At 39.8% G+C, this 1,145,195-nt stretch overlaps 3 protein-coding genes and 1 long non-coding RNA gene across 16 annotated transcripts; 2 read left to right on the forward strand and 2 right to left on the reverse strand.

Moving 5' to 3' along the window:
- Positions 1-293,651: 293,651 nt before the first annotated feature.
- On the reverse strand, positions 293,652-853,558 carry foxp1b (forkhead box P1b). 13 transcript variants are annotated; one of them, XM_072280570.1, is made up of 20 exons: positions 853,298-853,557; positions 794,720-794,837; positions 722,711-722,903; positions 648,108-648,181; positions 608,622-608,803; positions 486,672-486,761; positions 419,536-419,673; positions 410,331-410,420; positions 381,047-381,203; positions 378,861-379,056; positions 358,709-358,813; positions 352,644-352,731; positions 346,740-346,823; positions 335,270-335,471; positions 334,156-334,232; positions 333,698-333,799; positions 324,888-325,009; positions 321,050-321,119; positions 305,979-306,145; positions 293,652-297,479 (listed from the first exon to the last, which is right to left on the reverse strand). In XM_072280570.1, the coding sequence occupies exons 5-20, from the start codon at positions 608,790-608,792 to the stop codon at positions 297,335-297,337; spliced, it is 2,004 nt and encodes a 667-aa protein (XP_072136671.1). In that variant the 5' UTR covers positions 608,793-608,803; positions 648,108-648,181; positions 722,711-722,903; positions 794,720-794,837; positions 853,298-853,557; the 3' UTR covers positions 293,652-297,334. The 13 variants fall into 13 exon arrangements, with proteins under 13 accessions (XP_072136671.1, XP_072136668.1, XP_072136669.1 ...); XM_072280567.1 differs by lacking the exon at positions 722,711-722,903 and adding an exon at positions 831,416-831,549; XM_072280568.1 differs by lacking the exon at positions 722,711-722,903 and adding an exon at positions 847,675-847,773.
- LOC140211105 (uncharacterized) lies at positions 851,716-855,782 on the forward strand. Its single transcript, XR_011889390.1, has 3 exons — positions 851,716-851,815; positions 853,890-854,241; positions 854,762-855,782. It is a non-coding gene; the product is annotated as an uncharacterized lncRNA (long non-coding RNA).
- Positions 855,783-978,350: 122,568 nt separating this feature from the next.
- Positions 978,351-1,043,455, reverse strand: eif4e3 (eukaryotic translation initiation factor 4E family member 3). Its single transcript, XM_072280580.1, has 7 exons — positions 1,043,202-1,043,455; positions 1,001,723-1,001,795; positions 988,689-988,783; positions 988,520-988,580; positions 985,542-985,608; positions 983,604-983,759; positions 978,351-981,096 (listed from the first exon to the last, which is right to left on the reverse strand). Exons 1-7 carry the CDS (start codon positions 1,043,372-1,043,374, stop codon positions 981,050-981,052), a joined length of 672 nt encoding a protein of 223 aa, XP_072136681.1. The 5' UTR covers positions 1,043,375-1,043,455; the 3' UTR covers positions 978,351-981,049.
- Positions 1,043,456-1,095,346: 51,891 nt separating this feature from the next.
- gpr27 (G protein-coupled receptor 27) lies at positions 1,095,347-1,098,749 on the forward strand. The gene is made up of 2 exons (XM_072280126.1): positions 1,095,347-1,095,576; positions 1,095,775-1,098,749. The coding sequence occupies exon 2, from the start codon at positions 1,096,011-1,096,013 to the stop codon at positions 1,097,136-1,097,138; it is 1,128 nt and encodes a 375-aa protein (XP_072136227.1). The 5' UTR covers positions 1,095,347-1,095,576; positions 1,095,775-1,096,010; the 3' UTR covers positions 1,097,139-1,098,749.
- Positions 1,098,750-1,145,195: the final 46,446 nt, after the last annotated feature.

The following is a 1,145,195-nucleotide window of genomic DNA, read 5'->3' on the forward strand; positions in this document are numbered from 1 at the left end:
AAAAGGGGACAGGGGGTCAGCAGACACATCAGATCTGCTACATTCACCGATGCCTCACTGGATGTTGTGCTGAGGGCTGTAAATGCCCTTTAAGGTCTAATCTCAAACCTCAAACCTTACATTGTGTTTTTGAAGATCGAGACATCCTCCTCTATTGATACATCTCTTAGATGCCACTGATAGCCAGAGTCAGCTCGATACCATGACTCTCCCTTATTCATCTATGCCTCACGTAGTGCGGCCTTCTATTCCTTACAATAGAAAAGAACACAGAAGACCAGAGAGAAGAAAAGACATAGTAGGTCTGCACCCTCAAGCAGCTACCATTTGTAGAAGAGACAGTCTTAGACAAAACCAAGATATTGTACTTTCTATTCCACAGCAACTGACTTTGTTCTTAAGTACTATAGGAGATCAGACACTGACATTAAGCAACAGGGAATGGGTGTGTGCAGTTGTGTTTGAGGAACTGGTTTTTGATTAGAGAAGTGAGAAAGGACTCACAAAATGGGGATCTGTCAAAGTTTTGTCTGCTGTCTTTGCCGGAAACTAACACCTTGCAGCTGTCAATCTATTTGATGTACCAGCTACAGCAAGTCGAATAGTTTTCCCAACACCACCAGTATATTTATCCAAGTGTTCCCCGGAAGATGACGTAGTGGCAGAACAGAGGGTTGAGAATAAAATACGAACGTCATTGCACCCAGGACTAAAGTATCATGACTATCACACAAGTGTTGTCAATGACCCCCTGCTCCTGAAACAAGACAGCCTGAGCAGCAAATCCAACAGCTCCGACTGATGCTATCCACTATAAATTACATTCCAGCTCTCATGAAAAAAGGTATTCTTTATCTTCAGTCATAGCTAGCCCATTGTGGAATTCTACAGCTATCTCTGCAACAGCTATGGAATACGTAAAAGATGAGAGCTATGGACAGATTCACAACCACCAACATTAGCACATTGATCAAGATGCAGGTGTTAGTCAAAGGAGATGCAGGTGCTATCATGGTCAGGGCCTTAAGGGACACTGGTGTACCAGTGGGTAAGGGTTCCCTTGAGCCTCCATATTCACAAAATATATACAAAAAATTGTGAACATACTCAGCAAGATAACTGGGTCTGTAAGGAGATTGAGAGAGTGTTGATGTTTCAGGTTGATGACTCTTTATTGCATTGCCTCCCATGAACTACTGGCAAGTCAGCAGTGGCCTGCTGCCCATTAGATATCTCCTTTGCTTCTTATCCACAGCTTCTCTTGGAACCCTTGCTATTGCCTTAGAACCATCAGCTAAGGTCTCTCATTAAATAATACTAAGTGACCTCACTGTGCATCTGTGGCTGGTCCAAAATATTGTAACTGTACAGGAAACTTGCAAAATTAGCACTAGTCCTTTCAAAATGTTTTCTAAAAAAAATCACTCGCAAAAAAACACAATGCAACTGTTACAAAGAAAATCTTTCACAGAGACGGATGGCTTATGAGGCATTTCATTCTAGGACGAGGGAGCTGTCCTCCTTTTTTAAAGAAAGGGGCTTCCCTTCCTCCACTATCAACTCTGCTCTTAAACGCATCTCCCCCATTTCAAGTACATCTGCTCTCACTCCATCCTCCCGCCACCCCACTAGGAATAGGGTTCCCCTGGTCCTCACCTACCACCCCACCAGCCTCCAGGTCCAACATATTATTCTCCGTAACTTCCGCCACCTCCAACAGGATCCCACCACTAAGCACATCTTTCCCTCCCCCCCCTCTGCTTTCCGCAGGGATCACTCCCTATGCGACTCCCTTGTCCATTCGTCCCCCTATCCCTCCCCACTGATCTCCCTCCTGGCACTTATCCGTGTAAGCGGAACAAGTGCTACACATGCCCTTACACTTCCTCCCTTACCACCATTCAGGGCCCCAGACAGTCCTTCCAGGTGAGGTGACACTTCACCTGTGAGTTGGCTGGGGTGATATACTGCGTCCGGTGCTCCCAATGTGACCTTTTATATATTGGCGAGACCCGACGCAGACTGGGAGACTGCTTTGCTGAACACCTACACTCTGTCCGCCAGAGAAAGCAGGATCTCCCAGTGGCCACACATTTTAATCCCACATCCCATTCCCATTCTGACATGTCTATCCACAGCCTCCTCTACTGTAAGTATGAAGCCACACTCAGGTTGGAGGAACAACACCTTATATTCCGTCTGCGTAGCCTCCAACCTGATGGCATGAACATCGACTTTTGTAACTTCGGCTAATTCCCCACCTCCCCCTCGTACCCCATCTGTTACTTATTTTTATACACACATTCTTTCTCTCACTCTCCCTTTTCTCCCTCTGTCCCTCTGAATATATCCCTTGCCCATCTCCTGGGTCCCCCCCCCCCGTCTTTCTTCCCGGACCTCCTGTCCCATGACCCTCTCGTATTCCTTTTGCCTATCACCTGTCCAGCTCTTGGCTCTATCCCTCCCCCTCCTGGCTTCTCCTATCATTTTGGATCTCCCTCTCCCCCTCCAATTTTCAAATCTCTTACTCATTCTTCCTTCAGTTAGTCCTGACGAAGGGTCTCGGCCTGAAACATCGACTGCACCTCTTCCTAGAGATGCTGCCTGGCCTGCTGCGTTCACCAGCAACTTTGATGTGTGTTGCTTGAATTTCCAGCATCTGCAGAATTCCTGTTGTTGGCTCATGTGCTGCAGGTTTTATTATCGGAATGTCAGTCCTCCTTCTCTACTTAATGCCACTCCGTTTCTGCCATGATTTGGCTGGCACATTTCGTGGAGTTTGAAAAGCTCGTGCACCTGGAGTTAAATTCATAAACTGCTATTAAAGTTGCTCTTAATGGACAATTAACTCAGTTAAGTTGGCAACCTGATTCTCCTGAGGAGCAGCCTACTCACTGCCAGATGTACAAGGTTCAATCCAGGATCGTGGTAGATCCACTAACTATGCACACTTAGCTCTCAGTATCAATTACAGTGAAATCGGGCTCTCTCTGAACCTAATATGCGTCATAACTGAATTCAATTTAGCTTGTTTATCCAACAGGAAACACATTCACAACATTACCATATTTAATCCTAATTGTAGGGAATGGGGTTCAACTTGAACAGAAACAAAAATAAGATGATGAGCCCAATCATCGCGAATGTTGGTGTAAGATTGCCACAGCCCACCCAACCTCATTCCCCACCCCTAGTGTTTAGAGGCTTTCAGAGAGTGTGATGAATGGACATACACCTTTGGACACGTGTGATGTTGCGTCGAGTAGAAAATGATCAAAAGTGTTCTGTAGTTAACATTTTTCAAAATAATCTTTTCATGCACACAAATTTTAGGTTCATTAAGTTAGAAAAAATAGAATCCTCATGATTGGGCCATCTTCCATTTCAAGCACCCAAGTCAGATACAGAATGTTTAGATAGATAGCAAGTCTCCCTCTTAAACTCAACAATGTATCTTGCAATCACAGAGATACATTTGGCAGCCAAAACAGCCCTTCAGCCCAGCTTGTCTATGCTGACCAGCGTGTCAACCTAGAACAAACTTCAAAAAAAGTTATTGCTATGCTACCCGCAGAGACTGGGTGAAATTGTCAAATTCAGTTGAGCACTATACTAGCAAATAATGTTCAATAGGAAAACTGAAAGCCAGGAAATGTTTCTCATATATAATCCATACAATGACATTTAGCCTCATTAAAATAATACATGGTTTAAGGAGAAGATCTAGTATTAAAAATATATACCACACAGTAATGTAAAAGGAAACAAATCTGAAGTAACAAACTGGATTTAAGTTATTTATAGAGTTATAGAATTAAGTTACAGAGAATATTACTCATAATTCAAAATGGTGGAAATAACTCCCATCTAGTTTCTTTAGATCAAATGTTACATATTAGACTTTAATTAAATGTCTTTTTTCCGATATAACTGTTTAATTTAGTCATGCATGTACAGTTATAAACTTCCAACTAATTTCCTGTTCCTATTGTACTCAGACTAACTACAAAGTCTGCTCCGGTCCCAACATTTTTCTCCATTCTTTATAATAATGACACTTATTTTGTCCTTATTACAGGTACCATTCATGGCAAAATAGCATGTTAATCTTAAATGTAATTGTATTAAATTTTACTAATTGCTTTGTCTTAATATTAGAAAGTTTTATGGCATTATCTTTGAAAAAATTCAGTAAAGTGACAGTTAAGCTCTGATCCTTCAGGTTTCTAATACAATACTGAAAATTAATTTTATGATCAATGTCTTCTTTCAAATTTAAAATGGGCTCTTCACTGCTTTGAGCAGCTGTCCACTCAGAACCCATCCTGAGATGCAGAGAATGCAAGCACTGGAAAGCATACTTCAAAACCAGTTCTTTTTCAGGTAAATAATTAACAATTTTTCTATTTTCCCTATCCACAAAGAACAGTGGGTTATAAAATTCATGAAAAATTTACTTTAATGATAATGAAAGGAGCACTTTCTATTAAAAAGTAACCTAACCCTATTAAGATTTCTGACAAAGAGACCACCAATAAAGGAAGTGAAAGCATGTTGAAATATTTCAGTTGTTAGTCCACAAGTAGATGCCTTTCAGTGATTAGTTGCTGCCACCAATAATGTCCTCTGACAGTGTAGTTGTATTTTCAGAGCATTTTGTATTTATATCTCAATTCACATCTAAGTCCTAATGGTGATCAAACATCAAACGTGTCATTTAGCCATGTTAAATATAGTAAGCCCTCAGATGGAATATATTCCCCAAGGGGACATTGGCAATGATTCTACTCATTCATTCCTCATCTTTTGTGTACCTCTTGATAAACAATCCACAGTACAGCATTAAGTGTCAGAATGAGTGCAGTAATCTGTCCATCTAAATGATTAGCATTGCATACAAGTAGACCACTTGCAGAGGTGAAATAAAAGATTGAATCCTGAGAAAAATTTTACTGATGTTTTAATACCTGAATGCTTGTGTATGCTGAGTAATATTAAGCATCTATTCTTCTCTCATAATAGCTTATGCTGTGTGGTATAAATTTTCAGAATGCACTTCACAATTCTTTAGGATTAGCAATTTATTATTGGCTATTGAATTTATTGTCTTCAAGTGGAATGAAAAATGTATTTTTTAAAGTGCTATCTGATTAGTGTTGCAATCATCTGGCTTGAAATCAACCATTAGTTAATATATTGCCTGGTTTGGCTCTTTTTTGCCAATCTGAACAATAGTATGTGATAGAGTACCATATAACATTAGCATTCAGATAAAGAAATTAAAAAGCTAGTTATATCTCAAATCTGAAGGCTGAAAGCCAGCTGTCTCATATTTTCTCCTATCTTTCTAGACCCTGTCAATGAAAATCAGGACATAGTTTCCCATGCATTCATTGATTTCATTCCTTGATCTTCTGTCTATGACCTCTGACAGCACAGTCACATAGCTATAGAATCCACTTCCATTTCAAGTCCAAGATCCACAACAGGACTATGCTAGTGGATCGTCCTCTCAGCTCATTCTTGCCCCACAGGATATTCCGATGCTCCTATCTACATCTCCTCTAGACCTGTTTTATTTTTTCGCATATCACATTTCTTCCTCATTTTGTCTTGCACCATCATCCTCTCTGTAATTTTAATCTCTCCTGCTTTCCACCTGATCATTCACCTCAACATTTGTGCTCTCCTTTCTTCCTCCTTTTTCCTTCATCTTGCAACTTGACTCACTTTTTCTATACTACAGAAGGCATGATAAAGCTGCACTACATGAGGGGCCCACGTCATTTTCTTCACAAAGTCATTGTGGAGCTAACAAACGAAGTTGGCTTCTTGACAACATTGCATGTGTCCCGCAGGTTCTATCCACATACACATCAAGTGCATATTGTTTCTGTGAGTGGTCTGTACACATACAAAAGTGCCAAAGGCATTTAATGATCAGATTTTAGATTCACATTTACAAAAATTCCATATGCAAAATAATTTCTACACCCTCATTTACCTAACTTCTTCCAGTTCTAATTAAAAGTCATTGACCTGAAATACTAACTCTCTTGCTCACTCCACAGATATTGGCTGAACTGCTGAGTATTTACAGCATTTTCTGTTTTTAATTTTCTAAATCTGGACTGGTTTGCAATAAAATTCCAACATTGTAGAAATTTATTTATTTATTGAGATACAGCACGGAATAGGTCCTTCCGGCTATTCGAGCCACACTGCCCAGCATCCCCCCGATTTAATCACAGCACAATTTACAATGACCAATTAACCTACCACCCAATACGTCTTTGGACTGCGGGAGGAAACCGAAGCACCTGGTGGAAACCCACGCAGTCACGGGGAGAACATAAAAATTCTTTACAGGCAAGGGCAGGAATTGAACCCTGGTTGCCTGTACTGTAAAGCATTGTGCTAACCACTGCACCACCATGCCATCGCATAGATGATCCTAGTCCAGGGCAGCTCCCTCAAATTGTGTTTCATGTCATCTCGATGTCCTATTCTGAGGGAGAGCATTCAGTTATGAACATGCCAGTTTGCATTTAAATAGCATACATTTTCTGAGCCTTATCTGAAACCCTCACAAGTAAAGGTGGCTATGTAACTCTACGAACCCTACCATTACTCCGGCAGTTTCTTTTCTAAAGTAAGTAAACTCTAGCAATAAGGAAACATTCATTGTACAGGAAAATTGAAATACTGTAGATCTTATCCTAAGGAGTGGTACGCACTGTGGAGTGAGGTCTGATGCAATCAGACCAGTACCAGGACACAGAGACTCAGACAAGAATATCACGCATCTGTGCAACATGAGAAATCATTTTCAAAAGTTGCACACATAATTTCTCTATTTCCCCAATTCTACTCTTAGCTTTACGCACTCTTCTCCTTCACCTCGCTGCTTCCTGATACCCCTTTATAATTTAACAAGCAACATGCTTTGCCTGTATTTTGTTATTTTAACATAATGTATATTACCCAAACAAAACCATCAGGATTGAAAGTCTATTGCAAAAAAAAAACCAAAATGCTAAGAATCCAGGAACAATTCCACAGGAGAAAGAAACAGAGCTAAAGTTTTTGACCTTGATCTTTCACTGGGGCCTCTGACTGACCAACTGAGAATTTCCAGCAATTTTCTGCTTTGTTGTGAGAACACTTCTAATAGGATACTCATGACCACAACACCAACTGGAGTATTCTGCATATAAAACTTAATATTTTCATATTTCAGTATTGTTAGTTCTAGTGTTGTGGCATTAGACCACATTTCAGATTTCTGTTTAGCCTGTTTAATGTATGACTGTGTTTTCATATTGACTACATTCCACTTTGTGTGATGAATGTTTATAATGAGATTGCATGGTCCACTGGCCCAGTCCTCATTATATAGATTATCCACATTCTCTTTATAGTTCGTGTCACACTAGTATGGAGGGTGGTGCATGCATATGAATGAATGGCAGCTTTCTTTTCTAAATATGATTTTATTTGTTTGAGAAAATTCCTTTACTCTTGTGAATGCAAACAGCTTTGAAAATGTAGTTGTTGTAGCTACTATAAAAACATCTCTGTCTACCACAGTGTTTGCAGTCTTTATTGAGTGCAAAGATTTGCAATTAAAAGTACAATAAAGGAGTAGTTTGTATGCAATTGTGTAAATTAATATTTCTAATTTTAAGTATACATACAAACAATTTTTAAGTATTGAATATTATGAAAGCATTTTGCTGAAATAAATTATTGGAAGCTTTGTTCCTGGATATATAAGACCAATTTGCAGTGCATCATCAGTTAGGTTACCGATCAAATAATGCATATAATATGTTAAGCTAGAAGTTGAAATGTGTTGTCATTAACAAGAGAGTCTGTAAAATATTTGATTGATTCTAATTCTTTTCTCCCATTACAATTTAATCATAGTGCTTTTATTTTTCAAAACACAGAGATTTTTTCTTCATTCTTATTCAATAACTTTATGATTTATAATTCCAGATAACATTCAGCATTTTAGTATTCATCTCAATCTGATTTAGACATTTTCTTTTGTCATTTTAATAACTCGAATCCATATCCACAATTGTTTGGTGTGATCCTAAATTCATCATATTTTGCTGTTTTATGTTTATCTGTTGCCATAGAATTCTCTTTCATGACAGAACACAAGCAGCATCCATTAATAATGGCAGCAGGGTCAGTGCTTATGTCTCATTAGTCATTTAATAGTGACACGCCTTTTAATGAGGGCTGGCCTCAGGCCTTTGTACTGTAAACACGCAATGATAATGCCTTTTAGCATATTTCAACATAAGTTTCTTCTGTGCAAAAATGATAAACCACTCTTTGATATTCTAAACATCTTTAAAAGTCATTTTGAAAAAATATGTTCTTTACATCCATGCCAAATATATTTGTCAATTTGCTAGTTCTCAAATGAAAATAGAACTTTTAAGTTAGGAACTGTCAGGATTGAACATTCTGGAAAATACCATAAATGTAATATGCATTTATATATGATAATACATATTATATACAGTAATATGTTTTCTAGATAATTTTGGTATAACATATTCATTGTAGTACTACATCTAGTCTAATCCATCTATGTTTAAATGTCCATCACAAAATTATTGCCATTAAATAGAACTATTTAGAGAAGCAATGTGGTGTAACAAAACAGGATTAGGGAGAAGCAGCTACATGTAAGAGCATGGAAAGGGTTCAAAGATTTGACTGCTGGTATTTTCTGCTGATTTTTAATGAGTACTTCTCCCATCCTTATTTCTTCAACTTTCGTCAGATGTGTCTTTCCAGCCGCATATTTTTTCAATTCTTCTTAATATATTGGCTGCTTACTTCTTTCTCGTGTTTTCATTTTTTTGTCCTTTATGTTATTCCTTGTCCAAGATGGTTTACAGGTCATCTGCTTTCAGACCACTATTTTGCCAAGCCACAATCATAACTTCAGCTGGTTATTTCCCACATGTGGTTCCCTTAATCTGGAACTTGTAGCATATGTCAACCACCCTCCCTTATTCTCATTGTCCACCAGTTAAACTGATTTAGTCATATGAGTTTAAGAGGAAAAGGAATCAAAGAACACCTTCCCTTCAGAATAAAGTTACAACAAGAAATGACCATTAATGACTAGAATGCATAATTGCAGTGACAATTTGACTGCAGATATCCTTTCGACAACCAGGATGATGGGTTTTTACCATCTTGGGATGATTTTTATTCTCAGTCTTCTTGAGAACGGTTACTTGATTGACATAAATTACCATTTATAAAATTTTCAACACAGACCAGATGAAGTTTGCTTAGCACAATGGATGTAAGTTTACTTCAATATATATGTAGCACCTCTTGGGTTGTGAAGTTCCATTTTACAGGCTGAAACATGAATCGGGACACTGATTCAATAGTTCCTGTAATTTATTTTATTATAGATAGTGGAGTTATTTTCCCCTTTTATTAATATTTTTCCTAATACCTTTTTGTCAACAATAGCTGCTGAGATAATGAATTGTGTGCATGTTTGAATGCAGGATTGTACTTGTCTAATTGTGGCATTGGTTGCTATAGAAACTATCAGCCAATCTGTGAATAAACACCCTTACTTGGCAGTGTTTAGGTGGAAAAGCTTTGTGCAGATGTCAACTTGAGATTTATGATGGCAAAAACTATATTTGGCACAAAAATCAATGTAATGACCAGTTTTTTTTTGTTTTGTCTTGTTTGGTTAAAGCTGTCTGGCTGCAAAATCCACCTATGTACAGACGATACATGTTCTTTGTTCAAAAATGTTTCTACTTCTTTTAAGAAAAAACTGACGTCTAAAAAAAAGTTTATGCGGAGCAACTATCTTCTTGTAAGCATTCTTTTATCAGAGAACCCTCCCATGTTTAAGAGTGCTTTTAACATAAATACCATGAAGTGGGCTTAATATTGAAGTATATTGAGTGATGGGCAAATTATTTTCTCAGCTAAATGTTGCATTCCTGATTACTAACTCATCAATGGTAATCACTAGAAACCTTTCTTTATATCCTTGTACATTATTATGTCATTAGATTAGGTACTGTTGTTTAGTTTTTTGTTCACTAGAAATAATACTCTGAAGGTTCTTTAGCAATAATCTTAGTATTTTTTACCATTAACATCTCAAATGCAATTAAATCTATCCAATATATATTAAAAGAATTGCATATAATTAACATTTCCTGTATTACTTTTACTTCCTGTAATAGTTCTATTATCACTTTTTGTTTTAGCCATAAATGAATGCACTCTCAGACTTACCATCCACAAAATCAGAGCAGATAAAAGTGGCATGTACAGCCTGCAGATCCAGTAACTGACAGCTTATGTTCATGTTTTCTTCATCATATGAGTTCCTCATTTTATGAGCTCACCATAAATAAGGCGTAGGAGCAGAATTAGGCCATTTGATCTTGGCTGATACAATTTCCCTTTGAACCTCATTGTCCTGCCTTCTGCCCGTAACCTTCAATTAGCAAAGAATAATCGAGAACCTATAAACCTCCACTTTAAATATACCCTATGAATTGTCCACCACAGCAGTCTGTGGCAATGGATTCGACAGATTCACTACCCACTGACCAAAGATATTCTGCCTCATCTCCGTTCTAAAGGGGCATCCTTTTATTCTGAAGCAGTGTCCTCTAGCTCGAGAGTCTCCCATTATTGGAATCATTCTCTCCACATCTACTCTGTTGAGGCCTTTTAATATCTGATATGTTTCAATGAGATCCCACACCCACCTGTTGTGTATTTATTAAATACTTCAATAATATTTGAGTGATCGTGTATATATATTGTTTGATTAATCATTCTTGTTTGTTTAAATAATTCATTACTGGATATATTTTTAAAAACATGCTAATTGCATACATCATCATGCTGCCACATGATACGTGCATGCCTCACCTATCTCCATATCATTCACAAAGTTGGCCACAAAGCCAATAATTTTATCATCCAGACGACTACCGAAGATGAAGTCAAACCCATGTTTTGGAATCCTGTGTGGTCCTTTGGATTAGGTTAATGTTATGAAGTTACAAAACATCACCCAACACCCTCTTCCCCCGCCTCCTCCAAACACTCACTCTTCTAAACTCCAGCAAGTACAAGCCCAGAGCCTGAACTTTTTCCTCATGTGTTAACCATTTCATTCTAGCGATCATTGTCGTAAACCTCCCCGGATCCTTCCTTAGATATGGGGCCCACAATACTCCAAATTGCTCTGACCAATGCCTTATAAAACACTAGCATTACATCTTTGCTTTTATATGTTAGTCCTCTCATAATGAACGGTAATATTGTGTTTGCCTTCCTAACTACCAATACAATCTTTAAGTAACTTATAGGACACCTGCATGACATCTCCTAAGTGCTTTTACATCTTTGATTTTTGAGTTTTCTCCCCATTTAGAAAACAGTCTGTGTCTTTATTTCTTCTACCAAAGTGCATGACCCTACACTTGTAAAATGTATTCCACCTACCACTTCTTTGCCCATTCTCCTAATCTGTCTAAGTCATTCTGCAGACTCCCTGCTTCCTCAACACTACCTGTCCCTCCACCTATCTTCGTATCATTCACAAATTTGGCCACAAAGCCAACAATTTTCTCATCCAGACTATTGAAGTATAACGTGGAGGGTAGTGGACCCAACACGACCCCTACTAGACACCACTAGTCATTGGTAGCCAAACAGAAAACAGTTAAAGTGATGTTTGGGTTTAGCACACTTACATTTAGCAAATGATTTCAGCCACCAACCTTCAAATCTGAATATAAATTGTAGATCTAATTTGAAATTTAATTTAAAATAAACTCACTTAAGATGGAATTCCAAAAGATGTGTGGCAGCTAACTGTTAGTTCGAAAGCAAAAGAATTTGATTAAAGGCATTATTAACACTTTTTAAAAAGTAAATTGTGGTAAACTATCACCGCAAGCAATGAAAAACTGAGCAAAGGCAAAGCAAATTTGAGGGATGTTCCCTGCTGGTGCACTGTAAAATTGGTATACTTGGAGTGGAGACCATGCTGGTTGGAGTGAACGATTCAGAGGGGAGAAGACAGGACAGTGGAATTCCAATGCAATCCAGTTGGCCTGAGAGTGAGGGTGGATAGCTGTAAACGCGGTACCGAATTGGAGAGGTCAAGAACAGCTTCTTCAGCAGCAAATTCAGGTCCGAAGTGAATCGATGATCCGCTGGGCAGTTTTCACCACCTGCTGGAGTGCTTTGCGGTCCGATAGGGGACAATTGCCATACCACACTGAGATGCAGTTGGTGAGTATGCTCTCAATGGTACAGCGGTAAACGTCTGTCAATATCCTGGGACAGAGGTGAACTTTCTTGATGCTCCGCAGGAAATAAAGGTGTTGTTGCGCCTTTTTGATCAGGACGGAGGAGTTCAGGGACAGGTGAGATCCTTGGAAATGTGGACACCAATGAATTTGAAGCTTGATACACGCTCCACTACAGCTCTGTTGATGTAGATGGGGACGTGCGTGTGGCTCCTAGCATGCCTGAAGTCCACAATGATCTCCTTGGTCTTCTGGGTGTCAAGGGCCAGGTTGTGGTTGGCACACCACGTGGCCAGGCCGTCTCGTCATCCCCTCTGGTCAGGCCAACCACCGTGGTGTCATCTGCGAACTTGATTAATGAGTCAGAACCACATACAGGAACGCAGTCATAGGTGAAAAGGGAGTACAGAAGAGGGCTCAGCACACAGCCTTGAGGCACGCCGGTGTTCAGGGTGAGAGTGAAGGAGGAGAGATTGTCTAACTTAACTGATTGGGATCTGTTAGTCAGAAAGTCTAAGGTCCAATTGAAGAGGGATGAGTTGATACCAAGCTGGCGAAGTTTGGCGATCAGCTTGGAGGGGATCATAGTATTAATGCCGAACTAAAGTCAAAGAACAGCATTCTGGCATAAGAGTTAGGGCTGTCCTGGTGGGTCAAGGCAGAGTGAAGTGCCATGGAGATGGCGTCCTCTGTTGACCTGGAAAGTAGGAGAGGCAATTCACCAGGTGGGAGATCCGCTTTGAGGGTGACATCCTCATTCTCTCAGTCAAAGCGAGCGTAGAAGTAATTGAGCTCATCAGGGAGGGAAGCAGAGCTGGAAGGGGGCACAGTACTAGGTGGTTTGAAGTCTGTAATGACCTGTATGCCGTGCTACATGCGCCAGAGATTCCCCTCCTCAGGTTGGCCCTGGCTGAGCTGTAGGCCTCCTGGTCTCCAGACCTGAAGGCTGAATCTCTGGCTTTGAGCAGGAGGCGAACTTCTCTGTTCATCCATGGTTTCTGATTGGGGAAAACTTCTATTTTTTTTCGTGATGTCACTCTATCTACACACTTGTTGATGTGCTCAAGGACAGAGTTGGTACATAAACCAATGTTAATCTGAGAGTCTGTGGTGGCATGGGCAGCAAACGCGCTCCATTCTGTGTGCTGGAATTGGTGCTGAAGAGCAGAGTCAGCACCCTCCAGCCAGATCTTAATAGTCTTCATTGTGGGTTTCACACGTTTGACGACCGGGCTATACTTGGGAAGCAGAAACAATGAAAGATGGTCGAACTGTCCCAGGTGGGGGAGGGTAGTGGCACTTATTGTGTAGACATGATCTAAGGTTTTATTACCCCTTGTAGTGCATGATACATTTTGGTAAAATCTTGGAAGCACGGTACGTAGGTTACAATGATTAAAGTCCCCAACGACAATAAAGGCTCCGTCTGGATGCAATGTCTTCAGCTTGCTAATAGCGGCACTGAGGTCTTTCATGATTAATTTAGCATTAGCATCCGGTGGTACATAAACTGCGACAGCAATGATACATGTAAACTCTCGAGGTTGATAAAAAGGTCTTCACTTAATAATCAGGTATTCCAGATCAGCAGAGCAATAAGTGTCAGCGATGGTAGAGTTAGTACACCATGATCGATTCACGTAGATGCATAAACCACCTCCCCTACTTTTACTTGTCGCTGTTGCAGCTCTGTCAGCCCTGAAGACCGTGCGCCCTTCCAGTTCCACCACGTTGTTTGGGACATCACTGTTTAGCCACGTCTCCGTAAAAAACATTTAACATTCTTCGATAATAAATGCACTTTGAGATTGGAAACTTCAACGTGCAGCTCTGAATGTTACGCTCCTAAATGTCATGAATCACAGACCAGACAATGCTGATTAAAACTCAATTGGATGTCTGTGGTGTGGGTGAGAACTGGGAGGTGTGAGGCTTGTGCGTTTGAAAAAAAGCATTGTTAATGTGTTGTAAATATGGAATTGTCCTTTGATGTTTAGCACATAAAGATCAAGCCCCATGTTCGGCCAGCTAGGCTTTTCCATTCAAAGCATCTCAGTATGATGCCTGCTGTACCTTGCTTTGTCAAACAAAGAGGCTGCTTCATAACTACCAGTGCTTTTCTCCAGTGACTTCATTCACGCAGCAACAAAAACACCCGCTTTGCATTCTTTTCTTCCCGCCAGTCAGCGAATTTTCTGTTATGTTAGTTTCCTGTAATACCATAGGCTCTAACTTTTCCAGATCCTCTCTCATTCACCTGTAGGGTCTTTAGTCATCTGTAATACCAATACATCATTCAGCTGTGCCTTCTGATCCTAGGCTTCCCCATTATAGGAAGCATTCTCTCCCCATCTATTCCATCTAGGCCTCCCAATGAGACCTACCTTATTCTTCTAAACTCTAGTGAGTACAGACCCAGAGGATTCAAACACTCTTCATATTTTAATCTGTTCTTTCTTGGGATAATTCTCGTGAACCTCCTCTGAACCCTCTCCAATGCCAGGCACATCTTTTCTTAGATAAGGGGCCCAAAACTGCTCACAACACTCCAAGTGCAGACTGACCAATGCTTTATAAAGTCTCAGCATAAAATCCTTGCTTTTGTATTCTAGTCCTCTCAAAATGAATGCTAACATTGTATATGCCTTCTTTACCCCAATTCAACTTGCAAGTTAACCTTTAGGGAGTCTTGCATGAGGACTCCCAAGTCCTTTTGCACCTCTGCTTTTTGAATTTTCTCTGTGTTTGAAAAATAGTCTATGCCTTTATTCTTTCTACCAAAGTACATGACCATGCACTTCCCTATACCATATTCCATCTGCCACTTCGTTGCCTATTCCCCTAATCTGTCAAAGTCCTCCTGTAGACACCCTATTTCCTCAATACTACCTGCCCCTCCATTTATCTTCATGTCTTCTGCAAACTTGGCCACAAAGTCATCAATTCCTTCATCCAAACCATTGACATATAATGTGAACAGAAGTGGTCCCAACACCAACATCTGTGGAACATGGCTAATCATCAGCAGCCAACCAGGAAAGGCCCCTGTTATCTTGACACTTTGCCTCCTGCCTGCCAAACAATCATTCATCCATGCTAGTGTCTTTCCGGTATTACCATGGACTCTTGTTTTGTTAAGTAGTCTTATGTGTCACACCTTGTCAGATTCCGTCTTGGGAACCAGCACCAACCTGATTTTACCAATCTACCTGCATATTGAAATCCCCCAGGACTATTACAACATTGCCCTTTTTACATGCCTTTTCGATCTCTTGTTGTAGCGCATGTCAGGGCTACTATTCGGATGCCGACATATAACTCCCAGCGGGAACTTTTTACCCCTACAGTTTCTTAACTCTGTCCACAGAGATTTTATATCTTCTGCTGTTGTATCAACTCTTTCTCAGGATTTGTTCCCATTTTTTAACAACAGAGCCACCCCACCCTCTCTGCCTACCTGCCTATCCTTTTGATATAATGTGTAACCTTGGATGTTAAGCTCCCAACTATGATCTTCTTTCAACATGACTCAACAATACCCTCAACATCATACCTGCCAATCTCTAGCGGTGCTACAAGATCATCTACCTTAATTCCATATACTGTGTGCATTCAATTCAGTCCTGTATTAATCAATCTTTCCAATTTTAGCCCCCTGATATCCTTTATCTCATCCCACTGATCTGCAATTTTGCCCTACCATCTGCCTGTCCTTTCTTGCGGTCTCCCTGCACACTGCATCTAGTTGTACACCATCTGCCCCATCCTCAGCCTTGTCACTCTGGTTGCCACCCCCTTGCCAAATTAGTTTAAACTTTCCCCACAAGGATATTGGTCCCCTTCAGGTTCAGGTGTAACCCATATTTCTTGTGGTGGTCATACCTTTTCCAAAAGAGATCCCAATGATCAAGAAATCTGAAAACGCGCCCTCTGCGTTAATTCTTCAGCCAAGCATTCATCTGCCAGGTCATCCTATTCTTACGCTCACTGACATATGACACAGGCAACAATCCAGAGATTACTTCCCTGAAGGGCCTGGTTTTCAGCTTTCTACCTAAATCCCTATATTCTATCTTCAGGACCTCTCCATTTTCCTACCTATGTCATTGGTACCAATATGTACAACAACTTCCAGCTATTGAATATCCAGGCTATTCTCACTGCTTCTATAGCCCTAACCTCTGCTATCTGTATCTTCATTGATGCACATACAAATTTTAGCAGGCTTGACAAGTTAGATGTAGGACTGATGTTTTTCTTAGCTGAGACGTTTACAACCAGATCAGAGCCTCAAAATAAGGGATTGCTTATTTAGGAGAGAAATGGGAAGAAGTTTCTTCAGCCATTGTGTAACAAATCTTTGGAATGATTTTCCAAGAGGATTGTTGTGGCTCAGTCGCTGAGAATAATTAAAGAGATTCATAGATATTTTTAGACATTAAGGGAATCCAGAGATATAGCATTAACGCAGGAGTATGCTGTTTGTTGATGGAGGAGCAGGCACGAGGGTCAAATGATCTAATTTGACATCTGCTTTAGATGTTCCTATCTTAATTCATACCAGTTTCTGCAACGCATTACATCCATGTTCACTGGCCTAAGCTATCTCTCAAGTGATAGCATCTTGAAAATAAAGATCTTATCTTTGTACTTTAACATTTCCTTCATCTTGTTCTCCCTTATTTCTCTCTTACATAGAAGTGTGTAACATACTACAGAGAAACAGATTATATGACTCAACTGTGCTGATACTTATCCATCTCTGTGCTCATTCAATCTATTTCATCTCAATCTTTCAATATAACTATTTCCTTTTCTGTCATACACTTATCCAATTTCTTTCTGAAATCACTGAAGCTATTTGCCTTAACAACTATTGGCGGTAATGAATTCTACTTTCTGGCCACCATACGTACAGAAGTTTCTTCTTACTACTCAACCTGATTTGTTGGTTAACATTGTGGCATTTGTGAAAGAAGATAGAAATATTTGTGTCTTCTTATCTATACACTCCCAAATATCTGTCACTCTATAGAACTGGAAAGCATATTAAACTCTACCATCCTCAAATATCATTGTTTTTCTCCAACCCAGGATGCACGTGTATCTATGAAATTCTTTAGTTTATCACTGACAAGTATAGATCAGTTTCTCTGAAATTACAATCTAGCTATCCCTCTGTAATTCTACCTGCTCGTCCCCAACTCTTTTTTAAGGCATTCCTCCAAGCATAAATTGCTTACCCAGTGTTTTGTGACATGTACTAATGTCACCTAACTTTTTCAGTATCAAGTTATTTCTGATAATGTATTTTTGAAACTCCTTGGGACATTTATGTTGTCAAAAGCGTTTTACAGGTCCAAGTGTTCTTTTGCCGCAATCCTTCAATGTTACACTGAAGTGTCAACCAAGATGGTGTGTTTGAGTCTGCAGAGCAGCATTTTAATCCAGATGAGATTTCTACTACAGAGTCAAAGCTGACACCAAAGTGAAGTAAAATATACTGAATGTCTCACTAGAAGTTACCCATTTAGTAATCGCCACATCTTTTTTATCCAGGATGTGAAGAGTTTGAGACCCCACAGTCTGACAAAACAACACATTTGCCTATGGTCTCCTCTGTGGCCAAATTAGGGTTAACAAAGATTAGAGAAACAACACTTTATATCCCACTTTGGTAGTCTTCAATCTGGTGGCACGAATGTTGTTTTCTCTAATTTCCAGTAACTACTCTCCGGTGATCATTTTCATTTTTCTGATCTCACTGACTCCCTTCACACTGTCTCTTTCCCCACGTTATCCTCTCCATCTGCCCATCACGCACACTTACCACTTACTTGCTCCTCTCACCATCTCCTTTCACTCCATTGTCTACTGCCCTCGCCTATCAGATTCCCTCTTCATTATCCCTTGGTCACTTTCACCTATCATTTCACAGCTTCTTACATCATTCCCTCCCTCTCCTGCCTGTCAACTCCCACAGTTGGTTCCTTCTATCATTTTGCCAGCTTTTGCTCCACCCGTTTCCCTCCACCTTTTTAGACTGGCCTTCTCTCCTCTTTCTTTCCAATCCTGATGAAGGGTCTTGACCCAAAACATTGCTTGTCCATTTCCCTCCATAGTCGCTGTCTGACCTGCTGAGTTCCTCCAGCTGTTTTGTGCGTTGCTCCTGTCAACATTCAAATTTGTGAGGATATTTGTTTCTCAAGGAAGAATGCAAAAACAACTCCTTTTGACATTGCTTTAACTGATGAGATCAGTAATTTTGGTGCGCTATCAAGTAGTCATTCACCACATAGCAGAAATACCACTGACTGCTCAGCCACCTCCATCTCCTGCTTCAGATCAACTGCTTCAAAAAAAGTAATTTTAATGAGATGAATTCTCTTAAAGCTGCACTTAGGCATCAGCTGCCAAACAGCTACATGCCCTTTAGGTTATTTCTCTGATATTCTCAGATGGAAAAAAAATGTTCATTTTGTACAAAATTAAGTGTAACCTTACAAGTCTCTGGTCCCAGAGAAGTATGATATTTTCCAAGTTCAGAATGGCAAGCTGTCAACATCAGATTTATCCTTTCACTAAAACTCATGCACATTATGTAAATTGCACTCATCCTTAACGTGACAATGAGATCAGCATTACTTCACACGCACACACACATATGCTTGTGCATATGCAAACATATAAATGAATATATCTGTATAAATACTCGTAAATTCTATTTTACATATGACATAAGTTCATGAAAGTGCATAATGTTTATTTACAGAAAGTGTATGGCCTATGCAAATTTTTAAAATTTTTCAGCAGTGAGTTAATTTATTTATATTTGGCCCATGCTACTTGTGATGTGGGACTGTGGAATGATGGTAGAAATGTTAAATGTTCCATTCACCTAAAATAAATACATAATCCCTCAAAGAAAGGTTGTATCCTCTCTACATTCCTGTTCTATCTTGTCACTAGGCAAATTAAACTAATGCAATGATTTCTTTTTGAGCAACGTAAAGGGTTTGGTACTTCCCAGCGTATACGATGAATAAACTCTTCTTGGGCTTCCAGCCAGGTACAAGTATCGATTATGACCGACGTTTCAATGAGAAACTCCAATATCTTCATCAGGGCTGATGCCTGGGCATGTCTAATCTGGTGGTATGACAAAGCCCAGGCATCATCCCTGATGAAGATGGCGTAGTTTGTCATCGAAACGTCGGTTATAATCAATACCCATACCCGGCTGGAAGCCTGAGAAATATTTATTCAATATAAAGGGAAAATTAAGTCTTACATCATTCAACTTCTTCAGAGAGAAATAATAGTGGAGATTGTGAGGTAACTACAACCCTACATATTTAACTGTTGGAAAAGTCAGTAATTAAATAATCTATTTAGATGATTGCAAGCCCTCACTCATGGAAGTGTAACACAGGAACCACCCATTTAACTGTTTTAATTAGCCATTTCTTAAAAGAGCTTTTCTGACCTTGCAGTTCACTGGATTCATATATTGTTGTCAGATGTTTGGATTTCCATTTCCTTATTTCAGCTCTTGATCTAATGTACATAAACCTTTACTACATTACAGCATATTCCTTCCAGTATAAACAGTTGAGTATTTTTATAGTGGCAACTCTCAACACATCAAAATGTGTTTGCTCAGCAGAAAAATATTTGTGGCACCCAAAGTATTGACACAAGTGTTTGGTTCAGTTTACTCCTGGATTTTCAACATGAAATAGCCATCTGTTAAGGCATTTCCACACTTTCAAAGAGATCTGTTTTTTATCCTTCGTCTGACAAAAGAAGTGTTCTTTTTTCACTCTGGGTAATTTTAAGCATATGAATGCACAAGCGGTCTGTTAAGATCTAAACATTTTCCACTTCTCACACAACTTCAGGATTTCAGCCCTCAGACTCTAGATATAGTAGAGATCAGGCACATGATAGAGATTAAGATACTCTTAACCTCGGTTTTGGAAGAGGGATACAACATTTCCACTTCCTACACTAGTCATTCATGTGGCTTTTCATGGTGAGAGGATAATTTACTGCCAAGTAGTACTGAATTAGAAGTAGCTTGCTGTGGACGCCTGGCCTTTCACAATTGTGACAAGACCCACATCCAGTTTTTCTGGAGCAGCAGGACTCCCACTTGGAGCAGGTCTTCTACCTGCCAGCAAGACTCTGCTGTGACCTTTATGCATTTTCCAGGTCAGTCTCATTTGTTTATTCTGGGCATGCTCCCAGTTTTCCTACCTACAGTTGGGAGATCACCACTGGAAAAGACAGACTCATAACCCACAGCACCACTTTGACGGCAGTACCAATTTAAAGGGACAGAACATGCTGAACAACATCAGTAATGGAAAGTTCACTGGGTTAATTCCAGGGATGGCAGGAGTGTCATATGTTGAAAGAATGGAGCGACTGGGCTTGTATACACTGGAATTTAGAAGGATGAGAGGGGATCTGATTGAAACATGTAAGATTATTAAGGGATTGGACATGCTAGAGGCAGGAAACATGTTCCTGATGTTGGGGGAGTCCAGAACCAGAGGCCACAGTTTAAGAATAAAGGGTAGACCATTTAGAATGGAGCTGAGAAAAAGTTTTTCACCCAGAGGGTTGTGGATCTGTGGAATGCTCTGCCTCAGAAGGCAGTGGAGGCCAATTCTCTGGATTCTTTCAAAAAAGAGTTAGATAGAGCTCTTAAAGATAGCGGAGAGAAGGGATATGGGGAGAAGGCAGGAACAGGATACTGATTGTGGATGATCAGCTAAGATCACAGTGAAAGGCGGTGCTGGCTCGAAGGGCCGAATGGCCTACTCCTGCGCCTATTGTCTATTGTTGATTGTCTATTCCTACTGAGTATTTTTTCTGCTACTTCAGAAGGTGGAGCATCAAGACTCTGTGATTCATTGTTGGAGAATATATCTTCTCCGGGGATTTTCAGGGTTATTATCTTCTCTGGAACACTTTTGCTCTGCAACTTTATCCCTGACTATTCAATAGCAAACTTTGCCCTTCCTGCACCATCTGCTCTCCACCACTCTTTTCCAGGCTGGAATACTGGTTCCATGGCCAGTGATTTCCACCTCCCTCTAGCAATGGGCTGAGGGTGAACCAGAGTGAATTTTGTGTCCTATTAGTTACTGTGACACAGTTTGCAGCATTTATCTTCACAAGGACGTGCGGTAGCTTGCTACGAACACCCAATGTTAATAATGTGCGTGAAGATGGTATATTGGGACTTAATGCAGGAAGAATCAGAAATCATTCATTCATTCTCTGTATAACATAAATGAAGCTATTTGGCCCAGCAAGTCTATGCTAACTCTCACAGCAATCCCACCAATCACATTCCCTCATTTATCAGAAGTCAGAACAAAGGGACTTCAACCTGAAACATTGGCCCCGTTTCACTTCCTACAGTTGCTACCCAACCTTCTCAGTGTTTCTAGAAATTCAGAGCCATCAATCATTGCTACATTGCAATGTCTTTTGGAATTGCTGTTTAAGCAAGATAGTGTGAGGGAGGAGAAATGACTGGAGTACATTTATAAGTATAACATCCCTCAAGCCTATTCTTCCTCCACCAATAACAATATTGCCTTCCTCTTTCTATGTATGACTAAATAGAGTGTTAATGATGGTACATTAATTTATCAGTCGAGAATGCATGATCGTGCTGGTTGGTACCTTGCAATCTGTTCCATTACAGCATGTGCGTTGGAAACTCAAAGGCTGGAAGGAGCATTCAGGATCGCGTGGAGATGCACTGGAAACACAAAGAGTCCTAAAAAAATCAGGAAAAGGAAAAGTTTGCCTCATACATCACGTACTCGCTCTCCCTATCATTGGGAATATCGAATGGGCTGAAACTTTCAAGACAAATGTGTCGTTTTGTCAGTGTTAACTGAATGAGTGTCAATCAGCAAGAGCTATAAAGTTGCTTACTTCACTACAGGGCAGTAACTTAAACAAAGACCGCTGTACAATGGCAATGACAAATTTGGGCAGAGGTAATCCATGGTGAAAACTTCTGCAAAGGCAACACACAATAAAGCAAAACATGAGAAGCTTGGCACAATGTTGGTGAATGGCTATATTGACATGGTTGGGGTTACAATTGACACTTAGAAAATTGTATCATTATTATGCATATTCGACATGCAGGATGCGAAATTAGATATATATGAAGTTTACTGGAGAAACGATCCATTGGGATTTATCAGTGTCGTTAGAAGATAACTCTAAACATGTTGACTTTAATTTGTAGAGCTGAGCTTTGAGTTGAGAGGACCACCATCTGAGTTGCTTCATGTTTAATTAAATTTAAGAAATTTATATATCTGTCTTTGTAAATAATTAGTTAAATTTTATAAATTCATTTGAAAGATATAACATGCCAATAGTTGTTGTTCTGAGTTTTTGAGGGAAAATAGTGTGATATGTATACATTTGTAAATGATGTGTTATCAGATGGTATGTTTCTTGATGCATGTAGAGGGCAGCCACAGCTGGCAGTTAACAATTGTTTCCCTTCAATGCAGAATGCTTAGTGACTTAGTTCCATCCATACTACTTACCCTACTAATTAGATGTATGAAAGCGTCTATAATTACTATACCAACTGGGATGTACATATCTACCATAGTGGTACTGACTGCCTTAATGGAAAAGAACCTCAATACCAGCATAAAAAAACTTCAAAAAAATTATACCTAGATTTACCAAAGTGGACAGGGGGCAATTATGCACCTTCTAGAAAAATTGGATAGGGGCTTGAAGCAGAGGAATATACCAAGCTCTGAGCAAGTCCAAGGTAGAGGGATTAGTTTCAAATTCCATTAGTAAAATCCAAGGCAGGTGCAGAAGAATTGTCAAGAATTATATTGCTATGAATATCCATAGGTTATCTTGGTGCTCGCCGGGTGATAGTTGTGTGTGAGTCAATTGGCTACTTTAAGCCAATACGAGCCTTTTTAGACAAACCGAGCCCTGAGAGCAAAGTCCTTAGACAAGCGGATTGTCCTCTACTTCTTCTGAATATCAGGTTCTAGTGAATTCTCCAAAACCAGCTTTAATAAAATGAAAATGCTATGCTGTACTTCTTTCCTGAAGAGCTGAGCATCAAAATAGCACTAAGAAAAATCTATGGAAAAGCTCTGGATGTTAAGGGCTTTGCAGCAGCTTTGCCATGAGCTATCAATGCCCTTGGAAATGACTTTCACCTTGATATGACCACTTGGAAATTCTGGATAGTTATTTTACAAAGGACTTGACAGCTCTGGGCAGAAGTGCATCTGGAGTAGTGGAAAATGGATGGTACTTTGCAGAATATCATTAACATGCCATATATTGTAAACAAAATGTATGTTTATATTATAAATACTCATCTATAGTCGTGTGTAATTTTCCATCACCTTAGCTTTCAGCAAAAATCCTGCCAGTATTTCCGCATGTAGGGATTCAGTAAAATGCCTCCCTGCATCTGCTGTCTGGTATGGTGCCAGAAACCAGTACGAATAGTGCAGGAAACCCCATCCCTTAGGATATGTATCTTTCAGAGAGAACAATACTGTTAACCTGTCAGTCTGGACTGATTCTATTCTAAGTCGACACCAAAGGGAATGTCTTCCAACATAATGTGCTATCTAATAAGTTAATAGAACTGGTCTGGATTATCATTTATTTTTGTAGATGGAGGGAAATTGTTGCTGAAATTTAAGAGAGCCGAAAATCGTATCTATTTGTGTTTTCTAGCAAACATTAGATACACAGTTGCCAGCTCCAATTTACTGCGTTTAATTGGTAAAGAAACAAAGCACTGAAGTTTGCATAAACTCCAGAGATTTATGAAGAGAAATTAAAGATGATGCATTAAAGCAAATGTACATATTTATGAGTCCTTTATTGTCAATGTATGTAAATCTATGATGAGGTCTTTCAAAAGAATGCAAGTTTTATCCAGTGCAATTATTTAAAAGCAATAATGTCTGGAAAAGCTATTTAATATTGTATCATACTTTTGATGCTTTACTTATGAAAAATTAGAATGTGAACTTTGCTGTTTGAAAAGAAACATTTTATTGCTATACTTTTCATAGCCTATCTTGCAGGTTATGACATGATTACTCTGCAAATCAGAAGCAGAGCTAATATCTATTTTGCTTTCCATCCATATCATGGGGAGAAAAAAGCATACCACATTCCAAATGCAACTTGCAATGGTAGAATATTTTACTTTCAAGCATTGTCTACAATGCTACTTGGAGTAACTGGAACTATGTTTATCAATATGTGCATCCACAGAACAAAAATATGTTCCTCATAATTCAGAAACCTGGTTTTCTTTCAAGACACTATTGTTATATTTGTGCATTGCTACACTGTTAGTTAGCACACTGTTCAATGCTTATTTACACTAAATTTGGCATAAAAATAAACAGAGGTATAATTATGCATGGATTATAGTCAAAGCTGTTAAAATATATTATAAAAAATTACCACAGAGATAATTTACCTACTATTTCATGCAAAGAACGTATTCTAAACCTATGCACTCCTTATTTATAAAAATCCCATTTTGAACATAATTATGAATTCAAGTGTAACCAATAATTGTTAAACTTTGTTATCACCAAGTCATTTCTATTTCCTAAAAACTTAATATCACCTTGTTCCCATAATTCCAAATTTGCATGTTTTTGGTCAGATATCATTAGTGGGCAAACCAAAATGACGCAGAACTGATGGGCAAAGGTGATACAAGTTCTGTGTTAGTTTTCAGCAATACTTTACTTTGGAAGAAAAGTTTCCATGAGTGTTGCTGGTGAATCGAATGCATGGAAGTAGTATTTCTATTTATACACCCCGATGTGACAAAATAATGACCAGAATCATAAAGCTCTGGTAAAGCTTCAACATAAAGAAGGTAGGCTGCTACATGGATTTCTGAACCCTACAATAGAGAGTCAATTGTATAACACCCATTTTTTATGAGCAATAACAGCCTCCTAAGTTACAGATCTGTCTGGCATGAAGTGCAATCTCAGCACTAGCTTGGTAAAGGTCAAAAGATTAAAATGAACTAGCTGCACCTTTCAACGAACAAATAAGGAACCCACTGCTAATTGAGGGCATATGTTGTAAGACTGGTTTTCCCTGAGCCAAGTTGAGTAGATCAAATCTATTGTCAGGGCACACCATGAATCAGGTCTTAAACAACTGAAGGTTGCAACCACAAAGTAGAATTTTCTCCTGGTCCCCAGTCAAAGAAAGTAGGTCATTATTGTTCAAATTTGAATTTGAACTTAATTGCTGTCAGCAATCACTTCCAATTATTCTGCCATCACTTCCGCCAGACCTACAGTCTCTATCATCTTTCCTGCCTAGCCACCATTTACTATCACTTCTTGGAATGCCCCCCCTTCCAGATCTTTTAGTGAAAAGAAGAACAAATAGACCTGATGGTTGTGTATAATTTCATTAGCACTGGACAACACATACACACACAGACCAACGAGCTCATCCAAAAGAAAGTCCAAGTACAACTGAGTCCCAATGGATTTACGCTGGCTTCCTCTGTATTTTTAGTGAGGGCACAGCAGAATACACAAGGACATTTTGCATATGGAGGAGGGAAATTTTGACATTATGTTTTCCCGAATTGTGTTTAATTTGTATCCAGATTAAGCTTTTAAAGTTTTACATTATCTCTGACTGGAAAACAAAAACTAATTATGTACCTCAGCAAAATAAGAATTTTAGCCATAGATGCTATTGAGCAGGCCTCTGCAAAACAGCTTTCAACAAATGATTCTCCTCAGGTGCCTACTATTTTCAGTGTTCATGCTGTTATCATTGAGACAGACCTTGGTAACCTCCACAAGTCAAAAGCAAGATAAAATTCATCACTCTCACTACACTGATCTTATGAGTCTTCATCCCCCACTGGACTCGTACAAACTGGTTGTACTAAAAGTCAGCAAGTGGCAGCTGGCACTGCAACATGATAAATTAGGATTTATTCTGAGAGCACATCAGGAAAGAGGTTGGTCCTCAAACGTACAACATAATGCAGCTGTACAGCGTGTTCTTCATCCAGTTCTTACTCAGTGGAACTTTTTTTAACATATTTTACTTACTTTCAAAATCTGGATGTTGCTAGCAAGGCCAGCTCTTATTACCCGTCATTAATTGCCCTTGCAAAGCTAGTGGTGAGCTGCCTTCTTGAACCTTTGCTGCCCTCATTAAGAAGATTCTCTCTTAGAGCCGTTGGAGATAGACCTGCCGTTTGGACCCAAAAACAATGAAAGCCCTGCCATAGTCTTGATGATAAATGAGTTCAAGGGAAACCTGCATGTTTTCTGCAAGTTTCCCTACATATTCTGCCCTTATCCTTATTGATGGAATAGGTCACATGCTTAGAAGGTGCTGTCAGAGAAGCCTGGGTGAGTAACTGCTGTGTATTTTGCAATTGACATCCACTGTAAACTCCATCCAAAAGTGGTGGAAGGAAATGGTGTTTACGATGGTGATTTATTTACCATTCAAGTGCATTGCCTTGGTCCTGTTGATGTTGAGCTTTTTGGGAGTTCTTGGCACTGCACTGATCTAGGCCAGTGAAGACCATTTCTTCATTTGATCCCTGTAGCTGTTGTAAAGGCCTTGTGGAGAGTCACTCATTAATCTTGCAGTCACAATGTTTAAGTGTCTTGTCCAATTGAGTTTCTGATAAACAGTGACCCCAGGATACTGTTGCTGGAGATCTTGGCAATTGAGATGCCATTAAATGTCAAGAATAGGCAATCAGACTCTCTCTTGGAGAGGTCAATTTTGTGACACAGGGGTTATTTTTCACTTATCAGCCAGTGTGTAAATGTTGCACAGGTTTGGTGCATACAAGCCTGGGCTGCTTCATTTGCAGAAGAGTTGCAAATGAAGAAAACACTATGCAATGATTACCCATTTCTGAGTTTATGATGGAAGGAATGTATTAATGAAGCAGCTGAAGATGGCAGCCATAGGAAACTGCCCTGTTCTTTGACGATATCTTGAAAATGAGATGATTGACCTCCAGTGACCACAACCAGTGGAGTGTGTTCTCTTTGATGCCCATTGACTTCAGCTTTGCCAGGGCACTTTGATACCACACTTTGTCAAATGATGTCCTGACCCACTACCATGCATATCAACCACAGATCATTTTCTGCCATCCATCCTCCATCTGAAAAATAACTTTCCAGAAGCAAAGAATTTCATGTGTCAACTGAAATCTTTAGGCACAAAATCATTCCAGGTGATTAACAACTAGAAGGGCCGATTATTAATAATTCACAATACTTTTCCTCACAGGGACTGTCCATGCAGGACAGAGTTGTGAAAACATCCCTTCAGCAAAAGGGCAATGAATCTGGAATTATCTTCCTAAGAGAGTTAGAAAGGCTCAGTAACTGAGTACTTTCAAGACAGAAACAAATTGCTTTTTTGTGTACACTAAGAGTATCATTAGATATGGGATTAGTGCAGGAAAATGACACAGAGATAAATGATCAGCCATGATTTTACCACGTAGTGGAATAGACAGGAGGCCCCTGCTGCTTCTGTTTCTTGTGTTCTAATTATTAGTTTCTTTCTGAACATAATGGTGATAATGCAAATCAATTTCACTTCAGCAAAGGCATATTGCAGGCTATGGAGGCCTGGTTGCACATTATACAACTATCCAAACAGAAAGGACAATCACATCGAGGACAAAGCAGGCAGCTGATCTGGCTTTACATCATCTTCGTTACAACTTGCAAGAGCTGAAAGTTTTACACATCATGTGCCAACTTCATAAACCTCCTCGAAATTATGGATTGAGCTAATGAGGGTCAATTAATGGCTCAGTTCAGGTTCTCCACACTTAGTGCTTTCTGTGTCTTCAATTTTATTTACTGTAATTCCTGCTGTTTTGTTCATTGATAGGATTGATATGTTAATGATTCTACACAGACCAAAGAAACCAGGCTCATATATATTAACAAATGGTGATTTTATTAGCTAATTTTTTGCTTGATTCCTTTTGTTCACTGCCTCACACAACTAGGTATTGCTTGCTTCCCTGTTTTGTTTTATTATTTCTGTTATTGATTATTGCTTTTTCTTTGCCAAAATCATGAAAGAAATTCATTTTTAGTTTTTATTTATTATTAATGTGACTAATCATTACAGTCCTATTTCTTTCCCTAGTCATATGGCTCTTTAATCAATTCCTTAATTCCATCATGAAATATAAGCATATTGCTTGCATGTTTGGAGCTGATGTGGTGAGGCTTACTTTCACGCAACTTAAGAAGAAAATATACTATATAGTCATGAATTATTTTTCACCATTTTTAAATTAACAGAAGTAAATTTTATTAGAAATAATAAATGAATTAAAATAGCTACACACTGATACATTTCAATTCATATTCTAATATTTACCAGAGAGATTGATCCCCACTGTGACCTGTGGATTGATAGTAATATATTCATAAAAATTCCAATAAGAATGAGCTAGAAATATGTATCTAATCCACACTATGATTTTAGTTAATGTTTTCATGAATAGAATGTATCTTGTTGTTTATACATTATTTAGAAACTCATAGAAAAATCTATAAGTTAATTTATAAAGAAATTTGAAGCCATTTATTCTTGTGCTGTGCTCCATTTATGGTATCTTTCATATATTATATTCATAATCCTTGTCCCTCCCCCATCGCTGCAGCTTGCTGACATTTAGCTTTTTAAACAAAGAAATGCAGGCACTTTTGAGTCTGTGTCTATACAAGCCATACTTAGACATAAGTAAACAAGGCTTATATTACAGAGTCACATCTGCAAATGCAGACCATATTCCTGGAGTCTTGTTTATCCAACACAATTTACCTATGACAAATGCAGTTGGATTATGGAGTAATGATTATATTTGGAACAGTTCCTAGAACAACAGTACCTTCTGGTAAATTGAAAAAGAACTAAACCTAGTTAAAGGTTATTACCAGAAACTTTTCACACTGCAGCTGAATGATACCTTTGTTCTTTGAAAGAGGAATGAAAGCTATTTATACACCTGCTGTTTGTTTGTTAAAACAGAGGACAAATCAGTTCCAGAGAATTTTGTTAAATCATAGCAAAGCTGTGACATGGGAATTGTATCCCAAGTACTGCCCCAGGATCCAAATAGTTGCTGTTTATTTCAATAGTGTTCAGAGCTGAATCCTGTTTTGATTGTAGCAAAGATCTGAAGGAAAATAAGAAAATCCCACAGAAAGAGTAATCATTTGGAGAATACCTAGCGTATCTAAACAGGGCTTTTCTCTACAACGAATAATCATCTTAAGCCATTGGAAAAAGGTTTTACTCTCAGACTTGCCTTTGCATTTCGAAGATGGGTTGCTGCTGAATGGAATGAAATTGTTTGCCTCCTACATTCAGAGAGAAAATACCTAATTTAATCTTGCATGATGCAGAGCACAAATAGTGTAGTTCCAGTTAAATATAAGCCTTAAATAAATCCAATAATAGAAGAAAACAAATTAAGTATTTGAAATGCATTAACTATTTTGTCAGTTAAACTGTCAAAATATTCCTGATAGGGTCACAAAGGTTCCAACACTGAAAATGAAGATTATTTTAATGTTCCCAAGCTTCAAAAATACTACTCCCTGTTTTTGTACTCTAATCTACAAAATTATTTCAAAGTGAGTATTATGCTGCTTTGCACCGCTGAAGACAGCAAGTCTAGAAATAAACTGAAGAAAGTCTAATCACGTCCAAATGCCTAAAATGTAATTTAGCAAGGATGGAATTGTTTCAAGCGGTTATTTGAAGTAACCGAATTTGTTATAAACAGGTTGAAATAAAGTAGCTTTGCAGAATAGTGATCAAGATATCAGGCTCTCTCCCATGTGGTTACAGGCCGGAGGCCCAGTGCTGGCTGACACCCAAATCTGCCAACCACATGTGTAATGATTGTATCGGATCTGAGCCAGAACACTGGATAGGATGCTTCACAGAAGTAATGTGCTAAACCTTGAGGAAGAAAAAACAAACATTTGAGATACCATCCTACTGTAATTAAGGAGAGAGACAACGATTCATTATAAGCAAAAAAAAATCATAGTTTCCATTGCTAGCATAATATTCATAACGAATCAGACAGGGAAATGTTCAAGGAACCCCTTTCAAGTACATATTTGTACAAACCAATCCCATGGTGTTGGGTGGGTTAGCATTAATAGAACAGATGGTCACACATTTTTATTTGATTTCTGGAGCTTTCCCTTTTCTATTCACCTCACATATTTTACCTTGACATTTTAACTAGTTCCAGACTTGCTAAAAGAAGCCACCAATTTTTTGCTCACCCACTACAATAATTTTCCACACACAAGTATGGGGAATGGTCCTCGGGGTCCGTCAGGTAATGAATATTAGTGCAGATCCCTTGTTCCTTAAAAATCACAACCCTGAGTGAACATCACTTTTCCTTCAATTGAGTACTTCCTGAACTTAAACAAGAATCTTTGTCCCTTTTGAAACAATTGATAGATTTCACATTCAAGAAAACAAGCAATAATCTGTTGCACAAGTGAACAACCAAATTTGAAATCAATTCAAAGCTAGTCATCATATGTTAAATTCTGATCCATTACACAGTCAGTTTTAAAAAAAATCTTCAATCATGAATCAACTCAAATCATTTTCTTTAGAGGTATTATTGTCATCCAAATGTGAATATTTCTAGTTGAATCATTGGATGGTATTTAATAGCACAGTACTGTTTAGTTTGTCTCTTCCTTTAACCTACAGTCACTCTAACAGATGGTAGCAGCCAATCATCACACTACTTGAGATCAGTCATCTCTGCCATACCCTTTGTTGCCTTAAGGATTACACACTCAGCCCAATAATTTCGAGTAATCAGCTTGCCAACATTGCTTTTTCAGACTTCCATCCTTCAGCGTTTTCCTTGGTCATTTCATATTTCTCCTGTTACCAGTTTCAATACCATATTTAAGTTTGCTGATGACACCACTGCCATTGGCCAAATCAAAGGCGGGTACAAATCTGCATTTAGGAGGGGGAATTGAAAATCTGGCTGAGTGGTGCCACAACAACCACCTCTCTCTCAATGTTCACAAAACCAGTGAGCTGATTATTGACTACAGGAGGAGGATACTGGAGGTGCATAAGCCAGTCCTCATTAGTGGATCAGAGGCGCAGAGGATCAATAACTTTCAATTCCACGGTGATATTATTTCAAAGGATATCCTGGGTCCAACACATGAGTGCCATTCCAAAGAAGGCATGGTAGAGCTTCCACTTTCTTAGAAGTTTGTGAAGATTTGGTATGTCATCTAAAACTCTGACTAACCTTTATAGGTGCATGGTGCAGAGTACACTGTCTGATTGCATCACAGCCTGGTATGGAAATGCCAATGCCCTTGAACAGAAACACCTTCAAAAAGTAGTGCACACAGCTCTGTCCATCACAGGTAAAGACCTCCCCACCATTGAACTCATCTACAAGGAGTGCTATCACGGAAAAGCACTATTAAGGGTCTTCACTGCCCAGGCAATGCTCTCTTCTTGCTGCTGCCTTCAGGAAGGAGGTCCAGGAACCTTAGGTCACACACTACCGGATTCAGGAACAGTTATTACCCCTCAACTATCAAGCTCCTGAACTAGAGTTGGCAACTTCACAAGATCACAAGACAAAGGAGCAGAAGTAGGCCATTCAGCCCATCGAGTCTGCTCCGCCACTCCACCATGAGCTAAACTACTCTCCCATCTCGTTCCAATTTCCGGCTTTTTCCCCATATCCCTTGATACCCTGACTAATTAGATACCTATCAATCTCCTCCTTAAACACCCTTAATGATCGCGCCTCCACAGCTGTATGTGGCAACAAATTTCATAAATCCACTACCCTCCGGCTAAAAAAAATTCTCCTCATCTCTGTTTTAAATGGATACCCTCTAATTCTAAAACTGCGGCCTCTTGTCCTGGACTCACCCACCAAGGGAAACAGCCTTTCCACATCTACTCTGTCCAACCCTTTCAACATTCAAAATGTTACTATGAGATCCCCTCTCATTCTTCTATACTCTAATGAATACAGTCCAAGAGCCGACAAACGCTCCTCATATGTTAGCCCCTCCATTCCAGGAATCATCCTCGTAAATTTTCTCTGAACTTCCTTTTAGTACATCCTTTCTAAGATAGGGGGCCCAAAACTGCACACAGTATTCCAAATGAGGTCTCACCAGTGCCCCATAGAGCCTCATCAACACCTCCTTACTCTTACACACTATTCCTCTTGAAATGAATGCCAACATAGCATTCGCTTTCCTTACTGCCGATCCAACTTTGTGGTTAACCTTTAGGGTATCCTGCACGAGGACCCCCAAGTCCCTTTGCACTTCCGATTTTTGAATTTTCTCCCCATCTAAATAATAATCTGCCCGATTATTTCTTCTTCCAAAATGTACAACCGTACATTTCTCAACATTGTATTTCATCTGCCATTTCTTTGCCCACTCTCCTAAACTGACCAAGTCTCTCCGCAACCTTTCTGTTTCTTCAACACTTCCTGCTCCTCCACCCATCTTGGTGTCCTCCACAAATTTAGCCACAAAACCATTTAATCCATAATCTAAATCATCGATATACATTGTAAAAAGAAGCAGCCCCAACACCGACCCCTGCGGAACACCACTAGTAACCGGCAACCAATCAGAATAGGATCCCTTTATTCCCACCCTTTGCTTTCTGCCTATCAGCCAATGCTCCACCCATTCCAATATCTTTCCTGTAATCCCATGGGCTCTCATCTTATTAAGCAGCCTCTTATGCGGCACCTTATCGAAGGCCTTTTGAAAATCCAAATATGCAACAGCCACAGCCTCTCCCTTGTCAATCTTATTTGAGATTACCTCAAAAAATTCCAATAGATTGGTGAAGCAGGATCTTCCCTTCATGAAACCATGCTGGCTTGGGCCTATCTTGTCATGTACCTCGAGGTATATCATAACCTCATCCTGAGGATCGACTCCAATAACTTTCCAACTACCGATGACAGACTAACAGGTCTGTAATTTCCTTTTTGCTGCCTCCCTCCTTTCTTAAACAGCAGAACTACATTTGCAACCTTCCAGTCCTCCGGAACTATGCCAGAGTCTATTGATATAGAGTCAACTTCACTCAACCCCAGTACTGAACTGTTCCAAAACAAATGGACTCACTTCCAAGGACTCTACAACTCATGATTTCAATATTATTTATTGCTTATTTATAATAGATAATATTTTCTTCTTGTATTTACACAATTTGTTGTCTTTTGCACATTGATTGTCCATCCTTTCCTGTAGTTTTTCATTGATTCTATTGTGTTTCATTGCATTTACTGTGAATGACCGCAAGAATATGAATCTCAGGGTAGTCTACTTTGATAATAAATTTATTTTGAACTTTGAACTTTGAGCATCTACTGACGTACAGACAGACATTTTATTCATTATTTGTTTTCCTATCTTCCCCAAGCACCTATCATCTCTTTTTTTGCTACGGTATTTCATTTCACCCTGCTCATTTCAGATGCTTCTTTCTTTCTTCACTCTTTAAACTTACTTTATCCACGACATTTTCAGTTCTGATGAAATTCTTTTCTCTCTCCACAGTTCCTGCCTGATCTGTTGAGTAATTCCTGTTTTAATTTCAAACTGTCAATATTTGTAATTTTTGCTGCTGTGCCCACAAATCAGGACTCACGACTAGCAGGCACTTGCAGGTACTGTTTTTGGGGAAGCACTTTAAATGGGCACATGTTATGCATATATGCTCATTATGATTATTAAAGGAGTACATCCCCCTGCATCCTCCCCACTCCTGGCTGCTCACTGATTTTACCAGCTTAGGCACAGGGAAGCCTGTAGGCTATTCAACAGTAAACCTCATTTGCAGCTTTTCCCATGAATATTCAGCAAGAATCTGTTTCTAATAATTGATTTGAAGCTGCTACACAGAAATTTCAGGGAGAAAATATCAAACTGAGTCTAATGAAGTGAATAGCCACTCTCCTCATCCCATTGAGACAGAACAGCATTGGCTTTTGATCCACTGGACCTGTAAAAAGATCTTTTTGTGTTAATAGGAGAAGGCTTCTTCATTTCGTAGGAGCAGAGGAATTTATAACCCAGTAGGAAGAAATTTGGCCGATTTTGTCCATGTTATCCAGACACAGAATATAAGCTAATCCTATTTCTTAATTCATAGTCCATACTCCTATAGTTAATGTTTCTTCAAGTAGTTTCAAAATAAGTGTGGTTATATGTTCTGCTTTCACTGCCTTTTTAGACAGTATGTTCCGAATCTCTATTACCCATTCAGCAAAACAACACCTTCCTCAATTACTGTCTGGTCTTTCCGCTGATTAGCTACCCTATCTAGTTATTAGCCTTCTCACAACAGCTAATTCACCAATCCAAACTTCTCATGATTTTGCATTCAAATTTTATCACAGTCTTCTTTGATCTAAGGAAATCAACATCAGTTAACTACGATTATAACTATAGTTCTCAGTCTAGGTGACATATTAAATTTACTCTTCATCTCTCCAATGTTATTAAGTCAAAGTTCAAAGTAAATTTATTATCAATGAACATACTGTATATGTCACCATATGCAACTCTCAGATTCCTTTTCTTGTGAGCATACTCAATTAAACCAATAACCACAACAGAATCAATGAAAGATCACACCAAGAGGACAGATAACCAGTGTGGAAAAGACAACAAACTGTGCAAATACAATAATTATAAAGAAAAAAAATTAACAGTAATAATAATAATAAATAAGTAAGAAATAACTATCCAGGAAATGAAATAAGAAGTCCTTGAAAGTGAGTCCCTAGATTGTGGGAACAGTTCAGTGATGGGGCAAGTGAAGTTGAGTGAAGTTATCCCCTCTGGTGGTTGAGGGGTGATGACTGTTGAACCTGATGGTTCCTGAGGCTCCTCTACTTTCTTCCTAATGGTAGCAGTGAGAAGAGTGCAGAACCTGGATGGTAGGGGTCCCTGATGATGGATGCTGTTTTCGTGTGACAACACGATGCGTAGATGTGCTCAGTGATAGGGAGAGCTTTATCAATGATTAACTGGGCTAGATACACTACATTTTGTAGGATTTTCCATTGTGTTGGGCACGTGGCCAAGTGGTTAAGGCGTTCATCTAGTTATCTCAAGGTCGCTAGTTCAAGCCTCAGATGTGGCAGCATGTTTGTGCCCTTGAGCAAGGCACTTAATCACACTCTAGTCTGTGCAAGGAGTGGCGCCCCACACATTTTTCCAATCTGCACCTTGTAAGGCATGAAAATGCCCGACACAAGCCTCTCATGGTCTGAGTCAACGTTTCCTCTCCCCTACCCCCCCTTCCATTCAAGGCCATTTGTGTTTCCATACCAGGGAATAATGCAGCCAGTCAATATGCTCTCCACCACATATGTACAGAAGTTTGTCGAAGTTTTAGATATCATACTAAGTCTTTGCAAACTTCCAAAGAGGTAGAAGCGATGCCGTGTTTTCTCCGTCATTGCACTTACACGCTGGGCCCAGCACAGCTCCTCTGAAATGATAACACAGGGGAATTTAAAGCTGCTGATCCTCTCCACCTCTGATCCTCAAATGAGGACTGGCTCATGGACCTCTGATTTCCACCTCCTGAAGTCAATAATCATAGATTTTTAAGGGGTTGTTGTTGTGTAACACTCAGCCAGATTTTCAATCTCCCTCCTATATGCTGATTCATCACCGCCTTTGATTTGGCCTACGACAGTGGTGGTCGTAGCATCATAGAGTCACAGAGCATTACAGCACAGAAACAGGGCTTTTGGCCTATATTGTCCATGCCAAACTATTATTCTCCCTAGTCCCATCGATCTAAGCGTGGCCTGCTACCGTCCACACCCCTCCCATCCATTTACTTATCCATACTTATCTTAAATGGTGAAGTGGAACCCACGTCTACCACTTGCACTGGTAGCTCTTTCCAAACTCAGGAGAATGAACCCATGGAAAGCATGGGGCACCTGGTCAAGTACTAAAGACCTGTGCTGATAAACTGGCTGGAGCGTCCAGCGAGATCTTTAACCTCTTGCTTCAGCTGTCTGAGGAACCCGCCTGTTTAAAAAAGCGCATTCACTTGTGCCAGTGCCTAAGAAGAACATGATAACCTGCCTCAATGACTATCATCCAGAAGGACTTGCATCCACAGTGATGAAGTGTTTTGAGATGAAACATAAAATGAAATATATTTGGAGGGGCGGAGTGAAGTTATGATAGCGCTAAATGGCGACTCCTTTGCCTGCATCTTTGGAAACAGCTCTAATTCTACCTTTGATATCTCTTTATTTCCTTTTCAAGGTTCTTTTGAAGACCCTGACCTGGAGTTACACTCTGAATTTGGTTCTTTGCGGAAATGGGACCCACTCTCAGGGCCTCACAACTGCCATGCATTCAGGGTGCTGGATTTTCATGGCTCTGGAGACGAGATAATTTTAGGCCAGTGCCCCTGACTGAGGCATCACGGGAGAACACGAAACATGGGGACCAGCAGGTTAGCTACTGTGGGCTGTGGGTCCAGAGAGCTGAGCCTTGGGGCCGACTCCCTGGGCACAGAGCTCAGATAAGGCGACGCAACAGACTTTTAACATCATAAATCAGCGAGTTGTGTGTTATGTCTCCCCTCTCGCTGTGAAATGTGGACACCTCTTTTTCCTTTATTAGGGAGAGCGAGAGCCTGTGGTATGTCAAATTACTGGGTGACTGAGTAGTCTTCGGGATACTGCAAGTCTGTGTCTTTATTGATGCTTTGCTGCATGTTTGAGTGCTTTTTGGGGGGGCGCCGATGCTTTTTCTTGGTGGGAAAGGGGGGAGGGTGTCGCTGTCTTGCTGCTGCTTGTGTGTGGGAGGGGGGACATGGGATGGGGGCTTTGAGGTTCTAATGTTTAACTGTCATTCATTCTTTGGGGCACTCCTCTGTTTTTGTGGATGTTAGCGAAGAAAAAATAATTCCAGGATGTATATTGTATACATTTCTCTCCTTTTCTCTGATATTAAATGTACCTATTGAACTCCTGCCTGAGAAACACTTGGATCTGCTCCAATTTGCCTACCGGCACAACAGGGTCCACAGCAAATGCCATTTCTTTGGCTCTTGACTCAACCCTGGAACTTCTTGACAGCAAAAAATGTACGTATCAGGATGCTCTTTATTGACTTCAGCCTGGCATTCAATACTATCATCCCCTCCAAACAAATCAATAAGCTTCAAAACCTTGATCTCAATACCTCCTTAAGCAATTGGATCCTTAACTTCTGCCACTTGCAGACCCCAGTCCGATTGGCAGCAACATCTCCTCCATGGTCCCCAGCAGCACAGATACACCAAAAGGCTGTGTGCTTAGCCCCTTCTCTACTTGGTTCAAACTATTGACTCTGAGGCTAAGCACAGCTTCAATGCCATGTTTAAGTTTGCTAACAACACCACTGTTGTTAGCCAAATCAAAAGCAATGATGAATCAGCACATAGGAGGGAGATTGAAAATCTAGCTGAGTGGTGCCACAACAACAACCTCTCACTCAATGTCAGCAACACCAAGCAGCTGATTATCGACTTCAGGAAGAGGAAATCGGAGGTCCATAAGCTGTCCCTCATTGGGAAAACAGAGGCAAAGTAGGTCAGCAACTTTAAATTCCTCGGTGTTACCATTTCCGAGGAACTACCCTGGGCCCAACATGCAAGTACAATTACAAAGAAAGCACAGTATCGCCTCTACTTCATTACAAATTTTATAAGATTCACCATGACATCTAAAACTTTGACAAACTTCTATAGATGTATGGTGGAGAGTATATCAGGATCAGAATCAGGTTATTTATCACTGGCATGTGATGTGAAATTTGTTAACTTTGCAGCAGCAGTTCAATGCACTACACAGTTTAGCAGAGAGAGAAAAAATAATAATAATAGTGAATAAAATAAAACATAATAATAAATAAACAAGTAAATCAATTACATATATTGAATAGATTATTAAAAATGTGCAAAATCAGAAATACTGTATATTAAAGAAGTGAGTTAGTGTCCAAAGCTTCAGAGTCTATTCAGAAATCGGATGGCAGAGGGAAGCAGCTGTTCCTGAATCGCTGAGTGTGTGCCTTCAGGCTTCTGTATCTCCTGCCTGACAGCAACAGTGAGAAAAGGGCATGCCCTGGGTGTGTCATGGTTCGGTCCGTGAAATTCACATTCCGGTTCATGATCCAGTCCACGTTCCTTATTCCAGGTTTTTCGGTTTTCCCCAGTTTCTGTTGAGGCAGCTGATTCTCGTTTGGGCTGGCTTCATAAATACCTTCAGGATTCAGCCTCTGGCTGCTGGATTGTTCCTATCCATACCCCCTGTCTGAATCTCTTCCCCTTCTTTCTGTCGCCTCGCCTCATCTCGCCTGCATGGCTGTCAACTTCAAATGCCGGAGCTAGATACGGAACTGTCTGTCATTGTTTTGAACTGTCTCTGTGTCCACGCCTTCACTAGGTAGGTCCGGCCGTTTGCCGCTACCGAGTGTTGGGAACTGTCTGTCTCTGTCCACGCCTCTGCTAGGTAGGTCCGGCTGCTTGCCACTACCTAGTGTTGGGAACTGTCTGTCTCTGTCCACGCCTTCGCTAGGTAGGTCCGGCCGTCTGCCGCTACCTTGTGTTCGGAACCATCTCATCGTATTCTGTGTAATGAGTCATGGCCCTACGTCCTGTACCCAAGGAGGGGTTCCATGTTCCTGTCTCTACCTCGACCAAGACTCTGCGTTCCTGTCTCTCCCTCGACCAAGGCTCTGCGTTCCAGTCTCTCCCTCGACCAAGACTCTGCGTTCCTGTCTCTCCCTCGACCAAGGCTCTGTGTTGCTGTCTCTCCCTCGACCAAGTTAAGGCTTCGGAGTCTCATCCAGTCCTAGCCACGATCCAAGAACCTTGTCCTGTCCAAGCTATGGCTTCGTGTTCTCGTCTCATCCATGTGTCTCGCCCAGCCCAGGAGTGTCTTGTCCAGCCCAGTGCTGGGGTTCCCTCGTCCTGTGCTGGGGTGCCCTTGTCCTATCCAGGAGTCTCACGTCCAGTCCTGTTGCCTCTCTTCATCCTGTAGCCACGTCTTGTCCTTGCCTAGTTCTGGAGTCCGAGCCTGAGTCAAGTCCCAGGTTCTGCGGTCCTTGCCCAGTCTCTGGCTCGGAGTCCAAGCCCAGGCTCCTAGTTCCAAGTTCCATGTCCTGGTTCCGCTATCCTAGTCATGTCTTAGCCCAGGCCCTGTATCCTGGACCCAAGGCCTGTGTCATGTCCAGCGTCCTTTCTTCCCCACTTCCCTTACTTTCTTGACTAACCGAGTCCTGTTCCTTGTTCTTCAGTGTCTGTGTCCTGTATTTGCGCGCCCCATTATGAGATGGTGCTGGAGGCCTTTAATAATGGACGCTGCCTTTCTGAGACACCGCCTCCTGAAGATGTGCTGGGTACTTTGTGGGCTAGTGCCCAAGATGGAGCTGACTAGATCTACAACCTTCTGCAGCTTCTTTCGGTCCTGTGCAGTAGCCCCACCCCCATATCAGATAGTGATGAAGCCTGTCAGAATGCTCTCCATGGTACAACTATAGAAGTTTTTGAGTGTATTTGTTGACATGCCAAATCGCTTCAAACTCCTAATAAAGTATAGCCGCTGTCTTGCCTTCTTTATGACTACATCGATGTGTTGGGACCAGGTTAGATCCTCAGAGATCTTGACACCCAGGAACTTGAAGCTGCTCACTCTCTCCACTTCTGATCCCTCTATGAGGATTGGTATGTGTTCCTTCGTCTTACCCTTCCTGAAGACCACAATCAGCTCTTTCATCTTACTGATGTTGAGTGCCAGGTTGTTGCTGTGGCACCATTCCACTAGTTGGCATATCTCACTCCTATATGCCCTCTCATCACCACCTGATACAATGGTTGTATCGTCAGCAAATTTGTAGGTGGTATTTGAGCTATGCCTAGCCACCCAGTCATGTGTATACAGAGAGTAGAGCTGTAGGCTAAGCACACACCCCTGAGGTGCACCAATGTTGATCGTCTGCGAAGAGGATATGTTATCACCAATCTGCACAGACTGTGGTCTTCCGGTTAGGAAGTCAAGGATCCAGTTACAGAGGGAGGTACAGAGGCCCCGGTTCTGCAACTTTTCAATCAGGATTGTGGGAATGATGGTATTAAATGCTGACCTATAGTCAACGAACAGCATCCTGACGTAGGTGTTTGTGTTGTCCAGGTAGTCTAAAGCCGTGTGAAGAGCCATGGAGATTGCACCTGCTGTTGACCTATTGTGACGATAGGCACATTGCGATGGGTCCATCAATGGCTGCATCAAGTCCTAAAGTGAAAACACCAATGCTCATGAACAGAAAGTCCTACAAAACTAAGTGAATACAGCCTAGCCATTCCCACCATTGAGCACATCAACACGGAGAGCTGTTGTAATGAAGCAGCATCTATCTCCAAGGACCTCCACCACCCTGGCCAAGTTCTCTTCTCATGACTGCCAACAGGAAGAAGATACAGGAATCTCAAGATCCAAAGCACCATGTTCATTTAGGACCCATCAACCATCCGGCTCTGGAACCAGTCGGGATGATTTCACTTAAATTCACTCACCCTATCACTGAACTGTTTCCACAAATTAGGGGCTCACTTTCAAGGACTTTTCATTTCATGTATTTGGTGTTTATTGCTTATTTATTTATTTATCTATCTATCTATTCATTTATTTGTATATGTACATATGTATGTATTTATTATTATTATTATCATTATTTCTTTTTTTCCTTTTATATTTGCACAGTTTGTTGTCTTTGGCACATTGGTTGTTTGACTGCCCTGTTAGGTGCAGTGTCTTAATGATTCTATTATGTTTCTTGGATTTTCTGAGTACGTCCAAAAGAAAATGAATTTCAGGGTTGTATATGGCGACATATATATACTTTTATAATAAATATACTTTGAACTTTGGACTTTAATATTTTTTTTTTGCAGTTAAAACCACATCTTTGACTTTTAGCCATTGTGTCAATTACAAGTGGAAGCTGCCAAATTTAGTATCAAGTACATGTGATCCAAATATAAGGTCTCTCCAAAAGCCAGACTATGGTAAAATTCATGCTACAGAATTTAGGAGAAAGCTGTAATCATGAAGAAAGAACCAATTGACAATACTATCTTGATAGAATAAGCTTTTGTTCAATCTCCCAAACACACTGCTGCTAAGCTTTAAATAATCAATATACAGTATAATCATTTGTCAAACTGTGGTCACATCCCTTGGAACTGAAGTTCATTTTTGCAAACCATACAGATTATTCTAAAATTTTCCTCACTTAATGTTAATTTTCATTGTTTATACCAGAACTCTCCATAGTTGCTTTTGTGTAATATTGTACATTTTAAAATCCCACAAAAATCTGCGTAATCAGCAAATTTAGAATTTCTGCTTTGAATTCCCTTATCTCAGTAATTTATGTAAATTGAGCATGTAGTGATCCAAGGTCTGATCTCTAGAGCATCCCTTTGTCACCTCTCCCCAGCACAACTCATTTCCATTTATAATTAACCTCTGTTTCTTATTTTCAAGTCAATATCTGATTCACTTTGCTACTTCTTCCCTAATTACATCCTTACCATCACTTCCAATTTCTTAAAGGATACTTTATTAAACATGTTTAAAAGTCAAGATCTATAAGGTGCCACATTTGTTAATTTGGTCACATCATCAAAGTGCACTCGACTTGAAGGGCATAATTTCACTTTTACAAATCTGTGCCAGCTTTCGTTAATCACATTTGTTTTTGATAGGTGATACTAAATTGTGTCCCTTTCAATGCCCTCCCAGGTATTTTTTAATTAGTAATGTTTCAAACTCCTAACCACTATGATTCCCAAGATCATTCCTCTACCGTTCCACATTATGCAGTTTCTATTCTTCAGATAGCTCCCCTGTTTGCAATGAGCTATTAGATATTTCATCCAAAATCTCTTCCACTTCTTTTTTTATTCCCTTAACACCCCCAGGTGCATGTCATCACGTTGTGTCTACTCCAGATAACTTCAGTTTTGTTTTAATAATACTTCCTTTAATATTTATCTTCCCTACACATTTTCCTAATGATCTAATCATCTTGATTTAAGAATAGGGAATGTATTCTTGCCTTTCTCAATTTTCTGGAAACATATAAAAAACATTGTTTGATCATCTGAGAGATGTAACTGTATCATCTACCAATGGATGTACATCTTCATGGTCCACTTACATTTCTGAATAAGAAAGTATTTCTTTATACTTTGGTGGATTTTAGAATGTGACTTGATTTAAAGGTATGATGTTCAGATGTGAGATGGTTAAACATTGCTTGAAGGGATTTCATGCATGACTGAAGTGGCAGGATGGGGAAAAACAAATAGAGTCTGGTTGTGTTTTGAATTTGAAATGTGTCTATCTTTCAAAAGAGGAATTAGTTTCTTTTTCTTCTGCTAAAGAACAAACTGCTGGGGGAAATTAGTTGGTCAGGCAGCATCTGTGGAGGCAGTGGGACAGTAAATGTCCCCAGTGCCCTTCTTCTTTTCAACTGTGTTTTTACTAAGACTCATTACTACCTCCTTCCTCAGTACTTGTCTTTACATTACCTTGTCCTTGTTTTCAAGCTACCTGGTTTGGTCACAGCTAGGATAGCAGGTACAAAGGATGGAGCTAAGATGGCGCCAGATGGCTGCTTCTTCAAGCTCATTTTAACTATACTCTTTAATATCTCGTTTTTTCTTTTCAGGGTGGCTGGGGTTCTGTCGAAGTCCATGATCTGCAGTTGCACTCAAACTCTGGTGCTTCGCGGTGGATAAGCTCCCGCTCTCAGAGGTCACCGACCCCCTGTTTTTCGACATATGCAGGAGCGGCCTGGAAGACACATACCTCTAGGTGTGGCCCTGTGGATGACCAATTCCATTGCCAGCGTCGTGAGAGAAGGAACACTTGAATTTCACGGTGGATGCAGATGACGGATGCAGCTGTTTACATCAACTGTACTGAGGTCAAGAGTATTGAGAGCTTCACGATCCTAGGAGTGAGCATCACCAATAGACTGTTCTGGTCCAAACACATATATGCCACAGCTAAGAGAGCTCACCAGTGCCTCTACTTCCTCGGGAAGCTAATGAAATGTGGCTTATTCTCTTTGACCCTCACCAATTTTTATTGATGCACCATAGAAACCATTGTGTCTGTATGCATTGCAGCTTGGTATGGGCAATTGCTTTGCCCATAACTGCAAGAAACTAGAGTTGTGGACACATTTTAGCCTCCCCTCCTTCACTCTGTCTACACTTTTGCTGCTTCAGTAAAGAACTAGCATATTCAAATACCTCACTCACCCTAGACATTCTCCCTTCTCCCTTCTCCCCTCTCTTGTATTGAGCATAAGTACAAAGGCCTGAAAGCATGTGCCACCAGGCTCATTGACAGCTTCCATCCTGCTGTTATATGACTATTGAATGGTTCCCTCGTACGATAAGATGGATTCTTGACCTCAGACTCAAGCTCATTACGGCCTTGTACTCTATGGTCTACATGCACTATAACTTCCCTGTAAATGTAACACTTCATTCTGTTCTGTTATTGTTTTACCTTGTACTACCTCAGGGTAGTGTTGCATTGAACCGATTTGTTCGATACATGTGACAATAATAAACCAATTTACCAGTTTATTGACATCAAAAACCTGGTGGTTACTTTCTAAGATTTTTGCTCTGTTGCTCAGGGTGTAAATCCATAACTAAGTTTCCAGAAGCGGGTTATTTATCACCTTATTAGAAGATTCAGGTTCAGATTTATTTATCAGTTGTACATTGAAACATACAGTGGAACGCATTGTTTACATTAATAACCAGCAACACCCAAGGATGTGCTGGAGGCAACCAGCAAATGTTGCCAAACATTCCGGCGCCAGTATAGCATGCACACAATGCCCGGCAGAACAACACAGAACACAACAGGCAACAAAACAATAACAAACGCCCCTTTCCTCTCTCCCACCATCCCTCCCATGCACACACACAGACAGCTTTCCATCTCCACGGCAGGCTTTTGGCTTTGAATTTCGGAAACGACCCTTGGACCAGACAATATTGAGATGTTGCTGCTTGAAATCCAAGCGCACTGACTGGCTCATATACCTCCTTATGCTTTCCATATTTTAGATTTCTTTTTGCATTTAATAGTGGCTTTGATTCTCTGCTGAGCTGTGGTATTCAATTATTTCCACCTGTTATTTACCAGCAGTATTTACTGTTGATGAAGAGGAAATCAAACGTAGGAGTTTTTTTTTTATTAAGGTATCAAATACAGGGTTAATAATTCCACCACTCTAAGTAAAACATAAGGTACAAAGGTCAAAAGGAATTGAACCAGATACTGAATTATCTTGTATCATCCAGCATAGCATTCAGGGAAAAATAATTGGCATCAGCACTCTTGGCCTTTAAAGTAACCAGAGCAGCAAAAGTTACCACGTGCACTCAGAAAAGATATGAGAGAGCTGGAGCAGATGTGCTTACCATATCACCCTGATCTTGAATGACGTGCATACAGTTACTCTCTCAGTCCTTGTAAGGTATGAATGATGACCATAATCAGCATTTGCAGAGTATTGGGAATAAGACTGAGGAAGAAGTTATTTTACAGTTATATCACAAAAATCTTTATCTTAATAATTATTCGGAGCAGTTGAGTGGCGCAATAAGTAAGAGAAATACTAGATTACTTGGAACGGAATTAGGTATGTGTATTAATGAGCTAAACTTCGAAACACAAAGCACATGGAAAGTGAGCAATGGAAAAAATATTCGACTATTCTCTAAGTGAATAGTTTCCACCTTGGAGGAATTTAAAGACCTCATATTTCAAAAACAGCAAGGCAAATACACACCCACTCCCACACCCAGAGACAGACACACACACACACACACACACACACACACACACACACACACACACACACACACACACATTCATTGCATCCTATTCCAGTTGAAGCTGTCAAAAGCACCTGGTAAAATTGCCTGCAGAGTTTTTTTTCATATAATGAGTCTTATGAATCAGTTTAACAACGGTGATATTGTTTTCTGTTGCTGATGCAGACACACAGCTTAATGAAGTCAAGCCCATGCAAGACTCAATAAACAAATGACAATGTTTAGAATAGAGAGAAACTCATTTCCTTTGATACAGTGCAGAGAAGCCAGGCAACGTGTGTTTATAATTACTGTCTCATCAAGTTAATGCAAAAGAATCTACTAGCTATTCATTTACACATAAACAGAGTAACAAATTCTACTTTACACTTTCTGCACCAGTTCCATTGAGCAATTAATTTATTTTTCAGCAATTATTTGATTCAGGGCAGTAAACAGATTGAAGAAAGTGCCACCTCTAACAAGATAATAAAAAATACGTTTGATAAATCACTTACATTAATTCTCAAGGACAACCTTGTTTTAAAATCTAAAGCTACATTTCAGAAATCAGTTGATCAAACTTAGGAACACTTGGTGCAATCCCAAAAAAAATCATTTTACTTGGCAGCATATCTAAAGGACAAGTTGCTACTGGCTCTAAAGTGGTAAGCCAAAAGCAAATTCACACTCCTGGGCACCAGCTGATCAGAAATAATATAATGTGAAGTGAAATTCACCCCTTCCATTCTGTGGGTTAGAAAGAAATATGCCAGTGTTGTCTGGACCAAAAGTTCTCAGGGGACATACTTGAGTCTTGCGGTTCCTTCGTGTGTCACTAACTAATCTCTTCATATTTTTTATGGATTCCTTGGTGTTCAGTGGGATTTTACAAGCAGACCGTTTTTATTGGACTGTGAATATAGCTTTTATTCAGATTTCTTTTCAAAGTGCATAAAACTATCAGGAAATTTTTAATATCTATAAATCATTTTACTACTGGACATTTCTGAAAGGGTGAGCATTTTCCAGATGTGCTCCCAGCTATCTATTATTAAAAAGAGAATGCTGCTTTATTTCAAAAGTTGAAGAACAGCAGTTGACATTACTTTTGAAGTTAAGTGTTGTTGGTTCAAGTAACATCCAATTATTTTTCTTATACTCATTTTAACTGAAGTAATGCACACAGTTGGCCAATCTCTATATGTGTTCACATTACATTCTGGCCTGTTGTTCATGTGTTTTCCATCAAGGAAGTCTGTGGTTACCTTCATGATTCCATTGGACTGGAAAAACATAGCTAATATGGTGAGATCTGGAAAAGCTTTGATGCTGAGTTTTACAAATAAACCCGTGGAGCCCATATGTTTTACATTCGATGCCTTAATTTATTTCCTATAAATGTCCATTAAATATTCCATTGAACCAACATATGTGCTAGTGCAGTTAAGAAACAGAAAAATAAAATAATTACTAGATGACTGGATTATTTTCATTCTTTTACCTTTAGTGCTACTGCTGTCCCTAAAGAATACAGTAAGTAAATCACTGTCTGTCAGATTCCCAGCTCAAAGATAAATGCTTTGATTTATACAACTTTAAAGACTGTCAGAATGTTAAAATAAATATAGCCCCATTATTTGTTGTTTAGAAGATTTCAGTTGATGCCAAGTATGAGCAATTCACTGTAGCTGATATTATAAATGTAAATGTGATATACCCCTGTCAGTTGCCAGTTCGTGCCTTCATGAAGTTTAAATCTTCTTTTCATGCTCGCTCTCCTTTTAAAATTCATTAGAGAAACTTTCTTTTATGGATGCTGACAACAATTAACAATCACTCAAACATTGGTGTAAGTAGTATCTATCATTATACAGGAAGGCAGTGGATATTACATACCAGATCCTATGACTGTGATAGGTTAGCTGTAAAACAATAGGAAACCAATAAGCAGCTTCAGATAGCACGCTAAGTCACAGCTAATCACTGATGGAAAGCACAAAACTGAAGCCAATCAATTTTGGATGCATAAAGTCTGCTTTGAAATTTGCTATTACACCGCGATAAAACTTTCACATCTGAAAATGATATTACTGTCAACATTAAGAATTGATAAAGTTTTGTGTGTTTGCATTAGTGCTTAAGAATATAACCAAAGCAAAGCGAAGGTCCTTTACTTGTATTGTCGACTCCTTTTAAATTCACTAACTCTTGTTTTCAATCTAATTTCTGTTAGAATCATTGGCCTCACCAGGCAACGAAAGTGGCCTTAAGCTAAAAGTATTTTGGCATCAATTGGCAAGTTTGTTTCCTCTTCTCTTCAGAGTCCTTTATTGATACATTATGTTGCTAGGCAACAACTTAAGAACCTTCACCACTGTCAGAAAGGCGCAAATAATGTAATTATGAACTATTAAAAGAGTAAAAAGAATGTTTTATTGGCTTTCATAAATAATACAGCAATCAGATTCTAATACAGAAATATTTTGAGACTGCTGATGATATGAATGTGGTTGCATTTTGCAGATCTTGTGCTTGGTCTGCTGAATTTATTAACATAATAAATTAATAAGACCAATGAGCTGATTGTGGACTACAGAAAGGGTAAGACGAGGAAACACAAACTACGATGGAGGACCTTGATGAGGATGGCAGGAGCTGAGACGCCATATAAAGCTGAAATGAGAACAGAGCAAAAACAAAATGCTAGACAATATCTCTAGTTAGGCTTGTGATTGAGCACTGAACCTCAGTTCAGGAGCTCTTTAAAGACTCAATTCTTGGTGCCCAAAACATGATTGCCAATTAGTAGGACAGTCCTGAACCACTAAATGGGCCACACCAGCTATCCATATTCTAGAGAGTTAGAGTGTCGAAACACCGGAAACTGACACGGTTGAATCCTTGCCATAACAGGACCCCTTCCCCTACGGCCAACTCTTGATGGCCCTGGCTGCTCAGAGAGACAGTGGTGGTAGTCATGGATGAGATCCAGATCCAAGATGTCCCTTTCAGGAACCCAGCACTGTTCTTCGTGTCCGAATCCCTCCCATTCCACGAGGAAAGGCTGAACACCCCAAACAGTTTGTGAATCCAGAGCTCTTTTGCAGTTAAAACCTGTTCCCCATCAACAAATCTCATTGGCAGTGGGACTGATGGTGATGGGGCTAAAGGGTTGGTGTTCATAGGTTTCAATTTGGAAATATGGAAATTGGGATTGATCTTAAGGATCTTGGGAGGCTACAAGGTGTAAGCCACTATATTTACTTTTTTGAGAACCTTGAAGGGTCCAATGAACTTTGGTGCCAATTTCCTAGGCTGCACCTAGAGCAGGAAATTCTGAGTCAACAGCCAGAGCTGTTGCCCAGGCTACAAAACTGGTCCCTGTCTTCTCTTGTGGTTAGTCTTTATTTCAGCCCTTTGGGTAGAGGCTAACAAAATCTCCTTTGCTCTAGTCCATTTCTCCTTGTAGGGTCAGACAAGATCTTCAGCCGCAGGAATCCCAACCTCTGCTTCCTGTTCAGGAAAGAATGGCAGAGAATGCCCAAACTGGCATTCAAAAGGGGACATCCCATGCACCAAATGCAATAAAGTGTTGTGCGTGACCGCTGCCCAGCTCAAGTGGTCGCACCACTCATCTGGTCTTTCTGAGGCTAGGCATCTTAAGGTTCCTTTCATATCCTAGTTCACCCACTCCATCTGGACTTTGGACCATGGGTGAAACCCAGAGGAAAGACTCGCTGTTGCCCCAGTCAGCTTCAAAATGCCCTCTAGAAACATGATGCGAATTGTGGGCTACGATCTGTGACTATGTCCACCAGAAAACCACAGGTTCTGAAGACAATTTGGACTTCTCTGCCACAGATAGCAAATCGTCCAAGGCAATGAACCTGCAGGTCTTTGAAAATTGATCAGCAGTTACCACGATGACGGTCTTCCCTAGGAAAGCAGAAGACCCATGACAAATTTCATGGAGATAAGCACCCACAGTCCATCCAGAACAGGTAGAGGATGGAGGAGCAGTTGAGGTTGGGTATGGCGCTCCTTGTTCCGGGTGCACACCTCGCATATCTGCACATATCGTCAAACTCTTTTCGCCATTCAGGCCACCAATATCTTCTCTTGATGAACTCGAGGGTCTTGGCAATCGCTGGGTGAGTGGTCTTTCTCCATGAATGACCTGACAGAGCTTGGGACAAACAGCTGGCCCAGGGGACTGTCCTTAGGTGTCTCCCCTTGCACCTGGGCCTTGCAAACAAGCTTGTCAATTCCCCATAGATTGGCGCTATCACCTTCACGAGGGGCAAAACGGTGGTATGTTGCTCCTCTCCTTTGGGTTGATTGAACTGATGAGACAAAGCAACTGGTTTTTAATTCTTTAATTCCAGTCGATAGGTCAGGACAAAGTTAAAATGGCGGAAGTAAGGAGACCACCTGGCCTGCTTGGAATTCAGTTTCTTGGCCTCATGAACATATACCAGGTTCTTGTGGCCTGTCCAGACAATAAGAGGGTTCTTGGTCCCCTCAGGCCAGTGACACCTTTCCTCCAATGCCAACTGAACTGATAACAGCCCCCGATTCTCAATGTCATTGTTTCTCTCTGCCGGGGATAGGGGCATGTAGGAGAATGCACGTGGGTGCCGTTTACTGGCCAAAGGTGACTATTGAGACAGCATTGCACCTACTCCGATGTCTGAGGCATCCACCTCCACGATGAAAGGACGGTCTGGGTTAAGAGAAGCCAAGATGGGAAAGAGGTAAACCGCTGTTTAAAACCTGCAAAAGCAGCCTCCACTTCGGTAGTCCATACAAAAGGGCCCGTGGATTTCTTAGTTAGAGCCTTCAGCAGAGCTGCCACTGAGCCGAAGTTCTTGATGAACTTCTGGTCAAAGTTAGCAAACCCCAGGAATCATTGGACTTGTTTGACACTGGATGGTTGTGGCCAATCTCTGACTGCCTGAGTCCTTGTAGGGTCCACCTTGAGGTTGCTGTTGGAGATGATGGTACCCAAAAGTGAAACAGTCGTCACATGAAATTCAGAGCTTTCCAACTTGACATAAAGTCCATGGTCTAGAAGCCTCTTTAAAATGCCCCTAACATGAGCAGCATGCTCCTGCAAGGTCTGCAAGAAGATTAGGATATCATCCAAGTAGATGAAGATATACTTACAGAGAGTACCCTGGAGCACATTATTTATAAAGGCCAGAAATACTGCTGGAGCGATTGCAATGCTGGAGGACATAATCAGGCACTCATAGTGCCCCATCGGTGTATTGAATGCAGTCTTCTATTCATCGTCCTTCTTTATACACACCAGATTGTATGCACTCCATAAGTCGAGGTGAGTGAATACTCCTGCCTTATGGAGAATCTCAAAGGCAGTATTAATGATTGGAAGGGGGGTAACGATTCTTAACTGTTATGAGGTTTAATCCTCTATAATCAATACATGGCTGTAGGCTCCCATCCTTCTTTTGTGTGAAGGAGAAGCCTGCGCCAGTTGGTGAGGTAGAGGGTTGAGTGAATCCACTAGCAAGAGCTTCCTGTATATATTTTTCCATTATGCTTCTCCCTGGGCCTGAGAGTGTATATAATCGACCATACAGAGGACAAGTACCAGACAGAAGACCACGGCACAGTCATAGGGTTGGTGTAGTGGAAGAGCTGAAGCCTTTCCCTTGCTGAAGACCTCTTCCAAGTCCTTGTATACTGAAGGAACTTCAGCCGGCCTCAGTGTTGCAAGTTCTTCTGAAAGCTCCTTCGAGGACAACTACTGAGTCTTCTTAGGTGGCAGGGGTGGTTTGGCCGACCTCTGAGTCTCCTCCATAGGTTCACTGGACTCCATCATATCCTCAGGTGCTGGCAATGAGGTGTTACAGAGGTTCCCTCCTCCCTTTTGTCAGGACTTGGTGGCTGGATCCCTTAGGCTTTGGGTTTGCTTGCACTGATGTCTGACCCTTGCTGGTCATTGGACTTGGGAAAGTCTGAGGATTGGAACACCACATAATAAACATACCCTCTTACAATATCTAGACCAAGCAATGGTTCTCCCCTTCCTCCGGTCCACGAATGGGTTATGCTGGGACAGCCATGGGTACCCAAGGATCAGGGGTATGAGCAGTGAGTCAATGATGTGGAAGCTAATGTCTTCCACATGATCCCCTATCCTCACCTGCAAAACAACAGACTGCTTCTGGATCTGCCTGGAACCTAGCAGATGCTCATCCAAGACAGTTGAGGGCGTGAACTGGCTGAACTCTCGCGGCGGTATGTCCAGCCGATGGGCGGTTTCACCCACTGCCCCAGCATCCACAAAAGCCTTCACCTGTCTCAGGTTCTCTCCAGGTGAACTCCACCTTCACCTTGAAACCAAAATTCGTGGGATTTGAGGTCGGGTCTGCTATCGTCACAGTCCTCCCAATACTGGATAGTCTTAGCAGTTCTCCAGACGCCTGCAGCTTCATACATTCAGCCCGCGTGTCTCCTGCTTCCCCGCAATAATAGCAGCAGCCTTGATTCCCCCACTGGGACCTCTTACTGGTGGAGAGCCTCATGTAGCCAGTCTTCAAGGGTTCAACAGAGTCCCGAGCAGGAGGTGTGCTGGTCCTAGTCCACGATTGGGTGGTGGGATGAGGGACGGGTGGAACCATAGTGGATTGAGTGCAGGCTTGGGCTTGTCCTCTTTGGTTCTGCCAGGAGATTGTCTGGATGGATGGACTGGTTGATGAGGACCTCTAAGTCCCCTGTTGGCTCTCCCAAGGCAAGGGCATCCTTTAGTTCATCTTGGAGTCCGTAGTAGTACAGAGTGGCTAAGGCTTCCCCATTCCAACTACTCCCTTGCACCATAGTTTGAAACTCAATAGTGTAGTCGGCCGCTGACTGACTTCCTTGATGCAGTTTCTTCTGAAGGTCCAAGGCTCTGTTTGTGCCAGAGGGATGATAAAATACCTTTCTCATGGCGACCATGAATTCCTCCGAATCCACGCAAATCTCAGATCTTCGTTCCCAATGCACGGTGGTCCAGGTGAGGGCTCTCCCAGTCAGGGGAGAGATCATGAAGTTCACTTTTCCGCAATCTGAAGAGAACCGGGATTGCTCGAGTTCGAACGCACATGAGCATTGAGTGCGGAAGCCACAGCTAGAACCCAGGTCTCTATCGAATCTCTCCAAGGTTGGGAGATGTACTGGCTCCACAGAGTGACCAACAACCTCACCCAAGCGACTCTGGCATCCTCCTTGCAGTAGCAGGTACACAGCAGCTCAGAGGTCCTGTATCTCCAGGTTCTGATGGGAAATTCTGTCGCTGTGGCTGGATATAGCAGCCAGGAGACTCTGATACCCCAGTGAATCCATGTTGACTCAATGGTACTGTGACAAGAGACCTTGACAAGGATGGTTTGGACCTAGGTGCTGGAGTATCCAAGGTTAAAATCAAGACACAGTATAAAGCTGGAACGAGAACCGAGCAAAAACAAAATGCTAATCTCTAGTTAGGCTTATGATTGAGCTTCGAACTTCAGTCCAGATGCTCTTTATATACTCAATTCTTGGTGCCCAAAACATGATTGCCAATTAGCAGGACGGTCCTGAACCCTTAAAGGGATCACACCAACTGTCCATATTCCGCAGAGTTAGAACGTTTAATTTTCTGAAGCTGGCACGTTTGGATACGTGTCTTAACATGAACCAATCCTCATAGAGGGGTCAGAAGAGGAGAGAGTGCACGGATTCAAGTTCCTGTGTGTCAATATCTCTGAGGATCTAACCTGGTCCCAACATATCGATGCAGTTTTTAAGAAGGCAAGATAGTGGCTATATTTCCATCAGGAGTTCAAGGAGATTTGGTTTGTCACCTAAGACACTCAAAAACTTCTACAGATGTACCATGGAGAGCATTCTGACAGGCAGCATCACTGTCTGGTATGGGGGAGTGGGGGGTTGCTACTGCACAGGGTCATAAGACGCTGCGGTAAGCTGTAAAATTAGTCATCTCCATCATGGGTACTTGCTTCCATAGTATCCAAGACATCTTCAAAGAGAGGTGTCTCAGAAAGGCCGCGACCTTTATTAAGGACCCTCATCACCCAGGGCATGCCCTCTACTGATTGAAACCTGAAGGCACACACTCAGCAATTCAAGAACAGCTTCTTCCCCTCTGCCATCCAATTTCTAAATAAACATTGAACCCATGAACACCACCTGACCATTTTTTTCTGTTTTTGTACTATTTTTAACTTATTTAATATACATATATATATATATATATATACACTTAGTGTTGGCGCGTGGCCAAGTGGTTAAGGCATTCGTCTAGTGATTTGAATGCCGCTAGTTCGAGCCTTGGCTGAGGCAGCGTGTGTATCCTTGAGCAAGGCACTTAACCGCACATTACTCTGCGAAGACACCTGTGCCAAACTGTATGGGTCCTAATGACCTTCCCTTGGACAACATCGGTGGTGTGGAAAGAGGAGACTTGCAACATGGGCAACTGCTGGTCTTCCATACAACCTTGCCCAGGCCTGCACCCTGGAAACCTTCCAAGGTGCAAATCCATGGTCTTATGAGACTAACGGATGCCTATTATATACATAGTGTAATTGATGGATTTATTTTTTTTTCTATATTTCATTCTATATTTTTTCTGTATTTCACGCCGGCGATGTTAAACCTGATTCTGATTAGATTACCAATAAACCAGAAAAATAAAACAGGAATTTTATTTTGTTTTCCTTTCTTTCCAGTCTATTTTAGAATATTTCAAAATTTAGTGCTGATGATGCTAACTGTTTTGCTTCTTGAGAAACAGCTCATTTCCTTTGAAACAGTTAGGATTTCCTTTGAAAATCATATTTAAAATGGCTTTTTTTTTCCTTTGCGACTATTTTAGGTGTCTGAACTGTTCCCCATCTATTACTCATGTTTTCTTATGCAGAATCAAAAATTGCCAGAAACACTTAACAACTCAGTTACCATCTGTGAAGAGACAAAGAGAATAAAATTTCAGGTCAATAATTTTTTACAAAATGAGAAAAAGATGGAAATGTTAGACCAAAGATCAGAGGCTATTGGTGTGTCAAATGGATGTTGCATATGCAGTAATACTATAGTAAAATCCAAAAATGAATTGCAGAATTGGGTCATCTATACTTTAATGAATCATTATCATGGTATACTCCCACTTAACACCTTTAAAACCTGACCTCTTCATTTCGCAGATGGCAGCTTCTTGCTAGACAAGCAACTTTGATATTTGCAAAGTGACTCACAGGAAGTACTTTTAAAGAGACCCTCCCATGGTAGCCTGATGAAATGAAGGAAAAAGAGTAGTAAGGATCATGGAAAATGGAGATGAGAAGTGGGTGGAAACAGGTTGGGTTCTCCTGTGATTGGGGCTAATAGACTACGAAATACACTTTGCCAGTCGGCAGAAACCTTCATCTCCTCCAACTTTAAGAAGCCCATCAGTTGCTATTTTAACATAAATTTTATTGGAGCATGGTTTCAAATTGAATGCCTAATAGGATGGGGTGGGGTGGGGGAGTTGGGGGAGGAGGTGAAAGAACCGGAGGAAGCACTTTTAGTCATGAATGGTTCAGTATTTTCAAAGTGATTCTTTCCTGTAAGTTAATAATTCAGGTTGTACAGAAGAAACATATTGTAGAAGTTGATAGGTTGGAGGACCAGAGATGTTAAGTACCTAAAAATGAAAATAATACAAATTGAAACAGCATGGTAATGAAACAAGTTTAAAAAAGACACTAGCACAGAGGAGATGTAAATCAAAGTTCAACGTTCAAAGTAAAATCAGAGTACATACATGTCACCTCCTACAACCCTGAGATTCTTTTTCCTGTGGGCATACTTAGCGAATCTATAGAACAGTAACTGTAAACAGGATCAATGGACAACATATTGTGCAAATGCAGATGTTGTGTGAATGAAGTCACTGGAGAAAATTACTGGTAGATACAATGCAGCTTCTTTATTCAACAAAACAAGGTACAGCAGGCATCATATAGAGATGCTTTTGGTCGAAAGGTCTACTGGCGCAACATGGGGCTCAATATTTTATGTGCTAAATATTTACAATGTGTGGACAATGCTTTCTTTGAAACTACATACAACCTTCACACCTCCTGATTCACATCCACACCACAGGCATCGAAATGAATTTTAATCATCATTGCCTGGTCTGGAATTCACTGCTTTTAGGAATCCATTGTTCAGACCTGCACTCCAAATTACATCCACAATACATATTCAGGTGTGAAGGTTGATAGCCAGTCAATTGTTATATGTATATGTCCTAAACCCAAAAATTGCTCTTATAGCAGATATAAATGTAACTCTCACTTCAGCTAGCAGCTTAACATAGGGGGTGATAGCCCCCGGCCCAGCCAAACTTAAAAAATCTCGTTTGGGAGGATGCTGCGCGATGTGTCCCCTGTTACAAATCAGTACCCTGAAATACCAAACAGTACACAATATGCAATTAAACAATTGAGCTTTATATTTTGTACTTTGACTATACGGTTAGTAAAGAAAACAAAAAAAAGAAAAAGGGCCCATTCCCATGAACAGTCTATTGCGCAATGTTGGAGCTTACTGATAAGCTGGTCGTCCACCATCGACCTCCTCCGATCATCGTTGCCCTTCGGACCCTCGCTCCAAGTCCACTCCGTCTGGCGGTCTACCAACTCTCTCCATTGCAGCATGTTTTTTTTAGTGTGTCGTACAGACATTCAGCACGTGGTGTCAGGATTAACCAGGTCATGTTATGAACGTTCCTGACTCAACCCTTGTATTTTTTACGAGGCCGAGTGGCTAGCTCGACACTCAACCCGGCATGGATGGAAAGCGTGCTCGAGGGTGGCCAGACCTGGATTTGAACTCGGGAACCTCCGCTCCGTAGTCCGGCGCTGATCTCACTGCACCACCAGCCGGCCTGCATTGCAGCATGTTACAGCATGTTACACAACCTTACAGCATGTTACATAAATAAATGTCAATAAATAATAAGCATGAAATAAGTCACAAGATAAAAGAGTCTTTAAATGAATGTAGTTATCCTGTTTTGTTCAAGATACTGATGGTTGAGGGGTAGTAACTGTTTTTGAACCTGGTGGTGTGAGTTCTGAGGGACCTGTACTTTTTACTCGATGTCAGTGCAGCAATGTTTCATGTAGATGTGCTCAATGGTTGAGAGAATTTTACCTGTGATGTACTGGGCCGAATTCATTACGTTTTGTAGGATTTTCTGCTCCAAGGCATTGGTGCTCCCATACCATGCCATAATGCAGCTAGTCAGCACACTTTCACCACACGCCTCCAGGACAGGTCCTCTGAGATACAGGCACACAGGAATTTAAAGTTACTGACCCTCTGCGCCTCTGATCCTCTGATGATCACTTGCCCTTGGTCCTCTCATCACTTCCTCGGCCTTATTGACATTGAGTGAGAGGTTGTTGTTATTACACCACTCAACCAAATTTTTAATCTCCCTCCTGTATGCTGATTCATCACCCCCTTTGATACGGTGGTGTCATCAGCAAACTTGTATATGGTGTTGGAGCTGTACTTAGTCACACAGACATAGATGTAAGGTGAGTGGAGCAAGCAGGTAACTATACATTCCTGTGGTGCTCCTGGGCTGATTGAGATTGTGGAGGAGATATTTTTGCCAATCCAAACTGATTGGGTTCGACAAGTGAGAAAATCAAGTATCCAATTGCACAAACAGGTATTGTGGCCCAGGTCTTAGAAATTACTGATTAGTTTTGAGGGGTTGATGGTGTTAAAAACTGAGCTGTAATTAATAAAGAGCATCCTGATGTATGCATCTTTGTTGTCCAGATATTCCAGGGTTATGTGAAGAGCCAGTGAGATAGCATCTGTTATAGACCTGTTGCTTCAGTCGACGAATCCTTATGTGAATATGCCTTAGAAAATCCCTGTGGCTGCCAAAAATCTGAAATAAAGGTTCAGACAAAAACACAAGAGGCAGCACATGCTGGAATTTGGAGCAACACACAAAACACTGGAGGCCCTTAGTAGGTCAGGCAGCACCTGAGGAGGGAAATGGACAGTTGCTTTTTGAGGTTCAGATCCTCCATCTGGACAATCCAGATGAAGGTCTCAGTCTGAAAGATTCTGACAAGCTGAATATCTGAAGTTGTTGGAAGTGATATTGAGTCTGCAAGATGTGCCTTGCATTTACTTTGAGCTTTAAAGGAGGAGAGGAGGAGGGTGAAGCTGGAGGGACAATGTAATAGAAATAAAATGAAGAGTGAGTGGTAGTTGCAGACACTCCCACAGACAAATCATGAAGGGTTCCCCAAGGTGGTGACCCAATCCACATTTGCCCCTTCATTGCAGAGGAGGCAAACATTGAGAGTAACAAATACAATGTTATATTTCACAAGGAAAGAGTCTTCAAGACACTACAAATGGAGGAGGTAAGGGTAGTATTAAAAATCCGAACTTGCTGTCAGTAATTCCCTGCCTCTTCACAAGGTATATTGTTTGTCATCTTTGCCAGTACATTACACGGAAGCCTGGGAACCAAAGAAAACTTAATATGGTAATAATTTTTTTTAAATTCAGTAATTTTTATGCTTTCAGGTGTAGTCTGGATTTTAATGGTGTAATTCTTGCATAATAACCTCTCCACTTCTAAAACTCTAAACTTATATACTATGTGGATTGCCATTCCCCCAAATATTTCAAAATTCCATGCATGTTCAAAACAATAAAACATAATTTTATAATGTATTCATAATATTGAAGAGTGCAGTATCACTTTGGTTAAGTTACTGATCTACCTGATTAAAAACATAAATAATGGAAGTTTGAAACCTAAAAGGACAGTGAAAGAATTTAAATTCAAGTGGCAAATAGATATGGAATTTAAAAGTGAAAGCTGGTTTCAAAGACATTCACAAGGAAGTCACTGGACTGATATAAAACCCAAGTTGTTTATTCTAAGAATCAGAGTCAGAATCAGGTTTAATATGCTGTGAAAGTTGTTGTTTTGCAGCTGCAGTACATTGCAACACATAATAATAAAGCAAGCTATAAATTACAATATGAAATGTATATTTAAAATTCAGATAAATAAATAGGGAAAAAAGAGCAAAAAAAAAGAAAAAAAGTAGTGAGATATGGTTTCATTGCCTATTCAGAAATTCAATGGCAGAGGGAAAGAAGCTGTTCCTAACATACTGAATGTGTGTTTTTAGGCTCCGATACCTCCTCCTTGATGGGAGCTGTGAGAAGAGAGCATGCCTGGGTGACAGATGTCATTTTTTGGAGGCATTGCCTTTTGAAGATGTCCTCGATGCTGGGGAGGCTAGTGCCCATGATGGAGTTGGCTAAGATTGCATCTCACTGCAGCTTTTTCCGATTCCGTGCAGTGTCCCCTCCATACCAGACGGTGATGCAACCAGTTAGAATGCTCGCCATGGTACATTTCAAGAAATTTGCAAGAGTCTTGGTGACATACCTAGATTCTTCAAACTCCAGATGAAGTATAGTCGTTGTCATGTCTTCTTTGCAATTGTAACAATATTTTGAGCAGAGGATAAATCTTCAGAGGTGTTGACGCTCAAGAACGTGAATCTGCCAATCCCTCAATGAGGACAGGTGTGTTTTCCCACAACTTCCCTTTCCTGAAGTCCACAATCAATTCTCTGGTCTTACTGGCGTTGAGTGCAATGTTGCTGTTGCAACATCAGTCAACCAGCTGATCTCACTCCTGTACGCCTCCCGACTCCATTCGAATTCAACCAACAATAGCTGTATCATCGGCAAATTTATAGATGCCATTTGAATTGTGTCTAGCCGCACAGTCATGGGTGTAGAGAGAGTAGAGCAACATGGTCTGGCTAGTAGACACCAGCTAGACCAGGTGTTCTTCAGACTTTCTTCCCTGAAGGGCTAATGTGGTTGACTCTTAGCTGTCTGCTCAATGCAAGCTGCCAAGGACAGGCAATAAACGCTGATATTGTCAGTGACATTCACATATTGTGAACAAAAAATTATCTTCCTTTTTCCTAAAAGTATTGCATATGTTTAATCTTTATTTTGTGCTCAAAAAATGTACCAAAGTTTATTCTTTTTTTTAATATAATTTTTATTGAGTTTTCAAAGTAAATACAAGAGAAAATAATATCTACCCTCCCCCCTCTCCTTAACCATCCCCCCTCCGATATATACTCTTACCTAAAGAAAAAAGAAAAAAAAGACAAAAGATTATTCTTGAGCAAAAGTTGGCTTCATGCTGCAAAACTTAATTTTTAATTTTAATTTTAATTTTAATTTTTAATTTAATAAAAAGATAACTCTTCAATTTGTTTCACTCTGCTTGCTAACACCACTGATGATGGAAGGACGAATTTCTTGTGTGTGAAACTAAGTCAACATTTAAGGCATTATCATGCTCTGATCTGTTAAAATTTCATTACAGCTTCTTGAAATTTGTATCACAGCTGTGCTGGGATTACCGAGCAGGAGTGAGGAGTTGTACTGGTGAAGCAGAAAGGAGGGATCAATCCCAATATCGGTGGGTGGCTACTGAGAGGGGTGGTGACCACAGTGCTGAACAGACTCCTCCATTTTCTTCTTCCTTGCTTCATCATTTCAAAAACGTCAAATAGATCACTTTAAATAGATGCAAATGAACACAAAATATAATTTGAATATAGCCAATTTAGTAAACAATTCTCTGATTCCACATCTTATTAAAACAAACTATGTAGTATTCATTGATGCCTAATGGCTGTTCCATCACCACCCATCTCCGGAACCAACCTGACCTGTGTGACTTACCTGTGTGCATGTTAGTGCACATTGGAAATTTTGCGTGAATCATTTTGTTTTGCTTTCCATAATGTTTAACAATTTTCAAAATGGTATTTGTTTTTTAACATGAATTTGAGGTTGTTTATAGTCTTAAAATAAGTAGTAGTTTTAGCTTCACTGTGAGCGATTCACAAATGTACCATTGAGGTGTCGTATTAGTTCGATTAGACAATTCAGAGTTTTGATAAGATGACAAAGTTTTAAAAATATTTGTATATAAACTTGATTAAAATTGCATGGAAGAGACATGAAGGGAAGTTTGCTTTCTATGAGAGTTTTAGGCAAGAGAATGAAAGTGTAAGTTCAGATGGTAGTGGATTTTTCTAGTCTGCTGTACCTGCTGTACCTATGCCTTGGGATCATTCCAGGGTACAGCTGGAGATATTTATAGAATTTCACAGAAGGAGATACATTAACATAAAACCTTTGGCTGGTTTGCCAAGACTGACACAATAAATATGACCTTGATAAGGAAAGTGGGACTTTAGGGAAAGTCAGCTTTTGGCTCCAACTCGCTATCCACACAGATACGCATGTATCTAAGTCACCATGAACTAAGTCACCTCAAGTCACCCAGGATAGTCTATTACCCACTCAATCAATGTTTACCTGTGTGCAACCACAAAATCTCTTTATAGCTTTGTGGAAAATTCCAAACAACTTCTATGATGCCTTCAAATTGTGTGATCTACTCTTCTTGATGACTTCACATCTCCTAGCAGACATATCGGCAGTTTGCTTAGACAGAAGGGATACTCCTTTAAAGGTGGTGGGTGAAATACAGGAAGATCCCAAACAATAAGTTCCTTGTGCACAACAGCTAAAGCCATCTGACAACCAAATGTGTGAATAAATGTGTATTCAGCAAGCCAAAGGTGTGCTTTAGGCATCTCAGCAAATCTAGAGAGGCTAATCAGTACACACGGGCCAGGGAATGAAGCATGGGTGGTTGAACCTATGTGGATGAATAGAGCAGAGCATAAAAATTGCAGCAAATAATTTAAAAATTAATGTACTTTACTGGCTGGTATGTCCATGAAATCTTCAATATTGTGAAGTTCATTTAGACTCCATCCAGTCTGTAGTGGAATATCTGGATGGCAAATGCACATATTTCCTCAATCTAGACTTTCTTTTAATAGAAGTCACTGGGAAACAGCCTACATTGCCCAGCTTCCTATTGCTCAAGTTGTCATTTCTCAAGTTAAAGGCAGTTTGACAGCCATAGAGTAGTCAAAAGTGATGGTAAATTTTCTCTCTTGCTTTTGTTGCCAGGAAGTTGATGCAACATTCTCTACATGCCAAGACAGACACAGCTCCAACATCTCACAAAAACAAGATCCTCTCCAGGACTAAACAAACTGCCTGATCAGTAATCCTATGTGCATTCATTTCCTCCACCACTAGAACACTTTAATGCATTGTGTATGATGTCTAAGATGTGCAGTAACAACCCTTGATGCCTGCATCACAACCTCTTGGGAACACCATCTTCGACAAGTTCCCCACCAAGTCACACTCTATCCTAATCCTAAAAGCTTGGAAATTCCTACCCTAGCACTGTAGGATGACTCTAAATTTACAGATTAATAGGAAAGAATAATAAATGTGGGTTCTCACATCCCACAGAAGAATGGAAAAATTCCAGAATCCATTAAAGTGTCTTGGTCGCAAATTGACACTGGGGCGCATCATCACTTCACTCATCTAAATTGGTGAGTAAATAATATTTTAACTTCATGACTTAGTTAAAACTCTGCCGAAAAATGTTGTGCCGAAACTTATGGTACAACATTTCATCCCCAACTCCCCATGACCCATAACCAGCACCTTTGCTTTTGCTAGCCAGGTTAAATTCATCCCTTTATCTTTCTTGGAAGTAAAATTGTGATTGGTCAGTAGTATAAACTCTGACAGGATGATGAGAGACTGTTGCCAAAAACATGCACCAGTGTAAAATGTAGCAGCAAATGGAGTTTTTCTCTCCAACACCACTTTAAATGGATCCATTCTGCATGGTAGTGTGTTCAAAACTGTTACTAAACCAAATCATGATTTTTATTTAAAAACAAAAATAGAATAAAGCAGTGCACTTTAGCAACAGACACTTCCTTGAGTAGAACATGCAAGGACAGATGCAGGTTGTATTTAAGAAAGCACAAAATGCAAGGGCATTTCAGAGTTAACAATTTAATCTAAAAAATAAATGCTTTATTTCCAGAAGATAGAGAAAGCAATGTAATTTGACCCAGTTGGCATCTACTTTTCAACTTTTACAATACCAGAAGTTTTTTTTCCCTTGCTCTGCATGTAAAAGACTTCAGTATTTCACCAAGGGGTTTCTGTAAAATCGAATCCTTATTAAAGTAGGGATATCCCACTTCACCACTTTATGTCATTACTTTAATATGTCAATACCAGGCATGAGTAACGGTGACGGCTTTCTTAAGATTTTTCAAAGCAGAGTGGTAAATCCTATTACAATGTCACAAGATCAAACGTACATTTGCTTCTCATGAGAGCATCATATGTGATTGGATTAGATTCAACTTTGTTGTCATTATGCCGAGTACAGATACAAGGCCAATGAAATGCAGTTAACATCTAACCAGAAATGCAAAGAATAGTGTTATTTACAAAATAACTGCAAATAAAAAGTAAGTGCTACTGCACACAAATATAAAAGTACTGAGACAGTACAATATAGGTGCAATACTGCTTAGCGCTGTGATGTGAGGTTCAGCAGGGTCACAGCCTCAGGGAAGAAGCTCTTCCTGTGCCTGCTGGTGCAGGAGCGGAGGCTCCTGTAGTGCCTACTGGATGGGAGGAGAGTAAAAAGTCCATGGTTAGGGTGAGATGCCTCCTTGATAATGCTTTTTGCCCTGCCCAGGCAGCATTTATGATAGATGTTCTCAATGGTCTCAACTCAAGCAAGGCTGCAGGACCAGATGGTGTCAGTACCAGGGTGCTCAAAGCCTGTGTCCCTCAGCTATGTAGAGTACTTCGCCATGTCTTCAACCTGAGCCTGTGGCTCTGGAGGGTTCCAGTGCTGTGGAAGACATCCTGCCTCGTCCCTGTGCTGAAGACGCCGTGCCTCAGTGGCCTCAATGACTACAGACCGGTGGCATTGACCTCCCACATCATGAAGACCGTGGAGAGACTTGTTCTGGAGCTGCTCTAGCCTATGGTCAGGCCACACTTAGATACCCTCCAGTTCGCCTACCAGCCCCGACTAGGAGTTGAGGATGCCATCGTCTACCTGTTGAACCGTGTCTACGCCCACCTGGACAAGCCAGCGAGCACTGTGAGGGTCATGTTTTTTGACTTCTCCAGTGCGTTCAACACCATCCGCCCTGCTCTGCTGGGGGAGAAGCTGACAGTGATGCAGGTGGATGCTTCCCTGGAATCATGGATTCTTGATTACCTGACTGGCAGACCACTGTACGTGTGCTTGCAACACTGTGTGTCCGACAGAGTGATCAGCAGCACTGGGGCTCCACAAGGGACTGTCTTGTCTCCCTTTCTCTTCACCATTTACACCTTGGACTTCAACTACTGCACAGAGTCTTGTCATCTTCAGAAGTTTTCTGATGACTCTGCCATAGTGGATGCATCAGCAAAGGAGACGAGGCTGAGTACAGGGCTACGATAGGAAACTTTGTCACATGGTGTGAGCAGAATTATATGCAGCTTAATGTGAAAAAGTCTAAGGAGCTGGTGGTAGACCTGAGGAGAGCTAAGGTACCGGTGGCCCCTGTTTCCATCCAGGGGGTCAGTGTGGACATGGTGGAGGAGTACAAATACCTGGGGATACGAATTGACAATAAACTGGACTGGTCAAAGAACACTGAGGCTGTCTACAAGAAGGGTCAGAGCCGTCTCTATTTCCTGAGGAGACTGAGGTCCTTTAACATCTGCTGGACGATGCTGAGGATGTTCTACGAGTCTGTGGTGGCCAGTGCTATCATGTTTTCTGTTGTGTGCTGGGGCAGCAGGCTGAGGGTAGCAGACACCAACAGAAGCAACAAACTCATTCGTAAGGCCAGTGATGTTGTGGGGATGGAACTGGACTCTCTGACGGTGGTGTCTGAAAAGAGGATGCTGTCCAAGTTGCATGCCATCTTGGACAATTCCTCCCATCCACTACACAATGTACTGGGTGGGCACAGGAGTACATTCAGCCAGAGACTCATTCCACCGAGATGCAACACAGAGCGTCATAGGAGGTCATTCCTGCCTGTGGCCATCAAACTTTACAACTCCTCCCTTGGAGGGTCAGACACCCTGAGCCAATAGGCTGGTCCTGGACTTATTTCCTGGCATAATTTACATATTACTATTTAACTATTTATGGTTTTATTACTATTTATTATTTATGGTGCAACTGTAACCAAAACCAATTTCCCCCGGGATCAATAAAGTATGACTATGACTATGGTGGGCAATTGGGTGAAGGTAATCCGTTGGGTAGTTTTCACCACACGCTGGAATGTTTTGCGGTCAGGTACGGGACAATTGCCATACCACACTGAGATGCAGTTGGTGAGTATGCTCTCAATGGTACAGTGGTAAAAGTCCGTCAGTATCCTGGGACAGAGGTAAGTTTTCTTGATACTCCGCAGGAAATAAAGGCGCTGTTGCGCCTTTTTGATCAGGATGGAGGGGTTTAACACTACGGCGTTTAACGTTAAAGTGGTGAATATATCATCAGGATATTTAGAAAGCACAGATATTTTTGGTGTTAGATCATGTTCCCTTCTTTTGTTATATGCTGTGCAAGTTTCTTAAAGAAGGGCCTCATGTAGTCTTAAATTGGCTATAATAATATCAGAAAAAAATGGAGAAAACACATTCAGATTTTTTGGCAGACAAAAGGAAGAGGAAAATTGGTTTCATGGTGTTGTTATTCCTGTGCCCTATAGAGTTAACTTCTCATATGTGTTCTGGCAGTGTCTTGGTGAGAAGTTTTAGCAGACCACCCATTGCATTGAAAAAAAAATAAAATGATGGATTGCTACCACTTCTAACAGAAGTTCTTTCCTTCCAGATTTCTACTTAGCAGAGCTTCAGTAATTTTGTATGTGACTGCAAATGTGCTTTAAGGCAGCAAAACATGATCAGAGCTGCCCTTCCCTAACATGTGGAAGGTGAAAAGATCAAAATGCTGAAACAAATAACACTGCATTTTCTGAAATGTTGATCATCCAATTAAAGTAAGATATTCTAAAGATCTTGAAGAAACAAAATGGATCTCAAAGATAATGGTGCACCGTATCTGAACTTTTTGAAAAAGTCTTCATCAGCCATTCTGTATTTCAGTGCAAATGCTGAGAGGATATATTGAGTGAATTGAGCGGGATTTGGCCCAACTTCTGACCTTGCAACTTGAGCAGAAGCGAAACACCTTGACCAGTAGTCAGCCACAAGGTGTACAAATGACTCAGATTTTCCTTTTCTTTTTATCTGTTTATAACAGTAAACCAAACAAGTCAGTCAGGGACATGTCATCTGAGCCCCACAGGTAAGAAGAGCTTTATAAAATCTTCTGCTGCAATTTGTAAAATAAGTTGCAGCACAAATTATCACAACTTTGAGAAGCTTAGAAGCTAGAAATCACATCCCCACAGTTGGAATCAGTATTCAAGTGCCGTTTGTTCCCAAGTCAGCTTGAAATTTAGAATCAATGAATCATTGGGACATTACAGCACGGAAGGAGGCCATCCAGCCATTGGGTTCGCATTAACTCCTTTAAACCCACTTTCTTTCTCTTTTGCCTTATCTCCAGAAACTATTTCTCTCAAGTTTCTATCTTGTTCCTATTTGCAGCATCCCTCAGCTCCCCCTGTCCCACCTCCAACCTTATTGACCCTGGGTTATATGCCATTATTATGCACAAAGCTTTTTTTTTCTCTCAAATTCCCGCTGAACTATTTGTTTGGCATGGTAGTGTAGTGGTTAGCACAGCACTTTGTATAGGTGACCCGGGTTCAATTCCTTCCACTGCCTGTGAGGAATTTGTATTTTCTCTCTGTGACCACATGGACTTTGTCCAGGTGCTCCACTGACGTACCAGCTGGTAGGTTAATTGGTCATTGTAAACTGTCCTACGATTCGGCTCGGATTTAATTAGGGGATTGCTGGGCAGCGTGGCTCGTAGTGCCAGAAGGGCCTATTCCCCTCTGTATCTCAATAAGTAAAAATAAGTAAATCAGTGAAACATCAAACATCCTCTACAGCAAACAGCTTTTCACTGTTTACCCTATCTAAATACTTTGTTCTCTCATATACCTCCTTTTAGTCTCCCTTCAATCATTCTCATTCCAGGGAGAGCAACGCCAACTATTGTATTCTAAGCAACACACATCACAGTTGCTGGTGAACGCAGCAGGCCAGGCAGCATCTCCAGGGAGAGGTACAGTCGACGTTTCGGGCCGAGACCCTTCATCAGGACTAACTGAAAGAAGAGCTAGTAAGAGATTTGAAAGTGGGAGGGGGAGGGGGAGATCCAAAATGATAAGAGAAGACAGGAGGGGGAGGGATGGAGCCAAGAGCTGGACAGTTGATTGGCAAAAGGGATATGAGAGGATCATGGGACAGGAGGCCTAGGGAGAAAGAAAAGTGGGGGGGGGAAACAGAGGATGGGCAAGGGGTATAGTGAGGGGGACAGAGGGAGAAAAAGGAGAGAGAGAAAAAGAATGTGTGTATATAAATAAATAACAGATGGGGTACAAGGGGGAGGTGAGGCATTAGCGGAAGCTTGAGAAGTCAATGTTCATGCCATCAGGTTGGAGGCTACGCAGACGGAATGTAAGGTGTTGCTCCTCCAACCTGAGTGTGGCTTCATCTTTACAGTAGAGGAGGCCGTGGATAGACATATCAGAATGGGAATGGGACGTGGAATTACAATGTGTGGCTACTGGGAGATCCTGCTTTCTCTGGCGGACACAGCGTAGGTGTTCAGCAAAACGATCTCCCAGTTTGCGTCGGGTCTCGCCAATATATAGAAGGCCACATCGGGAGTACCGGACGCAGTATATCAGCCCAGCCGACTCACAGGTGAAGTGTCGTCTCACCTGGAAGGACTGTCTGGGGCCTTGAATGGTGGTGAGGGAGGAAGTGTAAGGGCATGTGTAGCACTTGTTCTGCTTACAAGGATAAGTGCCAGGAGGGAGATCGGTGGGGAGAGATGAGGGGGGACGAATGGACAAGGGAGTCGCGTAGGGAGCGATCCCTGTGGAAAGCGGGGGGGGGGAGGGAAAGAGGTATTCTAACCATGCTGTTGAAATTCCTCATCCCTGGGAGCTCTTACCTAGAACCTCTGCACCTTTCCATAAGTGAGGTTACTGGAGGTGACTCGGCATTACAGCTGCCATAACCAGTCTATAACCTCCCTGGCTTTTGCCTTTGGGTCACAGAGAAAAACATCATAGAAATAATTCCACAGAAACGGATGCCAATTATTAAACACCCATTTTTATACAAATGTCTCTCTACCTAACTTCTCCCCTTCACGTTACCATCAACACCTCAATCCCACACCACTGCCTCAGTTTCTTCCCCTCATCCACGCATTAGAGGCGTGGCAAAGACAGGAGCACAAAGAGAGAACTGATGTTGTCACGGGGAGAACATCAAATTTCACACAGTCAGCACCAAAGATCAGGACCAAACCAGGGTCACTAGAGCAGTTCTACCTGCTGTTCCACTCAGTATTCTGTAAGTTTATTTACAGAACCTAGAAACTCACATGGTTTACTAATTACCACCCAAAATAGTTGACCTTTTATTTATGGGTGTACACATCCAGTTGCTTTTGTTTCTGCATGGCTTCTAGAATAACACTAATGACTTATTTTGACTCTTGCTGTCCTTGCCATCAAAGTGAATTTATTCACATTTTCACAACCATATTACACAGAGCATTTATCATCCTCAATCCTTGCATTTTACCACAACTCCAAGTTTTACATCATCAACAGGTTTCCAAATGTTTTCATCTTTTCCCATGTCCCAAACACTAGTATTTATCTGCAAAAGAAATTATGTCAGCATTCTCCCCTAAGGTGACCACTGGCTCCCATTATCTCATCTGAAGGATAGCCCTTTATTGCAACACATTACCTTCAACTTTCAATCAATTTGTAACCAATGCTGTTCGTGACCTTCAAGTTCCAGGAACCTGAATTGTGCATTCCTGTCGAAAGCTTTCCAAAACCCACGTAAACCACATTATCTCCATTCCCTTCATCAGCCTTCTCAAGCCATTCCATCAGGATATTCAACATATAATTCATCATATTCTCTCTCCAGGTGCCTACATATTTACAAGTATTGTTTTTTTTAAAAACTGTCATGTTAAGCTGACAAGCCTACACTGTTCCAGCATTGTCCTTGCTGCTCCATTTGCAATTTTCTTTTGCTGTCTCTGTGGAGGATTTGTGACAACTCTTCTGGTTTCACCCCTTACAACCAGGAGCACCCCAGCTAAATGATCTATTTACCTTACCCTTGGCCAGTCCTTCTGTCCTCTTTTTTTTATCAATTTGTACACCATCCATTATATTCATGGCAATGAAAGGAGTTATCAGCAGTGTTATCAAGACAGGCGTCTACAGACTGAATCATATTTCACACTATTGAAAGTGGCTGGGTTTATTGGAAATCAGTCTTTTCTGTCCTAGCACATTGCTGCAAGAGTTCATCAGGCAAGTGTCCCTGGCCCAACAATCTTCAGTTACATTATTGTTAGCATACCTTTCCTTGGATCAGAATTAGGGATGTTCCCTGATGATCATACACTTTTATTTCTTCTACCAAAGTGCATGACCATACACTTCCCAACAGTGTATTCCATATGGCTCTTCTTTCTCCGTTCCCTTTATCTGCCTAAGTCTTTCTGTGACCTCCCTGCTTCCTCAAAACTAATTGTCCCTGCACCTACCTGCATATCAACTGCAAACTTTGCAACAAAGCCATCAATTCCATCATCCAAATCATTGACATATAACGTAAAAAGAATCAGTCCCAACACAGACTCCTGTGAAACAACTCTAGCCATGGGCAGCCAACCAGAAAAGGCTCCCTTTATTCCTACTCTTTGCCTCCTGCCAGTCATCCAATGCGCTATCTTTGCTAATATCTTTCCTGTAATACCATGGGCTCTTAACTTGTAAACAGCCTCATGTGTTGCAGCTTGTCAAAGGCCTACAGAAAATCAAAGTACACAACATCCACTGATCTTCCTTTGTCTATCCTGCTTGTTATTTCTTCAAAGAATTCCAACAGATTTGTCAGGCAGCTCCACTCAGGCTCAAGAATTTCATGTGATATTTGGGCAAGACTGATTAAATATAGCTGAGAAAAATGTGAAGTGCTACATTTTGGTGGGATGAATAGGGAGAGGCAATATACAGTGCCTATAAAATGTATTCACCCTGCCCTTGGAAATTTTCATGTTTTATTGTTTCACAATATTGAATCACAGTGGATTTAATTTGGCTTTTTTGACACTGATCAACAGAAAAAGATTCTTTTGTGTCAAAGTGAAAATAGATGTCTACAAAGTGATCTACATTAATTACAAATATAAAACTCAAAATAATGGATTGCATAAGTATTCACTCCCCCTCCCCTGGTCCTGGACTTACTTCTAGCATACTTTACATATTACTATTTAATTATTTAAGGTTTTATCGCTATTTAATTACTTAAGGTGCAACTGTAACAAAAAACAATTTCCCTTGGGATCAATAAAGTATGACTATGACTATATAGCACACCAAATCATCATTGGTGCAGCCAGTTGGTTTTGCAAGTCACATTATCAGTTAAATGGAAACACGAGGAAATCTGCAGATGCTGGAATTTCAAGCGACACACATAAAAATTGTTTCTGAATGCAGCAGGCCAGGCAGCATCTCTAGGAAGAGGTACAGTCGATGTTTTGGGCCGAGACCCTCATCAGGACTAACTGAAAGAAGAGATAGTAAGAGATTTGAAAGTGGGAGGGCAAGGGGGGGATCCGAAATGATAGGAGAAGACAGGAGGCGGAGGGATAGAACTAAGAGCTGGAAAGTTGATTGGCAAAAGGGATATGAGAGGATCATGGGACAGGAGGCCTAGAGAGAAAGAAAGGGGGAGGGGGGGAGCCCAGAGGATGGGCAAGCAGTATAGTGAGAGGGACAGAGGGATGAAGGGTCTTGGCCCGAAACGTCAATTGTAGCTTTTCCTACAGATGCTGCGTGGCCTGCTGCATTCACTAGCAATTTTTATCAGTTAAATAGAGATCTGTTTTTGGAGACCTGCGTATAGTCAAGGTGCTTCAATTGATTGTAATAAAAATACACCTGCAGCTGGAAGGTGAAACTGCTGGTAAGTCAGTATCCTGGCAAAAACTACACCATGAAGACAAAAGAACACTCCAAGCTATTCCGCAAAATTGTTATTGAAGAACACAGGTCAAGAGATGGATACAAGAAAGTTTCCAGGTCATTGAATATCCCTTGGAGTACAGTTAAGTCAATCATCAAGAAATGGAAAGAATATGGCACAGCTGTAAATCTGCCTAGAGCAAGTTGTCCTCACAAGCTGAGTGACCATGCAAGATGGGGACTAATGAGGTAGACTACCGTGAGTCCTATGACAACTCTGAAGGAGTTATAAGCTTCAGTGTCTGAGATGAGAAAAACTGCACATACAACAACTGTTGCCCAGGTGCTTCTCCTATCATAGCTTTAGGGGAGAGCGACAAAGAGGAAAACGCTGTTGAAAAAAACTCACATGAAATCTCAGTGAGAGTTTTCCAGAAGGCATATGGGAGACTCTGAAGTCAGCTGGAACAAGGTTATATGACCTGATGAAACCAAATTGAACTTTTTGGCCATCAGACTAAAGGCTATGATTGGCATAAGCCAAACACAGCACATCATCAAAAACACATCATCCCTACCGTGAAGCATGGTGGTGGCTGCATCATACTGTGGGGATGCTTCACTACAGCAAGCCCTTGAAAACTTGGAAAGGTAGAGGGTTAAATGAATGCAGCAAAATGCAGGGAAGTCCTGGAGGAAAACCTGATACGATCCGCAAGAGAACTGCGACTTGGGAGAAGATTTATTATGGTCTTATAAAGCATATGGTGAGGAGGCAGGTGTATGGGGTTGAGTGGGAGCCGTGATCAGACATGATGGAATGGCTGAGCAGACTTGTTGGTCCGAATGGCCGAATTCTGCTCCTACGGTCTAACATTTTGTTTTCCAGCAGGACAATGACCTCAAGCATAATTGCACAGGAATGGCAGAAAAGCAACAAAGTTAATGTCCTAGATTGGCCAAGGTAGAGTCCAGACCTCAATTCAATTGAGAATTTGTGGCTAGGCTTGAAAAGTACGGTTCACTCATGATCCCCATGCAATCCGACGGAGCTCGAGCAGCTTTGTAATGAAGAAGGGGGAAGATTGCAGTGTCCAGATGTGCAAAGCTGATAGGGACCTATCCACACAGACTCAAGGCTGTAATTGCTGCCGAAGGTGCATCTACTAAATATTAACTAGAAGGGGGTGAATACTTATGCAATCAATTAGTTTGTGTTTTATATTTGTAATAAATTTAGATAACTTTGTAAAGATCTGTTTTCACCTTGACAAGAAAGAGTCTTTCTGCTGATCAGTGTCAAAAAAGCCAAATTAAACTCACTGTTAATTAATATTGTAAAACAATAAAACATGAAAGCTTCCCCGGGGGGGGGAGCGATGGTGGGGTGAATACTTTTTATAGACACTGTAAATAAAGTACAGAATTGAAAAGTGCATACAGGAACTGAGAAGTCTGCAGGTATGTGTGTGAAAAGTGACAAAGTAGAGTAAAAAGGAGTCAGGGTCCTGGGGTTCTGAGGTGCAGAGTGCAAGAACAAAGACATTGTGATGAGCCCCCTCCTTTGACAGCCACAAATTGTGAAATATATGAAGGAATGATTTACTCATCATGGATTGATTGGAGTAGCTGGAGTTATTTTCCTTGGAGCAGAGATTGCAAGGATATCTGACAGAGGTATTTAAAATCACAAAGGGTATAGGCAGAAAAGATTAAGACAAACTGTTCCCATTGGCGAAGCGCCAAGAGCCAGGGCTCATTGAGGCATGAGGATTTTTTTCTTTTTTGCGCAGCAGGGACCAGGATCTGGAATCCACTTTTAGAGGGTGTGGAAGGTTGGTGGAGCCAGGTTCAAGAGGAAACTGGATAAATATTTGAAAGGAAAACAAAATTACCTCTTCCTGTGCTGTAACCATTCTGTCACTCTGTGCAGTTGGGTCTCACTGCTACATGTCATAACAAGTCATGTCAGATTGCAGCCAGCAAAGGCCCAGCAAGTAAATGTCAGTACGTGCAGCGCTTCTGAATCCACACAAGAGACCCAAACATCCATACCCAAAGGATTTACAGAAACACTGAATTTCTCCATTGAGGGTGCTTGCCTTGATGAATATTTGAAGCACCTTCTGACTTTCTATCAAATTTCCAGCATCCACAGTATCCCATCTTTCTATTTTACATATTATTGTCTCAAGAATTGGGTTTGCCCCCACTTTACCTCTGTCCCTCCCTCTGCAATTGGATCCTCGACTTCCTAACCAGAAGACCACAGTCTGTGCAGATTGGTGATAATATATGCAAACAAGAGGAAATCTGCAGATGCTGGAATTTCAAACACACATAAAAGTTGCCGGTGAACGCAGCAGGCCAGGCAGCATCTCTAGGAAGAGGTACAGTCGACATTTCAGGCCGAGACCCTTCGTCAGGGCTAACTGAAAGAAGATTTAGTAATAGATTTGAAAGTGGGAGGGGGAGGGGGAGATCCAAAATGATAGGAGAAGACAGGATGGGGAGGGATGGAGCCAAGAGCTGGACAGTTGATTGGCAAAGGGGATATGAGAGGATCATGGGACAGGAGGCCTAGGGAGAAAGAAAAGGGGGAGGGGGGAAAAACAGAGGATGGGCAAGGGGTATAGTGAGGGGGACAGAGGGAGAAAAAGGAGAGCGAGAAAAAGAATGTGTGTATATAAATAAATAACGGATGGGGTACGAGGGAGAGGTGGGGCATTAGCGGAATTTTGAGAAGTCAACGTTCATGCCATCAGGTTGGAGGCTACCCAGACAGAATATAAGGTGTTGCTCCTCTAACCTGAACGTGGCTTCATCTTTACAGTACTATATCCTCCTATATTCTATATACAATAATATATCCTCCTTGCTGACGATCAACACTGGCGCACCTCAGGGGTGTGTGCTTAGCCCACTGCTCTACTCTCTGTATACACATGACTGTGTGGCTAGGCATAGCTCAAATACCATTTACAAGTTTGCTGACGATACAACTATTGTTGGTAGAATCTCAGGTGGTGATAAGAGGGTGTACAGGAGTGAGATATGCCAACTAGTGGAATGGTGCCACAGCAACAACCTGGCACTGAATGTCAGTAAGATGAAAGCACTGATTGTAGACTTCAGGAAGGGTAAGACATAGGAGCACATACCAATCCTCACAGGGGGATCAGAAGTAGAGAGAGTGAGCACCTTCAAGTTCCTGGGTGTCAAGATCTCTGAGGATCTAACCTGGTCCCAACATATTGATGTAGTTATAAAGAAGGCAAGACGGCAGCTATACTTTATTAGGAGTTTGAAGAGACTTGACGTGTCAACAAATACACTCAAAAACTTCTATAGTTGCACCGTGGAGAGCATTCTGACAGGTTGCATCACTGTCTGGTTGGAGGGGCTACTGCACAGGACCGAAAGAAGCTGCAGAAGGTTGTAAATCTAGTCAGCTCCATCTTGGGCACTAGCCTACAAAGTATCCAGGACACTTTTAGGAAGCAGTGTCTCAGAAAGGCAGCGTCCATTATTAAGGACCTCCAGCACCCAGGGCATGGCCTTTTCTCACTGTTACCATCAGGTAACAGTGAGAAAAGACCAATTAAACCAATTTCCCCCAGGATCAATAAAGTATGACTATGACTATGACTATGTGGGAGATAAAGAAGCCTGAAGGCACACACTCAGTGATTCAGGAACAGCTTCTACCCCTCTGCCATCTGATTCCTAAATGGACATTGAAGCTTTGGACACTACCTCACTTTTTATAATATATAGTATTTCTGTTTTTGCACATCTTTCAAAATCTATTCAATATATGTAATTGATTTACTTGTTTATTTATTATTATGTTTTATTTTATTTTTTTTCTCTCACTGCTAGGTTATGTATTGCATTGAACTGCTGCTGCTAAGTTAACAAATTTCACATCACATGCTGGTGATAATAAACCTGATTCTGACTGAGTATGAAATAAGCAATGCATTCAAGTGGGGCTGCTAATATAGGAAAGGCACAAGAAATCATTTCATTTACACAGCAGTGGGCTTGCAGGGAAATATCTTCTCCCTGTCCAGACCTTAGAAACTGCCGTACTTTTGTCTTTATTTTAGGTTAGGGTCAGGATGAGTATTTTCATTAATGCTAGGCTTAGCAATTGATCCTACTCTGTCATGTTAATGAATGTAGAACATAGAACTACACAACACAGAAACAGGTCTTCCAGCCCATAATGTCTGTGCCGACTATCATTAAACTAAATACTATTGCTTTCAAATAATCCATAGCCCTCCACTCCCTGCTTGTTTATGTATCTGTCTCAAAGCCTCTTAAAGGCCACTATCAAGTGCGCTTCCGGCACCTTCCCTGGAAGCACATTAGAGGTACTTTCCACTGTCTGTGTCAAAAAACTTACCCGCACATCTCGTTTAAACTTTCCCCCTCATACCGTAAAACTATGTTCTCTAGTTCTTGACATTTCTACCCTGGGACCAATGTTATAAATATAATTTGTAACATGGCTTCTGTTGAATCCCTATTGCTATATTCTTACCTTAACAAAACATTCTTTTTTGTTGTAACCTCAAAGGAAACATACATTAAAATCGTAAATTCTGGGATCAGATCTTGTGCCATGTCAACAACTTTATTGTTTTGAATTTTTACAGACACAGGCTTTAGATAAAACAACTTCCCTCACACAATATACAGTGAATCACATGGCATGATTGATGACCAGTCTAAGTAGAGTTTGTTTATTCAGCTTTACTGTGTAGGGTTGCTGCAGCTTTGAGGGTTTTTTTTTCCCCTGACTATGCAATCATTGTGCTTAAATGGAAAACAGAAATATTTCAAGATCATTCATTTCTTCACTGAAAATAACTACAACTAAACAAGGCATGTGTTTGATACTTCGAGTACAGCGGCTCAAATTGCAATATAGCCTTATAGTTTTATCATTTTAAAAATAGCACAGATCCCAAAGAAATATCCTACAGTAAACACTAATATGCCTGTGCAAAGTAATGGGTTGGGTCACTGTGACTCAAACTGGTGTTCAGAAATCGTATCTGAATGAAATCCCAAATTGGGTTATAGCAATGTAGGAAATAAGAGTAGGAGCAGGCTTTTTGGCCCTTCAGTTATTTCCCACCATGCAATAAAATCAAAGCTATTCAGTGCAGCACCCCGTTCCTGGCTTCTCCTCATATTCCTTTTGCATTTAAAGCAATAAATATATTTTATAACTTAGTCTCAACCCCCTTCTATGGCAGAGGCATCCACAGATTCATCATTCATGGGATGAAGAAATTTCTCCTCATCTCAGTCCTAAATAGCTTCTCCATGTCCATAGGCTATTACCGTAGTTCTCGACTACGCCGTCATTGGTAAGCTGCATCTTGTATTTAGTCTTTCCATTCCTATCAGGATTTTAAACATTTCAGTGAAGTCCTCTATCATTCGTCTAAACCCACAACCACCCCAATCCAATCTTGCCTCATACATTATTCCTGCTGTCTGGGTGATCAGTCTGGTGAATCTTTGCTTTCTCCTTCCATAGAAAGAACGTCTTTCCACAGGTAAGGAGATTAAAACTGCACACAGTACTTGAGGTGCATTCTCATCGAGGTCCTGAACAAAAACCAAGACCAGGTAGACTCTGGTGCAGAACTCAAGATCACATTGATTTCAATGAGAATATGCAGAAATGGGTAGGAGGCATAAGATAAATGTTTTTGTTTTACCTCATCTTCACAACCTTTACCTTTTATTGATTTTTTAAGTTCTAGTCTAACACTATATGCGTGGATCCTCTGAAAGACAAAGACACTTAAAACTCCTAATAGCAATTTTCACAGCTGTCAAAGCACCATTCTCAGCTTTGCCAAATGTCAAAGGCTGTCACTATTACTTCAGCTTCAGGGATTTATAAAGCACTGATCAGACTGCGCTTGGAGTATTGTGAGCAGTTTTGGGGCCCTTATCTAAGAACATATGTGCTGGCATTGGAGAGGGACCAGAGGAGGTTCTTGAAAATAATCCCATTTAATGAAAAAGTTACCAAATGAGGAGCGCTTGATGGCTCTGAGCCTGGATTTTAGAAGAATGAGGGAGGATCTCATTGTTAACGATTGACTATTGTAAAACCTAGACAGAGTGGATGTGGAGAGAATGTGTCCTGAAGTGGGAGAGTGTAGAACCAGACTGCATATCTTCAGAATTTCTTTAGCAAGACAGGAGTTTCTTTAGCAAGACAGTGGTGAATCCGTGGAATTCATTGTCATGGGTGGCTGTGGAGGCCGAGTCATTGGATATATTTAAAGTGGAAGTTAATAGGTTCTTAATTAGTAAGGACATCAAAGATTGTGGACAGAAGGTAGGTGAAAAGCATTGAGAGAGATAATAAATCGGCCATGATAGAATGGTGGAGCAGGCTCGATGGCCCAAATAGCTGAATTTTGCTCCTATGTCTTATTGTCTTAAGGTCTCATTTCTTTCTGTGCTAGGTCCAGTCCAGTATTGCCAGATTTGGAGGACTAAGTCTACCTGGGAATGTTGGGTGTAGATGGTACCTGTGTGGATATTTAGTGAAGGAGAACTGCGTTACCATGGTTCAGTCCATTGTACCATTTACCAAGAAGTTTTTGATTAGTATTATGTAAGTGTTTATCCTTCCTGCTACAGTTAAATTCCAACTTAAGCAAAGCAAACTATAAATGATTCCTAACACCACATGTTTATGATGCATTTGTGAGAACAGAAAACTGTTGAGCAGTTGTCACTGACAGGAGAGTGTGTCATGATTTGTGAAGGAGATGCATTCCTAGAAAATATTTTCATTCAGTAAAATGTTCTAAATCAAAAGGCTGGCAATTATGAGAATTTGGGTATATCCTATTGCAATGCATAGAGAGGACAGAAATGAGTTATAGTGGAAAATAGCTTTGTAACACAAAAACGTGTATGTCAAGGAGTCAATGACATTGTACTGCAAATCTGCACATCAAGTGTTTGTGTGAATTGATGAATACCTTTTCTGTATATAATTGTATAGGAATATTACTAGAACTATCAAAGTGCACTTGACAAATTCAGGACACCAAGTAGTTTCTCCAGAGGAAAAAAATATGGAAACATTTAACAAAGCATTCTACTGTCGAAGTATTTTCTATGGGTCAATGTATGTATGCACAGTGCATCTACATTGCCTATAATTTTTTACTCCATTTGACACATTTGAATATATGTGTTTTTCTGGCTTCATAGTCAAATTTCAAACTAAAACGATTAGAAAATTTAAAGAAGGTATTGTCAGTAAAAACAAAGATAGTTCTCTGGGAGAACAGTCAGAGTATCTGTACCCTTGACTGACCTTACTGGTTACATGACATAAGGAAGAAAGACACAGTCACATAATGTTAGGTGCTTCCTTCAGCCTGAAACATACATAACAACTTGCAAGATTCCCATACGAAAACATAATTAAGATGTATTTGAACTGACCATGTGTTTACTTAATGGCAATTCCATTTTGCAAATGTAAATAATATTTTTCTACCTTAGTAGCAGGATAATTGCTTCTAAGAACTTATTGCCTCAGACGGCTGTGGCGGCCAATTCGTTGAGTATATTTAAAGTGGATGTTAATAGGTTCTTGATCAGTTAGGGAGTCCAAAGTTATGGGGTGAAAGCAGGAGAATGGGATTGAGAGGGAAAATATATCAGCCACAATGGAATGATGGAGCAGACTCAATGGGCCAAGTGGCCTAATTCTGCTCTTAGGTTTTATGGTCTAATAATACTTCCTGCTTTGAAAAATATGGCCCTCCTTTCTTTGTATATCAGTACATCATTTGACTTTCCATTAAGAATGTCTAAATGATCCTTTTCATCTTCTCTCTCTCTTCTTGTCTCTCTCTTGCAATATCTTGATCTGAAATAAAATGTTGCTTCTACTGTATGTCAATCATATTTCTCATTATGTTTGAACATTGCAAGCATCTAAACAAATATGTACCAATTTCTTATAGCTGTAACTCGGATGTTGTATTCATCAAAAGCAAACAAGCATAAAACATTAAAGTCAAATGCAAGGAAAATACAAATATAGTCTTACAAAAGCACTTAAGACAGAGGCTGCAAAAAACTCAGATTGATGACTCATATTTTAAAGATGAGTGTCCTATATCCAAAACAGACCATGCATGAGTTTGTGGATTATATCAGAGAATGTCACCCTGTCCATTCTTGCCATCTAATGGAAGACTCTTCTTAGGTAGTTCTTCATGACAGAGGATGACATGTGCTTTCCACTTTTGTGGTTCTGAGGTGATTAATGAAGACAATATGGGAAATTTATATTCTTCCTTAGATGGGGCAGACAGTAGTTGACAGGGAAAATGAATGAGTCATTTGTGAACTGGACCGTTCTTTTATCCACTTACACTTACATTAGCCTTCTGTGTGCTCCTAAAGCATAGCCACAAGTTTCTCAATGCTGTTTTGAGCAGTCATGGGCTAGAAATTCTCAGAAGTCAGAGGAAATGTGTTTTTTCTTCAAGGAAGCATTGCACATATCCTTGAATCTTTTCTCTTGTCTGTTATCTAACAGAAGTATCCAGTGTAAACAGTACACATTTTGCTAGACAATATGCAGTGATTTGGCACAAGTACTGCTGCTTTGGAGTTCAATGTTCCAGCTAGTCTTTCTTTTAATCTGAAACGACTAACTGAACACGGTAGGGAATTCATCCCCAGCACTACTTCAAATTGTCATCAACTATTTGAGTGCAGCAATCCTAGTAATCTGTTAGAGGGTAACTATGAAGTGAGTGCTTTAATGTCTAGATTTACTTGTTACTGTATAATATCCTGTTACTTTAAGCAACAGGTTCATATATATGTATATATCCATAACTCAGGATGATGAGAATTATCAGCAAAAGTAATGCAGCATGATCAAAATCAGGTTTATTAGCACCGATGTATGCTGTGAAATCTGATGTTTTGTGGCAGTAGTACAACGTAGTACATAAAATACACCATAAATTTTAATAAGAAATAAATATTTTTTAAAAATGTAGTGCAGAAGAGTGCAAAATAGTAAGTTGTGTCCATTCGTTCATTCTCCATTCAGAAATCTGATGGCAGAGAGGAAGAAGCTGTTCCTAAAACATTAAGTGTGTCCATCCAAAGCATGCAGTTTTCTCTTCCGGCCCACTGCTCCTGGATGATGTGGTTTTTCTGATGCATCTCACATATTCTTTACAAGCAAGACATCTCTTCTCCCTCTGCAGCATGTCTTTCCATGGTCCTCAGTCCCTTGCTCTCCAAACAGACTCCTATACGTTTCTTTCTCATTACTTTTTTCTCTGTTTTGCCTTTACTTACCATTTTGTTTTCTAGTTCAATCTGCAATATCTCTTTGTCAAATTGATTCTAATCACTTTTCTTGTCTATTTATTAATCTTTTTATCATCAATCAATTAATTTATCTCTTCCATTTCCTTATCATTGGGTTTTCATTTGCAGCGTTTAGTTAAGCCCTACTGATCTGGACATTTTAGTTCTATCCCAGTACTACATGCATTTGTGTAGTTCACAAGCGTTACAGTGCTGTGGTCCGAGTTGAGCTGACAGCTGGACACTGGCACTCCTGCTCCAGCTTTTAACTCATTACTAGCGTCAGAGGTTGGGCATTAATGTCCAGACTGTGCAGTCAAATGTATTTCATACCTGCCCACTGATGATTTTGCCTGTTTACGTGAAATGAGTCACTGACCTTGACTGAAAAGGAAACTGCAAGCCAGTGTACTGACACTGTAATTATTCCTAAAGATTTTATTAACTGATAGCAGTTAAATGAGTGTTATGTAAATACATTATGTTTATTGCATAATTTCTTTAAATTATTTAGATATTATTGAATTGTTTAGAAAAAATCTCTGATCATCAGAGACCTCTAAATCATTCCTAAGAGTTTTGATAGCAATGAGTTTATATAACCAGAGCATTGTTGTCAGCCACCTGGAAGCCAGTCGTTGCTCATGAAGTCTTCTGCCTTCAAGACAGTCACAGCTATGGGAACTGCAGGCTGTGAAAGTTCTGACCACAGGAGTGTGAGGTGGGGGAATAGGCTGAATCCAGCACCGTCCAGCTAATTAGTATTCAGAACAGAAGGTCACATATGTAGCACATACAGTATTCTCAGTAATTAATAATCAAAAGGAAACTTCCTTAAGTAATTGAAGTTCTGATCAGTTGTACCATAAAGTGTGATACATAGGTGAATTTTCAAAGTCAAGTCAAGTTTATGTTATGCATATAACATATATAATAGATTAGAAACAAGCCAACGTTTTTGCGAACCAGGGTGTAAAGCACAATAGTGCACGTATCACACAATAATTATGAAGGTAAGGATAAAATCTACAGGTAAATTACACATAAATAACAAACTAAAGTGCATAAATTAAATATACTGTACAGTACGGAACAGATTAACCTGTGACACTTTGAATACAATATGCATTGGAGTCTGTTGGTAGAAAGTCAAGGAGGATGTTGGATGGATGGGTGGGATCATTAATAATACTAAGGGTCCTGCGTACACAGCATTCCTGATAAATGCTCCTGATGATCCTTGCAGCTGTTCTCACAGTCCTAGGTAGGGACATCGGGTCCAATGCTCAGCTGCTCCCATACCAGATGGAGATGCAACTTGTCAGGATGCTCTCAATGGTACTCCTGTAAAACACAGCTAAGATGGGGTTGGAGGGGGACCCTTGCTTTCCTCAGTCTTCTTAGGAAGTGAAGGTGCTGCTGTGCCTTCTAGTTCAGGGAGGTGATATTAAGGGTCCAGATGAGGTCATCTGTGATGTGAACTCCCAGGAACTTGGTGCAATTAACTCCCTCTATGGAGGAGCCATAAATTTTCAGAAGGGGATGGTCCATCTGCACCTTCCGGAAGTCCACAACAATTTCCTTGGTGGTCTTCTCCACGTTCAGGTTTAAAATGCTCCTCACACCAGTCCAACAGCTACGCCACTTCCTCTCCGTACTCTGCCTCGTCGTCATTGTTGACGAGGCCTGCTACCGTTGTGTCATCTGCAAACGTGTTGAGCTGAATCCTGCAACACAGTCATGCATCAGCAGTGTGAACTACAGCAGACTGACCATACAGCCTAGTAGAGCGCCTGTGCTTAGCATAATGGGACTAGAGACATTGCTGACCACATGGACTGACTGTAGTTTTATAAAGTGTCAAAGAGAGGTGGAGGGGACATAGACTGGTGTACTAATACACCATTGTGACCATCACAGAGCCTTCACTACCTGTGGGTCAGCGGTATATATTGTTTTGGGCATTCCACCCCTCCTCTTACTGATCTATTGCCACACCAGCATTTCCATTTCAGCTGAAGACATGTCACTTCCACAAAAGACCATGAAACCAGAAGATATAGGAGCAGTATTAGGTCATTTGGTGCATCAAGCCTGCTCTGTCATTTCACCATGACTAATCCAGTTTTCCTCTCAACCTCAATCTCCTGCCTTCTCCCTGTATCCCTTCATGCCCTGACCAATCAAGACTCTATTAACTTCTGCCTTAAATATACATAAAGACTTGCCCTCCACAACTGTCTGTGGCAAAGAATCCCACCGATTCACCACTCCCTGGTGAAAGAAATTCCTCTTCATTTCCCATCTAAAAGGGCACCCTTCTATTCAGAGTCTGCATTCTCTGCTCTTACATTCTTCCACCATAAGAAACATCCTCTCCACATTCACTCTATCAAGGCCTTTCACCATTCAATAGGATTCAATGAGATCACCTTTCATTCTTCTGAATTCTGGTGAATACAGGTCCAGAGCTATCGAACGCTCTTCATGTGAAAAGCCATTCAATCCTGGAATCATTTTCATGAATATCCTTTGAACCCTCTCCAGTTTCAGCACATCCTTTGTAAGATAAGGGGCCCAACATTGCTAGATGCCATCAATTCCATCATTCAAATCACTGACCTATAATGTAAAATAATCGTGTCCCCGTGGAACGCGACTAGTCACCAGCAGCCAGTCAGAAAAGGTTCCCTTTATTCTCACACTTTACCAACTGTTTTATCCATGCTAGAATCTTTCCTGTAATACCATGGGCTCGTAGCTTGTTAAACAGGCCTATGTGTGACACCTTGTCCGAGGAATTCTGAAAATCTACATATACAACATCAACTGATTCTCCTTTGTCTACACTGATTGTTATTTCTTCAAAGAATTCCAACAGATTTGTTAGGCAAGATTTTCCCTTGAGAAAACTATGCTGACTATGGCCTATTTTATTATGTGCCTCCAAGTACCCCGAGGCATCATCCTTAATAGTCAACTCCAACATCTTCCCAACCACTGAGGTCAGACTAACTGACCTATAGTCTCTTTTCTTCTGATTCTCTTTTTTAGACCATAAGACCATAGGACATAGGAACGGAGTTAGACCATCTAGCCCATCGAGTCTGCTCTGCCATTCAATCACGACTGATCCTTTTTTATCTCCTCCTCAACCTCAGTTCCCAGCATTCTCCTCCTAACCTTTGATGCCATGTCCAATCAAGAACCTATCAATCTCTGTCTTAAATACACTCAACGACCTGGCCTCCACAGCTGCATATGGCAACAAATTCCACCAATTCACCACCCTTTGGCTAAAGAAATTTCTCCACATCTCTGTTTTGAAAGAACGCCCCTCTATCCTGATGCTGTGCTCCCTTGTCTAGACTCTCCCACCATGGGAAACTTCCTTTCCACATCTACTCTGTCTAGGCCTTTCAACATTCAAAACGTTTCAATGAGATCCCCCCTCACCCTTCTGAATTCCAGCGAGTACAGACCCAGAGCCATCAAACATTCCTCATATGATAATTCCTGGAATCATCCTCGTGAACCTCCTCTGGAACTTCTCCAATGCCAGTACATATTTTCTAAGATGATGAATCCAAAACTGTTCACAATATTCAAGGTTAGGCCTCACCAGTGCCTTATAAAGCCTCAGCACCACATCCTTGCTCGTGTATTTTAGACCTCTTGAAATGAACGCTAATATGACATTTGCCTTCCTCACCACTGACTCAGCCTGCAACTGAACCTTTAGTGTGTTCTGCACAAAGACTCCCAAGTCCCTTTGCATCTCAGATTTTTGGATTTTCTCCCCGTTTAGAAAATAATCCACACATTTATTTCTACTACCAATGTGCATGACCATTCATTTTCCAACATTGTATTTCATTTGCCACTTTCTTGGTCATTCTCCTGATCTGTCTAAGTCCTTTTGCATCCTACCTGTTTCCTCAACACTACCTGCCCTTCCACCAATCTTCATATCATCTGCAAATTTGGCAACAAAGCCATCTATTCCATCATCTAAATCATTTATATACAACATAAAAAGAAGCGGTCCCAACACCGACCCCTGCGGAACACCACTAGTCACTGACAGCCAACCAGACAAGAATCCTTTTATTCCCACTCGCTGCCTCCTACCAATCAGCCAATGCTCTAACCATGTTGATAACTTTCTTGTAATACCATGGGCTCTCAACTTGGTAAGCAGCCTTATGTGTGGCACCTTGTCAAAGGTCTTCTGGAAGTCCAAATATACAACATTCACTGTCTTCCCTTCATCAATCCTACGTGTAATCTCCTCAAAGAATTCCAGCAGGTTCATCAGGCAGGTTTTTCCCTAAAGAAAACCATGCTGACTTTATACTATCTTGTCCTGTTTCACCATGTGCTCCATCACCTCATCCTTAACAATTGACTCTAACGTCCTCCCAACCACTGAGGTCAAGCTAACTGGTCTATAATTTCCTTTCTGCTGCCTTCCGCCTTTCTTAAAGAGTGGAATGACATTTGCAGCTTTCCAGTCCTCTGGCACCATGCCAGAGTCCAATGATTTTTGAAACATCATTTCTAATGCTACCACAATCTCTAACGCTACCTCCTTCAGATCCCTGAGGTGCAGTTCATCTGGACCGGGTGACTTATGTACCTTTTCTTAATGAGTGGAGTGATATTTGCAATTTTCCAGTCTTTCGGAGCCATTTCGGGATCTAGTGATTTTTGAAATATCATTGCTAATGCCCCCATGATCTCTTCAGAACCCTGGGGTGTACACCATCTGGTCTAGGTGCTTTATCTACCTTCAGACCTTTCAGTTTCCTAAGAACCTTCTATCTAGTTATGGTAACTTCACACACTTCATGATCCCTGACACCTGGAACTTCCACTATACTGCTCGTATCTTCCACAGTGAAGACTGATGCAAAGTACTTATTCAGTTCGTCCACTATTTTGTTCCTCATTGCTACCTCTCCAGCACCATTTTCCAGTGGTCCAGTATCCATTCTCGCCTCTCTTCTACACTTCATGTATTTTTGGTATCCTTTTTAATGTTATTGGCTAGCTTACTTTAATATTCCATTTTTACCTTCTTTATTACTTTTTAGTTGCCTTCTGTTGGTTTTTAAAAGTGCCCCAATCCTCTAACTTCCCATTAATTTTTGCTTTATTATTTGACCTCTCCTTGCCTTTTATGCTGGCTTTGACTTCTCTTGTTAGCCTCAGTTGCACCACCTTTCTTTTAGACTACTTCTTTCTCTTTGAGATGTATATATTCTGAATTGCTTCCAGAAATTCCAGCCATTGCTGCTCTGCTTTCATCCCTGCCAGTGTACTTTTCCAATCAATTCTGGCCAACTCATTTCGCATGCCCCTGTAATTCCTGTTACTCCACTGTTATATTGATACATCTGCCTTTAGCTTCTCCTTCTCAAATTTCAGGGTGAGTTTAATCACTCTTTCCTAAGGGTTCTTTTACCTTAAGCTCTCTAATCAATTCTGGTTCATTGCACAACACCCACTCCAGAATAGTTGATCCCTTATTGGGATCAAACATGAGCTGCTCTAAAAAGCTATCTCATAGGCACTGTAGAAATTCCCTCTCCTGGAATCCAGCACCAACCTGATTTTCCCAATCTATCTGCATATTGATGTCCTCCATGACTTTTGTAATATTACCCTTCTGGCATGCATTTTCTATCATCGTAATTTGCAGACCATATCCTTACGACTGTTTGGGGGTCTGTATACAACTCCCATCAGGGTCCTTTTACCCTTGCAGTTCCTTAGTTCCATCCACAATGATTCAACAGCACCTGATCCTATGTCACCTCTTTCTAATGATTTGATTTCATTTTTTACCAACAGAGCATTGCCACCCCTCTGCCTTCCTGCCTGTCCTTTCAATACGATGTGTAACCTTGGACATTAAGCTCCCAGCTATAATCTTCTCTCATGATTCAGTGATGCCTACAACATCATACTTGCCAATCTGCAACTGTGTTACAAGTTCATCGACCTTATTCCGTACACTACGTGCATTCAAATATAACACCTTCAGTCCTGTATTCACCCTTTTCAATTTTCTCTGCCTTTTATGTTGCAACTCTTACTGTTGACTGCAATTTTACCCTATCAACAGCCTCTCCTCATGACACATTGCCTCTGTTTGTAAACCAGCTACCTCATTTTCAGCACTATTATCGGCCTTTTCTATGATAATTCTTGCACAGAAATCTATGCAGCTGAAGATTCTAGTCACACTATGCTCAACCTTTTGATTCCTAACTTTGTCTGAGGTCTTACCAACATTGGCCTCCATAATCTACCTAGTTCTTGCCTCCCTAGTACGTGGTAGGGTAGCAATCCTGAGATCACAACCCTGGAAGTTCTGCCCTTTAACTTAGCACCTAACTCCCTGAACTCCCTATGCAGAACCTCGTCACTTGTCCTACCCCTATCATTTGTACCTACATGGACCACGACTTCTGGCTCTTCACTTGCCCACTGAAAAATGCTGAGGACTTGATCCAAGATATCCCGGACCCTGGCACCTGGGAGTAAACATGCCACCCGGGAAACTTGTTCTCACCCACAGACCTCCTGTCCATTCCCCTCACTGACAAATCCCCTATCACCAAAGTGTGCCTTTTCTTTCCCCCCCACCCTTCCAAGACACAGAGGCAGACTCAGTGCCAGAGACCCGACCACTGTGACTTTCCTCTGCTAGGCATCCCCCCAACCCCCGCTCTCCCGAACAGCATCCAAAGTGTTGTTGAGGGGGGTGGCCACAGGGGTACTCTACACTGGCGCCTTAACTCTTCTCCCCTCTCTGATGGTCACCCAGTCTCCTGTGCCCTGCACCTTGGGTGTAACCACCTCTCTATATGTCCTATCTATCACCCCTTCAGCCTCCCGAATGATCCGGAATTCATCCAGTTCCAGCTCCAACTCCTTAACGCAGATTGTCCGAAGCTGCAGCTGGCTGCACCGCTCGCAGTCGTGGTTGTCGGGACACTGCCTTCCCACGTCCTGCAAGAGGAGCATTCCACTAATCTACCTGGCATCCCTACTAATCTAGCTGAGCAGATATAAAGACAGAAAGGGAAAAAAACACTTATCCTGGAGCTTTTCTTTTCTTTCGCCTTCTCTGACTGAAGCCATGAAGAGCTAAAACCTGAAGATCACCACTCTTATTCCGTCCACTCAGACGATGTTTGCTGCACTTGCCCCTGCCTTCCTTTATTTTGCTAATCAATCGCAAACACTGGTCAAAGCTCTTTTTCACCGTGCCAACCCACTGCTGCCTTTTGTACTGGGGCAGTGGCCCTGATTGAAGTGCCCTTCTATCATAATTTCTGATGTCTGGATTGGCCGCTGGTCAAAGCTCTTTTTCATATGATGGGCAGTATCTCTGATTGTACTGTAGACTCCACTTCTAACCCCACATCCCAATAGTGAAGGCCTATTGTACTTACATACTCTGCCAACATCCACGGACTTCAGGAAAAAACAGAAGTGTGTAGCTTTGGTTTGCAATCTGTTCAAATCTTGGATCTGGGCAGAACACACTGTATAATGCTGCATTGTGAGCAACTCCCAGTGTGTGGATAGGGAACTGTTGGTCAAAGAATGCTGAATACTTTGCAAAAATGTAATCCCCAGAAGTAGGGAAAAACTTATTACATAATTGCCATCTAAGCACTGGAATTTGAAATGTTTCACCAAATAACATTATTTCTGAAGCACACAAACAAAATAATTGTATGCATTCAATGCCGAAATTATCTAAGCACTTCCAGGAACAAAGTGACGAAAAAAGAAGACTCAAATTCACAGACTGAATGTGCTCTTGTATTGTTATCATTCTCTGATTCTGTTTTGTGACACATAGTTATTAGTGAATCAGTCCAGAGATATAAACTTGTGAAATGAATATTGATGTTGAAATGCCTGTCTCTGACAAACCTCAAAGTAATTATATTCTTATTATGATTGCAGCAGTAGTAATTTAAGTAAGAGAGAAAGGCAGACAGGCTTGCAATTATATAATGCTTGTCGAAATTCAGGATGTCCCAAAATCCCTTACCCTCAACAAAGTACTGTAGTGACTGCTCGAAAGCCAAAAATAGGAAACCCGTATAGAGCGAACTCCAAGAAATAGGTAATCCGAGAAGGGTAATTGCCTTTCTTGTCATACAATAAGCGTATGAATGTGGCTAATACTCATGGATGTAATTTTGACAGATACGTTCAAAGTTCAAAGTAAATTTATTATCAAAGTGCATACATGTCACCAGATACAACCCTGAGATTCATTTTCTTGCAGGCATCCACAGTAAATAGAAAGAGATAAAATAATAATAAATAAACAATAAATATTGAGAACATGGGATGAAGAGTCCTTAAAATGAGTCCTTAGGTTAAGGTAACAGTTCAGTGTAGGGGTGAGTAAAGTCATTTCCTCTGGTTCAAAAGCCTGATGGTTGAAGGGTAATAATTGTTCCTGAGCCTGGTGTGTAGGTCCTGAGGCTCCTATGCCTCCTTCGTGGTAGCAGTGAGAAAATGGCTGGGATGATGGGGTTCCTTAATGATAGATGCTGTTTTCCCTGTGGCAGTGCTCCATGTAGATGTTATCAATGGTGGGGAGGGCTTTTCCCATGATGGACTGGGCCGTATCCACTAATTCTGTAGGTTCTAAATGGACATTCGTCTATTCTGGAGCTTATTGATTCGTTTTGTGAGGATGATATTATTGAATATGGAGCTGTAGTCAATGAAGAGCATCCTGATGTATGGATCTTCACTGTTGAGATGTTCCAGGGTTGAGTGAAGAGCCAAAGACTGGCATCTGCTGTTGATCTGTTGTGACAGTAGGCAAATTGGAAGAGATCCAAATCGCTCCTCTGGCAAGCATTGATATGTTTCTTCACCAACCTTTCAAAGCACTTCATCACAGTGGATATAAGTGCTACTGGAAGACAGTCATTGATGCAGGTTACCACATACTTGGGCATCAGTATAACTGAATCCTGTTTGAAGCAGGTATGTACCTCAGACTGCCAAAGTGAGAGGTTAAAGATGTCAGTGAACACTCCAGCCAGTTGATCAGCGCACATCTTTAGTGTAATAGGTCAGCACCCTGAAGCATACACTCACTTTGGCCTCGGAGACTGAAATCACATGGTTGTTGAGGGTTGTGGGGGTTCATGAAGCTGCCTCCATGTTGTGACAGTTAAATTTTGCATAAATGTTGTTGAGCTCATCTGGGAGCGAAACCTTGTTGTCGCCTATGTCACTTGGTTTCACATTGTAGGAGGTGATAGCACTCAAGCCCTGACACAGCTGTCGAGCATCCTTCAGTGATTCAGGTTTGGCCCAGAACTGCCACTTTGCATGTGAGATGGCTTTCCGGAGGTGGTACCTGGACCTCTTGTATTTTACTTGGTTGCCAGACATGAACACAACTGATTTGACGATCCGCAGATGTCGGATCTCTTGGTTCATCCAGTGCTTCTAGCTGGGGAAGACTTTGAGGGATTTTGTGGATAACGTTCATCCATGACTGTTTTTGGAAAGTCTGTAACAACTGTGACATATTCGTTCAGATCCTCTGATGAGTCCTTGAACACGTCCAGTCCACCGACTCGAAGCAACGTGTAAGGTAACTTTAAAATCTGAAAACAATGGGTAAATCTTTTACTGTGGTAATGGATATACTTCAATAAGAATAACTGAATTAACAATATCCTTGTTCATATTACTTGGAATTATATATTGCTTAGCATTGTATAATTATCTATGTAGGGGTCGTGGTAGTCCTTCGGATTCAAAGAAGATATGAAACCTGTGTGTGATGGAGTTTGAAGTGGAACAGCCGTTGCACTGGGGCAATCTCACTCTCTCGGCAGAAGAGACCTTGATCCAGTGGCACGGACAACCATTACAGCTGGTGACCTCTCCCGCTGCAGTGGATGACCAGGACGTCTAAGTGCCTTGTTGTACTCGTAGCGCTCCACAAACGCCTGCTGGCCTGCCTTCTTGACCGTTGGACCATTAATCGGTCTTCCCCGCTCAATCTGCCAGGGTCAGACTTCACACGCTGGGACAGACAGATCCCCCACCTCACCGAGGGTCAAAGACCCGTCGGCTACCCTCACCTGGTTTGGCCTGTCTGCCGAGACGGTTTACCGGGGTGTGGCCACTGCGCGTATTACAGCTACTTGGAGCCACAGGTGAGAGCTGAGCAAAGGGTGGGGACTAAAGATGGATGAGCTGCCCTGAAAAAGGGCACTGCAGGCCCCCCCCACCAGAGGTGCTACCCTCCCTAGGCACCCCAAACACCCCATTATCCATGTACAATGACTCTAACTGCTAAAATATCGTGGATATATTTTTAGAAGTAAAATAAAGAGGATTAATGAAAGAGTTCCACCAATGAAAAAAATTAAATAAACCAAGGACGTAGACAATGGGTGAGAAATGGATAGGCAGCCAAAATGAGTAGTTAATATACTTCAGACAGCGTACAGTATAATAACAGTGCTTTGTGCTCCAGATCATGAATTAGACATAGAATCACACTTTATCCATTCTGTTACTGTTTGAGCTTCTGTTAGTCAAGCCATATCTGGCATCATGTGGAGGAGGCTTACACCCAAAAAGAATGAGTGGTGATGGTAAGAAGATGAAATTCTGAAGACCAAAGCAACTCAGAACAAACCGTGAAGGATCCCTCACCCTCTGCTGTGCTAAGTACTTTCAAAAACTAACACAGGGATTGAACATGTGGGCAGATATCCAATTACCTAAAGAGCAAAAATTCCCTCCAAGTAATACTCTCTCACTAGTGTCAAGATGTCATAGAAAGATGCCAGTACCACATTTAGGGTCACAGCAAGTCTGCAATGACACAAATAAGCTAAGCAGAGTTGTCAAGGTAACAGTGCTCTTGCCGAATGTTTACATCATCACTGCTAGCCTTTCAATGACTTACAATGCTCCCAGTACCTCTACCATAATCAGTGGCCTAACCATATCACCTCATACACATATACTTGACACAAACTATTACATCTTCACACCCCACTCTGAAATGTTGCATATCAGCTTTTCTTTCATGGCAGACATGGAAGATTGAATTTAACATTTTGCTAAAGAGGACAAGGAGATTTATATGTACAGTTAAACGGTGCCCATTCATTTCGGTGAAGAAGGCATACATTTAATGCTTTCAGCATCCAGCCCTTCAGACTGATGGATGCTAATCGCCTTATGTGTTACCTGAACTCCTTGATGCAACCATAATATCTCAACTATGAAGTTCTAGTACAAGTCGAATTCTTGGAATTCCACACCCAATGGTAATGTGGAAATGTTATAGTGTGAGTGACTGTGATGGTTTAATGAAGTAACTCATTGCTATCTTCTCAAGAACCATAAAGATGAACTATAGATGCTGGTCTTCCCAACAATGAGCACACCAAGTAAATGCATTAAAAAACTGGGCAGTGTTACATAAGGTTCTCTATTCTTTTATCCATTTATTATTGGAGAAAAGCTGTGAAGCAGATAAAACTTCTAAGGCAGGGATTCCCAACCTAGGGTCCATGGATCCCTTGCTTAATGGTATCGGTCCATAAGAAAGGTCGGAAATTTCTATTCTAAGATGATACTTCACTTGCATGCTGCCAACTTAAGTTCAAAGTTCAAAGTAAAATTTATTATCAGAATGCATACATGTCACCAAATATAACCCAGAGATGTGTTTCCTGCAGACATACTTAGCAAATCTGTAGAACAGTAACTGTAAACAGGGTCAATGGACAACAAACTGTGGAAATGCAAATTTAAATAAATAGCGATAAATAATGACCATGAAATAACAAGATAAAAGTCCTTAAAGTGAAACCATCAGTTGTAGGAACACCAGAAGTACAATGAATTATTCCCTTTTCTTGGCTGAGGGTATACACATAATCTCTATTACTCAGTGTTTTATCTCCTAATCATTTCCCTGTACAATAGGCTCCCTCAAATTTCTTTCATTCCTAATTGGGTAAAAATCTCCAATGTGAAATTTTGCAGTGTATCTTCCAAAAGTCCATTTAATTACAATTCACAGACTTTCCTTTATCTACCAAGTTAGTGAACTCCACCAGAAATTCAATCATGTTTTTGTACATGACGTATCTTTTCCAAATCAATTTTGATTTCTTTTTATCAGCTTATATTTTACCATGTGTCATACTGCACCCATTAACAGACTCTATGAACTTCCCCACAACTGATGATCCTAGAATGTATCTCAGCATCAATTTCTTGATTCATTTTTCCTACCTTCTTATCTTGTTAATGAAATGAGATAGGCACATTTCAGTTCCTGAAACATCACAAAATGTCTTAAGCTAGTTCTCTTAATACCCTACAATATAAACTAGCCGGTCCTGGAGATTTGACTATCTTTAATAACATTTGTTCTTTGAAGAGTATCCTTTATTTGTTATTCAATTGTTAGCTCCTCCTTTGGTTTATTTTTCCTTCCCTGTATCTCTGAGATTTTATCGTCCTGTTGCTGTGCAGAATCAGACAATGTAGCTATCTAGCATCCCTACTTTCCTGTCCATGTTATTTTTATCCACCATCCTTTATTTACAGTACAATCATAAAGTTTCTGTGGAAAGACTGGATGGCAACCGAGGAAGGTCGGTGACGCTGGAGAGACAACTGACCTCCAGGAAAGACTGGCACAGGCTCACAAGGCTAGCAACCTTGTGGGCAGCACTCACAAGAGGGCACTACTCAAGCTACGACTGAACACGAAGAGCAATACCCCCAGAGTCTCCCGAGAGGGGGGTAGGATGAGATACTCAACAGGACAGTCATACCGGCAGCGGCCAGGACAGAATACACGACTACGAGGAAGCTAAAGCAAACAACACTGACCAGAGAGGAATTCACGGTAAGGTGTCATCGCGGGAAAGTCTGCAAAAACATCAGAGGGCTCAAGGTACACCAGAGCAAGTCTAGATGTGAATCAGTGGTGACCCAAGTGCAGCGCATGGACTTAGTGTCTGGTGAAATGAAGGAGAATTCCAGCCAGGAAGCACTCCACAGAGCTGAAGATCTCTCCGCATTTGAGTCTCCTCAGCACCAAACAACAGACCTAGTGAGTTCCTCTTCGGCTACCCCAATCCATTCGTCAAGGAAAGACAGGATCAAATGGCCTAGATCGTCAGACAACGTCGCCTGGATGCAGTTCGATGATGATCTAGACGGCATCCTGGAAGTTACCTTAGCAGGTCCAGTACACAGAAAGATTGACTTACTCACATCCATAGTGTACAATCTAGTTAAGGAACGATTTGGCCCAGTGGAGCGGAAAAGCCAGCCGGAGTTACCGCGGCAACCAAATAGGAGGGAAACGGAGATTCATCACTTGAGAGGCGAATTAAAGACGCTCAACAAGAGGTTTAAAACCAGCTCACCGGCCGAAAAACAAGGTATCAAGGGCTTAACCAGTATGCTGCAGGGAAAGCTGTGCAAACTCCAGAGGGCGGAACATCTGCGACAGCAAAGAAGGAAGAAAGAGAAAAGGCGAGCGCAGTTTGTGAGAGATCCATTCAGCTTCACCAGGACTCTTCTTGGTAAAGCAAGCAGGCGTTACAACCTGATCTGGGCACAAGTGGGCAGCCAACACAGCTGTGGAGGAGGCAGTGTGTTCTCTGAAGCTGCCAGATATCATCGGCAACCCCTACGTCGGGCGGCAAGGCCCCGGCTCAGTTCACTTCTAGAAGTGGGGGAAACACAAGCATAAGGACCAGGCGAGACATGATACAGGCAGAAGTACGGATCCGTGAAGAAGAGAAGTGGATGTCAAAGGCAGTGGAACAAGCGTCCCAGGGTGCCTGGACAAAATGGGATCTGTCTAAGCGCAAGATCTCATGGGCAGAGTTATGGAGACTGAAGCCCTTGCGTATTTCCTTCCTCTTGCGATCCGTGTATGACACCCTTCCTTCACCATTACATCTGTACACATGGGGGATGAGAGAGGACCTGAACTGTAAACTCTGTGGTCAAAAGGGGACACTGGCTCATATACTACCTGGGTGTAAAACAACTCTAACTCAAGGACGGTATAGGTGGCGCCATGATAAGGTGCTTCTGGCTCTTGCTGACACACTAGAGCGGGAGAGATGCAAGAAGAGGACGGCTGGCACAGATTTGAGGAAGGCCATCACCTTCATCAAAGAGGGAGCTAGGACTTTCGTAACCAAACAACCAAAGCCCAATCTGCTGCTAACGGCCAGGTCCTGGGAGATGAGGGTCAATGTGGGAAGGAGGTTGCAGTTCCCGGATGTGGTGCACACAACCCTACGCTCGGACATTGTACTATGGTCAACTGAAGACAAGAAAATAATTCTGGTTGAGTTGACTGTGCCGTGGGAGGAGGGATGGGAAGAGGCCCATGAGAGAAAGGCCTTGAAGTATCAGCCCTTACTGCAGGAGTGTAAAGACAAGGGATGGCAGGCATGGTTGTTCCCTGTGGAGATCGGCTGCAGAGGTTTCCCAGCCAAATCAGCATGGCGGTTGTTGTCAGGTCTGGGTCTGGACGAAAGGAGCAAAAAACAAGCAGCTCGTAGGTTGGGGGAAGAGGCAGAACGAGCCTCTTGTTGGATTTGGAGTAGGCAAGAGGAGAGGAGCTGGAAGCCAGGAGCAGATGGGCAGTGATTTGGCCACCACTGCCGGCCCACCAACTGGAGAGTGTCGTAGTTGAGGGTCGAAACACTCCGTGAAGGTTGGGAACCACCTGATGACATCTGCTGCTGGCTGAAGGCTACGGTTACCTTATAAGGTATCTGGAGAATGCACCCTAACAGGTGTATGTAACAAGTTCCTTGAAGAGTATTCTTTATTTGTTATTCAATTGTTAGCTCCTCCTTTGGTTTATTTTTCCTTCCCTGTATCTCTGAGATTTTATCGTCCTGTTGCTGTGCAGACTCAGACTATCTAGCATCCCTACTTTCCTGTCCGTGTTATTTTTATCTACCATCCTTTATTTACAGTACAATCATAAAGTTTCTGTCTTGACCTATATGTCTCTCAGAGGCTTGACCTCATGTTCCCTTATGAGGTTGTTCCTATTTGCTTTGTAGCCTTTTATATTGTCATTCCTTCTTTCTTTCCGACGCCTTCAGATTTTACTGTTCTTCAGCTTTGATCCGACTTTTCCTATATTACCTCTCACTTCTTTTGTTAATCAAGGTTTTTAAATAGCACCAGTAAGTTCATGTCTTTTAGGATCATCTGCTCATCTTACATTCTATCAAATATCCTTTTGAACATCACCCATATAAACCAAATATTGAATTCTATGATATAATTGTCACTGGTAACAAGATGTTCCTCCAAGAAATACCTTCAAGGTATTCTGTCTCTACCAGCCTGCAAGAAAATCTATGAGTTTCCCTTTTCAACACCTGTTTTTGTACACGCCTCCACTTACTTATCCTGCTATTTTACCATTTCCTTGCGATGGTCTAGTTGTGATGGTCCAGCAGCTTTCAAACTTTTCTGTTGCTTAATTCTATTGTGTACTCTCCCTTGCTGGTATTTTTTTTCTTTCTAGTGCTGTGGCAGTGATCTTTAACAATGTTATTGCTCTTTTAGCAACTTCCTAATCCATTTTAAGGATGTTGAAACTTATGACAACCAGCTCAATACAAGTCTCATTCATCACCATATACAGCTATGTTATGCTGCAACTGTATAGAATACTGGTGAGGCCGCATCTGGAGTACTGCACGCACTTCTGGTCTCCTTACATGAGGAAGGATATACTGGTTTTGGAGGCAATGCAAAGGAGGTTCAACAGGTTGATTCCAGAGATGAGAGTGTTAGACTACAAGAAGAGGTTGAGTCGTCTGTAACTGTATTCTCTAGAATTCAGAAGGATGAGAGGAGGTCTTATAGAAACATATAGAATTATTAAAGGGATGGATAAGATAGAGGCAGGAAAGTTGTTTCCACTGGTAGGTAAGACTAGGGACAATAGCCCCAAGATTCGGGGGAGTAGGTTTAGGACGGAGATGTGGAGGAACTGCCTTTCCCAAAGAGTGGAATTCTCTGCCCAATGAAGCAGTGGAGGTTCCTTCAGTCAATATATTTAAGACATGTTTGGATAGATTTTCGCAAAACAGGGGAATTAAGGGTTATGGGGATAAGGCAGGTAGGGGGAGATGAGTCCACGGTCAGATCATCCATGATCTTATTGAATGGCGTAGCAGACTCGGTGGGTCAGATGGCCTTCTCCTGCTCCTATTTCTTATGTTCTTATGTTCACCTCGGTTACCTCCATTCATTTGTCCCACAATTATCTGTTCTCCTTTCTGCACTTGTACCTTTTTCTGAGGTGTTACTAAGCACTGGAATAATTTCTCTCTCTCTCCAATGTCTTGGAGTGGTTGGAATTTTTATCGTCTGTCAAAACACGCAGCAAAATGGCAGCACAAGGGAAATTGCAGCAGTTTGTGCCTGTGCCGCACTTTCTGTGTGCATATCTCATGCAACTGGGTGCACACTTTACATGGGTTAGTCCTGTAAACCTCCAGTCAGCAAGCATTAAGTGATTTCACGAGCCTTGAAACTAACCAGCGCTAACTGATCACTAATCCACCCTTTAAAAGAAAGGCCAGTGCTGAACCGATTGCTGTAAGAAGTGATCTGCTGCTGAGAAACCAGTGAGTGGTAGAAGAGGGAGACACTCATTGTGAGCCCTAGGTAACTGCAGATTTCAACCTGAAAGTGAAAAAGAAAATCGACCTCTAACTACTGCACCATCCCTTTATAAGGAACTAATGAAAAACTCAATCAAGCCTGATATTCTTGACTGAGTTATCATTATGTATGTCAGATACTTGAGCAAGCCAAATCAAGCAAGCACAGAACCCTTTCTAAATTTGTACTCCTTAATCTTCAGTCAGCTCTAGTGTGCTCCATGTCAACCTGTGGGATAGGTCAATTTAATAAAGTGCATTTGCAATGCACATACTTGCAGCCAGCAGGTTTTAACACTTGTTCACCTCTTTAACCGCTGAAAGTTTGATACCTACATGTTGATTATGCAAAACTGCACAGAGTAGAGTGTTTATAATGGATGGGCATATTCTTAAATAAAAGATTGATAATAAATGTGAGGATTTTTAATAACTGAGCAGAATGAAATAGTTGAATTTTTACCAGCCAGGAGTCAAGCACGTTTATCTGCAGCAAGAAGTCAACATTTGACAAATGAAACCACAATTTCTGTTGTTAAATTATTTATTAATAAGCAGGCTAAACCTGCTCATTCATGTGAAACAAGGGGAGTTACAATGATAAGCCGTCAGTTCCATTTCAATGTTCATTCCTGGATATATTTTTACTAGTAAATCATCACCAATGTAGTTTTTAATTTACTTTAAGTTGACTGGTTTCCCATTAGTTCTGAAGAGGGTCTTCACTTCACACAATAGGTGAGAAAAAGACTGTCCTCCAGCACAGAAGGTATAGTAAATTTCATCAATGTAGATTTGTGAATATTGAATGAAAGGCCTCATATGAGGTATCTCATATATTGACTTGGACTCATCAACAAACCTGTGCATACTGCAAACATGTTTTTCATATTGTAGCCACTGAGATTGGAGTGATGAAGTGGAGGTGACAAAGACTGAACAGCTTCCGTTCCCATTAGCTATGTGGATTAATTCCACACAAGCAAAGAGAGTTTGGGGACGAAGTGTATTATTTTAGTAGAAAAGATTGAGAAGATTGGCACAGCCTTGTACGATACCAATTTGCACCTAGTCAAAGTCAAATCTATTATCAAAGAACATATATATTACCATGTACAGTTCTGTGCAAAAGCCTTAGGCACATATACATAGCTAGAGTGTCTTAAAGAGTTTTGCACAGTACTGCATTTGCCAATGTGGAGTGGAAAACAAGTTAGTAACTCTGGCAGGAACAAAGGATGTTGGGAATGGCAAGGATAGAACACCACGGGGGGCTGGGGGGCTGATGTAAGACAGGTTCAGGGGAGTGCCAGGGGCAGAGGATGGTGCGAGTGCAAACACATCCAGCCCTCATACACCAGGCAAGGTAATTTTATTCAGAACAATTGGTTTATTGATCATTACAGAATGTCTGTCTGGTGTTTCCTGCCCCCTTCCCTCTCCCTTCCACTTTTTTCAACCATGGTTCCCCTCTCCCTGACCCCCTCCCATTCTCAGTCCACAACAGAGAACCATATCAGAATCAGGTCATTCATCACAACATCAACATTCATGTCAGGATGGCTCTAGCTCAGTATTTAACACCATGGCTCCTACAGTCCTGATTGATAAGCTATAGAAGCTGGTCCTCTGTACCTCCCTCTGCAACTGGATCCTCGACTTCCTAACTGGAAGATCACAATCTGTGTGGATTGGTGATAATATCTCCTCCTCGCTGACTATCGACACTGGCACACCTCAGGGATGTGTGCTTAACCCACTGTTCTACTCTTTCTATACCCATAACTAGGCATAGCTCAAATGCCATCTATAAATTTTCTGATGATGCAGCCACTGTTGGCAGAATCTCAGATGGAGATGAGATACAGGAGTGAGATACACCAGCTAGTTGAGTGGTGTCACAGCTACAACATTGCACTTAATGTCAGTAAGGTGAAAGAGCTGATTGTGGACTTCAGGAAGTGTAGGATGAAGGAACATGAAACAATCCTCGCAGAGAGATCAGAAGTGAAGAGAGTGAGCGTCTTCGAGTTCCTGGGTGTCAAGATGTCTGAGGATCTAACCAGGTCCCAACATATCGATGCAGCTATAAAGAAGGCAAGGCAGCACTTATATTTCATTCGGAGTTTGAAGAGATTTGGTTTGTCACCCAAAACACTTGAAAACTCCTGCAGATCGAATGTGGAGAGCATTCTGACAAGCTACATCACCATCAGGTGGGAGGATGGGGGCTACTGCACAGGATTAAAAGAAGCTACAGAAAGTTGTAAAACTAGTCAGCTCCATCTTGAGTACTAGTCTTATCGTATCCAAGATATCTTCAAGGAGCAGTGCCTCAGAAAGGCAACGTCCATTATTAAGGACCCCCATCACCCAGGACATGCCCTCTTCTCATCATTACCATCAGGAAGGAGGTACAGAAGCCTGAAGGCACACACTCCGTGGGTCAGGAACAGCTTCTTCCCCTCTGCCAGCCGATTCCTAGATGGACACAAAACCCATGAATGCCAACTCTCTTTTTTTATTATTTCTGTTTTTGCTCTATTTTTAATTTAACTATTTAATATACATACACACACAAAATGCAGGAGGAACTCAGCAGGCCAGGCAACGTCTATGGGATAGAAGACAGTCAATGTTTCGTGCCTAGACCCTTCATCAGAACTGGAGAAAGAAAGGTGAGGAGTCAGGATAAGAAGGTGGGGGGAGGGGTGGAAGAAACACAAGGTGATAGGTGAAACCGTAGGGGGAGGGGTGAAGTAAAGAGCTGAGAAGTTTTTTGGTGAAAGAGATACAGGGCTAGAAAAGGGGAAATCTGACAGGAGAGGGCAGAAGTCCATGGAATAAAGAAAAGGGGGAGGAGCACCAGAGGGAGGCAATGGGCAGACAAGGAGATAATGTGAGAGAGCGAAATAGGAATAGAAAATGATGAGGAGAGAGGGTGCGGGGGGGGGGGCATTACCAGAAGTTCAAGAAAACGATGTTCATGCCATCAGGTTGGAGGCTACCCAGACAGAATATAAGGTGTTGCTCTCCCAACCTGAGTGTGACCTCATCCCGACAGTAGAGGAGGCCATGGACTGACATGCCAGAATGGGAATAGGAAATGGAATTAAAATGGGTGGTCACCATGAGATCACGCTTTTCTGGTGGATGGACCATAGGTGCTCAGTGAAGCAGTCTCCCAATCTACACTGGGTCTTTCCGATATACAGGAGGCCACACTGGGAACACCAGATACAGTAGATAACCCCAACAGACTCAGATGTGAGGTGTTGCCTTACCTGGAAGGACTGTCTGGGGCCCTGAATGGTAGTGAGGGAGGAGGTGTAGGGCCAGGTGCAGCACTTGTTCCACTTGCAAGGATAAGTGCTGGCAGGAAGATTGGTGGGGAGGGACGAATGGACAAGGCGGCTGCATAGGGAGCGATCCCTGCAGAAAGCAGAAATTGGAGGGGGAGGGAAAGATGTGCTTGGTGAAGGGATTCCATTGGAGGTGACTTCTTTTTAAACGTATTATCACATACTGCATCAATGGACTGCTGCCACAAAGTGAACAAATTTCACAACATGTGCCGGTGATACCAAACCAGATTCTGGTTCTGATCACTCACATATGTCATGCAATTTGTTTAACTTTTGCAGTGGCAGTACGATGCAATACATAAAATTGCTACAATATTGACAAAAGTTTTAGGCATCTTAGCTGAATATATATTCCTAAGACATTTGCACTGTACTGTACTACCTTGAGATTCAGTTCTTGCAAGCATTATAGGGAAAAAAAGAAAATAGAATAGAATTTCCAGGATCAAGATACAACTTTATTCACCAGATATATTTACAATTAATAGGAATTTGCTGTGGTACAACATGCAAAAAAAAACACCAACATTCAGCAATTGTAAAGAATTATATAAAAATGAAATTAGCGGTTAAATTTCAGATACGGAATAAAATGTGCATAAGTACATGCGTACCAGCATCTTCTTCTTCATGTGCCTTACGCATTACACACTTGGGCAATCATGGCTTTCCACATCGAATGATCCCACGCAGCATCAATGATATCTCGCACACTTAGATCTGTTAGTTCTTTCACAGTGTCTATATAGTTTCTTCTTTGCCTTCCTCTTCCACGTTTCCCAGGCATACGGCCTTGTAATGTTAGGCATTCTATTTCTCCCGCTCTGATGACATGGCCCAGGAACTTAAGCTTCCTCTCATTCAATGTTCTCATTAACAATCTTTTTGTATGGGCACGTTGGAGTACCGTCTATAAGTTACCCTATCTCTATATGATATTTTCAGCATTCATCTAAGAAACCACATTTCTGTTGCTTCTAAGTTTCTTTGGAGTTCTGGTGTTAGAGTCCATGTTTCGGAAGCATACAGCAAGATTGACCTGATGTAACATTTTAGCGGCTTCAGCCTTGTTGTCATAGAAATGTGTCTGTTGGTAAAAATGGGTTTCATTTTTTGGAAATTGGTTCTGGCAATGGCAGTTCTTCTTTTTATTTCTACTTTACCTCTAGCATGACGTGATACAAGTACCAAGGTAATTAAAGCTGATCTTTTGTTCAATCTCTTGGTTACCGATGTACAATTGGCAGTTGGGAGTATCCTGCTGTTTTGATATTATGATACATCTGTTTTTTTTACAGTTGATGGTTAGACCAAAATCTGCACTTGTTTGTACTACCCTGTGTAGGAGGATTTGTAGATCTTCTGCAGCACTTGCTATTAGAGTGGTATCGTCTGCATATCTCATATTGTTGATGTTAACACCTCTAATTTTTATCCCATCCAGGTCTTCTATTTCCCTGGAACCTTTTCACTATAGATATTAAATAATTCCGGTGAGGCAATACATCCCTATCTAACACCTCTTTGAACTTTAGTTCAACTGCTTATATTCTCATCAATTTTTACCACTGCTGTTTGGTTCCAATATAAATTTTGAAGCAGTTGTTGGTCCCTTCCGTCAATGTTTAGTTTAGTGAGAATTTGAAATAGTTTTTCATGTTGCACTTTGTCGAATGCTTTAGTGAAATCAATAAAATATAAAGAGACATCATTTTGATATTCAATTGCCCTTTCTGAAAGCATTCATAGTATGAAAATTGTGTTCTAGTTGCTCTATCCTCAATAAACCCATATTGCAGTTTAGAAGTTTCTGGTCTTGTTTTTAATTCGACTCAGAACAATTCTGAACAAAATCTTTATTATGTGACTCATAAGACTGATTGTTCTATAATTTTCGCAGTCAATATTTCCAGGAATTTTTGGCAGAGTGATAAATACTGATTTCAAGAGATCATCAGGCAATACACCAGACTCATTTCTGCCATTAAACAGTTCAAAAAGAATATCTATGCCAGATCTTCTAGAGCTTGTATTATTTCCACTGAAATTTCATCAGGTCCAGTGGCTTTACCATGTTTCATGCTTTTCATTGCCTTAGTTATTTCTTCTTTGGTAATAGGTGGGTCAGAATTGGGGTGTTTAATATCTGGGGGTTCCCCTCTATTATCCACAAACAGCTGTTGTATATACTGAATCCGCCTCTCACAAACTTTATCTGGATCTGTTAGTATGGATCCGTCTGCTGAACTTAAGCATCCTGTAGAGGAGGTTTTCTTAATTCCAGTAATTTCCTTAATTTTCTTGTGCATTTCTTTGCTGTTGTTAATATGGCCTTCCACTTCATTGCATTTTTGATTCAGCCATTCTTCCTTTGCAATACTGCACAGTTGTCTGCTCTGTCTGTCTAGCTCTCTGTATTGGACTTCATTATTCTTCATTAACCTTCTTTGTTCCATCAGATCTAGAATTTCTTGGGTTATCCACCCCTTGTTGGTGTGTTGGATTTCTTGTTCTGGGATTATCTCCTCTGCTGATTGCTGTATAGCATATTTAAATCTGTCCCAAATAGGTGTTTTTACGTTTTCATTGAGGTATTCTTCTACAGCTGTCTAGAATTGTTGCTTAAGTATGCTATCTTTTTTAAGTTCTCCCAACATATTTCTCTTTTTTCCACGTTTCAGTTTCTTTAATTTTGTTTTAATGGTAGCTATTATTAGATGGTGATCTGAACCGCATACACTCCTGGTTAGGCTTTAGAATTTGTGATATTATTTTTAAAGTGTTCATTGATGGTAATGTAATCTATTTGATTCCTTCTTCTATCTCCAGGGCTAATCCAAGTACACAATCTACGTGGATGGTTTTTATACCAAGTACTGGTGATCACTTAGTTGTTTCTGACACACCAATCAGTAAACCTTTCTCCATTTTCATGTTTTTCCCTTAATCCAAAGGGTCCTATGATGTTATCAACCCTTTCCTGTCCAACTTTGGTGTTAAAATCTCCCATGACTAGTTTTATATCCTGAGATTTACATTGCTCATAAGCACTATTGAGATCTTCATAAAACTTGTTGATATTCTCTTTATCCGCATCATTTGTTGGCAAGTAGGCTTGGATTATGCTAATGTTAAAAGGGTTACCCCTTAATTTAACTAAAAGCAGCCAATCGGATCTCGCCAAATATCCCATAAGACATTTTGGTACTTGTTTGTTTAAAATAATTCCAACTCCATACATATGCTGTTGACCTCCAGAATACATTAACAGAGAACTATTCTTAGTGAATTTGCTATTGTCGGTCCATCTAATTTCTGACAGGCCTAGGATATCAACTTCCAACCTTTTCATTTCATTTAATGTGTTGTCCAACCTTCCTTTCTGGTAAAGTGTACGGATGTTCCATGTTGCTACGCTTAGCCTTTCCCTATTGCTTACAGTCTCTGGATGACAGTCTGGAGTCACCTGCAACACATGACTACCCCTACCAAGCGAGGTGTTGTTCTGTTGATTAGAATCAACCCCATTCACACTGTTGTCTGGTTTCCTTCTTTTGTTTCTTTCCATAATTGACTAGGCAGAAATTACAACAGTGGTTTGCCATTGCCTTCTGTTGCCGCAGTGCTCATCTAACTAGAGCATTTGACCTCTACCGGTGTTCCCATTTGGGAATCATACAACAGACTTTGCCCAACCTTTGCTGTTGTTGTTCAAAGACAATCCTCCACCAAAGCTTGGAATCCATCTCCCTGCTGCTGGAGACTTCAGTGATTTTAGATGACACCACCACCATTGGTCCGGTTATTTTTCTGGTGCCAAACATTCGCCGTAGACAGAGCTCCTTCAGCAAGACAGGGTGCACCCAGACCTAAGTCCTACATGAAGGCGGAGTTGTCGTGGGTGGTAGAAGCTATTTAATTGCTATTGGCATTTCCTGATATTTAGTCAGGCCCCAACCACCCCATACACCCCATACCAGCATCACTATAGTGATATATCAAAAGTAGTTTAAAGTACGTTTGTATTTACAATGCAGTGAGGTGATAGATGGAGGGGTATCGGGGTGGGGGGGGAGTTAATAAAATGGTTGATCAGATTAACTTCTTGCAAGACAAAACTTTTAAGATAGGGTTTGTTTTGATCACCCTATTATGCTTTACAGAAGGGAGTTTTTGGAAAGGGCAGCTTTCAGGGTAGGTGGTGCCCACAATGATTTCTCCTGCCTACTTCCTTGTTCTGGACACATAGAAGTCCTGCAGTGACAATAGTCTGCAGCCAATTACTTTTTCTGCTGAGTTGACAGTTTGTTGTAATTTTTTATCTTGTGAAAGGATGCTGCGCCAAACCAATGAGGAATGTGAGGATGCCTCTATGATAGCTGTGTGGAATTGCACCAGTAAGTTTTGGGCAAGATGGAATTTTACCACCTGTCACAATTTATGAAAAGCTATACATAAACAAAACTGACAAACAAGTCAGTGTTGCACCTCTTCTCCAGTAAAGTTTCCATGCTCGCAAATACCTAACGATGGGGAAATATGCTCTAATCATAAAGAGCAGGACAAATTCAATCAACTAATTATTGGCCAATCATTTTATTGTCAATCATCAGCTTATATAATGGAAAATATTGTTGATAGTGCTATCAAATAAGAGCTACTCTCCAATAACCTGTTTGAAATGCCCAGTTTGAATTACAGATAACCATTTACTTGTGACGTCATTAAATCTTCAATCAAGTGACCAAAAAACTGAATTTCAGAGGTGAAGTGAGAGTGACTTCCTTTTACATCAGGGAGGAATTAGACGAAGTATGGCATCAAGAACCCAGGTCATACTGAAAATGAATTCGTCCATGCCTGTGTGTTGCAAAACACAGATGGTATGGGTTGATAAGGGGTAAGTAATATTTGTACCATACATGTAGTGAAAATAACAATCTCTATCTACCCTTCATTTTCAATAGCATTGTCCACTCCTCCACCAAAAACCTAGAGGCTGTTGTTCATCCATCACCGTCAATGAAGACCTCAAAACCATTATGATGATAGTGTCGAGACTAGCGCTTGATTTGGATTTAAGTGAGGGAGAGTTGTGCAGCGTCAGCCTCACTCTCTCTTCCCCATTCCCATCTGGATCCAGTGGCAAGAGAAGAGTCGAGACAGCTGGGGATGGGACTAGACGCAGTGGATGACCAGGACATCTTCTGTGTCTTGTCGTGCTGTACACATTCTTCGACGCTTGCAGAGACCGCCTTCTTGACCGTTGGACCTTCCATTGGTCTCGTCCGCTCAATCCGCCGGAGTCTGTCTTCACATGCTGGGATAGACAACTCCCTATCTCACCGAGGGTTTGAGACCCATCGGCTACCCTCACCTGGTTTAGCTGGTTTGTCAAGGCCGTTGCCCAGGGTGTGGCCGCTGTCGTGTGCAAACAGTTACGGGGAGCCAAAGGCGGACAAGCTGCCTGTAAAGGACATGAGATATTCCCCCACCAGAGGTGCTACCCCTCCCTGACACCCCAAACACCCCATTCACCAGAAACCCAACTGGATCAGCCACATATACTGTATACTGTAATCAAGGCAGGATATCATATAATGAGTGGCTTACCTTCTGATATCCCAACATTTTTGCACTATCTTTAAAATATAAACCAAAACTGTCATAAAAAAAAATTCATTCATTACCTGGACGGCAGCTGGAACAACATTCAAGAACATATAGAACATAAGACGTTGGTCACCATTCAGAACAAGGCAGTCTGTTTGGTTGCCATTGATCCACACTTATAAATTTTCATTGCATCCACAGTCAGTGTACTGAGCCCACAGTCTCTATCAATTACACGATGCAGTCCAGCTGCTTCTAACATCACCTCCAAGACCCATGGTCTCTATCAGCAAGGACAAGGGCTGCATTCGCGTGGAAATACCACCATCTGCAAAGTCATAACCCTCCGCACTTGAAATTGTTCCATGCTCCCTTCAATGTTGCTGGGCCTAAATCACATTACTTCATAAATTTACAGTGGCCATTTCATCAGAAGATAACAACAGTTCAAGAAGGCGCTTTACCATCACCTTCTGAATGTAGTCAAGGGGCAGGCAATAAATGGCAGCCTTGCCAATAATGTCTATACCCTGAAAAAGGTATAAAGAACAGGAAATAAGAGGTTGGTTTGTGGGGGGAAGACTGGAAATTTGATGATAACGGATATATAATGAGGCCCCTAGATTCCTTCATTATAAAGCACTGCCCAGGTGCCATTTGCAACTGCTACAGATGTCAGACCACTCATGGTTTATGCAGACATGACAATTCTCCATCAGTAAGGGAAAAGAACTTGAGTAATATTTGCCATTAACTAAACAGATCATTGACCATTTTTGCATCAGACTCTATACAAACAAAGTACTGAATCAGTAATTAGTTTTGACATAAATAGTAACTGATTGTGCCAATACTTTTTAGTTTACAGATAAACTTAGATTTGAGCTGCAAAAATTTGGCAACAAGGATGTATCTCATATAACAGAGATCATCAAATTTCTCTGTCCATTTACAGTTCTGAGAAATCAGACACAGATATTCAGTCATAAACATGAGTGCACAGCTTGACTGAGTGAGTGTGATAGTTTGATAATGCAGGTGAGTAGAGGAAGTTACCTGAACAATGTGTTAACAACACAAAGTGTGCTGACACTACAAGTAAGTAAAATGCAAGATTTTGAAATATCAAGCACAATACCTTCTACAGCTGCCAAGTAGCCATAAGCTCCACCCACATCACACAACCTTCATGTTATGTTGTTAATAACCTTTCTGTGCTCACGCTTAGAAAATTGGCATTGAGCTCAGGAGATCGGTCACAAGTGATCATTATCGTGCAGTCTTTCTCTGGGGGAAAGATGGGGGCCGGGTAGAGGTGGAGAGAAAGAAAGGGGAGGAAGGGATAAAGGGAAGAGTAGAGGGAGAGAGAGGAGTGTGGAGAGATAGGAGGGAAAGAGAGAGAGAGGCACAGATGAAGGGGGAACATTGGCAAGGATACAGTTTTCCCAGGTACAGCCAGACTCATGGGCAAGGATCTTTTGGTTGAAAGTTGATTTGATAATGTATCGAAGAACTGGCTTAGGGTAATATTGCCAGAACAGGTGAAAATACCTCTGCCTTTCTTTCTTTTTCTCTCTCAGCAATGGTTTCATGTCCTAATCAACATGCTTGTCTGCAGTATCTTTTGCTGAAGGGTCCTACAAGTTTTTTTTTCCCCAGTTGAAAGAGGCAGTAGTCATTGTGTTTAGAGTTCCAGCTGAAAGTAAAATGTTTCTCTCTCAGAATTTATACAGTACATGAAGGGCTCTGAAAGTATAAGGAGAGAATTCACAATATGTTCCTAATACTACAGGGTTGAGTTGAATTCTATTTATTAACCATGATCATTAATCTTTTACATCATTTAGAATTTGGAGCAATAAGTACATTTATCCTCAACGTTCTAAGTTAGACCAGAAATTAATGATATTGTGGTATATAATTGGCACAGACATCAGAGGTATCAGAGAACAGAAGAAAGTTTGGTCATTATAGTCTATTTATAGCCTCTGCCATCACCCAGGATGTCAAGGAAAGGATTAATGGTCATGAATCACAGTTTGTTTCTAATTCTGCAAGTTAAGAAATACAGGATTACCTCAAAAATATTGACTGACTAATGCCTTTGGCTATTCAGCTGGGAGCTGAAAAAGTGCCGTTAAATAGGTGAGTAGCCGTCAACTTCACTAACAACAACTGTCAAAAATTCATGGGAGCATAGCATTTCAGATCCTGTTTTAACTCCTCACACAGGATAAAGCATTTTGATTATTAAGTGTAAATCTCTGTAAATAGCACATGTCAGACAATCTGTAAAACTAATGTGACATTTGTGAATCCTGGGGGGATATCTCTCTTTGTGCAACTCAGTCTTGGCAGTACCATTGATACCCATCTGCCATTGCAGTCTTGAGTCATTCACTGAAACACAGCCATTTATATGTAGTACCACTTTTAAGCTGCTTCAGAGCAGTATAAATAATGGTGGAGGAAGTTGGTGATTTAAATCACATTTTTTAATAGATTTACAACCTTGTTCTGAAGTGCCTCATTTACATACATGCTCAGAGCATTGCGCACAAAATAGATGAGTACAAGGTGTCGATACTGAGGCCTGGAGCTAGAAATTCAACCGTCTGGGGCATGCTTTTAATGTAATATTCAATTGATTAGACCTTAAAGTTGATCACAAAATACAATGGATTATTACATAATGTAGCTTTTGATCACAATATTCTCTGCATTTCCTTGTATGTGCACAAGAGTCCAGGAGTGATATCAGATTCCACTCAATGCCCAGTTGATGTTTCTTTTGCAAAATTGATTCACTTATGGTCAGTACAGGTCAAACACAGGAAAGCAGGTCTCAATGATGGGGATAGATCAGCACTTGCTTGAGTTAAAGCTTTATCAATTACTTGCAGGTCTGCTAGAGAGTCATTTCTATTCATGCTGTCCAAGTTACATGCCATCTTGGACAATGTCTCCCATCCACTACGTAATGTACTGGGTGGGCACAGGAGTACATTCAGCCAGAGACTCATTCCTCCGAGATGCAACACAGAGCGTCATAGGAAGTCATTCCTGCCTGTGGCCATCAAACTTTACAACTCCTCCCTTGGAGGGTCAGACACCCTGAGCCAATAGGCTGGTCCTGGACTTATTTCCTGGCATAATTTACATATAATTATTTAATTTTTTATGGTTTTATATTGCTATATTTATACTCTATTCTTGGTTGGTGCAACTGTAACGAAACCCAATTTCCCTCGGGATCAATAAAGTATGACTCTGACTATGATTTGGAGCCACCGACAGTGAAGGCACCTTCAGACTGCTGTGGTATTGCGTTTGATGAACCCCCAGGGTTGCTTTTTAGTAATAGCAATATGAGAAATTCCTTTGTAGTGGCACAAATTAGCAACAGGAGAAGAGGGTTCCAAGTCAAAGCACCCACTCCCTGAAGGGGAGGAGGGTATCTGGCAAAGAAACCTGGCCCTCCATGTCAAACCTTCATCTGATTGAAGAACAATGTATTCAGAGGCAAGAATTTTCTGTCAGGAGTGTGATTTTCTGCAGCTGTAGCTCCAGTCACTTGCCCATGCTTGGACTGTGTAAGTTACGAAAGTGAAGATTATGATTGTGTTGAATCGCTCAGCCTCTGTATCACTTCAGCACCAGCGGGTAACATGTGGCACATATTGCATTATGGCAGCTCTCTGCTGGAGGAGAGGGGAAATCATCCCTCCCTCGGCTTCAAATACCATAGACACATGGAGTTACACTGACTGCACTCTACCTGAAAGCTCATGGAGTGGAAGATTGTATTCAGGTAAGCTCCAGCCATGACATGAACCGCAAAGATTACAGCTCTCTGAAAGTACAGGCTCTGTATGAGCAACAGATGGGAATATTTGCGGACAATGCCATGACTTGCCCATTCTGAAGCATTCCACTTTGATGGTGGATCTTTGTGCCATGTCAGTTGAGCAAGTGAGTCTTGGATGACGAAAGTTTTCACCTCTGTCCTTGGCTCCTCACTCATCTGGGTTCATGTATGTGCAGAAAAGGGCAATTATAATCACTACACACATCAAAGTTGCTCCACCATCATCTCTGCTCTCGAACGCATCTCCCCCATTTCACGCACATCTGCTCTCCCTCCATCCTCCCGCCACCCCACTAGGAATAGGGTTCCCCTTGTCCTTACCTACCACCCCACCAGCCTCCGGGCATTCACCAGCAACTTTGATGTGTGTTGTTTGGATTTCCAGCATCTGCAGAATTCCTCATGTTTGCGGAATTATAATCGCTACACTGGCCCACACAGAGGTTATTGGAGATAGCTAAGGACATAGAAAAGTACAGCACAGTAAAAGACCCTACAGCACAGAGGTCTTCACTGAGCATCATAGCAATTTAAGCCCACCTGTGTCACAACCATGACACTGCCACAGATTCAGGGTGCTCTCGCGGGCGGGCAGATGGAAGAAGTTAGCAATCACTCACGTAAGATGGCACATTCCTGCCATTTTGGGTTTCTTGGTAATTGTATTTAACTCCCTTCCTTTTGTTTTAGTCTTGTCAATTCTTGACCAAAGCACAGCAACAGCAACACTCCCTGCTTACACTAGTCTGTGCTCTGGGAAAGAAGTTTAACAATTAAGATTGATGTTGTAAAGGAGTGATACTAACTTAGTAATAAATTACTGCTTCCGAGCCACAGTGATGGTGCTAGTTTTTAGTTTGAGAGTTTTAGTTTATGCCCGAGTGTTTATCATTTTCCTCTTGTTCTATACAGTTTTAAATTAAAACGCAGTGAACTGTTCATTCCATTTCTGCGTCTCTCCCACTGCACATGCAGCACCACTGAACTCGTGTCAGCAGGATCTGACCCATCAAAATGAACCTAGCAGAGAGTGAATAGCTAAATTCAGACCTGAACTTCATTGGTCAGGTAGGGGAGAAGTTAAGATCAGTGGAGGCTGGGTTGGCAGGAGTGGCTCACGCAGTGCAACAACTACCTGCAGAGTGGCAAGCCCAATCCAAGACGAATTTCATTGGTCAGGTGAAGAAGAAGTTAAGGTCAGTGGAGGATGTGTTGGCAGAAATGGCTCACACAGTATGGCATCAACTCTTAGAGAGGCAAGCCCAGTCCAAGTTGGAAGAACAGGTGTCAGCGCTCAAAACAAATGTTCAGCAACTCACAACACACTGCCACAATCAGTTGGCAGCTATTAATGTTCTTGCAACAGACAGCCAGGTTTTCTGGTGGCAGCCAGTATTGCTCTCACTGCCGCCACTCAGCAGCTCTCTGCCAGGACAGCCCCACTTCCAACACTGGCACCTACCCCACCCTCCTCTATTGCAGCCTCAGCTACAGCCCCGATTCCCTGCTTCCAAGCCTGAACCGGGCATTCCTCCACCTAGCAGATACCCTGGTGACCCCGATGACCGCAGAAACTTTATTACACAAAGTGGGCTGAATTTCCAAGCCTAGCCAGGTCAGTTCAGTGATCATGTATGTAAACAGGCCTACACACCTGTAGGACCCCCACTTAGCCTGTTCAATGCCCTACGAGAACAAGATTCTTCTACAATCCAGCCTTTCCAGCAATTTGTAGTCGATTCAAGGGAATGTTTGAACTTCTAGTATGGGTCAGGAGGCTGCCCACTGACCCTTGGGCCTGCAACAAGGGAGAAGGTCAGTGAAAGACTACATAATAAAGTTCTGCACTTACGTGGTTGAAATGGGGTGGAACAAGGGATCTATTATCGCTTTTTTCTGATGTGGGCTGAGCACAGATTTCCAACATGAGATTGCAGTATGTGATGGACAAGACAACCTGGATGACCTGATAAATCTGGCTGTTCAAATTGACACCAGGCAACTGAGAGGTGCAGAGGGAGGATGCCCCAAGTACCCTACCCATCAGTTCGCCATCTGTCTATGTCCTCTCTCTCATCTCCCATTACAGTCCACCAAGGAGCCCATGCAGGTAGGGGGCCTGCACCTACAGCATCTCATGAGGAATGTGGTTGGCACAGGAGAACAGGTTGCGGCCTCCACTGCGGCTCTCCAAGACACTTCCAGGCATCATGTCCCAAGTGCCCAGTAAAAGAGGAGACAAGACCACAAGAACACAAGAAGCAGGAGCAGGAGTAGGCCATCTGGCCTGTCGAGCCTGCTCTGCCATTCAATAAGATCATGGCTGATCTGGCCATGGACTCATCTCCACCTACCTGCCTTTCCCCATAACCCTTAATTCCCCTACTATGCAAAAATCTATCCAACCTTGTCTTAAATATATTTACTGAAGTTTACTGCTTCATTGGGCAGAGAATTCTACAGATTCTGACGAGTCAGCAGTTCTGATGGATCAATTCTCTCTGCAAGCATCTTCGCCTAAACGAGTAATTCTCCCAGCTTCCCTGTTGTGAGGGTCCCAGACTCATGTGCTTCTGGTATTTATTGACTCTGGGGCACCCAGGAACCTCGTGGATATCTCTTAGACTCACATGTAGGGAGTTCTCACTCAACAACTGAGAGAGAATATAAATATCAAGGTTCTGGATGGTCTGCCTCTGGGCACCAGCAAGATTATCTTTCCATGATACCCTTCCAATGTGCTAGAGAGCAGCTATTGGGAACATCTCTCTTTCTATCTTACCTGAACTACTGCTAGTACTTAGCCCTCTCTGGTTCTCTTGACACAACCCACTGATCAATTAGTCCCTAAAGGCATTCCAAGAGTGAGGACCAGAGTGCCCTTCTTCCTGTCTCAGATCTAGCTCAACTCTTTATTTGTGTATCCCCTCCTGAGCCAGCTGCTGGTTTTTTCTTGTCTAGTGTTCCAGTTGAATATGCTCATCTTCTATGAGGTCTTCACTAAGAAGAAGGCCACGTTCTTGCCTCCATACCGGCCATATGAATACACCTCCTACCAGGTTTTGGTGCTCCTCAAGGCCAGCTCTTTTCCCTCTCTCATCCTGAAACTGTGGCCATAGTAAAATACACCAAGGAGACATTGGCCTTAGGAATTATCCATCCATGTACTTCACCCTGCAGGGGCGGGCTTTTCTTGTGATCAAGAAGAATAACAAGCTCCTTTGCTGCATTGATTATCAACCCCTGAACGGTGAAGAACCACTACACTCTTCCCCTGCTTGCCTCTGCATTTGCTTTCTCTAAGATAGATCTGCACAATGCGTGCAACCTGATTCACACCCAAAAAGGCCACCATGAGTGCCTTGTGATGCTATTAGATCTGGCCAATGGCCCTGCTGCTCTTCAAGCTTTGGCCAATGATGTGCTCTGAGACATGTTGAATCACTTAGCTTTTGTGTATCTGGACAACATTCCTTGCCCATTCCCATTCTCAAAAAGAATATGTCCAGTATGTCCGGAGGGTTCTCCGACAGCTCCTCAAGGACAACTTTTATGCCAAGACAGAGGAGTGTGAGCTCCACAAAGAGCAGGTGTCATTACTGGGCTCCATCCTCAACCCAGTGTTCAAATCGATCCATGTAAAGTTCAGGCAGTCACAGAGTGGCCCAAACATCTACAATGTGCTTTATGGGGTTTGCAAACTTCTATCACTGCATCATCAAAAACTTCAGTTCCATCTCGGCTCCCAATACACTCACCTCCGCAGAATTCCTACGGACAAGACTTAGTGCTGCAACATCCAAACCCATCCCATCAAGGTTGACGCAGCAGATGTTGGCATTGGAACTGTACTCTTCCAGCGCTCTTCTGTAGATAATTGGCTGCCCTTCTGTGTTTTTCTTTCCCATTGCTTGACTCCTGCACAGTTTAACTATGATGTCAGGAACTGAGAACTTCTGGCTGCCACAGGCTTGGCAACACAGGCTGGAAGAAGAAGAGCACCCATTTCTAGTCTGGACAGATCACAAGAACCTCTCCTACGTTCATGAAGACAAAAGACTCAACTTCCATCAAGCCCGTTGGGGTCTCTTCCTCACATAGTTTAATTTCACCTTCACCTACAGTACTGGCAGCAAAAATACCAAGGTCGATGCTTGTCCTACCAGTCTGACATCCCTGAGGCCAACACCAATCCAGAGCTCATCCTTCCCTGATGCTGCTCTGGTGATTCAAGATTCAGGATACAAAATTCATTTATTATCAAAGAACGTATAAATTATACAACCTTGAGATTTGCTTGCACACAGATAGCCACAAAGCCAGAAACCAAAAGAATCCCATTAAAAGAAAAAATAAATAAATAAAAGACCAAGATTTGATGTGCAAGAGAAAGAAAAAAATACAAATTGTGCAAACAATTGAAGTGAACAACACCATTCCAAACCAAAATTTGGGGAACAGAAACAGAGCTGAGGGCTGCCCAATGGTCGGATCAAAGCCCAGGTGGGGAACCTCCCAACCAGCTTTTGTCCGTGCCACAGTGCACCTCCGAGTGTTGAAATGGAGCAACTCTTCCCATCTGGTTGGCAATCTGGGGTTTCAACGGACCCTGGAATTTATAAAGGGAAGAGTTTGGTGGCTGTCTATGTCTCAAGATCTCCACGACTTCATCTCTTCCTGTCCCACTTGTTCCCAGAACAAGATGTCATGTCAGTGTCCTGCTGATCTTCTCTGCCACTGCCTGGGACTCACCTCCCCTGGTCCCATCTCTCAGCAGATTTTGTCACTGGTCTGCCTCCATCAGATGTGAACACTACCACTTTGGTAGTTCAGGACTGGTTCTCCAAAGCAGCCACTTCATTGCTCTCCCTAGGTTCCCAAAAGCTTGTGAAACTGCCACCCTCATGGCACAGGATGTGTCCTGGCTGCATGGCTTCCTCCAGGGTATAGGGTCTAATCAAGGACCACAATTCATGTCCCGTTTTTGGAAGGCTTCTCCTCTCTTTTGGGAGCTACAACGCGCCTCTCATCAGGTTTCCTCCCCCGATCTAACGGCCAGACTCAGAGAGTGAATCAGGAGCTGGAGACATCCCTGTGTAGCCTCATCTCTTCTGTCCCCGCCACCTGGAGCTCTCAACCGAATTCATGGCAATCCGCCTGTACCTGCTCAATATCCGTCCATTCTCTGCCTGTTCATGGGTATGTTTAAATGCCTCTCAGATGTTGCTGCTATACTGTATCTGTCTGCCACTGCTCCGCCACCAGGAGATGCACCAGGGCGAAGGGAGCGAAACATCAATGAATGGTGATCCCTGGTTGATGACCCTGCAACTGACCTAATGGCACTGGTGGAGGTGTGGCAGGCAGCAATGCCATGCTGGAAACATCTTCCTGTAACTCTCATTGAAACTTCCACCACTCCTCTGGTAACACATTGTAACACCTACCATTCTTTATGTAATAACTTGCCTTGAAAATCACCTTTAAACTTTCCACCCTCTCCTCGAAGCTCTCCCCTCACCTCTGGCATTTGACACTTCTACCCTGGCAGAAAGGCTCCAAATGTGTACCCTTCCTATGCTCCCTCTTAATTTTATATACTTCATATCAAAACTTACAGTGAAATGCATATTTACGTGAACAAGAAACACATTTAGGGATATGCTGGGGTAGCACGCAGGCATCGCCACACTCTACTGCTCAGGCATAGCATGCCCACAATGCTTGGCAGAACAACCACAGAACACAACAAGCAACAAAACAACAACAACAACAAAACAAGCCCATTTCCGATCAACCTTCGTGCTTCAGTCTTTGATATCAATCCCAGACGAGCTGATGACAGGATTGATACTGCAGGCTTGAAATCCAGGTGCACAGAGTGACGAACCCTCATGCCTCCTGCTCACATAGACCCATCCGAAGCTGGGACAGCCCGACATCCACAGATTGCCTTTGTCATCCATCCACATCGCTGGCCTTCGAGCAGGGAGTGGAATCCTTCACTACAGATGTCCTCCCTCATCCATCCCTGTCACTAGACCTTAAGTGCAGAATGCAGGACAGGGGCCTGACCTCCAAGTCCTCCCTGTCGCTATCCTTAAACCCTTACAGCTCACCCTCCCACTTGCTACCCTTGCACAATTAGTAATGGGCTTTGGGGTTCTAACATTTAACTGTCATTCATTCTTTTGGGCACTTCTCTGTTTTCATGGGTGTTTGCAAAGAAAAAGAATTTCAGGATGTATATTGTATACATTTCTCTGACATTAAATGTACCTATCGATAAATGATCCAAATTGTGAAATTAAAGCAAGCAAATCCAGCAGGCAGAACATACAGGAGCAAGACCATGAGTGAAAAAGGTCTGATAGATCAACCTGCATTTATTTTACTGCAAGAAGGCTGACAGGTAGTGCAGAGAAACTCAGGGCATGGGACTAGGATATTACTCCAATGACAGGACATGGCTGGGGTATAGGCAGGACTGAGAGCTAAATACCTCCATGTACAGATGCTAAAGGCATGATAGAATGGGAGGTAAGAGAAAAGGGGAAGTTGCATCGTTGATTAACGAAAATATCATTGTACTACTGGAGTGCATATTCCTGGGGGATCCCCCAGGAAAGCGTTATGGATGGACCTTGGAAATGAAAAAAAGAGGAGTAACTGGATTGTACTATAAGCCCCTCAATAGTCAGCAGGAATTAAGGGAGAAAATATGCAGGGGCATTGCAGATATTTACTGTAGAAAGGGTCATGGGAGATAGGAAACTTGGAAAAGAGAACAATGATGTCCTGAAACATATTGATATTACAAAAAATAAGGTACTGGTGGTGTAGAGGTTCATAAATGCTGATAAGTTCCTGGGGCCGAGGAAGCAAGACAAGAAATTGCAGGGGGCCTTATAGATTCCTGTGTATCTTAGCCATCAGTGAGGAGAATTGATGATGGACTGGAGAATGGCTGATGTTTTACTTTTACTTAAGATGGTCTTACAAATTTGATGGGAGTTTCCTGAAGGGATAATCAAGTGCATTACTGAGAGCTGGGCAGTAGACATTGTCCATATGGATTACAGCAATGCTTTTGACAAGATCCCATATGGTCTGAAAGGTTAGATCACAATAGATCCATTGTGCACTGGCCAATTGGATACCAAGTTGGCTTAGTGGGAGGAGACAGAGGATAATGGCGCAGCAATAGTTTCCAGTTTGGAGACCTAATATGTATACTACTGGGATTTGTGCTGGAATCGCTATTGTTTGTCATATACTGTATATTAATTATTTGGATGAAAATGATTAATCTACATGACAAACAATAGTAAACCCAACTGTTATTTATCATACAAATTAATAACTTCGTGTAGTATAGAGTAAAACAGGTTACCTACAGCTACAATAGAGTCAACTGGAAATGTGGGCCAAGGAATGGCAGTTGGAATTTAACTCAGACAAGTGCAAAGTGATACATCTTGGAATTGGAATTGGTATTAGAATGGTTTTTTTTTATTGTTGCATGAGCTGAGGTAAAGTGAAGCTTGTTTTGCATTCTGTTCATACAGATCAACTCATTACAACAAAGCAAGTAAACAATAAGGTGCAAGGTCATAATGAGGTAGATCCTGAGATCAAACATCCATTTTATTGTATTAGGGAACCATTGAATAGTTATTATAAACTGATAACAGTGGAATAGAAGCTGCCTTTGTGCCTGGTGTATGAGCTTTCAGACTATGGCATGTTCTGCCCGATGGAGGAGAGAAAAGTGAACGTCCAGGGCTGGAGGGATCTTTTGATTGTGTTGGCTGCTTCACTGCGACAGCAGGAAGAATAGACAAGATCCGTAGATGGAAGACTCATTTATGTTATATGCTATTGGCACAGCCCTCCGCAGTTTCTTGCAGTCATGGGCAGAGCAGATGTCATATCAAGTCTGATAGTTTATCAATAAAAAATGGTGAGGGTTAAAGGATCATTCCAAATTTCTTTATCCTCCTGAGGGAGTAGAGATGTTGGTGAGCATGTTTGGATCAAGACAAGCTACTGATGATGTTCGGTCAGAAGAACTCGAAGTTCTCAACCCTCTCAAACTCAATGCCATTGATGTAGACTGGAACATATGCACCACTCCCTTCCTGAAGTCAATGACCAGCATGTTTGTTTTCCTGACATTGAGGGAAAGGTTGCTGTCATGAAACTGGACTCTTGGATCTCCTCCTGTACGCTGACTTATCGTTATTTGAGATATAGCCCATTACAGAGGTATCATCTGCCAACATGTAAATTTTGGGACCAGTAAGTGACAAGGTCCTGGAGAACAGAGACATGCTGGGGTACAAGTACATAGTTCCTTGACAGTGACAATGCAGTTAGACAAGATGTTGAAGAGGGCACGAGTTAGGACATCATGTTGCAGCTATACAAGAGCATATCTGGAATACTGTGTGTAGCTCTCATCAGCAACCTATAGGATAGGTATGATAAGGTAGAGGGGTGCAGACAAGGTTTCCAGTCGGGACTGGAGACTTGAGTTATAAGGAGAAACCAAACAGGTGGGGATTGCTTTCGCTGGAGCATAGAAGGCTGGGGAGGTGACCTTGCAGAGGTTTAGAAATCATGAGATGATAGATAAGGATGGATTGTCACAGTCCTTTCCCCAGGGTACGAGAGTCTGAAAGTAGTGGGCATCAGTTTAAGGTGACTTAATGAGGACCTCAGAGGCATTCTTTTCACACACAAGATGGTATGTATATGGAATGAGCAACCAGAAAAAGTGGTAGGAGGTAGGTGCAATTACAATGCTTAAAAAACATTTGGACAGGCACATGGACAGGAAAGGTATAGGAGGATATGGGCCAAATGCAGGCAAATAGGACCAGCTCAGGAAGACACCATGGTTGGCATGGACAACTTGGATCAAAGGGCCTGTTTCTATGCTGAATATCTCCGTGGCCCTGCGATTCTATGGCTCACTGGCCTATAATTTCCTGCTTCGTTGATTTTTCACTTAAACAAAGGGACAATGTTGGCTATTCTCCATTTCCCTAGGACGTCACCTGTGGCTAAAGAATATGTTGAGATCCATGTCAATTCCCTGTCAATCTCCTCTCTTGCTTTTCTTTAAAATTTGTGATAAATCCCATCAGGCCCTAGGGATTCAACCACTTAATGTTCTTCAAAAGATCCAACACCTCTTCCTTCTTCATTACAGCAAGCCTTAGAATTTCATCATTCCTCTCCCTGATCCCACATCCCCCCAGTGAATAGCAATGTGAAGTACTCATTTAACTTCTCACCCACTTCCTCTGGATTCTGGTATAAACTCCCTCCTTTGTTCCTGAGTGGTCCTACCCTCCCTTTGCTACCCTCTTGTTTTTAATGCATGTATAAAATGCTTTTGGAATCTCCTTAATCTTGCTCACCAAAGACATTTCATGGCACCATTCAGAACTGCCAGTTTAAATTTTGTTTCTTTTATTTTATATACCTCCAGCAAAGGTGTCAAACATCACTGATTTCAGCATTTTATGATTGATGCTATGGCAAAATGCAAGAAATGGAAGTTCCACCAATTCCTCTTGAACTTAAATGGTAATACTTACATCCATTTCCACAGTGGCAACATACAATGGTAAATTACTTGAAACAGCCACTTAGGTATGAACACAAGAGATTCTGCAGATGCTGAAAATTCAGAACAACTAACACAAAATGCTGGAGGAACTCTGCAGGTCAGGCAGCATCTATGGAAATGAATAAGCAGTTGATGTTTCAGGCATCGACCCTTCTTCAGGAATGGAAAGAAAGAGGGAAGATGCCAGAATAAAAAGGTGGGGGAGAGGGGAAGGAAGACTAGCGAGAAGGTAATAGGTGAAGCCGGGTGGGTGGGAAAGGTAAAGGGCTAGAGAGGGAGGAATCTGATACGGAGAGGAGACTGGACCATGGGAGAAAGGGAAGAAGGAGAGGCACCGGGGAGGGGGGAGGGGGGAGGGAGGCAGGGGGGGGAATAAATTACTGGAAGGAAAAATCAATGTCCTTTCCATCAGGTTGGAGGCAACCTCGATGGAATATGAGGTGTTGCTCCTCCACCCTGAGTGTAGCTTCATTGTGGCAAAAGAGAAGGCCATGGGCCAACCGGTCAGAATGGGAATGTGCATGGGAATTAAACTGGTTGGCCACCAGGAAATTCCACTTTTGGCATATGGAGCAGAGGCACTTGACAAAGCAGTCTCCCTATTTTTGTTGGGTCTCAGCAATGTAGAGGAGGACACATCGGGAGCATTAGATACTATAGATGACCCCAGCAGATTCGTAGGTGAAGTGTTGCCTCACCTGGAAGGACTATTTGTGGCCTTGATTGAAGGTAAGTGAGGAGGTGATTGAACAGGAGTAGTATTTCTGCTCCTTGCAGGGATATGTGCCAAGTGGGAGATTAGTGGGGAGGGACAAATGGACAAGGGGATCATGGAGGGAGTGATCCCTGTGCAAAGCAGAGGAGATAAAGGTATTTTTGTTGGTAGGATAGCTTTGGAGATGGTACAAGGTGCAGAGAATGATCTGGTGTATGTAGGAGCTCATGGGGTGATAGGTGAGGACAAGCGGAACTTAGCTATGCACATGTGTGGAGCTGGATTGCCACAATGATGAAAGCACTTCGAGAAGGTATTGTTTGATCTGCACAGTTCCATTTAGAGCTGTGGCAAATGTTTTCTGCAACTCTAAAGGCACTGAACAACATTCTATCTTTGCAGAAAGCAACCTACTGCACTGCCACCCCCAGGCACCGGCCTGACCTTTTACTGCAATTATATATTGATGCAATGCCTGCAGTTTGTGTCATTTTCCAACTGGACCACAGCTTGTAAATAATTCCTCCCATTACCAAGAGAAATTTCAGCCAGAGGACACTGTGAGCTAGTTTACTCACAACTGCAGAGTGGACTCCATCCATTTCTTCTGTGCTCGCTTATTCATGGCATTGGATTGTCCTTCATAAAATCAGTCTCAGAGTTCCTATACCTCTAGCTCTGCATAAGATCATGAAAAATAGTCGTTTATTACCTTCAACGACAAAGAGGTGAACAGCAGGTTACTGTGCAGAGAAACCCACCACTCACATGCGATAATAACTAACTGAAGTCTCAAATCCCTCTGTTGCTAACTCTTTTCCAATGATGATCTTTTTGTGCACCTGCAAAAACATTAAAGCATAATGTCACTCTGGGATACATGGCAAACTTTTCATTACATCCAATCAAGACTAAAATCAAACCAAGCACTACCTACCTTTGTACAACCACCTTGCTTTGATGGAATAAGTTGCTGGGTGGATAATCCATTGGAATGGAGCCAGGTGCAGGTGGCTATGAATGGTGCACAGAAGAAATTCTGGTCATGAGTGTTCCTCCTTTTGACACCTGCGACGTTTCATGTGAGGAAGTAGTTTGGGCAAGCTGGATGAGAGGCTGCTGTGAGAACACTACTGGGTTAGCAGTGACGGGAGAGTGAATAATGACAGCACCCCAAGAGGTGGCAGGATTTTCTTGTTCTACAGACCACTGTCATGCCTCAGATCAGGGTATCAGCTGATGGATCAGTCTGCTGGAGGAGAGAAGTGACAAGCAACGGAGGGATCCAGTGCAGACTGGCACCGTCTGCCTAAGCTGCAAAACAGACCATGACATCAGCCCTCATACTCTACTGCATATTTCATTCTGGAGATGGTAAATGGCCTTGGCCTTCCGTCTTAGAAAAGCAACACTCACAACACGCTGAAGGAACTCAGCAGGTCGGGCAGCATCCGTGGAAACGACCAGTCAACGTTTCGGGAAAGAACCCTTCATCAGAACCCTGGGTCCTGACGAAGGGTTCCGACCCAAAATGTCGACTGATCGTTTCCATGGATGCTGCCCAACCTGCTGAGTTCCTCCAGCGTGTTGTGAGTGTTGCTTTGACCCCAGCATCTGCAGAGTATTATGTGTTTATCTTAGAAAAGCTGCCTGAAATCTCTTTTTATCCCATGTGGAATATTGGAGTTTGGCCCCTTTCTTCTCCAAAGTATTTCACACAGGCTTTCAGCCGGCTGGAGAACATTCGAGCATTCAGTGTATATGCTTAATACCTTTCTTTTCTATCCGGCTCCAACATACATCTTTGGAGCAGAACTAGCATGTGAGTTCACTTAGTAGGAAGGTGGCAACATGAGTTCCCTTTCTCCCTGACCTGTAATTTATCTGAGTCTCCAAATTCTACAATATTGACACATTTTCAGAGTGTGTTTTCTCCACTACAGTGGCCAGGATTGATCAGATTCTGTATCCCAACTATGTGAAATCCGTTAAGAATGATCAAGATGATAGAAGGCAGCAACTGGTATCTGAACCATGAAGATGAAAAGATTATAAGACAAAAGGGAAAGAGATGAGAGAAGAACAGATGCATTGAATGATTTCTCAGCCTTTCCTGGTGTATGGTCCCATGGCAGCTCAGCTGATGGTCATCAGAGCTGTAACTAGTTGATTAATCCTTTGAACATGGTAGAGGCCCCTCCACTCTGCTGCTACGTTCTATGGCCATGAGCAATCCACTGCAGAAAGAGGCAGGGACGTGTTAGTGCATGTGCTACCATGAGCATGTATGATGCATCTGTCATTGATTCTATAAATGTGATAGGATGAGGGGGCATGGTTTCTAGGCATGTGAACATTGTAGTAGCAGTTGGCGTATGAACATTTGCTTATGAGATGTTTCACTGTCTCCATTAACCGTATGAGTGAAGGTATTGAACAAGCCCTCAGAACCTCACAATGGTCATTGATCTCCCTGGCCACTCCTCCCACTTCTGCTCAGCCTTTGGTGGTGTGCAGGATCTTTCTTCTGGTCCATCTGTATTGTCCCAGGATCTCCAAACCAGCAACAATGAAATAGAGTACCTGTTCCCAATGTTTATACCTCTATTCCCAAAGCTGTGCAGTGACTTCTAAAATGGTGTGTATAGCAGTGGTCTCTCTAGCGAAGGAAACTGTGCTACAGAAACTGCAGCAAAGGTTTACCAGAATGATTCCTGCAGTGGTAGGCTTGTCTCATGAAGAAACTTTAAGCAAACTGGACCAATATTTAGATTGAGAAAATGAGAGGGGATTTCATTAATACAAAGCTCTTAAGGTGCTTGACAGGGTTGTTACTTCTTCAGTGTGGGGAGACTGGAATCAGGGATTCCTACCAACATAAAGGATTGGGCATTCAAAAGAGAGACAAGATGAAGAGACTAGTGAATCTTCAGAATTCACTGCATAAAAGGATGGTGGAGGCTCTGCTGATACAGAGCACAACAGATGTTTAGATATTAAGGAAATCAGAGTCAATACAGGAAAGTGATGACAAGTAAAAGATCAGCCATGATCTTATCAAAAAATGGGACAGGCACAAGTAACTGAATTGCCTACTACTATTTCTATTTCTTAAATTCTTCTGTCACGTCAATTACCACTGCTTAGTTTCAGCAGGTGTGTGGGATTACTGAAATTACTTGCATTTAACAAGTGCTAATGGAGCAAAAATCACGATTAGCTTCCAATGCACAGTGTTCACATCAACAGCACTGGGGCAATCTAGATTAGGTCACCCACACAGCTGCAATATTTGCACATTTCAAACTCCAGTGAATTACTATGCCCAAGAATTTCCTTGAAAATAATTATTGTGAAATTTTCACTCATTGATCTCCTGTCAAAGATACTCAACATCAAGTTGTCATCTTATTGAAAAAAATAACAGAAAGGTTCTGAATGCATTTCTGAGCTGCAGATGTTGCTATGTTCATCTTGCAGACTCTTCATTGTATTTCACATATCCCAAAGTCCAAAAACAGCGCAAACCCAGGAGCCACATATGTATAACGTATCACTCCGAGAGATTCAAGTGAGTCCATCGGTGAGTCAGCAGACAGATTGCAGGAAGGTTTAAAAAAATATATGGAAATTCTGTGGCAGTGCTTCAATGTGGAAATGGCTTAGAACTAAACTTCTTCAGCAGCAAAACTTCCAGCAATTTTGCTACCCTGAGTCTAAACAGAAAATCTTGAAGAAATCAGCCTTTGAATGTGTACCTAATGATATAAAGTATGTCAAAATACAATAATTGGCTTTATTATACAATAATCACCCAGAGAGATTCAGTTTTGAGAAAAAGATTGTTTGTTTCAAAGATTGTTGTCTCTTTCAATGTTACAGAGTCCAGCAATTTTGTTTTATTTATCACCATGGTCATTTCCCTTTCTCCCTTTCCATTCATATAACAAGAGCTCCTAAGCCATCCCTAAAATAAATACTCCTCTCCAACATTATTACCACCATGCAACAGAATGCAAGGATAACAAAAAAAAATAGTGATCAGATATAAATGTTTAGAATTGTATGCTGTTCATAATGCTATTAGTTGGGTATATCTCAATGTTCTAATTCATCCCATTTGAGTATTTATATTTAAAACAACTTAATTTTGTTTTGAAATGGCATAATTTGCTCTGTTATGTCATCTACAGTGCATACACTGGATATTTTGCATGTTTAGTTTTTAAACCATTGACATTCAAAGTGATATAATTTATATTTATAACATCATAAAGACAGTCCAGAGAGTCCGTGCCATCTTTCAAAGGGACAGTCCCATTCCCACTCTACTTATTGCCCTGTGGCTCTAGAACTTACTATCTTTCTTTTTACTATTAACCTATATTAAGGAATAACAGAATATGAACATGTCGTTGATACGTGGGAGAAAACCAGAGTATTTGAAGGAATCTCATGTAGTCATAGAGAGAACTCCACACAGTCAACAGCTGAAGTCAGGATCAAACTCAGGTCTTTGGATCTATGAGGAAGTCAGCAACCCACACAAGTTGTTTCTTTGATTTTCATAATAATAAATTCTAATACTACTGGATGAGAGAAATGTAGTCTTTAGCATTACGCAAAGCCATGCGCAAAATCTCATACATGTATACATGTGTCGAATGCCGATATCAGGCTGTCTTTTAGGAGGGTGAACCCTTGCAAGATGGCAGGCCATGATGGAGTACCTGCCAAGGCTTTGAAAACTTGTGCCAGCCAACTGGCAGGGGTATTCAAGGATATTTTCAGCCTCTCACTGCTATGGTCAGAAGTTCCCACCTCTTTCAAAAAGGCAACAATTATACCAGTGCCTAAGAAGAATAGTGTGACTTAATGACTTTCACCCAGTAGCACTATTATCTACGGTGATGAAATATTTTGCCCTTTTCTCACTGTTACCATCAGGAAGGAGGTACCGAAGCCTGAAGGCACACACTCAGTGATTCAGAAACAGCTTCTTCCCCTCTACCATACGATTCCTAAATGGACATTGAACCCATGAACACTACCTCACTTTTTAAAAATATATATTATTTCTGTTTTTGCACTATTTAAATCTGTTCAATATACATATATATTCTTACTGTAATTGATTTACTTTGTTTTTCTTTCTATATTCTCGTGTATTGCATTGTACTGCTGCTGCTCAGTTAACAAATTTCATGACACCGTCAGTGATAATAAACCTGATTCTGACATACACACCAGACTTTGAAGTCCTTAATCATGAAGTGGCTGTGGATTTGTCCTGCTGTCCTCACTCACATTTCACAGAAAAGAATTGCTATCGTTTGAGTTGTAGAAGATAACTTCTCACCTTGAAGGACAGCTAGAGTTAGAAAGGAAATGGGACAAAGTTGAGGCTGAAGTCATATATCAGAATCAGCTTCATCTCACCTTGCCCATACTGCACAGCCTATTATGAAAGTCACTGCTGAGCCATGGGGAGGAGGTATACTCCATTATGTCTCTAAGGTGAGAGAAAGATTTCACATTCACTGTTACTTACAAAGTCAAGAGAACCATTGGTGAAATGGAGACATAAGCTCTCGACCCTGCAGAATAATTGACTTTTTCTTTGAGAGCCAAGTTGATCAATTCTGTTCCCCCAGATGCCTCAGTTAAACTCCCCAAGTTTCTCTCTCTAAAAAAGTGGAAACTAGTCTGTAAATCAAACTAACGACAAGGCTCTTTGCCAGAACAAAATTCCTGATGCTATCAACACAAATGATTGCTCACAACAAATGATACATAGGATAAATATGTTGCAGAAACCTTTGTTCTCCCACTTACCAAGAATGGATGGCCTTTTCTGTCTACTGAAGCTTCCTATAGCTCTACCCTGAGCTATACCTCCTGCTACAATAGCTTCTACTTACTTCTAATGCTCATATCCTGTCTCCACCGGTAAAATTTGGCCTCATCACATGGATCAATTTCTCCCCAACGCTCTACCACGCACACTTCCCGTTCCTTACCACCATTGTCAGAAAGTTTCTGTAAGTGCCTATCAGCTACACAGGAAAAAGAGCTTATAGAATGACAACGCATCCCCACAATGTTTGTGGAGGTATTTGTGTTCCAGGCTTGTTGATTCTTCACATGGTATAAGCCCACCACACCCACCCACACTCATGTAAATACCAGCACTGTTGTCTGCAAGGTTGACCAATAACAGAAGCAAACCATTTCCCACAATGTTCCCACATTCATCAACCAACTATGAGCACTTTGACTCAACTTTGAATCTGAAAGTACTTCAGCAGTCAACTCTATCCCACAAATAGCGAGTAGTTTGCACAGTGCAGTTAAACTACTTCATCGGTAATGTCCTCACTTGCCCCCAGCGTATAATGTTTTTGTATGCTTTCTCAGCATTGCCACCTATTTTTCAATAGAAATGATATGTGGTGAAGTGTTCAAGTTTTTTTTATATAACCCTCGTTTCTGAAATCAGGTTCTGATAGCGCCCTATCAATCAAAGGGCTTCTCTGTTTCTTCTCTTAGGGTTCTGCAGACATCCTCTTTGCCTTCACCACCAAACATCCACATTGATTATTCAACAGCTAAAATACAAAAAAGTTCTGAATGCGAGAAATTCAAAATAAAAACAGAATATGTTGGAAATAACTAAGCACTCAGGCAGTATCTCTGGAGAAACTTTGTTAACATTCCAGGCCAATGGAATTTAATCAGAATGAAGAAAAACTAGAGATCAAACTGTTCTAGATTATGATTCAATAGCACAACATTTGCGATATGGCATGCTTGATGTTGCTGCTGGTTCATGTTTTTGATGTTTTGGTGCCAATGTCATGATAAAAATCACAAGAACCTGCTCATGATGAGTATTTATAAACTATTTCAGAACAAAATAGGCCAAATTGAGGTGGTTGTCATTGATATTCTGATGGGAACCACTGGCAAATAGCAACCAGCTGTCCAGAACAAGCTGAGAGGCAGATGCAGACACAGCTTTCACTTCAGTCAGTGATCCCCTGCCACCCTGAACTGGGGTCTTTGTTCATAGGAATGGGACTATTGACCAGATCAGGAACAGGAAATGAGGTTAGCTGACCGGCTGTCTTCAGCTCCTCCACTCCCAATTGGATGGCTGTTTAAAAATCTGAAGATCTGAGCCTTTTTCCTTTTACACCCATTCAGCTCTCTACATTTTTGGACAGAAGTTGTGATGGAGTTTGGGGCCAAGTGGTCTGAGTAAAACAACAGTTAGGTGCTCAAGAGTTGTTGGTGCTGCTTGATAGAGTTGTTTATGATGGCTTCCATTATTTTATTGACATTGAGAATAAACAGATTGAATAATCATGAGCTAGATTAGATAGGTTCTGTTTTTTGCTAAAAAAAATACATATGAGCAATTTTCCACATTACCTAGTAAATGCTGATGTTGTATTTGTACTAGATCAGCTTGTCTATTTTCTATATTTCTATGTCTAGGGGCACAGCTTGTTCTGGAATACAGTCTTCAATGATGTTACTTCAGGAAACACTGCAATTTCTTCATACCATATGAAGTGAATCAAATTAAATGACAACCAGCTTCTGTAATGGTACTATCTCTCAGGTGGAATTTAAGATTTTTTTTTTATTTTTCACTTTTGACTGAACATTGTTATGAATGCTAGCTTTTTCTTATCCTTCAGATGCTGGGTCCCACAACCCACCAAGATAGGGATATTCTTAGAATTGTCTCCCCCTCTTAGCTGTTTGACTGTTCACTGCCAGTGTTATTAGATATGATAGCAGTGACAAAATTTTGATCTAATCCTTTGGTTGTGGTATCACTTAGCTCTGTTAATAGCATGAATATTGAATATCAGAATTATTTTAAAAATCTTTCAATGTCTTACAATCCTTGACAGCCTTCAGGTCTCTGTTTTCAGCTTTATCTCAGGACAAAAGCCATCAGTATGATCCAGGGACTGAGCCCTCATCGAGTGATCACCTGAATACTAACCTTCACTGAGACCTAGCAGTGACTTGCAATCTAACGGTGCTCCACCCAATTGCCCAACATCCCTTATTGTTATTTCAGTGGACTATATTGCAAATGATCAATATCACATTCTACAGTAGGCTGCTACTTTACTGACTTTTTTACTGAGACACCTGCACAAGTACAAAGTCAAAAAGTTGCCCACATCTCGACATACACAATTCCATTCAGCCATCACCCTACCCCATGTGTGTTTTGATCTGCATTGTCTTTTGGTTAGTTGATCAATAATTTAAAAATTCTCAAAGTTGTTTTCAGATCCCTCCCTGGTCTCAAACATCTCTAAAATGTCCTCCAGTTCAATGCTTCTCTGCAACATCCTTTTAGCACACAATTTTACCTTCTTTGGTCTTCCAAAATTTTTATTATCCACGGACCTATTCAACACAAGGTTAACACTGTCTGATCATTATCTCTTAAAACATTTCAGTTTCTGCTATTTATCTTCTTTCATATTAGCTCTTCAGTCAGGTTTTGTAATTTCACAAAAACAACTCACTAAGGGCATTAACATTTATTACTTTATGGGAACTGAATGTAAAGCAACTTGAAAATAACAATTACATCATAATTACACATATCATCGAAATTTGTAAGATTATTGCTACCTTAACAGACATAAACAAAATGTCTTTTAAAACTCCAATTTTTTAAAGTCCTTGCTTTATATATTCACAAAAAAAATCTTAATCTCTTGCTTCAGCAGTCTGACATTCCCACCTGCTTCAATTATTCCGGTGCCTAAGGTGAGTGTGGTGACCTGCCTCAGTGACTATCATCCAGTAGCATTTACATGTAAAATGATGAAGCGTTTTGAGAGGTTGGTGATAAAATATACCAAGTCCTGCCTGAGAAGTGACTTGGATGCACTCCGATTTGCCCACCAGAGCAACAGATCCACAGCAGATGCCATATCATTGGCTCTTTACTCATCCCTGGAACATCTGGACAGTAAGGGTGCCTATATCAGGATGCTCTTTATCAACTACAACCCTTTATTCAATACCACCGTCCCCTCAAAACTAAACAATAAGCTCCAAGACCTTGGCCTCAATACCTCCTTGCACAATTGGATCCTTGATTTCCTCACTTGCAGACCCCAGTCCTAGGGATTGGCAACAATTCTTCCTCCACAATCTCCATCAGAACAGGCCCCTGCTCTACTCGCTTTACACTTATGATTCTCTGACTAAGTACAGCCCCAATCCCACATTTAAGAACTGTTTCTAAACTCCAACTTTTGGAAATTGGAGGCAAAAGAGACTGCAGATGCTGTGAAATTGAGCAAAATTCAAACTGCTGGACTAATTCCGTGTATCAAACAGCATTTTTGGATGTAAAGACATGGTTGATATTTGGATCAAGGCCCTGCAGTAATGTCCTTTTTACAGTGTATATTTTTAAAGAAATTTTCCAATTCCTGTAGTGGGTAACAGCTTAATTTCTCCCACATTCCTTGTAGCTGTTGTTTTATATGAGGTATGTAGGATATTGCCTGATGTGAACCAAATCTGATCTACCATTGGGTGGTCTGGTCACAGTGCCTGGATCAATGTTTGCTGAAAACCTTCCTTATTTGCAGCAACAACTTCCAAAGAATTTCACTAAACACGAGACAAAATGATTTCTGTAACTCTTGTCTGTGATGCTTTTCTGTTTTCTTTCTTTTCTTCTTTTTCCTTAGTAATTGTCACTGGCTCCAACACAACTCATGCGGATTGCAATTGGAATTCCAGCCTTCACAATTTGGACCCATCCAGGATCATAGGTACGTTCAAACAATCCATTTTCTGTTTTTATTTCAGGATAGTTCACTTGATGAGTATAGCCAATCCATATCAGTCTTGATGCAGGGTTTCAATCCAAAACATACACAATTAATCCCCCACCCCCAACTGCTGCCTGACTGGCTGAGTTCCTTCAGCAGATTGTTTTTTTTTCGCTCCAGATTCCAACATCTTCAGACTCCTGTGTCTCCACTGCATTTCCACTTATTTCACAGTGGAATTCTGTGGCTGCTGTGTGTGTAATTTATAGCGTGCCAGATTATTTGTGCAGCCATTTCCAGCCTTGTGATCTCTACCTTTACAAAGGAAAAACAGAAAAGTCATGAAAACAGCATGACTGAAATTGCTTGACTTCCTGTATTTTTTTCTTGATCTTGCCTATTGACGTGAAATGATTGGAATAATATTATGTAAAATTATACATTTGGGATAAAATATTGAGAAGCAGTGGGAAAAAGGCCCCCACATATGAGAAAATATTGATTTTTGAGAACTGATACTAAAAATCAGAAAGTATGTAAAGGAAAGCCAAGCAATTAAATAAATCCACCAGAAGGTAAAAACAACTTTAATACTTTCTGTAATTTATTTTACTCCACTTTTGATAACCAGTTGTAGTTTGCAGTATTTATTTCCACTAATGGAAAATAAAAGAGCAAAGACGGCCGGAAGTTATTGTTGGTGTTAGTAGTGGAATGAGTTTGCATAATCTATTACTTAAATAACTTTGTTATAAAGTTTGCTTTAAGGTTATAAAACTACATTGAATTTTGCACAGCTACTTTTCTAATATATCACTCTTCAAAGTATTTCTGACTTGCAGAAAAGTACAGTCTGGTCAAGAGGAGGGGGATGCCTTACTATAGTCAATTATGGTCTTCATATGCCATATGTGTCTTCAATAAGGAACACCTCATGACTTTGTGAATTGAAATGTGTTTGGAAGGTTACAAACATGAAGTTCCAGGAATGATAAACATACAGTAGATCTACATTCAGCTTCTTCAGTACATTGCAGGGGAAGGAGAATTTGGAGTTTAGAGCTGTGAAGGTCTCAGTAACCAAGGATTCAGGAATTTTGTTTTTCTTGAATAAAGGATTTTCACCTTATTCCACCTCCGGGTTAACCACTACCATCTCATCTTTATATGCTCATGACTGCCATTTTCTGACAAGTGGAATTTTTCTCTTCAATATCAATCTTGCTCAAACATTTATTTTTCAAAGACCTTTGTTAAGTCTCCTTTTTCAAAAGGAAAGAAACCCAACCTTTAGTCTTTCCTGACAGCAATAATGTCACAGCTCAGATGCCATCTTTGGATATCTGTCTACACTTATGCAGATCTGTAGGCACAAACTACACAAGTTTAACATTATATATCTACACTATCTTTGAATTCTATAACCCTATAAATATGTTTACTTACTTTATTTACTTGAAGTGATGGATCTAGTTATTTTGTTTCAGTGGCCTACTAAGAACTTTTTCATTCCATTAATTTTGAAGATGTATGTATTGTATCTATTTTTCCTATTCAAAGAATTTGGCATATTTGAATAAGCTAATTTACCAGCAACACAGATCGTGGCCCAGTATAAAACTTTCTTATGCCTTATAATCTCAAAATATATACTATGAATAGAAGAATATTGTTTAAACAGTGTACGTGTTGAAATTTGACACAGTTTAGCCCTTGTAGGAATTATTAACATGGTAATCAGTTTGTAGAAAACAGAAACTCTTAGAATTGATGTTTAACAGATCCAAAATAATACACCCAAATTCAAGATAATTGGCACCTACTGAACAATTTACTTCATATAAATCTTCCATGTATGGAGTTGCAGTTCACTACATTTGATGGTTAAGATATGGAAATACCCATCACACCCACATGAGCACACATAATTACATAATACAGTTCAAATAAGATTTCTAATAATTAAATCTTGTTGTTTTTGCTTGTTGTGCAAACACCAAACATATGTTAATGTTGATTAATTATTGGTAAAACACAGCAACAGTAGCCAAGCAGAAAAGTTAACTTCAAATATGATTTTAAAATACCCAGATTATCTGCAATGACTGCTGTTTTGATACTATAGTCAATTCTTCTTCCATCATACACAGAGATTTTCATCATTTCCTGCGCTAGGAGGATTGTATAGGATGTGACACAATTTTTTGATCAGATTTTCATTGACATGCAGATTGGTATGGCTGCTTAATGTACTTAAGGCATCAAACTGAGTCTTATGTCATTCTGCATAATCAACAGACAGGCCTCAAGGAAAGCCTCCTCATTCTACCATTTAGATCTGAGGTAGTGAGTTGTGTAAGCATTTCACATCTCGTAGTTGCTACGTCCAGTACAAATCTCTAAGTTAATAAATAAACTTAAGCATGTGGTATTACCAGGATATTTGAAACAAAGTCTGTTAAACAGCATCTTACAGTAGTATTACTACAGTAGTAGTAGTAGTAGTAGTAATAGCAATAGTAATTGTAGTTGCAGTATTAGTACTGGTGGTAGTATTAGTACTAGATGTAGTAGTATTAGTACTAGTTGTTGCAGTAGTACTAGTGGTAGTATTAGTACTAGTTGTATTAGTGGGAGTAGTGGGATCACTCAAGTTGAGTATGATGTTCTCCAAAGTGGTTGCCCACTGGCTGGTCCTCAGGTGGCTGTTGAGGCTGATCCAGGATCCACCTTACTGGGATGTTACGGTGGCTTCTCTTAATGGAGAATGCCTGTACATGACTTTGTTAAACATAGGGAGGCTGTTGCATGGGTAGCCACCACACAGTCCTTGACAGATCAGGGTCAGGGTCCAGTGGCCTGGAATGCAAGATGACTGGGGTTCCTTCACTTTAGAGCCTTCCTGCACCTTCACGGCCACTGTGATGCATCAACGTCCTCCACCAACTCCAACACTGAGGTCTTGATTGGATTGCTCTGTATCTGGAACTTCCCCTTTGACCCTACGATGGATGGCCCTACCAGGAGCTAAGCGGCAGATGGTTAACCTTCAGACTGCATCACTCTCGAGATCTCAGGAACTCACAAGCCTCTCCACTACAACAAGGTGACAACCTCCCAAATTCCAGAGAGATAACAGTTAGCAGGATAATTGGTTATTGTCAATTGTCCTGTGATTAGGCAAAGGTTAAATAGGTGAGTTGCTGAGTGGTGCAGCTCGTTGGGACAGAAAGACGTGTTCTGTGCTGTTTCTTATTAAAATAAAAGCGAAATACTCAACTAGGGTCACACATCAACTGTACAATGATAAAGTATATCTATTGTAAATGTTGTTCAATTGACAATTCCAGACAATTTGCAATTTCTACATGCTGCATATTTAATGGAGTTTTAAGGGCACATAAAGGTTGATGAAAACTCTGCTACAGCTTGATTGCTAGTACTATGATGTGCTATGGTGATATGCTGATGGGAATAGCTATTATTGTTCTCTAACCAAATCACATCTACTTATCCAAAACAATAGTACCTCTGGAAGCCTAGGAATTGCCTGTACTTTGACTTTCAATCTTGATGAATGGCCTCACTTAGTAACTGCCTCTTCAGGATATGACACAAACAGTTACTTCTTGGCTTCTGCACAAAGCCCCATGTGAAACCGTTGTGGGAAAACCTGAAAAATTTATGAAACCATTGCTGCCTCAATCTCTTCCAAAGATGCAGGAGACAACATTTTTCAACCCAAATACAACTCAGTAGTCCTGCCAAGGGGTCTCGGCCCGAAACATCGACTGTACCCTTTTCCATAGATGCTGAGTTCCTCCAGCATTTTGAGTGTTTTGCTTGGATTTCCACCGTCTGCAGATATTCTCTTGTCAGTATTGCAATATATTCAAGACTGGAAAAATTAGCATTAACAGCTTTTAATGACACTTGACTAATCAATTAGCATTAAAATGATAGGAGTAATTGAACAAATAGATACTTTTATCACAAAGCAGAAAATTCTAAAAAGCACTTAAAAATCCCTTCTGGTGCTACCTTGTCCTATTTCTCTCTTCTTTTAACACCAACCTTATGCCCTGATAGCTGGATAGTGAAATAGTCAGCATAAAAATTATAGTGAGGCATATGGGTGTATAAAATCATTCTGGTTACACTCCCACTCTGGATCAGTGAACTGGTAAGTGTCTTTTCATTCTCCAGGAACAGCTAGTCAGGGTTCCTTTTTTAACATAGATATGCCATATCACACTAGTGCCACAGAAATCCAGATGCTATTTTTCATGAGGAGGTAAAGGATGAAACGGGCAGTGAATATCCTGCTGGAGCTACCCAGGATCTATATGTATCAATGACACTGGAGGACCACTCTTTAAAATTTGTTTATGGGATGTTGACATCACTGACAATGTCAGAACTTATTCCTCATACCAGATTACCGCTGAACAGAGAAAACAGTGAAGAGATAACCATAAAGGTTGGATTGGAATCATATTTGGATCTGACCATGTAAAAAACAACTAATCTCTTTCCCTAAAGGATATCACTGAACCAGACGGGTGTTTACAACTATTTTTTGGTTGCCATTGCTGATGCCAGATTTCCTTATTCCAGATTCCCCAGCCACCGCACCGCGATTCAAACTCTCATCTTTGGATCAATAGTCCCAGTGCTGGATGCTGGGCCAGATTCAGCCAACATTACGGCAACTGCCACAACAGTTCAGTCCACCCATCTGCCATGTGGGCAGCTTCGTGGCCATTCAGTTTTTGTGCTGATTCATGGAACCTAGAGTGAAGTATCAATGTTAAAATGCCGGTAGTGTCTCTCATTTCATCCAGAAGCTTCCTTCTTTTATTGACTCAAAATTCACCTACTGAACATCGGCCCTAGTATCAAAAGGACAACTTGATATACTGCAGTTTTGTGCTAATCATGGAAATAACTTCACTTAACCCCAATGCCATATTAATTTCTTGCACCAATTTCTTCTCTACTATCCTCATCGGAAGATCAGAGATGAAGCAGGTCAGCAACTTTAAATTCCTCAGAGTTATCATTTCAGAGGCAAAACACACAGAATGCCAGAGGAACCCAGCAGGTCTACAGAGATGAATAAACAGTCAACAATTTGGGCTGAGACCCTTCATCGGGACCTGAAAAAAGTTGTTGAGAAGTCAGAGCAAGAAGGTTGGGGGAGGAGAGGAAGAAGTACAAGTTGGCAGGTGATAGGTGAATCTGGGAGAAGGGGGAGAGGTAAAGTAGTGAGCTGAAAAATTGATTGATGAAAACAATAAAGGGCTGGAGGAGAGGGCATCTGATAGGAGAGGGTAGAAGACCATGGGAGAAAGGGAAGGAGGAGGAGCACCAGAGGGAGGTGATTTGCAGGTAAGGAGATAGGAGAAAGAGGGAAACTGGAATGGGGAATGGTGAAGGAGGGCGGGGGGAACTACTGGAAGTTAGAGAATTGGATGTTCATGCTATCAGGTTGCAGACATAATGTAAGGTATTGCTTCTCCAACCTGAGTGTGACCTCATCGCGGCAATAGAGGAGGCCATGGACTGACGTGTCAAAATGGGAATGGGAAGTAGAATTGAAATGGGTAGCTACCAGGAGATCCTGCTTTTTCTGGCATATGGGCATATAAAATCCTACAAGGTGCTCGGCGAAGTAGTCTCCAAATCAACGCCAGATCTCACCTATATTCAGGAGGCCACCGCAGGAGCACTGAATACAGTAGATGGCCCCAGCAGATTCACAGCTGAAATGACACCTCACCTGGAAGGACTGTTTGGGGCCATGAATGGTAGTGAGGGAGGACATGTAGGGGAAGGGTTGGCACTTGACCCTTTTGCAAGGATAAGTACCAGGAGAGAGATCTGTAGGGAGAGACAAGTGAACAAGGGAATCATGTAGGGTGCAATCCTTGTGGAAAGCAGATAGACGGGTGCTTGGTGGTGCAATCCCATAGAGATGGCAGAAGTTGTGGAGTATTATGTGCTGGATGCGGAGGCTAGTGGGGTGGTAGGTTAGGATAAGAGGAACCTTATCCCTAGTATGGCAGCGGGAAGATGGGGTAAGGGCAGATATGAGAGAAATAGGAGAGATGGGGATAAGGGGAGTGTTAATGGTGGAGGAAGGAAAGCCCCATTCTTTGAAGAAGGAGGACACCCTCATTAGTTCTGGAATGAAAAGCCTTATCCCGAGCAGATGTGGCAGAGACGGAGGAACTGAGAGAAGGGATGTCATTTTTACAAGTGACAGGGTAGAAGAGGTATAGTCTAGTTGGCTTTGAGAATCAGTGCGTTTATAGAAAATATCAGTGGATAGACTACCTCCAGAGATTGAGACAGAGTGACTGAGAAAGGGCAGGGATGTGTTGGAAATAGACCAAGTAAATTTGAGGGCAGGGTGGAAGTTGGAGGCAAAGTTGATGAAGTCAATGAACTCAGCACAGGTGGTGGAAGACCTGTCCTGGGCCCAGCAGGAAAGTGCAATTATGAAGAAAGCATCTACTTACTTAACAGTTTGTGAAGATTCGGCATGACTTCTAAAACTTTGACAAACTTCTAGAGATATGTGGTGGGGAGCATTTCGACTGGTTGCATCACAGACTGTTATGGAAACCCCAATGCCCTTGAAAGGAAAATCCTACAAAAAGTATTGGATATCTCTCAGTCCATCTCAGATAAAGGCTTCCCCACCATTGAATACACCTATATGAAGCGTTGTCGCAGGAAAGCAACATCCATCATCAGGGATCCCCACCTCCCAGGTCATAATCTCTTCTCACTTCCACCGTCAGGAACAGGTTAGAGGAGCCTTCGGACTCCAACCACCAGGTTCAGGAACAGTTATTACCCCTCAACCATCAGGCTCTTGAACCAGAGGGGGTAATTTCACTCAACTTCACTTGCACTATCATAAAATGTTCCTGCAACCTATGGACTCATTTTCAAGGACTCTTCATCTCATGTTTTCAATAGTTACTAACTATTTATTTTTTATTATTATTCCTTTCTTTTTGTATTTGCACAGTTTGTTGTCTTTTGCACAGTGGTTGACGCCCAAGTTGACACGGTCTTTCATTGATTCTATTATGGATTTATTGCGTATGCCTACAAGAAAATGAATCTCAGGGTTGTATTTGGTGACATAAGTGCTTTGATAATAAATTTAGTTTGTACTTTGAACTTTGTATCAATAATTTCTGTTTATCTATTACATCCCTGCAGTACACCGTTCCCACACTTGCATTAATCAATACAAGACATGACAGCAAATAAAAGTGGTCTCTTAAATGGAATCATAATAAAACTGCTGCTGTGAAATTGAATTGAAAAATTATTTGCCTATTCAAAAGTTAAAATGTGCTAAATTTTGCAATAGATTCCAAAGGACAACACATATATATGCAGAAATTCGCAATAGATTCCAAAGGATAATTCATATACATACAGAGAAATATGCAAACACACACAAATTTGTTTCAAAGGATTTTTTTGTGAATTTTAGTGTTAAGTTGTTTTGAGTTGATTTTTTTCCCCTTAACTTTACTAAAATGAGATTATTTATTCACACCTTATTACATGTGGGTGCAAAGCAGTCTCCACAATTCCTGCATTTCTAACGGTGACCACACTTCAAACTGTAAAGCACTTTGACACATCTTAAATGAGACAAGAACAGTTTTATGTCAATGCAAGCTTTCATTTTTGAACACGACAATGAACAGCTATGCTAAAAGAAGAAAGGTACACCTTCCTTAAATTTCATTGCCAGTCACTAACACCAAAAGAACTTAGATGAGATCAATAATAAGTTGATGTTTCTCATAGAATTCAATTTGCAAGCTACCACTACCACTTAGATTTAAATACCACAAACCATGGGCAGATTTCTTGGCAACTTTATGTAACCTCAATGTCAATACTATCCTTTTTTTCCAGGCATTTTTTAAAAATGTTTGATTATGAAGCATACAGCAGAAAGAACAGAAAAATACAAGAGAGGTTGAATGTCAGGACAGGGGTATTAACAGTTGAACACGAACAGATATGAAAACAAACAATTATATTGAAACATTGACTGTGTTAGGAATTGACAAAAGATGTTTCAGTAGAAGGGTAACCTGTCATTTATCAACTAAATACATCATAGATGCAGTTTCAACTGCTATTTGAAGTTATGGATATTACTCAGCAAAAAAAGAAAAATGATGCACCACCAAAAAAAATGACACATCAAAGTTGCTTTTGAATTTACTGGGCAGATAACATTATTGAGTATTTTGCTTCATGGGATTTTGAAATGTTTCAAACAGCAGTCTTCAGTCTTCAAACAATTTGCATGATGTGTGAAATTTGAGTTGGTGATTAATTTTGATTATGGCAATGTCTTAGTCAAATCAAGTAAGTGCCAGCCTTTACTCAATCAATGACAAGCAGGAGTTTTAAACCATTGATTTACTGACTTGCTGATAGAACAATAAACAGAAACCCCCAATGGTCCTCTTGGGTAGATACACAAGATTACAAGTACTATTAGATCTCCTTAGTATGGTAGCCAACATTCATCTTTCAAGTAACAATTAAAGAAGAATTGATTAACTAGTTATTAACATATTCCTGTTTTTGTGATCTTACATTTAACCTGATTGATAGCTTGTATATTGTTACATTTTGATAGAATTTTCATTTCAGAAGTATTTCATTTTCAGCAAAGTACTTTGGAATACATTGGGATTATGGTGGAGGCTCTACTCATTTTGAGTCAAAAAAGAGGAACAGGGCTCGAAGTTCTATCACATACTGCATGTTAGGTGATAGAATGTCTTTGAAAAATCTTTCCTAAATTGGATACTTACTGCATGGGCCATGAATTCCATGATTTCCTTCCAAGTTCTACCTATACTCAATGCATTAAAGCATGTAGGTGCTCGTATATGGAATGTAGCAAACTTCAGATCTAGATTCTCATTCATGTATGTTTGACCATGATGACAGAGGCATTGAGGCTGATCAGCATTCCATCACAGGATGAACATCTCTACCTAGAATATGATCTCCAGCAACAGGTACTGACTTCAGCTATATCTATGTCAATTTAAAACTCTTTCCTTGGAGCCCCTAGTCACTCCCCCATTCAAATGTAATCCTATCTTCCAATCAAGCATCTGATTATAGTACCACCCATTCTTACTAATGCCCTGAACTGACACTCTAGATTCTAATACCCAGTGATTAACCCAGTAATATTTCTTCACCACAACCAGCAGAATTAGCAGTTTATGTGCCTCTAAATATGTTAAACGTGCAAAACTGCTACATCACCTGCAGCACCTTGGACTTTGTTTGCAAAGCAACTCTGCAGTGGTGATCCACAAACAAGTCATTTGTTGCCTTTCTACAGGCCATGTAATTAACACACATTTGCAGGTGCCAAAAAAAATTCCATACTATATTATATTGATTGAACTTAATATTAAAATAAGGTACTGCTGTATGAAAACACATACTTGTGTAAAACATCTTTATCTGTCATCTTGTCAAAGACATCTAAAAGAGAAACATTTATTGTTTCAGTATGATTTGCATCCACAGTCTTTTCACCAAGAGGCTAAAGTTCTATTGAACTCCAGCTGGCAATATTGAAAACAAATATAAAATTAAAATCCAAAATAAAACTAAAATGTGATGGGACAAAAACAACTTGGGTTGAAGAAACATCAATTGTACCAGATGATGAAAAGTGAAATGGAAAAATAAAGTCTTAGTCGTTATTTAATTATCAGTTTAGTAATTTTCAAATTTCCAACTGTCTAGTGAATAGCTGTGGAAATAGCAATTGCGATCCTGAAACCACAGAGGAAAATACTGAAAAGGAATTCAATAAATTAGCTTAAACATTTTTCAATATGCAAAGTTAACTATGACTAAAATTTTGGAGAAAAATTATTTTAAAGTTAGAGTCAGCTCATCAGGCAATAAAGACAAAGCATAAAGATTAGCTTACAACTAAATTTGCCTCTAAAATTATGACTGTGTGTGTGTGTGTGTGTGTGTGTGTGTGTGTGTGTGGGTGTTTGCGTGTGTATTTGTATGATTGTTTCTGCACATGAAACTATAATGCATAATTTATTGTCAGAAAAGTGTTCTGTAAAGGGAACTGCACACCCTTCCCAGACAGTTCCCTGCTTTCAAGTCAGCCTTCAAATTTATTGTATTACTAAATTACAGAACCAGATCTGTATGATTCATTTTCGGCAGAGACTTATCTCTGTACTTCAATTCACTAATGAAGCCTGAACACTGATTTTGCTTTTTTTTTTAAAAGGTTAGTTGATATCGTCTGGTCTTTATGAGTCAAAAAATTATGATGAAGTTTAATCTCCATGACTCAAAATAACCAGAAAAATATTTTTACTTCAGTTTGTACTGTGAGTGAACTCTAATTTTGTATAGAAGCATTTTGTATTTTTTTGTACATGTATGACTCAAAACGTTCTAACCTCATCCTGGCTGTGTGACTTGGTAATGCAAGGCAGTCTATTTCAGATTATTTGTCTTCTGTAATTTTAACTCAATGTCTTTCCTATTAAGTTTACAATTCTGTCTTGATGAAAGGTGACTATATCCTTTCATCTGAAAAGTAAAACAAAACAGACTCTATTTTTGGATAATTTTTTTATAGCATCCATTAGAACTAATTATATATAGTGTATATCGTATGATTATTTCCAAACATATGAAGCTTCATGTGATAACCTAATTTATACTATCTTCTCTATCGCCAGCTACCAAGTTTACATGATCTTCTATTAAAACAAACTAAAATGCTTAATGTAAACACAAAACTCTTTCTGAACCAGAAACAAAAGCAGGAATTCAACCAGGATATTGAAAATACTCCTCCAGTGTTAAAAGCTTAAGCAAATGATTAGATAGCTTATCAACTGCAATGCATCAACAGAGAGTAAAATATTAAAACTTAGGAAATGTCAAAACCTATACTGCAAATTATTTATTAATATCATCTTAATTTTGAAATATGTTACTTTCTGAAAACACACCCCAGAGATTATTACTTAAGTAATACATCATTAATGGTTTCACTCTACTCTAAATTTTTTTATGTGGCATAGTTATGATTCCCAGGCAAGACACTCCCTCTATATGTTGGCAAAGTCTTAGGAACTTCTTTTCCTAATTTCCAAAAAAGAGTACTGGTCTCTAAGTTTACCTTTATTAACTTACACCACTTCACCTCCTATTGCCTGTTGCCGGGGCCGGGGTTGAACCGTTTGGCAGAGATGGTGCTCGGTGCATTGGTATCAGAGAGCTGGTCGGAGGCTTGGAGTTTTCCGACTGACTCGGAGTCGGACTGTGTTCGGATGCTTCCAGGATGCTGCATCGGCAAGTTTGCGGCACTGGAGGTTTACCGTCTGCGTGAGATGATGGGACTTTCGAGAGACTTTGAGACTTTACCGTGCCCATGGTCTGTTCTTATCAAATTACAGTATTGCTTTGCACTGTTGTAACTATATGTTATAATTATGCAGTTTTTGTCAGTTTTTCAGTCTTGGTTTGTCATGTGCTTCTGTGATATCATTCTGGAAAAATGTTGTATTATTTCTTAATGCATGTATTACTAAATGACAATAAAAGAGGACTGCATGTCCTCATAATCTAATCTAATCTAAAGCTGAAGTAAAATGTCAATGTATGGGGAACGCTTGTGAGTTTCATACACAACTGCTGGGGAATAATTGTCTAAAATGCGTTATATGTAATATGCTGGAGATGAAAGAATCACAGGTTCCAGAAGTCCCACATAATTACTCATAAAAAATGTACATTACTTCAAAAGTCATATATGACATACAGAAATTAAAGCACAATGCCCTATCAAAACACTTAACCCAGTTTTGTAACCCAACTTCAAACAGTGGAAAATTAATGGAGATGGCGTGTTGTTTCTCCAATGGATGTTGTCTTCAAAGGTGTGCTTCTGGGGCAAAATTGCAATAGTTAACCCATACTCTCAACTTACCCCCAGGAAAGAGGAAGCAAATTCTTCTTAAAAGTTCCAAGATTGAGGATAAATTGCTTCCAATTTTGAAAGCTTTTGAAATATCTCAAAGCCTAGCTTCTTTGCCAATCTCCCTTAAATTAGAATAAAAATATGCTGAAAAGGAATTCTGATGAAGGGTCTTCAATCTGTAATATTAATTGTGTTTCACTTTCCATTGCCTGACCTGCTGAATATTTACAGTAATTTTTGTTCATTTAATTTCTGCTAGTTTGTTTTGATTTTCACGTCCTAGAAGTAACTCAGGTAGGCACAAGTCCTATAACTTTCCCAGAAGCACATCTTCACTCACAATCCAAGCCCAACTCTGGAATCTGTGACATTTTCCATTTTCAAAGCAGGTTGTAAAATATTGCAATAGCAGGTGTTACATACCATCTGACATCACAGCTGTGCATTCCACTGCTTCTATGGATGAGCACATCAAATACATGGAGAACTGCTATACAATTTCTAATTGTGAACTTTGTGCACATGGAGAAAGCAAATGTCTTTCAGATAAAAAGCTGTCAGGTAGCATAAGAAACATCGAGCTTTGCTGTAGAACTTCTAGCATTCAGTATCAGCTTTCAACAGGAAAATAATTCCATTATTGCAGTAAGCATTTTCAATTGAATTTCAGCAATGTAAATTTAGACAATACTAAATTAACAAAAGCACACACAATCTGACGCCAGTCTGATTGAAGACTGAGGACATATTTTATGGTTCCTCTTATAGATATTCAACCTTGATTTCTGAATGTGCTTATTGTACATTTTTAACTCTCATTTTGAAATTAGTTACCAAATGATGGCAATAATTTATTAATTATGCAAAATATGACTCATATATTACTGATAACATTTTACAGAGCTAATAAACAAAAAAGATTTGCAGAACAGTCAAGTGAAAATCCAGCATCTAATATTCAGAGATTAATGTTTGTTAAATGAAATCTTTAAACTTGCAGCAAATTTGTTTAGTTCTTTTTTTTCAAATGCTTCTGTACAGTAATTTGAATTTTACCAGTGTGTAATTCTATTTACATTAGGATATTTAATTTCTCCGTAGGCCAATGCATAAATAAAAATTTGAAACCCATATTATGAAAAATGTACATGTGATTTTTTTGCTATTTTCCTCCTTTATTCCCACCCAATTAATATGATTATCAAACCAAACACTAACCAGAACCAGATCCGGGTTTGTGTCCAGTATTACACTTTCCAGTAATGGTCATCCGATGTAAATCATGTATGAATGATATCATCTAATAAATCTCTGTCAAGTTCTTCTGGTCTCTACGCCTCTGGATTTGGTTAGGCAGATTTACATCATACTTACTGTCTTGCTTGGTACCCTCAATGGATTTGTCATGAAAGCATCACGGTTAAGGTCACCACGGACTACGGGGATAATACAGATGATTAGACCGCCCTTTCCCTTCTCCATCTCTCTGGTGATATCTGCACCAGATTTCTCTTTCCTGTTGTCAGACTGCAACCCGACGATGTCTGGTGACTCTCGCTGTGACACTCAGCCTTCCAACCTGAAACACTGATCTCTCACACAACCCTCTGAAATAATGTTGCAGGATGTCAAGCTCTATGCTATTAACATCAACCCATCCCCTCCTCTCCCTTCAGTCTTCTGGCAAGGGGGAAGATAATTTTGCTTCCAGGTTGCAAACAAAACAACTTTTATTATGATGCAAAGCACAAGGTGGCAATGAGGGTATCTACTGTAGTGTATTTAATATTTCAGTAATATTTGAGTAATGTTGTAAATATGTTGTTTGATTACATAATTCATTACAGGTTGCATGGAAGAAGTATGTGAATGGCATACATTATGATGCCAGTACATTATATGTGAGTGTCTCACTAAACTGAAACAAGGAAGACAAGTTATTCCAGGCTCTTGTGTTTCTCTTTCAATTAATTTCTGGAGTTACAAAACGTGACAGTAGTGACAAGGAAGTTTTACAACAAACCTAAGATGACTCCCTTCCTGTCGAAGCACATGTTATGAGTGATAAAAAGTTAACACCCCATAGCCTTCATGTCCCCTTACTACTTCAGAGAAAAATTACGCACAGAATGACAGAGAGGCCTTGAGTATGGTTTGGGGTGTAAAGCATTTTAACCCGAATTTGTATGGGAGAGAGTTTACCCTCATTACTGATCATTAACCATTAGTGTCCATTTCCAATCCACAGAGGGGGGTTCCACTAATGGCAGCAGCAGCACAAATGCAGAGATGGGACTGTTTCTCAATTACAAGATCGAATTCAAGAGGACAACTAATCATGGAAATGTTGATGGATTGTTTCTTTTGCCCTTGGAAAAGGAAATAGCTGGAAAATTTATAAAAATGAACACTCTTCTTGACATATTCTCCCGAATGCAAATTGCAAGTCTCCCTATACAACATGATTCATGAGGAAACCAGAAAAGACCCCACACTGTCTGAGGTCCACATGGCCACGAAACATGGCTAGATTGTGCTGCAGAGATTCTAATTCCCCTAATTTTACCAGTGCCAGGATGAACTTGACCTTGGCGTAAGTTGACTTATATGGGGATTAAGAATTGTTGTACCATCCAAGCTGAGAGCTAAAGTGTTGGAGGAGCTACATACCAGTCATCTAAGGATCACGGAAGTATTGTCCTGAAGCTTTGTCTGGTGGCCTGATATAGATCAGCAGGTTCAGCAGCTTTTGGTCGGGCCTCCAATATGTCCAGAAGATGCCAAAAGCAGTGCCTCTCGTTCCCTGGGAATGACCAGCATTGTCACGGCAGAGTGACCCCCCCCCCCAACCTCCACCTCGTCAGGAAAGACATTATCCCAGAATAGCAAGAAGTCCTCCATACTGATTATATCTTTAGGCCTGAATGGAACAATTTCAAATTTACTATGATGTGGATGTCCATATACTAGTTGTATTGTACAGTATATACTGTATATTCAGTTGACTAGAGTGCACTATATTATACAAATGAGCTGAGGTGCATTCTATGCCTTACCTTTTGCCCAACGTCAGCCCCCTAGGCCTGAGTCGATGTAGTAGTAGTGCATTCTATACCGAGTTAGAGTCTATAGCTAAGCAGAGAGGAGTGTAGAGTATGAATTATTTCAGTAATATTGTAAATACATTGTTTGATTAAACATTCTTTGCTTGTTTACATAATTCGTTATGGGTTATATATAAGTACATGGTAAATGTCATTACGCTATCTTGTCATATGTGAGCACATCACTAAAGTAAAATGAAGTTGACAAGCTGATAAGTTATTCCATGCTCTCTGAACTGACCCCCTAACAGTAGTAAAGATGTGGACCACAAGTTACAACAGGAGATAGAAAATGCATGCCAAAAGGGCAATGTTACAATAGTCATGGGGGATTTCAATAGGCAGGTAGATTGGGAAAATCAGTTTGGTGCTGGATCCCAAGAGGTTGAATTTGTAGAATGCCTATGAGATGATTTTTTTAGAGCAGTTCATGGCTGAGCCCACTCGGGGATTAGCTATTCTGGATTGGGCATTATGCTATGAACCAGAAGTGATCATAATAAGATAGAATTAACCCTGCAATTTGCAGAGGAGATTCTAAAGTCAGTTGTATCAGTATTACAATGGAATAAAGGGAATTGCAGAGAGGTTGAAGAGGAGCTGGCTAAAATTGACTGGAAAAGAATGCTATCAGAGATGACATCAGCGCAGCAATGGCTGGAATTTCTGGAAGCAATTCAGAAGGGGCAGGATATACGCATCCTAAAGAGTAAGAAGTATTCTAATGGAAAGATGACACAACCGTGGCTAACAAAAGAAATCAAAGCCAATATAAAAGTCAAAGAGAGGGCATATAATTAGTGGGAAATTAGAGGATTGGGAAGCTTTTACAAACCAACAGAAAGCAACTAAAAACATCATTAAGAAAGAAAAGATGGAATACAAAAGTAAGTTAGCCAATAACATTAAAGAGGATAGTAAAAGTTTCTTCAAATACATGGTGTAAAGAAGAGGCAAGAGTGGATATCAGACAGCTGGATGATGTTGGAGAGGTAGTAATGGGGGACAAGGAAATGACGGATGAACTGAACAAGTATTTTTCATTAGTCTTCACGTGGAAGACACTAGCAATATACCAGAAGTTTGAGAGAGTCATGGGGCAGAAGTATGTGAAGTTGGCATTACTAGGGAGAAGATTCTTGGGAAACTGAAAGGTTTGAATGTTCAGCAGATCAGCCACCTGGACCAGATGGTATACACTCCAGAGTTCTGAAAGAGGTGGCTGAAGAGATCGTGGAGACATTAGAAATGATCTTTCAAGGATCCTAGATTCTGGAATACAGTAGTTTTGGAAGACTGGAAAATTGCAAATGTCATTCCATTCTTCAAGAAGAGAGAGAGGCAAAAGAAAGGGAATTATAGGCCAGTTAGTTTGACCTTGGTGGTTGGGAGGATGTTGGAGTTGACTGCTAAGGGTATGGATTCAAAGTACTTGGAGGCACATGATAAAATAAATCATAGTCAGCATGGTTTCCTCAAGGGAAAATCTTGCCTGACAAATTTGTTGGAATTTGAAGAAATAACAAGCAGGATATACAAAGGAGAATTGGTTGATGTTGTGTACTTGGATTTTCAGAAGGCCTTTGGCAAGGTGCCACACATAAAGCTGCTTAACAAGTTAAGAGCCCATGGTATTACAGGAAAGATGCTAGCTTGGATAAAGCAGAGGCTGATTGGCAGGAGGCAAAGAGTGGGACTACTGATGTACCACAGTGGTCTGTGTTGGGAGGACTTCTTTTTACGTTACATGTCAATGATTTGGATGATAGAATTGATGGCTTAGTGGCCAAATTTGCAGATGATACAAAAATCGGTGGAAGGGCAGTTAGTTTTGAGGAAGTAGAGAGGCTACAGACATGTAGACAGATGAGGAAATGAGCAAAGACATGGCAGATGGAATACAGTGTTAGGAAGTGTATGGTCATGAACTTTGGTAGAAGAAATAAAAAGATTGACTATTTTCTAAATAGAGAGAAAATTCAAAAATCTGAGGTGCAAAGGGACTTGAGAGTCCTTGTGCAGAATTCCCTAAAGGTTAATTTGCTGATTGAGTCAGTGATGAGGAAGGCAAATGAGATGTTAGCATTCATTTCAAGAGGAATAGAATATAAAAGCAAGAATGTAATGTTGAGGCATTATAAGGCACTGGTGAGGACTCACCTGGAGTATTTTGAGTCCCTTATCTAAGGATGTGCTAACACTAGAGAGGGTTCAAAGGAGATTCACAAAAATGATTCCAGGATTGAAAGGCTTGCCATATGAAGAGCATTTGATGCTGCTTGGCCTGTACTCATTGGAATTCAGAAGACTGAGGAAACACCTCATTGAAACCTATCAAATGTTGAAAGGCCTCAATAGAGTGGATGTGGGGAGGATGCTTCCTATGGTGGGGAAGTCTAAGACCAGAGGACACCGCCTCAGAATAGAGGAGTGTCCTCTTAGAATGGAGATGAGGAGATATTTCTTTAGCCAGACAGCAGTGAATTCTGTGGAATTCTTTAACATAGGCGGCTGTGGAGGCCAAGTCATTGGTATATTTAAGGCAGGAATTGAAAGATTCTTGATTAGTCTGAGCATGAAGGGATATGAGGAGAAGGCAAGAGATTGGGACTGAGAGGGGCCATGGTGAAGTGAGGGAATAGGCTCAATAGGCTAAATGGCCTAATTCTGATCCTTCATCTAATCATCTAGTGTTCTTATGGTCTTATGGAATGCATTGGCCTGAAAGGCTGGAATGCCCCACTCAAAGGTTCAAAGTACATTTATTATCATTTAAGCTACATACAACCTTGAGATTTGTCTCCTTACAGGCAGCCACAAAACAAAGAAACCCAATAAAGCACTTTTTTTAAAAAAAAGGCCATCAAACACCCAACGTGCAGGAAAAAAAACAACAAAAGCAGGCAAATAACTGAAGTTCAGAAGTGTGTGTCCATGGCCACGAGGCCAGTCATCACTGCAGCTGACCTAGTAACCCGTTAGTCCACGGCCACGAGGCCAGTCATCACTGCAGCTGACCTAGTAACCTGTTAGTCCACGGCCACGAGGCCAGTCATCACTGCAGCTGACCTAGTAACCCGTTAGTCCACGGCCACTAGGCCAGTCATCGCTGCAGCTGACCTAGTAACCCGTTAGTCCACGGCCACGAGGCCAGTCATCACTACAGCTGACCTAGTAACCCGTTAGTCCGCGGCCACGAGGCCAGTCATCACTGCAGCTGACCTAGTAACCCGTTAGTCCGCGGCCACGAGGCCAGTCATCACTGCAGCTGACTCAGTAACCCGTTAGTCCACGGCCACGAGGCCAGTCATCACTGCAGCTGACCCAGTAACCCGTTAGTCCAGGGCCACGAGGCCAGTCATCACTACAGCTGACCTAGTAACCCGTTAGTCCACGGCCACGAGGACAGTCATCACTGCAGCTGACCCAGTAGCCTGTTAGTCGCAGGCCACAACCCCAGTCCAGCACAGAGACTGGTAACCCGCGTGGAGCAGTGAGCGGACGTGGCCTGTCCCTCACCTCCGGCCCCAAAACCATGGCCCTTTCAACTTGGCCCGGCGCTTAAATCACCTAAACCTCAGGTCATTCCTCTTTCTCAGACTGCTCTCTGTGTTGTATGGCTAAATAAACAAATACCTGTGATGCCACATTATTTATAACCTGCTCATACCATGTCTTTTTGTTGATTCACTGATCCTCTATCTATCGTCCTACTGTATTCTCAATGCCATGAGCTCTTAGCTTGTGTATGCTATTTCATGCAGCATTTTTGAATGCTTGCTAGATTTCTTTTTATCCACCCTGCTCATTACCTCCATAAATCCATAAATAACATTAAAAATTTCTAGCACATTTTCTTACTCATAAAACCATGTTGTCTCGACTTGATTGCATTATGATGTTCTAAATGTTCTGCTGCTTCTTCTTTAATAGTCTATTCCAGCATTTCTCCAAGGACAGTTATTCGGCTAACCACTTTCTGCTCCCCACCTTTCTTGATTAAGTGTATTGCATTTGCAATTTTCCAATTTTCTGGCATCTTTCCACAATCAGTGGAACTTTGGAAGATCATGGAAAATACATCAGTAATCTCTGCAACCACTTGTTTTAGGAAGCCATCCGTCAGGTCCACAGTCTTACCTACCTATACTCCTATTAAGTTGCTTGCTGCCTTTTCTCCGTTGATGGAGATTTTATAAGTTTCTCCTTTTTATTCCCAGATTCACTCCTATTACTATGACGCTATTATTTTTTATGCTGAGAAGTACAAAGTGTTTGTTCTAACACTCTTCTACTTCATTATTTATCATCGCTAATTCCCCAGGATCATCCTCCAAGGAAATAATATGAATCGTGATTATTCTCTTCCTTTTTATTTATGTTGTCACTCTTCACATAGTTTAGTCAGCTTCTTCTGGTTTCAAGGTTATCCTAATCCTCTATGCTACCACTAGTATTTACAACATTTCATACACTTTCTTATACTTTGATACTAAATTCGCTGGTTAGCCACAGATATATTATTGTTTTGAAGGATTTTATTTCTCAGCAGAATAGATCCTTCGTGGGAATTATGAATTATCATCTTATCTGTCAGCTGCTATTTATCTACTGTCTGATCGTTTAACCTATTTTCCCAGTCCATTTTAACCACCTCTCTTTTCATGTCTTTGAATTTTCTTTATATGAGCTTAAGATACCAGTTGCAGACAATTTTCTCATTCTCAAAGCACTAAAAGTTATCATATTATGATTGCTACTCCCAGGGGGCAGGGGGGTCCTTTGCTATAAGATCATTAATTAATCCTATCTCATTATATAAAACTAAATCTTAAATGATCTGCTCCCTAGTTGGTTTCACAACAAATTGCTCTAAGAAGCGACCCCAAATATACTTTGTGAACAACTTTTCAAGGTTACCTTTGACAATTTGATTTGTCTGATCTCTTTGAAGAATAAAGTCATTCAGGATTACAAGTCCCTGTTATTTCTTCATTTATACTCTGCTATAGAAGCTGCAGACTACTCCTATCAGTGATTTATTTCCCTTATTATTTTTTATTCTCATACAAACTGAGTACACATCTGGGTCCAGCCTCTATTAATGAAGTACTGTTGGAACCCACTGCTTTTCAATATTTTTATAAGATATTAGATGAATTAATGTAAGACTAAAGTTGTAGTTTAATCATAATTTGTACTTTTTTGACAAACTCATGTATTTTTCACAATATGTCATGGTCCATTCCCACTTACTGGCAGAAAACAGTATAGCAGTTACAAAATGATTTATTGCTTTTCTCATTTTTCATTGGCTGAGTGTCAGCACATTACCCACGTGAGGTAATTGTGCAATCATTGATTGGTTTATTCTTATCTAAGGAATTTCTGTTATATGGATTATAAAAAGTGATGGATTTTTCAGAGGTACAATCTTTTTTCTTTTCTTTTCTTTTTGCCTTCTCCATCGTTGCTTTTCATCGAATCACTGTTTTGCATCTCAGCTCTTCACTTAGTTTCAAATGTCTGATTCTTTATTTAAACTTTAACATAAACAATTGTTAAGGATTAAAACTCTTCACCATACTTAACCCCCAGAAAAACCCCAAGGATCAGAGAAATAACAGAGATCCAACAGTACTGGCTTGCTGCAGTACTTTATTAACAGATGTACCTACCTCCTCTTTCTTTCCGCTTGCTTACTAAAATCCCAGCTAACTTTAAATGTTTTTTCCCAGTCCTGGCCACCTTGCTATCACTTCATATTTGTTTCATCAGTTATCCATCTTGTTTTGTATGGCCTGTAATTTGGGGGAGGTTGCTATAATTGCAGTCTCCGTAACCCCATCACCTCAGCCAGATGTCAGCAGGTCACGAAGGCAGGCAAGGACAGAGATTTGCTAGCCTGCAGTGTTACGCATGATGATATATCACACACTATCAACTGAGTGTGATGCTGGGAGCTTTCTCGCCCAAGGGGGAATCGGAATTCAAGATTCAGAATTATTTAATGACATTTGCAGTACACAAGTGTAAGGGAGAGGGAAATAATTGTTACTCTGGATCCAATGCGGCACCAAACAAAAAAACACAGTAAGATAAAGAACACAATAATAAAAAAACACAATAAATATAAATACATAAGATAGCTTATATGCATAGCTTAATTGTATGTACATAAAGTGATGTTAGGTACTGGAGTGTTTGTACATTGACTCTGACAGGAAATGATAAAGTAGTGGTGGTGGGTTAGTGGGTGGAGGTGTTAATTAGCCTCACTGCTTGGTAAAGTACCTGTTTTTGAGTCTGATGATCCTGGTGTGGATGCTACGAAGCCTCCTCCCTGATGGAAGTGTGGAAGTGGGACAAACAGTCCATGAATAGGGTGGGTGGGATCGTTCATCATATTAAAGTCCCTCTTTGGCAGCTTTCCGTATATATGTCCTTGATGGCGGACATATACAGAAGAGAAGGAAAGGATAGAAAAAAAAGACTACCAACAGTGAAACGTCCTTGAAGCAGCAACACCGTGGATCTCCAAATTCCCCTTTTGTTTCTGCAGTACCATCGTCAGTTAATGAGAGTCACCGGCTGACCTCACCATACTTTGCAAATACTTCAGACTAAAATCTCAATTCAAATCAAGTTGTAGAAAACTGCAATAACTATTGAAAATATATCATAGTTGTGAGTGCTGAGTGGGTTATTGACCTCCATTACAGAATATAGGAACTAACCCACCAGATACAGTATATCAAGGGATCAGACTAGATGTGGTTAATTTATCCAAAGGCTCTTCCTATGTATTCTGCTGAAGCTCATGAAATAGTTAGTCACAAGATATAATCCTTCACAAACTAAAGACATAAAGCAACAACTATCAGCTATAAATTTATCAAAACTCAAGATGTCATGATCTTCGCAGCAATGCTGGTGTTACCTTTATTGAGATCACATTTTCACCAGAGTTTATTGCACTCAGTGATATAGCCTTATTTGACCCTCATTACATTTGTCCTTAAGCAATTATGAGATTCACTGCATTGTCATCTTCGATCTCCCAATCTCATTCACTATTCTACTAGGGGCCATGTGCTATGATAAAGCTGTATTCATGGCTCCTTCTAAACTCTTTACCGATATTTATAAGTTATACAAACATTTTGTACTATGCAAAATTTCATCTCAAATTTAAGTTTAAAGTTCCATGGATCTAGCTACCATGCACATTAGTTTTCAATATTTCGTCCAGTGTGTTTGACAAATTGGCTGAAAGTAGCCATCAATTAGTCCATACACAAAAATATCTTGCAGCAATGGACCCAAGAACACACTAATAATGCCATAACAAATCTTTTTTCAATCATTATGTCACTGTTAGTTTCTTTCCTGACCTCTGATTACATGTTCTGATCTTCCAGCTGTTCACAATACCTCTCATTATTAACATTGTTCATTGGAATGTATTAAGTTTGCCGGTGTTCCATAAGTATCTGTTCCTGCTCCTATGAATGAACTGGATCACCTTTTTGTATTTGAGCATTGTCTGAGAAACTTTTTTTTTCTCTCAGTCTCTACTTTTATCATGCTATTTACCCTATAAAAGATCTTTGTTTCTTCAATGTATGAATTGCTTGCATGCTTTGAAATCTACTGAGACTTCCAATGTAACAAATTTAAGCTAGGGCGACCATTTGTTCAACTTTAATTGTCATTCAACCATACACATGAATACAGCCAAACCAAACATCTTTCCTCTGGGGCCAAGGTGAAAAATACAGTACCAATAGTTACACACAGCAAACAGCACATATATCACATATAATTATGATAGGAGAAAAACATACAGTTACAAAAAATATATAAAAATAATAATAATATAGCCCAAGTCCCTGAGTGTCATTGTTTATAGATTGACGGTGCATGGATGTTGCCCTGGAGCCACATTTCAAGAAGAACAGGCCCTCAGCAGTTCCTCAACTCACACAAGTGCAGCTGCCAACGAATACAATCCAACTTTTTTCCACCAAACAAACAGTGGATGGCAGCACTGATGGGAGTGGTCAACCCCCAACCCAGCAGCACACAGCCAGCTCTGGCATCTCCCTCCCCGGTGGCTGGAACAGGCAACTTTAAGGCATGAGGGCATGGTCCTTGCCAACACCAAGGCCATGCATGTTCCCCGTCGTCAGTTTCACCAATGAACCAGTGAATCGGGCTTGCAGTATTTTGCATTACCAACATGCAACAGGGTCTTGCGATCACAATAGAAATGTCCAAGCCAATCATTTCCACTGTTTTTTGGACCGCACACTGCCTCTGATGCCTTCTCCCCTGAGTGGCTGAAGCAAGCTGTGATACAGTGTGCAGCAAGTTCCATTCCACTGCTATTCGTTAGTGGGGTAGACCTGCCTGACTGGATGTTCTTAATATTCAGTGTATCTTGCAATGATAAGAAAGACATAAACACTAAACAATTTTACCTTTGATTAGACTCAGGGAGGCCACTGCATCGAAGTATGCTGTCATCTTACCAGAAATCCATCTTTCTGCCAAATCTGCAAATTCTACCTTTTTCCCTTGTGCTCCAGTCTACACTTTCAATTTGTTGTAATCAGAGCTTTCCAATCATCCCACGCAGTCATTCAATGTTAGCGACTATTCAGGTACCTTTGGTGGCTGGGAGACTTTGTTATTCCATTCTCATTGCCACTGTGGAAGATGTGCCCAGTGGGTTCTTAATCACAAGCAAATTCCATAACAGAGGGTACCTGTGAGACACAAGAAGTTCAAACCAAATCTGTGTGTTCATTCAGGTGCTCCTCACTCAGTGTTTCTAGGATATTGCAAACAGACCACTGGGAAAAACAAGTATGCCGCTTTGGATACTGTTGAGGATGAAATGACCGAGCAGAAGAAAGTCATAGCAGCCAGGTCACCGGCAAGAAGTCTGACCCTGTGACTCAGAAAGGAAGTGGGGATAAGAGGTGAGCAGTAGCGACAGGGGCCAGCCAGCGGTGTAGTGGCATCCACACCAGACTTTTGAGGTGAGTGGTCCTGGGTTCGAATCCAGCTACCTCCTTGCACACATATCATCCGTGCTGGGTTGGCCATCGAGCTAGCAACTCAGCCTCGTAAAAAAACAGACAAAAGTGCTGAAGAAACTGCAAGGTTGCCACCCGATACACCACAATGCACAGAAAGGAACAACAAGCGGTGATGGGGTTCATTAGTTAAGGGAGCAAACAGGAGGTTCTGTGGACAAGAATGAGATTTATGGATGGAATATTGCCTCCCAGGTGTGAGGGTCAGGGACATCTCAGATTGAGTCCATACCATCCTTAAGGGTGAGGGCAAGTAGCCTAATGTTGTGGTCCATATCGGTACAAGTGACCTTGGTAGAATGTGTGACAAGGTCCTGCAGAGCGAGTTCTGGGCATCACGTGCTAAGTTAAAGGACAGGGTGGTGATCTCAGGATTACTCCTGTAGCACATGCTAGTAAGGATAGAAATAGGATGATAACATATCACTGGGGAGACTGTGCAGGAGGAAGGGCTTCAGAATTTTGGATGATAGGACTCTTCATGAGGGAAAATGTCACGACAGTGCTCAGACTCTATGGACTGAAGGGCTTGTCTACTGAGGCTATATGGCTGGAACTGAGGAGTAAGAAAGGCCATGTTAATGACCTAATAGTCAGCAGGATTTAGAGCAGGTGTTCCCAAATTTTTTTATGCCATGGACCAATACCATTAAGCAAGGTGTCCATGGACCCCAGGACAGGAAACACTGATTTAGAGGAACATGTTTGTAGAAAGGTAGCAGACAGTTACAAGAAAACTGCAGCTGCGATAGTAGGTGATTTTAACTTTCCACATATTCACTGGGACTCCCATACTGGATGAGATAGAGTTTACCAAATGTGTTCAGGAAAGTTTCCTTAAGCAATATATAGAAGTCCTAACTAGAGAGAGCATGAAACTGAATCTTCTATTTAAGGAACAAGGCAGGGCAGGTGGCAGAAATGTGTGTGGGGAAACACTTTAGATCTAGTGATCACAATTACGTTAATTTCAAGGTAACTATGGAGAAGAAATGAACTGGTCATTGGGCTGAGATTCTAAATTGGAGGAAGGCTAATTTTGATGGCATCTGAAAGGATCTAGAAGGTGTAGATTGGGACAGATGGTTTTCTGGGAAAGGGATGCTTGGTTAATGGAAGGCCTTCAAAAGTAAAATATTCAGAGTACAGAGTTGGTATGTTCCTGTTAGAATAAAAGGCAAGTTTAGGGATATTGAGGCCCATTTAAGAAGGAGGGGGTGCATAGCAGAAAGGAACAAATGAAGCACTTAAGTAATATATGAATAGCAAGAGAATATTTAAGAGGGAAATCAAGAGGGCCTAAAGAAGGCATGTGGTTGCTCGGGAAGACAAGGTGAAGGAGAATCCCAAAGGCTTCTACAGATATGTTAAGAGGAAAAGGATAGCAAATAACAAAAATGGTCCACTTGAAGATTAATGTGGTTATCTTTGCATGCAGCTGAAAGAGAAAGGGGAGATCTTAAGTGTATTTTTTGCAATTGGATTTACTTGGGAGACGGATGCAAATTCTATAGGACGAACACAAAACAGTAGCGAGGTCAAGTGGATCACAGAAGAGGAGGTGCTTGCGGTTTTGAGGCAAATTAGGGTGAATGAGTCACTAGGTCTGACAGAATGTCCCCTCAGACATTATGGGAGGCCACTTCAGAAATTGCTGATGCCTTGAAAGAGGTATTTAAAACATCCTTCGCCACAGGTGAGGTGCTGGAGGACTTGAGAACAGCTAATATTCCTCCATTATTCAAGAAGGGCTCTAAGAGTAAGCCAGGAAATTATATTCTGTTGCACTTGGCATCAGTAGTGGGTAAATTATTGGAAGGTATTCGAATGGACAGGATATGTAAGTATTTGGATAGACAGGACCTGATTAGAATAGTCAACATGGCTATGGGTGTGGTAAGTTATGTCTAACCAATCTTATAAGGTTTTTTGAGGAGATTACCAGAAAGGTTGATAAAGCAAAGTTAGTGGATATTTTCTATAAGACCATAAGACCGTAAGATATAGGAGCAAAATTAGACCATTTGGTCTATCAAGTCTGCTCCACCATGTCATCATGGCTGATCCAATCTTCTCTCAGCCAAATCTTCTCCTGCCTTTTCCCAGTATCTCTTCATGCCCCGATCAATCAAGAAACTATCAACCTCTGCCTTCAATATGCATAAAGACTTGGCTTCCACAACTGCTGGTTGTGAAGAATTCCACAGATTCACCACTCTCTAGCTAAAGAAATTCCTCCTCATCTCCATTTTAAAACGGCACCCCTGTATCCTGAGGTTGTGTCCTCTGGTCTTAGACTCTCTCACCACAGGAAACATCCTGTCCACATCCCCTCTATCAAGGCCTTTCACCATTCAATAGGTTTCAATAAGGTCACCCCCCTTTCTTCCAGCGAATACAGGCCCAGAGCCATCAAATGATCTTCATATGACAAGCTATTCAATTCTGGAATCATTTTCATGAACCTCCTTTGAACTCTTTCCAGTTTCAGCACATCCTTTCTAAGATAACAGGCCCAAAACTCCAAGTGATGCCTCACCAGTGCTTTATAAAGTCTCAACATTACATCCTTGCTTTTATATTCTAGTCCTCTTGAAATGAATGCTAACATCTCATTTTCTTTCCTCGCCACAGACTCAACCTGCAAGTTAACCTTTGGGGAATCCTGCGCAAGGACTCCCAAGTCCCTTTGCGCCTCAGTTTTGTGTATTTTCTCTCCATTTAGAAAATAGTCAACCATTTCATTCCTTCTACCAAAGAGCATGACTATACATTTCCTATCATTGGGCTTTGGCAAAAGCTTGACAAAGTCTTACATGATAGGCTGGTCCAGAAGGTTCAATAGCTTGACATTCGGGACGAGGTAGTAAAATAGATTCAATATTGGGTTTGTGGGAGAAGTCAGAGAGTGATAGTAGATGCTTACCCCTCTGACTGGAGGTTTATGCTTAATAACGTGCTACAAGGATTGGTCCTGGGTCTGTTGCTGTTTGTCACCTATGTCAATGACCTGGATGATAATGTGGTAAACTGTATCATCAGATTTGCAGATGTCCCCAAGATAGGATGCATAGTGGACAGCGAGGAAGGCTATCAAAGCTTGCAGCAGGATATGGACAAGTTTGAAAAATGGGCTGAAAAGTGGCAGATAGAATTTAATGCAGGCAAGTGTGAGGTGTTGTGCTTTGGAGGGATAAGCCAAGGTAGGACTTCCACAGTGAATAGCTGGGGACTGAGGGTTGCAGTAGAACAAAGGAATCTGGAAATGCATGTCCATAATTCCTTGAAAGTGGTGTTACAGGTAGACAGGTTTCAGCACATTGGCTTTCATACTGTAAATCAGAGTATTGAGTACAGGAGTTGGGACTGAGGCCAAATTTGGAGCATTATGCGCAGTTCTGGTCACCAACTTACAGGAAAGATATCAATAAAAATAAAAGACTACAGGGAACATTTACAAGGACTTGAGGACCTGTGCTATTGGGAAAAGTGAATTAGGTTAGGATGTTTTTCCTTGGAGCATAGAAGAATGACAGGACATTTGAAAGAATTATACACAATTGTGAGAGGTATAGATAGAGAATATGCAAGCAGGCTTTTTCAGCTGAGGTTGGGTGACACTGGAACAAGAGGTCATAGGTTAGGTGTGAAAGATGAAATATTTAAGGGGAACCTGAGGTGTTATGTCTCCCCTCTCGCTGTGAAACAGAGACACCTCTTTCTCCCTTATTAGGGAGAGAGAAAACCTGTGGTATGTCGAATACCAGGTAGATGCGTAGTCTTTGGAGTACTGCAAGTCTGTGCCTTTGCTGTTGCTTTTGCTGCCCGCTTGAGTGCTCAGTGATGAGTGCCAAAGCTTTTTTTTGCCGGTGGGGGGAGGGAGGATCATTGTTTACGCACAGGGGAAGGGTGCTGGGGGAGACTTTGGCGTTCCAACATTTAATTATCATTCATTCTTTGGGGCACTCCTCGGTTTTCATGGATGGTTGCAAAGTAAAAGCATTTCAGGATGTATATTGTATATATTTCTCTGACATTAAATGTACATTTAAAACCTTTGAAACCTCTTCACTCTGAGGTCGAGTATGGAATTTTTGTCAGTGGAAATGCTGGATGTGAGTTTAATTGCAGAATTTCAGAGAAGTTGAGATAGGTGCATGGATGGGAAGGTATGTGGTGCAGATGTGGGTGGATGGGACTAGGCAGAATAACAGTTCCAACATGAACTAGAGGGGTTGATGGGTCTGTTTCTGTGTTGTACTGCTCTATGACTCTATATTCATTCTAAGGATCAGTTAGTCATTTGCAACAATAATTAAAAGGGAGAGAAACAAAAAAAGATATTGTTCATAGCAAATGTTCCAAATCCCATTGGTGGATTGATTGTTCTAAAATGAGAATGAAGTAATGAATGTGTATCAAGCAAAGGTAACTTTGCCCTAGATGTTATATAGAACATTAGACCATTTGAAAAGTTACACTGGAAACAACAGGTCTTTGTTTCCCTGAAGTATTTTGCCTGTGTTGAGATAGTTGCAGTTGAGGGTGTTGAAGCCGATCATAACCAATGCTTCCATGGGGAGCTTCTTCCAATTTTTGGCTGCAAGTCGTACCTGAAGCTATTGAGAAAGGAACTGAGGTAATCACTCCTTTTCCAGCACAATCTCTTCCCACCACTGGGCACTCCTTGTGTATTTATGGGATACACCTCGTGCTTTCAAGTTCCTTTTTATTGACTATCAAAACATATGGAGGAGCAAGGCCAAATCCCATGGATGAACCAAGAAATAGAGTGAACTCCATATGGTAAGTGGTTACGTCGTGATCTTGAGAGGTTTTGCCACTGGTATTTCTGCCTCTTTTTCCACAGCACAGCCTCATATCATTGATAGGCCTACCTTGTTGCATCTCCTAACAACTAGATAGGTGCATCTTGGCTTTCTAACTTCCTCTAGCACAAGTTGTTTTTATGTTTCTGGCTAAGGTAATTGAGAGTGAAATCAGATTCCAGCTTGATCAAAAACACAAGGCGTGCTGTTCAAAAGTTAAGACAGTTGGTGGCATAATAGTTGGTCCATTTGCAGCTGCAAGGAGGGCCAATATGGTGGCTCTGTGACCAAGTCTTTACTTACATTTTAATAGCCAATTTAGGGATAGGATATGTCAGAAATGAAAGGCAATTTCCTCAGATTGAAGAGGTTTATTTAAGCAATTTATAACAATGAAAAGGGACATGGAGAAAGTCACACAAGATTAAGATGGATTCAATATCAAAAGGCGTCACAGTTTTATGAAGCAAGCATCAGAAATCCTGTATTGAATATAGCAAGAGAAGCAAAGGTGAATAAAGCTATTGTAGCTGTATTAGGAAAGTCAGACGTTGAGTAGAATACTGAAATTGGAGTCAGTTGAGAAACTGGTAGTTGACACTGCACATTCAGCAAAAACGTTAAATAATTTTACTGCCTCTCTTTTTATCAAAGAGGGATATAATTTGTTTTATCAGGAAAGGGGAATCAGGGTGCTGCAGAGGTAAGATGTGACACCATTCAGATTACTACTTGCATGGTCGCTAAACAGCTGTGCAAATTTAAATAAATCCCGTGAGTCGGATAAGATGTATTTGAGGATCATTAAGGAAGTAAGAAAGGAAATTACAGGAACTCTGGCACAAATCTTTCAGAAATCACTGAGTACTGGAGATATGCCTGGGGAATGGAGAAAGGCAGATGTTACTCCTGCTTTTTTTTTTAAACGAAAGGTAGAAAATACGACCAAGGAGTCTGCACATTGTTGGTTGCCTTATTGTAGGCAAAGTAGTGGAATCATTTGTCAAAGAAAACAGGAAGGAGTTGGTGGATGTAAATAATATTTTAAACCAGAAAGAACACATATTCATCAAAAATGATCATCTTGACTTAATTTTCTGTTTTTGGTTTAAGGTTGTGAAGAAGGTAGTCATGGCAGACGATAGACTAGCCTTAGATTTAAGGTTAGTACTAAAAGTAAAATGAAAATATGTTGCATAGATAACCAACAGAACCCTGAGGACAACTGGACATGGATTGCAATCTGCCTGGGAGATTGTCACCATCAGGATGTCTCAGGGATCTGGTGTGGGGTGGCATGTTAGTATAGCTTTTAGCACAACACTTTACAGCACAAACTGTAAGATTGGGGTTCAATTCCCACCATTGTCTGTAAGGAGTTTGTACATTCTCCCTGTGACTGTATGGTTTTCCTCTGGGTACTCCGATTCCCTTTCATGTTCTAAAGACATATGATCAGGGCTAGTGAACGGTGGGCATGCTATGTTGGCATCAGAAGCATTGCAACACTTGCAGGCTGCCCAGCACAATCCTCACTGACTTGAGTTGGCGCATTTCATTGTATGTTTCAATGTATATGTGGCAAATAAAGCTAATCGCTAAGATCTTTATCTTTATTTGGTCATTAAGATTTCAAGTCCAACAGATACCAAAGGTGCAGAAGATGAGGGTGGTATGCCAAGCTGAAGAGAATAAACCAGAGGAGAGTTTTTGAGAATTTATGCTAGAAAATGAAAATAGGAAAGTGTCAAATGAATGGAAATTATTTGAGATATTAGTTATGAGGTTGATCAGCTCCACTTTGGTTATGCAGTTTATCACTCTGTGTTAAGAGTGAGAATAAAGGTGGCGCTTAGGGAAGGGGGGATAGCAGTAGGGAGACAGAGGAATGGAGGAATGAATGAGAAAAGGAATTGAGGTTGGGGACAGGGTACAAGGAAGTGGGTTGCAGAAAATATTAAAAGGAAAATCATGATAACATGTTGATTCCCATTTGTCTACGTGGTTAGAGTGTATATGTGTGCATACAGTACGAGTGTGTGTGTGTGCGTGTGTGTGTGTGTGTGTATGTCTGTGTGTGTGTGTGTAAAAGAGTGGATGCATGCATGTATATATGTGTGTGTGAGATTAAAATGATACAAAGCAGAGAATCTAAAACAGTCATTGGGTTGGAGGATTTGCACAATGCTGGCTGATTATATGAAAAAGATCATGTTCCCATTTGGAGAAATGAGATTGAGAAATGATTATTGTTATAAGATTGCTAAGGATACCAGTTAATGTATACCACAGCAAACTATTTTGCTTTGTCCAACACAGTAAACCACAAGATATGTTCTGTAATTGAATGGGGTAAATTCTAAACTAATCTGCTGAAGTACCATTTCAGTGAGTGAGTAGTAAATCTGTTCAACAGATTCCATAGGGAGATGGTGGAAGAAAATTGCGTTAATTCATTTAAATGCAAATTAGATTGATTTCTTTTAGAAAAATAATATTTTGGGATAGAATATGACTAATTTGAGACATGACATATGTTACACGTGGAAGGAAGAGGTGACTTTGGACTTGTTCCCAAAGTTTTCCACCACTACAGATTTTATTTGCCTGGTATCTGCATCTATTGTAAACTAAAGGATAGTGAATTATTTGCAATGATTAGTCAGCCACACCTTTTTTTTATGTTAGCAATTACCAGTATGGTTAAAGACCCTTGCTCTTTCCACGTTAGCAACTGCATTGTCCTATAATATTAACCCTGTACTTGCTTCGCTCTCGTGTCTTCTGAACAAGACAGAAGTGCATGGGCCTGCAGTTTCTATTCTCTTTGATCATGTCAGGTATTGTGTTAGATGAGCTGTCTTGAAGTGCAATAATCTCAGAGAGCAGAACAGTGGCATTACTTAACACTTTTCTGTATGAGAGTTAAGGATTAGGCATTGGAATTTGATGGAAAATGAATTTATTTATTTGTTTGTTTGTTTATTTATTGAGACATAGCATGGATAAGCTCTCCTCGCCCTTCAGGCTGCATCAACCAGCAAACCCAAATGTAACCTTAGCCTAATCACAGGATAATTTACAATAACCAATTAATCTACTAACTGGTATATCTCTGGACTGTGAGAGGATACCAGAGCATCTGGAGGAAATCCACGCGGTCACGGGGCGAACATACAAGCTTCTTACAAACAGCAGCAGAATTGTAACTACCATTTTGAAGGTGCAAACGGGATGCCAGGTATGATTCTAGGAATAGATAGGATTGAAATTCTATGTTGGGGATCTTTTAGATCAACTGGAAATCTAAGGTTCCAGGCTATTTTCTTCACATAACAGATGCCAATACAAAAGTCTTTACTGGAAACTTAACCGCATCTTTAACTTCATTAAATGGAATTGCTAGCAAAGCAACAATCAAAAGAATGTTAAATCCAATAGATTTAGATCAAAATTACTTCTATTTGCAACATGCTTTTCCAAGACCATAGAATGTGTGCATTGAATGCCTTATTTGTCTCCATACAGGATGGAACAGAATTGGTTCCTACAAATGCATGAAGTGGAGCAGTGATATAGAAGAGTAAAATATTATGAGGGAGTAACATCCAGCTGGCATACTTTGTACTTAAAGAGAACAAAGTGTCACCATGCCATTTGGATAAAGTACTGACTGTTGTCTGATACCTGTGAATCTTTAACCCACATGGATAACTAGGAGAGAAAGGGAAGTTGCTGAGTAACACCACTGAGGGTTCTCCTCAGTTAAAGCCACTATACAAGTGCATTATGTAAGTTAAATGGTGGACAAGACTACAGGAAATATAATGCTGAACATGCGCTGAAATGAAGCCATTTAAATGTGGTATATTTTATTTAGCCACTGATAGACCTCACTTCTGTACATTTATACATGGACCTTAGTCTCTGACACCATTCTAAGTGAACTACTTTAACAAAACATGCAGCGAAATCACATAAATTACAGCATGTGGTCAGAACAGATTCCAACACCAACAAATAATTATTTTTTAAACTGGTTTAATTTCGCAAATTATTATGAAATGTTTTAATAAGAAAACCTGAAAGATCCATATTTTGCTGGATGTTATTCCAGTATAAAATATAGAAAAGGTAATTTTTTTTTTCAAAACTGCCACGTCCCAATTCTAACGCGTTGCCTGTCAATCACAGATCAGTTACGACAGTTCAAAGTCATCCAAGCAAGGATCGCTGGGTATTCAGGCTGATCTAAAAGCAGGACTGTCAGAAATAACATTACTGCATTAACATTTAATTGCCTTTTAAAGGAAAAGTGATCAGTATGAAATCATTTTAAAAAAGTAAGTAGAGATTTTCAAGGAGTTCAATATGGAGCTATAAAAAGATTGGAGAAAAGGGATATTGTAACTTTAACATTAAATGTTCCCTCTACTAACTTGCTCAGACATGTTGGTTTAATTTACAAGCAAAAGTTTCTACAACAGATTTTCTTCCAATCCTTAAACTGAATATTTAAACATTATGAATGAATTCATAAGACTATGACAATGTGTGACCAGATAGGAAATGAGAATGCAATTATTCAAAACAATGTGCTTTTCATGTTGTTAATGCATCTGAATAATTGTGGCTTTTCTCTTTCTGATGAAATTACATTATTTTTGTAGCTAATGGTGCTAAAGCAATAAAAAAATGAAGCATCATATTAGAACGCTAATATTTCAACAGTTTTCAAGTTATATTATCAATATGTGCGAATAATTGTCTTTTTCTTTGAGATTAAATTACATTATTGTGTATTTTTTCATGGCTAATAAATAATGATGGATGGTTCTTATTTTCATCACCACCTGCAACCATTTAGTCATCTTCTGATTGTTAAAGAAATAAGAAGAGTCTTGTCCTATTGTGAAGCCAGTGGAATCCAGTCAAAACCATTATAATATGCTTATTTTAATCCTAAACATTTGAACATTTATCATGCTCTTTCATAGAAACCATGTAGAATGACAATGGCAAGATAGTTATCATATCTGTCCTGGATGTATTGTTTTCCATCTACCACCAGCAGTGTGCCCCAATATCAGTTTTCTATATTTATCTTTTAGGATTTATTACCAAATTAGGCGCAAAATTGCACAATTGGAACAAAAAATTCAAAAGCTCAAACAAACCTGAGAACCAGCTGCCATTGCACATCAAAATGGTGCAGTACCATATGGCGATTAAAAATGACATAGGTGGAGTCACATTTAAGCATTCAGTGTGTGGGCAAAGATACCCAAACATGGACTTTCTTTCCTATTGAGAGCTTCTTTCCTATTGTAAATCTTAATTTTGCAATATATCACAGCATGAATATTGCTCTGAAACTGTAATCATGCATTTGAAGGTTATTTGAAACTTGTGAATCCTTCCCAGATTGATCCTTAGATTAAAGAAAGTCATTTTTTTTACATATATGCCCTGAGGAACCACAGCCTATTCATCAGAAAGCAATAGGTGTTTCAGCCCTAAGGTTGTGTCAAAATAACATACATATTATACCTGACATGTTTTTATCCCAAGAAGAATTTATTGGACATCTGATGTGTGAATGTTTTATTGAAGAGCTTACTGCTGCAAAAATAAAATTATATATGTAAATTAATAACTACACAAATTGCAGAATTTTATGATGGATGTGAATAATGTTCCGTGTACTATATATCCTTGTTGATTTTTTAAGGATTTGCAGAGACTTGTATTTGTAAGCATCATGAAATCTGGAATTCCAACAAATAGCCTGCTAAAGAATGATGAAAATTTTGATGCATTTTATGCTTAATCATTATTACCAACTAAGTAAATTGTTCTGTGATCTGTAGTTACTAATTGCAAAAAAGAATACAGCAAAAGAATTGTATTTTTTAAGCTTCAGAAACAGATATGACAACTTTTAAACTGTTTCTTTTAATGGCAAGAACTGCATTTAAAGCTACAGTGTGAAGCTTCACTAAAGTACCAATTAATCTGTTTAATGTTAGCATTTTCAAAAAGAAATGTTGGCTCATTAATATAAAGCAAAGCAACTGGAAACACAGGAGGTGGTGGCGGGGAGAAGGAGCAAAGCCTTTGCTTTCCATAGCAGGTGGTAATTGAAACAAAACAAGAACTCATTAGTGCAGCGTCTGGTTGCCTATGATACAAATACACCACAGAACAAAACCAAAACAGAAGAGCCTGAAATAAAGTGGTCATCATCTAATTAACAGAACATGTTTTAATTACAGAGTAAACCATGCAGTGCAGTGTCAATTTAACTGATGTGCTAAGTGCCAGTTTACAATATCAGAAACAGACAAATAATTGCAACCTAATTACATCCAGGTCTATTGCACACCAGTGCCTCAAGCCCATCTTAATAAACAAGTTTTTACATCAAACCATGAATAGCAAATACAGCAGGGCTGCTAATTGCTACATTGTGATATTGGGAATTTGCCAGCTTTGACTATTAAAGTAAGCTCTTATGTGAATTGGAGTTGCTCTGCTACGCTTTAATGGGAAAGAAATGAGAGGCAGAAATCGGGTGCTGTACAGCAACTCAGAATGTAAATAAGATAACTGAATAATCTTTACTTTATTTCTCGTCCTCCTTCCAAATGATAGTTCGGTTACAGCAGTGAATAAGCCTTGTATACTTGATGTACAAATGTACAGATAATAGAAGGAGCTCTATGGACATTTGAAGGACTTTTTTTTAAATCCCAGCTCAGGGATAGATGAAGAAAATGGTTCTTTCCTCATGATTGTTGAACAGACTGACTGAAATGTGATCTGGCAGTCTCGCTATGGTCCCCTGAGTGCCAAACACAAAACTGCCTTCAATTCAGCTTTTTCAGCTCTAAGAGGCATGGATCGAACAAGAGAAATATGAAAAATAGCTTGACAATGCGGTAAACCTGGAGACTTACAGCCATGCATAAGTTGCAGGAGGGTTGAGCACAAACAAGATGCAAATTGCAGAGTTGGTTTATGTCTGTTTATCCATTTGTAGAGGAGTGTCACGTTAATCCAAGAGCCCTCACTGTTTATTTTTCAATCACTCAGCTGTTTTGCCTTTTTTTTATCAGCTTGCCTCAATTAGTAAATCCCTCACCTATAAATCAAAGGGTTCTGAGATTAAAGCCCCATGCTAGGATTCGAGTAATATTCTAGTTTAGATGGGTACATTGAATTTATATCAGAGACCATTCAGCCCAACAGTCCATGAGCATTTTTCAGAGAGAAATGTGAATTATAAGAGGCACCATCCCTGAAGTAAATTGTTAAACCTAGACTGGCTCTGCTTTCATGTGGGTTAAGGGAGTACATCATACCATCGAGGAAAACAAGGCAGTAGCATTCTGTCAAATATTCCCAACACTGCAAAAATGGCAAAATAATCTAGAGCTTAATAAGCCTTTCATTGCTGCCTGCCAGAATTTAGAATACTCGTCGATATAATATCATAAAATTCTCTTTTTTTTAAGAGCAAAGCTAACATTTATTCTGGTATTGAAACCAAGTTCTCTTAATTACTGTGTCACCTGGTGTCACTATTCATATGAGTTTGCTTTTTGGACAATGGGGGGTATTAGGTAAGTTGCCCTTGGTAGATACTTCTTAGATAATAATTTCAAAATCAAAATGATGGGACCGTGATGAATGAACCAATGAAATATAAGACTTAGAAAATCTGCTACAGGAGAGAAAGCAGTCATTAGAGGTGAGGGACAAGTGAGAATGATGTCTTGACTCCATTTACTATGGTTGCCCTACATCTAATACTGATGAAAATCCTTCATTTGACCTACATATTACCACTCTAGCACACACGTATTGAGTGTTGAGTGAAGGTTAAATTGCACAATTATTTAATAGTCAGATTTTGATAACATTTGAGTTCAAACCAATTCTATCAATATCTGGTGTCTTGGTTTAGCTGTAGCGATTCCCTGCGCTATGGCCTCCATCAGTTCTTAAATCTCATATTCAATTTGTTACAGTTCTAATGCTTTAAGTTTTAGTTTGATGAGCATTTTATTTTCCTGTGCATTTTTACAAAATAATAACAAAATATTAAAATTCTTTAAAAAAATATTACCTTACTAGCCTTAAGAAAGCAATATGACTTTCTGCTCATTTCAAGTATTTCCCTAAACTCTGCACCAAAGAGAAGGAATGACATTTCCATGAGTAGACGTTGGCTTTTCATTCCTTATCATCACAAGTGCACAGTGAGTGGTTACCTGCTCCTCCAGAATCCTGCTGTCCATCACTCCTACTAGTATGGAGATTTTTCTGGGCTTCAATAGAGCCAAAAGGTCAAGCTCTGTTTCATAAAGGAAAGTGACGTCCATCTCTTATTCAAATTGATCAAAACTTTACATAACATGGACTGATAGGCCCATAGTCAACAGTTCTCTGAATGCCATTTTAACAGTAGGCTATGAAAAATTAAAGTGGTTATGCATCCAATTCTTCAACAATATGTTTTTTTTAAAAAAACAACAGATGCAACTCAAGTAGTTCTTATTGGCGCTTACAAAAATTGTCTTGTAATTCTGTCTTTGTATAGTACATTTTTAGTATTCCAAGGTAAAAATTGGCATAACATTGTTCATCCAAACTAGTAACAAAACACCAAAGAACACATTTCTAATACTCTCTTGTTCCATTTCTCCTTGGTAGTCATATAATATTCTTATCATATCCATTTTAAAGCATTGTTTGTAAAAATTCAACTGGGACATCAATTTGTAAAGAGCTGACTGTCTTCCCAAGATCACAAGATCGCAAGACAAAGGAGCAGAAGTAGACCATTTGGCCCATCAAGTCTGCTCCGCAGCTCCCCCATGAGCTAAACTATTCACCCATCTAGTTCCAATTTCCAGCTTTTTCCCCATATCCCTTGATACCCTGACTAATTAGATACCTGTCAATCTCCTCCTTAAACACCCTCAATGATCAGGCCTCCACAGACATATGTGGCAACGAATTCCACAAATCCACGACCCTCTGGCTAAAAAAATTTCTCCTCATCTCTGTTTTAACTGGGTACCCTCTAATTCTAAGACTATGGCCTCTTGTCCTGGACTCACCCACCAAGGGAAACAACCTTTCCACATCTACTCTGTCCAACCCTTTCAACATTCGAAACGTTTCTATGAGATCCCCTCTCATTCTTCTATACTCTAATGAATACAATCCAAGAGCCGACAGACGCTCCTCATATGTTAGCCCCTGCATTCCAGGAATCATCCTCGTAAATCTTCTCTGAACTCTCTCCAACATCAGTATATCCTTTCTAAGATAGGGGGCCCAAAACTGCACAAAGTATTCCAAATGAGGTCTCACTAATGCCCCATAGAGCCTCATCAACACCTCCTTACTCTTATACACTATTCCTCTTGAAATGAATGCCAACATAGCATTCGCTTTCCTTACTGCCAATCCAACTTGGTGGTTAACCTTTAGGGTATCCTGCACAAGGACCCCCAAGTCCCTTTGCACTTCCGATTTTTGAATTTTCTCCCCATCTAAATAATAATCTGCCCGATTATTTCTTCTTCCCAAATGTACAACCGTACATTTGTCAACGTTGTATCTCATCTGCCATTTCTTTGCCCACTCTCCTAAACTGACTAAGTCTCTCTGCAACCTTTCCGTTTCTTCAACATTTCCTGCTCCTCCACCTGTCTTGGTGTCATCCGCAAACTTGGCCACAAAACCATTTAATCCATAATCCAAATCATCGATATACATCGTAAAAAGAAGCGGCCCCAACACCGACCCCTGCGGAACACCACTAGTAACCGACAACCAATCAGAATAGGATCCCTTTATTCCCACCCTTTGCTTTCTGCCTATCAGCCAATGCTCCACCCATTCCAATATCTTTCCTATAATTCCATGGGCTCTCATCTTATTAAGTAGCCTCATATGCGGCACCTTATTGAAGGCCTTTTGAAAATCCAAATACACAACATCCACAGCCTCTCCCTTGTCAATCTTATTCGAGATTACCTCAAAAAATTCCAATAAGTTGGTAAGGTAGGATCTTCCCTTCATGAAACCATGCTGGCTTCGGCCTATCTTGTCATGCACCACAAGGTATTTCATAACCTCGTCCTTGAGGATTGACTCCAATATCTTTCCGACTACCAATGTCAGACTAATAGGTCTGTAATTTTCTTTTTGCTGCCTCCTTCCCTTCTTAAATAGCGGAACTACATTTGCAACCTTCCAGTCCTCCAGAACCATGCCAGAGTCTATTGATTCCTGGAAGATCATTTCCAATGCTTCAACAATCTCCAAAGCCACCTCCTTCAGAACTCTTGGGTGCACCTCGTCCGGGCCGGGAGACTTATCTATTCTTAGTCCACTTAGCTTCCCAAGCACTTTCTCTCTAGTTATCTTGACTGTACCTAATTCTATTCCCTGATACCTCTGGCTATCAGGTATATTGCTCATGTCTTCCACTGTGAAGAGTGATGCAAAATACTCATTCAGTTCCTCCGCCATCTCTTTGTTATCCATTATAATTACTCCAGCATCATTTTCAATCGGTCCCATATCTACCCTTGTCACTGTTTTACTCTTCATATATTTAAAAAAACTCTTAGTATCCTTTTTTATGTTAATCGCCAACTTCCTTTCATAATTCATCTTTTCTTTCCTAATGACTTTCTTAGTTTCTTTCTGTAAGTTTTTAAAGGTCTTCCAGTCATCATTTTTCCCACTAATTTTTGCTTCCTTGTATGCCATTTCTTTTGCTTTTATTTTTGCCTTAACCTCTCTCGTTAGCCACATTTGTGCCATTTTTCCATTCATGATTTTCTTTTTTCTTGGAATATATTTTTCCTGCATTTTCCTTGTTTCTTGTAGGAATTTCATCCAATTCTGCTCTGCCGTCCCTCCATTTAGTTTACTTTTCCAATTGACTTGGGCCAGTTCCTCTCTCTTACCACTGTAATTTCCCCTGTTCCACTGAAATATCGATACACCTGATACCGGCTTCTCCTTTTCAAATTTGAAACTGAACTCAATCATATTATGATCACTACTTCCAAGAGGTTCCTTTACTTCCAGCTCCCTAATCGCCTCAGGTTCGTTACACAGCACCCAATCCAAAACAGCCGGTCCCCTGGTGGGCTTCTGGACAAGTTGCTCCAAAAAGCCATCCTGTAGGCATTCTGCAAACTCTTCTCAGCTTATGCCTCAGGGTCATTACTCTTGCCTTTCTTCTGCCACATAAAGCAGACTGGTAGCATCATTGACTAATCACTCTTAATATATGTACAGTGTAACTTGTAACATGATATATATTCTAAACTGTACCATGAGAGAGTATATGTAAGCTTTATGGTAAATATATATTGTTTTAAATGACTACTTCTACTTTAAGTGCTATATGGAAAGTGTCTGCTGAGTATTTTTGAAAGCATCAGAGACACATTGTTAACCGCTGCCGACATATTCAAATCTAACCCACTGCACACACTCATATTGTCACATAATTTCACCTACTCTTTTCAGAAAACTGAAACCACTTAGATCCCACACAGTCTCCCCTACTTCCTCATACGGTTAGCTGACCAGATGAGTTTGTAAAATCATGGCGTGTCATTTTGAAAACCAGAGGGAGGGAGTCAAGGTACAGTAGGAGGATGTGTTGCTTTAAAAAAAAGTCAGAGAAAGTATCTGTTTCTTTTTCTCATTTGCTGTCTTTGTAATTCTCCCTGTAAAATTATTTTTGTCATTTTTGCATTCCATTTTATTTCAACTTTGATTTTCCCTATCAATATTTTCACGTTGCGGGAGTTGGCTATCCATTATAGTGTAATAGAATCTTTATACTTTATACTTTACATTTGGTAACTACTTTAATACTATTATAGTCAGTGAGAAAAGAACCACATAATTTTCCCAGTACTGCCTAGCATTAGAGTAAACAGAGGTCAGCTTATCTGGAGTTTCCATCAAACTTTTGCTTTTGTTATTTTTAAAATGCAGTAATTATTGCTTTTATTATTTCTTAATGCTGAACATTCTCAGAGGTTTCTTAAGAGTCATTCCAGATATACAGAACAAATAATTTTGAAATAGAATATTCAGTCAATATACAAAATGACTCCAATTCCAAAACACCTAAAAATAACTGTTTAATACATTTACAGAAAATGCAGAACTCACAAGTGATATTTTTACCTGCTTAACACCTTCAAAGTCTGACATAGCTTTCATACGGTTACTGTAGCTCAAGAACATCACCTACAAATTGCTGGACTCCTGTGCTTTTGTGATTATGTTTAAGTCAGTTCCATGATTCCAGTTGCTGCTGTCCAACTAAAACCACTACATACATAAATTGAGTGCACTGCAAGATACTATTTTGTTTTGCAAGTTGTCATAAAAACTTCAGTGTTTATTGTTAAGTGGTGTTTATTTGTATGTGTATCATTCGACCTTGTCTCCTTTTCTGACATATTAAGCTCTGAGTATAATAATTCAAGATACTTCCCTCAGGTTTGTATTGATTTTTTTTATTATATACCAAGACGTTTTATCCACTGTCCTTACAGCAGAGTTCGATGTTCCATTATGTAAAATACATTAGAACTGGGCCTGCAAGACTCACTTCTAACTTCATTTAGTTTCTGCATGCATGATTTTCACAAATGGAATGGGTGATGCATCCCAGTCTTAATTAAACACCAGGCAACATCCACATTTGGAAGCTTCAGTACTTCAATAGCACTTAGATACATCTTATATATTAATAACTGCTCTTGATTTTGCTATTGAGTTTTTTTAAATGGGATAATCATCCTTGTGTTCTGACAGAACTGAAAAGAGAAAATTATTGGGAGGTACTGTATAACCGTATATGAACAATTTCTCCCACGTTTACCCATGAAGAAACTGAAGAAACCAATGATTCAAAATAATAAAATTATTACATGAATCATTAATTTCAAACATAGAGACAATCATCCAAACTATACTGTGTGTGTATATATAGGTTTACATAGGTTACGACAGGTTGGATCGCTTAGTTGTCAGTTTATTAGGTGCACTTGAACACCTGCTCATTAATGCAAATGTCTATCAGCCAGTCATGTGGCAACAACTCAATGCATGCAGACATGGTTAAGAGGTTCAGCTGTTGTTCAGACCAAACTCAGAATGGGGAAGAAATGTGGTCTAAATGACTTCGACCATTTTAGTGCCAGAAGAGGTGGTTAGAGTATCTCAAGAACTGCTGATTTTCACACATATTGGTCTTACACATTGATTTTACAGAGAATGGTGCAATAATCAAAAACCATGCAGTAAGCTGTAATTCTGTGGGCAAAAACACCTTGTCAATGAGAAACGTTAGAGGAGAATGGCCAGATTGGTTCGAGCTGACAGGAAAGCAACTATAATTAAAAGAAGCACATGTTATAACAGTGATGTGCAGAAGAATATCTCTGAACTCACAACAAGTTGAACTTTAAAGTTGATGGGCTACAGCAGCGGAAGACCACACATACACTCAGTTGCCTCTTTTATAGGTACAGGAAGTACCTAATAAAATGGCCGCTGAGTGTATATGGTTATTTTATTATTTGCTTAAATCCTCCAGCTTCCCATCCTTTCCCTTAAAACAAAATTTAGCTCTCACTTTTGTGTTTCAGCAATGTTATGTCCAACCCTTATGATAATTTCCAAGCCTAAAACTCTTATTTATATGCACATTATTATAAATATCATTAAAAGTGTTCCGATTACAGAAACGGAGTTTTATGTTCAAAAATTTACTGTCCTGTTTATGGACTTCTATTGGATTGATATTTTAATATGCAGGCATATTAATCTGAGAAAGGAGGGAGACAGAAAGCAGGAAACTAGTTAGCATAACATCTGTCATTGGGAAATGTTCGAAGCTGTTATTAAAACCATTATAGCAGGCTACTTAGAAAAAAATTAAGGTAATCAGGCAGAGTCAACATGGTTTTCTGAAAGAGAAATCTTGATTGTCCAATTGATTGGAGATCTTTGATGAGGTGTAGAAGAAAGAGACCTTAGATTTCCATTTGAAAAAGTGCTGCATCCAAGTTATTACAGTAAATAAAAGCTCACAGTGTAGGAGCTAATATATTAGTAAGGACTGAAGAATAGCAAGGTAACAGGACACAGAAGAAAAGCATAAATGTTTTATTTTCTTCTGGTTGACAAAATGTAATGAGTGCTGTACTGTTACAATTTCTAAACAGTAAATGACATGGCAGAAGGCAGCGATGGTATGTTTTCTGAATTTGATCATGAAACAAAGATAGGTAGGAAAGTATGTTGTGAAGGAGACACGAGGAGACCTCAGAAGGAGGTAAATAGGTTTAATAAGTGGATAAGAATATGGCAAATAAAATTAAAGCGGTAAGATATAAAAAATATTAAGATCAAGAATATTACCTAAGTGATGAGAGACAGCAGAGAGTGAAGGTGAACTTGATTGAAGTATGTCAGATCCTGAAGATTATTAACAGCCTGGACTTGGAAAGGATTTTCTGGGAGAACCTATAGCTAGTAGATACTGTTTAAAATTAAGCATCCATCACCCATTCAAGGTAGTAATAAAGCAAAGTCTCCCTGGAAATCCTCCTCAAAGTATGGCAGAAGAAAAGATCTAAGTCATAGAGCTGTCTATTTAAATATCTTTGTATCGAGTACCATTGCAATATTCTTGCATAGATTCCTTGTTTATAAATGTATATCTAGGGTCCTTTTAAACATTGCGATTGTATTTGACTCCACCATCTTCTCTGATAGTACACGCCAAATATCAACCACTCTGTGTAAAAATCTTACCCCACAAATCCCTTTTAAACTCCTACCTACCTCTCACATTAAATCTATGACCTCTTATTATTGTATTTTACTGTAGAAATAGATAGATATTCAACAGTCAAAGGAGTAATAGGCTACGACCAGTAGACAGGAACATAGAGTTGAGGTTACAATCAGGTCAGTTATGATTTCATTAAATGACAGAAAACATATGAAAGAACATATGGTGCACTATTTCACTAATGTGTGTGTTCATGTGTAAATTGGTACTATAATTCTGAGTAAAAAGGCAAATGTCAGATAAAGTAGTTGTTTGAGAAGTACAGAAGACAAATGGAAAAACTCAGTCCATTTTGTACAGGGACATGTCCATGACATCACTAGCAAGCAACTCACTCCCTTAAACAAGCGCCTTTTCAGCACTGGGTTATCTTTCAGCATGCAAATCAATTTCACATCCAACCAGGTATTTAAATAGTCACTTAAGGCTGTGAAATGAATGATATCCATGTATAAACATGATTTCAAAACTATACAATAAATGTGGGAGTTTTACAGAAGTTGCCTGTTGATTCTTTTTGCAGAAGATGACATCCAAATAATGCTCCCAGATTATGATTGGGAAGTATCATTAATCTTCACAATCAGGTCAGGCTGTTTTCCGTAACACAACAGATATGATCAGAAACAACTTTCAACATGGTGGAAAGGTATAAATATTGCAATTGAACCTACTTTTCACATAGTTCAGTGTTTAGTTGATCAGATCAAAAATATAATATATAAAATAGAAAATGAAATGTGTCTTTTGTAATTCTTTGTATGAGATCTATAGCTGTGCACTTGGAAAATGTTTACCAGTTATTCAATGGTGTATCTGGTAAAGTTATCAGTCCTCAGAAGTAAGGTGTAATAAAATAAATTACTTCATTTCGAAGATGATACAGGTATCATCAAGTACTTGCCAACTTGCTATGGTTTATGTTTCACAGATGATAATCACCAGCCCAAAATTAGGAGAGACCTATATAAGTAGACAACAGTATCTAACATATGGGGCACTAAAGTGAGATCATGCGAAGAAGTAGTGAAAGAGCAGAAATAGAACTAGAAACATACCTCCAAGTGACCATCTTCTTTGACACGAAATAATTATGAATCAGAATCAAGTTTATTCATTTCACTGTGTTATATGGCATGCCCTGAATAGTGAGGGTCCTTAAAGATTGATGCCACCTTTTTGAAACACCACTTCCTGAAGAGGTCCTCGATGGTGAAAGGGTTGTGCACATGATGGAGCTGGTTGAATCTGCAACCCTCTGCAGCCTTTTGGGTTCCTCTGCATTGGATCTTCCATATTACACCAGTCAGAATGCTCTCCACTGTACATCTGACTCCTAATGCCATTGATTGCATCTACGTACAGGACCCAGAACAGGTCCGCGGAGACGTTAACTCCCAGGAACTTGAAGCTGCTCACCCTTTCCACCATTGATCCCTCAGTGAGGACTGGTAGATGTTCTCCTTATTTCCCTTTCTTGAAATCCACAATCAATTCCTTGGTCTTGCTGATGTTGAGTGTGAGGATGTTGTTACAGCGCCAATCAACCAGCCAATCTATTTGAATCCTGTACCACTCTTCATTGCCATCTGAGCTTTTACTAACAGTGGTATCATCTGCTAACTTATAAATGGTGTTTAAGCTGCGCTTAACCGCATGATATTGAGTATCGAGAGAGTAAAGCAGTGAGTTTAACACACACCTGCGATGTGCGCCTGTGTTGACTGTCAGCAAGGAGGAGATGTTATCATTGATTGTACTGACTCTGATCTCCTGATGAGGAAATTGAGAATGCTATTGCAGAGTGCAGTACAGAGGCCCAGTTTAAGAAGCTTGGTAATTAATACTCAGAAGATGATGATGATGAACACTGTGCTATAATCGATAAACAGCAGCCTGACATATGTTTTGCTGTCATCAAGGTGCTCCAAAGCAGAGTGGAGAGCCAGTGAGAATACAGAATGCAAAGTCTGAGGGAGCTGTGCCAGGGGCAGAAGGAAGCTCCAATTTCTAATGTGTCAAGCCCATTAAAGCTATATTCATGTAGAAACTAAATACTGTTCAAAGAGGAACTTTACTGCACAACCTTTCAGAATCCCAGGGCATTTAATGACTGTTCTTATTGCTTCAGCTGGTTGGAGTACCTTAGAATAAGTTTGTCTTGGGGTGGCAGATGAGTAATGGATTCCATGTACCTGTAATATCTGATGGGCCTCTGTGCCTATGCAGGGAACGTTTCCACCAATAGAACTTTTCCAAAATAAGGCTCTTGAAACCATTTATATGGAATAAAGTTGTACATTCACACAGGATTTAATACTCCAGACAAGTTCTATGCAATTTGCAAATTGTTTAATCTTAATAAACATTCACTAAGGCAAACTCAGCCATGAATTATAAGCCAACTGATGCCAATTTGAGCCAACCACCCTACACAAACAATCATGTCATATGCTTGGAGGATTGCCCTACAATTCCTGAAGAGTGCCAAACATGCAGAGAGTTGGCAGCTAGGCTTAGCACTCATATTTCAGATTATGCTCCATGGCACTTCCCATGAAAGCCTTGCAATAGAAGTTCTGGTCCTTTGATATTACTGCTTGTACTCTTTTGATTTGATTTATTTACTCATCAAATTCACACAAGGGCAACATATCAACCATTGGCTCCGTGGTAACATAGTGGTTAGAGAGGTGCTATTACAGCTCAGGACATTGTGGAGTTCAGAGTTCAATTCTGATGCCATTCCATACGGAGTCTCTGTACATCTTCCCTATAAAGTGTGTAGGTTTTCCCCAGGAGCTCCAGTTCCCTCCCATAGTCCGCAAAGACGTACCAGGTAGGTTAATTGGTCATTGTAAAATTGTTCCATGATTAGGTTAGGGTTAATTGAGTTTGTCAGGGGTTACTGAGGCAGCGCGGCTCAAAGGGTCGATAGGGCCCACTTTGTGCTGTATTGCTAAATTATTTTTTTTTAATTATCAGATTGATTAGCTTGAACATGTGCAACACAGAAATAGGAAGTCTATTTCTAAATCAAATATAAGCAATTAGCAAAGCCTATTGATAAAATGGCATAGGCCCTAAAACAATTAAAGGATTTCAAAGCTAATTTTGGTCTCCCCCACAAACGTTTGTTTGCTCAGCACTTGAAATGTACTTTGCAGTAGGGTTTTATAGGTGAGAAAGTCTGAATAAAGAAGGAGCTGGCTTGGTCCAAAGTAGGATCAAGCCATGACAGCAATAGCAGATCTATTGAAACCAAATGAAAAGGGGTGCTCTGAAATCTCACAGTGGAATCAGAGAGGACGCTTGGAAAATGGTAATAAGAAGGATTGATGGCTGTAGGACTTTAGGGAATAAAAGAATCATAAAGCAAAAGCCTAGGGCGGTGATCCTGGAAAAGTTTTTTTATTTATTTCCTGTGTTCCATTCAGTTCTAGGAATTACAATGCTATTATTGACATGCTTACTCATGTACTCGTGACCAGTTCTCTGAGCATCACACTTAAATGCCCTAGTTAAGATTTCTACTGCTATGCTGTGGGGTATTACATTTAGTTGCTTTCTGTAAAGGCAGTGTGTCCTGCTTGTAGAATGTTTTGGTTTTGACAAAGATAAGGGGCTATGATGTTCAACTTAAGAGTGTTGTGTCAGCCAATCAAGATGGTGGAAATGGGAGAAGGTTTTGGAGAGAGATGGGTGGAGAAAGATTTGTGATGGACAGTGGTGCAATTTACGGTCTGTTGGCATGAGATGCGGAGAGGAAAAGATTGGGAGAGACAGCCATAGGATTTGATCCAATGGGAAAGCACAATTGCAAGGAATGCTTTACAGGACAAAGGAGTCCAAGATGGAAAACTCAGAGCCGTGCGTAATGGTTATACCCTGCTTTTGGAAGATATGATCTCCAACAGTCTTGAGCACACTTAGACTGGTTTAGCCGTAATGGGCCCTTTTTTATTTTTTTTTCTCTTAATAACTATTTGATAAAGCTGAAAATATACTTACTTTATAATTTTTTGAGGTGTACAATCAGTTACTTCTTGCCGACCAATAAGTGTGTATGGGCACTGTTTACACAGCCTCTGTTCAATCAAGGTTCTGTTAATCCAAACATTTCAACTTTCCTGTTTGCTTGAACCCCAAATCATAGCGACCCTAGATGTATATTGTTTGTGAAAGGCGGCCCCCTCACCACTGAGTCACATGATTCTTAATTCAGGTAGCTCTCGAGCCAAGTTTGCATACAAGCCTGCTGAGGGGGTTACAATTGTGGGGGCCATTGTCCAGGGATTTTGGTTTAACTGATGTTCTAGAGTGGTTAAGTGGTTTGTGTGTTTAAGCTAGTGTCGGGGAATGTGATTAATGTACTTTATTATGGACACTACAAGGATTAAAGTTTGGTGTGATTCAAAGCAACTATCCACAAATAATGCTTGTGTTCTGAGCAGGGTTGAAATCCTAAGCCCTGATGAACTGCTAATAAGAGTTCTGAGTTCTGTAAAAGTACTGGGGAAAGTTACGCTGGTTGAATGGTGACATGATCAATCAGCGAGTAAGGTTGTCGTATTAGCCCAGACTAGCCATGACATAACAGAAACTGTGGTACCTGGTGCGACTGGGGCACCTGGAGAGGCAAGGCCATGGGCAAAGACCATATCTTTAGGGAAGTGGGGCATGTAGCTGAGGGTGATGATGTTAAAGATGAATTGAATGTAGCTGAAAACTTGAAAGACAAGTTGTTCATACTTCTGCGAAGTGAGGGGAAGGAGTTGTCTGACATGAACGGTCTAAAGGGTCTTTCAGCAGGTGATGGAAATTCTGAGATGGTTTCAGCAATTACATCACTGGTTGATAAATGGGAAAATGTACAGTGGAGTGCCTAAGTTATCGTAGGCTGAAACTGTTCACTGGAGTCAAGCCTACCCCGACAGGGAGGAAGAATATGAGACTTCGGCAGAGCCGATTTCTCAGTTACTGGATGAGTGGCAATGCTCAGATAATATGAAAAAACAGCAACTGGTAGAGAGTCTAAAAGGTCAGGCTGTTGAGGTGGTGAGGTCTCTAAAAGCAGAAAACCCATTGGTCAAGTCCGTGGGCTACATGCAAGCATTAGAAAATATTTTTGCAGAACAGACAGCCCAGTGGATCGTATAATGAGGTTCAGACACACATTACAGAAGAAAGGGGAAAAACTTTCTGCCTACATTTGCAGGTTAGAGACACAGCTGCATTGTTTGTGTCATAAAGAGGCGTGCGCGGCCTCTCCACTGATGATATCTTTTATCTGTCAAGTAGGATACCGTGCACAATTCTGATTTGATGGGGGCAGACGTGAGAGCACAGAGGAACATCCTGCTGAAACTCCTGAAATGCCTGTTTCGCTACTGCTGCTATTATGTAATCCGAAATCTCCGGAGGGGAAGGCCCCGAATCCTCGACTTTGCTTGCTGCTCGGCGGCCGGGGCAGGGTCGAAGCACTCGGCAGAGATGGTGCTCAGTGCTCAATGTCAGAGAGCTGGTCGGAGGCTCAAAGTTTTCGGACGGACTCAGAGTCGGACTGTGGTCGGGTGCTTCCTGGGTGCTGCATCAGCAAGTTTGCGGCGCTGGAAGCTCATGGCAGGGAGAGTTTTTCTTCCTTCTACCGTCTGCGTGAGATGTTGGGGCTCTCGGGACTTTGAGACTTTTTTTTTGCCGTGCCCATGGTCTGCTCTTATCAAATTACGGTATTGCTCTGCACTGTTGTAACTATATGCAATAATTATGTGGTTTTTGTCAGTTTTAGTCTTGGTCTGTCTTGTGTTTCTGTGATACCATACTGGAGGAACATTGTATCATTTTTAATGCATGCATTTCTAAATGACTATAAACGAGGACTGTGTGTCCTCATAATCTAATCTAATCTAAAGCAGCTATTCAATTGGCTGAGGTAAATCAATTAAGGATGGATCAAGTTGTGAAGAGTGTGTTGTCACACGACGTGATTGATTTAAGCATTCAAATGACTCACAAGACACGTCCCGTACCTTGAGCTCATCGGAGAAGTAAGAGATGAGGAAAATATGGAGGAGTGGTAGGCCTCCATCAGCAGGACAAAATCCTCAATCATAGCCTCTGTTGCTGAAGCGACCCCTGATGCCACACAAGTGAGGTTTTTCAGCAGGATGTAGTGAAAAACTTGCAAGCTGAGCTATTCGGTTGATATCGGCTAGTGCTACCACTGCTTGTGACAAGTCCGACAGGAAACCGGATCCACTAAGCAGAGTACTGCTGCTGACAGTGTTCTCTTAACGACGGAAGCAACCAGTATTTTCTCTTACGACAGTGGTGAGGATGGACGTCCCAAGCGGGTGTGTGAAGGACAGGAAAGCCGTCGGAAAGTAACCCAATAGTTGCTTAAACAGAAAAGGAAGTCAAGAAACTTCAGAGAGAACCAGTAAGGGAACGATTCGGCAACTCAGAGCAAACAAATTTCAATCAATGTATCAAGGTGAACAGTAAAGTGCAACCCCCTATTCCTTAAACAGTTTAACACAGCTTCTCAGGTTACTCCATTCCACAGATCCTGTCACAACCAGTATTTGATGCATTTACCATTGACACCAGTCAGTGCACTAGAAATCTGGGGCATTAGTACTGATGATTATCCATATGATGGTCATTTGTTGTTGAAGCTGGAGTTTTTGGAAGCAGATGTTGGAATAGCTGAGATCCCTGATACATTAGTGTTGGTCTGTCCAGATCTGGTTGAAAAAGGCGAAGCTTCCATTATTGTAGAAATGTATACTCCTATTATGAGAAGGCTCGTGGGAGCGCATAGAGAGAATTTTTTTGTAAACCTTGTCCATTCATCTGGTATTCAGAGCTGTTTTTGAGAAGGTGCAAGTTCATCTGAAGCAGGTTGATTAGTGTAAACGAGGAACTGTGTGGTACACCCAGTCCAAACCCATCATGTTATATCCTGGGGAAGTAGCTAGAGTGACAGGAAACCCCACATTCCCCAGAATGCCTGATGCTGAGGCCCTCCTGGTGGATGTTCCAGAGGATCACGAAGAAGATTCACACTTACTTGCGGGGGTGTTGATGAGACCTGAACTGCAGAAACCTTCGACTGTACACATAAGTAGAATGACAGTGATTGTGAGGAACACTTGGAGAGAGAGGTCACCCTCAGACATGGGATGCCGATGACATAACTTTTCCTGGTGACTGTAATTTCTGGTGAGAAAACTAGGAGAGAGACAGTCTCCAGGAGAGTTAACAGCAAAGTCATTCAACTTTGGTGACTCCCCAGTACCCGAGGGATGGAAAAGGAGATTATCAGAGAAGACGCTGAAGTTCAAAGATGTCTTTTCAATTGAGGAGTATGATGTGCATTGCTCCAAGATGACAGAGGACATTCCTTACAGAGAAAGTTCTTGACAGTTAGCACCAGCAGAGGTGGAAGGTGTTTGCAGCATCTGCTGAAACTGAAGAAAGCTGGAATTATCACTGAGTCAAGGAGTCCTTATGCATCACCCATAGTGGTGGTGAGAAAGAATGGGAAGGTACGAATGTGTGTTGACTATTGGACACTGACGTACAGTCCACAACCAATATACTGTTCCAGAGATCAAGGATGCTCTGGCCTGCCTGAGTGGAGCAAAATGGTTTAGTGTGTTGGACCTAAGGAATGGGTATTATCAAATACCTATGAGTGAAACTGATAAAGAGAAGTGGACATTTATATGTTCACTTGGATTCTTTCAGTTTGAAAGAATGCCCAGGGCATATCAGGAGCCCCAGCTACTTTCCAATGTGTCATGGAGAAGACTGTTAGGGACATGAACTTGCTTGAGGTATTGGTGTAGTTGGATGATCTCATAGTGTTTGGGTTCACCCTGGAGGAACATGAGATGAGGCTACTGAAGGTGCTGGACTGCCCGAAAGCTGAAGGCTTAATACTGTCACTGGTCATGTGCCAGTTCTGTAAGACCCCAGACAACTACGTTGGGCACATAGTCTCACAGGATGGAGTAGCTATGGATCTGTCCAAGTTAGAGGTGGTGACCACATGGCCAAGCCTCAGGAATGTGAGCACCCTACACTCATTCCTTGGATTCTGAGAGTACTACCAGAGATTTGCGAAAGACTACTCCAAAATAAGCCACCTTCTGAATCAGCTTCTGCGTGGTAATCCTCCCTTAGGGAAGAAAGGGAGAAGAATGAAAAGAGAAGAGGGCAAAGTTTATTTCAGGCCTTCAAGGCCTTTCAGGGAAAGATGGGATGCAAAATGTGAAGAGGGCTTTCAGCTGCTTAATGAGCTGCTGACTAAAACACCTGTGTTGGTCTTTGAAACCCCCCCAGTTGTGCACACCGATGCTGGCTGGGTGGTGTCCAGGTGGTGAAATAGAAAGGGATCAATCACTGTGCTGGGAGTAGTCTATAGGCCCCCAAATGGCCCTCGGGACACCGAGGAGCAGATAAGCAGGTGGATTTTAGAATTGTGTAGGAAATACACGGTTTTAGCTATGGGTGATTTCAACTTCCCTCATATTGACTGGCACCTCTTGACTGCAAGGGGGATAGATGGGACTGAATTTGTCAGGTGTGTTCAAGAAGGATTCCTGACACAGTATGTGGACTGGCTGATGAGACAAGAGCCCATACTGGATCTGGTTCTGGGTAATGAACCTGGTCAGGTGGCAGACCTCTTGGCGGGGGAGCATTTTGCTGAGAGTGACCACAACTCCCTTAGCTTCAGCATAACTGTGGAAAAGGATAAAAACAGACAAAATGAGAAAGTGCTTAACTGCGGAAGGGCTAACTACGAAGGGATGAGGCAGGAACTAGTGAGAGTAAATTGGAAACAGATGTTCAAGGGTGAAAGCACAGAAGTAATATGGAGGAAGTTTAGGGACCACTTGTGCTGGGTTCGGGATAGGTTTGTCCCACTGAGACAAGGAAAAAATGGTAGGAAAAGGAAACCGTGGCTGACGAAACACGTGAGGCAACTTGTCAAGAGGAAGAAAGAAGCATGTTAGATATAAGAAGCAGGAAGCAAGAGGGGCTCATGAGAAATATAGGGTAGCCAGGAAGGAGCTTAAGAAAGGACTTAGGAGAGCTCGAAGGGGACATGAGAAGGCCTTGGCATGTAGGATTAAGGAGAACCCCAAGGCATTCTATGCATTTGTGAAGAACAGAAGGATGACAAGAATGAAGGTGGGGCCGCTAAAGGATAAAGAAGGCAACATGTGCCTGGAGGCAGAGGAGGTTGGGGAGATCCTAAATGAATACTTTGTTACAGTATTCACAAGTGAAAAGGACCTTGATCAGAGTGAGGTCGAAATAGAACAGGCCTGTGTGCTGCACAATGTGGAGATTAAGGAAGAAGAAGTGTTGGATCTTCTTAAAAACATCAAGATTGATAAGCCCCCAGGGCCGGACACTGCACAGGTTGATAGGATAGTTAAGAAGGCCTATGGGATGCTAGGCTTCATTAATAGAGGGATTGAGTGCAAGAGTAGAGAGCATCGATAGGGTGGATAGTCCGTACCTGTTACCCAGGGCACGAATAGCAAACACCAGAGGGCATATGTACAAAGTTAAGGGAGGGAAGTTTAGGGGAGACATCACAGGTAGATTTTTTACACAGAGGGTTGTGGGTGCCTGGAATGACTTGCCAGGGATGGTGGTGGAAGCTAAAACATCAGGGGTATTTAAGAGCCTCTTGGACAGGCACATGGATGGAAGAAAAATAGAGGGTTACAGGGTAATGTGGGTTTAGTATTTTTTTAAGGAATATATGGGTCGGCACAACATCGAGGGCCGAAGGGCCTATACTCTGCTGTAGTATTCTAGTGTCTAGTGTCCATATCAGGATCAGAGCACAGGGTTGGGACCTGTCGTTTTTGTCAGCTGGAGTCTGTCACCGTCCGAGTGAAACTACCCTATGCACAGGTTGGAGTTTCTGTCATTGAAATTGGCCTTGGTGGTTAAGTTAAATGACTATCTATAACTTGTCAAGTTCGTAGTGAGGACTGACAACAACCCACTGATTTATATCCTGACCACAGTGGAGTTGGATGCCACAGGTCATCGCAGGTTGACGGCGTTGTCTGCTTATGAATTCAGCCTGAAATATTGGCCGGGGAGCCAGAACATTGCTGTGAATGCACTGTCCTGACATTCACATGAGTTGTTGGAAATGGACAGTGAGTAAGACGGTGTTCCTGCCCCTGGTATTAAAGCAAACTCCCAGTTTTCCACAGTGGGAAGATCAGAATCAAGTCCATGGCATAAAAGAGCTGTGGATCATTTGGGAGCTTCTGGTTATGTGATTCCACATGTATATAGCAACTTGGCTACTCTGGATACGAAGCCTTATCCTGCCTTGAGTCCTGCAGAAATGGCAGTTGCCCTGCGAGACGACTCATGTATAGGGGCCATTTGGTCATCTGTTGGCAAAGGGGATATGGCCCAAACTGAAAAGATGAAACACCCTACTGATGAGGGAATGGGACAAACCTGAGTTGACAAACCAAGTTTTCTATAGGGTCACAACCCCTCTAGACAGGCCTCAGTGTTCCCAGTTGGTTCTGCCTGAGAAGCATCAGAGAATTGTGCTAAAGTCACTTCATGATGATTCAGATCATTTGAGGTTTGACAAGTCCTTCGGATTGGTCCAAGATTTGTTCTATTAACCTCGAATGAAGCCTGAGGCTGAGGAGTACTGTAAGTTGTGCATCTGATGTACTTGGAGGAAGAGGCTGCCAATGGGAGTTGCTCCATTATCTCACTTACAGAATGTAGAGCCATTTGATTTAGTCTGTATGGATTTCCTCTCATAGGGCCTGATTCCAGCAACACTCCAAATGTCTTGGTCATCACTGATCACTACACCAGATATTCTCAAGCCTGCCCCACCAAGGATCAGAGAGCATCAACAGTTGTCAAAGGGTTATGGGAGAAGTATTTTATTCATTATGGCCTCCCAAGAAGAATACACGGTGGTGAGGGAAGGGGTTTTGATAGTCGGTTCATACACGATTTACTGAGCATACTTGGAGTTGAGAAGTCTAGGACCATGCCCTATCACACTCATGGTGAGCTCTTGCCTGAAGGGTTCAACTGGACATTGTTAGGCATGCTTGGAACCCTGGATATCAGCAAAGAGAACAAATGGAGTCAGCCTATTTGGGTATTCGGTCCACTGCTACAACTGTACATTGAATGAATCTACCAGATACTTGCCATACTAGTTGATGTTCAGGAGTGAAGTGAGATTGCCTGTAGATCTCTGGTTTGGAGCTGGCAGTGAAGACTTGCCACAGAAGACATTTCTCAAGTAGGTGTCTGACATGAGGAAAGAATTGTTAAAGCTTATGAGCTAGCAGCTGTTTCAGCTACTAAGCAAAATCAAGGAAACAAGAGGAAATATGATCAAAAGATTAGGTTCTCTCAACTGATGCCTGAAGACAGAGTTTCAATAAGAAATTCAGGGTTACCAGGGAAGCATACGTTGGCTGGCCGCTGGGTGTCTACACCTTACATAGTGGAGAGCTGGATGCCAAATGTGCCAGTTTTCTGGGTGAAGCCAGAAGATGGGAATGGCCCTGTCAAAATTCTCCACCAGAATCACCTTTTACAGCTAAGGCAGGAGGTAAGCATTGACCTAGAGCCTGACATGGAACCTACACCTGGTAGGAGAATTCTGCACAGAAGGAGGAGAACAGAAAAACAATCAGCAGATAGACCTGGAACAACCCAGCCACTGAATGCTCTACAGGCTCAGAGGATGAGGAAATGGGGATATACATTACCTTATGCAAACTCCCCAAGAATTGATGACAAGATTCCTGGATCTCCCAACACTGACTCAGATGTAGCAGGGAGGACTAGCATTGGAGAGGCAGACGTGATGCTAGACAGTGAGGGAAAGCTGGCTTCAATGTCATTGGGGTTGAAGCTGAGCTCAGTCAGGCAACAGGGAAACCTGAGTTGCCAGAAGGCATGAGTAATGGACAGGGGGAGGCATCCCCAAGTAAACAAGAACAGTCCAAAGGAGTGCCTGGGGCTGAAGAAGCTGAAGGTGAGATAAGAGGGTCTCAGAGGGTCAGGAAACTCCAGATAGCCTGGCATATAACACACTGGAGAACAGATTGTTGTGTCTGTCCCAATAGTGTGATATGTTGCTGCCATTAATAAATGGATTGGGGGTCCTAAAATCATGAAGTTCAGTTGAATACTGTTATTAATAAAAATTTGATAAGTTTCAAAGTCATGAGGACATGACTATTTTTGGAGGGGGTAGAATGTAATGCTTTGGTTAAGATAGTGCTTCATTTAGTAGCTTTCTGGAAAAGCAGTACATCCTGCTGGTAGAATGTTTTGGCTTCGGCTAAAGACAAGGGGCTATGATGTTCAACTTAGGAATGTTGTGTCAGCCAACCAGGATAGTGGAATTGGGAGAAGGTTCTAGAAAGAGCTGGGCGGAGAGAGATTTGTGACAGACAGCGGTGGGGTTCATAGTCTTTTGGCAGGAGATGTGGAGAAGAGAAGATCGGGAGAGATGGCTGAAGGATTCGATCCAATGGAAAGACACAATTTCAAAGAGTGCTTTACGAGATGAAGGAGTCCAAGATGGGAAGCTCTACTGGTGATTGGTGATGAGAATTCAGAGCCGTGAGTAATGGTTCTACCCAGATTTTGGAAGATATGCGCTCCAATGGTCATGGGTACATATAGACTTGTTTAACTGTAATGGGCCCTTTTTTTTCTTTCTTTTCTTTCTCTTAATAACTGTTTGATAAACCTAAAATTAGTGAATATACTTTCTTTATAATTTTATGCAGCGTATGATCTGTTATTTCTTGCTGACTGATAATTGTGTATGGGCAGTATTTACACAGCCATGGTTCAATCGAGGTTCCGTTAGTCAGAACTTCCCAACTTTCCTGTTTGTTTGAACCCTGATTCGTACCGACCCTAGATGTATATTGTTTGTGAAAGCTGGTCTCCTCACCACTAAGTCACATGGCTGTTAGCAGAGGTAGCTATCGAGTCAAGTCTGCATACGAGCCCAGTAAGGGAGTAACAACACATTCAACAGAGGGATAAAATATCTTCATTCCCTTCTCAACTTACTTCACAAAAGTTTCTTTGCATATCATTAAAATATCTGGTGTGTTGAATAATCTGCACCAGTAATGTCTTTACTTGGACCATCCATGAAGGATGCACTGCTCTTTAAATGACTTGGGGATTTAAACAGCAAGAGATCTGTTGTTTTTTTTTCTCTCTTGCTTTCTGATTCTCTAAACTAATCAGTAAACTCCAACACCTGGGCATCAATAACCGCTTGTGCAATTGGATCCTAGATTTCCTCACTTGCAGGCCCCAGTCAGTTTGGATTGGTAAATACTACTCCTCTGCAATCTCCATCAGCAGAAGAGCATCGCAGTGGTGTGTCCTTAGCCCCCTGCTCTTCTCATTTTACACCTCAGACTGTGTGGCTAAGTACAGCTCCAAAACCATACACAAGTTTGCTGTAGACTCCACTGTTGTGGGCTGTATCAAAGGTGGTGATGAATCAGCATACAGGAGGGAGATTGAAAATTTGGCTGAGTGGTGTAATAATAACAACCTCTCACTCAATGTCAATAAGACCAAGGAACTGATAGTAGACTTCAGGAGAGGGAAACCAAAGGTCCATGAGCCAGTAATCATCAGAGGATCAGAGGTGGAGAGGGTCATAACTTTCAATTCTTGTGTGTCAATATCTCAGAGAACTTGTCCTGCTCCCATTATATAAATATAATTGTGAAGAAAGCACAACAGCGCCCCTACTTCCTCAGAAGCCCACGGAGATTCAGCATGTCATCAAAAACCTTGGCAAACCTCTATAGATGTGTGGTGGGAAGTGTGCTTTCTGGCTGCAATACAACAAGAGACCTGTTGTTTCTTTTTCTCTCTTTTGTATGGAAAATCCTACAAAAGATAATGAGTTCGGCCCAGTACATCACGGGTAAAGCCCTCCCAACCATTGAGCACATGTACAGGAAATGTTGCTATAGGAAAGCAGCATCCATCATCAAAGACCCTCACCACCCAGGCCATGATCTTTTCTCACTGCTGCCATCAGGTAGAAGGCAGAAGAGCCTCAGGGCTCTCACCACCAGGTTCAAGAACTGTTACTACACCCCAACCATCAGGCGTTTGAACAAAAGGGGATAACTGCACTCATTTAAGGACTTCTTTATCTTGTGATTTCATTCTCATTATTTATTGCTATTTATTTATTATCTGCATTTGCACAGTTTGTTTACAACTTACAGTTCCTCATGCTTACAGTTTACAGATCATGTTTACAGTTGCTGTTCTATAGACTTGCTAAGTATGCCCGCAGAAAAAGAATCTCAAGGTTGTGTGTGGTGACATATAATACTTTGATAATAAATCTTACTTTGAACTTTGAACATTGATTAGAAATCTGTCTAAAAGATGCATTGAGATAATACTGGCCTTGCTCTTCATCTGAAGTCCAGGTATGACAACTGATCTAAACTCAGACTTGTATCATTGACTGAATGGATTTGTCACCCTATTAAATGCCCCTCCCCCCCAACAACCCAATGCATGTGACAAGATGAAAATTGCCTCCCAGAATTTTGCATCTCATAACCTTAAAGTTATTGATAATAATTAAAAGATGTTGAAAATCCCAATGCATTTTTTATTGTTTCTGACCAACAGTTTTGAGTTGTACAAGTAATATAAAATTCTGAATTCCATCTCAAAGTTAAAGAAATCATTCTAACTTTGTGCTTTTGAAAGTAACAATCAATGCCTGAGTGACCTGACAAGTGTTATCAACATTGAGAATACTTAGCTTTTCAGGAATGCAGATGTGTCTTTATAGATATATCACCATGTTAAACTGTAACTGACCTTGTAAAGCGATAGCAGAATAAAAACTCCCTCCACGTGGTAGAAGAAAGAAAAACATACTGCAATATATTGCCTTGATCCTGTTTTAACTCCACTGCTTTCTTAAGCCTGTGAATCATACAAGAGCATCATGAACATATGTAAATCAGTTTTCTATGAACTGATTTTAATGGCGTAATGTGGAAAGGATCCAGCGCGTTGTCTGATACATCACTGAAGATAAGGTAGCAACACTTTACAACTAATGTCATGGCTCTCGACACCATAAAGGAGATACCAATCTTAAAATGCTGGGTGTTTCTGAAACTGATTTCAATCTGCAAAGTTTATGCAGAAACTTTGAATAGCCCAAGACGTGTTTACATAAAGTAATTGGACTCTTTAGTTTCAAGCAGACTAAAAAGTCTTGAAGACACATCCTGAAAAATACACTGTGCTTTAGTGGTATTATTAGCAGACTGACTACAAGCTATTAAATCTAATAATAGTGGCAAGGATTTTCCAGTTGTCTGTGTGACTGAACACATTTACTGTGGAGAAAGCAGAACACAGATTAGAGAACATATTTTCCAGATTACTAGATGAGCCTTTAGGGAATGAGAGATTAGAAAAAGGACATTCCTGTCAAAAATAGTGTGAAATGTTTAAGTAATAAATTATTGTTTTAATGATGTTGGTTCATCTGAGGATCAAGGTTGCAATGTTCTCTCTCTACAGTCATGAAGATCTTTGGTTTAGAATCGCTGGCCTTTAAAATAGTACTTTTATGCCAGATGGTGAACATTTTTGTCCACTTCATTTTCTGGGTGTTGGAACACCTTTGACAGCATCAATTGTTTTGGGCAGCAATTAGCATGGTTGTGGAGTAATATTGGTGGGAATGCCAGGAAGATGAGTTTACCTGCATTTTTGTCTGAATCAAAATGAATGCAATTAACCTGCACAGACCTGTCTTGAACATTGAGGGCTGAAAGAGCTCAGGAATGTGAAATTTAGGCTGGAAGGATAACTATATAAATAATAGGAGATCTTCCAGGAAGGAGTTAGGAGAGCAGCTTGGCTGACGTTGCATACCAAACATACCAGGAATGGGTTATGAGATATAGAATCAAGGATGGTGATGAAACCATGATGGTGATGATTGAAAAAGTAATGCCTGCAGAAGTGCCTTTGCAACAAGACAGGACGAGATTAACAAAGAAAGTAAATTCTGAGGTGTAAGAGACATCTGCAGAATTATTTGACTCTATTGAATAGAATTTTGAGGACATACTTTGAAAGTCATAGTGCTAACTGGCCTTGTCAGGATTGAGTATGAACTTATCTGACTGCTGGTCAACAAATGAAGCAGGTGTGAGGACAGGAACTGCACAAAAAGAAATGCAATGTTAAGAAAGAGGCCTGCTTAGTAAAGCAACAAACTGGTCAGAGAATTAGATTAGGATGAAGTGAGCCAGAGACAAGGACTTTCTGAAAATGGATTCAGTGAAGTCAGTCCGTTAAGAGTAGATTAAGTCAAAGGAACAATATGGACTGTGGTTTGGCCAACTTAGAATAATGGCACTATTCACAAAATTGGTAAATTGGGTTATTATTGACATGTGTACCAAGGTAGAGTCAAAATTTGTTGTAAATACCATTAATACATATCAGTTCATCACACCTGTGCATTAAGGTAGTGCAAAGTAAAACAATAAAAGAGTGCAGAATAAAATGCTATAGTTAGAGAGAAATTGCAGTGCAAGTCGACAATAAGTTGCAAGGTCATAACGAGATAGATTGTGTGGTCAAGAGTCCATCTTATTGTACTAGGGAACAGTTCAATTGCCTTATAACAGTATGATAAAAGCTGACCTTCAGCCTGGTGGTACGTGCTTTCGGACTTTCGTTATCTTCTGCCCAATAGGAGGGGAGAGAAGAAAGACTGCTTTGAATGTGCGGTGTCTTTGATCAAGTTGGCTATTTTATTAAGATAGTGAGAAGTGTAGAGTCAATGGAGGGGATGCTGTTTTCCATTATGTGCTGAGTTGTGACCACAACTCTCTAAAGTTTGTTGTGATCCCTGGCAGAGCAGTTGCCATACCAATCCTGGCAAACCATTATGCACACAGATAGGATGCTTTCTTTGGTGCATCAATAAAACTGGTGAGGGTCAAAGGGGACGTGTCAAATTTCTTTACCCTTCTAAAGAAGTAGAAGTGCTGGTGAGCTTTCTTGTCTATGGTATCTCAATGTTTGGACCAGGACTGGGTATTGGTAATGATAACTCCTACCTCTCAACCCTCTCAACCTTAAGCACCATTAATGTAAACAAAAGAAAGTGCACTGTCCCTGCCCCACCTTCCTGAAGAGAATCACCAGTGCTTTCGTTTTGCTGACATTTAGGGTCAGTTTGTGGTCATGGCACCACATCATTTGGCTCTCTATCTCCTTCCTGTACTTTGACTCATCGTTATTTGAGATACAGCCCACTACAATGGAATCACCTGCAAACTAGTAGATGGAGTTAGAGAAGAACTTGGTCACACAGTCATGAGTGTATAGGGAATAGAATAGCTGAAGCCTCGTGGGTCAACAGTGTTGAGAATAATAATGCTGGAGATGTTACTGCCTATCTTTACTGATTCTAACCTGTTGGTCAGGAAGTCAAGGATCCAATTACACAGGGAGGCATTGAGTCCCAGGTCCAGGAGTTGGGAGATGAGATTGTTTGGAATTAACATACTGAAGATGTTTTTACTGTCCAGAGACAGGTAGATGGCATTTGCCTTAGAACTATTTCAGTGATAGGTAAATGCAGTGAGCCGAGGCTGTTTGGAAGGCTGGAGTTAATGGGTGGCATTACCAGCCTCTCGAAACACTTCATGGTGGTGGATGGCAGCACCACAGGGCAATAATCATTAATGTACTTTATCTTGTTTATCCTAGATACCAGTATGATAGCCACCTTCTTAAAGCAGGTGCAAGCTTCAGACTGAAGCAGAGAGAGGTTAAACATTTTTGTAAGTACCCCACCAGCTAAACTGCACAGGAAGTAAGGAAACAGGCCAGGGCTTGGGCCAGATACTTTCTACAGATTCACTCTCTGGAATACTGATCTTATGCCTACAACGGAGATTGTGGCCACAGAGGTATTGGAGGCTGCTGGGATGGGTGGTGACATTCCTATACCCATCTGCTCAAAATGTGCATAAAATGCATTAAGCTCATCAGGAAAGGATATGCTATAGTCAGCAATGCTGCCCAACTTTGTTTTGTAGTCAATTATGGTATGTAAGCCCTACCACAACTGACAGTGCATCCGGGACTAAATTTTAGACTTGTATAGTCTCTGATGACCCGACTGGTGGTGTAGTGGCATCAGTGTCGGACTTCAGGACAAAAGGTTCCGAGTTCGAATCCATCCGTGCTGGGTTACGAGCTGGTGATCTCTTTGCAAACCACTGCTGTAACTTTCCTCGTACGCGGTTCCCCACTACGTCAAAGATGCGTGGAGGGAAATCATCCACTAACCGGAGAAACTCCGGATGCGACATACCTTTCCTTTCCTTATAGTCTCTGATAACTTTACAGAGGTTGTATCTCAATTTCTTATGTCAGTGTCACTCAATGTCAGCTGATCTGAATGCCGCTGTCCTAGGCTTTAGTAGGTAGTGGGTTTCTCAGTTTATCCATAGTTTCTGGTTAGGAACACAGAGATTGTCCTCTTTAGTGCATAGTTCTCAACACACTGGCTGAAAATGTCTATGACGGCTGTGATGTTGTGACTGACTAAAACTGAGCCACATCAAAGCTGTAAATGGGAAATATAAAAGCCTATGCTCACAAAGCAATCCTCCACCAGAGAGTCCAGGAAAATGTGAGAGAATTTCACTCCAGTCACATCTTCAACACAAGGATAACAATAAACAATTATCTAAAATTTCAATGGCTATCACGTTCTTAACTTTAAAATTTGGAATATAGTCAGGTAAATTTACAGAATTACATGACTAGCATATCCTAAATAGCAGAATTGCTTTGAATATTCAATACTGGTTGTGTTTCAAAAGACTTTGAGTACAAACGCAAGACACCCAAAATATACCCCTTCTTTTAGAGTGCTGAAGGATGACTCCATGAATACACAACTAACCAGAAGGTTAAGTGACAAAACAGACCTGTCCGGAACAGTGCATTAAGTGGCTGGGATACCTCTTTAACAAAGTGCCTATAGTAGGAATGGCTCCTTAAGGTTGTCATTCCCCAGGGGTGATAGTGAGGATTAGCTCTCACAATCTATTAAATGCTCTCAATGGTGTGCATCACACTAGTCTCCAACAAGCAAGTCCAGCTCCTTGCCTTCACGTGCGCTTTAGCTACTAACCCTGCCAGAACTATTTCTACGGACAGGAGAAGAGGCAAAGGCGTGTTACTGGTGCCTTAAAACCAGTTACTTCAGGCAGATGGGGCTCATCAGCCATGGCTAGCACCTCATCCAGGAGAAGGAAATCTCTAATCTCTAAATTCTGCTGCCTTGCTGCTATACCCTATGGGGAAGGCTTCGCGAGTAAACCCTGAGGAAAATCCAGAAATGGTGTCCCTAAGGCAGTCCTACGTTGAGTTCAATGCTGACTGGCAGCTCCTGCGACACTACTGGTGCCAAGACGCATTGGTCTCTGTCATTCCTCTGGATTCATCAGCTGCATTGAGAGGGAGAGTCTGCTGCATCAGCAACAGCTTGCTCTCCATATCACATATCGCACTGCCATGGCTTGCATATTACAAAGGCAGCTAGGATGCAACATCTATGGTCGATCTCGACCAACAGAGAGCCTCAAATGGTAGTATGGTTTATCGATTATCTTTTCCAATGCAGTTTCAGTTGGACAGTATCAGAATGAACCACGCCCAGGGACTAGTTTCAGTAGCTGCAAAATATCAGTTGGAAGTTAAACTGTGCACACATTTTATTTTGTGAAGACTGGTTCTCACTTCAGATAATCCATCATTATGCTATCTATAATGTCATAACCCCAGAAGGATCCCTGACAGTGACACACTCTAGGAGTCTAGGAGTCTAGACCACCTGGTACCTCAAAGTAGTGGCATAGGAGCTCATTTGTTTCCTCGGACCAGCACTGAACAATTTTCTGAACTGGATTCTCAGGTTTTGGCTTCTGTTCATACACAGGGTAAGGGAGCACAGCCTGGTCTGATTTACCAAAGTGTGGGTGGTTCAGTGGGCATCCTGGACAATGGTGTTGCAATGGTTGAGGGGGTTTAGGCCCCTGGTGGAACAGGAGACAAACTGGCAGTATTTTTGCTATACAATCTTGAAGTAGACCTAGTTGAAGTCACTGGCTACGATGAAGAGGACTACTGGATACCCCTTATCAAGACTGTTGATCATGAAGTTTAGTTCATTGAGTAAAGACTTCACAGGATGAGATGCAGATTGCCATCAGAATAGCTGAAGAGAATGTCTGTTCAACTGCTATCCAACAGATCATGAAAAGTAGGTAAATTGTTTGAATGCTATGAAAGAGCTATTTCACAAGAATGTCAGAACAACAATTAGATCATTTCAAGAATCCACCAACAAGGTGTGTAGGGATTAACGTGAAAATCAAAAGGTGGTAATATTGATTGAATCTCGCACAGACAGTTCTGATTGAAATGATGAGACTGCATGAATTCTGGGAAAACCTGAGTGTCTATGAGACTCTAGTTGCTGCTGAGATGCTGAACACAGACCACAAACAGAGGGCTCCATTGAATGTAGAAGCCATTCTAAAGCTCTGAAGCTCTAAACCAGAATATCAGAGAGGTATGAATCTCCTATTATTTGTCCAACCCAGTGAGAGTACAGCAAGACAGGTTGGAAACACAGTGGGGTGAACGCCTTGGACATAATCTGCAAAGAGAGAATCAGTGAGTGGCTTTTATGACTTCTAAATGGTCAGCACAAAAGACCAAATGCTTGATGCCTACTGCGGTTTAAAGTGAGAGTCAGTGTGAGTCACAAGACAGAGAATTTATAAAGCAATGAAAGTAGTTGTGACCTGGTTCAAAATAAAATTCATAATGATAACTATAATTATTTTTAAGTTATTAAGCATCTGAAAAAGTTTTAAATTTCACAGGTGAAGCTAGGGAAAAAGTGATCTCAAGTTTTTCGTAAAATATATTCACAGTTAACAAGACAATTATGTTGAAGCAACAAGTGCATAACAAAATGTGAGCCCAATTGTGTATAATGTCAATCTAGAGAAGTGGGCCATTGCAATTACCAGTGCTTGGAATGAATACTTCAGTGATGTCAAAGACAGCTTGATAGATAGCAGCTCAAAGAACAAGAGGATGATGAATTGGTTGGATTAATAACTGGCTGAATCAACAATGTATATTTATATAAATAGTTAACTGATTGTATGGTGTATGTACTATAAATAGTTTGTATGGTTTGTATTGCTGTACTTAAGGTATAATATAGTGTTGATAGAAAACCATTTCCATAATACTTTTTCTTTGTATGAGGTAGCTGTGGAGTAATCATACAAGCAAAAGACATACTGTATCTGAGTCCTGTTGGAAAGATATAGCAAGTCCGGAGATACATCCACTATTGGAACCTTCATCCATCATTGCAGACATTAGGTCAACTACCTGCTTTGTTTCTAAGGCCCTAGAGTCACAATGCTATTTTTCTGGTATCTCCCCTTTGACATCAACATGGCTAACCTTGCCAGCATTGCTGAACTCTGGGTAGCATTGCACTCAGACTAATTGGAACATTATAAGCTTCTACCACATCAAAGTGGTGACCTGCAATGTAGTGTCCATAAAGGGTACATGTTCCTTTAAGGGATGAATGTACCATATGACTTTTGATACATCAGACACCGAATTTCACTGCCTTCCTAAAAAACATTCTGTGACAGCTTTACATTGGTTATTTTTCTTCACAAGCAGCAACAAGCAGACCCTGCAATCCTTGTGACAGCACACCTGAAAGAAAGAAATATGTGAAGTTATATGGAATCGTTCATGGCTATTTCAGAATGTCCCAATGCATTTTACAGGTAATGAAGTGCTTATGCATGAGAAAATCAATGAGACTCTCTGTAAACCAAGCTAACCGTGTTCATGATATGCTCCCCAGACAGGTGGAAATCAGAAGAGAGCTTCCTTCATAATTGAACTTACTACTCCTGTAACAGCAATGTGATCATTTATAAGAGATGCTTTAGCTAGCTTCAGAACCTCTGCTGCAGATGTTTGTGGACTATTACACACTTGATAATGATGGAATACAGTATTGCAAGTCTCTCTAAACACAACATAGGTGCAGTACTTGATTTCACTGTATCATTTCAACAGATTGTTTGACACAGTCTACAGTAGCTCTATAAAGATTACCTACAAAGAAGGTAACTCTTTAAGTGATGAAGTGCAAGTTTGGGCCAGAGCCATTGACACTGGTATACTTGTAGATGCCAGCAAACTCTAGGATTGGGACATGGTTGGTGTTGCCAGGAACGCAGCCTTTAGATTTCAGCACAGCATCACTCTTCTTCAACCATATGTCAATTGAGCTTTTTTTTAAATTTCATCTTCAATCATTTTATGATGAATAAAAATAACATTGAAAAAATATAAGATTATTTTATGCAGGCTAGAATCAGTTCCCTAGAGTTTCCATATTCTGTGCCTAGTTATCATTGTATTATGGTGGTGTATTAAATGCGTGTATTCTTTCTGCTGAGTTTATTAACATCTGAAGTAAATTGTATCTCAGCATTATGAACCCTTAACATTTCTCTGCTCTCAAAAACAAACTTCCCTTCATCCACATAAAATGAAGTCACTGTGCACCAAAGAGTAACTCTACTGGCATAAATGATGTCTAAGGTTGAACTAAAGAGAACAAGTTTGACAGAGTAAGCTAATAAACCAAAAAAAACGAGAGTAAGAGGTATTTCATTTGAACATTAGGAGGGAGAAAATTCAATGCTCATGATAAGCAGGTGACAATAAGTCAGATGCATCCTGCACCCTCTCATTGACTCTCAGCCCCTGCAGTGCAGCAGGTGGGGACAATTATCTATGGTTCACACGGTCAGTGATATCTGTCAGGTGCTGGTTCTGACCTACTCACGAGCAGCAGTCAGTTCTGGATTTGCTCAGGAAAAATTGACTCTTCAGAGAGGTAAGTGAAATGGGATGGGGCCAATGTGTAATTTGCTGATATTCTGAAGAGAAAGTAATCAGATGTTTGAAAGTTACATTTTAAGAGTCTTCTATTTTTTGAGCAATATTTACTATGGTTATTTGATTAGCTTAAATCTTTCTTGAACCTGTTTTTTTAAGAGAATGACATTATCTGTTTTATTTTTAATTAAGTAACTCATAGACCTCATGAGAACAGGATAACTGTATCTGATGGGTGTACAATGAGCCTTTGATGACTGGAATTATCACAGATTGTCAGAGTTCCTGGGGTAAAATATGTCATGGTATCCCTGTCCTGAATCACTTCCTCCTTTTAATGATGGGAAGTTCTTTTACTTGAGCAGAAGATTATAGTTTAAAACCCATATGGTACAATAATTAGATTGTGAGATTGAATTCTTGCCAATGTCAATGTTAATCCTTATTTTATTTTGTCCAAATTAGCTGGTGGGTTGTCATATACTTGGAAATAGGAATTGGCAGATTATTTGTAAACTAGACACACACTTCTGTTTAGTTGCTACTTGCAGAACTTAAAGCTTTCACAGATGAAGAATTCATTGCTCCACATTACTGCTATTAAGTGGATAATTTAGGATTTGTGCAATTAATTATTTTCAGTGACTTTATCCACAATAATTCTACAATAATGAAAACCTTTTGAACTCTATTTAAATGATCAGTCACTTAAAAATATATCTGGATAATTAGTGATTTGAAAAGGTTAATACTTTGGACAAGGTGCCTCATCGTTTTCCTCGAAACAAAAGCTTGCTCTTTTTAGATTTTAGATTGGTCTTCCGTAATTGCAACATTTTGCAATTAACTAGATACATTATGGAAAAAAAAGCAAAGTTTAACAATAGTACCAGGGCAATGTAAAAATGTTTGAATTGTATTTGGTATGCCCAACTGTTGTCATGCTATGTATAATAAGATAGTTTGGTCCACTAGAATATTCCATGAAGCTAAAATAAACCACCAAAGCACACATCCTCTCTTCAAGAAGATAATTACTTGGCAGATGGCTTTTGATTGAAAGCCCACTATTGTGTTTGCAAATGTGTAATTTTGTCTATTTACAGTTTTGTCTCCCAATTTCTCTCACTTTTTTCATCCAATTTTTTCCCTCACTCTTCATTTGTAACTGCACAAGTAGGGAAGCAATACAGAACAATGAATTTAACTGTGCAATAACCAAGCCTGAATGATAGAGGTGAGGGTTACACGTAATATGATTGATTTTAATTATATAATGAACAAACACTGCCATTGTATGTGGAGTCATTGAACCCTAGGCTTTTTGACTGGATATTCAGATCAGCACCTTTTGCCGGAGTGTCGGAAAATGTTTTGATTTTTGGTCTGTATGAGGGGGAAGAGCAAAGGCAGAGTTATTTGACATGCTGAGAGAGATGCATTTAAAGTTCGGATCACAGGCAGCCTAACAACCATTAGTCATTTGGAAATAGGATGTTCTGCAAGAAGGAATCATCAGGCTGCAAAAGAAAGGGAATTATAAAGATCACGGTTGTCTCTGGTCTTAGTGTAATATGATATACAAAAGAAGTTTTTTTCAGTAAAGTACAATGTTCTCAGAAGAACCAGCTTTTCCTTGCTTTACTGTGCAAGATAGTTTTACTTAACCTAAGTATTTTCTGTCTTAACTATTGCCCTATACACTATGGTTTGGAGAGGATTAAGTAAGTTTATGAATGAAACCAAGTTTTGTCTCAGGAGTAAATAAAGCAAAAAAATGTATGGGTAACTTAAGTTTCTAGCACAACAGTCCAATTGTTACAACCTTGGGTTATGTTACTGTAGCAGATGTAGTGTTGGATGAGCTCACGCCTGTATAGTAAGGTGGCCATTGCTCTTTAGGGAGCACTTAAGTGATTCCATTAAACCTGAGAATATATCTTCAGCAGCCCTGAATTCATAACAAGTACATTTGGTTTAATGCATTAATTGCCAGTCATTATCAGTGCCAGCACTCTGTTGCGTTGGCTGCAGTAGTCCTTGCTACAGATGGCAAGGTTTGGCACTCAACTACCTGATGGCCTGGAAAAAGTTCAAGCAGTGATTCCTTAACCCTGGCAGCTTGGTGAGCCACTGTATGCATTTATGATATGATGCTTCTGAGTTGCTTCTTTCCCTACCGCACCTTCCTTTATCTTGAACTGCATATGCTTTTTCTTTAAAAACAATCTTAACTTGAGCAGCTTTTTTTTTTAAATCTTGCTAATATTTTTTCTCAAGTAGCAAAAGTAAATAAAAAAGACAACAGGTGTGGAAATGGTCTAATAAAAAATATGCTCTGATAAAGAAGTTCGATAATATAAAAAATGTGGTAATTAAAATATTCCCTTGTCCACAGAGCTCTTCCAGTTCGCAATTTGCATATGTGCACAATTCACAAATTATGGAAAATGACGGCAGGTGATCATTTGACTATTTGAAGCTTCAAGCAGGCTTCAGCACAAATGCTGAGGAATTCTATTACACCCTGAAGCATTTCAAACATTAGTGGAAGACACAATATCATTCCAAATGAAAGAAATGAACCAGAAATGGTCTTCATCATATTTCGTTCCTCAAAAATATTATTGCCTTTTCATTAAGCCATGGGAAGTAAGAGCAGGAGTAGGCTGGTCAACCCCTCAAACCTGCTCCTCCAATTGCAGTGGGTTTGCTGACTACAATGTTTCAAACTCGAACAAAGAACTTAAGCCCTATCAGATATAAATAACCGTTAGTCTTGCGAGACCATGGGTCTGTGCCTGGAAAGTCTTCGCTCTCTGGGCAAGGTTGTATGGAAGACCAGCAGTTGCCCATGCTGCAAGTCTCCCCTCTCCACACCGATGTTGTCCAAGGGAAGGGCATTAGGACCCATACAGCTTGGCACCAGTGTCGTCGCAGAGCAATGTGTGATTAAGTGCCTTGCTCAAGGAAACAACACGTTCCCTCAGCTGGGGCTCGAACTCAAGACCTTCAGGTCGCTAGTCCAATGCCTTAACCACCTGCCATGTTCCCACACTATAAATAACCATAAGTACTCTTTCTAAAGGGAGGTTATACTGCAACTAACTAATCTTCAAAACCTGGTCACTTCTCTGCTTATTCTCCATGGAAAGCTTAGCTGCCAATACCCACTAGTTGAGCAGTGGGTTCTCCCTCCCTACCAAGGAGAAGATAGTTCCAACTAACAAAGTAGTTTAAAACACAGTTCATTTATTTTCAGTGATACATGTTTATATTTAAACAGCACTCTTAAAACACATTTAAAACTCATAGGATTTCTATCATAAACATTTCCAAATTACAAACCATTTCTAAAACACAAAGCATTTCTAAAAGAGAAAGGACAAAAAATTTCCAAAACACAGGTACAATTTTTATAAACAAAAGAAGACATACCCATGATGTAGATGTACAAATCATCTGTCGCAGAAATCGAAGCTGGAGGAATGGATTCTAGTTCACTGGTTCTTTCATAGCTTCCTTATGTCCCTTACTCAATTCCTAATAAGCATGAACTGCTTTCTACTTTATACTGTTTCTCTACCGCTTGGGTGACTTAGGCCATAAGACCATAATACTTGAAAGGAGAATATAGGGAGCTAGGAAGGGAGTTGAGAAAAAGGACTGCAAAGGTAGTAATCTTGGGATTACTGCCTGTGCCATGCGACAGTGAGTAGGAATGCGATGAGGTGGAGGATAAATGCGTGGCTGAGGGATTGGAGCAGGAGGCAGGGATTCAAGTTTTTGGATCATTGGGACCTCTTTTGGCGCAGGCGTGACCTGTACAAAAAGGACAGGTTACACTTGAATCCTAGGGGGACCAATATCCTGGCAGGGAGATTAGCGAGGGCTACTGAGGTGACTTTAAACTAGAATGGTTGGGGGGTGGGAATCAAATTAAAGAGGCTAGGCGAGAGGAGGTTAATTCACAACAGGGGGATGGGAACCAATGCACAGAGACAGAGGGGTGTAAAGTGAGGGTAGAAACAAAAAGTAGTAAGGAGAAAAGTAAAAGTTGCAGGCCGACAAATCCAGGGCAAGCATCAAAAAGGGCCACTTTTCAACATAATTGTATAAGGGCTAAGAGAGTTGTAAAAGAGCGCCTGATGGCTTAGAAACATAGAAACATAGAAACATAGAAAATAGATGCAGGAGTAGGCCATTCGGCCCTTCGAGCCTGCACCGCCATTTATTATGATCATGGCTGATCATCCAACTCAGAACCCCGCCCCAGCCTTCCCTCCATACCCCCTGATCCCCGTAGTCACAAGGGCCATATCTAACTCCCTCTTAAATATAGCCAATGAACTGGCCTCAACTGTTTCCTGTGGCAGAGAATTCCACAGATTCACCACTCTCTGTGTGAAGAAGTTTTTCCTAATCTCGGTCCTAAAAGGCTTCCCCTCTATCCTCAAACTGTGGCCCCTCGTTCTGGACTTCCCCAACATTGGGAACAATCTTCCTGCATCTAGCCTGTCTAATCCCTTTAAGATTTTATACGTTTCAATCAGATCCCGCCTCAATCTTCTAAATTCCAACGAGTACAAGCAAAAATAGGAAAACAGATTATTATCTGAATGGTGGCCGATTAGGAAAAGGGGAGGTGCAACGAGACCTGGGTGTCATTATACACCAGTCATTGAAAGTGGGCATGCAGGTACAGCAGGCGGTGAAAAAGGCGAATGGTATGCTGGCATTTATAGCGAGAGGATTCGAATACAGGAGCAGGGAGGTACTACTGCAGTTGTACAAGGCCTTGGTGAGACCACACCTGGAGTATTGTGTGCAGTTTTGGTCCCCTAATCTGAGGAAAGACATCCTTGCCATAGAGGGAGTACAAAGAAGGTTCACCAGATTGATTCCTGGGATGGCAGGACTTTCATATGAAGAAAGACTGGATGAACTAGGCTTATACTCGTTGGAATTTAGAAGATTGAGGGGGGATCTGATTGAAACGTATAAAATCCTAAAGGGATTAGACAGGCTAGATGCAGGAAGATTGTTCCCAATGTTGGGGAAGTCCAGAACGAGGGATCACAGTTTGAGGATAAGGGGGAAGCCTTTTAGGACAAAGATTAGGAAAAACTTCTTCACACAGAGAGTGGTGAATCTGTGGAATTCTCTGCCACAGGAAACAGTTGAGGCCAGTTCATTGGCTATATTTAAGAGGAGTTAGATATGGCCCTTGTGGCTACGGGGATCAGGGGGTATGGAGGGAAGGCTGGTGCAGGGTTCTGAGTTGGATGATCAGCCATGATCATAATAAATGGCGGTGCAGACTCGAAGGGCCGAATGGCCTACTCCTGCACCTATTTTCTATGTTTCTATGTTTCTGGTTTTTTGACCCAGGTCAATAGGTCAAGATGAAATTAAAGTGGTTAAAGAGACCACCTGATCTGCCTGGAATTCAGTCTCTTAGCCTCCTGAATATAAGCCAGATTCTTGTGGTCTGTCCAAATAATAAAGGGGTTCTTGGCCGCCTCTAGCCAGTGATGTCATTCTTCCAAAGCCACCTTGGCCGAGAGCTGCTCTCTATTCCCAATGTAACAGTTCATCTCTACCAGGGATAGCTGCATGCAGAAGGATGCACACGGGTGCAGTTTACCTACTCCGACATCTGAGGCATCCACCTCTATGATAAAGGGAAGAGCCAGGTTAGGTGAAGCCAAAATGCATGCTCTCATGAACCATCGTTTAAACTCTGCAAAAGCAGCCTCCACTTGGGCCCTATGGATTCTTAGAGCTGTTAGCAGAGCCGCCACTGAGCTGAAGTTCCAGTAAAAGTTAGCAGATCGCAGGAATCATTAGACTTGTTTCTCATCAGATAGTTGTGACTAATCTCTGACTGCCTGGGTCTTAGTAGGGTCCATCTTGAGAATGCCATTAAAGATGATAAAACCCAAAACTGAAACAGTGGTCACACGAAACTCGGACTTCTCCAGCTTGACATGAAGTTCATTGTCTTGGAGCCTCTTTAAAACATCCCTGACTGTGCAACATGCTCCTCCATGGACTTCAAGAAGATTAGGATATCATCCGAGTAGATGAAGGCATACTTATGTGCCCCGGAGTGCTGAATGCAGTTTTCCACTTGTCACCTTTTGTTGCGTGGATCAGATTGTGCGCACCCCACAAGTCTAGCTTCGAGAATACTCTTGCCCCTTGGAGAATCTCAAAGGCAGTGTTCTCGAGCAGAAGGAGGTTGAGTGTGTATCATAACACCCTCCTTCTCTCACTGATTAGAAATCTATGTGCCTCAATTTTAAATATATGCAAAGAATCCACAGTGCAGTATTCACTGACAAGGAGTTCCAAACACCTACATTTCAGCAATCTACAGCAGGACAAATTCCGTGGAATTAAACTTTCAGACAAAAATCAAAAAAGGTCTCAACATGTCTGTGAAGTTTCTCAGTCATCCAGTTCATTGTATGTCAAGCAGTAGTAAATCAAGGCTTGTTGTGTTGTCTAGAAGATTTTTCGCAACTCATTCAGGAAGTTTCTTGAGTTCCGATCTATGGTGGGTAGTTTTCTGGCTTATAAACTTTGAGAGTTGTTATAGCAATCACATGAGAGTCATTAAGAGTCATAGTGGTAATGAGAGGGTCATTAGACTTATCTTTGTATGAATGGAGGTGTGAACTGTTGTGGAGACACCAGGGTAGAGATGTTAGGACTGCATTGTGATTAGCTGATAGGTAGTGTGGTGTAATACCCCTCTGTTCAGGGATGGGTTTTCCAGTTTGACAAAGGTGACTTCTTTAACCCCCTCTTTCAAACCAGCTGTCCTCTCTGTCCAAAATGTGCACATTGTCATTATCAAAGGAGTGTTCCTTGTCCTTTAGGTGTAGGTATACAGCCGAATCTTGACCTCAGATGTTAGCCCACCTATGTCGGGCCATCTGTTGTGAAGTGGTTGTTTTGTCTTGCCAATATACAGATTTGTGCAGTTTTAATAGCATTGGATAGCATATTGTTCTGTTTATGCTTGGGTGTAGATCCCTGGGGTGGAGGAGTTTCCGTCTGAGTGTGTTTGTAGGCTTGAAAGACACGGGGATTTGATGTTTGTTGAAAATCCTTCTGAGTTTCTCTGAAATTCCAGCTACATATGCTTTGATATTCTACTGGTTGATATAAAAAGATCTCAAGTAGATTTTTAATGCCAGGAACTACGGAATTATAGTAGTTGTGGGGAGGGGGTGGGGTTGATAGAAACACGGGTGAAAGTGCAGCACACCAGTTTCTATAATCTCCTGAAGGAATACTGTGTGCCTGCTCCAATATTGTACAAATATACAGTATAAAGATACAAATCAGTAGCAGGAGTCAAGCACTTAGTTTCTCTGAACTTCTCCACAATTGATGGTGTTAACCTCTAGTAGTCTGCTTTTCTGTCAGCACAACTAGACTGTAAACCCTTATCAAGTGATGCCTTAAAAATACTCCAGCACCCTTTTGTAAAAAAGAGTTTTAAAGAGTCACAACACTCTGAATGAAAAAAATGCATTTTATCTCTGTCCTAAATGTCCTTTGTTTGTAGAGAGTTATCTGATTTTTCCATGTGAGTATTCATTACTATCTGGCCAAGACTTCTCAAGATCTAATATATTTCAATTAGAAAACAGAAAAACTTCGAAAAAATATCTATAGCACATTACAGGCCTTTCAGCCCACAATGTTGTGCTGACCATGTAATCTACTCTAGAAGCTGTCTGGAATTTCCCTACCGCATACCCCTCTATTTTTCTAAGCTCCATGTACCTACCTAAGAGTCTCTTAAAAGATCCTATTGTATCTGCCTCTACCACCTTTGTTGGTAGTGCATTCCATACACCCACCACTTTCTGTGTGGAAAAACTTACCTCTGACATCCCCCTTGTACCTACTTCCACGCACCTTAAAACTATGCCCCTCGTGTTAGTCATTTCAGCCCTGGGAACAAGCCTCCAGCTATCCACTCAATCAATGCCTCTCATCATCTTATACACTTCTATCAGGCCAACTCTCTTTTTTTTGTCACTCCAAGGAGAATAGGCCTAGTTCATTCAGCCTGTTCTCATCAGGCATGCTCTCCAATCCGGACAACATCCTTGTAAATCTCCTCTGCACTCTCTCTATAGCATGCACATCCTTCCTGTAGTGACGTGACCGGAACTGAACACGGTATTCCAAGTGGGGTCTAACCAAGGTCTTATATAGCTGTAACATTACCTCACAACTCTTGAGCTCAATCCCACGGTTGATGAAGGCCAACACACCATAACCTTCTTAACAACACTGTCAACCTGCGCAGCAACTTTGAGTGTCCTATGGACATGGACCCCAAGATCTCTCTGATCCTCCACACTGCCAAGAGTCTTACCATTAATATCATATTCTGTCTTCAAATTTGACCGACCAAAATGAACCACTTCACACTTACCTGGGTTGAACTAAATCTGCCACTTCTCAGCACAGTTCTGCATCCTATCAATGTCTCGCAGTAACCACTGAGAACCCTTCAGACTATCCACAACACCCCCAACTTCTGTATCATCAATTAAGTTCCCTCTCACTCTGATGGATATAAGTCTTTCCTGACCAGTCCTTCCTCCTGAGACAACCAGTCCAGGTATTAATCTAAAGAAGCTTTTCTGTACTGCTTCCAACAAATTAACATCCTTCCTTCAATAAGAAGAACAATACAAAATATTCCAGGTTTGGTCCCCCTAATGTCTGTATAACTGAAACATAGCTTCCCTATTTTGTTTACGTTTCCCTGGCAATATATGATAACATTCTGCCAGGTTTCAAAATTGCACTTCTGTACCTGTAAACTAGGTTTTTGTAAACCATACTCATAGGCACTCAGATCTCTCTATATCTGAGTTCAATAATTTGTTATAGTTTAGTTTGTATGTTTTCTTATTTTTCTGACCAAAATGAGCAAATTCACATTTTCATACTTTATTCACCACTCACCAGATCTTTTTCCATTTGTCAAGTCTAACAGTTTCCCTTTGTAATCTCCATATGTCCTTTCATAATTTGCTTTCCCACCTAATATAGATAAATAGATAGATACTTTATTGATCCCAAAGAAAATTACAGTGTCGCAGTTACATTATAAGTGCACAGATATGCAAATATATAAATATTAGAAGAGAAGGAAGAAAGAATAAAAAAAAATAAGTTACCTCAAACAGTCTAACAGGAGGAATCATCACTTCCCTGGCTATAGGTTGACTCATTATAGAGCCTAATGGCCGAGGGCAAGAATGATCTCATATAGCACTCCTTGGAGCAGTGCAGTTGCCTTAGTCTATTACTAGGAGTGTTCCTCTGTTCAGCCAAAGTAGCATGTAGAGGATGAGAAACATTGTCCAGAATTGCCAGGATTTTCCATAGAATCTTTTGTTCTGCCACAGCCTCCAGTGTGTCCAGTTTGACACGTCTAACAGAACCCGCCTTTCTAATCAGTTTATTGAGCCTGTGGGCACCACCTGTGTTGATGCCATTGCCCCAGCACACCACTGTATAGAAGATTGTACTGACGACAACAGACTTGTAGAACATGTGAAGGAGAGGCCTGCATACTCCAAAGGACCTCAGTCTCCTCAAGAAGTAGAGGCAACTCTGGCCTTTCTGTGTTGGTGCTCCACTCAAGTCTGTCACCCAGGTGCACGCGCGGGTACTTATAGGTCCTCACCGCATCCACGTCCTCACCATCAATAGTAACAGGGAGCAATGCAGGCTTAGTCTTCCTAAAGTCCATCACTATCTCCTTTGTCTTACTGATGTTGAGCTGCAGATGATTCAGCTTGCGCCATTTAACAAAGTCCTCTTCCAGAGCCCTGTATTCATCCTCCCATCATCCCTTTATACACTCAACTATTGCTGAGTCATCAAAGAATTTCTGCAGATGACATGACTCAGTGTTACATCTGAACTCCAAGGTATACAGGGTAAACAGGAAGGGAGCCAATACAGTCCACTGTGGGGTCCCAGTGCTGCTTATAGCCATGTCTGACACACAAACTGCTGTGCCATCACTAAATTTAGTAAATATGCCTTCAGTACTTTCACCCGTCATTTAAATAAATTATAAAATCTGAGGGCTCAGCACCAGACCTTGTGAGCCTCCACTCATCCTGTCTTGCCAATTAGAAAATGATCCATTTATATCTGCTCTCTGCTTCTTGTTATCCAACCAATCTGTTATCCATGCCAATATATTACCACCTACACCTTATTTTCCACAACAGCATTTGGTATCTTCCTTAGTTAGTTCCCTTGTAATCAAGGATGATTTGTTCTATTTTGACTTTTTGAGCTTACAGGCAGACAATAAGGCCAATGTGGGAACTGCAGACTAATCCACAATGGGACAGGAAGGAAGGTGGGTAGTTTATGGCGAAGTGCTCACCTCCTACTGTTTACACAGGGCTGTTGTGGGTTCCTGATACATAGCCTCTGTTTTCAATACTTTTTCCAATCTCTGCCTTCTGCCTTGTAGTCATCAGCAAGAAGTCCCAAAGAGTTGGAGAAGGCATTTCACTTCAAGGAAGGTTTGAGAAAATCCTTGAATCTTTTTCTCTGTCTGATTAGTAATCTCCTTCAACAGAACTCAGAATATTGTCTATTTCAGGACTCTGATACTCCTTTAACCCCTTCCATTATAGTTTTAAACATCTCCCTTGTAATAGATGTTGAGCTAAATGCACAGTAGGCTTCTGCTTTCTGCCATTACTCTTTGGATAAGGGTGTTATGTTTGCTGTTTACCAATCCAATGGAACCTTCCCCAAATCTGAGAATTTTAAAAATTTCAAATCAGTTGACCAATTACCTTGCCAGGCCATTTCTTCTAAGACCCAAAATTTTGTGAATCTGAAGCTCCAACAGTTTGCCTCATGTCATTTCCCCAGTGATTGCAATATCCTGAGTTCATCCTTCCCAACATGCAACTGTTTCTTTGGATATTATTTAACAGTGAAAACAGATGCAAAATTCTGGTCTAATTCATCTCACAGTTCTTTGTTTTTCAATATTAATTTCCCATACTTTTCTAAACATTTGCTATCAGTTTTTATATTTCTGCCTAACTTTGTTTCATTTTCTAAGCTTCCTTATCTATCATTTAGTCATTCATTCCAGTTTTTTAGATTCTGTCCAGGCTTCTGACCTGCACCATATAATTATGCAAATATATTTTTTCTATAAGTTTGATACAATCTTTATTTCTTTTAGTTAAGTTTGGATGGCAGGCACTCTCATTGGAATTTTTCTTTCTGTTTGGAATGTATTTATTTGGAATATTCTGAAAGATCTCCTTTAATGTCTGTCACTGCATGTCAACTGACATATCGCTTAATGTAATTCTTGCAGTTTGCCCAAGCTACTACTGCTTTCACGCTCTCACTACTGCCTTTATTTAAGCTTAAACTTCTAGTCTTAGCCCTATTCTTCTCTCCCTCAAACTGTATGTAATATTCAATGATACAGTAATTGCTCCAATCTAGGGTGATATTCATTGTGAGGTCATTAATTGCACAATAGACAATCTAGCCATTATTATAATGCTGTTTGCTGAGCTTATTAACTGTGCATTGGTTTCTGACATAACAACATTGACAAAGCTTCTGAAGCACATTGTTGTCTGCCATGTGGTGGGATTTCCAGCGGTCAAGAAAGATACTGTGAATGCAAATTCTTTATTTTAATTTTAAAATCTGTATGTTGTAAATTTTGATCCTTGTATGTTATGTGGGCATAACATATCCAGAAAATTGTCTTCCTGAAGAATGTTGTGCCACTTAAGAGTTATAGACCTTTTTAGTACTCCACTAATAATTAATTTAAGATGAGTAGAATTGTAGGAATCAAAAGAAACCTTTAGTAATTTAAAAATGCACATTGCCTCACCACTTCTGCTGAAGAGTCAGGGCATAAGATTTTCCCTTTTCCTAAAGGCAATTTCATTTTTCCAAGCTGCTGAATTCTCTAACTTTGTAGTGAAGTTGTTTAAATATTGATGGTTTGAAACAGCTTCTAGAACTTGGTTGTCACCTTCCAGTGTAGTGAGCAAATTCGGTTGTTTCGCAGATAGTATTTCTATTGGCAGCTTAGTGTCCTGTTGATATTTGTATCCCACTTTAGGAAACTTTGTTTGGACTTTAGATACTATCACATAGATACTTAAACCATGTGTCTGAAATTCTTTTCTCCACTCTTGTTGTCCATACTTGATTTAAATAAAATGGTTTAATGATAAAACACTAGACACAGGAGTTCTGGGCTAAGATTTACTGGACATTCCTAAACTTTAATCCCACATTTCAATTTCAAAACCTAAATCTTCATTTCTAATTAAACTCTAGGTTTAATCTTACCTTGTTCCTACTATGTTTGCTTATATCTCACATCTCTGGATTTCTTGATCATCCTACAACATCAAGGAAAATCTTCCATATCTTCAGATTTATACTATGGACATTTTTGCATTTTATTTCTGAAGTCAGAGCTATCTGTTTAGTAGGATACAAGTAATTTCTTGCTTGACAATTCTGTAATGTATTTGTTCTTTCCAAGGCTACTAAGTTGTTTTCCCAAGTCATTCACTTAAGATATTATAGTAAGTGGCAATGCAGAGTTCAAAGGTGTATGATAGGATGATGAGAGGTGTTGATCATGTGGATAGTCAGAGGCTTTTCCCCAGGGCTGAAATGGCTATCATAAGAGGGCACAGTTTTAAGGTGTTTGGAAGTAGGTACAGAGGAGATGTTAAGAATAAGTTTTTTATGCAGAGAGCAGTGAGTGCATGGAATGGGCTGGTGGAAGCAGATACGATAGGGTCTTTTAAGAGACTCCTGGATAGGTGCATGGAGCTTAGAAAAAGAGAGGGCTCTGGGTAACCCTAGGTAATTTCTAAGGTAAGGACATTTTTGGCATAGCTTAGTGGGCCAAAGGGCCTGTATTGTGCTGTAGGTTTTCTATGTTTCTAATATGTGAAGAGAAGGCAAAGTAGCTTCTCTGATAAATACATACCTAATATGACAGAGCACATTGGTAACATTTCTTCCCCAGCTTCTTGTTTCAATTCTGTTTTCTCCTTCCAGTTAATGTTATCTCCTGATATGGTTAAACCTCCCCCTAGATACTAATTGACTGGGGACACTCAATTTTAAATAATTTATCTGAATAATTCTGCCACAGCATACCTATATGATTACCACCACTCTCCACGTTAAGTAAATAATTTTCAGATGGTATTTATAGATATTAATTTCAGTTGAACCGCTAATAGAACTAGTGCCTCACAGCATCAGAGACCGAAGTTCAATCCTAAATTTGGGTGCTATCTTTGTGGGGTTTGCACATCTTCACAATGACCATGTGCGTTTCCTTTAAGTGCTCTGGGGCCTTTCCTCAGCTCAATTAAGTGAAAGTTAGACCATAAGACAATAAATTAGGAGCAGAATTAGGCCATTTGCCGCAACAAGTCTTCACTGCCATTTGAACATGACTGATTTATTTTCTCTCTCAACCCCATTCTTCTGTCTCTTTCTCATAATCTTTCACACTCTTTCTAATCAAGAACCTATCAGTCTCCCCTATAAATATACCCAATGACTTGGCCTCCACAACTCTCTGTGACAATGACTTCCATAGATTCACCATTGGAAAAATCCTCTCTGCTGCCACTCTGTCTGGGCCTTACAATGTTTGCTAGGTTTCAACGAGATCCCCCCTTCATTCTTCTTAAGTTGGAAGGTTAACTAGCTATTGTAAATGGTTTCTAATGTGTAGTTGAGTAGTAGAATCTGGAGAGAGCTTTTGAGATTGTGGGGAGAATAAAAGTTGGGATTGCTGTAGGATTAGTGTAAATGAGTAGTTTTTGGTCAGCATGGATTTAGTGGGCCAAAGGGCCTGTTTCTATGCTGTATCACCCTAATAAAAATTAAACAAAAGATTAATACCTAAAAGTAATTGGAATATTGTTGCTGGTTTATTAATTCTCCATATCTAACTGACAGAAAGGAAAAGAATATGGGAAGAGTACAGAGAAAATGCTAAAATTCATTATTCAACAAGTGGTGGCAGCATTTAGATAATGGTAAAATTAGAGTCAACATGGATTTCAGGAATTAAAATTATTGAAATGTCTGTTCGAGATTTTTGACCATCAGGATAGATAAGAAGCCAGTGGTGCTGGTGTATCTAGACTTAAATAAGGTTCAATGCTCTCATCCCTTCACTACTAACCAACAAGCTTCAAACTCTGGGCCTCTGTACATCCCCCTGCAATTGGATCCTCACTCTTTTATCAGGAGACCACTGCCAAAGCAGATCAAAAAAAAAATCTCCTCTTCAATGACAATCAACAGAGATGCATGTCAAGGATGTGTGCTTATCCCACTGCTGTACCCTTTCTACACTCATAATTATATGGCTAGGCACAATTCAAACTCCATCTTTAAATTTGCTGATGACACCTCCATAATTGGCAGAATTTCGGAAGGCAGCAATGAGAGATACAGGAGTGAGATAGATCAGCTGGCTGAGTGGTGTCGCAACAACAGCCTTGCACTCAACATCAGTAAGGCCAATAAATTGATTGTGGACCCCCTGGAAGGGGAAAATGGGTAACCACACACCAGTCCTCACTGAGGGCTCAGCAGTGGGAACAGTCAACATGCTCACATTCTGTGACATGAACGTCGCAGAGGATCTAGCCATGGCCCATTGATACAATCACAAAGAAGGCATAACAGCAGCTCTACTTCATTAGACATTTGAGGTGATTTTGTACATCACCAACATCTCTTGCCAATTTCTACATATGTACTGTAGAGAGCATTCTGACTGGTTGTATCATAGCCTGGTATGGAGCCTCCAATGCACAGGACCACAAGAGGTTGTAGACTCAGCCATTTACACCAAGGACACCTTCAAGAAGCAGTGACTCAAGAAGGTGGCATCATTATTAAAGGCCTTCACCATCTGCAGCATGCCCTCTTCACATTACAAGAGCCTGAAGACCCACACTCAGTGTTTGAAGAACAACTTCTTCCCATCCAGCATCAGGTTATGAGCAATCCATGAACCAGTGTACACTACCTTGCTATTTGTCTTTTGCACTTTCTTTTTCTTTTAGTAATTTACAGTAACTTCTATGTCTTGAACAGCAAGGTAGCTGTATTGAAAGGAAATGAGAAATTGTTGTGTCCTGTGTTCTAAGGAGACACGGCTTACTCCCAGCATGTCAGATTCAGCAATCAGTACCTAAAGGATTCTCAATGATGGAACAAATTGCTGATTTGGAAAAAGTGGGGTGTGCATTTCATGATAAACTCTCCGTGGTACTCCAGTGTGGCAGTTTTGTTGTACTCGTGTTCCCTCAACCTGGAACACCAAACAATTAAGTGCAGACCATTCTATTTACCAAGAGAGTTCTGTTCCCTGATCCTGAATGCAGTTTACATACCAGTTGTAGATGACTGTAATCAGGAACTTGAGATATTGTATGCTACCATCATCAAAAAAGAAGCGGTCTACCCTGTTGCATTTCAAATCATAGTTAAGGACTTCACCAGACTTGTTTGCAGAAATCCCTGCCCAACTGTCATCAGCATATAACCTGCGGCACCAGACGTCCCAAAGCACTAGACTTTGATATACTATGATATGAACGCCTGCTGTTCCATGCCCAGACTGCATTTCAGGAAACCTAATCACTTGGCTGTTCTTCTCCTACCTGCATACAGGTAGAAGCTAAGGAGCAGGCTCCAAGGATAAGGACAATGTAAAGGTGATCATGAGAGGCAGAGGAGCTCAATGAGATTGCTTCAAATCGGTGAAATTGGCCGTATTCAAGGACCATCATGGTCTTTATAAGAACAAGGGCTTTTATAAAGACAGTAATAGATGAGCATATCCCCACAAAATCATTCAGAGTCGTTGCAAATCAGAAGCCCTATATGAACCAAAAGATCTGCAATCTGTTAAAGGTCAGATCAGAAGCATTCACATCTGGAGACCAAGTAACATACAAGAGGTCCACGTACTGAGGTTGGCCATTTGGTCCTGGACATCTCCACTCTAGGAAACACCTTCTCCAGATCCATTCTATCTAGGCCATTCAACATTCAATAGATTTCAATTAGATACCCCTTCGTTCTTCTAAATTACAGTGTGTGCAGGACCAGAGCCATCAAAAGCTCCTCGTATGACAATAGACAATAGGTGCAGGAGTAGGCTATTCAGCCCTTCGAGCCAGCATCGCCATTCACTGTGATCATGGCTGATCATCCACAATCAGTATCCAGTTCCTGCCTTATCCCCATAACGTTTGATTCTGCTATCTTTAAGAGCTCTATCCATCTCTTTCTTGAAAGCATCCAGAGACTTGGCCTCCACAGCCTTCTGGGGCAGAGCATTCCATATATCCACCACTCTCTGGGTGAAAAAGTTTTTCCTCAACTCCGTTCTAAGTGGCCTACCCCTTATTCTTAAACTGTGACATCTGGTTCTGGACTCACCCATCAGCGGGAACATGCTTCCTGCCTCCAGCATGTCCAATCCCTTAATAACCTTATATGTTTCAATAAGATCCCCTCTCAGCCTTCTAAATTCCAGAGTATACAAGCCCAGTCGCTCCAATCTTTCAACATATCACAGTCCTGCCATCCCAGGAATTAACCTCGTGAACCTACACTGCACTCCCTCAATAGCAAGAATGTCCCTCCTCAAATTTGGAGACCAAAACTGCACACAGCACTCCAGGTGTGGTCTCACCAGGGCCCTGTACAGCTGCAGAAGGACCTCTCTGCTCTTATACTTAATTCCCCTTGTTATGAAGGCCAGCATGCCATTAGCTTTCTTCACTGCCTGCTGTACCTGCATACTTGCTTTCTTGATGTACAAGAACACCTAGATCTCGTTGTACTTCCTCTTTTCCTAACTTGACCCCATTTATATAATAATCTGCCTTCCTGTTCTTACCACCAAAGTGGATAACCTCACAGTTATCCACATTAAACTGCATTTGCCATGCATCTGCCCACTCACACAGCCTGTCCAAGTCACCCTGCATTCTCATAACATCCTCCTCACGTTTCACTCTGCCACCCAGCTTTGTGTCATCGTCAAATTTGCTAATGTTACTTTTAATTCCCTCATCTAAATCATTAATATATATTGTAAACAGCTGTGTTCCCAGCACTGAACCCTACGGTACCCCACTGGTCACCGCCTGCCATTCCGAAAGGGACCTGTTATGATACGCTATTTAATTCCGGAACCATTTTTCTGAACTTTCTTTGAACACTCTGCAATGTCAGAATGGTGTTTCTTAGATAAGGGGCCCAAAATTGCTCACAATACTCCAACTGAGGCCTCTCCAGTGCCTTATAAAGCCTTAGCATTACATCCTTGCTTTTATATTCTAGACCTCTTGAAATAAAATGCTAATATTGTGTAATGACCTGAGAAAAGTTTCCCTGTTAATGTAATGGTTTCTCTGTAGCTCAGTATCTGGGTTATGACTAGAGATAATGGGGGCTTTGGAATGTGCACTGGTCAATGAGGGGAGGTGTTTTTCCTTCTTGTGTGGCCAAGTGAAGTTTTCACGGCCTTTTGTTTGGCGGAAAATAGAGAGAGAAGATGCCAGAACGGGGAAGTTATAGACTGCAGGATGGAGAGGACTTGGAATGGGGTTGGGAGTTAATGCACCAGGGGAAATCGGTGGAGAACAAACAGATGGGAAAACCGTGAGCTCCAATGTTGCATATTAGACTGTTGCATGAGAATGGGCCCTTTTTCTTTTTTGTTTTCTTTACGAACCATAGAGTTAAAGTACAAATTATAAAGCTCAGTCATTTAATTGCATATTGTGTACTTGTCATGGTCCGGATCGGGGTCGCTTTAAATTTACTTTGTTTATGTTACGATCCGGACCGTTGACTCCCTGTTTCCCTTTGGTTCCCTGTTTTCCCATGTCCCTTGGCCTTGGTGATTAGAGGCAATTTACTCTTGGCTGAACCAGTAGCTTATAGTCTCCGGCTTTCAGCTGTTCGGGGCGACAGCGTCTGCAAAGTCACCAAAGGTATGGCATGCCAATGTCATCTCGCCGGAGCAAGCCTAGTCTCCACCCGAAGCGAGTGCCGGTAATTCGCCTTTCCTCACTGGAGCAACCCAGTCCAGTTACCTCGCCAAGGAGAGCCTGCAAAGTTTCCTTACCGAGGTGGGTCCATCAGTTAACCTGCTGGAGGGAATCAAGATCCGCTGTCTACTGTTCCCGGGCCGAGTCGAGAGCTTGCCACTACGCGGAGGCTCCAAGTCAAGTCCTGGCTCCGGGGGCATTCAAGTACCAAGTCAAGTCCTGGCCCTGGCGGCTTCCAAGTTCCGAGTCAAGTCCCGGCCCTGGCGGCATCCAAGTTCCGAGTTGAGTCCTGGCCCTCGCGGACTGTGATTCCTGTCCTACCCCCCGTCTGAATCCCTTCTCTGCCCCTCTCGCTCTAGCCCTTGTCTGCAGCCCCCGCCTGCCCCTCAGTCTAGTTCTATCACCGGAGCTAGATAGGTACTGTCCGGTGTTCTTTCGTGTTGATCTTGTCTTGTCCTCGCCTCCGTGGGGTAAGTCAGGCCATCTTGCCATTGCCCCACAGGGAGTCGTGTCTTGTCTTGTCTTGTCTTGTCCTCGCCTCCGTGGGGTAAGTCTGGCCATCTTGCTGTTGCCCCGCGAAGGGGGTAATGTCTTGTCTTTTCTTGTCCTCGCCTCCGTGGGGTAAGTCTGGCCGTCTTGCCGTTGCCCCGCAGGGAGTCGTGTCTTGTCTTGTCCCGACTCTGTGGGGTAAGTCAGGCCGTCTTGCCGTTGCCCCGCAGGGGGTCATGGGTCCCGGCCCTATGTCCTGTACCCAAGGAGGCGTCCCGGCTCCCTGTTCTGTGTATATGTCCATGGTTCCATGTACCTGTTCTCCCGAGACCGAGGCTCTGTTTTTCCAGGTTCCTCTTCTCCCTAGCCCATGTCATGTCCTTGCCCAGTCCCTGGCTCTTAGTCCATACCATAGCCTCTTCACGTCGCCTCTAGTTCTGGGATGCGATTCCGAGTCCTAGCCCAGACCCTTGTCCCAGCCTAGTCGTAGTCCTGAGTCCTTGTCCAATTCGCTATTCCTGCTCCTGCCTTGCTCTCCTGGTATCAAACAATAAACTAAATTTAACTAACCTCACAAGATGTGTCTTGCATTTGGGTCCACCCTTGTTCCCTATGCCCCGCCATTGTGACAGTACTGTTTGTTATTTCGTGGTTCTGATTTGTAACAGGGGACACATCACGCAGTATCCACCCAAACAAGATTTTCTCAAGTTTGGCTGGGCTGGGGGCTGTCTTCCCCTAGATTAAGTCGCTGGCTGAACTTCGGGTTACAATTGTGGGGCTATCGTTCAGGATTGATTTCGTTGGATGCTGTGTGATTACCCTGAGCATTGAACCACTGGGGTAGATATTAGTACTCCGGGTGAATTGTTAATCCACCTGTTAAGTACTGTTAAAGTTGCGATTGTGGGCGGAAGTTTGATGAAGTAGCTGGCACAGGTCTCATTTTAATGCAGACCAGCGCTAACATTGCGGTAGCTGGGGGCAGAAATTTCAAAGACAGGGTTCTATCATTTCTGAGGGGTGAGGGGAAGGAGTGGTTGGATTTGGAATGTCTAATTAGTCTCCGTCCCCCAGGGAAGAGTGAGAATTCTGAGGTAGTATCCCCCCTTACCTCTCTGGCGAATAAATGGAAAAATGCCCAGGTCCAATGTCTCAGCTATGGTAGGCTCTGTCTATTCTCTGGAATTACATTCACCCCTAAAGGGGAGGAGGAGTATGAGACTTGGGCAGAGCAGACCTCTCAGTTTTAGATGAGTGGCAGTGCTCTGATGACGTAAAGCGACAGAGATTGGTTGAGAGTTTGAGTGGGCAGGCTGCTGACGCTGTGAGAGCCGTCAGGTCTCAGTATCCTCTAGCAACCACAGCCAATTACATGCGAGCACAGAGCATTGGAAAATGCCTTTGGCATGACAAGAAGCCCAATGGAGCTCATAGCGGGGTGCAGAACTTGTGTCAGGAGAAGCGGGAGAGGCCTTCTGCCTACATCTTTCGGCTAGAGAGGCAGCTAAATTGCTTGTGGCACAGAGGAGCCATTCAAGCGACTGAGGTGGATCAGTTAAGAATTGACCAGATAGCAAAGGGCACCCAGACCCAGTACCTGATCACTTGGGGTCTCCGACTCTCTCTACAGATGCATCCCCCTCCCTCATTTGTTGAACTGATCAGAGAAGTATGGGAGGAGGAGAATGCGTCAGAGGCACGTAAGGCCTCAGTCAGCAGGGTACAGTCCTCAGTAGTGGTCCCCTGCGGTTAAGTGAGAATGGATAGCCTGCCCCGGGGAGTGGTAGAGCAGATTGTGGCAGAGTTGAGAACTAAGATGTCTCGGCTGTTGTTAGCAGGTGTGACCCCCCCCCCATATTTGGAGCTGATGGGGCGTGGTTTGAACCTCTAAAGGGACAAATAATGAGGAGGGTTGCTAGCAGCCAGTGTCACACGAGAAAGAGATTGAGGATCCGGGGACCTATGCAGAGAGAGTCGTTGGGAAAACTTTGAGGAGACTCAGTGAGGGAATGGCCTGTTGTCTCTGGAGGAACCCATTCCCAACAATATACCAAGAAACCCCTGAAAGCAAAAGACCCTATTCCTGAAGGCTTAATGGGGCCATGCTCCAGTGTATCGCTACGGACAGAAGGTATTTATGCTAAAGCCATACTCAACACCGGGTCGCAGGTCAAGTTGCTATACCGTTCATTTTACAACAGGTATCTGACGCATTTGCCATTGACCCCATTCAGTACACTGGAGATCTGGGGTCTTAGTGCTGGTGATTATCCACACGATGGTTATTTGTCAGTGGAGCTGGAGCTGTTGGAGGCCGATGTGGGAGTGGGTGTGGTCCTTGATACATTAGTGCTGGTTTGTCCGGACCCGGCTGAGAAAGCCGGCATGTCAATCCTGGTGGGGACCAACATTCCTCTGGTGAGGAGGCTCATGGGGGCCTGCAAGGAGAAGGCTGGGGAGAGCTTTCTGGGGACATTGTCCGTGCACCTGGTGTTTCAAGCTGCTTTTGAGGAAGTGCATGGCTGCATTGGGCCGGATACCAACTTTAGACGAGGGACTGTGTGGTTCACCCAATAGAAGTCAATAATGTTACGGCCCGGGGAAGTAGCGAGAGTGATGGGGACCCCCAAATTTCCTGGAATGCCTGAGGGCGAGGCCCTTTTAGTGGAAGCTCCGGAAGACCACAAGGGGGAGTCGGGATTTCCTGCCAGGGTACAGGTGAGACCCGAACTGCAGAAGCCCTCGGTTGTACAGGCGAGCAGAATGGCAGTGATCATCAGGAACACTACAAAAAGGGAGGTCACTTTCAAACAGGAGATGTCCCTGTTTCACCTGTTCCCGGTGACGGTAACGTCTATTGTCCCTGTGAGACAAGCCGGGGAGAAACTATTGGAAAAGGAGGGAAAGTTGACCGCTGAGTCATTCAACTTTGGGGACTCCTCAGTTCTTGCGGGTTGGAAGAGAAGGTTGGTAGAGAAGGTGTTGAAGCTGGAAGGTATCTTTTCGACTGATGAATTTGAAGTGGGTTGTTCCAACAACAGTCATCACACTATCTGGGTGACTGAGGACACCCCGTTCAGAGAGAGGTCAGGTGGAAGATGTTTGGCAGCATTTGTGTACGTTGAAGGAAGCTGGGATCATCACCAAGTCCCAAAGCCCCCATGTCCCTCCAATAGTAGCAGCCAGAAAGTAGAATGGGAAGGTATGGATATGTACAGACTACAGGACTCTGAACAGGTGCACTGTGCCTGACCTGTATACAGTCCCAAGGATCGAAGATGCGCTGGCCTGTCTGAGTGCTGCGAAGTGGTTCAGGGTGCTGGATTTGAGGAGAAGGTATTACCAGATCCCCGTGAGTGAGGTTGACAAAGAGAAGGTGGCATTTATATGTCCCCAGGACTCTTCTAGATCAAAAGGGTGCTTCAGGGCATATCAGGAGCCCCTGCAACCTTCCAGTGGGTCACGGATAAGATGGTGGGGCATATGAACTTGCTTGAGGTATTGGTTTATCTGGATGACCTCACAGTGTTTGCGTCCACCTTAAAAGAACATGAAGCGAGGCTACTGAAGGTGCCAGGCCACCTGAAAGCTGAAAGGTTAAAACTTTCCCTGGACAAGTGCCAGTTCTGCAAGATGTCTGTAGCTATGTTGGGCACGTAGTCTCACGGGATGGAGTAGCTCCAGGTCCGGCTCAGATAGAGGCAGTGACCACCTGGCCAAGGCCCCAGACTGTGAGCGCTTTGCGCTCATTTCTCAGGTTCTGTGGTTACTATCGGAGGTTCGTGAAGGGCTACACAAAATTGAGTCACCCGTTGAATCAGTTTCTGCATGGTTACCCTCCCTTGGGGAAGAAAGGGAGAGGGAAAGAAGGAGAGGAGGATAAATAGTATCTTAGCTCATTGGAGACCCTTGTACCGAGGTGGGATGCAAATTGTGAAAAGGCCTTTCAGTCACTGAAGGAGCTGCTGACCCAGGCGCCGGTGCTAGCTTTTGCAAACCCCATTTGTCGTATGTACTACGTACGGATGCCAGCCGAGAGGCTTAGGGGGCATCCTGTATCAGGATCGGGGCACCGAGTTGAGACCCGTTACGTTTGCCAGCCGGAGTCTGTCGCTCTCCGAGAAAAACTATCCCATGCACAGTTTGGAGTTTCTGACGTTGAAATGGGCTGTGGTGGAAAAGCTGAGTGACTACCTCTACGGGGCCAAGCTTGAGGTCAGGACAGACACAATCTCCTAACGTATATCCTGACCTTGGCGAAATTGGATGCCACAGGCCATCAGTAGTTGGTGGTGTTGTCCGCCTATGACTTCAGCCAGAAGTACAGGCCAGGAAGCAGGAATATTGATGCTAATGCTTTGTCCCAACATGCACTTGAGGGGCTGGACAGGGACAAAGAATGGGAGAACATTCCTGCCCCGAGAGTGAAGGCCATGAGTCAGTTTGCCAGCACAGTGAAGGCAGAAGGAAAGCAGGGGCAGGATTGAACGGTAGATCAACTGGGAGCTTCTGATGACGCCATTCCACAAGTTTTCTGTAACCTGACTGCTCTGAAGACAAAGTGGTTGCAGGATTGAGTTCTGGGGAAATGGCAGCTGCTCAGAGAGATGACCCAGGCATCGGCACCATTTGGTCAGTGGTTGAAAAGGGAGACATGGCTCAGGTGGAGAAGACAAAGCACATCACAGTGCCCCCATTACTGAGAGAATGGCCCTGCTTGGAGTTGCGCAACCAGATCCTATACTATGTCACGTCACCTCTAGACCGACCTCGGTGTTCTCAGCTGGTTCTGCTGGAGAAGTAGTGGAGGATTGTGTTGAAGTCACTTCATGATGATTCTGGACATTTGTTGGTTGAAAAGACCTATGGATTGTTCAGAGACCGGTTTTACTGGCCCCGAATGAAGTCGTGCAGTCAATGCATACAGCAGAAGACGCTGCCTACGCGGGCAGCTCCCTTGTCCCACTTGCAGAGTGTGGGGTTCCTGGACCCGGTGTGTATGGGTTTCCTGTCCATAGAACTTGATGCCAGCAACATAGCGAATATCTTAGTCATCACGGATCACTACACCAGATATGTGCAGGCTTTCCCTACCAAGGACCAGAGGGCATCCACGTTGGCCAAAGTGTTATGGGAGAAGTATTTCATTTATTATGGCCTTCCCAGGTGGATACATAGTGACCAGGGACAGGATTTCGAGAGCAGACTCATCCATGATTTACTGTGCATGCTTGGAGTCACGAAGTCAAGGACCACTCCCTATCATTCAAAGGGTGATCCCCAGCACGAGAGGTTTAATCGGACCTTGCTAGACATGTTCGGGACCTTGGAGATCAGCAAGAAGAGCCGGTGATTTCAACATATTGGACATCTGGTCAACAGTTACAACTCTACTCGAAATGAAGCCACTGAGTACTCACCAAACTACCTGATGTTTGGGTGGGAGGCGAGGTTGCCCATTGACTTTTGTCTTGGGACTGACGAGGGTGACTTACCACAGAAGACCTATCTGAAGTAGGTGGCTGATATGAGAAGGGAGCTGAAAAGAGCTTATGAATTAGCAGGGTCGCGGCTGCCAAGCAGAATCAAGGAAATAAGAAGAGGTATGATCAAAAAGTGAGGTTCTCCCAACTCCTGCTGGGAGACCGAGTCCTCATGAGGAATTTAAGGCTACCTGGGATGCATAAGTTGGTTGACCGCTGGGCGGCTACGCCCTACGTGGTGGAGAGTCAGATGCCAAACCTACCAGTTTTCTGGGTGAAACCAGAGGATGGGAATGGGCCTGTCAAGATTCTCCGTTGGAACCACCTGCTGCCCCTGGGACAAGAGGTGCAGGTTGACCCAGAGCCCAACCCGGAGCCTACACCTAGTAAGTGGACTCTGTGGAGACATGGGTGACTGCAGGGCCCACAGCAGGCAAGGTTAGGCCGGCCCCCATCCCTGAGAGGGATACTGGTTTGCAGGATGGGGACCTGGATGTAGGGTATATGCTGCCTTTCACTAACTCCCCATTGATTGAGGAAGAGACTCCCAGCCCTTCTGCTGAGTCAGGTGAAATTGGGGTGAGGGGGGGGAGGGCTCTCTGTGGGCAGTCTGGGTTCAGCGGGACCCTGCAAGGGATGAAGCAAGGCTTAGGCAAGGGATAGAGGGGTCCGAGTTGCAGGTGGGCATGAGTGATAGCCCGGTGGAGGCCACACCAGGTAGACCAGAAGTATCCCTAGTAGAGTCGGAACCTCAAGCATCAGGTGAGGGGCAACGGAGGTCTCAGAGAATTAGGAGACCACTGGATAGGCTGGCCTACGTAGCACCAGGGGAACAGATTGTGACCCCTACCATTTTGAGGAGCTATGTCACTGCCTGTTATACCTGAGTTGGACTTTGTGTTTTGCAGGAAGGGTTGGCAAATTATCTCAAAGTCATAAGGACATGATTAGATTTGCTGGGGGAGAGTGTAACAACCTGGGAAAGGGTTCCCTGTTAATGTAATGGTTTCTCTGTAGCGCAGTGTTTGGGTTATGACGAGATAACGGGGGCTTTGGAATGTACACTGGCCAATGAGGGGAGTGTGTCCAAGTGAAGGCTTTGCGGTCTTTTGTTCAGCGGAAGATGGAGAGAGAAGATGCCAGAATGGAGAAGTCATAGACTGCAGGATGGAGCGGACTTGGAAAGGAGTCAAGAGTTGACACTTGGGGGGAAATTGATGGAGGACAAACAGATGGGAAAACCGTGAGCTCCAACGTTGCACATTAGACTGTTTCATGAGAATGGGCCCTTTTTCTTTTTTGTTTTCTTTACTAACCCCGTAGTCAAATTAAGTATTACAAAGCTCAATCACTTAATTGCATATTGTGTACGGTTTGTTATTTCATGGTACTGATTTGTAACAGGGGACACATCACGCAGCATCCACACAAACAAGATTTCTTAAGTTTGGCCGGGCTGGGGGCTGTCTTCCCCTAGATTACAATTGCATTTGTCTTCCTCAGCACCGACTCAACCTGCAAATTAATCCTTAAGGAATCCTGCAGGAGGACTCCCAAGTGTCTTTGCACTCTGATTTTTGAATCTTCTCCCCGTTTAGAAAACAGTCCATGCTTTTATTCCTTCTACCAAAGTGCATGACCTTACACTTCCTACACTGAATTCCATCTGCCACTTCTTTGCCAATTCTGCTAATCTGTCCAAATCCTTCTGCAGCCTCCTTACCTCATCAACAGTACCTCATCCTAACCTGGATTATCTAACCCTGAATACTCCTCATACACCCAATACTTACCTTCTGCATAATCCATGGTAAGCTCATCAGCTCTCTTAACCACTGACATTATCATTTCCCAGTTACTCTCACCTCTCCCTAGTCACTGCCTCACTTCCCCCTTAAAGAAGTGATATCTCTCCTTATTGCCAGTGTTCCCAGTAGTTACCCATGTGTCATCCTGCACCCTCTGGCCATAATGTCCCACATTCTCCTCAGGAACTTTGCTTTTACCAATATGTGTATATCTTTAGGTGTCTCTGGTGAATTTCAACCATTTCCTCAAGCTTGCGCCAGAATTCTGCATTCCCACAGGTGACCTTAAGTGAGGGCAACTCTGACAAAATGCTTTGCTTCACTCTGGGGGTGATGGTCATAATCAAGATCAAGGGCTGTCTCAGATCATCAAGGTTCTTGACCAGATGTTGCCTAACCTCACTCAGTGCCATCCCCGTGGATATATCTGGTATAAACTCTTCCTTAAATATCTCCACACTAATTCCTACATTACACAAAATATAAATGATAGATAAAAATGAAACAGTACATACTTAAAACTACAGAGTATGTACTCTGCGATTTGGTACTTATGTGCATCTGATCTCATAATGCCTGTTGTATTCCTTTGCATTTAAAACTGTTGCACCAAAGTTACAGGCTTATTCTTAAAACACACAAACAGACATGCAAATACATCTGCCACTATACAGTTCCCCAAATGAGTATAAACGCCCTCCACTGGCATCCCAAATGGTCGATAACCACCCTTCGCAACTGGTGGCCCTGTCTCACCAAATTAACACACAAATGTTTAGTCTCTTACGTAAACACACGTGCACACACATACCTACCACACTACTTTTAAATCTACTAGTTCAGCTCTCCGCCCTGTTTGTGATACCTTATGATCCCGTAGTCACTGACCCAAACAGAGTGATTGCTAATTTTAAAAATACTCACCCACTTAGACTGGTGGGGCCACGTGATAGGTTATCAAAGTGTCCTGGATGAGCCCTCAAATGTTGTAATGTGAACAAAGTCACCAGAAATGTACAAAGCTAATAGATATACAAGTGTTTTTATTCAACAAGAACGAGTAGCATGCATCAAATTGAGACACTCTTGGGGGAACAGGCCTTCTAACCCAATATTACATGACATTTTTATACGATAAATATCAAAGGTAACAGCAGGATAATTCCTTAGTTAAATGTATTACAATGCTTCCTTTGAGTTACATATAGTTTTCACACACCTCCTTCTTCGCACCCACACTCCAGACACCCAAAATGAATGTTAATCAGCGTTGGTTGGTTTGCAGTCAACTCCAGGAAAACTACTGTTCAGGGCTGCATTTTAAATTCAATCTAAATTCCACATTCATGTCAGAAGATTGTTTGCTGGTGAAGTTGATATTTGCTATATACCCTAACTCCAGAATATGCCCAAACACAGGGTCATGCCTCATGAGCCTGATTGACTTCTTCAAGGAAGTAACAAAGCAAATTCATAAAGGTAGACCTATGGATGGGGTACGTATATGGACTTTAGTAAGGCATTTGACAAGGTTTCCATGGTAGGCCCATTCAGAAATTCAGGAGCATGGAATCCAGTGAAACTTGGCTGCATAGATTCAGAATTGGCTTGCCCATAGAAGGTAGAGGGGGGTAGTATATGGAGCATATTTTGTCTGGAGGTCAGTAACCAGTGGTGTTCGGCAGGGTTCTGATCTTTGGGCCCTTGTTATTTATAATGTTTATGATTAACTTGGATGAGGATGTGGGTTAGTAAGTATGCAGATGACACAAGGTTTGCAGTGTCCTGGATAGCGTGGAAGGTCATAATTGATTAATTTGGGACATTGATGCGATGCAGAGCCGGGCTGAGAAGTAACAAAGGTGTGAAGTGTTTCACTTTGGAAGGTCAAACTTGAAGATAAGTACATAGTTAATGGCAAGATTATTAGCAGTGTGGAGGAACAGAGGGATCTTGTGATCCCTCAAAGTTGCCTTTTCAAGTTTATTTGGTGATTAAGATGGTGAATGGTGTTTTGGCCTTCATTAGTCATAGGACTGAGTTTAAGAGCCGCTAAGTATCATTGCAGTTCTATATTACTGAGTATTGTGTCGCCTCATTATAGGAAGATGTGAAGATGTCCGAGAGGATGCAGAGGAGATTTACCTTTACAAGGATGCTGCCTGGATAAGAGAGCGTATCTTACGAGGATGGATTGAGTGAGCTAGGGCTTTTCTTTTTGGGAGCAAAGAAGGGTGAGACATTGTTTGATAGAAGTGGATAAGATGATAAGAAGCCGGGGGAAAATTGAGGCAGGCTGCTCTTTTTTTCTGAGGGAGGCAATGGCTAATATGAGATGGCATAATTTTAAGATGATTGGAAGAAAATATAGGGAAGATGTTTAAGTGCATTGAAAGCATTGTAGGGGTGGTTAGTAATAGAGGCAAGTACATTAGGGACGTTTAAAAGGCACACAGATAAAACAAAAATGGAGGGTTATGTGGAAAGGAAGGGTTAGATTGATATTGGAGTAGGATGTAAGGTCAGCAGAATATTGTGGGCTGAAGAAAATGCATTGTGATGTACTGTTCTATGTTCATATGTTCTAAGTGGCTCTTGTGCCACAGAAACAAGTTGAGGTAATGAGACCATAAGACCATAAGGCATAGGAATAGAGTTAGGCAACTTGGCCTATCAGGCCTGCTGTACCATTTAATCACAGCTGATCCATTTCCCTCCCAGCCCAAATCTCCTGCCTTCTCCCCATAACTCTTCATGCCCCGAATAATCAATAATCTATCAAGCTCTGCCTTAAATTTAGCCAATAATTTGGCTTCCACAGCTGCCTGTGACAACAAAATCCAAAGACTCCTACAAATTTCTACAGACATATCACGAAGAGCATTTTGACTGGTAGGGATGCTCCAGAGAGTTGTGGTCTGAGCCAGCTCCATCATGGGCAAATCCATCCACACCACTGAGGACATCTTCAAGAGGTGATGATAGTCACAGTAATGGATCATTAGCAGAATAAGAAATTCCTTGATTCCAACTCAACTTCATGTTATAGTCATAGAGCAGTACAGCAGACACGGGCCTTTTGGCCCTTCTAGTCACTGCCATTTACTCCAGCTATTCTGACTGCATCATGGGATGATGAAAGTTCGAAAGTTCCCGCTCTTTGTCTTCTTCTTTGTTGGCACGTTCAAACATAAAACTTTTAGCTCAGTCAGTAGCTGGATTGATGGTCTTTTAAGGGCAAGTACCACAGGGCAATTTTGGACCTCAGGACTGTAGACTTGGGGGCTTCTAGAAGTTTGCTCCTCATCAGATGATTGGTGATGTCTTCAAATATCATACTTCCTTGTCATGAAGCTTAGAGGAGGTTTGACCCAAAAGCAGAGAAGCAGAATCATAAGATCATAAGACCATAAGTTATAGGAATAGAATTAGGCTATTTGGCCCATACAGTCTGCTCCACCATTTCATCATGGCTGATCCATTTTCCCTCTCAGCCCCAGTCTTTCGCCTTCCCCCAGTATCACTTCATGCCCAGACCAATCAAGAATCTATCAACCTCTGCCTTAAATATACATAAGGACTTGGCTTCCACAAATACCTGTGGCAACAAATTCCACAGGTTTACCACTCTCTGGCTAAAGAAATTACTCCTCATCTCCATTCTAAAATGATGGCCCTCTGTTCTGAGGCAGCTTCCTCTGCTCTTAGTCTCTCCTACCATAGAGAACATCCTGTCCACATCCACTCTATCAAGACGTTTCACTGTTCGATAGGTTTCAATGAGGTCACCCCTCATTCTTCTGAATTCCAGCAAATATAGGACCAGAACTATCAAATGATCTTCATATGACAAGCCATTCAATCCTGGATTCATTTTGTGAAGCTCCTTTGAACTCTCTCCGGTTTCAGCACATCTTTTCTAGGAAAAGGGACCCAAAACCACTCACGATATTCCAAGAGAGGCCTCACCAGTGCTCTATAAAGTCCCAGCATTACATCCTTGCTTTACTATTCTAATCCTCTGAAATGAATGCTAATGTTGGATTTGCCTTCCTGACCATAGACTCAAAATGCAAATTAAACTTTAGGGAATCTTGCACAAGGACTACCAAGTCCCCCCTGTGTCTCAGCATTTTTTTTGTATTTTCTCTCCATTTAGAAAATAACCCTTTCATTTCTTCTACCAAATTGCACGATCATGCACTTCCTGACACTGTATTCCACTTGCCTATTCTTTGCTCATTCTCCTAATCTGTCTAAGTCCTTTTGTAGTCTCTCTATTTCCTCAAAATTACCTGCCCCTCTACATATCTTCATACAATGTCCAAACTTTGCAACAATGCCATCAATTCCATTATCCAAATCATCGACATAGAACATAAAAAGTCGTCCCAACACAGACCACTGTGGAACACCACTAGTCACCAGCAGCCAACCAGAAAAGGCTCCCTTTATTCCCACTCTTTACCTCCTGCCAATCAGCCACTGCTTTATCTATGCTAGAGTCTTTCCAGTAATATCATGGGCTCGTAGCTTGTTAAGCAGCCTCATGCATGGAACTTTGTCAAAGGCCTTCTGAAAATCCAAGTACAGAAAATCAACCAATTCTCCTTTGTTGATCCTGCTTGTTATTTCTTCAAAGAATCTCAATAGATTTGTCAGGCAAGATTTTCCCTTGAGCGACTATGACTTATTTTTATCAAGTGCTTCCAAGTACCCTAAAGCCATACCCTTAATAATCGACTCCAACATCTTCCCAACCACCAAGGTCAGACCAACTGGCTTATAATTCCCTTCCTTTTGCCTCTCTCCCTTCTTGAAGAATGGAATGACATTTGCAATTTTCCAGTCTTCCAGAACTATTCCAGGATCTAGGGATCATTGAAAGATCATTATTAATGCCTTCACAATCTCTTCAGCTACTTCTTTCAGAAGCCTGGAGTGCACACCATCAGGTCCAGGTGACTTATTTACCTTCAGACCTTTCAGTTTCCCAAGGACCTTCTCCCTAGTAATGATAACTTCACACACTTCATGATCCCTGACACCTGGAACTTACACTATGCTGCGAGTGTCTTCCACAGTAAAGGCTGATGCAAAATACTTATTTCACCATTTCCTCGTCCCCCATTACTACCTCTCCAGCTTTGTTTCCTAGCGGTCCAATATCCACTCTCGCCTCTTTTTTTCATTAATTTCCAATGAATTTTAAACATTGAAGCCACTTTAATTGACTCTTACGTTGCTAGAAAACGGAAAGCAAATTTGAGTTATCGTGTATAGTAGCTTTAGAGTAGAGATACCCTCTACACAGGGTTACTGCAAATACTGGCTGAAAAGGGCATAGCAGCAGGACAATTACCCACAATGAAGCCGTATCTTGAGCTTCTGCTGTTTGCTTCACTGTTCTACACATGCACACTATTATGTCAGGCGGGTCACCAGTGTAAATTCTGCTCTACTGAAGCAATCATCCTGTTGTACAGCATCTAATGCCCTGGGTCAGATTCTCTTGACATGCAGCTAATGGCACAATTCTTTCAGTGCTAGCAGTTTCACCCCAAATCCAATGTCAAAGGCCCTTTCATTGAGACAATAAAACTGCCAAAAAGATACTAAAAGTCAGTATTTACGGCCAGTGGGCTTGAAATGAGCAGTATCAAAAATGTGTGTTTCACAATGGACACTTCCATAATTCTAAAATGCTTACAAAAACAGGCAGATGCAAATATTTGTTGAATCCTGGGAAGTGACAGACAGCACACAATGTGACTTGGATACAATATAGAATCTCCATGTTAACTGAGGAAGTAATCGGAATGGGCTTGGATTATCCATCTTCAACTGAAACAACTCTGAAACACTTTTTTATTTGGTGCATGATACTTAGAAGTGGGTACTAATTTATTTTACACAGCACGGAGTAAGCCCTTCCTGCCCTTTGAGCCACACCACCCCAGCTCCCCACAACCCTGATTAACCCTAATCTAACCTAGACTGTGCGAGGAAACCAGAGCGCCCAGGGGAAATTCCCTCATTGTACAGGGAGGGCATATAGAGGCTCCTTACAGAACAGCGCTGAAATTGCATGACAGGAAGGATCTCGGGGAACTAGTGATCCAAGCATGAGATTAAATGTAATCTTATGATTTTACTCTGTTTGCCGTTTTGATAAATAGCAAACTGTTTATATGGATTAATACCTTCATTAGAACAGTGGGGAAAAATGTATGCAAATTCATTGAATGTTTACTCTTTGGTGAAAATAAGCTATTATTCAACCTGACTACTCCTGCCCCTCCAAACTTGTCCCTCTCTTCAGCAAGCTATGATTCAACCTTCTTTTCCAAACATTAAGAAGGTAATGAGCTTAGGGTAGAAAAGTAAACTGATAGCTGATAGGTGCAACTTCCATTTCATCCTAACTTTCTTTTTAGCCAAAAGCAAAGATTTTTCATTACCTAGTGATTCAGAGTAACTGCAGCTAATGTGACAAAACTTACAAAAGTAAGTTAAGTCAGTTGATGAGGTCAAAATGGGCAGGGAGGGTTGAGTTGGAGCAGGAAACGAGCAGAAGAATTTAGTCGTTATGTATGCAAAACCTTGGCTTCCACTTCCTGCCATCTATTCCCTTGACAGGGGTGGTGTATAATTGTTATTGGCAGCATTTGCAGTGCCAGAACACAAACAAAAGGACAGGTGCCTCTGCACAGGATGCAAGAAACTAAGATAATCACTCCCTTTGAAAACGTTAATTTTTGAGCTAACAACTTCTTTCAACGAAAATAATGTCATATATTTAGACAGCACCTTTCAAAAGGTAAAATATCCCAAAGTACTTCACAGGAGCACGTGTCCTGAAATTAGCACTAATAGATAACTCAGTTAGTTAAGGATTGGCTTGTACAGAATGTCTTGAAGGAGGAAGAGATGGTGCAGGGATTTCAAAAGAAAAGTGTAGAACTGAAGCTTGGATTCCAGTAATGAAGTAATTAAAACTGGAGATGTAGACCCAGTGGCCACTTTATTAGGTACACCTGTACACCTTCTTAATGCAAGTATCTAATTAGCCAGTCGTACGGCAGCAACTCAATGAATAAAAGCATGCAATCGTGGTCAAGAGGTTCAATTTCAATTGTTGTTCAGACCAAACGTCAGAATAGGGAATAAATGTAATCCAAGTGGCTTTGACTATGGAATGATCACTGGTGCCAGATGGGGTGATTTGAGTATCTCACAAACTGGTGATCTCCAGGGATTTTCATGCACAACATTCTCTAATGTTTACAGAGAATGATGCGAAAAAAAACACCCAGTGAGCATCAGTTCTTTTTACAAAAAATCCTTGTTAATGAGAGAGGTCAAAGGAGGATGGCCAGACTGGATAAAGCTGACAAGAAAGCAACAGTAAATCAACTAACCATGCGTTACCGCAGTGGTGTACATTCAGAGCACACCAAACCTTGAAATGAATAGGATACGGCAGCAGAGGACCATGAAAATAGCTCAGTGGACACTTTATTGCATCCAGAGGGCACCTAATAAAGTGGCCACTGAGTGTATATGAGGAAAAAGCTGGAGGAACACAGATACCTTGAAGAGTGTATGATAACAGAGCAATGAAAAGATAAAGCCATGAGTGAACGTGTGAGCTAAATCATTCCCGGTTTTAATTTCTCTTTATTTCAGGGAAGTGAATATGATTGACAGAGCGCAGAGCATGGATGAAAAGCGGAATAAGGTATCAATCCAGCTTTTAGTTATTTTCTTCACCATCAAATTTACCACGCATGGTATAAGGCAATCAATAAATTGGGGAACAGGGAGGAGGAACTATTGCAAGTTACCGTTGAGAAGGATCCTGCGTAGAAGGTAAGATGCAGATAGCAGACTTGAGCTACAAATGTGCCAGATGTTTTCCTTCGGGCATCATCGAGTGTTCATGATGCACTGCCTGAGCATAGTCATGAAAAGACGGCCTCCATATTAACATTCTGGCCTTTGGTTCATTAGAATAATATTTTCTGTTATTTCTTCTTAAGGGACTTTCTGTTCAGTTTTGGGTAGCAGGAGCCATAAATTGGTGTGAGAAGCGGGGGAAACAGAGCCTGTTGGGACTTCCTGTTCAGTTTTAAATTAATCAGGTAATTGGGCAATTGGCATAAAAAGAATTTTAAAAGGCCATTGTGGGTGCAGCCATAGTGTGAGTGGATAGGGTTAGAGTGCGGAACTGAGGCTATGGATTGAGAGGCTTTGGAGAGATGAAGCAGAGTATCAGGTGAGGTTTCTGTCAATCTTCTCTTTCTTTCTTTAGTATTACATAGGTGGAGCAATAAGAAGGGAACCCAGGGCAGACGTGTGCTCCTCTTACATGACGTGTGAAGTCAGAGAGAACTGAGTAGCCCTGTTGCCTACACCTGCAAAAAGTGCTTTTGGCTATAGCTTCTTAGAGGCTGTGTTAGGGAAATGGAGCTCAATGACCTTTTGATCATTTAGGAGGTTCGGGGTTGATAGACAGGAGCACAGTGAGGCAGTCACATTTAAGTTGAAAGAGGCATGCGGCTGGCTGACTGTCAGGAGAGGAAAAAAGAATAGGCAGAGAGTGCAGCCATTCCGCTCAATAAAGTGTATACTACTCTGTGGAAGTAGAGCTACTACGACTTGATGTTTCAATCCCTATGGTAAGTTGGCACTCTCGATGTTGGCAGTGGGTTTGGAGTGGTGACAAGGAGGGAGGGTAGGTACGTCATCAGTGTCATCAGGTGGGCACCCTCCTTCTTTGACATTTCATTGATAAGCCCACGGTGTCTCCAGAGGGCTGAACGGTTCTACCTGGCGTCCCAGATACACCCCTCTCAGTTCCATTCCCTCCTGTCTTCATCTTGCAGCCCAGTTGTTGCCTTCCTTTTAATCCAAATCCAATTACTGCTTTCTTCTGCTGCGTTTGACAAGGACTTGATTGCTTATTGGAGGAAGTGACCCCTCACCCCTATCTTCTTCAATGGACTGGTCGTAGATGTAGCAACAAATCCCTTGCATCCCACTTCTACAGGGAAAATCTTGGTCTTCCAGCCATTCTGGGCAGCTTCAGTTGCCAGTTCAGAGGACTTGGTCTGAATATTGTTCAAATTTCAAAGTACATTTATTATCAATGTACATATACATTATTGAGATTCAGGCAGCCACGAAACAAGGAAACCCAAAAGAACCCAAATTTTAAAAAGTAGACCGTTGAACAGCCAATGTGCAGAGAGAAAACACATCATGCCCATTTAAAAAAAACCCATAAGAAATAAAATAACTCATATAAAAAAGACCATCGAACACCCAGTGTGGAGAGAGAAAAAAACATCATGCAAACTGTAACTGCAAGCAAATAGCGTTCTGAAGTGAAGTCTGCAAAAAGAGTCCCATAGTCCACCGTAGCTCAGTGCAGAGCTGAGTTATGGAGCAGTGAGCGGAACTGGCCCGTCCCTCGCCTCAGACCCTGACACCCTGACCTTTTAAATCTGGCCCGATACCCAAATCGACGTCCAAACACTGGGTCCCATTGCCTCAATACACCCTGGGGCCAGGAACCCCTGCCTCAATTCGGCCAGTGCACAATCTTTCTGGTTCAGCCCTACGCTGAAGTCTCTGTCCTAGTGTCGAGTTCAGCCACTTCGATCCGTTCTGCAACCTCGACCCCACCACCTCGATTTGGCCCTGCCTTAAGTCTCCTTCCAAACCTCAAGTTCATTCGCTTCAGTATGCTCTGGTGCCTGGACCTCGCTGCTTTGATTCAGCCTTCAGCAAGGCCCTTAAGACGATCGAACCTCGGTCTTCCTCGATCTCTGTGACGGGCCTACCTCCTCACCTTGCCTCAATTCTGCCACTTCGAATTGCCTCCGTCCGAAGGGAAGTTACAGACTATTGCTTCCGATGATCATTTGCCTGAAAAAGTGTGATTAACAAAGCACTTAGTTGTTTCTCTTGTCTCATTAGCCACTAGCAGAAGTCACTGAGGTTCATCAGCACGATCTTAAATCGTAAGTTACCGGTTTGGGGAGAGGGGGACCTGCCAGGCGAAAGTCATAGCGAACAGGTCTCCAACACAGAGTCTAGCTCTGTGGCTCAGGAGGGAAGGTATAGAGGAAGAGTACAGTGGTGATAGGGGATTCAGTATTTAGGGGAGCAGACGGGGATATTGTGGAGGTGAAAGAAACATCCAGATGGTATGATGCCTTTCAGGTGCCAGAGTAAGGAACGGCTCAGATTGGGCCCCACAGCTTTCATATGGGGGAGGGAGAGCAACTATAATTTGTGATACATATTGATATCAACGATAGTGCTAGGAAAAACGATGAAGTCCTGAAGAGTGAATATAGGGAGCTAGGATGAAAGCTAAAAAGCAGGACCTCAAGGGTAGCAATCTTATGGCATGCATCAGTGAGAGCAAGGAAAGGATGATATGGCAACTGAGTTTGTCGCTGAAGAATTGGTGCAGGGTTTCAGATTTGTAGATCATTGAGTGCTCTTCTGAGAAAGGTATGATCCCTTCAGAAGAGGTGGGCTACAACTGAACTCGAAAGATACCAATGTCATTTTGGGCAGGTTTGCTGGAGCTGCTGGGGAGGGTTAAAACAGATTGGCAGGGGAATAGAAGCCAAACTGATAGGTCAGATATTGGTGCTGTTGGTGCTAAGGTAAACGTAACGTGCAGAGAGAATGTGAGAAACATAGACAGTGAATAGGATAAAAAAATCCAGTCAGATGGGTGGGATAAAATCTGCTTAATGCAAAAAGAATTAGGAATAAGGATGATGAAATTAGAGCATGGAACTGCGACATTGAGGCTTACCTGTCACAAAGGCAGGACTAGTCACTTTAGTTGTTTTCAAAGGGACAGGGGAGGAGGTAAAAGAGATGTTAGAGCGACATTGCTAATCAGGGATAGTATCACAATGGTAGAAAGGGAGGACGTCATGGATAGATCATCTATGAGTGTCAGTGGGGGTGAAGTTCAGAAACTAGAAGGGAGCAATCGCACTACAGGGAGTATTCTACAGACCCCCACCCCACAATAGCAACAGAGACACTGATCAGCAGACAGGTTTTGGAAAGTTGCAAAAATAACAGGGTTATTGTCAGGGTGAAATCAACTTCCCTAACATTGATTGGCGCCTTCTTAGTCCACGAGGTGTAGAAGGGAACAGAATTTGTTAGATTTATTCAAGAAGGATTCCTGACACAATATGTGGACAAGAGGACTACAGGAGAGGCCAGAATAGATCTAGTATTTGGCAATGAAACAAGTCAGGTGACAGAACTCTCAGTGGGAGAGCATTTCAGATCTTTACCTTCGTCTTGTACAGGGGTAGGAGCCTACAGCATGAGAGAGTATTTAATTAGGAGAGGGCTAATTATGATGCTATTTGGCAGGAACTTGGAAATATATATTGGAAACAGATGTTCACTCAGAAAAATGCACAATGGAAATATAGAAGTTGTCTAGGGGTATTTGCATGAGTTTCAGGATAGATTTGTTTCATGGAGACAGGGAAAGGATGGCAGAGAGAAGCAACCATAGTTGACAAGAGAGGTGGGAAATTTAGTGAAGAAGATTTACTAAGTGAGGATTAGACAGTACTCTTGAGAGTTATAAGGTTCCCAGCAAGGAACTTAAGAAGGAACTTAATAGAGTTAGAAGGTGACATGAGAAGACTTTAGCAAGTAGGATCAAGGAAAACCCAAGGCATTCTACATGTACTTGAAGAATAGGAGGATGACTAAAATGTAGATAGGGTGATCAGAGATAAAAGAAGAAACATACTTGGAGATGGACTAGGTAGGGGAGTTCTTTAATACATACTTTCCTTCAGTATTCACCGGTGAGAGGGTCATTGGCATATGTGAGGTCAGCAGAGAACGGGATAATATTCTGAAATATGTCAAGATTTTGAAAGAGGATGTGCTGGAACTCCTGAAAAACATTAGGATGGGTAAGTCCCCAGGTCAGGTGTGATATATCCCAACTTATTACAGAAAGTGAGGGAAGAGATTGCTGTGCCTTTGACGATGATCTTTGTATCTTTGCTGGCCACAGAAGTAGCATCAGGAAAAAAGAGAGTGGCGAAGGTTATTCTTTTGTTTAAAAAAAAACAATAGGGATAATCCTGGGAATTATAGATCAGTGAGTCTTACAATAGTGGTGGAAAAACTACTGAAAAGTATTTCTAGAGAAAGAATTTACGAGTGTTTGGAGAAGAATAGTCTGATTAGGGGTAGTCAGAAAGGCTTTGTGGGGGGTAGGTTTTTCCTCATGAGTCTGATGGAATTCTTCAAGGAAGTGGCAAAATGAAGTGATGAAGGTAGAGTCATGGATGTGGTGTATATGGATTTTAGTAAGGTGTTCAACAAGGTTCTCCAGGGTAGGCTCATTCAGAAAGTCTGGAGACATGGGATCCAGGGTAACTTGGCTGTGTAGATAAAGCATATTCTGCCTCAAGGTCTGTGACCAGTGTGTTCTGCAGGGATCTGGGTGTTCCGGGACAACTGCTCTTTGTAATTTTTATACATGACTTAGATGAGCAAATGGAAAGTTGGATTGGTAAGTCTGTAAATGAACTCAGTTTGGTGGTGTTGTGGTGCAAAAGAGTGTCTTTGGTTACAATAGGACATTGATAAAAAAGATAAAGATTGTTTAAATATTTGTTTTATTTGTCACATGTACATCGCAACATACAGTCAAGTGCATTGTTTTGTGTCAATGGTCAACATGGTCTGAGGATATGCTAATAGAAACCCATAGAGTTGCCATGTTTCCAACACCAATGTCTCATGCCTGCAATGTACTAACCCTAACCCATATGTCTTTGGAATTTGGGAGGAAATCAGAAAACCCGGAGAAAGCCCACACGGTAAAGGGGAAAATGTAAAAACTCCTTACAGACAATGGTGAAAATGAACCTGGGTCACTGGTGCTGTAATAACATTACACTAACTGATGATAGGTTTCCCAGCTGGATAGAGAAGTGCCAGGTGTAGTACGATCGGGAAAAATTTAAAGTCATATAGATTGGAAAGTCAAACTCAAAGGCAGAGTACAAGGTTAATGTCAGGATTCCTAGCAGTGTGGAGAAACAGGGATATTGGAATCAATGTCCATAGATCCCTCAAAGTTGCTGTGTATGCTGATAGGATGGTTAAAAAGGTATATGGAGTGTTGGCCTTCATTAGTCAGGGAATTGAGTTCAAAACCCACAAGGTAGTGTTGCAGCTCTATAAAAGTTTGGTTGATCACACTTGCAGTATTGTGTTCAGTTCTGGTCACCTCATGATTGGAAGAATGGGAAGCTTTAGAGTGTGCAGTGGGGATTTATCAGGACGCTGCCTGGATTAAGTAGCATGTCTTATGAGCCAGCTAGGGATTATCTCTTTGGAACAAAGGAGGATGAGAGGTGACATGATAAAGGTGTATAACATGATAAGAGGCATAAAGTAGACAGCCTGTATCTTTTTCCCAGGGCAAAATGACTAATATGAGAGGGTGCGCTTTTAAAGTGATTGGACAAAACTACAGGGGGATATTAGAAGTAGGGAGTAGTAGGTGCTGTTAGTAGAGGCAAGTACATTAGGGATATTTAAATGACAGTTAGAAAGAAAAATGGAGGGCATTGTGGGAGGGGATAGATTGATCGTTTGATCTTGGTAGGTCCTCCAAAGGGATCCTACCATCAAACATACTTTTACCTCCTGCTCCTTTCCATTTTCCACAGGGAATCACTCACTCCATGATTCCATTGGGATTGGTGAAAGAAATAAAGGGCTGGAGAAAGGTGAATCAGATAGGAAAGGACAGAAGACCATGGAAGAAAGAGAAGGGGGAGGAGCACCTGAGGGAGGTGATGGGCAAGTAAGGACATAAGGTCAGAGAGGGTATCAGGAATGGGGAATGGTGAAGGAGATGAGGGGGGTAATTACTGGAAGTTCGAGAAATCAATTTTCCATCTAAGCCAGCTCCAATCCGAGCACTTGCCTCCCCGCCATTGAGAACATTTCATAAGGAGATGCCTCAAGAAGGCAGCATCCATCATTAAATTCCCCCCACAACACCAGACAGACTATCATCAGAGAGGAGGTACACACATTCGGAATCAGGATCAGGTTTAATATGATTAGCATATGCCGTGAAATCTGTTGTTTTGCAGCAGCAGTACATAATAATAAAAATAAACATTACAATAAATATATAAAAAGAATAATTAAGTAGTGGAAAAGAGAGGGAAAAAATAGTGAGGTACTGTTCATGGGTTCATTGTCCATTCAGAAATCTGACAGCGGAGGGGAAGAAGTAATTCCTGAATTGTTGAGTGTGCGTCTTCAGACTCCTGTACCTCCTCTTTGATGGTAGCAATGAGAAGAGGATATGTCCTGGGTGATGGGGGTACTTAATGATGGATGCTACCTTTTTGAGGCATTGTCTTTTAAAGATATCCTCAATGCCAGGAAGGCTAGTGGCCATGGTGGAACTGGCTGAGTTTACAACTTTCTGCAAATGTTTCCAATCCTGAGCAGAGACCCCCCCCCCACCCCCACCCCATACCAGACGGTGACTTGTCCAGTTAGAATGCTCTCCACAGTACATCTGTAAAAATTTGTGACTCAACATTTTAGGAACAGCTTCTGCTTCTTCCCCCCCCCCCCCACCACCACCAAATGTCTGAACATCCATGAACTCATGGACACCGTCACTATTTTGCTCCCTTTGCCCTACTTTTTTTTAATATTTCTTATTATAACTCATGACAGTTATTTTTTATGTTGCACTGTACTGGTGCAGCAACACAACAACATTCATGACACGTCAGTGATAATGAATCTGTTTCTGGCTCCTTAAAACTGTGCTCTCCAGTCATCCTCCACCCGAGCCCATGACAAAAGAAGCAGTGAACTTAGATCGTTGTCATCATCTCCTTCTCCAACATCAAAATTCCTTGGTATTAACATATGAAAGGATCTGTCCTGGAGGCAGCATGTACGTGTCATCACAAAGAAGGCACGACAGCACCTCTACTTTCTTAAAAGTTTGCATCAATTCGGCAAGTCAAGAAAAACTTCGGCAAACTTCTGTAGATGCACAGTATCCCAAACTAATTGCATCATGGCCTGGTACAGACTCACTTTCAATGAAAGTTCAAAGTAAATTTATTATCAATGCACATATACATCACCATATACAAACCTGAGATTCATTTTCTTGTGGGCATACACAGTAAGCCCAAGAAACACAATAGAATCTTTGAAAGACCGCACCCAACAGGATGGATAAACAATCAATGCACAAAGGACAACAAGCTGTGCAGATACAAAAACAAAAATAAAAATAAATAATTCATCAATACATGTCGACAACATGAGATGTAGAGTTCTTGAAAGAGAGTCCATAGCTTGTGGGAATAGTTCAGTGATAGGGTGAGTGAAGTTATTCTCTCTGGTTCAAGAGTCTGATGGGTGAGGGCTATTAACAGTGTGAGTCCTGAGGCTCCTGTGCCTTCTTTCTGATGGCAGCAGTGAGAAGACAACATGTCCTGGGTGGTGGGGGTCCCTGATGATGGATTCCTGCAACAACACCTCGTGTAGATGTGCTCAATGGTGGAGAGGTTTTAGCCCTGATGAGCTGGGCCATATCCACTGCTTTTTGTAGGATTTTTCATTCAAGGGCATTAGTGTTTCCATACCAGGCTGTGATGCAGCCAGTTAATATACTCTCCACCACACATCTACAGAAGTCTGTCAAAGTTTTAGATAGCATGCCAAATCTCCACGAACTCCTAAGGAAGTAGAGGTGTCTTGCTTTCTTCGTAATTGCACTTATGTGCCGGGCTCAGGGCAGGTCCTCCCTCTGAAATGATAACACTGAGGAATTCAAAGTTGCTGACCTACTTCATATCTGATCCTCCAATGAGGATAATAGAAAAGAAATTGGTGCAAAAATAAATAAAACATGGGGTCAAGTGGAGTTACTTCCATTGTTAGCACAATATTGTAGTATATCAAGTTGTCCTTTTGAAACCAGGGCTGATGTTCAGCAGGTGAGTTTGGAGTCACTACCTTTGGTAGGATTTTCTACTCAAGGCTATTGGCGTTTCCATACCAAGATGTAATGCAATCAGTCAGTATAATCTCCATCACACATCTATAGAAGTCTGTCAAAGTTTTAGAAGTCATGCCAAATCTTCGCAAACTTCTAAGAAGGTAGAGGCAACCCATATTCTCAATTTTTTTTTATTTGCACAGTTTGTCTTCTTTTGCACATTGGTTATTTGTCAGTCATTGCTTATAGTTTTTCATAGGTTCTATTGTATTTTCCCCTATAATTGCTTGCCAGAAAATGAATCTCAATGTAGTATGTGGTAGCTTTGATAATAAATTCACTTTGAATTTCAAAAATTGTATGGATTACAATTGAAAATGTCTGTTGCATTTCTCAGCATTGTGCGTCTCATTTCTAGTACAAAATAAAAATCCTGGGATTTGAAGCACTAAGTCTAGCTCATTCCTCTTTTCTTGGTCTGATTAGCTGTGAAACATCCACCAAAATAACTGGTCAGTGCAGTGGCTGCTCTTTTTGTTACAAGTGCCAGTTTATATGCTCTTAATTCCACTTTGGTCCTGTTCTTTAGATATTCCTGCATCATCATTCTATCAGGTTATCTTTTAGCAGTCCATTGAGGTTACACCACTTCTGTAGTTCTGATGTAGCTGAAAAATCCCTATGTGGGATCTGCAGACTGCCACAGGAGAAGCAGGATATGCATAATAGGTTTTACTATTTGCAACATTGCATACTTTGTCCACTACTTGCACGTGGTTACCACATGCTTCTGTCACAGACTTGGAAATGATTAGATGCCTTCTCGATGCTGCTCCTCCTTTTAAGGAAATCAGCAGTGTCCTCCAACTAAACAGGATTCCTGTTTCCATGTTACTCAGGGCTAATGGAAGGGCATGGGTGCAAAGGTATCCAGCACCTCAATTCAGTAGATTAGATTATTAGATTTAGCAGTCCTCGTTTATTGTCATTTAAAAATGCATGTGTTAAAAAATGATACAACGTTCCTCCAGAATGATATCACAAGAAAACACAAGACAAACAAAGACTAAAACTGACAAAACCACAGAATTATAACATATAGTTACAACAGTGCAAAGCAACACCATAATTTGATAAAGAGCAGACCATGGGCACGGTAAAAAAATAGTCTCAAAGTCCCAATAGCCTCATCATCTCACGCAGACGGTAGAAGGGAGAAACTCTCCCTGCCATGAACCTCCAAGCGCCGCCAACTTGCCAATGCAGCACCATTGGAAGCACCCGACTGCAGCGGACTCTGAGTCCGTCTAAAAACTTTGAGCCTCCGACCAGCCCCTCCGACACAGCTCTCTGAGCACCATCCTCTGCTGAGCACTTCGACCCTGCCCTGGCCGCTGAGCAACAAGCAAAGCCGAGGATTCAGGGCCTTCCCCTCCGGAGATTCTGGACCACACAGTAGCAGCAGCAGCGAAGCAGGCATTTCAGAAGTTTCACTAGATGTTCCTCCGTGCTCTCACGTCCGTCTCCATCAAATCAGGATTGTGCACGGCCCCCTACTTGACAAATAACAGACATCACCACCGGAGTGGCTGCTGCGAGCTGCATCGTGCCACCATCTTCTCCTCCCAGTACAAACTAGAACCACTGCTGGAGTTCATAGCGAGCCTAGCAATGGTGCAAAAGATCAAATGTGACACATTTGATCTCCACACGTTCACAGGTTCTGTATTGCAGTGCTCAGATTCATTAAATAAAGACAAACTAAACATCAGAGGATAGCTGAAGAGCAATCATGCAGGTTGCAGTTCAGAACAGTCCATTAAGTATATTTTCATCAGAGGTAGATCTTGGACTAAATTGCAGTCCCAGGTTATGAGGATCAGGTGGGAAATGGGACTTAAGTCAAAACATCAGATCATTGGTAGATCACCTCCTGCAGCTCCTACCTATGGCTAGTACTTCAGTGCAGTACTGAGATGTTGCTTTTCTACTAAAACTTCAGTCGAGGTACTTTTTTCAATGCATAGGAAAGGCCTTCTCATGTTTATCAATCCCGCTTTCAATATTTTCTTTCTCTTGTTATCCTTTTACAAACATCCTAAACCTTGGTGAGGTCTGAAAATGCTACTTCCTACTGTCTAAAGGAAGCTGGGTGGAGTGGAAGTTGAAATGAAGTAGACCAATTATCTTCTCTTTCCCTAATCTGCAACAGTCCAGAATGATTTACTGAAAAAAACTGCATATTTACTGAAATTTATATATTTATTCGGAGGATAACATTTATTTGGAGGAGTAACAAATTTGTTAGTAATGGTTAGAAATGATAGAAAGGAATGAAATTCAGTTGAAGTTGTCAGGTCAGTTTGTGGGAGAGGAGACATGTCTAGTAATATCAAAAGATTGTTCATGCCAGGGTTATGATTTGGTAATGCCTACTCAGGAAGGATGAATGAATCAAAGGACTTTGCAGAAGGGTCAGTAAAGTACCTGCCTTAAAGGGCTCTTTCGTCAGTTGAAATGGAAGTGTTGACTTCTGAGTTCCTTAGGCAAGTTTCCTTGCATTCACACAGAAGCAGGTATGCTGTTCTATAAACACTGGCTTCAGCTTGGACAATGCAAACACTGCATTCATTATTATAAGTTATAGAAGCAGTATCCAGGAACATGTTGCCTGCTGCTGAAAGCAAATGTGCACGTCTGGAATCTCCAAACATTCACATGTCAGCCGGATGAGGGAATGCATGAAAATATTCAGCTTGCGCTAAGTTCCTAATATTTCAATTACATTAATTCTTTTTTTGTTCAAACTCAATCGGGTTGTAGTTTTGTTCAGATTCAATCAAGTCTGTTGGTATATCATCCATTTACAGTACTGTACAGATTTTTTACAAACTCAAGGCAGTAGAAGGTTTTCCTTATTAGCATTATCTCTGACAGAGAAAGAAAAAATCCCACCATACCAGAAATAGGAGGTTTAGTAAAGGAGCAGAAGAACTCCTGTCCACAAACCAAAAGTAATAATTAGAATTAATAATTGAGTCCAGTGTCCCAAAGTGCGAGTTCCACTTTTGGGTTTCCTATTGTATAATTTCAATAGAAGTGGTGGAAAGAAGTATTATGTGTGCAATAAATACCAATTCGAAGATCCATAGGTCTGCTCATGCTAATGAATTTTCTGCTGTCCCCTTCCTTTACAGAAGGATATTAGCTTCTGGCATTTCCTTATAGTCTCAGTGTTAAAGTGAAGAATACATTGTGGTGAGCCATTGTTCTGAATTGCAAAAATGGTTCTATGCATTAAAATACTGAAAATGCTGTATTTCATGGTCTAAAATCAAGTTTGTTTTTATTGAATCGGCTGAATTTTTGAGATGCAGGTGCTCTGCAGACATTAAAGGCTTAATTCACCAGCTCTGTCGGGAACCACACTGGATTGCATAGTAGGTGTAGCATCATTGTAGCACAATCGTAAACATGTGCACAATTTGAGCATGGTTTACTGCTGGATTGATAGATTTGTTACTTGAGTTCCTCTCATAATGAGGTTCACTGTACTGTATACGTAGTTGTATTCCTAAGCAAAACTGCAAGTAAATATTTAGTATAAATGCATTATCCATGTCCTAGCATACTAATGCTAATATTCTTCACTGCTATTCTGTTTCTAAAAAAAAGACACTCCATTTTTACATCTCATCTCTGTGTGTTGCTAAAATATACTTTACAAACTTCTTCCTGCTATTCATAATTGATTTCTTCCTACTCCTTGTAATACACAATAATTCTCAACTGACTACCAGTACTAACTACTCTTTGATGCCTCAAATAAAATAATTTACTTAGCCGTCAGATTACTCAAGACCCTTTCATTGAGTCACTGTTATTTCTCTCAATTTTCTCTTGAAGATAAACTTCCTTTTGACATCCTTTATTTATTAAAATTCTTAATTTTTCATTTTATTTTCTTGCACTGCCTCCTACTTGTTCCTTTCTGAAAGCTGCTTCTTAAATGAAAGGTTTGCTCTCTTAAAGGCCTATACTTCACCTTTGCAGTTTCATCAAAAATCCTAGCTGCAGTATTAAATTGAAATGTCTAATCATCACTTTCTCCCCTCCCCTAGACCGTAGGTCAATCTTGGGTAACGTGTAGCACCTGCTTAGCCCTCCCCCACCATTCAGAAGAAGTCAATGGCAAACCAATTCTGTAGGAAAATTTGAAAGAATCATGGCCAGGGAAAGAACATGATCGCCTACGTCATATGACGTGGTACATAACGGACGAGCAGAATGTTAAATGCAAAAACAATTTGAAATCTCCATGTTGTGCATTCACAACATCAGCCTCCATGTTGTGCATTCATCCCTACTGTGGAATTGCGCTTCCAACATTCCCCCTTAGGTGTCCAGTTGACTTCAAGGACATTAAAATATCTCACAATTACCACATTTCCTGCAGCCTTTTATTGCTTGAGTGGCCTACCACTACTTCACCTTGAGCAAGTCATTGGCAGTTTCCACCCGCTACACTTCACTGTGCGGTGAACATTCAGCATTCCCTGTACCTCAAGCTGAGTGACCAACGAATACAATTCGAGATACCGGTACATGGAAACTGAAGCAAAGCTGACAAATAGGTAATAGGTCTTGCAGTGAAAAAGGATTGCAATGCTGATATTAGTACCTGATAGTTAAAATAAAACCAATTAGTCAAAGCAGGAGTTGGTAACCTTTTTCTTTCCAATTTACTGTTTACCAACTGAAATCCTGCATCATTGCCACCCCTTCCCCCACCCCCGCACACCATGTCAACCCCAGCCTTACAGGATTAGAGACCTGCTTTTTCCCTTCTCTTGCTAAAAAATTGCTAGCCTGACTGCTATTTTTTGGTACCTAAAACTAGGCCTGTTGAGAGACAGTGGCAATAGTTTATCATAGATAGATCTCACTCAAATCGTACAGGGACCACCACAAGAATAATAGCTTTTAAAAGCCCTTTGTTTACTTTAACCCTTCTAGAACCTGCCATATGCTCATGCTACTACCCAAATCTATTCCATCCACGTGAAGCAAAGGAAAAAGAACTCTTGAGACTAAATTATTGTTATATTGCAGATGATAATTCAGTAATGGCTTTGGCAGAACTCTGGGAAATGTCTGCTCACCAGTCCAACGGAAAAAAAGGATATTCTGTTCTACATAGGTGCGTATGGAGAAATGGACAGGGCTTGTATAAACTTTCTATTAGAATATAGTCAAGTACCACTTACGTTGCAAACTTCAGTAACCTGGACCTGTTATCAAAGAGAGATTTGGGGTTTAATGAAGGACATTAACCTCACGTATAGTATTATATTTTAAATATTTAATTGATTGTATTTTGGTGCTTCCCTTGATTAGGCATATATTAAGATGCATGCTCAATAAATATTACAAATTAGAAAACTCTGATCTTGAACAGTATGGGCCTTTTAGACAATGGATGGAAATATTTATATATTTATGTATATAAAGGAAAGTTGCTGTGATATAGAAAGGCAGAATTTACTGAGTATCATGACACCTTCAAAACATTACATAGAACTACAAAAACAATTGGTTGTGTTTTAAAACCTCAGTCATCAACTATAGTCATCAACTTCAATGTAGCAGACATCAAGGAGTGACACACAAAAAATCCAAGATAAATCAGACCGTCTGTCTCTGGTACGCTGGTTATCCAATAAGGACTTGCTATTCTTCAGGCTCACCTATCGCATCTTTGACATCTATTGAAGTTGAGGAGAGTAAGATGTGGTGGAGCACGAAGGCGTTGTTGGGAGTCAATTCACAAGCATATTGAAACTTAGAAATGAAGATGATGAGGAAATTGATGGTGATGGATGAATAATGAGGGTTGAATGTGGTGTTAAAGAAAAAGTGCAATAAAAGTATAGTCAAAATGAGAAATTGATTTGCAAACATCAAGAGTAGAATTGCCAAGGCCAACTTTTATATGCAGTCTGCTGAAAGCATAGGAATCCCCTGCAATTAATTGTATTGAAAGAAGTTATTGAGGATAACATTGTTCTGGTTTTCACCAAAAGAAAATACTAAAGTCAAGCATTCCAACATGAAGTTCATGGTTTGTTTACTTTCTTACAAAATGTTGCCATATTCCGCAGAGCAGCAATCATGGAAAAGAAGAATATTGTTTAATTTTAGCCAAAGACAAACGTGTGAGTTTAGTCAAAGGTAGTAGATAGTAGACATGGTCTTTGTCTAAGTCTTCAGACCATTCATGTTTGTAAAATGAGTCCGTTTTTTCATATCTGTTGATTTTATGATGCAGCGTCTGCTTTGACTAACAGTTCAGATCAAGAGTGAGATGAATCCAATTTACCAGCAGTGTTTATCAATTTAGCTTTCTGTCTACAGCCTACTCATCTGCATGTGGCTTAGCACACACCCTAAGGCAGTTGCTCCCCTAAGATTCCTTCATCTACATAGTTTGCTTCTTTATTAATTGTACTCATCCATCAGATCTTATGATCCCCGTTCCCTGTATTAATTTAAAGATACACGTGTGTGAGACTGTGTGTGTGCGCGTGCGTACGTGTGTGTGTGTGCATTTGCGACTAATGGGTATATCTGCAAAATGAGCTGATCAAGTATACCGATGCTGATGGTTAACACTGAAATTGGGCATCTAGCTCCTCCATTCAATTAATACCTAATCAACCTGACACATGGAATCTGCAATAGCAACTCTCGCAGTAATGTAATGGGCAAACTCCCATTACAAAATATAAATTAAAGGTACAAATCTAAATCATTCATTCTAATGTTCCAATAATAAATTAGAAAATCTAATTACAGTTAGTACACCGAGATGGGAATTTAAAATAAGTACAGTAAACTTTGCTCTGCTTTAATGATGCATCAAAGTATAGCACAGCATCAGTCTTTTCAACAAAGGTGCATAGTGCAAGTTTAAATTATGTGTCCTGTATTTTAATACTACAGCACTGCCCTCAAAGTATCCTCTGTTCTGAGCCTAGCATATTTTAATCAGCAATCCTGATTTCTTAAATAAATTAGATTTATTGCATTATATTGGAGAATGTAACCCTGCTCATCAAGTGAAATCTTGCTGATACTTCAAGGAAATATAAATTGAAGATTGAGCTGACTACATCACCCGCCATTATTTGCTTGTGGTCCAGCATCTTTGTGACTGAGCGCCAATTGCTCCAGTCATTTCTGTGTAGTATCCAGAAATTTTTCACCTTTCCATGGGCACATAATTTGAAACATGAGGGACAACTAAAGAGGAAAACAAAGCAGAAATAAAATAAGGAGAAAGAAAAGCAAAATATTCACACTATAGAAAAACTCCAGCAAAGAACTGCTAACTATGTATTGAAATGAGTACATTATAGTCATTGAACATTGAAGATATGTGTCAAAGCACATCATTGTGGTCTCCATTGACATCTAAAGTGACAACTTCTGACCTAATGTCAAATGCACTGCTCTGTAAATCTCACAATATATCAGAAAAAAATTAGTGAAATTACCACAAGAATGGGAATCTCAGATTGACACTTGGAGGAAAGATGTGTAATTCAATTAATTGGATGGATATCTTTTCAAAACATTAAATATTGCAATTTGAAATTTAAATTGCATTTATTTTGTCATCTAACATTATCAGAAAAATCACAAGCAATATATCAGACATCTTTTAATAAGATTTTATGCCATATAATATTCAGCAAATAAAGGTATTCAAATACTTATCAATAAAATTAATAAAATGGTAAGATGGAGAGTATTAGAATTTAAGATTTTTTTTGTTATAAGCATCACAATACAGGTTTCAGCAGTAGCAGTTCTATCCACTAAGGAAAGAGATTTTTCTTACAACTTTAAAATCCCCACTCTAACCATATCATCAACATTCATTTTTGGGATGACAGGATGTCAGTGCTCATTATCATTTAACTGTCTGCGCTAGATGTAGAATTCTTAAATCCCAGGTGAAAATATATACTGTTGGAATGCTGTATTTAGAGTACAATGAACAAAGCATTCAAAACCTGGATTTAATCTAATATATTGCATCTGCATTCTCTTTTGGTTGGTACTTTAGTTCATATTTATTTCAACACAATTCACAAAGCAATATTCAATGGTGATTTATAAAATAAGGGAAACCAATAGCGGAGATTATGAGAAAGATTTAAAGATAATAGCTTCCTTCCATGTGTAGGTGTTTACAGTATAATGGCTATTAAGGTGGTCTCTATTATTGCAGTATATATTGTGCAGGTTTGATTGGGGGGATAAAGAATTTGCAGCGAATCCAAATAAAATTATTCATATTTCAAGTGCTGCTTTATTATTTTTAATTAAACTTATTAAAGTCAGATGAACAAGTTGAATTAAAGGTATTTCAGACCTTAGAAACATGTATTATGATAAATAGATTAATAGCTCGTGCTTTTCCATCCATCCAATTAATTGAATTTCACAGTTTTTAAGTAATGTGTTACTATTTATAAATGCTATAGAGTAAATGGTGAGAAAATTTAGCTGTTAATTTTCCTGATGTTAGTACTATATTAAATTAATATATATGTACATATATAAATATATGTATATATAGATATATATAAAATATTTGTGCATGTTATATATTATATATATATATACACACAAAATATTTTTCTGTCTATAAATACAATGTATGGATATATAACTCTACCATAAAGTGCCTTGGGACATGGTACAATGCTAAGTAGGGTATACAATATTTTCACTTTTTTGTTTTAATTGTTGATGAAGAGATATTTTCCAAATGATGTGTGGGACGAAGCATTGGGCTGGGTTGCTTGCGCAGATGTAGTATGTACTCTGTTTCTGTAATTAATTCTCATTAGGTATTCGCTATAACATATTAGTCCCATGTGACCAAGAAATGAGTGATATTCCTATAGAACACTGAACATTGAAGAGTAAGCACAGGAACAGGACATTCAGCCGAACCAGCTGAAAAGTAAATCAAGAACACCCAAACACTAATCCCTCCTACCTACAAAACATATATATCCCTCCAGATTCCCTATATCCATGTGCCTACCCAAATGTCTCTTGAAAACCTCTAATGTATTTGAGACACGTACGCTCGAATGCTGTTCATAGACTTCAGTTCAACATTCAACACAATCATTCCTCAGAAACTGATTGTAAAGCTGAGCCTACTGGGCCTGAACACCTCCCTTTGCATCTGGGTCCTAGACTTCTTGACTGGGAGACCTCAGTCAGTCCGGATTGGAAGCAGCATCTCCAACACCATCACACTGAGCACCGGGGCCCCCCAGGGCTGTGTACTCAGTCCACTGCTTTTCACTCTGCTGACCCATGACTGCGCTGCAACACACAGCTCAAATGACATCATCAAGTTCACCGATAACACGACCGTGGTGGATCTCATCAGCAAGAACGATGGGTCAACATACAGAGAGGAGGTGCAGCGGCTAACGGACTAGTGCAGAGCCAACAACCTGGCTCTGAATGTGAACAAAACAAAAGAGATGGTTGTTGACTTCAGGAGGGTACGGAGCAACCACTCTCCACTGAATATCGACAACTCCTCCATAGAGATCGTTAAGAGCACCAAATTTCTTGATGTTCACTTGGTGGGGAATCTCACCTGGTCCCTCAACACCAGCTCCATAGCAAAGAAAGCCCAGCAGTGTCTCTACTTTCTGCAAAGGCTGAGAAAATTTCATCTCCCACACCACCCCCGCCCCATCCTCACCACATTCTACAGAGGTTGTATTGAGAGCATCCTGAGCAGCTGCATCACTGCCTGGTTCGGAAATTGTACCATCTCGGATCGCAAGACCCTGCAGCGGATAGCGAGGTCAGCTGAGAAGATCATCGGGGTCTCTCTTCCCGCCATTACACACATTTACACCACATGCTGCATCCGCAAAGCAAACAGCATTATGAAGGACCCCACGCACCCCTCATACAAACTCTTCTCCCTCCAGCCATCTGGCAAAAGGCACCGAAGCATTAAGGCTCTCACAACCAGACTACGTAACAGTTTCTTCCCCCAAGCCATCAGACTCCTTAATACCCAGAGCCTGGACTGACACCAACCTACTGCCCTCTACTGTGCTTATTGTCTTGTTTATTATTTATTATTTATTGTAATGCCTGCACTGTTTTGTGCACTTTATGCAGTCCTGGGTAGGTCAGTAGTCTAGTGTAGATTTTGTATTGTTTCATGTAGCACCATGGTCCTGAAAAACGTTGTCTCGTGTTTACTGTGTACTGTACCAGCAGTTATGGTCGAAATGACAATAAAAAGTGACTTGACTTGATTATACCACCAATTTACCAATTTAGTCTTCAGTTGTATCTTGCATATGTATTATCACCAAAAATAGTTAACTTAATATGTTACATTATTTATATCATCTTTATGAAAAAGGTTTGGTACTCTTGATGAATTTTACAGTTTTTTGAAGAAACGTAGAGGCATTATCTTGGAGGTATCTGATTTAAGATCTATTACATATCGGATTTTACAAAGAATGGAATCTTAAGTAGGCAGCATACTTCATAAGCTTACTAATCATGGAAATATACAATTAATTATAATTGTGTTTTATAAGGATATAAAACACAAGAGTAGACCAGTTGGCCCCTCAAGTATGTTCTGCCATTCAACAAGATTGTGGCTAATCTTTTACCTCAATATTTTCCTTACCTATCACTTTATATCCCCTGATTTTTCTAATATCCAGAAATCTGATGATTTCTGTTTTGAAGTCATGGCACTCCCAGGTAGAGAATTCCAAAGACTTATCTGTTTCTTCTCCTTTAAACCCTAAACATCTATCCCTAATTTTGAGACTGTGAACCAGAATCTAACTGCCTAAGCTCTTACATCCAACCCTTGAGCCGTCTATATATTTTATATGTCTCAATGAGGTCACATTGTATTCTCTTAAACTATACAGAATATAGTCCTAGCCTATTCAATTTCTCCCTGTATGATAGAACTGATATTCTAGGAAGCACCCCATCGTATTTTTTTCTGAATTCCTTTCTTAGCTAGCACATTTTTCTTCAGGTAAGGAGACACAAATGGTACACAATATTGCAAGGGTAATCTTACCAAGATTATAAATAGTTCCAGTAAGATATAATCGCTTTTGTACTCAATCACTCTTGCAAAACAGGATTGTGTATATGTTCCTTTCTCACTGCCTTCAGCACTTCCATACTTGCTGCCACTGACTGCATAGATATCAATATCATTTTTGTGTGACATTTCCCAGCCTCCGACCATTTTTGAATTCTGTCCTCACACTTTCTCCACAATGTATTTCACCATGTTGTTGCCGCTCACTCAACTAACATTTCTAGAAGCTTCCATGCATCCTCCTCACTATCCATAATTCCAACTTACTTACATGTTGTTTAAAATTTGAAAAGTTATATTAAAATAGTTGGGGCCTAAGCAACTACCCCTGTAATTCCACATTAGTAACCTATCCTAACAATCTGAGAAGGGTCCATTTAATAAAAATATAGAACAGCATAGCACTGGACAAACTATTTGGCCCATAATGTTGCACTGATCTTGATGTCAAATTGTACTAAGTGTCCTTCTGTGCAACATCCCTATCACTCCATTCACTTCATATTGATGTTTCTATCTAAAAGCTTCTTAAATCCCACCAATCTTCCTGATTCCACTACTAACCCTGGCAGCCTACTTCAAGCATGTACCACTCTCTGCATAAAAATCTTGCTCCTCACATGACCCTTATAAAGTTCAAAGTAAATTTATTACTAAAGTACTGTGCATATATGTCACCATATACAATCCTGAGACTCATTTTCTTACAGACATCCTCAATAAATCCATGATAGAATAACAACCGTAATAGAACCAGTGAAAGACCTCACCAACTTGAGTGTTCAACCAGCATGTAAACTGCAAATAAAAAAAGATACAAAGAATTGAATTCAAAATACATGTGGACTGAGATGTTAACTGTCCTGTGCTATCACCAGTGGGATCATCAGTTGATCTGCCACCTGTCTTCAGGAGTTTCAACCCGCTTATGATCAAGACTCCCTTGAGGTGGTGGGCCAGCAGTGCTAAAGCACCACCTCCCACTGGTGAGCTTAAAAACTTGGCATCTGCCTCTATCAGAGTTGTTGGTCACTTCCATCCAACAGATAGTCTGCTCTTCAGGTGTCTATGCAACTACTGAAGGGTTTGCAAGATATGTATACACTGTCTGACTATCTGCCCTTCTGGACATACTTGGTCCACACCCATGCTGATCCTTTCTCTGCTGCCTCAGCTGCAGCCCAGCTGGTTGACTTGATCTCTCTTCTAGCGAAGCCAAGGTCACGCAGCCACTTCTGGAAAGTGAACACAATAAACCCACGGCAGCCTACTTCGAATGGATAGCATGAGCCTTCTGGCACCTGTTTGGTTGCTGTGTAGGCTTTGCTTTCTTCAACTCAACCAAGCCAAACTTGGACTTTCCAACATCGTAAATCATATCGCCCATCACTTCCAACTTTCTCTTTGATGTTCCCCTGAGAGTGTTCTCCAACATCATACTGATATCCTCATCAAACACACACCAAGCCTTCTCATCTGCCATTGCTGGCCACTTGACCTTCCTCTTCTCCTCTACCTCCTCACCACCGCCATCATGGGAAGAAATAATAATAGTAAATAAATAAATAATAAATTTTGTGAACATGAAATAAGGAGCCCTTGAAAGTGAGTCCATAGGTTGTGGGAACATTTCAACGATGGGGTAAGTGAAGTTATCCCATTTGGTTCAGGAGTCTGATGTTCGAGAGGTAATAACTGTTCCTGAACAGTGATGTGAGTCCTGAGGCTCCTGTACCTTCTTCCTGACAGCAGGAGTGAGAAGACAGCATGATCTGAGTGGTGGGGGTCACTGATGATGGATGTTGCTTTCCTGCGGCAATACTTCGTGTAGATGTCATTAATGGTGGGAAGAACTTTACCCAAGATGGACTGTGCTGTACCAATTACTTTTTGTAGGGTTTTCCAGTCAAGGGCATTGGTGATTCCATACCAGGCTGTGATGCAGCCAGTCAATATACACTCCACCACACATCTAGAGAAGTTTGTCAAAGTTTTAGATGTCATGCCAAAGAAGTAGAGGTGCCTTGCTTTCTTTGCGATTGCACTTATGTGCTGGCCCCAGGACAGATCCTCCCTCTGAAGGAATGCCAGGTGATCAGATTTACCAAGATGCCGTCTGGGCATGGTACAGTAGCCATTCCTTATCTTTTTATTACAGTGGTCTAGTGTGTTGAGACCTCTGGTGCTACAGGTTATATGCTGGTGGTAATTGTGCCAGGTTTTCTTCAAACAAGCCTGATTAAAGTCCCTAACTATGATTTGAAATGCATCAGGATGGACTGTTTGGAGATAACATTATGCAGTATCTCAAGAGTTTGATCATAGTTGGCTGCTGGTGGTATGTAAACTGCAGTCAGGATTATGGAGAACATCCTAGGTTGAGTGGACAGTTACATGCTCAAGGTCAGGAGACACAAGTTTGACAAAACCACTGCATCAGAGCACCACCAAGGGTTTATCACGAAATACTTATCTCCTCCTTTGGACATTTCCAAACCAGCAGTTCAGTCCACCTTATGAATTTAGAAGCATTCGGCACTGAATGCCATATCTGGGAGAAAGCAATGTCTCAGTCAAACATAGAACATACTTTCCCCTTCTAACCCTAAAAGCATGTCCTCCGGCATTTGATAAGCTGTCTGGGGAAAAGATTCTGACTCTCTGGAATATCTAAGACTCTTATGTCTTCCCTCAGCCTTTGACGCTCGAAGGAGAAAACTCCAAGTCTGTCCAACATTAAAGCTCATATCCTTTAATTGAAGCTCATACCCTTTAATTAAACCTCTTCTGTATCTTCACCACAGTTTCCACATCCTTCCTATAATGGAGTGCACAGAACACAGTGTACTGAGGTAGTACATGCAATACCCCCAAGTGCAGTCTGACTAAAGTTTTCTATATGTGCAGCATGACTTCCTTCCTCTTCTACTCAACATCCCTACCAATGAAATCAAGCATGCCATTTGCCTTCTTTATCACCGTGTCCACTTGCATAATCACTTTCAGAAATCCCTCTGCATTTCAATGCTCTTACAGGGCCCACCATTAACTGTGTACTTTCTCCTTTCATTTGACCTCCCAAAGTGGACACCTCACACTTGCCTGGATTAAGATCCATCTGCCACTTCTCTGCCCATATTTGTAACTGATCTCTATCCTGCTGCTTTCCTTCATTGTCCTTTACACTGTCCACAACCCTATCAATCCACAAATTTACTAATCCACCCATCCATATTTTCATCCAAATGTTGATATATATAACAAACTACAGAGGTCCCAGCACCAATCCTTGCAGAGTACCAGTGGTCACAGATCTCCAAACAACACACACAAAATGCTGGAGGAACTCAGCAGGCCAGGCAGCATCTATGGAAAAAAAGCACAGTCGACGTTTCAGGCCGATTCCCTTTGAGAGAACTGGTCCCTGGCCTGCTGAGTTCCTCCAGCACTTTGTGTGTGTTGCTTGGATTTCGGGTATCTGCAGATTTTCTCTTGTTTGTGACTGGACTACTACTATTTGTTTCCAAGTATATTCTCCCTTCCCACGTGCTCCGCCCACGTTCACCAATGTCTTGAAAGTCAGTGAGGAACTTCATTGAAAGCCTTCTGAAAACCCAAATCCATCACATGTACCACAAATAATATTTCTTTTGTTCCCTCTTTGGGCTTTTTCTTCATGTTTTACATCCTCTACATGTGTGAAATAATAATACTGTAGCTACATGCAGAATTAAAGGTTATAATTAATGACTTGGATGAGGGAATTAAATGCAGCATCTCCAAGTTTGCGAATGACACGAAGCTGGGTGGCAGTGTTAGCTGTGAGGAGGATGCTAAGAGGATGCAGGGTGACTTGGATAGGTTGGGTGAGTGGGCAAATTCATGGCAGATGCAATTTAATGTGGATAAATGTGAAGTTATCCACTTTGGTGGCAAAAATAGGAAAACAGATTATTATCTGAATGGTGGCCGATTAGGAAAAGGGGAGGTGCAACGAGACCTGGGTGCCATTATACACCAGTCATTGAAAGTGGGCATGCAGGTACAGCAGGCGGTGAAAAAGGCGAATGGTATGCTAGCGTTTATAGCGAGAGGATTCGAGTACAAGAGCAGGGAGGTACTACTGCAGTTGTACAAGGCCTTGGTGAGACCACACCTGGAGTATTGTGTGCAGTTTTGGTCCCCTAATCTGAGGAAAGACATCCTTGCCATAGAGGGAGTACAAAGAGGTTCACCAGATTGATTCCTGGGATGGCAGGACTTTCATATGAAGAAAGACTGGATGAACTGGGCTTGTACTCGTTGGAATTTAGAAGATTGAGGGGGGATCTGATTGAAACGTATAAGATCCTAAAGGGATTGGACAGGCTAGATGCAGGAAGATTGTTCCCGATGTTGGGGAAGTCCAGAACGAGAGGCCACAGTTTGAGGATAGAGGGGAAGCCTTTTAGGACCGAGATTAGGAAAAACTTCTTCACACAGAGAGTGGTGAATCTGTGGAATTCTCTGCCACAGGAAACAGTTGAGGCCAGTTCATTGGCTATATTTAAGAGGGAATTAGATATGGCCCTTGTGGCTACGGGGGTCAGGGGGTATGGAGGGAAGGCTGGGGCGGGGTTCTGAGTTGGATGATCAGCCATGATCATAATAAATGGCGGTGCAGGCTCGAAGGGCCGAATGGCCTACTCCTGCACCTATTTTCTATGTATGTTTCTATGTAATTCACTGAAGAGTTATAGTATCACAAACTGCAGTTATTTATAAACATCAGTAGGACATTATACGAAATTACAGTCTTTATTGGAACAATAAATTTTTAACTTTACATTGTTATTGACAGGATCGCCAGCAGCAGCAGGATCCCCGATACTGTAACTCTACCTCTCTCAATCTGCTCAAAAATATATCTTAAAATGAAAACTACTTTTAAATGCAGGTGGCTGATCAAGAGCTCACATTCTCACCCTCTTACAACTGACCCTGTCACACATGGCACCTGATTAAGCTCCTTGTTGTATCTGTCACTCCAGCTAATTTGGAGATGTCATACAATTAGGTAAAGCTGACTGAACTGGAAGGACAGCTTTCCAATCCTACCATATTTAAATTTTTAAAAAAACAACCCACAAACAGAATATGGTTTAATGAAATTTCTCTTGAACAACCAAATGAAAGAATATATTGTTTTAATTAGAATTGGAATTGGTTGGTTACTGTCATATGTGCCGACGTATAGTGAAGAGCTTGGTTCAGTTCATTCGCTACACAGTTTATTTAGGTAGTACCAGTTGAAACAATAACAGAATTCAGAATAAAGTGTACCAGCTGCCGGGAAAGTGTAGGGCAGGTAAACAATAAGGTTTAAAGTCATAACGAGTTAGATTCTGAGCTCAAAGGTCCATCTTATCATAGAAGGAGGTGATTCAATACTCTTGTAACAGTGATATAGGAACTGTCCTTGAGCCTGGTTGCAGGCTCTTGTATCTTCTGCTCAATGGGGAGGAAGGTAAGAGTGTGTCCATGCTGGGTAATATCTATGATTATTGCTGGCTGCCATACTGAGGCAGGGAAGAGTGTAGACAGAGTTTGTGGAGGGGAGAATGGTTTCTGTAATGTGCCGAGCTGTGTCCACGGCTCCCTGCAGTTTCTGTGGGAAGAGGAATGGTCATACCAGGCCCTGCTGTATCCAGAAAGGATTCTTTCTATGTGTATTGATCGTGAGTGCCAAAGGGGACATGCAAAATTCCCTTAGCCTCTCGAAGTAGTGGTGGTGCCGGTGAGCTTTCTTGGCCGTGGCATCGATGTGGTTGGACCAGGACAGTCTCATAGTGACGTTAGCACTTAGGAGCTTGTTGCACTCAACTCTCCTGAGCTCAGCACCATTGATGTCGGCACGAGCATATGCACCGGCCCCTTCCTGAAGCTATTGACCAGTTTTTTTCTGTTTTGCTGACATTGAGGGAAAGGTTGTTGTCATGATATCATGTTACTAAACTCTCTATCTCCTTCTTGTATTCTGACTCATCTTTATTTGAGATACGGCCCACTACAGTGGTATTATCTGCAAACTTATAAATGGAATGAGAGCAAATTCTGGCCACACAATCACGTGTGCTTAGTGAGTAGAGCAGGAGGCTGAGGATTCACCCTTGTGGAATATCAGAAAGGTGCTGCTGCCAATCCTTACCGACTGAACTCTGTTGGTCCAGTTGCAGAGAGAGGCATTGACTGCCAGTTTTTAGAGTTTGGTGATGAGTTTGCATGGAATTACAGTACTAACTTTGATAGAGTGAATTATTTGCTACTATATTCAGCAGGACTTGATTTCAACTTATTGTCACTATGTTAAATGGCTGTGGATTAAACTATACGTTATCAAAGGTAGAAAATATACCTTGAAGAGCCATAAAATTGCATTTAGGAATCTTGAAAAAAAATTTTGAATCTAATACTCAGCTAGTGATATAAAGAAGTTTTCTTATCCTTTTAAATGCACTTTAATCATATTATTACACAATATTATGGAACATAAAGGATTTATTGTCAAACGGCAACAATGAAGCTAATGTCAGGCTTTGTTATTTATGTGCACAAGTGAATAGCAACTGAGCATTAAATACAGAATTCTTGAATCAGGTGACCCAGATGTGCTGCCATCCGTGCAAATAGCATCTTGCCATCTCGTTCACAATTCAAAGGTATTGCCTGGTCTGGAATTCCTGTACTTACAACTTAGCTACAGACTAAACATGCTTCAGGAGTTTAGGGTTTATCCATTCTTTATGGTGTACTGTAATAACTCCTCATTACTGTAAAACACTCTCACTGGTACTAAAGTTTACAAGCTTTACATAGGTTAATATCTCATTCCTTCAGTTTTTGATTGCTATTGGTGAATTGCTCTCAAGTCTTTTTACTCCATGTCTAGCTCTTCTCTCCCTAATTTATTATGCTTTCTGTACCAGTTTTGAAATTGAATTCAATATTCTAGCTGACTTTCTTGATTCGGATGCTGCATGCAAACAAAAGAATACTTCGTATTCTGGAAAGTTTACTGTTAAAATTAAACTACAATTGGCCACTGGCCTTCGTGGCACCAATACTAGATGACAAACCTCTTTCTCCTTCTCATTAACTGTAACATTATATTTTGCAATCTGTTATTGCTTTCCTTGTAATACCTCAATGTACTTATGTTCTGAAATTATCTGTCTTGAAGCCTTGAAAAACTAAGTTTTTTTGCTATATCTTTGTACATGTAACAATACAATGTCAATACCAACTCTCAACATGAAATCACAAGTTTGAAACCCACAGCACCTCAATGATTTTGCATCTGGCCAATGGAGGGAATATTCTATCAGCATCCTAATTTGTAAATACTATGGCTATGTGGCTGCCATTTAGATCACTAAATACAGAAAATTGCAGTGCAATAGTTCTGTGGAAATTAAATAAGGAAATGTCTATGTAACTGAGAGTGCCATTCGTTTGCCAGCTACAGTGAATTAAAATCCAATGTTTTCTATAGCATCTTGAAATCTTATTTTCTATTTGTTCATGACATAAATTGTTCCTTAAGTCAATTACAATGCACAAGATCATATAAGTTATTCGGAATTATTTTCTGCTTCTCTACTTCCCCGGCTGCCCTGTTATTCAAGAATCTTTCACACCAAGCACCTAAAGGCAACTCCATCCACTGCTACTCCATGATTTGCAAGGGGATGCCCGTGCCAGTGCAGTACGGGCCGAGAAAGGCAGATATATGCCCTGAGTCTCCAGACCCTACAGGGAACTGTCTATTAGGGTGAACTAAATTCCAATGCCAAAAAGCCATGAGGCTCAAACTGTAATTTTATATTGTGGAATTTTCATTAGGTGCTGGTTTTGCTAAGGCCAGTGCCCAGTACGATTTAATTTTAATAGTAAACTTCCCAGAATGCAAGGGAATCTTTTTCAAATGACAAATTAACATTTGTCCATTTAATTAAAGAAATCAAAAGCTGTTAATAATGAGCAGAGATTGCTTCATATTATTAATATTTCACATTGTCAGCTCTGCACATTGGATTTCTCTGTTGAATTGTAGAAAAATTTATATAGAAGGCACAAAAATCTGCTGTTCTTGCAAACAAAGTGTTTTAAAAATGTAAAAGTACATAATAAATATTATATACTTTGAATTAAGCAGCTTGTCAAGCTTCATTAAGAGGGAATACTTGATGATGCATAAATATGAATGCCACTCGGCTGATAAGACCGTGTCAGTTGCTTAACAATGGTACGGTATAAAGTATAATTAAAAAGCTGCAGTATAAATGTAATGAACTGTGTGTAAACTATGGAGGAGGGGACATTGTAGCATTACATTGTTATACCATTTCATTTCATACCATAAAACTGTAAGTGAAAATTAAATGTTAGCTCAAGAGCATTCCTTGGAGGTTAGAACATTAGCTTAGACAATCTCCGGAATAAAGAATCTACTGTATCAGATACCATCTTTGTGTAACTTCAGACCATATTTTTGTCAAAGGCAGGGGCTAAATTAATCATACTCAAAGTTCATTTCAATTTACCAACAAATAACTTTGGGTTTGAGTCATTTGTTTTTTTTGTTGAAAATTTAAAAGGAATGTGAGTTTCTTTATTGTAATTTTTCAGTTGCTGCGACAGAAACAACCTCTTGTGTGAGTAAACTGTGGAAAAAAAAATTCTTATGGGACATAAGAGCCTTGACATAAATGCCTGAGAGTTTTGAAGGCTATTCATACAAGTCCTGAAAGGTTGGGCATTTTAGAGCCTACTATAGTATTACTATGAATTGTGTACATTACCACTGAGCACTGAGCATTCCAATGTGTGTCTGTTTAACATCTTCTACAAAAGTTCAATCATAGCCCAATCTGTGTGGATAGGCATTTAAATTATACTTAACAGGCATTTACTTAGCTAATCAATAAAAATGGTCCCCTATAATTTGTGCTGCCATTTTTCATTGGGATTGTGGTACTATATAATTTTCCTAATGGTTATGCTTTGCCCATGAGACAAATATGTATGATTTGTTTGGCAATAGTTTGCCACTGAGCAAAGATCCTATACATATCAGTAATTCAGTAATGCAGCATTTGCAATTACATTGCATTTCTTGGCACTTATTTATGAATCCAGGTTTTGTTTATGGAGTTTCTGTAATGATTTTATATATTGATGTACCAGTGAAAATTAACTTAAAAAATGATTTCATCCAAATTAATGATAAAATTATTTCATTACGAAAGTAAAGGTAAAGGTTGTAAACCCTATTAATACCATGTTATTTATAGCTCATTAAAGTGAAAAAATAAATCCCACCAATATTTTTATTCTTAAAACTGTTGGCAGATATGCTGAGGAGCATATTTATAAAATCACTTACCACAGAGTCTAGTAAAAGCTTTTAACAGCATTAATTTAACACTACCCTGAGTGTCGGAATCATGTTTTGAATTCTTCTTTATTGAGTTGTATTTTCTCGAAGCTAGATGGAAATCTACAAGAGGGAAGTAAGATTCCAGAAAACATCCAGTTTATATTTTTGAGCAGGAATGAAGCTTTTGTATGGTTTCACCAAGAAGAGTTGACTTATAGCAAAAGAAAATAGGGTGCACTGCAACTGATCTGTATTTGCATTTTCTGTTGATTTCCTTAAAAAATGTAGGCAGCAAATTGCCTTTGCATTTTAAGAAGACCTAGTGAACCAGTTCAATCACAATCCCCAGAACACACTACTGAAAGGTGCAAGAGCAAAGCAACCCAGTTAAACTGTTGCATGAGCCAAGGTGAATATTTTCAAAAAGTGTATAAGATTGGATATTTCAAAATTAAATTTTTGACTTTTGTAAATGGTAGTTTTGTCCTTCGAACCTGATTAATTAGAAAATATGAAACAGGAACACTAAAATTCATCTAAAGACACTAGTATTAAACCCAACATTATTTTCTAATCTTGGCTGTGTTTGGTGGATGTTTGGCATAGAGCCAAGTTCCATTTTGGAAGCGCTGGCCATCACTGCAAATTAGCTGTCATTAATCTATTCCTTTGTCAAGTTTTTTTTGGGAGGTTATGGAAGGAAGTCACTGCATGTTTCTCAGAGCAATTGCGGAATCTCCTTGAGTGTGATAAATATGCTTAGAGTGTGCTGATTGACAGTGGTAGTAATGTAACTTTTTCAAAGCTGCTGCAGATTTAGAGTTTTCACCTTGTTATTACCTCAGTTGAAATGGATTACTAAAATAGTTGATTAAACCAAGTACTGAAAGTTTATAAAACAAGCGAGGCTGTTAGCTTATTAAGACAATATTGTTACCGCACCCTCTGATACGTGATCATGAATGGGCTCATCAGAGTGAGCCAGTAACTCTAGAAGGAATTAAATATGTGAGGACAGCTACATTCCATGTGAACGTGGTCACTGTGGTATTGCAACAGCAGATAAAGTGGAACTGGAGAAAGAGAAACCTTCAGAGTTAGGTACTGACAAGAACTCTCCCCTGAGTCTGGTTCATTCTCAGAAGAAACATCACTTTTGGCACCTGTCATATTCTGAATGCTGGTATGTAATTATCCACACTCGTTTCAACTTTATTACTTGCACATGTGTGAAGGTAACTGCAGCTATCAATTTCTACACTGCAGCTTGCTTCCAACCGCGAGAGAGTGCCAATTTGCTCAAGTGGGTCCGGTGGTTTATTTTGCAGGTTGGCTTAAAACTTAGCCAAGATCTGGGGACAATGTCCTACTTCATGAGAATGTTAAAGACAGAAGAATGCAAACCAGCTCATTGCAACATATTTCAGTGGAACAGAATTAAAATTCATTTTAAAATACATCAGGTTCAATTCGCTCTAAAAGTGAATTGGTTAATACATTCATGACAAAAATTTTTCAGTCTAAATATTTGTGTTTTCTTGGTCTCCATTACTTTTGTAGCTAATTAGCTCTAATAGAATCATAGAGTGGTAATTGACTTGCAGGTCCTAGGCAATATAAAGATCCCCATGTGCCTCGTCAGATTGGCACATTCATCTGAGACTGCAAGAATTCCATGGCTTGATTATGGCAGTAGATTCAAATATATTAAATATTCCTTTATAACTCACTAATACCTGCAGATTTATTTTGACACAAAACCTTGAGAGTAAGTATTTGGACAAAGCAATGCGCCTTGCATTTAGCATCATAAATGTCCACAAGGTAAAAACCAGACCAGTACATGGGTTTTGACCCGTTAAGTTTTAGAAAAAGTAATTGCCTACAATCTCTTGACTGGTAGCACGAAGCATGATAATTTAGTCTCTTATCACCTTGTACCCTACCTATAAACTTCATTTCTTTGATGGCATGTTGTAGATTCATTGAACTAGCCTTTTGGGATAAGTACCAAACTATTTCAGCATATGTCATGTATTGAATTCAGACTTGTAGCTCATTCATTTCTTACATATAGATGAGGAAATTGTATCTATGTAGTGAATTATTAAGATACAGAATGATAGTGGAAGTGAATTTTGACATGACCATGAAAGAATTTATGTGAATAGTTGTAAAGGAGAGAATTACAGGGCTGTGAGGAAGGAGCAGAAGGGGGTGGTTAACGGAACAGGAGTCAGAGAGCTGGCACATGGAAATATGATTTTATAAACACTTCTGGTGAGTTGCAAGTTAGTTAACCCATATAGAAGATCATGACTGAGAAGTTTGTCTTTCTCCTTTGTCTGAGTACCAGCTATTACAGATGGAAGACAATTCCTGTAATCCTGCACTAGAATGGGTGCGATGTTGTTGACTAGTATAATGCACACTAGCATAGTCCATGGATGTTTCATTTAAAATAACTCCAAAAACACAAAGAGAGCCCATTCGAAGGCTTAATTACGTGCTTGCCTCAGAACTCAAACACCTTTCTCAATGTGAATTAGTTTTGAAGTTAACATTCATATGAGCATTGAAAATAAAAGTCAATAAACATTTAATCTAGTGAAAATAAACAGAATTGTGCTATTGTCATATTAGCAACAACTGTAAAATAAGTAACTGTTCAATTGCTGTATTAGCCATAGAACCAACTGGGTCTCCAAAAATCCAGCAATTGAAGTTATTCAAAGATTTTAATAAACCATTGGATTACATAATTTAAGGGCAGTAATACTTCTATTAGCCATTTAAATGACCTCTTGTGACTTCCGACAGATTTTCTGATGTCCTGTGAACAGACTGAAGACCTAAGCTGTACACTTTGAATGAAGAACAATGGCTCTGAGTTTAGTGAAAATGGAGTGGATGTGCTTGGGTTGGTTGTGTTAGGCCAGCCATTGCCAGCTTACTATAAAAGACTTCATTTGCCAAACTTTCTATGCTTGGAACAGATGCACAAATTATCACAATGCAGAGTAATTTAATGGTTGGTGTTTGCACTTAAAGCAACAAGTATGAAAGTTCATGTACTCCAGAAGAACGATTGACTTCCCACACTACAGAACCATTTGATTTCTGATCTTATTGAAATCAAATGTATGCAGTGCTTAGAAAAAATCAATCCTTTCTTATAGATTCTTCCCTGACATCTCAAAGTGCATTAGGACCAATGAGGTACTTTAAAGAATAATTGCTGTTGCAGGGAAGGAAATTGAACATAGTATAGTCATACTTTATTGATCCCGGGGAAATTGGTTTTCGTTTCAGTTGCACCATAAATAATTAAATAGTAATAAAACCATAAATAATTAAATAGTAATATGTAAATTATGCCAGGAAATAAGTCCAGGACCAGCCTATTGGCTCAGGGTATCTGACCCTCCAAGGGAGGAGTTGTAAAGTTTGATGGCCACAGACAGGAATGACTTCCTATGACACTCTGTGTTGCATCTCGGTGGAATGAGTCTCTGGCTGAATGTACTCCTGTGCCCAACCAGTACATTATGTAGCGGATGGGAGAGATTGTCCAAGATGGCATGCAACTTGGACAGGATCCTCTTTTCAGACACCACCGTCAGAGAGTCCAGTTCCATCCCCACAATATCACTGGCCTTACGAATGAGTTTGTTGATTCTGTTGGTATCTGCTACCCTCAGCCTGCTGCCCCAGCACACAACAGCAAACATGATCGCACTGGCCACCACAGACTCATAGAACATCCTCAGCATCGTCCGACAGATGTTAAAGGACCTCAGTCTCCTCAGGAAATAGAGACAGCTCTGACCCTTCTTGTAGCCAGCCTCAGCGTTCTTTAACCTGTCCAGTTTATTGTCAATTCGTATCCCCAGGTATTTGTAATCCTCCACCATGTCCACACTGACCCCCTGGTTGGAAACAGGGGTCACCGGTGCCTTAGCTCTCCTCAGGTCTACCACCAGCTCCTTAGTCTTTTTCTCATTAAGGTAAGTAAGCAACTTTGACAAACATAGTATGTTCCCACAAACTATAATGAGATAGCATTAGCTGTTCAGTTTTAATCATTAGTCAGGACAATGGTAATACTCTTCCATATTTGTTGTTTATTGTCACATCTTCCGTATAGTACTGAGCCACTACAAGCTCAAGTCACTAGAACGGGCTTTGGAAGCAGAACTTTTTACAGCAGAGGCACAATTCCTCCCATTAGGCCAAGAATGGTCTGGGCTGGCTGTGATATTCTGAATATCATAAAGCTTTTCATAGGTGAACAATCTAGGAAGTAAACTCTGCTCTTAGTAACGTTTTCACTTTATTCGTTTCAGCATGAGAAATAGCAGAAGTTAGCAATGCTGCTCTGTAGACCTGCATCATCATTCAGCATCATGGCTGATTAGATTATTGTCTTGCCCTTCTACATCCCACCTTAACTCCATGACCTTTATATATAACAACAAGGTGCAGGGGAAGGCCACATGGGCCTTTAAGCTTGCACAACTATTCATCAAAATCAGGATTGATCTTCTCTCTTAATGCCATTTTCCTGTATTGTCCACAAGTCCCTCAATTGATTTCAGGATAGTAGGGGAATCAATCTCTGTTTTAAATGAATTCAGTGACTGTGTCTCCATAATTCTCCCAATTAGAGAATCCCAAAGATTCACCACACTCTATAAGCAGAGATGTCTCTTCATCACAGTGTACATGACCTGCTCCTTATTCTGAAAGTGTGATGCCTGGTTCTAGATTCTTTAGTCAGGGAAAATGTCTTCCCTACATTCTACCCATCAGACCCTATATGAATTTTGTATGTTTCACAAATATTTCCTCTCATTCTTCTAAACTCTGGAGAATGCAGGCCTGGTCAACACAATCTCATCTTGTACAGTAAACCCTCCATCCCAGGAACTTGTCTTCCCGGAACTCCCTCTGTAGCAAGTATCTTCACTTTTAGGTAAGGTGTACAGGACTGCACACATTGTTCTATGTGCAGTCTCAGAAAGGCCTTGTAAAATTGGAGTAAGACATCTCTGCTCCTTTAGGCCAAACCTCTTGTAATAAAAAACAACATATCATTTGCTTACTAATTATTTGCCACATCTACATGTTAGCTTTCAGTAACTTGTATACAAGGGAATCTGAAGTCCTTTAAACATCAATGTTGCCCAGTATCTTGCCATGTAAGACACCTCTGTATTCCCATTCTGTGCCCCAAAGTGGATAACTTTGTATCATTCCACGTTACACCTCAGCTTTAGTTTTGAATTTAAAATATTTAAGTTTTTAAAAAGTCATAGAAAAAGAGAACAGGTCCACATTTTAAAGTCCTGAACTGAATTCGGACTAAATTTGAAGGCAACACACACAAAATGCTGGAGGAACTCAGCAGGCCAGACAGCATCTATGGAAAAGAGTAAACAGTTGATAGTTCAGGCCGAGAACCTTTGTCAGGACTGGGCATTGGGCAGGGTCGACAGGGCGACTCTATTTAAAGGCAAAGGAACAGTTGGCAAGTGAAAGGTTTTTTAATGAATCATATCCTGTTAGGATGAAGGGTAACTTACCAAGTTCAGTGAACCCTGCCTGGCAAGAGATATCAAGGCTCTGGTCAAGGCAAAGAAAGAAGTGTATACTGCATTTAGGTAGCTGGGTAAAATTAATATAAACAGGATTCATGAATATTTGGAGAGGCATAATATGATTAGGAATAGTCAGCATGGCTTTGTCAAAGGCAGGTCATGCCTTATGAACCTCATTGAGTTTTCTGAGGATTCGACTAAACATATTGATGAAGGTAGGGCAGTAGATGTAATGTATATGGATTCAGCAAGGCATTTGATAAAGTACCCACACTAGGCTTATTGAGAAAGTAAGAAGGCATGGGATCTAAGGGGACCTTGCTTTGTAGATCCAGAATTGGCTTGCCCACAGAAGGCAAAGAGTGGTTGTAGACGGGTCATATTCTGCGTGGAGGTCGGTGACCAGTGGTGTGCCTCAGGGATCTGTTCTGGGACCAGCCATCTCTTCATGATTTTTATAAATGACCTGGATGAGGAAGTGGAGGGATGGTGTAGTAAATTTGCTGATGACACAGAGGTTGGGGGTGCTGTGGATAGTGTGGAGGGCTGTCGGAGGTTAGAGCGGGACATCGATAGGATGCAAAACTGGGCTGAGAAGTGGCAGATGGAGTTCAACCCAGATAAGTGTGAGGTGGTTCATTTTGGTCAGTCAAATATGATGGCAGAATATAATATTAATGGTAAGACTCTTGGCAGTTTGGAGGATCAGGGGTATCTTGGGGTCTGAGTCCATCAGACACTCAAAGATGCTGTGCAGGTTGATTCTGTGATTAAGAAGGCATATGGCGCTTCGGCCTTTATCAACCGTGGGATTGAGTTTAAGAGCCAAGAGGTAATATTGCGGCTATATAGGACCCTGGTCAGACCCCACTTGGAGTACTGTGCTCAGTTCTGGTCACCTCACTACAGGAAGGATGTGAAAACTACACAAAGGGTGCAGAGGAGATTTACAAGGATGTTGCCTGGATTGGGGAGCATGCCTTATGAGAATAGGTTGAGTGAACTCGGCCCTTTCTCCTTGAAGCGACAGAGGATGAGAGGTGACCTGATAGAGATGTATAAGATGATGAGAGGCATTGATCGTGTGGATAGTCAGAGGCCTTTTCCCAGGAGTGAAATGGCTAACACGAGAGGGCACAGTTTTAAGGTGCTTGGAAATAGGTACAGAGGAGATGTCAGGGGTAAGATTTTTACGCAGAGAGTGGTGAGTGCATGGAATGGGCTGCCGTTGATGGTGGTGGAGGCGGATACAATAGGGTCTTTTAAGAGACTCCTGGACAGGTACATGGAGCCCAGAAAAATAGAGGGCTATGGGTAACCCTAGGTAATTTCTAAAGCAATTACATGTTCAGCACAGCATTGTGGGCCAAAGGGCCTGTATTGTGCTGTAGGTTTTCTATGTTCTATGTTCCATAAACATACCGGTACATAAAAAGTTTAAGAGCAGACTTAAGAAGGAAATCAAGTGGGTATGGCAACTTAAAGATAGTCCCAGGAGGTTTTTCAGTTACATTAACAGTAAAAGGATGACTAGTGAGAAACCAGATCCTCTTAAAGACCTATATGTGGAGCAGCAGGAGGTGACCATAATTTTTAATCTCTCTTTCTCCTCAGTGTTTACACATCCTCAGAAGAATATCGTGGATGTCGAAGAAATGAAGGATATCAGCAGTGAGGTTTGTGTCACGTGCATATTATGAGGAAGGCAGTATTTGCAAGGGCAAATCCCCGGGGCCTAAACAAATACACCCCCAGAACTTATGGGAAGCCAGGGAAGACATCGCAGATCCCTTGAGGAGATATTTTCTTTATCATTAGCCTTTGGTGAAGCATTGTTGTTCTATTGATCAAGGAGTGTAGCATAGATAGACAAGAGAACTGCAGGCTGGAGTACCTAACACTTTATACAGAAATTACTGGAGGGACTTCTGAGTGACAAGATCTACCATCACTTGGATAAACATGGCCTGATCAGGAATAGTCAACATGGTCTTGTTCGTGGGAGGTCATGTCTGATTAATCTTTTGGCATTTTTCGAAGTGGTAACTAAGAGGATAGATAAAAATAGGGCAGTGGATGTAAGGCCTTTGACAGGGTCCTGCATGCAAGCTCATCTTGATGTTTAGGTGGTGTGGGATTCGGGGGGAGCGGTTAAGGTGGTTTCAGGATAGGCTCAATGATAGGAAGCAAAGAGTGATAGCTGAAGGTCAATTCGCCAGCTGGAGGCTTGTGACCAAAGGGGTGCCCTGGGGGGTCAGAGTTGAGACCTTTGTTTTCATGATTTATGGAAAGGATCCTGATGTGGAAATACATGGCATGATTCACAAGTTTGCAGATGATACTAAATTAATGGATCTTATCGAATAGTGAAGCAGGTTACAATAAATTATGAAGAGATATTGATCAGATAGGGACTCTGAGAAACAGTTTTCAACTTGGATATGTATGAAGTTGTGCATTTTTGCCTTTCAAACCAGGGTAGGGCCTGTACAGTGAATAGCAGGGTACTGACGAGTGTTATGGAACGGAAGGGTCTGGGAGTACAGTCCACTAAACGCAGGCACACATATAGACTGAACAGAGAAGAAGGCGTTTAGCATGCTGGCCTTCATAAGTGAAGCATCAAGTTTAAGAGTAGGGACATCATGTTGCAGTTTTATAAGTTGTTGGTAGCAACACACACAAATTGCTGGAGGAACTCAGCAGGCCAGGCAGCATCTGTGGAGAAGTGTATAGTCGACGTTTTGGGCGAGAACCTTGGCGTATTATGCATGTTTTGGTTACCCTGTTGTTGGAAAGGTATTGTTAAGTTGGAGATGGTGAAGAAGAGATTTATGGTGATGCTGCCTGAGCCAAAGGGACTCAATTGGCCATGCTGGATCGCTCTTCCTTAGTGCATAGGACAAAGAGAGGTGATCTCATAGAGGTCTATCCCATGAGGGGTATTGATAAGGTGGATGGTCTTTGTCATTACCCCAGGGTTAAGGAGTCCCGAACTAGAGGATACAGATGCAAGATAAGAAAGAAGAGATTTAAAAGAGACTCAAGGGGTAACTTCTCTACACAGATTATAGTGAGTACCAGGAATAAGCTGCCAGAGGAAGTGGTTGAGGTGGGTATATGTATAGGTATACAGAGAGGAAGGGCTTGGAGAATTATGGGCAACTAGGGCTAGCTAGGACGATATTGTGGTTAGTATGGACAAGTTGGGCTGAAGGGCCTATATCCATGCTGTATTAGTCTATGACTATATGGCTCTATCTGCCATGTTATTGTCCACTCATTCAGTTTAGCTTGAAGCTTCTTTACATCATCCAATCTACTCAAAATCTCAGCTAGTTTTGCATTAGCTGCAAATTGGAAAGAATGTATTTTGTACCTTCAGATTACTCATTGATATAGAGCTTGAGTAACTGGGGATCAAACATTGATCCCTGTGCTTGCCCCATTTTCACAGCCTGTCAAGCTGAAGAAGATCCGTTCCCATTCTTTTCTTTCTGTCAGAGAACCAATCCTCAATCCACGTTAATATGTTATTCCTAACCCCTGTACTCTAAGCTTACTAAACAACATCATGTGTGCAACTTACCTGTATCCTCACTCCAAATACACAACATTCACTCGTTCCTTTACCCCATCTGATGCAATGTTGAGTTACATATTGAGTCAAGAATGCTACTAGTTACTTTTATGATCTTGTCTACTTGCTCTGTAACAAATCTATAATAATCTTGTTTGCGCACATTGCATCATTCCTGTGGTGTGTTGCACTTGTTTATACTCAACAGAATATGGATCCCAAGTCCATCTTTAGTAGTGATATATGGATATTTGATGCATATATGATGCCAAGGATGTGGAAGCTTTTTGGCTTTGGGGATGCATATACCATTTGATTTTTCCATAAATAATGTTATATTTTGAATACAGTGGCCTGATCAACATTTGAGATGAATGAAAATAATATGCAGTTTAACATTAGAGATTCTTCACTTCTTTCAGCAATCAATTATAAATAATTCTGAGATTTTTTGACCATCTTTTTTCAGGGTGATTGCCCAGTTTCACATCGATAAGAGTTTGGTGACTGTAATCTTGCTCTTTGCAATTTTCACTCTTAAATTTTTCTGTGCAGTGATGCTGAGGACTTGGGGAAACCATTTTACTTCTGTTAGGATGTCAAGTAACAACAGGAACCAAATAGGGTAGGCTAACTATTTCGAATTTCCTCCTAATCTACCTAATCTCCCACCAAAGTAAACTGTTTTTATTCCTTTGAACTTAGTTATTAAGGAAAAGCACCCAGAATCCGTTATCTTTTCCCCAACCAATTTATTCTACAAGTTACAGGAAAACATTTGATTTAATTGAGTAATTTATAATCAATATTAGAATTAGTGTCAAAATGACAATACAGTCTCAACTCTGTCTAAGTAAATGTGGTTCATGCAGTTTTGCTACTGGAATTGCTTTAACACTTATTCACAGAATGATTCACCCCACCAATAAAAGTTATACAAGGCAAAACCTATATAAGGAAGCATGGCAAATAATTAGCAGCACTGACAAAGATACAGTAGAGCTACTACTGTTCAGTTTTGTCATCAAGATGACATTTAAAACTTTACAATCATCTTTTGTTAAAATATAATCTTAAGTCATTCTTTGCCAAAGCCAATATCCATGAATTGCGACTGACCCAGTTTCCCAGATGATACTTTAGTCACCCTTGAGAAATTCTTTGGCTTACAGAGATTCAACTAATGGATTTTTGCAATGGTGAACCTGTCCTCTCTCAGCAGAGGAATGCAATGTACTAAAATCCACATAATGCAAATCACCATAATGCATTTTGCCCTGTTGTTCTGAGTAACAACTATTCATTGAATAAAATGAATGTGTTTATGGAAAGCACTTCGTAAACTGAGGAATGGGTTTCCATCAGCCACTCCAGCTGATATGGAAGAAGCCAGGAATTACTGAGTTGACATTGGAGTGCTTTTTCTTGAAATGCCACCTGGAGATTTAAGAGTGAATTTCACAGATTAAATAACACATCTCAAGTAAGAACCAAGCCACTCTTTTAATGGAGAAAAAAGTCAGCAGATCACCAGTATAAAGCTGTATGTGATCATAAGTTTCCAATTGTGAAACTCCTATCCAGTGTCACAGATGGCTTTGGATAAGCTCAAATGAATTCTCACTAGAAAGATTTTTCAGAAGAAATCTCAAAGAAATTCCATATAAATGATTGTGAAGGTTACTGTACTGAAAGGCTCCAGTATGGTTGATTAATCACTAAAGGTAGAATGGTCCAATTTTTCCAGTGATGTTTCCCAAATACTGTGGGAATGATCCAATGTCAGCAAATTCCATGGCAGGAGATTTTCCAGGATGCTTGTCTTTAAGAATGCATAGTTCTGGCCAGTCACAGGATATTCCATTTTCATGCCCCAGTGAGCGTCCCCACATCATTTAATGCGAATATAGTTTAAAGAACTGAATGATCAATCTTTAGCATACATTTTTTATCCTTTCTCCAACTGCTAATGTATTGCAAGATGCATTATTTGACGATTTATATTTTAGTTCTATTTTCCCAAGCACTTCTTTCTTCAATAAAAATGAATATCAGATCTTATACATTGATCAAGAGAGGTCAGACTACTTGATAGACTGAGGCCACAGCCAGAAGTTATGGCCATGGTGGCTGGCAATGATAAGCATTCTGTGTTGAAGCTGAGTAATTCAATGGGACGGTGAGCTGATTGTGAACCTTACAGTTTATTTTCTCAGTTACCAGTACAGCTAGCCTGTCTTGGAGCCAAGGGAGATGGCAGTCCCTGACTCGGTATGGGAGGAATGGAATCCTCTCCCCTTTTGAGCACACCTATGATTTCAGTTTATAACACACAACCCAATTCCTCTCCCCTCTCAGGAAGGTCTGAGGGCCCTCCACTTCTTTCTGGAACATTGATTCTTACCCAGTAAGAATTGTTCCTACTTGTCCTGAAGAGCTCCTCTTTTGATTCCTCTCATTTTCAACTGATGAAAGGTGTCGGCATTTGCAGTTGCTCTAGAAACATCTGGCTTTTTGTTAACTACATGGACTAGGTCTTGTCCCAAACTTGCTCTGGTATCCTTCTCCAACCCTGTCTCTGCTACATTAATAAATTCCTCCTGCAATTGTGTGGAAATCAGCAATTTTATCATCTTGGCTACAAACTTCCACATTGCCCTCAAATTCACTCGGACCATTTCAGAAACTTCTCTCCCTTTTCTGGATTTCTTTGTCTCCATCTCAGGAGACAAATTATGTGCTGGCATGTACTATAAACCCACTAACTCTCACAACTACTTCAACCACACCATCTCCACTTGGTCTCTTGTAATGTTGCCATCCTTTTCTCCCCTTTCATCACCTCTGCTTTCAAGACGATGCCTTCAGTTCCCGAGGTTTGAAAATGTCCTCCTTTTTCTTTCTTTCTACTAGGCTTGATGAAGCCTTTCCTCACAATTCCTCACTTCCTCTACTTCTACTCTACCCTCTCCCCCAAGATAGAACACAGATAGAGTTCCCAGTCCTCACCTTTTGCTCTGCCAGACTCCATATCCAGCACATCTATCTAATCGTCCTTATTCATTTCAGCCAGCTTATAGGATCTCACCACCAATTCATTTCAGCCAGCTTATAGGATCTCACCACCAATTGTGTCTTCTCCTTCCTATGCCTCTTCGCTTTCTGCAGGACAACTCTCTGGTTTGCTCATCCCTCACCAACACACAAAGACCTAAACAGCCCTCCCAAGTGAGGCAGAGATTCAAGAGCACCTCCTTCAACTTCACCTAGTGCTGTTGACTAGGCCTCGTCTACATTGGCAACACTGAACTAGGTGACCATCTTGAGCTCCCTGTTGTATGCCATTTCAACTTCCCATTGCCACGCTCACTTGTCTGTCTTTGCCTTCTCCAGTGCTGGGGTGAGACCAAACACCATCTAGAAGAACAACAGAGCATGTTCCCCTGTTTATTCCACAACCCATCCCGATGGAAATTAATTTTCCAACTTCATGTCACCAGCCCACCCTGCGTACCTCTTTGTCTCTTTTTGATTCACCCAGGTTCTCTCCCTCCCCAGCCCCCACACCCACCCTGCTTTTATCCTCTTCCTCACCTAGTTCCATTTGTCTATCACCCAAGCACCTAATCTAAGAAGTGACTAACGCCCTCTCCCAACTAGTTCCATTTTCCACCATCCATCTCCTCTCTTCGTTACACCTACCATTTACCAGTCACTGCCTTAGTGAAAATAGTGAAATGAAAAATGCCAACATTTACAAAACACAATAATAGTTCAGTACATATCCTTGTCCAGTGTAAATTCCTGGCAGCCCCTAACGCTCCCTCGTACTGAGGGCGGTGAGCTCCTTTGTATACAGATCTAGCACATACCATCTTCAATTACCAACAAAGTTAACTTAAGATTACGCATGAATTAGAATATGATGCACTCATAATGTACTTACAATCATATTACAAAATAAACATAAGTATCTACCTTATACACAAACAATATATAAACATTTCCACATCCTCATTACTAAGGAAATGGAGTATTCTGCTGTGTAAGACGGGAAAGGCACCATAGAGCCAACACGAGTGCATCGGCTTGGTTTAGGAGCCGTGAGAATATACTGGGGAAGACATTGAAGTGTGTACAGTCAGCACAACGGCAGTTGAATAACAAGGCAGAGTGTGTGTGTGTGTGCGTGTGTTTGCGTGTGAATGCTCATGTGTAGATAGTGTGTATACCAAGTACTCTCCATCACACCCCTCTCTATGCTGACTGTCTCCCCTCTACACTCTCAGTGTTGGCATAAGATCTCGAGCTAAAACGTCACCATTCCTCTGCTTCCACAGGTGCTGCCTAACCCACTGAGTTCTTCCAGCAGTCTCGGTTTTTTTTGGCACACTGTTCCTCTTAGCAGTCAGAATTTAAAAATTAATTTTCCTAGATTTTGCTTTATCTTCTTTTTAGTTTCTTCCTCAGCCTGTTTCTGTCAGCGGTTGAAAAGCTTTATTTCTGGACACGAGGTAATAGTGGCTGTGTAACACACAAAAAGTCAAGCAGCATCCATGGAAAGGGAATAAACAGTTGGCATTTTGAGTTGAGGTCCTTCATTGGGTCCCTGGCCAAAATAAATCTGCCCTGATGAACGGTTTTGGCCTGAAATGACAACTGTTTATTTGTTCCATCCATAGATGCTGCCTGACCCATCATAGGTACAACCCTCCCACCATTGAAGAGATCTGCAAGAGGTCATGTCTCAAGAAGGCAGCATCCATCATTTAAGAATATCATTATCTAAGGCATGCCCTCTTTGCATTACTACCAATGGGGCAGAGATAGAGGAGCCTGGAGACCCACACCCAAGGTTTTAAAAGCAGCTTCTTCCCCTCTGCCATCTCTAGATGGTCTATGAACCCGTGAACACTATTATTCATCTTTTGCCCTATTTATTTATTTTGTATCTTATAGTATTTATTATTTTGCACTATATTCTACTGCAGAAGGACATTTCAGGACATATGTTAATGATAATAAACCTGGTTCTGATTCTGATTCTAACTCCAAACCCCCGATATGCCTTCTTTAGCTTGTTTAAGTATAATTTAGTGACAGAAGTTTATGTTAGCGGTGCACGTGAAAGCTGGTGACATATTTTTTGGTGCACTCCCAAGATAAGCTGACTGCCGGAGTCCATCAGAAACTAGGCTATTCCAGGAAGTGGGCAAAGGAGCTTTCACTGTGACTGCGAGGACTGACAAAGCAGCTGGTGACTGGCAGGACAGGCTGTTCAGCCCAATGAAGAAGTTAGTGTGAAGCAAACACTGAACAAAGATTGAGGAATATGGATCTGTTGTGTTTATCTATACTCAGTCATGGGATAAATAATTGCCGTCGCTACCTGCTGTCTGTCAATCTAAGTCCAGGCACACTGTGTTGGTAACGGAACCATTCTTACTGCTTGGAACAATTGACGATGGTTTGTAATTGCAAATTTTGGCTGAAAGATCCTATGAAAAGATTAGTGTACCTACTTACAAAACTGGCTGTAGTCATCACTTCTAGAGGCCTGGGATGGGTTTTTGCTCTGATCGTATTTCCAGGAATGAAAGCTGACAGTTTCTGAATTTCCAGTAAACATTCTCTGGTAAGAACACTATCTCCTCAACTGTCCAAACCTGGCTCCCTTGAAACAAATGCCTGGGGATCGTTCCATTTGAGGCTTCTCCAGCTTTGCCAAGAGCATTACTTGTACATAAGATCACGGTTGCATAGCACTCCTTGGCACTTGACAAGTCCCAGAGAAGACATCTCCAAAGGTAAATCTACTGGCAGTAGGTCTGAGACGTGCTTCTTACAAGATGAGGAATTTCCTGTGGCTTTCCCTCACTCTGTGAAAGTTTACTCTTTTCAGATGTTTAAGTCACAACTGCTCCCTGAGGCACACTGTGTGCAAAATGGTGAATAGAGTCAACATTTTGCAATTTTTTCCCGTTAAGAGTTTGTTTAAGCTGGACTGAAGTTACAGATGACATCAAACCAGGAGAAAAGAGCAAAACTGAAATCCTCATCTTGCCAAACTCTGTAAATATTTTGCACAGCGTGACAGCACAAAATGCCAATCACTTCAGTTTATAATTCATTGGATGGTATTATGCAAAATACATTTTTTTAATTAGATGAACTTCCTCTTCATCCATCGCACTGCCCCCCCTCCCCAAAAATTATAGTTTATATGAATGAGCACGCATAACGTTGGAATCATTTTCACAGACCTGAACTTTGATTTCATTGCATTAATTGCTGTACATCCTGAGGCAGCAGATCATGGATCAATTACTACCATTGATATTATTCTTGTAAGCAAGTCGCCAGGTCTCTGAATAATTAAGAATAGTCAGTTGCTAGAACTAAGAAATCCAATCTTGTGCAAATGTTATATTAGAATATTTATTTCCCATATACTGTAGATAGTCTGAAGTAGTCAATAAGATATGGAGGAATTGTCTCTCCAATGCACTAACATACTTTGGCAATGTTCATTTACAACCAATGACCTTAATCCTGATGTTTGCAATAAATCATTACGAGGCAACGTGGATGCTGCCAGTATTTACCTTCTTTTTTTCAGATTCCTCAGAATAGCTGTCTGTTCTTTCAAAATAATTCATCTGGAGAATGCAATAGGTTGTTGAATATTTTAAGAACTGTGCTAGCAGGACCCAGTGGACATAAGATTTCTGGCCCATTCCCCTCTATGGGTGTCATGTACATTTCTTCCACACTAGTGCTTAACTTTGTTGGGATCTCATTACCTGCCACATTGTGAAAACTGCTGAAGTTGAAATATGTAAAAGTTAAGGTTAATTAAAATGTCTAAAAACAGTTGAAGTAAAGCAAGATCAATTGATGAATTAGCTTTCGTTCTCCTAAGCCTCTTCATTCCTTGTCCTTTGCTTCCCAATTAAATCAACAGCTTCTTAGACAGAAGAAACTACCCCAGAAATCTCAGCAATACCAGACGATGCCCTTTTACCTCTGTGCCAGAGGAATCTGCCATTTTTCAAACTCCAAACCTGTTAGTAAGTCCTGGATTTTTGCATTTGTATTGTGTGAGTTCCATTACAGGACTTAATGAGCACCAACCATTCCTGTTGGAACCGTAAAACAAAGGAGTAGATATTAGGCCATTTGGCCCATTGAGTCTACTCTGCCATTTCATCATGGCTGATTTATTATCCCTTTCAACCCATTCTCCTGCCTTCTCCCTGTAACCTTAGACATCTTTACTAGTCAGGAACCTATCATCCTCTGCTTTAAATATACTCATTGACTTGGCCTCCACACCCACCTGTGGCAGTGAATTCCACAGAATCGCCGCCCTCTAGCTGAAGAAATTCCTCCTTATTTCTGTTCTAAAAAGATGCCCTTCTATTCTGAGGCTGTGTCCTCTAGTCCTAGCCTCCCCCACTGTGGGAAACATCCTCTGCACATCCCACAGCAAGATCTGGCTCAATTAATGTTTTAGTTATCTGTAAATAAGCCATTTGCTTTTTTTTAGACATTAGTGTTCTTTTGCATCCCATAATAACAAGTAAATGCACAACTTGAGAACTATCCCTCTATACATCAGAAGACCTGCAGCCATGAGAAATAGTTAGAATTAACTATTAGATGACACTCACTATGTAAACTTAGAAATGAAGAACAAAGATTAGTCCTTGATGGTTAAAAGCACATGAAAAATCAAAGCCTAGCAAGAATTAACACATAAGAGTGAGAGAGTGGAAAATGATTGCAAGTAACCACAACTTGCAGAGTACACGCTCATTCATGATTGTAAACCATCAGAACTACCATTTGGTGACGAGTAATTTATGTGCCTGTAACAGGTCATTTTGCCCCACTGTTTAAACTAAACATCTTGTGCAAGATCTAAAGTTCAAATCTTGCTTCGCCTGAGGTATTAAGGGTGTAATTTTTGGCTTAGTTCAAATTCAGTAGTTATTCCATGAACCCAGCGAGCAGAGGCTCAACAGTGTTGGATTAAGGCACAAGTGAACTGTATTCTGCTGTTGCCTGAATCAAAAACCAGACTGTTATAACTCGAGAGGAGGAATGGAAGCACAGAGAAAGTTTTAGCCTGGCAGGAGTCAATGCAACCTCATTGTGGTAAAAATAGAATTGCTGTAATAATGCTGACTAGGAACAGTTGTGAAATTACTGAAATTCACACCCACTAAATAAAGAGATAACGCCATTCAAAGAATTGTCCTTACTTACATACATGTGCAAAATGACTAATGCAGGTGGCTGGGAAAAATGAGAGATTACGTGGGAGTGCTGCTATAATAGGTCACATGATGAAACAATGCAACACAAAGTAGCTGGTGTTACAAAAACCATTGCCAATCACTTTGACGACTTTTATATGTAATGGCACCTCAACATACAGTATATGGATGGTTCCAAGCTCCCGCACACTTTCTGCTAACCCATGCTTTTCTTGGATGGCGACTTACTCATAAAATTTCACAACCTGTGATGCACAGGACTGTGCATGAAATCACCATGGTAAATGTTGGAAATGGTAGTTCTGGCCAGGAAAATACCTGGAGCAGTGATAGAAGAGCCTGCTTCAACTGGAGACCATTGCACAATGAAATGAATCTAGTGAAAGTTATGGAGTTTTCAAATGCTTCACAATTTGCACTGCTCAAAGTTAAGTGATATTTCACTAGTAAGGGAAAGAAGGAGATATTTGGACTTAACAGTTAAAGATTCGCTGTAGATGAATATGGATTTTAGTAAGGTATCTGACAAAGTTCTCCATGGTTGGTTCATTCAGAAAGTCAGGTGGCATGCAATCCAAGCAATCTTGGCTGCATAACTTCAGAATTGGCTTCAAATACAAAATGCTGGAGGACCATGCTTAGTGGGCCATGAAGCACCTATGGAAAAGAATACTGCGGAGATTTCAGGCCAAGACCCCTCATCTGGACTGGAAAAAAAGATGAGGAGTCAGATTAAGAAGGTAGGGAGGGGAGGAAGAACCACAAGGTGATAGGTGAAACTGGGAGGGGTGAAGTAAAGAGCCGGGAAGTTGACCGGTGAAAGAGGTACAGTGCTGGAGAAGGGGGGAATCTGATAGGAGAGGACAGAAAGCCATGGAAGAAAGAAAAGGGGGAGGAGCAACAGAGGGAGGTGATGAGTAGATAAGAAGATAAAGTGAGAGGGAAATGGGATTGGGGAATGGTGGGGGCGGGGGCATTACCAGAAGTTCAAGAAATCGATGTTCATGCCATCAGGTTGGAGGCTACCCAGACGAAATATAAAGTGTTGCTCCTCCAACCTGAGTGTGGCCTCATCGTGACAGTAGAGGACGCCATCGACTGACATGAATGGAATGGGAAGTGGAATTAAAATGAGTGGCTACTGGGAGATCCTACTTTTTCTGGTGGATGGAGCCTAGGTGTTTGGTGAAGTAGTCTCCCAATCTGCGTCAGGTCTCACCTACTGAAGGCTCTAGTAAGTGGAATGTGTGCTCCTGGAGGTTGGTGATTACTGATTTTCTGCAGGGATCTGTTCTGGGACCACTGGTCTTTGTGATTTTTATAAATGACTTGAATGGGAAGGTGGAAGGGTGGGTTAGTCCGTTTGCAGAGGACATAAAGGTTGGTGGTGCTGTGAACAACGTATAAGATTATCGTACAGTATATTACCTAGAGACATTTATAGGATGCATAGAAATGGCAGCTGGAGTTCAATCTGGAAAAATCTGAAGTGATATAGGATTAAAATTGCAGGATTCTTAACATTATGGAGGAACCAAGGGATCTTGGGCTTCATGTCTATAAATCCATCAGAATTGCAGTGCAAGTTGATAGAGTGGTTAAGAAGGCGTATGGTGTGTTGGCCTTCATTAGTCAGGTGATCGAGCTAAAAAACCAAGAGGTAATACTGCAGCTCTATAAAACTCTGGTTAGACCACACTCGGAGTGTTGTATTTAGTTCTGGTGGCCTCATTATAGAAAGGAAGTAGAAGCTTTAGAGAGGTTGCAGAGGAAAGTTACCAGGATGCTGCCTTGATTAGAGAGCATGTCTTATGAAGATCGACTGAGTGAGCTGGGGCTTTCCTCTTTGGAGAGCAGGAGGATGAGAGGTGATTTGATAGACATGTACATCACGATAAAAGGCAAAGGTAGAGTGGAGAGCCAGAGACTTTTTCCTAGAGTGGAAACAGCGAGTTGGCTAGAGGTACGTATTTATGTATTTATTGAGAAAAAGTGTGGAATAGGCCCTTCTGGCCCTTTGAACTGTGCGGCCCAGCAACCCTTGATTTAACCCTAGTCTAATTTACAACGACCATTAATCTATCAACTGGTATGTTTTTGACTGTGGGAGGCAAACCACACGGTCACAGGAAGAACACACAGGCAGTGGCAGGAATTGGACCCAGGTCACTGGTACGGTAATGTTTTGTGCGACCACTATGCCAGGGTTCTCTTTTTACACAGAGAGTGGTAGGTGCATGGAACATGCTGCCAGGGGTAGTGGTAGAGACGGATACATTAGGGATATTTAAGAAAAACAATGTTGTGCTGAACAAGTTAAATTAATAATCAGTTAACTAATCCCATCTGCCTACATCCATATCCTTCGATTTTCCTTATATTAATGTGCCTATATAAACATCTCTTAAAAACCACCCCTGGCAGTACATTCCAGACACCCACCACTCTCTGTGTAAAAAAAACACGCCCCTTGCATCTCTTTTGAACTTACATCCTCTCACTTTAAATGGAATTAGACATTTCAACCCCGGGAAAAAAGATACTGCCTGTCTACTTTATCTATGCCTGTCATAATCTTATAAACCTCTTAACAGATCTCCCCTTAGCTTCTGCTGCTCTAGAGAAAACAACAGCACATGCCCTCTAATCCAGGCAGCATCCTGGTAAATCTCTTTTGCACCCTCTCCAAAACCTCGACATTCTTCCTGTAATGGAGTGACCAACGCAGTGTGCAATATTCCAGATGTGAACTAAACAGAATTTTATAAAGCTGCAACATAACGTCATAGTTTTTGAACTCAGTGCCTTGACTAACAAGGGCAAGCATGCCACATGCCTTCTGAACTAACCTATCAACCTGTGTAGCCACTTTTTGGGAACTGTGAATTTGGACCCCAAGATCCTTCTGCCCAACAACACTGTAAAGCCTCTTGCCCTTAACAGTATATCATCTCTTTACGTTTGTCTTACCAAATTGCACCACTTCATATTTTTGACTGGGTTAAACTCCATCTGCCATTTCTCTGCCCATATTTGCAACTGTTCTACGGGTCGACCTTCACTAATCCGGCACCACTGGGACCTGAGGAGTGCCAGATTAGTGAAAATGCCGAATTACAGAAGGATCACATTAAGCATAATCAGTGCCGGATGATCGAAGGAACCGGATTACAGGTAGTCGGATTAGCGAAGGTCGACTGTATATCCTACTGTATTAGTTGTCATTCATCTACTCTATCCACAACCCCACCAATCTTCGTAACATTTGCCAACTTACTAACCCACCCACCTGCATTTTCATCCAGGTCACTTATATACAATACAAACTGCGGAGGTCCCAGTACAGACCCATGCAGAACACCACTAATCACAGCCCTCCAGGTAGACTAAGTCCCTTAACCACTACCCCCTGTCTTCTATGAGCAAGTTAGTTCTGAATCCAAATGACAAATTCACCATGGATCCCATGCACTTTAAGCTTCTGGATGAGCCTCTTATCAAACAACTTACTAAAATGCATGTAGACAACATCCACAGGTCTACCTTCATCAATCATCCTCATCATCTCGGAAAAAAATTTAATCTAGTTAATACGACACTACTTGCCCTGCACAAAGCCACTCTAGCTCTCTTTAGTTAGGGCATGGTTTTCCAAATGCTCATAAATACTGTCCCATAGAATTCTCTCCAGTAACGTCCCTACCACTGACAAGAGACTCACCAATCTATAATTTCCAGGATTATCCCCGGTTCCCTTCTTAAGTAATGTAATCTTGAATAATAACTGAAAAATGGAGGGCTAGGCATGTAGATTGACCTTGGAGTAAGTTAAAGGGTTGGCATAGCATTATGGGCCAAAGGGCCTGTACTTTGCTGTACTGTTCTATGTATGAATTTTTAAGTGGTGGATAAAAAGTAGAGAAACGGGAAGGAAAATTAAACATAAAATTATGAGATTTGCATTTGTATTTTCTTTTGCTAGTTATCACTGTAGTAACAACTCAGGTTACTTTGTTACTATAATGGCCCCCACCTCTTTTCCTGTGACATTAGACAAGGCGTTTTTTGTGGGACTCAGTCAATAGTAGGAAAGTAGCTTGTGTAGCACATGCATCCAAAAGTATTATTGCTTTGATTTGTAGTTCTAACAGTTTATAATCTTAACACTTTGCTCTCTCTCTGCTTTTCATTCTAAATATACCGAGCAGGGGATTTTTTTTTTGGCCACTCATCACATTGTTGTTCTAAGGATGTGGTTTGCACGAGCAGCAGTAACCCCACCACGCACAGTTGTTGTTTCAAAATCCCACTCTGCTACAGTTCGGCTGAGTGGCAGAGGGTGAAATTTTACTCAGGGCGCCCGATTTTCTTTTGTGTGTGCTGGCATTCAGTCAGTTACAGGTATCCACCAAACCTCAGTCTTGAGAGTCAGGACTTCCACAAACAGTCTTAACCCTTTACCCTTTCCTTCGCTTAGTCCCACTGATTGGTTAAATACAAGTCCATAGGTTTCTATCAATATAAAAGCAAATGCAAGCTTGTTTTGACAACAATGTTTTTTGCAGCGTACTAATATAAGTTTTGTACAATAAAGCTAAACGCAATGGAAATGCAGATTAATAATGTTGAATTTCATATTTCCTTCATTATGTAATACTCTATGGGAAATGGGAAGATGAAGAAAGGAAATTACAGGCCAATTAGCCTGACTTCAGTGGTTGGAAAGGTGTTAGAGTCCATTACTAAGGGTGAAGTTTCAAGGTACTTGGAAGCACATGATAAGATAGGCCAAAGTCAGTATGGTTTCCTTAATTGGAAGTCTTGCCTGACAAACCTTTTGGAATTCTTTGAGGAAATAATAGGTAAAATAGAAAAAAGAGAATCAGTGGACACTGTTTACTCAGATTTTCAGAAGGCCTTTGCCAAGGTGCTGCACATGAGGCTGCAAGATAGCAGCCCATGGTATTACAGGAAAGATACTAGTAAGGTGACACGTTTCCTCCAGCATTTTGTATGTGTTGCTTTGGATTCCCAGCATCTGCAGACTTTCTCGTGTTTAGGATGGAAGATTGGCTGATTGACTGAAGGAAACAAGGGGAATAAAGAGGGCCTTTTCTGGTTGGCTTCCACTGATTAGTGGTGTTCCACAAGGGTCAATGTTGGGACAGTTTCTTTTCATATTATAGGTCAATGATTTGCATGATGGAATTGATGGCTTTGTGGCCAGGTTTGCAGATGATATGAAGATTGGTGGAGGGGCGGGTAGAGTTGAGGAAGCAGGGAGTCTGCAGAAGGAATTAGATTGAGAAAAGAAGTGACAGATGAAATATAGTGTAGGGAAGTGTATGGTCATGCACTATTCTCTAATAGAGAAGAAACTTCAAAATTCTGATGTGCAAAGGGACTTGGGAGTCCTTGTGCAGGTTTCTCTAAAGGTTAACTTGCAGGTTGAGTGGGTGGTAAAGAAGGCTAGTGCAATGTTAGCATTCATTTCAAGAGAACTAGAATATAAGAGCAATGATGTGATGCTGAGGCTTTATAAGGCATTGGTCAGACCACACTAGGAGTATTGTGAGCAGTTTTGGGCCCTTTAGAAAAGATGTGCTGGCATTGGAGAGGGTCCAATGAAAGATACGAGAATGATTCCAGAAATGAAATGGTTAATGCACAAGAAAGGTTTGATGCCTCTGTGCCTGTTCTCGCAGGAATTTAGAAGAATGTGGATGGATCTCATTGAAACCTATTGAATATTGAAAGGCAGAGATAGTGTGGATATGGAGAGGATGTTTCTTATTGTGGGTAAGTCTAGGTCTAGAGGGCACATCCTCAGAACAGAGGGACATCCACTTAGAACAGAAATGAGGAGGAATTTCTTTAGCCAGAGGGTTGTGAATCTGTGGAATTCATTGACATGGATGGCGTGGAGGCCAAGTCATTGAGTATATTTAAAGCCGAATTTGAAAGGTTCTTGCTGGGCATGAAAAGTTACAGAGAGGAGGCAGGAGAATGGGATTGAGGGGGATAATAAATCAGCAATGATGGAATGGCAGAGACTAATACTGCTCCTATGTCTTATGGTCTTATGGAAAATTTTAGTACAACTCACAAAACAAAATAAACAGCAAACTAGCACAGAACATGGAAATATATATTTCAGACATGTAAATAGGGGAAACTTTCTGAGCAATTTATCAAATCTGTACTATTATTCAATAAAGCTGTTGAAATGGTCCCAAGAAACTACATTGCATTGCTATATAATTCCAAAAATTTAATATGATATCTATTCTAGTATTGAATGAAACTCTACTTGTGGGTGCAAAAAGTTGTAGATTCTGAAGTGTGTTCAAAAAGATGTTCATGATCAATATGTTTACTGGCCAAGAAAGAGTTACTGTATGCAATCCCAGGGGAAAGAAGTGGAACATGTGCTACATTCACCTAACTCAGGTGTGAGGTTGGATCACTCCAAGTGCCAAGCCAATTTGGTAAGATCGAGAACGGCGCTGGGCTGCGCTGCCTGGGCGTGTCGCTGCATCAGGATCTGGTGGCGCTACCTGGTGCTTGGACAACTTAAGCACTGGCCCTGATAGACTGGAAAGCCTGAGGACTGGGCTGATTTCGCTTGCTCTCCTGCAATGTTCATTCCTCTCTGCAGTGATGAGACTGTGAACCGATCTAGCAGCTGTCACCTTTGCGAGTTTCACAGCATTTTTGCCCCACTAATTTGATGAACTGATATGAAGGCTTGGGCCTGGGCCTTCTCTGGCTGCTCCAGGGAATGGACCTAAGGACTCAGTCTGGTTCGGAATGCTTTTGTTTCCATGACATGTGTGTATATTTCACAGCGCAGTGGTTATGGTCTTTCTTTTTTTTAAATTGGGTTAATTAGGTTTCTTGCTTTGAGGCTGCCTGTGGGCAAACAAGTCTCAAAGAGTATAATTTCTACATTCTTTGATAATAAATATACTTTGACTCTTTGAATATGGAGAATGTTGCTGTCAAGGAGCATTTTGAGAATAGTGATCATAATGTTGTAACATTGAGTAGTAATTGAAATAAGCAAGAAGCAACTTAGAATAAAACTTAAACTTAAGAAGACTAATGGGTAAATTGAAGAAGGATCTTAACCTATGCAAATCATGTAGAAAACTGGCAGACAAAAACAGTAAAACAAAGATCACCCTGTATAAATAAATGGCTTGGATGAAGTATGGTTGCATGCTCACAAGAGAAATAAGTAGGGCAACCTGGATGATTGAGTGGGATGAAGGACAGATGTCAGCTTAATAATGCTAATGAGAATCTGTCTAAATATGAAACGTACGGAGGTTGTTAAAGAGGAAATGATAGAGGCAAAGAGACAGTGAGATAATAAATTTGCAACTAACATGAACTGGAATTTATATTTTTAAGGCCCATTAACAGTCATCAGAAGATCAAAGAGAGCTGAGGTGAAGATATATTAGGCCACAACATGAGTGAAGTACCAACTCTGAATTTGCATAATGTTTACTAAGAACTGGAATAAGAGCTGTGGTTTATATTTACTATTACCGTGCATTCAGTTACTCATCAATGGTGTGACTTTTTTTAGAAAAAATCTTTTAGAAGCAAAAAATGCTTCCAGGGCAAAAAAAAAAAAATTGCTAACAGCTAACAGGATGAATCTGGGGCAGAGAAGGAAGCCCTACATTGAAATGTTTAGGGGAAATTATTTTTGTCTGACTTGATCAAGTTTTTTTAAGGTATATATTAAAGTGAGTGTTCACCAACCTTTGTAGATGACAGGCAAGCTATTAAAATAGTTACACAAAGCATAGAAAATCCTAGGCTTCACTGAGTACAGATGCCTTGCAGTTATCCAAGACCTACATTGGGCATTACATTTAAAATCTCATTTGTATTTTGTCCAAATTCTTCACAACTTTGATTATTGTAATGTTTCTAGATATCTTGATTTAAATTTAGATGGATTGACTGGAGAGTAGGTCAAAGGCTTATTATTTTTTGACAGAGAGTCTCAAGAGTAGATCTGATACATACGAATGAAAGACTTTGAACTAAGGACTGAAGGAGAAACAGTTTCTAGGGCAGAGTAGATAACCATACAGAACAGAATTGAGGTGTTTGGCTAAAGAACCAAAGATGACATGAGACAAAAGTTAATGGCTTTTGGACTTGGACAGTGTTGCCTGATATGGAAGTTAATTCAGCAGTAGATTTTAAGATAGAATAGGATTAACCCTTAGAGGAAAACTTACAGAGAGTGGAACTAACTGGATTGCTCTTCAAAAGATATGGTGTAGACTAGGAGAAATGGCCACTAGTTATACTGGACTATTATGATTGTGTCACAGTTGTTATTCACTTGGCATATATTAATACAAACACGGGAAGTTCCTCTATGTTAAATGCTTTTTTCTATTTGAGATTTGCAACTGTAGTTTTATGTAATTCCGATCCACATTATGTGATGCTCCACTTGGGTGAGTTGTATGAAAATACCTGCTGCATAGTTCCTTTGATCAATAAGTTGTTTCAATCATTTTATGTTGATTACAAAAGACAAATATTTTCAGGTGTGTTTCAAGGTGTAATACCTTTGCATTCAAAAAAGACAGCAGAGCTATTTAATCTGATGATATTATACTGCACAAATCCTATGCCAATGGCCTCTTTTTTTTTTAACCTAATTCCCCTGTTAAAACTCAGTATAAGGGCAGTTACTTATTCTACATTGTCATACCAATCGCTGACTATTTGCAATTTTTAAGTGGTTCAGCTAATGAGAGGCCATTCACTCAAAGTCAGAAAAGAAACTCTATATTCTGACCCTGGGCTTGAGTTAAAGACCACTCAACCCAAGGAACCACGGGAAACGTTCAGCCTAGATGGGGTACCTGGCCGAGTACTAAAGACCTTTGATCAATTGGCTGGAGTGTTCACTGATATCTTTAACCTCTCACTTTGGCAGCCTGAGGTATCCACCTACTAATGTCCAGTAGCATTACATCCACTATGATGAAGCATTTTGAAAGGTTGGTGATGAAGCACATCAACTCCTGCTTGATAAGTGACTTGGATCTGCTCCAATTTGCGTACCAGAGCAATAGATCCACAAAACATGCTATTTCACTTGCTCTTCACTCAACCCTGGAATATCTGGACTGCAAAGATTAACACATCAGAATGCTTTTCATTGACTAATATCATCCCCTCAAAACTATTCAATGAGTTTCAAGACCTTAGCCTCAATATCTCCTTGTGCAATTGGAAAATGGATTTCCTCACTTGCAGACCCCAGTCAGTTTCAATTGGTTTCAACATCTCTTCCACAATCTCCATCAGCACAGGTGCACCAAAAGGCTGTGTGCTTAGTCCCCTGTTCTACTTGCTTTACACATATGACTGCGTGGCTAATCACAGCTCCAATTCTTTATTTAAGTTTGCTGACGACACCACTGCCGTCAGCCGAATCAAAGGTGGTGATGAATCACCATTTAGAAAGGAGACTGAAAATCTGGTTGAGTGGTGTGACAACAATAAACTCTTGCTCAATGTCAGCAAGACCAAGGAGCTGATTGCTGACTTCAAGCAGAGGTCCATGAGCTAGTCCTCATCAAGGGACTGAAGGTGGAGAGGGTCAGCATGCATGTGCAATTATGAAGAAAGCATGGCAAAGTGTCTACTTCCTTAGAAGTTTACAAAGATTTGGCATGACATCTAAAACTTTAACAAACTTATATAGATGTGTGGTGGATAGTATATTGGCTAGTTGCATCATGGCCTGTATGGAAACACCAATGCAACGGAATGGAAGACCCTACAAATAGTAGTGGATAAGACCCGACAAATAGTAGTGGATACTGTACAGTCCATCAGGTGTAAAGCCCTCTCCACCATTGAGCACATCTACATGGAGTGTTGTACAGGAAAGTAGTATCCATCATCAGGAAGCCCCACCACCCAGGTGTTCCTCTAATGTCTACATGAGGAAGAAGGTACAGGAGCTTCAGAGCTTATACCGCCAGGTTCAGGAACAGTTATTACACCTCAACCATCATCTCTTGAACCTGAGGGGTTAATGAGAAAGGATCTAGTGCTTTCGCGGTGCATATGATGAATAAACTCTTCTCGGGCTTCAAGCCAGGTACAAGTATTAATTATAACTAATGTAACCAATGATCTGCCATCTTCATCAGGGATGATGTCTGGGCATGTCTAATCCAGTGGTATTTTTACTCCTGTATTCTGTCCATCCTGATTGGTTAGTCCTCATCCAATCAGGTATCTGCTCTCCCACCTTGCTTACAATCAAACTCCTGTTCTTACTTCAAAAGGAGCGAAACCTTCATCTTAGTTAAAGTTCTTTTCCTCTAGTTTTATTTCGATGGCCTCCTTTACCAGCTGTCCCAAAAGCCATTGGCACAGCACAGTAGTTGAAGTCCATCCTACGACCATTGCGAATGCAATGTTGTGCTACTACCAATTTCTCCAAGTAATCCAAACAGATACACCTCCAAAGATCCTTGATGTGTTAACTCCCGAGGGGTTAACTTCATAACTTCACTGCCCCATTATTGAACTGTTCCCACAATCTATGGAATCACTTTCAAGGAATCTTCATCTCATGTTCTCCATATTTATTGCTTATTTATTATTCTTATTTCTTATTTTTTCTTTCGTATTTGCATAGCTTGCTGTCTTTTGCACACTAGTTGTCTGCCATGTTGGGCATGGATAATTCATTGATTCTATTATGGTTATTGGATTGAGTATGCCCACAAGAACACTAACACCAAGGTTGTACATGGTGACATACACTACATGGACTTTGATAATAAATTTACTTTTAACTTTGAACTGAGTTTTCTGCAGCTGATAATAGAAAAGAATTGCATTCAACAAGATTGCGTACAAGATGGCAATTTTTTTCCAATAGTTGACATAGATTTAGGTTGAATTGGGGATCTGCTCTAGGCCTCACAAACCCTTTTTCATGCACTGGCTCTCATTCCTAATTATGAAGCCAGGCTATCCCCAGCAGCTAGTCATGCTATATTATTATTTTATATTGACATGTTGCTCCTCTGGGTCTGTTCTATAAAATGGGAAGTGAATTTGCTTTCTCTTAAAATCCTCGAGTCTCCCTTCTGAGCAATCAGCTACATGCTTGCCACAATTTTTTCTTATATTTGTTAATCAATTGCTCTTACTGTCTATCTCTTTGGGCCTAATTGTGTTTCAGTTTGGGTGAAAACAAATGTTAGCAACTTACTGAAATTGAACTGAATCGTTTCAATATTCTGTTAAAATATTCCTGTGGAGCCTGCAATGAAGTGGTAATAAGCTCAGTGTTTTGAATTAAACTAAAAAAGTTGGATAGTATATCTTTTTGAAAGAATAAACTTTAAAACTCTGTCCAATTATTTTTAGTTCAATGAAGGTTTAAGTTGAGGTTTATTTTAATAATTTTGTTTATTGTGTTTACATGAGCACAGCCCCTCCAAAACAAAGTCCTCAGTTGTTGACTGTCTTGAATTACTGTTGCGAATTTTGTAACTTAGTTGATAGAGCTTAAACTTAGAACTGACCAGAGAGAATAAAAAAGAGTCAGTGTGAGAATAAATCATTCTGAACTTTGACATAAAGCGCAGTTGAAAAATAACAAAGAAATTTACATCATGCTGCCAGTTTATAAGGAGAAATGCTAATCACTGTGTTGAACAGGCAGTAATCAACTGGTTACTTTACATTGGTAGGTCACAGAGGCACTCGTTTTAGATAGATATTTACAAAGAAATTAAAAATATTAATTTTTGAGCCTAATAATTCCTAAAAATTGTTTAAAATTTCTGAATGTCCCATTTTTAAAAGAATAATTTGAGGTTGGACTTGTGATGATCTAATAAAAATGTGAGTCCTTTAATGTGAGTACAGTAATTATATCACAAATTAAATTTTGGATCTACTGGTAATAAGTCCATTAGTTTAAAGATACTTATGAAAAAGGATAGGACTTGCCCTTGTATTGAGGTTATAACTTGGAAAGGCCAGTTACGATGGTATCAGAGAGGATCTGGCAAGTGTGGTTACGACAGGTTGTTTTCTGACAAAGGCGCTCTTCGAAAGAGGGATGCCTTCAAAAGTGAAATTTTGAGAGTACAGAGTTTGTATGTTCCTGTCAGAATAAAAGGCAAGGATGATAGATTTAGGGAACCTTAGCTTTTGAGAGATATTGAGGTACTGTTTAAGACGAAGAATGAAATGCAGAGGTGGTACAGGCAGCAAGAAAAAACTGAGGTATTTGAGGGGAATAGGAACTGCCAAAGAGTACTAAAGAGGGGAAACAAGAGGGCTGAAAGAAGGCATGAGGTTGCTCATGCAGACAAGGTGAATGTGGCTCCCAAAGGCTTCTACAGATATATTAAGAGCAAAAGCATAGCAAGGGGCAAAATTGGTCTTCTTGAAGATCAGCATGGTCATCAATGCATGGAGCTGAAAGAGATGGGGGAGATTTTAAATGGATTTTTTGCACCTGTATTTACTCAGGAGGTGACCACAGTGTCTATTGAACTGAGGTGAGATTGTAGTGAACTTATAGACCTTACATGTATTACAGAGGAGAAGGTACTTGCTATCTTGAGGTAAATTAAAGTGGATAAATCCTCAGGGACTGACAAGGTGTCCCCTTGGAACTTGTGGGAGAATAGTGCAGAAATTGCAAGGGTATTCAAGTGTCCTGAGCAACAGGTGAGGTGCCAAAGGACTGGAGGCTAGCTAATGTTCTGTTGTTTAAGAAAGGCTCTAAGAATAAACCAGGAAATTACAGGCTGGTGAGCTTTGCGTCATAGTGGGTAAGTTATTGAAACATATTCTAAGTAACTGGATATTTAAGCATTTGAACAGACAAGAACTGATTAGGGATAGTCAACATGGTTTTGCGCGTGTTAGGTCATGTCTAACGAATCTTATAGTGTTTTTCAAGGAGTTACCAGGAAAGTTGATAAAGGAAAGGAAGAGGATGTTGACAAGGAACCTCATGGGAGATTGGTCAAGAAGGTTCAGTTGCTTGGCATTCAGCACAAGTAGTAAATTGGATTAGACATTGGCTTCCAGGGAGAAGCCGCCAGAAAGTGGTAGTAGATGGCTGCCTCTCTGACTGGAGGCATGTGACTAGTAGAATGCCACAGGGATCGGTGCTGGGTCTGTTGGTTGTTTATTATCTATGTTAATGTTTTAAATGAAAATGTGGTAAACTGGATCACCAAATTTGAGGATGACTCTAAGATTGGGGTCATACTGGACAGTGAGGAAGGCCATCAAAACTTGCAGTGTTATGTGAACCAGCTGGGCAAATGAGCTGAGAAACAGCAGATGCAATTTAATGCAGACAAGTGTGTGGTGTGGCACTTTGGGAGAACAAACCATGGTAGGGCTTACATGGTGAATGACTGAGCACTGAGGTGTGTGGCAGCACACAGGAATCTGAGAATACATATCCACGAATTTGTTAAAAGTGGTGTCACACATGGATAAAGTCATAACAACAGCTTTTAGCACATCGACCTTCATAAATCAAAGTACTGAGTATAGCAGCTGGGATGTTATGGTGAAGTTGTATAAGACATCGGTGAGACTTATTTTGGAGTATTATGTGCAGTTCTGGTTGGTCCTCTACCGACAAGAAAGATATCAATAAGATTGAAAGAGTACAGAGAAAATTTACAAGGATGCTGTTAGATCTTGGGGACCTGAATTATAGGAAGAAATTGAATAGGCTAGGATTTTATCCCTGGAGTAAAGGAGAATGGGAGGAGATTTGATAGTGGTATACGAAATTGTAAGGGGTATAGATAGGGTAAATACAGCAGGCTTTTCCCACTGAGGTCAAGTGAGACTAGAGCTAGAAGTTATAGGTTAAGGGTGGAGGATGGAATATTTAAGGGGAACATGAGGGGAAACTTCTTCACTCAGATGATAGTGACTCTGTGGAATGGGCTGTCAGCAGAAGTGGTTCAATTTCAACATTTAAGCAAAGTTTGGATAGGTATATGTATGGAAGGGGTATGGACGGCTATGGTCCAGGTGCAGGTCATGGGACTAGGCATAATAATGGTTCAGCACAGACTAGGTTGGCCAGATCTCCTGTTTCTGTGCTGTAGTTCTCTACAACTCCGTGAATTTGTGAGCCCAGTTAACTTTTTGATAAGTTTAATTAACTTGTTAATTAAGTTTAAGAGTAAGCTTTACCACATTGAATTTACTGAAAGAACAACTATAAAATGTAATGCAGTCATAATGTTTTCATAGTACTTTTCCACTTTGACATTAAGAATCCTCTTTTAAAAGAGCAACCATTCACGAGGGGTGATTGATAAGTTCGTGGCCTAAGGTAGAAGGAGTCAATTTTAGAAAACCTGGCACATTTATTTTTCAACATAGTCCCCTCCTACACTTAGTTGGTAGGAGTGTGTAACACTTACACATAGTCCAGTGGTCATGGAGCATACAGATCCTGGACCTCCAGAAAGTGTACACAGCAGGGGTGATCGATACGTTCGTGGCCTAAGGTAGACGATGAGTTATACGGCTCTCATTACATGCACATGCAGTTCAACACTTTGAGTGACTATACAAAAAGCTTTAAGTTAATAACTTAGCAATCACCCTTGCCGCAGACACTTTCTGGAGGTCCACAATCCGTATGCTCCACGACCGCTGAACTAAGTGTGTAAATGTAGGAGGGGTCTATGCTGAAAAATAAATGTGCTAGGTTTTCTAAAATTGACTCTTTCTACCTTAGGCCACAAACTTATCAGTCACCCCTCCTAATAACATCTGTTGTATGTGATCTTGAGTTGTATTGATATACATTCCAAAAAGTTGCTATTGGTCATACAGGTTGTAGAATAAACGTACTGCATGCCTGTAATTTTAATAGAGATGCTGGCTGTTTCACATCAGCTACTCCTTTTAAAAAACCATCCAAAGGAATTTCAAATGAAGGCATGAATGGTCATTCACAAATACTGCTGAATAATTTATAGGTATTTTATATTGTGGTATTATTGTAAATTAAAATTTTCACCATTGGCTAAATAATCAAAAATAAATTCAAAAATTTAATCAAGTTAGCAATGGTTTCTTAACTTTTGATAATTCAACAAACTGGGAAGTGCTATTTAAATATACATCACACGACTTTTAGTATTAGGCAAAACTATATATTTTTAGTGCTGTTTGTTTCATTCTTTACAAAATTTAATCTTTGTACCCTGTTTAAGATAGGGAATGTTAATTAAATTGTTTTGATTGATATAGTTCAGTGAAGTTACTGTATTTCAGGCAGTATAATTAGCAATCACTGAGTACATGTAAGCAAAGTTTATAAGTAAAAATGTCACAGGTACTTTGAAACGATTATTATTGCACAATTATAGTGCAACAGATGTTTGTAAAGACTTTTATTTCAAAACACAATTTAATAACCTTTCATTACAACAACAAAGCATTATTAATTTCAACATTCATTTAAATCCAATTTAAATGGATTTTCAATAAGACACTGAGCAGCTGTTAAATCTTGAGTTGTTTGTTCTCTTTTGGCTTATGCATTTTGAATTATTCAGCTGTGCATGTGCCAGAGACATTTTGAGCTGGATGGAAATTCTTGAAATATGGATTTTCTACTTGGGCGTAGAATAATAAAAAGCATGTGTGCTTTAAAGAGGGGTCACTTAATGAGGAATGCAAGAAGTATAGAGTTACTTCTGTATCCCATTACAACATGCGCTAATATTTGCTAAACAAACTTTTGGAACATTTGTGCATTACATGCAGAAGTATTTTTTCAAGCAACTTGCCAATCCAGCAAAATGGTGATTCCATAGGGGCTTTTTAAAGATAGCAAGCTAATCATATATTTGATTGCATATCTCATATAGTGACCCTGATCATTCTGTGACCCAAATTAAAATGATACCTCCTGACATTTATAAGACTGAGCAATAAGATAAACTAGAAACAATTCATGTCACTTAAAGCTTTTTAACGAATCGATGCAACTATTTGTAATTGCTTGTTTCACAAGATTAAAAGTGTACAGACCTGACCTGTGTACTCAGTTTTGTGGCTAACATGACCTGTGCATCGGTCGTTAAAACAAACCACTTTGTGATCAGCAATAATTTCCATCAAGAAATCCATATTACTAATATTTCTAGAATTTTAATGCAGTTTGAATTTATAGCTGATCAAATGCAGTAACCTAAATTGCTGTTACAAGGAGACAGTTTAACTGACATTATTAATTATGGGAGAATTTAATGTTTAAGTACCGGCACTTGTACTGGTCAGCTTTGTGACTGGGTCACGAAAGAGTCAGAATAGTGCTTGATAACTAGCCATTTCATCTGTTATGAGGAAATTTTCATGATATGTGATTAAAAATGAGAGTAACACCGGAAAATGATGACTTTGGGTTTTGCAGGGATCAACATAATCCTGAAAATGACAACACTGCAAACAGTGTGAACAACCAGCATTTTTATTGCATTTGAGAATGCTAATGTCAGTAATTAGTACTGACTACACACATGAATTTTTTTATTGTCTGCATCAACAGACATGGAATGATGGATTACACTGATGTAAGGAATGAGTTCCTGTATGCCTCTACAATAATCTCTTAACTGGCAGCAACAACATTCAAAGCACCATGATAACACAATGTCCTCAGTCTGTACCATTTTCCAAACAACCCTTTACGAAACAGATTTTAATTTACTGGTTTTTGACAGTGTAAAGGCTGTGACTCTCATTCCTGACATTGAAGTTACCTGAATCATGGTACTTCGATCATGATAATGTATGCTTTTCTTAGAGAAAAAGCATGTAACAAATTATCTTTACATCTTGGCACCTTGTAAAGTTCTTTTTTTTAAAAAAATTATTCAACAGGTTGACACTCCCCAGTTTTAATAATCATTACTTCACTGCAACTGGCCCTGGAATTCATCATGCTAAGTATTCACGACAGCAGGAAGAGAAATGACTTTTTAAACTGTCTTCTCCAAATCCTTCAAACTTTTAAGACAGCTGCAGAGGGCAGTGGCTGGACCTTTGTAAGCGAGAAGTATCAAAACAGCCTAACACAAACAAAACTGTACAAAATGCTTCGTTCAACGGTAACTTAAAATTCTGTCAACTGTACTACAGTTAAAGCAAAAAAAAGAAAGGGATTTTCTCCCAACTGTCAGCAACTGTCTTCCGTTATTCTCAAAGCAAGGGTTAATAAGTAAAATACATGTGCAGAACATTTTGCAGTTTCAATACATACAGTCGTTTTCAAAGCTTTCTTTTAATATAGTCAATACAAAGCAGTTGCACAAAAGCAAATGTGATTTAAACAGATTTTTTTTTGTTTTGGGGCTTAAAAGAACAGTGTTTAAAAAGAAACAGAAAAGACAAAGGCTTGCACTGACACATTGGGATATTTATGTACAATGTAACAAACCCCCACCCTTTAGAAGCAACTGTATATCCAAACGGATATGGTGACAACGTTCAGTCATTGAAATCCTGTACATAAAGAGCCTGAGGTTCAGAGTTGATTCTGCTGAAAGGCTGTGGCACCTGCTAGATAAGCAAGCTCTAAGTTTGCTAGTCTTTAGACTAAACATGCAAGACATACAACTAAGTGCAACTGAGTGAAATGTTTTATTTTTCATTCCCTAAAAGTCTGAACTGAGGTATGCGTACTAACAGTTTCTCATGCTGTTAACTTTAGTCATGTCTAGCTACACATGCTGAGAATGTACTAATCTAACCATCTTATTCCCTCAAATACAGAGTTAACCAACAGGCCACTCAGTTTGAAAGCATGGAATCTCTTCTCATGATCCCATTCAGCAACTGCCTGTACATCCTCATGAAGCTGCCTGGAATGCCATTACAAATATATATTTTAAAAGACCACAGACTGCCCATTTAACAGAAAGTTGGATTATGCTGAAAAATAACTGCTGTAATGTCTCTTGTACCAAGCGAACGAGTGCACAGGAGTGTTTCTGTATGATGAACGTGGAAACGAAACAATTCTGAAAAAGTGTGCCAAGGTAAACTAAATGCGAGTTACCTCGGCATCCAGTAGATTGGTCTCCAAACAAAAGTGGCACACCATCTTTCAAACACAGCCTCCATAATGAGCATTTTCCTAAAGAAAAACTTATTATATGGTCCAGTTCTATCTCGAAAGCTATTCCTTTGCTCTCTGTATTACAGTTGGAATCTTGCATCTTCAGCTTTTTTTCTGCATTACTCTCATCTGCACAGAAAAGTTCTACATTCACCTTCCCTTGATGGAATGCTCCCTTTCTTTGTGGCCTCAGTGCCATAATTTCCTGGTTTGGTCACCAATTTCTACAATTAAATTTCCCTACACTGAGCAAATTTGGTCATTATAGGAAAAAGATCTGGGTTTTCGGAGATAATACCTTTGGTTCAAACATCCACCTGGCCTGTTACAGACATTGTTAAAAGGAGACTTTAACATCATAGGTTATTGTCTGTGCATCAGTCCATTTTTAGCCATTTCCCTCTAGATTCTGGTACCTCCTTTGATCAACAATAAGAGGATATTTGGCTTCATCAGATAAAGCATCAAACAGAGAACATAATTTACCTTTAAGATCATCTTTGGTAATCTCAGAAAAAATTATCTGATTTAAAAAACAGCAAAAATAAATAAAGCTCTGAAAGCTTTTTTTCAACTGACAACCTATATAGTCCTAAATAAATACATGAGAGTGGGGTTTTGGGGAGGTGATAGAAAATGACCAGTCGCAGTCTTGAGACAGGAAAGATGTTGAGTGTTATAGAAAACAATTCAATGACCTATATTAACAGAATTACCTTCTGTACGTAAATTTGCTTCAGGATCACATAGGCTTGCAAGATAAGCTCTAGTGACATAGCTTTCTATTTTGAAATCTACTGCGAACTTTTCTAAGTTTGCTGAAATAACAAATCTCTATTGAGCTACTTAACACAGCACTGGACATAAAATTCTTAACTGAAAAGCTTAAACTGCAGTGTAAATTATTATTTATACAGACAACATATTTTATGTTCTACTTGCTTTCAACTCCTGTATCTCCTTACTAGTTGCTGAACCTGAACAGGAATTGATCTATGGTGCATATGCAGGAGACAAGGGATAATTACTAAATATCTTCTTTTTTTCTGTCATTCTGCCCCCTTGTTCACTGGCTCCACCATTCCTAGAAGTGAACCTTTCTCCGGAGTTTGGAATGTTGGCTCTGCCACTTGATACTAAAAGTTGGGCCTGCTGATTTCTGACCCAAAGCAGACAAAATGATCAGTATTGTTAAACTGTACATACAATGAAAACAGGCCTGAGGTTTACTTGTGTTTTTTTAAAAATAATTTCAATGAAGTTAAGGGGAGTGGATGACAGAAAAACTACTGTATGTGTAACAAATCGATGTGAGGCATTCTGTCCCATTGGTTAAAAAACTTAACATTCAACCACTGAACATAGATCTTAATGAGGTCCTCCAAAGGCCTGTGGCCGGCATTTATAAAACTGCTTGGATGCAGCAGAAGCAAACATAGACACAGTAAAATTTCAGCAAATTATTTTTCACAAATTATTTCCCTTCTCCCCTGCTCCATGAAAACAAGTGTGGATTAAAGGCAGTGATAGTAAAACAATCCACTTCCAGTACTGTGCAATTCAGTTTTAGCCTCAGTCTTCCATTTGAATATGCAAGTTCTGGGAAGAGCTCTATCTGCAGTTTGAACTATTAACAGGTTTGATCAGACCCATGAGTCCAACTTGGCAGAACTGCAGTCCAGAGTCAGCTGCAAAGTCTGTGAGGGTGACAGTACAGCTCAGTAACTTTCAACACTGATGTTGACTTCAGGAGAGGAAAATCCCAAGTACCAAACAAGTCCATCCAATGTATGTAGAATACAAATTCCTTTTTTCCAACAAAAAGTAGAAAAAAATCAGAAACATTCCCCAATGGGATTCTTAATGGCACTAAAAGTTATTTAAAACATTTCATTACTTTGTCAAAAAGGGGCTGAAAATTCCTCCAAACTGCCACATTAGGGAGAGATTTCACAGGTAAGTCTGACAAGCTTTCTTTCATTTTAATCTTCATCTCAGGAAATGATGGGAAGCATGCTCATTCCATGTCTTCATTCCCTGGGTCCTCTTCAAATTCTCTGTCATTGTCCAGCTCTGGACTATGATTTGCTGTTGTCACTAAAGACAGGGGCCCTTCCATGTCCTCTGGGTCCATTGGTTCCTCTTTAACATGAACGGGATACCTAGAACAAAACCAGACCATTTTATTTCAGACAGCAATAAAGGGAAATACTGGTTTGGCTGCAACATTACTGAAAAGTAAAGTAAATGAGGTAGCACAATTTTTTAAATGCATTAACAATGTTTGAATCCAAGTAAGAGCTCCAGAAACTAGAACCAAACTATCAAAACACTTCTATAACAAATGATTTAAAAAACTAATCAAACAAAAGATTTGCCACATTCAGAGAACACAAATTAAATGAAAATAAGTGCAACAAAGCAGCTGTTTGTCAAGCACCTTGTGGAGGCTGATCACTGTGTGAAATGCTGTTCTAGTTAACATGCAGAACCTGTGAGCTTTTTCTCCAGAGGATGACCCTGAGTGAGGTTCTATCATTAATCAACTTCAACCAAACACAGCAACCAGACATCATGATACATGCTTTAAACTCCAAATTAATGCATATTTTTACAAACTGTCAATAATGGAAGAAAAGCACTGCCAGGAAACATAGGCTGAGGGGAAAAAGCCTGCTAAACACAACAGTGTGATAAGAAACTGCATTCCTAACGAGAATAATAATGCTGTCAGTTGTAAACAAGGCAGAACATGATCCCAGCCCTTGGACTGGGCAAGGGATGCACTAAGGAGATGAGATCTGCCAAATTCTCATTACTGAATAGCACATGAATAACTCATGGGGGGAAACGTGGGTTGATTTTACGAAACCACAGTGATAACAATTGAAAAATGCCTTGTGTAAATCACATTTACAACAATCTAGTCAGAAACACAAATAGATTTTAGGGTAGCTCTGTCAGCATGCTCATGTAAACACGCCAATAAGCAAACAGTGTTTTCCTGAGTGACCAGAATTAAAATAAGACACTGTATTCAAAATGAGTTTGTTTCTTTTGCTTAACTATTATGCACTAAAACAGGAAATAAAGTGAAAAAAATAGAGAACGCCCTTGCTGCTTTCAAAACAATCAACTTTTTAAAGACATTTATTTCTTTATCTTTTTGAAAAAGTAGCAATAAATTTGGCTTTGTTTTTCAACTTCCTCCACCCAAACCTGCTGTTTGACCTCATCAGTAATAAACCTTGCTGTACTTAAATTGTCTGTAATAACAGCTGCTCCAACTTAAATTTTTCCATGTTTATCTGCTGCATTTGCATGAAAATCTATTTGTTTATTTGATTTATAAGGAGAATGACTTTCAACAAATCTCCATGTTTGGAAGTATAATGTGCTTTGCCAATGTACACAACATGCTAACTTGCTTTGAGCTAACTTTGGAGCACGCCAGGATGAAAGTGCCATCTTGACGCAGTAATTAATCTACTGGATGTGTACTTCCCAGTATTTCAAAGATTAACAAATATTTCAGTGGTTTGTAGCCACAATGAGAACATGTCTCGATTAAGAATACATACTTTGTTACTGATCTGTTTTGTTATAAAAAAGTATATAAATCTTTCAGCAGCACGTGAGAAGGTTTCACGGTGTGCTACTACACCAGCAATTGGACTAACGTAACTACTCAACTTCTTATGCAACACTTCGTTGGGGTATTTTATTTTTAATCTGGTAAAAAAGCAGTGTTGATTTTATCTAAGCCGCTGTTCATGCACCACCTACCAGATGTGACACAGCAACAAGAAACAATTCAAAGATCATGTGCTTCTGATAAATGCTATTCACAGTATACAGAACAGTGAAATCTAAAAACTTCTGTAGTTTACACCAATGTTCTTTTCTGAATCAAACATATCATTAAACTCTTAATTTTAAATTTGCATTCAGCATCTATAATAATTTCTGCATAGGATTCAAATCTTATGATGCAAAGCAGATGTACAAGATGTAACAAACCACACAAATTAATCATAAAATCTAATCTCACATATGTAGATGTTTCCCTTTAACCTACCACGCTAAATATTGCAATAAGATGCATTTTTACCAGCATCATCTGGGGGGGGGGGGGGGCGGCAGTGGGGGGATTTGCTCAATAATTCCTATAAATACTGATCACCCAGAAGGACTGCACACCCACCCATCCTGCCTTACCCTTCCTGTTTCAAAATTCTACCCTCAACACCATTCATATATAGCACGGACAGCAATCTCCCATTACTTCATACTGTTATATATGCGCTCATTATATTGCCGTCTGGTACTATAATGCTCCTATTAATTTTGCTTTTGATATTTTAAGAGTGATCTATAAATCAAGAATCCTTTCATATGAGCCTCCATTAATGCTTGGCAAGGATGCTGTTTGCAGCATATTATTTTAATCTTATAATGCAAGGAAGTGAATGAGCAGTTTTATTCCACAGAATTTATTACAACTTTAAGGTTTACAGTGGCTGCAGGCGAAATTATTCAACACCTTTGTTTGAGTGGCTGCATTGTTATCAGAGTCAATTGCTTTGCAAAATGATGCAGGGGGTTGTATCTAAGCAGGTTATATTGAAAAAGAAACAGCTTTGCTGTAGGCCACCTTGGATCTAATCGTGCACTTTTTGAATTTGTATGCTTGTTTGAATAGTTATCTTCCTGACTGATAATAGAATCTCACTGTGGAACTACACACCCAGGTCCTACTGCCACCTCCATTACTCATTACAGAGTAGAACATGATAGTTGTCCATCCTCAATCAAGTTTCTTGATTGCATATTCAGCTACAACTAGAAGCAAAATTTCTTCAAAGAATACACACAAAGGGCAAAGCTGAAAATAATCTGAGCCTTTTCAATTCACTTTGATCCTAATATCACATACATACAGTAACGTGAGGGAGATTTAATAAAAGAAAAAAGTTTGCTTAGATACACTGACAGATTATTCACTGTTCTGCTATGGCTGTACTGGCACCAGAGAACAATGAATGTGATCACAGGAACAATGGCAAAAGCTTATGATCTGACCTGATCTTTAAACCATGATATGTAGTGCTTGCTGTATTCACTATTTCTAGAATGACTGGAAAAGCTATCTTTTTATCACTTAAACTTTACAAATCTAATAAGGGGTCCTGTATGGTTCTAGCTCCAACTTAAATCTGGCATGAACATCAAATCAGATTTGTGGGATCTAATTTTTCAGATTTTGAAGATTGCTTTCACAATTTTACCTTATTATTGTTTTTACAGTTGCAATAGAAAAACCACAAAGCAAAATAAAAATGGTTTAACATTCATACAACTGTACCTCCCAGACAGCATTTACAAATAACTAATCTCAGCAATAACAAAGGTGTGTCTTTTTTTTCAGAACATTTTGTAATGGGTGGTGCAGTATGTTAGAACACCAAACAGACAGTGACAGGGGTGTGGTAGGATATGGTTTTGTACTTGGAAGCTCCCCTACATTAGCTTCCTGAGCACAGCTGCATTGGCAGGAGAATTACTGAATGGAGGTCAAGGCCTTGCTAAGAAAGTCCTGGGTACAGTCAACATCAAAGCCACACAAATATGTTTTCTAATGGTCACATTGACTGAGATCAGTGGAGGGTGGGGATTGCCACTGATTCTAATGACTGATTATAGAAGCAGCGTGCAAGATTTAAAAATGTAACAAAATAAATGGGTACACAAAATACCAAGTTATAAGTCACAGAGAACTACAGCACAAAAACATGCCTTGTGCCCGATTTAGTTCATGCCAAACTTATTTATTTTCTTAGATTTTTTACTGGTGTCTTTACTTAAGTTCTTAGATTTTTTTACTGGAGCACTTAATGAAGTGTTTTTTCTTTTTTTTTACTTGTTAGCAAACAAACAGATTGACAATTTAATGTGCAGATGTTTCCCTGATAAAGTTCCATGAAGCAACTGGCAACTGTGAAGTTCTACCTTCTGCTGGGTTGGTATCTTCGAAACATGATTCATCATCTCCAGCAGTGGTCAGTTCTGGGTCTTCCCAAATCCCAAACCTATCAGATTATGCATTTGACCCAACCTGAAACCATTACATAGAGTCAAGTTGAATAACAGTCCAAAAAGCAAAAACTTTGCAGAATGGAGCTCCAAGTAAAATGTATTCTGTGTAAAGTCAGCACTTTCAATGATGTTGCATTTATCAACAGGTAAAAAGCTACTGTGAGAAATACCCTGAAGTAATAAGAGCAGGGATTCAATACTGTTCAGGAGAACTGGCAAAGCAGTATATGTGGGCATATTCTCTGTCATCTGGCTCTCTCAGCTGGTTACTGCTGTACCATAACTGGAGTATGGAGAGGGTCATCTGTTTCCATGGCAATTCAATGATGAGGAAAGCATTCAAGAGAATAGTCTTTCTCTAATGGAATCCCCTATTGTCTTTCAATGAGTTCAATAATGAAGTTCATGGCATTATGCAGTATCATCCTCCCCCAGAGCCTTCACTGTCATCATCTGGTCTCTGGTGGATCTACATGGCCTTAGGCTCCTGGTTTATAAGGCCAGAAGACATGGGAGCAGAATTCAGCCATTTGGCCCATCAAGTCTGCTCCACCATTCAATCATGGCAGATCCTTTTCTTTTCCCCTCAGCCCCACTTCCTGGCCTTCTCCCTGTAACCTTTGATACCGTGGCCAATCAAGAACCTATCAATCTCCACCATAAATATACTCAACAATCTGTCCTCCACAGCTGCCTGTGGTTAACAAATTCATCATCTTCCGGCTAAAGAAGTTTCTCCACATCTCTGTTTTGAAAGGGTGCTCCTCTAAACTGAGAATGTGCCCTTTTGTCCTAGACTCCCCCACCATGGGAAAGATCTTTCCATATCTACTCTGTTTAGGCCTTTCAACATTTGAAAGGTTTCAATCAGATCACCCCTCATCCTTCTAAATTCCAGCAACTACAGGTGAGAGCCATTAAACATCCCTCATATGATAGATAACTTTTTCATTCCTGGAATCATCCTTGTGAAACTCCTCTAAACACTTTCCAATGCCAGCAAATCTTTCCTTACATAAGGAGGCCAAAACTGTTCACAATACTCAGGGTGAGGCCTCATCATTGCCTTACAAAGCTCTTACATTGCATTGCATCATATCCCTGCTCTTGTAGTCTAGATCTCTTGAAATGAGTGCTAACATTGTATTTGCCTTCCTCACCACCAACTCAACCTGCAAGTTAACATTTAGGGTGTCCTGCACAAGACTCGCATGTCCCTTTGGATTTTCTTCCTGTTTAGAAAATAGTCTATACATTCATTTCTTCTACCAAAGTGCATGACCATGCATTTTCCAACACTGTATTTCATTTACCACTTCCTTGCCCATTCTCCTAATCTGTCTAAGTCCTTCTGCAGCCTTCCTGTTTACTCAACACTACCTGCCCCTCCACGAATCTTCCTACCATCTGCAAACTTGGCAACAAAGCCATCTATTCCATCACCTAAATCATTGATATACAGCATAAAAAGAAGTGGTCGCAACACCAACCCTTGCGGAACACCGCTAGTCACCGGCAGCCAAATAGAAAACCCACTCGCTGCCTCTTATCGGTCAGCCATGCGAGTAACTTTCCTTTAATACCAAGGGCTTTTAATGTGGTAAGCAGTCTCTTGTGTGTCACCCTGTCAAAGGCCTTCTGAAAATCCAACTATACAACATCCGCTGCATCCCCTTTATCTATACAGTGGCATGCAAAAGTTTGGGCAGCCCTGGTCAAAATTTCTGTCACCATGAATAGCTAAGCGAGTAAAAGATGACCTGATTTCCAAAAGGCATAAAGTTAAAGATAACACATTTCTTTAATATTTTAAGCACGATTACTTTTTTAATTCCATCTTTTACAGTTTCAAAATAACAAAAAAGGAAAAGGGCCTGAAGCAAAAGTTTGGGCACCCTGAATGGCCAGTACTTAGTATCACCCCTTTGGCAAGTATCACAGCTTGTAAACACATTCTGTAGCCAGCTAGGAGTCTTTCAATTCTTGTTTGGGGGATTTTCGCCTGTTCTTCCTTGCAAAAGGCTTCTAATTCTGTGAGATTCTTGGGCTGTCTTGCATACATTGCTCTTTTGAGGTCTATCCACAGATTTTCGATGATATTTAGGTTGGGGGACTGTGAGGGCCATGGCAAAACCTTCAGATTACGCCCCTTGAAGTAGTCCATTGTGGATTATGTGGTGTGTTTAGGATCATTATCCTGTTGTAGAAGCCATCCTCTTTTCATCTTCAGCTTTTTTACAGACGGTGTGATGTTTGCTTCCAAAATTTCCCGGTATTTAATTGAATTCATTCTTCCCTCTACCAGTGAAATATTCCCTGTGCCACTAGCTGCAACACAAGCCCAAAGCATGATCGATCCACCCCCATGCTTAACAGTTGGAGAGCTGTTCTTTTCGTGAGAATCTGCACCCTTTTTCTCCAAACATACCTTTGCTCGTTGCGGCCAAAAAGTTCTATTTTAACTTCATCAGTCCACAGGACTTGTTTCCAAAATGCATCAGGCTTGTTTAGGTGTTCCTTTGCAAACTTCTGACACTGAATTTTGTGATGAGGACACAGGAAAGGTTTTCTTCTGTTGACTCTTCCATGAAGGTCATATTTGTGCAGGTGTCGCTGCACAGTAGAACAGTGCACCACCACTCCAGAGTCTGCTAAATCTTTCTGAAGGTCTTTTGCAGTCAAACGGGGGTTCTGATTTGCCTTCTAGCAATCCTATAAGCAGTTCTCTTGGAAAGTTTTCTTGGTCTTTCAGACCTCAACTTGACCTCCACTGTTCCTGTTAACTACCATTTCTTAATTACGTTATGAACTGAGGAAACATCTTCTTATAGCTTTCTCCTGCTTTGTGGGCATCATTTATTTTAACTTTCAGAGTGCTAGGCAGCTGCTTAGAGGAGCCTGTGGCTGCTGATTGTTGGGACATGGTTTGAGGAGTCAGGGTATTTTTGAAGCTTTGAAATTTGCATCTTCTGGCATTTCCTAATGATGATTGTGAACAAGCCATAGCCCTAACAAGCTAATTAAGGTCTGAGACCTTGGTAGAAGTTATCTGAGAGCTCAAATCTCTTAGGGTGCCCAAACTTTTGCATGGTGCTCCTTTCCTTTTTTCCACTCTAAAATTGTACAAAACAAAAATAATATACTAATCTTGCTTAAAATATTGAAAAGAATGTTTCATCTTTAACTTTATGACTTTTGGAGATCAGTTCATCTTCTACTCACTTAACTATTCACAGTAACAGAAATTTTGACCAGGAGTGCCCAAACTTTTGCATGCCACTGTACTACTTGTAACCTCCTCAAAGAATTCCAACAGGTTCATCTGGCAAGATTTTCCCTTAAGGAAACCATGTTGTCCTACCTTGTGCCTATGTCACCAAGTACTCCAGAACCTCATCCTTAACAATTGACTCCAACACCGCCCCAAGCACTGAGGTCGGGCTATCTGGTCTACAGTTTCTCTTCTGCTGCCTCCCTCCTTCCTTGAAGAGTGGAGTGACATTCGCAATTTTCAAGACTTCCGGAACAAAGCCAAAGTCCAATGAGTTTTGAAAGATCATTATTAATACCTCCACAATCTTTACTGCTACCTCTTTCAGAACTCTAGGGTGCAATTCATCTGGTCCAGGTGACTTAAATACCTTTATGTCTTTCACCATTTTGAGCACCTTCTCCTTTGTAATTGTAACTGCACTCACTTCTCTTCCCTCATACCCTTCAACATCTGGTACACTGCGTGTGTCTTCCACAGAGAAGACTGATGCAAAACACTCATTTAATTCATCTGCTCTCTCCTTGTCCATTGTTATTATTTCTCTGGCCTCATTTTCTAGCGGTTGTACGTCCATTCTCATCTCTTTTTTTTTTATATACTTGAAAAAGCTTTTTCTATCCCCCTTGATATTGTTTACAGCAGAGGTTCCCAACCTTATTTATGCCATGGGCCCCTATCATTAACCGGGGTCTCAGTGAACCCCAGGTTGGGAACCCCTGGATAAAACTGAACCAGGCTTTCTAGTCACAATTATTATTACGTGGTGTCTGCTGTACTGAGCCTGTATACATGAATGTCAGATCACAAAATTATTAGCTTAGAAGACCCTGATCCTCTCTGGATTTGCGCATGAAAATGGCTACCTGGACAATGGACTTGAGGGCAGTTGCAATATATAGAAATACCAGTGCTTAAGTCATAATAGAAGAAACTCAGAATAAATGTCCAATTTTGTCTTAACTGCAGTCCCAGTCAGTTGCTTCCTCATCTGTTATCACCTCATTGCTCATACTGTACATCTCAGCAAGGATAACATCTGAATCATAAAACACAGCGATTTACAAATTTCAAGAACACTGTAAAGCAGAGATGAAAATATGAATATTTACCAGCTTGAAACCTTGCTGTACATAACAAAGTATAGGGTAATAAACCAATAAAGAGATAAAAACAGATTACACATAGACTAAGTATCTGTCCCCTGTAGCACAGCCAGGCATACAATTCAGGCCACTCCCAAGAGAATTTTTGAACACAAGACGAAAAAGAGATCAAAAGTGTAAATACTCACATTGTTTGCAGTGGGGAACGTCCTGGACTGCTGTCACTCTCGTTGCTATTTGAATGTTCCACTGCACCATTTAGTTCCTCATGGATAGCACTCACCATTGTGGCTACAGTGGCATTTCCCATGGAAGCAGTAGTGTATAGAGGTATGTTATTCTCAGCCATCGAAACCTACAAAGTGTGCAATGAAATTGATATTAAACATTAATTTATTGAATCTAACAGTGCAATACTTGCTATCCATTTTCAGTGCTATCAGAACTCTTTGAGCTTATTTGCTAAATGCATTGTACACACTAACATCACACAGAATAGAAGACACTTAAATAATTACCATCTCCATGGTGGCAGCAAGAAAATGTGTCTTACAAATGCCTGCAACTTGGTACAGTACTGTGCGAAAGTCTTAGGCATATACAAGGAAACGCTGCAAGACAAAGTTTGTGAAAGCTTTGCAATTACCTGGTTTTCTGCATTAATTATTCATAAAATATGGTCTGATCTTCATCTAAGTCACAATAATAGACAAACACAATCTACCTAAACTAATAATACACAAACAATTGTGTCTTTATTGAACACATTGTTTACTCATTCACAGGGCATTCTGGAAGAACTTTGAGAACCCTTGTATTTAATATCTGGTACAACCTCCTTTAGCAGTAATAACCTCCACCAAAAGTTTTTTGTAGCTGCTGATCAAGTTGCACAATGGTGAGGAGGAATTTTAGACTATTACTCCATACAAAACTGTTTCAGATCATCAATACTTCCGAGATACCTTGCATGGACAGCTCTCTTCAGAACGTGCCACAGCATCTCAATTGGTTTAAGGTCTGGACTCTGACTTGACCATTCCAAAACATAAATTTTCTTCTTTTTAAACTTTTCTGTTGTTGATTTACTTGTGTTTCGGATCATTGTCTTGCTGCATCATCCAACTTCTATTAAGCTTCCAGTGACGGACCACTACCCTGACATTCTGCTGTAAAATATCTTGATACAATTTTGAATTCATTGTTTCCTCAATGATTGCAAGTTGTCCAGGCCCTGAGGCAACAAAGGAGCCCCCAGCCATAACGTTCCTTCCACCATGCTTCAGAGTTGGGATGAGGTTTTGGTGTTAGTGTGCAGTGTCCTTTTCTTCCAAAAAAAACTGTGTGCATTTCTGACAAAAAGTTCCACTTTTGCCTCATTTGTCCACAGAACATTGTCCGAGAAATGTTGTGGAACATCCAAGTGGTCTTTTGCAAATTGATATGTTTATTTTGGAGAGCAGTGGTTTCCTCCGTGGTCTCCTTCCATGAATACCATTCTTGTTCAGTGTTTTTCTTATAGTGGACAATGAACAGAGACTTCAAGAAGTCCTAGAGACTTTTGCTGTTACGCTTGGGTTCTTCTTCACCACCTTCAGCATTGCAAAGTGTGATCTTTGCAGGACGCCAACTCCTAGGGAGAGTAGCAACAGTACTGAATTTTCTCCATTTGTAGACAATTTCTCTTACTGTGGAATGATGAACACTCAAGTCTTTAAAAATGCTTTTGTAGCCTTTTCCAGCTTCATGCATCTCTACAATTCTTCCTCTAAGGTCCTCTGTTTTGATTGAGGCATGGTGTACATAAACAGATCTTTATTGAGAAGAGAAGGCTCTCTCAGTAACCTGACTTGGCGTGTCTTTTTTTTAATAGGGCAGGGCACCTCTACAACCCACACCTCCAACCTCATCTCATTGATTGTCACACCTGACTCCAAATAGCTTTTGTCGAAGGCATAACCACAGAAGTTCACATACTTTTTTGAACCTAAACTGTGATTGTTTAAATGGTGTACTCAGTATTGATGAGAAGAAGTACAATTGTGTGTTATTAGTTTAGGCAGATTGTGTTTGTCTATTGTTGTGACTTAAATGAAGATCAGACCACACATTTTATGAGAAATTAATGCAGAAAACCAGGTAATTGCAAAGGGTTCACAAACTATTTCCTGCAACTATGTGTATATAGGGTGGAACACTGCAGGACAGGTGGCAGAGAAGGAGTGCCAGGAGCCGGCGGGGGAGGGGGGGGAGGGGGGGGGCACAGATCACCAAGGTCTTTTGATTCCAAACAATTGGTTTATTGACCATTACAGAATGTCTCTCTGGTGCTTCCTACTCCCTTTCCTTTCCCCCTTTTCCCAACCATGATTCCGCTCTCCTTGTCCCCTTCCCACTCTCAACAGAGGCCCATATCAGAATCAGGTTTATCATCACTCACATATGTCATGATTTTTTTTGTGGCAGCAGTACAGTGCGGTACATAATATTACTATTAATACTATGCAACGTTATTAGGCACACTAGATATATATATGTACCTAAGACTTCTGCACAGTATTGTACATCAGTGCTTGTTTCCTTTATTATTTATGGGTGTTAAAGTTTTCTCCTAAGGTTACTTCTGGTAAGTGCACACTCCAAAAATTATAACACTTTGGTCACACTTAAGACTTAGAAGAGAACGAAATAGACACCAGCTGAGAGTACTGAGTTTCTTTCCAAAATAAAGTTCTTTGCCTATGCCTATGGCTACTCCTGTAATTACAACAAAATTGAAAACAAATATAAATGACTATGGCACCCTGCATACTACCTTGCGTATCATGTTTTCTTCTAAAGCATGTTACCAATCACTACTTGTAGTAATAGAAGTATTATGACTATGTGTATACAAAATCAGGGCATCTTTTTTAAACATTTCACAACTCCAAATATCCATATCTTTTGTAAGTGAGAACTCATAATTAAAAGATTCCTTGTTGACATAACTGGAGATCTGATTAGTCAAGTTTTAAATATTAAAGTCTGATTTCTTGCCTTCATAAAATGTGGATGTGGTACTTTTTGTAATATGAGACCGGCAAGTTAACAATTCAAAATTCCCTGCGCAATCAATAAAGTGCCAATAGAAGTAGGTTTGCGGTGCCACCTCTTGTGTTAAGCTAGACTATAGAAGACTGATTAATATTCACACAGGAGTTCCATTTTGGGCCATTTGTTTTTTTGTCTGATTGGTTTTCTGAAAGAAGCGGCTTCATACAGGTACCATTATAGAATTGTTATAACAGTTTCCTGAGGACTAGTCATCTGCATTTTGCATTACTTAGAATGTCTCTTCTCCAAAAATTTTGCAGTTGGTTAGGCATCCGTTTACTTTTAGACTTTAAAAAAAAGGTTAATCGTAAGGCACACAAAGAACTGGCGAGAAGGTATCTAGGCAAAAACAGTAAACTGCAAATTCAAATGCTCTATCATATCAGTTTCAGCTCAAAGAATTGAAAGCATTTTAATGTATTGCCACAGCACTCAATCAATCGATAACACTGGAGTTTTCTGAGTGTTTGTAATTTACTCATTTGGCAGCAGCTAGTACTCTGAATACCAGTTTTGTAGGTAAAGCAAAGAAGTGATGTGCGGCAAGTACACACAAAGCAAACTAGTTAGGTCAGTAACTGCCAAAGCACCTGATTAACTAGGCATGCTGGGCCTCAGCTTGACAGCACGCTGCAGTTCAAGTATGTCAACTGTCAACCTGAAGGGATCATCTGAAGGTTACTACTTCATTCAAGCTTAATGCATTGGGAATGTTTCTAGACAGGAGCCAGCTACTTTTCTGTACAGGGTCTACTAGAGAAATAACTAAGTCCTTGTATTTTGAACTATTCCAAAGCATGCACCTCAGGAGTGGCCAGCAACAGCAGCAACATATTGTACTTCCCAAATGATAACTTCGAGAGTGTAGGGTATGACAAATGCTGCAATTCACACACTTGCCAATAACTCTCAAGTTATCCAAATAGAAATAGCTATTGATCCGGCAATGCCTGTATGATATGTAATTTGGAACAGGGCATGTTACTGTGCAATAGCTGGAGATAAAAACAAGGCACACACATCATTCAAGGCAATCAAATCAGCACTACTCTTTCTGAAAAAGAATAGAGAGATGTTCCTTTTTATGTTTTATGCATTTTGATTCATTTATTTTGAATATTTCAAACGATTGCCATTTTCAAGGATTGCCAAAACTGTGGGTCATTTTTTTTTAGTGATTTCCACTTCATTTTTGCTATCTATTCTTCTTACTCTTTTATGGCTGCACTTCTTGGTGAACTACTTAATCAGCTTGGGATCAGCTCCCAAATCAATAAGCCTTGAGCTTTATGACCCATCCCCATTCCACCTGTGTCTTTTTTGATCCACCACCTATATTTGCACACGGAACAGCTGTTTGATGAAAACTTGCCAAGACATGCCTGAGTCAATCAGTTAATCGTTCAGGTAAATTAGGGTTCACAGCAACAATGTACTTAAGACACAGAAACATCAGATGCTTAAAATAATCAGTGGAACCCTTGCAATAGATCTGCAGGAGGATTACAAAATTGTAACTGCATACTCTGTAAAGTATAATACTGCTATGGTTAGATATCATATTGGATGAGATATTGCATTAAGCAATTGTACACACAGCAGTCACCTGCAATAGACTTCAAATAATGTATCATGTGTCAGGGACTCATTACCAAGCATTCCAGTGGGCCCTGCTATGGGCCTTGATATATTCAATGACATTTTTTTTAAAGTTTACCTTTGAACAACTTCCTTTGATGCATTATTGAGGAATGCAAGTCTACAAGATACATTAAAAGTAAATACATTTTATTCAATACTTTAAAGCAGGTGAAGTATATATACACAAACCAACAACAGGAATTCTGCAGATGCTGGAAATTCAAGCAACACACATAAAAGTTGCTGGTGAATGCAGCAGGCCAGGCAGCATCTCTAGGAAGAGGTGCAGTCGACGTTTCAGGCCGAGACCCTTTGTCAGGACTGTATATATATAGTTAATATAAAGAGACATATAGTCCAAATTCCAGTCTCTTTAGTGAAATTTCCCGAGGTAATAGATTGTAGGGAGACAGAACTGTTACCACTGATTTTCTGTCTAAAGCTAATGTTTTCCTTATTGAAGAAACTAGTGGAAAAGGAGAAAGAGCCTGCAGTACAATCCTAAGGCTCTGACATCTTTTTAAAGGTAAAGATAATGCTTGGTTCAGTCCTGAAATGACAATTCCAGTGCTATTTTCAAGATACTTGACTGAAATTATACAGGACATGGAAATCCTTATGGATTTCAATACCCTGTTATTGCTGAATGGGGGAAAAATGTCATTTTGTTTTAAAGTACAGTAGCTAGTTTAGTGAAGTACTGGTACCTGTAGATGATGGAAATTAACATTATCGCTTACTTGCAGCTGCAGGGAAAAAACAGCAACAGCAAAAAGGTACACACCCTGTGGAGCTGTATTTGAAACTTCTAAAACTTAATGCAACAAAACTTTCTACCACCCTTGAGGTCTATAAAATAGACCACCTACAATTACACTTTTTCTAAGAAAGGATGTATCAAGGTGAACTTCTCCATTAATCAGTTTGCCACCTCTGAATGAAATCCTTGACTAACAGTATATGTGCAAAAGCTAACAAATTTGCAACTTTTCCAAGGACAACCAGAGAAAAGTGGGAATAGCTCTGCATGCTGCATATATTGGAAGGTTCCCATGAGTGTGGGGTGTTATTGACTGCATCCAAACAACATCAAGGCCAATGAACCAGCAACCTTCATGATACAAAGAGGTTTTCACTCCATTAATGTTCAGCAGGTGCATGCAAGATTGGCATTAGGGAATCATATAGATCTATTGTCAGTTTCTTTGCAGTTTATAATTATGCCTTGAAACCATGCCAGACCTATATTCTACCCAGACCCAGCACAGATGTCAAAGGCTGGCTGCTAGGCAACAACTGCTGTCCCCTTCACACCTGGCTAAAGATACCCTTCCAACAACCACACTCTACCATCACTGAGCAGAGCACTGCGATGCTCAAACGATATTTCTACTGACAAGAGACCCGAGAATTTCCTATAACATAGCCTGGACAGAAAAGCATACTGCCTTTAAGCTTGGCCAATGGGTGTTATCTGGGGGATGTCCACTGAAAATGAAAATCACATTCATCTTATGTTACTACATTAGAAGGTGCATTTTACTTTACATATTCCCCACCTTAACCTAGACAATATGCAGAGTTTCAATGGCTTCATTCAATTACTACTGGCAGATGAATCAAGAATCCTATCATTCTTTAAGACTTTAATGCATCACTAAGAGAATATATGTGTGTATTTATGTTCTATATATATATATACACACACACACATATATATACACATACACACACACACAAATGTAAATACACATACATAAACTTATACAGTACATATACCGTATAAATCATACTTCACAGATTACTATTTTTAAATTGGCAATTTTCAACTGTAGATCATTATCCTCTTGGAAATCAAGGATTACTGAAGTGACAAGACTTGTATTCATATCTACGTCTTTTGCTAATAACTACATTGAAAATATAATTTATGGGTTTATAATTTTCTTGAAGAAAAATTTATGTCCTTTTCATTTATATATCTATGTCCCATTACCAACAGGACAAGGATTTAGAAGGCAATTCTATTTAATGTTCATGGAATCAAAAATAGTCAAATATTGCATTTTTAACAATGAATATTCAGTAGTTTGAGTTAATGCTGGTGTAATTAACAAAAGCAGTGTAGTTTGTAAAATATCTTGTAACAAGTCTGACATATCTGCATTTTCCAGCTCTGTATCAACAGTAATGGCATTTAAGGTACTGAGCACCTCAATTATGTTATAGGTTATTATAAAACAGAGCACACTGGCACTATTCACAATACTGAAACAACCTTACAGAAAATCTGCATAGCTTAAAAAGGAACATAATGCACAAACATTCAGCACATATATACAGACAAGAAAGGAGTAGCTTCTGAAATGTCATATGCAAAAGAAATCCTGCATTAACATTGTTTAAACAGATGAGGCAAAAGAGGCTGTGCAAATGCAAGTAGCAGGGTATGGTACAGCAAATAAATATCCTTAAGGAAATAACCTTCCCGGAGAAAGAAATGTGTCCCAGGTCAGTGGCACCATGGTAGGTCTGAGGCTCAGCAAGGAAGGGTAAAGTCAGGCAGAGCCATAACAACAGGAAACTTGATTATTAGGGGGATAGACAGGAGATTCTTTGGCTGTGAAAGAGACGCCAGGATGACGTGTTGCTTCCCAGGTGCCAAGGTCACAAATGTCTCAGAGTGGCTGCAGAGCATTCTCAATGGGAAGGATGAGCAGCCAAATGTAGTGCACTTTGGCACCAGAGACATAGGTAGAAAGAAGGACAAGGTCCTGTAGATTTGAGAATTGGAAGTTTGGAAAGAGGCTGAAAAGCAGGACCTTGAAGGTAGGTTTCTGCGGATTACTTCTGGTGCCACATGCTATTCAGGGCAGGAATAGAAAGAACAGGTGAAGGTGTGGCTGAGAAATGAGAGCAGTGTTTTCAGGCGCTTGGATCATTGGAATATCTTCTAGGACAGAGGCTGCTTGTACCTTAACTGGAGGGGATGAAATACCCCAGCTGAGAGTTTCATAGTGCTATTCGGAAGAGTTTAAACTAGTTTGGCAGGGGAATGGGGACAAGAGCACTAGGTCAGAAAGTGGAGGATTCAGAGGAAGGTAAAGGACATGACCAGTAAGAACAAGCACAAGCAAGGGGCAGATGGGTTAAAGTGTGTGTACTTTAATGCTGGGAGTATTATGAGTATTATATGTAAGGGTAGTGGTGCAGAAAAAAATTGTAAGAGGCACTCAAGAGGCTCTTGGTTAGGCACATGAATACAGGAAATGGAAGGCCATTGTACAGACAGAAGGCATTTGTTTAGATGGGCATATGATTACTAATTTAGTTTAGCACGACATTGTATGCCAAAGGGTCTGTTCCTGTTTGTACAGCTCCATGTTCTATGATTTCATAAGCAATACTACACATGACTGTTTGAGTCAGAGTACAAAAGTAGTGGCTGCTATCAAATGAAATACTCGAATAATTCTAAGAAACAAACTGGATATATTGAGGGTGATTCTGAAGGACACCTGCGTCAACAAATATGTGGAAGTTACCCAGACCACCTTATGAGTGTTCTTTTAATCATGTCTGTTTAAGATTTGCATGGTTTATATTTATGTATTTATTTATTTACCAGGCATATACTCTATATATACAGTATATAGATTCTGTTAAACCAAATGTGACATGTTGGATGATAATTATATTAGTGTAATATGCTTTTATAGATATATTACCTTTACTCTGCTAATGAGTGAATAAATTGACATTTTCGGCTAACTTTTCATGGAGATTTTCCCACTAATTTTGGTAAATGGAACAATTAACCCATAAATATCCTATTTGCGCTCTTAAACAAGATGAGATAAAGAGATTATTACACATAAATTATTGAAGAGGGGATGGAGAGAGAATTTTAAGAGATTTCACAGTAAAATTTAAAATCTTGAAAGCTTAAAATAAGCAGTAAAATGTAGCAGGTTTAAAGCAAGTAATAAAAGCAAAAGAACAAGTCATATATTCGGTAATGATAAACTAGAATGTATGACCTGATGTTCTTCATTTTGGTAAAGTCACGAACTACTAAGTCTCTAACCACCATCTTGGATGATTCTTAAGATTGTGAGATTCTTAACAACTGAAGGCACTACCTTAATGAAATCGACATGTCCTCTGTTGGTTCCAAATGGCTTCTGGAAACAATTTGATAATAACAATGAAAAGGAAACTGGATTTAAAAAAAAAATGAAAATTGCAAGGCTGGGGGAAGCACAGGAGTCAGTTGTACAATATGTACAACACAGAAACAAGCCCTTCAGCACAACTTGTCCATGCCATCCATGTTGTCAATCTGAGCAAGTCCCATCTTCCTAGGTTCAACTCATATTCCTCTATGCATTTTCCATCTATGTACTTGTCCAAATATCTTTTAAACATTGTAATTGTTCCCAACTCTCTTAACTTCCTCTGGCAGCTCGCTCCATATATGTCCCTCTTTGTGTGGAACAAGTTACTCCTCAGATCCTTTTTAAACATTTTCCCTCTCACCTTAACTCAGTGCCATCTAGTTTTAAGACTTCCCTATCCTGAGGAAAAAGGATGTGACCATCTATCTTCTCTACATGCCCCATGATTTTTAGATACCTCTTGTAAGGACAATTCCTATATCCAAAGAACATCTTATGCTCAGGATAAATGTCGCAGCCAGTAAGCCTTGGAAATCTCTTCAAGTCACTAATTTACGATGCAATCACGTGCTAACACTGTTCCTTTAACCAGAAATGCAAATAGCAGTAGGGCACATCAAAACCAACAAGCAAAATTGCCCAAAGTACAGCAAGGGATGTATTAAATATAACGCAATCTTATTAGTTATGTTTTGCTGTTAACAGGTGTGGAGGGCATCATCAATTCTTCAAAGGAGACCTAGTGCAAATGTAAAAATAATGTAACTATGCCCTGATTGGACTGTATAATCCACTGTAGTGCATCATAATCTGTCTTATGCTATCATGGTTCACACTATTCATCCTGCTGTCCTCATTGAGTTATTGTAAATGACAGTGTTATCTCATATTATGCCCATCACTGGTAATTTACACAATTTATTATTGTATATTGTAAGATGTGATATTCCCTTCTATCCCTTTGCAAAAGGATAATTACTTTGTTCAAGATGTTCTGGTAAATGTTTTAGTGTTTTCCATTGTTTACATTTGTTGAATTAAAAAAATGTTTTATGATAGATACCACTTCTAATATTTTAAAAGTTTCTAAACAAGGAAGACAAAAAGTGTTTTTTTTAATTGTTCCATAGCTTTTGACAGGAGGTGAGGCCCCAGCCTCAGCTCTTCTCGTAGCTGTCAGGGAATTCCAAGAGGAGGCACTTGATGACTTGCCACTTTGGTACAGGGTGCAGAAGGTCAGTGAGATAGGGCTTTCCTGCCTGGCTCAGGTTATGTGTGGACAGGCAGGAACCAAGGGCTGTGATTCCAGACAGCACAGAATGCTTAGCATGACTGTGCTTAAGGGTGGAAAATTGAAGGATAAATATTTACTGCTATTCATAAAGAAAAAAAACTGGCTATTAAGAGATTTGCTCATCTGCAAAATCTTTTATTTTATTTAGAGATACAGCATGAACAGGCCCTTCTAGCCCAACAAGCCGCATCACCCAGCAATCCACCTACTAACACAAGCCTAATCACAGGACAATATACAATGACCAGTTAACCTACCAACCAGTGCATCTTTGGGCTGTGGGAGGAAGCTGGAGCACCTGGAGGAAACTCATGCAGTCATGGGAAGAACGTACAAACTCCTTAAGGATGGCACCAGAATTGAACTCGGATGCTCTGAGCAGTAATAACATCATGCTAACTGATAGACTCATGGCGCCCTAACAGAAATTCCAGTGCACAACAATTTTTGAGTAAATCTGCCAGATATTTTTCAAATTTCTGCAGACTCATTGAGCTTTCTACTATATAGCCATAAGCACAAGCCAGCATTGTGGAAATAGCAAGGTAAAATAACACTGGTGAAACACAGCTTTCATTTGGCACAATTTCCTATCTTAATTTTACTAATGTGTTTTTGTCATAAATACCACAGGATATTTTAATTATAGCCTGTGGGTTGACAATGTAACAAAATTAGGCCCAAGAGAAGGTTAAGTGGTGTAACCACATACACAAAAATAAAACTAATGTATTTTATTTCCATGCATGTTACATAATATACGTTAGGACATTATCCACTCCAGTGAGATCCTCTGAGTAATTCCTTGACAAGATCTTTAAACTAGTAATTCAATTTTTCATTTTTCTTACAGTTTTTAGCCTGTCAAAAACCAAGCCTGGTGGAACAAATCATACATTCTAAATTCAACTCCGCCTAAGCTTAGGAAATAATTTTGCCCCCAAATTCTTCCTGCTTCTATTGAATGGCAACAGATATTCCATGCAGAAGTTCATCTAACTTTCCATTGCTTTAATTATCACTCCTTGACTCTAGATTGCAACACTAACTGCTAGCACCTGTATGGAACTCTTACTAATTTGTCATTATTTCCTATTGCTATTTATAGTAATTACAGAATGCAGTGCTAACTATTAAAGCCACAATGCTAGTTATACTAGCATATACATTTAGGGGATTATGTTAATCTTCCGTACATTCTCCATAAGATGATATTAATATAAAATAATGAAGGAGTAATTATGACATTCTATTTTCATATTAGTTATCATCTTCCTTTTATTTGGCTCCATTCTTCTAACACCATCTATCCTCAACTAATATTGAAATAAGCGTCTCTGGAATAAAGGATGGAAATTTATTTACTTTTTTTTTGTACAGGGGGTGAACCTGCAAACGAGGAGTTCAAGACTTCACAGGTAAAGACTTCTCATGAACTCGGCCCTAAACACCAAAAGTTCTCAAAGTCAAAGTTATGCATATCTGCTACACAATGTTGGATAACACTTGGAAGCAAACATTATTAATATTCTTAACTCTCAAATTTCACTGAAACACTCAATAATGATTACATCTAATGGTCTTACAGATCTTAGAGGTGAATGCCAATTGGTCCTCTAGATAACATTTTGTGGCCTTAATTGTTAAGTTGGGGACTTTGCAATATTGCTCAAAAGCCCTCATGCTTCACCCTTGACTAAAATAATCTCCATGAGCAATTATGAGGGCACAACCTGTCTGTTGCAGAACAGAGGAAAAAGAGGAAAAGGAGAAAGGGGGAGAGGGCAATAAGTAGAGGCCTTTTCAAATGCTTAGCCAGGCCACAGTATAATATCCCGAATTTTCCTAGCAGGCTACTTCGTTACCTAAGGGAACATACAGAGCAGCAGTTCATGACCAAATGCCACATGATCTTGCCTCTATTTGATTTTGAAATCTGTTGCAAATGGTCAGTGCACTATAGCATGTGACCATTGTTCCAGGTGGATGTCTGATCATCTTTCCTTGGCAACAGTGCTACTATAACCCAATCTTACCACAGGTTTACTTCCTGAGTAACAAAATACATCAATCAAGTGTTTAATCAAAGCAGCTGTAAAAGTATGAAGGAAGCTAAGTGTGGTGCAGCAAGGGACTTCATGAAGCATTCCACCACGGAGGAGGTTCAAGTCAGGGTGGTGGAAGACATTCTCTTTGCTGCACAGACACATAAAAATACTCTCTCATTCAGCATAAACTACCAACTCCACTGTCATTGCATGAGTCACCCTGGTCTTTTTTTGCAGGTCAAAACCACTGCAATTTCTATGAACATTGCTCACGGTCCCGTTGAGCTAGGTATCATCAACTACTAAAGCTTCCCATCTGAAAGACTGAATGAGAGTTTCCATCTAGATACAATGCATCTACAAGGTATGGTAAGTCATCTGACTAGCTGGAGTTATGTCTATTTCCTGACCGCAGCTCCAAATTTCATTGCATTGGAGCTGCCTTCACAACAGTAATGTCAATATTGCCACAATGCAAATGATGAGATAGATGACGGAACACCTCACCATCCAGAATAACATGTAGGTTGACCTCTCAGTAATGCACAACTCCCATTGAGATTTTTTCCAATTTGGTTTTTGGGATTCTGATGTCACCGACAAGGTGATAAATACCCTCTAAAATGAGATGAAAACTGTCAACTTAAACCACTACAGTCGTTCTGGCAAAGGTACTCCCCTAGAGTTGTTAGAGAGGGAGATTAGGTTAAGTGGTGATGACAGAATGACAGGACACTTCCAAATCAGGATGGTATACAACTTCCTATTTGACTCCTGCTCTTGTCTAACTATTTGTGGAAGAGGCAGAGGTGGTCTGGGTTAGGAATTACAGTGGATTTTCTAAATAGTACACAATGTGGTAGAGTAAATTAATGTTTAGGGTGGTGAACCGAATATTAGTCTTCTCTGCCTAGTTAGTGTAGTGCAGCCTAAATTGTTGTTAGAGCTGCACTAATCCAGCCAAGTGGACCATACTCCATGACCTCCTAAGTTGTATCACATTGGTGATGGAAAAACTCAGGCATTGCAGGTGACTCACTTGCCTCAATACACTCATATTGTAGCTTAGGCTGTTGATGGCAATGCCAGTGGATGCCATGGACAGGTAATTACTTGCCATCTGTCAGCCATGTTTGAATGCTGTTAAGGTCTTTTTGCATGCATGCGTGGTCTGCCTCGTTTGCTGAGGACCTGCCGATGGAACTACACTTTGAACGAAGATCAACACAAATAAAAGACTTAGGTTGCAATAGTGAAGTCACTATCCCTTATCTCTCATTTCTTGTCCATCAGTGTTCCCTTCATTGCAAACTGTAAAAGCCAGATCAAGCGAATCAGCAGACGCAATGTCTCTACGCCGCACCAAAACCACACAGTCATTGAAAAGTCACTCCAGAGCTTCCTTTCCCTCGTTTCCTTAACCTGGTGCAGATTTCTCCCTGAGAAAGAAGTAAATTACAGACCACCATGGAAGGTAAGTGCAAGAATCTTTGGATCTAGAGGGTCAAATCTTGGACTGGACTGCTTTGCCGGGAGTAGAGGCAGTCTGCACTATCTGGCAGATAAGCACATGTGAAGGCATTGTCAGGGTCTCTGGTGGAAATACAGATACTGTCTTGCTGTAAGGAGTAAGCAAATTCCTACTCAACTGAGCCACAGACAGCTTGCTTGTTAAGTGATGGAGGCATAGCATTGCTAAATGATGATTAGCTAATTCATGGATATTCACTGTTAATATGTGCTGACGTGGACAGAACATTATGACTGGCACTTCATAAGCATGCTGTATTCATGAATATCACACCTTAACAGCAATGATTGAAACTGGCATGCAGATTTGTACAATGACATTTCAGCACATTTCTACGTGTAAGTGAATTTCCAGGTGACTATAGCCAGTGTCACCAGCCTTTGTGAATGTATTTTACTGATGAAGGCATTTATTCATGGGCTAGCAAGCTCGATGTTCAGATGACTGCACAAACACAAGCAGTTTGGTGGCAATAGTATGAAGGCTGCATTTACACAACTATCAGTGGATACCCGTGTTGCTGCACGGCAGATTGTAGCAAGAAACACATTTATGCACCACCCTCCGAGAGACATCCTGCAGGCCAGATCCAGCGGGGGTATGACTGGCATCCCACACCAACCTACTCATTCCATCGAAACCATTAGATGAGTTCCACAGTCTTAGCATTGCCTTTAACTAAAAAAATGGTACAGTTTCACTTCAAAGCCTATCAACTTGCTGAATCTAAAAAAAAATGCAACAAACAGAAATTGATGCTTACTTGTATTGTCAGCCTGAGTAGAACAAGTTTTATCAGTTTTTAAGTAGTGTAAACAGCTTATGTAAGGGGAAATGTAGCAAGGCTTGACCTGCGATCTCTCATGGCATGGGGTCTATTCATATCCAAGACACAAGTAATCACAGCATATTTGGTGCAGAATAAGCCTCTACTTGGTCTGAAAGTGCTTGAATAAAACCAGACAGGTGAAAAGGAACTTATACATCTATATACAAAAAAAAATCCCCACTGAATGAAACTGATTTCAGAAAACAGGAAATATGATAATGAAAACAGAGGCTGAGCAGAATGCACACTGTCTTCATGTTTCCTCCACAGCCAGTAACAATAGGGGGTCATGTGACACACCATCCCATCATTCAGTCATTAATAGTTGTGCTGGAGTAATTACACTTACGGTTCTTTTGCCTCGGGCAAACTTTTGAAATAAGATAGTTGAAATTATGATACCACTGATAAATATTAATAAGTGAACTTTTAATTTTTGCCACAGTATTCCAAATGCGAAACAACCAGCTAATGCTCCAGTGACTTACAATGCGTTTGCCTTGGGGCTTTAATGCTTTCTGCACTTAAAAAGTTTTAAAGAAATTAAATTTTAATATCTAATTAGTGAACGAGTCATTGTGCAGTGAGCAAGAGGTCTGGGTATTGTGGACTTCGCAGACTGAAAGCATTTGTTGATCTTACCTGTAAAGCAGCATTAAGTGGTGATCCATACGCAAGGCTGGTCTGTATATTTTTTATAATAGATGGATTGCTGTATAAGAAAAAAAGATAATATTCACAATTCACCATGAGGAAATAGATGACATAAAGCAGATGTTAGCCTGTTTGGCTCCATGCTACTAACAGCAAAAAAATCACTTTTAAATTGGTCTCAATTGAGGAACACCTGTAACTGACTCTGGCTTCTTTTTACACTGATTTATTTGAAGACTGTTACATGTAAGCTTTTTGGGGTTCTTTAATTGCATGATTTAAAACCAATTTTAAAGTTTTTTTTAAAAAGGGAACTACAAAGTGTATTAATTTATATTATTTGGACAATATTCTGCAAATCAAGTTATCTCTATATATCTTTGCTATAGACACAGAACAAAATCCTATTTAATCACCATATAATCTGATTGAAAGTAAGCTGTCAATGTGAAGCAGCATTATATTCAAATGCATACAAGACAAAGTAAAAGGAGCTGAGGTATGCAATTTTATTAGGATGTCCTACTGATAATATTCAATACATTGTACAGATCTTGCAACTATCCAAAAAGTTTGGAGATGATGGATTATAAATTATTATGTCTTAAGTTTTAAGATGCTGGATGCTTTTTTTTATTACGTTTAAAGGATACAAGATGGAGCCCCCTTATTATCTCAGCCTCTTTGGCAACCAAATTAATAAGATTAAGGAGGGTATTATATTAACCAGACATAAAAGTGAAATGAGAATAGTTATATTGAAAATGAGAAAGGATATGCTAAAAATGAGAAAGAATACTGCAAGAAACAGTTATTAAACAGGTGAGCCATTGCAAGAGAAGATGACTGGCAGGAAATAAATTCAATTTAAATGATATTTTGATGTACGCAGGAAAGGGATAATAAAGATTAGCATGACAAATTGAGGAGGGCAGTGGCAGTTGAGGCTCAGAATTTATATTTAGACTATTATCATTGCATAAAAGTAAAACTTTGCAATTTTAGCTGGAAGGTACAGTAAGGGTACATACATAAGTATATTTCCTATGATTCTGATCCGTTGCTGATTTTTTACCACATTTCAAGGATATTATTCCTTGTAACATACCACATGTCAATATAAAATTTACTACTTCTAAAATGAAAATGTAAATATGTAATTGTTCTACAGTTGTTTACAGAATTAATTTTATGAATGTGCCGATTTTTCTATAAAAGATAAAAAGTCCCCTTAATTATTTTAATGATAAACTGCATTTGCACCCTTTGCATCCAGATGTTGCTCTTTTTATAGAAACCAATAGAAATTTGGCAAGACCTACATAACTAATCATAAATCTAAATCAGACATTTAGCTGCACAGGAAAAGGGAGACAGGTAGAAAAAAATATAGGAAATGCTCAGCAGGTCAGTGCACACCTGTAGGAAAAGGAACAGATAACACTTTGGGTCAATTTGAAAGAAGAGTTCTTTTGCTTAGAAAACAGTAGATGTGGAATTAGGGTTATTCCTTCCTATAAATGCTGTTTGACCTGCTGAGTTCTTCAAGTATTTTTTGTGTGTTCATCTGAAATTAGGCATATTATAAATGGGTGAAGAATATTTCTTATCAGCATCTTTGTTGGAGGTGGTAAGGTTTTCAAGTAATTGTCATAATGGAATTTGATAGCTTTGAAGTCTCAAGAGTAAAGTGCTCCAAAACTTAGCAGAATGGGTAAGCTGCTTCATATTTCAAAGATCTAGGATGAGTGAATTACATGTGGCCTGGTAGCAAAGATCTTCGTGAACATAATCTGTTTACCTGGACCCTAAAGATTTGTTTTGCATCTGTATTAATATCTAACATCAGCCACAATAAACAAATCAGGGATTCATTTAGGACCTTGCCTGACTGGTACATCGTATCATTTATCTATTACCAAAAGACCAGCATATTAGTTTGTTTAATATGATGAATAAGGATAAAAAATTATGGTAATAAGGTGGCTCCATTCAAGTCTGAAATAATTGGTTTAGCAGGCCAAATAGTGGTATTTGGAAATTAAAAATAACCTTTCTTGTTGAAATACGTAACGGAGCAGAGTATTTTTTCCACTGTTGAAATGGAGTCATTGTGTATCAAAGATTTTCGAGTATTAAAGAAGAGGTTCAGGTTGCCATCTTATTCAAATATTATTGTCAAGTTTTTATCATCAGCCCTGTACTTATTTATAATAGTCTTGTTTTTTAGATTTTTTTTTTATTTTGCTCTCTGTTTGCATTACTTGATTTTTATATATTTCTTATGTCATTTATAGTTTTTTTTTAAAAAAACCTTATGCATTGCAATGTACTGCTACCGCAAAACAACAAATTTTATGACATACGTCGGTGATATTAAACTTGATTCTGATACTACTACTAAATGCTGACCTATTTGGGACCAAGACAGGATGCCTGCATAATCAAACAATGGCATTTAGTTCTGAGTTAGCCAATGATACTTTTTTCTCTCCCACAACCTTTCAGCTATAATGTATTTGCATTGGCCTCAGAGCCATTTTGTTTTTAATGTGATCATAATCAACTGCTAAATTATACTTGAATTATTTTAACTTCTTCAAAATGTGGGCTGAGGACCGAGAGTGGTAAATGGATAAATTGATTAAACTGCTTTTTCTCTGAGCTCAAGTGGAATTAGTGTTGAAAATTAGCACAATATATTAACTTTCACATTTGATGTGTAATTTTTCATATATTGGAAACACTTTGATTCATTTTTTTGTGACTGATGTTTGTAACCAATTGAAGTATTCGTGAAGTATATTGCTCATGATACTGCATTTTTGACTTGCTTCATCTGATGATTTCATGAGTAATCATTTAGTACGACTTTTCTATATGACTGTAAAATCAATGGCTGGGTAGCTTCTATGTCGATGTTCAGACATAAAGATTGCACAGTTCTAATTTTTTCATGTGTAATCACAATGTAAATAATAATGAGGAATATTTCACCTGAACCTTTTCTGTAATTATTTTAGAGATGATTTAAAATAAAGGTCTGTTGTAGCAACATTGTATTTTGAATAAAATGGATTTTTGTCAGTACAAGGATTCACACTTTTAATTCAACAAATGTTATAACACAGAGTCATTGTAACATAAAATACTAATTCTCAGGGCAATCTGACAGATGGTAACCATGCAATGCAAAGCAGAAGCAAAAAAGTAGCAAGCAAAAGCTCTTACTGTGCAAATTGTTCATCAAAGCTTTCATCAGGGTAGTATTTTCGAGGACGGCCTCGTTGAATATGGCGACCACGTTTAAATTCTTCATCATCAACAGTCCAAAAGGACCCAAACTCATCCTCTACTCTGATAAAGCACTTATGCAGTGACAAATTGGTGCGTATGGCACCCTGGGATTATAGCAGCAGTCAAGCAGATGCGATGGAAAGACAAACAAGGGCAATGGGATTTGGGAGAGAACAAAAATCACACAAAAGGGTTGGGTAAGGAAAAGGAGAAAAAAAATGAAATAAGCAAATGATTTGTGGGGTTAATATGTGTAGCCTGCAAGCAGAAGCATATGATGCAGAACACTAGGCAAGCAGATGGAAAGGACATGGGGTGGGCACCATGGCAAACACAGACTGGAAAACAAGGGGAAAGGACCCTATGACAAAGCACTTGCTTTCAATGCCCCACATTTTCCTAGACAGCAAGAATATAACCAAGCAATACCCTTCCCTCCATTACCTGCAAGCAGCCATTAGCTGTAAGTTACACTACAGGGGAGCTAGCTATGCTAGGAGGTTTAAGCAATTAAATATGGTGGACATACCCACTGATCTTTTGTGGCCTTCGCTTTTGGAATTCTATTTCGTCCACTGTCCATACTGCCCCTTTAACATTTTCTACTCGAACAAAACACTTGTGAAGACTAAGATTATGGCGCACTGCATTCTATAGTAAGTACAAAGAAGAAAACATTTAATATTGTATCTAAAAGAAAGGAAGTATATATTATAAGTGTTGCCACGGCCATAATGAAGAATCATAAAATTCAAGCTTGCTGACAGTGTTTGCATTGACAGGTTCTTCTGAAGCTACTGAATGCCATCCATTAGATTGTGGTCAGTTCGTTAAAGCAGTTTGTAGAAAAGAACATAGATGTGGCACTTTTGATCAGGTTTAGTTAAGATTGCTGATGCCACTGTAATGCTGTCCTTAATGCTATAGCACACAACAAGCACTCCAACTGGAATTCACATTAAATTCGTAAGAATGACAGTGCACAAGACAGTAGCATTTTCCGTGTTGTCTTCAATGACTGGCATTATGAACCAGCATACAAGGGGAATCAGAATAAATGTTCAAACATATTCTAATTATTTACAGGTCACAATATGCATCATTGTTCTTATATGGGACAATAAAAAGGATGAATGTACTGAAAACATCTGTAAGGGGTAATAAAAGGTGCATAGATTTCAGTTAGCAAGAATCAGACAGTTTGAAGCATTGTTCCAACAATGCATCTTAAATCCAATTTTAAACAAGTCCCTTTTATTATTATATTACCCCTACCAAATATGACATGTTTGCAAATGTTTCACTACTGATTACCATTTAGAGCTGAATTGAAGATTCCTGCTTGTTCTCGCAGTGGAAAGCACATCTGGTCAAACTTTACCTCAGCAACCTTCATTTAAGGGCACTTTTCTACCATTTAACTAGACTAGATTTAAGACATGCTCATAAAGATCAAAAAACAATTGGCACCTATTATTTCAAATGCTGATTGTAAAGATAAAACACTGCCAAATATTCACAAATCTAATACTAATTCAACTAGTGTGTGCATTATAAGAATAAAAGATTGAAAAATATATTTGCCAAAAAGGAAGTACTTTGCACTTTTCATTTTGGCAATCTGATTGTCATTTAGACTTAAATCCGAATTAAAAGAGCTAAAGGCAATTAGTTTTAATTTATTGGTTGAGAACAACAACAGCATTACCCATTTTGAATAGCACCAGAAGTGAAGACTCTTACGGAGTCAGAATCCTTTAGTAAGGCCAAATCCAGCCTTAACAAAATAGTATGAATATAGTAAACAGACATTGCCTCTGACTTGTCAGTACCATTTGAAGCTTCTGCCCTACAGCATCATGTTTAAAGAAAAGTCAAGGATCACAAGTTATTACTAAAGGCATATATATATTTGCTTTTCATATGCTATTTATATGCACACTGGTTATTCATAAATAGATGGAAGATACTTTCATACATACCAATTCTGTGTTTCTACAATGCTGCATGCTGCCATGCAGGACTGAGTCACAGTAGGGAAGATGAATGCTCATCACTAAAATGTGCCCCATGGAAGGACTGTCAGCAGTTGGTGGAGCATTCTGTTAAAGAGTTGAATGAATCTACTGAGCTGGTACTTGTCAAAGTCACAGCTGTAGATCTGACACATTGACGATGGACTAAATCTGCCATGCCGTTTAAATAACGTGTATGAATTTTTGAGAATCTTTAGATGAGAAAAGACTCACTTTTACACAAGCAAAAAATAGCACTTCAAAATGGGAAAGGAATAAGAAACAAGCAACAAATTGGTAATGCTGAATACATTAATATAGATAATACTGAGGAATAGCTCCACGCCAATTTTAATTATTAAGGTCAGGGGTGTATTTATATCCATCCTTTCTTCAGTGACAAGTTGTTGTACAATGAATTTGAAAATTTGTGAGGATCAAGTAAACATCTAATAGATTGATTACAAAAGAAGGACTTTAATGACAGTCAGCAATATCTGAAGAATAGATCTGTGGTGAAGGAGAGGGAGTGGGTGCTAGATATTGGCAAGAATAAATATGCTACACAAAAAAAAACAGAGCTTTTGCTCTCAGTGAAATTTGGGTAAATATTTTTTCAAATAGGTATAATTTTCTCAGCTTTTAAAAAAAAATCTAGCTTTTTATTCTATCATGTTCCTAGGCACAACTTTGATATTACATTGAAGAATTAAAATATCTTAAGCACGTGAGGTGGTGTTTCTGAATTGATTTGCTTTGTAAAGTAGAACACAGCAAAAACTTTTCAGCCCTTGAAAACAAAATAGAAATTCACTCTTCTCCTATATTAAGAAAAATCAATTTGAGCTTATCTATTTTAACAAAACCTATTTGATTCTTCCATTATTTGAACCAACAAATCTAACTACAATTTTGATTACTGTAAAACATGTACAATTGGCTTTTCATAAAATAGGAAGAAATATTTTGATATTGTATACTTGAGTTTTTTAAAATGTTAATGTTAAAATTCATTATCCACTGTACAAGACAATCATCTTCCTGGCATCTGTAAGTAAAATACACATTTTGGGCCTAACATATATCAGAATTTCCAGTAGAATAGGAACTATTTAGAATGTATTACAGTTTTGTATTCTTACATGTCTAATTTTGTATGTTATTTAAATAACTGAACTTTGCTTTGATAACATTGTATCAGCAAATGCAAATTGGGCTGCAAATGTTTACCTAGACTATAAGTTCTTCAAAGATCTAAAGTATTATGTGAATATTTATACAGTAGATAGTCAAAAAGACTTGGATATATGTGAGGACCGTGTTTTAAATTATTATTTTGTAGTTGATTTGGTTACCAACGTTCATTGCCTGGAGTCGTACATAAGAATGACAATCTGAAGATGAATTGAATACAAGTATATTGAAGTGTGATTAACCTGAGTTTTGTTTGCTATATCGGCAAATGAGCAACTTAGTCATTATGGTAAAACCAACAAACCGGGCTGTTCACCAACCAGAACATTGGTGAAAAACACCAGATAACAATGGCCTGTAGCTACTAAAGGGGAGTCTCATTGTTGGTACTGGCTGATATAGTACAAGTACATCTGAAAGCTGAGAAAAGCTAAGAAAAGCAGTTCGCTGTTCATAGATATTTCATTCAGGGCCTTAGAAAGAGGGAGAAAAAAAAGATTATAGTTTGCAAAGAACTAAAAGGCCTAGCAAAGAGATATATGCTACCAAGAAGTGTAATTGAAGAGCTGAGAGTCTGCAGAAAATGGAAGCAGTTTAAAAAAAACATATTCAAAAGGATGTAAACATCAATGGCAACAAAAGCATCTATTTCCCATCACTAGTCAGTCCTGAGAGGATGAAGTTGATCTGCTTTACTATAGTCTCTGCATTGAGAAGTCTCCCGCAGTGCTGTTTGTAGGAAACTCCACATATCTCTTTTTTAAAACAAGAGAGCTATGAAGGAACATCATGTTGTGTCAGAGTTGGAGGGATATTCCAGGATCCTGTTGTCCTTGTCCATTTACCAGAAGCCAGTTGAAGGCGGCTTGGCAGGTTGCACAGTACATCTTTTAGATACTGCATACTACAGCCGTGAAGTGCTGGTAGCAGAGGAAGTGAGTGTTTAAAATGGTGGTAGAGATGCCAGTCAAGAAGGTTGTCATGGATGCCATCAAGCTTCTTGAGTTCTGGATGGTGTCAAACTTCTCGAGTTCAGATGATGCACAGAAGAGGTGATGGGATGGTCATGTCAGTGCTTTCAGGGTGTACAAATCTTCAGTCCCATTAGGAAGAGAAAATTTCTTCTCCTACCTCTCCACAGCTGTCTGCCAGCCACAAGCCAGTCCGCACTACTGCGATCTAAACTGAAATGCTATAATAATTACTGAAATACCAAAACTGGACAAGACCACTGCAACCTCCACTGGTTCAGGTGGCACAATTTCTCCCAGAATACCATGGACAGATATGGACTTCTTCTAGGAATGATACTTGTGCCTTCTGTTTCCTTCTCCCAAGCAGCATGTTCTGCACTCACTCAGTCATATTGTATTGTAAAGGGGATAGATCCTAATCCATTCATGACTAGTAGTAAGTAGTTTGTGAAGAAGTCTTGAATTGAGAATTGAAGTCTTTTATCATTGCTCACCATTAACTTTTGAAGCTTGAAGTTTAGAAAGCACCAAACATATAAAAGTATATCATGATGATCTCTTTGAAATACTTGCTAAGAGGGAGAAGGGTGGGAGGTGACACATTGTGTTTTCCAATGCCCAAAGTATTCAACCATGAAATGTTAAAAGAAAAATGACAGTTGAATCACTTAGCTGCAAAATGACAGTAGTGCCATCAAATCAGCAACCTCTGTGCTGCCTTTATCCACTTCGTTTCTCTACATCTGGTGCATGTTCAGAACACGGCTTGCAGTGCAATTCAGCAGCAACTGTGTGCTTACTGGAGGTGACATTTTGGAGCTTTAAAGGCACCCTGAGTGCTCACAAAATCACACCAATTTCTCAATAAAATTCTTTTATGAGAGCAAGATGAGAAGGATTTTATCTACAGGTACAGTAAAACCAATGTGTGCTGTCGGGATCTTGAGCACAGACAGACCAGGTGCCAAAAAAGATATTTTCATGATTTTCCAAGAGTTGTTAGTATAACACTTCCACAGCTACTCACAATTATGCATTCAAAGTTGTAGCATGTGAGACCAGATGGGATCTGTGGTCTTTGATCCAGGGCAGCAAAAGATGTCTGTGCCAAGCAAGGCAAAATTTATTTGAGAAGCTCAGGCACGAGTATATGGCGCAGAGCACTACGCTTAATCTGCAGAGGGCAGGAGTTGGAGCACTGACTTTGCCATACGTTGTGTGCTTAATACATGACTGGGACTGACTTAGAGATTAATGGCACACTGTAAACCTTAATTGGTTTCAGGTGTTCAAAACTAATTTTGATTAGGGATAAAAGACCTTTGTAAACTATCTTCAGCTCTTTCAAGGGATATGAAGAAGAAAAGCAAGTCAAGAAAGAAACTGTCTCGGAGGCCGAGGTCAGAGCATCTTTCAAGAGGGTGAACCCCCGCAAAGCATCAGGACCCTGATGGTGTGCCTAGCAGGGCACTGAAAACCTGTGCCAACCAACTGGCTGGAGTGTTCAAGGTTATCTTCGATCTCTTACTGTTGCAGTTGGAGGCTCCCACCTGCTTCAAAAGGTGCAAAATCATGCAGGTACCCAAGAAGAGTAGGGTAAGCCGCCACAATGATCATCTCCCAGTAGCACTTACATGTACTGTGATGAAGTGCTTTGAGAGGTTGGTCAAAGCTAGAATTAACTCCTGCCTGAACAAGGACCTGGACCTGCTGCAATCCCTGAAAGTTGCCTCACAGGTGGATAGGGTAGTTAAGAATGCTTATGGGGTGTTAGCTTTCATAAGTCGAGGGATAGAGTTTAAGAGTCGCGATGTAATGATGCAGCTCTATAAAACTCTGGTTAGGCCACACTTGGAGTACTGTGTCCAGTTCTAGACATCTCACTATAGGAAGGATGTGGAAGCATTGGAAAGGGTACAGAGGAGATTTACCAGGATGCTGCCTGGTTTCGAGAGTATGCATTATGATCAGAGATTAAGGGAGCTAGGGCTTTACTCTTTGGAGAGAAGGAGGATGAGAGGAGACATGATAGAGGTGTACAAGATAATAAGAGGAACAGATAGAGTGGATAGCCAGCGCCTCTTCCCCAGGGCACAACTGCTCAATACAAGAGGACATGGCTTTAAGGTAAGGGGTGGGAAGTTCAAGGGGGATATTAGAGGAAGGTTGTTTTACTCAGAGAGTGGTTGGTGCATGGAATACATTGCCTGAGTCAGTGGTGGAGGCAGATACACTAGTGAAGTTTAAGAGACTACTAGACAGGTATATGGAGGAATTTAAGGTGGGGGCTTATATGGGAGGCAGGGTTTGAGGGTCGGCACAACACTGTGGGCCGAAGGGCCTGTACTGTGCTGTACTATTCTATGTTCTATAATTTACCTAGCGGCACAATGGGTCTACAGAGGACACAGGCTTGCTGACTCTCCACTCAGCCTTGCGCCACCTGGGGAACAGCAATGCCTACATCAGGCTGCTGTTTATCGATTACAGTTTAGTGTTTAACACCATCATCCTCTCAGCATTAATCAACAAAGCTTCTAAACCTGGGCCTTTGTATCTATCCCTTTGCAACAGGATCCTTGACTTCCTCATCAGCACACCACAGTCTGTGCAGATACATCTCCTTGCGAAGAATCAACACAGGCATACCCACAAGGATGCATATACTTATGTCACTACTCTACTCTCTCTACACTAATGAACGCGTGGCTATACACAAGCTTGTACGCTATGTATGAATTTGCCAATGACACGATTGCTGGTGTTGATGAGGTGGTGTATAGGAGTGGAATTGATCAATTGATTGAGTGGTACTGCAATAACAGCCTTTCATTCAATGTCAGTAAGACCAAAGAATTGATTGTGGACTTCATGAAGAGGAAAGTCGGGAGAACACAGAGCAGTTCTCATCAAGGGGTCAGCAGTGGAAGGGTGAACAGTTTCAGGTTCCTGAGTAAACATCTCTGAAGATCTATCCTAAGTCTAGCATATTGATGCATTTATGAAGAAGGCATGCCAGTGGGATATATTTCATTCAGAGTTTGAGGAACTTTTGTATTTCAAAGACTTGCAAATTTCTACAGATGTACCATGGGGAGCATTCTGACTGGTTTAATCACTGTCTGGTATGGAGGAATCAATGCACAGGATAGGAAAACTCTACAGAGGTTTGCAAACTCAGCCAGCTCCATCATGGGCACTAGCCTCCTCACCATTGAGGACATCTTCAAAAGGTGATGACTCAAGAAAGCAGCATCCATTATGAAGGACACTCACTGTCCAGGCCATGCCCTCTTCACAGTACTACCATCATGGAGGTGGTACAGGAGCCTGAAGATGCATACTTTAATGTTTTAAGAAATGCTTCTTCCCCTCCTCCATCAAATTTCTGAAAAGTCTATGAATCCATTAACACTACCTCACTCTTTTTCTCTTTTATTATTTTAAATAAATCATTGTAATTTATATTTTAATGTATGGTACTGCACTGCTGCTGCAAAACAAATTTCATGACGCTGTATGTCAGTAATATTAAAACTGATTCTAATTCAAGATGGAACAATGGAGTGATTGCAACTTAAGACTAGAGTGAACCTCTGTTTAAAATACATAGAAGGGACCAATAGAGAAAGAGGAAATAAAGTAAAAAAATACATGCTATACAAATATGCCAGAGGCATACAATGAAGGAGAGTATCAAAAAAGAGTAAACAGAGAGCAAAAGAATCAAAGATTGATGGACAGATGGAAGACAAAATTATGAAGTATGGGGCAATATGTGACAGTCTCTTCTAAAAACTCCAGGAACATGTCACTCATGCACACTTAAAAGACACTGTTGTAATTTCAAAAATTTGAAATATATAGAATCTATGAATTGTGGGCTGATTCAAGATTTGCAAAACCACAAAGTACACATAAAACTACTGGCCTTGATGGTTCAGGCTTAACTGTTAAGGATAGTCAACCTTCCAATAACCAACACTAGTGAGTCAATATCAATCATTCGTCGTCACCAGAGGTGCACCGTGGAGCCAGTGTAATCACCAGCACTGCCACAGGAAGACACAGCAGTTGTGCGTATTGTATTATTTTATATTTGGATCTTTCATCAAACAATAGACATACTGGAGGCTTTTATTCCATTTCCATTAAGTTCTGTGTGGCCAAACAATACTCAACAACATTGATAATAAGTTCTGTAATGTGTAGCTTCAGTATGGATTAGAATTTAAATTAAGGTTGTGCAATTACGCTGATTTGTGCATTGTAACAAATAGCAAGATTGCTTAATGTAGTACTTCTGATAGATTTCATAGAATAACTTTGCTCTGTCTTGAATTTGCAATGCTGGTGTGGAAATATTTCATTTATAGTGCTAATTTTATCAACCTTAGCCACTAATCAGTGTTGTGCTCAGTGAGAGAAGTAAGTGAAAGCTTCATCTACGTAAACAAAGAGTATGTTCTGTACTGATGTATAAAGCTCTCTTTATTCTACATATTCCAGATGAGCAAAGCTCAAAGTAACTTATCAAATTACATATACATCATGATATACAACCCTGAGATTCATTTCCTTGTGGGCATTCACAATAGAATTGATGAAAGACCGCCCCCAATAGGATGGACATCAACCAATGTGCAAAAACCAAACAGTACAAATACAAAATGAGAAATAAATAAATATACAATAAAAATTGAGAAAATCAGTTGTAGAGTCAGCTCCAGCACTTGTAGCATGTAGAAATTATAAAATGAGGGGACATGAAGAATACAGGGACAGAGGCTGTAGCTTCTGTTTGCATTGCAAGGCAAACAGTCATTCTTTCACCTAATTAGTGGATTGTGTCTGCACATTTACAGCACACTTACTTCAAATGACAGCATGATTATTTAGTGTTATGTCCTAGCAGTGTTGTGTGTTTATATAGTACAATAAAGACACAGAAAACACCCATTGCAATTATTTTCTTGATGTTATATAGTGCAAAGGAGTTGAATTACGAGCTTTCACCTAAGTGCTCAATACCTGAGAGTTTCTCACAAACACCCTAAAGTCAGATGCAATGTCTTGTTTACTTTTAACTAGAGAATCACTGCAAATCTACAAGAAACTGATCAAGAAATGTTTCATTTCTAATTATAATTATTTACCTTCCACGTTGCTGCATTGCGTCTGAAGTAGGCAAACATTCGTGTAAACCAGTTATATATTTCATTTAGTGTTAGCTGCTTTTCTGGAGATTCAAGAATTGCCTGAGATAAAACACAATGTGTGTTATGGTAACTGCAGATGCTTCTTTTAAGAAGATTTTATTAACTTAAATATATACAAGATTCACTAATCTACACTTACCTTATTTCAACATAAAGTGTATTTTAAAGAAAAAAAAATGCAAATTATAATATTCAACAACCTTGAATTTTAAATTCTGTTAAAAGCATAACGTAGCTACAGCAAGATGCACAATACTTGGAAGCCCTTTAATATTTTGGGCTTATCCTACTTCACATTGTTCACCAAGTTACAGATTAAGTTTTGAAAAGTTTATGTTCAGAACTAGAAAGCATTTGAATATGAGAGGATGCTTTAAAAAGCGAATTGTACTCACCTGCCTTATTAATGATGCATATGTAAAAGGAGGTCTAACATCTGCATTTTTATAGAATTCTTGATTTTGAGCAATGTCTGTAAATAGACATAATATGTTAATGTACAGAAGTATATGGTTTTAAAAGTACACTTTAATGATTATTATACAGGAGAAATTGATATTAAAAGAAATATTTCAACAGGTTCTCCCAGCATTTTGATCAAGTAATAAAGGGGGTCAATGAGGGAAACGCAGTGGATGTAGTACATATGGATTTTCTGGAATTGCTTGATAAGGCGTCACGTAATAAGCTTTTCACCACAATTCATGGTAATGAATAATATGTTTTATTAAATCAATTATTGTATGGATTTTTAAAAGTTGACAAAGAGGCAGGACTATAATAGTAGTAATGACAGGTTGTTTTTTGGACTGGAGGGAGGTGAACACTGGAGTTTTTTCAGGAACCAGGACCACCCACTGCTTTTGTTAATATATTAGTGATATAGAGTTCAGCGTACAATGCACAATATTCAAATGAGCAAATGACACAAAACTTGAAAACTTTAATAATAGACTTTAAGGAAATATAAACTGAATGTATAATTTGTGGACAGGGTGTAGAAGAGAATTGCCAAAAATGAATCCAGAGATGTGGGACTTCATATGTATATAGGCTGGAGAAGATATCCTTGGAGGAGAGGAGGCTTGCAAGGAAGTCTGTCAGAAGTACTTAAAATCTTGAAGGATATAGATGGGGAAGATAGAGTGAGATTGTTACCAATGAGAAATTAAGAATGAAATGCCAAAGAATGAAGAAAACTGGCAAAAGAATCAAAAGTTTCACAATAAAAATATTTCTAACAGAATGGCTGGAGTCTCGAATGCAGTGCCTGAGCTAAGAATAGAGGCAGATTCAATGGTAGTATTCAAAGGGAGTTAGCTAAGCATCAACTGGAAAGAATATGGAAGGCTTTGTGAGACAGGATAGAACTAGTTGGATTGGTTTTCTATAGGGCAAGTATAAACTCAATGGGCTGCATGACTTCCCTGTGATTCTGCGAAAATGAAAATATATATAATGAATATGCAGTATTTATATTTTGATAGCTGCAGGAACAAAAGAACTTACCTGAGGAGATTGGCACATTGTACTTGTCTGGGTACCGCCTGCGAATGGGTCCCATGCTATGCATGCTGGTCGGGGTAATTACAGAGGGTCCCTGTGTAACAGGGGTAATAGGGGCCGTTGGCGTTGTAGGAGTGTGAGGTAAGCTCTGCGGAGAAGCTTCAGATGCAGTCTTTGACAACGTGACATTCGATACCAGGTTCAGCTACAAAGAAAGTTTTTGGAAAAGATTTGGGTAATGGTGGGGGGAGAAAAAAACAGGAGAAAGGGGAAAGCTTTAACAGACTTGACAAATAACAGTGTGGTTCACACCTACCACTGCGCTGCCACTAATAAGCTACAGAGGAAGCAGACAATCTCAGCTAATTAAAAGATGAAATTGTATTGAAAGGATTCTAATTAGGTGGTGCTTATGGAGGTGATCTAATGATTAAACACTGCATCAAACTGACCCCATCATCAGCCTATAGTGACACAAGATGTCGGAAGAATTTTAAAAATCAAAACAGTAATTTTTTTTGAGGGGGAGGCAGTGATATTAGCAATAATAGCTATGAGGTAAACTAATTAAACGGAGCTCTGAAGCCAGAGTGGCTGAAAGCAGCTGTTCTGTTCTTGCTTGCAGCTGCAACTGTTCCAAATAAGCTACAAATCTCAACAGAGGCACTCCAGTCAACTGAAAAATTTCTCACTGACCTCTGCTCTCCCCATTAATTTGGAGAAAAAAATCTAATGACACATATACATATTCCAACAAAATTGTTCTAATTGCTAATTTAACAATGGAGCAGAGTTTCCAAATTAAATATGACTGCAATCAGTAGGAAAGAAGCCCCAATATAGGCATCGTAGGGAAAGGTGTTTCATCTGTAACAATCACTTGCGAATTGTGTTAACAAATTAATGGAATGTCAACTCTCTCAATTGCTTTAGGAGTGTCACTTCTCAATTTTTTTTGATAACGGCATCAAATACTGCTGATGAGATTCAGCCTCAGTAAGCATGGGAGGCAGAAGGGTTTAGGTGAAAAGTGTATCACCCATGTTTAACACCTCACCCTTCTGTGCATCCTTGTTCACAAGTTCTGCAATTACCAAAGTCCTGCTAATAGTCATTATCTGGAGGTCTTGCACTTGCTTACTTTAAAACACCACACAATTACAGAATTCCATCACAGATCAGGCCTATTAAACAAGCTTTGCAAACATAAGGGAAGAACTCTGCAGGCAAACAGACATGGTTTAGTTTAGGAATTCTCAAGCTATTTGGTTTCCTTTTCCATCCCTTGTTTGCTGAACAGTAAATAGAGTCTTAATCATAAACCGTGTCTGCTATTAAATATGAAGAATAAGGAGGCATGGTGTAATTATACAAAAACTTGATCTGCAAAAACAAACAAAAATAACCTTCGTAACATGCCATAAAAAAATTGAATGCATATTTAACCAACAAAGGCTGCTATGCTTTTACAATAGTTGCATTCCCCAGCAAAAATAAACAATATATTGTGAATAAAATATAATACTGTGTTCAATGAATGGATATTAGAATATTTTAAAATATGTGTAATGTTAAAATAGTGCTGGAACATGCGAATGCACCAAAACATTCTCACACCCCCAACAAGAACTTCAGATATTTAACATGTTGTAAACAGAATATATAAAAACATCATCCAGTCTTTCAACTACACTTTCTGATTAAATATCAAGACTGTGAGAGTCATTTATATGCTTCTAAAAGTTGTCTATCCTCTTGTGTTTTCAAGACTGACAGAAGAAACACATATTTTCTAATTAATGTTTGGAAATTCACCCATGAATAGATGTTAATGGTACTGAAGGAGATTGTGCTCTGCCTTTGAAATTCAGTTTTAATGTTCAGTGCGACATTTGTCACTACAATGTAGAACGTTTAGTGCCATTAGACAGTGTTAGATTTCTAGCAAATTTATTTGAGCACCTTGACATCCATCTTTTTATATTTTATAATTTTCTTCCTAATCTCTACATATGAGAAATATAGTTTAAAACCAAAACTAGTCATTATCAAAATTAACAGAATCTAAGTTGCATGACTACTGTTAAAACAAGGCATTTCAGGTATTGTCTTGATATTTTTCATCAAGGCTCATACACCACATTATTGAACTTATTTCCATTAATATAGCAAACTTATTTGGCAATGAATTAGCCCTGAAGACAAAATACTGCACGTTACTCCCTCCAGCATTATACAGCTCCATATGCCTAAATTTTACATTGATCACCATTTAGGTGATGTTGAACAGATTTAGAAGTTTAGGATTTATGAACAGGATTACACTGTTCATAAATTCCAAACAAGCACGTTTGTTAGATTATTTTCTTATTAACCATGTGAAATGATAGATTTTTAAAAGCACCACATCTAATGGAAACACTTTACAAAGTGCAATGTTAATTTTGGTCTGTCTGTACACTGCCAGATTGAATAAAGCAGTAATTTGTAAACTGAAATCTCTTAACAACAAAAATTGGTATTCTCAGCTTGCTTTAAAGATAGCACTTAATGATGCATAATTCTACTAATAAACAGTACACTCACATTCTGACATCTGTTACCCAGCACAATGATTAATTATCAGAGCCCTCTTCTCCTCGGTAATAAGACAATATTAATATTTATCAATTGCATGGGTTATTATGTTTGTCATCAGAAAATAATTACTAGGTTACCAAGCAAGCAAGCTCACATTCACCGATTATGAAATGCAGGTTAACTACTGGCACTCTTTTGTACAATGCCAGTTGAAAGTGGCACATCAATTTCAAATTTTACAAAACAATAAAATGTTCCACTTACATGGGAAAGTATTCTGGACTATTAGTGACAGAGACAATTCAGCTTTTCAATGTAAAATAGTTCTAAAGTCCAGGTGTATTTTCTGTGTGATAGCTAGTATCTTTCACATACTGTATAGGAGAGGTTTTCAAAATGTCTAACATAATGGTACAAATAAACTCTACTTCTGACAAGAGAAAACCTAGGTTGAATGGCTGTTGTTGGTCTATATTAACAATTCCAGCCTTTGACTACAGTCTAAACTATGCAACATTATGCTATAGTTTTATTTCCAGTGGTGTATGACTTGCCCTCCATTATTTCTGCTGAAGCTACTTTTTTTCCAATACTCATGTCAGATGCCATTGAAAAGCTGTCATTCAAAGAGCTGCTCAATTCCAAGGCAGAGCTCACAGTTCTGAGTCTTGAAACTGCCTGTTACTCAAATTTGTTTGGCTTGGTTGGATGAGCTCACAACATCTCTCAGCTAAACCAGTGGAAAACGCACCACAATATAACTAAGGTAGTTTTTCATGAACAAAGGTGGGGAAATAGAGAGAATATGACCCTCTCATATCTTTTACTCTATACCCAATTATTTTAAGCTGCTAAAGGTGAAGCACTAACAATCCATGTGAGGAAAATTACTGTCCAAAGTCAATTTTCTGGCTGGAATTGATAGAAGCTGGTTCAAGTGAAATGTAACACAAAATAAATTTTCAAAATCTATAACCAAAATCATTTATGCAAAGTTCATTTTAAGGAAAAAAATTCTATCAGCCTGTTAATTCCAAAATGTGTGCAATTTAAATATAATTACACACTGAGATGCAGTAAATGTAGATGTAAAAAAAAATTAACTCAATAGTGAAATTATCTTCATTTTTCTCATTAAAACTTCTGTACATGTTCTGAATTGGCATTTTAAAATATCACATGAGAGTTCCTGATCCTTTACCCTGGTATTTAGATCTCAGAGCCACACTAAACCAGCCCTTTTTCAACAGGGCACTTTATTAAACTAGAAATGTTTCAGCAAAACACTCAATGTGCAAAAGTGATTGTGATAGGACTACCAATCCTGAGCTGAGCTGTCACAAGCTCAGCTTGCAGAGCAGCTCCTCTGGATTCTTAACATTCTCCATGAATTTTATTGGTCTTCTTCTAGACAATATCATTTATTTTTTGGGTGCATCAGGGAGGGGTAGCACCTCTGGTGGGGGAACATTTCACACCCTTTTTTAGAGTAGTTTGTCCACCTTTGGTCCCCAGCTGGAACTTAGCTCTCACCTGTGGCTCCCCGTAGCTGTTTGCATGCGACAGCGGGCACACCCCAGGCAACGGCTTCAACAAGCCGGCTAAACCAGGTGAGGGTAGCCGACGGGTCTCAAACCCTCGGTGAGATAGAGAGTTGTCTATCCCGGCATGTGAAGACAGACTTCAGCTGATTGAGCGGATGAGACCAATGGAAGGTCCAACGGTCAAGAAGGCGGTCTCTGCAAGCGTTGTGGAACGCGTAGAGCACGACAAGACACAGAAGATGTCCTGGTCATCCACTGCACCTAGACCCATCTCCAGCCTTCTCGACTCTTGTCGTGCCACTGGATCCAGATGGGAATTGGGAAGAGAGGCTGACGCTGCACAACTCTCCCTCACTTGTCCAAATCAAGCGCTAGTCTCGCCACCATGAAAACCAACTGGTGGCACAGTGACATCAGAGCCAGACTCTGGAGCGAAGGTTCCCGAGTTCAAATCCAGTCGGGCCGCTCCCAGGCACGCTTTCCATTCATGCCGGGTTGAGTGTCGAGCTATCAACTCAACCTTGTAAAAAGTACTAATAGTGTCGAGGTCTTCATTGATGATGACGGACGAACCTTATTTATCACTTATTTATTCTATTTATAACTTTTTATTTAGAGAAAGAACATTATACTCTGTTCTCTGAAACATGCCTTCTTAGAAAACTAGTTGACGTTGGCCAAACCACTACTCCTGCACAATAAATTGCTAACTTAAAATGTTTCTAACTTATGATTTGGGAAAAGCAAGTCATTGCAAAGAAATGACCGTGGTGTAAGGGCTTACAGTGTAAAGTTAAGCAAAATCCAACATTACTAATGTTTAAGAATGACATGAGTGCATTAAGAGAAAACATATTATAATGTAATTCTGAAAATAATACAGAAAAATAATGTTCATACTCTGATATATTTTTGATCCACACTGAACATGATCACTGCTATTTAAAATGTAGAACAAAAAGTACTTGGCATATTTTTGTGAAAATTATCTGTATTTGCCTCTTGGGTATTAATGTTTATACAAATGTAAAGTAGTCTTTTCTGGAGAAAACGACAATTTTCATGTTCTTTAAAACAATTTAACATGCGAAATTCTAATCCAGATGATCTACTAATCATTCCAGACACCAAACTTACTGATTGGCTCCACACTGCCTTTACAACATCCTTCCACCAGCCATGTCCCTGTTGACCATCTCTCGATTATCTGCCAGCCCCCAATCATCACATTTCCAATTCCAGATCATTTCCCCTAATTACCCAACATCTGTCCAACATTCCCCAGGATGTTCTTTCTGACAAATCCCATCTCAAGCTTTCAGATCTTCCCAACCTATCAACTCTTTTTCCCAAACTGCTCACAATCTCCATTGTCAAGAGATTGTGGAGCAAAAGCCTATTCTGCCATATGCAACACTTTGCACCTTATACCTAGTTGCATATCTAAGTCTCCTTTTCAGATTTGCAGCTCTTAAATGGTCATCTAAGAATTGCCATAGTTAAAGTTTGTCTGCCGGCCAGAGTTTTGCATTCCTGATTTAAGCCATAATCTAGGATTAGGAATCTATAAATTTTAAACTCAATGTGCTATTTCATGAGTTATTCAGAACTATTTACCAAAAAGAAGCAACTCTAATGATGATAGAGAAAAGCACCTTTTAAGAACCACTTACAATTTTCTTATGCCCATAAGTCATGTGACTTCCTAAATATAATGCAAGGATTATATTATAACAAGAGTAGAAATTGTTGCTTCCTGAAATTTAGGAGAATTACTTTGAAGTTATTCTTTACTAATCCTTCATCAGTGCTGAGTCTAAATTCTAGTATTTCTTTTCAATACACTGTGCAAGTATTCCCCAGAAAAACTGGAGCAATTCAAGGTGGCCCACCACCATCTTCTCAAAGGCAATTGTGGATGGGCTATAAATGCCGCTGTTGCCAAGAATGTCCCGATCCCATCAAAAAGAATACATTAAAATAATTTAAAGAAGAATTCTTCAATCTCATGCTCACATCCTAGACTTTGGAATCTTGTAAATCTCCTCAGTTGTAAGGGTATCTGGTTGGACATTGTTGGGAAAAGTGCTGAGAGTCCTACACCAAAGTCGAAGCATTTTCCACATCCTTGAAAATCTCACTTGAACAGAGATATTTTAACATGCTAGTTGCTCCATGTCAACTACATAACTGAATGCAAACTTGCAATTCTCCAGCACTATATCGCAGAGTATGCTGAATGAAGCTACACTAGCTAACCTCCTACAGGAAAAGCAAGTCTTTATTGAAGAGGTGTTACTGTGGCAAGTTAAGGCAATAAACATTTCTGAATGAATTATACTGTCAATTATCCAAAATTGTTTTAGGCTTTCAACTTTTCAGAGACTGGGCTAGGGACCTTGATACAGGCAGTGGGGAAGAGGATGGATATTCTCTTTGTGTAGGGGAGCACAATAGCCTTCGGACTCAAATTCAGAAAGCAGTGTTAAGTCAGTGCTGTGAGACAAGGTTGGATGACTGGATGCAGGTTTACAAGTAGTTCATATTTGGATAAGGAATGCGCCTTTGAATGCCACATCCCACCACCTGCACTATCAGCCCCAGAAATGGCCCATTGCTCACCTACCAACAAAGTTGATCAATCAGGTCTCAAACCAAGCTTAATATGCTCTGTTCTGCCACACACCCAACAACTTGCAAATCTCACACATGCAAATCATACAATCTGCAAGCTACTCAACCATGATGCTGCCCCTTTGACTAAACAAATGTGCAATACCTAGTGAGCCAAGAGGGTACATATGAAACCATACAGTACACAACCTGAACAGTTTGATAGAGGCAATACTATGTGTCTTAACCACCACTACTGGCCATGCCACAACAAGGACACAGTACTCCTTATAACTGAGGGGGCCTTCAATTAGTTCTTAGCCCATGGCGAGTTAGAGACAACTATATCGCATGATCTATTGCTGCTTTCATATCTATTACCCATTCACACCACAATCTCTTTGGATTTACAAGGAACAGCTGTATAAACATACATCCCTTACTCCCCAACCCAATGCCCCACCCCCTTCCACAAGATGATTTGGGTCTTGGAGCTCACTGAAGAACTGGAGACGAAATTTTCACCATGATTAAAAAGAAGTTGGTCAAGTAACTGGCATGCAATAAATTAATGGGACAAGAACTGATAGGTGGCAAAATAGATGGGACTAAATAAAGTTTTTTTTGGAGTGAAGAAACATAGTTTGTGTAAATTTATGATATTTTTTCTGCTTCATTTGGAAATTATATTCATTAGGTGCTAATTAATCAGAACATATGAAACAGTTAATGGTTAAATTTGAAAATTTACTCAAAATTGTATGAAATGAACCTTTATCATATAACTAAATTTAACAAAATTTGATGAAATATTCTAGATTTCAAAATCTATTTCATTGTAACAACGCAAAGAATGAATTTATATGAAACAGCAAACGGGTGAAAATGATAGGGAAAAATTGCCCATTGTAGGAAAAAAAAACAAGTCAAATTTAATGAAAAGCTAAATCAAAAGTTCATGATCACATAAAATAGGGGAAAATCATTTAGAGTGGAAAAAGCTAATGTCCAACTAACAATTAATTATTGTCATGTGATAGAAGGCACTAAACTTCTGTCATTTGTCAGAAAAATGTATTTAATAACTTTTTTCAGTTAACTAAAAAGTTAACCCAACAATATTTAATGCAACATTAAGGGACAAGCCTAAAATGGATTTGGTTCTGAAATTACCTTTTCTATCCATTCCCTGTCATGTTATAGGTTGATTCTATCATTTCTGCACAAGGCGCATACTACTTTGTATGCATCGCAATTGTAAATTAACCATTTGAATGTTTTATTTTGAAATAATTTTGTGTCTGCCCTTAATGTTTAAATATATCACTTTAATGATCCACAAAGAATACAAAAGAAGGAAAATAAATTTAAACTCTTGTACACCATTCTTGACTTTTTTTCTGATGCTTTGTTCTTATGACAGGTTTTCTTTCAACACTTGTAAGATTAATAATGAAATATTCCCTTGAAGGCATCATATTTACACTCTAAATCAAATTTAAGGGATTACATCTTATACTAGAATATTTATACTATTATTAAATCTATGATTGTTGGCATAGATTATACAAAAACATTTCCCTGATTATGACTGTTACCAAGATACTGTATGCATTTTCACTCTGTCCTCTATTAGACAACTATAATGTGCAGATGAGCCACTACCTTGTCATTATCCAGCATCAACACATATTGACTGAAGTTGCAAGTGGCAACTAAAGGCCCAGTCATGCTCAATTAATTCTCATATATTGATGTTGAATGATACTGCTGCTGGCTGGATACCTTCAGAGACTGCATAATACGTGTTTCAAGCAAGAAATAAGGTAATCTTTCCACTGTAATTGATTCGTTCATTTACAGAATTACAGGAGTGTAGCAGAATAATGATCATGATGTAATCTGCCACCTGTTAACATTAAGTGGAATGACCTTTCATATGAACGCTATTAGAAGTTTATAGAACTCCATGGTAAATCCCCATTATATCTTACTGGCTTTTGTTTTATCTTCTGCTCTGGGCAAGAAAGGTGGTTCATTTCTTTTCAATGGCTCAGTTCATGTATCTCTTCAGTTGGTAGTTTCGGACAGAAGTGTCCCTAATAGCACTGTTCCCATTGATGCACTCCTAACGTCTGCACTGACAAAGCAGAGTAGAGGTACAGATTCTGTTAGAGGGCAGCATGGAGAAACAAAATCTGTTAGAGGTCAGCACAGAAGAACAGAATCTATTAGAGGGCAGATCTCATCTGACTCCAGTGGGAGGGATGAAGGGTTGGATACAATTCGTGTCTAGCTAGTCAGTTTTACTACAACCTTATTTACCCAGTCAATGCAATAAAAGCAAAAAAGCATGTAAATGGAAGCTATCTGGCCCTTCATGTTTGTTTCAATTTTTAAAATATGATGGCTGATCTTTTCCTGAGTGACAGTTTTTTTTCCCGTCCTAACCCTAAATTTGTTTATTTCTTTAATATCTAGGAACACTGTTTCATTTGGCTGTATTCATGTATGGTTGATGATAATTAAACTGCACAGAATGACTCAGCTTCTGCAGCCCTCTGGAGAAACGAGTTCCACAGATTCACTATCTCTATGAAGAAACTTCTTCTGTCTCCTGAATGGACTCCTTTTACATTGAGACAGTAATCCCTGATTATCGATGCCCCAAACAGGCAGAACACCATCTCCATAACTAATCTGTCAAACCCCTCAAGAATGCTGCACATTTCAATAAGAATAGAATTTTAATGGGGTTGCTGAAGTTGGTGGAAAAGTTAAGTAAAGGTAGATGGTTCTGTTTTCTTTAATTTTTTCATTAATATGTTAATTAGGTATTTAAGTACATTCATTATTTCTCGTAGTTTTCTATTTTTTTAATTCTTTACATCTACTTCTTTTAGAAGTAACTTAATTAGAAGTTTTTTTTAATATGTCAGAAGGTTACCGTCTCAGCATCCACTGCTTGAAGTTGTCACTGTATCGAGGACCCCAGTCCTCACTGTATCGAGGACCCCATCCTCGCTGTATCGAGGACCCCAGTCCAAGTGACACATGAATTCACAAAAACAAAGTGGCCACGGAAACTGTGCACACGAGGCAGAGGGTGTGGTTAAAGATAAGGCATAATCTAGCCCACTGTATTTTTGGGATCATTAGATATGCATGCATATACACAAAGCTATACATGCATGGCATAATATTTTGCTGTAAGGTTACAAATAATTTTATTTACTACATATTTTGGAACGGCTAAGCACAGCTCCTTGATTTTAGGCATCAGAAAAACTTTGCAGAAAAGAATTAAAAATTGTATTGACTTTTTTTCTAATTTCTAAAATACCAGTTTTTCCCTTTCTACCACAGGGATAATTTGAATATATGTTTTTTTCTTTTGACAAGAAGGGTCAAATGTTCTCTTCCATGAACGCTATTTGCATCTATGATCAAATAATAGGAAACCCTCTTTCTGTAGGCTAAGTAGTGCCTAGAAATTGGACCCATTTGCGAAATTTTTATGCAAGACTTGCACTTAAGAGCCATTTCCCGCATGTTAAATGGTGTTAGTGATCTTTTCCAGGTTGATTAGCTACAGTTGGGAAACTGGTATAGACAATTCCAGGACAGATTCACCTTAGTGTATCTAATGCATTTCTAATCATGCTTTCTGATGCAGTGGCCACCTCTAAATTACTATTACAGTTGTGATCCAAGACCCCCATTTTTCACTCACAGTAAAAGAGGGAACAAATTCTAAAGCATCCCATTGTATCCTCAATATTCTTCCTCCTTTTTAATTTTTCTGTGACCTTTTTTTGCTAGTATTGCCGACAAGGTTTACAGCACCTCTGCTTTATTCACCTCACTCAGTGAAAGATCTTGTGATTACTGTTTTCTTGACTAGTTTATGTCTCAGTGGCTTGGAGCCACATGGAGGGGTGTAGACTTTGACCATTAAGTAGTGAGAAAAATAACCACACACACAGAAGTATTCTATGTTAACTCCTCGCCACCAATTTCTCTTTATCTTTTATCCTGCCAAAAATGACTAGTATGAGAATGTTCTTTTGGAGAGCTGATTTGCTTCCGAATCAATAGCATATCAGCTGATAAGCTCTGCAGGCAGCTGCCATCCAGAAACATGCAGGTGAAGTTTTTGCATGCATTTCTGGATGAAAATAATTTTAACAGCATTTATTAACTAGGGTTTTCACCGGATTTATTTTTTTTTGTGAGAGTTCCATGATTAGGCAGTCATTTTACAACTGCACAGTTACAAGAGGATAGACATAAACCCTCTGCCAAGCAGAAATAAAAGCAAGAGCTGGAATAACTTACCCAATGAAGGTAAATAAAATAAATACTGATGAGGGGAATTTAATTGGAATTTATAGTTATAGTACAACTCAAGGTATAAGATCACTTTGTTCTAATGTTTCTTAATTTTTGTTGATAATAAACTGGCCCACAATTCAAACACCAGACATTATCAGTAGACTAAAAGTTTTCAAGATGTGCAAGCTTGTGGATTTTCCTACAGCTAGGGGCCATATCTTCACAATTAGACACATCAACTGATGATATTAAAAGCATTGTAATACTTTACATCAGAAAAGGTTAATCTGGAAACCCCTCAAAAGCAAGAAATAACAAAGTTGGATGATGTGTACAGAATCAAAACGACATGATAGTCATTTTACACAATTGTCACCTTGCCCCGTAACATCATAACTTACAGGCTGTGGAGTTGACTTTGGTTCAGTTGATTTCACATGCAGGTGGGTCATCATAGCTTGCAAGCGTTCTTTGTCTTTTGCAAGCTGCAGAAATAAAACATTTTAGATTCCTAAGTAAAACCACAACAATCAAAACAACTGCATACACACTTATTAATCATCCTTAGTGAAACTTTCAGTCTCTGCATCAAACCAATTTATTTTGTTTTAATCAAATGCATTTTAATACACCAAAATTTGACTGATTGAACCATAAGGTTTGAAGGCTTTCCGCGTTATACTTTTTTTATATACAGTGAATTTGTGTGCATGGCAAAAGTTGGAAACCTATTAGATAACTACCAATTTATTCTGTTAAGCATTGTTCAAAGTGCCTCTGTAATGTCATATTGAATTCAACTTTGGCAAATTAATTAAACAGGTGGTAGTATTATACACACTACCTGAAATTTTCTGGAAGTCAATAAGGATAGCTGATCTCTTCTGTTCAGTTTGCACACAACTTCAGTTGCATTTGGCAACCCATAATTGTAAATAGGAGATTTGATAATCAATGAGATATACTCAGTCTAAAGCTTATTGATTAAAACTGCATAAATGTTCAGTGCAGTATCAGATTTCAATAACAGCTCCTAGTAGAAATGAATCTTTTGTTACTTTTACCTTTGCCTAACTATGAAGTATTGCAGAGAGTACAAAATGTTATCCCAGTCAATAGGAAGAATGGGAGTAATATCAACCAGTATTAAAGCTATCAGATTAAATATATGTATGCAGCAAAACACTTCACGGGAATTACTTTAATCTGTTTTTTTAAGAAGCAATTTTGTTTCCGTAACTAATCAGAAGAGAAACATTTTTACATCAATTGATCTGGGGTTGAGAGGGTAAACAGCTTCGAGTTCCTCGGCATCCACACCACTGAGGACCTCACGCGGTCTGTACACACCAGCTGTGTCGTGAAAAAGGCACAACAGCACCTCTTTCACCTCAGGCAGTTGAGGAAGTTTGGTATGAGCCCCCAGATCCCAAGAACTTTCTTCAGGGGTACAATTGAGAGCATCCTGATTGGCTCCATAACTGCCTGGTATGGGAATGGTACCTCCCTTAATCGCAGAGTGGTGCGGACAGCCCAGCACATCTGTAGTTGTACACTTCCCATGATTCAGGACATTTACAAGGACTGGTGTGTAAAAAGGGCCCGTAGGATCACTGGGGACCCAAGCCATCCCAAATACAATCTATTCCAGCTGCTACCATCGGGAAGCGGTACCACAGCATAAAAGCCGGGACCAACAGGCTCCAGGACAGCTTCTTCCACCAAGCCATCAGACTGATGAACTCACGCTGATTTAAGTGTACTCTATATTACAGTGACTGTTCTATTTATTATAAATTAGTATGATTGCACATTGCACATTTAGATGGAGACATAACGTAGATTTTTACTCCTCATGTATGTGAAGGATGTAAGAAATAAAGTCAATTCAAATTCAATTATTACTATTTGAATTAATGCACACTCTAGCACATATCTGGCCTTCATTTCACTGACATAGATAAAAAAGCAACTGTTTTATTACTGCTGATGAAAAAAAAACTTCCTGAATTTGTTTAGCCCTTTTTACCTCGCAACTTCCTGTTCATTTAACTCTGAAAGCATAACTATAGGCACTGTTCAAAAACTCATGCACATGTCTTTCCAGTTATGTATGAGGACAATAAATTTGCTGCTCTCTAGTACTTCAGCTGTACAGCAATTAGTTTTATGCAATGTGTATTGTGGGATGTTTATAGCTGTAAATAACATGTATGTCGTATAACAGCATAGCATCTGTAGCGACGAGAATGTAGTAGGAAGTTTCTGGGTAAATTACAATTATATAAAGAGTAGGCTGTGGATATTGACAAGCAAAATGTTTAAGTAATTGAGTCTGAAGGGATATGATTAAAAGTTTTAGCAGCAATACGGTGAAGGAGGAGCTTCAATCCCACAATGATGTTCTAAGCTTTCCCTCAGTAGATATCAACCACTGCTGCTTCATCTAGAGATTCCAATTATTTGGTGTGTTTTTTTAAGTCATTAATCCACAACAGGAATTTAAAATTAACTAATTAATAAAAAGAAAACACAGAAACACCATGAAGTCAATTACTTTAATGTCCTGGGCTTCTCCGTTTGTTGCATGTCATGCCCTCTTATTTAAGCCAGTATTTCAATTAAAAATTACATCAATGAAGACTAAGTTAGTGAAGTTCTGGCCAACAGAAATTCCTTCCTAGAGTAAAATTTATGACCATATATTATTCACATAATATAGAATAGTATTCTTCTTCCAGATAATAGTTATTTTTCACTATGTTAAATATTCTCATTTATTTATCAATTCAATGACCATAATGGCAGCATTACAGTAATGGTTTTCCATTCCATTCTTAAGTCACTTATTTTCTCTTGTACCTCCTGTGACAACCTACTAGTGACAGAAATGGTGCATTTTCCAAGATGTATTGCCTTTGTTCTTGTCTCTTTTTCATGCTACTCAGCTGTTCCTCATCAAAAACATCCGTGGTATTCCAGTTATGTGCTTACTAGCAGTTGATGGGCCTCATCACAAAATTTGCTTTCTCTCACTGATCCACATACCATCCAAAAGCCATTCTCTTCATACTCAAAAATGATCATTTGCAGAGCTGGAGTTTTTTTAAACTAGGTAAAAAAGCGACCAAACCTGTGCAAACAATTGTCAATTTCAAGCACGAATTAAGCTTTGTACAAATAAAGATCCCGTACCCTATTGTGCTAGTTTAATAAACATCATGCTAAAAGTTGGCCCTGACCCCAGATGGAATTAATTAACACTGAGGGTTTCCGCTAATTGATCCATTTACAGGCCTTCAAGGAGACTCTTAAAATTAAGCGGTTTCTTATGGGTTCAAGGACACTAATAGCCATTTAAAAGCTTTAGAATATATATTTTTAATTTGCCTGGTGGATGACCATTATACAACAAAATAAAATGGAATGAATCTGTAGAGTCCTTTTACAATGGGATATTAAAATATTTAAATTGGATTATTCACGTGTGGCATACTAGACTGATTAAAAATGCCTATTTTTGTAGTATATTTATGGTTGTTTTAATTGATGTACTACATTTGAACACATATACAGCAAGGAATATTATTAAACTAAACTACTAAATTTGATCACTCTGCATCTAAAGTGAAAACATCCCCCATAATACTACCCAAGAAGGTTTAATTAATTATTACAAGAGGATTCTGAATTGCTATAAACATTACTGACAAAATTATATTCTCACAAATCAAAAAAAATCACACGGAATGTGTTTCTCCAGTAATGCTCCTAGGAAGTTTTTAAAATATTCATCCAGTTCACAGAAAGGATCAAGATTTTTAAACCTCTTGTACATTTCTGAGTTTAAAGCTAATCTTGCAAAACAAATTCTTAATGAGCCTGAGAGCATCAAGTGACAATTGAATATCATGGGACTGGTAGTAATTGCAGGCCTAGAAGGAGTGACAGGTTGTGACATTCTGCTCTGACATTTCTAGACCATTTGGCTTTCACCATCATTTCTTTCTAATGACTGCTCACAAGTTCCCACATTCATAGAATTAATTTTCAGTAATATGGTTGAATCTAAAGGTACAGAGGATCCCACTTAATTAGGACACATCGGGGCCAGTACATTTTGGCTCAATTAAGCGGCTGCTCCAATTAGCTGGTTTCATGGAAATAGTTAAAAAGGTATTTAAAAAAAAGACAAACTACTATTTAACGGAGTAACAAATTATATATTTAAATGAAATACAGAACAAATTAGAATGCTACGAATACTACTCACAGTTGCCCATCACATCCAACAATGACAGGAAACCTGTGTGGGAGAGCTTTTAAAGTAGAAAAGCCATTGTACGGGGGCAGTTACACTCCTCGACTTCAGAAGTCTGGATCCAGTGGTATGAGTAGACATCACCTCTGGGGTCTTCCATGATTGCAATGGATGACCATGACTTCTTCGGTGCTTCGTCATGCCCTTCATTGTCAGTGTAGTGTCGCAGAACCACTACCTTCCTGGCTGTTGGATCTCACTGTAGATCTCATCCACCTAATGCTGGAGCTGACTTTGGACAGGCATGTCCCTATCTCACCGAGGTATGAGACCTGCTGGCTACCCTCTTATGGTTTAGTCCACCTGTCAAAGCGGTATACCAGGGTGTGGCCACTGTCGTGTGCATACAGCTATTTAGATTCACAAGTGAGAGCTGAGTATCCGTTAAGGACCAAAAGTAACATTAAAGATGATTGTTGATACCTTCAAATTCTTTGTAGTTCCTAACTTGTTGAAAGTGAGATCATTTTGTTTTTCACTCCCGGCCATTTTTGGCATATCCAAATCTGAAAGCTTGAAACTGGAGTGAGGAAAACAGTTCTGAATTGTCTTACTGCTTATTTCTCAGCAACTATCAGTGACAAAAATCACTGATTTTGAATACAAACAGATGCAATTGACACTATTTTGAAATAGTTTGCTTTAGGCACGGTGTAGTGTCTAACAGCCACATTACATGCATGAGACCGATGCTAGTAAGGAAATGTTTGACAACAGCCTCCTGCCCCAATTGTGGCACATTGTCCCAAATAAACAAAGAGAATCTCGGCTATTTTCTTGATTTGTTTTTTAAGCGTTGTCCTAAATAAGCAGCTGCCATAATTAACCAATGGCCCAATTAACAAGAATCCACTGTGTTTAGATTAAAGGATGACTTGAGTTAATTTTTCAAAATAAAAATGGAATTCATTGAGTAGGTACCAAGAAAGAAAAATTTTGGTTGGGGAAAACAGCTCAAAGACAGATCATTGCAGAATTATGTATGAAGGCAAGAAGAAGAAAGTAGAAAGTAGAAATTTTGCAAATTGCAATCGCTGCTAGATCTGTTGTTAAATTTAAATCTGAGAATCTTAAATTTATAGAGAAAGCAAAAGCAAGGTAAAACAGCTAAGACCTTACTAGCTGGTGGATCATACTATCTTAAGGGAATAAACAGTCCATCCCTTTAATGTTCCCAAGAACCACATCATCACCTTCAAAGACATCTATGCAATAATTGTAGTTCTTGCCTGTTATATCCACATTCTTGTGAGAGAATTTTTAAAAACTGTACCGTAGTGATGGCAACTGAATTCAGAAACTCCAGTTTGCAGTCTACTGCTTTGCTCAAGCTAAACTCTTTAACCCTTATCTTACTTTCATTTTGTTCTGCTACATTTCTAGTTTGGTGATGCACAATTAGGACGGAGGACCACTTCAATCTACATAGTACAAATGTAAAGTCTATTATAGAATAGGAGGACAGTGTACATAGAATCTATACATTGACACTACAAAAGCTGAAAAAAATCTATATTACTGATACTCAAAAGAAGTCACAAAAGAAGCCAAAAAGGTTAAAACCATCTTCTGTGGGAATCCATTGGGATGGGTAATGACTAAGAGAAAGCAGCAAAATATATTGACACAGAAATTTGTGTTTAGTCAGCTCTGCTAATTCACAGTACTCCATGTATACTGTACATGCTGTAGCTTGCTTCTCTAATTTTGTTCCATAGATGACAATGGAACTACAGTTTGGAAGCAGCAATCAATTGAAGTTATTTAGAAATGCAAAAAAAAGACACAGAAATTATTTGGAAGTGGCTAAAGCCTTGCAATCCTAAAAAATGGAAGTATTAAGGACACATTATTGGGAAGAGAATAAATTACAGTTATGAACATAAATTAAGACATGCTGAATACCTGTTATCTTCAGACATCTAATCATGATAAACCAAAGATTTTTTGGGTCAATGCATTTCTTTCAGGAAAAAAATGTTACCTGCAGTTCCAGCTGTTGTACAACCTGCATCTGCACTCGACACTGTGCTGTACTTCTATCATCCAGTGCATGTTCATTGTTGAGATGTCTTTGAAGAAATAAAAAATTGAATTCTTTAGATTATGCTTTTTAAAAAATGGAAAAGAGCAACTGCCGCTTTTGAACACTTCTTCCCTAAAACCCGTGCCTAGTTCTATTATATTTAACACATATTTCAATTGACATTCTAAATTTCAAAAGTGGTGACAATGTCCATATGATCTACAAAAAAAAACAAAAACTGTCAAAATTAGATGAAATCAACATTTTAAAAGGGAAGAGGTGGTAAAATCTCTTCTTCCTATGAAAGTACTGTTTTGTAATTCACAAAAATGACAAGAAATGATTTTCTCTCAGAAATGTATGACTGAATATGCATGGCACATAAAGCTTTTGGTGCCATTAAAAAGCAACCAACCTTTTTCTTCACGAAGGTCTCCTTATTTTCTGAGCTTTAACAGTTAATTATGTCATCAAGATAACAGAAATCAAATGAAGCCAGAATGAAGGCAAAGGACAACAAGAATAAGAAAGATGGAATCTGTCACAAGCTTGAATTATGAATATAATTATGCATGATTATTTTATACTGCAAAGATGTTCCCTTTTTCTGCACGTTTATAACTAATCTAAATAAGTACCTTGCAGCAGACAGCATATTTCATGATTTATATAAAATGGTCTAGATAAGGTTCGCATGTGAAGGAAATATGATTGGAGGATTTTATCAGCCTCTGCATGAATTACTGTTTGAAAATGCTTATGCAGTAGCATTTCATTAATCATTTAATCATAATCCTAGCAGGATGTTTGAACTGATTTCACAAATACCCTTTCATTTCACTACTTCATTATGCTCACTAATGGATCCAATATATTATATATATCATAAATTATATCAGATCTTCAATGACCATGTAGGTCACTGTCACTAAGCATGCCTTCATGCTCAGCTCGGCAGTTTAGCAAAATGTCGTTCGTGCTTGTTTTCTGAAATTCATTTCTGTCATTTACTACATATCACAGCAGTGGATAGACCACACCTGGCCACAGTTTTAGTACCATTCAGTTCCGTTCAGGGTTTTTCTCCCATAACCAAGAATGCTCAATAATCCTTTGTGGACTTTGTTACATTAGATGGGTCACTCTCTTCTCATAATGACAGTGTGGGTCACAGTGCATAATTAATAGGAAATGAAATATTCAAATATGCTCTAATGCAAGTCAGTGAAATGTAGTTTAAATAAAAAGGCTATAAAAGTGTGGAATTGACATAAAGTGAGACTATGAATGTTGGCAAGTGTCACTTTTTAAACCTTGGATGAAGTGTATGCAAAAGCTTTCTAGTGAAATGGCAGTTGCTAATGCAAACTGCTGCAAAAAAACAGACACCTTTCCTGGGACAAAGGGGCTTTCTTACATACAGTCTGTTTATCATCACCTCCAAGAGTTTCCTCACATCTCAACCAAAAAAAAGTTAAACATTAACAAATACTGATACTTCATCTTTCTTTGATCCAGTGGCAGAAGGAACACATTACAAGTCACATTGGTTAGCCTGTATTCCTTAATCAGCTGATAACCGCTAATGAGTAATAAAATTTACAGTAATATTATTTACAAAGAAAGCAGCAATCCAAGGTTATTCTTAACTTGAATTTGGGATGAAACCGATATAAAGTCAGGCAAGTGAAATGTTCATTATTGTACTGACTGACTTTGTCTTTATTTGTGGAGGGCAGAACTTTTAGGATGCAGGTTGGAGGTATTAGACTGCGTGGGGTAAAATTAGTCACATCAATATTCACGATCTAACTATTTTCATCTGTAAAATTGAAACCAATTTACATTATCTGAAACCATTTTTGTAGTGTTGTAATTTTAGAGATCCGTGCCTTTGCCAATTAACATTCCGGCTTCTATCTTAACAGGACAAGCAATTTTAGAGAACTTAAAATCTGCTGTTCTTCAGAAAACCAGTTAAAAATTTCCAGCTATGCATCTGATATATATGCAAAATTGTGGTTATGTAGAACTAGGTGGCAGGTTCATTGTGTAATTTAAAGCACTTTATGTATGAGTCAAATGTGGTAAAGAAAGAAGGCATCCTATCAGTTTTTACATACAGTCTGTTTGACTGTCAAATTTCAGAATCTACAGTCACCAATAACACGTTTCATGTCAAAATTGCAAAATATACATCACTAGTGCATTTCTGTTTGAAAGGACTCTGTTGTTAAAATCCCATCAGAATCTAGTGTCTATTGTAGCTGTGATCTCCTTCCTTAAAATATTTCTTTGACAGAAATTTCCTTATTCTAGACCCATTGCCATGAATAATATGTCCATTTTATTTTTCTCCATACAATTATTATAAACTGTTTAATAAGGGACAATTGCAATGGCACAATAACATTTCAAATATCAACAAAATTTCACAAAATATGAGCAGTGAATTTTAAAAAAATAAATCTATTATTGATAATTCAACAAGTGCAATAAATTATTTATTAAACTCAATTCATCTACATGTTTTTTTTTACTTGTGTGAACACGGGTTCATACCCAAAATTAGTTTTGTAAATCAAATTTAAACCACGTACATTCAGAGTTTAATTCAGGTCATTTTTTTTAACTGGGTCCACTGGAATTTCAACTTCTTAAGACTCCTTTGAATCTCAGGAAATCTGATTCTATGGATCTCATCAGAGTGAGTAGATTCATTACTTGTAATGATTTGTCATTTTTTTTCTTATTTCCTCTTAACACCATGAAAGGGTACATCCCTCCAATGAAAATGATGTTATTATTTACACCCCTTACTGCTAATGAAATAATGGATGAATGACAAGTAACCTGTTGAGTTTACAGTATTCTAAGCATTTTTGCCTATGCAAAGGTTTGTAGGCTGGGAAGATCAGCATTTATCCTTCAATAAATACTTAATGATCATTATATCATTGTTGTTGGTAGGAACTTGATGTGCACAAATTGATACAATAGTAACTATACTTCAGAGGCACTTTGTTGGCAGTATAGCATTTTGAGAAATGGTGAAATAGATATGAGAAATAAATAACTTTTAATCTGGTCAAGGGAGAACTCATCTTTTTACTTTTTATATTCCTTTCTGTCTGGATTTCATCAACTCAAGTATCTATGCGCTCTCTTCAATTTTCTCCATTTAACTGGATATTAATCAGTAAAATGAAATATAAAAGATTGAATTGCCCCAAATTAATGGAAGTCTGTTTGAACTTTATCGCATTCTATTCAAAAAAGGAATTTTAAAATAGCATGAACGACAACATATGCAAATAAGCATGAAACTACTTTGCTCAATTTTTTTTCATAATTTTCCATTTCCCCCAAAAGAGGCAACATAAGCTTTTCCTTTTGACTTTTGAGAATTACATTTAGTTTTAAGAAAGGGAGTTATCAAACAATAGTAAGATCTTCAATTGTTAAGTAGGTTAATGATTATTCCAGTTTAGGTATCACTAGAGGGCACTGTGGTATTTAGGTCACTTTGACCCTTTCAGACCACCTTATCAAAAATTTTAATACTATCAACAACCAGTTAAATATAACCAGCCAAAGCACTCAAAAATAATAAATGCTAAAATTGGACCGACATACCAAACTATTAACTATTATCCATGGACATGAAGAAACTTAACTGTTTCTGAACTGAACTTAATATTTGAGGTGAGGGCAAATAGTTCAATGTAAATAAGATTTATGTAACTATCCCTTCAAAAACTTCTAAAGAACATAAAATCACAGTGAACAAGTTCATAATTTACAACAGATTTATCTCACCATATGCATAGTTGTTTAATGTACTATTCGTAAAATTACAAATCACCAAATGTGCAGATTTTATACACAAGTTTTGAATCCACATGCAGAACATTCTCGAATCCAATGGAACACATTAAAGTTTCTTTGCAATTCAAGGTTTATTTAAATACTAAGTTTGAATAGTCTAGATAAACAACTGAACTACACCACAGTGAGCTAATAAAAACAAGTTAAAATTCACTCATAATATGTCTTTCTTTCATTTTCCACAGTTTAATCATAGTCTATTTTAATGTGAAATTTTATTAAAGGAAGTTGATGTAAAAATACAACAGTCAAGTGTTAGTAATTTGTTTTTAAGTGCTACATTCCATTCTCTAGAACTGTTTGTATACTGAAGTATTAAAAACAGATGGAATTGTATCACTGTCTGAAAAATTACCTAATCTCTTAGTCACTTGAGTACTGAAACTTTCAGTTACAAACTGTGACAGTGGTCTGATTGCTTAAGTAGATTTTATTTGTGTAATCAGGTAACAAATATTAAATCAGGTATAGAGTTTCTTAAGTCAAGGTAGCCTTATTAATTAACAACATTGAACGTACTTTGTTACTAACAAAGCCTTTTATCAGGAATGTTATGGTCATTCAATACTTAAGTTATATATAACATACTCTCACAATTATGCCATTAAATAAACAGATTTAACATACGAACTGGTATTAACCTAAACACAACAAATTCTGCAGATGCTAAAAGTACAAAGCAACACACATGAATTGCAAGAGGAAGTCAGCATTTCAGGTGCCATCTATGAAAACGAATAAACAATCAACATTTCGGGCTGAGACCTTTTGTCAGGACTGGAAAGAAAGGGGGAAAATGACAGAATAAAAAGGTGGAGGGAGGGGAAGGAGGATAGCTAGAAGGAGAACGGTACAGATAAAGGGGTGGACAGGAAGGAATCTGTTAGGAAAGGAGAGTGGGCCATAGGAGAAAGGGAAAGAGGTGACCCAGGAGGAGGTGACAAGCAGGTGAGAAGAGGTAAGGGGCCAGAGTGGGGATTAGAAGAAGAGGGGAGGGGGATTGAGATTTTCTTTTAACTGGAAGAAATCAATATTCATGCCATCAGATTGGAGGGTATCCAGATGGTGGCCTGGTAGCTTCTCCACCAGAGGTAATGGACCTACATTTCTGATTCTCATTCACGTTGGGACACGTAGGTCCACACCCTCCTCTTGTGCCACGATGAGGCTACTCTCAGGATAGAGGAGCAACACCTTATGTTCTGTCTGTGTAGTCTCCACCCTAACTGCATGAATATCGATTTCTCCTCCCCTCGCTTCTTCTATTCCTCACTCTGGCCCATTACCACTCCTCACCTGCCTGTCACCTGCTCCAGGTCCCTTCCTCCTTCGCTTTCTCCTATGGTCCACTCTCTTCTCCTATTAGATTCCTTTCTCTCCAGCCCTTTACCTTTCCTACCCCCTGGCTTCCCCTATAATCTTATAGCTATTCCTTCCCTAACCCCTCCTTTTACTCTGGCATCTCTTTCTTTTCCAGTCCTGAAGAAGGGTCTTGGCCCAAAACGTCGACTGTTTATTCACTTCTATATATGCTGCCTGACCTGCTGAGTTCTTCCAGCATTGTGTGTGTGTTGCTTCGTATTGAGCTTTATTTGAATTGACATATTGAAGCTCATATCTGCATTCCTATGAAGAAATGGTTTTCAAACAATGCTGATTATCATACAGGATACGAGTACCTACTGGCACTATATCGATTAACATTAACTAGAATAAAAGTTGGCCAATTATCTTTGACAGTTAATTAATAACCAGGGGTTTATGAACCAGCATCGAAACTAGCTTTGAAAGTATGTATACAGTTCAGAGAGATTTATTTTATTCTTCTCTTTTCATTGCATTTTTGCCAACTGTACACTTCTTGGTACGCTCATAAGGTAACGAAGATAGGTATATATCAATGCAGATGCATAAAGTGATGGCATAACCTACTTTACTTTCTCTCTCTTAGTCCTCATCGCATTTTATCAACTCTGCCAAAATATTATCCTAACTTTGACCACCAATATTACTTAGCAATTCTGCACCTTAACAAGGTAGTCTGTAACAACTGTAAACACTCGAGATGCAATTTGGTTTGGAGAACTGCATTAATCTACTAGATAGGTATAAAAGAAAAGCAAAACTGGGCTTACTTTAGAAACTGTCCAAAGTCCTCACAGACTGCCTCACATCCTGGCCACTTACACACACCATGACCATATAATGGATGGTTGCACCCGTGCTCTTCATGGGATAGACTGAAAAGAAAAATCTACAATTATACATACTATTAAAATGAAGTCTCCGCAGAAAGTTATAATAAGGGGTATGGCATTAAAAACTGGTCTACACAAGATCCTGACATATACGTATGATAAATTAGTTAGACATTTATATGGATTCTAAGTTGGTGATGTGTAAGCAACATGGTTTATTGAAAAGCTTTTTGAAAAGGATCCTTGCATCACAACAATTACATGATTGAACATGTAGTGGTGCAGTATTAAGAGACGAAAAAGGAGTGTGTGGTCTGGTCTCTTTTGAACAATTAAAATTACGGTGAAGGTAAAACAATAAATTTACTTTGGAAAGATCTGAAATGGAAATTGATTTTTTTTAATGCAAGGGGAAATTACTTGCATTCCTTACATAGACGTAATAGAGAGGAAACAAACCTTTAATGTTGGGTAAGTACTTAATAAAGCAAACATATACATATCAATAAAATTCAAGCTTCACTGAAACCTCTTACTCATGGTTAAAGTGCAATCTTTATTTAGTTTGTGACAATATTTACTGTAAAGACAATAAAACCACGAAAAAAATTTTCACTGTTAAAAATTAAATGTATACAAAGGTAACAATCTGCACAGCATTTCGAATTACTCTAAGTTCAGCAAACAATTAAGCAGAATTGTCCAGAGTTTCATTAATAAATATGGCATGTTGCATTGTCAGTGTACTTTCAAGGTTCATTGCAATGACTGCAACAGAATTAACTTTGGAAGCAGAGTGCAATGAACTCAATGATCAGTACATTGCCAAGTGCAGGTATATTTCTAGTGAAATACCTGTTACATTTTAAGTGTTCATGTTTTAAATGGTTACGTTATTCATTTTTTCCAGCGATAAAAGACAATAAACAATAACACTGAACAACTGATGGCTTGGTAGCATGCCACAGTTAGTTCATGTATTAGTAAACATTAATAACTTAACCAGTCTACTAAAATTTTAATAATTCTATCTCTGATGGTTGTAGGTTGAGGGATATGGAAAACATGAGAGCAAGTCCAGTAGAAACCTCTCACTCAGTGTCAACAAGGCCATGGAGTTGACTTCAGGAGGAGGAAACTGGAGGTCTGAGGGCCAGTCCTCATCAGAAGGTCAAAAGTGGACAGGATCTACAACTTTAAATTCCTTGGTATTGTCATTTCAGAGGATCTATCCTGGACCAGCGTTTAAGTGCCATTACGAAGAAAGCATGGCATTGCCTGTACTTTCTTAGATGCTGCTAAGATTTGGCATGTCATCTAAAACTTTGACAAACTTCTATAGATGTGTGGTGGAGAGTATTTCAACTGGTTGCATCAGGCCTGGTATGGAAACACTAATGTCCCTGTATTGAAAAAGCCTACAAAAAGTAGTGGATATGGCCCAGTACATCATGGGTAAAGCCTTCTCTAACATTGAGCACATTTACACAGAGCACTATTGCAGGAAAGCAGCAACCATCTTCAAGCATCCCCACCATCCAGGTCATGATCTCTTCTCGCTGCTGCCATCAGGAAGAAGGTACAGGAGCCACAGGATCAACACTACCAGGTTCAGGAACAGTTATTACCAGACATCCCACCTCTCCCGGAAGTTCTGGGAGTCTCCCGCATATTAATAGTAGCTCCCTGATGCCCGCAAATTATATACAATATCACGGAAATCAATTTTTTTTTGAGAGAGCGCGCGCGAGACAGAGTGTGAGCGAGAAAGCAAGCCCGAGAGAGAGCGAGAAAGCAAGCGCGAGAGAGCGAGAGCAAGAGCGAGAAAACAAGAGTGAGAAAGCAAGCGCGAGAGAGAGTGAGCGAGAAAGCAAGCGCGAGTGAGAGTGGCCATGAGAGAGAGGGAGAGAGCGACCATGAGCGAGAAAGCGCGTGCGAGGGAGAGAGAGAGCGAGAGCAAGACCAAGAGCGAGAGAATTCCAAAAAAAGTCAGAGTGGCAGAGTGCTCCAAAAAAAGAAAATATAAAACGTACGCCACCGCAGACTACACTAAAGTGTACCCCTGCCTAGTAGGGGTCAAAAATAATGACAGTGTTGCTTGCTGCACTGTTTGCAACAATGACTTTTCTATTGCCCATGGTGGGTTAAGACTGTAAAAGACATGCTGAGGTGAGTTTAACAGGTGTCATTCATTCATTAGCATAGCTAACATTATTTAAACTAGCTGGCTGGCTGCTAAGGAGCTACTCTATTGCAGACATCCCATGTCTCCCGGAAGTTCTGGGAGTCTCCCGCAAATTGATGGTGCTACCTCCCTGAAATGAGTTCTTGCAGGGTGGGTTGTCTGTATTACCCCTCAACCATCAGGTTCTTGAACCAGAGGGGATAACTTCGCTTGCCCATCACTGAACTGTTCCCATAACCTATGGACTCACTTTCAAGGATTCTTCATCTAATGTTCTCCATATTTACTACTTGTTTATTTGTTTGTTAGTTAATTAATCGTTACTTCTTTTTTCTCTATCTTTTTGTATTTGCAGTTTCTTGTTTTTTTTATGCACACTGGTTGTCCATCCTGTTGGGTGTGGACTTTCATTGATTCTATTGAGTTTCTTATACTTACTGTGAATGCCTGCAAGAAAATGAATCTCAGAGTTGTATATGGTAACATACATGTTCTTGGACAAGAAATTTACTTTGAAATTTGAAAAACGTATCCATCTTTCAGTGGAATGCAAATTTAAAAGAAAAACAATCATGAAATCATAATACATGAACTTATCTTAAGAAATATGATGGTGTGGAGTGAAGTGAAACCATGAAAAAAAGCAGTAGCAAGCTAAAAGTTAGCATTGGTCTAAAAATAAATTTCTCCTTATGATTTAGAATTAAGTACATTTAGCTATATTGCTCATTTTCCAGTTATAACAAGCCTGAAAGGAGAATCTGACTTCACTTGACAAGGCACAGTTGATCCAGGTCATGTGGTGAACAGTCAGATGCTATCTCTGAACAACAGCGTTTTTATCCACATCCCCCGGTATTCATTACAATGCCATCAGGAATTTCATTATTAAATATCTCACAAGTATACTTGAAGTATCTTGTAGACAAGCTTTGATATACTATGAAATATCCTACAAAAATTAAGTAAAATAGATCGCAGGAATTTAACTTTCATATTCAAGCATTAAATTCAACTGATCTCCTTGAAAGGCATATGCAATGACACCACTACAGTCTACAGTTAATCGGGTTGGATTGTTGCTATCATTCACTTTTCTTTTTATGGAGTTTCATCATGCTGAGTATTTCTTCTGGTCAAGTACATGAAATCCTCCCAAGATGCAACCAATGATAAATATTGATCTGATGCTAATTTTGCCAGAGGCAATGAAAATTGTCTAATTTTAAAATTTATTTTCTGAACATAAACCTGGCTAATCCTTACACTTCTACAGTCAAGACTGAAATTGAGAACTCAATGCATACACTATTTATTACAATCTGTGACTAACCTCTTGCATTGCTGCATATTTAGAGTTTCAATACCATGCTAACTTAATAACATGCTTCAATATTATGAGCACCTCTCTGTATAGCAATTCACTAGCTGTGAATTTCACATCTATGTACACAGGCTTGTATTGCTGGACTGACCTAATAGCTCTCTGAATGTGATGATCAAGTAGTATTTATAAAGAGGCATCCAAATGCACTCCAATTAGCAACTTTGAAATCTGAATTACTGCTTTATTATTGATTAAAATTTCTGAAGAATGTAAATATTTTAAGCCTAAAAAAGATCTGATTTTGTTCTAAATGAAAGAAAGTAAGTCAGAAACACTGGAGGGCCAAAAAGACATACTATTTAAATGTGTGGGCAGGTACAGATTACAATAAAATTGCTGATAGAATATTCACATATAAAATGGGACATAACAGTGAATAAAACTCGTGCTACAGCTTAACACATCCTAATTTAAACAATATCACGGAGTCCTCTCCAGCTCACATTTGGCTGATTTACGTACAACCCATATATATATGAACAAATATTTGGGACACTGGTGATATGGATTTGACAAGTGCAATAGGGCTGCAGACATCTTCCACCGAACAGTTTACAGAATGGAACCCTGTCATTAACTGGGAAGGATCTTATTGAGTTCAGTTCTGGATACAATGGCATAAGTACATGTGTAGTTTAGAATAGTTAAAACAATATTTAGACTCCTTGGAGTACACAAGCTATGGTTATACCTCTGGAATATAGGAAGAATTAATTTGATCAGAACTTTCAAGAGATGAAGGAAAACTGATTGGATAGGTAAAAGACAGAATATTTCTGCTATTCAAAGAGAACAGGCCTTTCCATATACCAAAAAGCTAGGAGACATATTTTAAGTGTGACACGAAGAAAAGCTTCCATAGGTCTTTCAGGAGAGATGGTCGTTTAGAAACTGTATAAGCAAACAAAAGCTGATGTTTGATTAAGGTTAAATATGACACTGATCCAATTTCGTTAACCAACATTATTAAGCAGTACTGGAGAAAGTTGTACGAGTTACAGATGACTCACAATCTCACTGAACAACAAAATCAGCTTGTTGAACAGAATGGCCTAATCCCATTCCAATTATCTAGCTGAATGTTTTCTCATTTTGTAAGAAAGTAACATAACGGGGCCTGGAAATGAACAAAAACTGCCAAATATTTTATCTGCCTTTCAATCTTCATGTACTTTCACATGATGCTCAGCTAATTCTAAAGATGGGAAAGACAATTTAAGAGAGAGGAACTCAGTAAAGCTTATGATACTGCTCAATTTGCATTGATTTCCTCACAGAAAGTTCACAATTTGAGGTTCTGGAGCAGCTAACTATCTCTTGGGCACTTTTGTGCTAAGAACTGATGACATTCCCATCACAGAGCACCTACTGGTGCAGGTGACAGCTGCTGTAGAGACATAGAAGGAAACCAAACGGAGTCTTGCTGCTTTTACACAATTTCACAGAGATTCTGGAAACTGCTTAAAAGACACTTTGGAACTCACTTCTCTTCCTTACAGGAGCAGAAACAACCCTCCCCCTGCCCCCCCCCCCCCTAGATATCACTTCCTTGTGAGGAGCAAAAAACTAACTCCAACCGCAGAAGACTTGATCTGTCTATAGATCCTGAATAGCTCCAGGTTTGGAAATTGAACAAACAGTACTGCAGTCTGACTTCCAGAATGCTACACTAGCCAGTCTCACGAACAATGACTTGGTGTGCACATTCAAAATACTAATTACCCTTAAGAGTATGGGTGCCAATTCTCCTTTCAGTATAGCCTTTCAGGCAGCACGCTCTCCCATACCCCTCTAGCCTGTCACTCCAAACCATCTCCTCACTTGCAATAATTTTGTTATAAACAATTTTCAATACACTAATAGTGTTCAGATGCAAACTCATTTAGGGCAAATGACTGTGTAGAGTTAAGTCATACAGCTTGGGAGATACTGGTTCGTTGCATACCCTGCCATGTCACACTTTGGAAAGATCGTCAACGTCATATGTGATCCATAAATATACTCAAAGTTGATAGTGAATAGCCACTAAGTGAATGTTCCCATGTAAAACTACAGTATAATGTGCTATGTAGCTGCCAAAATATTCTAGCAATGATTGCTAATGCCCCCCAATCCAAAGTTGATTGCTGTCTCATAATTCTCCTTCATTTGTCTGTCTTTCACCGCTTATCATGTGCCCCTTTAAAGAAGGACCACACAGTGAGGATAAATATCTGCCCTACAGTTTTCCTTCCTGACAAGTCTAAGTTATGTAAGGGACTGACAATGGTTGGATTAGGGAAGAAAGGTGATTGATTATGCAGAAAATTGATCATCGCCAATTGCAATGACAATTGCTTAAAATGAACCTTAACTGAGTTTCACTGAAGTGAAATATTACTAGTATATTGTGGACTTTATTGTCTTTAAACTTAGGCATTCAATTCATTTCCCTACCCAGTGAATACATTTCCAAATCTATTTTTTTGTTATGTGCATTTACTGCTGTGGCAACAATACAGATTAGACACTACTGATAAACAGACAGTGTAAGCATTCAGTCTGTTTTTACCTCCAGAGCAGAGGATATCTAAAGTGTAATTAGAGAAGGAACATTAAGTGAGGGTTATTCATAAGGCAAAACATAGATTCTGTAACAAACCATTAAATTATAAGCTTTGTGAATTGTTTACTGATGTGCTACATTTCAGTATAGTTAACCATGTTGGTGTTATGTATTGTAGGAGAGGGTTGCTTGTTGTGCAGGGGAGACTCTAATGTTCTAAGCAATAAATGAAAATACGTTTTCAGATGTCGTGTGACCAGAGCTTGCTTCTTTTGCTCAGCTGGGAGATGAAGCTGTAGATGCTCAACAAGAACATCCTGCTGCTAGCTGCCTTCTTCCTCCTGCTCTTACTGCGCTGACTGTGTGACTCTTGTCCTTTGGGCTGCAGGGCTCCATGCTCCTTTGCTTCTGACACTGGCTGCTGTTTTCAGTTGGCAAGGTTGCACAGTGTGCAGCACAGAGTGAAGCTTAAACACGAGAGATTCTGCAGGTGCTGGGAATCTAAAGCAACACACACAAAATGCTGGAGGAATTCAGCAGGTCATGCAGCATCGATGGAAGTGAATAAACAGGTGATGTTTCAGGCCGAGACGCTTCTTCAGGATTGGAAAGGAAGGGGGAAGATGACAGAATGAAAAGATGGGGGCGGGGGGGTGGAGGGGAACGGGGATAGCAGAAGGTGATAGGTGAAGCTAGGCTAGTAGGAAAGGTAAAGGCCTTCTGATAGGAATCTGAGGACGGTGGACCATAAGAGAAAGGGGAGGAGGAGGTGGTGACAGGCAAGTGAGAAGAGGTAAGGGGCCAGAGTGAGGAACAGAAGAAAGGAGGGGAAGGAATTTTTTTTACTGGAAGAAGAAATCGATATTCATGCCATCAGGTTGGAGGCTACACAAATGGAATACAAGGTGCTGCTCCTCCACCCAGATGGTGGCCTCATCGTGGCACGAGAAGGCCATGGACCGACATGTTAGAATGGAAATAGGAATGGAAGTCAGCATTAAAATATTTGGCTGTCAGGTATTTCCACTTTTGGCAGGTGGAGCAGAAGTGCTCAACAAATTTACTTCAGGTCTCACCAATGCAGAGGAGGATACATCGGGAGCACGAACACAACAGGTAACTCCAGCAGATTTGCCAGTGAAGGGTTGCCTCAACTGGAAGGACTGTTTGGAGCCCTGTATGGAGGTGACGGAGGAGCTGAATGGGCAGGTGTAGCACTTTGGTTGCTTGCAGGGATAAGTGCCAGAAGGGAAATTAGTGGGAGGAATGGACAAATGGACAAGAGAATCACAGAGGAAGCAATCCCTGTGGAAAGTGGGGGGGGGGGAGTGGGGTAAGGGAGGTAAAGATTTGTTAGGTGGTAGTGAAACTTGCACATTTCCTACCCACTGTGTTGATGCAGGCATGTAATCTAGGGAGAATCATGGCATTTTACACTATGATCTTGATACACTGGTGGCTTTTATTATATTTGTGCTTTGCTGCTATAATTGGAAAGCTCACCAGTATGATGTGCTGTGGAAGCATGGGATCCATTTGTCAGGGCAGTACTCGTCACTGAAATAGGTGTCTAGCATTGAAGACTCCCTCAGGATGAAGAAATCAGGTGTGTTTACTGGAAGCATGGCATTCACCATCAGGATATCAGGACTTCTTGTGATACACAAGAGCCTCTAAAGAAAGGGCAGAGAATCCTCCCAATCATTCACAAGATTTGAATTGTTCAGAAAAGCCCATGTGGGTATATATTCAGAGTCAATGCCTACTAAGGGAGTATTTTCTTTGTGAACACATTCGCTGGGTCTCCTCTCTGATGCAGTGGCAAAGAGCAGACTGGGAAACATGACAGATTCACTGTGGCCAATTGGAATGAGCTTGTGGTATGACAATATGACATGAAGAGTCAATATGACATGAAGCCCTATGGAACAAGCAGTCCGGGTATGATAGCATGGATGAAGTTTTTCAAATTTCTGAGTCATGGCAACAGAGAAGAAACTAGGCCTACAAACACACTGCTCATAGGAGAGGTCCAGATAAAACGTGGTGTTGTTTAAGATTCATCTCCTACCTTAAGGTTCCCAACCACTTAGAGAGCATAACCATGTTCGACACTGTAATACCTACAGGAGTGCTGCCAGCAATGCCACAACTGTTGCAACTAGTGAATGAAAAACTGAGCAGCTAACTGCTTAAAAAATAAATTTGTTAGTTGTAGTACACCTTGTATATTTTGGAAAGTACTTCAGCAGTTTACAGTAAGTTGTAAAGCTGTCCAGTTGTGCATCCCAATGCCAGGCAAGTGTCCCTTTAAAAAGGAAGAAAAGCAACAATTGGGCATGATATGCTTCTGGCTTAGGTGGAACTATTCCATGGTATTTCGTAGTGTTTTGAATTCCAATTTATGCCTTTTCAAGCATGATGTGAATAGTAACCATTATCAGGTGTGCACCTGATGCAGGGAAAGGTTAGACTAACACAATTGTGTGACTGATACCGTCTCAATTTTAGCCAGAAATGATGAACACAAAAATCAAAACTGAATTGCATAGCAATGGAGGGAAAAAAAGGAAGAGCTACTTGATTAATTTCTAGGCAATATTAGCTTTAAGATGCAGCGTAATTCAAAATTTTAGATGGTTAAAGAAATGTTGAATTGATTGCAATTTAAATATTTATGTGCTTATTAAATAGGATAGCATATGAATATAATATGGTATTAATGTTGTACTGTGTAGCTCAATCAAGACACCAGTCCCAAACTCTGTCAGTCAGTGGTTGGGAAGGCACCTAGGCTACAATTTGATACTTTATTATAATGCTTAGTTTGCTCATTTACCCACATCGTTTTGGTGAAGTTATTTTATCTTTCAGGTGGCTGAGATAGATTTGAGTATGATCTCAAACTTCAAAATGAAATGATAATGATTGAAATGTTTGCCAGACATTATTTCAAACTGCATTTTAGAAATGCTTTCCTGTATATTGTAAAATAATGTAACCTTGGGCTTACTCGAATAATTACTTATACCTCAAGTTACTTTTCAGAGAGTTGCTCCCAGTACTTACTGATGAACTCAACACTGCAGTACTGGTACGTGACCATACTGTAGAAGGATGCAGGTGATGTATTATTTACGTGAGAGAAAATGTATCATAAGTCAAAGATGACGAATGATACCTATGCAACCTGACATGGCATAAATACCAAAAATCATAGCTCCTCCAAAACATGAGAATTTAACAGTAAAAAGCAGTCAAAACTTACATGCTTAAACCGCTTTGGTCCAAAACTGAAATATCTGCAGTTTTCTTTCTTTTCTTGCAAGAACACTTGCTCATTTACCTGAGGTTGGAACAGCTTCCATCTCCACAAACATTTTATGATCATTAGTGTAGTTTCTTTAAGGCAGACCTGCTACTGCAAAATGTTTCATTTTAGATTTGCAGTAATCTAACTAAGTTACAGTGATCTAATACAATGTTATATGTTAACACATCATCAGTCATCTGCTATGGATTGGTCACCATAATTTTAAGCAAACCATCCAGCAGTTGTCCTGAAGAAGGGTCTTGGCCCGAAATGTTGAATGTTTATTCTCCTCCATAGATGCTGCCTGACCTGCATTTTGTGTGTTACTCAGAAGTTATTAATATGTAAGCCAAACACTAAAGCTCCTCTATGAAACATGTGTAACAAAACCAAGTATTTGTTAAGTACTTTACAATTTAGTAGTTTAGCACAGGCAGAAATCTTCCACAAAAACATACATCAGTTCAAACGAAAAAAAATCTTCCCCTTGAACTTCTGACTTGCATGGAACCATATGTTGAAAGCTGTTAATGAATTCACCACAGTAACAAAGAAGGCATTACAACTTGAGGCATATCCCACTGCTAATGATTACCAATCCAACTTTCATTCAATTTTACATTTTGAAATTACTGCCATAATTTTAATTTAACATCTAACCAGTATTAATTATGATACTAAATTTCCTCAGGGATGCTTATTTTATCATAACTCCCGTAAAACGTCAATGGAAGTAAGGTAACTGGCCATTGGACTCTTCCTCTTGGAGTGCCTAGAGTTTATCAGCAGTGGTAGGAAAATGAGATCAAAAGAAATACAGTAGATTCCAGTTAATTGGACCATCCGCTTATTTCTGACAACTCTTATAGAACAAAAACTAAACAATAAAATAGCCAGGATCCCTTTCATTTATTTGGGACACCATGCCACTTAATTGGGAAATTAAGCATTTTAAGGTATTGGCAATCATCTTGAACATTACAATGAAAATGAAATAGTTGGAGGATGCAGTTGTTGAAAGCATTGTATGAAGGCAGTCCATTATCTGCACTAGGTGTCTTCGCTGATTTTGTTCATCTACAGTTAATCAATAGTACACAGCAGCATACGCTGGATGAATTCCTCCGTCTATAACTATAAGGAAACAATAGTTTTATAGTACTGTAGTAGTGTTCTAATTTGTTCTGTATTTCATTTAAGAAAATAATTTATTACACAGTTAAATGGTAATTGTAATTTTTATACCTTGATGGGGCTAAAATATACTGGTCCTGATGAGTCCTGATTAACCGGATTCCATTGTACATTGTTCATGTTGCACTCAAGATTGTTCAATGCCTCAAAAGATCAAATGCTGTAAGCTGTAGGATGCCTTCACTTGGACAACACTTGCTTACCATGTTCACAGCTGATCAGGTGGGAGACAGTATGATAAAAGGAAGAGCAAAGGCTCAATAACACTAGGAATTCTGTCTTACAATCATATTGTTTGACTAACTTTGCCTATTTAACTTGGAGGAATGTACAGACAAGATTTCCATAGCTTGCTCACTTTAAGGTGCTCCAGCCAATACTAACCATGCTATTGACTGCTTTAGCAAGAGTGCCTAGCAACACTTCCAATCAAATAAAAGTTACCCTGCACCTCTCGAAGGCAAGTGTCTAGTGGAATACAATTTAAAGCTGACTGTGACCTAGTACAAGACATAGCATAACATGAGGATAAATAGGGTTTAGCGTTGGAGGCATTAATCAACAGAGAGAAAGCACTGTTCTCTCTTTCTACATGGGGATGAACATCTCCACAATGTCCTCCTTGCTCAACTCACAAAAATCACCAGTCAGGTCTGAAACTTGCATTCGTATTTTAAGCATACCCTCATACATGTATCACTATTCTAAATTAACAGCAACTAATTACGCAGATTGCATATATTGTCTGCAAATCAACTACGGTAGGTACGTCAGCCAGATAGCAGGTGCAATCCTTTAATACACTTGCTTCTCCTTTCCACGACCAGACGGCACTCAAAAAGAATGAGCAGACAAAGGCTTTTGTGTTACCTTACAACTGAAGACAGCACACAACATGACTGGAACAGCTTTGTCCCTTTAATATGACAATATATTAAATCACATTTTTTTTGTGGCGCTGCATAATACAGCTACCTCAGCACACCAGTTTGAGCTACCGGTTTGATTCTGAGCTCTGCTAATATATGTATGGAGTTTGCACATTCTCCCTGTGACTCCATGGGCTTCCTCTGGGTCCTACCACACCCAAACGATGGCAGTTGGATTAATTAACTACAACAAATTATGCCTAGTGCTACCAAGATAACACCAAAGAACTGATTGCGCAAGAGGAAGTTGAAAGAACACGCACCAGTCCTTACTGAGGGGTCAGTGGTGGAAATGGTGAGCAGCCTTAAGTTCCTGAGCCCAATACATTGATGCAATCATGATGAAGGCACACCAGCGGCTCTACTGCATTAGGAATTTAAGGTTTTGATATATCAACAGACTCGAGCAAATTTGTGCAGATATACAGTGGACAGCATCCTGACTGGTTACATCACAGCCTGGTACGGGGGCTCCAATGCACCAGACTGCGAAAGATTCAGCTAGCTCCATCACAGCACATCCCACCCCTGCAACTGAGGACATCTTCAACAGTGGGAGCCTCAGGAAGGCAGCAGCCATTATTAAAGACTCTCACCATCTAAGACATGTCCTTTTCTTGTTACTACCATTATGTGTCAAATGGTTGTTGTGATGTGTCTAGTTTGGTAGTGTAAGTGGGTAGTGGTTGTTGTTCTTGCTCTCAGCTTCCAATTCCTTTGGACTTCACCAGTGAGTCTGAGAGGGGGATCCTGATGACTGGGCTTCCCAAGACCTCCGTACCTTTCGCCCAGGCATGTGCCCTGGAGAGGTCATCCCAGTGAATAATTTCCATTGTCCTTCATGACAGATAGATCATCATCACCATCAGGGAGGAGGCACAGGAGCCTGAAGACCCACAGTCAGTGGTTCAGAAACAGCCTCTTCTCTCCTTCATTAGATTCCTGAATGGTCAATGAACTCATGAACACTACTTCGTTATTCTTTTCTCTTTGAAGAATTTATTTTGTAATTTATTGTAATTTTATACCTTTACACTAATGCTACAAAACAATAAATTTCATGTAATACGGTGATTCTAAAACCTGATTCTGACTCACCTTGGATCAATTCTGCCTGAGACCCTCTAAAACCATCAGTAGAGTTTATCACTGAAAATTAGCAGCTCTGCTCCAGCAACGTTGAAGTCATTTGAGGTGATACGTGTAGGAGACCAGATGCTGCCATCAAACTAGAATTGCACTCTGACTCCTATTGGAATTCATTTATTCCTCCTGAGTACATTGTGAACACTAGCCTTCTACCCAACATATAACTATCAGCAGGACATATACTGTAAATGCACGTCTGTGCATTTCACACCAAACTGAAAGCAAATTCAGTTTTCATTTCAACATAGGATATAATTTCAACCTAGCAAGTCTTTGCTCTTCCCATTTCCCATTAATTTCCTCTCCCTCCCCCAGATTGAACCCCTCAGCTATACTTGCAGTGGGAAAACAATCTACCAACCTACACATCTTTGAGATGCGGAAGGAAACTGGAAAATGGGGGTGGGGGCTACAAGGACACAGTGGGGACGTGAAAACTCTACACAGAGAGCACCAGAGTTCAGCACTGAACCGGAGATGTGGAACCGAGAGGAAGTAGCTCTATTAACTGCACCATTGCGTTGCCATTACGAGAGCCAATGAATCATAAAACTTTAGAGCTGGCATCTCCAGCTTTGCACTACCTTCTCAGTATTACAATGAAGTGTTTGCTCAGATTGTATGGTCAAGTGCATTTTATTCTAAAACTTTTGGCTCAGAAGACAATGAGTTACCATCAAGCCAAGACACACAGATCTGGATGACAGCTCTTCGGCAAATTTTTCATGCCCTAATATTTTTCCATATGTTTAGTAACACAAAATGATGGATCTATATCTTAATGATTTTGCTTTTTACATTTCCAAGATGAAAGGAAAACAAGAATAAATTTTCTGGAAGTATGCAACCATACAAAGTACCAATGAAGAACATCAAAAATTACTCTGCACCACCGGACAATTAAAGCTCTACTCCTAAATCGTAATTATAGATGAAAATATTTACTCTGACACAGCTGGTAAGAGGAAGAAGCAACAACAGCAGGCACAGAAACAAAATTTGAACCTCCACAGTAGAAATAATGGCATGACAAGAATCCCAGCTTAGATGTGTGTAGTGGTTTTAAGATTAAATACCTTTAAATGTTTCACTATGAAAATAAAAATTGAAATGGTTAATGAGAATGAAGATAAAAGGAATGACAGAAAGATTAATCATCAGCCATAGACTGAAGCCCCTTGAAATTTATCCTTGAACCCCTACAACTTCCTTCTACAGAGGGACATGTGGAGGAGAAGAGGTCCATGGCTGAACCTTCGGAGAAGCATGTTTTACAGTGAAATTGAGAAACAAAACATTGCAGATACACAGGTGCTAGAAATACGAAATAAAAAGTGTGAAATTGTAGCAAGAGACATATTATCAACCTGTGAAAGGCATCATAGTAAATGGTTGCACTAAGTGCTGTAATTCTGTGATCTATAACATCAAGATGAAATGCACCTCAAAAATGTCTAGCAGCTGTTGAATCAGTATTTCTATTTTACTCAGGAAATATAAGCAAAGCAAAGGTGCAAAATAATTTTCTGTTAACCTTTACTTTCTACGGACAAGGCAACTTAAAATATTGAATGATTTTTAAAAATCATGAGAAATACAAGTTTGAAGCCATTGGACCAAATACTGATTTTTGTAGATTCAAATGATGGCAGTTTTTTTTTAACCAGTTCTCAACTAATGGAAGTGGAATATTTGCCAATTTGAAATTATGATTTAGACAAATTAAAAAAAGACTTAGAAGGAGACAAACATATCAATTTTCCTTCCATGCCTGTGCACTATACTGCTGCAGCATTAACAGATTTAATTAGAAACCCTACATTGTTTGGAAAACTAACATAATGAATCTTATTTGGAAATATGTAGTTAACATAACAGGAACAAAAGACATTGGATCAAAACATTCAAAGGGAAATAAATATTAAAAATGTAAATCAAAATGAACTAGACACATGCATCCTGTTTATTCAGAACAGGAGTGCAATGGTTAAACATTTTTGTCTGCATGTTGTACACTGACCAATCCACCTGCAGGCACAAATCCAATGCCCTTTGCAGAGTGGGACAGACTGCCATATGGACTCAGACAGCTTACAATCTGTACAACTTTGGACTACAAGTGCCTAGGGGTCTGTCCTATATTAGCACCACCTGTGCTATCAAATCTCTTAGATAGACTGAACTGGCCATCATGGTCTCAAGAACATATTTCATAAATTCAACTAGGTCAAACGCACATGAAGAGCAGGCTGACTTCAGCTAAAACAAATTTACTCTGATTTTCCAACAGAAACTGCATTATTCTGACAAAGCAAAATATATTCTAGATGCAGATAAAGCTGTACCAGAAGTATTTAATTGAAGGTGTTGTAACAGCTTTTCTACAAAATATATAATTACTTTTAGATATATTGCATAACAAGCCATAACTGCAGTGCAATCAAAAACTGCTGAAGCATTCACAAAAGTAGTCAACCATGCTTTTTTCAGGAGAATCATTTATAAATGACAATTACACATTAAGAACACATATTATGATTTAGTAAATAGAACTGCAAGCAGACAGCTATTAAACTCTTTATACAATATTTTGTCTTTCAAATAAAATTGGTATAAATAGGAATGCCATTTAGAATATTTCAAGTGATCTTTAGTGCATTGGATAGATACTTGGAAGCAAAATATCTACAGACACACGCAAAGAGAGTAAGGAAACAGTAAAGGGATTCCACCTTAAAAGGACAAACATAATCAAAATGAGGCGAATCATCTACTCCCGTGCTTGTCTCATTCCTCGATTATTAAAATGATTTCCAATTCAAAAATATTTCAATATTTACATCACATTACTATAAATGGACAAAATAGGCAAAAGTAATGCATGCTTCATACAAATTTGTAGTATTTAAACGTATGAAATGTAAATTTTTCAGAAACCCTGCTAATATCAAGCTAAGTGGGGTGTAACATATATGCATAAATTTTAATCAGCTTGAAAACTTACAATATAGGCATTGTAAACTGGCAATATCTAACCTCTGAGGACAAAAATGCAAAAGATCCACTTTAATTTTATCTCTTCCTCTATGCTGTACCTTCCTGGCTCCTCCTATTAATATTACATGTGTACATTTCTCATTTTTCTATTCACTATTCTTATTTCAACAGCTGTTGTGATCATGCAGCAGCTTTGTTCAGTCAACAGTAATATACTATAAAAATCACCCACCAATGCTATTCTGGTATGCTCAACAGAATAACTTTACAGTGTTTTACCTTCTCTAAAACTACAATAATAATAAAAAAAAGTGTAGTGATTTTTTGATAAAAACTGTAAAATTTTAATGTAATCTGTTTTAAGCTCTACTGGTGCCTTTTCAATATCAACCAGTCATGTAATTAGCTACATTTAAAGGTAAATGAATTGAACAACAACCACCATTTACTGCACAAATGATGCAGAAACGCTATTCCCTCTCCCCTTGTGTTTTTTTAAAAATAACATCAGTGGATTAATATCTTCACACCACAATATGGATGTTGGTCTTTACCAACGATCTTCATCAAAACTGTTTTTTCCTCCCATACACTCAAGGGTTTTACCCTGAATGATTTAATTAGAAATTTCCTTGTGTAAGACAAATTAAAGAGGAGAGTAGGGGTGTTGTGCCAAATCAGATTATTTATTTCCTTAACAGATTGCTGCTACTCCAAAGCCCAGAGCTGATGTTGATGGATGCTAGGTGGAATGTGGAACAGGAACAGACATATCTGCCCATTTCATACAGAACAAAAGTTCTTATTATACTAACATTTCTTCTAATAGTGTATCAGTAACATCTTTAAGACTCTTAAGAAAGTTGCCCTTACTTAAGGTGACATAAAACAATCTGTCCATTGACACGATTTTAGACCATGGAGGTTTCTTTCATTTATAATGGAACTAGGCACTATAACTATCTGTGGAAAGTTTCAGGTGTCATGTGAAATCTGGTCAGGCACCATAACGCCTGACAAGACTGCAACTAAAGCCTTAAATGCATCTGTGGGCACCCTTCCTCAGATATTTTTGTGTACTACTTATGGGCAAGGCTGTAATTTAATCACATTGAGCAAATGGAGAGCATACACCAATTATGTACAAAGAAAAACACATCTAGCATAGCACTTCTTTTCTGCAATGAACATTACAAGAGTTAACCCCATCTTGTCAAGAGAATCAGTTCTTTTGAACCTGACATTGAGAGGTCAGAACCCCTTTAATTATAATTTTAAAATAAAATTAATAAAAAGCCAGATCTCATTTTTTAAAAGTAGATTACTTCAGTAAACTGGAAGGTAGGGAATGCAACTATTATTCAATGTGGACTAAACAAAATTGGGAGATTGCAGGATAAGTAGCCTAATACCGATTTTCAGGTAAAATAAATTTTAACTTGAATAGGACACAAAATTAATTGATTCAGAGAATCCTGGTTTATGTGAAGAAAATTACCTATGTAAGCAAATCTGACTTGTCTGAAGTCAAAAAGATGGGAGAATCTGTTAAATGTTTATATACTTAGATTTTCAGAACGCATTTGATAACATGCCTGCAGTTTCACAAAAAACGGACCAGTGAAGTTGTGGACTGAAAATTGGTTTACTGACCGAAAAGTGGCCTGATTTTAGGATTTAACAAAATTTTATAATGGATTATTACTGGGTCCTTGGCCATTACGATCTCCATTAATGGCTTAGATGGATAGAACAAATGTAGTGTGTCCGAGTTTCCTGACATCATACATCTAGGTAGGAAAATGAGCTGTAGAAGGATGTAGAGTCTCAATGGGATATAGACACAGGTTAAGAAAGTACATTGGTATGTGACAGATGGAGGGTGAAGTGTACAAATGTGACATTCAATTGGCAAGTAAAACAGTAACACAGAATAACTTAAATGGTGAGAAATGATTACATTTTAGTATGGAGAAAGGGCTTAATGCCCAGCACAAATTCAGAAGAACAATTAGCAATGTGAAAATGGCAAATTAGCCTTTATTACCAAGGGTGTGGTACAAGTGCAAAGATATCTTGCTGTATTTGATAAACTGTGCTGTTTGGGTCTTCAAACTCAAGAATAGACACAATTACTTTGGTTGCTTTGATTGATGAATACATTCAATACTGATGGATTTTGACTGAGGCTCTAATGCAAAGCAGAGCATAGAAATGCTCAGTGGTATCTCATAATACTTAACTGGGGAGCAGTTCCACAATTTTTGTACATCCACATTTCACTGTGCTTTGAGGCCTGCTTCAGTCTGACTTAAAGTGGACCTGCCTGAACAGGGTTCTGTTGTGGGGGTTAACAAAGAAACTCCTTTAAGAATATATTTAAAGGAACCTCAGTTTGGCCCACCACCCCTACTAGCTCACATTCTATCATATCCCTTCCAGCTACCAAACTCCACCATGATTAAGTTCCCTCATGGGAAACTGGCCCAAAAAGGTTAGGTCACGTGTGATCCACAGCAAATTCAACCCAAAGTTAGCTTGGCAACAGGAGAATTAGAGCAATGGTCGTGGGCTGTGACAAGCAATATTTCATAGGGATCAATGCTGTTTCCAATATGTATGACAATTTGGATGTGGGTGTAAGCAACACCATCATCAAGAGTTGGGTGCTTACTGATCTGGTTAACACCAGATGGTGCAATCCGAGTCATATTACGATCCAGGAACAAGTTTGCAGACTGGATATTGAACTTCTTACTGTTGGACTTCAGCCACATTCCACCGTGATACAACACTTGGCGGCATGGGAGGTCGTTCCTGCCTGTGGCCATCAAACGTGCAGCTCCTCCCGTGGAGGGTCAGACACCCTGAGCCAATAGACTGGTCCTGGACTTATTTTCTATCTGGCATAGCTTGCATTTTGCTGTCTGATTGTTGGTGGTTTTTGTATTGCTATATTTATGCTCTATTCTTGGTTGGTGCGGCTGTAACAAAACCAAATTTCCCTCGGGATTAATAAAGAATATCTATCTATCTATCTAAGTAGGCAAGATTGTGAAGATTGGTGGAGTTGTTGACAGTGTGGTGGGTATTCTAATGTTATAGGGTAATATTGTTGCTCATTGATGAAATGGGCTGAGAAATAGCAGTGGAGTTTAATCCCAATAATGTGTGGTGTCACATTTTGGTACTAATAATGAGGTCAGAGCATACATCATGAATGATAAGGTCCTAGGATTTTTTTTAAGGACAGAGAGACCTTAGCATACAAGTCCAATGTTCCTTGAAGGCTGCAGTGCAGGTAGATAACGTAATTAAGGTGGCTTATGGGATACTTTCCTTCATTAGTTAGGGGCTTGAGTACAAGAACAGGGAGGTTATGCTCCAATTGATCAGACCTCAGCTGAAGGACTACGTGCAATTCTGTGACAGAGGAAGGATATGACTTCTTTCCCAAGCTCCCCTGCTATCCCAGCAGACACAGGTGGTTTTCTGTATGCACTCCACAAACACAGAAAGTGCCATGTATTTGCAGGATCTTATCCTCTCAAGTAAGAAACTGAAATGCCACATACCTTGGTAGGCAGACATGAAAGATCTGCTTTGGCCATTTGAAAAAAAAAGCAGTGAGCTTTCTTCACTGTCCCAGACAACACTCTCTCAAGCACCATCACCAAAAAGGATTATGTGTGTTCACTTAAACATTTGCAATTTCTGGGACTTCGTTGTACTCAAATTGGCTAAATCGTTTGTCTATAAGACAATAGTCAATATAACCAAGATGATCCATCAGTTGTAATGCATTTTAGGATATCCTAAGGAAATTATGTAACTGAATTTTCAATACATTAAATTCAGCTATATAATACAAGGTCTTTCAACTGTAAGTATGTAAAACCTGCTGAGCAGGAGTTTAGTGCATTATACTGCAATTCATCTTCAATGAATTGTGAATCTTTATCATGACAATTACCAAGCATCAGACCCCTGCGATACCTTTTGCAAACCATGGTATATTCTGACAGAAAATGAAGTATTAGTAGAAATTTCAATGAAGGTAGGAGTAGAAGTCATGCCCCTACTGCAGAACTCTCTGCACAAAACAGAATAGCAACAAAACTATGCACTCTTTGTCTGAACATAAGGTTGTGCAGAATACCATTAGCATTGCATGGCTACTTACCTACACAATTCTTCAGAGAGCTCAATTTTTCATGGTGAAAAAGAAATATTAGAAGGACAATCAGGCACCATAACACACATATTAGGTTATGATAAATAGATGGCTATACCACCAGTCGAACAAGTGAGGGCAATCAAAGGACTTAGAAGATAAAAACAAATTAGTTGGATCAGTGGTGGACATTAAATAATGTCTATGAATGCCTACCATTCCCTTTTTGGAGTGTGACCCGTAGACTGTCCATTCATCAGCGTTGCTGGTAGTGAGGTCTTAGGTGGTGCTGCAGTAGAACAAATTGAGCTAGTGGAAAGGTCTAGACTGCCATTTTTGGTTACACTTTCTTCCATTGTGTGAGCTCCAGTCACATCTTTCCAGAGCTGCTGCAGTTCTGTTGGAGTCATGCCTGTGTCAAACAGCAATAGCCCAACATTGTATAATTAGGTCCATGAACAGTAGACTTGTCCTTTCGCACATACTAATTAAAAAAAAAACAAAGTATATGTAAACAAGGTCTGATGTTAATTAGACAAATCTTAAATATATTCCGAGGCACTGCAATACTTCTAACATGACAGAGTGTAACCCACTGTATGTTCAGTTGGTGTTGATAATTAAAAGTAAATTCTTCAGATGTTTGCAATAATTGATCTATTCATTTTACTACAGATTGCAACATAATGACTGCTCTGCATATTCATCCTTCTTTTGAAAGCACAGCACTTAAACTTACCATTGCTGATATTTTGCAATACATTAATGGCAAATACATTCATCTTTAAATATAAAAGCATAATTGAAAATAATGTGCTGTAAATGTAACCAATTCATTTGCACCATATTCAAAGGCCTTTTATAATTTTACTACAAAATTAGAATATTATGTCAGTAATTATTTTTTAATCACCTGTCTTTATCATTAAAATTTTATTTCATTCAAAAACCAATGTGGAAGGTTGAAAGCAGAAAGCAAAAATCCTGTGGTTCTAACTATATTTTAATTACAAATCACAATTAAATATTCAAGCACTTTAGATCAGTGAGAATACTTGGTCAGAATCTAATTTATTACTTCCATTTTAGGTGCAAGGATTGGATAATAATCTGAAAATGATCAGCCAAAATATCTTTACTTTACTAAACTACTGCTAAAAATTTTAATTATGGTAGCATTGGAGAGTGTAGGTCTAAAAGGCAATAGACTCCAGAGAGTCTAAGTGGTTAAGAAGTGTGAAATGAGACTGATAGGATTTTTACATGTTCTGGGCAGATAGTTTGCATATCAAAGAATAGTAAATTATAGCAGGACAGTAGAACAATCTTCTCACTATTAGCTGAGCAATAACAACTAGAAAATCAAGCAGGAGGAAGGTCACAACATAGATTTTCCTATTTCTTTATACTGAGCTTTCATTTCCAAACATGATAATACTAGAAATATTAATTTCTCGCAAATGTGCTGAACAGGATTGCTTGTGAGCTAACAATTATAAGCAAAATTGACCTTAACACCACTATTTGCATGGTTAAAACAAAGGAGAATAAGCATGCCTGCTCATAACATGCTTTTGTGTAGAAGGAAAGTAGATTGTCACACTTTATCTTTAATCAGATTAGCATGAAAAGGATCTTCCATGATGGATTTTACCCAAGATTTATTCATTTAATTTTAAACACATACCCTACTGTTCCTCATTATAAAAAAAATGGACACTACTTTGAAAAATGTATGTTGTTGAAAAACGTGATTGATTACTGCTCATAGAACTCAATTTCCCAATCCCAGGTAGTACTGGTTGAAAGACAAACATAGTTGCTCAACCTTTTTCGTCCTTGTACCTCTATACCCAGGTGGCTATGTTCAAGCAAGCATAAAGTTGATTTAAGGTTCATAATGACATCAGTTTTGGACTATTATCACAGTGATAAAAAATTGCTTTGAATTTCTGCCTGCCCAAACCCTCAATTGCATTCCAAAGAACCTGTGTTCCACTGGGACAAATGTCACTACTATTAGTTTACTGCATCACTAGAACTACACCTCTGAAGCCACTCTCTGTAGGTTCTTTGGTCAATGGCTTGCAGATAGACACCCTTAGGCTTTAAACATGCTCCTTAAACACCACAGGAACAGCTAGCTATAACATACAACTATTCAAATCAATCAATGACATGGCTGCTGAATTACCTAAGGGCGTCCCTGATGTGTTGCTGTACAGATTACACTTCACGCATCGTCACATTCATAGCTTTCATATTATACGCTGGTGTGCCCTGTCACTGCTCAATTGCCCTCTCCTGAACAACTTAACTGCTGCAGCTTTTGCAGTTCCCATTTGCTGAGCCCAACTCAGAAGGCAGTTTTAAAAGGGCCCATCTCCAGTCCTGACACTTACCTTGTCCTAATGTCTGCAGAGAGAGAGCTGGCTGGCCAGATTGCACTGGAAGCAAGCCATGACGCTGCATTGTCATGATGTGCTGTTGTTGAAGCTGCTGCACCTGTAGAAGTTGCTGCTGTAGGGCTAAGTGGTGGGCTGCCAGCGGTTGCTGTTGCTAAAATTAAACAAAATTCAGAGATTCTGGATTAGAAAAAAAAATATTGCATAATACTATTAATAACTGTTTATTTTCCCTTATTGAAGCTAATTGTAATTAAATTCAAAGTGGAAGCACAGATGACCTTCCTTATAGAGTTGATCTAACTCCATCGCTTTATTCTTAGTGGTACCAGTCAAAGCCAAGGATCTCAGCAGAAAGTTAAACATGTACTATTGAAAAGGTTGATTAAGTGAAATTGAAAATAACCACCTGAGAATACTCTGCATGATGACTTATTTTGATTAATATAAATAAATTACAAAAACTTCTTCCACCTATTTTGATACACATAGATGGGGTTCACTAAACCAGCAGCTATTTAATCTCTAAGCACGATTGCATGATGCCCCTTTCAATAAATGGGAAAAAAAATGGAAAAATAAAAAGTTAATTTAATGATGTTAATCAGCCATGACAAAACATGAAATAACTTACTAAATCATTCATAGAAACAGCCTCTGCATTTCAATTGCAGACATTTATAATTTACCAAACAACTGTGGACTTGAATATTGGTATCCCAATACGTCACTCAGTTTGAAAACGTCCTTATATTGATTGAGCACATATTCTCTTTACATTTATCATTTTTACTTTTTGAATTATTGTTCTCCCTCACCATTGCTTTCACTAATTGATTTAACTATGCAATTGAGTAAAACAAAACATTATAAATATGTATACAATATAGTAAATCGATACTTGTTTTCCATGCTACTTAACACATGCAACAAGTTTTCTATAATATTAGCAAGATAATGTATGCAAAGTGTAATTAATAGAAGGCTGTTGATAAATTGTTGAATTATATTTACACATCTACTAACATTGTTCGAAGTTTATAAGCCTATAGTCTGAAAATGGACTGGAATGCTGTGTGCCATGGCAAAATTATCGCAAGCAAAATCCGCTAAGAATCAATAGTAAATGTACAAAGTCAATTGATTGAAGGCTAAAAGTTATGAATTACACAGCATAAATAATTCTTATCCTTTGCTAAAATCTAAATGAAAAATGGAACAAACATCCTTGTAGTTTCCATACTGTTTAATGTTTACTTTTCTATTTACTTTTTACCCTCATGTCTCTTGCAGGTTTGATCACTTGACAATCAAGTTAATATCATAAAGCTCCAATCATCGATTTACATTTTCAATCCTTCCACTGCCTTTATTTACCTTTGACATTTGTGGTCTTCATCATTTCAGGCCAATTTGCTCACATATATGAGAATCAATTCTGAGTGAAATTGAATGTACCAAAACCTAAACGTTGGAGTTCAACATTTATCTGGTATGTTACATCCTTCAGATTGGTGGAATTGGGCAAAACAATATGTAAGCACAGAGCAGTGATGGTTAGCACAAAGAATCATGTTGAAACACAATCAGTGTAATCCAGATGGAAGCTCACCCAACTTCGCAGAGCTTTGTTGTGGATCAATGACTAATGCACACCAGACCTTCAAGGAACACTCCCCAAGATAGCCAAAAGGCAATAATGTACATTACAGTTGCCAGGGAGACAGCACCATGATATTTACAGGATGTACTGAAATTAAGTATTAGGGTTCAAGTTCAGTTTTTTGTCATTCAGCTGTACACATGTATACTGGCAAATGACCAATGTGCACAATGCAAAATATTTAGCTCACATACATAATGCATAAATTAATATTACCACTGATAAATTAACAAATAATAAGGTGTGTATATGAATCAAATTATAAAGTAAACCGTATAATGCTACTGGTGCTTCATATATGATGAGACCATACTAGAAGATTCATATCTGGTGGCAGGGAATTCAGTAGTCTTACGTCCTGGGGGAAGGAGCTGTTTTCCATCCTAATAGCTCTTGTCCTAATGTTACCTGCCTGACAGTAAGGGGTCAAAGGAATTGCCGGATGGATGGGGTGGATTATTGACAATGCTCCTCCCATCAGATGATAGTAGGGAGGCCCCACGTGTCTGGGAAGGGGGAATTGAGGGGGGTCAGGAGACTCAACAGCACAGGAGAGGGTGGCCAAAATAATCTCCTTCTGGAATGAGATCTGCCCCACAGAGTGCATCTGGTAGAAATTCTATGCTCTCACAATGTACGTGCAGAGCACTGAAAAAATATTCTGACACACACATATGGTCCATCACTTTAAATAATGACTCCAGCCTTACCTTCTACACACACATCACACCTTCTCCAATTCTATCAACCTCAATCCACACAAACCTCAAGCCTCAATGTACTTCATTGTCTCCCCACCGTGGCAAAGAATATAAGGGGGACTATTTTGACACTTCATCCATGAGGGAGGCCACCTTTTGGGCTGAGGAGTCCAAAGTTCAAACCATCCATAATGCATACAATAACTGGTCTGTGAGGTGTACTTACTAATGACGTTTAATTATAATTACAACATTGCACCACTGTCAACATCCTCACAACCAGATGTACTAATGCATAACTGCAAGGCTACTTGGTTGAACTACAACTTCTGTTTTGTCCTTGCATGATATTGGGATACCATGAAATAAGGGGGAAGCACTGGATGGTGCGGAGGGGGATAATCATGATAATAATACCATTATCTGTTATTTTGCCTGACACTCATTAACTCTGCAGAGAGTATATTCTGAAGGATGTACAGATTAGATGAGAAGGATGCATGTGACCGGGAGATACACCAGGTACTTTCAATTTGGAACTAAACATAAAGAATCCAGTGCATTGACTCACAGAGGAAAGTCTGTGCATTTCTGGTGCCCTAGAGGAATCTGATAAGGATCATGATTGGGATGTTTTAATAACGGGCTAATTAAATCACTATGAGATGGTTAGCAAGCGTTCACACTTGCCTTACCAAATGCAAGTGATTACAAGCAGAATGAAGGAATCCACCTTCAAATTCTCAAGAGATTATGTGGAGCAAAGGAGCCTCCTCCTCCCCACACTTTGGTAAGGATGCACTCCTCTTTGTTAAGCATCAACTTATAGCACAGAGACTAACGGCTCAGGCAACAGATGCTGTGAAGGCCTGAAACTCGCATTTTTCTGACGTAGGCTCATTCCAATGAACATATTCGCCTGGTATTTTTCAAGTGGCAATAACATGTAAGTTCTGATAGAAAAGGAATAATTTGATATCCTTTCTGAACATCATTTCTGAAACACTGCATCTGTTCCCAATGGACTTAGGCGTGCTACCTTTAAGAAGTTGGTAGCACTACAGCATTTCTCTCTCTCAGACACGCACACACACACACACACAAATGTTCTTCATGAATGGAGAGTTGGTGTACATTAACAAACTGCATTTTTGAATGACAAAGATATCGTGTTTGAACAGATTGCTCTCCTATAGGAGCAGACAAATGGCACAGGAATACTCACCCTGCAACAGCAGCAGGGAAGCCATTCACCCTCACACCTCGTAAATCACAAACAAATACAATTCTGCTCAGAGACCCAAATGGATGGAGAAGAGTGAAGAAAGCTGGGACCAGGCTTTTGTGACACTGCAAGCTCCCTATCTCTGTATCTGAAGGCTGAAGTAATGATGGAGTGGTTTGAGATCTAGCAGAAAAAGAGGAGCATCCTTCTTTCTACTGACAGAAGTAAGCTGCCCTGTATTACAACACTGGGACTTCAAAGAGATGAAGTAGTGACAGGAAAGGCCCTATGGTGTGCAATCTTATCAGACAGGTTTATGATTTCTGACTTTTGCTTTTTATCATACACAAATGATGCTAAGCATGCCAGCATCATTAAACACATTCTTTTTTATTTACTTAGTATTACAGTGCAGAGTAGGCCCTTCTGTCCCTTTGAGCCATGCCGTCCCAGCAACCCCACAACCCCAATTAACCCTAACCTAATCACGGGGCAATTTACAATCACAAATTAACCTACGACTTTGGATGGTGGGAGGAAACAGGAGCATCCACCCATCACGGGGAGGATGTACAGAGATTCCTTACAGAATGGCACTGGAATTGAACTCCAATCTGTAGAGTGCCCAGAGATATAATAGTGTTGCACTAACAGCTACTGTGGCATTTTCATTGTGCAAAGATAACTTATGGCTGTGGCAATTGTTGGCATTCTTAGAGACCCTACCATTCTTCAGCTGGAAAAGTTGTGAATGAAATGCTGTGAGTAACGTCATACTGAGGTACCCACTAAGTATGTCTGCAGCTTGCTGCTCTAAGAAGTACTTACTCCCTGCTTAAACACACACTGTCAACTTCCTAATGTGTCAGCAGTCTTCAGTGATTTTTGAACAAGTCAGGCTCTCCCTCAAGTGGATAAACAACAAAGGAGCTCAGTGTATTTCAAATAAATTCCTGTGAAGTTTACAACCAAGACTTTAGGTTACACAGAAACTTCAATATATACTGGCAAGGAGTAAATGCCTCATATACAACTGATGATGTCATGAGGGGCTAATCATAAAACTGAAAACCCATCTTTCTTCCAGCATCATCTATTTTTATTTCAGGTGTCCAGCATTTGTTGGTAATTTTTATTTGATTTTCAGGTACACAAAGTCATGGGAATGTCAGTCATGCTTGAGTGAATTGTACACTGAAGTGCCTGGATCATTTTATTACGGGCAGAATTTTATCCAGTAATCACTAGGATAATCTACACTGGGTACAATTGCTTTTGTACATGATACATGTATGTCATTGTTCATTTCCTAAACTTGAGTTTACTTGTTTGCGAGTGTGAGAAGGGCATGTACACAAACTAGCAACTTGCAGTTTATGCCTGATGTCAGTAATGTCTTTATATCAAGAACAATCATTATATAAAATTGAGTGTGTAAAGCAGTGATTCAGAAACATTGGAATCATGTACAAGTGGATGTTGTAACAGACAGATTTATAGGAACTCTGGACACATAGCTTTCCTTGTCTGGATTTATCATAGATATTCTGTAGACATTTTGAAACATGCAAATTTGGACTGCTTAAAACTTTTTGAACATCTAGAAAGATCAAAAGCTGCTTAGTTAATAATCTTGAGACACTCCTTGATTCAGCTTTAATTTCTGGTGGTTCTATTTGTGTTAAAACATTTTTTTTAACAGAAAGCTTCAGTGTTTTATAGAAAGTAACGGTATTTAAAATTAAAAATGAAAACCAAAAACAGGTAGATTACTTAAATCATTTATTCTCATTCTCTTAATGATTTAATTATCAAGTTGGGCATTGTAAAATGGGAAAAAAAATTGCACCTGATGTAAAATAATTTAAGGAGACTGGATTAGAGTAAAAATTGGAAGGTGTTCTATTTTTATCCAGTCAGTCTGCATAAGAAAATGAAGAAGATCAGTATGTTCATAAAACTTTAATCAGGCGATTATTCTGCAGAACAGAATAGCCATACTTGACTAAATTCACATAGGCCAGTCACCCACAATCTCCTGCCACTCACAGAAAACAGAAAATGTGAATTGGAGACCCAACTGTGGATGGGAGAGATGATTGAGAAAGAAAGGTTGGCAGCAGAGATGATCAAAGGGGAGTTTGCCAGGGAATAAAGGTTTGGAGTCACTAACTGAAAACTGCAGAGGCAGAGGGATAGTTATGGAGATGACCAACTAGAAAACGTGGATTGAATAGCTCAAATGGCTCAGGTCTGGAGGCAGCAGGGCCTTTAGTTAGCATAAAAGTAAGCCTAGGTTTTCTGGTTCAGTCAAGGCTCACACAGTTTATGGACCTCATGTGTGGTAGATTAAAGAAGTATGAAAATGAGCATGCCTGTTACTACATTTGCAAGCTGCTTGCTTTACTATATATATCATATAAACGGGAGACCTAGACTGAATAAATACAAGTACCAAACTGCATTTAGCTAATTTAAAACTGTTGGATTACATGATAAAATTACTTTATTTATTTCTATTCAGCTAATGCTTGTAATACAACGTCAGAAGGATCCAATATCAGCCCATAAGATTTATATAAAATCCTTTTTCTTCATGGCTCACATAAGCTTCATGGCTGTGGAGGATGTGGTGCTAACAGGGGAAAATGAAGTGATTAGTCACACTGCTCCAGTCATCACAAGTGTGGGCAGGCTTGATGGACCAGATGATTTTTTAACTACCTGTTAATTTTTATGTCCAGAACAACCTTTAGTTGCCATTGCAGATCTTGTATGCTGGATCTATTTTTAAATAGATGGTGTCCACTTCCAATCAACCATTTGATCAACAGTCCGTGAACACTACCTCGATCTTACTTTTGTATTGTTTACTTATGTTTGAAACTCTCAGTAATTTTTATGTGCTGCAGTGTACTGCGGCCACACAAAAAAAAACAAATTTAGTGTGATATATCACTGATAATAAACCAGCTACTGGCATTATTCGTAGACAGTATTCTAAGGAGGCTTAGAAACTGGAACTAGAGTTGCACCGAATTTTACAGAACAGACTGAAGAAAACAGTTTAGAACCATTCAGATTCTGCACTGAAGAGAGGAAAATAATTTCATACAGGACAGGTACTTCTTTTATTTGGGGGTAAGGTCAGAGGCCATCCGCACTAAACTTGTTAATCTCAATCAAAAGACTGAGATGAAGGCCGAAAGTAATAGCTATCCAATACACTTAGGAACAATCAGAACTACTAATTTGTCAAAGCATAGGAATAAAAATGAATTGAGGAATATATATTTTACATATATCTACTAACAGATCTCTCTGCAAACAGATTGACAGCTCTGGGATCTAGAGACCTGGAATATAAGTGTCTCACTTTTATCACTTACTCATGTAAATAATCTGGGAGGCTAGTTTTCTTCTGAGAGGCTGTAAGTATATTTTATTGTGTATATAGATGTCAAATTTTATGCAATGTAGCAACATTATAGGAGAACTTTGCATCTCTCTGCACTGATATATTCTATAGCTGCCATGTTTGCATACACATCAATGAATTGACTTAATGACTTCTTAAAATTTGGATTGCCAATCAAGGAACTTTCACCAGAAAGCAATTATCATTTTCTTGAACTTTAATTATAGGAATGAAATTAAACATCCTTGCACCATTTTCACGATGGAAAATCTAATATTTTGTGGAGCACTGACAGTGAGAAGAGGATTCATCAGCTTATGTACAAATATCAGAATAATGCTCAATTAACATATACCTTCAAATGTATTTTAACACGATTCGATGGCAAAGGTCATCTGTTTTTCTTTATGACAAGGAAATAATTAAAATGCTACACTATACTAAACTTGAATCACAGGGGGATGCTCGACAACTGTAGCAGGGACTGAACACTATCAACTACTACAAGGCAAAACCAAGCAATATAAGTGGCAATGAGGTTTTGCTCTCAGATGTGCTCAATGCCTTTTATGCTTGCTTTGACCGACAGAACATGGATGCGCCTTCACAAAACCCCACAGCCTCCGACAACCCTGTAACAAACACGAAAGTGAATCCATGGAAAGCATCTGGTCCAGATAGAATAGCTGGTTGAGTACTGAAGATCTGTGCTAATCACCTGACTGGAGTGCTTAAGGACATCTTCCATCTCTCGCTTCAGCAGTCTGAGGTACCCACCTGCTTCAAGCAGGCATCAATCATACCGTTACCCAAGAAGAATCTGGTAACCTGCCTCAATGACTATTGTCCAGTGGCACTTACATCCACTGAGCCTAGCTCCTCCTCTACTCACTTTATGATTGTGTGACTCTGTTAAAGATGGTGCTGGAGAAACATGGTGACTCTTTACAGGCAGCAAGCGAAACTACAAACTATTCTATAAATTACACTTTTTCTGGACTATGATCACTGCAATCCACAGCCTGTAATTTCCCTTTGGGAGTACTGCTTTCGAACTGTCTGTATGACCTGGTGATTTTGTGGAATTGCTGGAATGGACTTGGGTCAGATTGAAGTGGCGAAACGAACCAATGGTTGCCCATTGATGCAGCTGACTTGAGGCCAGATCAGACTGGCAGGGCTTGGGTCTAAGAGCGAAATACAAAACGATGTTTGGCTGATTTAAGTGCCAAACCAGATTAAAATGATCAAGGCATCAAGGCAGCCAACGATGAAGGACAATTTGGTGTTCAGCTCAGTACTCCATAAGATTTACTTCCCTCAGCACTGAACTGACTCTGCAGCTGTGGCCTGCAACCATCGGGCTCCTAGACTGGGTCCTTGGCTGTGGACTCTCTTTCAGGAACTCGACGGTTCATGCTCTGAGTAATTTTTTTTATTTTTTTGTTGTTTGCATGATTTGTTCTTTTTTTTGTGTTTGGTAGTCATTGTTGTGTGGGTTTTTTTAAAAACAGGTTCTATTGTGTTTCTTTATTTTGTGGTTGCCTGCAAGACGAATCTCAAGGTTGCATATGGTATACATATTTCAATAATAAACATAATTTGAACTTTGAAGAACAGCTTCAATGCTGCATTTAATTTTGCTGGTGACACAGCTGTCGTTGGCTGAACCGAAGTAGTGATGAATTGGCATTTAGAAGGAAGGTCTGAGTGATACCACAACAACCTCTCACAACATAAGCAAGGCCAAGAGCTGATTATTGACAACAGGAGGAAGAGACTGGAGATCCAAGAAGCAGTTTTCATCAGGAGAACAGAGGTGGAGAGAATCCGTAGCTTTAAATTCCTTGTCATTAACATCTGGGGTCAGCAAATAAATGTCATCACAAAGAAGATATAACAGTGCATCTACTTTCCTAGAAGTTTGCATAGATTCTGGATGTCACCAAAAAATTAATAAACTTCTATAGATGAACAGTGGAAGAGTATCCTAACTGGTTGCATCATAGTAAAGTATGGAAACACCAATGGTCAGAAACGGAAAAGGTTACATAAAATGCTGGACGATACCCAGTCCACCACAGGAAAGCCCTCTCCATCATTCAATACATTTACCTCCAGTGTTGCCACAAGAAAGCAGCATCCATCATCAAAGACCCCCACCATCCAGACCATGCCCTCTTTTCACTATGACCATGGGGCAGGTGGGACAGAAGCCTTAGGAGTCACACAAGGTACAGGAAGTACTTATTACCCCACAACCATCAAGCTCCTGAGCAAGCGTGGATAACTTCATTCACCAATACTCTGAACTGATTCTATGACATACATACTCACATTCAAGGACTCTTTACAATTCGAGTTCTCAGTATTATTTTTTTTAATTTGAACAGTTTGTCTTCTCTAGGACATTGGTTGTTTGTCAGTCTTTGTCTTATGTCTAGTTTTTCAAAAATTCTATTGTAATTTTTTTTCCTATAAATGTCTGCATGAAAATGAATCTCGAGGTACTATAATGCAACATATACATACTTCAATAGTAAGTTTACTTTGAACTTTGTTCTCTATCTAAAACTAAACAAGATCAGCAGTTGCAGAAGACAACAAATTCTTGCCTCTTAAAAATATAGTGAACTATGGATGTGGATGCAAAATAGATCATGTCTATTATATGATAACTAAAATTAAACTGAGAAGTCATGAATAAAAGCAATACAATGTTGGCATCCACAAAAAGCTGCATGATTAAATAAAATACACACAGTGGCCACTTTATTAGGTACACCTGTACACCTGCTTATTCATGCAAATATCTAATCAGTCAATTATGTGGCAGCAACTAAATGCACAAAAGTATGCAGACATGGTCAAGAAGTTTAGTTGATGATCAGAGCAAACATCAGAATGGGGTAGAAATGTGATTTGTGACTTAGACTGTAGAATGATTGTTGGTGCCAGAAGGGGTGGTTAGCGTATCTCAGAAACTATTGATCTCCTGGGATTTTCATACACGGCAGGTGGGCAACAATAAATCAAATAACTATGTGTTACAACAGTGGTGTGCAGAAGAGCAACTCCGAATGCACAACCCATCAAACCCTGAAACGGATGGGCTACAGCACTGAGGACCGTGAACGTACATTCAGCGGCCACTTTATTAGGTACAGGAGGTACCTAATAAAATGGCCACTGAGTGTATGCCTATTAAGCTGCTGATGTGTTAAGAGTTCCCTGCATAACAGCAGTAACTTATTATGCAGAGTACACTGAGGTGTTCAACAAGCTTATATAAAATGGAAGTATTATCATTACTAAATTAATTTTATTGAATTCTGCACTGGCAGTGTGTCTTATGTGTTTTACGGTTTGAGTTTTCCTCTTGTGTGCCGTGAACTTCTCTATACTATTTCTGCATGAATACCGCTGCTAAATGTTCCTCTAGCTAAAGGATGCACTAGTGGATATCTTTATATGTAATGAGACCAGATGTTGCAGTAATGAATCAAGGACATATAGAAATGATTGTAGGCAATGAAATCTACCACTGGCAAATGTTAATGGCAACTGAACGTTGATCTCAATTCTGCAAACTATAGGTAAAGGCTGCCGTGAATTAATACAAAACTTGATGGAGCAAATTTTCATTTGCTGTCCTGCTCAAAAAAAAGACCTTTGCCTAGTACTGTGTCCAGCTGCCAGTAGCTTTCTGAAGTAAGAGAGATTACATTTTTAATGTGTTAAAAATTTCTTTCCATAACAACGCGAGTATTTCTCTAATATGCAAACCAAATTATGCAATATGTGGATTGGCTACTCTTGGTCTTATTGGTAGTCTTGCATTGAAAATCATCCCTAAAAATGGGAGAATTATTGGATTGATCTTATTACAGTGGAAAAGTTCCATGCCATAACTATAATCCATGTTCTATTTGGCATATAAAGATATACAACATGGAAACAAGCCATTTGGCCAACAACATCCATGTCAAGTAATGGGACTCCATCTGTATATCTCACGTCTTCCAGCACTTCCCTGTAGCCTTCTACAGTTTAGGTGCTTATCTGGACACCTCATAAATGCCGTCAGTGATTCTGTTTCCAGCACTCTTGCCATCGGTGTGTTCCAGGTACTCGCTATTCTCCAGGTGAAAAGGGTGTTCAAAGTACCTCTAAGTCTCCTGCTCCTTATCCTAAATCTATATCCTTTTATTTTCCTGCAGAAAAGACTTCCTGCAGTCAACCCTACCTATACCCTTCAATCTTGCATATATCAATCGTGTCCTCTTTTAGCCACTTCTGCTCCAGGAAAAGGAGACCTAGCTTCTCCAATATCACCTGGTACCTGAAAATCTCTATCTTAGGCAACACCTTGGTCAGACACTTCTGCACCCTCTCCTGCTCTATTACATCTATCCTAAGAGTGTGTCGACCAGAATCACACGTGGTAGTCAAGCTGAGGTCTGACCAATGTTTTATAAAGTTCTGTATCCAAATGCACCAACCAATGGAAGGCAAGCATCTTGTATGACTTCTTAGCCATATGACCTACCTGCATGCCACCTTCAAGGATCTTTAAACTTGCATGGAAAGGTCCTTCTGTTCGTCAGTGCTCCCTAAGACCCTATCAGCCATGGGCTATGTCTGAGCGTCATTAGTAATTCCAAAATACATTACCTCACGTTTATCAGGATTAAACCCCATCCGCAATTTCTTAGCCTGTTTGATCAGGATATTGATATCACTTTGTAGCCTAAGACTATCCTTCAAACTGACAACTAATTTAAATTTCTTCTGTAAGCTTACTGACCACGCGCCTAGGTGCGACTCAAGTAGCAGCAGTACTCTCAATGGATACGATTAAATATTCCCGTTTCAGCCTGATACAGCTAAAAAGCACAACTGCTTCCAAGGTCAGTACAGTCAACAAAGATGTGTTAGTGTGTTTAAACAAATCATCGATGCTTAAAACCGACGGAAACAATACCGATTGTGGTTGGAAATGCCCACGGAGGAAGTATGGGTGTAGATCAGAATTACAAGTGCGTTTAAGGAAACAGGGTTTTAAACTCCCTATACCGACTATCTTGCTGGCGAACATACAGTCTCTGGTGAATAAAATCGATGATTTCAGAGCCAGGGTGCTGAATCAAAGGGACATTAGGACCATGTGTGTCTCTTGTTTCACAGAATCCTAGTTAACCCCTTCCGTACTGGATACAGCGATCCAGATCAACGGGTTTACTATACACCGTCAGGATAGATCTACAGAGTCTCTCAAAAGCAAAGGTGGAGGAGTATGCCTCATGATCAACTCTTCTTCGTGCATAAATATATCAGTGCTGTCCCAATTCTGCTCACCAGACCTGGAATATCTAGCAGTAAAGTGCCGTCCTTTTTACCTACTACGGGAGCCCTCTGAGGTCATTTTGGTAGCAGTTTACATTCCACCTCAGGCCAATGTCAAGCAGGCTTTAGACGATCTGAGTAATGGGATCAATATGCACAAAACAGCGCACCCTAACGCCTTCACCATCGTTTCGGGAGATTTTAACCAGGCCAGTCTGAAAAAAAATCACTAAGCAACTACCATCAACAGATCACTTGCAATACCTGAGGAGACAACTCACTGGACCATTGTTATAGCACCATCAAGAATGCCTACTGTCCTATTTCACACCCTCACTTCAGGAAGTCTGATCACCTGGCTGTACTTCTACTCCCTGAGTATAGGTAGAGACTGAAGACTGCAGCACCAGATGTGAGGACCAAGTAGGTATGGACAAGGAAAGCACAAGAGTGCCTACAGGACTGCTTTGAATCAGTGGACTGGACTGTATTCAGGGATTCATCTTCGAACCTCGAGGAGTATGCTGCAGTTGTTACTGACTTCATTAAAACCTGTGTGGAACAGTGTGTACATTCCCAAATCATAAGCCGTGGATGAACCAGGAGGTACATCGTCTACTGAAGGCTAGATCTGTGGCATTCAAGTCCAGCAACCCAGGTCTGTACCAGAAAAGCAGGTATGATTTGCAGAGGGCTATTTCAAGGGCGAAGAGACAATTTTGAACAAGGCGACATCGGATGCATGACATCTCTAGCAGGGTCTGCAAGACATTACTTCCTACAAAGCGAAACCTAATAGCATGAATGGCAGCAATGCTTCACTGCCAAATGAACTCAATGTCTTCTATGCACACTTTGAAAGGGAGAACACAACTACAACTGTGAAGATCCCTGCTGCACCTGATGAACCTGTGATCTCCGTCTCAGAGGCCAATGTCAGACTGTCTTTAAAGAGAGTCAACCCTCGCAAGGCAGAAGGTCCCGATGGAGTACCTGGTAAGGCTCTGAAAACCTGTGCCAACCAACTAGCAGGAGTATTCAAGGACATTTCCAACCTCTCACTGCTACGGGCAGAAGTTCCCACTTGCTTCAAAAAGGCAACAATTATACCAGTGCTTAGGAAGAATAACATGGGCTGCCTTAATGACTATCGCCCAGTAGCACTCACACCGACAGTGATGAAATGCTTTGAGAGGTTGGTCATGTCTACACTGAACTCCTGCCTCAGCGAAGAGCTGGACCCATTGTAATTTGCCTATCGCTACAATAGGTCAACGGCAGATGCAATCTCATTGGCTCTCCACACATCTTTAGACCACCTGGACAACACAAACACCTACGTCAGGATGCTGTTCATTGACTATAGCTCGGCATTTAATACCATCATTCCCACAATCCTGATTTTGCAGAACCTGAGCCTCTGTACCTCCATCTGCAATTGGATCCTTGACTTCCTAACCGGAAGACCATAATCTGTGCGGACTGGTGATAATATATCCTCCTCGCTGACGATCAACACTGGTGCACCTCAAGGGTGTGTGCTTAGCCCAATGCTCTACTCTCTACACGCACATGACTGTGTGGCTAGGCACAGCTCAAATACGATCTATAAATTTGCTGACGATACAACCATTGTTGGTAGAATCTCAGGTGGTGACAAGAAGGCATACAGGAGTGAGATATGCCAACTAGTGGAGTGGTGCCACAGCAACAACCTGGCACTCAACATCAGTAAGACGAAAGAGCCGATTATGGACTTCAGGAAGGGTAAGACGAAGGAACACATACCAATCCTCATCGGGGGATCAGAAGTGGAGAGAGTGAGCACCTTCAAGTTCCTGGGTGTCAAGATCTCTGAGCATCTAACCTGGTCCCAACCTATTGATGTAGTTATAAAGAAAGCAAGACAGCGACTATACTTTATTAGGAGTTTGAAGAGATTTGGCATGTCAACAAATACACTCAAAAACATCTGTAGTTGTACTGTGGAGAGCATTCTGACAGGTTGCACCACTGTCTGGTTGGAGGGGCTACTGCACAGGATCGAAAGAAGCTGCAGAAGGTTGTAAATCTAGTCAGCTCCATCTTGGGTACTAGCCTACAAAGTACCCAGGACATCTTCAGGGAGCGGTGTCTCAGAAAGGAAGTGTCCATTATTAAGGACCTCCAGCACCCAGGGCATGCCCTTTTCTCACTGATACCATCAGATAGGAGGTACAGAAACCTGAAGGCACACACTCAGCGATTGAGGAACAGCTTCTTCCCCTCTGCCATCTGATTCCTAAATGGACTTTGAATCTTTGGACACTATCTCACTTTCTTTTCAATATACAGTATTTCTGTTTTTGCACAGTTTTAAAAAATCGATTCTCTCTCTTTCTCTCTATATATATTTGATTTACTTACTTATTATTATTATTTTTGCTCTGTTAGATTATGTATTGCATTGAACTGCTGCTGCTAAGTTAACAAATTCACGTCACATGCTGGTGATAATAAACCTGATTCTGATTCCAACATCTATATCATTCATATGCATGACAGACAGCAAAGCCTCAGGCCCAATCTCTGTAGAGTATCTCTTGTCATAAGCATCCAATCACAGAAAATAACCTTCTACCTACAGCCTCAGTCTCCTATTGTCAAGCGAATAATGAATCCAATTTGCGAACTTCACCTGGATCCTAACCTTTTCAGTCAATTTCCCATTTGAATCCAGATGAAGGGTATCAACTTGAAATGCTACTTGTTATTACCCTCCACAGATACTGCCTGACCTGCCGAGTTCCTCTAGCACCTGTATAATGCTGCTGATTCCAGCATCTGTAACCTCAAGACACAAGTGATTGCAAATGTAGGTCCTGGAGCATACAGGTTTCAGCCAAAACACTGACAAATCCTTTCCTTCCACAGATGCTGCTCAACACACTGAGTTCCTCCAACAGATTATATGCTTCTGCAGTCTCTTAAGTCTTCAATGTGGGACTTGTATAAGGCCTTACTTATGTCAATGTAAACTATGTGGCACTGCCCTCATTGTTCAGCAGAGATCTATCCTTGATAATCAGTTCCTCCTACCCTTTCCAAGTGATTGTGATCGTGCAACCTTTTCTCAGTGAATTTGAGACTAAATGGATACCCTAAAAAAAGCAGTAAGTATTGTGATGTATAATTACTTTGTGTCCACAATTTCAAAACTTCAACAGATGACTTGATTTTATTACTATTTAGCACCTGTCAAAGCCACCCTGGTGGGCATGGGCTGTTGTGGGTGTAGCAGCTGGAGAAGACCTTAAAGAATAACACAAAATGGAAGTGAGCAGATGTAAATATTTTCAGATATGACACTGGCAATTTTAGTGGTGGTGCAAGATATTATGTTTTGCAAAGGACTACATGGCCCTTCAGACATTCACTCAGGGCATGGTGATCGATACCAGGAATCAGACTCGAAGACCACGTATCTAGTGCAACAAGAAATTCAATAATCTTGCAAGCACTGGTAATGTTGCTGAATGCAGCTTCAAAATCCTTATTCAACCAATTCGCCACTGATTTCAGATTTATAAACCTATTGCTCATCTACTATCAATCACGATTTATAACCAACACTTTATTTTCAATTTTACCCCTACACACCTAGTGTTGTTGCATTCCTGATATCTACATTTCCCAGCTGGATCACATCAGCCCTAAACAAATATATCAACTAAGAATACACCTCCTATTCTTCAGATGTTAGATATGCAGTTATCCTCATTAATACATGATCAGTACAATTCACAAGCACACAGTTCAATCAGTTGAACCCCCATAACTTACAATGAACACTACGTTGACAAATTGTGCAGCTAAATAAGATGCTGAGCTCCAGGATTACACATTAAATCATATATAAATAAGGCAAAATTGACAGTGTCCAAATATAAAGGCACCAGGAAATAAAAGCAAAAATGCTGGAAACACTCAGCTTGTCAAGCATCATGATTCACATTATAGAAATTGTCGCTAACTGTTACTGAGCTGTTTCTCAGTTCAGAATTACACTGTTTCATTCAGCATAGAATCATTCAGGTCTGTCTGATACAAAGTTGTGCCTTGTGCAAATTTTAAAGGTGACACTTGATATTCAAAGGAGATGGTACTTACTACAGACAATGAAAGTCAAAAAATTCCTTCAGGACAGGTTGTATTTTGATGAGAGAAAATGTTTTAATGTGCATTAATAGTAAAAGGATAGTCAGAGGAAGAGTGGATTCTATTACAGGAGATCTTCTTGTGAATGTTGGGTATCATGTAAGGCCTTTTCACCTGCCTTCAGTAGAGAGAGGCTATAAATACAGCAGTAAAGGAAGATAAAAATAGACAGAGGAAGAACCTCTAGAAAACAAGCTTTTTGTAGCTCCAAGTCTGCATGCTACATAATCAGATTCCAATGGAAAATCTAAGGTAACTGAAAATAGGAAACACTGCACAGTTGCACAGTCCACAATTTTCATTTAAAGTCCTCCATACGTCAGGTACAATAATAAATTAACAAATTTCACGACACAAGCCATTGATTCTGATATATGGAGGATTCTTGATACATGATGTTCAGTGGTGTAATCCGTATACATGGACCTCTGTATTTTTAATTTGTGAATATCCATCCTGTGCTGTCTATACTTGTATATTCTGTTTCAGTTTGACTTCAAGTCTAGGATGAACTAGTATGAGCTAAGAATCTGTTTTCATTAGGCAGCTTGCTTACCTGACCTTCCCTTAAGCCACAAAGCCAGTTCCACACCTATAAGTAGCTTCCTCTAAATCTCCCTCTATAAACTTGTGATCTTGATCATAAACCACCTTCTCCGTAGATTTGTCTACCTGACCAACAACTCCATCACTGACTAGACCTCAAGTTGGACTACCCCTACAATCAGTAATCTCACCAACCCACCTGACTATTAATTCCCTCCCATAAAACACCAGTCGCTGGGCTTTACCCTGTAACTTCAATCCATTAGTCAGCTCTACCTCACTTGTAACTTTCTGGCACACCCTTTCAGCCCATTTTGAAGGAATGGTGTTACACTTACCTTCTCCTAACTCTTTGACACCACCACGATATCCAGAGGATCGAGAGATCATGGTAAACCCTTCTGCAATTCACCTGGATCCAGTAGCTTTTTTTTTGCTTTAATCATACCCGTTGCTGATCAATTTAACTCCGTCCGCTACTACATTTCTACTACCTCTCCTTCACACTAGGATTATGGAAGCATTCCCTTCATTGGTAAAGAACAATAGACAGCACACAGTTAGTCTTCCAGCCATAACTTCTTCTATGCACAGCTCGCCTTCAACCTCGACTCACACATTGATGGTGACATTTGAATTCTCCTTTAAGTTAACTTCCATTCTCTTCTCAATAATCTCCATTTGCTCACCCTTTCTATCTTCTCTCTCAGCTTATTACATACAATAAGCAACACACACAAAATGCTGGAGGAACTCAGCAGACCAGGCAGCATCTATGGAAAAGAGTACAGTTGATGTTATGGGCTGAGATCCTTCAGCAGGACTGGGAAGAAAGATGAGGAGCCAGAGTAAGAAAGTGGGGGCAGGGAAGGAAGAACCAGAAGGTGATAAGTGAAACTGGGGTGGGGGGGGGGAGAAGGGGGTGAAATAAAGTGCTGGGAAGTTGATTGGTGAAAGTGATACCGAAGGAGGAATCTGATAGGAGAGGACAGAAGGACATGGAAGAAAAAAAAGGGAAAGGAGCACCAAAAGGGAGTTGATGGGTAGGTATGGAGATAAGATGAGAAAGGGAAAAGGGAATGGGGAATGGTGAAGGGGGGGGGGGAATTACCAGAAGTTTTAGAAATCAATGTTCATGCCATCAGGTTGGAGGCTACCCAGACGGAATACAAGGTGTTGCTCCTCCAACCCGGGTGTGGCCCCATTGCAACAATAGAGGAGGCCATGGACTGAAACATCAAAATGTAATGGGAATGGGAAGAATGGAAGGTATTAAGCTAGGTTCTCACTGGGCTTGCTTCATAGGACTTTCTTTATCTCCGTTGTTTTCCAGAGGGTTCTGGTTTAGGTTTCCTCACCTTTCACCAACTGATATATTCCAGTTTTATCGATGATTATTTGGTTCCTCTGTCCTGGACAATTTCCTACTCGTCCCATTAAAGTGAACCCTCCTTTCAATCAGGAAGCTCTACTTTGAGGTTTTCCTTGCCTCTCTCCATTACTGATCTACAGCTTATGACTGGAACATCATTGTCTCTTGGTGCTCTCCCACAGGGGTATGGGCAACATGGCCCATTTCAACCCCAGAACTGGTTCTCACAATTGTAACAATTTACAAGATGTCAGAAATTAATTGATCAAGAAAATGTTTCTGCCTAAATTTCTGAACGTTCTTCCTTTCTGTGCACTTCCTGTTAAAGTGAAACCTGTCCATCTTGAAAATGTCTTGGCTATCTCCTCTCTTTCTTTCAGTTCAAATAAAAGTTCTAGACTATCTACTTCCTTCACTGATGCTGCCTGACCTGCTGTGTTCCTCCAATGCTTTGTGTGTAGTGCCAGATTCCAACATCTGCAATCTCTTGTGTCTCCTCTTGAAAATATCTTTCCTGCTCAAAACTTCAATGCCCTAATGACCTGAAGCCACCCTACATATTCCAGTTTCTTAGCTACACATTGATTTACCATACCTTTCTACTTCTATTCTCTCCATGGCTGAGAGAATAATACAGATTGAGTCCTACTTACCTTATTCTTAACGGCTGAAAATCTGATTGAACTTCCTTAGTGCCCCCTCCACACTGATTTTACAAAGGTATACCACAACTTCTGGCTCCTTCCCTTCTCCCACTCAGAATACATTATCCTGTTGTTTTGAATTAGCTTCACAGGCTAGAAGTTTAACGCAGCACACCATGTAGACTCTTATTCGCAGTTTGCTTAAAACGTGTGTGCTCCAAAACGGGTGAAACCCCTGTGACCAGTATGTTCCTACACTTTGCTGTTCACTACTTTACAATCATTTGCCCCATGTCACCAAATTGATGCCTACACTTCTTCAGGTCATCATCATCTCTACTTATCTGTAATAATAAATATTGATTGGAGAATGGCACACATCTTGAAAGCTCGTGTTTTTCCTGCCCTCTTGACTATGGCTGAAGAATGGTCACCTCCTGTACCATACAATCCAGGAAATTGTCAGTGTCTGTCACTGTCTCACACACACACACACACACACACACACACACACACACACACACACACACACACACACACACACACTCTTCACAGACTGACTCATCCTTAGAAATCTGAAAATTCAGCCTTGTCACCCGGAGGCACTTCCTCCAAACAAGGGCCACCAAGACATGAATTGTGCTTAAATTGTCACGTGACTCAGGAATTGTAGGCAGGATCTGAAAAATCTTTTATTTCTTGACTGTTCTCATTTTTGATACGCTTGTTAATTTGTTTCCCTGATTGTATTCCTCCACATGTTGTAAACATTGCCTCACTTTGAAGTTTTAAGTTTATTAGAGGTTAAAGAATTGTTAATTTATTGTTAATTTAAGTTTGCATATTTCTTTTAGTGCCTCTCGTCCTACTTCAATGATTTCCCTTACTCAAATTACCAGTATTTATGGTGAGTCTAAGTTTCACCTAGTGTAAGTTGCAATCAGCAGTAAGCACATTATGAGAAATTTAACTGAGGTTTACAAAATAATAAGAGACATAGATAAAATGAGTAGGAAAGAGCTATTTCTCTTAGAAAGGTAATTAGCTAGAGAGAGACAACTTGAGAAAATAGAGGAATTAAAGGGAAATTGCTGAATAAGATTCTGAGCCGAAGAGAGGGGTGCGCAGGGGACCCAGTGAGTGAAACAAAGGTGTAGGCATATACCCAAAATACATTAAGAAAAGTTCCAAGATTAACATTTCATACACTAAAAACTAAAGGCAATGGGATCATCAATATGGGAATAGACTGAGTAGCTCTTCCTTGTCTGCTGTGCATTCAATACTCCAAATGGCTTTGTTCTATGCTATAAGAAACAGTACAGTCATTAAAAACTTTTAGGAAGTGATAAATAGTATGAAGGAACACATTCATGAATAATGGAATTTGTGACAACATAGCAAGATTATTAAACAATTTAACAGGAAACAGATTTGGTAAAAACTATTAATTACATCAAGATTACTGAAAATTACACCCACGAAAAATTGTTCATCTCATATGCCAAAAATAGTTTTCTCAACAATTATATGTGTGGTGTATATGATACATGATCAGCTACTAAATATAAACTCATGCAAATTCCATTGTGATCTACTGATCGATCAGTAGAATATTTGCTGAAGCTTTTATCTTTTTGACCACATTCTACAACTAAAGTTCTGGGTACTGAGTCAAAGCAAGAATAAAAAACAGACATAACTAGATTCATCAACACTCTCATCTTCCTACTCTCAACGGCAAGAAATTAAAGCTGCTGATTAAGTTATTATCATCACTGAATTGGCGACAGTTTAGGGACATAATAATGTGTTGCAAATTTCCTTTAAAATCTCTAATTAAATGTTGGAAAATTGACAGTTCTCAGCTTGTTTAGTTTATAAAGGAATGCAGTTTCTGTTTTATTTGAAATAAAACATTTCTGTACCGGGGCCACAAAGAATCAAAGATTAAAGTACATTTATTATCAAAGAATGTATAAATTGTACAACCTTAAGGTTTGCTTGCTTACAGGTAACCATAAAGCAAGAAACCCAAAAAAAAACAATTAAAAAAATAAAAGACTAACACCCGTTGTGCAAGAAAAGTGGGGGGGGGGGGAGAACACAAATCATACGAACAATTGAAGCAATCAGTAATGAGATCAGATCTACCATTCACCCTAAATGAGTTAACTACAAACTCCTCAAATTTAAGGATTACACTTTGCACTTACACTCCCACTCAACTTTATTTGCTGTGGGAAACACAGTTATGGGTTTGTTGATGGGCACAACACCTAATTGTCTTTGCAAATAAAATTTATGTCCCATTCCATGTAATTAAACAGGGAACAGTTTTGGATTTTTTTTTGGATCAGCAAGGCTGAATTGGTTAAAAACAAAAGACTGCTGATGCTGGAACTATGTAAAACAGAAACCCTGAAAAAACTGGGCATACTGAACAGGTCAGGTAATGTTGTGACTTGAAAGGTTAATTATGTTTCTTTTTCTATAGATCCTGCCTGACCTGCTGAGTATTTCCAGCATTTGTGCTTTTATTTCAAAAAGCATTAACTGTTAAACAGAGGATCTAAATCTAAAGGCACTTTGATTGTGGTCTGTTACTAAAAAATCATGTAATACAAATTGACCTTGCATACAGAAAGACAAATTAAACTGGGGCTGGAATCAGCACCAGTGGAGATGCAATAGCATTAGCAAGGAAATTCTGGGTGAGTTGTTGTGGTGGTGAAGGTGGGGGATTCAAGATTTGACTTCACTACGATTGCCAAGGAGGAAGGATCAGCTGCATGGTACAGCGTGAGAAAGAGAGAGAGGAGTCAAGTCGGCCATACAATAGGTAGCTGAAAATGAGGATATACAAGGTGTTTATTTGTACGTGGCAGTTTGGGTGGAGTGGAGCTAGTTTAATTGGGTGCCTTTATTAGCAGTTGTAGGGCAAGGTTGGTTGGATTGAGTCATCGTGAGGCAGTCAGTAGTTGAGTTTGGGAACATAATCTAAAGTTGGGGCAGAAGGGATTGTGTAAGTAGAAAATAGTTGCATATGAGTCTCACAGTAAGAGTCCTGACTTTGGGGTATAGTAAGGGGCACAGTATACCCCAAGCATACACAAATAAATAATCACTTAAGGGGGTCTACCTGCTATGCTGGTCTGGGCAGTCAGGCTCCCTATATGGGGTGGTAAATTGGATGAGTAAGTATGCAGATGATACTAAGATATGTGGAGTTGTGGATAACGAAGTAGGTTTTCAAAGCTTGCAGAGAGATTTAGGCCAGTTAGAAGAGTGGGCTGAAAGATGGCAGATGGAGTTTAATGCTGATAAGTGTGAGGTGCTACATTTTGGTAGGACTAATCAAAATAGGACATGCATGGTAAATGGGAGGGCATTGAAGAATGCAGTAGAACAGGGGGATCTAGGAATAATGGTGCATAGTTCCCAGAAGGTGGAATCTCATGTGGATAGGGTGGTGAAGAAAGCCTTTGGTATGCTGGCCTTTATAAATCGGAGCATTGAGTATAGGAGTTGGGATGTAATGTTCAAGTTGTACAAGGCATTGGTGAGGCCAAATTTGCAGTATTGTGTACAGTTTTGGTCACCAAATTATAGGAAAGATGTCAACAAAATAGAGAGAGTACAGAGAAGATTTACTAGAATGTTACCTGGGTTTCATCTCCTAAGTTACAGAGAAAGGTTGAACAAGTTGGGCCTTTATTCTTTGGAATGTAGAAGGTTGAGGGGGGGACTTAATAGAGGTATTTAAAATGATGAGGGGGATAGATAGAGTTGACGTGGATAGGCTTTTTTCATTGAGAGTGGGGGAGATTCAAACAAGAGGACATGAATTGAGAGTTAAAGGGCAAAAGTTTAGGGGTAACATGAGGGGGAACTTTACTCAGAGAGTGGTGGCTGTGTGGAACGAGCTTCCAGCAGAAGTGATTGAGGCAGGTTCGATGTTATCGTTTAAAGTTAAATTAGACAGCTATATGGACAGGAAAGGAATGGAGGGTTATGGGCTGAGTGCAGGTCAGTGGGACTAGGTGAGAGTAAGAGTTTGGCACGGACTAGAATGGCTGAGATGGCCTGTTTCCGTGCTGTAATTGTTATATGGTCATATAAGTTACAACGAGAAAGGCTTTAGAGGTGCTGCAAAGGCCTGCTGCTGCAAGTAATGTAAGCTAAGTGTGTGTAACAGAAGAACCATAGAAACTACAGCACAGAAACAGGCCCTTTGGCCCTTCTTGGCTGTGCCAAACCATTTTCTGCCTAGTCCCACTGACCTGCACACGGACCATATCCCTCCATACACCTCCCATCCATGTATCTGTCCAATTTATTCTTAAATGTTAAAAAAGAACCCGCATTTACCACCTCGTCTGGCAGCTCATTCCACACTCCCACCACACTCTGTGTAAAGAAGCCCCCCCTAATGTTCCCTTTAAACTTTTCCCCCCTCACCCTTAACCCATGTCCTCTGGTTTTTCTCTCCCCTTGCCTCAGTGGAAAAAGCCTGCTTGCATTCACTCTATCTATACCCATCATAATTTTATATACCTCTATCAAATCTCCCCTCATTCTTCTACGCTCCAGGGAATAAAGTCCTAACCTATTCAACCCTTCTCTGTAACTGAGTTTCTCAAGTCCCGGCAACATCCTTGTAAACATTCTCTGCACTCTTTCAACCTTATTTATATCCTTCCTGTAATTTGGTGACCAAAACTGAACACAATACTCCAGATTCGGCCTCACCAATGCCTTATACAACCTCATCATAACATTCCAGCTCTTATACTCAATACTTCGATTAATAAAGGCCAATGTACCAAAAGCTCTCTTTACGACCCTATCTACCTGTGACACCAATTTTAGGGCATTTTGTATCTGTATTCCCAGATCCCTCTGTTCCACTGCACTCCTCAGTGCCTTATCATTAACCCTGTATGTTCTACGTTGGTTTGTCCTTCCAACGTGCAATACCTCACACTTGTCAGTATTAAACTCCATCTGCCATTTTTCAGCCCATTTTTCCAGCTGGTCCAAGTCCCTCTGCAGGCTCTGAAAACCTTCCTCACTGTCTACTACACCTCCAATCTTTGTATCATCAGCAAACTTGCTGATCCAATTTACCACATTATCATCCAGATCATTGATATAGATGACAAATAACAATGGACCCAGCACTGATCCCTGTGGCACACCACTAGTCACAGGCCTCCACTCAGAGAAGCAATTCTCTACCACCACTCTCTGGCTTCTTCCATCGAGCCAATGTCTAATCCAATTTACCACCTCTCCATGTATACCTAGCGACTAATTTTCCTAACTAACCTCCCATGCGGGACCTTGTCAAAGGCCTTACTGAAGTCCATGCAGACAATATCCACTGCCTTCCCTTCATCCACTTTCCTGGTAACCTCCTCGAAAAACTCCAACAGATTGGTCAAACATGACCTACCACGCACAAAGCCATGTTGACTTTCCCTAATAAGCCCCTGTCTATCCAAATGCTTGTAGATTCTGTCTCTTAGTACTCCCTCCAATAACTTACCTACTACTGACGTTAAACTCACCGGCCTATAATTTCCCGGATTACTTTTCAATCCTTTTTTAAACAACGGAACAACATGAGCCACTCTCCAATCCTCCGGCACTTCACCCGTAGACAGCGACATTTTAAATATTTCTGCCAGGGCCCCCGCAATTTCAACACTAGTCTCCTTCAAGGTCCGAGGGAACACTCTGTCAGGTCCCGGGGATTTATCCACTTTAATTTTCCTCAAGACAGCAAGCACCTCCTCCTTTTCAATCTGTACAGTTTCCATGGTCTCACTACTTGATTCCCTCAATTCCATAGATTTCATGCCAGCTTCCTTAGTAAATACAGATGCAAAAAACCTATTTAAGATCTCCCCCATTTCCTTTGGTTCCGCACAAAGCCGACCACTCTGATCTTCAAGAGGACCAATTTTATCCCTTACAATCCTTTTGCTCTTAATATACTTGTAAAAGCTCTTTGGATTATCCTTCACTTTGACTGCCAAGGCAACCTCATGTCTTCTTTTTGCCCTCCTGATTTCTTTCTTAAGTATTTTCTTGCACTTCTTATACTCCTCAAGCACCTGATTTACCCCCTGTTTCCTATACATTTCATACAACTCCCTCTTCTTCTTTATCAGATTGCAATATCCCTTGAGAACCAAGGTTCCTTATTCCTATTCAATTTGCCTTTAATCCTGACAGGAACATACAAACTCTGCACTCTCAAAATTTCCCCTTTGAAGGCTTCCCACCTACCAATCACATCTCTGCCAGAGAACAACCTGTCCCAATCCACGCTTTTTAGATCCTTTCTCATTTCTTCAAATTTGGCCTTCTTCCAGTTCAGAACCTCAACCCTAGGACCAGATCTATCCTTGTCCATGATCAAATTGAAACTAATGGTGTTATGATCACTGGAACCAAAGTGCTCCCCTACACAGACTTCTGTCACTTGCCCTAATTCGTTTCCTAACAGGAGATCCAATATTGCATCCCCTCTAGTTGGTCCCTCTATATACTGATTTAGAAAACTTTCCTGAACACATTTTACAAACTCTAAACCATCTAGACCCCTAACAGTTTGAGAGTCCCAATCAATGTATGGAAAATTAAAATCCCCTACCACCACAACTTTATGTTTCCTGCAGTTGCCTGTTATCTCTCTGCAGATTTGCTCTTCCAAGTCTCGTTGACTATTGGGTGGTCTGTAATACAATCCCACTAATGTGGCCGTACCTTTCCTGTTTCTCAGCTCCACCCATAAGGACTCAGTAGACAAGCCCTCTAATCTGTCCTGCCTGAGCACTGCTGTAATGTTTTCCCTAACAAGCAATGCTACTCCCCCACCTTTCATTCCTCTGCCTCGATCACATCTGAAACATCAGAACCCTGGAATATTAAGCTGCCAGTCCTGCCCCTCCTGTAGCCAAGTTTCACTAATTGCTACAAGACCATAATCCCACGTGTCAATCCACACCCTCAACTCATCCGCCTTCCCCGCAATACTCCTAGCATTGAAATATATACACCTCAGAAGATTTTTACCACCACTCACAACCTTTCTATCAGTGGATTTGCTTAAACTTTCAACATCATTTATTTTCACCCCAGCCACACTGTCAGCTCTGACACTCTGGTCCTCATCTCCCTGCAAATCTAGTTTAAAGCCTCCCCAATAGCACTAACAAACCTCCCTGAAAGGATATTGGTCCCCCCTGTGGTTCAAGTGTAACCCGTCTCTTATGAAGTGTCAACCAGATATATCTTACACATCATTGAATGTGACTGTACATGCCAGGGCTTCTCCATGCATGAGCATTGCAATCACATGGAGAACCAAGGTATTTCAATCTCTAGTTAAACGCTACTCCTTAACTTAAATAGATAAGGAAAGATACCAGGGATATTGACTGATACAAAGACATGGTTTCAGTTTCAGTTTTTTCCCCCAATCAATTATGCTTTATATTAAAATAAGATTTCATATTTAATGGAAGGCCTTCTACAGCTCCATGATGACATAATCAAACCTGGGTCAAACGCTAAAAAATTCAAGTACCTTTCCTGATACAAAACCTGGATTACTTTCTGATACTGTTTCTAAACACTGGTGGAGGAAAGATGTGCTTGCTTCAGATGGATGAATGACCATCGGTTTGGATGTGGTATTTTTGTCTCTATCTCAAAAACTGGATTCAAGCACAACTAAATAGAAGGCTAGTATTTTACAAAGATATTCATGTCTGAGCAATGAAGTTGCTGCCTCCCCCCCACCCACCCCAAGTCCAGTACAGTCTATGGTGGTGAGGCTGTTGAGCTTTGGTTCTTAAATGGGATGGTTGGAAGCCGCCAATGAAAGATTGATGTCATTTAGAAATACTTAGCCACTTATTCCACCAGACCAACGAAAATGGTAAGTCTCAAATGTACCTTCCTGTTTCTAGACTTGTCTGAAGCCAGTGTCTCAATTGGCTGATTTTGAGTAACTTTCACCAGCTAAAAAGTTGGACGTGGAGATGAGTATGGAGTTTAATGCAAGCATTTTAATAAACCGCACTGCCCAATTTCTGTTGCATTTTCCTGCTACCCCCACGAAGCATGTGTAACATAAGCTGAATTGGATTGTGCCCCAAAATAGCTACTGTCCACTTTCCAGACACTAATACCTCACCTGGGTTCCCCCAGGGCAGAACACAACGGATGGTTAGAAATAACACCATGATACATCAATATCATCTGCCTGTAGAGAAATGAGACAATAGCATAATTTTTTTCCTCTTATCTACATCTATAATATTACTTTCTGTCAATTAACAACTAAGCAGCAATTTCCCCCACTGCCTCCAACACCATCAGTTGTTGACAGTGGGAAGAAGAGGGGAAGGGAAGGGGCAGCAAAGCAAGTGCGCAAGAATAAAGTTACAATGTTGGCTACTATACAGACAAAACTTTTATACAGATTTCCTGCAATAATTATCTGATTGATGCAAAGATAATACTGTGCTGTAACTACAATAAATGGAAGGAAATTATCTACCATTCAGATATTTACCATAATTTATAACAAACCATGATGATGTTATCTAGACTATGCTAATAATTATGGAATGTAAATTAAAGTATTAGCTACAGCAGTTAAATATCTTTCAGCCCATGTATTGTATTTTAGATTATGTGCCATTAGCCAAACTGTTCACTTCAATGTGGTATTTATCTGGATTCACTGTTGTGTGTTGTTCCGTTTTAACACTATATTCTTGTGCATAGGGAAATTCAAATCAGTATTTTATAAATGAGAAGTCAGGATGTAAAATGTACAAGACCCATTGTTAGAGAAAAAAATTTGAAGTACCAAGCATGCTGCCAAACTGTACTCCCCACCCAGTTATCAAACACAGGATACAACGAGGTTTGTTTACTTCTTACAATTGAATGCATACCAAAAAGGTCCCTGCACAGCTCTGTTGTCAGGTCAATAATTAGTGTCAAAATACTGAAATATCCAGATAAACTTGTACCTCACTTCCCTCTCTCAAATACTTGTCAAAGGTCTACTTTCCTTCCCGAGGTTACTCCCCATTAGTGTTATGTAAATTGTCAGTTGTGCAGATTCTTGATTATGGTTGCAGGAGTAACCCTTCAGATCTACAATTACACTTTAAGCACATAGAACAACTTTGATGAATGGAGAATACAGCCCACGTGAATATTTCACGACAGTGTGCTCCAACAAAACATAACTGTACTCCATGCTGCTAACTCAGCAGATCAAATTATAGGTTAACACAATATGACATAATCAAGAAAAACACAATGCCTAACATTTGATAATGACAGAAGCTTTTATTGCTAGGCTTCAAATAGAGTGGTAAGGATTAAAAAAAACCTTTGATGCCTTTTAAAAGAAAGCTATATAAAGTAACAACAGGGGGTTATGGCTTGTAAACCACAGGAGAAAAGCTAAGTAATTCCTATTCCACTTTTGATGGCTGTTAGAAATTCTATTTAAAAAAAATCACCAGAAGGAGAAAATCTCATGAGGTTACTCATATCCTGCAATCATGCATAATGTGCTTCAAAAGTTGGTTTTCTACCAATTCTGTTGATCAATTTCATCTCTTTCAGACTCTTTTTTTCCTATCATGTTTACATCTGAGGTGACTCAGTGACAAGTGCTGCACAGGCATGAGCTGTAGATCTGTCATGTTGATTTATGAGTGCATCAAACTACAACTTGTCCAAACTGAAGCCCACAGTTCATTAATTAGAGTATTGTGACTTTAAAGACTATATTCAGAATGTAAGATTTTAGTATTTGCCTTATATGCTCTGAAATGTGCATCTCAAAGGAAAAACTGAAATTTGTCTATCTTATGACAAGGTAATAATCATTCCTTTGTCCATCATGAAGACCGCATCCCCAAGTCATTAATGCACACTGAACTGCAGCTGATGAGTGAGCCTCTCTGAATTAGAATACAGAAAGGAAACAAAGCTGAGAAACCACTGGAAAGCCTTCACTACAGGCATATCTCACAATCACATGTCTCTCCCCTCTCTGCCATTTCCATTTTAATTACCTTTTATTATTTATCAATACGTATATATAAATATAGGGACATACATACCTCTTTAGCTGATTTCCCAGCATGTTGTTGCTGTAGAAGTTGAAGATGCAACTGTTCCTGCTGTTTCTTATAAAATTCCTGAAGCTGTTGCTGTTGGGAAAAACAAAAAAATTAGAAAAAAATAAACATTCAAAACATTTTCCCCACCATGACATCAACTTCCAATGTGAAAAGAGATATTCAGGCACATCCTCTTATCAACACTTACCCAACCTTTTGGATTGAAGCGTGCCAATAAATCCCTCAGTGTATGAACTATTCTTAGTATTATCATTTCAAAACTAATTTTTAAAATGAACTGATGAAAACATGCCATTTTCCGCACTAGGTAATTAAAATATGGCAAGATGTGACCTTTGTCTGTATGAAGAAAGCCAAAAAAATGTCCTTGCTGAGAATACATGGTTATTCACAGACCAGTCAATGTAATAATTCAAGGGAGTAATTATTAGCAATTTTCCAAACAGGTCACTCAAAAGTGATCCGTAAGCAAGAGCAGTCAACCTCCTCTAATATATCGAGCACAAGGGCAGAGCGCCAGAATTAGTTGCGTTATTTCAGGAGCTGTCTCAATGAGAAAAAACAAATTCAATTAAAATCTGCAGTTGACAAAAGCTCCATTTTTGCAGTGATGTTAAGTCACTTTTCAGAATTACATTTATTATTACTGACATAAGTCTTGAACATTGTTGTTTTCTGGCAGCATTACAAGGCATCAAATTTGCTATAAATTACAAAATAAATAAATATTGCAAAAAAGGAATAATGAAGTTCATGGGTTCATGGACTATTCAGAAATCTGATGGCAGAGGGGAAGACATTGTTCCTAAGTTGTCCAGTGTGGGTCTTCAGACTCATATACCTCATCCCCAATGGCAGTAATGAGAACAGGACACGTCCCTGATTGTGAGGTCCTGAAGCTGTCTTCGATGGTGAAGAGGGCTGTGTCCGTGATCGAGCTGGCTGAGTCTACAAAGTTCTACAGCATTTTGAGATCCAGTTAATTTGAGGTTCTATACCAGACTGTGATGCAACCAGCCAGAATGCATATAGAAGGGAGATTGAAAATTTAGTTGAGTTGTTTCACAACAACAACAACAACCTCTCTCTTGATGTCAGCAAAGACAAAGAGCTGTTTATCGACGTTAGGAGGAGGAAGCCAGAGGACCATGAGCCACTCCTCATTAGGGGAACAGTGGTGGTGAAGTTCAGTGGCTTTAAGTTATTTGGCATTAACATATCAGAAGATCTGTTCTAGGACCTCTTCGTTATTGTCATTACAAAGAGGCACAGCAGCACCTATACTTGCTTAGAAGTTAGTGCAGGTTCAGTACGTCTACAAAACTAAACTTGTATAGATTCATATAGGTTCATAACTGGTATGGAAAATGTGCTGACTGGGGGCATTATGGCCTGGTGTGGGAACACCAATGCCTTTGTGCAGCAAGTCATACAAAAGGTAGTGGATTCATCCCATTATATCATGAGTAAAACCCTCCCAACCACTGAGCACATCCACGTGAAACTTTGCTGTAGAAAAGCAGCATCCATCATCAAAGATCCTCACCACCCAGGCCATCCTCTTTTCTTGCTGCTGCCATCAGGTAAAAAGTACAAGTGCTTCAGGGCTTGCAGCACCAAGTTCATAAACAGTTACTACCCCTCAACCAACAGGCTCCTGAACAAAAGGGGATAACTACATTCACTCTTCTTCTGGTGTTCCCACAACTGATGGTCACACTTTAAGGACTCTTTATCTTATTTCATGCTTGTTATTTATTGCTATTTATTTATATTTGCATTTGCACAGTTTGTTGATCATTGATCCTGTTTACAGTTACTGTTCTACAGATTTGCTAAATATGCCCCAGAAAAAGAATCTCAGGGTTGTAAGTGGTGACACGTGTGTGTACTCTGATAATATATTTTCATTTGAACTTTGAATTAACTATGCCAAGAAAATGGTGGATCACAGGCAAAACTCTCCTCAACATTAAATATATTTATATGGAATGCTGCAACAAAATAGCATTCATCATCAAAAACCCTCTCCATCCCAGGTTATGCCCTGTTCTCACTATCAACATTAGAAGCCTTAGGTCCCACATCACCAGGCTCAGGAACAGTTATTACCTTCAATTATCAGGCACCTGAACCCACGTTAATGTCTTTATTCACCATTACTCTAAGCTGATTCTACAACCTACAGACTCACTTTTAAGGACTCTTTACAACTCATGTTCTCAGCACGACTTTTTATTTGCACAGTTTGTCTTCTTTTGTACATTGGTCATTTGCCAGTCTTTGTCTGCTTATGTATAGTTTTTTTCATAAATTGAGAATGCTGTCCACCGTACGTCTGTAGAAATTTGCGTTTACCTTTGGTGACAAACCAATTCTCCCCAAACTCCTAATGAAACAGAGCAACTGGCATGCCTTCTTAGTGATTACATCATTGCGTTCCAACCAGGATAGATACTCTAAGCCTAGGAACTTGAAGCTGTTTACACTTCCTACTGCTAACCCCTTAAAGAGTGTGTTGGGGTCTCGACCTGAAACGTTGACTATACTTCTTCCCATAGATGCTGCCTGGCCTGCTGCGTTCCACCAGCATTTTGTGTGCGTTGCTTGAATTTCCAGCATCTGCGGATTTCCTCGTGAAAGTGTGTGTTCTCCTGACTTCTCCCTTCTTATGTAAACAATCAACTCCTTGGGCTTGCTGAAGTTTAGTAGGAGGGGCAACACCACTCAACCAGCCAGTCTATCACACTCCTGTATGCCTCCTTGTCACCATCTGAGATCCTCCCAACAACAGTGGTGTCATCAGCAAATTTACAGATGGATTTGAGACAGGCTTAGCCATGCAGTCCATAAGACCATAAGACAAAGGAGCAGAAGTCGGCCACTCCGCCCATCTAGTCTGCTTCGCCATTTTATCATGAGCTGATCCATTCTCCCATTAGTCCCGCTCCCCCACCTTCTCACCATAACCTTTGATGCCCTGGCTACTCAGATACCTATCAATCTCTGCCTTAAATACACCCAATGACTTGGCCTCCACAGCTGCCCATGGCAATAAATTCCATAGATTCACCACCCTCTGACTGAAAAAATTTCTTTGCATTTCTGTTCTGAATGGGCGCCCTTCAATCCTTAAGTCATGCCCTCTCGTACTAGACTCCCCCATCATGGGAAACAACTTTGCCACATCCACTCTGTCCAGTCATGAGTGAAGAGAATAGAGCGGCAGGCTAATCACACATCTTAGTGGTATATCAGTGCTGACTGTCAGTGATGAGATGTTATTTCTGATCTCCAATGACTGTAGTGTTCTGATAAGGATGTCGAAGATCCAGTTGCAGAACGAGGTACAGAGGTCTAGGATTTGAAACTTACTGACCAATTCTGAGGGGATGATGGTGTTGAATGCTGAGTCGTAATTAATCAACAGCAGCCTGATGTATGTTTTACTGTTATCTAGATCTTCCAATATATAATGGAAAGTCAGTGAAATTGTATCTGCAACGGACCAGTTATGGAGGTAAGCAAATTGCTGTGTGCCCACGTACTTGCTCAAGCAGGAGTTAATTCTAGCCATAACTAATCTTTTGATCAGCGAAGCCTAAATTCATTCACTCTAACACATTTCCAAGTCATGCTGCAACAAGGAAAACATTTTTTCAAAAGGGGCTATCGGTCTGGGAGAGGGACTGAAGCTGCCCATAACGTGCAAAAGGCTTTGGGACATGTAGTATTGATCACTGCAGAAATGAAGCTTGTAAAAGAAAACATTGCACAATATATGTTGACAATCAGCTTACTTTTAAAGTCAATTGCGTTCATAGGCTGAATACAAAATCTTAATCTGGTGATGCCAAAGCCCTTTCTAATAGAACACAAGATCATTTGTAATATTTAGTACAATTTCATGCAATTGCTAATTTGTATACTAATTGGGCCTAACAAGGTTCTCCAGAGTAATGTTCAAAATTATGGGCCTATTTAGAATGTTTGTCTAATTATTACAGTAAATACTTAATGAACAGCTTGAATGTGAAGTGATACATAAATGTATTATATAAGTAGCTTTATGGCATGACACGCTGGTAAACCAATGTACTGTATCATGAAAGGAAGAGGATTACATTGAGGCCGATTCATCTCATAGCAGTGGATTCACTAACTCAGATGTTTAAATTGAACAGAACACGTGCAGTGCCACATTGAAGCATTGGTAATAAACAAAACTGAAAGCACTTTACTATCTTTAGTCCAAATTTATGAACTGGCACTGGCACAGTCTAATCTTCACCTTGATCAAAATGCCGGAGAAATGACACAAATAGTACCAAAAATGCACAAGAACAGTTAAGCAAAGAATATTCACAATATCTGTATAGGAGATTTTTGGCTGTATTTATTTATCTTATTTATTATTGGTTGGCGACGATGGATACCCAGGAAGATAAAAGCTACCTTATCCTACAGTAACCTCACTAAAAAAAAGTGTTCTGGTTCAAATGTTGATTACTGGAGCTAATATCAAAGATGCTACATGTTCTCAGCAGGGCAGTCAGGATGATTGTCTGTATTTAATGTTGAGGGGATTTGCTGAGTACAAGTGGAGAGATCTCTTTGAGTCTATTAGAACATGCTACACTTTAAAACATGGTGGCATGAATTCAATCCTCAGAAGACCTGGTTTACAATATCACCATTGTGAAGCTCAGATCTATCCAAGTAAGCGGCAGAGCTCAGCCTTTGATTCAGCTTCAGGTCTGATATAACTTCCGCAGTACAGGAATAAAATTAATTATGCAAGTAATATGTAGACACTTTGTATTGTGGGTATGAGCTCAATAAGGATGAAAACTTCCTTGTCTATTGCTTGGAGCATTGTTATAGCCAGCATTTTCTTAAATACCATGCTGCAATATCAACTTCGTTACAAATGCAAACAAAATTTGTACCATAGTCAAATCAACCATCAATGTTTTAACTGCTTTTAATTAAAGTATTGATAAAAACTGCCCTATTATGAAGATTGGTGTTTCATGCATGAAGATCCTGAAAATCTACTATTGTTTTTATTCGTGGAATAATTGCAAAGCTGCAGGAAAAAGTCAAAGAAAAAAATCTACCATACAGAAAACCACCAAATGCAAGACTCTCTTACAAAGTAGTAGCATGACGGTCTATGACTTAACCTTATAAATTAGTCAGGTGTATAAAAACTCATCAGGTCCAGCAAAATGCCTGAATCAGTACAAAGTTTAGGTTTATTAATTGTTGATGTAGGCTGAATTGTATAATATTATCCAATAAGTGTGTGTGGAAATTGAATCTTTTTACTCAAATCATCACCAGGTTAGATCAGGCTAGCGAAATTTTTCAGTTAAATTGGCTGGGACTTTTCTGTGCTGAATACACCAGAGCGTGACCGACATTTCCTCAACTTCAGTTGCACAGCTATTGACGTCATTATGCCATTTCGTCAGCAGCCATTTCCACAATTACCATAACAAATTGGTGCATTTTATGTGCAATTTGTGACCTTCCTTGAGCAGTCAACCCTGTTGAGGATAGGCAAGGAGCTGAGAATAAGTGTCTCCAGGTGATAATCCATATTCAACCCAATGGAGTTGCCAAACTCAATTCCCATTGTACAACATTTATGCAAAAGCATCAATATGCGTTCCTCAATGACTGCAGAATTTCTTTTGTGTATCTTAACGTAGGGTGCTCTGATGGCTACCAGCAGATCAGCTCATACTTTAGAGAACTGCAAAGCCAACACTGAAACAGGTCTCAATCAAGGCTTTGGACTGCAATGGAGAATGTTTACTATACACATTGGAGATTGCAGCTTTTCCCTTCTTTTGTGCTTTCTCTCACTTTCATACTAATATTTCTTGTACCTGGTCTGTTCTTTATGGTCTGACCACACTCTGCATCCACTGACAGGAGCAACAATTATTTATGCTCAATAACAGTGCCTGTGTAGACAATGTTACAGAACAATTTTCAATACATTTTTGTTCATTTTATGTCACTTGTTTAGATAATTCAAGAGGAAGTTCACACAAATGCAGCACATTTAGTGTACCAGAAAGGGAACTCAATTTCAAAACAAATAATTTAACGTTTTCCCCCTCTTACTCCAGTAATTTTTTGACAGATCTAAGGTGCACAATAATGTGGAAACTAAATTTATCAATGTAACTACGCCTTTGTACAGTTACTACTGGAGAGTAAAAGTATTTTATAAACATTGATGGCTAGCATTTAAAATTCAGAGAATTGGGCCTTGAGGTGTTTTTGGCACTTGGGTTTGTGAGTCATACATAGATTTAAGCTGCATGCAGCTCCCAAAATAGTTTCCAAATTTTATTTAAATAATATTTCGAGTTTCTCTGCCTCATGCCCCCGTAAGTACATACACCCAGTCTGTCTTGATTCCACATCAGAGTCATGGGAAAATGACTCCTATATATAAATAACCCAGGGTTTAAAAATTAGGCTAAAATTAGAGGAACAGCTCTCTACTAGGTGGAAATCCCAACTTTCCAGGCATATACCCACAATCATGAAACTGGGCCAATATTCTGCTGCAATATTTTGCTTCAGAAACCTGCATTTGGATTAAGTTTTGTCACAAGAAAATTTAATGAGCTTCACAAAATGAATAGAGACAGCAGAGACAACTTGCCAAAGATGGAGATAGAGGGCAAATCAAGGTTGACTGACAACCAACAGTCAACAGGGGACTGCCAGCTGTCAGTCATTTGTGGCTCAGTTTGTCTTGTACGCTGAGAATGCTCAGCCAAGTGTGGGAACCCAACATGACCTGAAGGCCAAGAGCTGCCAAATCTGACTCCTGTTTTGCCACAAAAGGAAAGGTAAAATATTTCCAGCTCATGTCTACAGCACACTGGCGATTCACCACTGATACAGTGGGGGAGCACTATGTGAGAGAAAGAGGAGATGAATGTCTTTAACCAACTTATAATGACACAGGAGGCCATTTGGTTCATTCCAGCCATCCTGTTATCTCTGCAACTTATTCACTCTCACACATGCTCATCAACACTCTTTTTGATTTTTTTTTAGTATTAACTACCACTACGGGTGATTTTTAGTAGCCAATTAACTTACTAGAAAGTCTTTGAGGTGTGGGAGGAAACTGGAGCACTCAAGAGGAAAAACACACATAAGCATGGAGAGAATGTGTAAACTGTTTGCCAGAATTGAACAGGAGTCTCTACTAGAGATGAAAGGCAGCAGCACAAACTCCTGTGTCACTGATCTAGCCACCATGGGTCTGACCATCAGGTTTTACAGGGAAGGCTAACATATAGGTGTGGCGTGTGACCAAGTGGTTAGAGCGTTGGGCTCATGATCAGAAGGTTGTGGATTCGAGTCTTGGCCAAGGCAGCATGTTGTGTCTTTGAGCAAGGCACTTAAACACACACTGCTCCAGTCCACCCAGCTAAAAATGGGTACTGGCAAATGCTGGGGGTTAACCTCACGATAGACTGGCATCCTATCTGGGGGGGAGGGGGGGGGGGAGTCTCGTGCTCTCAGTCACTTCACGCCACAGAAACCGGCATAAGCACCAGCCTGATGGGCCAGCTTGGGACAGACTTTGACTTTGACTGGCCTATAGGGGATGGTGCCATACTTTTGAACAGGCTGGCAATTACTTCATTTTCAATGTTTAAATGTTATATTGGTATTTCAAGGTTCTTAACTATTTTATTATTTATTATTTCAATCTATTCGATTAGTTTTACGACATCTCTAACTATCAGACGATTAGAAGAAGTTCAAATACTTTTGACTTGTCCCTTGGAGGGTATTCTGCCCCTGAGATTGGCATGTGCCATAGCACCAAGTTCGTACAGTAAGCCATGTCAAGCACCGTTCAACCCAATAACAGACCTTGAAAAAGCAATGAAGATTTGGGCAGTCCTAATCTTGGTAAGTGAGAAGGAATCTAACGTATAAAAAAAGGGGAGGGATATTGCTGGGATTCATATTGGAGTAATATAAAATGTTGGGATGTAGATAAGGACTGGTAGAAAAAGCGAGGTCATAAACAAGCCTAAAGGGATCAAGGACAAATGATAGAGCTGCTGCCCAGAGCTCCAGTGACCAAGAATTAATACTGACCTCCTGTGCTCTCTGTGTGCATTTTGAATATCTTCCCCGTTTCCCATGGGTGCTCCATTTTCTTCCACATCCCAGAGATGTAAGGGTTGATAGGTTAATTGGCCACTGTAAATTACCCTATGCCTATGTTAGTGGTAGATTCTAGGAGGAGTTGATGGGAATGTGGGGAAAATAAAATGGGATTAGTGTAGGGTAAATGTACGTCGTTATTTGATGACGAACATGGAGTCAGTGGGCCAAATGGCCTGTTTTGGTTCTGTATGACTCCAGGAAACAAAGATGAAATTTTAAAACTGATGGAAATATTGGCGGTGAGCAGGTAAGACATCAAGTAAACAGGTGGTGGATGAGTATGAATAGGCGCAGGATGGGATATGATGGATGGCAGTGCTTTAAATGAACTGAGCTTGATACAAACTGTGCAATAACTAAGTCTAGATATGACATTGGCATGAATGGGCTGAAATATGGATGGAGACAGGCGATGTTACAAAGGCAAACAATTGCACAAATCAATGAAGAAGGCGGAACTGTAAATGCAAAATGTATTTTCTCCTTTACCGAGACATATATCATTGATAATGCACTGATGTTTATAGACATAAGGAAATCACAGACAGACTAGATCCAACAATTCTAGCCCATTGAGGAGGACATCTTCAATCATTAGGGATGCTCCATCAATATCTCAAGAATCAGGTTTAATATCATTGGCATATGTCGCGCAATTTGTTGTCTTGTGGCAGCAGTACATTGCAATACATAATAATAAAAACTATATATTACAATATAAATAATAAAATTAAATTAAGTAGTGCAAAAAGCGAGGGGAAAAAAATACTGAGGTAGGGTTCACTCCAGAGGTGAAACTTAACTGCACATGTAACCTTACTAATAATTTAATCAGGAAAGAATCTGAGTTGTATATTTCTGTCTAATTTTAAACTCAGCTAATGAATTCTTTTCACTTTTGACTGAGCTGTCTTTGGTAGCATTTTGGACATTTGATTTAACAGGTCATCATGGTGGTTACCTGCTGCAGCATGATAGCCTGTTGCTGCTGAAGCAAGGCTTGGAGTTGCTGAGGAGTCAATACTTGTTGCTGCAAAATCTGTTGCATTTGCTGGGGAGTTATCACTTGAGGTGTCATCATAGCCACTGATACTGGTACCTAAAGACATAACACATGAAAATAAGGGATAGAACATTCCCAAAGTTCTACAATTATTTGTGATGACTGTCACAAAGTAGATTTGAGTTAAATGCTGACTTTGCTAATGTAGTTCAAAAACAATAACATAACAGAATTCAAGCTTAATTGGAATTGGTACGCTGCATTTTAACCTGTTTAGGAACAGAGATCAAATGTTAAAATATTACATATTTTGATCATTACATCAATGTTCTATATCTTTTATTCTTAGTTCTTGGCTTAGAAGTTGGTTAAGAATTGAACCAAAGAACATTACATCTCATAATGATTATCTTAGCAATTTAGCTTACTTCAGAGTACTTAAAATTTGAAATCAACTTTAAGAATGCTGTATGCTAATTTGCTACTATAAATGTAAATAAAAAGGACAAATACTACTATCAATAATACAGATCTGAATTGCTATAGCTTGTCCCTACAGAAGATCTGTCATTTCCTTAAAGCAGCATCCACTGTGATCTCAATTGTGTGTATGCCGATCTAAACTATGAATGCTGCAGGTCTTTTTATATTGCTGACATAGTTGTAGCAGATTTTTTAACTGACATTTCAGTGACAAACAGTTACAGTGATGAACTTGATAGCATTTCACATTTGCAACTGTTAACATGGACATCCTTCCAAAACTAAAACCGAGTAACCTGTACATTGTGTCTGAAGGATGATGTCTTGTTCTGATAATGAAGTTGACATTAAAATGACAGTCTATCTCAAACAAGGTTGCATGGTTATTTTCAAACTTACACTTAATGACAATCCTATAAATTTTCTATGTTTGTAGAATGAAATTCAGCTATTGAAATCAATCATTACATTCTGTTGAAATACTGGGGATATTGAATACAAATTGCAATGCAGTGCCAACCAGCCAACAGTAGTAACACATTTAATGTTTTATCAGCTGAAAAGTATTTTTGTAAACCCTGATTAAAATACATGTGCTACCTGGTGAAATTATTTTAAATGTCATTTTATTATTTTACAGATAAATGGCTTAAAATTTGCACCAGATTTCTGAATACCATCTGGTTTACATTTATTTCACCCAAGGATGCAAACTTCCATTGATCATACAAAGGTAGATACATGAAAGTGTAAACTGAGCCATAGCTTTATATCATCCTTGGGGATTTTGTTTTCCTAAAAATAGGTTAGTGCCAGTGAAAGGATTTAGATAGGTATTGAATAACCATGCCAGAAACAGAGATCCAGCAAACAAACTTATTCAGCTTTATGCCGTGGAAACATTATTTCAGTATTTCTACATTTAAGACATGCATTCTATTTTATCACATCTATGCCACCACCCTCACTGATTCCTCCTGTTATCTGCATAGCGCATTCACTTTCCTCATTTCACAGTCATTTTGCACTGATGTCCTGATTTCTCAGCATCACTAATCTTGACAAACTTAAATCACTGATGAAGGTCAGACAGATGGAGGAACATTGCAAACTCTTAAAGCGAGCCTTGTGACAGCAACGTATTTCCATGAAACAACTCAGACTCACCAAGTTTACTGGTTATTTTGGGGTAGGATGATGGAAGTTCACATTGAAAATGTACACGTACTGTCCTATTGTCTTTTGTGTAGTAACTAATCTCAGAAATCAAAGAGCATGCAGCATTAGGCTATTGGCAGTAGGCTATTATAGCACACACTTTATTACACATTACTACAGAGGTCATTAGCAACAAGAGTGATTGTACAGTTCTTAACCTATTGATCACTCCAGCTAGTGCCATTTAATCCCTTGTTGAATGACTGAAAACTGCTACAAGGCACACTATAGAGAATACTTTAACACAAATAAATAGCTAAGCACAGGTCGTTGAAAGCTAGTACACAGAATGCTGAACAGAAAAGTCACTTGCGCAAAAAGGAAAGCAATTTGTACCTATCTAGTGCCGAGCATTGTATATCAACTGCATTCAAGATGCACTGAAAAGTATTCTACTATGTACAGCAAAACAAAATAATGTGAGTAAATAAATTAAATATGACAAAATTCTTTTTTGGAAGACTCTAAATTGGATCACATAACATATTGAGAAAACATTACTGATTAAAGATATATCTGAGAAATTAATTACAAGTGCGTTTTTGGAATAAGGCACATAATTCATGCAATGAAATAATTTTCTTATGTTTAAAACAAACATACCTTAAATACATGCTCGATGATAAATCTGATTTGCAACGTACAACTTTGACAAAACAGCTTAAAAAGCAGAGATAGTCATTAACTGGTTACCTCAAGAGTTAAAATATGATTTGAAAGTTAAAAGGACAACCACAGTGTGACGTACTTTCCTGTATGAAATTTTATTTGTGACCTTATGGGTTTTTCAAAAGCAATTTACACTACACAGAAAGAAATAAAATTGATGCAGTGCAAAGGAAATTTAAGACACACATCCATTAAAGATAAGGCTCTTTAGTTTACTACTTTTTTGCAAACATATTGTTGCTTCAAACAGAAATATAAAAACATACTGTCTGTAAAAATGATATTTTTGTGATTTAACTGCACTATTCATTCCAAGTAAAGGTCCACCCATTTATGAACCAATCTAGATCCAGCTCCACCAATAAATGAATTGTTCATTCCATGTGGCAGTTATTATCCATCAATCATAATACGTCACAGATTTATAAATAATATAGTGTTTATGAGGGAGAACAGCATGTATCCATGTGTGACCAAAACACGGGTGGTGTATCAGAATTTGGAAACATGCTCCCTAATGAACTGTGCTGACCAAAATAATACTGTAGCTACTCAAGCATCTTTAATAAAAAGAACAAATTCTGTGATTTCACTAAGTGCTCAATAAATAGCAATATAACCCTTGTGGAATGGTTGAACACATAATGAGAGAAAAAACAGTAATAATGCCTAATATTCTTTTAGGATATAACTTTAGCATTATTGTTTAAAAAGAAACATACAGAACTTCTGGAAAACATTCCAAATGCCTCATAACAATTAAATTACTATTGAAAGATGAATATTTTGTGGGTCAAAACAGTGTTAAATATGTGCACTACAAAATCCCACAAGCAACAAATAAAAGAAATACTGAAATATATGTATTTTAGTGATGGTGCCGGGATGGGGAAGCTGTGAGGGCATCAAGACCCACCTCACAAAAATATGGAATGAAAGTTTTTATATTCACCTGACAGGTAGCTGGACCTCCTTTAAACTCAACTGTATTTTAAAAGTTGCTTACAACAATGTAATCCCCCTCCAATACTGCAGGGAAGTGCCAGCCTGGATTATGTGCTCAGCTACTTCAGGGCTTCAACTCAAGTCCTTCTGTATCAGAGGAAAGGGTATTTCAATGCCTGACACTGTTTAAAGATTAAAGTACTTCACTTGACTTTTAAGTCACACATTAAAGTTTTAAGCATGCTCTATGCATTCTTTAAACATTAATAAACCATAGTTCCACATCCAGGTAATTCTCTTCTGAACCAGCCAACAGATTGGGTCATGTAATGGAGCCCCATTTAGTTTTAAACCAGCATAAATTGGTTTAAAACTATAAGGTTTATGGCCATGAAATTTATTGGCACCCACCAAAGCACATTAATCCACTTTTATGTCTTCTGTCAATAACTGGTCAGATTGTTGTCCAATTGTGTTTAAAAAAATCATGGTTCCCAAGGGCCGTGGAATTGGGCGCAAGTAATAACTTTCACACATTTAACCCTCAACACAAAGGAAAATGACAAGTTAATGTGGGAGTGGGTTGAGATCACTATTAATGAGATGGTGGGCCAGGGAATGTAAAGAGATCCTTAAGCTTTAAGGTAACAGATCATGGGCTTGGGGGAAGAAAGGTATAGAGATTGGGGTCATTGAGGCCAAGGACTGTGTTGTATTATGTATAGGAAGGGAGCTTGTCAAAAGATTAGGGGTTGCTGTGGAGGGGAACCTAAGTTTTTAGGTAGAGGGAGGGGGTCAGTACAATAGAGGAGGGAAAAAGTGGAAGTCGATATGAAGGATGGGGGAATAATGAGGAGGAAATATGATATGAAAATAAATTTGTGGGGGCCCAATTAAAAATTGCTCTAGCCTGGGAACTGGGAGAATGCCCTGATACGCCACCAAACCAGAAATATTCTAAAGGAGCATTAAAGAGCAAAAACTCCATGTCTTATATGAGAAGCAAATCATCAATGCAAGTGCAATTTGTCTCTGGAAAGGCTTTGTCCTTGTTAGATTTCTAGGGTGGTGCAACTTGACCCAGAAATAATTCTAATAACAATCCATCCACTTCAGGAAAACACTGAATTTCATAAGCATTAACCACAATAAAGCTTCATACTTCTAATTTACTCACATCCTCAGCCAATTATATTGGTTCACAAAGAAGGACTCATCGAGCAAAGACAACTTAAATGATGCTTTGTGAAGACTTGTACGGATGAATTCATATCAGTCCCAGATAATCAAAGACTAATGAATGAATAGACATCTTCCAGAATGCACAATGTTAAGTGTCCAATGGATAGTTACAGGATTTAGTCAATATTACCCATTTTTATGACAACGACAATCTTTTAAAGATTTAAATTTATTTATTAATCACGTGCACATCAAAACATATAATGAAATGCGACCTTTGCTTAACAACCAACACAATCTGAGGGTATGCTGGAGGCAGCCTGCAAGCATTGCCACACATTCTGGTGCTTGCAATGATGGAAAGGGAGAGCAAGGGGAGGGAGGCAGGGAGGAATGAACAGGCAGAGATGGGGGGGGGGCGGGAGACAGACTGACACTCCATTCTCTCATTCAGAGGTACGTCTTGTGCCTCTGGAGGTGTACAACTACTAGCTGTGCCTAGTGCTCTGGGAGTGAGAGTGTGCACAGCCCTCCAAGGTTATATAAAAAAATCATGGCTTTAATGATTTCAAAGGTTTAAGCCAGTTACTTTCTTTAAGTTTCTTGATATTTGGTGAGCATTTGGAGATCACCAGCAAACTTGCACTAACTGTCCACGAATTAAGCTTTGCTCTACTTGCTTTGTACTTTATGACCGTAAGGCTAAGCACAGCTCCAATGCCATCTATAAATTTGCTGACAACTCCAATGTTGTAGGCTGAATCAAAGGTGATGACAAATCAGCATATAGGAGGGAGATTGAAAATCTAGCTAAGTGGTGCCTCAACGACAATCTCTCACTCAACGTCAGCAGGGCCAAGGGGCTGATCATTAACTTCAGGAGGAGGAAACTGGAGGTCATTGAGCCAGTCCTTATCGGGGAACCAGAGATGGAGAAGGTAGGCAACTTTTAAATTCCTTGGTGTTATCATTTCAGACGATCTGTCCTGGGTCCACAACGTAAATGCAATTATGAAGAAAGCATGGTAGTACCTTTATTGTCTTGAAGCTCTCTGACAAACCTCTTTAGATTTGTGGTGGAGAGTATATTGACTGGTTGCATCACGGTCTGGTATCGAAACACCAATGCCCTCGAATGGAGAAGCCTACAAAAAGTAGTTGATATCTCCCAGTCCCTCCCGGGTAAAGCTCTCCCCACCATTGAGTAAATCAAAACAGAGTGCTGTCATAGGAAAGCAGCATCCAATATCAAAGACCCCCCCCCCCACCACTATCTAGGTCATGCTCTCTTCTCTCTGCCACCATCAGGAAGTACAAGAGCCTCAGGAACCACAACACCAGGTTCAGAAACAGTTATTACCCCTCAAACATCAGGCTCTTAAACCAGAGAGGATAACCTCACTCAACTTCACTTGCCCCCATCAATCACCTGTTTCCACCACCCAAAGACTCACTTTCAACGACTCTTCAACTCATAATCTCAGTATTTATAGCCTCTAAGGAGGGACAGAAATCTCACACTTGTTCAACACCTTCAGTGAGATCAACCTTCATAAAGTTAGAGCACTCTATGCCCAAGAAACTGAAAATCAGGAATCAAAAGGAAGCCCTATGTCTGAGATAATGGGATCAGACCTGGATAGTTCAACATTTTGCATCTAGACAGTCCTAAATAACTTGCTTTGATTGTTGTTGTTGTTGTCCTTAAGTGTATTAACGGTAATAATTCCATATAAAAAGGCAAAAAAAGAAAGTTTGTCTATAAAATATATACTCTGTCTCAAGCTCTCTACTTATCCAGACTTCACTCCAGGACATGAACAATGGAACCCTGACACCACATTTAGCTTTTGAAATCTTTCATTTATTGGAATATCTGCAACTACTTCTAAATCATGTAGCCTTGTCCATAATAGCATTGAAGCACTGGTGAGCAAGCTAATTGGGTATCTTTAAAAACATTTTTTGGTTCTCCAAAATAGAAAAAGAAACAAGTAAAAGCTTTTATAATCAGAATCAGGTTTATTATCAGTGTTTTATATAATGTGAAAGTTATTGTTTTGCTGTAGTATTATAAATTACAAAATAAATAAGTGGTGCAAAAAAAAAGATTAAGTATTCATTGGTTCATGGACCATTGGCGGTGGGAAGTGTGGGTCTTTAGCCTTCTGTGCCTCTTCCCCGATAGTGGTAATGAGAAGAGGGCATATCCTGGATGTTGAGGGTCCTTAATAATGAATGATGCCTTCTTGAGACACAAACTCTTGAGGATGCCCTCGATAGTGGGGTCGTGCCCAGAATGGAGTTGTCTGAGTCCACACCTCTCTGTGTTTTCTTTGAATCCTGTGCATTGGAGCATCCATACCAGGTTGTAATGCTAACAGTCGGAAGGTTTTCTATTGTATGTCAATAGAACTTTGCAAAAGTCCTTAGTGACATACTAAATCTCCTCAAACTCCTAATAAAGTACAGCTGCTGGCATGCCTTCTTCATGATTTCATCAATCTGTTGGGCCAAGGAGATATTGACACCCAGGAACTTAAAGCTGCTCACCCTTTCTACTGCTGACGCCTCAGGTGCGTGTTCCCCCAACTTCCCCTTTCTGAAATCTGCAATTAATTCCTTGGTCTTGCTGACATTGAGTGTGAAGCTGTTGTTGCACCACCACTCAACCAGCCAATCTACGTCACTCCATGCCTATTTGTTGCCATCTGAGATTTTACCAACAGTGGAGTATTTATAAATGGCAGTTGAGCAGTGCTAGCCACACAGTTGGGAGTGTAGAGAGAGTAGAGCAGCAGGCTAAGAACTCATCCTTGAGGTGTGCCTGTGTTGATTGTCAGTATTTATTATTAATAGCATCCAGCACAGAAAAGAGAGTTGTACTACATTAATTATTAGTTTTAATGCCATCCATATTCACTCAGAGTAAATACTAATGCAGCAAAAGTGGCCAGTCTAATTTGCAATGAATTAGAAAATACAGTAGTTTATTACTAGTTATACTTGATGAAGTCTATGAATACCTAATCAGATAAAATATTAATGGTTAGCATAATCCCTGTGGATTCATTTTGTACAAAAAATTCATCCAACAATTCAGTGCCAACCCTATCTCTTATGTCCTTCTTGTACTAAGCTAAAACTTAACATATAAAAATATGCAAAAAATGCACAAGAAAGGAAACGTTACACCAGGCCAGTCTCCAATGTTAATGAAGGAGCAGTTATACCACACTGTGACCAGCTTTGTATTTTCTGATTGCATCTTGATCACATTTATAAATCTTTCAATTGAATTTACATCTTATTTGCATATATCTATGGTTATTAACAAGTATATTAAAACCACAATGGAACGCTAACTAAAATTAATAGTTGTACTGGAATTCACAACCTAACAGAAAAAAATAGTGACAGGAACTGAAAGCTGAAATTTAATTTTCTTTTACCACATAGACCATATGATTGATACACGTGGAAGCTGCATAAACTACCAAGGGCTAACTGCATGCCAGATCTGATGCGATATCTGGAAGTCAACATCACTGCCTTTATTTTTTTTCTTATAACATAAATTGTTTCCCAAATCCTTTACCAAAGAATGACAAAACATAAGTGTCTTTACCTTGCTACATGCCATTATCAAACAGCGTACAGGACACTAGTACTATGATGAACCTCCGAGGATCATCACCTTGTCATGGTAGAGAAGCAGGTGAGGCCCTGAGATCCCACCTGGAACTTAGCTCCTGGTAGCGTCACCCATGGCAGTAAGGTCAAGGGGGAGGATCCCAGACAAAGGTCGATCCAACCAAGACCTCAGTGCGGGAGCTGGTGGAAAATGATGATACATCACAAAGGCGGTGAAGGTGGAGGAAGGCTGCAGTAATGAAGGGTTCCCAGTTGTCTTGGATGCCGTGCCATTGAACCCGGACCCTGATCTGCCATTCTTGAATGTGTGGTAGCTGCCCCTACATCAGCCTCCCCACATTAAACCAAGTCACAGGCCTTTTCCATTAAGGGAATAACCTCTTGGGGGAACAGTATACTTGACTCCTGTGTGATTTCATTACTACTAGTTTCTATTGACTTTTAACACCAGTATGGTGAATGACAATTGATTTTGGAAGTAAGGAATTTGAACATACAAAATGTTACCAATTGGTCAATATCTGTAAATGCTAGTCAATTCTGTATAAAAATGTAATTTCTCTGTTCAGACTTCAGAACAGTGTGGGCGACAGAGGCCATGCTATTCTCCTTGTGCACAAGTAATTAAGTATGATTGAGGAATGGGTGTCATTTTCAGAGCCCAGTTAGTCAGCCACAATATTAGCATGAGAGAAATCCTTCTATGGTTCCAGCAGTAAATAACTGCTGCCAGTTCTACTAACTTCTATTGGCTTCAATGGAATCAATGATATGGAGATGAATATAACTAACAGAAAATGCACATGCCCAGCATCAACAACCAAAATTAAATGTTGTCCCTTAAGATTTTACGAAGTACCTTGTTAAAAATTATTCCAACAGTGCTGTCAGACAACCTGTCCTTAACTCTATTTTGATGTTATTCTGTGTCTTAACAAGCAAATGCAGAAAACTGGATTAGGGTGACATAATCTTGTTATCCTTTTCTGAGCCATCCAGCTTGCACTCAGTAGCTGACTTCATTCCACAGCCCAGCTAAATAGTGCAGTTTTTCCTGAAGCAATAAAACTCATGGTCTCTGTAGACACCATTGATGGACACAGTCCTCATCAAGAGGAAACACTATTTACCGAAGCAGGCTAACTTTTAAATACTTTATTCAGTCACACATGCCACAAACACTGTTTATTTAGGATATTTTAGCTATATTCAAAAAATAAAATTATTCAAACAAATATAACCTTAATACACTTCAACCTACACTTTATTAATACAGTTCATTTTTACTGCACATCTAGTTGGTATTCCAAAGTAGCTTGACCAAAGAAAATGAAAACATAGCTTGTATGTATTTTCTCAACAATGATTTACCAGTTATGGTCTTTCTCAGGCTATGTGACTTCAACGTCTGTTCAATTACATGGCATGAAATCAAAAAAGAAAAACACGGGCAATTATTTCTAATGTAAAAGAAAATTATGCCGACCATCAAAAGTGTTGTTATTCTGGAATCAATATTGTTAACAAGTATATTAAGCATGTAAGTTTCATTTTGAATAAGGCATGTTTTTAATCATTAAAATACAAACATAAAAAATGGTAGGGTTCTCCTATTATTAGTTATACTAAGCCATTTAATAATTTCTAATAAAACTGGCACCAGGAGATTATTTTCAGATTTTTACTTAAATAATCTGCATTGATTCATATATAGAAAATACTTACTAAGAGGATAAACTAAAAAAAACCATGATATTGAAATGAATTTATTATAAAAAGGAAAATGCAGCTTACGTTCTTGACATTTGCAGATCCTGTATAATGAAGCAAATGATATTTAGCTTGAAGGTTTGTTTTTAAAGAGAAAATATAAAATTCATTACCTAGATACATGTTCCAATTCATAGATTGCTGTGACTACACAATGCTTATTTGTTTTATCAGTTACTAAAATACACAAGGCTCTTCATATAATCCTAATACATTTTGTTACAAGGATGATTAGTTATACACATGTGCTGATCAATCAACTTTTTTGCAGAATACAGCCATCTATAAAAGACAAGGTATAGATCATGAAAAAATGACACCATTAAAAGGTGGATGTGTACCAAGTGTTTTACTACAGCAATAGAAATTGCCCTCTCAGCAGCTTTTCATAAGTGATGAAGAAAATATTATTTAAATCTCTCAACAAATTACTTAAAAATATTAGAAAGGCCATGAAATCTTTAACCAATTAATGCAACCTTCAATATATTGGAAAGATTTTAATGTATTTTAGTGCTATTACCAAAATTATGGTACAGCAACTGGAGCTGTTTACTTTCCAACTCAAAATTGAGCTGTGCACACTGCACATGCCTAACAAGTTAAAAGCTAGAACCACAACAAACTGGTCTACTAGCCTCACTGGGGAAGTACCAGCTACGCTAGGGATCAGGCAAGGGCCTTGAGCAAGTCACTGAAGGCCTGGAAAGCTAGACTAGCAAGCACAAGCAAGCACTGGTTAGGACCTCAAGATTTCTGAGACAGGAATGGAAAGGGGAAATCAAGATGGGAGGGAAAGCAGTAGTCAGAAACCTGATGTTTTAATGTGAAACTCTTACTGTTTTTTTCTGCCCCTGCATTAAGGCAAACAGAAAAGCTTGCTTCTTTGTTTGGTATTCTAGTTTCCCTTCAGGGACTTTGGCTTGGCTGCTGCACATCTAAAGAAATGGTCATGGTACGCACACAGTCAGTTACAGGCCATTTTCGCAAAGGGATCTCTAACACGTATAGTGTTCATTCCACCTGTAAAGTGGAGGCCTAATAGTAATTTTAAGCATGCATTACAGACCTGGAGAGCAACCTGATCTGATTTTGGCTACCAGTGCATAGATATATAGATGGGAATCAGTGTGTACATAATGCATGCTATATTGAATCCTTATGGTCAAATACTAATTCAGCCATAGTGCTTAAAGAAATATTTTCTAAATGGATTTAAATGCTCTGTAATTGTCATTGCACTAATAACTACCTGGAATTTAATCTCCCCAGGAATGATTTCAGATGGATTATCCAGCAATATGATCGCTTTATATAGGCCAAAAGGCACTTCATTCCCAGCTAGGATCAAAGGCAGGTGGCCGGACGCTGACTAATTATAATAAACACATTCAAATTAAGTTTCACCACAAATACAGAGTTGTAACAAATTTGGAAAAATGTATTACTTAAAAAACGTAAACCAACCCTCTGGAAAATGCATTGGAAACAAGTATTCATGAAACTGCAAATTTTCCGAAGAATAGTTACATACTACAGGTTTATTCAGCCATAGCACAAGATGCCATATTAAGAACATCGTATGTGTCCTAAAATGTTAGCGTAAGAATTACTTAAGAATATTAACCCAAGTACTGAAGTCTAATTAATCTGGACGCACTTTCATTCAGCAGAATCACGATTATTCTACTGGAGTCAAAGTTCAGGCAGTTCGGAAATATTTTCATAGTGTAATAGTTAAAGCTGGATAGCACTACTTGATGAAGGAAAGTTTACCCCAGCTGTTCAATCAGTCTGTTACATTTTTAATTTTCATTCAATCATCATTAAAAGGAGAACAGTTAATGGGCCATGTACACAGCGGCCCATATATGTGCCTTGTGTTAGATTCAACGTGGCTGCAGAAGATTTAATTGAAAATAGCCTCTATTATAATAAAGAAAATGTATTATGTATACTTCTGAAGGCAGGATAAATGATTTAATTAATAGAATATTCTGACACTATTGATTTACAAATTATGCAACATAATGGTTGGAAACATATCCAAGGTACAATATTTGTTTTTTGTTTAATTTGTTACTGCAACCTATCTTATACATGCTTCTATATGTAGCTTAACAAATAATTATACTTTAAAGTACTCCACTGTAAAAGAAATAGTCTGCCGCATATAGTGCCATTCAGTCTCAAGAAATGCAAAAAACCGAAAATGTTTTTTGAAAATAGATATACATCCAAAAGGTTCCTAGAGAATATTGTGGGTAATTGTCACAGCACAAGGGACAAGAATACTGACGATTAAGTCAGTATTACCAAGGCATTCAGTCTAAACTTACAAATCTAGAGATAAACTCATTGATAGATCAGAATGATTACATTCCTCACATAATAAGTTGCTTTTTTCAGGCTCTATCGTTACATGATCTAAAATTCACTGGTTCCTACTTCAACAGTGTAAAACTTCTATTTATTTTACATACACAAGATGTGCACAGAGCAGCCTGAACCAGAACAAAATCCTTTGGGCAAAATTAGCTATACATCAGACTAAGCAAAAGGGTGTGAATTAGATTCTAATGAGAAAACATCAGTCGCTCCTCCGATGATTTCACCATTCACTGATTCACTCCTAATGAAGACACACTCTATCCAGAATGCTCTTGAACTGTCAGAGGTCAAAATGAATTCAAAAAGCCAAAAGCAAATCAAGACAAATCGGAAGGACTGAAAGAAACCTTTTTTTCAGAGTGGTGTGGCAATTAAAGTAATTGCACAAAGAGACAACTTCTATCAATGGCAACAGAAATTAAGCTGCCAATGTTGTAACAGGTTAGATGAAAATCAGATTTTAATGTATGCTTCCTCATGTCATCTTGTTTTGTCAGGACATCAAATAAAATTGAAAAGTACAAAATAACAAGCCCCGGAGAAAACCAGAGAGGATGACCTTTCTGATATTGTTGGTTTACCATGTTCGGAAATATTTTAATAATAATGAAGTTGACTTCAGTAGCAAGGGTATGTCATGCAAACAAATCACGCTTCATCCTTTAAATACATCTTTCTCTTAAGTACAGGCATGCGTATAACTGCTTGAGAAATTCCATGAATGCTGATGCACGGCTATTAAAATCATAAACCGGAAACAATTGATTCAAGTATTTTCATCTACAAATTCTTAATTTTAACAGCTCAGGAATTATGATGATAACAATAACAAACAGCTTTTGTTAATAATAAAAAATGACATTTCATTATTTGAAAAATGCCATGCTGTTTTAACAGTTCCAGATGAAATGACCTAGCATTACATGTTAAGATATTTCTTATTAACCAGCATAGCAATTTTTATGAACTAAATATTAAACATGGCACTGGCAATTTCAGAGCTTGAGATAAGCAAAATGGGATCATTTCCAGGTAAATTTGGTTTACTAGTACCTTTACTTACATTGGTTTACAAACAGAAAGTCATGAGCATGGATATAAAGCTCAGCGGAAAGATTTGGATTTTAATTCCAGCCCAAATAAACAGAATATTGCAAACACCAGGTTTCAGTGTAAAAGCACATATGCATGCATTTAATAATCTCCCAAAACAAACAATAATCTTTCTCCCAAAGGTCATTTTTGTTTTCTTTTTGAACAAACAAGCCACTAAAAGGAACCAGTTAAGCCTTTCACCTAAAAACAACATATTTAGTTAGTGGTGTCAGGACTTTCCCACAGTCAGCTTTAGTTACCCACAGGTGTTTACAGTAATTTTGAAAGGGAAAACACAAGCTATATTTGATTTAACATCTTATCTCAGCACTCAGATGTTTGGAGGCTTGAAAATTATAGACAAAATGTATACCAAAACTAACAAAACAAATGGCAACGCTCCATCTTATCCCTTTCTTTCCCACCCTTCTCCATTCATTGCCTTGTACCATTTGTTTTAAATAACAGCTCCCCTCAGAGTGCAAGGCAGACTATTATGTTGTGAATGATGTTACATTGTGTGGCATTCTCTTCAAACTGCACCTAAAAATTAAAAAAGCATGTTCAACAGCACTTCTTCCTTCATGTGGGCAGATGATTTATGGTTTACCCGTTCAGCAAGGTTATGCAACGCTGCATGCCTTCAGAAGTATTATTTGAGCCAGTTGAGATTTAATTAAGATCACAACCCTTAAAATCCCTGCCCCATGAAAATTCACAGAAGACAATGCACAATACATCCTGGTGCAACACTACAGAACAGATTGTTTTCATTCCTATCTTTGTAACAACACAAGCTAATCCCAGTTTCCATGACAACAGACAAAAGTTGACAAATTTTGTTTTGTTTAACATTCTGTTGCTGTTGCTTACAGTCCCATCAATTAAAATATGCACGCAAAATGACAGCCAAAGAAAATATCAGCCTCAGTCCTACTGTGCAGATGCACCACTCAGTAGTGTAATATATGGTTGCTTATGTCATGGTAAAGAAATGACAGGTGCTAGCAGTCTCTTTGGTTGACAGGCCACTGCACAAATAACTGCCTTTCCTGAAAGGGCTAATGCACTACTAATGAACAATAAATCAACTTTGATTATAAACTGTCAGACAAATCAGTTCTCAGTTCAGCACTCTGAGATTCTATGCCAAGTCAGCTGCACATTGCTGGAATACATCAGCTACATTTCGTTTTGTTCACACTACACCACACTGCAATTGCAAAATGAAAGTTGAAACTGAAAATCACAACATGTCCCTATATTCCCCTGGCCAGCAGAATTCATCCAAGGCAAGACAGCTGCGAATGGGGGGGGGGGGGGGCTCATATACATCCTTGAACCACAACCCTCCAATCATCAAAACAATATATTTATTGTCTTAGTAGTGCTTTAAGCTCTTCATACCAGTCCATTCTAGATAAGAATAGTGCATTCAGTAACTAGTACTGGCACAGCATTAGGTTTCAGATTTTTTTTAATGATAAAATTTGAAAGAGAAAGTTACTTTAAAAGACAAAAAAACTTTGGTCTAAGTACATGGTACACATCAACTAAAAACTTCAAAATATCTCCTGTAGATGGTGACAACCATGATAGGATCAACAATTTTCTTACAGTACATACTGTGGAGACACAAGGGAACAGGTGATTCATTTGTCAACTAATCAATGGCTTTCCAAGTGACTTTTAAACCGGTATGGATACTCAAAATAAAACAATCTAAAATATGGCACCTCCCTTTTATTCAAAGAGTCACAAAAAATTTTTTTCAAGTTAAAAATCCAGCAACACAAAAACTGTGCAGTTTTCAAAATTACCACCCTCCTATTACTTCATTTCCTGAGGCTTCATTAACTATGACAACATCTCATTTGAATCTAAACATTGCAAGTTTGACATTCAAGTTACTTGCCTCTCACACCCTATTGGACTTTGCAGGAATGTGACTGTTCAGTGCCAAAAACAAACTACTTAATGCTGCATATTCCACATGAGCGAACAGATGACGTATAAATTCAAATTAATTTGTTCATTTTCCCAGTTACTTCATAATGCATGATCACATAAAAATATTGAAATATTCACAAAGGTTTTGGCTAGAACCAAAAATATTCTAGGATGTTCCTATTTTATGATTAATATGTTATAAATTGCCATAATTTTTTTTTGTAAAATCTGCTCCTGCTGGTGAAAAATACAGTAAATGACAATGGTTTCAATGATGAAAGGAGCTTTGAAAGCAAGCTGATAAATAAAGCAACAATGATAAAACATTGCAGAAAGTAAGTTGTGCTGCTTTTCTCCCAGATAAATTAAATTGTCAGTTTTACAGAGGAAAGGTACTAAAATTGTGGAATCAATCATATTGACAAACCTGACAAACTCCATTTAGCTGCCGCAGTAAACAAAGTGGTGGGCCATGAAATACTAATAAGCCTCCTGTACAAGCCCAGCTTTCTGCAGATACAGACAGATTACACCCACAAGGGTGAACACCGACTGATGTGATATAAAGCCAATAAGCCACACCCTGCTCACCAATTCAACTACTCACTATCATCAATCTATGAGATTCAGAAGCTTCTTGCAGTGGTGCTCCTCTCTTGTGATGACCGGTGTAATGAAGTCCTTGTGTAAGACACTTCACAGCCAATTGTTTGCTGGAAGAATTCTAGCTTAATTTTCATGTGTTAATTTCTGCTTTGTATTTTTGTCTATTGACATCTATCAGCTCTAGCTCATGTTGAATAATCTACTGTATAAGCAGCAATGTACTGTGATCTTTTTTATTAAATATAATCAATGCGGCACTTGTAATGTCATATTGTTCCCACTTCCTGTTTTCTAAATGAGCATTCGTTGAAAACAATTTGTTTTTTTTTCCTATGGCAAATTCATTGTTTTTCATCCAAACTGCACCTAAAAGGCAATATTCAAAAGTAGTCCAATGCATGTATGCTTAAGTGGAAATTTAGAAGTGTACTCTGAATGCTTCAACTTGTACATATATAGCAACAGTTTTGCAGAAACATTTTTAATGTGTCCTGTGTCCTATTTATCTGCTTTGCTTAGAAGCACCTAAATTATCATATTAAGATAATTTAACACTAATACATAAACAACTATAAAGTATTGTTTTTGTTTGGTAACATCATACTTACATAGCTGATTTCTCCTCCCACAGATCTCCCTAGGGAAAGATGTTGTCCTGTGTTTGAACTTACATTTCAATCTCAGTAAGTCCATAACTAATTTTAACATCAGAATCAAACAAAATAATTCCATCCCCTCATCCTTTAAAGAAAGTTTGATTTAATAAATGCATTGCAAAATATGTACCTAGAAAATATGCTTTTGTTCTTGATTCTTGTCTGAGCCACACTGCCTCCACACTGGAAAGTATTAAAGATCATGCCCTGATGGGCAGATTATAGTCACCTGCTGGCAATAATGTCACTATCAGAGACCTGGAGGTGTCTGTTCATCCTCACCGGCATGAGTTGGTGTACAGTACTGGGACTCCACAGGCATACTACAGAAATAAAATCAGCTGAAAATGGTGAATTTTTCCATTGCTGGCTCTTACACAAAATAAGTCTTTTATTTCAGAGAGCTGACAAAAATTTAGACCTATGAATATGAGAATGTGTTGACAGTCCAGTAGCATAAGCACAAGAGGACACACTTTTCAGTACCCCCCAGAAGTTCATTAGAACAAAATGAAATGGTTTTCCTTTTCTTCCAGATGCTTGTGAGTCAGTGGAATCCCCTTCTTCATAGGTTCTCAAAAGCAGTCTTTAGTTAATAAACAAGAAGTGAAAGATTGCTACGAGCAGCTAGAAATGTAGAGATGAAGCTACAAGCAGATCAGACAAGGTCTTGTAAAATGGCTAACCACATTTGAGTGGCCTACTCCTGCTGCTAATTAAGAGTGAGAGTGTGAGAGCGTGCGTGTGTGTGTGTGTGTGTGTGTGTGTGTGTGTGTGTGAGAGAGCGCGCGAGAGCGAGAGTGTGAGAGAGTGTGAGAGAGAGTGTGAGAGAGTGTGTGAGAGAGTGTGTAAGAGAGTGTGTGAGAGTGTGAGTGTGTGTGTGAGAGAGTGTAAGAGTGCGTGTGCGCGTGCACACGTGTGTTTATATATTGATAAACTAACTATTGGCCCAAAAACTGCATCTGATCTTATCTCGAGGTGGACATCAAGAAACAATTACTTCAAGAAAATTAGCTCTCACAAATGCTTTCAAAGTCTGAAAAGTTGTGCTTTCAGGCTGAACAGATAGGATGATGCTAAACATTACAATTATTAAAAATTACACTTAAATATTTTACAGTATTCAAAAATATAAACTCTAATGCTAGAAAATAATTCAAACAATGCAAATTATCTGAAAATTACATCTCCCTCTCTGCAAAGAAATGAATGAAGTTGATTTCAGCACATTGGCTTCTCCAGTCTGGGAAACTGCAGAAATTCATGCCGAACTCCATGTACAGTTTAGTGCCAGAGTAAAGCAGACTTCAGAATGGCAATCAGCTCCATAAAAACTTAGGTCATTAGTGTATTTGTGTACATCTATCCAAAACCCCAAACCGTTGCAGAAGACAGGCCAAAATTTTCACATCAGATCAAAGACATTTTACTTGTGGAAAATTTGGGCCAAATCTGTGATTTTGAAAAGAAACTTGAATGTTCAAAAAATGTATCTTTGCATCCTTCAGACGTAAAAGAAACATACTGTACACACATAGGCAACATAAAGTTCTCTTCCATTGTATTTTTAAGAACTGGCTTCTTGCAATATGTTCAATGCTACAATAGAAGACCGTAAGAAAATTTGGCCCATTGGGTCTAATTTGCTATTCAATCATGGCTGATCCTTTTTACCCCTCCTCAGCTCCACTCACTGGCCTTCTCTCTATAATCTTTGATGCCATAGCTTATCAATCTCCGCCTTAAATACACACAACGACCTGGCCACCACAGCTGCCGTGGTAACAAATTCCACAAATTCACCACCCTATGGCTAAAGAAGTTTCCCTGCATCTGTTTTAAATGGGTGCCCTGCTATTCTAAGGCTGTGCTCTCTTGTCCTAGATTCCACATCTACTCTATCTAGCCCTTTCAACATTCGAAAGGTTTCAATGCGATCCCCCCTCATCCTTCTAAATTCCAGCGAGTACAGGGCCCAGCGCCATCAAATATTCCTCATATGATAACCTTTTCATTCCTGGTATCATCCTTGTGAACCTCCTCTGAATGCCGTCCAACGCCAGCACATCCTTTCTTAGATAAGAGCCAAAACTATTTACAATACTCAAGGAGAGGCCACACCAGTGCCTTGTAAAGCCCCTGTATCACATCCCTGCTCTTGTATTCTAGACCTCTTGAAATGAATGCTAACATTGTATTTGCATTCCTCACCACCGACTCAACCTGCAAGTTAACCTTTAGGGTGCTCTGCACAAGGACTGACTAGTCCCTTTGCACATCAGATTTTTGGCTTTTCTCCCCATTTAGAAAATCACCTGCATATTTATTTCTTCTACCAATGTGCATGAACATGCATTTTCCAAAATTGTATTTCATTTGCCACTTTCTTGCCCATTCTCCTACTCTGCCTTAAGTCTTTCTGCATCCTACCCGTTTCCTCAGCACTACGTGCCCCTCCACCAATCTTCGTATCATCTGCAAACCTGGCAACAAAGCCATCTATTTAATTATCTAAATCACTGATTATATAGAGCATAAAATCACTGATTATACAGAGCATAAAAAAAAGTGGTCCCAACACCAACCCTTGCAAAATAGCACTGACACCGGGAGCCAACCAGAAAGGATCCTTTTATTCCCACTTGCTGCCTCTTACCAATCAGCCAATGCTCTAACCATGCTAGTAACTTTCCTGTAATACCATGTGCTCTTAACTTAGTAAGCTGCTTCATATGTGGCACCTTGTCAGAGGCTTTCTGAAAATCCAAGTATACAACATCCACTGCATCCGTTTTATCTATCCTATTGTAATCTCCTCAAAACAATTCCAACAGGTTCATTAGGGAAGATTTCCCCCTAAGGAAACCATGCTGACTTTGTCCTATCTTGTCCTGTGTCACCAAATACTCCATAACCTTATCCTCAACAATTGACTCCAACATCTTCCCAATCAGTGAAGTCAGGCTTACTGGTCTATAATTTCCTTTCTGCTGCCTCCCTACTATCTGATGTGTGACCTGGCTTTCAGATTTTTTGCATAACTTGTTGGTTGGTATTATAATTTGATAATGTTGCAGAAGATGATTTTTCAGGCGTATCTATCAGATTTTTAAAAAATCAACACCTGGCTTTGTCCTACCCTCCTATATGCCAATACCAAAATTTATACCCTGCATAAAGCAAGATTTTGTATCTTCACTCCATAAACCCTTTCACAATTCAAGTCAAACCCTGCTATAAAACCCTGTTGAATAACAATGTAAATCTTTTTCTCAAAAGGAAGAAAATAACTGAGGAAATAACAGAAGGCATCAAACTAAAAACTCCTGCATTCAATCACCAAGAGTAGTGTGAAACAGGAAGAGTAAGAAAAGACTACCAAGCAAGCAGTAATGAAAGATAGATTATGAAAGTAAAGTAGCAAAAATGTAAAAAACAGATAGTAAAAGTTTCTATAATTCTATAAAGTAGAAAAGGGTGGCTAAAGAGAATGTAGGCCCCTTGGAAGATGTGACGAAGTAATTAATATGTGGTAATGTGGGAATGGCCAAGGCTTTGTATAACTACTTTATGTCAGTTTTCATGGTTGAGGAGACATTTTGGATGTGATGGGTTGTGAGGATCTCATTGTCACTAAAAAGATAGTGATGAGCAAACCAGTGGGCCTAAAGTAGACAAGCTCCCTGGCCCTGATGGGATGCATCCCAGGGTACTGAAAGAAGTGGCAGAAGTTATAGTAGAAGCACTTGTAATAATTTACCAAAATTTTCTGGACTCTGATCAGGTCCTGGTGGACTGGAAGGCAGTGAATGTCACAACACTGTTTTAAAAAATGGATGTTGGCAAAAGGCTGGTAACTATAGGTCAGTTAGCTTTATGTCTGTAGTCAGGAAAATGCTTATAGCAATCATTAAGAAAAAAATGGCATGGTATCTGGACAGAAGTGGTTCCATCGGGCAGGCACAGCATGGATTCAAGAAGGGCAGATCTGTTTGACAGACTTACTGGAGCCCTTTGAGGCTATAATAAGTGCACTGGATAGAGGGGAACATGTGGTTGCTGTATACCTGGATTTCCAGGTGGAGCTTGATAAGGTACCACACATATCCATAAAGTAAGGATGCATGGAGTTGTGGTAATATATTGGCATAGATAGAGAATTACTTAACCAACAGAAGGCAGAGAGTTGAGTGTTTTTCTAGTTGGCAGTCAGTGACGAGTGGAGTACTGCAGGGGTCGGTGCTAAGTCCACAATTCTTCACAATATGCATTAACAATATGAAAGAGGGGACCAAGCATATCTAAGTTGAGTGGAAAAGCAAATTGTGCAGGGGATGTGAAAAGTCTGCATAGGGATATAGCTAGGCTAAGTTTGTGGGCAGCAGCCTGGCAGCCAGAGTACAAAATTGGTAAATGCTAGGTCATTCACTTTGGAAGGAAAAGGAGGGCAGATTATTTAAATAGAGAAAGATGGCAACATGCTGTTGTGCAGAGAGACTTGGGAGATCTTGAATATGAATTGTAAAAGATTGGTTTGCAGATGCAAGAGGGATTGAATTTAAGAGAAGGGAGGTTATGTTGCAACTGTGCAGGGTACTGGTGAGGTCATATCTGGAATATCGTGTATGGTTCTGGTCTCCTTATTTGAGGGAAGATATACTGACTTTGGAAGTGATGCAGAATAGGCTCACCAGATTGATTCCAGAGATGAGAAAGTTAGCCTATGAGCAGAGATTGAGTCACCAGGGACCACTGGAATTCAGAAAAATGAGAGGGAATCATATAGAAACATATGAAATTATGAAAGGGATAGATAATATAAAAGTAGGAAAGATGGTTCCAAGGGCAAGTTACACTAGAACTAAGGACATAGCTTCAAGATACAGGAAATAGATAAAGGATGGACCTGAAGAGAAACTGATTTTCCCAGAGAGTAGTGATTCTGAGGAATTCTCTGCCCAGGGAAGCAGTAAAAGCTACCTCATTAAAAATATTTAAGATACAGTTAGATAGGTTTTAGCAAAGCAAGGGAATTATGGGTTATGGGAAAAATGGCAGGTAGGCTGCGTCCACAACCAGATCAGCCGTGATCTTATTGAATGGCAAAGCAGGCTCGACAGGCCAGATGGCCAACTCCTGCTTCTATTTATTACGCTTGTTACCAAGAAATTATGGCTGGGTTTAGCAGTGGGTTGTGACAATGATACATCAGTCACCATGAAAAATTCCAGAGGGCAGTGTAAGCAATTGGTAGTGAAACTCCAATGTCCTGTGTTGGTGTATTTAATATCTCAGTAATATTATGAAAATATTGTGTGATTAAGCACTCTTTGTTGTTTAAAATTCATTACAGGTTATATGTAAAAGTACATGAATGGCATATGGCAATGGTCCCCAACCACGGGGCTGCAAAGCGTGTGCTACCAGGCCACGAGGAAACGATATGACTTGGCAATATGAAACGATATGAGCCAGCTGCACCTCTCCTCATTCCCTGTCACGCACTGTTGAACCTGAACACCTCACCAACCCCATCGGCCGGTCCGCAAGAATATTGTCAATATTAAACTGGTCCGCGGTGCAAAAAAGGTTGGGGACCCCTGGCATACGGCATTAAAACTCCATGTCACAAGTGAGGGCTCACTAAAGTAAAAACAAAGAGTAGACACATTTATCCATGGACACATGATTTTCTTTTCATTAGCTATGGAGTTACAAAACACAACACAGTGGACTCCATTTGGAGAGCAGATTCAGGATGGTTAGCTGAGATTGTCAATGTGTTGGGGGGTGTTGGGTTTGTGAAATCAGTAGGCTGGAGTATTGAAATGGTGTTGGGATCTGGGTAGGACAATTGTAGGATAAGAGGGTGGGAAATAATAACAGTTGTAGCCGGATCCTTTGGAGATCTCACAGCATTGATGGTGAAGTGTGGAGGGGAGGGTATTGGTCTTATATGAATACAAGTATGTAATAAACCTACCTGACCGTTATCCCACACCAGTTTTGTGCTGAACAGTCCAGGCTTCAGAACTTGGTCTAAGTTTCCCTGCAATACTTTAAAAGGAATGCTACACAGGGAATAACATCATCCCTTGCACCCAACATGAAAATGACCAGAGAGGAATGGTGACACAAATCTAAATTCCAAAGTGTTAATCCTGAAAACAAATAACAAAAAACACTCTCTAGTATAACACAGTAGGAGGTGGACATTTTGTTTCTCATTCTTCAGGGTCACACTGTTGCCAACGAGGCCAGAGGTTGTTGTCCACTCTAATTGCCTTAGAGTAGGTAGTAGTAAGATATATTAATATGCTGCATTTTTTTTCTGGTCAACATTATCCCACAGCGCAGTTGAGTTGAAATTTCCAAGATACAGACTCATTGGCATTGAAGGACCAGCAGAGATTTACAAGAGCAAATGATCTTACCAACCATCACATCTTTACAATGTGGAAGGAAACTGAAGAAACCAGGTCAAACTCGTGCAGGCACTGTGAGAATATGTAAACTCCACATAAGCAGCACCAAAGGTCAGGATTGAACCTGCATTGCTGGAGCTCTGAGGCAACAGCACCAACTTTTTGCTCCTGTGCCATTTATGCAGCCCACACTCACAAGGCTATCACCCACATAACTGCAGAGCACTGATGCGATCTTGATGCAAACAACACTAATCAGATGCAAACAAAACCATTTAAAATCAACTTGTAATTAATTGTTGTTTCTTAATCTTGTAGAGCAGACTATGCATTCAGCAGCAAACCTCCAGCCCACTCCAATCTCAGAGAATCATCACAGCTTACAGATGGAATGCTATTTGATTTCTTCGTTGCTTTGTATACATCAGAATCAGAATCAGGTTCAATATCACTGGCTTATGATGCAAAATTAGGTAGTGTTCATGGATTCACTGTCCATTCAGGAATCTGACGGCAGAAGGGATTAAGCTGCTCTTGAAACATTGAGTGCATATCTTCAAGCTCTTGTGCCTCCACTTTGATGGTAGCAGTAAAAAGAGATGATGGGGGTCCTTGATGATGGATGCTTGCCTTTTTGAGGCACCAGCTTTTGAAGGTGTACTACATACTGGGGAGGCTAGTGCCAGAATGGAGCTGGCAGAGTTTACAAGAAAAGCAGGGTGACCTGCCTCAATGACTTTTGCCCAGTGGCAACTTGGTAAGTGGTAAACAGAAAGTTCACAACTTTCTGCAGCTTTTTCGGATCCTGTGCAATGACCCATCCATATCAGATGGTGATGCAATCAGTTAGGATGCTCTCCATGGTACATCTGTAGAATTTTGAAAGCATCTTTGGTGACATACCAATTCTCCTCAAACTCCTAATGAAATATAGCCACAGCCGTGCCTTATTTGTAATTCATCATCCTCAGATTCTCAGTGATCCTCAGAGATGCTGACACCTAGGAACTTGAAACTGCTTACCCATTCCACTCCTGATCTCTCGATGAGGACTGGTGTATGTTCCCTCAACTTCCCCTTCCTGAATTACCTGTTCAATTCTTTGGTCTTACTGATGTTGAGGGCAAGGTTGTTGCTGCAAAACCATTCAACTTGCTGATTTATTTTGCTCCTCTACCCTTCCTCACCACCAGCTGATATTCTGCCCACAATAGTTGTGTTGTCGGCAAATGTATAGATGGCGTTTAAGCTGTGCCTTGTCACACAATCGTGGGTGCAGAGAGAGTAGAGCAGTGGTCCAAGCATGCAGCTTTGAGGTGCACCAGCGAAGAGGACTTTATCACAGTAGAAATGAGTGCCACTGGGCAAAAGTCATTGAGGCAGGTCACCCTGCTTTTCTTGGGCACTGATATGATCATCATGTTTCTGAAGCAGGTTGGAACCTCTGAATGCAGCAGTGAGAGATTGAAGATGTCCTTCAACACTCCCACCAGCTAGTCGGCGCAGGTTTTCAGAGCTCATCCACAGCCTGATGTCTTGCCAGGGTACACCTTCTTGAAAGATGTTCTGATGTCAGCCTCCAAGACAGAGATCACAGGATCATCAGATGCTACAAAGGTGTAGTTTGATTCTCTCTTTCAAAATGTGCATAAAAGGCATTGAGTTCATTTGGGAGTGAAGCATTACAGCCATTCATGATATTAGTTTTTGTTTTGTAGAAAGTAATAGCCTGCAAACCTTGCCAGAACTAATGTGCATCAATTCTATCCCTAACCTCAATCTGAGCTGTTATTCTTCCACCCTTGAAATAGCCTTCTGTAAGTCATCCCTGGACTTCTTGGATAGTTCTGGATCACTGGTCTTGCATGCCACAGATCTAGCCCTAGCAGACTTTGAATCTTCTGGTTCATGCACGTCTTTTGGTTTGGGTGTGTCCGGTATTTTCTTGAATGCACACACTCTTGCACATATCTTGATGAAGTCGGTGACAACTGTAGTGTATTCATTCAGACTCAAAGATGAATCTCCGAATATTGTCCAGCCCACCGATTCAAAGCAGTCCTGTAAGCACTCCTCTGCCTCCCTTGACCATATCTTTTTGGTCCTCATCGTTAATGCTGCAGTCTTTAGTCTCTGCTGTTACACTGAGAGTAGAAATATAGCAAGATGATCAGACTTCCCAAAATGTGTGCATGGGATGGCACAGTAAGCGTTCCTGATGGTAGTATAACAGTGGTCAAGTGTGCTGGCTTCCCTGGTTCCACAGGTGATATGTTGGTAGCAGTTGGTCAGACACTTTATCAAGATGGCGGTTGAAATCTCCCACAATGATATAAAGGCATCAGGGTACGCAGATTTGTGTATACAAGTACATGCTGCATTCCAAAACGTTATTAAGTAGCAGGAGTCTGCAGGGAATGCTAGGCAAGTTGTAACAGATTTCTGTCTGAGACAATGCAGTAAAGTATCGCTTTTATCACTGAACTCTGTGCATTCTGAAATCACACCGTCAAACTCTGAGCAGGGCAGGTGTGCAATGCCTGAGGTGACTGTGACAATGAAATTCAACGTGAGCAGTTCCCTTCCAGTATGTATGCCATACCATGGAGTACGTGACATAAGGAAATCATTGCTGCTGTTAAATCAAAGAAAATGAAGTAATCTTTATTCACTGCCCCAGCAAGCATCATTTAGATTGGAAACCTCTTTGTGGTTCCACAAAGTCATTGTACACATAAATTTTTGGGAGATAGAAAACAGAAGTTGACTTTGTTCCACATCGGTCTAGAAAGAATTTCACTACATCAATGCCCAACAAGGCTTTACGATAAGTCGCAAAATATGTGGTAAATCTCCAGTATGTAACATTCCTTCTTCAGTAATCTGCTCTCCACGTGGGATTCACAAAGTCTGGCATACAAAGATACAGTAGCATGACATAATGCAAAAACAATGTTTGCACTATTTTGTAAAGCTCCACAGTATGCCAGCAATACTTGGCTGAATTTTTCCACCGGCTGTAACACAAAACTGAAATATGGAGGAATGAAGGCTTGACAAAAGGGATCATGCAGAATGAAAGGTCTCCTCACGTGCTGTTTATGAAGAACACAAGTGCAGTATGAACCACAATCCCAATTCCCCACTCAGTATCACTTAGGCAAGTGCAGTAACAACAGCATGGCAAAATATCTTTTCCAGTCCAACTTATAAATGAAAACATGCATGCTGCAGACAAGAATCAACTAACGGACACTCAGCATTCACTTAAATCTCATCTTGAGCATGATGTTGCTTTTGCTCTGCTGCTCCTGTGTGTAGAACTGCTCCAGGAGTTGTGGCAAGTCTGCTGACTTTCAGTGGAGGAGTCTTCAGATAGTATTTGAGAATATTCTCCAGCACTCTTAAAACTAAAAAGCACTGTTGCAGGTTGCACCATCTCTGTAGAGGCCCAAGTCCAGACAGGCTGGTTGACAAATAACAGCAGGATATTGTGGGTGAGAGGACAAATACCACTGTTTTATGACAAAACAGTTGGCTTGTGCTGCAGAGCGTGTCTGCACTCCCTAGGGGCAGTACTTTGGCAACCTGGTAATCCATCAGACAAATAGTTGCAAAATTGCTGGGAGACCCTGCAAGCTCTTTTGCACACTGTAATCCACAGTCCTAATGGCAGCAGTCTGAGCTTGTACAGCAACAATCAAACCTTGCCCATAAGCAGCCATCTTTTCCATTGCAGCACTCAGATATTGGGTGGCTACTGTTTATATTCAATGGAAGCCATTACATTAGCCTTTAATGGGTCCAGTGAAGTCCAAGACTACAAAAATGGAGTTGGTTACTACTTGCATGCCAGAGGAAAAAAAAGTGTTCCAAGTTTTTTGTACACATTTGGTACTTTTTATCCAACATATTTTCAAAGTTGCAATATAAAAGGAGGCCATTTAACCCACTGAATCTATGCTGGCTCTCAAACATTCCCATCCATTCATTTATGACGTTCTTCCAAATATGAACAAAAGTGCAATCTTTCCATAATTTCTATTGATAAAGCCGAGGGGTATCCAACATTAGAATCTCTAAACAAAATAATAATGATATGGGAAGAAAGGCAGATTAGTGTGAATAGTTCAGCGTTACCTGACTTGAATCTGTAGGTTCTCTTTATTATTCATGCACAATCTTTAGCTTGGATGTACATTTATTTCAGTCCTGGCTCACTCTTACCTCTGAGTAAGGAAGGTTGTAAAACCACCTCCCTTCTAGAGGTTTCCAAAATTCTAGTTAGACATTCCAGAGCAATACTAAGGGTGTGTTGTGTTTTTAGAGTAAGGCATTAGGCCCAGTCTTTCTGATGCAAGCACATGTAAACATTTGAAGGATAGCAAAATTATCCTCCATGCTCTGGCCACATTTATCCTTCATCCTACCCTTCTAAAGCAGATAAGCTAATCATAAACACCTTGCGTATTTCCAAATGAACAACTGTGCTACTTACACTGCAATAATGGCCATGTTGCACAAATAATAGCTATAAGGCACGGCAGATAAAATAATCACCTGTTCCTATTAAGCAGGACAGTCCTTAACTAATTCTATTCTTGTCATGAGCTGAATGAAACTGTTAAAACTTTGGCTGCAGAATTCCCAGAACAACATAATGAATATGGGTAGGTTTGCTGCCATAAATTCAAAAGTCACCAGAACGATCCTCCCACAAGGACTTTATAGAAGTCACTTTGAAAAACACTTCATAATAAAGCAGAACAACCTCCACAAATAAAAAAGGCAAAAAACATTTTACACCTGGATAAACCACACCCAGATGAGTCTGTGTCAAAGCATTAAGACACCTGGCTGTTTCCAAATCATATAAAATCTATCAAATTATTTTTAAAAATTAAGGAACAAAAACTTAGCCACAAACACCTCAATAAGCTAAGACATTGTTTAAAATCTAAATTATCAATCTTTTTTAAAGAAAAATATAAAAAAAATTACAATAATATTTCACTCAAGACCTGTCTTGAACATCTTTTTTTGAGGAACACCAATTATTTCTTTGCAATTCCAAGTCACAGTATCTATGGCGTAAACTCATGAAAAACCAAGAACATTGTTTCAAAGTAGCGGAAACAGGTTTGTGAGATATTTGTAGCAGCAATAGTGCTATGAAGCCATTTCCAAGGGTGAGGCACCGCAAGGTGGCAAGACAGTCAACAAATCTGCTCTTCCCAAACATACAATGCCCCCTCTCTCCACACGCTCTCCCACATCGCAGATTTATTAAAATAAAGTCCATGTGTCTATTCTCTCTCATAAACTGAGAAGTGGGTCTGCTTGGTGACGATTACATAATTTTCAATCCTGCTCATAAATCTCAGCTAATGAAGCAGTCCTGGTCCGCACATAGCAAAACCTAACAGCATTCAGGCATGGGATGGCAAATGGGAATTAACTCCTAAAGACCACTTTCAACAGGAGTCAAGCCCTCTACCTTGACATTCAATGGTTTGACTTTCACTGAAACTCTACCTTCAACATCCTGGGGAGGCATCACTAACATGACACTCAACTGGTCCACCAACATAAATACTATAGCTCATATCCTGCAGCAAGAGACTCACCTCCTAACACCCCAAAGCCATTATATTGTCTACATGGCACAAATAAGATAATGGATGGAATATTCTCCAATTGCCTCTATCAATGCAGCTTGAACATCACTCAGAAAATAAGATATTCAGTATAAGTAGAATTAGGCTATTCACCCCATCAAGTCTGTTCCACCATTAGATCATGACTGATTTACTACCCCTCTCAACTCTATTTTTTTTGCCTTCTTCCTGTAATCTTTGATACCCTTACTAACCAAGAAACTATCAACCTCCACTTTAAATACACCCGATAATTTGGCCTCTACAGTCATCTGTGGCAATGAATTCCACAAATTAACCACCCCCTGGCTAAAGAAATTCCTCATCATCTCCGTTCTAAATAGACTTCCCTCTATTCTGAGGCTGTCCCTCTGGTCCTGGACTCCCACACTATTGGAAATATCCTCTCCACATCCACTCTCTCTAGGTCTTTCAATATATGATAGGTTTCAATGACATCCCCTCTCATTTTTGTAAACTCCAGTGAGCACAAGCCCACAGCCACTCACGAAACACAACAACATAGAGGACAATATAACCCAGCCACTGTCACACCAGCAACCACCTTAAATATCCACAAAGAACCTAACAAACTGACAACATTTAAAAACAAGATTGCCAAAGGGATTAAATACAGTAGACACATAGCACGGTTGACTCACAATTCCAGAGATTAAATACAATCCTGACCTTGGGTGCTATCATTTAAAGAATGATGGTGTCAAGCTACGGTCTCCATTAAGGTCATGGCTCAGGCTTAGTTGTTAGGGATGGCTTTGGGAACAGAGAGGAGAGCTAAGAGTCAGGTTACATTTTAGGGACAAGGATGTGGGGAAGTTAGAGGTCAAGCCAGAGTCTAGGTCTCTACCCTGGACTTGAGGGCCAGCTACATGGACATGGGACGAGGGACATCTGTGGCTGACAGACCAGCGAGGATGAGGGGTGGTGGACTTCTCAGGTTAGCGAGTCGCCAGCAGGTTCCAGGATCGGAGTTCTGTGCAGGCAGGAAGCATGAGGCCCAATGATCCCCTAGGTTTTCCAGTTGGTGAAACCAGATTTCAAGATCAGGAATTCAGGGTCCTCACCCAACGACCCCATTCATTATCATTGGTGAGTCCGGAGAAGATCAAAGCCTGAAGGTTGATTAGAAGTCTGGAAGTCGAGACCCGATGGCCAAAGCTCAGGGTCTGCAAATCCACTGGAGAAGTCAGCCTGATGTCTGCTAGTCCATGATCCCATTTCCAGTCAAGATGGCACCTGCATATAACGCTCCTTCGGTTGACAACTCCTGGATAGGTCACAAAACCATATATTTCACTTCTTTTATGTCTTTTACATTTTCTTACTTCTTGGATGTGATTCTGGAACTGTTGGAGTCGGTGATTTGTTGTTTGGAGATCATTTGGGTGTTCCAGCACTCTGCAGTCTCCAAGAGGATTCCGGGAGGCAGTGTGCGCGAACCTTATGACGAGAAGGCTGTGAGCCGATGTTCAACTTCATCTTGCCAATTAAATCTTCCATTCTTTGCTGATTAAAACAACAAGGGAGATTGAAACATCAAGGCGAATACAGAAGCTTGGTGATCTTTTGGGTGTTTCAGCAACCTGCAGTCTCCGAGAGGATTCCGGGACACAGGAACCTTGTGGCAGGAAGGCTGCAGGATGGGGCACAAGCCGTTGTTAGCCTCCATTTCATCAATTAAAACTTCCACTCTTCACCAATTAAAGTGACGAGAGAGATTGAACCATCAAGGCGAGTGTGGGGGGTGAGCACGAGCTGTCTGTCTTTTAATCGACCTGCTACAGAGATCCGCTGCTGAGCCCGGGGATAGTTCCCCAGGTACTTCTGCAGTTTGGATGTGGACTTGGACCATATACTTTTATTTTCCAGTCTTATAGTTTTTTAGATTCTGTGTTTTCCACCCAATTCTTTGTTTTTTTTTGTGTGGGAAGAGGGATTTGGAGGTTGATATGCCTGTTCCATTTTTGTTTGTTGTTTTTGAGCCGGGGGGGGGAGGGGGTGGAATTTTAGGGGCTGATGATCGTGCTGCCTTTCTTTTATTTCTCAGCTTCATGGCTACATGGAGAAGAAGAATTCAAGTTACATACTTTGATAATAAATGAATCTTTGAATCACTGGGGGCTGGAGGCCTGGAGTTTGAGGACTGTGTGTGTGTGGGGGGGGGAGAGGGGGAGAGGGGGAGAGGGGGAGAGGGGGAGAGGGGGAGAGGGGGAGAGGGGGAGAGGGGGAGAGGGGGAGAGGGGGAGAGGGACATAACTTGCTTTGCTGTTGTAACTTTTTTTGTTGTTGTTCTGTTGTGGATGTTATTGTGTTGTTCTGCGGACATTGCATGCATGGCATGTTGGTGTGGAATCTGTCAACATCTGTCGACTGCCCCGGCACATCCTAACATTGTCAGTTGTTAATGCAAAAAATGAATTTTACTGCACGTTTCAATGTACATGTGATAAATAAATGAACCTGAATCTGATTTTTCTCTCTGTGACCAAGTGAGTTTTCCCTGGGTACTCTATGTTCCTCTCACATGCTTACGGTGGGCTCTTTGATAAGTTAATTAGCAAATGTAAACTGTCCTGATGTAGATGAATTGCAGAAGAAGAGTTGCTGGGTGCTTCAGAGAGAATAGATAACAGGGAAATAAATGAAGGAATGGAATTAATGGGATTGCTCTTACAGCAAACATTGATGCAATGGGATTAATGGCCCCCCTTAGAAATTTACAATATAAAATATATAAACAAAATCACACACTTTCTGGCTTGGAAACACATCTCTCAACATTTTGGTTTGAAATTATTTCAAAAATAAATAACTATTATTATAAGCTGAAAAAGGAGACACTAGCCTATTACAGACTGTAGTATGGGTAGATGCGTAGCCATCAACACAACATTATTACAACTTGTGGTGTCACAATTCAGAGTTCAATTCCGACGTCATCTGTAAGAAAGTTAGTAACATCCTTCCTGTGATCACGTGAGTTTCCTCCAAGAGTTCTGGTTTCCTCCCACATTCTAAAGATGTACCAGAAGGTAAGTTAATTGGTCATTGCAAATTGTCCCGTGACTAGGCGAGAGTTAAAATGGTGGGTTGCTAGGCAATGTGGCTTATTGGGCTGAAAGGGCCTGTTCCGCACTGTATCTCTAAACAAATAAAATAAGTAAACAAATAAAGATGCATGAAGGGAAATTCTTCAAACTTCACACAATAGCACTGTTGTGTTCGTGGAACTGCATTGATTAGAATAGTTTGTTTGCCTTCAACAAATGACCAAGTTCACATGTAATACACTGAATGCATTTGACTGTTAGATTGCTTAATCATCCATGAGCAATAATTAATACATCACCGATAAACTGCAAAGATGCAAACAAGAATGAGAGTTCTCAGAGGTACAAGTCGGAAAGTCATCAGGTGCAATAAAATTGTCAGCCTGATGTCCTCAGAGGTGCTACCAAAAAGGATGACACAGGGGCTAAAGTTTAAGGCAGGGTTCCCCAATTAGTTTTCCACAAGGGCCAAATTATGTCAAGCATGCCAAGCCAAGGGCCAAAATGTCCAGGGTTTTTTTTCATTGCGCCAGTAATTTGTTTTATGGGCAGATGTCATTGTTGCTGCTATTACCAGTAGTAGTAGCAGTAGTAGTAGTAGCACCAGCAGCAGCAGCAGTAATAATTTAGGCCTGGGATTCTCAAAGCCTGTGTTGTGGGTAATACAAGAAAAAAAAATGCACTCTTGAAACAAAGTAAGTCCAAAACCAACCATTTAATTATGACTCTAGCTATCACAAAGTGGCCAAGTGGTTAAGGCATTCGACTAATGATCTGAAGGTCGTGAGTTCGAGCCCCAGCCGAGGCGGCATGTTGTGTCCTTGAGCAAGGCACTTAATTACACAGTCCTCTGCGACGACACTGGTGCCAAGCTGTATGGGTCCTAATGCCCTTCCCTTGGACAACATCGGTGTCGTGGAGAGGGGAGACTTGCAGCATGAGCAACTTCTGGTCTTCCATACAACCTTGCCCAGGCCTGCGCCCTGGAGAGTGAAGAGTTTCCAGGCGCAGATCCATGGTCTCGCAAGACGAACGGATGCCTTTAATTGTAGCTCACAACTGTCAGCTGTCACATTGAGAACTCATCTGGGATTTAAAATACATACATACACACACACACACACACACACACACACACACAGTAAACATGGTAGTCTTCACCACTTCTCTTCCACACAAAAAGTTTTAGTAGCACTGCCTTTTCCACTGTTTCTGTTCTCATTTAATCTATTCTTTTTAATTAAGCTATGTAGCATTTGAAGTATGAAGTGTAGCTATAAATGAAATTATCAGTATTATTGTTGTAATAATTTCATACCACAATAAGATTAACAAATGGACAAAAATAAATTGATTCACTCACCAATTAGTGAGAAAGGTGATAGTGACGGGATGAGGCAATCCTTCTGATGTCAGGCCTGTATGCTGTTGTGGCAATCCTGAGGCACTGGCCAAGATGTGCATTGGAGAGTCTGTTTCTGTCCTGGTTCTTGATAGAGTTCATTGAAGACAATGATGACTCATATATGTACGTGGAGGGGAACAGTGTGAGTAGGAGCATTGCAATAGCTCTATAGCTCTCGTGTTTTTGAATTGAGCTTGGGGAACCACGTTGATCCAAAAGTCATTCACCCCAACGTCCCTGTGTTGTGCTTTGAGCAAATCAGATGTTCCCATTTCCAAGACCTTCATCTGAAGAGCGGCCTCATCTATGGAAGGCACCAGCCTTTTGACCTCTGCAGTCCACTGGCTGAGAGCCGAAATGGAGAACGGCTGTCTCAGGAAGAGGAGGATGTCACGTGAGAGTTTAGGGGAGCTTTCAAATCGTTCCCTGGAGTTTTCTGCCAGGCTCGTTACGAAATCCTTCATCACTGGATCCTCCTGCATTTCGTTCTTCTCGCAATGCTCCCTCAGACACGGAAAGTACAACTTTCTCCTGTGAATGTCTCTCTCCAAAAGGTTTAGCTTTGATCGGAAAGCTTCAATCGCCTCGTACATGTCTGCAACAGTGTGGTTTTTGCCTTGTAATCGCAGATCAAGTTGATTTAGACGAGACATGATGTCACTCAAAAAAAGAACATGTGCCATCTCATTGTTGTCACTTAAAAACCTCTAAAATCCTTGGGCTTTTTGGCTCTGCAGGCTGGATAAAAACAACACAAGCTTATCGTGCAGGTCACACACCCCCTCCAACACACGGCCTTTGCTCAGCCAGCGAACATCATTATGCAGCAAAAGATCTTTGTGTTCCACTGACATTTCCTCCAGCAATGCTCTGAAAAGGTGATGTTGCAGACTAGAACCTTCACAAATGAAATTTACCAGTCTTGTCACAGTATCCATCGCCCTCTTTCATTTCCCCCACACAGTTTAGCGCACAACACTGATTTGTGAATAATGCAATGAAATGCCAAGAGTGCTGGGTTAACAGCAGCAAACCTGCTTACCAAGCCCTTGTGTTGGCCCACCATCGATGGAGCCACATCGGCGATGATGGACACAATTTTGCTCAAATCCAAGCCATTCTTCTCAAAGAACTATGTCAACTTGTTAAAAATTATTTCCCCAGTTGTGCGCCCAGGCAGAGGAAGCAAAGGTCTTTCCATCAAGAAATCTTGCGAACACAGATAGCTCTTCCATATTGGTTCGGTCACAGGACGAGTCTATGGCTAGTGATATGGCTTCTGCTTTCTCCAAATCGGTGAGTAGATTGAAAAAACACTCCTCCACTAAAACTTCTACTCTTCTTGTTGCAACGTTAGCCGACAATGGCACCGTCTTTAATAGCTCCACAACCGTTTTCTTGGTTTTCTCATCATGACTTAAAACTTTGCCAACCATATCAACTGCACAAGTTTTAATCAACTTGGCATCACGCACTCTACGGGGGCGTAGGTGAAGTGTACGGTGTGCGATAAGGTTAAAATAAATTAGAGCAGCGCGCGCTTTATTTACATGTTATGACAGGTGCGTTCACGTAAGTGCCAATGGGTCAGCGCGGTCCAGACATTTGGTTCTCGCGGTCCGGACCTGATCCACGGTCCACCTTTTGGGGTTGTCTGGTTTAAGGGTTATGTCCCTTTAAGACCACAATGCTCTTTTATGTTAAGTAAACATTGGATGAGTTCAGGAACAAATCAAGTAAACGGCTGCTGATAAGTGGTTCTGATAAATCTGTTTCCAGAGAACTTTTAAGCTCTTACAAATCATTGCTCAGTTTTGCCTTAAAGCATGTACAATATAGTAATTCACAGCATGTCACATCTGGAATGTGAGTGTTGATTTTTCTCTATCCTTGATCTGGTTAGTGCAACCGTGCAGCAGCCAGGGTTGCTGAAACATCCCTATGACGATCTGGGTTTAATTCTAATCTCTGATGATGCTGGTGTGGAATGTACACATTGTTCCTGTAACCACATGAATTCCACTGCACCCCTCCCAACAATGCTCCAGGTTTCTCCCACATCCCAGAGACTTGCTGGACAGTGGAAACGGAGTCAGGGTGGAATTGATAGATATGGGAGAGATAATAGATGACGGGGTAAAAGTGGGGGAATAGGATTGACGGGTATCTTCTACTAGCCTGGAGAGACCCAGTGGGCTGAATGGCCACCTTCCATGTTGTGGGATGATATAATGTAGGAGATAATCTGATGTTCACTAGGGACAGTATACCTAAGCAGCATTATCCCTGTTCTGAGAACTTCGAAAATAGCTATACATATAAAAGTCAGAGAGGGCCCAAAGAGCAGCAGTTAGAATGCCCCAGGGACCAAAGAATCTGCTGGAAGAAAAGTAAACTAGATTGACCTGTCATACCAGTGTAATTCAAATCTGCCGTCAATCTCTTTTCAAGTTTACCAGTGTCTGTTGCTCATATAAGCAATCTGGCCATGTTATTATTCAGAGTTTTCACTCACATTGCTTTATGTCCACTTGTTCCACAGGATACAACAGCTGCAGCTGTTTATCCTGTCCTTCAGCCATGTTTAGCTGCTATCTCCCCAAAGGCAGACAAAGTGGAGAGAAGTGGTCAGATATCACCGAACTGTTTTGCTTCATAGCATGTGGGTACAGAAAGCCAGTTGCAGTAACTTTGCTTGGATATAATTTGCTCTCAATGAGGAAGCCCTCCGTTGGTCGGGGTCAACCATATATGTTGCATCCTAGTTACATATGCAAGCCAGTATGCAAGCTTTCAATCAATAAATAAAATAATGAATTGTGACATACTACACTGGCTTGGAGCATTCATGTATAATTGTAAGAGCTTTGTACCACTATCTGATAAACTTCATCTTTTGCATTCTGCTGTTCTTCAATCTCTATTAACTTACAACCCTGACCCAAAAGTATGGTTAATACCCTCCCTAACTAAGGTCAAATGAGTACAATCAGTAAAGCAGTAATGAGTAAAAATGATCAAAATTATATGTCACTAGCTTTCACTGTTATATGTTGGTTCAGAAACCTCATCTCAGTGTTACTCTGGGGTTAGATTTTGTTGGCTGGTCAGGATGTTCAGTCACCTGAACATCAGTTACAGCCTTGTGTGCAGTTTGGAATGTTGACATCAGGCACACACTGCCAGGTTCATCAGGACCCGCCGATAAGGGTCTTCCTGCACATTAAACTATTGGATCCAACAGCAGGACCCAGTCTCAGATCTTGTACCAGTGTGGATGTGTCAGGTACAGATTTAGGACAAAAAAGTAAGCTACCTTTTAAACTGTTCTTACATAAGATACTGTGTTGAGTCCTGCTGAAGGGTCTTGCCCCAAAATGTCAACTGTACTTTTTTCCATAGATGCTGCCTGGCCTGCTGAGTCCCTCCAGCATTTTGTGCGTGTTGCTTGGATCTCCAGCATCTGCATATTCTCTCGTTAGTGATTTGATTACATAAAATACTCTCTTTTTTTAAAAAAGAGAAACAGCACAGACTAGGCTATTCTGCCCCGTCAGCAACCCCTGATTTAACTCTACCTTAATCATAGCACAATTTACAATGATCATTTAACCTATTAACCAGTTCGTCTTTGGACTGTGGGAAGAAAACAGAACACATGGAGAAAAACCACGCACTTCATGGGGAGGACATAAAATTCCTCACAGAGGACAACAGAATTGAACCCTGAACTCCACTGCCCCAGGCAGTAATAGTGTTTGCTAACTGCTACTCTACCATATGTATGTAATTCTCAACTTAATTTTAATCATTTTTAAAATAACTCCAAATATAAAAACATTTAGCATTTTCCATAACATACAGGTTTTGCATGTAGCAAATCTCCACCCTCAGTTCTGTGAGCTACCAAGCTGTTCCAAGGGGCAGGACTCTGCGCCATGCTACTCAGGGTCTAAGCATCAGCTAGGCATTGGCATGCAGAGCATTAACACAGCAGGCCTTCCACTTCAGACCCAGTTACATGTAGGAGAGTGGAGACTGAAGTTTGTAATTCCAGGAAATATGCATGTTGTACCAGTTTGCCCCATTACTCGCAGCATTGCCAGCTTGTGAACTTTCCCTTGAAAATTAAATTTATCTGAATGTATTTTTTAAATTTTATTATGTATACTAATATTTGAAAATACCAAATGCCTGAGGCAGCATAATCTGAAATCCAAAAACATGGCAATATTTGTAAGCTCTGAAGTCCCTTCATACACTTTGACCCAAGAAGATCCTTGGCTCAAGGTTTTAGGCAGTAAATAAAGGAGGGGGAAATCGCACACCAGCTTGATTCCTGTAACAACAATGGGCATATGCTAATAACAGGATTAAGATCAGGTCTGTATATTTAGGAACGCCCCTCGGTCCAGGAAACACAGACACTATATCCACTGGTCCTCCTCCCACCATTTTCGGGAAACTTGGTGATCCCCAAGTAGCATGAAAAACAAATTCAGCTTTCTGAATGCTGTAGATAGGAAATTTAAGGAGATATATTGCAAGCAAATCTCCCAGTGTGTTACAGGTTGCAAGTTCGATGGTATTGCAGCATAGGAATAGAAATGTACAAACCTATAATATATACATATATATATATACACACACACACCAGAAAATATAGTAATTAACCAACATATATTGATATATATAGATGCCCTGATGTTCTACAAAAGGCAAATGCCCTGAGCTTTATAATCATGGATAGGGTCACCTTAATTCGGGCAAAGGAAGAATCCCGAGGTTTTATACTGTGATTGAATGCATGTTCTGGCTTCAGCATTTAAAAACACCATAAAAATGGCTTATTTGGGTTTGGGAGTACTTTCCTTCTTTATAACATTTTAAAGGTACTTCATTGCCCCACGAAATATTCTTGGATATCACAGGCTCATCAAAGCCGCTATATAAATCAAAGTTATTTATTCTTTTTTCCCTATGTCACCAATGTCACAATTTAGCAGTATGGCAGGAGATGGGATTGATGGCACTACCTCCTGAGCCTTGCCAACATTAAGAGGAACTAGGGTTTTTGATTATGAGGTTGCAGAATTATATTCACTGGAACCTTTTGAGATCCATCAGCATTGAAGGGAGAGGATATAAATGCACTGGAATGGTGCCTGAATGTGATAGTGTTGGGGAAGTTGTCAAGGCCTGACATTTTATGTAAGAATTCTTTGGATGGCTCTGGGGAGGGAAAAAATAAGTAGCTGATAATTCACTTCAGCTGACATGAGTGATCGATAGGTATAGAAACTCCAACCCGGGGCTTCTCAGAGTTTGACGCTTTCAGCTAAATACAGTAATGGAAATAGCCAAAGACAATTTCATTGTTTTAAGTTTAAATATGTTATGAAGGAATGTATTACTTCTTTCATATCCAATTATGTTAAAAACATATTTTGAACCCATACCTGATTGTTGAGAGAAAAATAACATTAACAAGTACATTAAATGACCTGATTGGATTGCCTCCTTAATTGTAAGAAATATGCAGATGATGAAATTACAATTAGTACATTATAAAGTGGCTTATTAGCCAAGCAGTTGGGATAAATTTGCATTGAACTGAAACTATTTTACAGAGCAGAAAAGAAGCTGCAGGAAAATGCAGGGTATAGAAGGGACACTGATCAGTAACAGGAAGCATAAAGAAAGATTGCAACAAACTTCGCATTTTGGTAAAATCTATAAAGCTCCTGTGATGTTGTATACGGCAATTTTGAGAATGCTATGACTTTTTTTTAAATCATTGACTTATTTTTCAGGAATTGCAAGGCATCTGACCATAAGACCCTACAAAGGATTGCGAGGACTGTTGACAATATCATCGGGGTCTCTCTTCCATTAGAGATACTTATCAGGAGCACTGCATATACAAGGCAGTTAGCATAGCCAATGATTCCCCCTATCTATCCAACAACCTCTTTGACCCCGTACCATCAGGCAGAAGGTACCAGACACACTAGAACAAGAATTATTAAGATGGGAAATGGTTTCTCACAAGGCTGTGAGATTATTTCACTCCCTGCCACCACCCAGGTCTCATCACGTATGAAGTGTCAGTAGTGTATACTGTTTACTTTTCGACTTGTGTTGTAAATGTGCGTTATTATTTGTTAGTTTATTTGTGGTAATATTATCTTATATGTTGTTTGTATTATATGTACTGTGTTGTGCACCTTGGTCCAGAGGAATGTTGTTTCATTTGGCACTATACATATATATGGTTGAACGACAATAAACTTAAACTTGATCTTTTACTTTCATTTTGCTGCTTCCGTCCATTTTTACTTGCCTTCTTCTGAATCTCTGCCTCTAGCCATTCCATGCTCTTCTTTAATTTTGACCTCCTTATGAGTAACCCAATGAATTTTCAAGATGATTTCATCTTTGTTGCTTTAACTGCAACCTGTTAACCAATCCTCATTTTGGTTCTTTCTCCTGACCTCCTAAAACGCTATACTACCAATTCCTCTAAAATGGCTTTCAATCTTTCAACTGGGGACAGGGAGAGGAAGGTTCTGAGTGACAAAAGAAACTCAAGATTTTACAAACGCAAACAACAGGAATTCTGCAGATGCTGGAAATTCAAGCAACACACATAAAAGTTGCTGGTGAACGCAACAGGCCAGGCAGCATCTCTAGGAAGAAGTACAGTCGACGTTTCAGGCCGAGACCCTTCGTCAGGACAAACTGAAGGAAGAGTGAGTAAGGGATTTGAAAGTTGGAGGGGGAGGGGGAGATCCAAAATGATAGGAGGAGACAGGAGGGGGAGGGATGGAGCCAAGAGCTGGACAGGTGATAGGCAAAAGGGGTACGAGAGGATCATGGGACAGGAGGTCCGGGAAGAAAGACAAGGTGGGGGGGGGGGGGACCCAGAGGATGGGCAAGGGGTATATTCAGAGGGACAGAGGGAGAAAAAGGAGAGTGAGAGAAAGAATGTGTGTATAAAAATAAGTAACAGTTGGGGTAAGAGGGGGAGGTGGGGCATTAGCGGAAGTTAGAGAAGTCGATGTTCATGCCATTAGGTTGGAGGCTACCCAGACGGAATATAAGGTGTTGTTCCTCCAACCTGAGTGTGGCTTCATCTTTACAGTAGAGAAGGCCGTGGGCTTCTTTCTGTCTCTATCTCTGGAGACAGCTTATCCACTGATGCCTACTATAAGCCTACTGACTCTCACAGCTATCTGGACTATTCCTCTTCTCACCCTGTCTCTTGCAAAAACGCCATCCCCTTCTCGCAATTCCTCTGTCTCCGCCGCATCCGCTCTCAGGATGAGGCTTTTCATTCTAGGACGAGGGAGATGTCTTCCTTTTTTAAAGAAAGGGGCTTCCCTTCCTCCACTATCAACTCTGCTCCTAAACGCATCTCCCCCATTTCACGTACATCTGCTCTCACTCCATCCTCCCGCCACCCCACTAGGAATAGGGTTCCCCTAAGTCCTCACCTACCACCCCACCAGCCTTCGGGTCCAACATATTATTCTCCATAACTTCCGCCACCTCGAACGGGATCCCACCACTAAGCACATCTTTCCCTCCCCCCCTGCTGTCCGCAGGGATTGCTCCCTACGCAACTCCCTTGTCCATTCGACCCCCCATCCCTCCCCACTGATCTCCCTCCTGGCACTTATCCGTGTAAGCGGAACAAGTGCTACACATGCCCTTACACTTCCTCCCTTACCACCATTCAGGGCCCCAAACAGTCCTTCCAGGTGAGGCAACACTTCACCTGTGAGTCGGCTGGGGTGATATACTGCGTCCGGTGCTCCCGATGTGGCCTTTTATATATTGGTGAGACCCGACGCAGACTGGGAGACCGCTTTGCTGAACATCTATGCTCTGTCCGCCAGAGAAAGCAGGATCTCCCAGTGGCCACACATTTTAATTCCACATCCCATTCCCATTCTGACGTGTCTATCCACGGCCTCCTCTACTGTAAAGATGAAGCCACACTCAGGTTGGAGGAACAACACTTTATATTCCGTCTGGGTAGCCTCCAACCTGATGGCATGAACATCGACTTCTCTAACTTCCGCTAATGCCCCACCTCCCCCTCGTACCCCATCTGTTACTTATTTTTATACACACATTCTTTCTCTCACTCTCTTTCTCCCTCTGTCCCTCTGAATATACCCCTTGCCCATCCTCTGGGTCCCCGCCCCCCCCCCCATCTTTCTTCCCGGACCTCCTGTCCCATGATCATCTCGTACCCCTTTTGCCAATTAATTGTCCAGCTCTTGGCTCCATCCCTCCCCCTCCTGTCTTCTCCTATCATTTTGGATCTCCCCCTCCCCCTCCAACTTTCAAATCCCTTACTCACTCTTCCTTCAGTTAGTCCTGACGAAGGGTCTCGGCCTGAAACGTCGACTGCACCTCTTCCTAGAGATGCTGCCTGGCCTGCTGTGTTCACCAGCAACTTTTATGTGTGTTTCAAGATTTTACAGAAGACTTTTGCAGTGGAGTCTAAAAACATAAACAAGATTTAGTCGATGACTGGTGACGCCTCACCTTTGGTGCTGTGGACAGTTTTGGGCACATTTTCTAAGATGTGCTGGTATTGGAGAGGGTTTAGAGGGGGGTCCACAAGGATGATTCCAGGAATGAAAGGGTTATTGTCTGAGGAACATTTGAAGGCTCTGGGCCCTGTATTCACTGGAATTTAGAAGGATGAGGGGGTGCATCTCATGGAAATCTTTTGAATTTTGAAAAACCCAGACAGAGTAAATGTGGAAAGAACGTTTCCCATAGTGGGGGAGTCTGGGACAAGAGGGCACAGCTTCAGCATAGAGGGGCTATTTAAAACAGAGAGCAGAGAAATTTCTTCAGCCAGAGGGTGGTGAATTTGTGGAATTTGTTACCACAGGCAGCTGTGGAGGCCATGTCGTTGGGTGTATTCAAGGCGGAGATTGATGTTCTTGATTGGCCATGGCATCAAAGGTTATGGGGAGAACACCGGGGACTGGGGCTGAGGAGGGGAAAAAGAAAAAGGATCAGCCATGATTGAATGGCGGAGCAGACTCGATGGGCAAAATGGCATAATTCTGCTCCCATGTTTTATGGACAGCAGTGGGAAAACTGTATGTGCAGTTGGGTGGGTTGAGAATGTAGTCAAGGTAAATTAATTCCTCCTATTCACCCAGAATAGGAAAGCTTTTTGTAGTTATCTCAGAGATATCAATCAATTAAAATAGGTACTTCTGACAGCCTCCAGAAGGAAACACACACACTAGTAGTTGTACTCAGATGTATTCTCATTGGTGCAGAAAGTGGCATAAAACCTAGTGATGCAGCTTTTTGTCCTTTTTATGATTGTAAGACAATCCTGGACATAAAGAACTTCAAGTACTGCAGGTCTACCCGATCAGTGAGTTGCTCATCAGCAAAAGGAATTGGACTTGGTATGGAGCGTGCTACTGCCTGATACAGTAAGGTGTCAAAGTAGAGTCAATGCGTGAAGACGGTGTGCAGTCTAACAGCAAGTGATTGTTTTGGATGCTTTTTTCTTGTGATCACAAGACCCTGTTAGACATTGGTAAAGTACCGCAAGCCCGGTTCACCGATTTACTCGTGAGACTGACAGCAGGGAAGCTGCATGGCCTTGGTTGTAGCCAGGACTTGGCCTCATGCCACAGGCTGGACGCCGGAGGCAGTGAGGCGTGGTGTGGCGGCCATGCTGGACTGGGGGTTGGCCCTTCTCATTGGTGTTGCTCTCCAGTGTTCGCTTGGTGGAAGGCAAGCTGGATTGCATGCGTGTGTGCATGCGTCCATTTGTTGCAGATGGCAGATGGCTGAGGGCTTGTTCTTGCCAACAACACCCATGCACCAACTATTTACAGGATATATCTTTCAGGGACATGGGAGATATGTATATTTTGTATAATTATGTTTCCTATCTTATACGGGATGTGCTGTGTATGACTGTGCTTTGCACCTTGGCCCCAGAGGAACGCTGTTTCACTTGGCTGAGCTCATCTATGATTGAATGATAATTAAACTTAACATTGAACTTGAAAATACATGGAAATAAAAAGGTGATAAGGTGAAACTTGCAGGGGGGGGGAGGAGGGTGAAGGGGCATTACTGGAAGTTTGAGGAATCAATGTTCATGCCATCAGGTTGGAGGCTACCTAGATGGAATATAAGGTGTTGTTCCTCCAAAATAAATGTGGCTTCATTGCAACAGTAGAGGAGGCTATGAACTGACATGGCGGAATAGGATTTGGAAGTGGAATTAAAATAGGTGGCCACTGGGAGATCCTGCTTTTTCTGGTGGACAGAGCATAGCTGCAACAGTAGAGAAGGCTATGAACTGACATGGCGGAATGGGATTTGGAAGTGGAATTAAAATAGGTGGCCACTGGGAGATCCTGTTTTTTCTGGTGGACAGAGCATAGCTGCTCAGCAAAGCAGTCTTCCAATCTGCATCAGGTCTCACCTATATACAGGAGGCTACACCAGGAGCACCGGATACAGTCCATGATCCCAACAGACTCACAGGTAAAGTGTCACCTCACCTGGAAGAACAGTTTGGGGCCTGAGTGGTAGTGAGGGAAGAAGTGTAGGGGCAGGTGTAACACTTGTTCCGCTTGCAAGGATAAATGACAGGAAGGAGATCAGTGAAAGGGACAAATGGACAAGGAAGTCACGTAAGGAGTGATTCTTCCAGAAAGCAGAAAGTGAGGTGGAGAGGGATAGATGTGCTTGGTGGCAGATCCCATTGGAGATGGCAGAAATTACAGAAAAATATCAGTTGTCTCTCCTGAATAAATTGACTGTATGTCCTTTAACCAATACTTTGATTACACTTACACAAAATTATAATACTCATCTACTATCTGAGCCAGAAGGCAACTGACTATGGCACCAATCCAGGGAAGGTACACACACACAATTTGTCCAAGTTCTTTTAAAAAGCAATCAACACAGAATAAACAAACTCCTGGTTCTGACTATCCTTAAAATCCCCCATATATTTGATGCACTCTGAGTTTCAAGCGGGCGGCCCAAGTACAAACTGAAAATTTTTAAAATAGCATGCATAAAGGTTCGACACTCTGCAATCAATCAAAGTGTAGCATTGCTTCCCCACTTTCTGCCCATGAAAAGCAAATCGCCTCTTAAATTGTAATTTACAGAACCAACCCTTTGTGAAACTATTTGAATTCCACAACCTAGGGTCTCATTCTCCATTCAGGGTTAGAAATGGTAGTTGTTTCTTCTAGTAGAAATTAAAATACAAAGACATCCTCAAGTATTTACAAACCCCATTTCCAGAAAAGTTGGGATATTTTCTAAAATGCAATAACAACAAAAATCTGTGATATGTTAATTCACATGAACCTTTATTTAACTGACAAAAGTACAAAGAAAAGATTTTCAATAGTTTTACCGACCAACTTAATTGTATTTTGTAAATATACACAAATTTAGAATTTGATGGCTGCAACACACTCAACAAAAGTTGGGGCAGAGTTAAAGTAAGATTGAAAAGTGCACAGAATATTCAAGTAACACTGGTTTGGAAGACTCCACATTAAGCAGGCTAATTGGTAGCAGGTGAGGTATCATGACTGGGTATAAAAGTAGTGTCCATCGAAGGCTCAGTCTTTGCAAGCAAGGATGGGTCGTGGCTCACCCCTTTGTGCCAAAATTCGTGAGAGAATTGTTAGTCAGTTCAAAAGGAACATTTCTCAACGCAAGATTGCAGAGAATTAAGGTCTTTCAACATCTACAGTACATAATATTGTGAAAAGATTCAGAGAATTCAGAGACATCTCAGTGCGTAAAGGGCAAGGTTGGAAACCACTGTTGAATGCGTGTGATCTTCGAGTCCTCAGGCGGCACTGCCTAAGAAACCATCATGCCACTGTGACAACTATAGCCACCTGGGCTCGGGAGTACTTCGGAAAACCATTGTCACTCAACACAGTCCGTCGCTGCATCCAGAAATGCAACCTGAAACTATTACGCAAGGAGGAAGCCATACATCAACTCTATGCAGAAATGCTGGAGAGTTCTCTGGGCCCGAGCTCATCTCAGATGGACCGAAAGACTGTGGAACCGTGTGCTGTGGTCAGATGAGTCCACATTTCAGCTAGTTTTCGGAAAAAAACCAAACCACACAACTTGATAGAATGATTGTTCTTCAGTTATCAAAAAGAGAGGTTATTTCCAAAGAGCTGATTACAGAAACAAAGCGGTACTGTTCTTTGCACGATCTCGTTTGATAGTATAAAGCGTTAGGGCTTGTTTATGTAAATTAACCCTGATAATACAAGAGAAACACCTTAGAAGACCCTGAATTTGAACTGCTGTATATTTTCCATAAAGAATTATAAATAAGTGGCTTTCATTGTAGAATACTCATTTATCATTAAATTAATAGATTAATGATAATGAGTGAATTGCAACAAATATGTATCAGAAATTTCTATGTTAGTCTGTCAAGGGCAAAATTTATCATGTCAATATTTGCATATATTATCTATTACACATCAGCATTGCTGTGATGGGGATTTGAATGTTAAATACTGCTTGAACATAACTATATAACTGAGGAAAACTACATGCACTTGCAACCTCACAATGAAATTCTGCTCTAGAACAATACAAGCTGGATTTAGAGCCACTGTTGTGCAAGTCAAAAGCAATTTTGATAGTGGAAGAAAAAAAGCTGAACAAGGTTCCAGAAAAGTAAATTTTAAAAACTGCATTTTTTCACTACTTCCCTCTCTTCCACAACCACCATTAAACCTCACCACTGTAGCTAACACTTTTGAGATTCCATTGTGCTTTAACCTGATAGATTTTAAGACAATATTAATAACCCACTCTTTGCCACAGAAAAACTTATTCCATTCTGTTATGTATATAGGATAGTGCCATTCCTAACCAACATTCCCTCTATTTTTTTACAGCTGTGCAGACCAACCATTGCTCTGAGTAGGAAATATTTTCATGGCTTGAAAACTGTGTGGCACTTTAATAAAACATTATATAAAAGAAAATTCCAACTGCATGATAACAAAGATTATATGTGCAGGAGTATTTCAGGTACTGCATAGCCATGCACCTGTGCAGCTTAGAGGGAACAGTGCTCCTCACATGCTTGAATTCCCCTTACCTTCAACTTCCAACTTGAAAGTTGTCTGCTCTGCAATCTGCTTCCTTCGGGTTCAACGTCAGCAAGCAAGTCAGAAGGAAAGCACAAAGGAAGCTTATCTGCCACGAATTGCTTTTGCCTCAGCTGAAGTTGCCATTCCTCTACACATGGAATGCCGCAAGACATTGTGCATTTTATTGAATAAAGAATAAACCATGTGTAGCAGACTGAAGTTAGACATGATAAACACAATGCAAGAAAAAAACTGGGGTTGCCTATTCAGCCCATTGAGCCTGTCCTACTGATCAATAAGAAAACAGACACCTCCCCTGTCAAGCTGCCTAAGAATCCTGTATCATACAGGATTCAGTCAGATTCCCTTTTATTCTTCTGGGATGCATGTGTGGCTGGTCCATAAGACACTTTCTCATGTCAGGAATTAACCAAATCAACCAGTGTGTGTCCAATACCAAAGAATCTGGTGAATTTTGTTCACTCTACCTCTTAGGCAAGTGTATCTTTCCTTGGGTACGTAGACTGAAACTCCAAATGTGGTCAGATCAAAGCCATGCATAAATACAGCAACCTTTCCTTGCGTTTTTCTGAGAACCACAACGTAATAAAAAGTAATATATCACTGCTATCACTATTTGCTCACAATGTACCTTGATTTCAACTCTATGTGTTTCCTTCTGGAGGACACCAAATTCCTTTCATTACCAACATGCTTTGCTATTCATTGCAGAAAAGTGAGAAACCTTGCATTTCCTTCCATTTCACTTCACGCCCCATCTTCTGCTTCATTCTCTTTTATCCTATCTATAACCCCTTGTAAACTTTTCCTCAGCAATTACATTCACCTCAACCTTTGCTTCAGCAGCAAACTTGCACAAATTATTTTACCATCCTATAAACAATAGTAAAGGTGTAAACAACTGAAACCCAATTTTAATCCTTGTAGCAATCTAAAGTCAATCAGTACAACTTATTTATTCCCAGAATGCTTTTTTGTCCTTTGGTTAACCCTCCACTTATCATAAATCAATATTATTAGAAGCAAACACGAGGAAATCTGCAGATGCTGGAATTTCAAGCAACACACATAAAAGTTGCTGGTGAACGCAGCAGGCCAGGCAGTATCTCTAGGAAGAGGCACAGTCGACGTTTCGGGCCGAGACCCTTCGTCAGGACTAACTGAAAGAAGAGCTAGTATTAGAAGCAGTTATCTTAGTTAAAAAAAAAAGTACTACCACATCAACTGTCTTTTGAAAATCCATAAAATAGGATATCCAATTATCTATCTGCTCTGTGTGTTATCTTCAATAGCAAAGAAACAATCATAATTAAACATGTGTTAGCTCTTCTCTAGAAGAAACTTGCTGGAGATGAGGTACGGTGAACAAGAATAGAAGTATGTGCTGGAGTGAAGACATTGACTTGCTTAGCATCAGTCTGCACTGAGACTGGATCTGCTGTGGACCAATGGTTAAGATCACAACGCACATGCCATCATGTAGTATGCATAAAATGAAAATGATTTTTTAATGGATAAACATATGTGGAAAGATGCTCCATAGACCCCCTTGACTAAAAAACAGCAAGAATTTATTCTATCGAAAAAGTCCATGCATCTCTGCAGTTCTCTGACACCACTAATCTAGAACCAAGGTCACTCCCAGCTTTAATCATTAATCTGTGGTATGCAAGACATTGCCAGTAGGTGGCTGAAATCCTTATCATTGTCAACACTTTCAACTGAAGTATCCTAAAGAATGGACTTTACATTTAATGTGTGCAATAAAAAATGCCCTCTAACAGCTTACCTCTGGTATACAAGTCTTCTTACAGCAAAGGCAGATAAGAAAATTTGAATTACTGCTGATCTTGAGAACCACCTCTCAATGAAAGTAAATATTGCTGAAGAAATTTATCATTGCCCTCATCGAACTAGCATTGTCTTTTGCCATCTGATAGTGTCACAGCCAAAGTCAGAACTTTAAAGCTGATAGTGATCTTGCTCTCCTGGGTGCATCGGAGTCATGGACACCCATTGTAGACATTTTAGCAGAAGTGGAGGATTACTGTCAACACTATCTCTAGAAAATCCTCCAAATCCAATGATAGGATAAACAAACCAATATCAGTGTTGCTTCAAAACATCATCCCCAGTATGCAGGTAAGATATTGCGTTTGAATGAGTGGATGATTTAAAAAATTTATCATAGAGTGTTCCACATATACAGCACATCTCAATGGAGGATGTGCATTGAGATTACGAGAGAAAGAGCACAGATGTCTGAGAGCAGAGAGGATAGAGGTTTTGGATCTACAACATACTTCATTTAAAAAAACTACAGGTTGTCAGTGATGTTGCTCGTGATAAGTCAGAGGTTAACACATTAGGGGATTGCCAACAGAGTGTGACAGGGAAAGTTTCACAGGAAATAAAAGTGGTGTTTACAGGATGTTCACATTATATGCAAGACTCTAATCGATGGATGATGGACTATAAAATAACAGGGCTGAAAATGTAGCTAACATTTTGTTTTAATAGTATATATTCTGATTGCAGTATTCGAAAATTTATTCTACAGTAATCACTTATTCAGTGGCAGATGTCTCAAAACATTATGCCAACCATGGATGCTCATGTAGGTTAATATACCATGGTATTGTGTCAAAATCAAGAGCTTATTTTACGGCAGGATCGTAGATTTGAACAAAGCATTCCTATCAGTAATTTTATCTTCTGCGATTCCTTTTAGGAATACTGCTTTCAAACACATTCCCAATTTGAATGTGTCGGCTATATCTAGATCCTTTATTATCAGTAGATAATTTTCAACGAACAATGTGCTTTTAAAACTATACAATACCCATTCTGTTTGTGAGAAATTAATAATATAGCCATTTCACAATGTTTGATTTGTATTTTAGACATTACTAAAATTTTACCTTCTGATATAATTATTAATTCTTTTCAAATGAAACCAATTATGCTCCCATTTTTTGCAAAGATTCTGTGAAAAGATTGTTTTATATTACCTGTGTTTATAAACTTATTTTGTCAGGTTATTTGAAATGTTGCCACTATTGAAATAAATAATGTTAAGGTTTGAATTGGTTAAGGTTTCTTTTGTATTTTGATGTGTGGTTTCAGTTACGGATCAGTCACGTAATGGCACACCAAAAAAAATCTTCACACTGCTCATTCAAAACATAATAGTGACATTAATTTAACTTACCATGGAAAATAGAGCATAATTAAGAACATCATGATTTATGACTTGAGCTCCATCACAGCCACATACAATATATATCCAAGTTATACAGACAAGGTTGTTATGCCCGGGGGGGGTTGGTAATGGGGACAAGTTCCCACTACTTATTAAATGCTCCCAGTGGCCTGTGCCTCAAATAGCCTCTGACAACCAAGTCCATTTCCTGGCCTTCACGTGTGGCTTAGTTACTAAGCCTGGCAGAACCGTATCTACTGACAGGAGAAAGGACAAAGGTGAGTTACTGGCACCTTAAAACCAGTCACTTTGGGCAGATGGGGCTTGTCAGCCGTGGCTGGCAACTCATCTAGGAGAAGGAAAACTCTGATCTCAAACCTCTGCTGCTTTGAGGCTACACCCACTCTTGGGGAAGGCTTTGAGAGAAAACCTCGAGGGAAAAATCCACAGCTGGCAGTTTTACATTGAGTTCAATGTTGACTGCCAACTCCTGCAACACTGCTGGTACCAAACGGTCTCAGTCTATGCCGTTCCTTTGGGTTTATTAGATGTGTGGAGAGGGGGAGCTAACTACATGGGCAACAGCTTACTCTTCATATTGTACTGCTCAGGCTTGCATATCTAGACAGCTAGGACACAATATCCATGGTCAACTCTGACATACTCCTCACAAACAAAGAATATCCCAAATTTTAAGTTCTCAGCTGAAAGAGTACCTGTAAAACTAGATGTATCCTTAACGTCTTCCCTCATCAGTCCTAACAATAGGGAAATTAGCAAAAAAGCAGCATGTGGAATAGTGTTGGGAAATGTATGATAATGCATTTTGATAAAAGGAACAACAGTGCAGACCATTATCTAAATGGGGAGAAAATTCAAACATCAGAGGTGCAAAGGAACTTAGGAGTCCTCATGCAAGACTCCCAGACAGCTAATTCACAGGATGTATCTGTGGTAAAGAAGGCAAATGCAATGTTGGCATTTACTTCAAGGGGAATAAAACTTAAAAACAAGGAGATAGTGCTGAAGCTTTATAAGACACTGGTCAGGCTGCACTTGAAGTGTTGTCAACAGTTTAAAGCCCCATATCTCAGAAAGAACGTATTGCCATAGGAGAGAGTCCAGAGGAGGTTCACGAGGATGATTCGGAATGAAGGGGTTAATATATGAGGAGCGTATGGCAGCTTTAGGCTTGTACTCACTGGAATTTAGAAGAATGTGTGGTGGGATCTCATTGAAGCCTACTGAATGTTGAAAGGACTAGATAAGGTGGATGTGGACAGTGTGTTTCCTCTGGTGGGGCTATCCAGAACTAGAGGGCACAACCTCAAAATTGAGGCGCAACCTTTTAGAACATAAGTAAAGGCTGATTTATACTTGTGCGTCAAATCGTCGCCGTAGGTACGGCGTAGCCGAGAACCCTACGCAGTGCCTACGCGGATCCCTATGCCGTAGCCTGACGCGCACCTCTCCCAAAATGTAACTACGCGTCGCGGCAACGCAGACCGCAACAACTGTGATTGGTCCGCTTGGTAGCATCGCATTTCTTCCTACGCTGCAATAGCTTCCCATTGGGCGACTGAAGGGCAGAGAAGGAACCCCAGCTGCAATACTTTCCATAAAGCTTTACAGACCTCCAAAATTATGGAGGACACATTTCGCTTTTACGAAAAAAGATGCTCGCTTTAAACTTGTTTACCCCGAGAAAGCCTACCATGACCATGAAGTCTTGCACGGGCAAGTGTGTGCGCATGCACGACGTGCGAATGCGTGACGTGAATGTGCCCGAATTACAGAGCGACGCAGACACACCAACACACAAGTATAAATGCTCACAACGGCGTTGCCCACTTGCACAGGCTATGGTGCAAGCTTGACGCACAAGTATAAATCAGCCTTAAGGAGGAATTTTTCTTTTAGCCAGCAAGTAGTAAATCTGTAGAATGCTCTGCCACGGACTTCGGTGGAGGCCTAGTCTGTGGGTACATTCAAAGTGGAAGTGATAGATTCTCGACTGGTCACAGCATCAAGGGATATGGTGAGAGGGCGGTTGAATGGGATCAGAGATCAGCCATGATGAAATGGAGCAGACTCAATGGGCCCAATTCTGCTCCTATGTCTTATGGTTCCAGCATCTTAAGGTATCTTGAGAATCCTTGCTAAATATCATCTATATAAATACTAGATGAATTTCAGTTACAATTCCTTCATCAAATGTCTTTGACTACTCTTGTTGTGTCCACACAAAAAATGGAAGTTAATGACTTCAAACTGCCAGTGAAGAGTTTTTGAGGAAAATGTTATTTTTTGGGAAACTCTGAGGTCAACTACATACAGCAAGCTCCTACAAACAGAAACATAATAAAAATAAACTGGTAATATATCTTGAAAAAAACTGGGATAATATTGAGCAGGACCCTGGAAATAACCATCCTATTCTTCAACACAGGCTTAATCACCAGGAAGCATATGGGGCCTTGGTTTAACACTGATCCAGTAAATGACAGCTCGGAGAGTGCAGCACTCTCCCTGTACTACAATGAAGCATCACCCTGCAGCTATGTGCTCAGACTGATCGAGCAAGGCTAGAAGCCACGGCTTGCTGAATCATAAACTAGAATGTTACCAGCTGAGCAACAACTTACAACACCTGGACAAGAAGCATGGCCTCTACTGCTGAAAAAAATTACGAAAATACAAAATTTCTAATAAAATTACTTGCACTCCACATACAAATCCATCCCTACTTAAAGAAACACAATTAAACTGTTGTCATTGGCACTTTGTAAAACTTTAATAGAAAAGCTTTTATCTAATAAATCTATTTCTTTGATTTATTTCACTTTGCACCATGTTTATAATAACTAAAAAAAATTATACCTCTGCAGCACAATGAAGGATGTAGGTGATTTTATAAAGGATAGATTGAAAAGGTAGCGTGTTATCACCCTAATACAGTATAAGTTGTACTACACTGTCAATACAAATGATTGGCAATACATGAAATTTCTTACACTAATCAGACTGTCAAGATGGAAATACAGTATCAACAGCTTCATTTTCAGAATCAAAGAAGAAGAAAAAGGAAGTAAAAAAAAAGACCAAGATTTTTCTTTCAAATCCAAGTGCCACAGTAGTTTAATGTGTCATCTGAAAAGGTTAACTTCAAAAAGGCAAATAAAAATCCTTTGTTTTGCACATCCTCAGTATGCCTCAAAGCAAATGTACCTCTGTAGTGTCATTAGTTTTGTAATATTGGAAATATTAATGAACTGATCGCTGAAATCACCACAGCAGCTACGATTTTCTCCTCTCTGCCTTAGAAATAATGAAACAATTACTATTGCATAATTTATTATACTGAATGATTAAGGCCTCAGAATATTCTGTAGAATATCAACTTTCAACAATACTTAATAATACAAAGGCAAAACAAAATAACCAACCTGCCCCAAAAATCTAATGCAAACAGAAAAGGGGTGATGTTTTGGTTAGGAATCGTTTCTCATTTGTCCTGAAATGGACACTGTGTAATACTTTCCTTCTATACTAGAAGATACAAGGGAATTGATTTAACATTTCACTGGAAAGTCTGCTGTCTGGGAATGAAATTTGGTCTCCCTCCTGTTCTAAGTTGGGAACTGTCTCAAGGGTTCAGCTGTTTAGCCACAGAAACTTCAATGGAAACATTATTGACATACTGTACATTTCTAGAATCCAAGACAAATTACTATCAAAATGACAGGAATCAACACACACAACATCAAACTGGTTTGAAGAACACAACCCAATAGGTAGCGTTCATATTGGAGCTAATTCTTCTGATACCATTGATTCAATGGTCATTCTTCATTCATGAGCTTAGATACTGACAGCAAATACTTCTGTGGTAAGGATGGAAGGGGAATCATAGTCAAACAAAATACATTCTCATCTAAAATCTATGTGGAAAATTTTCACTTCAGATGTCCCTGGATAACAATTAGGGGGAAAAAGTCTTGAGGGTATTGGAGCAGAGCATCATGTACTCACAGATTAACACTCACCCAATGATCAGAGTAACAACCATGACTTATGTGTAGCTGATTCTTCAATAATTACCACCAACCACCCCCACCCCTTGGGATGTTGAACAGGAATAGCTGATGATGGCAATGCCACTTAATATCACAAAGAAATGATTATTTCTCTCGTGGCATTGACTGGTTGCTGAATGGCATGAACATTACGTCCACTTACAAGTCAGTCTGAATGTCTAGGATTGTCTGAGAAACTGAACAGATTTATCTTCATCACAGCTGGCATGTTGCCAGCTCTTGCAGTCTTTGTGTTCAATGAACTCAGCTACTTGATGTCACTTGGTGTGAACTTAATTGACTTCTGACTACGAATTACAATAGAGCGAATCTTAGGTGGATATAAAGAAGAAAATTGCTCTTGGCCATTCTGGCTCAATGTGGTTTCGAATGCTTTAGCATTGCGGCTTGCACTAACTGAAACAGTTTGGTTTTCTCGACATCTAATAGCTTTGCGGTCACTTTTACTGATATTAATGTTATATTTCCAGACCTGAACTTAAAATTCTCAAAATGCCATGGAGTAAACTCAATTCCCATTCCCTGGATTATTAGTTTAATAACCAAATATTTACAACATTAAAATCAAATTGGTACATAATAGTGTAGTAACTTGGTTGTATCACCAAACATATTGTCTGTGAAAGAACTTACATTATTATAGTATTTTCAGAGACAATTATAGATGCTTAAATTACTTTGGTAGCTTCCATGTACCAGAGCATTGCAAAAAATGCAATTTTTGGCAATCTGATAAATCTCAAAAAATAGATCCCACTTTTGATAAAGTCTGGCAATTTTGTTTTTGACAAGTCAAGCAAAAAGTTTGATAAAGTTGCAATTTTAACAATACACCCTGAAAAAAAACATGTTCAGTTTGGACTTCTGATTTAAACCCTGCTATACACTGGGTAACACGGTATTCAAAAGAACTGTAAGTCAGATTTCTGAAGCAAAAGGCTTGAAAACTACTTGGCTCTACTCCTGCTCCACTGCAATTTGAAGCCTTTATTAACATTCTTAATAGTTACTTCTTCAGCCTTACCCTTATTCTTTAGTCAAATACTTCAAATATTCCATGTAGCAAGTGCTGCAGAAAAGCAAGTTTTTGCTGTAAATAACAAAAAAAATCCATAATACATAACCTTTTAATTTCTTGTATAATCTTGAAAATGATTTAATCTCAATTGCATTATTTTAATATCGAGAAGTGTGATTTTGATTTATTGATAAATGACCATAAGGAATCAACCATAAATATGCTATTAAAACATGGTTTTCAGAGGGGAAGTATTCTTTCTGCCAGAAGTTGTATGGGGACTGCCCCATGTCAGACTCTGAGAATCTGAGTATAATGCATAGTCCAGACATCTTGACCATTGAGCTTTTTATGTAATATTCTGTCAATGATTGTGTTAACCTCAGTTACTGCTCAATCTACCACATTCACAATACTCAACTACCAATAAATTAGTTGAATCAAAGTTAAATTCTACCATTCACATACCTCACCACCCTTTCACACACTTACAACTGATACAGAATTTAAGCACAATCCCAGTTGAAATGATGGTGGACACATCTTCCACCACTGAACAGAGTTACAAGTATGTTGCTTAGATTGAAGAGCATGCTTTATGAAAATAGGTTGAGTGAACTTAGCCTTTACTCCTTGGAGTGACAGAGAATGAGAGGTGACCTGACAGAGGTGGATAAGATGATGAGAGGCATTGATCATGTGGATAGCTAGAGGCTTTTTCTCAGGGCTGAAATGGCTAACATGAGGGGACATAGTTTTAAGGTGCTTGGACGTTGGTATAAGGGGTATGTCAGAGGTAAATTTTTCACACAGAGAGTGCTGGGTGTGTGGAATGCATTGCCAGCGAAGTTAGTACAGGCAGATTCAATAGGGTCTTTAAACAAGACTCTTAGATAGGTACATGGAGCTTAGAAAAATAGAGGGCTATGCGGTGGGGAAATTCTAGGCAGCTTCTAGAGAAGGTTCCATGGTTGGCATAACATTGTGGGCCAAAGGGCCTGTAATGTGCTGTAGATTTTCTATGTTCTATGAAGACTTGAGGCCACAGTACACTCTTAGTAGTAAGATAGGGTGGCAAACAACTAGAGGCTCTGGAAATTATTAGAAAAAAAGTTCTCCACGTCCCACCTTTGATCTAGAAGATTGAATATATTGGTTCAGAGAGAGACAGTCCGCCTTTTCACACCTCAACTATGTCTCAAACATGCCCCAAATCCAGAGGCTATCTGTCATTCCCTCATTCTGCTGCAGTCTGCTGTTCCAGGTACATTGAAGAAGCCATTATAAAGCAAGGTTAACAACAAGGGCTTATGATCCCAGAAAATGAAATCATACCATATGTTTAGCTATTACATCCAAGAGTTACAAACACATTCGTACCTTCAATGTAACTTTTACTTTCTTACTGCTCCAGGGCAGTGTTACCCTATGACCAGGGCTGAAGGATAGGATGATGGTGGAAAGATCTGATGTCAGCAGATCCAGGCACTGTTGTCAATCCATTTCTAGTGAGATTGCTAGTGAACAGGTTCACCTCAAATTTCTCCTCATCTTTGTCCCAAATAGTGAGCCTCTTGTTCTAAAACCATGCAACAATGAACCCATGAGGTCAGCTTTTGTTGCCACACTTAATTATCCATGGGAATATGGTAAAGCACAGCTTTACTGAATTGCTTCAGACCATCCAAAGCACTACAACAGAGAGTTCCAAGATTTTAACCATACTGCACTGAATGAAAGGTGTTATATTTCTAAAGCAGCGTGATGTCTAACTTGAAATGGAATCTACAGCAATGGTATTTTCATTTCCCACACAGTAGGACTTGGGAACTGCTGTCCGAGGAAGTAGATGGGTACATCTTGCAGAAGGTTTTTACTCTTGCTCTGGTAATCTACTGGGAAGGGAAGGAAATCGATGTTTACAGCTTGAGTGCCAATCAAGGAGTTTGCTCTCTTCTGAATGTTGATAACGTTCACACATGTCATTGCCACTTCAGCCATTCTGACAAACAGGGCGGAGGGGGGAAATCCTTCCCGACTTCTGCCTTGAAGATGACGGCAACACTTCGTAGATTCACAAGGTGAGGGTCAATGAGGACAATAACTAGCCCCTGACCAGTTCATAACCACATTATGTGGCTGACCCCGTTACGCTCCTGATCAACACTGAGTCGAAGGACATTGATGGAAGGCATTTTACTTTTAACAGAGGTTAAATTTGATGGACGGTCTTGGCCTGAAACATTGACTGTTTATTTCCATTCATAGATGCTGCCTGAGCTGCTGAGCTCCTCCAGCACATTGTGTGTGTTGTGTTGTCCTAGATTTTCAGCATCTGCAATACCTTGAGTCTGTTGTTCATTTCAGCACTTGCAGTGGAATGGCTCTCAATAATTTATACTTTATCGTCGCCAAACAATTGATACTAGAACGTAAAATCATCACAGCGATATTTGATTCTGCGCTTCCCACTCCCTGGATTACAAATATTGAATATTAAAAATAGTAAAATTAGTAAATATTAAAAATTTAAATTATAAATCATAAACAGAAAATAGAAAAATAGAAAGTAAGGTAGTGCAAAAAAAACCAAGAGGCAGGTCCGGATATTTGGAGGGTATGGCCCAGATCTAGATCAGTTCAGCAGTCTTATCACAGTTGGAAGGAAGCTGTTCCCAAATCTGGCTGTACAAGTGTTCAAGCTCCTGAGCCTTCTCCTGGAGGGAAGAGGGACGAAAAGTGAGTTGGCTGGGTGGGTTGTGTCCTTGATTATCCTGGCAGCACTGTTCCGACAGCGTGCGGTGTAAAGTGAGTCCAAGGACGGAAGATTGGTTTGTGTGATGTGATGCGCCGTGTTCACGATCTTCTGCAGCTTCTTCCGGTCTTGGACAGGACAACTTCCATACCAGGTTGTGATGCACCCTAGAAGAATGCTTTCTACGGTGCATCTATAAAAATTAGTGAGGGTTTTAGGGGACAGGCCAAATTTCTTTAGTTTTCTCAGGAAGTAAAGGCGCTGGTGGGCCTTCTTGGCAGTGAACTCTGCTTGGTTGGACCAAATCAGGTCATTTGTGATATTAACCCCGAGGAACTTAAAGCTTTTGACCTGTTCCTCCTGCGCACCACCAATGTAAATTGGGTCGTGCGGTCCGCTACTCCTTCTGAAGTCAACAACCAATTCCTTCGTCTTGCTGACGTTGAGGGATAGGTTATTGTCTTCACACCATGCCACCAGGTTCTCAATTTCCTCTCTGTACTCAAACTCATCATTACCCGAGATACGGCCTACAATTGTTGTGTCACCAGCAAACTTATATATCGAGTTTGATGGAAACTTGGCTACACAATCATGGGTGTACAGTGAGTACAGCAGGGGGCTGAGTACACAGCCTTGTGGGGCACCGGTGCTAAGAGAGATTGTAGAGGAGAGCTTGTCCCCTGTTTTTACAGTCTGGGTCCTGTCTGTGAGGAAGTTGAAGATCCAGCTGCAGATCTGAGTACTAAGACCCAGGTTCCGGAGCTTAGGAATCAGTTTTTTTGGAATGATGATATTAAAGGCAGAGCTGTAATCAATGAAAAGGAGCCTTACGTGTGCGTCTTTATTCTCCAGGTGTTCTAAGGAGGAACGTAGGGCCAGAGAGATGGCATCTGCCGTTGTCCTGTTGCTCCGGTAGGCGAATTGCAAAGCGTCAAGGTTGACCGGTAGATTACTACTTATCCACTTATGCTTGAATACTGTTCAAGTCTTGCAGAAAAATCAACTTTCAATTGAATAATACTGGAAAATAAAATGGCATTATGCAATTGAATTTCCAGACAGTTGTTGTTCTTATCATTAGGCTGGATCTCTAGATCACAAGTCTAGTCCCACAAGTCCTAAGCTATTTAAAAACTGTGCCATAAAATTGATGCAATGTTCTCAAATGTGCACCTGAGCTGCTGTTAGGTCTGCCAGTGCCAAAAGCTATTTGATTGTTTTGTTAGTGTTACCATTAATTTCATTCTCACTTAGTTCTGCTAGTATCTCAAGTGCAAAAAGAAACTACAGATGCTGGAAATCTGAATTCAGAACAGAAAAGTGTTGGAAATACTTTGCAGGTTATGGAGTGCAGGCACGTGGCCAAGTGGTTCGACTGGTGATCTGAAGGTCGAGTTCGAGCCCCAGCCAAGGCAGCGTGTTGTGTCCTTGAGTAAGGCACTTAACTACACAGTGCTCTGCGACGACACTACTGCCAAGCTGTATCAGCCCTTGCCCTTCCCTTGGACAACATCGGTGTCATGGAGAGGGGAGACTTGAAGCATGGGTAACTGCCAGTCTTCCAAACAACCTTGCCCAGGCCTGTGCCCTGGAGAGTGAAGACTTTCCAGGTGCAGATCCATGGTTTTGCAAGACTAACGGATGCCTTATGTATTATGGAGTATAGCAGGGAGATAGACGTGGAGTTAACACCTCAGATGGTTGAAGATTTGATCATTTGAAATGTTATGAAACAGTAACCATGTCTCTCTCTTCATGAATGTTGAATAATTTGCTGAGTATCACTAGCATGTTTTTTATTTATTTGTATCATCTTAATTCTTTCCCCAAAAATCAACACTGAGTAGTGACAGAGCAGGAGGATATAGGTTGCATGCAAACTATTAACAGGACAATTATTGAAACCTTCATCAAGTAAAACAAAAACATGCTTTACAAATGGCTGATTGAAAATTTATACCACTAGAGGCTTAAATCATCAAAGACACTTTCTGGGGCAGTTGACCACAAATTTTAGATATTTAAATCCAACAGCATGCATTTGTAATTGCATCCTTACATATTAATAGATTTAGTAAAGGACTGTGATCGGTTTAACAATGTTAGTGAAATTTACAGTAAGTCTGAGAACTTCAATTGGTGCATTTGCAATTTTGTATCTCATTGTTAATGAGCGAGAGAGAGTGCACCAAGGGACCCAAGAGACCTATAGAAAGTGGTGAAAAACTGTCCACAGGAGGTATGCCCTTTGAGTGACTGGAAGAGACTCCTTAGGTCCACAGCCATACATCTGCGGCAGGAGTTTGACAGGAAAGTCTGTACAAGGACAGGCATAGTGCAGGCAACTGTAAACTCTTCCTGCTGCTTTAAGCTGAAAGATGAAGACGATAGTGGGGGAAGAATCTCCCTTCATTGAAATGAGAAAAGCTTTTGAATAGATACTGGAATTCTGAAATAAAACAGAAAATGCTAAGAAACACTCAGCGGGTCAGGCGGTATCTGTGGGAGAAAGTGTCTAGATTCCAAGCCCTTTAATCATCTCTTTTTTTATCATGGAGTTTCAGTGACTTTCCTGTCCAGTCACGAACTGTAAACCTTGAGGTGCAACAGCATCAGATAATCTTAAAGGTGAGAGTAACCTTGATCTCGAATTCCATAAGCAAAACATTCCAGCTATTGTATATGTGTAAGGCTGCCAGAGATGAAGGATGTCAGAGAGGACAAAAACTGTACCATATAGCCTACAGTACAATAAGGCACTACTTTATGTTTTAGTAACACGTTGTTGAATGCGCTATTAGGCACATATTGAGCATGCGCTATTTGGCGTGTATTGATCTGTACGTGTGTGCTGAGTTCGGTTTCTGCTAGTAAAGAACCATGAACCTTAGCTCCCGTCTCCAGCGTTTTTATTAATAGCATTGTTGTGTAACCAAGCCACATACACAACAAAAACAAAACTATTTAAATTTCCAGTCTGTTCGAAGTCAAGCCAATGTATATGGGGCCATTCTTATGTATTGATCAGAGAAATAACGAGGCTCGTAACTTGGAAATTGAAGGTCATCCTGTGTCAGTCTGTGAAGAATTAGTGTCCAATCAAGTGTCTTTGGGAACTTGGAGAGAGAGAAAAACAAACAAGTAACAAAAAAATCATGAGGTGGTTTGTAAAATGCATTCTGGACTGTTCCCAATAGTAGCTGCTAGCTCACTGCTGAAATGAACTATGGAATGCTAGTTCAAACCTTAAAAGATACTCTCTCTATGATGGCCACAGAACACTTGCTGAAAAGGCTCCATGGAGGGGGAGGAGCGAACATCCTGAAGGGTTAGGTAAAGGAGCAAATACCTATCAGCCTCATCACCACCTCTAACACTCAATGATCATGTGCATTGATCTGATTCTCATCCTGCTCGAGGCTCCACACCAACATAATATCAGGACTCATCAATTTGACAGAGATCTCAGTACTGATTTCTGCAGTGAGTTCTATTGAAAGAGAGGAATAAATAGTGGAAAACCAGTATTGCTACATCAAAAATGCTGAGCAATAAAAACTGAGAGCAATCAATCAACCGGGGGTGGGGGGGGGGACATTTAATTAGCATCTCTTTGCCAATCTGTTATAGGTTTTCTCTTTGCTTTATTCAGAGTGAAAAGTGTAGGTCGCATGTTGTACTCATAAAATCCTGATCGGATATTTCAGAAATAATCATCACACAAAAGGTCTTAGATGCAAGTCAACTTCAGACTAGCATGGATCATAAACAGAAGAAAAAGGCCCAACTTCTTGATGAGTACGATTTCAAATTCTGTTCCCAGATCAACAGATATTAGAGCTTAGGAGAGATCAAACAGATTTAATATTGCAAACCAACTTATTTTTGTTGAAATAAAATTAATCAGCTAAAAGTACTCAGCAAATGTCGCGGTGTTTATTAATGTATCATTCTTCATAAATCTATTATAGTTGATCCTGACTAGCAGATTTTATCACAGTCTCCATTTTTCTTGGCGAATGTGGCAACTGTAGTCTCCTCCAATAATGAGGCAGGTGTAGAATAGTGTGTGTGGTAGCCTACTCTTGCCACCTCTTACACAAGGCCTCCAGGTGCAGCCAATCTGTGGTTTGGATATGGACCAAAACTACACTGGAATCTTCAAGGAAAATGCAACTATATTCTTGAATTTTTTTTCTGACTTCCTCATAATCTCTTCCAATGATAGAGCTTGTAATACAGTGCCTTTTCTAAGAGCCTGGTGTGTGTTCAGTGTATGAATGGCACAGTCTTCCCAATGTGGCCATATTATAAATAAGGCTTCAATACGGCTTGGTCTCAGAAATCATGCCAAAATTAGTCTCCTTTCCCTTCCAGTGATTTTAGAGGATTTCATGGTGATAGTACTGATATTTTTCCAGTTCCTCGAGATATCTACTAAGATAGCCCAGGTCTCAGAAAGACACAGGGGAGCAGTCATCAACATCGTAAATCTTTAAGGGATTTCATACACGATGTAGAAATGTCTTTATTTGGGAAAAAATATCAACAGCAGTCAAGATTCCTCCAATTTAAATTATACTTATTATAAATTTACATTGAGTGGTATAATCACACAAAAAGATTCAGGAACTCAAATCATACAGATGTGAACTATACCCTTTCTAGAGTAAAAAAAAATATGAACAAAGGCTATTAATATTAAAATTCTTCAGAAAGCACAATAAATCTATGCCTTCAGTGAGATACAGAATGTTGAGATGCTGTGGTAATTTTATACATTTTCAGAGATTGACTATAACTCAAAAGACAAAATCCACCAACAATAACTACACAATTTGAGTAATAACACCAATTTGATTGTAGTACAGGTTGACCACCAATTTTCTGGAAACTGATGGTTTTAATTTAGATGAAATTATGAGGCCAAGTATCGCTCACTTTTCATGAAACATTTGTTAGATGAGGTGAATGCTGGCAATTCTGTACAAATATTTATTAGAGAATTTAATATGAAGGGCATTCTTTGGTTCATTGCTCAAGGCTACGAGAAGGTAGAATTTTCAACACTAAAGAGTGGCTGGCATAAGCTATGGCCCGCCTTGATGTTTGCTAATGCACCTGAAGAAAAGCTTGCTGATGATTTTACCATATTTTGCGTACCAAACGAGAAAGAAGCTGTTCATGATTTGCTCCTGTATGCAATAAGTGTTACGGCAGCTGTTTTCAAAGATGTAGCAAATAGTCATAATGAAAAAAATCTATGTGAGCAGATGATTGTTGACGACAAAATGCCTGTTGTGTACCACCTTATGGACTCAGATATAACTGACAGTGTTCCGAATGCTGTAAAAAAACACTGCAAGTGATGAAGATGTCAGCGGTGATGATGAAATGGATGAAACTGAAAGATTTACTGTTTGCAAGTGAATCAAGTTGTTGGGTGACTTAATCAAAGGGTTAGAGAAATGTACTTCTGTCATGGAACAAGAGCTAATGAATTTGTATTTGATGCAAGAAAAAATACACAGGGAGAGATCGAAATACATGAAACAACTTTGCCTGGATGAAATGTTTATAAAGATAACCAAGAAGCAATGTTCTTTGTAAGCACAATAATTAATAAATTTACATTTAATTTTTGTTTAATTAATAATCCTTGATAAGTTTCTACAGTGTACTTTTGCCATTATTACTGCATAACCTCCTTTAATCCGGCAAAAACGTTAATCTAGCATGACTAGGGAACCGAGGGTACCGGGAAATTGGTGGTCAACTTGCATCTCATATGCAAGTTACCTTTTTAAAAATATGTAAAACACTTTTGGAAATCCTTAAACTTTGTTGAAATGTCTTAACTTCAGAAATGTATACAGCATTTACAAACAAATTCCTCATCCATATAGTCAATTTAATGCGTTGAGGATATGCTTCATACTTTTATTTGTGAGGAACCATAACAAATACATAATCATATTCCAAACTCTGCCTTACACAAGCAAAAAAATGGAATGGGTTGATGATGACACATTGTTTAAAGTAAATTCTCTTTTCAAAACAAAATCAGCTTCAACCATCTATTGGCTACAAAATCCACATAGATGGCAGCAATATTATTGCCTTGCTATTTCAGGTAGATTTCCTGACTGGGCATAATGCCAGCAAGGGTAGACCACCCCTCGTTGTCACTTTTATAATGTGGCGCTTGCACCAACTGCTGCTATTCTAGGCTTCAGGAAATACTCTAACCATTGGATGGGCTCCAGTGCTGTGCCGTAATGAGTTGCAGATTTGAGCACTTTGGTGTGCATATGCAGGGACAATGCCATGGTGTGTACAGCACAGTAGTTCAAATGCTGCTTCCACAAATTAAAGGAAAAAAGACCTTGGCTCTCAACACAAAAAGCTTTAGACTCTGAAGAAAGCTAAGTATTCATCTCCCACCATGATCCACATTCAGACAGCTTTCAGAAAGAGAGAAAACACTACACCATTTGACCTTAGTAGAAAACCCCTCTCAACCACACAATAATTCAGTTTAAGTCATTATTAGGATGTGAAGGATCCTTTTTTTTAACATGCGGATTTCTATTCAGAAAAGGAGAATTAAGGAAATACAAATATATAGTGTCTCTGTTTTGAGTTCAGATTATTTCTTAAGCCCACTGATATTATACAGGAAATATTGAATATTATTTGCAAAGATCGTGTCATAATGTTTTCATTGTTCCTCATACACATTTTTCTGATACGACATCAGACAAATTTCACCCACTAAGAAAATTACATGAATGGAAGGCACTTTGAACAGAGAGCAGTTAGTTGTTCTGACGATTCTCATGTACACTAATCCAAAACATTAAATTTAGCTTCACATCCTGCTTCACAATTTGGTTTGATAGCTTTTTTTTCCACAAATGACAAAACCTCAGAGTACATAGTTCTGGCATTACCTCATACCTACATGTAATGTGTTGACTTCACTTGTTTAAACTACACGTTAAGAAGTTCATTGTGGAACCATGTGGACATAACATCTTCAACACAGCTGCACATTACATAAACCGCAATAGGTGGCAGCAGTCTTCCCATGATTCCAAACAGAGCCGAATATTAATTCCACAATTTTAATGCCCGTGCTTGTGGCAGTGTTACAAAATAAAACTATATTTTTCCACAGTATTACTGGACTATCAGCAAGGGTCCAGCGCTGTGGTTCCTAATTACCTTCTTCTTCACTCTTGATCCTGTGGCTCTCATAATTAGTTACCTGGGGCTGCAATCCAATTTGAAGTGATGACAAGAAAGTGATCCATGAAAAGTAATAAGTTAAATCCAATTTCAGTCTGCCTCTAATTAAATGCACATGGAACTAATGACTCAACCCTACCATTTCAGTGATAATGTTAATTAGCTAGGTGGGAGTCTCTTTTGCAGTATTCTATGTGTAAACCAAGTAATAGGGGGAAGGGATGCCCATAATTACACGTGACATTTTTTTTGGAACATTGTCAGCAATTTGCACATTAATGATTAGTCAAATATACTTAGTTTATCTTTTGTATCTCCTTCAAAAATGTTGTGTGCTGCACATCAGTTTGAAGAATTGATTTGCACTCTAGGCTATGTTTTGCATTCTAATATGAGAGCTAATAATATTTTGTACAATATCTGCCTTATAAAACCTACAAACATAGAATTTAAAATAATTTCTGTAAGCCCAGTTTAACTGAAAACTAACGATGGCTGGGGCAGAATGATACTTCAGACACCTAAAGCAAAAAACGATCAACAGCCAGGTGGCCCTAACTGGATAAACACTCAAGACCATTTTACAACAATTGGCTTAATTCATACTTCAGAATCAATTCCCCTACATCTTGCAGCAATTATCATCTTTGCTAGTTTAAAGACTATGAAATATTTGCAAGACAACAGAAAAGCGATTTCTACATGTCAGACAAGCTTTACTACACAGAATTAAATTCAGTGGGTCCAGTATGCTAACAATCTATGTGAATGCGTGTCCCACACACACGCTAATGTGGACACATAAACACACACACACAAATGAACACAGGCATGCATACACAGTCAAGTTTGAAATACATGAGATTGATAAAAAAGGTGTCTAAATAGAATTTTAATTGTCATTTAATTAATCATGGCAAAAGCAACCTAATTGCTCTTATGAAAGTCACTTTCCCATTTTTCTTGACAAGTCAGTGAAGTCGGACAACAGTCAGCAATGGAAGCCTGTTTTAATAGTCAGCTGAATTACTCATTTGATCAGGAATTGCTACAATATTAACCCTACTTCTGCAGTGACACTGGCACTTCGATTCTTCAAACTGAAAACAAGAAATCACCAGAAAATTCTTCCCTGATACATGTTAATCACTATCGGATTGTAAAGATCATTTTTAAGCCACTGCATCTAAAGTTAGAATTTAAAGAAAGTGTACTGAAGAGTTAATCCAGTGAGAATATTAAGGAGATCCTTAGCATGATTACAGTTCAATACTAGATTATCTGATCTCATCAATTAAACAATTAGTTTGAGGTGGAGCTATGGGAAGAATAGGATGACTATCATTGGCCACTGTGCTTTTGGGTTATTAATCAGAAAGTCGGTAAATTCCATGACTCATACACATATACTATGTCTGACGATGTTACTGGAGGTACCACACAGGGTATTCACCCATCTATCCATCTATTGGTTGAGATATTAAACTCAAACTCTGTCTTCTCCGGAACATAACTTGACACCGCTTCGAAGAAGAGCAGGAATTAGCCCTGGAGTTCAGGCCAATATTGATATCTCAACCAACATCGCTGAAACAGTCATTAGAAAATTATCACATTGCTATTTCTGAAAGACTGTTGTTCATGATGTCAGCTACATTTCCTATAGGACAACAGTAATATAGTAAATATTACAAGTTATACCCAATGAAGTATCCTTTTAATGTGCTTCATTGGTTGTAAAGTGTGTCGGGGCGTCCTGTAAGGGGTACAAAAGGCACGATTCAAACACTGTTTAAGGAAATGCAGAAAGCTTGTTTCTATTGTGTACAATTTTACTGTGTCATTAAAAAGGGAACAATGCACATTACTGAATAATATTAAATATTATCAATGAGAACAACATAACTCAGATCAATCATGTAATGGAGAGTGTATACATTTAAATATAAATGTTACAGATCTAAGTTAGCATCACAATGATGGAGAGGTACACTTAATTCAAATGACCTTATAAAATATTCATAATAACATTCAGTTTGATCATTAAGCTTTCATAAGAATCAACAGTTGACTAAATAATATTCCACTTGGAGGCTACTGTAGACCTCTTCAACAAAATACCTAGCTTGGCTATTAAAAAAATGATTAGTTTGGTCCTCATCAACATCCTGAAAGGTGTTATTTTTTTCATTTTCTTTGGGAATTTCCAAACACATTAGCATAACAAAACATGTCTCCAGACCCTAATGTCTGGCCTGGCGTAATAGTTCATTAAGTTATGACTACATTGTCATCCCATTAAATATGGTGCATGACAGTTAGGTCAAGTTGTATGTGGTTTCTATCCTAAAAAAAAGAACCAAGTACACACATCATGCATAATCTGTATAAAAAATACATTTACCTGTAGGGATGGTTGCTTGTCATTTCCCTTGGGAGACTTCAACCCACTAGCTTGCTGCTGTAGCAGAAGCTGCCTTGCAACTTGAAGAGCCTACATTAAAAAAGAATAACATTCACCTTTTAACCATAAATACACCCAATGGGACAGTTTACTACTCCATAATATAAAGAATATCAGCAAATGGTGTTGCATACCATTTGTTTTCCCATCAAAATCTACTAGTTAATATCCTTAAAACATTTAAGTAGGGAAATGAAATTTATTTCTATTGATGGTAGTGCCACATATAATTCTGCAGCATTAAATTCTGCAAGTCTCTTTAAATCTACTGTGGTTTTATTGAACATAAATGTGCATCAACAAAAAATTCTGCATTCCAATGTCTTTATACACAAAAAATTTAGACCCTTATTGATGGATAGTTGTCATTTGATATGAAAGTTTCAAAGGGAGCAATGCATTATGAAGAGCTGGCTAGCATGTGTCAGAACTGCTAAGCCAAAGATTCCCTTGTGGCTGTGAGTGGGAGAAAAATAAAATGGGACACTGCAAAATGTTCTACAAACCAATAGATAAAACAAAAAAAATGTGAAAGTTATCCTAGTACTATGGAAAGTAAGATGCAGATAAAATTATTGGTCAAATTATTAAATATGTATTCACAAATACATTGAACTCTAGGGAAATCAGAAGTAAATTTTTTAAAATTCTGACATAACATCAAAGTCAAATCATACCCCAGTCTGTTAGCTTTAAGAGAGTTCAGATGCACAAAATCATAGAACGTCTGCTGGGAAGTAAAACGGAGTTGTTTTATGCTCAAGCTACTCCCTTTTCCTTCTGATAAATAATCAAACAGAGACTGTCCAGATGAAACACAACCAGTAAGCCGGGAAATTTGATGGTCATCAGGACTATGAAGATACCAACAGAAAGCAACTCATAGTTCCCACAGTGACTTAGTTCCACACCTACATCAGCATAACATCTGAGTAAATAAATTCAGTCACTCTTTCCATTTCCCTCCCCCATGTGATTACTCCTGCTAGACAACAGTTCCGAACAGTTTCAAACATCAGATCACTTTAAGGCACAAAAGACAACTTTAAAGCAGCTGAATTTTATTTTGCATACGTGTTCTTGGTATGCTTTAACAACTGCCTATTATTTGTTACTACATATTATTTGACTCTAAAGAGACTTTTCCGTTATACACTCATGCCTTGTGTCCATATACATCACAAATTGATAAAATATAAACTAATCCTTCGTAACATTTTCCTTACTCCTCACCATGACCTAATTTACCAAAAATTTAAGGTTAAATTTTAACATTTGCATCTTTCAACAACTCCCTTATTCAACTCATCAGTATTGTTTCATTTGACAGATTTAATTCTGGATATGACACAAACAATTACAGAGAAAGTGGGGAAGTTTACCGAAAGAGCTTAGTGCCTCTAAATTTCCGTCGGCTTGCAGTTGTTCTTTGGCTGTTGCTGTAGAGCGGGGGTTGAAGAATGGTGTAAAGATGTTGAATAAACAGGAAATGCTGTGCAGCTGAAGCACACTGAAATGAAAATATACTGGAAAGCTGCCCTTTCTGGCCAGCTCAAAAGGCCTGTTTCCACAGTAGCAATACCCACATAACTAAATGAGAGAGAAATAAACAAAAAAGTACAATAGCCATCTTGACTTTGCTCTCAAATTTATCCTTGTTTCTATTCATGATAATGCTCCCTTCTATCAGGTGTGTGCCTCAATATCAACATCTTCCAGAACAGAAAACTACGCAAGGGAAGACAGCTTGTAAAAAGATGAGCTGCCACACAAACGTTTACAATAAAAATGGAACAAAATTCCTTTAGAAATCTTATTTCTGTTGTGGCAACTGCCTGCTGGCTCACAGGGACTGATTTGTTATTTTGCACAGTCTCAGCCTGTCTGTCATCCTGGGTGCTAATGCTCCAGTAAAATAACTCATTGGGAGCTGTCATGGGGATGTTTACACAAGACTGTTCCTTTCTTCATACAAGGAAATTTTTTTCTGGAATTCATCTTCTTTTGATCTTACATTCAAAGCAACACCACCATGATAGACATACAAGTCTTAAAGCAAATCCAGGCACCAGAGATAAACTACCAGAGGGTGACAGACAGCAGCAACTAAAGCTCACAAATGTGGGTAACAGCATGTTGTCTGAGTATGTATTATGACAAACCCAAGACATATTAGGTGGAGTTGATTGTTCATATATTAATGTTCAGAAAGGCAGGATCATATGACCAATATGCTGCTTAGAAAAGCACAAGGGAGCATAAGTCATAGTAACTACACCACAATATTACAAGTTCTTACTGTTTAAAACTGATCATCTACAGATAATGCATTCTGAAAACACTAAATTGAGATTTCAGTGCAATGGTGCCAAAATATAAATATTACTAAGGCAGTTAGGAACATAAGAAACAAAATCAGGAGTGAACCATGTGTCCTTCAATCCTGCTCTCCCCATTCAAGGAATTCCTTACAGATCTTTGTACCTCAGCACCACTTTTGTGTACTAATGCCATTTCACTTTATTCCACCATCATCTAAAAATCAATTTCAACCTCTGTCTTAAGTATATAGTCACAACCTGGATCCCTGGAATACAGAAATCTAAAAGTTCTCTGCCTTCCTCCCTCCATTCATCCCCTCCACCCACCGCTCCCCCCATCCCCCACCCTGGGTTCAGAGAAGATCTCATCTCAGTCCTGAGTTGCTGAACTCTTCTGCTGAGGCAGTGACTCCCAATTCGAAGATACTAAGCCAGGCAAATAATTATTCTGCATCTATCCTAATTTGTAAGAATTTCAGAGAGGTCCCCTCTCATTTTTTTCTAAACTGAAGAAAGAATAGGGCCAGTCTGTTTAATCTCTTCTCATAGGGCCAAGCCCAGGAATCAATCAGCAGAAACCTTCCTGCAGTTTCAGTACTGCATCAGGCAGAGCAGAGAAGACCAGATCTTAACATAATATTCCAGAACAACACACACACAAAATGCTGGGAGAACTCAGCAGGTCAAGCAACTTACATGGAAATGAATAAACAGTCGGTGTTTTGGGCCAAGAAATTAACTGTTTGCAGTATTCATTTTCATAGATGCTGCTGACCTGCTGAGTTTCTTCAGGGTTGTGTGTGTTGCTGTGGATTGCCAGCATCTGCACAATATTGTGTTTATAAAATTTGAGTTGCAACCTAGCACTCAAAATATTTGTATTCATATCATTTGCCTTTGATTGCTTGCTGAAGCTACATGTTAACTTTCAGTGATCTGTATTCAAGAATACAGTTTAAGAATACAAAGTGTTATGTTGCCTTGTGCTTGTCACTGTATCTATTGTTACCACATGCACTGTTTACCCTTGTAAGCTTCAGGTCAGCAAGGAATTTCATTGCACCCTGGTGTATATGTCAATAGTATAATCTGAAGCGGAATCAAAGTCTCTTTGAACATCAACATTTTTGTCTTTCATCATTTAAATAACCTTACTAGTCATGGTCTTCCAAGTCAAAAGTAACCCCATCTATTGTTTTCCATCTGTCAACCAATCCGCAATCCCAATATTTTCTCCAATCATTATCATTACCACTACCTGCTATAATTTAGCTTAATTAGGAGAAGATGGCAACCAGACGCAGCGCGCAGCCGTTCCGAATGAACATCGTATGTGTAACTAGAGGGACCATGCACAATCCGGATTTGATGGAGACAGCCGTGAGAGTACGGAGGAACACCTGGAGTAACTTCTGAAATGCCTGCTTCGCTGCTGATGCTACTGTGCGATCAAGAATCTCTGGAGATGAAGGCCCCAAATCCTCGGGTTTGCCTATTGCTTGTTGCCAGGGCCGGGGTCGAAGCGTTCGGCAGAGATGGTGCTCGGTGTCAGAGAGGTGGTTGGAGGCTCGGAGTCGGACTGTGGCCGGATGCTTCCAGGATGCTGCATCAGCAAGTTGGCGGCGCTGGAGGTTTACTGTCTGCGTGAGATGATGGAACTTTCAAGAGACTTTGAGACATTACCGGGCCCATGGTCTGTTCTTATCAAATTACGGTATTGCTTTGCACTGTTGTAACTATATGTTATAATTATGTGGTTTTTGTTAGTTTTTAAGGCAGTTTGTCATATGTTTTCATGATATCATTCTGGAAAAACATTGTATCATTTCTTAATGCATGCATTACTAAATGACAACAAAAGAGGACTATGTGTCCTCATAATCTAATCTAATCTAATTACCTCTTGCATGGCACCATATTCAAGATTGAAGTATGTTTATCACATGCACATCAAAACATGCACTGGATTGCATCAATTGCATTAGCAACCAACACATTTAGGGATGTGCTGTGAGCAACCCGTGTGTGTCACTAGACCTTCTAGTGCAAACATTGCATGTCCACAATGCTTGGCAGAACAACATAGAACAAAACAACAACAGTAAACAGGCTTCAATCCACCTTCTACATATTACTCTAACCCCAAGACAGGCCATCTTCTTTGACTTCCAACCTCTGATGGACTCAAGTCAAGTTTATTGTCATTTATATACATTTATATACATGTATATAAAGTATATAACCACATAGTGTATATAGAAAAGAGGCAACATTTCTCCGAACCAGGATATAAAGTACAGCAGTACACATAACACACGATAACTTCTAAAGGTAAGGATAGAATCTACAGATGAATTACACAAACTAAAGTGCATTACTATTAAATATTGTAAGGTATAGAACAGATTAACCAGTGAAACTTCAAGTATGATGCGGCAGGGAGTTCAGAAGCCTAACGGCCTGGGGGAAGGAACTATTTCTCATCTTAACCCATTCTTGTTTTTATGTGTCATAGCCTCCTGCCTGTTGGTAGAAAGTCAAAGAGGATGCTAGATTGATGGGTGGTCCCTGTGTACAAAGCACTCTTGATAAATATTCCTGATGGATGGTAGGGAGTCTCCTTGATCCTCTCAACTGTACTCATAGTCCTTTGAAGGTCCAATGCTTGACTGCTGTCATATCAGATGGCGATGCCACATGTCAGGATGCTCTCAATGGTGCTTCTGTAAAATGCAGTTCAGATGAGGGGGGAAAACCCTGTTTGCCACGATTTTCTTAGAAAGTGGAGGTGCTGCTGGGCCTTCATGTTCAAGGAGGTGATATTAAGGGACCAGGTGAGGTCATCTGTGATGTGAACTCCCAGGAACTTGGTGCACTTGACTCTATGGAGAAGCCATGTATTCATAGAGGGGAATGGCTTGTCTGCACCTTCATGAAGTCCACAATGATTTCCTTTGTCTTCTGCACATTCAGGGTTAGGTTGTTCTTCTCAACCAATACACCATCCGCTCCACTTCCTCTCTATTCTCCATTTCATCATCATGCTTGATAAGGGCAACCACTGTTGTATCATCCACAAACCTGTAGAAATGGTTTGAGCTGGATCCTGTGACACAGTCATGCATTAGCCGCATGAACAGCAGCGGGCTGAGCACACAGCCTTGGGGAACGCCGGTGCTCAGTGCAATAGGAACAATGTTCAGAGTCAGGCTCGCAGATATAGGGCTTTGACTCCCCCAGCAGACTTAAAACACTTGTGGCCTTGGGGGCCTGATCAAAGGGCCTCAACTTCCAGAGTTCTGATTCAGCGCTCGGGCCTCCGTCCCTCGGCATTGGCCCCAGGACCAACCAATCACCAAACACTAGGCTCAAAATCTGGATTCACTGACAAAAGGACCCCAGACACGAGGCCTCACAATCCCCAACAGTCCTGCCCCTAAAATCTAATTTAACTCTCTGTCCCCAAGACCATCCATACAACCTAAAATAAAATCATCTAAATCTATGTTGCAACTTCAACAGAGTTTGCAGCCCGATGCCAGCTTGGAAACTGGTCTTCTGATATACAAATACATTGAGCCAATAGTACTCCCGATCTGCTCTGCTAGTTACAGCCTGAAAATATTCCAACAAAATTTATCCAACAAGACTTCCCCTTCATAAATCCATGATGACTGCAAACAATCCTATTATTATTTTCTAAGGGCCTTGCTACCAGAGACTTTAAGTTCAGTTAATTTATACATATACTGTATACAACTCTGAGATTTATTTTTGTGCGGGCAATCACCGTGAATACAAGAAACACAATAGAATCAATGAAAGACCGCACCCAACTAGGACAGACAACAAACAATGAGCAAAAAAAAAACAAACTGCAAATACAAAAATAAAAGAAATAATAACAGTAATAAAGAAATAAACAATAAATATAGGGAACCTGAGACAAAGGGTCCTTGAAAGTGAGTCTATAAGGTTGTGGCAACATTTCAGTGATTGTGCAAGATAGCTTAAGATGGCTCTACTGAAGTTTGTGTGGCAGCTTACCGGTAGTTAAAAAGGGCAAGAAATATGACTACAAGCATCATTAATAACACTTTTTATGAGGTAAATTTTGGTAAACTATCACTGCAAACAATGAAGTAGTGAGTGGAGGCGAAGCTGACTCAAGCTGTGAGCCATGCTGACACGCTGCAAGGTCTGAGCTTTACGTATATGAGACAGTTTTGGAGACAGCAATGGGGTCATTGCTGGAGATGGAGTTGGAGGGAGTGATTATGAGAGGAGTCGAGGTGTAGGAGTTTTGATGCCCGACCACCTAAACCACGTACAAGGTTGGATTTGGGGAGGTCGAGTATGAGCTTCGGGGTGGGTGGCAAGGTCTAGGCCCAGAGTGCATCGCTGCAGTGGGGCCTGGGTCCTAATGTGAGGCAGGATCTGGTGTTCGGACAACTTAAACACTGGCCCAGATACACTGGAAAGGCAGATGTGAAAATATTCTTACATTCTCCAATTCCTTTGCCGAAAGCAAAATTTTCCCAGTTCTCGAGTTTACTGCTCTTTCTACCATTATCAACCTTTCTCTTTGATATACTCTATCTGTAACTTTCAAAAGCAAGAGTGCTTTTCCTGTTGATTTTATGAGCATTATAATGATTTTTGCTGTTAACTATGTTTTAATTATTTAAATAAAAGCCATATATAAACAGTTCACCCATGTTGTTACATCTCAATAGTTGTGCAACCATGTGGGAAAGTATGTGAGAAGGCCATAAGCTTCTTCCCATAATATTTGATGCCAATGTTGATTTCTAATTTGGAAGGACGTGCCATCTAGTGGCTTGAGTGTGAATGCAAAAAGCAATACAGATCCATAATCTATATCTGTACCTAATATTAAACTTTGACCAAAAACGATGCAGATTCAACATATCCACCTCCTTCAGTACTCTTCTTGAAAATGTAAAATCCTAATAGCATATACTTCATGGATTCTAGCACCTTCATTACTTAATCAGCAGTGAGTGATAATTGTATGGTTATCTGCCTCAAGCATCCCATTCTCATTCAATGACCATATGTGTATTCTTCATAGCTGGAATAATTGGATGGCAACCAATACCAGGAACCTTAGTTGATTTTTCCCCAGACTAACTTGGATCCTTCAAGACAACATTTAATGATGTTGTCAACATCATTCTGTTGCTACTAATGTTAGCTAAATTAGCACATTTAAAGTATCAGGCATAGGAGACATTCTGCATTGAATGGCTTACTACCAAATCAGCAAGTGTGCCATCCAGGCCCAGCAAGGATAGCTCAGACAGAACATTTTTACTGGCCAAGTTGGTTATTTTATTTCATATTTAAAACTGAGTAATAACATGCTGACAATAAATATAATTATGTGATTTTATAGAGAAATCAGGAGAAACAGTCTAAATTCTATAGCTTGATGCCATTTTTTTGTTGATGCTAGCATTTTAGTCTTTAGTTTTAAATTTTTTTATTATTTTAAATATATAATACACAAACAATGCAAGTCTAACTCCATAATTTGCTGTTGTGTAGATATTGACAGAATTCCTTTACTCTTAACTAGGTTACAACCTTAAATACATATTCAATGGCTGCTCTCTATCAACCACTGTTTTACTCTATGATGATGCAAGCATCAGCAAAATTAAAAGCTATTATAAAACAATCAATATTAAAATTTTTGCACTCTAGCTCAAAATTTAATTGAGAAGAACATTATTATTTTATAACAAAATAACTTTGAAATAATAAAATTTCCTGCATTATACGTCAGTTTTTCACCTTTTTTTGGGGTCCTGGGATTAATTACCTTCCTAAAAATAAGAAAAGTAAGATAAGGCATGAGTATATTACCAGTCAAATGTAAAATGATGAATTCCTGACTTCAGAGATAATCTAAGGCTAGAGAGAGGCAAATCTAAAACAGAGCCTGACCTTCCCTCTCAGTGGACTTTGAGGAGATTTAAGGGAATGCAATCAACAAAAAAATAAAAACAAACAAAAATAGAAGCCAGGATGTTAAGGGCTTAAGTCAGCATACCTGTAGCACTAAGACTTTTCTTTATAAAATGCACTTAAATGAATTAAATTACTTGCTGTAAAACAAAAGCAACATGGTGTTCCAAGTTTGTCTTAGTGCTAGGTGTTCCTAGCTTTCGATTCAAAGGCAACATTTACAAATCAAAGGAAGCACAAAAGGAACAAAAGTAAAGCAATAAACACTTGTTCCTAAAAGTATGCAACAATATCAAAATGTTAGCAAAGCACATTAAAGAAAAAATACAAGCAATACAGCAGTAAAATGGGTGTCAGGCAAGACATACAATTACAAAACAAAACTGAAGAGGCAAATAAATACACTCAGTTATCACACTCAAGTCAAGTTATTATAAAGATTATTAACTTCTGGATCTCAATTTGAAATTTCTGTATTTGATTCCATTCTTGGTTTTATCCTTGTTTTAAAATATCTGTAAGCTTCCGCAGTCCAGAAATCATTTCAAATCTCTCTGCTCCTACCAGTCTGGCGATGTGTATTGATTCCTCTTTAATTCTACTCAAAGTCGAGATTTGTTACAAAGTGTAACATGAAACTCAGGGAGATAAGTATTCTACAAACTCCTTTTGTTTGCTGTTTTTACAGAGACATGGCCAAGAGCTTCCAGAGGTAATCACCCTCTCCCCGGTCAACATTCTTATACAGAGTCCTTACATATTTTCATTTAGCTTTGTTGGGTTGGAGACACAACAGACTGCAGGCACTGGAACCTGGAGCAACACACAAGAAAGATGCTGGAGGAACTTGGGCAGCATTGATGGAGGGAAATGGATAGTGAACATTTCAGGTTAAGATCTTTCTTCTGGACTGCTTTGTTGGGTTGACTGTGTTACCCACATGGCTGGCTCCAGACTTCCAAAATAGGCATTTTATTCCATTGTCTGTTTGTGAGAGATTACCAAGCAGATAGAAATAGATTTAAGAATGTGCCCATAGATATCTCAGATGTACAGACGTATCTCAGACATTGATTCCTAGAAACCTCTGATGAATTACTATTTAAAATGGAAAGGAGCTTGCAGGATAAAATTGAGAAACTTGGGGCTTTGCATTAGGAGTATAAGGAAGCCTATGCATCACTTCACAAACTACTAAGCCACCCACTTCATCATGCACCCCTTCCCCATCTGTGGAAAAAACTCTATGACACCTACATTGGTCTCATTAGCCATTATAAAATCCACAAAGCCAGAGGTGGAAAAGTTATTCTTGATCCTGATGAAATGTCTTAGAAATGAGGTTATCAGTCTCCTTGCATGGATCCTTTCAAAAGGATTGCTTATGTGTAATTAAAAACAAACACACAATCAGAACAGGCACTATGAAAGTACATAGTCCTTCAATCACATGGCGTTAACCAGTTTGTGTAACATGGAACTTGGAGAATATAGGCAGTTCACTGCACCACAGCTGACCTGCATTGCACCCTAAGTCCTCAATATTCTGACCTGTGGTCGAGTCTCTTCTTCTATCTCTCTTATGCAGCAATAGGATATCTGCAGTAGGAAGCGATATCCCACTTCCAGTAAGAACATAAGAAACAGGAGCAAGTGAGACCATCTGGACCACCAAACTGCTCTGCCATTCAATAAGATTATGGCTGATCTGGCCAGGGACTCAGCTTTACCTACCCGCCTTTAACCCATGCCCTTAATTCCCCTGCTATGCAAAAAAATCTGTGTCCTAAATAGATTTAATGAGATAGCTTTTACTGCTTCCCTGAGCAAAGATTTCCAGATTCACTACTCTCTGGGGAAAGAAGTTTTTCCTCATCTCCATCCTAATTCTACTTCCATGAATCTAGAGGCTATGTCCCCTAGTTTTAGTCATATCTACCAGGTGAAACAACTTTCCTGTCTCTATCTTATCTATCCCTTTCATAATCTTTTATGCTTTTGTAAGATCCCCTTTAATATTTCAGAGAGCATAACCCCAGGAGAAAAAGTCTCTCTTCATAGGCTAACACCTCATCTCTGGAATCACCTCCTCTGCACCACCTCCAAAGCCAGTATATCCTTCCTCAAATAAGGAGGCCAGAACTGTATGCAGTACTCCAGGTGTAGCCTCACAAGTACCCTGTACAGTTGCAACATAACATAACCTCCCTTGCTCTTAAACTCAACAGTTCTAGCAATGAAGATCAACATCCCATAAAACCATTAGACACAGGAATAGAAATAAGACATGTGGCTCATCAAGTCTGCTCCACCACTTGATCATAGCTGATTTATTTTCTCTCTTAATTGTATTTGCCTTCGTGATAACCTGTTGCACCTGCAAACCAACTTTCGGTGATACATACACAAAATTATTCTATCTGCACAGCCACAGGCCACTATCGTTCACCATTTAAATAATAATCTGATGTTATATTTTTCCTTGCAAAGTGGATGACCTCAAATTTACCAGCACTGTACTCCATCTGTCAAACCCTTGTGCACTCACTTAACCTATCTATACCTCTTTGCAGGTTCTCTGCACAAATTTGCTTTTCCACTCAGTTCAGTGTAATTTCTGAGTTTTTATTCCTTCATGGTATATTGCAACAAGACTAAAATTTCAAATTTGTGAGAATCAATGCAACCTGTGAAAAGGTTTCATTTGTCAAGATCTAGACATGGTAAGCAAAGGCAAGATATATCAGCCCTACCTGACTGACATCAGAAAGTGATAGTGAGCAACTTCTTGAATGATGCCTGTCTAAAGATGTTCCCATAATGCTCTTACAAGAGGAATTTCAGAAGTGAGGTTCAATGCCTCTCTATGTGACTATTTCCCTTATCCTGCTTGGTGATAGAGAGTATAGGTATGGGAGAAATTGTTAGAATAGTGTACCCTGATGAGGAACCTTGGCCTGAAATACAGACTGTTCATTTACCTCTATAAATGCTGCCTGACCTGATGAGCTCCTCCCCAGCATTTTGTGCATTTTGCTCAAGATTTACAGCATCTGCAGATTCTCTTGTCTCTCACAGAATTTGTGTGGCAGTCCAGTTGACTTTAGGGTCAGTGATGGCTTCCAGGTTTCTGATGTTCTGATGGTGCAGATGGCAGTTTTGGGGAAATAAATTTTACCTGCCACTTTTCTATCTATCATCTAATGATGCATAAATCCCTGGTTTTAATCCTCTTCCCCTTCTCCCTCATGGAATGTACCAAACTGTGGCTGAAACATCTCCTTTTTAAAAGCCCCCCATATTTCTACCAAATAGAAATGAGCATTCTACAGCCAACAACAGACATTTACACAAACAATATTTTTATGTACGGATAGTCATTGCTTAAGCAGTTGAAGATGAATATTAAGTTTAAAAACTGAAGATGCTGAAAATCTGAAAAAAAAATCCAGAGGACACTAGAAGTATTAGGGAGGCAGAAACAGTTTATATTGATCTCCAAAATGTTAACACTAATTCTCTTTCCATAGATGTTGCCCGACCTGAAAAGAGCTTCAAACACTGTGCTTTTATTTCAGATGTCCAGCACAGTGGATTCCAGTTAATTGAGCTGTCGGTATCGGGGCAGCCACTTATTTGGTACAACTCTTAAAGAACAAAAACTAATCAAAAAAAGCTGGGATTCCCTTCATTTATTGGAAACTCTATGCCACTTAATTGAGACAGGAGTCTGTTGCCAAACAGTTTCTAACTACCGTCAGTCCTTAAAACAAACACTTTTTAAATAGCATCAGTTGCACAAGTTTGTGTTCAAAAAGCAGTTATTTTTGTCACTGATTATTGAAAAGTAATCAACGAGACAATTCCGAACTGTTTCGCTCACTGCAGTTTTTACCATTCAGGCTTGGAGATGCCAGAAATGGCCAGATGTGAAAGTGAAACAATTAGAATCAACAAGTTAGAAACTGTGAAGTATTTGAAGGTATCACGATCCTCTTGAACGTTATAACGAAAATGAAAATTTGGAGGATGCAATTATACGAAGGCAATCCATAATCTGCACTAGGTGACTGCACTGATTTTGTTCAGTTACACTCAAACTATAGAACACAGCAGCGTACACTGGATGTTGTGGGGATGGAACTGAACTCTCTCACGGTGGTGTCTCAAAAGAGGATGCTGTCTAAGTTGCATGCCATCTTGGTCAATGTCTCCCATCCACTACATAACATACTGGGTGGGCACAGGACTACATTCAGCCAGAGACTCATTCCACCGAGATGCAGCACAGAGCGTCATAGGAAGTCATTCCTGCCTGTGGCCATCAAACTTTACAACTCCTCCCTTGGAGGGTCAGACACCCTGAGCCAATAGGCTGGTCCTGGACTTATTTCATAATTTACTGGCATAATTTACATATTACTATTTAACTATTTATGGTTCTATTACTATTTATTATTTATGGTGCAACTGTAACGAAAACCAATTTCCCCCGGGATCAATAAAGTATGACTATGACTATGACTAATTCCTCCATCGATAACAATTAGAACATAAGAAATAGAAGCAGGAGTAGGCTATCTGGCCCATCGAGCCTGCCCCGCCATTCAATAGCATGGCTGATCTGCCCGTAAACTCAGCTCCATCTACCTGCCTTTTCCCCATAACCCTTAATTCCCTTACTATGTAAAAATCTATCTAACTCTATCTTAAATATATTTAGTGAAAAAGCCTCAACTGCTTCCCTGGGCAGAGAATTCCACAGAGTCACCACTCTCTGGGGAAAACAGTTTCTCCTCATCTCCATCCTAAATATTCTCTCCTGAATCTTGAGGCAATATCCCTTAGTTCTAGTCTCACCTACCAATGGGAACAACTTTCCTACTTCTACCTTATCTATCCCTTTCAAAATTTTGTATATTTCTATAAGATCCCCTCTGATCCTTCTGAATTCCAGAGAGTATAGTCCCAGGCAACTCAATCAGTTTTTTAGCACTGTGGTAGTATTGGTAGTGTTCTAATTAGTCCTGTATTTCACTTAAATATATAACTTCTAACTGAATTAAAATTAGTTTGTCTCCTTTATACCTTTTTAACTATTTCCATACAACTTCAGTTAATTGGGGCAGCCTATTAATTGGGCCAAAATATACTGGTCCCGAGGTGTCCTAGTTAATCAGGATCCACTCTATCTGCAATATTTATTATTTTAATTATCTGTGGGTTAGGACTGTTAAAACTCCTACCAATTCTGGAAGCACTTGCAGCGTTTTTATATAATTGTGGTTGTAGACGTGATGCTGTTGATTGTCATAAACAGCAAGTTTCTCCAAACACAAAAAAAATTACAGATGTAAAGTCCATTATGACTAATTAGGATATTCAAAGTTATTTCAAAACACTATTTGAAGTAGTTCAACGCACTTCAATAATGCTATTATAATAATCACATATACAATAAGACCATGTAACAAAAAAAAATTCATAACCTTGCCTCAATGATATGTTGAAATAAAGGTCCTCTAATTGGCAATTTCACTGTACTAAACTAATAGTACTATTTGAAAGATACTGCTTCAGTGTAGTCATTGTCTAAAGCCAAGATAATCTTGGACTTAACAACTGCAGTCTCCTGCGGCAACATATGTTGTAAGAGTAACTGACTTAACTCTTTATGTACCACAGCTGATACAATCTCTTGTTCTTGAGTATTATATTTCCCTACACAGTTAAATTATCTTGAAAATCAATGCATAGAAACACTCAGTAAGTTCTACTTGACCCCAGGACAGTATTGTTAAATGATAATTTAGTTGCTTCCAAACTTCTGAAAATTATGCTTTACTCATTGTAACTGCTAATACCATCCCTTTTCCTTTTTCAAATGCTACTTTCACTGAAAACTTTTGACAACATTTTCAGTTTTTTTTTGATGTGAAAGCAATTGTTTCTCATTCACGATATTTTCAACACCTATCACATCTTTTCCAAAGAGATACTGGACACTTGTGAGGTCTAATTTGGAGTACTGTGTGTAGTTTTGGTCACCTACCTGCAGGAAAGATGTAAAACAAGGTTGAAAGTGTATACAGAAAACTTACAAGGATGCTGCTGGGTCTGGAGAATCTGAGATATAATGAAAGATTGAAAAGGTTAGGACTATATTCTTTAGAATGTAGAAGATGGAAAGGAGACGTGATAGTGGTATACAAAATTATGAGGGGTATAGATAAGCAGGCTTTTTCCCCAGGAGGATGTGGGGGACTACCAGAGGTCATGGGTTATAGGTGAAAGGTGAGAAGTTTAAGCAGAACATGAGGGGAACCTTCTTTACTCAGAGGGTTGTGGGAGTGTGGAATGAGCTGCCAGCACAAGTTGTGCATGCGAGTTTGATTTCAATGGTTAAGAGAAGTCTGGATAGGTACATGGATAGTAGGAATATGCAGTGCTATGGTCCTGGTGCAGGTTTATGGGTGTAGGCAGTTTAAATGGTTTCAGCATGGACTAGATGGGCCAAAAGACTTGTTTCTGTTCTGTACTTCTCCATGACTCTATACTGTTCAAAACTTGTCACCAAAAGCCCCAACTCCATTTGTACATCTTTGATCTGTTTCTATAGCAATCCCTATTCCACAGGCAAATCATTGTCCAGTATGCATCATTGTTGTCAAAATCCGGTCTGAGCAGCATCAGTTTATGAAGTTACTTCTTGAAGATACCCCAATAAATTAGTGATCACAACCTTACCTTAGCACCACTTTTTGGGATTTTCTCCAGAAGCATTTCATGCTGAATGTCTGAGGGGTTTTACCATGGCTAATAGGTTAGGGAAAATGACACATGCTCAAAAACACCATTAGACAAGCTCTGCATCTGTCAGTAATGGCATTTCCAAAACTGCTTTAACCCAGGCTGGATCTGAATAAATTTCCGGGTCCATGGCAATAGCTCTAAAAACACAAATTTTTGCTACTATGACTTTATCTAACACACTCAATGATCTCTAAACTTTTGAAGAAATGAGTGTAAATGGTAATCATGATCTTAAGTTACTTATTCTAATTTTTCTCTGAATCCTACAAGGGTTCCCAACCTGGAGTCTACGGACCCCTTGTTTAATCACCTTGGTCCATGGCATAATAAAGTTTGGAGACCCCTGTCCTAGAGCCACAAAATCATCAGGAATTGACTAAAGTCATTTCACCAGTTCATATACTTTCCTTTGGAAAAGTTCAATTATAAATCTGTGCATTACATATGCTTCTGTTGTCCTCCCAAATGGTGAATGGAAAGTAGCTACAAACAACAATATTCAACTAAATTAATGTTCCAAAAGTCATTTCAAACATTGTATGCGGATGGCTAGATGTTCTATTGTTTACAGTGGCTATAAAGGTCTCTGTTAACAGGTTTATTCAGGGCTATAGGATGTAACCATATTTACCACGCATGAATTGATACAAGCTTTCAGAACTGTGACTGGAACTCGAACACAAGTCTAACTGAAACATCTAGTAACTTTGTCTGCTTTTGTCTAATGCTAACATTACTGCTTAAATACTCTCCTTTATGTTGTCAAATTCCATCACTGTACAAATGAGTATACTTCTGCATTAAACATTCTTTGGTTCCTGTCTTATAGTCAATTACATTTATACACTGATTCCAGTGGATGGTGCTCGATAGTTTTTGAATTATATGTACTAAACATGATACTATCCATGCTCAAGTATGTCTTTTGGCCCAGCAAATCCTAAAGTCACATTACCCACTCACTTTCAGTTCACCGTTCACTGCTTATTGGTCAAACGGGATCAGTAATTATACCTGTCCTTCAACAGGGACACAAGTTTTACCAATAAGCTATAATCATAGATTTACTGCAAGTGTTTCTGCTGTTGCAAGTTTAAAATCTTTGGAAGTTTCTTTGTACCATGAAGCAGAGTTACATTTCATTGGTTTCTTTTGCATACTGGAAATCTCAGATGGCCACCTGACTCTGATAGCACACAACTCATCATCCAAACAAGCACTGATCACAGACCAAAAAATTTGCTCCTAGCTCCTCATCAGTTGATTGGCCTGGGTGATTACATGTTTGTTCCCAGCACAAATGCTTGCAAAATAATTGCTCTTTGTGTACCTTTAATATGCTAAACTAGAAAAAGGGTGTAATTCTCTCGTGTAAAACTCAGGTTCTCTTCCATAATTACAACATTCATGTCCTGTATTTTTACCCTTAGTTTGAGCTTTTCCATCACCCCCTAAGGTTCTCTCGAGTTTACAAGCTGCTGACATACTGTTCACTTTCTGTCCTGTTGACTCACTAAATTACTAAATGATGAATCCCCATGCCAACTATTTTTCAAAGATCAGGTATCTCTCAAAGCACTCTTTCCCTCAGTTTTGAATCTACAATTCTAAATCTAAGTATTTCTTCCAGCATTATGACTGTCACACTTCTCAGTGAGTTTTCACAAAGTTGATCTTTACTGATCACGTTTCACTACCATTTTGTCTTCTCCTATTGTATTTATATCTCTCAAAGGGAATGGCTCTTCACAATTCTCAACACTACTGATTTCGACCATCAAAACATGGAAAGCATCACATACTCCCACAGCCCCCAATGATCCTGTGATTTCCCTCTGAGGCTGACATGACAGCATCCTTCAAGAACGGTGAAATCACGGAAAGCATCCGACCCAGATGGGGTAACTGAAGACCTGTGCTGGAGTGTTCACTGAAATCCTTAACCTCTCGCTTCAGCAGTCTGAGGTACCCACCTAGTTCAAGCATGCTTCAATTATGCCGGAGCCTAATAAGAATGTGGTAATCTGCCTCAATGACTATCGTCCAGTAGCACTTACACCCATTGTGATTAAGTGTTTTGAGAGGTTGATAAGGAAACACATCAACTCCTGCCTGAGAAGTGACTTGGATCTGCTCCAATTTGACAACAGGTCAACAGCAAATGCCAGTTCACTGGTTCTTCACTCAACCCTGGGTGCAAAGATGCATATATCAGGATGATCTTTGTCAACTACAGCTCGGCATTCAATACTATCATCCCCTCAAAACTAATCAGTAAGAACAAGACCTTGGCCTCAGTACCTCCTTGTGCAATTGGATCCTCAATTTCATCACTTGCAGACCCTAGTTAGCTTGGATTGATAACATCTCCTCCACAATATCCATCAGCACAGGTGCACTACAAGTCCGCTGCCCGTCTCTCTTTGCACTTATGACTGTGCGGCTAAGCACAGCTCCAATGCAATATTTAAGTCTGCTGACGACACCACTGTCACAGGCTGAATAAAAGGTGGTGATGAATCAGCACACAGGAGGGAGACTGAAAACCTGGCTGAGTAGTGCCACGACAACAACCTCTAAGCCAATGTCAGCAAGACCAGGGAGCTGATTATAGATCCCAGGAGGAGGAAACTAGAGGTCCATGAACCAGTTCTCATCAGGGGATCAGAGGTGCAGAGTCAACAACGTTAGATTTTCAGTGTTATTATTTCGGAGGACCTGTACCTAAGTGCAATTCTGAAGAGAGCATGGCAGCACCTCTACTTCCTTAGAAGTTTGTGAAGATTGGACTTGAAATATAGAAAACCTACAGCACAATACAGGTCCTTCAGCCCACAATGCTGTGCTGAACATATACTTATTTTAAAAATTACCTCGGGTTACCCATAGCCCTCCATTTTTTTTAAAGCTCCATGTACCTATCCAAGAGTCTCTTAAAAGACCCTATTGTATCTGCCTCCACCACCATCACTGGCAGCCCGTTCCATGCACTCACCACTCTCTGTGTAAAAAAACTCACCCCTGACATCTCCCCTGTACCTACTTCCAAGCACCTTAAAACTGTGCCCTCTTGTGTTAGCCATTTCAGCCCTGGGGAAAAGCCTCTGACTATCCATATGATCAATGCCTCTCATTATCTTGTACACCGCTATCAGGTCACCTCTCATCCTCCGTCGCTCCAAGGTGAAAAGGCCAAGTTCACTCAACTTACTCTCATAAAGCATGCTCCCCAATGCTGGCAACATCCTTGTAAATCTCCTCTGCACCCTTTCTATAGTTCCCACATCCTTCCTGTAGTGCAGTGACGAGAATTGATCACAGTACCCCAAGTGGGGTCTGACCAGGGTCCTATATAGCTGTAACACTGCCTCTCAGCTCTTGAACTCAATCCCATGGTTGATGAAAGCCAATACACCATATACCTTCATAACCACAGTCAACCTGCGCAGCAGCTTTGAGTGTTCTATGGACGCAGACCCCAAGATCCCTCTGATCCTCCACACTGCCAAGAGTCTTACCATTAATACTATATTCTGTCATCATATTTGACCTACCAAAATTAACTACCTCACACTTATCTGGGTTGAACTCCATCTACCACTTCTCAGCCCAGTTTTGCATATTATCAATGTCCCGCTGTAAACTTTGACAGCCCTCCACACTATCCACAACACCCCCAACCTTTGTGTCATCAGCAAATTTGCTAAGCCATCTCTCCACTTCCTCATCCAGGTCATTTATAAAAATCACAAAGAGAAGGGATCTCAGAACAAGGGTCCCTGAGACACACCACTGGTCACCAACCTCTATGCAGAATATGACCCATCTACAACCACTCTTTGCCTTCAGTCTGCAAGCCAGTTCTGGATCCACAAAGCAAGGTCACCTTGGATCCCATGCCTCCTTTCTTTCTCAATAAGCCTTGCATGGGGTACCTTATCCAATGCCTTGCTGAAATCCATATACACTACATCTACTGCTCTACCTTCATCAATGTGTTTAGTCACATCCTCAAAAAAATTCAATCAGGCTCGTTCCTGCAGCAGTGACACTATCTTTGATCAGCAGTGCCACGCCCCCACTTCTTTTGCCTTCTTCCTGGTCCTTTCTGAAACATCTAAAGCCTGGCACTCTTAAGTAGCCATTCCTGCCCCTGAGCCATCCAAATCTCTGTACTGGCCACAACATCATAGCTCCAAGTACTGATCCATGCTCTAAACATATCTGCTTTGTTCATGATACTCCTTGCATTAAAATAGACACATCTCAAACCATCAACCTGAGTGCATCTCTTCTCTATCTGTCCTCCCTCTCACACTGCCTAAAAGCTTTCTCTATTTGTGAGCCAACTGCCCCTTCCTCTGTCTCTTCAGTTTGGTTCCCACCCTTCAGTAATTCTAGTTTAAACTCTCTCCAATAGCCTTAGCTAATCTCCCTGCCAGCATATTGGTTCCCCTCCGATTCAAATGCATCATATCCTATTTGTTCAGGTCACGCCTGCCCCCAAAGAGGTCCCAATGATCCAGAAATCTGAATCCCTACCCCCGGCTCCAATCCCTCAGCCAGGCATTTATCCTCCACCTCACTATTCCTATACTCACTGTCACGTGGCACAGGCAGCAATCCTGAGATTACTACCTTTGAGGTCCTGCTTCTCAGCTTCTTTCCTAACTCCCGGTAGCCTGTTTTCAGGACCTCCTCCCTTTTCTACCCTATGCCGTTGGTATCAATATGAACCACGACCTCTGACTGTTCACCTTCCCATTTCAGGATATTGTGGACGTGATCAGAAACATCCCGGACCCTGCATCTGGGAGGCAAACTACCATCCGTGTTTCCTTACTGCATCCACAGAATCACCTGTCTGCCCACCTAACTGTAGAGTCCCCTATCACTGCTGCCATCCTTTCCCTACCCTTCTGAGCTACAGGGTCAGACTGTGCCAGAGGCGCGACCACTGTTGCTTCTCCCAGGTAGGTCGTACACCGCCCCCCACACAACAGTACTCAAACAGGAATACTTATTGTTAAGGGGGACAGCCACAAGGGTACTCTCTAGTATCTGACTCTTATCCTTCCCTCTCCTGACTGTTATCCACTTATCTGTCTCCCCAGGCCCCAGTGTAACGACTTGCCAATAGCTCCTCTCTATCACCTCCTCACTTTCCCTGACCAGACGAAGGTCACTGAGCCACATCTCCAGTACCCTAACCCGGTCCCTTTGGAGCTGCAGCTCGATGCACCTGGCGCAGATGTGCCTGTCTGGGAGGCTGGGAGTCTCCCAGACATCCCACATCTGACACCCAATACAGAACACCGGCCTCACAGACATACTTCCTGTTTCTATTCTTCATACGTAACTTACCTTGCTTTGACCGATTATTGCCAAAGCCCTCTTACTCTGATATCCCCTACTCCGTCGCCCGCTCCTCAGACTCCCATTCTATAAAGCTGTGTTCTTTTAAAATTCTTCCCACTGGTCTAACTCGCTCATGTCCACATGCCTGCGCAGTCGTGCCTTGATCTATCTAAAACTTGGACAAATTTCTAAAGAAGCCAGGTGGAGAGTATATTGGCTGGCTGGTACAGAAACCACAATAATCCTGAACAAAAATCCTACCTAAGGTAGTGCTTATGGCCCAGTCCATCAAAGCTAAATCCTCCTCCTTACCATTGAGCACATCTATATGGAGCACATGGAGCGCTGTTGTAAGGAAGCAGCCTCCATCACAAGGACTCTTTAAGAAGGGGGCAAGGAAGCAAAAAGGAAATTATAGACCTGTTAGCTTGACATTGGTGGTTGGGAAGTTATTGGAGTCAATTGTCAAGGATGAGGTTACAGAGTACCTGGCGGCATATGACAAGATAGGCAGAACTCAGCATGGATTCCTTAAAGGAAAATCCTGCCTGACAAACCTATTACAATTTTTTGAGGAAATTACCAGTAGGCTAGACAAGGGAGATGCAGTGGATGTTGTATATTTGGATTTTCAGAAGGCCTTTGACAAGGTGCCACACATGAAGCTACATAACAAGATAAGAGCCCATGGAATTACGGCAAGGTTACATACGTGGATAGAGTGTTGGCTGATTGGCAGGAAACCGAGAGTGGGAATAAAAGGATCTTATTCTGGTTGGCTGCCGGTTACCAGTGGTGTTCCACAGGGGTCCGTGTTGGGGCCGCTTCTTTTTACTTTGTACATCAACGATTTGGATTATGGAATAGATGGCTTTGTGGCTAAGTTTGCTGACGATATGAAGATAGGTGGAGGGGCTGGTAGTGCTGAGGAAACGGAGAGTCTGCAGAGAGACTTGGATGGATTGGAAGAATGGGTGGAGAAGTGGCAAATGAAGTACAATGTTGGAAAGTGTATGGTTATGCACCTTGGCAGAAAAAATAAATGGGCAGACTATTATTTAAATGGGGAAAGAATTCAAAGTTCGGAGATGCAACGGGACCTGGGAGTCCTCATACAGGATACCCTTAAAGTTAAACTCCAGGTTGAGTCAGTAGTGAAGAAGGCGAATGCAATGTTGGCATTCATTTCTAGAGGAATAGAGTATAGGAACAGGGATGTGATGTTGAGGCCCTATAAGGTGCTGGTGAGACCTCACTTGGAGTACTGTGAGCAGTTTTGGTCTCCTTATTTAAGAAAGAATGTGCTGACGTTGGAGAGGGTACAGAGAAGATTCACTAGAATGATTCTGGGAATGAGAGGGTTAACATATGAGGAACGTTTGTCCGCTCTTGGACTGTATTCCTTGGAGTTTAGAAGAATGAGGGGTGATCGCATAGAAACATTTCAAATGTTGAAAGGCATGGACAGAGTGGATGTGGCAAAGTTGTTTCCCATGATGGGGGAGTCTAGTACGAAAGGGCATGACTTAAGGATTGAAGGGCGCCCATTCAGAACAGAAATGCGAAGAAATTTTTTTAGTCATAGGGTGGTGAATCTATGGAATTTGTTGCCACGGGCAGCAGTGGAGGCCAAGTCATTGGGCATATTTAAGGTAGAGATTGATAGGTTATCTGAGTAGCCAGGGCATCAAAGGTTATGGTGAGAAGGCAGGGGAGTGGGACTAAATGAGAGAATGGATCAGCTCATGACAAAATGGCGGAGCAGACTCGATGGGCCGATGGCCGACTCCTGCTCCTTTGTCTTATGGTCTTATGGACTCCCATCACCGAGGTCATGCTCTGTTCCTGCTGTTGCCATCAGGAAAGTGGTACAGGAACCTTAGAACTCACACCACCAGGTTCAGGAACAGTTATTACCCCTCAACCATCAGGCCGTTGAACTAGAGGGGACAACTTCCCTTCACCTTCCCCATCGTTGAACTATTCCCACAACATATGGACTCACCTTCAAGGATTCTTTATCTTGTGTTCTCAATATTTATTGCTTATTTATTTATAATAATTATTATCTCTTTTTCTTTTTGCATTTGCACAGTTTGCTGTCTTTTGCACACTGTTGGTGTGGACTTTTATTAATTCCATTATGGTTATTGAATTTACTGAGTATGCCTGCAAGAAATTGAACCTCAGGGTCGTATATGGTGTCGTAGGTGTATTTGATGATCAATTTACTTTGTACTTTAAACTTAGATTCCCTGTTTATCTTCTTATGTCCAGTTTGTACAAAGGAATAACTTACAATCAATCACGGATCATAGCTGGACTCACTCTGCTCCAAATTCAGCACTGCAGCAGAACTCTGCCAAGCTAATTCCAATTTCCTGCACTTCACTGCAACATTTCCATCATGTAATTCCAGAGCTCATCGTGGTGATAAAGTACTTCTCAATACCAACATGTACATAATTGGGATGTTTAGAAACTTTCAAAACACAAGGCGAAAGCAAAGTGAGAGCAGCGTTAAACAACCATGTCTACCAGCTCTGTAGCCATGTATTGGTTCCTCTTTAATTTTAAGCATCGTCAAGAATGTTTACAAAAGAACATCTAAAGAAAGATGATGTAACCACATTAAACTTGGGAAGGCAAGCATATTACAGACAATAAACACAAGAGATTCTCCAGATGCTGGAAATCCCGAGTAACACACACAAAATGCAAGAGGAACACTTTGTTAAATGTCTTGACATGTTTTGTTAGTTTAAAGGTGCTGGTTGAACTCAGTCAAAATGGGATGGATTCAAATTCTCTATTGCAGTTCAAAACATGCTTTATTTGGGGGGGGGTCTACTACTGCAACATTCCAGTGCTCAAACCTGGAAGATTTAATAGAGACAAGGGCCCTCTCTCTGCCACTCTACACAGAAAGAGAATATGTAATTGATTGGAGGAGAGCTGGAGGGGTGACTATAATGAGAGATCAAATGTAAGGATAGCGGCCTAGCAACATGGTTCATAAGGTAGTTTATATTTTTAACTATGAGAATGCCTGACTGCAGCTTATTCACAGTAGTTGGAACCTGGTTTATTACCAATGCATCCTTCATATTCATAATAAAAGCCTACAATAGCCACTTGAACATTACAGAACCGGGTGTTGAGGCATGAAGGTCCTAACCAGTTTATTAGAACTTACACACATACTTTGAAATAATTTATATCTGAATCAGTAAAATCATTGCAGAGGAGCAGATATTTATTAAAGGACATCATTAAGGAATAACAATGCACATGATGCCATTATTTCAGATGGGCACATAACAAACTATAAAGTTAATATAGCTAATACAGAAAGACAACCATCTCTGTATTACTGGATGGATAATCAATAATTTAGATCCATTATCGATCAGTGCACATTCAATAGAAATTATAATAAACAAAATAAGCCAACCAAATGTTACATTAGCACTCATAATAATAATAATAACAGGCAGTCATAGTTTCATAAGTGGGATCCACCATCATAATGCAAAAACAAACATTAATCACAGGATAGAGAGTAACATTATTCATGTGTACTGGGACCACATTACTGCGCCTGAGTCCAAGATATTCTGATTATGTCAAATTTCTAACTGTTGTAAAAATTATTGTCATTCTCCAAGTGGAAGGTTTCCACACAGTCCTGATTTAAATAAACAGGAAATGACTTCCCCCCCCCCCCAGGAATTTCTTTATTTCCAATTCAGCAGATACTAGTTTCACTTTGTAATTAACCATATACAAATGTATGCTTGCTGTCACAGAATCGTAGAACTGTCATGACATTGAGTCTATACTGGTTTTCACAGAATAATGGAAGCTTGCAGTGCAGAAACAGGTTCTTCTGCCCCACCGCAACCATGCCAAACACGATACCCATCTATGGTAATTCCATTTTCGCACAAATATTCCACTATTTCTTTCCTCTCCAACTAAGGGTCCACATGTCTTTTAAATACTGTAATTGTATGGCCCCGCCACCTACTCAGACAGCTCGTTCCAACTGTTCACTACATCCTATGTAAACAATAAGTAACCCTCATATCTTTTTGCTACACAAGAGCAATCCAGCTGGTTCATTTTCATAATCTTCACCTCATAGCAATGCAAAATTATTTCCTTTCAGACACTTACGAAGCTCAAAGTGAAATTTTGAGACTACAGAGATAACGTGTTCCTGTCAGAATAAAAGGCAAGGATTACAGCTTTAGGGAACCTTAGATTTCAAGGTCCTAGTTAAGAAGGGGGAGGAAACACATCACAGGTATAGGCAGGAAGGAGCATATTAGGTACTTGAGAATATAAGAAATTCAAGACAGCACTTTGGGAGGCTAAAAGAAGGCATGAGGTTGCTCTAGCAGACAAGATGAAGGAGAATTCCAAGAAATTCTACAGATATATTAAGAGCAAGAGGATAGCAAGAGACAGAATTAGTCCTCTGGAACATCAGAGTGGTCAGCTACAGAATGCGTGGAGCGAAGAGAGATGGGGGAGATCTTAAATGGATTTTCACATCCGCAATTAATCAGGAGACAGACTTGGAGTCTATAGAAGTGAGGCAAAGCAGCAGCGAGGTCATGGAACACATACAGATTACAGAGGAGGAGGTGCTTGCTGTACTGAGGAAAGTTAGGATGGAAAAATCCTCAAGGCCTGACAAGGTGTTCCCTGTGTACCCTATGGGAGGCTATTGCAAAAAGCTAGGGCTCACCTTGTGGGTGAAGTGCCAGAAGACAAGAGAATCGCTAATGCTGTTCCATTGTTTAAGAAAGGCTCTCTAAAAAACTATGACATTATAGGCCAATGAGCCTGACATTGGTAGTGAATAAATTATTGAAAGGTATTCCAAGGGACTGGATATGTAAGTATTGGATTGGCAGGGACTGATTAGGCATAGTCTCCATGGTTTTGTGCATGCTAGGTCATGTTGAAACAATCTTATAGTCTTTAAAGGAAGTTACCAGGAAAGTTGATGAAGTCAAGGCAATAGATATTGTCTACATGGACTTTACCAAGGCACTTGACAAGTTCCCGCATGGGAGAATGGTCAAGAAGGTTCAGTCACTTGCACTTAAGATGAGGTAGTAAACACGATTAGACATTGACTTCATGGGAATACAGATCCATAGTTCCTTGAAAATAGTGTCACACGTAGATAGGATCATATAGAAAGCTTTTGGTACATTGGCCTTCATAAATCAAAGTTCTGAGTGAAGGAGTTGGGATGTTATGTTGAAGTTGCATAAGACGTTGGTGAGGCCTAATTTGGGAGTATTATGTGCAGTTTTGGTCACTGACCTACAGGAAAGATGTCAATAAGGTTGAAAGAGTACAGAGAAAGTTTTCAAGGATGTTGCCAGGACTTGATGACCTGAGTTATAGAGAACTACTGAATAAGTTTGGACCTTATTCAATAGAGTGTAGAAGACAGATGGGAGATTTGATTGAGGTATGTAAAGTTATGAGGGGTAGATTGGGTAAATGCAAGCAGGCTTTTTCCACTGAGGTTGGGCAAGGCTAAAACTATGAGGTCATGTGTTAAGGGCGAAAAGTGAAATGTTTAAAGAGGAACACGATGCAGAACTTCTTCACTCAAGAGAGTGGTGAGAATGTGAAATGAGCTGCCAGCAGAAGTCGTGGATGTGGGTTCGACTTCAACTTTTAAAAGAAATATGGGTAGGTACATGGATGGAAGTGGTATGGAGGGCTTTGGTCCAGGTGCAGGTCAATGGAACTAGGTAAAACAATAGTTCAGCACGGAGTAGATGGGCCTGATTCTGTACTGTAGTATTCTATGACTCTATTACACTATTAGAATTGAATCTGCTATTCCAAGCAGTCTATTACACATCTAACCATTCTCTTTGTAAAAATATCTTTACATCACTTTTGTGCAATGTTTGTCATCACGCTTGACCCATTCATCTACCACAACAGCTCCGATTTCTGCTGCATAAACACTTCAGGAACTGAAACACCTTTAAAACATTTTCTCCCTGCTCCAGCTTCTCCAGAATATTCACATAATTAAATCAAAAATACTTTGGTAAATATCTTTTGCACCTACTCTAAAGCCTTCACAACTTTTCTAAAGGTGATGCCCAGAAGTGGACTCAGCTGTGACCAAATCATGATCAAGGTTCATCATGATTTACTTACTCACGTACTCTTTCCTGCTATTTAACACTGTTCTCAGTTTAAAAGAACTATGCACACAATAATCAGGAATGAAAATGCTGCCACACCTCTTTCAGATTTTTTTTGTCATTACATCATTTAATTTTTAACAAATTAAGGTCTAACACCGGTAACACTGTGGTGCTTATGTATCTGTTATAGTGAACACAGTGCATTGAATCGCTAAGACATTGCAAGGGAAATATTCCTCTTAGAGCATAAGACATAAGAAGAGAATTAGGCCATTCAGTCAGTCCATTGAGTCTGCTCAGCCATTCCATCATGACCGATTTATTATCCCTCTCGTCCCCATTCTTCTCCCTGTAACGTTTGACACCCGTACTAATCAACCTCTGCTTTAAATATATCCAATGACTTGGCCTCCACAGCCGTCCTTGGTAATGCAAACACGAGGAAATCTGCAGATGCTGGAATTTCAAGTCCTTGGTAATGAATTTCACAGATTCACTAATCTATGGCTAAATAAGTTCCTCCTCATTTCTGTTCTAAAGGGATGTGCGGGATGTGCTTGTATTCTGTGGCTCTACCCCCTTGGTCCTAGATTACCCCACTATAGGAAACACTGGGGTGTATGGGGTGTCAGGGAGGGATAGCACCTCTGGTGGGGGAACAAGTCGCATCCTTTTCAAGACGGTTAGACCACCTTTGGTCCCCACCTAGCACTCAGCTCTCACCTGTGGCTCCCCGTAGCTGTTTGCATGCAACAGTGGCCACACCCCGGGCAACGGTTCGACAAGCCGACTAAACCAGGTGAGGGTAGCCGACGGGTCTCAAATCCTTGGTGAGATAGGGAGTTGTCTATCCCAGCATGTGAAGACAGACTCCGGCAGATTGAGCAGACGAGACCAATAGAAGGTCCAACGGTCAAGAAGGCGGTCTCTGCAAGCGTCGTGGAACGTGTAGAGCAGGCCTAGACACAGAAGACGTCCTGGTTATTCACTGCACCTAATCCCATCTCCAGCCGTCTCGACTCTGTCTTGCCACTGGATCCAGATGGGAATTGGGAAGAGAGAGTAGGCTGACGCTGCACAACTCTCCCTCACTTAAATCCAAATCACGCGCTAGTCTCGACACCATCATTATGGTGTCAAGGTCCTCATCGACATTGATGATGGACAAACACTGATAGGAAACATCCTTTTCGTGCCCAATCTAGGCCTTGGAATATTTAATAGGTTTCAATGAGATCCCCATTCTTCTAAACTCCAGCGAGTACAGGCCCAGAGTCATCAAATGCTCCTCATATGTTAACTCTTTCATTCCCAGGATCATTCTCATCAACCTTCTCTGGCCCCTCTTCAATGCCAGTACATCCTTTCTTAGATAAGGGGCCCCAAAACACTCAACATATTCCAAGTGTGGTCTGACAAATGCCTTATAAAGCCTCAGCTTTATAAAAGTACGGTAAAAAGGCAAAAGCAGGGTAAATTTTGACCATTAGAATGAGGTGGTCTTCATACATGAGAAAAAAATTCAGCTAAGATTGTAACTTGCTTCCATTGTAGGCTCTTATTTTGATGCATGAGGAGTTCACAGGTGTGTGTTAAACACAACGAAAAACAAGCTGCTTATTATGTCCTCTAAATATTTACCCAAATACAATGTTAGAATTACCTGGATATTAAAATATACCTGGCATTCAAAAGTTAACATGTATATAGTCTTCATGACTTTTAATACATCAGGGTATGTATCACTATATTTCTAATAATTGAGTAGCAACATTCATTGTCAAAGTAGGCACTAAAAAGCAGTAACTCACCAAAAACCACTTGTTCAAACTGCAGCTGATAGAATAATTCAAACTAAAAATACTTGTGGGCAGATGTTGTTTGCAATGTAGAGATGTTTGTCAATTTTGTCAATGTGCTTGTTTTTATTGAAGGCCAATGGATTTGCATATCCTGCAAGTGAGGCACTGATAATTTAGTTGTTCATCTGCATTGTATTATCTAAGCAGCCCTGATAATGATCATGAAAATGCACAGCTCTAGATCTGAACATATCCCTGAAAAATTCAACTACATTTACGTGGTCCAAATCATGTTACTCTTTTACTACCCATCCTTCTTGTGGGGATAATGTTTTAACAGACCAATGATTAAAAGGTAGCAGAGGAAAAAGGTGTTTACAGGAATGCCAAAATAAAACAGATGCTCATTTTCCAACAAGAAACACAAAGCTGCAAGAACACAGTTGGTCAGACAGCATCAGTTGAAGGAAAAGGTGCTGGCGAATGTGTTAGTGGGACCCTGATCAGGAGTACGAAGGAAGGATGGGACATGACATTAATTGGCAGGTGACAGGTGGAACCAGTAGGGAGAAGAGATTGGCAGATGGAACCAGGTCAGCAGGAGTGCACTGGGAGTGTGGATTACTGAAACTGGAAAATGCAATGTTCATATCATACGACTGTACATTATCTAAGTGGAACACAAGATGTTCTTCCCATTAGCGTTAAGCCTCTCCATAGCAGTGGAGAATGTCAAAGCATGCAGATTGGTGTAGAAGTGGGAAGAAGACTTCAGATGATGCACAACTGGAAGCTTGAGATGGTTACAGCACAGAGAACGCTGGTGCTCTGCAAGTGGTTGCCCCACCGTTTGTGCAATGGAGAGGAGGTTGGTAGAGGTGCAGTTGAACCTCTGCCTCACTTGGAAGGGGTGGTTGTATCACTAGTTAGTGCTGAGGGAGGTGGTAAAGAGTCAGGGATGGGGAAGGTGGGAGAGGTGGGTTCCATGTACCAAGGAGCAATGAATGGAGTGCTCCCCGGAGAAACTAGAAGAGGGGGTAGAGAAGAAGGTGTGATTTGTGGTGGGATCATGGTGGAGCTGGTGGAAATAGTCAATGATGATACATTGGGTGGAGTGAATGGAAGTGTGGTGGGGGTGAGGATGGTGACAGTGCATGTGCAGGAAATGGATGAAATCTATATGCTCATCTACTAAAATAGGTAATCAAAAAGTGAGTGGAGAGAGTTAACTAGCTACTTATCAGATTTTGTCAGGTGCCTGGTGCAAGAAGAAATGTAAGGGCACATGAAAGTAGAGAATGGAAAGATGACAGGAACATGTAAAAAAAACCTTGAATTACATTTTTTATATTTTAAATAATTTAAAAAAGCACTGAAATCTTCCACTTCAAAACAACTTTTTACAAAATCTGCATCAGTTGCATTAACACAACCAAACATAACCTATTAAAGCACGTCTATATGTAAGTTAACAATGCGATGCAACGAAGCACCAACTGAGCTGTTTTTAAATCACAATTCACTTTTTCAACCTAATCCCAATTTTTGCAAAAACAAATGAGGCAGTTTCCTTGTGCTGTGCGATATCTCCTCTACTTATGGTACTTATTGACACAACTGCAAATATATGGCACATATCAAGTGGACTGTCCTGACTGGCAGCCTAAGTAACTTCTAATTATTATAGAAAATTATCACCAATGGATATCACAGACGGCAAGATGTCTCATTAAAAGAAATACTGGAAAAATCTGGAAGCAATGTAAGAGCACCTATTGGATACCAGATGGTGGGATACTTTATACTTTATAGTCGCTAAACGGTTGATACTAGGACGTACAATCATCACAGTGATATTTGATTCTGCGCTTCCCACTCCCTGGATTACAAATATTAAATATTAAAAATAGTAAAAATTAAAAATTTAAATTATAAAATCATAAATATAAAATAGAAAAATGGAAAGTAAGGTAGTGCAAAAAAACCGAGAGGCAGGTCCGGATATTTGGAGGGCACGGCCCAGATCTGGGTCAGGATCCGTTCAGCAATCTTATCACAGTTGGAAAGAAGCTGTTCCCAAATCTGGCCGTACGAGTCTTCAAGCTCCTGAGCCTTCTCCCGGAGGGAAGAGGGATGAAAACCGTGTTGGCTGGGTGGGTCATGCCCTTGATTATCCTGGCAGCACTGCTCCGACAGCGTGTGGTGTAAGGTGAGTCCAAGGACAGAAGATTGGACTTCATAGCAGAAGAGATTCTGCAGCTGCTGGAAATCCAGACAAACACACATAAAACACTGGAGGAACTCAGCATGTCAGACAGCATAGATGGAAATGAATCAACAATCGATGTTTTGGGCCAAGCCCCTTCATCAGAACTATAAAGGAAGGTGGGAGATGCCAGAATAAGGGTGGGTGAGAAAGGAGGACAGGCAAGGTAGTGATAGGTGAAGATAATTGGGTGGGGAGGGAGGGTGAAGTAAGAAGATGATTTAAAAAAGGCAAAGGGCTGGAGAAGAATGAGTCTGATAGGAGAGGACAGTGAACCATGGGAGAAAGGGGAGGACGGACACCTGGAGGGGGTGACAGGTTGGTGACGAGAAGACGGAAGTGAGCAGAAGAAATGGAAAGGGGGGTGGGGGAGAGGAAAAAAATGATTACCGGAAGGATAAATCGATGTTCATGCCATCAGGTTGGAGACTAGAAAGCCATGGACCAATAGACATGTTGGAACGAGGACAGGAATTAAAATCGTTGATCACTGGGAAATTCTGCTTTATGCAAATGGAACGGAGGTGTTCAACAAAATGGCTACCCAACTTACATCAGGTCTCACGAATACAGAGGCCACATCAAGAGCACAGATACAAGAGACAACTCCAAAAGATTCACAGCTGAAGTGCTACCTTGCCTGGAAGGACTGTTTGGGCTCTGAATGGAGGTGAGTGGACAAGTGTAGCACTTCTATTGCTTTCAGGGAGACAGGCAATAGATTAGTGGGGAAGAACAAATGGATAAGGGTATCACGGAGTGAGCAATCCCCACGGAAGGCGGAGAATGGGGGAGGAAAGATGTATTTGGTGGTAGGGTCCCTTTGAAGATGTGGCCAACCATTTTAATTCTCATCTCCATTTCCATTCTAACATATTCATCCATGGCCTCCTCTCCTACCACAACAATGCCATTCACAGGTTGGAGGAGTAACACCTTATATTCTGTCTAGGTAGACTTCAACCTGATGGAATGAATATGGATTTCTCTTTCTGGTCATTTTTTTTTCATTTTCTCCCTTCCCTTTTCTTCTGTTGCTCATACTGACCTCCCTCCTGTTTTCCTCACCTGCCTTTCACCTCCTCCTGGTACCCCTCCTCCTTTGCTTTCTCCCATGGTCCACTCTTCTTTTCTATCAGATTCCTTGTTCCCCAGTCTTTTGCCTTTTCCAATTATAACCTCCCAGATTTTTACTTTATCGCCCTCTCCCCCAACCACTTGGCTTCACCTGTCACCTTCCAGCTTGTCCACTTTCCCCTCCCCCAGCTTCTTTATTTAGCACCTTCCTCCTTCTATTCCAGTTCTGATGAAGGGCCTCAGCCTGAAACGTCGACTGTTGATTTATTCCCATAGATGCTACCTGACTTACCGAGTTCCTCCAGTATTTTGTGTGTATTACTATGAAATAACAGTATATGGTAATTTAGTGTTGCCAATATATAGCAGTACAAAGGGCAGCAGTGTAGTGGTAGGTAGAGCCAGGTGAAGAGGGGATAAGAAAGACATTAATAAGTTGGACAATGTTTAATCGGAGAGGGTGTAAGACATGGGCTCTGTTAAACATCTCGATCCAAGGCTAGATTACTAGGTTAGTTATCTACTGAATCCAACTTCATGTTTCATGTCTTAGCAAATTTTAAATAATTTTAAAGATTTCATGAACCATAAATTTAAACATTAATTTAAAATATTCACTGCAGACTACATTTAAAATATTTATGAGACTACATATAGACAAATAAATTAGAAAAAGGAATAGACAACTTGGTCCCTGGACCCTGCTCTGTCATAAATAAGATCAAAAATGATCCAATTGTAACTTCAAATCTGCATTCTTGCCAAAGTGGTAAACTTTGACCACAAAGCTTTATCAAGGATCCAAACATCTTTCTTAAAATAGTCAGACTCTGTCTCAACAACCCTTTGAGAAAGAGAGTGCCTAAAAATCACAACTAACAGAGAGAAAAATATTTGTTCATTTGTCTCAAACCTTTATTTTAAACAGTGACCCTTGGTTCTAGGTTCTTAAGCAAGCAGAGGTGAAAAGAGAATACTTCCTTTATATTCACCCTATTAAGATGCCTCAATAGTCTTTAATTAAATAATGTTTAATGGTTGGCCAGTTAATTGTTTTTATTTTTCTATAGTATGTTACATAATTGCTTGCTATGTAATTATGTACCATTGAAATAAAACATACTTCAGCTTTGAGATTGGATGAGCAATCTTCTCCTCAACACCTTCTAACACGTCCCCCAAACAGTGACAAAGGGCCAAGTGATTTTGCTCAAGTCTCTGACAAGATTCAAGTACATATATTATTCAAAGAATGCATAAGTTATACAACCTTGTAATTTGCTTGCTCACAGGTAGCCACAAAGCAGGAAATCCAAATGAACCCAATTAAAGAGAAAAAGAAATAAATAACAATAAAGATCAACATTCGACGTGCAAGAGAACGAAAAAAATACATAAATCATGCAAACAATTGAAGCGAACAACAGCATTCTGAACCAAAACAGAATCTTCAGATCCAAACCCTGGGGCAACCTGGTGTAGGCCCAAAGCCTCGCTTATCAATTCGTTGTATTCGTGGGCACAGTACACAGCAGGCGGGGTAGTCTTCATAGCCTCAGTACTATGGTGGTGACTATTGCGGTGCACAAGTGAAATCAGCTCTCTCCCTGGAGGCTGTCACCCTGTCTTTTCAGTCTATCTAGGGTGATACTTAAATTGATCAAACAATGGAACAACGAAAGGCTCCAACACCCTGGGAGAGGAGTGAAGGTCGCGGAGAGTGAGTGAATTTGGCCCTCACCTCCAAACTGGGCCAGTGCTTAAATTGTCTAAACAGAGTATCCTGCCTCGCACTAGGACCCAGGTACTGGGTCTAGATCATGCCACCCAGTGACTTGCTCCAGGCCCAGGTTTTGTTGCCACTCTCAAGCTCTTCAAATCAGCTTGGCGCTCACAGCGATCCAACCTTGCACCCAGGCCAGTTGTTCAGGCATCGGAACTTCTCTGCCCAGGCCCTGCCTTCTCCTTTCAGTGCCCAGTGATCTAATGTCACACCCAGGCCAGTTGTACAGGCATCGGAACTCCATCTGCAAGGATTCTACAACAGACCATCTGGGCTCATCGCCCGAACTCCCCTCGACATCACTTGGCCCTTCACTGTTCAGGGTGTTAATTTAACAGAATTTATCTCAGAAGGGGTATTTTTAGTGATGTTTTTAGTCTGAGTTCTTAGCTGTTTGAACATCAGAAAGCTGTCGCATGTGTTCGGCAGCACCACCTTAAACTGGAACAAAGCCAAACTCAGAGAGGATAATTCCTGATGGCCTTACAGCTAGTATTATCTGGTTTGCCTGCAGAAGATTAAACTATCTTAAAGCAAGTCCATATCCAAAATGGCAAGGCTCTGAACACTGACGAAGATTTGCAACTGTAAACGCAGTCAGACCTGTGGGCCATGATGACTATTGACAGCAGGTAAGATCATGATAGGTAGATATGCCAAGTCTCCATCTTTGTCTTCCATCAGGCCCATCCTAAAACTATTCAACACTAATTAAGCATTGGAAAAAATTAGTAATTATGCACAGGTGATCCATGAACCATTCACCCACTGAGTTGCACAGGAAATTAAGTGATCAACAAATCTGGAACTTCTGCATTCAAGAATTCTGCCTTGCTGTCATTTGTAAAGACAAATGTAATCCTCATCAAGATCTTAACTAATTCTCGACCTCTTGAAACAGTGTGTCCTGTTGGGTGCAGTCTTTCATTGATTTTACTGTGGTTCTTGGATTGATTGTGCATGCCCGCAAGTAAATGAATCTCAAATTTGTATATGGTGACACTAATACACTTTGATAAAAAATTTTCTTTAGCAATTCAACAACTACCTCTCAATAATTCAACTGGATAACACACAATGCTAGATCTGGGTTGTAAGACATAAAGCATCCTCTGAGGCAATACAGATTGATACTGATCCAAATAGATGTAGCTGCATTTAACTGTTGGCCATTTTGCTAAGACAGTAATGATTTAACATAACCTGGAAACAAATGTATTGGGTTAAGGAGCCTAAAAATTCCAATTCATAATTTAGCCTACGGCGTTTTCTTACAAAGCCTCTTGGGAAATCAGACTGAAGTCCTCTGTTAAATCAGGGATGGTCAAAATTAAGTTTATAGTAATTATAGAAAGGACAGCAAAGTGACAAGCAGAAAAAAAATCTGGTTAGTTATTCAATTGATATTAGTAGAACTTTTTATGTACATTTCCCTAGAACAATCATTTAAAAGGTGAATATAATAAAAATTAACATGTGCTGGGATGCAAAATGTATTTTAATGCAAAATTTATTTTAAAATACTTATTAAAAGAGATTTTAAAAAATGCAGTACTGTACTCCAATACAAATCATGTTTACTATGAAATCCTTTAATTTAATGCATAAATAATGTGAGAAAAGCTATATTCAGCAGTATGTCTAATATCAGAAGTAATATCAAATTATACTAAAGCAAGGAATTCTGTGAAATAGAGTGGAAGAGATATTTTCTCTCAGTTATGGCGAAAAAGACAAAAAAAGTTCATTCCCCTTGGAACCTGCTTTCTCATGCTGATCATAATTTTGCATTCAAATATCACAGTAATGTTGTTTAATTCAACTGAAATAAATATTTTAAAAGAACATATGAAGCAACTATTTGTGTCTGTAAAATGTCAAAAGTGGTTTAAATATTCAGTTGTATGAATTAAATGTCTTTTTGAATTTTCCACCCATCTTGAATACCACTGTAGACCTCAAATGTGAAAAATGACTTCAAACTAATTGATATAATTGCTTGAAGATGTGCAGGCAGGTGAAACCTGATCCCTTAGGCCATTGTGGAAACCAGGAGCAACAGAAGAATGTTTACACAGTGGTTGGAGTTTAACAGACAGGCAAGCCTAGCTTTTAGACAGCCAGCAAAAGCATCACTAATAAGTGACCTCTCAATGTAGGCCTTTGTGAAACTATGGTTTTGCTCCCTGGCAGACAGTGTCCGAAATGTCAAGGTTAACTGTGGGACTTTCTTTGTGGTTTCACACTTTTTCAGTAGTTAAGAGTATTTACCTGGTATTTAGACGAAGAATTCTATCCTATTTTGCTTGAAGATTACGGCTTAAACCCAGAATATGCAGATAGTAATCCATACAAATCTAGTAAGGACATTTTTCATATACACTGTCACATAACAAAACTAATACTGTCTTAATCTCAAAAACATTGATCAACACTCTCAGCTTTCAATAATCAAATTAAGCAAAGTTTTAAAAATGCTAGGACAGCAAATGACTAATAAGAGGTTGAATGCTACAATACAAACATACCAAAATGATGGGCAAAAGCTAGCAGTTCCATTTAGTCAGCCCTGTACTCGTGACTGTAGGAGCTCTGCAAAAAGCAACAAAAAAGGCAAGACCCCTAAACCTGTCCTCTCAGGGGAAGATCAGATCTACCAAATGAGTGAATCAGAATAAGGTTTAATGTCACTAAGCAATGTCATGAAATCTGTTGTTTTATGGTAGCAGCACATTTCAACACATAATAAAAAAACTATTAAGGAAAAGTATGTGGTTGGGGAGAATAACAGGATGGATAGACACTAGGAGGTAGTGGCAATATTAGGGTTGGATGTGGAAAATATCTGACTATCTGTGCATATAAGCAGCCATTTACTATACTGACAAATTGTTATATTTACTGTAGTAAATTATTCTTCACATTTTCTTCTGTTGCATTAAGAAATAAGACTAGAAATGCAAGGAAGCAATACAACACAAAAGATTAAAATTTTACTGTCTGAGTGAATTATACCTCTATTTATTACAAAATATTGTGCTTCCTAAATTTCAAAATTACATTGTGGGAAAATATGTACTTGAGGAATTTTTACGCAATAGTTATTTCTACATGAACAAAAAGAAATCCAGCTAAGTCACATAAATATCTTCCCCTTCAATGGTCCTCCTGTAAGCTGTAAATGAAGCTAGTGCCTGGTACCAGATACTGACCTGAACACTTGGTAGGTCAGCAAAGCTATGTCTAGTTGACAGGTTCAGTTTACAGGAGACCCACACTTTGTTTGGATATCCTAATCTTGCTCACCACTATCTTAAGAACACATGGCAAGAGAATTTCCAATATGTTAGTTAAATTACACTATATACAGTCAAGAGCATGACAGCTAACCCTTTAAAAGAGTGCATAGTATTTATTAGCCCTCGTGATTTATTTTAAACATGCTTTGAATTTAAATATGGTTTGTAAAAAATGTTAAGATATAAGATAATATCTGCTTATTAAATACACAACATTTTTGTATAATGTGACAAAGTCTAGTTGAGTCTAGTTAATAAGATTTTAATGAAAATATCATTACTGCTAATTTTCTTGGCTACAATATTATTCTTATATTTATTGTACATCAAAAACTGCACTGCAAGGCTAAGAGCATCATAGAACACACAATGCTAAATTTGTAAAACATTAATGAATATATTACTTAGTTAAAAATAAGATGATGCATAAAGGAAGTCCTGTTGTGTTAATTTATTTGGGACCCTCTTTCTGCGTTTTTTTCTTAATTGACTGCATTACCTCTTAGTCTCATATATATTTGTTAAACTCCATCCAAGACTATAAGGAAACCATCAACTAAATATTGTTTCATTCATGAGCTGCTCTTCCAAGTCAATTATATCTTTCAACTTCAGGGGCATTGTATGATAAACTGGCTGTAAAAATCATCCGCATTAATACATTACGATGCCTCGGTTCCAAAAGGTAATTAAAGAAGTAAATGACTCATAAGAATAGACATATTAGCTGCAAAATGAAAGGCAACAGAGCTGCCACATGAAAATATGTACCATTAAGATATTGCATTTTCATGTACTCGCAATCATCAGCACTGGCTTTCTTCATCTTTAACACCCCTGCTTTAAGTTAATTGAGAATGGGAAAGCATCTTATTTCAACAATGTCAGAAATTTTACAGATCATAGCAGATTTAAAAAAGGTCTTTAATTTGGAAATAGCTTCACTGGTCATTTGTTCATGAAAATAGTGTGAAAACCAAAAACATATGAAATGCCTTTCTGATTTTTTGCTTTTTATATTTTTTATATTGTTCATTATCCGAGCAATCAAACTGCTATTATTTATAGTTGCCACAAAAAGAAACAGCATAAAAATAAGATACCAAGTTTAATTTGAAAGAGTTAAAAAGTGGCATCTCCTTCAACAATTCTACTTTCAGCTTTTAATAGAATTAGCTGACTATACTGCATAAAAGTCACTTTGATACTTACTAAAGTATATTTAAAATATATCATGTATATGTAATGCGGTACTAAACACACTTGCTCTGTTAGGAAAGCACAGACACCATCAAGGGCAAAGGACCTACACACTTAGGTAACAATAAATGACAGGCGGTGGTTCAAGTCCATTAGCTGCTATGCGAGAGTAACACCATCCACTAACAGCAACCTGTGAAAAAGTCCAAGATGTGTTTAAATCTTGGAGTGGGAATGCTGAATTAATTCTGTTGAATTGTAATCCCTCAACCACAACAAATTACCTTCATTAATGATGGAAAAAATCTGCCTCTGTAATAAGCAAAGGGAGGGGGGAAATCAGCATCATTTAGCGATTACTATTTATACTGCATGTAACCAGTAAGCCGTGTTTTACTACACTGCGTAAATTATCCTTTTATATGCAATCTACACTTTAAAGTGAGTAAGTGAATAACAGGAAAATTTAGTTGCACAACATGTTGCAAGTTCAAAAATTCAGTAATTGAAGTAAACAATTCTCTCAAAGATAAATAAAATAGTACAGATATTTATCAATATCACAAAATATGGTGCAATAGGATTAACTTGCAATCTATTTGTACTTTCAATATATAATCCAAATTCCACAACATAAATTTATGGAAACTGTTTTTCTGCTTTTGCCTTTAAATTTAAAATATTCAGGATAAACATATTATGTATGACATCATTGGCTTTTAGGAGCCTTTTTTAAAAGCAACTTCCTGGTTCTGAGTATACTGAATGGAGATTGTGTTTTATGCTAAATTGCCTGTGTAGTAAAATATATCCAGTACATTGGAATCTTTTTATGTAGCAACCTCCATTCAGTTATTGAATGATGTCACTCACAAAGTACAAAGCCCTTAGTGCTCAATCACTATGAAGGATACAACTGTTTTATTCTTAGGTGGTAACTAGAAATATGATTTAAAAATTAACCATTTAATTTCAGATGAATCATACGTTCAAAGTAAAAACAGAAGATTTTTGGGAAATAGATTACTGCATTAACTACTGCAAAGTCAGGAACTAGGAAAGGAGGAGAAAAAGAAGCTGCAAAATTGATTTCTGGATTCTGAACGTTACCAGAAATTAATTTCATAATGGCTTTCATTGATAGAAATATAAATTAATTAATATCCTATTTGCTTCCTCAGATCTTCATATGAAAAAGAGCCAGAGATGTTAGTGGAAAAGACAATTTACTGTATAACAACTTATACCTTAGTACTTTTAGCACAGAAAATTGTCCCAAGATATTTCAGTATCAAGCAAAATCTGACACTGGGTCATAAAGGTAGATGGCAATAGCTTGTTCAGTGGAAGGCTTTAAGGAATGAGATGGATATTTCCAGAACTACAGTCAGAGAACTTAAAAACACAGCCAGCAATCATAAAATTCAGGAAGGTCAAGAGTACAGAACAGGAACTTGGCAGTTACCTCAAAGGGGTGCAGGGCTGGGGAAATGATAGAGATGGCAGGGAATGAAGGCATGGATTTGGAAATAAAAATGACAATATTAAGGTGTTGCTAAAACAACCTAAGTAAGCAAGCACAATGTTGAAGCAGAATGGCTACTAAATAAATCAGAAGAATGCTGGATGTTCTTTAAGGGTAGAGAGAAGAAAACAAGTATGATTGATTAGCTAGGACAGTATAGCATAATCATAGCTAGAATTAACATTTATACAGATGAGGGAGGGTGGATTTTGTAATGATAAACAATTCAGCCCCTGCGGTGAAGCAGCAATAATTGTATAAAATAGTGGATCAAATATTGGGTGCTAATCAACAGGACAAAATTTGACAGATGGTCTCGAGTTCTTGAGCAATGTGGAAGCTACATTCAACTTAATGTATTCCATACTTCCCTTTAGTTAATGGAAGGGCTTAAGTGGAGGTTGGAAAGATAGAGATGGGGGGGCTCAGACAAGATAGACTTCTAGCCTACACATCTGAAGCACAATATATATATGACCGATCTTGATACATTTCTGAGCAAGGGTTAACCCTAGGACTTTGATGAATAGGGGCCCTGTTGTGTATTTAATATTTCTGTAATATTTAAATAATCTTGTAAATATATTGTTGATTACGCATGCTTTGTTTGACTAAATAATTCATTATGGTTTATATGTAAAAATAAATAATTTGCATACGTGATGATGCTACCAGTGATATGTGCGTGCCTCGCTTAAAGTAAAAATGAGCATACACGAGTTATCTCAAAGCTCCCTCGATTTCCTTTCAATTACTTTTTAATTTCTGGAGTTACAAAACATAATGGTGGCAGCGAGCAAGTTTTAAATGAAACCGAGACGACTATCTACCCGCTGAAGTGCAGACATGATTTGCGGAAGGGAAAATGTAGTAGAGTTTTTTTTTTATAAAAAAGGCAGAAAACAGAAGTATTCACAGCTTCATAAACAGTGAGTGCCAGGAGATAATAATCATTAAAGAAAAGAACAGAAATGGCTGGCTACATTGGAAAGATTGATGCATTCGATTACACGCAACAGATAACTTGATTTTATATGCAGAAAAGATTGAGCAGTATTGTAAAGCAAATGAAATAGCCAATGAGAAGTGTGTGCCAATTTTGCTGAATGCATTGGATTTAAAGGCTTACAAATTGCTTTGAACTTTAAGTGCTTCAACCAAACCAGCAGAAATGAGTATTACTAATATTGTAGGAACATTTTGAGCTGAAAACATTTTTGATTGCAGAACAGTTTACATTTCATAAACAGAATCAAAAGGTAGGAGAGTCCATTTCAGCGTATGTGGCTGAATTGAAAAAAATTGTCTGAGCATTGTCAGTTCAATGATGGGCTTAATGACACACTGAGAAATCATTTAGTTTCTGGAATCTTACAAGAAAGCATTCAAGCTCACATTGAAAAGAGAACTTGAAATACCTGTATCAATAGAAACAGCAGAGATGCAATTATGTTGCAGTCAGGAATGAAAATGAGTGAGAACAAAATTGCAATGTCTAAACCCAAACTGGCCTGGCCTAACAAATTTTACTGCTGTAGCAGGAGCTCACATACACCAGATCAATGCAGGTTTAATGGTTAAACTTGCAGTAAATGCAACAAAGTAGGACACATACAAAGAATATTTTGGGCAGACAAAAATAAATGGACTACACTGTGAAGAGAAAAACATAAGCTGCCGTTTCAAACAGAGTACTAACCTGCATTCTATAGACAAAAAAATCTGATCATGATAAGAGTGACACAGGACTGAGATTTACAATGTGAAAAATAACATAGGCAAACAGTATGACTTAAACCAGAAGTGAACTGCAAATTAATTAAAATAGAATTGGACACTGGCTCTGCTGTTTCAGTCATTCCACAAAATGAGTTTGAATGGCATTTCAAAAGGTACTAAACTGAAGCCTGCAGTTATCCAACTGAGAACTTATACTGGAGAAAAGGTAGCTCCTGTGGAAATGACAAATGTTAACAGTGAAATACAATAATCAACAAGCCACTTTGGGCTTGTATGTGGTAAAAAACAGGAGGGCATTGTGGAGGTGTGATTGGCTGAGACAATGACACCATCACTGGAGATCTAGCCACCATTTGCATGCCACCATTGCAAGCATTTGGCTTTTGTGACTATAAAGAACTGGAATTTGCTTTAGTGAATTAAGGTTATTACATAAACTTCAAGTGGGAGACAAAAAGCTGCTTGTAAAAGCAGATGCAAAAACCAAAGTCCAGCTAGATGAATGGAAGACCAAAAGGAAAGGAGTCAATGGAGATAACAAAACAGAGGATTCATCAGATGATGTTGTGGATGAGGAAAACAAAAGGACAGATCAGATTGTAAAGGGAACAACAGAAGGATTAATAAAATTTTCCGGTGAACAATGCACATCCTGGAGAGAAGAAAAAGAGAGAAAAGTAGTTCAAAAAAAAGAAAGGTGATAGAAAGAATGTCATCAAGAGAAAGGCATGTAAAAGAAAGTGATAAAGAAAAAGGGATAGAGGTAGATCCAGAGATCAAAGCTGAGAAAAGAAGAAAAGTATCCATATCCAGAGGTGTCACAGCCACTTCTTGCAGTTTCAGAGTCACCTCCCACAACCACAACAAAGGAGGCCCAGAACCTGAAATTATTTTCACAGCCACAAGTCTCAACTGCCAAGCAGAGTGATCCCCTTGTCAAGAAAGACTTTGTTCCACAAGAGTAAAATATCCTCCACAGCAATGAAATCTTTAAGCCTGAATGGGACAATCTAAAATATACTATGCTGTAGATGATTCTATAGTAGTTGTATTATACAGTGTACATAGTTGTAATGCGTTCTCTATTGAGTTGGTGTTTACACCTAAGCAGGGAAGAGTGTTGTGTATTTAATATTTCTGTAGTATTTGAATAATTTTGTAAACGTTATTAATTAAACATGCTTTGTTTAAATAATACATTACAGGTTATATGTAAAAATACGTGAATTGCATACGTTATGGCACCACCATCTGAAATAGGCACAACTCCCTTAAAGTAAAAAAACAAAGTTAGACTCGCATCTCTCAGCTCCTCATTTTTCTTCCAATTAATTCTATGTTTTGAAGATACAAAACACAACAGGCCCCATAATTATAATATTGCTGAATGGCCAGGCTATGTGTTTAGCTACTTGCTAGAGGCAGACATTGTGAAGTACTTGTATAGTGTGAATATTACTAGGAACTAAACAACCCAAGTAATATTAAGATAGTGGCTTGAGTATTCCCAAATCTGAAAGTAAGACAAACCATCTGGATAATGGAGGGATTGGGTGAGAAGTTGGATTTTGTCAGTGCACACATGAAAACTGCAAAAGGTAATTGTTGTCTAGTTAATATTTCAATAATTTGAGTAATATTGTAAATATATTGTTTGATTAGGCATTCTGCTCTATTTGAGTACTTCATTATGGGTTATACGTAAAAGCACGTGAATGACAAATGACAACATGACAGACATGTGCACCTCATTTAAAAGTAAAGACCAAGTTCCACTTGCATTCCCAATTTTCTTGTTTTCCATTCAATTATTTTTGTTTTGGAGTTACTAAACATATCAATAATGACCGATGAGTATGTGTGCAACTGGAAGGATGTTTTTTGCACTTTTTTAAAAATGAGATTCAGTATTTGTTTTACACATTAATGATTTAGATTTAAAAGTGGAGAACACTTACGTATAAAACTGGTTGCGTAGTGGACAGTGAGATGGAAAATTTAATATGGATTGGTAAATTGGGCAGAAACTTGGCAAATGAAATTTAATTTGCATTTGGGAGGTAGAAGTAGTAAATGGGAGGATACTAAGAGGTTTGGAAGAACAGAGGGGGACCTTGGAACACATTCATATGTCCTTAAAGGCAATGGGACAGGTCACAATGAAGTGCTTAAAAAGCATACAGGATGTTTGTTCTCATTGGCTGAGGGGTAGAATATAAAAGTAAAGATGTGCTGGAATTGTACACAAGAACATGACTACTGTGACACAGTTTTGATCATCACATTACATCAGAGAGCATGTAGAGGTCATATACAGGAACAATGCCTGAAATTGAAAATTTTAGCTATAAGACTGGATTAACCAAGGTTGTTTTCTTTGCAAAAGTAAAGGACCAGGCAGACTCAATTCAGATAGCTAAAACTGTGAGCTCTAGATACAGCAGTTGGAAAGGATGCAATTCAGAAAGAATAAGAAATAAAAAAGACACAAACTATAGGTGCAACACACATAAAAGTTGCTGGTGAACACAGCAGGCCAGGCAGCATCTCTAGGAAGAGGTACAGTCGACGCTTCGGGCCGAGACCCTTCGCCAGGACTAAATGAAAGAAGCGATAATAAGAGATTTGAAAGTGGGAGGGGGAAGGGATGGAGCCAAGAGCTGGAAAGTTGATTGGCAAAAGGGATATGAGAGGATCATGGGACGGGAGGCCTAGGGAGAAAGGAAGGGTGGGGGGAAGCTCAGAGGATGAGCAAGGAGTATAGTGAGGACAGAGGGAGAAAAAGGAGAGAGAGAGAAAAAATATATAATAATAAAAGATAAATAAATAATGGATGGGGTATGAAGGGAAGGTGGGGCATTAACGGGGGAGTTAGAGAAGTCAATGTTCATGCCATCAGGTTGGAGGCTACATTGACTTCTCTAACTTCCCGTTAATGCCCCACCTCCCCTTTGTACTCCATCCGTTATTTAATTTTTATTATTTTTCCCCCCCCCCTCTCTCTCTCCTTTTTCTCCCTCTGTCCCTCTCACTATACTCCTTGCCCATCATCTGGGCTTCCCCCCTCCCCCTTTCTTTCTCCCTGGGCCTCCCGTCCCATGATCCTCTCATATCCCTTTTGCCAATCAACTTTCCAGCTCTTAGTTCCATCCCTCACCCTCCTGCCTTCTCCTATCATTTTGGATCTCCCCCTCCCCCTCCAACTTTCAAATCTTTTACTATCTCTTCTTTCAGTTAGTCCTGACAAAGGGTCTCGGCCCGAAATGTCGACTATACCTCTTCCTATAAATGCTGCCTGGTCTGCTACGTTCACCAGCAATTTTTACGTGCGTTGCTTGAAATTCCAGCATCTGCAGATTTCCTTCATTTGCGTTTTTAAACAAACTATAGGTGTCTATTATCGGAATAAAATATACAGTTTTATTATTGAGGTGGTAACAGCTGAACATTTGGAAGGTTGTAATCTGATGAAGCGGGGTCAGCATAACTTCACAAAGGGGCTATCATGTCTGACAATCTGAGTATTATGAATTTCTTAAGGAGGTATGGCTCAAAGGGCCTACTCCATGCTGTATCGCTAAATAAGTAAATAGATAAATAAAGTGTCAGCCATAGTATTGAGAGAACCAAAAGATGCAATAAATTTGGATTTGCAGAAGATACTTAACAAAGCATCAGATGAAAGAGTACTTCACAAGATACAAGATCATGGTAATAGAGGTAATATGTTTGCATGATAGAATGTTTGCAAGCAAACAAAAGCAATGCGTACAGAAAAAGGGTCATTACCAGGTTGCTGATCTGTAACCAGTGGGGTGCCACAAGGATCACTGTCTGGACTGCGGATGTTGACTAATAAAAATTCATGATTTAGAGAAAGGAACAAAACGTACTGTGGCAACATTTACAGATACAAAGGTTGGTGGAAAAGCAAACTGAGAGGAGGATACGAGTTATATAAATGGGCAAAGTTAACAAACAGAAGGCAAAGTAGAAATAGGTGAAGTTGGTGACTTTGGAAAGAAAGATGAAAAAGCAGAGTATTTGGAACACAGAAGGGATTTGGGAGCTTTCGTACATGAAATAGAAAGATAGTAAACAGGTGCAGAAAATAATCAGGAAAACTAATGGAATGCTGAATTTTATTACAAGCAAACTGAAGTACAAGTTTAAGGAAATATTACTGAAATTGTACAAGGCATAAATGAGACATCTAGAATGTTGTGAACAGTTTTAACACCCTAATTTAAGGAAAGCTATTATTATTGGAGACAGTTCATGAACCTGAGTATGAAAGGGCTGTCAAATGAACAGCTGAGCAGGTTGTGTTTGTACTCAGAAGAACAAGAGATGACTACACTATACTGAAATGTATTAAGGTTGTAAGGTGGCCGTTTTCCCTCATGGAGTATCATGTAACCATCTGGAGGCACTGTAACAAAATAAGATTGCACGCATTTAAAACTGAGTTAAGGAGGAATATTCTTTCTCATAGCAACACTAGTCTTTGGAATTCCTTACCTCAAACTGTGGAGGCTGAATATTTAAATATATTCAAAGCCGAGAGATTTAGAGTACTGGGAAGAGTGCATGCAAGTAAATGTTAGGAAAGGTTCATCATCCATGATCTTATTGAATGATGCATCAAGTTCAAGGGGCTGTTCTAATCCTATTCGAAATTGTTATGGTCAAATATTTTAAATAAAAAAAATTTTCAGAGGATCTATAAATAGATCTCAAGTCACAGAAGAGCATACAAAACCATTCAAAGATTCAAAGATTTTTGAAAATTTTGAAAGACACTTTGAAAATTTATCTTTAGACAATCCTTTCCTTTTGCTGAATATTTTCAAATACAAATTGATCAAATAAGTTAATGCCCAAGGTTTTAAACATTGTTCCTAGATTTGTTATGATAATAAAGACACATTACACCTGTACTAACACCTGTGACCACATGTGCTTCTCTTAGTAATAATGTAGTTTTACAACTGGTCTACAAAGACTGATTATTTAACCTCATGAAGATATTGAGGTCTACTTTCTGGGTTAGTGAGTCACAATGAAAGTTTATCAACCATGTCAATAAAGAAAACCAAAAGAAGCATCTATAATATTTATTCTAGAGTATTCCTTTAAAGTAAATGTCCCATCCTAGTCTACTTTGAAAAACAGTGAATCATAAATTGTTTCAGATAGCACAACTCTTCCGTACCCAACACAAAAATTCAATTTGAAACTTGAGTTGTATTCTTTGTGTGGATCATGCAATTTCTGAATTCTGTTCTGAGACGTACTTGCACTTGATACGCAGAAACAGCAAGGATGACATATTTTGACATCACAATCAAAATTTCTTGACGTGGTCATTCATAAAAGTAGGCATCAATTAAAACACAGTGGTCTGCTTCTGCATTTGTTAAGGGGTGAGGCTTCTTCACCTACTCTGTTGAAGGGGAAACTAGGCTTCAAATTATTGGTCTTAAAGACCTTCCCTAATAACCTTGAAAAATTCTTCTGGCCAGCTGCTCTGTACATATACTGACTCACTCCCATCATTCTTGGTGGTCAAACTCCCTAAATATGCAATGATTAATCCGCTACCATATCTTTATAAATCCCACTTTGCAATATCATTCCGTCATATCAATCTCCAGCCACTACCTTAACAAACTATATACAGTAACCAATTTCCTAACATTGCAAACTTGTGTCCTAATTCTTGACCTGTCTTCCCATTCTGTTCTCAACTCTGATTCCAGGTATGCAGTCTCCAAATCTCTCCTAGAGACCAATTATCCCCACTTCTTCATCATGACTTCCTCCATAGCCCTGCAATAGAGATAAGTAGGGAAGGCCCATATGTAGTGCAGTGCACCTACCCCATACACAGCATACATTTCATTCACCCTTTCAGGAATAAAATCATTTCTAGGCTACAAGGCAGGGTACATCTCAGAATAAAAGAATAGTTTCAGCCAGCGGGTGGTGAATCTGTGGAACGCATTACAACAAAAGGCTGTGAAGGCAAACCCATTGGGTGTATTAGCAACTTCTTGATTGGTAAGGGAACTAAGAGGTATGATGAAAAAGCAGGAAAATGGGGTTAAAAGAAAAATCAGTCACTGATTGAGTCACTGCTCCTTAGTCAATTCTTCACTTGTAACATAATCTTCAAAAACATCATGAGAATTATAGTAGACAATTAAGTCACACCCATTCTGTGCTGCGGACAAAGCTGCTTTTTAAAGTGATTGCCGTAATGCCCATGCTTCTATGCTGTTCATTGCCCTAATGTAGCTGCATAGTATTGTAAATGGTTGGCTGCTTCCTTAGAGTATGTGGTGAAAAGATGTACCAAAACTCTTTGCATGCAGCTCTGATGGGAAACATCAAATATTCCTATTTAGATCCACTACAACTAAAATCCAGTCACAGCCATGGATACTTCAGTAAGAAACATCGTTTTAAGACCTTTTGTTTTAAAACTTATGATCCTATAAGCATTTCTTCTTGCAACTTTTATTGTTATGTATTTCAATGTACTGCTAACATAAAGCAACATATGCCAATGATATTAAACCTGATTCCGATGTTTTCTGCACCACTTAAAATGGAGGTGAATTTGTAAATTCTTCAGATATGTGACTTCAGTACTTTGACACTTAGAACATGTTTCAGGAAAAAAACATTCAAAAAATCAAAAATATTGCACTGGAGATTTTAAGAGATAAGGGGATATAATACTCTGCATCCCTTAGGATGCAGAAGGTTCTTCCAATATCCATCAGAGATGCATACAGAGTAAATATTGGCAGAAGCCAATATTGCAACTCAGCAAGATATTCACTGAAGCATTTTTTTCTCTTGAAGAATATGATAATGCATAATGGGAGGCAGTTGGAAAAATGGATAGATGGCCTTTCAGTTAACATCAAGTGAGACAGAATCAATTTATCATGCCACTATAGTAGTACACTAATTAATTACTACACAGGTTAACCGGAGACCTGCACCAAGGATAGAATTGCATCCTGACATCTGGGTTTAAATTCAACTATTTAAATAAATTCTGCATTTAGGAAAAGGGTAGCATCAGATAAGGTGATCATGAAGTTATTTTATTGCGGCAAAATCTGATCATGTTCAAACATGTCATTTTGAGAAAAAAAATCTACTGCCTTTTCCCAAACTCTTAATTGTCCTCTACAACATTAAACCATTTCGGTCAAGGGCAATGAACATATAGGTTTGCCTTGCTGCATCCTGTACTGGATTTGAGGAACTTCAAGGGTATACATTCTATTATCCATTTCAGATTCTTTTGAACTGGAAAATTCCCAAAGGTTGGTGGTGTTGTGGATAGTATAGAACGGTGTTGTAGATTACACCGGGACACTGCATGGATGCAGAGAAGGGCTGAGAGGTGGCAGATGCAGTTCAATCCAGAAAAGTGTGAAGGTCAAACTTGAAAACAGAGTACAGTGTTACTGACGGGATTATTAGCAGTGTGGAGGAACAGAGGGACATTGGGGTTCGTGTCCATAGAACTCTCAAAATTGCCACACAAGTTGATATAGGTTGATTAAGGAGCATCATGTTGTGCCTTTGTTAGTTGAGGGATTGGGTTCAAGAAGCGTGAGATAATTTTGCAGCTCTATAAAACTCTGGTCAGACCACACTTGAAGCATGTGTTCAGTCCCAGCTCCTTCAACACAAGAAGGATGTGGAAGCTTCAGAGAAGGGGCAGAGGATATTTACCAAGATGCTGCATGGATTAGAGAGTTTGTCTGATGAGGATAGCTTGAGCAAGCTAGGACTTTTCTCTCTGAAACAAAGAAGGACAAGTGACTTGGTTCAGGTGTATAATTAAATAAGACACATAGACGAGTAGACAGCTAGACTTTTCCCCAAAGGATGAAAATGGCCTATGTGAGGGGACATAATTTTAAGGTGATTAGAGGAAAGTATGGGGGGGGGGGAATGTCAGAAGTATCTTTTTAAAAAAAAAAATCACAGAGTGGTGGGTGCACACAATGTGCTGTCAGGGGTTATGATAGACACAGATACATTAGAGACATTTAAGAATTTGTTAGACAGGAACATGGGTGAAAGAAAAATTGAGAGCTATGTAGGAGGGAATGGTGGAATGATCTAGAGTAAATTAAAAGGCCGGCACTAAATCATAGGCCGAAGAGCTTGTACTGTGCTGTGTTGTATAGCACACAATACTATTGCACTTCTTTGTTCTACTGTGATTGCCTGAAGACGACGAATCTCAGGGTAGCATTTGGTGACATATACGTATTTTAATAATACTTTGATCATTGCTCTATGTTCTACTCAAGGAAACAGGGCAATGATGGTTAAGTCACTGTGCAGGAATGCTGAGACTAACAGCAGAACTTATCAGATCTGGACTTTCCCAAATGTATACTGTTGACATTGAGACAAGCTGTCCAGAGGTTTCAAAAAGATCCATTTTGACAAATGTCCATAAATTGATTTTGTCTGTAACTGGTAAAACACAAAAATCACTTGATAGAGTAACCATACCTCTATACTAGTGCAATGAATGGTGTTGGTGACAGCCAACTAAAATGAAGACTTACTTATTGTCAGCCCCCACCAAGTCATATTGCTACAGAATCAGTAGCTGGATTTGATGGGCTTGAGGTATCAGTTTAACAAATTATCACTGCACATGTATGAAAAGAAGCAACTGCATGTCAATTTCCAAAGCAACTGTTTTAAGTGACCTCCTGTAGTGAAACTTCTTTTTAAGAGACAATGGTGTCTGATTACTGGGATAAAATTACATTTAGACCCTGCATAATGCTACCTCGCATAGCGCTGATTTGTTACAATGCAGTTATTCAATTCTTTATTGAAATTTTTTAAATGACAACTATATACTCTAAACAACACATAAAACTTCTCAAGAGTGGTTGCCATTACAGTAAACATTCAATCAGCCAATGAGAGCGCTTTACATACACTCAGAGTCACTCACAGCCAATCATGTATTACCTCACGCTCTATCTCCCCTGCCTATGTAAACAAACTTACTCCCTCACCAATTTATTCTATTTTTTTCATCCATAATGTCTGGAAAATGGCCTGCAACTTCCACAGAGGGTAGTACATCTAAGATGTCTAAGAAAAGCATGACAAAGGATGTGAAACTGCAAGTGATATGGCATTGGGAAGCTGGTGATTGTCAGGTTGATGTTGGCACCTCTTTGAAATTTGCAAAGTTCATCGATAAAATGAACCTGACTGAGAGCAAAGCAATAAGGCAAAGAAAGGTGTTCTCCACATGATTTCCTGCTACTGAGACTGCTTCATGAGAGGAAACTTAAGAAAAGGCATATCGACTCCAGCTTAAAGAAGCCAAAGTTAAAGGAGGACCCACAGCCTGGTCCTTCCTCGAAGATGTAACTGCCACCCACCTCCCTCCGCTGCTGCTGTGACGTGTTGCTGCTCCAGGTTAGGCCTATTTGCAAGTTTGTTACTCCATGAATTACTGTGTATACTCAAGTCCATTTATGTAATGTTGTAATGACTCCACGTAGCGCTCCACCTCTGAGGAATGCGTCCTCAGCATTAAGTGGGGTCTGAGTGTACATGTAAACAGGGTTTTATTCAACACTGATTTTCATTTGAATTTAGTAACATTTATGGAATCTTCTTCATACGTAAGGAATATATGTCAGGTGTTTTAACCTGGGGAGAGACAGCTGGGCACTGGTATACATTAAGATATTTTATATTACAGTTAATATGGATGACCAAATACTTATAAATTTACTTTAGCTCAATCTATCACTATTCCTTTGTACAATTACAGCATCAGTGTCACCTTAAACTGTTTAAATGCTTGCAAGCTGTTACAAACTACACTTAAAATTATCTTTTGTTGAAAAAATATTTCTGAAAAACATGGACACAGCAATAAACATCTAAATCACTGTCAATAAAGCTGATTTATTTATAACTAACTGCAAAGAACTTTAAAAGTCTTGCTATTAATTGCTGACTCAAAATGATCAACAAATCTTCATGTAAAATGAAGCATTCTTATAATAGTTGAATAATGAAGAGTAATACACAAGTGTTTTTTCTAACATTAAAACTACACTGTGGTCCAAGTTCCAGGTGCACAAAGATTAATGTAGTTAACAAACAACTGAGGGAGCAACATGGGGTGGACTTCAGTTCTGGCCCTGTGATGAACCTAAAGTCCTCAGTATTTAAAATGAGTTTTTTCTGTATTACTGTGTGTTATTTATAAAGCATAAAGAATGACATTGTCATGGCAGCAAAACAAGTAACAACATAGATGTCCTCCAGCAAAAAGTCACTCAATAACTCATTAACACTCCTTTGGCCAAAACCGCACCTAAAAGCCAGAGCTCCTTTATTACGTTTACAGATTACTTGCAGTGATTTACAGAAATAGTTTTTATTCAAGGAGTATTGTGTATACAGCTGGGAGGCACACTGGAGTCTGCAGCAAGGAAAAAAAACTCAATTTCCAAAGATTTGATGATAGCCATTTAAGTTTACAGCCACCACAGTGCAATCTAAAGTAAATACCATAGTAACAAATGCAGCTTGTAAATTTTATTGAAATAGTATAAAGATTTTGAACAATCCTGAAAGTAACTCTTTAATATATTGACCACTTGAAATATTTTCTGTAATATATCCTAATACTATGAATTTCATGAACTTAGCTTTCTAAAATTCTTCAAAAAATTCTTGACAAATAACGATTGTTCAGATTCTGAAAGTTGAATGATACAAAATAAGCTTGATCCATGTAATAACAATTAATAGAAACATAAAATTAAATCTTGAGCAATATCTATAAGGGCTGTGTGAATATACTATGCAAGGATGATCAGTTCAGCTGAGATGCACACACATCACAAAACTGCACAAACAAACCTCCAGAACAGGGGTCTCCAAACTTTTTTGCACAGTGGACCAGTTTAATATTGACAATATTCTTGCGGACCGGCTGATGGGGGGGGGGCGGGGGTGGATGTTGAAGTGGTTTTAAACTCACCTCAACATGTGTTTTACAGTTAGGGTTGCCAACTTTCTCACTCCCAAATAAGGGACAAAAGTAGCAGTCAAATCCCAGGACACTTTACCCCAGGAAAGACTACCATGACTATGAAGTCTTGCGCGGGCACCTGTGTGCACACGTGTGATGTGCACATGCGCCAATTTTTCCCCCCACAAATCAGTTTTGCCTTCATCTTCCCAACTATACTGTACATACATTATTTCTACTTTATATAGGCTGTGTATTTATCATATCATTCCTGCTTTTACTATATGTTAGTGTTGTTTATTTTCATTTTTTTCTCTTATTTGGTATGATTTGTTAGGTTATTTTTTGGGTCTGGGAACACTCAAAAATTTTTCCCATATAAATGAATGGTAATTGCTTCTTCGCTTCACGCCATTTCGGCACGAAAGGTTTCAATAGACAATAGACAATAGGTGCAGGAGTAGGCCACTTGGCCCTTCGAGCCAGCACCGCCATTCACTGTGATCATGGCTGATCATGAGCTCTATCCATCTCTTTTTTGAAAGCATCCAGAGACTTGGCCTCCACAGCTTTCTGGGGCAGAGCATTCCACACATCCACCACTCTCTGGATGAAAAAGTTTTTTCTCAACTCCGTTCTAAATGGCCTACCCCTTATTCTTAAACTGTGGCCTCTGGTTCTGGACTCATCCATCAGCGGGAACATGCTTCCTGCCTCCAGCATGTCCAATCCCTTAATACTCTTATATGTTTCAATAAGATCCCCTCTCAGCCTTCTAAACTCCAGAGTATACAAGCCCAGTCGCTCCAATCTTTCGACATATGACAGTCCCGCCATCCCGGGAATTAACCTTGTGAACCTACACTGCACTCCCTCAATAGCAAGAATGTCCTTCCTCAAACTTGGAGACCAAAACTGCACACAGTACTCCAGGTGTGGCCTCACCAGGGCCCTGTACAGCTGCAGAAGGACCCCTTTGCTCTTATACTCAATTCCCCTTGTTATGAAGGCCAGCATGCCATTAGCTTTCTTCACTGCCTGCTGTACTTGCATGCTTCCTTTCAGTGATTGATGTACAAGAACACCTAAATCTCATTGTGTTTCCCCTTTTCCTAACTTGACTCCATTTAGATAATAATCTGCCTTCCCATTCTTACCACCAAAGTGGATAACCTCACATTTATCCACATTAAACTGCATCTGCCATGCATCTGCCCACTCACTCAGCCTGTCCAAGTCACCCTGCATTCTCATAACATCCTCCTCACATTTCACACTGTCACCCAGCTTTGTGTCATTGGCAAATTTACTCATGTTACTTTTAATTCCCCCATCTAAATCATTAATATATATTGTAAACAGCTGCGGTCCCAGCACTGAACCCTGCGGTACCCCACTGGTCACCACCTGCCATTCCGAAAGGGACCTGTTAATCGCTACTATTTGTTTTTTATCAGCCAGCCAATTTTCAATCCATGTCAGTACTTTGCCCCCAATACCATGTGCCCTAATTTTGCCCACTAATCCCCTATGTGGGACTTTATCAAAGGCTTTCTGAAAGTCCAGGTACACTACATCCACTGGTTCTCCCTTGTCCATAGGAACGTTTCATAGGAACGCTCTACCTTAGCGGGGGAAATACGGGACAAAGGCGGTCCCGTATGGGACAAACCAATTTAGCACAATATACGGGATGTCCCGGCAATACAGGACAGTTGGCAACCCTATGTTCAAGTTAAACAGTGCATTACAGGGAATGAGGAAAGGTGCAGCTGACTCATATCGTTTCCTCACGACCCGGTAGCACATGCTTTGCGGCCGGTACCGGTCCACAGCCCGGTGGTTGGGGGCCGCTGCTCTAGAACACACTCATAAGCATTCAGAATCAGAGTCAAGTTTAATATCACTGACACATCTCATGAAATTTGTTGTTTTGTTATATTGCAACACTTAATAATAACTATAAATTACAATAAGTATATATTAAAAGGTTACATTAAACAAGCAGTGCAAAAAGGGAGGAAAAAATAGTGAGGTAGTGTTCATGAATTCATTGTCCATTCAGAAATCTGATGGTGCAGGAGAAGCTAGACCTTAAACATTGAATACATCTTCAGGCTCCTGTACCTCCTCTGTGATAGCAGCAATAGAAGAGAGAATATCCTGGGCAATGGGGGTTCTTAATGATAGCTCCCTACCCTTTTGAGGCATCATCTTCCCCTGCCTTCTAACTGTGACTTCTCATCCATTTTCTCCAGTCATGATGAAGAGTCTCAGCCCAAAACATCAACTGTTTACTGTTTTCCATAGATACTGCCTGGTCTCCTGAGTTCCTCCAGTATTTTGTATGTGTTGCTTGGATTCTTAGCATCTGCAGGTTTTCTCTCGTTTGCCTTTTGAATGTGACCTGGATGCAGAGACTCGTGCCCATGATGGAGCTCGCCGAGTTTACAACTTTCTGCAACTTTTTCCAATCCTGTGCAATGGTCCCTCCATACCAGATAGTACTGCAACTAGTTAGAGTGTTCTCCATGGTAATCGATAGAAATTTACTTATGGTCTTTACTGATATACCAAGTTTCCTCAAACTCCTAATGAAATATAGCTGCTGTTGTGGATTCGTCGCAATTGCATCAATATGCTGGGTCCAGGTTAGACCTTCAGAGATATTGACACTCAGGAACTTAAAGCTGCTTACTTTTTCCACTACTGATCTCCTGATATGGACTAGTGTGTGTTCCCTCAACTTCCCCTTCCTGAATGCCACAATCAATTCCTTGGTCTTACTGACATTGAATGCAATGTTGTTGTTGAGACACCACTCAACCAACTAATCTCGCTCTGTACACCTCTTCATCACATCTGAAACTCTGTCAACAATATTTGTGTCATCAGCAAGTTTATTGATGGTGTTTGAACCGTGTCTAGCTACATAGTTGTAGGTGTTGAGAGTAGAGCAGTGGGCTAGCGAAAAAAGATATGTCATTGAAATCTAAAAGAACATAGGTTTACACTCATCATTCCACCAGCAAAGGTGGGAGCACAACAGAAATACACATTTCAGTCACTTGTTCTTTCATGTGTAAACTTAAACTATTTGGAAAAATAAATATACTGGCATTGAATCACCACAAATATGGGACCCAACTTACAAAAGTGAGTACAGTGGACCATAACAAGTTAGATGTGTACTGGTTTAATCATAATGAAAACAGGATACATACAACAGAAATTCAAAGTTCAAGGGAAAGTTTATTCTCAGAGTACATGCACATCACCACATACAATCCTGAGATTCTCTTTCTGCGGGCATACTTAGCAAATCCACAGAACAATAACTGTAAATTGCAAAATAACCTTGGCATAAAAACCCACTTAGTCGCCAAACTGTTACAATGAACACCACATCTCAAAAACCATCCATATATCCAATAACCCTAAGCAAAGAAACATAGCCACACCATATCTGGAAACTCTCACATATTATCACTTTGAAGCCTAGAAACATGCCTACAAACACCTACAAATCAAAATTATTTTCACTAAACCAACAATAATGATAAAGTATATATGCATAAAAATAGATGGAATACCAGAATTCTTACTACTTAATTAGCAAAACAAAAAAAATTCCACCATCAAGGAAAACACAATCATTTTAAGGGAATAATCTGAAAAACGAATAAAATTCCATGAAAATAGGCACTAACCTACTAACTAATTACAAAGGATGAAAAAGATATTTGTAGTCATATCTAGCCATTAATTTCCAATTAAGATTAGGCTGAACATATTCAGACAACGTAATATTTTCAGAAAAAATTATGATCTAGAGTACAATGATATGCACAGATTTTCTAAATATCCACATTCCAGATAGTTTAAAAAAAAGTTATCTCATTGATAGAGTAGAATTGGCTTTCAAGATTATTGCTGTCATTGCTGACACTGAAACAGTCCAGACTGTCAATGAATTTTTGTATTAAAAGTATTTGTTACTTTTGGACAGCTGCACCTTTTGAGTAGTCCTTTAGTTCGCTTGACATCTCTTGACATTGTAAAATGCAGCTTTCAAATCTATTTTTAAAAAATCACCACATATAATGTTTTTAAGGACGGCTAAAGAAGTGCATATAGTCACAGCTGAAAAACCCATTCGGATTTCAATGTGTGAAATGAAAACCTCACTCTAGTGCTGTCACTCACATCATTTTGAAGTTATGTTCCAATAAAAGCAACACCAACTTTTACAGGACCAAACAGCTGAGTAATCATTTGTTTCTCTCAGTTGCTGATTCCAAACAGAAATACTCAGTTACTTCCAAGTGACCACCATCCTAATACTGAGACACAGCATAAGCAAAGAGTGACAAATAAAAAGAAATATGACTTTTTTTTCTATTGTTACAGCCCATCGACAGAAGCACTGGTTAGAAAAGAAAAACTAGCATCCATTACTGTCCAAGAGCAACAATATGAAAACAGTAACAAACAAACAGACAATGGATAAACAAACTCAAAAAGGTGCAAAAAGGTTTAAAAGCAACAGCCATCTACTTTCATTAACTGGCAGCTTCACCCAGCATCTGCTTGAAATATGAAGCAGACAATTGTATTTCTGGCTCTGACTCAGGTGTTTGAAACACAGGACAAACAGACTACTGTGTATAAACTTTCCTCCAGCAATCATTATTTTTATTAACTTCCTTACATTACAAACAGAGCTGCAGAGTGGTTAGTCCCTGTTGAATCATCCAAGATTTCATCTATTTATTAATTCTAGTCACCAAATGCCTCGTGGATGGGCCCAGACATGCCTGCAATATGTAACCTCACATCTCCATAGGCAAGGGAAAGAAAAAAAAAACAAACGGGCTCTGTTTATTTCATCATCCATACGTGCAAATTCCAAACTGAATACCAGCTTTCTACACAAATATGTCATTCTTATCCAGCAGGGCCCCTGCCAATGAAAATATGTCACATAATGTAGGGGTGTACTCGTATAATTAAAATTGAACTCTTCCACTTTATGTATTTCTTTAAAATTTAAAGAATTTTTTTCAGAAAACAATAGCTGCATTATAAAGATCATCGCAGACAGCATGTCAGATGGTCATGCTGCACTATAGGAGAAAACTAAAAGGAAAGGACAGAAACTCGGATTGGTTTACACCGAACAGAGCACAAGGGGGCCCTAATTCCCTACAGTACCCATTCCATTTTCACACCATGAACAGGTTTTTAGTAACTTTTAATTTCTTTAACTTAATTGAAATATAAAAAACACATTCATGATTAAAACATTCCCTGTGTTTTATCTGGAGTGGGATGTAATGTGTACTTTTCTGGTACACTTGCACATAAACAAAAACCCATTATTTGTCACACCCCACTGGGAATTTTTCTCGATGATAAGGAAACAATTATCAACTATTACTAAACAGATAGCATTGAGACATACCTTTCAGTTTCCTTATTCTGTCTACAATTAAATGTACCTTGAAAAATAACATCTTGTATACTTCAGATCATTTGTAATGTTGTGTGCAGCCAAGTTATGTGGAGACATTGGAGGTAATTTCCTATTTTGTCACCCTCTAGATCACAAATGAAAGTACATCTATTTTAACTTCCTAAATCTCTCTATTTTCTTGCTTATTGACCCATAAAGAAAATAGTCTATTATAAATCCATTTACTGTCTAGCTTTTGATGTACCTGTGTACTAAGAATGATATTTAGCATAGGTTGCTGGGTAGCTAACAAGTTGTGACACAATGATTCTATTACCAGACCAGTAACCTCGAAGACTGGACCAACAATCCAGAGATGCTTATTCGAAATCCCACCACACCAGATTTGGAATTTAAATCCAGCTAGAAGTAATCTGAAGATCCAAGTACTTTTTTTAAAAAAACTTGTGGATTATCATAAACAAACATTTGGTCCAAAAATCCTCTTCAGGTGAGCTGCTGTCTTTACCCTTACCCAGTTTGGTGTATACGGGACTCCAAACCTTGGAAATGACATAGCAAACTAGTTCATTGTATTAAAAATGCTGCATACAGACAGACCACCCAGAAGCAACCAAAGCATTGAATTTATCATGAAAAATTCTTTTCTAGGCCAGTTGGCCTTGCACAGACATTATCAGAAACAACAGGGGACTAATGTCTAAACAGAGAGCTGCCCCCTACCCCAGATTTATCCAGTACAACTACATTCAAACAGAAACAGTGAGTGGATGATCCATCTCAGCTAGCTCCTGTATCACTGAAACAAGTCTTCAAACCAGATATCTCAAGAAATGGCTAACATCACTGGGTACATCAAAGGCTATGGAACAAGACGACATCTTCTACATGGAAATGGGGTGGGGTGGGCAAGTGGGACTAACTGGATTACACATACATACAGCTGGTAGAGACTTCACATGCCAAATGGTCTATTCCATAATTCTGTAGTACTGGGACTGTGTGCTCTTAGGTTAGCCTTGCTTCTTGCCAGTGGTTTCAGTATAGATACCACGTTGATATCTATCTCACAAAGTGGAAAAGTTGCCCTACGTACCAGAATCAGGTTTAATATCATTGGCATATGTTGTAAAATATGTTTTTTGCGGCAGCAGTACATTGCAATACATAAAAATATAATGCATGTGTGTATTAATATCTATATTTTTTAAATCAAATAAGTAGTGCAAAAAAGACAGCCAAAATATGGTGCGGTAATGTACATGGAGTCTTCGTCCATTCACAAAATTGATGGCGGTGGGGGAGAAGCTGGTCCTACTATGTTGAGTATGCGTCTTTAGGCTCCTGTACCTTCTCCTGATGGTAGCAATGAAAAGAGGTCATGTTCTGAGTAATGGGTGTCCTTAATGATAGATGCTACCTTTTTGAGGCATCACCTTTTGAAGATGTCCTTGGTGCTGGGGAGGCCTGTGCCCATGATCGAGCTGGTTGAGTTTGCAAATCTCTACAGGTTTTTCCAATCCTATGCTTGGTCCATCCATACCAGATGGTGATGCAACCAGTTAGAATGCTCTCCACAGTAATCTGTGGAAATTTCCAAGAGTCGTTCGTGACATACCAAGTCTCCTCAAACCAGTAATGAAATATAGCTGCTGTGTAATTGCATCAAAATGTTGGGCCCAGCATAGATCTTCAGAGATGTTGACACTCAGGAAATTGAAACTACTCGTACTTTCCACTGCTGATCCCTCAATGTGGACCGGTGTATGGTCATTCAACTTCATCTTTCTGAAGTCCACAATCATTTCCTTGGTCTAACACTGAGTGCAAGGTTATTGTTTCAACACCACGCAACTAGCTAATCTCTCTCACTCCTGTACATTTACTCGTCACCATCTGAAATTCTGCCAATGATAGCTGTGTTATTGGCAAATTTACAGATGGCCTTTGAGCTGTGCCTAGCCACACAGTCATGGGTATAGACAGAGTAGAGCAGTGAGCTAAGCACACATCCCTGAGATGCACCAGTGTTGACTGTCATGAGATGTTATTTCCAATCTGCACTGATTGAAGTTTCCAAATGAGGAAGCCAAGGATCCATTTGCAACGGGAGGTAAAGAGGCCCTTCAGAAGCAAGTGGGAAACTCCAACTGTAGCAGTGAGAAACTGATGACATCCTTAAACACTCCCTTTTATTGGGTGGTTCAGGTCTTCAGTGAATACCAGGTACACCACCAGGGCCTGTCACCTTGAGAGGGTCCAACCTCTTAAAAGGTGTTCTGACATCGGCCTCCGGGACAGAGGTTACAGGGTCATCAGATGCTGCAGGAATTCGCATAGGTGTAGTTTTATTCTCCATTTTAAAGTGCGCATAAAAGGTGAGAGTGAGGCATCACAGCCATTCGTGATGTTAGGTCTCGCCTTATGTTAAGTAATGGCCTGCAAACCCTGCTGGAGCTGGCACAAATCTGACTGTCTTTAATTTCAATCGGAATTGGGTTTTTTTCCCCCACTCTTAAAATAGCATTCAGTGGGCCATGCCTGGACTCCTTGCATTGTTCTGGGTCATCGGTCTTGAATGCCGCAATTCCAGTTCTTAGTGGACATACATTTTGACCACTAAAGGCAGAACAATCTAATTATCATCTAATCAATCCACTTTTAAAACATAGAATTAAGCGGTACTTGTATACAAATAGCCTACTTAATAACGTCTAGTTAGGATTTCACTGGGATGCTTTAAATAGGCGCCTCAAATAGCTGAATTCCAGAGATGGCTGGGAGTTACTGCTTTGACACAGAGGTTGAATTTGACAAGAGCATAATGCTAAGGAGCTTTGTGAAAAATGAAGCCAATACCAACAAGGGAAAAACAATTTATGGAGGGAAATCAGATCTCGGCTGCATCAGTAGTTGTTAGTAGGACATCAGAGCAGAAGTTCCTCAGGAACCTGCCACCTTCAGCTGCTTCATCAAAACTGAAAGTTCACCATCACTGAACAATGTTCGTTGGCATTCACGAATCCTCAGCCAATGAAGCAGCTGTGCCCAGGTGCAATCTGACTTTGACAATCATGTCCTACAATAATATCTGACAATGGCTATATCAAACCCAAAAGTGATCAACCACCTCACATTTACTTATTGAGAGATACAGCACAGTAACAGGTCTTTCTGCCCAACAAGCCCACACCACCCAATTACTCCCATGTGACCAACCAACCTACTAATCCACAGGTCTTTAAAATGTGGGAGGAAACAGTAGCATTCAAAGGAAACCCACATGGTCATGGCATTGAGCAGGTGAGATGATCAACATTGACCAGAAACTTAGAAGCTGGGTATCCTGTGCCAGGTGACTCTATCAAACATCCCAAAACCTTTCCAGTATGACAAGGCTTAAGTTAGGAATTTAATGGAACATTCCCCAAAGCTCTAGAACCACTTAAGAAGCTTAATACCACCCCAAATAAAGCAAACTGCTTACTTAGGATCCCATTCCACACCCTTCGCATTCCTTCATTTTACCACTATGACTGCGGTGTATGTCATCTACGAAATGCAATGCAGTTACGTGCTGAGGGTACTCTGGCAGCAACTGCGAAATCTGCAACCTCTATCACCCACATTGACAAGGATAGCAAACACACATCGTATTTGTTTGGAAATAAATTGCCTATTCACTTTTTTTTTGTGGCATACATATCAACTCTCCACAACACTTTGTGGGAATATCTTCACTAGAAGGATTACTGTGCTGCAAGAAGCTGGCTAAGCAACAAGGATACTCAGGAATAGGTAATAAATGTTGGCTTAAAAATGATGTTTAAAATTAAATAATACTATGGTAAATAAAATTTATTTTGATTTTGTACTTTAAGTCACATAATACAATCCAGTTATGCAATTTAACTTTGAACAAAGACGTGAAAGTAATTGAAAAACAATCATTACATAGCATTGCCTATAGTGCTGTTTTCTCAATGAAAATGCCTGCACTTACTATTTTCTTTTCAGAAGCCTTACGCTCATAATCACTTCTTCCATTTTATCATTTTGATGAACTACATTTCCATCAAGTTGCAATTTCATGAAGCCCTCTGTTGTCCTTAACCCTGATATTTTGGATTTTGCTGAATGGTACACAGTATTTACAGATATTGTTATCTTTATCTGTGACAAGAAGAATCAATCAATCACATTGCATCATATTTCTATATTCAAAGCACATCTCTGCTGTTTTAGGCTACTGGATCACAATGTTTCCAATTGAATTTGATCAGAAAATGCAGCTGCCTGCACTGCAGTGATCGCTGATGAAGACATTTATTAAGTGAAACTGAGCAAAGTGATGAAGACAGAACACAAAAAAGCAAGCACAGCTGGACATTTATAGTTGCCTGGATATTTTTTCATATTACCAAAGGTCAGCTTTTCTGTTCCAGAATTCCCTTTATTTGTAGTTCAAGAGCTCCAAGAGCACAAACAGCAGGTGTCAAACAAAGAAAGCAAAATACAGGCTTAGAACTAGACTGAGACCTCAAAAGTAATAGCTATGACTGTTACTCAGAGAGCTGAAAGAAATGTTTTATATAAATTGTTGCTTAAACTTCAGCCCACTTCACAATCCTGCAGTGCAAGGAATGAGAAGAGATATGGATTACTGATGGTATATTGATTTACTCTGCTAATAAAATTCCTCTTAAATTACCATATCCTACATTGATAAAATCCTTTTAAAAATACATCCATGTATAATTTAAAATAGCATGACAAAAAAAGCACAACTTCCCTTCACGTTCGTTTTGACTTCCAATTATCATTCGTCCTGCACTCTCTTTCTTCTAGGTGATAATGTAAAATAAAACGGGTGACTGGTTAATACTCCCATTCCAGAACAAAGGATTAGCATCCTAACGGTATGCATTTTCCCTTTATAGCTCCTACAATGTTAACCTGTAAACACCACAGGTTGCCTGAAAATGATATAGTAGAAGGTGCAATGATTCTTTGACACAACCTTCCAGAAATTCAATGATAAAGATATTACCCAGCAAAGTGCAGGCTTGTTGACCTGCACAAGTAATAGTTCTGGCTGCAGTTGTCCAAAAGTAGATAATGGCCCAGACTGTGTAATGGTAGCAGCAACAAAAGGCTTTCAACATCATTATAGCATAAAAGAGATGGCATATTCAGTACTTCAATAATTGTGTTATTTAATACGAAACTCTGATGCTGCTGCTGGTGATTCAGGCCTCCTCCACAGACTGCATTGTTTCCAGTCTTCTCCAGCTGAGGCAAACAAATAGAACTGCTTGAAATGAAAGGAATTTCAATTATTTAATTTTGGTGAAAATGTATCCTCAAAATGTTACACACAGAGTATGGTACCCATGTGTATGATGTACTACAACCATTACTTAGTAAATTCTGGCTCTCTAAAAAAAGACATAATTTGGGCGAGGAATAGCTTTGGTCACTTCAGTACAACTTGAGAGTGACTAGCCTGAGGAGGACTGAGGCCATCAATGCCAGGGTCAAGATAGAGAACGGATGGGAAGGATCAATGAAGTCCCTTGGTGAACTTCAATCGGCTAACATTTCCCTTCCGCCTGCAAACTAGATTGCTTAGCAGCCCTTCAGCACAGTGATGCAAGTTTAAAGGCCCAGTCTACGCCTGGGCAAAAGCCTAGACTTGCCCCTCAAGGTTTTCTGCTGCACCTGGGTCGCTGAGTAATGACATCAGAACAGAATGGGCACCCTGACTCTGCCTGGGACTCAGGTAGGAGAATGGGGCCTGGAATAGAAGGGTTTCTTGGACAAGTGACTGCATCTCCTGGTTCTGAGGGAGAAGGAATAGAGTGTTCATGTAAGAGGGTGAGGAGGAAAGTGGTTAATGTATTTTTTTAATATAAAATGGTAATCCAGTCCACAAAGCTAGTGTTTAAGGTGTGGAATAAAATTCTCTCCTTCCCAAATGATAAGACCTGAAAAACTTAAGTGCCAATTTTTTCTACAGTTCCCTTATTTGCTCCAAGCTGAAGTAGTTTTATACATTAAAATATTTTGTTCTTTTTTTAAACTGATCCTTCAGTTTCCCATCATAATCAAATATGACTGCTTAAAACTTAATTTAGTTCTGTGTAAAATGTAATTGAAAAACTCATTAAAATTGTTCTTTTTTACTTCCTTTCTTGCTGCCTGAGAATTCTGACTGGACATCCTAAAGATAACCCAGATTGCAGTTCACTAGAATTGCATTGAATTGATGTTTGACCAAAGCAACAAGTCTACAACAGATGCTATCTCATTGACTCTTCACACATCCCTGAAATAGCTGGACAGCAAAGGTACATGCATCAGGACGTTCTTCATCGATTACAGCTCAGCATTTAACACCATCATCCCCTCAAAACTAAACAGTCAGCTCCAAGACCTGGGCGTCACTAACCCCTTGTGCAAATGGATCCTGGATACCCTGTCTTGTAGACCCCAGTCAGTTCGGATTGGCAAAAACGTCTCCTCCACAATCTCCATCAGCACAGGAGCACCAGAAGGAATGTGTACTTAAGCTCCCTGCTCTACTCGCTTTACACCTATGACAGTGTGGCTAAGCTCCAACACTATATACAAGTTTGCTGATGACACCATTGTTGTGGGATGTATCAGCATACAGGAGGGAGACTGAAAATTTGGCTGAGGGTGTAATAACAACAACCACATGCTCGATGCCAATAAGACCAAGGAACTGATTGTAGACTTCAGAAGAGGGAAACCAGAGGTCCATAAGCCAGTAATCACGAGAGGATCAGAGGTGGAGTGTCACCATCTCAGAAGACCTGTCCCTGACCTAGCATATAAATATAATTGTGAAGAAAGCACGGGGTGTATGTTGGGGTGTCTAGGGAGGGGTAGCACCTCTGGTGGTGGGGGGGGGGCCTGCCGTGCCCTTTTTCAGGGCAGCTCATCCACCTTTGGTCCCCACCTGGCGCTCAGCTCTCACCTATGGCTCCAAGTAGCTGTAACACGCGCAGCAGCCACACACCGGTAAACCGTCTCGGCAGACGGGCCAAAACAGGTGAGGGTCGCTGACAGGTCTTCGACCGGCGGTGAGGTAGGGGATCTGCCTATCCCAGCGTGTGAAGTCTGACCCTGGCAGATTGAGCGGGGAAGACCGATTAATGGTCCAACGGTCAAGAAGGCAGGCCAGCAGGCGTTTGTGGAGCGCTAAGAGCACGGCAAGGCACTTAGACGTCCTGGTCATCCACTGCAAGAGGTGGTGATCTCTTTAAATTCACCCGGCAGAAAGCAAAGGCAAACGACTGCTGTAACCTGCCGAGTACATGATTTCCCAATATGTCAGAGCGGCGTGGAGGGAAATCATCCGCCAACTGGAAATTCCAGATGCGACCTAATGACAACGACAAAGAAAGCACAACAGCGCCTCTACTTCCTCAGGAGTCTGTGGAGATTTGGCATGTCATCAAAAACCTTGGCAAACTTCTATAAATGTGTGGTGGAAAGTGTGCTGACTGTCTGCATTATGACCTGGTACAGGAACACCAATGCCTTTGCACACAAAATCCTACAAAAGGTAGTGAATTCAGCCCAGTACATCACTGATAAAACCCTCCCAACCTTTGGGCACATTTATATGAAATGTTGCCATAAAAAAGCAGCATTCATTATCAAAAGTCCTCACCACCCAGGCCATGCTCTTTTCTTGTGGTCACCATTAGGTAGAAGGTACAAGTGTTTCAGGACTTACACCACCAAGAACAGTTACTACCCCTCAGCCATCAAGCTCTTGAACAAAAGGGGATAACCATGCTCATTTAAGGACTCTGTTACATTGTTATTTCATGCTCATTATTTATTGCTACTTATTTATATCTGCATTTGCACAGTTTGCTGTCCAGTGGATCCTGTTTAAGATACAGTTCTATAGGTTTGCTAAGTGTGCCCGCAGAAAAAGAACCTCAGGGTTGTATGTGGTGATGGGTATGTACACTGATAATAAATGTTACTTTGAACTTTGATTGTTGCACAGACAATGAGAGACCTTTATTGAGAGTTTTCTTCATGACAACAGCAGGTGAGTTTGCTTCCATGATGACTGCAAATTCTAGACCATTTTCTCATTTAATATCTAATAATTCTTCCAAAGTAAAACCTTTGACTCTTTCGCAGATGCCGCTACAAATTGTATTAAAGACTGTAGGAACTGTTTAGTTCTTTGTACTTACATCCCAAGAGCAGAGTTTTAATCTAGCCAGAATGAAGTTAGTACGATCTTCTCACTGTAAAGAGCTGAAGTTTTGTGACAGTTTGTGAAACTGAACCTTTAAACCAATTCGCTTCGTATGATCTATAACAGAAAACTAATCATAACTTAGTACCAATAAATAATCTTGACAGATTCCTCAACAAAAGGTGGCTTGGTAAATGGAAATGTCACAATGGGACAAAAAACCCTTTCTGCTATTGCAGCTAAAGCAGGAAGAAAGAGAATTTTATGCTCCAGCTGGCTTTATTGGACATAACCTATTAGTACTTAGCACTGACTCAGGATGGAATTACTACAGTGGTTCTCATGAAGGAGATCTAATAAAGTTACCGGGAAAGGAATTTCACTTTTTTGATGCAGTGACAATAAATGAAGCAATATACTTCCAAATCAAGCTATGGATAAATTGGAGAAGAACCTGCAAATGCTGCTGTTTCCACGTGCTTGCCAGCAAAAGAGGATGCAAGCTTGTGAGTTGCTGCCTGAACAGCTGTGATGATCAATTAAAGTGCATATGTACTGAATAAATAGTACATAATATATTGGTTGAAGAAATCGATTGGTAATGGACTGGATTGAGAGCCAAGCCAATAGGCTGACAAGTTAACAACATTGTAACTATATGGTTATAATTGATAGATGATAGAAGGGAAGTCAGTTGGCGATTCCTGCACCACAGGATACAGAGTCTTCTAACACCTTGTTTTGATGCCTGTAATTGACTGCCAGCATTTGCAAGTGGACATATTAGAATGCACATCCGTAATCTAATTCACTGACTGATAAAATTCTGAGCTCTGTATACATCCACAGTAACATCCTTCAGGACTCAGTAGAGGCAATACTGAAGATTTCCTGATATAGCCATTGATGACCACAGCCATAGTATAGTGTTCAATGGGCTTGGTCAGATAGCAAGTCATAATCATCAACTCATTTTTCATCACTGATGGATCAGCATGCATCCTAGGATTGTGAGCAAAACAGTTCTGAATTGTCTTACTGCTTATTTCTTGCCAAAGATCAGTGACAAAAATCACAGCTTTTTGACCACAAACACATACAACTAATGCTATTTAAAAATTGTTCACTCAAAGCATGGTGTAGTCTCTAACAGCCACACATGTGCACGCAACTGATGTTACTTAGAAACTGATCAGCAAAAGTCTCCTGTCCCAATTAAGCGACATAGTGTCCCAAATAAACAAAGAGAATTCCAGCTATTTTCTCAATTAGTTCTTGTTCTTTAAGAGTTGCAGCTGCCCTGATTAACCAATGGCTCAATTAACTGGAATCCACTGTATTAGAAGGCAAAACTGGTGTTACGATCTGCCTCTGCATCACACAAAAACTTAGGTATAAAGATGGACTAATAAGCAGTTTTAACATCTATGAGCCAAACTGCTAGAGGTCTTTATTAATTTTATATAGTTGTTTCAGGATGTAAGAACATTGAGAAATATATTACTACAGCGGTCCGCAACCACCGGGCCACGGACCGGTACCAGGCCACAAAGGATGCGCTACCGGGCCGCGAGGAAGCGATATGATTTGGCGATATGAGTCAGCTGCACCTTTCCTCATTCCCTGTCACGGCCACCAATCAGCCATTACGCATGCGAGGTCGTGACGCACGCGTCATCCGTGTCAGGGTGGGAAGGAGATCAACTCCTCGGGCTTGCAAATGACGACGGGCTGAAAAATATGTTTGACGTAACATCTCTGTAAGCATTTTGGATCAAAGTCAAGGCTAAATATCCTGAGATAGCCACAGAAGCACTGAAAACGTTACTTTCATTTCCAACATTTTTCTGTGAAGCGGAGTTTTCTGCAATGAATGCAACAAAAACTGACCTGCGGAATAGACTGGACATAAGGAACCCCCTTCTAGTATCGCTGTCTCCCATCACCCCTCAATAGGACTGTGTTGTTGCAGGGAAACAAGCCCAGGGCTCCCACTGATTCAGCGATATTGGTGTGTTGCAACGATTTTATATGTTCATACGGGGGAAATATGTGCTGTGTGTTTAATATCCAAATGTTACTTAAAATGTTATGATGCTATTGACTTATAAGTGACCCTATAACAATCACAGCACGGAAACAGGCGCTCTCTGCCCTTCTAGTCCGTGCCGAACGTTACTCTCACCTAGTCCCACTGACCTGCACACAGCCCATAACCTTCCATTCCTTTCCTGTCCATATACCTATCGAATTTTTCTTTAAATGATAATATCGAACCTGCCTCTACCACTTCTACTGGAAGTTAGTTCAACACTTCAAGCTCCCCTGATAATTGACTTATCACTGTATTCATGCGAGGAAAATATGCGCTGTGTGTTTAACATTAATTTCGTTAGATAAACCCTTTTAGAAACAAGATTGAGTGTATTACCCACTTATCGCCTATATTTCAGTAGTGGTTAACACCCAGCCCCACGAACAGAATCGCCAAAAAGGATTTGCTGGGCGGGCGGGCGGGCGGGGCAGGAATCGGCAGGTTCACGACGCGCATGCGCACTGGTGCCCACGCAAGGCTTCATGGCTATTGTAGTCTTTCTGGGTAAACAACGCATTTGACTGCTACTCTTGTCCATTGGCAACCCTACCCCCCCCCCCCCACCACCCCGGTCGGCCGGTCCGCAAGAATATTGTCAATATTAAACCGGTCCGCAATGCAAAAAAGGTTGGGGACACCTGTATTACTGATATATCTTCTATTCAAATTCTGCTTTTAAAAATACCTGTGATAGCAATGGTGAAAGCTTAGCAATACATTATTACTGCAGCAATAGATGCTGCTCAAAACTCCAGAACTTAGCGAGCAGCCGCAGCACTTTTAATAAATAAGGATGTAAAGGTACTTTTTCCAAAATTATTCACTCTTCTTGTCTCCCAACTCTGGAGGATTGAAAGACTCCAGACTTTTCAAGTAGGAATGAATAGTCGAAATCATACTTGATGCCAAACAACTCAGCTCTTTAAAAATGCCATTTTTTCATGTATCTTTATGGAAATCCAAACAATATTAATTTCAGATTATTTCATCTAAAGGGAAAATAAAACACCTGTTTATCATAAGGTTCAAAGGGGGAAAGAAAACTGAAGTAGCCTGAATTGTGTTGAACTCGATTTATATTCCTTTGTGTCCATGACTTCCCTTATTTTTCATCTTTCATTCTCTGGCACTGTCATAGCTTGCTCGCCCATTTGCCTTTGGTTAACATTTCCCCTGTGAACTTCATTGTTGCTTGCAGTCCAGTCTCTCTTATAGCAGAGACCTTAGCTTGTACTTGTCCAGATACGTCACATTCACTTCATGATCATATTCAGTCTTGCAGCTATAGTTTTTTGTCACTGTCATTCTGCCTCCCTATGGAGTTTCTGCTACAAATTACCATCCGTTTGTTTTGAAATATTGTTTGGCCAAAATTTACTTCACTTTCAACACCTCTTGTGACTTTTGTTTAACATTCCTGTTTAGTTGACACTTCAACATTTATTCCATTTCACTTTTCTTCCTTTTGGTTCCAACCACTGATGCAATGACACACAGATGGCAGAGGAACATAAAAGCTCTGTATTTAACCACAAACATATCAGTGCGTGCACAGTGTGGAGCAGGCAGAAAGACCAGACTGAATTTCTGAACTGAAACAATAAAGTTTTTTAAAAAACAGAAAAGAAGTATTTTATTCCAGAAGAGCTACATGTTTATTTCTTTCTCCAGAATAACTTTGCTGTTGCAATATCCTAGTTATTTTGCATTATTAGATCAAAATTACAGATCTAATTCTTCTGAAACTTTGTTTTTTTTTGCATGTGGTATGTATAATCTGTGGATTAAAAAATTCATATCCTTAGATGAAAACAATAAATTAATCAATGTGTTCAATCTCCATAACTGTTTTAAGTGAAACATTCACAATTTTGAAATCTGAATATATTACCAATAACAGTGGATGTGGTTTCTAAATGAAACTCACCAACTGTTTTGATGGAAGTTAAAATGTCGGGTGTGTTAAATAAAGTGAACAGTTTAATCAATCGGAGAAATCAAATGGAAGGCAGAAATGTGAAAACTATTTCCTCTGTATGAGAGCTGTTGAGATCCTGTATTAGACTATCTTTAGGACAAGAGCAGAATACTATGCTTGCGGAGGGCTGCTTGTATGTGAGAAGCTGTGGGGGAGGAAGAAGTGAAAGAAGATGTGAAAGAGCAAGTGTAAGAATGTACAAGAACTTAAGGAAAAATATATCAAAAAAAAGTTTCTTAGTTCAAGGATTGCAATAACATTGCGGAGAAGGATGATGGCAGGCATTTGGAAACAAAAAAGTTAACCACTAATTAATCGAGAAAGATAAGAAGAAAATCATAGTGCATTTTACAAATCATACCATTTATCCACCCTTGCTTACTGCAAAGGTCTCCTATTGCTGCTAGCCTTACAATATCTGATCCAGCCTAATCTCAGAAACTCAGCGATTTCAGAACTATTTGTACTAAATTGGAAGATGGTCAAGAAACATGAGGTGAAGTGGTTTTCCCCTTAAGAGAGGATGAGCACAAGCAGGTTGCTGTGCCTGAGAATCAGCTATAATGGGTAGCTTTGACATGTCCGTCCTTTCCATTGCAATGGAGAAGGCCAAGGGAATACTGGAAGAATAACATTTCATACTTTGTTTGGTTAGCTAACAACCTAATGTACAAGCTCCTAGTGTCCTCCTCCCACACACAATCCCCATCCATCTAGCTTTCTTCTCTCTGTTCATTTCTCCCATCCGCTCCCTCTCACCTAGTTCCATTTGCCCATTATCCATTCCTCTACTAGTTTCAGCTATCATCTACTGCCTCTATTCCACCTGCTCTCGCTGTATCCACCAATTGCTCTATACTGGTAACCTTTTCTTTTCCCTCTCAAGTCCTGATACAGAGTCAATCAAAAATGTCAACTTACACATTCTGTCTCCAAAGATGCTGCTTCGCTCACTAGGAATGAGCTACATTGATGAGCAAAGTTGTCAGCTGATTTACTCAATGAGGACAAATTTTTGCTCTGTGTTGTTTGCTCTCTATTGTTCACACAATCTAACATTATAAAAGTGGCTCTAACTGTGGTTTGCATACCAGTGGATTCTAGGACAAACCTCAACTCTGCAGACCATCAGAATGTCTGATAACAGTAAGCATATTGATTGGGGATGGAAGGGGAAGAGAGGATTAACAAGGGATTTTATAGTTAAAGATCTTCTAGGGTGGCATGATCATAACATAATAGAATTCCAGATATATGATGAGGTGGACACCTTCATTTTACACAGGTATGAAGAAGAAATTATCTAAAATATTCTGCGAAAACAGGCTAAAGGTAAGGACAGTAGATAAATCAGCACTAAGTATTTCAACAGCTATTTCACAACAGTCAGCTGTAATGAATCTTAGCCAGAAAGAGGGACTTAATAGGAAAGATGAATCATATATCAATACAAAGGGGAATTTAAACAGAGTTGTTTTCTCATTGATTGTGAAGTGGAATTGTATTTTCTTGGGATACAAATAAAAAGTTTCTACTCATTGTGATTATAAAATGCAATTTACCTCCAGCTTTAAATGTGGCCCTATCTTCCCTGGTTACTGGGTTGTTCTGCAATATTGCTTGTCTTAAAAGTGTCAAATATTGTGTTGTAGAGCATACATTAAGTAAAATAAAATTAAGATCTGATGGCAAGGTAAGTAAAGTTAGGGTGGTTAATGCTACAAAGACAAGTAAGCTAGTGTCACCCGTGAAGCAGTCTGTTAAAATTATGTTCACAAATAAAGGCGGGGAAGCCAGGGGCTATACTTCATTAGGAGCTTGAGATTTGGTATTTTACTGAAGGTTCTCGCAAATTTCTTAGAATGTACCATAGAGAACATGCAGTTACATTGCCACCTCGTCTGGAGACTGATAGGATCAATAGGATCAAAAGAGACTACAGAGGTTTGCAGACTCAACTAGCTTCAACATGGCCTCAATCTCTCCACCAACATGACCAGGAAGACTAAGGAGGCCAAGATAACCAAGAAAGCAGTGTCCATCATCTGGGACATGCCATCTTCTCATTACTACCACTAGCGGGGAGGTACAGGAGCGTGAAGACCCACACTAGATGTTTTGGGACAGCTTCCACTCCTCTGCCATCAGATTTGTGAATGTACTATTTCACTATTCCTGTCTGTTCTATTTATTAATGTAAATTATAATTCTTTTAAGTACTGCACTGTACCGCTGCAACAAAACAACAAATTCAAAATGTACTGCATGTCATTGGCTTAAAAAAAACCTGATTCTAATAAAAATAACTTGTCATATGTAAGATTATGCTTTAAATATGTGGCTGTCATCCCTTATATTGAATTCAAATGCAACCTCAAGTGGGAAATGGTGGATAGTGATGAGATATGCTGGCTTGCAGGACGGTATGCGATTTAGAATTATCCCAACAGTATCCCTACATCACCTTGTAAATGATTTAGCCTCCACCCTCTTCCCCCACTCCTCCAAGCAACCAACAGAATCAATAAGATAACAGAAACTCCGCTCAATGAATATAGTAAACCAAACTTCTGCTCTCCTAAAATCTCTTCACATCATTGGGTGTTGATTTTATTTTATTTAATGCTCCTGTGAAGCTCCTTGAACATTTTCCCATGATGAAAAAAAGAACACATCATTGTGTGTGCGCATCCGTGCATGCGTGTAAAATACTATTTCAGTGCAAGTTATTTTGAAGTATGATGAAATGATTATAATTTGCAAAAAAACTAAGTGAAACAAGCAATTATAATCTTTTATGAGACATAGATATTAATTACTTTAATTGTGTATTAAGTTTCTTACTGTCAAAATAAAGATCCTGCGGGTGTGTTGTTTATTGGCTAATTAAAGCGATTTCAGTTCACAACATTCACATGTTATTTTCCATAGGTCACGTGGAACAGTAAGGTGGAATTTCAATCTACAAAGAGAAAATTTTGTGTTTAAGGTCGGAATGGAGTCCCAAGCCAGCCTAAACAACAAGGCAAATCATATACATCTCATTTGTGCTTTCTTGCTGCCATTTAGTCATATTAGCTTCTCTCATTTATCATTTGAAGTTTTGGTATAAAAATAGAAGTACTTTGAATGTAATGAAAAAACAAATTCAAATGTGAGGGGAATCCTTTGCCACGGCCTCTGAAATATAGTGTTATAGATTTCTTATGAAAAGGATGCAAAATCAAAGATCCCATCAATAAAATAATTCCAATGTGTTGTAATTTCTTCATTTACCAAGAAGCATCTACATTAAACACACTACTTGCTTTATTTACTCAACAATGGATTGGGCTATTGGTTAATCAGGGCAGCCACTTATTTGCAACAACTCTTTTTTTAAAAAAAAAGCAAAAGCTAATTGAGAAAATAGCCAGGATTCCCTTCATTTTTGGGACACTGTGTCACTTAATTGGCACAGGAGACTGTTGCCAAACAGTTTCTAACTAGTGTCATTAGTCCTAATGAAGTGGTCTCCACTGCTTGTTCATTTAGATTAGATTCAACTTTATTGTCATTGTGCTAAGTACAGATACAAAGCCAATGAAATACAGTTAGCATCTGAACAGAAATGCAAAGAATAGTGTTGTTTACAAAATAACTGTGAATAAAAAGTAAGTGCTACAGCACACAAATATAAAAGTACTGAGACAGTATAATATCGGTGCAATACTGCTTAGCACTGTGATGTGAGGTTCAGCAGGGTCATAGCCTCAGGGAAGAAGCTCTTCCTGTGCCTGCTGGTGCAGGAGCAGAGGCTCCTGTAGCGCCTACTGGATGCGGGGGGGGAGGAGTAAAAGATCCATGGTTAGGGCAAGATGCATCCTTGATAATGCTTTTCGCCCTGCCCAGGCAGCATTTATGGTAGATGTTCTCAATGGTGGGCAATTGGGTGCCGATAATCCGCTGGGCAGTTTTCATCACACGCTGGGGTGCTTTGCGGTCCGATACGGGACAATTGCCATACCACATCGAGATGCAGTTGGTGAATATGCTCTCAATGGTACAGTGGTAAAAGTCCGTCAGTATCCTGGGACAGAGATGAGCTTTCTTGATGCTCCTCAAGAAATAAAGGTGCTGTTGCACCTTTTTGATCAGGATGGAGGAGTTCAGGGACCAGCTGAGATCCTCGGAAATGTGGACACCAATGAATTTGAAGCTTGATACACGCTCCACTACAGCTCCGTTGATGTAGATGGGGATGCGAGTGTGGCTCCTAGCATGCCTGAAGTCCACAATGATCTCCTTGGTCTTCTGGGTGTTAAGGGCCAGGTCGTTGTCAGCACACCACACGGCCAGGTGCTGGACCTCGTCCCTGTAGGCCGTCTCATCGTCCCCTCTGATCAGGCCAACCACTGTGGTGTCGTCTGCGAACTTGATTATGGAGTTAGAACCATGTACAGGAACATAGTCATAGGTGAAAAGGGAGTACAGAAGAGGGCTCAGCACACAGCCTTAAGGCACGCCGGTGTTCAAGGTAAGAGTGGAGGAGGAGAGATTGTCTAACTTAACTGATTGGGGTCTGTTAGTCAGAAAGGCCAAGGTCAAATTGCAGAGGGATGAGCTGATACCAAGCTGGCAAAATTTGGCAATCAGCTTGGAGGGGATCACAGTATTGAATGCCAAACTAAAGGCAATGAACAGCATTCTGACATAAGAGTTGGCTGTCCAGGTGGGTCAGGGCAGAGTGAAGTGTCGTGGAGATGGCGTCCTCTGTTGACCTGTTGGTGCGATAGGCAAATTGATGGGGATCCAGGGTAGTGGGCAGACAGGATTTCAGATGTGATAGAACCAATCTCTCAAAGCACTTTGCAATGATGGGGGTGAGTGCAACTGGGTGTTATTCAGACCCGTGGCAGTGGAATGCTTTAGCACTGGCACAATGGTGGCAATCTTGAAGCTTGTGGGGACAACTGCCTGGGCCAGGGACAGATTGAAAATGTCTGTGAAGACCCCAGCCAACTGCCCTGCACAGACTCTGAGCACACGGCCAGGTATTCCATCTGGACTAGCTGCCTTCCGTACATTCACCCTGCTCAGGGTGGTGCAAACATCAGAGGTGGAAATTGAGAGAGGCAGTTCACCAGGTGGGAGATCTGCTTTGAGGGTGACCTCCTTGTTCTCTTGGTCAAAGCAAGCGTAGAAGTAATTGAGCTCATCAGGGAGGGAAGCAGAGCTGGAAGGGGGCACAGTACTAGGTGGTTTGAAGTCTGTAATGACCTGTATGCCATGCCACATGCACCAGGGGTCCGAGGAGCTGAAATGCTCCTCGATTCTCTGTTTGTATATGTGTTTAGCCTGAGAGATTCCCCTGCTCAGGTTGGCCCTGGATGCTGCCTGATCTGCTGAGTTCCTTCAGCATTTTGTGTTTATTGCTCTAAATGGCATTGTTTTTGTGCACTTGTGTGGCTGTTAAGATACTTAGCACAGCTTTTTTTAAAATAGCATCAGTACGTGTGCTTATGTTATGTTATCCACTTGGGCTGACAGGGCCCAAATCAAAAAACAGTGATTTTTGATTATTTAGTTTTTTTTTATTTTGACATTAAAAGATGACACTACTTCATGCAGGAAAGCAATGAAGGTATTTCATTATCAGCACTAGGTGTCTGCACTGATTTTGTTCAGGTACAGTCGGTAAAAGAACACAACAGATTACTCTGGTTCAATTTCTCCATCGTTAAATATTAGGAACCAATCCACAATTTTATAGTACTGACAGTGTTCTATCATGTTCTACATTTCATTTAAATACATAATTTGTTAATCAGATAAAATGTAGTTTGTCTTTTTTTTTAATACCTTTTTAATTATTTCCATGAAACTTCGGCTAACTGGGGCATCCGTTTAATTGGGCTAAAATTAACTGGTTCCAATATGACCCAATTAACCAGAATCCATTTTACATTGGTAACTCTTCAGATATTATAATGAGGATTGGGAAACTTTAAAAGAGCAACAGAAGATAACTAAAAAGGCAATATGGGGAGTAAAGATGAGGTACGAAGGTTAGCTAGCCAAGAATATAAAGGAGGATAGTAAAAGCTTCTTTAGGTACGTGAAGAGGAAAAAAGTTAAGACCAAAGTTGGGCCCTTGAAGACAGAAACGGGTGAATTTATTATGGGGAACAAGGAAATGGCAGACAAGTTGAACAGGTATTTTGGATCTGTTTTCACTAGGGAAGACATAAACAATCTCCCAGATGTAATAGTGGCCAGAGGACCTAGGGTAACGAAGGAACTGAAGGAAATTCACATTAAGCAGAAAATGGTGTTGGATAGACTGATGGGACTGAAGGCTGATAAATCCCCAGGGCCTGATGGCCAGCATCCCAAGGTACTTAAGGAGGTGGCTCTAGAAATTGTGGATGCATTGGTAATCATTTTCCAATGTTCTATAGATTCAGGATCAGTTCCTGTGGATTGGAAGGTAGCTAATGTTATCCCACTTTTTAAGAAAGGAGGGAGAGAAAAAACAGGCAATTATAGACCAGTTAGCCTGACATCAGTGGTGGGGAAGATGCTGGAGTCAATTATAAAAGATGAAATAGCGGCACATTTGGATAGCACTAACAGGATCAGTCCGAATCAGCATGGATTTACGAAGGGGAAATCATGCTTGCCTAATCTTCTGGAATTTTTTGAAGATGTAACTATGAAAATGGACAAGGGAGAGCCAGTGGATGTAGGGTACCTGGACTTTCAGAAAGCCTTTGATAAGGAGGTTAGTGGGCAAAATTGGAGCACATGGTATTGGGGGTAGGGTACTGACATGGATAGAAAATTAGTTGGCAGACAGGAAACAAAGAGTAGGGATTAACGGGTCCCTTTCAGAATGGGAGGCAGTGACTAGTAGGGTACCGCAAGGCTCAGTGCTGGGACCGCAGCTATTTACAATATACATTAATGATTTAAATGAAGGGATTAAAAGTAACATTAGCAAATTTGCAGATGACACAAAGCTGGGTGGCAGTCTGAAATGTGAGGAGGATGTTATGAGAATGCAGGGTGACTTGGACAGGTTGGGTGAGTGGGCAGATACAATTCAATGTGGATAAATGTGAGGTTATCCACTTTGATGGCAAGAACAGCACGGCAGATTACTATCTGAATGGAGTCAAGTTAGGAAAGGGGGAAGTACAATGAGATCTAGGTGTCCTTGTTCATCAGTCACTGAAAGTAAGCATGCAGTGAAGAAAGCTAATAGCATGTTGGCCTTCATAACAAGGGGAGTTGAGTATAGGAGCAAAGAGGTCCTTCTGCAGTTGTACAGGGCCCTGGTGAGACCACATCTGGAGTATTGTGTGCAGTTTTGGTCTCCAATTTTGAGGAAGGACATTCTTGCTATTGAGGGAGTGCAGTGTAGGTTCACGAGGTTAATTCCCAGGATGGCAGGACTGTGATATATTGAAAGATTGGAGCGACTGGGCTTGTATACTCTGGAATTTAGAAGGATGAGAGGGGATCTGATTGAAACATATAAGATTATTAAGGGATTGGACACGCTAGAGGCAGGAAACATGTTCCTGATGCTGGGGGGGAGTAAAGAACCAGAGGCCACAGTTTAAGAATAAGGGGTAGGCCATTTGGAACGGAGTTGAGGAAAAACTTTTTCACCCAGAGAGTTGTGGATATGTGGAATGCTCTGCCTCAGAAGGCAGTGGAGGCCAATTCTCTAAATGCTTTCAAGAAAGAGTTAGATAGAGCTCTTAAAGATAGTGGAGTCAAGGGATATGGGAAGAAGGCAGGAACTGGGTACTGACTGTGGATGATCAGCCATGATCACAGTGAATGGTGGTGCTGGCTCAAAGGGCCGAATGGCCTACTCCTGCACCTACTGTCTATTGAGGCGATAGATGTTAAATGAAACAAATCTGGAATTCAGAACCTTAGCTAGAATTCGAGTAAAAGCACTTGTTCTTCATGATTATTACAAACATGCCTATCTCTGAAATTGACATCAATGGTACTGTTGAATACTTTGTTCTTTGTCACTGAAATATATATGTGTACAAATATGAGTAGGGGCTCTGAGTAATCCCTTTCTTTACACTTTACTGGCATGGGGGGGGGGGGGAGGTTTAAGTAATAAAACCACTTTTCACTTAGCAGTCGTTTGCTTTAAACTCCTACAGTACAGGAAAGACCAAACAACCACTCTTTGGAAAAGATAATAGGTTTAAAGGATTTACATAATAAGATCCACCTGCTGATCCAACCCACTTGGTCATGTATTGAACAATAAAGATATTTCTCAGCTTGAAAAGTATTTGAAGTGGCAAAACTGGAAACAAAAGTAAAAAGGTTTAAAATATTCACTTACACATAGTACATTGTAAGTTATAGCAAGAAGATCTAATGAACAGCTTTTTGATCCAGCCAAATTCTTAATTGCCAATCATTGCATTCTGATTCAAATGCAAAAAAAAGAATTTGGATTTTAATACGACATATCCAGTAAAGATGGACAACCTTTCGCCATGCATACAAACCCTCTGCTAATAAACACACAAAGTTCAGTACAAAGAAGTATTATGTTTTATTGAAATATCACATAATTTCAACTAAATTCACTGACCTTAAAATGAACTGCAAGAAAATGTGCGAACCAGATAGTACCTAGTAATATTGGTAGATACAAGCAGCTGCATCTTTGTACTGGAGAAGGCGGACTATTGTGTTCCTCCCCATCACAAGAGATTCTTTTCAGTTGTATTCACATTAACAGTGTTCTTGTGTTTTGCCTAGCTGTAACTGAAGCTTCAGCTCCTGCATCATCTAAACAACTGTGTTAACATTTACCCAAGAGCAGCTTTCTCTTTGTCCAGTCCCTGTCTCCCAACATATGTCATCCAAATCTAATCAGGCATAAAATGGTCATAAGTATTTCTTTCTGGTAGATTTCACATCTGCATTTCATGCAGGGACATGATATTTTCTGATACCTCCAGGGAGCACCTAATGCAAAACAAAAGTTATTTACATTCATGACTCGACTCATGTTTTGATGGTAATATGAAGGGTGTGTTCTCAGTTCGAAGAAAATATTTAAAAAGATGCTTATTCAGCTTTCAAGAACTATGCATCACCATGTCCATTTAAAATTACATTGTATTGCTTTGGTAAATAAAAAGCAAAACAAGACAAAGTTTAAGTGCATCACCAGTATTACAGTACAGCATTACTTCATTTACTCTTCATGGTTTGTTTTATAAAACATGACTCAAATTGATTTTTTAAGGCAGTATTTAATTTCATTAACTCTGCTGTATAGGTCTTTTCATGCACCTTGTTAAATTCTTCACATCCACTTTTACTGATTGACATAGTTAGCAGTTTATTTATGACATCAGCCAATGGAGACTATTTAAGGACTAGAGGACAGGTGTCCAGCCCCCAAGCTTCTTCCTCCTTAACATTAACTACAGCGGAATACACATTATATCCACAACAAAATTAACAATACAAATATGTGAAAATGAGTATAATCTACGTACTATTCCAGAAATGGTTGCAAAGTGAGCAATGCTGGGAACTATATATTTCAGGTTACTTGACGTTTATTAATAACATAAAAAGCCAAAACAGATGGGATAGTAATAATAATAATAATAGGGTATATTACAATGGTTAAAATACTGACTCAACACACCCTGCTGGAGAATTAGAATCAGGTAGGATGGAGCTAAGAAATGGCAGGAGACAGAAAACGCTGGGGAGAGTTGTTTGTAGGCCAAATAGCAATTGGCGAAATAGGATGTGGTATAAATAACGAAAAGAGAAGTGCATGTAACAACAGTATTACAGTCCTTAAGGAAAATTTTACTCAACAGACTGGACAAATCAAATTAGTATTAGCAATGTAAGAATGAAATCCTGCAATATATCCAAAATAGATTTTGAAATCAGTATGCTGAGAAATCAATGAGGGAACAGGCTAGTTTATATCTAGAAATGTGCATTAATGGGTAATTAATATTTTATAAAGGGGCTCTGTAAATAACATAAAAGTGATGCAGTTCAATCTGAAACCAATGTTTTCAATCTAAAAGTATATAGCACAAGAGATAGACTGGGAAACTACAGTGAAGGGTATGACAATGGACAGACACTAAAAAACATGATATTACTTGTTGTAATTTTACATTCCTATACATGGTCAAACAAGAAAGTAAAAACAGTATTACCTACGTGGAAAAGGTTTATAAAGTTGCCAGTAAAAGCAGCAATCTTGAGGATTGTCAGCATTTTAGAATTCAGCAAGGAATGACCAAGAAAGTGATAAATAAAAGGGAAAAAATGAAAAATAGATATGCAAAAACAGACTGTAAAAGTTTCTACAGGTATATAATAAGGAAAAATAATGAGGGCAAAGACGAGATGGAAGAATTTATAATGGAAATCTGGAAATGGTAAAGGAAATTGAATTTAATTCCCTTTACCATTTCAAGATTTCCATTATAAATTCTTCCATCCCTCTCTTTGCCCTCAATTTTTTCCCTTGTTATATATACCTATAGAAACTCTTACTGTAATTATTTCTATTGTCTGTCTTTAGAGACGGGAAACACACAAGGGTCCAAAGAATACTGAGAACCAGAGTTCAGTGCAAATGAGAAAATAAATGAAGTTAAAAAGATCCTACTAGAGAAACTAATGAGCCCATAAACTGATAAATCCTAAGGACGTGATGATCCACATCTGAGAATTTAGAAGAAGATTGGAGATCATGGATATGTCGCTTATCACCTACTATCTGGAACAGTTCCTGTTGATTAGACACCAACAACTGCAACCCCACAATTTAGTAAAAGAAAGAGAAAACAAAGGACAATCAAATAGCTTGACACTGACAGTTGGAAAAATGCTGGAACTTACAATAAATATTGTGTGACAACAAAACACTTGTAAAAATAATGATAAATTGTGGAGAGTCTATGTATATTTATGATAGAAAAAAAACTGACAAATCCATTCGAGTTCTCTGAGGATATACCCAGTCAGCAAATGAAGGGGAACCGCAGAATGTGATATATTGTAACTTTCAAAAGTTTTTAAGTGTGGCCACTCTCATGAGATTGGTAAATAAGGCTGAAGCAGTGAAACTGAAAATATACTATTGTAGATTGAGAGCTGGCCGTCAGAAAGAAAAAATGCAGGAATGGGCATATTACTTGCCCTCTTCCCATTACTACCATTAAAGAGGACTTAACGGAGCCAGAAGACCCAGACGCAACATTTTAGGTACAGCTCCTTCCTTTCCCATGGATACAACCTCACTACTGCTTTTTGTTTTGCACTATTTACTTACTTCATTGTTACTTATAATAATTTTTTATGTTTTTAACTGGACTGCTGACACAAAAAACAAATTTCACAACATACTATATGTCAGTGATAAGAAATCTTATTCTGATTCTAATTCTATCCTTCTCCATCTGTTATTAGTGCAATATTCCCTGAACCTATTTTGACAATTTGGCTGAGAGGGCAAAATGTAACATTCTCAGTTTGCTAATGAAAGGAAACCAAATGGGGATGCAAGTAGTAATAAATGTGCGAAAGAGCCTTCAAGAGGATGTGAACCAAATGAATGAGTAGGCAACAAGGCAAGCAGAACACAGTGTGAAAAAATGTGAAGTTATCTATTTCGTCGATACACCAGACATTCAAAGTATGTTTTTAAAATGGTGAGAATTTCAGAAATGTTGACGTTCAAAGGGAAATACATGTTTTTATATACAAGTCACTTGAAACAAACAAAGGTAAAAAAGTAATTCGAGAACAAGGCATTATGCTGACCAATGTTCCCTCTCATTTGTAATGACCAGTATACACAAAAATCTTACGCTGTGCAATTTTTTTGCACAGTGACAACAACATGTGTGCACTGAATTTTATGTAGAAGTAAACCTGAAGCTATTCTGACAATAAACTACCACATCCAGTTTGCTGTTCATTGTCTAAAAGAAATAAAGTAACTGTCAATAAGAATTTTGATCTCCTCTGGGTTTGATCATTTTCGCTCTCATTCATCTGCACTCACACAAAACACATGTAGCAGGCCTGTAGTGGGTAATGAAGGATTCTTTCGCCAGAGCTTTTGCACACCGCCCATATGTGATTTGACTGCTAAATGACACTTTAAAAAGTCGTCTCCAAATATCACTCAACTTCTTCCCACTCGCAAATTCCCCAGCAACTTTTGTATCATGACAATACAGGCAGGTAACAACAGTTCCTGTATTGTACTTAAATATTTCTAGTAGCTGCACATTCCTGACTTAGTGCTTAATTTAGTTCATCTGCCATTTCTTCGTCACCTGTTACTGTCTCTCCAGCATCATTTTCATCTGATATCTATTCTTGCCTCCCTTTTGCTATCCTTCTTTTCTTTCCTTATTGCGTTTCAGTTGCCTCCTGTTGGTTCTTAAAAGCTTTCCAATCCTCTGGATTCCCACTATTTTTTTGGCATATTGTAGGTCCTGTCTTTTGCTATTAAGCTGCCTTTGACTAACTTCCTTTGTCAGACATGGTTGCCTCATCCTCCCTTTAGAATGCTTTGTCTTCTTTGGAATGAAAGCTGCTGTATCATCATCCCTGCCAGAGTCCCCATCCAATCAAACTTGGTCAGCTCCTCTCCCATGCCTCCGTAGATCCAATACATCTGATTTGCATTCTCCCGCCCAAACTGCAGGGTGAAATTTTATTATATTATGATATCTGCCTCCTAAGGATTCCTTTACATTAAGCACCTTAAACGAATTTGCTTCATTACATAATACCCGATCCAGAATTGCTTTTCCTCTAGTAGGCTCAACCACAATTTGTTCTAAAAAAAAGCATTCTCCAAATTCTTTCTCTTGGGATCTAGCACCAAGCTGATTTTCCCCAATCTGCCTGCATACTGAAATTCCCCATGACCATCAGAATATAGCCCTTTTTAACATTTTTCTATTTCCTGTTGTAATTTGTACCCCACATCCTGACTACTGGTCTGGAGAGTTCAGTAACCCCTCCTGCATTCTTCCTTCCTTTTTACTTTATTCCTACTTTTCCAATCTGTTGAACCCACCTCCTTACTATTTAGTTTAAAGCCCTATCCACAACTTTAGTTATGCGATTCACCAAGACACTCTCCCACATGGTTCAAGTGGAGCCTGTCCCATCAGAGCAGCCCCCTCCCTCCCCAATATTGATGCCCATCCCACAACGTCAAACCCACTTCTGCCATACTAATCTCAGAACCAAGCTTCAAGCTCTCAGATATTATTAGCTCTGTGCCAAGTTGCATATGGCTCTGGTTAACAATCCAGAGATGACCACTTTTTTGGTTCTGTGTTTTAATTTAGACCATAGCTGCTCAAACTCCCCCAGCATAATTTCTATCTTGCTTTTTCCTATGTTGTTGGTACTCACATGGAACATGACAACTGGTTTGAAGTGTTCGCACTCAAATTTCCTTTGCAGTTCAGAAGAGATGTCCCAAACCCAGGCACCAGGCAGACAACACATCAGTTAGGACTCTCAATCCTTATGACAGTGAATTATGTCTATTCCACTGACTATACTATCTCCACTTACAACATTTCTCCTCCCTTCCTCACCTTGAATGGCTCCTTCAAACACATTTCGGCTGCTCATCCTTCTTACTTACTCCACTGTCATTCTCGCAGGGAGCAACAATCTCAGAGACTCCTCCAGCACTACTCTTGGATCCATCCCCTACCTGCCTCACTTGCAGTCACATCCTCTTGACTCTGGCCATGGAACGAATTTGAAGTAATCTATGGGCGTCACTGCCACCTGAAACACCTTGTCCAGGTAGCTTCCCCAATTCCCCAATGCATCACAGTTTTTGAAGATCAGATTCCAGGCCATCAACTTTGAACCAGAGCTCCTTAAGCAACCAGCACTTCCTGCAGATGTGGTCACTAGCTCCCACATCATGCAGCGACAAACATCACCTGATTGAAAGGGGATGACATTAATAAAAGTAACAGTGAGGGAAGAGGTATAGTCCAGGTAGCTGTGGAGTCAGTGGGTCTAAAAGAGACATTTATAGATAAGCTTTCCCCAGAGATGGAGACAGAGAGATCGAGAAAGGGGAAGGAGGTGCCGAAAATGGACCAGGTAAATTTAAGGGTAGGGTGGAATTTGGAGGCAATGTTGATGAAGTCAACGAGCTCCACGTGGGTGCAGGAAGCAGCGTAATGTAGTCGTCAATGTAGCATAGAAAAAGTTGGGGAGTGACACCAGTGTAAGCTTGGAACATAGGCAAAAAGGCTGGCTGCACCTTTTATATGAAGGAAGTAGGAGGAGCCAAAGGAGAAATTATTAAGTGTGAAGACAAGTTCCACCTGAGAGAGGAGAGTGGTGGTGGAGGGCAACTGGTTGGGTCTGGTGCCAGAAAGAAATGGAGAGCTTTGAGGCCTTCCTGGTGGGGGATGGACATCCATGGTGAAAATACGATGCTCAGGGCCAGGGAACTTGAAATCATTGAAAAAGATTAAAAGCGTATGAAGTGTCACTGCTGGTGGTAGGGAAGGATTGAACCAAGTGAATAAGACCATATGACCAAAGGTCACAGGACATAAAAGCAGAATACGGCCATTTGGCCCATCAAGTCCACTGCTATTCAATCATGGCTGATACTTTTTTTCTTTCCCTCCTCAGCCCCACTCCCGGCCTTCTCCCCGTAACCTTTGATGTCATGTCCAATCAAGAACCTGTCAAGCTCTGCCTTAAATACACCCAACAACCTGGCCCCCACGCTACCTGTGGCAAGAAACTCCACAAATTCACCAGCATCTGGCTTAAAAAAGGACCATTTATTGGAGCAGAATCAGGCCATTCAGTCCATCGAAAAATTGCTTGAATCAATAAAACTGAGTCGAGGTATGCAGATATGAGCTCAGTGGGGCAGGAACAAGCAAAAACAATGGGTCTACCTGGACAGGCAGGTTTGTGGATCTTGGGTAGGAATTAGAAATGGGAAGTACGGGGTTGGTAGCAATGGACAGGAGACACCAGACTTAAGGTGTGGGAGACAATGGCTTGGTGCTCCTTAGTGGGATCCTGTTCGAGGGGTAAGTAAGATGAGGTGCCTGACAGTTGTCACTGGGCATCAGCAAGGTAGAGGTCAGTCCACCAGACTACTACAGCACAGACCCCCCCCCCCCGCCAATCTGTGGGTTTGATGGTGAGGTTGGGATTAGTGTGAAGAAAATGGAGAACAAAGCATTTGGAAGGAGTGAGATTGGAATTGAAGAGAGAAAGTGTGATCTCCCCATGGCCACCTGTTTTAATTTCACTTTCCATTCTCATATGTCAGTTTATGGCCTCTCTACTGTCGCGATGAAGCCACACTCAGGTTTGAGGAGCAACACCTTATATTCCACCTGGGTAGCCTCCAAATGGCATGAACATCAGTTTCTCAAACTTCCAGAAATGCTCCCCCACCCTTCACCATTCCCCATTCCCTCTCCCACCTTATCTCCTTACCCGACCATCACCTCCCTCTGGTGCTCCTCCCCCCCCTTTCTTTCTTCCATGGCCTTCTGACTTCTCCTATTAGATTCCCCCTTCTCCAGTCCTGTATCTCTTTCACCAATCAACTTCCTAACTCTTTACTTCAATTCTCCACCCTCCCGGTTTCATCCATCACATTGTGTTTCTTCCTCCACTCCCCCACCTTCTAACTGATTCATCTTTTTTTCCTCCAGTCCTGATGAGGGGTCCCACCCGAAACATTGACTATACTTTTTTCCATAGATGCTACCTGGCCTGCTGAGTTCCTCCAGAATTTTGAGTGTGTTGTTTAGATTTCCAGCATCTATAGATTTTCTTTTGCTTGTGATTTGATAACTCAACAGGGCGATTTGAGGAACAATTTTCTCCTGATTAAGAAATCTTGCATCAGAAGCCACAGTCTCAACATAAAAAGTAAACAGTTTAGAAGCAGAATGACAAGACATGGTGAGCCTTTGGAATACTCTGTTCTAGAGGCTGAAATGACATTTCAACAGAAGATCAGCCATGATCATGTACAGAAGGTTTGAGGGGCCTTCTCCAGCTCTCTTTCTTAAATTCTTATGTGCTCTTCCCACGGGGAGCTTGATAGCCTGGACAATTTCAGGTACTGATCACAGAGAATTATGAGATTAAACATCTTCCTGTGACTAATGATATGTTTGACAGAAAATTTAATTTGTATATTACCATTTCCAAAATCACAATACAAAACATTTTGTAAAGCAGCACATAATCTTTATGTTTATTCTCAGATTTTATATATACACACACACACACACACACACATATACACACACACACATACATATATACACACAGTGAAATATCAGTATTAAGATTATAATCAGTTTCAATTTAACCAATTTTAACAAATGCATTTGCATGTTTCCTGTGTGAATGCATACTGTTAAAGTCCATAAACATTCAACATTTAAAATTTTAATATGGCCTGATTACATTTAGCTAGCTACTACAATTTTTGCTGATTTTTATAGATAAACTATTTCACATAATTTGAAAATTAAATGTCTCACCACAAACCAGGTCTTCTATGGAAGATATGAAAGTGTCTCAAAATATACTTGAAGGTTGAGCTTTACAAGACCATCACTTGATTACTGTTAGTCAAATTAATCTCCCAGGCAAAACATTTGCATGAATTTTTTTTGTCTGATGAAGTGGATGTTATACAGACAACAGTGTGCGACACAACTTTTAATTTTACGAATCCCTGAAGGCTCTTGTGACTCCACAAACTACAAGCAGGGATGAGTCAAATTTGCCAAGATGCTTTAAACAGACTAGCGAATGCTTCTCACACATTAATTAAAAACTCCCACTGGTCTGTTAAGATAAAGACTTGACAAACAACAAGTGCAGCAGCTGCATTTATGTGCAAGCCTGCTTTAAGTTTGCTTTTAACGCAAAAAAACACTGGCATAATTGAAAAGCTGAACCTGTAGTCGGTTTTAGAGATAGCATATTTAGCAACTAGACAGAATAAACTTCCCTTGCAGTTATCATCACTACATCAATAAATAAGACAGCAGACACTTAAGTACCAGTTTCTAGTTGTTAAAGCCGTGCTCTCAAAGAATGCTTCATATGCAATCCTATGGGAACAGTATCTGAAGACAAGCTAATGCAAAAGCAAAAGCATTTCAATAAACAGTCATTTCTTTTTGTTAATACCCTTGTGCTCCAGCTCAAGGTTCTGTCATCCATTTCCTTCCAGACCTCTGAAGTTAAAGTAGTATCACCTATAATCCAGGCTATGCATGTACATTATAAATAAGAAATAAAAGAGCTTTTCAGTACACTACTCCTGGATTAGCAGCCTACCCTTTGGTTCTTTCTCTCTCTGGATTTTGATCATTACCAATACTTACCTATCTATACACAATTTGTTGGCATTGGAATGAATGTACCTTGTATGAAATATAGAAACAAAGATTTAAAGTAGGCAAGGTCTCAGCTTCAATTGTTACAATCTATTTAACCTTCACCCATTTTGTTCTGATAAGAAATGAGACCAGTTATGTGTATGAACATTTTGGTTTAAGTAGTGATTATTTTGTAGTTTATTCAGGAAGCTTTACTTTAGAAAGCAAAGGTGAAAACAAATTTAATTTCTAAAGCGAAGGATTCATGACCATTAGAGTCTATAATACCCATTTCTTGGATGCTACAGGTGTTGATTCAGTTTGGAATTTAAACAGGATCAGAACATGCACATCTCATCAAAGCTTGTGACATCTTTCAGACTTGGAATGATGGAGATACACGTATCATTTGTGCATGCCGGAAGTACGCAGATCATTTCAATCCTAATGTGATACTTACTTAATGTCAGGTGCCAAATTAAACCTTGATGATCTGGCTATCCAGCTGAGAGCTATATTAAGGGTAAAATGGTGCCTGGGGAGAGTGTAGGCTCTCTTAGAGATGAGCATGACTATGTTGAGCCGTAGGAGATGGGTGAGATTTTTAATGGATATTTCTCCTCTGTGTTTACTGAGAAGAAAATCATGGTTCTTCAAGAGATTAAGAAAACAAGTGGAGGTGCTTTTGGGAATATTTGTATGACCAGGAAGGAAGTATTTGCAGCATTACAACACATGAAAGTGGATAAATTCTCAAGGCACAGCCACATGCATCCTCAAACTTTGTGGGAGGCTACAGGATGAGCCTGCAGAGGCACATGCACAGGTGCCCGTTTCATCACTGGTCACTCATGTTACGGAAGACTGGAAGGTGGCAAATGTTGTTCTGTTGTTTAAGGGTTGCAAGAACAAGCCAGTCAGCCTGACACCAGTAGTGGGGAAGTTACTGGAGGGAAACCTGAGAGACATTTGGATGGACAGAGTTCGATTAGGCGGAGTCAGCATGGAAAGTCATGCTTGACAAGCCTTTTAGAGTGATCAGAAATGTACAGTAAATGAGGGTAGGGCAGTGGATATTTTCTCTTTGGGCTTTAGCAAGGCCTCCAACAAGGTCCCATGGAATCGAGAGAGAGCAAGTTAGGCAGATTCAAAATGGCTCAAAATGATTCAAAGTTTCTCAGAATTGAGGCTGGTGACTGGTGATGTGTCATAGAGGTTGGTGATGGGACCTTTGTATTTGTTATTTATTTAAACGACTTGGATGCAAATACACAAGGCTTGAATTAAATAGGTGTTGTTGAGAGCAAAGGAGGTTGGCGTATATTACAAGGGGATCTTCATCAGTAAAGGAAGTGGGTTGAGGAGTGACAAACTAATTTTAATACAGATAAGTGAGAGGTGATGCATTTTGGTGAGTCAAACCAGTGTAAAGACTTACACTGTGAATGGTAGGGCACTAGGGTATTAATAGAATAGAGCAAGGGTTCCCAAGCTGAGGTCTACAGACCCCTTGGTTAATGGTAGGGGTCTATGACTTAAAATAGGTGGGGAACCCCTGGAATAGAGGGACCTAGGAGTACAAGCGCATTGTTAATTGAAAGTGGTGTCACAGATAAGGTGGCAAAAAAAATGTATAACACTCTGGTCTTCATCAATCAAGGCATTCAGTATACATACGAGTTTAGAATTGTAGAAGTCATAGGTGAGGCCACACTGTGTATACGTTTCATCACCCTATGTAGGAAAGGCATGGCTAAACTGGAAAGAGTGCAGAAAAGATTGATGAGGACCTTGGCAGGACTAGAGGGCCTGAGTTAAAGGGAGATATTGGTCAGGCTAGGCCTTTATTCCTTTGAATGTAGGAGAATGAAGGGCAGCCTTATAGAGCTTTTTGAAATAATAAGGGGCATAGATGAGATGGATGGGAGCAGGTTTTCCCCTGGGGTAAATGTGTTCACAAAGCTCTGGCTCCTACCACACTGCATCTGAATCACAAAAAAGGACACCGGAAGTGAAGACCACCGTTGCAATCAATTATTGTTTCTAGGTTTTTTTTCCCCCAGGCTGGTACTAGGGAAAGTAGTAATCTTTTCTTCATTTACTGTCCATAATGTTGCATTTGACAAGCAATGGAAGTTGATTTCACAGACTTCTGCTTAGGAAATGAGCTGCAAGTGCTGAGATCACAGAAATCCTTGAGAATCACTATCTTCTCAATATACGTGGAGCCAACAACTCCACCTATCTTGCCTTGAGGGCACTGCACGACAATCTGGAGATATACAATAAATCAAAAGAATTTTACTAGCTGAATGAATGTTTAACTGCCTAAAATCATTCCCAAAAACTCAAAATGACCCATCAGTAATGTCTTGCAAGCAGTCCACATTCATACATACATCCTGACTTCTGCACTCTATATTAGAATCATCTTGCCACTTCAAAGGTCTGAGATGTACTGTGGCTCCTCACACCAATCCAAAATCCACCCATCAGACAGAACTGTTCCCATAATAAAGGACAGGCTGTTATCAGAACATTATAGAGCAAATTACACTTTCATTACCTGTGTTACTCTGGCCGTACCTTGTATTATACAAAAGAAGGTGTATCTAAGTGTTGGAAGCTCTTAAACTCGACAATAATGTACACAAAAGGGGATAGAAATCAAAGGAGCAAGAGAGAAAAAAAAAAGGAGAAGAAAGTGATATCAGTTCCTTTCTGCTCAGTGGCCAGGGAGAAACTAACAGTGAGATTTTAACAAATAAATCTTAGTTCCATTAGCATCTCCTCAGGGAATTAAATAAAGTTCACCTGTTCCTGGGTGTCAATACCTCGGAGGATCTAATATGCTTCCAACATATCAATGCAGCTATAAAGAAAGCAAGACAGCAGCAATATTTCATTAGGAGCTTGAGGAGATTTTGTATGTCACCGAAAACACTCAGAAGCGTCTACAGATGCACTGTGGAGGAGCATTCTGACAGGTTGCATCACCGTCTGGTATGGGGTGCGGGGGGTGGGGGGAAGAGAGGGAGCTACTGCACAGAATCGAAAGCAGCTACAGAAAGTTGTAAAATTAGTCAGCTCCATCATGGGTACTAGCCTCCATAGTCATCTTCAAGGAGCGGTGCCTCAGAAAAGCAGCATCCATTATAAAGGACCCCCAATACTCAGGACATGCCCTCTTCTCATTATTACCATTAGGAAGGAGGTACAGAAACCTGAAGGCACACACTCAGTGACTCAGGATCAGTTTCTTCCCCTCTGCCATCCAATTTCAAAATGGACATTAAACCCATGAACATTACCTCACTTTTTATTTCTGTTTTTGCACTATTTTTAATTTAATTAAAAATTACACAATATATTTACCGTAATTCAATTTTCTATAATTATCATGTACTGCTGCCACTTAGTTAACAAATTTCACAACACATGCCAGTGATATTAAACCTGACTGATTCTGTTGGAAGATCTACCTAACATTCAGACTTTGCCTGATAAATAACATAGAAACGTCAAGCAATGAGCATTATAACCAAGACAAAAAACATAAGCCATTACACCACCTCTCCCAACCTCATGGATATCCAATGGCACCAACTTAGAAAATCCAGTATCATCAACATCCTTGAACATGCTGAACAGAATCATAACAAGACCAGCCATGTAAGTATTCTGGACTTCCAAAGTTAGTGGCTGTGGATGCTGTGGCAAGGGACTGCTTGCCAACTCACCACAGACATAATGCAAACCATATTAAGAAAGGGACAATTATCCAGCCAAAGACAATAAATTATATTTTCCGGGACAGAACAACCAGCACCCTAAACATTTCTTTCTTCCATTACCCACGGGCCATGTACAGTGCCTTGAAAGAGTATTCAGCCCCCAGTTCTTTGCTCACATAAATGAGTATTACAACAGCACCTCTTGCAGCTATTACAGCCAGTAATCTCTATTAGCTTTGTTCAAGCTGTGCAGTGTTAGTTGGGGATCAACAGCAAATAGCAATCTTGAGGTCTTGCCAGAAATGTCTGACCACAAGACCTTTTCCCACATCTTTACAGTATCTTCTAAGTGGCACTTTGCAAAGTCTTTATGGGCAAGGATATGATCTTTTTTTAAGCAGTACATGTGGCATAAATCTAATACTGCACATCAGCCAAGTAACACCAAGCCTACTGTAAAGTATGGTGAAGGTAGCATCATACTATGGGGATGCTTCTCAGCAGAAGGGCCTAGAAATTTCGTCAGGATTTAAGGGAAGATGAATGCTGTTAAATACAGAGAGATCCTGGAAAAAAAACCTGCTAACCTCTGCCAAAAAGCTTAAACTGGGGAAGAAATTCATCTTACAGCAGGCAATGACCCAAATCACACTGCCAGAGCAGCCATGGAGTGGCTTCAGATGAAGAAAACTGATGTCCTTGAGTGGCCCAGTCAAGGGTCAATACCTTAATCCGATTGAACATCTCTGGCAAGATGTCAAGGTTACTGTTCCCCACTACTCCCCAACTAATGTGGCACAGCTTGAGAAATTTTGCAAGAATGAATAAACTAATCTTGCTCTATCACATTGTGAAAAGCTAATAGAGATATTTCCAATAAGACTATAGCTACGAGATGTGGTTCAGCTAAGTATTGAGCAAAGGGGGATGGAATACTTCTGAACTGCTGACATTTCAGTTGAAGTTTTTTGTTTTGGTTGCTTTATAATTTTTCCTGTTTTTTGGGGCTCTACTGTGGGGGGAAAAAAAGAGGCATGTGATTCACAAATAAAAATGCTCAGGTTACATTGATCGAAATCCCCCGTTGTAATCCACAAAGCCATTCTGAGCCCCAAACAGTCCTTCCAGGTGAGGCGATACTTTACCTGTGAGCCTGTTGGGATCGTCTACTGTGTGGCCTCCTGTATAATCGGTGAGAGCTAACGTAGATCAGGAGACTGCTTTGGCAAGCACCATCACTCCGGCCACCACAAAAAGCAGGATCGCCTAATGGCCACCCATTTCAATTCTACTTCCTATTCCCATTCTGACATATCAGTCTATGACCTCTTCTACTGCCATGATGAGGCCATGTTCATGCTGGAGGTGCAACACCTTATATTCCATCTGGATAGCCTCCAACCTAATGTTATGAACACTAACCTCTCAAACTTCCAGTAATTGCCCCCACCTCCTCTCCTTCACCATTCCCCATTCTCATTTCCCTCTTTCTCCAGCCCATCACCCCAGTCTGGTGCTCCTGCCCCTTCCCTTTCCTCCATGGTCTTCTGTCCTCTCTTATTAGGTTCCCCTTCTCCAGCCCTGTATCTCTTTCACCAACTTCCCAGCTCATTATTCACCCCTCCCCCTCTCCTGGCTTCATCTATCACCTACCACCTTGTACTTGTTCCTGTTCTCCTCCCACCTTGTTTCTCCTACTTCTCCACTTCCTTTCCAGTCCCGATGAAAGGTATCGGCCCGAAACATCGACCGTTTACTCTTTTGTATAGATGCTGCCTGGCCTGCTGAGTTCCTCCAGCATCTTGTGTTTCCCTGGTTATAATATTCAGTGATGTGAACATAGAGTTGGGGACTAACTATTATTTCTAGGCACTGTACATCAACTGTGAGGCACATTGCAGCAACTTACTAAAGCTTCTCTGACAGTATCTTCCAAACATAAAAACCCTACTACTTAGAAAGCTGAGCATACAGCAAGTATATGGAAACACCACCTAAAACAAATTCCCCTCCAAGACATAAATCACCCAAATTTAATAATGTATCCCTATATATCCATTGTTACTGTATCAGAAAGTCTTACTCAGCCAAGTAATATTGTCTTCACTATAAAAACTAAAGTAATTCCAAAAAAATCTGCCTTACGCATCCTTCTCACAGCAATTAACTACACATGTTAAAATGCTGGCCCTGTACACTTATATCTACTAAAACAAATGCACATCTAATAAAAAACATTTACATTCCAATATTTCCATTTTATCTTTTGTTCCCAACCGAATCAGTTTAACTAACCACAAACATTGAATACAAGGTCACAACTTAGTCATTCTCAACACAACTGTTGTAATGACAGCTTCAGAAACCTGACTTGGTCCAACTATGCAGATGCAATGATCACAAGAAAGCACAAGTTAATGGACATGTACATTCAGTGGCCACTTCATTAGGTACATCTACTTGCTAATGCAAATATTGAATCAACCATGGTAGCAACTCAATGCATAAAAGCATGCCAACATGGTCAAAGCGTTCAGATGTTGCTCAGACCAAAAGTCGGCATGGTAAAGAAACGTGATCTGTGACTTTGACCATGGAATTATTTTTGGTGCCAGATGAGGCAATGTGAGTATCTCAGAAACTGCTGATCTCCTGGGGTAATCACACACACCAGTTTCTAGAGTTTACAGAGAATGGTGCGAGAAACAAAAAAACATACAATGAGCAGCACTTATGTTGGTAAAAATGCTTTGCTAATGAGAGGGGCCAGAGGAGAATAGCCAGACTGATTCAAGCTGACAGAAAGGTGACAGTAACTCAAATAACCAGATATTACACAGTAGTGTGCAGAAGAGCATCTCTGAATGCACAACACATTAAACCTTGGAAGTGGATGGGCTATAGTAGAGAAAGCAACAATCATATACTCAGTGCCACTTTATGAACCACCGACAGTACCTAATAAAGCAGCTACTGCGTAAGCTATTACCATATAGCCTGATTACTTTCTGAGCTTCACGTGGGCAAGGAATTTTATTGCATCCTGCTGTATGAGAACAAACTAACCTGAATCTGAACCACGAACAAACTTACGTTAGCCATATTTGTATATACAATGATAAAATAAAAACACAGAGACATCATCAACCACCTTCATGCATGCCTTCCTTATGGCTCTGCCCAGAGAACAGAGAATGCCTAGAGGTAGAGGGAAGTTTCCAGCCTGGAATGGAGAAAGCATCAGACAGCATCATTAGACCCAGTTCCTGACTACAACTCTCTCAGCACAAGCAAGCAACTAGCCAATGCTACAAACATCAAGGGCACCAGCAGAGAAGCAGAGGTATCATACCAAAACAAATACAGAAGATGCTGGAAATGCTCTGCAGATCAGGCTACACCTTCATCCATCCCCACTGATCTCCCTCTTGGCAGTTATCCTTGTAAGCAGAACAAGTGCTACACATGCCCTTACACTTCCTCCCTCACCACCATTCAAGGCCCCAGACAGTCCTTCCAGGTGAGGCGACACTTCACCTGTGAGTCGGCTGGGGTGATATACTGCATCCGGTGCTCCTGATGTGGCCTTCTATATATCGGCGAGACCTGACACAGACTGGGAGATCGTTTTGCTGAACACCTACGCTCTGTCTGCCAGAAAAAGCATGATCTCCCAGTGGCCACACATTTTAATTCCACATCCCATTCCCATTCTGATCTGTCTATCCATGGCCTCCTCTACTATAAAGATGAAGCCACACTCAGGTTGGAGGAACAACACTTTATATTCCGTCTGGGTAGCCTCCAACCTGATGGCATGAACATTGACTTCTCTAACTTCCACTAATGCCCCACCTCCCCCTCGTACCCCATCCGTTATTTATTTTTATACACACATTCTTTCTCTCACTCTCCTTTTTCTCACTCTGTCCCTCTGACTATAGCCTTGCCCATCCTCTGGGCCCCCCCCCCCACCTTGTCTTTCTCCCTGGGCCTCCTGTCCCATGATCTTCTCATATCCCTTTTGCCAATCACCTGTCCAGCTCTTGGCTCCATCCCTCCCCCTCCTGTCTTCTCCTAACATTTTGGATCTCCCCCTCCCCCTTTCAAATCTCTTACTAGCTCTTCCTTCAGTTAGTCCTGACGAAGGGTCTCGGCCCGAAACTTCGACTGTACCTCTTCCTAGAGATGCTGCTTGGCCTGCTGTGTTCACCAGCAACTTTGATGTGTGTTGCTTGAATTTCCAGCATCTACAGAATTCCTTGTGTTTGCGTATCTAAACAACAGTTCACATTTCAGATCACATCAGAGACCCTTCATCAGAACCGTTCTAACAAAAGGTCTCCAACCTGAAATATCAACTGTCTCTTTCCATGGATGCGGTCTTACCTACTAAGTTTTTCCAGCATTTTCTACGTTTGCTATAGATTGCCAGATTTGAATTTTTTGTTTACTTCATCTATTAGAAATGTTGTTCCCCTTATATTTGTGCTCCAAGGAGCCACAGCTACTGCCAGCATATCAGCAATCTGCTAGATCACTGAACAGAAATGATACCATTTGAGCTTCCATTCCAAAGAAATACCCTGGCATCACTCAGATTACTTATATTTTATTTAGCGATACAGTGTGGAATAGGCCCTTCAAGCTGTGTTGCCGGCAAACACCGATTTCACCCTAGCCTAATCGCAGGACAATTTACAATGACCAATTAACCTTCTAACCAGTACAATCTTGGACTTCCTGAGGAAACTGGAATACCTGAAGGACGCCTACACATTCCACCAGGAGGACATAAACTCCTTTCAGAAGACACTGGGATTGAACTCCAAATTCTGACCCCACCCCTTGAGCCATAATAGCATTGCACTAACCACTACACTACCATGGTACCCAAAGACGTTTGTGACTTTGACATGTGATGCAATAGAAACCAAGATATCAGCCATCAGAACATTGCAATTAAATTAAAATAAAACTGCAGATGCTGCAAGTCCAAATGAGAACAGAAATGCTGGGAAAGCTCAAAGAGTCAGGCAGCATCTGTGGAAAGAGATGATTTTCCAGCATTTACTGTTTTTGTATCAAATACTACAAAACAGTTGGGCTTGCAAATGCTGGAATAGAGCTAGCCCTAACGTCCATGTAGGAAAGAATAGTCTCCAGGTTCCTTGTAATGACATGAGTAAGGTTGAAGCTGGCTTACCCATGCTCACTCATATTTCACATGTGCTATTTGGTAGGCTAGTCAGTACATCAAAGCATTTTGAGATGCATTTATGTCAGTATTTTCTGTTGGTTACCTTACTAGATTCCTTTGCAGTGGAAAACAAAAACAGAAACTTCTCCCACTGGCGACCTGAGTTCTGAATGACCTTTATTCCTACCCTAGCAGCTGGCTGCTCATACTCGATAACTCCCCACATGCTAAATGTCAACATCTGAACTGGAGACCACAACTGTCAGATCAAGCTGCTCTGTCACTTTGATCAGAGGGAAGGAGAAAGACACATGGGTGAAATTTAGAGTGGGGAGAGGATAGAGTTATGAGGTGAATGTGCATGCAAACAGCTTCTGCAGCTTATCAACCAAATTAGATTTTGGGATGATAGATAAGTGGACGAGAGTAACAAAGGTCTATCATTTGCCACTGACCAGACACTTCTGTGGCTGTTCAAGAAGGGTGACCATCAAATTCTTCTCCAGAAAGAAAGCTGTTGGAGCTACACTTGACACTTACTGATATGATGCTCCCCATACTGATTATTTGTTATTTTCTCCTGCAAGAGAACAAATGTATTAATATTTTGCAATGGGAGAGAATGACATCCTCCCACGATTGATTAGATTCAGCGTGGATAATCTGTGAGATATGGGCTTGAGACCTGACGTGCGTGAAGATGTGTCATTTAAATGTCAAGGCTCAATCCCAATGTTATATACGTTTTGAAGTTGAGCAACAAGTTTATATTACTTGAGGCAGTGGGCAAGTTAATTGTGTAATTGATACAGACAAGATTTGCTGAGCACTCACTGATCTTGACCATGCCTATGAGTCATGAGATTTGAAGCCATTTCCTTCCCATGCCATCTGCTCAGAGGACTTGCTGGCCCCATGTGGGAAGAACAATTCTCTACTCCTTCCTCTCAAGATAATCAGGATGCCCTCTTTTCAAAGCAAAACTGCTACAGGAACTCAGTAAGTCAGGCAGCATCTATGCAGGGGAATAAACAGTCAACATTTAAGCCAAGACCTTTTTATCAAGAATGCCCTCTCTTTTCTTTTTGCCATCTTACCCATGAATCTCAAGGCTACCAAAGCAGTTCCACCATTAACATACCTTTAAGAGATACTGGGTTGCTTTTGTACAGCAAGAGCCAGTTTAAAATGATGGTAGCTCCTCATGAAGTTGGGTCTATGGAATATATTGTATGTACTAAGACAATAAGCAGTGGGTGGCTATTGATTCCATGCTAATTAAGTAATAATAGAAGTTTTGCATGTGTTCTGCACCAAGTCAAATAGGCATGGGTTAATTGTGCATCATGATCGCAAGGCACATTCCTAGCAGATTCAAATTTAGTCCATCATGTTTTTAATCTAAGATCTGAAACATCCGTACAGTTATCTGCTTCAAGGTATCAAAATAATATAACTAATAAAAAATTAAACTAAAATAATGAGAAATGATAAATCTCTTCTATGAACTATTCACTGTTTAATGATACATTAGTGTTTCTACATTAGCTGGACGACAAACTCAATGATCACATAGCTTGGAGAGAATGTCTATCTGATGAATCCAATTAATGGCATTTATATGTCATAACAGAGGGGAAAAGATCAAGATATGTATTTGCATAAACCATTGTGAAGTCAGCCAGCCTACTCCGCTGTCAGTCAGAAAAACATCATTACATTCCCACTCATGTTTCTAAAAACCAAATGAGATAAACAAAATGCTTAATCTTCATGCACTCGTTACTTTTAGACTGGAACAAGAGAACCTGCTCACGAGTTCCAAGAAATGTGCAATAATGGATCAGTGACATCCATCCCTGCTCTTTTTGAAAAGAAAAACACTGATATGAAAGTAAGGGCATGCAGTATGTAAGATGTACATATATATTCTAAAACTACTTATTCAGGCAAATTCTAGTCTTTTTTAAACTTTACATCCAGTAGTTTTCAGGAACATGGACAAACAAAAAAAAATTACTAGCCAATGTTCTTAGAGGATGTTCAACAGCTTCCGGCCAAGATAAGTGTATTTTCATTTTATTTCTTTCACTACTTCCTTTTCTTCCTCCACTCTATTTCACATACAATTGCTATTATTTCCCAAACACTTCAGTGGAATTGATAGCTTGAAATCTTAAATCACAGTTTTAAAGTCAAGGGGGTATAAACTGGATTGTACTGGAAAATGTGTAGTGGGGCTATGATACATGATTAATCCATTTTTAGTCTAGCTAAAAATGCACACAAAATATTATTCTTGCTTATATCAGTGTCCAGGCAGTATGAACTACCTTTGGGCATACCTGTAGCGTGCTGGAGTGATGATTCATGCTGACTGAAGATATGCCTGCATATCTTAAAGAGTAGATGCTCATTCCCATCTTTTTGGGGCGCAAGTAAACACTGAAAGTTAAAAGGCTTTCTCTGCCAGCCACCTACAGCCAATGGAGAAGCATGGCATAAGCATCGCAGATGGAAGATAAGCAAGGAAAAGTATGCAGGAGTGAAGGCCGGATGCCTGGCAGCTGTAGTAAAAAAAAATTATCCCTGGTTTCATTTGATGAAGTATTAGTAGGACAGCTGAAGTCAGGAATGCACAGAATACCAGAACTGGAGCTCTTGGATTGCTGTAGGTTTTCAACAATTTTGCATTGACAGGCCCATTTGCAGGGCTACATTAAGATGTGAACAGAAGAATGGAAATTTTAACTGAGACTTTTTCAGACTAAGTAGTGTACATGGGTGATGCCCAAACTGCATTTGACAGTGGTTCAGCAATGAGGAGTTGAGTTTTGGATAAGCCGAACATAACAGGTAGTGCAAGATAAGAGGCTAGTCATCAGAATAGCTGGGTCCAGAGGAAATGTAAAGCTGGATTTGTTCCCAATTTTGTCATTAAATTTATGCTTATTAATATTTTGTAATATCTCCCATACCTCCAGCAGATCCCTTTTAATATAATCACTTGAGTTAATTCTTTTATTGGCATGCCATTATACGCAGCACCTCTTTTTCATACTTCCTATGTGGCTCTCCAAATCTATTTGCATTTTTCCATAACAGAGGTTACCAGCAATAGCAGGAACCTGATGGAAAATGTGTTTTTCTTAAAAGTCATTGAGTCATTTTCAAAAGGAATAAAGCAATGAATTGCTGAATTAATGAATTTTCCAGCATTTAGCAGCTTGATCATTAATAAGAGTTATTATTGCAGGTGCATTGTGACTGACTGCCAGCAACATATCACTAAGCAATTGCATTATTATTGGATATAACACATTTCTAAGCAGGAATGAGTGGCAATATATTTCTCCTAATTTCCATAATTAAAGTAATGTTGAATTCCACGAGTGTGGTAAAGCATTGTTCAAGAAGAAGTTTCTCAATAATAAAATGCCTTAACTTACTATGGATGTATACACCCATGTGTCTACATCCATTTAATTTTATAGGAAATCAAGAGTTGATGATGGGATGAGCCTTAATAAATGCAGTAAAAAGTTATTAAGTGGTTAAAACACATTAAGTGCTTGATTTTTTCCATCCAGGAGAAAAGTAAACAACTACAATCCAGATATTTTGGCTAAACATGCAATAATGTGAAGATGCATGTTGGATTACAATGAATTCAATGAAACCACATTTCAAAAGCAGAATAATATGCATTCAGTTCTAAAATTATGTATTCATCATATGAACCAAGGATAATTTTCTACTACATCTGCCAGAAGGTACTCAAAATATGCTATATGAAAATTTAAAAATAACAGGTGCTCAAAACTTAAATAACACGTGAGAAACACACAACAATCAGGTAGCATCTCTGGAAAGAGAAACAGTTAAACAGTTCAGATTGAATACCCTTTGTCTGATGCAGGGTCCTAACATGAAATATTACTAGTTTTTGTGCTTTTCACAGATCCTGCCTGACCTGCTGAGTGCTTCCAATTTCTTCAGTTTTTAAATTAAGGTATGCCATGTGCTGCGGCCATAGTGCCAAGCATGCGTTTGCTTATTGTGTTATATTTACTGCATTAGTTTTCTGAATATTAAAGCCAAAATCCTGGGCTAATGACCAGAGTCCTGAGTTCAAATCATACTAGTTATTTAATCAACTAATTAGTTAATTAAGTAAATCCAGAATAAAAAGCTTAATATCAGTAATAATATTGAAACAAATGGGTCTTCATTAAAAAAAATCTCTTTAGTCCCTTAATGCCCTTTAAAGAAGTAATTAGCTTGTAACCTACAAGTGACACCAACGTCAGAGCCACATTAGAGACTCTTCCATTACCCCGATACAACTGAATAGCTTGCTAGGCTGCATCAAAAAGAAAGCATCGGTGTTTATAATCCACAAAAGCTATTGTGTTTCATTGGCACCTTCATTAGGACAGATTGGAATGAGCAAAAACCTGAGAGTTGTAAATCCCATGAATGAAAAAAGTTCATTTACAGGACAGTTCAGGAACTGTGCTATCAGTGGCAATGACAGGGACCTTAATTTTTTTTCATCTCAGCATGTCTTTCCAGGTTAGTACTATAGACCCCATCAAGTCACTATGCTTGGTACACCCAAAACACACAAATTCTTCTCCGCCTTCCTGGAAAGCCAGCCCCAGAAAGCGCACACATAGATTCACTAGGATTATCATCCACAAATGTTCATTGGAAAACCTACCGTACGCAAAAGACCTCAAGATCAACATGTAATATTAGCGAATTTCTTCTTTAAATCTTTTTGCTACAATCAATCATGCCTTCCTTTTGAGCTACAATACTAGACCATAAGGAAGGTTTCAAGTCACCTGGCCTTCCATGCTACAACAGAAATTCAGTCAATTTGCTCAGTTTATCAAGCTAGCAACCAGGCAAGTTCCTGGTATGGAACATTCACATTTTAAAAGGTGCAAACAAGGCTTAAAATAAGGGAATATCTTCTGATTCTCTGTTACCTGTTTCTAATGACTTGACTTAGTTTTTTTACCAAGAGCCACCCCAACCCCTCTGCCTATTTGCTTGTCCTTTCAATACAATATGTATCCTTGGACATTAAGCTCCCAGCTATATACAATCATCTTTCAGCCACCATTCAGTGATGCCCACAACATCGTACATGCCAATCTGAAATTGTGCTACAAGTTCACCGAACTTATTCTGTATATAGTGTGCATTCAAACATAACACCTTCAGATAAAAGTTGCTGGTGAACGCAGCAGGCCAGGCAGCATCTCTAGGAAGAGGTGCAGTCGACGTTTCAGGCTGAGACCCTTCGTCAGGACTAACTGAAGGAAGAGTGAGCAAGGGATTTGAAAGTTGGAGGGGGAGGGGGAGATCCAGAATGATAGGAGAAGACAGGAGGGGGAGGGATGGAGCCAAGAGCTAGACAGGTGATAGGCAAAAGGGATACGAGAGGATCATGGGACAGGAGGTCCGGGAAGAAAGACAAGGGGGGGGACCCAGAGGATGGGCAAGGGGTATATTCAGAGGGACAGAGGGAGAAAAAGGAGAGTGAGAGAAAGAATGTGTGCATAAAAATAAGTAACAGATGGGGTACGAGGGGGAGGTGGGGCCTAGCGGAAGTTAGAGAAGTCAATGTTCATGCCATCAGGTTAGAGGCTACCCAGACGGAATGTAAGGTGTTGTTCCTCCAACCTGAGTGTGGCTTCATCTTTACAGTAGAGGAGGCTGTGGATAGACATATCAGAATGGGAATGGGATGTAGAATTAAAATGTGTGGCCACTGGGAGATCCTGCTTTCTCTGGCGGACAGAGCGTAGATGTTCAGCAAAGCAGTCTCCCAGTCTGTGTCGGGTCTCGCCAATATATAAAAGGCCACATCGGGAGCACCGGATGCAGTATATCACCCCAGCCGACTCACAGGTGAAGTGTTGCCTCACCTGGAAGGACTGTTTGGGGCCCTGAATGGTGGTAAGTGAGGAAGTGTAAGGGCATGTGTAGCACTTGTTACGCTTACAAGGATAAGTGCCGGGAGGGAGATCAGGGGGGAGGGATGGGGGGACGAATGGACAAGGGAGTTGCATAGGGAGCGATCCCTGCGGAATGCAGAGAGAGGCGGGGAGGGAAAGATGTGCTTAGTGGTGGGATCCCATTGGAGGTGGTGGAAGTTACGGAGAATAATATGTTGGACCCGGAGGCTGGTGGGGTGGTAGGTGAGGACCAGGGGAACCCTATTCCTAGTGGGGTGGCGGGAGGATGGAGTGAGAGCAGATGTACGTGAAATGGGGGAGATGCATTTAAGAGCAGAGTTGATAGTGGAGGAAGGGAAGCCCCTTTCTTTAAAAAAGGAAGACATCTCCCTCGTCCTAGAATAAAAAGCCTCATCCTGACAGCAGATGCGGCGGATACGGAGGAATTGCGAGAAGGGGATGGCGTTTTTGCAAGAGACAGGGTGAGAAGAGGAATAGTCCAGATAGCTGTGAGAGTCAGTAGGCTTATAGTAGACATCAGTGGATAAGCTGTCTCCAGAGACAGGGACAGAAAGATCTAGAAAGGGGAGGGAGGTGTCGGAAATGGACCAGGTAAACTTGAGGGCAGGGTAAAAGTTGGAGGCAAAGTTAATAAAGTCAACGAGCTCTACATGCGTGCAGGAAGCAGCGCCAATGCAATCGTCGATGTAGCGAAGGAAAAGTAGGGGACAGATACCAGAATAGGCACGGAACATAGATTGTTCCACAAAGCCAACAAAAAGGCAGGCATAGCTAGGACCCATATGGGTGCCCATAGCTACACCTTTAGTTTGGAGGAAGTGGGAGGAGCCAAAGGAGAAATTATTAAGAGTAAGGACTAATTCCGCTAGACGGAGCAGAGTGGTGGTAGAGGGGAACTGATTAGGTCTGGAATCCAAAAAGAAGCGTAGAGTTTTGAGACCTTCCTGATGGGGGATGGAAGTATATAGGGACTGGACATCCATGGTGAAAATAAAGTGGTGGGGGCCAGGGAACTTAAAATCATCGAAAAGTTTAAGAGCGTGAGAAGTGTCACGAACGTAGGTCGGAAGCGATTGAACAAGGGAGGATAAAACCATGTCGAGGTATGCAGAATTGAGTTCGGTGGGGCAGGAGCAAGCTGAGACAATAGGTCTGCAGGAACAGGCAGGTTTGTGGATCTTGGGTAGGAGGTAGAAACGGGAATTGCGAGGTGTGGGAACTATAAGGTTGGTAACAGTGGATGGGAGATCCCCTGAGTGGATAAAGTCGGTGATGGTGTGGGAGACAATGGCCTGGTGCTCCTTAGGCGGATAAAGTCGGTGATGGTGTGGGAGACAATGGCCTGGTGCTCCTTAGGCGGATAAAGTCGGTGATGGTGTGGGAGACAATGGCCTGGTGCTCTTTAGTCGGATAAAGTCAGTGATGGTGTGGGAGACAATGCATCTCCCCCATTTCACATAAACTCTGCTCTTAAACGCATCTCCCCCATTTCACGTGTACGGGGTCTTTCTTTTGTTACATTTAAAATGGCGATTTTGTTATGTTAATCTGTGGAATGCGGCTTTGTTGTGTTTAACGCTGCAGAGAGTTTGCGCTAACAGTTTGTTTTACTTTAAATGAGATAACCAGGTTCTATTAGCCAATGGGTGGTTATGTATCATTTTGTTTTCGGATGCCATGCTGTATGATATGACTGTGGTCTGGGTTTTGGCAGGGAGTCGGGAGGAGAGACGAGGAGGACGGCGGACGTGCGGAGAGGCTCCGGTCGATCACTCTGGGTGGTCCCAAGCCATGAGTCGATGGAATTCAGGTGGTCGTCTGACGTCGAATTGAGCTCCAATGGTAGCGCGCAAAGAACTTGGACTTTGATAAGTGTTGGCGCTTTTTTATTTCCCCATTACTTTCCTCTCTGTATCAAATGTATATTAATGTCATAGAATTAGTAATATCTATAAAGTGTATTTGTTAAAATTTTCTGGGTGTGCTGGCTGATGATTGACATTTGTGATTGATTCGGGCGACGACTGACCCTGAGGGGAGTATTGAAGCAGGTGCTGGGCGGGATTTCCCCTAGACATACACGAGCCAATATAACGGAACATTACACACGTACATCTGCTCTCACTCCATCCTCCCGCCACCCCACTAGGAATAGGGTTCCCCTGGTCCTCACCTACCACCCCACCAGCCTCTGGGTCCAACATATTATTCTCCGTAACTTCCACCACCTCCAACGGGATCCCACCACTAAGCACATCTTTCCCTCCCCCCCTCTCTCTGCATTCCGCAGGGATTGCTCCCTACGCAACTCCCTTGTCCATTCGTCCCCCCCCCCCCCCACTGATCTCCCTCCTGGCACTTATCCGTGTAAGCGGAACAAGTGCTACACATGCCCTTACACTTCCTCCCTTACCACCATTCAGGGCCCCAAACAGTCCTTCCAGGTGAGGCAACACTTCACCTGTGAGTCGGCTGGGGTGATATACTGCGTCCGGTGCTCCCGATGTGGCCTTTTATATATTGGCAAGACCCGACGCAGACTGGGAGACCGCTTTGCTGAACACCTACGCTCTGTCCGCCAGAGAAAGCAGGATCTCCCAGTGGCCACACATTTTAATTCCACATCCCATTCCCATTCTGACATGTCTATCCGCGGCCTCCTCTACTGTAAAGATAAAGCCACACTCAGGTTGGAGGAACAACACCTTATATTCCGTCTGGGTAGCCTCCAACCTGATGGCATGAACATCGACTTCTCTAACTTCCGCTAATGCCCCACCTCCCCCTCGTACCCCATCTGTTACTTATTTTTATACACACATTGTTTCTCTCACTCTCCTTTTTCTCCCTCTGTCCCTCTGAATATACCCCTTGCCCATCCTCTGGGTCCCCCCCCCTTGTCTTTCTTCCCCAACCTCCTGTCCCATGATCCTCTCGTATCCCTTTTGCCTATCACCTGTCCAGCTCTTGGCTCCATCCCTCCCCCTCCTGTCTTCTCCTATCAGTTTGGATCTCCCCCTCCCCCTCCAACTTTCAAATCCCTTACCCACTCTTCCTTCAGTTAGTCCTGACGAAGGGTCTCGGCCTGAAACGTCGACTGCACCTCTTCCTAGAGATGCTGCCTGGCCTGCTGCGTTCACCAGCAACTTTTATGTGTGTTGCTTGAATTTCCAGCATCTGCAGAATTCCTGTTAATAACACCTTCAGTCCTGATTTCATCATTCTTTTTGATTTTGTTCCCCTTTTACAGTGCAACTCATCCCATTGACTGCAATTTTGCCCTATCATCAGCCTTTCCTTGCTGGCAGTCTCACTGTGTGTAAACCAAGTTAATCCATCCTCAGCCCAGTCTCTCCGGTTCCCATCCCCTACCAAATCAGTTTAACAGTCCCAAGCAGCTCTAGTAAACTTGCCCACAAGAATATTGATCCCCCTCGGGTTCAAATGCAACCTTTTCCTTTTGTACGTCATACCTTCTCCAGAATATCCCAATGATCCAGAAATCTGAACCCTTGCCCCCTGCACCAAATGAGGTTCACAAAAACAATTCCAGGATTGAAAGGCTCATCATATGAGAAGCATTCGAAGATTCATGGCCTGTGCTCACAGACATACAGAAGAATGGGGGGGGGGGGGGTTAAATATTGAAAGGCCTCGATAGAGGGGAGGTGGAGAGAATGCTTCCTATAATGGGGAATCTAAGAACTGAGGATACATCCTCAGAGTAGAGGGACATTCGTTTAGAACAGAGATCAGGAGAAATTTCTCTAGCCAGAGTGGTGAATCTGTGGAATTCGTTGCCACAGGTAGCTGTGAAGGCCAAGTCATTGGGTATATTTAAGGCAGAGGTTGAATAGATTCTTGATTAGTCAGGGCATGAAGGGATATGAGGAGAGGGCAGGAGATTGAGGCCAAGAGGGAAATGAATCAGCTATGAAGAAATGGTGGAGCATACTTGATAAGCCAAATGCCCTAATACTGCTTCTATATCTTATAACTACTTTGTGCAAATGCTATTTGATGAAAAGGGACATCTTGGTTACAGGTTAAGCCAAAGAATGTTAACCAGTGGCTAAACTTATTTTGATGAGTTTGTAGCACTATTTTGCTGTGCTTTCTCTGTACTTGTATCAATGGGTCTAATAGGCACATGTTAAGCAAGTATTGCAATGCTAGCATCTTTCCTGAACCGTCCAAATTAGCTCACAAAATGATAGGATATTTCTTTAACAATGACAGTAACTCCCGTGTGCTCTTATTTCCAATATACCACAATTGGATCAGTGCGCTAAGAAGCCAAGGATTGAAGCTTTATCTAAGTTATGCCTTTTGAGTCTTATAAATAGCACCACTGACAAAAGGAAACACTCCCTAAAAGAGTGAAAAGTTTTCAAGCCTCTGTGCAACTATGAGCAATATAGCTTATATTTCCTCACATTCCTTTTCTATTACCAAATATGGTATAAGACAGTGAAATCTTTAACAAATAACTGAATGGATACAGGCTGCAAGGAGAGAACAGAAGAGAGAAATTTACTGAATGGCTCTTTCAAAGAGGCACAATGGGCTAAATGATCTTCTAAACTGTAAGATTATGCGACTCTGTAAAATGTTGGGGGCAAATCTGCAATCTGGCACTCATGGAAGTAAATGTTGGGAAATCAGAGACACATAATGTGTGATTTACTGTTCATTAATGAGGAGAAAACCATGAACTACTTGAGGAGATGCAGTGCTGCTGAGCGCTACTTTCTGTGTGCTCCCAGATCACCGAATCACTTCCACTGCAGCAAAGTACTATTGATCTGTTAAAATATGACATAGAGAAATGCACTTTTTTAAAAAATCATTCAGATCAATTTTATAACCAGCACAGACCCTTCTTCAAAAGAAGAAAATCAAGTTCGGGCTTGCATTGTTTAAGCTGTTATGCAATTTGATGTGTTGCAAGATGTTCACTTGTATTTCATGTTTTAAGTTTCGTGATTTCTATAAGTGACTTAGATGAGAAAGTGGAATAATGGGTTTGTATGTCTGCAGACGACATGAGGGTTGTTGTGGTGATTAGTGCAGAAGGTTGTCGTAGGTTACAATGGGACATTAATAGGACACAGAGCTGGGCTGAGAGGTGGCAAATGTAGTTCAATCCAGAAAGGTATGAAGTGATTCACTTCGGAAAGTCTAATTTGAAGGCAGGATATAGGGTTAATGTCATAATTCTTACCCGTGTGGAGGAACAGAGGGATTGCAGGGTCTACGGACATGTAGACATCAAAGTTCACACACAAGTTGTTATGGTTATTAAGAAGAGGGTGAAATGGCTAATACTAAGGGGGATAATTTTAAAATGATTGGAGGAATTTATGGGTAGGATGTTAGAGTTAAGTCTGTCTTCCACAGAGAGTGGGGGGGGGAGGGGGGAAGGGAGGGAGGATGCATTAAACATGCTCCTAGGGGTAGTGCTGGAGGCAGATACATTAGGGACATTTACCAGACTCCTAGGTAGGCATACCGATGATAGAAAAATGCAGGGGTATCTGGAAGGGAAGGGTTAGACTGGTCTTAAGAGTAGCTTAAAAGGTAAGCACAACATTGTGGGCCAAAGGGCCAGTACTGGGCTATAACGTTCTTTACTGTCACTGCAATACTCCAAAGGGGAATGCCATTTAATGCCTTTTAAGCAACTTCATAAGGACATAAAAATATTCTACTTTGCTCCCCACCACCTCTCCTTCCAACAGATACAAAGCGGTTACTTTATCCATTGGAAAAGCATCTAAATTAAGTACACATCTCCCTCCAACTACTACCTTGGATTTTTGAATGAATTCTACTCACCAGCCTGACTGCAATCAGCCAAGCATGGCAACAAAAAACACACCCCGTGATTAGAACAAAGCAGAAATGTAAATCTATACACAACACTAATTGCTGAAGATGGATCATTCTTCAGAAATATCACATGGAAAAGACGGAATGAATGGGAGTACACCTTGGGTACCCTGCACTGTTAATGTGAAAAATAGGTAAAGAATTCCTAGAATAGAATGGATCGGAAATATTTTAGTCAAAATATTTCTTGCTATGAAAGCAGTTCAATAAGCCACACAATACTGAACAAACATACAAAAGCATTCGATTAACGTGTCATTCACTGGCAGCTGTTCCACCGCACCTGGGTAATGTTTATACTTCATAACTTCAAGTCCCACATACTTATGGATAATGACAATAAATAGTAAAGTTTTAAAATGGAAAATGGGCTTGTTCAATTCAGTTTACATTTATTCCTCAACAGCAACTATGGCTACCAGAATTTTCTGTTCATCTGCTGAAAACTCATTTCATAAACAAAGACGTAGTTCATTCTTTAAACATTAAAAGATTTCACTTTTTTTTAAAAAAAAGCACCATGAACTTTGTTAGACTACACAGAAGTAATTTTACAAGCCCTTTCTGTAGCATGGAACCTTGCTCAACAGCAGAGCACACTGAAACTTTAGGAATGTATTGCCCACATTTTTCCAATAATTATAATAATAACTGATTAAACGAATAAAGATTATTATACATCTATTCTAATACACAATTCAAAATAGTTATAAAGGTAGCAAAAAAATGATGGTGGGACCTACCTGTCTGCCTGTAACCAATCGTTCACTGCTCCACTGTGAAATCTGGATGTTCTCAAATTACCACAAAGTCAGACTGTGATTAGATTTGATCCATTGCAATCCTTAATACCTCAACATAAATCCAACAGTTAGACCATGAACATTGCTTCCTTTAAATTAAATTTTTACCAAAATGTTCCTTCTTCGTGCACCCTTCACCATGTATCCAACTTCTAAACAGCGCTGTTAAAAATCTGGTTTTACGCTTTAATTCCTCTGCTCATCCTCCACCTCTCTTTCATAAAATTCCTGTCATGCAAAAAGCTGTGGGCCATTTTCTCAACCAGATAAAAACTATAATTTCTAATAACCCAAAGGCCCAATTTAAAATTCTTCCTCCTGTTCCTTCCAGAGCATTACTAAACCTTCTTCCTTTGCTTCAAATTGTAATTCCATAAGAGCATAAGGTATAGGAGCAGAACTGGCCATTTGGCCTATCGAGTCTAATCCACCATTTCATAATGGTTGATCCATTTTCTCTCCATCAGAAGTGGAGAGTGTGAGCAGCTTCAAGCTCCTGGGTGTCAAGATCTCTGAAGATCTAACCTGGTCCCAACATATCGATGTAGTTATAAAGGCGGCAAGACAGCGGCTATACCTTATTAGGAGTTTGAAGAGATTTGGCATGTCAACAAATATACTCAAAAACTTCTATAATTGTACTGTGGAGAGCATTCTGACAGGTTGCATCACTATCTGGTATGGAGGGGCTATTGCACAGGACCGAAAGAAGCTGCAGAAGGTTATAAATCTAGTCAGCTGCATCTTGGGTATTAGCCTACAAAGTACCCATGATATCTTTAGGGAGCGGTGTCTCAGAAAGGCAGCATCCATTATTAAGGACCTCTAACACCCAGGGCATGCCCTTTTCTCACTGTTACCATCAGGTCGGAGGTACAGAAGCCTGAAGGCACACTCTCAATGATTTAGGAACAGCTTCTTCCCCTCTGCCACCCAATTCCTAAATGGACATTGAATCTTTGGACACTACATTACTTTTTAAAAAATATACAGTATTTCTGTTTTTGCATTTTTTTAAATCTATTCAATATACGTAATTGATTTACTTGTTTATTTATTATTATTTTTATTTTTTTCTCTCTGCTAGATTATGTATTGCATTGAGCTGCTGCTGCTAAGTTAACAAATTTCACATCACATGCTGGTGATAGTGAACCCGATTCTGATTCTGTAAGGCTCCTCCGAAACACTCCTTCCCCCAACAAGTTTACTCACTTATTCCATTTTTATTAATTGAAACCATTCCCCAAATTCACTGGCAACTGTTTATGGCATTAATTCTCAATCTAGCTGTGTACTGTTTGTAGAAGAAAATTGACTAACACCATCTTCTCTGCAAACAACATCTGAAGCAAGTAATCCAGCTTTGTCTCATTTGTTTTTATGTCATTACAATTTGCATTATCACAGTCAGTATTCATGACTTAAAATACTACAATTCAAAAGTAATTTACCAGATCTAAGCTGTTTCTATACATCAGAGTTTGTGAAAAGTAGTTCACTAAAGCAACGCTCATCTTTATTTCTTCTCTGGGATTTATTCACTAAATACACCAAGCCCACCCTAGCTTTCAAAAACCTGTCTAAAAACATCTGGTCAATGCTAGTATAGATCTGTCTGAGTCATGCTCCATTGCTAACTTGTCTTCTTTCCTTGCAATGTTAAGTGTTGGTACAGTGTTAGCTTTGGTCCTGCAGGCAGGGTGCCAAGATACCTTTATATTGAAGACAGCTACAAAAATGTGTCTATTTTTCTAAATAAGATTTGTTTACCAGGCACTACTTTAATCATTGACCAGTCTTGCTGAAGGGTTTCAGCCTGAAACGTCGACTGTACTTTTTTTCCATAGGTGCTGCCTGGCCTGCTAGTTTCTCCAGCATTGTGTGTGTTGCTCAGGTTTCCAGCATCTGCAGATTTTCTCTTCTGTGTGAATTTGATCATATCCTTTGCTTCATGTTGTCCTACACATAATTAATATCTTGAAATCAGTCGGATGAGACCAAATGATAAATTGCATCATCTATCTCATTAAAGATGGCACCCAAAATATGGGAAATGACCCACATTTTCCATGTTCTTTGCATAGTCTATTACTATTGTAGGGTCATAACGTAACATCAGGGAAGATTGATAGAAGACCTCTGCTTTGCATAAACTTACTCTAATGCCCATTGTCCCATACACTTCAGTCATAAATCCATGGTGACTGGGGGCTCAGTGTTCCAAAGCAAGCACAACACAGACAAAATGCTAGAAGAACTCCACAGGTCAGGCAGCATCAATGGAAATGAATAAACAGCCAAAGTTTCCAGCTGAGTCCCTGCACAATGCAACCTATGCTCAGTAACCAATACTGGCTCTTGGTCCAGAAGCAACTCAGCTTTAAAATTAAAGCTTTCATGTTCAAATCTCATCTGACTTCCTAAATTCCATCTTCTGGTTTAGATGATGCTGGTGAAGCATACTGACAACTTGCTTATAGCAAACAAAAACAAAAACTATTGTATTAATCACAAACACGAGGAAACCTGCAGATGCTGGAAATCTGCACAGCAGGCCAGGCAGCATCTATAGGAAGAGGTACAGTCGACATCTTGGCCCAAAACGTCGATTGTACCTCTTCCTATTGATGCTGCCTAGTCTGCTCCGTTCACCAGCATTTTTTGTGTGTGTTGCTTGTATTAATCACACTTTTCTTGGATGCAATCACTCCAAACAATAGCCCATAACTTTCCTTTTAGAGTTGAGCTTTTGATCCACCTGTACAGCCTGGCACTTTTGTGGTATGAATTGAAGTCTTGAAGGTGCAGGACAGTTGCGGCATAGAGGTGGGCCCAATCAAAGCAACGGAGCCCGGGCCCAAGAGTGGGGAATGAAGCAAAGTTTGGTCATTACTGAAACGGACTTGGTTGAAGGCGATTTGATGTGGCAGAACCAAGACAAGGTAGCGGGGCCCAGACCTGGGCCGGAGTGTAAGGAATGACCAACTGTTTGGTCGATATAAGCGCTGGGCCAGATTGGAAAGGTCAGGTTCAGGCCAAATCGAGGCAGTGGGGCCTAGATCCAAGAGCATATCGAAGCAGCAGGGCCCAGGTCTGATTTAAGCACCAGGCCAGATTGAAAAGGTCAGTGTTTGGGCCGGAAGAGAGGGACAAATGTCTCACTGCTCCACAAGGAGCAACTCTGCGCTGAACTGAGGTTGTGGCCTGCAACTAACAGGCTCCTGGATCAGCTGCAGTGAAAACTGGCTTCGAAGCTGTGGACTCACTTCCATGCATACTTCTATTGCTTGCACGATTTATTTTCTTTCCTGCACATTGAGTATTTGACAACCTTCTTTTTTAAAAATAGGTTCTATTGGGTTCTTTGTTTTGTGGCTGCCTGTAAGTTGTTGAATCAAGGTTGTATATAGAATACATATTTTGGTAATAAATGTACTTTGAACTTTGTTATCACTCCTTTTAGATTTCTAGTTTTCCAGCCCTTCAGCCTTCCAAGATCCTTCTACTTCTGTTCATTTTTTTATTGCCAACTTTTGCATAGTCTACCACAGGCAACTGTACCTTAAGTAACAGTTCAATCTCTTTCCCTTTCTTAAACCTCGCTTCCCCACCATGTTTTAAGATGCTCAATGAAAACTATCACCTCAAACAAGTTTTTAATGACAACTCGTACATCTCCTTTCCTACATTGTACCCAAGACATCTTCAAGGAGCGGTGTCTCAAAAAGGCAGAGTCTATTACTAAAGACCTCCAGCACCCAGGATATGCCCCTTTCTCACTGTTACCATCAGGCAGGAGGTGCAGAAGCCTGAAGGCACACTCAGTGATACAGGAACAGCTTCTTCTCCTCTGCCATCCGATTCCTAAATGGATACTGAACCCGTGTACACCACCTCATTTTTTTTTAGTATACATTATTTCTGTTTTTTGCATGATTTTTAATCCATTTAATATACGTATACTGTAACTGCTTTACTTATTTTGTTATTATTATTTTTCTTCTTCTATATTATGTATTGCATTGAACTGTTGCTGCCAAGTTAAGAAATTTCACGACATATGTCGGTGGTAATAGACCCGACTCTGATTCTAGTGTGATATCTATTTGCATTTACTTGTTTAAAAGCTAAGCTCCAGTGAAGTGCTTTTAATATATTTGCAACATTTAAACAACTTGTATGAAAGTTAATATTGCTCAAGTGCAACAAGATGAGAAAGGCATACAAAACATTGTGATTGATGTACAAATCAGGAGCAAATGACTGATGGTAAAGTGAAAAAAAGTGCCATTGCCTGAAAACAAACAAACAAACACACACACACCCGCCCCCCGCCCCCCAGAAAATTCTCAGCAGGTCAGGCAACGTCTTTGGAAAAGACTGAGCCAGTCATATAGATAGTCTGAAAGAATCACCCCAACTAAATCTGGACCCTCTGCTGGTCTGCTCATTTATTACTTCACGAACAGCACATGCAGACAAGTAGAAAAATATAATTTGAGACCTGAGACTGCAGAAACTGGATATAGACCAAAAAAAGCCCACGAAACTGCTTGAGAACTCAGTGCATCAAGCAGAATCTGAGGAGACAAAGGTATAAGCAACATTTCAGGCCAAGACCCTGTTTCACTGTGTAGAGAAAAAAAAGAAACAAGCAAGGTATGGTAATACATAAGTAACATGCAGCCTAAAGGAAAAGCCGTTCAGCTATTACTGTAAATTAAAATGCAATAATATGAACATAGCTCTCCTTGTTTGTGTTTTCAAAAAAATGGAAATGTAAATAATAGAAACATAGAAAAACCTACAACACAATGCAGGCCCCTTGGCCCACAATGCTGTGCCGAACATGTACTTACTTTAGAAATTACCTTGGGTTACCCATAGCCCTCTATAATCAAAGAGAGATACAAGAAAATCTGTGAGAAACACAAATTATTTTATATGTAGCTGTTAAAGAGAAGTACCTAAGCAAGAACTACTGGAAATAAGTGTAAAAATTGTGAATATCTGTGTCAAATAATGCAGAGACCATGTATGTGTATATGCATGACTGTGCATATTTGTAGGTATACAAAAGGCAGAGTGCAAGGACAGACTGGGAAAAGGCTAACAAAAGAAAAATGTTGCCATTAAAGAGTCAGTTGTCAGCTCATCAAACAAAGGGCATACTCATATCCATAATGCCATTAAAGATCACTTTCATATACAGCATGCTTTAAAGTTTATAGTGGAAAAGGTAGTAGATAAGATTTCAAAGCGTGATTAAGTTTGGTTAAGTTTGCTGTCTATAGGTTTGCTTAACCCTATCTAAAATAATGATTGTGATTCAGTAAAGTCTTTGTGCTGGATTTTGCTTTCATTGACAAAAAAGGTACCGCTCATTAATTAGACATACTTACCCACACATTCTGGTGGAAGGGTGGGGTGGGAATGTTCTTTTGAATGGTGGTGTAATTAAAGTTATTACAGCATGGCACCCACCACAGGAGTTATGAGATCTATCTCTATGTGTAGAACAAGTAACTATGCATCTTCTAACCAAATAGGTCAAAAAATATTAAGGGAATATGCATTTTCTGAGACAGGAAGAATTCATAACCCGAGTTACACAAGTAGTTCAGGCACAACCTCTGGAAGGGTAATGTGAAAGCAAAGAGGCAATTTCAAACTAAACTGGAATCACAGATGGATGCTCGACAACTGTGGCATGGCTTGGACACTACAACTTCCTATATGGCGAGATCAAGTAGCATAAGTGGCAATGGCCCATCATTCTCAGTTGAGCTCACTGTCTTATGCACGTTTTGATAGGGAGAACTATAATACACCCACACAAGTGCCCACATCTCCAGATAACCTTGCAATTTCAGTCTCCGAGGCCAACATTCTTCTGGGAATGTTTCTGGGAAAGAAGAAAGCATTCTTCTGGGGTGCATCACAACCTGGTATGGAAGTTGTCCTGTCCAAGACCGGAAGAAGCTGCAGAAGATCGTGAGCACAGCCCAGCACATCACACAAACCAATCTTCCATCCTTGGACTCACTTTACACCGCACGCTGTCGGAGCAGTGCTGCCAGGATAATTAAGGACACAACCCACCCAGCCAACACACTTTTCGTCCCTCTTCCCTCTAGGAGAAGGCTCAGGAGCTTGAAGACTCGTATGGCCAGATTTGGGAACAGCCTCTTTCCAACTGTAATAAGACTGCTGAACGGATCCTGACCCGGATCTGGGCCATACCCTCCAAATATCTGGACCTGCCTCTTGGTTTTTTTGCACTACCTTACTTTCCCTTTTCTATTTTCTATTTATGATTTATAATTTAAATTTTTAATATTTACTATCTATTTGTACTCCAGGGAGCACGAAAAGCAGAATCAAATATCGCTGTGATGATTGTATGCTCTAGTATCAATTGTTTGGTGACAATAAAGTATAAAAAGTACATCCAGGCATCATTTCAAGACGGTGAATCCACGAAAGGCATCTGGTCCTGATGACATACTGACTGAGCACTAAAGATCTGCTCGGACCAACTGACTGGGGTATTTACGGACGTATTCAACCTCCTGCTTCTTCAAACTGAGGATCCTACCTGCTTTAAAAAGGCATCTACTGCAGCAGAGCCAAAGTAGAAAGTGCTGGCCTGTCTCAATGACTACCTTCTGGTGCCACTTACATCAACCGTGCTGAAGTGTTTTGAGAGGACGGTTACGGCACGAATCCTACTTCAGAAATTACCTGGATCTGCCACAAGAGGACAATAGCAGATTCCATTTCTCTGGCTCCTCACACTGCTCTGGACTATCTGGACAACAGGAACTCGTATGTCAGGGTATTGTTTATTAAGCACAGCTCAGCGTTCAGCACAATCATCCCATCCAAATACATTAACAAGCTTCAACATCTGGGGGTCTGCACCTCTCTCTCCAACTGGGTATTTGACTTCCTTTATCTGCAGACCTCACCCAGGGAGAATTGGTAACAAAATCTCCTCCTTGCTGACTGTCAACACAGGTGCACCTCAAGACTAAGTGCTTAGCCCCCCACCATTTTCCCTGTGCACACATGCCTCTGTAGCTAAGCACAGCTCCACAATCTCCAATGCAAATTTGCTGACAAAAACTATTTTGTTGGATGAATCACAGGTGGTCATGAATCAGATAGTCACCTGATTCAGTAAGGCTGCAAAAACAACCTTTCACTCAATGTCAACAAAACTACAGGAAGGGGGAGAAGGGCAAATGCGCACCAATTTACATGAGGGTAGGGGCCCACAATGGATAGAGTCAGCAATTTTAAATTCCTGGGTGGGTAATGTATCAGATGTGCACAGCACATAGATGCAATCACATGGAAAATATGCCAGAGTTTTTACTTTCTTAGGAAGTTAATGAGATTCGGCTTTTCATCATCCAACACTCTAACAAACTTCTGCTGAAACTATCCTGGCTGGTTGCATCAAGATGTGATAAAGCAAGTTGAACATGCAGGAACACAAGAAGCTGCAGATAGTAGTGGACTTCCCAACATATCATAGGCACATTCCTCCCCACCGTGGGTATTACCTACAGCAGACAGTGCCTCAAGGCGGCAACATCTATCATTAATGATCCTCACCATCCAGACCATGCCAATCTTGCACAGCTATCATCAAGCAGGAGGTACAAAATCCTTAAGTCCCACATCATCAGGGTCAAGAACAGCTATTTAAACCGTTCAGTTCTTAAACCAACCAGCAAAACCCTAATGGCAACTTTAGCTACACCTTTGCACTGAAGTAACCTTTGTTTATTTTGCTCTAATTGTGTTTTCGCATAAAATTGTATACAAATTGTGTTTTATTTAGTTTTTTTTCTTGGAATCCTGCTCATATGATGCTTCTGTGATGCTGCTGCAATAAAAGATTTTTTTATTGTACCTGTCCACACATGTACTTGTGTGCATTTGACAATTAACTCAACTTCAACTGGCTAATTCAATACAAAATCATCACCAGAAATTTTAATAAAGGGAAAGAAATGATGATTAACACATAGATTAAAGCATTTTTCTGAGTCTTGAACAATATAAAATCATTTGGAACTTCACACTTGTACAAGATAAATTTCAATGCCAGAGAAATCATTTAATACTAATGTTGCTTATACTGAAAAGGAGAAACCCTGACATTATCTGGTGAATTTAGTTACTATCATATAAATACCATAATTTCATGCGATTTGAGATGATTCAATGTGGGATTGCATTGGTAGGTGCAGTTTTAGTAAATCTTCTGAGCAAGCAGGGGTACTCTGACAACAATTTGGACATTTAACATGTGATTACTACAAATTAGTGGTCAATTTACATTTAATAACAGTGAACTTTTTGTTAACAAAATCCAGGCCAGTGGTCATACAGAAATGTTCAAGATGTTTGTACAATTTAGTGAGCAGGGATTTATTCCTTATATGATGGACATTTCTAAATCAAAACTCTAATAATTTCACATCTGAATATACCTGTGATTTTTTTAGGGGAGGAATTCATCTTTGGTAGCAGCATATAACTGGTAATATCACTTGCACACTTTGAAGTTAACTAAATTAAAAGATTGGGGGAGGGGGACACAGCCTACTGGTCACACATACATTTTTCCTACTTAATTCCTTAATTTTTAAGTTTGCGAGTAGGTAGTGACAACAGAGGCATTCACAGGATGATCTGTCTTATCCAGCCTAAAGACAAGTGTTGTCAATCAGTAAAGAATAAAGAAAATGTCAAAAGTAAATTGCCACAGAAAATTCAGTGTATTAGTATGATAGTTTAAAAATTCCCAGAAAACATGCTACCAAGTCAAAGTTAATATACATTTTCAAATGGATTCTGACACAAATTTTACAGAATATTCAAATATAGCTTTGTTTTGTTTCTAATCAAAGATGATAGAGATTCTCAGAATACCTTTGTTGCTTTGTTCCAACTTAAACTGTGCAATATCAAACTGCCCTCTATTGTTTTTGCTTATCAAACCTGAGGTTTACCATCTTTCAAAGCAATACAATTGATCCATTGATGTTTAGGACCAGTGACTAAACAAAGTAAAATATAAACCACGCTCTCCATCAAATGCTGGCTAACCAAGCAATTAACAAGTGCAGCTGAACAAACCTAATAAAGACACTAGCATGCTTCTTTTGTCAGAAAGAGACAATTTGAAAGTGTCTGATAACAAGAATTACAGCTCCAAAAGCTTACCAACTGAATAAAGTGTGAGCCTTCAAAAATGAATATTCATGCAACTAGAAAACAGCGATGGCCTTTTGAGATTCTGTTTCTGTTATCAATTTGTCTCTATTAATAATACAAAGATTTAAACAAGATCCTTACAAGGACTGTGTACTAACCCAATCAGATGAAAGCAATCAGATTGCGAAGGAGAATGTGTAAATTAGCGGGTTCTCATTTACACTTTGGGGTAAATTTGAATTAATTCAATATTCACAGCTGTTTTAAATCCAAGGAACTGTTTATACTTGAGCTTTAAATTCACATTTGTTTTTAATTTGCAGCCAAATCCAGCAGTGTGGTTAAATAATAGTGCTCAGCTGTTTACTCTGATCATATTTTGAAGCAACATCTCCCACCTCTTGACCTCAAATCTGACCTGAATTGGGAACAGGAGATTGACATTGGGTTTGTATAAATGCCCAATACAATTCTCCTGCAAGAAAGTAATTCTTAGTGCATGCATGGTGTTGGTAACTGAATTCCATTGAACAGTGCTTCCATGAATATAGCAAGTCCAGTCAAATATTACTTGTCCGTACCTTTGAATATTATTTATCATTTCTAAGTTCTTGCCTTTAAGTGCTGGCTTTTAAAAATTCATTCTAAAAGAGTAAAATAATGAGCTAGCAAGTTTACAAAACTTCCATATGAACTCTATGTAATTGGTTTCACATAAGTGGTTCAGCAAATTTGTATTTTTCCTCAGGTCCCAACCACTGATGACATGCATGATTGAACTTTCAAAATAAAACTGAAAACTCTGTGCAACCACTGCTCAGCCACCAAATAAACCTATTTACCCATTTGTCCAGGAATGTGGTGTGTTTGATCTGAAATAATGCCAGCTAGCACATTGACTAGAAAGGATTTTAAAACTATTAGGGCAGTGCATTTGCTTCAGATTATTGACTCAAAAGTTGTCCTGACTCACAAAATCCTCTGGTGTTTAGCAGCATAAATTCGAAAGCAGCTCATATGCGCTTGTTCTCTTCTGCCTAATAAATAAACACCAGTGAAAACTGGCATGCACAATACCTGCATTATATTGAGAAAAACAGTCACCCTTTAACCTTTTATTAATAAATCACTGCGCCAGCTCAAGTACACTTCAGATCCATCAGGCAGCCTGTAAATGCACTTTACCAACATTTAAATTCTGTCTGCTCAGCTCCATTTATCAATAAATGCTAGCAATTGCAAAATACCTGTGTTTATTTTTCCTAGAACACTGATATGAGTAAGATGCAATATGCAAGCACTGCAGAACCTATTCACAGCCATCCTCAGAACCAATCTGAATTAAAAGAACAAGATCTAAACCATACCTTTTATGCAGTCAGGTAGTCCAGTAGAGACATGTCCACAATTTTGCCTTATGTGATTGGCTTGTGGGATTTATAGGAAAGAACTTAGTGACAGTATCTACCTTGTCAAGGCCTTCTGTTTTTTGGAACAGAATGAAGTCCTTCACTGTGGCCCTCTTGTGGTAAGTGTCTTGTGAAATTATGCAGACTAACCTGGGGGGGGGGGGTGGCTTTGTGCAACAAGTTTCAGTCTTCGTTCTTCTTAATTTTTTGAAGAATGTGATTGCTTACTTTAATACTTACAACATAAATCAGGTACATTCAGCTTAGAAGTATTGATCAACTTTCACTTGCAAGAATTTTAAGAGAACTTTCACAATCCTTAACCAATGACTCTTCCTTGCATTTCATCTATAACTCAATAGTCAGCAGTGCAAACCTTTCTCAATTACCTTCATCTCAAAAGGTCAGCTGTAAGGAAAGTTCCAGATAACTTACGGCAATTTTAAGTTTGTATCCAAAAGACATGCATGAATTTGTAGGTAACAATATCGCAGCAAACTATTAAGTTCCAAAACTTTACTGGACCTTTGGCCTTTTTACCAAGTTAAAATGGTAGCATTCACCTGTCCTCCAAACGTTTTATCGACATCGTCAGTTTAAAATCCTTTTGGATTACATGCTGATCTAATTATTCTGAACAAGCCAACCCTAATTACCATTTACACTATTATTACTGAAATCCAAGACATCTACCAAGACATTTCCAATTACAAATCAAATCTGTGCTTTCAGGTAGAGTGTACATGACATAAATTCATTTCTTTTCCCTAAACAGAGCAAAAGGATACAATTTGATACACAAATCCAAATAACTCAAGAACAAGATGCCTCTAACCCAAGTTTAAATTTTGTAGTAAGGTGCTAGGGAAGTAATAAGCCCCTCCCAAACTAATGCTGAATTTATCAATTTGCGTGCTTAAACCATAGAACAGCATGCTGCTTCTGACATTCAAAATAGTCCTCTCAAAATACACACCCACTGTGATCACAGCATTCACACAATTTAGATACAGAGGACTACCATTTGAACCAGGTTAGCTGAATCATGTGGAAAGGCATTACTGTTTTCCAAAATGACATTTAGTGACTCTCAGAGGTTTCTCCCCCTGTGCAGTACAAGGATGCTCCTTCCAAGCGTAGACTGCTCTTTGAGTAAGAAACTTTCTGACAGAATTGACAAATTTGAACTTTGTTTTTACCTATTATTTTCTAGAGTTGGTTTGAAGCAGATCTACTGTTTACGATTTTACCACCTTTTCCTCATGTTTTAATGTAAACTCAATGCTTCTCCTGAGGAAAGAAAGGCTTGCTTCCTTGGAATTCAAGCCCTTATTTTTGGAAAAAATCCCCAAATGCCATTACTGCAGTTACATGAAATGTGATTATTATGACTGATATCAACTAATCAATATAATTAACTAAATAAAAGATGTTTTTAAAAGGAGAAAGTATCTCAATATTTTGACCTTAACAAAAGTGAACAGTACAAAATGAACTGATGAAACACAATTTATCAATTCACCCACAGTCACATTTTTTAAGTTCTTCTCATTTTAAAAAGCAGAAATCATTTAAAACTACAAAGCAAGTGCTTCAAAACCTTTTTGAACAGTTCTGATTTTGTTTTTATGTTACACATTAATCGAAGATATACTCTGTTGTTTTTGCACAGCACATCAGAATCTGCCCCTGGCAAAGAATGAGGAAAAGTCAACAGGAATTAAGTTTCAGTGCAACTGTTTACTCAACTGTGGCCTGCAGTTATTGAAATTTTATCCATGGTTTTGTGTGACTACAGCAATAATGAATTCAGCATGACTGCAGTTCTCTAAGTAATGGCACATTTACTTCAAGCAGCGACCTGCACATGTAGACCAAGGTAAAAACTGGAATTTGCATCAAATGGAAAACCCATGGCACAATGTATACCTGCTGTTGCTGAAGATGAACCAATTCAGCAGCGGTCACTTCAATCGAGGATATATCACCGTTTGATCTCCCCTCCCTTGTGCTACTGTCTGGATAGTGGTTACCACTGCTAGCTCCGTTCTGATTGGCTGAAATGTTGCTTGCTGCCTCAGTTCCAGATTCTTGCATCATGACTTAAAAACCTGAAAAATAATTCAAAATAATAGTTAATAAAAGTAATTTCAGATTTTATCCTTACTTTCTGAGTTGTCAGAATGGTAAATGTGCAGCATCAAAAGGTCTATTTATTTTGAAATGCCATACATATGCTTTGCATTTACTTAATTTCCAACACAAATTGCATCATGTTTTAGTATAAATATATATAGCACACATTATTATTTTCTATTCACTAAATATAACTACTTTTCTGGTAATTAGCTTCACTGGTGGTGTTTAAAATAAAGTGTCTGTAAAACAAAATGCCTTTGAATATAGTGAAGGATTTAATTGGGCCTTAGTTTGTATCAGCACTGTGCGACACAATTAAAATCCAACAAAAGGCCAAAAGAATACTTAAGTTCATTTGCCTCTAGTACTGCTAGGAACAAAAATACAGCAACTAATTTCATACCAGTGTTGAATTTTTGTGGTATGAATTGTGGAGACTGAGAAAACAAAATTGTAGTGATTGATAATCTGCCTTGAAACAGCATTTTGGATCAGTCTAATTAGTTTTCAAGCATTAATGGCCATATTCAAAATTTGCCACACAATTGTATTATCGTTAAGATTTTTTGTCAGGGCGAATACAGAGTCAGAAGTGAATCTTATAGATTCACCACGTAGGCAAAGCACAGAAATCAGCTGGTGCCTGTGGAACTGCACTCCAGCAGGAAGACAACACCTTTAAGAGACAAAGGGATAAAGTGAAACTAGGTAGAAAATAAATCAGACCAGTATTGGTCCATATTATCTGTGATCTGTAAACAGAGATCTGTGTCGTTATGCTGGACGAACTGTTAAACATGCTGATTAGCTGAATTAATTGCAAGTTTCTTGGACAACACCATAATGAAATGTTAATCTCTTTGTGACAATTAATATGAAGCTAAGAAAAGTAAATAAAAATATCCATGTGACTGGATTAATGAAGTAGTGATATTTACAAAAAGAAAGATGCTTACTAAATGCGCTTCCTTGCTGCTCAATATCAAATTAAAATATAGTACAACTAAGTTTTGTTGGATCAGTGCATCGACATTCAAAATAAACCATTCAGAATACTTTACGAAGGTAATGTGTAAAAAAACTTGTTCGAGAAAATACAAGTTTACGTTTCCAGATAGTTAGGAAATAAAATCTCAAAAGTCTGATGCAAGAAGTGCTGCCTCTTTAACTTGAGCAGTTGGCAGGCACTTAATTCACTTCACACCTTGATACAGATATACTTCTGTGATCTAAGCCCAACTGTAACTCCGTACTTTGATGAATTAACCATTTTAAGGAAAGTTGCTCAGCTAACAAGAAGAGGCTTTATTCTAGGATAGTTAATGATGGTTGACCAAGTGAGGCTGAAATGAATTAACTTAACTGATCAATTATTTATATGAAGCAGAAAAAATGCCCTTAAAACACTCTGCCTAATCATCAAAGGAAGTGAAAATTGAACTAAATACAGATTTATAATATCACATGCTTACTCCTGTGGGAAGCTCAGTCACTGGAACCACAATGGCACTAATAAAAGACAACTCAAAGGTTCTAAATTAAAACAAATTCAAATGCTGTATGACAGAAAATGCAAAATAGTAAAGAATATTAGCAAACCCGTAAACTAGAAACAAAATTATCCAAACAGAATGTGTCTATAATGCAGTTTAAAAATACAACATACCATTCTGCTGATATCATGCATGCACTGTCACTCCATAATGAATTTTCACAATTATAAAAGGGAAGGAGTAAATTTTCTAATACACAGCAGCTAAAAAGTAATCAAGAGAATGAGCCTAAAGGCTATTTCAATGTATGCAAAATTACTGACCCACAATAAACCAAAGATAGCCCACAATGAATGCAGTATAATGCTCAAATGCTAAGTACCTATTCTGATGAGGAACAGCTAAAATTAACACTCAATTAATTTTTGAATCGACAAACAAATGAAACTCATAAATCTATCTTCTCATTAATTTTACTGTAGTGTAATACCATTCTCCAATATCGAGAAGAAATCTTAAGTGTTATCCATCATGAATATCAAAAAAGGGTAGCACTAAAACAGCATAAATTATGTATATTACCTGTTGGTAAAAATGATAAATGTTTTATCATTTCCAATGCATAATGTGAGTTTCAGCATTATTGAAGATAAAAATATGTGATTTTCTTTGAATAGTCATCCAGAGCTAAAGTGCATTAATTAAGAGGGGAAAAAGGCCCTACCACACAAACACACATGATTTGTCAAGGTCACTGTGCCTGTATTCTTTTCCCTTGTCTTTGAGCAGTCCCAGTATTCTGTTGTCAATATTAACAGGTTTTGTCAGGTTTAAATTCACAACAAATATTCTAGAACAACAACAACATTCAAAGCAATAACACAGGCAATCCTTGTGAAGGTTTTGAACTTGTTTACCAAACACCGCGAGGAACAAACTATGCATAGTCACCTGCAACCACCTCCCAAGCCTGCAGCACAACACTGCACCACTCTAACAGAAGAGGCCTGTTAAGACAGCACTTGTTGGGCAAAGAACTTTCTGTCCATCTCTGATGCACACAGAATGCCCGTGTTATTCTGTACAGCTCTGCCTTCTCTTTTGTCAGATAATAATGGCGTAGGGGGAAGGAAGAGAAAGCAAACAACTGTATAGACACCATTCCACTCTAAGGAAACCTGGTGGAGAATGAAACAGTTTGCTAATCTGCTACCCACTTCATTGAAGTCTCTGATAAGAAAAGCAAACCCAAGTCTGCTTGAGCTGCATTCCATGGACAAGTTCCCTTCTTCTTTATCAAAACACAGCATTAAGTTTTGTCCAACCATACTGAATAAACTGTTGCTCACACCCGTAAACAGGGGTATATTTGTTTAATAACTGATTGCTGCCATAGCTACTGTAAACAAGGTGCCTGCATTTGTGCTCATGAACAAACACATCATCTTGCAAGACCAATTTAACATTAACCAGGTGAAATAATCAACAGATTTTGTAGGTGACACTCAGCCAAGACAATGTAAACAGATTGAGGTGGAGAAAGGGGCCCAGTACTTAGAGAATCAAGGTCGTGGCAATGCATTGTGGCTTGAGTAAACAGTGGAAAAAACTTAAGACAAACAACTAGTTAGTCTTCTTTCATCCACTGACATTTATACAAGTGGTGAATTTTGTATATTAGGTAAAGCAGCTGCAGCCCCAATCATGATATCAGCCCCAGTGAGAAAGCAGCACAACTTGTTTATACAAAGCTCTGTTTACTCACAAACAGCAATTGTTTTGTATCAGCAGGTTAGCCACATCCATCATTTGTTAACCACACAAAACCTGCCCTATTTTGTTCAGTTAGTTGGCTTTTCAGCTAAAATCAAATCCCTTTGTTCCAGTTCAAATGTACTTTCTGCTGTCCTATTACAAATGGCACAATGACAAAAGATGAAGGATCACAGCAGAAATTATTCTATTTAATATAGAATTTTTTTAGTTGTCTGACACAGGAAAATGATTTAAGTGTGTATTTAAACCGGTTTCAAACAAACACACTCACAGAGAAGCAATGTGCTCCGGGCAAAACTGAATAATTTCATCAAATGTCAACATGTGGGAAAATGGTCTTTCTGAGCACATGTAGATCAAAGTGTTACAACACTTGAGCAATTTCGAAGTGCCACAGGAGGGTGGGTTTGAGGAAAATGGATGCAATTTACTGGTGTTCCACAAGATAACATTTTCAGGCTCAGCATTACAAATAATAGTTGCAATTGGTTTGTCGATAAACATGGAGAAACTTACATTATTTCCATGAAGCATTTATCTCATCAAAAAGTTGTTCTAGCCTGTTCCTAATTTAAGTTGCAAAACCAATTTATTTACATAACTTGAGCACAGTCTGCAAATGAAACCAATTCTGCAACGAGCTTGCTCAGGTCATTGTTTAATTTTTGAATGGCCCTCCATCCAAAATATTCTTAATGTTGCAGTGTGGATGTTTAGATTTACATGCAAGTATGAACTGGAGCAACTTAAGTCTGAATCAAAAAAAATCAGGTTTATTATTACTGATGTACATCATGAAAATTGTGGTTTGTTGCAGCAGTACAGTTCAAGACATTAAAAATACCCTAAGTTTTAAAATAATAATTAAGTAGTGCAAAAGAGGAATAGTGAAGAAGTGTTCATGAACCATTCAGAAAATCTGATGGTGGAGGGGAAGAAACTGTTCCTAAAATGTTGAACGTGGGTCTTCGGACTCCTGTACAATCTCCTGTAGTAACGAGTAAAAAGCACACATCCTGGGTGGTGACATCCTTAATGATGAATGATGCCTTCTTGAGGCACTATCTTTTAAAGATATCTTCAATGGTGGGGTGCATTAAAGATGTCTGCAATAGTGGGGTGGGCTGTGCCTGTGATGGAGCTGACCGAGTCTACACCCCTCTGCAGCCTCTTTTGATCCCGCACATTGCAGCCTTCATACCAGGTAGTGATGCACCCAGTCAGAATTCTCTCCACCATGCAGCTGCAGGAATGTGCTAGTCTTTGATAGCATACCAAATCTCCTCAAGCTCCTAATGCTGTTGTGCCTTCTTTGTGATTGCATCAATGTGTTAGGCCCAGGATAGAAACTCTTGAGGTGTGTGGTGCCCAGAAACTTGAAGATACTCACCCTTTCCACCACTGACCCATCAGTGAGGACCAGTGAGTGTACAATCAATCCCTTATTCTTGCTGATGTTGTTATTGCATCACCACTCAACCAGACGATCTATCTCACTCTCGCATGCCTTCTCATTGCCATCTGAGATTCTGCCAACAACAGTGGTGCGATCAGTGAGTTTACAAATGGCATTTGAGCTGTGCATTGCCACACAGTCATGAATGTAGAGTAGCGTAGTGGGCTGAACACACATGTGCCTCCATGTTGATTGTTAGCGAGGAAGAGGTGTTAATGTCAATCCACACTGCCTATGGCCTCACTACGAAGAAGTTAAGGATCCAGTTGCATAGGGAGGTATTGGGGCCCGGGTTTTGAAGCTTGTTGATTAGTAGTGAAGGGATGATGGCTTTGAATACAGAGCTGTAATTGATAAGCAGCTACCTGAGGTATGTATGGCTGTTGTCCGAGAGCTCTAGAGCAGAGTGGAGAGCCAATACGATTCCAACAGCCATGGACTTGATAGTGATAGGCAAATTGCAGCAAGTCCAGGTCCTTGCTCAGGCATTGCTTTATATTTCGAATGTAATAGCTGGTCTGATTATCAGACTCAAATCTAATTTGTCTTTGATCCCCACAGCCTTTAATACTCATGTAGCCCAGAAACCAGTCCATCCTATATTTTAATAAATGCAGTAAGCCACCACAGCTCTTTGCTACTAGTAATTCCAAAGATTTATAATCCTTTAAGAGAAATTCCTCCGTTGCCATTTAAATGAGCAGCCCCTTATTCTGAAGCAAGAAGATTGAACTCACTGTGTAATACAACCTTTGATATTTCCCTACTTCTTCAGCACATATGTACATTGTGTTTATGTAAGCATCTTTGCATATGTCCTAACTTTAGGAGTAACTGATGAGGCCAAAGAGAACTTCTACAATAACCTTGACTATATCCTACATGGTCACAGCACACTGATCCACCTGGGTAACTTCAAAGCTGGGATGGAAAAGATGTGCTCACCAATGAGGGATTAGAAGAGGCCAACTCCACTGGGGTCCTCCTCCAAACAAAATACTCAGAGTAAAAACTTACATTAACCAACACCCAGGTCAAGATATTGGTATCCATTAGAATACGTCATCCTTCAGGCAGTAGGCTTCAAGGATACTTACATCACTGATGCATGTTTATCATCTTGGTCCCCAAATTCTGGCAGCAACAGAAGCAATACCACAAATCCAAAGACAAAACACACAAAAGGTACCTTTGAGACAGTAGTGCACAGACAACCTGCAGACCAGATGACAGGAGCTACAGAAAATAGACTCCTCTAGTTTCCCATAATAACACCCATGAAGAGATTCTAATAAGAAGCAGAACTGATTTGATGAGAATGACCAAGAGATCAAGGAACATAAAGCCTTTAAACAAGAACCCTGAACATTTCATTACTGCATTTTAGATAACTAGCAAGTTCTTTCAACAATTAAAATGAATTCAAACTAGTTTTAATCGGACAACATGAAATTGTTGTTTTCTTTCACTCAAAGTGCCACCAGCATTAAGCAAAACATATTAACTTTGGTAGTAACTGATAATTTAAAATCACATAATCAAAGTAGACATCAGTTATCATGGCTTCCTGAACAGCTTCACAAGTGCAGCTCCAGGTCCAAAGGCTATCCCATATGCCCTCATATCAGTCACAAAAATAACAGCTTTATAATGATGTTCAACATCTTGATCCACTATAAAAGTAATCAAACACTTTTCCTACCAACAAAGAAAGGCCGAATGAACCCAACTCAGTGGGCTAGCAAAGGCAAAGTCAGTACAACACTTGCGTCAGCATTAGGACCCTCGGGTTCCAATTCTACTCCCAGAATATAGGCTGATATTTCTGGAGAAAATACCACAGTATCAGAGTTGAAATCTTTCAATCAAAAGTTAACTGAGATCTGATCTTTGCTCTCAGGTGGACAGGAAAGATCCTATGGCATTATAACAAATAATGATTCTTTTCGTCAATGGCATAACTAAAGATTGCTAAAACAGATGCTTTGGTTTTCCAGGACATGAATAACTTACTGCTCAGTATCCAATTTTAACCTGCTGCTTTAGCAAATTACTTAAGTGGCTGATCCAAACAAAAGTTTCTGCTTGGCAGAGACCCTCTATTCCTGATCATGAAAGTCCTGGTCATAGTAATCTGGCTGCATATCATGGATAGATGGTTGGACTTTCTTGCTGAATGCATTCATTTATTGACACTTGCATTCATAACTATTACTTACCACATCAGCCCCCACCAGAATATTGTCTGGATCTTGTTGCATGCCATGGGTGCTGGTTTGTTTTCAGAGAAACAGCAAGTGTCTTTCAACATTCCAAAATCGTCATGGTTTGAGATGTGTCTATTTTAACATAAGCATCATGAACAAAGCGGATGAACTTCGGGTGTGGATCAGTACTTGGAGCTATGTTGTGGTGGCCATTACAGAGACTTGGATGGCTCAGAGGCAGGAATGGTTACTTCGAGTGCCAGGCTTCAGATGTTTCAGAAAGGACAGGGTGGGACGCAAAAGAAGTGAGGATGTGGCACTGCTGATCAGAGATTATGTCAAGGCTGCAGAAAAGGAGCAAGTCATGGAGGGATTGTCTACTGAGTCTCTGTGGGTGGAAGTCAGAAACAGGAAGGGGTCAATAACTCTACTAGGTGTTTTTTTTTAAATTATAGACCACCCAATAGTAACAGGGACACTGAGTAGCAGATAGGGAGACAGATTCTGGAAAGGTGTAACAATGACAGAGTTGTCGTGGTGGGAGATTATAATTTCCCAAATATTGACTGGCATCTCCCTAGAGCAAGGGGTTTAGATGGGATGGAGTTTGTTAGGTGTGTTCAGGAAGGTTTCTTTACACAGTATATAGATGACCTTACAAGAGGAGAGGCTGTACTTGATCTGGTATTGGGAAAAGAATCTGGTCAGGTGTCAGGTCTCTCAGTGGGAGAGCATTTTGGAGATAGTGATCACAATTCTATCTCCTTTACCATAGCACTGGAGAGGAACAGACAAGTTAGGAAAGCGTTTTATTGGAGTAAGGGGAAATATGAAGCTATCAGACAGGAACTTGGAAGCAAAAATTGGGAACAGACATTCTCAGGGAGATGTATGGCAGAAATATGGCAAATGTTCAGGAGATATTTGCATGGTGTTCTACATAGGTATGTTCCAATGAGACAGGGAAAGGATGGCAGGGTACAGGAACCGTGGTTTACAAAGGCTATTGAAAATCTAGTCAAGAAGAAAAGCTTCCGAAAGGTTCAAAAAATGAGGTAATGATAGAGATCTATTAGATTACAAGCAGGAAGGAGCTTAAGAATGAAATTCGGAGAGCCAGAGGGGCCATGAGAAGGCCTTGGCAAGCAGGATAAAAGAAAACTCCAAAGCATTCAACAAGTACGTAAACAGCAAGAAAATAAGTAGTGAGAGAATAGGACCAATCAAGTGTGACAGTGGAAAAGTGTGTATGAAACTGGAGGAGATAGCAGAGGTACTTAATGAATACTTTGCTTCAGTATTCGCCATGGAAATGGATCTTTGTGATTGTAGGGATGATTTACAGCAGATTGAAAAGCTTGAGCATATAGATATTAAGAAAGAGGATCTGCTGGAGCTTTTGGAAAGTATCAAGTTGGATAAGTTTCTGGAACCAGACAAGATGTACCCCAGGCTACTGTGGGAGCTGAGGGAGGAGATTCCTGAGCCTCTGGCAATGATCAATGGAGACGGGAGAGGTTCCGGAGGATTGGAGGGTTGCAGATGTGTTCCCTTATTCAAGAAAGGGAGTAGAGATAGCCCAGAAAATTATAGACCAGTGAGTTCTACTTCAGTGGTTGGTAAGTTGATGGAAAAGATCTTGAGAGGCAGGACTTATGAACATTTGGAGAGGCATAATGTAATTAAGAATAGTCAGCATGGCCTTGTCAAAGGCAGGACGTGCCTTACGAGCCTGATTGAATTTTTTGAGGATGTGACTAAACATGTTAATGAAGGTGAGCAGTAGATGTGGTGTATATGAATTTCAGCAAGGTATTTGATAAGATACCCATGCATAGCTTATTGAGAAAGTAAGGAGGCATGGGATCCAAGGGGACATTGCTATATGGATCCAGAATTGGCTTGCCAACAGAAGGCAAAGAATAGTTGTAGACAGGTCATATTCTGCATGGAGGTCGGTGACCAGTGGTGTGCCTCAGGCATCTGTTCTGGGACCCCTTGAAGTGGAGGGATGGGTTAGTAAATTTGCTGATGACACAAAGGTTGGGGGTGTTGTGGATAGTATGGAGGTTGTCAGAAGTTACAGTGGGACACCGATAGGATGCAAAACTGGGCTGAGAAATGGCAGATGGAGTTCAACCAAAATAAGTGTGAGGTGGTTCATTTTGGTAGGTCAAATACGATGGCAGACTATAATATTAATGGTAAGACTCTTGGAAGTGTGGAGGATCAGAGGGATCTTGGGGTCCGAGTCCCTAGGACACTCAAAGCTACTGCCCAGGTTGACTCTGTGGTTAAGAAGGCATATGATGCATTGGCTTTCATCAACCATGGGACTGAGTTCAAGAGCCGAGAGGTAATGTTACAGCTATATAGGACCCTGGTCAAACCTCACTTGGAGTACAGACATGAGGAGATCTGCAGATGCTGGAAATTCAAGAAACACACACAAAAAAAATGCTGGTGAACGCAGCAGGCCCGGCTAGGAAGAAGTGCAGTCAATGTTTTGGGCCAGGTTGCTCCCACTTGGAGTACTGAGCTCAGTTCCGGTCACCTCACTACAGGAAGGATGTGGAGACTATAGAAAGGTTGCAGAGGAGATTTACAACTGGATTGGGGGACATGCCTTGTAAGAATAGGTTGAGAAAACTCAGCCTTTTCTCCTTGGAGCGGCAGAGGATGAGAGGTGACCTGATAGAGGTGTGTATGATGATGAGAGGCATTGATCGTGTGGATAGTCGGAGGCTTTTTCGCCAGGGCTGAATTGGCTAACATGAGGGGGCACAGTTTCAAGGTGCTTGGAAGTAGGTACAGAGGAGTTTGTTTTTTTTTTCCCCAAAAAACACAGAGAACGGTGAGTGCATGGAATGGGCTGCCGGCGACAGTGGTGGAGGCGGATACGATAGGGTCTTTTAAGAGACTCCTGGATAAGTATATGGAGCTTAGAAAAATAGAGGGCTATGGGTAACCCTTGTTAATTTCTAAAGTACGTACACGTTCGGCACAGCATTGTGGGACGAAGGGCCTGTATTGTGCTGTAGGTTTTCTATGTTTCTATCAGTGAATATCTCCATTTCTAATCTTTTGATGAAATTAATGAAGCAACTTAAAGGTTGGGCTTAATATACTTCCCTCAGCAACAATGCTTGGAGCTACATGATATCACAACTACTTTTCCTTATGTAAGCTATGACTCCAATCAGTGCAGTATTTCTCTCGGTTATCATTTCCATTTACCTCAATTTTACCAGGACTCCTAGTCTTCAGACTTGGTCAAATTTTACCTTGACATCAAGTGCAGTTACTCCTTACACATGTCTGGAATTTAGCTCATTTGTCTACTCTGTGACCCTATGGAAGACGGGAGCACCAAAATTAAATGAAGTTGCAATCCAAGTGAAATAGCAAATGGAAGCAAAAGCAGCTCTATAGCCTTCTTCACCATTCAATGAGATTGTGGCTCACTTCCTCTCCTCATCCTCTCAATTCAACAATGCTCAAAAACTTTTCAATCTCATCATGACAATGCATAGCAACTGAAAAGCAAAAGAGAACATCAAAGATTCACATTCATTGAGTGGAAAAATAAACTCTTTTCCCATCTCCAAATGGCTGACCACATCTCAAGCACTGATCTCTTGCCTGAGCATCAAGGAATAAGAGATCAGTATGTACCCTGATCTACTCTTTACTTTCTACAGTACACAGGTTATCCCAAAGTTAAACAGGATTCCATTCCTGTAAACTACTCATAGTCTGAACAGTTTCCAAGTCAGAACTGTGACTGAAAACCGGGTTTCCCAGGCAGCAGAATATGCATAGAGCCCCACAAGGAATCAGCAAATCCATCCCTTCAGTCTCCTAAAAACTTGTTTTTATGCACAGGATGTATATAATTCTGGTATTCTTAAACTGGAGAGGACTTTCAATAACATGGCATCCAACTGTGAAGACAAAATATCATTTCTTCAATTTCATTGCTCTTCATTGAAATTCCTCCTCTCCCTGCATCCAAGGTTCCTGTATTTTTCTTTAATTGCTCTTATTTACTTCTTCCAGTTACACACTTGAAATGTCTGTATATATTTCTTGCCAATTTACTTCGAGGTTCTAATTTCTTACCCTATGTCAAAGCCTTGCTGAATTTTTATATTAAGTTAATCCTTAGGTTTTTTCTGACAATATTGCATTACTCTTCTTTTAATCTACCACAACTCTTCTCTCTTCAGCTATGAAAAGACTACTTCTCCAGTAGAGTTTTTCTTACTTAGGGAAATGTTTATTCAATAAGTATTATAATTTTTTTTAAATGCTTGCCTTATCTAAAAATCACTATTGTTAATCTAATTTTTTCAACATTAGCCAATTTGCCACTCATAACTCCTCAAATGTATTTAAATAAGACACTGGTTTCAGACTAAAGCAGACCCTCAGTTTTGATATGAAATTGTATCATTTCATTATCATTCTTCCCAAAGGCTTCTTTAGTGTAAGATTACTAATTAACACACAATCCACTAGAACTAGGATTATCTGTTCCCAAATTGTTTTTATAACAAATAGTTCTACAAAAGAGCCCTGAATGTATTCTATGAACATATTCCAAACCACTTCTGCCACCTTGGTTTACTCACTCTTCATGAAGATGAAAGACAGCATTATTACATTATTCTTTCTACATGATCCTCTAATTTCCCGACATACACCAGATATTTTATAAACCACTCCCGCAGTATTTGCTGTTAGTTTTTAAACCTACTCACACTGACTGATCCTGATTTTATGGACTAAGATCTTTTCTACCCACTGACATAGCTCAACTTTCATTATCGAGACTACATGAATTTCTGTTCAATTACCTATTATTCAAAAGTCATGCATCCTGCAATATTCACTTCCTAATCTTGGTCAACTTGGAAACACTAATCAGTAATGGTTATTAAATCAAACCCATTTATCTCTATTTGTCCAATTAAACCACCTATCTTCATACAAATTCTTTTACATTCAAATGTACTGCCTTTCATTTTGGCAATTTACTCTTTTCTCTTGGTCTGGCCTTAGTTACTATTACAGTCTGGGATACAGTAAAACTTGATTTTACAAAATCGCTCTTCATTCTAAAGTCTTCATTTTTGTATTCAGACTTTTTACCTGAATCTTTTACGAGTTTACCAGACTTCTTACCAGTTTACCTGAACCTTACATATACCACTACTCTTATATTTTTAATAACCACAAAAATATTATTTGATTTGGTAGAGCCAATGGCCCCAGGTGGTTTTAAGTGGAGTCTGTCCCAACAGAATAACTCCCTTGATGTTCACCAATGATGCTCCACTTCATTTACTTATGCCTTATATTCCCTGCTGTCTCAATGCCAGTTTGCATAGAACTAGTAATCAAAAGTTCATTAACTTCTGAGATTACTTTTTTTTTTACAAATAGTGTTCATACTGCCTCAACAAAATTTCATCCTTTGTTCTCATTATGTCATTGGTTCCAACTCAATCCTCCCTTTGTTTCTCCAAACTCTTTTTTTAGCCCTGGCATAAGCAAGATAACACAGCAGGACACCCAGTTATTGCTGCTGAAGACAGAATTTATCCTTCAAACAATATTACCCAATCTCTCTTCCATTCTTCTTTTTCCAATCCTATACACTTGTAGCCTCCTGGACCACAGTGGTGAATGTCAATTGCCATTCCTCCTCTGTTCGGGTTTCTTTTCAGCCACACCAGCAGCGTGTATTTGAAATTGTCACTGCTGCATCTGAGTGCCTGAGTCATTGTCAAAGGCTTCCCTCTGTGACCTTAATTAAATATAAACCAACTAACCAGAGGTATACTATGCCTACAAAAAGTATTCAACCCCCATGGAAGTTTTCATGTTTTTTTTACAACATTGAATCACAGTGGATTTAGTTTGGCTTTTTTGACACTGATCAACAAAAAAACAAAGAATTTTGTGTCAAAGTGAAAACAGATCTCTACAAAGTGATCTAATTTAATTACAAATATAAAACACAAAATAATTTATTGCACAAGTATTCACCCCCTTCAATAAGACACAACAAATCATCACTGGTGCAGCCAATTGGTTTTAGAAGTAACATAATTAGTTAAATGGAGATCTGTGTTTGAAGACCTGTGTGCTGTCAAGGTGTTTCAACTGACTGTAGTAAAAATACACCTATATCTGGAAGGTCCAACTGTTGGTGAGCCAGTATCCTGGCAAAAACTAAACCATGAAGACAAAAGAACATTCCAAGCAACTCCACGCAAAGGTTACTGAAAAGCACAAGTCAGGAGAAGGATACAAAGAAAATTTCCAAGTCACTGAATATCCCTTGGAGTACAGTTTAGTCAATTAGTTGTAACTCTGCCTAGAGCAGGCCATCCTCAAAAACTGATGACTGCGCAAGAAGGTACCTAGTAAGGGAGGCCATGAAGAGACCTATGACAACTCCGGAGGAGTTACAATCTTCAGTGGCTGAGATGGAAGAGATTGCGCGTACAATAACTGTTGCCTCTGTGCTTCACCAGTAGCAGCTTTATGGAAGAGTGACAAAGAGAAAGCCACTGTTGAAAAAGACAACATGGAATCTCAGCTAGAGTTTACAAGAAGGCATATGGGAAACTCTGAAGTTAGCTGGAAGAAGGTTCTATGGTTTGATGAAACCAAAATTGAGCTTTGTGGCCATCAGACTAGACACTAAGTTTGGTGTAAACCAAACACCGCTCATCATCAAAAATACACTATCCCTACAGCAAAGCTGTGGAGATGCTTCACTGCAGGAGGCCTTTGAAGGCTTGTGAAGGTAGAGGGTAAAACGAATACAGCAAAATACAGGGAAATCCTTTTTCTTTGCGTGTGCCTGTATGCGTGCGAGTCGGTGCGCGTGCATCTGCGTGCGTCTGTGATGATGTCTTTTTCATGGATTTTTACAAGGCGTGGAATGAGAGAGAGAGACTGTGGCGCACCACTCCTCACACAGACATTTTTCTCAGTACTTTCCCTTTATTTTATGAGGTTGAGTTGCGATCTCGACACTCAACACAGCACGAATGGAATGCGTACTCGGGAGCAGACCCGACTGGTTTCGAACCTGGGAACCTCCACTCCCGGGTCCGGCACCGATGTCATTCAGCCACCAGCCGGCCCAAAATACAATGAAATCCTGAAGGAAAACCCGATGCAGCCTGCAAGATAACTGCGACTGGGGTGATTTGTCTTCCAGCAAGACAATGACCCCAAGCATAAATCCAAAGCTACACAGGAATAGCTTAAAAACAAAGTTAATGTCCTGGAGTGGCCAAATCAGAGTCCAGACCTCAATCCAAATGAGAATTTGTGGCTGAACTTGAAAAGGGCTGTTCCCTCACCATCCCCATGCCATGTGCCAGAGCTCAAGCAGTTTTGTAAAGAAGAATGGGGGAAAATTGCAGTGTCCAGATGTGCAAAGCAGATAGAGACCTATCCACAGAGACTCAAGGCTGTCATTGCTGCCAAAGGTGCATCTACTAAATACTGACTTAAAAAGGGTGAATACTTATGCAACCAATTATTTTGTTTTATATTTGTAATTAATTTAGATCACTTTGTACAGATCTGTTTTTACTTTGACATGAAAGTCTTTTTCTGTTGATCACTGTCAAAAAATGCCAAATTAAATCCACTACGATTCAATGTTGTAAAACAATAAAACATAAAAACTTCCAAAGGGGAGGTGAATACTTTTTATAGGCACTGTAATTGCTTAAGTCAAAATTAATAGATAACCCTGTCCCTCTCTGAAGCATCAGGATATCTGCACATCAGATTCTGTCCTCTGACTCTGAGGCAAGTTTCTTCAATTGCAAAAGATATACAGTAGCTGATTGGGAACATGGTGCTCTCACTAAGTTCAATAAATATACTGTGGATGTGGCAAACCTCTGGCATTCCCATCCTATCTTGCTTTACATACAATATAATTTGGGCGATTCAGAATCAACTTGGTTCATTGTTAGCTTTTAGTAACGAATTAAACTAGTTTAAAGTTTTAATCTAATAAAGTAATAATGAAAGCCTTCTGATGTTAGTACCAAGTGCTCCAAGCAAACACAGACCATTATGCGGTGAAGCATAAAAAGAACCATCTCTTTCCCTTTCTGCATGTTGTGATCCATGGCAATGCTCTATCAATCAAGAAAAATCATATTACCCATGTTAATATCAGAACATGAGGTCAATTGATATTAGTTGCCACCAATGGATCAATTTCAGAGAAGGTGATTCATGAATCCATCACTCTGTGGGGGTCATGCTCAAAGGAAGGGTTGGTAGGATTAATTTACACAACATTCCTGTATTGGTTCACCATCAGTGTTTCTGGCATGGTTGCTACTGGGAGCATGCAACCGTCAAATTTATCCCAAAGATGTCTTTCTCTCTCCAGGGTACCAGAGTCTTTCACTGTTCCGTCACTGGGTCAATTTAAACACTGGCCCAGACTGACTGAAAAAGACAAGAGTGTCAGTCAGGATGAGAGCTGATTTCACTCATTTTCCTCAATAGTCATCTCCATGGCACTGAGACTATGAAGGTTGCCCCGGTAGCTGTGGTCCGTGCCCACTACTACAATGAACTGATAAGTGAGGCTTCGGGCCTACCCCAAGCTATCACGGGGTTTGGATCTGATGGCTCAATTTTGGTTCCGAATGCTGGCATTTGCTTCAATTGTTGGTATGATTTGTATTTTTTTCCTTTCTGTTGCACAACAGGTATTGGTCTTAGATTTTTATTCTTTTTTTTAAAAATGGGTTCTTTCGGGTTTCTTGCTTTGCGAGCAAGCAAATTTCAAGGTTGTATAATTTACATATTGTTTGATAATAAAAGATTCTTGAACCACTTTACGTGCGATCAAAAACTAATTTCATGTAGACTGGACATTGTATGCTCAGAGTATAAGAGGCTTAACTTTTATATTTACATATTACTTAACCAGCAAATATCTAAAATCATACATTTCCTTTCTTTCTCCCAAAACAAAAAAGACTCACAAAAGCAAAATCTGAAGGGCTATTAAATTTAGTCTGATGTAATAGGGCAAAAGAAAAGGCAGTCACAGGAGGAAGTGAGGATAGGAAGATAGAACTATGCACAGAATACTCACACTGGATTTCTCCAGAAAAATAAAAAGGACACTTTGACTCAAACTTGCAGCAGATTGTAGTGTAAACAAGAGCACACAATTAGTGCTTTATTATGAGCAGTTCTCTGACGCAGACTCACTGGGCTGAAACTGTCCAAAGTCAATTCACTTGGAGATTCCCAGTTAATAGATAAAGGAAACTTGCAATCATACAGCCTGCTTTGGATATGAATCAGAGTCCCGAAGGTGAAAAAAATGTGCTAACATACTGCGCCACCCATTTCTTTCAACTTAAAGTATAAATTAGATTGAGAGAAAAATCACAGAGTTTGCAGTGACCTTGGCTACCCTGCTAATGGGCATATTCTTATCCAGATTTGATTGCCATGCTGTCTGTACTTTCTGCTTAATTGGAATAACTGGACATCTCACTACCACAGGGGTGTTACACAATCACAATTGGGTTCCCATTGCTGTCCTACAATTATTTTTTCTGACATACAACATGAAACTAGGGATGCTATGTGGTTCCTGCAAGGGTATTTGAGACTTTTCAAAGTTGATCAATTTCATGATAACTACCCTTCCACTTAGACCACTTATAGGTAATCTTCCCGCTTGCATTTCTACCAGTAATTAAACTAATACAACATCCATGCACCCATGATATTAAATTACATTATGAAAACCACAAGAGCCCCACAGCAAATAAAACTCTGCAGGAAAATACATTTTATTTTCTGTCATTCTTTTATTTAACTCTCCCTCACTTAAATGCATGTTGTGTTTACTGGGTTCAATTCAATGACGCTCAATGTACAAAATACAGGTTGGTCCATGCCATTTCAATGAGTGGTGAGCTGGCCATACCCAGCACTCTCATACCTACACCTGCTATCAGAACTCTGAAGCTGGCTGCTCATCAGTGAGGCACATGAAGCATAGAGCCTTACCATGAAAAATGCTTGCCTATGAAATGACATTGACAATTGTGCACCTCCACACTTAACAACAGTCATAAGACTGCAAAAGTGCCTGATATAATATTCAAAAATGTTAAACATTAATTGTAATGATAAAAATGGAAGCTAATTTAAAATATTAAAAAGAATTACAATTAAAACACAAACACTGGAACAGTAACCATTACATTTTCAAATACGTACATCAATTCAACAATTAAATTTATTTAACTTAAATCATCAATTTGAATCATGTAAATTAATTCAAACTCATCTACCTCCTTCAAAATTATTCCAATCATCAACATCATATCTTCTGTATTCAATTCAGTGGCCCTTAGAAATGATTCAGGTTGCTAAATTTAGCCCTTACCACAAAATACTTGTGGAGTACTTTTCCAATCAGTCCTGCTTACCCTCTTTTATTTGTGCATTCTGACTATTTGTTGCTTCAACTACTTATCTCACTCTCTTTAATCCACACCATCAGGCAGAGATTTGCAGGTTCCAACCACTCATTGTTTTAACATATTTATTTCTCTTGTTGCCTACACTTCTTTTGTTGATGATCAACCTGTGCTCTCTTGGTATTGACTTTCAGCAAATGTAACATGCTTTACTGTACTTTCTCAAAATGAGCTGAACACTTCCATGAATCTCACCTCCTCAGCTGTGATCAACATTTTCTTCACAAAACCGCAATCTGTTCTACCTATAATGATTTTAGTAAATCTTTGTACTCTCTCCAAAACCATGGTCCTTCCTGATACAGCATACTTAGGTGAGAGCCACCAGTGCATATTTAATTTTTGCATAATTTTCTGGCTTGTAAACTTCATGTCCTAAAATTCTCAAGATGCTATGTGCTTCATAACTGCCTTGTTAACCTGACCAGTCACCTCACCATTGCTCTCAAGATTCTCACGTCTTGCATTGCCTTAAGAATTCCGTCAATTAGCCACTTAGTATTATGCACTCTCTTCATTCTTACCAAAATATAAATTCTCCGTCATCCTCTACAATTCCATGTATTGTGTCATCAATAAATATTGTAAATGTGCCTTATAACACAAATCCAACTTATTAACACACAAGAAACAACAATCAAGTGAGGGATACTGGCAAGTTCCACGGAAAACTTAATAGCCAGCAGCCTCTCTTTTCCAACTCTTCTATTTAATTGGCCTCAATTCTGTTAGCAGGCCTGACATATAGTACCTACTAAATACCTTTTAAACATTCAGACACATGTTAGCTGCAAAGCCTTCATGTATCATTTCTGTTACTTCATCAAAACAAAATCAGTGTAATTTTTTTTTGTAAATGCATCAAGCCACATATACTTTATATGCACTGAGATAATGGTTTATTTGTAACAGAGCAAATTTACAGTCAGCCATCAAGCACCTACTGCTTGTCAGTATTAATATTATAAAGCTCTCATGTCCAATAGGAATAAAATACGTTCTCGCAAGTTGATATATTTCACGAATTATGACATATTGCTATTTTTTTTTTAAAAAGAAAAAGTCGTTTTTGTTGATACTCTTTTAAACTTCCAACATTGAGTTACAAATACCAATGCCCACTATCTAACAAATGACTAGTCTGATAATCATTTCTTGGAGTTTCCCCAATCTCCTAAATGTTTTGGTATTGAATTAATTCTGGACTGTTCTTTTCTGGATTTGAACTCAAATAATCTTTAATCCTTCATGCCCTGAAGTCTGGTTGGGTTGAGTGTTCTCCGATCTTGCCAATCCATTTGCAATTGCTTTGTCGCCATACGAGGCGCATGCTCCAAAGAGCAAAGGCACACTGGAACATGGCAGAACTAAAGGTTATAGAGCAGAAATATCTCTTCAAAGTATTCGCATGAAATGGACACCCACGTAACTTCATACGAAGATGCCAATGAGGTTGACAATGTACCAGGCAAAAAGCAACAAAACGGGTTGCCCTTCCATACACTTGAAGTATCTCCGAAATCATGGCCCGACTGCTCCAAGAGCATAGCATTTCAGTCACGCATAAGCCAACAGCAACACTGAGGCGAGTACTCCGCAGACCAATAGAACAACCCAAGCTAATGAATAAGACCAACATTGTCTACAAAATTCAGTGTGGGAACTACAGCAAATATTATGTCAGCCAAACTGAGAGAAAACTATCCACAGGGATCTACGAACATCATCTGGCTGTGAAGTGGCATGACCAACTCTCCCTAGTCTCTACCCACAAAGATCACGATGGGCACAAATTCGACTGGATATCAATGAAAATCAAGGCACAAGCACACAGGCAGCACGCCAGAGAATTCCTAGAAGCATGGTTTTTCCTTAAACAATTCTGTGAACAGACATGTAAACCTCGATCCTATTTATAAGCCAATGCAGACAAAATTCCAGACCACAACATACAGAGTTTGCCATGCAAACAGTATGCGATGAGAGCCCCTCCCTATGTCACCAATGAGTCTCCGTAATGACGGCCAATCAGCTGATTGATAAGTATACAAGCACCAAGCATTTGGAGGGCACACCACAACTGAACAACGCACCAATGATGTCTCCTTTCATAGTGACAAAATGTTTGCAAATGGATTGCCAAAATCAGAAAACAACTCATCAACCACCCAAGCTACATAGTTTCCAAGTTATTTCCAACCCTGAAGTCTATGCCGGATCCAACTCAGATGCAACTTCATGATTGAGTAGTGCAACACCTAGACTTGGTTCAGGTTCATATCTCCAGCTGGGATCATTTTAGATTCTATCTCTAGGTTCAACTAAATATGTTCTGATTTCACAGATCACTAATGTTTCCTACATCTCTTGATGGTAATTTCAAACTATTGGAAAGACGAAGAAATAAGATGTTTTTGCTTGAAACTGTGTTTCTCCTATAAATTGGAATTGGCACATTTTTGTCTCAATTCGCTGTTCAATTTTAGAAGCAGGGCTCAAGTATGTTTACAAGATTCTCTTCAACAAGAGCTTATGCTCTAATTAAACATCTGGCTGTTCTAATCTGTCAAACTTTGGTTAGTGATGGCCATTGCATTGACAGCAACTGACAAAGCAGGCCAATCACAGATACAGCTGCAATGATCATGAATCCTCATGACCAGGGAGAGCATTGGGACCACATATTGAGGGATCTGTAAGCTGCACCAATCAGTTCACATACTGTTGATATGTTGTAAGGACTGCCAATAATGGGGCTTTATAGAAATAAAAATTACAGCACATAAAAACAATATCCCATGGGGGCATCTTAAGTCAAACAGGTTTCACTTCTTCCAGTGTAATATAATTTGAGCTGAACTGTGTGTTAATAATGTAGGCTGTAAATTACAAGTGTTTGATCAATTCTGCAGTAAAGCACCAATACCCACTAAACACATAATGATGGGATTAAGTGTACTAAACAACAAAAGAGAAATAACATTATGTGAACAGGAAAAGGTGCCAGAAATTCCCTGGTCCTAGTACCCGATAGGGAGGATCTCAATGAAAAAAGTATGCAAACATTGCAAAGTATTCTCAAAATTGCAAGTTAATATACTATTTACATATGGAAAACCCACACAATTATATTTTTTTCTCTTCAACCTTCAAGACTAACATCTTTAAACAAAAGATCTTTCACCTTGCTTGAGAAGATTCATCAGTATCATGCATTTATTGCCCAGGAGAAATATTTCTATCACTACAGTAACATACTACCTTTTGGGCTCATATTCCCTTTGAGCCTTTGCAGTATTGTTCACCTTAAGAAACAGTCCTTCAATATACAAGCCAAATGATTCTGGAGTTTAGTCATACATAAAAAACCTCCCAATATTGAGAGGGGAGCTTTATTATTCAATTCCATTGATCTGTGACCTAGCTAAACTTACCACAAATGGTTCAGTCCTAAATTAAAGTTTCTGACCCACAAATGACAATACATGCAAAGACCTCAGACAAACAATATTACATCCAAGTGGAATACCATGAAAAATCAGTTTTAGTACTACCAACTCAGCCAGAACATGTCAAAGAAGAATCACCAATTTCCTTCAGCAATCCTAAAGAGAAACAACCCAGGATTCGACAAACTTATAAAATATCTTCAAAAACAAGACACAGCACATATACACTTCAAAACATTCTGAACTAATGGCAGACAGAAAATGCATACATATGTTGAGTCTTCAAGCTCCTGTAACAATCTGTTTGTTCCCGTGAGTGTCACTGTTACAAAGCATGCACACCAGAGCACTCCCCTGTCCTACAGAATATTAAGTTCATCAAACATCATTTTCCTTTTAATAAACCTTTGTTTTCCTTTCTTTCTGAACTGTTTGTTCATTTTCTTACTGGTTTGCTTCTAAAATTTCTAACACTTATAGTCCTCCAGTCTTTTAGAACTACTTCCACATTTTAGAAGAATTAAATATCATTGCTAGTATATCTTCAGTTTCATTTTACCTTCGCCTTTTTCTTTACCAATCAACATCCACAACCATACACCTCTAATAAATATTCCATGAACTAATTTGTGGCCAATTGTATACTAACTCGAATCATTAGTCTGGAAATCAAACCCAATCAGTGTGGATTGAAGATGGCATATTTTCCTTGACTAAGTTGCTGAATCCACTTTGCAAATTCAATCATGTAACCATTATTTGTTATAAGTAGTGGCAATTAGGTTTAGTTTATTTGCTCCATTGTTTGTTGCTCCTGATAACAACACCTGCAGTCTCTTGTGTCACTAGTTTCATCAGTGACATCTGCAATATCAGAGACGCTTGACATTCCTAAAAATGTGAGTAAGTGTATGAGGGAAGTGCTGTATAAAACTGTATATAAAAAAAATTAGAAAGCTAAGACCAGGACCATTTCTATAAGAATTAATCATTGACTATTTCTCCTTAATGTAAGAATTGTAATTCCATAAACTAATGAATGGCGTTACTGTTTATATCCATACTTGTTGCTATTATTCTTTCCATCTAAAAATGGTGACTTCCCAACAGCATATCTTCGGTCATTTACAGACAGCAAGATTCAATAAAAATATGGCTTAAGAAGGGAAAATTTAAAGATTTCCAAACATCAAATCAAATTCAACAATAGGCAGAATGATCATTTGAATGTGCTTAAAAGAACTACCCAGATATTGGGAGAGAATTTAAACTTAAGCAAGAAGGAGGCCAACATTAATTAAAATTAGGAACCATCAGTACAAAAAGAATGAGAAAAACAACCATAAACTAATAAATAATACATATGATTTAGACTTGGGTACAAAGAGTTAATAAAATTCTGTTGCTCAAGAGGAAGCAGTAAAATGCCAGAAAGATTGTGGGTGTCTAGAGCAAACAGAAACAGAGAAGTGTGAATCAACTAATAAAACCATAAAAGCAAATAATTTGGCTATTTATCTCATTGGCATTTGAGCAATTAACTTTGCAACATAACACAAACAAAAGGATCAACATGTTTTTAGTTATTCAACAATTCAACTTGGGGAAATAGTGAATGTAGGGAGGGTGCAGATAAAGATGTGGAGGCAAATGCAGGAGAGGGGGAAAGGATGCAATAATGAAGATTTCCATATTACTGGAACTGGAGATTAATTGAATATCAACATCATAAACCATAAACTCGGTGGCAAAATCGCTTTCTGACTTTTCTACAACAGTAAAACCAAACCCATGACACTGTTAGCTCTGAACTCTGATATTTACTACACTGTTAAGAAAATATCTGCCTTAACTAAAGGATTTTCCTTCTCTTAACTTGCAGCTTAAGAAACAGAAAGATGTTGTAAAGTTTAGCAAAATAGTTTTGGCTATTTCAACTAAAGCTCTAGACCAATCATTGCAACGGACTATCCAAGGTCATGAGCAGGTAAGAGAACAGAACCTCAGTTTAAATAGTGTGTGAACTGAAACATTTCACAAACTGGTTTCTCTGGTTTCAGTAAACATTTTAATGACTGTAGTTTATTGTTCTGCTATTAAACCTATGCAAGTTTGTTTTGTTTTCAAACAGCAGATGAACATAACTCATTGCCAAAATCCAAAAATTGTCCATCCACCTGAGGAGATTAGATGATGTTCTATGAACATGGGAAAAATAATTATGCACATGTATACGCTAGTTTACTGCCCTGAGGTAATTCCATACTGGAACAGTAGAGTATAGCAAGAAAAAAAAAGTGAGGTCGAATAGTTTATGGTGATATTTAAACCCAAACCAAGCCTTCCTCATTCAATTTTTCTCATCTCAATCTTTCAGCACATCTTTCTATTCCCTTTTCTTTCGTATATATTTCTAGTTTCCATTTGAAAGCATCCAAGTTGTCTCAACCACTTCCTGTGAGTGCATGTTTCATATTCTAATCACTGAGTGAAGAAAATTCCCCATAACTCACAATAAACTTATTAGTAACTATTTTGTATTGATGGATTCTCCCACATGTGGAAATATTCTCTCCATATCTACTTCATCTAACTTACTCATAACCTTAAAGATCTCTATTCAGTCCCCCTTAACTTTGTTCTTTTTATTCATGGTTTCAGAGTCTACTGCCGTGTTTACTTCCTTAAAACTAAACTCTGATTTCCCCAATAATTGAAATGATAAACCTTATCTATCCTTGTTTTTTTAAATTGTTTTCTCTTATCTTCTTTCTTGGTGGATTAAATGTAAAATTAAAATATATGATGTTTCATCTGGAATATAGGATTGGATTTCTGCTAAAGGGAGGATTTAGTAATACTGAAGAAAATACTGTAAAGATCTTAAAGGACAATAGCTGTTAGAATAATAAGGAAGGGGCAACTAGGAAAGGATGCCCCCAAGCCTTGAGGATAAAGGGAAAGCTATTCAAAAATAATAAAACTACAGTAATAGATTATATGACTCCCGAGATTATATAAATTAGAGGCTTGTTCAAATAAAGTATAAGACATAACCCAAAAAATGCTTTTTAATAAGAGGCAGCAGATATTCACAAAGGTACGGGCTAATTACTTAGAGAATGGTTTATCAAGTAAAACGGGAAAATAGCAATTGTTTAGAAGGAAGGAAGGAAGGAAGGAAAATTGAAAGTTAACCCAGAAGAGAGATGTAGATTCATCAGAAGCAAGAAGCAGCAAATGGATCTCCTGGACTAAATGGGGAAAAAATGCATATAAAGAATTTCATGGGTAGCTAGCACATATATAAATATCTTTAGATACCCAGTCAAGTACAAGCAACTACTGAGTATAACCAATGCCATTATTGCAAAATGATCCAAGTCAAAAGGAATGGCAAACCAACGGTAGCATTCTCTCTCTGGTCACCATCCTGAGCATGGTGGTTCTAATCCTGCTTAATCGACATCAATGATCACATGCCTGACACCAGACTCTGGAAACATACACTCCACTCTTAATGCTATCACTACAAGCACTTCCAGAACTGCAAAAATACTTCAAGGACATCCTCAAAGACTTCTTGCAACAAAATACAATATTCTCTCCATCTTATAGAAATCCCTTGCCCAAGACAACTCAAGCTACTGGGAGAGCATCGAGGAAGACAACTACCTTCCACCTTGTCCCACCCAGCTCCTGTGGTGGTATCTGCAGATGCAACGTGGGGCATGTCGGACACCTGGAATCCATTAGTCCCAGTGAAATCATGTCATTTAAGATGCAGAAGAATTGCCAAAGACAAAGAACATTGGAAAGGCAAATCATATTTTTTAAAAATTTCTTCTACAGGAGTATTTCTTTTAACTTCAAAATTCAAACTAACTTAGATGAGGGTTTTTCTTCTGACTCTTTGTTTAAGACATTTTCTATTGATCATCTTCTTAGACATCCTTGAGATCACGAATGACACACTTCCACTCTGGTTTTGTGGGTTCTGAGGTGACAGATGAAAACAATAAGGGAAACAGAGATCCTTCCATAATAAGTCCATAATGAGGGTTTGGGTGAGTAGGTAGTGAAATGATGCATTACTTCTGCCATTGACACGGGGTTTTTGGTCAAGGTTCTCCATACATTCCTGAATGTTCCTCCTCCACTTTAAGCAATTATGGGTCAAGTATTCCCAAGATGCTGTATCCTTCATGGAGGTTTTGAGTATATCATCAGTCTTTTCCTCTTCCAATGGCAGGGCTCAGAACTTGCATTGGACATATGAAGGATGTGGCTCATTCAGTTAAACTGATAAATTGCAATTAAGGCCTCATACTAGAGATGGCAGCTTTTAAAAAAATAGTAAAAATTTGTTCAGCAACCCTTTCAGTGAATTTGAAGAATTCTTCCTGAGGAAGAATTTGTGGTATGCCTCCAGTGCCTTCAGGTGGCTGTTGCAGGTAGTTCAGTTTCAGAAGAATATAGGAGGGCAGGGATTACAGTTGCTTAGTAGATCATGAGTTTAGCACCAGCTCTTAGGTCTTGATTTTCAAACACCCTTTCCCTTAGCTGAACAAAGACATTGAAGACAGTGTTAAATATCATCATCAATGTCTGCCTTCATCAAGAGACAGCTTCTGAGACATGAAATGTGGTCCATGTTTTCCAGGATCTCACTCATGAATTTTTATCATTGGAGGGCAGTGTTGTGTGGCAAGGACAGGTTGAGTGCAATGTTCATCCTTTCATATGCTTATGTGAACAAGTTAATAATAGCTTGGAGTTCAATCTCCAAAATATCTGTTGATTCTGATAGGGCAAAGGTCACAATGTCTAATTCACCTCTCTCGCTGATGTGTGGTAATTCAGTTTAAGATATTTCAAGAATATTTTCTGAATATCTTTTTTAAATTTAAAAAATGTCTCATAAACATTCAAGTAGGAGCCAGAAACTAAATAAAATGATATAACTATTTAGCTAAAGCACTGACAATGTTCAAATACACCAGATACGCTCAAACTACACAACTTGCACCCAGCTAAAGAACTGCACATTTAACCAAAAATACCAAGCTATGAAAGGCAGAAAGAATTAAGTAAAAAGCTTTACAAAGAGACAATGTAGCCACTACGAATAAAAATGACAAATAAAATTTTAATTTAGAAAGGACTGCGTGATCTGTAAAGATAAAGGGGTCATGTAGTTATATTACAGGGAGCAATGGCAGGTCAACGGCCAGATTAACACCGAAAATCCTATCACAGCGCCACCTACAGCAAAGCCAAACAGGTACACTTTAGGGCAAACCTAAATATTTTTACATCTGAATGCTCATGGGAAATTTTTATACGACTGCTTTCAACAGAATGTGTGACCCATGGAGGAATTATTGAATCAATAAAGAATCTGGCTCATGAGCTTAACAGTAAGAACCAGAAATCTAATAGCTCATGGAATAAGAATCCCAAGCAGACTTTAAGCAAACAGTGAGAACAGATTTGTAATCACTAAGGTGGCATCATAACCTTAGTGATGTGAGTATACCATGTACTTTATGTTAAGCCACATTTGCAGAATGTGTTCGGTCTCTGGAGTTTGGCTAAAGCCGTCCCAAGAGTCAAAGAGTCAGGAAGTGCAATCTAGTTCAATTAAACAAATGTAAGGCCCTGATTAGTTTATATATATTTATTCAACCAAATTCTAAGCAGCCTTAAACAAATCAAGAGCTAAGTCACAGTGACTAGAGAATTCAATCACCTTTTGTTGACCAGGATGACACAACAGTGCCTAATGCGTTGACTGGATGAACATGTGATATGAAGTTGAGAGCAGCAACACAGTCAGCTGCAATATACTCCCCAGTCAAACATACTCCATTGAGTGATTACATAAAGATAATGTCTATTCCTATCAGTTCTGGAGGATACATGGCACCCAAGGTATTTTACCCCAAACAGATGTCTGACCTTTCAGCAGTGGGAAGAGATAAAAATTAACAAGACAAAAAGGGGGAAGTCAATTCATTACAGCAAATACTTTATAAAATAATTTTTCTTCAAATTTAGGACATGTAAATATGGAATGAAGGATAAAATAGATGGATCTTTTGGAATGTACAAAATTCTTTGCTGGTTCCTTTGAAAATATCAGTCTAAAAGTAAACAGACTCCCACCCAACAGACTCTATAAAGTAATTCAAGCAACCTTTTGTTTATTTCTTTCTGACCTCAGTTCTAAGCTGTGACTGTCTGCTTGTTTACCACTGACTGAAATAATATTGAATAACTTTTATATTAAGAAGTGGCTTTAAAACATATGAACATATGCTTTAAAAAATATACATCAGTCATGTATTTTGGCAATTGCTGGATATTTCGAACATAACTAATACAAACTAAAATACTAACAAGAGTGACCACCAACATGATATTGGACAAAAGGCAGTGATTGTTGATGATTTCAGGGTCTAATCACCTTGAGGGAGCTAAGTATGACAGTGGTTTGAGATTACAAACTGACCACAGACTTGGGAAATAAAGGAACTATCAGTTAAAATTGGACTAATTGTATGAAACTACCAAAAAGAAAACCCTCTATGATCCATTTAGTAATTTACTAAATGTAGTCTACAGCAGAGTCATGCTGATAGAAGTCCCAAAGTTTGATTCCAACTGTAAACAAAAATTCTCAGCTCGAGAGACACCACAATTAATCTCATCACTGTTAATGAAAAGGGAAGGAAAATAAACCATAAATCCCAATCATAATGGTAATCAGCTGGAATCTGAGATTAGGAAGGACAAGATCCCTTTAGCTGTGATGGATTTCCCATAATTGAAAACTATCAATTTCATTCCAGAGAAATAGCAACTTCAATGTGGTACCATAGAACAATACTTTCCATCGCACATGCAAACATCCTCAAGGACATAAGCAGAAGAGTGAAAAGGACAATGCGGCGAAGTCAGGTTAAGATTTTACATCTCAATGGCCAGTGATTCCCTGTTAATTATATGAACAAAATAAAAATTCTGCATGGTAAAGCAACTTAGTTTGAGTATAAAAATAGTAAAATGAGAATTTATTGATGGTATGCTGAAAAAAACTAGCACAGTTTATTTCTTTGCAACAGCAAGTGATTCAGTATTCTGAACATATTCATATCCTACTTTAATAACAAACTAACAATTGATGCGTTATTTATTATTATAAGACATAGATCCTTCTAACTTTGGTATTCTCTGAAGGAAGCAATTGTGTTCAGAAATACACAAAATTGCATTAGTTTGGAATTGTTCATTTTTTATGGAATTCCTTAATAAATGGTTAAAAAAAGTATGCTTTCATCATGCAACAGTCTACATATCTATTGGCATGTGCACCATGAGACCTTTATATGGCAAAAATGTTTGTATTTTTTCAGCTAGTTGATTAATATGTCATAAATCTTAGAGCAGAGCCTGTCAAATGAAAAACAGGATTACATCCAAAGCTGTCAAGATTAGGAAAACTTATCTTGTTCTGCTGGAACAGGATCATTGTGAGATTCATATCAAATCTTTCTGAATTATCTCATATTTCGAAAAAAGTTTTAATTTCTTTTTAAATTTTTAAATGAACACTGAGAACATGTTAACACCTTCAAAACATTATCGTTTTACTTTACCCATACCACGTGCATATTAACATGATAGAGAAAAAAAACATTTGCTGATTTAATGTCATTAGGAAGTACTAGAAATGCTTGCAACCTGCTCACCTCAATTACACAAATAAATATATACTGTATATACCTGAAATCTATTGTTTCTAGCTTTGAGGTGTCCACTTACTGAACTTTCTTATTAACTGTTGTCTCAGAACTCCCATCGCAGACCCTCGCCTGATATCTTATTCTACTGAATATACCATTGACCATAAGACATAGGACCAGAATTAGGCCATTCAGCCTATTGGGTCTGCTTGGCAATTCCATCAAGGTTGATTTATTATCCCTCTCAAACCCATTACAGGTTTCCCCCGCCATCCGAAGGTAGAGCGTTCCTATGAAATCCGGAACGTCATAAAGCGAAGAAGCAATTACCATTTATTTATATGGGAAAATTTTGCGAGCATTCACAGACCCAAAAATAACCTATCAAATCATGGCAAATAACACATAAAACCTAAAATAACAGTAACATATAGTAAAAGCAGGAATGATATGATAAATACACAGCCTATATAAAGTAGAAATATTTCTCTACAATGATTGCCTGCACAGATCTCCGTAGCGAAAATCTCACGCAAGCGCTCTCGGCAGAAAATCTCACACAAGCGCTGTTGGCATAAACGCGCTCTCCAGTAACCTTTAAACTACGAAGCTGCCAAATCTACCAAATAACACGTAAAAATACACAGCCTATATAAAGTAGAAATAATGTATGTACAGTGTAGTATCACTCACCGGAATTGGGAAAACAGTGCCCAGCACACTGATGATGGTGTGTTAGACTGAGTCGTCGCAGATTGCGGTGGTGCAGTGGCCCCCACCCTCCGGGCCGCTGACCCAATACATTGCCGCGAAGAACGCAGCAGTAGCCAGGAGGCACACAGCACATCTTTAAGAAAAAAGCCGAAATAAACATGCTAATTAATTAGGTGCTGCCCAGCACGTAAATGTCGGCGCAGATCAGAAGCGATTGCCAATTGCATCATCTCTGATCTGGGCCGGCAATTACGTGCTAGGCGGCACCTAATTAATTAGCATGTTTATTTTGGCTTTTTTCTTAAAGATGTGCTGTGTGCCTCCCTACTACTGCTGCATTCTCCGCGAATCGGTACAGTATCTGTCCGGGGCCCAGGGGTTGGGGTGGTGGGACAAGGGGGTGTCATCTCATCATCGATCAGGCCAGGCAGCTCATCTTCTCCTATGACTGCCCGCCTCAATGTCGAAGGTCGAGGTTCATCGTCTGCTGTGGCTGATGTGGAAGGCTTGCTTGACTGCTGAGCCTCACGCATTTTTCTATCACACAGTTCTTTGTAAGCACTCAAACCATCCTGCAAATATCTCCTAAACCTACGTACCCTTTCAAAATTAAAGTCATACTTTATCATTGCAGCGAAAATCTCACGCAGTTGCTTCACTTTCGCTACTGCATTCGGTTTCGATTGTTATCCTTTCCTCTTCCAATTGCATCAGCTCTTCATCTATCAGATCTTGGTCATGGGATGCCAAAATCTCTTCAACATCATCTTCGTCAGCTTCCACAAGCCAAACTCACTTTGTCCTTGCTTCGTTCACCACGATCGAAACGCTTAATTATGTCTAGTTTTACGCTAAGCGTAACACCCTTACGAGCTCTTTCAGGCTTTTCCGACACCTTAGAACTCATCTTGCTAATGGCTGCTCAATGCAACGTGTTTAAGCAATGCTGGCGAGAATGCCGTTCCGAATCTGGGGAAGAGCGGCTGCCTGGGGTGCGCACTGCCTTTCTTCGTAACAGTGGAAACACCTTCTGAAAGTGAAAACAGGATACTAATGTAGGTCTTCCATAACAGTGTGGTTTTGTGAAGCAAACGTTCGAAAAGCAGGGGACATCTGTACCCTGCCTTCTCCCCGTCACCTTCGGTGCACTGACTTATCAAGAACCTATCAACCTCTGCTTTAAATATATAAAATTACTTGTCTATGTCCATAGACTCACCACAATCCAGCAAAAGAAATTCCTCCTCATCTCTGTTCTAAATGGACATCCCTCTATTCTGAGGTTGTGCCCTCTAGTCCTTGACTCTCCCACTGTAGGAAACATTCTCTTCACATCCACTCTATCTATTGCCTTTCAATAATTGATAGGTTTCAATGAAATACCTCCCCCCCAACCCCCCGACTCTTCTAAACTCCAGCAAGTACCGTCCCAGAACCACAAAATGCTCCTCTTTATTAACCATTTCATTCCTGTAATCATTCTCATGAACCTCCCCTGGACCTCCAATGCCAGCATACATTTTCTTAGATAAGGAGCTCAAGACTGCTCACAATAATCCAAGTGCAGTCTGACCAATGCCTTATAATGCCTCAGCATTACATCATTGCTTTTATATTCTCATCCTCTTGAAATAAATGTTAACATTGCATTGCCTTACCACCGACTCAACCTACAGATTAATCCTTAGGGCAGGGGTTCCCACCTTGGGGTCCAGAGATCCCTTGGTTAACGTTAGGCGTCCATGGCATAAAAGAGGTTGGGAACTCCTGCTTTAAGGAATCCTGCACAAGGACTCCCAAGTCCCTTTACACCTCTGAGTTTTGAATTCTCTTCCCATTTAGAAAATATGCTACATTTTTATTTCTTCTACCAAAGAGCATGACCATACATTTCCCTACACTATATTCTACCTACCACTTCTTTGCCCATTCTCCTAATCTGTCTAAGCTCTTCAACAATACTACATCAGCACCTATCTTCATATTGTCCACAAACTTGGACACAAAGCCATCAATTCTGTCATCCAAATCACTGACATATAAAGTAAAAGGACGTGGTTGCAACAAGCACCAACCTCTGTGGAACATCACTGGCAGCTAACCAGAAAAGGCTCCCTTTATTCCCACTTTTTTACCTCCTGCCAGTCTGCCAATCTCCTATCCATGCTAGTATCTTTCCTATAATGCCAAGGGCTCTTATCTTGTTAAGCAGGCCTCATGTATGGCACCTTGTCAAACACCTGAAAATTCAAGTTTACAACATCCACTGACTCTCATTTGTCTATCCTGTTTGCTATTTCGTCAAAGGATTCCAACATACTTATCAAGCAAGATTTGCCCTCAGAGAAACCATGCTGACTTTGGCCTATTTTGTCATGTGCCTTCAAGTACTCCAAAACTTCACGCTTAATAATGGGCTCCAATATCTTCCCACCCACTTAAGTCTAGCTAACTGGCCTATAATTTCCTTTCTTCTGCCTCTCTCACTTCTTAAAGAGTGGAGCGACACTTGATATTTTACAGTCCGCCAGTATCATTCAGCTACTTCCTTCAAAACCTTGGGGGTGTAACCCATTTGGTCCAGGTGACCTATCTACATTCAGATCTTTCAGCTTCCCAAACACCTTTTCCTTAGTAATAGCAACTGTACTCACTTCCACCTCCTAACACTTTCGAATTTCTGTCACGCTATTAACTTCTTCCACAGTGAAGACTGATACAAAATACTTTTTAACTTTGTCTGCTGCTGCATTGCCCTCCATTACTACCTCTCCAGTATCATTTTCCAGCTGTTCAGTATCTACTCCTGCCTCACTTTTAGTCTTTATATATCTGAAAAAACTTTTGGTATCCTCTTTTATACTATTGGCTAGCTTTCCTTCATATTTCATCTTTTCTCTCTACAGTGCTTTTTATTAGTTGCCTTCCACTGGTTTTTGAAAGCTTCCCAATCTTTTAACTTCTCATTAATTTTTGCTATATTATATGCTGTCTTTGACTTCCCTCATCAGTCACAGTTGCATCATCCTCCATTTAGAATATTTTTTCTTCTTCAGGATGTATCTATCCTATGCCTTCCAAATTGCTCCCAAAAACTCCAGTCACTTTTGTTTTACCATCTTCCTTGCTAGTAATCCCCTTGTAATCAAGTTTGGCCAGCTCCTCTCTCATGCCTCTGTAATTCCCTTTACTCTATTGTAATATTGATACATTGAGTTTAGCTTCTTCCCTCTCAAACTGTAGGGTGAATTCTATCATATTATGATCACTGCCTCCTAAGGTTTCCTTAAGTTCCCTAATGAAATCTGGTTCATTACACAACACCCAATCCAGAATTGCCTTTCCCCTGGTGGGCTCAACCACAATCTCCTCTTAAAAAGTCATTTTGTAGGCATTCTACAAATTCCCTCTCTTGTGATCCACCACCAACCTGATTTTCCCAATCTAACAGCATACTGAAATTCTCCATGACTATCGTAACATTGCCCATTTGACGTGCCTTTTCTATCTCCCATTGGAATTTGTACCCCACATCCTGGTCACTCTCCGGAGGCCTGCATATAATCCTCATCAAGGTCTTTTTACCCTCACAGTTTCTTAACTCTACCCACAAGAATTCTACATCTTCTGATCCTATGTCAAGTCTTTCTAAGGATTTGATTTCATTTTTTCCAACAGTCACCTCACCCCCTCTTCCTACCTGCCTGTCCTTTTGATTTAAGGTGTATCCTTGGATGTTAAGCTCAAACTATGATTTTCTTTCAGCCACGACTCAGTGACACCCACAATATCATACATGTCAATCTCTAACAGCGCTACAAATCGTCTCCCTTATTCCATATACTATGTGCATATAAATATAACACCTTCAGTCCTGTATTCATCACCTGTTTCTACTTTGTCCCCATGTTACACTTCAACTCATCCCGCTGGCTGTCATTTTACCCTATCATCTGCCTGTCTTTCTTCACAGTCACATTGTACACTGCATTACTTGTATATCAACTGCCCTATCACTCCAGTACCCATCACCCTGCCAAATTAGTTTAAACTCTCCCACATAGACATTGGTCCCCTTGAGTTCCGGTGCAATGTTCTTTTTGTATGGGGTAGAACTTCCCCAGAAGAGATCCCAACGATCCAGAAATCTGAAACCCTGCTCCCAGCATGAGTTCCTCAGCCACGCATTCAACTGCCAAATCATCTTATTCTTGCCCTCACTGGCACGTGGTACAGGCAGCAACACACAGATTATTACCCTGGAGGTTCTACTTTTCAGCTTTCTACTTAGATGCCAATCCTCAAATCAACATTATTCTTAATGGGATTTCTCACTACACCTATCTTAACGTACATTAAATTGATATATAATAAGCAGATACAATGAAGGCTTAGGACATAAGGCTAAATGCAGAAGGACACTGACTGGAGCTCTCACCTTTAATGAAATCAGTTTTTAACAACTCTTTTTTTGTTAAATACAGCTGGTGTCAGGAGGATGCGTCCAACTCATAAAGCACACCAATGACAATGTACAGTGGCAGTACTACAAGGACATAGTTCATCATGACATTTCTAGCTATTCCCAACTGATTAGGGTCATTATGTTGGAGGTCTGATTTATGTTGTCATTTCCTCTCACCGATCCTGCATCAATGAATCTTAATGAATTGGTAAATAAAGGTGAAGATTACACTCTATGACACAGAAACATTCCTCATTCTCAACATCAAGATTTATGTTGCCAATTAGTGACTAACAGAGAAAATTGGTTTGCAGAAAAATCATATTTTTTGTGGTACACAAATAAAAGTAGCTCTACTAAAAGGCATGGATACATACTTAAGAAATGGAAAAGAATATGAAAACAATTTTGTTTTGAGTGCTTTAACCCTTTTGTGTTCCAAAATCTATAATGTTTTAAGTACACGGCATCTCTACCTATTTTAAAAAACATTTCAAAATAAACACTTAATATCCAATGAGTTCCTTTATCTGTTATATATGGTATGCAGCTGTAGTTAGCTATGCACACTCTCCACATCAAACAGCCATCGCTACTACTGGAAAGTGGGCTCATCAGAGAGCAACTCAAAAGGCACTGTGTGAAAAGAAGTGGAAAATTAAAGCTGAAGCCGTCTAGGAAGGGTTTAATTTACTGGCGTGTACAGTATGCAAATGAGATTACACAGCTTAACTGCATCATTTATGTCCATAATAACGGCATCATCATTACAGGGCTCAAATTAAATTACACCATAATTAGCATATCAAAGTGATTGGTTAAAGTTTAAAACAAATACCCAATTTTGTTAATGAACAGCTGTAATTGTCATGTACACTCCAATGAAAACACCCTAAACAAATATATGCTTAAGAATCAGTTTTTAAAATCCTGATGCTGAAGAAGCTACGAGAATCAAAATTGAAACAGTAAATTACCAAAAGGCTGATGATACAAAATTTAAAGATGTAGCTTTTCATTTTATTCACTAAAGAACCCATTAAACCATAAGCTCTGGAGAACTATGTAAATTATCTGCCTTTCAAGGTAGAGCTGGGGCAAATCCACTCCATCAACTAATGATGGACCTCATTACATGCAGAGAGTATTCATAATGAGGAAGCAGCCGCCCGCCATTCCACATTCAAACATAAATCCCTATGAAATGTTAATATCTCACTTCTAATTAGAGACTACCAAGTCCAATGTGCCTTCATGGGTAATAAGTAGCAAAATAAATTTCTGTTTTAATAGTACATTGCATAAGAACCTCGTATGCAGTTATTTATTTTTAAATATGAAAATATTTGCAGTTTTTGGCTCCTTGCTGCTTTTGGTGATTGCAAATGCAATCAACTAATAGAAATGAAATCTTTGCCTTGTAGTCATGAACACAAATCCTGCTAACAATATCTTCAGAATCAGTGTCAGAAGCCAGTTTCCATGCAATAAAATGTCAGGCTAGAGTCATTAAAACTGCACTCTCACAATCACATGGAATGAACAATGAAAATAAACAGAGAAGATCAAAACAGCATAACTGTACAAGAAAATATCTTTTATGAGGAAAATCATATCTGTTGAAACAATTTTACTTTAACACACAACTACAGCAGTAAAAATCAAACCCATTTAAACTACAGTATAGTCAGTTAACTTTCATAAATGAAGAAATTGCATCAGGCAGTCACATCCTTCTATTTTACAGTTTGCTAAAATACTAATTATTTTAGCATTTAGGTTCATTCCAAACAGAATATCAATTTCTTGTAGTAGTCACACTGTGTAATTAAAGAACAGACATGGCACTCTGCACTGCTGATTATCAGGGTTGCAAGCTGTTCAGTGAAAAACACCACCACCACATAACACCCTTTATCACATCCCTGTATGTAAACAATCAGCATGAAGGGCCACTACTTTACAGAACATCTGTTCAAATTTATATTGATGTTTACTATAAAAATCCAAGTCCAACACAGTTTAGCAGAACAGATCTTGGGATCACAAACTTCTATCTCTTTCTGTTTTACAATAAACCAGAAGTCTTAGAAATGTGAACTATCTTTAAGTTTTTACTTCATTTAGTTCATTTAAATTAACAATGCAAAGAATAAGGAATTTCACGCACGCATTACTCTCCCCTCTTTAAATACACTTGTTTCAACTGACTCAAGTCCTGGCAGTCAATTTCTCCTTCTAGCCACTCTCAGTCTAGGTCAACCAGTCAGGCACCAGGAAGACAATCCTCCAAAAACCAATTGTCCCTCCCACGGTGTCCCGTTGTGGAACAACCTACCTTTGTTCAAGCGCTATAGATAACTTGCCAGCCTCAGTAACATGAGGATTTTGAAACAGATGTGAGATCTCAGATGAGTTTCAAGCAGATGAGAAAAGATGGGCATGAAAAAAAACTGAGCAACAGTCACTCCCAACACAACCAAGTATTTACAGCACTGTTTAAACTAGATTGACTGTACCTCAGTCCGATTCGTTTAGAAAGGATGGCATTTTCTCCCCCACAACTAGTAATTAAAACAAAACGCACAGCTCTATAGTTGTTTTTGCGACTGAGGACAATGATATACAAAATCAGTATTTAATCACTGGGATATGTCTTTGGTGGGTAGCATGAGGGGTGACAGAGGTTCAGGCCTAAATCAGCATGCTTACCTTAATGTTCCTAATAAAGGGAGCCTTCAAACACTACTCCTGACAGATCAGCTGAGGTATAAGCAGAGCTCCATCTCAAGGAAGCAGGCACTCGCTGAAAGCTCTTTACAGAGCAACAGAGACACAAGTGATTCACATGGCCAGACATATTAACTACAGCAGCTAGAGGGAACTGTAATGCTTGGGCAGCACAGAATAGCAAGTTTACACTTGCAGTGCCCAGTGTCAGAGGAAGAGAATTGCTTTGGATTTATGTGGCACCCTTTTCTGGAATTACTCACTTCGTTCCTTATTGTTCTCACTGCGGCCTCTGAATGCAAAAGGAGAGAAAAAAAACTTTTCCCTATGGGGGGGGGGGCTGTACTCAGGCCCTGCCGTCTTTAAAGGGAGGTAACCATATTAGGATGTGTATGGTAAAGTAAACAATAACATAGTTGCAATGAAATGGACTTCTTTTCCCCAGCTGATGGTATTTCTCAGTTCTCTTTTAGGTGCTCCCACTGTATGGCTTTTTTCTGAAACACTGCTCTGTTTACGTAGGAAAAATTTTGTCAACTTTGGAGAAGCTTCAGATCTTTATACAAAATAAACATGAACGGAATCTAATAATGCTTTGCTGTTGTGACAGACAACACTAAAATAAAGCACAGAGTATTTCTATTGTTTAATATAATAGTGTTAAAAACAAAATAATAATCCAATTTATTCACTACTTCCCTGCCCCCAAACAGAGGCATACACAAACACAGAAATTCATACAAATCAAGGTTAGAGCTTGAGGATGCCAGATATGTGGAAGTCACGTTAAGTTAAAGATGCACACCTCAACTGCTGTGATGGAATAAAGCTTAATGCACCACACAGACATATCAGAATCAATAAATCAAGGTAACAAGTATCAGTTCACAAGTTCAAAGGCACATTGGCCAACTCCACATCCTAATGCTCAACCAGTAATACCTTGACTCTATCTTTGTAACCAGGTTGAGGTTTGAAAAGGGCATTTTTTTCATTAGATTTGAACAGCTGTGTTATGACACATAGAGTGCAAAATGTCTCAGCCTTTTTAGCTGCCTGTGCAATAGCAAGCAGAAAATATTAAGCCAACAAAACCAGAAGTGTGAGGCAACTAGATACAGTGTTCCAGAATTAAGGCTTTAAGTATAAACAGTGAATCATGTCATGCTGTGCTTTGTTGTACCATTTAGATTCTCATAAAAGGCAATTTTTGTAAGCTAATAAACAATACAACACCATTCCAATTTCCAGTCTGTTTAGATAAGCATCTCACACCAGCTAGATTTCTATATTTCATTAAATGTAGCACAGCTTGCATTGAGATATTATGAAACAATAAATGTCTTTTTGTCTAAAGTGAACAGACTTTTTTCAACCATACTTTGCACTCAACTGGTGCTAATGTAACTGAAGTTCAAAAAGTACAATACAGCCAACTTCCTTCCTTAAAAATATACAATTTTATTTTTAATTTTATTACACAGCATGCTGCACTGTGCTCTTGAAAACCCAGGTTTAAAATAGAAAAGATATTTTACACGAATGTTTAAAAATAAATTAGAAATGCTTGCCAAGTAAAATCCATGTATCTTTAAAAATTTCAATTCCATTATTGTGAGTTAGCAACACACACAAAGTCCACTCTTAACAAAATTAAGCCAATCCAGGGTCTCCACTACTCATCTTGGAAAGCAACACCTCTTCACATTCACCTTCCCTTTTGAACCCCCATCCAGGAAAATGTAAAGGAGCAGTAACTGAAGAGTTGGGATAATGTAAATCCTATTCTGTGGTCCTGAATATATCAGAAGAAATGCTGAAGTTCTTCCTATTTCCTGCAATCATTCTGAAGCAGTGTAACATTCTGTGCGTTCTCCTACTCCTTAACACATGGGCCTTGGGGCTGTTTAGCTTGTCACTATGTTTAACTACTGCTCTGGAGCTACCGAAGTACATTACCGGTAGTTACAGCTCATGAAAAATACAGCGACAAAACTGCTAGTGGCAGAAACATTAAACTCTCTTGTTAGCCACCACCCCCATGTGGCACTTTAGCACTAGCAAGTTGTTTATTATGTTATATGCCAAGCAAAGGGATTCAAATATTTTTTAAGAATCAAGATACTAGAAATGCATGAAACAAAACATGTAGCACAATTCATTCTACTGATTTAAAATCTTATAACATTTAAAATTTTCCTGGTGTTTGGTTTTGTTCTTACGTCTCGGACTTTTTAAAATTAATAGATCATCAATTAATTTCTAATGTTCTAATCTGGCAAGGTCGGGTGGGCAGCGGCACTAATGGGTGCCTACATCACAAGCTTCTGCAGTCACTGCTTGATGGTTACATCACCGTTGCTATGGCACTTAACTGACTATTAATTTCTGACAAAAGGTGATTATGAAACAGACAGCTGAATTCCAAGTAGATGTCTCAGCACAGCTAGAGGGTATAACATTTACAATAAAAAAAAGACTCTACAGGTTTTCCAATTATTTTGAAACATTTCTTTGTGAATAATTATGCATATTTTGCATATATGTATTTGTACTTTCAAAAATCCTTCTACATTATAGTTTATTAAACTAAATGTGCATAAATTACTCATTAAACAAGCACTGTAAACTCAACACAAGGAATCTCCTATAAAAAATAAACATTCTGTTTACCTTCTTTTGAGTAGGATTTGCTTATTTAAAGCAATCTTCTGTTATAGCCCCCTTTTGTAATCAGTCTTCTTAGCCTGGAGACAAAAAAAAATTATACACTCTGATTGGATGTTTGATGGTAGTTACCCTGTCTTAGCAATTCAACTTATACTAAGAAAATGGCAAAGTATATAAAAAACACAAATGCTTCCAGTTGTACTTAATGAAACACTCAAAGAAAGTTAACAGAAACAATGAAGTCAGAAGTTGACTGCTTTTTAGTACCAGCTAGTGCCAGGTATTCATATAATAAGCCCCGTGTGCGTGTATGTGTATATATATGTGAGTGTGAGTGTGTGAGAGTGTGCGCGAAAGTGTGTGTGCGCGTTTGTGTAGACCAACAGATGAAACATTTTTTCACATGATTCTGCTTTCTAGCTCCAGATGCCTCCAGATTTCTTTACAGTGCAAATGACTTCATGTATCACAGAACTTAGTCCTTTCTTCTTGTGCTGTAAGTAAAAGCCATGTATACAGATTACATGAGTAAAATCTGGTGACGCAGTAGCAAAATAAAATGGGTGGAACTCGATGCCATCTGTCCTCATTTGTGCTGCATGCTTCCATATTTAGCAAATTAACTTAAAATGCAAAATGAAAGAAGGAAATAAAATCAGGTTTGTTTGGTGTATCTGCACATAAGCCCACAGTTTTTTCTCTGCGAATAATCCTCAAACATGAAACATCAATGCTTCAGCAAGCTGCCTTGAAAAGCAGTGCTTGCACTGCACACTGCCTTCCTCTTTGACTTCAAAGTTTAGTAACAGCAACAGTTCCTACTTTAAGATTTCAAGAGACATGAAAAGGCACTCAAGGTGAAAAAGAAAACAAAATCTGGCAGAAATCTTGTCTTTTCAGCATACAATTGTTGGTCTGGCTTCACATCAATCTAGTACAGAATAATGGCTACAAAAATTAGACATCCAAAATGGTTGCACATCTGAATAGTACATATGAAATACCTTGTAGTACTATGTTTTACTTGCCATCCATGGGAAACATTAACATAGTATCCAACTGCTGTGATATGTTTATTTCCTTTCTCCCTTGCTTTGTGTAAGACACTGGTTACTGAACTCTAGTCAACTCAATAGTATACGTGTTTCAAGTTTACTTTGCATGGAATTGATATAACTTTGTAAACAAGTAGACTATTTAAAAGGTAATTCAGATGATTAAAAGCCACAACCGTTTTGAATAAAAGTATTAAAATTTGCCTTCCAGAGATATGTATACAGCTGACAGTTAAATGTGAGGATATTTCCCTAAGCGGTAAACAGTGTAGCTTTCTTTGGTAGCTTTCTCAATATCCGAGTTAAGTTCTGATCTGAGACATTATTTCTGCAGTACTTAGCATTCATTACTTCTAAAAAAAAGCATACTATACACTGCTATGATCATTTTTCTGACTATGGAATTTGGTGATAGTGCTTGAATCAGTCACATCACTTTTGTACTCCTTCTAAAAGATTAACTTATTCTTAAAGGAAAATTGCCTGGTCCTTTAAGAAATCATTCTCCCCCCCCCCCCCAAGTCAAGTTGATGTACTAACACTTGCACATGGAAGCCGAGTAAAAGGTAACCTATGAAATTATACAGTCTGACCTCTAATATAAAACATATTCTTCCTGAATCATATATAATAAACTCAATGCATTTGTCCGAGAAGTTCTCATATTAGTTACAATTTTGTTGGTGACAATATCAACTGGAATGTAGCGTTCCTCATGCCATTTTCGTGAAAGTCACGGGACATGAGCTGTTTTGGTATTCATAAAAGATCTTTCATCTGCACTACTCTGTTCTTCCTAACTTCCAAATGCTGTGTGGATTTTACAAAATTATATTCAAATATATGATGATCTGCAGTCAATCCATTGTTCAAACTTGCAGAGTCAAATAAAAAACTAAACAATGCTTGTCCCTCCTTGGAATGAATGTTGTTTGCCACCAAAAGTCTTACTGTAAGCTATAGTACAACAGGGAAGCACACTACAGTATGATAGAAATGAATTTGCTGTTCCTTTGCAAATGCTAACATCCAAGGTGATGTTGAAGACTTATTCCAATGTTAGACTCTAAAGTCTTTTCTTATGTTTAATGCAATGGTTTTAGAGAGGTCATTTTATTCTTGGATTTTAAAATCCTGTCACTGCAGCTATTTAAATTTTGTCAGCGAGATTTTAGTATGAATGTTATCAGCAGGTTAACAGGAAAACTTTTACTGAAATAGTCTGGAAAGCAAAGGCGACTTTCAAATTTAACCTTATAACTTTAGTAAACATTGTTACTTAATCTCAGCATTACAAGGATTTTTGCACTTCATTCCTCATCAGTATGATGGAAAACAAAGTGTGATTGCCTCCTGGAAAACTGGTATGTGGATCCTAACTAGCCAAATCACGAAGTGCTTTATGATTTTGGCCTGTTGTGGACTAGATCTTGGGAGGTTGACATACTACACCACCCTATTAGAAACTTGCCTGAATCTATTGAAAAAGCAGTTCAACTTAGAGGGGCACAGACTTTAAAACAGGGGTTCCCAACCTTTTTTAAATGCTGTGGAAACCTACCATTAACCGAAGGGTCCACATACACCAGGTTGGGAACCCCTGCCTTAGAAGAATGAGTCACTGGGAAAACTGTAAAACAATTATCAGGAGTCAATAACACCAGTCATTCTAAGATTATACAGCCTAGCTTGGTGCACACCGTCAAGAGTAATAGTACAGTAATCCAACCCCATAATAGCAAGCTCTTCTCTACCCCAATCTGTCGTTATTTGGATCATCAAGCTAGGCGCAGCATGATTAATCCAAATAGAGTTACCTGTTTCTGAGAAGCCAATGTGAATACTGAATGCACACCCCATTTGAGATGTGTGTCCTCTGGAAGTAAACATCATTATTTCTTTAAACATCTCAGGTGGGGCACAGACTGAGCTGCAAATACTGTACACGCTGACTGAAATTTCCCATGTTGCAAAAAGTCACATTGATTAGTAAGGTACATTTTTAAAGAACAGGCACAATTCAATAGAATCTATAGGAAGATTATCATTGTAAGACAGAGTGCAGAAAAGATCCACAAGGATATTACAGGGACTGGAGAGCTTGAGATACAAGGAGACAGGGTGGATGTATAGAGTGCCTCCTACATACATAGGAAAGGTTTCAGACAAACGGGGGGGGGGGGGGGGGGGAATGGACCAGCTGAGCCTGACAAGTTGGGCTGAAGGGCCTGTTTCCATACAGTACAACTGTAAGTCTTTGTGCAAGCGCCTTTTGTTGATACATACTCTGCTGCTAAGTTGTACTATTCCTCATATTACATCTGCATTCAGTCTGCTCTGAGTCCAAGATAAACTATCAATGTATGTATGCTAAAATGCTCAAGGGAGTATTATGAAATAAAAAAGCAAACTGAACTCTTGGACTCTTTCTCTGTCTGGTGGAATACATTAAACCAGTTATTGACAGGTCAAACTCAAATGTCTTTTGTGTAAAACTGTGGACAGCTTATTGTCAAAGAGGTAAGTAAAGTAACAAGTCTGTTAAAATTCTTTCCCCTGAATTTGAAATTTCCTTGTATTTCTCCCTCTGTTTTGGACATGTACACATACATACAAAATCTCAGTCAAGTTTGCACTGACACACAAGTAGATCAAAAGGCTATAGTTAACAGTTAGCTGGATGGAAACTGTATAACTATTCCAATGAATGCAAGAAAGATAAACTTTTGCTGCTTGCACTGTTACCGCTCCAATTAAGAGTACCTGTAATAAAACTACACTTACACAAAAAAGGTACAACCCATAGAGAAAGAGCATCAGATCCAATATAGTTGAACAAATCTCACAACAACTGGATTTTCATTCATTCACAGGACCTGTAAACTAACAGTAGTCTTCACATTTTCTGGTCAGACTGAGGTCATTAACCATACTGCACAAAGATTTTGGAGACAGAAAATGTTAAGGTGTTCAGCATTTAGAATTGGAGGTATTAGCAACACCAAGTGGGCTAGCGAGTTGATTTATACTTCCTGGGTATACACTGAAATTCAGAAGAATGAGGGTATCGAATGGTGAAAGGCCTTGATAAAGTGGATGTGGAGAAGATGTTTCCTATGGTGGGAGAGTCTTACACCAGAAGACACAGTCTCAGAATAGAGGGGCATCCTTTTAGAATGGAGATGAGGCAGGCCAAGTTGATAGAGGCTGATAGGTTCATGATTGGTCAGAGCATAAGGTGTACGGGGGAAGGCAGGATATTGGGGCTGACAAGAAAAATGGATCACCCATGATTGAATGGCAGAGCAGACTCAATTGGCCAAATGGCCTAATTCTGCTCCTATATCTTACAGTCTTTTGGTATAAACAAACATTTTTTAAATCCACGGAGAATATTGAAATGTATATGAAAACGGAACGCATTTTCAGTTGACATTGAAAAACTTAAACAACACATAAACCAACCAGCTGTTTTGTTTTGTTTTTCCTGTACAATCCAACCAAATTGGAACCTGTATGAAAACACATTTGTTGAAGTCCATAGCCATATAAAGAGAATGTAGATTGTGAGCAGCAGACGGCACGCAATTTAACTCCCAGGTAAAAATTTAAACAGCCACATAATTTTGCTACCAGAGACCTTTAGAAATTACCAGTGATATATACAAAGTATATTAGTTACACAGCATGCCAGAACCTTCCAGAATGATCCCCTAATGTTGCACAGCAAATAGTTCAGACACTTTGCTAAGTGTAGTGCCATGTGGGACATTACAGTCAATTTCTGAAAATCTGTTAGATCTAAAATTTCAGGTAGCAAATTAAATCTCAATGCAGTAGAAACAAATATGCAAGTTAGGTGCTAAAGTATGAATGGTGGTGGCAGGGGTGTAGGGGTACAGGTTAATTTACTTAAACTGCAGGAACTTGAGAAGGAAATGTGAGGCAGCACGGTGGTGTAGCAGCTAGTGCAACGCTTTACAGTGCTAGCTGAAAGATTGGGGTTCAATTTCCACCACTGTCTGTAAGGAGCTTGTATGTTCTCCCCATGACCACATGGATTTCCTCCGGGTGCTTCAGCTTCCTCCCACATTCCAGACATATGGGTTTAGCTTTAGTGCACTGCGACATGTTACGTTGGCACCAGAAGCACAGTGACACTTGTGAGTTGCCCCGGCTCAATCCTCACTGTTCTCATCGAAACACACAGAGAAGTGCATTGTTTGCTTCAATGTACACGTGACAAATAAAACTAATCTTTAATCTTTAACAGGTAGCATCATAAATCCTTGCTGCCTTTGTCTAATTAGAAACTAGAACCTTATGCAGATTGCAAGGCCCACATACCTACAAAATTCTCACCCCAATGAACAAATAGCAACTCCTGACAATTGTCAGCTAATTGTCAGTTTTTAGGTTTCAGCCAAGATTCAAGGCACAGTGGAGGGGGAGGGGGCAGTTAGTGGCTGGTAAAGTTACAAGAGGAAGGCACAGGAGCGATTACCCAAAAAAAGCTTGTATTCCATATATACCGAGGGGCAGAGAAAGCAAATGTCATAAATGTGAGTAAGCAAAGAAGCTATCGCCTTATCTCAATAAATGCCCTTTCTCTTAACTAACACTTTAAGAGTTAATACTCACCTGACACACAAAAAAGAAAAATATATTTGACTCCATTCAAATGTACATTCCACTTGTCAGAACATAAAAATTATATATGACATTTGAAAATCACCAAAATAATCTTGTTAAAATTCACACAAATTTTCATGGAAATCAGACTACACACACTAAACTAAATTAATGATCCAACTATTACTTGACTGACCTATCTGCAACTGACTGCATGATGACACATACACTAGTGAGTATTGAACTATGGAACTATTTTAATTATCCAGTCCCAATGATTACAATGTAAAAATAATGCAAAGCTTTCTTTCTTCTTGAATAGTCTAACAGTGAGTGTATCATTGATGAAGATATGTGCCTGGGGATTATTAATTAACCTTGGTATTTGCAGAGCATTCCTCTGTTTTCAAGCTACATTCAATTTACTCAGATGAGCTGATTTACAAAATTGATAAATTTTACAGCTATAAATACACTGAAGAGAAACACTAGCAGAACAATATAAGGGTGGTTTCGAACACAAGGTTGAAAAACTGGTTTGTTTCTCAATTCCATTGGAGTGTAGCTGCTAGGTGTGTCTTTTTGTTGACCTTTGCTATTGGGCATTTAAACATTTACATCTGCAAGTAATTTAAAGCTAATTTAAAACTGTCAAGTTTTTCTGTACATTGTGCAATGCAATGGTTAACAACGAACCCCCCTCCCCAACCCCCTTGAGTGTGAAAGATGAAAGCAATGCAAATAATTATTATCACAAAGCCATTAAGTACATCTGTTATCGGTTATATAATCTTTGTCAATTGACGGAATACAGTACCATTAATGAATCAATAGTCGGAAACTAGTTTGGCTCACTTCAGTTTATAGATCACATTCTGAATCCGGTCTAAAAAAAATCTTCTTATGCAGCTGGAAATATAAAGTGAGTAAAAATATTTTAGTCCCTTTCCAGAAAAGAAGAACTGATGTAGACAGGACAAAATGCTCCATGCAAAAAGCTGATAGTCTACATTGCCATTATGTAAAGACTATTTTTATGGATGATGGTCTCCCAACAACAGGGCATCAGCTCTGTCAGCTCTCTTCTACAATATCATGTTTCCAGACTGTAGTCCTGCTATTCACTGCATCACAGACTAACCTCTCTAGTGTGCTATTAATATCAATGAGGAGCAGATTCCATTTCCACGTAAGAAAACCTTCACGTTACACTACATTCATTTTGCTGAAGAAGCAAAGTCACAAGACAATATTAAGTGGTGGGTCTAACTGCTTTAGTCTGTTCAGTATTACCATTTTCAAACAGAGGGCACAAAGGGTCTATATAAAGAATGATACAGAGTCAAAACTCCTCAGTGCAAATGATAAAAACAATACCATACAATGGAAAAGTCATGAATCAGTTTAGTTTATCTATGAATGTTTTAATAGATATGAATATAACACTTACTACATTGGACATATGCATTGAAGTATTCCTAGAACCCACCTGCACGCAAGCACACACTATACTCTCCATTCCTAAAATCATACACTTCAGAGAACAACTCAATTACATTTCAAAAACTGCAATCTGTTAGCAGTTGTAAGCTTATGATTTTTTTCCGTTTCCTCCAAACAAAACATGCACTAAAAATGTGGCTGTAACTCCACTTACCCATTAACTATGAAGCTAAAAAGGCTTGGATTATCCTGTAATCTCCAGGGACTAAAAAAAAGGTAAGAATTTTTAAAAACTAACTTCTTCAATATTCAACATGAACTCCAATAGACTGTAGTATATTGAAAGGCTGAAGTTATGTGATCTAAACACAACAAAAGCCACTGCCTTGCTCTAGATTAAATATTCAGGAAGAGGTCCCTTTGCATAAACACAAACAGTGAGCAAATAAGCAACTGGATCCAGTCAGCTGCTCACTGAGCCATCTACCTGCCCTGCTTTGAGGTGAAAAGCCAATGACATGTTTGTCAATATCCTTAATGTAAATTATTTCCCAGGGCAGTTAAGTGTTTATTTCCTTGTCTGACATTCTGCCATCATTTTCTTTGCTCTTATCCTAACACCCTTCATTTTTATGTGTCCTTAAATTTTATCTTTTTAAAAAAAAACAATTCATACCAGCTAAGAGGCATGTGAATGCTACATTCCAGCCAGTGTATCCAAGCAGTCTGGAGCAGCCTGCTTGAAAAGCCTAAACTGAAACAAACAAAACAGAAGCACAGCCCCTGAAGAAAATCAGCTGCAAAGCTCTGGATACTGACTGACACTTACTGATGTAAGGAGTCAAAGATGTCATTTTCATGTGAGCCGTACTTGCTAGAATCAGGGAAAGAGAAGGAGCTCTCAAAAATAAACAGTGTACTATTTCAAAGGCAAGCGTATACAGGCTTTCCATTGTTGAAGCCAATTATCAGTGGAAAATAATAACAACAGATGGATTCCGAGTTGCTGATTTGTTTCATATAATTCACTGCTGTGCAACAGATGATTAAATCCTAAAGCCATCTCTAATAGTGAAAAGTCAAAAATAGTGCAAGGATTCAACCACAGATGGAGTCATTTTAGCAGAATTGGTTTGTCCATATAAAAGCTTTAGAGCGAAAAAAAATTGACTTTCAATGGTGGGCAGCTGCAGCAAATGTCACACAGACATTTTACCACCATCTACCACAAAACAGCCCCCTCCCACTCAAAACCTAAATGCTACAAATCACGTGTACATGAGGTAACACTGAAGTTTTGTTGTTGGTTAAAAAGAAATTAAGAATGGAAAAAATGAGAAATTGTCTGATAAATTTGTCACACCAGCTACAGGATAACATCAGCTGTAAGCTATCATAAGTGCATTCAGACCACATCACAGCTAAGGTAAACAATCTTTAAAAAGTTTGGTAAATTTATGGAAATATAGACATTGACATTAAGAAAATCTATGATTTATCACAAAAGCCCAGGATTCTTGTCAGGGCCAATATTTGTGGTCCATGTGTAACCGCCCTGAGGAGCTTGGTAGTGAGCCAGATCGAGAAAATCCAACAGAGGACCAATAGCAATTCCAATTCTGGATGATGTGTGACACAAGAGGAAATCTGCAGGTGGTGGAATTTCCATGCTCCTGGCAATTCCCTTATCCCGTACTTTATATAACAAATGCAAGAAATGTTTTAACTCAAACCTCTTGCTCTGACAGCTACATCCAGCAACTGTCACTTCATGGTAAGAAGTATCAGCCAAATTTGGCCTGGTCCCATGTGCCTTCAGTCTATAGTAAATTTCCTCATACATTCTCCCCACCTATTTCACGTATCTATGTAGACACAACAATAAAGCCTTCCATTACATTTTTGAGAAAGTTGTGGGCACTCATATTCAAAGATAAACAGTGAAAAATGTGACGGATCACAAATATGTGAGGCTCGTGATGAAAAATGGAAGGAGGGGCCAGAAGAGCAGCTCAAAGCTTACACATTTAATTAACTGTTTTGTTCCCTTATCACAGTAAGAACAACATGAATGTGTGCTACTATAAAGATCAACACAGACTTGTATTTGTATGGTGTATTTCACAACTTCACGATGTGCCAAATATTTTAGAGTCAATGAAATTCTTGAAAAGAAGTCACTGTTATGATTTAAGAAACATGGCAGGGGTTTGGATACAGTGAACTCCCACAAAGAGCAATGTACTGATCAACAGAAATCCCTTCTTTCTGACGGTGACTAAGCAATGAATATTAGCCACAGCACAAGAGAACCTGCTTCCATGCTGTATGACTGATTCAATAATTCCTACATTCTTCTCTAAAATAATGCTGTGGAATCTTTTACATCCACCTGATGGGACGTATGTACTTGATTCCAAAATGTATAGATTTCTTCCACTTTATTTTAACTTGGAAGAGCCCAGTAGAATCATCAGCTTTTAACTTTCCATACTGAAATCTTCAGCGCTGGACTTGAACCCATATTCTTCTGATTGAGATATAACACAACCTTAAACAGAACCACTGCTGATACTGAGAAAGATACTACATGCACAATGTATATCTCTCCCCTACAGATGCACTCATACAGGTACACACTTCACATCAGCAAACTGTCTGCCTGAACTCTGCCTCACATATACAAAAGAAATGCTGGTGTGTTGGTATACAAGTCTGGTTACTATCTGGCAACACTGCTTTAACAAAGGATATTCTACTGGGCTCTTCAGAGGGAAAAGAAAGTTGAATACATGGGAGAAAATATGGGTTACAAAATACCAACTATTAGGTTCACAGAACTTTCATAGAAATAGCTTATCTGCCCTATTCAGACTCTGAGCTAAGCTAATAACAACAGCTACATTTTAGAAAAATTGTAAACAATATTCTTTTGTCAGTGTAACCAAAATAAATATTTGCAGAAGGGTTCAGTTTGTTAAATGCATACCAAGGAATACAATGCTACTTTTTATATCTACAACATTAGTAAATGCAGTAAACCATTTCTTTGCCTCAATTGTTTTACAACAAATGTTCCTTTTAAATGCAAATAGAGCAAGCAAACAGACATCACGATCAAAAGCAGCTGATTTTTTTTCCACGCAAGGTGCTGATCCCCTCAATTACACACAATGCATGAGTGCTGAAACATTTCAAACCTGTTCCCGTTGGTTAAATGAATATTTTACAGAAGTCTAATTGCAAAGCACTTCAAACATGCCTGCTCCACATCGCCTCTAAAATGTTGGCTTTAAAACTTCAGCTAGTGCTGCTGAAAGTGTCAGTGGTAAAGTCAACGGCAAAATCATGTCAAATGCTGAAGCAGCTCATCAATGAAAGATGATGAGATCTTGACAAGTTTCAAATTTTTTAACAGTGAAACAGTGCAAAATCTGATAAGCAGCAAGCCTCAAGAATAATGGATATTTCACAGCGCATTACAAGACTATAACCTAATCAAGGGGTTCAGGTGATATTATGAACCATGACAGTGAAGATATAGAGGTCATCTGAACTCTAGGATTAGGTTACTAACTTTAAGTTGGCCTACTATCTTATATCATTACATAAGTTATATAATATAAGTAGAGTATAGAGTGCTACAGTTAAAATGTTTATGATCTTTGCAAGAGCTTCAGGCATTTCTTGCCATTTTCACAAGCGTTCTAGTGTCGCACTGCAGTGGTCAATGATGTGTTCTGTCACAGGGAAGTATTGCACTCATTTGTGACATCATTACTGCAAGATGATTTAGTCGAAGACAACTTCAACAGATTAAAGGAAAATGCCAAAATTATGTGAACATATTATCATTGCTCTGAAAGACTGTGAACCAAAACAGGCTCCCTCAATTCTACCTTCAGAAAATAAAAGTGTTAATTAAACTAAATAAATAAAAAAAAGCTTGTAGGTGAGATACTTTAATTGCAGGATAGTCATATTCCAGCAAACGCAATTACAAAGCTTAATGTACAGGGAAACTTAATTTTTATATCTCTGTAACTCCCACCCCCACCCTCTTCCATCAATTAAACTAGTGTTAATAAAGGCTTGTATGGAGAATCTTGAATATTGTTCAGGTGTATGATGCCTTCAGAGGGCTCATACGTCAATCAATAAATTTCACACAGTAAGAGCCGGAAGTAAAATGCTGCTGCTCAGATGGTGCCCTATTACCTAATCAGTTGATATGCAAGTAGTTTTGCCAAGAATTGAAGAGGCCTGGCAACAATGAAAAGACTTGAGTGCACAAAGCTTTGTTTCATTCAGTTTATGCAAATAATATAGCTATTAGCAGACAATTAACATTCTGAAAGATTATTATTTAAATGTATTTAAACTATACAAATTACATTGCTTTTTCCCCTCCTTTTTGTTGCAATCATGTATAACCAGAAAACATTCCATTGAAAACAAGACTACAACCAATTATTGTATTACTACTACCAAAGAAAATTTTCCTGGAACTTAATAATCTTAATAACCTACCTTATTTTAATACTATCAGTTCATACACATCATCTTTATTCCACCCTTGCTTACATGTGGCAAATGTCAGAAAATATCTAATTCAGATACAATGCATCTGCAGACTGCCAATAAACCTATAAGTAATAAAGTAACAGACCTATATATTTGAGCCAGAATTATATTTCCCATTGACATAGGTAGCCAACCTGCTAAGAAATTTTCAAGATCTTCAATTTTCTACATTGGAGATCAGATATATACAGATAATTCTTGTTATCCAGTCTTCCTATTAGGCAATCACTGAACAATAACTTGCAGGAAAGAACGATGTGCTGGTGGAAAGAGTACACATGCTAAATTTCAGCAAGAAACCAATCTATTTTTAAGAATGAAATGAGAACATGAGAACACTCTTTATAAAGGTAAGGCAGCAACTGTGGGCAGAGAACAGAGTTAACACTGCTTAATCAGAACTTGAAAAACAAGAAAAATTATAGAGAGGAAAGAGGATGGGTAAATAGGGCAAATAGGATATCTCTAGAAGGATGAGATCATAGGGACACAAGAGATTGCACATGGTGGAATTGGAGCAACATGTAATCTGCTGGAGGCATTCAGCAGGTCATGCAACATTGGTGAGAGGAAAGAAAGAGTTGTCACTTTGGGTTGAAACCCTGCATCAGAACTGGGGGCTGCCCAGGCAATCCCAATGTTTATAATGTCATCTTGTTAAACAGTTCACTGGGGGAGGGGGAGACATACTGATGCTATGAAATGCATGTCAGAGCTAGTGACATAACAAAAATAAAAGGAGAATGCAAGAAAGGTCCAGCAGGTCAGACACATCAGGGAAAAACAGAATTAATATTACAGATAGATAAATTTTTTGCTTTCGATTCTATAAGGTTTCCGATGTGTGCTCGCCTGCTTAAATACCTCTGTCAAGGTAATGGTGGGGCTAACAGGTCTCATTGTTTTTTTTACAGCATAGCAAGTGCAAGTGACAGACTAATCTGAAGGATAGCCCAAATATCCAAAAGTTGCACTTTGAGAAAATGGCAGTCCCTGTCTAGCTCAATTCTGAATGGTACATTTCTGCATTGTGCAGTAGTCATGTACTATAGGTGCAGTAACAGTAGCATTATTTTTATTTCAGTTTAAGTACTCTAACAATGTAAGAAATGCACTCTGTTATCTTTGTGCTTTGAGAATTAACTACCACAAATATGACATTTCATTTCTCTGGGTTTCTGTTATTAGAAAATTAATTGTTTTTCTTAAATATTTTCCTTCTGTTTTTCATCTTTCTTAATCTTTGTTCCTATGTTACATTCCTTTTCTCAAGTGAGCAATGAGTTCACCCAATGATGTTTACGGTTCCTTTACAGTGACTTCCCCAAACCAATAATCTGATAGGTTAAGAGACAGACTCTACCTTCCACTATTCGGTCAGGTCCCAGATGCTCCAGTTTTCCTTATTATGACACAATAAGTTCACACTTTCAACAGTTAGTCAGATATAAAATGTAAAAACTTCTAAGTGTAAATCTAACCAAAGGCAGCATTACTTAGGTACACATTTTGTTATTCACTATAAGAAACAAGAATTAATTTTACTTAAATTGTTGACATGAAATTTGTTGAATAACAGCACATACTAATGCAGGTTGCAACCTATTCTTTAACACAGATATAGATGTAAAACATTTTAACATCTACAGCTAATGACCACTGTCATGCAACGCATTAAGCAAGGTATTTCATTCAATGCTATCTGAGTAATTTTCCAATTGCTGATCATAGCCATAATCTTTTAATATTGTCCCCAGACAAATGATAATAAATTTGGAAAATTATTTTCATGACTCCTTCATTGAAAGTAAGACATTAGTGATAAATGACCTTTAAATGAAACGGTGCTTATCGCATTCTGGGTGGCAGGGTAGAGATACGTCTCCTCCAAAAGAAGTGTAAGGCGCTCCTTCCCTTCAGTAGCCTGCAGGTTACCCTTGGGGAGGGTGTAGCACCTGCTTATTCCCCTGATCAAGGTCACGTGAAGCCATGGGGGTAGGTGGTGAATGGTTGTATGGGCAGCTGGTGCTTATCACAAGTCCTGGATTTGTGACCACTGATGCTAAGCAGACAATCTCTGAAGGGTATTGATAATGACTGGGATCACTCATCTTATAAAGACACTACCCAGAAGATAACAGCAAACCACATCAGTAAATAAATTTGTCAAGAACAATTGTGGTCATGGAAAGTCCATCATCGCCCATGTCATATGACATGCCATATATGAACAAACTTATCTCATTATCTATGTGGGTGCAAGAGTTCTCAGATCCGCTGAGACTCAATAAATGGCACAGCAGGTTCAGCTATCCAAACAGAGAACTGAGATGCTTATGTTCTGATGGTGGAGAGGAGGGAGTGGTGGGGTAAATTGGGGGGGGGGGGGGAAGAGGAAGGTTCAAGAGAAAGGAGCAAACTGAAGACTGAAAAAGATGAGTGGGGAGCAAAATGAAAGGGAACTGAGGAGAAGGGGGGAGACAAAATAGGAGGGGAAAAGACAGGGGAAAGCAGTGGGGGTGGGGGGAAGGGGAAACTAATTTTCATCTGCACCACCAATGGGACAAAATCAGGCTGGTAAACCACTAGGAAAGATAGCCCACCTGGTAGTTTAGGGGAATATTCATCCCCATTCTTTTAATGCCTGGTAAGCATTTCGGGAAGGATTTATCTGCTTCAACTGAATGATTCAGGATATTTCTTCATTAGATCCACAATCGTGAAATGCTAAGTAATCAAGAAAACTACTTAAAGTTTAACTATCTGCCTCATGTGTATTACACAGTTCAAGTACACTGAAACGATGCCATAAAGCATGACAGTGAAATTAAAATGATTAATTAAAGATTTATACAGAAATATTTAGAGATTTGTAACACAAATCACAAGTTCATCTTTTAACGTTATTATCAAAATTATTAATTTCTTGCATACATTTCCCCATCAAGTTGCCCTTTTCCTTTTTTCTATTCCCTTTCTTTTTCAGGGAAGCATTAACTAAAAGCATTTAGACAATAGACAATAGGTGCAGGAGTAGGCCATTTGGCCCTTCGAGCCAGCACCACCACTCACTGTGATCATGGCTGATCATCCACAATCAGTATCCAGTTCCTGCCTTATCCCCATAACCTTTGATTCCGCTATTTTTAAGAGCTCTATCCATCTCTTTCTTGAAAGCATCCAGAGACTTGGCCTCCACAGCCTTCTGGGGCAGAGCATTCCATACATCCACCACTCTCTGGGTGAAAACGTTTTTCCTCAACTCCGTTCTAAACGGCCTACCCCTTATTCTTAAACTGTGGCCTCTGGTTCTGGATTCACTCATCAGCGGGAACATGCTTCCTGCCTCCAGCGTGTCCAATCCCTTCATAATCTTATATGTTTCAATAAGATCCCCTCTCAGCCTTCTAAATTCCAGAGTATACAAGCCCAGTCGCTCCAATCTTTCGACATATGACAGTCCTGCCATCCTGGAAATTAACCTTGTGAACCTACGCTGCACTCCCTCTGTTAGAGTGGATTTCTTTTTGGGTAGATGATTTGTTTACACTTAAATGACTTTGGCCACCAGACTTCTATTATTAAGTCCTGACGAAGGGTCTCGGCCTGAAACGTCGACTGTACCAGATGCTGCCTGGCCTGCTGCGTTCACCAGCAACTTTTATGTGTGTTGCTTGAATTTCCAGCATCTGCAGAATTCCTGTTGTTTGAGACTTCTATTTTAACTGTTTGACAAAGGACTGTGGATTGAGTCCACCACAATGGGCTTCCTAAAAGGTGTAAATACCAGATGCTTCTGGTGCCTGATGCTGTAGTTTGGAAGACAGTCTTATCTATACATTATAAATATTAATTGTCTTCTATGTTAGCACATAAAATGCCAAATAAATGTATTGTGGATTGAACTAAGGCTGTGGATACCAACACAGACATGTTGGCGTCAGAAGGAAAGGATGAAATCCGAAGGTGTGATGTTTGTATGTAACTTCAAAAGGAAGCATTGTCTGTAACTTTTTAAGTAGCGATTGCCTTTGTGTTTAGCATATAAATATCGAGCCCACATTTTAGCTAGCAGACCTTTCTGCGAAAGCGTCTCCGTGCGTAAGATGCCTGCTATACCTTGTTGTGTCGAATAAAGAAGCTGCTTTGTATCTACCAGTGACTCTGTCTCTCTGGTTATTTCATCCACGCTACAACACCCTCAATAGCAAGAATGTCCTTCCTCAAAATTAGAGACCAAAACTGCACACAGTACTCCAGCTGTGGTCTCACAAGGGCCCTGTACAGCTGCAGAAGGACCTCTTTGCTCTTGTACTCAATTCCCCTTGTTATGAAGGCCAGCATGCCATTAGCTTTCTTCACAGACTGCTGTACTTGTATGCTTGCTTTCAGTGACTGATGTACAAGAACACCTAGATCTCGTTGCACTTCCCCTTTTCCTAACTTGACTCCATTTAGATAATAATCTGCCTTCCTGTTCTTACCACCAAAGTGGATAACCTCACATTTATCCACATTAAACTGCATCTGCCACGCATCTGCCCACTCAACCAGCCTGTCCAAGTCACCCTGCATTCTCATAACATCCTCCTCACATTTCACATTGCCACCCAGCTTTGTGTCATCGGCAAATTTGCTAATGTTACTTTTAATTCCCCCATCTAAATCATTAATATATATTGTAAACAGCTGCGTTCACAGCACTGAACCCTGCAGTACCCCACTGGTCACCGCCTGCCATTCCGAAAGGGACCCATTAATCGCTACTCTTTGTTTTCTGTCAGCCAGCCAATTTTCAATCCATGTCAGTACTCTGCCCCCAATACCATGTGCCCTAATTTTGCCCACTAATCTCCTATGTGGGACTTTATCAAAGGCTTTCTGAGAGTCCAGGTACACTACATCCACTGGCTCTCCCTTGTCCATTTTCATAGTTACATCCTCAAAAAATTCCAGAAGTTTAGTCAAGCACGATTTCCCCTTCGTAAATCCATGCTGACTTGGACCGATCCTGTTACTACTATCCAGATGTGTTGGAATTTCATCTTTTATAATTGACTCCAGCATCTTAAAAAAGCAACAGAAAGCAACTAAAAAACCAACAAGAAAAGATAAAATATGAAGTTAAGATAGACAGTGATATAAAACAGGATACCAAAAGTTTTTACAGATATACAATGAGTAAAAGAGAGGCTAGAGTGGACATCGGACCACTGGAAACTGACATTGGAGAGGTAGTAATGGGGAACAAAGAAATAGCAGGTAAACTAAGTATTTTGCGCCAGTCTTCCCTGTGGAAGACACCAACAACATGCCAGAAATTTGAGAGAATCAGGGGGCAGAAGTGAGTGTAGTTGTTATTTGCTTGGGAAGCTGAAAGTTCAAGTTCAACTATCATCCACCATACATGAATACAGCCCAACAGCAAGAAAGGTCTGAAGACAGATAAGTCACTTGGACCACACGGACGACACCTCAGGGTTCTGAAAGAAGTAGATGAAGAAATTGAGGAGACATTAGTAGTGATCCTTCAAGAATCACAATATTCTGGAATGGTTCCAGAAGACTGGAAAATCGTAAATGTCACTCCATTCTCTATGAAGCAAGGGAGGCAAAAGACAAGAAATTACAGGCCAGTTAGCCTGACTTCAGTGATTGGTAAGAATTTAGTGACCAATATTTAGGAGGAGCTACTTGGAAGCACCCGATAAAATAGGCCAAAACCACCAAGGTTTCCTTAAGGGAAAATCTTACCTGACAAATCTGTTGGAGTTCTTGAGGAAGTACAGACAGTATAGACAAAGGAGAGTTAGGTGTTTGTTGTTGACTTGGATTTTCAGAATGCCTTTGACAAGCTTCCACACATGAGGCTGCTAAGCAAGATTGGAGCCCATGGTGCATCAGGAAAGATACTGGCTTGGATAGAAGATTGGCGAACTGACAGAAGGTAAAGAGTGGGAATAAAGGGTGCCTTTTCTAGTTGGTTGATGGTGACCAGTGGCAAGTTGTGTTAAGAAAGCAGGGAGTCTGCAGAAGGAATTCAGCAGGGCCACCACACCAGCATTGCAGTTAGCTCAATGTTATCACCACTCAGGATGTCGAAGTTCGGAATTCAGTTCTGCGTGGGCTGCAAGGAGTTTGTATGTTCTCCCTGTGACAGTGTGGGTTTCCTCTAGAGGGTCTGCTTTCCTCACACAGTCTAAACATATACCAGTAAGTAAGTCAATTGGTCATTATAAATTGTCCTGTAATTAGCCTAGTGTTAAATAGCTGGGTGAAGTGGCTCATTGGGCCAGAAGAACCCTGTTCCATACTGTATCTCTAAATAATGGGCAAAGGAGCGGCAGATGGAATACAGTGTAGAGAAGTGTATGGTCACCTACTTTGGTAGGAGGAAAAAAGCACGGACATGCTAAGTTAACGAATTTCACGACACACGCCGGTGTTAATAAACCCGATTCTGATTTTGATTCAGATATTTTTTAGCGGGAGGAAAATCCACTAATTGGAGGTGCAAAGAGACTTGGGAGTCCCAGTGCAGGATTTCCAAAAGGTGAACTTGCAGGTTGAGATGGTAGTAAGGTGGGCAAATGCAAAGTCAGCATTCGTTTTGTGGGGGCAAGATGCAATGCTGAGGCTCTAGAAGGTGTTGGTCAGATCATACTTGGAGTATTGTGAATAGTTTTGGGCCCCATAGCTAAGGAAGGATGTGCTGGCATTGGAGAGGGTCCAGAAGAAATTTACAAAGTTTTATTCGGGGATGAAAGGATTAATGTATGAGGTGCATTTGATGGCTCTGGGTCCGTACTTGCTGAAGTTTAGAAGAGTGTGTGTGTGTGTGTGGGGGGGGGGCGGTGTGTGGAATCTAATTGGAAATCCATCAATGATAGAGTGGAAATGGAGAGGAAGATATCAGTAGGGGAAGAGTCCAAGATGAGAGGGTACAGTCTCAGAATAAAATAACATCCCTTTAAAACAAGCACGAGGAGGAATTTCTTCAGAGAGTGGTGAATCTGTGAAATGCTTACTGTGGAGGCCAAGTCATTGGGAATATTTAAACCAGAAGTTGATATAATTTTGATTAGCAAAAGCGCGAAAGATTAAAGGGAAAAGGCAGGAGAATGGAGTTGAGAGGGCGTAATAAATCAGTCATGATCGAATCTTAGAGCAGGCTCAATAGACCAAATGGCCTAATTTTGCTCCAAAGTCTTAAGTTCGTATACTTATAGTTTGTATTATATTTGAATACTGAGCTGCCAAGACCTCCTTATACTTCGCAAAGTGGCCATGCTTCAAGGATAAATATAGACATTTAAAATCAGATGAATATCTCAAGTCAAATTATGTAGGATATCCATTGTAACCAAGGAAAGGAGTTCTTAAACCTTTCCAGCCGGATCTATTGAAGCCAATTGTTAGATACAAACTGTCACCTTAGCTTAGATCAGTCAACTCAGCACAACCTAAAATAAAGGCTGAGTAGGAATAATGTGGTTCAGTGATACAAATGGCAATGCATTTACCAATTAAGCTAAAGGGAGCTATTAGAAATCCTTGATAACGCCTATTTCAATGTAATTTTCCATTGGTCATTGCTGACAAGCAGAGTGGAAAGTCTCAATTGCTTAATCTTTCTTTACAGACTGATAAGAAAGATTTTAACAGATTAAAGCATGAATAAACCTTTTAGATGTCCTTAAACAATGTTTAATGTAAATAAGTTCTTTGTAATCCAAAATTCACGCTATTGATACTAGGCCAAGTTTAATATCGTATATTTTAGCACTAGCTGACTTTCTGGTATTTGGTAATAGACAATAGTTATGACAGAATTTATTTTTAAAATGTACTTTTAAGATTCCTGACTTGTTCAGAAAATGGAAGTAAAACTAAAAAGAGCATTCCTTGCAGCCTATGCTGTCAAGTTTGTAAATAATTGTACAGACAAAGCCTCTGTATTTTTCCAGCTGGGCAGAAAAGGTATTATTTTACTAAATCAAATCCAAAAGTATAATTCAAAATGGCAACAATATGGTGGTCCACTGTGTTGAAACACTACTTAGCAGCGCCACCAACTGGTTCGTGCTTCACCTCAATTACCTAGGTATATCAAACTGAGCTCGGCTGATCCATGACAGGGCAGTGCTAAGGTCCTCCGGATGCTCTCTTTACCAACTCATACTCAGTTCACAAGCTCGGCATGGGCTACCCTGTAAGGTCTGTGAATGCAATTAGCCTTAAGTTCACAGAATGAAGAATTGCAAAGAAGTCTTGCAGCTGATGGTTTAAAAATGTATAAATGAAATTTTTAGATTTACAGCCTGCTTTTTTTATGGATCCAACATAGGTTTGGATACATACAATATCATAGCACATGGATGTCAACTGGTGATGGCATTTGTAAGTGTGCAGTGAATACCACCAAGTGGTATACAGAAAGGATAATCTGTGTGCTACACAAGTTTAGCAGATGAACTTGTTTATCAACATGGATTGGAGCACAATATATTTTTAGGCCTGCTGCTGCAATATTCAGAGGTTGTTCCCTACATTGCTGTTCAATTTGGCAAGTAAGAGGATTGATCTTCCAGCCAAACATCATTTATTGATAGCAAACTACATTAACGTAGCAGCAGTGGTTGAAACAGCAACGTATCAAAAGTCGTACTAAAAGGTTCTTAAAAATATATACACTCTCAATAGGTATTACAGTGCCTTTCCCAAAAAAGTAACCACCATGCATCAAGATCTATTGTTTTAATTAACTATATTAACTATTTAAAATACAAAATTATATACATTATTTACAAAACATAAATAGTCAATAACCAAAAAATGGAAGATTAACATAAATCTGGGTAATAACGTACTTAACAATTCAACTGTATGTGCTTTTGATACTGTTAAATCTAATGAATAAACTGACCACCAAAAGCCTCACATATGACAATAATTATATACAACAATGAATATAATCTATCACATGCACTTAGCATTAGATATAACCTGAAAACTTAACATGGACTTTATTAACTACTATAGAAATTTTTATATATAGTTTCCATTATATTTCCAAGTATAAGCTTAATAATGACAAATTTAATTTTGTGTAATCTTTCACAGCTTCTTGCCTCCATGCATACCTTTTCACAATATACCTCTCACTTGACTCAGCATGGGCACATGACCAATCTCTCAGCTGGCTACTTCAGATCAGCAAGTCATTTCCTCTGACTTCCTTCTCTGGTTGTCTTCAACAATTTAAACAGCAGCGCGTGCGGCCTCTCCGGTGAAATGATATCGTATTTGTTAAATAGGGGCCGTGCACAATTCTGATTTGATGGAGACAGATGTGAGAAGCACGGAGGAACGTCTGGAGAAACGTCTGAGATGCCCGGTTCGCTGCCGCTGCTACTGTGCGATCAAGAATCTTCGGAGGGAAGGCCCCAAAATCCTCGGCTTTTCCTGTTGCTGGAGGCCGGGGCTTATGTGGTTTTTGTCAGTTTTTCAGTCTTGGTCTGTCTTGTGTTTCTGTGATATCACACCGGAGGAACATTGCATCATTTCTTAATGCATGCATTACCAAATGCCAATAAAACAGGACTGCATGTCCTCATAATCTAATCTTTAAAAAAAGCAAGGTTGTCAGCCTCCCTTGCTGCACATTGGCTACAAGTTACTGAACCAATATCAGCTCTTTAAGTCAAATGCAAGTACCATCTTTACAACAGCAGCCCTCTTGAGGTGGTTTCATTCCATGCAATAAGTCCTATCTGGTGATATTTAAAATATCATGGCTTATTAAATAGTTAGTCAACACTGGACTGCTTCCAGAACAACTACAGCAGAGTATCTTGTCATTACCATCTATGTTACTCAGAGTCTTATAACCTTTGGCAATCACGTGATCTTTTTAAGTTAGTGTCTTTAACCTAAGGATATGTTGATCCACCATTCCTTCTGTTTCTTGGGAGTATGTACCCACAAAAAATTCTGAAGGAGCTACATTGAGATGTCCCACGAAAATTCTTATATCTTCTTGGGAAATCTTTACCCACTGTTCATGGCGCTAATAAACTTAGTAGTATTTTTACCTCTCCACAAGTAATAATCTTCAGTGGTATAGCCTCATCTTTTCATGTACAGCGTTATTGTTCCTCTTCCAGAATCATCTACTCAGTCAATCCTTTTCAAAGCAAGTGGCTATAACCTCTGTTACTCCAGCAGCTCACCCTCACACAATTCCTTGTCAATTCCTTGGCAGCAATACCTAAATGTTGCCAATGTAGCATCTATAACTCCTGTTCCAGATTGTTGTTTAATAAAGCACATATAAAGAAAGGGACTCCTAACCAAAATACTTCATTAACAGTGAACAACACTCAGTAACAACAGTGTATAAAAGTCATCAAATGTGGTTCACAAAATTCTTTGAGCGCGACAGCTCCCAGTCACTACTGTTGTATAGATGGGTTTTTCCAGGACTTTTCAAAGTTGTTGAAGTGCTGACTTTCTCCTGATTTCAAGCAGGCTGCACAACAAGTTACCCTCATTCATGGATAAAATTGTTAACTCTCCCCATGTAACATAGAACAACTATGGGAATAAGCAGGCACATGGCATAATGGTAGAAGACAAAGAGGTGATGAGGAACGGCAGTGAAGACCACATTCACCAAACTATTGAAGTAGTTATATGAGATGTCAGTAAAAAAACTGAACAGAAATTCAACACTAATCGCAGCCAGAATACACCTCAACTTCAGATGGTACATACAGTCAAGATTTATCTTGTGCTTTGTGCTCCTAGCCTCTAAAAGTTTTGAACACTTGCTGGGGTGTGCAGCCACTCAACAGCATAGGTAGCAATAGCTACACATGGTTAATCATATTCATTAGAAAGCAACATGAAATATGCAGTACCTGCATCAGATCCAACAGATGCTAAATAATCTTGCATTGCAATTCCTTTGTCTATTTGTTAAATTTAGCTCTTGTGGTAATTAATATAAAAACTGCACAAAGTTTATGATGAGTTTGTTCTTAGTACTCTACACAAGAATTTTCTTTGTGGGTCTACGATTCTACCACCAGAATAAGGGAAACAGAGTAGAACTGTGAAAGCAGAGAGCTGGCTGATGAACATGGGTGTCCTAAATCAGAAGAAAGGGAGCACCAACAAGAAGCAACACACACAAAATACTGAAGGAACTCAGTAGGCCAGACTGAAAAGAGTAAACAGTTGATGTTTCGAGTCAAGACCCTTCTTCAGGACTGGAAAGGAAGGGAGAAGAAGTCAGACTAAGAAGGTGGGAGGAGAGGAGGAAGAAGTACAAGGTGGTAGGTGATAGATGAAACCAGGAGAGGGGAAGGGGTGAAGTAAACAGTTGAGAAGTTGATTGGTGAAAGATAAAAGAGTGGAGAAGGAGGAATCTGATAGGAGAGGACAGAAGATGGCACTTAACATAGATTCAAGGTGAGGCACGCATTTAAGGGAGCAAGACCAATTAGACAGAAACTACTGGACTTGAACACACATTGTCCAAAATCACTGTGAAATTGTACATCAATAGCAATGACCAGTAAGTATTAGTCCCACTGTTATTTCTAAGCAGTCAGGTCTTATGCGTATAAAGTTGTCAGATGAGGGTCACCTGTATGAATTCTCCTTTCTCGATCTTTCAATTCCATCTCCTGGAGACAGTCTATCTATTGATATCTTTTATAAACCCACGACTCTCACAGCTATCTGGACTATACTTCTTCCCACCCTGTCACTTGTGAAAATGCTATTCCCTTCTCCCAGTTCCTCTGTCTCCACTGCATCCGCTCTCAGGATGAGGCATTTCATTCCATAACAACCGAGATGTCCTCCTTCAAAGAAAGGGGCTTCCCTTCCTCCACCATCAACGCTGCTCTCACTTGCATCTCTTCCATTTTGCAAAAATCTGCCTTCACCCCATCCTGTTCACACCACACCAAGGATAGGGTTCCTCTTGTCCTCACCTACCACCCCACCGGCCTCTGCATCCAGCACACAATTCTCCATAACTTCCGCCATCTCAAACTGGATCCCAGCACAAGCACATCTCTCCCCAACCCCACCCTCCACAGGGATCACTCCACTCCATATGTGACTCTCTTGTCCACTTGTCCCTCCCCACTTATCCTTGCAAGCGGAACAAGTGCCACAAACTGCCCCTGCACCTCCGCTCTCACTACTATTCAGAGCCACAAAAAGACTTTTCAGGTGAGGCGACACCTGCAAGTCTGGTGGGGTCACCTACTGTATCCGGTGCTCCCAGTATGGCCTTCTGTATATTGGCAAGGCCCTATGTAGATTGGAAGACTGCTTCATTGAGTACCACACAAGAAAAAAAGATTTTCCGGCGGCCAACCACTTCAATTCTACTTCCTATTCCCATTACGACATGTCAGTCCGTGGCCTCCTCTACTTCTATTCCATCTGGGTAGCTCCAACCTGATAGCATGAACATCGATTTCTCAAACTTCCGGTAACTGCACCCCCACCCCACTTCACCTTGCCCCATTCCTGTTTCCCTCTTTGATCTCATCTCCTCACCTTGCCCCATAACCTTCCTCTGATGCTCTTCGTCCTTCCCTTTCTTCCGTGGTCCTCTATCATCTCCTATCAGATTCCTCCTCCTCCAGCCCTTTAAGTCTTTCACAAATCAACTTCCTAGTTCTTCACTTCATTCCCACCCCTTCTCCTGGTTTCACCTACCACCTACCACCTTGTACTTCTTTCTCCCCTCCCCCCACCTCCTTCCTCTGACTTCTCCCCTTCCTCTCCAGTACTGAAGAAGGGTCTCAGTGCCCAAAATGTCAACTGTTTCCTCTTTTCCATTGATGCTGCCCAGCCTGCTGAGTTCCTCCAACATTTTCTTCGTGTTTGTGAGTTCGACTTTTTGGGTTGAGGTCCCTCATCTAACTCTAGCATCTGTAGTATCTTGTGCCTCTGCAGATATTTATAAACCAGGAGGTCTCCAGATGTGTCAGAATCTCTTACAATTTATGGAAGTATTTGAATCATGCTGTCAACATATAATTTTTTAATAATTTCGTAAGCAGATGAAGGTTACAAATAGCTTAAACTCATTGACACATCTGGAATGTCCATGTCTTCTGGTGTGTTAACAGATTAAGATAAGATTAGCTTTATTTGTCACAGGTACATCAAAGCATCAAAACGTACAATAAAATACACCATTTGCGCAAGGATGTGCTGGAGGCAGCCTGCAAGTGTTGCAATACTTCCAGCACCAATATAGCATGCCAGAACTTACTAACCCCAACTCATACATCTTTGGGACGTGGGGGGAAACTGGAGCATCCAGAGGAAACCCACATGGTCACAGGAAGAACATACAACTCCTTACAGATATTGGTGGGAACTGAACCTGGATCTTACACTTGTGCTGTGAAGCAACTGCACTAACCACAATACTACCATGCTGCTTATTGATAAACTAAACAGACACAGGCCATTCTGCCCAACAAGTTCATGCCTGTGTCTATGATCTGCTCCTTTCCTCATTTAAACCTATTGCAGAAGCCATGTGTCTATTTTCAGTCTGTATTTTGTGTTGCATTTTTATTATGGGTAATTTGTCACAGGGATTGAAGCATGATAGAAGCAAATGGGTAGAGTTATGTATTCATGTTTGGTTAGGTTAGTTTAGGTCAGTTTAGTAATGTTATTATACCACTAGTATTGTTACTTTTCCTTTTGGTAGCTTTATCATTATAAGATCATTTGTCTTTGCTGGTTTCATAATAAAGGATTGAACCTACTTTTTTCAATGTAGAAATTCGTTATTTTGGAAGCGCGTCATACAGTGTCAAACCTGTCCTCAGTCTCTGAGCAATTTCAGTTTGTTTTCAAGTAACCACTACACCTATCACTACAACCCTCCCTCGCAAGTGCTCAAAAAAGTTCAACGTCCTCCCAACCCATTTAGGTGAAGGTGTTCCATCTGAATTCTTTAGTGATGGGAGATCAAGAACATTCTGTGTGCAATGTGCAACATGAGGGTCAGGGTCATTCCAAAGGCAAAAACATTTGGAAATAGTATTTTGAAACCATATTCTCTAACATATACCATCTATATAAACTCCAGATTTAAAAAGGAAGCAAACAGATAATATCCTCCCCTCCCCCCACATTCTTACTCCGACTTCTCATCGTTCTTTCCATCTATATAACTCCTGATGAAGGGTCTTGGCCCGAAACATCGACTGTTTACTCTTTTCCATAGATGCTGCCTGCCTGCACAGTTCCTCCATCATTTTTTTTGTGTGTAAGCAATAGAAACAGACCACACGTCCATCTTCCATCAATGCGCACCAGCAACATATTATTGCTATCACAATTTTATCAACCCCTTTTTGTCAATATGCCTCGTAAAGTAGGAAAATTTAACAAATAGTTGGGGATTTTATTTTTTCAAGGAAGTCAAGATCTGCCACAGCCCCACACAATAACATTTACTGGTTTGAAAATAATAGCTTTTGTTGTTCATGTATTCCTTTATACATTATTAGAATAAAGATTTAACTATCTTATATTGTTGTCACATTTAAAACACAGCAAATTCTATACAAAGTATATTGTTACAACTAATCACTGAGACATTTTCCTTTGCAAGCATTTGTTCGCTCAATGCCTCAAAATACAACTTATCCTAAGTTTACAAATTTGACAGTTGACTAGTATGTGGTCAACAATAATTGCAGTTCCAGAATTCAATACAGCGAAATTTGATACAGCAAAGCAAACATGGATATTTTAGTTGGGTGTAACTTGCATTTTTTTTCTTTCAGAGTATGGATTTAAAATAAACATCTGTTCACCATAGCCACAATAGGGCGCATTCATTTTAGATCCAAATTTAAATTAACAAGTTTTGGAAACAATCTTTTACAGTTTGGAAAATGTAGGCTGACCTTTCCAAGGTTTCCAAAACTCTTTCATTCCAGTTAAATTGAGGTTGATTAAGTTACCATTCTAAAGAAGGCAAAATTTCCTGACTGTAAGAATCTTTCATTTGGCAGCAGCAGCAGAAATTCCACAATGAAACAGTGCACAATGTCAAGGCCCCTGGCTGGCAGATTAACAGGCCATTCCTCACTTTTATGTTTCAGTATCACACAAATATTTACCTCTTCTCATGAAATCATTTTAATATGTAATAAGCAGAATAATCTGAACATGAAGTTTAACTGCAATTCAACCATACATGAATATAGCCAAATAAAACAGCAGTCCTCTGGGACCAAGATGCAAAACACAGTACCAACAGTCATACATAGCACAAGACACAGATAGCACATATAAGATAGCAAGCAAGCACATATAAGATAAATACAGTCACATAATAAATATATATAGCCTAAGCCCCTGAATCCATGAATGTTGAAGCAGTCTGCAGTCAAACACAATACAATCAGACTTCTGCCAAGTGAACACTGGGGGCGGGGGGCAGCAACAACTCCAACATGGACACCATGCCAGACCTCCTCTGGAACACCCCGCTCTGACACCTCCCTGGGTGGCTGCAAACAGGTGACATCGCAACTTCATGCCTAGTCCTTGCTACATCTGAGGCCACATAGGTCCTCCACCACTCGCCAACCAAAGAACTGGACTTGCAGCATTCCACACTGTCAATGTCCAACAGGGTCATGTGATCACAAGAAAAGACAATCACTCACCGTTAGACAACATTAGTTGTCCTATTTAGAAGCTTTCTGTATCTTTTGTGCCAAAACACTGGATGAGTTTTACTCCTCTAAAGGCGAATGCAAGAACTAACCCTGGGAAAGTTTACTTTTAAAATGCATTTATTTTGTGCGTCATTATTTTTCCCACATATGTCTCAAGACATTTTCCACATTTAGTTGCTTTGTGCTATCAATGTACCTAATATTCCAGGAAGATTAAAGCTTAGCGATCAATTCACCTGATGTTATTTTAGCGAAGAATGTAACTAGCAAACCTCAGGTATCTAATACTCTAATTTGAATAATGCGACAGAATCTTCAACATCTACTTAAACCACCAGCATTTTGATTGAAAATATTATTTGAAAAATTAAGTCCAAGAACACACCCAGTATTGCTCTACAGTATCAGAGCCTTGGTGTGCTCAAGTCTTGTACAAGCTCAGAATCTGCAAGTCTGAAGCAGAATAGTACCAATGAATCCTTGCAAGCATGTTAATATTCATAACAGTGACATCAATTGTTTAAAAACTTCATTCCATAGGAGCGGCTCAATGGTTTTAAAGAAATATAGTGACAAATTTCACCTGCACTGTTGTTGCTGACATATGCACTCATTATCTGCCTGTGCTAGAGGCAGGCAAATAAATATTAAGGCCCAATGCCATTGAATCAATTACCACATAAAATCAGCAAGATTTCAAAGATGAAACTTGCCACTCTGTCTAGGGGGAAATGTGCAAGTCCAACTGACAACAGTCTTTATTGCTGCTACTGGTAGGCTAGTATCCAAATTGCAATTACTCTTTATTGGATACATGGATGTAATGAAAATTACACACAAATATCTGTAACGTGCATATGTCTGTTTCATACATATTCATGCAAACTTACTGAGTGTATATGCCACTAGGTAATTATTAGTCACCAGATTTCCAGTGGAGATCAAGATCAAAGTTCAAAGTACACTTATTATCAAAGTAAGTACTACCATATACAACCTTGAGATTCTTTTGCAGATCATACTAAAGCATAACAAAAGGGATGTCCATTTTCCATCCTCCAGTGGAAGGACCTGCTGCTGTGAGTAAGGGTTCAAACCTGGCATTACAAGTTCAACCCCAATTAATCCACTGGGGAATGCTGGATTTTTTTGTCCCATGTTAAAGAGTGGAACAATGCTACAAGATTGAAATGAAATTGTTTTGATCCAGTATCAGCACTTGATTTAATTTGGTGTCGCATTCAGTTTGACTGATTTTCTTAAAGCAACTGGAATACAACACTAACACCAATCTTCAAGTTACAATAGACTTTGTACCACATGTGTCCCAAGGATGAAAAATTAGTCTTGGTTGAAGTACACCCAGTTGTCAACTATCCATGCAATATGTTCGTGCTGCACCCCAAAGGAATCTAATTGTATTGGATTTGTAGTTCCTGAAGCAATAATGGCATGACAGGAAACACTTACAGAAAGCAGCTGCCACACCAAACAGTTAAAAGTTGGATGTGAGATTTATCTGTCATACAAACCGATCAGGAGAAAGTTGTGTTAATTCTGACGCTGGCCACTAGTTGGCATGTTTCAAGATGTTCAGGGATGCTAAAAGCCCCAAACTGGCAATGAATGAGTAGTACAAAAGATGGTATGGGGTAGTTTGTAATGCAAATCACTACTCTGGCTGAAGATTACTATGGCAACAAACTGTTTTCCATTGAATAGCTAACAGTGAACACATTCTTATATATACCTTTAATATAACAATTGAAGAGTACACTACTCCTAGTTAGTTGACAATTAATTCTCATACAAAGATTAAATAAATGGACTCCAATCATTGCATTAATAAAAATAAATTTCTGTGTTTTATAAAATTACAATCCTTTCTCCCACAGCTAGAAGCTGCACTTTTACATTTGTGACTTAAGATGTGTCACGTTGTTTCCCATGAACACAAAATAATTATTTTTATTCCTCTATTTACATCCCAATTTTTTGAAAATAATTTTATGCAGAATAATGTTTCACAAGTATAAATGTATATATTCCAATTTAAAGAGGATGCAGGCCCTGCTAATACAACCAGAAGTTGTTTATAATCATGTTAGTAACTAAATGTTTAAACGTAATTAACTCTTTTTTCAGCCATAGCGACAAAATTGCCAGAAAGCATAATTTTTCAAAGAATACAGGAAATATTTTCTTTCATCTAATTTTCTCAATATGTATTTGAAAGCATGTATATTTTAAAAAGAAATGCACTATTGCGACCTTGCTTAGTGCACAGGATAGATTCCCAGGAACAAGAAAGATATGGGATTAGAGCAGAAATTTAGCATTACAGATAGTTTTAATGAGAATGCCACTTTGCTGGGAATGTGGCATGAACTCTTGTCCTTCCAGTGATGCACTGACAACCCAGCACAATTTCTATCTTCTATATTACTGTATCAGGTATCTGATGCAAATCCAGCAAGGAACCACCACTCAGCTCAGTATGAAAAGGCTGCCTGTGAGGACTGTTTTGGCTGACAGGGACAAATGGTGCAGGAACTCAGTAGTGAGGTGCTCAGGGCTGATCTCCAAGTAACACAGTGAGTGTGGCCATTTCTGGAAACTGACAGCACCTGCTCCACATGGTGAATGACACATATGACACAAAGGACAAAAGAATGAGACTGTGGATTCTGGGCAGTTTGTGAACCCATGGAACACTTACCGCACTGGCTAGGACACAGTCCTGTGTGGCACATGCCAATACTGAAAAGCTGTAGCATTTACCATTGCCAGACCTCCCAGGCAGCCTCTCTACACCAAGCAGTGCAGCACTTCATTGATGTGATAGTGCCAGAGAGGATTTAGACCAGGTTCCCTGTACAATAGCCTGCAGCAACAGGGAGATCAGTGGTTTGCACCATATCTCTGGCAGAGCCATTCACAGCTCAAATCCACATCTTTCTCCTAAAAGTACCATTGATTGTTTTGGTTAGAGGACCAAGCATATTATAATCAATGAGTGGGCTGCCAATATAGCAGTTTATGCGCTCACAAAGCAAACCTCTGCACTTTGGTTCCAAATTCTAGGCATATACAAAACTAATGGGCAAAATCTAAAGGTCAAAGGTACTGATAGGTATATTATTGAAATTTATCTTTGATGTAAAAATTAGATAGGTTTAAGAGAAATTGCCCAAGGGAAAATATTAACAGGCAGGAAGTTTCAGCTGGGCTGAATGCATTTGCAGCAGCAATGAGCGCAGCAACCTTGTACTAAAGTTAGAGAAACTGTGCTCCCATGTGTGCACTTAACAAAAGAATTCTAACTGGTTGGTATAACAACATGAAGTATTGTCAAATTATAGGCTATGTCTGGGTCAACTAGACTAAATAAAAATTTATTTTTAAAATGTCCCATAAGCCCTCTTGCCCAGCAACTAATAGGAAGCACATACACTGAGTTGCTATGCTAAACAGCACAAACTATTAGTACTCCATATTGCATCATGACATCAATGATTAGTCATGCCAATCTATTCAAAACATATACAGGTGCAGGTATATACAAGCTGACAGAATATCATCATCAAGGAGTCATGTTTAGATCTCGCTACCACTGGGCTGCAAATATTTTCTTTAGCTCATTTAAACTGCTTCTCCAAAAATCCAAAAGCTGCACAGGCCATGGTGTTCTGATACCCAAGCTATAGGAGCCAGCATGTTATCCATACAGCAAGCTCTTGACTGATAACCATCAAGCACATCCACATGAAATACTGCCATAGGAAAGCAGCATCCATCAAAGATCCTCACCAGCCAGGCCATGCTCTTTTCTCACTTCTCCTGAGGTACAAGTGCCTCAGGACTCACACCACTCAGCTCAAGAACAGTTGCTACCCCTCAACCTTCAAGCTCTTTAACAAAAGAGGATAACTACACTCATCCATTGAGATGTTCTCACAACAAGTGATCTCACTTTGAAGATTCTTTATCTTGTTATTTCATGCTCTCATTATTTATTGCTATTTATTTATATTTGCATTGGCACAGTCTCTTTGTCTCTAGGCTCTCCTTGATCTTTCATTGATGCTGTTTATAGTTAGTATTCTATAGACGTGCTGAGTATGCCTGGAGGAAAAAGGATCTCAGGGTTGTATGTGGTGACATATAAGTACTCTGATAATAAAGTTTACTTTGAACTTTACTGGATATAGTCTACAAAAAAAAGCTTCAGATGCAAAGGTGTGAACCCTATATGTATGATAAGATTACAGTTTGGTGGAAAAAAACTGTATTAACTGGATTAAGTGCATTAATCCTCAAAGCCAAATTCTAGATCAAAATTCACACCAATGACTTTGTGATCACGATGTAGGTGTAAAAATCAGAAATATGATCTAAATTATTTGATAGACATCTAAAAATTTATAATAATTTTCAGATCTACTTCATTATTAGCATACTAAATGATAAGAGAATTTGCAAAGATTTTAATAAAAGATTTGTAAAGATGTCAACCTGAGAGTTGGCTTTTTCTCAATATAACAGATAGAAAAGTGATATTAAGTCAGTAACTCTTCAAACTTTTCTGCCTAGGGATCATCCGCAAATATTAACAGTTCAAGTCTTTCTGAGTTGAATTTTTACCAGCTTATACAAAAGAAGTGCAGAATTTATTTTGCTTTTATTTAGAGATAGAAGTAATGTGTAAAGTCAATAAATGCAGAAACCTGCTTGAAGTGGAATGCAATCTAATGAGCTCATGTGCCCTGAGAATACCCCGCTGACCTACTCAAGTCGAGAGAAACCAATTTGAAACCAAGTTGAGAAAGAAAGGAACATTCAGGAGACATTAACTCTTGAATGTCTCATAGAATGTGACCTGAGACTTGTGGAATTGAAAATTACAGCTGCAGCTAAGAAAATGCAATTGGTCATGGTACATCCAACAGTGCTGTGCACAAATTAAACAATAGATTAATTTTCCGAAAGGACCTGCAAATTAATTTGTCCATATCACTACTTTCATCTTGGGTAAAAGGTTTTAAAATGGTGGGAAAGTGAAATATAGAACTTATGTTTACAAATTATTCTTCATGTGAGCGTCTCCAAGGGTAGTTTGGAGACTAAAGATAAATACTGACTTATACACCTTTTATCAACTGGTGGGCTAAGGTTGAGAAATGGGCCCCCATGAATGACACATGGTAATTAAAAGAACTCAATGAATTAGAATCAGTTATTATAATAAAGCACTGTGTCAAATACTTTTTAAGTGTAAAGCTGGAGTTTTGTATTAGGATTTTTATTTGATTAAACACAATCAAAACCTAAACATGATTCAAACCGGTTTTCCCTTTCATTAGAGTAGTCCAGTTCTGAATTTTTTCCAGTAATGATATTGAACAAGTTGAAATGGCAAGCAACTATCTGCGTGTAAATCTGTGTTCAGTAAATTTGTTGACAAATAGCCTTTGTCTCAATACTACTAAATTAAAACAGGAGATCACAGTAGTAGCTATGTGACGATGAGAGACTGTCATAAATTTCATTGTTGGAAATGTCTCAACCTGGAGGCTCACCAACTCAGAGTCTTTGAGCTGCAATGTGTGCTTGAGATATTCCAGCACATCAAAGAGAATTAAATAGTGGTGTCTCAGAAAGTGAGAGATGCAAAAAGTAAAGAAAGTGTCTGTCGCAAATGGAAACAATGTAAATGCAGAAGAAAGTCTCGTAAATACCTGGTACATAAACCACAGCATACATAAAAAAACAGTGCCTTGAAAAAGTATTTTACTGTCTCATTTTCTAAATTTAAAATATATTGAAATAGGATTTTTGAGCTTATTTACAAAACATTGTGCGTCATGTCAAATCAAAAGAAAAATTCCAAACCTGTCAGCTATTTACTAAAAATTAAAAACCAAAACTGTGAGGCAGAAAAAGTATTCATTCCCTTTGTAATCACTATGCTAACTTTCCTCAGGTGCAATATGCAGTATTACCTTACCAACTCACCCAATTTGTTCATGTAGGAAATTGGAGGATCTGCGGTTTTCAATGAATTCATTCGAATAAACACCACCCCTCCTCTCTGTAAGGTCCAATAGTATGGTAGATTTTCAAAAAACCAAACCAAAATGAAGATAAAAGAGCATTCAAGACAAGTCAGGGAACGATAATAGAGAAGCACTAATCTGGGGAATGGTACAAGATCATCTCAAAGGCACTGAACAACTTGCAGCTCAGAGCAGTCCATCATGAAAAAGTGGAAAAAATATGAAACCACAGCCACACTGCCTAGGTCAGGCAACCCCTCTAAATTTAGTCGCTGGAGAAGAATGGCACTTGTAAGAGAGGCCACCATGATGCCAAAAGCCAATCTGAGTGAGCTGCATAAGTCAGTGGCTGCAAATGGAGATGAAGTTCATGGTTCCACAATCTCTAAGGCCTTGCACAAAATGGGTATTTATGTAAGAGTGGCAAGGAAGAAGCCCTAGCTAAAAAACATATCTTTGCCCATAAAGGCTTTGCAAAGCGTCACTTAGAAGATACTGTAAAGATGTGGAAGAAAGTCTTGTGATCGGATAAGACTAAAGTGGAACTTTTTGGCCTCAACACTAAGCAGTATGTGTGGCATAAATCTAATTCTGTGCATCAGCCAAGTAACACCATCCCTACTGTAAAGTATGGTTGAGGCAGCACTATGGGGATGCTTCTCAGCAGCAGGGACTGGAAATCAGGTTAGGATTAATGGCAAAATGAATGCTGCTAAATACAGAAAGATCCTGGATAAAAAAAAACCTGCTATCCTCTGCCAGAAAGTTTAAACTGGGGAGGAAGTTCATCTTTTAGCAGGACAATGACACAAAGCACACTGTCCAAGCAACCATGGAATGGGTTCAAATGAAGAAAATTGATGTCCTTGAGTGGCCCTCTCAGAATCCTGACTTTAACCTGATCGAACATCTCTGGCAAGACCTCAAGACTGCTGACCACCACTGCTCTCCGATCAACCTGGCACAACTTGAGCAATTTTGCAAAGAGGAATGGACAAATCTTGCTCCATCATGTTGTGCAAAGCTAATAGACTTATCCAAGTGGACTACAGTAATAGCTATAAGACATCATTTAACTAAGTACTGAGTAAAGGGGGTGAATACTTTTGAACTGCTAACATTTCAGTGTTTGAATTTTTAGTTTCTTATGCTTTGCAATTTTCCCTGTTTTTTGGGCTCTGCAGTGAAAAAAAGGAGCATATGATTCACAAATAAAAATTCTCAGTTAAATTGATCAAAATCCCTGGTTGTAATATTCATTTACATGAACGAAGGGTTGGAGGCTGAATACTTTTACAAGGCATTATAACTTCATGGTATTGTATCTGTGTGCATATATATTTGTGGGTCATTCAGACAGCAATGTGAGCAGCCACTGTAAAGGGGTCCATCCAAGCAGGTAGAAGGATGATGATGGTAGTGATGGGGAGATGTTAATGGTGGAGTGGAGAATGTGAACTAAAGAATACAGAAACAGCAGAAACATTGAGCCAGTGAGCCTGCAAACATTCCTTCATGCCTAGCATAAAGGTAAAGAACACATCAGCATGAGATTTGGAAAGAGGCTGAGATCCTGGTCTCATGGCCCAATCTGGGACTTACGGAAGAGAGAAATACTGAGGGAGCATCAGAAATTAGTAATTAAGGGAAGTTTTGCATAGCATCCTTACAAATATAACCCAAGCCATTGGGCTAATTATCTGATCAGGAAGCTTGACTGGATGATTAAAAGAATGGTATAGTTAACCTGAGTTCAATCTCGTGAAACTCCAGGCAAAAAAAGGGTGAATGCAAGGAAATCTGCAGATGCTGGAAATTCAAGCAACACACATCAAAGTTGCTGGTGAACGCAGTGGACCAGGCAGCATCTCTTCGTCCTGACGAAGGATCTCGGCCCAAAACGTCGACCGTACCTCTTCCTAAAGATGCTGCCTGGCCTGCTGCGTTCACCACCAACTTTGAAGAAAAGGGTGAGCTCCTTTGAACTGGGATGGGATCAGTTTCCTAGTAGGAAGAAGAAACAGAACCATTAAAGTCTTTGAAGTAATAAAACTATAAAAGGGATCTGCTGAAAATAACAATTCTGAAGATAAACAGGTCACTTTCAGGTTGGACTGCTTTAATCACTGGTACTCCACAATAATCAGTTTTGGGCCTCGATTTACAACCTTCATTCAACACTTAAATGAAGGGATCTAATGTGCTGTGACCAGTGGAACTGTAGATGAGAGAAGCTAGGCAGGAAAACAGGATGAGGTGAGGTAACAAAAACCTGGTAAGAAGATATACTGTAGATACACTACACACATAAGCGATTGTTTGGCTGTGTGAAAATCAGGTAGGTACAAAGTAAAAGATTATTTAAATGGAGGGGAACAAAGAGAGCTGTGTTTCCTCATGCGTGAAACAATGCAAGTTAGCATGTAGGCAAAGTAAATAGTTGGGAAGGTAAATGGCATGTCAGCTTTTATTGCAAAGGGATGGAGTACAAAAGTATGGATTACTTGCTGTAATATATAAGGATCTAGTAAAACACATCCAGGCGTGTTTGTATAGTTTGATATTCTCATTTAAGGAGAAACATACTTGTATTGATGGCAGCTCAGCAAAGGTTCACTTCTGATTATGTGGACTGATTGAACAGGCTAGGCCTAAACTCACATTTAGAAAATGAAAAATGATTTCATTCAAACTTCAAATATTATTGAAGGGGATAATCATTGAGAGGGTGATCTCCTCATGGGGTTACAGTATATAAGGTCACCCATTTCTAAATTTTAAAGAAGTTTAAGTATTTTCAAGATGAATTTGAAGTTGCTGCAATAATGGTAGCTCCACTACATCATGTGTTCTTCTATGCTACTGCATTGGCTTTTTTTTATAGCAATAAGAACTAATGTATTAAAGCAACAAATGGAGTTTATCAGTGAGTTTATAGTCCATTGATTATACCACAGCATAATGTGTTGCATCTAATTCACTATACAGTACATAGGGCAACAGGCCACTGCTAGAAGCAGAACATATAGAGCCTCAGCAGCAGGTGATCTCTAGCCCTGTCTTCAAGTCCATCCTTTTAATTGCTACTTCAGTGATTTAAAGTGCCACTTCAGTGACTTCAAGCATCTGACCCATTCAGTGATTTTAGATCAAAATCTACAAAGGATTGTTATAGATGAATCACTGTTCTGACTTTTGAATGACTTTGGCAGGTAGATGTGAAGGAATATTGTGTACCATCTGAAGAACAGTTGAGATGATGTTCTGACCAAAGAAGTTGGATTTTAAGATGTATGTAAAGGAAAGAGACAGAGGGGGAACCAGGCAAAGAGTTTTCAAAAGGGAAATTCCAGCCAGCTGCAGATGGAGTAATTAAAATCTGGAATACACAAGAAGCAAGAAGTGGAGAACAACAACAATCGTGGAAAGTTGTAGGACTGGAGAAAATTACAGTGAGAGGGAGAAGGATGAAACTTGAAGATATAGATCACAGTTTTAAACCTAAATTGTTGCCATGTTAGAAGTCTAGCAAGAAAGTCTGTGGGCAAATTCCACTTATCATTTGAGTAGTACAATCTTAGATGAGATAATTTTATGGAGGATGAAAGATTAGCCAAAAAAGCTTTGGAATACTTAAATCTACATATCAAACTCTGAATTTAAAATGGGCAAAGGAAAGCATTTATTTAAATGGACTCCAACAAAATAACAAATGAAAATCATGGAATCATTCGGAAAACAAGACAAATGTTGCAATGATGGTTAGTGCTTTCAAGTCATTCTAGACTTCTTTTTCAATAAGCCAACCAGCTGCTGTCATCTATAAATGAGCGATTAATTCCACCTATATACCCATCTCTAAAGGTGCATCGTCTGTGGTGCAAGCAAGCAATTATCTATATGGATGCACATGTATAGCTCCAGGAATCACGAAGGATGAGCAGCAATACCCATAAGTGGATAGTGTCTTGGGTTCTAACCTATAAACATTGGGAGAAAGTAAAAGGAATTGCAGGAAAGTCGCTACAATCCAGCCTTAAACCACTGAGATTTTCCACACCACCTTTATTTTGGGCAGTTGCTCAGTGCCCTAGCAAGTTTCTAAGTTTCCTTCTGACATTGTCAATTTTAGACAATGTTTAACTGTTTAAAAGATGGAAGGAAATTTGTGGAAACCATTACTATTAGATTTTAACAATGTATTGTGTGTATAGGTCCTTTCATTTTGAATGAGCATAAAGCAATTCTTGGATTTTAAATCTTGGGCATTCCAAACTCAAATATTAAAATTTGGTTCATCATTCATCCACTGACCCCTTTCTTACTACTCTCTTTCTCCTCATTATATTACATAGGTTATCTTCTATGATGGTTGCATTAGTGGACAGCAGCTAGACTTTTGGACCACCGATCCAAGGTGATGAGTTTGAATTCCACCATGGTGGTTAGAAAATTTAGATTGAAGTAATTAAAATTTATTTCTAATTTTTAGAGGGCTCCCCTCACTGTTGAATGGCAAACTCCCGTCTTGTGTGAGTGAGTGGAGACACAACAATACTGAATAAAGTCTAGGGAAAGCAGCCATTCACCACCTTAAATATACTTATTACATCAGGTCCACTGAGGTAGTGTGCACTAGTTACTTTTTATCTGTCCTATCAATGCAGTACTACCCCAACAAATATAGAGCGATTGATGTTTCGTAGAGGACTGGTCAAGCCTACAAATGTCCTGCAGGATGACCTGAAATGATTTAGTGCCTAAAACACAAAAAAATATAAGCAGTGTAATTGAAGAAACAATGTTTCAGGCTGATGACCTTTACTCAGAACTGAAAATTTAGAAATGAAACAAACTGCACAGATTGATAGGTGTGTGTGTGTGTGTGTGTGTGGCACATGGGGACTGGGTGCTGATGTAGTTAGTGGCAGTGCTGCAGAATGATCAAGAGGAAGATTTGTGACTGGGGAGATATGTGATGCCACCAGTAGAGCTCATATTATATATGCTGTCCGAATTACTTCGGAAATGAGAGCACTTATTTTTAAACGTTTTGTTAGACTATCAAGAACACTTGTAGTACAAGCATGCAATAAACACCCAAACAGGAGGAAATCTGCAGATGCTGGAATTTGTGTTGCGCATGTGTGTTGCATGCAATAAACACCGTTATTTTCACAAAGGCAAGACTTAAATGTTTCAAATATTTCTTTACATGTAGCATGAAACTGGAAGCAACTGGAGATGTGTGTCAATTAACAGGAGTTCTAGTGACAACGTAAAATTTACAAAAAATTGTTTGAATCTTTAATCAATGAGATCCCATGTAAAATTAGAATGTTGCACTTAAGGGAGAGATTTCTTACCAAAACGCTAAGATTGAGAAAATTATGCCCTAAACTGCAGAGCTCTGTAATAGAATGCATAATACACATATGGAGCTCAGACACAGTTCATGGATTTACACAGAAAGCGATTCTGTAGCCAAACAAGATGCAACTATCCAAGAAGTTAGCACAGCAACAGTTGCCAACATCAATACAGCGCCTAAGTACTGTGGGCAGAACCCATAGCAGAAAAAAAGCAAAAGGTTCTACACATGGTCAGCTGCACAGGAAGCACAGAAAATTCTTACAGCAAAATAATTGAAGCACTATGTGCATTTCTGGTTGCCACATTACTGCATGTGCAAACACCTGAGTGGTGAACCAAAGAACAACAAAAAAAAGATTCCTAGTGCAATTTAAAATGATCAACCTGTTTTATGTGATAAAATAGGTAACAGCCATGGGAACTTAGAACAAACCATACAGTATTAAACACCCAAATAAATAGAGATTATTACTTTAAAACTAAATAGGTGTATGTATAATGTTCATAGGATAGTGAAGTAAAATAATAATACTAGAGACTAAATTTCATAATTTTGAAAACAGGCACAATGATCAGCAAAAGCATCTCATCTATACCCTCTGCTACCCTTGAAAGACCAAGGTGGAGCATTAATGGAGGCAGTAGGAGTGGAGCATGAGTGAGCATATGGGTCCCATATTGAAGGGAGATGATGATGATGATTATTGGAATGGTTATTACTGAGGTCAGAGTTCGACTTAAACCATCTAAGTTATTGGTAATTTCATATATAATCTTTTTTCTCACACCCAACTTCCACCATAATCACACTGTTCTGATTTGTATGCTCTAGATCAGGGGTTCCCAACTTTATGTCATGGACCACTATCATTAACCGAGAGGGCCATGGACCCCAAGTTGGGAACTTCTGCTCCAGATGGCCTTAGCACACCAGTATTACCTTCTCTCCCACTCCTTCCTCTCCAGTTTCTTCCCTATTTCTTCCTTTGAAATCCCGGAGATATACAAAGTTACCAGATGGTGGAGGAAGAGCTAGACACTGGATGCTGATAATTGTAAATGTGAAATGAGGTGACAGAGTGCCCTCATCAACACAGTGTCACCAAAGAAACATTTTGAGGAATTAGTTGTGGCAAAATAAAAAATAAGGCGGCCAATGATGATTCAAAAATCAAATGGACAGTGTTTTGGAAATCCTTGAAAAGGTTGTTTTTAGTACTAACTAGCATGGAGAAGTCCTGCACCAAGCTAATACAGGGCAGTATGCAGAGCTTGAAGCCCATCTTTGTCCAGAGTGGGAGTGATGACCAAATCAGTCTGCACATTTCTGGACTCCATCACAAAGCAGCACCTAAGGGTAATGTTGCAAAGAAAATAACAACCAACCAATGAAAGGCAATATACTGCAGCCATGCCATCTCAGCGTACTGCCATCATTACTGTAAATTGTACTTAGCAAAGAGTTTTGCAGGCTTCATTCAAACATATGAATTAGAAGTATAGGAGTAAACCACTTGGTCCCTCAAATCTGCTCTCCATTTTACAAGTTGACAGCAAATCTGACTACAACCTCAACTTCGCATTCCTGTTATCTGTAATAATTCTCCCCCTCCTTAGTTATCAAGTAACTCAACTCTGCCTTAAAAGTAACCAAAAATTTTGCTTCTACCAACCTTCCTGGAGGAGAGTTAAGTCTCACAATCCTCTAAGTGAAATAAGAATACTTTACCTGTCTGTAACAGGCAACTCCTGATTGTCACCCTGTAGCCCTAGCTTTAGGTACCCACCGCCCATGGCATTCCTTACTAAGAATGATGTAGGCAGTGGCAGACATTCCATCAAACATGAACACGGTGACTATCTCAAGATGATAGCGTTCATCCACATTACCCACTCGTGCCATCAATACTGTTGCTGATATTTATCAGCCAGCAATGCTGTTTGCTGCTTCCCCCAGGAAGCAACTTGAAATTCCGTACCCTTGTCAGCTGCATCCTCCTGCAGAGAAAGTCAGCAATCATCCATGAGTTATGTTGCAGCCACACACTGGCACTTTGTGGTATTCAGATACACAGATGCTGTTGGTAGACCTGTATTAAGTATTTCACAAAGGAAATTCGTTAACTATTTTATACAATACTGCATGACTTTCATTACAAAATTGTCTTGAATGTGTCATTTTACAATTTTTTTTGACATTGAGGGTGCTCCAAAGCCAATGACAGAGGTAAGGTTGTTGAGAAGGAAATTAGGGAATGGTTATTGGTATCCACTGCACGCTGAAGAGTTCCTAATGTACACTCGAACTGTAAAACTTAAACCAAGGTAAGACTTATACTGGGGGTGATTGATAAGTTCGTGGCCTAAAGTAGAAGGGGTCAATTTTAGAAAACCTAGCACATTTATTTTTCGACATAGTCCCCTCCTACATGTACACACTTAGTCTAGCAGTCATGGAGCAGACGGATCCCTTCTTTGTAGAAGTGGTCCACAGCAGGGGTGATTGATAAGTTTGTGGCCTAGGGTAGAAGGAGATACTTCAAGCTTTCTGCATTATCGTTCAAAGAGCTGAACTGCACATGCATATAAGGACAACGTCTTGGACCTCCAGGTGGTCCACAGCAGGGGTTATACAACACTTGTTACATGCACGTGCAGTTCAACTCTGAGTGAAAATGCAGAAAGTTTGAAGTTAATAACTCATCTCCTATCTTAGGTCATGAACTTATCAATCACCACTGCTGTGGACCACTTCTGGAGGGCCAAGACACCGACTTCTACAAAGAAGGGATCTGTATGCTCCTCGACCACTGGACTAACTGTGTAAATGTAGGAAAAATAAATGTGCTAGGTTTTATAAAATTGACTCCTTCTACCTTAGGCCACGAACTTATCAATCACCCCTCGTAAGTTCCAAAAGATTACATTGTTAGTGCATCTCAGTTTAATCAATGTTTGATCTAGGCAAGATACTACCTGATACTAAAGGCAATAACTATCATAAGATAATTGTGTTATTTATCATATAAAGATGCTGTATACCTTAATTTTAGAGCCAAAAATCAATGATTATTAGCAAGCTTTTTTATTGAGCTAAACTAGTAGTAAAAAAATACTTTTGTAGACTGATGCTACAAAGAATAGCAGTTAAGCAACTGAAATGGCCAATTCAAGGAGCACACAGAAAACTTACAGATGTAAAGAATCATTATAGCAGATTGAAAAGTTATTAGTAGTAATAAACACACGAGCAAATCCATCAATAAACCTACGATAGGCCATTTACTGCATTGGCAGATCATCAGCTCTTAGAAGTTACAGTGCATAAAAAATGCTCTGAAATATATCAGAAAGGCTAAGGGGATAATATATCTGGTTTATTAATTGTCTTTGGCGGGCTGCAATCATCACCAATTGTCTTTGGCGAGCTGCAAGCAGACCGCCATTGTTGGAGTGGACACCACTAGAGTAGCCATGCTATGGTGAGAAAAGACCCAGGACAGACCATAAGCTTGAAAAGTTAGCGGTATAACCAGTGTAGACAATATAGTAGCTCAGGCAGTGGGATGCCTGCTGTGAGATGTGGGATTTCAGGGTACCCAATAGTCTCCCTAATCACTACATCTGCAGGAAATGCACCCAACTTCAGTTCTTGCCTGATACAGTCAAAGCACTGGAGCTGGAGATATTCAGGATCCTCCTGGAGGCTAAAAACCTCATAGACGAGAATTTTACTGAGGTAGTCACAGAGTACAGGCTCCAGATAGTAGATGGGTGACCACCAGGAGAAATAACCGGAGCATGCAGTCAGTGCAGGGTTCCCACTGTGGCCATTCCTCTCAGCAACAAGCATACCCCTTTTGATGCTACTGGAAGGATGACTTATCAGGACACAGCAGCAGCAGCCAGGACCTTAGCATTGTGGCCAGCTCTGAGGCTCAGAAGGAAAGGTTAATGTCAGGCAGAGCGATAGTGATAGGAAGACTTGATAGTTAGGGGAATGGACAGCAGATTCAATGGCCACCAAAGAGACATGAGGATGACGTGTTGCCTCCCAGGTGCTAGGGTCCAGAAGGTCTCATTGTGGCTGCAGAAAGTTCTCCAGAGGGAGGGTGAGCAGCTACAGGTTGAGGTGTACATTAGCACCTATGACATAGGTAGAAAGGGGGAAAGGTCCTGCACAGTGAGTATAGAGGGTGAGGGAAGAGCCTGTAAAGCAGGGCCTCCAAGTTAGAAATCTCTGGATTACTACCAGTACCATATGCTAGTCAGTACAGGAATAGGATCAAAGTGCAGATGAATGAGTAGCTGAGGGAGTGGTGCCGGGGAGGCAGATGGAAAATTGGACTAAAGTCAGCACAGTTTCCTTAAGGGGAAATCTTGCCTGACAATTATGTTGGAATTCTTCAAGAAAGTAATAAGCAGGATAAACAAAGGAGAGTCAGTGGATGGTGTATATTTGGATATTCAGAAGATCTTTGACAGGTGCTGCACATGAGGTTGCTATCACTTTCATCAGATCAAACACTTCCATCCTTATGCCATTTTAGATGCTCTTACTTTTGTAGAAGTTTGTACATAACTGAAAAATGTGACAACCCAAACTTACTTTGAATCATCAACTAAAGAATCTATCTCCGTCTCTATAGTTTTTGATGTTACTAATGGACCACAATATTCAGAATGATTCCTATTTTAATTAGTGTGAAAAAGTCATTCGAAAAGTATTATCAAGGCATAATATAATTCATCAATTTATCAAGCACAGAGCCAAGACTGAATGTAAGACTGAGGTATGACAGTGAGAAGTGTGATGTCAAACTAAAGAAACTAAGTAGCAGAAATTAGTCAGTAAATCTCAAAGTTCTCTGATCTATCCAAAGTCAAACGTGGAAATTGATTTGATTGTCTTTGATTATGAAAGTTTTAGGCTAGTCAATTATAAATTAGTGAGTATGTCATCTTTTGGATGATAATATCATTAAAGGTATAAGAAATGTCCATTGATATGATATGGATATCTGATGCATATTTTACAAGGAATGGCCTACAGTATTTCTCTGAAGATACTGAGTGGTATTCTCAGTGGCATTTCTGGTGTATTACTTTACAGACAATATGTCAACATTTCCAGAAAAACCTAGAGAAATGAAAAACTGAAATAAGCAAACCTATCAAGAATTTAATTAAGTCTGAACCACAGGAATACACCTTGCACTATTAGAAAATATTTTTCACTGACCACAATCTCATCATGAACATTCTGTCACTGTGATCTTGATGTTCATGAGATCCCCCACCCTTCTTAGCCACTAAAATTTCATGCCTGCCTACACTTTATCTATTCAAACCCATTTATCAGTACAGTGGCAGTTATTCCCAAATTCCATGGTAACTTCTCTCTTTGATGATTCAATGCTCTCAAGTAACAGTACCAGTTCCCTTCTTCCTACCTCTTCATCTATCATTAAACCATTAACATTATGAAAATCTCTTCCTTTCTATCATATTTATCTTGACCCCCAATCTGATAATCATATCTGCCCACCCAGCATACCTATTCTATTGTTTAGCCATTACATTTACCTCTGTCTACCCCATTCACACACTTAACAAATCAGTCCACCTTCCAATATCAATCTCTCCTATCTTGCATCTTACCAGAAATTGTTCCTTTTGTTGCTACCTCATTTACCAAGGCCTTGAGCATTATATGTTTGCATTCCCATTTTAATCAATACTGCCACCTTTGTCTGAACTCCTATTGTGCCTCTTTCTGCTCTCTTTATTGTATGGTACACTAATGACTTAGGACAATGTACCCCCTTTGTTGTTGATGAGCTTCCTCAAATTGCTTTTTCATAACCCTTCCAGCTTCATCATTGTTTAAAGAAAATTTTATTTCTGTTCTAGAGTGAGGTTATCATCATCTTGTTCCTCACTCCTCTCTTGAACAACAATCCCTTCGCATTCCAGCTCTATCTTCAATCAGTCTTCAGCTTTGTTATACCTTCTCTCTATAATCAATCAGTTTCTGAAACCCTAAGTTGCATCAACCTTTAGGCCAGAATTTCTTCCAGCAGCAGAGATGAAACAAGAGCAGTATTCCCATTCTATCTCCTCTGTCAAATTTATAATGAGTTGGAAGGCTCAAACAGGAGGGTGGAAATCGTACTTCATTATGATGTCAAGACAGCTAAAAATCCAAATCACAACTGCTGATATGTCTAGTTATGTAAGTAAGTAGCACCTAAGTTATGGGCCACCGGTTTATCTCAAGATTTATCAGAATTCTGCAAATATGCTAGCCAACCCTCAGCAGTTTTGGGCAAATTTTTATTCCTTTATGTTGTTCCATCTATTGTTCATTCCAAAGCTTTAATTCTGTGGGTATCTGATAAAGTAATGAACAAGACCTCTTGTTTGCACTTACTCCTTCAAGCATTTCAGCAATAATAAATCCTAATCCAGACAAATTTTCTGTTTCTGGTTCTATGACTCCCACTACTACTAAAATTAGATTTTAAAACTGGTGCCATGTTCTGAGCTTATTTTAATGATTTATTGAGGAGCTTTTGTCTTTAGCGTAGATTCCAATCCCAATTATAACTAGAGTTGTCAGACATTCAAGAGCATTGAAGCAAGATACATCCATCTGTGTAATAAAATAACACAAAAAGGCTATTTTGCATATGTATCAGTACACTGATCTATGGTTTTTGACATATGTACATTGTGCAATATGTTTATTACTATGCAAGATCTCTTTCTAGCTGGAAGATTATTTCACAAGGAAATTTGACATTTTATGTTATAGGTTTGACACAAGTGCATGAAATAGAGTTTGTAACATGTCCATATATAAGAAACTAGGGGAAAATATTTAATGTAAGCACTATCTCCTAAGAACTAGGATTCACCAACATGTCACTATTGCCAAAGAAAACAGAATCATTTTGGAGCACAAAAATTTTGGTCGCGACTTGTGACCCATTATTCACTTGTGCTAAACTTCAATATACTGATGAGCACTTAAGATGCAACATAATGAAAATACATATTTTTAGAATATCATGACATATTAAACCAAGGAATTTCATTTACGTTTTACAAATTCTATTAAAAGCAACGGAGAAGCAGGAAAATAATTAGTCATACAGTATGCATTTTTTCATAATCTTAATCAAAGTTACTATTTTGGTGATGATGTCAGAATATTATGAAACGGTTTTCTAATTTAACATTGAAGTTAATGAAGGCAGCAGTTTGAAAAATATTTTAAGTTTCTTCAAAAAACACAATTCAAGTGATGTATTTATATCCCAACCAGAAGATTAGATGTTGATTTTCTAGAACTATCTGTCACTTGCATTCTACAGCACATAGAGAATGATTGACGCCAATTGACAGATATCATTTAAAGCATATCATTTAAGAGAAAAAGAAGTAAAATTACGTAGCACTGCCATCGGCACTCCTGATGAATACAAGCAATTCCACCCTCTAACCACTGCAACCTGCCAATTGCTATTGGGAATACATTCATCATGCTCTATCTAAAACCCACCATAAAACTGTCAGCAACTAATAAGCAGGTAACCCATAGATGGTGCAGTCTTCCAAATACAATGTCACGTAACGCTTTCTGCAAACACAGTATCCACAGCTGAAACTATCAAATCCCTGGTTAGTTTTCCTGGTAAATCTGGCAAGAAAAGTATAATTAATTACAGTGTCCCTAATGAAGAATGAAAGTCATAGATTCCCAGACAGTACTGCATTGATATTAAAGTGATGTTAACGTCCTGATTCTGCCAATTCAAATGCGGTAGAATTTTAGTTACTTGTAAGAGGAATTACACTGAATACATATAAATTCTGTATATCCTTGACACCTTGATCAAGGGACCATAATAAGTAAGGAATCATAAAAAGTTGGCTTGCAGGTACAACAAGTTATTAAGAAGGCAAACAGAATGATGGCTTTCATTGCTAGAGTGATTGAATTTAAGAGCAGGGAGGTCATGCTGCAACTATACAGGGTGAGGCCGCACCTGGAGTACTGTGTGCAGTTCTGGTCTCCAAAGTTGAGGAAGGATATACTGGTTTTAGAGGCAGTGCAGAGGAGGTTAAACAGGTTGATTGCAGGGATGAAGGGGTTAACCTATGAGGAGAGATTGAGTGGCCTGGGTCTATACTCTCTGGAATTCAGAAGAATGAGAGTGGATCTTATAGAAACATTCAAAAGTTTGAAAGGGATAGATAAGATAGAAGTAGGAAAGTTGTTTCCATCAGTAGGTGAGACTAGAACTAGCGGACGTTGCCTCAAGATTCAGGGGAGAAGATTTAGGATGGAGATGTGGAGAAACTGTTTTTCCCAGAGAATGGTGAATCTGTAGAATTCTCTGACCAGGGAAGCAGTTGAGGCTTCTTCACTAAATATATTTAAGATACAGTTAGATAGATTTTTACATAGTAAGGGAATTAAGGGTTATGGGGGAAAAGGCAGGTAGATAGAGCTGAGTTTACGGACAGATCAGCCATGATCTTATTGAATGGTGGGGTAGGCTCAGTGGGCCAGATGGCCTACTCCTGCTCCTATTTCTCATGTTCTTATGTTCTTATAAGCAACAACACTTCTGCCATGATTATTCCAAACACTGGTGCTCCACAAGGTTGTGTCCTCACCCACCTACTCTACTCCCTGGGCACTCACTGATGACTGCATGGCCAGATTCTGCTTTAACTCTATCTACAAGTTTGCAGGTGATACTACCATAGTGGGGCTCATCGCAAATAACAATGTGTCAGAGTACAAGGAGGAGATATATGACATGGTGCTATGACAACAACCTTTCCCTCAATATCAGCAAAACAAAAGAGATGGTCATTGATTTTACGAAGGGGGTGGGCAGTGCACCTGCTCTTGTCTACATCAAAGGTGTTGAGGTTGAGAGGGTTGAGAGTTTCAAGTTTCTAGGTGTGAATATTACTAATAGCTTGACCTGGTCCAACCACATGGACACCATGACCAAGAGAGCACATCAACCTCAAAAGGCTGAAGAAATCTGGTATGGCCCCATTGAATTTACCAATTTTTAATCCACCCTGGATGCATAAATGGCGTGGAATGCCAATTGCTCTGCATATGACTGCAAGAAGCTGCAGAAAGCTCTGGACACAGCTCAACACATCACGGAAACCAGCTTCCTTCTGTAGACTCTGTCTAAACTTCTTGCTGCCTCAGTAAAACAGCCAACATAATAAAATGCCCCATTGAATCCACGTTCTCTCTTTCCCCCTCTTTCATAGGGCAGAAAGTACAAAAGCCTGGAAGCACACACTGCCAGGCTCAAAGACAGCTTCTAACCTACTGCAATAAGACTATTAAATGGTTCCCTAGTACGATAAGATGGAATCTTGACTTCACATCTACCTCATTATGATTTTTCTTGTTTACCTGCTCTGCACATCTTCTGTAGCTGTTTCCTTTATTCTGCATTGTTATTGTTTTACCTTGTTCTACCTCTATGCACAGTGTAATGATTTGTCTGTATGCACTGTATACAAGACAAACTTTTCACTGTATCTCAGAACATCTGACAAAATTAAACCTATGTTAATATCAAGTATAATAGGCAATTTAGACTAACAAGTATTTATCCTCGGATGACTCCTCCTTTTCATCTAATGCAATTCACTGCAGCCTTCTGAGATTATCTTCTCTCATACACAACTCAAGTTTTCTTCTGAAAGGATCCAGGTTATTCAGCTCGAGCATTTCCTATGATAAGAGTTCCATATTCTAAACAAGATATTTATTTTCACTTTTCTTTCTTGTCTTTATAGCTCTAAGTAGTCGACTGTGCCACTTAAAACTTACTAAAAATGTATTTGTCAACATTGCATGAACATCAACACACATGCTGCATTGAATGTCAGTCCATAATTTTCCCTGGGCTGACCATGCATTTAAAAGTCCACCACGTTGTTGGAGTCACATACAGGGTAGACTAGTTTAGAATGACAGGTTTCCTCTCTGTCGGACATTAGTGAAATGAGTACTTTGTTTCACAAGGTCCATCATTATTTTTATTGAGATAAGTTTTAATTCAAGTTCCACTTAATTACTCAAAGTTACATTCTGCAGCCGTTATGACAGGTCCATACTCCTGGACCACTAATCTAGAACTCTAGTTTCAAGACCAGCAAATTACCTACTGCATCATTAAACCTACTTCTATCTGATCCACTTCATTTATAATGTTAAAGGCCTCCAACAAGTCTTCTCCGTCTCGCTTTCTGAGAAGCTTCAATCTGTTCATTCTCTCCCAATTAACGCATCAATCAGCCCCTGTACCATTTTTCTAACCTCTCTTGGCTCCTTTTCTGATGCTTCAAATCCGTTCTATGGAACGGAGACTAGATTTTAGTGCAAGACTCCAGGTTCAGCCTGAGAGGAATCCCCAGAAAATACATTTTTAATTTCCAGTTTGCACTGCTGCTTTAAATCATTTATTCACTTGTCTCCATTTCTTCTTTTAGCCCATTCAGTTTCTTACTTCCTAAGGTGTAAGCGATATTTTTTTCCAAAAAAAAATCCTTTACCTCAAATTTGTCTCAGGTTCATTTTTTCATTTAGCTGCAACTTTTCTAATACCTTGTTATATTGGCCTCAAATTTTCAGGGGAATTCTTGCAGCATTAGAAACATTCAAAGATATTCAGTTTCTGATGACTTTGAGAACTGGCAAATGAATATGAATTAGTCATCTATCAAAACTTTATTCAGCAGTCTGGTTGGTGAGCTTTTTCTACTTCTCTCATGTGTTTATGTAGTTTCCATGTGAGAACCCCTCTGTAGATGGGGCAGGCTTCATCCAGCATGTTTGTATGGATATCAAAAGACTAAAAAGAAAGCTGTCCAATGTGAAGCCAGGGAACTCTTCTCTGCCTGCAAAGACTGGGAATATATATGTTGCATTCGCCGTGAACGGCACCTACAGTAACTATCACCAGCATGAACTACACTAGTACAGAAATGTTAGCAGGAGTAGCAATGACGCTTCAACACAGAAACGACATGTAAAAATGATTACTTCTTTTATTTTGCATTGAACATGCAATTAATACTCAAGTCCTGTAATGACAGCAAGGTTTGTAAACGAGATGGTTTCAAAATCCGAAATGTAGACAGGATTGGATAATTCTTGGGTGGGTAGTGGTGGAAGAAGTGCACCAGCTTCCAAACTACCCAACTCCCCATCCCATCAAACGCCACCTGCTCCCGCTATGACAGCGTCTGCACATCCCATGTTGGCTCCATCGATTCATCCCTGATCACACAGAATCAGAATGGAAGCAAGTCTTTCTTGATCCCAAAGGAAAAAAATGCAAAAAAAAAGACCAGTTGCCAAATTATATAAAATTAACACAACAATTCCTGTTTGCTAGTCACAGAAATAAAGAAAATTCTCACAATTGGAATTAAAATGTGCTTTAAAGGAGCCCTTTAAAGCACATTTCTCAAATCACATTGATAACCTTAAGTATCACAGTGTACCAGGTACTAACTAGTTAAATTTTAACCAATGTTGAAATAATAGCTTGGTTCTGAGAACAATTAAAAAGATTCCCACATAATACTAAGAATCCCTTTATTTAAATAAATTAGGTTTGAACAACAAAACTAATATTGTTAGTAGTTCCTGCTTTAACATAATATATATTAACAAAACTACTCTGAAGCTTGTTTATCACAGCTGTTAAATGATGGCATTTGTAAAAAAAATCAAAATCCATTTCCTTAAACCAAGGAAACATGGAAAAAGTTCATCCTGCCAGTGGAAATATTCAACAGTTGAAAGCCCACTGCTGTGGTTTCTTGCAGAGGCAGCAAACCTTTGAAAGGCAAATTGCTGCCAATTCAAATACAGTTTGCTTTCACACCCAAGAACAAACTGTGTGCACACTAAAGGTTTCCTGAGGCTCACTGCAGCTGGAGGAATGTGAATAAAGGTAAATGCAATTTCAGTGCTACTGGGAACCATTTCTAAGCTCCTACATCTAACCTAATATTGTTCCTGTGAAGTACTTGGGACACTTTGCTATGTAGAAGTAACTGCATAAGTGGAAGCTGTTCCTGTTGCATAAGCAGTGAATCAGTAATAAAATGCCTGATATTGACCTATCAGTACAGGTTTTTAGATTTCAGCTACTAAAAAAATAACGCAATGACTATGAAACCTAAGGACTTCCCCATCACTACACTTCCCCATCATAGAAATCATAAGACAATCACTTGTTAAGAATCACTTAAAGAGAATATCATGCATGTTGGTTATTGCAATTGAATTCTATAATCTGAAGTATTTAGACCATGAATTCAGTTTGCATTTGTTGCATCAGTATTATTTTAGAACAAAGAACATTTGAAGACAAGTTAGATATGTAGGATTACTTAGGCTGCTGCACATTAACAGGTAGGACAACAGGAATTTTATAGGAAAACTAACATTTAAAATGATCTTGATTCTGGAAAATATATTGAATCAAAGGCACAAATTTAGTTCACATAGTATGTATGCTAGAATTTCTAAGACCAGTATTACCTTGGGGTCACACAACATTAATTCTAAACAGCTTTCAAATTACTCACTGCAGATGCCCACCATACTGGCAGTGTTGTTCCAGATTCTCGTATCTTTAACTTAAGAGTTTTAACAATATTTTAATCTTGTTTCAAACTGCCTTCTACTGCAAAGTTGATTTCATCACACAATCCTTTGCTATTAAGCTTGAGATTTTATGCAACATCAATTTTTACAAAATAAATAAATGTACATCTGCATAAGAGCATTGAGAATTATTTCTGAAAACAAAATCCTTAAAGACCTGTACAATTTTTTGTTTGGAGATTTTGAACAGCTACCTTAAACCTATATTATTTTATATCAATACTGACCAATTTTCAAACTTTTGAACTATAACTATATTATGCAAAGATTAAGGAAAACAGCTCTCACTTTCTAAATGCACTTCATCAATGTCTACTCATGATGATTGATGCGATGCTATTTTTCTTTCAGCACCTTTTACCACATCTTATTACTAAATGAGATGACTCTAGGAAGCTCTGCAAACACTCAGTTTTCTGCTTGTAGCATGCAATTCTCCAGTGCAATCTGATTGTAAATGTCCTTGTAGCCAGTGGTACTTAAGGCCACGAAGTTCAAGCTGACTGTGGAGTGGAACAGCACTGAACATCTGGCCATGAATGATCAGAAAGGCTACTAACTAACCGTGCTGAGCTCCTGATGAAAAATTCAACATTTTCCTTGTTGGCACAGTTGTTTTGTAGTATTCTCCTGAGCTTCCTGAATTATATTAAGAAAATTTCACTGCAGCAATTTATATCTGTGAGAACAGCTGGCATTGAAAGGGGATCTGCTGCAAACCAATTACTGGGGGACCTTAGATTGGATCCTACTCCATTCACTACATTTGTCCTTGAAAATTAGTTTCATAGAGTAAAAGTTTAACTAACTTATCATTGTAAGCATGATGATAACCCGTGATGTCCAAAAATTCATGAATTCAATCAGTTAATTTTTTTGTAAAGAATACATAAACAAAGTGACTTGCATCCAAAAGTTGGAGCTTGTAAAAGTCTCCTCAGAACCTCGTTAAAACAAATCTTCTTTTACATACAACTAATTCAAAATATATTCAGTGGCAGAAAATACTTTTGTAGTATCAGTTATATATGCCAAAATAATACCAGAATCAGAAACCTGGCAACTGTGCAGAAAGCCAAAAATTACTTATGGCAAAAAGACATACCAGCAGCAAAGCAGCAGAGAGCATGATGTTGTCATTCAGATTGCACAAATAAACAAGCTTCATTAAAGATCTGAACCATGGGAGTACAAAGGTTTTTAGATTGGACTGAACTTGTTGATCTCAGTAAACTACTGTACATCTTGTATATTTTTTGAGCATTTAACATAGAACTTCAAACCTCATCAAGGTACTTTGCAGAAAAGTGAGTTGATTTGTAGAGATTAATATGAAGCAACATATAGAGAGAAAGATAAAAGGAGCAACAACAAGATGCAGGGTTTTAATGTGGGTCAATGGAATAAAAGGCACTGAGGTTTAAGAAGACCTTGCATCAAAGGGGTCACAAATATCTCAAGCAGTACTTAAAATGTTGAGTTAAAAATAATAGGGTTTGTGTAAAAGCTCAAAGTGTTTAGAAGGTTGCAGGACTGAGGAGTAACAGATATCGACAGGTGATATGAATCAATGATTTAAACATCAAGAACCAATACAAGTCAGTGAAACTACACAAAATGAATGTGCAGAACTTAGGGAATGGAATGAGCTTGGAGAGGCCGAAGTTCGTGGGGGGTGGAATATGGAGCACCAACCATGAGAGAATTGGAACAAGTGAGCCTGGGTGTGGCAAAGTCATGCACAACAACTTTAGGAGTATATGAATATTGGTTGTGGAGGTGGGAGGTATTGGGTCTCAGAGATGGAGAGGGTAGTGAAAAAGAGGTCAACCCATAGTCAAATAATGGGAAGTTATAATTATTCTGAGTTACTGAGATGATAAGCAGAAAAAAGGATGGGTGTCAGCAGCTGTGTACAAGGCTGAAGATGATAGCTTCAGCTTTCCTGCTTTGGAATTAAGGGATCTGCAACAGAGGAGTTGAGGAATAGAACTACTTATCATGAGCACATTGAGAGCAGAGGTAAGGAATTGTACAAAGTGGCTAGTTGAAGAGGACAAATATCATCAAAACAAAAGAACAGCGAACAAAGAAAGTTGAGATAGAGATAAAACTCATTAAGGAAGAGAGATACACAGTGCAAAGCAACCAAAATAGCAAAAACTGTCTCAAATAGAAAGCAGGAATGGTACACAGAAATTATGAAATTATGAAATTATAAGAAAAACAAGAGGCTATGCATATTTGGTGGAAAATGAAGCTTATGAAGCTTAAACTAAAAAAAACAAAGCTTTTCATGTTTGAAAAATAAAGCAATTTTGCAAAAAGTTTTTATGTGTCCTAAGGGCAGTTACTAGCATCTTTAGCTCATTTGTGGGTGGGATGTGTGTTCCAGCATCAAACTAGTCTAGATGATGCTTGGTAGTGCAAAATTCATCATCAGTGAAATTTTCAACCACAACAATCTGCTTATTACAAAAGAACCAGCTTTTACTGACACCGCAAAATACTCACAGCTTAATGCAGTTTAATGAGTCTGCAGCCCCATTGCAGCTGGTTTTTATCCCATAACCGGCAGAGCCACCTTTGTTAGAGCTGCTTCCAGGAGACGGGTTCTGAGACCTCAGTGTCTAAGAAAGAAAGGGAGCACTGATTGTGCATTGGAGAAGAGACATGGAGAAGGAGAGATTAAGGGGAGGAGAGCAGATGAGAAATTGAGTGGGGGAGAGAGAGATGAGTAGAGCCTCAATCAAAAAGAAAGTATATCTAGAGGAGTGAGGCATGGTAAGAGACATGGTAATGGTAAAGGGAAAGAGATGGGAGATGCAGGTAAAAGCATCTTGAGTGAATGAGAGAATGAATATGTGGTAATAAAGATGTGACCTGACTGTGATCCATATTTGCTGGTGACATTGTGTATAGGCAGGCTGATGAAATTCTAGCTGCATGGCTAAGTGTTTGCAGCTGCAAGAAATTCAACTACAGCTTTTATAGTAATTCAGAAACAAATGGCACAGCAATAGTGAGCCAGTAAACATTGTCAATGCAGTGTTGTGTATTACTGACATCCTTTTACACGTGCAACTCAATTTTCATGCTGGAAAAAAAACACATACAATGACTTTCTAACCCTGAAACTGTAAAGACGAATATTGGGAAAGCCTTGCCATGTTTGGTTGGTATCCAGTGAGTTTGGTTTTGTTGATACTGTGAGACCCCACTCTTAAATGTGATTCAAGACAAAGATAGTAGTAATACATTTTTAGAGTTGTACCTACATGGTGCTATGACCCAATGGTATCCCTGAAGGATAGTGACAACATACAGAATGGGTGGTGAACAAAAACAAAATCAACGATGAAAAGACATGAATGGTCTGAAAATAATTACATTGTAAAATGTTAAGTTGACAATGCTAGAAACATATTAGTTAAGTCAGTATCGGTGAAAAGAAATAGCAGGCTGTTTTTGGAGATGAGTCCAAATTATTCCAATTATATGAAAGATTTATTTAAAAGATTTTTGCCAGAAGTGAAAATTGGGACTTGTGAGTGTAAGTCAACACTGCATTTTTCAGTCTCTCATTCCTTTGCAGCTTTCCATGTAGTTGATCCTGGAGTTTAATGAAGAGGACTTGTGGGCAACAGCAGGAACTTCTAAACCCCTCTGTGTGGTCAGCCAGTAAAACATAGTGAAGTGCACTGTGGCAAAATTCCAAATGGCTGTAGAAATTTAGAATTTATCCTTACAGCACACAGGAAAGAAATGAATATACGTTGGTACATATAGAAGGAGTATTCTAAAGTAAAATCTTTGCACACTGAGTTCTACTTTACCATGTTACAAACCCAATAAATTACAGCTATTTTTTAATAAGAAGTCAAAGTATGAACTTCTGGTAAGAAAACTGAGTACTAAAATTCAACTTATAGGCAAATTAAAATGAGAAACTAAAATTGACAGAATTTGTGAAAAAGTTGAAAGTCAAGTTTATTGTCATATGCACAAGTGCAATGAAAATCCTACTTGCTTCAGCATTACAGGCACATGGCATCATATAAATACTCACAAAAACATGAATTAAACATTTTGTTACCGGAAATAATGCAATTAGAACAAAAAAGTCAATTTTGAGTACAATGCTTAAAGTGGTCATAGTGTTGCTGAGCTCTAGTGATTAAAGGCTAGGTCTGTACGGTTCAAGAACCAAATGGTTGAAGGGATGTAGCTGTTCTTGAACCTGGTGGTGTGGGACTTCAGGCTTCTGTACCCCTTGCCCAGTCATTGCAGTGAGAATTATTACTATTATTAAAGCTATTTCTATTTTAAAATTCTAATAATTTCTAGATAAGCATAAGTACTAGTCTAAGTGCGTGTTTAACATGCAACTCTTCTAAATGTTTAACAATCATGCATTTCTATTTAATATGTTCTTTATGACAGCAGATGGTTGTGTCTTGGTATGATAGATGTTCTAAAACAGTATCTTTACAGGCATGTAAACTTATTATAACCACCGCAGTTTACAACAGAGTAGGTTTAGCGTGAGGTCCACAGGAAGCTTTTATCTCACTACTCAGCTCTACAAGTAAATAACAAGAAGGATATTATTTTTATTTTGTATAGAGATCTATAGAGGCCATGAGTTTCTAAACAGTATATTTTTCAATCACAGTTCACAATACCCCAGGCCTTCCATATATAAAAATAATCACAGTTCTGAATAATTCACTATTGTTTCTGCCAGAACTCCTCCTTTCAATCAATATCCTAGAATCAGATTAGAAAATCATATTTTGGTGATGATATTCAGATATGATGATTTTCCGATACAGGATGCAATAAACTATGTTATATATTACTGTATCACGTTATGATGTGGATAACTGGATTTTTCATACTCTTTATTGAATAAAACTTGTACACACAAAATCCAACTGATAATTCACACAATACAAATGAGGTCTATGATTCATGCAATCTGTCTCCAATCATTGGTTTCCAGACCCTTCTGCTTGAGTGACCCCCCAAGAAATATTGTAATACTCCCTTCTCAGTTTTTTCCTGCAAAATCTTATATTTCAACCTGATCCCAGATGTTGAATAAGAGTACTTTTGTTCAAAAGTGGGAACATCTCCATCAATGTCTGCTACTACAGTGTGTTGCTGAAGTGCAATATAAATTCAAATATAACTCCAAAACTACAGACTCATTTAAAATAAAGTTAGATGCAAACGTAACGAAGTAAGGGAAGAAGGATGCGCAGGCAGCTGAAGCAGAGTGAAAGAAGGCACCGATCAATTGAAATGAATAATTTCTTTTAGTGTAGTAAATTATTTGTAATGAATACAATGTCACCTACACAAAGGTGACAGAGAAAAACAAATTTGAAATTGGCAAATAAAAATCTAACAACGATGGCAAATTTTTGACTGCCTATAGTTAGAAATTCCACTGATGGAAATGGTATTAGTGGAAACAGTAAATACAAACCAATTAGTTCGAACAATTCATATTACCTTCTGCAGAGACATAATTTTGATTCTTGCAAAATATCACCATGAAAAGCCAAGAAAATAGAAATGAAATAAGTAATCTGCCTGAAGACAACCAGTTGACCATTGGCACACACAATTAAAAGAAAATCTTAAATTGTTCGGAGAGTATAATTCAGCCCTACATTTCACCTTATACCACCAAAGTAATCCAGTCTGAACCAGGCCAAAATACTGATTTAGAAGATATAACAAAATCAGTGAAGAATATTAGTAAAAAAAATCTGCAGTGCTTTAGATATAAGTATGTGTAATTAAATATGGAAATCAAGAACTTGCTCTCAATGACAGCTTTTTCCATTGCATGCCTCACATCTGTGAACTAATGTTCATTTCAAACTTTCATAAATTATTCCTGATGTTACAATTTTACACTTTGCTTGTTAAACAACAGGCAGTGATAAAGGTGTTGCTGAATAAATCTCTGTTGCTGAAGATCTAATTTGGTATGTTTTAACTTCAATGGTCTCAGAATAGTTCTCTCAGAATATGTTTCTAATTCAAAATTCTATATGTTTTAAAATACTTTTGACACTTACGTTATTTCAATTACTACCTTAACCATGGGTATGTCCCTAATTTTATCTCTGTAGAATGTTCCATGTTTGCTGTCTGTCAGCAATGTTTAATTTGATAGGATGTTCTACTAGCTTACTGGCATCACTGTTCACTAATGCCATTAATAATCTAGAGAAGATGCTGCCAGCACCTTGTATCAGGAAAGGAGGATCCACGTTACGAAGCTTGCTGATGATATTGGGTGTGTTTCTTCAAGATCAGCATCAAGCGCCATCCCTTCAGTTGCCAATCAGAAAAAAAAAACTGGGCTATCATTTGGAAAGAGAATACAACTAGGAAGAGTAAAGAATTGGAATCTAAAAACAGTATAAAATAGCTTTGTAGGTTGTGGTCAGGATTCAACAGTTTGTTTAATTGTTAAAATATAATTTAAAGGAATAATACACAAGTAAGAAATGGAGGGGCAGCGCATAAAATCATACACATATTTAGCAAGGAGACTCTTTAACCTTCTTTTGCCTCACTTCCAAATCAATTGTTTTGAAAGATTATTAATTATCATTGATACTTCCTGGTTTACAGTTGTTTTGATGACCAACTGTAACATGCAGAAGACTCTTGCATAAATGTAAATGAGAGGCTTAACACCTGCTTCTGCCTACTCAATCATTGCAGGAGCCAGATCTGATCCATCTGGAGTTTAAAAATGCTATCACAGTGTCAGGTGGAATCATAATTCTTCAAAATCTAAAAAGAACTGCAGATGCTGGAAATCCAAAAAAAAAACAGAAAATGCTGGAAATACTTAGCAGGTCAGATGGCATCTGTGAAAAGAGAAGCAAAGTTAACATTTCAGACTGAGGAACTGGTAAGGAGTGAAAAGTAATTTGGTAGGCTGCAATATTTCCCTACCACTGCTGCATTCATTATTTGTCCCCTCATTTATTCCACCTGCAATGTTCTATCATCTTCCGAGAACTTACACTTTGGATTAATTTCAGAATTGCACACAGCCTTACTCCATTGATTTCAAGTTGACAATCTGCAAGGAGAGGCTTAGTGGTTCACCCTGTGTATTTTTTTAAAAAGATGGTCCCACAAATCCTGTTCAGAATTGATGTCCATTTTCTACCAAAAATGGACCTACCTCTTTCGAATGATAAAAGTGTCATTATTGCAACCTTTAGTCTAACTCTTCTTAATTTGCAGTTCTTAATTGTAATTAAAGCCTATTATTAGAAAACATTGGAAAATGTTCTTAAGAGATTTTAAAATAATAAAGCATTTCAACAATTCTTTTCTTTCATGGACGAGAATTGATAGCAGCATGAATTTTAAAACATGAAGGAGGAAGATGAAAAATATTCGCCACACATACTCCTCACCATTCAGGGTTCAACAGTGATAGAAACATCAAGACAATTCCTTTATCTCGACTAGTGAAAAATGGAAAGCCGGGGTTGGAACATTAAAAACAAAATATAATTAACAAACTGTTGAAAGAACTCAATGCATCACCTGCATCTTTGAAGACAAGGGAATGGTCAGTAAAACCCTGAATGTTGATTGCAGGTGTTTATTCCAACATCTGCAATCTCTTGTGTCCCCCAACACAAAATACATTAACTTCAAATGTTTACTCATGAATCAGTAAATTATTGTAAAATACTTATATATGATTTGACAATGGAGAATAGACAAGATTGTCTACATACTGTCTAAACACTTAAGTAAATCAAATTAAATGCCAAAGGTCAAAAATACAACCTAATTGGAGTGGTTATAAAGGACTCTCATTATGTACTATATGAGTACCACAGAGTAAAATCAAAATCTTTCAGCTTCCCCTAATGTACAATTTCTTGCCAATGCAACCACCAACCATTTCTGGTGAAATCAATATGTTTGTAACCTACTCCGCCACTGAAGCTATGTTACTGATGAATCAGTAAAGTATCAAGATAAACAGAAATCTGAAGTTATTTCTGGGGGTGGGGGATAAAACTGCAGGGCATGCTCAATTCAGTTTTGCAACCAATATTTGCCTATTAATATATAGTAGCTAGTTTTCAGTCTTTCGTCCTGACCATTATTTTCTCCCCTTTTCCTGCCCACCTCTCTTGAAAGTAGTGACTCACATGGGCATGAATTTCTATGCCTACAATCCACCTCCAAGCAGCCACTTTGTATAGGTGATATTTAACAATGCTATTCAACTGTCAGAGGCTGGAGTTGTGCTGAATCTTGCCTTCTTCCTCCGGAAATAAAGTAGCAGTCTGGAACAAGCTTCCCTAGGCACTCTCTCTGATAGTCTCTCATCATAGCTACTCATCAAGAACTCAGTTTAGGACTTATTTGATCCTAATGAAATAACTACATATATTCATGATCATTTGAAGATACACAGATCTATAAAAACTACAGCACTACTGATTCAGCCAACTACGTTGCACTGCATGTTGGCACAGTTCCTCCTAGTGAATGATAAATTTTAAAATTAACTTTTGTATAAGAGAGCACAGTAAACATTAATTTTTGGCACACAAGTTAAACATCCACTTTTAAAAAGAATCGATTCCATGACTTGATCGTCATCTTTGAAGTTTCCCAGAATTGGTGCTGGTAACAAGTAGATTATCACAGTAATTGGGTGAACAGTGAAATTTTTGTCTACACCACAGACCAAGTTGAAAACTTAAAGCAGATCTCACCTTACATTTTAGAATAAAGTTCACTCTTATCAATTTCTTAAAAAAAACTTGCAATGTCTAGCGTTTTTCTATCATTGTGCTCAAAAAGACATTTATTTCCTTTTGAAGTGGGGCACAACGAAGACCAGTATCAGCTTTTGGAATAATGAGATAATATGAGCAGCATGTAAATGTTGAAGCTGCATTGAATAACAAACTGTTACCACACTACGGAATTTGTAACAAATACAGTTACACCGTGCATGATCATATTACTGTATATTATAATCAGATTATCACAGGATTCCAAAACATCAATCTTCCCATTTAATCTTCCCGTATAATTTTATACTGATTGTGTCATAATAGAAGCTGTGTAATGGCATACATTTTCTGCAATAAAGCACCCCAGTTAAACTGAGAAAATCTAAGTTCAATACATAAACAGATCTAGCCTAGGTGTAAATAGAACTATGAATAACATTACCCTTTGAATAGCCCTGATCTGTGAATTAATCCTTTAATCCCTTTCTACCTATTTTACAACACTTACAGAAACCTATAATTATCATATTAATTCCTTTCAATACATCTTTCATTTTTGTTTATTACCCTTTTCATTATATTTTTAGTTTTGCTTCCACCATTCTTCCCATTCATGTGCATAAATTTTGTGAAAATTAGCCCAGCAAACAGAACAGGATGGTGGTTAACTTGATTAAAGTTTAGTATTAAAATTGTATTAACACTCCATTTAACTTCCATCTTCAAATTTGAACTAAGGCTTTCAATAGCTTTTGTTGATAAAGGGAAAATAACTGAATCATCATATAACCCCAGACAAGAATCTGCCAAACTCTGAAAGGCTGCCAACACTGGTTTTATAGGTAACCGTCACTAATTTAGTGAATGCTGCATTGAACAAAGACCTTGAGGAAGTGGGTTGATTGATGGAAATTATATCCAATGCATAGCAACCTTACCAATACAGTTCCAACTCAATAATAAAACCCTGGTTCAAGAATGTATATCAACTTTTGCTGGAACAGGATAAACATGGGGACTCTAAAGCAACTGGCAGAATGGCAGTTTTTCGCAACATTCATTGGAGATGAATGAAAAAGTGAAGATGTGAATAAGTCCCACGTGGAAACCTATATGAACAAGATTTACTGCGGTTGCATAGATCATCTGAGGAACCACCCTGTCATGCTCCACCACGGAGTATTTGTGTTCCATACTAAGATGCTGAATGTTCTACAAAATAAAGCCACGTGTTACATTACTGGAAAGTGCACAGCTACACAACTGGTTACTGCCACTGATACAGAGGGGAGGCTTCCAATGCCTGTTTCACCAGCTGTATCCCCTTTGAACTTTTCATGCCTATTCTATAGAATGAAAGGCATGCCAAGGCAAATTAAAGAAACCATGATTGAAGGATTTCCAATGTACATCTTGTTTAACACAAGGAACAATGGAGACTTCAATGGAACAAAAATCACATTCTACAATAACACTTCATGACCAATCAAACAGAATCCACTGGACAATTACCTTGAAATCAACAAGAAACATGTGATCATAGTTTAAACCAATGGAAGTTCAAATCATTCTCAAGTTGTGAAGACAGCAAAAAAAATTCAAATAACTGCACGCATTACCAAAGATTACCCCCTCCAATCATTTCCAGGGTACAAGGGCAAATATTCATATTACCACAGCAGATACATCAAATGGCTCAAAAACATAGTCACCAATGAATACACTGCCTGAATACTGACATTCTACAGACTTCTAAGATTGTACAACAAAAATAATACAAAATTAGATTGTTAACACTTTAATTAAAGCAGTATGCATACCCATTATAGGTGGGTGCATTGTTTAGGAATGAAAGTACAATAAATATCAATTGAAAAAAAATGAAACGACAATTACTTATATCCTGCTAAGTACTTTCATCTAATAACTGCCCGCGAAATTTTTATGGCAATTACATAATATGGATATCAATGTCTCCTAATGACTGAGCAGGTAAATGAACTGTGTGATCCAATATGAAGTCAGGAAGTCAGATTTAATTCGCAAACTGTGCTGAGGTAGCTAATTTAAGCAACCAGCATTTTACAATTGTCCTTAGAATCTCTTGTTAGTGATGGAATATCTGAAGTCAGACAGAAGCATTCACTCCTGATTCATACACAGTGGCTGTTGTAAAAAATATGTAAATACCAAAGTTAGGTAAGAACTGGTTTATGTTCAATCATGATGCTCTCTATGATAAGAAACCAATTAATAGTTGCAAAAGAATGTCCGATTCATGTGAGATGCCAAGCTGCAAAACCCATGGAAACACACCTTAAATAATATTAACACATTTTAAAACTGTTCATGTAGAATAACAATCATACATGAAGGTAATGTCAAAAATAACCAATAGTCAGATATTTTATGTTGTGTTCTAACCACACTAAAACTTAATGCTCACTAAATTTACAGTTCAATTAAATTAAGTTTTGTTTTATTCACGTACATGAACGCTTGGGGTACGGGGGGGGGGCGCTGGATAGAGGTAGTACCTTTGATGTCTGTCATGCTGCCCCCTACCAGGCAGGGTGGATGGGCATCACTGGTCCTCATCCATCTCCTAAATCTCTCACGTGTTGACTCCAAGTGCCATACCCCGGTAAACCGCTTCAGCTGGCAGGCTAAACCACGTGAGGGGGTGGTGTTAACACGGCACCACTGGGCGAATGACATCCATGATGAAGTCACCGGCCAGGACGGAAAGGTTCTCAGATGGACTATAACGGCCACGTGTTCACGACCAAGGCAAGCCACCTCGTTGGTGGAAATCGGCTGTGATCAAACCTGGAGAGGAGTAGGCTCCGCCCGGTTTCAGATGCCCAAGACACGCCGCATGACAAGCACTCCAAAAAGCAACTTCATACCAGATCGGTCACAGCCCGGGTTACCAATGACGGCGCTATCCGTCTCACACCAGGGCAGACGTGATAAATGTGCTACTGGTGATTTGACACAGAATATCCGTGGCGGAGGGAACATCATAATCGCCACATGGAATGCAAGAACACTGAACCAAGCAGGGAAACTCAATGAACTCACGCATGAGATGGAAAGATACAACTGGCACCTCCTCGGGCTCTGTGAAGCCAGATGGAAGAACGTTGGAGAAGTGCATACTGAGGAAGGACATGTACTCTATTCTAGCGGGGAAGAGAACAGACATAAAAATGGTGTAGGGTTCCCAGTCAACAAATCCATCAAGAACGCTGTCCTAAAATGCCAACCAGTGCCAAGCAGGCTCATGACCATCCGCCTGCGAGTAAAGCCATTCAACATCACAGTGGCACAAGTCTACGCCCCAACAACAGACTACAATGATGAACACATTGAAGAATTCTGTAAGAAACTACAAGATGTCATCGACAAGGTGGACAAAAAAGATATTTTGATCATTCAGGGTGACTGGAATGCCAAGGTGGGTAGAGGCGCACAAGATGAGTGGGGGGATCTCATCGGCCCCTCATGCAATGACACCTCCAATGAGAGGGGACTACGACTGCTGGAATTTGCCAGTTATAACAACATGATGCTATTGAACACACTTGGAGAGCACAAGGCATCCCGAAGATGGACCTGGCATGCCCCCAGTGGTCAACATCACCAGATTGACTACATCCTGGTGCAAAGACGGCACAAATCTGGTGTGAACAGACCGAAGACCAGAACATTCCCAGGAGTAGACGTGGGCAGTGACCATGACCTTGTTATGATGAACATCAGAGTGCGCTTGAGGAAAATCAACAAGCCAAAAAACAGCCGGCTGAAATTCGACCTTGAAAAACTGAAAGACCCCACCATCTCTGAAGAATTTCAGGCAGCAATTGGGGTAAGTTTGCACCAATACTCCTCTTTGATGAAGACCTGGAGGCCACCACAAATAACTTTAACACAGTGATGATGGAAACAGCAAGCAAGATTCTGGGGAAAAGCCGCCGCAAGTCTAAACCATGGGTCACTAACAAGATACTAGATATGTGTGACACAAGAAGGAAATTAAAGAAAGATAAAAACACAGCAGAAGGAAGAACAGAATATAGGAAAATCAACAAGGAAATCAGGAGGGAAATGAAGGAAGCAAAGCAAAGATGGATAGCCAAACAATGTGCAGACATTGAAGACAGCCTCTCCAACAACAACACAAAGAAGGCATTCCAACTGGTGGAAGATCTTATCAAAGAAAAACAAGCCAAAGTGAACACCATCCACGACAAAAATGGCAAAGGTCTCACAGAAGGAAAGGAGATAATGGAAAGGAGGACAGAGTACTGTTCAGAACTGTACAACTACCAGAGCAAAGAGGATCCAAGCGTGCTGAATGTGTAGGAATCTTCCAATGAGGATGACTATCCAATCATGCGTGAAGAAGTTAAAGCCGCAATACCATCACTGAAGTGCGTGAAGTCAGCAGGAGTTGACAACATCCCTGCTGAACTGCTGAAGCATGAAGCAGAGGCCACAATAGACATGCTTACCACCATCTGCAATAAGATCTGGCAGACAGGTGAATGGCCGACACCTTGGACTCAGTCACTGATCATTGTGCTTCTAAAGAAAGGCAATCTCCAACTTTGTTAGAATTTTCGTACCATCAGTTTGATCAGCCATGTAAGCAAGGTAATGCTCAGAATCATCTTGAAAAGACTGAGACCTCAGGCAGAAGACATCATTGCCGAGGAACAAACAGGCTTCCATAAGGGCAGAAGCACCACTGAGCAGATTTTCAACCTCTGCACCCTTTGTGAGAAACACCTTCACCACCAGAGAGAATTCTACGTCTTCATAGACTTCAAGAAGGCATTTGACAGAATCTGGCATGATGCCTTAAGGGCCACCATGAAGAAATTCAACATGGGGCAGAAGCTGATTCATACAATCCATCAGCTTTACGCCAAGGCAACCAGTGCAGTACTCGCCCAGGGCACCATCAGGGAGTGGTTGCATACCTCTGTAGGAGTCCGCCAGGGCTGCCTCCTCTCCTCCACTCTTTTCAACGTCTCCCTGGAACGAATCATGAGTGTTACCCTTGAAGATCATGTGGGCAACAGTCAGCATCGGAGCAAGGAACATCACAAACCTAAGATTTGCTGACGACATTGATGGACTTGCAGGAAAAGAGGATGAACTGGCCAACCTGGTCAGCCATCTTGACGGAGCCTCCACAAAGTTTGGAATGGAAATAAGTGCCGAGAAAACCAAGCTCATGGCAAATGCCAATGGTGCCATCACAACAGACATCTCAGTCCATGGTCAGAAACTTGAGACAGTGCAGCAGTTCAAATACCTGGGGGCAATCATCAGTGATGAAGGATCAAGACCAGAAGTCCTGGCAAGAACTGCACAGACAATGACTGCACTATCCAAACTCAAGACAATATAGAGGGACAGCAACATCACCATGAAGTACAAGATCAGACTCCTGTGTGCATTGGTATTCTCCATCTTCCTGTATGCATGTGAGACATGAACCCTCACAGCAGAGCTACAGAGGAAAATACAGGCATTGGAAACGAGATGCTATCGCAACATCTTGGGCATCTCATACTTGGACAGCATCACAAACGAGCAGGTCTGCAAGACCATCCAGCACCACACTGGCCCCTATGAAGACCTTCTCACAATGGTGAAGAAAAGAAAGCTGAGATGGTACGGCCACGTAACAAGAGCCAATGGCCTTGCAAAGACCGTTCTGCAAGGAACTGTGGAGGGGAAAAGAAGGAGAGGTAGACAGACAACATTAAAGAATGGACAGGGAAAACATTTGCAGTGACCCAGGCTCTGGCACACAACTGCAACAGATGGACAGACTGGTGCAAAGCTTGTCATGATGGCACCCCGACGACTCCAACAGGAGTTAAGGGCGCAAGGAAGGAAGGGTGAACACTTAAAGTAGCATTGGATGGTGTCTAAATAAGGGAGGCAGAGGTTCGATTAACAGGTCAATCAAATGCGCAAGTAAACTTATTTTAAAACTCCACTTCCTGTCTGCATTTTCTTCTTTCATCACGCATTCCTCAACAAGGTGACCCAACAGACAAACTACTTGTTTTCACTCTTTGGTCAATGCAATTCTATTATTTAATTTGTGGAAGAGTAGATTCAATTTAATTCACCTCTGAATTTTCATCCCAATGGAGATGCCCCCCCCACCCCCAGGTCTAAGTGGCTAACACTTTCTGCATGGAAACATACTATCATTCTGTTAGTCAATAATGTGCTGCATCACCTGATAATCATGTAATAAATTTGAAGCTGGATAGTATCTTTTAATGAAAAGCACTTGATAACCTTTATGTTTCCCAGAAAGACAAAAGAAAATCAAGTGAATTCTTGGTAAATAAAATAAGGGAAATCAATTTCAAATCACCAGTTCTTTTAAAAAAATTACTGTCACCTCATTTTCCTCTTTGCATCTCTAGAGCAATACACTTTTTTTTCATTTGGTGACACGAGAGGTTAGATTCTTATGCACCTGATCTTTCAGCCCATCCCTGGATTCACCATCGAGACCAGTGCCAATTCCTCTTTGATCTGAGCCAGAGAAGAGAATGGGGCACAGCAGCAGTTTTATGCCAGTCTCATATCTACTATGGCCCCCACCCATTTTAATGAAGTTATTGACCTGCATGGGAAAAGTGCCAAGATTCTTTCCCTTTATGTATATACTAAATTACATCATACCAATGTTTGTAATTAAATTTTTAGGTTTTTAAATTTCTCTCATCACCAGAGATATAGAATTAATTACAAGACCTTTGATAATACTAATTGTCAAAAGCCACTTGGGAAGGTCTGGCCAGGGTATCCAGATTTACCACCTCAGGCCATGTCGCAGTTTCATGATGCAATCCTGGCAGTGAGGTCTTAAGGTTGTTGGGAGTCACAAAGCTGTACTAATAGAACAGAGGCTTACTTAAGATGCCAGATGACGAAAGCAGAACCCTGCCTAATAACACTGCGGCTGTGGAGATCTAAAGAGAGGTCATTGACCTGAAACGTGCATTCAGTTTCTTCTATCACAGAAACCAAGTAACATTGAATAATATCATCATTTAAAAAATATGATGTTATTTTGATCCATCAGCCTGAATCTTAGAGTAGTTTTATTTTTTCCCGTTATATCAAAATATGTTTTTCTAATTATGACATAGCTATTTGTGACAGCTAGCTAGGTGCAAATTGGCTACAACATTTCCTAAATTACAACAGTGACTATCTTTCAAAATAGAAGTACCTCATTGGCTGGAAAGCATTTTTGGATGATCCAAAAGGGAGATAAAAGAACGTCAAAAGACCCTCATGATAAACAAAATAAAGGAAATTACTTATCAATCACCAGTTCTTTTTCAAAAAAATTATTGTCACTTCATTCTTTTCCTTGCATTCCCAGAATAGTGGACTTCCTTGTTAACGTGAGAGACAGCAAGGGGTCAGATGCTGATACACCTGACATTTCACCCCACCTCTGGATTCACCACTGAGTCCAGGGACAATATAAGTCTAATGTTTTTTTTTAGTTTAAATATTAAAAAACTGTATTCTGGAAAAGTATCAAACTACATTTCAACAATAAAACTACAACATGTTTGTATATGTTTCAACTAATGCATGAAACCTTTAGAACCCGCAGTCATTTTATTCCTCCGGTGCACCATTTGGGGTTTGAAATTATTGCACCTAATATTGTAATGCTAATTTATTATTCCGCAAATCAAGTATTTTGTTCTTTTTAATCAAACCTGCCCATCTGCAGCCCATTACTCATAATACCAGGCAACTTTTCAAAGGAGGTTAGCTCCATCTCTGGTCTCCAGACAGGAAAGAGAGCTGTGTTTGAATCTGGTTTCTGTCTACAGTAAGGCTACTAAAGCTCACAATGCCTTCTCCACTGATAATTGTTCTCACTTTAAGGTGCTAACCTCCTGATTATTATCTATTTTTACACAGTTCTTTTGTGGTCTGTAGGATACATAAATTAAACACAAACTATTTTCTCACACTACATGCGTAAATATCTTCCACACAACATTTCTATCCAAGCTAGCATGGCTAAGGTAACAAAAAACATTGTAAATTATTTTGGAACAAATGTCAAAATGTCACTGGATAGAAATGTCAGTATAATGCCTCTCTAAATACCTCTTATGGTATGAAAATATATACACTGATGTAAGTGGATCTGTGTTTTATGCTCTTCAGACTATTTTAGTTATCCAGAGTGTTTTAATGTGTGAACTTAAGTTGAAACTCAGATATCTATTTCCATATTTTCTGATCCAAGGTCTGCAATACTGATTCAAATGGCAACGGAAATGTGGTCTCTAGCTGGCACATGAAAAGCAAAGCACTGTAACAATTTCAGAAATATAAAAAATAGATGGGGATGAAGTTGTATAACACACTAAAGCAGGGCGTGTGGATCAGGATTAAACATACCCTTCTCTCAAAATGAAAGCCACACGTAAATTTTTACTGCTAATTATAATAATAGTGATATTCAATCAATACCAATAGAGTTTTTCATTTGGTGGCCCCACTAGCAGGGAGCCAATATCGTAAGTATAGAAGATCAATTGAATTTATCTTATGTCACTTAAACAGGGCATCACAAAGGAAGTATACCTTGTCTGAGGAAGCTCAATGGAAGCAAACCCAGTCTGGGAAACTGAAGAACTGCACAACACAGAACATAGAGGCCTATTTGGAACAGGTGTAAAGTAGGAGAAAGTCCTGCATCCACAGGAGTTATGTGGAAAGGTCACTGAGCTGACCTGAAACATTAAATGGCGTCTCTTTCCGCAGATTCTATTTGACTAGCTGAGTTCTTCCAGCATTTTCACTTTTTTTGTTCCATAGGAAGATGGACGGTTTTAGGCAAAAAAACAAAGACCTTTGCAAACCAATGACAATGGCCCAGACTTTGCTCCATTCACCACATGCCTACCGCTAATCTCTCTCAATTAGGAACTCACACCTAACATTCAGGTGTTCTGAAAAGCAAAAAAAATTTCATCTCATTACTATGACTACTTTGCATGAACGATACTATGAATGTGAAATAAATCACACATTTTTAATTTCTTCCAGAGGTTTTTTGTAAATAAAGTTTTGAAATTAAATAATACCACTGATTACCTACAATTGCTGAACTGCCTTATTTCCATTTCCCACAGTTCTGCTCCAAAACCCTCTCCCTGCACCTTTTTAGTTCTAGTATAGGACACAATTGATGAGTGGTGCCCAAAAAGCAAGTAGTCACAGCACCCAGCATCAGCTTCCAAAAGTAGCAAGACCCAATGTTCTCTCCAGATGCTGATCTCCGGCAAGCAAGTAAAATGCGATCAGCTATCTGTAAATACATCTAGCAAAAGTTGGTAAGTGCAAGTTTAAGAAAGGCTATGAGCTAATCACATGGCCCTAAATTACAAATTACATGCCAATGGAAGTTTGTACAGATAACCAAGATTTTTTTCTCTCTCGCTCTCAAAGTTGTAGTTCTTCTGTTTGCCAGTGACTTTTTTTTATCAAGACTCTATTGAAGATACTGAGGACCAATTGATAGAGGCAGTGGTAATCATGGCTTGTTCACATAGCCATGAAGTACTACAAGCAATTTTTATCATAGGAGTATCAGAGCTGAGCTCAACCCTACTTTTGCACATAATTAATACACATGGTTCACTGGTTTGCAATCAGAAAAAGTAACTCTTTCCCCTGTGCCTGAATCAAACACTAATATCACTCATTGCATTCCAACAGCAGTATTGAACATGCAGAAGAAGGCTACAGAGACAACCCCCCCCCCCCCCCCCACACACACACACCAACCAGAGACTAAGTAGATTTTTCTGGCAGAAAGTTGTTAGCCAAGTCTCTGTAGGAACGTGAGTGGCTTGTTATAATGGAATTACAGCTTGAGGAACAGGTCTTCAGCATCAAAATCAAATTGGCTAAAGACTGATTTGTGAGAAGGTGGGGATTTCAGGAGGATAGCAAGGTAGAAAATCCGTTCAGTTTTTCCTGACTGTGATGGTTACAAACTCTACAATATTGCAATGCCCTCTTCTTGCTACTACCATCAGGCAGGAGGTACAGATGCCTTCAGCCCCACGCCACCAGGTTCAGGAACAGTTAATACCCTACAACCATCATGCTCCTGAACCAGCGTGGATAACTTCATTCACCAAAACTCCAAGCTGATTCTATGACCTACAGACTCAGTTTCAAAGACTCTTTACAACTCATGATCTCAGTATTATTTTTATTTGCAATATGTGTCTTCTTTACAAACATTAGTGTTTGTTAGTTTATGTATAGTTTTTCATAAAATTCTACTGTATTTTTTCCCCTGTAATTGCCTGGAAGAAAATGAATTTGGAGGTAGTATATGGTAACATATGTGTACTTGGATATTAAATTTACTTTGAACTTCAAATCTTTGAACCTGGGATTCTGGTACTCATGTGCTGGTTCTGCCATCTGATGTTTAATTAATTTGGTTGTTTAATTCATGACTGGGTGCAATACAGCAGTAGTGTGTTGAACTAATCTTTGCAGACAGCAAAACTCTGTTTATTACATGCCACCTCTGCTACTTATTACAGATGTAGTTATTTGTAATTACCCAGTTGATTGGTCACTTTTAGCCTAATGCTATTCCTGACATTCTTTTCTTCTCAATGAACCAAAATTAGACCTCCATTTCTCATAACGATTGAACAAGAAACCCTTAATATGGTCGACTCCAGTTCTGGTGTTGGTCAAATCCCACGTATATGTCATGGATGCCCTGTTCCCAGCTGTTTCAAATAAACTCCCTTCAGCATAATGGCAATATGACACAAAAAAAATCAAGGGAGCTCTGGGCATTAAAAATTGCATTTTTTTCCCAAAATGACCATTCATTGATCAGTCTATCAATACAGCTGTGATCTGGTGGAGCTACACAGCATAGACTGGTGAACACAAAATCGATCAGATTTATTTCTCTTGTGCTCGGGTGTGGAAGCTATGTCCTTCATGACTGGCACAGATTAGTTAATGGCAGTGCTACCAAGATACTGTTAGTGATGGACAATGAAGATTCTCTCTCACAGCACACTCTCTCCCCTTGCTACTTTCAGTAATGCTCTAAACTAAAGCACAAAATGGAGGAATACTCATTCATTAATTGGGGGCGGGGGGTGGCAGGTGCTTCCTTGTTAATTTCTAATGTGAGGTCTTGAAATTCATGGCGTCTTGATTCAATGCTCTTCCGGCTGTATGCTGATGTGCCACTACATCTGATGGGCTGTCCTGCTAGTAAGATTCTGATGGATGAGTCTTGCAATTCCATGTAGAACTGGTGGCTCCTTTGCAGAAGATTCAAGTTGACACTAAGTTTTATGTTTAAGTCACACCTTCATGTAACTTAACAAGTGACTTAGATGTCAGCAATTACACTGTGAGAATTAGAATTCAGAGTTAGAATTTTTGCAAACTGAAATGTGGAACAAAAAAAAAACAAGTTAATAAGAACAGCGAGCACAGGGAAACAGCTATCAGACCTGCTCCAGTGATCCAGGTTCAATCACAATCTATACCGTGTGGAGTTTGCATATTTTCTTTGTGACCATATGGCTTTTGTCTGAGTGCTCCAGTTACCTCCCACATCCTCAAGATCTGTGAATTGTGAGGTTAATTCAACACTGTAAATTGTCCCTGGTATGTGAGTGGTGGAATTTGTGGGTAGTTGATGGGAATATGGAGGGAATGGTGCAGGATTGACATAAATATGCATGGTGGTCAGTGTGTACTCATCGAACTGCAGGGCCTGTGACTGTGTTATGTGGTTCTATGACTGTACAACTCACAACCCATTCTCAAGAAACAAGAGAAAATCTGCAGAAGCTGGAAATTCCAGCAACATACACAAAATGCTGGAACTCAGCAGGCTAGGCAGCATCAATGGAATAAAGTACAGTTGACATTTCGGGCCAAAACCCTTCTGCAGGACTGGAGAAACAAAGCTGAGGAGTAGATTTAAAAGCTGGGGGTAGGGGAAAGAAAACCACCAGGTGATAGCTGAAACCTGGAGGGAAAGGGATGAAGAAAAGAGCTGGCAAGTTGATTGGTGAGATGAGGTGAGAGAGGGAAAAGGGGATGAGAAATAGCAACGGTGTGGGGAGGTCTGGGGGGCATTAATGGAAACTTGAGAAATTGAAGTTCATGCCATCAGGTTGGAGGCTACCCAAATGGAATATAAGGAGTTGTTTCTCCAACTCAAGTGTGGCCTCATCACAACAGTGGAGAAGGCCATGGATAGACATACTGGAATGGGAATGGGAAATGGAATTAAAATGGGTGGCCACTGGAAGATCCTACTTGTTCTGGTGGACAGAGTGTAGATGCTCAGTGAAGCAGTCTCCCAATCTACGTCAGGTCTCACTGATGTATAAGAGGCCACACCAAGGGCACTGAACACAGTAAATGACCCCAACAGACTCACAGATGAAATGTCGTCTCACCTGGAAGGACTGTTTAGGGTCCTGGGTGGTCGTGAGGGAGGAAGTGTAGGAGCAGGTGTAGCACTTGTTCCACCTGTTCTCAGGCTGAGGCTTTTCATTCTAGAATGAAGGAGATTTCCTCCTTTTTCAAAGAAAGGGGCTTTCCTTCCTCCACCACCAATGTTAGCCTCAACTACAACTCTTTCATTTCATACATATCTGCTCTTACTCCATCCTCCTGCCACCCTACCAGAGACAGGGTTCCTCTTGTCCTCACCTACCACCCCACCAGCCTCCACGTCCAGCACATAATTCTCCAAAACTTCCACCACCCCCAACGGGATCCCACCACCAAGCACATCTTTCCCTCCCCCCAACTTCCTACTTTCCACAGGGAACGCTCCCTTATCCATTCGTCCCTCCTCACTGTTTTCTCTCCTGGCACTTATCCTTGCAATCAACTTGCCAGCTCTTTACTTCATCCCTCCCCCTCCAGGTTTTTCCTATCACCTGTTGGTTTTCTTCTCTCCCCTCCCCCAACTTTTTCAATCTACTCCTCAGCTTTATTTCTCTAGTCCCGCCAAAGAGTATCTGCCCGACACATTGACCATACTTTTTTGCACAGATGCTGCCTGAACTGCTGAGTTCCTCCAACATTTTGTGGGTGTTGCACACATTCTCCAGATTTTATTCTTGTATTTACCTTTTTCTTCCTTATAATACGTTCTTTGTGGTTTTCATTTATATTATTTTGGAGCACTGCAATCCCTATGATCTTAATGCCAGCTAGGAATAGGACTGATATACTGTATTGCAAGTTCAAAGTTTTTTTAAATTTAAGTACATATTTGTCACCATAAACTACTATGAGATTCATTTTCTTACAGGCATTCACAGTAGAATAAGAAATACAACAGAATCAATGAAAAACTACAAACAGAAAAAAAAGTGATGATGATCACTGGTGAAAAGTGATGGTGACATTCACCTTTCCCATGAATTTTATATATTGCTTCATTGAATGGATTTGCAATTATGCATTGGTTCCTTTCTGTTATAGTAATATAAAAATTTCACAAATAGCACTATACATGCTTTTTTTAAAATTATTGCTCAAGTTGCTAATATTGAGAGCATATTGAAATGTGAAAATACAGGTTAGAACTTCAAGCAAGAAGATCAGTTTTTCTGTGATTTAAGATGGAAGTTACTTCAAAATGTTCCAATAATAAGTTACATTTTCTTCACACTTTAAGTTTTAATACAGATATAAATTTCTGGGTCAATTCAATAATTTATAACACTAATGTCTATTTTTATCTCATAAAATTCCAATTGAGGGAAATAGTACAAACATTTTCATAATTTCATCAGATAAGAAATTAAAAAATTTTGTTAGTAGAACTTTCACTCCATATTTTGGTCTTCTTTTGAGAGATCGGAATGAAAGTGATACACAGCTGCAAAAATGATCACAATTCTATTACATTCCCACACTAATCACATGCAGATATTTTTGAAAAATTCATTATTTTAAGCATTTTGGTTTCTCCCAATATGAACAAAAACTGAAACATTTTCCTCTATGTACTGAAACAGGAATGAAAGTGCTTATACTGCAGAATTTAAAGATAAATTTCATACCTAATTAGTACCTCTTACATGCTAGTTAGCATAAAAGGAAGTGGTTTTCATTTCTCAAAATTTTATGAAGTTGAGAGATGGAGTTTTATTTCCAGAGCCATTAATTGGGTTTTACATTTTGGTGATGGTTTGTGAGCATGGATTTTCAACTTCAAAATAAAGCTCTCTGACACATCCGCAAAGGTTATGGTTTCTGAAAAAGAGAACACACACATCTGCTATTTCTGCAACTTGACTATTCAAGTGAAACAACTGAAGGGAGAAAGGTGAACCAATTGTAATGTTGTGTAAATAAGACAAATGAGGTCCGCGTGAAGCTCATAATCGACTGCATAAATCTTTCCTTTTTACAGGGTGTCTGCTTTGCCTCATTATAGCACTCCTCATCATGACTGTTTATGTCTAGCCCTCTTTAACAGGCTTGGGCACTCTGTGTATACCGGAGAATAAAATGTGATGTGTTTCCTTTCAATTACCCGATACAGTCACTTCTGAATGAAGACTGCTGTATCCCTTGATACAGTCTGAATATAATCGTCGTTTTTGTGACAAGTGAGGTACCTCACAATCCAGCCCCTTGAGAATGCCTTTTCACAGTTTTCACCAGATCAGCTGTTCCTACTATGTTAAGGAATGGTGCAGCAGCAAGTTCCAGAGAGATACATATGCACTCTGGGGAATGGATGGATTTATCTATTATCAGAAACTCTGTAAATAGGACACAATTGTACATTTATTATTTATCCCTTTATACTTCCCAACAGAGAAGACAAGAGTCCCTTGACAATGAATGCTCTCTTCAGAAAGCACTGGGTAGATGAAGGATACTACAAAACTGACAGTAAGTAAGCACCAGCTGCAGTGAATATTTTGTACAAAAGTTGGTATTATGAGTTTTACCTTGTCTTATTTCTCTGTGTAATACGACGTTTTGAAAAAAAGGAAAGGCTAATGGGGTAGTTAACAGTTCAAAGTGCAGCCTTTTCTACCCAGAAATGTCAAATGTTTTGATTGTATATGTGGATATAGCAGATGTATTCAATACATGGGCTTTCCTTGCCCTTGGGCAGTGACAATATGTCCATTCTACTGTATGCAATTACAGAATCAATAAAACATCCCTTTGAAAGTCATTGGACGAGCGCCGACATGCAGGCTGTAATCATACTGGTATTTCAATGCTACTGTTATTACCAGCATCAAACATATTTTGTAACAAATATCAAAATATAGTTACACCCTGAGATCAAACCACAAAACCATGTTTGTTCACTGAAAGAGCATAATAACTATACAGTAAACAACCTGCTGAAGATATATTAGGGGAAATCATTTTTTCTGTAAGGCAAGTTTTACAACTGAGTTTTAAACTGATTCTTCTCGTACATAAAATTAATGTCCTGAACCAGAACTTAAATAATATATCTGTCTTTAAAGACTTTAAAGTTCTTTTCTATCATCTTAAATTTTAAAATTAATGTGGCACATATGTAAATAAACCAGCTATATTCTAATCATATAGGAATACCATGTTAATGTATCACTAAAGCAGAATTCTGAGTGGCAACCAACCACAATTACAAACTCTACCTATTTTTAAAGAAATAAAACTTCTTACATAGGTACAACTCACCTATTAGTACTTAGATTTTCAAAGTTCATCTTAACAAAATCTAGAGATTAATTCTGTACACTTGATTATTCACTTCACTTCGGATTTCAGTTTACACTTACCAAAAAATAATCAGATTACTGATTATAACAGGCTCAAGCAGTGTACCCTGCTGCATACATGTCCAATACAATTAACAGGACCTGGCAACCTGTTTAAATTTGTTTTTATGAGGTATTAAGAGTGCAGTTTTCAAATCTCCAAAAACAATAACAGAAGGTAAAAACAGGTCAATCAAGTCTGCAAACAACAGGAATTCTGCAGACGCTGGAAATTCAAGCAACACACATCAAAGTTGCTGGTGAATGCAGCAGGCCAAGCAGCATCTGTAGGAAGAGGTGCAGTCGACGTTTCAGGCCGAGACCCTTCGTCAGGACTAACTGAAGGAAGAGTGAGTAAGGGATTTGAAAGTTGGAGGGGGAGGGGGAGATCCAAAATGATAGGAGAAGGCAGGAGGGGGAGGGATAGAGCCAAGAGCTGGACAGGTGATTGGCAAAAGGGGATACGAGAGGATCATGGGACAGGAGGTCCGGGAAGAAAGACAAGGGGGGGGGGGACCCAGAGGATGGGCAAGAGGTATATTCCAAGGGACAGAGGGAGAAAAAGGAGAGTGAGAGAAAGAATGTGTGCATAAAAATAAGTAACAGATGGGGTACGAGGGGGAGGTGGGGCCTTAGCGGAAGTCAGAGAAGTCAATGTTCATGCCATCAGGTTGGAGTCAACCATCAAGTCTGCCATCATGTTGATAGGACTTACAGTTAAGGTATCTTAGTCCTCAATAATGAATTATAATTTGCTTTAAATCAGTATTCCAAGTACCTTAAGAGTCCAAAAGCTTTTCTCTCCAATGCTAGAGACTTAGTCAAGATGTCACATGAAAATTTTCACTCTTTATAACTTAAGTATCTCTGATGCTCAAACTGCAGTGAAAAGAGCCAATAACCCTTTTTCACATTACATCTCACCTGAAAAACAACTTAAAGGTACAGCGTAAACATTTTTCCCGAAAAACAACTTCAAGGTACAGCGTAAACATTTTTATGACAAATCATTACAATAACATATGACATTTTTAAAGACTTTTTATTGCATTGTGAGTTCAAAGGTTACACATTTAAGTTTCTAAGTTGCACTGATGTCTGCACAGTAAATACAAGCCAATGCGTGAAGAATGAGCCAGCGATTTTTTTTAACCTGAATATAGTAATATAGTAACCTGCCATCTTTTTGTCAGTGCCAAAACCAGTAAATGTTTTCTTGCTGTTTGACTAGTAAGGATTCAAAGCTGCCCTGATCTCAATGCACACATGCTCTTTTCACAAGGGAGGGTGGCCTCTCCCTTTAGCAATGATCTAACTAACTACATCATCTTTTGAACGTGTAAGAGCCACACACAACACTGACATCACAACTAAAATCAGCTCCTTTAGCAGAGAGTGAAAGTTATTTATTGAAATCTACTAGTATGTCTTGCTCATTAGCAAGCCAGTATTCACCTACACATATACAGTACAATTGCTACATTAACCATTAGTGTACCTCAATAGCCAATTGAAGAATAATGGAAAAGCAATGAAATGGAAAAGATAAAGCCTAAAACTCATCTCTTTTGGTAACATTAAACACCTCACTTCAAAAATTTATTTATCCCCTAGCTTACCTTTGGTAAATATTCAACACAAAAGATCCCACAAAACCCAAAGGATAAGGACAGCCCAGTTTCGAAGCCTCTGAAGTAGCTCAGAGACATGCAATTGTTCAGTTCTAAGCAAACTGAATTAATCCTTTCATCATCACTATAAGGAATATTTTATGCACCAGCAACTTATGAAGAGAGCTAGTAGCCTCTACAGGATTGAAGATCTGTTCATATTATGAGGTGGAATATGTGAGTGACATCCATAGCTGTGTCCCCATTATTGCATGACTTGCACAAGTTGTTGCACAATTACAATTTAACTCTTGCATGCAACCAACAGAGATAAATTATTGTTTGCCCTTAAAAAAAAAGTGCCAATCAATCTCCCTTGGTGGATCAGTGTATTTATGTTATAAACTTCTCAGCTCTATGGATCAAGATCATCTAGGTTTTATACATAGTCTGCACGGCACAAGTTGATTTTAGCCAACTCAAAAGCAGAGATGATATTTCAGTCTCAATAATTTTGGGGCAATGAAAGGAAAAACAAACGAATTTTGCTTTGCATAATCCACAAACCTGCAAAAACACACAGTGGTGCTACAAAGTTTATGAACCCTGTAGAATTTTCTCTATTTCTGCATAAATATAACCTAAAATGTGGTCAGATCTTCACGCAAGTCCAAAAACTAGATAACGTGAACCTAAGTAAATACAAAAACCGAAAACATTATACTTGTTCATGTTTTTATTTATTGAGAAAAATGATCCAATACTACATGTACTTTTTGGAAAAAGTGTATGAACCTCTGGGGTTAATGCCTTCTACAAAAGCTATTTGGGGTCAGGTGTTCCAATCAATGAGATGAGATTGGAGGTGTGGGTTGTAGAGGTGCCCTGCACTATAAAAAGGACACACTATGTCAGGTTACTGACAGAACCTACTCTTCTCAAGAAAGATCCGTTTATGTGCCCTATGCCTCAATCAAAACAATTTTCAGAGGACCTTAGAAGAAGAATTGTAGAGATGCATAAAGGCTACAAAAGCATTTCTAAAGACCCGAGTGTTCATCAGTCCACAGTAAGCAAAATTGTCTACAAATGGAGGAAACTCTGTACATTCTGCGAAGACTACACCAAGAGCACAATGTACAATGCCGAAGGAGGTAAAAAAGAACCCAAGGGTAACAGCAAAAGACCTGCAGAAATCTCTAGAACTTGCTAAAGTCTCAGTTCATGTGTCCACTATAAGAAAAACACTGAACAAGAATGGTGTTCATGGAAGGACAGCACGGAGGAAGCCACTGCTCTCCAAAAAAAACATTTCTGCACATCTCAAATTTGTAAAGGACCACTTGGATGTTCCACAAAGTTGTGTTCTGTGGACAGATAAGACAAAAGTGGAACTTTTTGGCAGGAATGCACATTGCTATGTTTGGAGGAAAAGGGGCACTGCACACCAACACCAAAATCTCATCCCTAGTGTGAAGCATAGTTACGGAGCATCATAGTTTGGGTTACCATATCTTGGTACCTCAGGGCCTGAAGAACTTGCAATCGTTGAGGGAACAATGAATTCAAAATTGTATCTAGGCATTTTACAGGAGAATGTCAGGGTACCGGCCCATCACCTGAAGCTTAATAAAGTTGGATAATGCAATAAGACAATGATCCAAAAGCCAAGAGAATGGTTTAAAAAGAAGAAAATTCATGTTTTGGAATGGCTGAGTCAAAGTCCTGACCTTAATACTATAGAAATATTGTGGAAGAACCTGAAGCAAGCAATTCACGCAAGGAAGCCCACCAACATCCTAGAGTTGAAGCAGTTTTGTAAAGAGAAATTACCTAAAATTCCTCCAAGCCGATGTGCAAGACTGATCAACAGTTACTGGAAATGTTTGGTAGAAGTTATTGCTGTAAAACGGGGTCACACCAGTTACTGAAAGCAAAGGTTCACATACTTTTTTCAACAAATACATGTAATATAATACCTTATATTCCGTCTGGGTAGCCTCCAATCTGATGGCATGAACACTGACTTCTCTAACTTCCGTTAATGCCCCACCTCCCCCTTATACCCCATCTGTTATTGCCCATCCTCTGGGCTTCCCCCCTCCCCCTTTATTTCTCCCTAGGCCTTCCGTCCCATGATCCTCTCATATCCCTTTTGCCAATCAACTCTCCAGCTCTTGGCTCCATCCTTCCCCCTCCTCCTATCATTTTGGATCTACCCACCCCCCGCCCCCACTTTCATATCTCTCACTAGCTCTTCTTTCAGTTAGTCCTGACGAAAGGTCTCGGCCTGAAACGTCGACTGTACCTCTTCCTATAGATGCTGCCTGGCCTGCTGCGTTCACCAGCAACTTTTATGTGTGTTGCTTGAAATTTCAGCATCTGCAGATTTCTTCGTGTTTATATGTAATATTGGATCACCTTTCTCAATAAATAAATGAACAAGTATAATGTTTTTGGAGATATTTATTTAATTGGGTTCTCTTTATCTAGTTTTAGGACTTGAGTGAAGAGCTGATCACATTCTAGGTATATTTATGCAGAAATAGAGACAATTCTACAGGGTTGACAAACTTTCTAGCACCACTCCATGCCAACACTCAAAATCAGAGTTAAGCAAAATGATCACCCAAGCAATGTACCCACATTAGAGACATTGTGAAGCATTGTACCACTAAAGGGTCAAACTCTTTGAAAATAGAAGAGAAAGAAGGCTGGTGATTTAAACCATGCCCTTCTGCAAACAAATAGCACTGGAATCTTTAGGTTTATAACATGGGATATTATTGTATTTCTCACAGGTACCTGAGAGAAAAACTTAGGCTCATCAGAAACAGTTGCAAAATTAAGATAGATTAGATATTAATAATATTAGGCTAATGTGACTAGAGAGTAAAAACAAATCATGAAAAACAATAATGAATGACTATGTTTGAAATGGCAAACTAGCTTGTTTAAAAATGTGAGGGATATGTTTTCACAAAACTGCTTACCAGGTGCATTTAATCCCACAATGGAAGTCATCTAATCACAAGGAAAATATGTTTCTGGTTTCTTCTGAAACCAAGAGTAAACAGGTTCTGATACTTTACCAGATGACACACCAGTATACCAAATGTAAAAATACTTTTCATAAAAAGGGACATTTAGTTTTCACATTGATAAAGCTCAAGTGTTACCAAGTAACAAGCAAAATATTGCAATTAAAACAAAATTATTTCCTTCTAAGCAGTTTTGATCCTATAATTCCTTTTGGATCCAATCCAAGAACAAACCCTACAACAAGTCCAGGCCAAATGAGATGATTAATATCTATGTTTTCTTAAGAATATTAAAATATTTCTATTTCTTTGACATGCAGTCATTAAGTTTTTTTAATCAGTTAATGACCATTTCTGAAATTACCCAATGTGAATTTTAAACTTTCTACAACTATATTAATAACAGCAAGCCACAAAATATAAGTTGCTCACTCCCCAGTTTCAATACCCAAACCATATTTTTGGCACATTTCACTCCTCAATCTGATGCTTCCTTGATCCTGCCCTTCCAACCCTATAAAGGAACTTCCTATGATGTTACACTACACATGTATTCCAAGCAGACACACATTACACAATACTTTCTCCTGAAAGGCTATGGCCTTAGCAATCAAGTTGCTTTTTTATAAAAAAAGAAAATGATCAAACCAGGGGGGTGGGGACAGCATATCCTGCGTGAAACCGCATCCTGCACAGCATCACCACGATTCACTGTAAATAAATACTCTTGTAGCAGAGCTTCCGTCAACTGTCACTGCATTGACTGCAATCACCTTCAAGTCCAAACAGGAAAGTACAGAAAAGCAAGTGAGATGGGAGATACGGGGTTTAATTTGCTTTTCACTGCAGTTTTCATTGGTGGTGTGTTTCCGATTCTCTTAGCTGCCAGCTGCCTGGAATCACTCCTGGATCTGGGGCTTTCCTGTTAACCTTCATAACTTCACTATCATAACAGTAATATTATGGGTGAGCCCAGGAAAGTGTGCTCCTATCCAAATGTGGACTCGCCCCTTTATTGTTCTCAGTTGCCAAAAAAGCAAAAAAAAACTGCTGAATGCCTTACTGTAAGAAACTCTTCATGAGCAAAACTTTTATAATACTGCAAACGTTAACTCTCCACTGACACTCTAGACCTGTTCAATTCCGCAATTCAATCAAAACACAATCTGAAAATCCTCTTGTCATCCAGCTCTGCATTCATATGCTCAAGCGTTGTCTAAGGATAACTGCATACAATCTTTCCCCCGAGCGGTGCTTATATTGTTTTATTACAGCTCAATGAGTGTAGTTAAAATTGCATGCAGCTGCTGACTACTGTGGTCTATCTATGTTATGCATGGACACAAGTATTGCCCACCGGGCTTAAAAAAATCATTCAGCTACTGGCCTGACAAAAGATTATGTAGAGCTCAGGAAGAACATCTTGTATACTACAGGAGGAGCGGGTGATGTTAATGGATCAGCTCTTTTATAAAAGGATTGTGAAAGTCCTATCAAATGTCACTTGAGAATGCTAAATGTTAAACATGTGGCCATACCACATCAATGCAAAAATAAACCTTAAGACCTATGCAGTCTAAGGCAGCTTTAGAGAAGGAAATCATGAGGTATATTAAGATTCAGAATAAGTCCTTGACAGACACGGCTTTCAGCTACAAATAATATGAAGTTTTAAAATGGAGAAGGAGATGCTAAATGTATTTCTCTGACAAATACAGGAGATAGGTTTACTTTTGAAATTATTATACCAAATATACATATTCAATCGAATAAAGTCACCAACACTTTTATAAATATCAAAGATAGTTCTTCCCCAGCTCACTGAACTAGCCCCAACTCACCAACACACTTCCCCAAATGTGTAGTTTTGTTATAATATCTCTTGAAAGAAAATTAATTTGCAACCAATAATCACAAATGAGGCAGAATACACCTAAACAAGTACAATAAAATATGTGTGTATCATGTCCCTACTCTTTTTTTGGGTATTAGGTAGGTATGATGTGGTTTATTTTGCTTTATACCAATTCTATAAACACAATGAAACCCACTTAAATTAATTCAAGTCTCCTTGACAAAATGCAAGTTATCACTGGATTTTTGCTTGAAAAAAATGGATTATAAAACTAAGACTTCTAAATGGTAATTGTTTGCTCATCTAAATATTACTTAATTTAAGTAGAACATATTATTAATGCTTTCAAAATCTCTGGGTTAAGTACACATGCCTTAACTTGGATTTCAGCTCAGAACTGCAAGGAGGTTTTACAGTTTTAACTGCACACAATATAACAGACACAATAATATTTTCCACGTGTGAAAGCTTTCATTATAGCAAGATTCCAATTATACAGTATATCGGTAATGTTCTCCATGCTGTGTCGCACCAGTATACTATGCTACCTATTCTATCAGCATTCACATTCTGCTGTTTAACTCAACCCAGTTAAGAACATGAGCTGCAAGTGGTCGTCAGCAATTGATCTTTCTGCTCATTCCACAATTCCCACCACAAATTACCTATGTATAATTATTTTGACACCATAATGAAAAGGAAATGAGATTTGGTCACTGAAGGTTTATCTAATAATACTATTCCTTGCTAGACTTCATAAGACTGACAATCAAAAAGCCTTGCCCGTTTCAGCACAAAAACATTTGATAATTTTTTTTTAGAAGAAACATTATTTATTTCCACAGAGTTGCCATTATCAGGAGGCAATGATAGCTGAATAATGAAAATGAAATCAAGGAATTTTGGTATTTCAAAGCTTTAATTTTTCCTGCTCTCACTTATGACATTTTCTTCCCCTGGAGAGACAAGATAAAGTGCTGTCATAAATGGGTGAATCTCTTGTCAAATGACAGACTTGATTCACCATGGCAACCACAAATCAAGGTGCTAGTGTGAATTAAAGCTTTGCTTAAAAGGCTTTTTGTATTTAAAAATGAATTTCAATCAAACAGATATTGGGTTAAGGCTTACCTTCTTTGTAGTTGTTGACTAAAAAAATGCTTTGCTGTTGGTCAGTATTTGTACATTTAGATTGTAGATAACTGTGACAACTGAACCATTAGAAATACAGGTAGACTATTTGTAATTTGGTTATACATTAGCTGTAATGAACATAGATGATCAGCACTTTTTGCATAATAAATTTCTGTTCCTCAAAAAGTATGGATTTTTTCCAGATTTACTGATATTTCATTTTAACAGGTTCATTTGTATAAAAATTTTATGTTCTTAGATTTGATCCATAATGCATCCTTTACAAAAGGAGCCGATTTAACTAAAAATTTGTTTCATTCTTCAGCCAAAATTAGTTATCACATTAGGATGTAGTAAGGTTTTATAACATATTATACCATATTTGTCCAACTTAACAATTAATTTGCTTACTATTATTTTAAGGTTTATTCTGCTTAATTTGGAAATAAATTGAAGTAATGTTAACTATAATACTAAAAGTAAACAGATTTTAGTTTAAAACTTTAAAGCTTTCTCCCCATTTATAATTTCAAAGCATGCATTGAAATGGAAATGTAAAATTGTATAAAGAAACATGCAGACATAGCAAGTGCAGCACAAAGCTAGTATTAATCTTTTCTATAAAAGTTTAAAGTCATACACATTAAGTCCTACTTTATACATTATCAGTGTGGTCTGTGAGTTAACTTTTAATAGAATAACAAGAATGAAGAACTAATACTGGTCTTGGTTTATGCACTGTATTCATTTGGTGATATAACCTGTATCTTCTGACAAGTATGAACCAATTAAAGCCCAGCATTGCAATTTTACATGCATTCTTTTACCAGGACAGTTCTATGGAGCTTGTTCTATAGTCGTTTGCTTACACAGCCTTAACTGGCTTCATATAGAAATTATAACTAGCCTTTCTACCCACCCAGTCTATACTTATTCAATACTTAATGATGAGCAATGCTGTTATCATGTACCCTCTCTATTCCCAGACCACTTCCTTTTTCTTTCAAACCAGCTACTCAACTGATCCATAAACAATGACAGACCCAATACTTCAATCATTAAAGCTGATAAGGTATTCTTCATGACCCAGTGTGTGGGAAAAGTTGTTACTGTTTATGTGTGTGTATTGTTATATACATCTCAGAATGCATTTTCATGATAAGCAGAAATGCCTTAAATTTTTTTTGCACTCTAAATGAATTCATTTCATTCTCAGTTCCAACGATAGGAAAATATATCCATTGCCTGGAGTTCATAATAACTTACAATATACTTTTTGTAGTTGATAGTCCTTGTATCCATAAAATGATTACTCTGATGCTCATGTGTCTTTCTTACCAGCCAAGGTGGTATCATTACCTTTTCCATAAGTTGTAATATATTGCACCTCTCCCATATTAATTAGTAAACCTCCATATGTGGCAATCCTTTTTGAATCACTTGACAATTTTCCGTTTCACCACTACTAACCTTTCCATCCTCTTCTAGTTTCCAGATGAACAGAACTGCTTTTGTTCCAGTCCATTCATAATGATTAAATCATTGGCAGAGATTCACCTGCAACTGCTTCTCTTCCCACGGCCACACAATTACCTCTGGAATCCCACAGAAATCTATTCATAGCTCACTTCTAATTCTCATCAATGTGATATCTTCACTAATGTCACTTAGGTTTCAATTTCTACATTTACACTGAAGACTCCATGATCTAAAATTTGTCACACTGTTTTTATGGCAAACAACAGATCCCAAGTATAAATTTCCTAGGGGAAGACTTTAGCAGTTGCCTTTTGTCCTTGCCACAAATTCAGTTTCCTGACCAGTATTCCCAAATCAGGAAACTGAGCTAGACCTTTTGTAACTATGGTATTGTGTTTGGCACATGGCAAGTTTGTCAACCACATTCTGTTCGAAAACAAAGAATGCTGATTTCCACCTTCACAGCACTGCCCATTTCCAGCCCTGCCCTGGCTCATCAAAGCCATTGTTACCTTTCGTTTATTCCAATGCTCTCTGACCAGCTTCCCACATTCCACTCGACCGACACTTTTCTCAAATTTCTATCATCTGTATGTTAAGTTGCTTGAAGTCTTATTCACCTGATATTGCACCTGATGATCTACAGTGTGTCTCTCTTCGACATCGCAATTTAAAATTCAAATCCTCGCTTCAGATATCCTCATGGTCTCCATCCAAACCTTCCAGATCTTAGTGCTCCTAATTCTTTCAGCTTGTGGATTCCTGTTTAAATCACTCCGAAAAAAAAGTGGCTACGTTTTCATCTTCCATGACTCCTCTTCCTAAATGTCTTAAGTTTCTGACTATTTTCTCAACTTTCAAGTTATTAATTAAAACTCATCTCTTTCACCAAGCTGTTGATGATCTGTTCCGATATCTCTTTACAAGTTGCACCATTTTTTGTTTTGATAATACTCCTGTTAAGCCATTGAGATGTCTCACCACAATATTGTACATATCGTGCAAGTTGTTTTTAATTGTTGTACAGCTGCAAATGTCGACTAAGTTTGTCAAGCAAGTAAACACCTGGGTTAAAAGTTTGGCTTTTGCCACAAGTGCTAAATAGTCAAATTAAAATCAATTATCCAGAGCCATTTAGGTACCCACTTCCACTGAAATCAATGAACCTCACAAATGTCACTCAAATTTCATGTTCCACAGTGATGTTGAAAGCTCTATCATCTGGAATTTGTCACTGTTTATCTTACAAAAGGTAGAATTGGATGCTTTATTGCCCAATTAAGTAATTACTGTACAGCCGTAGAAAAACTATTCTACATATCTAACATCAAAACAGATTTTTTTAAAAATCCTACCTACAGTTTTATTTATTCATTCCCTTTATTTTCATAGATTTTCTGAATACAGTACTGGACTGCACTTTATAAAGATTAATTGTAATGATGTGAAAAGTGCACCAAGAACCCACTGTATAAATTTTTATCAATTGCCCATTGGAGTAATCTGCAGAAGGTGGAGCCAACATCATATCTCAGTTAAAGAGAGGAAGCTACTTGAAAGCAAGCTATTATACAGAATGGTGATGCAGGGAGGTGCGAGACTTCCTGGATCCTGTTAAAACGTTCAAAAAGCCACAGAATCCTTTGGCAGTCTTGATGAACTAGAAGGAGTACAAATGTGGGAAAATGAAGTTATTAGAAACCCAACATAGAAGTGAGAAACCAAGTCTGACAGCTGGTGGCAGAGTCAGACAGGAATCCACTCAATATTCAATTCTGCTATACATGAAGTGCCTAACAGAGAAAGCTGTTGGGTTTTCCAAAACAACTTTCCAAAGGACAGCAATACAACATTTTGGCATGAGCAGGCTCTTTGATTCAGTGGTCTGTACAGTTCCCCAAGATCTGAAAACATCAGTACTTCAGGAATCTGGCACAATAGGACTACCACACAGTTGCCTGCAATTTCGTCACCCTTCTCCCGCAAAGCCACATTGAACAATGGTGAGGAGTAAGGCCAAGAAAAATGTACAGCAGGCAATCATTGTTTAATTGAATGGTACACGGTCTACTGAACAGGTCTTGCAAAAGCCAAGAAATTTCCCTTGGACACTCCAAAAGCAAAGAAAATACACATGAAATCAGGTATGAGGGTCTGAGTTTACAAGGGAAGGAGGGCCAAGAGTATGGAGGAGTGCTATAGATTGTCTGGTAAGTAGTGGGGTTTCAGTTAAGGTCAGCTGGACATGGTTAGTGGTAGGATACAGCAACTGCCTCTTGTGGGTGCAATCAGAATTTGAGTCTGGGGAGAATCAAATGGAAGAGGGTACTCAAGCTCAAGATTGAGGGGAGCAGCAGGCTTGATATTCGGAAGTCAGGTTCTGAAACACAGCAGGGCATGTAAATGACTGAAAGGGTTCTTATTTTAGTTGGGTTCTTGGTGATGGTCAGCAATCGGCTCAGGCAGGTCTCCAAAAGACAAGCAAAACAGGCTCCTCAGAAGTGTGAAAAGCCTGCTGTAAAAGCCATGCTTTACATACCATGCTGGTCACTCATAGTCACAGAAAGTTCCAGAAGCAGAATGCAGACACAGATGGTTGAGCTTCTCCACACATTATGCATCAGATGCAAAGAGAGATTCCAGAATGAAATACTAGATTTTGTGATCCAAGCTGCAAGATCCCAATTTTCATTTAACATTTTAGTTTTCATAGAAACTGAATTGTATAATGCAGTAAAATATGGTACATACAATCCAATTTCAAGCTATAATTTACCAGGTTGTTGTCTCAACTTGGCATCCCACAAAATGCTCCCAACTATCTTGTTCTACATTTGTGGGTCTCATCGGTGGGTCCCTGCTCTCGGAGGTTGAGTAAGTCAGCAGCTTCAAATTCCTAAACACTAAATCTTAAATTACCCGTCCTGGGCCCAGCACATTGATGCAGTCACTACAGAGGCATGCCAGTGCCTCCATTTGTTGAGAAGCTTAAGGAAATTTGACATGTCACCAAATTCTCTAACATCTACAAACACACTGTTGTAAGAGTCCTGACTGGCTGCATCACAGCCTAGTACAGCAACTACAATGCATGAATGCAAGAGGCTGCAGAGTCATGGCACAGCCCAGTGTTCATCAACACAACCCTCCCACCACTGACAGCATCTACCAGATTCACTGCCTCAGGAAGGTGCCATCGATTATCAAGAATCCCCACCATCATGCATTTTTCTTGCTGCTAGCATCAGGCAGGAGGTACAGAAACGTGAAGTTGGATACCACCAGGTTCAGGAACAGCTACTTTCCAACAACCAACAGGTTCTTAACCCTAACTGCAAAACCCTAAACCAACCTCAGCAATGGAACAGCCACTTTTCTAGTCCATGGAATTGTCTTCAGTTGTTTCTTTGTTCTTCTTATGCTAAGGTCTTACATTTGCACACTTTCATCTTTTTTCACTGTATATTATAATTTTAAGTATAATTAATATTCTGTCTGTTTCTACCTACATGCTTGTGATTCTACAACAAGTTTTTCATTGTGTTGTAGTTCACCATACTTTGTGCACATGACAATAAGCTCGAACTTAGGAACATTTGCCCCAGCCCTCACACAAGCTTCAACATGTTTCATTACACATCATGTGCATTCATACTGTACTGTATCTCTAAATAAAATTTTTAAAAAAATCCAATTTCAGCAGGCAACGTGCATTTGAGCATTGCCATAAACTGATCAAGAGTTTCACCGTTTGAAACTATGTGACCATACTACTTGCACAATACTTATTATCCAGGCTGACCTGTCATTCTCTTTTTAGCAGATTCTGAAGATGAAGCACTTACCTTAGGTGGGTGTCATAGTCATAGTCATACTTTATTAATCCCGGGGGAAATATAGAAAGAGGAAGAAAAATTCTTAGGTTCTGTTGTTGGGCACATTGGAACACTTGGGGAATATCAACAAGCTGGAAATTGAGACAATAGTCAACCCGATTTTCTACCACTTGATTAAATGGAGGAAAATCAGAGCATTTGACTCTTGGATTAAATTGTTCTGGTTTTGCCACACAGTACTGGATGAAAATGTAGATGTCCTTCTTCTGGGGTAATTCACTCCGTTATTTTGTTTTCTACTACATCCTCAATATTATTACTACATCCTACCAAAACCTTCAACATTTTAAACCATAATTTCACTTTAATTCTGTGACCAGCCCTAAAAATGAAACATAGACTTTTTTATTTGTTGAAATAACATTATTCTAACTCTCTTAATAAGCTCAGGAGGCCTAAAATTTGACACCTATGATAGTCATATGTTGTAACATTTTTTGGTGATTTGGTTCCTTCCTAAAAGTAAACTCCCATAAAGTAGTTGTCAAAACAAATATAGCATTTGAGAAAAATATTTTAAAAAGCTTCAAATTCTTATTAAAAGCATAAGGATTTCATATGAAATGTAATATTAATTCTAGTTTAGGGATATTTCTCCAAGAACTTGAGAAATTCCCTGCTGTGGTGGAGAAAATTTTTGGCAGTGTATTCAGGCAATAAAGATCCTCCAAGGTGGTCAAAAAGAGAACTTGAGCTGAAACACTGGATTTAATGCTGGAGCAAAACAGAACCATGGTAAAAGAGCTGAAGCACACCCAAAGGCTCATTAAGGGGCTGGTTGCAACTTAAAATATCTACCAGTGCTCACTTAGTGCAACTTGACAACTAACACACGGCTATAAGCCCTTTCCTAAAAGTAACCAGCTATTTCGGAGAAAACAGATCAAATGATCGTTGTAGATTTCTGTTCCTTAAAGAAATGCAAAATCACCTGCTAATGCAAAGTCAAAGATTACCTCTGAAATACATTGGAAGACTTTCTGGTGTACTTCATCTTTAAAACCTTACTACTGATTCTACAAAAAACTTCATAATTGTCAAAAAGGACATCAAACCAGCATACATCATTTTTAAGTAGAGAATAAAAAGAGGACTTGAGACCAAGCGCTACAATGCCAGAAGGCTCACATAAAGGGGAGAGAGAAAAGCAGAAAACTACAGGCCAGTTAGCTGAACATCTATCATTGGAATATCAGAAGCTTTTATTAAAGATGTTATAGCAAGGCACTCAGAAAAACTCAAGTTAATCAGGTAAAGTCAACATGGTATTGTGTGAGAGAAATCATGTTTGACCAAATTATTGGAGATCTTTGAAGAAGTAATATGTACTGTAGATAAACGGGAACTACGGTTTGTGCTGTTCTTTGATTTTCAGAAGGTATTTAACAGTGTGCTGCATTCAAGATTATAGCAGAAAATAAAAGCTCATGATGCAGGAGGCAATATATTGGCCTGTATAGAAGATTAGCTGATTAACCAGAAACAGGGAATCGGCATAAATAGGTCCTTTTCTGGTTGGAAAGATGTTAGAACTGAAGTGCACAGGGTTCATTGCTAGGGCCTCAACCATTACAATTTTTTTTACAATGATTTGTATAAAGGCATGGTTGCTCAGTTTGTTGATAATACAAAGATTGGGAGTGAAGTAAGGATAACAAAATAAATATAACATGGGAAAATGTGGAATTGTACATTTTAGCAGGAAATTAAATGTATTATCAGAACATTGAAAAATGTAGAATTCGGAGACTTAGATGTTCTACTGCATGATTCATAAAAGGACAGTATGCAGGTACAGCAATCAATTGCCAAACCTCACAGATTATCATCATACATTGCAAAGGCTACAGAACGTAGAAAAGCTTATGCTTCTGTCATATCAGGCACTGGTGAGACCATATCTGGGACATTGTGTATAATATGGGTCTCCCAGTGGAAGAAATGTCTTTGAAAGGAGTTCACACAAGGTTTTACTAGACCAATACATGTAAACGATATGTTGCCTTCTGATGAAAGAAATGGCAGTTATTTCAGGAAGCTTGCATCCATTGAAGATTTAGAAGAATGAAAGGAGCATGCCAGATCCTGAGGAACCTTGAAAGGCTCGATATCGAAAATTTGTTTTCTCTTGTAGGAGAAACAATGACAAGATATCAATGTTTAAAAATAAGGGGTTATGAATTGAAGAGAGAGATGAGGTGTCTTTTTCTCTCAGAAGGTGCGAGTCTTCAGAGCTCTTCCTTAAAGGGAAATGTAAGTAGCATTGTTGGATACTTTAAAGACAGGAGTAGATAGATTTTTGATAAGCAAAGAAGTAAAAGATGACTATGGATAAATAGGATTGCGCAGATGAAATAATCATAGCAACAATCATCCTATTAAATGGAGAAGCATGCTCGAGGAGTAAAGTGGCCTATTCCTGATCCTAATTCATATCCTTGTATGCATTTATGCATGTTACATCTTACCGTCTTTGATCTTCAGTTCCATATCTGATCATTTTTATGCTCGCCGCTCCAGTTTCCATCTCGCAACATACTACACATTCCAAGGCTGGGAAATTAATAGGTTAAAAAAAAAAGGTTTTCTCTTCTGGCTGTAATCCCTGTCAGAATTGCCAATGGTGAAGGTTGGAAACTCTAATGGTAACATGGTAGAAAGCAGCATATAAAGATCATACTCACATTGTTAGTTTAAGTTTGGCCAATGTCAAACTCAAAATAGACATATGAAAGTCATTTATTATACTTTTGAACTGCATGATACACCAACCACAACAAATATCTAAGTAATAATGGACAGCCAAAAGCCTCTATTCTATCCAATCTATCCCACACAACCCACACAATTGTGTTATTTTGTATACCCTGGTAACACATAGTATTCTCTACACATAAAACCTTGATTGCTATAAGTAAAAATATCTATCTGGAAAAAATAAAGTGCAGGAAGTTCTACTACTCAAAATCGGTGCACAAGATCCTCTGGGTGTGAATTCTACAAGGCTTCTCCAGTTTGTTAATATATTCAATTACCTCAACTGGCAACAAACTCCAGCTCTAAATTGAAAAAATTCAGCAAACTAACATCTACCACAAAAACCCCAGTATGTTCAGAATAATATAGAGGAATACAGTTCTCTGAGAAAGAATCTCTTCCTGGAACCTAACCTAGCTTTGGCCATTCATAGTTTAAAATTATAAGCATGACTGCCAACCATCACTTCCCCACCCTTTCTCACTATCTGTAATTTATTAACCTATATAGTTCAAGAAAAAGCTCAAGTGGAACATAATTTATCCTCTTTATCATTTAACTCAATTCCACTCTATGTGTAGAGTCCCAAGTCTTTTATATTATCTTAATAACTGAGTTGGTTTACAGTCCAGTGACCCGCCCCTGCAACCTTTCCCAGCTTCAATTATATCCTCAGTGTAAGTAATCAAAACTGGCCATGGTATTCATGTGCCCTGACTAAAGCCTTGTGCAAGGTCAAAACAACTTGGCACCTGATAAGTAATGGTTTGACTAACGATCTCAACAATTTATTAGCTCTAAATATGGTATCATGGCCTTGCTTATATAGTTTTAGAGCTGTATACATTGGTATATCCATATCTTTCTCTGTCTTTCATGTATTACCTTGAAAGTAGTCACATTATCATGCTAGGTGTCTGCTATTCTTGCTGCTCTAAAAAAAGAGTAAACATCTATTTTGAGAGAAATTAATGAACTATTAAGAAAATTGCAGTGAAGTGTGATTTTGGAGAATATGATTTCAGTAATAGTAACGAAAATAGCAATTATGATCCACCTACATTAATGGTCCTTTTTATGTTTCTCAAGAGCTGATGAGCCACTTAACCAGCATAACTGCCAGAAAATTTGTTAATCGTGCCATGGAGTGTACAACTCTGTTAGAAATTACATGGCGAAAAAAAACTGTTTAACCAGACCTTGTAGCTCTACAATAGAAAATTGCAAGTGGATCTCAATTGCGGCAAGCCTCAGAAAATGCATAAAAGAGGCATTTGAATAATTGACCAGATGTGATATACATGCTAGCAACCAAAATAATCTTACAAAAAGCAAGATTATTCTTTCACTCAGAGCAACCTAGAAATGAAGCATGTATGCCACTGTATAAGGTGCATACTGTACGTATAATTTAAAACTGCTTTTATTATAAAACAATTCTTAAGTCTATTAGGATAGCACAGTATAAAAAAAATAAAGTTATTGTATGCAAATACTCTGCAGGAAAGAATTAGCTTTTCAATTCTACTACATTGCAGATGTTCAGTTTGCAGAACATCCACCCTTTTGTTTGTACATATTCTCCTATCTGTCCATCACCAATAACACTTTACAATGTCATTCTTCTCCCTCAAAATCACCCTCAATGAATGTTATCCATCCACACAAATGTTATCTTTTCTTCCACTTTGCAGAAAATACCACAGACACAAAGGAGAAGCAGAAAATTGGAGGTGATGCCCATCTAATTAATTCAATTAATACTAACACAGCATTTGAGGAATCGAACACCAATGTTGTCGCTGTATGGCTGGCTGCCACAGATGGAGATCTGGAATTCTGAAGCCACCTGGTGCTGTATCCACTGCAACCAAATGTCTGAAAGGCTTGCTGCATATAATTCACACTGGCTCCATGTTGGTACTTAGTGACACCAAGCTCCATTGAGAGCTCTGTGGACCCAGGTTTGATTCTAACCCAGAATGCTATGAGGCGGAGTTTGCATGTTTCTGTCCATGATCAGGTGCTCCGGTTTTCCCCCATATTCCAATGATATGCAAGCAGGCTAGCTGATTGCAGTAAATTGCTCCTTAATGTGGTTAGTAGCAAGTACAGTCAAAGGGGGAAGTGATATGCATGTATGAAAAAAGAATAAGTTGAGCAATACAAGAAAATGATGAGGAAGAAAGTAGGATTGACCCCTCGGAGCTAGAAGGAATCTAATGAAAATGCTTTTCAGTGCCATTATCTAAGTGTAAACAATGAGCATGATAACTCAAAATGCGTAAAGCTTTACTGCAAGTCAGTGGAACGAGGCTGATTTTCTAGGATACTCAAAATCACCATCCTTCCGTATCCCAAGCAATGTTGCATATTAAAATTTACCTCCATATTGTTCCTTCACCTACGGCAAGAGGTTCACCTCCACCAAAATCACAAGGGCACCAAATTCAAGGAGAATCGTATCACATGTACTTCTCATAGCAAGAATAACCAAAATAACTACTAACATGTAATAACATGTACATTAACTGTACTTATTTGTACCGACCCTTTCGCAATTATCCTTTCTTTTAAGAGACTCTTAGATGAGTACATGGAGCTTAGAAAAAGAGGGCTATGCAGTAGAGAAATTGTAGGCAGCTTCTAGCATAGGTTACATGGTCAGCACAACATTGTGGGTTGAAGGACCTGTAATGTGCTGTAGATTTCTATGTTTCTATGGACTTCAATGAGAAGGTAAAATTGGACAATGTGTATAGCTGTGTGCATTAATTTATACCTCCACTAAATTTCAGTTTTATTACCATGGCCATGCAGACCTATCTCCAACACCAGCAACCCCACACAGACACACACACATACATACACACACACACACACACACACACACACACACACACACACAGAGTTCTTTGTATAATGGAAAATATAGAACACTTCTATTTGGTACAAGAAATAGCAAAGAATAAGATGGGCATATGTACCATGTATCTATCACATATATCTAATAATATTCTTCAGGTACTTCCATGCTTAAACTCTAAATTTAACAAGCTAAATGAGCTCGTTTGCCTCTCATATGCATAAGTAATTATCCAAAATATTGAACAAAGTATTCAAACTGGAATATTGAACAAATAAAATGAATTAGTATTTCTACAACTCAGTTACAGCTATCTTATTTTTCTTTCTTTAAACCACATTTTTGAAAGCATTCTTTTTTTTTTGCTTTATTTATTGACCTTGGTAAGGAGGTTTACACTGTGAAGTTTGAATGCTCATCTGTTCCAACAGGGGAAAAAAATGTCTTAACATTAAATTCAAATGCCACCAAGTGAATCTCATTTAACTTCAATGGACGGATAGCACAGAGAACAAAACAGTAAATACTTCTATATAGTTTAGCTGTCTAAACGTAGCAAATGTGCAAGATGTCATACATTCTGGATTAACGTATTTCAGTATCAACAAACAACTAATATTAATTCAACATGCAAGATACAAGGGGTGATTGATAAGTTTGTGGCCTAAGGTAGAAGGAGTCAATTTTAGAAACCCTATCACATTTATTTTACAACATAGTCCCCTCCTACATTTACACACTTAGTCCAGTGGTCGTGGAGCATACGTATCCCTTCTTTGTAGAAGTCGGCGTCTTGGACCTCCAGAAAGTGGTTCGCAGCAGGGGTGATTGATAAGTTTGTGGCCTAAGGTAGAAGGAGATGAGTTATACAGCTCTCGTTATATGCACATGTAGTTCAACTGTTTGAGTGATTATGCAGAAAGTTTGAAGTTAATAACTTATCTCCTTCTACCTTAGGCCACGAACTCGTATGTATTAGACTTTTATTGATTCCATTGTTGCAGTTTTATTTTAAAAACCATGTCTATTTGTATTTGTTAGTACTTTTATCTTTGGTGTTCTATGTTCCTACAGCAATACATTGCCACAACATAAGCTCAAAGAACTACATTGCATCTTCCACTTGGGCATGTTGTATAGGTTTCTAAATTAAATTCAATAATTTCAAAGGAATTGTTAGTTATACAATTCTGGTCTGCACCCTATTACAGACATTCTGTCTGTTCTCTCTATCCTTACAACTTAAAACAGGCTTATTTTCTCCCTTCACTGGTTCTGAGAGTGAATTCTTAACCTCAGTAATTTGTATTGTTACTTTCCCATCACAGCTGCTGGACTCACTAAGTACTTCCCACATTTGCTGCTTTAGTTACAACATTTGGAGGTGCCAAATCAAATGTCCAGAATGAACCACGGTAACCTAGAAATTGTTAGTATCATGTTTCACTCCATGCTTTATTTTTAACAACAGTGTTCTAATTTCCAAATTAAAAGGACTCTAACAGAATTCAACAGGCCAAAACTGTACTGGTAAAATGTGATGAAATTTAATTTATGGATCAGTGAAATTAAACATTTTGGAAGCAAGAGTAAGGAGAACAAAGAAGAACAGAGTGACCATGGGTTTACAAAGCAGACTTAAAGTTGACAGTAGGAGATATTCAGGCTATGAAAAATCATACAATATACTGGTCTTTACCAGAATGGTACAGTACAGGAGACTCATCAAGTCCATTCTCAAACAAGAAAAGTCCAACTAGCTTTCCCCACTCCCCCATCCCCCAGAGCCAATATTTAGACAACTCTTTGAACACCACAAATAATTCTGCCCTCATTACTCCTCCCGATCTCATGAGAAATTCCTTCTCTTGATCCTTACCCTGATGCAGTGACCTCTGGAATTAGATTCCCCAACCATGTGAAACATTTTCATACAATCTATCCTGTCAAGTACTCACAGAATCTTAAGACAGAACAGTGCAGCCAAAGGAACAGGCCCCTTGTCATTCAATATTGTACCAAATCAATTAAATTAATAATCAATGGCCAAGTAATCTCTTCTGCCTATACACTGTCCATATCCTTCCATTTTCCTTATATGCCTAGCTGGATGCTTCTTAAAAGTCCCCTATGTATCTGCCTCTGCCACCACCCCAGACAGTGCATTCCAAGGTATAAAAAAAATTCTCTTCTCATCTGTCCTTTAACTTACCCCCTTCTCACCTTATATGCATGCCCTTTGGTATTAGGCATTTCAACCCTGGAAAAGATACCACCTGCCTCTCATAATCTTATACATCTCCATCAGATCTGCCCCTAGCCTCTGCTGTTGCAGAGAAAATAACCCAAGTTTGTTTAACCTATCATTATAGCACATGTCCTCTAATCCAGGCAGCATCCTGGTAAACTTCTTCTGCACCCTCTCCAAAGCCTCCACATCCTTCTTGTAATGGGGCAACCAGAAATGCATGCAATACTCCAGGTGTGGCTTAACTAGAGTTTTATAAAGCTACAACATAACTTCCTGACTTTTGAACTCAATGCCTCAACTAATAAAGCTAAGCATTCCATATGTGCTCAACCACCATACCAGTCTTTATAGCCACTTTCAAGGAGCTATGAACTTGGACCCCAAGATTCCTCTGCTCATCAACACTGTTAAGAGTCTTGCCTTTAACAATCTACTGTCGCTTCACATTTGACCTACCAAGATGCAACATTTCACATTTGGCCAGATTAAACTCCATCTGCAATTTCTCTGTCCATATCTGCAATTGATCTGTATCCCATTGTATTCTTTGCCTATCTTCTAAAGTATCAACAACACCACTAATCTTTGTACAATCTGCAAATTTAATAACCCACCTATTTTAGTCCAGGTCATTTATATAAATTACAAACAGCAGAGGTCCCAGTACAGATCCCTACGGAACATCACTAATTATAGACCTCCAGCTACAATAGGTTCCTTCAACCACTATCCTCTGTCCTCTATGGTCAAGCCAGTTCTGAATCCAAACAACCAATCTACCATGGACCCCATGCATCTTCATCTTCTGGATGAGCCTCCCATGAGGGACCTTGTCAAACATCTTACTAAAATCCATGTACACAACATCCACAGCTCTACCTTCATCAATTACCCTCATCAACTTGTCAAAAAAGTTAATGATGACACGACTTACCACACACAAAACTTTGCTGGATCTTATACATTTCATTGAGATTACATCGCTTACTTGTAAACTTCAAAAAGTAATGGCTCATTCTGCTCAACATTTCAACATTAGACAAACTCACATCACTATGCCCATATACTGTGTCCAGTATTCTAGCCAATTCTAATGGTATGTTGAATTAAACTAAAATTTTCTGTTCCCATTGTACTTGGAGGGTAAATGGCCTGGAGTGCACAGAAGATACTTAATGGAAAGGTGACTGGATGAGGAACAAATTTTGTGGAATTAACTGGAGAAGCTGACATTAGTTTTCTTTGAAAGGGTCTGTAAAATGAAAATTAAATAGAAGTTTTCAAAATGGGAAATTTTATGAACTTATGAATAAGAATAATGGAAGTAGATTCAATGTTGATTTTTAAAATGGGACCAGATATATCATTGAAAAGTAAACATTTGCAGGTGTGTAGAAAGGAAGAGTTGAAATTACTAAACAACACACACAAAATGCTGGAAGAACTCAGCAGGCCAGGCAGTATCTATGGAAAAGAGTACAGTCGATGTTTCAGGCTGAGACTTTTCATCATGAGTCCTACTTAAGGGTCTCAGCCTGAAATGTTGACTATTCTTTTTCATAGATGCTGCCCGGTCTACTGAGTTCTTCCAGCCTTTTATGTGCATTGCTTGGATTTCCAGCATCTGCAGATTTTCTTTTTTTTTGGAGTGGAAATTACTAAATATGTTTTCTCACGGCCAACATTAAGGGATGCATGGTTTTTATTGGATGTATGATTTTACATGTGTTCTGATAATCTGAATGGACCAAACCATAAACTTTAATGAATTCTAAGTGTTTCAGGATATAGTTATGCAGCTGATGCTTGCATAAAGGAGGTCGCTGTGAACGATGATTGGATAAATATGGTTTCATTTTGCAAAAGGCTTCGTGTTCCAATGAAACTTATGCACAACAGGAATGAAAATAAATGACACAATGGAATTCTATACAAGGATCATGTGTACATTTCACTGAACTTCATATTATCTCCAAATACTGGCAAAGCTCAGAAATTATGCTTCTCCAAAACATATTAACATACAAGTACACATGCACACTTAGGTTGGAATTATGAACACACTTCAGGAATAAAAAAGGAATTCATGCTCTCTGCACATTCTTAGCTATTCCAAAAAATGAGACCTACTGGCTTCCAGCAGTCTAAAATAAACACAATCCAAAATTAATACAAGGAACTCCCATTTTACCATGGGTTATGTTCCTAGAAAACTTGTTTTTCCGTAACACAAAACTACATTATCATTTAATGCACCAAGAAATAAGAGCTGAAAATCAAATTAAAATTGACAGAAAATCTCTATGAGGGCCAATTTTTCTTTGGCATCTGAGATTTTTTGATAGTGATTTGTGAATTCCATCAGGACAAACTTCCACTGCAATACAATGGTTGCCAGTATCCAATGACTCATTGCAAGTTTATAGGACAGAACAAGGCCATTCAGCCAATTAAGATCATCCCTGCTCTTTGTAGAGCAAACTATTCTGTCCACTTTTTCTCATAGATTTCCCCTTCTAAATTATTTACTCTCAATGCTTTTCCAATTGTCTTCCTGTTTCACTGTTTCAACAAGCCTGACAACAATTAGTTCCAGATTACCATCACTCTCAGTGTAAATAAGTTTTGGCTTTTATTTAACCATGTGACTTTTCCCTATCACTTTCTAATCAGTGCTTCCACCTCCATGGAACAGATTTTCTCTGTCTCAGCTAAACTTACCTTGATCTTGTACACCCCCACAATCATTCCTCTCAAGCTTCTTTACTCTAAAGCAGACCAACCCACCTTCTTCAGTTCAACCATGTAACTGAAATCCCTGTCCTTGGAACCTTTCTCATAAATCTTTTTCTGCATCCTGACTGTATCATCTCAGAATCAGAATCAGGTTTATTATCACTGAAATGTGACGTGAAATTTGTTAAATTAGCAGCAGCAGTTCAATGGAATACATAATCTAGCAGAGAGAGAAAAAAAATAAAAATAGTAAATAAAATAAACATAATAATAATAAACAATTAAATCAATTGAGTATATTGAATAGATTTTTAAAAGTGCAAAAACAGAAATACTGTATATTAAAGAAAAGTGAGCTAGTGTCCAAAGATTCAATGTCCATTTAGGAATTGGATGGCAGAGGGAAGAAGCTGTTCCTGAAACGTTGAGTGTGTGCCTTTGGGGTTCTGTACCTCCTCCCTGATAGTAACAGTGAGAAGCTTCAACGGGCTTCGGCGATAAACGGGAAGAGGCGAGAGCGAAGCGCCAACTCTTTTTTCTCTCCCCCCCCCCCACCCCTTTCGCAAATCGGCCCGGACAGACAGGAACAGCAGGGCTCTCACAGCTAACGGTTTAAAAAGTTTGTCTGTTTGGCGAGGTAAGTGGGTGAGTAGACTTATTTTTCCTGTTTCATTCGTGTAGAATTAGATAGCATGCCTGCAGGGTTAGTGCTTTGTTCAGGGTGTCAGATGTGGGAATCCTGGGAGACTTCCAGCCTCCCTGATGGCCACATCTGCACCAGGTGCACCGAGTTGCAGCTCCTCAGAGACCATGTTAGGGATCTGCAGCTGCAGCTTGATGACCTAGTGCTTATCAGGGAAAGTAAAGAGGTGATAGACAGGAGCTACAGGGAGGTAGTCAACCCTAGGCTACAGGAGTCAGTAGTCATCCCTAGGCTACAGGAGTCAGAACACTGGGTCACTGTCAAGAGAGGGAAGGGAAATGCCCGGATAGTGGAGAGCACCCCTGTGGCTGTCCCCCTCAGCAACAAATATCTTGTTCTGGATGCTGTTGAGGGGGATGACCTGACGGGGGTCGCCCACGGTGACCGGGTCTCTGGCACTGAGCCTGGCGCTGTTGTGCAGGAGAGAAGGAGGGTGAAGAGAAATGCGGTAGTCATGGGGGATTCCATAGTCAGGGGAACAGACAGGAGATTCTGTGAGCCTGACAGAGATACCCGTATGGTGTGTTGCCTCCCAGGTGCCAGGGTACGGGATGTCTCGGATCGGGTCCTGAATAATAATTGGGATCTCTTCTGGGGAAAGTATGACCTGTTCAAAAAGGACAGGTTACACCTGAACCCGAAGGGGACCAATATCCTGGCGGGAAAGTTTAATAGAGTTGTTAGGGAGGCTTTAAAGTAATTTGGCAGGGGGATGGGAACCGGAATGATAGAGCGGAGGAAGGGGAAAACAGAAATAAATCTAAGATAGTGAGCAGTAAAGATGTCAGGAAAGACAGCCAGGTGATGGGGCAAATGTGTAGCCATTGGGATGAGTTGCAGTGCAATAAAGTTGCAGTGAAATCAAAGCAAAAAGTATCAAATACTGGGCTTAAGGTGTTGTACTTAAATGCACGCAGCATAAGAAATAAGGTGGATGATCTTGTTGTACAGCTACAGATTGGCAGGTATGATATTGTGGCCATCACTGAGACCTGGCTAAAGGATGCATGTCTCTGGGAGCTGAACGTCCAAGGATACACGGTGTATCCGAAGGATAGGAAGGTAGGCAGAGGGGGAGGCGTGGCTTTATTGGTAAGAAATGATATTAAATCATTAGAAAGAGGTGATATAGGCTCGGAAGGTGCAGAATCTTTATGGGTTGAGCTAAGGAATATCACGGGTAAAAGGACCCTGATGGCAGTTATTTATAGGCCTCCAAACAGCTGCAGGGATGTGGACTACAAATTACAAATGGAAATAGAAAAGGCTTGTCAGAAGGGCAGTGTTATGATAATTGTGGGGGATTTTAACATGCGAGTAGATTGGAAAAATCAGGTCGGCACTGGATCTCAAGAGAGAGAATTTGTAGAATGTCTGCAAGATGGCTTTTTAGAACAGCTTGTTGTTGAGCCCACTAGGGGATCGGCTGTACTGGATTGGGTATTGTGTAGTGAACCGGAGGTGATTGGAGAGATTGAGGTGAAAGAACCCTTAGGAGGCAGTGAGCATAATATGATTGAGTTCACTGTGAAATTAGAAAAAGAGAAGCCGAAATCTGATGTGTCGGTGTTTCAGTGGAGTAAAGGAAACTACAGTGGCATGAGAGAGGAACTGGCCAAAGTTGACTGGAAAGAGACACTGGCGGGAAAGACGGCACAGCAGCAGTGGCTGGAGTTTATGTGAGAAATGAGGAATGTGCAAGACAGGTATATTCCAAAAAAGAAGAAATTTTCGAGTGGAAAAAGGATGCAACCGTGGTTGACAAGAGAAGTCAAAGCCAAAGTTAAAGCTAAGGAGAGGGCATACAAGGAAGCAAAAATTAGTGGGAAGACAGAGGATTGGGAAGTCTTTAAAACCTTACAAAAGGAAACCAAGAAGGTCATTAAGAGAGAAAAGATTAACTATGAAAGGAAACTAGCAAATAATATCAAAGAGGATACTAAAAGCTTTTTCAAGTATATAAAGAGTAAAAGACAGGTGAGAGTAGATATAGGACCGACAGAAAATGATACTGGAGAAATTGTAATGGGAGATGAGGAGATGGCAGAGGAACTGAACAAGTATTTTGCATCAGTCTTCACTGAGGAAGACAGCAGGATACCGGATACTCAAGGGTGGCAGGGAAGAGAAGTGTGCGCAGTCACAAGTACGACAGAGAAAGTACTCAGGAAGCTGAATAGGCTAAAGGTCGCTAAATCTCCTGGACCAGATGGAATGCACCCTCGTGTTCTGAGGGAAGTAGCTGTGGAGATTGCGGAGGCATTAGCGATGATTTTTCAAAAGTCGATAGATTCTGGCATGGTTCCGGAAGACTGGAAGATTGCAAATGTCACTCCACTACTTAAGAAGGGGGCAAGGAAGCAAAAAGGAAATTATAGACCTGTTAGCTTGACGTCAGTGGTTGGGAAGTTGTTGGAGTCGATTGTCAAGGATGAGGTTACAGAGTACCTGGAGGCATATGACAAGATAGGCAGAACTCAGCATGGATTCCTTAAAGGAAAATCCTGCCTGACAAACCTATTACAATCTTTCGAGGAAATTACCAGTAGGCTAGACAAGGGAGATGCAGTGGATGTTGTATATTTGGATTTTCAGAAGGCCTTTGACAAGGTGCCACACATGAGGCTGCTTAACAAGATAAGAGCCCATGGAATTACAGGAAAGTTACATACGTGGATAGAGCGTTGGCTGATTGGCAGGAAACAGAGAGTGGGAATAAAGGGATCCTATTCTGGTTGGTTGCCGGTTACCAGTGGTGTTCCACAGGGGTCCGTGTTGGGGCCGCTTCTTTTTACATTGTACATCAACGATTTGGATTATGGAAGATGGCTTTGTGGCTAAGTTTGCTGACAATACGAAGATAGGTGGAGGGGCCGGTAGTGCTGAGGAAACAGAGAGACTTGGATAGATTGGAAGAATGGGCAGAGAAGTGGCAAATGAAGTACAATCTTGGAAAGTGTATGGTTATGCACTTTGGCAGAAAAAATAAATGGGCAGACTATTATTTAAATGGGGAAAGAATTCAAAGTTCTGAGATGCAACGGGACTTGGGAGTCCTCGTACAGGATTCCCTTAAAGTTAACCTCCAGGTTGAGTCGGTAGTGAAGAAGGCGAATGCAATGTTGGCATTCATTTCTAGAGGAATAGAGTATAGGAGCAGGGATGTGATGTTGAGGCTCTATAAGGCGCTGGTGAGACCTCACTTGGAGTACTGTGGGCAGTTTTGGTCTCCTTATTTAAGAAAGGATGTGCTGACATTGGAGAGGGTACAGAGAAGATTCACTAGAATGATTCCGGGAATGAGGGGGTTAACATATGAGGAACATTTGTCCGCTCTTGGACTGTATTCCTTGGAGTTTAGAAGAATGAGGGGAGACCTCATAGAAACATTTCGAATGTTAAAAGGTATGGACAGAGTGGATGTGCCAAAGTTGTTTCCCATGATGAGGGAGTCTAGTACGAGAGGGCATGACTTCAGGATTGAAGGGCGCCCTTTCAGAACAGAAATGTGAAAAAATTTTTTTAGTCCGAGGGTGGTGAATCTATGGAATTTGTTGCCACGGGCAGCAGTGGAGGCCAAGTCATTGGGTGTATTGAAGGCAGAGATTGATAGGTATCTGAGTAGCCAAGGCATCAAAGGTTATGGTGAGAAGGCGGGGCAGTGGGACTAAATAGGATAAAATGGATCAGCTCATGATAAAATGGCGGAGCAGACTCGATGGGCCGAATGGTCTACTTCTGCTTCTTTGTCTTATGGTCTTAAAAAGGGCATGCCCTGGGTGCCAGAGGTCCTTAATAATTGTCATTGCCTTTCTGAGATACCGCTCCCTGAAGATGTCCTGAGTACTTTGTAGCCTAGTACCCAAGATGAAGCTGACTAGATTTACAACCTTCTGCAGCTTCTTTCAGTCCTATGCAGTCGCCCCTCCATACCAGACAGTGATGCAGCCTGTCAGAATGCTCTCCACGGTATAACTATAGAAGTTTTTGAGTGTATTTGTTGACATGCCAAATCTCTTCAAACTCCTAATAAAGTATAACTGCTGTCTTGCCTTCTTTATAGCTATATCAATATGTTGGGACCAGGTTAGATCCTCAGAGATCTTGACACCCAGGAACTTAAAGCTGCTCACTCTCTCCACTTCTGATCCCTCTATGAGGATTAGTATGTGTTCCTTCATCTTACCCTTCCTGAAGTCCACAATCAGCTCTTTCATTTTACTGGCATTGAGTGCCAGGTTGTTGCTGCAGCACTATTCCACTGGTTGGCATATCCCACTCCTGCACACCCTCTCGTCACCACCTGAGATTCTACCAACAATAGTTGTATCGTTGGCAAATTTATAGATGATATTTGAGCTGTGCCTAGCCACATAGTCATGTGTATAGAGAGTAGAGCAGTGGGCTAAGCACACACCCCTGAGGTGCAGCAATGTTGACTGTCAGCGAGGAGGATATGTTATCACTAATCCGCAGAGATTGTGGACTTCCAGTTAGGAAGTCAAGGTTCCAATTGCAGAGGAAGGTACAGAGGCCCAGGTTCTGCAAGTTCTCAATCAGGATTGTGGGAATGATGGTATTAAATGCTGAGCTATAGTCGATGAACAGCATCCTGACGTAGGTGTTTGTGTTGTCCAGGTGGTCTAAAGTCGTATGGAGAGCCATTGAAATTGCGTCTGTCGTGACCTATTGTGTTGAATTGCATTGGGTCCAGGTCCTTGCTACGTCCTTACTAACTTGAAATACAACAACAAAAAAAAGAGCCTTCAAGCTTGTTCTGCTCTTTAACATTATAAATTAGCTACTTTTTTGTTTCTTTGCCGTTATTCATTAATCCCTTTAGCCAATAGAACTATATGTACCTGCTTCTTGAATATACTTAATAGCTTTGCTTTATTTGCCTTCTGTGATAGAAAGCTTCATAGGTTTCCTCTCCTTAACCCAGTCCAATACAGCTTAATCCATATTTGTATGCTGTGGCCTCTGAACTACCACACCATTGTGAATGACTTTACTGCATCAAGGCTATATAATCGCAGGACTTAAATTCTAAGTTTCAATGATATCCCATCTCATTCTTCAAAACTTGAATGATTATAAGGCTAATCATTCCAATTTCTCTTAATATGTCTATTCTGCCATCTTGGAATCAATCTGGTGAATTGTAAACTGCCCCTAATATGTAGATGAGGTTAAATCCTGGAAATAATGGGAATGTGAGGAGAAGAGGTTACAGGAAGAATTTGTGCTACTGTGGAATTCTCCTGTGATCCAGCATTAACTAGACAGGTCAAAATGGTCTTCTTCAATATTGTTAGTACAATTAGTGCATCACCTTCATCAACTTTGACTGTGGTTAGTGAAACTTAATTTGGAGACACTAAATCAGTTTTAGCTCTCACTTAATAACTCAAATGTGATAACACCAAGTGTCGTTATTTTATAGCTCTGATTACTACTTCCAGAAGTTTCCAAGGGTATCACGTTCAATATATTCCATTTCATTGCTATCATCCTTGTAATTCCATAAGACCATAAGACAAAGGAGCAGAAGTCAGCCATTTGGCCCATCGAGTCTGCTCCACCATTTTATCATGAGCTGATCCATTCTCCCATTTAGTCCCACTCCCCTGCCTTCTCACCATAACCTTTGATGTCCTGGCTACTCTCAATCTCTGCCTTAAATACACCCAATGACTTGGCCTCCACTGCAGCCAGAGGCAACAAATTCCATAGATTCACCACCCACTGGCAAAAAAAATTTCTTCACATTTCTGTTCTGAATGGGCGCCCTTCAATCCTTAAGTCATGCCCTCTCGTACTAGACTCCCCCATCATGGGAAACAACTTTGCCACATCCACTCTGTCCATGCCTTTCAACATTCGAAATGTTTCTATGAGGTCTCCCCTCATTCTTCTAAACTCCAAAGAATACAGTCCAAAGCGGACAAACATTCCTCATATGTTAACCCTCTCATTCCCGGAATCATTCTAGTGAATCTTCTCTCTACCCGCTCCAACATCAGCACATTCTTTCTTAAATAAGAAGATGAAAACTGCCCACAGTACTCCAAGTGAGGTCTCACCAGTGCCTTATACAGCCTCAACATCACATCCCTGCTCCTATACTCTATTCCTCTAGAAATGAATGCCAACATTGCATTGCATTGCATTTCAAGAGGATTTAAAATTTCTGGTAAACCCTTCAAGGTAAACACTTCTCTCAACAACCTTAGACACTTCAAAGATTTCTCAAATTTTTAAATAACATTAGCATCTAATACAGTGGGCAACTCAGCAATAAACATGATAATCAGAATCATGCGATTATGGTTCTTAAAGATTTTAGGACACGAACCATTTGATGACATTTATTTGATTATAATGCTATAACCCACTTTCAAAATAAACATTTGTTGCTTCTACATTTGCTCATTCTGTTCAAAGAAGTATTATTTTTAATGCATAACATCTTGGATAGTTTAACTAATATAGACACAAAACAGGACAAAACAGAAAAGAAATACTGAAAGAGTCTCCTCCAGACCTTATAATGAAACAACTGAGCCAGGATTCTGGCTTTACACCCTTGAGACTTAGTCAAATCCTCCTCTGAGGTCCTAATCTAATGTTGGCAGCAGCCTTCGGAGACACAAATTTCAAATGTAAACAGATGAATAACAGGATGTAAACTGAGTATAGAAAGCCTGCAAATTTGGCATCATCCAAGAGTTAAAACCCATTCTTGTGATATATGCAGATTTAAAACAGAATTTGTTAAAAATAAAACATTTTGGTGCTCCCTAAAGCGAGTGAGTAGAGGAATTCTCTTATGTGGGAAGGTAAATGGATTGTGTCTGTTTTCATTTGAGTTGAGAAATATGATCATTGCAACCAGGGTTCTGAACAAGGGATAATTTAAATATTGGCTTGTTTAAATCAAGTTATTCATCAAGTTACTTGCAATCGGGTCTTCATTCACAAACAAATTGAGGAAGGAAAATCTGTAGATGCTGTAGATGTTTCTTTTTTGCATATTGGTTGTTGTCCATCCTGTTTGGTGTGGTTGTTCATTGATTCTATTATGTTTCTTGTATTTACTGTGATTGCTTGCAGGAAAGTGGATCTCAGGGTTGTACACACACACACACACACGCGTTGATAAAAAATTTACTATGAACATCCAAATTTGAAATAAAGACATGAGGTGCTGGATATCCTCAGCAGTCCAACATATTAAACATTTTTTTTTGCTTGTTTAGCAGTTCTGATGAAGAGTTATTGACTTAAAAACTTACTGTTTCTAACTCCAAGTGTGACACCTGACCTGCTGAGCACTGTCCATTTTTACTTCACTTACAATGTCTAGCCATCCACAAGCTCCTAACCCACATTCAGTTACATTTAATGACATGCAACAGCTGTGTGGAATGTTACTATCAATCACAGAGAATAGTTTATTACTGATATTGACCATTATTATGAAGATGACTATTGAGAAGATCTATATGAGACACATCAGAGCACCCACCACCCAGCTCATGATCTTGTTCTGGTTGCTTCCATCAGGAAGGTGGTAGAGGAGCCTCAGAATTCACACCACCAGGTTCAGGAATAGTTGCTACTTCTCAACCATCAGGCTCTTGAACCAAAGGAGGTAACTTCACTCAACTTCGCCTGCTTTATTATTGAAAGGTTCCCTCAACCCATGGACTCACTTTTGTTGACTCTTCACCTCATGTTCTTGATATTTATTGCTTACTTGTTACTATTTCTTTCTTTTTGTGTTGCGCAGTTTGCTGTCTTTTGCACACTGGTTGAACATCCAAGCTGCTGCGGTCTTCCATTGATTCTATTATGGATTTTTTGCAAGAAAATGAATCTCAGGGCTGTATATGGTGACAGATATGTATTTTGATAATAAACTTACTTTGAACTTTGAAATACCTCAGAGTAATAAACAGCAATTTCAGAACAAATATACTAACGGACCTCCTCTCCGTTTTTCGACTATGTATGAATATGAAATTACTCAAAACACATCTACCTTATTTACATGAGAATTCCATTTAAAAATTCTCAACTACTTACGTCCACAGCTAATCTGTCTCCACTAAGATCACTGGATAGTGATGAATCATCATTCCTTAAAGGAAAATAAATAAATTGAATTGATCCTCAGTCCATAACTTGTCACTGGATGAAAACAATTGTCTGTTTACTTGGCATTTATATTACAACTAGGTAAAGGCAGGCCAGTAGGCAGAACGACTGGCATGATTGGGATAAAATTAAATCAAATCCTTAGCAAAAAGTGATATAGAATCAAAAAATGTAGAATCCATTACAATGGGAGACAGTACAGGCATGTAAGGAAAGCAATGTTACAGTGGCCATGGATGACTTCAATATTCTGGTAGATTGGGAAAGTCAATGGATCTCAAGAGAAGGGATTTGTAGAATGCTTATGTAATGGCTTTTTAGAGCATGTATGTAATGGCTTTTTAGAGCATGTGGTTGAGCCCACAAAAGAAAATGTAATTATGGATTTAGTGTTGTGCAATAAACCATATTTGATTATGGAGCTCAAGGTAAAGGAACCCTTGTGAGCCAGTGATCATAATACAAAAAAATCTCACCATATATTTGAGAAGGAGATACTAAAATCTGACGTATTGGTATTACAGTTGAGTAAAGATGCTACAGAAGCATGATTAAAGTTTTCTTTTAGATATAGAAAGAGTAAAAAAAAGAGACAAATGTGGATAATGGACTGCACAAAAAATGTTGGAGAAGTAGTATTGGGAACAAAGAAACTGTGACAAACTGAATACATATTTTGTGTTAGTCTTCACTGTGGAAGACACCAGCAATGTGACAGAAACTCAAGAATGTCTCCTACTAAGGAGAAGGTGTTTAGGAAGCTGAACAGTCTGAATGGGGATAAGTCATCTGGACGAGAAGAACTACACCACTGGCTTTTGAAAGAGGTAGCTTAAGAGACTGTGGAGGCATTAGGACTGATCCTTTAAGAATGACTAGAATCAAGAATGGTTCCAAGACACTGGAAAATCAAAATGTCACTCTACTCTTTAAGAAAGGAGGCAAAACACAGGAAATTATAGGCTATTTAGCTTGACTTTCAATGATTGAGAAGATGATGGGAGTCCATTATTAAGGATGAGGTATCAGGTTACTTGGAGGCACATAGACAAATCGGTCGAAGACAGCATGGTTTCCTTAAGGGAAAATCCTACCTGACAAATCTGTTTGAATTCTTTGAGGAAATAACAGGCAAGGCAGACAAAGGAGAGTCAGTGGATTTTGTTTACTTGGATTTTCAGAAGGCCTTTCACAAAGTGTCGCACATGATAAGAGCCCATGGTATTACAAGGAAGGTACTAACATGGGTAGAAGATTGGCTGACTGGCAGGAGAAAAAGAGTGGGAATAAAGGGGGTCTTTTCTGGTTGGCTGCTGGTGACCAGTGGTGTTCTGCAGTGGTCGGTATTGGGACTGTTTTTTTCACACTATATGTCAATGATTTGGATGACAGAATTGATGGCTTTGTGGCCAGGATTGTAAATGATACAAAGATAGGTGGAGAAGCAGATAGTCTGCAGTAGGACTTAGAGAGATTAAGAGGTTGGGCAAAAAAGTGACAGGGATGTGTATAGTCATGCAGTTTGGTAAAAGAAATAAAGGTATAAACAGATTGGTCAGACTATGTGCCCACAAGGTACGTGCCTAGAAAGTATTCAGAATAGTCAACTACCTACCTGAGATAGCTCATAGCTAACTAATGTTCCCTTCCTTACAGAGTTATATTTTATTATATGTGATTCTGCTTTCCAAAATACTCCAACAGGTTAAAATGCTTAACAGGTTAACTGTTTAACTGGTTAAACAGCCAATGATCAGTGGCAAAGAGATGCAAAATAATGAAGCAATACCAATTTTTCTAAAATAGCTGCAAAAAGTAATCCAAGGAAAAATTGAAAACAGGTTTGTCAAACCCATGATAATTCTATCAGTGAGAAGATTCCTCTGTGTTTGAATGAAAACCACCATAAATGCAAATAATCACGTGGAAAGGACAAAGATATCAGCATGGGTTAGAACTAAACAAGGTATGTATGTAAGAGCATACTAATTGCGGACGATACAAAGATAGGTGGAACATACATAGGCAGGCCTTCCACATCACTAAGCATATCGAACAGACACCTGCAAAAGTAAGAGGTTAAATCCTGCACAGGAAGATTTATGAATAGATGACAATGGGAACATTCCACATACTATCATAGAGAAATTCCAGAAGCACTTTCAAATAAGTTAATTTAATACAGAGCAAAAATAGCCTATCATTAAAAATATATAACACTGCAACCAAAAAAAAATCAAAGCTCAAATTCTACAAATTAAAATTTTTACAATGGTCTAAAAACAAATTAAAATCTCATAACTGAACCAAAAAATGTAGGAATTACCGTTTCATAATGAAGGATTAAAGAAACATTGCTTACACTATTTCTGCATTATTAAGAACATTCATAAAAGTGTAATTTTACTTTATCCTTCAGGGCAATACAGTGGAGCATCCAATAGAGCACAACCAGAAATAATAACACCCAACACCTTTTACTGTACAAAATAACCAATTAAACATAAAACTCATCAGCCAATCCCATGTTTTATTAGTAAATTCTGTGTCAAATAAAGCACAGCAAGGACAGGACGTACTATCAAGATGACTGGGCACTTCAAGCTTTTGTACCAAGTATGGCCGTAGGTAAGAAGAGTGAATGCTACAAACCTCAGTCTGTTGCCTGCGTCCTTGCCCCCATCAGTAATTGGTTCAGCAGACACAGAACCAAATAACTGACCTCATCAGTGCAGGATGTGGCTGGTGAATGGTGAAAAATGACCATCCTCAAGAAATCTCCTAATGCAAGTACAGAATTTAAAGACTCCTTCTCCACAATAAAAAAAATATTGTAACAATGATATATCATGTGAGAATCAGGGCAATGAATTATCATTGAGGATCTGGGTGTTTGTGTATTATTCTGTATTTGTGTTTGTACATTTATCTCAGATGTCATGAAAATAAATCCAAAAACAGCATACATTATTCTACTTTAATGATCTCATGCCACATATTCATTGATAGAACAGACTTGTATCTGGCTTCTGGGTCATTTACGATGATGTGTTCAGGGACTCGGCTAGCATCATTCATTTCATGGGAAGTTTGAAACTTTAAGGAAAGATCTCACTATTATCCTAATGCTATTGGTAGACGAGATAGTGCTCAAAATTTTGCATCTGCCAAAATCGGTATCCATGCTTCTATGATTACATCTGTACAGAAAAACTGATATAATATACAAATGATACTGGTGGCCTCAGTAGGTTATAGAGAAGTAACTATTAAAAATGAAACAAACTGATTACTGTACAGACCCAGGTAGGTTGCTGCAAAAAAAAAACACAGTAGTAAAAGCACAAATAAAAGGGGAAATATTTGGTTAAGATTAATAGAATAATATAATGAATGTAAAATTATATGTATGCTCTTTTTTTTAACTGAAACAGAGTTGAAATGCTCTAACACATGAGTTAACAAGAATCGGTGAGTAGCAAAAGACCAATTTAATTAACTAATTGAGTAACAATGGACTCTAGCTAATATAACTAGAAAAAAGATAGAGGTAAAAACACGTTGATTCATAGTTCTCTATGTAATACCTTGGATACTTGAGCAGAGACTAAGCACTACTTAAAAATAGAATTGTCTAGTCTTCTTAAGAGTAACAATGTGGTGTTGTAACTGTTCCAGTTGAAAATGAACACAGTCACAAAGATAAAGGAATAAATAGTCTACTAATGAGTGGTATTTACACAATTTATCACAACAGATATTTTGCAGTGAACAACAATAAGGAGTCTATTTAATTCCGCTCTCTGGAAGGGACTGCCAGACAGCAGTGCACAAATTCAATAACATCAACTGTAATTTTCAGGCACATGGGGGGGAAAAGCTAATTAAAAGGAAAATATATAATATTTTGATGCAACAAAATTACTTCTGTGACACAACTGCCATTGTCAAGAACTAAACAAACCTGAGAAATATGTGAAAAGCTGTGAAGTTCAAGTGTGACTACTTCCAGCGAATTTCAATTTCCATAACGATAACATAACTGTCTTCAAAACATCCCTCAGTTTTTCCTAAATCTATAGCTGAAGGAAGAGGAAAACCAATGTCAATAATTTTTGTTCTATTTTTACTAAGCCAACCAAGAAACCAAGCTGAGCCATTCAAATCCACTTAGTGTTTATTGAAAGTGAGAGAATTATTCCATGTAACTAACCCTATAGTCACTGCTACTGCAGAAGAATGGATTGTAAGTACCAACAAGAAGATTTCTCTGTCCCACACATTATAATACATTTTACATTTATATTTTAAATAAAACAATTTATTCAATTTTCACTTCAACAGTACAACTACAATTGAGTGGCTATTCAGGTATCTTTATTCTGTATAAATGGTAATGCACATTTTCTTAAATCCATTTTATTTATGTGCTAGTTCCACATATTTTAGTATGAAGATTAAATGGTGATTTCTTAAGCCAGATGGATTTCGTATATTACTAAGGACACTCTTTGAGTGTTTCAGGTAAGAAAATTCAGGGAAGAATCATACACTTCACATAACCTTTCAGCATGCAGTGAAATGATCAGTTTGACAGATTTCCTTAACAGGTCAAGTTCAAACAGAGGTTAAATTAGCTCTTGTAATACCATAATCAAATCCCAAGTTTGAGATAAGGTTTTGTAGGAAGTGTCTGCAGCTCTTTAAATTTTGGTGAGAACCTTGGATGCAAATATGTTTTCTTCATACAGATCCATCTTCAAAATGCAAAAAAATGCTAACACAGTGGTTGAGTAAACACTAAGAGGGTTTAATTCAGTTCTTCAGAACCAAGGTGAAATAATACTTCATGATTCTGTACATTGTAGTCCTTTGCTCCCTATTATGACTCCAAATTACTTTCTTATTTTTGAGTTTTTGGGCAATCCAGACACCGTAACAATGTTTATAACCTACTGTTGGAGGTTTTAAATCCCAAAGGGCTTACCTTTCCAGCTGTAGGCAAAAAGCCCTTCTAGCACATTTCTGCCAATTTCCAGAAAATAATCCACCTCTCTGTTTAAACAGCCACATACAACTTTCCTTCACTGGAGGATAAAGACATCCAATCATATAACAATACTCAAAATCAGAAGTAACTGATAAATCAGACACCTCACTCTCTACAAGGTCACTTGCAAAGATTCCTTGTCTTCCCCAATATTTCACTGTGTGAGAATTATTACACAAAGTGACAATGAAATGCACAGGATGAGATGTCAGTTGTTACCCTTAGTCTAAGCAGCCGAATGCAGAACACCTGCCCCAACATAGTTTACCAGCTTTAATGAGGAAAAGGGTGAAAAGGGGTAAAACTATAAATACTTTCAGAGTTAAAGCCAATGAGATAGTAGGAAAATTGGGTAGAGTATAAACAATACATAAAGCAAAGGATTAAATAAGTCAAACAAAAACATCTGCGGTGAAAAAGCAGTCAGTCCTTGGTGGTCTCCAGCCTGGGTTAAAATGATTTGCATTGTTTTATTAGATATCTTCCTAAGTTTTGTAGGCCATTCCTGTCACTGATCTGTACACTAAACGTACTGCGTCTATCCATATTTTAGGCTCCCTGCCTAAATCACAGCAAGTCACTGAATTAAAATTGTTGTATAATCTATCTCATTTAATATCTTTCATTTCTACTAACAATAACAAGTTGCATCTTGTGTGTTAATCCCAGGAGAAAAGTCATTGTGAATGTCAGAGTCAAAAGGCGAAATAATAAGGAAGGAGGTGTTGATCATTTTGAATCTGTCCTAAGAAGACAAGAAATGTATGTTTTTTTTAAAAGAAGTTTTATCAGATATAGAAAGAGTAAAAGAAAGGCAGGAGTGGATTCTGATCTGCTGGAAAATGACATTGGCGAGGTAGTAATGGGGACAAAGAAATGGCAGACAAACTTGATCAGTCTTCCTCACTAGGGAAGACATTAGCAATATGCCAGAAATTCGAGGGTGACAGGGGGAAGACCACTGCAATACTAAGATAAAGAATGCTTACTATTCCATGCACAGACTGCATTTCGGGAAATCTGATCACTTTGTTGTCCTTCTCCTACCTGCATACAGGCAGAGGCTAAAAAGCAAGGCTGCAGAGATTAGGACGATGAAAAGGTGGTTGCAGGAGGTAGGGAAGCTACTGGATTAATTTAAGGCCACTGGGCCGTGTTCAAGGACTCATCTGTGGATCTGAGTGAAACAGTTGTCATAGATGTTATAAGAATAGTCGTAGACGAGTGTGTCCCCACAAAATCATTCAGAGTCTTCCCCAATCAGAAGCCCTGGATGAACTATGTGATCCACAATCTGCTAAGGACCGGAGCAGAGGCATTCAAGCATGGCAAACCAGAAAATTACAAGAGGTCCAGGTACAATCTCCAGAAAGCCATCTCACAGGGAGAGTGGCAATTCTGGAGCAAACTTGAATCAATGAAGGATGTTTGACTGCTGTGGCAGGGCCTGAATGCTTACACCTCTTACAAAGTGAAATCCAGCGACATAGGTGACAACGGGGCTTCGATTCAAGAGGAGCACAGAGCCTTCTATGATTGCTTTGACCATCAAAACATGGAAGAAACATCACAAACTCCCACAGCCCCCAGTGATCCTATGATTTCAGTCTCTTGAGGCCAACACAAGAGCATCCTTCAGGAGGATGAACCCACATTAAGTATCCAACCCACATGTAATACCTGGCCAAGTATTAAGGGCCTGTGCTCATCAACTAGCTGGAGCGTTCACTAAGATTTTATCATCTTGCCTCGGCAGTCAGAGGTGCCCACCTACTTTAAGCTGGCTTCTATCATACCGGTGCTTAAGAAGAATGCAGTAACCTGCCTCAATAACTGCAGGATTCCTTAAAGGTTAACCTGCAGATTGATTCGGTGGTAAGGAAGGCAAATAGGACATTAGCATTCATTTCGAGAGGATCAGAATACAACAGCAAGTACATGACGATGAGGCTTTATAAGACATTTGTCAGGCTGCATCTTAAGTATAATGAGCAGCTTTGGGCCTCTTATCTAAGAAAAGATGTGCTGGCACTGGAGAGGGTCCAGAGGAGGTTGATGAGAATGATTCCAGGAATTAAAGGGTTAACATACGAGGAGCATTTGATGGCTCTGGGCCTGTACTTGTTGGAGCTTAAAAGAACGAGGGGAGGGGGTATCTCATACTAACCTATCGAATATGTAAAGGCAAACAACAGGAATTCTGCAGTTGCTGGAAATTCAAGCAACACATATAAAAGTTGCTGGTGAATGCAGCAGGCCAGGCAGCATCTCTAGGAAGAGGTGCAGTCGACGTTTCAGGCCGAGACCCTTCGTCAAGACCTCTTCCTGAATATGTAAAGGTCTAGGTAGAGTGGATGTGGAGAGGCTGCTTCCTGTAGTGGGTGAGTCTAGCACCAGAGGGCACAGCCTTAGAATAGAGAGACATCCATTTGGTGAATCTGTGAAATTCACTGCACCGATGGCTGTGTAAGTCAAGTCACTAAGTATATTTAAAATGAAGGTTGATAGGTTCTTGATTAGTCAGGCCATCAAAGATTATGATGACAAGGCAGGAGAAAGGATTAATAAATCAGTCATGGCGGAACAGATTCGATGGGCCGAGTGACCCATTCTGCTTTTATCTCTTATGGTCTTATGACCATGAATCTATGCTGGATAGATTGCAGTCCCTCTAATTCTGAGTTAAATGAGCAGATTTTAGTATCAGGTGAAAATATTTTCACTGTTTAATGTGGAAATAATTAATTCAGACAAACAAAGGAAATTACTTGGCAGAGTTTTTTTTAAATTCCCTTTTCATGCTGTCCTTTTTAATCAACCTGTTATTTACAGGTAAGCATATAATAGAAAAATAAAAAAAAGGAACATCTAAAACAATTGATTAAGCCTGAATTGCAATTAACTTGAATATACTTGGTTAAATTAGCATGGTATGAACAATCCAAACCATGCCTGACGACCAGTGAACCAAACTGCACAACTCTGAAATGTATTGCCAAGTGTGTGTACTCATAGCTCACGAGCACTGTTAAAAACATTCAACCAAACATGTTTTATATTTGTATGTGGTGCAGCATCATCTGGTGTATGTTAACTTCTTGCCAATAAAAAGCTTTGCTTTCTTTCATTGCCATAAGTAGCTAAGCTGTTTTACTGCACAAAACTTGTGCAACTACTGTACCAGCACATTTCTTGGCACTTACTGTATAATGCATTTCAGACTTTACTGGAATTTATCCACAATTGGAAACATTTGGTTGGTCTTCCTGTTAGTGTGATCTAGTCTTTCACAAGGCTTGAAAAAATATTTAGCGGAGTTCTTCTGTGAAACCCTCTGACATACAGATCATGAAAAGCTGAATCAATTACTTTTCTTTCTCAGCAGTGTGTGTGTGTGTGTGTCTCTCTCTCTCTCCCCCCCCCCCCCCACCCTCTCTCTCTATCTCTATCTGAGGGCAGGTACTCTTTGACCAAACTGTTTATACCTTTATTCCTTCTACCATATTTGCACACACAACCCAATCTAATTTTGAAACTGGTACCACCTGTTGTGCCACTATTAAAATTTGCTAGGCTTATCTGACATCACTTTGAAGCTGATAAAATTAGCTATGCAATAGGATTACTTTCTCTACACCCACTACTACTAAGGTACAAACCCAATGAGGAAAGGAAGTTTTTAAGTTCTTTGAAATCCTAAACCTGTAGACCTGGAAATGTCATAACACAACACAAAAATGCAAGTAACTCACATCTTAGATACAGTCCTTGACCTACTTTTAAAGATGCTTATGAACGTCATGGTTATCAGGTTTGCAAATCCCAACACTCCATTCATCCAAAGACCATATTCATTCAAATGTAATCTCTGTTTAATGCAATGCCTTAAATTTGTAATATTTGTTTTGGGGCCTTTCAAGTATAATATGTTTCATGACTTTTCAGTCATATGGTTCACCACAGACATGAACTCAAAATTAAGAAGGGTAAACTACAAGTTCTTGGAAGAGCTTAATACCTCAACACATTTAAAGATTTCAGGAAAATTTGCAGATGAGAGTTAGAGTAGTGACACCAAAGACAGAAGCAAAAAAAAAAAAATCAGAAGAAATAATGAATGGTGCAGGACATGTTTTAAACCAGGTTAGAGGATAACAAAGAAGGGGTGATTTAATGAAACAATTATTGAGAAATAGTATAAAAATAGAAAATACAATGGCAGTGTGTTACTGTGGTAGATTTGCACTGTGCAAGATAAGATAGAAACAATTGAGGTAATGACAAGGATTGATTTCAAATTGATCTCCTCAGGTTCAGGGGCCAGTGAAGCTTAACTGACAGCTAGCTGTTTTGGATGTCGTGTTAGAAAAAACTCAAGTTACAGAGCTGTAGGATGGCTGAAATTTTGGAAAAGTGACATAAAAAAAGACAAAATAGAACAATGTTTGAAAAAGTGGTTTTAGCAACAGGTCTCAAAGCTCACATCAGAATGTAAAAATGTAATACAAATCATAAGTACAAATAGAAGGGAATCATATATCCTTATTCTCCAAGTCAAACCTATTTCTTGGCCGTAGATAATAAATACGAGGAGTGATTGATAGGTTCATGGCCTAAGGTAGAAGGAGTCGATTTTAGAAAACCTAGCACATTTATTTTTCAACATAGTCCCCTCCTACACTTACACACTTAGTCCAGCGGTCGTGAAGCATACGGATCTTGGACCTCCAGAAGGTGTCCACAGCAGAGGTGATTGATAAGTTCATAGCCTAAGGTAGAAGGAGATGAGTTATGCAGCTCTTGTTACATGCATGTGCGGTTCAACTCTCTGAGTGATTATGCAGAAAATTTGAAATTAATAACTCATCCCCTTCTACCTTAGGCCACAAACTTATCAATCACCCCTGATGAGTTATTAAGTTTAAACTTTCTGCATAATCACTCAAAGAGTTGAACTGCATGTGCATGTAACGAGAGCTGTATAACTCATCTCCTCCTACCTTAGGCCACGAACTTAACAATCACCCCTGCTGTGGACACTTTCTGGAGGTCCAAGATCCGTATGCTTCACGACCGCTGGACTAAGCGTGTACATGTAGGAGGGGACTATGCTGAAAAATAAATGTGCTAGGTTTTCTAAAATCGACTCCTTCTACCTTAGGCCACGAACTTATCACTCACCCCTCGTAAAGTGAATTGCACTGTATAAATCAAGCATCCAATAAGTCTTGTGTCTTCTAAGTGACTAGTATGTATTTTCATACAAAATAAAGATATTAAATATAGATATTTTTGTCTGATTTGTATTTTTGTTATAATGTGGGTCCAGAAAACTTTAGTTCTAGCTTTCAGTTTTAATTTCCATTGAAATAAATTTGAGTCATTTTTCAGTTTTTACAAAAATATCTCTCAAGTCTAAGTACCAGTCATAAACATAACTAGCTTTTTATATTTAAATATGACTATATGGTTCTATATCTCCCAAATCTCCTGAATACATATTAACCCCTAATTTTGCCCAGGTCTCCAAAAATTCAAGTTATGGAAAGTTTTAGTACCAGCATAAATATTGGGCATTAGTTAAGAATAAAATATTTGGAGGAGGCATACATTTTAATATCTGGTGTCTAGATAGTGGGGCTAAAAATAATTTGTAGTGTGATGTTTATTCAACTTCATACAATGAAAATTGATTTCATCAGGGTTATGTACAATATATGTCATAGAGAGCCTAACCAGTCTATGTCGATTTTTACACTGCAATCACTTAATACATCAAACATAGCTCTTGCTCGTGCCCATATCCCACTAGTTCTGGCTTCATCAATTTCCCAAGTTTACTGCTTCAGATAATATGATATGGAACTTTTTACATTCCGATCTAAGCTATTGATTTGGGTGAAGGGTCTCAGCCCAAAACGTCGACTGTACGCTTTTCATCGATGCTGCCTAGCCTGCTGAGTTCCTCCAGCATTTTGTGTGTGTGATTCTGACCTAAACTCTTATTGCCAAAACTACATTTTGTCCCTTCTCAATGATGTGTCAACAAAACCTCAGGTTACAGAGTTTCACATTAATTGGAGTTTTTTTTAAAGTTGGTAAGCCTCCTTTCACCTTTCCTCAAGTAAATCTGCCAATTTCACTCTCTATTTCCATTTTTGTTGCAAGTTCATTTCGTCTCTTCTAAAATATACCATACTATTTGTCTCCACCAATTCTTGTGTGGCAAATTCCACATTCTCACCAATTCTTCTAAATTTCAATTTTTTTTCCATAACAATGGGCTCTAATCCTCCCTACAAGAAAAATACTTTCTCAATATCTTCTCTGTCAAAACCTTCATTCCAAAGTACAAAGTTAAGATCAATAAATTGCTAACCTAATTTCATCGGCTACTCCACCCGTCAATGTACATATGGAATGACCTTCTATGCCCGTCTCTGAGATGTAGATAGCTTTCCCAATTGATTCTAAATCCAAATGTTACATTTCTATACACTCACTTTAACTACCACAGTTCTTCCTCCACCACCCCATTCAACAGCCATCCCACAAGGACGCAAGAAAATAGGACCACAATTAGGGCCTCAAGCTAGTGCCACTACTCAATATGATCATTTCTGAACTACTCTGGCCTCAACTCTTCTATTCCAATTCCCCTACCCCTCAATTTCATGATCTTTCAGAAAGTTATCTATCACCATTTTTAAATACTACTAATAACCTGTCCAAATTACAGATATCCCTCCTTACATCAAGTGTCAATCTGTTTCCCTTGTCCAACAATTTGCCTTCATGGAGCACGATCTCCCCCCAACCCCACAACTCTTGTGAGAACCTCTTGTCCCATTCTTTGATCGTACCCGCTAGCCCCACCAACAGTGTCACATTCCCTCAAGCCTAAGAGTACTGTAGAAGACTGCAATTATTTGGTTCAAGAAGTATGCAGAGTAAACAAAACTCCTCTTACAGTGCCATTCCATTGTTGATTTTGACCATCTCCCAAGCCCAGACTCAGTAAAGAAAGACTAAAAGGCACATTGTCAAGTACAAAATCAACTTTGAGCTTTGAGGACCCTCAGTGCTCAACCACAAATGAATTTTGACGCAGTGAAAAATGGAAAACCGGTTGGCACTTCACAGTACCAACACCACACCAGCACACTCCTTAGGGTACACTGGAATTCCAACACATTGCATTTTTTGCTTGACTGAATGCAAAGGACAAAACAAACTTAGCTAATAAAGGGTACAGAACAGGAAGAGGCCCTTTGGTTCCTGATGGACTTACAACTGTCTGTACTTGCTCTAATCCTGAATCTAATTTTGACCTGCCAATCAAAATGCAAGTGAGCAATTTAAGATTCTCATTTTGCTCTCAAGATTTGTTGATTTAAGCTCTGGAGCACAAATAAAACACCACAATCGGTTTCTTCAACATTATCAAGTCAGAAATTGAGCAAAGAGCTTCTTCATAAGTTGAAGGTTAATTGTCACCCTATACTGTACATGCTTAGGCCAGTAGTAGCACACACAAAAAAGCTGGGTTTACTGCCTATCTGTTCTAGTTGATAACAATGTCTTGTCCCTAAAGATCTACCTTTACCTTTGAAAAAAAATTAAAACTATCAATTTAGTTTTCTTTTTAAACATAAGAGGAAAAGAAAAGATTCTAAGTTACCAGTGAGAATCTTGATCAGTATTCAGAACTGAACAACCAAATCCAAATTTTATTTTATACACAGTTGCTGAAGCTTTGTGAAAAGTGTGAGCAAATTGCAGATCAGGAAATAATTTAACATCTATTTTTATAAATTGTACATGCAAGATGAAGAAAAACATTTTGGAAGTCAAACTTGGAGGCACCCATGCGCAATCAAGGTGGTGCTGAGCTGCATTCTATACTCAGTAGCCTCTTTATTAGGTACACCTGTACACTTGCTCATTAATGCAAACTGTTATCAGTCAATCATGTGGCAGCAACTCAATGTATAAAAGCAGACATGGTCAAGAGGTTCCATTGTTGTTCAGATAAAAGAAATGTGATCTAAATGACTTTGACCATGGAATGATTGTTTGTGTCAGACAGGGGGGTTTGAGTATTTCAGAAACTGCTGATCTCCTGGGATTTTGAACACAACAGACTCTAGAGTTTACAAAGAATAGTGCAAAAAACAAAAAAAAAACATCCAGTGAGCAGCAGTTCTGTGAATGAAAATGCCTTGTTAATGAGAGAGGTCACAGGAGAATGGCCAGACTAGTTCAAGCTGGCAGGAAAGTATCAATAACTTAAATAACCACACATTATAACAGTGGTATGCAGAAGAGTATCTCTCAATGCACAACACAAGAACCTTAAGGTGGATGAGATACAGCAGCAGGAGACCACGCCAGCTTCCACTCCTGTAACTAATAAAGTAGTCGTTGATTGTATGTCAAAGTTGGCTCAGATTTTCAGATTTTGTTTTTTTTTTTTTAAAAAGGTTCGTAGGGATGGTTTTGAGAGAGAGGGGAGTTAGGGGGTCAGATTGGGATTTAGGGACAGGAATACAGGACAATTTGAGGTCAGACTGGAGTCTAGACCTCCACTCTGTGCTCCTCATTCAAAAGCCAGCAACATGCACATGTGATGAAGGGCAAATGTGATCAGATATCAGGCCGGGGAACCAGGGCTGGTGGTGCCCAAGGTCAGTGAGTCGCCAACAGGTTCTGTAATAAAGTTCCATGGGGCAGGAAGCACAAGGTCTGATGACCCCGTAGGTACACAAGTTGGTGAGACTGAAAATCAAGCCCGATTGTTTGGGATCCCATCATCAGTGACTCCAGAGTTAGAGGCCTGGAGTTTGGGGTCTTCATTCATCATCACTAGTGAATCCTGGGGTCGATACCTAATATCAAAGCACAGAGGTCGATCAGAAGTCCGGAAGTCGAGGCTCGATGGCCTATCCTGTGGGTAGAGACCTGTCAGTGCGTGTGGGTGGGAAGGAGGCAAGGGACTTGTTTTCTGTTGTTGTTTCGTTTCTGTTGCTGCTGTTGTTCTGTGAACTTGGTGGGCAAGCTATGTTGCTGCCGGCATCTGTGGCAACACTTGTGGGCTGTCCACAGTACAGCCTTAAGTTGTGTTGGCCGTTAAAAGGCAAACAACACATTCCACTGTATGTTTCAATGAACGTGTGTTAAACTAAAGAATCTGAAACTGAATCTGAATTTCTGAGCAGAAGCAGAAGTGATCTGCCTGAATTCAAATTCAAAGACAGCACCCGGCTTACCACCTACCATCGTCGTCCTCCAACCCCTTCCCAGGCATACCAATTCCTCATTTATGTGGCTTTACTGCAGTCTGACCTCAAATCCAGCTTTTGTCAATGAGCTATCTAATGTTCTTCAATGTGTTTCAACTTGATGGAAATAAAACCCAAAGTCAATTATCTGAGATCCTCAGGAAACAATATTTTGAAGTAGAGGTTATTTCATGTGTATCTCAACAGCCTAAAAATGCTTGCTTGTAAATTTATAATATCCAATCATCTATGATTACGCACACTAAATTTTAAAATATTATCTATTTTATAATATATACAGTACTGTGCAAAACCCTTAGGCATAATAAATATAGCTAGGGGGCCTAGAACTTCTGTACAGTACTGTATTTGTCAACATAGAGCAGAGAGCAAATTTCTATATCTGGCGGGAGCAAATTATATTGGGAATGACGAGGGTGGAGTGCCGATTATGAGTGGCATAGATAGGACAGGTAGTCAGAATCTTTTTCCTAGGGCAGGAGAGTCTAAAGGACACAGGTTTAAAATGAAAGGGGAACATTTCACAGGAAACGAGAATAGTAAGTCATTCCCCACACAGAGCATGGTGACTACCTGGATCAAGTTGCCCAAGGAGATCGTGGAGGCAGATACATTTTAAATGCATTTGGGCAGGTAGTTAAACAGGAAAGGCTAAAACAGCTACAGGTGACATACACGTACTTCAATAATAAATTTATTTTGAACAATTTTGTATATCATAAACTCCAGAAAAACCCATGAAACAATGTAAATTGCACAAGATAAAATTAGTATAAGATATGTCCACTCACTAAATAAATCTCTTTAAAAAAATTGGTGAAATTGGTCATAAGGAGGGTGAGGACACTGTGGTAACTTCACCTCTCAGATTTACACGCAAATCCATGTTACACTGATTGCGTGAAGATGGAATGAAGATCTTTAGCTGGCTGCAAGAAACAGCCATCTTAATAAACATCAAAAGAAGATAGAAGCTGCCTGATTGCTTGAGTATTTCCGACAATTCTGTTTTTAACTCCATGAAATAAATTTGGGCTCCCTTAGCTTTTCTTCTGATTATTCATGGCATACAGTACAAACATTACCACTATTCATCAATGATATAGAGAAAAGAAATTATTCACAATGACAGGTGATGTCATTATGAGAAACCCCAACATTTAAGAGGCATTTAGGCTGATACATGCAAGCATGGAATGGATGGACACAAGGCATGTGCAGTTAATGGCATTAGATTGGCATTATAGTTGGCAGAGATATAATTGGCCAAAGGGCCTATTGTCATAGAACAGACAGCCATTTCCTAAAGTTTCATGCTAATTTTAAGTGGTTTTGATTTGAATCCAATCAGAGAAAATTACTGCTCTGAAAATGGTTTGATGTCATGGTAGAAAGCAAAAGGTGAAGTTCCTCCCCGAGACTTGTTTGGTGAATTGGGCGGCAAACTTGTCATTTTTTTTAGCATCTGTCTGTTTTGCAAGGCTGAGTTGCTAGCTCAATCTCAGCCCAGCACAGATGAAAGGAATGCAAGGAGCCGGCTGGCCGGATTTGAACCCAGGACCATTTGCCCCACTATACCATCGGCCAAACAGGCGATGTCATTATGAGAAACCCCAAAATAGAAGATTCACTTATGACAATACCAACAAGTCACAAAGTGCAACTGAAAATTTATAAAGGAAAAATAGACATTTATTTATTATTTACTTATTGTGTATTCCTTGTATGTATATTAATTGTGGTCAATGAGGAAAATAGTTGCTGGTAAGATTAGCATGATTTGAGACCAAAATGCTTATATTAAATTTATTATATTTAAATGGTCTTACTTCTTGGAATTCATTTAAACCCGCATTATGGTATACTTGAGAGAATGCAAATGGCTTTATAGGTTGGCCGTAGTAACTGCCATCCTAAATTCAATTACATTCAACCAGGATTTAAATAGGTTCTCCCTTTTATATGAATTATTAAAAGAACATATTAATTGTTGCTCTGGAAGATGCAAAGCTAAAATTAAAATCATAATTTGCTTTTAATAATTATTGTTAAGATTATACCATTGCTCAAAAATTACACTGCAGGTTTAATCCACAAACTTCTCTAAATAAAGGTAGATGTTTTAAATGATTTATTGTTCATTTACAATTTCCATTTTCTAATTTTATCAGTGGAAATCATATAGGTACAAATATAATTTATGGTATAATCATAATCTCCAAACTTTGATATCTCTGTACTGCAGACTTAGTACATATTTGGACTATGATGTTCTGTCTTCACTTAAGAGTCCCTTTTGAGTGGAAAAAAGTCCATCTTACCATTGAACACTCTAACAAGTTTTTTCAAATCTACTCTTGAAAGTATCCTGACTGGTCGCATCATGGTCTGGTACAGCAACTCGAATGCACAGAAACAGGATAAGTGGTGAAGAGTAGCGGACTCTACCCGATACATCAACAGCACACCCCTCACCACCACTGGCAGTATCTACCGGAGGCATTGATTCAAGAAGGCAGTATCAATCATTAAAGATCCCCACCACCCAGGCCGTGCCATCATTTTGCAGTTACCATTGGGCAAAAGATACAGAAACCTGCTGTCCTACACCAGTAGGTTCAGGAAAAACAACTTCCCTTCAACCATTCAGTTCTTGAACCAACCAGCAAAACAGCAAAATTCTAATCACTGCAGTTCAGTAACACTATGGATACTTTAACCACTTTGCACTAAAGTGGACATTTTTTGTTCTATTTGTGTTTTCTGTGGAAAAATTGTGTACAAGTTATGTTTAATTTATGTTTATCTTGTGAACATTGCTCAAATGATGTTATGTGCCTCTGATGCTGCTACAATGTTTTTCTTTGCACCTGTGCACACCTACTTATGGATATGACAATAAATGACTTTGACCAACTCAAATTTAATTTTACTTTAATTAAAATGGTCAATTTCAAACTCGAAGGCCATATGGATCAGCAACATTATCTATATTGCTATAGTATCTTTATAACTCTGCCTCGCATTTTTATCAGATTAATTACTCATTAACAAGAGTTCCAGGGAGAATTTCTGGACCCTCAGAAACATCAAACCCAAGAGATCATGTTGCCTGATGTAGAAAAGCAGAAACAGACACAAACCAAACCCTACTGTGTTATTTCAATACAACAGTATCATACACTCATTCAGCCAAAGGTCTCCAACTATTGTCCAAGTAAATTTTCAACACTTGAAAATCTGCCTGAATGGTGCCAAAATAACCTCTCACTCAATGTCAGCAAGTCCAAGGAACTGATTATTGACTTCAGGAGGAGGAAACTGGAGGTCCATGTGCTAATGCTGATCAGGAGATCAGAGGTAAAGATGGTCAGCAACTTTAAATTCCTTGATGTTATCATTTCAGAGAACCTGTCCTGGGTTCGGCACATTAATGTCATAATGAAGAAAGCACAGCAGCGCCTCTACTCCTGAGAAGTTTGCGAAGAAGCATGACATCTAAAACTTTGCCAAACTTCTATAGATTTGTAGAGGAGTGTATATTGACTGGTGGCATCACGGCCTGGTATGGAAACACCAATGCCGTTGAACGGAAAATCCTACATAAGTTCATGGATACGGATATGCATTGTCACAGGAAAGCAGCATCAATCCTCAAGGACTTCTAGCACCCAGCTCATGCTCTCTTCTCAGTGGTGCCATCTGAAAAAAGGGACAGGAACCTCAGGCCCCACACTTCCAGGCTCAGGAATAGTTATTACCCTTCAATCAGAGGAGATAACTTCATTCAACTTCACTTGTCCCATCACTGAACTATTCCCAAGATCTATGGACTCACTTTCAATGTCTCTTCATCTGATATTTTTGGTATTTATTGCTTATTTATTGATTTTTTCTTTTGTGTTTGCACAGTTTGTTGACTTTTGCACACCGGTTGTTTGTCCGTCCTGTTGGGTGCGGTCTTCATTGATTCTATTGTGTTTCTTGGACTTGCTGTGTATGCACACAAGAAAATAATTCTCAGGATTGTATATGGTGATAATAAACTTATTTTGAACTTTACACCTTTTGCTATTTTTCTGAGGTATTAACTGATATATCCAGCAAGTGAGTTACAACTGATGCTTTCACATTCAAACTTATTTCAATTACTAATCATATCACTGTTTAGCTCTGGCAAGTAAAAAATTATACCATAGTGGTGTGTGGTATGGCAGTATTTCTTTCTAATGCGACTGGTCTTTGAGTTTCTCAGCAGAGTTCCTAAAACCAGGCAAATAACAACCAAGTTCTGGTTGTTTCTCTTTTACCTGTTCACTAATGAGTCCGCTATAGTTCTGTAAGAGTTTGCCTGCCTAATAATATATTTGCTAAACTAAAGAAAAACAAAAGGGGCTAAATGTTTATATAAAAGCAGCCATGCAGGACTTCTTCCAGACAATAACAAGCACTTTACTCAGAGCACTCAAGCACAATTCTGCATTACAGATGCAAACTTCAAAGAGTGCAGCATCATAGCAACTACAACAGATATATTCAAATGATAATGCCTCACAATTGTAGTCCATTGTGCCACAAAAATTAAATCGAGCTGTGGAAGTTGTCTAATGGGTTAACAATTTTTACTAATGAGTTTACATTTTAAAATAGTGAATTTTTGTTTCATTTAAAGGCTTGGGGAAGGCCTGGACAACACTTCTTAAAAATTGCAAAAATAATAAATGGCTATGATGTGGAGATTACTTCATTGTCATCATCTTTTTTTTAAAAAGTGGAGATCATACAATAGAGTTTTTAATGTGATTCCTAGAATTTACCAAGATGAGAGAACCAAAATGTTGACTCTAAATTGGTAATATATGGTGCCATCTTCAGGGAATGCCAGGTGTCACTACGTAAGTGGCTATTTAACAAACTGCTGAACAGCTGGCACCAAAAAAAAAGTTAATCTATATAGGCTGTTTACAAGTACTGTAAACAGAGAGCAAGTTTTACTCTTAAGTGATTGCTCAGTGACAGAAGAGCCACCAAGCAGAACATTGAAAGATTCAGATATAGAAAATTGTCTATGATGTATTGCCGAATCCAAAAAGCTCAAAAAACACATTACAACATCAAAATGAACACAATTCCAATGATTCAAGCACTTAGTAAGGGGCCTCCAAGAAAGGAAGCGTGATGCATTCCAGTAGCCAGTGAATGCATTCCAACAGCATTATACTGTACATTTTCATGGCACTTCACACCCTCACATTGAAGATCCTCTGCCTGTGCTTCAAACCTCATTTTTTTTAGTTTGCATGAGGTTTCCATTTTATTATGATACTGACTGAAATGAGTTGAATTGAATTGACTTTATTTCTTACATCCTTCACATACATAAGGAGTAAAAATCTTTATGTTACGTCTCCGGCTAAATGTGCAATGAGCATTTGTTTAAGCACTGTTTCTGCATTCCAGTTGCCTGGCTGTGCTACATCTTTCATTTTGGCATATATTCTTCTCTCACTCCAGTAACAGAGAATATTTTATTTTTACACAAATGTTAAACAATGAGGAGAACTAACCTGTAACTTTGGGGGGCACAGTAGCTTAGCGGTTGGCAAAACGCTTTACGGTGCCAGCAACCAAGGTCCAATTCCCACCGCTGTCTGTTAGGAGTTTGTACATTACATGTGTTTCCCCTGGGTGCTCCAGGTTCCTCCCACAGTCCAAAGACATAGATTAATTGGTCGGTCATTGTAAATTGTACTACGACTGAGCTAGGGTTAAATTGGGGGTTGCTGGGCAGTGTGGCTTGAAGGGCCATAAGGAACCCTAGGCTGCATCTCAATAAATAAAAATAAAAATAAATATGTTCATTTTTCATAAGAAAACCACTGTGAAAGTCCTTTATGTAGATCACTGCATGCAAGATTTTTGCACCTGTGTATAGTAGAGAAGATAAACTGAACACACAGGAGGTCAGTTGCTGACTCTGGATCGCTCAGAGCTTAGGGATCAAATATGCTTTTTATTTTACCCCTCAGCTTTACACTAATCATAGCTAGTGATCTCAAGCAGTACCAACTATTTGACAAGGGTCACTGCCTGTCAGTCACATTAAAAAAGTTATAACTGCACTTTTTTTTCTTTATTTCACTTTGTATTTACTTTTTTAAAAGTTAATTTACAGGCTTAGAGACATTTAGAAACAGCTGACAAGACTTCTGACAAGACTGTCAGAGCACTTGGGGACAAGGCTGGGACTTCAAGATACCCCACCTGAGGCTCACAAACAGCTCTGCTTTACAGGTTTCCTGCAGCAGCAAGATCACCAGGAGGTTGGTTCCTGTCTAGCCAGAAGAGGTAGGTACAATTACAGGATTTGTATGGCAGGATATACTCAAGCAGTGACAGTCTCAAATAGGATTCACACCTTCGACTTTTTTTAAAATCCTCTACTTAACTCTCTATCCATCTTCTACTATTTCCCTCTTTGTGATTTCATTACTTCCCTTAAAGTGAGATCTCGTGTGTTGTGCAGTACAAAAGGGAAAGAGCCAGGGTTCCCACGTGCAGCAAAAATATGGTGTTCAGCAATTCCCAAACCAAACTTTTCTCTATCACTTGTGTTTTATCCTATGTCCTTGCTTCTTCCACATATTCTTCCATTTTGCCTTCCTACCAACTCTTGCTCTCATTACTCTGCTCGCTCACCTCTTTACTCTTGCTCTCATTACTCTGCTCGCCCAACCAACATTTGAGTCCTCAGAACACCTTCATCATTCTCTCTTCTGCCCCCGAAACAATTGCATTCCTTCAATCCCAGGCTCTTTATCAGGATTTACTTTTTTCCAATATTTACTGCTTTTCAACTTTAGAAAAAAGATTAGTAAAAGAAAATACCTGTAGCACCCTCTTTACTTTCATACATGGATTTCTCTTTTTCACATCCGTTAGAATTACAGTTGGTTCCGGTTAATTGGGACAGCCGCTTACATAGAACATAGAATAGTACAGCACAGTACAGGCCTTTCAGCCCACAATGTTGTGCTGACCCTTAAACCGTGCCTCCCATATAACCCCCCACCTTCAATTCCTCCATATACCTGCCTAGTAGTCTCTTAAACTTCACTAGTGTATCTGCCTCCACCACTGACTCAGGCAGTACATTCCACGCATCAACTACTCTCTAAGTAAAAAACCTTCCTCTAATATCCCCCTTGAACTTCCCACCCCTTACCTTAAAGCCATGTCCTCTTGTATTGAGCAGTGGTGCCCTGGGGAAGAGGCGCTGGCTATCCTCTCTATCTATTCCTCTTATTATCTTGTACACCTCTATCATGTCTCCTCTCATCCTCCTCCTCTCCAGAGAGTAAAGCCCTAGCTCCCTTAATCTCTGATCATAATCCATACTCTTTAAACCAGGCAGCATCCTGGTAAATCTCCTCTGTACCCTTTCCAATGCTTCCACATCCTTCCTATAGTGAGGCGACCACGACTGGACACAGTACTCAAGTGTGGCCTAACCAGAGTTTTATAGAGCTGCATCATTACATCGCGACTCTTAAACTCTATCCCTCAACTTATGAAAGCTAACACCCAATAAGCTTTAACTACCCTACCTGTGAGGCAACTTTCAGGGATCTGCGGACATGTACCCCCAGATCCCTCTGCTCTTCCACACTACCAAGTATCCTGCCATTTACTTTGTACTCTGCCTTGGAGTCTGTTCTTCCAAAGAGTACCACCTCACACTTCTCCGGGTTGAACTCCATCTGCCACTTCTCAGCCCAATTCTGCATCCTATCAATGTCTCTCTGCAATCTTCGACAATCCTCTACACTATCTACAACACCACCAACCTTTGTGTCGTCTGCAAACTTGCCAATCCACCCTTCTACCCCCACATCCAGGTCGTTAATAAAAATCACGAAAAGTAGAGGACCCAGAACAGATCCTTGTGGGACACCACTAGTCACAATCCTCCAATCTGAATGTACTCCCTCCACCACGACCCACTGCCTTCTGCAGGCAAGCCAATTCTGAATCCAGCTGGCCAAACTTCCCTGGATCCCATGCTTTCTGACTTTCAGAATAAGCCTACCGTGTGGAACCTTGTCAAATGCCTTACTAAAATCCTTATAGATCACAAACACTGCACTACCCTCATCTATATGCCTGGTCACCTCCTCAAAGAACTCTATCAGGCTTGTTAGACATGATCTGCCCTTCACAAAGCCATGCTAACTGTCACTGATCAGACCATGATTCTCTAAATGCCCAGAGATCGTATCTCTAAGAATCTTTTCCAACAGCTTTCCCACCACAGACATAAGGCTCACTGGTCTATAATTACCCGGACGATCCCTACTACCTTTTTTTGAACAAGGTGACAGAGCATTCGCCTCCCTCCAATCCTCCGGTACCATTCCCGTGGACAACGAGGACATAAAGATCCTAGCCAGAGGCTCAGCAATCTCTTCCCTCACCTCGTGGAGCAGCCTGGGGAATATTCCGACAGGCCCCGGGGACTTATCCATCCTAATGTATTTTAACAACTCCAACACCTCCTCTCCTTTAGTATCAACATGATCCAGAACATCAACCTCACTCATATTGTCCTCACCATCATCAAGTTCCCTCTCATTGGTGAATACCAAAGAGAAGTATTCATTAAGGACCTCGCTCACTTCCACAGCCTCCAGGCACATCTTCCCGTCTTTATCGCTGATCGGTCCTACCTTCACTCCTGTCATCTGTTTGTTCTGCACATAGTTGAAGAATGCCTTGGGGTTTTCCTTTACCCTACTCGCCAAGGCCTTGTCATGCCGCCTTCTTGCTCTTCTCAGCCCCTTCTTAAGCTCCTTTCTTGCTACCCTATATTCCTCAACAGACCCATCTGTTCCTTGCTTCCTAAACCTCATGTATGCTGCCTTCTTCCACCTGACTAGATTTTCCACCTCACTTGTCACCCATGGTTCCTTCACCCTACCATTCTTTATCTTACTCACCGGGACGAATTTATCCCTAACATCCTGTAAGAGATGCCTAAACATCGACCACATGTCCATAGTACATTTCCCTGCAAAAAGAGTATCCCAATTCACACCCGCAAGTTCTAGCCTTATAGCCTCATAATTTGCCCTTCCCCAATTAAAAATCTTCCTGTCCTCTCTGATTCTATCCTTTTCCATTATAATGCTTAAGGCCAGGGAGTGGTGGTCACTGTCCCCCAGATGCTCACCCACTGAGAGATCTGTGACCTGACCCGGTTCATTACCTAGCACTAGATCTAGTATGGCATTTCCCCTAGTTGGTCTGTCAACATACTGTGACAGGAATCCGTCCTGGACACACTTAATAAACTCTACCCCGTCTAAACCATTGGAACTAATCACGTGCCAATCAATATTAGGGAAGTTAAAGTCACCCATGATAACAGCCCTGTTATTTTTGCACCTTTCCAAAATCTGCCTCCCAATCTGCTCTTCGGTATCTCTGCTGCTACCAGGGGGCCTATAGAATACTCCCAATAGAGTAACTGCTCCCTTCCTGTTCCTGACTTCTACCCATACTGACTCAAAAGAGGATACTGCTACATTACCCACCCTTTCTGTAGCTGTAATAGTATCCCTGACCAGTAATGCCACCCCTCCTCCCCCTTTCCCCCCCTCTATCTCTTTTAAAGCACTGAAGTCCAGGAATATTGAGAATCTATTCTTGCCCTGGTGCCAGCCAAGTCTCTGTAATGGCCACTACATCATAATTCCATGCATGTATCCAAGATCTCAGTTCATCACCTTTGTTCCTGATGCTTCCTGCATTGAAGTACACGCACTTTAGCCCTTCTACCTTACTACCTTTACACCCTTTATTCTGCTTCTCTTTCCTCAAAGCCTCTCTATATGTTAGATCTGGCTTTACTCCATGCACTCCTTCCACTGCTCTATCGCTCCAGGTCCTATCCCCCTTGCAAATTAGTTTAAACCCTCTCGAACCATGCTAGCAAACCTACCTGCAAGGATATTGCTCCCTCTCAGGTTCAGGTGCAACCCATCCAATCTGTACAGGTCCCACCTTCCCCAGAAGAGATCCCAATGATCTAAAAATCTAAAACCCTGCCCCCTGCACCAACTCCTCAGCCATGCATTCAACTGCCATTTCCTCTAATTCTTACCATCATCATCACGAGCACTGGCAGTAATCCTGAGAACGCCACCCTTGAGGTTCTGTTTTTCAGCCTTCTGCCTAGTTCCTGAAACTCACACTTCAGGACATCATCCCTCTTCCTGCCTATGTCGTTGGTACCAACATGTATCACGACTTCTGGTTGCTTTTCCTCTCATACCAGGATGTGATGCACTCGGTCAGAGACATCCCGGACCCTGGCACCCAGGAGGCAACAAACCATACGGGTGTCCTTCTCACATCCACAAAATCTCCTGTCTGCTCCCCTGACTATAGAGTCTCCAATGACGACAGCTCTCCTCTTCTCCGTCCCACCCTTCTGCACCACAGGGTCAGACTCAGTGCTGGAGACCCTGCCACCGTGGCTCACACCTGGTCAGTCGTCCCCGCCAACAGTATCCAGGACAGTATACTTATTAATCAGAGGAATGGCTACAGGGGTGCTCTGCACTACCTGTCTACTCACCTTCGCTTTCTCCTCTCTGACTGTCACCCAACAACCTGCTTCTGGCAACCTAGGTGTGACTACCTCCCTGTAGCTCTCATCTATAACTGCCTCATTCTCCCTTATGAGTCGAAGGTCATCCAGCTGCTGCTCCAGATTCCTTACACGGTCTTCCGTATCGCCCAGCCGCATGCACTTCTGGCAGGTGCGACTCTGCAGGAGAGGAAAGTTCCCCGAAGACTGCCACATCTCACATGAGAGGCACATCATCACCTCAGGAGGCATCGTAAAGCCTAACTGGGACTTACTTGGGATAAGTCAAACTAAAGCTTATTTGGGACAACTCTCAAATAACAAAAACTAATAGAGAAAATTGCCTGGATTCTCTTTTTTTATCTGGGACACTATGCCACTTCATTGGAGCAGGGAAATGTTGCTGAACAGGTTCTAATTACTATCAGTCGTGCACACACATAGCCATTAGCCACTACACCATGCTTAGAGAGAACAGTTTTTAAATAGCATTAGTTGTGTGTGCTTGTGTTGAAAAAAAGTGACTTTTGTCACTGATAGTTGGTGAGAAATAAGCAGTAAGACAATTCAAAACTGTTTTGCTCACTGCTGTTTCCAGCATACAGGCTTAGAGATGCCAGAAGCAGCCGGAAGTGAAAATGAACTGATTTCACTATTTCAACAAGTAGGAACGACAAAGAGTTTGAAATACTGACAATAATCTTGAATATTACTAATAAAAATGAAGATTTGGAGGATGCAATCCTTGACAGCATTGTATGAAGGCAGTTCATTGTCTGACTAGGTGGCTGCGCTGATTTTGTTCATGGTGTACATTGGCTGAATTCCTCCATCGATACAGTATTAGGAACAAATATACATAGTACTACTGGTAGTGTTCTACTTTGTTCTGTATTTCATTTAAACACATAATTTGTGTTTTTTTATACTTGTTTTTAACTATTTCCATGAAACTTTGGCTAATTATGGCAGCTGCTTAATGAGCCAAAGTGTAAAGGTCCCAATGTGTCCCAATTAATCAGAATCCACAATACAATCATTTTTATTTCTTCACTGTCAACATAAAAATGTGAGCAAACAGAATATTTTCTGTTTGAGAAAACAATCATTTTGGGAGAAACCAAGTAAAATTAAAATGAAAAATGACATGCTTTAATTTCCACTTATACCATCTAGGCAGTAAATAAGTGAAGTAATCTTATAAAGTTTTCAACTTAAATATCCACTCCACTAGCATCTCCACTGGTAGCATACTAAAAGAAAAAAGTGGTAGTCAATTTATGCAGTTATAGAAAGGCATAGTACATCATCACTAATGGAGCATTAAAATACTGATTTGCATTCATTTTCTGTGTTGTAATACACCACCACATAACACTGTCCTTTGTGCAATGGGGAAGAATGGGAAAGTTCAGCAGCAGTAAAACTGAAACTATTCTTCATTCTTTTCCAAAAGCCTCTCCATTCAACAAAAAAACACATAGAAACATCACACATGTCAGAATTGTTCCCACCCAAGCCATGTTTAAAAGAATAACTATACAACAAGATACTGAAATTTAAAAGAACATCTAAATGTGGTATCATTACCATGATTGTTCAAATTCAGCAAAATGCTAACTTGATTTCCCCAGATTGAAGTACACAGTATGCAAAATGAGGAAACGGGACTAATTCTAAAGCATGCCACTGAAAGAAATTGCAACAGTGTAATGTTAAAAGAAAAACACAAAACAAACACAAATCGGCTTGGAAATTTTAAGCTCCCTTACTGCAACATTATGATGTAATATGCAATTGCTAAAGCAGTAACTAATGCAGAAATCTAAAATATGCTCACTGACATGAGGACATTTGAACAGATGCTTTATTGCAACATGATATAGTTTCAATGGTAAAGTCACTGAAATAAACCTTACTTCACTAATTTCTGTTAAAAAGGTATATGCTATGCACCAACTTATTGAGGTCAATGTTTTACTTCAGCTACGCTGCATGCTCAACAGCAGCTAACTATTTAAACATAAACAGATTCAGTTGCACACATTCACTTCTATAGACAAATCAGTTCATAAATTGCCTGTTTATCCACATGCAGATGGTACCAACTATCTTCACACAAAAACAAATTAATTTAAATGAAAGAAAACTGACATTCACCAGCATTCTATAAAACAGCCTCCCACAGTTACTACTCTCACCATCTTTACACAGGTGTTCCATGAATATTAGTATAATATAGGAAACCAGTTACAAATAATGAATTCATTTACAGGAAATTTGATTACTGCACCATATGAACTATTTGGGAGTGCAATGAAAACTAATTTTTACAAACCTCATTATCACCAAACAAAATTACAGTTTACTTAACAAAGACAAACATTCTCTATATGTAGTACAAGATAAATGACTAATTTGGTGCCATTCAAATAGTGTATCTCTATCCATTTAGCAGAGCAGCTGAGCCATTTCTTTCTTATAATAGTTCTATTTTCCTTAAGTTTCACAACATCGCAAACATTTGGTATGTGTTTCAGCCACATAGCCAATATCCCTGTCATCGCCAGAGCTGGTCTGCAACTGACTGCCACAAACTATAAAAGTTCCAAGTAATTCTCATCCAAGTTCTTTCACACCCTTTTGTAAATGTCTTATTATCTCCACTGAGTAGGAAGGCTAACCATTCCTGTATAGAAATTTAATCTTGTTATCACATCCAAACGATCCCTGAGATGGTGCTTTTAAGTTTTGTAAGGCATGCTATCATGCCATCCTGCGGAAATGGAAACGTTTGACAGATCAACACTTAATTTTACACACATAGAGTCATAGAGAACTACAGCACAGTTCAAATGCTTTTTATGAAGAATACAATCTCAAAGCATGATATCATAATTTGGCCTCAATGCCCAGAAACCCAGAAATCAATGTCATAACACAACATTTTTGTGTCATATGTATATGCTGGAATATTGTTTAAACCCTATGCCTTGTGCACTGATAGTGCATACCCTAGCTTTTGATATGGCTCTACCATTTGATTAACATCCATTTGAACCCCCACAACACTGAATTCAGCAAAACTGAGGCTAAATCTCCATACATCCAGTGAGGCAGATCAGAACCGAAAAGCTAAAATAAGCTTTAGTGTTGGATTAAGAAGCCCAACCAAAGACTCTACTGTCAAGTCGCTGAGGCAGCCATCTTCCTCAGGATAGGTACTTTAATTTTCCATCATTATTGATCACTGACACCAACTCCTCAATATCTAAAGCACATGAATCACATAATTATTTTCCTTAGCAACTCATCTCCATTATTCTCTTAAAAGACGCTTGCTGATGACCCCATATAACATTCACTAAATCTTCCTCCAAACAACCGAAATGGCCTTCTCCTCCAAACAATTCCACCATTTCCCCCTCACACTGGTCTTCAGCAGCATAATTCTCCTGCAAGCTCACTCTCTGCAAGGACAGGAGGTTACCAAGAAGTGACAACCTAAAATCTCATGTATTATAGAACATCACAGCTCAGGTAGCCTTACACAAAATTGGTGCAAGCCTCTCATACAGCATTTTTCTAACATACTTTTTAATGCACATTACAAGTTCATGCTCAGTAACTTTTGATAGCTCTAAGTAATTCATCTGATGCTCACATTTTTCACTGAAGGACATTTTTTTTTCATTTATTCACTGGCACAAAGGAATAAAATTGGCATTTTGCACGGCAGCACAAAACAGATAGTAACTAAGTGCTATTTTATTTTATGCCCTGTTCAAATTTCTTTAATAGAAAAGAAATTCAAACAACTTTTAATGCAGACTACCAATTCATTATGGCATGCTTTGCACCAATGTCAAAACCAAATTCCAATCTCCCTGTAGTGTCATCAGATTACTTAAAATCAGAATGACTTGAATCATGGACATCTGTCGTTGTAATAGAAGACTATGGCTAGTTATACTAAAAAAAAATTAACCATGCTTTTAAAACTGAATCATCTCGAATATATGAAAATAGTTTCAAGAAACTTGGAAGCACAGATGTCATTTAAACTACTGCAGTGCAAATTTCACATTAGTTACACTGAACTTATAAGCAAAATAGATTTTTAAAATTCCTTTCAAAAGGCAACAAATTATGTCGTGTTCCTTAGGTTTTATTATTCCAATCTTATTAATGTCTGCCCTTCTAATTGTTATCAATGTGGATTTACTATTATATAAATAAAAATTGTGACTTCCATTGCAATAATTATCTATTGTTTTATTTCTATTGGAATATTTCAAAAGCAAATTTGATGCAGGATTGGGATAACCAGTGCAGTAGAATGCCTGTTGGAAGAGTTCCATCATCTCCCATTCCCTCCTGCTGATTAGAGGTGGTAGATGATAGAACCCTCCTCAGTGTCATGAAATTAATTACTAAGGTATTCCATTACTACCGCACAAATGTCATGTTAATTTCAATCATCAGCAATTTAGACAATAGTTTCACATTGGCAGCTGGCCAGCTAAATTGAGGAGAAAAACTGTACCAATTATTGACTTGAACTGGAAAGACGACTCAGGAGAAGAGGAAGCTAATGTTAAATGGTAAAATACATCTACAGATAAGTGCTACAACATATGACAAGAGAAATCTTGAGAATTACAGAAAAGTTTAGAAACCTTAAGTGACAGCTTTACTTAAAGTATGTTTGTTGAATAAATGTAAAAACCCTTTGGAAAGGGTCAAACAGCTTTTAACTTTGATAGATTTAATTTTGTATTAGTGAAACTGCAACTATTTTAATCAGAGTGACTGCTAATCATAAAGAAAAATGTTCATGTGTTCATAAAGGCTGATAAAAATTAGCCTATGTCATCAATTGAAAAAAAAACAAACTTTAGAGAGTGATTGAATTTTTTTTTGTTTTGTCATTTTTAAACCACACTGGAAATAATAAGTGAATTGTGGACAGAAACCCTTGCCTAATATAATACTAAGGCTACGTCCACACTAGACCGGATAATTTTGAAAACACCAGTTTCAAGTAAAATGACAGGCGTCCACACCAAGTGTTTTTCAAAATATCTCTGTTCACATTAGAATGGATAATCGGGCGAATTTTCTCCTACTGGGCATGCGCAAAACACAGAAAACAAGCGAAGAGGAAACGGTATACTTGGTGCGCGTTTGTCCAGTTACAGACTAGAAAAACTTTAAAGGAATTGCTGTTGGCTCTCGCGCAGGAAGACTTAAAACTAAAAAACAACAAATACTGGAGTGTATGGAGGCAACCGACAGGGAGTTCACAGACAGTATGACCCAGCTGATGACGAACATTGAAAAACTGACTAACTCTGGTGCATTAATAAAGCACCTTGTTAAATGTATCAAACATGTCTGCATCAGTGTTATCTTGTATTTCCATACAACGTTACATTAGGCTGTTACACTTCTATTGTCAGAGAAGTACTTGCATAAACAGGTAAACCACTTTCATACAAGCAAGGACAGAAAAAAGGACAAAGTGAGTGTACTTATTTATCCAGTAAGCTATGGGTCAAAGTATTTGGTCAGTACATTTCTAACTCTTCTGGCTTCAGTCTCATTGCCGTCTGTTCTGAAATTGTTAGGTTGTGTGGGGGGTTGCGTTCAAGAAAACAATTAAATGCCGCACTGCCGCCATCTGTTCCGGCACGTCATGACAGCGTTTTTAAATAGTCAAAAAAGGTCACTTTATACAATTTAACTCTCACGCCGTTCACACCGACTGCGCGTTATAACAGCCGTCTGGCAGTACTTACATAGTACCAAGCAGAAGCAGGAAAAGCATTTTTGTTGTGGTGTTGTCATGACAGCGTTTAAAAATCTCTCCGTTTACCCCGTTCTCACTACAACGCGCAACAATCGTTTTCAAGTTTACACACTCTGGAGTGTTTTAGAAAAGCTCCATTTTCGGGGGATGAAAACGCTGTTCTAATGTGGACGGAGGGTCAAAACGAAGAGAAAAAACTTTGTTTTCAAAATTATCCAGCGTAATGTGGACGTAGCCTAAGTCTTATGAGTCAAATGTATCACTCAAAGTGATCTCACACTACCATGTCACTACGATGTCTAAGAGAAACCACCCTGCAATACTTACATGCTACTCAGGTCCTGTTGTGAATCTTAGGACCATTTTGCATCTTTGCCTGGTTAAACTAGTTAGAAATCAGCTACAGCCTTGCAAATTTTAGTCAGAACTGAGTGCAACAATTTAACATTCCTCCTCCCAATGCCATTTCAAAATGTTCTCAGTAAGGTCAGATTTAAAATGACAAAAATTGTGTATATTTATGATGAGTAATTGTGAGTTTGAGTTTTTGAAATGTACTAGGTATTGAGTAGTTAACACTATTTACTATCTTGTACATATAAATAAAACTGCCCACAAATAACAAAACAGATCAATCTTTTCATCAGAAGCACACAAATTTTAAACCTAAATAGCCTTCTCTTAAGAAATCATACACAAAGGCATTGTACTTATAGATTTATTCGTTTTATGTCATATTTTCAATATCATGACATTGTTTTAATTAAAAGGGAGCTAAACACTGAACAGTACAGTAGAGGCATAAGTCCTTCAGCCGATTATATCTGTTCTGACCATGAAAGCAATTTAAACTGCACATCTGCCTGCAGGAAACCTATATTCCTCCATTCCCTGCCTATTCGTGTGTGTTTACATGCTGCTTAAAAGTATTTATCACAAAGATGTGGTGCAGACCGAAAGTTTAAAACTTAAGTTTTGAAATGATTCCCAGTTTAAAAATAGTTGATACTGTTGATGTCAGCATAACTAATAAGCACATCTGCAAAACTGTTTCAGTACAGAGTGAAATTTCTGCAATACTCATTCCTGTTATGAATTCCAAACAATAAAGAGAGTGTTGTGGTGACACAAAGTGCATGCTTTGCTGCTCTGGTGCAATGTCTAGTGGATTCTCCCCACAGGTATTTCTTCGACAATTATTTACTCATTTCAATTAACCCACGGGGATTGGGGGAAAGTCAAATATTTCCCCATAGAAAGGACAACTAAACCATACGATTAGTCATTTCAGGCTTATGAGCTGTCAGTTCTCATCACCATTTTGTTTTGGGAACAGAATATGTTGTAGGGCCATGATTATGGGCAAAAATATATTCTAAGCCAGCAAAATACAGCACTGAAGGCTTCAAAGGAAAATGCCATATGTGGTGTAGTACTGAGTCATGAACAGAATCAGGTTTAATATCACAGGCATGTGTTGTGAAATTTGTCATTGAGGCAGCTGTACAACACAATACATATTAATAGAAAAGACATGAATTACAATAAGTACATATATTAAATAGCTAAGTTGAATAAGTAGTGCAAAAATAAAAATACAAAAGTAGGTAGGTAGTGTTCATGGGTTCAATGTCCATTCAGAAATCAAATGGCAGAGGGGAAGAAGCTGTTCCTGAATTGCTGAGTGTGTGCCTTCAGGCTTCTGTACCTCCTTCCTGATGGTAACAGTGAGAACAAGGCATGACCTGGGTGATGGGGGTTCTTAATGATGGACGCCGCCTTTTTGATAAATAGTGACAAGAGTTTATTTTTTGATTCTCAAGGTGGATTGATCCTTTCCAGACAGCAAATGGATGGAAGTGAGAGTGCACAAGGGAGGTAAAAGAGATGTGGAAAGAGCAGGGAAGATGGAGGCATTAGATCAAATCCATGAAGGTGGCTCCCAAGGCTTGTTGACAATTGTAATATACTGAAGAACATCGTACGTAGAGAATTCAGGAATGGTAATGCTGGAACTCTGGAACAAATTGACTTTGAAAAGAGATATCAAATGTCTTCACAGGTGTAAAGCTGGATAAATCCTAAGGGCCTGACAAAATATTTCCTGTGCTGATATCAGAGTCAAGGGGGGAGTTTTTTGGAAGCCTGATAGAATTTTCAAATCTTTTCTGGACACTGGTGAGGTGGAGAATGACTGGAGAACAGCAAATATGGTACTTTTATTCAAGAAGAGCAGGAAGAACATGCCAAGTAATTGAAGACCACTGAGCCTAACCTGGATAGTATGCAATTTTTTGGAAGAGAATTCTGAGGGATAGGATTAAATAGCATTTGGAAAAGCAGGAATTATATAAGGATAATCAGCACAAAATTGTAAGGGTAGTGCAGTTGATGTGGTCTACATGAACTTCACTAAAACCTTGGACTAAGTCCTAAATTGAAGACAGGTCCAAAAGATAAAAGCGCTAGGGTTCAGGATAATTTGGCTAAGTGGGTCCAAAATTGTCTTGGAAATAAGAGGGAGAGAGTACACTATTTTAGCAATTGAAAGCATGTGACTATTGGTGTACCACAGTGATCTATCCTCTACCCTTAGCTGTTTATTAAATACATTGTCAATCTGTGAATGTACAAGGCACAATAAGCAACTTTGCAGATGATTGAAAATGGTTTTGATGTGTTGGTGAGATGGACAGAATAACATCAGCTGGAATTGAATCCTGAGCTAATGTATTTTAGCAGAACTAATGGCACAGGAATATGCATCCTACAAAGTACTGAGAAACAAAAGAACCTTATTACACTTGTCCAAGGATGCCTGGAACGGGTAGATATGGTGGTTAAGAATTTACTTTTTCATATGGTTTGATTTATTGCTCTTCCAGTTACTTTCTTGAAACTTTGGATTTGATCAGAAAATTTCTCTTTTTTTCTTGCTTTTACTCTCAGTATGAGCTGCCCAGTCTCCTTTTTTTTCTTTTTTTCCTTATTTTTTGTTTTTGTTTATAGAGAATAGTGGGGGGGGGGTTATATATATAAAAATTATAGAAGTTTCTTTATCTTTTTATGAAATGATAAGAGGAGAATTGATTATCTTATTTTTTTATTATATACTATTAGAGTAATACTATGTAAGATCTTGTTTATTTTACCTTTTATATGTATTGTTATCGATATAGATATTTGAGATAATCCTCCTCTTGTTTGTATATATGTACTTTTTTAATAAAAAGATCAATGAAGAAAGAATTTACTTTACAAAACAATATCTTGCTTTCATTAACTGAGAATACAGAGTATGAAGAAGAGAATGGAGGTTATCGTACAATATATTATATCCATTAAGCCAAAGCTGGATATTGTTTGTAGTTTTGGAAAAGATACGATGGCACTAGAGTGGGTTCAGAACAAATTCACCAGACTGTTACCTAGGATAGAGCACTTCCACCATGAGGAGAGGATGTAGGGACACAGTTTGTTTTCCTAGAAGCTGAGGGTGACATGACTGAAATCTAAAAAATGATGAGGGACTTGGTGTAATTAGTGAAAATATTTTCCCCTTGGGTACAGTACCCACGACCAGAGGGCAGAAACATAGCATAAGGGGCAGCAGATTTAGAAGGCTTTTGAGAGAGGATTTTTCAGCCAAAGAATGGTTAAAATCTGAACATACTCCGTGAGGGGGTGGCGGGGACAGTTATTCACTCAACATTTATGAACTATTTAGATGAGCAGTGGGAGTGTCTGGCATAGAAGGCTGGAAAACAAGATTTATAGAGGTAGCATTATGATGGCCAGTATAAACACAGCGGGCTGAAGAGCATGTTTCCACACTATATGTCTCTATATCAGAAGTCATTTACAAGTAGGCCTCCTGGATAAAAAAAATAAATAACAGAACAAGTGACTAACCCTTCAGAAGATCCACCCAATTTGCATCACATTGACCCGATGACATGAGTGTTGCCCAAGCAGCTAAATTAATAACCTCAATTTGTTCTGATGTTAATTTTATTTATTTTATATAGAGATACAGTACAGAACAGGCCCTTCTGGCCCAACGAGCCACACCGCCCAGCAACCCACCTATTTTAACACTAGCCTAACCACAGGACAATTTACAATGACCAATTAACCTCCTAAATGGTATGCCCTTAACCAGCTACAGCTGGATTTCATTTTATATCATACCTGTAACTACACCTATTCTTGGGGATACAAAGACCAATTATCACCAGCCAGATTGCAAACACCATCTTAATCAAAATGAAAGGAGAACTACTTTTAAAATATTCACAAAAAAATCTTCAAGTATGATCACCAGTACTTCAGATAATTAGTATACTTAAATTATAATATATATCAATTGTTGGTTACCAATACCACTTCAAAGACTAAGTCATTATCACCACAAAACAATTAACTGTAAAGACAACATGGAACTTGAGACATTACTGACATTCACATATTTCCCAGATATTATTTTATTGGAAATGAGAGAGTCTGATTGCCATAGAATTAACAAATCAAATATACATCCTTCAAGGGAGTTCCATGAGAATAAGGAACCTAATAATCTACACAGCTTTGATCCCCAAGTTTAAAAAATACAAAGATTTCCAAGTACAATTACAGTAAGATTCAAAAAATAGTAAAGAAAGGGGGACATGGGCTTGTAACTGAAATAAGCAAACCAAAATAAAACTTATTTTCCTGATTTAGCCTCATTCTTTCTTCACAAAAATCATGGTCTTTAGGGCACATTCCTACTGTTAGAATCAAAAGGCTATTTATATTATGACCGTTACCATTTATGTCAATTCATGGAGAAATAACAGTGCAGGGTTAAGCAATATGTACTGCACCCTAAAGCAGCCGAGCTAATAATATCAAGCCGCTCATGAGTGACAGACCAGTTCAAGCAACAGGCAACTGTGCTACTCCATTAAGATGAGCCCTAGGCTGTGTTATTGTATCTCTTCTAGATCATAGCATCTTGCTCAGTTCTAAAGGAACAGTCATAACAGTAACAAATTATCACATTAAACATACAAAAACTTTACTGAACTTGAAATCCGAAACAGATCACATCATTACAAACCTAGTTAAATATGCAATTAATATTTATGTTGTTAGTTACTTTATATCGCTACATAGTTACTGAGATAATAACTAAGATTAAGTGGAATGGTCAATAATAGTAAGTGCAAATGTGTGTGCGTTTATGGCATGTGTGAGTATATTCAGAGTGCACCAGGATGCAGAATTTTGACGGTATTGTTTAATTGTTAATCCCAGTTCCACTGTTTAATATTCTGCTTCTAACAGAAGTGTCATTAAACACCTCAGACTGCTGTTTTAGGTTTCAAACACAGGTGAAATGAACTCAAATTTCTAACAGGAATGCTTCTGAACACTTTCCATTATATTTCGTCCATCTGTGCCCAATGTTTTAGCAGGTTCCTGGCAGATACACTCTCCTGGCCTATGATGGCTTACTTTCAGCACTGGCTTCTTTGCTCCCCAGTCACTGCATGGGGTAGCAGGTCCTTTAGCAATGCACTGTACTGGTCCATACTAGCTTACATTCACCTCTCTCTCTCTTTCCTCTCTGGATAAAGCACGAGATCTTAGAGGCCTTATACTAAACCACTGAATGTAAGTGTTCAGGGGCAGCAAGCAGGTAGGAAGGAGAAAACAAAAGGCCTTCATTGCAAGAGGATTTGAGTACAATGCCAAGGATATCTTAATGCCAAGGATATCTTGCTGCCAAGATATCCTTGGCATTGGTGGAACACCAAATGGAGTTTTGATTAAAGTTTTGAGCATAAGAACGCAAAAAAACAGAGCAGGGCTGCATAAGCCTGCCCCAACTTTCAACATGATCATGCTCATCTGTCCCAGGCCTCAAATTCTCTTTTGCACCAGTTCACCACAATCCTTGATCCCACACAAAAAAAATTGTCTACCTCATTTTGAAATACTGTAGATTCAATGATTTTGCCTGCAGATATCTCAGGGAAACTATATTCTGGAAATTCACTACCCTGCTTATCTAAGTGGAATGTTCTTTCCACAGAGGGAATACAACAACAATAGATATCTGGGATGGCAGGACTGTTCTATATTATTTAGCTATTTTTGAAATTTATAGGTTTTATGTCTTGCTACCACAAAACAACAAATTCCAGCCATATGTCAGTAATAATAAATCCAATTCTGATTTTGAAAAAATTGGGTGAGTTAGGCCCCATTCACAAGAATAAATTGGAATGAGAGGGGATGCTATAAAATTCTAACTAGACTACATATAAGAAAAATGTTCCTGATGGCAGGAGAGTCTGGAGTCTGGAATTAAAACCTCAGGTACTAGATATGCTATTAGAGTTAAAATCATCCATACAATGCTAAATACACCATTCCTCTTGTATTGCACATCCATGGATGCCTTAACTGCTTCAACTGCTCATTCATGGCCATCCTTATGAATGAGCCAAGGTTAATAGTGAATTTTTGGCTGTTAGTTAACTGTGCAGAGTATCAGATAATCTAATCCTGTCGTTATTTGCTATCCACACAAATGTCCATTAGAGCGATGATCAAGAGTGAAGATATTCATAATCTTATAATCAAGATTGAAGACCGACCTTATTCTCATCCTACAATACTAACTCAGTCAATGGATTTTACTTAAACCGAAAACATCAGTCAGTTTTCTTCCTAAGTTCTCATCAAAGAGGAGAAAGTCTGAAAAGTCTTTGATCCATCAAGCAAAGCTAAACCTTCAACTGAGCTGAGATGCAGTTTAACCATGGAGATTGCTGGCTTGTCCTCCTCGAGTGAAGTATAACTATCGGCAACTTTTAAGTGTTAACAGTCACACATTGAAAACGGTGAATTAGTGAAGCCATTTTAATAGTTTAAGGAACTTCCAAAAAAAAAGTTTACATCCCCCACATTTTCTCTCCCTCTATGAATTATCCAGCTTACCTTTTCTCCCCTCTACAGATGACAAATTTCCATTCCATAAAAATCAAAACCTGGGATCCACCTCTTTCGATAATGTTACCATTATAAATGATACAAGCTGTAAATTCTCAGCAGGACACTGAAACAAAACAAAATCACAGGTTATTGATAAGACTCTTAAGTGGGAAATATCTTGAAAAACCACAACTTCCTGATAAATGCAACTAACAAAAAAAAACACACGAAAAGGTCTGAGGTGGGGGAAACACCTAAAACAGACCAGAAGAAATTAACATTTACCATTTACTAGGAACAAGTGAAACATTTATTTCTGATAAAACTAAAACTTAAAATGCAAATAAATATGATGTGGATGCCAAAATTTTTTTTCTTCTTTCATTTCCAAAATGTCATTCTATTCATCATTTATACATGAATTTAAACTTTACGTTTGGACATCTAATCCAGACAGATGAGTGACAATGCAAGAGAAAAGGCATTTTATTCAGATCTCTCACGTCGACCAAACTATAAATAACTGGAGCAACTGTCTGTAATCTGGAATTGTACATCATACTGCAGTATGATTATACTCCCTGATGATGCAGCTCACTGAAAATTAATCCTTTGTGTATTCCCTTGTCTGAATGCAGTAAACATGGACTATTTATCTGTCTCCTCAAGCTGACAATACTGTATCCCATGCTTAATATATAAACAGGTAAAATCTGCAAGGTTCGCTCACCAAAACTTAAATACTCTGCTAAATTAGTGTGCACATTTCTAATGATACTTCCATTATTAGCTATAACTCCTTGATGGACTTTAAGTGCTTCCACAGATTTTTTTTCCTTTTCACATGGAGCGGAATTTGTACTAATTTGTATCCTTACCACCGGTACTTTTTTTATTATTTAGAAATATTTCAAATATATTTTATCTTGTTTATTCAATAAATATGTGTTTTGGGCATTGGCAGAGGGAAGTTTCAATATTGAGGCCACCGGTCCAAGGAAAGGATAAAGTTTCATTGTGATTTTCCACACATTACAGTGAAGTAGAAGTAACAGCTGCAATATGAGGTACATATTTTACCATTGTTTGTTAATAACACATGTTCAGCTGTTCATGGCTTTAACTTTGCTTTGTCTATTCCCCTGCAGTGCATGGGGATCCTGCTGGTATGGCCAGACTGCGAAAACAAGCCTCAAATGACCAAGTGCAACGGCAACTTTCAAAGTAGGAACCAAACCAGACACAACAAACCACAGAACAGCCAACCTAAGTTGTCATAATTTATGTATGTGGAATTCAACTGTTAACACCATCTACTGAAAACTAACTTTCCACTAGTGGCATATTCCTACCAGAACATTTGGTTTTGAAAACTTCTGATAAGACACTACTGATAGCTTATCTATTTCTGCATGAATCCAGCCAATTTCTCCACAGGGTTTATAATTGGCAACTGCTTCCATACAATGAGTAAAAGTACCTCACAAGATCTTTGAATTAATTTAGATCGCTAAGAGCCTAATTCAAGTTATTAAGATCCCAAAATGATTTTAGTTAACATATATTACCATTACTATAAGAATTTCTCCACTCTAAAACAGCCATGCAATAGAAGCAAAATATGAATTCTCAGTGTTTGTATTAATTTTCTGCTCTTATCCAGAAAAGAGATGGGTGGTTTCACATTACTGTTTGATATACATTCTGGTCAGTGCTGGGAAGATGGAACAATGGGTAATAAAACAGAATACAGGGAATATAATTGGAATGATTAAACCAATTTAATTTAAATCTATTTGTTTATGAGCTCATTACAAACTGATGTCTCATCACAGTAGATTTCACACTAATTAAAGACTATGCTACTTACTTTGCAAATTTTACACAAATTAATTGTAATTTTAACATTAAATTCTTAACATATGTTTAAACTACCCTACAATGTAACCTTGATATTGACCTAACCTATACAGAGGTTACATTCAGGCCATATACTTTAATTCCCATGGTGATTTTAATTTCAATGGTGTGTGAATCAGACTAGGGATAAAACAGATAAGATTCAAATTCATCCCACTCCCACCAGGCAAATACAGTTAAAATTTAAACTCTTCTAAAAAAAAATGGAAAATCTGTTATTTGTTTTGAAAATAAAGTCCCTTAATGAAAAATCTTATTTTACTGACAAAAAGCTGCACGTAAAAAGGTTATATTCCTGGTCAAACATCTGCTCCAGACTCCAGCATATCTTACAAGGAAACCTTACCTCCAAGTTCAAAGTATGTATACTGTATACAACTTTGATATTCATCAACATACAGGCAGCACAAAACAAAGAAACCCAATAGAACCCGTTTTTAAAAGAAGACCATCAAACACCCAGTGTGTGAGGAAGAAACAAATTGTGTAAACAATAAAAGCAAGCAAATAACATTCAGAACTTCAATACAAATAACAGGCGTGGTTCATGACCTTATTATCACAGTCTCAGCAAACACACGAGTTGTTTAAAATCTATCATAAATTGGTAAATTTTTAAAAAATGAGGGGCTGGTTATAACGCTAGCCACAAATATAGATGCTAAGGACAGGGTAAGTGGTGTATTACAGAATGAAAACTATTTACCTTGCATCCCCTACATGATAATTGATAACATTTTATTGTAATTTTATCTTAATTTTTGGTTGAGATTGTTCTTTGACGAAGCTTATTTTGTTAATACATAATTCGTAATCATTCAGTTACACATAAATTATCACTACCAAGGAATAGTATTTCAAGCAACAATTACCTCACCACCTAGCTGTGAACCAGCTTATCTACATACATGCTAATAACAAAACATTCATGAAGCAGCAGCAGTAGGAAGATTGACAAGAAGAAAAGCAAATATGTTTATGACTTGGATTGTTATTGAGGAAATTAAATGCCAAGCTGCAGAGCACATACTCCGAAGTTCTAAGATGCTTATAAAATCAAGTTGCCAGTTGTGAAAAGTGACACAATATACAGCATAGGAAGAAGCAGTGGAGTCTCTCTGGTAGAACTTGGTGCTAATACCCAACATTGTCTGGCAATCTATTCAAATACTTTTGTACTTAACTGCCCTGATGCCTCTTGCTTGCTGTTTCTCCAAGTCTGGTATCATGAATAATTATGGATGGTCACAGTTACCCCGGATTGAAATGGTGAAAATGAAAATGAAACCGGAGCACCCGAAAGAAACCCACACTGTCACGAGGAGTGCACATAAACTCCTTACTGACAGCATTAGGAATTATCTGTTGCTTGAACAAAATCCTTCCTTGCATTTGAGATCTACAAACCCCACAGGCTATTCATCCTTAACTGGTGATTTGAGGCCTAGAGTGATACAAGTTAAAAGGGTCACCCTCACTCACTTTGCTGAAATTGGGGGCCAGGCATGTATTTTCTCTAATAGCTGTGCACTCCAACCTATTCTAACCATCCTCACCACTGTTGCTAGTAGAATCCTGACCATCCAGATCATCATACATCTACATCCCAACCACTAGACAACTGCATGTCCTATTTCCCAATTGATGAGGGTAGTGCAGTGGATGTGATCTATATGGATTTTAGTAAGGCATTTGACAAGGTTCCACACAGTAGGTTTATTCAGAAAGTTAGAAGGCATGGGATCCAGGGAAGTTTGGCCAGGTGGATTCAGAATTGGCTTGCCTGCAGAAGGCAGAGGGTGGTGGTGGAGGGAGTACATTCAGACTGGAGGATTATGACTAGTGGTGTCCCACAAGGATCTGTTCTGGGACCTCTACTTTTCGTGATTTTTATTAACGACCTGGATGTGGGGGTAGAAGGGTGGATTGGCAAGTTTGCAGACGACACAAAGGTTGGTGGTGTTGTAGATAGTGTAGAGGATTGTCAAAGATTGCAGAGAGACATTGATAGGAAGCAGAAGTGGGCTGAGAAGTGGCAGATGGAGTCCAACCCGGAGAAGTGTGAGGTGGTACACTTTGGAAGGACAAACTCCAAGGCAGAGTACAAAGTAAATGGCAGGATACTTGGTAGTGTGGAGGAGCAGAGGGATCTGGGGGTACATGTCCACAGATCCATGAAAGTTGCCTCACAGGTAGATAGGGTAGTTAAGAAAGCTTATGGGGTGTTAGCTTTCATAAGTTGAGGGATAGAGTTTAAGAGTCGCGATGTAATGATGCAGCTCTATAAAACTCTGGTCAGGCCACACTTGGAGTATTGTGTCCAGTTCTGGTCACCTCACTATAGGAAGGATGTGGAAGCATTGGAAAGGGTACAGAGGAGATTTACCAGGATGCTGCCTGGTTTAGAAAGTATGCATTATGATCAGAGATTAAGGGAGCTAGGGCTTTACTCTTTGGAGAGAAGGAGGATGAGAGGAGACATGATAGAGGTGTACAAGATAATAAGAGGAATAGATAGAGTGGATAGCCAGCGCCTCTTCCCCAGGGCACCACTGCTCAATACAAGAGGACATGGCTTTAAGGTACGGTGTGGGAAGTTCAAGGGGGTTATTAGAGGAAGGTTTTTTACTCAGAGAGTGGTTGGTGCGTGGAATGCACTGCCTGAGTCAGTGGTGGAGGCAGATACGCTAGTGAAGTTTAAGAGACTACTAGACAGGTATATGGAGGAATTTAAGGTGGGGTTTATATGGAAGGCAAGGTTTGAGGGTTGGCACAACATTGTGGGCCGAAGGGCCTGTACTGTGCTGTACTATTCTATGTTCAACCACTGGTGCTACATCTCCTGAAGTTCCATCCCCTGCACCAATGCACCTGAGCTCCCAACTCAACCAAATCTGAACCCCCAACTCAAACCTTTGTTTCCCTCTCCAAGATACTCAGCACCACTTCTGTAATCCATGACTCCCCTGATTTCTTTAATAATCTTAAAAAAAACACTCTGTATGAAAGAGAATTTTGCTGCAGGGGAGTTGCAAGCAAAACTGGCATGTGGTTCCTCATGCACTGCCATTTTAACATGTCTTCTCCAGAGCAGAAGAACAAATGTCACCAATACAAATGAGAGCTGGTTGGAGATAGAGACACACGTGGCTGCAGATGCTGGAATCTGGAACAGCACACAAAGAGCTGCAGGAACTCAGCTAATCCGGCAGCATCTATGAAGGGAAATGGACAGTCAAATTTTTGGGTCCAGAGTTTTCATCTGGACTGAATCTAGCCAATTGAACATGGTGGAAATGAAAAATTCCTAGAATCTGTATTTACAACTCCATGACAAGAAAAAAAAGCCACAATGATGAAACTCAGAAAAGAATTGTCAAAGGCTGCACAGAAGAATAACAGGCATTAGGGGTTAAGTTTCTTGAACTGGTAGCATTATACCTCTAAACTTTACCTTTAACAAGGAGTCCTTCAGCTGTCACACCAGAATACAATCAGCACTCTGACAGCTCCTGGGTAATGTTGACAAGGAACATCTGCACACTGCATTGATGATGACATCAAGTGTCAGATGAGGGGTTCAAGTATGAAATATTCGAGTTTTTTTTCATGATTCAAAGTGAGACAGCAGTGGGGCCTGTGAGCAGGATGCAGAGTGGTTTCATAGATCTAAGGACAGGTTAAGTGACTAGGCAAGGACATGGCAGGTGAAATAAAATGAAGGAAAAAATGAGAAAAAGTGAATAGTGGAAACATTTTTCTAAGTGTAGCTACTGTACACAGGACTTGGATTTCCTTGCTAAGATGCAGTTACAAGTAACTAACAGTGTGTTGGCCCTAAGTACCAACAGTAGTGACATCTTGCCACAATTGGAAAAGAGCCCTGGTGAGACTACATCTGAAATACCATGCGCAGGTCCGGTCTCTCTGCAATAGAGGGTATATAGTCTAGGTTCACCTGATTGATTTCTGGGATGGTAGATCCGTAATATGAGGAGAACTTAAGCTGATGTGAAAGGATGGCAGAACACCTCACTGAAATGTATAAAATTCTAATGGGGCTAGACTACCTAGACAAGTTGATATCAAGCTAACAGTTCTCCTGCTTGGAGTACCTAAAGCTAAAGGTAACCATCCCAAATGGGTCAGACCTTCATGACTGAAACAAGATGATTTCTTCACTCAGAGGATAGTGAATCTGTGGAATTCTCTACCCAAGAGTGTTGTGAAGTCTCTATTTCTGAATACATTCATTAGATTGATTGACTTTAAATATACAAAATAATCTAGGAAAATGGGGTTCATGCAGTAAAATGGCACCGATGAAAATTTAGCCATTTTATTTTAATGGTAAAATGATAAAGTGTTGACAGGCCTACTCTTTCCCTTTCTTCTGTAAACTGCTAAAACCACCTGGAATCTTTCAATACTTGACGGGAGAAAAGCATTCCTAACGAAGGGTCTCGGCCCGAAATGTCGACTGTACATCTTCCTAGAGATGCTGCCTGGCCTGCTGCGTTCACCAGCAACTTTTATGTGTGTTGCCTGGAATCTTTCAAACTGAGATCCCAGCTGAAGTCAGTCCCCTTGGGATTTGTTTCTAAGAAAGTAGTGTTGCACTCTGCTCAAGAGCTGTGTCCAAATAATGGTCAGCCAGGCCTTAGAATTATTAAAATTTGTATGAATCAGATCAACAAGTGAATTTCTAGGTTACTAACATGCAAGAAATAAAAGTAAAGGTTTTATTACCAACAGTTTCTCCAAATTAGATTGATTGATATCATTTAAATTGCACAACTGTATACTGGAACATGAAATAGCTACTGAATTTGAAAGGTGGTGTTTTAAAATGACTAAGTAATTTCAACATCTGTTTTGAATATTCGAATGACATTGCAAGGGCCTGCTTCTATCATATCACTGCACGATCCAATAGAAAGTTTCTGGAAATCTTCATAACTGACTTTTAGCAATGGTGCTGGTGACTTACTGTATAATTGTACAGAATAGAAAGGTCCAACATAGTTTCTACTGATTTCCAAATCACCTGCATCCACCTGGAAATATTTCTGAGTTATACAACCAATCTTACCACCTCTGATTTAGGGAGAAGTGTGATCTGCCGGACACTTCTTTTGAATTTTCAAATTTCCCCTAAAATGTGTTGATTTATCTGGCACGAGGCTCAAACTTGATGTCCCTAGAGTCAAATCACCTATAATTCATTACTTAGTCTCATTCATAAAGAATAGTAAAGACCATGAAGCTGGAACCAGATGACTCAGAGCCATAAAATGAAATGGAAATATTTTATGTATAATATTTTATATATTAAAATCTATAGAAAAAGTACTTTACCTATGTTATTTATATACCATTGATTCATTCAATCTGCACAAAATGGTGAGTGGAAACTACCATAGTGCAGTATTAAGCTTGATTTGGCAGTTCAAAGCACAGCAATGACAAAGTATTTGTTCTAATGTTAAATCAGAACAATGCCATGCCATGCAGATATTATTGAAATAAACTACATGAACACACAGAAAATATGCAGCCAATACAAAAGCACAATGTGAATTAATCAGATATCAGTACCATGCTCTCCGTGCTCAATAACAGTCCATGTTATATTTGTGTTTGTTGTCTATTCTCACTCTCAGATGTGTTCGAAACCTAATCTTCAAATACCAGCTTAGCTGATAAAACATTTTGAACCCCAGGTCTGTTTATATGCACAACGCCTTCTGGTTTGATTGATACAAACTTAAGTCCAAATTGTAGCTTACTAAAATAGCTTATTTTATTTGTTTTACTTGCTCTCGTGGCAACAAGATTAGAACAAGGGGTAGGATGGACTCGACTTTTTAACACATCAGGTTCAATTCTAGCACTTAACAGATACAGTAATCTGATTTTTCATGGTGATGGCTACTTTTCTTTGAGATTGTTCAACAGACCTGTTATTGTAAGGAAACATAATTTACCAGTTGCTGGGTTTTTATTGCCCACATCCTTAAATCAATTTTGATAAAACATGTTTCACAGTCGATCCTCAGTAGCATCTGAAAAATGTCCAATAACCTTTTCACTTGAGGTGATTCAATTTTATAATTCTGGTTTCAATGCACACATTGACAATGCCTCAGTTGTGTTCAGGAAGCTTACCACATATATCTGAAGCAATGCACTGTTTTATGTAATAACCATGGATTTCAGCAGTAGAGCAGAAAGAATCAAACCATGTTAGTGGATGGAAGTAGGTAATAATAGTGATGAAATGAGTATATGGCCAAGGGTTCGCCTTGTGTCCAATATGACACCAATCTGAGGTCACTGCTGATGCACAAGAGCCTAAAAATTCTAATGTATCCCAAAAGCTGCTTGACGGTTGTAGAGGTGGATCAACAAGAGGATCAGGGACCGGGTAACGTAGATGAGTAATTTAATTAGCCTGGAGTCGAATTCAACTGGGACGGAATAGTGTAGGCAGAAAGATTTGCAAGCAACCAAGATAAGGAATAAAGCAATGGCACACGACTGCAAGCAATATCAGAGTGAGTTGTTGGTTGAGAGAAATGAGGACTTGCAATAGATGTTTTGTTTTAAAGTCTTTCCACCATAGTTTGCTTTGCAAGTTCTCTAGCCCTGCAAAAACTATCCTATGTGTTCAGATGAAATTCCTTCAAAGTATTTCAACACAATAAATTTTTAAGAATAGAGAGATTTTCCATTCTTTTATTTGTTGTTCTGTTTCAGCTGCTTCAATAATCTGATGCATCTGTTTTAATTTTTATTTTGGACATTGTAAAATGTTTAAAATATAAACACGAGAAAGCCTCTAGATGTGGAAATCCAAAGTAACATGAACAAAACACTGGGGAAACTCAACAGGTCAGACAACATCCATGGAAATGAATAAACAGTCAACGTTTGGGGCCAAGACCCTTCTTCAGGACTGAAACAGAAGGGGGAAGATGCCAGTATAAAAAGGTGGGGGGGGGGTGAGGGGAAGGAGGCTAGTTAGAAGGTGATAGGTGAAGCCAAGTGGAAGTTCTTTTTAAAATATACTGTCAACTTGCATTGCTCTCAATGAAAATTATCAGTCAATTTGATGGTAATACTATGCCTGGATGACAGGAATTGCCAAAAAAACTGATGCTAGACACAATAAATGTCTTAAAGAGTCCACGACATAATGTTTGCCAAAATACATTCACTCTGCCACCAGTTATTACCACCTACAGAATGCACTGTTGCAACTCACCAAAATTCCTTAACACAAGACCTTCCAAACCTATGACCTCTACCAGCAAGATAGACAAGGTTGGCTAAAGGATGGAAATACCACCACTTGGAAATTATTCTCCAAGCTGCACACCATCCTGACATGAAAATATAGTGGATTCCGGATAATTCAGACACATCAGGACCAGAACATTTTGGCCCAATTAAGTGGCAGCCCTACTTAGCCAAAGTTTTTTTGGAAATAGTTAAAAACGTATAAAAAAAGTGGCAGCCCTACTTAGCCAAAGTTTTTTTGGAAATAGTTAAAAACATATAAAAAAAGATAAACTACAATTTAACTGAGTAACAAATTATCTATTTAAGTGAAATACAGAACATATCAGAACACTAACAATACTACTACAGTGCTATAAAACTGTAGCTCCTAATAGTTATCTATGGAGGAATTCATCCAGTGTACACTGTCATGTTCTTTTAATTGACTGTAACTAACCAAATCAGCACAGACGCCTACTGCAGATAATGGACTGCCTTCATATAATGCTTCCAATGATTGCATCCTCCAAATCTTCATTTTCTCATAACATTTCAAGATGATTGTTGACTCCTTCAAATTCTTTGTAGTTCCTAACTTGCTGAAGTTGTGAAATAGTTTCATTTTCACTCCCAGCTGTTTCTGGCATCTCCAAGCCTGAACGCTTGAAACCAAGGTGAGCAAAACAGTTATGAATTATCTTACTGCTTATTTCTCGCCAACTATCAGTGACAGAAGTTACTGCTTTTTGAACACAAACATACACAACTGATGAAGGGTTGCGGCCTGAAACATCGACTGTTTACTCTTTTCCTTAGATGCTGCCTGGCCTGCTGAGTTCCTCCAGCATGTTGTGTGTATTGATCTGATTTCCAGCATCCGCAAATTTTCTCTTACTTGTAACTCACACAATGTTTAAGTGAAAAACAGACCTATTAGTTGCCGTGAAAAATAATTTTAACATTGGCTAAATATTATTAACATCCACGTCTTGGTTAGATTGGCTCCTGATAATGACACACTGAGAAAATTTAAGTTTCTTCCCTTGGAATCCAGGTCCTAAATAAAGATGCTAATGAAAACAAAAAGCTGATGCAGAAATTGGGCAATGGAAAGCTCAGGCATGTATTTAACTGACCCACAATTACAGACTGCCAACCTTCACACAAGACTACACTTTCATGTGTGTTCAAAATATAAATTTCTCACCTCCTGTTGGGTGCTATCAAAAACAGTATCTTGTGACAACTCATGTCATTAGTGATCAATTAGCTGTATCAGGCAAAAACAAAATTCTTCTTTAAAACAAGAAAATCGAGAAGGTACAGTAAAGAGTACAAAATTAAGTTAAAAATTGAGACCTGGAATATTTGGCAGTAATAATCATCTTAATTTTGGCTTTGAAAATTCAAAAATTATTTGAATACTGTGATACTGGAAAGAAGTCTATTTATTTATTGAACCTTTCTTATTTTAACAGTGCTTTGGATCATGTCTCTGAATTACTATCTTGACTTATTTTCTCCAGTGAAGCCTCGTCTTACTGTTATTCAACATTCACACAGGCACACTTTCCAGCAAGGTACTCTGAACTTGAAACCCTGATTTCGCCCTCCATTGATCACATTGCCAAGGCCCAAATGTATTCACCAAACTGTTCTAGCTGAATTCAGAACCATTAATACATTCTGAAAATTTGCTATTCAATCTATTCTTTGATGAGTTCATAAGTGTAGAAGTTACCTATTAGACAAGAAACAGCAGGTAGGCAAACTATTCCCACATGAATGTGCTGATCATCACGCATAACCAAATGTTGTCAGTGAGTTTACTTAGTGGGCATGCAAGCTTTGTACTCTCAAAATTTCACTTCTGAAGGCCTCCCACTTACCAAGTGCACTTTTGCCAGAAGACAGCCTGACCTAATCCATACTTGCCAGATCCTTTCTGATACCAAATTCTCCGATTTAAAATCTCAACCAGACCTATTTTTTGCATATTTAATTTTAAACTGATGGCATCTAATCCAGTTAAATCTCCTCAGCATCCACTCTAAAGCTTCTATTTCCTATACATAACCAGGGCAACCAGAAATGAACACAATATTCCAACTCCGGCTTAAGCAGAGTTTTATATTATAGAGGTTCAGCAGTACCTCATGGCTGTTGAACTCAATCCCCAACTTATGAAAACCAAGAAGGCCAATGCACCAGGGGCCTTCTTAATCACCCTATCACCTGGTGCAGCAATTCTAAGGGCCCCCAAGACCTCTGTTCTTCCAAACAGCTAAGAATCCTACTATTAACTATACATTCTGTCTTCAAATTCAACCTTCCAAAATGAATCACTTTACACTTTTCTGGGTTGAATTCCATCTGCCATTTTCTCAACCCAGTTCTGCATCCTGTCAGTGTCCCACTGTAACCAATGACAACTTTCTACACTACAACACCGCCAACCTTTGTGTCATCTCCAAACTTGCTAATCCACTCTTCCACTTCCTCACCCAAGTAGTTTATAATTTAAAAAATCACAAAGAGCAGGGGGTCCCAGAACAGATCCCTGTGGAATACCACTGATTACCTACCTCCAAGGTGGACCCTTTGATCTTGTGTGCAAATTGTACCTGCTCACTTTTAATGCTACTTGCATCAAACTGATCAGCAGGTCAACATTACTCAAGTTTTTGAAATGAGTTGAGTTAAAATGCAACAATCGAATTAATGCCATGGTTTACCTCAAACATAACTCAAATATAATCTGATATTCAACAACGGAAGAGCACCCTGCACTGTTTAAAGAGATCCGATTCTCAGTGATTTGCCGGTTTTGTGGTTATTGATTGGAAGGAGGGCTGCTTGCACCCACTTGGCAGAATTTCACTGTTGGATAATACTGGAGTTTCATGAAGGAGTGCTATGGCTCAAGGTAGAGCTGCCCAGACCAGTGCCTAGAAACATAAGAGGCTTGTTGCCAGAGAAGGTGATAGATTTGAGAGCACAGCAGTGCGCCGGATGAAGAAGCCAACCTCTAGGCCGGAGGCCCTAACCACTGCAGGTTTTCTAGGAGAACTTCCCCTACATTAACTCAACAGAAGCACCATGTAGAAGGAGGCCTTGCTTCTCCAAGGAGGTCCTCATAAAGATCTGCAATGCACAGCAACCACACCTCTAACTGCACAATACTGCCAGAATTGGCTTATTAGTTGCAGCAACAACCATAGTGATAATTTTCTGTGATTTCTGTTATTTCCAGGTTGGGGACCAATTAGATACCGTACATGACTACAAGGATTGTGTTACAAAAGCACTTTGCTCAAGGAAGGCTAAGTTCATCTAATTTCTTTGGGTATGATTCACCAGCGAATAGATAAAGAAATCATCTATCACAGGCAGAAATCTTCCCTAAGTTGCAGAATCAAATTCAAAAGGGTATGACAGAGTTGTGCATGAGTGTAACAATATTCCAGAAAAATAATACTTACTTTTTACTAGTGGCAATGGTTTATTCAGCATTTTGCTTATGGGGGAAACAACATTTTAAGCCACATTAACAATTCTTACATACTTTTAAAACTTTTAAATCAAGAGGGTTTCATTTTAATAACTGCTAGGGTGCTTTCAATATAGGCATATCTATCCCTTAATGCAATGCAGTTTGCTGCATGAATCAAAGGAGAGAATTGGTTTTGCCTGTGAAAAACAGGTGGAACTAGGGTCTGTGTTTAAAAAGGCAGATAGCAAGCCTTCAGAAGTGTTCGAAAGGGAAGCCACTGGCCACTGAGAGGGATATGTCACAAATTAGGTAGGAGATAAACAACGGCAGAATTGAAATTGGTATAATAAATCACTGTTCTACCTCAGCAAAGAGTTGTACAGAAACTAAAAGTAATATTACTGTCTCAGTGTGTAGCTGATCCTTAAAAATAGCTGGAAGGTTAAAGTCGGTAAACAACCAGAACCTGAAAATTAGCCATATTGACTTTACCATGAAGAAAAAACAAGGAACCCTTATTTTTTTTGGTCCCCATATGAATCCAAACTCTGACGACTTAGGTGTAAGGGATGTCTACATAAAACATGACTCAGAAAAATCACTTTAAGCTAACACTAAAGGAAACTTAGATTCAAGATTATTTGATGTCATTTCCTGTACACAAGTGTAAAGGAGAATGAAATAATTGTTACTCCGGATCCATTGCAGCACAAAAAACCACAAAAGATAAAGAACACAATATAAATAAAAAGCACAATAAATACAAATACATAAGACAGGTTATATACATTAATTAATTGCATGCCCATAAAGTGACAAGGCTGTACATATATAAGGTGACTGACAGGAAATAATAAAGTAGCAGTGGAGTTAGTAGGTAGAGGTGTTGATCAGCCTTATTGGTTGGGGAAAGTAACCATTTTTGAGTCTGGGGGTCCTGGTGTGGAAACAACATAGCCTCCTCACTGATGGCAGTGGGATAAACAGTCCATGAGCAGGACGGGTGGCATGATGTTACTGCCACCTTTCCGTATATCTGACTGGCTGGTGCCGGTGATACTTTGGGCAGCTTTGTCTAGTTGTTGTAGACTCTTCCTGTCTGCTGCAGTGCAGTTTCCATACCAGTCAGTGATGCAGCATGTCAGAATGACGTGAGTATGAATATGTACAGTCCGGCTCTCTTCAACCTCCTCAGAAAATAGAGACATTGGTGAGCTTTCTTGACCGTGTATGATGTATTCTGGGACCACAAGAGGTTGTATGTGATGTGCACTCTGCTTGCCGTTTCCGCTGCTGTGTCCCTGATGAAAAGGCGGATGTGAGTGGTGCTAGTTCTCCTGAAGTTGTTAACCACCTCCTTTATCTTGTTGACTTTAGAAAGAGGTTACTTGCCTGGCACCAGGCCTCGAGCTCTTCCATCTCCTCTCTGTGGGCTGTCTCATCATTGTTGGTGACGAGCCCCATCGCTGCCATGTCATCAGCGAACGTGGCGATGTGATTGCTCGGGTGTTTGGCCGTGCAGTCATGTGTGAGCAGAGTGTACAGCAATGGGTTCAGCACACAGCCCTGCGGGACATCCATGTTGAGGATGATGGGGAGGGAGGAGCGATTGTGCATCCCATCTGTCTGGGGTCTGTTTGTTAGAAAGTCCAACACCCAGTTGCACAGTGGTGTATTTAAACCGAGGAGTAGGAGTTTATTCACCAAGGTCTATGGGACAATACTGTTGAATGCTGAACTGAAATCCTGAAACAGGATTCTGACATAAGTGTCTTTGTTTTCTAGGTGTCAGGGCCAGGTGCATGACAGATGCTATGACAACCGTCATAGAGTGGTTCTGTCGGTTATTGGTGAGTGTCCAATAGAGAACTATTTTGCCACCACCAACAGATAAAGATTAGTTTTATTTGTCACATGTACATTGAAACATACAGTGAATTGTTTTGTGTGCATCAAATCAAATTAAATCAGTGATGAATGTGCTGGGCAACCCATAAGTATCACCCAACTTCCAGTGCCAACATAGCATGCCCACAACTCGCTAACCCTAACTGTAAATCTCTGGAATGTGGGAGAAAACCAGAGCACCTGGAGGAAATCTATGCAGTCACAGGGAGGGCGGAAACTGAACCCCGATCTTACTATATACGCTACTACAAGGTGATGAGTGCACAATTGCTTCCTTAAGCAAGGCTTCCACTGGGAAATGTGCAATACAATGCAGAAAGGTATCCCATCAGACATGACAGCCTGCTGTACACTCAACAACCTGTCAATTATGTACACTTACCCATTGCCAACCGTTTATGAGGAAGCGGTAGAGAAGGATTAAGAAAAAGAGGCAGGAGGAAGATGAGGATTTCAAGGGCAGAATGATGGCACTATGATTTAAATGAAGAGAATCCAGAATGGAATTCCTCAATAAAACAACAGTCCTTCCTTGCTCCTCAAAAAAGCAACAGCCCATCCCTACATGTATGAAGACATGAACAGCATTCAGGACAGCATTTATTACCCAAACCCTGAAAAATGAATAAATATGGTAAAATATCTGTAGTTTCAGGGCATAGCTTAATTATGACCACCTCCTACTACTGCTTGACTGTGAAGCTAGAAGAGTTCCTGATCCTCTTGGGGTCAAAATCTTTCCCTTTCTCCTTGTAGATGAAGGCCTATAGATCTGTATCCTGTACTCTTTCCTTTTCTATCTATGGTCTTCTATGGTCATTGTTGACTCCATCAAGTTGCCAAAACAGCTGCAAAAGGGTACATGCACAAAACATGTAACGGACATCCCACCCTGCAAAAACTCATTTCAGGGAGGTCTCAACCTGAAGTCTCAACCTCAACAGTCTGTGTCAATGAATTTGTTAATTTTGCAAGACATCAGATTCACAAGTGTTTTGTGAGACAGTTGACTTCTGAATTCTGTCTTAATGTGCCATGTTCACAATAGCTGTTGTCTTGATTGATGAGCAGGCATAGTTTTTTGCTATTTTTGAATCAGGAAACATTTTTCTGAATAGCTTGCCTGTGTGCTTACACACCTGGAATGGCAGGTTATGCTCAATGATGAAAGATGTAAAGTACACCTCAGCTCCAGTGACCTTCTCTGTCAGACTTTGGTTTTCTGCTGAAAAGAACTGTGAAATACTTGAGCAGCCTTCCCTGCACTTAGCCTCCCTAATATGTTGTGGTCCCTAAAAGAAATAAAAGCATAAGGTGTATCCTTATTACAGGTGTGCACCGCTTAACGTCCATTCGCACAAGGTCCGATCGCATATACGTCCGTAGTCACACACACACATTGCCTGCAATAGTCAGGATCAGAACCTCCTTTTTTAAGTCAAAATGGGGGATTTTAAATGAGTGATTTAGAAGTTTTGTATCTTCAAGTTCAAGTTTATTGTCATCTGGCTGATTGTCCACAAACGAAACAACCTCTGTCTGGACCACAGTGTAGCCATAATACATATATCACACACACCACATAAAACAATATATTACCATATTATTTAATAAAGTGTAATTCAAAATGCATATAAAGTGCACAGCACAGGTAAACAGTTCGCTGTCCTAATGACGAGACCTCGGTGGGGGCCGGGTACTTATTAAAGTCAGTTTTTCTTCTGAAAACGGCTGCGCTTAAACCCAGCCCATCGCATGCTTCGATGTACCTGTAGGTGGAAGTGTTTCAGGAAAAAAAAACCTGAAGAATTTGCTTGCTGCGAGTGCATTTTTAAAGATGTCTTAGTGGACGATTTTGGAATTTTGCTCCAAGTTAAACCCCGCTCTAATCTCCTTTAAGACGCCAACGCGCCCCGCCCGTATAGGACAGCCTCGCGTAGTCAGGTTGTCACCGCCAGCCTTGGGAATTACTTCACCAGGCTTTTGTACTTTATCACCAACAGCTGTCTGGATGATTTCAGCGTCATTACAGACGGCAGTAACTGAACTGATGGAATATAGAAGAGAGAGAGAGAGAGAGGTCGACTGTAAGGCCTGCCCACAGAGAAAGCTTATAGGTCTACTTAGCAATAAGACAGATCAAGCAGGATTCATTCATTTTCTTTCTTTTTTTCTCCTTCTCCCTCTCCCTCTCTAAAAAATCGATTTCTGGGATATTGTGTATAATTTGTGGGCATCAGGGAGCCGCTATCGATATGTGGGAGACTCCCGGAACTCCCGGGAGAGGTGGGATGTCTGATGTAAGGACCCCCATCACCCAGGATATGCCCTCTTTGCATTGCTACCATTAATGAGGAGGTACAAGAGCCTAAAGATACACACTCAATGTTTCAGGAACAGCTTCTTCCCCATCATCAAATTTCTGAATGGACAATGAACCCATGAACACTACCTCAATACTTTTTCCTCTCTTTTTGCACTACTAAATTTCTTTTTCTTTTTTTATATATACTTATTGTAATTTATACTTCTTTATTACAATGTGTTGCAATGTACTGCTGCTGCAAAACAACAAATTTCACAACGTACGCCAGTGATATTAAACCTGATTCTGATTCTGATTCAAAGACTTCTACCACCAAGTTCTGTCTGAAAACCACCTTCCCTTTAAAAGACAGGTGTTAGCCTCTCATGGAACTTAGCTTGCTCTTAAGGCAAGCAACAGGATGATGAATGGGGGTGACCAAATGTGAAAGTCATGATAATTGACATGTGAAAATAATTGTGTGTGTACATTGTGCTCAGAATTAAATGGGTACCAGTTAATAGAATATAAAAACCCCAATACATGTTATTAAATTTATTCTGCCCCCACTCCCCCTCCCCAAAATTAACCTCCACAGAGTTAGACTTTCAGCACACTGTACATAAATTTATTCTTCACTCTCTTGAAAGAGAAGGTGGCATACAATCAGTGCCCCACATAGGAAAAGCCCCACCATATCAAGTGTGGGTCTAACAACTCATAATTCTGACCATTATCGGATTGACCCCACAGTCTGCAAGGAGTGAAAGAACTGCTGAAGGTCACAAGAATTAGTGTTTCACATCACCTGGCAGTACCAATGGGCTAAGAGTTTCACCCTCTTTAATGGACAATGTCAGTGTCTGAGCTTGGTCTCATAAAGTACAAGTGTGTTCCTGTAGCTTAACCATGAGTTCATTCTTCATTTGTGAGGCAGCATAAAGTCAGCAAGCTATTCATCCCTGAAGCACAAAGTCTACATTCGTACATACTATCATTAGGAATTGTCACCTATGTTTATGTACAGGAACCATGGCAAATTTATTTCTGTTGCACTAATCTAGATAACGTTGTGTTGCTCTCTCATAACCTTTTCACCTCTAACTGAGATAAACTGATAGGGAACTGAAAACTGTGAGTATTGTGGTTTAAAGGAATGCTTGTGTCATTTTAGACACCATACTGGAATTTCAGTAAGGAGGAAATTATTTCATAAAGCATATTTCAAATTCAGAGGCTACTTCCTTCTGGGCTGAAAACCTCACGGTTAGGTTATTTTTCAAAAAGCACAAGTCATCATGCTAACCAGTCATGGTAAAATAAAAACTAACTTATTTTTGATTTGAAATATGCCTCTTTATAAATTTGCTGTGGACCAGAGCAAAGCTGTCACATCAAATGTGGAACTTAAACCAAATACAGTCCAATGTTAATAGTGCTACTGTTTATCTCTGCCCCTCCCTGATGTTATGTTTTGTTTTGTAATGCACTATGTCAAATGGGGGAAGGGAGATGCAAAGTACAAAACAGCAACCCAAGACTTGAAAACAACAAAATTACTTTGTCACATTATATATTGCAAAAACTGTCCTGATCTCCAATTACAAGTAGCATAAAGGTCTATGTATAATTCTACATTCTACTCAGAAATTAAAATTATTTTTACATTAATATTTTGCATCACTAACTTTTATTAATGATATTAGCCAGTCTGATCATTCTGTTACAGTTTTGTCCACAAAAATGTTAGCCACATAGTTAGAACATAAATTCAAAGAAAGCTCAGAACAATGTTTCCATCATTAGACCACATCTTTCCTACAGGCAATGGTTCTTGTTGGATTATGACTCTAGAGGCACTGCCAGCCATTGATTTACAGTAACTAAAATACAAAGACTGGAGTTAGGAGTTTACACGTGCAGGTTTAACTGGCTTGCCTGCAAATATTTCTAGGGAGGAAAGACACAGCTAGCGGATTTCAAAGGAAAAAAGGATGTGTGTGTGGCAGAGCATACATGTGAGTATTTCAGGACAGCTTTGTAGGAATAAAGAAGCCCTATGAGTTGGTAAATTTGAATGCTTGGGCATTGCTGTGTGAGCAGTATTTACACAGCGGGAGAGATGAAGGGAGAGCAGATGGGAAATCATTTCAGAAGGGTGTGGGCAAACGAGCGGAGATAAGAGACTGAAGCCATTAAAGATTAGAATGGAGGGGTAGAAGCAAGAAAAAAGAAGCTGAATCACAGTATGGGCTTGAAAGAGGATAATGAAAACCTCAAAAGAAATAAAACATATTGAGATGACTGAAAAAGCAGTAGATGCAACTGCAACAGAGAAATAGCATCCATAATATAATTGGGTGGGGCACATAATGGAAAGTATGGTAAAGCACTAAAAGGTAAAATCGCACTTCAGTTAAAACCAGGCTAGATTGTAAGTATATAATATTTCATTTTTCTTACATGTTGTTCGTGGAATTTTATTGATGATCAAGGTGTGTGGTTCTGTCTGGTTCTACTGTTAAACACTGCACTCTAATTATTATTCTTTCACACAGTTTTAAAAGTAGGAATACAGAGAAAGGATGTATGTGGTTGGAATCAAACAATACTGGGGACTAAGTGCTAATTTCACCAGTTCTGTCCTACCCCTTGGTAGGATGAAGACTTTAGTAGTCCTGGGAACTGGCAGAAATAGCCACGTGCAGGAGAATATTATGAAATGCCATCACTAAGAAGGGGAATGTGGGTTCCTGGAATGATTTCAATCTCCATGTCAACTCCTTTGCCCTCTACTCTCCAAATTCATTTTCCATCAGCTCCCCTTTAACCTCTCTTGCCATGCAACTGGATGATTAGAATCTCAGAATCTTGGTGTCTATAACTTGGGTGATGAAGGAAAGACAAGAACGTAACAATCAAACAATAGGCTTATCTGGTGGCATCCAAAGTTCATAAAATAAAACACATATTTTTTGTCCACAACTAAGAGTGAAGCATTTTTTCATTAGATCAGCAAAAATTACTGACATATCCTGGGAAATTGTACTTATTCCCAAATCCCAAATTTGTCTTCAGTAACACTCCCTATTCCAGGATGTGACAGCAATGTGAAATGTGGTGTTGTGTAGAGGTTTGCAAGCTTTGTAAAAAGGAAAAGATGCATTTTAATGCATTTCCAGAATGCATTAAAACAGAATACAACAGTAAACAAGAATTATATTTTATTTGCTTATGTTTGCTTAATTGCAGTTGAGAAAGAAATAATGAACAATTTAAAAAAGCATGTAAGTGATTCAGTTGGTTCATTAAACACCCTCCCTATGGATATTTGCAAAGTTACAAAATAGTTCAGAAATGTTGACACAGATAATTTCAATACTAGATGTTGACATAAAAAAGCATTACGCAAAACCATCATATAGGAAGGAAGATTTGTGGACAGAAAGTGCAGCGTTATATGCAAATAATAGATGTCGAAATAGTTAACGGAGCGATTATAACTCAGAAATAACCAGATAATATTGGTGGACAGATGTTTAAAATATTAGAATGACATACATTTCTCCACCATTTAGAGGAAGTGTTCATTTATTTACATTAGATGGGTTAAGGCCTGTATTAAAATAGCAGAGACAGAAATGTCATACAGATGCATCAAATATGTTTACAGTAATATTGCCAAGAGTAGCACTAGCGGACAGAGGAACACCATGAAAATATGTTAAGCCAAACCACCAACTGTAATTTATAGGCTTATATGAATGCACCGACTTGATCCCTTCACAAAACAAAAACCAATGTCTTACAAGTCAAACCAATCATCTCAAAATACAATTTGAGGCTGTAATTACACAAAACACACTACAGGAAAACATGTGATCTTTCACTGTCAGTTTTATCCATTTGAAAATTAACACTAGTTGATATTGAAACCTAAGGTTGTTGGTGGAAATATTTTAAAATAAACAATAGTGGTTTTTAGCCAATTAATGCTGTAATAAGAATCAATTAATTTTATAGTGAAAACATCAGTACTCTAACTAAGTGGAAAATGACACTAACAGGAAGTAAACTACTATGCACATTAAAACCAAAATAATCACATCACGGATGATTTTTAAAACATTCCATAAAAACACAACATGATAACTGCTTTGTGCATTTCAGCTCCTGTAGGACTGTGACAGCACTTTAAGTGATTTAAAGTTGCTCTGTCCTTGACTGAGCTGCAAAAATAAAGGAGGAACAGAGTTTGTCAGGTTTGACTTAACCAAACCTATGCAATTCTGACTGCTTATAAAAGATTCGACATACCATCAATGGTTTACTATATGCTATTAAACAATAAACTTATATGGTTTGACATTTCCGCATTTAACATCCATCTTAAGACAGCTGAAGCCTACTGTTACTTTTACCTTTTTGCTTGGGGAATTACTCCTTAGAACATTCCACAGGTACCATTATTTATCCCTTAAATAACCTGCAAGAAACAGCATGGCACCTTACATTTATCTATTTGTCAGGTTGTCCAGTTGTGACAGTCTTTGTCCGAGAACATTCCCGCAAGGTCATTGCAATGAACCGCACTAGATCAAATTCAAAGTGGTATCGGTGAGTGGCAACAAGAGAGAGATCAGAAATACAATCCTCAACATGGTTCACAGGTTGTTTTAAGATAACCTCACAAGAATTTTCAATAATACACGGGCATCTTTTACTGACGTAAAAGTTTGCATCATTAGATTTCAAACTGACTCATATTTTGAAGTTTTATGATCTAAACTTTAACTAACATGGCTTATTAGTACCTGCAATATGTTGTTGTTTTTGAAAATTAATTATAATTTATTTAAAAGCAGTGTTTTACTGGTTTTGTAAAACTATGATCAATATACGAGGTAGTCTAAACTCATTCAATACAACCTTTAAATAATGCAAAGAAAACTGCAAAGAAACTTTAACATTTGTGCCTTTAGAGAAATTTACAAGGTGACTCTTTTATTTGCTAGTAGTTGCACTTAGTTCTCCCACTAAGAAGAAACATCTTTTCCACATCTATCCTGCCAAGAATCCACAGAATTTTGTTTTAATCAAGTTGTCTCTCACTTGTACAAGCTCCAGCAGGTACAAGCTTAATATTTTGTTCTGAAATAAGTCACCCATTCCAAGTATTAGTCTAGAAAACTTTCTCTGAGTTTTTCTATTGCATTAACATCCTTCCCTGTACCAACACTGTGCAGGCCTGCATCTGTATTCAATTCCCTTGCAATAAATAATAATTCTGTTCACTTTCATAATTAGCTACATACTAGCCTTTTGTGAATCACCCACATCAAAATGCATCTTACAGCTCTGAAAACATGCATAATTTTAGGTATTCAGATTGGTTCTTACTTTACCTGTGTAAATATAGTTGTCCAATTTAACAATGTACATATAAAGTAAATAGTCATTATTGCTATATTAGTACATTGATTTATTTGTCTTACGGATTTTTGATACTGGACTAAAGCACCATAATAAGGGTTAATTTCAGACCTATTTCAGAACTGATCCAACTAACATCTTTTTCAAAGCTTGATGAACAATTGCAGGTTCTCCTCAATAGCACACTTTTAGTGAAAAAACTGTTGCTGCATCAGTTTGTGCAGACTGCTTCATGTGAATACGAAATCCACAAACATGCAGTCTATTAAGATCTTTTTGACAGCTGTAATGACAAAGTTCAGTAATGCAATGGTAATGAATATGTTATTCCGATAAAAAATATTTGCTGTTCTTTACAGATACCACCCCAGCAGACCAGTAGAATTACTCAATAAAAACAGATGTTTATGAAGTTTCACAATCAAACTTATGCCAGAAGTAACTACCAAATTATAATTTTGGAGTTCCTTTTTTAAATTTCAATAGTTAGAGGATCATCAGAAATTTTCAAATTTCAAACTAAAATGTGTTCAAATGCCAGTATTTATTAAGTTCTATTACTAGAAATAGACCAATATATTTGCCTTTTTTTAAAGCAGGAAAGACCTTTTTAAAATTTTACTTGTGAATAATTTTCGTGAAAGATCTTTTCCATGAAACATCAATCTTACAAAATGGTTCAAAAGCAGTGCCTTTTATTTATACAAATTTGATGTAATTGAACAGTAATACAGGATCTTCCAATTTCAAGCAAAGAACTCCTGAATCCATTTTTATTTTTGTTCCCCAATGTTGGTAACTTTACCAAAACATTTATTGCCCATCCAGAGGACATTAATAGACAATCAACTAGAGAACTGGATTTTCAAATTTATTTTTTTCAAGATCAGTGTGTCTCTGGCATTACCACCACCTCTAATAGTGCTAGAGAGGCCATCTTTTTGAACCAATGCACTCCTGGTAAATGAAGAAGAAATTCAAAAACTTGAAGCACAAAGGGACTTGGGAGCCCATGTGCAGGATTCCCTAAAGGTTAATTTGCAGGCTGAGTCTGTAGTGCGGAAGGCAAATGCGATGTTAGCATTCATTTCAAGAGGATGAGAATATAAAAGCAAGGGTGTAATGTTGAGGCTTTATAAAGCACTGATGCGGCTTCATTTGGAGCATTGTGAGCAGTTTTGGGCCCCTTAACTTAGAAAGGATGTGCTGAAACTGGAGGGGGTTCAAAGGAGATCAAACATTTCCTTGATGTCAAGGGTAATCACTCTCACCTCACCTCTGGAACCCAATTCTTTGGGCCAAGTTTATGATGAGATCTGGAGCCGAGTGCTTCTGGCAAAGCCTAAATAGCATTAGTGAGCAAGGGGTGGTTGGCTGCACTGCCAACAACGCTGCTGATGATTGAGAGTTGCTAAATTGGACTTGCCCCATTGTTCATGAACAGGAGATTTCTTGAGCAATTTTCTATGTTGTCAAGCAGCTGACAGTATAGTGACTGTAAAGGAACAGATTGGCTAAAGGCACAGCTATCAGTGTTTCATAAGTTCTTCAGAAAAGCATTTACTATATCCAGTGCGTTTAGCCATCTCTTGGTATCACCTAGATGGAATCAAATTGGCTGACGACTGGCTTTTGTGATGGTGAATATCTCAAGATGAAGCCCATATGTATAAGTCACATCATTTCTAGCTGATCATCATTGTAGTGCACACCCTGCACCCTCCCCAAACCCTTATGCACCTGACCAAAACTGAGGATTGGGATGATCTTCTCCCATTTGTTACTTAAAGATCCACCAAACATTCATGTTAACAGCGCTTCAATTTGATTCATTGACTGTGGGATTGCCCAGCTTTGTATGCTGCATGCTGTTTAGAATGCATGCATTACTTACTGAACCAGCGCTAATCCCCGCCTCAATAGTAATGGAAGAGTTAGGAATATCCCGAATCATTTGGAGAAATAAATTAAAAACAGAAACATTTCCGTTGCGACTGCTGATGGCCCAGATTTTCTCATGGATTTCAAGATGTTCAAGATACTATAAATCTATCCCATTTACCATAATAGTATCACTTAACGTGAGACAAAAGTTCAAAGTTTGAAGTAAAATTTATTACATACACGTCACCACATACAACCCTGAAATTCCATTTCTGCAAGCATAATTAACAAATCTATGGAACAGTAACTGTAAACAGGATCTGTAAACTGTTAACATCAGGAACTATAAACTGTACAAATACAGATATAAATAAATAGCAATAAGTAACGATCATGAAATAATAAGATAAAAGATTTCTTAAATGAGTGTAATTATCCCCTTTTGTTCAAGATCCTGATGGTTGATGAATCACCTCATGGTGAAGATGAGACTATGTATCCAAAAAGACTGCAAAGTGGTCACTTGCTGTCATGGGCAGATACATCTGCTATAAATAAATTAGTGAGGAAGATGCCAGGTAGGCTTAGCACCATTTTGATTCACTCCCTTCCTGCTAGAGAAGCGATTTGGCAGACATGTCATGCAGGACTTCAGCCAGCTTGGTCTGTGGTAATGTTATAAACCACTCTCAGCAACTAAATCTGCCACCTAGAGTAATTCTAATGTTTATTCTCAAGAAAATGGAGACCAGGTCTGTCCATCATTTTCATATTTATACCCCAGTTTCTCTGTTATCATCCTTGCAATTCTTCTATGCATTCCATTGCCTCTACGCCCTTTTCAAAGATAGTGACCAGAAATGTACATGGATCCCTAAATGTCAGCTAATCAAAGTTTAAAATAGGTTCAGAATAACCTTCTCATTCTTCAAGAAATAAATCCCAATGTTTTCTCTATGGTCTTATTAATCTGTGGCATAGGTTTGATTGGAATATCTATACTCTGAGAGCCCACTGTTACTCTCCAGTCCTTAGACGTACATCTTCATAGGTAATACGTGACTCATTTATCTTTCCTAAAATCTACTGTTTTGCATGGATCTGTACAGAAACACATGACATTTATTTTTCCATTCTATGCATTTATTAATGCCCTCTTGTAATTTGATGCAGCCCTCCTCATTATTAATCAATCACCCTAGCTTGATATCATATGTAAATTAAGAAATTGGGTTCTTGTTTCCAAAATTCAATCTGTTTGTGTAAAAGGACAAGTACTCAAGGAGTATGCACACCAGTTCACTAACGTCTTCACGGATATCTTCAACACTTCACTCACCCAGGCTGCAGTCCCGACCTGTTTCAAATCAGCCACTGTCATCCCTGTACCAAATAATTCTACATCTTCAGAACTGAACGACTACCTCCCGGTGGCAATGACGCCAATCATCATGAAGTGCTTTGAATGGCTAGTAATGGCACACATTTAAAAACTGCATTTTCTGTAGCACTGGACACGCACCAATGTTTACTGACGGAACGACTCTACGACAGATGCCATAGCATCTGTCATGCACCTGGCCCTGACACACCTAAAAACAAGGACACTCATGTCAGAATGCTATTTCTGGATTTCAGTTTGGTATCAACACTATTGTCCCACAGAGCTTGGTGAACAAACTCCTAATCCTTAATCTAAATACACCACTGTGCAATTGGGTATTGCACTTCCTAACGAACAGACCCCAGATAGTCAGGATGCACAACTACACCACCCTCAACACGGCTTTGTGCTGAGTCTATTGCTATACACTCTACTCACATGTGACTGCATAACCAAACACTCGAGTTAAGTTCGCCAATGACATGACATGTTCATTACCAATAGCCTTGAGGAAAGGTGGAAGTGCTGGAGGCCTGGTGCCAGGCAAATAACCTCTTCCTCAATGTCAACAAGCCAAAGGAAACAGCTATCAACTTCAAGGGAACTCAAACCACTCACACCCCTCTTTACATCAGCAGCACAGTTGTGGAAACTGCGAGCAATTTCAAACTCCTGTAAGTGAACATCACACACAACCTCTCATGGTTCACACAATCAGGAAAGCTAGGCAACACCTCTACTTTCTAGGGAAGCTGAAGACAGTTGGAGTATGCACATCTATACTCACGTCATTCTACAGATGCACAGTAGACAGCATCCATAAATGCTGCATCACTACATGGTACGGAAAGTGCACTATGGTGGACAGAAAGGCTTTACAACGGGTAGTCAAAACTGCCCATCGCATCACCAGCACCAGCCTACCCACCATCAAGGGCAGAAAGGTGGTAAAAAAGGACCAGTAACATCATGACAGACCTCCACCCACCCTGTTCATGGACTGTTTGTCCCAGTCTCATCAGGGAGGAGGCTACGTAGCATTAATGCTGTCAAAAATAGTTACTTTCCCTGAGTAGTAAGGCTGATAAACCCCTCCACCCACTAACTCACCTCTCCACACCCTACCCCCCCCACGACTTTATCATTTCCTGTCAGCCACCGTACGTGCAGACAATCCTCTGCCTAGCATCACTTCATGGACATACAATCAATGTATATGAGCTATCTTAAGTATTTACACTTACTGTGCTTTTTTATTATTGTGTTCTTTATCTTATTGTGTTTTTTTTGGGCTGCATTGGACCTAGACTACTATTTTGTTCTCCTTTACACTTGAGTACTGTAAATGACATGAATCTTGAAATTATGAACAGCAGCAATTGCAGCACTAATTCTTACCAGTCACTATTACCCACCATCAGAAGCTACCCTTTACTTTCATTCTCTGCTTACTACTGTGAAGCAAGTTAGCAATCTATTCTGCTATTTTTCCCTCTCTCTGCATTCTCTGATCCAATTCATTAGTCTATTATAGGATATTCTATAAAGTATATTGAAAAATTATATAAATTACATCTACTGGACTACCATTGACAGCTTCAATTAACTCTTCAAAAAAAAAGCAAGGAGGTTTGTCAAGCAAAAGATTCCAATTCTGTATTCTCTCTTGAACATTTTATCCCACCAAACAAAGTCTCCTGAAAGTAAGAAATGTTCTCCTACAAATACTTTAGTAAAGCAAAAATTTCACTAATTCTTCTGGGGAAACCCTGATATTTCTTTTGCAGAAAATTCAAGAAGAACGGGAACAGGAATAAGGAGAAACAAGAGAATGCTGCTGGAATCAAAACATTAAGGCAGCTGGCCATCTTCTGTCTTGGTGATGAATTATATCTTTTAATATACAACCAATTCCTGACCGTGAAGATCCAAGATTTAATTCAATTCAACCGTAGAATTAGCAATCTTTGATATTGAAGCAAAATATTATCATCTCTCAAAGCTGCAGCGAGAAGTGGATGGACCAGAACTACGAACCTTTCAAGTGACTTAAGAAGATCTACTGGAGACAGAACAGCTAGTGTGAATCAGTTAAGACTAGAGCCACTGTTTTACACTGATAAAGTCCAAGACAGCTTTGAATGCATTAATTGCTCAGATATTGAGCAATGTTTTGAGATCACATTCTGAAAGTACATCTGTTCATAATTAAGCATGGTGGTCTATGGTGACCAAATAAGTCAAATTCTATTTTTATTGCATGGGATTCCAAAAATGAGAGTTTGGGATTTTTGCCAATGTTCTGGGTTTTGACTTTCATAATCCCATCCATTTTTGCCGTGAAATCTACAAAGCCATGCCTTAGTTAAGATTTTTTTGTGGTTGTTACTGCAACTGAACAACCTAATGACAATCACATCTTTCCTTCCTTTTATCCAGTCCCTCAGAATTGAGGATGACTTTATTTTGATGTCGGTAGGAGAGGAGAAAGGTTTGTGTGTGGTTTCTTTTAACATGGAATGCAATTGCAAATCAGTTATCACACTCACTACTGAGACTCTTGTTAAACACAATTGTTTGAATAAAAGCATCAGAACATTCTTGGAACTGCACCAAATGATTTACCTTTAGGAGATGTTTGTGGTAGATATTAAATGGGCGTCATTGCAATGGCTCATCTACAAATATTACCAACCAGAAAAATACCATATTTAATGAACCGCTCACCTCAGCCAGTAACTTGGACTGCCAGGTCTCTATACACCAGAGGTTAAAGTTATCCTAGGTTCCCTGTTTTTGATTATTCTCACCCATGCAGTAAAATGTCTCAGTTGATCAGTGTAAATATTGAATTTCCTTTGTACAATATTCAGAATTCAACAACAAATTATGCAACAAGCCACTTTCACTGAGTAGTTGAGACCTACTGGTGTTGTTCAACTTTAATCTTTTGGGAAAGGAAGAAAGGAGCTGGATATTCTTTGGCTCTTCAAGATAAAGCGATAGAAGTATTCATAATTATGTTCATATAAACCATTTTAAAACCTTTAATATAACAGTAACTTGATTACTTTTTATGACACAATAATCTTTCTAATTCCTTCCAATTCCAATTAATTATTTAAAAGATGCCATTTAACCATAAAGAACATCCCACCAGTTAAAAATGACAATTCAGAGAACTACGATATCATTAATTTTATAAAGGATAAATACAGAGTAAGTAATATTATGCTGCCCACTAAAATGTTTCTCAATTGCCTTTGATAATTTGTTACCCAAATGCAAAAAAATTAGCCTTCTATAAAAGAGACTTGCATTCATTTCAGAATTGTCTTTTTTACTTACTTCTCTTTTATAAAGGAGTAATGAATGACAGAATCCCTCAAATAAGATTTTCAAATCTTATTTTCTCATCACATACATACTGCATTATCAGCAGGATCCAAAAAATTCTTCAGATGGTTTGGTTTAACATAGGTCTTTATTCCACAAGATGTGTATCCCAATAGAAAGACGTAGACATTATTTTAACAAAGCATCTTCAAAGTCAATTGGCAATTTTAAACCGAACAATTTAAGCAGATCATAAGCATACAGGGAAGAAGACAACAAACAGTTAACATGAACTAATCAGATTATAGTGGTTTCAGGTATGTCCAATTTTATTTTAATTGAATTTGATCAATTGAAGTTTCAAAACCAGATGGAAAACTTTTAACTACATCTAGTATTCATGAACTGACAGCACAAATGTGCATTATTACACTAAACATGAGCACAGCCTAAAAATTTAACAAAAATATCATTTTTAAATGCAAAATCTACAACAGTGTGTGCACTAGCTTGCATATCACGTAGGCAGCTTGGATGCAACATCCATGGTTGACCTCGACCAACAGAGCATAGAAGCTCACACACTGGACTCACAATTCTGAACATGGCTAGAATGTCAGCTTGTCTAAAACAAAAATCATATCCAGTCTATCCAGTTTGCAAGAAGCATATGCAGAAATATAGAAAGTAGTACAGACCCAAAATGAAACAAACCACAGAAAGTTCGCATTGCGAAGTTTATTCACAGAACAAAAGGAAAAATATTCAAAGAAAATACAGGAAATTGAACAGCATACTTTTACTTCAAGTAAGCAATACTCCTTTTCTGGTGTATCCGAACATTCTTTACATATCACAAACAAGACAAAATCTACAGAAGCGGGAAATCCAAGCAGCACCTACAAAATGCTGGAGGAACTCAGCAGGCCAGGCAACATCTATGGAAAGGAGTATAGTTGACATTTCGGGCCGAGACCCTTCTTTACATAACATTGGTAGATTATACTAAAAAAAAATGAAGTTGTTTAATTTTTGCATTTTTTTGGATGAACAATAAATTAGTGGCCCCTTTATAACCTGTGTGATATTGCTGAACAAAGCATATCAAGCACCATCAGACACAGTTCTTAAGTGTTACTAAAATTAAACATCTTATCACTTCATTGTTTTCAATCCTACACCTACAGTAAAAGCAAGTCCTTCATAATTTCCCTGACATTCAAATCTTACTTAAAATCACTTCGCATTTCCAACTTGGGTATAATAGCTTATACATTAAACTGTTAAAAAGAATGAGCTTAGCACATAATGAGAAACATTTAATGGATCAGTCTGTTATTTATTTAAACTTACTTATTTTCTTCATTTTGAATGTGAATTTTATACACATACTTCTTATGGTTTAAAATTTCTACCTTCTTACTTTTCAAACATAAGAATTGTTCCTGTTAATAAAAAACAAGCACATCACTCACAGCCTGAAAACCACTTAGATGTTGAATCTTCGGAGACTCTAAATGACCTCCAAAGTTTACTGGTGTGTTATTAATACAGTGCTGGACTAGAAATTTTGTTATTTGTACAATGGACTGAAACACCGTAATACAAAACAAAGATTGTTCCAAATCACAGTGTTCACTGACTGCAGGTTATCTAGTTTTATCATCTGACAAATCACAAGTGGAAAAATCAAACATGAACAATACTAAAAATGTAGGATGGCTAGTAAAATACAATCCATGTTAAGCGTTTTTCTAATCAGGGTATGGCAACCTTCAGAAATGTGACATCAGAACACTCAGATAAAATATGACATATTGAGAATTCTGCCCAAAATGGAATGCAAGTTTTATGTGCTTTATAAAACTTTCAAAGTAAAAACTTGTATTCAATAATAACTGAGCATGATGCAATCAGTTCCTGAACAAATCTGTTAAATGTGGGAAATGACAAAGCATGCTGGACCACTTGATCTTAGACCTCATTCCCCTTCCTTAAAAATCATTTCCACATTGCAGTTTCCATCAGACTGTTGCAGCAGATGTTGGCTGTTAAAACTCCACAGATGACACAGTTCACAACTTCTCTGAGATTACTGCTAGCCACATCTGTAGCTGATGAGACAGCAGTGCAGAAGTGTGGCAGGCACACAGGCAGGCAGCCTGGACAAAATATTGTTTTTCACTCTACCCTACACATGATCACTTTATGCAAACTTCTACTGTTAACCTGCCCTATATCTGCCATTTAGAAGCAGCCTGACAAAGTAACTTCCTCAATACAACTTGAGCTGTGTGCAAGCATGGGACAGAAAATGAGAGCATCCACGAAGCAATGTGTTTGCACTGAGAAAGCAAACTGTGGCAGTATTTCACAAACCACAACACCTCTACTAGCTCCTCATTAACTGGGCTACATTCCAAATTCATTTGCAGCCCCTAGAGAAAGCAGCTTCTTGTATTTATTAAAATGACAAAACAGAACAGATTTACATATGCAAAACACAAAAGCAACAGGCATTACCCCCAATTGACCTACAGCATGTAGTAGCTGTTGTGGCATCACAGATATTCCCTCACAGATTCTGTAAAAAAAAAGTCAGAGGCGCATGGATACCATCTGGGTACCACTTATTTAAATCTGGCACTTATCCTGCCGCAGGCTGCAATGGCAATGTGGAGTGCATCATTCCATTGACGATTGTGCCCATAAAAAACTAATACACAATCAATTCCATTATTCCTGTTGTGTCATCCAGATAACTTTTTGGAGACCGTAACATAAACAACAACACAACATGACAATGGATTCACCATAAAGTAACAGCAGTGATTTCATTCTAACCAGGTCACTCATTTACGAAAGACACAGCTGTCTTGCAGACCACCATGACTTCACATCCTCCATGAAACCAATACCTAGTTTGAAGTGGGTTTCACTGGGCTTAACATTCTCGAGAACATCAGTCAGAGGCCACTGTTGATATCTATAATATCCTTTGTATTGGGCACACAAACATTCACGCAACCGAACCACAATGTGTCACATCCTTATCGAGATATGAATTCTCAAATTCATCATAAATAACTGAATCTAGAGAGGCTATTTTTAGGTACAGAAAGAACATTTTTGCTTCCTTTTCCAATTCAAAACAAAATCATATTACAGTGTAAACAAAAGTCAGCCAAATATATTACTTCAGTTAATATATTTTCATATTTATTTGGACTGCACGACTTGAAAGAGGAGCACTGCATTTCTTGTTACTGTAGGGTCAGTCTCAGTGCCACATCTGCTGCATACTGACACAGAGCTCCGTGTTCTAACAACACGCAGTAGGTAGTGCCTGAATGATTGCAGTCTTTTGGTGACATGCTGGAGAAAGGGCACCAAAACACCTTCAAAGCTTGTTCTTCTGACTTATATCCTATTTATACGGTCAATCGGGCAGTGCTAACCTCATATCCACAATAGTATATTTTTGATAACGAGCATAAATTCTTCAAATTCTTAGTTTCATTCAGGAGTAAGTTTCATGCTAATAACAATTCAGAGGCAGTACAGTGTGAACTCTAAATGAATTTCAAGCTTACAGTTATATCTGATGAACCTCCATCCTCAATGAATCGTCACACTGCAGGGACAGACTAACAGAGCCATTATCTGTGCCCATATGGTCACACTGCTCCTAGATTAATGAAGGTTGAAGAGATTCTAACATTGGAGGGTTCTAATACATATAAATGCCATTGATATTGGAAGCGTCTTTCTGATACAATAGAACAGTTGTAATCAGCGATATCATGTACAGTATAATATATACAGTTATAATATCATGAGACAAATGAATACAGCTGAGTAAATGTGCCTTTAGAAACAATCTGCATCATAATTTGAGGTAAAATTTATTTTACTATGCTTTGGTATGAGAAGTACATTTAATATGAAACTGGACAGCTAAGTTATTGTAGTTTATAAGAAACTGCTCATGGAAGCTTATGTTTTCCTGTTGGAAAGCTGAATGGCACTGCCCAATTTAACAGTTTAAAAAAATACTAAGCATATGAAAATAGAGCACCAAAATGCAACAAGTGATTTAATAAGCCAATAAACCTCTAGCCATATGGAAAGACACTGAAACCAAGAGAATGCTAAAGATGGTGTGACTAAAAGCAGAGCTTGTGACCTAGAAATATAATGGTCTATGCAACTATAAAGTCAATTATGCAACTATACAGTCAATTTCCTTCACGTGTCAGTGATGACATCATTCCAAATGTCATTTCTTTTGAAGTACTGCAGCTTACCTTGAACTAAGTTTTCCCTGGAGTGATTTCCCCAACCAACATCACCACCCAAGGCCCAAGCTGATACGCAGGAATTTCGAACATTCCCCCACCTATCCAATTTGACCTGATCACCCAACGTCAAAAACCCTCCAGTCTGGTCTTTTCACATTTATGGTCTCTCAAAGGCCAGGCCTGATTTTGCATCCCATGGGCAATCTTCATTTCCAATCATAGCCATTTATTTCTTTGACATTCCTGTTCTTTAGCACAATTCTGGACTCTCCTGCCCAGTTCTTAGCCAATCATTGGTGTGATCTTGGGTGCTGTCCTGAAACTTTGACCTTGATTTTTTATTTCCCTTCTTCCTATCATCCCACCCTGTCAAATGAGACTAAGGCCCAAGGCTAATCTTATCCCAATAAGTCCTGTCTCAGCCCTGGCCAGTGCACTGGCCTAAATTGGGTCGACAACCGGAAAATTATCATGAACCCATTTGCCTAATTTGGCCTAATTCCTGGGCAGCAATTTTTCTGTTACTGAAAATACAGGAGACACTCATTCCGTTCTGGATAAAGCCAACTGATGTATGACACAGAGGTCCATACATGAAAATGCCATATCTACATCTAGCGGACATTTTAGGGTGCACTAGAATACCCAAGTCTATTAATCTAATATAAAATTATAATTGGGAACAAATTTTGAGATAGAAAATCTTTAACTGATACCTAACTTAAAACGCAATGTTGCATCAGCAAGAGTCAGGGTGGATCATGAAGTTGCAGCCAGTAGTTGCCCAACAAAGCAAGTGGGTTCAGAAATAAACATAGTGTAAAGAGCAAACCAAAACAGACCTTATCACCAAAACTACAATAAACACCCAATTAGGGCAAGGTCTTTTTTCCCAGAAAAATTAGGTAGGTGGTAAACTATTACACAGAAATAATGAATATAAAATCATTTGCTGTCTCCTACACCAGTTAAGTCACCAGATTTTATTGACAATAAGATTACTCAATATTTACCACTCTGGATGGGAATAACCATGTGGGTTGCTTCTATTGTATTCTATTTTTCCAAACTGTAAATAGTTGAATTAAACACAAAAACTTGTAGAAAAAATCTAATATAATTCCATTTAATTCAGAATAATAAATATCCATAAATATACCTGATTGGCAGATTGTACTTAGTCATATAGACAAATTGCAAAGGATTTATTTACAAATAGTTTCAGTGGCCCAGGGCTTTGGAGGGGACAAAAGGGGATAAAAACATTTTGGGACTATATTCCAGATCATTTCTTATTCCCACTGGAATATAACCGTAATGGTATGAACAGAAAGAATGAAGGTACTCATTGATTTGCATCATGGTGGAAAAATATTAGCTGTATTTGTGACCTGTACATTAAAGTATAACTATAATATGTCGTTGCGTTAACAAACAACAGTCTGAGGATTTTTCTGGGAACAGTGCTACATTTCTGGAGCCAACATGGTGAATGACATTGAGATTGGGGGCATAGTGGACAGCGAGGAAGACTATCAAAGCTTGCAGCAGGATCTGGACCAGTGGAAAGATGGGCTGAAAAATGGCAGATGGTATTTAATGCAGACAAGTATGAGGGTTGCACTTCGGGAGGACAAACCAGGATAGGACTTCACAGTGATCAGTAGGGCACTGAGGAGTGTGGTAGAACAGAGGGATCTGGGAATATAGATCCATAATTCCTTGAAAACCGTATCACAAGTAGTTTGTAATGAGACCCTTTGGTACATTGGCCTTCATAAGTCAAAGTATTGAGTACAGCAGGTGGGAAGTTATGTTGAAGTTGTAGTAGAAGTTGGTGAGGCCAAATACGGAATTTGTGTCCAGTTCTGGTTACCTACCTGCTGGAAAGATATCAATAAGATTGAAAGAGTGCAGAGAAAATTTACAAGGATGTTGCCAAGACTTCAGGACTTGAGTTATATGTATTTACTAGAGCATAGGAGAACGAGAGGAGATGGGAGATGGGTATAGATAGGGTAAATGCAAGCCGGCTTTTTCCACTGACATTGGGTGAGACAAGAACTAGAGGTCATGGGTAAAAGGTGAAAGGTGAAATGTTTAAGGGAAACATGAGAGGAAACTTCTTCACTCAGAGGGTGGTAAGAGTGTGGAATGAGCTGCCAGCACAAGTGGGGGATATGGGTCTGATTTCAAAATTTAAGAGCATTTGGATAAGTACATGGATGGCAGGGGTATAGAGGGCTATGACTTCATCTTTACAGTAGAGGAGGCCTTGGATAGACATATCAGAATGGGCATGGGACGTGGAATTAAAATGTGTGGCCACTGGGAGATCCTGCTTTCTCTACGGCCACACATTTTAATTCCACGTCCCATTCCCATTCTGGTATGTCTATCCACAGCCTCCTCTACTGTAAAGCCACAGTCAGGTTGGAGGAACAATACCTTACATTCCGTCTGGGTAGCCTCCAACCTGATGGCATGAACAGTGACTTCTCAAACTTCTGCTAATGCCCCACCTCCCCCTTGTACCCCACCCATTATTTATTTATGTACACACTTTCTTTTTCTCTCTCTCTCCTTTTTCTCCCTCTGTCCCTCTCACTATACCCCCTGCCCATCCTCCGGGCTTCCCCTCCCCCTTTTCTTTCTCCCTAGGCCTCCTGTCCCATGATCCTATCATATCCCTTTTGCCAATCAACTGTCCAGCTTTTGGCTCCATCCCTCCCCCTCCTGTCTTCTATCATTTTGGATCTCCCCCTCCCCCTTTCAAATCTCTTACTAGCTCTTCTTTCAGTTAGTCCTGACGAAGGGTCTCGACCCGAAACGTCGACTGTACCTCTTCCTAGAGATGCTGCCTGGCCTGCTGCGTTCACCAGCAACTTTTATGTGTGTTGCAGAAAAATAAAGGAGTTTCTTTTCAATTATGAATTTCTATAATTCACTTAGATTCTTGAAACACTGAACGCATCTGGACTGGTACAATATTACATTTACTCCAAGGCAAAAGACCTTCTATGTCTTCAGACCTTTGGATTCCGAATGCTAATGTTTTAACTTCCAGTAGTCTTGAAGATCAAGACAGCTAGTAAGTCACCTGGATTTAACATAAATTTGTGCTTATTGTAACTGTTTCAGCAATACTGAGAAGCATGTAGAACTATTTCTTCCAAATCAGATGCAAGAAATATTCTAGTACCTCATTTTGAAATGTTCAGTGGAATTGATATTACTGAGCAGTATTGGTATTACTGGAGAAGAGGGCGAAGAATGATGAAAACACTAACTTCTTAAATGAAGGACCTGATGATATAATGTGTCAATCTATGAAATAATGAAACTCATGCTCTCCACTTTTGTATGTATACTTAGACAAAGTTTCTAAATAAGGCATGTTTCAAAGTGAGACATAATTCAACTATGAGACAGGAAATATTTAATTTCAACTTGCCTGTATTACTCAAAACACAGCAGAACAAGACAGTAGATAATTATATAACTTTCAGCTCCTTATTCAAAAGCAAAATTTCCAGAGATCCGAGAGGATATCACTTATTCCAGTCATTCATATTTCTTGGCAGGATACTGGGAAGTAAACAAAATTGATATCAAAAGAATGGATGTACAAAGAGAGAGCAAAAAGATCACTGTCTTTCACGGTTTATTCATATTATTATATTGAACACTTATGCCTTCAAGTTTATAGAGTCACAGAGAAGTACAGCACAGAAACAGGCCCTTCAGCCCATCTAATCCATGCTGAACTATCTAAACTGCCTAATCACATCAACCTGCACCAGGACCATCGCCCTCAATACTCCTACCATCCATTTATCTATCCAAATGTCTCTTAAACATTGAAATCAAACTCGCATGCGCCACTTGTGCTGGCAGCTTGTTCCATCACTCTCACGAACCTGAGGAAAGAAGTTTCCCCCCATGTTCCCTTTAAGTTTTTCACCTTTCACCCTTAACCCATGACCTCAGGTTGTAGTCCCACCCAACCTCAATGGAAAAAGCCTGTTTGCATTTACCCTATCTATACCCCTCATAATTTTGTATACCTCTACAAAATCTCCTCTTAATCTTTTACATTCTAAGGAGTAAAGTCAGACCCATTCAACCTTTCCTTATAACTCACACCCGGCAGCATTCTTGTAAATTTCCTCTGTACTCTTTCAACCTTGTTTACATCCTTCCTGTAGGTAGGTGACAAAAACTGCACACAATACTCCAAATTAGGCCCCACAAACGTCTTAGACAACTTCAACATAACATCCCATCTCCTGTACTAAATACATAGATTTCTGAAGGCCAATGTGCCAAAAGCTTTCTTTACGACCCTATCTACCTCTGACGGCAGTTTCAATGAATTATGGCCCAGTATTCCCAGATCCCTTTGTTCTAACGCACTCCTCATTGCTCTACCATTCACTGTGCAAGACCTACCGACATGGTTGGTCCTACAAGCTTGCACTTGTCTGCACCAAATTCCATCTGCCATTTTACAGCCCATTCTTCCAGCTGGTGCAGATCCCTCTGTAAGCTATGACAGCCTTCCTCACTGTCCACTACACACCCAGTCTTGGTGTCATCCGCAAATTTGCTGATCCAGTTATCATCCAGATCACTGATATAGATGACAAACAACAATGGGCCCAGCACTGATCATTGCAGCACACTACTAGTCACAGGCCTACCACTCAGGCTTCTCCCACAAAGCCAATGTCTAATCCAATTTACTACCTCAACACTTGCATGTAATTTCACGTTAAGAGAGCCTTAGGTTGTTGTATTTCATACCCATACCCAGGATATGAACAAATGTGTTATTAAATTAAATAATACAGGTGTCTCCCACAGCTCGACAGTTTGGGTAAAATATCCACTAACAGAATTCACAATTCACTAGCAAAAAATCTGGGATAGAACCATAGAACCATAGAAACTACAGCACAGAAACAGGCCCTTTGGCCCTTCTTGGCTGTGCCAAACCATTTTCTGCCTAGTCCCACTGACCTGCACACAGACCATATCCCTCCATACACCTCCCATCCATGTATTTGTCCAATTTATTCTTAAATGTTAAAAAAGAACCCGCATTTACCACCTCGTCTGGCAGCTCATTCCATACTCCCACCACTCTCTGCGTGAAGAAGCTGCCCCTAATGTTCACTTTAAACTTTTCCCCCCTCACCCTTAACCCATGTCCTCTGGTTTTTTTCTCCCCTTGCCTCAGTGGAAAAAGCCTGCTTGCATTCACTCTATCTATACCCACCATAATTTTATATACCTCAATCAAATCTCCCCTCATTCTTCTACGCTCCAGGGAATAAAGTCCTAACCTATTCAACCTTTCTCTGTAACTGAGTTTCTCAAGTCCCGGCAACATCCTTGTAAACCTTCTCTGCACTCTTTCAACCTTATTTATAACCTTCCTATAATTTGGTGACCAAAACTGAACACAATACACCAATGCCTTATACAACCTCATCATAACATTCCAGCTCTTATACTCAATACTTCGATTAATAAAGGCCAATGTACCAAAAGCTCTCTTTACGACCCTATCTACCTGTGACGACACTTTTAGGGAATTTTGTATCTGTATTCCCAGATCCCTCTGTTCCACTGCACTCCTCAGTGCCTTACCGTTAACCCTGTATGTTCTACATTGGTTTGTCCTTCCAACGTGCAATACCTCACACTTGTCAGTATTAAACTCCATCTGCCATTTTTCAGCCCATTTTTCCAGCTGGTCCAAGTCCCTCTGCAGGCTCTGAAAACCTTCCTCACTGTCTACTACACCTCCAATCTTTGTATCATCAGCAAACTTGCTGATCCAATTTACCACATTATCATCCAGATCATTGATATAGATGACAAATAACAATGGACCCAGCACTGATCCCTGTGGCACACCACTAGTCACAGGCGTCCACTCAGAGAAGCAATTCTCTACCACCACTCTCTGGCTTCTTCCATCGAGCCAATGTCTAATCCAATTTACCACCTCTCCATGTATACCTAGCGACTGAATTTTCCTAACTAACCTCCCATGTGGGACCTTGTCAAAGGCCTTACTGAAGTCCATGTAGACAATATCCACTGCCTTCCCTTCATCCACTTTCCTGGTAACCTCCTCGAAAAACTCCAACAGATTGGTCAAACATGACCTACCACGCACAAAGCCATGTTGACTTTCCCTGATAAGCCCCTGTCTATCCAAATGCTTGTAGATTCTGTCTCTTAGTACTCCCTCCAATAACTTACCTACTACTGACGTTAAACTCACCGGCCTATAATTTCCCGGATTACTTTTCAATCCTTTTTTAAACAACGGAACAACATGAGCCACTCTCCAATCCTCCGGCACTTCACCCGTAGACAGCGACATTTTAAATATTTCTGCCAGGGCCCCCGCAATTTCAACACTAGTCTCCTTCAAGGTCCGAGGGAACACTCTGTCAGGTCCCGGGGATTTATCCACTTTAATTTTCCTCAAGACAGCAAGCACCTCCTCCTTTTCAATCTGTACAGTTTCCATGGTCTCACTACTTGATTCCCTCAATTCCATAGATTTCATGCCAGCTTCCTTAGTAAATACAGACGCAAAAAACCTATTTAAGATCTCCCCCATTTCCTTTGGTTCCGCACAAAGCCGACCACTCTGATCTTCAAGAGGACCAATTTCATCCCTTACAATCCTTTTGCTCTTAATATACTTGTAAAAGCTCTTTGGATTATCCTTCACTGTGACTGCCAAGGCAACCTCATGTCTTCTTTTTGCCCTCCTGATTTCTTTCTTAAGTATTTCCTTGCACTTCTTATACTCCTCAAGCACCTGATTTACCCCCTGTTTCCTATACATTTCATACAACTCCCTCTTCTTCTTTATCAGAGTTGCAATATCCCTTGAGAACTAAGATTCCTTATTCCTATTCAATTTGCCTTTAATCCTGACAGGAACATACAAACTCTGCACTCTCAAAACTTCCCCTTTGAAGGCTTCCCACCTACCAATCACATCTTTGCCAGAGAACAACCTGTCCCAATCCACACTTTTTAGATCCTTTCTCATTTCTTCAAATTTGGCTTTCTTCCAGTTCAGAACCTCAACCCTAGGACCAGATCTATCCTTGTCCATGATCAAATTGAAACTAATGGTGTTATGATCACTGGAACCAAAGTGCTCCCCTACACAGACTTCTGTCACTTGCTCTAATTCGTTTCCTAACAGGAGATCCAATATTGCATCCCCGCTAGTTGGTCCCTCTATATACTGATTTAGAAAACTTTCCTGAACACATTTTACAAACTCTAAACCATCTAGACCCCTAACAGTATGGGAGTCCCAATCAATGTATGGAAAATTAAAATCCCCTACCACCACAACTTTATGTTTCCTGCAGTTGCCTGCTATCTCTCTGCAGATTTGCTCTTCCAAGTCTCGTTGACTATTGGGTGGTCTGTAATACAATCCCACTAATGTGGCCATACCTTTCCTGTTTCTCAGCTCCACCCATAAGGACTCAGTAGACAAGCCCTCTAATCTGTCCTGCCTGAGCACTGCTGTAATATTTTCCCTAACAAGCAATGCTACTCCCCCACCTTTCATTCCTCTGCCTCGATCACATCTGAAACATCAGAACCCTGGAATATTAAGCTGCCAGTCCTGCCCCTCCTGTAGCCAAGTTTCACTAATTGCTACAACATCATAATTCCGCGTGTCAATCCACGCCCTCAACTCATCCGCCTTCCCCGCAATACTCCTAGCATTGAAATATATACACCTCAGAAGATTTTTACCACCACTCACAACCTTTCTATCAGCGGATTTGCTTAAACTTTCAACATCATTTATTTTCACCCCAGCCACACTGTCAGCTCTGGCACGCTGGTTCCCATCCCCCTGCAAATCTAGTTTAAAGCCTCCCCAATAGCACCAACAAACCTCCCTGAAAGGATATTGGTCCCCCTGTGGTTCAAGTGTAACCCGTCTCTCTTGTACAGGTCCCACCTGCCCCAGAAGAGGTCCCAATGATCCTGAAATCTGAAACCCTGCCCCCTACACCAGTTCCTCAGCCACTTGTTCCTCCTCCAGAGCATCCTATTCCTACCCTCACTGGCACCTAGCACAGGTAGCAATCCTGAGATTTACACCCTTGAGGTCCTGCTTTTCAACTTCCTACCAAGCTCTCTATACTCACTGTCCAGGACCTCTTCACTCTTGTCATTGGTACCGATGTGCACCATGACAACTGGCTGGTCACCCTCCCACTTCAGAATGTCATGCAATCGATCAGAGACATCCTTGACCCTGGCACCCGGGAGGCAACAAACCATCCTGGATTCTCTGTCATGACCACAGAACCTTCTATCTGCACCTCTAACTATCGAGTCCCCTATCACTACCGCTCTCCTCTTTTCCCCCCTCCCTTCTGCACTGCAGAGCCAGACTCAGTGCCAGAGATCCGGCTACTGCAGCTAGTCCCAGGTAAGTCATCCCCCCCAACAGTATCCAATGCGGTATACTTGTTGTTGAGGGGAATAGCCACAGGGGAACCCTGCTCTGCCTGCCCTTTCCTCTTCTCTTGCCTGACAGTGACCCAATTTCCTGTCCTCTGCTCCTTTGGCGTAACTACCTCCCTGTATCTACGATCTATAATCTCATTATGGAATAAAAAATTGTTCTCACAGAATTTATCAGAGAAAATGTAAATAAAGTACAAAATTTATTTTTAAGTCACATCTCTTAATTCATGCACACATAATGCAGATTCACAGCAGAGAAAATTCCAAAGCGGAGCATTTTCAATGAACACAATAGAGAAAGACAGCTTCCATTTTGCTGTTTAGTAAGGAAAGTGGAAGAGTACATTTCTGCACCATAATTGGGTTTGTTTCTGATAATGCATTTGAAGGTTCTCTTAAGTACATCACCAAGTCTTCAATAATGTGGAATATATTTCAATAATCCTTTTCAAATACAATCATATCAAGCCAAGTTTTGTACTTAATCAAAATCCAAATCTTAGAAAATTACTAATACTAATTATGCTGGAATTCTGACTTAGACTACCATTCAAGAAACCTATTCAAGGGTTTCTGCAGGCTGTGATGTAACAAATGATCTCAGTGACAAAGATCTGCACACTCCAGCATCTCCTAATAATAAATGACAAAAAAAAACTATGATATCAGCTGGGGCTCATACAGACAGAGAAACTGATACTTGTCTATCACCCCAGTAGAGAACTTAAATCTGCTAACAACAGGAATTCTGCAGATGCTGGAAATTCAAGCAACACACATCAAAGTTGCTGGTGAACGCAGCAGGCCAGGCAGCATCTCTAGGAAGAGGTGCAGTCGACGTTTCAGGCCGAGACCCTTCATCAGGACTAACTGAAGGAAGAGTGAGTAAGGGATTTGAAAGTTGGAGGGGGAGGGGGAGATCCAAAATGATAGGAGAAGACAGGAGGGGGAGGGATAGAGCCAAGAGCTGGACAGGTGATAGGCAAAAGGGGATACGAGAGGATCATGGGACAGGAGGTCCGGGAAGAAAGACGGGGGGGTGGGGGACCCAGAGGATGGGCAAGAGGTATATTCAGAGGGACAGAGGGAGAAAAAGGAGAGTGAGAGAAAGAATGTGTGCATTAAAATAAGTAACAGATGGGTTACGAGGGGGAGGTGGGGCCTTAGCGGAAGTTAGAGAAGTCGATGTTCATGCCATCAGGTTGGAGGCTACCCAGACGGAATATAAGGTGTTGTTCCTCCAACCTGAGTGTGGAGGAACCTTCCCTTCCTCCACTATCAACTCTGCTCTTAAACGCATCTCCCCCATTTCACGTACATTTGCTCTCACTCCATCCTCCCGCCACCCCACTAGGAATAGGGTTCCCCTGGTCCTCAACTACCACCCCACCAGCCTCCGGGTCCAACATATTATTCTCTGTAACTTCCGCCACCTCCAACGGGATCCCACCACTAAGCACATCTTTCCCTCCCCCCCCCTCTCTGCATTCCGCAGGGATCGCTCCCTACGCAACTCCCTTGTCCATTCGTCCCTCCCATCCCTCCCCACTGATCTCCCTCCTGGCACTTATCCGTGTAAGCGGAACAAGTGCTACACATGCCCTTACACTTCCTCCCTTACCACCATTCAGGGCCCCAAACAGTCCTTCCAGGTGAGGCAACACTTCACCTGTGAGTCGACTGGGGTGATATACTGCGTCCGGTGCTCCCGATGTGGCCTTTTATATATTGGCGAGACCCGACGCAGACTGGGAGACCGCTTTGCTGAACATCTACGCTCTGTCCGCCAGAGAAAGCAGGATCTCCCAGTGGCCACACATTTTAATTCCACATCCCATTCCCATTCAGACATGTCTATCCACAGCCTCCTCTACTGTAAAGATGAAGCCACACTCAGGTTGGAGGAACAACACCTTATATTCCGTCTGGGTAGCCTCCAACCTGATGGCATGAACATAGACTTCTCTAACTTCCGCTAAGGCCCCACCTCCCCCTCGTACCCCATCTGTTACTTATTTTTATGCACACATTCTTTCTTTCACTCTCCTTTTTCTCCCTCTGAATATACCTCTTGCCCATCCTCTGGGTTCCCCTCCCCCTGTCTTTCTTCCCAGACCTCCTGTCTCATGATCCTCTCGTATCCCCTTTTGCCTATCACCTGTCCAGCTCTTGGCTCTATCCCTCCCCCTCCTGTCTTCTCCTATCATTTTGGATCTCCCCTCCCCCTCCAACTTTCAAATCCTTTACTCACTCTTCCTTCAGTTACTCCTGACGAAGGGTCTCGGCCTGAAACGTCGACTGCACCTCTTCCTACAGATGCTGCCTGGCCTGCTGCGCTCACCAGCAACTTTGATGTGTGTAACTTAAATCTGCTGTTGTTTCTGTTTAGCTGAGGGTACACGAATCAATAAGCATGACTTCTCAGCAAAGGCTGTGGATGTTCAATACTAGAACACTCTTGGAATGTGACTGTTTTTGTATTAGTGACATAAGACTATCTGCATGCTCAAGGAATAAACAACAAGCCTTGCTCTGAGAAGTTCAACCATCCACCACTTGAAAGGCTCTATTGAAGATTTTTTTTAAAGATTTTTTAAAATTTATACTACTTGTTTCATTCTCGAATTTATTCGACTGTTTCTCCCTTTAATATTTTATTCCATTTCACTTCCATGTTGGAGAGATGACACCACTCATATCAAACAACAAAATAATTAATTTAAATTATTTCTATATGTTTCTTTACTACATACACAAAATGCAGATTGGTTTTCTTGAAACATGTCTATGTGGCTGTGTACAGTGACAATCACATAGTAGACAAAATGGATATGATTGGATAATTCTCTTGTTAATCAAGACTGGTAAACATGCAGCTGCAAGTGACTGAGATTGATTTTAAGCATATAATTTTATATCTAACTACTGTCTGTTCACTGGATTTTTCTGCAGAAGTGAAACTCCTGGTTCCTTTAGTTTTTATTTATACTTTTCTTCAAATGGTTTCTCTTTTCTAAGTAAAATGACTTTGCTATGCTGTGAGCTACTGTCAGTTATACATCCCACCCTAACTCCAATTAGAATCAGAGTCACACAGCACAGAAAAAGACCCTTTGGCCCAACTGGTCCATGCTCACCAAAATGCCAGTCTAAGCCAGTCCAATTTCCCAAGGTTGGCCTGCATTCCTCTATACTATTTGCATCCCGTCCACGTGTCTTTTAAATGTTATTGGTGTATCTGTCTCAACCACCTGCTCTGGCAGCTCATTCCATATACTGACCACCCTTTGGGTGAAAAAGTTGCCACAGTTCCTATTAAATCCCTCCCACCTTAGGCATATGCCTCTGGATATTGATTCCCAACCCTGAATAAAAAGGATGCATTCATCCTACCTCAGTTACACTGCTGATCTGCTAACCACAGTCCTTAATGGACAAGGCATGCTGCAATGTAATGTCTAACGTGTTCAACACACTTCCTAGAAAATTGTGGAAAGCTAGTCTTCTCAAAAGACTCTGAATTGGTCCCTGCTAATGATGATGCAAAGTCACTTTCCAAAAATCAGCATCTGTGATAAAATAGTTGAAATTACAAATATCCACCAATGCACGAACTGGACAGATTCCAACAGCTGTAAAAATGAATTTAACACGAGGTTTGTGTTGGTAATGCGGAGATTTTACCCTGTAGTATAACAACTGAATATTTACTTCATATCACAAACAGCTTACAAACTCAGGTATATAATACCTTTATGAATACACTACTTTGTACACTTATGCAGATCCTTTAACCTTAGTTATTTTCAATGAAGATGTAAATTCATATAAGACCTTAAATTGTCAGGTACAACCAAACTCCCGAGAATGTGAGGAGAAAGAATATGTCCTTTATGTCTGCAAAGGGAAGCGATGCGTAAATCTTTCAATTATTGTCTGACATAAAGTACAGGAATAAGCAAAATCAGATCATTTTATGTTTAATAATAACTGCAAGTGATTGCTGAAAATAATGAACAGGAAAACGTATGAAAGTACTGAGCAAAGGAAAGATGCAAGTACAGTGGATTCCGGTAAAATGGACCAAATAGCCAAAGTTTTATGTAAATAGTTAATAAGGTATAAAAAAGACAAACTACCATTTAACTGAGTAACAAATTATGTATTATGAGAACTGAATGTCTGGTGGAGATCAAGGGTAACATTCACGATAATTGTTGATTCCTTCAAGTTTTTTGTATTTCCTAACTTGTTGAAGTAGTGAAATCATTTCATTTTCACTCTTGGCCATTTCTGGCATTTCCAAGTCTGAATACTTGCAATCTCAGTGGGTAAAACTGCTCTGAATTGTCTTACTGCTTATTTCTCACCAACTATCAGCAACAAAAGTCACTACTTTTTGAAAAGAAATACACGCAACTGATGCTATTTAAAAACTGTTCACTCTAAGCATGATGAGGTATCTAATGGCCACACAAACGCATCCAACTGGCACTAATTAGAAACTGTTCAACAACAGTCTCCTATCCCAATTTAGAAGCATAGTGTCCCAAACAAACAAAGGGAATACCAGCTGTTTTTGTTCTTCAAGAGTTGTCCCAAATAAGTGCCTGCCCCAAATTAACTGATGGCCCAATTAACTGGAATCCACTGTATTTCCAAACTTCCACCAGTAGCAGCCAATTCTGTACGCAGTTCAGGGGTATTAAGGTCAGAGCTTCCAAGGTTCCATAAATTAAATGTTGTGAAAATGCAAATCATAACTACTGCTATACCATTAATAGATACACTTAGTGGCTGCTTTATTAGGTACACCTGTCCACCTGTCATTAATGCAAATATCTAATCAGCCAATCATGTGTCAGCAACTCAGCGTATAAAGGATGCAGACACAGTCAAGTGGTTCAGTTATTGTTCAGACAAAACATCAGAATGGGGGAAGAAATGTGATCTAAGTGACGTTAACTGCGGAATGATTGTTGGTGGTAGACGGGGTCACTTCAGTATCTCAGAAACTGCTGATCTCCTGGGATTTTCACACACAGTCTCTCGAGTTTACAAAGAATGGTGTGATAAACAGAAAGTATCCAGTCAGCAGTAGCTCTGTGGACAAAAATGACTTGCTAATGAGAGAAGTCAGAGGAGAATGGCCACACTGGTTCGAGCTGATAGGAAGGTGACAGCAAGTCAAATAACCACGTATTACAACAGTGGTGTGCAGAAGGGCATCTCTGATTGCACAACACATTGGAGCTTTAAGTGGAGGGGCTACACCAGCAGAAGACAATGAACACAGACTCAGTGGCCACGTTATTAGGTACAAGAGGTACCCAATAAAATGGTCACTGAGTGTATGTTTAATCTTAATAGTTCTGTTGATCCTGTGTACACATCAATTCACAATACAATCTTCTAGGAAATGTTATGACATGGAAGGAGGCCATTTGCCAATTGTGTCTATGCCAGTTTGCAGATTATTTCCAGAAGTCCCATTCCCCAATTATTTCCCTGTAACCTCTTCCCTTCCACAAACCCATCAACCACCCCCATCCCCCATGTGAAAATTCCAGTCATAAGGTCAGGACAGAAAGTGGACCTGTGTGGTGGCAGCACTTACTCTGTGCCACTGCGCCACCCATTCTACCATATTTATGAAATGTTACGTAACCACAGTGAAGAGCCACAGAAATGCAACTGATAATCTTTTGATCAATAGTACCATATGTTGTAAGTATTTAGGAAGTATTTTCAGTAAATGGAGCATTTTCCCCATGACAGATTTCTTTTCAGCAATTCCTTTCCCAATTTATGTAAAATTCTGTCTGCAAGGTCAATTTATGGACTTCTCTATTCCTTCCATTTAGCATCTTATATACACAAACTGTTACATAATGAACTTTTCAAATAGTTTCCCACAAGTCATGTGCATTAAAACCTGTTTAATCTCCAAATCAATGTATGTGTATGGTAAAGATCAGCGGTTGTTCCATTAACACCTAACTGCATAATAATTCACAATTAAAGTATGCACAAAGTAATCGTCATGACCCCGCCACCACTCCCAGCATTACCAGTTGATACATTCAATATCATTTACTCCATTTGATATCTTTCATTTTCAACATCCTTTTATTAGTGCTTTGCTCTCTCAACTTCCTACCTTTCAGTAAATCTCAGTTATTCTATTACAAATTGGTATTACGAGACCCAGTCAAGGTTATTTAATAGGATATTCCAAAGCTAAGTGAACTGTAACCAATAAACACAAATTAAATTGCCATTTCTACATTTAACAGGACACCACTTGAATGAAAAAAATGGGCAATTTACTATGTGCACTCTAAAGTTTTGCATGTATAAGATTCATAATGCTACACCTCTGTGAAGTCTACAATTATGTTGCTCACTGCCAGCAATTGACAATTCCTTTCAACAGATACAGCAGTACCATTTTAAAGGCTTTTTTGCCACCTTTTCAAGTACAACTTCAAATAATTGCACTCAGTACTTCGTTGACATACTATTACATCTTGTGAATCTGCCTATTTTTAGCAAAACCAGATTGCTGGACTATCAGTACATATTTTGATTTAGAAAAGATATTCCCTGGAAGGGGAAAAAAAACCTATCATCTAGAGCAGCACACTCAAATGCTGGTGGAACTCAGCGGGTCACACAGCATCCATGGAGGGAAATGAATAGTCGACACCTTGGGCCAAGACCCTTCATCAAGACCAGAAGTAGGAAATATGATGTAGTCAGGCTATACAATACAGTAATTGAAACTGAGTGATGGCATCTCATTTGATATACATCTTACTTTGTATGTGTAATTAGGTTTGTTGTTGCAGAACTCAATACACTATGTGACTATCAGGGATGACATAATCTAAATCTGCACCTTGGTTTCATCAGTTATTTATCACAGTCCAAGATGAAGGTTGCACTTTACTGAAGTTTAACTGATTGTGCACATTAATTCTGGACAGATATCTATCCGATATTCTGCTTGTTGAATTAATACACTACAACCAGCAGGGAACCACAAGAGACAATGTGGCAAAAGCTGATATATTACTAACATGCAAGCAGCATTTTTATTGAGATGTGCTATCCCACAAATTGACTTTTCCAAAGGAAACATCATAGTAAAAGCAACTTGCCAGTAATCTGATTTCAAATACAATCTGTGTTTAAGTCATTTATGTGGGCCCTCCTGATCACTCAGTGAATTAACTCAATAAGTAACCAAGTTCTACAGACCAGTACAGACTCAAACCCTAAGTATGCACTTGTTACATTAATTTATCTCAATCAATGAAATGTAACAATTGGCCTCAGTGCCTCTAGACTAGTGAGGGGAGAAATCTGTTACCAATACCACAGCCGACTAATTCAACTGCCCACATTCATGTGGAAGGGGATGTGAAAAGTAGGTTGGGTGTTGTTCTATGTATCTCCTCCCCAAAGGAAGACACTGCCAATATGCAATCCGAGCCTCCGCAATGTCAATGACAGCACAAACACAACCCTATTAGTAGTACCTTCAAAGCCAGACCCTACCAAACAAAGAAAGAGAAGTAAACTTGGCAATAAACTGATTCAGTTGTCTTTAAGAATGGAAATCATGAAAAAGGACCTCGTGCTTTCCCGGCGTGTACGACAAATAAACTCTTCTCGGGCTTCCAGCCGGGTAGCGGTATTGTTTATAACCGATGTTTCAATGACAAATTCTGCCATTCCTGAAGAAGATGGCAGAATCTGTCATTGAAATATCGGTTATAATTGATACCTGTATCCAGCCGGAAGCCCAAGATGAGTTTAATGGAAATTATATTTACTACGAACATCATATTTTATTTTGCTGTATAATTAGTAGGAACAAAGAAAAGCAATACACATAGGGATCAAAAGTCCGGGAAATCCGAAGTGCTTCTAAACCCAAGTTAAACCATATGGGCATGGATCATTACTACTTGCGAGTTTGCCTCAGAGCAAAACTGGGGGCTTGTTCCAATGTTCTCAAGAATTCACAAGTAGCTTAAATTAATAATTTCCAAAAGGGCTATCAGAATATCTCCAAATGAATCCCAAACCACTCCAGGACATCTCCTGAATTTAAAAGCCTACTTGATATAGTTTCATATCAAACAATTATGTCTATCAGAATTTCAATCTGAAAATGTTAAAACTTCATCAAAACAAATGTTTAGGAGTGAAGTAATTTTTGACAACCAGAATTATTAGAATTAATTACAACACAATTGTCACAATGTTCCTTTTCAGGGAAAGGAATTTGCTATGACAACTGTACGAAAAGTTTGCTTCAAAACCTAATCTAAGGAAGAGGAGAAGATGGCGACGCAACGCAGCACGCGCGGCCTCTCCGGTGATGAATATCTGTTATCTGTCAAGTAGGATGCCGTGCACATTTCTGATTTGATGGAGGCAGATGTGAGAGTACGGAGGAACATCTGGTGAAACTTCTGAAATGCCTGTTTCACTGCCGCTGTTACTATGTGATCCGAAATCTCCGGAGGAGAATGCCCCGAATCCTCAGCTTTGCTTGTTGCTCAGTGGCCGGGGCGGGGTCAAAGCGCTCGGCAGAGATGGTGCTTGGTGTTGGAGGGCTAGTCGGAGGCTCAAAGTTTTCGGACAGACTCAGAGTTGGACTGTGGTCAGGTGCTTCCAGGATGCTGCATCGGCAAGTTTGCAGCGCTGGAAGTTCATGGCAGGGAGAGTTTCTCCCTTCTACCGTCTGCGTGAGATGTTGGGGCTATCGGGACTTTGAGACTTTTTTACCGTGCCCATGGTCTACTCTTATCAAATTACGGTATTGCTTTGCACTGTTGTAACTGTATGTTATAATTATGTGTTTTTTGTAGTTTTAGTCCTGGTCTGTCTTGTGCTTCTGTGATATCATACTGGAGGAACATTGTATCATTTTCTAATGCATGCATTTCTAGTCATAGTCATAGTCATACTTTATTGATCCCGGGGGAAATTGGTTTTCGTTACAGTTGCACCATAAATAATTAAATAGTAATAAAACCATAAATAGTTAAATAGTAATATGTAAATTATGCCAGGAAATAAGTCCAGGACCAGCCTATTGGCTCAGGGTGTCTGACCCTCCAAGGGAGGAGTTGTAAAGTTTGATGGCCACAGGCAGGAATGACTTCCTATGACGCTCTGTGTTGCATCTCGGTGGAGTGAGTCTCTGGTTGAATGTACTCCTGTGCCCAACCAGTACATTATGTAGTGGATGGGAGACATTGTCCAAGATGGCATGCAACTTGGACAGCATCCTCTTTTCAGACACCACCGTCAGAGAGTCCAGTTCCATCCCCACAACATCACTGGCCTTACGAATGAGTTTGTTGATTCTGTTGTTGTCTGCTACCCTCAGCCTGCTGCCCCAGCACACAACAGCAAACATGATTGCACTGGCCACCACAGACTCGTAGAACATCCTCAGCATCGTCCAGCAGATGTTAAAGGACCTCAGTCTCCTTTGGAAATAGAGACGGCTCTGACCCTTCTTGTAGACAGCCTCAGTGTTCTTTGCCCAGTCCAATTTGTTGTCAATTCATATCCCCAGGTATTTGTAATCCTCCACCATGTCCACACTGACCCCCTGGATGGAAACAGGGGTCACCGGTACTTTAGCTCTCCTCAGGTCTACCACCAGTTCCTTAGTCTTTTTCACATTAAGCTGCAGATAATTCTGCTCACACCATGTGACAAAGTTTCCTACCGTAGCCCTGTACTCAGCCTCATCTCCCTTGCTGATGCATCCAACTATGGCAGAGTCATCAGAAAACTTCTGAAGATGACAAGACTCTGTGCAGTATTTGAAGTCCGAGGTGTAAATGGTGAACAGAAAGGGAGACAAGACAGTCCCCTGTGGAGCCCCAGTGCTGCTGATCACTCTGTCGGACACACAGTGTTGCAAGCACTAAATGACAATAAACGAGGACTGAGTGTCCCCATACTCTACTAATCTAAATAAAAACTTATTGGTGTTAAATTAGCTTTAAAAGTTAACTGCATTGTTAATTAACCACAGCCATTTGTACTATATTACAAAATTTTAATTTTGTTCACACCAGAATAATCTTTAAAATTAAAAAAATTTCTTCAAATTCAACAGTATTGTAATGCCTTAACTCCTATACATTATATTTCAGTTTCAAAAGTAAAAATACATTCTGTTCTTTTTCATAATGCAAGAATTTGTTTTTAAATTAATTTTCCCTTAGTTTATAATAATCTAGTTAAAAATAAGTACTAATTATTATAAATTATCTTAATTTATAATAATCTGGAACTGCAGTTAAGGAAGCAGTATGCACTTTTAAATTTAGTTAGATCAGTCACACATATCATGTTTAGACAATAAAAAATAGATTGTTTTCTTTTAAGTATCACAAAAATGCAGTTTCAAATGTATTCCTTCAACTGACAAGGCTAGAAATTGGCAAAGACTTGTCTGACCAAACCTACCAGTGGTTGAAAAGCAACAATATAACTGTGATCAACTTGCTGGTACAATAATGACATCAGTAATATAATCATGACTGCTCACTATGAGTTCCACCAAAACAAAATCAGATTTTTTAGAGACTATTTTTAACCCCAAAAGATAACTACCTGTAAAAGGCAAGGGTGTTTTCAGTAAAAATCAACTGTTCTGTTGTAAATTCCGCAGTACTGCTATAATTCTGACTGCCAAGATTTTAGTCGATGAAGGGAAAGTAGGAAATGTTGGCAGATAGTCTGATTGAAGGGATTCTCACTGGTTTGTTTCAACTTTATTATGAAGGCATTCCAGCATTCCAAACTGCAATGCAAACTGTTTAAATTGTAGACTTTCTATTGGTGCTACAGCACTGTAATAGTATTGGCACAGTTTAATTAACAACCAGATAAATTTGTTTTCTCTTCATTTATATCCTCATATGAATATCAATTTCACTCTCTTTCAAAGAGTATAACTTAGCAGACATCAATTTCACATATTTGAGGCATAGCTAAGACAAATAAGCCATCAATTCCAGATAGTTACTTTTCTTCAAATTAAGTACTGTAAGAGAGTAACAAATCAACCTTTATTTTTGCAAATCTTGGTTATAATAAATTTAGGGGAATAAACAGTTAAAAATTTAGACCTACTTCAATGAACTATCCTCATCATAGTGAGATTTTGTCAAAGTTCCAGAGCTCCTTAACAGTGGATCTCCATACAGCTGTCAGTGTGCTTTTATCAACAGTCTGTATAAAATTATAGAACATCTTATTGAAATTCATTCTATTTTAAAATTTCAACCTTTGCTGCAAATATACCCACTGTTTATATTATATTCATAAGGCCAATTGTCAATTATGGATCATGACAAACCACAATAGTGTCATTACTGTGTTTTCAAATTACATAATTTTTAAGTGTTATATTTTTATAAACTGATTGTTGTCAGGCCTTAGATGATAAAAAGTATGTTTACAAACATGTTTAAACTTACTAAGTATTAAACTGGATTTGAATCACAACTTAAACTATTTAATTCTAATAATAATTTAACTGAATTTTTTACCCATTAGAAGTAACTTTTAAATCACTGTTGAAACAAGTTCATGCAATACCAGAAATACGACAATCAAATATGAAATTTAATCATCTTTGGTCTACCCTCAAAATAAAATCTTCCGCTTTCAGATCAAAGAACTTTGAGTATATATGAATAAATGTCAATTTACAACAGCTGCAGGAAATCACAGCACAAAATAAAACATTAAAATGAAAAGTAGTGAAAAGAATTGATCAGTAAATATTCACTGCAATACCCATTTGATCCATTGGAGAAACACAAATAAAGTAATGAGAGTCACTTACAGGGCTATGATGACCTCAGAAATAAAGGTACACCTTAATATATGACAACTGCTATTGATATCAGAAAGCAACCATTTCACAGAATCAATGTAATCAAATGGCACTTTAACCACAATTGCTCTTATAAAGTTAGTTAAGCCTGTTAGTTTTCAAAGAATGTGCTGTTGTCATTCAGAAGTCACGCATCATTAACTCTTTCTCTCATTTTGGCTTGCCTTCAAAAACTGAGAAATGATTTCTTTTCACAACTGCGTCTAAACACCATCCATATGGCACACGAAAAGGGACTTTTAGTTGCCAAAATATATAGCAAGTAATTTATTTTTTTCAATAATAACGAGAAAAACTTTTGAAAACACTATGTTAGACACTTAGGGATCAAAAACAAAATTATACACGTACTTTCACCATTTGAAAATAGCTTAACACCTATTCATAATGTAATTGCTAGTTGACAAAGGCCAATCATGCTATCCCATTATATAAAGACCCTCTAGAGAATTTGGTTTGCTTTTGGGAAGTTTATTGAACTGCAATGCAAAACCATATATCTACATCGTACTTTATGTGTAATTAAGTCTGTCAGCACTCTGCTAATGTACTTTACTCAAAAATCATTAATTCTCCAATACCTAATGCCAACTTTATTCATTAAGAGCCAATTACTTTTTTCTGGTATGGATTGCCTTTCCAGCAATTTTGTGAATTTATGTACAGGTATGAATCTACTGAAATACTGATTATTTGCCATAAATGGTAAATAGGCTTTAATATGCACCCAGTAATTCAATCTATAGTCAAGATGTTCATGTTAAATATTAATATATTGATATTCTTACAATGATTATTAAACAATATCAAATGAGGAAGTTCTGATATGTAATAATTAAATGTGGTTCCTAAATTTCAAACTGTTCCTGCTATCGTTTATAAAAGTAACCACATCTAAAAATGCAATAACTTGGGATAGTTGTCAATACTTTATAATTAAACTGCACAATTATAATGCCATATAATGTGTTTGTTAAAAACAAATGGTTTAGCTTTAAAGCAAGTTGTCAGGAGATACAAGAAGAATGAATAAGTCTCAAGCAATGTACAATCAGCAGGATTTAATTTTTTTTATCTCCTCCCTTTGATTAAAGAACATCTGTCCAAATAGCTTTATTTATTTGAGAAATACTCGAACTATTTGCACAGACCTACAAGGGCCCTAGCTCTTAGTTGAACTACACATATGCTATTTCCAAATGTCAGTTTATGCTCCGACTCAAAAACCTACAGCCACAACAGTGCAAAGCAAATGACTCAACTATGGCAAGGAGGAAGACTGTTTCTGATTGACATGTTCAATATGCTCTCTCAAATTCTGCCAAACAACACTGCCTTCCTTTTTTTATTATCATTCAATTTAATAAAAAGGAAATAACTTTCGAAAGACAACAGTTGAACATTTTTGGACATTTGTACAGACAGCTAGAGTGCATCTAAATGTTGAATTGTTTAAAAGGAACTTCTTAAAAATGTTAGCTATTAAATTATCATACCAGTTTACCAATTCAAACTGCTTTCATAAGAGAAGAAACCATGCAAAATCTGCTAGATAGTACAATATAATACGTAGACATTAAGATAACTGGACAAATACTCCAGAGGGGAAACAATTTTATTATTTTATGATGTTTATACTTCATGTGGAAACATTTTTCAGTGAACTGTATATACTTAAATAAATTATGGTTAATATATTTCCATGGATTTAAGTTAAATGCATAAATATACGATTTGTTGAGGTTTGCTGCCTATTCACAGTGAAGGATTGTTTCATATAAATATTTAAGAAAATCTACATATGCAAATATCAAAATTGATGTTTAGGTTTTTATATTTATTTATTCCACTGTGTGTATTTTTACCAATTTTTAAACTTAGCTGGTGTCCAGTATCTCCAACTATAAAATGAACTGCGGTTGAATGTTCTCACTTTCAAAGTTCTTGCAAAGTCCTACTGTAGGTAGAAGTTTACCAAATCTGAAAATGTCCCAATGTGTTGGAAGCTACCATCAAAGCATATTGCATCTCAGCATTGAAGAAATTGGCTACAAACATGCCTAATTTATGAAATGTTCCACTATATTTTGTTGCAGTTCAAGTGCTGTTTATTCTTAACGCAACCATACTCTAGCAAAACATAGCAAATTCCACTTCCACACCACTGTTCCACATGAATCTGGATTCAATGTCCCTTAACGTTAATCTGAAAAAAAATCCACAGCGTATGTAACGAATGTCGAGCCCCAGCACCAAAACAGTAGTCTATATATATGTATAAATAGCAATATAATAGTCGATTATACATTCAGTAATTTGTACGCCTTCTATATGTTCATACAAATGGAGGCACATGGCAAATAAAAATTTTCTAAATAACGTGTATCTTTTGGAACTTGTTAAGAATGTAGTCCGAGGCAGGTGATCCATATGATTCAACTGTTACATTCTTCACGGTGAGATCTTAATGTAAAAACTTAAAAGCGCTTTTGGACAGTGGAGGTTTTGGGGTCCCATGTGATTGTTTTTTTTGAGGGGAAGGGAGAGGGTCAGATTTTCTCCTTTATCATTTAGTTTTACTATTGTGCAATTCCATGTGTACAGAAGCGAAAAGGCAAGCTCACCGCCTGGGCACACGGTTGAAAGGTTTCGGAGAAGCAGACCCTTGACAACGGCCCAGCAGAGGCTTTGTTTGATCTGCAAATGCTTCGTTGCTCTGGGTTGTCAAGGTTCGCTTCTTGCTGGCCTGTTTACTTTACTACGATTTTCTCAGACATTTGATAATCCAAGATGAAGGAGGACTGAATTCCACATTGTTATCTTTTCTCTAAACATTAAACAGACCCTTACTTTGAATGCCTCCCCAGCCCCCTCAAGAAATGCCCCAAGTAAATAACAAACGGATCGTGGGGAGGGTTGCGAATGGCCACCCCTGGGGATGAACAGCCTAATTAATATTATCACTAATAGTTATTTGGGTAAATATTCTAAACTTCATCAAGCGCGCTACCTTGTCCCTACCGTTGTTCTTCCCTTTAAACTCCGCGGGCAAACACAAACAACTCATTGTCCGCCCGGACAGCCGCCAAAACCCCGCAAGTCCGCGAAGTCGAGCGAACAACTTTCAGTCAGGAACTCGCGCGCGCCGCCCTACCATTAAAGAAGGGAACAAGAATGGAGTATTTTGTTTTTAAAATCTACTTTAATATACTGCAGACAGACATAATAACGACGAGTGTTTTAATGAAGCATTGTTTTATCCTCCAGTGTTTGTTGCTCCAATGACAGTGGACGTCCTGAGATGGAAAGCCGCATCTGACGTGCAGCCCCGTCTGACAGGCGAATGTGAAGGAGGGAGGGAGACACAAGGAGGTATACAAGATCTGACTAACCACCGGCGTGACCACAGCGGAGAGCCCTTGCACCACTGCTCGGCTACTTGCGTAGTATTTCGTCGACCAAAAAAAAGTTAACAAGCACTGAGTTAACTATAAAGTAAAGGGCTGGAAGCTGAGCTCCCGGGGACAGGCAACGCGATACGATGCCGGGCCCGGAACGAGCACTAAAGGGATACCGCGACCCCCACCAGCAATCACCCACCCACCCCACACTCTTCATCCAGCCAGTGGTTGAGGGGTGGGGTTGGGTGGGGGTCCGAACTCATCTCAAGCCCTGCCCCGCTCCGGCCGGTGTCCCTGTATCACACACCTCACCTCAAACAGAGTGGGGCGTTCATTAGGGAAAAGCTATCTGTCTTCCGAGGATGGTGAATGAGCGAGCGGGGGCGGAGAGGGCGCTGGCCGGGACTTTCGGTTTGAAACACTAGTATTGTTTCTGGAAGTGGGGGCTTGCGCTCACCCTCGCTGTCGGGGTGATTCCAGCCTTTCACCCAGTAACATTCCCAGCCAGCTAAAGCGTTAGGCCGTCCGATACACTGCAACGCATTACAACTCTCCAGCAGATAGCACTACTTTCTTAAAACAGCAGTAAGTTTAAACCGCCAGCGCTCTGGCTGCAGGCTGCTTACTTTAAGTACTGGAGCTCCCAGCGGCCAAAACTTGGAGAAAGTGAAGATGAAGTCAATTCGGGTCGCACTGAAGAGCTGAAGACACTAGCCATTACATTAACATGATGTCCCCTTCCCCCAAACACAATAAATAACTGACACACACACACACACACACACACACAAAAACTCAATGCAAAGCAGTATAGAATGCTCAAACTATGACTAAATAGAATTGTGCAAATGTTGGGATCCTCAATTGCTCATATTTTAATGACCTTCAATATAATTCGATGCTCTCGGTCTCATGTGATGCCCATCCAAACTCACACGGGTCTTTTCGAAAGTAGTGGATGAGAAAAATTGACAAATTTCAGGAGTTCCCCCTCCCCTCCCCATGCGGTTCCTACTGTGTGCCTATTCCCCCTACAGGAATGGTGTGATCCTGGAAAAAAGATTCCTCGTTCCACAGCCTGTCAGGTCTCCGGCGAACTGCCGATTCTGCTCCTGCTTCTTAGCAAACTCGCAAAAAGAAACCTCGCGCAACGCAACTCCTTGAAACTGGCCACACTCGCTTATAACCCCTTGTTAAACAAGCCAGAGAGTCCCACATTTCAACTGAGACACAAACCGCCGTCCCCCCGGCCAGCGCATTTTTCTTTTGCATGGCCAATGCAAATTAATTATGCCTGAATCGAAACTCACTTTCACAAACAACAACATTTTTTTTTGCAAACACCCTAAACTGCACGTGGGGCTTGAAGAAAATCAAAGTCAAGCCAAGCAGAAAGAGTTAATCTAAAAGCGAATGGGGAAAGGGAAGAAAAAAGAATTAAACTCAAACTTACCAGTTGGTACAGCTTTAGGTTGTTGGATAACCAGAAGATAATTTGACCCTGCAACACACATGCGATTGTGTACGAGAAAGCATGCAACAAGCACACAATAAATAACAATATATTACTCCGCTCTGGCACTACGTTGTAGAGCTGCCGCTTTCCAAACACAGAAAAATCTCCCTGGTACAACTAAGAAGCCGGATTGAACTCACACTTCATGGAATTCTTTCCTATCCTGCTGCGCGCGTTACCCCACTCTTCATTATTGAGTATTCTAGAGAACTTAATGAGTCTTGTGGGGGGGGGGAGAGAATACAAATCGCGGAGTTGGATGTTGTTATTTTTTGCTGCGAGCTGCCCCCTGACGTCATATCCACCTGCTGTGTAAACAACATGTATCAGGGCTTTAAGGGGGGAAAACTGGTCTCGGATTAGACCTTTGAGCGCATTTAGGGTGCACCGGTGCAATTTTGGCTTTAATGCCAAAATTATAAACAACCATAAAACCCGACGGTGTCATTCGGGCTGTGAAGAAGCGCGACCCAGTGAAAGTGATTGTGTAAAAAAGTGAAAGTGTATATGTGTGTGTGTTTCTTAACAGACAGCTGGGCCAAGGAAGCGACTCCGAGAGGCGGCAGCTCTCCGCTCGCTTCGGCTCCGCTCGGCACGGCTCGCCCGGTGCACTCTGGCCAATGAAGGCGGCTGGGTTCGGGAGGTGAAAGTTCAGCAGGAGGACAACCCTGTCAGGAAGTGGAAAGTGTCAATCTTTTGAGTGCCAAACCTACTCTTACCTACTTCACTGACTCTATATATAAAAAAACAAGGACGATCTGGAAGTGTCGAGCCACTAATGTGCCTTATTTTTCTGTCTCTCGTTCAGTAGCTGCGGCTCTGTTCAAGGGTTATTTATTATTTTACAAAGGAAAGAAATAACAAAAGTTCAGTTGGAAGGGGTAAGATGTACAGGGTAAAGTTTATAACTTGTAATTCATGTCTGTTTTAATGGCTTGTTTTGCACATCTAGTTGTATCATTTCAGTTCTTTGATGAATGGGAAAGATGCTCTTTGATATGATTGTCTGGGTATAATCAGCTCTGAACTCCACCATCGTGGTGTATGACACCAGCCTTCAAACCTTTAATCGCCTTTAAGACCTATCTTCTGATACATTCTTACTCTGCGTATTAAGGGAATTGATATATAACTCTCTGAAACAATCGAGCACACGAAACTGCGACAATTTTTTTCCTTGATAGTCTTATAATAAAAAACATTAATTACGAACCCGATGGGGCGATTTTTCTTTTCTTGAAAAATGCTTGCGAATCGGTTCAGTAGTCCAATTAACACTTCTAGAACGTAACATTAATCTGCAATTTCACTGAAATCTTTCTGAAACCTTGCGTGTCCTTGATCAAGGACTGAAATGCAGAGATATAAATTTATTTATAAATGACGCTTAATTTATTAAAGGGGGCATCGGTGGCCGTGCTGAAGATTGGCGGATTTCTTTCAAGTCTCCATTCTATTGAGAGATGGATTTGCGCAAACGGAGAGCTTGGAACGCCATCCCCTGGTTATAAAAGCATCGGGAAAAGTCGAGGAGAATATAATGTATAAAGGCAGTGTTATTTGTGTGAGATCCGTAGCAGAATTAAATGTTACAATTTTATAAATATTATGCTAAAGGCATCCTGGTAATAAATGAACAAAAAAAAAATCAAAAACTGACTTCAATTCATATTACATTAATTGTCATTTTTTGGTTTAATTGCAAATACGTAATGAACTATGTTACTAACATTAAGTTTACATGCTCAGAGAGGATAATACTCAACCCGTTTTACGATAAAAGTATTTTATAAAAGTATTAAAATTGAATTTCTGCGTAACGGTTGAAACTTTGGGTGGCGGAACTTCCTGCAGTTCTTTTCAGCCCGTCTAAATAGTGGTCTATTTCGCATCAAATAAATTGAAATGGGTCTTTATCAAAAGGCGGAAGCCGAAAATATCTGGGATATTTTTCTATCTCCGAACGAAAAACTGTAGTGGAAGGTAACAGAGTTCGTTTCGATTGCAGTTTTCTGAGTCCTCCCCGGGCACACTCACCATTGCACTGGCTCGCTTTACGGCTTACCTGAAGGAGCGCGCTGGCAGTTCTATGCGAATTGTGAAGACCTGCGGCTCTTTCGGAGAACAGCATGGACATTTAGCGATATTCAGCTCAGATTATTGAGTTTAGCAGGCTTCTGCTTTGTGAATTCAAAACTGCAAGAGCAAGTGAAAAGGTAGCGTACACATAAAAAAGGGGTATCAATGATCTCCAATGCAACCTAAATGTTGAACCTGATTGCAAACTTAAGCGAATTGTGGTTTCTCAATTCTTCGTATGCTCTTCTTCACATTATTTAAGAGTCAATTTCTTATTTAATAATCTCACTTCCAATTCATTTCATCGTTATTTTCTCAGAAATGCACAGTTAACACCGAGCTATGTCCTAAAATTCTCAATGTGAAATAAAAATAGAAACAATACAGGCTTTGTTTTTTTTTAAACTAAGTTTAATACCTTGTGGATAAATTCACGGTTATTATTACTACGCACTCATTCAAAACTAACTACCCTCTTGTTTAAGACTCTTTAACAAAAACGCTAAAAACTTGAAATGAAATCGGATAAATGAGCGTTCGCAATCGTTCGAGACTCCGTGGCACTTACGGTTGGAAAGTAATTGAATTTTATTTCAGCCGGGGATATTATAAAGATTTTATGAAAAGATTCAACATTAGTGTGCATCTCAGCGAGCGAACACTTTTAGAATACTGTTGTACTCTGTCTTTTCCTGATTTTTGTATTTGTTTTAGACATGTATCTTTTAAAAAAAACAATATTGTTAAAAGTACAATAATTATCCGGATTCATCAGAGGGAGCACATTAACCTTTGCGAAGAGGCATCAGCAGTGTCGCGGAAACTGGAGTAAGGTTTTTTGGGGAATTCATTAGCTTTGGTGTTTAACTCAGTAGCTTCTCAGATGGAGTCACTCAGCTGCATCGGTATCACGGTCTTATGGATGTTGGGTGGATGAGTTATCCCCGTTATGTGTAATGCTTATATGCCTGGATTCAGTAGTATGTTCACTTATCCGTATCGGTTATCATTAGTACAGTCTTTCACCTGTTTGGGTCTGCATTGCAATTCTGTCTTGGGATGCGCTTCCACAAGTGTTGTCGGTAAGCAATATGGACTGTCAGATACCGACCCACCCGACGTACAGATTGTTAGCATTTGCTTGCCACATTCAAGTCTTGCTACAGCAAAGGCAGTTCAGGAGTGGAAATATTTGAAATATTCACTGTTCAGTGATAACCGTGATTTTGCTCTTAGCATGGTACCAACATCTGAAGAAAACATGTTGAAACTGTGACCGTAGAGGGAATTTAAGGGAAAGGGTATGATGGACGGAGGATGAAGTTTCCTTCTTGCATTTTCTTATGGCTCATTTTCTCACTTATTCTTCTGGATCTTCAAGCAACCTATCTAGTAATCAGATTTTTTAAAGTTTCCTATCAATTTAATTATAGTCTTCATTTGCCCCCTTCACACTATAGACTTTGAAGGTTCTGTTACATCATTTATTCTGTCTAGGTCTTGGATCATTCAGGTCATTTGTACTTGTGTTTTTCATCAATGAATAACAGAATATGCTTTTCCATCAACAAATACCAGTCATCCCTTTGACTCCTTTCAGCTGTGTTTCCCGAAATTTGTGCACATTTAGAGATGGTGCAAAATGAAAACACCCACCCACATCTCACTGTTCATTTTGTATCAACCAGTTTAGGTTCCTATCCAGATAATAGCACACTATATGACCACTGATGTTTAAAGTTCAAAATAAACTTACTGTTAAAGTACATATAGTATATATCACCATATGCAACCCTGAGATTTGTTTTATTGCGGACATACTCAGGAAATCCAATAAACAGAATAGAATTATGAAATACTGCACCCAAAAGGACAGACAAACAACCAGTGCGCAAAAGACACCAAACTGCAAATACAAAAGAAAAAAAAAGAAATAATAATAATAAATGACTCATTGAAGAGTCTCTTGCAGATGAAGATTTTTACAGGTTGGTTGTAGACTGTAAGATTTTTTTGTTGATTATTAGAGCTCTGTCCCTTATAATGACAGGTTTTCATTGCAAAATTTGTGATTAAATTGCATTTTTAATGTTACTTTTCAACATTCACCATATATCCAAGATCACATTGTTTAGAATTTGCTAAAATCATTAAGATGGTATTTCTCCAGGGTTGTGAATTATCAAATTGCCCTTGTTTAAATTTCTCTTATTGCATTTTTTAATTTTCTTCCATTTTACATTTTTTTATTCCCTCTCCCCACAAATTTCAAGAGATATAAACTTACCCAAGTAAACAGCATACCTTTTTTTTATCCAACATAAAATAAACACATAAATGTTAAATAAAGCCGTGCACTGCCAGCATAAGATATTTATACCAATGAAATCAAGGGCCAATAGTTACAAAGAAGCTAAATATATTTTTTTTCTGTCTGGCAAAATCCCGAAGTGTCATCAGTTTCACTTGCAATAAAGTTTGTTAAATCATTGAAAATAAAATTTTCTCCCTTGCAACTGGACACATAAATACTGAATTCAGATGTAACCATATAAAATGCTGCAAAACGTAACTTAAACTGAACCTTACTTATCTATTTTCAGTTAATGCATTTGCTATTTTTCCCTTGCTGTTATGTTTCTCATTTTCTGGATTCTATGATATGTTTTGCTTTTGTTTAATTATAGAATTTTTGTATTTGTTATTAATTATCTTCCATTTTCCTCTGTTTTATTTGTGTTATCCTAATTAGCTTCTCAGTTCCCATCTTCAGTTTGATTTCCTATTTGTTCCTTTAATCTGTTGCTTTATCATCAATCACCCAGTTTCACAGCTTGAAGCCCTCTCTACAATTTTGCATCAGTGAATGTGTTCCTATTGATCACACAGCCAACCCCCCCCCCAAAAAAAAGTACATGCAGATCTATCTATCATTCTACCTACAAAGAGAATAATGGCACTTGAGGATACTGCTATTGTATTTTTTCCAATTGCCGTACAGCTCAGCAGGACAAATCAAGACCTCAGTTGAGGCCTGTAGTTAGTTGTAATGGAAGCAATAAGCCATCCCCATAGTCCTGTTGGCTAACTACACAGGCAGTTTTATATATATTTTTAGCTAAGCTGAACTGCATCATGTCTCAGCTTACATCTGAGGGATAAAGAAAAAAGATTGATTTCTCAGATAAAAGACTGCAAAGATAGTGTTTTTTTCACAGATAAGCTGCACTCCTTAACAGGCTACCGCTTGACATATTTTCTTAGTCTAGGATATTTCTGACAAATAAAACACAGGGATAATTGAATGTCCCAGTGCTCATTAAAATAACTTTTACAGCCATCCTTAGAAGCTTGTTGCAATAAAAGGTTAAGACAAAATTTATCCCTGAAGGTAACTTAACAATTCTGACTTTTATTCAAAGAGCATGTTAGAGGCTGAAGCAAATGGAAGTATCAAGATTTTCCTGATCTCATCACTATCGTAGAGACAGAAGTAAAATCAAGCCTGCCCTTTACTGATTAGTATTTGACAGACAATTTACTGAATGAATAGCCAGATATTGATTACTGTCCATTAGGATATGAAAATAAGTCTTAAATTTGTACAATGTAGTTTCTTCTATTTGAACGGCGGTGGAGTAACTGAATAGAATTTCTGAATGGAAGGTTAAATTTCTCCTTATCATACATAAGAAAGAGCTGGCATTTCTACAACATTATGTAAACAAACAGCAACTGCCAACAGGTGAATAAAATCTGTGTTTTATTCTTTCACTGTAGAGAATGTGATTCCAGTATTTCGTGTTATGTGGGAGCAGTCAGACATGTCTGACTCAAATGTTTTCATTGATTTTAACTCAACATAAGAGAAATAAATAACCTGAAGGGTTTACAGCTGAGTCTTCCTAGATATTTCAAATTCACTTTGTTTAAGCAGAGTTTCTTACGATATTGTCACCAGCGATTGCAGATGATTATACCATTAATTTCCCTGATAAAACCAGTAACTTATCTTCAGGCGGTACAGCAATATGATAATTGTCCTTATGATTGGGTAGTTGGCACTGATTGTACTGTCTCATTAACTTCCCTTATTGACACCCCTAAGGCATTAAGGTTTAATTCTTTGATATTAGAGCAGCAATGGAAGTATTTCTTTGGCATCAAAGTTCAAAATATGTGCAATGTAACAAAGGTTTGGCAGCATTGATGGTGTTAAACATTGGTGTTGAATTTAATCAGAGTAGTTGGAAGAATGTTCTGAATCTAGCAAAGCAGCTTCAAACAAAACAAATCAATTCACATTCTTGTTGATTTCATCTTAAAATAATATCAAAAATTATGACTTTTTTCAATTTCATTATTAAATTAATAAAAACATATTCCCTGTACAACAGATCATTAGGATTCAGTTTCTTGGCACATCTCATTTTGTTGATTGTGATGAAGGCGTCAGGTTTAAAAGGCCAGGCCACTGCATTAAGGTTACTAAATATCCCTCAATTAAAATAAAGACCAAATTATTTTAAAAACGCAAACACGAGGAAATCTGCAGATGCTGGAAATTCAAGCAACACACACAAAATGCTGGTGGAACACAGCAGGCCAGACAGCATCCATAGGAAGAAGCACAGTTGGTGTTTCAGGCCAAGACTCGTCAGGTCTCGGCCCAAAACGTCGACTGTGCTTCTTCCTATGGATGTTGGCTGGCCTGCTGCATTCGACCAGCCTTTTGTGTGTGTTGACCAAATTATTTTTAAAGTTTTAATTCTAGTGAAGAATATCCAACAAAACTTTGAATATCCTGTCTACAGGCAACAAAGAATACATCTCAGGATGACTTTCTATACATTGAATACTATATTACTGACTTCTCAGCAAGGTCCTCTTTGTTATTGTATTCTCTATTAAATATTACATGAAAATTATTAGAATATTATTATGATGAGATTTCATGCACTTTCAGTACTGGTTACAATACACATTTATATAAATTTTTTTATGAAGTATGTAAAGTAAGCCAATGCTAAGTTTTTTCCCAGTTTGACTCACATTATCATTAAAATATCCTATATATGCATTACCTATCACATGAAGCTGAAAAAGTCTCTATAAAACAGAAAATATCAGAAACACAAATGAACCACCCTCTACCCCCTGAGTGTTTTAGGGATTAGTATATTCCAACATGTACTGGCTATGCATTTTATTTGGATATCTTTAATATTAACCTTCACTTTCAAATAGATTGTGTTAATATTGCCAAGTAAATTGGCAAAGCAGATGGAAAATGTCATTTTGCATCGTAACAGAATGACAAAATAAAGCTTATTTCTACTTGATCGCAACCTCTGAATATGCAATTCTTCTGTGCTGGCAGCTTCATATTATGAAACCTAAATCCAATCTCAATTGAAAAAAGACCTCAAGGAAACAATACAAACAGTTCATAATTAGGTTGCACTCAAGGTTTCAATTGTAACTCAGTTAGTAGCCCTCTCACTTATGAGTCAGAAAGTTTAGATTTATGTGACATATCAGAGACTTGAGCACAGAAATCTAGGATGTCGATCCCTCTGTAAGATTGAACAAGTTCTTCATAGCTCTATGAAAATAGCAAACCAGGTGGATGAAGTGTGAATAAAGTTATGATATATTTACTTTCCTAGGCCAAAGCATTGAGTATAAGAGGAAGAACTTCATGTTGAAGTTATATAAAACATTGGTTAGAATGTTGTTTCTCGTTCTAGTCATCAAACAAGAAGGGCTTGGTAGCAATAGAGAAGTATAGAAGAGATTCACCAGGTTGTTGCCTGAAATGGAGTGCTGTGGATCTAAGCAGAGATTGGACAAGCTGTGTTTATTTTCACTGGAATGCAGGAGGCTGATAGGTGACCTTTATTATTGTTTATAAGATTATGAGGGACATAGGTAGGATAGATAATCAAAGTTTTTTTAACCCACTCCCAGGGCAGAGGAGCTTTGAACTAGATGGCATGAGTTTAAAACAAGAGGGGATAAATTTAAAGGTGTCTGGAAGATATGTTTTTCACACAGAAAATGCAGAATATATAGAAAGAGTAGCCAGAGGAGGCCTTGGAGTCAGATGCTATTACAACTATTTAAACATATTTAGATACTTGGAAAAGAAAGGAGTAGAGGGATACAAGTGTAATACAGGCAAAGGGGATTAGTGTAGATTGGCATCATGGTTGGCATGGTTGAAGGGGTTTCTGTGCTGTAAGTTTTTATGATTCTATAGTTCTGTGTCAGAAATTAAGGGAAAAAGCACAAGAGTTCTTCCCATAGTCCTAGTTTATATTGGCAAAAAAAATTGGCTTTTTTTTCATCACCATAGTGCTTTCTAAGGAGCTTGCTGAGCTAAAATTGATTGTCATGTTTCTTAGATTGCAACAACAATTTACATTTAACAGAAAAAAAAATTGTCCCAAGTTTATTACAAGAGGCTTATTCAAGGTATTATTTAGTCCATTATTTGATGCTAAGTACATTTGTGACCAAACATCCAGTCAGTGAGGAGGGATATTCTAATTGGATGAAGTATGAGGACTGAAACTTTGCCTGAGAACAACTATAAATGTTACAAAAGCGATTATTATTAGCTGAACTTCTGGTAAGATGGCAACGTGTTTGGTTGCAGCAGCCTCTGCTTACTTTGTTAAATGTGTTTAATGATCACAAGACAATTCTGGACTCCAAGAACTTCGGGTACCGGAGGACAACCCCATGAGTGAGTTCTTTGTTGATCAGAGTACCTGGACTGGATGTTAGTGTAGCTGGCTGGTGTGTTGGAAAAAGAGGTGGTCAGCAATCTGGAGGAACCAGCCAGTGTGTTGTAGGAACCGGGCTGGGTTCAGAGGAGCGGAGCTGGGTGCAGACTGTGTGGCTGCCTGCTACTCGAAGGCACCAAAGTTGGTGCACGAAGGCAGTGTGCAGTGTAACTGTGGGTGATGGTCTCAGTCATTTGTCATGTGATCACAAGACTCTGTTGGACATTGACAATGTAAGATATCACAGGCCTGTTTCCCTTGTTTGGCCGTGAGACTGGAGCCGTTGAGCCTGCGTAGCCTCAGCTGTAGCAAGGACTAGCCTAAAGCTGCTGCAGTTCAGGTGAGGGGATGCCGGAGACGGGGCAGTGTGGTGCTGTGCTTGGCTTTGGGCTGGCCCCTCCCATCAGTGCTACCCTCTCATGTTCAATCACTGCACTGCATGTGTCTGCACACCATCAGGAGACTGTACCACCAATTGATGGATCATGTCGCTTAGGATCTTGAATTATATATGTTTTGTTTTTGCATGAGAATGCTTTTTTTTTGCTCGTTACTTTGAATCTGCTGTGTATGTCTTGCACCTTGGCCCTAAAGGAACACCGTTTTGTTCGGCTGTATCTATTTATGGTTGAATGACAATTAAACTTGATTTAATTTGGTTCGATTTGAAAGATAATATATCATTACAACACTTTTATAACCAAGAACCTGATTTCATTGTTTGAGAGATATGTGCAGTTTATTCTGCAGACCCTATAATGTAAGAATTAATTATCTATTGTACACTTAGTGGCTACTTTATTAGCTACATCTGTAATTCTGCTTGTTAATGCAAACATCTAATCAGCCAATCATGGCAGCAGCTCAATGCACAAAAGCATGCAGACATGGTCAAACGGTTCAGTTGTTGTTCAGACCAAACATCAGAATGGGGAAGAAATGTGATCAAGGTGACTTTGACTGTGGATTGATTGTTGGTGCCAGACAGGGAGGTTTGAGTATCTCAGAAACTGCTGATTTCCTGGGATTTTCATGTACAACAGCCTCCAGAGTTTACTGATGGTGCAAGAAACAAAAAAACAATCCAGTGAGCAGCAATTCTGTGGGCGAAAACACCTTGTTAATGAGCAAGGTCCGAGGAGAATGGCCAGACTGGCTCAAGCTGACAAAAAGGCGACAGTGACTCAAATAACCACACGTTACAGCAGTGGTGTGGAGAAGAGCATCTCTGAACGCACAACTCATTGAATGGTGAAGTGAGTTTGCTACAGCAGCAGAAGACCACAAACAAACACTCAGAGGCCACTTTATTAGGTACAGGATGTACCTAATAAAGTGGCCACTGAGGGTAAGTTTAGATGGACTAATACATTCATAAGTATAAGATTGTATGTAAATTAATAATAGTTTTTGGACGTCAAAATATATTGATCACAATTGCAATCTATTTATATCTGTTTTGCTTATCAAAAACTATCACCATTTTTAAAGTGCTTGATTTGTTTGGTAAGACACAATATGAGAAAAAGGATTCAGATGAATTCTATGGAGATTACTGACACAATATAAAAACAACGGGTGGATTGTAGTTGGCCTGCTAACCTTTAAACAGTAAATATCCTTCCCTTCCATGAAAAGCCAGGAAAAACAATAAAACACAGCATTGTTTGAGTTGTTGCACCCCTCCCATAATCAGGACACTTTGGAGTGCATTACTTACTAGCGATAAAACTTCTGGAAGTGAGATATGTCGATTATTCTCATAAATGACTTTTTCACTGTCCAACAGATCCATGAAGAAGTACAAACCTTTCTGGGTTGCTAAAACCGACTGATTTCATTTTGAATTGGCCACTAGATTACATTTCTAGCAGATATTGTAATGTGGAACTTTAAAAATGGTACTTCTAAAATTAAATTTCCATTGCAAGAAGGTCTGTATGTGAAAACTAACTGAATGGAGACCTAGCCGGATAAATATTTAAAAATATGTCAGGTATGTTACTTTTAAAGGCAAGACAGTCATTTTTTGTTTTTAATATGCTTGCAATCTCAAATAAACACGCAGTATTTCAACTCATTTTTAAATGTTACACCTACATTTAGTAGTTATTTATCCAATCTTCGAGTTCACTGCCAGGCAATTGTTGAAGCAATAAAATAGAATTAAATCTGCTAGCTATTATGATAGTTTCAAGAGGGGCATGAATTACCAAGGGATCTATACTTTAACATATAGATGCTTATTAAGTGGTAGGCAATGTTTCACAACATTGTTTACAAATACCTTGGTGTCAGCAATGTTTGTTATATTCATCTGATAATCTGATCTATCTTTGTTTTGTCATTTTTCCTACATTTAAGATGATTTAAGAAGGGTAACTGCAGTCAATGAGAGGCTAATTACTCCCCAATCTCAGTATGAAGCTGCAGAATGCAGACAGTACTTTCATTTGCACCTGCTCAGAAGCCAAGCTCCAATCTCCTGCCAATCACTCATTGATATTGGAGGGGTTGGGCTCTATACTCAACATCTTCAAAACAAGGGTGTCTTACTAATATGACTCGCCAACAATGAAAGTTCATGTCAGGATCTCAGAAAACGTGGAGCATTTCTCACATCTCAGGCGAAAGTAGACATTGAAAGTGATATTCACCATCGCCTTCAGTAAGCCAACACAACCTTTGGTTGCCGAAGGAAAAGTGTGTTTGAAGGTTAAAATCTTAGACCTGTACAACTCACAATTACAGGACAGTAGTGATTCCTATCCTCCTGTATGCTTCTGAGAGCAGACTAGTGCTGTTTTGACAGACCTCTCAAAACATTATAAGATACCATCAATGCTGTCTCCACAAATCCTTCCAAATTCCCTGGGAGGGCAAGTGATCAGATGTCAGCATCCAATTCCAGGTCGGCGTTTGGACATTGAGACCTTAGTTACATTCAGTCAGCTATTTTGGGCAGGTTCTACATCATTTGCTTGCTTGACATACAACTCATAGACAGATACTCCATTCTAAACTTTGTCCTGAAGGTGAACAGAGGAAGAATTCAAAAATATCTCACAGCCTTCATGAAAATATGCTGCTGATTCCTTGTGTTTTCTGGCCTTTGACTGCTCAAAGTGAAGAAGCATTCAGAATGGCATGGGGAGCCTCAAATTTAAGAATCAGGCATGCCAACAGCCAAAAAAAAGAGTGGAAGTACTTCATAAACTACTGATCCATCTATGCCAACAGGCATCTCTTACTCCATTAGTGGAAGAGTTGCATTGCCCATATTGACCTCATCAGCCACCTCAGAGTACACAGAAACAAAAGGTTATCCTCAACTTTGAGGGATTTCTTACTTGGAATAGTCACAAAGTTACATGAAGATCATTCAATAACTGGCAATGAACATCCTTTCTTCTCTTTTTCTGTGACTTTAAATAATATATTCAGTCATTTTTTTTGATGATTTACGTGATCTTGAAATCGTAGCAATTTTATATGCCGATGTTGGAGGAATCTTTGAAAGGTGTGCAACGTTAGGGAATGAAAACCATGAATATTGGGACAGTGCATCAGCTGTAGGGGGCTCTGTATTTGGTGAATTACACGCTATCTCTCTTACCCTTGTTGGTGGTGGAGAGTTTGTTGCCGATCTCAAGTCAGGGAACTGTCATAAGGCGGTGGCTGGGAATGGACCCAAGTGCAAGACACAGACACTGAAGTACTAGGGACAGGACTAGGATACAGAGCGATGGCAAGGACATGGACAGGAAAACCAGGAACCTGGAACAGGACTGGACAAGAGAGCTAGGAGCCCGGGCTTGGACTCTGAGCCAGAAACTGGACAAGGACCCAGTACCTGGGTCTTGCCTCTGGCTCGGACCCCAGAACTAGGCAAGGACGAGGCTTGGCAGGAGGCAGGAGGCTGGAGTCTTCAGGCTTGAGGCTAGAGGCGAGGCTTGGCAGGAGGCAGGAGGCTGGAGACTTCAGGCTTGAGGCTAGAGGCGAGGCTTGGCAGGAGGCAGGAGGCTGGACTCTTCAGGCTTGAGGCTAGGCAGGCTCCGCCTGGGCAGGGTGCGGTACTCCTGGGCAGATCGTGGATCACCAACTGACGGAGGCATGAGACAGGAAGGGACAGAATCAACCGCAGGTAACAGCAAGATGGCCTGGCTTACCCGACGGAGGCAAGGGACAGGAAGGGACAGAACCAACCACAGGTAATGGCAAGATGGCCTGGTGTACCTGACGGAGGCAAGGGACAGGAAGGAACAGAACCAACCGCAGGTAACGGCAAGACGGCCTGGCTTACCCAATGGAGGCAAGGGACAGGAAGGGACAGAACCAACCCCAGGTAACGGCAATCTAGCCTGGCTTACCTGGGCGGAGGCAAGGGACAGGAAGGGAGCTAGGTACAGGGTGGCTCCAGGACAAGACTGCAGGCGAGACGAGGCGAGAGTTACCAGCAAGACAAGGCAAGGCTTCTGGAAAAGCAAGGCGAGACGAGAACTTCAGGCGAGGCGAGAGTTACGCGCAAGACAAGGCAGGGCTTCAGGCGAGGAAACAGAAGGTGGAGGAAGGGATACAAGGAGTAAGGACAAGAACAATTCAGCAGCCACGCCCTGGTCTCTGAAGATATTTATGCAGCCAGCCCCAACGAGCATCAGCTGCCTCAATTAGAGCTCAACAAGAACAGAAACAGGACAGGACAGGAAAACCTGGAGCAAGGGTTGATGGACCGGATCGTGAACCAGAATACGAACTTCACGGACCGGACCATGACAGGAACTCGGAAAAAAGTGATGTGGCAGGCTTTAGCACTGTAAATCAGTGAGTTGTTTTGTTTATGTCTCCCCTCTCACTGAGTGACACCTCTCTGCCCCTCTATTAGGGAGAGACAGAGACTCTGTGGTATGTCAAATTGTTGGGTGAACAATTAGTTTATGTTGTACTGCAGATCATGGTTTTTCTTGAGGCTTTGCTATTGCTTGCTTGGTGGGTGGAGGGTGCTGATGCTTTTTGCTGAAATAAGTGGGAGAGAGGGAGGGCTGATGCTTTGCTACTGCTTGAGTGTGGGAGAGGGAGGGGGGGCTTTGGGGTTCTAATGTTTTCTTACTGTCACTCATTCTTTGGGGCACTCTTCTGTTTTTGTGGATGTCTGGAAAGAACAAAAATTTCAGGTTGTATATTGTCTACATTCTCTGATATTAAATGGAACAATTGAAACTATTGAACTATGATTGGAGTTTGGTTTGTCTCTAAGGTATTCTTATTCCCAGCCAGAATTTTGATAACAGCACCAATGTGGGAACCAGAGAATGAGCAAATCAGCCTGCGCTCTTGTACACAACTGGGAAATATAAATTCATCCATGATTGGATGAGGTAGTCACACCACATTATACTGCATTCATGATGAACTCTGCTTCGGAATTCAGAACCACTGTGCAACTTAACATAAATCAGAATCAGAGCTCAATGTAAGAACACTGCTAAATAATCAAGCTTACTGTAAGTGACCAATAACAAATTTCTATTCTCTAGTGCATAGGTATGGGGGGGACATTGGTAGGGGACTTAATACAGGTAATTTGCTGGTTTGGATAATGATAAATGCACTGGATGACAAAAAAGCAATATACATATAGCCTGAGAAATTGGGATCCTTTGTGCAGGTTATTCAAGTGTTTCAAACAAAATTTGGGTTTGAACTGTCAAGTGCACACATCCAAGATTAATACGCACCGTTCACTATTCTAGTTACAGTGGTAGGTGTTTGAAGGTCAGGAACATGCCGAAGTATGCAGATACAATGCTGATTTGAAGACAATGCTGGCAGACTGGGTACAATTCATACCATACGTTCCAATTGCACAGAGAACTTAGCCTTTAGCAGCAAGTAGAACACGCCCACATTTGAAATGACCAGATCATCAGGTTTGCTGGGGAAATACAGGAGGGTTGATTGTCAAGAAAAACTGGCTTGTGTGTGCAGATCTTCACACAGATGATGAAGTTATGAAGTTATACAGCAGAATGAAGATTTATAGCCTGTCTTTTCGGAAAACTTCACTGCCCCCAAAAATGGAGGGTTTGGTAACCATTTCACTTGGTCCTTGTTATGTCAGGGAGATTGAGAAGAAGGTCCATACAGCAGGCCAACCAGCTAGAAGCGACAGGTGAAAGAAGAAGCAAGTGTGTGTTCATGAGGAGGGGGGACTTCCACGGGAGGTTTATCCATGAAGGATTTTCTAAGAACAATTTTCCTCCTTGGAATTCAGTGAGGATCAATGCTTTGAGTAATTTTGTTTTTCCAAAGTATGCAGAAAACTTTGTGCAATTTATATAGGGGAATTATGGACATACTCCATTTCATGAGAGCAGAATTCCTCTGCTCCCTTCATGGACAGTAGTAGACAGCAGCAACACATGGATACAAGGGGATGGCAGGTTCGGTGTATTTCTGTCGGTACTCACATTGCTTGAAGGAAGCCACGTGTGAATCCCGGACTACTCTGCAGCCTCTAGAGTTCTTAATTCCTGAAAAACGCAGCTCATCTGTAACTACATTTCATAGATTATTTTAGTCCCTGTTCAATACCTGGGTAGAAGCCATGAGGATTTCATTATGTAACAGTATGTTATACTTTTCATCTTCGAATCACCATCTCAGATTCAAGAATAACAGTTGGGAAACAAGGGATGTTACCTCACTACAGATTTTGACTCCAAACACAAGATGAGAACTTTCCCACAGAGAAAACCATTGATTTATTGATAAGTGGTCCAGTTTAGGTAATACTTATCAATTTATAATGCAGTATAAAATAAGGTTTCAGATTTATGGTTATCTGTAGTACCATGGTGTCATACAGCACAGCAACAGGCCCTTCAGCCCATCTAGTCCATGCCAAACTATGATTGTATCTAGTCCCATCAACCTGCTCCTGGACCATAGCCCTCCATACCCCTGTCATCCATGTACTTATCGAAACTTCTCTAAAATACTGAAATTGAACCTGAAATCCACCACTTCTACTGGCAGCTCGTTCCACTCTCTCACCATCGCTGAGTGAAGAAGTTCTCCCCATGTCCCCCCTAAATATTTCACCTTTTGCCCTCAAACTATGACCTCTAGTTCTATTCTCACTCAACCTCAATGGAGAAAGTCTGCTTGCACTTACCCCACCTATACCCCTAATAATTCTGTATAACTCTATCAAATCTCTCCTCACTCACCTATGCTTCAGGCAATAAAGTTCTAACCTATTTTAACTTATCCTATAACTCAGGACCTCAAGGCCTAGCAACATCCTTGTATCCTCGACAACCTGGCAAAAATGATGTCCTCACCTGAATTCATTGACACAGAATTAATCTCTGACCTTTCCCTCCTTTGAAGAGGAAACTATGGTATTTTAGCACAGAATTCAGTCCTTTTTCTTGCCATACCAGAATCAGAATCAGGTTTAGTACCACTGGCAAGTGATGTGAAATATGTTGTATCTTACCATGCGGAGATACCATCTCAATGAATACCTCTGTAACATACGGCGTTTTAATCAGAAATGGTGGTCTCAAGTGCAAAATTGAATGTTAATTTATCTTTCTCTTCAACCTCTTCTTGTTGTTCAACCACTGCTTGACCTGGGTGAATTCATATATTACTGAACCACGTTCCTTCATCAGATTTTCCTGATTCTTCCTCCATCCATTGTTGCTTGCATATAAGAGTCGGGAAACAAGAGATGTCCCTTCACTACAGATTTTGACTCCAAACACAAGTTGAGAACTTTCCGACAAAGAAAACCATTGATTTATTGATCAGTGGTCCAGTTTAGATAATACTTACCAACTTATAGTGCAGTATAAAATAAGGTACTTAAGCCACTCCTTTTCAGGCAAATATTCACAAAACCTCTCCCAATCTACATGATGTGGGAATTTCAACAGTGTAGGAGAAACGTACAGAATTCATTAATACATAAATCATAAAGATGATATGCATATTTAAAATCAGAATCAGAATCAGGCTTATTATCAGTGGCGTATGTTGTGAAATTTGTTGCTTTGCAGCATCAATACAGTGAAGTACATAAACATTACTTTAAGTTACAATAAGAAATATACAAATTTAAGGGGTAGTACAAAAAGAGAGCAAATAGTGAGGTAGTGTTCAGGGAATCGTAGTCCTTTCCAAAATCTGATACTTTAGGGGAAGAAGTTGTTCCTAAAACATTGAGTGTGGGACTTCAGGCTCAGAGCTCTACCTCCTCTCTGATGGCCGTAATAAAATGTGCCATATTCTGGATTGTGAAGGTCTGTCATGATGGATGTTGCCTTCCAAGATGTCCTTAATGGTGGATATCTCAAATGTATATATTGCATAACTCCAGATTTACCTTGTACATGCAATCTATCGCCCATTGCACTCCCTTATTGGATTACTGTTGACTTTGATGTGGAGCTGTACAGTTTGGTGTGGGCAGTGGTAGGAGAAAGCATTGGTGACGTCGTTAACTGGAAGGGATGGCAGTAGCAGCAAAGCCAAAGAAACAGTAGCATTCATTTAGCTGACAGAGAAACGTGAATTTTGGAACAGGTTTCTCACTCATGAGCTGGTGGTGTACACGAGCGATCACAGAGTCTTAGCAGGGGAAGTCTTGGTACAGTGGCAAGGAGATCAAAAGACCTGGCCCTTTTGCAGATTTTGTACACATGTGGATTAACACGCACACATGCATGCACACAAACACATTTTGGCCATAAACATAGACAGGGACTCACAATCTTGCCTGAACTCTTGACTTTCACACCCTTCACATTGATCTCATCCATCTTCAGTCTCTCCTCCCATAGTCAACAACTCTTCCCATTTTCTGTGTATTTGTATGTATGGTGTGTAAGCGCTTCACTCATTCTCCCAACTTCCTTGGTATCCTTCACTATCAACTCCCTCTCACTTCACTCACCTACTAGTCTCTCAGTCCAACAGCCTAAGAGGGGAGGAGGTGAATGCTTTCACCTGATCTCTTCATGGCTGCTCTACAATTGTCAATCCACCTGCCACCCCATCCTCCCCACATGTTTGTCTCAGCAGCCACATCTTCCAAGCCTGGAGCCTCACCCAGAACCCCTGGATCTCTCCATAAGATCTCGGCAGCATTTGAAACCATCCCTTAGTGCTTCTTGACATTGGAATATGACAGTATGAGTGGTTGAATTAGTTTCAATAGGTTTCAATAGCTGCATTTAATGTCAGAGAAATGTATACAATATATATCCTGAAATTCCTTTTCTTCGCAGACATCCACAAAAACAGAGGCGTGCCCCAAAGAATGAATGATAGTTAAAATGTCAGATTCCCAAAGCACCCCCGAACTCCCCCTCCCATACACAAGCAGCAGCAAGGCAACGACCCCCCCACCAGCAAAAAATCATCAGCCCCCTCCACCAAGCACTCAAGCACGCAGCAAAGCATCAATAAAGATTGGGGTTTGCAGTACCCCAGAAACTAATCATTCACCCGACAATTCGACATACCACAGACTCTCTTTCTCCCTAATAAGGGAAAAAGAGGTGTCTCTGTTTCACAGCGAGAGGGGAGACATAACAAACAACTCACTGATTTATGATGTTTAAGGTCTATTGCGTTGCTTTTTCTGAGCTCTGTGCCCAAGAGAGTTGGCACCGAAATGGCGCAGCTCTCTGGACAACCCCCAGCAGATACTCCACTGCTTCCTCTGTTCCGTGTCCTCTTGCCACGAAATCCTGTCCTCCTGGCCACGTCTATGGGCTATCAAAAAGCGGCCAATCGTGAGGCCCTGAGAGCGGGTCCCATTTCCGCGAAGGACCGAAGTCAGAGTGTAACTCCAGGTCAGTGTCTTCAAAAGAACCCCCCACATCCTGAAAAGAGAAAAAAGAGATATCAAAGATAGAAATAAAGCTGTTTCTGAAGATGCAAGCAAAGGAGTTACCGTTTAGTGCCATCTTAGCTTCACCTCGCACAACATTCCTTAACCAACAGGTCCAACAGGTATGTTTTCCTTCTGCAGGAACATCTCATTCAGCAATTAACATCACTCTGTTTGTAGGACAACCTTGAAATGAGGCGGCCTCAGTCACCCTCGCTCTTCTTAAAATGGGGGGACCTCCATCTTCCACACTCCTCAAATCAGGGTACATCTACATCTTTTAGTGCATGAAACAAGTGCTACATATTGAATCAATGGCCTTTATAAACATTACAAGACTGGGCAAAAGAGATATGGAAAATAGTGCCATGGGATTTAACACACAAATTCGTGTACTGACGTGGGAACTGTGCAGCTCCTTTTCAGATCCGTCACAAAACTTACAGCATTTTCACACTGAACACTGAGAAGTTAAGCAGCTTTCAGCATTACAACTTCAGTGCAGCACCAGGGAAGGCTGCCGTGGAGAAGAGGAGAAATGGAAGTGGAGGGATGACTCATTGTCTGGATCAGTTCTCCTGTTCTCCCTCCTCAGCCCAAGTGGCCTGATCGACCTCTGTAGAGTAAGTGGCTTCAAGTCACTGAGGGCTGCCGACTGACATGGGAGCAGGGACCCCAGCAGCCAGCTCGCAGGTGACCCCTGAAGGGAACTGAGCTTCATCGTGAAATGAGGCAAGAGATGCAGAGCAGGCCCTCTAAATGGAGTCACTTTCCCTATATGACATTCTCCTGTTCACTTGCAAATTAGTAACTAAGGAAAATATTTCTCCCAGGATCTTCCATTCCTGCTAGCAGTGAAGGAAAAATTGAGCTATGAAGTTATTAGCTGTGCACATACCAGACAGCCAAGGTGAATCAGGCCCGTGTGTGCTCAGACCAATCCTCCAATGGCTGCTGGATGACTCAGAAATCATAGGTTGTGTGACCAAATAAGCACAAGGTGGGTTTTATATACTGACAACCTTGTGTATATCGCTCCAGTTTCTGGATACAAGTCTCTAGAACAAATATCCCCTTTCAACAAAATAAGTCAATCCCTGAAATAGTCCTAAACCCATTCCTGACTCTGATTAATACACACTAAATGCTGGAGAAACTCAGCAGGCCAGGCAGCTTCTATATGTTGTGGTACCTGCATGTATGTATTCTTTGATAAGTTCTGAAGGTTCTAAAACCAAAACTGGGTAACTGGGTAACATTGAATAGAGGCAAAGTGGGGGAAATCCTGGAGGGAAGATGATTTCCTTCACAGTTATGCAGGTTCATTTGATGTATGTAACAATCTTGTGGGAAAAAAATCCTAATCACAAGGTCAGTTAGGTAAATAATCTTCTGAACATTATCAATCAATTTGCATTCAGTATCTATTTGATTCTAGAAAGGTCTTGTAAATAATTTTTGCACAATGCAACTGAGTTCCTTGTACTTTTGTAGTAGTTCAATTTCCTGTCACTAAAATTAGTACTACCCATGACAGCACTGTATAGTGCATACAGGCATTTTTATGCTTCATCAGGCCTGGTCTTTCCTTTCACTTCCACTATCACATTAATAGCGTCTTTCACATCTTCTCTATTGCATGGTGTTCGGTATCATCTCTCCACTGTACATGACTTTCACATCCTTCTTAATTAAGTTGCCATTAGTTCTTTATTTGGGCCAAGAGAAAGGTGACCCCTTTCACCCTCTAGCCTACTACGCTGCATTCTTTTGTGTTGTGTTGCCACAAGCAATCAGGCAAGATAACATTGATATAGGCTAGATGTGTGTAAATCACCCCAGACTGCTGTTCAAGGGCTTGTCAGACAGTGAAAGTACCTAGATTTCCCCATGAATTTGCAGCCACTGTCTCAGTCTTTTGTGCCGTCGGTGATTACCAAGGGCAATTGTTAACAAGGTGAAATAATATTAGCTATATTACTTGTGGGTACGGGGATCGGGGGTATGGAGGGAAGGCTGGTGCAGAGTTCTGAGTTGGATGATCAGCCATGATCATAATAAATGGCGGTGCAGGCTCGAAGGGCCGAATGGCCTACTCCTGCACCTATTTTCTATGTTTCTATGTTTCTATCTAGTTATATCGATATTGCCCCAGAAGTCAATTCAAGAAAGTTGCTTCTAAATGCATTTGGGCATTTTTCACTTTGCAAAACATTCTTTAATAAATTTGCACTTCAGTAATTCTCTGCATTTGTGAAGTTGAGCCCTTGTTTTGGATTCAGTGAAGATATAAAAATTAGAGGCATAATTGGGGAAAACAGAGAGTAATATACTGATGGCTGTGAATCTTGGATTGTGATTCAATCATTAGTATCTGAATGTTGTTTGATTTAAACCTGATGAAAATATGTCAAAGAGCTTCAGTCTGCTAGAGAAACAGAATAAGATAGGTTAACATCAGAACTAGAATGATTTAACAAATTTAGTTGGGGAATAAAGGTTGGTCAGGACAAAGCTCCTGTTCTACTCTATAAGTATGGCAATCAGATCTTTCACATTCATGTGCCAGGTGATGGGGCCTTGATTCAACATCTTATTTGAAAGGTAATGTAATACTCCAGAAAACAGTACTCCTGATTGGGACTGAACAAAATCATATACAACTGAAGCGTAACATCCAATCTTGTTTAGGCATTTCACTAGTCAAAGAAATGCAGAAGATTTTAGTGATATAAGTTCAGACAAACATTGACAACAGCAATGCTCACTTATTTAAATTGTCTACATCATTTATAATAAATTTCTCCTATTATTACAAACCTCCTAACTTTGAACATGTAACACACTTGCTAGAAGTTACAATTCACCATTTCTGATGCATTAAAATGTGTATAGTGACAACACCAACTTGAATCTCCTGAAAAGCATGTATAATTGCACAAATATAGGTTAAAAATTGTGTTATGGCATTGTCCACATCAATTCATTTACTAAAACAGGATGTGTACAGTCCAGTTTGAACTTTTCTTCAAGAGTTATACCATCTTCTTGTTAACTGCTGGGCAGCAAAAATTCGCACATTGGCAGCTGTAGAGCGGTGATGAGAAAGCTGCCTCTGTGGAGAGAGAAAACAACGGAAGAGGAAGTGCAAAGCCCCTGGCGCTCCTGGGCACCATCACTCACCATCCAGCCAATGCACTGGTCCAGTCACTTCCTCGTCCTTGGTTAGCACTGTCTTTATGTTTGAATAACTTTGTATTTTTCCAGGTATTTAGTCTGTATCAATTGTGTCTCCAAATGATGCTAAACTGACAGCTCTATAGTTAGCAGGTTTGTGTTATTTTAGGTAATGAAGTGACATTTTAAAAAGCCAACTCGAAGACAATGACATAAGCAGGTGATCTGCTGTCCAAAATTGAAAATGTTTGACATACACCTGAGGTAAGATATTTGTTTCCTTTGAACATTTTGTACAAAACAAAAGACAATTTGTTAATGCATGAGATTTTTGGGAGATAGGCCAGTTATGCACATGATTAGTTTTATCTGCACTTTGTTAATATTTAGTTGATCCTTTTGAAGTATGAATCATAATTTTTCTCAGTGCTCTGTAAGTTAAGGACCTACAGCATAATATCTAAGCCCTGCATGCAGCAAACCCTAAGTCTTAATTTTCAAATGTATAATATCAGATAATTTACTGGAGCTCTGTTCACTTTGCCTTTTCTCTCTATACTTTGGAAAATTAGGATACATACATCTGCAATAATATCAACCAAATATTAAGACAAATACAGATAGTGCAAATCACTTGCTCTCATGGTTCATTTGACCTGTCTCCCAAAAAAATTCATGCATTGGCAACCTGTTATTTTGTGCTTTCTTTTTAATATTCAAAGGAATGGAAGAGATTTTGGTGGCTGTCACATCTTTCCGTTTTTGGACAGGAGATCACCTCCTTACTTCAGTACTGTCACATTGCTGATGAGAATATGCCTATTAGTTTTGACAAGTCAATCATCTCATTAAGCATAAAAAAGGTAGAAAATTCAATGCTTCCTTCTTTAAGTAGCAAATTAGTTTTCATGTAGAACCAGAAAAGCTTCAAACTGAAATCACTAGATGCAAATTCCTTTGGGCACTTCGAACATTGTTGCCTTTTGCATTTCAAGTAAATAAATACAACAAGAGATTGTATTGATTATAAAAATAAAGACTATTCTCCTCAACCTAGTTCATAGAATTCTTAAAGATATTAATTCCATTTGGAGCTGAACTTCAGCAATGTCAGAAATGTACAAGATTTGTGGGATTATTCCTCATGACCTTGCTTGCGTGGTGAGCGTCAGTTTCTGAGTGGCAGGAAAACAGGGCTGGATTTCTTCTGCACCCAACATCGCCACATTTGCACAGAATGGCTGCATAGATGGTTATCAGAAGCAAAAATCATGGCTGAGTAAACTAATGTTCCTACAAATACTCAACAATAGCTAGAGCAGCTCTCTTCCTTCCCCTCCCAAACAAAACAAATATTTGTCTTCCTATTAAAACATGTTGGCTCCTTGCTGAGGCACAGTCTCAAGGCAACTGCCCACCAATTAACCCAAACATTATTTTTCACCGATGGCAGATGATAACTACTCACTAATGACAGCCATCACAGTCATGCTAATACCATGAAATAGTTAAATCCCCACAATTTTTTTCCTTCCCCACCTTGTAGCTGGAAACTAGGTGAAGCACAACTGTTCACGGAGAGGAGCTTGTTTTGCCTTCTGGTTTGTACAGCTCAGGTACACAAACAGCAGTGTAATGTTATTCCTCTTTCGACTTTACCAAATGTGCTACTCAGGAAGTGACTAATTTGCCACACATAAAGTCAATATAACACCACCTCAGGCCCCAATATCCCGAAAACTGTTGCTCAGAATACACTTTGTGAAAATGAAAACAGCACTTAATGAAAATAACTACAAAGCTTTTCTAAGAGCAAAGTGGAATAGCTGCAAAGTCAAAGGAAAGATGTAAGGACACTTGGCGAGGTTATACATTGAAAATTCGGTTCTTATGAGGACTTCTATGGGAGACAGAAAAGGAGAAAGCAGGGGGAATTAAGGGTAGACTTCCATGGAGTAGGGTCAAGTAACCAAGCTAAACTGCGCAAAGGTTACATCTGACTTTCTGTGTGCATGGATTCACAATGTTTTAGAAAATCAAAGCCTTGTTGAATTATTGTACATTCATTTCAATCTGTTAAAAATTATTTTCAGCTGTTTATACCCAAGTGTGTGTAACCTTCTAAATTAAATTCTTTTTCTGTAAATTCAAGAAGAATATCTATTCTATGTCTGATAGCCTATATGTTTATTGTTAAAACTAGTTGTTCAAAAGTCTCTCAATACCATAAATTTTATTGGAAAATACAGTACTGTGCAAAAGTCTTAGACACTTATGCATAGCTGGAGAGTCTAGGACATTTGCACAGTACTGTAGTAATTTGATGTACTTCTGCCACGAAAAAAGACACATTAAATGACATATCTGATTCTGATATGGGCCTGTATTGTGCACAAAGAAAGGAAAACGGTACAGGGAGAGGGGAATCATGTTTGGGAAAAAGAGAAGACAGAGAAGAGGGAGCAGGAAGCATCAGAGAGAGACAGGCTGTAGAGATCAATAGACCAATTGTTTGGAATCAAATGACCTTGCCTGGTGTCTGCACCCATGCCACCTCCCGCCTCTGACATTCCTTCTCTGCTACCTGTCCCACACCCCTCCAGCGGCACTCCACCCTCGCCAGATTTAGAAACTTGCTCCACTCCACGTTGACAAACACAGTACTCTGCAAAAGTCTTGGACAGCTCTCATTGCATGCACGTGCAGTTCAACTCTTTGAGTGATTAAGCAGAATGTTTGAAGTTAATAACTCATCTCCTTCTACCTTAGGCCACAAACTTATCAATCTCCCCTGCTGCGAACCACTTTCTGGAGGTCCAAGACGCCGACTTCTACAAAGAAGGGATCTGTATGCTTCACGACCGCTGGACTAAGTGTGTAAATGTAGGAGGGGACTATGCTGAAAAATAGATGTGCTAGGTTTTCTAAAATTGACTCCTTTTACCTTAGGCCATGAACTTACCAATCACCCTTTGTACTTCACTAAATGTGTTTTTTTTGCAGCAGCAGTACAGTGTGATATATATGTATAAAATACTGTACTGTATTTTGTTGCTTGTTTTCATTGAAATGGCTTCAGTGAATAGGGTTATAAAATTTAAAGAAACCTGACAATCATTCAACTTACGATTCCCAATTATTTTCTGACAGGAGGAAGAGCACAGTAAAGTTGTTCTGTTTTAGAAGTGTTCAGTGTCTTTTATCATTGTGGAGTTGAAATTACACCGTGCAAGCTTCATAATGAATATATTAGCACATTCATATGATTTAACAAAGGTGCAGCCTCATTTATTCTAGATTGATTAGTGCCTCAGTTGAAATAGCAGACAGAAATTCCATATAAGCTTATTAATATGTTCATTTCTAAATGGAATTTCAACCTCATATAGTTTGAAGAATAAGGGAATTATTACTTCTCAGGGCCTGAAACGTTTGCCTTTGGTAGTTTAAACTGGTCTAACAGCTTCCTTTGTACCTGACTAAGGACATAGTTTAACCAACTGAGTAGTGTACAATTGCTGACAGCAGGGTAGGTTATTCTTCTTCTGAGTAAGGCACTGATAACATTGGTTAATGTTTCTCCCTCTGTGAATGTTCAGTTACAGATGACACCTTCTTCCTAAAGACATTTGCTAGTTAATTAGCTTGGTAGCCTCTGAGCTGCCATTTAACTCTTATTGACTTGAAGCTTTTTGGGTGGACACTAAACATTTCCTGTAATCATTTAAAAAAAACTTTCCAAAAATATTGAGGACTCTGTGCTGTTATTGCACTGTGAAGCCCTTAAAAATTCCCATGTGCTTAAAAAAGTGCATCTCAGCAGAGATTGCCACCAATACTAAAGATACATTTTAAATCTTATTTTCTCTTATGTTTAGTAAAATGGTTGCAAATTTCCCTGCATACACAGTGTTCATAAAATAGTACTGATTACAGAAATATGAGACAGCTGCAGCATACACTGAAGCAAAGACATTTTCAGTACAAGGGTGAGCGGCATTTGACTGATTGTATCCTTGCTAAAGCAATCAAAAGCTTATTGCGCTGACCCATTCTCTCACCATAGCTTTGTTTCTCTCCCTGCTTCAAATATTTATTCTATTTTCCCTTAAAAGATCCGATGCTCTTTGCCTGTGGCAAAACATTCCATGCTTCAACAACCTGCTGTGAAAAGAATTTTCTTCTAACCTCTCTCACTGTCTAAGTGATATTTTTAACTTTCCTCTGCTTGGGTAATCTTTGACCCCTCATCACCAATTACCCAACCTGAGGAAATAGTCTTATGCTGTTCACTCTACCAGAACATGTCATCATTTTAAAAACTCCTATTAAATCTTATTGTAGTCTTCTCTACTTCAGTGGAAATAGGTCCAATATATCAAAGTCTCTCCTCACAACTGTAGTGGCTTTAATGTATTTTCTACAATGGGACATTCACTGCTGTCCCTTCTATTCTAATTTTAACTTTACAATGTTCACTCGTTTCTTCTCTTGCTTTGTATCCCATTACACTTTGTATAAAACCTATAATCTTTTGTCATTCATATGTTATAGAAACCCACAGAAATTTATTACTGATCATTGTCTTTAGGTTGTTGGTAGAGGGATATTCTCAAGAATGGCTGCAATCCATATAGTTTTAGCATTAAGTAAGCAAAACTAACCATAATGACTCAGTTTTAAATGTAGTGTTGCTCATTCGAGTGCGCACCGTAATAATGTTCTCCGGAGTAACACACACAAAATAGTGGAGGAAATCAGCAGGCCAGGCAGCATCTATGGAGAGGAATAAACAGCCAACATTTCAGGCTGAGATCCTTCATTAGGACTCAGTAAAAGCCTGGTTCGCAAAAATTTGGATGAGGGACAGATCTGCCATGGGTTTCTGATGAAGGTAAATGCACTTCCAAAAGAACAAGAATTTGAACAAAGAAAGATTGGGGAAAAAATCTGTTCTTGAAGTATGAAGCAATAGTTAATAGAAAGTTTAAAATTTACACCATTAAAGCCATTAGTTAAAGTGATGATAAAGCTGCTATTTCAGTTGCATGACTGTTGATAACTCAGAGCAAAATGCTCCCTTGTTGATGGAGTTCTGTATTTACTTGATCTTATTATCCCATAGATCCTTTTTAGCAGCTAAGAGTTGACACATACCCATTATAATAGAATTAAAATCCATTTATTTTTATTAAAGGTTTATTTGCAGTTAGACTTCAGTTCTGAAGCCAGTATAATTTCTGTGCATAGAAAATTGTATCTGAGAATGTAATTATTACAAAGCCAAGGCGTGTGCAAACAATATGTTCAGCATGAAATTATTCCAAAAATGTGGCCAGGCTGGTTGCTAAAGAAACCTGATTGAAGGCACTAGACTGACATCTAGTGTCTGTCTACAGAATTGCAATGTCAGCAAGCGACTGGCTGGAATAAATAAGCAGTGGGTGGGGGAATTTCAGCTGACAACAAGTTTCCAGCAGCAGAACTCTAGGTTTCTTTAAATTTCCCACATGTTGTAGAATGAGACAGTGGTGCTAAGCCTCTTTAATTTGAGACAAACTGTCGGCTTACACAAAATCAGGTTGCATTTAGCATTCTGCCACTCTGCATGCAAATGCAGGGACTGGCCTTCGGGCAGCCCTGTGTTTCAGAAAGTGGGGAGGATATGTCTGAAGCTTGGGAAGCCAAAATGCTCTTTGTGTGACCCAAAAAGATACTCTTGACTGGAAGCAACATGATACTTAGGAGCTTCATGAAGTAGCAAGAAACTTGATTGGTACTGCATTTGCCAGCAACACACTCCCAGGTATTAGGCTGGATATTCTGCACACAAATATCACTGAGCAGGCTTTGCATGCTGAAGCAGAGTTTAACCAGAGAGTTGAGGCCTACTTTGGTATGATAGGCAATGAAATTACTTGGCATTTGTCTTCCTTCAGTTTTTGTTAATCCCACACCCTTCTCTTCCACTGTTAACTTCTTCTGCACCTAATGACCAGCCACCAAATCACTAGGTCCTAATCTTCTTCGCAACCTTCTTCATTATCTCACCCTGCAATTCCCCTCCACTCTCATTACCTTCCCAATCCCCAAACGCTATTATCTCCCCTAATTTACGTTCATCTTTTCCCATCCCTGGTGAAATCCCAGACTGTTCAGTCATTGTCATGACCAACTCTGAGTCCCAATTACCTCCATTGTGGGAACCTCTCCCCACCTCCCATCCACCCATGATCCTCTAACCCTTGTGATCCTTCCTTTCCCCCTGTGAATGCCTCCTATTGCTTTAGAAACCCCCAGCCCAGTCGTCTCCCATCCTTACTTCATCCTGTTTCACTACTATGTGCAATGGGGAAGAGAATGTAGATGAAAGACCTTTAAGCCAGTTTCCTTGGATAGGGATTATTCTACAGATAATACCTTGTCTACGTTCTGCACGCAGTCATCTTTTATGATGCGCCTTGATGGAATAAAATTGCCTATAGGTTTTGCACAGACTGGTGCTAGACATTGGTTAATGGAGGGAATACATAGTAGGTCATTTTTAGTTTGCAGCTTTATGATTTGCAGGGAGCTGCAGGAAGAATAAATAGAAAAACAGAATTATTTTAACCAGGGAAAGAGTGCAAGGTGCAGATCTTCAGACAGCCCTGTGTACCCACGTATACGAATTGCAACGTTAACCTGCAAGCACAGCAGACAATTAGGAAGGCAAATGCTACATTGGTCTTTACTGGAAGAAGATTTCAGCACATGCGTAAAGAAATTCTGGAGACACGAGACTGTAGATGCTGGGATCTGGAGCATCAAACCATCTGCTGGAGGAACTCAGCAGCTCAAGCAACATCTGTGAGAGGAAAGGAAAGGAATTATGGTGAGGACGTTCTGGAGGCCTGAGGAAATTCAGGAGGGGGCATCAGGAAACTCTGGGGGTCTGCGGTAGGGGAGAGGTGCCACAGTGTCATGACTAATAAGAGCTATAGCTCAGTCCTGCCTGTGTAGAGTTTGCATATTCTCCCTGTGACGGCATTGTTTTCACCCAGGTGCTCCATTTTCTTCCCACCTCCCAATTTTATGATTTATGTAAATAGATGCTTAGTGGCTGGTGAAGACTTGGTGGGCTTTAAGGGTCCAAGTGAGGCTGTATCTGGGATACTGTGTACAAATCTAGCCCTCCTATCTTGAATGGGGTCTCCTCCATCTGAAAATATCGGCAGGAGTGTACAGGCTGCGCAGGATGTGGTTAAAATTGTGGAATTACCCCAGTCCTTGCTTCAAACCTCCATCTGCATACTCAGTTGAAGTCACCCGTGTTATCAGTTAAGTTCGAAAATATCAGTTGAAAATACAGAAAGTTAAGGCGATGCCTTATAAAAGACTGTCCTAACCCCAACCGAAATTTTGCATCTAATTTCAGTCCAACTTTTGAAAGATGTGAAGGCCTTAGAGAGGTTTCAGGAAAGGTTTACGAAAATGACCCATGGCCCATAGTAAGGTGAAAGGCTGGAGAAGCTGAACTTTCCTCCTGAGATCAGAAACGCTTGAAAGTAATATAAGAGAGGCATTTGAGCTAATGACATGTCTGTCCAAGAATAGACTGAATGAAACATCTTTTGCTGATGGAACACTTGAGAACCAGAATTCACAGATTTAAGGTGACCGACAGAGACTCAGACATTTGGAATTCACTGCTCGACAAGATGACTAGACTGAGTCAGACCTGACTTTTAAAAGGTAACGAGCAAAAAAAAAATCTGTCGAGCAGAATGGAGAGGATGAGAATGGGAATTGGAATCAGGTTTATTATCACCGGCATGTGTCGTGAAATTTGTAACTTAGCAGCAGCAGTTCAATGCAATACATAATACAGAAGAAAATAAATAAATAAACAAATTACAGTATACATATATTTCTTAAAAATCATGCAAAAACAGAAATAATATATATTAAAACAGCGAGGTAGTGTTCAAGGGTTCAATGTCCATTTAGGAATCAGATGGCAGAGGGGAAGAAGCTGTTCCTGAATCGCCGAGTGTGTGCCTTCAGGCTTCTGTATCTCCTACCCGATGGTAACAGTGAGAAAAGGGCTTGAGTACTTCGTAGGCTAGTACTCAATATGGAGCTGACTAAATTTACAATCCTCTGCAGCTTTTTTCAGTCCTGCGCAGTAGCCCCCCCTGCCCCCCCCACCCTCATACCAGACAGTGATGCAGCCTGTCAGAATGCTCTCCATGGTACATCTATAGAAGTTTTATCTATAGGAGTAGCATTGCCCTTGTAGTGTCCAAATGGGTTAAAGAGCCCCTTTTCCTTTTGTCACCATTACTTCATTCAGGGAAGACACCATAATCTGGAAGCACAAATTGACAGATACGTCATCCTATTAATTTATCTACCTTCTTGCTCGGTTTCTGCTGCAGATAGGGTTAATATAAATTGCAGACTCTATTTTGCTAAGCATTAATTTCTGATTTATTGCTGACCTGCCTATCATCAGTCTGTCCCTAATGAAACCTACAGTCGGTCTCAGGACTCTGCGTAAAATGGAGAAGAAATTCTTTTTTTTTTGGTTGTCAGCACTGAATGCGTATGTGAAAATCAGCTGCCAATTTTCCTTGCCTCCCACATTTGGTTTCATTATGTTAACGGAGCCACGTGTGCAGATACAAGCATTTCTGGTAGCCTAAGCTCAGCCAGACACTTAGTGCTTGTGACCAAACTCACTCCCCCACCCGCCCACTGTAATGTTTTCTCAACCCCCTCTGAACTGAAATTGTATAATTTTCTTCCATTGCTCAGCATATCTGCCTGGTTAGTCAGCAGAGCCACATAAATACCCAGGAGAGCTTTAGCTTCAGATTGAGAGAGCTAATACTTTTTGAAGTGTGGCATATGAATTCTGTGTTAGAAAATGAAAATCTGCCCTCTTCCAAATCATCTACTGATTTCACATAAAGGGTGTCTTTCTGGCTACCAAGGCCAGCTGATAGGTTATCAATGTTAACTGGATATTGGAAACAACTGCTACACGGAGTGGGAAGGCACTCCCAGAGTTTATTTCAGACTGGCAAGATGATGTCAACTGCTGGGCATTGATATTGCCCAGGTGACCAACCTTTCACACAGTATTTATAGATCAGGACACTGGTAATGTAAAGAGATGATCAGGGTGTGGGAACTGAGGGAGCAGGTGCCCTTTACATGGTTGGGCTGAGCTGTTTTCCCTCACCCTGTCACCCAACACTGGGATACGGTGTTAGAAAAGCCACATTCCATAATTCTCAACTGTCAATCCACGCCTGCACAGGTCTCACTGCATTTATCACGGCCTGAGCTTTGCAAGCAAATCTCAAGGAAGTGACTGGTGCTCAGTTACGTGGGTTCATGTCAGGCAAAACAACCGCTGTGCTCCCTTGCCTGCGCATGCAGGTGTGGAATCGTCAATGTGAAGTATTGGTGGTTCACAGCAGGGCAGCAGGCTGTCCTTCTCATGAAGTGGCTGCTGACTGTAAAATTCTGGTACATCCCACCCATCAGGAAGGAAGGTGGTGTGAATCTTTTCCCTTTGCTCTGAATGACAGGGGAAAGCCATGAAAGTCCTGGGTAAGCGCCCGACACTTTAATGTGATATTTTGATACGTTTTCTACAAAAATACCATTTTTCTTGCTGATAATTTTTTTAAAAACTCACCATTGGATAGTTAATTCAAACTTTTTAGTATTTAATACAGCCTTAAAATATTTGAGTGTTTCTAAGAATGCCAAAGGTGACAACGATGTGTTGGATACAGATCATGTTTCATTCAAAACGTACAGAACCAATTACACAATTAACATATAGACAGAATGACAGTTTGTGTAAAGAAAGGTGTGTATGGCTTGCATTTATGTTTTATGAATAAAATTTATTTTGTACATGAAAAAAAACACTGTGCTCATTGCAGGCTGCAGAATTCACCCCTTGTGAAAGGCTGCCAGACAAAAGCTGTCCTAGAGTCATTCCACCAGAATACAGCCTAGATCTTTGTAATGTAGAAATTCCCACCCAAATGGGGGTGAGAACCCATCCTGGCAGTAGTCCCGTTTAGGATCAGTCAGGCTGCATGAAGATTTGCTTGTGGCTAGTTTGCTGCCAACATGCTTCAAGGCAAACCATTTTATAAACCATGATATTGGGCATAGATTTTACAGATTCCGGCTTTGGATAGGGCAGCACAGTGGCGAAATGGTTAGCACAATGCTCTACAGTACAAGTGACCTGGTTCAATGGTTCAATTCCTGCTGCTGCCTGTAGAGTTTGTACCTTCTCCCCATGACCAGGTGAGTTTCCTCTGGGTGCTCCAGTTTACTCCCACAGTGCAAAGATGTACCGGTTGGTAGGTTAATTGGTCATTGTAAATTGTCCTGTGATTTGGCCAGGAGTAAAATAGGGGTATTGCTGGGTTACACAACTCTAAGGGCTGAAAAGGCCTATTCTGCGCTGTATCTTGATAAGTAAGCAAATAAATAACTAGACTTCTACCTCTACTTAATTCAGTGGACAGCGTGATTATTTCCTGCACACAATGTATATGCAGTCACCTATTGTCTTACTAGACTCCTGTGCATTTCTTCCTTCTGTAAAGCAGACTGTGTTTTCAGACTTCTAGATCCATGCAAGGGCATAATTGAACTCATTTGCAACAATCCTTTACGAAGTAGCATGATGACACATGCTGTATCAATGATTAGCTGAGAATTAGTACAGACAGCACATTAATAACAGAGACTGGGGCAAGGTACTGGAGTACTATTAATGCTTATACAGGAGTTAGTGCTTCCTTGATAAACAGGAAGTGGAGAAACTTGCTGAGAACTGAGAAGAAGCAACACAAATATTTATATAAGTTTCCAAACTACCAAAAGCTTCAAAGACAAATTCATAGGACTATTTCAGAAATGTATACATTATAAAATAGTCAACAGTTTGAGCAGAGTTAATACTTCAGAAGCCAATGCAGGGTGCTTGAGAGCAAGCAACAGACATTAACTTCTCTTTATAGTTTCAGTCCTCAGAAAATATGCTCCAGGAAATGGGTAACTAAGAGAAGAAAGGATAGTCAGCGAGTCGCTTGTGTATTCCTTTATACAGCCAGACAGCTACAGACAGAAGCCAGATGCTCATCCTTTCACCCTCCTTGATAGAGGCACTGAATATTTGAAAGGTTCAGCGAAAACCAGTTATTGGAAACTGAAGAGAGATTGACAATGTAATTAAAATCCTTGTTGGTTTTGAAACACAGTGTTCCAACTTTTCCTTTGTGAACTTTATTAGTAATAACAAAGACAACAACTTTTGTCACTGCTATTAGTGATTTAATGAATCAGATTCAATGAACCTGGTCTATGTTGTCTGCTGTGTTGGCGGTGATTACCTAGAATGAGCCAAAAGTAGAAAACAAAACAGACACGGGGATTTCAGTTATTGTTGCTTCTTCATAATACAGCCTCATATTATTACGTATTGCCCTTTATTTAGACCACATTGCAAATTTGGTCTACATTGTTTTAACTTGAAGGATGGCATCTCTCAACTGCATTTACATAGGAATTGAAACCTCAGCTTCAGCTGAGAGCAAAATAAGGCACACAGCAATACCACTGAGACCAGGATCCAAGATCTACCCTCATATCCTTATGCAGCAAGCTCTTGATCTCAGCTGGAACAAAGGGGGAATAATGATCAAAGTTAAGGGGCTTCCTCACAGGAGTAGTAAATAACATCAGAAATAGAATGGCCTCAGGCTCTTTTCATAGATCTTTTAACAGCCAGTTATAGGGCAGCATCAATAGACCATAGGGAGCAGGGAGCCTGTCTGGCCTCTTGGTTAAGCAATTATGTGCTTGAATGCAGGGGGGGGGGGGAGAGAGAGAGAGAGAGAGCGAGATAGAAATAGAGATAGAGATAGAGAGAGAGAGAATATTATAATTTTGATAAATATGATGAATTTAAAAAGGATCATCATCATTCTTGTTGCTGAGATATGGGCTGGAGTTTAAAATCTGTGGAAAAATACCTTACAGCAATTGAAGCTGTCAGAGTTATATTTAGTAATCTATACCATCTCTACTAAAGGGGCCAGATAGTTTAAATGTTTCATTTCTTTGAATGGCTGAAATAATGTCCAGCTGCATCTGAAGTGAAACTTCATTGTCTGAGATCACATTGCAAAGAATTTCCGTGTCACAGTGGTAGGTATCCTTCTGTGTGTGCAAAGTTAAAAGAAAAGCATTTTATTTAAGTAGGACAAACCAGTAAAAGTCAAGCAATAGCAACTTTACAAAGCACAGGGGATTGAAAATTTGATGCAAGCTCGCTCTCTTGTACGTAAAATAACAATATCAAGGCACGTTTACTCAGTACAAAATCATTTAATTGAAAGTATCATAAGGAATGCACATATATTGAAATGATTTCACTGTTTTGGTAACTGGTGAGTGTGGCACCATGGTGCAGGATGATCAGCACGGCAGAGGCTGCAATAAACATCTCAGATGTGCATGGTATGCAAAACCTGCTATCAGTGATGGAAAAGCAATGATGGTGTTTCAAATATCCTGAGAATTGAAATTTGACACAAGTGGATCCTTGGTGTAGTCAACATGGAAGCCCGAGAGTGTGGCCTAATTGTCTGTCAAAGGAAGATTGTGAGTGGGAATCAGAAAATCTTTGCATTATGCTGAACCTCAGTGATGATCTGGGACCTGGCTTCTTGCAGAAGTTCACACTTGGGTACTCCATCCAGTGGGAGTGGGTTTTGCAGGAATTAACTCTGCTCAGCAGATCTAGCCCATTCATTTTCAGATAGCCAGTGTGGGGAGTTATGGGACAAGATAAGATTTAGGGATAGGGATAGGGATGAGGGGAGTTAGAGGTCAAGTGCATTAAATAAAGAATGAGGAGCAGGAGCCAGAGTCCAGGTTGGAGGACTCCGTGGTAGAAGGCCAGTGACCCCTCCCCCACCCCCGCCAATGAGATGTTGGGTTGGTGGACCCTGTGGACAAAGTCAGGTGACCACCACCCCCCCACCCCCCCAGGTCAGAATATGTGGCAACACTTGCGAGCTTTCCCCAACATATCCTTAGGTTGCATTGGTTGTTAACACAAACAACACATTTCACTGTATGTTTCAATGTACATGTGATAAACAAATGAATCTGAAATCTGAAACTTGAGATATTGTCAACTATCCTTTTAAAAGTAATTATTAGTTCTGTTTTTACACCCTTTTGGTATATAATTCTGTTCTTACAGCATTCCTGTCTGAAAATAAGGTTTTGTCTTTTTTTTAAGTGAGCTAACCGTACAGAACAAAAACACCCAATTCAGTCCGCTACAATACAATCATGAAATTCACCAAAACTAAGTTATAAGCAGCACCCTCATGGTTTATGCTTAGAATCATGCCCTAAAACTTGACTTTCATTGATCAGAAAGCCATATAAAAAAACTCCAGAATAGCTGCATAAAAAGTTATGACGGTGAGGGAGGTTACAGAGCTGGGATCACAGTAACATATATGTGATTAGACACCCATGATTGTCCGTCAGAATCAAATCCTATGCCACAAGTGGCCTCATATGGCTATGAGTTCTGTGTTGAACAATGTAGCAGAGATGACACTATGCAATGTATAAAAAGTCCGCAGTCAATAACAGAACAATTAGTGATAAGGTTTTAAACATCTTGAAATTTGAAAATTGAGACAGGTAGTTACTGAGTGCAAGCTATCAATGTCAGAGCAGAGACATTTTAATTGGCACCTCATAATATATACTCTGTGTTCTTTTGTAACTGTTCAATGAAAGTCCTGAACACTCGGAGAATGTTTCAATGAATCTGTGTTTTGATGTTTTATATTCTATCTTTTTCAATCATTTATTGCCTTTGAGCAAGTTGTTCTTTATTTTTGCATGTTGTATGTTTGCTGTTTTTTTTGAATGAGTTCCATGGTGTTTTTTTGCTTGTGGCTGTGTGCGGGAAGACAAATCTCAGAGCTATATACTGCATACATACTTTGATAATATATATAATTTGAACCTTGAACTTTGAAAGTCATAGTTTGCACCTCAAAACCTCATTTTATGTCAGTTAAGGGAGAACTATTCAGTGTACAACTCATGACATCATTAGGAAAACAGCTGATGCTGGACTATGTCAAACATATTCAGGTGAGTATTGCATAGAAGTTCCTGGGCCAATTTCCCTGTGGGTACAATTTCACCCAGAAATGATTGCTAGCACTATGTAATCCAGTTTAAATCACTTTTATGCACAAATTATGCACGTCAAATAGATGTTAATGATTCTAATTTCTAAGCATGCATGTTTAAAAATAAGTCTTCTCTTTCACCTCCCTTCATTCTTTTAATGATGTTTAAATCTTTACTCTCCATTACTGATTCACTGATTAGTGTAATTAGCTTCTTTTTTTTTATCATATTACAGCTCATCATAATCTTGAATGACTCCACATAACTTGCAGTCTATTAATAAAAGCCTTTCCTCAAAACTTCTGTTTCGCTCACTTTGCACCATTTTCCCCCAATGTATTCTCTTACCTTTACATCTTTGCTAAAGAAAGAGACCCAAATGGACATAGTTTTCTCCCCACAGTCTAGTCAAGTCACTTCCAATTTTGACATCACCTCTTTTCTTTGTACTCTGTCTCATTTAAAAATTTTTTCTGATCACTTATACTTGTACTTCACAATTTTATTATGTGTTTCCATTTTAAATTACTTGCATGGCAGAGTTCCAAAATCTCTCTGCTTGTCTACCATTTTAAAGTTTTGTTACTTAGTATGCTTTTCCATTCTTCACTCTATTTTCCACCTGCATTTAACTTCATATCAATCCCTCTAATTTGCTAATTTGTCATCTACTTCTGTCTTTACTTAAACTTATTTTCATGGTTAACCATACTCATTACATTTGTGTTATGTGATTAGACAGATACAAGTCCTCCCTCAGTTACGGCAGGGTTCCAATCCCAAGAAGTTAGTACCTGAACAGTTCATTAATTGGAAATGCAACCGTGCAGCAAGTTCCCGCACAGTGGAAGATACCTGCAGCTCCTCAGCAGCCAGTAATCCACCCTTCTTGTCTCCCCAGTGCTCATTTGTATACACGGCTGTGCCTAGGTCAGGCGTTTGTAATCTGGGGAGGACTTACATTGTCTTTCTTATCCACACGTTTTGATTATTCTGTTTATTACTATATTCTGTACTTTGCTATTTCCAATCCTTCAATTCCAAACACCTCCTTGCTACTACTCATTGTTTACTGTTGTTTAAGTAATCTCATATAAATGCTGCCTTTAAAATCATGTGCTTTAATTTGATCAACATCTCTTTAGCATTGTTTTAATAAATGCCTTTAAAATACAGTGACGTTGAATCCGTTGGATTTCTTTCATTAGTACATGATTATTTCTTCAAAGAACTAGTCTTTTATATATATATATATCTCTTCTAACTGTCCTTAATTAGCCTATATACTAATTTTATTTTGTTTTTGGTCTTTAAGATGTTTTCACATAGCTTGTCAAGTTAATCTATTTTTGAATAGAGGGATATGCAAAGATGTGTGAAATAGTGTACCATTAACATCAATTGTTTTTTTTCTGACTACCCAGACCAATCTGGGTACCAGGCCAAGCTCTAGCATCTTTTACAATTGGGCATCCTGCAAATTTGTCCATAGTTACCTTCTTGTATATAGCTATTCTACTTTATTTCTGGAGTAAATTTTCACTCTCACTACCATATTGCTTTAAAACCAAGGTGAAGCACCAATTAACCAGCACTTTCCAGCCACCAGGCATAAGCAGATTCCCTTTTCTGTTTCTGGTGAGCCCTATACCTTGGGTTTTATAAAAGTCATTGCTATCACTCTTTTTATTCTCTGCTCTTTTGTTTTCATATCTCCACTTAGATCTTGTGGTATTTATTGCTTTTCTGCTCCATCTGACATTTATATGTGAATTTCACTCCAAGAGTCTTATTTTTCTGATTTTAATATGAATTGTTTTACATATCCAAGGAAAGTAGTGTTCTCTCCTCACTTTGAATTTAGCTTATACCCTAAGCACCTTATTTTAAGGCTTCTCATTATTTTCCAGCATCTAACCTGGCAATTCTCCTTTCTAATTTATCTTATATGGATCTCTTTTAATCTTGTTGAAATTGGTTTTATAGGTCAATATTATTTATGATTTACTCTCATTCTATTTCAATTTTTTCTTAAACCTAATTGTATTCTGGTCAATGCCTCCTAGACGGTCCTCAATAATTACATTACCTACTTGTTCTATTTAATTTCATAAACTCGATCCAGTATTACTTCTTCCTTTGTTGGATTAAAAGCATACTGAAATGGAAATAGTCCCACAGATACTTCAGAAGCAGTTTCTTTACCACTTATATTACTTTTACCTGTCTATCTTTAGTTAATTAAAATATTATTATGGTCCTATTCTTGCATTTTTTTTTCATTTACTTATAATTTCAAACTTTTATCTTCTATCTAGATATATTCTAATGAATTTGTGTTTTACTGGGTGAAATTTGGACATTGTCTTTCTGTCAAGTCTATATTTCAGCACCTAAATAGTTTTTGAAAATACCACCCTGCCACTTCACTTTTTCCCCACTCTATTTCAAGGGGAACTTTTGTAATCAGGAGACTTCAGAACCATAAGATTTGGTTCACTTAGGAACGGGTAGAAGAAATTTGCTTTCTTGTATTTTAGATCCGTGTTCTTAAATGTATGGAAATACAAATAATTTAAATATGACACAAGAAGAGAAAAGAAAGATTTGTGTTTAGCCCAAATATCTAAATACTTCACAAGCAGACAGAACAGTGAAATGTCACGTAGGCAAGCACATGAACATGCAAGGAATAGAGGGATATGAATAATGTACGCAGGCACATATGTTTAGTACAATCTGATATCAAAGTCATTGTGGACTGAAGGGCCTTTTCCTGTGCTGTATTGTTCCACATTCTATCTGATTATGTTTATAATTCAAACTGTAATGAAGACAACAATTTATTCAACTTAAAAATGGATAACCAGATGATGAAGAATAGAGTTGGTACTTAAATGGATGGACTGAAATTAAGATAATCAATTATTGCATGCATTCCATTGTTGTTACTTGGAAGGAAGAGAATTAAGATTGGTACAGGTTCAGATTAATTATTTAGATTTATTTATTTAAATCTATAATCATATTGAAATACAGCGAAATGTATCCTTTGCATCAACAACCAACACAAACTAAGGACGGGCCGGAGGGAGAGCTCGCAAGAGTCACCACACATTCCATTGCCAACATAGCATAGTAACACTTATACAAACTGGAGGACTCAACAGGTCAGGCTGCATTTATGGAGAGGAATAAGCAGTGATGTTTCAGGCTGAAATGCTTCATTAGGACTCAAGATGTTTTGCAGAACCAACTCAACCAACAACAACAACAAAACAATATCCAGGAATGAATAAAGGAGAAATATGACAGGTAGAATGAGTAAAGTTGGGGTAAGGGAATGGGGCATTGTCTCATTCCACTCCTCCCCATCTTTTTGAACTCCACTGTAAGGGCTTCTTTTACTAAGCAATCTATAGCTGATTTGTTAGCAGTTGATACAGATGTATAAATAATTAACATGATTTTATTGGTACCTAAACACGTCAATGTTTTGTAGATGTAGCAGAAAGGAATGCTCCTAACTTGTGCAAATAGTTTTCAGTTGCTTATTTTGCTTCAACTAAAGAAGTTTGTCTGCATTCTCTAATTCATTCATTGAACTCTTTGTAATGACATTTTTTAAAATTATTTTTTGCTTATTAAGGAACCAGAATTGCAGTTTTACAGAAGGAAAAGCTGGGCACTAAGCCAGAAAAGAAACTGTTCTTTTCGCTCAATGCTGGGTGACAAACGACTGCCAGACACAACTAATAAATTGAGAACATAAACTTTGAAAAAAATTATTCTCCCTAGTTGATTAGTTGGAGGGTTTTAAGTTAATTTGACTCAGATTAGAGCATCCACAGATTCAGATTTTAGATGGAATATTGTTTCTGTGGTTAAAATTTTGGAAGTATAAGTGGGGGAAATCTGAATTCTCAACACATCAAAGATTGGCAGTTTTATGGATCTCATCTGCTGCATGCAGAACTTCATTACTGTAAAACCACTTTGCTAGACATAATTCCAGACATATTTGATAATATATGATTCACATGTTTTCAATGTGAATTGAACTATAAGATGCACACATCTCTGGTGAGTTCCCTTTGGGTCATTTAAACTGTTCTGCTATGTTCAAAGAAATATTATTATGTGATTCCATTTTAGTGGATGGTCAAATATGATACTGCAAATTTGAGCACTTGCATGTAAACTGGAATGGTGATTGGTTTTCAAGGGAAAAACTTGAAACATCACCTCAAAGGAGAGTTTTATTTTGGTTTAATTTTCAAACCAAATATTAAAATTGAGAGCAAGGAAACTGAAGCAAATTGAAGACATATTGCAGAAAATACTGATAATGCATTAAACATTAGGAATGAATTCTTCTGTACAACCAAATTGAACTAGAGGTAGCAAAATTAGCAAGGGTCTATTATACACCCAAACATTGTGCCTTGAGTATCATATTAAAGTAATGTCCTCGTGTCATTCTTCTGGCCATCACACAGCACTGGATCTCGCTGGACTAAGTCTGGTACTTGTGAACTCCACATGTCTAGAACAGCCTAAGGTGGATGGGGAAGGCTAAACTTGTTGGCTCCCCTGCTCTTTAAGGTTCTGTGGCAGGGATGGAAGAATGACTTGGTGTTGGTGATGAGTGTAAAAATTCCACTGCACAAACACCCCAACAGTAGATACATTTAGGGATGGATCTCTGCTTCCAGTCAAAACTGCCATAGAAAGTGATGACCTTTAAATATGAGTTAAGTGTGTAAATGATTTGAACACTGTGTTTTATTGATGTAGCTTTCACTGTAGCATAGTTGATTGTGAGAGGTGCATGTGAGGTGTCTAACATTGAACTTAAGGGGAATCTGAATACAAACCTCAAATCCTGATTAGTACTGATTGTTGGAATGTACACAATGGGAATATGTCAATTTGAACGTTGTGTGAGGCTAGTACTGGAGCTGGCATGCCATGGTAACTGATATTGTATTTATTGATATTGACCAGTATTGTAAGAGCATTGAACACCTTGCAGCATCACCACTGTGGCTGACTCCAACACCGAACTCCAGTTCTGTCTCCCTTCTAAGCATGTGCCTGAAGGAGTCCTTTGTCACAATTTGCACTGGCAATTTTGGAACCCAAGTGTGAAGGAAAGACAGACTCTAATGTAGAGATGGCGACCAGAGTTTATTCATAACAATTCCAAAAGAACATCAATGGCTCGGCCGAGTGACATGGTGAGGTGCAACATTCTCAAAACTAGGACTTTGCCATTACCGCTAACTGGGCATCCGCTTAAATAATACAGGTACAGGTCGACCTTCACTAATCCGGCACCATTGGGACCTGAGGAGTGCCAGATTAGTGAAAATGCTGAATTACAGAAGGTTCACATTAAGCATAATCAGTGCCGGATTATCGAAGGAACTGGATTACAAATAATCAGATTAGTGAAGGTCGACCTGTAACACGGAATCCCCGAGCCTATCAAAATAAACTTAACAATTTTAAATAGAAAACACCAGGAGATCACATTACAAAGAGCAAGCTGCTCAAGAAAAACACAAGGAACTCTAAATGATTACTAACTCTCATTAAACAACAATTAACCAATTCAGGTGCTCTAAAAACCTCGGAGACCCATACAGGTTTGAAGAGCTCATTGCATTCCCTATGGCTGGCATCAGATACCCCAGGGAGAACTAAAAACTCAAGATCCAGGGATGATTCAAGAGGTTTGGGGAACTCAAGAGAGATCTGGGAAACTTGAGAGAGATTTGGGAAACCTCGAGAGAGACTTGAGAACCTTGAGACAGGGAGAACATTGAAAAAAATCTCAGAAACATTGAAAGAAACTTGGAAACATTCAATAAATGTCAGAAACATTGAATGAGGGCCATGGGAAACTCAGGAGACCTTGATGATCTTGAATTAACTTTGACAACCTTGAGAATTGGGGATGTTTAGATCTGGAGAAAGCCTTGAGATCTGGACAAAGTCCTGAACATAGATGAGAGAAGCTTGGAATATGAACCCAAGAAACTTGGAATGTAGAATAGAGACACTCGGAACGTAGACTTGAGAAACTCATCCTGTCTGGCCAATGTAGTTCTTGTTACAGTCTCCACAGGTGACCCTGTACACCACCTAGCTTTTGTTGGTTGTCTTTACTGGTACCTTGGTTCTTGAGACAAGCTTCCTTAAAGTCGCTGTTGGTTTGTGAATGATTGTGAAGCCATGATGTTCGAATAGTTGCTGATCTCAGTACATGAAGACCGAGACGGACGCCACTTTAAATGGGACTGGCATAGGCAAACATGAAACAGGCATGGGAATTTTTAGAAGTTTGGTTCTCTTCTGATAACTCCATAAACAAACATTGAAAAAAACACCATCTACAAATCCCTAAGAACCAAAGAAACACAAACCAGTAGAAATCAAAGGTCCAACTAGAGACACACAGAATGTAAACTTGGAATGTGGACCTGAGAAACTCAGAATGTAGACTAGAACTACTCAGAACGTGGAGTTGAGAAACTTGGAATGTAGACTGGAGACACTCGGAACGGAAATTTGAGAAACTCAGAATGTGGAGTTGAGATTAGATGGCATTTTCATCTAAAGCCGACTAATGTCAAAATGCTGCAGTTCAACCTCCGCTGGGTCCATTACTTGGCGGGGTCCTTCAGTCGCGATGTGTGCTGGCAATGTCAGAACCCAAGTGCAGTGTAAAGACAGATTCTAACGTTGGGGTGGCAATCAGAGTTTATTCATAAGAATTCCAATGGAACATCGGTGGCTCAGCCAAGCAACATTGCGAGATGTAACATTCTCAAAACTAGGACCCTGCGATTAGCGCTAATCAGGCTTCCACTTAAATAATACAAGTAACACAGAATCCACAAGCCTATCAAAATAAACTTAACAAGTTTAAACATAAAGCACCAGGAGGCCGCATTACAGAGAGCAAGTCACTCGAGAAAAAACACAAAGAAATCTAAACAATCAATGACTCTCATTAAACAACAATTAACAAATTCAGGTGCTCTAAAAATCATGGACCCCAATGCTCTCTGGCTCCCCACACAGGCCAAAGAGCTCATTACACCCTCAGTTCTTGCTGGAGACTGGACATTGCTCCAAATGTCTCATTACAGTCCCTGAAAAGCATGGTGTCTTCGCTTTTCTATTTTGCACTTCTCTTCAGCTTTTCGCAGGTCAGCTTTAAATGTAGAATCACCATCTGTGGCAGCTGCAACCCACTTTCCATTTCAGAGCTGCAAGCTAGCTTAAAAACAGTGTTGGCTAACTTTCACTGATGTTCAGTAGCCACCCTCTGTATCATCCAGCCAATGGTCTGGTTTTGTCTGGACCTGGAACCACTATAATTAGCAGACAACACAAAGTTGGCATTGAGCCTGCATGTCATTGAAAGAGGGTAGTTAAGCATGTGTCACCATACCTGCACATATTTTGAGGGACAATCAAATTCTGTTCCCTTTACCTTTATACTGGCATTCATCTTTTTTTTCAGGAACATAACCAAGATTTTTGTTCTGTTTTCATGCTGAAGAATCTGTTCAGAACTATAATGCATCAGCATGAAAGGTTCCAGTCTGCTTGCTGTGATATTACACTAGACTGCTGTGAAATGCTTTACAAACACTGACATCAGTTTCTTGGCAATGTGACCTCATGATGTTGGCTCAAAGCCATTGACTGCAATATGTGCTGGTGCGCTATGAACAAATTGCATCTCCAGGCTAGTAAGGATCCTCTGCACACAAGGAGCTGTAACATTGTTTGGAGGAGATTACATTTATTGAGCAACAACAAGTTTCCATTTCATTTCATTTCAATCTGTTCACCCAATACAATAGGGAAAGGCTAACAACGTCGGAAATTCTCAGATGCAATAATGTTACATATGTAATCCACATTTGTAGCTGGGATATTTGAGGCATTTTTTTTCTTTCCCTGACAGTCACACATAATCTGCCTTTTGTATGCTTGAGCAAGCAACATTTAGTCATTCCCATGAACTGTCCCTTGCCGTCAACATGAAGAATAACCAGCTTATGTTGCTGCTGTGTCACCGACAGTTGGAGTGAGAATGCTTTATGAAAAACTTTAAAGGTCACTGTCTTCAAGCAAAAGTATTTTAGGAAATATTTAAGATGGGCGGGGATGGAAAATGAGATAAGCATTACATAATTTTCAGAATAACCTATCAGGTTGCAAAGAGCATGAAATTTAACCATGTGCTGATGAACAGATTAAAAATCTTATCAGACACCCTCCTAACATCAATGCTATGCACTATTAACTATGAATCACCTCATTCTCCCTTATTTTTTCCTGTTAAAAGTGTCATCAATAGTAAAAGCAAACCATGTTTAAATGCTAAAATATATGTTATTTTTCAGCATCTTTTAAAATATCTTGGAACAGTATAGATGAAGTGGTACATTATCAGATGTGCATGAGAAGAAATTGGATTCAGTTAGCATCTGACCTTCAGGTGAACAGCGATCCTTTGAGTTTAAACCAGTGATCAGCGGAGTGAATGGTACTTTTCTGGTGAGGAAGAATACACATGGAAAATCCAGTGGAAGTAGCTTGAACAGGCAGATGTCAATCAGCATGCTACCTCACTCCAGTATCACTGCTGTCATTTTGAAGTTCAGTACCGAACCTTTTGCCCCTCTTAAACTTGAATATTTGAGTGTTTGCTCAGTAACAGAGCAGGATTCCCCTGCAAACCTTAAAGCAGTGGTTGCCAACATTTTTGGGCTACCATCCACTTGGCTCCCAGACCACATCTCCAGTGCCCCCTTCTCCCTTTTTAGCCATTACATAAAAACTGTAAAGAATTTTGATTTACGATGCACAGTGAAAGAAAACAGGAATTGCAAATTCAAAGCAGTGACAAATAGTTGCAAAAATTATTCTAGTTTATTTAAAACTACAAATAAAATTATTTATTTAATTATAGTAAAATCAATTTTCTTCAACATTATAAACGTATATTAGTAGTCCAACTATTGACTACTTCATTACTTTTTCACTTTTCATTAAGATGGATGGGCTTGGTGCAGTGATATGAGCTTCTCAACATTAGGCTGAATGTCCCTCAGAAGGAGCCAAATCCCCACATTCAGTAATTTGCAATCTGTTTCATTGCTTTGCAAGAAGTTAGGTACTCCACTAAACAGGATGTTAGAAAGGCAATAAAAAACGTTTTAATCTTTTACCACGGTCTAGGATAGCATTCAGAGATCTCTTTCTACAGCCAAAGTCTTGATATGATTTTTGAACCTTGGGTTCAGCTCAAAGTCATTTTGTAGTGAGATCATCCTTCCTGTTAATCCCTTATTACAAGTGTTCAGGAATGCATTTATTACCCAATCTAGAATTCGGATCGAGAGAAGATCCTGAAATCTCTCTGATATGCCTTTATGCAGCTCACCCAGGTGGGCACAGTATATCTGAAGGTCATCATTTGGTATTCTTTTTCTTCTCCTCTAATTCAGTGAGGCTTGGTAATTGGAAAAAGTCACCACAGCCAATGTTGCACGTAAGGAGGGTTAACTTGGACAGAAATGTGGAGACGACTGATTTGACTTTGATAAGTTTCATGTAATTTCCTTGCAATTGAAGATTGATTTAATTAAACTTTGCAAATAATTCTGAGAAAAAAACAGTGTTATTCCTGATATGCTTGAGTTGATTAACCGAATGAAGTATTAGAGTCTTCAAATAATTTTATCACGGTTTCAAAAGGCACATAAAAGCGTTTCAGGTAGTTTCTTTTTGAGAGCCATCTGACTTCTGTGTGCAACAGCAAGCGTTCAAGCTGTTCATCACCCTCAATACGAAACTCTCAAAATAGTTAAGAATTGAGAACATGGGACTTGAATTATTTAAAGCTGTGATAACAGTATTTAATAATTTGTGTAGCCGATCACTTAGGTTTTTTTTATGCACAGGTTGTTTTCAGTGAAAGACACAGTGTATGGTAGGTGCAATATTTTTCAAGCAAGTAATAACACCACGGCGACGTCCTGCCATTGATGGTGTCCCATCTGTTGCGCAAGCAAGGATGTTAGTGAGTGGAGTGTCCTTCTTTTTAAAAAATTGCCCCTCCACCCTCATGTCTGTTTCTAATTACTTGCAAATAACAACTCTTGAACCATGCTTTCATCTTTAATGAAGCAAACATAACGAAGAAGCAAACCTTGGCAAAGTTGGCTCATCCAACTGCAGAGAAAATTCTGTTGTTGTAAGTACGTTGCACATTGTGTCTTCCACAGTCTCAGACATTTCATCTATTCATCTTTGAACTGAGTTATCCCTGAGAGGAATTGCTTTAATTATTTGTTCTGGTGACTTACACAAAATTGTACCCAAAATCTCCCTTACTGCTGGCAAAATCAGTTCTTCTCCAATTCCAGATTTAGCAATGAGCAACGAAGTGTTGCATGAAGCACCGAAAATATCACTGTTTTGTTGTGAAGCGCTGGCAAACATGTTTTGAAATGTTTTCTGTTTCTCAAGTTTTCATGAAGAGACTGAAAAAAGAAGCCAAGTTCTTGTTTGCTTTATCAGAGTGCATTCTCTTCAAATGTTCAAGGAGTGTTCTGATGTCGTTTCAGAAATGAGCATTCAAGTAGGCATATTCTGAACTTTTCCCCATTGTATGCCATATCCTAATTCACAGGAACTGTGTCACTGTGTGATTAAAGAATGGGAATAGTACTAGCTAGTACTGTACTACAGTAGTGAATGGCAATAATGCACAGGCCAGACCCAGAAATGACACAGTCTTTTCAGTCCAGACTTCTCATGATATGTCAAATGCTGGCGTCACATTGCTTTTCAGTAGCTATAATGTGCTTCAAACAAAATCTAAGAGAACAGCAAGAGATAAAGTGATTACATGATCATTGTAACCAATTATGAGGCACTGAGGATCAAATGCTTATATTAAGTAATTAATTTCTTAAATTAACCCTATAATCCCTTATCTGCCCCCCTTGCTATGGAGTGCCCCCCCACCACAGCCTTATTTATCTTTATTGCCCCCTTTAGAAACTCCCAATGTCCCCAGGAGGTGACATCGCCCACTTTGGGAACCACTGGTTTAAAGGCGTCAGCAACTGTTGACTGAGTTCCCCCAGCAGTTTCTACAATTCTAATAGTCGTCAATTTTTTCAAGCTATTTCAAGTTGTTTCAAATCACAACTCAGTGGCAGGTGTTGACTTTGAGTTTTCTGCACAACTGTATCTCTTCTGAACATGGGTATATTTGAGGCATTTCTCTTGCAATATTCCCTGATTGGTAAAATGAACAATGGACAGACAGAGTAGTTGGACGTGGGAAGAAAAGAAGATGAAAGGATCTGAGGTAGAGGTCAAATCCATAGTGGTGGGCTTGGGAGCAGTTCTACTACCTGAACACCACTGAGGAACAACGTTTGAGGCTTGTGGGCTTCATTAAAGATGTCCTCAGAGAAATATGCCACTAGGGTGCAGCCACACTCATAATCTCAGAGTAAGATGACTACACTTTCAGTAGCATGTAACCTGACCACCTGATAATTTATTTAGCTGGTATTGGAGATATTTGCAACATCTCATTGTTTAAATGTGAGAATAACTTCTTCAGCATCCTATAATAAAACGATCTGTTGATGTGCTTCCACCCCCTTCACCTCCTTTTTCTCCCTTTTCCAGCAGTGCATTCCACTTTCGCTGCCTATGATCATTTTTCTTGTCAAAGTGGTGCTGGGGATATCTACAACACCAACCGGGGCAGCAAGAAATGACTGCTGAAACATGGCTGATTATCATAGACTACTGGTAGCCATGAGTAGTGCGATCTCTCCAGTCAGGTATGATGTTCTCCTAAGGGGAGGTCTGTGGAGGCCGATCAGGGATCCACATATTTTGGTGCAGTGTGGGTAAGAACAAGTTGTGGCTGTGGTTTCTGTTTGGGTCTTTTGCTTGTCCAGTCTCTCCTTTCATGACTGCTGTGGCACTGTGGAGCTCTTTCTAATGCAGCACTTAATCTGTAGTTATGCTAACTACTGATTAACTAATGACAGACTAATTATGTGCTGTAGTACATAGAGTACACCATCAACTTTAGCCCATCCAGTCCATTTTGACATGATCTGCTTTGTCCCATCTACTTGCACCTGGACAATATCGCTCCGAACCCTTCTCATCCATGTACCTATCTAAACTTCTATTAAATGTCACAATTGAACCCACATCCACCACTTCCACTGGCAGCTCGTTCCACACTCTGAATTGTTCCTCAGATTCCCTTTGAATAACCCAGGTGACCCTCTTGTGCATGGAAAGCTATGCTTCCCAAACAAAGACTGATCGAACAGATCAATGTCTTATTAGTGCCAGTGCCACATTGGAGGAGCTCTGGAGGGATGTCTGGCTACCAAGACAAAATGCTTTGTTGCATATCGTGCCATCCTAAGGGCAGAATGCTTATCACCGGCCTCACAAAGAGCAGCTGATGAGTAAGTGATGTGGTTAGGGGATAAGATAAGTGTCTGACCTGCTCCTTGATGCTGTGTTGAGGGCTTTCTGACAGGTTTGGTGATGCACCAGACATTCCATTGTTCATTGCTTATCAGCTTGGCCTGCTAGGCCTGACTTTTGAAATTTTCCTCTGCAGCAGAATTCCTTGCGATCTTGCCCTCCAATGATTTGGTACCTATGCAAGGCTCTACCTGTGTCCTGACTACAGTTCTTGCCAAGTCCTAAGAGCTAGACCTACTTAGGTTGTTGGCTGGGACATTAAAATTGAGCAAATCTATTTTCATCATTATGCCTTTAGCAGCTTCATCCATTGCCTGGTTAATTTGCAACTTTTAGTTTTCCAAAATGAAAATGGGGCAAGTCTAAAGCTCTGGTGCAGGCATGGTAGAAAATAAGAGACATATGTAGTTGGAGAAGTTCAGGAAATGATTCCTGATTTGGCATTTGAACTTGCAGTCAAAATAATGAAGAGATTAAACTTATCGAGTTTAATCCTTTCACCATTTTGGCTGCACGTTCAACTGTTACTTTGAAGGGTTATAGTCAGGACGAGAGTACAAAATAGTTGGTGGAAGAATTTGGAAAACAGAGTGAATAATTGCTTATCAAGCAGTTGCTTAACATGAATCCAACTTATATGAGTGATCACTGGGTGACTGGGCACATACAGTAGACCCAAGATGGCCAGCTACTAGTAGAATAGTTAATATGAGAGGTAAAGATGAATGACTATTTACTTCAGCAACATAGGAAGAATCAGGCATTGTTATGGAGATGGTAATGGACAGTCTTAGTGATGGGTTTTCTGTGGTGCACAGCTCCTGTTTGGATGAAATGTGTGTTAGGTTGTGGACAGTATATGCCTCTAGTTTCTTAGTTCTAAGAGGAAAAGAAGGTAAATTAGCTTGTTATGTCATTTCCAACATGAAATCAAATGAAATCAAAATCAAATCAAGTTTAATTGTCATTCAAACCATGCATGGATAGAGCTGAGAGAGATAGTGCTTCTCTGTGGCCAAGGTGCAAAAACATACATACGCATTCAAAATAGCGAGAAAGGAATAAAAAGGAACATAGTCACATAAGAAAACACATTTTTAGTCCAAGATCCTGGTGGCAACTCCAGAAAATTGATGGTTGCTGGCAGTCCAGCCTGTAATTCTACGATCCAACACTGGAGGCAGCACTGATGGGAGAGGCCAACCCCAACAGAGCCCGGACACCGTGCTACAACACAAGCCCATAGCTTGAGGCCTAGTCCTTGCTACAACCGAGGCGACACTGTTGCCTCAGTGCCAATCTCACCACCAAGCAAGGGAAGCAGGCCTGTGGCAATCAATGTCCAACAGGGCCTTGTAAAAGCACATTATATAGGAGGCGGAGCAATAGAGCACAAAAAATCATTCAGTCCATTGTGTCTGTGTTACCATTTTGCAAGGTTCCCCCTTAAAAAAAAGCATTCACTTTTTTGTCAGACTCAGAATTAGGTTTGATATCATTGGCATTTGTTGAGAAACTTGTTAACTTTATGGCAGCAGTATAATGCGATACGGGACAAATATAGAAAAAAACTGTGAATTACAGTAAGTATATAAATGTATATCAAATATTTAAATTAAATAAATAGTGTAAAAACCAAAATATATAAAATTCTGAGGTAGTGTTCATGATTTGATAAGGTTCCACATGCAAGGCCCATTCTGAAAATAAGGAGGCATAGGATCCAAGGAGATCTTGTTTGTGGATCTGGAAAAAGCTTGCCTATAGAAGGCAGAGGGTGGTTTTAGATGGTTTGTATTCTGCATGGAGGTTGGTGACCAGTGGTGTTCCACGGGGATCTGTTTTGGGACCCTCCTCTTCGTGATTTTTATAAGTGACTTAGATGAAGAAGTAGAAGGGTGGGTTAGTACGTTTGCTGATGGCAGAAAGGTTGGGGGTGTTATGGGTAGTCTGGAGGGTTGTCAGAGGTTACGGCGTGACATCAATAGGATGTAGAACTGGGCTGAGAAGTGGCAGATGGAGTTCAACCCAGATATGTGTGAAGTGGTTCATTTTGGTAGGTCAAATTTGAAGACAGTGTTGTTAAGAAGGCGTATGGTATGTTGCGACGACACTGGTGCCAAGCTGTACGGGTCCTAATGCCCTTCCCTTGGACAACATCGGTGGCATGGAGAAGGGAGACTTGTAACATGGGCAACTGCTGGTCTTCCATACAACCTTGCCCAGGCCTGCGCCCTGGAAACCTTCCAAGGCACAAATCCATGGTCTCATGAGACTAACGGATGCCTATTTTTTTTCATGGTGTGTTGGCATTCATCAACCATGGGATTGAGTTCAAGAGCCATGAGACAATGTTACAGCTATATAAGACCTTGGTCAGACCCCACTTGGAGTACTGTGCTCAGTTTTGTTCACCTCACTACAGGAAAGATGTGGATACTTGAGAAAGAGTGCGGAGGAGATTTACAAGGATGTTGCCCGGATTGGGAATTGTGCCTTATGAGAATAGGCTGAGTGAACTTGGTCTTTTCTCGTTGGAGGATGAGAGGTGACCTGATAGAGCTGTATAAGATGATGAGACGCATTGATTGTGTGGATAGCCAGAGGCTTTTTCCCAGAACTGAAATAGCTAACATGAGTGGGCATAGTTTTAAGGTGCTTGGAAGTAGGTACAGAGGGGACGTCAGGAGTAAGTTTCTCACACAGGGAGTGGCGGGTGCGTGGATTGCACTGCTGGCGACGGTGGTGGAGGATGATACAATAGGGTCTTTTAAGAGACTTTTAGATTTGTACATGGAGCTTAGGAAAATAGAGAGCTATGCGGTAGGGTAATTCTAGGCAGTTTCTATGGTAGGTTACATGGTTGGCACAATATTGTGGGCCGAAGGGCCTTTATTGTGTTGTAGATTTCTATGTTCTATGTTTTAATGTCCAAACAGAAATCAGATGGCATAGAGGAAGAAGCTGTTACTGAATCGCTGAGTGTATGCCTTCAGGCTTCTGAATCTCCTTCCCAATGGTAATAAGGAGAAGAGCGCATGTCCTGGGTGGTGGGCGTCTTTAATGATTGATGTTGCCTTTCTGAGGCTTTGCTCCTTAAATATGTCTTGGATACTATGCAGGCTAGTACCCATGATGGAGCTGACTAATTTTACAACTCTCTACAGCTTAGGTTTTTTGAAAAGCTGGGCATTTTGTTGCCCATTCCTAACTATTCTTGAAGTGATTTTAGCATAAGTAGTAGGCCAGGAAGGATGGACTATCTCCTCTCATGAAGGACATAAGTGAACAGGCTGCACAGTCATGACACTGCAGTACTTTTTAATTATCATCATTAACAAAGACTGGCTAGTATTTTTAAAATTCCATAGCATTAAACAAATCTAAATTCCATATTCGACCTTGAGTCTTTATTACTAAGCTCGCAATTTAACCACTACACCAGTTTCAAACACAATTAAGGTATTGAATCAAGGCTAGAGTCTCTGAAAACTCCACCAAATCTGCATTCCTTATTTCTGAAAAAGGAAGCTGTGAAAATATTGACAGAAGGAAGTAAATGGAAAATCAATTTAACTAGATTTAGGTTTATAAAGTATCACAAAAAATGAGTTGTGGTTATGTACTGATTCAGTCATTGTGCTCACTAATGAAAATGACAGAATCTATATCTCACAGATGTGCCTAGATTATCTCTAATAGATAATAAATTTGGGGTAATGTATCCACAGTTTCCCAATAAATACATTAGGCAGACAATGTTCTCCACAACTAGTACACGTACTGTATGTAAAATATGTGTTACTCTAGTAGGATAAATATGCCATAAATACTGTGAGATGTTTACAGCACAGAAATGGGATAGCACTGAAAATCACTCTGAACTGAACATGTTATGCCCCTTTTTCATGATTGATTCCTTTTGTACTGAATTATTCTATGATTCGATGTGAAGTAGAAAATTATCTTGTCAATGTTTTTTGGTGTAAGGACTTATAATGCAGTTCATATTATACTTTCTAGTTCCAAACTAAATACCAGTAACTGCAGTATTTTCAGTGATTTAGAGATTCACAACCTTCATTGTTAATTTTTAGCATAGCTCTGGGAAATGCCATGAAGAAACAAATCTTTATTAGCAATAAACTTTATTTCCCTATTTTTGACTTGGGTCTCAAATAATTTTGGCTAATTTTAACAAGCAATTTTTAATGAACCAATCTTTTGTAATTCCTTTCTCATCCTCATACACTCCTTCTTGTTGTTAAGCATTCTTCTACCCTCCAGCATTATGTACTTACACTGGTTATATTAATTTCCATCAGCAAGCCAGTTGCCTCCCTCTGCATCAACAATCTGTTGAATAAACACCCTGATTCCGGGTTTGGTAAATGCCATAGTCACTTTAATGACTTCTTACTTGTTTTAAGTGAAGTTGAATGTTTCTCTCAATATCTTTCCACTTAATTATAGGAATTGTCAGGGGTTCTATTTGGTTTTCGTATCTAGAACATTAAGCTAGTCCATTTCTTGGATTATATTGTTGAAGTGTCTTATTCTCTTCAAAACTATATTGTATCAAATTGGTAAATTTAATATAGCACACAAAAAGTCCTCTGAGTAAGATGTTCCATGGCTTGTGAACTCAATGAATAAGACACAGAGATACTATTGGTTTTAAGATTACAGAGACATCACTACTTATAGTTACATGCTATTCTAATTGAGGATGTTTTGAGCATTGCCATTGTGTTAGAGCGTTGGAACTGACTAGCCAATACCACCTATGAGATAAACACTATCAGATGAGGTTTCACAAGGACTGGAATTGCTCAATAATAAGACCTGCAATAACGTTCTCATGGCAAAAGTGTTCATTATATACATTTTAGGACATTTGAAATTGACATTCAGCACCAGTAATGATAGGAAGTGAACTCAGGAAATCCATGCTCTGTGTTAGCCATTGCCTTATCAGCAGAAGCTGTCACTTGTGTACAATCAAATAACAATACTTAAGCAGTTCAGAATTCTTGTTTCCACACATTGCCTAAAAACATGGCATGGAGCCTTGGAGGCTACAAATCAATATTCTCATTCAATTTCATGCATCACAGAGTACATAACTAACAGATTATTTATTTTCTGTTGTACGTAGTTCTTCTGGGACATTTTGAGTTAAATAAGCTCTATAAATGTAAGTTGTTGTTTGATTTGTACATTATACACCAATGAGACAAGTGTTCAGAGAAAATTTTCCCAGTCTCCTGAGGCCACAATGTTAAACTAGCAATCAGGAAGAAATACATGTTGCCTGAAATATGTGAACTAAATTGACAAAAGATAAACACGTGGTTGAAAATTCCGGCTATCGACCTTCAAATAGTCCCTGGGGCTTGATGGGATATAGCCTAAGTTATTGAGAGAGGCAAGTGATGAGATTGCCTTGACAATGATCTTTGTGTTCTCTCGAGCCACAGGCAACTTCCCAGAGGACTGATGAGAAGCTAATGTTGTTTCTTTGTTCCAGAAGGGAAATAAGGATAATCTTGGAAATTATAGACTGGCGCGTCTCTTATCAGTGGTAGGGAAGCTATTGGAGAGGATTCAAGAGCATTTAGAAACCATGGCCTAATTAGGGACAGTCAGCATGGGTTTGTGCAGGGCAAATAATATCTTTCTCATTTGACTGAGTTTTTTTCGAGGATATGATGAAGGCGATCGAGGAAGGTACAGCAGTGGATGTTGTCTACATGGATTTTAATAAATTATTGAACAAGATCCATCATAGTAGTCTCATCCAGAAGCATGGGACCACAGTGACTTGTCTGTTGATTCAAAAATGGCTTGCCCATAGAAGAGAGAGGACAGTGGTAAAAGGGTCTTATTCTGGTTGCTAGTCCATGGTTAGTGGCTTTCTGCAGGGACCTGTACTGGGACCTCTGCAGTTTGTGATAAACTTGGATGAAAGCATGAGTCCTGACGAAGGGTCTCGGCCTGAACCGTCGACTGCACCTCTTCCTATAGATGCTGCCTGGCCTGCCGCGTTCACCAGCAACTTTTATGTGTGTTACTTGAATTTTCAGCATCTGCAGAATTCCTGTTGAAAGCATGGGTGGGTGAGTTAGTAGCTTGCAGATGACACAAGGATTGGTGGCATTGTGGATAATGCCACCAATGATGGATAATCTCCTACATTATCCACAATGCTAATGGATGTAGTGGCGTACAGCTCAACTGAAGATCTGTATGGAGAATCCTCCTACTTTACTCCCTATACATTCATGACTGCATGACCAGATTCTGCGCTAACCCCACTTACAAGTTTGCAGATTGCACCACCCTGCTGGGCTGTATTTCAAATGACGGTGCATCGAAGTTCAGGAGGGAGACGGAGAGCCTAGTGACATGACGTCATGACAACAGCCTCCCCTTCGATGTCAGCAAAACAAAAGAGCTGGTCATTGACTTCAGAAAGTGGGGCAGTGCACATGCTACTGTTTTCATCAATAGTGCTGACATCGACGGAATTGAGAGCTTCAGTTTCTTAAGAGTAAACAATACCAATGTCCTGCCCTGGTCCAACTATGTTTAAGTGACTGTCAGGAAAGCTCATCAGTGCCTCTACTTCCTTCGAAGGCTGAAGTAATTTGGCACATCTCCTTTGATCCTCACCAACTTCTATTGATGCACACTAGAAAGCATCCTATGTGGAATCATCGCCACTTCATGTGACAACAGCTAGGCTTGTGACTGCAATAAACTGCAGAGAGTTGTGGACACAGCTCAGCACATCACGGAAACCAGCCTCCCCTCCATGGACTCTGTCTGCACTTCTCACTGCTTTGATAAAGCAGCCAGCATAATTAACGACAACTGCCATCACAGATCCTCTTTCCTCTCCGCCCTCTCACTGGGCAGAAGATACAAAGGCCTGAAAGCTGTCATGCTTGCCCTTATTAGTTAAGGCACTGAGTTCAAGAGTTAGGAAGCTGAATTGTAGCTTTATAAAACGCTGGTTGGGCCATATCTAGAATATTGCATTCAGTTCTGTTCACTCTATTATAGGGAGGATGTAGAGGTTTTGGAAAGGGTGCAGAAGAAGTTTACCAGAGGCTACATGGATTAGAGGGTATGTATTATAAGGAGATAGTGAACAAACTAGACGGAAACTGACGGGAAACCTGAGTTTATAAAATTATGAGAGACATAATTAGGGTAGACAGCTGATATCTTCTCTTTCCCAGGGAATGAAATATCTAATACTGGAGAGTATGCATTTAAGATGGGGGTGGGGTAGATTTGAAAGGAGATGTGCAGGGTAGACATTATACACAAAGAATAGTGTGTGCCTGGAATGCATGACCAGCTGTGGTGGAGGAGGTAGATACTGTAGAGGTGTTCAAGTGGTTTTTAGATAGGCACATGAAAATGAGGAGGAGGAGGGAGGAGAAGATGGCAACGCAACGCAGCGCGCGCGGCCGTTCCGAATTATATCGTATATGTAACTAGGGGCCGTGCACAATCCGGATTTGATGGAGACAGCTGTGAGAAGCACAGAGGAACATCTGGAGTAACTTCTGAAATGCCTGCTTCACTGCCGCTGCTACTGTACGATCGAGAATCTCCGGAGATGAAGGCCCCAAATCCTCGGCTTTGTGTATCGCCTGTTGCCGCGGCCAGGGTTGAAGCGCTCAGCAGAGCTGGTGCTCCATGCTCAATGTCGAATAGATGGTCGGAGGCTCGGAGTTTTTCGGACAGACTCAGAGTTGGCCTGTGGTCGGATGCTTCCAGGATGCTGCATCGGCAAGTTGGCGGCGCTGGAGCTTTACCGTCTGCGTGAGATGATAGGACTTTAAGAGACCTTGAGACTTGTACTATGCCATTGTCTGTTCTTATCAAATTACGGTATTGCTTTGCACTGTTGTAATTATATGTTATAATTATGTGTTTTTTGTCAGTTTTTAAGTCAGTTTGTCATGTGCTTTTCGTGATATTATTCTGGAAAAACATTTTTATCATTTCTTAATGCATGCATTACCAAATGACAATAAAAGGGGACTGCGTGTCCTCATAATCATTATTATAAAATGCGGAGAATAGGTTGATATACAATGCCTTGTAAGTCCCTCAACCCTTGGTCTTGCTCATTGCCCTGCTGAAAGACAAACTCCCTTCCCAGTTTAAGCTTTCATGCAGAGGCTAGCAGGTTTTTATCCAGGATCTCTCTATATTGAGAAGCATTCATCTTCTCATCAATCCTGACCAGATTTCCAGTCCCTGCTGCTGAAAAGCACCCAAATAGCATGATGCTACCTCCACTGAGTTTTGAGGTCAAAAATTCCACTTTATTCTCACCTCACCACAAAACTTTCTTCCACATCTTTCAAGAATCTTCTAAGTAATGGTTTGCAAAGTCTTAATGGTCAAGGATATGCTTTTTTTTAAAATCAGGGTTTCTTCCTTGCCAATCTGCCATAAATACCCTTTATGTGCAAGAGCTTAGATATTGCACAGCCATGAACTTCATCTCTAGTTGCAGTCACTGACTTCTGCAGCTCTCTCAGAGTGACCATTGCCATCACAGTAGCCTCTCTTACAAGTGTCATTCTTCACTGGTGACTAGGTTTGGAGGGGGAACCTGACCTAGGCAATGTGGCTGTGGTTTTGTATAGAACATAGAACATAGAATATAGAATAGTACAGCACAGTACAGGCCCTTCGGCCCACAAAGTTGTGCCGGCCCTCAAACCCTGCCTCCCATATAAACCCCCACCTTGAATTCTCCATATACCTGTCTAGTGGTCTCTTAAACTTCACTAGTGTATCTGCCTCCACCACTGACTCAGGCAGTGCATTCCACACACCAACCACTCTCTGAGTAAAAAATCTTCCTCTAATATCCCCCTTGAACTTCCTACCCCTTACCTTAAAGCCATGTCCTCTTGTATTGAGCAGTGGTGCCCTGGGGAGGAGGCGCTGGCTATCCACTCTATCTATTCCTCTTATTATCTTGTACACCTCTATCATGCCTCCTCTCATCCTCCTTCTCTCCAAAGAGTAAAGCCCTAGCTCCCTTAATCTCTGATCATAATGCCTACTCTCTAAACCAGGCAGCATCCTGGTAAATCTCCTCTGTACCCTTTCCAATTCTTCCACGTCCTTCCTATAGTGAGGCGACCAGAACTGGACACAGTACTCCAAGTGTGGCCTGACCAGAGTTTTATAGAGCTGCATCATTACATCGCGACTCTTAAACTCTACCCCTTGACTTATGAAAGCTAACACCCCATAAGCTTTCTTAACTACCCTATACACCTGCGAGGCAACTTTCAGGGGTCTGTGGACATGTACCCCAGATCCCTCTGCTCCTCCACACTACCAAGTATCCTGCCATTTACTTTGTACTCTGCCTTGGAGTTTGTCCTTCCAAAGTGTACCACCTCATACTTCTCCGGGTTGAACTCCATCTGCCACTTCTCAGCCCACTTCTGCTTCCTATCAATGTCTCTCTGCAATCTTTGACAATCCTCTACACTATCTACAACACCACCAACCTTTGTGTCGTCTGCAAACTTACCAACCCACCCTTCTATCCCCACATCCAGGTTGTTAATAAAAATCACGAAAAGTAGAGGTCCCAGAACAGATCCTTGTGGGACACAACTAGTCACAATCCTCCAATATGAACGTACTCCCTCCACCACAACCCTCTGCCTTCTGCAGGCCAGCCAATTCTGAATCCACCTGGCCAAACTTCCCTGGATCCCATGCCTTCTGACTTTCTGAATAAGCCTATCGTGTGGCACCTTGTCAAATGCTTTACTAAAATCCATATAGATCACATCCACTGCACTACCGTCATCTATATGCCTGGTCACCTCCTCAAAGAACTCAATCAGGCTTGTTAGACACTATCCGCCCTTCACAAAGCCATGCTGACTGTCCCTGATCAGACTATGATTCTCTAAATGCCCAGAGATCCTATCTCTAAGAATCTTTTCCAACAGCATTCCCACCACAGACATAAGGCTCACTGGTCTATAATTACCTGGACTATCCCTACTACTTTTTTTGAACAAGGGGACAATATTCGCCTCCCTCCAATCCTACAGTACCATTCCTGTGGACAACAAGGACATAAAGATCCTAGCCAGAGGCTCAGCAATCTCTTCCCTCGCCTCGTGGAGCAGCCTGGGGAATATTCTGTCAGGCCCCAGGGACTTATCTGTCCTAATGTATTTTAACAACTCCAACACCTCCTCTCCCTTAATATCAACGTGCTCCAGAACATCAACCTCACTCATATTGTCCTCACCATCATCAAATTCCCTCTCATTGGTGAATAATTCATTGAGGACCTCGCTCACTTCCACAGCCTCCAGGCACATCTTCCCACCTTTATCTCTAATCGGTCCTACCTTCACTCCTGTCATCCTTTTTTTCTTCACATGATTGAAGAATGCCTTGGGGTTTTCCTGTACCCTACTCACCAAGGCCTTCTCATGCCCCCTTCTTGCTCTTCTCAGCCCCTTCTTAAGCTCCTTTCTTGCTTCCCTATATTCCTCAATAGACCCATCTGATCCTTGCTTCCTAATCCTCATGTATGCTGCCTTCTGCCACCTGACTAGATTTTCCACCTCACTTGTCACCCATGGTTCCTTCACCCTACCATTCTTTATCTTCCTCACTGAGACATATTTATCCCTAACATCCTGCAAGAGATCTCTAAACATTGACCACACGTCCATAGTACATTTCCCTGCAAAAACATCATCCCAATTCACACCTGCAAGTTCTAGCCTTACAGCCTCATAATTTGCCCTTCCCCAATTAAAAAATTTCCTGTCCTCTCTGATTCTATCTTTTTCCATGATAATGCTAAAGGCCAGGGAGCAGTGGTAACTTTTCCCCAGATGCTCACCCACTGAGAAATCTGTGACCTGACCCGGTTCATTACCTAGTACTAGATCTAGTATGGCATTCCCCCTAGTCGGCCTGTCCACATACGGTGACAAGAATCCATCTTGGACACACTTAACAAACTCTGCCCCATCTAAACCCTTGGAACTAATCAGGTGCCAATCAATATTAGGGAAGTTAAAGTCACCCATGATAACAAACCTGTTATTTTTGCACCTTTCCAAAATCTGCCTCCCAATCTGCTCCTCTGTATCTCTGCTGCTACCAGGGGTCCTATAGAATACCCCCAATAGAGTAACTGCTTCCTTCCTGTTCCTGACTTCCACCCATACTGACTCAAAAGAGGATCCTGCTACATTACCCACCCTTTCTGTAGCTGTAATAGTATCCTTGACCAGTAATGCCACCCCTCCTCCCCTTTTTCCGCCCTCTCTTTCCCTTTTAAAGCACTGAAATCCAGGAATATTGAGAATGTTTTTCACTTTTTCACAATGGACTGCAATGAGCTCTGAGGTATGTTCAGTGTCTTTGAAATGGTCTTGTATCTTTCCCTAGATTTGTGCTTCTCTATTATCATTTCCCTGACCTGTCTTGAATATTCTTATGTCTTCATTTTGATTTGGTCTGTTGATAATCTACCACACTGTTGGACCTTACAGAGAGAGGGGATAGTCATTCTTATGAAATCATTGAAAACAGGTGATCGTCCAATTTTCCACATCAAGAAATTGGGTGAATTGATAAAGTAATATACTATTTGGCACCTGAGGAAAGTCAGCAAATTACAAAGGGGATAAATCCCTGTTTAGCCTCCCAATTCTGGTTTTCAGTTTTTAGCTATTTGTTGACATGTTTTGGAATTTTTCTTTTGATATGACATAATGCACAATACTTTGTAGTTCAGCTTAAAATCCTACTTCAATATATTTTAAATCTAGAAAATGAGACAGTAAAATGTGAAAATAGTTGGGGGCTGAATACTGTTTCAAGGCACAGTAGACCATGTTAAGGTAGAGGGGTAGAGTGTAATTAGGCACCATTATCTTAATTAGCTTGCCACAACATTGTAAGCTGAAGAGCCTGTTCCTCTACTGTACTGTTCTATCTTCTTTGTGTTTTATGTCAATAAAGTCCCTTTCAGTCCCTGTCTTTGAAAACATGACTGCAGGGAAGTACTAAGGTATGATTTCTGGATTATCAGCTCATATGATATCAAGGGCATATTACGATACAAGGATGTTAAACACGGACATACTTCTCCGGTACAAAAACGCTGATGTAAAGTGCAGCAATGGGAATCACTTGTTAGCCAAAGCTGATGGGTGGAGCTAAGGGCATCAGAGAAGGAGAGATAATCCTTAAGCAAGGGCAACTTATCCAAAATATTTTGTTCTGTGTATTTTTTGTGTTACATCTCATGGATCTGACTTCTGATTTTTTTGTTACTTAATTCTGTTACATCGTCTAATGGACATTAGAGACTCCCAGTAGTGGGGAATGCAAAGATGATGACCCACATTACATTGCAATGAAGTCAAACTAACAGACATTTTGCTGATCTAATTTATTGTGAATTATATTGTGAATGTACTTTTAAAAATGAGATAAAACCACAGTGGTCCTCAGAATTAACGATGACACTTTGCCTGGCTAGCAGATCAGTCATCTGGAATTGCATCAGAATTCCAAAGTAAATGGGGAGAGTTAAAAAAAGCACAGAGTGAACAAGAACTCAGCATAAGCATGAAAATTGCCATTTTAGGCAGTTGGCTTGAAATGATTTATGCAATGGCTGCATCTTCAAATGCAAAACACTCTGAGGCAAAATATTTAACTGTCTGAACATCCATGGTTGAATACTTTATACATCCAAATGGACGTACAGTATTTGCCATTTCTATAAATTCTATTTTTAAAACAGTGTTTATATAGTTTGACAGCATGGGGCTTACTTTTAGAGCAAGGCACACCATCAACTCTCAAAACAGGAAAGCACGGCACTGCATGTTTATCTGGACTCTGAACAGGCACTGGAACAGCACTGAAATGCTTGGAGAACAATCCACCCTATAGCTCCTTCTAAATTTCAAATCTCAAGACAGTCTTCTGAACTGAATGTTCAAGAGCAATTTCCCATTTAAAAATACTAAAAGATTAAAAGCATTTGGTGAAATTGCATTGCAGCTTGCATTAGGGTTAAATAAGACCAAAGGATTAATACAGTGATCCATGCTCCCAGTATGGTGCCCTGATACAATGGAACAGAAAAAGTATACAGGGATACATTAGGTTCTTATCACAATTCCTGACCTGTGTTCCTCCAAGCTCAAAAAGGGGGAAGCTGATTTTTTTTTAATCCTGAAGAATAATACAAATCTGATAGATAGATTGATCTCATTCACAATTAAGCACTGACCAGCAATGGCCTAATTGTGTGGTGCAGCAGATTCAAAAACTGAATGGCCTGAATCCATTCCCATATTCACACAGTGACACTTTTGCAAGCTAGGAAGATTTTACAGAGATACTGCACTGAAGGTGTAAATTCCCCATTGGAAAGGTACATCCTTTGCTGATTCCTTGGTTGCTGAAATTGAGTCATCACCATAATCGATGCAGACTGAAGTTTTGAAAAAGTAACATACATAACAAATCCCAGACATGGCGCACTAAAATACCACTGGAAAACAAACAACTTTGAACTTATTTCCCACTGGAAATTTTATTTGAAAATCTTCTCTCTTTACCATCAAATTTGTTGAAACAACATGCATAAAAAATAATTCTGTGGAGGATAATACTGATTGAAAATGAATTGGAAAGCAGTAAGCTAATTTGAACAATATAAATCTCAAGACTGAAATTCACTAGTTTATGCTTAATGACAGAAGTACAGGATTGCGTTACTGACCAATTCATTACAGGTATTTAGCATTGTTTATAATAAAAAACAGAGGGAGATTTCAAAACATCTTTCTCAGGCTAAAATAAAATTTAATTTTCAAGAAGCTGTCATCAAATGATGGTTCAAGAGCCTGGGGATGTTCGGAAGTGTGAGAAGACATAGCTCACTCAGGTTCGCCAATTGAGTACACAAGGCATCGATTCATGGTAGTTTGATGTTTGAACAGCGGCCAGTCAGCGATGGAGATTGTTTGGCAAGAGCAAGTAAAAATAAGGCAGGGGCAGGTGGAATGGCTATTTTCAGAATGGGCGGTGTTAGAGTGGTTATTTGAGGCTTTAGCTCTTCGAAGCTTCAGCAAGGAGAGGCTTGAGTGAAAGAAGGTAAAAAAAGTGTACGTAGATTCTCTTTTCAATTTATTTATTGTTTCCTTCTTTCTTTGCACAGTTATAACAGTAGGGATGCAAGGCAGAATAGTTGCATGCTCCTCTTGCGGGATATAGGAAGGCATGGAGACCTCCGGTGTCCCTGATGAATTCACCTGCAAGAAGTCCATCCAGCCGCAGCTTCTAACACTCCAGATTAAGAAGCTGGAGCTGGAACTGGATGAACTCTGGATCACTCGGGAGGCTGAGGGATGACTAGTAGGACATATAGAGAGGTAGTTACACCCAAGGTGCAGGACACAGGAGACTGAGTAACAGTGAGGAAGGGGAAAGGAGTTAAACAGCCATTGCAAAGTAACCCAGTGGCCGACCCCCTCAACAACAGGTATATCACTTTGGGTACTTTTGGGGGGTGGAGGAGGGGTCTAGCAAAGGAAAGTCACAGAGATCAAGTCTCTGGCACTGAACAACACACACAAAATGCTGGAGGAACTCAGCAGGGCTAGGCAGCATCTATGCAAAAGAGTACTGTACTCTTTTCCATTGACGCTGCATGGCCTGCTGAGTTCCTCGAGCGTTTTGTGTGTGTTGCTTGGAATTCCAGCATTTGCAGATTTTCTCTTGTTTGCTGTGCAACTCAGAAGGGAAGGTTGGGGTGGGGGGGTGAGTGGTGGTAGAAGAGGCACACTGTGGTGATAGGGATTCATTAGTTAGGGGTATAGAAAGGACGTCCTGTGGGAAGAAGAGCTTCCTGGATGGTGCACTGCCTCCCGGATGCCAGGGTCATCCCGGGAGATCTTGGATCAAGTCCTCAGCACTCTTTAGTGGGAGGGTGAGCAGCCAGAGGTTGTGGTCCGTGTAGGTACAAATGACATAGGTAGGAAGAGTGGCAAGGTTTTGCAAAGTGAGTTGAGGGAGTTAGATGCTAAGTTAAAAGACAGGAGCTCTAGGGTTGTGATCTCAGGTTGTGCCATGTGCTAGTGAGACCAGAACCAGGAAGATCATATAGTTGAACACATGGCTACGGAATTGGTGTGGGACGGAGGGCCTCAGATAAATTCAGGAAACAAAAGGTTGAGCATGATGTGATTAACGTCCTGAGTGTGTATATTTCAATGCAAGAGGTATTGTAGGAAAGACAGATGAACTCTGAGTGTGGATCAACACATGGATTTATGATATTGTCGCCATCAGTGAGACTTGGTTACAAGAGGGGTGACTCTAGCATCTCAGTTCAGTTTTAGACATGACAGAGTGGGAGGGATTAAAGGGGGGTGGTGTTGCTAGTTAGGGAAAATGTCATGGCAGTGCTCAGTCAGGACAGACTGGAGAACTCGTCTACTGCAGATTTATGGGTGGAACTGAAGAATAAGAAAGGTATGACCTCATTAACGGGGCTGTATTATAGACCACCCAACAGTCCACGGGATTTGGAGGAGCAAATTTGTAGAGAGATCCAAGGTAGATGCAAGAAAGTTCTTATAGTAGGTGATTTTATCTTCCCAAGTTTGCGTTGGGGAGCACTTTGCATCTAGTGATCACAATGCCGTTAGTTTCAAAGTCAATATGGAAGCAGGCAGGTCTGATCACTGGGATGAGATTCTAAATTGGAGAAAGGCCAATTTTGATGGCATCAGAAAGGATCCGGCAAGTGTGGATTGGGACAGGTTGTTTTCTGGCAAAGGTGTACTTGGTAAATGGGAGAGCTTCGAAAGTGAAATTTTGAGAATACAAAGCTTGTATGTGGCGCTCAGAAAAAAAAGGTAAAGATGACAGGTTTAGGGAACCTTAATTTTCAGGTGATATTGAGGTCCTGGTTGAGAAAAAAAAGAGCTGCACAGCAGGTATAGGCAAGTAGGAACAAATGAGGTGCTTATGGAGTATAAGAAATGCAAAAGAACACTTAAGAAATAAATCAGGAGGGCTCAAAGAAAGCATAAGATTGCCCTGGCAGACAAGGTGAAGGAGAATCCTACGGTATTCTACAGGTATGTTAAGATTGAAAGGATTGCAAGGGATAAAATTGGCCCTCTGGAAGGTCAGAACGATAATCTATGCACTGAGCCAAAAGAGGTGGGGAGATTTTAAATGGATTTTTTGCATCTGTATTTACTCAGGAGGACACAGAGTCTATAGAAGTGAGACAAAGCAGCATCAACTTCATGGACTCTATACAGATTACAGAGGAGGAGGTGTTTGCTGTCTTGAGGCAAGCAGAGATATTTAAATCAATCTTTGTGACAGATGAGGTACCTGTCATAAGGGGGTGGCTGAGTGCAAGACACAGACACTGAAGTACTAGGGACAGGACTAGGATACACGGTGAGGGCAAGGGCATGGACACGAAAACTGGGAACCCGGAACAGGACTGGACAAGGACCCGAGCCAGTACCTGGGTCTTGCCTCTGGCTCGGACCCCAGAACTAGGCAAGGACGAGGCTGGAGTCTTCAGGCTTGAGGCTAGAGACTAGAGGCTTGAGGCGAGGCTTGGCAGGAGGCAGGAGGCTAGAGACTTGAGGCGAGGGTTGGTAGGAGGCAGGAGGCTGGAGTCTTCAGCCTTGAGGCTAGGCAGGACGCTGGAGTCCTCAGGCTTGGTTCACCTGGGCAGGACACGGTTCTCCTGGGCAGGGCACGGTATTCCTGGGCAAGGCACGGAGGCATGGGACAGGAAGGGACAGAACCAACCGCAGGTAACGCAAGACAGCCTGGCTTACCCGACAGAGGCAAGGGACAGGAAGGGACAGAACCAACCGCAGGTAACGGTAAGAGGGCTTGGCTTACCTAACGGAGGCAAGGGTTAGGAAGGGACAGAACTAACCGCAGGTAACGCAAGACAGCCTGGCTTACCTGACAGAGGCAAGGGACAGGAAGGGACAGAACCAACCGCAGGTAACGGTAAGACGGCTTGGCTTACCTAACGGAGGCAAGGGTTAGGAAGGGACAGAACCAACCGCAGGGTAATGGCAAGACAGCCTGACTTACCCGCCGGAGGCAAGGGACAGGAATGGAGCTAGGTACGGGGTGGCTCCAGGACAAGACTGAAGGTGAGATTAGGCCAGAGTTACCAGCGAGACCAGGCAAAGCTTCAGGTAATGCAAGGCGAAATGAGAACTTCAGGCGAGGCGAGAGTTACTGGCAAGGCTTCAGGCGAGAAAACAGAAGGCAGAGGAAGGGATACAAGGAGTAAGGACAAGAACAATCCAGCAGCCACGCCCTGGTCTCTGAAGGTAAATGAGCATCAGCTGCCTCAATTAGAGCTCAACAAGAACAGAAACAGGGTAGACAGGAAAACCTGGAGCAAGGGTCGATGGACCGGACCGTGAACCGGAATACGGACTTCACGGACCGGACCATGACAGTACCAGAGGATTGGGGGATAGCTAATGTCATTCTGCTGTTTAAGAAAGGCTCTAAAATTAATCCAGAAAATTATAGGCCAGTGAGCCTGATATCAGCAGTGGGAAAATTATTGGAAGGTATTCTAACAGACTGCATATATGAGTATTTGGATAGAAGTGGATTGATTAGGGATAGTCAGCTTGGCTTTGTGCATGGTAGGTCATGTTTAACCAATCTTATAGCGTTTTTTGAGAAAGCTACCAGGAAAGCTGATGAAGGGTAAGGCAGTGGATGTTGTCTATATGGACTTTAGCAAAGCATCTGACAAGTTCCTGCATGGGAGTTTGGTTAAGAAGGTTCAGTTGCTTGGCATTCAAGATGAGGCAGTAAATTAGCTTAAACATTCGGCTTGTGGGAGAAGCTGGAGAGTGGTAGTAGATGGTTCCTCTCTGACTAGAGCCCTGTGGCAAGTGGAGTGCTGCAGGGATCGGTACTGGTTCCATTGCTGTTTGTCATCTATATCAATGATTTGAATGATAATGTGGTTAATTGATTCAGCAAATATGCAGATGACACTGAGATTGTCTTTGAATTTGTATTGACTTTATTACATTAATCCTTCATATATATGAGGAGTAAAAATCTTTACGTTACATCTCCTTCTAAATGTGCAATGTGAAATTTATAGTAATTTATAATAAATAGTACAACAGTACAGTCAATATAACCTAGCAATACAGTTGTATCAGCATGAATTAATCAGTCTGATGGGCTGGTGGAAGAAGCTGTCCCGGCGTCTGTTGGTCCTGGCTTTTATTCTGTGGTACCATGTCCCGAATGGTAGCAGCTGGAACAGTTTGTGGTTGGGGGTGACTCGGGTCCCCAGTGATCCTTCGGGCCCTTTTTACACACCTGTCTTTGTAAATGTCCTGAATAGTGGGAAGTTCACATCTACAGATGTGCTGGGCTGTCCACTGTTGGGGGTGTAGTGGGCAGCAAGGAAGGCTATCAGAACCTGAGAGTTGGATCTGGACCAGCTGGAAAAATGGCCTGATAAATAGCAGATGCAATTTAATGCAGACAAGTGCGAGCTGTTGCACTTCTCTAGAACCAACCAGAGTAGGTCTTACATAGTGAACAACAGGGCACTGAAGAGTGCGGTAGAACAAAGGGATTTGGGAATACAGGCGCATGATTCATTGGAAGTGGCAGCACAGGTTGATAGGGTTGTAAAGAAAAGCCTTGGCATTTTGGCCTTCATAAATCAAAGTATTGAGTACAGGGGATGGGATGTTATGTTGAAGTTGTTAAAGATGTTAGTGAGGCCTAATTTGGAGTAATGTGTGCAGTTTTGATCACTTACCTACATGAAAGATATAAATAAGGTTGAAAGAGTACAGAGAAAATTTACAAGGATGTTACCGGATGTGGAGGACCTGAGTTATAAGAAAAGTTTGAATAGGTTAGGAGTTTATTACATGGAATATAGAAAAATGACAAGAGATTTGACAGAGGTATACAAAATTATGAGGGGTAGAGATAGGATAAATCAAGCAGACTTTTCCCACTGAGGTTGGGTGGGACTACAACCAGATGTCATGTGTTAAGGGTGAAAGGAGGAAAGTTTATGGGGAACATGAGGGGAAACATCTTCACTCAGAGGGTTTTGAGATTGTGGAACAAGCTGCTATTGCAAGTGGTGCATGTGAGCTTGATTTCAATGTTTAAGAGAAGCTTTGATAGGTACATGGATGGCAGGGGTATGGAGGGTTACAGTCTGGGTGCAGGTCAATGGTACTAGGCAGTTTAAATGGTTTGCATGGACTAGATGGACTGAAGAACTTGTTTCTGTGCTGTACTCTTCTATGATTCAATGACTCTATGTATGAAGGGGAAAAATTACTGCCTGCTGCACAATCCTTCACACTATAAAAACAAAATGTTCCCAACTAGATATTGGATTTCACCCTTATTTGGTACATTAAAGAGAATTGGTGTTGGCATCTAACAGTCAATTTGATAAAGTTTACGTTTAAAAAATTGTTAGGCTGTTCTTCTCATTCTGATTGCAGTGCAAAAATGTGACTATTTTAAAAATTAATTCAAGGTATTTTTCTTCGCAGGCTGAACTAGCAGTTAATTGTCCATCCTTAATTGACCTTGAGGAAGTGGAGGTGAACTATCTCCTTGAACCACTTGATGAGTGGGATTCCCACAGATCTGTCAGGAAGAGCTTTCTAGGAGTTTTGATCCTGTGACACTGAAGATTAACAATATTTAACATTCCCAAGTTAGGATGTGTCTTGGAGGATAGCTTCCAGATGGTGGTGTTCCATACTTTTGCTACCCGTGTCGTACAGCTGGTAGAAGGAGGTGCCTAAGGAATCTTGGTGAGCCGCAGGAGAGCATCCTGTTGATGGTCCAAGCTGCTGTTACGGTGTGGAGGTGGTGGAATGAATGAATGGTTTTGGAGTGGGTACCTATCAAGCAGGCTGCTATGTCCTGTATGTTGTTGAGCTTACTGAGTATTGTTAAAAATACACTCATCCAAGGAAGTGGAGAGAATTCCATCACAGTCCTGACTTGAGCCTTGTAGATGGTAATCAGAGTTTGGGATGAGTTAGGAGGTAATTTAGGAAGTGACTTATTCATCACATGATTCATAGCCTGTTTTGTCACAAAATTATGTACTCCAGTTTCCTGATTGCAGCTGCCTGCAGGGATCACGTCTGCCATCAGCTTTGTAGCAGAGAGTTTTTCTCTTAAGTGTACTTTATTCATAATGAAAAATACATCCAGAGGCCACTTTATCAGGTATACCTGTTCATCTGCTCGTTAATGCAAATATCTAATCAGAAAATCCTGTGGCAGCAACTCAATGCATTAAAGATGCAGACACAGTCACAGAGGTTCACTCGCTGTGCAGACCAGACATCAGAATGGGCAAGAAATGTGATCCAAGTGATTTTGACTGATGAATGGTTGTTGGCGCCAGATGGGGTGGTTTGAGTATCTCACAAACTACTGACCTCCTGGGATTTTCATGCACAACAGTCTCTAGGTTTACAGAGAATGGTGCAAAAAATTTAAAAAAAACATCGAGTGACCAACAGTTCTGTGGGCAAAAATGCCCTGTTAGTGAGAGAGGTCAGAGGAGAATGGCCAGACTGGTTCAAGCTGACAGGAAGATGACAGCAACTCAAATAACCACGTGTTATAGCAGTGGTGTGCAGAAGAGCATCTCTGGATGCACAACACATTGAACCTTGAAGTGGATGGGTTACAGCAGCAGGAGACATGGATATACACTCAGTGACCACTTTATTAGGTACAGGAAGTATCTAATAATGTGTCCACTGAGAGTACTTACAAAGGAAGGAAGAATGAAAAAAAAAACGATTTACTATCCTAGTCATTACATTCAATGGTGTATTTTTTTAAAAACAGACAAGAACATAGCATCATGCCGCCCTTGCTGCCCCATTCATTGTTCGAAGGGCCTCTCCACCCAAATCTGCCCCTCCATGTATGATAGCAAAGGCAGCCTATACTGTGGTCCTTCCCCACAGAGCCTGAGCATTGGCTGCACAGCACTTCGGCGCATCCCTCTGCAGCCTGGACTGTGCCAGTGGGCAGCATTCCCTAAGGAAATCTTGCATTGCCGGAAGACCAGTGAGTTTCGGGCAGACCAAAGGGCATCTTGCACCAAGTTGATGACCTTCAGTCTGTTTCGGTGTGTGATCCTGTGATCAGCCCATCGATCAGAGAGTCCCCTGTTACGCAGGTGCTGGGACTGAGCTGGGACACTGACCCTTCCATCTCCACACTCTCTTAGCAAACCCACTGTCAGCAAAGAGGTGGCTGACCATTTCTTCCTCATCATAGCCATCCCAAGGGCAGCATATGTTGGGGTGATTCTCAAAGTTGCGGACTTTAGGCCTAAGACCTTCAGTATCTGGCCCGGACTCGCCTCCCACCTCCGGACTTACTGACTGCATTCTCAGACCTAAAAACTCAGGTAGGCACATGCGGACAACACATTAGTGTCGTGGTCAGCATTTTTTATTTCATGTCTCTTTGCCAACTTGTTGAAGGTTTTGCTGTTAGTTTTTTTTTAGATTATGAGAACACTCAGTCCTCTTTCATTGTCATTTAGAAATTCATACATGCATTAAGAAATGATACAATGTTTCTCCGGAGTGATATCACAAAAAACAGGACAAACCAAAGACTTACACTGACAGAACCACATAATTATAACATATAGTTACAGCAGTGCAAAGCAATACCATAATCTGATGAAGAACAAACCATGGGCACGGGAAATAAAGTCTCAAAAGTCCCCAAGTCGATTGACTTCTGAGTCCCCGATAGCAGCGGCAAAAGGGAGAAACTCCCTACCATAGACCTCCAGGCACCGTCAACTTGCCAATGCCTTGGAAGTAGCCAACCACAGCTGGCATTGAGTCCATCCATCCAAAAACTTTGAAGCTTCCAACCAGCCTCTCTGATAGAGCCTCTCGAGCGCCACCCTCTGCCGAGTGCCTTTGACCTCGCCCCGGCTGCTGAAACACGCAAAGCCGAGGATTTCGGGGCCTTCAGCTCTGGAGATTCCGGTTACCACACAGTAGCAGCGGCAGCGAAGCGGGCATTTCAGAAGTTTTCCAGATGTTCCTCCGTACTCTCACGTCCATCTCCATCAAATCAGAATTGTGCACGGTCCCCTACTTGACAGATAACATACATCACCACTGAAGTGGCCACGCCGCTGCTCTCCTCCTCCATCTTCTGGGATTTATAAATAAAAAATTGTGCGATGTATATTGCTTCTCCAATTTCTGTCAGTAAGGCAGTGATGTGCAGCACATTGATGACACCATCATGAATGGGATTTTAAAAAATGGCACCTAAACATTTCAGGTCCTGTTGCCCAATGGACATGGAAATGGACCTTGATCATAAGGACATCTGTATACAACTTGTGCATAATAATCAGGTGCCCTCAGCTTCATTTCTTAGGCTTTCATGATTCAATTGCCATGTATGGTAAAGAGGCAAATTGTTTTCATCTGTGCTTTACTGCATAATAAAAATATTATTGCATATTGTAGCTTAATGTAGAATAAAAATTTGCTAAACTAAAAATATTACAGCATAAATGGTGTACTCAAGGGCTCAGGATGAGTCTCCAGCCATAGCTCTTCCTCTTGTGAAATTATATTAATTGAAGATTAAACCTGTTACATAACTCCCCTTACTCATGCATTCATGTATAAAGTACAGTAATTAGCTTCTCACTAATTAGCTAATTGGGCCAATGATGGTAAACTACTCTGTGCCATATTCCCAACAGGGAAGCTGCCCAGTGAAATTTCCATTGAATTCCTTCTGACAAACTTGAGCTTTTAACAACATGATGTGTGCACAAATTATTAAAGTCCTGTTCATTGAGCTGAGAGTTTAACGTTTTAGCTCTGTAAATGAAAGTTTAAACAAAAGCTGATCATAATTTGTTTTGGCATGAGAGACATTTTACACCAAGTGCTAATTTCATGGAGAAATGCTGATAATACAACAAAATAGAACCATTAAAAACCTGTAAAAGTTGTTAATTAGCTTGTATACTAATTTGCTTTCTGAGAGATCAGTTGGTTTCACAGGAGAATCTGCAGCTTAGCAGTATTTCTTTTTGACAGTAGATGGAGTTGTTTGAATACATTATAAACAGGATTGCAGTAATGGAGAATTTTGCACATTTCTTTCATATTAAAGTTAATTCCAAATCAGGCCTTGAACATTGTCTTTCAAGCAGTTTTAAGATACATTTTACAGAAGAATTACATTTGCCACAGGTTTGTGCTCTGAGAGGTTCCAGATCTTAGAAACATAGAAACATAGAAAATAGGTGCAGGAGTAGGCCATTTGGCCCTTCGAGCCTGCACCGCCATTTATTATGATCATGGCTGATCATCCAACTCAGAACCCTGCCCCAGCCTTCCCTCCATACCCCCTGACCCCCGTAGCCACAAGGGCCATATCTAACTCCCTCTTAAATATAGCCAATGAAATGGCCTCAACTGTTTCCTGTGGCAGAGAATTCCACAGATTCACCACTCTCTGTGTGAAGAAGTTTTTCCTAATCTCGGTCCTAAAAGGCTTCCCCTCTATCCTCAAACTGTGGCCCCTCGTTCTGGACTTCCCCAACATCGGGAACAATCTTCCTGCATCTAGCCTGTCCAATCCCTTTAGGACCTTATACGTTTCAATCAGATCCCCCCTCAATCTTCTAAATTCCAACGAGTACAAGCCTAGTTCATCCAGTCTTGCTTCATATGAAAGTCCTGCCATCCCAGGAATCAATCTGGTGAACCTTCTTTGTACTCCCTCTATGGCAAGGATGTCTTTCCTCAGATTAGGGGACCAAAACTGCACACAATACTCCAGGTGTGGTCTCACCAAGGCCTTGTACAACTGCAGTAGTACCTCCCTGCTCTTGTACTCGAATCCTCTCGCTATAAATGCCAGCATACCATTCGCCTTTTTCACCGCCTGCTGTACCTGCATGCCCACTTTCAATGACTGGTGTATAATGACACCCAGGTCTCGTTGCACCTCCCCTTTTCCTAATCGGCCACCATTCAGATAATAATCTGTTTTCCTATTTTTGCCACCAAAGTGGATAACTTCACATTTATCCACATTAAATTGCATCTGCCATGAATTTGCCCACTCATCCAACCTATCCAAGTCACCTTGCATCCTCTTAGCATCCTCCTCACAGCTAACACTGCCACCCAGCTTCGTGTCATCCGCAAACTTGGAGATGCTGCATTTAATTCCCTCATCCAAGTCATTAATATATATTGTAAACAACTGGGGTCCCAGCACTGAGCCTTGCGGTACCCCACTAGTCACCGCCTGCCATTCTGAAAAGGTCCCGTTTATTCCCACTCTTTGCTTCCTGTCTGCTAACCAACTCTCCACCCACACCAATACCTTACCCCCAATACCGTGTGCTTTAAGTTTGCACACTAATCTCCTGTGTGGGACCTTGTCAAAAGCCTTCTGAAAATCTTGTTCCCAATCTGTGCTAAGTGAACTGATTGTACCTGAAAGAGCATTGAAGCGGGTGCAATTAATTCCAGCATCAAAAAGCTCCACACTCCTGTATTTGTGCATAAATTTCAACTGAGCACTTGGTGAGAATATAGCAGCGATGTCCACTCTGCAGTTTCCCCAAATGCATTCATCTGTATGATATTCTGTATGCCTCAGAAGTAGCCAGGGTTTATTCACGAGGTTGCTTTATCATTTATATATCACCACCCCTTGTGTGTGATGAGCCAAGAACCCATCTACCGTATTCCAATTTTTATTCCTCTCCCATCCGCTAAGCTCTTGTCCTCCCTTGATTCTCTTGCCACCCACCACCAGGGTAACTTATTGTGCCAATTAATGCAGCTTTGGCATGTAAGAAGAAACCAGAGTAGGTGAGGGAAACCCATAAGGTCCCAGGGAGAATGTGCAGACTCCACATTGACAGTGCAGTAGGTCACTGGAACTATGAGATGGCAATTCCTAGTGGAAGCAAATTAAGTTGAGGCAATTAAAAGGGAACTAAGTAGGTCTTTGAAAGGAAAATATTTTCAGGGCTTTAGGGAGGTGAGAGCAAGGAAGAGTGGGAATTCAGAGTCCTGTCCTTGGCTAGTCCGGGGGTCAATACCAAATATTGAATCCTGGAACTCGACTGGAAATCATATTTGACTGTAATGCTAAATAGCCCACTAGCAGTTTAATTGGTATGTAGAATGAACATGTTAATTAACTTCTATTGTCCTGAGCCATAACATTCGGAGAACCAGTGGATAGATAGGTAGAGGAGGGATAAATGGTAGAACTTGATTATGCTATGCAAATGTCCTTCTAAGAAATACTATTAAGTTAATATGCATGAATAATGACTTTTGCTCCATTATTTATCTCTCTATAGTCAGATAGCCAGAGGCTTTTTCCCAGGGCTGAAATCGCTAGCATGAGAGGGCACAGTTTTAAGGTGCTTGGAAGTAGGTACAGAGGAGATGTCAGGGGTAAGTTTTTTACACAGAGAGTGGTGAGTGTGTGGAATGGGCTGCCGGTGACGGTGGTGGAGGCAGATACGATAGGGTCTTTTAAGAGACTCCTGGATAGGTACATGGAGCTTAGAAAAATAGAGGGCTATGGGTAACCCCAGGTAAGGATATGTTCGGCACAGCTTTGTGGGCTGAAGGGCCTGTATTGTGCTGTAGGTTTTTTATGTTTCTATGTTTCTTCTATGTTTCTAACTTATTGATTTTTATCCTCACAAACTCACCCTATCACATATCTTCCCTTTCTCCTATCAATTCCTCACTCTCCTCTCTACAACTTAAAACAAACGAGTTCTCCATTTCCAGTTCTGATGAAGTGCATTCAACCCAAAATATTAACTCCATTTTTCTATCCATGGATGCTGTCTGTCCTGCCGACTGTTTCTGGCTTTTATTTTTGTTTTACTTTCGGGTTTCCAGTATTCACAGAATTAAAAAAAATTCATCAATTGCTGCCAGAAAAAGAACAATGCTCACGCACATCCACATAAAATTCAATTTTAGATAGGCTTGTGCTTAAGTTCAAAGGTGGAAGGTGGAACTTTGCTGTCCAGGTGCAAACAGAAAAACTTCTCAAATTCAAAATATTTTCCTGAGTTTTGAAGTTGCAGATCTTTTGAACAGTTCCTGTTTTATTTCTTTTTGTAGGGCTTTGGTTAATTGTCCTTTGTACTTGAAGCCTGCACGATTGGACTGAGTGTTGCAGAGACAGCAGGAAGTGGAACGCTATTATTTACTGCCAACATAAAGTACTTTGGTTTTACACTGATGCTAAGCTGACACGTCTGGGATCAGGGCTTTACACAGAGCTGGAGTTATTAGAAAAGTTAGAGTGCCTAACAGCCATACTGTAAACCAAGTGATCTTATTTCATTTGAACAGAAAGGCCACTCTCTGACTATTTGCATCTTTACATTTCCAGAAACCGCACTATTAATACACATCCATTTGTGCATAACAGAAGTCATTCCCAAACAGGATGCTTACAAGTCCAGCCATGCAGGAGCCAAGCAATATAAACAGTGCTCTGTCTGCCAGGCAGCTTAACTGTTGCCACTGCATGAAAGTAAATGAACGGTAAACACAGATCAGAGTCTGAAAACGAGAATATGTACTCAATCTATTCATGGCAGGATATAATGTTGAATAATACTGTCTGAAATACATGTCCTGATTATTTACTCTCAACGCTGATGATATAGACTGTAAGCTGAGCAAATGAGGTTGTTGCTATGATTAAAACTGGACATGTTCAGAGGGTTGGGGGGCAAGAACCTGCACTCTAAATTAAAGCTGAGTGCACTGGCTTCCAGAAGCTGCACTGCAGACGCAGAGTGGGCACTATGACACAGTTTTGACATCAAAATCCATTTACAAATTGGTCAAACCATAAGTGCATTCAGGTATTTAGCTAAATGGACAAAATCATGGTTTTCTGCTTATGTACTGTTCAATTTTACTTTACACAGAGCAAGTCTCAAGATATCCTGACTGGCTGTATCACTGCGTGGTACAGGAACTGCACCAACCTTCATCGCTGGGCACGGCAGAAAGGGGCACAGACAGCCTAGCGCATCTGTGGATGTGAACTTCCCTCCATTGAGGACATTTACAGCAGCAGGCGCAGAACGAAGGCCTGGACGATCATCCGAGATATCAGTCACCCCAACCATAAACTGTTTCAGCTGCTTTCGTCTGGCAAATGGTACCACAGTACTAAAGCCAGGACCAACAGCTACAGGACATTTTCTTTCTGCAAGACTTATAAATTCACATGTCTGTACATTGCAACTGAGTCATAAACACAAAGATTTTTACTTCTTCACGTTGTGGGATGAACGTAAGATATAAATAAATTCAATTAAACTAACTGTTCAAATGTACTCAGGACACAAAACATTGTCTGGTGTGCACAGGTAAGTCACAAGGCTGTGGCAGCTCGAGTATCGAAAGAAGTTGCTTCACCAAGAAAAGTTTGCTAACATGATCCATTTCATGTCAATGTACTCAAGTATCAAGCCGGTAATAGATGCTTTTCATTAAAAAAAAAGATTGTCTCACTAAAGCAGAGCAAGTGATTATGAAATAACTTGACTGATTACATAGCTGCCATGTTATTTTCTCAGTTATTGATTATCGGCTGCGACATTTTTAAATCCTGTCTCAGGAGTTTTTCTCCCCTGCATGGTCTGCCTCTTCAACACTTACAATTGAATATTTCTGAAGAAGTGACTACAAATAGAAGCTAACAATTATGAGCAAGTTTGAATGGTTAAAAGAAACACCTGGCCCCCACCCTCCCCAGCTCCATCCATCTTTCTTTGCATTTCTTACTTTTTCGTTGACAAATCACTCTCCCTGGTGTGGACTGATTCCAATCATTGCCACTAGAACAATAGTCATTTGGGAGAGCATTAATAATGTTTAATATTGTCTCACATCCTGTTGTGCACTGTCAATAGCACTAAATATGAATGAATCCACCAGCCCCTTTTTCAACACTTTCTCCCCCCTCTCCTACATCTGCCCATCACCTCCTCCAACTCAATTCTCTGTACTGGTTATCTTCCCTCAACACTCTCAATCCTGATGCAAGGCCTCAACACAAAACATTGGCCATCCATTTGACTCCATAGACACTGCTTGACCCATTGAGTTTTTCCAGCAGTTTCTTTTGCTCCAGATTTCAGCATCTGCAGTCTCTTGTGTTTCCAATTTGCTCTTTGTTGCCTAGTTTCCAGGGCCCCCTTAGTGCGCAGAATTGGACACAACAGAATAGATGAGGGAGTGTTAGTGAAAAAGGAAAGCATGGCATTATGCTAATTACATCCATTTGTGAGCTGAGTGCAATGTGGTGCTTCATCTGCTGAGATTTCAGCTCTTTCCTATGGTATACCTTAAAATGGCTGACTTGATCCGCACCTGGATTTCCTCTCACTGAATGTGTAGGTTTCATTGTCTTGAAATGAAAGGTTATCAATGAATCCCTTTATTCAATGTATAGCTATCTGATCAATAACTTGCTCTGCAAGGGTTATTGTGTCCATGTGGCAGCAATTCAATGCATAAAAGCACGCATGCATGGATGAGAAATTCAGAATGGGGAAGAAATTTGATCTAGGTGACTTTGACCATGGGATGATTGTTGGTGCCAGATCGGGTGGTTTGAGTGTCTTGGAAACTGCTGATCTTCCAGGATTTTCACACACAACAGAGTCTAGAGTTTGTAGAGAACGGAGCAAAAAACAAACAAAAAAATCATCCAGTGAGCAGCAGTGCTGTAGTGAAGGTGCCTTGTTAATGAGAGAGGTCAGCGGAGAATGGCCAGACTGCTTCAAGCTGACAGGAAGGTGACAGTAACTCAAATAACCACACATTACAACAGTGGCATGCAGAAGAACATCTCTGAACACACAGCACATCGAACCTTGAAGAGGATGGGTTTCAGCAGCAGAAGACCACGAACATACACTCAGTGGCCACTTTATTAGGTACATCCTGTACCTAGTAGAGCGGCTCTATGCGTGCGTTAGCCATGACATCAGAAGGGCTGTTGCACAGAAGTGATCACTTATTCAGCCTGAGGACTGAAGATTACTGCACCAATATAGTTTTTCATCTGCATGTCGCAAGTCAGAAATGTGATGGGATATCCTCTACCTATTTGGATCCATTCCATTCAAGTTCAACACCATCCACAACAAGACCACACTCCATCCACCATTCCAAATGTGCTCTCTCTACCACTGGCACATGGTGGTTGCTGTGTGATTCACCTACTAAAGACATGGCAGTTACTTGCCTAGGCTACTCCAACACAACATTGGGCAGTCTCACAACCTCTATCAGAACCAAGACGAGCAGGAACATAGGTCTCTAACAGCTCCGGGTTCCCCAAGTTGCCTTGCATTCTGACATGAAAGTGCATCTTTATTCTTCATCATTGATGGATCTAACTCCTGATAATCCAAGCCCAGCAGCATTATTGGATTACCTCCATTAGAAGCACAGCAGCAGTTTAAGAAATAACTCACCACCATCTTCTCAAGGACAGTTTGGATTGAGCAATGAAAGCTGGCCTTTCCCGCAAAACCCACTGAATGCACGTGAATAAAAAAGCTGTGTAAACTCAATTGCAATTTTACTTTCAGTGAAAATATAATTAAAATGCTATGATTTGTGAAGTATGCAACATTTTAATCAATAAATTTTTAATTTATAGTTTTTACCATATCCTCAATTTAATATTTACCTGTGGAACATTTCTTAAGGTTCAAGTAACACACAGAAAATGCTGATGAACGCAGCAGGCCAGGCAGCATCTCTAGGAAGAGGTACAGTTGACATTTTGGGCCGAGACCCTTCGTCAGGACTAACTGAAAGAAGAGATAGTAAGAAATCTGAAAGTGGGAGGGGGAGGGGGAGATCCAAAATGATAGGAGAAGACAGGAGGGGGAGGGATGGAGCCAAGAGCTGGACAGTTGATTGGTAAAAGGGTACAAGGCTGGAGAAGGGAGAGGATCATGGGACGGGAGGCCTAGGGAGAAAGAAAGGGGGAGGGGAGCACTAGAGAAAGATGGAGAGAAGGCAAGGAGTTATTGTAAGAGGGACAGAGAGAGAAAAAAAGAGAGAAAAGTGGGGGGATAAATAAATAAATAAGGGATGGGGTAAGAAGGGGAGGAGGGGTATTAACAGAAGTTAGAGAAATCAATGTTCATGCCATCAGGTTGGAGGCTACCCAGACGGAATATAAGGTGTTGTTCAATTTAGTTTGATGGATTAGTAAGTCCCAGGGAAAGATGAACATTCAAAGAGAAATACAAATTGTTCTAAATTCAATATAAACAGCTCTTGAAGTTCCCACCCAGTGGCATATCTGCACGGAGTTACTTCAAATGGAACCGGTTATTATCAAGCCCGATGTCGAGGAGGGAAACAATTTCAATAAATGGCCACCAGGTGGAGTATGTGAACATTGTCAATTTATTTCAAATCGGCTGCGTTCTCAGTGCTCGACTTTCAAACCAGTGCTGATCCCAAATAAAACAATATCTAGGATACAATATTTGTCTAAATGAAATCATTCTTCATTTTGCTATACTTGCATTGAGTTTTGCTGTTTCAATACTGTTTGCTTCATCTGCACCCCATTCTCCTGTATTTTAGGTCATTTCTCTACTGGACATAAGCTCCTGATCAGTCCTATACTCACGGCTGACATTAAAACAATGGGGGGGCAAGAAGAACTACTGACCCAACAAACCAGCTTTCATGCATTTTAAGCTTTATTCTTTGTAAATTGAGTTGGGGTGACCACAATGCACCAAGCCAGATCTTCCTTTCCATACATCACTTGGCATAGTTAACCTGCACAAATCTCCTGACCAGTGAAACTTCCAATTTCTGAATTGCAAAGAAATTTGTCAATTTTTAAAAAAGTTATGGTAATTCTATTAGAACAAAATGGAACAGCATACTCTTGGAATAAGATTACTTTGCGGGCAGTTGTAGGCATATGGTAATGTTATTCTATAAAATGTGATCCTTTACCCGTCACTACAAGGTGATGATGAATCACATCTTAGTCTATAGCTGTAGCAGAAAATGAACTCAAGTACTTGGCTTTCAGTCAGGCCACTTGACCTAGTCCAGTGTCATCTATCAATCAGTTAGAGTGTTGTATAATGGTGGAGAAATAATTGACAAGAAAGGGGAAAGAACCACAGTCATGCTGTCACAGTGACAGAGAAACACTGAAGCCTATAAAATCTGAACTATATAATAAACAGCCTATTTATTTAATTGTCATTTATATATTAAATAAATAGAAATATACAGGTTGTGTATACATGTATATATTGTATGGACTCCAGATCATTTCAAAACTGCATTATCTGAGTGTTGTAGCTGCTGCTTAATTCCTGTTCTCCGAGAGTGATGCTGGTGGTGTGCCAGGATCCGACCCAACACGTAAAAGTGTTTCCTTCACCAATCAGTCATTCTACAAATTTCAACCCTGTCAGTACTTTATTTCCTCATATTTCACACCCTGTGGCTTCTGAATGTAATCTTCTCTTGAGTCTGTTTTAATCTGGTAAATTATAAATTAAAAACTTTGTCCCCATGCATGAAGCAAATTCTCCCTAATTTACTTTGCTAACACCCGAAACTATTTTAAACTTCTGAATCAGATCATTTCCAGGAAATGAAATCCCAATTTATTTAAAAATTAATCTCCTTTACTTCATCCTGGTAATTTCTCCCAAGACTTTACACCTACAGTATGGACCATAATGATAGCATTTAGATGTTTGATGACAATCAATGCTCCTTGATTGCTTTAGCTCGTTGGAAAGTTAACCCTTGATGCCTAGAACCTGGAGTTCAAAATGGTTCCCTGAGTCCCAGATTCTGCACAACATAAATAGTTCAGCAATAGCAACTTTTACCTTTATAGCCGCTTCAGTACATAAAAACTCCAAAAAGAGCTTTGCCACTACTGCCCCCAGTGTTCAGAAGAGGTTCAAATTTTAGAACATAGAATATAGAAACATAGAACATAGAAAACCTACAGCACAATACAGGCCCTTCGGCCCACAAAGCTGTGCTGAACATGAACTTACTTTAGAAATGACCTAGGCTTACCCATAGCCCTCTAATTTTCTAAGCTCCATGTTCCTATCCAGGAGTCTCTTAAAAGACCCTATCTTATCCGCCTCCACCGCCACCGCCGGCAGCCCCTTCCACGCACTCACCACTCTCGCGTAAAAAAACTTACCCCTGACATCTCCTCTGTATTTACTTCCAAGCACCTTAAAACTATGCTCTCTCGTGCTAGCCATTTCAGCCCTGGAAAAAAGCCTCTGACTATCCACACGATCAATGCCTCTCATTATCTCGAACACCTCTGTCAGGTCACCTCTCATCCTCCGTTGCTCCAAGGAAAAAAGGCCGAGTTCACTCAACCTATTCTCATAAGGCATGCTCCCCAATCCAGGCAACACCTTTGTAAATATCCTCTGCACCCTTTCTATGGTTTCCACATCCTCCTGTAGTGAGGCAACTGAACTGAGCACAGTACTCCAAGTGGGGTCTGACTGGGGTCCTATATAACTGCAACATTACCTCTCAGCTCCTAAACTCAATCCCACGGTTGATGAAGGCCAATGCGCCGTATGCCTTCTTAACCACAGAATCAACATGTGCAGCAGCTTTAAGTGTCCTATGGACTCAGACCCCAAGATCTCTCTGATCCTCCACACCGCCAGGGGTCTGACCATTAATGCTATATTCTGCCATCATATTTGACCTACCAAAATGAACCATCTCACACTTATCTGGGTTGACCTCTACCTGCCACTTCTCAGCCCAGTTTTGCATCCTATCAATGTCCCGCTGTAACCTCTGACAGCCCTCCACACGATCCATAACACACCCCAACCTTTGTGTCATCAGCAAATTTACTAATCCATCCCTCCACTTCCTCATCCAGGTCATTTGTAAAAATCACGAAGAGTAGGCTTCCCAGAGCAGATCCCTGAGGCACACCACTGGTCACCGACCTCCATGCAGAATATGACCTGTCCACAACCACTCCTTGCCTTCTATGGGCAAGCCAGTTCTGGATCCACAAAGCAATGTCCCCTTGGATCCCATGCCTCCTTACTTTCTCAATAAGCCTTGCATGGGTTACCTAATCAAATTACACCATGTATTCTTGAATAGTAGAACATAGAACAGTGCAGGCCTTTCAGCCTACAACGTGGTGCTGACTTTTTAACCTACTTCGTGATCAACCTAACCCATCTGTCCCACATAGCCTCTACTTTTCTTTCATCCGCGTTCCTAACTGAGAGACTCTTAAGCGTCCCTAATGCATCTGCCTCTGCCACCAACCCCAGCACAGCATTCCATTCGCTTACCATTCTGTGTAAAAATCCTACCGCTGTCATCCTCCCCTATACTTTCCTTCAATCAACTTTAAAGTATGTCCTTTCGTATTCGCCCTGGCCACTCTGGGAGAAAGGTGTTGACTGTCCACTCTATGCCTCTTATTATCTTATACACCTCTATCAAATCGCCTCTCATCTTCATCTTTCCTCATAAGACATGCTGTCTCATCTAGGCAGCATCCTGGTAAATCTTCTCTGCACTCTCTCGAAATCTTCCTCATCCTTCCTATGATGAGCCAACCAGAACTGAACACAATACTCCGGGTGTGGTCTAACCAGAGTTCTATAGAGCTGCAACATTACGTTGCTGCTCGTGAACTCAGTCCCCCGATTAATGAAGACCAACGCACCAAACACCTTTTTAAACACCTATCTACTTATACAGTAACTTCAAGGGATCTCTGGACGTGGACCCCACAGTGCCGAGAAACCTGGGATTAACTTTCCACTCCAACATCAAGTTGAAAATTCAAAGTATGTGTACATTATACAACCTTAAGATTCATCTCCAAGCAGGCAGCCAAAAAACAAAATTGAACCTTCCGAAGTGAATCACTTCACAGTTTTCTGGATTAAGCTCAATCTGCTGTTTCTCAGCTCAGCTGTTCATTCTGTCAGTGTACCATAGTAACCTTCCACACCTTCCACTGCCCCGCTAAACTTCCCCTTGGCTGGAGGAATAACAAAGTACATGGAATCGCAAGCTTAGCAGGCTGGCTCGGACTGACACAAGGTCACAGAAACGATCAACCATCTATAAAAGTGTATAGTGGTTCCTGCATTAATTTAACGTATTGGGATGTTTTTAGAGGAGTCAGCACTTCGTTACACTTGTTTCCATCAAACCGTTAAATTGAGTGATGTATGGTCCCAGGTCGTTTACAATATATTGTACACTGCTGGCAAGGAGGAAAGTTTGGCTTTACTTTTTATGCTTCTCAAATGGAAGGCTGACAGAGGTAATGTGACACCAGTAAATTCACTCTATGTTGCAATGACTGGGGTATGCTCGCACTCCTGTTGAACGTAAGAGCTGATCACCTGACTGCTCTGCTAAAGAGAAATACACGGCTCCACATTGGTGATTTAAAGCCCATGTGGCTGATTGCCATTCCCTTCTTCGAGGCAAACTCAGAGGCTGACTGCCAGTGGTACTTCCTGTAAGCACCATTCCCTATAAACCTCGCATAACATTTCTCCAATCCACAGATTGTGAAGTATTCCCACAGCAGACACAACAGAACTGAGGAAGGAATATAGGGACAACCTGTCAATTCATGATATTGAGGCAACCTCAAACAGTATCACAGACTAACCTTGCTGAGATCAATGCCAGAGATCTTCACTGTTGTAATAAATTGAAATAGTATTTTATAGTGTTCAATGATTATTGCACAATTATCAGTTATAACAGGCCAAGTTTATTAATCCATAACAGGCTGTGAGAATAGATGCTAAACCTCAGTATCACCTGCCTTCTCAGGTATTTAAAAACCAGATTACTCTCCCTGATTCCCTGGCTCATATTTATCCCACAGCCAACAACAGTGGAGCAGGTCAATCTCAGTACGATGTGTGGAACCATGCTTGCCCCAATTGGCTGCATTTTAAGACGATGGGAACTACACATCCAAAGCAATGGAACGATGTTCCCACTCAGTCTTTCTCAGGGTGGTGGTCCACTCTATCACCTTGGCTGGTCAGTAAGAAAACAGAACATAAAAATAAACAATAACTTTTTAAGGAAAGGGGAACATAACACAGACTTCTTAGATTTGAGCGGAATTTCAGTAAGTTTACATTCTCATCCACTGTGGTTCTGCGCAGATTCTCCTGTTAATAGAAGAAAACACTGGAGATGCAAGGTAGGAACGTGTGTGGTGCAGGAGTGCAGTGGGACCGTGGGTCGGATAAGTGGCTGGAAAGGTGGGAGGCTGTGTGGCTGAAGCCAGGAGATGGGAAATGGCAGGAAACATGCATCAGGAATTTGGGTTGGTTTTAGTCATGAACCAGGCTTCAGGTTTGCAGGCAGGTGAGTGGCTGGAGCCCTGGTTAGGAACGTGGATAATTGTGTGGCCAGAGACAGGAGCTGAGAATGTGAGGTAGTTGTGGAGTAAGGATCAGGAGCTGGAGATAGATGTGTAGGCCAAAGCAGGTGGAGAGAGGAGGGAGGCCATGGGCAAGGGCTGTATTGCGTATTTACTATTTCAGTAATATTTGAGTATATTAACCACGTGGCCAGGTGGTTAAGGCATTCGACTAGCAACCTGAAGGTCGTGAGTTCGAGCCCCAGCCGAGGCAGCGTGTTCTGTCCTTGAGCAAGGCACTTAACCACACATTGCTCTGCGATGACACTGGTGCCAAGTTGTATTGACCCTTGCCATTCCCTTGGACAACATTGGTGACGTGGAGAGGGGAGACATGCAGCATGGGCAACTGCCGGTCTTCCATACAACCTTGCCCAGGCCTGCACCCTGGAGAGTGAAGACTTTCCGGGTGCAGATCCATGGTCTCACAAGTCTAACAGATGCCTTAAATTAAAATATTTGAGTAATATTGTAAGTATATTGTTTGATGAAGCATTCTCTGTTGCTTACATAATGCATCATGGGCTGTTTGTGAAAGTATGTAACTGGCATATGGTAATGTGCAAGAGTCTTAGGTGCATGTAAAAATATCCTGTGAAGTGAAGATGCTTTCAAAAATAATGAAATGAAAATTTTCTAAATATCAAAAAAACAAAAAGAGCAGTAAACAGTAAAAAAATTATATCAAATCAATATTTGTTGTGACCACCTTTTGCCTTGAAAACTACATCAGTTCTCTTAGGTACACTGTCATGCACTTTTATAAGAATTTTGGCTGGTAGATTGTTCCAAACATTTTGGAGAACTTGCCACAGTTCTTCTGCAGACATTGGCTGTCATGCTTCTGTCTCTCCAGAAAAACCCAGACAGCCTCGATGATGTTGAGATCTGACTTCTGTGGAGACCATACCATCTGAAACCATATACAAAATCTAGGGTGCCTAAGACTTTTGCACAGTACTGTACATCATTACACCACCATGTCATATGCATGTGTCTTACTTAAAGTAAAAACCAAACTAAGATACATTATTCCTGGTTCCATGTTTTTGCTTTCAATTAGTTTAATGTTTTGGAGTTACAGAACATAACAGTGACAATGAGAAAGTTTTAAATGAACCTGAGATGACTACATACCTGTTGAAGCACAGCAAGAAATGTTCGTTAAAAAATGCAGCATGATTTTTTCCTTTGGAGCAGTAGGTTTTCTTCATGAAAGGAAAGATGATCAAGTTAAGAAAAGGCAGAAAATGGAAGAATTCATGAGATCAGAAACAGTGAGTACCAGGTGATAATAATAATAATAAAAGAAAGAGCAGAAACAGTTAGCTACATTGGAAAGATTGATGCACTTAATTACACAACAGATAACTGAATATTGTATATGGAGCAAATCAAGCAGTACTTTAAAGCAAGTGAAATAGTTGATGACAGTCAAGTTCTAATTTTGCTGAGTGCATTGGATTTAAAGGCATATGATTTGCTTATAAGTTTGACTGCTCCAAGCAAATCAGCTGAAATGAGCTTTGTTGAATCGAGAAAGTAATGCAAGAACATTTAGAACCAAAACCATCGTTTGCAGGACCTTCTAGGTTTCATAAACGGATCGAAAGGAATGGGAGTCCATTTCAATGTAAGTGCCTGAATTAAAGTGTCTAAGTGTTATCAGTTTGGTAACGGGCTTAATGATGCACTGAGAGATTATGCAGTTTGTGGAATCTTACAATGAAAATATTCAAAAATGGCTATAACGGAAGTACAGCAAACATTTATAAGAGCAGTTGAACATACTGTATCAATGGAAACAGCAGACAGAGACGCAGTTGAGCTATGGTCGGGAATAGAGATGAGTATGAACAAAATTGCAATTTCTGAATAGAAACTGACCTGCCCGAACAAGCTGTGTTACTATTGTGGCAGGGGCTCACAGTTTAAAGGTGAAACCTGCAGAATATGCAACCAAGTAGGACACATAAAAAGAACATGTTAGGCAGATAAAAATAAATTGACTACACAGGGAAGATGAAAAGCTAAAAAGTCAAGTTGCAGTTTCAAAAAGAGCTCTATTCTGCATGTTGTTCATGAAAAATCTGGTAATGATGAAAGTGATACCGGACAAGGGTAGCCAATGTGAAAACTAACGAGACAGGAAATATGGTTTACACCAGAAGTGAGTGGCAAATTAATTAAAATTAAATTGGACACTGGCTCAGCTGCTTCAGCCATTCCACAAAATGAATTTGAACGGCATTTCAAAGATATTGAACTGAATTCTGCAGCTATCCAACTAAGAACTTATACTGGAGAAAAGATAACTCCTGTGGGAATGACATTTGTAACAGTAAGATACAACAACCAACAAGCCAGATTAGGCTTGTATGCGGTAGAAACAGGAGGGCCAATATTGTGGGGATGTGAGTGGCTGAGACAACTGCAACTTGACTAGAGATCCATCCACCAGTTGCCTGTCAATCCTCTGCGAGGGAGTCAACTAAAAGCAAAGTAAGAAAGGTACTGGATGATGCTACAGCAGCATTCATGGATGGCATTGGAAACTTCAAACATATCAAGGGCAAAGTCATGTTAAATGAAAATGCCACACCTAAGTTTTGCAAAGCCTGTCTGATTCCTTATGCCTTCTGTGATAAAGTAGCCAGTGATCCAGATTGCATGGTGGCTAAAGAAATTCTTGCCAAGGTTGAGTGGAGCCTGTGGACAATGCCAGTGGTCCCAGTAGCCAAGAAGAATGGTTCTGTCAGGATCTACAACAAGAGAAAATCTGCAGATGCTGGAAATCTTATCAACACACAGGCAGCATCTAGGAAAAGAGTGCAGATGACGTTTTGGCCCGAAATGTTGACTGTACTCTTCTCCTAGTTGCTACCTGGCCTGCTGAGTTCCTCCAGTATTTTGTGTCTGTCAGGGTTTGTGGTGATCTTAAGATTGCCATCAACCCATTACTGAAAGTTGATCAATCACTTCTGCTCACCTTTCTGGAGAGGAATACTTCAGCGAAGTGGATATAGTTGAGCCCTACCTACAGATAGAGATGGAAGAAGAGTCCAAAGTGTTTCTCACCATAAACACTCATAAGGGGATTTATTTCTATAATAGGCTTAATTTAGGGGTAGCATCTACACCTGCACTCTGGCAGAAAGATAAGGACCAGGTGCTGCAAGGCTGCCCAGGTACTCAGTGTTACCTGGATGACATCATCAGACATGTGGAGATTGTTTAAAGATCAATTGCACAGAGTACAAGGAAGGTGTGCTCTTGTTAGAAGGAAAGACAGGGATGGAAACATAAGGGAATCTTTGATGTCCAGAGAGGTGATGAATTTAGTCAAGACAAAAAAGGAGAAGTAGTTAAAGCTTCAGAAGTTAAGATCAAATGGAGCACATGAGGAGTATAAGGAAGCCAGAAAATAACTCAAGAAGGGAACTAGGAAAGCCAAGAGGGGCCATTGGTAAATAGAATTAAGAGAATCCCAAAGCATTCTATACATGATTCAAGAGCAAGAGGATAACTCGGGAGATGGTAGGACCACTCAAAGATAAGAGGGGAACATTGGCTTGGATGTGCAGAATGTGAGTCAGGTCCTTAAAGAGTATTTTACTTCAAAATTTGCCAAGGAAAATGATATGGAGGGCCAGGAGATCATTGCTCAGTGCATAAATATGTTAGAATATTTACAGTAGAGGTCAAGGAGGAGAAAGTGCTGGGTCTCCTAATGGTTATTAAGGTGGATAAATCCCCAGAGCCTGATGGGATTTGCCCCAGGTTACTGAGGGAGCCAAGAGACAAGATTGCTGGGGCTTGACCAATATCTTTGTGTCCTCTCCTGCAGATACATGGTCGTGGAGGATTGGTGAGTGCCTGACGTTGTACCCTTATTTAACAAGGGAACAAGGGAAAGTCCTGAAAGCTATAGGCCGGTGAGCATCACATCAGTTGCAGGGAGACTGCTGGAGAAAATTCTTAGGGTTAAGATATATGAGTATTTGGAAACCCATGATCTAATTAGGGAGAACCAGCATGGCTTTGTGCGAGGCAGTTTGTGCCTTACCAACTTGATTGAGTATTTTAACAAGGTGATAAGAGAGGTTGATGAGGGTAGGGCAGTGGATGTTGTCTACATGTATTTTAGTAAGGTGTTTGACAAAGTCCCTCATGGGGGCTAATGGAGTCTGTGGTGATTTGCTAACGCATAGAAGGCAGAGGGCAGTGGTCAAAGGGGCTCATTCAAGCTGGAGGTCTGTAATTAGTGGTGTTCTGCAGGGATCTGTGCTGTGTCCTCTGCTGTTTGTAACATATATAAATGACCTGGATGAAAATGCAGGTGGGTGGGTTTGTAAGTTTAAGGGCAAGACCTTTGGCAGTTTTGCTGAGCAGAGAGATCTTGAAATTCAGATTCGTAGCTCCTTGAAAGTAGCTACATAGGTCAGTCGCATGGTTAAGAAGGCCTTTGGAATGTTTGCTCTTATTTGTCAAGGCACTGATTTCAAAAGTCAAGAAGTTATGTTGCAACCTTATAGAACTCTGGTTAGGCCACATGTGGAGTATTGCATATAGTTCTGGTTGCCCTACTGCAGGAAGGGTGCTATGACTTTGAAGAGGGTGCAGAAGAGGTTTATCAAGATGCTGCCTTTTTAGAGGGAATGTGCTATCAAGAGAGAATGGAGAAACTTGGACTGTTTTCTCTAGAGCATTGGAGACTGAGAAGAGATCTGAAAGAGGTTTATAAGATTATGAGAGCATGGATAGTGTGGACGGGGAGGACCTTCTTCCCAGAGAGCATGCATTGTCACAATCATGGACTCAGCCCCACAGTAGATTTGACAATTGTGCTCATGAATATGCTAATTATCATTTAATTACGGTGTTTTTTAACTCCCTTCTTTTCATTGTAGCGCTTGGCGAGACTTGAACAAATCACAGTGTTAAAATGCCTGCTTGCATTTGGCCTTGCTTGAGAAAGTGGACGGTCGAGTTGACTGACACTGAAGACTAGCGGCATTTGTTTTATATTCAGTTATTCCTTTCAGCTGCAGTGTTGGCATTTAGTTTTCCATTTGAGAGTTTTAGTTAGCAGCTCTGTTTGGCCTACCATTTATTGTTTTCTTTTCCCTTAATATCCCATTTGCATTAAAGTCTGTGAACTATTGACCAGCTTCACTGTCTCTCTGTCTCCACACTTGGATCATATCCTAACAAACTGACAGCAAGACTCGACCACACAAAGATGGACCCAGCAGAGAGAGAGCAGCTCAGATTCATTGGTCAGGCAGGGGACAAGGGACAGGCAGATGAATCTGTTCCTGGTGCAGTTATTGAACCAATGAGGCAGATAATCTCATGCCAACAAGCCCAGTCTCATCTAGAGGAACAGGTATCTTCCCTCACCGCAACTGAACAACAGCTCACCGCTCACAATCAGACTCAGGTGTCTGCGACTTCCGCTCTCACGCCCACCATCCACGAACTCACTGTGGACAGCCAGCATCAGATGACAGCCATTAGAATTCTTGCCAACGCGATTCAGCACTCTCTGGCCGTGTCAGTCCCACTCCCAGCATCTCGCAGTTCATCCTGTTCTGCTGCCCTGACAACCTCTGCCACTACTGCTCCCCCTCCTGTGCACGGTCCAGAGCTGGCTCCTGCTTTCGGACCATCACAGACTCCTGCGTCCGTACAAGAACTGACTCTTCCACCACTGGGCAGATACTCTGGTGATCCCGATGGCTGCAGAAATGTTATTACCCAAGGCAAGCAGACATTGCAAGGCCTGCACTGGCGTTCTGATGATGATGCGTGAAAACTGACGTTTGTGGCTAATCTCCCAGATGAACGTCCACTCAGCTTGTTCAACATCTTGCAGGAGCAAGGATATCCCATAGCCCAGTCACTCCAACATTTCCTCGCAGAGCTAACGAAGCTGCCCACTGACTCCTGGACCCCTGCCAAGGCTGAGGGTAATGAGGGCCTATGCAGTCAAATTACGCATGCTCGCAGCAGAGATGGGATGGAATGAGAGATCTGTCATGTCTGCCTTCCAGTGTGGACCAAATGCAGGAGTCTGGCACGAGATCGCTGTCCATGACCAGCAGGATAGTCTGGATGAACTGATTAATCTGGCTATTGGAGTTGATGACCAGATAACTGAGTGACGCAGGGAAAGAATGTTTCAAGCTTCCTACGCACTGTCTGATCACTGTCTTTCCTTGCCCTCCCCTTCTCCCTCATCATCCAGCACCCAGTCCGTGGAGGAGCCCATGCAAGTAGGATGCATGCGCCTGTCTCAGGAGGAACGAGAGTGGCGCAGGAGAACAGGTTCCTGCCTCTATTGTGGTGATCCAGGACACTGCCAGGCAGCATGTCCCAAGCGTCTGGTAAAAGAGGATACCCATCAGCAGGGAGGGCAGTCCTGTTAGGTTGGTTCTTGCTGCAGTCAGCTTCCCGTAACTGTGTTATCCTCACAGGGGTCTTGAACCCATGAACTTAAAGAATTTATTAACTCCAGTGCATCCAGGAATCTCATAGACACCTCTCTAGCTTAAAGATGCGGAGTTCCAACTTGGGAATGAAGAGAAAAGATCAATGTCAAGGCCCTAGATGTTGGACCACTGGGCATTGGTCAGATCCACTTTTCCACCGAACCCCTCAAACTTGTGCTCAAAAGCAACCACAGTGAAGAACTCTCCTTCTTCCTGGCTGATTCGCCTGAAAGGCCACTGATGTTTGGTCTCCCTGGTTTCTTTTTTGTGAGCAAGAAAGATGGCAAGCTCCATCCCTGCATCGGTTATCAGCCCCTGAACAATATCATTGTAAAGAACTGCTAGCCTCTTACCCAGCTGGTGTCTGCATTCAAACACCTCCAGGGAGCAACAATATTTTCCAAAATGGATCTGTGTAAGGCTTACAGTCTGGTTCTTATGAGAGCAGGGGATGAGCGGAAGATGATCTTCAGTACCTCTAATGGCCACTGTGATGCCAATGTCCCGGCTGTTTTGCAGGCCTTAGTTAACAATGTGCTCAGGAACATGTTGAACCAGTTTGGTTTTGTGTATTTAGACGACATTCTTATCTATTTTTGCTCTCATCAGGAACACATCTAGCATGTCTTCAGCGTTCTCAGATGGCTCCTCTAAAATAAACTGTACGCCAAGCTTGAAAAATGTGATTTCCATGAAGACCAGGTGTTGTTTTTGGGCTATATACTTACCCCGTCCAGTGTTCAAATGGACCCTAGTAAAGTTCAAGCAGTTACAGAGTGATCCAACCATCTAACTCAAAACAGGTACCGTACTTCATGGGATTTGCAAAATTTTAACCCCACTTCATCTGAAATTTCAGCTCAATTGTGGCTCCCATTAATGTACTCAGCTGAAAGACCTCTGCAGGGTTCCATTGGACAGACAGTGCCGACCAAGCATTTTCAGAGTTAAAGTGACTTTTCACCACTGCCCCAGTGCTGCAACACCCAGACCCATCACGGCCATTCATAGTCGAGGTGGATGCATCCGATGTTGGCATTGGAGCTGTCCTCTCTCAGTGCTCTTCTGCGGAAAGCTGGTTGCACCCTTGTGCCTTTCTTTCCCAATACTTAACTCCGACCAAGGGCAATTATGATGTTGGGGACCTAGAACTTCTGGCTGTCAAGGATGCCCTGGAGGAATGGCGTCACTGGCCGGAGGGGGTATAGCATCCTTTCTCGTTTGAACAGATCACAAGAGCCTCTCTTACATTCAGAAAGAAAAGAGACTCATGTCCCGTCAAGCCTGGTGGGCTCTCTTCTTCACTTAGTTTAATTTTATCTTCACCTATTGAATCGGCAGCAAGAATACTAAGGCTGACACTTTCTCCTGGCGGTTCAATGGATCTGAGGACAATGCTGACCCAGAGCCCATCTCTCGTCACTTGCACGTTACTGCTCCAGTGATCTTGGGAACAGAGGCGAAGATGAGGACTGCCCAACAGTTGGACCCAAGCCCAAGTGGGGGACCTGCCAACTGACTGACCCTTCTACGTTGCACTCCAAAATGTTGTAATGTGGTCACTCTCCCCGTCTGTCTGGCTGGCTGCCTGGGAGTTTATTAAGAGACAATTTTGGTGTCCATCTATGTTCCAGGATGTTCATGTTTTCGTATCTGCCTGTCCTACCTGCACTCAGTACTCACGCCAGCATCCCGCGGGTCTGTTATGTCCACTGCCTGTGCCCCACCACCCCGGTCCTACCCTTTGGTGGATTTCCTCATTAGTCTGCCCCCACCTAATGGAAACACAACCGTTTTGGTCATTGTGGATTGATTCTCCTAGGCTGCTCACTTCATTGCCCTCCCTAAGCTCCCGTTGGATCATGAGACTGCCACACTCAGGGTTCAACATGTGCTCAGGCTCCACAGCTTCATTCACGACATAGTGTCTGATCGTGGACCACAGTTCACTTCCTACTTTGGAAGGCATTCTACTCTCTTGTAGAAGTTATGGCCAGCCTCTTGTCTGGTTTCCACCCCCAGTCCAATGGCTGGACTGAGAGGATGCCTCTTCTAATCCCATGTGCTGGAACTCCCAATTGGTTTGGGCAGAGATCACCCACAACAACCTCCAGTTTTCATACAGGGGTGTCCTCATTTGAACGCCAGAAAAGATTCCAGCCACTGTTCTTCCCTGACCAGGAAATTGATGTAGGAGTTCCTCTTGCTGAACAGCTGATCGAGCACACCAAGTGCATCTGGAGATGAGACAGGGCTTCTCTGCTGCATCCACAGAAACAATATGCCCTGCAGGCTGATCGGCTGTGCCGACAGGCAAGTCCTTTCAAGCCAGGAGAGGAGGTTTGGTTGTCATCAAGGGATCTTTTCCTGAAAGCCAACAGCCACAAGTTGGGTCCACGCTATGTGAGACCACTTGTGGTGGAAAAGTCTGTCAACAAGGTCTCGTATATATTGTGTCTACCAGCATCAATGAAGATCCATCCAGTGTTCCATGTTAACACCATTAGACTATAAGTCATAGGACCAAAATTCAGTCTGCTCTGCCATTCCATCATGGCTGATCCCGGATCCCACTCAACCCCATACACCTGCATTCTTGCCATATCCTTTGTTGCCCTGACTGATCAGGAAACTATCAACTTCCGTCTTAAATATACCCACGGACTTGGTCTCCACCACCGTCTCTGGCAGAATATTCCACAGATTCACTACTCTCTGGCTAAAAGAAAATTCCTCCTTATCTTTGTTCTGAAAGGTCACCCTCAAATTTGAGACTGTGCTCCCTAGTTCTGGATACCCCCACCATGGGAAACATCCTCTCCATATCCACCCTATCTAGTCCTTTCAATATTCAGTAGGCTTCAATGAGATCCCCCTCCACTCACATTTTCCTAAATCCCAGTGAGTACAGGCCCAAAGCTGCCAGACGCTCCTCATATGTTAACCCCTTCATTCCTGGATTCATCCTTGTAAACATCCTCTGGTATCTCTCTAAGGCCAACACATCCTGTCTGAGATATGGGGCCCAAAACCTGGACAATACTCCAAGTGTGGCCTGATTATTGTCTTATAAAAACTCAGCATTATCTCCTTGCTTTTATATTCTATTCCCCTTGAAATTAATGCCAACATTGCATTTGCCTTCTTTACCACAGATTGCACCTGTAAATTAACCTTCTGGGAGTCTTGCATGAGGACTTCTAAGTTCCTCTACACCTCTGATGTTTGAACATTCTCCCCATTTAGATAATAGTCTGCACTATTATTCCTTTTACCAAAATGCATTATTGTACATTTCCCAACACTGTATTCCATCTACCACTTTTTTGCCGTTGTTCCAATTCGTCTAACTTCTGCTGCAATCGCATTGCTTCCTCAGCACTACCTACACCTCCACCTATTTTCATAACATCCACAGGCTTTGCCACAAAGCCATCAGTTTCATTATCTAAATCACTGACAAACAATGTGAAAAATAGCAGTCCCAATATTGACACCTGAGGAAAACCACTAGTTACTGCCAGCCAACCAGAAAAGGCCCCCTTTATTCCCACTCACTGCCTCCTGCTTGTCAGCCATTCCTCTATCCATGCCAGTATACATCCTGTAACGCCAGAGGATTTTATTTTGTTAAGCAGCCTCACGTGTGGCACCTTATCAAAAGCCTTCTGAAAATCCAAGACAATGACATCCACCGCCTCTGCTTTATCCAGCCTACTTGTTACTTCCTCGAAAAACTCTAACATATTTGTCAGGCAAGGTTTCCCTCTACAGAAACCATGTTGACTTTGACTTATTTTAGTCTCCAAATACTGTGAAACATCATCCTTAATAATAGACTCCAACACTTTCCCAACCACTCAGGTTAGGCTAACTGGCCTACAATTTCCTTTCCTTTGCTTTTCTCCCTTCTTAAAGAGTGAAGTAACATTTGCAATCTTCTAGTCCTCTGGGACCATGCCAGAATCAAGTGATTCTTGAAAGATCATGACCAATGCATCCATTATCTCTTTAGCATCCTCTCTCAGGACTCTGAGATGTAATCCATCTGGTCCAGGTGTCTTATCCGCCTTAAGACCTTAAGGGTGCCTAGCACATTTTCCTTTATAATAGCAATGGTACTCACTCCTGTTCCCTGACACTCATGGACGTCTGGCACACTGCTAGTATCTTCTACAGTGAAGACAGATGCAACGTACCCATTAAGTTCACCTGCCATTTCTTTGTTCCCTGTTACTATCTCACCAGCATCATTTTCCAGTGGTCCAATATCAAATCTCACCTCCCTTTTACTCTTTATATAACTGAAAAAACTTTTAGTGTCCTGCTTTATATTATTGGCTAATTTGCCCCCGATTTCATCTTTTCCCATCTTATAGCTTTTTAAGTTGCCTTTTGTTGGCTTTTAAAAGTTTCTCAATCATCCGACTTCTGACTCACTTTTGCTACCCTATATACCTTTTCCTTGGCTTTTATGCAGTCCTTAACTTCCCTTGTCAATCACAATTGCCTACCCTTGCCATTTGAGAACTTCTCCTTCTGTGGGACATAACTGTCTAATTTAACTTGCACCTTGTGAACTATTCCCAGAAACTTCAGCCCTTTCTGCTCTGCTGTCTTCCCTGCTAGTATCCTCCTCCAATCCAGTGGGCAAGCTCTTCTCCCATGCATCTGTAATTCCCTTTACTCCATTGTGATACTGATATGTGTGACTTATGCTTCTCCCTCTCAAATTGCAGTATGAATTCAATCATATTATGATCACTGCCTCCTAAGGGTTCCTTTACATCAAGTTCCCTAATAAGATCTAGGTTATTACACAACACCCAATCTAAGATAGCTTTTCCCCAAGTAGGCTCAAGCACACGCTGCTCTAAAAAGCTGTCTTGTAGGCATTCAACTAATTCCCTCTCTTGCAATCCGACACTAACCTGATTTTCCCAATCCCCTTGGTTATTGAAGTCCCCCATTACAATTGTGACATTACCCTTATTACATGCCTTTTCCAGCTCACTTTGCAATCTCAACCCCACATCTTGGCTGCTATTTGGAGGCCTTGATATGATTCCCATAATGTTTTTTACCCTTTCATTTTGTTTACTGCACCCACAAAGATTCAATAATCTCTGACCCTATGTCACTTCTTTTGAAAGATCCAATTCCACCTCTAACTAACAGAGCCACACCAACGCCTATGCCTTCCTGCGTTTCCTTTTGATACAAAGAATATCCTTTGATATTAAGGATATGTTTCCCAGCTTAATTTGGTTACTACCTCACCTCCTCCTCCTCCCCACTTGGTAGGTGGTTCCCTGGTCTGTACTGTGCGGGCCCTCCTGGCTTCTCGCTGGGTGCATAGTAAGGTCCGGTACCTTGTGGAATGGGAAGGAAATAGCCCTGAACATTCTTGGATCCTGGTGAAAGACATCTTGGACAAGATGGTCATCCAGGACTTCCAGCGGGCACAGGTCTGTGGCATCCCAGGAGCTGCGCTAAGGGAGGGGGGCCCTGTCACAACCATGGACTCGGCTACGCAGCAAATTCAGCCACTGTGCTCATGAATATGCATATGTCAGCTAATTATTATTTCATTATGGTGGTATTTAACTCCCTTCTTTTCAGTGTAGTGCTTGTCGAGACTTGAGCAAATCACAGCAATGTTACGCTCCATGCTTGCGTTCGGCTTTGCCTGTGTAAGTGAACTATCGAGTCGACTGACGCTGAAGACTAGCAGTGTTCATTTTATATTGAGATATTCTATTCAGCTGTGGTGTTGGCATTTAGTTTTCCATGTGAGAATTTTAATTAACAGCCCTGTTTGGCCTAGCATTTATTGTTTCCTTTCCCTTAAAGTTTGCATTAAAGTCTCTGAACTGTCGACTTGCTTTCGTGTCTCTCTCTCCTCACTTGGGCCATATCCGAATGTACTGACAGGCATTGATGATGATAGGGGTAGGCTCAAAGGAGACGTGAGGAGTAAGTTTTTTGCTCAGAGAGTGGTGGATGCCTGGAATGCGCTGCCTATTATGGTGGGAGAAGCAAATACATTTATAAGAAATATTTAAATAGGCACGTGAATATGAGGAAGATGGAGAGATATGGACATTGTGTAGGTAAGAGGGATTAGTTTTTGGGTTTTAAAAATTTATTTTTTAGCTGGTTCGGTACAACATTGTGGATTGAAGGGCCAGTTCCTGTGTTATTCTGTTCTATGTTCCATTTTACCAACGATCACTTACTGTGATCACACCATTGGCGCACAAGATTACACAAATGTGTTAAGAAAATTCAAGCAGTGGTGTTGGTCCAGTTGTGGTCCTTTCTAGGATTTGTTAATTTCTGTTGGACAAAGCAGTGTGAGATGGCTTTCAAAAAGGTAAGAGAAATGGTGATGCCAGACACTGTTTTCAAATATTACGATCCACATCATCCAGGGCTTGCCTGTGATGCCTCACCATATGAGGTAGGTGTAGTCATGTCACATTTTTTGAGTGATGGAAGTGAACGCTCCATAGCTTTTGCATCACGTTCCCTTACAGCCGCAGGGCAATATTGTGCACAGGTGGACAAAGAGGCCCTGAGTCTGGTTTTGGGCGATAAACATTTCAACCTGTACTTGACTGACAGAGAGTTTCCCCTCGTACTGATCATCAACCAGTTTGACCAAATCAGGCTGAGGTGGTGACTGGTGCTGGAGAACCACTGGGAAAGTGCCCTCCAGACGTGCAACCTTAGGTAAGTATCTGTTCGTTAAATATTTAGTTTAGCTCTGGGGCTTAGATGTTTGGTCAAATCTTTTACTGTTTTGTAAATAAATAATTAATATGCTTGATCAGCGTCTTCTGTCTCACTCACCAAACCCGTACACCTGCATCCACGTAATAACTGTTGATGTATTGAGATGCCTCTTCTCAAGGACTGGTGTCCCAGAACACTTAGTCAATGACATGGACCACAGTTTGTTGCAGAACAGTTTCAGTCATTCCTGAAGATGAATGGAAGAAAACCTGTTACATCTGCACCGAGCTACCCTACTAGAAATGGCTTGGCAGAAAGGTTTGTCCATAATCTAAAGAACACACTGTGGGCAATGTCAGCAGAACACACTACACTGACACTGAATCAGAAGCTCGTCAATTTCCTCCTCCTTGCATATTGCAATGTGGCATACTCTACAACCAACAACTCACTAGCTACTGTATGTCGTTCGAGTTCGTCCCTTGCATTCGCACTTGGATTTCCTCATACTCATTCTCAGAAGGAATATGCAGGAGATCAGCTGAGACAAATTGACGGCTCCTCAAACAAGGAGGTCTGATGTTTCACTCCTTGCCAAGCAGTCCTGGCGAGGGACTACAGAGGTGATCAAAAGTGAGTACTCGGAGAGATTAAGACAGAACCAGATCACTCTCCTGCACATTGGAGATTGTGTTTGATATCATCTGGAGATGACAAGAGCTGAGTACATTGTTAGAGAAGAAAGGTGTCCTGAGATGTCCTACAGAGAGCCACGTCCTGCAGTTCCAGAGTCAACTCCTACAACCACGGAAGAGGTCTTAGAACCTAAGATTGCTTCACAGCCACAAGTGTCACCTGCCAAGTAGAGTGACACCCTTGTTATTTGAGTAATATTGTAAATATCTTGTTTGATTAATTATTCTTTGATGATTATATAATGAATTGCAGGTTACAAAACATAACAGCCTGGTATGAGGAAGAGTAGGTTTATGTGTCAAGCAATGCCAAAGTGTGCGCATTAATATCCATGCAGCAGAGGCCAGTTTACAGTCTTCTTGGACCCTTGCTACTGGATTAAGACCTCATACTGTTAAACCCATGTGGTGGCTGGTGTGCAATGGCAACTACACATTCAAAGAGACCACAGGCAAATTATTATGTCTTTATTTATGTTTGAGAAGAATTGAGGTACTGCTATCTGCAGTTCAGTTTGGGAGTAAAACATATATACGAAGTAAAACACTCTCCCCAACTCTACCAGAGCGAGAGAACGAATACTTTGTAAAGAAATAGCCACACTCATCTTTTGGCAAACATTTCTATGAAAGCAGTATTTCTTCTATTGAAAATTAATATTTTTATTGATAGCTGTAGAAATTAGGGCAAATCAGATCATTCAAATTATTTACGCTTCTGCGTGTGCACAGTTTTTAATTTCAAATTTATATGCCCAAAGATAACAGCAAAATAAGGACAAAAATAATCAGACCTTAGAAATATCAGACGAAGGGCTCTTGAAGTTTCTGGAAGTTCGACACAAGTAAGGTAATGCAGATTCTTTGTTTTATAGGACTGTGTATTATCATGTTGCTTAAAAACATACTATTCAAAATCAGGTTTGTTTTTGCCACTGAAAGTGCTGTTTTATAACAAAAATGACTGTTCACTTGCAGTGTACCTGCTCTACTCAGCTGTCTCCAAAATTGCAGATCTCCTGGAATATTGATTGGACAATGACCCTGCCAAATATAGTTGTGGTGATCCACTTAATACCATGAAATAGAAGCTTGACATTTAGGTAAAGGGAACACTCTGCAATTTAAAAAAATATCAGTAACTTCCATGTTTATTTTGGATTAATTTAGTATTGGTATTTTTTGGAAGAGGCAATAGTTATTTATTTGAGGGACTTGATAATACAGAATGCTTTGGCTAAGGCAGAAATGACCTTCCCAAGTCACATCATTGGCCATAATTGTTTGTTGTCAGGAGTGATTACCTAGGTGACTATTCTTGTCCAATATGAGAATGAGGAGAAGGGGATCTGGAAAAGCATGGAAACTTGCCAGAAAAAGTGGCAGAGGCCCTGTCTATGAAGAGAAACTATAGTTACTTCACCTTGGTTAGGCGACACTTGTAGGGGGTTTGATTTTGTCACTATCCTATCAAAGGTACCAAGTGCAACTGACTACATCAGAACACTTCTAAACACTGCAAATCAATTTCCTTTTCTCCTCTTTCCTTACTCTCTCTGTTTGCCTTGCATCTATCATTCTCTTGCCACTGTCTTCCAATTTGCCTCTGGCTCCCTGTGCTGCCTAGCACACCAGCCTGCTTCCACACACCACTCTCCCCTCAGTGGGAAAGAAAGTGGACACTTTTAACAATGAAGAGCTAATCAGAGAAAAGGTGCCCTTGCACACAAATAGGTTGACATGCCCTACAAAGTTACAAGTAAGATAATGTGGAACTCCCTCTGTGAGGCAATTAAAAATATGCTGTCAGGCCACGATAACATTAAAACTCAAATTCCAACTCTTATATTAGATTAAATTTATTTATCACAGGAACATTGAAACATACAGTGATATGTGTTGCTTGTGTTAGCTACCTAATTCCGGCACCAGCATAACAACCTATAATGCTCAGCAGAACAACACGAGCAATAACAACATCAGCAACAGCAAAACAAGCCCCTTTCCCACCCTACTCACACACACAGACCCAGGGTCAGGCTACCTCTGAACCTACAACCCCCAGTCCTTGGCCCAGACTTGCAGATTCACAGACTAGTAGATAGCGGCCTTCTGACCTCTGGACAAACTGACCCAGGAGCTTCAATCTCCGGACTCACAGATCTGTGGACTCTGATTCTGGCTTTGACCTCTGGGCTACACCAGCCTTTAGGACTTGCTGATCACAGAACTTTGACCTCCATTCCTCAACCCCTGGACTCGCAAGGATCTCTGATTCCAGGACTCACGGACCTGAGGGATCAATGGCCCCAGCTCCATCTGCCTGCATGGATTTCCATTCCTGGGAATCAGTAACCTCCTTTTGTCCCAATGCAAAGTCTTGGGCAACTGGGATGTTACAGACAGGTGTGCACTGTACTGTTGTCTGATATTTTAATTCTGCTCCTCACCTCCCCTGACCATGTACCTTCTCCAGTCCCTGTCCCTCACCCTGCTCTGTCTATTGGTGGTGGTGGGATAGTGGATAGGAGAGGAGTAATTTAAGGGATTGCATTCCATGCTTCAAGATAGATAAGAGACATTTTTTAAAATCTTTGGTTAAGCTCATACATCCAGCTTAAAAATTTCCTCGTACCTTTTTAAAGGCATGTTATTCCGGACAAATTTAACAGTTTTATTTAAGTACCAGTGACCCGGGTTCAATTCCTGCCTGCAAGAAGTTTGTTCATTCTCCTCGTGACCGTGTGGGTTTCCTCCAGGTGCTCTGCTTTCTTCCCACAGTCCAAAGACGTACCATTTGGTAGGTTAATTGGACATTGTAAATTATCCCATGACTAGGCTAAGGTTAAGTCGGGGGTTTGCTGGGCAGCATGGCGCAAAGGGATGGGAGGGTTTGTTCTGCGCTACATCTCAATAAGTAAATACAAGAAATAAAACCATAAGACCATAAGACATAGGAGCAGAATTAGGCCATTCAGCCCATCGAGTCTGCTCTGCCATTTCATCACCACTGATCTCAGATCCCACTCAACCCCATACACATGCCTTCTTGCCGTATCCTTCGATGCCTTGAACAAACAGGAAACTATCAACTTCCGCCTCAAACCAGTTTCCCCCGGGATCAATAAAGTATGACTATGACTATGACTATAAGGCATGCTCCCCAATCCAGGCAACACCTTTGTAAATATCCTCTGCACCCTTTCTATGGTTTCCACATCCTTCCTTTAGTGAGGCAACCAGAACTGAGCACAGTACTCCAAGTGGGTTCTGACCAGGGTCCTATATAGCTGCAACATTACCTCCCGGCTCTTAATTTCAATTCCATGGTTGATGAAGGTACATTTCCCTGAGAACATCTGCTTCCAATTTATGCTTCCAAGTTCCTGCCTGATAGCCTCATATTTCCCCCTTCTCCAATTAAGCCCATTCCTAACTTGTTTGTTCCTTATCCCTCTCCAATCCTATGGTAAAGGAGATAGAATTGTGATCACTATTTCCAAAATGCTCTCCCACTGAGAGATCTGACACCCGATCAGATTCATTTCCCAATACCAGATCAAGTACAGCTTCTCCTCTTGTAGGCTTATCTACATATTGTGTCAAAAATCCTTCCTGAGCACACCTAACAAACTCCACTCTATCTAAACCCCTCACGTTGGTGAGCGTCAAAGATCTTGAATCAGATGGGGCTTTGCTTGGCCATGGTTGGACTGGATTTGAAATTTAATCCCAAGCAGATCTTGCTGATTTCCCTCCCACACCCCAAAGATGTGCATGTTGATAGAGTAGATAGAGCAGTCAGCCACACTAAATTGCCATTAGTGTGTAGCTGAGTGGTGGAGTCGGGGGGATGGGGCGGGTGTGGAGTTAGTGAGAATGTGTGGAGAATAGGAAGCAGGATCAATATACGAACAGTGTGAATGATTAGTTGATGGACAGCATGGACTAGGTGGGCCGAAGGGCCTCTTTCCACATTGTATTTCGCTCTGACTCTATGTCACCAAGTCATTCCACACAAGGTTACTGAGTTCCCCCAGAGCACCAAATTGCTGCCAGGCCTGCAAGTATTTGCCCGTCTTCTACTTTACCTCAGTGACCCTTTCTGCTTGCACTGTTAGATGATAACATTCTATAACATCATTGAAATTACAGTTTATGAATCCCGGCCAATGCTAACACTCCTATCAGAAACACAAAATATATTGCAGTCTTTGGGGAACGTTGACTCAGACCATGAGAGGCCTGCGTTGGGCATTTTCATGCCTTACAAGGCGCAGGTTGGGCTCAGTGGGCTGCAACCATGGTGAGAAGTCATTTGTTGGAGAAGCAGCATGGGGTTTATAAAGAGCTTGGAGCCTTTTGGAAATTTTTGCCAGGCTGCAATCATTGCAGAAAGTCATCCTTTAGTCAGGCAGCACAAGGTTTAAAAAGAGGTCAGGGCCTTTAGAAACTTTTAAGTGGGGTGCAATCATCATGAGAAGTTATTTATTGGAGAGGCAGAATGAGGTATTAAAATAGATCGGGTTCATTCAGAACTGATCACTGGGCTGCAATCGTAACGATCTCTTAGGGTCTTGGCAGCAGCAAACAAAAAGAAGCGAGGTGTAAGCAGAGTGCCCATTGTTGGCGTGGAGTAATGTTAGAGTGGCCAGGTTTTGGCACAACAGGTTTGGTGAGAACAGGTGCAGGCTAGAACATAAGCTTGATAAGTTTGAGGTATACCAAGTGTAGGCAGGATGGCAGTTCAGACAGTGGAATGCTCCTCCTGTGAGATGTGGGATTTCAGGGTACCTAACAGTCTCTCTGATAACTACATCTACAGGAACTACATCTACAACTTCAGCCCCTGACTGACAATGTCAAGGAAATGGAGATGGAGATGGACGCACTCAGAATCATCCAGAAGGCTGAAAATTTCATGGATGAATCTTTTGCTGAGGTGGTCACACTCAAAATGCAGGTTTCATACAGTAGATGACCACCAGCAGAAGTAATGGGAGCAATCAGTCAGTGCAGTTTCCCCTGTGGACATACCCCTCAGCAAGAAGTTCCCTTTGGAAACTGCTGTGGGGTAAAATTAAAAAGGATAATGAATAGAGGACTGTAGGTGGTATACTTATTTGCACCCAGTATACTGAATAAGGTAGATGAGCTTGTAGTGGAGTTACAGATTGGCAGGTATGATGTTGTGAGCATCATTGTGTCATGGCTGAAAGAAGACCAGTGCAGGGAGCTTAACATCCAAGGATACACATTGTATCACAAGGAGAGGCATGTAGGCAGGGCAGGTGGGGTGACGCTCTTGGTAAAAAAGGAAATCAAATCCTTAGAGAGAGGTGATATAGAATCGGAAGGTGTAGAATCCTTGTGGTTAGAGTTAGGAAGCTGCAATGGTAACAAGACACTAATGGGACTCCAAACAGTAGCCAGAATGTGGGATATAAATTAAAATAAGAGTTAGAAAAGGCATGTAATAAGGGCAAAGTTATGATAGTTTTGGGGGGATTTCAATACGCAGGTAGATTGGGAAAATTAGGTTGGTATTGGATCCCAAGGGAGGGAATTTGTAGGATGCCTATGAGATGGCTTTTCTAGAGAAGGTTGTATTTGACCCATTAGGGGAAAGACAGTTCTGGTTTGGATGTTGTGTAATGAACCAGATTTGATTTGGGAGCTCATGGCAAAGGAACCCTTAGGAGACAGTGATCACAATATGATAGAGTTCACCCTGCCGTTTGAGGGGCAGAAGCTACAGTCAGATATTGTCACTAGGTTCGGACATGGCCCAAGTGTGGAGTGAGGGACGCTGACGCGGGTCGATAGTTCACAGACTTCAATATGAACAGTGTTACAGGGAAACAAAAACAATAAACGCTAGGCCAAACAGGGCCATAAACTAAAACTCTCAAATGGAAAACCAAGCCTACACTGTGGCTGAAAGGAACAACTAAATATAAAACAAATACCTGCTAGTCTTCAGAGTCCGTTGACCCGACAGTCCAATTTCTCCAGCCGAATGCAGGCAGCAAAGCATTGCTGTGTTCGAGTCTCGACAAATACTATGACGGAATGAATGGAGTTAAGCACTATCACAATGAAATAAATTAGCTGACACAAGCATATACGTGAGCGCAATTGCCATATCTACTGCGCTGCTGAACCTGTGGTTGTGACAGATAATCAGTATTACAGTGGAGTAAAGGGAAGGACAGTGGCATAAGAGAGGAGCTGGTCAAAGTTGATTAGAAGGGGACAATCATCAGGGATGACAGTGGAATAGCAATGGCTGGAGTTTCTATGGGCAACTCGGAAGGTGCAGGATAGATACATCCCAAAGGTGATGTAATCTAAAGGGAAGGCAAGGCAACTGTGGCTAACAAGGGAAGTCAAAGTCAGCTCAAAAGCAAAAGAGAATGCATATAATATAGCAAAAACAGTTGGAAGTTAAAGGATTGGGAAGCTTTTAAAAACAAACACAAAGCAACAAAAAAGCAAAAAGGAGCAAAATGAAGAAGTATGAAGGTAAACTAGACTGTAGTATAGGATTAGGATTAGGATTATGAAGACATGTAGTCCTCTTTTATTGTCATTTAGTAATGCATGCATTAAGAAATGATACAATATTTCCTCCGGTGTGATATCACAAAATGCAGGACAGACCAAGACTAAAAAAAACTGGCAAACCCACATAATTATAAAATATAGATACAACAGTGCATAATACCATAACTTGATGAAGAACAGTCCATGAGCACAGTAAAGTTCAAAGTCTCTCAAATGTCCCACATCTCACGCAGACGGGAGAAGGAAGAAAAACTCTCCCTGCCATGCCAACCACAGTCCAACTCTGAGTCATCCGAAAACTTTGAGCTCTGATCAGCTCTCCGACACTGAGTACTGAGTGTCATCTCCATCCGAACGATTCGACCTCCTTCTCGGTCGCCAATAGCAAGCAAGGCCAGGGATTTTGAGGCCTTCCCTCCGAAAGATTCCCGACCACACAGTAATGACAGCAGCGAACCGGCGTTTCAGAAATTTCTCCAGATGTTTTTCTGTGCTTTCACCTCTGTCTCCATCAAATCAGAATTGTCCATGGCCCCTGTTTAATGGATACGATATCACTTTTCACCAGAGGGCTGCACACTCGCAGCGTGCCGCCATCTTCTCCTCCCGCCTGAAAGAGAATACCAACATTTTTCTCAGATGTATAAAGTGTAAGAGAGGCAAAAGTGGATCTCGGAAGCTGGACAAGTAGTAATGGGAGACAAAGAAATGGCAGATGAACTTAATACGTATTTTGCATCATCTTCACTGGAGAAGACACTGGCAGTATGCAAGAAATTCAAGAGTATCAGGTGGCAGGCAGAAGTGAATGCATTTGCTATTATTAAGGACAAGGTGCTTGGGAAGGTGACAGGTCTGAAGGTAGATAAGTCACATGGACAAGATGGACTACACCCCAGGATTCTGAAAGAGATAGTGAAATAGATTGTGGAGGCACTAGTAATGACCTTTCAAGAATCACTAGATTCTGGAGCGGTTCAGGAGGACTGAAAATTTGCAAATGTCACTTTACTCTTTAAGAAAGGAGGAGGCGGAAGAAAAGAAATCATAGGCTAGTTTACCTTGGTTCAGTGGTTGGGAAGATGCTGAAGTCCATCATCAAGGATGAGGTTTTGGGGTACCTGGAGATGCATCATAAAGTAGACAAAGGTCAGCATGGTTTCCTAAAGGGGAAATCTTGCCTGACAAATCTGTTAGAATTTCTTTGAGGACATAACAGGCAGGATAGACAAGGGAGAGTCAGTGGATGTTGTTTCCTTGAATTTTTTGTCAATGATTTGGATGACGGATTTGATGATTTTGTAGCAAAGTTTGTGCGATACAAAGATAATTGTAGGGGCTGCTAGTGGTGAGGAAGCAGGGAGCCTGCAGAAGGACTTAAATTGAAAGGATGGGCAATGAAGAGGTAAATGGAATGTAGTATAGGGAAGTGTAATGGTCATGCACTTTGGAGCAGGAATAAAGGTGTATCTATTTTCTAAACAGGGAGAAAATTCGGAAATCAGAGGTGCAAAGGGACTTTGGAGTCCTTGTGCAGGATTCCCTAAAAGTTAACTTATAGCTTGAGTCAGTGGTAAGGAAGACAAATGCAATGTTAGCATTCATTTCAAGGGGAGTAGAATATAAGAGCAAGGATGTGATGCTGAGGATTTATAAGGCACTGGTCACACTATACTTGGTGTATTGTGAGCAGTTTTGGGTCCCCGTTCGAAGAAAAGATCTGCTGGTGTTGGAGAGGGTCCAGAGGAGGTTCATGGGAATAATTTCATGATAAATAATTATGTATGATAAACTCAAGAAATTTTACAGATGCTAGAAATCCAAAGCAGCATGCACAAAATGCTGAGGGAACTCAAAAGGCCAGGCAGCATCCACGGAAGTGAGCAGTCAATGTCTTGGGCCTAGGTGGCTCTTCTTCAGGTCTAGAAAGGAAAGGGGAAGACACCAGACTAAAGGGTGGGGGGAAAGATAGCTCGAAGGTGATAGGTGAAGGCAGGTGGGTGGGAAAGGTTAAGGGCAGAAGATGAAGAAATCTAATAGGAGAACTATAGGAGAAAGGGAAGGAGGAGGTGCACCAAGGGGAGATGATAGGCAGGTGAGAAGAAGTAAGAGGCCAGGTTGGGGATCAAAAGAAGAGGGAAGAGGGAGGGGATTTTTTTTACTGGAAGGATAAATCTATATTCATGACATCAAGTCATGAGACTACCCAGATGCAATATAAGCTGTTGCTGCACCCTGGGGATGGCCTCACTGTAGCACAAGAGAAGGCCATGAACATGGCATTCGTTGCCACAGGCAGGTGTAAAGGCCAAGTCTTTATGTATATTTAAGGCAGAGGTTAATAGATTCTTGATTGGTTCAGGGCATGAAGGGATACAGGGTGGGGGGGGCGTGGAGGCAGGAAATTGGGGCTGAGGAAAGATGGATCAACTCTGATGAAATGGCGGAGCAGACACAATGGGCCAAATGACCTAATACTTATAGTCCTATGGTGTTATGGACATGTCGGAACCGGAATGGAAACTTGAATTAAAATGTTGGATCTCCGGGAATTTCCAATTTTGGCTGATGGAGCGGAGGTGCTCGGCGAAGCGATCCCCCAGTTTACGACCAATGTAAGAGGAGGCTGGATTGGGAATACCGGATATAAGAGACGGCCCCAGCAGACTCACAGATGGAGTGTTGCCTCATCTTGAAGGGCTGCTTGGGGCCCTGAATGGAGTTGAGGGAGGAGGTGAATGGGCAGGTCGAGCACTTTTAGATATTTTCAGGGATAAGTATCGGGAGGGAGATTAGTGGGGAGAAACGAATGGACAAGGGAATCCCTGCGGAGAGCGGAAGGTGTGTGTGTGTGTGTGGGGGGGAGGAAGTGGAGGTGTAGATGTGTTTAGTGGTAGAATCCCTTTGGAGATTTCGGAAGTTGCAGAGAATGAAGGAGATGCGGTTGAGGATAGCATCAATGGTGAAGGAGGGGAAACACTGTTCCTTGAAGAATGAATACATCTCTGATGTCCTGTAAAGGAAAACCGGGTGGGAAGTGGTATGGTGAAGATTGCTGTGGGAATTGGTAGGTTTATAAACTACGACCGTCGACTGTTCATTTCCAGACATAGAGAGAGAGATCGAGAAAAGCGAGGGAGGGGCCAGAAATGGACCAAGTAAATTAGATGCCAAGGCGGAAGATAAAGGCAAAGTTTATAAAATTCATGGGTGCATGAAACAACATCAATTCAGTCGTCAATGTAGCGGCGTAAGAGTTAGCGAGCATTACCGGGAAGACCTTTCCCCCGGCGGGAGCGTTTGTTGGCTTCGGTCCTGTTCTCGAAGGAGTTTAGAAGAGAATAGAAAGATGTCCATTTAGAACAGAGATGAGGAGAAATTTCTTTAGCCAGAGGGTGATGAATTTTTGGAATTCTTTACCAAGGACGGTTGTGGAGGCCAACTCACTGAGTACAGTATATTGAAAGCGGAGGTTGACAGGTTCTTGATTAATCAGAACATCAAAGATTATGGGGAGAAGGCAAAAGAATAGGACTGAGATGCTAATAAATCGCCATGATGCCATGGCGAAGCAGACTCGACAAGCCGAATGGCCTAATGCTACGTCTTATGATCTTATCAACACATTACCAGTCGGTATCTTGTGTAGGCATTCATTGTCTGTTTCGTTGTTGCATTCCAGCATTTAATTCGTTCGACCGTCTTCCTGCTCCTGAACTCGGTTACGTTTGTAGAATAAATGTCAGTGAACGATAAAATATAATTAATTTTGTTTCTGCAGCAAAATATTTCGTTTCCCAACGGAAGGGAATTTCATCAGAGTAAAATGATTCGGGCACGAGGTTGGAGCTTTGGCTGGCGAGGAATCATTTATTGTCCTGCTATATGTAACATTTCGTTCCGCAGACTCCCGGCACTAAACTGAAATGTTAGAAAGGAATATTGAGAAATCCCGCAAGTGGTTTGCGTTTGTCTGTTTTGGGTAAAGTCTCGATACATATGTGTCAGAAAATTTCAGAACTCCCGGGAACTTGCTCTGCAAAGTACTTCTAAAGTTCAAAAAATCAGAGCGTTGGGTTAGCTGTCTTTTACTGCCCGCAGTCTATTGCACAGTTCTGGAAACGAAAATTATAGAAAACAGACTAATTCAACTGTCAGTAAATGATAGTTTGGTGTGGTTAATGATGCTTTCATTTGGTTGTTATTCCTGGTACATTGATTGTCCCCAAACAGTAACGCCACGGCTGATAACAAGCATCGCCAAGGACATTCGTCTAGTTAGCAGCAGCCCCGTTTCCTGCCGCTACGGTTTTATCACAGAGCTTTCATCATTAGACACTGGGTACAGCTTTATTTGATGAGAGTTAATGCTTTGTTTTCCCTTTTTTGCTGAAGATTACACAAATCATTGGCTTCACCTGGAAACAATAAAGTGAATGATTGACTGAGACTGGAGACCATATCTGACGGACCAGCGCCCCAACCCGGCCTTGTTGTGCGTGGAGATGTCTGCGGCAGACTCCGACCTCGCAGATGTAGTCTGGACACAATAATATTTACTGAAGACCCGCACATAATGGTTGTCATAAAGATATGTTTCCCATTAAACTACATTAAGTTTACAGAGTCTTGTCCTAAGTATTTGTTAACAATAGTTTTGTTGGGCTACATTATTGCAACTTAGGAATCGAGCTTCGACATGTTTAATGGGAGAGCTTCAAAGAAATTATTTTCCAGATGTTATTTTACCATTTGTTGCTTTAAGTTAAAAACGGCGTCAATTTTGTATAGAAATGTTGATCGAGATAATACTGTTTAATCGAGATAAGACAATTTACTATGCAGTCTTAAGGCTACTTAATATTGAGCTGGAGGTTTGCAAGAAAACTCAAGTTTGAAATGCTTTGAGTCGAGGTCACTAGACCTCATTGTTGACGGATTTCTATAATTTAAGCAGTGCGCTGTGGTAAAGTGATTCAAATTACAGTTTACAGCTAAATATGTGTTCTTGCTTTCTGCCGACAAGACTTATCTGAGGAAGACCTCATAAAGAAATTTTTAAAAAGTTATAAAAGTTGCGATGGTTTATAGTGGAACTGTCAACAATTCTTGGCTTTTTAAAATTGTGATATGTCAGCAACTAGGCAACCCGTTAACTCGATGTCATTTCAATTGTTGATTTGAAGAGGTAGGAGTAGGTAAAAATGAGACAGTCGCGAAGTCCAGGTCTTGCTTATTGATTCTTAAAAACAGGAACTGTAGAAAAGGCTAAACTGATAAAAGGAAACAGCAATAGAACAAAACGTCTTACACCTCGATTTGAAATGTACATATATAATAAAACCATCGAAAAACATAATCTGTAACTCGTCGCCCGGTGAACGTGAGTGAACGGTGAACGTCAGCCACCAAGCATTTTACACCTGCGCACTCTACCGATGTCATTTTGTTGATTTTACCAATTAAAAAAAAACGCTGTTTATGAGAGAACGATCTGAAATAAAATCCGTGCTCGTTAAATTACTCTTGCGGAACCCAAGCAATCAGGAATATCTTTTATAATTTATATATTTTTATTGTTTTCAGAGACTTTTTCAGCGAGTCAGTAACATTAGTTCTATTCTCCCGTGGTCGTGTGCTACAGGTTATGAAAAAACAATTTTGTATGTCTCTCGAAATGGTAATGTGATGATGTATTATACTGTAGTTACATGTAATTTCGGTGTATGTGCCGGTTGTGTGTTCCCGATTTAACTTTCTTTGTTTGTAATTACAAGTATCATAGTAGGAAATATAAGGTGTAAAATAGTTAAACGCCTACGAAACGTTCGGCCGATATTCCGTCAGAATCCTAGAGTGCTAAATTCCATAATGCAGCGGTGCGCTTTAATAATCAGGTCAACCAAGCAAAATACGGTGTGAAATGAAGAATCAATAAACGAGACTGAGCACAATCCAAATCATTTTTGTTTCATTGTAAATGACTTTTTACAGAGAATGACACTTAGTACAATGGAAAGCCATTAATTTACCAGTAGGCGATCAATACCCGATTAGAAAACACAGTGAACAATCTATACTCCCCTAAAAAAACAATCAATAGGTAGAGCGAAGGAGAAACGACTTATCACGCTGCGGAAACAAATAGCACCTGCTGAACAATTCCAGTCACACTCGGGGAAGGGGAAGGGGAAGTCCGCAGTGTCCGATCTTTGGGAATTACATCGAGAACAATTTCCTCCAAGATAAAGATATTTATTCAGAATAAAACAAAAGCTACATCGACTCTCTCTACCAGTTGCAGCTAGGACGTTACAGCAGATCTTCTTAAATGCTCTACATCAATGTACTTGCTCAGTTTTCGCTGCTTTGTCCGCCTCTTGCAGCAAGTAAACTCACTATCAGTTTAGACATGAAGTCGTACGGCACGGTGACAAGCCCTTCGGCATAACTCGTCCATGCCGATCAAGATGCCCATCCCAGCTCGTCCTATTTGCCTGTTTTTCTGGCCGATATTCTCCTCAACCTTTCCTATCCATTTATCAGTCTTTTAAAGTTGTTATTGTTCCTGCCTCAACCACTTCCTCCGGCAGTTCGTTCTATATACTCATCGCCCTCTGCTTGAGGAGGTTGTCCCTCGGGTTCCTTTGACTTTTCTCCCTCTCGCCCTCTAGTTTTTGATTCCCTTTCACTCGATAAATTGAATATTTAGTTGATGTTGAGTTTACTTTCTACAAGCGGCGGAGAACACCGACTCTACAAAAAAGCATTTATTTAAAAGGCATTTATCTCTTTAGGCATTTATTGTGTTACAATAATTTCTCAAATTTACACCAATTTATGAGTGTCTCGGTAAGACAACGATGCGAGAAACTGCTTAATTGTAGTTATGGAGTGAAAGCCAGAAGGAAGCCTGATGTTTTTCTGGGGTTAGTTGTTGGCTGGTTTGAAGAAGTTTGGAGCCGAAGCGGTTTCACCCAATCCTTGCCACTGTGGCCCCGTGCTAGGGGCAGCGGGCAGCCCCAGACCAGCGTCGCCGGCAGCCCCTGGGTTCCTGCAGCTGTGGTACCACCGCCAGAAGGGGTTGGTGATGTACTGTCTGTAGAGCACCTCGTCCAGTCGGTACGCCCTGCGCTCCTGCTCGGTGTATGGTGAGTACAGCGAGTTCAGGGCGAGAGGTTCAACCGGGAAGGGACAGCTCGGGTAAGTCCCTGCTAATTTAGTTTCCAGCTCCTTACTGCGCCCCCTTCTCCGGCACCTTCGGCGCTGTCGGAAGTCTCCTTTGGAGAAATCTTCTAGGTTGGAAGGATGGATGCTCCAGTAATTACCTTTACCATCCTCACACCTCCCCGCTTTAATAAAACATTCATTGAGAGAGAGATTGTGGCGTACACTATTCCTCCAGCCCTGACCACGGCCTTTGTAATAAGGAAACGTCTCTTCAATGTATTTGTAAATGGAGCCAAGGTTCAGTCTCTTGCTGGGTGACGTTAGAATGGCCTTGGCGATCAGAGCAATGTAGGACATGGCTGGTTTCTGTTCTTGGCCTGGCTTCTCCTTCAGGACGTCCCCTGCGGCTTGACCGATGAGCTCACCCTGAAGGGAATTCTCTGAAGGTTCCAGGTAGCTTCTGTCCCCTGACTCATCCTTCCAGCACGGGATTCCTTTTCCTTTCGACGTTTCGGCGCCAGCAACGAATTGCATCGAGGAACAGGCGGGAACAAGCTCTCCTCCTTCAGTGCGCACCTCCTGCTCCATTGTCTCCTCGTCTGCAAATGGTCTGAAGAACGTGGCCTTGGTGTTGGCATTCAGCGATGACATCGCGCCCTCTCACTTATGCTCCGAGCCTGTGGCTGCCTCCAGCTTTGTCAGATGCAAGGAGAGGAGGGGCCGCAGAGCGCTTCCGAGCTGAAGGGTGGAGATGGTGAGGTGACAGGGGTGAGGAGCGTGAAGAAGAGGGACTGCCCAGGGACCGCCCAGGCACCTCTGCATAGGCAGACCGAAAGAGAAGCCCGATCACCTACCATTTGATTTCCATGCCTCCCTAATCTGACCTTTCACTTATCTCTTATCTCAGCCTCTTTCGCCACCAAGTCACGGTCGGATCTTTAAACCACGCAAGATTTAAATAATTCTCCGTCAGCCGTGGGGACCAAGGTTCGAGGTTAACGTCAGATTAAGCCTGTTGTGCTCTTGTGTTTCTGCCAGACGGAGATACACCAACCTATTGCATGAACGATTAATTGAGCCAATTAAAATCAGTATCCCCGTGCCCTGGAGCATTACGTTAGTTACCAACGATATCCACGCACCATAGACAAGTTTTCTGTGGCAAAGAGGGACCAAACTTTTGATTAGCTATCTCACGTGTTTTAAACTTCAAAGTAAATTTATTATCACATATGTCACCATATGCAACCCTGAGATTCTTTTTGTATTTCCCACCATGCTAAATCATTCCCAAGTTGCTTAAAATGTGGCTTTGACCGTGGGTATCCCAGAGGTTGTGTAAACTCGAGCCAAAACCATCCGCCGTCCAAATCCGGCACAGCCAGCAAGAACGCCTATTTATTTGAGTGTACTTACTAAGTTCGTTTTATTTTTCCACAGGATATGGGAGTCACTGCCACGACCAACGTTTGTTGCCCATCCCTAACTGCGTGCGAACTGAACGCTTGCTACTTCAGAGGGCATTTAAGCTGCAACCACTCTGTTCTAAAATAACCACGGCCCTGAAGAAAACCACTCACTCTATTGGATCCGTGACGGCTCATTGTGGAGCCATCCACTCTTCCCGCTTCACTCGTTTTTTCTCCACAGCGCAGCAAATAGCTCCCCTTTAGCCCAGAACGACCGCATTTCCATTTCTCTTGGAATTATTCTTTGTGATAGTGAGATCATCACCACTGTATGCATCAAAACCTCCATGTTGGGGAGGGAAAATTTTGATGCTATTAGGAGGAACTTGGGAGCGTGAACTGAAAGTGGATGTCGTCAGCGAAATACACAACGGAAAAGTGAAGCCTATTTAGGGTTACTTGTATAAGGTTCTGGATAGGTTTGTTCCATTGATGGTAGGGTGAAGGAACTATGATTGACAAGTTATGTAGAAAATCTAGTCAAGAAGAAGAAAAATACAGGAATTAGAAAACAAAGACCAGACGGCGCTCTCGATCGTTATAAGGTAGCCAGAAAGGGGCTGACAATGGATTTAGGAGAGCTAGAAGGGGACTTGAGAAAGCCTTGGCGAGTAGGATTAAGGAAAACCTCAGAGATTCTACACTTACGTGATGAACAGGGGTTAATTAGCGCCAGAGGATGATCAATCGTGGACGAATAAAGGAACCATGTGCATGGAGTCGGAAGAGTTAGGAAAGGTCCTTAGTGAATACTTTGCTTCAGTGTTCACCAGTGAGGGGGACCTTCAGGAACGTGAGGTCCGTGTAGAACAGGCTGATCTGCTGGAACATGTCTTTGGTAAGAAAGAGGTGGTGCTGGAACTTCTGAAAGATATTAGAATAGATAAATCCCCGGGGTCGGACGGAACATATCCCAGGTTACCAAGGGAAGAGATTGTTGCGCCTTTGGCAATGATCTTTGCCTCCTCACTGGCCACAGAAGTAGTTCCAGAGACTGCAGGAGGCAAATGTTATAAAGGAAGTTAATAGGGAAAATCCTGGGTATTATAAATCAGTGAGGCTTACGTCACTATTGGGCAAACTATTGGAGATTTTTAGAGACAGGATTTACGAGCATTTGGAGAAACACAGTCTGATTAGGAAATGTTAACATGACGTTGTGAGGGGCAGATCGTGCCTCACGAATCTGACTTAATTTTTTGAGGAAATAATAAAAAAATCTATGAATGCAAAACAATGGATGTAGTGTATATGGATGTTTAGTAAGGCATTTGACAGGGTTCCCCATGGCAGTCTCACTCAGAAAATCGGGAGGCATGGGATCCTGGAATATTTAGCTGTGTGGAAGGCACAGGATGGTAGCAGATGGAGCATATTCTGTCTGGAGGTCAGTGACCAGTGATTTTTCGCAGGGATCTGTCCTGGAACAGCTGCTGGTTGTGAGTTTTATCAATGACTTGGATGAGGAAGTGAAAGCGTGGTTAATAAGTTTGAAGATGACAGGAAAGGGGTAATAAAAAAAACAGTTGGATTTCTGATACATCTGAAAGAAATTGTAATACTATTTCTGCAAAGAACACGAAAGTACTGGAGGTACTTAAATTCGATCCTAGTTTATGTGAAAATGTTGAAGTTCCGACTGAAGGATCCACGATGTCCTGAAAAAGTTAATGCGGTTTCAAGGCATAAATTTCATACGCGAGGAGTATGTATGGCGAACCCTATTGCCTCAATGTTTTCCTGCAGAGCATCTAAAATTCTAAACACTAGGCAAATTGAATTACAACAACTCTCGAAATTCAGAAAGAGTTACATTCTGATCGAACTTTATTCTCGACTGATAACAAGATAGGGTTCCAATCTGGATCTATGAGAAAAAGGCTAATTTTTTTTGTGTATTTTACTTGAATTGGGGTAATAGAACACCATACCACCGAACCAGGCCACTCGGCACATCTAATCCGTGGCGAACTGGTTTAGTCCCATTTGGACCATAGACCTCCTGTACATGTACTTATCAAAACTTCTCTTAAATGCTGAAATAGAACCTGCACCCATCGCTTCCACTGGCAGCTTTTTCTACTTTCTCACTCCCTCTGAATGAAAAAGTTCACCCTCAGGTTCCCCTTAAATATTTTACCTTTAAGCTATGACCAAACTCAACGGAAAAAGCCTGCTTGCATTTACCCTATCTATACCTCACATAATTTTATATACCCCCCATCAAATCTCCATTCATACTCCTACGCTCCAATAAATAAATTCCTAAACCATTCAACATTTCCCGATAACTCAAGTCCTTAAGTCTATAAGACATAGGAACAGAATTAAGCCATTCAGCCCATTGTGTCTGCTCTGCCATTCCATCATTCACTCAACCCCATACACCTGCCTTCTCGCTTCATCGTTTGATGCCCTGAACAAACAGTGAACTATCAACTTCCGCTTTAAGTATACCCACGGACTTGGTCTCCACTGTAGTCTGTGGCAGAGCATTCAACAGATTTACAACTCACTAGCTAAAAAAAATTCTTCCTTACCTCTGTTCTAAAGGGTCGACCCTTCAGTTCTGAGGCTGTGCTGTCTAGCTCTGAATACCCCCACCATAGGAAACATCCTCTCCACATCCACCTTAACTAGTCCTTTCAACGTTGGGTACATTTCTATGAGATCCCCGCATTCTTCTAAATTCCAGTGAGTATAGGCCGAACCGTGCGAAACCCTCTTCATTCCCAGAATCATCCTTGTGAATCTCCTCTGGACTCTCTCCAATGACAACACATCCTTAATAAGATAGGGGGTCTAAAACTGTTGATAATATTCTAAGTGTGGCCTGACTAGTGTCTTATTAAGCATCAGAATTATCACCTTGTTTTTATATTCTATTCCCCTTGAAATAAATGCCAACATTGCATTTGCCTTCTTTACCACAGACTTAACCTGTAGATTAACCTTCTGGGAGTCTTGCACAAGGACTCCAAAGTCCCTCTGCACCTCTGATGTTTGAATTTTCCCTCCATTTATTAATAATCCCACTATTGCTCCTTTTACAGAAATGCATTATCATACATTCCCCAACACTGTATTCCATTTGCCACTTTTTTCCCCATTCTTCCAATTCGTCTAAGTCCTGCTGCAATTGCATTACTTCCTCAGCACTACCTATCCCTCTACCTATCTTTGTATCATCTGCAAACTTTACCACAAAGCCATCAATTCAGTTATCCAAATCATTAATAATGTGAAAAGTAGTGATCCCAATACTGACCCCTGACGAACACCACTAGTTACTGGCAGCGAACCAGAAAAGGCCCCCTTTAATTCCACTCACCGCCTCCTGCCTGTCAGCCTCTCCTCCATCCATGCCAGTATCTTCCCTGTAACACCATAGGATTTTATCTTGTTAAGCAACCCCATGTGTGGCACCTTATCTAAAGCCTTCTGAAAATCCAAGTAAATGACACCCACAACCCCTCCTTTGTCTACCCTGCTTGTTACTTCCGTGAAGAACTCTAACAGATTTGTCAGGCAAGATTTCCCTTTACAGAAACCCTGCTGTCGTTGACTTATTTTATCATTAGTCTCCAAGTACCCTAAAACATTATCCTTAATCTTAACATTTTCCCAACCACTGAGGTTAGGCTAACTGGTCTATAATTTCCTTTCTTTTGCCTTCCTCACCTCTTAAACAGTGGAGTTATATTTACAATTTTCCATTCCTCCGGGGCCATGGCAGAATCAAATGAGTCTTGAAAGATCATGACCAATACATCTTCTATCTCTTCAGCAACCTCTCTCAGGACTCTGGGATGTAGTCCATCTGGACCAGGTGACTCATTCACCTTAAGACCTTTTTTTGCCTAGCACTTTTTCCTTTGTAATAGAAATGACACTCACGGACCTCTGGCACACTGCTAATGTCTTCCACAGTGAAAAGTACTCATTAAGTTCATCTTTGTCTCCCATTACTACATCGCCAGCATCATTTTCCAGCGGTCCAATTATCAACTCTCACCTCCCCTTTATTCTTTATATAACTGAAAAACCTTTAGTATCTTGCTTTATATTGGCTAATTTGCCGTCATGTTTAACCTTTTCCCTTCTTATAGCGTTTTTAGTTGCCTTTTGTTGGATTTTAAAAGCTTCCCAATATTCCAACTTCCCACTTACTTTTGCTACCTCATATGCCCTTTCTTTGGCTTTTATGCAGTCCTTACGTCCATTGTCAGCCACGGTGGCCCACCGCTGCCATTTGAGAACAACTTGTTCTGTGGGACATATCTATCCTGCGCCTTGTGAATTATCCCCGGAAACTTCAGCCACCTCTGCTCTGCAGTCATCCTCTCAAGTAACCTCCTCCAATCTAGCTGGGAGGCACCTCTCTCATGCCTCCGTAATTCCCTTTATTCCATTGCGATACTGATACATGCGTCTTATGCTTCTCCCTCTCAATTGCAACATCCCAGTAACACCCTTGTAAAATTTCTTTCAATATTTTTAGTATTTTGTTGCTAAGTTTCCAAAATGCAGTGGACAATCAAAATTACGGGCGCAATCCTTCTTTCTACATCAAATAAGCCATAAATTACGACTTTTGACATATACGTTGGAAAATTATTAGAAATCAGATACCTCTCTGCAAAGATTTTACAGAATCCCCTTGTACGTTCGTATTCTTGTGATAGAATGTCATAGACGAAATCTTGCGCAATGAAGAAACATTAAGATAAATAATTTCGAGGAGGTTCTCACGTTAACAGAGGACCTCGTGCAGAAGTATCAAATTCAAAACAAAATATAGTATGTACCTCCCTCTTAAAAAGGTAGGTTAACTGAAGATAGAATTGACCAGCCATTTTCAGTACGATGCCTGTGGCATAATGAAAAGCTCTGCCGCTTGTTTTCATCTTTGGCGACATTTGGCCGAAAGAAAACCCGCAGCTTCCATGCAATTTGTACGCACCGCTTTGCAGAATATCACATTTACTTTTTTTTCGCAGCAACTAAAACACATGGCAACGCAAGATTAAAAAAAAAGTCTGCTACTTTGTAAAACGCTAGGTTATTTTTTTCCTAAGTCAGGGTTATTTTATTGACATTACTTTTCCAGTCACAACATGCATCATGGAAAGGCCATTTTCTAATTGAATAAAACAGCAACAAGTGCATTAATGTCCATAAGCTCATCGATAATCTCTCACACTACAGTCACCTGAAAGAGACCTGTTTTGCCGAACACTAAACACACGTATTAGTAAATCAAAGAAATTGTGTGGGTCTTACAGACCAGAATTTTTATAATTTTCACGTCTCTGGTCAAAATTAATCCTTACAGCATATTTTACCTGATGTTATAAATTTATGAAGAGGGTTGCTTCTCAAGTCTTCTACTTGTAAAGTTCCTGTTTGCGTTGGTGACTGGTGATGTTTTAGGATTTGTGAAAGGGAAATCGTTACAATCTACCACAGGTTTTCTGAGACTATAACTGGCCATAGATGCAGTATTTTTGCATTTTTAGAGATTTTTGATAAAATCTAAATAATAGATAACTGCCCAAAATTGAAGCACATGGGATTGAAGATGATATTTTAACACGGATTGGAAACTGATTGAGAGTAGGGAAAGAATGGCCTTTTTTGAGGTAGTAGGAGATAACTAATGAGATACTACAAAGATCGATGTGTGGGCCTCAGCTATTCATAATACAGTGCCTACAAAAAGTATTCACCCCTCAGAAATTTTCATGTTTAATTGTTTTACAACATTGAATCACAGAGGAGTTAATGTAGCTTTTATTTGACATGATCAGCAGAAAAAAGACTTACCTGCCAAAGTGATACGTCTCTATCAGGACACTGCAATTTCCCCCCAATTCTTCTTTACAAAACTGCTCAAGCTCTGTTAGATTGCATGGGGATTGTGAGGGAACAGCCCTTTTCAAGTCCAGCCACAAATTCTCAATTGGATTGAGGTCTGGTCTCTAACTTGGATACTCCAGAACATTAACCTTATTGTTTTTAAGCCATTCCTGTGTAGTTTTGACTTTGTGCTTGGGGGTCACTATCTTGCTAGAAAACAAATTTTCTCTCAAGTCACAGTTCTCTTGCAGACTGCATCAGGTTTTCCTCCAGGATTTCCCTGTATTTTGCTGAATCCATTTTACTCTCTATTTCACAAGCCTTCCAGGGTCTGCTGCAGTGGAACAACCGTCCAACAGGATGCAGCTATCACCATGCTTCAGGGTAGGGTTTGGTGTGACTGTGATGATGTGTGTTGTTTGGCTTATGCCAAACAGCATTTAGTCTGATGGCCAAAAAGCTCAATTTTGGTTTCATCATACCATAGAACCTTCTTCCAGCTGACTTCAGAATCTCCCCCAGGCCTTCTGGCAAAATCTTGCCAAAATTTCATTGGAGTTTTTTTTTTACCCCAACGGCAGCCTTCTCTTTGTCACTTTTCCATAAAGCTGTGACTGGTGAAACACCCATGCAACAGTTATATGCATAGTCTCCCATCTCAGCCATGGAAGCTTGCAACTCCTCTAGAGTTATCTTAGGTCTCTTGGTAGCCTCCCTCACTAGTTCCCTTCTTGCAAGGTCACTCAGTTTTTAAGGACGGCCAGATGTAGGCAGATTTACAGCTGTGCCATATTCTTTCCATTTCTTGATGATTGGCTTAACTGTACTCCAAGGGTTACTCCGTGACTTCGAAATTTTCTTTTATCCATCTCCTGACTTGTGCTTTTCGATAACTTTTTCAGGGAGTTGCTCTAAGTGTTCTTTTGTTTTTCATTGTGTAGTTTTTTTTTGGCCAGGATACTGACTCACCAGCAGCTGAACCTTCCAGATGCACATGTAGTGTGCAGTTTTAGCACAATCAATAGAAACACCTTGACTACACACAGGTTTCCAAAAATATGTCTCCATTTATCTAATTACGTAACTTCTAAAACCAGTTGGCTGCACCAGTGATGATTTGGTGTGTCATTTTAAAAGGGGGGGGGGTGAATACTTAAGCGATCAATTATTTTGTGTATTATATTTTTAATTAATTTAGATCACTTTGTAGAGATCTGTTTCACTTTTGACACAGTCTTTCTGTTGATCAGTGTCAAAAAGCCAAATTAAGTAACTGTTAATAAATGTTGTAAATACTTTTTAAGCACTGTATAAACCAGTGATTTGGATGAGGAAACTGAAATTAATATTTATAAATTTGCCTATGGCATTAAATTATGTGAGATTGTGAGAATGCAGTGTCTTCAATTTGATTCAGAGAAATCCAATGGGCAAATACAAGCAGAAATCACAGTACCACAGGGAAATGTTATCTACAGAAAAAAAAAATCACCGAAAGTCAAGGTGTTATTTAAATGATAGATCAAGAGAAGTTGATATTTAAAGGGATCTAGATGTCCTTGTACATTATCTCCTGTAAGCAAGCAGACAGCTGCAGCATGCAGTTAACAAGATAAACAGTACACTTACCTTTATTGCAAGAAGATGGAAGTACAGGGGCAGGGGTGGCTTGCTACATTCCTTAAGGACCTTGTTGTATTGAGGGCCATTTGGTCTCCTTATATATATAAAAAAAACCTGCCATAGAGGGAACGCAATGAAGATTCACCAGATTGATTGCTACGAAGGGAAGAGTAGAAACAATATTGGATTGATCAGGCTAAAGTTTGCTTGAGTTCAGAAGTGTAAAAGGGGATCTCATGGACAGGTTTGAGAGACTTTTCTCCTGGTTGGGAGGGATGGAGATACTCAGTATCAATCACAGTCTCAGATGTCAAACTTGGAACTGAGAAATTTCTTCATACAAGAGGGAGTTGATTTGCGATGTACTTCTAGCTATGGAAGCTATCTACAGTATTTAAAGAGATAGATACTTGGACGCAGAAAGTACCAAGCAGTATAGAGAGAGTATAGGAATATGGAATTGAGATGGAAGATCAGCTATGATTAAGTAATGGTGGTGAAATGAGCCTCAAGTAGCCTTCTGTCTTTCTACATTTCAATGTCCACATGTGTTTAAAAGGGCACTTAACAAGTCTGTGTTAGTAAGATTTCCAGGAAGAAAAATAACAGAAATTTTAGATTACAATATAGAGTTTAGTTATTTTCATTGGTTGGCATACTTGTCAATGTGTTTCTAACCAAATGGTACACAGGTGAGGAGTATAGAGTGCCTTGAAGCAGTATTCTGCCACCATAACTGTTTTACATTTTACTGATTTTCTAAATTAAAAAATATATTGAAGTAGGATTTTTTGAGCTAGTCTACAAAACATTGTGCATCATGTTAAACCAAAAGAAAAATTCCAAAATGTGTCAACAATTTACTAAAAATTAAAAACCAAAATTGTGAGGATGAAAATGTATTCATCCACTTGTAATTATTATGCTCACTTTCCTCAGGTGCAATATACAGTATTAACTTACCAACTCATCTAATTTGTTGATGTAGAAAATTGGGGTGTCAGGTTTTCAATGAATTCATAAAAATAAATACCCACTTTCTGTAAGATCCAACAGTGTGGTAATTTTCAATAAACCATGCCAAAATGAAGATAAAAGAATATTCAAGAAAACTCAGGGAAACTATGATAGAGAAGCAGAAATCTGGGGAAGGGAACAAGACCATCTCAAAGGCACTAAACATACCTCAAAAGCTCAGTGCAGTTCATCATGAAAAAAGTGAAAAAATATGAAACTACAGCCTAGGTCAGGCCACTCATATAAACTTAGTCGACGGAGAAGAATGGCACTTGTAAGAGAGGCTACTGTGATGCCAACAGTCACTATGAGTGAGTCAGTGATTGCAAATGGAAATTAAGTTCATGGCTCCACAATGTCTAAGGCCTTGCACAAAAAGGGTATTTGTAGAATAGTGGCATATTCTTGCCCATAAAGACTTTGCAAAGCATCACTTAGAAGATACTATAAAGATGTGGGAAAAAAGATCTTGTGGTTGCATGAGACTAAGGTAGAACTGTTTGGCCTCAATACTGAACACCAAGTAGCACATGTGGCGTGAATCAAATACTACATATTAGGCAGATAACACCATCCTTATTGTAAAGTACGCTGGAGGTAGCATCAAGCTATGGGACTGCTGTTTAACAGCAGGGACTCGAAATTTGATCAGGTTTGATGGTAAGATGAATGCTGCTATATACAGAGAGATCCTGGATAAAAACCTGCTATCCTCTTCCAGGAAGCTTAAACTAGGGAAGAACTTCATCTTTCAAGTAGGAGAATAACTCAAAGCACGTTGCTTGAGCAACCATGAAGTTGCTTTAAGTGGGGAAACAATGTCCTTGAGTGGTCTAGTCAGAGTACTGACCTTAACCCAATCAAACATCTCCAGCAAGTCCTCAGGATTGCTGTCCACCTCTGCTCCACAGCTAACCTGGCATAGCTTGAGCAATTTTGTAAGAAGGAATGGGAAAATCTTGCTCCAACACGTTGTCCAAAGCTAATACAGACTTATTGAAAAAGACTTCAATGGAGCGAGAGGTGGTTCAACTAATTACTGAGCAAAGGGGGATGAATACTTTTTAACTGCTGATATTTCAGTTCTTGAATTTTTAGTTTTCGATGCTTTACACATTCCCCCTTTTTTTTGGAGCATGTTATTCACAAGTAAAAATTCTCAGTTAAATTGATCAAAATCCCTGGTTGTAATATTCATTTATGTGAACAAAGAGTTGAAGAATAGTTTTACAAGGAACTGTACCTAATGCAATCTACATTAATCCCACGTCCAACCGAAAAACTTCATGAACTATCATCAATAGTGTTCTAAAATCAACAGGTCCAAGAACTTCCTATTCTTCAAAAAATTAATTTCTTTACATTTGAGCATCACTAAAAACAATAACATTTATTCTCAAATTATCCAGCAAAGGTGATGATGGTGACCTGCCCCTTGGAATCATGAAGCGTTTTGTTAAACTTGTTGTGAATAGCACAATGACATAATTGCACTGTATTTTGGTTTTTCAATTTCACTCCTTATTCACTATGTCATGTTATTAAATCTGCAATGAAAGCAAGCAGCTAGGACACTATATCCTGACTCTCATGTCATTTTTGAATGGAGTTTGGCTGACAGTCCAGTTGACGTACAACACCTCAGCAAGGCCAGTACAACTTGGTATAGCAACAGTCTAGTCAAGACTGTAAGAAGGGAGTTGTGGACACAGCGTAGCACATCACAGCAACCAGCCTCCCCTCCACTAACTCCTCACTGCCTCCGTGGAGCAACTACCATAATCTAGGTCATGGGTTAAGGGTGAAGGGTGAAATGTTTAAGGGGAACATGAGGAGAAATGAGCTCCCAGGGCAAACTCGATTTCAATGCTTAAGAAGTTTGGATGGGAGGGGTGTGGAGGGCTATGATCCGGGTGCAGGTCGATGGGACTAGGCAGCTTAAATAATCTGGCATGGCCTGGATGGGCTGAAAAGCCTGTTTATCTGTGTACTTTTTTGTAATTCTCTGCTACTTCTGTGAAGTGGGGATTGTTCTCGCTCCTTCGCTACCCATACCAGCAAGCTCTGAATTGGGACTGTGCCTCCCTCAGGACATTTCTGCCAACTTCATCTCATATTTTTAGCCACTCCTTGAGATGCTAATTTTCATCTGGTTACATTTTTGATAGGTGTCATAATATTTTATGTTTATGATGCAATATTAACTGCAAGGCATTGCTTTTTGATGATACCAATTTTATATCAACCCACTAACAGTGGAAAGATCAACATTAGCCCACAAAAGGATGAAGAGAAAATTATGCCTGATCATCTCCATCTTTCCAACTCTGCAGCTCATATTGAAGGCTCATAATTTGCTTACTTATTCTTTTGTCAAGGCCCGCTTTTCATTTCCTTCAATATTCTTTCCTCAGAGTTTACATAATCATTGACTTGAAATTCTGATCTTAATTAGAGTACACATGGCAATTAAAACCTTTTTTCTTGAGAAATGATGAGCTTCAGATAACAAAAAGCTGGAATTCTCCCCTAGATATCTGTGAATATTGGAAAATAAGACTTAAGAGCAACATCAATATTTTTTGGAAGAAATAAAGAGATATTGAGCTATGACTGATAGAGACACTAACTTGCAAAGATCTATTGCGGAGTGGTCAGCTTCAGTGTTTTTTAATTGGTAATTAATAGTTTGCCCTTACCTACAAAGTTAATGATTCAAGAAATTATCAGCTTTGTTATGCAATTAGCATCAACATTTTCATCTCCAGTAAATATAATGTTGCAGGTAGCTGAAATGGAAGTGTTTTCAGTTGATTAAAGATCAAGATACAATTATTTATATAAAAATCATTTGAAATTATAATAATGCACATTTCATTTTATTCAATAGTTTGCCAAATGAACAAGCAAAATTCATGAATGGCATACGTACAGCAGTACTAATAAGATTACAAAATATAAATATCAGATCTATAACTTCTTTCATAACCTTGAGCATACAAAGTCACACTTCTTACTTTAATTTAAATCCAGAAAAACTGCAAATCTGATATTAAAGCAGAAAATTCTGGAAACAATCAGTGGGTCAGGCAGCATCTGTGAAAAAGGAACCATGTTTCATTTCGAAGACTGTTTTCAGCAATTTCTGCTTTTAAGCCAGCTTTCTTATCTTTCAGATACTCAAGGCATAGCTCCTGATCCCTATATTACTGTAATTAAAATATCAATTTATATTTTTTATTCGAAACAGACTAAAGTTATTAACAAACCAATTCTAGAAAAGTATAAAACAATTTTTTCCAGACATCCAGACTGCGGAGGCTAGACAAGACAGTATCTCCAGTAGAAGATTCTGAATTTAGACACAGAAAGAAATTAAGTTGGGACATAAAAATCATGCATTTCTCAGAGCTTTGACCTTGGGTGTTTCAGACTAACTTATGGCTATAACTAATGAGTAAAAGAAAATAGCCTTTATTTTCAAATAAGAAGAGAATACAATTTGAAACTGACTATTTGCTGGTCAAATTTCTATTGAATGTGTATTTCAATAGCTGGAAATACACAACATTCATATATATCTGGCCATCACAAAGCCTCCATTACTGTGTGAAAAAAGGGTAAAAAAATATGGTTTGTGATCTGTTCATTCATGAAAAAAAACCTGCTTGTTTTCTTATGTTATGAAGTGTACACTATTCACAGTTGTGAATTACCAGTTTACCCAGAATTCTATAAAAATAGATTGTGCTTTTATTCATTTTACATATGCAGATCTGGGTAGCAGAGATTAAAAAAAAAGCACAAACTTGTATTTTAAAGAAAAGAATCAGTGCGCAAGAAACCACAGCACAAAAGTTGCAGTAACTCTGAAGAACCTTATTTTTTCAACAAATAATGAATGCAAGAATAATTCATGATTTGATGTTATGTAATATGAATTATGCAGCACTATAGTTTTTCTGTCTACAGTATTAAACTTTAAACTGATGTACAGTTCATTTTTATATCAAATTTGCTGTTTATAACTTCCAGTAATGCATTTTGCAGCGTTTATTGAAACCAGCACGAAGGGAAAAACATACATGACAACTTGACATTCGATGATTTAATTGAGGTGCAATAATTTATAATATGGTTAAAGGCATGGCAAATTTCCATGCAGTGTAATCTTTAGAGATAATATAATTTTTGATTATCAGAAATGCAAGTTCAACAATCTAATGCTAATCAGTGGATTCTGACAAACAGAATAAATGACTTGATGGAACAACTTCTGTCACGGTTTGGGTAATAATGACGCCTGTGTGAAACCTTTATGATCTGTTGAACATTTTTCATACAGATCTATAATGATTATCATTATCGCATTTAGTATCAAGGCAAAACAACTTTCCTGTATTATTAAATTTATACACTGGAGTTTCTTGCAGTGAAAATTCAAAATTATAATTTATACTTTTGTTCAATTCTACTGTAATCTTGATTGTTTCAGGGTGGCATTTACAGATTTGCAGCTTTTACTCTCAACTTTGCTCCTTTTCTCCCCAGAACACTCCGCGGTGCACCCCCCCCCCCGCCCCCCCAAACTCGGCCCCAACACATGTTTCTCAAAACAGTAATAAAATTCTTTGGTTCTGTAGCAACAAAATGTACAATCCCACCAAATAACTCCACTGCATCTACTACAATAAATACTGTAACAGAATGAAACATTCTGCAAAAACGAATTCTTTGCCACATGATCTCTGTGGACAGAAAATGCGCTGTAGCAATTAAATTGCAAACATTTCAGAACCAACTGAGACTAAGATTTTAATAAATGAAATATTAAGTATCAGTGCTACCAATTTACTGTAGATTTGAAATTCACCTAGGACCAGCATTTCCATACATTGCAAATGAAATGTGTCCTAAATTATAGTTAGTGAATAAAGTTGCACAATGTGAAATAATGAAATAGAAACATAATTATACACTATTTGTAGTACTTTCTGATGGAAACATTTGTCTATCAGTGCAAGACATACACATAACCAAAGTTAGTGACTTACATAATTATGCAGTGCAATCACTTTTGAAAGAGAAATGAACTGTGATCTACTAGTAACATGTCAATTAACCAGATTTGACTGCAACTTGTGTGAATCAACATTCTGATTTTGATAATTTTCTTCCAGATTAAGCAGCAGGTCGAATACGCATATTAGAAATAATTTGTAACTACAGTACAATTAGTTAAACTAGGAAAGAAACCACATTCTTAAAATAGGAATGCAGTCAAAAGCAGAATAACTTAACTAATGTTAAAGCAACGAAAATCAAATCAATAGTCAAGAAGCATCTTTGCTTATTTTATATAAAGAAACCTAATATAGAATTTAATGTAAGTTACTTATCAGCCGAAACAAACAGAAATGTCAATATTCCTCTTTGTCTTTTCAGAATTATCACCTGATTTCACTATTTTATCAAAGTTTGACTGAAATTCACCACTGTGATGCTGAGAGTCCAACTCTTCCTTACAAATAAAATCTGAACTCTAAATTATGAAGTGTTTGCTGTGAAATGCTATGGCTTGGCACGACCTCGTTCAAAAGCATGATGCTCCTCATGAGCTGTAAAAAAGCACATGGATAACAGCAGTATTTTAATTAATAAGCTTTAAAAATGTCACTATTTCTTTATTAGAAGGAGTCCAATCCCCAAATATAAATAGCCTGTTAATGTTAATTCACAATAAGTGATCACTGTTAAACTTGTGCACCAAGAATCAGGTTATATTCACCTACTGTGTTACATTGCAATCATTGTGGGAAATAAGTGTCTATCCACATTTGACTGGAGATGCTAACAATGGGATCTTAAATAACAGGAAAAAGTAATTGAGGAAAGAGTAAAGGATGTTCCAATGCAAAGCAGATCAGAAGTGTAACAGAATGAGAATTAACTTCATATATGGAGGATGAATTTCTAATTCGCAGCTAGAGGTAGATTATCACTCAATTTGCTATTCCACTTAGTGATATACTGCTTAAAGCCATCTTTCAAAAAGGACAGTTATCTAGACTGATGAGACTATTTTGTGCAATCAAGCTTTGATATTTTTGATAAATGACAAGATAAGCTCCCAGAAAAGAATTGGTAAAGCCTCAGAACTTGCAGCCTGTTGATCATCTTCTATTGGATCAAATACTGTGTTTTGTTTTGTAATTGTTTTTCATTTAAATTTATGAAAAGCAGTTCAATATTTGTAGAAAATCCAGGGACCGAGGGAAAGAACTTTAAATATTCGCAATGACAATGGAAAATACTAATGGGATTAAAGGTTGACAGGTCTTCTAGATATAGTACTTTGCATTTTATGGTCTTAAAATTAGTCACTACAGAGGTGGTGAATGACCTTCCAAAGATCACTTGATTCTGGAAAGGTCCCAGGAGACTGAAAAACTGCAAATGTAATACTCCTGTTCATGAAAAGAAGGTGACAATAGCTGGAATCTACAGGTGAATTAGCCTAAACTATATTTATAGGAAAATATTGGCAGCTGTTATATTAGAAATAAAAAATATTGATAAATATATGATAGTAGAGATGATGTGGAAATAAATTACATTCATGAAACAGTGACGTTTTATACTATGTAATGAGTTGGGAATCAATAGAGGTGGTGCTTTGAATTTAAGCAGCTTGCTTGGATATAGAGAACAAAACTTCATTTTACCCTGGACATCATCTCAACAAACCTATTTTTCTGGGATTTGTTCTATAAATTTGTGCAATATTTACAGCTACTCGATTCTCCCTTAAAAGGAGCTGTATGGGACCTCAAACTTGCTTGGTTGAAAAGAGTCACTTCCAGTAAATTAATTAATTCCAGGTCCTTGAACTAATCCAAACATCTATTAATATATATACTGTACATATGACAGAATAATGTTACAACTATAGCTATGAAAGAAATCCAATATGTACTGTGAATTTTGTTTTAAGTAATCACTGGTTTGCAATCAAGTGACAGGAAGCTTAAGAAGAGTGCAAGAGAGGGGGAGGAGATGAATCCTGATCATCAAGATTTTAATTTGGTACATCCCAACTAATTTCTTTTCAAAATAGAAACAAAAAAAATGAGCTGAGAATCTGCAGACAAGTTCAAAAATTTCAAAAGGAACTTTTGTTACTATCACTATATGGTAATTTCTGATAATAAACAAACAATCATCAACTTCTTTATTTTCTAATGTGCTAGAGGTTTTTTTGATGATCAAAATTAAAACCACTGCACAGGGCAAAGTGTTGCATACAAATGAGTGGAAGAAAATTACCTCATCACTCACGTCAACAGTTTGCAATCAACAGGGTTAATATGGAGTTACAGCAATGTATATTTATGAGTAAATTAACTTATTTGAAGAGGATGTATAATCATTACAAGATCTGAACACAATTTTATCAATATTTTCATTTTATCTATTAGTCAACAGAAATAAGAGGGTCTCTTCTGAGTGTTATATAGGACCTTAAAATTGTAATTTAAGAATAGGGTTTTAAATGGAACTTAATCTGCAAAGGTGCCTGAATGCTTCAATATTTCTTATGAATTACACGAAGAATTCATTTTCCCCCCAAAACCTGAAGATTTTAGGCAACAAACAGGAAACTGAAGAAACTCAGTGGGAAACCTCTGCGGAGGGGATAGTTGATGATTTGGGTTGAGACCCTTCATAAGTCAATACATATTGTAATTACATATAGACCAGACCAGGTGGAAGTGATAGGGTAATCTGTAAACTAGTCAGGTTATTTTTATAAGAATCCTGGATATCCTTTTAATGGATTACTGATCATCTCAATTGTTAGTCCACTGAGAGCAGCAGTGCCAATTTCATTTAATATTTTGCTTAAGAGCTACTACCAGATGGTAACTGGGTACCATGGTTCTCAAATATAAATAAACAAAATCAGGATTTACAGCCAAATTGAATCGATATGCAGAAGCAATTGGCAAGGGGAAAAATGGTGGTGGATGGGGAACTCAAATTAACATTTATGTTACAATGTAAACTTCAAATTGTTAAGAATGAAATAAAAGTTTCATGAAAAAATTTAGGCATTAATACTTACGCTTATAAAACACTGCCTTAAAAGTTACTTTTGGGAGAAGCTGATAAATCTTTTGTATAATAGTTACTTCATTTGCTCCAGCAGCATTTACATTCCAAACTTGAATAATGTCTTCACGATCTCGAACACTGACACTGACACCAACCACCTCATCATCTGTGGAAAGTAACATCTGCAATAAGTTATAGATCAATCTTTATATTTTCACTTTAAAATATAAGCAAAGCATAATAAGAAATAATTTGCATGGAGTTATTCAAAATATGATACAAAATATTTGTCACAGGTGTGAATGTACCCCCTATCCAAATTTGTAATGTAATCCCCACTAATATTAAGTAACCAATAAAGATATAATGGTGAAGATCAACTTTTCAAAGTATCCTCACCATCTTAGTCGACAATTTAACAGTTAAGTTGTTTGTAAGATCTAATTTTTAAATGAACCTCAGCACCATTACACATTGTAGCAGAGTGAACAGCATTCTGTTAGAAGCTTGATACAAGCTTCAAATTAGGCACTTTAAAATCATCGATATTTAAGCATTAAAAAACTATCAGATCTCTGTAATGTTCTTCACCAGTCATGAGTGGAAGCACAGGAAAGAAGTCAGGATATGGTAGGAAGCAAGAGAAAAGAAGAGATGTAGAGACAAATACGAAGATACAGAATGAGGAATAAAATGCTGCCAAGAATGAAAGCATATCTAAATAGAAAAGCTGGAGGCTAGCAGTGGGATACCCAAGTATGGAACAGATGGCAATGGGTCGACAGCATGTCAGGTATCATTATAAAAGCTAAGTTATGACTAACCTGTTTGCTTTTGTATTTTTGCTGGGCATTATACAGAGAGCACACTTGATAGTTAAAAGGGAGGTACATTTTCGTTGTACTGTGCAAGTGAACCTGTTTCTGCTTTGAAAACTGTTCCAAACGGGGAGCTTATTTTTTACCTCTAGTATCGAATTTAATGTTTCTGCTGTACAAGAAATGCCATCATACATGGCACATCTATGATGCAAAAGGGAAGGGGGAGAAATTTTGTTTTTTTCCCAGATAAGCACACTAATCAGAAAATAGACAAAGTTATCACTAATCATAACATTGAACATGGAACACCACAGTGCAGGCCCTTTGGTCCACATTTATTCTGCTGACCCTTTAACCTATACCAAGTTCGATCTAACCTTCACCCCCCCCAACACACACACACACAACACTCCATTTTTCTTTCATCATTGTGCTTATCCAAGAACCTCTTATTTAATATATCTGCCTCTACCACCACCCCTGGCAGCACATTCCATACATCTACTAATCTCTGTGTAAAAAAAATCTACCTCTGATATCCCCTTAGACTTTCCTCCAAATACCTTAAAGTTATGCCCCCACATATTAACCATATCTGTTCTTGGAAGAAGTCATTGCCACTCATCTTGTATCAAACTAACTGTATCTATAGGGCTAACAAGAGCTAATCTGATCATTCAGATCCGTAATTGTGTCAAGCGATAGACTTTCAGGTGATGGTCTTCCTTTTCTTACATATGTCCATATACAATATGTTTTACAGTGGAGTCACCAGAAACAGGAACTGTGCCAGTTTCCATTCTCTTAAGTTTTTTCTTGGGTGGATGGGGCATTGAGGGAAAGGGTACAACTTTACATGCAACTACGCACTGCACAACATTTCTCCTTCTCCTATGTGAAATAATCTAGCAGAATTTGGAGAAGCTATTCCATTCCTTCTTTCCTTTAAAATATTATTTTCTTTTAAGGAATTCAAAGCCACCACTTTAAGACAAGGGAAGTGGAAATCTTGTTATTTCATCAGCATAGAGCACTCCAAATTCTTGCTTCTAATCTTGAACAACTTAACCAAAAAATGTCATTAAAAGTACTGAAGGCAATAATGTCACCCATATGCCTGATCTTACCTTCTGCGCAGCAATCTACAAATTGTTCACCAATTGTAGCCAGTAATAACTCTTTCCAAACAGCAGACTATCACAAGAAACAGATAAAGAACACCTCTTAGTAATGTCTTTATAAATTCCTAATACTTAAGATATTTGCAAATATGTATCCCAAATATGAAATTAACCATCTAAGCAAGGTCACAATGCAAGTTCAAAAATTTAAGAATGGCAATAATTCTGAAAAGAATTGAATTGATGAAGAATTCTTAAACAAACAAAATGATTGCATGATCAACAAAAAAGCAGATTTGATAGAATTAAGTCTTACATCTCTAATCTGTGTTTCCGAAGCTTGGTTTTAAAACACTTTACAATGAATGTTTACATTTTAAAACATAGTTATGTTGTAACTAAAGAAACAGGATAACCAGTGCCTTATATACAAGCTATACAAGTCTTTACAAATTATAATAATGACTATGTTATGTTTCCAGAAATATTACATTAGGGATGCATATTACATTGGATAAGCAACAACTCCCTTTTTTTTTGAAAGGGAAGGGGCATGAAATTTTAGATTAGGTTAGATGACATTAGCATCATACACACCAGAGTGCAAAGAAATTCTTTGCTTGCATGAAGTTCACAAAGCAAACAGCATATATGGTAATAGTAAATACAAATATGAATACAGAAACAGTAAATTGCATCTGTCTCAGACTTGTACGGAGCATCACATTTTATACTTGAATCAATCTTTTGACAAATGATGGGACTATAATTTGAGCCATATGCCACACACAAAGAATATTCAATTGGAATTGGGTCGTTCTCTGTTTATATATGACATATAAGTCAAGTTTAAATGTGATTCAACAATATATGAATACTCATGAATACCCCCAAACGAAACAGCGTTACTCTGGAGCAAAGATACAAAATACAGTACCAACAATCATACACAACACAAAGCACACATAGCACATACAAGACAGCAGAAAAATACAATACCACAAAAAATATAAAGTCCAAGTCCCTGAGTCCATAAATGTTGCAGCAGCCTGTAGTCAAACACAATATATCCTGTCTTCTGCTGAGCAAACACTAGAGGACAGCACTGACTCTAATATGTACACTGCACCACACTGTCTCTGGCACTTACTCTAGTGGAGTGTACAGACTTCGATGCCTCTCTCTTGGACAGCTGCAAGCAGATGGCACCACGGCTTGAGGCCTAGTCCTCACTATGACCGTGGCTACGCAGCTCCCCCACTGTCCACCAATAAACCAGTGTATTTGACTTGCAGTTTTCCACGTTAACAATGTCCAACAGGGTTTTGTGATCACAAGAAAAACAACTAAGACAATCACTCGCTGTTAAGACTGCACACCTCCTTCATGCTCTGACTCCAACGTCTCTCTGACGGAGGCAGAAGCACAGTCTGCACCAAGTCCAGCTCCTTCAGTTTCTCTGCCAACAAGCAATTCATTAATGGGGTAGATCTAGAGGACCTTAACTTCTTAATGCCTAGTAGGATCTTGTGAATATGAAAAATGTTTTAAAAAAAAGACAATTAACACCTTTCGTTAGCTTTGTGGAAGACACTGCATCCAAGTGTACCAGCATCTTAACAGAAGATTAGCAATACAGAGCTCAAATTTCAGGCTATCTCCATTCATCATGTAAAAGATAAACGTTCCAAATAAGAGCCACTATTCCTTCAAGTCATCAGCTGGAATGTGGCTTCCTCTTTCTGCACTGTATCATGTACTTTTTCGATGGAGACAAAAATGACTGTATGCAGAAGTGATCCTAGTCATTCTTTTCACATCCTTAATTACTGAGCTTTTAAACTTAAGAAAAAAGCAGCAACATTTGGTTAGCTGTAAAGCTCTCTCAAAATTAAGGCATAAAAGTTCTGATTTGAAACTCTCCTTCTGCCTACCCCCCAAAGCAACACCCCCCCCCCACCACTACTATCGCCAAAAGTGAAGGAAAACTTTGGATTTATTTCAATCCTTCCCATTCTTTCCTGTTCTGCTTCTTAAAAAAATCAAGAACTTAAAGGTTGATAATGCCTACTAAATGCAGGTTTGAAGATTCTCTCTCTCTCTTTAAGTAGCTGCAAATGGGTGCTTCAAAAATTGTATGTCATGTTGACATCAAAAAAGAAAATAAAGTACTTTAACACTGAGATCACAGGTCCACAACCTGGGGTCCACAGACATTTCAATTAATGGTAGAGACCCATGGCATAAAATGGAATCCCTGACTTAGACAAAGGTACAGTATCCAGAAATACTGTATCTACTTAAGTACTGCCAACTTTTAATATGATAATGGCCTACAAAACAAGAATTTTCTTAAGATCAGAATGTTCCAAAACCTATAAGACTATAAACTTCTTTATCTGCACTTAAGGCTATAGCATAAACACCAAAATGAAACACCAGATTATGTTGCTTGGGGGATATTGACTTTAATATGAATGGAAAAGATGGTTGGCTAGTAAGGAAGTGAAATTAGATCATTTAAATCTCTACCTTTATAATGGTGAGTTTCTATTAACTCTATGCTGCAATTACACAAGTGGTAGTTGTGTAATGCTCGAGTTTGTATCTCCCATTTCCTCAGTTAGCACTGCAGAAGAATTTCTTTACCAACTTTACAACCGCAACCAACTTTACAATTCTACTTTCCAATACAATTGCATGCCATATTCCAATTTATCCTGTTTTTTTAAAAAGGTTCTGATATTTGGACTTTGCATTCACTTCAAAGCTTTAGGAAATCAGTGGTTATATTTTATACCATTGAGCTGAATACACATCTTGCCCTCAGAGTAAACTTCTATTAGAATCATCTGCCCAAGGCAAATTGTTATTTCAATACTGCTGGGCTAACTATTCAGGCAACCCTCCAGAAAATACATGGTGATGCAGAACAGCTTTCTGAAATGTCTCAGAAGAATTTATTGCTTTCCTGATACACTTACAGTATGCTCTTTTGAAATTTTCATTTTCCACAATCCTCCTTTGGCATTACTCTCGTCTTCCCTTTGAAAAGCACAAAAAAGTAAATTCAAATGTAAGGCATTGTAATGTTACATATAGTCAGTGTTCCACTTTCTTTTAGATGTTCAAATAGTACAACCAATTTCCTACCACAGTGGCCGCCTTTCTCCTCTCATTAAGTGGTAACTACAGCGCAAAGGCAAACTAGTCACTGTAGGAATATTATTGTAGACACTCCAGAAACTCTGAGGAGAGAAAGGGAAATACAATTAGCTCAAAATAAAACAAATAAAGTTCAGAGAAGAGAAATATGATATTCAAATTATAAACATTCCATACTTCTAAGTTACTTATTTATTCAAATGAATTAATAATTTTCATTGTACATTTTATAAAATTGCACATGAATAACACCATAAAATATGGTGGATGACAAATAGGCAAAAGAGAACTAATAGATAACAAAACCTTCTATCTCCATTGTAGCGCTTTAGAGTTTGAGTTATGCAGACATAACATGACTATTGTCACATTATTATCAACGATCTGGAAGATAATGTGGTAAACTGGACCAGAACATTTGCAGATTACACCAAGATTGGGGGTGAAGCAGACAGTGAGGAAGGCTATTAAAGCCTGCAGTGGGATCCAGACCAGCTGGGAAAATGGGCTGAAAAGTAGCAGATAGAATTTAATGCAGACAAATGTGAAGTGTTGCACTTGGGAGGTCAAACCAGGGCAAGATTCACAGGATGTGCAGTAGGGCACAGGGCAGTGCAGTAGAACAGTGGGATCTGGGATACAGGACCTTAATTTCTTGGAAATGGTGTCGCAGGTAGATAATGTCATAAAGAGAACCTTTGGAACATTAGCCTGCATAAATAAATTATTGAGTACAGGAGATAGGATGTTAGATTGTATAAGACATTGGTGAGACCTACTTTGGAATACTGTGTGCCATTTTGGTCACCTACCTACAGAAAAAGTTATCACTGAGATTTAAAGTGTGCAAAGAAAATTTACAATGATGTTGCCAGAACTTGAGAACCTGAGTAAAATGGAGAGTTTGAATAGGTTAGGAATTTATTCCCTCGAGAGTAGGAGAATGAAGGAAGGTTTGACAGAGGTATACAAAATTATGAGGGTATAGATAGGGCAAATGCAAGCAGGTTTTTTTTCCACTAAGGTTGGATGAGACTAGAACTAGATGTCACGGATTAAGGGAGAAAGGTGAAATGATTGCACCAGTAGTGGTAAATGAGGGCTCAATTTCAATATTTAAGAGAAATTTGGATAGGTACATGGTTGGAAGGATATAGAGGGCTATGGTCCAGGTGCAGATTAATGGGACTAGGCAGATTAATAGTTCAGCACAGACTAGATGGGCTGAAAAGCCTGTTTCAGTGTTGTAGTGTTCTATAATTCTGTGGATGTGAGTACCAGCTCACTGAATCCATTGACCATCAACAATCCATTTACCCTGATCCTGCATGAATCTCTTTTCTTTAATCTACCCATATTCTTATCTGCTCATTCTACTATTCAAATTTATAATGGGCAATTAACTCAACAATCTGCACACCTTTGGGAGGGAGAAGGAAATCCATGCAAAATCTGCACAGGTAGCACCCAAGGTCAGTATCAAACCTGGGTGTCTGGCATTGTGAAGTTGTGGCCTTACTGGGAGGCACAGTGATCCAAATATCAAAAAGCTACCTGAAAATAAGGAAGTCTACTCAGACTGAAACTATTCCCGGAGTGTTGGTCACAAAACAGTTACTGCAATCAGGAAAAGTGATTAGTTACTTAATGGTTTGGTATAACAGTTGGGCAGAGGCCGACATTTTCCATCACTGATAGCACAAAAATCAAAGCTCAAAGCCAATACATTTTTTGCTGTATTAGTAACCCAAGAATCTATTAATTATCTTGTCTGTTTATCAGTGCAGGGTTTAGAGCAATATACTGCACAGTCCTTGTCATTTAACTTCTCCACAGTTTGTCAGTCCATGCTGCTCATAGCAATAAAGCAAAGGTAGCATGCTATAGACAGTAAGTGTGTTCATAGTTGTTTTTCAGGTTACATATCAAACTTCATTTTTTGTAATTATTCATTGAACCCCAGGATAAACAGAACCATGTTATGCTTTCATGCATCTAACACTTTAATCATAGCTACTTCAAAATAAAAAATAACTCTTCACTGACAGAAATTATCCTGGGTCATCAACACACATTTTATTGTTACCAGGCAAACTGCTCACGCAGTTCCAGGCACAACTCTCATGAAGTAGATATGAATATTTCCTGGGTGTTCTTAAATAAGATTAGAATTATGGTTTACAGTTATTAAATAATATAGATTCAGATTTATCATGTGTACATTGAAACATAGTGAAATATGTCATCTGCGTTAACAACCAACACACCCAAGTACGTGCTGGGAGCAGCCAGCAAGCATCTCCACACATTCCTGCACAAACATAGCATGTGCACAATGCTTTGCAGAACTCCACAGAACAGACCAAGCAATAAAACAACAACAGTGGGAAATTAAAAGCCTTGTTCCTCCTTCCCTCCCTCCCACACATATACAGTCTTCCAACCCCAGGACACACATGGATTTGCAGACCCAGACTCCTGCCATTGGGCCTTAATCCGGACCTGTGATTGACCATTGGGTCTTGACCCAGAATATGCCAATGATGACAGATGAGGACCTGAATTTCAGTCCTTGACTGCCGGACTCATTGATGATGGGACCACAAACAATCTTGCTGATCTGCAGGCCCGACATCTGGCCACATCCTCACCATTGGCCTTCAAATGTAGAGTGGAAGCTTAGACTCCAAGAAGGCTTAGACTCCCACATGTCCTCTAACTTCCCATCTCTTTCTCTAAACCCTAATCTGACCTTTAGTTCCCCTCTCTGTCCCTACACAATTTAAAACAAGCCTAAAGCAATAACTAAGTCGAAGCCATGGTGGGTAGGACTGTGAACTGAAACCTCACACGTAGCATTTGTTGGTTTAAAAGAATGCCCTCAGCACCCAGAGGAAAAACAAATGAAGCATGTAATTTAAATAAACTATGCTCTTCAGCTTTGATAAACTTCATTTAAATACAACTGCCTTCTAAATCCATCTGTCTCATGCAATGCTTGCACATCCTATACAGTAATGGAAAAGGAAGTGTCAACATATGTGGAAAACATCTGATTTAACACCACTTTATTATTCATTGAGGCATGAAAATCTGAAATTCCATGAGAATAGTAAGCACAACTTGCACAGAACAGATTTTAAACAGCAAGAAGGGATATTAAGAGATGAGAATCTGAACAGATGGTTAAACACAAGATACTGTATGCTAAAAGCAAGGTCTCCAGGCAAATGTTTTCTAGTATAGGAGCCATTGTTTCAAGTCATGGCCTTGGTTGATTTTCCATTTTTAAAGCGCTTGTTAAATAATGGCTCTCGCAGTTTAAAATGCAAGACGACTAATTTGTTGGTGTGGAAATTGAAGCCCTAAATATACCGGCATAAGAGATTATTCAAGGAAAAAAGGCCTACTGGTATTTTTTCGGCACAGAGGAAAAGCTAATTCGCCATGTTAAAGCTACACAGCCACAGCAAAACAGCACATCAGATTCAGGTCAGGTACAGTGTATATTTTAATCAAACATTTGGGTTCAGGTTAGGCTGTGCTGTGCAAGACAGCCGTAGTACCAAATCCAGGTGTCAGCCACCTGCTTCTTTTTGCCTGTGCATGCACTTTTCTTGATCAATGTGCGTGCAGCATGGGAAGTCTTCTTCCCTGCATTCCTTATCATGCTTCTGGGTCACGCATGGAATACATTTCAAGTATTCTTGCTTAGTTTTAGTTTGGCTGTGGCTGTTTTAGATTTGCTCTAGTTTTGACTTTGAGTTTGATCAGACCTATACTTACTGCTACTCTGCTAGTGGAAATGATTATGGAAATACAAGGAAAGATAGTGAAGAGGTTTCAGTAAGGTTAATCACTCTTCCCATTCTTTGACAGTCAGTATGGACAGTAAACAGTAAGGCAGTAGAGAATTTTACAGAACCATAGCCTGGTCTAAACTATTCAGCTCCTTAACTGAACTTTCATTTAAGTACAAATTCAACATTCCCTTTCTATGAGAGATCTGGATTGACCACCTCATCCTGTTCCGCTTCCTATGTTTGAAACTGTAACTCATATACTGGAAATACACTTAGTATATGAAATGTATATTTTTAGTGTGACTATTGGGAGCAATAACCAAGTGTTTTCGCATGCATTCAAAAAACATCTATGAACACACCACTTGATGTAGTAGCGGGAATCTCAGTCAATATTTTCACATTCTTGGTTTGTGGTACAATCTAACTTCTCAATGTAGCGTCAGGCAGAATCTGGAAAAACCCACAAGTTTTGTGAATCCATCATATTTTGTGAATCCTTTATTAAATGCTTATGTTTAGGTTGAACTGTTTTATAGAAACCTAGATATGCAGCAGATGGCTTGAAACTACACACGGCATCATATTCTATCCAAGTGGCTGATGCCAATTAGCCCAATCAATTAACAGTGCAGGTTCACAAAGACTCCCAAATATTTTGTTATAATTGCAGTTTCTTCCATTAGGCAGACAATAAGCAGATGTCCATTTTTTGATGCTTGTCAGTTATCAACACTCATCAAATGTTATCAAAAATCAAATAACAGAACACTAGCAGTTTACTGATACCACATTACTCAGATGCCAGGTCAGACATCACTGACATTTTTAAGCAGCCTATTGGTTGTTAGGAAGCACAGCACTTGATTTTGTTTTTTATCTTCACAAACATAACATTATTCAACCATTAAAATTAATTAAACGTCAGGAATACAATGAAATTTTTAGGTGATGTGTAGAATTTAAATAGCTGATAATAATGAACATTTTTGACTGTTTACTCAACTATTGAATATTCAAATATACACCCTCACACAATTATATACTAAGCAAAACAGATCATTCTGGATGAAGAAAATCAGTTAACAATGCAAAGTAGTCTGATAGTTGTCAGCTCTGAATTTCAGTTACGTTTCAATTTATTGGCTCAGGCATATAGCAAAAATTAACATACTTGATGAAATTAGGTACAAATTGACTGGTTGTGCACAACAGAAAGTAATGGCTTACCCAGCACTACTTGGATGACCAAGGCCCCATCACGATAAACAGAATACATGTATACAATTGCAGTTTCTGTTACTTTTGATCGACTTTAAGACTAAAAGACATAGGATAATTAGGTCATTCAGCCCATCGTGTCTGTTCCACGATTCAATCATGGCTGATTTATTTTTCTTCTCAATCCCATTCACCTATTTTATCTCTGTAACCTTTGACACCTTTACTAATGAAGAACCTATAAGCCACTGCTTAAAATATATCCAATAACTTGGCCTCCACAGCCATGCCAATGAATTCCACAGACTCACCACCATCTGTCTAAACAGATTCCTCATCTCTGGTCTAAGGAAATTCCTTCTTTTCCGAGTCGGTGCCCTTCTGGGCCTGGACTCTCCACATTCTCTCTTTCGAGGCCTTTCACTATTCGATAGTTTCAATGAGATGCCCCTTCATTCTTCTAAACTCGAGTGAGTACAGGCCCAATGCCATCAAATGCTCCTCACAAGTCAACCCTTTCAATGCTCGAGTCTTTTCTCATAAACCTTCTCTGGACCTGCTCCAATAGTAGCACATCATTTTCTAGATACAGGGCCTAAAACTGCTCACTATATTCCAAATATCATCTGACCAATGCTTTATAAAGCCTTAGCATTACACCCTTACGAAGCAAGAACTAGGCATCCTTTCAAATATCCAAAATAAGGAACAAGTTTTAACGTGCAAGCAAAGCCTGACAACTGGATGAATGTTACTGTAGCCCTCATTAACCACTTCAAGAAGGATTTACATTATTATCTGAAAAGTCTACAGATTAGCTGCAGATCTCAAATATTTCACGATGACTCTCAATTCCACATTTCTTGGCACCTCCAACCACTCAATCCACCCTGCCTGACCAGAGTCACTTCACGCTGATGGCAGTAGTTTTGTGACCAATGATCACTTCATTTAATAAAAGCCATATAAGCATGTTTTAAAGTAAAGAGCTAAACACTTGCAGGCAGTCCAGAAGCTCAAATATTTGCCCAAGGATGTTACTGGTCTATTTTCAGAGGGAAAAAATGGAAGTTTTCTCAAATTCTCAGGGTTCCAGCAGTGGCTCAGGGGCAGGACTCTTACCGCTGGGTTAAAAGATTAGCATGTTGAACTCGTACCCCAGAGACCTGGGCACCAAATCAGTGCAGTGTAGGATAATAGCTCTACTTATGGTGGTGTCATTTTGAGATGAAAAAATTAAACGAAAGGTCTGTTAACTCCCTTTGGTGTTAGTCCAAGATCGTATCTATTCTCTTGTTGTTCATTTTCCATGACAGCTTTGATAATTGAAAAATAGGTCTCAGAGCTTCAGGAGGAGAATACTGGTGATTGTTAAAACCTTCTGTTATGAATCTTACTACCCATACCAATAAAGCTGGAATAAAGAACTCTCAAAGTTTAGTACATTTTATTTTATAAACAAACCTTCCAATAGAAAATTTGACAACTCCATGTAGGTTTCATGTTCTTTTTCATTCATAAGGCATTTATTGTTCTAAGTTCCTGAATATTTATGGAATGTGCAGAAGTACTCAAGTCTGTATACATTCTCTCATGATCATACACTACTCAGAGCATTTATCTCTGTCATTCCCCATTAAGATTAGATTAGATTAGATTCAACTTTATTGCCATCGTGCCGAGTACAGATACGAAACCAATGAAATGCAGTTAGCATCTGACCAGAAATGCAAAAAATAGTGTTATTTACAAAATAACTGCGAATAAAAAGTAAGTGCTACAGCACACAAATATAAGAGTACTGAGACAGAACAATATGGGTGCAATACTGCTTAGCGCTGTGCTATGAGGTTCAGCACGGTCACAGCCTCAGGGAAGAAGCTCTTCCTGAGTCTGCTGGTGCGGGAGCGGAGGCTCCTGTAGCACCTACCAGATGGGAGGAAAGTAAAAAGTCCATGGTTAGGGTGAGATGCATCCTTGATAATGCTTTTTACCTGACCCAGGCAGCATTTATGGTAGATGTTCTCAATGGTGGGCAATTGGGTGCCGATAATCTGCTGGGCAGTTTTCACCACATGCTGGAGTGCTTTGCGGTCCGATACAGGGCAACTGCTATACCACACTGAGATGCAGTTGGTGAGTATACTCTCAGTGGTACAGCAGTAAAAGTCCATCAGTATCCTGGAACAGAGGTGAGCTTTCTTGATGCTCCACAGGAAATAAAGGCACTGTTGCACCTTTTTGACCAGGATGGAGGAGTTCAGGGACAACGTGAGATCCTCGGAAATGTGGACACCAAGGAATTTGAAGCTTGATACACGCTCCACTACAGCTCTGTTGATGTAGATGGGGACGTGAGTGTGGCTCCTAGCATGCCTGAAGTCCACAATGATCTTCTTGGTCTTCTGGGTGTTAAAGGTCAGGCTGTTGTCGGCACACCATGTGGCCAGGTGCCGGACCTTGTCCCTGTAGGCCGTCTCGCCATCCCCTCTGATCAGGCCAACCACCGTAGTGTTATCTGCGAACTTGATTATGGAGTTAGAACCATGTACAGGAACGCAGTCATAGGTGAAAAGGGAGTACAGAAGAGGGCTCAGCACACAGCCTTGAGGCACCCCAGTGTTCAGGGTGAGAGTGGAGGAAGAGAGGTTGTCTAACTTAACTGATTGGGGTCTGTTAGTCAGAAAGTCCAAGGTCCAGTTGCAGGGGGATGAGCTGATACCAAGCTGGAGAAGTTGGCAATCAGCTTGGAGGGGATCACAATATTGAATGCCAAACTAAAGGCAATGAACAGCATTCTGACGTAAGAGTTGGGGCTGTCCAGCTGGGTCAGGGCAGAGTGAAGTGCCGTGGAGATGGCACCCTCTGTTGACCTGTTGGTGCGATAGGCAAATTGATGGGGGTCCAGGGTAGTGGGCAGACAGGATTTCAGACGTGATAGAACCAGTCTCTCAAAGCACTTTGCAATGATGGGGGTGAGTGCAACTGGGTCAAAGTCATTCAGGCCCGTGGCAGTGGAATGCTTCGGCACTGGCATGATGGTGGCGATATTGAAGCTTGCGGGGGCAACCGCCTGGGCCAGGGACAGGTTAAAAATGTCTGTGAAGACCCCAGCCAACTGCCCTGCACAGACTCTGAGCACACGGCTGGGTATTCCATCCGGACCAGCTGCCTTCCATACATTCAACCTGCTCAGGGTGGCACAAACATCACAGGTGGAAAGTGAGAGAGGTAGTTCACCACGTGGGAGATCCGCTTTGAGGGTGACCTCCTTGTTCTCTCGGTCAAAGTGAGTGTAGAAGTAATTGAGCTCAACAGGGAGGGAAGCAGAGCGGGAAGGGGGCACAGTACTTGGTGGTTTGAGTCTGTAATGACCCGTATGCCATGTGCCGGGGGTCCAAGGAGTTGAAATGCTCCTCGATTCTCTGTTTGTATATGTGTTTAGTCTGAGAAATTCCCCTCCTCAGGTTGGCCCTGGCTGAGCTGTAGGCCTCCCGGTCTCCAGACCTGAAGGCTGAATCTCTGGCTTTGAGCAGGAGGCGAGCTTCTCTGTTAATCCACGGTTTCTGATTGGGGAAAACTTTTATTTGTTTTTGGGATATCACTCTATCTACACACTTGTTGATGTGCTCTCTATATGTATACCTCTCCCATCTCCGCTTTCTGCATTGCTTGGTTTGCTATGGTGAACCCAAGTTGAGAATTTGTTTGTAAAGGATGAATTTCTACACATTAACAATTCAGTAAAACATCTATTGGCTAATCAAGCAAATTAAAACCTATCCATATTACCTAATCCCAATGAATTCTTGTTCTCATTGACCCAAGGCTATTAGAATCAACAAAATATCACGGAACCCTCCCATCTCTTTTATTTTCTCCATTAATCCTCAGTCTTCAGTTTTACCTTGCTTTATGGTCTTCGGGAAGAGCCAAACATGTGTAGCTGGACAAATATTTAAGAATAGTGGTTTCTGGTTAATTGAGGCAGTTGCTTATTTGGGACAACTCAAAGAACAAAAACAAATCAAGAAATTAGCTGGTATTTCCTTTGTTTACTTGGGACACTATGCCACTTAATTGGGATAGGACATGGTCAATCATGTGCACCTATGTGGCCATTAAACACTAGACTATGCTTAGAGTGAACAGTTGTGTGCGATTATGTTATGTCATCCATTTGGCAAAATGTATGACGATTCAAAAGGCAGTGATTTTTGATATTGTTTTTTAAATTTTGACTTAAAATTTTTTTGAGACTAGCCGAATCAAATTAAAAGCCATCCACCTAACACCACTCATCAGCTGCAGAGATAACTGGAGTGCCAAAACCTACAATTGCACACTTGATACATCAGCAAGATAAACTGCAAGAAGAATGTCAATTATACAATGGACACCAGGGAATATCGCAAAAACTAAAGCGTGAAGGTAGGATCCAGATGTTGAACTGGCCCTCAATCAATGATTTTCTGTTGTAACTAGATAAGGTGCGCACGCCAGTGAACCAATGTTAAAAAACAAGTCAAAGGAGGTAGCTAAAAAATCTTTAGTCACAAAGATTTTAAAGCAACAGATGGTTGGTTGTCTTGGTGGAAATATAGGCACATTAAATTCAAGAAAGCACAAGACAAGAAAGGAAGTGCTGAAACGTAGAATTCTACAAAACTCCCTGACTTGCTTCAAAGATTTTGTGCAGATGATATCTACAGTACCGACGAAACAGTCCTTTTTTTAAAATCGTGCCTCACCGGACGGTCCCTTTGCTACAAATACACAACACAATCCGGTTCAAAGAAAGAAATGGATCGCATAAATGCTGTTTTGTTTAAATATGTCAGGAACTGATAACATAAAATTCTTAGTTATTGGGCAAGTGTCACACCTTGATGGTTTAGGGGGCTAAGAAAGGATTGTTGATCAATTGAGTTTTATGCCAGCATACACTTGATGAATTCCTCCATCGGAAACTATTATGAACTAATACACAGTTTTAGAGTACTGTAGTAATATTGGCAGTGTTTGTATTTGTTCTGTATTTCATTTAAATACATAATTTGTTACTCAGTTAAACAGCAGTTAGTGTCTTTTTTATACCTTTATAACTATTTCCACGAAACTTTGGATAATTGGGACAGGCGTTTAATTGGGCCGAAGCGGAGCATTCCTGATGTGTCCCAATTAAGCGGAATCCACCATATCTGATAACTTGCTACTTTTTAATACGAAATCTGCTTTTAGGTATATTAGATCCAGTAAGTTCTCTTTCATTGGAATGCATTGGGGAGAAATTACATTTTAATAGAGCAAGAATATAAATACCAGGTACAGGAGGCAGCATTTAGCTACTTAAACTGTTCTACCATTCAATAAGACATTCCCCCCCCTCCCCCACATAAATAATGTCCTCAATATATTTAATAGTTCAGCTTCTACAGCTCTGTGGCATAGAGAACTCCAAACATCTATGACCTGCTTGGTAAAAGATTTTTCCTCTGATGGAACAAACAAAATGCTGGAGGAACTCAACAGGTCAGGCATCATCTATGGTGGGGACCGAACAGTTGATGTTACAGGCTGAGACCCTTCATTAAGACAGGAAAGGAAGGAGGAAGAAGTTAGAATAAGAAGGTGTGGGGGAAGGGAAGGAGTACAAGCAGGCAAGTGGGAAGATAGGATGGTGGGCGTAGAGGAGAGAAAGTGAGAAGCTGGGAGGTGAAAGGTATGAAAGGTAGAAGGAATCTGATAGGAGCAAAGAGTGGACCCTGGGAGAACATGAAGGAGGAAAGGCACCAGAGGGAGGTGAGGAGAAGGAAGGGAGCCATAGTAGGGAGATGGAAAAAAGAGAGAAGGGGAAGGGGAGAGAAATTACCAGAAGATAGCGAAATCCACATCCATGTCATCAAACTGGAGGCTACCCAGGTGGAATATGAGGTGCTCCTCCTCTAACCTGACAGTGGCTTCATCATGGCAGTAGAGAAGGCCATGGATCAATATGTCGAAATATCAATGGGAAATGGAATTAAAATGAGTGCCTGTCTTTCTTTGTGGCTTGACAGAAAGGCCTCTCACCCATGTAGAGGAGGCCGCACCAGGAGCGCCGAATACAGTAGGTGACCTCGACAGACTTGCAGGAAGTGCCGCTTCACCTATCAGGATTGCTTGGGGTCCTGAAAGGTGGTGAGGTGGTATAAGACAGACATAGCACTCGTTCCACATAGGGGTAAGTGCCTGAAGGGAGATTAAGTGTAGAAGAATGAATGGAAAAGGGAGTTGCATAGAAAGCCATCCCTGTGGAAAGCAGAAAGTGCAGGGGAGGGAAAGAAGTGTTTAGTGGTAGGATCCCATTAAAAGATAGCAGAATATACAGAGAATGATGTGCTGGATGAGGAGGCTCATGGATTGGTAGGCATGGATAAGGGGAACTCTATCCCTGTTATAGCGGCTGGGAGATGGGGTGAAGGCAGATGTCCGCCAAATAGCGGAGATGCGAATAAGCACACCATTGACAGTAGAGAAGAGAAAACCCTGTACCATGCAGAAATAGGAATGTGATTTTTCCACTGAATAAGGCGACCCCTTACTCTGAATCCATGTTCCTCAGTCCTGAATTCTCCCATAAAGGTAAATAGCCTTTTTAATATCAACGTTGTCAAATCCTCTCAGAAACTTAGATGGTTTACTTCTATCATCTGTCGTGTGTCTAAAGTTCAATGGATATTGGCTGAAGCGATGCAATTTTAACTCATTAAGATATTGCCTTCATCCCTACAACCTTGTAAATTTTCTCTGATATGGGTCCAATGCAAAATTATCCCTCCTTACAGATGTGGAGATCAAATCTGTTTGCTGTTCTTCAAGTGTGATCTTACTAGTGTCTTTTATAGTGGCAACAAGATTTCCCTTCTTGTAATTAATTCCTATAGCTGCATGAAAACTGTATTTCATGTAGAAGGCCATCCAGATTTGTTGCATTTGTCTTCATTTAGAACTATATTACTTAGCTGTTTTCCTACCAAGGTGAACAATCTCACATTTCTCTACATTATCCTTGAACTGTCATACAGTATTTTATCGAATCACATCTACCACTGTGTCTTTTTCACATCTTACTCTATACGCTTAGTCCCTTCACCTAACTCACAAAAAACAGACTGTACATGTTTGAGGCCTCAGCAGTATTCCTTCTGGAAATCCACTTGGAGCTAGTCAACTTAAAAATGACCCATTTGCCTTGATTCTCTGTGAGTTAATTATCTACATGCTAACATAGTATTCCCAAAAATCATGAGCTTGGAAGGTAACAGAAAACCCAAATGAATGAAGCATAGCAGTTAATGTTATCACAATGATGAAGGTAAACCAAAAGATAGAGAACCTCATTAAAAGACAGCTGAGACAGAGAGCACTGCCAGATCCTCACTGGGTGGATATGAATAGGTCAAAACTTCAGATAAAAATTAAGGTCAATGAACCATCAAAGCAACTTTCCACAGAACAAATAGATAGACTAGGAAAATGTTTGCAATCGTAATGTTGCAACAATTCTGGAACAGCATAGTAATGCACACATTTTCATAACTGAAGTTGCTATGTTGTTTGAGCTATCATTGCCTTTGTCGGAACCAGTGCTCTCAGCCATCTCTTGACATTATGTGGAGTAAATCAAACTGGCTAAAAATTGTGGGATCCAAGACAGATCATATTTTCAGTACTTCTCACTGAATAAATATCATTAACTTCTATGCTATTGTGCCACCCTGTTCTATGTATATTCTAAGGGGGGTGGGGTGGAGAGAACACATTTATTCCAAGGACCACAGTCATAAATTTTGATGAAATTTGGTTGTTCTCAAAATGGGTTCTTACTGTTTGGCACTGGGCCAAATGGTTCCAATAAACCAAACCAAATGTTTCTTATTTGAAAGCTAACATTGAATTCATGCAAAATATTAGCAGTTAATAAACCTTTTCTACATTCCCTTATTTTCTACTCACCTGTACAGTTTGTACAGTATAAATTTTCTTTAGGTTGGATTCACATTCTGCTGCAGTAGTTCCAGGTACTGACCTGAAAACAAAAGTAAAATTAATTTCAGAGTAAAATTATATTACAAGCATCCCACTTGCACTGTAGCCAACAGGCAACTAACAAGACAGAAACATGTTGAAAATTTTAATTCAACCAAGTATCAAAGTGAACTCAAACCTATTCTACAGAATAATCAGCTAAACCACCAATAATCCACAACCAGGATGTGCTTCATTTTAAATTCACACCCAATTTAAAGAAACTCTAAACCCCTTCCCTAAAGTTAATGCAATCTTCAGAGACTGATCTTAAGATTCTAAGCAAGTGATACCAGTTTTATCATCCTAACACTGAAGCACCATTTATGAAGACAAAAATGAAGAACATACTGTAGAATTAAGGCATCTTACAGCATAATAAATGATTTAATCTAACCAGACTTTGATCTTGAAGAACTTTATCCATAATTTCAAAACTGGCTTCAATGGCCCTAGAATATAAAGCCCTTCCTCCATCTTCAAGCTGATCAAACTGAATTAACTTCATATCCTACTCTCACTGACATAAAGCACTGGGCTACTTTAAAAAAAACTTGTCCCCAGATTCTGGAAATTTGATTGCAGGATCTCACCCAATTTTTTATCTTCTGCTTGCTACACACCTTCTTTTCCCCAAAATGTAGCTATTGCCTACAGTGCACTTCACTGGGATCTCTCTCCTTCAAGGTGTTGTCATTGCAGCCCTGTCTCTAGTACATCCCCTCCTCTACCTTCATGAACTCTCTTTGGTTCCCTACTTCCTTCCTTTTATTCCATGGTCTAATGTCCTCTCTGACCAGATTTCTTCTTCAGCCCTTTGCCTTTTTCACCTATTATGTGCCAGCTTTTGACATGATTCCCTTTCATCCCCCTCTTCTGCCTTTTTATTCTGGCTTCTGCCATCTTCCTATCCAGTCCTGATGAGGGGTCTTGACCCAAAACAACTGTTCATTTCCTTTAATTGATGCTGCCTGACCTGCTGAATTCCTCCAGCATTTTGTGTATGTTGTTCAAGATTTCTAGCATTTGCAAAATCTCTCGTGTCTCAATTTAACAGTTTAAATGATCAGTTAACAGAGGCACACCCTTGACAATCCATGCCCTCCTGTTCCTTTTTGAATTGCTACATTAATTACCCCTAACTCTCTCAGGGTGCAAAGCTATATTTTCTTCATATATTTCCTGTAATAACATACACTTCAGGAACTTCATAGTTTCTCTCCTACCACACAAGACTTGAGATGTTCCTTAAGTTTGGTTTCCATGAACAAGAGTTTGAATAGAAACCAAAAATGCTGGAAATACTTTGAAGGTCAGAACATTTGCCCACATATGCAGCTTGTTTTGTTTTAGAGTTCTTGCATCAGTGATGAATCTGCCACTCCTTCAGCCTCGCTGGACACATATGCACAAAAACCTTTCATTATACTGACAGGCATGAACCTGAGTCACATGAATTCTCAGTGCAAGATATCTGTGCTATGCAGGACTCCATCAGACAAGGAGGGGTCAATGAGAATGAGTTCAGCTGTAGGTACCTAAGTGCAAAAACAGAGCGAATGATGGGTCAGATGACTTGATCTAATTAATTCATCCCTTTCTGAATCTGACTGAATTAACAAACTTGTACAGATTTACACTACAGTTCCAAATTGACTACACAATAAATGCATAAGATGGTTTAAAGGCAAGCTAAGGAGACCACCATAAACTACAGATGTTTTTGTGTGTGTGTGTGTGTGTGTGTGTGTGTGTGTGTGTGTGTGTGTGTGTGGTGTATACACACACATACATACATATATACACACACAGAAATGCAACCCAGTTTCCATTTAAGTACATAAGAAATAGGAGCAGGAGTAGGCCATCTGGCCCAACGAGCATGCTCCACCATTCAATGTCATGGCCAATCTGGCCATGGAGTCATCTCCACCTACCTGTCTTTTCCCCATAACCCTTAACTCCCCTATGCAAAAAATCTATCCAACCTTGTCTTAAATATATTTACTGAAGTAGCCTCCAGAGAACTCTACAGGTTATTTACTAAAAATAATAGCTCACTAGAGATGAAAACTGCTCATGCTGACTGTATGAGCGCTAATGTAAAAAACTTCATGGACTCATTAGTGTGACCAGTAACAGAGCAAATGCAGAAAAGATACCTTTATCATTTCACTGAATAGGGCACCATCAAGGAAATGTTGCATAATTTGCACAAAATCATGTTGCCTGTTATACAAGAAATCACTTAATGCATCAAACCAGTGCAGATCTCAGGATATTACCATTACCTCATTTACTTCCATGCCACCTAATCTCTCTCACAGTCATCTCCAATTCTTCTACCATTTACTTGCACTAGGGATAACAGTGTAGTCAATTATTCAGCAATTCTTTGACACATGGAAGAAAGCCAGAACACCTAGAAGAACCCATGTGGTCAAAACCCCACATGGTTTCAATTAATTTTTAAACATTTAATGGATGTCTGTAACTGCAGATATTGGACTTTCAAAAACCTTTTGGAAAGGTACTGCATAGAAAACTATGATTGATGGTACCTGCTCTACTGGATTAAGAATCGTCTGAATATCTGTACGCCTTAAATTATCAATGGATTTGCATCTGCTTGGTGATGTGTCTTACAAGGATCAATACTGGGATCTTTTGTGCTTTGTCTTCATTAATTATCTTGATGCAAGTGCTAAGAGGAATGATCTGCAAATTTGCACCTGGTGAGATCTTTTTGCGAATGACAGCATTGTAAAGAATGCTAAATCATGCCTTGCAAACATAACTAAATTAAGTGCTGAAGACCATTCTTCAAGCATCAGAGATGCAATGACAGTTATAAGGTGCATTATTCCCAGATGCATGCAACAGTTCAGACTGTGCAACCTGTAAATACAGTGGGTCCGGTTAATTGGGTCATTGATTAATCAAGGCATCTGCTTATTTGAGACAATTCTTAAAGCACAAAAATTATCGGAAAAAAAATCGAGATTCCTTTTGTTTATGTAGGACACTATGTCACTTAATTGGGACAACAGACCGTTGCCGAACAGTTTCTAACTAGCGTCAGTAGCGTGCACATGCATGACTGTTAGACACATAGAGGAAAGTTTTTAAAATAGCGCCAGTTGCTTATGTTTGCGTTCAAAAAGCAGTGACTTTTGTCACAGATAGTTGGCGATTCAGAACTATTTTACTCACTGTGGTTCCAAGCATTGAGGCTTAAGAGATGCCAGAAACAGCCTGGAGTGAAAATAAAATGATTTCACTACTTCAAAAATAAGGAACTACAAAGAATTTTAAGGCATCAACAATTACCTTTCATGTTACAATGAAAATGAAGATTTGGAAGATGCATTGTACGAAAGCAGTCATTATCTGCGATAGGTGCCTGCACTGATTTTGTTCTTTTGTTTAACTGTAAATGAACATGGCAGCATATACTGAATGAATTCCTTTGTCGTTAGCTACTAGGAACTAATACAATTTTATAGTACAGTAATAGTATTGGTCGGGTTCTAATTTGTTCCGTATTTCAGTTCATCTTTTTTATCTTTTTAATTATTTCCATATAACTTCAGCTAATTGGGGCAGCCATTTAACTGGGCCAATATGTACTAGTCCCAATCAACCAAAATCCAATATGTACTGGTCCCAATCAATCAAAATCCAGTTTAGTTTCCAAAATGCTTATCTTTTATATTATATTCAGTGTTTAAAAGTTACACCTGATAATCCCCTGTATTAACCATATAACAATTACAGCACAGAAACAGGCCATCCCTTCTAGCCTGTGCTGAACGCTTACTCTCACCTAGTCCCACCGACCTGCACTCAGCCCATAACCCTCCATTCCTTTCCTGTCCATATATCTATCCAATTTAACTTTAAATGACAACATCGAACCTGCCTCAACCACTTCTGCTGGAAGCTCGTTCCACACAGCTACCACTCTCTGAGTAAAGAAGTTTCCCCTCATGTTACCCCTAAACTTTTGCCCTTTAACTCTCAACTCATGTCCTCTTGTTTGAATCTCCCCTACTGTCACTGGAAAAAGTCTATCCATGTCAACTCTATCTATCCCCCTCATAATTTTAAATACCTCTATCAAGTCCCCCCTCAACCTTCTACGCTCCAAAGAATAAAGACCCAACTTGTTCAACCTCTCTCTGTAACTTAGGTGATGAAACCCAGGTAACATTCTAGTAATTCTGCTCTGTACTCTCTCTATTTTGTTGACATCTTTCCTATAATTCAGTGACCAGAACTGTACACAACTATGTTCCCTCTAAGCTGTGCGCGTGTGCGCGCGCATGCACATTTTTCAAACAGCGCACAGAGAAAATTCATGTGCGCACAAAAGGTTAGTTACCTAAAATAATGTAGTAATTAATAATTATACTTATTGAAAATAATCTTTTAGCTAAATGTTTCTGTTAACTAGTTAGTCGTTTTTTCAAATACCACAATGCACCTAATTTACGTCACCTCATCTTTCTTGGGATCTGGGAGACAATGTTTCGTGGAGTGACAAAATTAAAGTTTTGCTAAGCCAACAACGAGAAGAAAACATCACAGTAGATAGAAGTTCACTGTTGACTTTTATAAATAGTCTTTGTGATCATTTAGAAGAAAGGTTTCCTGAAGATGAGGTACAAGAATGGTCAGCTTTTCATTTCTCTGCAATTGCAGATTGTGACTTCACATTTGGTGATGAAAAAGTTAATGCCTTATATCTAAAATATCATGATTTTCTAGCTGAAAATACTGTAATGGTTAGACAGTTTAATGATTTCAAATTTTCTGTGCAAGAAAAAATTAAATCCAAACTGATTTCAAACTTTGCTCAAATGGTGGCATTTGTACTTCAAAATGAACAGTTTTGCGACCTTGCACAGTTGATGGACATTGGGGGAACCTTTCTTGCGTCTAGTGCGGACTGTGAGCAAGGTTTTAGCCTAATGAATCAACTCAAAAACAAGCTGAAAAACCATTTAGGTGAAGGTCATTTGGATATGTTAATGAGAATCAAAATCTATCAATTGGATGGAAGTTCTATAAGTCTAAATAGAGTTTACAAAGAATGGGTAAATGCCAAAGACAGGAGAGAGAAAAACTAACTGAGTGACTTAAATACGTATGTTATTCTGTGCAGTTTTATGTCAAATATTTTGTAAACCTACATAAACTGTGCCATGTGTGCATTCAGTGCGCACACACTTTTGTCACAGGAAAAAAATTTGCACAGCATAAGATTTTTGCGCGCACTGACTACTAAAAATTAGAGGGAACATTGGTACACAATACTCCAAATTGGGCCTTACCAATGCCTTGTACAATTTTAACATTACATCCCAACTCCTATACGCAATGCTCTGATTTATAAAGGCCAGCATACTAAAAGCTTTCTTCACCACCATATCCACATGAGATTCCATCTTCAGGGAACTATGCACCATCATTCCTAGATCCCTCTGTCCTACTGCATTCTTCAATGCCCTACCATTTACCATGTATGTCCTATATTGATCAGTCCTACCAAAATGTAGCACCTCACATTTATCAGCCCTAAACTCCATCTGCCATCTTTCAGCCCACTCTTCTAACTGGCCTAAATCTCCCTGCAAGCTTTGAAAACCTACTTTATTATCTACAACTCCACCTATCTTAGTATCATCTGCATACTTATTAATCCAATTTACCATCCCATCATCCAGATCATTAATGTATATAACAAACAACATTGGACCCAGTACAGATCCCTGAGGCAAACCACTAGTCACCAGCCTCCAATCTGACAAACAGTTATCCACCACTACTCTCTGGCGTCTCCTATCCAGCCACTGCTGAATCCATTTTACTAATTCAATATTAATACCTAACGATTGAACCCTCCTAACTAACCTTCCATGTGCAACCCTGTCAAAGGCCTTACTGAAGTCCATATAGACAACATCCACCCTTTACCCTCGTCAACTTTCAATAAGATTTCAATAAGATTTGTCAAACATGACTTTCCACGCACAAATCCATGTTGACTGTTCCTAATCAGACCCTGTCTATCCAGATAATTATATATACCATCCCTAAGAATACATTCCATCAATTTACCCACCACTGACGTCAAACTCAGAGGCCGATAATTGCTAGGTTTACTCTTAGAACCCTTTTTAAACAAAGGAACAACATGAGCAAGATGCCAATCCTCCGGCACCATCCCCATTTCCAATGACATTTGAAATATTTCTGTCAGAGCCCCTGCTATTTCCACACTAACTTCCCTCAAGGTCCTAGGGAATATCCTGTCAGGACCTGGAGACTTATCCACTTTTATATTCCTTAAAAGCGCCAGCACCTGCTCTTCTTTAATCATCATAGTTTCCATAACTTCCCTACCTGTTCCCTTAACTTACAGAATTCAATATCCTTCTCCTTAGTGAATACCGAAGAAAAGAAATGGTTTAAAACTCCCCCATCTCTTTTGGCTCCACACATAGCGGTCCACTCTGATTCTCTAAAGGACCAATTTTATCCCTCACTATCCTTTTGCTATTAATATAACTGTAGAAATGCTTTGGATTTATTTTCACCTTACTTGCCAAAGCAACCTCTCATCTTCTTTTAGCTTTTCTAATTTCTTTCTTAAGATTCTTTTTACATTCTTTATATTACTCGAGCACCTCAACTACTCCATGCTGCCTATATTTATTGTAGATATCTCTCTTCTTCCGAACCAAGTTTCCAATATCCCTTGAAAACCATGGGTCTCTCAAAATTTTAACCTTTCCTTTCAACCGAGCAGGAACATAAAGATTCTGTACCCTCAAAGTTCCACCTTTAAATTATCTCCATTTCTCTATTACATCCTTCCCATAAAACAAATTGCCCCAATCCACTCCTTCTAAATCCTTTCGCATCTCCTTAAAGTTAGCCTTTCTCCAATCAAAAATCTCAGCCCTGGGTCCAGACCTATCCTTCTCCATAATTATATTGAAACTAATGGCATTGTGATCACTGGACCCGAAGTGCTCCCCAACACAAACCTCCGTCACCTGACCTATCTCATTCCCTAACAGGAGATCCAACAGTAAGGGAGATGAGGCTGAGTACAGGGCTACGGTAGGTAACTTTGTCACATGGTGTGAGCAGAATTATCTGCAGCTTAATGTGAAAAAGACTAAGGAACTGGTGGTAGACTTGAGGAGAGCTAGGGTACCGGTGACCCCTGTTTCCATCCAGAGGGTCAGTGTGGACATGGTGGAGGATTACAAATACCTGGGGATACGAATTGACAATAAACTGGACTGGTCTAAGAACACTGAGGCTGTCTACAAGAAGGGTCAGAGCCGTCTCTATTTCCTGAGGAGACTCAGGTCCTTTAACATCTGCCGGACGATGCTGAGGATGTTCTACGAGTCTGTGGTGGCCAGTGCGATCATGTTTGCCGTTGTGTACTAGGGCAGCAGGCTGAGGGTAGCAGACACCAACAGAATCAACAAACTCATTCGTAAGGCCAGTGATATTGTGGGGATGGAACTGGACTCTCTGACGGTGGTTTCTGAAAAGAGGATGCTGTCCAAGTTGCATGCCATCTTGGACAATGTCTCTCATCCACTACATAATGTACTGGTTGGGCACAGGAGTACGTTCAGCCAGAGACTCATTCCACCGAGATGCAACACAGAGCATCATAGGAAGTCATTCCTGCCTGTGGCCATCAAACTTTACAATTCCTCCATTGGAGGGTCAGACACCCTGAGCCAATATGCTGGTCTTGGACTTATTTCCAGGCATAATTTACGTATTACTATTTAACTATTTATGGTTTTATTACTATTTAATTATTTATGGTGCAACTGTAACGAAAACCAATTTCCCCGGGATCAATAAAGTATGACTATGACTGCCCCTTCTCTAGTTGGTAACTCAATGCATTGCTGCAAAAATCTATCCTGCACACATTTTACAAACTCCAAACCATCCAGCCCTTTTACAGTATGGGCTTCCCAGTCTATGTGTGGAAAATTAAAATCTCCCACAATCACAACCTCGTGCTTACTACAAATATCTGCTATCTCCTTACAAATTTGCTCCTCCAATTCTCACTCCCCATTTGGTGGTCTATAATACACCCCTATAAGTGTTACTACACGTTTCGCATTCCTCAATTCCACCCAAACAGCCCCCTAGACGAGCCCTCTAATCTATCCTGCCAGAGCACCGCTGTAATATTTTCTCTGACAAGCAATGCGACACCTCCCCTCTTGTCCCTCCGATTCTATCACACCTGAAGCCATGAAATCTAAGAATATTTAGTTGCCGATCACACCCCTCCTGCAACTATGTTTCACTAATAGCTACAACATCATACTTCCAGGTATCAATCCATGCTCTAAGCTCATCCACCTTCCTTACAATGCTCTTAGTATTAAAATAAATGCATTTAAGAAATTTTCCACCTCTTACGCTCTGTTTGTCACTAATGGTGCAAACAACTTTACTATCTCCTTTTTCTTTCTTCTCTCCTACATCTGTTCCTACACTCTGGTTCCCCTCCCCCCTTGCATCTAGTTTAAATCCACTGGAGCCTCTCTAGCAAACCTACCTGCAAGAATATTTGTCCCCCTCCAGTTCAGATGTAAACCGTCCCACCGGAACAGGTCCCATCTTCCCTGGAAAACTGCCCAATTATCTATAAATCTGAAGCCCTCCCTCCCACACCATGTCTTCAGCCACGTGTTGATCTGCGTTCTCTTACTACTTCTAAACCCGCCTGCACATGGCACTGGTAGCAATCCTGAGATTGCTATCCTGGAGGTCCTGTCCTTTAACTTGGCGCCTAACTCCCTAAACTCGCCTTTCAGAACCTCTGCACTCTTCCTACCCACGTCATTGGTCCCTACATGGACCACAACATCTGGCTGCTCACCCTCCCTCTTGAGAATACTGAGAACTCGATCCAAGGTATAGTGGACCTTGGCACCAGGGAGGCAACAGACCATCCGGGATTCTCGATCTCTTCCACAGAACCTCTTATCTGTCCCCCTAACTATCGAATCTCCTATCACTACTGCTCTCCTCTTTTCCCTCCTTCCCTTCTGAGCTGAGGGAAGCTCATAACGTTACATTAAATAAATTACTAGAACCAATATTTAATAAAGAGCTCAAAGTAGAAGGATATCTGGAGACACAAGAGACCGCAGATACTGGAATCTGGAGCAACAAACAAAATACCTGGTTGAATCCAGTGGGCCTGGTGGATTCAACGGCAGGAACTGGACAGTTGAGGTTTCATTGAGATTTACATTTATTTAAATCAACCCATAATTAATATGAGAGGTGCATGTCATACATGCACATCTAGTTTGTGTTTTAAAAGTCCTGCAGTAGGTCGTGTGACATCTAAAGCAGCTCTGTACAGGGGTACGGTATGGAACAAAAGATTTCTTGAAATTTAGTTTAAAACATCTCCACAAGAACATGATGCTCTAGTTTTCTGACTGTGAATTGTCAAACTTTTCACCTTTGTAACAGTTCGAAGTACAAACCAGGGCAATTCAGCTCCACCTTTTTACAGCCTTAGTCCAAAGATGGACAAGAGAGCCAAATTCTAGATTAAGGTTTAAAATTCTTGACATCAAGAACCCCTGGTAAAAACTGAAGCCAATGGGAATGCAAAGAGAAATTCTCCATGATATTGCATCACACCTAGCTCATTGAAAGATAGTTTTGGATGTTGGAGGTCATTCCTAGTTCAGACATCTTCAACTGCTTCATCAACACAACTCTCCTCCCATCTCTGCTCACCTGCTGGGTGGTCTTGCTCCCCCATCCTGTCCTGGGGTCACAGCTGAACAGGAAACAACTGCAGTTACTTATGCCCAATGAGTAGATCAGAGGCATGGCATGCAGAGTAGCACAATTCATCTTTGACTTCCAAAACATTTTCAAGTACAAAGCCTAATATACTTTTCTTGCCTGGATAGCCGAAGACCATAAGACATAGGACCAGAATTAGGCCACTCAGTGCATCAAGTGTGCTCCGCCATTCCATCATGGCTGATCCCAGATCCCACTCAACCCCATACACCTGCATTCTTGCCATATCCTTTGTTGCCCTGACCGATCAGGAAACTATCAACTTCCGTCTTAAATATACACATGAACTTATATGCAGGCTACAGTCTGCGGCAGAGCATTCCACATTTTCACTACACTCTTGCTTAAAAAAAAAAATACCTTCCTTAGCTCTGTTCTAAAAGGTCGCCCCTCAATTTTGAGGCTGTGCTTTCTGGTTCTGAATACTCCCACCAGTGGAAACATCCTCTCCACATCCACCTTATCTAGTCCTTTCAGCACTGGGTAGGTTTCTATGAGATCACTGCATTCTTCTAAATTCCAGTGAGTATAGGCCCAAAGGTGCCAGACCCTCGTCATATGTTAACTCCTTCATTCGACAAATCATCCTCATGAACCTCCTCTGGACACTCTCAAATGACAACACATCCTTCCTGAGATATGGGGCCCCAAAACTGTTGACAATACTCGAAGTGCAACCTGACGAGCGCCTTATTAAGCCTCAGCATTATCTCCTTGCTTTTATATTCGGAGAATGAGGTCCTCTGTGACTGCTTTGAATCGGGGGACTGGTTAGTATTCAAGGACTCGGCAGCTAACCTCGATGAGTATGCCTCAGCTGTTACGGACTTTATTTGGAAATGCACGGAGGACTGTGTGTCTCACAAGACGATCCAGGTATTCCCTAACCAGAAACCTTGGATGAATTATGAGGTCAAATCCCTTTTAAAGGCTAGAGCTGCGGCTTTTAGGTCTGGGGATACCAGTCGCTACATGGAATCCAGGCGTGAACTCTGGAAAGCCATTAAGGGCGCCATGAGGCAATATTGAGCCAAGTTGGAAGCCCAGGCTAACCAAAGGGATGCCAGTAGACTATGGTAGGGTCTAAATGAGATCACTGGGCGCAGAAAAGGCTGGGAATATCAATAACTGTGGCGCTTCTCTTCCTGACGAACTTAACGTATTCTACACAAGATTCGAACAGAAGAGGAGCGTCCCGCTCCCTCCGGATGAACCGGACCTGGTGGCATCGAGATTCATCGTCACCGAGGAGGATGTTAGAAGGGCCTTCCTGAAGATAAATCCAAGGATAGCGACGGGCCCGGATGGCATCCCAGGACCGGTTCTCCGGGCCTGTGCAAGTGAGCTAGCTGGAGTGTTTGCTGACATCTTCAACTGTTCCTTGCTTCAGTCTAAGATCCCCTTGTGTTTTAAGAAGGCAACGTTAATCCCAGTGCTGAAGAAGAGCAAGGTGGCATGCCTGAATGACTATCGACCTGTGGCTCTGACATCAATTGCTATGAAGTGTTTCGAGAGATTGGTTATGGCACATATCAACCACAGCCTACCGGTCAACCTCGATGCTTTGCAATTCGCCTACCAGAGCAACAGCTCCACGGCAGATGCCATCTCTCTGGCCCTACATTCCTCCTTAGAACACCTGGAGGATAAAGACACCTATGTAAGGCTCCTTTTCATTGACTACAGCTCTGCCTTTAATACCATCATTCCAAATAAACTGATTCCTAAGTGCTGGAACCTGGGCCTTTGCACTCAGATCTGCAGTTGGATCTTCAACTTCCTCACAGACAGGACCCAGGCTGTAAAAATAGGGGACAAGCTCTCCTCTACAATCACTCTGAGCACCGATGCCCCACAAGGCTGTGTACTCAGCCCCCTGCCGTACCCACTGTACACCCATGATTGTGTAACCAAGTTTCCATCAAACTCAATATATAAGTTTGCTAATGACACAACAATTGTAGACCGTATCTCAGGTAATGATGCGTTTGAGTACAGAGAGGAAATTCAGAACCTGGTGGCATGGTGCGAAGACAATCACCTATCCCTCAACGTCAGCAAGACGAAGGAATTGGTTGTTGACTTCGGAAGGAGTAGCGGACCGCACGACCCAATTTACATTGGTGGTGCGCAAGTGGAACAGGTCAAAAGCTTTAAGTTCCTCGGGGTTAATATCACAAACGACTTGACTTGGTCCAACCAAGCAGAGTCACCGCCAAGAGGCCCACCAGCGCCTTTACTTCCTAAGAAAACTAAAGAAATTTGGCCAGTCCCCTAAAACCCTCACTAATTCTTATAGATACACCATAGAAAGCATTCTTCTAGAGTGCATCACAACCTGGTATGGAAGTTGTCCTGTCCAAGACCGAAAGAAACTGCAGAAGATCGTGAACACGGCGTAGCACATCACACAAACCAATCTTCCGTCCGTGGACTCACCTTACACCGCACGCTGTTGGAGTAGTGCTGCCAGGATAATCAAGGACACAACCCACCCAGCCAACACACTTTTCATCCCTCTTCCCTCTAGGAGAAGGCTCAGGAGCTTGAAGACTCGTATGGCCAGATATGGGAACAGCTTCTTTCCAACTGTGATAACACTGCTGAACGGATCCTGACCTGGATCTGGGCCGTAACCTCCAAATATCCGGACCTGCCCCTCGGTTTTTTTTGCACTACCTTACACTTTCCATTTTTCTATTTATGATTTATAATTTAAATTTTTAATATTTACTAATTTTTACTATTTTTAATATTTAATATTTGTAATCTAGGGAGTGGGAAGCGCAGAATCAAATATCACTGTGATGATCGTACGTTCTAGTTTCAATTGTTTGGCGACAATGAAGTATAAAGTATTCTATTTCCCTTGAAATAAATGCCAACATTGCATTTGTCTTCTTTACCATAGACTGAACCTGTAAATTAACTTTCTGGGAGTCTTGCATGGGAACTCCTAAGTCCCTCTGCACCTCTGATGTCTGAATATTTTAGATAATCATCTGCACTATTGTTCCTTTTACCAAAAGCATTATCATACATTTCCTAACACTGTATTCCAGCTACCACATTTTTTGCCTATTCTTCCAATTTATCTAAGCCCTGCTGCAATTGCTTTGATTTCTCAGCATTACCGATCCCTCCACCTATCTTTGCATCATCTGCAAACTTCACCATAAACCCACTAATTCCATTATCTAAATCACTAACAAACAATGTGAAAAGCAGTGGTCCCAATACCATTAGGCACCAGCAACCATCCAGAAAAGGCCCCTTTTATTCCCATTTGTTGCTACCTGCTTGTCAGCCATTCCACTATCTATGCCAGTATCTTTCCTGCAATACCTTAATATTTTATTTTGTTAAGCAGCCTCACATGTGGCACCTTATCAAATGCCTTCTGAAAATCCAAGTAAATAACATCCACAGCCTCTCCTTTGTCCACCCTATGTGTTACTTCCTCAAAGAACTCAACAGATTTGTCAGGTAAGATTTCCCTTTACAAAAACCATGCTGACTTTGACTTGTTTTATCATTAGTCTCTAAGTACCTCAAAACCTCATCCTTAATAACAGACCAACATTTTCCCAACCATTGAGGTTAGGCCTAAAATTTCCTTTCTTTCTCCTTCCTCCCTTCTTAAAGAGTGGAATTACATTTGCAATTTTCCATTTCTCCGGGACCATGCCAGAATCAAGTGATTCTTGAAAGATCATTACCAATGCATCTGCTATCCCTTCAGCAACTTCTCTTAGGACTCTAGGATGTAGTCCATCTGGTTCAGGTAACTTTTCCACCTTAAGACCTAGCACTTTTTCCTTTATAATAGCAATGGCACTCACTCCTGCTCCCTGACACTCACAGACACACTGCCAGTGTCTTTCACAGTGAAGACAGACGCAAAGTAAAGTTTATCTGCCATTTCTTTGACCCCCATTACTAACTCACCAGCATCATTGTTCAGTGGTCCAAAATCAACTCAAACCTCCCTTTTACTCCTCATAACTGAAAAAAACTTTTGATATCCTGCTCTATATTATTGGCAAGTCTATCCTCATATTTTCTTATAGCTTTTTTAGTTGTCTTTTGTTGGATTTTAAAAGCTTCCCAATCATCTAATTCTCCACTCACTTTTGCTACCATAGATGCCTTTTCCTTGGCTTTTATGCAGTCCTTAACTCCCTTTGTCAGCTACAGTTGCCTTCCCCGCCATTTGAGAACTTCTTCCTCTGTGAGGCATTTTGATCCTGTGCCTTGTGAACTATTCCCAGAAACTTTAGCCATCTTGGCTCTGCTATCATCCTCGCCAGTATCCTCCTCCAATCCACCTGGTACCAAGCTCCTCTCTCATGCCTCTGTAATTCCCTTTATTCCACTGTGATACTGATACATGTGAGCTATGCTTCTCCCTCTCAAACTGCAATATTACAATCACTGCCTCCTAAAGGTTCCTTTACGTTAAGTTCCCTAATAAGAACTGGGTTATTATACAACACCCAATCTAAGATAGCCTTTCTCCGAATCGGCTCAAGCACAAGCTTCTCTAAAAAGCTAACTTGTAGGCAGGCATTCAACAAATTCCTTCTCTTGCAGTCCGACACCAACCTGATTTTCCCAATCACTTTGCATATTTAAGTCCCCCATTACAACTGTGTGATTTCCCTTATTACATGCCTTTTACAGCTTCCTTTGCAATTTCAACCCCACATCTTGGCTACTACTTGGAGGCCTATATATAATTCCCATAATGGAATTCTTACCCTTGCAATTTCTTAATTCCACCCAGATATGTTCAATGTTCTCTGACCCTACGTCACCTCTTTCTAAGGATGTACTTAGATCTCTTACTAACAGAACCACACCACCGCCTATGCCTTCCTGCCAGTCCTTTTGATACAAAGTAAATCCTTGATGTTAAGCTCCCAACTAGGGCACGCACTCTTTCAGTCATGACTCAGTGATGCCCACAACATCATACCAACCAATTTCTAATTGTGCCATGAGTTCGTCCACATTATTCCGAATGCTACACGCATTTAATTATAGCACCTTCACCCCTGCATTCTTTGCCCTTTTGAATTTTGTCTCTGTGGTATAATTTAATTCTTTGCTCTGTCTGCATTTGTACCCAATCATTGGCTTGTCCTTCCTTACATTTATGTTACACCCATCATCTACTTGTAAATCAGCTGGCTCATTCTCAGCTCCATCATACTGGTTTCCAATAATCTGGACAACATCTAAACTTAAGCAATCTGCTTGGCTATCACCCACCACTGTCCTAAACAGCCACTCCTCTTGTTCCCAAGATTCAGTAGCTACAACGCAACACACAGAAAAAGCTGGAGGAACTCAGCAGCTACAATGTGTATGTTTACAAAAGGTACTCTAACAACCTGCCAAAGCAACTATTTTATTTGGCAACTTTTACAGTAAGTGCAAGGGAAGGTGATTCATGAGTAAGCCATTAACTTTAAACTAATCTACAAATCACAAATCATCCTCTCTTAAATGATTTGACACTCCCTTATTGTCTCTGGGTTTAAATTCAGTAATACACTTTACAACAGTTCGAGACCATCTCCATCTCAATGCAGATTTATTCATTTCAAATGGAATAAAGGGACAAATAGCCTAAAATCTATTAATTTATATTTTGTAAAATATTGCAATGACCTATAAGCTCACTCAATTTTAAAAAGCTCAAGTATTGAATATTTGAGCTTCTACTAAAATGCAGAAGAAAATCAACAAATTTAAAGTAGAGAACTGAATTGGCACTAGATGGCACCAAACTTCTACTGCTGGAGCATAAATAAAATCGAGATAACTATATGCAGGTTTCATGCAACAACTTTGAATTTAAGATTCAAAGCTGATTGCAGTTTTTAATACCATGCCTGTAGAGAAAAACTGCATTCCATGCACTTTGTTGTGTACTTCTATGTGTGGTACTCGACTAAAATCCTTATCACAAAGTGCAACATAGAATGTTAGAATGATTTGTTCTGGCACGAAAGGAAAAAAAAACATTTTAGAAAATGCTGGATTGTTAATTTAGTACAGGTAAAGAAATCAAATTATCTGAATATAAAAATTACAAAAATTCATCATTAATAAAACCAAAATGCCTAACGAACAAATGTTCAAAATATAATTCACTAAAAAAAAAGCACAACAAACTAATATTTAGGATCATGTCTATCCCAGAAATCCCCCAAAGTATTTACAACTGCATGTATATTCCAGGAATGCCCAACTTGGTACATTGTAAACTTCATTTGATCAAACCTAAAGGCATTGCTGCATACCAGAACAGTGATGTGCATCTGCTCCAAAACACTACATGTCAAAATTTCCCAACAGAAACTTGTCTGTTTTTGTTAGAACCTGAGCCCTTGAACAAATTTGTCTCTATAATTTAATTTTAATATCCTCCAACTACAAGTATATGGGTAACCAAAGCTTTGGATCTTTGAAATTTGATTATAACGGAATCCAAAGAGCTCAATATTAGGTTTGTTAAATAGAAATCAGCTTTACATTATGATATATAAAGCGGAATTTGGAATGTATCCTTAAAGCTTTGAGACATATTCAATAAAATTTATTTTATTTTCGCTTCTGAAAGCACATCCCAAAACAACAAATGAAAAAAAAATATATTCACACCTTTCAAGAGAGCTGAAGTTCTTCACAACCAACAAAGCATAACAAAAGCTGTTGCAAAGAAGGAAATATTGTTGTCAATTTGCAATATTCGGTTTACTATAAATAGACTACCATGTCATTTATTTCACAACTGTAGTCAAGTTGCACACAGTTGTGTTCTCAAATTAAATATAATCTAGCACTTTGTTTCTAACCAAGAAGCAAACAATTCATCTCAAATATGGCATTTTTGTCAAGCCAGTAGTGAGGGAGATGGACAGTCAATTTAGATACATATGAAAATTCCAGAATGGGCCTTGAAATACTGATTCAGGAGAGCACATAATCACATAATTTAAGGATTTGGTATCTTAGATCATTTGCTAAATTCAACAATTTAAAATATTGATTATATATCATTTTGTAATAATTTCAAATTGTTCAAATAGCAAAAGAATAAACTCAAATGCATCAGACGTGATATGAAAAGATACATAGAGATTAAATGTTTAAGCCTTCATACCATGACAGGCAGCTGTTAAACTGGGAATGATGCAGGGAAATCCAAATTATTTTTAAAGTGCATTAAGATCATAGGACAGAAATGATAAAAGCAAACTTTAAAATATTGTGAGCAAACTTGTTCAGCAAAGAATTACACTGATCAAGATAATTCACAGTAAAACAAATCAAAGGAAGAATTTATGCAAATTATAAGATTATGAGGGGAAAATCTAGAATGAATGAATTCTAATTGATAATTAATCGTATTTCTGACTGTTCAAAGTTGTTTTTTTTTTGAGTACTTGCAGCCAGAAATAATTAACTACAATCAAAGGTTAGATGTAATTCTAAATGGCGCATATTTAAAAATATCTAAATACTACATGCAAACAAAAACTGGAAATCAGACTTAGCATGAGACCTAACCAACAATTCTTTGCCCATTTTAATTGCTTTTCAGTTGCATTGCTGAACAGCTGTAATTAAGGCAGAACAGGTTTAATAATATATCAAAGACAGGATGGTGTCTTATGTGGAGGAGAACTCAGGTTGGTGGTATTGCAATGCACCTGCTACCTCTTTCTACACAGCAGAGATTGCAGTTTCAACATGTGTTGTCACTGAAAGGCTAGCAAGTTGCATCAGGTAATCTCATAGATCAAGCAGAGTAAGCCACAAAATACTAGTCAGGGAGTAGTATTGAATGCTTGTGGTGATTTAATGGGTGCCAATCAAACGGTCTGCTTTATCCTCAGTTGTGCTCTTGAGTACAGTTGAAGCAGCACACATCCAGATATAAAGGAAGTGGTCTACATACTTATGTGTGCCTTGTATAGAGCAGAAAGGCATAGCAGAGTTACTAAGCCATTAACGATTCAATTCCACCTCACAAGCTGATAGTAATTGTTTTATTCTTATTTGTTCAATGAAAACGTATTACAATGCAAAATTATTTACAGGAAATGTTCAAGTATACAGGAAAACTTGAGACCACTTCCAGACAGTATTGTACTGAAATGGAGAGGCGCAGAGAGAAATTTTCAGATATTTGGCTCTCTGTAAATGAACCTCCATGAGGGCAATGAAAATATGTATCCCCTTTTGGTTTGGTTTATTATTATTGTCATATGTATCAAAATACAGTGAAAAGCTTTTGTCTTGCATACAAAAACATGGAGGTCAAGCTTAGAAAAGCGCAGGCATCTGAGTACATTGCAGGATATCAGATATACAGCTGCAAGAAAAAGTTTGTGAACCCTATGCAATTACCTGTTTTTCTGCAAAATGTGGTCTGATCTTCATCTAAGTCACAATAATAAACAAACACGATCAGTCTAATCTAATAACACATCAACAATTGTACTACTTCTCATCAATACTGAGTACACCATTTAAACAATCACAGTCTAGGTTCAAAAAAGTATGTGAACCTCTGGGGTACTGCCTTCGACAAAAGCTATTTGGAGTCAGGTGTTCCAATCAATGAGATGAGATTGGAGGTGTGGGTTATAGAGGTGCCATGCCCTATAAAAAAGACACACAAAGTTAGGTAACTGACGGAGCCTATGCTTCTCAAGAAAGAACTGTTTATGTGCACCATGCCTCAATTAAAACAACTTTCAGATGACCATAAAAGAAGAATTGTAGAGATACACGAAGCTGGAAAAAGCTACAGAAGCTTTTCTAAAGACCTGCATGTTCATCAGTCCACAGTATGAGAAATTGTTCACAAATGAAGGAAATTCAGTACAGTTGTTACTCTTCTTAGGAGTGGGCGTTCTGTAAAGATCACACCAAGAGCACAATGTGCAATATTGAAAGAGGTAAAAAAGAACTCAAGAATAACAGCAAAACACCTGCAGAAATCTCTGGAACTTGCTGAAGTCTCTGTTCATGTGTCCACTATAAGAAAAACACTGAACAAGAATGGTGTTCATGGAAAGACACCACAGAGAGGGATCCACTGCTCTCCAAAAAAAAAAAAATGCTGCACATCAAGTTTGCAAAAGACCACCTGGATGTTCTACAATGCTTCTGGGACGATGTTCTCCAGACAGATGAGACAGAAGTGAAACTTTTTGACAGAAATACACACCGCTATGTTTGGAGGAAAAAGGGCACTGCACACCAACACCAAAACCTCATCCCAACTGTGAAACATAGTGGAAAGGCTTGGGCCTGGACATCTTACAATTGCAGAGGAACAATGAATTCAAAATTGTATCAAGACATTCTACAGGAGAATGTCAGGGTACTACTCTGTCACCTGAAGCTTAATAGAAGTTGGATGATGCAACAAGACCATGATCCGAAACACAAGAGTAAATCAACAGAGTGGGTTAAAAAGAAGAAAATTTGTGTTTTGAAATGGCCAAGTCAGATTCCAAACCTTAACCCAATTGAAATGCTGTGGCACAACCTGAAGACAGCTGTCCATACAAGGTATCTCGGAAATATTGATGAACTGAAACAGTTTTGTATGGAAGAATGGTGTAAAATTCATCCTTGCCATTGTACATGTCTAATCAGCAGCTCCAGGAAATGTTTGGTGGAAGTTATTGCTGCTAAAGGAGGTTCTACCAGTTATTAAGTAGAAGAGTTCACGTGCTTTTTCCAGCCTGGACTGTGAATACTTAAACAGTGTGTTCAATAAAGACATGAAAAGTACAATTGTTTGTGCGTTATTAGTTTAGGCAGATTGTGCTGGTCTATTATTGTGAGTTAGATGAAGATCAGACCACATTTTATGAGTAATTAATGCAGAAAAACTGGTAATTGCAAAGAGTTCACAAACTTTCTCTTGCAGCTGTATTTGTCTCATGCCTGCAAGATTATCACGATAACTAGGCAGAATATCAGATCAGAGATTTCTATTCTAATTCCTATTAATAATGCGTACTTGCCTTATGATGCAGATGGGGATTGGTGGGGGAGTTGTTTGGATTAAGAATGAAAAACAATCTCATGATTTTGGATCCGATTCAACTCACATTCGCAAGGTGCCCGAGTACTTTAGTTATGATGTTGTGATAGAGCCATAAGCAGCATTTAATCGATGTCACATTTTATTACCCCAGCGAGTATTGCAAATCAGACCCTGTTAAACTAAATGTTATAATTAAATTTTGCAAGAGTTCACAAATCATGCATTTCCAGTTGGTAACAAAGAGACACACTGACCTTAAAGAAAGTTGCATAAATTTCCATGAAACTTATGCAACATCTGGGGCATGAAGCACCTATTTTGTAACATGATTTGCAAGCGAAAGAAATCTGTCATGTCCAGTGATACTGTCCGAGTTATTAACTACACTGATTATTTCAGACAGAAAAGTGTGAAATAAAAGTACTAAATCAATTTAAACTTAAGTATTTTACAGAGCACAAGAATTGGGATACATAGAAAATATGAAACCTTTAAGGGAAAAAAATAACTTTTGAAAACCCTGTGCACTTGAGGTAATGATATGTAAAAAAACATCAGGCATAAGCAAAATTAACATTCTATTTGACATAATTTATCATATGGAATTCCAAATGTATAATTTAAATTCTCAGACTGCTAATAAGCCTGAAAATAGACCTTACCAGGCACTGTGCTAATTAGGATTTGGTAATATTAGACACTAGCTAAGGAAATTGCATTTGCTAGAAGAAGAAGGGGTTGCAACATCCCATCTACTTTGGCCAAAGCAGAAGATGTACTCCTAAATTATGTAGGATCTCATTTTCTTTTAAAATGAAAGGAACTGCATTTTAAATCGAGCAATAGGAATGCCCACTACTCTTTGATGATTTGGAAAATGGCATAGCAGAATATTATATTACTTCTCCAAAATTTAGGAAAGCACTCCAAAGCTTTCTTGATTATTCAGTTAAGAGCATAAACAAATTGGAAATCATAAGAACACAAGACACAAGAGTAGATTAGTTGGCACCTTCATGCCGGCTACAAAAACCAAGATAACAGTTAACTTTTTATAACCTCATGCCATTTTCCAGGATGTCCCTTGATTCTCTTTTTAAAAAAATCTTCTGAACTCAAGTTTTGAAGATTCTCAGCGAGAACCTCAAATACAACCAAGGTAAAGAATTCCAAAGATTTGTTACCACTAAGTAAGGACATTTCTTTTTAATGGTCATCCCCTAATATTGAGGCCGTGACCATATTTCTAAACACAACCTCCAGAGGAGACATATTTGAAGCTGTTCTACCAAGCTCCATAAGAATTTTGTGCATTTCAGTAAGATTTGCTTTTAATTCATCTAGACTCAAGTGTACAGGCTTAGTCTACTCGTATGACAAACCTGCCAATCCAGGAAACAACTTGGTGAATCTTGGTTATCTAATCACAAGTATTTGTCCAAGGAAGTAGAGTTGCAGCACAACATTCCGAGTACAGCTTATATAACAGGAAGATGACATCAGTACTTTTGTATTAAAATCTTCTGGCAAGATCTCAACATTTAATTTGCTTAACTACAATTGTACGTGAATGCAAACTTTAAATTAAAACACAAGGGACTGCAGATGCCGGAATCTGGAGCAACAGAGACTGCAGGCTTTTAACTAATGCTCCACCCTTCCCCTACAGATGCTACTCAACTCCAGTAGACTGATTAACTTTCAGTGATTTTGTGCATAAACACCCATATCGCTTTGAATACCAATCTGTCACAATACACTACACTTCTGTAGTTCACTCAAAGTTGATTTCATCACATTTTTCTATATATCATCTGCATTTTGCTTGCCTATTTTCTTAACTGTCTCCCTGAAGCCTCTCTGCAACCTCATAGTACAGTAATCTGTTTGTATCAATAACAAACTTGGACTTATTTCATTTGATTCCCTCATCCAATTCTTTGGATTGTCTGAACAGCTACAGCTGCAACACCATCCTTAGAGTTCTCCGTGAATCACAGCCTCATAAACCAAAATTATCTTATTCTCTGTTTTTTATCTGTTAACCAATTCTCAAAACATACAGTCATACTATGTTATCCCCAATATTTGCCTTGGTCTTTTACTTGCTGAAAATCGAGGCATTGATTGTGTGGATAGTCATAGGTTTTTTTCCTCAGGGCTAAAATGGCTAACACAAGAGGACACAGTTTTAAGGTGCTTGGTACAGAGCAGATGTCAGGGGTAAGTTGTTGCAACACACGTCAGAGTTGCTGGTGATGTGTGTTGCTTGAATTTCCAGCATCTGCAGAATTCCTCGTTTTTGGGTAAGTTGTGCTTTTTTTTAAAAGCAGAGTGGTGAGTGCATGGAATGGGCTGCTGGGCGAGGGTGGTGGAGGCGGATCCAATTGGGTCTTTTAAGAGGTTCCTGGATAGGTACATGGAGCTTAGAAAAATAGAGAGCTATGGGTAACCCCAGGTAGTTTGTAAAGTAAGTACATGGTCGGCACAGTATTGTGGGCCAAAGGTCCTGTAGTATGCTGTAGGTTTTCTGTTTTCTGATTGTTTCTAATTTGATTGAAATGTTTCTAATCTTTACCCTTACTGTCTTTTTAGTGACATTATAATTTTTTTCCTTTGACCTAATTCTATTTTTAACATTACTTTGTTAGTCACAGTTAGACCCCCTCTTAAGAGATAAAATTAAAAAAATATCTATATATCCTTTAAATGCTAGCCATCATATGGTTACTATTGTATTTTCCTGTAGTTTCCCAGTCTACCATATTGAGATTCAAGACTCCACTTTCCAAAAGAATTAAATCACAACCAATTGTTCCCTTAGTCATCAATTAACCCTTTCTCATAACACATAAGGAGAGCTAAAACAGCCAGTAACTCACTGATTGCTCAACACACTCACATGGAAAACAAATCTCTTATACGTTCCCTAAATTCACCCTTCACATTATTGCTGCTAATTTTGTTCCACAAGCCTACATGTCAATCATTCCTATCTCCACTGTACAGGTTGAATACCCCTTATCCAAAATGCTTGGGGCTGGAAGTGTTTTGGATTTTACATTTTTTGGGGATTTTGGAATATATAATGCGATAGCCTGGGATTGACATCATTTCTGACTCTGAATTTATGTGCTGCCAGTAAGCAGTCTTTGTCTTACACTTGGTCATCACACATATGTACCTAACAGTAAAAATTGTTACATACCATTAATATAATGAAAATATAATGTGTGCAGGGTAACAAAAGCAATACAGCACCATTGGAAGAATCAGCTGCTAAATAACAACAGAGAACAGCAGGATTTCAGTCTCCACCTATGATGCCATATTTTGTTTAAAAGGTTACAGTATATGGTATTTGTATTTTACTTTTTCTTAGATTTTATGTAAGGTATAAAAACAATCAGTGTCATAGACTTGTTCCGTTGCTAGATTTTCATGATCAGCAGATGCTTTAAAAATTTAATCCAGTGTCTTTTAAAAAAATTTTGTAACCCCCCCCCCGCTGAATATTCACCAGTACCCTCAGTCTTGCCTGTTTCATGTTCAGTATAACATTAAGCGGTTAAGTGGCATATGTTCACTCTAACAATGATGACACATGATCTATATCTTCACTTTTCACTTTATGCAGTTTTTCTATTTTTTCATTAACTTCTATTCTTTACATAGTAGGTAAAGTCACTTCTCAGAACTGTCTGGTGCGCAGAGACCTGGGCATCACCTGGGAACCTTCCCAGCATCTTGTGGAATTTTCTATCGGTGATGTCATGTCAGCGCTCAAAATTTTTGGGATTTTGGAAGTTTTTGGATTTTGGAATTTTGGATAAGTGTTGCACAGCCCTTTCCCTCTGTTACATACATGCATAATTTCCAAACGCACTATGCTCTACAACTGCCAATGTTTTCTGCCCCTGGTTTTTGTTAGGTTCACCCCAGTTTGTCTCTTTTTTCCTCCTGAGCCAAGATCTTACCCATTACTTTTCTTCCATTCTGTAATAGCAGGGCTTACCTGCCTCCTTTTCACTTTTTATAACACCAGACCACAAGAAATTAATAGCAGTACGTCATCAGGCCCTTCAAACCAACTCTTCTATTCAATCTGATCATGGCTGATCTATAACTTCTCTTCTGTGCTAGTTCTTCATAACATTCAATTCCTTGACCTTTCAAATACTTAACCATATTTACCTTAAATAATGTATAATAAATCAGGACACTGCTGCTCTTGGGGGCCAGAAATTCCAGGGATTCACTACCTTCAGAAATTTCTATGACCCTCAGTTTTAAATTCCCACCTCCTTATTTTGTTGTCATGTGCCTTGTTCATGGCTTTACCACTAGTGAAAACATAATTTCCAAGAAACACAGACCCAAACCAACCTCTCTGTTCTAGCTGCTCTTGGCTGTACAACCATCTCACTACTGGAATTAGCCAAATCCTTTCTAAAATAAAGTTAATAGGGCCAAAATTATACCCATTTTCCAGGTGTGGCACCACCAGCAGCCCAAACAACTGTAACAAAACCTCCATATTCTTACGCTCCAATCTCTTCTTAATAAAGGCCAATATGCACGTTATTTCCCTTCTTGTCATTTGTTGGATCTACCTTCTAACCTTTTTGTGATTCGCAGGCAGGAATACCTACTTCTCTCTGAACTTCATTCATTCTCAGTGATTTCCTTTTGATTTCTCTGGCTAGAATGCAAAACCTCAAACTAAACTTTGCCATGTTTTGCCCATCATATCTATATATAATAGACGAATTACTACGTTGTCCTCAGAGCACCCTTAATTTTTCCAAAAATTGTATTTAAAACTCAATCATGGTCAGTTTGCAATCAAGTCCATGTCATGTCACATCCACACAATTAGGAAGGCTTAATTTCCATGTCCCTTTTTACCAGTTTTCCACTTCAGTTGGAGGTACCTCTTGGAGTGTATGCATGCACAGCCCTTTTCTGAAAGACCTTGAGTATCATTATCCATCTCCCCGTCCCTCCACACCAGCACTTTGTCCTTGCAGTTTTGTATTTCTTACTAATTATTTTGATCTCAAAGTAGGAGCAATTTGCAAATCTGACAAAACCTGAAAAATTTATCATTTGTTCTGATGCAATGTTTTCACCCAAAATGTCGACAATTCTTTTCCTCCTTTAGATGCTGCTTGACCCAATGTGTTTTTCCAGCAAATTGATTGTTTGTCCTCTTGCTTTAACTTTCCAAATTTTACTTCCCCAGAACTCTGCTAAAAGTGTGTGGAATCAAGGAAATGGAAGTGATTCATTTGATTCAAGTGATCAGTGTACTGGAACAAAATAATTTGGTGCCACCCAGGGAATATTTTATTCAGTCATTAATCAATACCATTGACTTCTGCTTAAATGATTGCATATATTTGTCTTTTACTAGCTTAAAAGAAGATAACAAACCTCATTGTATTAAAAAAGTCAAAGATTCCAGCATTATCCTAAAACATAGCATGTCAGTATTTTTCGCATCAAACTCAATAGTTCATGTTTGCTCATTTCACCATGTCAAATTAAAGCCAAAAATTAGCCTCAAACATGCTTTGAAAGATATGGAAACTGTTTCGTATGCTCTAGCTAGATAATTTAGTACGAGATCCCAAACTGAACACTGGGAAACACATTTCCGGTCAGTGACTCTTTATTAGAACTGCTAAAAAGATACTTGTTTTAGCAGGATAGAAAGTGGGGAGATATGTATAGAAAAATAGGAATGCCTGATAGGATATGACAAGATGATTTAATTGCTAGGGTTGCAGACCTGAAATGTTGACTATTTCTCTTTTTACAGGTGCTGCCTGACTGCTTAGTTTTTCTAGCATTTTTTGTTCAAATATTTTAAAATGAGGTTAATTTTAATGTTGTAAACTTCCAAAATGTTTTAAGAAAGCTGAAAGCATGTACATTTCAATCTTTATTTTACATAACATAAAAACTGGTTAAAATATCCTAGTTCTCGCCCCTCTGTATAACACTATGCATTGTTCAATATTCCTTTGAAAACCACAAATTAATTCATACTTTTGAACATGTTCTGGATCACAACTAATTATTGCTACCTTTTTCCTTCATGCAGCTTCTGACTCTTTATGTTAATCACTGTAAATTAGTTTCCTTTGATCCTTGAACCCTCCACTATTGGGAACAGATTTTATTTATCATCACATTCAATCAAGATTTTGTATGCAACTATCAAATCTCCTCTCAACTGTATTCTTGGAATCAAACCAGGAAATTCTCCCCATGCTCTTCTAAGAACTTTATATCCTTCCTAAAGTGGAATGATCAGAATCTGAAAACAATATTATGGTTGTGGCCTAACTAGTGTTTATTCACATAATTTCCTTGTTTTCTTTCTTTTATATCTGTTTATGAAGGACTGAAAGTCATGCTTTATTAACTTCTTCCTCAATTTGTCTGCCAGCTCAAATATTTAAATACAATGTTACCACTACACTAATGGTGTCTTATAACTGTAACCATTGTGACGTGTTTACTCAATGTCTCAGAAACACAAGTCATTCCATAGAGGTTATATGTGCTCTCAACTGGTATCTCAATCTCAGTGAGATGTTGTGTTTCTCATTCCCATGTTCTCTCCCACAGGGAGACAGCCGTACATTGACCAGCAATTCAATCCTCAAATTCACAGATATATCTCAATGCTGAGCGGTGTCATCCTTTGAATCTTTCAGGGAAATTTCTGTTTCCTGGTGCTTCCCACCCTCTCTTTCAGGCCAATTTTTCTCCATCCCCTTTAGAATTTAATATGGTAGCATGTTTTGTCTTCCCAACAAAGCGCATCATATTTCCCCAATATAGTACATCTTGTAATTCTGCTGCAACCCTCCACATTGTTTATCATACATCCATGTTTAGTATTATCTATAAAGAAGTTTTGCCAAGCACATGTACATCTATGTTATTAAATACATAATCATAAATGGAAATGGTCCCAACACTGACTTTTGAAGGAATAGGAATGTGTCTTTCTTCACTATTCTACTTCTTGCCATTCATAGTTCTTATCCAGTTTCATTATAGAACATAGAATAGTACACAGCACAGTACAGGCCCTCCGGCCCACAATGTTGTGCCGACCCTCAAACCCTCCCTCCCATATAACACCCCACCTTAAATTCCTCCATATACCTGTCAAGTAGTCTCTTAAATTTCACTAGTGTATCTGCCTCCACCACTGACTCAGGCAGTGCATTCCACACACCAACCACTCTGAGTAAAAAACCTTCTTCTAATATCCCCCTTGAGCTTCCCACCCCTTACCTAAAAGCCACGTCCTCTTGTATTGAGCACTGGTACCCTGGGGAAGAGGCACTGGCTATCCACTCTATCTATTCCTCCTAATATCTTGTATACCTCTATCATGTCTCCTCTCATCCTCCTTCTCTCCAAAGAGTAAAGCCCTAGCTCTGATCATAATCCATACTCTCTAAACCAGGCAGCATCCTGGTAAATCTCCTCTGTAACCTTTCCAATGCTTCCACATCCTTCCTATAGTGAGGTGACCAGAACTGGACACAGTACTCCAAGTGTGGCATAACCAGAGTTTTATAGAGCTGCATCATTACATTGTGACTCTTAAACTCTATCCCTCAACTTATGAAAGCTAACACCCCATAAGCTTTCTTAACTACCCTATCTACCTGTGAGACAACTTTCAGGGATCTGTGGACATGTACCCCCAGATCCCTCTGCTCCTCCACACTACCAAGTATCCTGCCATTTACTTTGTACTCTGCCTTGGAGATTGTCCTTCCAAAGTGTACCACCTCACACTTCTCTGGCTTGAACTCCATCTGCCACTTCTCAGCCCACTTCTGCCTCCTATCAATGCCCCTCTGCAATCTTCGACAATCCTTTACACTATCTACATGACCACCAACCTCTGTGCCCTCTGCAAACTTGCCAACCCCCCCCCTTCTACCCCCACATCCAGGTTGTTAATGAAAATCACGAAAAGTAGAGGTCCCAGAACAGATCCACTAGTCAGAACTCTCCAATCTGAATGTACTCCCTCCACCACGACCCTCTGCCTTCTGTAGGCAAGCCAATTCTGTACCCACCTGGCCAAGCTTCCCTGGATCCCATGCCTTCTGACTTTCTGAATAAGCCTACCGTGTGGAACTTTGTCAAATGCCTCACTAAAATCCATGTAGATCACATCCACTGCACTACCCTCATCTATATGCCTGGTCACCACCTCAAAGAACTCTATCAGGCTTGTTAGACAAGATCTGCCCTTCACAAAGCCATGCTGACTGTCCCTGATCAGACCACGATTCTCTAAATGCTCACAGATCCTATCTCTAAGAATCTTTTCCAATAGCTTTCCCACCACAGACGTAAGGCTCACTGGTCTATAATTACCCGGACTATCCCTACTACCTTTTTTGAACAAGGGGACAACATTCACCTCCCTCCAATCCTCCGGTACCATTCCCGTGGACAACGAGGACATAAAGATCCTAGCCAGAGGCTCAGCAATCTCTTCCCTCGCCTCGTGGAGCAGCCTGGGGAATATTCCATCAGGCCCTGGGGACTTATCCGTCCTAATGTATTTTAACAACTCAAACACCTCCTCTCCCTTAATATCAACATGCTCCAGAACATCAACCTCACTCATATTGTCCTCACTGTCATCAAGTTCCCTCTCATTGGTTATCATTTGACATTCTATGGGATTTATTAAGTGGCTTCTGAAAATACATATGTACCATCTAGAACACTAACACTAACTTCCTCAATCTTGTCAAATATTCTGACTTGCCAAATGCAATCTGCCTTCATTTCCTTGGTGGCATCCCTTTAAACATTCCTCCAGTTAAACCAACCCATCCCCCAAACACCTAATTGTATCTGCTTGGGTTCCACTTGGGTTAAAAGTAGTTCATGAAGGGTCTTGGCCCAAAATGTTAAACTCTTTATTCCTTTCCATAAATGCTGCCTAACCTGCTGAGTTCCTCCAGTATTTTGTGTGTGTTGATCTGCATTTCCAGCATCTACAGAACCTTGAGTTTATCATGGTTGCTCATTTAACCTTGCATTTCTCTTTGACCAAGATTTAACATTTTCTATTCTCCAATCATCAAGCTTAATATGTTAGCTAAAAATGGTGGCTTCTACTTCATATTTGTTTTGCTTGAGAATCCTTCAATATGGACTATTTGATGCTGAATAGGAAGGACCTCCAAGGAGTAAAAGTCAATAACAACCAGCATCAGAAAGGGGAGACAGCACCACCCTAAAAGGTTAGTAGATCTTTGTAGATTCTTGTTTCAAAGTCGCGCATGCATGCTATCACATTGCTGCAGAGCACAAAGTTCAGGCAGGCTCATGAGTTGAATTGTTTTGCTTAGACAGTTCCCAAATGTGGACATTATGCATACGATTTACCAGTAGGTCCCAAACAGGTATACATTTTCTAATATTTTGTTCTCTTTATATAAAAAAAGAAAAAACATTGATTTGATTACGGACTTGATTTGATGGTGAAAGGTGTTCTCTGGATTTAAGTGTCTAGCTACCTTCTTGAATCAATGCAATCAGTGTGGCATAGCTCCCATCATGAGGTTAGGTAAAGAGCACTAAGATGTTCCAACTGATGAAAGGTTATGAAAGAAATTATTGCCTCTTTGGAAGCTGCACCTGCAAAAACAAGCTGAGGGGAGGAGTCAACAGCTTTAAAAAGTTGTTTCAGATTGGGAAAGTGTGTGGCAACTCAGAAAATAAAAGGAAGACAGTATAGAGTAGAGTAATACACACAACATGCTGGAGGAACTCAGCAGGCTGGGTAGCATGTATGGAAAAGAGTAAACAGTTGATGTTTCAGGAAAAGATCCTCCATCAGTCCTGCTGAAAGATCTCGGCCCAAGATGACGACTGTTTTTCTCTTTTCCATAGATGCAGCCTGGCCTGCTGAGTTTTTCCAGTATTCTGGGTATATTACTTCGATTTCCAGCATCTGCAGATTTTCTCTTGTTTGTGTAGAGCAGAAAGCCTATTGGTATAGTGGGCCAGTATAAGAGTAAGGAGCTAAGAGACTTTGCTGAGGAGGCACAGTTGAGTAGAGCTAAGATTTTCCTGCTGATCTATGATATTTGATGGCTGTTGACAAAACGGCAGTAGGGGCATGGAAGTGCTGGAGGTCAGAAAGTCATTTGTTCTCCCCAATGACCACATCTGAGGGAAGTACACCCAGCGGCAGCTCTTGCCAAACTAGGTCAAGGAAATGGAGGTGTAGTTGGATGTACTCAGGATCATCCATGAAGTTGAGGAGATTGCAGATGAGTGAGGTGGTCACACTTCAGATGCAGGAGGGATGAGACAAGTGAAGTAAGGAGTGTCAGCAGATAATGCAGGATTCCCCTCAGTAACAAGCATACCCACCCCTTTGAATATTGTTGGGGGGTGGGTGGGTGGTGCAATTACATTTTGGAGGCTAGCACTAGTAACCTGATTAATGGCACCATTTCTGGCTCTGAAGAGAAGGATGCAGTCAGGCAGAGCAACAGTGATAGGGGACACAACAGTAAAGGATGCAGATAGGCATTCTGTGGCTGCAGTTGAAACTCCAGGATGGTGTGCTGCCTCGCAGGTGCCAGATTCATGGACATCTTGCAGCAAGTACAGGATATTCTGAGAGGGGAAGGTGAGGAGCCAGAGATCATGGTTCATGTTGGTATCAATGACAAAGACAGGAATAGGGATGAGGTCCTGCAAAAGGATTTTAAGTAAGGTAGTAAATTATAATCTGTGGTTAGTATCTGTACATGTGCTAGTGAAATGAGAAATAAATACAGAGCAGTTCAAGACATGATTAAGGAGCTGGTGAAGGAGAGAGGGCTTCAGATTTATGGAACATTGGGCTCTCTTCCAGGGCATATGGGACCTGCACAGACAAGGCAATCTGCACCTGAACTGGAGGGGGACGAGTATCATTCCTGGGAGGTTTGCCAGTGTTCCTTGGTAGAGTTCAAACTAGAGTGGCAGGGGGATGGGAACCATAGCAGCAGGGCAACAAGCAGAGGGTCGTTGGCAAGAAAAATGGTATAACAAATAAGACTAAAAGAAAGGACAGCAAGGGGCAGACTAAGCATAGTAGGAGTGAACTGTGTTTATCTTAACGCCAGGAATATTGTAGTTAAGGAGGATAAACATAGGGCCTGGATCAGTACATGGAACTGAGACCTGGTTGTATGAGGGCCAAGACCAGCAGCTCAACCTCAACTTTCCTGAGTGTCACTGCTTTAAATATGATACAGAAGCAGGGGGGAGGGGATGGTGGTGTGTGAGAAAGGGGAAGAGGGTAATGCATTAAGGGAGAATACATGCTTGGATCCTGAGACTTGGTGTGGGATATTCCTCACAGCCCTTTACCCAGGTACAAGCAGAGTTTCGTATAAGCAACTATGATTGTACAGATCCATCTGGTGACTGTCTATAGTCTTGAAACAACTGCCCTGGATGGCGAATGAACAGTACAAGAGGAAGGAGTGACCACAGCATGGAAGGCAGTGAAGGGGACTAGGTGGGATAAACATATGCGAAAGACTAGGGAATCCTTCACTGCACGGTTAACCTGATTATATAATACAGCACATTAAACCACAGAGGAGGCCAACCATAAGCTGCCTCTTTCTACAAGGGGTATTATTAATGATCAGATATGAAATGATAACAGGGAGCCTGTGAAGTTGTTTGCACGAGTCCACTGTGTGGTATTCAACAGCAGGGCACACTTTAGCACACGGCAGATGAGGGAATTGTGACACATCAATCCGAAACATAAGAACATAAGAAATAAAAGCAGGAGTAGGCCATCCAGCCCATCTAGCCTGCCCCGCCATTCAATAAGATCATGGCTGATCTGTCTGTAAACTCAGCTCCATCTACCTGCCTTTTCCCCATAACCCTGAATCCCCTTACTATGTAAAAACCTATCTAACTGTTTCTTAAATATACTTAGTGAGGAAGCCTCAACTGCCTTCCTGGGCAGAGAATTCCACAGATTCTCCACTCTCTGGGAAAAACAGTTTCTCCTCATCTCCGTCCTAAATCTTCTCCCCTGAATCTCGAGCCAATGTCCCCTAGTTCTAGTCTCACCTACCAATGGAAACAACTTTCCTACTATATCTATCCCTTTCAAAATTTTGTATGTTTCTATAAGATCTCTGCTAATTCTTCTGAACTCCAGAGAGTATAGTGCCAGGCGACTCAATCTCTCCTCATAGGTTAACCCCTTCATCCCTGCAATCAACCTGTTTAACCTCCTCTGCACTGCCTCTAAAGCCAGTATATCCTTCCTCAAGTATGGAGACCAGAATTGCACACAGTACTCCAGGTGTGGCCTCACCAGTACCCTGTATAGTTGCAGCATGACCTCCCTGCTCTTGAATTCAATCCTTCTAGCAATGAAGGCCAACATTCCGTTTGTCTTCTTAATAACCTGTTGTACCTGCAAGCCAACTTTTTGCGATTCATGCACAAGCACTCCCAAGTCCCACTGCACAACAGCATGCTGCAATCTTTCACCATTTAAATAATAATCTGCTCTTCTATTATTCCTTCCAAAGTGGATGATCTCCCATTTACCAACGTTGTATTCCATCTCCCAGACCTTGGCCCACTCACTTAACCTATCCCTATCCCTCTGCAGACTCTCCACAATTTCTTTATAATTTGCTTTTCCACTCAGTTTAGTGTCATCAGCAAATTTTGCTACTGACCCCTGCGGCACCCCACTCACCACTGACTGCCAACTGGAGAAACACTCATTTATACCAACTCGCTGCCTTCTATCGGTTAACCAATCCACTATCCATGCCAAGACACTTCCTCCGACTCCATGCATTGTATCTTATTTATAAGTCTCTTGTGCAGCACCTTATCGAATGCCTTCTGGAAATCCAAGTATACGACATCCACCTGCTCCCCTCTATCCACTGCACTCATTATGTCCTCAAAGAACTCCAGTAAGTTTGTCAAACAGGACCTGCCCGTTCTGAATCCATGCTGCGTCAGTCTAATGAAACCACTCCTTTCTAAAAGTTTTGCTATTTCTTCCTCAATGACAGCTTCAAGCATTTTCCCAACTACAGACGTTAAGCTAACTGGCCTATAGTTTCCCATCTTTTGCCTACATCCTTTTTTAAAAAGTGGCGTGACATTTGCTGTCTTCCAGTCCGCTGGGACCTGCCCAGAGTCTAGAGAGTTTTGATAAATGATTACAAACACGTCTACTATAACCTCTGCCAATTCCTTCAGCACCCTGGGATCACTGTCACTCTTTAGTGACAGTGATTTTATCAAGGTCCTCACCTCCCATTTCGTCCATAACATCCTTCTTTGGCATATCAGATGTGTCCCCCACCATGAAGACCAAGACAGAATAGTCGTTAAGCATAGGGGACGACCGTATTTGCTGCCAAGTATGTCTAGCCACTGTAGCCTAGGAGGCATCTGCTCAGTGGTTATACCTCCACAAATGGTAAGGTGAAGATCAGGGCTCTGGTACAGGGGGAGGTGAGGATGATATAGTTAGTAACCCCTGACTGACTCACAAAGAAATGTTTCTGGCCTTGATGAAGGTGAGAGTGGCAAACACACAGGTCAATGATAACTCCACGAGAACCATTACGTTCTATGATTGCTGGCTACACTGAAAGTGATATTCCAACGACTTGTCCTTCCTTTGTTTTAAATGTTGAAGTGCTGGAGAGCATTGTCACAAAGTTTTCACATTTGCTACAGATAGTTTATCATAGCATGGTAAATCTTTGATCATCTAATTTACACCAGTTCTAGCTGCAAAAGTAATTTACTGGATGCTATAACTAGACCACATACTGGAAATCTCTATTGCAATCTTGCATTTACAAATTAATTGATTGTACAGAGATCACAATTTCTTATAAACAATTGTAACATTCAGCATGAAATCACACCTGTAGAGTGGAGACTCATTAAAATAATCCACATGATTTACTTCTCCTAGCACTGTTCTAACACATCTGCAGAATTATACATTTGAACTATAATCTTCCATTTGCTTTCACAAAGAATCAACTGAAAACTTTAAAAAAAAATGCTGTGGCAGAAGCAGCACAATAAATATTATCTACTTAAACTTGCTGGAATTTCATTCTAATCTTAGATTATTAAGTGATACATTAAGAATTAACATGCACTTCCAGCACATACTAGCGTTCTATTTGGGGGAGGGACTGCCAAACCCAATTATAAGCTTGGCTATCCTGTCCAAGTTTCACCAGACAACATGGATTGTGGTTGTTGTTGTCTATTAAGTAGCCAGTGAACAGCTAATTGAATGTTACTGCTCAATAACTTACAGTCACTCCTGCTGGTACAAGTACACGAATACAACTGGAACATCTACAGAAGAGAGAATGGGAATCAAAAGAAAACATTGCTAACAGAAATCCGATCCCTTTACTATAGATGGAAAATTTAACTAAGGGATCAAGATATATTGTCTAGGTTTAAAATGATTTGCAATCTAATGACCAAGAAATTAAGAGCTGGTAAAATGCAAAGCTCCTTCAGTATCTACAATACTTATAACTGAACTGGAGTCTCTATTTTAATTGGGAAAGCTGGAGATCTTGGGAACAAAACCCACTCCAGCAAAGACTTCAATACAAATGTGATGCTTAGGTGAAAACAGCTGACTGAATTGACAAAAAGAACATAGAAGGAATTTTACAAATGGCAAACTGCAATGTTCAATTTATTCTTAAACAACAGGCAATGAGTTTGTGCTATTTGGCCATAACTTGTGTGCACCTGCGGTAATAGTGCACCACCACAATTTTCTCCCTGATCAACATAAAGTTAGATTGATACTGCCTAAATGAGCTCCATTATTTCATGCAAAGCTATCTTCTATTAATTGCCAGGTGAAGCTGAATTAAATAAAAACAAGGGATAAACATCTAAAGGTTAGCACACAGACCAAATGATCAAAATGTAAAGCTGATACAGAAAAAGGTCTTTTCACAGTTCCTCTGTCTCCACTGCATGTCCCCTTTTCTCAGTTCCACTATCTCCGCTGCGTCTGTTTTCAGAATGAGGCTTTCCATTCCAGAACATCTGAGGTGTGCCCTTTCTTCAAAATATGGGGGTTACCTTCCTCTACCACTGATGCTGCCCTCAACCACATCTCCTCTATTTCCCACACATCTGCTGCCATAATGGGGATAGAGTTGCCTTGTTCTTACCTAACACTCATGAGCTACAGGAAAGAGACAGAGCCTAGTCACATGGCATCAAGACAACTACCTTTCCCTCAATGCCAAAAGAGATGGTCATTGACTTTAGGAAGAGGGGTGAGTGGTGGGGATGGTGCACGGGTTACTACTTAGAGGCACCATGGTAGTGTAGTGGTTAGTGTGATGCTGTTACAACTCGCTGCATCTGAGTTCGAACCTCAATTCTGACGCCATCTGTATGGAGTTTGCACATTCTCTCCATAAAACACATGGATTTCCTCCGGGTGCTCTAGTTTCCTCCCACATTTTAAAGATGTACCAATTAGTAGGTTAATTTGTCATTAAAAATTGTCCTGTGATTAGGCTAGGGTTAAATAGGTGGGTTGCTGGGTGCTGCAGCTCGTTGGGCTGAAAGGACCTATTCTGCAATACATCTCTGAATAAAATTAAAAATGAAATTAACTGTGCTTATGTTGAGAGGGTTGAGAGGTTCACGTTCCTGGAAGTTAACATCAACAATACCCTTCCCTGGTCCAACCACACAGACGTCACATTCAACAAAGTTCACCTACTTCCTCAGCAGGCTAAAGCAGTTTGGCATGTCCCTGTTGACCCTTACAAATTTTTATTGACGTACCATAGAAAGCATCCTATTCGAATGTACCATGGCTTGGTACGGCAACGGCACATACAACTCAGCACATCTCAGAAATCAGCCTCCCTTCGTGGACTCTTTAGGTTTTTCGATGGCTGGTATAGCAGCCAGCATCATCAAAGATCGCCCATCCTAGACATTTTCTTTTCTTAAGCAACTATAAAAGCCTGAACCACCAGGCTCAAGGACAGCTTCCATCTTGTTGTTATAAGGCTATTGAATGGTTCCCCAGTAACATAAAATGGTCTATTGACCTCAATCTACCTCATTGTTACCCTGCACCTTCCTTATTGTCTATCTATATTGCCCTATGTAATTGTACCTCTTATTCATTTTGTTAATTTTACCTCGTGCTACCTCAATGCCCTGCTGCAATTAATTGATCTATATGAATAGTCAAGATTTTCATTGTACTTTGTTACATGTGACAATAAAATAATTTACCATGGACAATGTTTCAATAACATTTTTGGGTAATCTATCATGCACAGCACACAGGTCCTCCCTAGTTTACCAACACCTGAGTAATATTTTCAGTACAAGCAAGTGCTTAGGAGATCAGTAGAATGGATGTGGATAGATTTGCTGGCCATTGCAGGTCTGCAGGCATCTTCTGCTGAGTGAGAACAGAGCATTTCTGTCTGCCCTCATTACTCCTCCACTCCCCTCACTCCAGGAACCACATCCCACCGACCTGGGCAACAACAGTCAGGGGTGAGTTAAACTGGCTGGCTGGCAACTCTGCCAACACCTGCCTGCTCTCCTGTCACAGGGATTTGTGACCCTTCTCCACATGTTGTTTTTGTTCATTTACAACTTACAAATGGTTTGGGTTATGAAACTTCTTGAGAATGTAATTCTGTTGTAAACTGGCAACTGCTTGTACTACAATACATCACAGGGAACATCATTACTTCTTCAATAATTTTTCTTTTATGTTCTTGCTAAAAGATTCCTTAAGGTGTCATAGCCAAGGAAGGTAGTGGGGATAAATTCCCACTATCTATTAATTGCTCCCAATGGCACACACCTCAAATAGACTCTGACAACCAAGTCTAGCTCCTGGCCTTCATGACCAGCTTAGCTACTAAGCCCAGCAGAAACATTTCTACTGACAGGAGCAGAGGCAAAGTTGGGTTACTGTTGCCTTAAAACCAGTTGCTTCAGGCAGATAGAACTCATCAGTCATGGTTAGCAGATTATCCAGGAGAAGGTGAACTATCTTCTCAAACCTCTACTGCCTTGTGGCTATAGCCACTCATGGGGAAGGCTTCAGGAGTAACCCTGAGGAAAAATCTGGAGCTGCAGTCCCTAAGAAAATCCAACATTGAGATTAACACTAACTGGCAACTCCTGCAATGCTGCTGGTGCCAAACTGTATCAGTCTCTGCCGTTCCTTTGGATTCATCTGCTGCACGGAGAGGAGCTTCTGCATGGGCAACAACTTGCTCTCCATATTGTACTGCCCTGGCTTGCTTATCACATACACAGTTAGGATGCAATATCCATGGTCGAGCCCTACCAATGACGGGCTGCAAGGTCTTACTAATAAGTGGTATCTGACCAGATAATAGCACTGATGCATCAATGGAAGACAACATCAAAGACTTGTTCATGTGGCAGTGAAGTTACGTTCTCACTTCACTTTGACAAAGTTCTTTTGAGCATACAATAGTGCTTAAAATTATTAGAATTGATCTAAAAATAGCTGGGAAGACTACAGTATTTTGGGTATATCATCTACCCATTTCACCAACCTGTCTACATCCTTGAAGCCTATGACCTTACTTCGACCAGTTCTTCAAGCTGTGAAAGATGCCCTGTACACTGAAGTCTAAATCCTTAATGTAGTGCAACCACCCTAGCAAATGTTCAGGAGCAAACACACTATGCAATTTCTTCTAACTTGCAAATCTGTTTGCTAAAATCTGTTTTTGTCTTAATGCCAATTTCATATCTGTGCTACCACAACTTTTCTGTTCCATGGGTTTCAATTTTGCTGAGAAACGTATAATATAGCACATCAAAACTGCCGGCCACAAGTTTGTCAAAACACAAGAACTCTCCAAGTTATCCACAAATCTAAACAAGGAGACAGCTGGGACCCTGCTTTAATACATTTTTCAAAAGCATGGCACACCCACAATGGCGCTCTGAATTGTTCATCTGGATCATGTGTTCACCTTTAGCAGTTTCAATGCAGTACTTAATTAAGACATCAAAATACAATGCTGGACCACCCTAAAAGATGGGAGAGGTAGTTCAACTTTGGGATTCTTAGATCAGTGCAATCAAAACATACACACCAAACAAATAGTATGCCATATAGCATTAAGCCTGCTCTGGTTTAACTTCTGAAACCTATCTACCCTCAGCTTAGATGAGAAATTATCTCTCAACATCCTCCTTGGTGAGTCTTTGAACAAGATCTCCTTTCTTTAAAAAATGGCAAAGATCTACTCAATCTTTCCTCATTTGACAATTCTTCCATCACAGAAATTACCCTGATGAACCCTCCTATGAATTGGCATTGGATACCAAAATATCCCTCAATAAACAAGCTAAAAATTGTATTAAACATATAAAAACTCCAGCCAGAACTTAAATTATACACACTACATTAGAATCCCCTAGTAGTGAAAACAGAACTAATTTTACTCCACTTTCAACTTCCTAGTTGTTTGTTTTTACGTTAGCTTTGTTTCACATATTACCAAATATCTATTTGAACTGTACTATTATAGAAGTTCTAATGTTATCTGACATGCCTACTTCAATTTCTACAAACCAAAAAAAGTCTGAACTTTCTTACAGGTGGATAGTAGAAGATTCAGTAGCTATGGTAGTGCCAGGGCTTGGCTTCCAGATGAGCTCAATGCCTTCTTTACTCACCTTCTGTTAAACCATGGAGGAACCTTCACAAACTCCCACAGCCCCTAATGACCCTGTGATTTCAGTCTCTGAGGTTGACGTAGCAGTATCCTTCAGGAGGGTGAACCCACAGAAAGCATCCAACCCAGATGGTGTACCTAGTCAAGTACTAAAGACGTGTGCTGATCAACTGGCTGGACTGTCCACTGATATCTTTAAGCTCTCGGTTCAGCAGTCTGAGGTACCAACCTGCTTTAAGCAGCCCTCAATCATACTGGTGCCTAAGAAGGACATGGCAACCTGCCTCAATGATGATCATCCAATAGCACTCATATCCACTGTAATGAAGAATTTTGAGAGGTTGATGATCAAATACATCAACTTCTGCCTGAGAAGAAGCTTGAAACCACTCCAATTTGCCTACTGGTACACAAGGTTCACTACAGATGTGATTTCATTGGTTCTTCAATTAACCCTGGAACATCTGGACAGCAAAGTTGCATACATCAGGATGCTGTTTATCAACTGAAGCTCAGCATTCAATACTATCATCTCCTTAAAACTAATTAATAAGCTTCAAGACCTTGGCCTAAATACCTCCTTGTACAATTGGATCTTCGATTTCTTCACTTGCAGACCCCAGTGAGTCTGGATTGGCAATATCTCCTCCACAATCTCCATCTGCAAAGGTGCACCATGTGTGTTTAGCCCCTTGCTCTTCTCCCTTTATACTCCTCATTGTGTGACTAAGCACAGCTCCAATGCAATAATGAAGTTTGCTGACGACACCACTGCCATTAGCTGAATCAAGAGTGGTGATATAGGAAGGAGATTGAAAATCTGGCTCAGTGGTGCCACAGCAACCACCTCTTATTCAGTGTCAGCAAGAACAAGATTATTGACGTCAGGAGGAGGAAACTAGAGGTCCATAAGCCAGTCCTTCTCAGAGCATCAGAGGTGGAGAAGGTCAGCAACTTTAAATACCTCGGTGTAATCATTTCAGAGGACTTGTCCTGGGCCCAAAACATAAGTGCAATTATGAAGAAAGCACATGGTGCCTCTACTCTGTAGCAGTTTGTGAAGATTCAGTACAACATCTAATACTTCGATAAACTTCTAAAAGATGTGTGGTGGAGAGTATATTAACTGGTTGCATTACAGCCTGGTATGGAAATATCAATGCCTTTGAATGGAAAATCCTACAAAAAGATGTCTTAAAGTTGTTTTAACCAGGTGTGGTAGAGTGGCAAACTCCTACTACCTATTAAATTCTCCCAATGGCGTGTGCGTCAAATAGCCTGACAACCAGGTCCAGCTCCTGGCCTTCACATGTGGCTTAGCTACTAAGCCCAGCAGAATCGTTTCTACTGACAGGAGAAGGGGCAAATGCGAGTTACTTGTGTCTTAAAACCAGTCGCTTCGGGCAGATGCAGCTCATCAGCTGTGATTGGCAGCTCAGCTAGAAGGAAAACTCTATACCTACTCATGAGGAGAGGTTCAGGAGTAAACACTAAGGGAAAAATCTGGAGTTGGAGTCCCTAAGGCAATCGGACATTGGGTTCAACGCTGACTGGCAACTCCTGTGATGCTACTGTAACCAAACTGCATCGGTCTCTGCCATTCCTTTGAGTTCATCAGTTGCATGGAGAGGGGGAGCTTGCTACATGAGGAACAGCTTGCTCTCCATATCGTATCGCCCAGGCTTGTGTATCTAAGGACGCAATATCCATGGTCCCCTCTGACCGACGGATGCCTCAGACAGACAAAAAGTAGTGGATATGGCCCAGTCCATTATAGGTAAAGCCCTCCTCTCCAGTGAGTTGTCACAGGAAAACAGCACCCATCATCAGGGTTCCCCATCACCCAGGCCAGGCTCTCTTCTCACCGCTGCCATCAGGAAGAAGGTACAGGAGCCTCAGGCCTCACACTACCAGATTCAGAACAGTTACTATCCCTTGAACCAGTGAGGAAGACATCATTCAACTTCAATTGTCCAATCACTGAACTGTTCCCACAACCTATGGACTCACTTTAAAGGATGCGATATTTAATGTTTATTTACTTATTATTATTTTTTTCCTTCTTTTGTATTTGCAGTTTGTTATCTTTTGCATATTGGATGTTTGTCCGCCCTGTTGGGTGTGGTCTTTCACTGATTCTATGATGATTCTTGGAGTTACCTAGTATGGTCGCAATAAAACAAATCTCAAGAATGTATATGGTGATGTGTATATACTTAGATAATAAATTTACTGTGAAATTGTCAAGAAATGCAATGTACATTGCCGTTCATTGAAGAATGTTCAGCAAAGCCACTTTAGCTTGAGACTATTTGAAGTAATATAACCAAGTGTGGAAACGACAACACTACTTGTTTTGGCAGATTAGTTAACATCATACTTCATCTGCCCAGCTTCGTCTACAAACTAACTCCTAGAACAGTCCTATGATTTCTTCATTCCATTTCGTCCCAGCCTGCAATGCCCCCCAGGCCCCAACCTGAAGCATGTCATTTGACGACCTCTCCTACCATCCAACGCCCTCAGCCCCAGTCCAGGTTTAGCAGAGGGCTGATGCTAGTTCCGAACTCTGTTTACAGCCTAGGCCGTCCCCCGCGCACCCACCCACCTATCCAGCCAAAAGGTCCAGGGCGAGTTAAGGGGGACGCCGGACTTGTCATGACTGTTGAGCTCCTCGATGTGCCCCTGATCGAGGTGAACGGTCTCTTGTTCTGCGGCCTCCGGGGCGGCCGTACCATCCTTCAGCTGCTGCCGTAAATCCTGACTGGCGGGGATCGCCATTTTCAGCCACAAAGTGACGCTTCCGACACCGGGAGCCGGGAGCTGGTGGGAGGGCGCATGCGTGCCAGCTGCTGCCTCGGCCTTTGACGTCACCCACAATTGCGTCACACACCGGCTGGGCGGTGATTGGTTGCAGCGGAAGACGAGCGCTGCTTGCCAAGGCAGCAGTGGGCGCTGGGGGTGAAGCTTGCTGACTTCATGCATCCGCTCACGTCTGGGGCAAGTGGTGGTTTAAACCAACGGGCCCAGTCTGACTGTCAGCTATAGGCAAACAAAGCTGTATCATGTTATAACAACCCTCTCTCTCGGTTGAATTTAGTCAGATACGTAGTCCCCTTCCCCTCATACAATGGAGCTCGTTTACAGCATCATCAGCACCACTTAAGTCACGGAGCTGCAGCCCACAAATAATGTCTGCATCTTACATTTGAAGGCTGAGCTCCAAGCTGTTTGTTCACCGAAATGGATGAGAGAACGGGTCTTACTCAGTTAGTCCTGACGAAGGGTCTCGGCCCGAAACGTCGACAGTACCTCTTCCTAGAGATGCTGCCTGGCCTGCTGCGTTCACCAGCAACTTTGATGTGTGTTGCTTGAACTTCCAGCATCTGCAGAATTCCTCGTGTTTGCGTTTTTAAAAACACAAGAAACATATTTATTTTAAAATTATTATTATTAATTAATTCTGGATTTAGTGCTGTGTAATGAGCCAGATTTGATAGGGAAACTCGAGGTAAAGGAGCCATTAGGAGGTAGTGACCATAATATGATAAGTTTTAATCTACAATTTGAGAGGGAGAAGGGAAAAACAGAAGTGTCAGTATTATAGTTGAACAAAGGGGACTATGGACCCATGAGAGAGGAGCTGGCCAAAGTTGACTGGAAAGATACCCTAGCAGGGATGACAGTGAAACAACAATGGCAGGTATTTCTGGGAATAATACAGAAGGTGCAAGATCAGTTCATTCCAAAGAGGAAGAAAGATTCTAAGGGGAGTAAGGGGTGACCATTGATGACAAGGGAAGTCAAGGACAGTATAAAAATAAAAGAGAGGAAGTATAACATAGCAAGGATGAGCGGGAAGCCAGAGGATTGGAAGACTTTTAAGAAGCAACAGAAGATAACTAAAAAGGCAATACGGGGGGAAAAGATGAGGTACGAAGGTAAGCTAGCCAAGAATATAAAGGAGGATAGTAAAAGCTTCTTTAGGTATGTGAAGAGGAAAAAATTAGTTAAGACCAAAGTTGGGCCCTTGAAGACAGAAACGGGTGAAATTATTATGGGGAACAAGGAAATGGCAGACGAGCTGAACAGGTACTTTGGATCTGTCCTCACTAGGGAAGACACAAACAATCTCCCAGATGTAATAGTGGCCAGAGGACCTAGGGTAACGGAGGAACTGAAGGAAATTCGCATCAGGCAGAAAATGGTGTTGGGTAAACTGATGGGACTGAAGGGTGATAAATCCCCAGGGCCTGATGGTCTGTATCCCAGGGTACTTAAGGAGGTGGCTCTAGAAATTGTGGACGCATCTTCCCTAGTGAGGACAGATCCAAAGTACCTGTTCAGCTCGTCTGCCATTTCTTTGTTCCCCATAATAATTTCACCCGTTTCTGTCTTCAAGGGCCCAACTTTGGTCTTAACTAAATTGTGGTAATCATTTTCCAATGTTCTGTAGTTTCAGGATCAGTTCCTGCGGATTGGAGGGTAGCTAATGTTATCTCACTTTTTAAGAAAGGAGGGAGAGAGAAAACAGGCAATTATAGACCAGTTAGTCTGATATCAGTGGTGGGAAGATGCTGGAATCAATTATAAAAGATGAAATAGGGGCATATTTGGATAGCAGTAGCAAGATAAGTCCGAGTCAGCATGGATCTATGAAGGGGAAATCATGTTTGACTAATCTTCTGGAATTTTTTGAGGATGTAACTATGAAAATGGACATGGGAAAGCCAGTGGATGTAGTGCACCTGGACTTTCAGAAAGCCTTTGATAAAGTCCCACATAGGAGGTTAGTGGGCAAAATTAGACCACATGGTATTAGGGGTGGGGTACTGACATGGATAGAAAATTGGTTGGCAGACAGGAAACAAAGAGTAGGGATTAACGGGTCCTTTTCGGAATGGCAGGCAGTGACTAGTGGGGTACTGCAAGGCTCGGTGCTGAGACCGCAGCTATTTACAATATACATTAATAATTTAGATGAAGAGATTAAAAGTAACATTAGCAAATTTGCAGATGACACAAAGCTGGGTGACAGTGTGAAATGTGAGGAGGATGTTATGAGAATACAGGGTAACTTGGACAGGTTGGGTGAGTGGGCAGATGCATGGCAGATGCAGTTTAATGTGAATAAATGTGAGGTTATCCACTTTGGTGGCAAGAACAGGAAGGCAGATTACTATCTGAATGGTGCCAAGTTAGGAAAAGGGGAAGTACAACAAGATCTGGGTGTCCTTGTTCATCAGTCTCTGAAAGTAAGCATACAGGTACAGCAGGCAGTGAAGAAAGCTAATGTCATGTTGGCCTTCATAACAAGGGGAGTTGAGTATAGGAGCAAAGAGGTCCTTCTGCAGTTGTACAAGGCCCTGGTGAGACCCCACCTGGAGTATTGTGTGCAGTTTTGGTCTCCAAATTTGAGGAAGGATATTCTTGCTATGGAGGGAGTGTAGCGTACGTTCACTGGGTTAATTCCAGGGATGGCGGGAATGTCATATGTTGAAAGATTGGAGAGACTGGGCTTGTATACACTGGAATTTAGAAGGATGAGAGGGGATCTGATTGAAACATATAAGATTATTAAGGGATTGAACATGCTAGAGGCAGGAAACATGTTCCTGATGTTGGGGGAGTCCAGAACCAGAGGCCACAGTTTCTGACCATTTAGAACGGAGTTGAGGAAAAACTTTTTCACACAGAGGGTTGTGGATCTGTGGAATATTCTGCCTAAGAAGGCAATGGAGGCTAATTCTCTGGATTCTTTTAAGAAAGAGTTAGATAGAGCTCTTAAAGATATCGAAGCCAAGGGATATTGGGAGAAGGCAGGAATAGGGTACTGATTGTGGATGATCAGCCATGATCACAGTGAATGGCAGTGCTGGCTCAAAGGCCGAATGGCCTACTCCTGCACCTATTGTCTATTGTCTAAAATAGTTGATAGGAATATGTGTAAGGTTCCATTACTCTATGATAATGATACCTGTCCTGCATACTTTGAAAGCAGGTACTTCTAAGTACCTAGTACCAAGGCACTACTTGTACTGAGCAAGATCCAATGGGCACACCATATCATCAGTATACCTGACACTAGATTTCCAACACAGCAGTCTACTTCTGAATTTCACATTGGCAGTAGCTATTCAGAAAGAAAATAAGTGCTTCATGTGCACTCAGTAGTCACCTTGTTAAGCGAAGGAGTGACTGTATGTAACGTGACTAACAGTAAATGATAAAATACTGGTAGCTGGGCGTGTGGAAGTGTGGGTTAGCAGGTGGAGGCACTGATCAGCCTTGGGGAAAGTAGCCAATTTTGATTCTGGTGGTCCTGGTGTGGATGCTACATAACCTTATCCCTGGGTGGGAGAGAGACCGACAATTCAAGAGCTGAGTGGGTGGGATTCTTTTCCAGCACCTTCCTGAAAATATGTTTTTGACAGCGCCGTTACATCCTTAGGAATCTGTGGAGATTCGGCACGTCATCAAAAACCTTGACTAACTTCTATAGATGTGTCGTGGAAACTGCATTACAGCCTGGTATGCCAATGCCTTTGAGAGGAAAAATCCTACGAAAGGTAGTGGATTCAGCCCAGTACATCATGGGTAAAGCCCTTCCATCCACTGAGCACATCTACATGAAACACGGTCATAGAAAAACAGCTTCCGTCATCAAAGATCCTCACAATCCAGGCCATGCTCTTTTTTTGCTGCTGTCATCAGGTAGAAGGTACAGGAGCCTCAGGACTCACACCACCAGGTTCAAGAACAGTTACTACCCCTCAACCATCAGGCTCTTGAACAAAAGAGGATAACTGCATTCGTCTATTGAGATGTTCCCATAAACAATGATCTTACTTAAAGTATTCTTTATCTAGTTATTACATGCTCTCGTTATTTATTGCTATTTATTTATATTTACATTTGCACAGTTCGTTATCTTCTATGCTCTTGCTCATTTGTTGATGCTGTTTACAGTTACTGTTGTAGATTTGCTAAGTATACCCGCAGGAAAAAGTATCTCTGAGCTGTATGTGGTGACATATATGTAACTCTGATTTACTTTGAACTTTGATGGCAGGCAGGCTGCTGCCCGTGATGCCTTGGCCATTTTTGACTACCCGTTGTAGAGCCTACCTGTCTGCTGCAGTGCAGTTTCTGTACCACGCAGTGATGCAGCTTCTCAGGATGCTCTCAACTGTGTATCTGTAGAAAGACATGAGTACAGATGTACATAGTCCAGCTCCTTTAAGTCTCCTCAGAAAGTAGAGGCATTGGTGAGCTTTCCTAATTGTGTATAATGTGTTCTGGGCCCACGAGAGGTTGCACAAGATATACACTCCCAAGAGTTTGAAACTGCTTGCAATTTCCGCTACTATGCCACTGATGTAAAGAGAGGTGTGAGTGATGTGAGTTCTTCTAAAGTTGATAACCATCTCCTTTGCCCTGTTGACATTGAGCAAGAGGTTATTTGCCTGACACCAGGCCTCATGCACTTCCACCCCTTCTCTGTAGGTCATCTCATTGTTGTCGATGAGCCCCACCACTGTCGTGTCAATGGCAAACTTGACGATGTGATTGTTCGAGTGTTTGGCTGTGCTGCAATATGTAAGCAGAGTGTACAGCCATGGGGACACCCCTGTTGAGGATGATGGGGACGGAGAATCGGTTGTGCATCATGACTATCTGAGGTCTGTTGGTTAGGGAGTCAAACACCCAGTTGCACAGTGGTGTATTTAGACTGAGGAGTAGGAGCTTGTTCAGCAAGTTCTGAGGGATAATAATGTTGAATGTTGAACTGAATTCCAGAAGCAGCATTTTGACAAAAGTGAGCAACACTCACAAAATGCTAGAGGAACTCGGCAGGCCAGGCAGTGTCTATGGAAACAAGTACAGTCGACGTTTCCAGCCGAAACCCTTCGGCAGCCCTTTTGACAAAAGTGGCCTTGTTTTCTAGGTGCACCAGGGCCTGGTGCTTGACAGATGCTATGGTATCTTTCATAGAGTGGTTCTGTCAGTAAGGATATTGGTGAGTATCCAATGTGGCAGGAATGGAGTTTTTGTTCATAGCATATCATGATGGTTGTCATTAGTGTCACCGGGCGGTAGTCATTTAATTGTGAAGATACAGAGCTATTTGGTACAGGGATGATTGAAGCCCATTTGAAGCACGTGGGTACAATAGACTGGATGAGTGACGTGTTGAAGACATCAGTGAGCTGGTGCACCCACGGCCTAAGTGCTCGGCCTCAGATGTTGTCAGGCCCTGCCGCCTTATTGGAGTTGGCTCTCTGCAGAGTCCTTCGCGCACCTAATGCCATTATAGACAGTGGCTGCTCATCCGGGTGAGGGATAGCTTTTGTGGCTGGTGTTGGTGACACTGCTGCAATCATCACTGTTTCTCCTTGTGTGGTCAGTAATGTCCTTGATGTCCAGCTACACATGCCGGAGATTGTTATTGGACAGGTGTTCCTGAATTTTTTGATCATTGGTGGTATAAATCCTCTTAATGCCCAAGATGAGGTTTCACCTGGCTGCACTGAGAGCTGTTCTGTCACCAGACTTCAAGGCTGCATCCCTGACTTTTAGTAGGGAGTGCACCTCTGCGTTCAGCTAGGGATTCTAGTTGGGCCACGAGATGACTGTTCTTGAGGTACCAACATCATCTACACATGTACTGATGTAGCCAACGACAGAAGAAGCATATTCTTCGAAGTCTGCACCTTCTTCTTTTGTGACAGTCTCCTTGAGCATCTGCCGGTTAATCATTAGGCCATACAGTGATTGCCTTCTTGACTGGTTTCTCCATTTTCAGCAGCGGTTGGTATGCTGAGATTAACGTTAAGGAGCTGTGATCAGAGAGACTAAGCTGAGGGACTCTAAGTACCACCTCTGTTTGTATATACATCATCCAGTCTGTTTATTCCCCTAGTGACCATGCATTAATGTTATTTGGGTAAAATGTCCAGCAGATTAATATGATTAACAATTAGCAGCTTGAGTACACTGCCTTTAGCAGCCAGGTACCCAAGACATGAAGGGACATCATGGTCACCAGGCACTGGTCGCAATCCTGCCCTTAAAACTCCAAATATCCCTTGAAACAACCTTACTATTATTAATATTCCCAGGTTTCTTTGTTCTATTGCACACCTCAGAACCCTACTATTCACTGTGTCAGTCTTACCCTGGCAACTCCTTCCAAAGTGTGATAGCTCACACTTGTCCATCTGCCATTTTTCAGCCCGTTTTCCTAGCTGGTCAAGATCATGCTGGAAGTTTTGATAGTCATCCTCATTTAAGGGTTAGAAAGATTAGCTTTCCCATAAGTACATCGAAACATTCGGTGAACTGCATTGTCTGCATCACCAATGAATACTGTCTGAAGTTGTGCTGGGGGCAGCTACAACTGTTGCCACAATTCCAACACAACATAGCAAGCCCACAATTTACTAACCCTAACCCATGGAATGTGGGAGGAAATTAGAGCACCCAGAAGAAACTGTCAGACAGTGGCAGGAATTGAACCCCAATCCTCAGATTGCTGGTTCTGTAAACACGATGCCTCAACGCTACCCAACAAGTATCTCCCCTACAAGTGAATAACAAGTCCATGCAAGGCAAGAGTCCTGATATGCAATTTACTGGAAGTTACCACATGATTTCCAGTAAATCCTGTCAGAGGCCTACAGGTGTAACCAAAGAGGGAGGAGAGATAGCAGCACGCCGCGCGTGTGCAGCCCTCCGGTGAAAATGATATTGTATCTGTTAAATAGGGGCCATGGACAATTCTGATTTGATGGAGACGGACATGAAAGCACAGAGGAACATCTGGAGAAATTTCTGAAACGCAGGTTCGCTGCTGTTGTTACTGCGCAATTGAGAAACTTCTGGAGGGAAGGCCTCAAAATCCCCGGCTTTGCCTGCTGTTAGCGACCAAGATTGAGGTCAAATCGTTCGGATAGAGATGGTGCTCAGTACTCAATGTCGGAGAGCTGATCGAGGCTCAAAGTTTTCGGATGACTCAGAGTCGTACTGTGGTTGGGCATGGCAGGGAGAGTTTTTCTTCCTTCTCCCGTCTGCGTGAGATGTGGGACTTTTGAGAGACTTTGAACTTTTTACTGTGCCATGGACTGTTCTTCATTAGGTTATGGTATTGTTGCACTGTTGTAACTATATGTTATAATTACCTGGTTTTGTTAGTTTTTTCAGTCTTGGTCTGTCCTGTGTTTTGTGATATCACACCGGAGGAAATATTGTATCATTTCTTAATGCATGCATTACTAAATGACAATAAAAGAGGATTGCGTGTCTTCATAATCTAAAAAAAAATTAAACTTGAGTCAGCCATTTGCAACAGGGAAATCACTAATTCTATCTCATCTTACCGCAGTAGATGTGGTATCTTTTTCCCAGGGTTAAAATGACTAATATAAGAGGGCATACATTTAAGGTAAGAGTTGGCAAGACCAAAGGAGATGTATGAGGCAAGTTTTTGTTGTAAAATAGTGGTGGGTACCTGGAAGGCATGCCTGGGGTGCTGGAGGTGGTGATGAGAGAGGCATTCAAGAAGTTCTTTGACAGGCACATGAATCTACAGGAAATGGAAGGGCATAGATACTGTGTAGACAAAAGGGATTTGATTAGTGGGTATATGATTATTAATGTACAGTAATTAGATTGAGACAACAATGTAGGCTTAAAGGTCTGTTCCTGTGCTGTACTGTTCTGTGCTATCCCAAAGGCATGCATTGAATGGTTAATCAGCCACTATAAGTTGTTCCAATTATGCAGGTGAATAGTAAAATTTGGAAAGTTGATGAGAAGAATGGGATTGATGTAGGATTAGTGCAAATTGGTTAGGCAGTTGATAGTTCGATTGCTGAGCCAAAGAGCCCATCTCTATGCTGTATGTATGTCTATAATTCAGTTCTGTTCAGCATGGACGTAATAGGCCAATGGTCTTCTATAGTGATAAGAATCAATGATTTTCAGGAATAGGTGGAATTCAAAGTTTTGGTGATAAACTCTTCTGGTAAGATGTTGATGTGCTTGCATGCATCAGCCTTTTGGGGGGCCAACCAAAGGCGGGTTTTCTCTTTGTTAAATGTGTTTTTTTTACAATTGTAAGGCAATTCTACTCCAAGAACTTTGGGTACTGCAGGCCTACTCCATCACAGAGCTGCTCGTCGATCTGAGTAGCTGGACCGGTGTCAGTGGCAGAGCCGGCTGAGGTGCCAAAGGGGCTGACTGGGATGTCGGGAAAGGAGCCAGTCAGGATATCGGAGGAGTCTGCTGATATGCCGAAGCAGTCAGTTTGGGTTCGGAGGGGCTGACCTGGCTGCAGACCGCATTGCTGCCTGCTACTCGTAGGCATTAGAGTTGGTGTGCGAAGGTGGCGTGCAGTATAACGGAGGGAAATCTTGTAATTGTAAGACCCTGTTGGACAGTGATAATGCAAGTTGCCACAGGCCTGTTACTCTTGTCTGGTGGGGAGACAGATGACATGGAAGCTGTATAGCCTCAGTTGTAGTGAGGACTAGACCTCAGGCCGTGGGCTTACCTACTGCTGCAGACCAGGTGAGGAAACATCGGAGCTGGGGCATTGTGGTGTCTGCGCTCGACGAGGGGGCTGCCCTCCTGTGTTCGAGCAGTAGAATGACAGGCTGGATTGCATGCATCTGCGCACCAACAGGAGACTGTACCATCAATTGCGAGACATGTTGCTGAGGACCTTGGACTATATATATGCTTTTTTTGTATGAATATGCTTCTTTGTTCACTATTTTGAATGTGCTTTCTTTTGTTTTGCACCTTGGCCCCAGAGGAAAGCTGTTTTGTTCACTGTATCTATTATGGTTGAATGATAATTGAACTTGATTTGGTTTGATTTGATTTGATTTACAGATGAAATATCCATGCAAAGTGAATACAAGATAATAGGAGCAGAAGTAGATCTCTCTAGACTGCCCCCACCACTCAATACGATCTATTCTGTCCTAAGCTCCTCTTCTGTGCTAGTTCTTCATATCCCTGAATTCTCCATTTTTTCAATAACTTATCTTCCTCATCTTTAAATACTTCCAATGATTTATCTTCCAAAACCCCTTGTGGTAGGTAATTCCAGAGAATCATGGCAGTACTGATGTCTTAAAATGTCACTGCTAGCTTTGATTTCTGATGTCTTGTAGCTACCTTTGCCAGGTATTCAAGATTTAAAATTCAAGTATTCATTATCAAAGAATGTAAACGTGATACAACCTTAAATTTGCTTGCTCCCAGGTAGCCACAAAGCAAGAAGTTTGAAAGAACCCATTTAAGGAAAAAAAATGATCAACACTCAATCTGCAAGAGAAAGAAAAAAAACACGTAACATGCAAACAATATCCAAACCCCAAGGTAGCCTGGAATGGGCCCAAAGTCTCACTTATCAGTACATCAAATTTGTGGGCATGGAGCACATTGGCCAGGGCAGTCTCCATAGCCTCAAGATAATGGAGAGAAGAGTGACAATCATGGAGAATGAGTGAAATCGGCTCTCGCCCTGGATTCCAACACCTTGTCTTTTCAGTCTATCTGGGCCACCATTTAAATTCATCAAACAATGGAGCAGTGAAAGGCTGTGGTGGCCTGGGGAGAGGAGTGAACGTTATGGAGAGCACGCGAAATCACTCCCGATCTGGGCGGCGCTTAAATTGTCCGAACAGTGTATTGTACCTTACATTAGAACCTGTCTGCAGTTCTGGGCCAAGACCATGCCACCCTGCGACTAGCTCTGGGCCCAGCCTGAATCCACTCTCAAAGTCCTCAAATCATCTTGGTGCCCACAGCAATCCAACCTCGTACCTGGGTCAGTTATATGGGCATCGGAACTCCATCTGCAACAATTCTACAACACGCCATCTCGGCTCATCCCCTGAACTTGCCTTCCCCATCTCTTGGCTCTTCTTGGTTTGTGCACAGATCTCATCAATATTAATTCTTGGAATCTGAGGAATAGTAGCAAAGGCACCATTTATGTCCTATCTCTTATTACACTACAAAGATTATAGTGTGTTTTTTTTTGAATAAAGGAATATGATGCAGGCCTCCAGTCAGAAAGACAACAATTTACTACCACTCTCTGGCTTCTCCCAATAAGCCAAAGTTTAATCAAACTGGCTACTTCATCCTGAATAGCAAGTAACTTGACCTTCTAATTAAATTGTTATCTATTTTTAGGAAGCTGGAAGAAGTTGGAGGATAAATATTCTGCTATACAAGAGAAAATCTCTACCATTACACCAGTGCATGGTAAACAATATTTCTGATTTGCACATCAGGGCAGAATATCTTAGGAACATCAGTAGTGCTTCATTGTCATCTTACTCGCTCTGTTCCCAAAGCACCTACAGCTTTTTAAAAATCCCAATGGAAAATTGATGCAGAGTGTGTAGATATGCAGAAATTACAGCTTTTCATTTAGTAATTTTAAGAACTCCTGATTCTTAAGATGACTGATTTTGGCTTCTGTCAAAAGGACATGATACATTTCACTTAGCCAGTGCACTGAAGTCATCCTGATCATTTATCATATAAAATATTAGTCTCTTATAAACCATGGGTACATTCACTGACACTAGAGCCCTGCTGCAACAAAAGACTAGACAGAATAATTGCTTGCCATGAACTAGATGGGTCAAAGGGTCTGTTTTTGCACTATCATGTTCTATGACTAATTTGAGAGATTGGATGGAATGATGGATTGAAGCATCAGATAAATACTCAGAGTAGGAGCAGGTTTAAAGTTCAAAGTAAATTTATTATCAAAGTACATTTCTGTCATCATATATGACTCTGAGATTTATCTTCTTGCATGGATACTCAATAAATCCAATAACCATCATCGACTGCACCAACAGGTTGGACAATCAATTTGCAAAAGACACCAATCTGCAAATCCAAAAAGAAAGAAGAAATAATAAATACTGTAAATAAGCAATAAATATCGAGAATATGAGATGAAGAATCTTTGAAAGTCAGTTTGTAAGTTGTGGGAACAGTTCAGTGGTGGGGCAAATGAAGCTTAGTGAAGTTATCCCTTTTGGTTCAAGAACCTGATGGTTGAGGGGTAGTAACCGTTCCTGAACCTGGTGGTGTGAATCCTGAAGTCCCTGCACCTTCTTCCTGATGGCATCAGGGAGAAGAGGGTATGACCTGGGTGGTGGGGTTCCCTGCTGATGAGTGCAGCTTTTCTGCGACAACACTATGTAGATGCGCTCATTGGTGGGGAGGGCTTTACCGGTGATGGACTGGACCATATCCACTACATTTTGTAGGATTTTCCATTCAAATATATTGGTGTTTTCATACCAGGTTGTGATGCAGCCAGCAATTATACTATACACCACACAACTATAGAAGTTTGTCAAAGTTTTAGATGTCATGCCAAATCTCTGTAAACTTCTAAGGACGTAGAAGCATTGCTGTGCTTTCTTTGCAATTGGACTTCTGTGCTAGGCCCAGGACAGCTCCTCTGAAATGATAACTCCAAGGAATTTAAAGTTGCTGTCCTTCTGCACTTTTCATCCCCCAATGAGGACTGGCTTAGGGACCTCCAATTTCCCTCTCCTCTAGTCAATAATCAGTTCCTTGGTCTTGCTGACATTGAGTGAGAGGTTGTTGTTGTGACACCACTCAGCCAGATTTCCCTCCTAAATGTTGATTCATCACCATCATCTTTGATTCGACCTACAACAATGGTGTCATCAGCGAACTTAAATACGGCATTAGCGCTGTAATTAGCCACACAGACATCAGTGTAAAGCCAGTAGAGCAAGGGGTTAAGCACACAGCCTTGTAGTGCACCTGTGCTGATGGAGATTGTAGAGGAGATGTTGCCGATATGAACTCACTGGGGTCTGCAAGTGAGGAAATCAAGGATGCAATTGCAGCAAGGTGGTATTGATGCCAAGGTCTTGAAGCTTATTGATTAGTTTTGAGGGGGTGATGGTATTTAATGCTGAGCTGCAGTCAATAAAGAGCATCCTGATGTATGCACCTTTGCTGTCCAGATGTTCCAGGATTGAGCGAAGATCCACAGAAATGGCACCTGCAGTAGACCTGTTGTACCTCTAGGCAAATTGGAGCAAATCCTTCTCAGGCAAATGACATGTTTCATCAACAACTTCTCAAAACACTTCATCACTGTGGATGTAAGTGTTATTGGATGATAGTCATTGAAGCAGGTTACCACGTTCTTAGGCACCAGTCTGCTTGAAGCAGGTGGGTACCTCAGACTGCCTAAGTGAGAGATTAAAGATATCAGTGAACACTCCAGCTAGTGATCAGCACAGATCTTTAGTACTTGGCAAAGTACACTATCTAAGTTGGACCTTTCCATGGGTTCACCCTCCCAGAGGATGCTCTCACATCAGCCTCAGAGACTGAGATCATGGGATCATCAGGGGCTGTGGGAGCTCATAAATGTTCCTGTTGTGTCATAGAAATTAAAATAAAAGCACACTTGGGGGTGGGGGAGAGAGGGGGGACAGAGGGGATAGGGAAGTGGGGAGGAGAGGGGGAAGAGAGAGGGAGAAATGCATAGACGACAGTCCATACATAGTGCTAAGGGGAGTCATTGCTCTAAAAGAATTAGATCCATACATTACACTTCCTGTCCCTTTGGATTAATGCAACATAAAACTGCACATGTACAAAACTTTCAATTTCCCTTTCATAAACCCATATTCCAAATAACATGCTCACTGAATAACAGTCCATAACTAACTTCACTGTTCTAAAGAGTCAGTATTTTGGGTGGTGCTCTGTTTCTTTCAGGATAGTGCCTCTGGAGCTGTGGGGTGGTATCAGGTTTGGTAGATGTCTAGTCTAAGACAACGTCCTTGGTTGCCAGTGTCATGTTGCTGTGTAAGACCTGATTATCACTGAGAGGTAATTCCAGTGGCTGTGATGTGTCCGTCTTGTTGGATGTAATCGATTCAGGTATGTTCTTTGGTTGAGAATCCAGTATCTGGTCCACATGACATCTCCATGTCTAGCTCCAACATCCACTGTGTAAATCAGTGTTCCAGTTCTTTTAGCTATCCTACTAGGTATCCACTTGTTTTCTCAGTAATCACGCACTAGGATTTCCTGTCTAACCTCGAAACTTCTTGCTGCTTCACTTGGCAACTGGTTGAACTGTTTATTCTGCATTTCCCTCTGTGGATCTGGTTTCAGGAGGTCTATGCGAGATCTCAGATTCCTGCTCATGAACAACATTGCAGGTGTTTGATTTGTCATTGCATGAGTAGAGTTCTGATACACACAAAGGAAATTGTCCACCTTGTGCTGAAGAGAAATGTTTTCTTTGTCCATCACTTTAAAGGATTTCTTGAATGTTTGGATAAACCCTTCAGCTAATCCATTCATTGCTGGAGCTGATGTGACACCAAAGACGAGACGATTATGCTGGAACAGTCATTGTGAGTACAGGGCTACAGCAGGAAACTTTGTCACATGGTGTCAGCAGAATTATCTGCAGCTTAATGTGAAAAAGACTAAGGAGCTGGTGGTAGACCTGAGGAGAGCTAAGGTACCGGTGACCTCTGTTTCCATCCGGGGGGGGGGGGGGTCAGTGTGGACATGGTGGAGGATTACAAATACCTGGGGATACGAATTGACAATAAACTGGACGGGTCAAAAAACATTGAGGTTGTCTACAAGAAGGGTCAGAGCCGTCTCTATTTCCTGAGGAGACTGAGGTCCTTTAACATCTGCCGGACGATGCTGAGGATGTTCTGCGAGTCTGTGGTGGCCAGTGCGATCATGTTTACTGTTGTGTGCTGGGGCAGCAGGCTGAGGGTAGCAGACACCAACAGAATCAACAAACTCATTCGTAAGGCCAGTGATGTTGTGGGGATGGAACTAGACTCTCTGACGGTGGTGTCTGAAAAGAGGATGCTGTCCAAGTTGCATGTCATCTTGGACAATGTCTCCCATCCACTACATAATGTACTGGTTGGGCACAGGAGTACATTCAGTCAGAGACTCATTCCACCGAGATGCAACACAGAGCATCATAGGAAGTCATTCCTGCCTGTGGCCATCAAACTTTACAACTCCTCCCTTGAAGGGTCAGATACCCTGAGCCAATAGGCTGGTCCTGGACTTATTTCCTGGCATAATTTACATATTAGTATTTAATTATTTATGGTGCAACTGTAACAAAAACCAATTTCCCCCAGGATCAATAAAGTATGACTATGACTATGATTGAGAGGATCTTCCTGCTTGATTCCTCAACCTTCATTTTCAGATAGTCTTGAGACAAGCCAATCTTTGCCAAAGATGTAAAAGTGTCTTCTATTCGTGGAAGGGCAAACTACACAGTATGCTGCACGGGGCTGATCCTCACTTATGTGACTGGCTCTGGCCTTCCCTTTCTTGATCACTGGAACAATGGGCATGGGCCAATTGCTCCATTCAACCTTGGAGAGAATTCCAGATGCCTCCAGGTTCTGAAGTTCAGCAAACTTCTTCCTTTCGATGCTGCCTGACCTGCTGTCTTCACCAGCACTTTTTGTGTCTGTTGTCTGAAGTTCAGCATCCAGTTTAGGACATAATGCACAAGGCACTGGAAGCACTTTATGAAATCTTGGTATCGCTGCTTCATTCATTTCAATTCTGGTCTTCATGCCGTTGAGTTTACCAACCCACTTCTCAAACACTTTCTTCTTAGCATTAAGCAGCTGTGCCAATTTCTGGTTAGTGCTGCCATTTGGGCTGCTGTTGCCTGTTGATGCCACACTGAGAGCTTGGAGTGAGTGTAAGTCTAGTTGTATTTTTCTCAACCATTCACATCTGAAAAGTGCTGTCCCTCACTTTTCAATAGATAAAGCTCTAACTGCTGTGTTTCACCTCCATGTGTTACATTCACTTTCAGTTTGCCTTTGGGAGACACTTTTTCACCTGTGTAGGTCTTTAGCATCACTGAGGTCTTCTCTAATTTAGCTTAGAAAATAGTCTGTTGTAGTCAGCTTCTGAAATTATAGACAAAGCTAACCCTGTATCCAGTTCCATTTTTAGTTTTACATCAGACACATCTATTGTGATCCATATAATTTTGTGATCTGCTTCAGTAATACTATGCAGTTCTAGGAATAACAGCTCACCTATGTTAGACTCTGTGTTGTCTGATTCTGTTACATATTCAGTCACTTTATGCACTTGCTTACCAAAACTTATCACTCGGTATGCTTTTTATCTGACTTGCACACTCTCTCTATGTGACCTTGTCTGTGACACTTTCTACAAATTTTTTCTTTGAACCAACAGTCATTTGCATCATGGGAGAATTTGCCACAACGATAACATTTTTAGCATTTTGCACTATCCAGGGATATTTTGTGCTTTTCACATCCTAACCTCTTTTTCTGTAGTTCTGCTGCATTCTTTGCAGCAGTCTCTAACAATATTGCAATGGTTAATGCCCATTCTAAGATTAGGTCTCTTTCTGCCAGTAGCCTCTTAAGAGTGCTTTGACTATGCATGCCACATACAAGCCTGTCCATTAATGCATCAGACACTCCATCTCTAAGGTCACAGTACTGAGAAAGTTTGCACAGTTCTGGAATGTATTCAGAAATGCTTTTGAATTTTGACTGGTTCCTTTTTTGAAATCTAAATCTCTCAGCTATGGCCAGAAGTTTAGGGCTCAAGTGATTTCGTAAAATTGTAACAATTTCATCAAATGTCTTGCTTGCTGGTTTTTCAGGGGTTACTAAGTTGCGTAAAAGACTGTATGTTCTCGCACCCATTAAGCTAAGAAGCATGGGGGCTTCCTTTAGCTCAACACATCGACCGCCTTACAATACAGTTCAACCCTCTTGACATACAATTCTCAGGCTTCATTAGCACTATTGAATTTGTCAACTTCCCTGGCTGAAGCCATCACCATGTTATTTTCATTTTGACTTTACTAGTTTCATGATTTTTGACTTTGCAGTATACTCATGCTGTGATTGCCTCTTTAACTCTTTCCTCTTGCTGTTTTGTCCCATAAATATCAGTGGAGTTTGTGATTTTGTCTGATATTCAGGTTCATACCCATAGCCAATTTGTTGTGTCTGTGCAACTACATATCAATTAAAATAAAAGCACGCACACAGAAGATGGCTTTAACTGGTATTTTCACATTGTAATGAGACCGAACAATGCGCATGTGTAGATAACATATCATTGTGCCTGGATAGACAACAGTCCATAGTAGTGCTAAGGGGAATTATTACTCTTAAAGAAGTAGATCCATACATTACAGTTCCTCCATGCTTTGATGATCAAACTGAGCATAAAAGACATTGGACTCATTTGGAAGTGAAGCCCTATTGTCACCCACTCTATTTTGCTTGCTTTCACTTTGTAAGAGGTGATAGCATTCAAGTCTTGGCACAGTTGTCGAGCATCCTTCCTTGATTCAAGTTTAGTCCAGAGTTGCCACTTTGCCCATGAGACAGCTTTCCTAGATCATATGTGGACCTTCTGTAAGTTTCTTGGTCAGCAGACTTTAATGCCTCTGATCTGACCCTTGGCAGATTATGGATCACATGGTTCATCCAGGGCTTCTGGTTGGGGAAGACTCTGAATGAATTTGTGGGGACACGCTCATCTGGGACTGTTTTTAAAGTCTGTGACAACTGTGGTGTATTCACAGATCCACAGATGAGTCATTGAACCAGGCCCTGTCCACTGACTTGAAGCAATTCTGTGGCTGCTCCTCTCCCTCCTGTGTCCTTTTCTTTGTTGTCCTAATGTCTGGAGCCTTGTCCTTTAGCCTCTGCCTGTATGCAGATAGAAGGACAGCCAAGTGATTGTGTGTTACCTTCTCCCGATGAGTCATCTCCTCCAACAGTATCCAAAAGCAGTATATCTGCTTTGGAAGGAGATGTCCTCAGGGAACTCCTGCATTACCTTCCTATTATTGCTTTGCCTATTGGTCACCCATTCCCTTGCTTTCCTTAGGCCCTGAAACTGCCTTGTGACCAACTTGCTAAACATGTAATCCACAAAATTCTCAGCACTGTGGATGCTACAGAGTGAATCTGTGCACAGAACTGGGGCTGTCATGCAGTTTGTGAGAAGGTGCAGCTGGACACACTTTCTATACATCATCTTCTGGGACCCTGATGACTTCCTTGAGTTTCCCCAATGTGCAGGAGGAGCATGACATGGGTCTGATCTCACCCGCCATGACTAAAGATCTTTGAGGAAAAGAATAATCTACCTTAAGCTTAGCATTGCTCATTCACCTCCTTGAAACCTGATATTCACCCAAATTCACACAGACACCCAGCAGCACTGTAACATGACAGCAGCCTCTCTCAAAATGGCCCCACCTTATTATTATTGGCTGCTTTTAATTAGTTTATTTGCCAGTCAAGTATTATCTAATAATTTGTAAACAGCTTTAGGTTCCTGTTTGGTGATACTCACCAACAAGACCCCTCATACCTCTTGCTCCAATTCTTGTTTCCAATTAAGTGATATGATTTGTCACTTTATTTCTTTGCAAATGACTTTCAGTTCATGGAAAGATGCAGGACAGGAACAAGCCTGTCACACCGACATGTCTATTCAGAACATGGTGCCAATCTACCTAATCCTAGCTGCCTGCAATGGCCCACATCCCTCATGCTGTGATGATGTATCAGAGATGGGCAGGAGTCGGAGTACAAGAGGAGTGGTGGACAAGTTTGTGGAAGGGAAAGAATCACTTGTTCCTGAATGTGGCCAAAACCAGGGAGATGGTGATTGATTTTAGGAGGAAGAGGACCGTGATGAGTCCTGTGTACATTCTAGGAGAAGATGTGGTGGTGGTGGAGGAATTGTTGTTCACCTCAACAACAGACTTGATTGGAAAGTCAACACCAAGGCTGTTTACAAGAAGGGATGAGCAGATTCTATTTTCTAAGGAAGATGAGATCCTTCAATGCGTGCAGCAAGATGTTGGAGATCTTTTACCAGTCTGTTATAGTGAGCACAGTCTTCTTTGCAGCTTTATGTTGGGGGAGCAGCATTGGTGCCGGTGTTGCAAAGAGACTAAATAAACTCATCAGAAAGGCTGAATCCATCCTTGACTACAACCTGGACTTTTTTTTGTGTTTGTGGTGGAGAGGAAGCATCTAAACAAACTGTTATCCATTATGGACAATCTGGCACATCTTCTCCATGACCCACTGAATAAGCAGCGGATCCAAACTCATTCAGCTCCACTATCACAGGGATCATTACAGAAAATCTTTCCTACCAAACACAGTAAGTATGTACAACAGTTCACCTCTGTGCGACAGGAGAACATGCATCTTAGTACAATATCTCTTCTATTATTTTGTAGTTATGCACATTATTGCAAATGATTGCACATTGGTAAATTATTATTGTGTATATTATTATTCTGTACTTTATTAGCTAACTATGCACACTGCTAAGCATGTTTTTAAATGTTGCTACTGTAACAAAAGAATTTCCCACTCAGAATCAATAAAGTATTTATTATTTTTATTATTATTAATAGTAGTTGGCAGGCCAACATAAGGTTCACTACCACCACCTAACGAGTTGAAGTTTGGAGCAAAGAGTCAGGAAGTACATCCACTAAATCCCCCCAACAAACAAAACTTAAATAATATCAAAAAGTCTAATACGTTTAAGAAATTTATATGCACACTTATATATATATATATATATATATATATATATTACAATGGCAGTGAAATCCTAACAAACCTTCCATGTTAAACAGTGTCTGTCCCAGAGACCTCAATTTAGCAATTAGATATTTCCTTTGCACCTCATAGGGACTGCACTCAAACAATATATGCTGCCCTCCCTATAGATACCAGCATCATGTGTATTAATCCTGAACAAGGAATTATTCAACTTAGAATATCCAATACGTAAACATATAACTTCTTCTCTCCTTTTATGCCCATCTCCCAGTTGAGTTCCCAACATCCTCTGAATTTTATATAAATGCCATCCTTTCTTTTCCTTTTCCCAATCTTGTTGTTACGGTGATTGAATAGACTTATTAGTTTTTTGTCTTTCAACTTAGCCTTTTGCAAAGTCACCACTTCAGTACTTTCCTTAATTTTAAGTGATTGCTTGGCAAGAATGTTTGCCACCTCATTTCCTTCGACCACAACATGGGAAAAAACCTCTATGAAATGCATACACATGCCTAGACCTACAGCTTCAACAATGTTGCCCAATCTCAATATCTGGACTACAATTTGAAGTACCTATTTTAATGGATGTGAAAACCGAGAACAGATCAGAGCACAGAAGTACATAATCTTAGTATACTTCTTAGACCCATTCCAAGGCTAAAATGATAGCAACTATCTCAGATGTGAAAACTGATGCTTTGTCTGATAATCTTTTCTTAGTAGACACTTGAAATTTTGAACATAAACAGAAGCATCTGTATGAGCTATCACTGGATCTTTTGAACTATCTGTGTAGATTTGTAAGATTCTATGATATCTGCCTCACAAGTTTAGCTGAGCTTCATGCACCCCTGACAAACAATTACTCATCTTGATCTTTTCCTGAACGCACAAATCAACCACATGCAAAGGTTAAAACCATGGAGGAGGAAGGGGTATACTGGGACTATAATCTACATTAAACAACCCAAGATGTTGTGTCCATTCATTTTCCATTCACCTAAAACTGAAAACCTTACAAATACAGTGCTCCCAGGACTCTACTATTGTTGCCAATATTGGATGTCCAACGTTATGTTAACCTATTGCTAACTGCAACCTGCTTAAATGTGAAGGCACTTCACTCACTTCTATCAGTAATGCCAAAATTGGGGATGGTTTAGTAGCACCACAACATAATCTTAATGCTTGAGCTGGAACTTTATTGAGGACAGGGATTCCCAACCTTTTTTAATGCCATGGACTAATACCATTAAGCAAGGGGACGGTGTACCCTAGGCTGGGATCCTCTGATGTAGGGGCTTTAAGATCGCTGGTGAGGCTGACTCATAAGCAACACGTCCATAATCAAAGACCTCCTATCTGCACCCCAATCACACCCACCTATGTACCTGAGCACAGCAAGGGCATTTCTTTTGCACTTCTCTAGAATTTTATTCGCATGCACCTTCATCTTCACCATATGCCCATCCACATACCTATAAACTTTGCCACCGACACTTGTTATATATAACTTGAGATCTATTGTGGGTGTAATGTTCATTTTAGAAAAAACAAGTAACTCCAGTCATTGCAATAGAGAATTTAAACCCCCACCAACATACCTATTCCTCTACTTCATTAATAGCTGCCTGCATTTCCCTAACAATACAATTTATAGTGTATTCTTGTCTCTCTTCTATACTGCACTTTCATTGGCATATGATTTTTTAGATTAGATTAGATTAGATTCAACTTTATTGTCATTGTGCCGAGTACAGATACAAAGCCAATGAAATGCATTTAGCATCTCACCAGAAATGCAAAGAATAGTATTATTCACAAAATAACTGCGAATAAAAAAAGTGCTACAGCACACAAATACAAAAGTACTGAGACAGTACAATATGGATGCAATACGGCTTACCGCTGTGATGAGAGGTTCAGCAGAGTCACAGCCTCAGGGAAGGAGCTCTTCCTGTGCCTGCTGGTGTGGGAGCGGAGGCTCTTGTAACGCCTACCGGATGGGAGGAGAGTAAAAAGTCCATGGTCAGGGTGAGATGCATCCCTGATAATGCTTTTCGCCCTGCCCAGGCAGCGTTTATGGTAGGTGTTCTCAATGGTGGGCAATTGGGTGCTGATAATCCGCTGGGCGGTTTTTTGTAATTGTCTGAGCCAACATTTAAGAAAATATCATTCATCATAGTATTAAAAAAGAGTGGGTTGCACTCACACACCTATGGAGTCCCATTCTCTATCTCATATTCCTTAGATATCATTGTTCCTACCCTAACTTGTATATTTCTATCACATAATAAATTTTGAAAGCAATTGAACATTCTACCACTTATTCCCATCTTTCTCAGTTTAAGCAGCAATTTTTGTGTCCATAACATACCATAAGCTTTCTCTACATCAAAGAAGATTACTACCACTGATTCTTTATTAACTTGGAGACTTATGAATATCAAATTCTAAGATTAACACTGAGTCCATGGACATTCTTTCTTTTCAAAATCCAGATTGGTATACAGTTAATTTTCCACTACATTTCACAAAGTAAGAAAGCCTTGCTATAACCATTCATTACATTACCTTATATACATGTGAAGATAGTGAAATAGGTCTATAAATGGAAGGATCTGATTGATCTGTAGCAGAATTCAATACAGGGATAACAATCTGATAATCAAGTAAACATATTATAACAACTATAATCTTTCCCAGGTGTTGTCTGACCAGCACCATTAATAGCCCTTTTAAATTCAGGCAATGTAAATTCGACATCAAGGCAGGAACTGGAACATTCTTTTTTTCCTCAGCAATCTGAGGATTGCTTGCCAAAACTGTTTCACTGTAAGACCGCCTCTCTACTTATGTTTTGTACTTAATACTTCTGTAGTATTTGACTAATATTGTAAATATATTATTTGATTAAGCATTCTTGTTCATTTAAATAATTTATTACAGGTTATATGTAAAAATAAGTGGATTGCATACATCATAATGCTACCACATTACGTTTGTGTCTCAGTTAATGTAAACACAAAGTTAGACTTGCATTCCTGACTCTCTTCTTTTCCTTTGAATTAGTTTAATGTTTTGGAGTTACAAAATGTAACAGTGATGATGAGGTATTTTTAAAGCAAACCCGAGACGCTGCTGACCTGTTGAAGTGCAGTGAGATGTTTGAGTTTATAAAAACACAGCGATCAATAGTCTGTTAAAAAAAACAGCACAGCATGTGCAGAAGCAGTCAAGGCAAAAAAGGGCAGAAAATGGAAGAATTCACGGGTTCATAAACAGAGGGTAATGGGTAATAGTAATCATTAAAAAAGAACAGAAATCACTGGCTATAACAGAAAGAATTACACATTTGATTCTCAATGGGTATCTGGCTCAAGTATACTGAGCTAACTGAACAGTATTTTGAAGAAAGTGAAATGGCCAATGAGAAATGAGTGCCAATTTTGCTGAGTACATTGGGGTTCAAGGCATGCAAATGCTTCAAGGTCTAACTGCTTCAATCAAATGAGCCGAAGTGAGCTTTGCTAATAAAATGAAAGTAGTGCAGGAACATTTATAACCAAATCCATTGTTGATTGCAGAATGCTTTAGATTTTATAAGTGGAATCAAAAGGAAGAGGAGTCCATTTCAATGTGCAAGGCTGAATTGAAGAGATTGTTTGAGCATACTAATTTCAATGATGGATTTAATAATGCACTGAGAGATTGTTTACTTTGTGGAATCTAACAAGGAAGCATTCAAAAATGGTTCCTAACTGAAGCACAACTTACATTTAACACAGCAGTTGAAATAGCTGTACCAATGGAAACAGTAAACAGAGACACAACTGAGCTGCAGTCAGGAATGTAAAGGAGCATGAACAAAATTGCAATGTCTAGATAGAGGCCTACCTGGCTGAACAAATTGTGTCACCTTTGTCGAAGGGGTTCACATTCACTAGACCAATACAGATTAAAAGGAGCAACTTGCAGTAGGATACATTAAAAGAGCTTTTCATCCAGGCAAAGATAAATGGACTACACAGGGAAGAGAAAAAGCCAAAAAGTCAAGTTGCAGTTTCAAAAAGAGCGCTAATCTATATGCTGCTGATGAAAAATCTGATAATTATGAGAATTTCACAGGACTGAGTAACCTTGAGATGTACAATGTGAAAACAAATAATAGGCACACAATATGGCTTACACAATAAGTTAACAGCAAATTAATAAGACATATTACATCTGCACCATATCACCCAGTGACAAATGGCTAGGCAGAAAGGTTTGTCCAGAGTCTAAAGAACACACTACACTGACACTGAATCAGATACTCACCAATTTCCTCCTTGTATATCAGGATGCTGCACACTCTACAGCCAACATCTCATCAGTTATGCTGTTCTTGGGTCGTCTCTTGTGCTCACAATTGGATTTCTGGAAAACCAATCTCAGAAGGAGTATGCATGAAAAGTAGCTGAGACAAATCGAAGGGTCTGCAAACAAGGAGGTTCATGCTTCATTCTTGGATAAGCAGTCCTGGCAAGGGACTATGGAAGAGATCAAAAGTGGGTACATAGAAAGTTTAAGGACAGACCAGGACCACTCTCCTACACAACAGAGATTGCTTCTGATATCATCTGGAGATGACACATCGATCAGCTGAGGAGAGCAGAATGAATTGCTAGAGAAGAAAAGTAGCTACCACTGTCAGAACCACTTCCTTTCGCCTCAGTGTCAACTCCTAAAATCACCATGGAGATGGCCCCAGAACTTGAGATTGTTTTACAGCAATAAGTCCTACCCGCCAAACAGAGTGATCCCCCTTGTCAGGAAAAACGTTATCCCACAAGGGTAAGAAAGCCTCCACAATAGGGGCTCCCAACCTGGGGTTCAGTTAACAGTAGGGATCCCTGGCATAAAAAAAAGGGCTGCTCTGCAGCGGACAAGTTATAATTTATTATGCTGTGGATGTCTGTAGATAGTAGCTGTGTTATATGGTATACTGTATACATAGTTCAAGTACATTCTATATTGAGTTGGAGTTTATAGCTAAGCGGGGAGGAGAGATGTGTATTTAATAGTTCAGTAGCATTTGAGTAATATTGTAAATATATTATTTGGGTAAACATTCTTGTTCATTTCAATAATTCATTACAGTTTATATGTTAAAATAAGTGAATTGCATACATCATGACGCTACCATGTGTTACGTACATGCCTCGTTTAAAGTAAACACCAAGTTAGACTTGCATTCCCAGCTCCCTTGTTTTCCTTTGTATTAATTTAATGTTTTGGAGTTACCAAACATAAAACTACTTGGTCGAACTTTGTACAGTGACATATGCTTTTGCTAATGATTCTTTTTCCGGAGTCAGTAACTCAACCTTCTCCCCACCAAACAAAACCGGTAATGTATCAAGTTGTCTAACGCCTCCCATTTTCTGTATCAAACCCCAAACTTCCCCTACCTGCATCTCTTTCCCAATGCTATATCAGTACATCCTACAATATATTTTCATTGGCCTTCTTAGTATTTTTCTAACTATAGCTTGAGCTGTTCTACAGGAAAGATGAATAGGAGTAACACTGCCCAACTTTCCGAAAACCTTTATTCTGCTCCTACACAGCTCTTTTACATTTATCCATCCACCAGGGAACATCTCTCTTTTTATTATTGCCTCATTGATTCCTTAGCTATTGAGTCGGGTACAGTACGTGAAGTATTATTACTCAATTCAATATCCTACAAAACCAAATGATCAGGAAATCTACTTTCACATGTTCATCAAATACATCCCAATTTGTCTTTTTAAACTTCCGTCTGGGGATATGAGAACATTTCCTCTGATACACATTTATTCCCATTGTACAGATAATGGGGAAATGATTACTCCCCACTTTTGTATTATTACACGCTTCACACTTACACACCCTAGATATATCCTCAGATACCAGTGTAAGATCCATAGCAGAAACAGCATTGTTAAATAGATTTATCCTTGTACTTCCAGAAAGTCTTTCTCCACCATCCCATTCACATTTGTATGACTACATCCTCACGGGCATTAAAATCCCCACACCAAATTACCTTATTTTTTTCCCATTTCCACCCATACTTTCCAATATACCAGGTATTATCCTTTCACAAATATTATAAAAATATCTGTACTTTATTATTCTTTCCCCAAATTTCAACCACGATTGACTCAAGCAACCCCAATTTCAAAAACTCTGTGTGCTTTCCCATTTTTGACAGAGGTAGCCACTCCTCCTCCATTGCCCATTTTCTAATTGGGTCTTATATGAACATAAACTTTTATCTTAAAACTTAGGTTAGATTTCAGCCAGGTTTCCTGCACATATATAACATCAGGTTTATTTGGTAAATCTTCAATAACTTTCTTAAACTCTTGACCATTAGCTAACAGGCTTCTAGCATTCCATTGTAAGATTAGAAAAACCATTAACATCTCTCCTTTGAAGTCTGAACATTATTTACTCCTCCTTGTAAGGCATTATTAATAACTTCTAGAGTTACGTTTTTCTGCAGCTTTTAATATAATTTTAATTTTTTCTGTCTTACTTTTAGTTTGTGCTGTACAATTTGCCATCATTGGAGAGAGCCCAGAGGAGGTTCAAGAGGGCGATTCCAGGAATGAAGTGGTTAACATATGAGGAGCATTTGGCAGCTTTGGGTCTGAACTCCTTGGAACTTAGAACAATGCAGGGGGATCTCATTGAAACCTACTGAATGTTTTAAGGACTAGATAGGGTGGATATGGAGAGGATGTTTCCTGTGGTGGTGGTATCCAGAATTAGAGGACACAGCCTCAGAATTGAGGGGTAACCGTTTAGAATAGAGATAAGGAGGATTTTTTTAGCCAGAGTGTATTAAATCTATGGAATGCTCTACCACAGACTGCAGTGGAGGCCAAGTCCATGGGTATATTTAAGGCAGAAGTTGATTGTTTCCTGATCAGTCAGGGCATCAGAGGATATGGCAAGAAGCCAGGTGTACATGGTTGCGTGGGATCCGAGGTCGGCCATGATGGAATGGCAGAGTAGACTTGATGGGCTGAATGGCCTAATACTGCTCCTCCATCTTATGGTCTAAAAGTGACAAACTTTATCAACAGCCAGAGAATCCTTTTTTATACATTCATTCACTTTATTTTAAACTGTCTGTATTCTGGATATTAATAGGTATCATCAGCACTGTCTTCTGTACTGATTGCAGAGCCTCTGCATATGTGCCCATTTCCAGCCAGACACTGCACTTCCCACAACCTTCTTACATACAAGATACCCTGCACAAGCAGAGCTATGTTCTCCTCCACATTTGCTACAACTTAGCCTAACACCTTCTGTTCAATTGCCATAATCATGTTCTCCACCAGACCACTTTTTAACCCTTTCACACAGCTGCTACATGACAAATTTATGGTATTGAAAACGTCAGAGAGGAGGCAGCACATAGACTCAAAAAACCATACAAATCATAAAACCTAAATTAACCATATCTGGCAACTTTCTTTTCCCCATCAAATTTAAATCAATACCAATAAGCTACCTACTCTAACTCCACCATGAAACCCTTTTGAACATTTAGCATCCACAAATTTTCCCAATTAAATTATTCTTAACTTGGCACATGGATGCATTTCAAGGCACTCTAGAGATTCATCCCCAAAGCCGCTGCCATTCTTATTTTGGCGTTATTTTCCTTTTCGCCACAGCTTTTAACCCCAAAACTTTCTCAAATTGCTTACTATCTTTACAAAATACTAAGCATGCCTCATCACTTAAAGGTTTTGCCCCCACAATATCAACTAATGCTTTTTTCAAATCATTAGTCTAATTAGACCAACAACCGAAACAGGTCCACATTCGAAACTCAACAAAACCTTAAGTTCTTCCTTCTTTCTTTTACTTAAATCCTGTTTGCTGCCTTCCTCACTGGACAATAAGCCACTGCTATCCTCAATGAGCCATTTATTTTTCCATTTCCCAGAATCCTGCCATTCACTTTCCTCCATACAACTCCTATCACCCAATACCACCTCCTGTTCACTGCCTCAATCCTTTCTGACTATTTATGCCATCTCTCCCACCACCCTCCCCTTCTTCCTGCCTGAGGGAATACTCCCAACAACAGGCTTAGTCCTTCCCAATCTGCTTCTTCTTCTTCTATTTCCGGCTGTTTAGATGCATCTAGGTGTATTACAGCCCTCCGCAGGATGTATAATTAATTATAGAACTTAAAGGAACGCAAATTCTGGAATACAACCTAGTCTCACGTATAAACTGAATAATAGAATCTTCAATTAGATGTTGATTCTCTTGATGGCCAAACAAAGATTTAATAGAAAACCAAAATAAATTTAAGCCAGATAGCATCTAGATCCACATGCTTCTTTCCATTTTGTATCGATTACAGCTCAGCAAAACATGCTAGACTGTCTCTGAACTACCACAGTCACATAATCCAGTAGGATGTTTTCCTATTATCTTTAAATAATAGTTTAGCCCACAATGCCCCAACCTAAGTCTTGTAAATTTCACCATATCTCTACGACTTAAAAGGTAACAGTCTGAGACCTTTTTAACTAGTGGGTGACTAGAAAAATAATGCCTGGCCCTTAATTCATTTTTCCAATCCTTCTGCCACTTCTTCTCTATACCTTTTTTAATCCCACTTCTCAATTCTGCTCTGCCTAGGGGAACTCTAATTTCTACTTGCCTGCTCTGTAAGGAAGACTTTGCAATGCCATCCACAATTTCATTTCCCTCCACCCCAGCATGCCCAGGTATCCATGAAAATCTAACTGCACAACCCATCTTCCCTACTCTAAACAACACTAAGAGAATCTCAATACTGTAACTATGTCAGGACAAGCTTTTGATTTACTCCCTCTAATTGGCTCTAAAGCAGCAGCAGAATCCGAACAGATGATAACCCTATGTGGTCAAGAGTCTTCTATCCACCATAAGGCCCAGAGGATTGCTAATAATTCTGTTGCAAAGACAGAAACACCATCTGAAACCCGGTGACCAATCTTAACTCCAAGTTGAGACACATACATCCCAAATCCTGCCCTACTGCTCTCTGGGTCCACTAAGCCATCAGTAAAAATCTTCAGATAAGATCCCCATTTATTATTTAAATATTCATTTGTGATCAACGCTAATGAAATTGCACTGCTTCCTTTAAGCTGAAAAAGGAGGAATAGGTCTACTTCTGGTTCTGGAAAGAGCCAAAAAGGGATGGGTGGCAAGCAAATTTGGTCAACTATGTCTTCCTCAGTCAGTTTCAATTTCACAGCCCAGTTATTAACCAAATCTAGAAATGGGTATCTTTTAATTTTACTTTGGTGCTCCGACTTCCCCTACAAATGACGCTTTGATGGACAGCTGTGATTGAATCCATTTAGTTTTACCCAATACTGCAGGCCCAACTAAATTTATCTTAAGTGCAGAGGCACTTCTCCCATCTCCACACATAATGCCAGGACTGTTGTTGTTCTAAAAGCTCCACAACAGAGTCTAAGTGCTTTGGACTGCACAGTGTCTAGTTTTCCAAGCACTGCCACAGCAGCGGAACCATAAGCAATACAACCATAATCTATAACTGATCTAATCATAGCTAGATATATTAAGTACATAGTTTCCCGCCCTGCTCCCCAGTCGCATCCAGCAATACTTCTCATAACATTTAAAACTTTCTCACATTTTCCAATTGTTTTATCTATATGAACCCTCCAAGTAAGTCTTTCATCAAACCAGACACCTAAAAACTTGAATACCTTGACTCTTTCTAGTGGAGAATCACATAGACACAATTCACAATCAGGAATCTTTCTTCTAAAGCCAAAAATCATGTATTTGGACTTAGAAGCAGAAATCCTGAAACCCCTTTATTAGCCCAGTTTTCAACTGATCTTAAAGCCTTTGTACCTGCCTTAATATATACTTGATGTTTCTTCCTCTTTTCCAGATTGCAGCATCGTCTGCAAACAATGATTTGCCAAATCCAGTCCCTACCTGATCAAAGATATCATTTATCATGACATTCAAAAGAACTGGACTAATGACACTTCCTTGAGGGGTACCATTACCTATTTTAACTGACTTGGAGCTTGTTCCACCTATTCTTATTTGAATTGTCCTTTCCTTAAGGAAACCTTTGATCCAATTAAACATTCTACCTCTAATTCCCGCAGCATAGAGTTTAATTAATAAGCCATCCTTCCATAGTGAGTCATATGCTCTTTCAATATCTAGAAATACACTTACCGTTACTTCTCTATTTTGAAATGCTTTTTTAATATCATGATCTAAAAGGGCAACAGATTCCATTGTTGATCTTCCAGTTCTAAAAGCATTTTGATAGGCAGCAAAATGTCCCTTATTTTCCAAAAGATAAACAAGTCTGTTGGTGACCATTCGTTCCATAGTTTTACAAAGCACTGACATTAAAGCTATAGGTCGCTACGAACTAGGACTAGACGTGCCCTTACCTGGCTTTAAAACTGGAACTACCACCGCATGTTTCCATTCTACTGGTAATTTTCCTTCTTTCCACACTGAATTAAACAATGCTAGAAATTCTATTAATACAGAATCATCTAAATGCTTAAGCAATTCATAACACAGTCCTTCCCTACCAGGAGAAGTGTTTGAACCTGATTGGACAGCTTCCTGCAATTCCTGAAGGGAGAAAAACAAATTTATGGAGCTATTATCATCCAAACTCCCGTCTAATTTCCAACTTTCCTTTAACAATTTCCTTTTCAGATCACCTAACTCTCCAGAACTGTGTAACGCTTGGAACACCTCTACAAACATATCAGCCTTTTCCTTATTGGTTACAGCTTCAATATCTCCTTCCAGCAAAGCTGGGATAGATGGTTTCCTATATATCCCTGACGTTCTGTGAATGATCATCCATAGCTGCTTTATAGGTGTCTCAGGGCCCAGAGTTCCACAAAATCTTCTCCAACTATCCCTCTTTGCATTTTTAATTACTCTCCTTGCTACTGCTCTTTCCTTTTTATACTCCATAACATTATCTAACACTGGGTACTTTCTTAATTTCCTGTAAGCTCTATTTCTGTTTCTTACTGCTATATCACAACTTTTATTCCACCACGGAACTAATGCTCGAGCCTTAAGTACATTCCATAGTGGAATAGTCAACTGAGCAACTTTATGAATTACAGAACAGAGGGATTCATTCCAATTGTCTATGGAGTCCTCGCTATTAATCTCCTCTATTATATCCACAGCTTTCTCCTGATACTCATCCCAATGGCCCAGAGAAAAATTCTACCTAGCAGACCTCTCCTCAACTTCTACTATCAAATTTCTGCCAAATCTACATAATGTAGGATACTGATCACTTCCTAGTGTGTATCTATCCATAACATCCCATTCCCCAACCTTAGCGAAGTTTGAGGAGGTGATAGATATGTCTAAGTGACTACAAGTATTCTTTACAATATTAAATCTTGTAGGCCTTCCATCATTTAGCAGTACCATGTTGTATTTATCTAGAAACTCCTCTATTACCGCTCCATTACTATCTTTACTTTCACTACCCCATATAGGATTATGGGCATTGAAATCTCCAACTCAGATTACTGGGGATTTTACCTTATTCATAATTTCATCCAAATCTGATAATGTCATATTGCCTGGATTATAAAAGTTAATCAAAGTTATTTGACCACGAGAGCTCCAAACCTCCACAGCCACAATTTCAAGGTTAGAGTTAATATCAGGTCTTCTAAACTGGAGTCCTGTTTTTATGAAAGTTGCACACCCTCCACCAGATTTACCTGTTCTGTCAGCTCTCAAACGATCATATCCAGGGATCACAAAATCTAAATGAGGCTTTAACCATGTCTCCTGTCTACTGATCAAATCAGGCTTGTCTTTAAAAGTTCCAACAAATCTTTTTAATTCTTGACCATTTGCAGATAAACTTCTTGCATTCCATTGTAATATTAAAAGCATTGTAATACTAATTATTGGCCTCTTCATCCACATAAAGCTCCTCTGTACTCTCTGATCCCGACAACTGGGAAGTATTCAGTGATTGTTTGTCTATCATATACTCATGTAATTTTTCTGGCAAAATCTGTTTTATATCAAGGAATCTCTCTGCAGCTCCAACAACTACTTTTATCATATCCGACCTCTTTGCTATAGTTTTAGCCCCGACCAGTGCATCAGCAACAGACGCCAAAAAAGACTTTAGTCATCAACAACATGCCTGAAGGGACCATAGTTGGAGAACTCGGAATGAACTGACTCCCCATCATTGCAATCTTTTCTTTACTTATCCTTTGCTCTCTATCAACTTTCTTTACTGCTTCAGCACACAATATTTTTTGTTAGATACTAACATCCTGAATCTGCTTTGCCTTACTAAAATACTCATCCTCTGAATGCCGCTATGTGGTCCCCTCCGCAGTTACTGCATTTAGGTACCGCTGCCTTACATGCTTTAATATCATAATCCTCTCCACACTTCATACATCTTCTTTTATCTTGACATGAACCAGCAACATGTCCAAACCTCTGGCAATTATAACAGTGTAAGGGAGGCCTAATGTATTCTCTAACTTGATAAGACATGTACCCAAGGTAGACTCTAGTTGGAAGAACATCACCTGCAAAAACCAGAAGAACAGGGGAATCCCAATTACCACCTTCTCTCGATTTTAATTGTTTGGCTTCAATCACTCGACCACCTTTAATATTGTCCAAATTTTCCTTTTCAGTCATGCCAGACCAAATACCATACACTACCCCCTTAACTCCCTTCCTTTCTTTCAGAGTAATACACTCCACTTTCACAACCAATTTTCCCACCATTTTAGCACTGTTATATTGGTCAATATCCTTGCAACAAATTTTCAGCAATCCATTAGACAAAATCTTGGCCTAGAATCCTTTACCTATTTGGTCCTCTAATGCTGCTGCCACTTTCAAAGGATTAAGGGCTCTAAATCCTCCTTCTCCTTCCTTCTGACCTTTAATTTTATACGGAACTATAAATTCCTCCAATTCACCCATTCTCCTCAATTTGTTGTCCCCCATTACTTCAGGTCTTTCACTTGATGCACCCCTTTTTTGGCTACCCTTACTTCTGGAGTATTCCACAGTCTCCCGCTCTCCCCTTTCAATCTCAACCCCCCCCCTCTTTTGCAGCCATAGGCTGCAAACTAACCCTTTCCAAACTACCAGGCTCCTCCACGCCAAAGTCCCCACCCACTCGATCAACAGCCCCAACTCGGGACCAAGGGAGCCAGCCAGCAGCCAACCAATTCGTCCTTCCCAATCCTACAGCTGCTCTTGAATTAAGCAGCTAATAATCATTGCTTCTGTTCCAATGGCCATTCTGATTCTTCTTCTTCTTCTATTTCCGGCAGTTTAGATGCACCTAGGTGTATTACTGCCCTCCGCAGGATGTATAATTAATTATAATTCCGCTTGCAAATGCTGTATGTGCACATTAAATAGCAATGCCGCAGATTGTTTTCCTTCTCAAATTTTGTCATGTGGTTTCCAAATAATTGCATTGCCTCCAATTACATTAAATTCATTTGAATCATTTGTAAAAGTAAAAGCTTTTTGCTTGAGAATATTCATAATTGCATGCTTAACATTTAAAATTGTTGTTCCTTTTCTTGAATCAAAACCTGTAGTTGTTTATTGAGATCTTGAAATTCTTCCTCAGTTGATTCCATGTTTTCATTTTATAATCCGAATGTAGATAATTCACTTTGCAACAAGTTCCTTTTTCCTTTTGTAACTTTGGAATAAGTTCCTCCGTTTTTAATCTGTTTTCCATGTCACTGAATTTTGACAACAAGCATCTTTTTCAGAAACCGTCTCCTTTAAATGCAGTACTGTTTCATCCAATCTCTTTCTAACTCACAGTTGTTCTTATTGAGTACTTCTTTTTGTTGATGGAGTTCTGTACATTTACCCTGGGTTTCAACCATGTTTCTTGTAACATAAAATCTGAGGTTTTTCCTTAAATTCTGGTACATATTTCGTAAATTCTTGATCATTTGCAATGACTTCTTTCATTCCCTTGTAATATATAAATATGTAGATATATACAGCCATGAATTTCCCTCCTCGCTTACCTGTGAACTGTTTGATCCTCCATTCAGCGTATCTTTGACTACTTCCCACCTAAGCCCTGAAATACCAAGATATTTTTCTGCAGACTTGACTATAATTTTAATTTTTTAGGTTCTTTTGTCTGTTTGCGCTGAACAGTTAATTGCATCTACCATAAACAGTACGAAATCCTTCTTACTCATAATTAACGTGTCCTTATTTATCATATTACAACCTTCACAGTTCACCAGTTTATTATTCCCTGTACTTGTTTGCTTGATAGCCTTTTGTCCAGCAAATGCTTTCACTGCCTCTACGTAACTGATCCCTTGAGTTACTTTTACATATTGTATGTCAGCTTTTTTCTTGCTAATAATGCACCCTTGATAAGCTGCACTGTGTTCCTCACCACAATTGCAGCATTTCAGCCTAGCTCCCGCCTCACATTTCCCATATTCATGCTCTCCGGCGCACCTTCCACATCTTTGTTTCCCTCTGTAGACCGCAGCAATATGCCCAAATTTCTGACATTTAAAGCATCTTAAAGGCGGTGGTATATATATTCTGACCTCATAACACATATACCCTAAATAAACTTTAGTCGGCAATCTCTCTTCATCAAAGTTGATCATAACCGATAAACGATCACACTTTTTCCCGTTTCTTGTAACTTTCAAACGTTTGGCCTCAATAATTTTTGCTCCTTTTACGTTCTGTTTAATCTCATCCATTGTAACTTTTGTTGGTATACCTGAGATAACTCCTCTAGTCCACTTTCTATTGTTGAGTATTGAGCATTGTACTTTTTTGCCATCTATTTTATTTAATCTTATCACTTTGTCTTGTTGAGCACTGTCCCGACAAATCATTAATAGCGATCCATTTTGTAAAATCTTTGCTTTTTTGATTTCACCTATAAGTTTGTTGGTTATCTTCGTCAAATGAATCGGGTTCCATTCACCAAAAGACGCTCCGTCTTCGCTCAGTGTTATAATTGCTTTAATCTCATCTTCTTTCCATTGTTTTGCTATCCTATTTTGTTTGTCCCCCGACTCCTTAGAGTTTGACATCTCATACCTCGGTTTCCTTTCCTCACTCTCTTCATTCCATTCCTCTATCTCAAACTCACTTTCACTATCCGCCAACCTGTTCATCCCACAGGATATTTTCTTCATCAACTCAGCAATTGCAGCCTCCGTGCTCTTTTCCAACTCCACCAGCCAACTCAAATTTCCAACTCCAGCCAACCCCTGCCATTCTGATTAGCCCGAGCTTTTTTTAATTGGCTACTGTTAATTAGCTTATTAACTAACTAATAATCAAGTATTAACTAACAATTTGCAAACCTCTATAGGGTCCTGTTTAGTGAAACTCATCAACAAGTCCCCTCACTCCTCTCACTCCAAGTCCTGGTTTGTCAATTTACTTTTTTCACAATTGACTTCCAGTTCATAGAAATACATGGGATAGGAACAAGCCTCTCACACCAACATGTCTCCTCTGACCATGATGTCGATTTACCTAATCCTATCTGTCCGCAATGGTCCATAGCCCTCTATTCTTTACTTCTTCAAGTGTCTGTCTAAATAGCCTCTTAACTACTGCTATCAAATTTGCTCCTACCACCTCCACAGGCAATAGATTCCAGGCTCCTACCACTCTCTTACAAGATCTTGTCTTGCACACTTTCTACTCCCCCCCTACCACCTCACCTAAAACCATATTTAAGGAAACAGGTGCCTAGCAAAATGAGAAGCTGAGAGTGAGAGTGGGAAGATATTCATTCAACTCTTTTCAATTAATTAATCAGATTTATAATAGAAAGTTTCTAGTCAAGAAGATTCTAGTCTCCTTGTCAGCTATTAAGAGGCACAAACTACAAAAATATTTAAATGTTCTCAATTTCTACTGAAGCACAATCGGTTTGTAAATGATAAGGTTCTGATTAGACAGTGAAATTATTAACAAAAATATGTTTGCTGTGTATCCAAAGTGAAATAGTTCCTGGATGGGAGACACTGCGGGCGGAGGTCGCCTGGAAGGGTGGGGATCTTCAGCACTTGAGCTCGTGGTTGTAATGTTGCCCAGGGCCACCAACCTGAAATGAATTTTGTGAGGACAGATTAACTTCTGGAGCTGTGACTGGAGAGGAAATGGCAGGTAGTGAGTGGGAGATGGAGTATGGCGGCAGAAGTGGGAAGGAGGATGATAATTGACTGGTAGTTAAAGGATGTAGGAGAAAGCAGGAACATTGTGTAGGGAGCAAACTTAGTGATTGTGAGGAATGGTGTGACACTGATAATTCAAGGTATCGATGAAGATTGACTGCTCCTAGTAGTTCTCCTAATCCGATTTGGTTAACTTCTGATCTTACAAACATGCTGGGGGATATAGTGCTTGTCTGCTTTGAGATGGGAAGTTGCTGGTACTGTATACGAAGGGATAGAGCCTTGACTTTGAAATCTGTAGGTGGTATGAATGTACCTATTTCACTGTTTATGGAAGGACAGTGGATGATTGTAGTGATATGGGGAGGTCCTTTAGATGTTTCAGTGGACCAGATAAAAGAGAATTTGAAAGGGGGAAAAGTGATAGAAGCAAAAAGGTTAAAGTTTCAGCATAGAGTACGTAAAGATAATCTTTTGGTTAAGGTTAAACTTGACAGTAGTTTATTGTCAAATAGAGTGTCTTTCGGTTTTATGGGTTATGGGGTTCAGGTGTTGGTGCAGCTTCTTAGATGTTTTAATTGTCAGAAATTTGGACATGTAACTGCTGTGTGCCATGAGAAGAAATGTTGCAGTAAGTGTAGTGGTGAACATGACTACAGAGTCTGTAATAATGGTGTTAAGCTGAAATGTTGTAATAGTCATGGTGAACATAATGTTGCATATTGAGGGTCTGCAGCTTGTAATAAAGTGAAACTGAAATCTGGTATGTCGTATGCTGAATCCCTAAAGAAGTTCAAGGAAGTTGATAAGGTTATGCCTTGTCATACCCCTGTCCAATAAGAAATTGTTTCTCCAGCTCTCTCATTTATTACTAATGAAACTTCAATAGAAGCTAAGGTAAGATTTCTCGCCTTTATGGCTGATGTAGTCAACTGTACTTCTCAAGCTGAGAGTCGAACAGAGAAAACAAAAATTATTTTTTGAAGGCTGCAGTTAAGTATCTTGGTATTGCAGGAATGTCATTAGAGATAGTAAGGTAAGTGTTACGGGGTTGAACCTCAGTTGATTAATGGTGCTTACTATTTTACAGTGGAATTCCAGGATTTTGATTGCTAATGGTCAGAAATTTAAAGTTTGTGGAGGATATGCCTTCTCTTCCAGGTGCTATCTGTATTCAACAGACTTGGTTAAAACCTCAGTTTGACTTTGCTTTACAGGGATATGATGTATTATGGAGAGATCATGATTTGGGTGCTGGGGATGGTGTTGCTACTTTTATCAACAATTGGAGAAGGTATAGGGTGGGGCAGATAGGCGATTCTTATGAGTTTGTGTGTGGTAGAAATATGGGATAAGTGTAAGAAATTAGTGGTAATTAATTTTTATAATCCCTATGATGAATTAACCTTTGTAGTGTTGGAGACTGTTGGGGGGGTCATAGGACTCAGAGACTAGATTGGTGTGGAGATTTTGATGCACACGGAACACTGTGGGGTGCAGTACAACGGATGCTAATAGTTAAAGTGGTGGAGGATTTCTTGGATAGTCATTGTTTGATGTGTCTTAATGGTGGTAGAGGAACTAGATTTGACATTTGGGAAAAAACAGTGTCTGCTACTGATCTCACATTGGTATCTGATTCTATTGCAGATATCCCAGAGTGGGATATTTACAAGAAGAGCTTGTTAGGGAGTGATCATTTCTTGATCAAGTGCATGGTAGGCATGGAACTATATAGGACTGAGAGCTCTTCTGTTCCTAGATGGAACTCTAGGCATACAGAATGGGATAAATTTGAGAAATTATGTGAAATTATATAGTCTTTTAAAAATAATAATTTTGAACTTTTTAGTAATGTCCTATATCAAATAGCTGTGTATTCAATTCCTAAAGTAGCTGGTTATGGCAGGAGAAAGGTTGTGCCTTAGCGAACAGATGTCTGCGTTCAGGCAGTGAAAGATAGAAACAAGGCCTTTAATAAATGTAAAAAGTTTTATTTCGTGGAATATTTGTTTCAGTATAAACGAGTACAAGCGTCAAATACTGCAGCAGTATTGGTAGGGAGATTCCAGAAGGCAAAGTGTGGGGTATGATTCGGAAGATGAGAGGTGTGAGGCAGAGCAGAGTCCTTCCAGTCTTGTGTTCTGGGGAGAAAATGAGCTGTATTGGAAGTGAAAACTAATGCTGTTAGTTACATTTTTTTCAAATAATAAACCAACACTCTTCGTAAATACTGGGAGAAGAGAAATGATTAGCACAGACTTCTTGCCATTGATAGATTCCCTTTTCCTGATTATTGTCTCAGGCAAAACATTTTACTTGTACTATGGAAATCTTTTATTGAACTTGTATTCTATCCAGTACAGAGATCAGTTACATCCAGATCCAGTTACCTCCAGACTCAAAACAACTGCAATCCTCTCCTGTACAGCCACCGTTCCACTACTGTCTGTAATCTTTAGTTAACTATTAACAATGCACATCCCATGGCCATATGCATTCACTTATTGACTCTATGGAAGATTTCCGTTAACACCTGGTCTCCCTACATCCATGACACCTCCATTTGCTCTCCTTACTGCATAGTTTCACTCTATCTACTATGTTGTCCCTAACTTCTTCCAGTTCTAAAACTTAGCGAACTCACCATTCTTCTGACTCATACCATCTCCTCTTGCTATTGTTGGTGGTTGTACCTTCAGGCCTGGATTTATCTTCCTGTATTTCCATGCTCCTTGACAGATTTCTTTAAAACCTACTCATTTGAAAGTACAAGTCATTACTAGGATATGAATTCATGAATTATAGACACTTCCTACATAAGAACAAACTCCCATAATAATTCATTTAAAATCTGATATATGTTAATTCCTACAAACAGTAGAACCAATTTCTCTCTCTGTGTCCACCTTTAGTAATTGTTTATTCTAATCAGTCTTATGTGCTTTTGATGCCATTCATTACAATACTGTGGAGGCAGAGTTACCATATTGAGTGATTTTTGTGAATTTTCTGACTTATGGGCAAAGCTGATTTATATGTAGATGTCTGTAAAAATGGAACATTTTGTTACCCAGGGAAGGCCTGTGTTGAACATTCCTCGCAATACCTCCTTTGACTTTACACTCATTTGATTTTAGTTATACACTTGTGAATCTTCTTTTCAATGTAAGTACAATAATGGTAGTAATAATCCTAACCTTGGGATATGAAAGCATTTGTCATGCATATTGTAAGCTATGTGTTGAATTTAGAGTCCCATTCACTTGCCTTATCAAGTATCCATGTGGGATAAATTTTGAACTGAATGTGAAATACATTTTATTTCTCTCACTTTTAATTCATGTAGAAAGAAATTTAAACTTTTTGACTAAATTTTATCAAGGATGAATCTTCTCTTCAATGGGAAAAGTTTGGGCCACATGCTCGCAATGTACAGCCAATATTAGAAGCATTCTTTCTTCAGGTTATTCATAATCTGATGGTAAGCAATTATCCTTGATTCCAAATACAGCATCACCAAAAATAGCTGCAAACTTATTTTCATTCTGTTGTTACTGGAATGAATTCAGTTCAAACCATTCATGGTTACATAGTTAAATTTTTCCCCATAAACTTTATCTGCTTTATGCAGGAGAAGGTTCTGTATATGTTTGGATATACATATACGCAAAGTTGTCTCCCAAAAAATTAGAAATGACAATGCCTGGAAAGTGAGGATAGGAATATGCTTACACTCCAAATATTTTAATTAAGGTCATTTTCTGCTTCTGTGCCTTATGAGGTCCTATATACTTCATAGACATGTTCTGACCCCAAATTGGATTGAAATTCCATGCATTTTCACTTTAAAGATTGCTGCCTTTGGGAAATCTTCATGAAATGTTACCAGATTCAGACTGAATGCTGAATCCAGTCTTAAGTTGAGAGACTAATTTCATTACAAGTGTGAATCATTTAGTTTAATGCTAAATCCTTTTATTTATTCATAACAAGTTGTCATTACCAAGGCCCACAATTATTATCCATCCAGAATTGTTCCTGAATGAAGTTTCTTGTCGAACTATTTTAGATGGCTGTTAAAATCCATTCACTTTCATCCTGAACGCACCCCAAGTAGAAGTTATATGTATGTAGACTGAGAATGCAATAATATTGCACACATTCTTTTTTAATCAAGCAAATGCAAAACCACAAATACAAGACAAATACTGTATATGTCAAATTCTGATAAATCATAAACATCCATATAAAGTAGTTTATTTGCTGATTATGTGAGCAGAGATGTGAAGAAATGATTTCTTTCCCTTTTAAATTAATATGTACTTTCAATAAAATTGGAACGTTCAATTTTAAAACATTTCAAAAAAGGTACATCAATTAGGTTTACTGCAAAATATTTTTCATGAGACAGAAATAGAAATGGGAATTTGGCCCATCGAGTCTGCTTAAGGAGATCATGGCTGATTTGCTGCTTTTCTGACACTTCCTTATACCTTTCTCATAATATCAAAATCTGATCAATTTCTTATCTGCATATAATTCAGTGACTGGATATTTACTTATTATTTCGGTATGAAAATGTCTACCCTTTCTTCTAAAACTCTGATTCATATTTTAAACTGTCCATTTGGAGCAACTTCCTCTCAGCCCTTAACGATTCTTTCCCAGTAGTGCTTTCTAAAATGCTGGAAAATAATCAGTAATTCAAACTAGCCGCAAGGATATTTTGGGTGGTGTAGTGGAGATACGTCCCCACCAAAGGAAGTCTAAAGTGATTCTTCCCTCTGCTAGTCTGCAGGTCACCCTTGGGCAAGGTATCGCGGGTTGCTTAGCCTCTCAGTCAGGGTCACGTAAAGCCATGGGAGTGGGTGGCGGATGGTCATATGAGCAGATGGTGCCAGTCATAAGTCGTGGTACCGTAATGCGACTGCTGCTGTCAGACTGCCAGTCTCTGAAGAGTATTGATGATGGCTGTGGTCACCCATCCTCTAGAAACTCTGCCCAGAAGAAGGCAGTGGAAAACCACTTCTGTAGAAAAATTTACCAAGAACAATCATAGTTATTGACCATGATTGCCTATGTGATATGACATGGCACCTAATGATGATGGTGACAAGGATATTTAATTAAAGTAAAGCTTACAGTAGCAAGGCAGCATTCTTTTTTACTGTTGGTTTCTCTGTTGAAATAGACAAACTCTTTGACAAGTTCCACATTGAACAATGTTGCATCAACGTAGGAAGCAGTTGATTATATGTTAAAATTTTTAGGACTGTAACCATTATTACAAATAAGAAATTTTCAAAGGGAAGAAGGACACTACCATGGGTGACAAGTGAAGTCAGAGCCAAAGTGAAAGCAAAAGAGAGGGCATACAAGGAAGCCAGAGCTAGTGGGTAGAGGATTGGGAAACTTTTAAAAACTTGCAGAAGGAAGCTAAGAAGGTCATTGGGAAGGAAAAGATGAATTATGAAAGGAAGCTGGTGACTAATATCAAAGAAGATACTGAAAGCTTTTTTAAGTATATAAAGGGTAAAAGAGAATCGAGGTTAGATATAGGGCCAATACAAAATGACGCTGGAGATATTGTATTGAGAGATGCAGAGGTGAAGAGGAACTGAATGCGTATTTTGCATCAGTCTTCACAGTGGAAGGCATATGCATTCAAGATTGTCAGAGAAGTCAAGTATGTGCAGTGAAAATTACGACAAAAAGGTGTTCAGGAAGCTTAATGGTCTGAGGGTGGATAAATCTCCTGGACCTGATGGAATGCACCCTCAGGTTCTGAAGGAAGTAGCTGGAGAGATTGCAGAGGCATTAGCAATGATCTTTCAAGAATCAATAGTACCAGATGACTGGAAAATTGTGAATGTTAGTCCACTATTTAAGAAGGGTGGGAGGCAGCAGAAAGGAAACCATAGACCTGTAAGCCTGACATCAGTGGTTGGGAAGTTGTTGGAATTGATCGTTAGGATGAGATTACTGAGTACCTGGAGACACAAAGCCGGCATGGTTTCCTGAAAGGAAAATCCTGCCTGACAAACCTACTGCAATTCTTTGAGGAAATTACAAGCATGGTAGACAAAGGAGATGCAGTAGACGTGCTGCACTTGGATTTTCAGAAGGCCTTTGACAAGTTGCCACATGTGAGGCTGCTTAGCAAGATAAGAGCCCATGGAATTATAGGAAGTTACTAGCATGGGTGGAGCATTGGCTGGCCGACAGAAAACAGAGTGTGGGAATAAAGGGATCCTATTCTGTTTGGCTGCCAGTTATCAGTGGAGTTTCTGCCTGACAAACCTAATGCAATTCTTTGAGAAAATTACAAGCATGGTAGACAAAGGAGATGCAGCAGACATGGTGTACTTGGATTTTCAGAAGGCCTTTGACAAGTGGGACTGATGCTTTTTATGATGTATGTCAATGATTTGGACTATGGTATTAATGGATTTGTGACTAAATTTGCCGATGATACAAAGATAGGTGGCGGAGTGGGTAGTGTTGAGGAAACAGAGAGCCTGCAGAGAGACTTAGATAGTTTAGGGGAATGGACAAAGAAGTGGCAAATGAAATACAATGTTGGAAAGTGTATGGTCATGCACTTTGGTGGAAGAAATAAATGGGCAGACTATTATTTAGATGGGGAGAGAATTCAAAATGCAGAGATGAAAAGGGACTTGGGAGTCCTTGTGCAAGATACCCTAAAAGTTAACCTCCAGGTTGAATCGGTTGTAAAGAAGGTGAATGCAATGTTGGCATTTATTTCTAGAGGTATAGAATATAAGAGAAGGGATGTGATGTTGAGGCTCTATAAGGCACTTGTGAGATGACACTTGGAGTATTGCATGCAGTTTTGGGCTCCTTGTTTTAGGAAGGAGATACTGACATTGGAAAGGGTTCAGAGAAGATTCACGAGAATGATTCCAGGAATGAAAGGGTTACCATATGAGGAACGTCTGGCAGCTCTTGGGCTGTATTCCCTGGAGTTCAGGAGAATGAGGAGGGATCTCATAGAAATATTCTGAATGTTAAAAGACCTGAACAGATTAGATATGGCAAGCAACACACACAAAAAATGCTGGTGGAATGCAGCAGGCCAGGTAGCATCTACAGGAAGAGGTGAAGTTATTTCCCATGCAGGGGATTCTAGGATAAGAGGGCACGGCTTCAGGATTGAAGGACGTCCATTTAGAACTGAGATGTGGAGAAATTACTTTAGTCAGAGGGTGGTAAATCTGTGGAATCTGTTGCCACGAGCAGCCATGGAGGCCAAGTCACTGGGTGTATTTAAGGTAGAGATAGATAGGTTCTTGATTGGCCAGGCCATCAAAGGGTATGGGGTGAAGGCAGGGGAGTGGGGATGACTGAAAGAATTGGATCAGCCTATGATTGAATGGCAGAGCAGCCTCAATGGGCCGAATGGCCTACTTCTGTTCCTATATCTTATAGTCTTATGGTCTTACGTGTCATATATTTCACAAAAGACTTGAATTTTACACACTTGTAAGTTCACTTCTGATTCTTCTGAACTTTGTAAGCATAATTGTAATCATAATCCCAATGAATTAAATATTTTTATGTTTCAACAACAACAAACTATTCATAATAAAAATAAATATACAAAAGAAGAAAGAGTGCAAAAAACTTTTACAGTCATTGTTATAAACACAAGAGACTCGGCAGATGCTGGAAATCCAGAGCAACACACACAAGATGCTGGAAGAACTCAGCAGGCCAGGCTGCATCAATGGAAATGAATGAAAAGTCAACATTTTGGGCCGACACCCTTCATTGCTAATGGAAAAGAAGGGGGAAGAAGCCAGAATAAGAAGGTGGGTTGAGAGGAATGGGTACACGCTTGAAAATTACAGGTGAAGCCAGGTGGCTGGGGGAGGGAGATAAAATAAGTAGCTAGGTGGTGATAGGTGGAAATGGTTAAGGGCTGGAGAAGGGCTGATCAGAGAGGAGGATGGAGAAAGGAAGGAGGAGGGGCACCGGGGGAGATGGTAGGCAGCTGAAGCTAAGAGAAGAGGTAAGAAGGGGGCCAGAGTGGGGAATTGAAGAATAGGGAAGGGGGTAATCGATGTTCATGCCATTATTTTGGAGCCTGCCAAAACGGTAGCAAGAATCTTTTACATTCAGTTATAAACGTAAGAGGTGTTGCTCTTCCAACCTACGGGTGGTCTCATCATGGCAGTACAATCATAGGTGTTAAATTCAGTAGTGTAAACCCTTTTTTAAAAGAAAAAAAAAACTAACAAATATAAGTTCATGCCAGTCATGTGCCCACCACCCCCGCCCTGAAATGAATTACCATTTTCATTATTCGAGGGATTTCACTCCCAACCCATCTCTGCCCCTCCACATGCAGTAGCAAAAGGTGCATTTACTCTGGTCTGTCCCCATAGAGACTTGGCATTAGCTGCACTAAGCAGCAGTACTTCCCTCAGTACCTTCTCCTGCAGCATTCCCTTACAGATATTTCATGTGCTGAAAAACCAAGAGGTTTTGGGCAGATCAAAGGGGGTCTTTAACCAATGATGATCTTCCAGCTAAATTTGATGTCTGCCTTGGTGTGAGTTCCTGGGAACTGCTCATAAATCAGGGAATACTTTGTTTCACAGCTGACATGAGCATGGGCCCTTGGCATCCATCTCCACAGCTGCTTTTGAGATGCACCATCTGCAAAGATGTAGGTGACCATATCTTCCCCTCAGCAGTTATCTCGAAGATAGCAAACATTGGAGGAGATATGTTATCTATATGGGAAGTATCAGACAGGGAGGGCCTCCGTCACTGCCAGTCAAGTGAGATCTGCTGATGAGGCATTCTGCCAGATGGTTTGGATAATCTGCTCAGGAACCTTCTCACTGTCTCCATGGGGAGTCTGTCCTGCAGTATCTGCAGGAAGTTCCATGTTGACCACTGTCTGAGGACTTGTGGTTAAAGGTGTTTATTTGGAAGAACTCTACCACAAAGGACATATAGTCCAGCAGACTGGGGTGTTGCACAGACCTATCTACTGTAAACCAGGGACAGGTAAAACATTAGCACGTAGTGACACTTAGTGCTCACATACAGTACTTGGTTCTACACAGCCTGATACAGCCACACATGAAGATCAGGATGAAGCAACATTCAATACACTTCTGCCCCCATTTTCAGGGAACTTATTTATCATGGCCTATCAGACTCACTTCATTATACAGCATTCTTTTACTTCTGTTCTTACCAAATTCATTTAAATTAAATCTTTGCACACTTCTTAATTTCCCGCCTAGTCTTACCAAATTTACACTTATCAAATTTGGATACTCAGTTTAGTCTTCGATATTGCTAAAGCCCACTATGTTGCACTTTATCAAATATCTTTTGAGAATCTCAGTTCATGATATCCCAGGTACAGCACCATAGTGAATATTTTCCAAAATTTCAAATGCATATAATGTAGTAGTTCTCATAAGCTGTCTTGCTCATGATGATCTAAAAAACTTTAGTCAAGTATCACTTCCCTTTTACAATTTCATTCTGGCTCTATGAAATCCAGTTATGATTTTCTTTAGATTCCATTAGTACAATAATATGTCAACATTTTCCAAAACTGACAACCATCTAATTGTTTTCAGTTTTCTCTTTCTCTCAGTTTTTGTTGGGTTGAATTCTTAGGATTCATACTAAATGCAGGGAATTTTGGAAAATCAAAAGTAATGCATTTGCTATTTCTACAGGCAATCTGCAAGACATAGTCCATTAGGTCCAGGGGATTTGTCAGTTTTCATCCTATTGATTTCTTCAGCACTATGTCTTTGCCAGCACCAGCTTTTTTTAGTTTCTCATTCTCATTAGAATTTTGGTCCATTATTGCCAAAATGTACTTTATTTCCTTTTCTATGAAGCTAAGGTTAGAGTATCTAAAATAAAAACTGGCATTTCCTTATTTTCTGTTATAATTTCCCCTATCACTCCCTCTAGCAAAATCATGTTTATTCACAGTGGTCTCTTCATATAACATTGCTGTAGAATCTTGCACAATATCTATTCACAGTTTATTCTTGCCTTCTATTTCTCACTTTATAAAATTTAGTCATCATTTTCTGTAATCTAAAATCCTCTTCATCTGAATTGTTCTTTATAACAGCATAATAAACATCTTTTAATGTCTGATCTTATCTGTTATGTCCCTGGTTAGCAGATTACTTGTTATACCACTTTCTAGGGTTTTCATTCCTTGAAAAAGTGTGTGTCTATTGAGTTGTGAATAATTTCTTTATCCATAAGCTCCTCAACAGTCCAATCCTTAACAAAATATTTTAAAATAAAGCCTGTGTGTATTATTCTACTCAGATTATAAACATGTATGTGCAAAACAAATCCTATTACATGGCCTCTATGTGCCTTCAACATGAGTAAGAATCCATATTCTTAATAAATGTGCACTGTGGGTCCTTAGCAGCTAATGAAAAGGATGAGTAAATTATACTCTAGAGAATATTTAACATCAGTGAGTAATGAAACATTGCATCTGGATAAAGTTAATTCTTCCCTGTCTTTGCAAAACTCTACATGCTGACAATTAATGCAATACTACTGATAAGGGACCAGAATAAATTAATGTTTTTGTTTGCAGTGAAGGGTGACAGTACATCACCAAAGAAACATTACTATGCAGAATTGTCCTTAAATAATAATACCCCTTTTAATTATCACAGAAATTGAAATTGTCATGATATACAATGAATATTCTATTCCATTTAAATGTAGGGAAATCATGGACAGAAAAGTTCAGCTTGTTGCTTTAGATTCCAAAGTGAACCAATAAATGCATCTTCAGTAAGTTTCTGGCATTATATTTATTTTACATAAATGAAAACCAACTTCACTACGAACAAGCCTTTCATTGGTATCTTCTGAGTTAAAACAATGGATTATAAATTGGATTATTAATAAGATTAATTCAGTGATATCAAACTCAGTTTGAAAATATAGCAGAACCAAATTAAACTCTATAGTTTAAGAGGAATATGCTTTTCTCAGGAGCAAATGCTTCCATTTAATTTCTTTTGATCCTTTGTGTTTTGATTGAATTTTGCACTCAAATTCCATAATGCAATAGCTTTACATCAATACACATGAGATTAGTCCATTGAGATTGGAGATGGAAACAATAAAAAGACACAGAATTTTCTAGCTGTCATTAAAAAAAGAAGCTGGAAATCAAATGACGGGAAACAAAGTTGGAAGTCAAATGCAGAAAACTTTGGAAGATCAAAGACAAAGAAATGCTTGGAATTGCTCGCAGAATTCTTATGTTAACAATTTTTTTTTCTTTGTAAAAAATAATTAATGCAGCTACTTTTGCATTGATGCTAAAGGGTTTTTGATATCAAAGGCAATTTAATTCCGACATCAAGCCTTTATTGAAATTTCAGTGCATTGAAGTCAAGTAGTGTATATCCCATTCAGATGAATATCTTGTATCAAGTCTGATGCTCATTTTGAACTTTATCTACATTTTGACCCAGGAAAATGCACATCATGGATGCAAACTCAATGCTTTAAAGATTAATTAATACTGACCATGATTTAACTTCTTAGTGCAATCAGCAGACTACTGATTTTGCGAAAACTCGGTGAAGGTTGTACATTAAATCTTCCGACATGACCTACATTCCAAAAGAAGTCTGAAATCAGAATCAGGTTTATTATCACCGGCATGTGACGTGAAATTTGTTAGCTTAGCAGTAACGGTTCAATGTAATACATAATCTAGCAGAGAGAAAAAAAATAAACAAAATAAAGCATAATAATAATAAATAAACAAGTAAATCAATTACATATATTGAATAGATTGTAAAAAAACATGAAAAACAGAAATACTGTATATTAAAAAAAAGTGAAGTAGTGTCCAAAGCTTCAACGTCCATTTAGGAATCAGATGGCAGAGGGGAAGAAGCTGTTCCTGAAGCTGTGCCTTCAGGCTTCTGTACCTCCTACCTGATGGTAACAGTGAGAAAAGGGCATGCCCTGGGTGCTGGCGGTCCTTAATAATGGACACAGAATTTCTGAGACACTGCTCCCTAAAGATGTCCTGGGTACTTTGTAGGCTACTGCCCAAGATGGAGCTGACTAGATTTACAACCTTCTGCAGCTTCTTTCGGTCCTGTGCAGTAGCCCCTCCATACCAGGCAGTGATGCAGCCTGTCAGAATGCTCTCCACGGTACAACTATAGAGGTTTTTGAGTGTATTTGTTGACATGCCAAATCTCTTCAAACTCCTAATATAGACGCTGTCTTGCCTTCTTTATAACTACATCAATATATTGGAACCAGGTTAGATCCTCAGAGATCTTGACACCCAGGAACTTGAAGCTGCTCACTCTCTCCACTTCTGATCCCTCTATAAGGATTGGTGTGTGTTCCTTCATCTTACCTTTCCTGAAGTCCACAATCAGCTCTTTTGTCTTACTGACGTTGAGTGCCAGGTTGTTGCTGTGGCACCATTCCACTAATTGACATTATCTCACTGCTGTACGCCCTCTCGTCACCATCTGAGATTCTACCAACAATGGTTGCATCGTCAGCAAATTTGTAGATGGTATTTAAGCTATACCTAGCCACACAGTCATGTGTATACAGAGAGTATAGCAGAGGGCTAAGCATACACCCCTGAGGTGCGCCAGTGTTGATTGTCAGTGAGGAGGATATATTATCACCAGTCTGCACAGATTGTGGTCTTCCGGTTAGGAAGTCAAGGATCCAATTGCAGATGGAGGTACAGAGGCTCAGGTTCTGCAAAATCAGGATTGTGGGAATGATGGTATTAAATGCTGAGCTATAGTCTATGAACAACATCCTGATGTATGTGTTTGTGTTGCTCAGGTGGTCTAAAGCCATGTGGAGAGCCATTGAGATTGTGTCTGTCATTGACCTATTGTGGCGATAGGCAAATTGCAATGGGTCCAGGTCCTTATTAACTTCAGGATGCAGTGAATATGCCCCTGTCTATGTCAATGGTGTTGAGGTTGAGAGGACTGGGAGCTCCATGTTGCAAGGAGTGAACATCACTAACAGCTTGTTCTGGTCCAACCATGTAGATGTCATGGCCAAGTAAGTTTACCATGCCTCTACGTTTTCAGGATGCAAAAAAAGGGCACGTTAGAACCATAGAACACTACAGCACAGAAAACAGGCCATTCGGCCCTTCTAGTCTGTGCCAAAACTTTATTCCACTAGTCCCATTGACCTGCACCCAGTCCATAACCCTCCAGACCTCTCCCATCCATGTATCTATCCAATTTATTCTTAAAACTTAAGAGTGAGCCTGCATTTACGTCAGATGGCAGCTTGTTCCACATTCCCTCCATTCTCTGATTGAAAAGGTTCCCCCTAAACCTTTCGCCTTTCACCCTAAAACCATGTCCTCTCGTATTTATCTCTCCTAATCTGTGGAAAGAGCCTACTCACATTTACTCTGTCTATACCCCTCATAATTTTGTAAACCTCTGTCAAATCTCCCCTCATTCTTCTACGCTCCAAGGAATAAAGTCCTAACCTGTTCAATCTTTCCCTGTAGCTCAACTGCTGATTTAATCTTTCCCTGTAACTCAGATCCTGTTGAACTTACCAACTTTTATCAATGCACTGTAGAAAGCATCCCATCTAGGTGCATAACTGCTTGTTATGGTAGGTACTCTCGTGACTGCAAGAAGATGCAGAGCGAAGTGGGCACAGCTCAGAATATCACAGAAACCTGTCTCTCCTTCATGGACTTCCCACTGCCTCAGTAAAGCAGAGAGCATTATCAAAACCCCACCTACCCCAGACATTCTCCCTTCTCTCCTCTTCTATCAGACAGAAGATACAAAAGCCTGAAAGCACAAATCATCAGGCTCAAGGACAGCTTCTACCCTGAGGTTATAAGGCTATTGCTGTTCTCTATTATGTTAAAATCGACTCTTGCGCTCACAATCTACCTCATTCTGAGCAGCACCTTATTTTTTTTTCACCTCCACTGCAGTTTCTCTGTAGCTGTTGTAATTTATCCTACATTTTGCTATTGTTTTACTAGTTCTACCTCAATGCACTGTGCAATGATTTGATCTGTGTGAACAGTATGCAAGACCAGCTTTGCACTGTATCTTGGTACATGTGACAATAATAAAACATTTCCAGTTCCAATTCCATGCATCGGCACCATCAAGCAATCAAGAGAAACAGGATTTACAGGAACTGACTGCAATAATACTCTTGGTCTTCCTTTTCAATTGGCTTCAGTTGACTTTGAACTGAGTCTACATTAAACCTATAACAAACAGCCCAATCTGAAGCCATGCAGCTGTGTTCAGTAATTTACTGAATTTGACCTAATTTTAACTGAATTTAAGTACGTGTAACAGCAGCAGAGGGATTGGAGATCACGATCAAGCTCCAATTTACTGGTGATCATTCCAGGTAAAGATGTTTAACCTTGGAGCCTATACACACAAGGTACAATGTAGTGCAAATCTCAGATGGGGACAATTAGCAGGAAATACACCTTTCTAATGGAAAGGTACAGTAGGCCCAGATTCCTGGGTGGGATACAGCTTCAATTTAATATACTTTGGACTGGCATTCCACGTAAACAAATTATGAACACAGTTCATATTTAAAATTTTCAATACCATAAGCTTTTTTAGATCGGAAAGAATTTATTTTAATATGTGGTGGCACAACACAGAAAACTTAGTACTCCGTCTCACAGCTTCATTATAGTGCATTTCCTCTGGTGCTGTGTAGGTTTTGCACATTCTCCCTGTGACTGTGTGGGTTCCTCCTGGATAATCTGGTTTTCTCCCTCATGCCAAAGAGATGATGGAAGGCTAATTAGCTATAGTAAATGGCCCCCAGTGAAGGTAAATGTCAAATTAATCAATAACAGTTAAGTGGGGGGGTGAGTTTATAATTTGCAGGAATACATGGAAAGAAGAAAAGCTATCAAAGCAGCTGCTCTGCGGCAAGCTGGCATGGATTTCATAGTCCAAATGTTTCCCACTCCATCCTGTTAAGTAAATGTGCATATACGTTGATTTTAACAGAATTGTTAATACAGAAAAGGAGACTGATTAGTCATAGAGTCTATGGCCCACTTACATAACAAAATTCCCCTGCTCTTTCTAACAATCATTCTGCCTTTAGTCCCCTTTCGGTGGTTAATTAGATATTTACTTACACTAGGGGTCTTTTACAACAGTCAGTTAATCTATCCTCCAATTCTCCTTTGGAAACATTGCTTCCCGCCATTTACATTCAGTGAAACTTGGCTCCAAAAATATCGTCATATCTCCCTTTGTAGCTTTTGCTCTGGATTTAAAATAATGCGAAGATCTTGACCATCATGCAGGCTTTTTAAAATATTTTATTACTATGGTACGGTCTTGCTTGCGTGCATTTGTACCTCAAAACAGTTTTTACCCTTCCCCTCTTCCGGAACAAATGCGATTAAGGCGATATAATTAATTCTTAGAACGTTAATTTACTATTATGTTTCAATAATTTATGATGGACGTATTCATTTGTATAGTCTTTCAGTCAATGATTTTTCGTCTAGTTCCGATGAACGTTCATTGACTTGAAACGCTAATTCTGTTTCTCACTCCACAGATGCTGCCTGGTGCTGTTTCAGCACTCCGCTTTTCTCTTAGCACTTTACACGTAATCGCAATCATTGTACAAGTATGTGTAGTTATACTAGCGCCTGATGGGTAAATATTTCAAAATCGTCAACTATGGGATTAGCTTCCAAGTTTTTTTTCCGGTTAGAATCTTTAGGGGGTTCCGTGGTTGGTTTCCTGTGAAGCCCGCCTCCCAACACGATCAGAGCTATAACGAACATGTCCATAGGGGGTGCATGTGTATCAACTACTGTACATGAAGGGAGATCTCAAGCAGAGGAGAGTCATAGCTGCTTGCAAGTTGGCGTTGAATAGGCAGGTTTTGTCCAATTGTTTGTGTCAGAGCCACCAGATTAATTGTATTTATCTTCAATCCTCCTCTCCATTTGTTTCTACTACGGTTTTGGTGTCTGGTGTAAAACCTAAAAAAAAACATGAGTTGGTCGCAACAACATAAAATGGATCCTTTGTTGCATAATTCTTTTGTACTCCGAGAGAGGACAGTGCCAAAAGAATGAACACAAAAAGATGGGTATTGATCATATTTTCGTTCCGGTATGCTCCATGCAATCTTGCCCTCCCCCACCCTTCCCGTTGGTTACAAGCAGACTAGTAACGACATCATAACTGCTATTAAGCTATCTTTGTGAAAGTGCAGTGAACATTTGTTGCTTTGTATATACGTGTCATTATTATCAGGGTTTACTTAAGAAAATATGCAGCAGAAAAAGCTATGTAAGGGAACACTCCCTTCATTTGTGCAATTCACGCATGAGCGACTGTGATTTATTGTGAGTACAGATCAAATCCGTTGGGTTTCTAATGATATCATCAACAAGAAAAAAAAGATTCTCTATTGAAACTGATATTAATGATCACTGCTATCATCTAGGAATAGATTTACATGTACAGTACAGGAAATAAAGGGGATAATAGTCGTTCCCTTGTGCTTATAAATACGGGCTAGTGCCACTCATGCCGGGGTTCGGTAACAGAGACAGCAGCACGGAAGACCGAGCCTGTTTTGCCAGGGGGAGTAGGGGAGGGAGGGGAAGGTGGGGGATGATATTCTTGTATAGTGCAGCAGGGAACTTGCGCAGTTGGAGAGGAAGGACTGGATTTTTCTCCATGCAAGAGAAAGCTCGAAGCCTGTGCTGGCCAGATGGCGGGGCGAGGGATTTAACCAGCTCAAAACAAAAGGATTGAGATTTTATAAGTATATATTTAAAAAGGCTGGGAAAAAAAACTGTCACCTTCTGCGCAGGCTCACTTTAACCCCAAAGACATTCTGTTAGCACTCACCGGAAGTTCAGCTCCCTGCCACGGCTGGAGAAGAAGAGGTATTATTATTTATTAGTATTTTTTTACCTAGCCCGGGGATTGTATGTGCTTGTGTTGCGGGTGTTATGTCGCTCGTTTGACAACGTCCTTTGAAGCGGCGGCAATTGCTGTACTGGGGGGCGGGGGTACAAGAGACCCGAGGTTGCTTTCCCTATTGAGTCAGACAGTTAAACGAATGTCTCCTGTTCCTATTTCAGAAATGATTGGTCTTCAGGGTGGATAGAAACAAAAAAAACCCCCACAAAAACCATTCGTTTAAGGAAGACTGTCTTCCCCCACACCCTTTCCCGTTTCCATCCTCTCCCCTCCCCACCGCAACGGTGGTTACACAATGAGGATTAAAAGGAACTTTGTGGTTTGTGGGGTCTGCCCTTTCCGATGGAAATGGAGACACTGAGCTGTTGACGGCGAGGATCGAGGCTGCCCCATTCTGATGCTCGCCTCGATGGCGAACGCCAGTGAGCTAGAAGAGACGAATAGCTCTCTTCAGAATTACGCCATCACCGCCTCGGCCGTCAAGCTGGCTTCCCTGGGTTTGATCATCTGCATCAGCCTGACCGGCAACCTGCTGCTCTCCTTCCTGCTCTTCAAAGAGCCAAGCTTGCACCGGGCTCCCTACTACTTTCTGCTGGACCTCTGCCTGGCCGACATCGTGCGCTCGCTCCTCTGCTTCCCGTTCGTCATGATCTCCATCAGCAGCGGCTCGGCTTGGACCTACAGCCTGCTCAGCTGCAAGATCATCGCCTTCGCCGCCGTCCTCTTCTGTTTCCACGCCGCCTTCATGATGTTCTGCATCAGCATCACCCGTTACATGGCCATCGCCCACCACCGCTTCTATTCCAAACGAATGACGGTGTGGACTTGTGTGGCGGTCATCTGCATGGTGTGGACCCTGTCGGTCGCCATGGCCTTCCCGCCAGTTTTCGACGTGGGCACCTACAAGTTCATCCGTGAGGAGGAGCAGTGCATCTTCGAGCACCGCTACGTGAAGGCCAACGACACCCTGGGCTTCATGCTGATGCTGGCGGTTATCATCGCCGCCACACACATGGTCTATGTCAAGCTCATCTTTTTCGTATACGACCACCGCAAGATGAAACCCGCTCAGTTGATCCCGGCCATCAGCCAAAATTGGACGTTTCACGGCCCGGGCGCCACAGGCCAGGCGGCCGCCAACTGGATCGCTGGCTTCGGCAGAGGACCCACGCCCCCTACCCTAGTGGGCATCCGGCAGACCACGCACAACCAGAACAAGAGACTGCTGGTCTTAGATGAGTTCAAAATGGAAAAGAGAATAGGCAGGATGTTCTACATCATAACCGTACTCTTCCTGCTGCTGTGGTCGCCATATATTGTCGCATGTTATCTGCGGGTCTTTGTCAAAGCCAGTACCATCCCCCAGGTCTACCTGACCGCCGCAGTGTGGATGACATTTGCCCAGGCGGGGGTCAATCCGATTTTGTGCTTTATCTTCAACAAAGAGCTGAGGATTTGCTTCAGAACCCACTTCCCTTGTTTTCAAAGCACACAGACGCCCAGGGAAGCTTACTGCGTTATTTAAAATACATTTAAGTAGTAGAAAGACACCGTCTTTTAAAAAGAAAATCCGCAAGGGAACTCATAATAATGTATGTGCAGGCGTTTGGCGGATTAATCTTTGTCACAGAACAGTCAACTGCACTGGTTTCTGTTTACATTTAAGAAGTGCGAGACACTGAGTCAAGTATTTTGAGGACAAGCCAATTTCTCTGGAATACGAATTCATGGAGGCCACTTTATATTAGGATCTCTCACGTTGACTCCACGTTGGACCCAGTTTGATACAAATTTTACTGATTGCTTAAAAACGTATTGATCAGGGAATTCAAACACAATTAAGCAATCCCAATCTCAGAGTGTTTTACAATAAATGAAATATATTTGTTCCTAGTTGTGCTGCGCTTTATACAGGGCAGTGAATTATTAATAACATCCAGAAGAGGAAAAAAAAGCAAACTGGAGTGTAAAAATTGTACAAATCATAATTTCAGTGACACTTTTCACCCTTCCCACTGCAATTTAAGAACTTTGTATGATTGTACTTTCCTTTTGATATTTTCTTAGCTTGTTTCTCTGCATTGTAATATACTGGAAAATGTTTTGACCTTCAAACATTACTTTTTGCAATTTCATATCTTAATGTGCATTTGTCTTTGAAAAACAAATGTCAATTTTACATTTCTCTAGCTGAATGTAAATAAGTCTTGTAGTGTTAGCTGTAGTTATTGTCATACAAAATTATCAGTTAGTAAGTTATACTGTACTCATTTGATTGAATCAAGAAGGTAGCTCTTTTTCTCTTGTACATTTCCACTGTTTTTACTTGAAAATAAATTTATTAAGCAGAAGGGTAGTTTTCTCTTCACAATGAAAAATCAAATTAATGGATCTCATTTAATGTACTTTGGGTGTTTTGGTGAGAGTAGCAATCAATTGCAGGAAAGGATATTTAAGTGGACTAGGTGAATGAGGTACAAAGTCTCCTTATTGATATGTAAAGATTGACAGTTATGAATAATCATGCAGGTTGTTGAAAGAAGGACAAATCCAAGAAACTGTTGAACATCACATGAAATTAAAACAAAAATCACTTTTAAAGTTGCATATGTTTTATTAACATTGGTTTAAATAAATGGTGGAATGGGTTCAGGGCTGAATGGCCTAATCGTTTTCCTATGTTTCTTTCAAATAACGTAGAAACTGGCCAAGTTGCTGAAATGTAACAAAATCTCCATTCAGCAGCCAAACTATTATGCAACAAATGATATCCAAAAATTACCTACAGATACCAAGTAAATGCTGCCAAAATATAGCTAATTTGTAAATCTTGTTGCTGGCATTGGATTGAAAATGCTTAACTGGACAAATGTTGGATCAGCATTCTACTAATGTTCCCAACACAAGGGACAACAGCCTTTGATATAAATGTGTTTTACTTAATTGAGGTGTACAACCTGCAAACCCACAGTGTAGGAATCTGAAATGATACAACTCTGTCCCCTAAGTTAGTGCAATTAATTCACTTTCATTTTGTTAATGTGAAAATGAAAAGTAATTTTTCAAAATGAAAACTAATTCTTTATTTGGCATGTTGGAACCCTGTCACAATGTTGAAAAAAATAAAGGTTATGAAATAAATTTTAAGTATATTGGAGACCTTTTATTATCCATCCAATTTACAACTTAAATTAAAAAAAAATAAAGTGGGTTATGCCATTGTGATGGTTTAGTGAAGTCAAATACATCTAAAAACAGCCAATAAAGAATATAACTGGGTAAAGAAATCACAAAAATCAGACTGAACTTGGAAACTTAGAAAATCTTTAGTTGTGTTTGATAATTAGGTTACGATTCATTGTGACAATCTGAAGTGCTTCAATCTATATGATGCAACTTGGTTTTATTGCTACGTAAAATTTGTTGCAATAAAACCAATCCAAAAGAAGAATTAGTAGTTTAATGTTTATTTATTTCAATATACAAACAAATTCTGTAGTACGATATGAATTAGCCAACCTAACTTTTATTTCACTTGCTGAATGCTCTATAAATTCGATCTGAAATTAAATAAAATAATTATTTTATTAATGATGTAGAATTTAAGGAAATCTGTTGAATTCATGAGGGATTTATAGATGCCTTCCTCCCATAAGGGATCAGTTATATTTCACATTTATCAATTGAATGATGGTATGGTTAAATAGCCATTGAAGATGCAGTAATCTCAGGTGATTATAAATTTCAGAATGTTTGTGTTTGAAATATTAACAAAAATAAAGATATGTCATTCTGATGATTAAGGGACAGATCCTCCAGTGTTGGTATGAGATTTTGCTTAAAATCAAGTATTTTTCTGCAAAGTGGATTGGCAGACATTTTATATGAAGAAGATCTCAGTAATCTGCAGAGTAAATGTACAATAATTTTCAAACTAAATTTTAGTTTTCAGTGTACTTGGGGGACAGTGAGAGAGTAGAATTCATTCTCTAAAATGACCAGAATCTGAATCCAAATCCATCCAGCAGTCTTTCTTTTCTGACTGCGGTGTTTCTGTCCGAGATGACTGGGTCTTTCATTGTGGGGGTGGGGCATTTATAAGTGAAAAACTGTCAGCATTGTTCAGTATTGGCTGGTTCTAGCAGGAAGACCACAATACATGTTGGCACAGACAATGAAAAAAAAATGTGATGGTGGTAAATTTGTAATCTGTGCAATGTATCTTTCAAAGAAAAAGGGCCGGCTAAATTTAAAACCATTTCATCATAACTTCTCATCGAAGAGTCATTTGCAAGCTTGTTCAAACAGGATTAATTACATTTGACTTGCTTATACCATTTTCACAATAAGCAGATGAAATGTATCACCAACAAAAGATGTGTTAACTTTCCTTCAAATTATGAAAGAAATCATACAACATAACCATAAACTAATCTTTTGATCTTTGCATATGATTTTCAAATTGGTAATATTTTAAATACATTGGGAGGATGTAATGTATTAAACGTAAAATTACCTGAATTTTGCAAAGACAGGACAGTATTCTCAAATAATGTAGCATCACCTGGATTTTACTTAACTGTTGTTAGATATCAAGCACATAAAATTGTCCTCTGCAGAGTTTAAAGGCTAGGTTACAAGCTTTAAATAACTTTTGGGGAAGAAATTAATAGTTTTAGCAATTATTCTTGAACATTGGCTTAGCACAGTTGATTGCTTTACTTTCTTCTTGGATGCTCATATGAGCTGCCTGGGACATTGAAGTAAAGCATCTCCATCTGTGAATGATATATCTGTCCCCTCTGGGTCTTCTGTCTTTCTTAGGAGACCCATCTTACATGGCAGTAGCTACTTTTAGAGTAGAGCTGATCAAATTCCTCTTCTCTTTTTGAATGAATCTGAGTCAATATAACTATTTCTTCAGTGGCACCAAAGCAGTCAGCTCTCTGATCTAGATGAAAGGCAGAGAGAAAGAAAATAGATGAAACAATCTTGCAAAATTTTGTTTCTATCTATTGCACTCAGAAATATAATCTTTAATGCCTTTTGTTTTTGTAAAAGTAAGCTTAGATTACCTTCCATTCCATTCCAGTGAAGCTGAGTGAAACCATTTAGTTTAAAGATGAACGTCCAAGTGCATCACCTTAAAACAGATGCTTGTTTAGTTAAGTATCAAAAAAAAAGCATATTTTCTGCATCTTCCCCCTTCCTTTCCAGTCATGATGAAGAGCCTTGGCCTGAAATGTCAACTGTTTATTTATTTCCATAGATGCTGCCTGACCTGCTGAGTTCCTCCAGCAACTTGTATATGTTGCTCTGGATTTCCAGCGTCTGCAGAATCTCTTGTGTTTACTTATTTAGAGTTTATTTTGCTGCCAATCAAAGTGATTGTGTTCGCTGACTTGTAATATCCTGTTAATTCTCAACCCTTCATAACAAGGAACGTGAATACTAGTGATATCTTTCAGTCATTCTAACATTAGCTATCTTTAATGCAGTGACCTATGTTAGGACCCCAAACTCCCATTATGAAATATGTTTTTCCTATGATACAATTTTGAAGTGTTGCTGTTCCTTGTGTTTTCGTAGAGTTGAAATGGGTTGTTAAAAATCTCACTTTATGTATATTGTTTACTATATCGCGAAATTAGTACAAAATGTTTTAAATGACCATGCTTGAGTTGACTGACTTAATGTTAAATCTGATAAATTAACGTTTTTGTCCAACTTGCAAAAGAACGGCCAAAAAGGAATCATGATGATAGAGAATTGATAAGGTTATTTCTGATACTGGTCCAAATAAAAGCATTATACCATCAATTTTCCATTCCAATGTATATGTCCAAACAGAGCTTCTCCAGTTCTTTTTATAAAATTACAGGAGTACAGGAGATTGAAGATCCATGCTCAAAGGTTCAGAAACAGCTTGTTCCCCTCTGTCATCAGTTTTCAGAATAGGCCACGAATACTGCCTCATTATTCCATTTTCTTTTTGCACTATTTACTTACTTTAGTAATTTATAGATTTTTAAACTCTTTACACTATACTACTGCTGCAAAACAACAAATTTCAAGTCGTGTGTCAGTCTTAGAGAATCTAATTCTACTTTGCAGTCCTAAATTTACAGATGAATTTCAATTAAATTACCGATAGAGAAATATTATCAAAACAGAAATGGAAATATTGCAATTATCATTTTGCAGTAAGAAATTACGTGGTTGGAAATGGTCAATTTTTGTAAGGAGTAGTTGAATAATTTTATGTAAGCATGGCTGCACCAATATGTTAAAAGCAAATTCCTAATTACATAAAGCCAACTTTTGTTACAACTTTTTATTATTCGTCCTGTAAAACAGTCAAAGAGTCTTGGTGTTCTACACAGAATATTGGTTATGTGTACTTTGAATGAGGTGCAAGTGTTCATTTAACATTATTTTGAAGAGCAGAAGTAATTGAATGACATTGTGCCTTTCATGACCTCAGAACTTCCCAAAGCAGTGAAATAATTTAAAAATATTATTTCTGGTATAAAATACCGAATAGAGCAGCCAATTTGTACAAAGCAAGTTGCTGCAAGTGCTATGGAGTAATGACACAGATAATCTTTTTTGATAGAGAAATAGCAGGATTCTCCCTAATGCCTCGGATATTACAAAAATACTAGTCAAGCAAATGGTATCGTATACTTGGAACTGATTGCTGCATTTCTTAAATAGAAGTCTCTCTTTTTTGGTTGATAACTGACAATACTTTCTGAGGTTCAAGATTATCAGAGGTGCCTTATAAAGGATACATTTTTACCTGTGATTCTTTCTGTAATCATAAATGTAGATTATTAACATCGTAGATCCTATACATTGTTCAAAGTGCAAAGTAATTTATGAAAGTACATATATGTCACCATATACTATCTTGCGATTCATTTTCTTGCAGGCAATTGCAGTTAGAATGGAAAAATACAACATATTCAATGAAAAACTATGTATTAACAAAGACTGACAATCAAACGAATAAGTAAATAAGTAATATGGAGAACATGAATTGTAGAGTCCTTGAAAGTGAGTCTATAGGTTGTGAATCAGTTCAGAATTCAGATGTGAAGTTGTTCACACTGGATGAGGAGCCTGATTGTTGAACGGTATGAAGTGTTCCTGATCCTGGTGATGTGGGACCTAAGACTCATGTACCTTCTTCCTGATGGCAGCAGCAAGAAGAGAGCATGCCCTGGATGGTGGAATTCCTTGATGATAGATGCCACTTCCTTGTGGCAGCGCTCCTTGTGGATGTGCTCAATGATGGGGAGGTGTTTACCTGCGATGGACTGGGCTGTGCCCGCTACTTTTTGTGGATTCTTCCGTTCTTGGGCATTGGTGCTTCCATGCCAGACCATAGTGCAACTAGTCAGGGTGTTCTTCACTGTGCATCTATTAAAACGTTTGCCAAAGCTTTAGATGACATACCAAGTCTGCGCAACCTTCTTAGAAAGTAGAGGTGCTATTGTGCCTTCTTTGTGATGTCAGTTACATGCTGGTCCCAGGACACATCCTCTGATAGGATAACACCAAGGAATTTAAAGTTCCCTACGCTAACCATTGTGTTTATTATGTAAATTTATTATTATTATCTCAGTCTATTTAAGTTTTCCTCCATTTTTGTACTTATTTTCATTGATCTTAGATTCCAAAATTATAAGTGAAGTTTACATTTGGCACAACTCCATGCAAGCTCTTTTGGGTTTGATATGGCCTACTCCAGGTTCTCATGATGGAAATCAATTTACTGGTACTAACTTAGTGTACTGCAGATGAAAGCCAATTTATATTTTGAACATTCTAGCATAGTTCTTACATCTTGCAAATACATTATAAAAAATTAAGAGAGTTAACTAGATTTGTTTAACTGCTGTTGGGGAGGGGATTGATACAATATGATACGTCCCCTTTTGCTTTAGTTGTATACAATTCCAGATTGAGTAAAGTGCAAGTAGATGAATAAACATTAATTCCTGCACCACATCTCCAAATGTTGGAAGGAGACCAGTATAATCTTCCTTGATGCAATGCTAAGTGTTTGTCTGTGGACCTGGATCTACTGGGAGTAGATTGCATTTGCTACAACTCATTAATCTTGTGTCATGTAATAGCCTTTGCAGATTTGTGATGATCATTGCTGAGCTTAAATCAAATTAGATCTTCAGAGATCAAGTCTCATCACATTCACTGTAATTTATTACAGACAGATAAATTGTCTAATATAATCATAATTGGGTTGTTTTACTTAGGATACTGTTTTTGAAAACAGAATCATTTTAACTGTTCTTTATTAATTGGATTCTCTGAGCTGAATTCAAGAGATGTTATAAGATTTTAATTTTGGTATTTTAATAGGTAAAATTACGAAATCAGTAATATTTGGAAAAAAATGCTGTCTTTGTAAAGTTTTATATTAATCAGTCAGTAAAAGCTAGTATTGCATTGTTTTTAGAATATAAAATATTAATTTACCAGTAGGACTTTTAAGAGAACGATTATAAAACATGATCATATACACAGAAAATCCTTCAATATTTTGTCATTTTTAGACAGTTAGCTGAACTTTATAGGAGCTGCACATAAAACCTGTTTACAAATGTAGATTTTTCTTGTATTTTTATTTTCTCTGTGTAGAGACTTGTGCCACTTCACTCTTAACATATTTTTCTACTGAATTTAAAAGTGTGAGATTCCCTAGTTTCTCAATTCTTTTCTCCTAGACTAATTCAAAGAAATAGATGTTAACAAAGTGTTACCTTTTAAATGAATTCTAATTTAAAATTTCGTAATAGCTGCTGATCTAGTGCTGGTGAATCCTACATCAACAGGTTCTCATGCAAGTGCCAAATGGAGTATCATTGTGCAAAAGAACATTCATTAATAAGATGTGCTTAACCTGCAGCATTTCAATTTTTTTATTACACACTTGCCTGTCTCTTGCAAAATAATACTGAATGGGGAATAATAAGTTCCAAAATGAGTATTAAAATAAATGGGGGGGGGGCGAGCTGGAGATTGATAGATGGTAATCAAGAACCATTAAAGGAGGCCATACCATTGGCAACTAAAGGATGACCGTGACTGCCACATCCAACAATAATCAGCACCAGAATCAGGTTGAATATCACTGGCATATGTTGGAAAATTTGTTAACTTTGCGGCAGCAGTACAATGAAATACATGATAAATAAATGTAGATAACAAAACTGGATTACAGTGTGTGTGTGTGTGTATATATATGTCTATTAAATAGTAAGTTAAAATAAGCATTGCAAAAACAGACATAAAAAAAGTAGTGAGGTAGTGTTCATGGGTTTGTCGTGTATTTAGAAATTGGATGGCTGAGGAGAAGAAGCTGTTTCTGAATGGCTAAGTGTGTGCATTCAGGCTTCTGTATCTCCTTTCTGATGGTGCCAATGAGAAGAAGGCATGTCCTGGGTGGTGGGGGCCTTTGATGATGTATGCCACCTTCCTAAGGCACTACCACTTGAAGCTCTCTTGGATACTATGGAGGGTGGTAGCCATAATGGAGCGAACTAGTCTTACAAGTTTCTGCAACTTACTTCAATCCTGTGCAGTAGCCTGCGCCCCCCCCCCCGCAGACAATATGCCTTTCCACTTACCTACTAGATCCAGTTTATCCATGACTACCCACCACACCCCACAGCTTAGATCCCATAATGCAATATCTGATGTGAACACCTCCCACCAATCAGAATCAAAGAAAGAGAAACTGCTGGAGGAACTCCGGGGTTTGAGAAAGGTATTGTCGATATTTTGGGTTGAGACTCCAATTGCAGATTCCACAGGAAACACTGACAATTCCTTCTCCCTCTCAGATGCTGCTTATCACTGCGATCCTCCAACAGTTTTTTTTTGTTCTAGGTTACAGCATCTGCAGCCCTGTGTGTCATCCACTCATCTGAAATTTATAATCTCCCACTGGTAACTCCTCTCTGACTTCCCAATCCTCACTATGATGGTTCCAATTACACTTTTGATCTCCTGATGACCTTGTATATCTTGTTTTCCCAACCAGCACCTTATCTCCCAATGCTTTTGATGTCTCAGTATCCCCAACTGCATTCAGACAGGTACCAAATCATAAATTCTTCTATGCTTCTCTAAGTTTATTGTTTCTTGTCACATACATCAGGATTCAATGAAACTCTTGCTCTCATGAAACCCACAGAGTAAATAGTATGCATGGCTATAAGAAATACAATTGATTCTCTGGCTGTTGTATGATGCTATGTTTCCATGGACAGGCATCCTCTTAATGTGGCTGGCTTTAGTCAGGAAGTGGAGAAAAAGAATTGTTAAAGATTCCAATCAGGCTTTAAATCCAACAGGAGCTGAAATGAACCTGTTCATTTGAATCTCCCTGCAGCAAAACAACACATCTCACCTCCTATTCTGCCTCCTCTCTTTCTGTACATTCAAAGTTAATACAGAGCCAGAGCTATGCTAAATATCTTAAGTCTGAGAGGTTAACATGGATACTATGAGGCTCTTTCTCCTATTGGAGGACTTTAGAACTAAGGAACATAATCCCAGGACGAAGAATCATCAATAATAAGAAGATATTGCATCTGCCAGAGAGCTGTGTATCTTTGGAATTACCTAGAGATTTATGACTGCTGAGCACATTCAAAGCAGAATTTGGATTACATTAATTTCGAGGGTTAAGGTAATTGAGCAGAAAAATGTAGTCAAGGTCAATGATCTGATCAGTGATGATCTTAATGATTTGTGAAGTGGGATTGAGGGGATATTTGGCCTTCTCCTGCAACTTTTCATGGTGTTTGGTTCTGAGGGGAATCATCGTCATGGACATGAGTGAGGAAAGATTAAAATCTAGTTAAGGTTGGAGGTCAGATGCCCCTGCTGCCCAAGGGCAGATGACTCATGTGCTAAAGAGGGAGTCAAGATGCACCATATTCCTGTCCCTTAACTTTCTACTGGGGAAGACTGGGAGCAATGACCCCATTCATATGAATGGGTTCCCTGACACCATGCAATAGCACGTGCTGGCTAAGCTCTTGACTCAGTTTATTTTAATGATTTTTATTATTTGTGAATATGTTAATCTGATGTTAAATACATAGAATACTGTAAAGAAGTCTTCGATGTATATAAGGGTCTCAGTCCAAAATGTTAATTGTTTATTCATTTTCACAGATGCTGCCTGATTTGCTGATTCTCCAGCATTTTGTGTGTGTTGCTATACATATCTAGGGTGTATAAGACTTTTACGCTACTGTATCTACTATATGTTTAGCAATATTTACATAAGACTCACAGATATTGCTGTTTCAAGGGCAAAAAAGAGAGGATGGGGATAGATGTTTTTCCACAATGTGCTTCAAATCAAATCAAAATTAATTCAGGCAGAAACGTACTGTGCAAACGTCTTAGGCACCCCAGCTATATATTTGTGTCTAAGACTTCGGCACAGTACTGTACATCTATCTCACCAATTTTTGAAATAACTTTATCATTAAAAAAGTTGCCACTTAACCTAAAAACTGTTGGGGCCTCAGGATATGCCACTGAAGCCTAGCGAGTGCTTGGAACATGCTGTGACTCATCAGATAGTTGTTGAGTGCTGAGGATCAGTTTATCTGGTTCTAAAATCTGCATGTGCACATGAAAGGGACCTCAGGTAGCAGTCAAATTCGTGATGATGCGATCATTTATGGGCTTCTAATATTAAATTTCCACATGATGATCAACAGGTTGTGTGGTAGTATCTATACAATATATTGTTGACCCTTATTCATCTTAATCCAGCATGATTCATAAACGACAGGAAAGAATGGGAAACAGAATGGAAAAAGGGGGAAAAGAAAGAGGAAGCCATGGCTTTGACACATCCTGAACTTTATGCTGTGGATAAAAAAAAGTCACATCATTTTTCAGCATCATTGCAGCATCACTCAGAAAAAAGAAAAATCCTTTCTACAAACTGCTAAAGAAAGTGTAGTATTTTGGGGAAGTCTTCCTTTGAAAATTCTACTTCAGGACTGCCACAATGGCAGCAAAGGAAAGCTTGAGCTGCAGCAGATGTTATATATTTTCAAAATAATTTTTCAATTTGCAATTCTTATAAATTTGTTTGTTAGGATGAATGCCAAATTCATTTTTAAGAGAAAAATGCCAATAGGGCATTCAATCAGATATTGAACAAATTAAAATTCAGAGCATAGATTTCTCCACTCTGCCACTTTGGTGCTCATTTTTGATCATTTTTGCAGTGGCCTTCATGATCGTAGGATGTCTCAAATTGTTTCGCAGCCAATGAAAATGCATTTGAAATGTATTCATTAATGTAATGGAAAATAAAGAAAATACCAGCTGTGCAGAGCAAGGCCCTGCAAGCAAGAACATATTAATCACCGGATAATCTGCTTTTTCCTGAATAAGAGATAAATATTGGCAAGACACCAAGGGGAAATCCCCTACCCTTCTTGCTGTAAACTAATGCCACTACTTTGTGAAAGGATCCCTTGCTTGGCCACTGCTTCCATTATAGTTAAGCTATTATAATGATAATAACTATTTCCAGGGAACACTCCCTCCTTTATATCCAACATAATAACTTAATTTCTTTACAGTCCTTTTTTTCGCTATTTCAACTCCCATCACTTCATATTGTGATAATTTTTGGACAGCTCCTTTGGTTACAGTCATCTTTAACCTACTCTATGCAATTTTGTGAATGTCAGTGGAATTTTCATCCTGGTTAAATTATAGGAAACCCAGCGCAGATATGGTGAATTAAGAATCCTTGATTTTTAAAATGTTACTCCTCTTCCTCCAAGTGGACGTCTGTCAAAGATGATCCCTATACTCCTGCCATCAATGCCGAATCAGAATCAGGTTTATTATTACTGTCATGTGGTAAAATTTATTGTTTTACAGCATCAGTACAGTGCACAATATAACAATTCTATAAGTTATGAAAAAAAGTACAAGGATTAAGGGCATGTGTAGCATCCCTCCCCCTTCCACTTTCAAATCTCTTACTATATCTTCTTTCAGTTAGTCCTGATGAAGGGTCTCGGCCCGAAATGTCGACTGTACCTCTTCCTATAGAAGCTGCCTGGCCTGCTGCATTCACCAGCATTTTGTGTGTGTTCCTAATGAAGTATAGCTGCTGCTGCTGCACCTTCTTCATAATTGCATAAACGTGTTGCACCCTGGATAGATTTTCTGAAATGTTTATGCCCGGGAACTTAAAGCTGATCACCAACCACTAGCCCCTCAATAAGGACAAGTGTATGTTCTCCTAACTTCCCCTTCCTGAAGTCCACAATCATTCCTATGGTCTTGCTAACATTGAGTGCGAGGTCAATCTGTCTCACTCCTGTATGGCTTCTCATCGCCAGTCTGAGATTCTGCCAAAAACACTGGTGTCATCTGCTAATTTATAGATGGTGTTGGAGCTGTGCTTAGCCACACAATCATGAGTTTAGAGAATGCAGAGCAGTGTGCGAAGCACGCAATCTTGAGGTTCGCCTGTGTTATCTGTTAACAACTGAGTTTTGTAATTAGTATTATGAAGACTGCAATAATTATCTTTAGTTTGCTTGCATAGTTGCACAGTGATGAATCCCTAAATTTAGTGCTTGAGTGTGAATGTATAATCTCACTTGCATTGTTATAACGAATGTTGAAGATAAAGGATTACCTTTGGTTTAATATGTGCCCTCACCACAGATCATGGTATTAATTTACAGCAATGAGTGAACCATGTTCTCATTTGGATACATCTGGGTTCGACTGAACTTTCAAAATTCATTACATGCTTAGATAGCATTCACTGCCCATTGCTTCAGAATGTGCTGGTGAGTTGTCTTCTTGAATCATTTCAGTTTGATTATGTTGTTAGGCTAGGAAATACTAGTCTCACTGAAGGCACAGACAGTCAACGCTGTCTGAAACTTGGAAGGAATCTTGTAAGTTGTTCTGTGATTTTAATCAGTTAATCAAAGGTTGCTATCTTTGTCCTTCTGGTAGCAGAAGATTGAAATGAGGACACACTGTTAGTGAAACATTTCTGGATGTTTATAAACAACAGTGCTTTTACTTCCTTAGACATTTGCATAGATTCGGAATGTCACCAAAAACTTTGACGTACTTCTCTAGATGCACAGTGGAAAGTATGCATAGAAATACCAATACCCTGGAACAGAAAAGGCTACAGAAAGTGGTATGTACAGCCCAGTCCAGCACAGGCAAAGCCATCTCCACCATGATTACATTTACATGCAGCAACTATCATCAAAGACCCTCACTATCCAGGGTGGTCTCCTTGCTACTACCATCAAGCAGGTTGTACAGAAACCTTAAGTCCCACAACACCAGGTGGAGGAACAGTTATTACCATACAACAACCAGGCTCCTGAACTGGTATGGATAACTTCATTCACTACTACTCTGAACTGCTTCCACAACCTTTCAAGTTGTCTCGTTCATAGCTCGTGTTCTCAGTGTTATTATTATTTGCACAGTTTGGCTTCTTTTGCACATTGGCTGTTTATTAGTCCTTGTCTATTTATGTATAGTCTTTTAGTAAAGTTCTGTTATATTTCTTACCTCCTGTAGATACTTGTAAGAAAAGTAATCTCAAGGTAGTATATGGTAACTTAGAGTCATAGAGAAGTACAGCACAGAAACATGCCCTTCGCCCATCTAGTCCATGCCAAAACCATTTCAACTGCTTACATATGTGTATATATATATGTATATAATACATTTATCTAATTTGATAATAAATTTATTTTGAACTTTGAATTGCCGCAGTGCATTATCTAGATGATACACACTGGAAATACACCACTGAGTGTTTGCTATCATGGGAAAGTTCCTAGACTCTTTTATTGGAGAAGATATTTCACTGTTTGACACTTGTATGACATGAGTATTTCTTGCTAATTATCAGCCAGATAGCATCAAAGTCTGTATGTAGTTATGGACTTATTTGTTATCTGAAGAATTACAAATGGAGATTTTGTAGTGAATTCATTGGTAAACAGCCTCACTTCCAACACTTCTAGCTTCAAGGTAACCACAAGCTTACAGTTGTCTGCCATTTTAATTTGCCATCTCACTCCGACCCCTGTCTATAGCCTCCTGTATTGTTATGAAACTCAATGTAAGCCTGAGGAAAAATACTTTATTTTCTGGGTGCATTGCAGCCCATGGGTCTCAATGTTGAGTTCTAAACTTAAAGTTTGCACTTTGTTTCTGTTGGTATCAGGACTGAACATTTGTTTCTACTATTCCTTTTACTTTGTGCTCATTTGTATTTTCTGGCCTGCAGTGCAAGTCCCAGTAAGCTAGACCATGCATCATCATTTAGAATTCGCATCAGCAACACCATACTCAGACGAAGGAATTTTACTGTCTATTAAATGGCTTCATCAGAATCAGAATCAAAGTTAGTTTTATTGTTACTGACATACTGTCCACCTAGATTATAATAAGAAATTATTAATAAATAATTAAATAAGTAGAGCAAAAAAGAGCAGAAATATTGAGGTAGTGTTCATGGGTTCATTGTCCATTCAGAAATCTAATGGTGGAGGGAAAGCAGCTGTCTCTCAAATACTTAATCTGTGTCTTCAGGCTCCTGTACCTCTTCTCTGATGGTAGCAATGAGAAGAGCGCATGTCCTGGGTGGTGGGAGTCATAAATAATAGATGACGCCTTTTTGAGGCATTGTCCTTTGAAGATGTCCTTGATGGTGGGGAGGCTAGTAACCATGATGGAGCTAGCTGAGTTTACAACTCCCTGCAGCTTTTTCTAATCCATACAGTGATGCAACCAGTTAGAATGTTCTCCATGGTAGATCTGTAGAAATTTGCTAGTGTTTGTTGAAATACTAAATCTCCGCAAATCCCTAATGAAACAGAGCTGCTGGAGGGCCCTCTTTATAACTGCATTAATTATACTGGGCCCAGGATAGATCTTCAGAGATGTTGACACTCAGGAACATGGAACTGTTCAGCTTTTCCACTGCCGACCTATTGATAAGGACTGTTGTGTGTTCCCTCAACTTCCCCTTCCTGAAGCCCACAATCAATACTGACATTAAGTGACACCACTCAACCAGTCAATTTATCTTGCTCCTCTATGCTCCATGTTAACATCTAGATTCTGCCAACAACAGTGTTGTCATCAACAAATTTATAGATGGCATTTGTGCTGTGCCTAGCACACAGTTATAGGTGTAGAGAGAGTGAAGCAACAGGGTAAGTATACGTTCTTGAGGTGTGCCTCAATTTTCAGGATGGGAAGAAGATATCTGCAGTGGACAACAGTTACCCAAACTGATGCAAAAAATTGGGGAAAAAAATGGCAGAAAGTGAAGGCTAATAAAAGTAGTACACTTTATGGTGGTTTGGATTTTTATATTGCAATCTTTGCATTTTTGCAAATTCTTTGCAAGATTCTGTATTAAATCTACTTTTCTTCACTGCAATAGCTTTTATTCATTTTTATTTTCTTGGATTTGCATTATTTCCAGATTTTTTCAGATAAAGTATTTACAAACCACAATGCTGTGATACTTAGCATGAACCCAAAATGTGCCACTTTATGAGACTCTGAAAGCCACACATTAGGTAATATAACTAGTCCATATTTTCTCACATTAACACACTGTAATGAGCAGAAACACTTTCAAACATACTGGGAGGGCAAATTTGTAGCAGTGCAAGTGCTAGACAACAGCATAAACTGTTGTGTATGTGTGTGGGTGTCACAGGATTGAGGTATATTTTTGTACCACTTACGTCTTCTGTTATTATATTTGCATACGCACTTTTGATGTATCTGTACCTGTTTTTTTGATATGTTAATTTAAAAATATTGTAGCCCAAAAATGAAGTGTAGGTAAATGCAAGTTGAAATCTGTGAAAACAATGGGTGAAATGTTATATTTTCAAGAAGCACTGCCCTTTTTATTTGCACATCTCTTTTGTTTAAGTGTTACTAAATATCTCAAAAAGCTTCAGAAAGCAGGCATGACACCTGGACTAGAAGGTATCATTAAAAATGATAACTGAAATCTGTTTCGATTAGATAACTGGATCATGTTGGTTGAAAATCTTCCCACCAAATAGGGCAATGGGAGAATAGAGATCATAAAGTAATTCTGAAAGGGTACATAGGAATGAAATGACACAGGAATTCTGAGGCAGGGTTAAAGTTTTTGCATTCAATATGTTCTAGAGCGGTTATCCAGTGAATATGTAAACGTGAGTTGACATCAAGATGGAACGTATTTAGAGCTGTGATGGAAGTAAGCAACCTTGATAAACTAAATGTGGTTTTAGTGCTCAACGGTAAGAAATATGAACCTTGGAGGCCTTTGGTGATGGGGTGAAAGCATGAGGGAAGAGGCCAGTACAGGAAATATGAAGGCTGTAACATGTTGAATGCAAAGGCATTGTCACAATGAAGGAAGCCCTGTACAGTGTTCCCACATTGTAAGAAGCTATTAACTAGTGATCAAATATTGGGCTCAGCCACCCTCTTGTGGATTTAAACAATCTTTAATGTTTCTTTGCACTTCAGATTTTGTGAGCTGTTGATTTATATTCTTCATCTTTAGTATTATTTGCCAAAGCTAATATTTAAACAAAAATTGTGAGGGCTTTCCTAATCTACAGAAATTTTTGGACATTTGATTTTAATTGTCTGCATCCCATAGATTTACTGAACAGGATCATAAAATCATTATAGCATAAGAAGAGGCTAAGCAGCTCATTGAGTCTATATGCTCTTTTCTAGTGGAGCAACGCATCATAATCCTCCATTCTTTTCCCACGGTCCTGCTCTTTTCCCTCAAGGCCCATTTAATTCCTTTTATATCTTTAGTACAAAATTGTAATTCTGCCCCTTGTCTTGAATTATTTTCAAATGGATATTTTTATCTTATCACTAACTAACCTACTGAAACCAGTCAAAATTTGAACATCTCAATCAAATCCTCTTTCAACCTTCTTTTCTCCAAGAATAAAGGCATCCTTACAAGTCTGACCTTGTAGCTGAAATCCTCATTACATTTCATTAAAATTCACTTAGAATTTCTTGCACATCACTACATTGCACTGAGCATACACCCACAGATCAGAATTTGAATCTATGTATGATTATAAAAATTCAAAGATAAAGTTAAAGGTTAGGTTTATTTGTCACATGTACTTTGAAACATCAAAACATACAATGAAATGCATCATTTGCATCAATGAACGCGCAGTCTGAGGATAAAGCTGGATTTTATTTCTAGGGTCACTTTCTACGCCCTTCAATACTCCATATTTATTAGGGTTGGTTCCTTACCTTCATTATGCTGGTAGGGTTCAGGATGTTTTAGCTCTTTAAGCTACAGAACACAATGGATTACAATTGTTGATGGGCTAGCTCGTGGATGTTGAGATGCCGTTTCTATTCTTTATCTTCCCAAATTAGCACCACACAAGGGCCTGTAACGTGTTGTAGATTTCTACGTACTATATTCAAGGGTATCCCAAGTGTTATAGGCAGTAGGTGTTATCTACATTCATAGACACTTCTGTTGAGAGAAGGCAAATTACTGAGATTGAGGTTAAGGATATTTAGACCTCTTTGTACCAGCCACAGACCCAGTCTAGCAAATATGTCATCTAGCACTTAGCCAGCTTGGTCAGTGGTAGCCCCAATAAGTTGCACTTTGAAGATGGATTTTGACCTTCCAGGATACATTTTGTGCTTTTATTCTTTTTTCATATTCTACATTCAGCACGGAGTAGCATTGACTTATCAGCTGAAGGGGACTACAGTTGGCAATCAGTCTGTGGTTTACCAGACCATATTTGATTTGATCTGAATATATAGGGTATAAAGTCAATGGTGAAAATTTGCAGAGCCACTCTTTCCTGACTGTGTACCAAGTTTCCTGGTGGTCTATCTGAATTTTAATGTATCTATAATTAAATGTAGCGGTTTTGATACAGCTCTATGGTATTCCCCCTTTTGGAGAGCAGTTAATAATCAAGCATATTGCACTGGGTTTTGAGTTGTAAATGGTCAGGTCTATGGTTCTGAAGGATCAAATAATTTTAGAAGCAATTTCATGGTCAGTGGTCCAGTTTAGTATATTAGCTGAATTTAACCTTTCCAGATAATTTAGTGGACTAATGTCTCCATATCAATGCTCCAGACTTCTGAATTACTTTGAAAATTATGGGTAATAATGAAATAAAATCGGGTGTCATGAAGTGTATTGCATAAGGTTAGAGCACAATTTCTGAAGGGCAATCTCTAATGTAATGCATTAAATATGGTGAGGGATATTGCAATAATATATAATATAGACCCAAAGTTTAATTTGTTTGTGGTACTGTATATGAACAAGATGATAATTAAATCCATGCAATCGAAAGTTAATCATTGAATAGAAAATGTGTTGTTTGCATTCCCAGAGCTGCATCTCTAAGGAACTTGGACGGATAGACATTCTCAATGGACAGTGGTAACTATGTGATCACTTGTCCTATCTTCTATTGTTTAATGTGGACTATAGCATTCTCTGTATGATGTTGAAAAAGTTCACATTGTGACAGATGAAAATACAGTTCCGTAGTAAAGTCATGCACTGATATCAGTCCTGACAGATGATGTTGTGCCAATTCTAGCAATCATATAGACCTGGATTTAAGTAAACAAAACATGCTTTATTGAAAAGTGTTATAAATGCTATAGATGAGCAGAAAGCGGGATCAAATCCCACAACAACAATCAGGAGCAGCAATTTATTCTACATTAAAATCATTGCTTTGATATGACCTGTTACAGAGTCCCACAATGCCTGAATATGTTTAGAACTATAGAGAGAAACAGGTATCTTTTCATTTAGAAATACAGGAATCACATCTTAGTCTTTAGTTTTATGTAGGTCTTAGAATTCAATTAATCTAACAAGTACAGCTTGAAATTAATTTTTTTCATACTAAACCTCTTTGTTCTTTAATATTGTTTAAAAACATCAAAAATCTCGCTATTGAATAGAGTAATTAAAAGAACTGTATTATTGTCTTCCCTAATGAAAAGCATGGTGATCATATATACAGCAGGCATTATTCAAAACCTCCAACTGAATTTCTCATATCTGCCAGAATTTTGACATGTTGTCAGGAAACGTAGAGGAAGCTTGACCCAAATGCAGAGCAGCGGAGATGATTAAGTGGTGAACGATAACTTTAATAATAAACTGCGGATGAACAAGCCATGAGGGGCCACAAAGCAAGAGAGAATAGATATTCAACATGACAAGGCAACAAGGTAACAAGTTGAGGCTGAGTGATTCAGAGGATGAACAAGGACTGTAGATGAGAGCTGGGTTCAAATAGGCTGCAGGTGAAGAGTTGGAAATGAGTGGCAGGTGACGGCTGTTCACTGGGTGGAGACTGGGAGGTCCCTGCCTGTGCAGGCCTGACATGACCATCCCTACCCTCCTACAGATAGTGCCCGATGGTCCAGATCTATCTGGATGAGTTGGGTGGAACTCCTCAAAGAGTGATGGATCGAAGATGAATCTGGAGGGAACCCAAGACCACACCTCTAGGCCGTATTCTTCCCAGTTGACCAGGTACTGCATACCCCATTCACAAAGACGTGAATCCATCAAACAGTGGACCCTGTACACTGGACCACCTTCCACCATCCTAGGTACTGGAGGTACAGGCTCGGTTGGGTTGAGACAATGTGCCTGAGGCAGGACACATGGAAGTTAGGTGTGATCCTGAGAACGGAAAAAGCTGGAAGTGGTAAGTGACTGGATCATGTGATGGGTAACCTTGAAGGGACCGATGAACCGTTGCAAGATCTTGCAGGAGTTGCTTTGCAAGGGCAAGTCTTGGGTTGACAGCCAGACACTGTTCCCTGGCAGATTGCTGGGGGCTGCCAGTGGTTGGCCCAGCGACAGTAGGCATGGACAGCTAGGATCTCCATGCCTCTTCCAATTATTCCAGCAGCAGTGAACCAGTACCTAGCAGATGGGATATCACAGTTGACTCCTCCATGGGGAACAGGGGTTGGTAACCATGAAGCACTTCAAAGGGTGACATACCCTTGGCAAAGGAGATGTGTAGACTGTGGGACAGCTCGGCCCAGAGCAGATACATTTTGTATGTGGAAGGGTTATAGGTGGTGAAGCAGCTCAGAAGTCTCCCCACTCTTTCTGAATAACCATAGTTTGGCAGATGATAGCCAGAGGACAAGCACACTGAGATGTGGAGGAGGGAGCAGGTGGCTTGCCAGAAGTGGAATTGTGTGTCCTGAGGGAAACTGTGGAGGCAAACTACATGTTGGAGAACCAGGTCCACTGTCACAGTGGCTGATGGAAGTTTGGGGAGGGCAATAATGGGGCCATCTTGGAAAACTGGTCCACCACTGTCATGATCACTGTAGCCCCATTGGAAGGAGGCAAGTCCACGATAAAATGCGTAGCAATGTGGGACCACGAGCGAGGATTGCTGAGAGTGCCACTGGTTGGAGGACTGGGCACATCGAGGGCAAGTCAGCAATGAACCGACATACATCTGCAGTCATGGTGGTACACCAGAACTGGTGCACAGGAAATCTGGAGTCCGTCGCGTGCCTGGATGGCTAGAGAGGGCTGAGAATTGCGCCCACTGGAATGCCTCAGAGTGCATTGTGAAGTTGAATTGCTCGAAGAAGAGGGTCCAGTGAGCCTGACATGGGTTGAGTTGGCAGGTCTCTTGTATGGATGAGGTTCCAGTGGGCAGACCAGATCAGAAAGGGCTCTGTGTTTCCCATTAGCCAATGTCTCCATTCTGCCAATACCCATCTAATGGTGAGTAGCTCACTGTCTCCTGCTCCATAATGGTGCTGTGTAGAGTTAAACAGACATGAGAAGATGGCACAAGGTTGTGTCTCTGTCTGGTCCTTGCTGGGAGAGGATAACCCGGATCAGATGTTTCCACCTCTACCACAAAAGTTTCAGAGGGGTTTGGATGGCTGAGAATGGAAGCAGTGGTGAAGAATCCCTTGAGCACCTCGAAACTGTGGTCCTTGGCAGTAGACCAAGTTATCCATGAGGTCGGTGATTTGGTGAGGGAGATGAGAGTGGCGATTTGGCTGTAGTTTCTGATGAAACGGCGATAGAAGTTGGAGAACACCAAGAGGTGCAGCAGCTTTGAGGGAGCGCAGCCAGAGCCATTCAACAATAGTGTGCATTTTCTCCTTGTCCATGGTTATGCCTATGGTGAAAAGACATAGCCCAGGAAGGAAATGACTGGGGTGTGGAACTGACATTTCTCTAACTTACAGTACAACTAGTTTGAGGAGATGCTGAAGGACAGAATGGACATGACAGCTGTGGTCTTGGGGTCCATGGAGAAGATGAGGATGTCGCCGAGGCAGACGAACACATACCTGTATAACATATATTGGAGGATCTCATTAATGAAGGTTTGGAATGTGGTGGGACTATTGGAAAGTCTCAAAACCATCACCAAGTATTTCTGGTGACCAGTGAGTATTATGTACACTGTCTTCCACTCATCCTCCCTGGCGGATGCAGGTCAGGTTGTATGCACTCCACAGATCTAGTTTGGTGAAGATGTGGGCCCTGCTGACTGTTTTGAATGTGCTATCCATCAAGGGGAGAGGGTAGCGGTTCTTAATGGTGATTTTGCTGTGTTCATGGTAGTCAATGCAGGGATGAATACCCCCATCTTTCTTTTTGAAAAAGAAGAATCATGCACTGGCTGGGGACTGGAATGGTCGAATGAAGCCACACTGTAGTGCTTTGGCAATGTAATAGCTCGTGTCTCGGGGGAGGAGAGGGTTGGCGCCTGTGAGGTGGCAGGGTGCTGCTTTCCCTTTTGCTGAAGGTGGTGGCTAAGTCATGATATTACTGTGGGAGTTTGGTGAGGTTCAGGGTTTCCTCCATCTCCACCGATTTACGGGGTGAAGTCAGCTGGGGTTGCAGGCGGGTGGTCCAGTAGGTGGATCCCCAACTCAGCAGTGAACCTGATGACCAGGTGAAGTGAGGGTTATGAGTGGAGAGCCAGCGGTAACCCAAGATGCAAGGAGTGTTGGTTGAGTCAATCAGGAGGAATTGGATGGACTTGCGGTGCTCTCCGATGCTCAAGTTCACGGGCTGTGTGCATGATATGATCAACCCAGACCCCAAGGGACATGTGTCAATGGCTGTGATACAAAAGGGACAAGAGGCAAGCTTGTTAGGGAGCCCAAGCTGCAGAGCCCAGTGCATAAATTTGCCTGCAGTGCCAGATTCCACCAGAGCCCCTTGTACAAGTAAAGCAGTCGGGGTGTGAAGAAGGACAGAGAGAGTGATCTTGAGCTATGGTGCTGGAATGAGGGACATGGGGGAGCTTACCAGATAGAAGCTCGCTTGTCTCTACCTGGTGGTGCCATTTTCCTGGACTCAGTGGTTTTGATATGTGGGTGATCAGCTGCAATGCAGTAAGCACACAAGTTGTTTCTCCACCAACTCTCATGCTCTTGGGGTGGGGTTGGGGCAGTTAAGGGAGTTTTCCCTAACCGCATGGGTTCTGAAAACATTAATAATGAAGGCCTGCAGCCTCAAATGATTCTGGGAATGGACCTGGGGATAGCCCACAAGACATAAGAGCAGAACAAGGCCATTCCATCATGGTTGATTTATTATCCCTCTCAACCCCATTCTCCTGCATTCCCCCAGTAAACTTTGACACCCTAATTAATCAAGAACCTATCAACTTCTGCCTTAAATACACACAATGTCTTGGCCTGCACAGCCATCTGTGGCAAAGAATTCCATAGATTCACCACCCTCTGGCTAAAGAAACTCAGTTCTAAATGGATGTCCCTCAATTCTGAGGCTATGCCCTCTGGACCTAGACTCCCCTACTATTGGAAATATCCTCTCCACATCCACTCTATCTAGGCCTTTCAACATTTGAGAAGGTGCAATAAGATGCCCCCTCATTCTGCAAAACTCCAGTGATTCCAGGACCAGAACCATCAAACACTCCTCATATGCTAACACTTCACTTACGTCCCTGGGATCATTCTCGTGGACCTCCTCTGCAACCTCTCCAAAGCAAGCACATCTTTTCTAAGATAAGGGGCACAAAACTGCTCACACTACTCTGTGTGGTCTGACCAATGCCTTTTAAAGTCTCAGCATTACATCCTTGCTTTTGTATTCTAGTCCTCTCAAAATGAATGCTAACATTGCATTTGCCTTCCTTACCACTGACTCAGCCTGCAAGTAAACCTTTAGGGAATCCTGCACGAGGACTCCTGAGTCCCTTTGCACCTTTGATTTTTGAATTTTCTCCCCATTTAGAAAACAGTCTATATGTTTATTCCTTCTACCAAAGTGCATGGCAATGCATTTCCCTACACTCTAGTCCTTCTGCTACTTCTTTGCTTATTCCCCTAGTCTAAATCCTTCTGTGGACACCCTGCTTCCTCAACGCTGCCTGCACCTCCACTTCCATTGTATCGTCCACAAACCTGGCCAGAAAGCCATCAATTCCTTCATCTAAATCACTGACATAATGTTTAAGAAGTGGTCTAACACCCAGCCTGTGGCACACCACTAATCACTGGCAGTCAGCCAGAAAATGCTTCCTTTATTCCCACTCTTTGCCTCCTGCCAGTCAAGTCAGCCAGTGCTCTATCCATGCTAGTACCTTTCATGTAATAACATGGGCTCTTATCTTGTTAAGCAGCCTCATGTGTGGCACTTTGTCAAATGCCTTCTGTGAATCTAAAACAGATTCTCCTTTGTCTACCCTGCCTGTTAGTTCTCAAAGAATTCCAAATGATTTGCCAGGCAAGGTTCCTCCTTTAGAAAACCATGCTGACTGGCCAATTTTATCATGTGCCTCCAAGTACCATGATACCCTATTTTTAATAATAGTCTCACATCTTTCCAACTACTGAAGTCAAGCTAACTGGCTTACAATTTTCTTTCTATTGCCTTTCTCCCTTCTTAAAGAGTGGAGCGACATTTGCAATTTTCCAGTCCTTAGGAACTATTTCAGAATCTAGTGATTCTTGAAAGATCGTTACTAATGCCTCTTTCAGAACCCTGGGGTGTAGTCCATCTGGTCCTGGTGACTTATCCACTGGCTGATGATCTGGAGAGTCATTCCATAAGACACTTGTCAATATGGAGGACCAGAGTGATAAGATTTGAGGTTGACAGACATCTTCTGGGTAAGCAGCTCATCTTCAAGTGCTTCAAGGGTCCTTGATGGTAATGAGCTAGCATCCTTCCATATTCTGGCACAAGGGACCTGAATTCTACATTGCAACTCAGCACCAAGTGCGAGCCTTGACACAGGCTAACTATCTGATCTGCTGACTCCCATCCACTTCCCAGATAGTCAAAAACTCAGTGCATCTGAGCGGTGAAAGCCTCAACTGTTGCCAATAGTGGTCTTATTGTCCCAGTTGGCAGCAGCTCAGCTCAGAGCCTACCCAGTCAAAAAGAGAGCTGAAGAAAGCAATCTTGGCTTGGTCTGTGGAATAGTGATGCAGCTGGAGCTCAAAATGTAAGTCGCACTGGGACAGGAAGTTGCAACGTCGGATTGGTGATCCATCAAAGCATTTGAACACTGGACCTCGATGCTCAGGGGAAGGAACCTGTTTTGCATGGGGTTCCTGTATCAAACACGAGATTTGGAAAAGAACTGCACATAGATCATTCATGCTTTCCTACTGCTTCTGGATCATGTATTCATGTCAACAGATGCCTTCCTTTATTTGAGCATACTGGTACTCTGCTGGGTCAATCGTTGGTTCACCCATTCTGTCAGGGGATGTAGACGAAGCTTGTTCCAAACGCAGAGCAGCAGTGATGATTAAGCAGTGATTGATAATTTATGAATGCACTGCAAAATAACAAGCCATGAGGGGCTATAAAACAAGAGAGAACAGATACTTAATACAACAAGGTAATTGAAGGCTAGGAGGAACTGGTTGAGGCTGACAGCTTGATGGATGAACAAAGGTTGTCTGTCTGTATCTTGTTTTACGGCGCTTGGCATCCAGCTTAATGGTGCATTACCACCACAACAAAGGTTGTGGATGTGAGCTGGGTTTAAATAGGCCACTGGTGATGAGTTGGAAATGAGTGGCAGATGACTCATGTTAGCTGGGTGGAGACTAGGAGGTGCCTGACACATGCAGAGGTGACCTTATCAGCCAGTCCATAAAAGGCACCTATGTACAGTGGAATAAGTACTCTTTTAGTTATGGGAGAGTGATATTTACTTGCAGATGGTTGATTTCTGAGGGCAGGTTTGGTGAAAGTTGTTGAACTTGCTGCCGACTGAGAGTTCCTGAGACCTATTCCATGCACAAGGTACTGAGGATTCTAACAAAAGTGGTTTCGCCAGGCTGAAGCCGCACACTTTGCAGAGCAACACACACAAAGTGCTGGAGGAACTGAGCAGGTCAGGCAGCCTCTAGACAAATGAATAAACAGCTCTGGGCTGAGACCCTTCATCAAGATTGGAAAGGAAATGGAAGATGCCAGAATATGAATGTGGTGGTGGGGCGGGGGCAGGGGAAGGAGGACAGGCTGGAGAGTGATAGGTGAAGTCAGGTGGGTGGGCAGGTAAGATGAAGTAAGAAGCTGAAAGGTGACAGGTGAAAAAGGTAAAGAGCTGAAGAAAATGGAATCTGATAGGAGAGAGAGTGGACAGTGGTAGAAAGGGAAGGAGGAAGGGCATCGATGGTGGTGATAGGCAGATGAGAAGAAGAGGTAAGAGTCCAGTGTGGTGAATTGAAAATGAGGGAAGGGGGAGGAGAAAAAATTTATGGAAAGTTTGAGAAAAATTGGGTGCTATTGTAGCATAGTGGTTAGTGCGATGTTATTATAGCCTGGGGCGTTCCAGAATTCGGAGTTCAATTCCATTGCCATCTGTAAGGAGCCTGTATGTCCTCCCCGTGGAATGCAAGGGTTTTCCCTGGGTGCTCTGGTTTCCTCCTACAGTGCAAAGATGTACAGGGTAGGTTAATTGGTCATTGTAAATTGTCCTGTGAGTAGGTTGGAGTAAATTGGGCTTGCTGGGGACTGCTGGAGTGGCGTGGCTAGAAAGATTGGAAGGGTCAACTCTGCAGTGTTCCACTAAATAAATAAAATTAAAATAAAATTAATGTCGGTGCATCAGGTAGGAGGCTATCTAGATGGAATATGAGCTGTTGCTCCTCCAGTTTGTGAATGGTCACATTGTAGCAGCAGAGGAGGCCATGGACTGACATGTCAGAATGGGAATGGGGATAGGAATTAAAATGGTTGATCACCAGGAAATTCTGCAGTTTTTGGATGGAGCAGATGTGCTCGGAAAAGTGGTTCCCCAGTCTATGTCAGGTCTCACCAATGTAGAGGAGGCCACATACAGTAGACGACCCCGGCAGATTCATGGGTGAAGTGTTGCCTGAACTGTAAGGACTGTTTGGGGCCCTGGATGGAGGAGAGGGAAGAGGTGAATGGGCAAGTGTAGCACTTCTGCCATGTGCAGGGATAATTATGAGGAGGGAGATTAGTAAGGAGGGACGAATTGAGAAGAGAATCATGGAGGGAGCGATCCCTGCAGAAAGTCGGGTGCGGGGGGAGGTAAAGATGTAGAAACAGAAACCTACAGCACAATACAGGCCCTTCGGCCCACAAAGCTGTGCCAAAAATGTCCTTTCCTTAGAAATTACCTAGGGTTACCCATAGCCCTCTATTTCTCTAAGCTCCATGTACCTATCTGGGGTCTCTTAAAAGACCCTATGGTATTTGCCTCCACCACCGTCACTGGCAGGCCATTCCACGCATTCACCACTCTCTGTGTAAAAAAAACTTACCCCTGACATCTCCTCCATACCTACTTCCAAGCACCTTAAAGCTGTGCCCTCTCATGCTAGCCATTTCAGCCCTGGGGGGAAAAGCCTCCCCACACGATCAATGCCTCTCATCATCTTATACACCACTATCAGGTCATCTCTCATCCTCCTTAGTTCCAAGGAGAAAAGGCTGAGTTCACTCAGCCTATTCAGATAAGGCATGCTCCCCAATCCAGGCAAATCTCCTCTGCACCTTTTCTATGGTTTCCACATCCTTCCTGTAGTGAGGTGACCAGAACTGAGCACAGTACTCCAAGTGGGGTCTGACCGGGGTCCTATATAGCTGCAACGTTACCTCTTGACTCCTAAACTCAATCCCACGGTTGATGAAGGCCAATGCACCATATGCCTTCTTAACCACAGAGTCAACCTGTGCAGCAGCTTTGAGTGTCCTATGGACTTGGACACCAAGATCCCTCTGATCCTCCACACTGCCAAGAGTCTTACTATTAATGCTATATTCTGCCATCATAATTGACCTACCAGAATAAACCACTTCACACTTATCTAGGTTGAACTCCATCTGCCACTTCTCAGCCCGGTTTTGCATCCTATCAATGTCCCACTGTAACCTCTGACAGCCCTGAACACTATTCAAAACACCCCCAACCTTTGTGTCATCAGCAAACTTACCAACTCATCCTTCCACTACTTTTATCCAGCTCATTTATAAAAAGCACTGTTTGGTGTTAGGGTCCAATTTAAGATGGCGAAAGTTGCAGAGAATTTTATGTTGGATGTGGAGGCTCATGGGGTAGCAGGTGAGGACTCCATCCCTGTTAAGGCAGCGGGAAGATGGGTTGAGTGTGGAAATGGATGAGATGTGGGTGACAGCAACATCAATGGTGGAGGAAGGGAAACCCCGATCTTTAAAGAAGGAGGACATCTCGGATGTCCTAGAAAGGAAAGCCTCATCCTGGGAACAGGTGAAGTGTAGATGAAGGAACTGGGAAAGGGGAATGGCACTTTTACAGGAGACACGGTGGGAAGACGTATAATCAATACAGCCATGGGGATCTGTAGGCTTATGAAATATATTGCATAAAAAATAAAAAAGAGATTGAGAAAGGGGAGAGAAGTTTCAGAAATGAGCCAAGTGAATTTAAGGGCAGGGTGGAAGTTGGAGGCAAAGTTGACGAAATTTTCGAGCTCAGCATGGGTGTATGAAGTAGCACCAATGCAGTTGTCAATGTAGTGCAGCAAGGGTTGGGGAGCACTGGAACATGGACTGTTCCACATAGCCAACAAAAAAGGCAGGCATAGCTGGAGCCCATGCAGTTGCTACACCTTGAGTTTGGAGAAAGCAGGAGGAGCCAAAAAAATTGTTGAGGGCGAGGACCAGTTCTACCAGACAGAGGAGGTTGGTGGCGGAGGGACACTGGTCATGTCTGTTCTCAAGAAAGAAGCAGAGAGTTTTAAGGCCTTCTTGATGAGAATAGAAGTATAAAAGAATTAGACTTCCATAGTGAAAATGAGACAATCAAGGCCAGAGAATTGAAAGTTGTTGAGGAGATGGCGAGCATGTGAAGTGTCACGAATCTAGGTGGGAAGGAACTGAACCAATCGGAATAAAAATGAATTGAGGTACGTGGACATGAGTTTGGTGGGGCAGGAGCAGGAAAAGTCAATGGGCCTACTCGGACAGTCAGGTTTGTGGTGTGAGGTAGAAACACGCAGTGTGGGGTAAGGGAGCTATGAGGTTGGAGGCAGTGGATAGGAGATCTCCACTGTTTACATTGTTTGCAAGATGTGCAATATAGTCTGCAGCCTGCAGATATAAGGTGTAGCTAAGAGGTATAGCAGGGTGCCTGGAACTTGGGAAGATTGAACTATGGTAAGGATTTTTACATGGTCTTTCTTTCCTCAAACTTTCATTGAGAATATCTATTTTTCCACAATCTCTCTCTCTCTCTCACACATACATGCACACATGTATAGAAATGTGTGTATATCTATCTATGTATACATAATATGTATATGTGTGTGTATGTATGTACAAAAGTTTGTATCTATCTTCTCTCTGTCTCTCTCCCTCTGTCTTTTGCAGTGGTCTTACTCTTTCTCCCTCGCTCCTGAACACACACTGGTTCTGCCCTCCCCCTTGTTGAAATCAAACGTTCACATTTCATCCTGAGTCATTGTGACTCCGTCAATGTCCACTCGCTCATACACTGATTCAGTTGGGCACTTGTTCCTCACTCCATTGTTTGCTGCATATTCGCAGTTACACTATCACTCCATGACATTTGCATCTGGTAATTCAAGATGCAACAACATAATTTACCTCAGGTATCTTTCACAAATTGTTCTCCAGTGTGACTGAAGATAACCAGGAGTAACAGATGCTGTTTCAGACTTGAGGGGCTCCATCTCTGTGTGGCAGGTTGATGTTTTTGCAGGAGAGAGCACTGGGCTTGACAAATAGTTAATCAGGTGAACCCCAACCATCAGAAGAAACAAAGCTTGTTCAAAATCAACAAGGTGCAATTTAATTGTACTTGGCACAACCTGATTCTGGTACAAGTGGTTTTACCTGCAGCTACTACATCTACAACCAGGAGGATTATTTCCAACCGCTATCAACATTTAGGACTGGAGTGCGGAGAATTTAAGTGACAGGATGATCAGGAAACTATGTCATGTACTGGAATAATCCTTCAGCAAGGAGTTTGAATATGAAGGGCATCTTGACTTTGACTGAGAGAACACACTGACTTTGGCTGGAGACACCTATCCTGGCGTTGGAGGACTGTGTATGTCCATTGGTGAGTGGGAGGGAGGAAGGAACGGAGCTTGTTTTGTTACTTGTGTTCTGTTTTGTTGTATTCTGTGGTGTTCTGCTGAGCATTGTGGGTGTGAAATGTTGGCACCAGAACGTATGGCAGTACTTGTGAGCTAGCCCAAGCACAGCCTTAGTTTCCGTTGGTTGTTGCATTTCACTGTATGTTTCAACGTACATGTAATAAGTATTTTAAGCTTGTACTTTCACAGGCATGTTATCCATGAAGAGGAAGAAAATGCCTTAGCAAAAGTTCATGTTAAGTCTTGATTGGAAGGGACTGTTGTCCATGTGAACAATCTGGCTATTGGATACATTTTTAATATAATGTCTCTTGAAATAGCATTATAAGCCAGCATTAGTAACAGTTTGTTCATCTGTGAGTGAACAACAACTACACACTTTCAAACTAATGTCACTGAAAATCTTTCAGTTGATGAATTTTGAGTGCTGTATTACTGTTGACATCATTTTGGTATGCTTGGTGATAGGGAAAAAGAGCACCAGCAAACACAGAATTTTTGCCCAAAGTTGAGCTGATGTTTTGCAGTGATTGGTGCCAAGATACACAGCAACATGTGCAAAATTGCTTCACTCCACATTAGTTCCATCTCATCCAAGGCATGCTGTTAACTTGGCAGAGAACAAATCAATTGCAAGTCCATGGTGATTTCCAAGTCCTTTAATATGTTGGTGTTGCCCAGGCATCAGGTATAATTGATGAAAGCAGAACGGATGGCATCCATAGAGAACAGCTTGCGAGGAGTGGTAAATAGCTACTCCTTTGAGTACTGCAACAGAAGTATCAATGGTGAATGGAAAATTGGCAGACGTAACAGTAAGATTATGGCCAGGCTAAAGTACCTAAAATACCACAGCCTAGTGGGTAGCAGGAGCTGAGTGAAATCTAATTTTTAACGAAAAGGAGAAGGCATATAAATAATAAGATCATACATGTAAAATAACAACATCTCAATATCCATTTGTTCTTGTATTTGAATTATGTCTAAGATGACAGAATGAGATATTCATACCATATAGTCATAGAACAATTTAGCATGCAATAAGGCCCTTCAGCCCAACCTATCCATGCCAACAAAGATGCCTATGTAGGCTAGTTCCCTTTCCCCATGTTTGGCTCATATCCCTTTTGAGACTTTACTATCCATGTAATATGCACAAAGACAAATTTGTTTGGCATTGTCAAGGATAGAGTCCGAAGTATTGTAAGTCCTGATTGTGAAGAAGATTGCATCAGAATTAGCAGCAAGCAAATATACTTAGCAAATAATATTGCTCTGTAAAGATGAACCATCCCTAGAACTTTGGTATGGCTATCACTACCATGAAGTTTAAATTTTGTATAAAATATCCAGTCGATCTCTGAAGAACTTAGGAAGTGTGCTGTGTTCTATGTTATACATATCTAAATTGATAATATTTTGATAAACAATTTAATAGTTAATGCCTTGGGAAATTAATTGTATTTGTTGTCATGGAAACTAAAAGCTTATCTAACTCAGGATGTAGTTCCTCAATATATCCTGTTTAGCAAGAGTGCACATCTTACCATTAAAAATCATCGAATAATGAGCAAAGCAGATCAACGTGATCATGTGTGCAGGATATTATTGTGTGAAAATATGAAAATTTATCTAATTGTAATCACACCCGGACTAAATGAAGTTCTATTACAGAAGTAATGATACCAGAATTAAGGAGTGTAGTTGGAACCTAGAGTGCAGTTCAGTGATGTGCCATACAACATAGAAACAAGGAGTGCCTTTTTATTAGTGATTCTTGATTTCACCACATCTCACTTTTGTTTTTAGTTTTGAGATATTGGAATATGCAGTGGAAGCTCTGGCTTTTATGCTCAAAGGAACAAGAGTAAAAGTGCTGTACAGCACAGAAACATACTTTCACAGATTTATTGGCTTGTTCATCAACACCCCCTAGGGTCTTATCATTTCCTGTGTATGTTTTTTCCTTTGTTTGCCTTCCCAAAATACATCCTTTGCATGTATTAAGATTAAATTCCACTGGCCATTGCTTTGCCCAACTTTCCATTTGATCTATATCCAGCTGTTGCTTAGAGAATCCTCCCCATTATTCACATCACCAACTTTCACGTCATCTACAAACTTACTAAACATACATCCTACGTTCACATCCAAGCTGTTAATGTATATCACAAACAAGAAGGGAACTGCATTGATCTAAATCACTAGCCAAAAAATTTGACTCAGTAAACAACTCAACAACATCATTCACTGCCTTCTATTACTAAGTGAACTTTGGATCCATTTTGCCAGCTTGCCCTGGATCTAACATGCCACGTATGATTTTGACTAAAACCTTACTAAAGTCCATGTAAACACCACCTACCACACTGCACTTATTAATATGCTTAATTATTTTCTTAAAAATTACTCAGCAAGATAGTAGTTCCATAGAACCATAGAACACTACAGCACAGAAAACCCCTCATAATTTTGTAAACCTCTATCAAATCCCCCCTCATTCTTCTACGTTCCAAGGAATAAAATCTTAACCTGTTCAATCTTTCCCTGTAACTCAACTCCTGAAGACCCGGTAACATCCTAGTAAATCTTCTCTGCACTCGTTCAATCTTACTGATATCCTTCCTATAGTTAGGTGACCAGAACTGTACACAATACTCCAAATTTGGCCTCACCAATGTCTTATACAATCTCACCATAACATCCCAACTCCTATACTCAATACTTTGATTTATGAATGCTAGGATGCCAAAAGCCTTCTTTACAACCCTGTCTACCTGTGACACCACTTTCAGGGAATTATGTATCTGAACTCCCAGATCTCTTTGTTCCTCCACACTCCTCAGTGCCCTACCATTTACTGTGTATGTCCAACCTTGATTTGTCCTTCCAAAATGCAACACCTCACACTCGCCTGCATTAAATTCCATCTGCCATTTTCTGGCCCATTTTTCCAGTTGGTCCAGATCTCTGCAAGCTTTGAAAACCTTCCTTGCTGTCCACAACGCCTCCAATCTTAGTGTCATCAGTAAACTTGCTCATCTAATTTACCACATTATCATCTAGATCATTGATATAGACAACAAGCAACAATGGTCCCAGCACAGATCCCTGAGGCACACCACTAGTCACAGGCCTCCAGTCTGAGAAGCAATCATCCACTACCACTCTCTGTCTTCTTCTACACACCCAATTTCGAATCCAGTTTACAACCTCTCCATGGGTACCTAGTATCTGAACCTTCTGAACTAACCTCCTATGTGGGACCTTGTCAAAGGCCTTACTAAAGTCCATGTAGACAAAATCCATAGCCTTTCCTTCATCTACTTTCTTGGTAACCTCCTCAAAAAACTCTACAAGATTCGTTAAACACGATCTACCATGCACAAAGCCATGCTGGCTATCCTTAATCAGCCCTTGGCTGTTGAAATACTTGTATATCCGATCTCTCAGAACACCTTCCAATAATTTACCTACTACTGATGTCAGGCTCACTGGCCTGTAATTACCTGGTTTACTTTTGGAGCATTTCTTAAACAACGGAACAACATGAGCTACCCTCTAATCCTCCGGCACCATACCCGTGGCTAAGGACATTTTAAATATTTCTGCCAGGGCCCCTGCAATTTCTACACTAGTCCCTCCAAGGTCCGAGGAAATAACATGTCAGGCCCGGGAGATTTATCTACCTTTATTTGCTGTAAGGTAGCAAGCACCTCCTCCTCTTTAATCTCTATATGTTCCATGACACTACTGCTTGTTTCCCTTCCTTCCATATACGCTCTGCCAGTTTCCTGAGTAAATACTGATGCAAAACAACTGTTTAAGATCTCCCCCATCTCATGAGGCTCCACACATAGACGACCACTCTGATCTTCTAGGGGACCAATTTTGTCCCTTACTATCCTTTTACTCTTAATATACTTGTAGAAACCCTTTGGATTTACCTTCACATTATCTGCCAAAGCAACCTTATGTCTTCTTTTTGCCTTCCTGATTTCCTTCTTTAGTATTTTCTTACATTTTCTATACTCTTCAAGTACCTCATTTCTTCCTTGTTGCCTATACCTGCTATACACCTCTCTCTTTTTCTTAACCAGATTCGCCAATATCCCTTGAAAACCGAGGTTCCCTATGCCTGTTAATTTTGTTTTCATCCTGGCAGGAACATGGGAACTCTGCGCTCTCAAAATTTCGTCTTTGAAGGCCTTCCACTTACTGAACACATCCTTGCCAGAAAACAACTTATTCCAATCTACTCTTCCTAGATCCTTTCTCATTTCCACAAATTGCCCCTTCTCCTATTTAGAACTTCAACTCGAGGACCAGATCTATCCTTATCCATAATTAACTTGAAACTAACGACATTATGGTCACTGGACCCAAAATGTTCACTTACACATACTTCTGTCACCTGACCTGTCTGGTTCCATAATAGGAGATTAGTTCCCATGAACTAATGTTCCCATGAACATATGCATGCTGACTGCCCCTGATCAATCCCTGTCTTCCGAATGTAGATAAATCCTCTCTTAGATTATTTTTCCAACTATTTCCCTCCCACTGATGTAAGACTCTCTAGCCTGTAATTACCTTATCTGGCTTACTGGCTTTGCCAGGACAAAGCAACAAAATGTGGCATCCTCCAGTCATTTGGCATCTCATCTTAATTAATCAAGACGCAAAAATCACCATCAAGGCCCCAGCAGTCTCCTCCCTTGCCTTCTGTTGCAACCAAGGATACCATTCATTAGGCCTTAGGGATTTGGCCACCTTAATATACTTTGAGATATCTAATACCTCCTCCTTAATGCAAACATGCGCCAGAATAATACCATCTCCCCAAACTCTTCAGATACGATGTCTTTCTCCTTAGTGTATACAGATGAAAGTATCATATGGGACCTTACCTACAACTGCACGTACAGATTTCCTCACTGTTTATGAGGGAGGGCCTCTACTTTACTTAGCTTTTACTCATGATATAATACACACTTTTAATTACTTCTTTCCAAATATGATAGAGGTGTTCATTTAATTGCATCTTTATGTTTGAGGGATATTAAACAATTGAACTGAAAACCACATCGTAGACAGGAAATGCTTGGATGCTAATTAAACTTTTTGGAGCATTTGGGATACCATCCCTGGTCTTGCACAACCACAGAATCTGCTTTCTGTTCCTCTAATTATGGAATCCCCTATCACTACTGCACGCCTCTTTCCCCTCTTCCCTTCTGAGCCACAGAGCCAGACTCAGTGCCAGACACCTGTCGCTGTGGAACGTGCTAGCAGAATGCCAGAAATGCAAGAGTGTCAGGGGGCAGAAGTGAGAGTCATTGCTATTACTGAGGAGAAGGTGATTGGGAAGCTGATAAGTCTGACGGTACGTAAGTCACCTGGACCAGCTGATCTACACCCCAAGGTTCTAAAAGAGATGGCTGAATAGATTGTGGAGGCATTTGTAATGATCTTTCAAGAATCACTTAGTGTCGCTCCACTCTTTAAGAAGGGAGGGAGGAAGAAAAAAGGAAATTATATGGCCAGTTAACTTGACTTCAGTGGTTGGAAAGATGTCGGAGTCTATTATTAAGGATGGGGTTTCAGGGTACTTGGAAGCACATAATAAAGTAGGCAAAGTTCAGCATGGTTTTCTAAAGGGTAAGTCTTGCCTTGCAAATCTGTTGGAATTCTTGGAGGAAATAAAAAACAGGATAGACAAAGGAGTAGGCCTTTAACAAGATGCCACACATGAGGCTGCTAAACAAGGTAAGAGCCCATGGTATTACAGGAAAAGTACTAGCATAGATAGAAGATTGGCTGTCTGACAGGAGGCAAAGAGTGGGAATAAAGGGGGCCTTTTCTGGTTAGCTGCTGATGACTAACTAGTACTGTGCCACAGGGAGGGTGTTGGACCGCTTATTTTCATATTATATGCCAATGATTCGGGTGAAAGAATTAAGAGCTTTATGGCCAGGCTTGTGGACGATACAAAGATAGCTGGAGGGACAGTTAGTGTTGAAGAAGCAGATTGTTTGCAGAAGGACTTAGTCAGCTTGGGGGAATAGACAAAGAAATAGCAGATGGAATATAGTTGGTCATGCACTTTGGAAGAAGGAATAAAAGCATAGACAATTTTCAAAATGGGGAGAAAATTCAAAAACTAGAGGTGCAAAGGACTTGGGATACCTTGTACAAGATTCCCTAGAGGTTAACCTGCAGGTTAGTCAGTAGAAAAGAAGGCAAATGCAATATTAGCATTCATTTCAAGAGGACTAGAATAGAAAAGCAACGATGTAATGCTGAAGCTTTATAAGGCACTGGTGAGGCATAACTTGGAGTACTGTGAGCAGGTTAAAGCTCCTTATCTAAGAAAAGTTGTGCTGCCTTTGGTGAGTGTGCAAAGGAAGTTCATGAGAATGATCCTGGGAATGAAAGGGTTAATGGTCAGGGATACTATTACAGCTACAGAGAGGGTGGGTAATGTAGCAGGATCCTCTTTTGAGTCAGTATGGGGAGCAGGAAGGGAGCAGTTACTCTATTGGGAGTATCCTATAGGCCCCCTGGTAGCAGCAGAGATACCGAGGAGCAGATTGGGAGGCGGATTTTGGAAAGGTGCAAAAGTAACAGGGTTGTTATCATGGGTGACTTTAACTTCCCTAATATTGATTGGCACCTGAGTAGTTCCAAGGGTTTGGACGGGGCAGAGTTTGTTAAGTGTGTCCAGGATGGATTCCTGTCACAGTATGTTGACAGGCCGACTAGGGGGAATGCCATACTAGATCTAGTACTAGGTAACGGACCGGGTCAGGTCACAGATCTCTCAGTGAGTGAGCATCTGGGGGACAGTGACCACCGCTCCCTAGCCTTTAACATTATCATGGAAAAGGATAGAATCAGAGAGGGCAGGAAAATGTTTAACTGGGAAAGGGCAAATTATGAGGTTATGAGGCTATAAGGCTAGAACTTGCGGGTATGAATTGGGATGATGTTTTTTGCAGGGTACTATGGACATGTGGTCGATGTTTAGGGATCTCTTGTAGGATGTTAGGGATAAATTTGTTCCGGTGAGGAAGGTAAAGAATGGTAGGGTGAAGGAACCATGGGTGACAAGTGAGGTGGAAAATCTAGTCCGGTGGAAGAAGGCAGCATACATGAGGTTTAGGAAGCAAGGATCAGATGGATCTATTGAGGAATATGGGGAAGCAAGAAAAGAGCTTAAGAAGGGGCTGAGAAGAGCAAGAAGGGGGCATGAGAAGGCCTTGGTGAGTAGGGTAAAGGAAAACCCTAAGGCATTCTTCAATTATGTGAAGAACAAAAGGATGACTGGAGTGAAGGTAGGACCGATTAGAGATAGAGGTGGGAAGATGTGCCTGGAGGCTGTGGAAGTGAGCGAGGCCCTCAGTGAATTATTCACCAATGAGAGGGAACTTGATGACGGTGAGGACAATATGAGTGAGGTTGATGTTCTGGAGCATGTTGATATTAAGGGAGAGGAGGTGTTGGAGTTGTTACATTAGGATGGATAAGTCCCCGGGGCCTGATGGAATATTCCCCATGCTGCTCCACGAGGCGAGGGATGAGATTGCTGAGCCTCTGGCTAGGATCTTTATGTCCTCATTGTCCATGGGAATGGTACCGGAGGATTGGGGGAGGCGAATGTTGTCTCCTTGTTCAAAAAAGGTAGTAGGGATAGTGCGGGTAATTATAGACCAGTGAGCCTTACGTCTGTGGTGGGGAAGCTGTTGGAAAAGATTCTTAGAGATAGGATCTATAGGTATTTAGAGAATCATGGTCTGATTAGGGACAGTCAGCATGGCTTTGTGAAGGGCAGATCATGTCTAACAAGCCTGATAGAGTTCTTTGAGGAGGTGACCAGGCATAGAGAAGAGGGTAGTGCAGTGGATGTGATCTACATGGATTTTAGTAAGGCATTTGATAAGGTTCCACACGATAGGCTTATTCAGAAAGTCAGAAGGCATTGGATCCAGGGAAGTTTGGCCAGGTGGATTCAGAATTGGCTTGCCTGCAGAAAGCAGAGGGTCATGGTGGAGGGAGTACATTGGGATTGGAGGGTTGTGACTAGTGGTGTCCCATAAGGATCAGTTCTGGGACTTCTACTTTTCGTGATTTTTATTAATGACCTGAATGTGGGGTAGAAGGGTAAGTTGGCAAGTTTGCAGACAACACAAAGGTTGGTGGTGTTGTGGATAGTGTAGGGGATTGTCGAAGATTGCAGAGAGACATTGATAAGATGCAGAAGTGGGCTGAGAAGTGGCAGATGGAGTTCAACCCGGAGAAGCGTGAGGTGGTACACTTTAGAAGGACAAACTCCGAGGCAGAGTACAAAGTAAATGGCAGGATACTTAGAAGTGTGGAGGAGCAGAGGGATCTGGGGGTACATGTCCACAGATCCCTGAAAGTTGCTTCACAGGTAGATAGGGTAGTTAAGAAAGCTTATGGGGTGTTAGCTTTCATAAGTCAAGGGATAGAGTTTAAGAGTCGTGGGGTAATGATGCAGCTCTATAAAACTCTGGTTAGGCCACACTTGGAGTACTCTGTCCATTTCTGGTGACCTCACTATAGGAAGGATGTGGAAGCATTGGAAAGGGTACAGAGGAGATTTACCAGGATGCTGCCTGGTTTAGAGAGTATGGATTATGATCAGAGATTAAATTAGGGCTTTTCTCTCTGGAGAGAAGGAGGATGAGAGGAGACATGATAGAGGTATACAAGATATTAATAGATAGAGTGGACAGCCAGCGCCTCTTCCCCGGGGCATCACTGCTCAGTACAAGAGGACAAGGCTTTAAGGTGAGGGGTGGGAAGTTCAAGGGGGATATTAGAGCAAGGGTTTTTACTCAGAGAGTGGTTGGTGCGTGGAATGCACTACCTGAGTCAGTGGTGGAGGCAGATACACTAGTGAAATTTAAGAGACTACTAGACGTGCATATGGAGGAATTTAAGGTGGGGGGGTTATATGGGAGGCAGGGTTTAAGGGTCGGCACAACATTGTGGGCCAAAGGGCCTGTACTGTGCTGTACTGTTCTATGTTAACATATGAGCATTCGATGGCTCTGGGCCTGTAATTGCTGGAGTTTAGAAGGAGGAGGGAGGATCTCATTTAAACCACTTGAATATTGAAAGAACCAGATAGAGTGGATGTGGAAAGGATGTTTCCTATAGTGGGGGAGTCTAGGACCTGAGTGAACAGTCAGAATTGAGGGACATGCATTTAGAATAGAGATGAGGAACAATTTATTTTGCCAGAGGGTGGTGAATCTGTGGACTTCATTGCCACAGTCAGCTGTGCAGGGCAAGTCATTAGGTATATTTAAGGCAGAGCTGAATAAGTTCTTGATTAATCAAGGTGTCAAAGGTTACGGGAAGAAGGTAGGAGAATAGGGTTAGGAAGGAAAATAAATCAACTACGATGGAATGGTGGAGAGTACTCAGTTCAGCTCCTATGTCTTAATGGTTTTATAACCTCCCTTTACAGAGACTTCTTGTGGCTATTTATATCCGATAAGGCTTAAGGTCTTCATCTGAGTTTAGAACTTTGTGGTCAGCAACACAAGACCATCATACAAGAACTTTCTGTAACATAATCAGGTTACGTAGGTGCACTAGATGAAGCCCTGCTGCAAATATGGTGAGAAAACCATGGACGGATGGTAAAAACACTCTTTCAGTACCGCTGTCTGAGACCACTGACAGGTTTTTCATTGCTTCTGGAAATAAAGAAAACACAAAATAAACAATAAAATTATTAAAAATAAAGTAACAATAATTAATAATATTGAACCAATCAATATTATTTAAAATGTAACTAAACTTGTACTTCCCTATCCTACTTATAAATTTCAAATCCGCCTTCATGTGAATGGGCGTGCATGTCCTGTACTGACTGTAAACTGTTGTAGGATTCACAAGCATATTCTATTGCATCTCCATCTCTGAATTCCACTTAAATCTATCATTTCCTAGAACTAGAATTAATCTATGTAGTCTTGTACTATAGCACTCTCATCCTTCAGGTACAGGCCTCCTCACAGCTTGTCATGTCACTGTCAAGCTTATCAGTACTGTCTCTAAACAATGGCTGCTACAAAGCAGAAAGCTGGTGATGCAGCATCATTTCTATAGTTATGATGACAATTGAAACTGAGTTTAGGTCGAAGAATGTCCAGATACTTTGCACCTTCAGACATGCTTGCTTTGTGGCAACTTCACTTAAAACCCATAGAGCAGGCGCCCCCAACATGGGGTCCGTGGAACACTCAGTAAATGGTAGGGGTCCATGGCACAAGGAAGGTTGGGATCCCTTGCCACAGAGAGTATGGATATCATGAAATACATCCAGTATTTTAACTGACATTAAGCAAGAATTGATCTGAACCTCTTCATATGTTTTTGACATCTATAACTCTTATTATATAACTCTCCTACTTCATTTCTGCACATTGCATCATCCTCTTTGGCCATGTCTTGTGACCAGCCCTGATTATATTTTAGTGGTTGCTTCATGTCCTATCAGTCGTATGAAATGTTTGGGCTGTTGTATTACCATGAAAGTTGCTACGCAGTTGCCTGTTGTGGAAGAGGAAACATCCACATCTCATTGTTAGTTGCTGAGTCCTGTTAAGAAGTTAAAATGTAAACATTGATCCAGGTCCAACTAAGTTTAGCTACATTTAGAAAGTTTGTGAACCTGGTAGAATTTTCTCTGCTTCTGCATAAATATGACCTAAACTGTGATCAGATCTTTATGTAAGTCCTAAAACTAGATAAAGAGCACCTAATTAAATAAATAACACAAAAGCATTACAAAGAAGCGAACATCTGCAGATGCTGGAAATCCAAGCAACACACACAAAATGCTGGAGGAACTCAGCAGGCTACGCAGCATCTATGGTAAAAAGTACAGTCAACATTTTGGGCCAAGACCCTTCGGCAAGTTTGCATGTTGTGGAAGAGAAAATATCCGCATCTCATTGTACATCTCAAAAACATTATACTTGATCATTTATTTATTGAGCAAAATGATCCAATAATACATGTATTTGTTGGAGAAAGTATGTGAACCTCTGGAGTATTGCTAAAGGCCTGAGTGTTCGCCAGTCCACAGTATGAGAAATTGGCTACAAATAAAGGAAAATCAGTACTGTTGCTGCTCTCCCTTGAAGTGGGCATCCTGTGAAGATCACACCAAGAATACAACGTGCAATGCTGAAGGAGGTGAAAAAGAACCTAAGGGTAACAGCAAAAGAGCTGCAGAAATCTCTAGAACTTGATAAAGTCTCTGTTTATGTGTACCCTGTAAGAAAGACACTGAACATGAATAGTATTCATGGAAGGACACCAAGGAGGAAACCACTGCTCTCCAGAAAAATTGCTGTACTTCTTAAGTTTGCAGAAGACCACTTGGATATTCTACAATGTTTCTGGGACAATATTCTGTGGACGGATGAGACAAAAGTTGAACTTTTTGGCAGAAATGCACATTGCTATGTTTGGAGGAAAAAGGGCACTGCACATTAATACCAAAACCTCATCCCAACTGTGAAGCATAATGGAAGGAGCATCATGGTTTGGAGTGCTTTGCTGTCTCATGGCCTGAACAGTTTGCAATCGTTGAGGGAACAATAAATTCATAATTGTCTCAAGGTAGTTTACAGGAGAATGTCAGGGTAGCAGTCTGACACCTGAAGCTTAATAGAAATTGGATAATACAGCAAGATAATGATCTGAAAGACGAGTAAATCAACAACAGAATGGTTTAAGAAAAAGAAAATTCATGGTTTGGAATGGCCGAGTCAAAGTCCTGACCTTAATCCTATAGAAATGTTGTGGAAGGACCTGAGCAAGCAGTTCATGAAAGGAAGCCCACCAACATCCTAGAGTTGAAGCAGTTTTGTAAGGAAGAATGGCCTAAAATTCCTCCAAGCCGATGTACAGGAGTGATCAAAGGTACTGGAAATGTTTGGTTGAAGTTATTGCTGTATAAGAGGGGTCACACCAGTTACAAAGGTACACATACTTCTTACAACAAATACATGTAATATTAGAGCAATTTTGGTCTGTCAATTCTTAGATATGCATGTCATAAATAGCCACTTGACCAATAGCATGGAGAATGATTCATATGATAATAATGGGAAAAAATTGCCTTCCATTTATAATACAGTATTACTGTGATGTGAACACCACAAAAGTGTGTGAATTAGGGATGTGAATGGACTTATCAGACATAGTACCATTGATACTTAAGATGAAATTTGAGCACTAAGTCTCAATTTTATACATGAACCTGGCAGACTTTAACAATTAAAGACTGGTTTGGATTGGTATTTCTCTGAACATTAAATAAATTTGGTCCCATTAAATATTTTCTTTAAAAAAATGAAGAATGAGATACATAGACTGAACATTTGAGAGCATGCACATTCCGCAGTTTATTCTAAAGGAAATGAGAAAGCTACATGTGGACAGAATGTCACCTTCAGAATATAATTAAGAAAGGACAAGGGGAAAGAACAATGACTTTTCTTAAGTTTTAAATAATTCCACTTTATATTTTTAATTAACTAGAATTAGAGGCAGAGCCAATAGGCAATAGTGATTGACTGAGTCCTTCTGCTTCAAGACCTTTTATTTGTGCCCCTAGTCTGATCAGCTGTTTACTTAAAAAACATACTTGTAGCACCAGCCCTTCTGTTCACTACTGAGAAAAAAATATGATGGATTCATGCTAATTAGTATGAATTTGTTACAAACATACTTTGTTTCTAAAAGTAGTAATTTTGATGAACAGTTCTTCAATATCATAATTAATTTAGAATTAGAAGATTAAAGTTTCCAAAAATTTCATTATTGTACAGTGAGTATACAAATATGGTGTTGTGAGTTTCTTACTGACCCCAGTTCTTTTTCAGGTAAACAGATGATGTTTTCACTACTGGATGAGATAACTGTCCACTTTCAGGACTATCAATGCATCACATTGATAAAAACATGCAGGGATTCAATAATTCCTGCAAAGCAATTGCATTGGTCTTCAACAATTAAGCAAATGTTCATTACAAAAATCATTCCACTTGTAGCGGTCTTGAGTTTGACAAAACTAATTGCAATCATGGCCTGAAGGTATGACTGGTGATGATTGCTTTGCTTACATGTAACTGTTCTCTTGGTAAGAAATACTGAAATCAAATTAATTATTCATTTCAATGTGCAATAAAAATTACTTGGAATAGTTAAAATGAATTTTAGATTCTACTTGTATGTTACAGTGCAGTCCTCAAAAGGTTTGACAGGCATCTTTGTGGAATTTGTTGTCCTTCATATCATTGTTTGTCTATGTAAATGATGATAGAAATTCCCAAGGACTAAATAAAGGCTTATCACCAGTAAACAGCTGAGATAGTTGTCCACGTTTGAGCCAGTAATGCAAATGGTAAGTACTGTAAATCTAGAATCCTGCTTGGCTGAGTGCCCAGTTTGAACTTGACAACGTCCTTGCAACATCAAAAAGGAGAATAAGCTCAGCTCATTTACAGAAAACAAAGTTTAATCAACCACAATTTTGTAAGTATTATATGCAAAAAAAAAATTGGGCTGGAACTTGGCCTGGAAAACTGACAGTGCTGTGTTGAACTGTTCTCATTTTTTTAAGCCATAACTGTTACTAATTGGGGGGTTCCACTTAAAGCTGGAAGTTATACAATTATATCTGCAGGTCTTTTTTAGGTTTGGTGACTGTTCTCCAACATTGGTCACATCATGTATTCTAATAACTGATGTGATATTTGGGAAATTCTGCCATTCAGTTAGCAGGTTTATTGATTTCAATGGAGAGGAGCAGCTACTAGTGAGAAAGGTATCTTACAGCTTTTCTTTTGAATTACTTGAATTTAATTGAGTATAATATTTTTAAGTGCTTTGAGTTTAAAACTTGAAAATTAATTCACCTTTGGAGATGTGGATTGGTAGGAAAAATACTTTTTTTTTCAGTTTTTCAATTGCAAGGCTTGTTCTGGCCCCTATAGATAACAAAATCATAACACTACACTACTTTTGGATGCCCTCAGAAAACAAGTCAACACCGGAGAAAGTAGATAAAAAGTGAATGTGTTTGGCTTGCTATTAGCAACAAAATCTGTCCCATTCTTTCTTCCACATTGGCTTTTCCCACTCATTTCAGATTAAATATCTTTATCTGACTTTATCAGACAATCATCATCTGATATTTAAATGTGCTTTTATGAAGATTAGTAGGGGTTATTGCTTATTTATTTTTCTTCATGTTTAAAAAGTATATGCTCATATGCAATCAAGTGAAAACATACATATCAAAAACAACTCATCAATCAGATTTGATCCAAATCAATCATTTGATCAGTATTTGATGCTGGCTTTGAAATCTCAGGATAATTTGTTTGTCCCTTATATTTTGGTCAGTGTTGTACCTTTTATTTTATCATAAAGTATACCAAGATATCCATAATTTGTGCAATAATTTGATCTCTTTGACATTCTTCAAATGAAAAATAGTAATTTCTTTCTTTAAAATTTTCAAAGTAAATCTTGCTGTGTAACATGAAACATTCATGATAACATTATTTTAACTTTTAAACAAATGTAAATCAGAATAGTGCTTACATTTTTGCCTGTCCAGTACTTTTGTGATGTAAATATGAAATGATATTCTGATCTTGGAAAACCGCATATTAAAGGTAAATATATCCAAATACTGTATATTGCTACAGAGTTATAAATCTGTTGCTCTCTTTGATGAATTGAAACATTTGCCACAAGGCATTATCATGACTGTCCATTTGCCTCCAGTCAACTTAGTAATTTAGTACTCAGAGCAGGAAGCTCCTTCCCAGGGTGAGAAAGGAACACAGTTAACAAGAGAGTTGAAGTGATTTTTAACTTCGAAGTTCAAAGTAAATTTATTGCCAAAGTGCATAGTGTATACATTGATTCTATAATGTTCTCACGCCATTCATGATGCACAAGTCAGGAGCGTGAGGTTTCCTTTCAAAACACCATCCAGGATGAAGCATTAATTGGGACCATAATCACCACTCTAAACATTCATTCTCTCACCCCTGGGAGCACTACAGCTGCAGTGTGTGGCATCTACAAGCATTTCAGTTATTAGCTGGACGACTGTAACAGTATAACCATCCTCCACCAGTCTGCTTCAAAGCCTACAGTTTCTACCACCAGAACGGTTAGTGGTAGCTGGCACGAAGAAACACATCTACCTGCAGGTTGCTCTTCATAATTTTGAGTTACATCAATGTTCCTTCATTCTTGATGTGATCTGAACTGTTTCCCATTAAATAGTATTGTGATAGTACATTCAGAAGTGCAGTGGTGCAAGGAGATAGCTTATTTTCGTTTTTTTGCGGGGTGGTGGGATTTGGGTGTTGATGATGGTGCTACCTTTCTTTTCTTTCTTGGTTTCATGGCTACCCACAGAAATTTCAGAGTCATATACTTTGATAATAAATGAACATATGAAATCTTTACAGAACATAGAGTGATAAGTAATAAATGCTATTCCTGTCAGCAATATTCATATTCCACAAACTAGTCTCAGGAAAATTAAATATTCTTTCTGTAAAGTTACAAGCAAATTGTATATAGTCATTTCCTATTTTATTCAAAGTTCAATGTAAATTTATTATCAAAGTTCACATATTTCACCATATACGTACCATATACCTATCCTGGCCTAAAACTACCTAGATGTGCATATACTAAGTATTTTGAAAAATGCAGACAAAAGTTGAAGATATCTGAATGTAAAGATCATAATAAACTATCACAATAGATTACCAGGAAATTTAACTATGTCATAAAGGGAAAGGTAGCATAATTTTCCAAATTTTTAATAAAATATTTTCATTTTGGCCAGAGAGAAATCATGTAACATTTGCTTCCTCACATGCATAATTTATGTCCCTAGTCTTGTTTAATGTGCTAAGTGTCTCAATTGTTTTTATTTTACAGTTGAAAGTTCTTTATATATTAAATACTCTGGGTCTTGTTGTAGTTCTTTACTGCAGGACTAAAAATTACTTCTCAGTTCTCTTAGAAACACTCATTAAAAGAAAACAAATAGAGTATTTCAAACGCAAACATGAGGAAATCTGCAGATACTGGAATTTCAACCTGACGAAGGGTCTCGGCCTGAAACGTCGACTGTACCTCTTCCTATAGATGCTGCCTGGCCTGCTGCGTTCTCCAGCAATTTTTATGTGTGTTGCAAAGTATTTCAAAGGAAGGTACAGAAACCTTAGGTCTCACACCACCAGGTCCAGGAACAGTTTTAACCCTACAACCATTAAGGCTCCTGAACCGTTGTGGATAACTTCACTCAGCACAATTCTGAACTGATTCTGCAACCTGCAGACTCTCTTTCAAGGACTCTTTACAACTCATGTTCTCAGTATTATTTTTTTATTTGCACATTTTGTCTTCTTTTGCACATTGGTTGGTTGTCTGTGTTTGTTTGTATGTAGATTTTCATAAATTCTGTTGTATTTCTCCATTTTTCCTGTAAGTACCTTCAAGAAAGTGAATCTCAAGGTAATATGATAAAGTTGCCATATACTTCCTTGAGATTAATTTTCTTGCAGGCATTTACAGGAAAAAATAAAGATCTGCTGTACAATTTATGAAAAAACTATACATAAAGACTGACAATCATGTACAAACAAAAAAAATACTGAGAATATGAGTTGTAGAGAGTCTTGGAAAGTGAGTCTGTGGGTTGTGGAAAAGTTCAGAGTTGTGGTGAGAGAAGTTATCCACGCCGGTTCAGAGCCTGATGGTTATAGGACAATAACTGTTCTTGAACCTGATGGTGTGGAACCAAAGACTTCTTTACATCCTGCCCAATGGTAGTCGTGAGAAGAGAGAATAGCCGGGATGATGGGAATTCTTGTTGATGGATGCTGCTTTCGTGTGGCAGCACTCAATGTAAATGTGCTCTGTGGTGGGGAGGGCTTTGCCTGTGATGGATCAGGTTGTATCTGTAGATTCTTCCATTTCTGGGCATTGGTGTTTCCATACTAGGCTGTGATGCAGCCAGTTAGGATACTCTCCATTGGGTATCTATAGAAGTATTGGTGAGTAGGTTATATTTAAAGCTGTTGAATATTTTGCTTGATGATGCATTCAACATTCTGCAGGGTCAAAGATAAATAGGTCTAGAATTTATGTAACTGGTTTGAGGGGAGTTGAAGAGAATGTTTTTCACCAGGTGGTGGAAGGAGTTTAGAACTTTCTGCCTAAGGGGATGGAGAGGCAGAAAGTTTTACCATGTTTAAAAAGTGCTTACATATCTACCTGCAGGGCTAATGCTTGGAGATCTGGTAGCTCTTTTTCAACTGGCATGGACAAACTGGCTGAGTGAATGCCTGTATAATGATTTGCAATGATTGTATTATAAAGAGTAGGCAGATTGCCTGGTAAATAATTTCACTGGATTTTGTCCTTCCTTTTGTGCACAGAACATGCTCGGGAAATTGTCAGTACTGTTAGGTAAATGCCTGTCTTGCAACTGTATTGTAACAGCTTGGCGAGAGGATTAGCTGGAACCTAAGAGCAGAGTCTTCAGCACTGTTGCTGAAATGTTGTTCCATCCCAAGGCCTTGGCTCTGTCTAATATACTCATGTAAAGTGAATTGAATTAGTGTATGACTGGCTTCTGTAATGTTGGGAACAGGAGGAAGCTGAGATAGGCCATATACTTGGCAGCTCCCCTTGAAAATGATTACAATTGCCATCTCCTTATCTTTAGCACACAGTTGCAGGGCCCTGTTATCATGGAGAATGTGGATTGCCTTGATTCCTCTTCCTCCTGTTCATGGTTTAATTGCCCATGACTTGATGTGATTGGACTGGAGAGCTCAGATCTGATTGGTTGTGGGATCACTTAACCCTGTCTATTGCATTCATGTTTTTGTTATCAAGTATGTATATAATCCTGTATTGTATTGTTTGATCAGCACCTCATTTTGGGATGCTTCTGCCATGTCCTTCTTCATGCCTCACTCAACTAGGGTTGACTCTAGCTTGATAATAGTGGAGAAAATATGGACAAACTAGACCTTGAGATTAAAATAGCAGTGGAAACAATCCTACTTCTGCTGCTGTTTATAGCCCATAATGTCTCCCAGATGCTCAATTTTCATGGCCGAATCTGTTCTAACAAGAAATTGTTCAGGTATAGAATGTTTGTTGTTTGATGGAAGTGATGCAGAGGGGAACACATGGATTTAAATAATTTATAACACCAAGGTGCATTCTGCAAATAATTTACAGAAAATCAAATTACCAGTGTAAATAGACAAAATGATTTTGCAGTTATATCACTTATTAGCACATAGCAAATTATGTTTAAAAGCTGATTCTGAATTGTTCCTCCTGATATTGAGCATGTTTTGAATTTTTTCCTGTCCGTAAACCAATGGGTTAAATTGCTGTCAGAATCCTTCCCAGTAACATTCTGCAACCAGCTGGTATAAGGTATAACATTCTGTCCCCTCCTTCCTTTCTTGGGGAAGTAGAATGATAGTGAAGGTAGAATTTCATCTTTGAAAATTGCAACCAAAATATGCTTGAACTTTGACTAGATAGGTTTTAGTTTCCAATAAAAATCAGTTGCATAGTGTTAATTACATGAACCAGCACAGCAGAACTCTAGAATAGAATGTATTTAAATGTAGCTTTGTGTAGAATTACTCAAACAAATAAACCAGGTTTATCACAAAAATAAGCATTTTTGATAAGCAAT

This window comes from Mobula birostris, chromosome 16 (assembly GCF_030028105.1).
Source record: "Mobula birostris isolate sMobBir1 chromosome 16, sMobBir1.hap1, whole genome shotgun sequence".
In the NCBI taxonomy this organism is placed as follows: domain Eukaryota; kingdom Metazoa; phylum Chordata; class Chondrichthyes; order Myliobatiformes; family Myliobatidae; genus Mobula; species Mobula birostris.

What these genes read in the sequence shown, in the direction of transcription:
- foxp1b (XM_072280576.1), bottom strand. Translation starts at nt 608,792, where the DNA reads ATGATGCAAGAATCTGGAACTGAGGCAGCAAGCAACATTTCAGCCAAT. An exon ending in ACAAGCAACCATCCCTACAG is followed by an intron (nt 419,674 to 486,671) that starts GTAAATGTATTT and finishes TTATGTCTTTAG; the next exon opens with GTACCAGTATCAGTGGCTAT. An exon ending in CAAAGTCAACTCCACAGCCT is followed by an intron (nt 335,472 to 346,739) that starts GTAAGTTATGAT and finishes CTTTCTTTGTAG; the next exon opens with CTGAACCTGGTATCGAATGT.
- gpr27 (XM_072280126.1), top strand. Translation starts at nt 1,096,011, where the DNA reads ATGCTCGCCTCGATGGCGAACGCCAGTGAGCTAGAAGAGACGAATAGC.
- eif4e3 (XM_072280580.1), bottom strand. Translation starts at nt 1,043,374, where the DNA reads ATGGCGATCCCCGCCAGTCAGGATTTACGGCAGCAGCTGAAGGATGGT. An exon ending in ATACTGTACAAACTGTACAG is followed by an intron (nt 988,784 to 1,001,722) that starts GTGAGTAGAAAA and finishes TTCTCTCCTCAG; the next exon opens with AGTTTCTGGAGTGTCTACAA. An exon ending in AAATTTCAAAAGAGCATACT is followed by an intron (nt 985,609 to 988,519) that starts GTAAGTGTATCA and finishes TTCTTGTGATAG; the next exon opens with TCTGCTGTTTGGAAAGAGTT.